The 1148070-nt window shown below is 45.7% G+C and overlaps 6 protein-coding genes, 4 long non-coding RNA genes and 1 other non-coding gene across 29 annotated transcripts; 7 read left to right on the forward strand and 4 right to left on the reverse strand.

The window, feature by feature from the left end:
* Positions 1-64784: 64784 nt before the first annotated feature.
* On the reverse strand, positions 64785-91600 carry LOC128336518 (uncharacterized). The gene is made up of 4 exons (XR_008311991.1): positions 91473-91600; positions 79309-80516; positions 77197-77289; positions 64785-65273 (listed from the first exon to the last, which is right to left on the reverse strand). It is a non-coding gene; the product is annotated as an uncharacterized LOC128336518 (long non-coding RNA).
* Positions 91601-91603: 3 nt separating this feature from the next.
* On the forward strand, positions 91604-825387 carry SDK1 (sidekick cell adhesion molecule 1). 9 transcript variants are annotated; one of them, XM_053276314.1, is made up of 46 exons: positions 91604-92142; positions 94503-95948; positions 247030-247189; positions 262232-262338; positions 271744-271891; positions 384707-384840; positions 500503-500614; positions 501912-502102; positions 517491-517574; positions 529609-529803; positions 532476-532592; positions 532724-532891; positions 540616-540718; positions 543229-543405; positions 561529-561665; positions 582401-582548; positions 584489-584629; positions 589157-589338; positions 607619-607734; positions 612248-612440; positions 618592-618690; positions 628760-628951; positions 630017-630138; positions 657311-657420; positions 661021-661171; positions 666360-666597; positions 684229-684344; positions 685688-685877; positions 690699-690797; positions 704078-704272; positions 714824-715025; positions 724303-724406; positions 728707-728777; positions 734209-734347; positions 735321-735380; positions 739047-739148; positions 772951-773066; positions 777016-777202; positions 778444-778581; positions 785679-785840; positions 787275-787400; positions 798270-798434; positions 802025-802162; positions 806528-806702; positions 810221-810350; positions 823988-825387. In XM_053276314.1, exons 2-46 carry the CDS (start codon positions 95465-95467, stop codon positions 824258-824260), a joined length of 6897 nt encoding a protein of 2298 aa, XP_053132289.1. In that variant the 5' UTR covers positions 91604-92142; positions 94503-95464; the 3' UTR covers positions 824261-825387. The 9 variants fall into 9 exon arrangements, with proteins under 9 accessions (XP_053132289.1, XP_053132290.1, XP_053132288.1 ...); XM_053276315.1 differs by lacking the exon at positions 91604-92142 and adding an exon at positions 92268-92319; XM_053276313.1 differs by lacking the exon at positions 91604-92142 and adding an exon at positions 92741-92969.
* On the forward strand, positions 607936-608006 carry TRNAA-GGC (transfer RNA alanine (anticodon GGC)). The gene has a single exon. It is a non-coding gene; the product is annotated as a tRNA-Ala (tRNA).
* LOC128336517 (uncharacterized) lies at positions 822353-857798 on the reverse strand. The gene is made up of 4 exons (XR_008311990.1): positions 857572-857798; positions 826397-826517; positions 823953-824262; positions 822353-822522 (listed from the first exon to the last, which is right to left on the reverse strand). It is a non-coding gene; the product is annotated as an uncharacterized LOC128336517 (long non-coding RNA).
* Positions 857547-880087, forward strand: LOC128336516 (cytochrome P450 3A24-like). Of its 2 annotated transcripts, XR_008311989.1 has the most exons (14): positions 857547-857971; positions 859735-859828; positions 861468-861520; positions 861696-861795; positions 862414-862527; positions 863342-863430; positions 865834-865982; positions 866108-866235; positions 867960-868038; positions 873209-873369; positions 875472-875698; positions 876898-877060; positions 878431-878885; positions 879688-880087. XR_008311989.1 is itself a non-coding variant. In XM_053276322.1 (13 exons), exons 1-13 carry the CDS (start codon positions 857898-857900, stop codon positions 878524-878526), a joined length of 1527 nt encoding a protein of 508 aa, XP_053132297.1. In that variant the 5' UTR covers positions 857547-857897; the 3' UTR covers positions 878527-880087. The 2 variants fall into 2 exon arrangements, 1 of the variants encoding a protein (XP_053132297.1); XM_053276322.1 differs by having other exon boundaries at positions 878431-880087.
* An 8737-nt stretch (positions 880088-888824) lies between these two features.
* On the forward strand, positions 888825-915844 carry LOC128336840 (cytochrome P450 3A29-like). Of its 4 annotated transcripts, XM_053277119.1 has the most exons (13): positions 888825-889011; positions 891919-892012; positions 894411-894463; positions 896529-896628; positions 897390-897503; positions 899892-899980; positions 904157-904305; positions 904576-904703; positions 905929-906007; positions 906222-906382; positions 908432-908658; positions 910579-910741; positions 913601-915844. In XM_053277119.1, exons 1-13 carry the CDS (start codon positions 888938-888940, stop codon positions 913694-913696), a joined length of 1527 nt encoding a protein of 508 aa, XP_053133094.1. In that variant the 5' UTR covers positions 888825-888937; the 3' UTR covers positions 913697-915844. The 4 variants fall into 4 exon arrangements, with proteins under 4 accessions (XP_053133094.1, XP_053133096.1, XP_053133097.1 ...); XM_053277121.1 differs by lacking the exon at positions 910579-910741; XM_053277122.1 differs by lacking the exons at positions 888825-889011; positions 891919-892012 and adding an exon at positions 893225-893476.
* Positions 915845-919973: 4129 nt separating this feature from the next.
* LOC128336761 (cytochrome P450 3A29-like) lies at positions 919974-947146 on the reverse strand. Its single transcript, XM_053276865.1, has 13 exons — positions 946877-947146; positions 942954-943047; positions 940338-940390; positions 939475-939574; positions 938427-938540; positions 936562-936650; positions 934512-934660; positions 932210-932337; positions 929275-929362; positions 927573-927733; positions 925596-925822; positions 924216-924378; positions 919974-921725 (listed from the first exon to the last, which is right to left on the reverse strand). Exons 1-13 carry the CDS (start codon positions 946945-946947, stop codon positions 921636-921638), a joined length of 1527 nt encoding a protein of 508 aa, XP_053132840.1. The 5' UTR covers positions 946948-947146; the 3' UTR covers positions 919974-921635.
* A 10202-nt stretch (positions 947147-957348) lies between these two features.
* LOC128336762 (uncharacterized) lies at positions 957349-962269 on the forward strand. The gene is made up of 3 exons (XR_008312072.1): positions 957349-958266; positions 961128-961261; positions 962173-962269. It is a non-coding gene; the product is annotated as an uncharacterized LOC128336762 (long non-coding RNA).
* Positions 962270-965203: 2934 nt separating this feature from the next.
* On the reverse strand, positions 965204-1051999 carry LOC128336421 (cytochrome P450 3A24-like). Of its 3 annotated transcripts, XM_053276023.1 has the most exons (14): positions 1051948-1051999; positions 1033662-1033726; positions 980165-980258; positions 979968-980020; positions 978497-978596; positions 978077-978190; positions 976953-977041; positions 976610-976758; positions 975348-975475; positions 973179-973266; positions 972146-972306; positions 968237-968463; positions 966600-966762; positions 965204-965665 (listed from the first exon to the last, which is right to left on the reverse strand). In XM_053276023.1, the coding sequence occupies exons 3-14, from the start codon at positions 980180-980182 to the stop codon at positions 965567-965569; spliced, it is 1389 nt and encodes a 462-aa protein (XP_053131998.1). In that variant the 5' UTR covers positions 980183-980258; positions 1033662-1033726; positions 1051948-1051999; the 3' UTR covers positions 965204-965566. The 3 variants fall into 3 exon arrangements, with proteins under 3 accessions (XP_053131998.1, XP_053131997.1, XP_053131996.1); XM_053276022.1 differs by lacking the exon at positions 1033662-1033726 and having other exon boundaries at positions 1051948-1051976; XM_053276021.1 differs by lacking the exons at positions 1033662-1033726; positions 1051948-1051999 and adding an exon at positions 988522-988744.
* LOC128336422 (uncharacterized) lies at positions 965579-1047988 on the forward strand. 4 transcript variants are annotated; one of them, XR_008311965.1, is made up of 12 exons: positions 965579-965708; positions 966616-966719; positions 968363-968452; positions 971046-971175; positions 971857-971925; positions 978086-978315; positions 983313-983466; positions 984870-984918; positions 1002551-1002674; positions 1008565-1008620; positions 1027963-1028077; positions 1047780-1047988. It is a non-coding gene; the product is annotated as an uncharacterized LOC128336422 (long non-coding RNA). The 4 variants fall into 4 exon arrangements; XR_008311963.1 differs by lacking the exon at positions 984870-984918 and having other exon boundaries at positions 1002477-1002674; XR_008311964.1 differs by lacking the exons at positions 978086-978315; positions 984870-984918 and having other exon boundaries at positions 1002477-1002674.
* A 2979-nt stretch (positions 1052000-1054978) lies between the features above and the next one.
* FOXK1 (forkhead box K1) lies at positions 1054979-1131155 on the forward strand. Of its 2 annotated transcripts, none has more exons than XM_053276018.1 (9): positions 1054979-1055761; positions 1101590-1101787; positions 1120088-1120244; positions 1121135-1121281; positions 1123445-1123638; positions 1126420-1126586; positions 1127350-1127631; positions 1128235-1128459; positions 1129410-1131155. In XM_053276018.1, the coding sequence occupies exons 1-9, from the start codon at positions 1055316-1055318 to the stop codon at positions 1129625-1129627; spliced, it is 2034 nt and encodes a 677-aa protein (XP_053131993.1). In that variant the 5' UTR covers positions 1054979-1055315; the 3' UTR covers positions 1129628-1131155. The 2 variants fall into 2 exon arrangements, with proteins under 2 accessions (XP_053131993.1, XP_053131994.1); XM_053276019.1 differs by having other exon boundaries at positions 1054980-1055761; positions 1127350-1127619.
* The last annotated feature ends 16915 nt before the right edge of the window (positions 1131156-1148070 follow it).

Consider the following 1148070-nt stretch of genomic DNA (forward strand, 5'->3'; position numbering starts at 1 on the left):
CACAGCAGTTGGCTTTTAAGCTCTAAAACTGTTCTTTGGTGGTGGGAGGGAGGGCATTGGGGAGGGATGTGAAGTTTCCCAAGGAGCAATATCTCTTGTCAAGAATGGCAGAGGAAAGAAGCTGTCATCTGTATACGCAAGCAACATTTTCCAGGTCCTATTGTTAGTGAATATGGGTAGATATACATTTCAAGGAGGTAGATTTTGACCTGCAGTAGGGATGTGCAAAATGTTTGAGGGGGGTTCGGTTCTACGTCGAACCAGTTCGGTTTCACGGTTCTGGGGTCTAACTGAACCCCCCAGTTCGGTCCAACCTCAGACCGAAACCCCCGCCCAACAGTTTGGGGGTCTGTGATTTCCCCCCCCCCCCAAAATTATTATTTAATTTTTAAAAATGGCCAGCGCACATGTGCAAATGGCCTCTGCAAGGCCCTGGGCATGCCAGGCCTCAAAGAGGCCACTTGCGCATGCGCGACGGCCGAGAAAATAGCTGCCATGCTAATTTGCCAAGGCCCGAACAGGCCAAAAAACGGGTTACAATGGGCCGTGGCAGTGATAAACGAGGCCAGTGGGGAGAGGGGGAACCTTCGTGGACCCCCCCAGCTTAGAGGAAGCCCCCCAAAGTGGCTAGAGATTTTTAAAAAATTAAATTAAAAACAACAACAAAAAACTTCATGAGCCCCACCCGGACCGGACGAAACTGGGTGTGTGTGTGTGTTGGGTTTCTAAGGATGCTGGACCAAACTGGCTTGGTCAGGTTCGAGTCCGGTCCAGACTCGAACTGAACTGAGCCAGCCGGTTGCTTGCACATCCCTAACCTGCAGTTTACAGCTATAGTGCCGTGACGCTGATCCATAAGCCAACGTTTTGCCAGGGATCTGTGGCTCTTTAATGGGCTATAATAAGACAAGGCCAGGTTCAGATACAGCACAGAACTGCAGGTCCAATGCATAGTGGTGGTTCACTTATATTTAGCAGGGGGAGAGCAACTGGCCCTATCCAACCCCAACACAACAGCATCCCTCTAGTGGCTGTTGCTGGTATCTCTGCCTTATGTTTATTTTTAGACTGTGAACCCTTTGAGGACAGGGAGCCATCTTATTTATAGGGGTGTGCATTTTGGAATTTTCTTGTTTTGATTTGTATCCGAATCGAAACATCCCCGCTTTGTTTTGTACCCAAATTTTCTGAATCCGAATCAGCCCTGTTTTGTTTTGTAGCCAAATTTTCCGAATCCGAATCCAAATCGATTTGGATTTTTTAAAAGGGTCCCAGGGCAAAAAGAGTGGGTGGTGGTGGTAGTGTCCAATGGGTGGAAGCTACCACCCAAATTTCAAAGGAATTAGGCAAAGGGCTGATTTTTTGGTGTGGATTTTTTTAGAAGTTTACACATCTTTAAGAATTTTCCCATAGGGAATAATGGGGATTCCAGCAAATGTATCGCTTCAAATCAAGGGGAAAGGGATGACCCAGAGCAGAGTGTGGTGGGTTGTAGTGCCCAGTGGGGGCAAGGAAACTTCCAGAATTATTTCAAAGGAATTGGGCAAAGGGCTGATCTTTTGTGATTTGTTGAAGTTTACGTGTCTTTAAGATTTCTCCCATGGGGAATAATGGAGGTTTCAGCAGCCCCATAATTCCACTTGGGGGGCACTGGGGTTGCCCAGAGCAAGGGGTTGTGTAGTGCACATAGGGTGCCAACCGCCCCCACACCCACAAGCCTGTGGGGTACTGGGTTTTGTTGTTTCTGTGGTGTTCATTGTAGATTCTCTGGTAGCATATGAGATTTTCAGTGAAAAACAAGAATCCACTCTCATATGCTACCAGTGAATCTACACTCAGAACACCACAGAAACAGCAGAACCCAGCACCCCATAGGTTAGCAACCCTTCCCCTGGCCAATGTGCGGTCAGTAAAGAGTGGGAAGAAGCAAAAGAGCCAATGGGGAACAAGGAGGGAATTGTCAGCATGTCAGCCCATGATTTAGGTCACTGATCAGAAGGCTGGAAGGGTGGGAAATTCAAAGAGATGTCAAACACAAAATGGAGACTGACTCAGACATCACCACAAAATGGAGGTCCGAAACAACAAAACGTTTTGTAGCTGAAACAGGGACGTTTTGTTTTGTATACAAAACTTTTGGATCTGGAAAATGGGTGTTTGGGGTACAAAACGTTTTGTATCCGAAACGTTTCGCACATCCCTACTTATTTATGTATTATTTATTTTTCTATGTTCTTTGAGAACTTTGGTTGAAAAGCGGTATATAAATATTTGTCGTAGTAGTAGTAGTAGTAGTAGTAATAGTAGTAGTTTCATGCCCCTCTGCCCCGCTCTCCTGTCTGCATCCAGTGTTGGGGAGAGAGGAGCCTCTCTGTAATACCAAGACTGCAGAGAGGCAGGGGAACTGCCTGTGCGGACTTCCTTCTTGACAGAAGGACAGCCCACACAGCCAATCAGTCAGGAGTGAGGGAGGAACATCCTCCCTCAACTCCCGTCCTGTTGGGCCTAAACTGCAGAAATGGAGTTTGCGGTCGCGAAACTCCACTCTGACCTCAGATGCTGAGTGGAGTTTGGCAAGGGAAACAGCGGGTTGCTTTCCCCCACAAACTCCATTTCCCCGAGTTCAGACATTTGGGTTAGGAAACTGGAGGTGAAGGTTTCCTGTTTCGTCCAAGTAATACTGTGTACACTTCTAGCAACCACATCTCAAAAGGGGTATTATAAGACTGGGGAAAGTGTGGGAAAGGCTTTGGAATATGCTCCCAACTGAAATAAGAGCATCTCCTTCTCTGTTTGTTTTCTGGAAGAACCTCAAGACATTCCTGTTTCCTCAGGCTTTTGGTTAGAATTAATTTTAATATTTTTTAAAAAATAGTTTTCATATCTATCTTATTCTCTTTTTATTGTCATGTATTTTAATTTGCAACTTTTAAACATTTTAAATTTTGTACAGCGCCTAGAGTTGTACATATCAGGCAGTATAGAAATATGATCAATCGATCGATCGATGGATAGACTGATAGATCAATAAAATGGCAACCCAAAGGACCAGGAGGCTGGATCACTTTCCCTATGAGGAAAGGCCCATTTGTTTGTTTGTTTGTTGTTTATTGTTTGATTTATATACTGCCTGACTCCAGAGGCTCCAGGCGGTTCACAAAAACAAAGACCAGCTATTAAAACAAGAATTTTAAAAAATCTAACACATTCAGAAATTACAATTAAAAAATCTAAACAGCAATTAAAAAATCTACCAATCTATCAATCTATCTATATCCCACTCTTCCTTCAAGAAGCCCAGAGCAGTGTACATGGTTATGTTTATCATCACAACAACCCTGTAAGGTAGATTAGGCTGAGAGAGACATGACTGGCCCAGAGACACCCCGTGAGTGACTCAAATCCCCTCAATGGGGATTTGAACTCTGGTCTCCCTGATCCTAATCCAGCACTCTAACTACAACTGCACACTGGTTCTCTAATGCAAGGGTTCTCAAAACTGGGCCCCCAGATGTCATTGGACTACAACTCCCATCAGTCCACAATGGCCATCATCACTCTAGGTTGGGAATCCCAGGAGTGGCTGCATTTTTCTCTGGGCCTGCTGCTTTAGTGTTATCAGGAACCTGGCCCACAGAAAGTTGAAACTAGGCAGGTAAAGTCAGGGTTTTTTTGGCATGGAAATAAGTGATGGGAAATGCCTGACTGCTTAGTGTTTAGGTCAGGGTACTGTTAAAAGCATAGGCACAGGGCCAGAAAAAAGAAGATGGCAACCCTAGCCACTGGGGTGGCCCAAGGTATGGCCCAAGGAGAGTTGCCAAATGCCACCTTGCCTCATGCCCCTGGTGGGGTCCATTCCTCTTTCAAATCTTTGAAAACAAGAGAGAGGGGCAGGGAAGGTTGCCTGCAGTCTCCTCTTCTCCCCTGGTGCTTCTTGCCGGCTTGCAAGGAGTTTGAGAAGAGGCACGCCTTACAAAGCTTGCCAGGGTCAGATCAGTCCTGAAGAGCTGCTCTGCTGCTGTGGGCATCTGGCTGTCTTCCTGGTGCCCCAATAACCGGCCTCTTGAGCTGACCTTGCCTCTTGGAAGGGCCGTCCCTGTTAGTCTGAGCAACGGAGAGGGACTTGAGTCGAAGAAAAGGGGGAGATGGCTGAGGCTGGAATAGATACACATGCACATGAGTTATTGTCACACGATGCATAATTAATCCATGGAATTCTTTGCCAGGGGATGTGGTGATGGCCACCAGCTTGGATGGCTTTCAAAGGGGCTTGGACAAATTCATGGAGCACAGGTCTATCAATGGCGACTAGTCTGGTGGCTTTGGGCCACCTCCAGCCTCAGAGGCACGATGCCTCTCAATAGCAATTGCAGGGGAGCAACAGCAGGAGAGAGGGCATGCACATACCTCCTGCTTGTGGGCTCCCCAGAGGCATCTGGTAGGCCAGTGTGCGAATCAGGATTCATTTATTTGATTTCTATACCTCCCTTCCAAAAATGGCTCAGGGCAGTTTACATTGAAATAAAACTAAAATCAATTAACTGTTGGTGCTGGACTAGATAGGCCTTGGGCATGATCCAGCAGGGTTCTTCTTATGTTCACATAATGGAGAGAGAGAGAGAGAGAGAGAGAGAGAGAGAGAGAGAGAGAGAGAGAGAGAGATCCTTCCCTCTTTTGTTAGAGCTCAGAATTCCCCCAGTGAAGACAATTATCGGCAACAGGTTTAGGACTCGCAGAGGACACAATGCATAATTAATGTATGGAATTCGTCACCACATGACATGGTGATGGCCATTAGCACAGATACCTTTAAAAAGGGTCAGACAAATTCCTGGAGGAGGACACATCTCTCAACAGCAATTAGTCAAGGGTGGCGCCAAAGTTCTGGAACTTTCTCCCAGGTGAGATACCAGCTGCTCCCTCGGCTGTTAATCTTCTGGCGGTGAGTTAATTTCAGAAGGCGTCTGAGGCCCTCTGATCTGCTGAATGAGGCTTGTTTTTCTGCTGCCGGCTTGTATTGATCTGAGTTGCTTTTATTTACAGTATGCTGCCATACTGTGATTTTAATATGTATTTGTTGGATTCTGTTGCAAGACTCCCTCAGATTAATGTGGATGAAGCGGCAGGGTACCCAGACAAATCAATAACACCCATGGTAGCAGCAGAGAACTTCCAGATTCAGAGGCAGTCTACCTCTGAATACCACTTGCTGGAGGGCCACAGCAGGACAGAGTTATTTCCTCCATGCCGTGCTTGTGAACTTCCCAAAGCCATCTGGTTGGCCAGTGTGAGAAACAAGATACAGGTATGAACTCTAGTGTGATTCATCAAGGGTATTCTTGTTCTCACCTTACTACAGGGAGTCTCAACTGTGGGTCCCCAGATGTTTCTGGACTACAACTCCCATCCTCCACTGCCACTGTGGCCAAAGCAGGGGGTAATGGGAGTTGTAGTCCAACATCTGGGGACTCAAGGCTGAGAACATCTGCCTTACCAGAGGGTTCAAGGTGAAGGCAACAACTTTTCATCCCTGTAAAGTGCCACAGAGAGTGACTCCAGCCACACGGGAGCATTACGCCGTCTCCTCCACGCACGCTGACCCTTCATCCCACAGAGCTTTCAGGCCAAGTGAGCACAACACTCAGGAAACAAAAGAACACATCCAAAGTGATCTGGAATTAGCTTCCTCGGCAATGTTGCCTTCTCGAGGCGGCCCTTAGAACACGAAGAATATTTAACCAAAATCAAGGGATTGCCCTCTGTCATTATCCTATAACAAACAGATCAGGTTAATAGCCGTTGCTGCCATTTCTCAAATGGCACTCTGTCATTAAAGCCGTTGTTAACGATGATAGTTCATTCCCCAATCACAGTGGATCTGTATCCTGGAAAGAAAAATAACAGCTGTTTCGTTCTGTGTGATGCTTTGATTTGGGGTGGAATTTCCTTTTCCCTTGTAGTCGTTTCAAGATTTAGAGTAATCATGGTTATTTAAGGTTTGGGGTATGGAAGAGGAGGGATAGGGAGGGGGAGAAGGATTCTCTAGTCTTCACATCTTTGTCTTCCTTCAGTTCTTCTTACAGCTTTTTCTAAACAGATGATGAAATGCCCCGGGGAAGCAGAGCAGCCAATGAGCAACTTACTCACAGTAGCAACAGGAACAGAAGTATGTAGCAAACAGAAAGACAGACACACCCTCAGCAGGAGATGTAAAAAGGGGAGGGGATTGGGGTTCACACAATCATTCAAATCTAGGTTTAATGTGGGTTACCAACATTAGCTTGATTGTGTGAACCCACACCAAGGCAAGAATCTCAGGTTCGTCTTGGAGCATAAACCACATTGGCATGGGTTCAGACAATCACACCAATGTTGGTAACCCACTTTAAACCTAGGTTTGAACGATTATGTGGATCAGGCCACTCTGTTGTGGTCTTGTTCCCTAAAGCCTTACCAGCCACCTTTTTTGCTTGTATGGACTTTGTGCTTTTCAAAGCATCGTGGCTGAAATTCAACAAGTGTTGCTTTTTTCAGCACAGAAATACAGTACAGTAGTAGAAAATGTGGCACTTGGTGCATTTCTGCTTATATATGTATTTAATTGTAAACTGTCCTGAGCCATTTAGGAAGATTCTAGTTTTGTCATATTCTGTTTTTTAAAGTGTCCAAGCTTCCATTCCGTAAAGCAAGACTACCACTAAACCAGTGCTCATTCCCAAGGTGTCTGATTCAGTTTAAGGCAACTTCACATGTTCATAATTCACGTTATGAATTATGCTCATAATTCACATATGAAAATATGAACAATCGAGCTACTCCCCTGTTCTCAGACTAATTTCCCCCAAAGCCCCTTCCCCTGTGTTGCATTCCTCAAGGCCCTACACTGTAGCTGCATTCTCAGAATCACGGCAATGGTGATGAAAGAGTTAACCAGGACTGCTCTGCTACATGGAGCTGGTTATGAGAATGCAGATTACCCGGGCAATCCCAGTCAAACGGCTGTGGTTAAACTGCATTGAACTAGGATAGGTAACCAGGACCAGATCTTGGTTAAATGCGGTTTAACGTCATTTCCTCTTCTTGTTTTTTTAAAAACCAGGTTATCTATTCTGGTTAAATGAAAAGCCAGGAAACTATCTATATTAGCAATTATATTATATTAGAAAAATATGATTGTTGGTATTGTTTAAGAGAACGTCATCTTCACTATGAGCCCCATCGCGGATCATATAGGTTCATCTGCAGTTGCCACCAGTTCGTCTGGTGGCTACTCAGGAACAAGCCTTCTCTGTTGCCTCCCCGAGACACTAAAACTCACACCCTTAAGAACCTCCCCATCTCTGGCAGCTTTTAAAGGCCCAGTTCAGGCGTATAAGTAACCTGGGGTTAAGCATGGCCGAGATTTCATTTCTTAACTCCAAATCACTCTGCAGATGTTCACCAAATGGTGGCCAGCCAAACTACAGTTGAAGGAGAGGGCAGTCCCTCCCTGCTGCCCAACCACCAAGGCACATCTCCGCCACCTCCAGGACTGGAGTTTGGAGTAGGCATGAAAGTGTGGTTGTAGCCTGAGTCAGGCAAAACCTCAGCTGGTGGAGAAACTTAGAGGTATCCAAAGATTCCAGTTAGAGTTTTGGCGAGGCAAACCTGAGTTAGCTTTTGGCCCGTAACCACGGTTTCACCTGTTCAGGTGTACTGCAGTTAGAACCTTGGCCAGCTATAACTGTGGTTATCCTGTAGGTCTGAACTCAGCCAAAAAGTCTTTAAAGATGCTAATGGGCCAAATGAGAGCAGATCTATTTTCTCCCTACAGGGAAGGGCTACACACAAAAAAGACTTTTTAGTTAAAGGCAGTGATGTAGCAGCAAATTCAGAAGTGTGGGTGCTCTCCATGACAGCCTAAATGGCCTTGCCTACCACAACAGCCTCACCCCATAGACACCCCTGCCACTTAGATGCAATAAGGGGGGTGGGGTTCTGTTACTAGGGTTGGGCACAAAACTGGGTTGCTCAGTTTAGTTTGAGTCCAGACCAGACTCGAACCGGACTGGGCATATTTGATTTTGTGCACCCCCAAACACCCCCCCGGTTCAGTTCGCTTTGGGTTTTGTTTTTTTTTAAATAAACTTTTTTTTAAAGTAATAAAACTCACTGCCTCCCGCTACAGGGGCTTCTCTGTTGCCACCGGGCAGGGGGATGTATCTCCAGAGGTTCCCCTCCCCGCCGCCAGGCTCCATTTAGTCACAAATAGCCTGCTTTGGGCAGTCTTCGGCCTTTTCTGGGCCTCACCTCCATGGCGGCGGCCATTTTGGAGGCTGCCACACATGTCTAATGGGCCTCTGCATGGCTTGGGTCATGCTCAATGGACCTCTGTGTGGCCTGGAGCAGGAGGCAGTGAATTTTATTACTTTTAAAAAAAAGTTTTAATTGAAAAAATATGAACCCCCAAACCTGAACCAGGGGTTGTTCAGTCTGAGATCGGGCTGAACAGGAGTCATATTGGTTCAGGGGTGTTTCAGTAGCGGCGGACTATCCAAATGGAGAGGTTCGAATTCAAACCCATTCACCCATCCCTATCTGTTGCAGGTAAATAAAGGATGATTTCCTAATCCTTCAGAGCCTGAACCTCATGTGGTTATTCACCCAGAAGAGCCGTCTAGGTTGTCAACCGCAAAGGGTGGAGGAGGCGCCCTTATTCACCCAAGCATTTTAGCTAGAATTGTGGTTTAAAATTGTTTTAATATTTTAATTTGTTTTACTTCATTAAACTGCCCTGGGGCATAGGTTTGGGGCAATGTAAAGATAAAGTGTGCCGTCAAGTTGGTGTCGACTCCTGGCGCCCACAGAGCCCTGTGGTTGTCTTTGGTAGAATACAGGAGGGGTTGACCATTGCCTCCTCCCGCGCAGTATGAGATGATGCCGCTCAGCATCTTCTTATATCGCTTCTGTAAAAATATAATAAATAAATATATGTCAATGGCCATTCTGTGGGTTCCTCCTCCACTCCAGCTAACAACTGCCCATGCATTTAAAAAGAAACAAGAAACCCAGCAGAGGAAAGAATCCCCAGCTCTGCCCAGCATGCAGTTTGAGCCTGCATCCTTCCGATTCCTGGCCGTCTCTCTCCACTTGGTTTCTCACACCCTACCGCTGCTCCTGGCTTCCCATGTCTCCCTGGCAGCGCATATTAATGAAATGTTTCAAACGTTTTTATCCACGGTTAAGCGAAGATAAAATTTTAATGATTTAATTAGCAAAGCTTTAGGAAAAAATAATCATCAGGAAGGGGAGGCGGGCGCAATTGTCCTGGGCTTTCCGGGTCTGCATCTCTTTCTTGTGTTGCATTTGAAATGTGGGGGAGAAGACGACGCCTTGACGGCTGCTAAGCCGTCTCCCACAGAGCTCCGTCAGCCAGACCCCAGCCTGAGCCTCTGGGGAGACAGCACTGCCGTGAGTTGTGCCAGGGCTAAGATCCATGTTCAAAGGAGAATTGCCTCTGACCAGGGGTGTGGTGCTGCAGGGACGGGCAGGGATGCAGGCCTGGTAGTTTTCCTCCTCCAGGGTCACATCAGGGACGCCCTTGGCTTTCTAAATAGAAACTAGCTGATTCGGCACAGAGCATCTGCACCCCTAGTTCGCCGCCATCACCACTGCTTTCTCCCCCCACCTCCCTGTCCGCCCCCACCGCATTCTCCCCCCTCTTCTTCCCCGTCTGCCCCCTGCCTGCCCTCTTCTTCCTTCCCCGGCCGCCCCCTGCCCACCATCTTCCTGTTTCCTCAGCCACCCCCTGCCCACTGTCTTCTTTCTTCCCTGCCCGCCCACCAGCCATCTGTCTCCCTGCCTGACCAGGGAACCTGCAACCTTCTGCATGCAAGCAGGCAAATGCTCTTCCCAGAGCAGCCCCATCCTCTAAGGGGAATATCTTACAGTGCTCTTGCATGTAGTCTCCCATTCAAATGCAAACCAGGGCAGACCCTGCTTAGCAGAGGGGACACTTCATGCTGGCTACCACAAGGCCAGATCTCCTCCTTCCAACAGATAGTTATATAGCCAAATATTATTGATTTTATTACCATACCTCCTGTCTTTTGTTACAAGGAGTCTCTTCCACCCATTGTGGTTCACCCATTGTGGTTGACCACCTCGACTGCTCTTCTGGGTGAATAACCGCATGAGGTTCCAGCTCTGTAGGATTAGGAAACCTAAATTTCTTGTAACAGAACCCCCCCCCACACACACTCACACCAATTATTGCATCTATGTAAGTGGGGGGCATGTCTCGGGGTGTGGCTGTCTGGGTGGTTGGGCCATGCAGGTTGTCATAGAGCTCACACTTCTGAATTTGCGACTACATCGCTGCCTTTTTTGTATGCGCCTTTTTTTTTTTTTTTTTTTTGGTCTGTTTACCCTTTCCTGTAGGGAGAAAACAGATCCGCTCTCATTTGGCCCATTAGCCCTGAAATCAAGCGGAAAAGCTCGATGCTGTTATGAAAACGGCTCATTTTAACACCTCCTCCCAGCTCTCCTTCGGTATGCCCTCCTGCACCTCTTCAGTCAGAGTTTATTAATGACAAATTCCCGTTTTTCTCTCTGCTACGTGTTCGGAAGTACGGGGAGGGACCTCCCCGCCACCCGCCAATTGCCCTGCCTGAATAATTTACTTATTATAATTCAGATTTGTTTTTCCACTTCTCCTTTCTCTGAACCCTGCCCCCTCTTCCCTGTGGATTAGTCTGTCTCCATCCATTCACTGCCCCATCACTCGATATTACTGACACAGAATGCAACTTCAAAATCCCCTTCAGAGCCTGCCTCTGGGATGTGCCTCCTCTCACTGCCCCCACCCGTTTCCAGAGGAGTCTGTCGGAACATTTCTCCCCATCACCCAGGCTGTGGTGGACTCTGCATACTGAATATGAAGGCTTTGAAGACAGGGGTGAGGGGGCAGAGGAGGTGGAGTGTTCACTAATTAAAAGAAGTGCCTTCCATTCCGGAGACGTTCGCCGAAGGCCACCTGCCCACCCGGCCTCCTCAGAAGGAGGAGGCACAGTGCCCTGCCATGGCAACCCAAGTTGAGGAGAAGGCCCGCATGCAGCAAGGCTATGGACGGAAATCGCATTCCGCTGCCATTAGACTCCTAGGCCCTTGTAAGATAATCGCTGGTTTTCGTCTGCAAAAATTTACACTTGGCAGGAATCTCGTTGTGTCAGACGCCAGCCAGCCTGTGCCAGAAAGACCATGGCTGTGCTTGGCGCCGCTCCTGAGCCGCCGCTTGCGACGGGGCACTAACTATATCAGGGTCTCATTATCACCACATGTGCCGTGTCAGTGGAAGATGCCGTAAAAAGACGGCAAAGAAAAGAGGAAGAGGGCGAGGCGATTGTCGGCGGGGCGGGGGGCAGGGGAGGATCAGAAAGTGAGCTTTGTGCTGGAAATCTTGGCTCGCAGCTGGGTTCTGGCCCAGCTTGGCTGGAATCACGAGAAGCATTCTTTAGACCCCGCTCCTCAGAGGGGAGTGGGGAGAGGTCTGAAAAAGAGATGTGAGAGGACCAGATTCCTGGATCTTCCTGGAGCCAGCGTGGTGTAGTGGTTAGAGTGCTGGACTAGGACCGGGGAGACCCGAGTTCAAATCCCCCTTCAGCCATGAGACTTGCTGGGTGACTCTGGGCCAGTCACTTCTCTCTCAGCCTAACCTACATCACAGGGCTGTTGTGAGGAGAAACTCAAGTATGTAGTACACCGCTCTGGGCTCCTTGGAGGAACAGCGGGATATAAAATGTAAGTAAGTAAGTAAATAAATAAATAAAAATAAATCTTGAACCCCCTGCTGACTGAACAAAGAGGCACCTTTTAAAAGTGGTGGTTCTCTTTATTGAGCAGGGAGAGAGAGCAACTGGCCCTGTCCATCCCCAGCACAGCATCTCTCCAGTGGCTGTTGCTGGGGTCTATCTTAGGTTTCTTTTTTTTTAGATTGTGAGCCTTTTGAGGACAGGGAGCCATTTTATTTATTTATTTATTTATATTTATTTGTACATTTTATGTCCTGCATTTTATTTATACATTTTATTTATTTATTTATTTATTTATTTATTTATTTATTTATTTATTTCTCTGTAAACTGCTTTGGGGACTTTGGCTGAAAAGTGGTATATAAATATTTGTTGTATTGGTAAGTGTGTAGAATCTGCAGCTTTTCCTATCACGACGATGCAGAAATGGGAGAGGTTTCACCTGCCGAAATCCCCCTTTCTGCACCACCATTAGAGACACAGGAGTCCTGTCCTCAATTGCATTTAGTCACCTTATTGCCCTTCTCCTACATCTGAGGTTCCCAAGCTTCCCCAGATGTTGTTCAACTACAACCCCCATCATCCCCCACCATAATGGCATGGGTGTTGGTGGTGTATCACCAGATTGGCAGCCCCCAAACCTAATTTCTTATTTTGCAAATATTTTTTAAATGTGTGCATGTGTGCATATGCATGTGTGCATGCATATGTGTGCATATGCAGCTGCTTTTTTTTTTTTTTTTTTTTTTTTTGCAGAGTCCAACCATTGTCCAATCTAGGTTAATATTGTCTACACTGACTGGCAGCAGCTCTGAAGCACAGAGAGGCTTTTCCTATTACTGGCTACTCATTTTTTTAAAGTATTGACCTTCTGCGTAACTCATCTTCTTGACCTTCTTCTAAACATATAAAGTTGCCTTATACCAAGTCAGATCCTTGATTTATATAAGAACTGCTGGATCAGGTCCAAGGCCTATCTTGTCCAGCATCCTGTTTCACACAGTGGCCCACCAGATGCCTCTGGGAAGCCCACAAGCAAGAGGTGAGGGAATGCCCTCTCTCCTGCTGTTGCTCCCCTGCAACTGGGATTCGGAGGCATCTTGCCTCTGAGGCTGGAGATGGCCTATAAGTAGACAAGTAGCTATTGATAGACTTGTCCACCATGAATGTCCTCCCTTCTTAAAGCCGTCCAGGTTGGAGGCTGTCACCACATCTTATGGCAGAGAATTCCATAGGCTGATTATGTCCTTCCTTTTGTCAGTCCTAAATTTCTCGGCAATCAATTTGGAATCAGTATGAAATTGGCTTTTTCACAGCTGCCGCGCACGGAGTTGACACTTCCAATGAGCTGTCCACCACGACCCCAAGATCTCTCTCCTGGTCAGTCACTGATAGCTCAGACCCCATCAGCATATATGTGAAGTTGGGACGGGGGTTTCCCCAATATGCATCACTTTACACTTGCTTATATTGAATCACATTTGCCATTTTATCACCCACGCACCCAATTAGGAGAGATCCTTTTGGAGCTCCTCACAATCTGTTTTGGAGTTTACTACCCTAAATAGTTTGGTGCCATCTGCAGATTTGGCCTACCCAAACTTCAAACTTCTAGATCATTTATAAATAAACTAGTGACTGTTAAGCCCGTTACATTAACGGGCGCTAGAAGAGTTGTGAACAGGGGAGCCGGCTGCGCACCTGCACCGGCTCAGTCCTCTCTCTGACTCGCTGGAGAGAGGACGTCCATAGCAGCTCCTAGGCCGGTCAGGAGCACGTGGCCAGGCCTAATAGGAGCAGCTGCGCTGGGGGCTGTAGCGGCGGCGGAGGGCTCTTAAGCCCCCCCGCCGAGAATCAAGGGCGGCCCCCTGCTTAGAGGCTGTGGGTGCGGCCTCCATCAGAGGCGCCGCGGACGCGGCATAATCGAGCGGCCACCCCCGGGGGCTGTAGTGGCGGCGGAGGGCTCTTAAGCCCTGCCGCCGGGGATCCAGGGTGGCAAGCGGCCTCCCCACCACCAGAGTGGCTGCTCCGGGCGGCGCCACAGACGCGGCCCAATCCGAGCGGCTGCTCTTGGGGGCTGTAGCGGCGGCAGAGGGCTCTTAAGCCCTGCCGCCGGGGATCCGAGCGGCCTCCTCACCAGCAGAGCGGCACGCGCGCCACGCATGTGCAGAACACCTGCAAGAAACATGGACACAGGTACCTTAGGGTTTTATTATATAGGATTAAAAAGCACTGGTCCAAATATAGATCCCTAGGGGACTCCTTACTTCCCTCCATTTAGAGAACTGTCCATTTATTCCTGCCCTCTGTTTCCTGTCCTTCTACCAGTTACCAATCCACACATTAGATCATGTGTGGACTTTCCAGTCCTCTGTCTGGTACAGAGCTTGATTTTAGGGATAAATTACATATTTTTGCAAAGAAGTCAGCAATTTCACATTTCTGTCACTAGAGTGGATGCCATTTGGCCCTGGTGGTTTTTTAATTGTTTATTTTTTCCAGACAGTTTAGAACTTCATCTTTCATCACCTCTATCTGACTCTGTTCTTTAGCCTCTGTCCCCGAGAAGCTCAGTTCAGGCACAGGTATGTGCTCAGTATTCTCTGCTATGAAGACAGATGCAAAGAACTCTTTAAGCTTCTCTGCAATCTCCATATCCTCATCATCTAATAGACCAACCACCTCCCTGGCAGTTTTCTTGCTCCTGATAAAGAAGTTTTTGTTATTCCCCTTGATGCTTTTAGCTAAATGTTCCTCAAACTCTCTTTTCGACTCCCTTATTCTCACCTTGCATTTCTTTTGCCAGAGTTTGTGTTCCTTCTGTTCTCTTCATTTGGGCGGGCCTTGCAATTTCTGAAAGAATTCTGACGGTAGAGGTGGAGACATTGGAGGTGGCAGCCAGGGGCGTAATGAGGGTGGGGCAGGCAGGGCACATGCCCTGGGCATCATTGCAGGGGGGCACAAAGTGCCTGCCATGCCCTGCCCCCAACTGTGGTCCGGAGGGGTGCCCCCCACCCGGGCTACTAGGAGCCCCTCCCAGCGAGCACTTGACATTTATTTCAGGCAGCGTCTATTCCCCTTTCTCTCCCTCCAGAGAAGGAGCAAATAGTCACCAGGCTATTTGCGTCACCACAACATTTGCGCTGTTGCGTCACCATGCAAACAGTCCCTGTGCATGTGTGGAGCTCATGAAAAATAGCTTCTCTCTGTGTGTGGAGGCCCAAGGCTGCAGTCAGCCCAGGCTGTCATTCAGGAGACTGGTGGGGGGCTTGGAGGTAGATTTGTGTGAACTGGCTTGACCTTGAGCCGGTCCAACATTGAACCGATCTGGTTCAAGGGCTTGCCCTTGAAGCCAAACTGCCTGAACCAGCTCAGGAAATGTTTTTAACTTACTGCCTCAGTGGCCCCAGGGAGTGCTATTGTGGCTGTGTGTGGGGTCTCCAGTGGCTTCCCTTCTCCCTGCCGGCCTCCTCCTGTCTCCGAAGGGCTGGTTCGGCCAGCTTTGGTCTGGTTTCGGCTCTCTCTGAGCTCACGGTGGTCATTTTGGAGGCTGTTACGCATATGCGATGGCCATTTTCATGACTGGATTGTGACTTGGCCATGCAAATGGCCAGCGTGCATGTGTGGCAGCCTCCAAAATGGCTGCTGAGCACACTCAAAAGGCCGAAACAGGCCTGAAATGGGCCAAACCAGCCCTTTGGAGAATGGGTGGATTCCAGAGATCCCCCCCCCCCACAGCCTTCCAAATCATTGCTGCAGATACTGAAAGGGCCAAAACACCCCAAAATGGGTCAAGCCAGCCCTTTGGAGAGCAGTGGGAGGCAAGCAGGAGAGGCCGGAAACAGGAGGGAAAGCTACCGGAAACCCCTTCATGGCCACAACAGCACCCCCTGGGACTGCTGAGAAAGTAAGTTAGAAAAAAAGTGTTTTGGACCTCGCCCTCCTCAAGCCGGGCCTAAACCAGTCCAGATTCGAGCCGGACTGAGGCTGACTCGCTGTGTACAACACTGGACTGGACATGGTTTGGCTCGAGTCCAGTTCGATTCTAGCCAAAATAGGTTTTCTGGTTTTGTGCACATCCCTGCTTGGAGGAACCCCTGCTGCCACCCCCTGCTGCCTCCAATGTCTCTGCCACAGACTCCATACAGAGTCCCCTTTCTCTCACCACCACCCCGGCACCTTTAGGATAGGGATTAGGGAGGGATGCCCCCTTTACTTGTAAAGGGGAATCCTCAACCTGGTTCAGCTGCACTCAAAGTCAAACTGGCCAGCTCACACAGCCCTACTCCTAGTCACTGTCAGCCTTTTGCTCAGGAGGGTGCTAGATCCTTGGTCTTTCTGTCTCAATATTATCTACACTGACTGGCAGCAGCTCTCTAAGGTTCCAGGAAAGAATCTCTCCCAGCCCTACCTGGAGATTTCAAGGCTGGGAGGAGAGCTGGTCTGGTGGTAGCAAGCATGACTTGTCCCCTTTGCTAAGCAGAATCCACCCTGGTTGCATATGAATGGGGAACTACACTGTAAAGCACTGTAAAATGTTCCCCTTAGGGGATGGAGCTGATCTGGGAAGAGCATCTGATGTTCCAAATTCCCTCCAAAAATAGGGCTGAGACATTCCTGCCTGTAACCTTGGAGATCTGCTGCCAGTCTGTGTAGACAATACTGAGCTAGATGGACCAACGGTCTGACTAAGTATACAGCAGCTTCTTATTTAACAATCAAACCAAGGACCTTCTCCATGTAAAACAGATTCTCTTCCACTGAGTGATGGTCCTTCCCCTAATAGAACTGTCCCAATACACATCTGTAGCCACCTAATGGCGCAGTGGGGAAATGACTGGACTAGCAAGCTGGAGATTGCCGGTTCGAATCCCTGCTGGCATGTTTCCCAGACTACGGGAAACACCTGTATCGGGCAGCAGCGATATAGGAAGGTGCTGAAAGGCATCATCTCATACTGCGAGGGAGATGGCAATGGTCAACTCCTCCTGTATCCTACCAAAGACAACCACAGGGCTCTGTGGGCACCAGGAGTCGACATCGACTCAACGGCACACTTTACCTTTACTTTAGGTGCACAGGACGGTTGTAGAAGATCCCGACTGGAATGGCTAACTCTAATTCATTATAGAGACATCCATTCATGTATAAATAAATAAAAATAAATAAATTCCTCTTAAAAATATCACTGGGTAAGGAAAACACCACACTCACCGGCATCATCAGCACAGGTTCTTATCCTCATAATTCTGTGGTAATAAAAACTCCATCCGCATTTCCATTATAAACCTTGTTTAATTCAACGGTAAAAATTTGCTCAAGGCTGAGATTTGTAATATAAATTCAAAGCTGGGGAGCAATTTCCTTTGGAGAAAAAAACTTTGCACGTTTTGAAAATAACTTTGGCAATGTTTCAATGTGCTGAGAGCAATGTTAGCCTACCAGACGTTTCTGGGTGACAGGCACTGGGCGAGGCGGTGTGTGTTTGCATGCCCTAATGAGATAATAAACCCATCTAACAACATGTACTGTATAGTGTAAAAATTTTGTACATTTCATTTGTTAGAAAACATGGTGCGTCCCCCCCACCTCCCCTTTCTCCGCAATTGTGTGCGTTTCCAGCCAGGAAATGCATTCTGCTGAATAAATATGTGAATGGGGCATTCTACTGTTGAGAAGTTTCCAAAACCTTATTATCACTGAGCCAGATAGAAGAGCTCATGTGGACGGCAGATCTAATGCCATATATGAGGAATGAATTCTCAGGTTACAAGGCACACGGTATAATTTCGCTCTGGCAGGGAGCAGGTTGGAGAATTAGAACAACAATAACCAGTCCAGCGAGCTGAAATTACATCTGACTGCAATGACCTGCATAACCCTAGAATCTTGCAAGATGTGCTCTTATTCAAAGATTCGGGTGCATAACATGAGGGGCCGTAATGATATGGGTCATAGGCATGCATCTGAAAGATGATAGAAATATCCCATCGTAGATTCAGCTCAGCAGCAGGGAGTGTTCCTAAAGCACAAGAGGACAGGCTAGCTGCAATGGCATAAGATCTCTTAGATTTAGATGGTTCTCTTAGGTTCAGCTCTGTAGCATCGGAGGTTTTCTAGATACAGGCCTCATAGAGCATCTGCTCAGCATGCAGAAGGTCTCAGGTTCAATCCCTGGCATCTCCAGTAAGGTTGGGAAAAGCTCCTGCCTGAAGCCCTGGAAAGCCACTGCCAGGCAGTGCACACTATACTGAGCCAGATAGATCAATGATCTGGCACAGTAGGCAGCATCTTCCGATGAGCAGGATGGGGCTGTCGCTTAGTGGTAAAGCACCATGCAAAAGTTCTCAGGTTCAGCCCCTAGCAGCATCTCCAAGTAGGGCTGGGAACAGGGGCAGAGCCACCATTGAGCGGATGGGTTCAAAGAACCCGGGCCGCCACCCTTCAGGGGCCGCGCTTCATGCCCCAGACATCCCCCATGTCTGACATCAGATGTGGGGTGTGTGATTTAGCTCCCAAACGGGGCCACGTGGCATTCACAGTGTGACCGGAGCCACTCCTGGCAAACACAGCGCTGGCCAATTTAACTCCAAAATGGGGCCTCGCGGCCCCGTTTGGGAGCTAAACCACACCCCTGTGTCTGATGTCATACACGGTGCATCTGACATCAGACACAGGGGGTGGGGCTACAGGGGCCACTGCAGTGGCAGAAACCGGGCCATCACTGGCCTCCCTCTGCTCCAGGCTGGGAAAGACTTTTGAAATATTGGAGAGATGCTGCCAGTTACTCTAGACCGGGGATTCCCAACCTGTGGTGCTCCGGATGTTGTTGAACTACAACTCCCATCATCCATAGCTATAATCTATTGTGTTTAGGGATGATGGGAGTTGTAGTTCAGCAACATCTGGAGGGCCACAGGTTGGGAACCCCTGGTGTAAACCATGCTGAGCTAGATGGACCAAAGGTCTGACTTGGGATAAAGCAGCTTCCTACTTTCCTATGTTTCTAATAAATAATCAACACCATGTGCTATCTTTGCCACGGGGGGTGGGGGTGAGGTATGTTTGTATTGGGGGTAGGGGCAGTCTGCCCCAAATTTCAATGCAAGTATGCCTCAAGATGAAAAAGATTGTGTGTGTTTGTGTGTACACACACACATTCACACAGTTATGTTTATCCTCACAACAACCCTGTGAGGTAGGTTAGGCTGAGAGAGGAGTGACTGGCCCAGAGTCACCCAGTCAGTTCCATGGCTGAAGGGGGATTTGAACTCAGGTCCAGGGTGGCCAGAACCTAAGGGGTATACTCGTGGGTCAAATGGGCCGTAAGCCAGAATTTGGCTTTTAAAAAAGCCAAATCTGGCCACCTAGCTCTGGTCTCCCTGGTCCAAGTCCAACACTCTAACCACTACACCACACTGCCTCGTTATATAATTGAGGCTATACAACTATATGATTAAATATACTCCTACGTAACTAAGGATATATAATTACTAGAGAGGAGGATACCTTTGAAATCACATCAAGTAACTTCAAAAGCTTTTTGGTGCTGGAAGGCATTTTGGAGCAAATGCGTGCACCAGGGTGAGAGACTCATGTTAGCAGCAACCCAGCCTCCTGAGGCAGCAAGCAGAGGCAGCCGCCTCGTTCTGTGGCTGTGCAGCACTGTGAGAGCGAGAAGTGGAGGCTTAAGCCAGCGTCCTTCTGGAATGGCTGCCATCTAAGAGCCGATGATCCAGCGATGCTCTAGTCCTAGGTATACACAGCACAGGCATACAGTTCCCGGCATGTCGCTCTTAGCAGGCCAAGATTCATGGGCCCACAAGGGAGAAGCGTCTCATCATAAATCCTGCCAACTTCTTCTGCCTGCCTGTTGTAGAATGCACATTAGTGTGTTTCTCGTTATCCAAGAGTTTCATCCTCTCTTGTGTTCTAACTGCGTAGGGCACCCGAGAGACAACAGGTGATGAAAACATTGCTACCAACAGTGTGGGGAGTTTCAGGGGGGCTTGCAGAGTCCCTTTTCCTGCAAGCAGACAACACTGGACACTCCTGGTGTTCTTGGAATATCTGTTTATTTTTGAATATACACACAGACTCCAATAACAGGCCTGCCCATTCGGTCTCAGTTCACCAGCAATGCCAAATCCATCTCACACGGGGCAACCCTTATTTGCAGCCAATTAAAAATCCATTTTCGATCGATGGTGAAGGAAATCGTTAGTTGATCCAATCAGTACAATTACTCTTTGCAGCCCTAAGAATGAAGGCAAAGGATTAGACATCGAACTCTGAAATGGCAATATTCTGGCTCATCTGCAGCATTTAAGCAAGGTCTCGGACAATCCTAGCCGCGAGGCACCCATCCCTTAGAGGTGTTCACATAACTAAAGCCTCCGTTTTTGATCATGTGTGAGCAAACAACTAGGTAGGAGTAGGGGAGAATGATCGTTTCTAAGAGTTGCTGGGTAGGATAGCTTTCCCTCCTACCTTGTTAAAATGCTTGGGTATGAGAACCCCGTAGGACAGCCCTGTTCTATCCAGCTCCTCTCTCACGATCACACAACAACAACAACAACAATTTATATGCCATTTTTCAACCAACGTTTCCAAACTGGGGGGGGGGGGGGACAGAGATGGATATGGATGGATAGAGGGGGGGGGGAAGGAGAGAGAGAGAGAGAGAGAGAGAGAGAGAGATTAGATGGATGGATAGATAGATGGATAGATAGATAGATAGATAGATAGATAGATAGATAGATAGATAGATAGATAGATAGATAAGGTGGATCTCTGGCCCCAAAGGGCTCACAAACTAAATAAGAAACCTAAGATAGACACCAGTAACTGGATAGGGCCAGTTACTCTCCCCCTGCTAAATAAGGAATCATCATGCTAAAAAGGTGCCTCTTTGCCCAGTTAGCAGGGAGCTCACTCCCTGCCCTCCCTCCTGGTTTGTGGTGATCTGCATGATCTTGTGTTTTGCTTTGAGTTCAAAACAAAATGCTGATGGCTGGGACGTTTTGAGTTTGTTCCATCAAAACAGCCGGAGTTGACGGAACACGCTTGAAATGTTTTGAGCGCTCTGGCCACAGGGAATAATTAGGAGCTCGAAACACCCCATTGTTCCCCATGGGTAGCTCCTAGGGACATTTCTCGCCCAACCAACTTTGGGTTGGGTGGTAGGGCATGATGGGTGCTACCTACCACCCAACCCACAAAAGAAATGGGCAAGCGGGTGGTTTTTGATAGGTTTATAACTTTACCCATAGCCCCCAAAGAATCCTGTGGGGGTTGGGGGGAAAGGTTAAAAACAATTGTTTTTAATCACCTGCTTGTCCATTTCCTTTATGAGTAGCTGGGTAGGACAGCTTTTCCTCCTACCTTGATCCCCCACAGTTACTTCTCCCTCCTCCTACCTAGTTGTTTGCTCCCACACAACCAAAAATTGGGAGCATGCACAGCTCCCAAACCTGGGTAGGACACTTGTCTTACCCAGTTTTCGGTTGTGTGAACGACCTCATTGTCTGTGCTGGAGGACCCCAACTTTGGTCTACAGAAGTTGTTGAACGGCAGCTCCCACCATCCCCATGTGGCTGGGGATGATGGGAGTTGTAGCCCAACAACTGAGGACTCAAGGTTGGAGAGCCTGATTGATGCTAACGGGTGGCAGCAGCTTCCCACTGTCTCTGGCTGGGATGTTTCATTGCTTGTTGCCTGATATTTTTAACTGGCGGCACCAGGGATCGAACTTGGGACATTCTGCCTGCAACTCACGTGCTCTACCATTTGGAGAAGGCCCTTCCGTACCATCAAACACTGGAAACCTTGCTACCGTTCTTACTAGGCTTGTAATTTTGCAAACTAGGAGCCGAAAGGACCTTTAAAAGGTCACTTTGTCCTTTAGGTGACCTACAGGATGTGCCATTTTCAAAGCAGCGAGATGCCATTGCCTTTTATGTTCAGTAATCTGAATGTCAGCCCAGCTGCCGTCCTCCATCCCTCCCTCTCTTGTCTTTCCTCTGCTCCATCACGGTTGCCTTTCATCTGAAAGCTAAGCAAGTCCAATCTGCCCTTCAAGGAGGAATATGGCCTCCCTCTCTCCTCGTAGCTCTTTGACCTTTAGGACATGATTCCAGTCCATGCTTAGGAGCGCACCGCTAGGCATCTGTGACTTTGTGGGGAAGGTGATTGACTGGGTCAGGATGAGACTCAGCCCCAGAAATGAGCCAGCCCGACAAGTCTGAGTCCGTCCCCAGGAAAAGGTTCAAGGCAAGTCCAAGAGTTCTCGTAGAATAAGCTCAAGAGTCCAAACAGGATGATCATTAGGGGGATGCGGGTATAGCTCAGTGGTAGAGCATCTGGTCTGCACGCAGAAGGTCCCAGGTTCAGTCCCTGGCAGCATCTCCAGGTAGGGCTGGGAAAGACTCCTGCCTGGACCCTTGGAGAGCTGCTGCCAGCCAGTGTAGGCAGAGGGACCCATGCTCTGACTCAGTAGGGGGAAGCTTCCTATGTTCCTATATCATTCCTTATTCCTTATTCCTCTGTGTAAACCACCCTGAGCCATATTTGGAACGGCGGTATAGAAATCGAATAGATAAATAAATAAATAAATCCCCAAGCAAGCAAGCCATCAGTCAAGATTCCAGGTCACAACCAAAGGAAGCCATCCGGGTCAATGAACAAAAAGCACAGGCAATGGCACAAGCACGGTTCTGTTTTTTAATTGGTTGGGTTTTAACTGTGTTTGTAGTTTCTGCACTTAATTTGGTGGGGTTTTTTTTAATTGGCTTGCTTCATTTAATTCCTTTTGATTATAATCCACCTAGAGACTGTTGATTAGGTAGTATATAAATGTAATAAATAAATAAATATATATATAATATCCAGCAGGCATGGGTGTGGGAGAAGCGGGCTGGTAGGGCAAGGCAGGACAGGGCAGGTTGATGTGGGGATATAACTCGGTGGCAGAGCATCTGCTTGGCGTGCAGAAGGTCCTGGGTTTAATCCCTGGCAGCACCTCCAGGTAGGGCTGGGAAAGATCCCATCAGGAACCTGGCAGAGCTTCTGCTAGTCTGTGTAGCCAGTACTGAGCTGGATGGACCAAGGTCTGACTCCTATGTTCCCATGACATCATCAGGCAGGAGTTGGGGTCAGACAGTGGTTAAAACAGGTCTAACTGGTGATGGGAGAACTTGCCTCCGTTCACCTTGGAAGCCAAACATTCTTCTTGTGACATCACGAGACATTGTTTTTGTGTTACTATTTTAACTCACCATTCTCTGTCTGAAGACAGAGACCTTCTGCACCTGGGACCTTCTATGCTCTACCCAAAGCAGCCCAATACCCTGAGGGGAATCTCTCACAGTGCTCACACATAGTCAAGTGTGGTCCTACCTGGAGATGCTGCCAAGGACTGAACCTGGGACCTTCAGTATGCAAAGCAGATGCTCCACCCCTGAGCTATCGCCCCATCCCTTAAACACTGGAACACAGGAAGCTGTCTTACACCAAGTCAGACTCTTGGTCCATCTAGTATTGGTCCAGCTCAGTATTGCCTCCTGCACTGACTGGCAGCGGCTCTCCAAGGTGTCAGGCAGGAGCCTTTTCCAGCCCTACTTGGAGACACTGCCAGGGAATGAACCTGGGACCTTCAGCATGCATAGCAGGTTCTCTGCCACTGAGCTACGGCGCCATTCCCATCTCAGGATCAAAACACCTTCAGCCAGCCCTGTATGAATGACCCTTGATCCGAGTAAGATCTCTAAGTAAGATCTCTCAGACAATAGGCTATTTCACACAATCCTCATCTGGGTAGGGGGAGCACCTATCTGGGGTAGGAGAGTCAGGAGTACCCGTCCAGGGTAGGGGAGCCAGGAGTCCCCATCCAGGGTAGGGGAGTCGGGAGTCCCCATCCAGGGTAGGGGAGTCGGTAGTACCCATCTGGGGTCCACCATCAGTAAAAGGCTGGGGAGAGAATCAGGGCAGGGAGCACCAGTGGTGTTCTTACCCTTGGACTTCGGGGCAGAAGTCTGGGGCCTCCACACACCCTGGGGCCCCCCAATTCCTCTTTAGTCTGTCCTGGGTGGTGTGGTCACCGCTGGCCCACACTGCACCAGGTGGCCGAGTGTGATTATGACCTGTGCTGGATGCTTTAGAAACAGGGGTGGGGGGAGAAATATGTTGGGAAAGAATAGAGGGATGATGTTTAACTTGCAGCAGAGGTGGGGCTCCAGTGAGGAGTGGGGGTGGGCTCCAAAGGCCTTTAGGTCCAGGCTCCAAAATTACCTAGGTGCCCCTTTGGGTACCACTCGCCCATTTGATCCAGATCCTGCCTCCCACACAATCACTTTCTCTACCTCCTACCTTGCTTTTTGAGTGCACATGATTGTGGATCAGATGCACACTCAGCTCTCCTACCCTGGCTGGGTGTTCCTTCTACCCAGGTGCAGAGAGTGCAAACTAGCTTGATACTCACCCAATACTAGCCTAATACTTACAAATACTTACCTGAATCCCAGACTAGGTTTTTTCTCCCTTCCCAATTTTTGATATTAGAAATTTGGAGTTTGTCTTAAATTCAGAGTCCTATACCTTTGGGGTAAATGCAGGTATAATCTGTATTTAACCTCTGCTTTTTAAGGGGGTTGTCTTAAATTCCGAATCATCTTCGATTCAGGTCAAACCGAATTTTCATATCAAATTACTTAAAAACAGAACATATTCTAAAAAGAGAGATTAGATCAACCGAACAAATAAATGTTGCATGTTGAAGGTATGCACCCACAAAAAACAAATTCCAATTAAAACAAAGCTCTCTTTCAGCAGAGCCATCTTTATTGTGCATATTTCTGGACTGGCTTGAGTGTTTTCGATACAAGCCTGCCTGCTTGCTGGACAACAATTTAAAAGCCATCATTAGCTCCACTAACAAAACAAAGCATTGTGCTTTAAGTGCTGTAAGGTGTCAGGAAGAGCATTGTGTCGTGAGACAAGGACTCATGTCCACACAATGTATAGATGGATAGATATAATATGGCTGGCTTGAAGGAGTCCAATTATTGGGTCTTGCATGTGCCTGTTTTCAGCGGCAAGTGAACAAAGGTGAACTTGAGCAAAACAAAGCTTTGGTGTAATGTTACTCTCCCACTTTCTTTCTAAACAGCTTGGAAATATACCCAGTGAAAGAAACAGGACAAGGAAGAAAAGAAAGCTGGACAGTAAACCCTTAACGACTTCTGTCGATTGGCATTCGAGCCTATTGAGAAGGCCTTGTTTACTTTTCCGGACAGAGAATGGCTGGGAAAGTTGTCTCTGAAACTTTGACTTTGCTCACAGATAATAATGCCATTGATTTTATATGCATAGAATCAGGGGTGTGGTGGCGGGGGGGGGATGGACCAATGTCCCTGTGCCTCTAAGGGAGGGGCGCCACGGGCTGAGGGACAGCCCGCTCTTTGCATTACCCCTCACACCACTACAAAGAGTCAGGGAGGGCTGAGTGCACCTTCATTTGGTTCCAGGGCCCACTCCAATCTCGCAACACCCTTGCATAGAATGCACCTTTTGGAATGTGGAGTGTGTGTATTTAGTTCCTTTTTTAAAAACAGGGACAATGACATACAAATTAGGGAAATGCAGTTCAGGCAAGGCGGCATCTCACGAAGAAGGAAGAGGAGAGCAGGAAAATACATCTAGTGACAATAATGGTGACATTTTCTGAGCCTGGAAACATCTTAACTCATTCGGTCCAAATGTTCTTCTCTCTCCAGGGCCAAAAGAAAGAAACCCAGTTCTACACATATCCAGCAGAATTGAAGAGAGATAAGGGTGTCTAGCAAACAGATAGGAACATAGGAAGCTGCCTTCCACCAAGTCAGATCATAGATCCATATAGACCAGGGATTCTCAACGCTGGGTCCCCAGATGTTATTGGACTTCAACTTCCATAATCCCCAACCAAAGGCTACTGGGGCAGGGGATTATGGGAGTTGAAGTCCAATAACATCTGGGGACCCAACATTGAGACTCTCTGATCTAGACAATACTGTCCTCAGTATTGTCTACACAGACTGCAGCAGCTTCTCCAACGTTGCTGGCAGGAGTCTCTCCCAGCCCTATCTTGGAGATGCTGCCAGGGAGGGAACTTGGGATCTTCTGCATGCAAGCATGCAAGTGCTCTTCCCAGAGTGGCCCCATCCCCTGCGGGGAATATCTTCCAGTGCTCAAACACAGAGTCTCCCATTCAAATGCAAATCAGGATGGACCCTGCTTAGCAAAGGGGACAGCCCATGTTCGCTACCACAAAAGCAGCTCTCCTCCCACCTGAAAATCATAGCACCTTCACCCATCAAGGGAGGCACTGCAGGGCAGCTCTTATTCAGAACTGTCTTCCAGGTGCTCCTGTTCCATCCACTCTGGGCAGATGGTATCAGTTCCCAGGATTCTCTGGGGAATCCCATAAAACCAACATAACCCTAGCGTAGAGACGTCCCAGGTGCTTGTGCTACAAAACAGACCCCAAAGGCCTTCTTATCTGAAGCGAAAAACTATTATTGTGTGGACATAGGAAGCTGCCTTCTACCAAGTCAGATCATTGGCCCATCTGGCTCACTCTTGTCTACACCAGGGCTGTCCTCATGATCTTTAGTAGGGTAGGAGATGCGTCCTACCCAAGTTTGGGAGCGGTGCATGCTCCTGTTTTGTGATTGCCTGCTTGTAAGAAACAAGGTGTGGGGAGGAAGTGATTGTGTGCAAGGCCCATGGTGGGTAGGAGAGCTTTTCCTCCTACCTCATTAAGGAGCTGTTGACATCCAACTGGGTACGATAGCGCTCTCCTACCCAGTGGGAGCCTCACACGCAATCACTTCCTCCCCTCCTGCCTTACGAGCACAGGATCATACAACAGAAGCATGCAGAGCTCCTGAACTTGGGTAGAACGCATCTCCTCCCCATCGAGGATTGTGAGGACAGCCTCTACTGAATGGCAGCTACTCTACCGGAGTTTTCTTGACCGGAGTTTTCCCCAGCCCTACCTCGCGATTCCGGGAACTGGATCTGGCTCCTTCTCCCTGCAAAGCACATGCTGTGCCACTGAGTTATGGCCCCCCTCCCCTTCATAGGATGTCACCTTTTTCAGGATATTGTCAGGATATTGGTCCATCTAGCTCAGTGTTATCTCCACCAGGGATTCTCAACGTTGGGTCCCCAGATGTTATTGGACTTTAATTCCCATAATCCCCAACCAAAGGCCAGTGGGGCTGGGGATTATGGGAGTTGAAGACCCACCGTTGAGAATCTCTGGTCTACACAGACTGGCAGCGGCTTCTCCAAGGTTTCGGGCAGGAGTCTTTCCCAGCTGGAGATGCTGCCAGGGAAGCAAATCTTCTATCACGGAACTACGGCCGCTCTCCAGAAGCACACCATGTGTACAGGCATTCCATGTTCAGATAAATGTCCCGGGAGTGCTTCTATTCTTGAGTTGAGCTGTTTGGACAAGAGGGGTGTTCAGTTGAAAAGGACATTAATTGCACCGACTCTGCCTGCTGCGACCTCTCCGAGCGCTATTTAGGTTAATTGCTCCTGGTTTTTCCTAAGGATCTGAGCTGTGTGGCTTCAGCTCTCTGCACCGGGCTGCCTTTATGCCTCCATTACTAGAAGGGGAACCTGCTGTTTTAAAATGAACGCGGTCAGGAGAGACACAGCAAAGCCAGTTCCTCCGGCTCCCATACCCTTGAATGAGGTTTTCTGCCACCCTTGAACACAATGTAGCTCCAAAACATTGGAGGAAGAAGCCGGTGTATGCTGGAAGTAAGAAGACTCCTGATTGGTGACGGAGACGTGGTCTCTCTCCATTAACCCTATCGACTTTAAAACAATCTGGTTCCTGATCAGTGATGGAGGCAGCGGGTTCAGATCAAGGGTCATTCCTACAGGGATGGCCGAAGGTGTTGGGATCCTGAGCCGCACCTCAGTGGAAGAGCACTCGGAGGCACTCTCACTCCTGGACTTCTGGGCCGAGGTCCAGGGCCTCCACACCCCCTGGGCCCCCCAGATCCTCTTTAGTCTGTCCCGGGTGGTCACCACGCCACCAACCAGGCACGACTGTGACCTGCACCAGGAGGACGAGCACGACTTTTGCTTTAGAGACAGCACGGGGAGTGGGGAAAGAAATCGGTGGGATGGGAATAGGTTACGTTTGTTTATTTATTATTTATTCATTTATCAAACTTCTATACTGCCCAAACTTTCATCTCTGGCCGTTTAACATAAAACAATTAAAACACATATTGCATGTTGAAATGTTTCTGCACACGTTGCATGTTGAAATGTTTCTGCGCATGCATATAGACATCCATATAACTGTTTTTTATTCTTACAATCTTGTGAGTTCAGTTGCTGTTTGTGCCCTCAAGAACCCCTGTGTTAAAAATACTACCTGTATCACGGTGTGTGTGTGTGTGTGTGTGTGTGTGTGTGTGTGTGTGTGTGTGTGTGTGCAGGGGAGTGATGCTTAATGTGAGGGCAGGTGGGGGGTGGGCTCCAAAGGCCTTAAGGTCCAGGCTCCAAAACTACCTAGGTGCACCTCTGACGACAGAGGCTGCAATCCCTGGCGGTGTGTCCAGGTGGGGCTGGAAAAGGCTGCTGCCTGAAACCTTGGAGTAGCTGCTGCCAGTCTGTGCAGACAATACTGAGCTAGATGGACCAAGGGTCTGACTCTGTATATGGTGGCATCCTATGTTCCTGTGTCGAAGGGATGGGGCCATAGCTCAGTGGCAAAGCGTTTGCTTTGCGTGCTGAAGGTCCCTGGTTCAGTCCCTGGCAACATCTCCAGGTAGGACTGCATTTCATCAACAACAACCATTTATATACCGCTTTTCAACAAAAGTTTCTAAAGTGGTTTACGCAGAGAAAGAATAAATAAATAAGCTGGATCCCTGTCCCCAAAGGGCTCATAATCTAAATGTGAGCACTGTACGATATTCCCCTTAGGGGATGGGGCCACTTTGGGAAGAGCATCTGTGTGTGTGTGTGTGTGTGTGTGTGTGTGTGTGTGTGTGTGTGTGTGTGAACCAGCCATGATTTGCTTGCATTGCAGGCCGGGACTAGCAAGCTTGGCTCCCAGCTGTGGCTGAACTACAATGCCCATCATCCCCAGCCACAATGAAGTGCAGCCGGGGATGATGGGAGTTGTAGTTCAACAGCAGCCAGAGAGGCAAGCTTGCCTACCCTTGATTTAAGCGGCATCCTTCCCCGTCTTGATGACTTACTTAGCTGCAGCTGTTGGGTGCCGCGGTGCACTTCATTATGTGTTAATTACTACCCGGATAAAGTTATCACCTTGTTAGGATGTCAGGCAGCGTGTTAATTTAATTTAGATGTTTTTTAATTTCGCTCTGGATAACTTTGCGTTAGCCACCTCTGTTCTTGACAAATTGTCAGCTCAGCTTTTCATTGGGAAAGAGGGAGCGGGCCCAAGCTGCAGGCGTGGTGAGTGGCAGGGAGTTGGAGGCGGGCCATGCGGCTTGGTCCTCTTCCGTCCGGCAGACCACTTCGCCAGGTATGCCTCTCCACTCATGCTGCAGGGGTGGTCATTTCAGTGTCGGTTGACAGAGAAGGAAACATTCTCAGCGAGGTTTGAAAGACCAGCTGTTGGCAATATTCAAGCTTCAATTCTTAAAAAAGGGAAAGCAAAAAGCATCCCACTGTATTTAAATGAAGTTGCTGTCATTTTTTTTTTAAAAAAAATACTTCCTAATAATGAAAATGCTAATATTACAGGTCCAAATACCATCCTTTAAAAAATAAGAAACAGCAAAGGGCATTGAGGACTAGTGTATCAGAACGCTCCAAATATGAGCTGGGAGACCCATCAAACAGCCACAGTTTGAGAGAGAGGATTTGTGCCTGGTGTACTGGATGAATACTAAAGGTAAAGTTACGCCGTCGAGTCGGTGTCGATTCGTGATGCCCACAGAGCCCTGCGGTTGTCTCTGGTAGAATACGGGCAGGGTTGACCATGGCCCTCTCCTGTGCAGTCTGAGATGATGATGCCTTTCAGCATCTTCCTATATCACTGCTGCCCGACAGAGGTGTTCATCATCGTCTGGGAAATATACCAGCAGGGATTTGAACCGGCAGCCTCTGGCTCCCTAGGCAAGTTACTTCCCCGCTGTGCCATTAGGCGGCTTGAATCAATACTAGAGCCAGGAAAATCCCAGTTCAAATCCAACCTCGGATGTCCCTAGCTGTATGCAAACCGCTACCCTGTCCATCTTCTATATAAGGGATGTAGCTCAGTGTTGGAGCATCTGCTTTGCATGCAGAAGGTCCCAGCTTCAATCCCTGGCAGCATCTCCAGGTAGGGCTGGGAAAGATTCTTGTCTGAAAACTTGGGAGAACTGCTGCCAGTCAGTGTAGGCCAGGGATTCTCAACGTTGGGTCCCCAGATGTTATTGGACTTCAACTCCCATAATCCCCAACCAAAGGCCACTGGGGCTGGGGATTATGGGAGTTGAAGTCCAAGAACATCTGGGGACCCAACGTTGAGAATCCCTGGTGTAGACAATACTGAGCTGGATGGACCAAGGATCTGTCATGGTATAAGGCAGTTTCCTTTGTTGCTATGTACCTGCTGCAGAGGCTCATTCAGGGACGGTCCTTCCATGAGGTGAGGTGAGGCAGTTGCCTCAGACAGCAGATTATTGGGGCATCAGTGAGGTGGCAAAAACACTGTCCTGCTTTTAGGAATACAAGAAGCCGCCTTATACTGAGTCAGACCCTTGGTCCATCTAGCTCAGTATTGTCTACACTGACTGGCAGCGACGTCTCCCAGGTTGCAGGCAGGAGTCTCTTCCAGCCCTATTGCCAGGTAGGGAACTTGGCACTTTCTGCATGCAAGCAGGCAGGTGCTCTTCCCAGAGCAGCCCTGTCCTCTAAGGGGAATATTTTACAGTACTCACATGTAGTCTCCCATCCAAATGCATACCAAGACAGACCCTGCTTAGCAAAGGGAAAGGAGGAGGAGGGGTAAGGGGGGGTGCAGTCCTTGAGCTTCCGCTGAATTGATTGTTTGAAATTATTATATATAGAACTGGTGAGCTCGGCAAACAGATAGATGAGCCTGAGGAAGAGTCACCTGTGGTTTGAAATGTAGAATGGGAAAGGGAACCTAGGAACATAGGAAGCTGCCATATACTGAGTCAGACCACTGGTCCATCTAGCTCAGTATTGTCTACACTGACTGGCAGCATCTTCGCCAAAGTTGCAGGCAGGAATCTCTCTCAGCCCTATTTTGGAGATACTAGGGAGGGAACTTGGAAACATCTGCATGTGAGCATTCAATTTCAGGGGCTCTTTCAATGAGCTACAGCCCCATTCCCTAAGAGGAATGTCTTCCAGTGCTAAAACAAGTGTCCAGGAGAGGAGAGCTGGTCTTGTGATAGCAAGCATGACTTATCCCCTTAGCTAAGCAGGGTCTGCCCTGGTTGCAAAATATGAATGGGAGACTCCATGTGTGAGCACTGCAAGATATTCCCCTCAGGAGGTGGAGCCACTCTCGGAAGAGCAGAAGGTTCCAAGTTCCCTCCCTGGCAGCAACTCCAAGATAGGGCTGAGGGAGATTCCTGCCTGCAACCTTGGAGAAGCTGCTGCCAGTCTGTGAAGACAATACTGAGCTAGATGGACCAATGCTCTGACTCAGTATATGGCAGCTTCCTATGTTCCTATGTGATCTCCCATTCAAATGTAAACCAGGGCAGACCCTGCTTAGCAAAGGGGACAGGTCCTACTTGCTACAACAAGACCAGCTCGCCTGGGGATTCTCCTGAGAGATGAGGAGTGTTCCCCACCTCCTCCTCCCAATTAGTGGCCATGGTTAGAGAACAAGTCCAAGGCAGGACGAGAGCAAATCGGACGGAGGTTTGGGATCAAGTGTGAGAATGTACAAAGAGTGAACCTGACAGCAAGGCAATTGTCTGCAGGCAAACCATGGAAGAAAACGGCAGCATTTGGAAAAGTCACAGTGCATCACTTGTGATCAAAGATTCAGGTGTTGGAGAGTCAAGGGGGAAAGTGAGCAGAAGCAGAAGCAGTGGGTACAAATACGACGAATCCGAATACGGCAAATATTGATGAATATTTGGATTCAACAATGGATATTTACATGACGAACATGACAGATATCTATACATCACTTTTCAACTAAAGTTCCCAAAGCGGTTTACGTAGATATGAGTAAATAAATAAAAGGGCTCCCTCTCCCCAAGGGCTCCCAAAAAGAAACAGAAGAGAGATACCAGCAACAGCCTCTGGAGGGATGCTGTGCTGGGGGTGGAGAGGGCCGGTTGCTCTCCCCCTGCTCAAGAAAGAGAATCGCTACTTTAAAAAGGTGCCTCTTTGCTCAGTTAGCAGGGGATAATGCAATCTCCGGGTCCAAGGTGAAAGCTAGATGAGAATGCCAGAAATCTGTCAGCCGCTCCTCTAAGAAGCTTAAGCTTTGATTGTTGTTCCAAACAAAGGTCAGGATGCAGAACCATCTCTCCAGAAGGCTTACAGAGATGCCAAAGAATTCTCTTCCCCATCCAAGTTCTCTGCTGGTATGTATGTATGTATGTATGTATGTATGTATGTATGTATGTATTGCATTTATATACCGCCTAATATAGAAATCTCTAGGCAGTGTACAGAATTAAAACATAATATAAAATACTAGACATTAAGCCCGTTACATTAACGGACGCTAGAAGAGTTGTGTAGAGAACAGTCTTTATTCAAGGGCAAGGGACGTGGACCTCCTTGTGCTTGTTGCCTCAGGTTTAACGGGTTGCTAGGCGGACGTACGATGCAGAGACAGTAACTACGCGCGCATGCAGTTGTGTGCGTAGTTTCCGTTGGTGCATCCGCGCGCGCCACGCATGCGCAGAACACCTGCAAGAGACACGGATGCAGGTACCTTAGGGTTTTATTATATAGGATAAAACATTTAAAATTCATAAAGGTAAAGTGTGCCATCGAGTTAGTGTCGACTCCTAGCAACCACAGAGCGCTGTGGTTGTCTTTGGTAGAATACAGGATGGGTTTACCATTGCCTCCTCCCGCACAGTATGAGTTGATGCCTTTCCACATCTTCCTATATCGCTGCTGCCTGATATAGGTGTTTCCCATAGTCTAGGAAACATAAACATAGTTTAGGAAACATACCAACGGGGATTTGAACCAGCAACCTCTTGCTCTCTAGGCAAGTCATTTCCCGCTGCGCCATAATAAAAAGATAAAAATCATAAAAGATAAAACCACAATATACTCCAAAAATATACTCCAGTAAAAGAATATACTCCAGAAAGAAATCACAAGCCAGTCTCCCCTCACTTCAAACTTGTCCCAGAGGGTACTTGGTTCCAATCTACACACAGCCATGCATGGCCTTGGGCAAGTCCCAACCTCTCAGTCTAGCCTACCTCTCAGGGATGTTGTTGTGATGACAAAAAGGAACAATCTCTCATGTGTCATCCTGAGTCCCCTCAGAAAAAAGGACGTGAATTAAATTTCAGACACAAGAAAATAAATGAACAGCAGGTTACTCTGGAACCCCTGCCGATTACCTGGACACATGCCACTGAGGGAATGCGGCATCTGGAAGAGAAGTAAGATTGCCAACTTCCTTTCCTGGCTGGGCTCCTGTGACTTTAAGATCTCTGTGGCAAGTGAAAGAAACTCAAACAGAAACTTGCCCTGGCTTGCTGGAACTGTGCTAGTAAATGTGTTTGGCTCTTGAGTTTCTCTTTGCCATGCAGACAGAGAGGTGCTTCGGAGAGCAGGACCTGAGCTTGGTAACTCCCGAGGGAGATTACAGAAGCCCTTGCATTCATTTACACTGAAACCAGTTTAATCCTGTGGGAGAGTGTGAGGGTCCAGGGTGTGGACCTTTGGAGTTTGCTCTACCACAGGGATGCACATCTTTGGCCTTCCTGCAGATGTTGGACTACAGTTCCCATCATCCCTGACTATGTCTGGCTGGGGGTGCTAGGGGTTGTAGCAGTTTACAAAAGTTAATACAACGAATCTCCATAAAATCACATTAAGATATTAAAATCAACATCTCACACAAAGGGTGTGTGGCCTTGAGGCTTTCAGGCAGCAAATGCTGCCTGAAATGAAAGGGCAGAGCTGGCTCAGGGCTCACCAGAGCCCGGGCGGTGAGCAGTAGGGTAGTTCGCTTTGGGCTCTTATGCTGCCTGAGTCACGCCCCCTTGCGGGCTTTGGCGGCCCTTCCCATTGGCGGCCCAGGTTTTTTGAACCCGTTCGCACAATGATAGCTCCACCCCTGCATCATAGGAAACATAGGAAACTGCCGTATACCAAGTCAGACCATTGGTCTATCTAGCTCAGTATTGTCTTCACAGACTGGCAGTGGCTTCTCCAAGGTTGCAGGCAGGAATCTCTCTCAGCCCTATCTTGGAGATGCTGCCAGGGAGGGAACTTGGAACCTTCTGCTCTTCCCAGAGCGGCTTCATCCCCTGAGGGGAAGATCTTGCAGTGCTTACACATCAAGTCTCCCTTTCATATGCAACCAGGGCAGACCCTGCTTAGCTAAGGGGACAAGTCATGCTTGCTACCACCAGACCAGCTCTCCTCTCCCTGCCACTAATGACCCAGCCTCATTAGTGGCAAGGCTATGTGGCTTGCAGACACTGTCCTGGTCCTTCAGAGGATCTATCAAAGGTGGAGTGGCCCACTCTTAGGATCTCCTACCATGGAGAAATCAGAATGTGATTGATTGATTGATTGATCGATTGAGTTATATCCCACCTTGCATAAAACTCATCCCAAGGTGATTTACAAAAGTTAAGACAATGGATCTTCATAAAACCACATTAAAATATTAAAATCAATTGAGACCATTAAAAAAAAAAACCCACCAAAAAGCAGCACCCATAAAAAGACAAAGACAGAGCATCTGGAAAGAGCATCTGGCGACCCCTAAGGGGTGAAAGCCTGAACGAATAAAAGAGGTTTTAATTGTGTTTTAAAAGCAGCCCCAGACACCAGAGAATGGACACCCAGTGGGAGAGCATTCCAAAGCCTGGGAGCAACAACAGAGAAGGCCCTGTCCCGCATGCACAACAATCAAGCTTCCCTAACTGTTGACACACAGAGCAAAGCCTAGCCCCCTCCGATGGCCTTGTTGAACAGGCAGGAACCTTGGGAGCAAACGATTCTTCAGATATTCAGGGCCCAAATTGTTATGATGGAGACGGCTCAGTCTGTGGAGCAGAACTGTCAAAGGGACATAAGGACATAGGAAGCTGCCATATACCAAGTCAGACCATTGGTCTATCTAGCCTACTATTGTCTACACGCAGACTAAAAAGAACCCTTGCCTCGTAAGGAAGGTGCTCCAGGCCCCTGATCATCTTGGTTACTCTCTTCTGCAGCTTTGCCAGTTCTACAATGTTCTACAAAACTGCGCCTTTTCCAGTTCTACTCCATCACCCACAGGCCTATACCAACACGAGTATAAGCTCTGGGGAAAACTGGCATCACATTCCTTTGCCTCTGCTCCGCTAACATCAGGTAGTAATCCAGGCCATGTCAAAATCCATCACGATACAGCATGCTGCCTTCTCATGCTACATAATACCAATGTCACAGTCCCCACAACAAATGTAAATGCATTTTGGATTGAGAATTTGCTATGAAGTCAAATGTGCAAGAACAAATCCTGCGGCTGTGAAGAATGAAAGTGCCAACCCAACATACAGGAAATGGACGGTGGTTGTAGGTTCCCCCCTTCTTATTATTATTACTTATAGCTGGGTTATTGTTCTGTGTCGGCAGCAGGGCTGCCTTTTGGTAGCTCCAGCAAAAAGAAAAACAAAAACGAAACCCAACTTGATTTATCCTTGTAAGTAATCTCAACACCACTTGTGAAATATATTAGAAATGCACAGTATTATAAGGAAGAGAGCACCCAAGAAGACATTGATCTACAAATCTCAGCTGGCTGAATCACACCATTTAATATTGTGAGCACTTACTACTCACAGAAGGGGCCTTCTTTCCTCCAGAGCTGTACAAACATTAACTAATTAATCTTCATGAATTATGTATTGCGGGGTGGGGGAGGAACAGTAGCTCTTGACACCTCATGACATATCAGTGGCTTGGATCTCATTATGCAGCTCTAGATGCTGAGATGCAGGTAAACACCAACCCACAGACGGTGCACTTATGTAATAGGGTGCTTAGCGAAGAACAGGGTCCGGGGGTCACCATTTCAGATTTCCTTGAAACCTTGCTGATGACTCTCAGCAAGGTTTCAAGAACGACTCTTGGATACATTCAAGCTCAAACTGCAAAAAACAAACATGTTTTCAGAGCATTTGTTGAGATTGCTTTTTTAAAAAAACCACATTGTACTTAGAGAAGTCCATAATGCTGGGGGAAGTTGAAGGAAAGAGAAGAAGAGGACAACCAGCAGCAAGGTGGATGGACTCGATTATGACAGCAATGAATGCACCACTGAGATACCTTCAAGGCCAAGCTGAAGACAGATCATTCTGGAGAGAATCTCTCTATGTGGTCACTAAGAGTCGACACCGACTTGACGGCACTTCATCAATCAATCAGTCACTTAGGACAATACTATATATCTATTTCCGAAAGAGATAGAAACGTTATAATCTTTATGGACACAGAACTGGAGCATCTGTAGGTGAGAGGGAGCTACTGGCAGATTCAAGGTAATGTTTTGGTTTCACAAAGATCTGAAGAAAGAACCCCTAAGGGGGCAATACCCCCCAACTGCCTCAGTGTAACTCAATGGAGCAGAATGTTTGCAGACTAAAAGGGCAGTTAACAGACAACCAGGTGGGTGGAGCTAATGGAACTCTGTGGTGTGGGGTGGTGGTGGTAAGGAAGGTTTGAATAAAAGGAGCAGAACATTTCTCAGCTGGAAGAATACTCCCTCAAGACCGTAACAACCCTTAGTGCTTCTGAGGGGGGAAGGTGCCTAAAACATTCACTATGCTCAGGTACAGGCTCAGGCAACAGATGAAACCTTGGAGAGCCACTGCCAGTCATGAAGACAATACAGAGCTAGATGGACCAATGGTCTGACTTGGAATAAGGCAGCTTCTTATGTTCCTGTGTTCCTAACCTGAAGGTGGCAGGCAGCAGCATCAGACTGGCACTTCAGCACCTTGGCTAGCTCCCAGCAGACACGTTGCTCTGACAACGTCTGGAGTGCCAATAAGCCTATGTGGAGGCTCTCCTGGATCTGAACATTCCTCACCAGCTCCACCCCTTTCCTGAGGAGTGTCGAGTCTTAAAGACAGAGCCTTTCCCTGGAGCACAGCATTCTTCCAACTCTCTATGAACTCCCACCTGATTGTCAGCCTTGGCAAGCAGACAAGAGAGTACGAGAGAGTACGGGGAGAGTACGAGAGCCCCAGTCGGGAGGGGCCCAGTTTCTCAGAAGAATCAAGGAGGCTGCTACTGGCTCAAGGGTCTCTAACCCTAAGGGCTTCTCAGGGACAGGCTCAGGTTCTGGACGGGGGACCAGTGCCTTTGCAGCTAGTGCTGCTGACTTTCCTGCCCAGACTAGCTCTTAGGTCCAAGGCATGATTGCCTCCTGACAGTCATGACAGGAGGTTAGGAAAGCAACGGCCATAGAAAGGGCCTTTTCTCTGGTGGTGCCCCCAAATTATGGAACTCCCTCCTAGGACCTATGTGCCATCATCTGAGGCTCAGTGGATGGTGATGCAGGGCATTGTTTTTAGGCTGCAATGCCCAGGCTGTAGAACTCCTAAACCCAAGAGGCCTACTCAGTCCTTTCATTACTAGCATTTCAGTACACTGTTAAGGGCCCTTCTCCAGTTACTCCATCATAGGAGGCTAGGTGAGTGTCTTCCAGACAGAGGGACTAACAGAAAAAGGACCATAGAGGCATCCAAAATGTGGAATTTGCTCTTCATTTGCCTGGAGCTTTCCTTGCTATCTTTTAAGCACCAGATGAAATCTATCCTGTTCTCTCATGCCTCAGATGTCTCTTAATGGTGTCCTGATCCTTTTCAATTGCTGTTTATCTGATGCTCTGTTTAAGCTCTTAACTGTGGGCTTTTATTGTTTTATGTGCTCCTTTTTATCTTGGTTATTGTACTTTAGTTTTTATTGTAAGCCAGTTGTTGTGGAGAGCAAGAAAGGAATGCCTTAAATAAATACATCCCTCCTCTACACATTCCATCGGCTTCCTTGCCTCTGGCAGCCCTCAGCCTGCACCTGTGTGAGGTTTTAATGCCAGCCAAACTGACAACTTGCCTTTCCCTCTTAGGAGCTGAACTGCAACCTTTTTAGTTCCCTGAGCCGCTGAACATTCCGTGTGACAACATCAGCTCAGCCAATTAGTGTCAGAGACTTCAGCACCACAAACACAACTTTCATTCCCGCCCCCCGCCCACTCACACAGACACACACAGACACACATGTTTTGATTTAGGCACTGTTTCACCTGCAATGTAAATTGCAAGTGATCGCCACTGGAGACTGGCTATATTTGACCATTGTGTATTTGTTGCCAATTAAGCAGAAAAACTGACGTTGTATTCAGATACACCCAGCTACAACTTAATCACAGGGATCTGCAGTCATTTACAAAGTGCTGGTGTTCTGATGACATCAGCAGAGCACCTTCCTTTCAAAGGCGGGCTGGCATTCAGCCCTAAACCTGGTATTATTCCAAATATACAAAAGGGTGCCAGGCTCTATCTACATGCATATTAACCCCAAAGGGGAAGAGGTTCTTTCCTAGTGAGAATTACCAGTGCCATTCATTGAGGATGAGATATGTTTTGAGGGAGGATACAAAAGGTAGATCTCCTTGTTACTTAGAAGCAAAATCATAACAGAAACCAGACAAAGAACACAGGAGATCAAAGGGCACCTTTCACTCACTGCTTTTGCAAGATGGAGTGCTTTGCAGGGTGTCTGGTTACCACTGCATTTTGCTCGCAATATGAGCCGACCTTTCCCGGGGGTGGGGGGCAGTGTTTGGGCGTGTGCATCTGCATGCTTTTGTGAGATATATTTTTCATTTCCCCAAGCAGCATAAAATTACAGTTGGCAAAACAAAAAGAAAGATGCTTGCAAGCTTAAGAACAGCTTAAAAGAGGGCCAATGGAAAGGAATTAGGTCAACGAGGGTTAAAATAATAATAATACAAAGAAATCCAGACAATGAAAATTAGAGGAGATGGATGACAATGAGGAGAAGACTGTGGATTAGGAAACACTGGTAAACCTCTAATCATTTTTAGCTCGGGAAAAACCAGGTGGCATGTTGCTACACATATACGATCTAGAAAGCTCCCTGATACACTGTGATATATTTTCAACACACATATGGAATGTACTTATTTTGGCCAGTAAACTCTTCCTTTAGAAGAGGCAAGGGCCATTGAGAAATCATTGAGAAACTATTTGCAGTGTCATCGGAAGTGAGCAATTCTGCTTCCCAGCAAACTCAGGCCAATTCTGCTTCCTGGCAAGCTCAGGATGAAGGCCAACATCTTGGAAATTCCCATCTTCCATTATTGTTATTATATGCCCTCGTATTTTGCATGTTAGAAACAGCGCTCTTGACACAGCTGCTACTTAGGGAGGCTTTTGGGGAAGATGGTTTTTAAAGAGGAACTTGAGAACAAGAGTGGAGGATCTTGAGTCGTTTTTTGCCACACACGGCTAGGACGCTGTTTGCAGTCATTAAACTTCCCTAGCTCTTCAGAAATAATATGATCTTTTAACAGTTCAAGGGAATAGCTCTCGATACACTCCAATAGTGGCTCTGTTTTTCCGCATTTGAGAGTCAAGACCCACATCTTATTTGTCTGCCAGTGGGTTTTTTGTTTATATATCTGATGGCCATAAAGCAGCGGGCAGAAATCAATATGGTAATAATCTCTCTAATCTAAGGACAGGTGTAAACAAGGGAAAGGCACGTGTTTAAACATGAACTAATAAGTAGTACTCCAGTGGAGAACATCCTTGGAAACAGGCACTTGTATTAAATGCATCATACTCATTAACTAAGGGAAACCTTGTCGTTCATTCAACTGTCAAGGTCGCTCAGGGGGAAGATAGCAGAGAACACTGTGAAATGCGCAGAAGGTGGTATTGAACCACAGAAATAGTCAGGATCCTAGTGGATTGGGGGTAGGGATGTGCCCGAATCACTTTGGTGCCTTTTGGAAGAGGCACCAGAACGATTCGGCTCCCTGAAGCCGAACCGTTTCGGTGCAGGGTGAGGGGTGCCTTTAAAACGAGGCCGGCAGTTCCTACCTGCAGCTCCTTCAAGCCTCCCCCACCCCGCGCCTCCCCATTGTGGCACTGTTCTTCCTAAAGCCCCTCCATGAAAGCTGGCTCCTTCAAAGTGTCCGACCACGGCGACGGGATGCTGTTCTCGGCAGCCCTTGTGTGGCGGCGTCAGCATGCAAATGGCATCGATGCGTGCATTGGCGCCATTTGCGGGGCCAGCTGGAACGTTTCCATTTGGGAATGTTTCCTAGTCCAGGGCTCGAGCAAGGATCCACATCGCTTTCAGGCAGTCAAGTGGAACCATGCCTTGAAAAAGACGCTTTTCGAAACGCAGTGGAATAAATATTTTTTGGAATACATTTTTTTCTTTTCATCAGCTGCTTTTGCATTGTTGTTGGAACCAGCTCAGCTGTTACTGAGCCTTTATTTCATTCTAGGAGTCCTTCCCAGCCCTACCTGGAGATGCTGCTGTGGGCATCTGGAGACAGGAGCAAGGGAAGCAGCCCCCCGCTGACTGAGGCCATCTGATTGAATTCAAAGGGACTTACTCCCACGTAAAGCAGGGGTCGGCAAACGTGGCTCTCCATCTGTTTTTGAACTACAACTCTGATGGGAGTTTCGCAACAGCTGCAGGGCCACATTTGCCCACCCTGGAGCTATAGGATTGCAGCCCCTCCACCACCTCCAGAAAATGCCCATGGAAATTGCCAGGGATTGAACTTGGGACCTTTGACCTGCAAGGTAGGGATGTGCACAGAACCGGTTCGGAGGCTCTTTGGGCCTCCGAAGCAGTTCAAATGACTGGCGGTTTGGCCTGTTTGAAGGCAGGGGGCATACTTTTAAGGGCAGGGGAAGGCACCCTTACCCCTCCCACTGTGTTTTCCCCACCGGCGCTCCATTTAAAAAGTGTCCATTGGGGCAGCAGCATACCTCCCTGCTGCCCCAGTCTCCTCCTTGGCTGGATGTACCCAGAAGTACATCCTCCTCCTCCGGCTGAGGAGGAGACTGGGGCAGCAGGGAGGTATGCTGCTGCCCCAATGGACACTTTTTAAATGGAGCTCCGGTGGGGGGAACACAGTGGGAGGGGTAAGGGTGCCTTCCCCTGCCCTTAAAGGTATGCCCCCTGCCTTCAAACTGGCCAAACCGCCAGTCATTTGAACTGGTTTGGAGGCCCAAAGAGCTTCCAAACTGGTTCTGTGTACTTCCCCCACCCTTAAAGGTATGCCCCCCGCCTTTGAACCTCCCTCTGCCAGTTCTGTGTACATCCCTAATGCAAGTCAGATGCTGTATCACTGAGCTATGGACACATCCCCACCTTGCTGTTGATGAAACAGGCAGTTTAGCATCACTACTTTAGGGTTTTCTTTTTAAAAAAAACAACCTCTAAATTACATTATAAACCTTACTTGTTTGGGGCCATGTCAAGGAGCTCAAAATGGCTGTGGTCACACACCATGCCTAGGTTTTCCAGCTCCGAAAGCAGACCACCTTGGCAGCCGTCAGGTTAAACTGGCTCAAAGAGAGAACAAGGTACTGATGATTCTGCCTGGTTTTTCCCCCTCTTCAGATTTGCCAAGTTCGTGTAGATACCAACTCTGAAATGGGGACCCAGTTCTGGGAGATACTGACACCTGAACTGATACCCAAATTCTCTGTTCAACATGCAAGGCCAGAATCAATACAGTAATCAGATGAGCCACGCTTAAGCAGAACAGACAAAATGCCCATACTACCATGGACACATGTGGGGGATCTCGGGAGCATCCCTGTTTCATAGAGAGCACAATCTCTTTCCTGGTCCTGGACCATCTCAGGAAGGCAATATTATCTGGGCTATCCCACGGTTTCAAAGAGGACACCTGCCTCTTTTCCTGGCAGCCGATAGATAGATAGATAGATAGATAGATAGATAGATAGATAGATAGATAGATAGATAGATAGATAGATAGATAGACGGACAGATAGATAGATAGACGGACAGATAGATAGATAGACAGACAGACACATATCCATATTTATGTATTTAGTGTAAGACTGAAACATGATTTTAGTGTTCAAAGGGAAAAGAAGCTTGTGTCTCAGGGATCAAGCATTTGGAGAATGGACTCCAGCAATCCTAGCCGTACACTTGAATGCCACAGCACTAGATAATTATGCATTCGAGGACACAGCCTGGGTCTTGTGACAGTAACATGAAAGTGAAGAATGATGTGCCACATATATATCACTTATATGTCAGAAGAAGAAGAGCCGCCGTTTCCCCGTCCTGTGATATATCCACGCCTAATTAGATAACCTGAGGCTTCCAACTCTGGGAAAGGTGCCAGACTATTGAAAGGCTCCTTCATTGAGTGAGGAGGAAACAGGACGAGGTCAATGGCATCGCTTGTCTCTCTCCGAGCATGGGTGTGCTTCTCAGAGATGAGGATCTCAAGGGTTATTTTATTGAGGTGCATCCAGGAGCTTGGAATTTCTGCTGGGATCATTGACTTTTTCCTCTGAAGAACATGGCCCCTTTTAGTATATCGCAAACTGTTTTTGGAAGTCCCCTCAGTTTCTGGAATGGTTGTCCAGGAAGCAACAGCAGCTCTTTCTTTGAGAAATGTGGACCCAAATCCTCCTTGGACACACGGAGCTGGTTAAGAACATAAGGACAGCCCTGCTGGATCAGGCCCAAGGCCCATCCAAGCTGATGGCCAGCGGCAGAGCAACCATTGGGCGAACAGGTTCAAAGAACCCGGGCCGCCACCAATCAGGGGCCGCGGCTTGAGCCCTAGTCACACTCACTGCATCAGAAGTTAGATGTGGTAGGTGTGATTTTGCTCCTAAACAGGGCTGTGTGCCCCGTTTGGGAGCAAAATCGGTCAGCGTTGTGTTTGCAGCATAGCTGGAGTGACTCTCCCTGCCGTTTAAAGGAAGGGAGAGCCACTCCTGGTCAATTTTGCTCCCAAACGGGCCCCATTGCCCCATTTGGGAGTTAGATCAGTCAGCACTGAGTTCACAATGCGGGCTGATTGAGTTTCCAAAAGGGGCTGCACGAACCCATTTGGGAGCAAAACCACACCCCCGTGTCTGATGTCAGACATGGCTAGCCACTCCCTGAGTCTGACATCAGACACAGGGAGCAGGGGTAGGGGTGTGTGGTGGAGGCAGCACCCGGGCCACTGCTTGGCTCCCTCCGTGGCTGCTGGTGGCCATCACCCGATCTCCTCCCTTGTTATGGGTCCACAGAATCACACGAATGTTGGTAACCCACGTTAAGCCTAGATTCCCTCACACATCCACGCCTAGCTCCTAAAACTGGGTGGCCCGCTTGTCTTACCCAGTTTCCAGCTGTGTGGATGAGCCCCATATAAAGCCTTGTTGTTTTATTTCTACCGAGCTATTTAAAGTCTCTAAACAATGAAACACCCCCTGCTGCGTGAAGTAAGCAGACAGGAAGGGGCACCCTACGGTCTAGTTCAGCAGAAGGTAAGAACTCAGAAAGCTTGACAGCAGCTCTAACCTTCGATAGCAATGCCGGGTTGACAGTCCAGCTCCTCAGCCTCTGCGTTTGCTGGCATACCAGGCAGCCGAGGGACGGAACGGTCTGGGCGCCTGAGTCTGTTTATGCTGGTGGTAATGAACATCGTCTTCCCAATGTCTCAAAGCAAATGGCAATGGTTAAAAACAGAACAAGAAACCCAACCCTGTGAAAAATAGCAGATACCCTCTTTTTTCAAGGAGCCATAATCCTTCATTTATTTATTACAGATTTTTCTGTAGCATGTATATGGAACTTGACAGCTTGATCGCAGCAGGCTCGTGCCCCAGGGCTGCCGTTTGGATGCTTTGTAGGAGAACACACATATACACACGTATGGGGGCGGGGGGTGGGGAGAAAATGGGAGTTGCCGAAATGAAAACAGACTGTTTATCATGCTGTCTGTGTTTACCACCTCGAGTGCACAATTCAACAGTTTTGCAAAATTGAATAGTATATGCTCCAATTCTCTCTTGGTATGTTGTGATTGGAATTGAAGCAGTGGGGGGGGGAGGGCATTCTACTTCTGAGGAGAAGGAGATGAATCTATGTTCAGCAGGGTGGAAAAAAAACCCCTTTGCCTTGAGCATTATGATTTTTCTACCTTCTAATATGTTTAAATGCAAGTACCCATTTATAACAGGCTCCGAGAGCAAACTCCCTCAATGTGATGGCAGATATGTCAGCTCAATACCTGCCCCCCTGTTTTTTTATTAAGATGGGCAGATCTCCACGATCCTCTCTGTTTTAGCACTGCAAACACGTTGCTTTTAACAAATGTAAAACCTGTTCTTTGTTTTGGAGGATGGATACTTTAAAGATGGTTCAAAGACCAGAGATGGAATGAAATATTCCGGGCTGAGAATCTTGTGAGATGCTTTCTGGATAGCCAGGGGAGATAGATGGCTGGTAAGAAAGAGGGCGTGGCATGGATTTGAGAACATGCATGCCTGATTTTATAGGCCGTGTGTGTGTGTGTGTGTGTGTGTGTGTGTGTGTGTGTGTGTGTGTGTTTAAAGCTGTAATCTACTCTGAGCCCTCAGGCCAGAATGGGTTTCTCAGAGCTAAGTTGGAGGCAACTTTCAAAATTGGAGGCGGAAACCAAGAACTAGGAAGCAGAAGCCACAACGAAGCAGAGCCATGATATACAAGAGGAGAGCTGGTCTGACGGTGGCAAGCATGAATGGTCCTCTTAGCTAAGTAGGGTCTGCCCTGGTTTGCATTTGAATGGGAGACTATATGTGAGCACTGAAAGATCTTGCCCTTAGGAGATGGGGCCGCTATGGGAATTGCAGAAGGTTCCAAGTTCCTTCCCTGGCTGCATCTCCGAGATCAGGCTGAGAGAGACTCCTGCCTGCAATCTTGGAGAAGCCACTGCCAGTCTGTGTAGACAATCCTGAGCTAGATGGACCAAGGGTTCACATGTCTATACCTACAAAGATTAGAATTGTTTAGACAATGGTTTTCTGGTTTTTCCCAGACAATGGTTTTTCTCTATGGAGGTGAAAGCTGGACTTTGAAGAAGCAAGAGAGAAAAAGCATTGACGCTTTTGAACTTCGGTGCTGGAGAAGACTTTTGAGGAGACCATGGACAGCCAGGAAAACAAACCAATGGATCATAGCACAAATCAATCCAGAATTTTTGCTCGAGGCACACATGACCAGGCTCAAACTATCATACTTGGGACACATGATGCGAAGGCCCAGCTCCCTTGAAAAGTCCATCATGCTGGGAAAGGTTGAAGGAAAGAGAAGAAGAGGACAACCAGCAGCAAGGTGGATGGACTCAGTGACGACAGCAATGAAGGCACCACTGAGAGACCAAGCTGAAGACAGACCATACTGGAGAATCTATCTATGTGGTCGCTAAGAGTCGACACTGACTTGACAGCTCTTCATCCATCCATCCATCCATCTGTCAGTCATCAATCAATCAATCAATCAATCAGAGGAGTTAAACAACCCAGCCCCATAGGAACATAGGAGCTGGACCTTTCAGCCCCAATTGTCAGATCAAGATGAAAACAAGCGGGCAGCCTGTGGAGTTCAGGTACTGATTCTCGGAGGCTCTTTTAAGTTAGGAACACAGGAAGCTGCCTTGTACTGAGTCAGACACTTGGTCCATCGAGCTCAGCATTGTCCACACTGACTGGCAGTAGCTCTCCAAGGCTGCAGGCAGAAGTCTTTTTCAGCCCAACCTAGAGATGCTGCTAGGCAGAGGTGCATCTAGGTAACCTTGGAGCCTGTACCTTTGGAGCCAGCCCCCACCCCCACTCCCGCTGCAAGTTAAGCATCATTTTTTAACTTGTAGATTCTTGAGGGCATAAACCACACCACCCAGGACAGACTAAATAGGATTTGGTGGTGGGCGGGGCCCAGGGGTGTGGAAGCCCCATACTTCAGCCCCAAAGTCCAGGGGGAAGAGCACCTCTGCTGCCCGACACTCTAGCACTGAACTACAGTCCTGCCTCAATTAAAGGCCATTTTAAGTTGTGCAAGATTTCCGCTGAGGATTTGAAGGCCAGCAGGATAGGTAGAAGTATAGTACAGCCATACAGCGGAGTCAGATCCAAGTATATTATGAGTATAGCCTTACAGCGAGTCCCTTGGTCCATCTAGTCCAGTATTGTCGACCCTGACTGGCAGCGGCTCTCCAAGGTTTCAGGTAGGCGTCTCTCCCAGCCCTACCTGGAGATGCTGCCGATCAGTGTCAATAATCCTGAGCTAAATGGCCTGACTCCACTTGATATATGGGTTATGACTATGCGTGTATTAACCAACACTTAGAAGTCAGAATCTGATGCAGAATTTGATACAGGGAGGGAAAGCTGTTCTTGTAGGAGCAAGCATGAATTGTCCCTTTGCTAAGCAGTGTTTGCCTTGGTTTGTATTTGGATGGGTGACTACACTCTCTGCTGTAAGATATTCCCTTTAGGGCAGGCCTGCTCAACTTTGCCCCACCCCCACCCAGCTGTTTTTGGACTACAGTTCCCAGCATCCCCAGTCACAGTGGCTAATAGCCAGGGATTATGGGAGTTGTAGGCCAACATCGGCAGGAGGGCCAAAGTTGAGCAGCCCTGGTGTAGACAATACTGAGCGAGATGGACCAAGGTTCTGACTCTGTATAAGGCAACTTCCTATTTTTATCTCTATGTGGGCTGTAGGGGTGGGTAGAGGATCTGCTTGCCGGCAGAAGGTCCCAGATTCAAGCTCTGACATCTCCAGCTAGAGCTAGGAAAGACTCCTCTCTAAAACCTTGGAGAGCTGCTGCCAGTCGGTGTAGACAATTCTGAGCGAGATGGACCAATAGTCTGACTCAGTGTAAGGCAGCTTCTACGTTACATAGGAACACAGGAAGCTGCCATATACTGAGTCAGACCATAGGTCCATCTTGCTCAGTATTGTCTACACAGACTGGCAGTGGCTTCTCCAAGGTTGCAGGCATGAGTCTCTCTCAGCCCTATTTTGGAGATGCTGCCAGGGAGGGGACTGGGAACCTTCTGCTCTTCCCAGAGCAGCTCCATCCCCTGAGGGGAAGATCTTGTAGTGCTCACACATCAAGTCTCCCATTCATATGCAACCAGGGTGGACCCTGCTTAGCTAAGGGGACAAGTCGTGCTTGCTACCACCAGACCAGCTCTCCTCGGGTCTGTTCTCCTCCTCTCCTCCTCTGGTCCAGCTCTCCTCCTCTCTGTTCTGAAGAAAGGCCCCCGAAGCATCAAAACCTCTCAGCACTGCCTTCTGCTCTTCGAATCTGAGTGTTGATGGCTGGGGAGAGAGAGTCAAGAAATGTCGCACTGCATGGTGGTCGTGGGGAAACGTTCCAGTGGAAATGTCAATGACCGTTTTATTGGTGACCTGAATGCCCACAGGAATGAAAGGGAGAAGAATGTGCTCTCTCTGCTCGTGAATCAGTCCACGGAATATGGTGTATTTGTGTTAATAATAACGTTTGATTAGAAAGCACTCCAGTTCTTTCTTCAGCACATCAGGCGAGCTGCTGTAATTAAAAAGCAGATGACTTCATAACCAGGATGTGAAGAGGGGGGTATGCCAAGGAGGCAAGCCAGAGACTGCAGAGCGCATCTTAAGTGCTGCCAGCCCGAGAAGTTCATCAAAGAGTCCAAGAGGGGGATCGGTGACAGTGCACCTGTCTCTTTTAGCTGACATGGGAATAATTAATTTCGCGAAAATGACTTCCATTGCAGGTTAATTTATTTTGGCTGACAGTCACATACATTAGCAGACATGCTAATGCTGCAGTCGAGGCGAGATTTATTTGGATACGTTTATTTATATCTTTGGGTGACTTCATTGCAAGGAGATGGATGGAGAGGTGCCAAAGCATCGAGGGTGAACGGCTGTGCCCGCTATTTATTTATTTATTCAGATTTTTTTTTTACTCCATTTGTGGTGGCAAAAACTTAAAGTGACTCACAATCAGTAACACGCCATGATGCAAGTTGGTGGGGGGTTTTGGAAGCTAATCTGGGATTCCTAAATAATAATAATAATAATAATAATTATTATTATTATTATTATTATTATTATTATTATTATTAATTTGATTTCTATACCGCCCTTCCAAAAATGGCTCAGGGCAGTTTACACAGACAAATAATAAATAAATAAGATGGATCCCTGTCCCCAAAGGGCTCACAATCTAAAGGTAACCATAAGATAGACACCAGCAACAGTCACTGGAGGGATGCTGTGCTGGGGGTGGATAGGGCCAGTTACTCTTCCCCTGCTAAATAAAGAGAATCACCACATTAAAAGATGCCTCTTTGCCAAGTTAGCAGGACTTAGGCAAATGCATGGAGGATAGGGCTATCAATGGCTAGTATGAGATGGTGCATTTCAGCATATTCCGATATCACTGTTGCCTGATATAGGTGTTTCCCATAGTCTGGGAAACATTACAGTGGGGATTCAAACCGGCAACCTCTGGCTTACTAGGCAAGTTACTTCCCTGCTGTGCCATTAGGTGGCCTCCAGATGGTATGGATGCCTCTAAAGACAGGTTGCAGGGGAGCAACAGCAGGAGAGAGGGCATGCTTTCATCTCTTGCCTGTGGACTTCCCAGAAGCATCTGGTGGGCCACTGTAGGAAACAGGAAGCTGGACTAGATAGGCCTTGGGCCTGATTTAGAAAGGCTGTTCTTATCTTTCTAGCACATCAGTATTAGTGATAAGATGAAAGGTTCCCTACTATTATTTTGCCCTACCCTTCCTCCAGAAGAGATCAGGCTGATGTAAGTTGCTCTCCCTCCCTAGTTTATCCTAATAACAGCCATGCTGAAGGCCTTTGGCATTGAGACCCAGGCGCTTTACTCCCTGCACCACCAGGAAAGCTCTCAGATGGAGTTATTGGTGTTGCTGCTCTACAGCACCACCCAGATGATGGCCAGAGAGGGTATTGCTGTTCTTCAGTCCAAAACGGCCAGATAATCTGGGGAACCAATAGGAACCTGGCTGATCTTAGGTTATAATAATAATACCTAGCATTTGTATACCGAAATAAAGATATCTATATAGCATTTTTATAGCACCTTTTTTTAGTGTGCTGAGTGCTTTCCATGTATTCTCTTGATGCTGCCCTTACAACAATCCTGTAAGGGGAGTTTTATTATTCCCATGTTTCAGTTGAGGGGCTTGCTTGAGGTCACTAAATGAGTTGGAACTTTCTGCTCTTCCCAGAGCAGCTCCATCCTCTGAGAGGAATCTCTTACAGTGCTCACACTTCTAGTCTCCCATTCAAATACAACCAGGATGGACCCTGCTTAGCTAAGGGGACAAGTCATGCTTGCTACCACAAGACCAGCTCTCCTCTCTCCTCATCGAACTGAGCAAGTGAAATGCAACATCTTGGAGTGGTTTTTCAGTATAATGGCAGGAAATCTGCACACATCAGACTGGTCTCTGATATGGCACAAAGAAGTACAGCAGTTATATGAGGTTCCACCCTACCGAGGGTGGTGGCTATATTCCTGCTGCTATTAAATTATACTTGGCCGAATCTGTGACACAACTCTTATACAGTGCTCAACTGGGCCCCTATACAAATTTTGTCCCTCTAGAGAGGATTCTGTCAGGCTTTCTGAGGGCTCTTTTTTCTGTCCCAGGTGCACTGCTAAAGCAGTGCTTCACCAGGAGGCCAGTTTACTAAAGGTCGAAGCTGGGCCTGGCTGTCAATTTTTTATTATTGGTTGAAACTTCATCTTGAAACTTCATCTTCATCCTTGCGGTAGGACTTATACTCAAATTCTTGTCGGTCAGTCCTCAGCCGCCTTGGTGTTTGGGGACAGTTAACAGACTTCTTGCTCTTGGATTAAAGGTAAAGTGTGCCGTCGAGTCAGTGTCAACTCCTGGCGACCACAGAGCCCTGTGGTTGTCTTTGGTAGAATACAGGAGGGGTTGACCATTGCCATCTCCCGCGCAGTATGAGATGATGCCTTTCAGCATCTTCCTATATCACTGCTGCCCGATATAGGTGTTTCCCATAGTCTGAGAAACATAGCGGCGTGGATTCGAACTGGCATAGCTCCAGATTTTTTGCTTGAAATGAGAGCATTTGAAGTGCTTTTTTTGCTTGAAGTGAGAGCAAAAAATATGCTTCATCAGTGACTGGTGGATATTGAGTTGTAGAAGGTGGCTCATTTGCCTGGGTCCTATAGGTCATTAAGGATCTGGGTGGGTTTTTCCTCTGCACCATCTTTGACACCTATTACTTTTTCTAAATTTCGTTGGGCCTTTTCTGGAGCTCGTTTTCAATGCTTTCCCATCAACTCTGCTCAGTGGGAGGTTTCAACATCTACCTATGGAGGCACGGCTTTCTCCTTGCAGCTCTTGTGAAATTGAAGCCATTGCTCACATTTCATTGCATTGCAGTTTTTATCAGGATGTTAGGCATTGTTTGATTTTCCCCTTGTTGATCAGGTTCCCCGGACATCCTGATGACTTTTCAGTGAAATTTTACTTGCTGATAATGATCCTACCATTTCCTATACTGTAGCGAAATTCTGCTATGTCACCATCAGGGTGCGTATTGCCTCGATTGATTCATAGGCGAGCTCGGACTGCTTGAGATTGTTGTGATGATGATGATATTTGGTCTTGTGCCAACTGATGTTGTTTGATATCCGTTTTTCTGTTTTTGCAATTTTTGGTTCTATCGTTGGTCAATGACCGTAAATAAATTTTCTTTCTTACAGACCCTGTTTTGGTGCCTTTTTTAACCAACCAGGGGGCCTGAATGGTTTTTAAAAGGTGCCAATCGGCTCTCAAATCAAATCTGTCTCGAATTCAAATTAAAAAGCAGGGAGAAAATGCCAAACCCAGCAAACATTTCCAAAACAAAAAGAAACAAATCTTAACAAAAGAAGAAGGGGGTGGGGGGAATGTGAAAACAACAAAACCTATTATACCAAACGAGAAAACAAAGAGGACTGTTCCACCAAAACCCTCCTTTTCACTTTCCTGTTGCCCAACAACGCCCCATTCTGTCTCTTTCTCACCAATATCACACATGAGAGTTCAAATCTGAAGCAACATTTTCATTGCGGGCTCCATTTTCACATCTGTTTCTTTGAGCAATATCCACGTTATCCCGTAGGCTCCGAGCAGCCAACAGCAGCCCCTCCCTTTCCCCCAATATATGGTAAGTTTTTAAATTATTTATTTGCTTGCTTACTTGCTCATTCATTTAATACACCGCCTGGCTCCAAAGGCTCTAGGCAGTTCCCAAAAGCAGGAGTAAGGGAAAGGCATATTAGGGTCGAGCAGAGTTTCTGTAGGTGCCTTTGAGTTGTATTTTGCGGACAGAGCATGACTGAGAGTTCCACCCCTAGCAATGGCCACCCTCCTGCTCTCTTCACTATTACGACATTTGTTTGAAGAGGGAAACTCTGTAAGTATGATCACGGTTGTTTCCATGCAGGCGGCGTGCTTAGGAAGCTGCTGGCAGTGTGGGTGCAACCCGCTGGCGATGGCCCCCAGGTGCCCTAGCCACGCCCCCTGCGTCTGATGTCAGATGCAGGGGGCGTGGCCATATATGGGGAAAGAGCCACTCAGTGGGGGCTCTGCCCCTGCTTCCGTGACCAGCAGGCACCTATGGGGACTTCCCCAAGGTGGCAAGCAAATACGGATCCAGACTGGAATTATGGCAAGGATGAAAGCCCCCTCCTCCTGCTGCGGTTCTGCTATGACCCCCTTGCCAGCTGCGATATTAAAACCAAGCTGCAAGCCTGGCTCACACAATGAGCGCATTGTCTTTTGGTCTTCAGGGGTGGTTATGTCTGGCTGGATCGTGCTCCAAGGTGTATGCATCCCACCAGGTAGGGGTGCGCATGAAACCAGTATGCCCAATTCGGTCTGAGTCTGAACTGGACTCAAATGGAACTGGGCATGTTCAGTTTGGGCACCCCGGACATAACCCCCGGGTTGGCTTGAATTCGAGCTGGTCTGGGGGTTCCAACACCCTCCCACACAGATTTTCTTCTTCAAATAACTCGCCCCCTCTGTGGGGTGCTGCCATGGCCATGGGGTGGGGGTGTCTCTCGCAGTGCCACCCCCCCTACCAGACTTCAATCAGCCCAGTTCAGGTCGTTTTTGTCTGTTTTCGGCCAATCCTGGGCCTCTTCAAGCTGGCGGTGGCCATTTTGGAGTCTGCTGCACATGCACACTGGCCATCTGTGTGGCTGAGTCATGACTAAAACAGACTAGAATGGCCCAAAGTGGGCCGATTGGAGACAGGGGGTGGCGGCAAGGGAGGGGGAAGCACCAGAGATGTCCCCTCAGCTGCAGCAGCACCCCCCAGAGGCGGTGAGGTTTTCTTTGTTAAGTGTGTGTGTGTGTGTGTGTGTGTGTGTGTGTGTGTGTGTGTGTGTGTGTGTGTTAGAACCCCCAGAGCGGCCAGGTCTGGTTTGGCTCAAGGGTGAGCTGGGGACAAGCCCTCGAGCTGGCCGAGTTCAGTGTTGGCTCGAACCTGAACTGGTTTGCACATCACTATAGCCAAGCAATGATGCTAAGCATTATGGAAGGAGAGCTGGTCTTGTGGTAGCAAGCATGAATTGTCCCCTTTGCTAAGCAGGGTCTGCCCTGTGCTGCATTTGAATGGGAGACTACATGTGTGAGCACTGTGAGATATTCCCCTTAGAGGATGGGGCCACGCTGGGAAGAGCACCTTTCTGCTTGCATGCAGGAGGTTCCCGGTTCCCTCCCTGGCAGCATCTCCGGATGGGGCTGGGAGAGACTCCTGCCTGCATCCTTGGAGAAGCTGCTGCCAGTCTGTGTAGATAATACTGAGCTAAATGGACCAAGGGTTTGACTCAGTATAAAGCAGCTGCCTAGGTTCCTATGCAGACTCTACTGATGTAGAAAATGCTGCGTTTTGGGTTGCTGGTGATGTAGCTCTGTTGCTGGGAAAACCGGTGACAGTAATTAGCGGTAAGTTTCATTGTGCAAGGAATCACCTTGGAGCATCTGTCTTCCCCCAGCAAACAAGGAAGACACAGCGTTCTCATCTAAGCATCTGTGTCCTGTTAGGCTTAGTGAGCAACGAAGGAAGAGAGTCCTTTGACAAAGCTCTCTGTCATTTGGATGTTGTTATGGGAACCACAAAATTAGAGCCAAATTGGAGATGGTGATTTTAGAAAGGCTATTCACCCCCCCCCCAGACCCATTTGGGCTGATCACCCTTATATCTACAACAATAAAAATCAACAGGTAGCCGAAATAATTCTCAGGAATTGGCATAGGGCTCTTTTAAAAATAATAATACAGAAGATGCTTCAAAGAAAAAGCTGGGTGACATCTTCTGTATTTTTGATCTAAGCAGTCTTAGAGATGGATTGCAATTCTCTGATTCAGCTGAGTTGAAATATTCTGCTTTCACTTCCACCCGTTAATCATGTAGCCTACATCCAAATTGTATAATTCACTGATTTAGGGAGAGAGCCCAAAATCTTGATTCACACGTGGCATTTTAATGCTTGGAACAATTCCAATTGCTCTCTGAGCAACTGCTCACTATTATTTAGTACTAGTAGTTAGTCATTATGATGGGCGGGACGTGGGTGAGGGGAATGCCTTTATTGCAGGGTCTGTGGGGTGTGCGGATGTAATGTGTCTCTAAGAGAGAGATGTTCTATCCCTTATGCAGTCTCTGTTGGAGAAGGCTAGGTTTCCCACTGTACAATGCATTCGCTTTCACATCACTAGCCCGATTTAAACGTGAAGTTGAACCTACATGCAGATGTCTGTATACATGCACATGTTTTTTGTGTGAACGACAGTAAAATAAAGTGTGCCGTCGAGTCAATTTCGACTCCTGGCACCCCCAGAGCCCTGTGGTTTTCTTTGGTAGAATACAGGAGGGGTTTACCATTGCCTCCTCCTGAACAGTATGAGACGATGCTTTTCAGCATCTTCCTATATCGCTGCTGCCTGATATAGTACCAGCGGGGATTGGAACCAGCAACCGTCTGCTTGTTAGTCAAGCATTTCCCTGCTGCACCCCTGTTTTCATATTTAATGTGGACCTGGGTACAGGCCCTGCAAAATGCAGAATAAGGTCACAGGAACATAGGAAGCTGCCTTATACTGAGTCAGACCATTGGCCCAGCTAGCTCAGTCTTGTCTACACTGACTGGCAGCAGTTCTCCTAGGTTTCCTCAGGAATCTCTCCCAGGAGCCTTGCACTAGTATGTCTTTGTGCAAGCACAGTGTAAGTCAAGATGGTGGCCCCCTAACTCTAATTTGCCATCAGTAGGGAAGTGCACGAAATTTGGTCAAATTTGATCCGAATCCACATCAAATTTGAATTGATTAGATTTGGAATCATTGAAAAGAGTGGAGATTCATTTGAATCCATTTGAATTCACCCTAATTAGAGTCAGGTTTGGGTGAATTTGAATAGATTCGAATGACTCTACACTCTTTTCAATGGCTTCAAACTGAATCAATTCAAATTTGATTCAAGTTTGAAGCGAATTTGGCCAAATTTCTTGTACATCCCTAGCCATCAGCCATGTTGGCGAGGGTGATGGGAATTGTAGTACACCAACATCCTCACAATTGTTAGGTGCTTTGCTGCCCAAGATAAATCTGAGATTCGCACCTCAGTGTCGGTTCACACAATCACCCTAAGGTCAACAGCCAACATCAAACCTAGATCTGAATGATTGTGTGATTGAGGCACTAGTGATCAAAGGCTGGGAACCTCTGATCTAATGTATTCACCCAGTCCTCTGCATAAAGCATCCCCCCACCTTCTTCTGAAGTTGTTCATTTTGACACTCATGATTTTAAATGACTTGAACGTAATGGGGTTAACATAGCTGAGTGCCAATGCATAATAACCTTTTAACTGAAACATGCATAATGAAAGAAAAATGCAATTGTATATATATAAAAACCTCTCCCATTTTGGAAGCAGTTAAGCAACTCTCACTGAATTGAATTTCTGTTCCAAATTACCCCCCAGGAAACGTGCAAATGGGGAAAAGTGGGGAGGAGGTAAATATGGAGAACAATGAATGGAAAACAGGGTTCCTTGGATAGATATTTTAGGGCTGCTTATGGATTTGCCTCTGGCTCCATTGTTTAATGTCTGTAAATATACAGAGAGTGCCTGCCAGCTGCCACCTTGGAGAAGCCATTGCCAGTTAGGCTAGACAATAGGGAGCTGAATGGACCAATGGTTTATCCTCTGTTCCTCCTTCCAAAGGGTCATAGGAATGCATGGAATCCCATTTGGAAATCAATGCATTCCATGTCCATTTGGAAGAAACCAGGGCCTTTCAGTGGGCATTCCCTGTCATTCATGTTAGTTCATTCCCTACCCCAGAGCACCTGCTCTGCATGCAGAAGGTTCCAAGTTCCCCTCTGGGATTTCCAAAATAGGGCTGGGAGAGACTCCTGCCTGCAACTTTGGAGAAGCTGCTGCCAGTCTGTGTAGACAATACTGAGCTGCATGGACCAAAGGTCTGACTTGGTATATGGCAGCTTCCTATGTCCCTATGACCGTCTGAGCCCTTCAATATGTACGCCTTCCATGCCATATTTTGGACACGTGATCACAGCAACCAGTTGAGGCATTGTAAGCTGAAGGCAGGCGGAGGCATATCATTGTCCTTCATTATACAGAATGCAATGCAACATTAGTCACTTCATAAATAGCACATGTTACAGGTGTCAGAACTGGAGGTCACCTTTTCTTTAGTCTGTTGTTGAGGTTATAGATAAAGAATGTTATTCAGTGGGCACTCATAGCTAGGAGATGCTTCTTCTTCTCCTTCTCTTTCTCCTTCTTTTCACTTTATTTTTATTAGTTTTCTACATATCAATGTGACTTCCCGTTCGTCTTTCTTTTTTCTTTTTAAAATTAATTTTTTATTAATTTTGACAATATTCTTATTAACATTCACAACAAATAAACAAATACGGACTTCCTGCTCACACCTTTTCGTGAATCATCAACTATAAAATTTACCTTTGCTATAATAATAATTCAAAATTTCGTCTTTCAACACAGTTATACTGCAACGTCCATATTTGCTCTCATGTAAATATTTTCTTCGTATGCTTATTATGTCCTAATCCTTGTTTTCATCACCATCGTAATCTATTATTTTCATTACTATAACAAATTCCCCAACTGTTATTTTTACATTTCAACCCCCGTTAATAAATCCAAATTCACATTGTTTTCCATATACCGCAAAAAGGGTTTCCAATCTTCTATGAAGTTTTCTATATGACTATCTCTTACTAATACAGTAAGTTTTGCCATTTCTGCATATTCATATGCCTTCATCAGCCATCCTTCTTTTGCTGGAATTTCCGCAGATCTCCATTTCTGAGCAAGAACCATTCTAGTCGCCGTTGTAAGATATAGGAATAAATTTCTATTTTCTTTTGAGATTTCTTCATTAATTATGCCCAACAGAAAGGATGCAGGTCTCTTATGAAATACACATTTAAAAATCTTTTTGAGTTCATCATAAATCATATCCCAAAACCTCTTTACCTCTCTTCAGGACCACCACATGTGATAGAAGGACCCCTCGCTATCTTTACATTTCCAGCACTTATTAGATACATTTTTATTCATTAAAGCTAGTTTCTTAGGTGTTAAATACCACCTGTACATCATTTTTATTAAATTTTCTTTTAAATTACAACACGCTGTAAATTTAAGATCACAACTCAACACATTCTCATCCTACATTTTTCTTTTCCTCTCCCAACTCTGTCTCTAAAGGACCTGGCAAATGTCTCACAATCACACTCGGCCGCCTGGCACAATGTGGGCCAGCGGTGACCACACCACCCAGGACAGACTAAAGAGGACTGGGAGGCCCCCAGGGGGTGTGGAGGTCCTGGACCTGGGCCCCAAAGTCCAGGGGTAAGAGTGCCACTGATGACCAGTATCTTGCTGGTGTGCCTCAAAAGAAAATCAATATCATCAGAAATCTTTGCAACAACCCTGTCTGGCAGGTCATCGTCAGCAGCTAACAGGGCTAGATCATCCACACCTGTCCATGGAAACTGCTTCTGTTGAAAAGCAGTCTATAAATAGTAGTCACCGAATTGATGGCACACTGTACCACACTTTACCAGTAGTAGTTGTTGTAGTAGTAGCTCCTGATCCGGCACTGACCCTGACTTCGGCTCCGGTCTTGACCCTCTTATTGGACTGTCATTCCAGCTTGACCCTCCTGCCCGCTCCTGGACCTCGTCTCCTGCTTTTGCCCTGGTCCTGCCTTCTGACCGACTCCCAGGCTTGACCTTCTTGCACATGCCTGACTCTAGATCACTGTTTCGCCCCACAGTCCCAGCCTATGGGCCTCTCCAGCACCCTGCTCCTGATGTCCTCAGTCCTGGCTCCTGGAATTATGTTCTCAGGTATCGCCACCTGGCCTCCCTGACAACTTGTCACCTTTCTGGTGCTCCAAAGACCCGCCCAATCTGCCTCACCTTGCCTCATGTGAGGGCCACACCTATTTACAAACCTATCTGCTTCTGTGTACCTGAAGAGTGCCCACCAATACTTTTGCAGTGCCCACCAATCCAATTTCACTTGCAAACTGATTGGCCTTAGGGATGTGCACGAACCTGTTTGCAGGCCCTTTTACAAGCCTCCGAACAGGTTCGAACACTCAGCGGTTCAGAAGGTTCGAAGGTGGGGGGATCACTTTAAGGGCAAGGGACGGTGCACTTCCCCCCTACCCCTGCCGCACTTCCCCCACCAGCGCTCACTTCAAAACTGCCCCATCCACTCCTCGGACTGGAAGTGACCGGAAGTAACCCGTGCATGCCAGGCATGTGTGCATGTATGTTGCGCTCGCTCACTCGCATGTTGGATGCATGCCTGATGTGCACATGTGGACGTGCACATGTGCACGGGTTACTTCCGGTCGCTTCCGGTCTGAGGAATTGGACGGGGTGGCAGGGAGGTACACTGCTGCCCTGCCGGACCAATTGTGAAGTGAGCACCGGTGGGGGAAATGCAGTGGGGGTAGGGTAAGTGCACCATGCACATGGCTAATTGGCATTTGACCTCCGGAGTTTGCAATACACAACTCCACGAACGGCATCCCTGTGGCACCAAAACTTGCTTGTCTTTCTTAGGCTAGCCAACATGTGTACAAGCGTTACACTTTGTCGGCTTGGTTTGATTAATGTAAACCTCCCATAAACGTGTTTTATAATTAAAGTTGTTTTGTCATTAGAGGCAAGTGTCTGTGAGACGCGGCAAATATGACCAATTTCATCTCTAAAGAATGACAGAGGATAAACAGCATATTAAGTAATTTGAAAACCATTTGGCAAAAATGCTCCCCAGAACATAATTACCACATTTGAAATTGCAAGAATAGCTCACGCTGGTGTTTCGGGTGAAGCAGGGAGCCCAACCCCATGGAAGGCATCACACATTCTCCGATAGGAATTATTGACCCGTTCTTGTAAAGTTAATCTAAAGTTAATCTAAGGAATGCAGTTTGTCTCCAGGCTTTTGATAAAAGAGCAGTCCTTTAAAACCATGCTGGTTCCCAATAAGTAATACTCAGTGAAGAATTTGATCCATTGATGGCTTCTCCCGTATATGTTCCCTGAGGTACAGTTTCCCTAAATCTATTAGACATTTACAGTCGCTCTGGATGTGCTGCCTGAGAAAGTCTATCATAGTATATTAACTTGACAAGGTAATGTGCATCTCTCTCTTATATTTTCATAGCAAAAACTCTGGTTTGACCTTGAAACTGCTCAAAACAGTTCATTATGATCCCTGGTCTTAATGAAGGGTAGTTGTGGAGATTTGCAGTGATGGGAACTGTTGGTTGTACTTCCGCACTATGTCATCAACGTTGGCTGTATTACATCATCCGCATCAGTGCCGATGGTGTCACAATGCCATTTCATCCCATGGACCTTTCGGGACATAGAAAGCTGCCTTATACCAAGTCAGACCATTGGTCCATGAAGCTCAGTAACTGTCTACACAGACTACAAGCAGCTTCCACAAGGTTGCAGGCAGGAATCTCTCTCAGCCCTATCTTGGAGATGCCAGGGAAGGAACCTGGAACCTTCTGCATGCAAACATGCAGATCCTCTTGCCAGAGTGGCCCTAATGGAAAATCTTACAGTGCTTACATTTGTTTGTTTGTTTGTTTGTTTGTTTGTTTGTTTAGTGCATTTATATACTGCCCTATACAAAAAGCCCCAGGGTGGTTCACAATATTAAAAATATTAAAACATTTAACATAATTAAAATAATTTAAAATACAATAAAAACTCTAAAAACTGAAACTTTAAAACTATAAACTAAAAGCCTAATTAAACAGGTATGTTTTTAGTTCCTTCTTAAATACATTCAGAGAAGGGGGAACTCAAATTTCATTAGGTAGCGAGTTCTAGAGTCCCGGGACAACTCTAGGAAAGGCCTGGTTTCAAGTTGCCACCAATCAAGCTGGTGGCAACCACAACTGGTCCTCCCCAGATGATCTTGAGAGGCAGTGGGGTTGACGAGGAAGGCATTCTCTTAAATACCTTGGACCCAAGCCATTAAGGGCTTTATACGTAATGACCAGCACTTTTTGTTTCTCCCAGAAATTTATTGGCAGCCAGTGTAGTTCTTTCAAAAAGGGTGTAATATGATCTCTTTGGGCAACCCCGGAGAACAACCTGGCTGCTGCATTTTGTACTAACTGCAGTTTCCAAACTGCATACAAAGGCAGCCCAAGGTAGAGTGCATTGCAGTAGTCAAGCCTGGATGTAATCAGCATATGCACCACTCTTTTAAGGTCGTTTATCTCCAGAAATGGACATAGCTGGCAAATCAGCCAAAACTGATAGAAAGCACTCCTGGCCACTGCCTCAACCTGAGAAATCAGGGAGAGGTTTGGGTCCAGAAGTACTCCCAGACTACGTACCTGCCCTTTCCAGGGGAGTGCGGCCCCATCCAGAACAGGCAGATCTAAACCACTTCCTAAGTCTCATGTAGTATCACATGTAGACTCCCATTCAAATGCAGACCAGAGTGGACCCTGCTTAACAAAGGGGGCAATCCATGCTTGCTACCACAAGACCAGTTCTTCTCCCATACCTTTGTAGACACACATTCACACACACACTGCTGGCTTGTGATGTCCCATTTCTTCTACTAGTGCCAGCACTGGATTGACACAAAGCTCCAAGAAGGACAACGAAGCTAATATGGTCATGTGCAGCAATGCTTTTAAGATGCAGTAACAATTTCCAAGTGGAGGCATGGCATCCTGTGTAGATCTCTAGATCTACTACAGCTTGACCCCTGCTCTATTAGCTTGAGGGATCCTTGCACGGAAGATTGAGTAGATCAGACTAACTTGGATAATGCAGCTTGATCCACTCTAATACCATTAAATCACAGCTGACTCGGGTGACAAATGAAAAGGGATGCTGAACACACATCTATCCTTTGGACAATCCTTTGGGCTAGAGCCAGCTCTGTTGTGGGACACAATCCCTTGGGGAGTTTTTCTACACAACCCACATTGAAATGAATGGGAGCTCCTTCCTCCTGGCGCGTCTGCTCTTGCTTGCATCTTTGACCTGTGTGGGCAGGGCTTGACCTCTGGCGTGTTCCTGACTTTTGGCTCCTGCCTTGCTAGTTCCTAGTTCAAGTTCTTTATTGCTTAAAACCGAAGTTGTCCCAATATAAAATGAAAAGTACGTTGACAAAATGAGAACAAAAGGTTCGCCAATATAAAACGAAGGTTGGCCATCTACCTAGTGTGAAACAAGAGAATCTTGAAACAAGAGAATCACAGTATAAAATGAGTTAAGAAGTTGAGAATCATAATATTAAAAAACAACAACAGCTAAAGCATTTAATACAGTTTTCTAATTGAAAAGTCTGGTTTGGGAATATCCAAATCCATGTCTGCAATTAACTTATGTACTAAATTCCTCCTCTCACATTTATATCTCCGCATAAGCTCCTTTATAGTAATTGAAAAAATGTCTGCTTGGCTTGCCCTCTGTCACGTTCCTGGCCTACAGCTACTGATTTTGATCCCTTACCCCTGATTGGTTGCCTGGCTTTCCTAGTTATGACTTCTAGCCTTGTGACAGCTAGAAACTCCTGCCTGCAGTCCAGTCCTCACACAGATTGCTCCTCTGTTGATCCGCTCAGCAATGAGAAAATACTTCCCAAAGTCTTGCCTGAACCTGTGTCCTATGCTGTTTTTAGTTAATCCATTCCATGATCTGGGCCAGCTTTTGAATGGGGCTTTAGTTATTTGCATTCCAGTCCTAGGTTAATCCATTCCATGATCCAGGCCAGCTTTTGAATGGGGCTTTAGTTACTTGCATTCCATTCCTGGGTTAATCCATTCCATGATCCAGGCCAGCTTTTGAATGGGGCTTTAGTTACTTGCATTCCAGTCCTTGGTTAATCCACTCCACGATCCAGGCCAGCTTTTGAATGGGCCTTCAGTTACTTGATCCCAGTCCTTGGTTAATCCATTCCATGATCCAGGCCAGCTTTTGAATGGGCCTTCAGTTACTTGATTCCAGTCCTTGGTTATTCCATTCCATGATCCAGGCCAGCTTTTGAATGGGGCTTTAATTACTTGTATTCCAGTCCCGGAGTAGAGGAAGGGCTAACAAACAGCCAGCAGCAAGAGCACTGAAAAAAGCAGTCTGCACTTGCCTTTCTGTACAAAATATCTATTTCATTACACTATTAATACTCTTGATTCCACTCCTCTGCCTTGCCCATGCATACCACAACACTTTCCCTTGGATTCTACACATCCTTTTCATTTCAGCTCGTTGATTCCCGTCCTGTACTCAGGAGTAACGGAGAGCAAGTGTGCTCCTTCTTCGGGGTGACAGCCCTTCAGATATTTGAAGCTGGCTCTCAGGCTCTTCTCCTGCATCAACATCCCCAGCATCTTCAATCTCTCCTCTCATAATTCCAGAACTTGGGGTTGCCCAGTGAGATTGCTTGGCAGTAGATTCAGGACATTAATGCCTGAGTTTTCTGCCACAAGGAGTGGTGAAGACCAGTAGGGGTGTGCATTTTGAAATTTTCTTGTTTCAATTTGTATCCAAATCAAAACACCCCCGTTTTGTTTTGTACCCAAATTTTCTGAATCCGAATCAGCCCTGTTTTGTTTTGTAGCCGAATTTTCCAAATCTGAATCGATTTGGATTTTTAAAAATGGTCCCAGGGCAAAAAGAGTGGTAGTGTCCAATGGGTGGAAGCTACCATCGAAATTTCAAAGGAATTAGGCAAAGGGCTGATTTTTTGTGAATTGTTTAAGTTTACACATCTTTAAGAATTTTCCCATAGGGAATAATGGGGATTCCAGCAAATGTATCGCTTCAAATCAAGGGGAAAGGGATGACCCAGAGCAGAGTGTAGTGGGTGGTAGTGCCCAATGGGGGCAAGGAAACTTCCAGAATTATCTCAAAAGAATTAGGAACATAGGAAACTGCCATATACTGAGTCAGACCATTAACATCACAGAAACCCTAACACCACAGAAACAGCAGAACCCAGCACCCCATGGGTTAGCAATCTTTCCCCTGGCCAATGTGGGGTCAGTAAAGAGTGGCAAGAAGCAAAAGAGCCAATGGGGAACAAGGAGGGAATTGTCACCAGGTCAGCCCATGATTTAGGTCACCGATCAGAAGGCTGGAAGGGTGGGAAGTTCAAAGAGATGTCAAACACAAAATGGAGACTGTCTCAGAGATCACTACAAAATGGAGGTCCGAAACAACCAAACATTTTGTAGCCAAAACAGGGACGTTTTGTTTTGTATACAAAGCGTTTGGATCTGGAAAATGGGTGTTTTGTTTTGTCTACAAAACACCCGAAACAGGCTGTTTGGGGTACAAAACGTTTTGTATCTGAAACGTTTCGCACATCCCTAATGACCAGTAGCTTAGATGGCTTTAAGAGGGAATTAGGCAAATTCTTGGAGAGAAGTCTATCAACGGCCACCAGCCACGGTGGCTGTAAATAACCTTTAGGGTTAGCAGCAGTAGGATACTGAGCATAATTTGCAAGATATAGTTATTGCTGTGGGTGTCCCAGGGACATCGGTTGACCTGTGTGGGAAACAGGATGATAGACTATTAGATAGACTTTTGGTCTGATCCGACAATACTCTTCTTTTGTTCCTGTGTCCTAAAGAGACATTGGCCTGGTTCACACAGTCGTTCAGATCTAGGTTTAATGTGAGTTACTGGCATTAGCATGATTGCATGAACCATGGCAAGGTGGTTTGGGGTCTGAGACGAAGCTGAGATTTCCACTTTGGTGTGGGTTCGAACAATTATGCTCATGTCAGTAACCCACATTAAACCTGGATTCAGACACTAAGGTTCGTTCTCATGACCATAACAGGGCTGGGGATGGTCAATCTCAGACGAAGCTGAGATTCCCACTTTGGTGTGGGTATGAACAATCATGCTTATGCCAGTAACCCACATTAAACCTGGATTCAGACACTAAGGTCCATTCTCATGACCATAACTGGGATGAGGATGGTGGGTGGAACAGAAGGCAGGGTCGAACCTACTTTCCCCCCAGATGAGCAAGGAGCCCCTCTTTGGCATGCTGGCCCGCGCGAACATGACCTGATCTGCTCCTGGCAGCGTGGATTGCTGGAGGCCAGGAAAACGAGTCCTGGCCTCCAGGAATCCCACAATGCACCACGTGATTAGTGCAGTGCATTGGCAGAGATTCCCCCATGAGTTGGGCACTTTAGGCACCTGACTCTGTGTGCATTCAGCCTGAGCACACACACACAATCCCGAACCTGGGGTTCGGGCTTGCAGGGGCCAAAGTTCTGTGATCAGGATCAACCCCAGCATGCCACATGAGCAGCCAACCCATCACACCCAGCCCAACCTACATGAGCAGCCCACTCTATGTCAGCAGCCCAACCCAGATTAGGCTGCTTTAGCCTGGGTTGGGCTGCTTGTGTGAATAGCCTCAATGTGTGAATGGAACCTTGGTTTTGCTACCTCAAACCAGACCACTACAAATCCCACTGTTTGTCTTTCTGCACCCACCTGGTTCAGAGAGAGGAGACTAAGATACGCCAGGGTTTCTTAACCTTGGGCCCCCAGATGTTGTTGGACTATAATTCCCAGAATCCCCAGACATGGGGAATCTGGGAGTGGCTGGGGATTCTGGGAGTTGTAGTCCAACAACATCTGGGGGCCCAAGGTTAAGAAACCCTGAGATAAGCCGATAAACAAAACATTCTGTTCTACCTAATCAGTTATACTGTGTTGTTATACTGGGCAAAACCCCTTTTTCTGTCTCTTGATGTGTGAGTTTTATACCACAGTGATATTGCAATCACAGCTTTGCCCTGATGCCTACGGTGATCAGTTTCTACACTGAATCGTAAGTGGCTCTAACATTTCTGTTGGCAGCCGAACAGCAAACATTACTGGTCATAAATTTTTCCTTCAGAATTCCACCCTTGTTTCTTTTGTGGTATCGTCTGGAAACACAGCTCCATATTATGCCAAGGGAATGTGTAAAGGTCTCAAAACTGTCAGGAAGAGCCGTAAACTCATCTTTGCATTACCTCGGGAGTTTATGTCTCATAGTAATCTTCAAGGAATAAAAGTTATTTGTATATTAGTCCTCCCTCTTATAAACCCTTCAGCACAAATACATTATTAACCGTACTTAACTTTGCAGAAAGGCAGCGAATCTGCATGCATGTAAAGGGAAGCTTTTTCATTCTCCTTTTGCACAAGCTCTACTGGTCCACAAACCTGGGCTATCTTTGACCATTGGAAATGATCCACCTTTTCTTGAACTCTTCCTTCTGCCACTGCCACTTCTAAGGGGGGAGATGTGAGCAGCAGCCATCAAGCACAGAAGGAGGCTGCTCCTCATACCACACCCACAGGGCTGGTTCTCATCATCCTCATCTGAGTAGGAGGAGTCACCCACCATGGTATGAGAGCGAGGTGCGATCCTATTGTGTAGCCGTGCAAACTCAGAAAGCAAGGTAGTGTTGTAAACCCGCCACAGGCAATGAGCCGTCCTTAATTTATGATGTAGTAGCAGGCAAAGAGATGTCTCCGGTTACACACTTCCTCCAGGCAGGCACGAGGTTTCATCCAGCGTCTATAAAGAAGCACAAGAGAACAAATCACTACTGAGTACCACGTCCAACCCGTATTCCCCACAACCAAGTCCGCTCACCAGATGCTCACTGGGGAGAGGAGAGCTGGTCTTGTAGTAGCAAGCATGACTTGTCTCCCTAGCTAAGCAGGGCCCATCCTGGTTGCATTTGAATGGGAGACTCCATGTGTGAGCACTGTAAGATATTCCCCTTAAGGGATGGAGCCGCTCTGGGAAGAACATCTAGGTTCCAAGTTCCCTCCCTGGCTTCTCCAAGATAGGGCTGAGAGAGATTCCTGCCTGCAACCTTAGAGAAGCTGCTGCCAGTCTGTGTAGATAATACTGAGCTAGATGGACCAATGGTCTGACTCAGTATATGGCAGCTTCCTATGCTCCTAACAGTATAGGGATTATGGGGCCATAGCTCAGTGGTGGAACATCTGCTTTGCATGCAGGGGATCCCAGAGTCAGTCCCTGGCAGCCACGGTAAGAGTTTTTAAAAATGGAGCTTTGACGTGGCTGACCGAGGCCCCCAGCCCCAGCTTTTTGGAGGCTCCCCCATACCTTGGAGGACCGGACCGGGTGGTTAGTGCACCTCTGAAATCAATTTATTTGTGCATGTGAAAACACACAAACACACTCCGATAGACCAATTCAGAACTGATATTGTGATATGAAGAGGTACCCATTGTTGTTCCATTACATCAGAGGCTCTCAGACTTGGGTTCCTGGATGCCGTTGGATGACAACCCCCATCATCCTCAGCAACAATGGCTGAAGATTATGGGAGTTGTAATCCAATGACACCTGGGGACCCATGATTTGGGACACACACACCCCACCTCATGTGAATCAAATACCATTGCAATGTCAAAATTCTTGAACCTGTTTGCTTGAGCAAAAGAAATAAAGGCACCACAAAAGTACAGGAGAACCAAAAAAAAAAAAAAAAAATCAATTTGCAAAAATTTAATTACGGGTGAATGGAACAAATCTCTGAGCATATGGTCTTGAATGTTGCCAACATTCAGGTGCAATTTATTTTTTATTGATATATACTTGTAAGATGTCCAAGGCATTCTGTAGACCCCATGCCTTTGGAGAAGTGAATTGCAGGGAGCCTTTGAAATTTAAAAATAAAATATGCAGGTCCGTGCCATTGATCTTAAGAGACGGCAGGAAAGAAATGATACAGCTGCTATTGCCAATTGCCTGAGCAGAAGAGACAACTCGACAATGCCTTTCTATCTTCTTATCTCTTTTTACAAAGTTGGTTTTGTCTGGAATTTTTCGCAGAAGGTCTATGTTTCAATTTCTCCTTTCACAGACGTTCTGGGGTTGCTTTGGACAAATATATCTGTATGCAGACACAGACACAGACACAGACAGACAGACACAGACACAGACACACTTTGAGCCCTTTCTCACAATCGGGAGAAAGGGTTCAAAAGCGGGGAGGGGAAGAAGCGCCCAAATGCTTATCTCCCCCGCAGATGGTCTCCCTGCTGTCAGATCGCCGACCCAGATCACTGGGGGCCAGGAGTTCCTCAGAACCCCCATAATGCACCACACAAGTGTGTAGTGCATTATGGGTGTCCTTGCAATGCTGGCCAGGAGGCTGCTGGTGTGTGGGTGCCACGTGGAATTGTGCGGCACCGACGCACAATCAGTTAGCTCAAGTTAAAGGTGGCCTTGCACTCTTAACCTGACGGTTGTGAACCTAAGCGGGTTCACCACCACACTGCCGCCGGGAGCCACACAGCTCCTGGCGATTTACAGGCGTGGCAAAGATTGGGCTTAGGCAGCCGAGCCCAGCCTTTGCTGCACATGTGCACAGCCTCTAAAAGTAGCCATAAATATGTCGAGCTCTGTTTTGCTACAGGCACTTGGAATTAATATGTCTTCATTTGTTTACTTCATAATTCTTTGGATTCAAGGAAAGCTGCTTTGCGCCAGGAATCTCCTCTTCTGGGTAACTCCAAGGACAAATCGCAGATATATATGGCACATTACAAAATCACAATTATAAGTAATTATTCCCAGAAGACCTGCAGAGAAAGCATAAACTCCATTTTCATCTGGAAAATCTGGAGGTGGGGGAGGGGAATCCACTCGCCCTGATGGATGCTTTTTTCGTATTTAAACTCACTGCCTATGGATTTTTCAGTGACCATATAGGAAATAATATGATATTTGTGTGCTTCCAAAAAAAATACATGCTCAAAGGTATTACAGTGCAAGCATGAGCCTCCCCACCTCTGACAGCTTTTAAAAGGTGTGAAGTTGCGTTTATTCACCCAGGCTTTTAATTGGATTTATAGAACCTGTTATTGTTTTACATTGTTTTAATATTTAATGTTTAAATGTTTAATTCTTGTTTAAATTTGTTATTTTGTTGTAAACTGCCCAGAGATGCGAGTTTGGGGTGGTATATAAATACGCTAAATAAATAAAGCTTGGGCCATAAACTGCCTTGGCATGGGTTCACACAATCATGCGAATGTCGGTAACCCACATTAAGCCTAGACTGGAAAGATGGCGTGAACTAGGCCAAAGGGTGTGAGGAAGGAGCTGGGTAGGGCGGCTTTTCCTCCTACTTTGGTAAAATGCCTGACTTGCACACAATCGACCCCACACCCCCGCCGCCCACTGCCACCTAGTTTGCTCACACATGATAGAAAATTGAGAGCATGCACAGCTCCCAAAAGTGTCTTACCCACCTTTGGGAGCTGTGTGTGCTCTTAATTTTCAGTCGTGTGAACTGCCTTATTTTATAGGGAAGACTGCTAATCCTTGGTTGCTGGTGTGCACAGCGTGCCTGCTGGTCCCCGCTCCCCCTCCTTTGCCGCTGGCACTATGAAGGCTAAATGGGATGTGCTCCAGTATCACCACTGGAGTGGAAAGCTAACTGGGCACCATCAGGGGGAGTGAACAGGGTAAACCACTGGGAGGCTCAGCACCAGGCTTTGTCTGAGGGCCGCTGGTCCCAGCCTGGTTGATACATGCCACCTGCAAATTCATGTGGCCATCAGTCAGCCATGGAGCAAGCAAGCAAGTTATGCAAAAGCCTGGTAACAGCATTCCCAAAATAGTACCTTGTGGGTTTTTTTTTTTTTAAAGGTGCTCCTCCAATGTACCTTAATGAGACTTTTATAGCCTGAATTGACTGGGGAGCGTGGCTTCCTCCAAGCAGTCGAAAAAGGATCCAGAACTGTAGGCATTATACATCTCTTAGATATTTCATAACTTTCAGGACCCCAGTGATCACAAGCACAGAGAGAAGTTGGTGAGGGCCCTTTTTAAGAGGTTTTTATTACAGGGAGAAAGAATATAATTGGTAAACCCAAGTCTTTACATATTAACCACAGAAACTGGAATGAAGCAGAATGTGCTATTAAGGGGCCTGACCTCGAATTCTAGCTTTTTTCCCTTTTGTCATAATAATAGTGAGTGTTGAGCTCAGTGAACCTTTGCTAATGGCAAAATAGTCCAGAGGCACTATTACTGGGCTGTAAAGTACAGAATATTCTTAATGGTTTCCCTGCAGCTTTAATGGGATCAGATGCAATGGGGTCCCTGTACCTTTAAAAGCTGTGTAGAAGAGGGAATTTCAGCAGGCGAAACTTTTCTCAGTCCTGCGTGACAAGCTGCATCTCCAGCAAGACTGTTTTCTGGGCAACTCTGAATGATACACAGGGTTATCTTCCCTTTCTTCTGGTCTTGTGGTAGCAAGCATGAATTGTCTCCTTTACAAAGCAGGGTCTGCCTTGGTTTGTATTTGAATGAGAGGCTTCATGTGAACACTGTGAGTTATTCCCCTTAGAGCAGGCTTCCCCAACCTGCGGCCCTCCAGATGTTGCTGAACTACAACTCCCAGCATCCCTAGCCACAATTGTGGCTGGGTATGCTGGGGGTTGTAGCTCAGCAACATCTGGAGGGCCAGAGGTTGGGGAAGCCTGCCTTAGGAAATGGAGCCATAGCTCAGTGGAACAGCATCTGCAGACTTGCATGCAGAAGGTCCCACGTTCAATTCCTCACATCTCCAAGTATGGCGTGGAAAGACCATTGCCTGAAACCTTGGAGAGCCACTGCCAGTAGGGATGTGCCAATCAATTCAAATTTGATTTGACTTGAATCTGGGTGATTTGAGTGATTCGAATTCAAATCAAACCACCCCTCAAAGCAATTGGATTCAGACTTGAATTGAATTTTCAAAATTAGATTCAGATTTGATTCAAGGGCCACTTGGCACCTTTTAAAATCAATTCAGATTCAAAATGAATTTTTGACATCGATTCAAATTCAAAACAAATTTTTGAAATTGATTCAAATTCAAAATGAAGTTTTGAAATCAATTCAAATTCAAAACATTTTTTGAAATTGATTCAAATTCAAAACATTTTTTGAAATTGATTCAAATTCAAAATGAATTTTTGAAATTGATTCAAATCCAAATCCAATCAAAATTCAATTTGTGCATATTCCTAGCTGCCAGTCAGTGGAGACAATATTGGGCTAGATGGACCAAGGATCTGACTTAGTATAAGGCATCTTCCTATATCCCTATGTCAGTGGCAGGTTTGAGGGGGATCTTAGCAACAGGGCAGTCCAAGGTAATACAGCACCCTAGGTGAGGTGCCAAGTACTGCTTTGTCCCACAGTCCAGGTGGGGGCCAGCCCCTTTTCAAACCTGACCTTTGCAAGCTATGGAAGTGGTGCAGGGAGTAGGAAGGGAGAGAGGTTGCCAGCAGCCTCCTCTTCTCTCCTTCTGCTTCTTGCCAGCTTTGTGCAGAGTGCGAGGAGAGACACTCCTTGCAAAGGTTGCAAGGGTCAGATTGGTCCCGAAAAGCTGCTCTGAAGGTGGCAGCAGTGGGTGGCAGTAATCTGCCACCTGAGGCTACCGCCCCACCTGCCTCATATAAGGGCCTCCCCTGCTCAGCCAGGTACCCCCTCTTCTATTGGGGTGCCCCCTATTGGGTCCATGGATTCCTTACACAAGCAAGCAATTCTGTGCAATCCTTAGCCCTACGATTCAACGCACAAGCTCCCTCCTACCTTCTCTGAGACACAACCATGAGTCCCCGTGGGGAATGAGGGCATATTTGAATCATGCACAGCGCTGACGCCCATTCATGAGGAACAATTGCTGTTGAGCTTAAGGAAGTCCGTGGTGGGGGTCTCAGCAAACGGAATTTCAGCAATGGCTCCAAAACAATGGCCAGTTTTCTGCAACACCCACTCCTGGTAACTCACTTCTGCATCTTCCTTTGTATAACATCTTGGAGCAATTCTCTTGAATAGCTTTTCCCTCCCCCCCTCCCCCACCCCTCATACATTTCAGACACAAATGAGGTGAAATAAAATGATTTGATGATTTCACACAGGGTTTTTTGTTTTTGGTTTTTTTGCCCTTTTACAATTATTATTACTGCGGAGCTGAACTGACTCCATGCTTATTTTGCAACCACATTGTCGGCTCATTCTCACAATCCGCCCAGCCAGGATAGAAACGCTGTATGCGTTCACCATCAGCAGTCATGGGTTTGAAATGATCAAGGTGAGAGGAGGGGAGAATGATTGTGTGGGAGCTGGGAGCTGGTAGGACAGGGCTGGCCAAACTACATTCTGTCCCCAGGGTGTTATCAAGAGTGGATGAAAAACCATCCCTTCAGGGGATGAGCCGCTCTGGGAAGAGCAGAAGGTTCCAAGTTCCCTCCCTGGCAGCATCTCCAAGATAGGGCTGAGAGAGATTCCTGCCTGCAACCTTGGAGAAGCCGCTGCCAGTCTGTGAAGACAAGACTGAGCTAGATAGACCAATGGTCTGACTCAGCAGATGGCAGCTTCCTATGTTCCTCAGCTCTGCCTTCCACATGATCACTCTCCCCTCCTCTTGCCTTGATCTTGACAAACATGACCACCGATCACGAGCATGCACAGCTTTCCTACCATGATTGGGCAATGCTCCCATCCTGATTTTGATCATGAGAATTAGCCTAGTGTTTTCAGAGTGAGGATAGTATTGGTCCCAGTCGCTTAGTGTTCAACATTTAATAAGAAACAGTTTCTGTTTCATATAATGATGTAACATAGCAGCAAATTGACTGCAGTCCTTGGGCCCCAATATGCGCAGGCAGGGAAGAAACATCAGAGCTGCTGAAGGTATTTGCAGAGATTTTTTTTCCCCACGAGCCAGCAGAAAAGGCAAGCCATTTCTCGGTTTAAAAGTGGGTTGCCTCTTCAGCCAGGATAGAAATACGACACTAAAAACGTTCCAAACACCTCTGGCTACACATGCAGTTCTCCTTAACCTGTGCATATAGGATTGTGGTCTTCACATTTACCCTGTTGCTTCCTTATCAACATGTGTGTCTCAAAACACACATTTAATTTCACTATGAGGCAGGCGTGCGGTGTGGAGATGAACTGAATAAGGCTCAGCACTGGAAAAGTCTCGCAAACATTGCAGTGAGTCATTCTAAAACAAATTACAGGACATGGCAAATGAATTCCAAGGATTGCATCAGTAGAATTCTCGCCAGTAGTTCAGATACTTGGCATTGTTTCTTAGCAGGCTTCCATCTCTTCTATCCATCTTTCCATCCACTCCCTCCTTTATCCAAGACTGTGACGTATCTCTTCTGTTATTTCGCCATTAATGTCATAATGGAACATAGGAAGCTGCCTTATACCAAGTCAGGCCACTGATCCAGTATTACCTACACTGACTGGCAGCAGCCCTCTAGAGATAGGGGTCTTTCCCAGCCCTACCTAGAGATGCTGCCAGGGATTGAACCTGGGACCTTCTGCATGCAAAGCAGATGCTCTGCTGCTGAGTTATGGCCCTTCCCCTTTGTCCTGCTGTTTAGATTAGGGGTTCTCAACATTGGGTCCCCAAATGTTATTGGACTTCAACTCCCATAATCCCCTGCCCCAGTGGCCTTTGGTTGGGAATTATGGGAGTTGAAATCCAATGACATCTGGGGACCCAACGATGAGAATCCCTGGTTTAGATTATCTTTTCTGCTTCACTTTTTCTGCGATCTCTTTCCTTGCCACTCTCTTTCTAACCTCTATGAAAGATAGTGATGCTGCCATCTTTTGGAGGAAGGGGGCTTGTTTGCTACTGTATATTGGCGGGGTGGTGGCAGGCATACCGCTGGTAGTCTGACTATCACTCGAAGAACATTTTGTTCAGCCACCATCAGCTTTTCAAATGATCAATCAATACAAATGCCCTTTTAAGACACTGAAAGAAACAGAAGGGAGCTTGTCATTCTGTTAACAAACTCACTCATTGATAGAAAGGCCACCTTTCATATTTTCTTGTCCATTCTCTTTCATAACACACCAAAATTAGCTTCAAAAATCAGAATGCATGTTCCCTTAACCATCAATTAATATCAACTTGTCACCACCAGTTCATCCACTGAAGACTTAGTTGAGTATTCTACCAAGGAAACAGATAATAGGTTGTTCGTTGATGAAAGAAATACTATACTAGTAGTGTGCAGTAGTAGTAGTAGTAGTAGTAGTAGTAGTGTTTGTATCTTGCCCTTCCTTCAAGGTGCTCAGAATGATGCACCCACCTGGAATTTTCTCTAAATTTATCTGTACAATTCTGCTGATTGTACAACCAGGTTGTGCCACTTGATACAGGTGTGCGTGGACCATTCGGCGTAGTTTGGTCTGAATTTGAACCAAATTTGGACCGAACTGCAGATTGGACCGAACTGCAGATTCATTCGAACTTATTGACTGGGCCATTCAGTTCGATGAACCAGCTCGAACTGGTTCAAAGCGGTTCGCAACCAAACCACTCTAACCGGCCCAGTTTGCAGTGGTCCTGTTCGCGATTTAACTGGTTCTGCACATCCCTGCCACTTGATTCTGCAGCCACTGCCTTTTTATAAAAGCTGCATCCAAGGATATAGCCCGGTTGCTTTCAAGCACAGAGCCGCTGGGAGAATCAGTCCTGAAAAGCAGCAAAGATACTGATTAGATGCCAGCTGAATTATGGAGTCAGTTCAGGCAAGGGGCACACTGATATACGTGAGGATGCAGCCAAGGAGAACAGTGGTGGCAAATAGATTATTTTGGCTGCTGGAGGATATGAACCTACGGGCGCATCCGTGCTGTGCCAAATTACTGGAGAATAAAAACAGACATAAATTTCTTTCCTTTTTAATACCAGGGCTCCAGAACTTGTAAAAGACAGGTGGTTGACAACATGGCACACCACTCCATTTCTCATCTCCCATCTTCTTTCCCTTGGTCATGTGACCTTGTCCAGCCTTTTTTGCGGGGGGGGGGAGTTCCGTTTGCCACCTGGAGTTATGAGATTTCAGTCCAATGCTTTAGCTGTCAGTAAATCTGAAGAATCCTTTGAAAGGCAAGTAGATGCGTGCACAAAAGATTAGCAATCCGGCAGACTATCATTAAAATATAAGCAGCGCTTGCGATGAGATAAAGCTGTCTGTCGAAATCAGCCTTACGGCAAATTCCAGTAGATTTGAATCTCTGTCTAAATCACTACTAATTAATACCTTTTCTTATCCTCCTGAATGAAAAATAATTTACAGTTAAGTCAAGCAGCCTAAGCTGTGACTGCTTTAACCACCTTCTATGTGTGTTTTGAAAGTTACGCTCTCATTTCATGATCTGTTTATTTTACTACACTTGGGCAAACGGTAGACAATTACTGTAATAATATGGCTAGGGTGCTTCATTTTTATCTTCTCTCCGTAAAATGTGATTGTTCGAGCCCTCGTAGTAATTGTTTTCATCCGTCTCTTCGTTATCTCTTTATCACCTTGCGGTAAACATGATTCTTTTTCTTTTTCTTTTTTCTTTTAAAAAAGGTTATTCTATTATAAACACGTCAAGCAATTCAGAGGAAGGGAGTCAGGTCGTAATGGAATCAATGCGTTCTTTTTTCCGGGGCATTTGTCAACTAAATTAATTATAGCAACTCAAATGGATTCAATATGCCTTGTCGAAATATGTTATCTTTGTATACATTTAATTATTTCCTTTAAAAATTGGGGGGATTGGGAAATGCAAACTCTTGATATAATAAAAGTCAACTTCACTTTTCCTTGTGTGAAAGAGAATCAGTTGCTGTCCTCGAAGACGGCCCCCTTACTATCCTTGTCATAGGAACATAGGGAGCTGCCTTATACTGAGCCAGACCCTTGGTCCGCCTAGCTCAATACTGTCTACACAGACTGGCAGTGGCTTCTCCAAGGTTGCAGGTAGGAGTCTTTCCCAGGGAAGGAACTTGGGAAGGAACTTGGTGCCTCTTGCATGCAAGCAGGCAGATGCTCTTCCCAGAGCAGCCCTATCCCCTATGGGGAATATCTGACAGTGCTCATACATGGAGTGTCCCATTCAAATGCAAACCAGAGTGGACCCTGCTTATCAAATGGGACAATTCATGCTTGCTACCACAAGACCAGTTCTCCTCTGTTGGACAAGAGGAGAAAAGGAGTTAAGGCATGAGAAGACCATGCTGGAGCAGTGAGAAAGGGTGGTCTGAGCTGAGCAATAGGCAGCTGTTGAGTGGAAGCCAGGAACGAGGTGTCCAGCTGGAGGATCATAAAGATTGCAAGGGCTAAGCCGTGAGAAGAAGGCAGCATGGAGCTAGCCGTCAGAGGACAACTCAGGAGCTCAAACCGAGAGAGACAAATGTTGCCCAAGCAATCATATTGCATCATGTTGCCCAAGCAATCTCTGCCAGAAAGGAACTCTTCAATAGCACTTCCTGTCTGGAAGGCACCAATAGCCAGCCTGGGTGGGCGGGGGCAGCCCAGAGTCTGAGAATTCTTTCCAGCCCAGGAAGATGTTACATCCTCCAGTCCTGGTACCTCGTCACATGCAGGGGCCACTCACAGAGCTGCAGGATCCTGGTTCTAGTCCCAATGAGTCCAGATGGAAATTAAGCCAGGAGTTAGAGCCAGAAAGTCAGAACTGGAGAAGAAACCAAGAGCCAGGATAGGAGACCATTGCCCGGGAAAAGTTCCAGGCTGAAGCTTTTACAGTCCTCTCTGTTGAGGAGAGTCAATAGGTAGGTAGGGGTAACTCTTGAATCTGGAACTCCTTGCTGCCTATGGAGGAGCTCCAAATTGTAGCCATGGTGGCACATCCCATAATATAGCTCTTGGCACTGGCCAGCTGGAGAATATTATCCACTATGTCTTTTATTATCCCTTCTATGATGTGATTAGGGGGGAAATGTCGAGACAGATCAGAGACAAGTTCAAGGTTTTGGATGTGGGATGTTTATCTTCTTGTGGATGCAGTTCCATATGTCGGTTTTCAAGTTGCCACTTTTGCCTTGCTTTCTTTTAAACTTAGAAAGAAATGTACATCTGTTGTGCCTTGTTCTACATTGTAGTGCTGGTTTACTACCACCACCACTACTATTATGGATTTTTATATACCGCTCTTCAATCAAAATTCTCAAAGTGGCTTACATATAAATATGAATAATACATAAATAAGATGGTCCCCTGTCCCCAAGGGGCTCACAGTACTAATACAGGAGGACCTCGATATTTGCAGGTGTTCTGTTACGGGCTGCAGCCATGGATATGGAAACCACAAATATAGAGTCATTGGAGGCAATGCGGTTAGGTTCCCGGTTGAGCGAAAATGATCAAAAATTGGCCATTTTTTTGCGGGCAGGGGGAGCTTCTTACCGTGCTCTGCTACTCCCCAAGTCAAGCTATGCCCCCAATCGTCCGAAAATCACCAAGTTTTCCCCCTTCTATTTTTTAACTAGGACGGGAGCCATTTTGTGGCTCTGTCGAAGAAAATGGCAGCCTCCACGGTCATTTCTGGCCACCTTCAATCCACAGATATGTTCCCCTCCACTTGTATGCCGAGGTCAGGTGTCTTTTTCCCAACCACGGATACACAAATTTGCAGATATCGAATCCGTGGATAACGAGGTCCACCTGTATTCTACTATTCTGCTAAAGTAATTTTACGGTTCACTGTGTTCTGTTTTAACATTTTTCTCTTATGTTACGTTATGTTACAACCAGTGGTTATAATAATAAATGCATTACTTACCACGAAACAGCTGTATCCTGAGCCATGCATCCTTGGTAGAGGCCCCAGCAACGATTGACAGGGGCTCAGGTCGAAGGCAGAAAGCAGATGCAAAATCAGTGCATCAGTGGACAAAACAGCAGGGCAGAACTCAAACCCAGAGCATCATGGCCTAAGGCCTGGTCATAGCCCAGGGAGCTGACTGGGGCTACATGCACTCAGGCCTCAGAGCCCAACTTCAGGTGCGGAAGACGGAATGGAGCGTACAGCTTTGGCTTCTGTGATGGCAAGAAATAAGAATCCTGGGGTGTTGCTATAATTGAGCGGATTGGTTCAAATGAAACCGGGGGGCCCAGCTCCTGAGGGGGCCCCAGCTCCACCTCTCCCTATTTCCTTCATTATCTCCTTCACTGAGGGGCGAACACAGGCCCCAACTCCCCTAGCTGCGCACCTGAAGAAACTTCTTGCTGGGTCTACGAGCCAGGTCTCCTGCCCCTGCCTGGTCAACATAGGAACAAAGGAAGCTGCTATATGCTGAGTCAGACCCTTGGTCCATCTAGTTCAGTACTATCTTCACAGACTGGCAGCGGCCTAGACAAGGTGGCAGGCAGGAGTCTCTCTCAGCCTATCTTGGAGATGCTGCCAGGGAGGGAACTTGGAACCTTCTGCTCTTCCCAGAGTGAGCCCTGAGGGGAATACCTTACAGTGCTTGCACATCAAATCTCCCATTCATATGCAACCAGGGTGGACCCTGTTTAGCTAAGGGGACAAGTCATGCTTGCTACCACAAGACCAGCTCTCCTCTACAGAATCATTCTGTTTCCTTGTTGTACTCTACTTTCTAGAACTTAGGTTAGGGTTGGAAAACACATACCACATTGACCTGAATAGAAGCTTACTGTTGTGTTCTGTTCAGTAATATTTTGCAGTTTGTTTGTTTGCTTGGACATTTGTCCCAAGGGCGATCCTGTAGAGAGTGTGGGGGAAGAGTCAAGAGAAAACGGGAGGAAAAGGAGAAGGAGAAAACTGAATTGTTGCTGAATAAACCTTTAGTTAAATCTACTTGATTTCCTTGTATGTATGAGGGAAGCGGTTATAAAACAATTACTCTGGATTTACAAAGATCCCCTTAAAAATAGATGTTAAATAGAGGTTATATACCTGTATAACCTCTGCTGAGCAAAGAGGCACCTTTTAAAGTGGTGACTCTTATATTTAGCAGGGGGAGAGCAACTGACCCTCTCCAACCCCAGCACGGCATCCCTCCAGTGGCTGCTGCTGGTGTCTACTTTATGTTTCTTTTTAGACTGTGAGCCCTTTGGGGACAGGGAGCCATCTTATGAATTTATTGTTGTTTTCTCTGTGTAAACTGCTTTGAGAACTTTTGTCAAAAAGTGGTATATAAATATTTGTTTGTTGTTTGTTGTATTTCTCTGAATTTCAAACCAACCCCTGATTTCCAACAGCAAAGAACTTGGGGGAAACCTAACCTTGGTTTTAGGTAACTACAGTACTTTGTCTGGATTTAGTTATGGCCTGCAATTTGCCTCGAAGATCCATGCCCCGAAAGAGGCTTGTAATCTAAGTCAAGGATATACATAGCTTGGAGAAACAAAGGATGGACAGTGAAAGATGTTTCCCCCTCCTTAGGACATTTAAAACACAAGAACCTTACTGATCACACCAAGGTCTATTGAACCCAACATTCTGTTTCCAACAGCAATGGGCCAGATATGAATCTGATGAATATTTATATACCGCAAAAGGTTCCAAAGTGGTTTACAGATAAATAAGTAAATGAAATTAAATAAAATGGTCCTTTGTTCCCAAAGGGCTCACAATCTAAAAGAGAAACATAAGACAGACCCCAGGAACAGCCACTGGAGAGATGCTGTGCTGGGGATGAAGAGGGCGAGTTTCTTTCCCCCTGCTCAATAAAGGGAATCACCACGTCTAAAAGATGTCTCTTTGCTCAGTTAGCAGATGCACCTGGAAGCTCATAGCTAGGACATGAAAATGGGGCCTATGCTCTATTGTTTGTTTACAGCATTTGGTATTGGGAAATGCACTGCCTGAGCAGAGAGGTTCCATATTGCTAATTGCTGTTGATCACATATCTCCCATGGATTTATCTAATCCTTTTGAAAAGTCATCTCAGTTTTTCAGTGGCCAGTGGATGGAATGGAACGTTAACTTGTCTCCTAGCCAATCAGTCATAATTGCTGGGGGGAAATTGACCTATCCTTTCTTATTGAAGGATTTTCTTGATACCTTTAGCCTCACACATTGGCAACCTAGCAATTTATCTACAATTTTGCTCCTCTCATCTGCTCTGATACCCACTTTCGTATGAGTAATCTAGTAGGTGTCCTTGCCATTCTTAAGAGCTTGCCATAGAACTGCTTCATTAATGGTGGAACATTAAGGCCTATTAGATCACCTGCAGCACCCCCCGCAGGTGGGAGGCTAAAGATCTAGGCATAAAGATATAGAGCGAGATGTTTCATGAGCTTGATTAGGGGCACAGCAGGAGTTGATGCAAATGTGAACTTCGTTGTTTATTAATTGGAAACCAGATTCAGCCCAAGTTCATCACTTTAAAGCCTCATTGATTTCAGAAGGTACATCATGCACATGTTTAAATCTCTCCTGTTGACAATTTTTATTTATTTATTTTGTATTTTACTTTCATTTTTAAATGGGTATTGGTACTGTTGTTGTTCACCCCCTAGAGTTTTTGGAGGAGGCGGTATACAAGAAATTTTCAATAAATAAATAAATAAATAAATAAATGTAGACTTTGAACTGACTGACTTGGCCCATATCATGCCCCAGAAGTACAGGCAATGTTGTTTTCTATGTGCCTTTTAAATCTCGGCCAGCAAACCGTTTCAGAGAGCGGTAAAACATAGATGCAAGAGGAAGAGCAAGCTAAAGGAAATGGGACTCACAATGGAAGAAACAGAATATGAATGTTTGAAATCACCTATAGATTTTGACCAAGTCTGTAGTCCACCTTCCCTGCGATTTATGGATGATACCAGCCATTCTTCAACATGCTCAGGTCACCTTTACCTGGGGCATCCTCTGAACCATGAAAAGCTAATAATTTCTGCCCGTTGTTGGATGTCAGGACTCATAGGTCTTTGAAGGCTGAAGATCTGTCTCTCTTACTCACTCACGCCTTTCTATCTAATTTTGTCAGGGGTTGAATCTTCTACCTGGAGGCTCTAAGGAGGTTTTCAAACGGCTAACATTTCAGAACGGCAGAACCTGTTGTCTTGATCCTTTATGTTACTTCCTCTTACTCTCTCCTCCATAAAACACAGCAGGGTAACGTTGGTCAGGTCATTGTAAATTTCCCCTTGACAGTGAAATGGGATGGGCCTGTTAACACTGGAATAATACACACACGATGGGATAACGGAGAGACTTCACTTCCCATATCCTAGGAAGTATACAGACTCTGTCCAGATCCAGTTGTCTGACTTTAGGACGAGAGAACACAACTTTGTCAAAAACTCTACAACCCTGGAGCCTTAAATCCCAAAAGGACATGGAGCAGAAAGTTCCATCTTCTCTTTTTGTGTTCAACTTATTCCACTGTGCCATAGTAATGCAACCACCTTCTATTTTCTATCCAGTCTTGTTATCACATTGAGCCGTAAGCAAGGCTTGTTCAAACCTGTAAATTAAAGAGTAATACTTTCTTTCTAATACTGGCGTTTATTTTCTCTCTTTAATTTGCTTCCTTTATGAAAGAGACGAGAACCCTAATCTGCCAATATTCTGGTTAATTGGTACCATATTGGAGTCTTTTAAACCCACTAGGACTTTAGTTTGGCGTCTCATATTTCTTCCTGTGGAAGTGTTCCAAACAGACGTACAGAAGAGCCTTCCAGAAGAATGGTGAGGTCATTGCTTTAATGCTTCTCCAGGGATTGCAAGCTATGTAATGGGATATTCCCCCCACCTCATTCTCTTCCAATCTCCATGACTGATGCAGAAACAGATTCACACCATAAAAGCAGAACAGCTGCTTTTGACCTCTGGGAATATCCCCTTGTTTAGGAAGCATCCAGCACCTTCTGAGCGCTTATAGTCCTCAGGTTGATTTAGAGGCCCAGAGTACAATCCTCTTTGAAGATCAACCAACTCTACTCACATTGCTGTTGTTTTCTAAATCCATGTCTCCTGGGAGAAAAGAAAGTGTGTGTTAAGGCAGTAATCAAGTCTCCTGGGACAACAATGTGATTAAGGTAATGCAGTTGTTTGCCCTGGATATGTATTTCAGCAGTTGTTTTATATTAAAGCAAAATTTAAGTTTAGGAATAAACTATAGGATTCAGCTCAAGAACTGAAGAAGCAATTCTAAGGCTACAGATATAGAAAAATGTGCTGTTGTTTTTTAACATCTGCTCATAATAGCAATAACAATAAGAATATAAGAATAGCCCTGCTGGATCCGGCCCAAGATCCACCTAGTCCAGCATCCGGTTTCACACAGTGGCCCACCAGATGCCTCTGGGGAGCCCACAGGCAAGAGGTGAGGGCATTCCCTCTCTCCTGCTGTTACTCCCCTGCAACTGGTACTCCAAGGCATCCTGCCTTTGAGGCTGGAGGTGGCCCACAGCCCTCCGACTAGTAGCCGTTGATAGACCTCTCCTCCATGAAGTTATCCAAACCCTTCTTAAAGCCATCCATGTTGTTGGCTGTCACCACATCTTGTGGCAGAGAATTCCACAAGTTGAGTATGTGTTGTGTGAAAAAGTACTTCTGTTTGCTGGTCCTAGATTTCCTGGCAATCAATTTCATGGGATGACCCCTGGTTCTAGTGTGATGGGAGAGGGAGAAGAATTTCTCTCTGTCCACTTTCTGCATACCATGCATGATTTTATAGATCTCTATCATGTCTCCCCGTAGTCGTCTTTTTTCTAAACTAAAAAGCCCCAGGTGTTTAAACTAAAAAGCCCCAGGTGTTGTAACTTTATCTGTTTTTTTGTTTGTTTAGAAGTAGTGCTTATTTGGTCATTGTCTGTAAATAAATGAAATTTAAATTTAATATTTATTTAGCAAGCATGCAGAAGGTGCCAGGTTCAATCACCCCTGGCATCTCAAACTTCTTTTGAAGGCTGTTCTCATTCTCAGGACCGGTCCGGCCATGAAACATGAGACGCTGCTGTTGTAGAAGCACAAGTCTCAAGCTACCTTGGGTGTATGGCATTGGTTGCGTGTGGGAAAAGAGGACTGGATCTCATTCAATGGAAAAAAAAACCCACCAGCAACATCTAATCATGAGCTGAACAACAGTAACGTAAACTCAAACAAACCAGCAATTAGGAAAACTTGCTGAAAAGGTGGGTCTTCATCCATCAGCTGAAAGGAATGAAAGAAGTCCTGGCAGTTTTCATTGTGCTGATGGTTTCACAAGGTAAGCCCTAACCAAGCAATGGGTTTCTATGGCATTAGGAAGCCGAAAATCTCTGCTGTTCAACAACTGACGCCAGAAAGTCTCTAACTGGCATTATAATAGAAAAGATTACATCCTCTTAGGAGAGAATAAACTGTAGTCCTATTCCAGGGCTGCACAACTTCAGCTCTCCTGCAGATGCTGGATTACAACTCCCATCAACCCTATTGACCACTGCGGCTAGGGTTGATGGGAGTTGTAGTTCAAGAACAGCAAAATGGCCAAAGTTGTGCAGCAGTCCTATTCAGACAGAAAGGCTGTTCTCACGTGGAGCCTAACCCAGGCTTGAGCAGACTGGCCTGAGTTAGGCTGCTTGTGTGCAGCATCGAGATCTGCGTGTATCTCAGCACTGCCCACCTGCCTAACTCAACTTTTTAAGCCCGGCCTTTAGCTGAGGTTAAGGGCCCGAGCGCGCCCTTAACCCTGGCACTCGGATCGTGTGTGTGCTCGGGATGCTTGTAGCCCGAATACACACAGAGACAGGTGCCTAGAGTGCCTGTCTCATGGGGGTATCACCCAATGAACCATGCTTGCAGCACAGTGCATTGTGGGACATCTGGAGGCTGGGACACGTCATGCCAGCCTCCAGAGATCTATGTTGCTTACAGCAGCATGGATTGTGTGGGTGCGTGGTTCACACACCGAAGTCAAGCACTGTCATCATCTGGGGGAGAAGGTAGGCTGAACCCTGCCTCCCCCCCCACACTTGCCCCCACCCAGTATTTGTCATGAGAACAACTTTATTATGTTGTATAAGTGTACAGATCAGTGTTCCCTGTAACAAGGATTCCCAGATGTTGTTGACTACAACTCCCATCATCCCCAGACAAAGGCCATTGCAGCTGGGGATGATGAGAGCTTGTTGTGGTGATTCTCTTTCATGAGCAGGGAGGAGAGCAACTGGCCCTATCCAGCCCTAGCACAGCATCCCTCCAGTGGCTGTGGCTGGTGTTTATCCTATGTTTCTTTTTAGACTGTGAGATCTTCGGGGACAGGGATCCATCTTTCTTTCTTTATTTTTATTTCTTGTACCGTCAGTATTATTGGGATATCTGACATAAGCTTATTTCTCCAGACAATCCAGGCCATACTGATACTTTTTATTCGAATTTTCTTTTAGCAGATCAGAACGAAGTTAGGTCTTATAACGTTGCTAAGTTTTGTCTTATTGCTAATGAAATCCGGTTAGAGCTTATCAATAGCTAATATCGTTGAGATCTATTTCTGCTTGGCTTTAAATATCAAATCTGGTTGCTTTGCTAATACAGTTTATATTATTCTATTTCCTCTTTCAGTTGTATTTTATACTCAGCTTTGTCTTTATAGCTTTAAATTTTAGTAGCTTTATCGATCTATCACATTATGGAAATTTGGTTTGTAATTGCTGATTGTTTGAGTTGTTTGTGTTGTTTGATTCTTGGTCAAAGACCGAAATAAAGACTGAACTGAACATCATTTACAACTCCACATTCTTTGGCTAATAAATGTTCAGAACTTTGCTTTTCTCTAAATGTTCTGAAACATAATCAAAAGAAGCAAATTAATGGGGGGGGGGAAATACCACCTGCTAGTATAAAATTAGACAGAAAGAGGCTGGACCGAAGACAAGTGACTCAGCTTCAATTATATGGCTAAAATAAGCAACCAAACTAAAGTGATTTCCTGGTTGGAAAAACTAGTTCTGGGTACAGTTTACAATCTCATAATTCATTATAGGGGGGTGGGGGGACATTGTCAAGAATAAGGAGGGATAGATTTGAGGAAAACAACTAACATTTCCAATCGGGCCACTTCACAATAACCTCTGCATAGGGAGCCGGAGCGGTTGAGTTCAGGGTGGTGGTGGTGGCATTATTCAAAACTGTGGTGACATTATTCAAAATAATTGCATGAGTCAGTACCAATTAGTCATTTTATGACAAACACATAATTCTATTTATTAAGAAAATAATAATAATAATAAGGCTATAATGAAGTCCAGCCAAGATGTGTGAGCGATTGAGATCACCAAGGCAAGGCAGGCTTTCGAACGGATGGAGGCCGAAAAGAATTAATGAGGCCTTCCAACTCTTTTTTCCTATCAGTTCACACCTCTTGGGATGAAATATATCCTCCCGGTGTAAGAGCCCTCGTTACTTTATCCCAAGAGCTAGGCTGGAAGGCGCATGTGTGAACTTGCACCCTCCACGGGACAGCGATCTTCCGGTGCTCACAATTCGGGGGGGGGCTCTAGATCTAGGGGTAACCCTAGACTTCGGGGCCAAGGTCCAGGGCCTCTAAACCCCCTGGGGCCCCCCAAATCAGCTTTAGTCTGTCCTGGGTGGTGTGGTTTGCGCCCTCAAGAACCTACGTGTTAAAAAATTATGCTTAACTTGCAGCGGGGGGCCTCCGAAGGCCTTTAGGTCCAAGTTCCTAAATTACCTAGGTGCACCCCTGTGGGGGGGGGAAGCCCCCTTGGCTCCTCCACCTTTTGAGGTGGCCCTCTCAGCTACTGGGTTTGGAAGGCTATGGGAGGACCCTGATGTGGCCAAAATTGTAGGTCGTCTAGATTGGCCCCCATAATTTGAGCATCACAGCAGATGCTGGTGGGTGGTAGCCAACAGCTGGCAAATGCTCATAACAGTGGAAACAGGTGGAAAACTGGTAGAAGGGACACAGAAAGAGAGATGAGCCAGCTTCATTACATAGGAACATAGGAGGCTGCCTTATAGAGTCAGACCATTGGTCCATTTAGCTCAGTGCTATCTATACTGACTGGCAGCAGCTTCTCCAAGGCTACAGGCAGGAGTCTCTCCCAGCCTTACCTGGTGATGTTGCCAGGGATTGAAGCTGGGGCCTTCTGCACATAAGCATGCAGATGTTCTATCATTGAAGGCATCTTATCTTACAGAACATGTATGCAGCCTCCCATCCAAATGAAAACCAAGGTGGACCCTGCTTAGCAAAGGGGACAATTCATGCTTGCTACCACAAGACTAGTTCTCCTCCTGCAAAGAAGAAAGCCAAGGTCATGTCAAGCCAACCCCTGATAACTTGGCAAAGAGGCGCCTTTTAACGTGGTGATTCTCTTTATTCAGCAGGGGGAGAGTAACTGGCCCTCTCCACCCCCAGCACAGCAACACTTCAGTGACTGTTGCTGGTGTCTATCGTGTTTCTTTTTAGATTGTGAGCCCTCTGGGGACAGGGATCCAGTTTGTTTGTTTGTTTGTTTGTTTGTTTGTTTGTTTGTTATTTCTCTGTGTAAACTGCCCTGAGCCATTTTTGGAAAGGTGGTATAGAAATCGAATTAATAATAATAATAATTTCCTGATCATCTTACATATGAAGTTGCCTTATACCAGAATGCACTCCTGAGGCCATCATCCAATCCTCAAACTCCATCACCGTTTTTAGAAAACAAGTTAAAACATGGCTCCTCTCCCGGGCTTTTATATGAGAGTGCAGCTTTCACTGATGGCTGCTTTGTGTTCTCTGTGTTCCTGTTTTATATAGGTTTTTAAATTTCGAAATAGAGATATATTATCTATATATTTAATTCTCTAAGACGTACTCATGGCTAATCCCATGCGTGGCAGCTCTCGCGAGAGTTCGCGAGCAGCTGCCAGATAGCCACGGGTATGGGCAAGAAAATGGCAGTGGAGGTGGCAGCTGGCCGGCCGGCAGGGAAACAGTGGTGGCGGCACCGCTGCCAGGCAGAGAAAGCAACTGGCGGGCAGGCGAGAAAACTATGAAGGCGGGTGGGCGGTGGAGAGGGTGGCACACTCCCTCCCCAGGCCACCTGCTGGCCCCAATGAAGGATGGCCTGGCCGCTGGGAAATGCGGTGGGGATGAGAAACAGCAGTCAGGGTGGCCAGCCGCCGGGAGAAGCGGCAGGCAGAAATGGGGTGGGGGGGAGAACAAAATGGCGCTGAAGGGGAGGAGGATGAAATGGGGCTGGGGGGGAGAGAGACGGAGAACTAGGGGCACAGATGCTCTGCGCCAGGTCAGCGAGTTTGTATTTAATATCTGTACTTCTTGTATTTTAAGGTGCATTGTTTTAATTATATTGTATATGTTGTTGTTGTTGTTTATTTACGATCTTAGATCAAACATATATTGTATATAATTATATTGTAAAGCCCTTTGGGATTATTTTAATGAAAAGCGGCATAGATCAGAAAAGGATAAATAAATAAATAAATAAATAAATAAATAAATAAATAAATAAAGCAAGCCCAGTCAGGCCATTGCTCTCTCTAGCTCAGAATTGTCGACACTGACTGGCAGCGGCTCTCCACTGGAGATAGGAGCATAGGAAGCTGCCATCTACTGAGTCAGACCATTGGTCTATCTAGCTCAGTACTGTCTACACAGACTGGCAGCAGCTTCTCCAAGGTTGCAAGCAGGAATCTCTCTCAGCCCTATCTTGAAGATACTGCCAGGGAGGGAACTTGGAGCCTAGATGCTCTTCCCAGAGCGGCTCCATCCCCTGAGGGGAATATCTTACAGAGCTCACACTTCTAGTCTCCCTTTCGTATGCAACCAGGGTGGACCCTGCTTAGCTTAAGGGGACAAGTCATGCCTGCTGCCACAAGACCAGCTCTGCCAGGGATTGAACCTGGGACCTTCTGCCTGCAAAGCAGATGCTTGACAACTAAGCTTCAGCTCTTCCCCATCCTCCCTCCCCTTATCCCGCTTCAAGAGTCTGAGCCAAAAGTTATCAGCTGAAACATCTGAGCTCAGTCTTTATCCGGAAAAAGGTTTGGTTGATCTCTGCAGAAAGGGCGTTCCACAATCTAGGGACAACTGCAGAGAATCCTCAAAACACTGTTAGGATTGGCTGTTAAATTTTCAGTTCAAAATACTAATGTCTAGTGCAGAATAGAGTTATGCTAAATAGAAGCAATTTAAAAATACATGTCCAGAAAAATAGTAATGTCTGACACCCACATTTCCCAGCTGGTATATTTCCCTTATCTTTGCAAACTGGTATAGTGAACAAATGAGCTGGTCACTAACTTTTTTATACATGTGGAACTTTGCATGCAAAGCAAGTGTTCTACCCCTGAGTGATGGCCACATCATCAAGGGCCATCCCGTATGGGCCACTTCTGCATGATCGCAGGAATGTAGGAATTCTGCTTATTCTGAGTCAAACCCTTGATCTATCTAGCTCAATATTGTCTACACCAGGGATTCTCAACGTTGGGTCCCCAGATGCTATTGGACTTCAACTCCCATAATCCCTAACCCCAGTGGCCTTTGGTTGGGGATTATGGGAGTTGAAGTCCAATAACATCTGGGGACCCAACGTTGAGAATCCCTGGTCTACACTGACTGGCAGCAGTTTCTCCAAGGTTCCAGGCAGGTGTCTTTCCCAGCCCTACCTGGAGATGCTGCCAAGGATTGAACCTGGGACCTTCTGCATGCAAAGCAGATGCTCTGTCACTGAGCTACCACCCCATCCTCACCGACCAGCGTGTTTCTTTTTCGATCCACCACACCCTTGTGAAACGCAGTGACCAACATGCAAAATGCCATGAACTATATGGTTCTCCCCTACAGAAGTATCGGTTCCCTACGGAAGTATCAGCTCACATAAAGAGTGCTTCCACATATCCATGGCCCCATTGCAAGGCTTATTTCCAAGGTATGTGTGTGGGAGCTGCGATCAAGTCTAAATCAACTTAAATGGGTTAACACTTGGATTTGTGCATATTTATTTTCTTCCGCGCAGCTTCTGGTTATGGCTTTGAACAACGTAACCACACCTTGAAATGCGGCTTGCTTCTCCTTACTGATGGAGGAGCTAAACGGGCGGGAGTTAGAGTCACTGCGCTTCGGACAGGCTTCCTAAACTCTCAGCTGACCTTGAAAACTTTAAACTAGTCAGCTAGGAGATTTCTCTCTCTCCTGCCATACTCTTTGTTAGTAGTAATTAAAAACCCAATTAAGGGTGCTTTGCATTTCCAGCTAAGGTGAATTAAATCTTGCATGCACCTCAAAAACCCTATGATAAAGGTAACTCTTCCCTGCTGCTGTGAATTAACTATTGGTAATTGTGCAGCTGAAGCTGTAAATAACGCTTCTCCCTGGGGACCGGTACTCTGCACCTCTCGGCTCAGGTTGCGTTGCAGCCAAAAGAGTGGGAAAAGCAGAAACCCTATACTTTGTAACAATTACATAGCTGGTATCGGAATTGGGAAGCGGCTTGCCTTTCGTCTGCCGTGACTATTTTTAGTGCTAAATGGGGATGAAATGTGTTGCTCGACCCCCGTAAGTGTTTTGCCAATGTTCTGTCCATTCCCAAGGGAATTGGTTTTCAAACTTTCTGCTTCATCTGTCGGCAAACTTTCTGCCACACTGACTGGGGCTGCCGTGGCACCTCTGCACGTTGCAAAGGATTCTGGGGGATATTCTAGGGCAGGGAGGTCCCAACCTGTGCGGTCCTCCAGATGTGGCTGAGCTACAGTTTCCATCATCCCCGGCCACAATGGGGCTGCCAACTGCACTGCCAGCACCCCCTGCTAAAGGGGGGTGGCCCCCAAGGATGGTGCTTGGCCATGGGCTCCTCAAACATGGAGCTGGTCCTGGTGCCCCAGGTGGATTGTGGGACCCCCCAGCCTGCCCCAGCATGATGCTTGATAGCTCTGTTGTAGAAGAAGGTACGGCAGATGGGAAATTAGAGGAGGGGGAAATGGCATCGACTGGCGTTTATTTTTCTGCAGAATTATGACAGGAAAGCTGCTTCCCTTGGCGTCTATCGAGTCCAAGGCAGTGTTTTTCAGACTGCATGCTGGGGCATGCTGGTGTGACTCATAAGTTCCTCCAGAAGACTAGTGATGACAGACAAGCTTCTCTGAAAGGCAGCTTGCCCAAGGCTACTTTTCTTCCCCAGTTCCAAGAAAGTGTTGGGCATGCTATAATGCAGGGGTTCCCAACTCTGGCCCCCAGATTTTGTTGGATTCCAACTCCCATCATCCCCACCCACAATGGCCGGAGGTGCTTGGGAATTGTAGTTCAGTGATATCTGGGGACCCAAGGTTGGGGATCCCTGCTCTGATTCATGCTTCTAGTCCACAGTGGGCACTGGCCAAGCAGACTGCCACCCTGTTGCTGTAGAACTGAGGTTCCCATTCTGAGGTCCTCCAGTGGTTGAACTACAACTTCCATCAACCCTGCTGCAGTGTGACCGTGGGTCCCCAGAGGGGCCCATGGCAAAGCACCATGCACCTATGCAGTAAGTAGTTAGGTCTTTTACCACCACTTTCAGTAGAAGCAGCAGGAAAAACAAGAGTGTTCTAGAAAGGGAGTATCCATTGGGATCTACCATTTGTAGGTAGAGGTAGGGGAGGTATGTAGGGGAGCATCCACTGGGATCTACCATTTTTTCTTTCACAATCTCCCTTGAGTGGCATAGGAGATGCACTCTTGGCCCAGAGGAGAGCATTTGCTTAACACGCAGAAGGTCCCAAGTTCAATTCCCACCACTTCCAGGAAGGGCTGGGAAAGATCCATCTGGAACCTTAGGGCAGGGGTAGGCAACCTTGGCCCTCCAGCTGTTGTTGAACTACAACTCCCATTATCCCCAGCCTGTGGCTGGGGATGATGGGAGTTGTAGTTCAACAACAGCTGGAGAGCCAAGGTTGCCTGCTCCCGCCTTAAAGTGCTGCTAATCTCTGTAGTGTAGACCAGGGATTCTCAACGTTGGGTCCCCAGAGGTTATTGGACTTCCACTCCCATAATTCCCAGCCCCAGTGATCTTTGGTTGGGGATTATGGGAGTTGAAGTCCAAAAACATCTGGGGACCCAACGTTGAGAATCCCTGGTGTAGACAATACTGAGCTAGATGGGCCCATTGTCCTGCTCAGTATAAGGCGAATTCATATTTGTATGGCAGGAGGAGTGTTGCTGTCTCCTAGTTTGCACCCAATTCATGATGAGAGGGGCAACTAGGGTCCTTTCCAGATGTCAATAAACTGGGATATGCAAGTTCCAAGCACAATAATACTCCCTATACTAGTGTTTCTTAACCTTGGGTCCACAAATGTTGTTGGACTACAACTCCCATCACCCCAGCAGTGTTCCCTCTAACAGGGATTCCTAGATGCTGTTGACTACAACTCCCATAACCCCCAGGCAAAGGCCATTGCAGCTAGGGATAAGAACATAAGAACCTGCTGGATCAGGCCCAAAGCCCTTCTAGTCCAGCATCCTGTTTCACACAGTGGCCCACCAGATGGAAGTTGCAGTGTAATGAAGCTGGAAGTTGTAGTGAACAACACCTGGGAATCCCTGTTAGAGGGAACGCTGATCCCCAGCCATCGCCTTTGTGACTGGGGATGATGGGAGTTGTAGTCCAACAACATCTGGGGACCCAAGGTTAAGAAACCCTGCACTATACACTCACTGCTGCAAGTTTCTGCATTATTTCCTAATGTGATTTTATCCTCTGTACAATAGCAAGCAGGGACCTTGCGTGATTTTCACAGCTCCACCTGCTGGTCAGCTCTTGGATTCCGAAAAATTCCACTCTTTTTCTTTACTGCTTTTGTGGTGACTGGAGAAAAGGGTGGATTTTTCTCAAAATGCAAGCGCTGGCCACCAGGTGGCGCTGTGAAAATTGCATGAGGTCCCTGCTCCTTGTGTGTACAGAGAGGAAGATTGCACTAAGATAGCAAATGTGGCATTGTGCCAAAAGTGTGGGTGTGTGGGTGGAGGGAGTTTTCTTGAAACCGAAGCACACAAGGCTGCACAGGGGTGATGTCTGCAGAGCCCTAGCGCTCGTCCTGCTTGGCATAGGGCGAGGGAGAAAGCGGGGCCAGAATAATGATTCGGAAAAGCAGGTGACATCCCCTGGGGTTTGGGTATCATTTATTCTATAAATTTCACAGAAAAGTGTGGAGAAAGGGCGCACACACTGCTTTGAATTAAATGCCTCTGAAACCACTGCCAAATCCTCTTAATGTCATCCATTAATAATACAAAAGGAGGGGGGGGGAGAATAACACGAGGTCTGATGTTTCAGCTCAGTTCTGCTCAGTGAGCCTGCCACAACAGATACCTTGCCGTTATTTATTTAAAATATTAACAACAACAACAACAACAACAATAATAAATCATGCAAAGACTGCGGCTTAAACCTCCGCCGGTATCTTCAGCCAAGCCAACCTAGAACTTCGCAGCGCTGCGGCGCCAGCTCCCTGCAGGCAAAGCTACAGAAGCTGCATAAAAGAGAGATTCATTTGCTTTTGACTTTCACCTCCAAGGCTCCCTGGCTTTTGTACAAACCCTCCCCCACCCCCGCCTCCTCCTTGTTGCAAAATCCACCAACTGCAGGGTGCAGCAACCAGACACAAAGGCAGGAAACGTGTAGCCCGGAGTCCCGCGCGCACAGCCTCCACCCAGGGCGATTTATTTTTTTCCTTTCGCAAAGGCGCGTCTCAGCCGGTTTTCCTTTCCGCTCTTGCGGCCGGCGCCTCCCTTCCGAGCCTATAGGGGGCGCAGTGCACGCGACGACTAAAAGCGGGGTGGGCCGCGCCGGGTTCAAACCGATCAATCCACCAGTTAGTCAGAGCGAGGGGGGGGGGGGGCGGAGTGCGCGCGCGCGCGCGCACCCGACCGTTAGCGAAATGAGAGAGCGCGCGCGCAGTACCCCTTTTCCTAGCACCCCCCTCCCCACCGTCGTTCCCTCTCCTCACGCGTTCGCTGGTCCAATGGCCGTGCTAGGAGGCGGGGCCGGAGCACTCGGCGGGGGGGGGGTGTGGAACGTTGCGGGTGACGAGCCGAGCGTTCCATGTGGCTGCGGGAAGCGGCGCTCGCGCTGGTTGGTCGCTGCCAGTCAGTGGCTGGCGCTGAGGCGCGGCTCGCTCCTTCTTTCGCCGCGCCCGTGGAGAATGGGCGGCAAAAGCGTGTGCGGACGGGAAATGTCAATCCCCCCTCCTCCGTGCCAGTCTTGTTGTGCAATGCACAAACATAACAAAAATAAAATAAAATACCCAATTATTTTCCTCTTTCCCCCAGTTTAGGACAGGTTTCCAGGCCCTTCTGTTTTACTGCTTCCCCCTTCATGAGACATATAATCACACCCAAATCTCTGTGGGGCTCAGAGTCGTGTAAAGCCCTGGCAAGTTCAAAAAAGACCACAAACAAGGGTCTTCGTGGGACCTTTCAAGACGAATGTGTTCTACCATCAGACCCTGAGCCCTCAAGACTGCAGCCCACTGCCGGTAAAAGGAATAAAACCCGCTTTTAGGGTGCTTCTTCTCACTGGAGTAGGGGACTGTGTGAAGGGAAAGAAGAAGAGAACTGCCTAATATACGATTGCTTTGCTATTTATTAGCCACTCAACAAAGGTGTGGACAAAAGCAGGTGTGATATATAATTTATTTTAATTATTTCTTCATTTAGTTTCCAAAATGGCTCAGGGTGGTTTACAATGATAACAAAACTATTAAAATCAATTAACAGTTCAAACAGAGGTGATCAAACACCATAAAACGGCCACAATTAAGCAGTCAGAAGAGTTTAAAAACCCGGAAAAGCCAGGTAACAACTTCCAAACCATTTACAATAATTTGAAAACCCTGGAAGGCCAGGCCAAACAGATAGGTTTGGAGGGCACTCCTGAAAGCCAACCAAGAATTCAAATTAAGGAATATGTGTACCTTTATACATTTTTTAAATATTCTTTTTGATATTGATTGCACCTCTGTATGTTCTTCCTATCGTTTTTCTTCCTTGTAATAATAAAATTGAATGATATATATTCCTTAATTTGAATACTATATATTATTTATTATATAGTTTATATATTATTATATTAGTTTATTATATACTAATAATAAAATTGATTGATATATATTCCTTAATTTGGATACTATATGTATGTGTGTGTGTGTGTGTGTGTGTGTGTGTATATATATATATATATATACACACATACATATATCTTCCTCCTCCAAGGAGTCAAAAACAGCCCACCTGAAGCTACTTAAATGGTGGCTTCAGTTCCCCCCCATTCATTGCACCTGTGAGGTAAATGAGAGGAGACTGAGGGAAAGGAGCCCTTCAGCGAACTTCATGGTTTTAAAACCATAATTGAGGAATGAGGGGAATAAGAAAGCTGAGCAAGTTATGAAAAGGAGCGTGAAACTTTTGGAAGACCTGGGAAGGTGCAAGAACCGAGCTGAGATCAAGTGAGCAGGGGGAGAAGTGAAGCGTGAGCTGAGGGGAGAAACTGGAATGGAGGTTTCAATCCCAAACTCGGACCCTTGGCTGCAAAACTCGTTGGATTCTATGGGAATCCCTTTTTAAAGCTAAAAATGTTTGTTTAGGAATGCCCAGGAAGACATTGTTTATGGTTTCCAGGACTGTTTGTTTATTAAGTGCTGTTTGTTTGGCCTCAATGCCTTTGTATTTCCAAGCTGACTTCTAAGTGGCTTTCTGGGCCTTGGTGAGGGCTGGAAGTGGCTTTTGGGGGGGAGGGGTAGAAATGGCTACCTAGAAAACTAGGTTTAAGAAAAATATCTGCATGTGAATGGAGAAGTGAAGGAGGAGAGGAGGGCTGCAATGTATTTCCTTGGCAGCCGGGCACATTGAGTGAACTGCAGCATGTTGCATTGAAATTAATGGGACTGACATTAATAGGAACATAGGAAGCTGCCCTATACTGAGTCAGACCCTTGGTCCATCTAGCTCAGTATAGTCTTCACAGACTGGCAGCAGCTTCTCCAAGGTTGCAGGCAGGAGTCTCTCCCAGCCCTGTCTTGGAGATGCTGCCAGGGAGGTGACTTGGAACCTTCTGCTCTTCCCAGAGCGGCTCCATCCCTTGAGGGGAATATCTTGCAGAATGTAAGAGATAGTTGGGTTGAGGGCCAGGGGTGCAGATCCTCCCCCACAAGCATTTGAGGAGCTGCCCCTCATTTTACACCAAATCTAATAGTCTCCCCCAAAAAGCCTTTCATGCTCCCCCCCACAAAAAAAGGATCAAGTGAAGAGTTGCTCCCCAAGTTTTTCCTCCAGAGGTATAGCTGTAATTGAGTGGATGGGTTCAAAGAAGCTGGGGCCCCCAACTCCACTTGGCCCTATTATCTCCCTCACTCTGAAGGGCTGCTGGGGACAAACATGGACCCCCCCTCTCCTAACTATGCCCATTTTCCTCTATCTGCACCCCTGGTTGGGATCAGATGGACACCCTGCGGTGGGGAGATGTGTGGGTTGAGTATACTATTCTGTGCATGTTTATTTACTCATGAGCAAGGGTGGCGGGGGGGGGCAAGCCCCCCAATTGGCTTGCCCCCACTAATATGTGGGATCCAGCTTGCCCACCAGTACTTTACCCCTTCTGTCCCCCCCCATTTTTTCTGGTGCTGCCACTGCTCACAAGTAAGCTCCCCTGGGTACAAGGGCGCTTACACGCAAGTAAGTGTGCAGGAGGGCCGTTTCTGAGTGTCCACGAGGTGAACGGAGAGGAAGGGGGCATTCAGGGAAATGTTTCTGCTGATACAAAATCCCAGTCCATTGCAACCGTTAAACAAACAAACATACATTCAATTCTGGAAAGGGGAGGGGGGACTGCCCAGTTTAAGACGGAGTAGGGCGCGAGTCCTTAAATGTGGCCAAATGTTCTGTTCCGCCTCGAAAGCACTTTTCGACACCGTGATTTTGCCTCTGCTGCTCTGGGCGATTCTCACTGCCTTTTCCCTCCTCTGCCTTCCTTCTGTTTGCAGCTCCTGCGTGAGAGAGAGAGAGACGCAGCAGGAACCAGGATCCCGGGGGGTTTACACGAGCAGGGACGCAGGAGTTCAGCTAAGCAGAGGATTCCACCTTCTTGCTGCTACTTCCGATGGGCAATCTCCAGCCCTGCTCCTGCTTGAAAATCTCCCTCCTTCTTTGGCTGCTTCCGTAGCTGAGCCCGGAGCAGGCGCCACTCTTTGGATGTTTCACTGGAGGTGTGCTTCAGCTTCTTCTTCCCTCCTCCCAGCCCCTTCCTCCTGGGAGGGAAATCTGATCAGGTTTCCCCCACCTTCGCCGAGGAGTGCGAGAGTTCAAGAGACAGCCTTCCCTCCCACTGGCGGGTCACACTGGTTGCAAATCTAGCGGGGAAAGCAGCCGCCAGAAGCGGGCTCAGTTTACCTGCTGGCTCTGGATCTCTCCAGCCTTCGCTGTGTTGATGTTGGGGACCAGCGGGAATCGGATTAAGAACCCTGGCGGCGCTCAAGAGGTGTATCTGGAGACCCAAACCTGCCCGGCGGCGTGGCCGATCTTAATTGCAAGGCTATGGGAGAAAGGGACTTCTTGAGACACAAGGTCGCTTCATCTCGCCTCCTGCTCTCTTGAGACTGAAGGACTTATTCAAGAATCCAGAACTTCAGGGGTAGGGGGTCTTTGCTGGGGGAGGGCGTGTGGGGAGAAGACGAAGCGAGCCGACACAGAAACCTAACCATGCTTAATCACCAGGGGGACCAGTTTCTGTCATCTGTGCGGTATGGAAGGTGCTCTCCGGGTTGTCTGCTGGTGGTTCGCTGAGATGGATCTGTCGCCTCCTCGTTCGGGTATTACGATTGTTGTGCTTTCTTCCGGCGATGTCGCGAAGCAGCCAGCTCTGCTGCTGAAATACTGACGCCAGGAAACTTACACACACGAACTCTCTCCCTCTCTCTGTGCGCTGGAGGTGACGGTCCAGAGGAACATGTGTTTCGCATTTCTGCCTGCTTGTTTTGGTGCAATCAGTTCCTCCACGCGATACATCGATTTGGGCGGCGATTGCAATACAGTCATGCACAGGGAATGCTGCCTCGGCTCTGTACGCAAAGTGAGCGCCAATCAGAGGGACCTCGGCCGCTCCAAAGCGGGGGCTTCTGTGCCCCGAAAACTTCAGGTTGGACGCAGTGGGCGACATCCCCAATCCGCCGCCCTAGAGAGCGGGCCGGCCTCTCTCGGTGGCGGGGCGAGCTTCCCGCAACACGCCGGCCAAACTGGCGGGCACTCTTCGAACGGCACCGGGGCCGGTGAGGAAATAGCGGTCCGGAAACGGCTGGATGGAGAAAGCACTGCACGGAGGAATAGCTGGCGAGATCGAGCGATGATAAAGTTAAACTTCTGTTTCTTCTTCTGCCGGGGATGGTGGGCGTTTCTCTTGCTTCAGCGCCACATGTTGCAAGCGCTAGCACAAGGTAAGGCTGCTTGGAGACCCTGTTTCCCCCCCCCCCCGCTTTATAGAGATGCTTTTGACTGCTGCCTCTTATGCATAAAAGACGTCAAACATTCTGCTACTCGGGGGGACAGATAGATCCAGTCCTGGCTTTCTATGCCACATCAGAGAGACAACACTCAGCAGGCGCAGCCTCTCTCTTTAACAATAGGGTTTGTATCCGAAGGGCTACTGCGTCTCCAAAAAAAAAGCAGTCCCAGAATGTATCTTGGTGCCCTCCCCACACTCTGCTTCTCCCCCTCTCCTTGCTTTGGTGTAACTATCAATAATCCTTTCTGAGCTTTGCTACTAATCTTCACCTTTAACTGCTTGGAGATGAATCTGCATTTCAAATCCTGCCAGGCAGCGGAAGAGTTAACTGCTGGCTGTGTATGTGATTATATATAAAATACATTGAGCTAAGCTGTCAAGAGAAACGGACTCATAAATCTGCCGGCTAAGGCTAAATCAGGCATGTAAAAAGGGAAAAGAGAGAGAGAAAATGAATACCATTGTATGTGTGAGCTGCGGCTCGAACAGTGTTCATTCAGGTTGCCAGCAACAAGGATTTAACACAGACAAACGGTGCGATTGATTCCTGTCTCTGCATTTCCACATCAAGGACCTTTATAGTCAAATGATGCTTCATAGCAGAGGAAAGGAACAATAGACTTCAGAGATCATGTGCCAGACACTTTAGGTCTATTTTCACTCTGTGTGTGATTTTCTTTCTTTTTTTTAAATGGCCAAATATATGTTCATTATTACTAATGCTGATGTGGAAAAAAATAAATAAAGCGTAGGCTTTTAATATTGCAGTTGGTTTCACAGAACAACCTGATAAACAAATACTGCTATCACTTCTATTTTTATGTAGTTAGTTCTTATGTGTCAGTGTATAGTCAAGCTGGGCTTGGAGCGAGTCTGTTGGGCACCCTGCTGGTCTCTAGTGGGGGTGAGTTAGTGAGTATGTGTAAAAGTTACTCATGCTGGAAAAAGAGGGCGTGCGTTCTGTCCTCCTGATAATAAATAAGCATTTTCCTGGTGATTGTTTGGAAGAGTGTGTGTGTGTGTATTCTGGGTTTGGAAGGCTGAGTTTATGCCTCTTTACAATCAGGAGAATGAATATGGAGTATATGTGTTTTGCTTGCTGTGTAGTGGTCTCTCCAGTACTAATGCTATCTCCCAAATCTTGACCACCTGAATCCAAGATAAATTTTCAGGATTCGCTCCCTTTATTTCCCCTGCACTCCCAAAGCTGTAGAATTTCACAGTCTGAGTGGTAAGGGGCTATGTAACTAAGGGGGCAATTCTAGGCAAACCTACCTGGAGTAAACTAGCATAGGATTGTGCTGCAAGTCTGCTCTGGCCTCCCTTGTCAGGGTTCACATTGAAGTTTTTCATTTCAGGTATAAAACAGTTCTAAAACACGCCTTGCTGATTGCCTCAAACCTTATAAATCTGCCTCACTCTCAGTGCCTCTCTTATAATGTGATTTGAGACTTAGTCCTTCAGACCTTCTGCTAAACATTTATCTTCATACCAACCCCCTTGAAAACTTACTGCAAGTTAAAATGCACATTTTTTTTATTTTGTACACTTTTTTTGGCTAAATATCATTGTGACCTTTTGCAAGACAAATATTTGAATAGCTTTTTAAATTGGATTTCTGAAGTCTGCAGAGAAGCCAGTTTTACATGCATATGCCTAAATCAATTAAAGTGACCTTTTAAAAATATATTTTATGTGGATGAGTGGTCAAAGTAATCTTGATCTTGCATTGGAAGGTACATATATTTGTGTGTCAGTTAATATTGAAATGGATGATTTTTATAGAAAAAGTAGGATTGCATACTTACCTGGGGGGTGGGGGGGAAGCTCTCTTTGAGCTCAGTGGGAATATGCCTAGGATGCAGTCGTGGTGTTCTTGTAGAAGATTATGCATCTTATAGAAGATTATGCATCTAGCTTTTTGAGGTGTTCTGTAGCTTTAAGAGAAGCAGAGGCACTAATATTCAAGCATTGGTGTTATGGTCTGGTGAAATAAATGACTTCATCTGAAGAAAGCGAAAACCACAGTTCTTAAACTTTATCTAAATCTTTATCTAAAGTTGGTAGAACTAAATTGGCATAGTAGATGTTCTAAGGACTAAAGATCTAAGCACTGCTTTAATAATGCTACATTGTGACTGGTGTTGAAGTTATTCGGTGAAGTATGAACATCTCTCTGCAGGAACTAAGAAGGAAATATGTGTGTCTTTGTTATAAAGCATTTCTTCTGGTCCCTTGAAAAGTATATGATTTACAGACGAATGAATATTGTAGTGCAATGAACTTAACTTGGGTTTTAAATTGTGACAGACTGTATTTCATTATCCTGATTTTGCATAACTTATTTTATCTTCTTGGAAATATGTCAGCATGAGAGAGGTTAGGCTATATCCCAGTATCTCACAAAATATAAACATTTGGTCACTCGTGATAATTGAAATTACAACAAAAAGAGTGGAGGCCCAAATCTTGCTTCTGGATATCTTTTCTTATTCTTCCTAAGAATTCCTATCATGTAATACTCACAACTACCCTTTGGAGGCAAGTTAGGCCTGGTAGAGAGGAGCTGACTTGCTCATCAACTAGTGAGCATCATGTCTAAGAATAGAACTTGATCTGATTGTTCTATAATCTATTTGTAATACTCTGATGATCTTTCATTACTTCTGGCAGAAAGTAGTACTAGTTTCTAGCCTTCTCTCTTGTTTACCTCTTATCCATAGAGTGAACGTGACATGCCCCATCTCCCAATTTCAGCACCCCACTTGTAGGGTGTGAAGCTGGGAGAATCATTCTGGTGGATTCTGAATGGAGGTGGTGGTACAAAAGGAAGCAAAACAGTTGCATTTCTCCTAGCAGTTGCTATTGTCAATTTTTTTAATCTTAAAGTGAGATTAGGGAGCACTGCACTCACTCTGGCTTCAGAATAACAGTATGTGACACATTCTGTATACAGTTCATTATTCTGGCATCCCCAGAGATTATTGGTATAAACCATATTAGAAAAGGGGGACAGTTGTTACTCTACTATTAAACCCACGATAAAGTTCTCTATATCAATCAGATTCTTCTATTTCAGACATCAAGACAGCAAGTGAGGTTAATTATTCTGGATCAGATTTCAGTGCTGTGGTTACTGAGTTCTACCTCTTTTGACTCTCCATGTTCTGTCCACACTACCAATCCAAAGGTTCCAGAACTTTTATCATAGTTGAGTTAAACGTTCCTCATTGCAAGGCACAGAAGCCAGTGGTAGTTCTCATCAACTCTAAGCTTGGCTTCCTGATTCATTAGGCCTGTGCAAAGCTTTGCTCAAATATTCCAGATACTCCACACAGGCCCCCCTGGTACTGCACCGAGGCAGCCATTCCCACTGCATAGTGTTGTGTCCAGTGGCACTCGTTTAAGAGAAACAGAACCTTGGCACCATCATGGAAGGCATGCATAAAGCACTGGGGAGTGTATCTTCCAAGATAGCATGAAGCCTCAACAAGGCTCTATTTCTCCTAAAGGGGCTCTCCTATCTCTAGGAAAACTGCAGCACTATGTGTAGGTCAGTGCAGTGTGAACTGGCTCTCTCATTGAAGGGTTTTTGCTGTTGTTTTTTGCTAGTGGCCCCCTCACCTGAAAAATAGTGAAGTTCACTGTTATCCGATGAATGTGAAGTAAATGGAGTAAAAAAAACCAGCTTACCAAACAATCATGCCAAAACTGATGACGAACTCTTTATTTAGAACCTTCCACATAATGTGGATATTTGTCTATACAAATCAGTAATAGCATCTTTTATAGCTTAAATGTTAGCCCCAGTGGTGACCTTATACTATGACTACTTGTGGTTATTGAAAGTTCAGGATCTTCTAGTAGCCATAGGAGAAGAAGCCTAGGTTTGCTTTTTGACAGGCTGGCTGTGTATTATTGCAGCATCAGGCCACTGAAGCAAAAACCAAAGAGCCTATAGGCAGGTTCAGGTCTGCCTTCCTTGGAAATCCTATCAGGCAAAGAAGCTCTTTGAATCAGAGAGATGCAAACAGGTTGAAGTCTGGCCCCTGCAGAGAACTTTAATCGAAATGCAAAAGTGGAGGGAAATTGAAAGGAGAATTTAATGTTTAGGGCTCAGTAGGGCCACTTTCAGGATATATGGATCTGAATAATATCTTTTAAATTTAATCCTATAGCAACAGTAGGGTGATGCCTTTATTAGGGTCAACTAAATGATCAGAAAGAAGTGAACAGTGTTTGTTATATCTCTTCATCAGGCTGGATAAGTGAAAAATAAAACAAACCCCAAAAAGGGATTGAGGGGAGAAAAGGATGTTTCAAGGCATGATGAAAAGGCCCTTGCCTGTAGTCTGTAATAGTCTTCACACAGAATGAGGTAAGTGTTATGTAGCAATAGCAATAGCACTTACATTTATATACCGCTCTATAGCAGGAGCTCTCTAAGCGGTTTACAATGATTTTAGCATATTGCCCCCAACATTCTGGGTACTCATTTTACCGACCTCGGAAGGATGGAAGGCTGAGTCAACCCCTATGTAGTCTTGGGTTAGGCCATGCTTGGTGGAAAAAAGATCGCCAGTTGGACCAAAGGCTACAGAGACAGAGAAGAATGGCTGCTCTTCCTTTGAAAATATAAAATGTATTTGGTCTCTTGCTCTAAATAGGAACACATTAGTGTTGCCTTGTGGGCAGACAGCACAACTCAAGCAAAATGTGGTAGTTCTTATATTTAAAAGGATGGAGATGAATTTACATGGTGTGCATTTTTCTGATGGAAAATGGAATGGTTAACCTTATTTCAAAGAGGTATTTGCTCAAGTATAAACTGAAGTCATGTTAGTTCAAAAGGTAGGAATTCACAACAGCCAGTTGTGAAAGCTAATTGGTCATAATCTACATGTGAGTTGTTTATATAATAAAGGAAGGGCTGAGTGTGGTACATAGTTTTGTTTTGTTTTTAAATATGGGGATGCACAACTTCAGAACTCTTGCAGATGCTGGACTGCAGCTCCTGTAATCTCTGACGAATGATCACGGTGTGGCTGGGGATAATGAGAGCCATCGTCCAAAACTAGCTGGAGGACCAAAGTTGTGCAGCCCTGCTCAAATAGAAATCTTAGAATCAAATGTCATAATATTAGTACAGCATCTGATTTTGAATATACCACAATAAGTACATGTGTGATATACCCACTTGAGTCAAACTAATGTGGTGGTAGTTAAACCGCTGCATTGCCAACTGTCACAGCATTCTCATGCTTCTGTGGTTGGCTTTATTCTGGACTTATAGGCCATTTACCTTACTCAGTATAATGGAACTACATCTATACTGTACTGCTGTGAACACAGTACTATTGCCTAAAGCCCAGATTCTATGGCAAGATTTACATGAGTGCTCTGGATCACTATGGGGGGAAAAATGTTGTGGAGTTTGCTGGAGAGTTGGGGTTAAGTTTAATAGTATCTTTTGTATGTAGATCTCCTGCTAAACTGCCCAATACGCTAATATGATGCAGTGCTTTTTGGACTGCATTCAGGGGCCGATTAAGCCTTTTGCCTCCCATAGGCAGCCAATGATTTGCCACCCCCGCTGCTGCAGCGAGGGTAGGGGTGGAGGGAGAAAGCCTACCCATTTTCTCCTTAAAACCACCGCTGTGCACTGTGGGATAAGATCAGTGAAGGCCTCACAGCAGAGGCTGCGGGGAAGGGGGGGAAGGGAAACTCCCCCCCTTTACCTTTAAAATGCCGTGCAGGCGATGGGGCTGCAGCGAAGAGGGTGGTAATGGGCCGAGGGGAAAATCCCCCCTTTTAGCAATGCCGCTGTGTGGGCAGTGAGGGAGAGCTCCTTCTGTCTCCCCTCCTTCCTCCCAAATGACTGCACGCCCCCATCTGCAGGCCATGATGGGCCTTTAAGCAGTCATTTGCTGCTCCTCAAATTTTGCTGCCATAGGCAAGTGCCTACTTTGCTTCTGCTTAAATCCACCATTGACTACATTGGGCTGGAAATGTTCAAGTTTGCACTTGCTTAAATACAGTGGAAACTCTTAGAGGCAAATAGGCATTAAATATTAAGAACTTTGTTTTAAAGTATTAAAATACAACCAAGAAATATTTATTTTCTTTGGCGCTCCTAGCACTAGCTGAAGCTGATTTTTTTTTTTTTTTTTTTTTAGGCAGATAAAAATCAGTGCATGACTTTGTGTTTTTTAATGAGAAACAGTACCTTTTAATATTTAAAGAAAAAGAACTTGTCTGATTTTCTTAGGTTAAAAGAAATGATAGTATAATCTATTTAATGACACTTGATCAAATCTGTAATTTAAAATTGTATAAGGAGCTGAATGATTATTTAAAGTAGCATTAATGCCTGTTGTACTTTGCTGGAACTAGGGGAAAAGATGGCAGAGGAACATACTCTTTTGGGACAAAGGACTTCTGCATTGGATTGTATCCAGAGAAAGTTGGTCATGACTAAGCACTACTGAAATCAATAAGACACATTACTTTAAGTCCTATTAATTTCAATGGGACTTGATCATGATTATCTTTATTTTAATACAACCTGTTGAATTGTTGACCTGGCAGCTAGCACACTTTGCAAATGTGTTAACTGAAACACTACTTTTAGAAAATTTACATCCAGCTTTTCTTTATAAAATAAACTCTCTAAGTAGTGCAGAAACAAAAACTTGCAAAACCACAGAAACTGCACACACATAATGATGAATTTGGAAATTCTGCTCAGTTTGCGGATAAACTCAAACTTGTTACCCATAAGAACAGTCCAGCTGGATCAGGCCCAAGGCCTGTCTAATCCAGCATCCTGTTTCCTGCGGTGGCCCACCAGATATCTCTGAGAAGCCCACTGGCAAGAGGTGAGGGCATGCCCTCTCTTTCTCCTCTGCAACTGGTATTTATCATCCTCTTAGGGGGGAACAAGCAAGTGCTTGAGATGTTGGTTACTGCAGAGCAGAAGATGCCATAAGCTTCATAATGCCAGAATTAATTTTAAATTTAAATACAGGCTTAAAATTTTAATATCTGAAACTATTGTTGGCATTTGTTGGCATTCCCAGCCTGTTATGTCTTTTGAATGGTAGCTTACAGCATTCTAACAAGCTGCCGTTGACTCTGGAAGTGATCTATTTGAGCCAACACTCAGGCCCAACTCTGGTGTGATTTTTGGTTTTTTGTTTCGTAGTACATAAGGGTTGTAAGCTTGCAGTATAGCCTATCTGGGAATGCTGGGGAAATGCTGGCTAATGCTGGGAAAAGTTGAAGGAAAGAGAAGATGACGACCAACAGCAAGGTGGATGGACTCGATTGAGACAGCAATGAAAGCATCATTGAGAGAACTTAAAGGCCAAGTTGAAGACAGATCATCCTGGAGAGAATCTATCTATGTGGTCGCTAAGAGTAGACACCAACCTGACGGCACTTAATCAATTAATAGCCTTTCTCCCTGCTGCCTTAGTCCTGGTGTGCAGCTGCTCTGTTTGGACACAATGCACCACAGCCAGATCATCATTTCCCTCCACCTTTCCATGCCTCACCTTTAGAGATACATGTGTTCCCAGCACCCTTCACAACTCGCTGCTTCTGTTTGTTCCAAGAGCAGACTTCATGAAGGTCCTGGGGTAGAATGGGGTTGCTGAATGCTTCAAGGTGAGACACAGGAAGGCATGGGAAGTCGGTGCTTTGGGAGTGATGTAGTGCACTCAGTAGAGCATGTGCACATCCAGAGCCAATGCTGATGGGTCAAATAGCTTGTTCAAGTTTCTAGTCATGTGATAGTGCAGAGTAGTAAAGTCAACTGGGTGTTGGCAACAATTTAGCAACTAGATCTATCAGTATTGGGCATCATCAAGTTAGTTATGACTGAGCACTACTGAAATCAAGCAGACAAATTCTGACTAACCTAATTTCAATGAGGCTTAATCATAACTGACTAGTCTGGATGTTGCCTACTATTTCTACAGTGAAGTTAGAACAGGTCAGTTCTACACACAGCAAATGTGTTTGCGTACATTAACATGATATGAGCCGCTTAGGAAGTTGGCTCTCATAATGTGCAGGATGGATGTACTTGATGTTTTACAGGGAAAGACAGATATCTGATATGGGGATGATATTAAATTTTGAGATTTTACTTTGTAAAACGTATGTGATTTGTGATAACGTTGTAGTATCTGAAACTTTGGCTTTTGTTACCAAGTAGCGATGTGCACAAACTGTGGTTCATGCAGCGGTTTGAATATGAACCGGTTCAGTGAACAGGTTGGTCCAAACCATAAACCAGTTAGGTGGTTTGAGTGTGGCGCAGGGTGGCATGATGGGTGGCACCTTTAAAATGAGTACAACACTTCTGTTCCATGCAGCTTCCTGCTGTGATGCTGTCCCCCCCTCCCCCCAGCAAGTTGTGCATGGCAGTGGTGTGGTGCCAACATGCAGCTGGCTTCTGCGCATGCATGGTGGCCATGTGCATGTGTGGGCTGCTGTGGGGAGCACCACTGCAGCAGGGAGCTGCAGGGAAGGACCAGCAGTACTCACTTTGAAAGCTGCCACTTGTCGCCCCCTGGCACCACACTTGAACTGCCAAACCAGTTTGCCGATCCACGAACCAGTTCGTATCTGAACTGCTGCATCAGCCTCTGTTTGTGCACACCCCTATTACCAAGAAACTATGCAGTGCCTATTATACCTCAGCACATGCAACCTTGGGTAGTCATGCTTTTATCTCTATTACTGTTTGCAGTCTGACCAATCACAAGAGCTCTTAGTTGTTGTTGGTTTCCCCCGCCCTTTTCCATGTAAATAGACCTCCTACTACTATCTCTTCAAGCTTCATCATGTCTGCACAATGGCACCCTGATCTTAATCTCATATACTCATAATAAAAGTGGACTCTGAAATGATATGAGAGCTAGTGGCATAGAGAAGGATCACCCCCGCCTGTAAAAATATATGATTTGCTACACGGGTATTTAGGCACCTCTTGAAGTTACCACATAATAGGAATAATGCAACCCTGTAGATTAAAATTCAGGTGACCTGATTTTTTTTTTTTTAAAGGACTCATGCAGTAGTAGAAATTGGTTTTGAAACAGTAAGGGATCTTTATCTTGACTCGTTAAGAAGTTGCTCTGTTTTTACAATGTTCTGTGTAGAAAGATACATGATGCGCTGTGTGTGTGTGTGTGTGTACATATAGTAAACCAGGGCTGAGGCAAGTGTACGTACATACCCTACAAGGCAAATACTATTTCTGGTGTGACCAGATTGAGAGATCTTTGGTACTGGAGCTCAAAGAAGCATAACGTAGAGCAGTATGGTCTTGTTCAGAAGGTGGTTGTTTCCCAGATAACATATTGTTTTTCATGATGCTAGTTCAGAATATTATGGTTTGACAACAAACCCTTTTCATACTTCATATGCTGCCAAATCCTTCTGCTGCTATAATTAGCACTTATCTTAGTGTGTTTGGCCAGCACAGTGTCTTATCTATCAAATCGTGTTGTGAATGCTTCTAATAAATTGACCCTAGAATTGAACACTCTAAATGTTGCTTGGGTTGCATGATTAAAGGTGTATGAAAGAAAGAGAAGATATGGGAACATATATCTTTATCTCCATCTGCTGGACAGCATCCAAACGAAGTCAGTCATGACAAAACACTACTTAAAAGAGTGAGACAAGCTAGTCATGACTAACTTAAGTCCCATTAATTTCAATAGGACTTAGCTAGGACTAACATAGACTAGATGCAGCTTAGTGGTTTTAATACCTTACATGTATACTGATGATTCTGAATACAGTGACTCCCTATTCTAGGTTGTGGGTGATCTTACTAACTTAAATGATCCATTTGTGATTCCAGTGTTTCACCCTCTCCAGCAGTGCTTGTCCATACATTGTAACTTCTTGGCAGGATTTTCCTGTCTATTTAGGTTCTGGCAATGCAGGTGGTCAGGCTGGAGATAGAATTAGCCCCATCTGTTCTCTTGGTTTCTCCTTTACTTTCTAGTACATCATGCAGTGAAACATCACGTTTAAGAATTGTTCTTGCTTTGCTACAGCCTTGCAAACGGGGGTGGTGGTGGGGACCCTAGCCTATGAAAAATGTTACTAGCCCATCTGCCCACTCTCTCTATTGAGTGCAACTATGTACTTAGGTGGTTCAGAGGTTTCAGTAGTTTGCTGTTGTATAGTGGTCTGGGAGCTGATCCTTGAACATTGTTCTGGCAGCTGAGTTTGGCTATCGATGCAAAGGTGGCACCTGCAGACTGCAGTGGTTATGTTAGCATCTAAAGAAGTCAGTGAGGAGGAGAGATGAGCAAAACCAGCATCCCACCAGTATAAGCCTGTTGCTCATCTGTAATATCTATCCATGCCCCCTGAAATTTTGTACACACCAGCTAGGTGATAAATGCTGCCACCACTGTTCCCTCTAACAGGGAATCCCAGATGTTGTTGACTACAGCTCCCAGAATTCCCAAGCAAAAGCTGTCGCAGCTGGGGATTCTGGGAGTTGTAGTCAGCAACATCTGGGGATCTCTGTTAGAGGGAGCACTGGCCACCACCCCTCCATATTTGGTGCAAATCTGTTGGAAAATGTCAAATACAGAGTCTTGAAAAGTGATGAAAGAAATAGTATGACGTCCTACTACAAAAGCACTTGCAATTTTCTGTGAAGTGCCCAATATGTTTCAAATGTGACAATTATTTGTCAGAAGCAAAAGTAGCTGCTCGTCTCTTGCACAAATTTGTTCTTTTGGGAAAGCACTTTCTCCAAAAAAGCCCTTAAGAATAGAAGTGTGGTCAGAGAAAGGGGCATCTAACCCTTCTTTGGCTCACCACTCCATCCACCCCAGGCTTTCTTCCCCCAGTTGCTTTTCCTTCTGTGAACAGACGGATGATTCACTCACTTCTCTGGAATTCTGTAGAGGAAAATAGGTTTAGGAGTTAACTTTCTGAAGGAAAAACAGCCAGTAGAGAGAGGATTCAGTAGGTCTCCTCCTCCTAAAGCTTTTTTATTGTAACTTATTCCCAAGGTACCTTGCAAGGGACCAAGAAAATTTACAGCTGTGGATTAATGTTTAGTTTGACTGCATGGCTATCTTGTTGTTTCTCCTGGGTTATACTCCCTCTTGAAGACTAGGTTAAACTCCCACAAGCTCAAGGAGAGGGAAAGAAATAGGAGATTATGCAAGTGAGGCCTGGTAGTCTGGATTTATGGAGAGTAGAGTATGGCACCCCTACTGTTTACTGCTCCTCTGGAGACAATTGTTGTTCAGCACAGACAAGTGCAAAATTACAAGGTTGCTTTACAACCTTATTTTCGTCACAATTGTTAACCTTTTAAGAATGATTGTGGCGACCTTGTATGCGTCAAACGCTAATAATTCAGAGTCCTTGATGTAAAAGTATGCCATTCAAAACTAGCACTGCTTTATATAAGAGAGTTGGATTTAAAGTTGTGACTCTGTTTTATGGTAAAGGTAAAGTGTGCCGTCGTCGAGTCAGTGTCAACTCCTGGTGAACACAGAGCCCTGTGATTGCCTTTGTTAGAATACAGGAGGGGTTTACCATGGCCATCTCCCTCACAGTATGAAATGATTCCTTTCAGCATTTTCCTATATCGCTGCTGTCCGATATAGGTTTATGGCCAATCCTTTATTTTGCATGCCAAAAATAAGACCTGCTGATTATTCTCTCTACTCAAAATATCATATCTGTGATAAACCTTACCTGGTACACATCTTGCTCAAAAAATGCACAAACAGATCATCGCTGAGATTGTTTTATGTTGAATTGCCTTGAATATCATTTTTCAGAAATATTAGAAGACACCAAGAGACAAAAGATCAAAAACCATTGGCAGTGTGCTGCTAACCACCTGCTTGTGCAGAATGGGGTGGGAAGGCATAACTTCCACAGATCTTCTGGCTTGCCCTCAAAGCCCTCTGAAAATTCCCCTTGGGGGAAAGGGGGGATCAGGGAAAATAATCCCTTTTCCCCCTTTGCCTGATCAGTATGTACTGCAGGTGGTTAGCTGGATGCTTCCCAGTAACTTTTGCTTTACACTTTTTTGAATAACTTCTAGTATTGCTAATAAATGCCCCCCTCCTCTGGAGGCAAGACTTTACTTACATTTTGGAGAGTTCTTAAAAGCAAATACTTGCAATTTTTGGAAAGTCAAGTCTTTTTGGAGATTTGTATTTTCAAGTGACTGACACCCCTACAATGGATATTTTGGTGAAACATCATTGGAAAACAGAGACTTATTCTAATTTAAGTGGCATACTCTATTTGGAATTTCAAACATCTCCAAGCCTTCAGTGAACTGAAGTTCACAGAAAATGAAAGCGCTCATGTATGGTGAAAATCTATTCAAATACATTAATATTCTCCAATTTGCAATTTTTATTCAGTCACTTCAATTAAAATTGTGGCACTGAGATATCTCTTGACCAATATACCTAACCTGTGCAACACTGGTGGGCAGATTTCAGTCTTGAGGGGTGGAATCTACTTTAATTTTCAGTGGAATCTCAAGGCCCACCAACTGGGGCCAGGTGCAAAATAATGGTGGAGGGAAGTCAGATATTTGGGGGCATATCAAATTGCCTACCGCATCCCTTACTTCTGCTTCCTATACTTTATGCTGGTCTATGACCGTAAATAAAGATTGATTGATACTACTGCTACTACTTATATACCGCTTTTCAACAAAAGTTCTCAAAGCAATTTACATAGAAAAACACACAATACATAAATAAGATGATTTCCTGTTCCAAACAGGCTCAAAGTCTAAAAAGAAACAGAATCTCCTGACCTATGCTCCAGGGTAAGCTACATGTAAAGTACAAATTTGCATCTGAGTCACCACAGATGAGGAATTTTAACACAAGATTCTAAAACTGGCTGACAGAGTTGCATAGAGACCTGGACCAAGGCAAACAATTAATATGGTACTCCTGTTTTATAGTTGAGAAACATCTAAATGGAGAGATACACAATTACTATTGTGAACCCCTGCTAACTGAGCAAAGAGACACCTTTTTAAAGTGCCCATTCTCTTATATTTAGCAACTGGAGAGCAACTGGCCCGATCCAGTCCTAGCACAGCATCCCTCCAGTGGCTGTTGCTGGTATCTGTCTTATGTTTCTTAGATTGTGAGCCCTTTGGGGAGAGGGGACCATTTTATTTATGTATTTTTCTTTGTAAACCACTTTGTGAAATTTGGTTGAAGAGTGTTATTATTTATTTATTTAGTGCATTTTTATACCGCCCTAACCCAAGGTTTCAGGGCGGTTCACAACAAATAAAAACATTAAAATCAATTAAATATTAAAAACAGCTTAAAACAAATCAATAAATAATCCAAAATTTAAAAAGTTACAAAGTTAAAAAGCTAAAAGGCCTGGGTAAAAAGATAAGTCTTTAGACACTTTTAAAAAGCTGCTAGAGATGGAGAGACTCTTATTCCCACGGGAAGTGTGTTCCAAAGTCTCGGGGCGACAACAGAGAAGGCCCATCTCTGGGTGGCCATCAGACGACATGAAGTTATATAAATATTCATAGTAGTATGATCCAGCCAGCTATGATGGCACTGTGTGTGTGTGTGTGTGTGAGTTTTATTTGCACTATTTTATTTGTTTTTGTTTTTACACATTTTATATCCTGCTCTTCCTCTAAGGAGTCCAGAGTGGTGTACTACATACTTAAGTTTCTCCTCACAACAACCCTGTGAAGTAGGTTATGCTGAGAGAGAAGTGAATGGCCCAGAGTCACTCAGCAAGTATCATGGCTGAATGAGGATTTGAATTTGGGTCTTCCTAGTCCTAGTCCAGTACTCTAACCACTACACCATGCTGGCTCATGGTGTACACCAGTGTTTCTCAACCAGCGGTCCATGGACTGGTGCAATGCTGCAAGGCATTGGGTACCAGTCCGTGAGGCATCACTAATAAAAATCACCCCCCAAAAAACCAATTTTGGGCTGCCGGGAGCTCATTCCCATGTAGCCCTTGCTGCTGGATAACGTTCATTTCTCTTCCTTGAAATGAACATTATCCAGAATGAGCTCCAGAGAGCTGCCTGAAATGGTTTTTTGGGGGGTGGTTGGGGGTGAGGGGGGTGACCCCCTTACTAAAGGCTGGTCCGTGAAATTGCGCACAAATAATGTACTGGTCCATGATTCCAAAAACGTTGAGAAACACTGGTGTACACCATGCAGAATTAGGAGTCACAAAGTCTTACAGATTTACTGCAAACCACCCAGAAATCTGCTAGTCAAACTTGGTCTATCTCTTGCCTGCTCTACATTAACTGCAATAGGTTTCATCTTTTGTGCTTGACTGAAAAATGGCTAGGAAGTTGGCAATTGTTCTGTCTTATAAGCGAGCAGCAGCTATTATATATGAGATACGTTATTAAAGGGAATGTATAGAAGTTAAGGTAGTGAATTTTGGTGGCATTTTGCATACATGTCAGTACTGTATAGCGGAAAATCTGGTGAAGAGCTGTTGTTTGCAAACACAGTACAATACTCTTCTTTGATCACTGGCAGTTATTTATTTATTTATTTATTTATTTATTTCTCCCTCAAGTGTACACGCCGTTCTAAAAGGAGTGCAGCTTGCTCTTCATAACAGTTGCATATCAGTTTCACACTGATAATGGGTCATTCTTGTCCACTGCCATATATTTTGCCTCTGAAGTTGTTACTGCAGCCTCAGTCTGCAGCCAGATGAGAGGTTCTTACCATGCTTCTGTTTGCCACTGGGGAGATTTTAAAGCATTGATGACATATTTCATTGTTACCTATTTGTGCTTTGAATATAGCTGTTTAAGTGTTTATCACCCTGGTGACTATTTTGAATTGCTGTGCAATATTGCATGTCCTTTCTCCCCCCACTTCTTTCTTTTATCTCCCCACCTTGTCCTTTTCTGCAGAAGATTCCCCTTAAAGCATGACAGTTGGTTATAGACAAATACTCTCCCCCCTGCCCACTTCTTGTAAAAAGCCAAGGGGCTTGAATTAAAAAAGGATTTCAACGTGTGCATGGAAAGTTTGTATTTTCACATGAAATGCATACAGAATGAAACTTCACTTCTGTCATTGTTTAGAGGGCCAAAGGTTACAGTGTAGACTTGAACAATCATTTTCCTGTTTCTAAAAAGCTTGTACAACTATGCTCCCTCTGAGTAGGATGATATAACTAAAACATACAGCTGATTCTTATAGAAGTTCATTGTTGTTGTTGGTAAGTTATTGTTTAAGGAAATATTTAAACAGCTGCTTCCTTTTGATTAGATGTTGTATATTTCATAAGTGAGTAGTGTAAATGTTTGTTCTTCCCTCCCCCTGCCCTTCAACCTGAAGGCACCATTTTGCATTTAGTCTGTTTGGCCACTCCCAGGCAGTTTTTAGTGCAACTAAATCAGTTATATTTTTGGGCAACCTTTTTGTTTGACATGACCCACTCCTTTTTGTTCCTAGAAGTTGTGCTTCTGTTGTAGGAATATCTCATTTTGTACCTGAGGAGAATGCAGTTATCCCCCTTTCCCAAGTTAGAGCACTTGCATTATTGAGACATATGTTGTATTTTTTAAAAGAGGTTGCAGAAGTATTCTACAACTTTTCACATTGTGTGTGTGTGTGTGTGTGTGTGTGTGGCTTTATTGGGTTGCAGCATGAGGCTTAGTGGTAGGGATGAGTAGTGAAAATCCCTTCCCGCTTGCACTTACATGTGTGCAAGCATGGATATACTTTGGCATCAACTCTGTAAGGTGAGTCTCATGATCAGTGAGACTTGGCAAGTGGGTTAGCGGTGAGAGTGGGCTTAGCCTGCTCTCCCCGCAGATGATCATTCAGGCAGCCCTGGGCGGCCAGATTGGCCGTGCACATGACTGCCGGCTTTGTCACAGAGGCGGCGGGGGTTGTGGGGATCGGGGGCCGTGTGGCCCCTGGAAGTTCCAGGATGCCCCGCACAAGTGCGTGGGGCATGCTGGAGAGACCCCTGAGTCCAGGAGGCTGCTTGCAGCGTCCTGGCCGGAGTCTCCTCATGTGTTGCCGCGGCGCGGACAATGGATAACACGCTGGATTAAGCGAGTGACCCGCTTTGGGGAAACCAGGCTCACCTGTGAGCCCAGTGGTTCCCACAATCCATGGAAAGGGGGCTAAGCTCCCTTAGCCCGCGTTCCACTGACCGTGAGAATACCCTGTATGTAAAATTACAGAACTAGAAACCAATGGACATATATCAAACCAGGAGGTCAAGACAGTGTAGCTGCCATTGGTTTTTTCCTGCCTATATGGAAAGAGAAAAACAGTGTGCAAATAAATAGTCCAGCTCTTTTTTAAAGTAGAAAATAATAAATTATCCTATTTGAGATTTTAAAAAGAGAATGTGTGCATACAGTGTATTTAATAGGGCTGTTTTGAGTGTACAAGCAACTAAAGCGATCACTTCAGGGGCAGCAATACTTTTAGGTCCTGCAAATCAAGATGTGATCCCAAACATCTCCCCACCCAGCCCTTATTTTCTGTGGCATTCCAGGGAATTCTGGGGAAATTTCTTAGATGATGTCTAGCTTTTTAGGGTGACAAGATATCTTGGTCCAGCTGTCTAGATTTTTGTTTTAAGTCATCCAAAACTGTGTGCCAAACCAACTGCATATTGTATGAAAACTAGTTGGTTATTTTTGTTTATCCTCATTATGGTGGAATAACTTCTAGTTGTCATTCGTTTTGAATTAATAGCATGCTTGTATTGTGTTTACTTCAGAATCTCACAGCATGAAACAAATAGGCATTACTGCTTTGGTAAATTATGACATACTCCAGCCTTTATTTCCCCATCTGTCAGTTTATACTGGTCCTGGGCACAGTTAGGCCATCCAGCTGTCAGTCACACTTGAATACTGAGCTGCTTGTTTACCTAGAGAGGATTCCTATAGTAGGATTTCCTTCTGTCACCTTTTAGTGTAACTTGTGACAAATTAGCTCCCTACATGCAAAGATACTAGGGGTTCTGTTTCAATTCCTTTTCATTATTATAAGGCCAAAACCAAAGTTACTTATATTATTTTGATACAAAAAACTATATTACAAAACAGATTACGGCACAGTTTATTTTGCCTTTTCTCAAAAGATATGAAATCCTGAAAATAAGATATGAAATCCATTTTTGCTAGCAATGGTCTGTTTTTGTCATTTTGGCATGGCTAGTTATATGCTTTCTGTCACTTGGGGTTATGTTAAGTAAACCTATTTCTCTTCTGGCACGTTTTTGTCATCTGACAAAAGGATGGCCTTCAGGGTGCAGTGTAGGTCGGGAAATGCTATTCCAAAGGCAACAACATAACATCACTACCACCACCACCAACATACTTCACTTGACATAACAATGGAGAAATAACAAGAAAGCTGAATGGACAGAAATAGCCTGGAGAAAGAAAGGCCAAAATACCCCCCCCCCCAAAAAAAAGGGGAAAAAGGAAAGATACCAACAATGGTATTTGCAGCATCCTGAAGAGCGCACTGCTGGTGCTGTTAACAGTTTGCTGGTTTCCCTAGTATTAACTTTTACAACCTGTTGTGCCCTCTGCATTTTTCATGGTTTGCTTCAAGAATTGTCACTGAGTCAAGATGCAGCAAATTATAGTTTTAAAACATGCAGCGTCTATCCTACTGGTAGGTTTTGTTTTGTTTTTGGTTTTTATTTTACTATTTTGAAGCCTATCTGGTGCAGAGCATTTGGGATGAAGGCTAGGTCCTAAGAGCCACTATGTTTGCAGAAATGGCTTGCAAAGATCCATATAAGCACTTTACAGCCAATTTAAACTGGCTGTGTGATCTTAACCTATACTTTTTCTTGAGCTCCTGTCTGGCCTAGCTCCCTACCCAATAGCCTTTGTATAATTCTGCTGTAACAAATGGGAGACAGCAACAAAACTCCTTTCTCATTCTTTCACTGCATCTCGAATGCCAAGGGTAGCCTACATGAGGCTCTCCAGCTGCTGTTACACTACAGCTCCCATCAACCTCAGCTGCAATTAACTGCAGCCTTGAGAGCCTCAGGTTGGCTACTCCTTTTGTATGCCACTGTGGCACATCGAAACTCAAGGCCAATTCAAACATTCATACAAAAGTGATAGTACAGGAGAATATAGGGCTTACCCAACAAGTAGGGTAGAACCAACTAGCTTTGCTCCACTTTACAGGCACTGGATCATGCATCAGTTGCAGTAGCCCTAATAATTACTTGTGCTGGAGCAGCCTCAATCAATCAATCAATCAATCAATCAGTCAATCAATCAATCAATCAAATGAGAAATCTGAGACATGGATAAGCAATAGAGAGCATATGCTTCAAATCTGTTTTGAAATTGATTTCTTTAAAATTCATCTGTGGTTGTTTGTCTTGCTTTGTTGAAAGTAAGAACTTCTTCCATGGCTTGGTGATGCCTTTAATGCCCTAGGCCAGTGTTCCCTGCAATGGGGATTCCCAGATGTTGACTACAACTCCCAGAATCCCCAGCTGCAATGGCTTTTGTTTGGAGATTATGGGTGTTGTAGTCAACGACATCTGGAAATCACTGTTACAGGGAACACTGGTCTTGACATTATGGTTGGTTTGAGCCAATGTTTACAGCAACAACAGATATTTATATACTGCTTTTTGAAAGAAGTTTCCAAAGCGGTTTACATAGAGAAATAAGATTTAACCATGATCTAACCTTACTAGCAGAAGCCTGAGGCTCATATGCTCCCCCTCCCCATCATATGCAAGGGGAAGAGATGTGCATCTTCCATTAGTAGTTTAAAACAAACTGTGACACATTATATTGGAATCTGATTTGTCTAACAGCAGGTCGTAAATTAGGATATTGGCCAGAATCTGATCCTGCTTGTGCAAATAGCAATAGCAATAGCACTTACATTTATATACCGCTCTATAGCCAGAGCTCTCTAAGCGGTTTACAATGATTTAGCATATTGCCCCCAACATTCTGGGTACTCATTTTACCGACCTCGGAAGGATGGAAGGCTGAGTCAACCTTGAGCCCCTGGTCAGGATCGAACTTGTAACCTTCTGGTTACAGGGCAGCAGTTTTACCACTGCGCCACCAGGGGCTCTTTCATTTCCTTCAAATCACTAATGTACTTGGAACCCATGCTTTAAGCACAGTTCTCAAATACTTGTATGAAGCTGCCTGAGCAGGCCTTTGATCTATCTAGGCCAATATTGTCTGTACTGAGCAGGAGTAGCCCTCCATAGTTTCAGACAGAGACTGAACTGTCCCATGTAAAGCATGTGACTGAGTTAAGGTCCTACAGTATTTCCCAGCAAGTGAGTTATGAGGCAAGAATCCTGCCATGGTTATCTGTGGATTAATTTTATTTATCTGTCATATTTATAGACCACCTGATATGGGTATCACTAGGCAGTATACACAATTTAAAACCACTGTAAAACAGACTGAAAACAGTTAAAACAAATTCACAGAATAAAGACCATTAAAACTGCTTAAAATTAATTTCATTTAAAAGCCTGAAAGAACAGGTGTGTCTTGAGAGTCTTCCTAAACAGAGATGGGGATGCTCTTATTTTGACAGTGGCATGTTTCAAAGTCCCAGGGCAGCCACAGAGAATGCCCGGTCCCAAGTCACTACCGAATGAGCCGGTGGCAACCGTAAACAGATCTCTCTAGATAATCTCAATATACCGGGGTTCATGGCAAAGAAGGCACTCTCTTAAGTACCCTGGACCCAAGCCATTCAGGGCTTTATAGGTAATAACCAGCACTTTGTACTTAATTTGGAAACACATTGGTAGTCCGTGCAATTTTTTAAAAATAGGTGTCATAAGGTCCCTTTGGGTTGTCCCAGGGACCAGTCTGGCTGCTGCATTGTAGTTTCTGGACTATGTACAAAGGCAAAGCCACATAGAGTTTAGAGTGTATTACAGCAGTCAAGCCTGGTGATTACCGGCTTATGCACCACTGTTTTAAGTTCATTTACCTCCAGAAATGGGCATAGCTGATAAAAAGCTCTCCTGGCCATTTCCTCAACCTGAGAAACCAGAAAGAGTTTGGGATCCAGGAGCACTCCCAAGCTACATACCTGATCTTGCAGGGGGGAGTGTAACCCCATAGAGAACAGATGGATCTAAACAATCTTTCATGTCCCAAACCACTCCCCCACCCCAGTCAGTACCTCCATCTTATTTTGATTCAAATTCAATTTATCCCTCATCCAGCCCATTATCGCCTTCAGGAAGACATTTAGGAAGTTATGCCATTTCCTGATGAGGTCAATATGGAGAATTATATAATAACAGCCCTGCTGGATCAGTCCCAAGGCCTATCTGGTCCTGCAAACTGTTTCACACCATGGCCCATCAGATGCCTCTGGTGAGTCTACAGGCAGGAAGTGAGGACATGCCCTCTCTCCTGCTGTTGTTCTCCTGCAAGTGGTATTGAGAGACATCAAGCCTTTGAGGCTGGAGGTGGCCCACAGGCACCACCAGACTAGTAGCCATTGACAGACCTGTCCTCCATGAATTTGTTTAAGCCCCTTTTAAAGCCACCCAAGCTGGGGCCCATCACCACATCCCATGGCAAAGAATTCCATTGATTAATTATATGCTGTGTGAAAAAGTACTTCCTCTTGTTGGCCCTGAATTCATGGGATGACCCCTGGTTCTACTGTTGTGAGAAAGGGGGAAAAATTCTCTCTGTCCACTCTCTCCACTCCTTGTATAATTGTATTCACCTCAATAAGGTCTCCCCTTAGTTGCCTCTTTTCCAAAGTTGTTTACCCCAACTGCTTAGTTCATTTGTGAACAAGTTAAAGCATTGGTCCCAGTACCGATCCCTGGGAGGGGGGAGGACCCCACTTCTTACTTCCCTCCATTGTGAAAACTGTCCATTTATTCCATTTATTATTTAAGACTTGCCCTTTCTCTTTTGTAAGAATTTGTTCCTTCATGTTCTCCTCATTTGGGCAGGACTTCCATTTTCTGAAGGAAGTTATCTTCCCTTTCCCTTCACTGACTCAACTTGTTAGCCACGGTGTCCTGGACATGGTGGTACCTTTCCTCCTTGGTATACATTCCAACTGAACTTCTAATATTGTGGTTTTAAATAAGTTCATACTCTCTTGAGTGATTTGACCCTCCTGACGTTCCATTTCAGCTTCCTTTTAACCAGTCCCCTCATCTTTAAGAAGTTTCCTCTTGGTGCTATCAGCATATTGATAACTCCCTGTACCAAACCTTGTGGTGATCTCTCCCAGCGGCTTCATGTAAATGTTAAAGAGCATTGGTGACAGTATGGAGCCTTGTGGAATGCCATATGTTAGTTCTTGCTTTGCAGAACAGCAATCTCCAAGCAATACCATCTGGAATTTGCCAGAGAGGCAGGAACGGAACCACTGTAAAACAGTGCCAGTCAATCCAACCTTCATCAGGTGACCCAGAAGAATACCATGGTCAATGGTATTGAAAGCCACCGAGAGATCCAAACAGATCAGCAGAGTCACACACCCTCTGTCGATAGCGAATTGCTTCTATATAGTGGAAAATGAATTCACAGGCAATACAGAACTTCTGTCTTATGAACTATTAAACCCTAGATGGTCAATATTGTACATTCAAATATTGTCTGCATTTCTTTCACTAACTGCCCCCCTGCTGTATACCCACAGAAATCTGAAGCCCTATTATCACATTTTCCAGAATTTGGATAAGAGCAACGTCTTTAGGCATGTGTGTTTCTTTCTTTTGGAAGTATAAAGAGATTTGGAGATATATGTTTCTAAGGAATTTGGGCTTTAACAATTTGTTTTAGTATGAGTGGTAATGAAGAATTCTTGTTGAAAAATAATCATTAGTGACATCTTGTAGCCTCAAGGATCAATAGCATTTCTAACAGAAAAATCCACTTCAGTTCAGCATGATAAAATTTGGTTGGGCAAAAGTAGTAAAAAATAAAATAGACAGCAACTTGAGTAATTCCAAGAAACAGACGTACTGAGTTGCATCTGCCACTTTCCCCAAGTGGTGAATACTTAAAACTGGGAAGAACAGTGTTATTTGGTAAGAATTTCATGTTTTCTACTTCACTTTTCAGCTTATCAGCAATTACTTCACTAATTACACAGTATGCATTAGTGGACCTCCCCCCGCCACCCCAGCATATTACTTTGTGGGAGGAACTCCTTAGGATGGGTCCATTTCACATACAATGTCATAAGAACAGCCCTGCTGGATGAGGCCCAAGGCCCATCTAGTCCAGCATCCTGTTTCCCACAGTGGCCCACCAGATGCCACTGGGAGCCTACAGGCAGGAGTTGAGGGCATGCCCTCTCTCCTGCTGTTACTCCCCTGCAACTGGTACTCAGAGGCATCCTGCCTTTGAGGCTGGAGGTGGCCTATAGCCCTCCGACTAGTAGCTGTTGATAGACCTCTCCTCCAAGAAGTTATCTAAACCCCTCTTAAAGCCATCCAGGTTGTTGGCTGTCACAACATCTTGTGGCAGAGAATTTCTGTGAAAAAGTAGTTCCATTTGTTGGTCCTACATTTCCTGGCAATCAGTTTTGTGGGATGACCCCTGGTTCTAGTGCGGGGTGTGTGTGAGAGAAATTTCTCTCTATCCAGTTTCTCCACACCATGCATGATTTCATAGATCTCTATCATGTCTCACCACAATCGTTTTTTTCTCAACGAAATAGCCCCAGGTGTTGTAGCCCTGTCTCATAAAGCCCTGTCTCTAGGCCTCTGATCATCTTGGTTGCCCTCTTCTGCTCCTTTTCCAGTTGTGGTGACCAGAATTGTACACAGTACTCCAGGTGTGGCCGCACCATAGTTTTGTATAAGGGCATTATAATATTAGCAGTTTTATTTTCAATCCCCTTCCTAATGATCCCTAGCATCGGGCTGTCCACCACAACCCCCAGATTCCTCTCCTGGTCAGTCACCGGCAGCTCAGATCTCATCAGCATATACTTGAAGTTGGAGTTTTTCATCCCAGTGTGCATCACTTTTCACTTGCCAGCATTGAACTACATTTGCTATTTTATCACCCACTCACCCAGTTTGGAGAGATCCTTTTGGAGTTCCTCAGAATCTGTTTTGGATTTCACTACCCGAAAGAGTTTGGTATCATCTGCACATTTGGCCACCTCGCTGCTTACCTCTACTCCTAGATCATTTATGAATAAATTAAAAAGCACTAGTCCCATTACAGATCCCTGGGGGACACCACTTCTTACTATCCTTCATTGTGAAAACTCTATACCTACTCTTTGTTTCCTGTCCTTCAACCAGTTAGCAATCCACATATGTACTTGTCCCCCTATCCCATGACTGCTAAGTTTCCCCCCCTCTTTCAATGAGGAACTTTGTCGAAAGCTTTTTGGAAGTCCAGGTATACTTTGTCAACTGAATCATATTTATCCACACATTTGTTGACACTCTCAAAGAACTCCAAAAGGTTCTTGAGGCAAGATTTACCTTTGCAGAAGCTATCCTGGTTCTCTACCAGCAGCGCCTGTTGTTCTATGTGCTTTACAATTTTTTCCTTGAAGATGCTTTCCATCAATTTGCCTGGAATGGACATTAAGCTAACTGGCCTGTAATTCCTGGATCGCACCTGGATCCTTTTTGAAAATTGGTGTTACATTTGCTACTCTCCAGTCCTCTGGTAGAGAGCCTGATTGTAGCGATAAGTTATATATTTTAGCAAGGAGGTCGACAATTTCACATTTGCGTTGAGGACTCTTGGCTGGATGCCATCCAGCCCTGGCGATTTGCTAGTTTTCAATCTCTCCAGACAGTTTAGAACATCAACTCTTGTCACTTCTATCTGACTCAGTTCTTTAGCCTCCATCCCCAAAAAGCCTGGTTCAGGAATAGATATATGGTCAGTATCCTCTGCCCTGAAGACAGATGCAAATAACTCATTTAGCTTCTCTGCAACCTCCTTATCCTCAATAATCCCTTTCACTCCCTCATTGTCTAACAGTTCAACTGCCTCCCTGGCAGGTTTCCTGTTTCAGATGTGTTTAAAGAAATTTTTTTTATTCCCCTCTTTTCGTCTCCCTTATTGTCACCTTGCATTTCTTTTGCCAGAGTTTGTGTTACTTTCTGTTCTCTTCATTTGGTCAGGCCTTCTAATTTTGGAAGGAAGTCATCTTCCCCTTTATGGCTTCCTTGACTTTACCTGTTAGCCATACTGGCATCCTTCTAGACTTAGTAGTACCTCTCCTCCTTTTTGCTAGAAATTCTAACTGGGCTTCTTGTATTGTGGTTTTGAGTAAACCCCATGCATTCTGAAATGAAGTGATTCTCCTGAATTTCCCTTTCAGTTTTCTTTTCGCCATACTCCTCATTTTGGAGACGTTTCCTCTTCTGAAATTAAAAGTGTGTTAGACTTCCTTGGTGATTCTTTCCCCGCATGTATGTTGAATTTGATCACACTGTGGTCACTGTTCCCCAAGGGGCTGATGACACTGACATCACACACCAGGTACTGGGTGCCACTCAGGATTAAGTCCAAGGTCGCCTTCTCTCTGGTTGGTTCCAAGACCAACTGTTGGGCACAGTCATTCATTGTATCTCTAAATGTGACCTTTTTGTCATTACCTGACACTGAATTTACCCAATCTGTGTGGGTAATTGAAGTCACCCATTACTGCCCTGCCTCTCCTTGATGCCTCCCTGATTCCCTCCTTCAACTCCCAGTCACTGTCAGTGTTTTGATCAGTTTTGATTTTTTGAGCAGTATATAAGAAAATTTTAAATCCTCCTCCTCCTCCTTCTTCTTCTTCTGTAAAAAGATTGCACAGACTGACTACAAACAAAGGCATGACAAGGTAGGAGGGATGGAACATCTGCAAAAAATACAAGCTACCTGTAGCCAAAAATTGGTGGGACCATAACATTGAAAAAGTTGTAGATAGTGAAGATGCAAAAATATTATGGGACTTTCGACTACAGACAGATAAACTTCTGCCACACAATACACCAGATATAACTGTAGTTGAGAAGAAAGCAAAACAAGTCAAAATAATCAACATAGCAATAGCAGGTGATAGCAGAATAGAAGAAAAAGAAATAGAAAAAAATAACAAAATACAAAGATCTACAAATTGAAATTGAAAGGCTGTGGCAGAAGACCAAAATAATCCCAGTAGTGATTGGCACCCTAGGTGCAATTCCAAAACAACTTGAAGAGCACCTCAGCACCATAGGGGCCACATAAATCACCATCAGCCAATTACAAACAGCAACTTTACTGGGAACAGCCTATATTTTGCGACCATATCTATAATATAATAACAACCATATTGATAATAAAATTCAGCCATCCCAAGTCTTTGGGAAGGACTCGATATCTGGATAAAACAAACCAGTCAATAACACCTGTCTGACTGTGTAAACAAGAAAGAATAACAATAACAAACAAACAAACCCTCGCACCTTAAGGGATAGCATTTGCTGAACCGGATACTGTCATCACAAAGCTACCTTTCCAAGGTTCAGCTTGTAAAGTGGAAGTAAAAGCAGCCTTTTCCATAATACTCATCTTATTTTGTCCCCTCCCCACTAGAAGACCTATGTGACAAGAGAAGAAGCAGTATGCCTCTTGGATATGATGCTGAGATTTTGCTTTTAGTCCTTACAGACAGTCATCTCCTTTTATTCTGGTTGATGTTTCAGTGGCCTTTGATATTATTTAACATATAAATACTGGTGATATGACTCTAGTGTTTGACAGATAGTCAGAGGAGTGCTCTCAGGCCATTTGTTTCTTGCTCGTTGGTTCTAGATTCTGATTATGAATGAGTGACAAGGATATTCCCATGCAAGACTTTTCAGAGGTGATTTTGATTTCCTCAATGTGTATATGAAACTATTGGAATGGGATACCATCAGCATATGCACAATCTGTATATATATTTTTGTTTTTGGTCTTGTCGTCATTTTCACTTAATTCAGGCAGAAAAATGCAGTATTAAAGTATCTCTTAATGCAATTAGATTGAACATACAAAGAGCTCCTCGCTTGTCCATGCTACAGGTGAAACTCGGAAAATTAGAATATCGTGCAAAAGTCCATTAATTTCAGTAATGCAAATTAAAAGGTGAAACTGATATATGAGACAGACGCATTACATGCAAAGCGAGAGAAGTCAAGCCTTAATTTGTTATAATTGTGATGATCATGGCGTACAGCTCATGAAAACCCCAAATCCACAATCCCAGAAAATTAGAATATTACATGAAACCAAGAAGACAAGGATTGAAGAATAGAACAATATCGGACCTCTGAAAAGTATAAGCATGCCTATGTATTCAGTACTTGGTTTGGGTCCCTTTTGCAGCAATTACTGCCTCAATGCGGCGTGGCATGGATGCTATCAGCCTGTGGCACTGATGAGGTATTATGGAAGACCAGGATGCTTCATTAGCGGCCTTCAGCAATTCTGCATTGTTTGGTCTCATGTCTCTCATCCTTCTCTTGGCAGTGCCCCAAAGATTCTCCATGGGGTTAGGTCAGGCGAGTTTGCTGGCCAATCAAGCACAGTACACTGTATACTTTTCAGAGGTCCGATATTGTTGTCTTCTTGGTTCCGTGTAATATTCTAATTTTCTGAGATTGTGGATTTGGGGTTTTCATGAGCTGTACGCCATGATCATCACAATTATAACAAATTAAGGCTTGACTTCTCTCGCTTTGCATGTAATGCGTCTGTCTCATATATCAGTTTCACCTTTTAATTTGCATTACTGAAATTAATAGACTTTTGCACGATATTCTAATTTTCCGAGTTTCACCTGTATTCTAGACCACCTCCTTCCAACTTCTGTGGTATAGAAGTTGCAAATCAAAATAAGCTTCCTTCCATCACTGTACAATCAACATTTGGAAAAAGTTTATCCCTGCTGTGGCAAATATTGCTCCCCTTATTAGCAGCGTACCTAGCAGTTGGCATTTAATTGTCCATTGGAGCCATTCATCATGTATAATTCTATGTAAAAGTGCTGATGTCTCAGCAGTGTCATAGCAACAGCTGAAAATGCTGTGTATTTGCACACCTGATGTTAATTGCACATAATTCATTGAAGTGCTAGTATGAATCTGAGCCTGGGACAGAGCTGTCTCATCTCTGGGATAAGTGTCTAGCTTGCCTCAGTGCTGATATATTTGAGCATCTGTTGATGGTAGTTTTGCACCACAGCTTGTTCCATGCCAGAGTGTGAAGTGCAGTTCTGTGGCACTGGTAGGTTTAGGACTGGGAAACAGATAAGGTGCCTTCCATGGCCCCCTGTGCATCATAGTTTGGAGTTCATTGGCACCTCAGAAGTGGGTGCAGTCTTTTGCTGGATGCACGTAGTTGTAAGTTAACTACAACAAATAGGGCAGTGGAAGGCATTCAGATTTGTGTTTTGCTGAATCAACACAAATCACTGTTTATATGGCTGCAGATAGGGCAGAACTACAGGTGAAACTCGGAAAATTAGAATATCGTGCAAAAGTCCATTAATTTCAGTAATGCAAATTAAAAGGTGAAACTGATATATGAGACAGACGCATTACATGCAAAGCGAGAGAAGGCAAGCCTTAATTTGTTATAATTGTGATGATCATGGTGTACAGCTCATGAAAACCCCAAATCCACAATCTCAGAAAATTAGAATATTACATGGAACCAAGAAGACAAGGATTGAAGAATAGAACAATATCGGACCTCTGAAAAGTATACAGTGTACTGTGCTTGATTGGCCAGCAAACTCGCCTGACCTGACCCCACAGAGAATCTATGGGGCATTGCCAAGAGAAGGATGAGAGACATGAGACGAAACAATGCAGAATTGCTGAAGGCCGCTAATGAAGCATCCTGGTCTTCCATAATACCTCATCAGTGCCACAGGCTGATAGCATCCATGCCTCGCCGCATTGAGGCAGTAATTGCTGCAAAAGGGGCCCAAACCAAGTACTGAATACATAGGCATGCTTATACTTTTCAGAGGTCCAATATTGTTCTATTCTACAGTCTTTGTCTTCTTGGTTCCATGTAATATTCTAATTTTCTGAGATTGTGGATTTGGGGTTTTCATGAGCTGTACGCCATGATCATCACAATTATAACAAATTAAGGCTTGACTTATCTCGCTTTGCATGTAATGCGTCTGTCTCATATATCAGTTTCACCTTTTAATTTGCATTACTGAAATTAATGGACTTTTGCACGATATTCTAATTTTCCGAGTTTCACCTGTATAGGACTGGGATGAGAACTGTTTTTTAATTTGTTATAATATCTTTAGTGCTTTTTGTCAGAATTTAAAGCAGTCTACAGAAGAAACAACCATATCCTGTGCATGTTTACTCAGATTTAAGTTTTGTTTAGTGACTGATATGATGGCCAAGTTCTTCATGTGTTAACTACTGGCCCAATTCAAACATCACAACAATCTGTGACTTGTTGTGATGAGCAGGATTGCAACTTGGGCTCTTATAGGCCAAATTCGGATGCAACATGAAACCGGAGTTGCATGGGGCAGAGGTTAGAACTTTGTAAGATCCGAATGTGTGCAATCACAGTTTGGCAGTGAAAGCAGCCTGTCGTTTGCCTCACCAAACACTAATTCGAACCTTCAGTTTGCAGTAAGGTCCACCGCCGAGACCTGAGGTTTGGCCACCGAAGCCTTATGTCTGAATGCAGATGTTGCCATAACTGCAGTTCCGTGCAGTTTTTGGACAGTGGCACAGACCCATCCAGGATCATGCCTGCAGCGTTTCTCTCTGGCCACCTCTCCCAGCACTAGCTGCACCCATCCTGTCTCTGGTGTAGCAATGGAGTTGCCTAGCAACAGAGATGCTACCATGTCCCATCCCATCCCAAACTTGTCAGCCTGTCAAGTGGCAAAGTCACACAGGGGCATTCCCACTCTGTCCCTTTGCTCCCCCGTCCTGCCAAGCAGGAGGGAAAGGGGATGGGATGGGCATTAAGTGCTTCGCTCCCTAAGAATGAAGTCACAGTGATGGATATCCACAAGCACAAACACGCCAGGTGGCAACAGAAGCAGGGCACCCCCTGCTTATGGATGGAAACATGTGGTGGGGGGTTACCCAGGTTTGGGTTTAAAAGGCAGCCCCAACCAGGGATTCTTGAAAAGCCGCTTCATTTTTTTAAACAAATAAGTTGGGGAAGGGGGGGCCAAGCCCCTTCCCGCTTGGGGGTACCTATGCAGTCACTAGGCTTACTGATGAGAATGGCTGGGGAGCAGGATCAGCATTGCTCCAGTGAAAGGAGCAATTAGACATGTGTGTGATGATGATGGATGCTGATCCCGAGTAGACCGCTCACTCATGAGTGTGTGAGGCCATGGGGACACTCCCTCACAACTCATGAGAAAAACATTCTGTGGAGAGAGGGGTGTCAGGCAGAATTGCTAATAATGCGTGACAACAAAACAACCTTTTCTCGCACAAACCACGCTCTTACAAGAGGGTCAGGCCACGAGGTCTCTCAGTTGAGCCAAGTTGCTCTATACAGGGCAGGTGTAGGGACGGGAACCCCGGCAACTGCTCTCCCTGTCTTGGTGATGGCCGCCAAGTAGCTGTCAAAGTGTGCCCCCTGCAAGCCCATCTGCCCATGTGTACCTGTGGCCCAAAACAGTGACTGTGCTTTCCTGGGGTTGCTGGAAATTGGGGCTCCCTTCTCCCATGCTTAGCCGCGGTGGCAGATCTGCATACGGCACAATGCCAGCCCAAACCAGGGAATTTTGAATGGGAGTAAAGATCCAACACCACCCGGTGTTTCCCCCTGTCAGCACACATGGCTAGGCTCTGACACATGGAGCATCGCAGTCTCCTTGGGATCCGTGCAGGGCTTCCCACGGGATCAGGGGATTGCAGTGCAAAAGTTTTGTCATTAACCAGAGAGAGGGAGTAGAGGCCCTAAGCAAGTGAGGCCCCCTTTGTTGGGTTACCTCAACTTATGAGCACACAGTCCAATGGAAGACTGAAGCTTTCAAAGCCTGAGGGCCTCCCCAGTTGAAAGTAGTAGTCCACCTCTCATGATAGTAGTAGTCCACTGGCAGCAAGCTGCCAGGGGAACATGAGCATGGTATGGATTGCTTTGCTGCAGTGAGCCCTCACAAGAGCATCCTAGGTCACAGTGGGACAGACCGCCCAGGATCCCTTTCCTTCCCACATATACATATTTCCTCCAAGGAAGTCGTCATGTTCCCTTCCCTGAGTAACTTGAAAACAGTGCCCCTCAAGACACCCCCCTCCATGAATAGTGCTTGTGTTGGACATTGTTGTTGTGGGGCTCTTAAAAGGCAGGTGGTACAATTGCTGTAAGGTGTGTTGATATGGCATGGCATTTTAAATGGATTTAAATGCCCTTTCCCTGCTGAGGGAGGGCAGACTGTTCCCAAAAGGCACGATTATGGGCCCCCTTTGAGAGCATGGATGATCGCAGCAGCTTTGGTGATGTGTTTTGCCCACAATCTGGCAATACCATCGCTATGGAGCTTGCTGGGATACACCTAGGCAGGCTAGGAAGAGGGAGGGGTTCCGCTCTCCTGAAACTGGAGGTTGCCAGAATGCGGTTGGATGGATGTCTGTGATGCAGTTTACAGGTCTGAAATTGAAACTGCGGATTCGTCAATCTCCAATAGCTCGTTACTTGCGAATGTGGCCATAATTTCTCTTCCTTGTTACAAACTACAAATGGGAACTTCAGTCTCCTCCCCAGGGCTGGAGTGGTGGGCTTGGCCAGCTTGGACACTGACCAGGACAATCAAAGGCCCCACAGCTGACACTGGTGGAAAAAAAAATATGGCAGTTGCCAGCACAGGCACCAAGAAATGCTTTCAGGTTGCTGCCACTACCTCCTAAGGTTAGTTTCCCCCCAAACTTTGGTGGTGGCAGCTTGGATGGTTCTTTTGTAGCTGCTGGTGGCCATCATCTTGCTATTGCTAATGATGCAATTTGCCTGACCCCACATTCAGTGGCACAGTGATGGGGCAGGGGCATTGTATTGTAGGTGGTAAAAGATGGCAACCACCAGTTCAGCTGCCCTTTCATCACCAAGAGGGCCCATAAAGACATTTGGCTTGTGAACCGGCACCAGCACATGCAAAGGAGAGGGAGAAGTGAAGGTCAGAGCTGCACAATGTTGGACTGGGGTGTTGCACTACAGTTCCTAGAATCTCTGACTTGGCCGCTATGGCTGGGGTTGTAGTCCAACAGCTTGAGGACTGAAGTTGTGCAGTGCTAGTGTAGGTGTACAGACCTGATGGATTCTTACCACAACAAGTTCTTGATCTGCTGCAATATCTAAACTGGGCCATTGTTTTTGGTGCATAGTATTCATACTGAGCACCACTGAAATTGGTGGTAACTGTGAATCCCATTAATTTCAAAGCAAAATAGTCCCATTATGTGTGAAGCATGTAAATAAATAGTCTTTGAACTCAATGAGGTTTGTTCACAAATAAGTGTGCATAGGATTGTAGCAACAGACAGTTTTGTGGTCCAAGAATAAGCAACTCATAGTTTGTAGCTCAGAGGCAGCACACCATCCATTGTTTGGCAACCTTGGGTATTTCCAGATTGTGCAGGTTGAGCTCAGGATTTCTATGGACCACACACAATTTCAGCAGTAACTCTATCCATGCCATATGAAATACATTTTTTAAAAAAATGTGTATTGACATTTTATGCATGAAAACATAAGAAACTATGCAGTACTGTATTCTATCCAACTGCTGAGTAAGGTATAAGCCTGCTCCTGACATCCGGTATTCTAATGAAAGAGCCCAAAGGCATTAATTGATGAGTAGTTGACACTTGTTTTAATTTTGTTATTATGTAGTATTTCAAAATACTGTTTCTTATTGACTTACAATATATCGTCATGAACCCCTCACCACAAAACATTTGGCTGTGAGCCTGACTTATAAAAACACTTACCAAGGTATTGTGGTTAATTTTGATGCAGGGAGCTAGCTGCCAGAAATTCAACCTAATATAATACATATATTTACACTAGCATGGGATTTCTTTTGCAAGGCACTTTAATATTGATGTAGAACCTGGATACAGCAGTGTGTTATTGCCTAAAGCAATATAATGAAGCATATGTGCAATTTTCAGTGAAGTTTTATTTTAATGTAATTGATAAATGCTCTTTGGGTTTGTATAGACATTTTCATGACAACATATTACAAATCGTTTTTTAGATGTGAGTTTTCCCAACCTGTACACTGCATTGTCTTCATTGCCTTGAATACTATTGACACTCATTTTGGTTTTGCAGTTTATTTTAAATATAAAGTTTTCACTTCAGAGATTGCACTCTTGATTGAAGAAGGGTGTAATTTTCACCTACATGCTTCCTGTAGGCTGGCTTTTCAGGGATTGTCTACACCTTTGGAAACCTGGGATTTTGATTTAAGCTTCATCCACACTTTCTTTATGAGAGGATGAGAGTAGACATTTGTAATAAAGGTTTGTGCATATTAAAAGTGCTGTGTCAGTCAGCACAAAGACCTTGGAAGCTGCATATTCTACATAGCTTAATGACCTTTTCTGTTTTTATGTCACACAGAGAATCGGATGATGGCCAAGTTAAGATCAAGTGTTAACAGGATACCTCTTGTCTCATAGGCTTTACTGGAGTCTCTACCCTGGAATAGCCCAATAGTAATTGTGGAACTAGAATCCTGCCTTGTGTGTAGTTGCATAGTAACAACTAGAATTGACAACCTTTTATTTTAAAAAATAGTGGTCCTCTTGAATTGGATCCAGGTGTCAGAGCCGGAAGCAGAATCTGCTGGGTCATTAGGCAGAGCTGCAGAAGAGTGTTACCACTAGTAACATGGTAATGACAATGCACAGTCACAATGTTCCTCCTCCCCCAATCATTGTAGAAGAGGCTTACTTTTTAATTGTCTGTCTGCTTCCCAAGAAAGCTTGCAGAAGAACTAACAAAGCAATGTGATTAAAACCAGTATGCCCAAGTAAAAAAGATGCACATATAATATAGTAGTCAACATTGCCCTACTGTACTTGTGCATAATGTTAAAGTATTGCAGCACTTCTAAGGAGCTCTGACTTTGATACAAGATGTTTACTTCATGTTCACTATGAGACAACACTGTTTAAAAACACTTGCTAGGAACATAGGAAGCTGTCTTATACAGAGTCATACCATTGGTCCATCTAGCTCAGTATTGTCTACCCCAGGGCCACACAACTTTAGCTCTCCAGCTGTTTTGGACTAAAACACCCATCATCTGCAGACACAGCGGCCAATTGTTAGGGATGATGGGAGTTGTAGTCCAACATCTGTTAGGCTGAAGTTGTGCAGCCCTGGTCTGCATTGACTGGCAGCAGCTCTTCAAGGTTTTAGGCAGGGGTCTTTCCCAGCCCTACCTGAAGATGTTAGGAATTGAACCTGGGACCTTCTGCATGCAAGCAGATGTTCTACTACTGAGCTGACAGTGCTAACGTAGTCATCCATCTAAATGCAAACCAGGGAAGATGCTGCTTAGCATAGGAAGCGATTCCTTCTAGCTATCACAAGGCCAGCTCTCTTCCCTACTGATACTATCTTGCAAGTCTTTCTAAGGGTTATTCGGTTTTGTTGTTTAGCAATAGCAATAGCACTTACATTTATATACCGCTCTATAGCTGGAAGCTCTCTAAGCGGTTTACAGTGATTTAGCATATTGCCCCCAACATTTCTGGGTACTCATTTTACCGACCTTGGAAGGATGGAAGGCTGAGTCAACCTTGAGCCCCTGGTCAGGATCGAACTTGTAACCTTCTGGTTACAGGGCGGCAGTTTTACCACTGCGCCACCAGGGGCTCTTTTATTTTTGAGGATATTTGTCATAGATAGATAGATAGATAGATAGATAGTTAAGTATTTCTAAAATATGCCAGGGTCCATTCACTTTTCCCTCTGAGGCATGTGCATGTGTGCGCGCTCACAAGCTTTTGGATGTCTGCTCAGTACATTTTAGATCCCGCTCAGATTGAATCAGGAAGGCCCCACTCTGAATGCTGATGCGCACACACTGCCTTGATACTGCTGCCCCGAACAAAACTCATTCCGTACAGAGATGAGAAAAAGTTAGAGGGACCACTGTGTCCATTTTAAGTCCTGTTGTGCAACCTGGTAAGATATTGCACTGAAAAGTTCAATCCTCCTTTTACTCAGAAGCAAGTCATACCAAAATTCACAGGTTTTATTTCCAAGCCAGTATTTTTAGGATTGCAATTCAAGGCTTGTAATTCAGACTACATTTAAGGGGGACATGACTTGTATCTAATCCAGTGAATCAGGATTTATTTTAAAGTAGCAGTACAATGTGAGATCAATGGAGATTGGCAGCTAGAGCCATCAAAATACTGTAAAATGTTCTATACTGTGGGCTGGCACCCTAAAATCTTTGATAATCAATATCCTACTTTGATAGGGAAGTAGTAACTCGTCTATAAAATACATGTTTCTGTCGACTGACTAATTGGGATATTGTTGTGTGATAATCTTGCATGAGAACTGATAGTGATGAGAGTGAAATTTGTAGGAGTGAGTGAGTGTGTGCCATGTAGTACACCTGTACTTTGTCCAGGATGTTCACTCTGTAGGATAATCACAAAAGTAGATAATCAAGGAATCAGGGGAGCAGGTGGTTTCTGTTACTAGTAAAGTTTTGGGAATAAAGGCAGTGCAAAGGAAGAAGTGGAGAGCAGACTTGACATTGCTTAGAAAAAGTAGCCATTGTTCCTGCTCAAAGTGGCGAGACCACACAGCTTTTCTTTTAAAGTGGCTTGAAAGGCCGGTTTGATCTATAAATTGCCTATACTGTAGTGAGCTGTAATAAAGCGTTTTCTAGACCATTTATAGGATACATCTTGTAGTTTCGTTAATGGCAAAGCACTCCATTAAATCTTAAAGCAGAGCACTGTATATCTTTAAAGAGCCAGAACTTGAACCATCCTGTGAATTCTCTTCTCGGTCTTGCTGGAAAGCAAGACTGGTCCATCCATTAGGCAGATGGAGGCAGTCTCCAAGGGCACCAATCCTTGGGGAGCACATAATGCCAGCACTGCCAATTGTTCTTGTATTGTACCTCTGAAGCACTGCACAGTGGTGTAAGAATGTAGTATGAAAGACTGCATTCTGCACCCCAAAAGACAGTCGTCTTTATTCATTGCACCTCAGCCCCCAATAAACAGCTAGTCTCATTAGCTGCACTCTCTCTCAAATATGAATTGTCTGCCTTTGCATTCATTTTCATAAAGAAATGGTCTCAGAATGGATTTCTAAATTAACAGAAGGAACTTCTCATCTCTGAAGTGCTAGAGTTTTGCCTCCATAATAGACTGGGAACCTGCTCCCACTATATCTTCAGACCAGCACAGGCTGGTCATTTGTTGGTCTTCTGCATGGACTGGTAATTCAACCTCATAAATTAGCAGCCTGCATGGCTCAAGTTGAAACTAGGGCTCTGCCCTTCTCAACTGTGGAGGGGGAGTGCCAAAATCAAACTCTGCTTAGGGTGCCAAAAACTCTGCTGGAAAGCCCTGCTTAAAGTTATTTAAATTTTACAGTTTAGAAGCTGAAGAAGTGACCTGGCAGTGGTCTTGCTGACTATGAACAAAATATAACTGTTGCCACATATAAAGAAGGGAGGGGGAACCTTCACTGATTTTTGGCGGCGTTACATGAGGGAAACATCACGTGTTCAGGAATTTCCTGGTCCCTGTAATGATGTTGGTGTCCCATTTGAGGGTTCAAACTAATCACTTAGAAGAATAAAAACAAAAAGTAGACAAAGTTGTGAATGTCTCTACAAGCAAGCCATACTTTTATATAAAGAAACCAGAAGCAGCTCCATGGATGTATTTGACTCAGGAATAGATCTGTGTTGTTACTGTTTGATTCTTGGGAATCATGTGCAGGAGCTGCACATGACTGTTCACTTGTTTAAAAGATTTATAAGTTGCAATTTTTCATAAATGAATTCATGGTGGTTTACAACAAAAGAGTAAAACCTGTCTCTAAAATCAAAGAAATGCAGAATAATGAAGTTGCAAAGAAATAAAGTTAGGAAAAGTTAAAGTTGTGCTGTCGAGTCAGTGTCGTCTCCTGGCGACCACAGAGCCATGTGGTTGTCTTTGGTAGAATACAGGAATGATTTACCATTGCCATCTCCCACGCAGTATGAGGTTATGCCTTTTGGCATCTTTCTGTGTCGCTGCTGCCCGATATAGGTGTTTCCCATAGTCTGGGAAATATGCCAGTTAGGAAAAGGCCTGCTGAAATTTAGAACAAAAAATGATTGCTCAGGTAGAGGGGTGTGTGTGCACATGTGCGCACACTCACACACTCACACTCTGTTCAGTAGCTGTTAAGGAAGCCTCTCATGTATGCTGCTTTTGGCCTCCAGATTTGGGCAAAATAGTATTTATGCATGTTGAAGAAATATATCCTGTAGCAATCCAGTAGAGGGAGTCTGAATTCAGTGAGGAAGCAGAAGAAAACCAGTTTAATCATAAACAAACTGCCTTCATTGGACAGAATGGTATCGGATTTTAGTGATTAATAAAGTTTAATGTTAATGCCTTCTGTTTCTGTTTAATGTAAAAAAAACACAACCCTATTCATTTCGAGGCATGCTAAGGAACTTGCAAAAAGCATTTAACGACACTTTAAACAGATCAACACAAACTTTGAGGGCCTTTAATATTCTAGAAGCATGCTGCTATGTCAGGAATAAGATTAGCGTGGTGCAGTATGCCTTCTTCAGTGTTTATAGCATGTCCACATATGATTTAAGTCTCCTTTTTGACACATTGATTAAGTGCTGTCAAGTCGGTGTCGACTCTTCGCAACTACATAGATTCTCTCCAGATGATCTGTCTTCAGTTTGGCCTTTAAGGTCTCTTGGTGGTGTATTCATTGCTGTCGTCATTGAGTCCATTCACCTTGCTGCTGGTTGTCCTCTTCTTCTCTTACGTTCAACTTTCCCCAGCATTATAGACTTCTCAAGGGAGCTGGGTCTTCATAAGAACAGCCCTGCTGGATCAGGCCCAAGGAGGCCCATCTAGTCCAGCATCCTGTTTCGCACAGTGGCCCACCAGATGCCGCTGGAAGCCACAGGCAGGAGTTGAGGGCATGCCCTCTCTCCTGCCATTACTCCCCTGCAACTGGTAATCAGAGGCATCCTGCCTTTGAGGCTGGAGGTGGCCCACAGCCCTCTGACAGGTAGCCATTGATAGACCTCTCCTCCATGATCTCTCCAAACCCCTCTTCGCGCAGTGTGTCTGAAGTATGAGAGTTTGAGCCTGGTCATTTGTGCCTCGAGTGAAAATTCTGGATTGATTTGTTCTAGGATCCATTTGTTTGTTTTTCTGGCTGTCCATGGTATCCTCAGAAGTCTTCTCCAGCACCAAAGTTCAAAAGCGTCAATGCTATCTTTCTATCTTTGATACATTAAAGCACCAATTTTGGTTAAAACTACAGGGTTGAGGCTGCTTCTGAATAATTCCAGGTGTGCACATATATTTAGTGTGTTGGTATATGTACCCAACTCCAAGAGATTAAGGGAGAATCTGTCTTGATAGACAAACTTCTGTTGCTACCAGGTACCATACTTCTCTAGAGCTGCTTCACTGCAGATGTCTTTTACTGGTACATTTTTGGGAGTTCCCTTAAGGACCAGTGTTCCCTTATTTTATCTCTAAGGAAAAACAATGCAACAATCCAACTGAGTGTCTTGATTTGACATGGTTGCTTGGCTGATTTACTTCATGTATAAGACGGTGTGGCATACTTGTACACAAATGACGTGGTGCAAATCATAGCCCGATGGTCAGAATGGGGATCAGAGTCACAGGACAAAAAAACCCCATCACCTCCTAGGCCATGGCTGTTGATCTTGTGGTGATCTCATAGTTTCATTCCGTTTGAGTGCCTTTTAATCCTATTTACGTACAGCTGATCAACTGAGAATCAGCATTTATCAATTTTAGCTGACAGTTGAAGTTGATGATGATTTTACTCTTGCAAAAAGCTTTGAAAATGTTGCAGAGTGATGCAGTGCATGCACAAGGCTTCTTGTAACCTGGTCCAAAATGCATTGTTGAAAGCAAGTCTCCATAAAGAATTTAAGAACGACAATGCTGGATCAGAGCAGAATCAGCATTCTGCATCCTTCAGTGGCCAGCCACATGCCCCTGGAAAGCTCACAAGCAGGGCACGGTAATAGTGGTTGCTTCCTGCTGTTAGTCTCCAACATCCAGTACTTAGAGGTATACTGCCTCTTAACATGGAGGTTCTTCAGTTTGGCATCCATAGCTGGGGTAGGCAACCCTGGCACTCCCACTGTAGGGATGATGGGAGCTGTAGTTCCACAACTGCTGGAGTGCCAAGGTTGCCTCCCTCTGACTCAGAGCTATCTTTGTTTTGACCTTTTCTGTTGTGCTCAAACTGTGGAGTAGCCTCCGAAGGGAGGTACCTTTTCGCCACTTCATATCCTGCTTTTATGTTTTTCTCTTTTGAAGACTGTCTTATTATTTCAGCTGACCTTTTTCAGTGAAGGCCCTCTGATGTTAATGCTGCTATTGTTTGGGGGTTCTGATTGTTGATTATTTGTCGCTGTAATTAGTTATACATTTTGATTTTCTAACTGTGTATGCTACCCAGAGGTGCACTCTGTAATTTTGGTGCCTGGACCTAAAGGCCTTTGGAGGCCCCCCACATAAACACACTGTGATACACGCAGCATTTTTAACACATGGGTTCTTGAGGGCACAAACAGCAACTGCTCACAAGAATGTAAAACAGGTGTATTTTATGCAAATATGCATTAGCAGAAACATTTCGACATGCAACTAAACATATTCCTATCTCACATATTTCTTTTCCCACTCCTCCCCCGCCACCCCAGTCTCTAAAGAGAGGTCACTCTCTGCCACTGGTGGGCCAGCCAGCACCACCCAGGACAGACTAAGAAGGATTTGGAGGCCCCTAGCGGGTGTGGAGGCCCTGGACTTCAGCCCAGAGGTCCAGGGGTAAGAGTGCCTCTGATTAGCTACTTTGAGTTTAGTTAGACAGGGTACAAATTTGATCAGTTCTTGAAAAAGCCACACATCTCAGTTGTGTTTATTTCCAAGTAAGTGTTTGGACCAGCATCAGTGTGTTCGAGTCGCCTACCTAGGCTAGAATCTCATTCAATTCTATATATAGCTTTAAAGTGCTTCAGAGACTGTGTCCAGATGGCAGCATTCCCCATGGCTCATTTAGCACTGTAGGACAAAACTGGAAGTGGGCAAATAGGTTCCCTTAAGGAAGAAGTCCCAACTAAAGCGGGGATTTTGCATTAGAGTAACAGCATTTATATGTATTATGTGGAGCAATTCTAAATAATAGAATATGGTAGAGGAAAGGAGGCAGTGGTGTGTAAACACTTACAATATTTATAAGAATATAAAAGTAAAGAGAGAGAATAATTGTCTACCCTGGCCTTCTGGTTGGAACGAAGTGTAATGAAAGAAAATTAGACATTAACATGTGAGAAATCAATACCGAAGTATTTTATACTATGAAATAGTTTTCCAAGGACAGTAGCAAAAGCCTAGAGTGATTAATTTAAACTGAGACTGCAGTAAAGTATTGTGGAGAGCAATCCTGCATTGGTTTGTGATTGACAAGGTGACCTACTGACTCTTCCATCTGTAATTGCGATTTCTTTAGTCTAAAATTAGATCTCTAATAATTTTTTTTTAAAAAAAAAAGATTCCAAGCTGCTGATTCTCCCAATGAATATACAGAATTACTTTAGACAACTTCTCCTTTTTCATGGCTAAAATATTGGGGTCGTGGGGAACAGGACTCAAATTCTAACATTCAAAGAGTGCCACTAGGTTTTCGAGAGTAAGTGACCTTTTCAGTCCACTTAGTGACCTTAGATAGATTTCACATGTAAATATTTAAATTGTTTTGATAAAAGTAATGAATGCTGAACAAAGTATTTAACATGTAGGAATGTTAATATTTTAATTTTATAGGTATCCATTGCTCCATCTACAGCAGGGGTTCTCAACGCTGCATCCCCAGATGTTCTTGGACTTCAGCTCCCATAATCCCCAGCCCCAGTGGCCTTTGTTTGGGGATTATGGGAGTTGAAGTCCAATAACATCTGGGAACCCCACGTTGAGAATCCCTGATCTACAGAATTAGACACACTTTATTTTTGTTTGTTGTTCCTGTCAGAAGGCACAAAGTGGCATAAAGGTTTTTACTTTTAATTGAGATTGCGGTATCTACAACCTCATTAAAAATAGTACAGTATTTCCCTGCTCCATATCCTTTTTGGACACTTAGCAAAGTGATCCAAAGGGCTGCAGTTCCTAGTTCAATAAGTTAGTTTATCTTCAGATAATAGTTTGCTCAAGCCAAGTCAGTTAGCCACCTAATAGCACAGCAGGGAAGTAACTTGTCTAGGGAGAAGAGGTTGACGGTTCAAATCCCTGCTGGTATGTTTCACACCTATATTGGGCGGCAGCAATATATGAAGGCATCATCTCCTACTGCGCAGGAGATGGCAAAGGGAAACCCCTCCTGTATTCTACCAAAGAAAACCACAGGGCTCTATGGTTGCCAGGAGTCGACACTGACTCAACGGCACAACTTTACCTTTACTAAGACATCTCATTTTGTTAGAGAACCTAAATGGAAAGTCCATATTTGCTCCTAAACAACAAGTAATCAATACTTAAACAATCATACTTGCCCCTAACCTGAAAAAAATATTTACCAGCAGCTATAATACATGCAATGGAGACGAACGCACAGGAAACAAGACCTATCAGCTGATGATCTGCCTGTTCTGGTAGCACAGTTACTAAATGTAATAACACTAGCTATAGTACTCTCAAGGACTCATTTACTGCTTTTCGACTAACCTTTTAAGTGCTATCAACTAGTTGGCAATGTTGATTTGCTGTTAAAACATTCTCTCTATAAGCAGGTTAATGGATGCAAATGGGAATGCATGGAAACTATTGGAAAGAAGTTTGGATTTGTGTTGTCTAGACAACATCCCTTGCACTGAACAGCAAACTACTCTAAATTGAGGAGAAATTCAACTGTAGGCTGCAATGTAATATGGGAGTCTTCCTTTGAGTGAAAAAGTATAAAAATGAAAAGAGCAGATGGCGTGCTTGAAGTAGTTACTTGGATCCTGGTCTCTCTCTTTGCTCCTAGGGAGTGGGGATCCCAGCAAAAACAAACACACAAGCTCTAGCAAGATTTGCAACTTTGGATGTTTTTCCATTGAAATTAAAAAAAACAAACAAATTAACTTGAGATACATAGCTACTAGAACAAACTGCTTTATTGGCTGAATTTCAAAATTGAGTTTGTACTTTTAAGTTATGGAGCAGTAATGTCAAGTTGGTCAAGTCTTCGCAATCTTGGCCAGTAGAAGACAGGGTCATACATCTCATAGGGTCACTTACAGTTGGGAAGAATAACTTCAAAGGGCAACTGTAAAAGGCGGCTGTAAAATTGCTGTTCATTAGTATGTTAATTGTGTCTCCCTGGGCCTTGAAATTATGTAATTACAGAATTCATAAAGCTTCGAAAAATTAATAGAAGATGTGTGCTACTCACTCTGAAACAAATCAGCTGCCCCACATTTGTTCATACGTTTGATGTTCCAATAATGTGTGTGTGTGTGTGTGTTTGTGTGTGCGTGCGCACACACTTATAATATTGAGTTTTGAATGATATTTATGTTCTGGAATACCTCAGTCCGTGTTAGCTTCATCTGTGTGATTAAGTTGTCTGTTGCTTACAACAAAACTAGTTAGGTTTTTAATGTGGTACAGAATATTATCCAGATACTCCAGGTCATAGAATTCCCAGGTAAGTGGAAGTTTTTGTCATTCTCTTTTTCTGTCGGAGATCTATGTGCATCCTCATTCAAGACATAGAAGATAACAGGAAAGGCTCTCCTCCTGTACAAGTTGTGATTGTGCATCATGGCTTCATTAAGTTTTCGACTCACAGCTTTTGTTTTTCTGTTAAAAACTTGTGTGATAAAATTTGACTAGAATCCTGGGGTTGAAAGACACTCAGATCCCAAGACAGGATCCTTCACCCATTAGTCACTTCTTGGCACTTTCCAGATTAGCTGTTCAACAGCAGAAAAATGCTTCTGTTCAGGTAAATCACATTTGACATGTAAACAGCAGGGGGAGTAGTCTCGCGGAAACGAACAACTCGGGAAAAAACAGCAACCTATATAACAGCAGCACTATACTGCAGCAATTAAATTCGAAACAAGGCATCGGAAATGTTAACAGCGCCCTGCTGTCAGTGTAGGGACTGCAGTGTCACAACGCAGGAAGTGTGGAAGTACACTTCCGAGATATGTCCTTACCCCGTTGCAGGGTGTAACCTGGAAAGCGCCCTTGACTAATGGTCTCCCATGCTAACATAGCTGGCTTGCAGCCTAGACGAAAGGAAGTATTTCTTCGCACAACATGTAATTCACCACCACAGGTGGTTGTGCTGGCTGCTAGCACAGGATCTATCTATTGTTTGTTTGAAATATTGTATTTTTAAAAGCTCGGGCCAATTAAGGGGAGATTCTCTGTCAATAGCTAAAACAAACGGCAGCTAAGGAAGTTGCTTCCATCTTCTAATTATTGGTGCTGGTGATTAACGAAATCCAGAGGTATGGTCACTAGTTGTGGCCAGAACTGAAATTCTGGCCATCCACTGTGAAAGACTACAGTATACCTTGCCACAAGGGTTGAAGGAGAAGGATTGCTACAAATGCACACCCTGCTTGGTGCTTCTGCCTTGTAGAACTACCTCACCAGGCAATGGGTGCAGAAGCAACGTGTTTGGTTTCCAACTATGGAGCAGGAAGTGAAAGAGCCTTGTCTCACTTGCTACTACAAATGATGGCTGGTGGCTACCAAGCCCAGCCAAAGTTTGTCTGCCCTGGCAACTGAGGGGACTGTCTCCATAATGGCTTCCATGATGATCTCTAAGAAGCTTGTGAGCTGTTGGGAGGGACTACTTCCTCAGTGGTCTATTATTCCTTTCCCCCCCTTTTCCTCTCCTTTTTCCTTTTCCTTTCCCCATCTCCATCCAAAGGCTCTTGGAGGTGGCTAAAGTATCATTACATTAAGTGGCTAAATTATAATTGCAGAAGGAAATGTCTTAATGTATATGGGATGTTGTATCGTCTCTTTCTAAAACAGGATTTTTTGAACAAATATGGTATTCCAGACTGCTGGGCAATTTGTGTTTTTTTTCTTTTCAGTATGGGTTGTGCCAACAAAAAGAGACAGCTAAACAAATGTTAAGCCTTCGGGGACAGGATGATTTCTGTCCACTCCATCTTCTCAAACAGTTGAAATGATTATTTTAAATACCTTTTGAATGTACAAATGCAGACTTTTCAGACTCTGTGCAAACTCTAAGATGAGGTACTTGACAATTTACTCCCTTTTGGAAAGCTGATGTGTTAACAACATGAGGTTGTATAGGTAATGAGGTGTGAAAAAGACAGGCTTTGCCTCAGGTCAAGTATGCAACAACTGCAACATCATTAAGATACTAGCACATACTTAATAGATGTAGTTCATAGCTTCATGGCAAAGTTTACTTAAGCAGCAGAAACTAATTTATGCTTGTTTAAATCTTTCAGCATTTTAAAAACCAGAAGTTTTTAGCTCATAAACACTTCACCAAAATGAAAACTCTGGCTGTTAACTGTTGGGATATATTGGGGGAAATTATGTCGAATTGTCAAAGTAATGACTGATTGGCTAGTTTGTCTTCTGACAAAAATAGTTAAAAGACAAAACTTCATAATATTTAATGAATGCATTATTCTTAAGTGCTATATTTGTACTGGACATGGAATTCTCTATATTACTTTCTGCTAGTTCAGAGAAATAAGTTCATTCTTGCAGCTGAGGGCTAAATATTGCAGTTTTTACATTATTTTGAATAATACTGTTCTGTTTATATTTAAAGAAAATATAATTTAGTTTATTGTAAACTACTTTGAGAATCATTGTGGGAAAGTGACCTATACATTTAAACTTTTAGCCCACATTCCCACACCAGGATCCTCAAAGTAATTTGTAATAAATCAGTAACATACTGTTAGAAAATGAAATTATCTGTGAATTGGTGGAATGTATAATAAAATAGAATGTGATGGGTAAAAGGAATAAGTTACTGTCCATTTTGGAGAAGTATTTCCTTCTTGCCCTGCTCCACTCTCCAGTAATCAAAAGTTCTGCCTGAAAGGATTGCATTTTGTGTGACAGAGTTGTTCTGAAATTGATCACTTTATTGTGTAAAGGTATTTATTTTTTTAATGTGCTGCTTGAATAAGTGTTACAGTGAGCATAAGAATTTAAATATAGTAAGATCATTTTTTCATCAGCTGATAGCATAGACTCTGATTTCTCCAAAACATATGCATGTTTGAGGAGGAGAGGGTGGCATGCAACAAGTGGTTTCTTTGACCTCACCACTGCCCACACAGTGGAAGCTATTGGCCTCTCTAGCAAGTTGAATGATTGTAGTGGAAATGGTTAAACAAATCTCCAGGTAAGCATGCAGTTCTCATAATCTTTGCACATATATCTTCATTAGAGTGTGGGCACAGTAAATATTTCACAAGATGTACATCCAAAGTGTAACAACATGTGAGAATGGGAGAAAGACAAGAATGAATAGTGTCTTGATTATTTAACATGGTGTGTGTATTCATTTATTCCAACTATTTCTGCTCTAGCTTTCTGTCCTTTCACCAGGCTGCTAGCTACAACACCCCCCCCCAAAAGTACAGTTAAAAAAATAAATTTTATATATATATATATATATATATATATATATATATATATATATATATATATTTTATATACATACACACATACATACATACATACATACATACATACATATACAAAAGCAAGAACAGCAGATACCACCATTTACAAAATCCAGGGGATGAGGGCAGAAGGATATAACACTAAAAAAAAACAACCCCAGACACCGAACAGCCTACTGGTCAAGCTGTAGGCATGCCAGAGCAAAACAGCATTTGCTTGGCATTTGATTGCCATCAGGGAGGAGACTAGCCTAATGTCTCTGGGCAGGGAGTTCCATAATCTGGAGGAGAATGCCAAGAGAAAGGAAAAAAGAGACAGTTCCTTTTAGGTGGAGGAGGGCAACAAACTAAAAAGCCCTTAGGAGTGGGTAGCTGTTAGAACATAAGAACAGCCCTGCTGGATCAGGCCCAAGGCCCATCTAGTCCAGCATCCTGTTTCTCACAGTGGCCCATCAGATGCCGCTGGAAGCCACACTGCTGAACTATTGGCTCAGTATTATTAAACTAGGACTACAGTTGTAGTTTCTGTATTTTAGTACTGGGTTAATAGTAATTGTTTTTGTTTTTGTTGAAGCTCTATAGTAATGTTAGTCCTTACTGTTAGTTGCTTTTGATGCCTAGTACCAGACAAAAAGATGGCACATAAATAGCTCAAATACATTAAAAAAACTAGGTGTATGTGGAAAGCAGAGAGCATTTAGGGACAGTTATATGACTTGGTTTAGGCCTGTGGTCAAGCTGTTATGAGTATGCATACGCTCATGCACTGGTCATCATGCATTGAGATGTCTGTCTAATCCACAGTGCAGCCATTTAATGACAACTTAAGAGTTGAGAAATTTCATAGAGCTAGAAGCGGGGTTTGCTTAGCGCACTCCTATTTTGTCAGCATGAACTCACAAAGTGCCTGCCATACAGTTCTATCATCCAAAGCTTTTTACTACGTCATGATCCTTCTGGTCCCATAATCAAGTCTTAAAGTTAGATAAAAGTGTTCTTTTAAAAAGAGTTCTGTGATGGCCCACTTATTGCCATCTTTCATTTGTTTTCCCCAGAATTCTTTTCAAATGGCACATCAGAATATATTAAACTATTGGACTTCCTAATACTATCCAGAACCTTCACTGCTTGCTTAAAAAGCATTCTTTGAAGGGTGATTATGTCTCTATTTGTTTTCTGAACTCCATCTTTCCCCTTGCTGTAGCTTTTTCTTGAAGCTGCTTCCATATCCAGTGGGATACTGTACGGGGGGCCATAAGTGGCCTTGAGCTTTTCAGTCCTGGAAAAAGGAGATGGGCGTTTATTTGGCTTGTGCTAGAAGTTTCTGCTTTCCTTTAAATTTTTTCTTCTGTACTGTGTGGCCATTGTGGGATCTAGTTCCACATGGCAGTGAGTGTGGAGTGTAGTTTAAGTAATACAGTATATTGCCTGTATTCTTTACATTTTATCTTACTATTTTTAACATCTCTTTTGAAATGTTGGACTTGATACAGAAAAGTTATATTTGGTGTTAACTAGTTAATTCTGCAAGTGGTGTATACATATTGTTGTTAACCAGAAGGGCTGTTCGTCTGTGATGTTAGTTTTACTGTCAGCCAGCTGCTCCTTCTGCTGCCTTTTTTGGAGGGAAAAGCCTGGGATCTGGAGAGCCAAGAACAGAAGACTGCCATGAACTCCTCCTGGTATCCCTAATATGGGTTACCTCCTGGTATCCCTAACCCCTGCTAACTTGGCAAAGAGGCACCTTTTAACATAGTGATTCTCTTTTATTTAGCAGGGGGAGAGTAACTGGCCCTATCCACCCCCAGCACAGTACATCCAGTGACTGCTGCTGGTGTCTATCTTAGGTTTTTTTTTTAAGATTGTGAGCCCTTCGGGGACAGGGAGCCATATTTTATTTATTTATTTATTTATTCATTCATTCATTCATTATTTCTCTGTGTAAACCGCCCCGAGCCATTTTTGGAAGGGCGGTATAGAAATTGAATAAATAAATGAATAATATTGCACCTCTTTATGGATGTTGATTGCAAACTGCTTTGGGAGCTACTCTTCACTGAGAGAGGGGATTAATAACTAAATAATATGTGGTGGAAACTTGTTTTGGAGACCAGGACTTGCTATGTGTCTCTTGCCCAAGCACCAAAAACCCATGTTGCCAGGCCTGGTACTAAGGATATTTTAGCAGTCTTCTTGTCATTGTTTCTATAGCATACTACTTACAAAGTAGGGAAAAGATAAATTGATTCCTAATACATCCATCATATTGTAGTTTTGATCTGGCTCTTCTTTGCAATTTGTTTTATATATTTCAGATAGCTGTTTCTAGATGATGGTTGGAGTTGAAATGGTTTTTTAAAGTTGAATCTTCAAGCTAATTGAATAATATTCATTAAAAAATTGTTATGGCATGTGTGGCACAATCTTGTACATATTTACTTTGTTCTGATGGTGCTTAGTGATGACTAACTGAGTCTGGATCATGCCCACTGTGTTCAGTGGTGCTTATTCCCAAGTATAGGATTGCAGCCTCAATTAATTTTTTTTCAGGCTGTTAATCCATCATTAGTAACCAAGTCAGAAGCTAGTTTTCTATGGATTTTCACACTGCTTGCATTACGAATCACATCATTTAGGAGAATAGCCTGCCCACAAATAGATGCCTTGTGAATGCCATTTATAATTAAAACATGTTAAAATACATTTTACAGTTTATTGATAGTGAAAATGAGCATCTTCTGTTAACCTATTCCAGTAGGGAATTAGGCAGCATTTTGGGCTGGATAAAGCTGTATGAAATGAAAAGAAATTGGCAAAGCTTCAAGCAGTTTGGAGGTTTTGTTTCTATTATTTTCTAAAGCCCCCGTTGGTAGGTGATTTGAAAGCTGTACAAATTTAAAGCAATTAAATAAAATGAGGCCCAATGGCCCAGAAAAGCAGATACACTATTAAACAACAAAATAAATATTCCAACTGTTACAGCTTCAGACCAGCTCTTAGGGAAGACAATGTAGATGCAAATAACCAAACCAAACCTGTTGGTGCCAAAAGCACAATTAACTGTATGAAGGACCACACTAGTGATCTTTGTATTCTGGCTATTTGCAATTTATTTTCTCTTTGGCCTCCTTATTCCCCTGCTTCTCATGTGCTTCAGAGAAAAGCATACTGCTATTTTCTCCTTGAGCTCCTTTGCTTCCTTTCTCTTTTAACATGCTTGAGCTTTCAAGCCCCTTCACAGTTGTAGAAGTGAATGCTACCACAAAGGCTATCTAGTAAAACCCTCTACGTCAAAGACAAAAGCATATCCTTTCAGACGATACTGAAATAACTAAATTTTTGCAAATAACATGTTCACGTGTGTGGTCTTGTGGTTTTTTTCCTGATCTTGCAGAAGGATTCACAGTATCACTAAAGTCCACTTCTCTGATGTTACATTGCTCATATGAATAGACCTTAAGTAGACTTAAATTCTGGTCATTTTTATAGCATGCTCTGATGCTTTTTTTGGCCAGCTCTTATCTCCTTTTGTAAAGTAAAGTGTGCCATCGAGTCAGTGTTGACTCCTGGAGACCACAGAGCCCTGTGGTTATCTTTGGTAGAATACAGGAGGGGTTTACCATGGCCATCTCCCACACAGTATGAGATGATGCATCTCAGCATCTCTCTATATCGCTGCTGGTATACCAGCGGGGATTTGAACCAGCAACCTCTGGTTTGCTAGTCAACTCATTTCCCTGCTACGCCAGTTTTCGTGATACATTATTGTGAGAGTCACTGTGGTCATTGGTGTTTGACAAGTGTTGTTTGTCCTAAGTATGTAAATATAATGGCAAGATACATGTTGCCTTGAGGACGTTATCGTTTATATAGTGATTTTCAGTGAAAAAGTTCTCAAAGTAGTGGAGGAGGAGGAAGAATGGAAAATAATAAATAATGATCAATAAAATGGTCCTGTGACCCCAAGGATTCAAAGCTAGGTTTGACTCTAATAATTCAAAACTCTCTTACACTCTGGGCCAGTGCAGATGTAGTGCTGGTTCCCTGTGACCCATGGTCCATGAATTGAGTGCTGTTATTGGGAACATGTACTCATTCCTTCTCTTCTGAGTAAATTCTTCCCTTTCTTGTCAGTTTGAACTATGGTTTGACATAGTTAACTTAACACTTGCACAGACACTGACATGGTTAATGATAAAGTACAGTCTGAAATGGGTAAAAAGTACACTTTAAACCATAGTTCCAATGCTGAATGTTTCAAAGTTGAGGCAATTGGTGTTAATCATGGTTGGTGTCAGGGCAAACAGAGGTGGACCTTGTTATCTATAGGGGTTCCGTTCTTGGCTGAAGCCATGGATAGCAAAACCACAGATGAGGAACTGGGAATCGAGTGTATGTGTATTAGGTTCTCTGAGGCTTGAAAAATGGCTAAAAACTGAATGAAAAATGACTAAAAACTGACATACCATACCATCGGCCTCCATAGAGATCAGCTCTGGCCTGTGAGGATTGTTGAGGCATCTCCTTCCCCAACCTTCCCAGAAGTACGGAAAGTGTGCCCTGAGAGGAAGGCAAGAAAGGACGCACCAGGGCCAGGGAGCTCTTGTCCTCAGCTCCTGAAAAGACCAATAGCCTCAGACGACGTTTTAATTAATCTGTTGTTTGCTTCTTTTAATATTGTAAACCGCTTTGAGTGCCTTTGTCAAGGCAGAAAGGCGGTAAAAACATGTAGTTAATAAATAATACTTTGCGGGTCTCCAGTTGTCCAGCAATGTCCCCCGAAAGCTGGAATTCCACCGTGTCCCCCCCCCCGCAAAACATTGTGGGATTTAAAAAAAAAGTCACAAAAGGGGCTCTGCACCACAAAATGTTGGCCAGAAAGGCCCCGGATAATGTGGTTTAAAACCCTTTAAAAACCGTATATATGAGTGTCAGTTGCCCAACTGTGGATGTCGGGACTGTGAGTAATGAGGTCACCTTTTATAATGCTAAACCGATGGTTGATCCTGACAAGGAAAAGGAAGAGGAATTGCAGAGGGTCACCTTTTCAGCTGCACTGGATTTCTGTGGTACATATTTATTTAAAATATTTCTATACCATCCAGAACTTGTGTCTCTGGGCGGTTTACAGTTAAAATCATTTAAAAGATTAAAAACCTTTAAAACCCAGTATTAAAATTATTTAAAACTATAAATCTAATTAAAAGCCTGGGTGAATAAATGTGTCTTCAGTGCCTTTTAAAAAGTTGCCAGAGATGGGGAGGCTCTTATTTCAACAGGGAGCATGTTCCAAAGTCCAGCGGAAGCAACAGAGAAGGCCTGTTCCCAAGTAGCCACCAGACGAGTTGGCAGCAGCCACAGGCGAACCTCTACAGATGATCTTAGCAGGTTGTGGGGCTCATGGCAAAGAAGACGTTATCTTAAATACCCAGGGCCTAAGCTGTTTAGGGCTTTATAGGTAATGACCAGCACCCTGTATTTTGCTCGGAAACGTATCGGCAGCCAGTGCAATTCCTTCAGCACAGTGCAATTCCTCCAGTGTAATATGGTCTCCCCCAGATGACTCAGAGACCAACCTGGCTGCCATTGCAGTTTCCGGACTGCATACAAAGGCAGCCCCACAGAAAGCGCATTGCAGTAATCCAGTCTGGACGTTACCAGCATATGTACCGCTGTTCTGACGTCATTTATCTCACGAAACGGACGCAGCTGGCATATCAGCCGAAGCTGATAAAAGGCACCTCTGGCTTTGTGGCATATCATCCAAAGCTGATAAAAGGCACCTTGAGCCCTGCCTCAACCTGGGATATCAGGGAGAGGTTCGGATCCAGAAGCACCCCCAGACTGCACACCTGTTCCTTCTGGGGAAGTGTGACCCCATCCAGAACAGGCAGATCAAACTCATCTCCCGAGTTTCGACCCTGCACAATAAGTATCTGGATCAGCCTCAGTTTGCTATCTGTCATCCAGCCCATCACTGCCTCCAGGCAGGCATTTAGGGAGGTTATGCCTTCTCCCGATGAGGTTGACATGGAGAAATAGATTTGGGTGTCATCAGCATACTAATAGAACCCTGCACCAAATCTCCTGATGATCTCTCCTAGCAGTTTCATGTAGATGTTAAACAACATCGGAGACAATATGGAGCCCTAAGGGACATCATACGAAAGTTCAGATTTTGAAGAACGGTCTCCAAGGGACACCATCTGGAACCTGCCTGAAAGGTAGGAGCGGAATCAGTGCAAAGCAGTGCCCCCCACTCCCAACCCCCTTAGATGCTCCCGAAGGATACTATGGTCAATAGTATCGAAAGCCACCGAGAGGTCCAAAAGAACCAACAGAGCCACACTCCCTATGTCAATTCCCAATTGGATAACATCCATTAGGCTGACCAAGGCAGTCTCCACCCCATAGCCCACATGAAAGCCAGTCTGAAATGGGTCTAAATAATCTGTTTTCTCCAAGACTTTCTGGAGCTGGGAAGCGACAACCCTCTCAATTACCTTGCCCAACCACGGAAGGTTGGAGACAGGCTTGTAGTTACCCAACTCTGAGGGATCCAAGGCAGGTTTTTTTAGAAGTGGTCTAATAATTGCCTCCTTAAGACTAGGAGGCAACCTTCCTTCCCTCAGAGAAGTATTTATGATCTCTACCAGGGCTTCTACAACAATTCTTCTGCTATAAGCCATGTCGGGCAAGGGTCAAGAGAACAGGTAGTAGGGGGCACCACTCCAAGCAGCTCATCCACGTCCTCAGGAGACACAAACTGAACTGATCCAACCTTACCACACAAGAGGAGTTGTTGGATACCTCCACATCAGACACTGAAATAATTGTGGGAAATGAGTCTAAGTTGGCCCAAATATGAGAGATTTCCTCCACAAAGAATTCATTAAATATGTCACAGCGGGTAAGTGATGGTTCCAGATTCTGATTCAAAGGAGGAGGGACATGTACTAGCCCTCTCATAACCCTGAACAACTCCGCCAGATGTGAACTTTCAATACGAGCAGAAAAGAATGTCTTCTTTGTCACACGTATTGCTCGAGCATAGATCTTCAAATGTACTCTATTTTGCAATCTGTCAGATTCAAGTCGTCTTTCTCCACTTGCGCTCCAGTCGTCTACCTTGCCAGTTCAGCCTTCGTAGTTCTTCTGTATACCAAAGGACCAATTTTGCAGCGTGCCGGAGAGGACGCTTAGGAGCAGTTGTGTCTACTGCCCCGGTGAGTTTGCTGTTCCAGTTCTCCACCAGAGCATCAACAGGATCACCGGCAGAGCCAACACTAAATCTCTCCAAGGCTTCTTGGAATCCACTTGGATCCAATAACCTTCTTGGGCAGACCATCCTAATAGGCCCTTCAGCCTTGTGAAGGTGGGAAGCGATTGTGACTCCAACCATAAGCAGATGGTGGTCCATCTATGACAATGGAGAAATCTCAGGAGTCCCCACTCATGGAATACCACCCTGATCAGAGTGAAAGACCAAATAAAGCGTGTGACCAGCAATGTGCATAGGTCTCGAGACCACTTGGGATAGGCCCATAGTCATCATGGCCACTATGAACGCCTGAGCTGCCCCGGACAAATTGGTCCCGAAATGAACATTGAAGTCCTCTAACACCAAGCCTGAAACCAAGTCTGTCAGCTCAGTTAGGGACTCAGTTGAGCAGCGGGGTGATCAGCAGACCAACAAAAGTCCCAATCTATCCCAGGTCCCCAAACACTTAGGTCCCCAAACACATTCGATATGGTCCGGCACCTCAACAGGGATCCTGGTAAGGGAGATGTTATTCTTATAGACTATAGCCACTCCACCTCCCTGCCCGCGGTCCCTTACCAGCTCCTCAACAGAGTACCCTGGACTGGGAGAAGCTGGGACCAAAATGGGCCACTGGCCTCCCCAACCAGGTCTCCATAATACAAACCAGGTCAGCTCCTGAATCAGTTTCTGCTTTTTGGACCAACTTGGCCTTACAAAGGAGCAAGGTGAGGTTCTGAGGGTGGTTGGCACTGCTCCCCGAGGTCAAAGAGCTCATAGGGCAGCCAGAAGGGGGAACCGCTATTAGATTTCTGATCCCCCTTCCCCTGTAATGACCCGCTGACTTGCCAATGTTACTTCTGTTCCCTACCACCACTGGAATTGCCCCCCCCCCATAATCAGTGGACATGGCCCCTATTTCAATATCTCCAGCCAAACCCAATATTCTTAAAAGCTTAAATATCCTGTTTCAGCTGGAGTAAGTTGATCTTTGTTTGTTGTAAAAATTTTCCAATACAGTTATTGTCTTTCTGGGAAGCTTTGAGTACATGGGCATTTTAGGAAAGAAAGGTGATCTCGCTTGTATTAATTATATATTGCTTGGTATGCAATCTTTATCAGTGTTCAGTGAGAACCATCACTGGAAGATTCCAGAGTATCATGTAAGCAAACAAAACCTTAATACACTTACTTACATATATTTATGTAACAGCTGCAGGAGAGGAATAAAATGAATGTGCAGTGGGACCATATAAATTGAAATGAAATTTATTAGTCAATTTATTGTATATGCACAGTAAATTTTTGTATTTCCCAGCATCTTTCATGGAATGTTGAATTTATAAATATTTTGTGGATTTTAAAAGTCCTTGGTATTGATCTAAACTGGTTCACATTAAGATCAGGAATGGAACTTGTGTCAGATCTGTAGTCAGGTTGCATTGGACATGCATGAAAATACAAGTAAGGGAGAATTGGGCAAGATTACCACAGTTTGGCATGGTGATTCATAGAAGATGAATTTGCACTCCAAGCAATAGAAGTTAAAGTACTATTACCACGGAATGGAATTCCTCATTTGTATTCCAACTTTCTATATATTCTTAAATGACTGCCATTATAAACGGGTCTATGTTTGTGCTATGGTTCTGATTCTTTGGTTAAAAAGAAATCAAAAGTATGTAATTAAGTCATATTACTTATTATTATATGAACAGATTAAAAGGAAGATGCTTCTTGACCTGCTGTATGTTTAGTAAAATACTTATTGTTCCAAGAAGCCTAAACAACATGATTTCCCTAAAATGTTAACAAGCTATGTACCCAAGAAAAATTATTTCCCTGGGGCTAATTATGCACATTATTGTGGTTCTAAAAGGTTAATGACTACAGAGCATTGTTGATGCATAGAACACATTAAAATCCAGTACCATCTGAATAATTTGCATAGCCAGAAGCTTTTATTGGACAAATGGGCATGACCCAAAGGACAAATAGCAAATGGGGCTGTTTTCATGTTTGTGATAAAGATGTTTCTTTTTCTTTGCCAACATTTGAACTAAGAAAATCTCCTCTGAATCACATTGCATCTTCTTAAGGTCAGATTACATGTGACATGGATATTAATCATTTCCCTCCCACCCCCACCCCCCATATAGTACCAGTGTGTATCAGACCTCCCACAGGTCATATTTGTCTGGGAAGGGAAGCTTCCATGGGGTTTCATTCATAGGGGGGTCATGATCAGTTGCTATTTATTAAGAAACAAGTAGTTCTGGTAAGAACTAATCTGCCTACTTTGCTTTTACTGTCCCTACAAGTGGACTAAATTTGGTCCAGACTGGTTAGGCAGTTACCCTTCAAACATTCATGTGTCCACCATCTTGAACTGGTGTGAATATCTTCACAAACTATGCCTTTGGGGTATCCCTATGTGTCCATACAGCTGTATCAAATTTAGTCCAAATTGGTTCCCACTTGCACCTCAAACATTCACACATCTGCCATTTCCCTTCACCGCTGCCCCCATCCCGTTGCTCAAATTTGCCACCCTAGGCAAGTGCTGCCTATGCATTAATCCACCCCGTAAAGAGAACATCATTTTAATTATGACTGGAGATCAATAACAAAGAGTCTGACTTATCAAAACTAGATGTTCTAGTCTATGTTTTCTTTAATGTTAAGGATTTGTCTCTTTTGGCATTACTTAACAATTAAAAACAGAACTTTACATATTTGTGTTTCATTCTAATAGGTTGTCAAATTGATAAATCCTTGGTGTTAAGTTTATGTAGTAATGAAGCATCTAATATAATGTGCCTGATTCTGTCATTCACAGTTCTATCCAGTGTTTAGCTTTTTATTCAGCTGTGCATGAATGGCACAACTAAACATTTGGTATACCCCAGCATTTAAGAAAATTGGTCTTTTAGGGACCTGTGGTTGAACAAATTTCTGTTCAAAATGCTTGGCTGGTGAGATGTTCTATTTGTCTTGTAAGCAGAATAAAGAAGGCTTAATGTTAATCCTCTCTTTCTTTTTTGATGGTAGATGCAATTAGCCCTCAAATACATAAATTAAAAAACACAGTATTATGGGAACAAAAGGGCATGCATATTAAATTCACCTGGTGTTGTGGAGGTTTATGTGGTCTATTTGTAGCACAGCTGGTGGGGTGGACTGGATACACCTATTCATTCACAAGAAGTGTCCATTCCTCCAGTCAGTGGAGGATATGCTTGCACAGACTGAACTAAACGTGTAGGGTGCTTTTCTGACCCTTTGATGTGACTCTGATCTATAGCTTGCTATGTGATCCTAGTTATTTACCTGCTCACATCCTGGCTCCAGTTTTGACTTGGACTCCAGTTGCTTTTCCTGTTTCTCAGTTCCAGATTGCCTGCCACATCCACCCAGTCCACTCACTTTAAGGGAAATGCTCACTGCTCAGCCCTGTCACAGAATTTGTGCATGTAAAAATACTTTGAATTCATTTAGGCCAGGCATCTACAAATGTACTTGCCCATGGCAAATCCACACCCCAGCTCTTAGATGAGCAAGACACCCAGGACCCCATAGGTCGCCTCCCCACAGGCCTCATTTGACTGCCATTTCTGAGAAGAGAAGATACAGCAGGAATGCTTGCAGAGCAGTAGGAGAGAGAGCTCTCACACTGTTACTTGCCATCGCCATCTCCAGTGCAAATGACAGAAGACTTTCTTCTCTCCTAAGCCCTCTGCCTGTGTGCCGGAAAAGGTGCTGAGGGAAGAGAGGGGATTTGTGGTGACCACAAATAATGGCTGGCTTAGTGAGCTAAGCCTACATTTGTGGATCCCTGATTTAGGCACCACAGTTTGTTTATTTTACAGATGTTTTAAATATATCCCACTCTCCTTCTCATGAGGTGGCTTGCAAGATTAGAAGTACTCGGAAGCTAACAAAAGTAAAAATCAATCTTAAAACAAGAGAATCAAACAATAAAACCCAGATAATCAATATTACAGCAAAAATTATACCAATGATGAACACCATAGAAGTTAAACACACACACGCACATCCACAAAGGGATTCTGTATTTATATACATTTCACCAACTGAGATGGAGAAAACTGCTCTTTTGCATAGATTATACGAAACACCATGACTGTAACTTTCCTGTCTTTATTATTAATGTTCCTTTAAGCATTTTCCTCCGGGCTTCTTCTGGTATGGCTTTTGCTAAGAATGTATTTCAAGCTCTGCAGCTCCTGTTAATTACTTATAACCTTGTGCTTCTCTGGCTTTCTTCCCTCCTTCAGTTTTAATTTCTCACCCCTGGTTATGTTTCACATGTGGAAAAAAAAAAACTTCATTGTAAACCAATTTACTTTCTTCAGTGCCCTGTGCTACAGTCCCTCCAGTTCTAAATGCAACATACTTTCAGTTGTACTGTTTGAGAGATAATGTCTATGTAATAAGGCGTCTAGTGCGAGAGCAGCTTTATAACCTCCTAGAATAGGGAGACTGAGCATTCCAAAAGTGTAGTGTTAACCTAATCTTGGGAGTGGGGGAAGTGACTTGCTCTTAAAAAGAAAAGAAAAAGGCCAAGCTGGCTCCAAAATGGGTAGATCAAACATTTCTTTCAGTAGTGTAGGGAGGATGCTGGCGTCCCCTGTTCAGCCTGCCACCAGTGGCCCCCTCCACCCCAGCCACGCTCCCTGCATCTGGGGTGTGTGGCCATGTTAGCAAACAGGGCCATGCACCCCATTTGTAATTAGAATCCAGCCAGCGCCGCATTTGCAGCGTAGCCGGGGTGGCTTCTCCCTGCTTGCAAAGGCAGGGCGAGGCATTCCTGGCCAGCCTGGGAGCCCAGCGCTGGCTGAAACCTCTCAAAAATGGAGCGGTGCAGCTTGGGTCTTGAAGTTTCAGCCAGCGCTAGGCTCCCAGGCTGGCCAGGAATGCCTCACCCTGCCTTTGCAAGCAGGGAGAAGCCACCCCAGCCATGCTGCAAATTGGGTGCATAATGGGGTGCATTACATACGGGGTGCATGGCCCCGTTTGCTAACATGGCCATGCCCCCGGCATCTGATATCAGGTGCATAGCTGTGGCTGGGGCGTGAGGCACAGCATCCCGGGTTCTTTGAACCGTTCCCCCATGCAATGGTGGCTCCACCCCTGATTTCTTGAGTTGCATGGCATCCCACTATTCACTCTTATCTGAACTGAGTTTATTCACAATCTTCCAGTGTGTTGTTGATTCTAAACGGGGACTCGGGCATCTAACTGCTACACCAAGATGCAAAGTAAAGGAGAAATAGAGCTCAGCTGAATACTATTCATATCTCTGATAGACAAATCCCTGGAGGTCAGATTTACCAAAGGCTACTAGTCCATAGGTTACCTCCGGGATGGCTATAGCTTACCTCCAGGTTCTGAGGCAGAATGCCTCTCAAGACCAGTTGCAAAGGAGCAACAGCAGGAGAGGTGGCATATCTTCATCGCCTGCTTGTGGACTTCCCTGAGGCATCTGATGGGCCACTGTAGGAAACAGGGTACTGAACTAGATAGGCCTTGGGCCCAATTCAGCAGGCCTTTTCTTTTGTTCATAAGCCAGACCATTGATTCATATAATGCAGTATTGTCTACACAGATTGGCCGTGGCTTCTCTAAGATTGCAGGCAGGAGTGTCTCTCAGCCCGATCTTGGAGATGCCAGGGAGGGAACTTAGAATCTTCTGCAGGCAAGCATGCAGACACTCTTCCCAGAGCAGCCCCATCTCCTGAGGGGGATATCTTACAGTGCTCACACATGCTGTCTCCCATTCAAATGCAAACCAGGGTGGACCCTGCTTAGCAAAGGGGATAACTCATGCTTGCTACCACAAGGCCATCCCTCCTGTATGATAGGAGTGGAACCATTGCAAAGCAATAATCCCAATCCTGCAGATTTGTTCAATGGTATTAAAAGCCACTGAGAATAGAAGGAAAGGCAACAGGTTTATCTCCTTCGTGTGTGTGTGTGTGTGTCCAGGAAGGTATACATTTTTAAAGATGCATAGAAAACTGTTTTATACACAGTCAGACCTTGCTTTATCTAGTTCAGGGCTGCACAACTTCAGTCCTCCTGCTGGTTTCGAACTACAACTCCCATCATCCCTAGCCACAGTGGCCAATAGTTAGGGATGATGGGAATTGTAGTCTAGTATCTGTAGGAAGACCGAAGTTGTACAGTCCAGATCTAGTTGAACATTGTAACCTACCTCACAAGGTTGTTGTGAGGAGAAACATAACCATGTACCCCGCTCTGGGCTCCTTGGAGGAGTAGTGGAATATGTATGTGTGTGTGAGTGTATAAATAAATAAATAGTCTACACTGACTGGCAGCGGCTCTCACAAAGGTTTCAGGTAGAAGTCTTGCCCAGCTCTACCTGTAGATGCTCCCAGGAATTGAGCCTGGGACTGTCTGCATCATGCAAAGCAGATATTCTACTGAGCTACAGCCCCCTCTCCAACTAAAGCACACACACACAGTTTTAATATAAGTGACATAGCAACAGAGTTCTAGGACTATATATTAATGAGCATATAACTGAAAATACTTACTTATACTTTATAACCGTCATAGACAGAATAATAAAGTAGTGATACAGTCACCAAAACATCAACATGGACAGAAGAATTGGTAATAGCAGTAAGTCAAATAATAAAATAATAAATGCATGCATAGGACTTCTGAATTTCCATGACTAATTCAGTCAAAATCCTGGAGGAGTTGCAAGAAAATATGTTCTACTTGTACAGCAATATGTAGAAGTACTACACAGTTAAAAAGACAAAAAAGCAAGATTTTTCTAGGACTAGACTAGCTGTAATGGCAAATGAATAACTGTCACAAAATACAGCAGCCCTGTGTCCAGTTTCCCCCCCACCCATAACACTTATTATTTTTTTATCATATTTTTATACCACTTGAGATGTATATCTCTAGGCAAAATTTAAAATATTTAAAAGTCACAAATTAAAATGCATGGCAATAGAAACAATAGAATAAACTTATTAAAACAAGTTTTTTTAAATTATCAAAATTAATTATAATTAAAATCCTGAGAGAACAGGAGGGTCCTGGGGTTCTTCCTGAAAACAAACAAAGAGGGAGATGCGCTTATTTCAGCAGGAAACCTATTCCAAAGCCTTGGTGCAACCACAGAAAAAGCTGGTCCTGGGTTGCCACCAAATGAATCTGTGGCAACCATAACTGGACCTCTCCAGAAGATCGTAACCGGTGGCAGGGATTATGACAAAGGAAGCGCTCTATCAAATAGCCTGGACCCCAGCCATTAAGGGCTTTATAGGTAATAACCAGCACTTTGTATTTCACTCGGAAACATATTGGCAGCCAGTGCAGTTCTTTTAGAACTGGTGTTCTGTGGTCCCTTTATGTAGAACTGTGTTATCTACTATATAACATCTAGTAGAACTGAACTTGTGCTATGCTAATGTTTGTGAGGTAGATGTAAATTGCAGTTAATCATTTTTTAATCATGTAAATGTTATTCAGTCATTTGTAGCCATTAAAGTAAATGTAGTTATTCTAAATCAGCTTTTTTGGATTTTCAAAATTTCAAACTATCTGCTGGGTCTTTTCACTCTCTGTTTGAAGTAGTAATTGCTTTTTTTGCCTTGAGCTCCTAGCTGGATGTGGGCAACACTGAATCAGCTTTAGTATGACAATGTACTGATGTTAGCAAGTCCTTTAAAGTGTGTTTTTAAGAGGAACTGTTAACATCATTTAATATAGCCCTGCTGAAAATATTGACTGAAAGCAATTTTTATGTTTATACTTTGTTTTTATTTAATAGTGTGTCCAGAGAATTCAACTGGAAAAGTTATTTCTTTTTATTGTTTTTGTGCAGGCTTTATCTCTTATCTCTTTTGTCATCTTTGTGTATTTGTTGTAACTGAAAGTATATAAAAGACCAATGGTCCCTTGCTCCTTATTTTGCTTTGTCCAAGTATCTTTCAACTAAAGGACTTTGAATTGCTCAGAAACATGATTTGGAAAATTAATGGACACTCATATTTATCCCATGCTACTGTTTGAGCTAAGGTTACTATGCATCTCACATGCTTATGCCCCACTGAAATATGGATGCATGGCTTTTGCCTCAGAGGTACAATGCCTTTAAATATCAGTTGCAGGGCAGCAACAGCAGCAGGAGAGAGGGCATGCCCTCACCTCTTGCCTGTGGGCTTCCCTGAGGCATCTGGGGGGCCGCTGTGGGAAACAGGATTCTCGACTAGATAGGTCTTAGGCCTGATCCAGCAGGGCTGTTCTTATGGTCTTATGGCTGATTGCAGCCATTACCATTCACAATGTAAGGCCATTATAAAGTAAAGTTTTCTGTGGTTTTTAATGTTTGTGTTGGTTCTGTATGGATTTTTATTGACTTTCACTTTTATTCTGTTAGCTGCCTTGAATCTGTTATGAGAGAAAAGCAGGACATAACCTTTTGTCTTAATGCGGTGGGGGGGTGGGGGGGCTCTGTTATTGAGTTTGTAATGGTATGGTAAAAGTCATGATCATGCTTTGATCAACTGATTATTCTAGAATATAATACCTGTGCTGTCTTCAATCTGTTCAATCTAAGTAACATGCCTTCTGATTATAACTGGGATCAAATCCAAGCAATGTGTCTTATGTGGTGGTCTCCTTGCTACTGCAGGAAAGGGAATTGAGTGGTTTGCTTTTAAGAGACAACTTGCATCTATAAAGCATAGACTGAAGCTCCCACTAGCTGAACCTGTGGAATCTAAATGAAAAATGCTGAAATCTCCCTTCTGGTTAGGGAGGAACTAGAATCTCAGCTAAGGAGTTAGAAGCTCAGCACACCCTGTTTACATCACTGTCACTGTTTACATCACTCAGGGTAGTGATAGAGTGAAAAGAGAACAGGGGATAGTCTACACAGACAGTCCATCAGACTGAACTAACTGTATCATTCTCTTAACCAAAAAAACGTAGGGCGGAGAAACAAGTACCCAACTAACACTTCTACCTCACTCAGTGTCCACTCTGCTGGTCCAGGGTGTGACCTCCCAGTTTGCTTCTGTTTTCTCCCCTTACAGTGTCCAAGTCAAGTATTGAGCATTGCAGGAAGTGGAGAGAGAGAGAGAGAGAGAGAGAGACTAGTACTTGGTCCAATACCCTGAACCAATCCTGTGATGTCCTTAGCTTAGTCTGGCAGAAGGGGAAGACCGAGGAGCTTTTTCTATGTTTCCCTCACTAATAGAACTAATCGCTTGGGTAGGAGGGAGGAGAGATAGACTGTTGGGGAAAGAGCACAGGAAGAAATGGTTAAACATCATCTCATAGAGCACCACTTCTCTCCAGTCTGCAAAAAAGCCTCATAGCTGTTTTGTAATCCTGATCATGGATCTCCCTCTTTGACCCTCTCTACTTTGACCCTATCATAGCTGAATAGGATTTGACTCTGAATAAGCATGCCACTCTACTCCGGTCTGTTTACGCATTCTTGACATGTAGAATAGTTTCTGATGTTATAAACAAGCTTCTTCTTGTGTTTGTTAATCCACCAGAGCATTCCAGAAACATTTTAAGATTTTTATTTTTTTTATTTTTTAAAACGAGGCTAGGTGGCTAAAATGAAGCTAGCAGGGATGTGGCATTTTATCTGCTTGGTTCCTTTAAACTGAATGTTCCCTATAGCATTTGTAAACCTGCCCTGAACCTTTGAGGATGGGAGAGGTTAGAAGCCAAAGTAAATATATTGATATTCTGCAGCAAGATTGTAGGGTTGATAGCACACTTTTTTCATTCTGTCATAATTGGGCTGAAATGCAATGCACACTTACTTGGGAGCAAGTTCAATTGAAGTCTGTCAATGGACTTCAATGGATCTTTGAGAAGTCGTGCATAGGGTAGGGCTGTTGCTCTCACAAAGTTTAGCAAGTTCCCCTCTGTTCTAAAATAATATAGAGAAGTGTAACAAATGGTATAAAGCTTATCAAAAGATAGAAAATGGAACACTTAGATGTCTCTCTCTAAGCAACGAGGACATACTATATTTGAAAATGTAGTCACTGTCAGTGTAGTTCTTTTTTAACAGATAAGCTGTGCATTTAAAAAGATAAATGTTATGCTAAAAAACTGGGGGAAAGATCACAATGTACTCTCCTGAATTCAAAATACAAAACACAAGTTAAATTCTTTGCACCAGATGGAACTGGATCCATAAAACTCTTAAAGTAATTGTGTAGGACGTGCAAACAGCTGACAAATGATAAGCCAAATATTCATGATTTATGGAATGAATATTCATTAATGTTTGTCTTTTAATGAGTTTAACCAATGTTTATTTTGAAGCCACACTTTTAATTTCTCCTGTGATATTCCAGTTTATCTCTATCTTTTGACTTTCCTGAAATAAATATTAATCATTAAAAAAATAAACCTCTTAAAACATATTGTATTAAGTGCTGCTTTGTGTTGCCTGGTCCCTGAATTATTAATAATTATGTGGGCTTGGTAGCAGGTTTTTTTTGCACACTCATAGGATGACATGTGATGTGTGTAAAGTACAATTTTTATTGGTAGTTTTATACTCCTTCAGATATATATTTGTTCTTATCAGGAAATGTTATTACCATAAAGAACAGTTATGAGAGTTGTGTTATAGGTAAAATGAATATTTTTGTATCTTCCATACAGTGGAAAAAATAGGATACAGAGGGTGGGGGGTGTACTTTATCAAATAACATAATACATATACAAATTAATTTATTTTAGAAATTTGTCACTTGCCATTCAGCATATATTTCTCAGAAGGATATATACTGGAACACTAAGTTGTGTCCTGAGGCAACAAACCTGTAATAAAATATACAACAAAGGAAGTGGGTATATAAACTCTTGTGGTGGTGGATCCAATTGTTGTGAGAATATAGGACATAGCCTTTATGGTGCAAAAGGTGAGTCATTTATATATGCCCTATTTTGTGTACTTTTGTGGGTATATGGATTATCAAAGTTGGCTCTTCGGATAAGAAACCTGGTAATACGAAACAAGATGACTTTTATTGGATAGAAGGATGAAAAATATCACAAGGAGGTGGAAGCTGCAACCATGACCATTAACTATTTAAAATATCAAATATTTCTGAGTTTAAAAAAACAGTAAATAGGAAGATGACAGCTTTGAGACTACATAGACATGACAAACCCATGGTGGGGAGTTGGTAAGATCTTAGGTCTTACCATCATAGTGGCTTTTATATATGGAAGGGGAGAGTATACATTTGTGATCATTTTAAAATTCATTTTGTCTTGCAGCACAGTTTGTATTAGGCTAAGTAGTCTACAGAGTAATGGTAGGGCTGATTTAATGTGATGGCCTCTCATTTGGAAGCCAATGAAAAGTCCCTATAAGTGTCAGCACACCATGTGATGGACATAACATATGAAACGATCTTACTAGTGCAAACCTGTATGTACTGTAGCATCTGCATGTCAGCATAGTCTCTGCCTGAAATACACAAGGTTGTTCTGCAGATGCTGTGTGTTTGCGGGCAAAGGTAAGCAGGGTTGTTTTCCCCCCATGTGAAATACTGCTCATGCTAGACCTGCAGAATCAGCCCTGCATTTGTAGAGTTGGGTTTAAAAGTGAGGAAAAACAGGAGCCATCCTTTGCTCCCCAGTGATAAAAACCTAAAAAAGGGACAGTTTTATCTCTAGGCATGAGTGACTGCTCACAGTGAAGGCATGAATATGTTATGATTTATTTATTTATCATATTTATCATATTTATTTATCATATTTCTCCAGCTGACATGTACATCCTTAGGTCTGTTGGGAGAGGTGGATCTGTCTCAAGAGAATATCGGGAACATTAAAAAGCTGCCTTATACAGAGTCAAGCCATCTAGCTCAGTGATGTCTATACTGACTGACAGCAGCTCTCCAAGATTTCAGGCAGGAGTTTCTCCCAGCCCTACCTGGAGATGCTGCCAGGGATTGAACCAGGCAACTTCTGCATGCAAAGCAGATACTTCATCACTGAACTATGGCCCTATCTCCTCAGGGGAATATCTTACAGCAGACAATACTCACATGTAGTTGGTAAGCATTTTAGTGCTAGATTGAGTTAACTGTAAAGGTAAACACATGTTCGGATTTCTACAAATGGAATAAACAAATTCTTTAAGAAAATATGTTATCTCGTAAAGTTGGAGAAACACTGTCAGTGAGAGGCAGGCCATTGATTCCAAGCATGGGAGTTCTTTAGAATGTTTAGAACAATGAATATGTTATGCATGTGGTTTATAGTTACTCAACAGTTGCCCTTTACATCTGACAACTAAAGCATGAGAAAAGACTGCCCAGTATGTACTAATTAGTTGAATAGATGTAACTTCATTCATTAAGTAAAAGCAAACATTATGAACTTATATTATTTGGAAGTGAAATTTTCTACCCATGTTTGTGTTGCTTTGGAGAGCACTCCTTCGTGAACATAAGTACAGCCCTGCTGGATCAGGCCCAAGGCCTATCTAGTTGAGCATCCTGTTTAACACAGTGGCCCACCAGATACTTCATGGGGAACCTTTCCCAGTTCTACAATAGCCTTCTTAAGATACGGTGACCAAAACTGTATGCAGTACTCCCAATGAGGCCACACCATAGATTTGTATAAGGGCATGATAATATTAGCATTTTTATTTTCAATTCCCTTCCTAATGAATCCCTAGCATGGAATTGACCTTTTTCACAGCTGCTGTGCTCTGATTTGACACTTTCAATGAACTGTCCAACATGACCCTAAGATCTCAATCCTGGTCAGTCACCAACAGCTCAGATCCTGTCAGCATATAAGTGAACTTAGGGATTTTTGCCCCAGTATTCATCACTTTACACTTGCATACACTGAACTGCATTTGCCATTTTGTCACCCACTCCTCCAGTTTGGCGATATCCTTTTGGAGCTCCTCACACTTTGTTTTGGATTTAACTACCCTAAATAGTTTAGTGTCATATGCAAATTTTGTCACTTCACTGCTTATCCGAACTTCTAGATCATTTAGGAACAAACTAAAGAGCATTGGTCCCAGTACTGATCCCTGGGGGACCCCACTTCCTACTTCCCTCCATTGTGAAAACTGTCCATTTATTCCTACCCTCTCTTTTCTGTCCTTCAGTCAGTTACTGATGCACACATGAACCTGTCTCCTTATCCCATGGCTGATAAGTTTACTCAAGATTCTTTGGTGGGGAACTTTGTCAAAAGCATTTTGGAAGTCCAAGTATACTATGTCAACTGGATCACCCTTATCCACATGCCTGTTGACGCTCTCAAAGGACTCAAAAAGGTCAGTGAGGCAAGACTGGCCCTTGCAGAAGCCATGCTGGTTCTCCGTCAGCAAGGCCTTTTCTTCTATATGTTTAACAATTTTGTCATTTAATATGCTTTCCATCAATTTACCCGGCACCGACGTTAAGCTAACTGGCCTGTAATTTCCCAGATCCGCCCTGGATCCCTTTTTGCAAATTGGAATTACATTGGCTACTTTCCAGTCCTCGGGTACGGAGCCTGATTGCAGGGACAAGGTACATATTTGTGCTAGGAGATCAGCAATTTCACATTTGACTTCCTTCAGAACTATTGGGTAGATGCCATCTGGCTCTGGTGATTTGTTAATTTTTAGTTTTTCAAGACTGTTTAGAGCATCTTCCCTTATCGCAGTTCTTCAGCCTCTTAACCTGAGAGGGTATATGATCAGTATCCTCCGCTTTGAAGGCAGATTTAAAGAACTCATTCAACTTCTCTGCAATCTCCTCATCCTCCTTAATAATCCCTTTCATGCCCTCAGCATCTAAGGGGCCAACCACTTCCTTGGGAGGTTTTTTATTTCTGATATATTTTGAAGAAGTTTTTGTTATTACCTTTGACACATCTAGTTATATGCTCCTCAAACCCTCTTTTTGCATCCCTTATTGTCTCCTTGCATTTCTTTTGACAGAATTTATGTGCCTTCCTGTTCTCTTCATTTGGGCAGGACTTCCATTTTCTGAAGGAAGTCTTCTTCCTTTTTATGGCTTCCCTGACTCTATTTGTTAGCCATGCTGGTGTCCTCCTGAACCTGGTGGTACCTTTTCTCCTTCTTGGTATACGTTTCAGCTGAGCTTCTACTATTAAATAAATCCCATGCTTTGGGGAGTGATTTGGCCCTCCTGACTTTCCTTTTCAACTTCCTTTTTACCAGTTCCCTCCATTTTTGAGAAGTTTCATCAGAAAAGTATAGAGCATAAGTCAGCAGCAACAATACTTTCAGAAATCTTGCAGGTTAGAATCAGGCTCGGTCATGAGCTGCCTGCTCATGAGGACTTGTGAGTTGCTATATAGCAGCAGATCCCTAGGCCACTGAAGCCCTGGACAGGTTCTGCCGTAGGGACTCATTCATTGACCTTTTCCTACAGCAGGAAGAATAAGAAGCTTCCTGGCTGAGGCAGGCCTTGCCTCGGTATCAAGGTTTCCCTGATCTGGTGGACTTGTCTCAGTAGTTCCCCTGTCTGATTGGTTTGACCCTTGGCTTGTTTTGGACTTTGGATTACCTGCCTGATTTTCTGGCTTCTGACAACTCACCTGGATTGACCCTCAGCTTGTTCCTGATTCCTGTCTCCAGTCTGACCTTCTGACTACTATTGACTTCTCGGATTGACCCTGTGCTTGTTCCTGACTTCTGTCAGACGCTCTGGCTACTGGTGCTTACTTGGCTTTGACCTTCAGCATGTTCCTGATCTCTGGCTCCTGATCATCTGCCCCATCCCTGGCTTTTCCAGTCCTGGCTTGTGGGCTTGTGCCTTTTATTGACTGCGGCCCATGGCTCCACTTTCTGACAGGTTGTCTAGAGAAGTCTGCTTTTTAAGAAGCTGGGGGCCACTTCTGAGCATGCTTCAATATGTGTAAAATGTGGTGCACAGTTGGAACGTTTAATAGGTATTTCAATTTATGATGGGGTCATCATGGGGAAAGGCTTTCCTAAGTTTATCCAACATGGCGACAAGGCTCTCTGGATTTAAAAATGGAGGAAAGCTTTGCTTCACAGTGACAGATTATTTTCCTTCCTGGTGCATTCTTTCCATCTATAGAAATTTCTCCAGTTGGATTAAGGCTATCAGGGAATCCAGAGACTCAATTCCGGTATTGGGCACACAGTTCCTGAGATGTATTCCTTTCAAAATGGCACATGAGAGAAGAAAGTGACAGCAACTTGACTACCCCTAAATCCACCGAGTTACAGGCTGAACAAGAAAGATACTTTTTTCCTCATTTGACATGGACACAAATTAATTCTGCCCAAGAAGTTAAATATAGATTTCTCAAGGGAAAAAGTACTTGAAAACTTGTGCGTCTCAGAAATGCATGTAAAATATCCGACTAACCTGGGTCACTTAAATCAATGCCTTCCATTGTAGTGACCCCCCTCTCTTCCAAATAGTCCCTTAGGCTATGAATTCAGATCCTTTAATGTCAAACTGCTCTTATCCTGTATCAACACTGAATATTGTGATGGTGGAATTTCATCATGTAGAATAGATTCTTCATCAAAACCAATTAAAGCGCTAGTTGCTCTGTGTGTGGATTTATATTTTCAAGGAGAAATTTAAGCAATCTTATGGCTCAGGCACTGATACAGCACCTATAGCATAACTACTGATTAAAAGAGAGATGTGAGAACTTACAAGTTGAAAAGGGGCATGATGTGTAGGTCTCTTCCCCCAACCGCCCAACATAAACAGCTAATATAATCCTTGTTAATTTCACTCTTTAGGGGAAGGGAGTGTTTTCCTTTGAGAATGAGATTGACTAGACTTAAAACTGTAAGAGTTCTGTGGGACATAGATGCTATGGAAGGTGGTATGGTTGTTTGTGTTCAACACTTCTAAAGCAGTTTTCCTGCTATATGGTGAAAATTACTTATCTTTGAAGCATGTGTTAAACAATTTTGCAAAGAAAACCTCATGCCAAATATTGTGAGTGGAGTGTGTTGTCTTTGTGGTTTCTGATGCCCTGGGCATTGTCAAGTATGTAATCATAACTTTATGCACTCTAAATCCTACTAGTAATGGAAATGCTGGGGGAACTAAATTTAACTGGCAAATGCAAATATCTCTCTGGGTGATAGAAAAACATGAATGGAAATATAACCTGAGGGAAGATGTCTCTCTCCCTTGCAACCAAAATGTTGTAGTGATGCCCCTATTACAGGGAAGTAAAATGATCTATCTGTACTTTTGCCTTTGATACCCTCACCTTTTCTTTCAGCTGACCTGTCTCTTTAGCACCAGCAGCCTATGGAGGGGTTTTCTGGCACTGACCTCCTTCACTCTGGTTTCAGTTTTCCCTACTCTGAATGCACTCAAGAATCCATTTCCATGCTTTTACCAGCCTTTCTGTCAAAGCCCATAGTAGCTGCCTTAAAGAGTAAAAGGATAATGCTAGTGACTGACACCAAAAAGCTCCTAATGGCAAGAATCTCAAAAGATGGGGCCCTTGTGAGCAGGAAAATGTGCTCCCCAGTTCCAGAGTGAGTAGTGGAGCAGAGTCTACAATCAGCTTCCATCTCTCCCTGAGCACAGCAGACAAAGTTCTGTATGAAGGAACGCTTCTGACACATAACTCGCCTTGGCTCCAAGCAGCTTCTGATGCGACTTCTAACATGCAGGCTATCAAGGACTCTAGCTCTGGCAGAGTTCTTAATCCTGCCTGTTCATCTTGCTGCTTTCTAATTATAATCAGTGGGAGCTCGGACAATGTTCTTCTCTAAGGAGAAAAACTAGAGATATTTTCTTTGAGAAGGCAGCCCACTTCTCTCCCAGTTCTAGCTACTGAGCTGGAAGAATTGAGGGGCCAACCTGCCTCTTTAAAGCCCGGATGTCAAAACATATACTTCCCATTTCTACAGCTCTCTCTTCTTCTGATTAATTGCTAGCAAAATTTCTGATCTTGGCTCTCACAGTAGCGGTTGAAGCAAGGAGGAGGGTAAATATAAAACAATGTAAAACTGCTAGCCTTATTGTAATAGTCACATTTTCCTGCATAACCTGCTTCAGCAATCCCTGCTCTTCTAATCTTGGGGGCGGGCGGGCGGGTGGGCAGGCAGGCAGAATTCTCAGTGATTTGGGTGGTGTCCAGACATGATGGTAAACTGAAATGGACATGAACAAAACCAGATGGGAGCTTTCTTTTGAATTATTATTATTATTATTTTATTTTTACATTTATATCTCGTTCTTCCTCCAAGGATCCCAGAGCGGTGTACTACATACTTGAGTTTCTTTTTCACAACAACCCTGTGAAGTAGGTTAGGCTGAGAGAGAAGTGACTGGCCCAGAGTCACCCAGCTAGTTTTATGACTGAATGGGGATTTGAACTCAGGTCTCCCCGGTCCTAGTCCAGCACTCTAACCACTACACCATGCTGGCTCCCTGGTTCTTGAAGTGGCTCACAGTCTACAAAGAACAAGGTAGACATCATAAACAGCCACTGGAGGGATGCTGTCCCAGGACTGAATAGCATGGGTGAGAGCTGCCATGGCAAATTGGGCCTCTTAGCCCAATTAGCAGAAGTTCTAATACGGCAGCCATTGTTTTTTCTCTGTTAAGGTCAATGTTGAAAGGTATACAGCATTTCAAGTGGTTTTCCACCTTGATGCCCTGTAGTAGATTCTCACCAGTTTTGCACCCAGTAAGCATGTTTATCTACTAAGAACTGGTCCCTGTAGATGTTATGCAAGGGGAGCGAGGGAGACCTACACGAGCAGCTGCAGGTGCTTCTGAAAGCATAAAAAAGAGGTAAAAATGCTGTGCCCGCAGGCTCTAGCTTGAGGCAATAATAGCAGAGTTGGTATGTTTTAATTGTGCTGATTCAGCAAGAACGGAACAACTTCTGCTTTATTGATGAAGTGAACCTCTTTTGGGAGACAAAGTTTAAGGGACATAAGTTTGTTTGTTTTTTAAATGGAATCTGTTTTCACTGGCACCTTAGAAGAGATGTTTATAACTCAAAGCACATAGCAGAACAACTGTGGTTTACATAAACAAAAAATATAAGAGATTTCTTAGAAACACCATCTGTGTAATATTTCTTTATGTAGATCAGAATTAATACTTCAGTCACACATTATACAGGATTTTTAATATATAGGTGACTAAATGCAAATGCCTAAGCGTAACCCAATAATAAATTATATATTTTTACTTTTCAATGCCGGACTTTGAAATGAGGATTCAGTGACTCTCAGAATGTTAAGTTATGAGAAAAAGATGCACTTATTTTAGCAGGAAACTTATTCCAAAGCCTCCTTATATGCAGTGTTTCGAGTTAAAATTTCCTCTAGTATACATTAGATACTTTTAAATGGTAGATAGTCTGATAGTAGGCAATCTTTTGAGCCTAAATGCTTAGCTTTTTTCATGTTAGTCTAGTATACTAGCTTTTATCACAGATGTGGTATGTGATACTCTTTTGTTAGCATTTTATATTGGCAGTAGCATAAAAAAGGAGTTATAACTTCTCCTTCCAAAAGGAATTCTGCCATCCATTGCAAATCATAATGGAAGAAGGTGGCATTTCGTTGTTTATACTCCTGTGGTCTGCAAATCACTGCTTATAAATATTCAGATCTACAGAACGCTAAATAAAACCTTGCGAGCTTAGTGATTTTAATATGTCAATTTATCTATTAAATCTCAATACCTAAATTGTAATGAGAAGCAGTACAAATTGAAGAGGCCTTAAATTGTCATTTTGCTTATCCTTCATTTCAAAGCCCATGTTTATTATCAAATAAAGCACTCTAATATTACTTTATATAACTATACAGGGGGAAACGGACTTTGTCTTAGAAATATTACTTTCTGTTGCAAAAGGTGTGCTCATTTTTCTGAGACAAAAGAACTCTGGCCATTATAAGTATTTGTTACAAGTGAAGATAGTTCCTGTGGTGACAGCAAGTGACAGACTTAATAACACTCCTGACTTTAAAGTTACCATTTTAACTTTGTATAGCTCAGGCTTTTGAAAAGTGACAAAGCTCCGGCTCTCTCCTTGATGTAATTTTCAAGAGAAACCTTGACTCCAACCTGTGGTTTCAAAGTTATACCTTTTTTTCTTTGTTAGGAACAGATCTATAGGCTGCAAATGCATGCAAAAAAAAAAAGATTTCCTGCCTTCTGCAAACTTATGAAATTACATTGCCCTATCAGAGGAGTAAACCAGTTTAGCAGGTGAAGAACCTACTATTAACGGGAATATTTAGATGCTCCTAATGCTGTGAAGAACTTAAAAAGCATAGTTGATTAAGAAAAATATGCCTCTTGAGCAGAATTCCAATGATGCTGACGTCTTTGTACTCTACCCTATTTACTAAGAATAAAAATACTCTTCTTTGCTATTGTACATTCCTTTGTGAATTATTATTATTAATGTTGTTGCAGAGATACTGGAGTTTTTTAAAGAATGGCAGCGATCCAAACAGCTTTGGGTGTGTCCTATCTGTACTGGGAATTTTGACCAGCCGCTTTGTGGCCAGCCATAATTTGTGACAAAATTGACCTTTACCCAAGTTTGCTGCATGTGCAGAGAACCTGGGAGGAGGGAGAAGCATCTCATGTTGCAATGGGCTTTAGAGCAGATAGAAGTAACACAGATTTATTGTGTTGAGCTTTTGGAGCAAGCAGAAGCACATGAGAAACTGTCCTGGGAAAGGGGAGGAAGCATCCCTTATGGCACCGGGCTGGGGCGCAGGAGTCTGATTATGCTCTGAGAATGATAATATTTGACTAATGGTCAGTTGTTCTCGTCTAGGACATTCTGCTGAACTAGCCATTGCTTCTGTAATAAAGACTTCCTCTGTTCTTTATATCTCTTCACATTGACTCAGCATCCTTTAAAAAAAATTACTGTGGTTGATATGTAACTATTTCATCCCCTTCAGGTCTGTGGGTTTTTGACTTGCCCACAATTCTGCTACATCTACCTATCATTCCGACAATTCCCAATATAATATCACCTATGAGACCCTAAAGCATTTTGAGTTTCAAAGTAACATAAGAACATAAGAACAGCCCTGCTGGATCAGGCCCAAGGCCCATCTAGTCCAGCATCCTGTTTCGCACAGTGGCCCACCAGATGCCGCTGGAAGCCACAGACAGGAGTTGAGGGCATGCCCTCTCTCCTGCCATTACTCCCCTGCAACTGGTACTCAGAGGCACCCTGCCTTTGAGGCTGGAGGTGGCCCACAGCCCTCCGACTAGTAGCATTGATAGACCTCTCCTCCATGAAGTCATCCAGACCCCTCTTAAAGCCATCCAGGTTGTTGGCTGTCACCACATCCTGTGGCAGAGAGTTCCACAAGTGGATCACGCGTTGTGTGAAAAAGTACTTCTGTTTGTTGGTCCTAGACCTCCTGGCAATCAATTTCATGGAGTGACCCCTGGTTCTAGTGTTGTGTGAGAGGGAAAAGAATCTCTCTCTCTCCACTTTCTCCACGCCATGCATGATTTTATAGACCTCTATCATGTCTCCCCGCAGTCGTCTTTTTTCTAAACTAAAAAGCCCCAGGTGTTGTAGTCTTGCCTCATAAGAAAGGTGCTCTAGGCCCCTGATCATCTTGGTTGCCCTCTTCTGTACCTTCTCCAGTTCAACAATGTCCTTTTAAAGATGTGGTGACCAGAATTGTACGCAGTACTCCAAGTGTAGTCGCACCATAGTTTTGTATAAGGGCATTATAATGTTAGCCGTTTGATTTTCAATCCCCTTTCTAATGATCCCTAGCATGGAATTTGCCTTTTTCACAGCTGCCGCACATTGAGTCAACACTTTCAACGAGCTGCCCACCACAACCCCAAGATCCCTCTCCTGGTCCGTCACCGACAGCTCGGATCCCATCCGCATATACTTGAAGTTGGGGTTTTTTGTCCCACTGTGCATCACTTTACACTTGGTAACATTGAACCACATTTGCCATTTTGTCGCCCACTCTCCCAGTTTGGAGAAACCCTTTTGGAGCTGCTCACAATCCGTTTTGGTACATGGCTCTTGATCTAAAGAAAATGTTCTTAAGGAAGAACCACAGTCTGAGGCATCAGAAATTGAAATTTCAGGTGATACCTGCCTTAATACTGGCAGAGGATACTGGCAGACTAACACTGTGCTGGTGCTATCGGAGAGGGGCAACTTTTACCAGTCTCTTCTTCTCTCTAAAGCCCACTGTGCCATCTCAGTTTTTTTCCTCTGAGGGCTGTGCGAGGGGAGGGGATATGGAGGGGAATTGCTCTTCCCCTGTATGTTTGGATATCATTTATATACTGCTTTTCAGCAAAACAGACCAAAAAACACACACACCCATCAACATTTTAGATAGAAAAAGGAATAGCCTTCCCAAGAGGGCTAGCACTCTAACAAGAAAGAACACCAAATAGACACCAGCGACAGCCATTAGAAAGATGTGGTGCTGGGGTTGGATAATGTCATTTGCCTCCTCCTTCTGAACAGAGTGCCACCACTTTAAAAAGTGCCATGTTGCCCAGTTAGTACACTTCTTAGAAACCTTGAAGAATACTGTGGCTTGCTGCCCTACAACACACAGATGCGCACAGACAATTGGTTGCATGAGTTTCTGGCAGATGCCAAACATATTTAGATTCTAGTTGTTCCAGTGTAACTTCTGTATGCAGTACAATGAAGGCCAGTTCTTGCTTGCCAGGAGCATTTGTATTGGTCTAAAATATTTACTATCTGTTTTTCTGTTTCTATAGTGCTGATAATTTATGCTTGCAATATAGATTCTTTTTGTATAAGTAATATTACCCATTTTTAAAATGAACTGCACTGAATTTTGTCTGGTGAGGTTTTGTGGGATGAAGAAGGCAGGGGTTGGGAAATAACCTCTGAAATGGAAATATAACTTTAGCAGGGCAGAGGGTGCGTTGAGCATGCATATGCACGCTGTGTGGCCACTCTGTTTTCCCTCCCTGCTGTATCTCAAGAATATAAACTTTTCCCTCCGCGCCTGATGATCTCAAGCTGTGGGGAGAGAGCAAGTACTTTGCATTCATAAGATCTCAGGTTCTGTCTCTGGCATCTTGAGTTAGGAAAAGACTTCTGCCTGAGTCCTTGGAGAGCCACTGCTGTCAGAGTAAAATATATAGATGGACCAATGGTCTGGCTTGATATAAAGCAGCGTCATATATTCACAGAGTGGGTGTGATGACAGCATGTCCCTATGTTGCCAATTACATGTGGCTAAGAAGTGAGCCTGGTGAATGTTATAGGGATGCCTGATGGTGTAGCATTGCCAGAAATAAGTAGTTCTGGATCTGACAGTCTGGATGGGAAGCTCCTGGAGTTGTCCTGTAAGAACAGAAATTATTATTATTTTGTTATTGACTATATTGCATTACTGAGGACTTCCAGGATTGTCCTTAGTTGGGGCAATTAGATCCTGAAGTCCTAGCAGGTCCTCAGTGGTAGTATTGGAACCCAGTGCTGTTCCACTTTAGTCAGTGGAACAAGGGATTATGAATCATGAGACAGAAATACACTTGTGTGAGTGTCTCCCCGCCCCACACACACACTTCAAGTGTAAAGCTAGCTTGGATAGTGAGTATATTGTTTTAAAAACTTTTGAATATTCTCAGTGTAGCAGTAATATTTTCAAATGAAACTAGAATTTTTAACTTTCCTGCAAGTGAATGAGTCTGTCTGATAGGAATTGAACAATGTGAACTTGTTCAAAACAATGAAAGTCAGTAGCTTCACTCTAGGTATAAAATTACCTGTGTTATATATTATCTTTCCTGATTTTCAGCAAAGCAGAAGATTACAGAAATAGCAGAAAGCTTACATAATACATATAGTTTCCCAAATGGTTCCAGAGACCCTGGTGTTAAAATGTTGGGCTATGTCTTTAAAATTACCATTTAAATAGGAAATTCTGATCTAGGGCACAGTATTTATTCAGGACTTCATTTAACAGGACAGCCTCATTGTTGGGAAAAAGGCTTTTATGAAAAAGGCTTGTTCATGCTATTTTACTTGGGTTACATTCTTCTAGGGAAACTTATGCAAGAGTCAGTCTGTCCCAATAACTGATTTATTAAAAAAGAAATTGATTCAAGAAAACAGAAGATGGTATAGATAGATATTAGTTCTTAAGACTCAGTGTCAGTATTCTAAGAACATGTATTTGAAATGAGAAATGGAATTGAAGATGACAATTTTGTCAGTCTCTTAGTATATCACATTTACTGCAAAAATGAGAATGCGTTGGTCAGACCTACAGCAGGGAACTACTCAGAGTACAGTCTGGTACAGTAATGCTATATGGACGATGGCACAATTTGGGATTCAACCACAGGCCACTCTATATAGCTACTGCTGGGGGTGGGAACCAGCAACCTAAATCTAGCATTACTGTTGTGCCATTGGTGATCTCTTTATTGGGTCTTTAGAGATGGACAACACTCACATCATTCACAAAAATATTTAATGTAAAAGCTGAACTTTGCTCTTGAAGCTATTGTACGCAGATTCAGAAGCAGTGTGGCGCAGTAGTTAAAATGTCGGAGTATGGAATTGGTGCCTGAAATAATATTCCTTACAAGTGGAGAAATGCACAATCTTCTCAATGGCCAAGGTATACCTGTGCTCAGTAGGGAAGGTAGCGCCTTGCTTAGAGAGCCTTGGTGGACAAGGGCCAGGTGGGCATTTTGTCCTTAGATAAGTTTTAATTAATACAGTACACTTAACAAGAAACTGCCATGGAGTTTAAGACTGGGCAAAGTTTGTCCCTCATATTGCGGCTTTAGCAGTATGGTTCACATCCATACTAGAGTGCAGTCATTGGTATTGCAACATTTTCTTTCCAAATGACTTTTATTTTGGAGCTGCTAGAGGAAGAGGTCATAGGAAATCCCACCTGTTTTCAGTTACTTCAAAAAATGAATCTGTTTTTGCACATTCTCCCCAAATTTATCAAAGCAACTCTAAAATTTATTTTTTTGAGTAGTGAAAGGAAATGTCCCTAAAGTGCCATTCTGTTTACCTGTTTATGTGGTAGATGGTGAGTGGAATACTTCTGGGCTAGAAAGAGATGGTGGAAGACTAAATGGTGCATTTTTTTGCTTTTATTGAACGGAGGAGTTTTGATGTGAGCTCTTCTATGTTAATTTTACAGATAAAATACTTGATTGTCCAATTGCTGCATTTGTGCAGTTCTGTCATTAGTTATATTTTATCCATTGAACAAATAAGTTGTAGAACAAATAGGTTTGCAGCAGGTAGCAAAAGAGAACAATTACGTGAAATGAGGACAGTTATTTGCAGGACTGATGTTTTACGGGTGATGTGACACGAATCAGGTAGACAGATTTTCCGTAAACATGGTTATGAACTTGTTGATTCAGGTTTCTGAAGTCTATGCTCCTTCTATGAAGCTATTTTAGTTATGAAATATTAGCAAATGCTTCTAAAGTACAGTGAAATCTGATTAACTTGCTTCTGGCTTTCTAGGGTGAATGGTCTTGTCTGTGGAAAAAGTGTTTATAATATACTTAGAGTTCAAGCTCTAAGTCATTCATTGTTTGAATTTTGTGGGAAATTGTGTTAAGTTTGTAGTGATGAGTTGGGATGATATATCTGGTCCCATTGATCCACAAATATAGTACATACCAGCAATAAGGAGAAAAAAATGTGCTCCCACTTGCCTGCTTCAAGTTTTACTTTTCAAATTTCACTGATATCCTGCTCTGACTTCAAGGCACTCAGGATGGCTTCCATATGGTTCTCCAGGCAGTTTGAATCAAATTTGTTTCACTTTAGGAACAGAACTGGCTCATGTGCCTTCAGGCCATTCCTAGGACCACCTTTCAAACTGTCCCCCCTGCCCCTATTGTCATCTGTCAGCAAAGTGGATTTGATTGAGCTAAAGATGTGTGGATATAGGCCAGTATCCAAAGAACCATGTAGGTAGGTCCATGTCCTTAAAGGGGGTTGAAGCTTCAGTTTCTTGAACAGCAGATGCCATACTCAATAGCAGACCATCTTGTGCTAGATAATGAGTTCAGACTCCACAAAGATAGTGAAGAGCCTGGAAACCAAGTCCTGAAAGGAACAATGGATGGAGCTGGTAATGTTTAGCCAGGAGAAGAGAAGACTTAAGGGGAAGTGATAGCTGTCCTCCAGTGTGTGATGGACTATTGCATAAGTGGAGCCAGAGGTATCCACCTAGGTAATATTGGAGCCTGGTGTTTGGAGGCCCCCCTCCCCTGCAAATTAAACAACATCATGCTCCACCAGCTGACCACACCACCCAAGACAGACTAAAGAGGATTTGGGGGCCCCCAGGGGCTGTGGAGGCCCTGGTCTTTGGCCCCAAAGTCCAGGGGTAAAAGTGCCTCTATATGGAGCAGACTAAAATGAATGCCATTCTTTTTAGAAGAATCTTGCATCTTCAGCCATCCCACAGGTCAGAGTTGGGCATAGTGACTGTCAATACAGCTATCTGGTGTCTTTGGGGGATGGGGTGTAATGTTAACATTCATTGCATTTTCTGTTTAGTTTCTGTTTAATTCAAATGTGACTGCAGCTTAGTGGTGATTTAAGGCACATTATGCATGTTCCACTTGTCAAAACTGTACTATAATGCAGAATGCTCATGGGTAATCTGTTCATTATAGACTACCAATGTTTTAGCCATATAAAATAGGAAATACAGTAGTCCCTCAACCTACGAACTACTCGACAACCAACGTTTTCGACTTACGAACGAAAAAAAAGACCAGAAATAGTTGGCGGTTTAGATTTGGCTTCCTCGACTTACGAATTTTTAGATGCGGTTTCCTCGACTTATGAGTGTTTCCAGACCTCCGTGGGTGCGCTTTTCGACCTATGAAAATTTCGACTTACGAACGTCCGTTTGGAACGGATTAACTACGTAAGTCGAGGGACCACTGTACAAAATAAGTAAGTTCTCAGACACAGTTGCTGTTTGACACAGAACTTATCACTTACACAGAATGCCAAGCAGCTATTTTTCTCTTGCCAAGGTAAATCCATGGCAAATGAGAGCAGCATGAAGGTGTAGCCCTCGGCTTCAAGGGCTCAGACTGGTATGACTTCAGACATAAAAATCCACACAATGGATTTGGGACCAAAGAGGAGAGCAATCAAGCTTGCTCTCCACCTTTGATTTTAAACCTTTTGTGGGGAATGAGCCTCAGGCCAGATCTCTAGTACTCTAGGGCAGTGTTCTCTCTAATTTTGTTCATCTGTGTGTGGAATGAGTTTTGTTCTGGGCGGCAGTATCAAGGCAGTGTGTGCATACAGTATGTGCATTCAGAATGGGGCCTTCCTGATTCAACCTGAGCAGGATATAAAATTAACTGAGTGGACATCAGAAAGTGTGTGAGCATGTGCACACCTTAGAGGGAACAGTGCTCTAGGGACACATCATTAGCCTTCCCAAAGTCCATCTGCCAACTTAGTGAAGAGTTTCAGTTTTGGGAGAGGGAGGAAAATCTCTCTGCCCAACCTCCTCTATTGCCCAAGTTTGCACTGGTCTCAGCTTGCCATATCAAATAGTTCTAGAACATTCTTTTTTTGTGGAGGTGGAATAGGTATTTACATATAACCACAGGTAAAATTAAAGAAATTAAATGCTCCAACTCATTCTGGTTACTCATACTTACAGGTCTGTGACTGATCAGTGCAATACTACCCATTTGGCTTCAGATGTGAACAAAAATTTTGTATGCTAAGATATAGTTACTTAGAACACAAAGTTTGGGTTGGGTTGAGTTCAGTGCTCCATTGTTTAGAATATTCCCTTCACAAAATGGAGCACGTATGGCTTCCTCATAATAGTATTTTTATATAGCGCCATCCATGTGCGCTATATAAGCAATCCATTTTATTAAGTGCTGTCAAGTCGGTGTCGACTCTTAGCGACCACATAGATAGATTCTCTCCAGGATGATCTGTCTTCAACTTGGCCTTAAGGTCTCTCAGTGATGCATTCATTGTTGTCATAATAGAGTCCATCCACCTTGCTGCTGGTCATCCTTCTCTTCTCTTTCCTTCAACTTTCCCCAGCATTACGGAGCTGGGTCTTTGCATAATGTGCCTCTGCATAATGTGTCTGCATGGCATTTACATAGAGTGAAAAGAGAGCTTTCTGTCCTGAAGGCTCACAGTCTAAAAGACAAAAGGGAGACATCTGAGGGAAATGGATGTGGGGCAGCACTAGGGAAGAATATGTGATTATTCTCCTAGAGAGGGGTTGGGTGCCTACAGGATGACCAGACAGCAGTGTCCTTCCAGTGCTATTTTGGTGCATTGCTTCAAATTCTGTTTATAGGACAGAATTAGTAATTAATGCTTTAGGGTAGGTGACACTCTGGTCAATGTAGTGATGGACTATAATGCTTTTGACTCAAAAGAAACATTATAGAGAATACTAGTGAGCAGATATGAAGTAGTTGTCTAGGAAAATCCTGCCATTGTTTAACTATATATAACGATATATCATTTATTCTTTTAAGTTAATTTTTTTGTGACTGTCCAATGGTTTTTGTTTTGTTCTTTCATCCAGAGTATAATCAATACACAAATGCTCACTGGAGATTGAACAAAAGATGGATGTCTTCCAGAAACAGATTTAATCAAGCAAGATATATATAAGCTAGTGGGGAAGGCAGTTTTATCATTCCTTAGCCTTTATGATTGACAGGATAGTGTGAGAAAATGACATTACAGCTGAATTTCTGTAAAAATTTGAGTATTGCTGGATTGAAGACTTTATCAGGACTTAAATTAACCCTTGCTAAATAAGTCTGCTGTCCTAACCCAGAGTCTCATTTTTAATTTGACATATCCCCTAAACCAGTGAACTTGCAGGACTGGGGATACTGTTTGCAGAAGAATAGATTAAAAAATGGTGTAATCTCAGATATAAAGATAATAAGCCATCTGATCACTATCTGATTTAAAGACTAGACAGAAGCTATAAAGTCATTCTCTGAATGTAATGTCCACTTGGCCATCTAACTTTTAATTATGTAAAGAAGGGAATTGGTGGTTTAAATCACTTTTTGATATTTCAAAGGAGCATATATGCATTCATACAATATGAATGTCCTTCAGTTAATCTCTCTTGGATTCACTGTATCAGGAAACCATGTACTACTATTGTTTTTATTTTTGACTTTGTTGGGATTCACTAATATTAAAAGTATATGCAGGAAAAATGAACATGGCTTGTTGAAATGTTGACAGTTTAACAGGTCATCTTTCTCATTCTATGCAAAATGGGAAGTTTTTCAGATTATAGTAGAACATGTTAATTCTAGAAGGGGAATTTTTGAAGAGATACTCACATAAAGCATTTAGCAGATATTAAATACCATCTTTCCCCTTGAGAAACTTTTTACTGATAACGTTTTACTGGTAACTTTTAATTTCAATTTTAAATCTTGTTTTAATTGCGGTTTTGGCTTGGCCTCTTAACTTTTTAATCTTATTAATTTTTTATCCTATATTGTATCCATTTTATTAACCTTGTCGGCTGCCCTGAGCAGTCGTGCACTGAAGGGGCAGGGTATAAATATTTCAAATAATATTATTAATAAATAACATTAAATAAATGAATACTTTCACTGATTTGTGGTTAAAATACACAAATGTCATTTCTCTCAAGTTAACTAGGAATGATTAATAGAAACAAGAAGTGTGCCCATATTTCTTGGTAGTGGTCCTATTGTCCTCCACACTATGGATGGATGTCTGTGCCCCCTGAAATCTCCTCCCATTTCTGAACCATCCCACCAGCACTGTACGAGCTGCAGGATGTCCTCTTCCTCCTGTTCCACAAGAAGCCTCTACAACTCTGTCAGTTCCCAGGGAGGGTCTGACCATCCCAGCTCCAGAGAGGGAGACACTTCCAGCCCCAAAGCCTTCAGTCTCAAGTTCAAAGGCAGCAAAGTGTTGGGTGCAAAGAAGCACCATAAGAAAACACACACAGAACCCCTGAAACCAGCTACCATCTCCATTGCTACCTCCCCTCTGCTAAGCAGGAAGGATTCAGAGGAGGAGCAGCACAATCCCTATGAGGATTTGGAGGGAGGTAACCCCGACTGGATCGTTGAACTGAAAGCTCAGGTACCGAGCCTGAGTACTCTGATTGGTACCATGAGTGGGGCAGCCATGCTGGGGAGGAGCGCTCTTACAAGCACAGAGGCAGGGAGAGACTTTATTGTTCCCCTGAATGCCATTACTATCGCTCCCCCAGTTACCCTGACTATTATTATCAGAGACCTTTATGGATCTTAAAAGCCAAGGAGATAATTAGGCAGTAGATTTGGGACATGGTAATTCAGGAAGACAGGGTCCGAGTCAGACATTTACCTTTCAGGTAATGCAACTCACCCTCATAGACAAGCTAAATATTTAAATGAGCTTGTTCTTGCCAAATCGAGAAGGGCATTTGCCTTGGCATGCTTGAATGCGCTGCCCTCAGCTCTCTTAGAGGGTTGCTATCTCAGTATTCCTTTTGCTCAAAGGTTATGCCTGTGTCAGTCAGGAGCGGTTGAGACAATTAATCATATGTTGCTTCACTGTTTATTTTATAGAGATATTCGGCTAGCACTTTTGTCACCTATTTTGTCTAGATTTCCAAGTAGGCCATCGCCCTTTTATGTGTCTCTCCTTTGTCTGACAGTGATATTAATGTTTCCAGCAAGGTGGCAATTTTTTGCCACATTGCAAGCTGTGTAAGGAAGCAATTGGTGTCGACTGTACTATATATTGTTATATTGTAAATGGTGGTTTGTAAGAAAGTAGTGGCAGATTCATGATTGCTGAAGGCTACTACTTATCTATTGTGTTGTATTCTTGTCTGGTCAATGACTGAAATAAAGATTCCATTCCATTCCATTCCAGAGACCACACTTAGAGTATGTTTTGATGGAACCTAGAGCACCTTTTGGCCATCAAAGGAAGTGTTTTTTTCAGTCCAAGGGAGAGAGAGCAGGGGACAGATATTGGTGATCCAGTTCACCCTAGGGATGTGCAAACTGGCTCAACGTCGAGCCAGTTCGACGTTGAGCCAGTTTGGTTTGACAGTCTGGGGTCAAACCGAGCCACCCCGTGTTCAGTCCTATCCCAGACCAAACACCCCCTGACTGTTCGGGGGTTCACAGTCTTTTTTTCTTTCCTTTTCCTTTCCAACCGGTTCCGTGCACATCCCTAGTTCACCCTATGAAGGGACTGGAGATTCTAATCCTAAAAAGCTAATAAAAGATTGCTGCAAATAGCCAGTCCCAGGAAAAAAAAGCAGCTCCTCAGCAGCCAGCTAAGCCTTCCCAAAGTACCAAACTGAGCGCTTTTACGGGCCCAATTTACATGACTCTGATTTGGATGCTGCCTCGTCCTCCAACACAGACCCTCATGTACCACCAGGTGTGCCTGGATCAGATGATCCTGTGGATGGGGAGAAGGGGTATTCCAATTCAGATGACTATAAACCTTATTCAGAGCAGGTCCAGCACATGACATCAGCCTTGGGTTTGGAGACTCAATAGCTAAGGCATGAAGCAGCTGACCCTGTTTTTGGCCTGATAAGTCTTCTGCCCTACCACTCATTCCTGTTGTCACTGAAGTGATTAAGGGTTCTTGGTCTAAACTGGCGTCCATCCACCCTACGAAATTGGAGAACTTGCACAGAGTCCACCAGGCTGATGCGCATTACCTATTTTAACACCCCATGCCTAATTCCATTGTAGTAAAGTCATCTCAGCATGGTGCTAACCAAAAACTATTATCTGCTCCTTCAGACCCTGATGGAAAGAAATTGGATTTCTTTGGAAACCACATTTATGCCACAGTGAGCCTCCAATACTGCATATCAAATTGTCAAGGGTTTATGGCCCACTATACCCACTTTGTTCTGGAAAAATGTGAGCCCTTTCTTCAACAACTTCCATCAGATTGAAATTAGGCCGCCATGACCTTTTTGTCTGAAGGCCTGCAAATTATGAAGCAATAGCTACATTTAGCATGCCATGAGGTGGACTGCAGTTCTCATGCCACGGATGCAGCTGTAGCTCTGCGTCGGCATACTTGGCTTAAGTCTACCTCCCTTGGTCTTGAGGCTAAGCTACAGATTGAGTTCCTCCCCTTTGATGGGGACAATCATTTTGGGAAAGAGACAGAAAACACACTGGAAAGAATTCACAAACTCAAAAGCACAGTGGAATCAATGGGGATCCAGTCTTTCCATTCCGATAAGCAATGCCCATGGGCTCAACAAGTGAACCAGAGGTCTACCTTCAAGCCCTTTCGTCACCAAGAACAGCAACAGAACAGGTACCAGCCCTACAGTTCCTTTTGTAAATTGTCCACTCCTTCCACCAAAAGTACTCCGAAGGCTAAGCCATCCTACAACAAAAGGCCCTAACAATTTATCTGCCTCCAGACTCCTCCCATTTGCAAACAACTGGCAGGATATTGCCATGGACCAGTGAGTATTGACCATCATGTGTATGGGATATGCAATCAAGTTTCATACTCTACTACCCTTTTCGGGAATGTGTTGTACACAGTCCAACCTGACCCTCCAACAAGAGTTAGTCATTGCTCAAGAAAGGCACCATCCAACACATATGGCTAATACCATAACAGGGTCATCGTACTTCACGATTCTGAAAAGAGGTGAAGGTTTGAGAACTATTAGGGATCTTTATGGCCTCAACCAGTTTATTCATTTGAGGTGATTCCACATGGCTACCCTTAACCAAATTCTGCAACTCCTATTGCACAACTAGTTCACAGTCATAAATTTGAGGGACATTTACTTTCATATTTTGATCCAGCCAAAATTGCAAAAAGTATCTTCATTTGTGCATTGGGAGGAAAGTTTACCAATACAAGGTGTTGCCCTTTTGATCTGTCCACAGCACCAAGAGTCTTTACCAAGTGCATGTGTGTAGTCATGGCACATCTCCACCATCAAGCCATTTGTATATTCCTGTGCTTTATTTATTTATTGGTTATTAATAACCTATTATTAATAACCGATAGCCTATTATTATTAACCAGTTATTATTAATAATAACCAATAACCATGTACCAGAGCTTATTTTTATCCTCACAACAACCCTGTGAGATAGATTAGGCTGAGAGATACATGATTAGCCCAGAGTCACCCAGCGAGTTTTATGGTTGAATGGGGATTTGAACCCGGGTCTTCTCGGTCCTAGTCCAGCACTCTGACTATGCCATGCTGGCTTTGACAACTGGCTCTTAGTAGCAAACTTATGTCACCATATTCATATGATGCTGAACCTCCTATACCGTCTGGGTCTATGAGTAAACTGGGAGAAGTCAAAATTGACACAAAGGATTATAGAACTTTGGGGCACTATTCTCGACTCCCATGCCGTGCTCGCCTTCCTGACTCCATGAAGAACAGAAGACATCAGAGCCATGGCCCACAAGATCCTGGACTCCCAACAGACACCCAGCAAAGTCCGTACAGAAAATGTTGGGTTTATGGCGTCCAACACCAGTATCCTATCTCTGGCATGTCTCTGAATGTGCCCCTTGCAGCAATGGTTCCTGTCGGTCTTTTATCCAAAGGAGGTCTGTCTAGACACCAGGCTGGTACTGCCAGACACCGTTTGCAGATCTATAGATTGGTGGTCCAGACTCCAGAACCTACTTGCGGGCAGTCTGTTGGTTCAACGACCAGCCACAACATCAAGAACAATGGATGGCTCCAATTTGGGATGGGGTGCACATTGCGCCGGCCGCAACATCACTGGACACTGGAGCAAGCCCGAGAGCAGTTTACATATCAGTTGACTAGAACTGTTAGCCATCTGGAAGACCATGAAGCTGTTCCTCCATGCTAATGATGACAGACAATATCACAGCGATGTCCTACTTAAATCAACAAGGTGGGACTTGATTGCCCAAATTGTGTTGTCTGGCCATGGATATTTGGACTGGGTGCCTCAAGCATCACATTTGGCCATCTACCATGCACAGAGTGGGGAAAGAGAATGTATGGGGAGATTGTCTCAGCCGTGCCTGACACTTACAGTCCCATGAGTAATCCTTGAACAGGACAATGGCCCAATCCCTATTTGAGCAATGGGAGTGCCCAATATAGACCTGTTCACCACAGAACAAAACAAGCAGAGCGAACAGTTCTTCAACAAAGCGCATCACAATAATGGTTCCTTAGGGGATGCATTCTTGCTGCCATGAGGCAGGGGCCTACTTTACCTGTTTCTTCTACTGCTACTCATACCAGCAGTACTGTGGAAAGTCAGAGCACAGTGTCCCAATCGCATTCGGATCGCCCCCACTTGCCCCGCCAGGCCTAGTTCCCCAGATTGCTGACCCTTTTCAATGGCCAGTACAAAGTGTTAACCAGCTGTCCGGATCTACTTACCTTGGAACAGGGCTCAGTTTTCCATCCGAATGTTCAAAGCTTTCAGCTCATGGCATGGAGGATCACCCACCGGTAATTAGGGACCAGGTGGTGCTAGAAAGCCTTCTACACAATTTTCTTATACAGCAAAATGGAAATGTTTTACTGTTTTTGCATCTATCCCAAGGATGCTTCCTTGGAGTTTATCCTTTCTTACCTGTTACATTTGAAGAGTTTGACTCTTTCTGTTGCTTCTTTAAAGGTTCATCTGGCTGCCATTGTAGTGAATACTTTGCTTGACCAAATTTTTTCTTTGGACCCTGTTAAGTTCTTTAAAGGTTTGCTTTACTTATATTCTCCAGCTCCATGGCTAGCATCGCCTTGGGATCTGAAGTTGGTCTTGACTTCACTTATGTGTAATCGCTTTGAACGTCTGGATCCTTGCTCCTTGAAATTCCTGACTATTAAAATGACCTTTCTATTGGCAATCACATCAGCCTGATGTGTGTCAGAACTGAGAGCACTACAGGTGGACCTTCCATTCTTCTCCTTCCAACAGGATAAGGTACTTCTCAGGCGCAACACCCAATACCTACTCAAAATTGTATCTCAGTACCATGTCTCTCAGGACATCTGATTTCTGATATTCTTCCCCTTGCCCTCCTTGGACAAAGAACACTCTTGGCATACATTAGATGTTAAACATGCTCTCTCCTATCTCCATCGCACATGTTCACTCTGCTGATTGAACTCCTTATTTGTCTGCCACACTATCTAACAAAAGGAAGCAAGTTTCCTCCCAAAGTTGACTGCCTGGATCACTTCTGCAATTAAACAGGCTTCCATCTTAGCAAAAAAGCCTCCACAGCCCTCCATTAGAGCGCACTCAGTGAGTGCTGTGACCACCTCTACAGCCTATTTTCACGGGATTCCTTTAGATGCCATCTGTAGAGTGGCTACCTGGAAGGGATTGTTGCCCTTCGTCCACCACTACACCATGGATACCAGGTCACGGGTGCATTTGCAGTTTGGGATAGCGATCCTGGAGATCGTCCTTCAATAGCTGCCTACTCCTCCCACCTTCCTTCCTGGTGAGTAGCTTGCTAATCTCCATAGTGTGGATGACAATAGGACCACTACCAAAAAGGTTAGGTTGTTTACCTGTAACAGTAGTTCTTGTAGTGGTCCATTGCCCTTCACATATCCGTCCCTCCTCCCCTCTGGAGCAGTCACTTACTTGTTTAGTTGATTGCAGTGGTCAGGGACTGAGGGAGGTGAGGCCTGAGGGAATGTGTGTCACTAAGGGGATGGGGCTACTGCCAAAAGGCTCTTACAGCTCTAGAAGGTTCCCTGGGGGCATGCCTATGCAGGCACAGTCATCCATCCATAGTGTGAAGGACAATGGACCACTACAAGAACTACTGCTATAAGTAAGCAACCTAACTGTTCTTATCCTTTTGGCTCTGAGCAGAACCCGTTGATTGTTACAATACTGCATGCCCTGAAAACTGGCCAACGGCTGCTTGTGCACTGTGTACTATACTCTACCATGCTGTGAGTTCTGAATATTCTTCTGATAAACTGGCATCAGAAGTATCAACAAGGAGGTTTTAGTGGAAACATCTATATATTTATTTCTCTTAGACGTACCTGTTGCTAATCCCATGCGTGGCAGCTCTCGCGAGAGGTCGGAGAGCTGCCAGATAGTGACAGAGACGATGGCGACGGATGGGCAGCTGGCCAGTGGTCCAGGAGTTAACAGTGGCGGCGGGTGGGCCAACGACAGCGCCGGATGGCAGGAGAGCGAGGAGGCAGCAGAGGCAGGCGGGGACTGGTAGGAAACTGCAGTGGAGGTGGGCAGGCGGAGAGGAAACTGCGACGGGCGGGTGAGGAGGAGGAAGGAAATGGCGAAGCGGACAGGCAGGAGGGGGGAGACAGGGCGGGCTGTGACAGGCAGTGGGGAGGAAGGAAACGGCTGGGCGGGGAGAACTAGAGGCACAGATGCTCTGTGCCCAGCCCAGCTAGTCCTTTAACTAAGTCCTTTAACAAAATATACTATGTAGCTGATAATAAAATAGGAATTACAATGCATGTGATTTGAGCCAAGAAAATGTGCAGAGGTAACACGCTGTAGAAGTTAAAGAAATTATCTAGCTCATGCCCTGAAATAATAAGAATTATAATAATTATAATTATTCGATTTCTATACCGACCTTCCAAAAATGGCTCACGGTGGTTTACACAAAGAAATAACAAATAAATAAGATGGATCCCTGTCCCCAAAGGGCTCACAATCTAAAAAGAAACACAAGACAGACACCAGCAACAGTCACTGGAGGTCCTGTGCTGGGGGTGGATAGGGCCAGTTACTCTCCCCCTGCTAAATAAAGAGAATCACCACGTTAAAAGGTGCCTCTTTGCCAAGTTAGCAGGGGTTAGCAGGGAAATAATCTCTGGGGGCTTTGGATTAAATTCTGATTAATAAATAATTCTCAAATTACTCCTCCTGTTGATACCACTGCTTCTGAGTCTTGGCATTGTATGCACCCACACTACACATACTAGTCTGGATCCTGCTGTGTTGAGCTGTCACTATTTCAGAAGCACAAAGATGTTGCTTAAGGATGTTTCACTGAGAAGGTAACCTCAGTTCCAGGCTAGTTCTGATGCCAGCAGAAGATATTGTACTACCTCTAGCACAACATGGGGCACTAGCTAGTTGTTCCACAATACTTTGCACAGTCTTTGTTAAGTCCTGGTAAAGGCTTTCTGCTAGGGTTTGTGCAACATTGCAGAGTACCACAAACCATTTGGAGTCATGGAGTTCCTTGTATTATGCAAGCAACAGCCTGGATCCTTAGGAACATAGGAAGCTGCCATATATAGAGTCAGACCATAGGTCCATCTAGCTCAGTATTGTCTTCACAGACTGGCAGTGGCTTCTCCAAGGATGCAGGCAGGAATCTCTCTCAGCCCTCTCTTGGAGATGCCAAGGGAGGGAACTTGAAACTTTCTGCTCTTCCCAAAGTGGCTCCATCTCCTGAGGGCAATATCTTACAGTGATCACATATCAAGTCTCCCATTCATATGCAACCAGGGTGGACCCTGCTTAGCTAAGGGGACAAGTCATGCTTGCTACCACAAGACCTGCTCTCCTTCCTTGTAGGAAGTAATTTATGACCAGGCCACATGAACACACAGAGGTACATTCAATTCCTAGGATTTCTGGTTTTCTTTCCCTCCACACTGTTCTTGAGGTTTTTGTTCTTTCCTTTTTTTAAAGCACTTGTGTGCTTAGAAGGAACTATTTCCAGTGATTTTTCACAGCTGCTGGTTATATCAAGCTAGTTTTCTGATACAAGTTTCTAGTTAATGATAAAGTTTTCTTATCCATTGACCTTCTTGTAGATTTGGTATTCTTTGTTCTGTTGTCTGATTACTTTTGGATTCACTGAGCAGTTTGCTTGAAGGCTATTTTTTTTCTCCTGGCATGAAAATATGTCTGACTGAGTAAGGTCTCTTTGATCCTCAGAAAACTTACTAAAAACGTTTAAAAAAGAAAGCTAGTGGGCAATTATTTTCTGGTGTCGGAAGTGCTTTCTAACTTGTTAAGTTAGGTGAGGCCATTTTTCCTTTCAAAAAATCAAGTTGTGGGGGGAAAGGGTTTTTTTAAAATATAGGTGTAAGAATAACTTGTGTTAAAGACCAGCATGCAAAACTATAATCATGGTGCGCAGTCTCTATTAATACTTAACAGTATTAAAAACAAAAAATCGTAGTCAGGGTCATCATAAACATGTTTATAGCTAACTAGTCAGAACAGCAATAAAGTATAGTCTGTATCAGCCAAGGCAAAAATACTTTCTTAAACAATTAGGGTTTAGCTTGGTGCTTGAAGGCAGCATGGATGAGGCCAAGCAAATCTCTGTGGTGATAGCATTTAGTATCACCAAAAAGACATTGCTCATAGTGGATGCCTTCCAAACTTTATTCAGCATAGGCCCCTGGAGCAGAACCTAAATGGAACACATGAGGAGGCACATGAAGGAGAAAGTGGCCCTTTTGGTACCAGATCCCAAGCCATGTAGGGCTTTAAAAATAAATAAGAAAGAATCAGCACTTTGAATTGAATCCAGAAACTATAAACAATCAGTGCAGATCCAGCAGAATGAGGGAAAATTCTCTTAATGAGCAACGCCATGTAATAGTCTGTCATTAGGCCATGGATAACTGTAGCCAGAGCCAACTTATCTAGGAATGGATGCAGCTGGCACACCAGTAGAAGTTGGTAGAAGATGCTTCTAATAATCATTGTTGTCTGTTCTTGATGCATGCTGCAGTCGATTTTATTGGGAGGTCACCCTTTTTAAGGGAACTGCTCCCCTGGGCCTGATCCAGCAGGGCCATTCTTATGTTCACCAGTGGTGGTGTCCTATGAATCCCCCACAATTCCTAATAGTCTCTAAGGTGCACAGGCTGCAGGTCAATATAAAATTCTTTTCATAACCTTATGTTTTACCCTTCAGTCATGCAACTAACAAAGGAATGAATCATTTGGATATGATGATCCTGTGGCAGCCCTCCCCCCAAACTAATTTCACTTCTTTAGAGTAATTGTTGTAGTATCTCACTTTTTAGCCTACTTTCCAGTAGGCTTATGAGATCACCCAGAATTCTATGTATGTGTGTCGGTGTGTTCTCCTCCCAACAGCTTCACAGCTCCTGGACCAATATGAACCAATTCAGGTACAGTTGTAGGGACACATAGGGACACATCAATGGTGTAATTTGTGATGATGTCATCCACCCTGATCCAATATGGCAGATGTGTAAACATTTGAGGTGCAAGTGGGCTAACTTGTGGACTGTCTAACCAATTTGAGCCAAATTTGCTACAGCTGTATGGACACATAGGGATGCCCCAATCTGTGATGAAGTCACCTACCCCGATCCAAGATGGCAGATGTGTGAACTTTTGAGTTGCAAGTGCACTAACTTTAGGACTGTCTAACTGATGTGAACCAAATTTGGTACAGTTGTAGTGAGTGACACACAGGGACACCTCAATGGTGTAGTTTGTAATGATGTCATCGACCTCAATCCAAGATGGTGGATGCATGAACATTTGAGGTGCAAGAAATCTAACTTGTGTACCTCGATTAGAACCAAATTTAGTCCAGTTGCAGAGACAGTGAAAGGAAAGGAGGCTGATTAGTTCTTATTAGAACAACTTTTTAATGTTGTTTTGGACTGCCAATGATTGTATGATGTTCATTGGCTCCAATACTCCAACATTAATTTTAAAGCAGCAGCTGTTATTAAAGTTTTGAACAGAATATTATTTATCTGTCCAGATCTACTTTTTATTTTCCCTACAATATTTGTCTACTCTAAACATGTGGCTGTTTCATTATAAAGGTTTATATTAATTTGGATGCATTATAGCATTTCTTGTCCTTGGTTCTAGTAATTAGATAACACAACTATTTGGGTTTTATGTACAAGTAGTTATCAATTATTCAATCATGAGAAAAATGTGTGAGGTCCAAATGTCATATTAATTCATTTCAGCCTAGAAAATTTCTTATAATTGGTTTGGCAAGAAGAATGAGTGAGATTAGTTGCTAATGAGAAGATAAGTATAGTAATTTCTGCATGATGTAAAACTGTGGTTGTCAGTAGGTAGTAATAGGAATTCAGATTATTTTTCATGGGACCTTGCTTCTTTGTGTGAGATCATTAACATCTTCTGATATTGTAAATTGAGTTATTTCACACCTGTATTTTTATCACTAGGCAGTAACCCTCCAGCCACAGATACTGATAAGTTTTGCTAATTAGGGAGTCATTAATGTAGTTAGGAATATGAGCTATCAATTATGATTTGGTCTAGTAATCCAAACAAAACCCTTAATTGCATAAATTTATCTTTGAATCTTTATCATGATAATATGAAGTAGCAGTACCATACAGGGGTTTTTTTTGGTGAGCGACAAACTTTATAATGCTAAATTGCAAATGAGATTACTCTTTCTGTGATGTGATAAATTCTATTTCTTGTTGAAATCCAATGGATTTAATAAACAGGATGCCCACTTTGATCTTGATTTGATGCCAGCAAAATTATTAATATATGATGACTAGATGTGATTGTACTAATGTTACCACTTTGCCAACATGCTCTTCTTTAAGAAAGTCCACCACAGGTTTGCACATCAAAGGCCTCTTCAAGAGAATATTCACCATTCTCGGAGATTGTGCTACTATGCTGACATCCTAGCCTGGACAGAGGATGAGAAGAAAATTAGTTACTAACAAAAATTTCTAGCACTTGCAGATTTCCAGTTCTCCTTGTTGTTCTCCTCAGCCCTTTCCATTCTCAAACCAGGCCCCTACTTCACCTGAAGGCAGTGCTGGTTTCAGGAGGTCCCCACAAAAAGTCCTCCATGGTGATGCCGCACGGAGGCTGTAGAGGACAGTGTCGCAGCCGCATGCAGCTTTTTGGAGAGCAGGCGCCTCTGGCAGAAGAGCGGTGGGGTAGGGTTGAGCAGGTAAGGAGCCCCTTACCTGCTTTTTAAGGGACACCCCCCCCCGCCCTGCCGAGCCAGTTAGAATGCCAGTGCCCAAGCAAGTTTGGCACTTCCCAGAGGAGGCGCTGAACTGGTTCGTGCACATCCCTAACATCAGAAGACATGCTTGTCTTGCTTAGAGGGTAAAAATAAATTGCCTAGCCTTTTCTAAGCATTTTAGATGACACATTCTCAAGTGAGACAACTTGGCTTATTACCCCTTAACAAAGTGGTTGTTGAACCTTCCTCTGTGTTTTTTCTGTACTATATAAGATGAGCCTTTTGTGGAATTTTACCCAGGTGCTAACGGCTTGCTCCAGAACACTGACACCAATTTTACAGTAATTCCCTTTAATCCAAAGAGTTCAGTTATCACTATGTGGAACTTCCCATCTGCTTCTGTTTTGATGTTAAAATACAAAACTACAAACAACTGGAGCTTTTCTGTGAAGATAATCCAAAATAGAACTATTAAATATGACAGAAATACAGGGTGTCACGAGCAACAAACTGCATGACCGAAATAGGGGGGAGTTGTGCTCATTTGGACAAATGTAGTCTCAGAGCAGAAGTATAAATCTGGTGAAGAATCCAAAGGCGGACTAAGCTTTTGTGTGTGCATGAATGTCCGTGTCCGTGCGCATGCGCGCGCGCGCGCGCACACACACACACACACACACACAACTTGTTGAAAGAAACTAAAGAATAAAGAACATTTAAAAAAATCCCAGGTATGTGTTAATGGTTAACTCTACTGCTCAAAAAGATGTATTGGGGATGGGAGAATGTGCAATTAAAAGCATTTAATCTTTTTCGGTCTGTAGAAAGTCCCAGAGATTGCCTGAAGTTTTACAAGCCATCTGGGATCGGTTTGGTTTACTCCATGTTGTGGATTGGATCAGATCTAAACAGATATGTTTTCTTACTATCATTTTAAAACACTTACACAAGAGTACAGATTTTACCTATATTTCTGTACAAAAGAATATGAAAGATTGTTTTTCTTGCTTGCTCTTCTTTTTAAACACCATTCTTTTACTTATAAAGCAAGAGAATGGTGGATAAAGCTGAGGGTGAAGCTGTGGCAGACCTTCTGTACCTGCCACTCCTAATTAAGCTGAAATGTGAATAATACTGCCCAGTTCTCAGTTACTGTAGACTAATAATCGCTCATCTGACAGTGTCTAGAATAACTTGGGTGGAATAGGGGAAGAAAAATTAAGACCCTGTTTCAGTAGGAAACCTGGTAAAAGTAACTGGAGGATGGGAAGTATACCCTTCACCAACTTTATGGCAAATGCTTTAAACATATAAAATGCTGCTTCTGAGAACAGATTTTTAAATAAGTGGTTTTACAAAGGTTTCAACCATGTTCGTACTTATGTGTCAAGTTCAGTGACAGCTTTCTGTGAACAATACTTCCTACTTGTCTGATTTAAAATGCTACATAGAAACTAAACTAGTTAGTGTTCTATGGGATGAGTATCTACGCATGTGATTTTGATACCAATACAAATGTGAGCTCCAGTCCAAAGAGTCCATTGTGTATGGGCCATGTTGTGTGTGTGTGTGTGGGGGGGGAGGATTCTCACACACATGTGCACACACATTCACACCACTGGTTCTGATTCTGACACTACTGTCTGTGGCTACCATTTTAAAAAAGAATACAAGGAAAACACAAGTACTATTTGTAATTTGGTCCTCATGGGTGGACTTCTAAGGGCTGTGAAGGGGGCTGCAGCAAGGGAAAGCTGCTTATTAGAAAAACTCAATATGCAATCCTTGGATCAAGCAGTAATCTTGATCCATATAAACTGAATCAATAGAACATACATGCTTTCAGCTTTGGTACTGCTGATACTGTAAATAATGTTTCACATTCTACAGATTTCTGAATATTGGAATGATAATTCAACATGCTTTGTAGTTTTGTTGGAAAGATTAGATCTAAGAGTAGAGAAACGTTTGCCACTTGTTTACAATGTGACAACATAGCACTCATCTCTGTAGGTAACATATCTTTAAAGTTGGTTGAAAGTATGTATTAGGAACTTCAATGGCATGTGACACCCTTATTTCTAATGTTTAATATGGCCTCGTGGGTTCTCATACTTTACTATATCTCAATTATTATTGCCGGAATTATAAAAATATTTCTCTCCCACATATCTCCCCTAAATTAGCAACCATGGAGCCAGTATGACATTAATAAAGTTGGTTCAGGGCAAATGACATCTGTAAAATCCCACTGGTTTAATTAGAAAGCACTGAGGTCATTGAATAGAATAATTCTGTTGATGGCTAAGAAGGAATGGAAACTGGCGCACAATTTCTGCAAATTTCGCCAACAAGACAAAAAGACAGTAAAACAATTTAACAAAATCACTCTTTATTTGGTAGGTATCCTGTCAAAGGTCCACATAGTCCAGAATTCTGTTTCCAGCAGTGGCCAGTAAGAGCCCTCCACAAAATTCACAAGAGGGGCACGAATGCAAAAGCCCACCTCTGTTGGTGGTTCTTCAGCAACTGGTGTTCAAAGGCGTACATTCAGCTGTCATGGTTAATTACTGCTCATAGATGTACCTTCCATGAACTAAAGCCATATAAGCACCAACCTACATGTTATGTTAAGCCTGCCATTAAGAGACTGGCTTTTAAACAGGAGGCAAGAAGTGGTGGGTGTGCAAATTGTAACTATGGCGCTCAGGCAGGGTAATCAACACCCTACCTACCCCTAATAAACGCCAAAGTTCACTCCCTCAAAATGGCTGTTTGGCTCAAGGGCAGCTATTTACACCAACGCGCAACCATTATCTCATCTGAACTCCATTAATTAATTAAGTTCGTACATAATGAAGTACTTCCTCCAATCCATCCTGAACCTGCTGCCAATCAGCCAGTCAATTTCATTCAGTGACTCCGAGTTTCTGTTTGATGAGAGGGGGAGAATATTTTCTTTTTATTCACTCTTCCCACACTGTTCATCGTTCTATAAATGTTTATCATTAAATCCACCCTGCTGCACCACCTGTGTTTTCTGTGAACTAAAAAGCCCAAAGTACTATAGTCTTTCCTTCAGAGAAGGTGTTTCAACCCATTGATTGTTTTGGTTGTCCTTTTCTGTATCTTTTGCACCTCTATGATATCTTTTTTTGAGATAGGGTGATGAGGACTGAATGCAGTGTTCCAAATCAAGTATAGTTTTGCATAAGGGCATAATGATACAGATAGCTTATTTTCAGTCCTAGCCCTAATCAGGGGTGTGTGGGGCTGGAGGCAAATCAGCATGTGTGGGGCCCCGCTTAACATTTCATATGATTACAGAATAATAGTGATTGATGTAAACAGTGTGAGTGAGTAAGGTTTTTGGACATGTCTAACCAGCTTTTACATATAGTGCATTTGTAAGGAAAAAAGTCACTCATGCCCCTTGCTTCACAGTTCTCACTCAGACATTTTGGATTGCAAACCAACTTGAGCATAGTGCATTTACAAATAAATACATAAAGTTTATTCCTCTGTTTATGGAGAGAGAGAACTCTTTCTGGCAGCTTTACTGCGGTAGGGAACAATAATTAAAAACCAACAATTTGTCCAATCCATTTCAAATTCAGTATTCAGAGCCCTCCCACCCTGCCCTACAGCTGTGCTCAATATCAAAGCCCTATGCCTAGTCATTCCTGGTGACCTAAAGGGTGGGGCAAAAGGTGGGGTGCTGTACCCTTTCTTATGAAGGCAAAGGGCAGATTCCTCCACATGCGGCTGGAATACATTTCAGATTCAGTATCCAGAGCCCTCCCACCCTGCCCTACATCTGTGTCAAATATCAACGCCCTATAGAAAACCATTCCATAAATATATGGATAGGTGGGGTAATGAAAAAAGGGAAACCCTGTACTTTCCATTGCAGGCTCTGCGGAGGAAAAGGAAGGCACAGGCTCTCAGGCTACAGGGCAGGGAGGGCAGAGGGTATGCACAGCACTCTGGTGGGCAGCTAGCACTGGCCACTCTGCCTTCAGTCCAGGCTGGAGAGCTTCAGGGAGGCCTGCACCAGCAGAGAGGCCTCCAGAAGCCCTGCCCACCCACTGAACAGCTGAGATTTGGCAGAGAGAGAGAGCTGAAGCAGTGTGCTGCAGGGAGCCTTTCCATAGCAGGCCAGCCTGTGTGCTGCTCCTGCAGCTACAGGTCATCACCCGGGTGGGGGGAAGTTAAATTTTGGAGGGAGAACTGCTCCAGACCAGGGCCTGTCCAGTGTGGGACTCGGGGCAATTTCCAGGTTGCCCTGCCTTAGGGTCGACCCTAATACATCCTGAGCATGGAATTTGCCTTTTTCACTGCTACTGCACACTGAGCTGATGTTTTCAGTGACCTTCTCCTGCAATCCACAGATCTGTTTTCTGGTTAGTCACACTGATTCTTCTCAACAAAGCTTATTCTTCTGTTTGTTTAAGAGTTTAACTTGTTTATCTGCTTTAAAGTTTATAGCCGCTTATGGATGAAGAAGTTAGACTAACAGACCTGTTGTTTTCTACATCAGTTGTTTAAAAAATGACAACTTAAAAATGGTGTTGCAATGGGTGCCTTCCAGCCCTCTGGTAAGGTAGTCAATTCTGGTGATCCATACAATTTTAGTGATGTTACTTATTTTTGTCAGAAGATAAACTGTTTCCCGTTTTGTTTTTAATTTTGTTTACAAGCAGGTGAAAACTGTAGAGTAGCAAGATATAAATAACTGAGCTAGGAACTGTGGATCATTGTTTGCTTCTGAAAGAGAGTTAGTATGAAAGGTATTTATACCTGTATAAAGCAAGGCCCAAGAGGGAGACTGAAAACCCTCATCTCTATCAAGTTGCCTTTAGAGCTTCAGGAATTCTTTCCTGTTAACTCATCTGGTAGCCATATGGGATCAGTTTCCTGCAGCACATACTTACTGTCCAGTAGGTGCTGTTAAGAATAGTTTTATTTGGCCTGATTATCTGTATCACTATATATAGATTATCTATATAAACAGTGAACAAAGCTTTCCACAGCTATTAATAGCTGGAGGGATCATTTTGCTCTACTCTTGCAGCTTTTATCTGTATGCTCTCCTCAGCAGTATTACATTATCTGTCTTGTTCAGATATAGTGAGGAGCCGATCTGTTAAAGCACTGAAGTAAAACTCAAACAAGGCCGTTAAACTTTTGATGGGATTATTTTGATTGATTAGGAATATGGCAGAAACTTCTTCCTATAAAGTGATGAAAAAACCCTTAAAAGGGTTCTGTCTCTACAAGATTATGAAATCAGGTAGTCCACAGTACAAAAATTACACAATCAAAATGGTAGACTATTTATTTAATCTTGGCTTCCAGACTGGATAACTGTATTAATCTGTTGCAGCTGGAACAACAAAGAATCTTTGTGTTCCATGAGGTTTGTTCTCCTAGTGAGCAGGATTTCAACCTTAGACTGTATAATGGCTTATTATTGCTAATGTAAAAATGAACACTGTGCTTATCTCATCCATTTAGCTTCACATAAGAATGTAACCTACTTGGATTCCATAGCCATGTGGTTGTATCATTCACCGGTCTGGATTAACCCATTTAAGCTCTATAAAAATTGTTCCCATCTCCCTACTAGTGCTAATTAGTTACCTACTCTTTTTTTTGGTCTTTAAGGTGTCAGGCTTGTATTTTATCTTTTACTCATTTTATTATTTGTGCATGTCCAGGGGGCTTTCAGATTTGTTTCTTGAGGCACATTAGGGTAAGAAACCATATTATGAAACTGAGAGGGGTTTCAAAGTTCCTTATATGGTGTATGGCATATGGAGTGTTTGATATGGCATAGGACAATTTGCATTAGAATGTCTGACTTTACATCATCTAACACATGTGGATAGTTGTGTGCTCTGAACGAGGTATTTTGAACCATTGGAAGGGGTTCATCTGTGCTCTGAGATGGGAGAGAGCAAGGCCAGGAAGGATGGTGGGGTAGTTACTTGCACTCAAAGACCCAAAGAAAGACAAGTGATGGATTAAACTAGGGCCACTCTATTAACTTCATCATAAATTCAACAAGGCAAATAAATCCTACACTAAGTGTGGGCAACTCATCCCCAAGAGATCACGCTTGCTAGTGACAGCTGTAATCCAACCAAAGGGTGAACCAGACAGGCTCAAAGGTTGCCAGCAGACCTCCAGCTGTGGCAACCTTACCTCACAAGTACTGTGTTGAGGGAGGATTGCCCAAGTCACCACTCATGCTGGCCACAAAGCTCTGAATGGGTGAAGTGAGCAAATCCCCAAAGGGGATCTATACCCAGCTGCCCTGATGCACAAAACCCTGAGGAGCTGTTCCATGGAGTTCCTCTTCACCACAAGGTGCCTCTGGCTGAAGGCATGTAGAAAACACAATCCATGCTGCCTGCACTCCCCTGCCACAAAAGAGGGTAAACCTCTGTTTAGCTCCCTTTCCCCAAACTAGAAATAACTTCGCTTAAGTCTTGTTGAAGGTTGGCTAGAAACAAGTCTGATAGAAGTGTGCCATCCTTCCAATAAAGTTGGTAATAGTAATGATGAATGTTTGGGTGTACCTGTGTTTGAGAGGGTCTGTACCCAGGTTCACTTTTAAAATGAACATATTTACAATCATTCATGCAAAAGCATGTATTGTGAGGAGCTCCAAAAGGATCTCCAAAGAGATGTATTGTGAGAAGCTCCAAAACAGATTGTGAGGAGCTCCAAAAGGATCTCTCCAAACTGGTTGAGTGGGTGACAAAATGGCAAATGCAGTTCAGTTTTGGCAAGTGTAAAGTGATGCACATTAGGATGAAAACCGCCAAATTCAAGTATACACTGATGGGATCTGAGCTGTCGATGACTGACTAGGAGAGGGAGCTTGGGATCTTGGTGGACAGTTCGTTGAAAGTGTCGACTCAATGTAAATGCATGCGCGCGCACACTATTCATGCATTTATCCAAGATCGCTTTTGGTATGTTTTATTTTCCCCCCATATACATTATTTGCATTTGCAGTTCAGTATTTGCAGTTCAGCATTTGCCGACTTGCTGTGATTGAGGTAAAATTATACAGAGAACTCTTTTTTGTTAGATTAAAATGTGGCCCATTACATTTGTGCTAATATGAATGAAACCTTTCTCTCTTGAATTAGCTAATGAGAGGCATGCCCTCTATATTGTATTTTGGTATACAAATGCCTGAAGACAATGAAAGCTCTCAAACTTCCTCCTTGTGCTTGTTGGAAGCTTTTGTAAAATACATCAGGGTACAAACAGATCTAATTTTTCGCTTCCGTGTAAAACACTTAACACTAATGGAAAAGTTAGTTTCACTGGGTAATCTATTTTATGTAAATTATATGAAGTGTTCCAGTCAAATGATGTTTGAATATTTGGTAAGTGTTTCTGCAATAAAATATTTATGGCCACTTAGGCTATTAAGCCTTGCAATACTACTAATTCTAAAATATTCTAAAATAAATTCTAATTCTAAAATAAAAGGAAAGTAGCATACCATTCTGTTTGTACTGACCTAGGGGAGCAGAGAAGTGAAAAATGTATAACTGGCCTTCAGGGGCAGTTTAAAAAATTTCAAGCATAACCAGTGATGATGATTAGAGATGTTGGAGGAAAACTAGATGCTAACAAAAATTTTCTTGAAACTACACTTGTTTGTTTTATTGTCATAAGTGACTTTAAAGGCACCTCAAACCTGCTAGCACTTTATTTCCCCTCAGAGTGATGTATGATCTATCAGTATCCTTGATAACTTTCATTTTATGGCTATAGAAATCATAGCTGGTTTATGATGAAAGAAATATCTAATGGTGGCTGCAGTTTTAAAGTGCGTTTCTGAAACAGCAGGAGAGCAATGATTTTTGCAAATTGCAATGCAATATTAGATACCTTGGAGTCTGAACCTATAATATCTGTCCCCTCCCAGAAATGACATTTAATTATAGAACTAGTTTTCCAGATAACTGGTACACAGTATGGTGTATTTTAAGATTATGCCATTTGTGGGGGAAAGTACATGAAAGCATTTTAAAGGCATAACAAATAAGCAGTTTAATGAAGAACTTTAGGATCACATACAGCCTGCGGCAATAGCCTTGTTTTGGTGTACTTTATTTTCTCATGAAAGTTCAAAACAAAAATCATTTGACAAATACTGTCAAACATGGTAACCCCATCTAATCCCTTCACTGCACATCTTAATCCCTGATGGAGTGTTCTCAAATAGATGGGCTGTGAGGTTAGGGAGTTTTCAGATGTGATGCCTCTGCAGTCGTCTCCCACTGACAGATGCAGTGACCTTATCATACAGATAGCTCTATACAGCGTGACAGCCCAGCCATCTGGTTTGTATTGATCATAATTGATTTAAGGAAACTGATCCTCCAAAGCTTGATGCTGTTAAACCCCACAGCTAAACTTGACATACTTTTTTTTTTTTTTAAGATTTGAACCTTCTGGGTTCTCCACTCCTCATCCTTTGTTTCAGAATAATTTGTAAATGACCATTTTGAATTGTATATTTGTAAAGGGAATAGTATTTGTTTGAGTTTCTTCTATAGTAGATATGAGTCTCTACATGGTAAAATTTCAGTCTCCCGAGGAGTGACAACAGAACTGAAATTTGGTACCATAGAGATTACAACAATTGTGGTGTGTGTGTGTGTGTGTGTGTGAGAGAGAGAGAGAGGGGGGGGGCCGGGGACAGAAGCTTTTTGTGTTTTCTGACAAATGAGGCTGAATGTTTTGTCCACTTCAGTCATTTCATGCTTCTATGCTAACCATCCAACAACAGTACAGTACTATATTATATTAAAGGGGCTATAGAATATAGTATGGGTTAATTAACAATGGGATGCACCCAAAGCAGTTTACAGTTTTAAAGAAGAAATTGCATAAGATTAAAAGCATTGTTGTCTCAGGCTGTTGGTCTTTTCAGGAGCAGAGGACAAAAACTCACTGGCCTGGGCGCCTCCTTCCTTTGAATTTAAGACTGAAATATTTCATTAAAATAGTTATTAAAATGTGTCCTTGCATTGTATAAAAAGATCACTGATGCCTTGGGAGAAAGATAGAGATGTTCTCCTTCATATCCCCTGTGGAACTGACAAAGCTGGTAGATTGCATTGGTCCATCCCTGTATTAGTGAGAATGGTGCTTTACAAAACTGGATTAGAATTATAGCTGTGTGTTCTGTCTTCATTGCATTTTGTTTTAACTGCTATAGCTTGTCTGTTTAAAGCTTGTATATTAAAGTGGAAGAAGGGTGTTTACTGTTTGAGACCCGATCTCCTTCTAGGTGCCAGTCAGGTTTTATATATATCTATATTGGCACAGAGGCAATTTAGGACCTGCTTAACCCTAACCCCCATATTCTAGTCAAGCTTCATTCTCACAATCATGACAATCCTTGTTAAAGAGTTAACCAAAATTTCTGAGCCTCACAGAGCTGGTTGTGAGAAAAGAGATTTTCCAGGCAATCCTGGCCAAACCACTGTGGTTAAACTGCATTTAACCAGGATATATAACCAGGGTGTTGGTTAATTGTAGCTTAACCAGGATTACCCTGCAAATCTGCATTTTCACAGCCGTTTCTGTGGGGCTCAACAATCCTGGCTAACTCTTCAACCAGGATTGCCATAATTGTGAGATGCAGCTTTAGCCGGGGGTGGGGGGGGCATGAATGACCAAGCTGCCCCTCAGGCGAGTTAAATTCAAAAAATTAATATGTGGGACACAGCTCACCTACCCATAAGTGCACTTTCCCTCCCCCCTACCTCATCTTTCCCCCCAGGTGCTGCCACTGAGCCTCACTGTGGCAAAGTTAGATAAATGCTTGCACACAATAGCATCCTGTCCTTCATCCTGCCTTCACCAGTGGAGCAAGCTTGTGCCCCGAGGCAATGCTCTGCCAGTATAGGTTTTTCTGTTTTGCTGCACCCCACAAGGTGCTTCTTTGTGATCTCATTTATCATCTATTTGTAAGTAGATATTTTAATGATAACCGGTTGTTCGGCAATCTTTATTCACTGCAGAATAGTTAGTCCAATTTAACTTCACACAATGTGCACAGGATTGTCCTCTGGCCCAGAAATGTGACTAGCAGATGAAGTGTCAGCAACATGCTGTTTTGGTGATGGAAATGAAGGCTCTAGCTCAGGCTGCTCACTTATGTATATGCTCTAGCAATCATAGAGGAAAAAGGGAATAATATATGTATAGCTTGGCTGGATAAATTTGAATGCTATTGTATGAGAGGAGACCTGGTCTTGTGGTAGCAAGCATGACTTGTCCCCTTAAGCTAAGCAGGATACGCCCTGGTTGCATATGAAAGGGAAGTGTGAGCACTGTAAGATATTCCCTTCAGGGGATTGAGCCACTCTGGGGAGAGCACCTGCCTGCTTGCATGCAGAAGGTTCTAAGTTCCCTCCCTGGCATCTCCAAGATAGGGCTGAGATTCCTTCCTGCAACCTTGGAGAAGCCACTGCCAGTCTGTGTAGACAGTACTGAGCTAGATGGACCAATGGTCTGACTCAGTATATGGCAGCTTCCGATGTTCCTATGATGGTTTAATGTTAAAATCAGTACACCAATAGTGGCCTATTGAAATAATGTTGCTTTCTCCAGCCATCATTTTTTGTGTCTCTTCATGTGAGGCAAAAAACTGGAATAGTATAATGGATAGTATGTAGGCTGTTCTGAGGGTAGCTTTTCCCATGTCCAATTAGTTAGTGATTCCTGCTTGGTTTTATTTTATCTGAAATAATATAATGACCTTTGAGCCATCTGAGGTGGTTACTTAATTATTATACGATGACTTTTGGCAGAGTTCAAGCTCCTTCTATACATCTTTGTTATATGGGCTACTTTTTAAGAATATTTGAAAATAGAGAGTTCTACCCAGGGAGAGTTTTAATTAGATGAACTTTAGTGCATTAGATCTTCTTCCAGTCTGTACAGTTGTATTCTATGCTGATTAAATGGTATACTTATTATGTTATTAAGTATGTGACTATTTCATTAACATTGCAAATTGTGAATAAACAACAAATATTTAAATTATAATTGGTAGGGTCCTGATTCAAGAATTTACTTAAATGTGTGTGGAAAGAAAAAGAGAAAAATTATTATTATATTAAGTCCAGTGTATTACAAGGAGTGGGACTACATTGTTTGTAGTTTCTGAGCAGTTTCAATCTGAGCGAACGGAAGTCTCTCCAAAGCTATGTGCATCTCGAACCTACAAAGAAAAGGACAGATTCCCATACCTAAGTAAAAGGCATGACTTCTCAAGAGTTTGGTAGTAGGAATGTGCAAAACATTTCAACATCAAAACTGGCTGTTTCAAGCTAGAAACAAAACACCCTTAAAGTAAAGGGCCTGTTTCGAGCTCAGAACTAAACCCCATTTCGATCAAAACGTTTTGAGTGCCATTTTGGAGGCCAATTTTTCCATAGCTGATTGATTTACTGGCAATGGCTTCCAGTTTGCTTGCAAGCGCCTTACTTCTTGGTTGGCTTGTTAACATACAAACCATCATGGGCAGCTGTGCCCACATTGACTGAGAGAAGGGAGGAGGGAGGGGGAACACTTTTGGAGGGAATTTCAAAATTTATTCAAAAGGACTGGGAGACAGAGAAAGCCCTCTAGTGTATAGTTATGTATCCTTTTCTATACATATGGAGAGGAGGAAGGAAGTTTTGATTTTGTGGTTTCCCTTTTTCAGCACTGAGTATAATATACTGTACTATTACTGCTATAACTATATGGTTTTGCTAGATCTCATATTGACAGAGGCAGAACTTGGGTGCCTTCCTTCCTTGAGTTGTGATTTGTTTTTGATTGTGGTTTGTGTTGTGGTGAGAAATGGTCATTAACAGCTGTGTGTGAGAGAGAGAGGGGGGTGGAGGGAGAGAGATTGAGATTTCTTGGTGATTGCTGTAATGAGCTCCATATCTCACCTTGAGACTAACTTGTGCTTCACTCACTGCTCTGGTCTGCTCTGCAGTCTGCATCGCAAGGTGTACTCTGTCAAAATGTGGCTGAAGTTGCTCTAGTTGAGCTTATGGGCTTATGGCTATGATTGTTGCTAAGTAAGGGTGCTTCTGTGGCATTACTAGGAAGTAAGGAGTCATAGCTGTGTGTGTGACAGCAACTTGTGCCAATGATACTTGGTAGTGCAGGCACTGTGGCTGGCAGTGGGTTCTGGGTCTGTAATTCTTATTTGGCCATTTTTGGACTGTGTTTGAAATGTGTGTTCTGTGTTGGGAGGGTCAGATTCCCTTTCACTATGTGCTTTGCAGTGTTTTTCAAGGCAGGGTTGCAAAATGCATTGCAAATTGCAATGCAAAACTTGTGTGCACTCTGTGAGTGCTGCTTATTCTGATCATAGGGAATATTGGGGAAACTTAAAACATCCCATTGTTCCCCATGAGTAGCTCCTAGGGACACCAAAGTGGGTTGTGTTAGGGCATGATGGATGCTACTACCAACCAGCCCACAAAAGAAATGGTTAAGTGAGTGATTTTTTAACACATGTTTAATCTTTTCCCCAACCCCCCTAGAATCTTATGGGAGTTGGGGGGGAAGGTTAAAGTTGTTTAAAATTACCTGCTTGCCCATTTTTTTTGTGTGTGGGTTGGGTGGTAGATAGCACTCAACATGCCCTACCACCCAACCCACTTTGGTGTTGCTAGGAGCTACTCATGGGGAACAATAGGGTCTCTAACCCATAGCCCACCTGAAAGCCAGTTTGAAATGGCTTTTCATAAATGGCTGTAATAAATAAATAAATTTTCCCATGGTATAGGGAGGTCATCCTCAATGTGATGGGTTGGGTTGTCATCCTCTGCATGCTCCGAGATAGGGCCAATGAAATTTTAGTCAGGCTAGTTCCTGTAACTCAGGAAGCTGTCAGTCCAGCCCCAGTTCCAGGACTGTATAGCGCAGTAAAGCTTAAAGATCAGAAAATTCACAGAATTACAAAGCAGTAACAGGAAACAGAAATAACCATAACCAAGAGACAGTCAGATAAACTGTAAACCTTGGGACTCAGCCCACCTCCCCAACTGGCAGTCCAGGTAGCAACAAACTGAAATTACGGGAGGTGGGACCCTTCCGCGGGCAGGCCGGATGAGCTCCCTATACCTTGAAAAAGAACCCTTCACAGTAAGCACCAAGGTTTCTTTTCCCATGGTATAGGGAAGTCATCCTCAACATGATGGGACATACCCAAGCTAAAAAAGGAATAGGGAGGGAAGTGGATGGTTATACCACCTGCTGCAAGACCGTCCGCCCCAAAGCCGCTTGAGCCACATGAAAGGACGGAATGTTGTAATGTTTAAAAATGGGGTCACTGAAGCCCACATGGCCACCTTACCAATTTCAGCTAATGGTGAACTGGCCAAGAAGGCAGCCACTGTACAAGCGCTCCTAGTGGTGATCCCCTGAGTAACAGGTTAAAAGACCCATAAGCAAGGGCAATAGATTCCCTAATCCAGCAGTCCAGAGAAACCTTAGAGACCTTTTGAACCCAAGGAAGGAAGCTGAAAGGACACAAAAAGAGAATCTGATTTGGGAGAGAAAATGTTTGCTTCGTTTGCTATAAATACAGATGGTCCTGCACACATCCATTGTGTGCCAGACCTTCTACTTTGGATGAGTAGGTGCTGGGCAAAAGGATGGCAAGACCACCTCCTGTTCTCCTTGGAAGGCTGAATTAACCTTTGGCATAAAGGTGGGATCCAATTTGAGAATCACTAAATCGTTTTGGAAAACACAAACTTCCTTGTGAACAGACAAAGCCACCAGTTCAGATATCCTTCTTGCAAATGTGATTGCCGTCAGAAACAGAACCTTGAAGGACATCAGCTTTATCAAAAATGAGAGTAGGACTCAAAGGGGGCCCAAGTGAGGGCATTGAGAACCTTGTTCAGGTCTCAAGTTGGAAATCTATGTACTGTTTGTGGAGCAATGTTAGATACTCCCCATAAAAAATGGCAAATATGCAGGTGAAGGGCTGAGGAGCTGGTATTGAAATCTCCAGAACAGAGGACGGGGCCAAAGTTTGGCACTTCAGTGTACTAGGATAGAGACCCATCTCAAGGCCAGACTGGAGGAAGGCCAAAACTTCTTGAACTCCCACAGAGAAGGGCTAGATCTGTTGACTTGGCCCCAGTGAGAGAACGCCGACCAGGTGGCTTGGTGGTTTCGAGTAGAAGAAACCCGCCCAGCTCATCTACGCTGTCTTCCCTAAGTTTGCAACAGCTAACTTCAGTCATTCTTCATAATTGTGAGATAGGATTATGATTCTTTCAAAGCAGATTTGTCTGTGGCATACGCTTCAGAAGACCAGCACAGATAACTTGTAAATAGATTCAGCTGATCTGATGTGATTTGAAGTGTGAAGAAGTAGCACAGAGCTGCAGGGTCATCTGGGAGGCAAAAGGACTGGACTGAACAACATAACTCCCTATTTCCTCTCACTGCTGCAACCAGTGTAAGAAGGAAGAGCAATGGGTCAGAAAGATCCATTTAGCCCAGTGAAGAGAGGCCCTGTCCTGAGAAGAGCAACATCAATTTATTATGCTGCTGATTTAATGTGATATTTGTTTTAATGAGGAAAGGTTGGGGTGTAAAAAAGAGAAAGAATGAATGGATTTATGACCATGCCTTGCATATAGCTCTTCTCTGAGGAAAGATTTCACTATGCCAGGCGTGTTGAGAGACATGCTTGGTGACTGTAGCCTAGTTCTCAAATTTTCTCATTCCATTCAAAAAATCTTACTAAAAACAGGTATGTTGTCACTGTAAGCATAAATTTATATTTCTCGATTAAAAACTTGACTGTTCAGTATTGATTCTCTGTGGTCATAAGCACAGAAGGCATAACTCTGGAAGTCAGGTTTTAATTACAGTTTGAGATGCAGCCAGGCCTTATAAACTGAATATGTTTTATGAGTATTGTACATATATTTGAATCAGGATAGTGTGAATCTAAATTAAGGTGATTTAAATCATCATTCAGATTGCCAAGGGGAAAAAAAATCAGGTTTCCCGTTCTGAAATGCATTGAACAAGCAATGGATGGCTATAACAATTAAAGCATACTGGTTTGCAACTAAATAGAGCCTTATACAACCTAGGAACATAATCTAAAACATTCAATCATGTAGCCCACATATCCTGCAGAATTATATCTGACTAGAGATAAATCAGATTTTTGCTTGTGTAATTCTGTATACATGAAAGGATACTAAGCAAGATCACTTATTTGAAGGTTAAGGCTGCAGCACACTCATTTTGAAACCAGTCCCATTGAGCAAATTTTCCATATGCAAGAAATGGCAATTAGTGGATGAAATAGTGTTTCCTGGGAGACAATAAATGCACATGCTGTTTGGCTGAGAGTCATAATATGGGGATTTCTTTCCCTAGAGGCCTCAGAAATGGAGGAGAGGGTTTTTAAATCACACACTTGGTTCCTTCTCCTCACAGTGAGGTAACCTCCTCTCGGCTGTCTCTGAACTCCTGATTTGTGCTGTCCTCTTAATATGTAAAGTTCTGCACAATCAATGTCTTATTAAAGCGACCAGCGTGACACTTGTTTCCATTTTATAAATGGGGAACTGAGGCTTGGTTAGAATGGTGGCTTGCTGAACAACACTCAGTACTAACATTTCCCTCCAGTGGTCATAGGCCGTCTAGTTCTCATGGGTTGTGCCCGAGCCGTACCAGAGTGCGGACAGGAAGTAAATTTGAACAGAGGCTAGCAACCCAGGAAAGTGTCGTCCCAGTGTGCGGCAGCTGTGAAAAAAAGCTAATTCCATGCTAGGAATCATTAGGAAGGGGACTGAAAATAAAAATGCTAGTATTATAATGCCCTTATACAAATATATGGCGTGGCCACATCTGGAGTACTGCGTACAGCTTTGGTCACTGTATCTTAAGAAGAATATTGTAGAACTGGAGAAGGTGCAGAAGAGGGCAACCAAGTTGATCATGGGCCTGGAGCACCTTTCTTATGAGGCTAGGCTATAGCATCTGGGGCTCTTTCCCTTGGAAAAGTGGCGAGTAAGGGGAGACATGATCAAAGTGTATAAAATTGGAGTGGAGAAGGTAGACAGAGAGAAGTTTTTCTGCCTCACTGACAACATTAGAACCAGGGATCACCCCATGAAACTGAAGGTTGGGATATTTAGGACCGACAAGAGGAAGTACTTTTTCATACAGTGCATAATTAATCTATGGAATTCCTTGCCATGGGATGTGGTGATGGCCACCAGCTTGGATGGCTTTAAAAGGGGCTTAGATAGATTCATGGAGGACAGGTCCATCAGTGGCTACTAGTCTGGTGGCTGTGGGCCACCAGCCTCAGAGGCAGGATGCCTCTCAATACCAGTTGCAGGGGACCAGCAGCAGGAGAGAAGGCATGCACATACCTCTTGCCTGTGGGCTCCCCAGAGGCATCTGGTGGGCCACTGTGTGAAACAGGATGCTGGACTAGATGGGCCTTGGGCCTTATCCAGCAGGGCTGTTCTTATGTTCTTATATCCGGTGCCAGGAGGTGTCAAACCCCAGTTCCATTCCTGTCTTGCTCGAGGACAGCAGTCTTTCATGAGATCAGCTCTTTTTGACTATCCAGGCTAGCTTTTCTTGGTCCTTTCCCTCTGATCATACTCCCCTTCCCTACCACCACCGCGACCACCCCAGGTTGTACAAGGATGGGAAGAGAGTCATTTATTTCTCTTTATTTTATAAAAATAGTTTTTGCTAAAGCTTAGCTGTCCCCCCACCACTGGTCCTTTTTGTACTTAACTCAGACATGGAACATGCTGCAGGGGTCCTTATCGGAAGGCCCACTGTCTGAGGGCAGGGGCATAAACCCCACAGAAATGCAGGCTCTGGGAACAAGTGGGCTCGACTTCGCTGTTGCGACCGCCGCCCGCAGGAACAACTCAAAGCACTAGAGGACAAAAAGTGTGACATCATACTTAGAAAGGTGCACAAAGCACCTGCTACTGTCATCGGTGCAGCCACTGCCAATTCCATATTTGCACGTGCATTCATCCTTTGGGCCAAGGAACTGGTTCAACTGGTCCCCCTGTTCCTCCTGAGAACGTCAAGCTCTGCCAGGGCATCAACAAAATAGCAAAAGTGGCTGCACTCATGGCAGACTCCAGTCTAGACTGTATCCAGCATGCTTCTAGGGCCGTGGTTTCCAGAGTAGCAGTCTGCCACTGCCTCTGGTTGAAAAACTGGGTAGTTGACTCTAAGTTGAAGCTCACACTTTTCTCCTCACCCTTCACAGGAAATAAACTATTGGGGGAGCCCCTTGACCCTATCTTAGTAGAAACATGGAACAAGAAAAAGGCTCTGCCTTACAGCAGAAGGGAGAAACACAGACTGTTTCACCAGCCTTCCTTTTCCTTTCATCAATAGAGATGTGCACGGAACTGTGGAGCTGCAGTCCAGCACTGGGGTGGGGGTTCCTTTAAGGGTGGGCGGAGGGTGTACTTACCCTCCTGCCACTTTCCCCCCACCGGCGTGCCTTTTTTGTTAGCAGTTGGGGCGGCAGGATACCTCCCTGCCACCTCTTCCCCCTCTCAGCTGCAAAAGGCTTCAGGAAGCCTTTTGCGCATGCACACGTCACGGAGACATGATGTGCGCATGACGTGCACATGTGCAAAAGACTTCCTGAAGCCTTTTGCAGCCGAGGTAGGGAAGGGGCGGAACCTCCCTGCCGCCCCAATTGCTAACAGAAAAAGTCACGATAGTGGGGGGAAAGCAGCGGGAGGGGTAAGTACACCCCCACCCCAGTCCGCTCGAACTGCGAACCGCCCCATACTCGGACCGGTCCGGAGGCCTGTAGAATGGCCTCCAGACCGGTCCGTGCACATCACTACTCGTCAATCAAGATCCTTTCATGGATCACCCAGGGAGCACTTCAGGGACTTCACAACTCCAAATTCAAGCCCCAGAGCAGGTCTCAATGGTGACAGTGAAGCAGAGGATCAACACGATCTCAAAACATCCATCCCTTCCAGGCCCCCTCTCAACCACCTAGAAAACAATGACTCTGCTCCAGTCAGGGGCAGACTTTTACTATTCTCCCCCACCATAGAGTGTGTGGGACCCACACCACAGAGGACTGCTGGATACTCTGCACTCTCTCAGAAAGGTACTCCATCAATTTCACCCACCCCCAGACCACTACATTGTTACCTCTACGTCCAAAAATATGCAGAAACATCTGAGGATGGGTCAGGCCATTTTACATCTTCTACAGATTCAAGCCATAGAAGTGCAATCGAACGAAATATGCTCAGACACTTATTCTATATTATTTCTAGTGCCAAAGAAGGATGGGTCCTGGACAGCATTTGAAGTCTTTCAAATGCCTCAACAGGTTTGTCAGAAAATGGAAATTCCAGATGGAATCTCTATGCACCATCAGGGCGGCAATTCAATGCAACAACTATCTAGCGTCTGTGGATCTCTCAGAGGCATGTCTAAGACATGTAACGAGATTTCCTGTTCGTTCTTTTTGATGTTCTCCATACCATTTACAACTTCGAGACTTTGCAGCACCTTGCAGTGGTGTTCAGCAGATGAGGGCCAATTGGAGTTCCTTGCCTGATAAGAAGGTCAAACTTAATAGTGTGAACAGTGAGTGGAGAGGGGAATAAATGTCATATACAAGCCTCTTTTAGAAATGGTAGTTTATATACTGCATACTTTCCTTCTGAGCTAAGATATGTATAATCCCTTTACATATTGTTTTGGTCTACACCACTTGAAGTGCTATTAATTGCACATTCACAAAGCAAGCCATAAATTTACTAGAAAAGCTTCTTGTATATTGTAAAGCTTCTTGTGTTAAAGAATCCATTCTTGGCCATGGATGGTTAAGTACTATGTGACTGATTTAAGTGTATTGAAACCATACAGGGCAAATGTGCAACATCTGAATAATGTGCTTCCCCACTGCCTCCAAACTCAGAACCCATGGTTCCCTGAATTATTGGAGTTTTGCATCCTCTAAAACTTAAAAGCTATGTTGTTGTTTTTCTCCTGGCTGTATGTAGGTATCTTAATTCTATTTGTCTGTCATTCTAATTATTTTTGTAGAGCCTGCCAGTGGTTTATAAAACATTAATGTAAAATATCAGCATTAATTTGATAGAAGGAAATGTGGGGGAAATGTTCACCAGACTGTAAACCTGAAAATTTTTGTACATTTAATTATTGTGGCAATTTCATCTAGTGCTATTGGGATATTTAAATTTAAATGTTTATATAGTTTCTGTAGTGGTATTACTTATAACATTCTGATGATTATTGTAGATTTTGTTTGCTTGTTGCAGAGTCAGAAACCATACAAATTTGATGAAGCAAATTTTAAGGAGTGTCATCCAGTGCTCCCTCTAACAGGTATTTCCAGACGTTGTTGACTACAACTCCCAGCATCCCCAGCTACAATAGCCTTTACTTTGGGTTTATGGGAGTTGTAGTCAACAACATCTGGGAATCCCTATTAGAGGGAACACTAGTCTCATCCTGGGAACTGGTTGTCAGACTTCAGCTTCTTTCTATCTCTGCCACCTAAGAAGATGGCCAGAGCATGGGTTTGCTGACTTGGTTTTCTTTTCTACTGCATTGGGTGAATTAATGTGGCTGGCCAAAAGGAGGTACTGCAGCATGCTAATTTAAACCTTAATCAGGTAAAACAGGACCAACCAGGCTCCAGTCTGGCCTGGCTCCTCAGACAAGCACCTCATCCTAGAGAGGAGACGAAGCTAGAGTGACATTATAGGTTCCAGCATGCCCATCTGCCTGCCCTGTTGTATCTCCCCCTCATTTTGTCTACTCAAGAGATGTCCAGTCCTTTGTGTTTCCAGACTGCCGACTCTGAACATCTGAAGCTGGCTGACACTGAGTCAGAGCACCGGCCCATCAAGCTCAGTATTGTCTACACTGACTGCAAGTGGCTCTCCAGGGTTTCAAACAGGTCTCGTCACCACAGCTCTGTCTGGAGCTGCCAGGGATAGAACCAGGGATCTTCTGCATGTGAGTCCATTTGGTGGGATTTATGATGGGTTATATGGGTGGGACTTATGGTCTTGCCAGAGGTTGCTTCTTTACCCTTGCTAGGGAAAAGGCAGCACTCACCAAGTATCGCGGACAGGTCAGTGATCCTTTTGTGCTGGTGCTGGGAGTCCTGATCTTAACTAATGCTTTGTGCAACAGAATATGCAATTGGGCTTAAATGTACTAAGTAATAAAACAATGATTTTCAAGTTCCTTAGTAGTGGGGTATACATGGTAATCAGAAGGAACCACAGGAAATATGTATGACAAGCAAGGTTACCCATTCAAATGTTTTGCATTTCTTGAAATATTACAAATTAGGCACAAGAAGAAAGGAAAGCCATATCTGGCTTTGCAGCTGACCCTTACTGCTCTAGAGGCAGTGTTTCAAAACTCATAATACCCTTTTATATCATGGATTGTGTTCTAATAGGATTTGTGCAAATCATGGTGTTGTAAATATGTCCTCGGGGACATCTATAAGCACATCAACAAGTGTCTGCTTCTCTATGGAGATCTGATTACCATGTTGAAATTACAAGCAGCATTTTAGACACGGTTACAATAACAGTTACAAGCACTGTTTGGATCTGAAATTTCATTTTGGAGCAAGAGGTCCCCACGGGCTGGTTACATTTATTTAATTACGCTGTACAAGACTTGGGTAATAGTTTTAGATCAAAGTATAAAAATCCACTTTGAGGCAAATTTGTAACATAATTCAAGGTGGTAGATTGCTTAGCTTTTCAACATTTGCTCATCTGGCAGAATAAAGATAGGTACGGAATCAAAATTATAAAGATTTTAACAATTATATTAGGGTAATAAACAGAAAATGCCACTGACTTAATTTTAACTAAAGCAGACCTTATTTCAGAAGGTGATACTGCAGTGTTAACTGAAATGTGACTTCAAAGCCCTTTTTGTTACTGTCATGTAATATTCATTTTTTTTCTTGTGCAAAATATTATTGCAGTTTGTAGTTTCAGGAGGACAAAATTTCCTTTATAGCAAAATTGACATATTTCTAAATAATTTCATTTTGTTAAAGATACCCCTGAGGGTAATGTCTTTTTTAAATATTCCTATGAAACTACATAAGTTCCTTTCCTAGTTTAAGGAGTATATACATTTAAGTAAAATGAGATTGTCAGCTAAACCACTGAACATCAGTATTACTTTCAGAAGTCCTTAAATATATGTTGCCTCTCTAAATTGAATCTGAATGCAAGCAAGATGGAGGTGCTCATTGTGGGGGCTCAGAATCTGAGGGGTGAGTTAGATCTTCCTGTGCTGGATGGGGTTACACTCCCCAGAGGCGCAGGTGCACGGCTTGGGAGTACTCCTGGACCCTGTCCTCACCCTAGTATCTCAGGTGGAGGCCATGGCCAGGAGTGCTTTCTGTCAGCTTCGGCTGATTCGACAGTTGCACCCCTTCAAAACAGTGGTTCATCAGCTGGTAACCTCCCAACTTGACGATTGCAATGTGCTCTACGTGGGGCTGCCTTTGTACATGGTTTGGAAACTTCCGTTAGTTCAAATGTGGCAGCCAGATTGGTCTCTGGGGCAACCCAGTAAAATTATGTTCCTATCCCACTCTTATGTTTATCTCCACAAGAAGGCTGAGAGAGAAGTGACCGGCCCAGAGTCATCCAGTGAGTTTCATGACTGAACAGGGATTTGAACTTGGATCTCCCTGGTCCTAGTCCAGCACTCTAACTATTGCAGCATAATGGCTGGTTTAGTCAGATACAGAACTTTACTGTGCAGGATTAGCTGATGGGAAAGGAATTAGATGGACACTGAGGAAGATCTCTTACCCCCCCCCCCACCTGCCATCCCTGTATAGTATACAACAAATCAAAGCTACAGACTGTTGCTGGAGAAAAACATGTCTCCTTTTCAGAATAGTTCCAGTTGTCAAACTAATAATCTCTTATTTGCTGCTATTATTTAAATACATTTACCACTTGGCAACAAAAAACAAAATCCCAAAGTGGCTTACATAGCAAAGTATGAGAAAATGGTTCCAAGAAAGCTCACAATCTAATACACGTGTGCACACACATGCACACTCCCAACAGAAGCTATTGGAGAGATGCTGGGATGATTAGGGAAAGTTGCTCTCTCCTTGTTATAAATAAGAGAGCCATGAGTTTTTAAAAGATGCCTTTAGACACATTTATGTATTTATGTCCCACCTTCCTCAGAGGAGCCCAGTACATTGCTTATGTTTATCCTCACAGCAACCCTGTGAGGTAGGTTAGACTGAGAGAGAAGTGACTGACCCTGAGTCATCTAGTGAATTTCATGGCTGAGTGGGGATTTGAAATTCATCCTAGATATATTTTAAATTCATCCTAGATATATTTTAATATGCCCATCAAAAATAAATGAGAGTCTGAGCAAATACTCAGGTACTGAATTTCTTGTGTAGAGTTTGAATAAACCCCCATCGAGGAAATGAATACATTTTGCCTAACAATTCTGGAGTTTTGCCAAATAACACTGATTCATGGCTTTTAAAGTTTTTAAAGCAGCAGATTCATTATGTTTAAAAAGGCTACAGCTAACTAAATATTATAATAAATCCATTAAGAAATCTGAGAATCTGATTATTACTATGTCTGAGTAATATTTAAACTAGGCCAAAATTAGTGGATTTACGTCTAAAAGTAAGTGCCCTGAATTTGACACATTTGAATACCATGAATAAAAATCCTATGTGCACTTACCTAGGAGTAGCTCCATAGACTTCTGAATAAACTTACATAGGGCTGCTTTCAGCCCAGTCCTATTCAGATTTACTCAGATGTACATGCTATCCAGTTTAATGGAACACATACCTGAGTAAGTAGGTATAGGATTGCAGCCTTAGATTATTTTGTGTATTTTTAGTAGAGAAAGTGCAGCTTTATCAAAGAAATAACTGTTCTGAGACATACATATGCCTCTGCAATACTTGTGGAAATAAAGATTGACAACATAAAGTTTTAAGAGAGCTAGCAGGTAAGGAAATATTGTCGTACCTACCTAAGTTGGTTGGGGTTATAACAGGATGGTCCTCATATGATGAAATTAAGCAAAAAAACTCACTTTGAGTGCTTACTGTATTCACAGAAGTTGACCTTCAGGGATTAGTCTGTCTCTCGCTCTCTCTCTCTCTCTCTCCCTCTCCCTCTCCTATACAGAAACACACACACACACCCCTGCCCTTTGCTGTGTGAACATTATCACTATGTTTTAATTGAAAGCTACTTGTGTTTATTGAAGGAAGTCTTTCCACATTTTTAATCTGCTGGCATTAAATCATTTTAGGGACATGTAGCTCTTAGCTTTTATTTATGTAATTATTTTTAACCTTTTAAAGTCATGGCTGCCAATGTTATATAGCTTTATTATTGAACTCTGTTTAGAGGCAGCATACTAAATAGAAGCAGTCTGTTTTACCTCTTTCTATTTCTCGTGTATTTATGAGTAGTTGATCAATGGTAATACTTTGCTGACATTAATTTTTATTCTATTCAGTGGAGCAGAATTAAAAATTGAGTGGAATGATGTTTTGGATGTTCAGTTTAGAATGCCTTAGCTCTCTAAGGTATCGTGCAGTCATATGCCTATAGTTAGTGTCTTACAGTAATCCATAGCAGTGCATCATTCAGACCACTCATATTCATTCGATTGCTTGTCTTGCAAACCTAGAAAGTAAGTCCCACTTAACACTTGTATATTGAATTATCACTGTGTGCTAATGATCTTTAAAAAAAAACAGTTAGTTCAGGCTGTGATGGGCAAAAAAAGTTTTTTAAAAAAACCCCTTCCCCCACATATTGGTCCCAGGTCACGCATACAAACAGCTGCTATTTAAAGAATAACAAGTTCTAATAAGAACTAAGCTGCCTACTTTCCTTTCACTATTCCTAGTGCGGTGGGGAAGTGCTTGACTAACAAGCAGAAGCTTGCTGGTTCGAATCTACGCTGGTACTATATCAGGCAGCAGCGATATAGGAAGATGCTGAAAGGCATTCTCTCATACTGTGTGGGAGAAGACAATGAAAGACCCATCCTGTATTCTACCAAAGAAAACTACAGGGCTTTGTTGGCGCCAGGATTCAAAATCGACTTGCTGGCACACTTTAACTTTACAACTGGTCTAAATTTCATCCAAATGGGTTAGCAAGTCACAAGTTAGTCCACTTGCACCTCAAACGTTCACATGTCCGCCATCTTGAATCAAGGTAGATGGACATCATTACATCTCTATGTGTCCCTGAACCTGTAGCAAATTTGGTTCAGATCGGTTAGGCAGTTCACGTTAGCCCAATTGTGCCTCAAATGCCCACAAATTGGGGTGGATGACATCATTGCAAACCACGCCATTGAGGTGTCCCAGTGTGTCACTCACTACAACCATGCCAAATTTGGTTTGAATCAGTTAGGTGGTCCACGGGTTAGCCCTCTTGCACCCCAAACATTCACATGTCCATCATCTTGAATCATGATAGATGACATGATCACAAACTATGCCATTGAGGCATCCCTATGTGTTCCTACAACTGTACCTGACTTGGTTCATATTGGTCCAGGCATCACAAAGTTGATTGGGAGGGACACACATGGAATGCTGGGTGATCTCATAAGCTTACTGGAAATTAGGCTTAAAATGGTGACCTCCATGTAGGTAAAGATAAAGTGTGCCGCCAAGTTGATGTCGACTCCTGGTGACCACAGAGCCCTGTGGTTGTCTTCGGTAGAATACAGGAGGGGTTGACCATGGCCATGTCCCGCGCAGTATGAGATGATGCCTTTCAGCATTTCCCTATATCGCTGTTGCCCGATATAGGCATTTCCCATAGTCTGGGAAACATACAAGTGGGGATTCGAATCAGCAACTTCTGGCTTAATAATCAAGTACCATCCAAATATTATTTAGATTGAAAAATATTATAAGTAACTTTTGATATGAGGATGTGTTACAAGTGAGGAAGTGTGCTCTAGGGATATAGCAAGGGCAACATGAAGCAGTCATCCCCATTCATCAAACTTCCTGGAGTGTTCTTGCACCTAGATAACAGGGGACCTGTTAGGTGATATTAAATAGTTGGCATTTTCATTACTTTCCCTTTCTGTTGCTTTCTGTTTGTGTTTATGGATGGATCCTTGCACTGTTTTGCACCTTTACATGATTGTGACTTCTCTGATTATGGCATGCTATGTCTGGACTGTGTGGTTTCAACCCAAAGAGCAGGGGAGCTGGTTCTGAGCTGCAAGGGTGGGGACAAAGACTAAATAGTCATTTGGACCCATACAGCTGCTATTCTATCTAGTGTGCAAAGATAAACTAGGTAGTCACAAGAAGTCTGCAATACATGGAATTCTTTTTGAATATTTTGGTACATTTCTTTTGGTACATTTGCCAAAGACTGAAAAGTTGTTCAAATAATTCCTTGGGAGCTTTGCTTGCAGCACAAGTACTCCCCATAAAGCCTCACCCACGGGACTTCATGGTGTAGATGGATATGCAGCCATTTTATCATTTGCCTAATCATAGAAGTCAGCTTCTTTACCACGTGTGTGCTGTGTTCTTCAGAATTAGGAAAGAGGTTGGGAAACCAGTTGGGATATAGGGCTGGAACTGAAATTTCACCAAAGTGGAATTGAAAGAATATTTCATGGTTCCTCCCAAGTAGAAATGAAATTTGAAGAGAACGTCAGGCTTCCTCTCAAGGAGAAATTTTGAAGAATTTTCCCAACTGGGGTGTCTACATCTCTGGGAGAGATTGGAGAATTATCTGGGACTAACATGTACTGAAAAGTATAATATTGACTTGTTTACGTTCTCCATTCACCATCCACAGTCACAAATACACATTGTTCCTTCCTCTCTCAAATGTCACCAGCCATGATATATGTGTTACAATACAAAAAGCAAATGGGCCGAACTTACTGTAGAATATTGTGTTGTCCAAAGAGACCAGTGATGTTGGCAGTGACCAAGGCTTAATGGAGTGGAGTTCCAGAATCAACACACACTATTAAGAACGCATGCATCTTTAGGCAAAGTGTCAGAAAGAATTTTTTTAATGGATCTTCCTAAAGGAGATTTGGAGAACAGGTTGTGCTAGGATGTCCTCTCTCAACAAAAATACCATATGGATCTGTTACTAATATGGTTGATCACTGGCCACAATTTCTGCAAGACAGTCTTATATCATGCTTAAATGTCCTCATTTCCATATATTGTGACAGCAGCATATATGGAAGGAATAATTAAGCTTCTATTAGGAACTTCTATCTATATTAGTCTTCTAATAGAATTTTAATTTACTCCCCTGACACGACCAATAGCATTAAGCTCTTATGATTCCAGGTCTTCTGCTTTTCCATCATTAAACTGTTTTTCTATCATTTCAGTTCTCCTTGATAAAAAGGTGTTCATATAAACATAGTTGACAGTAACTTTATAAGATCAATTTCATTTTTAAATCTCTCCTGAGAGGTACTTAACATTTTCTTGCATGGTTTCCAAAGAACGCATCAACTTAGAAATTCAAAAACCATATCTATCCATTTTTACTTCCAAATAGCTGTAGCTGCCAGAATACATTTAAGTTAATTTTCTTTTTGAATGGCATCTGCATTGCAAGGTTTAACAATAAATGCTAGACTGGATGTAGGAGTAATGGTTGCAGTTTTCCAAAAATTCAAAGAAGGTGGCACTGCACAACCTGTGGCCTCTTATAGATCAGCTTTCGCACAGTACTACTTCGACTTGTACTATGGTATCTGAAATGCAGTCCTGTTCAGGAATCCTAGGATTTTCCCAGGTGGAGAAATAATTTGAACGCTGAAGTTCTTATTGCTTGCCTACTGGGCATTCAGATGATGTCTTCAGCCATTGCACGGTTTGTTTGTTTGTTTATTGATTGATTGATTGGTTGATTGTTAAATTTATATACCGCCTTTCATTAAAGCAGTCCCAAGGCGGTTTACAGCATAAAATAAAATAAAATAAAATAAAATAAAATAAAATTGTGAAGCACCATCTGCTGATCCCTTGCTCCCTATCCATGTTGAGAATTGATTTTGTGAGATTGTTTTAGACTCAATTCTCATCATGGGTTAGTGGCAAATAGCCAGCAGATGGCACTGTGAAATTGTGTGATGGCCAAAGATGTCATCTGAATGCCCAGTCAATAAGAGTAAAAACTTTAATTTGCAAGTGGAGTATTTCTTTGTCTGAAAACACCCCAGTAAGGAAAGCAGAGCCGGATGGGAGTGTCTAAGGATCCCAAACTAGTTACTTCAGCATGCTGCCAAGGGCGAGTTCGGGGAATCCAAACTGTGTGTTTTTAAAAGGAAGCAAGACTTTCAGCACGATCCTATGCATGTTTACTCATAAGCAGGGTGGATTTGATTTAAATCAAACTGATTTAAATCACGATTTAAATCACTAGCAGGGTGGATAAAAATAAAAAAAATCCGATTTAAATAAAAAAAATCCGATTTAAATCAAAAAAATCCGATTTAAATGAAAAAATCTGATTTTTTTGATTTAAATCTGATTTTTTTTAATTTAAATTGGATTTTTTTGATTTTTATCCACCCTGCTAGTGATTTAAATCGTGATTTAAATCAGTTTGATTTAAATCAAATCCACCCTGCTCATAAGCAGGTCTCATTGTGGAAACTTAAGTGGCGCTTGCTCCCAGGTAGAGTGCATAGGAATATACTCCAAGAGGTGGTAAATAAACACCCACTGACTGAAGGGACTGCAAATAATGCAGAATTATGTACAAGGAAGTAGTATTGATTCTTGGAGTTTACAGGAACTGAAGGGCTTAAAGACATATCCTCTGTGTGTAATGTTGATGCTGAAACTTCATTCTGATAAACAGATTTGCTAGAGCCAAAATGAAATATAGCATAATTGTTTCTTCAAAGCTCTTCTGATCCATTTGTACTGGGTTACATGCTGGTTTTCAAAGCCAGCATTAAACAAAAAAGAAAACAAATCTTGTAGATTTAAAAACAAACCACATTGTGGAATGTGCTTTAATATGCCATCTCTAAATGCTGAATCTGAGGTATCATCTTTTCAATTGTAATGTAAAGATTATTCAGTAAAATAAATTATGCTAACTTATGCAAATTATTAGCAAAATATGTTTATTAAATCAGTAAGGAGATTATTACAGAGACACTAGAGGTTTGTGTACATGATTATGTTATCTGTAGATAACACAATTACTTTTATATTTCATTTTCTTCTGGATACAAAGACCTTAAGACAAAGTTGTATTTGGCACTTATTGTGCAAGATACATTACAACTATGTAAATGAACATATTGTGACCAGATGCTGTAAGCTATTGAGAAATGCATGTAGAAAACTATGTAATACATTTTAATTTAATGTGTATTGCTTTAATTGAAAATGTATCTGTTTAGTTGTTAGCCTTCTGAATTGGCTTTTGTCCAGTAAGTGTTTTCTGTAATCATGAAACATGTTAATTTAATCTATTTGCACCTGAAACTAATTTTAAAATTAGCACCTGTTATGCATTGCCTGCGGATGTTAAGCAAACAATACAAAATGCAACTAATTTTCTTTTTAATGAGCAAATAATAGTGTGCTATTATTTTAGTCCATCTTACTTCAGTCACAAAGGTTTGTGATTAACTACATACTTTTGGTTATATGTGTAACTACACACAGAGCAAGGTCTTAATTTTACAATCTCTTTTCATTATATGTAAATAGAAATCTAAACAAATGGTGCTTCATTGAATTCTTAAATACCAGGAAGAATCTTTGTGTAATGCTCAGCTCTAAAAGTAGGGCACTACTAGATGAAGATGGATAAAGGGAAATAGATGACACATGAATACATGGCTTTCACTGAAAAGGGTAGCAGTCTACCTAGGGTGCCCCCTTGTCCCACCACCATAACCTCTATTAGGAGGATGAGAAGGCAGAGGGAAAGCTGCTGAGAGAACAGGAATTCAGAAAGATGTACAGAAAGGAGAGGAGAATTCTAGATGTTTTCCATGAACAGATGGTCAAATTAGATGACTTGAAACACACAATCTCTCATGGGTTTTTTTCTCTTTAAAATAATGACAGAGGACAATCCTGTCGCTTCCCCCCGCCGCTTCCCCCCACCGGCACTCTCTTGTAAGTGGGGTGGCAGCATACCTCCCTGCTGCTCTGTCCCCTCATTGGACTGGAAGTAAGCCGAAGTACCCGGCGTCCATGCACTTTTCAGCTCTTGACGTGTGCGAGAGCGAGCACAACTTGTGTGCACACGTGCCCAACATGCACACGTGTGCTGGGTACTTCCAGTCTGACGAGGTGACGGGGCAGCAGGGAGGTACGCAGCTGCCCCGCCAGACCGGTTTACAATGGGAGGGGTAATTGTACCCTCTTCCACTCTTAAAGTCATCCCCCTGCCTTCCCCGCGCTGGTTCCATGCAGATCCCTAGCTGGATTTAACTCTTTTCTCCCATGCCATTTTTATGCCAAAAATTATCCCCAAAGAGGCAATTGGCCCCTGAAAGGGTCATTGTAGGAAATGGCACTTTTGTAGGAAAATATAAATCATAGTCCTGCTGTGGATGCAACTGCTATTTTAAAGCGAAAAAACTCCAGAGATTAAATATACTTTCACTCTGGGGTTTTGCTCTTTAAAATAGTAGCCTGATCCAGTGCCCCCTAATAAGCAGCCCATCTCCTGACCATGTTTCTGCCATGGACCCTTTGTTTCTAATTTGTCTCTGCCAGAACTGGATCCCTGGCTACCGCAGAGTTTGGCCAAGACCTGCAACAAAGCCGTCTTCCTAAAGTGGTAGTGCCTTCACTAGTAAGGTGAATGCATGCGCTCTTACCCACAAATAAAGGTAAAGTGTGTCGTCTAGTTGGTGTCAATTACCTGTGGTTGTCTTTGGTAGAATACAAGAGGGCTTTACCATCACCTCTTCGCGCACAGTATGAGATGATGCTTTTCAGCATCTTCCTATATCGCTGCTGCCCAATATAGGTGGTTCTCATAGTCTGGGAAACATACCAGCAGGGATTTGAACCGGCAACCTCTGGCTTGCTAGTCAAGTCATCTTCCTGCTGAGCCATGGCTACAAAATGGCTAGCTGATAGGAAAGAATTATGTGTTGCTTAAAAAAATAATAATCTTAGTGTGGGAAGGCACCATCCTTGTGCTTCTAGAAGAGTCTCTTTTGCGCTGGAATTGGATAGATCTGAAGTATCCATCCTGTTATTGTCACTGATTGAAGTGTTTCTGTTAGGTTAAAAGGTTGCCTGCAGGAAAAGAACATTTGAATTTCAAGTAAAATATTCTGGTTTATTAAAATCGTCAACTTGTTCTCACATCGAATCTTTAAACTCTAATCACATCCTTCCGAAATTAGATGCCTCTAAGGCTTGATTGTGACTGAAGAGTGAAGACCCAAAGAAAACAATGCCCTAATCATAAGCTTGCTCTTTCTTTTTGACAAAGCCATTTGAACAAATGTATTTTAAAGTAAGTAGGTAATGCATATTGGCAAAGCTATGGAACTAAATGAAGACAGAAAGTTTAACAAGGTATCTTTGCCAGTGGGATTGTGAAAATTAAGGCTCCCTGAAGTTTTGCATCAAAAAGAGTATAAAAGAAAGCAATGCTCTATCACAGCTTGAAAAAGGAAGATGGGAGGTGAAGAGATTTTTTCTACACAGGGTTGAAATGAGAAGTACCTATGTGAACACAGTGAGTGCAATTTGCCTTTCATTCTCATTAAACGGGGTCTAATGGAGTTCAAGGAATTACTTTTAATATTAAGTATCCTAATGACAATCTGAGCCATGTTCTTGTGCATGCTAAGTGGTTTTTACATTATCCTAAAGAGGGGGGAAAACACATAAAGATAACTAGCAGTCCAGTTAACATGTTAGGTTCTCCCAGTGGTAAAGGCAGGTGAATGAGAGAACCTGAGAATCATACTGAGGTGAGGGTAGAGGAGAACCTCATGGGTGTTGTATTCTTTGCCTACTACCATGAGTAATGGAACCGTGAGTAACAATGCATTAGGGCTATGGGGGAAAGGGGTTAGGTTCCAGCGTGGAGGGAAAAAGAAGAAAAAGCCCGCTCCCCCAAATGGCCTAGAACGTATTGTGGTGTGCTCCACAGGTCCCCATGTGCCCAGGAATGCCCCCCAAAGGATGAAATGGTCCCCAAAACTGTGAGAAATCGTGGGGCAATTCTCAAGGAATGAGCCAAAAATGACTCCCCCTGGCATCCTTGAGACAAATGGTGGCTGGAAGTGTCCTCCACAGTTACTTCCAGCCATCTAGGAACTGCAGATATGTGGGTTTTAACCCATTAATATCCAAGGATGCAGGAAAAGGGTGTCTGTTGGACACCTGCAAAAATGTGGAACCGCTAATAATGAGGTTAAGAACATAAACAGCCCTGCTAGATCAGGCCCAAGGCCCATCTAGTCCAGCATCCTGTTTCCCACAGTGGCCCAAAAGATGCCGCTGGAAGCCTACAGGCAGGAGCTTAGGGCATGTTCTCTCTCCTGCCATTACTCTTCTGCAACTGGTACTCAGAGGCATCCTGCCTTTGAGGCTGGAGGTGGCCTTTAGTCCTCCGACTAGTAGCCGTTGATAGACCTCTCCTCCATGAAGTTATCCAAACCCCTCTTAAAGCCATCCAGGTTGTTGGCTGTCACCACATCTTGTGGCAGAGAATTCCACAAGCTGATTATGTGTTGTGTGAAAAAGTACTTCCATTTGTTGGTCCTAAATTTCCTGGCCATCAATTTCATGGGATGACCCCTGGTTCTAGTGTTATGTGAGAGGGAGAAGAATTCCTCTCTGTCCACTATCTCCATACCATGCATGATGTTCTATATCGTCTCCCCACAGTCTTTTTTCTAAACTAAAAAGCCCCAGGTGTTGTAGCCTTGCTTCATAAGGAAGGTGCTCCAGGCCCCTGATCATCTTGGTTCCCGTCTTCTGCACCTTTTCTAGTTCTACAATGTCCTCCTTTAGATGTGGTGACCAGAACTGTACGCAGTACTCTGGGTGTGGCTGCACCATCGTTTTGTATAAGGGCATTATAATATTAGCAGTTTTATTTTCAATCCCGTTCCTAATGAACCCTAGCATGGAATTGGCCTTTTTCACAGCTGCCGCACACTGAGTTGACACTTTCAACGAGCTGTCCAGCACAACCCCCCAGATCCCTCTTCTGGTCAGTCACCGGCAGCTCAGATCTCACCAGCGTATACTTGAAGTTGGGGGTTTTCATCCCAATGTGCATCATTTTTCTCTTGCCAATACTGAACCACATATGCCATTTTGTTGGCCACTCACCGAGTTTGGGGAGATTCTTTTGGAGCTCCTCACAATCTGTTTTGGACTTCTCTACGCTAAATAGTTTGGTTTCACCTGCAAATTTGGCCACCTCGCTGCTTACCCCTACTCCTAAATCATTTATGAAGAAAATTAAAAAGCACTGGTCCCAGTACAGATCCCTAGGGGACCCCACTTCTTACTATCCTTCATTGTGAAAACTCTCCATTTATCCCTACCCTCTGTTTCCTGCCCTTCAACCAGTTAGCAATCCACACATGTTACTGTCCTCATATCCACTGCTAAGTTTGCTCAAGAGTCTTCGATGAACTTTGTTGAATGTTTTCTGGAAGTGCAGGTATGACATTCTCAAAGAACTCCAAAAGGTTCTTGAGGCAAGATTTACCTTTGCAGAAGCCATGCTGGTTCTCCACCAGCAGGGCCTGCTCTTCTTTGTGCTTTACAGTCTTATCCTTGGGGATGCTTTCGATCAACAGATGTTAAACTAACCAGCCTGTAATTTCCCAGATAGTCCCTGGATCCCTTTTTGAAAATTGGTGTTACATTTGCTACTTTCCAGTTCTCTTGTACAGAGCCTGATTGTAGGGATAAGTTATATATTTTGCAAGGAAGTTGGCAATTTCACATTTGAGTTCTTTGAGGACTCTTGGATGGATGCCATCTGGTCCTGGCGATTTGCTGGTTTTTAATCTTTCCAGACAGTTTTGAACATCATCTCTTGTCACTTCTATCTGACTCAGTTCTTTAGCCTCCATCCCCGAAAAGCCTGGTTCAGGAACAGGTATATACTCAGTATCCCCTGCCATGAAGGCGGACACAAAGAACTCATTTAGCTTCTCTGAAATCTCCATATCCTCTTTAATAATCTCTTTCACTCCTTCATTGTCTAATGGTCCAACCGCTTTCCTGGTAGTTTTCTTACATCAGCTGTATTTAAATAAGTTTTTGTTATTCCCTTTGATGCTTTTATCTGAATGTTCCTTAAACTCTCGTTTTGCCTCCCTTATTGTCACCTTCTTTTGCTACAGTTTGTGTTCTTTTTTCTTCATTTGGGCAGGCCTTACAATTTTGGAAGGAAGTCTTCTTCCCCTTTATGGCTTCCTTGACTTTACCTGTTAGCCATGCTGGCATCCTCCTGGATTTAGTGGTACCTTTCCATCTTCTGGGTGTACAGTCTAACTGGGCTTCTAGTATTGTGGTTTTGAGTAAACGATGCATTCTGGAGCGAAGTGACTCTCCTGATTTTCCCTTTTAGCTTTCTTTTCACCATACTCCTCATTTGGGAGAAGTTTCCTCTTCTGAAATTCAAAATGTCTCTGTTAGACTTCCTTGCTGATTCTCTCCCCACATGCATGCTGAATTTGATCACACTATGGTCACTGTTCCCTAAAGGATTGAAGACACTGACGACATGCACCGGATCCTGGGTGCAACTCAGGATTAAGTCCAAGGTCGCCTTCTCTCTGGTTGGTTCCAAGACCAACTGTTCTATGGCATAGTCATTCAGCGTATCTAGAAATTTGACCTCTTTGTCATTACCTGACTATGAATGTACCCAGGCTATGTGTGGGTAATTGAAGTCACCCATTGTTACTTCCCTGCCTCTCTTTGACACCTCCCTGATTTCCTTCTGCAACTCTCAGTCACTGTCAGCGTCCCCAGTTGCACATTTCTTTTCTGGCCTTGTATTGTCACCCACAGGGTTTCTCTGGAGGACTCTGGTCCTCCTAGGATTTCTTGCTTGTTAGATTCTATCCCTTGTTTCAAATGCAGTGCTACTTCACCTCCAAGGCACCCCTCCCTGTCCTTTCTATAGAGTTTTTATCCAGGGATAACAGTGTCCCACTGGTTCTCACTGTTGCACCATGTTTCTGCTATGCCCACTATATCTATTTCTGTGTTAGCAACCAAGCACTCCAGCTCACCCATCTTGGCTCAGAGGCTTCTGGCATTGGCATATAAGCAACTATTCCCTGAATCTCTTCCCTGATGTATGCTATCTTTCTTTTGACGCTTTGACCAGCTAGCACAGACCGCTGTCTGCTCTTTATGTGGTTCTGTTCTGTCCCCTTCTGTTTTATCTGAATCTTTTACACCCTCGCACTTTAAAGATGGTATTTTCCGAACCAATTAATACCCAGCTCCTCTCGGCTTTTCCCCAGGTGTCATTTTAAAAGCTGCTCTGCAATCTTTTTGATTTTAAGTGCCAGCAGTCTGATTCCATCTTGGTTCAAGTGCAGCCCGTCCCTTTTATACAGGCCTTGCTTGCCCCAAAATGTATCCCAGTGCCTAACAAATCTAAACCCCTCCTCCCAGCACCAACATCTCATCCACACATTGAAACTCCTCAGCTCTGCCTGTCTCACTGTATCTGCGCATGGAACAGGTAGCATTTCTGAGAATGCTACCTTGCAGGTCCTGGACTTCAATACACTACCTATCAGCCTAAATTTGGCTTCCAGGACCTCCTGACTACATTTCCCCACATCGTTGGTACCAATGTGCACCACGACAGCTGTCTCCTCCCCAGCACTGCCTAAAAGCCTATCTAGATGCTGCGTGTTGCCCACAACCTTTGCACCAGGCAGGCAAGTCACTGTGCAGTCAACACGTGGGTCACAAACCCATCTCTCTATTCCTCTAATGATCGAATCACCCACTACAAGGAGGCTCCCAGCCCCCGGAGGAGTATCCCCTATGTGAGAGGATATTGGCTCATCATCCACAGAAGGGGTCCCTTCTAAAGGAGCATTTCCCTCTTCTTCAAACTGAAGTCATCCAGACCTTCGTTCTCCCCAACAGCAGAGGAGCTATCAGCCTTGGAGTGGGATGCCTCTACCACATCCCTGAAGGTCTCATTTGCATGCCTCTCTGTCTCTCTGAGCTTCTCCAGATCCTTCACCTTGGTCTTGAGGGAACGAACTTGTTCCCTGAGAGCCACGAGCTCCTTACACCGAGCACACACCCATGATTTCTGCCCATGTGACTCTCTGTGCAGTACACTGGGATATACTCCCTCCCCTGCTGGCTTTCTATCTTCATAACTGGTTTTGTTGGCAGTTTACACTATTTAGAGATAGATAGTTTATTAGAAAGATAGGTCTCAGCTGTATTGGTTAGCTATTTAACTGTCCAAACTTCCTTTCTCAAGAATATGAAAGAGGGAGTAATACTTACCTTCTCTTCCCACTGTGCTCCTTGTAATCAAGGGGACTCTTTTCAGGCTTGATGTTGTTTTGTTTAGAAGAGCTTGGTTCTCCTATATTTCATATGTTGCATGGCAGTAAACCTAATTTGCTACAGAGTGTATATGCTTAAAAGAGAATTGCAACCAATTGTGGCTCTCTGGGCCACTTCATACAAAATGCATGAGAAAAGATGAGTTGCTACGTAATATAGACTTAAGCAGGAATGCCAAATCATTAAAATGAGATCCCCGAACGGTATGTCTTTCCTCAAATGTGTGTGGCGTGTTAAGTTTTTAGGTATGCACTCTATTCTATTTTAGCTATGCACTTAGGCTATAATCCTGAAAATGTAACTGGTGAAGCAGTCCTGTGAGTTGTCAATGGAATGGAATGCCTTAGCAGAGCTATGTTATTATTTTATTATTATCTACATTTTATATCCCATTCTTCCTCCAAGGAGCCCAGTACTACATACTTAAGTTTCTCCTTACAACAACCCTGTGAAGTAGGTTAGGCCCAGAGTCACCCAACAGCACACCCCCCCCCCCCGCCCGCCCCTATGCATAGAAGCCTAGGATCAATCCCTGGTATTTACAGTTAAAAGGATCTCAAGTGGCAGGACTGTGGGGAAAACAAAACACAAATCTATCTCCCCGGGATGTTGCAATGCTGCTGTTAGCATGTAGTGGCCAGAGGCACTCTTACCCCTGGACTTCTGGGCCGAAGTCCAGGGCCTCCACACCCCCTGGGTGCCCCCAAATCCTTTTTAGTCTGTCTCAGCTGGTGTGGTTGTGTTAAACATACTGTGTGTTTGGGTGAGGGGGGCCTCCAAAGGCCTTTAGGTCCAGGTTTCAAAATTACCTAGATATGCCTCTGATAGTGGCCTAGGCTAGATATATCACTAGTCTGGCGAAGTATAAGGCAGCTCCATATGTCATGTTTGGTTGGGATGACAGATAGATTAGGTTTTTTTATATGCGCCATTGCTGGATATCTTATAACCTTTTACCATATTTGAAGTTTTTTAGATTATCATGTCTTAGTCTTTTGACTGCCACATCTTCAAAATGTACAGAATGAAAATGCACTGATAAAAAAAGGTATTAAAGTTTAGTAATGCCTGCCAACTTTCTATATATGGTATTTTTTTCCTTTTGATGTTGATGGGTTCCCTGTCACCAGAAGGCCCGCAATCTAAATACATACTTCTCCAAGGTTGCAGGCAGGAATCTCTCTCAGCCCTATCTTGGAGAGGCTGCCAGGGAAGGAACTTGGAACCTAGATGCTCCTCCCAGAGTGGCTCCATCTCCTGAGGGGAAGATCTTGCAATGCTCACACATCAAGTATCCCATTCATTTGCAACCAGGGCAGACCCTGCTTAGCTAAGGGGACAAGTCATGCTTGCTACCGCAAGACCAGCTCTCTTCTTAGACCCTTTGCTAAGCAGGGTCTTCCTTGGTTGTATTTGAATGGGAGATGACTATTATTATTTATTTACACAGTCAGACAGGTGTTATTGACTGGTTTGTTTTATCCAGACATCGAGTCCTTCCCAAGGACCTGGGATGGCTGAATTTTATGGTCAATGTTGTTGCTGTTGTTATAGATATCGTCGCAGAATATAGGCTGTTCCCAGTAAAGCTGCTTTTTGTAATTGGCTGATGGTGATTTCTGTGGCCCCTATGGTGTTGAGGTGCTCTTCAAGGTCTTTTGGAACTACACCCAGGGTGCCAATTGCCACTGGGATAATTTGGGTCTTTTTCTGGTCTGACTTGGTAGAAGACAGCTTATGTTCCTGTGAAACAAATATTCAGGATAATTCAGACTATAGGAAGGCAAGTGTAATATGTGTACTATTTTGTTCTAGGCCCAGACAACCGCACAAGTAGAGTGGCTTCTCTGCATATCATAAGGGGTAATCATATGTTAATTTCAGATAAGCTAGCAACAAATAACTAGCAAGACTCCTGAATTCAGAGTCAACTGATACTTATAAGAATATATTATTGTTCATAGTTTCTCTTGTTGATTAGATTTAACCCAAGGGTTGAATATATTCTATTGATGGACTTTAACTGCTCTTAACAACAAAAGCTTTATTTTGTTTTGACTGGCAACCGTGCTCCTTCCATGAAGTAATGTGGAGAGAGAAAAAGATGTAGAGGTACAAGGTATTCTGGCAAAATAGATTACCTTATTGTTTCTTGCTTTGTGGCAACTTACTTGTTGAAAGAGAGCAAGAGAAATCTGTTGGGATAGATTTCAATTCTCTCTGTTTTTCTGAACTGTTGGGGTATGTTGGGAGCGACCTTAACCACAAAGAGCTGCATAGCAGTATTGCTGAAAGTGTAAGGCACACACACACTCCCACGTATATTTTGAAGTACACTATTTCGATTATTAATAGCTTTTGCCCTTAGGAAACATCTTTGTGGTTTTGGGTTACACATCCATCTGGTCCAATTTCTGAATTGTCATTTAATGATGTATCATGCAACAAGAACAGATGACTGGAGGCACTTATAAGATGCAGCGGAGAGTTTACAAAATGAGCAGTAGAAATGATAGTTTCCTGTAGAGCAATTTTGCTGAATTTGAGTTTAGTCTCAGAGCACAGGCTCAACGGGCCACAGACGTTCCTCTGGAGTCTGTGCAAAGAGTTTATTAAACGCTGGCTCAGTTTGGGCAAGCACTGCAGCTGCTATGAGGCACAGATGAAATATGAATGATGACAAATGGAGCAGTTGGATATTGTGCTGTGTGTAGCATGGACTGTGCTGGGCAAAGGTCTTGGTGCCTGTGAAAAGGACGGCTGTAATAGAAATGTTTAGTTGTATCATCTGTGAATGAACAAAACAGCAGAATACTAGGAATGTTTATGCCCTTGACTCAATAGAAATTACTTTTCAGCTTGCTTGTACCTGTGCGAATTGCTAGAAGAGGATGTTTCTAATCTCCTTCCCATGCTCATGAAGGGAGGAGCTAGTGTCATAGATTTTCATGATGGTTGAATTGAACCTTGGTGAGTGTTATAACAACTAGCTGGCCTGGTGCAGAACATCTGTGTGCTAGCTCTCCCTGTATCTCACTCCCGCCACACACACGCTGATACTGCTCCGTGCCCTGCCTTCCTCCTCCTTAAGCCACCCCCTGCCATCTGGGATGGCAGCGGAAACGGTGAAATCTCCTTCCTTGGGCCTTCTTGCAGCCCAAATGACAATTTGGGCCATTTCTGGCCCATTTTGGCGGGCTCTGCGCAGAGAGCCCCAAAATGTGCACTGAGAGCCCAAAATGGGCCGAAAATGGCCCGACCTGTCATTTGGGTGGCAGGTAGGCCCAAGGAATGAGGTTTTCCCATCTCCGCTGCCATCTCCAGTCTCCCCTCTCCCACTCCCCTCTGGCCATGTCTCTGCCCCCCACTGGCTGTTCCGGCTACCTGCCCCACCTCTCCCCCTGACTTAAGCTGGTGGGAGAAAAGTCCACGAGGGTGAGCCTGGCTGTCCGTGCAGACCGGACAGGAAGCACAGTCTCGGCTATCCTTCTTGTGAGGAGTCTTGGCAGGGCAATGCAACGGAGGCTGGAGGTTGGAGCTGGCTTAGTCCACCATCACGATGCTGCTGTTCTACTCGGAGTACTTCCTGGTGGCCTGGAGGAGTGAGGCGATCTAGTGGCGAGGTCACCAGAGGGAGAGGAGGAAGCAGTGACCACGGCCGCCACTCACACCGCCCCTCTGGCTGCCCCTCAGCCCTCCTCTGTGCCTGCTGTCAGAACTCTCACGAGATGTGCCACGTATGTCCTTAGCATTTTTTATAGAGAGTAGTGAATAGTACTGCTGGGGAAAAGTAGTGCCTTTCAAACATTTGAGGCATTTGTTTCATTAGTTCAGCCTTAATAAAGACTATTAATGAGCCAATCGTTTTTGAAAGACAACATTATAATCTTTATGTGAACAATCATTTTGATATGTTGAATAAAATGGAGAATCCCATGCACTATATTTATACAGTTTGTTTTAAATAAGTAGTTAATATGCTACTTCAGTTTAGCATATTGTCAATAGTTTATATGATCCTATTCCAACTTCCCACTCTCATCGCCAGTTTGATCCCATCCCGTTCGTTGTCTCCATCTCCCTCCTCATTTCTCTTTGGCACTTCTGGTTTCTTTCTCTGTGCGCAATTCATTCTCAAAAATTCCTCTCCATGGGCAGCAGATATTGAAAGGTTCTTCAGGTTTGACAGACTATTACTGTAAATGAAATGGAAATTGGGTTGGGAGTTAGTACTTAAGAATGGGGTCCTTTCATTGTCTAAATTTCGGGCCTTTTCTGTTGCTGCTCTGAGACTTAGAAATGCGCTCCGGCAAAGAGCTTTTGGAATTATTTCATCAGGAAAATGACATGAGGGGAGTGAATTCCCATCTTCTGGTGCCATGGTCCTGATCAGAATCTCACCTCTCATGGCTGCTAGTATGTGTTTAAAACAAGGAAAGATCCAATGCACAACAGATATTGTGATGTCATATCTAGCTTGGCCCAGACTCTCTCTCCAACCTGTGGATGTTCTTTTCATGAAGGCATCCACATATAAAATTAGGCTTCTTTGGTCCCTTGATAATACTTAGAAGTAGGAGCCGGATCCTTTCCAAGTTACTGCTTGGATTGTTGAAAAGAAGCATGTGTCCAGTTGGTATATCTTTCACACTTGAAGTGGTCAGTGTGTTTTGTATTCAGGATTCATACTGAGTATGAAACGTACAGCAAGAATCGGCTTTCAGTAAAATGAAGAATATTTAGTTTAATTTTTTTCATTCATTTCTAGTTTATAGATAAAGAAATGTACTTAATGGGAAATGAACAGCAGACCAAATAAAATGTTATGTGCAATACTGCTTTTGGCGTGAAATATGAAGGTGATGACCTTTTTTGGTTTAATGACTGATAAACCTGAAGAGAATTGAGTATATATCTTTTGCCTTTAATAATAACTAGAGATGGTTGATCTGTGTCTGAACCAGAAATGTCTTTTGATGTTGATACTTTAACCTAGAATTTAAAAACTGTTCTATTATGCTGTTTTACAATTTCATTCCTTCATTCTCATGTTATCTTTTCTGCACGGTATACAGTTTTCGGTCTATGAACTAGTCTGGTTGAATGAGCTAAATTTTATATTCCTCAGGAGGAGAACGTTCTGATTTTGAAAGCTGATTGGAATTACAATGGTTGATCTAAATGTTCAAAAATCCAAAATGACGTCTCACCACAGAGAACTGTTCTGCCTGCCTAGCTTGGCTGCACCCCCATAACAGGATTTGTGGTTATGATTGTGGTTATGATTCCATGGCCAGCTTTTTTGACTACTTTATTACATAACTTGACTGCAAGTACATTAGCCCCCAAATACAGGTATTTCCCCCAACATTTAAATTTTAATGTGTTTTTATCTATTTTACCTTTTTATGTATTTAAAATGTTTTATATTTTTAATTCTGTAAACCACCTAGAGATTTTGATATTAGGCGGTAGATACATTCAATCAATCAATAAAATAAACTGAAACTTCATCACCTAGGGTAGTAACAATCACACTTGCACGCAAATGTGGTAACAAGAGTCCTATATGTATACCCAAGAGGGTGAACAGCTACATCAGAAAATGTATAGCTATGTGGATGGCAATAAATATATCCTATCTTTCAGAAGGACAACGATTTTATCTATTTATTTATTTTATTTAGTGCATCTCTATATCACCCCATATATTAAAAAAATGTCCCTGGGTGGTTCACAATCTAAAAATAACTATTAAAACAAAACACTTAAAACAATTTAAAATACAAATAAAAACACTAAAATCTGAAGCTTTTAAAGTATACCTTAAAAGCCTGACCAAACAGATATCTTTTCAGGTCCTTTTTAAAAAAACATTCAGAGACGGGAAACTCTGATTTCATTAGGAAGCACGTTCCAGAGTCCTGGTGCAACTCTATGATGATCTTAATAAGGCGGCGGGGTTGATGTTAAGGTGTTCTCTTAAATACCTCGGACCCAAGCCATTCAAATACCCCGGACCCATGTTCCCTGCTGCTGCACTTCGCAATAAAGTGGGGGGTGGAATTGTGCACCTGACCCCATTGACAGGCACGGAGGCCACCATTTTGTTCCTCTGGCACATGATGGTGGCTGGCCAATCAGAGCAGGGGAGTGGCTTACTTTGCTCATTCTCAGTTGCCCTGGGGCAAGGCACCCACCCGTCCTGTTTCAGTGAGGGTTATCCAGTCGCCTTTTGGGGGCCAAGTAGGATTTTTTGGGGTCACATCCAATTGGCTTTGGGGGTGGCCTTTTGTCACCTACTTCTCACTGATTTTTCCTGTTGGGTTTCATTGTTTAGAATGTTTGGTCACTTTGCAGTTGAGTGTGGGTTGGGTTAGGTTGTCTCGTATTGGTGTTTGACTGGAGGACCGATTAAGGTGAGTAGGAACAGCCCTTATGAGTTTTGCGCCCCTTGGACTGGGATCTGCCCCTACTCGGAGGCTGGCAAGCCCCCACCACTCAGTGTTTTGTGATCTGGGTGGGGTGAGGCAGGCTGGTCTCCTCTCAGCAGGGATAAAAACTCATGGTTGTGCTGATGTTTGGACCTGGAGCCAAGCTGAATCAACACCTAGTCTGCCCAGCTGTGGGCAGTCCTCCTTATGAGGCTGACCCACATGGGTGGTACCTGTACTCTGTTTAGTACATTCCTCATTATAGGTTATTTGGAAACTGAATTAATAGATTGGCCCTAGTTCTTGGGGCCTGGGTGTGCAATGATCAGCACTTTGTATTTCACCCAGAAATTTATTGGCAGCCAGCATAGTTCCCTTAAAATGGGTGTAATGTGATCTCTTCGGGCAGCTCCAGAGACCAACCTGGCTGATGCATTCTGTACTAGCTGCAGTTTCAGAACTACGTACGAAGGTAGCCCACTGTAGAGCACATTGTAGTAATCAAGTCTGGATGTTACCAGCATATTCACCACTGTTTTACGGTCATTTATCTCCAGAAATGGACGTAGCTGGCATATCAGCCGAAGCTATTGATACTCTTTGCCACTCCTTCAACCTGAGAGATCAAGGAGAGGTTCGGGTCTAGAAGTACTCCCAGACTATGTAATTATTTAATAAAAATAAATATAATCTGTTTATTTTAACATAAGAATTGCTTTCTGGACAGGACAAAGGGTCTCATCTAGCCCACTTTCAACGGTAGCTAGTCAGATGCCTACAGGAGGCCCATAAATGGATCACAAAAGAAATACTCCTTCCTTCCTCTCTCTCTCTCTTTTTTGTCTCCAGCATCTGGTACTCCAAGGCATACTGTTTTTGTATCATGGATATTGTCCATGAACTTGTCCATTTTAAATCCATCTAACCTTGTAGTCATCACCACATCTGGCAGCAGAAAATTGTCTGCATTGTCAGGAGACATACTTTTCTTTTGTCCTGAATCTACTACCCAGGGGCAGAGCTTTAATAGGGCGCATGGGTCCCAAGAGCCCATGCCGCCCTCTCTCTGGGATACCTTGCCTGTTCCTGGGGCTGCATTGCTGGCCACTCTCTCCTTGTTGCTACATGCAATGGGGGTGGGCTCCCTGACCTAGATATCCTGCGAGGATGCTGTGCATGTGCGACAGCCAGCTGAGTGGTGGGGGCAAAACAGCTTCCTTGCAAGCTGCTGGGTCAAGGAGCGTGGGGTGGGGGTGGGGGCTGCCTTTGAGAACACGGGTGCCTATGCCCTGTATACACCACTGCTACTACTGATCAACTTCACTGAATGATCTCAAGTTCATCTGAAAGGGGAAACAGTCACTTTCTTTCCACACCGTTCTTAGTTTTATTTACCTTTTTCTCCCCGAGCCATTTCTTTTTTAAACTAAAAAGCTCACTTCAGATGCAAACACTGTCTTAGAGATTGCACCAATTAAGTCTTAAGTCTCCATAGGTAAAGACAGAAATGTTCAAACTTCCCCCATGTTGGAGGTCCACTTAAAAGCTTATTGCATCCCTATATGTGAAGTACATCCATGTAGGCATTAGCATGCAAGTAGATGACACGGTGCTGTTTCTAAGACAGTGTTTGGCAATGTCTGCATCTGTTTCCTACTTCCTAGCTAGTATGCACCCAAAACTATATTTGGAGCAGCCAGAAAGGAATCAATGTACTCAATATACAGAGAGGTGATAAAAGGTCTGTCACCTGCAGACAATGTCCTACTACCAGCCACATAGGACAAACAGGTCAGTCTCTGCAAAAAATAACAAACTGACACCAATCTGATATTAAAAAATGGCAACATCCAGAAACCAGTGGAAGAAAGAACACTTTATCCTCCCAGACCACTTTGCTTGTGACCTGAGAATCGTCATTTTTTAAAAATTATTTTTAAAGGGAACTTCAACAAGGTGAAATTTGAAGGGGAATCTTGTGTGAGACTCCAGTAAATTCATCAAGATGTTTGGTTTTATTCAGGCTTGATTTGAGACAGTAGACAGGATCAGATGTCATGAGAAGCCAAGGTTAAAATTTGGCTTTGTACAATGTCCTTGAGCCTTGGGAATGCATGCTTTCCCCTCCCCTCCCCTCGCACAAGTCAAAAGAATTCTGCATTCACCTATAGTTAGAGAAAAGCCAGGATCAGTCAGCTTCCTCCTGGGTCATGGTGTCTGCACATGTGTGGATGCTGGCACCATGCAGGGGTACTTGGACCAAGCACCACCACAGCAGAAAGCTGCATGGGGCGGTGGAGAGCAGGTAAGGCCCTGCTCTCCTCTTTCTTAAAGTTCCCCTGTGCCACTCCCAAAACATGCTTGAAATGCAGTTTGGGCACATCCCTAAAACTGCACATTGTCATAGAGTGTATCTCTTGCACCTCATGACCATGCAGCCCCATGGTTTTTCTTTTTCTCTGTCCTTGCCTGCATGCATTATATATGCAGGACACACACACACTTACCAGGCGAGGATCATATTTCATGCAGAAGAAGTGGTCTGTGGTCCAGGCTGCAATAAAGATGTTCGTTTTTAAAGTGCTCCAAGATTCTTTGTTGGTTTCTGTGCATTCCATAGCAATTCCTCAAGCTTTCTTAAAGATGGTAACAGATCACTTCCCAAGGAACTCTCAGACATCCCTTCCCCATATGGAAAGGGGTTTCTAAGTTCATCGTTCAGATTGCACCTTTTATTAGAAAATATTCCGTTATGGTGAAGGGGATTAGTGCAGGTCTGCTGATATAATTCTTCTGTGCCCCTTTGTAATTGAAAGACCTTTCTAATCTGATGTCTGCAGCTCGTACTGTGGCATCTAATCCCTCTGGAGAACTCACAATCATTTGCCAAACTCTGCTACTCTATTTGCTGAAGGGTCTTGGGAAAGTACTGTATGTTGAAGCTTATCAAAGGAAGATTTGACTGAATGTCCATTTCACCACCTTTCCCCAAATTGCTTTCCTTTCCTCTGCTTCAGGAGCAACACATGCAAGTTGAAGTGCTTTTGAAGGGTTTTTTTTTTGGTTGCTCTTAATTAATGGCATGATTGAAAGTGTTCTCTGGAATGGAGAGCCCATTACTTTGCAATTTTGTAATAATGTGCATTAGACTCTGGTACAAAGGGAGTAATTAAGTAGTGTATTGTTTTGTGCCTACGCTTCTGTTTATTGTGGAGGAAGGTTCTTGATTCAGATGAAACAAATTCCATAATTTTCCATACTGGAGGTTTGGCTGGCTTTAGGGGAATTTGCATTTAAATTTGTTTGCAGTTGGACAATTTATTTCTGGATCTCCTTACTTCAAAGCAGTAAATGTACTGAATAAGATTAAAAGCTCTATTCTGTCTTGCATTCATGTCCCTGAAGGCTATAGAGTTCAGGAGTGTCCTTAGAGCTTAGGAAAGCTAGAAGACAGACAAAGCCGGGGGTTAGGGAGTCTAGTGACTGAAATTTAAAAAATATATATGTAAAACAAATATCTAATTGTTTTTCACACTTGCCTGTTGTTACTCTTATGGACTATAGTTTTTCCTCCAGTGTTGTGGATATCAGTCCTCTCCTCTGTCTTGCAGCCTCTTAGTCTTTTGTTGAAGAATATTCTTGCACTAAAGTCAAGCAGCAAATTAAAGCTACAAACTCTAAAGCAGATTCACATATTTATAATTCTTGAATCTGCTTTGGAGTTTGTAGCTAACACCATCTGGCATTGCTCTCCCAACCTTGATCCCCAGGTTTTGTTGGAGTACAACTCCCATAATCCTTGGCAAAGTCCATTGTGACTGGAGACTTACGAATATTATTTTGTGAGGTGACTTCTGCATAGATGTGATGAAAATATTTATATTTATTTATTTTTATTTATTTTTCAAATTTGTAGTCTGCCCCAAACTTCTGTGTCTGCAGTTTAAAACCGATTAAAAATAAAAAGGTTAAAACAATTAAAAATCACAGTCCAGTTAAAAAGCTTGGATGGGGTTCCGTCCCAGACAAATCTCTCTGGATTATTTCAATGGGCAGTGGGGCTCATGGTGAAGACAACATTCTCTTAAATATCCAGGGCCTAAGCTTTTTACAGCTTTATAGGTTATAATCAGCACCTTGTATTTTGCATGGATATTTACTGGGAGCCAGTGTATAAGAGTAATATGGTCTCTCCGAGATGTCCTAGAGACCACCCTTGCTTCTGCGTTCTATACCAACTGAAGTTTTCAGACAAAGGCAGCCCCATACCGAACACATTGCAGTAGTCAAGTCTGGAGGTTGCCAGAAATATGTACCACTGTTCTGATGCCATTTATCTCAAGAAACAGATGCAGCTGGTGTACAACTGATACATAACAATCCAGGGTTGTTCACACCAGATCTGCTGCATCAAAATAGCTGTCCTGGTTCAGATGATGGGCCACTGCCTTTGTAAACAATTATTTGGCTAAAACATATTTATCTTTGTGTAACAACAACAACAACAACAATTATGTCAAATGTGATACTGTTGTCCACTGGGAAAAAGGAAATGTGTGCATACATAATGGCTCAGTTCATGTGTAGTGCCAAACCATCATTGGTTATTATCTGAGTGAACTTGTTTTCAGATCACAGTTTCCAGTTCTGGTTTGCAGGCAACATTTGGTTTGCACAAACCTTAATTTGTCCAGTTCAGATGCAGGGGCAAGCTATGATTTGGCAAGACCCTGGAAGTATATGAGCCTAAGGTTTGCTCATGTAAGACCAAATCAGGGCTGGGCATTACCTATGAATTTGGCCAAGGAATACTTTCTCATAACACTGTTTGTTCTTAAAAACTAGCATTTGTCTCCAGCCAAGTTAAACAATATGGTATGCTGAATAAACACCTAAAGCAGCTTGGCTCCTGGACTTGATGTGTCTTGAACAAAACAAAACAAAAACAAAAAAAGAATTGTAATGTCAATTGCAGTGACCCCAAAAGGGTTGGTTTTCTGTTGGATGCTCAGTCCCTATACAGAATAATTGTGAAGCCTCAGTCAACCGTCACTAACACCTAGGATTAAAAGAGAATATTCCTATGATGATCAAGCATTTTCTAGACTAAATTCAAGGTAAAGGTAAAATGTGCCATCAAGTTGATTTCGCCTGCTGGCACCCACAGAGCCTTGTGGTTTTCTTTGGTAGAACACAGGAGGGGTTTACCACTGCCTCCTCCCATGCAGTATGAGATACTGCCTTTCAGCATCTTCCTATATCACTGCTGCAAGATACTGGGAATTAAAAATCGTTACTAGTATGCCTGCTATTCCATGCGTCAGCATTTCATCTCCTGCAATTCTGAAGAAATGGTAGAAATGTTCCTTAACAAACATTTCTGTTGGGCCGTGTTGCTACTTTGTCTCCAGAGATAAAAGTGTGCATAGTGAGCATTTGGAGGAAGGATAAATACTCTATAAACTTCAATAAAATATTGTTACTAATGGTAAATAGTCACACAAATAGGACTTCAGAAGTGTCAAGACTTATTACAACCTTTTCAGACTGAAATCTTGTCCTGTATTTTCTTTTCATTTTGTTTCAGATGAATGTTAGTGTACACTGATTAGTTAATTTAATTTATAAACTGATGGTTTGTGCTTGTAAAAATCAAAGTCAAAGGAAATAAAAGATTTAATGAAAGGTTTAAATGAATCTTACCAAACATAAGGGTATTTTACAAACCATGCTATATTATTTTAAAATGTTCCAGTTGGTCTATTAAATTTTAGCTCCTAAGAAGATTGAATTTTGAAAATAATTTTCTTACAGTGCCACTTGAATTGTAGACGTTGACTCTGACAGCCTTCCAGGTAATTGCTAAGATCCTAAAAGCTTAGATCATTGGGATAAGAGCAGCTGAAGAGGTTCCAAGAAAAAAGCCAATCTGGCAACCTCTGATGTCAGGTACAGGCCAAGACCACCCACGGATGGCCACACCTGAATCCAGATTTGGAAGCCATATTGTCCAGGTGCCTGAGGCTAATGGCTTGGAATGGGACCAGGGATTTGAACTGGTTTTTGAAGCTGTCCAAGTCAGAAGGCTAGACACCTCGTATTTATAACAGATCTGGTCAGTCAAGAGGCACCATACTGCCGCCTTTATAGCAGTTGATGTGGCACACACCCTTATCTGAAGCCTGAGCACTTACAGGTCTTGGTCATTCACAAAGCATCAGACTCCGCAGTTCTTGGTTCAAGTTAAAGAGCAGGCCTGCTCAACTTTGGCCCCCCTGTTGCTTTTGGATTACAAAAGAGGCACCTTTTAAGGTGGTGATTCTCTTTATTTAGCAGGGAGAGAGTAACTGGCCCTATCCACCCTCAGCACAGTACCTCCAGTGACTGTTGCTGGCGTTTATTTTCTTTTTAGATTGTGAGCCCTTTGGGAACAGGGAGCCATCTTATTTATTTATTTGTTATTTCTCTATGTAAACCGCCTTGACCCATTTTTGGAAGGGCAGTATAGAAATAAAACAAACAAACAAGAACAACAACTTCCATAATCTCCAGCCATCGTGGCCAATAGCCAGGAATTAAAGGAGTTGTAGGCCAACATCTGCAGGAGGGCCAAAGTTGAGCAGGCCTGTATAGAGCCTAATTGTAGAGGATTGTTCTTTATTTCAGCATCATAACATATGATAGACTTATTTTTAGTCAACACTTTTTTAGTTTCTTTGTTACTTTTCAGCTTTTGAAAACTACGTGCCCAAAGCTCCTTGCAACAGCTTTTTTTTTTTTTAAGTACAAGAGTTATTGGGTGGAGAAGAGTAAGATAAAGATGGAGAAGCACTTGCCAGAACCAAGCATTAAAATATCCCAGAGACTGCATTATCTATCCGTTAACTTGGGTGTGATGTAAACTATTGAAAATGGGTACAAAGAGATAATTAGGATAACGATTTGGTTTGTACACATCGGCTTCATTGGCTGGCTGAATAGTTTCCTAAGGGGGGAGGGAGTGTACTTGCAGATTTATTTCACATCTAGCTTTTTTACATACTGGTAATTTCCATCGATTTGAGAAGACCCTGGGGCAAACTTAAGTTACTAGCTTATGGCCTACAGCATGCAAACAGTTCATAATTAAGTTGGATAAAACTTCTATCCTTTTCCTCCATAGTTGTAACACATACCGTGTTTGGAGTTTTAATACATCATTCTGGTAGTTTTAAAGAAATAGGTTTAAGCACATTTAAAGCAGACTACCAGTACACTATTTTATATCTATATGTAATAGTTTTGGGCAGTATAAAAATATGTTAAACAAAATAAAATAAAATAATAATAATACACTAAAGACGTACATGGCAAGCCCCACCCACACAGTGCTTTACCAATCGGAGGTAACAGAGCAGAAGCACCGTGGTGATTGGGCAGTAGGGATTCCATATGCAGATAGGGAAGAGGAGCAGGTTAGAGGGTGAGTGGGTGAGAAGTGGGGAGACGGTGAGCGGGTGGGGGCAAACGAGGCAGAGGCGAGCAGGTGGCAGGGAGAGGGTGGCTAAGAGTGGGTGGCTGACACAGAGCAATAAAGCAGGGGCTGTGGTGGGTGGGGAAGGAGAGCAACATAGTCCTAGCGCACAGATGCTCTGTGCCAGTTCAGCTTGTGTGTGTGTGTGTGTGTGTGTGTGTGTGTGTGTGTGTGTGTATGGCAAGCCCTGCTCATGCAGTACTTAATGAATCGGGGCATGTGTGGGCAGGGCTACTGAGGCCAGCGGGCTTCTCTGTAGACTTTGGAGAGGGGGAGAAGGCAAAGGCTAAGGTGGCAGCTGAGAGGGAAAGAGGAAGCGGAGGGCCCAGCGGATCATTGTCCTTCACCTCCGCTGAGGGGCCGGGAGAAACAGGCAGGGGATGACGTGCATGTGTCCTTCTTTCCGGCCCACATGGCACCCTCCTCTCTCCCTCCTCCCCCCTCTCTCTCCTTCCCTCTACATCTGCTCAGTCCCTCCCGGGCTAGAGCCTAGTGGGCCCACGATTGTAGACTGGACCCACAAGCACAGACCAGGCTTGCAAGCACAAACTGGGCCTGAGGCCTTGAAGGCAGCGGCAGGTAGGAGCAGCCTCCATTCTGGCCCGCACAGCTCCCCCTTTCCTCCGCTCATCCTCTCGCGGGCTGGAGCCCAGCAGGCAGGTGAGCGAGTGCAGGCTGGGCCCATGGCCTTGAAGGCAGCTGGTGGGAGGGGGGTGACCTGCATCCTCCAACGCTCCCAACGTGAAGAGAGCTGTAAGGTGCCTGCCTGCTGTGGCAGCAGGCCTGCTGGGGGGTGGCGGGGTGGCAGTAGGGCTTCAGCCCAGGGGGGACTCTGACATGGCTCAGAGGGAACGGTCAGGAAGGCAGCCCATCAGCCTCCTTCCATCCTTTCTGTCTTTCTCCCTCCTCCCGCCAGCCAGTCTCTTGCCACCTCCTTCCGCATTAAATCCCCACCGACCAGACCACCTCCTCCTCCTTCCAGCTCCTACTGAGCCTCACCCCGCCCCTGGGTCTTTGAACCTGGGTTTTCCCACTCATCATCCAACACACTAACCCCCATACTAGGATGGCTTTCCGCTTGCGAAGGTGACTTGTCGGGTGCCATTGGTAAGCACAGATTTCTTACGAGTGACCAGGTAGTGTAAACTCTGTAACGTGGAGGTGGAGTTGGTGCTTTTTTTTAAAATTGTAGTTCAAAACGCAATGAAAGTGAAGATGTAAAAAATTGTATCTATCAATGAGAAGTTATAACCAGTTCCAGACTGCATCCTCCCACTCATTTTATTTTGAACAATAGCTTATATTTGCGAGGTGCTGGAACTGTTTGTCATTTATATTAAGAGCAGCAAAATTCAATAACAGCTGGCATGGCAATGAAATAGAAAAGGGGTATTTAAGTTTGTGAAGTATCTCTCTCTATATTTCTTGAAGGCATACTCATTGCTAATCCCATGTGTGGCAGCTCTCACAAGAGTTTGCTAATGAGCTGCCAGCAGGGGGAGAGGAAAGTGGTGCCGCCGGCAGACAGGTGGGTCGAGGGTGGAAAATGGTGGTGGGGTGTGTGTGGGCAGAAAGTTGCGGTGGGCGGGCAAGGGAAGAAAGTGACAGCAGTGGGCAGGCAGGAGAAGAAATCAGCAGCAATGGGTGGGTGGGGAAAGAAATTGGCTGTGGTGGGTGGGCGGGCAGGGGGAACAAGAGGTGCTGATGTTCTGCGTCGGGCCCAGCTAGTTTAGAACTATTTTATCATTGGTTAAGTTTCACCTAACATAAACCACCCTGAGCCATTTTTGGAATGGCAGTATAGAAATCAAATAAATAAATAAATCTATTTAAATCTGTGTTTTCACATTTGGTATTGTTTATTAATTTACTATTATTCATCATGAGTATTAAGATAGAGTGAAACTTATTTTATTCACTTCTTTAAATTTAATAATTGGAACACTGTTTTATGGGTATCATGTTAATTATGGAAATACAAATTTACCAAACATAATTCTAACCTAATATGGGATACTGAGGCCCTTGATAATTTTTGCCAAAAATAGAAAATATGATAGAAGGAAATTTTACTGTGCATAGGGGCATATCTAGGGTGGGGCAGGCAGGGCACGTGCCCCGGGCGCCACTTGAAGGGGGGCGCCATTTTTTAAAATGAAAATTTTCTAAAAAGAATGGCCACTGAAAACAAAATGGCCACTACGCATGCTCAAATGGCCTCTGCAAGGCCCTAGTATCTGAGAAAAAGTTAAATTCTCCATTTATTTTTAAAACTTATGTAATAGTGATGCTACAATGCACAGTAGAGAGTTAGACAGGCACTTCTGTTTAGTTTTCCAAGTACACCTCCACATAGTATTTGGGTATTTCATGAGCCCCAGCATACTGAAATTTGTAGTTTTCCAGCATTTTTTGGTCTGGCTACATTCACTGCTAAATAGTTTTTGAAATATTAAAAGATTAACGAGCTTGACTTGTATATTTGAGCTGTTATTATGGTAAAGTTATCTGAAAGATGGGTGTCAGATGTTTGGACAGGGGGCGCAATTTCAGTGCTTGCCCTGAGCGCTATTTTCCCTAGATACGCCTCTGACTGTGTGACCCCAGGGACATATTTTTGGAAGGCACAGTGCGCTTCAAAGGGAAGTGGAGATAGGTTAAAATCCTATCTCTATAGGGCAGGGCAGCGTTACTCTGGATGTCAGCCAGTATTTCTTTTAGTTTATTGCCTTCTATAGCTAGGATACTGCCTTTTGGAGTGGACCAGAAGGAGAACTGGTAAAGCAGCAGGGAACACCTTGAGACCAGTAGGCCTGGAAAGAAAGCACTCTCAGTATTGGCCCCTCTCAGAGGTGGCAGCTGTGGAATGCCCTCCCTGGAGAGATCTGCCATGCCAAATCTTTGGCCTAATGCAAGAAAGTTGTAAAAATGTTGCTCTTTCAGGTTTTTAATTCCTGTTTTTAACCAGTTGTGTTGCATCATTAAAATGCTTTTATCATTTGTGTTTTGACATGTTTAATAGGAAATTTTAATGTAAGCAAGCATGTATTTACAGTGGGTATAGGAAAGAATCACCCCCTTTGATAGACCTTGAATTCCGGTTCCCTTACATCCTGAAATGAAAACACAAAGAAAATTCCCTTCACCAGCTGTACTTATCCAATGCAACCTATAACATCCAACTGAAAAACATCACAATTACAGTCCAGAAAAAGTGTCAGAAATAAAAAACAAGAATTACTGAGAATGAAAAAGGATCACCCCCCAAATGTCAATATTTTGTTGAACCACCTTTTGCTTTAATAACAGCCTTGAGTCTGTTGGGATACTTCTCTATCAACCTTGCACATCTAGATGGAGCAATATTTGCCCACTCCTCCATACAGAACTGTTCAAGTTCGGTCACATTGGATGGTAGGTGTTGGTGGACTGCTATCTTCAAATCTCCCCACAGATTTTCTATGGGATTTAGGTCTGGGCTCTGACTGGGCCACATGAGGACGTTCACTTGAGGACGTTCACCGGCACCCATGGGTGCTCCACAATAAGGAATAATGGTCTGGTTCGAATCCCATTATATCCTATGAGAGAAAAAAATAAAATAATTTTCAAAAATTCATAAAAAATCGTACGAGTGTCTGATTGCTTTGGGGTTTGGGTGACAGGCACCCCTGGGTGCCAGCTACCATCCTACCAATTTTCAGGGGTCCAAACCGGTCCAAACTGGTCTGAACCGGTTCAAAACAAACCACCCCCGGTTTGGTTCGGATCCGAACCGCCGAACCGGAACCAGTTTGGATCCAAACCAGTTTGGATCCCAACCGGTTCGCACATCCCTATTGAATAAATTGATTAAAATGAATGAGAGGTTCATGAACTGTGCTTTTTTGTAGCTCCTGCTCATTTCAGCAGGAACTTCCTGGTGTGCAACATGCTATGGCTGCATTTGCATGTAACAGGAAACTGCTGCTCCAGTGCAAGGGTGGTTTCCCTCTCCCCACCCCACACACTTTGCAGACGCTCATGGGCTTCAACATAACCAGGAGTTTGGGAATGGAAACCTCGGGTTGCTTTTCTGATGGCACCACTGATGGAACCACGGTTTCACACATTCAGATGTACAAGAAATTAAACCTCAGGCGCCTTCACCTCCAGTTTCCCGTTATGTGTGAATGTGGCCTGTGTCTTAGTCAGTGGGAATGAATCCTATTTGAATGTTGGGTCAGTCCTGCTAGGAGTTGCAGGAGTTGCAAACTTCCCTCTCCATACTGTACTCAGGTGAACTGAAACAGGAATTGTGTTACATCAAAAAGCTGTTATAAGTTGTATCTGCTTCTAGTATATATCCTTGAGACAATTGTAAAACACTGTTGAGTCACATTTGTGATTCACATTTTTTTGCATGTCTGCAAAAGTCTGGGCTTCAACATAATCAGGTGCATTGGGAGCCAATGGTTTAGGTTGCATTAGGCAGTTGCAAAATATACAGCTGATTTACTATGAACAAACCTGACTTGACATCTAAGCTCTCCTTTTGTGGATGAGTAGATAGACTGAATCCTTGCTGTCTGATCATCAGTATTATTACACGTATTTTTAGAACTGGAATATTAATTTTGATTCAGTTCCTTGTGCTTTGCAATTTTATTTTTATTATTTAAACTGGAAATTAAAATGCAAGTCATGCAAACAAATGGATCCTAGAACAAATCAATGCAGAATTTCACTTGAGGCACAAATGACCAGGCTCAAACTATCATACTTTGAACACATTATGCAAAGACCCAGTTCCCTTGAGAAGTCCATAATGCTGGGAAAGGTTGAAGGAAAGAGAAGAAGAGGACTACTAGCAGCAAGGTGGATGGATTTGATTATGACAGCAATGAATGCAATATTGAGACACCTTAAAGGCCAAGCTGAAGACATATCATCCTGGAGAGAATCAGTCTATGTGGTCATTAAAAGTTGACACCAACTTGATGGCACTTAATCAATCAATCAATCAATAATTAATTGTCTGTAAATATTGAGGCTCAAATTAAACAGGATATAATTGTCCTTTTAACTTTCTAGTTTATATTCTTATTCAGTACTTGTGTATGATTAAATGATTATATTAAGCAGTTACAAAGTGTTTTTAAATCATACATTATTTTTTTATGAAGTGCAAAGGCATGCTTTGTATTTTTAATTTAAAATGCGTTAATATAAATACAATTTTGTTAATGTTTGTTGGAGCAGCTTTATTATCTGCAGATGTGCTATACATATTCCTAAAATTATTAGTGGTACCAAAGAGAAAGCAACATTCTGAAGTGGGAACTGATCAAGATGACTGAGAAAAGATAAGATCTGTGATAATTTCCAGTGATTTGATGTTTTAACCATTGCCTAAACCAGTGCTAAACCAGTTCTGGGGAGGGAGGAGGGCTGTCCCTAAGAAAGCTCAAATGAGTCCCTGTCAATTGAACCTCGGAAGGTATGAGTCTGTCTACAGGTTCTTACAAGGCGGGCAGATTTAAGAGGGAGAAGTCCTTCAGGCAACTTGCCCCTAAGCTGTATATGGTCTTAAAGATTGAAACCAGCACCTGGAAACACACAGGTAACCCATGCAGCTGGTAGTGGCATAATTGGCGTTCTGTACAGTTAAAGTTTCTGATGGGTCTTCAAGGACAGTCTCAAGCGTGTTGCAGTAGTTAAGTTGAGAGGTAACACTGCCATACATAAAAAGTTAAAAACAGTCAAGTAATCCCGGCCATAAACTTCTACCTTGCCTGCGCCACTAGAGAGACACTTTTGCACATCCCTTACCTTCTCAGGTTTGATTGATGGGGACTACTTCTTCTTCTTCTTCTTCTTCTTCTTCTTCTTCTTCTTCTTCTTCTTCTTCTTCTTCTTCTTCTTCTTCTTCTTCTTCTTCCATTCAATTTCTATACTGCCCTTCCAAAAATGGCTCAGGGCGGTTTACACAGATAGTAAATAAATAAGATGGATGAGCAAAGGTTCCTACTACAGCCCTCCCCATTCCTGGAACTCCTTAAGAATAATTATAGGAAATGGGCTTCACCAGATAACTCAGTTTGCTACATCTTATCTCTTTTGATGTGTGAGGAACTGACTAGGTGTAGTGTGAAGAAAGAAGGCTGTTTTGATGTTTCTTCCTGGAGCTTTCCCAAACGGTGTCTGAACACAGCTCTGCTACCCTTAGGCTGGGGGGAGTGCATACAAGGGCAACATTTACAGTGACATCAGGACAGCAATACAAGGTATCATTCATGCAGCCAATGGCATTATTCAGCTTTGCTAATTAATGGTGCAGCAGGGAAATGACTTGACTAACAAGCCAGAGGTTGCCGGTTCGAATCCCCATTGGTATGTTTCCCAGATTATGGGGAACACCTCTATCAAGCAGCAGTGATATAGGAAGATGCTGCAAGGCATCCTCTTATACCACGCGGGAGGAGGCCATGGTCAACCCCTCCTGTATTCTCCCAAAGACAACCACAGGGCTCTGTGGGCGCCAGGAGTCGACACCGACTTGACTGCACACTGTACCTTTTTATATTTATTTTTTTTTATTTATTTTTGCATTTATATACCGCCTTTCGTTAAAAAGATAACCCCAAGGCGGTACCTCATGATTCACAGTTACAGTCATCCCTTGCCAAGAGTGGTTTCCCCAATCACATTTTTGAGTATCCATGACTGGGAAATTGTGACTGGTCTCGCCAACCACAACCCGAGCATCCACAGTTTGGTAAGATTGTTTAGTGATTGGGAGGGTTCTGCAATTGGGTGGTGGTGGTGGGGGTGTTCAGTGGTTCAACCCACTCATTCCTCTTGCTGACCCTGCCAACTCCTTGTGATTTTGAGTGTTTTTGGGGGGCTTTGAAAGTGACTTTGAGCGATTTGGGGGGGGTCATAATTTTCCAGAGGTCCAATTTGCTCACTCCTCTTGCTTATTCTTGGTGATTTTAATGGATTCCAGGTGATTTTTTTTGGGGGGTGTCTTTTTTCTTTGATTGGTCTTTTTATGAATGCAGTTCCCCTACCCCCTGATTCCCATTGATTTCAATTGCTCACCAACTGCAAATTGGCCAGCGGCAAGGTTTGCCAGAACGGAACCCTCAAGGGTGGTGACGGATGACTGCACTATATGCATTATACGTGTCCTTTGAAAGTAGCACTTGGGTGCAATGCTCAAAACGGCTTGACTTTAGGCACTTCCTGCTCTTGGAAAGCTCCTGTTTAAGCTGAGTTTTTGTTTTTGTTTACTGAACAACTCTGCAGTTCCTGCCTGTGCTTTCCGCTCATATAATCTTGTTAAGAGTTTTGGGCCACCGGTTTGGGATAGTTTCAAAATGATATCTGACCCTTGCATGCTATTAAAAATGCTCTCATTCAAAATCCAAAGCTGATTTTTCTTTTTTAAAAACATGTAATTTAAGACAGTCTGGTTAAAGACAATATTAAAAGGCACATTAATCTTGCTGTTCTGTGGGATGTTTTGTTCAAAGCCTCTATCAAGATACTTCATTTCTCCTGTGACATGTCCTGCTGTGATAATCATTTCATCCTGGCTTCTTTTTCTAACTTTCTAAAGAGAGTTTAATGAACTGGATTTAATTTTTCTAGATGCATGAAGACGACAAATATTATACCAGAGGGTATAAAATACAACTATATTTGAGGTCAAAACTTCAAATACGATAAAACATAAAGCATTTGTTGAGCAGACTTTGGGATGTGGAAAGCACACATTCTCATAAGCTGCATGCTTCTTTTATTAGAACTCACACAGAGCTCTAGGTAGTTGAGTTGCCTTACATCACAAGGTTTTGGGAAGAGTCAGCTTTCTAAATTGCACAGCATTGTAGTATTTTCCCCCACCCCACCACATCTTACTACTATCCTGCCCTTCCTTCAAGAAGCTTAAGGCAGTGTACGTGGTTCCCCTGAACACCGTGGTTTTTCCCCTTACAGTCAGCAACCCTCTGCAGTAGGGCAGTTCACATGATGTAGTCCTCTGCTAACTGCACCTTTTAAAAAGTAGTGATTCTTTTTATTTAGCAGGAGGAGAGCATCTGGCCCTATCCATCTCCAGCACAGCATTCCTCCAGTGGCTGTTGCTGTGTCTGTCGTATGTTTCTTTTTTAGGCTGTGAGCCCTTTGGGGGCAGGGAGCCATTTTGTGTGTGTGTATATGTATTTATTTGTAAACCGCTTTGGGAACTTTTGTTTAAAAGTGGTATATAAATATTTGTCTTACAATAGAGTAGGAGTCAGACACTACCTACCCTAGCTTAAGAGCTGTACACGCTCCCATTTGCCCATTGTCAGTAAAATACAAGGCTGGAGGTGCTGTCCATGAAGTGTGCCTTGTAGCTGTACCCAGGTTTCTAACAAGGCAGGAGGAGAATCCCTCTGACCCCGCTGCTGCTTAGCACGTGATCATGGATGATACCTCTCCGCTTGCTTTTAACTGACAGACGATCAGCAAACACAGGTGTGCACAGCTCCTGAACTAGGGTAGGAGGTATCTTCTCTGGAGAGCCAGCATGGTGTAGTGGTTAGAGTGCTGGACTAGGACTGGGGAGACCCGAGTTCAAATCCCCATTCAGCCATGATACTAGCTGGGTGGCTCTGGGCCAGTTACTTCTCTCTCAGCCTAACCTACTTCACAGGGTTGTTGTGAGGAGAAACTCAAGTATGTAGTACACCATTCTGGGCTCCTTGGAGGAAGAGTGGGATATAAATGTAAAATAATAATAATAATAATAATAATAATAATAATAATTCATCGTATAGTCCTAGTGACTGGATCAAGGGCACCCAGTGAACTTAATGTCTGTGCACTATGAATCTAGACCATTCTGAGTGGTGAATTCAAATTATACGTGATAATTCAAATTATACAGTGAATTCAAATTATACCTTCTTATAATTTGTGCTCTCTGGGAAAGGGGTATATCATGAATGGTAAAAAAAACCCTTCATCTCCCAGTTTCATCTGGCCATTTTTTCTCTCTCTCATGTTTCAGATGATGTTGCACCCTACTTCAAAACAGAACCAGGTTTGCCCCAGATTCATCTAGAAGGAAACCGTCTCGTGCTCACATGCTTGGCAGAAGGAAGCTGGCCTTTGGAATTCAAGTGGCTGCATAATGATATGGAAACCACTGCCTTCTCCACTGAATACAAGTAAATGGCTTTACAATCTAGATCTTAATTATGTTTTTCAGTATTGCATGAAGAGCAGATTCTCAGATGAACATAGGAGCCTTCTATTGAATCAGACTGTTGGTCTCTCCTATGACTGTAGACTCTAGGGTTTCAGAAAGGGATGTTTCCCAGCTCTATCTGCAGATGCTGGGAGCTGAACTTGGACTTTATGCATGCGACACATTTGTTCTGTCCCTGAGCTGTGGCTGTATCCCCCCCATTCTGTTTTTGTTGCATCACAAAGGAACACCACAGTAGCAAAGGTACTGTCTGTTTGTTTATTACATCCCTATACCATCCAAAACTTGTGTCTCCAGTTGGTTTACAATTAAAATAATTGAAAACATCAAATCACTTAACAATTAAAATAATTTAAAACATTAACAATTTTAAAACATTTAAAACCCAGTATTGAAAAAAATATTATTATTATTTAGAACCATAGATCTAATTAAAAGCCAGGATGAATAAATGCATCTTCAGTGCCTTTTTAAAAGTTGCCAGAGATGGGGAGGCTCTTATCTCAACAGGGAGCGCATTCCAAAGTCCAGGGGCTGCAGTGGAGAAGGCTCGTTCCCGAGTAGCTGCCAGACAAGTTGGCAAGCACCTGCAGACGAACCTCTCCAGATGATTTTAACAAACGGTGGGGCTAACGGCGAGGAAGACGTTCTGTTAAATTCCCAGGGCCTAAGCTGTTTAGGGCTTTATAGGTAATAACCAGCACCATGTATTTTGCCCAAAAACGTATTGGCAGCCAATGTAGTTCTTTCAACACAGGAGTGATATAGTGTCTCCTAGATGATCCAGAGACCAACCTGGCTGCCACATTCTGAACCAACTGAAGTTTCTGGACTATATACAAAGGCAGCCCCACATGAGTGCATTACAGTTACCAGCATATGTACTACTGTTTTGAAGTCGTTCATCTCAAGAAATGGAAGCAGCTAGTGTATCAGCCGAAGCCGATAAAAAGCACCTCTGGCCACTGCCTCAACCTGGGACAGCAGGGAGAGGCTCGGATCCAGAAGCACCCCCAGACTACGTACCTGTTCCTTCCAGCAGAGCGTGACCCCATCCAGAACTGTCAGATCAAAATAGTCTCTTGAGTTCCAACCCCGCACAATAAGTACCTCCATCTTATCTGGATTCAGCTTCAGTTTGTTATCCCTCTTCCAGACCACGACTGCCTCCAGGCAAGCATTTAGGGAGGTTATGCCTTCTTCCGATGATGTAGACATGGAGAAATAGATTTTCTGATGCTGATAACACCCTGCACCAAATCTCCTGATTATCTCTCCCAGCAATTTCATGTAGATGTTAAACAACATCGGAGACAATATGGAGCCCTGAGGGACACCATGGGAAAGTTCAGATTTTGAAGAACAACAGTCTCCAATCGACACCATCTGGAATCTGCCCATGAGCTAGGAGCGGAACCACTGCAAAGCAGTGCCTCCCACCCCCAATCCCCTTAGACGTTCCAGAAAGATACTATGGTCAATACTATCAAAAGCCACTGAGAGATCCAAAAGGACCAACAGAGTCACACTCGCTCTGTCAATTCCCAATTGAGGTTCAGCCACCAGGCTGACCAAAGCAATCTCCACCTCATAGCCTGCCTGAAAGCCAGTTTGAAATGGGTCTAGATTATCAGTTTCCTCCAAGACCGCCTGGAGCTTGGAGGCCAACACCTTCTCAATCACCTTGCCCAGCCATGGAAGATGGCTGGGCAATCACCTTGCCCAGCCATGGAATTACAGGCCTGTAATTCCTTAACTCTCAGGGATCCAAGGCAGGCTTCTTCAGAAATAGTCTAATGATTGTCTCCTTAAGACAAGGAGGCATCCTGCCCTCCCTTAAAGAAGCATTTATGATCTCTACTAGGCTCTCTACAACAGCTTCCTTGCCAGATTTTATAAGCCATGTAGAGCAAGGATCAAGAGGGCAGGTGGTAGACTGCACCATTCCAAGCAACCTGTCCACATCCTCAGGGGTCATGAACTGAAACTGATCCAGGGTCATCACATAAGGGGAGCTTCTGGACACCTCAGCACCAGACTCTCTAACAATTGTGGAGTCTGAATCTATGTCAGCCCGAATATGAGAGATTTTGTCCACAAAGAACTCATTTAAAAGGTCACAGTGAGTAACTGGTTCAAAGTACTGATTCAAGGGTGAAGGCACACACATTAGCCCCTTCACAACCCTGAACAACTCCACTGGATGTGAACTTGTGGATGCGATATGGGAGGAAAAGAATAGCTTCTTTGCAGCACATATCACCTGAGCATAGATCTTCAAATGCTCTCTATGTATTAATCTGTCAGATTTGAGTCAAGTCTTCCTCCACTTGCGATCTAGTTGTCTACCTTGCTGCTTCAGCCCCCGTAGTTCTTCCATATACCAAGGGGCCAATTTCAAAGCAGGTCGGAGAGGACACTTAGGAGAGATCGTATCCACTGCCCTGGTGAGTTGATTATTCCAATTCTCTACCAGAGTGTCGAGAGGGTGACCAGCAGAGCCAAGACTAAATCCCTCCAAGGCTTCCTGGAACCCTATAGGATCCAGTAACCTTCTCGGGCGGACCATCCTCATGGGCCCTCCGCCCCTGTGGAAGTAGGACATGGTCGTGAGTCCAAGCTTAACCAGATAGTTGTCCGTCCATGACAAAGGGGAAATCACCGGAGTCCCCACCCACAGAACACCACCCTGTTCAGAGTGAAAGACCAAATTACAAATTAATCTGTGATTGTGCTCCTTATTAAATACTGCAGTTGTTTGCTTCTAACATGTTGTTACTAATAAAAATATTTATATACCACTTTTCAACAAAAACAAGAACTCAGGGCAATTTACACATACATGCATCAGGCACATCAGGTATGCTGCCGCCCCGTGACAGCAATTTTGGCAGCAGTGCCGGCGGGGTAAACGCGCACGTGTGTGTGAGTGTGTGCGTGTGTAAGTACACCTTCCCAGCTCCTTAAAGGTAACCCCCCAACTGCCGAACCATCCAGATGATTCGTGCACATCCCTATTGAAAGGTGCCCTTTTGCTCAATTCCAGTATAGATACCCTTTTATCAGTGGGAATTTTTTGTCTGTTTGTTGTATTTGAATAGGAAATTGTTGTTGTATTTGAATAGGAAATTAACACAAAATATAAATGTTAAACATTATTTTAGTGTTAAAACTAAACTAAAGCTTAGAGCATTATATGCAAGCTGCTTTCGTATGGTTTCTCACATGAGCTATTATCCTCAAGATTGGATAAGGCTAAGGATATTTTTTTAAACAGGTCTGGGATATAGAGTTCCAGAACAATTTAAGTCAAACTTCAAGTATATAGCAACCTCTCAGAGAGTCCTTAAGATCTCTCCCAGCAGCTTACCTATCCACATTCTAAGTATCCGTGGGCCTTTTCTAGGGATCGTCTTAATGCTATCTCCTTGGCATTTTTAGAAGGCAGGTACTTTAAAATTCCAGTTTCCCAGTGATTATATTTTTGTGGCTCTGTGAGACTGAGACAACTGCTCATGTCCTTTTACGATGCATATCTTACTCTGACTTTCAGTTAAGGCTGATTCAGCCAAAACATTTCCAGGCTATCCAGATGAATTTTGTCACTAACATTTAGCTGATAAATATTCCAATGCTACATATCAAGTAGCAAAAATTTTGTTTCTTAGCCACAAGGGCTCACTGCACTCTGGTAGCTCCTCCATGGCTGACCATGTTGGTCGTGGAATCTTAGAAGTAGTATTCTAGTATTTAAGAATTTTAGAAGTAATTTTGGTATTTTTGTATTGTCATCTCTGTTACTGATTATCTTGCTTATTTTGTAGACCGTATCATTACTTGTATTCTGGTCTATGACCTTAATAAAGTATAAGTAAGACAGACTAAACTAAAGCTTGACGAAGAGTAGGCCCTTTAAGGGAATTCCTCAGAGGAAAGATGCACACAGCGTTTCTCATTAATTGCACTTTAAATGAACACAGCAGGGGGTTGGGGAGAGACAGCATGGTAGTGGCGGCACCTATTTATGTTTTCATCAAAATCAGAAGCAACCCTGTGTGTGTATACAGAGCCGTCTAATGTGATACCATGTCCTTCCCCATGCTTGTCCTATGCATGCATGGTTAGTAATGGGAAAGGAATATAAACATCTAGCATCAATCAAGATCCTTGAAAGAATAAGAGAACAACAACAACAAATCCATATACTTGAGAAATCAGATTTCTTACCTCTCCCCACCCCATATGCAAGTTTTTAGTTTTGATAAGCTTTTCCTGGTGTTTTTTCTCATTTTTATTTGTGCTTGGCTGTCATAATAAGGCCTTGCATGTTTTTTTATGGAGTATATAGCTTAGAACCCACACATTGCTAGGGTTTTACCCACTGTTTGGTAAACAGAAAGCATAGTCAGTATACACAGATTAATAAAGTTAAAGGAAAACCTCAAAGTTGCAAGAGGGTAGAGGGATATCTTTTATCTCTTTCAAACGCTATCCTTTTCAGACTCTTAACTGCAGGTCTTCAAAACTCCTGCATGACTTGACCTAAGACCTGAAACCATGATTTCTGAATAGGAAGTTTACCTTTTTGTCTCGGCAAACAGAAAAAGCACATATGGGTTGAGTGTTAATACTCTGCTTCTGTTTTACTCTATAACACTTAGAATTATGTTCTGAAATTACAAGGTGACTATGGGAGCCTGGGCCCCTTAGCTACTTATTTAGAAATCTATAGTGGGTTCATGATATGGCTAAACTGTGGTGAGTCAAGGTGGGATTTTTTGGAGTTCACTGAATACTCAGAAAGCATTTTTTGTTGCATTTATGCTATAGAGTGTAGTGTTCTTTGTATGCAATTGAGACTTTAAATACATTTTAGGGTGAAGACGTCTGCTAGCTTGATTTAATCATGAAAGAAAGCAAGTGTGTCGTTTCGAGTCAACGCAATTGTTGGCTCGATCAACTGGGGCATGCTTCACTGCAGTCAATCAGCAGCAAAGAAAGTGAAGGAAGCCAAGGATATTTTAAGAGAACTGAAATGTAATGGAAGCGGTTAGAAGGGCAGGTTCTAAGAGAAAAGAGTACAGGATTCAGATGTTTTCTTCTTGAATCATAGACCTTAAATGCAATTTATTATAAATCCAGCATCTTGCAAAACACACAATGCAGTATATTTATATCATGAAAACAAGTATTTGTGGTGTTGTGTACGTTTGCTTGTAAGCCGCCCTGAGTCCTACGGGAGTAGGGCAACATATAAATCTAACTAACTAACTAAATATATTGTTACATTGCTACTATAGGAATATGAAGAAAATATATATTTTAGTACTGTTTGTTCACTTTCATCTTGACAGCATATAATACATAAGTTCCTTGTCATGATGAAAGGCATATTTATTTTGTTTAGTGTTTGATTAATTTGATTTTAACCCTTGAAGCATTTATCTTTTAATACAGAATGTATGTGAAAAGCTAATCAGAATTTACAATAACATTCAATAAATGTTACTATGAATATTTCTGATCTATTATTTATTTTTAATTGCTTGCCAGAAGCCAAGATACACTTGGCGTGTTTTTGTATTTATATTCAGGGCATTACACTTCTTCATTAGGATTAAATTATTGCAGATAAAAGTGTATTTGTGTTTTGGCTGAAAAATAATTTTGGTCTTGCTAAATTTGGACTAATTTTCATCTTATCAACAAGCCATATTGTACTATCTGGATGTTTTCCCTATAAATATAAACTGCTGCAAACTAAATCTACAGTCCGGCTAAGTTAACCAATATTTTTCTATTGACCAGTGGTAGGTAGTTTGCACCCTAAATCAGCAACTAATAAGTGTGATGTTATAAGTTACAATTAATACACTGTTGCTGAATGTAAATTATGCATTGCTAAGAGAGATTAAGTAATTCGATGACCTGTATAGCACATGCAGTGAAAACGAAAATGGGGTCTTGCCTTAACCATAAATCAGGACTGTATGACTTGTAGCCCACCAAGCCAAACACAGTCCATGTATTATATATCAAAAACAGAAAGCTTGTAGACTACCAGGACAATGGACTACGATACCACCACAGAGCTTCACGTGAGGAGAAGGTGGCACATTGTCATCCATGTTTCTAATTTCAGACATGTTGCACTGCCTGCTAGGAGGAAGTGCATCCACCTCTGCTTATGTGTAGAGTGGAACTGATGGATCAAGGCAGCTGGCTTTTTTATTTTCTTACTGTATGTTGTTAAAATCAAATTGGAGAAGCCAGCTAAAAATATAACACGTTCAGGTGCCCCTCGTAATTCGTGGGGGTTCTATTCTCACCTATAGGCATGAATACAGAAACTGCAAATAATGAAACCTTATCTCTATTGGGAATCTGGGGTTAGGTTCCTACAAATACACGCACACAGACACGGGGGGGGGCATAAATAAGAGAAATAAAGTACTCTGCCTTACTCTCCAGTTCTCGAATTTTAGCAAAAAATACAGGTGAAACTCAGAAAATTAGAATATCGTGCAAAAGTCCATTAGTTTCAGTAATGCAAATTAAAAGGTGAAACTGATATATGAGACAGACGCATTACATGCAAAGCGAGATAAGACAAGCCTTAATTTGTTATAATTGTGATGATCATGGCGTACAGCTCATGAGAACCCCAAATCCACAATCCCAGAAAATTAGAATATTACATGGGAACCAAGAAGACAAGGATTGTAGAATAGAACAATATCGGACCTCTGAAAAGTATAAGCATGCATATGTATTCAGTACTTGGTTTGGGCCCCTTTTGCAGCAATTACTGCCTCAATGCGGCGTGGCATGGATGCTATCAGCCTGTGGCACTGATGAGGTATTATGGAAGACCAGGATGCTTCATTAGCGGCCTTCAGCAATTCTGCATTGTTTGGTCTCATGTCTCTCATCCTTCTCTTGGCAATGCCCCATAGACTCTCTATGGGGTCAGGTCAGGCGAGTTTGCTGGCCAGTCAAGCACAGTACACTGTATACTTTTCAGAGGTCCGATATTGTTCTATTCTTCAATCCTTGTCTTCTTGGTTCCATGTAATATTCTAATTTTCTGAGATTGTGGATTTGGGGTTTTCATGAGCTGTACGCCATGATCATCACAATTATAACAAATTAAGGCTTGCCTTCTCTCGCTTTGCATGTAATGCGTCTGTCTCATATATCAGTTTCACCTTTTAATTTGCATTACTGAAATTAATGGACTTTTGCACGATATTCTAATTTTCCGAGTTTCACCTGTAATGAGTGTTTTAAAAAACCAAAAACCAAACCACAGAATGGCTCCATGCTGCCTTGAGACTGGAAATGACTCCAGAAGGCATTTCTAAGAGCATAAGAACAGCCCTGCTGGATCAGGCTCAAGGCCCATCTAGTCCAGCATCCTGTTTTGCACAGTGGCCCACCAGATGCCGCCGGAAGCCACAGGCAGGAGTTGAGGGCTTGCCTTCTCTCCTGCTGTGAATCTCCTGCAACTGGTACTCAGAAGCTGCAGATATGGAAACCAGGTCTCTAGGACATCACCGTGGATACATGAAACCTCAGATGCTGGAACTGCGGATAGTGAGAGTCACCTGTATGTCAACCTGGAGATCTATAGTAGGCCAGGTTTTTATTTGGAGCACTTAAGACATGGCAGACCAAATGATCCCTTCTGTTCTTCAACAAAGAGACTTATTTCCATAGTTTTCACTGATATTTCATTTATTGATGTACTATCCATCTTCTGTCATAGACTTTCTTAAGCAGTCAATTTCTTCCGGGCTGCACCGCTCCAAACAAATTGTCCATTTTCCTAAATTACTTGCTCAGATCTGCAGAAACTTTAAGTGCCCTTCTGGCATCCAGACAATGAACATTCCTTTTTCTCTCTTGCATGCAAAATGATCCCTCTATCACTGGGAAAGAAGGGCTGTTAGCTTTTGGGGATAAACTAGTACTTAATCCTAACCCTTTTCTTGCAATTCTCAAAGAAATTGTGCTCCAACAGCAAGAGCCCTGTGGAATGTTAAAGCTACTTGGAGCACAGCTTGGCCAAAGTCCGAATGGGAGATGGTTTGCAATTTCTGTATGAAGTGTTTTGGTCTTTCTAAGAACAGAATATAAGTGAAATAATTAATATTTCAAATTTGCCTCAGCAATATGGTTGCTATGTAGTGCTAAGTAAGCCACTATCTTTTAGCTTTAGCTATTCTTATTTAATGCTACTTATATCGTGGTAAGGCATCGTCTCATACTGCGCAGGAGATGGCAATGGTAAATCCCTCCTGTATTCTACCAAAAGAAAACCACAGGGCTCTGTGGGTGCCAGGGGTCGACACCAACTCAACAGAACACTTTACCTTTACTTTACTTCTGGTGAGCTTGGCCCCAACTGCACTTTATACTGAGAGCATTATTAGGCTTAACTTCCCCTTACTAAGTAAATACCAGCTGGATCACCACAACTAGGGGTGGGGAAGGGGCTTTATTGGAGTTTATCTATGAATGCTGGCAGGATCCCCTGTTATCCCCCGCTAACTAGGCCAAGAGGTACCTTTCAAAGTGGCAATTCTCTTGTATTTAGCAGGGAGGAAGCAACTGGCCCTGTACATTCCCAGCAAAGAGCAGGGGAGGAGCCATCATTGCGTGAATGGGTTTAAAGAACCCAGGCTGTCACCAATCAAGGGCTGTGAGTGTGGCCCCAGACACGCCCCCGTGTCTGACGTCAGATGCAGTGGGGCATTATTTTGGTCCCAAACAGGGCCGCATGGCCAGTTCGGATGGAGACCACGCCCTTGTGTCTGTTGTCGGACACAGGGGTGGGGCCAGCGGGCCGCAGCTGTGGCCGCACATGGGCCGCCGCCAGCCTCCCTACTCTTCTGGCACAAAGTCTTTCCAGAGGCTGTAGCTGGTGATTCTCTTGTATTTCTTAGACCAGGGATCTTCACTATTTTTCAAGCGGGGACCACCTTGGCAAAAAACCCCAACAACTTCCATTCAAGAGCCATTTCCTACTGTGCTGACCTCGCTCAGTACTGTGCTTTTCACAGTGCTGGGAGAGCCCTTCAGGAGAGATGGAGCCTTCTCTTAAGAGCTCTGTGGGGAAAGCAATGAGAAAGGCTATGCTTTCCGGCATGCTCTGCATGCTTTTCCAAGCTGTTGCAGGGGCTCAAGAGGGTTCCATTCTCCTTAAAGGAGCCCCTCAGTGCTGAGAATGGCCATCCACATGGTGCCAAGGAGACTGTGTAGAACAGGTCTGCTCAATTTAGGGCCCCTGGCTGTAGGGTCTCTAGCCTGCTCAATTTAGGGCCCCAAGACTCATGATTTCCAGCCACAGTGGCCAATAGCCAGGGATTATGGGAATTGTAGGCCATTATGTGAAGGAGGGTTGAAGATGAGCAGCCCTGATGTAGAGTATCCAGCTTTGGCTGAAGCTTTACACAGGCCCAATAAACAACTCGTCTGGGGGCTTAGGGTTGACTGAGGGCTACCACTGGTCCAAAGGCATTACAGTGAAGAACACCATCTTAGACTGTGAGGCATTTGGGGACAGGGAATAATCTTCCTCTTCTTCTTCTCCTTATCATCATCGTCATCATCATTATCATCATCATCCTTCTTTTTCTGTGTAAACTGTTTTGAGAACCTTTTCATCCAAAGGTGATGTGTGTGTATTTATTATTATTATTGTTGTTGTTGTTATTTATTTACACAGTCAGACAGGTGTTATTGACTGGTTTGTTTTATCCAGACATCGAGTCCTTCCCATGGACCTGGGATGCCAGAATTTTATCATCAATACTGTTGGTTATTATAGATATCGTCACAAAATATAGGCTGTTCCCAATAAAGCTGCTTTTTGTAATTGGCTGAAGGTGATTTCTGTGACCCCTATGGTGTTGAGGTGCTCTTTAAGGTCTTTTGGAACTGCACCCAGGGCGCCAATTACCACTGGGATTATTTTGGTCTTTTTCTGCCACAGCCTTTCAATTTCAATTTATAGATCTTTGTATTTGGTGATTTTTTCTATTTCTTTTTCTTCTATTCTGCTATCCCCTGGTATTGCTATGTTGATTATTTTCACTTGTTTTTCTTTCTTCTCAACTACAGTTATATCTGGTGATGATGATGATGATGATGATGATGATGATGATGATGATTGATTACTATGAGGATACAGTTTTGTTCAGAGTTTTATTATTGACTGTGGAAGGTATAAATAGACTTCATTGTATTGCTAGCATGAGCTGGCACAAACTTCAGGCCTGCCCTCTGTGCATAATGGGAGAAAATTGAAAACTTCCAGTTATGGTTTATAATAATCTGTAGTTTCCTGGTTCAGATGAAATGGTAAACTACAGCTTATAACAAACAAGGAGTGGAAGTCTGAGTGGATCTTGTGCTAATTAAACAAAGCATGGTTTGTTGGTACATCTGAAGCTAGCCTTAATCTTGCTTAATAATTTCTTAGAGGAGTCTGATTTTCTTCTGCTGGAAGACTCTAGCTGGGTTAGCTGGGGAGGAACCTTGCCTGGCATTAGAGGCTTCTCTTGAACAATCTGTCTTGATCAAGGGGCAAGACTATCTAGTGGAACATAGAAAGCTCCTTTTATAATGAGTTGGACCATTGGTTCATCTAGGTCAGAACTGTCCACACTGACTGGCAGCAGCTCTCCAAGGTTTCAGGAAAGAGTCTCTTTCAGCCCTAGCTGGAGATGCCAGGGATTGAACCAGAGACTTCTGCATGCAAAGCAGATGCTCGGCAGACCCATCCTCTAAGGGAATATCTTACAGCACTCAAATGTAGTCTCCTATCCAAATGCAAACCAAGGTGCACCCTGGTTAGCAAAGGGGATCCACCTTGGATTTAATTTATCCAAGGTCCACCTAGGAACAATTAATCAGTTCTCCTCTGCCATGCCTGTATCCAAGATAGAAAAGGAGACTCCTGGAAAGGAGGTAGTTCATCATTCTCTCCATAGACTTTATTTTTTATATAAGGAGCTTTTTCTTCAAGTATAATAACAAATATTAAGATTCAGCATTATTCTAAGACTGAGCATGACTGCCTTTTCGTTAAGAAAATTGTAATTTGTTGATCCTGTTAGAAGATCTCCAGAAGATGAATGAGGAATATGCAATTTTATTTTTGTTTAATGTTGGATTACCAAGATTATTCAGATATTTTATTCACTTTAAAGTTACCCATCAGGTCATTTTCAGGTTGACTAATCAGATACAATATGATAACAAAGGTAGAGCAATTAGTAACTTGAGTGACATTTTAAAGAATGCTGAACATTCAGCAGTAGTTATTAAACTGTGTCTGAAGAGCATTCTATCACTCTTAACTGTTCACATGTGGCTTCTAAGTTGTTGAAGAAAGGAAAGAGAAATGAAAAAAAAAAGTCTGCAATGTGTATGTTAGGGAATACCTTGAGTTCTCTTGTGGATCATTACTTCTCCTTTAGCCTATGAAAATTAATTAGAAATTTAAAACCATTCTTAATACTGCTTTGAACATGGGAAGGATGTGCTTCTCATGTGGGCCCGAACAGCTGCACTGCAATGCTCTATTATGTATGTACTCGGTGCTCTTCTAGATTTTAGTTGTCAGGCTGGACAGAGGCACTCTAACCCCTGGACCTTGGGAACCCAGCCTGTGGGCTCCGAGGTCCAGGTGGGTGGGGGGCTCCAGTGGATGTGGTGGGGGGGCTCCTGCCATCACCCTGCACACGCCCTGCTGCTGCCCACCCACACCAAACCTATAAAACTTTACCTTACTTTAGTCGCCAGTGTTCGTGGCTGTGGGACGGGGGGGGGGGCTTTTTTAAAAAAATTCATAGACCACCCCAAACCTATGTCTCTGGACAGTTTACAGCATAAAACAAATTAAGACAAAAATGAAAATGTTAAAACAGTTTAAAACCACAATAAAGTTAAAAAGCTTAGATGAAAAAATAAGTCATTACAGATTTTTTAATAATTGTCAGAGATGGAGAGGCTCTTACTTCAGCAGGGAGTACATTCCAGAGTCTCGGGACAGCAACAGAGAAGGCCCATCCCATATGAGTCATTGGCAAGTGCAGACAAATCTCTCCAGAAGATCTCAATTGACGTTGGGGCAGTGAGAAGATGTTCTCTTAAATACCCAGGGCCTAAGCTGTTTACAGCTCTATCAGTTATAACCAGCACCTTGTATTTTCCCCAGAAACCTATTGGTAGCCAGGGTAGTTCTTTTAGTATAGGAGTAATATGGTATCTCCGAGATGACCCAGAGACCAAACTGGCTGCCGCATTCTATACCAACTGCAGTTTCTGGACTACGTAAAAAGGAAGCCCCACATAGAGCACATTGCAGTAGTCAAGTCTGGAGGTTACCAGCATATGTACTACTGAAGTAGTTTATCTCGAGAAACAGACGCAGCTGGCATATCAGCCGAAGCTGATAGAAAGCACCTGTGGCCACCGCCTTTAGCTAGGACACCATGGAGAGATTTGGATCCAGAAGCATCCCCACTCAGAGTGCGTACCTGTTCCTTCTAGGGAAATGTGACCCCATCCAGAAGCAGCAGATCATAACTGTCTCTGGAGTTCCAACCCCACATAATAAGTACTTCTGTCTTATTTGGATTCAGTCTCAGTTCGTTATCCTTCATCTAGCCCATCACTGCCTCCAGGCAGGCATTTAGGGAGGTTATGCCTTCACCTGATGATGTTGACAAAGAGAAATAGATTCGGGTATCATCAGCATACTGACAACAGCCTACACTAAATCTCCTGATGATCTCTCCCAGCGGTTTCACTTAGATGTTAAAAAGCACTGGAGACCGTATGGAGCCCTGAGGGACGCCATATAAAAGTTCACATTTTGAAGAGCAATACTCTCCAAGGGAATCTGGAATCTGCCTGAAAGGCTGGAGTGGAGCCTCCCACACCCAACCCCCTGAGATGCTCCAGAAGGATTCTATCATCAATAGTATCGAAAGCCACTGAAAGAGATCAAAAAGGACCAACAGAGTCTCACTCGCTGTCAATTCCTAATTGGAGATGACCCAGCAGGCTGACCAAGGCAGCCTTCACCCCGTGGTCCACCCGAAAACCAGTTTGAAAAGGGTCTAGATAATCAGTTTCTCCATAACTCTCTGGAGCTGGGAGGCCACCACCCTCTCAATTACCTTGTCCAGCCATGGAAGGTTGGAGACAGGACTATAGTTGCTTAACTTTGAGGGATCCAATGCAGGTGTTTTCAGAAGAGGTCTTATTGCCTTCTTAAGACAGGGTGGCATCCTGCCCTCCCTCAAAGAAGCATTTATAATATCTACCAGGCCTTCTGCAACACCTCCTGCTGCTAGATAGTATAAATCATGTAGGACAAGGGTCAATGGAACCCTTAGATATTTAGGTAGGCCTCAGTTCTAAGCAGCTTGTCCACATCCTGAGTCACAAACTGAAACTGATACTACTTAACAACATAAGAAGAGTTGCTGGACAGCTCCGCATTGGACACTACAGTAATTGTGGGATCTGAGTCTAAGTTGGCCCAAAGAACTCATTAAAAATATCACAATGGGTAATTGATAGTTCCAAATTCTGGTTCAAGGGACTAGGGGCATGAACTAGCCCTCTCACAACTCTGAACAATTCTGCTGGACGTGAACTTGTGGAAGGCAATAGGGCAGAAACGAATCACATTTTTGCTGCATGCATTGGCTGAACATAGATCTTCAAATGCACTCTATGTTGTAATCTGTCAGATTCAAGTTGAATCTTTCTCCACTTGCACTCCAGTCATAAGAACATAAGAACAGCCCTGCTGGATCAGGCACAAGGCCCATCTAGTCCAGCATCCTGTTTCGCACAGTGGCCCACCAGATGCTGCTGGAAGCCACAGGCAGGAGTTGAGGGCGTGCCCTCTCTCCTGCTCCAAGTCATCTGCCTTGCTGCTTCAGCCCCCGTAGTTCTTCCATATACCAAGGGGCCAATTTTGAAGCGGGCTGGAGAGGACGCTTCGGAGCAATCATGTCTACTGCCCTGGTGAGTTTGCTGTTCCAATTCTACACCAAGGCATCAACAGGATCACTGGCAGAGCCAACTCTAATCCTTCCAAGGCTTCTTGGAATCCTATTGGATCCAATAATGTTCTCGGATGGACCATCCTAATAGGCCCCTCACCATTGCAGAGGTGGAGTGTGATTATGAGTCCAACCTTAACAGGATTCCCCACCCATGGAACACCACCCTGATGAGAGTAAGACCAGATCAAGTGTGTGATCAGCAATATGGTCAGAAACTTCAACAGGGATCCTAGTAAGGGAGGAGATGAACTTGTAAACCACAGCCACTCCACCTCCTTGCCCACTTCCCCGCTATCCTCAGTATATCACTCCAGTGGCTGCTACTGGTATCTATCTTATGTTTCTTTTTTAGACTGTGAGCCCTTTGTGGGCAGGGAGCCACTTTATTTATTTTTTTCTATGTAAACCGCTTTGGGAACTTTTGTTATGAAGCGATACTGTATAGAAATATTCATCTTATTTGCATTCGTAAAAAGAGACTTGAGACATCATGTTGGTGAACATATTTCTCAATACCATCACTTAGATTTCTGTTTTGCTTTTTGATACTCAGAGCAATAAATTTGCTTTCTCTTTTTCTGCCTTGTAGAAGAAGGAATATTGAGTGGTAGAAAATACTCAGATAAGTGTGTGCAATTTTAGGGGAAATGTGTTAACAAATGGTTCTTAACTATGAAATGCTATGTGATCCATTTTAATTTTTCTTGTATCTAGCACTGTATATATAGAACTGTAGGAGAAATGAAGATAAAGCTATTTATCCACTGATCGTCATTACATTGGAAGCAGAGTGAAGATTCAAACAAAAAGCAGCATTGGCTGAGATGCTCTTCCTGAGACTTGAACTGCTTTTGAAAACAGATATTAAAATAAGGTATATTTATAACTCTGTGTCTTGTGTCTTGCAGGTATGTTATCCCCTCTTTGCAAAGATCTGATGCTGGCTTCTATCAGTGTGTTGTGAGGAACAGAATGGGGGCACTCTTGCAAAGAAAATCCGAAGTTCAAGTGGCATGTATGTGTGAACAGCATTTATACCAAAAATTTCAAACAAAATTCTACCTGATTTTTTGGAGGTTGCAGTGTTATCGGCATTTTCTTTCTTTCCTCCAAAGATATATAATGGGCAATGAAGCCTCTATAGTTACACTGTATTGTGTGGCAAGATTCCAGGACACACACTAATGACAAGTAGGCATCTTTTAGAATAAGGTTGGGGAGCTGCTAAGGATGTACATTCAAAGCACCTAAAGGAGAGGTTGTTTGGTTTCAGCATACTTGCACCTGAAAATTAATGGATTGGTTGACATTCCAACTTTTTAAGTCCAAGTGAACCAGCTCCTCCAGGGTTTGCACATCCAGACCAGATGGTAGTACTTGTCAAGCTTGCTCTGATTTAATACTTGACTTTCATTTAGATGTTTGTGTTGACTCTCTAAATAATGGATGGCGGATCTCATAATTGGCTTGGAGTTGAAAGAGAGAAAACATAACTGGTACTGTTTCCTTCCTTGGAAATTCCATCTGATCTTTGAAAGATATGAATAAATATAAAATGGGTGTATGCACCAGGTTGTGAATTCAGTTGTTTCTGCTAAATTCCCCATAAGGTTTCCTATCAAATTATATCATTATTTGAGAGTAAAGATTTTTAATAATAGCAAATTTATTTATATGTTAGAAATATTTCTATCTTGCCATACTGCCCATAAAGGACATTCAAGGAGACTCACAATTTTATTTATTACTTTTATATCCTGCATTTCTGCCATGATTGAAATCAAGATGACATGCTCAGGGATCTGAGGTGGCCAGACTGGTTAGGTTTCAGCAAATGTGTCCTCCGTTCATACCTTGGTAGCCTGTTACAAGTGGTGGACACTGCTTGTAACAGTGTCCAGGGCCTGCAGCTGTGTTGTAGTGCCTGCTAGGAGCCTTTCTCACTACTTCCATGTCCTAGTAAGTTAGGGATAAGTCCGTTACCTACTGCTCTGGGGAGAGCTTACATTGGGAAGCTGTGTCAGGGACTTAGTTTGCACTAGGCACTACTTGTGGCCCAGATTATTTGACTGATCACATAGAGGGCACGCGTAATGCAGGTGTGACCCGATTGCCAGAAGGGCTGCCCCAGTCCTCCCCGTCTCATTTCCAGGCAGCGCTTGCTGCCTGACAGTGTTTATTTCCCTTCTTCTTCCTCCAGAGAGGGAGAGGAAGGGAAATAAATGCTGTCAGCCAGCAAACGCTGCCTGAAATTAGAGGGGAAGAGCATGCTTGGGCTATCCCAAACCCAGGCCACACCCCCTTTGCAGGCCACACACCCTTTGCAAACCCAGGCCACACACCCTTTGTGGTGTCACACATGCAGGGGTGTGGCTCAGGCTCCGAAGAGCCCTGAGTGAGCTCTCTCCCTTTTATTTCAGGAAACATTTGCTGCCTGACAGTATATACTTTCCTTCCTGGAGAGGAAGGGGGATAAATGCTATCAGGCAGCAAACGCTGCCTGAAATGAGAAGGGGGAAAGCTGCTCAGGGCTCTCTGGAGCCCGAGCCACACTCCCGTGCACATGAGATCACATGCAGAGGGTGTTACTGGCAGGCCATCGGGTGGCCATTTGACTGGCTCCGCTACTGCAACTTCTTAAATTGTATGTAAAAGGAGTTAGGAGCATAGGAATCTGCCATATACTGAGTCAGACCATTGGTCTATCTAGCTCAGTATTGTCTTCACACACTGGCAGCGGCTTCTCCAAGGTTGCAGGCAGGAGTTTCTTTCAGGCCTCTCTTGGAGATGCTGCCAGGGAGGGAACTTGGAACCTTCTGCTCTCTTCCCAGAGCGACTCCATCCCCTGAGGGGAATATCTTACAGTGCTCACACTTCTAGTCTCTCATTCATATTCAATTAAATCATTCAATTTCTATACCACCCTTCCAAAAATGGCTCAGAGCGGTTTACACAGAGAAATAATAAATAAATAAGATGGATCCCTGTCCCCAAAGGGCTCACAATCTAAAAAGAAACACGAGATAGACACCAGCAACAATCACTGGAAGTACTGTGCTGGGGGTGGAGAGGGCCAGTTACTCTCCCCCTGCTAAATAAAGAGAATCACCATGTTAAAAGGTGCCTCTTTGCCAAGTTATATGCAACCAGGGTGGACCCTGCTTAGCTAAGGGCACAAGTCATGCTTGCTACCACAAAACCAGCTCCCCTCTATTATGGGGAAGACTCTATTTTGGATCTGATTAGTGGTGCTAGTGTGTGTGTCTCTTTCCCCTTGTTATGTTTTCCCCAAATCACATCCCCCTGCCCTGCCCCCATTCTGCACTCTAGCTGCTCTTATGGGAGAAAATACAGGAAATCCGCACAGGAAGAAAGATTTACATCTACTTACCCCCAGCAATGTTGCTCTGATCTAATTTGGAACTTCTGCCTGCCATGACTGCTTTTAAGTAAGAATCAAAATGTCACAAGACTCATTTACAGATCTCCTTCGTAATATGTGGGTTGCTTCCCAGCTTTTCTATTCTGATATTCTTATGCAGGGTGAAATTCCTCTCACTATGTTTTTGTAGCTGTTTCAAATGTTTTATGGTGAGGAACTTCTCAACTTTCAAAATAAGTTGTTTTGATAAGTCAATAGGTGAATATAGGGTGCTGCTTTATACCAACTCAGACCATTGGTCCTTCTAGTTCAGTATTGTCTAAGGTAAAGTGTGCTGTTGAGCCAATTTCGACTCCTGACCACAGAGCCCTGTGGTCTTTTTTCAGGAGTGGTTGACCATTGCCTCCTCCCGCGCAGTAGGAGATGATGCCTTTCAGCATCTTTCTATATCACTGCTTCCCAATATAGTACCAGTGGGAATTCAAACCGGCAGTCTTCTGCTTGTTAGTCAAGCATTTCCCCACTGTGCTACTTAAGGTGACCCAGTATTGTCTACAGAACACCAACTGACAGCAGCTCTCCAGGGTTTTAGAATGGGGACTTTCTCAGCCCTACAGGGAGATATCAGTGATTAAATCTGGTTGTCCTGCATGTGAAGCATGTGATCTTACAGCCCCATCCCCAGCAAGCAACCTAACAATCTCCACATAGCTTTGAAGTTATGTGTCAAACTAGTTTCCCTTCTGGATCAGAGTGGAAGAGCTATTTAGGTGCTTTAAATCCAATCTGTTGAAAGAAAGCTCTATGCACCTGTTCCATATTGTTATCTGCTTGTGGATACAACAAGTAGAAATCTCACAACTGAGATGAAGTTTCACTATTTGTTTATACCCCACACGTCTCTGTCTGAGATTCTGATTATTGTTCCTCAGGGCACTTAATTGGAAGGTCAGCAACAGTGGCTGTCACTTGATAAATGGCAGGAAGATGAAGTGGGTGAATAGAATTCTTTATTAGACATGACCATTTACAAGGAAGTGATTAAACAGAGGAAAGAGTTATCATGAGGGAAAATGTGCTAAACTTATTTTTCCTGCAGTTTAATATTAGCATCAAGATAATAGTGTATAATGTTGTACAAATTGGCCAGGCAGCCATTAACTCTTGCTGCTGCTTGCCCCATTTTGTAGTCATTGTGCATCACAGCCTGGTTAAATAAACAGTTGGCAGGGCTGTGAAATATCGAAAGTTTAAGTGATGTGCAGCATAATCTTATGTGTGTTTTCTCAGAAGTAGGTCACTGTGTCCAGTGGGGCTTGATTGATTGATTGATTAAGTGCCGTCAAGTCAGTGTCAACTCTTAGCGACCACATAGATGGATTCTTTCCAGGATGATCTGTCTTCAACTTGGCCTTTTAGGTCTCTCAGTGGTGCATTCATTGCTGTCATGACCGAGTCCATCTACCTTGCTGCTGGTCGTCGTCGTCTTCTCTTTCCTTCAACTTTTCCCAGCATTATGGACTTCTCAAGGGAGCTGGGTCTTCGCATAATGTGTCCCAAGTATGATAGTTTGAGCCTGGTCATTTGTGCCTCGAGTGAACATTCTGGATTGAATTGTTCTTAGATCCATTTGTTTGTTTTCCTGGCTGTCCATGGTATCCTCAAAAGTCTTCTCCAGCACCAAAGTTCAAAAGCGTCAATGTTTTTTCTATCTTGCTTCTTCAAAGTCCAGCTTTTGCATCCATAGAGTGTCATGGGAAAAACCATTGTCCTAACGATTCTAATCTTTGTAGGTATAGACACGTCACGGCATCTAAATATCCTTTCCAAGGCCTTCATTGATACCCTACAAAGTGCTAATCTGTGGCATATTTCTTGACTGCTGGATCCTTTACTGTTGATAGTCGATCCTAAGAGGCAGAAGCTATCCACCACTTCAGTGTCTTCATTGTCAATTCTGAGGCTGGTTGCTGTACCCATTGTCATTAGTTTAGTTTTCTTTACATTTAGTCATAGTCCCATTTTTTCATTGTGCTCCTTGACTTTCATTACTAGAGCTTGCAGATCATCCGCATTCTCAGCTATCAGAGTGGTGTCATCAGCATAGTGCAGGTTATTGATGTTTCTCCCTCCAACTTAAAAACCACGCTCTTAAAATATCCACCAACTTAAAATATCCAGCTTCTCCCAGTATATGTTCAGCATATAAATTGAATAAAGAAAGGAGAAAGTATGCAGCCTTGTCTTGCTCCTTTGCCGATCTGGAACCAGTCTGTTTCACCATGTTCTGTCTGGACTGTGGCTTCCTGTCCTGTGTATAGGTTTCTCATGAGAACAATGAGATGTTTTGGGATGCCCATTTTCCTAAGGATATTCCACAACTTGACATGGTTGACGCAATCAAAGGCTTTTCTGTAGTCAATAAAGCACATATTGAATTCATTCTGGTATTCTTTGGCTTTCTCAATTATCCAGCATGCATCAGCAATGATGTCTCTTGTTCCTCGGCCTTTTCTGAAACCAGCTTGAACATCCGGCATTCCCCTTTCCATGTAGGGTTCTAATCTACGTTGGATGATCCTGATCATTATTTTGCTAGCATGTGAAATTAAGGATATTTTGCGATGGTTTGCGCAATCTGTTAAGTCTCCTTTCTTTGGTATGGGTATGTAGACTGACGTCTTCCAGTCTGTTGGCCACTGTGTCATTCTCCAAATTTGCTGGCATAGTTTGGTTAGAGCTTTGACTGATTCTTCTTCTGTTGCCTGCCATATTTCTGTAGCTATGCCAACTATTCCTGTAGCCTTCCAACTTGGTAATGACCAAGTGGGGCTTACTTGCAAAAAAATGTACACTGGACTCCAGCCTTAACCACTCACTTGATAGGATTAGTGAATATGTAATGGGTGGAAATCTCTTAACCAAGTTTAAGAGATTGCATGCTGTTTCCCCCCAGTCTCCCTCCATTTTGGAGCATGAATTCCTTCTGTGCTTATCTTCAGTTAAGCATTAGACTGGTCTCAAAATTAGCCACAGTTAATGGGTTTCCTGTTCAACAGAATTTGAAACCAACCTCAAAGCCTCATCCTGATTTCTTAACCGTGATTAAGACATACTGCCCACCATAATGTCTGCATTGGAACTTAGTAGCAACCAGGCAATTATCCTGCTGTGGCACCTCTTCCTGCATTAGAAAAAAAAAAGTCTGCATTTCATGTATCAAAAACAGAGAGTGAGAGACTGCATTCTCTTTAACAATGAAATTTCATTTACAAGGTAGTACGTGATATCCATATCCATTTTAAGAGATACAGTTGAGTGATCAATAAACCAGATCAGTTCCATGTTGAGAAACAAAACCTTGCATAAATAGGATGAAATTTGATTATACACATGAGCATAAAAAACCCAAAACCCAAACCCTCCAAATAGCAGTTCCTTTGGTAATGCTTATGAAGATTCAAACTTCTAAAATAAAGTGTTTGTACTTTGAGCATTACAGCCAAATGTTTCATAATAAGCGTACATAAGGAACACACTGGCTTTGTTAGAAAACAGTTCTTGGAATCTGATTGTCATTTAAAAATTAACCATGTGAAGTATGATAATTAAAACTGGATGCAGTATAGGTGTTAGCTGCTGTGTTAAAAATCATGTGATAATGGAGCTACATATCTCTGCTTCTATAGCACAGAGCTTTTATTATTTATTTAAAATTTTGTCCCATTATGCCTTTGAAAAGGAGACAAAGCCATGAATATAAATTCAAGCTTTGCTGTTTTTGTTTTAAACAATAGAGCAAGCAACTAACAGGCATAGTCTCCTCAAAACCACATGCTGTTTTCGGATTGTATTTTTACATTGTTTCATGGGCCTTTGACTGAAAAAATGGCTGCTACATTTTTAAATAAATCGGAATGTATTCATAATTAAAGCACTACAGATCTTGACCTTCACTATTAGCAACCTCTCAAATTTTTAGTAACACATTTAACTTCGATACTGGCACTTGCATGGTAACAGCTTCTAACTTGCATGATTTATACCTAAAATATGCTTCTTTAAAAACAAAATATATTTGTAAACCATCTCTAATTCTTGTATGGTACATAATAATGTTATGCTCAAAAATAATTGGTTGAGTTGTAAATTAATGCGAACGGGTGCATAAGAATTGTTAAGTACTTTTTAATTAGAACATGTCTAAATTGTGAAAGCTAAACTGATCATGGAACAACAGGGTTAATTAGAACTACTTGCATGGTTCAGTGCTTCTTCTTAAGAAGGTAATCTGATTACAGTTGTAAACAAAAGATATGGACTTCTGCAAATCATACAGTGTTAATTATTTTGGAGCCTGGAAATATCACACAGATGATTAAAGCCCAATCAAAATACTTAGGGTATTCACACAACTTATGGGCGAGTGGGGCGCAGAAGGCAGCGTCCAACTTACCTCCTGCTCCAGATGATGGTGTGCCTGCTTCCTCTTCAGGAGCGCTACTGCACACCCACACAATCTGCGCTGCTTAGAGCAGCATAGAACTCTGGAGGCTGGGACGCTGCATCCTGGCCTCCGAGTATCCCACAGTGCACCGTGTGATACGCCCATGAGATGGGTGCTCTAGGCACCCGTCTCTGTGTGCTTTTTGGCAGCAAGCAGCCCAAGCTTGTACACAGTCCTGGCAGCCGGGTTAAGGGCGTGCTCGTGCCCTTCACCTCTGCTTAAGGCCAGGCTTATCAGCTGGGTTTGGTTGTGTGAGAACACCAGGATCTGCATGGATCCCGCCGCTTTACATTATTATTATTATTATTATTATTATTATTACACTTATATCCCGCTCTTCCTCCAAGGAGCCCAGAGCGGTGTACTACATACTTAAGTTTCTCCTCACAACAACCCTGTGAAGTAGGTTAGGCTGAGAGAGAAGTGACTGGCCCAGAGTCACCCAGCTAGTCTCATGGCTGAACGGGGATTTGAACTCAGGTCTCCCCGGTCCTAGTCCAGCACTCTAACCACTACACCAGGCTAGGCTGCCTGTGAGAACAGCCTTACCGTGTGACTTGATTTTCTGCTGTACTTGGCTGGTCAATTCTTTTCCAACTAGATCATGGGTTTCTGTCTTTTGCTAGACAGAATGTTGGTCATGAGGTAGGCTTCTTGATTTTCCTCAAGTTAATTTTCCTGGTGTCTCTTACACCAGGAATCCCAGTCGTAGGTCCCCAGATATTATTGTACTAAAGCTCCCATCATCCTTAGCCACAATGATAGTGGTAGAGTTGTACTTCAATAAACAGCTGGGCACCCAAGGTTGGGAACCCCACAGCAAACCCTTCATATCAGTATGCGCAATGAAAGTTTTTGGATAGCTTGTCTGAATAAAGATAGTCCAGGCTCCAAAGTTATCTCCATCCTTGGACAAAGGGTAATAAGCAGAGACTATCTCTGTTCTGCTCAGAGGTTGCTCAGTTCAGCCTCCCTTATACTCGTGTACTCCTGGCTCAATTTCTTAGCTCCTTTAGCCCAGTTTCCCAACTTCCAACCACATAGGGTTTATGGAGGGTTGATCTTTGCTGCTTTCTCTTGCAGTCAATAGTTCAAAGTGCCTTTTGCCAGCTTTGACTTGTTTGCCAGTCCTGCTGCCTTCTGCAAATATGTTATCTGGCCACCATTATCCATGCTTTGGCAACATCCCAGCTTGATTGCTGAAAATATGATTGGAAACCACCCTTGAAAAGTACTCTGGTGCTTCAGTTGGTTCAAAACACCATGGCAAGATTACCGTGTAATTGCCACAGTAATCTCATTGCACTAATACACTGTACAGATTTGCACTGGCTTCCAGTCTGTTTGTAGGCACAATTCAAGGTGCTTGAAATTACCCATAAAGCCTTAAATGGTCTGAAATTATGGTTCTTGATAGATCATTCCTCCCGTTTGAGAGGGAATCATCAGCAGTTGAGACCTTCTTCTGAACCCCTTCTATGGATGTCCCCATCTTCAGGGTGGGTTCAAAAACCCCTGAACTAGCTATTATGCCTTGCACTAGACAGCATGAATTGTCCTCTTTGCTAAGCAGGGGTTTCCTTGGCTTGCATTTGGATGGGTGACTATTTGTGACCACTGTAAGATATTCCTCTTGGGGAATGGGTCTATAGCTCAATGGTAAAGCATCTGCATGCTCCAGGTAAGGCAGGGAAGGACTCCTGCCGAAAACCTTCGAGTTTCAGGCAGTCAGTGTACACAGCACTGAGCTAGATGGACCAATGTCCTTACTCTGTATAAGGCATCTTCTGATGTTCCTAGGTAAGGTGGCTGTCTATTGGAGAAAGGGCTGTTTCTTTGAATCCCCTGCTGAGGGAGGTTCACTTGTCACATTCACTCTTATCATTTAAGCACCAGACTAAGTCCATCGTATTTATCTGAACTCAACAGCAATTGTTTTATTCAGTTTTGTTCTACCGTAGGCATCCTGTATACCTGGTTTTATTGCCATGGCTATGTCACCTTGTCAGATTAACTTTGATAAAAGCCACCTTGAGGTCTTTTATAGTGGAAAAGCAGGATAGAAGCTTGTTATACATAAATAAAAGGCTTGCTTATCTGACCAGTGGAAAATCCATCTTAGAGGAGCGATATACATATATCTTGTATACATGTTACATGTGCCTTTGGAGTTTTTTTATATGTTGTAAAATTAAATTTCAGAAGTTAATCTGCTGTTAAATATGTAATTTTTCAGTTGGAGGAAAAGTCAGTTGCCTACCCTAGGGAAGTGTCTCAGTCAGTATTGCTGACTGAGACACTTCTTGGGTGTTCTAGAGTCACTGGGCTTTACCTCATGGCTCGCTACACATCCCCAAACGTGCACTCATCAGCACTACCACAAGGTCTGTTATAATATCTTACTACTTAATTACAGCGATGCCAATGACTGCCATAAAACATAATTATTCTTCTCTGTGACCCCTAAAAATAATGGCATCATGTGTATAAGAAACAACTACTGGAATTCTGAATCTAACTTTTCCCTGCAGACATGGGAAACTTCCTAGATGCAGAGCAAAGAAAAACTGTGTCTCAAGGGCAAGCCGCTGTTCTAAACTTCCCGCACATCACAAGCTACCCCAGACTACAAGTGACTTGGTTTAGAGATGGGCACAAGATTATCCCAAGCAACAGAATGTAAGTTGAGATCAATTACTGTTTGAAATATGACTAATTGTGCTTGATAATACAGCTTACATTTTGAGTACCCTAATTAAGGTTTAATAAAGCTAATGCATCCCTTCTTTGAGATAGATGGCTGTTTTAAAGACGGGTTCTAAATTCTTTAAAGCAATTCAGCAGAGTAATTCATGATATGTTAGTGTTGTGGTCTTTTCTGAAGCATCAGTCTGAGCACTGCTCTCTGCATCCATTGTCCTAGTATGCTTTTTGAAAATGCATATCCTTGAATTAGTGGCCAGCTGAATACGTTGACTTGATTTCTGGTTACTGATAAACTTTTTTTGCATACTGAACTGTACTGAATAGTCCCTTCATTGACAGTGAAATGACAATTAGTGTTTATTTCTTCTATACCCTTTTATCCTGCACTGACAGTTTTATTTCCTTTGCTCTAATTAGCGGTTCACCCATTCAAAGTGAAATGGTTGCAATCCGATTACCTAAGCATTGTCTCCAGGTGCATTATTTTCTTATTCTACAACACGTTTAAAATGCAGTCTGAATTTACCTCAAGCTTTATCCTTTCTTTCAACTGGGATTAATTTTTTCCTCCAAGACATTTCTTTTTATAATTTAATGAGGAATTTGTAGATCATCAAGGAATTTTTGTGGGAATGTCAGATGGAGCAATGCATATGGGTTTCTCCGAGGAAATGTTAAAGAGTCTAAAATAAGCCCAATCATAACATGAGTTTAAAATGTTAGTATCGTGTTATGTATGTATGTATTTATTTATTGTTTGATTTCTATACTGCTTTTCATTAAAATAATCTCAAAGCGGTTTACAACATAATTGGAACAATGCACCATTAAAATACAAAAAATACTGCACTCCCTGAATGTTGATTTACACACTTCCTCTGTGAAAAGTATTGTACAAGCATTGGGAAACCATTAACAAAGCATGTGTAGGCATTGCTCAGCCTGTGTTTTTGCAAAGTCTGTTTCTGTCAGATCTATCTCAGATAGTCTAGGGTCCAGTCTTGGCTTTTACAGCACTTAGAGGAAGGGTTTGACTCTCAAGGGTTTGACTCAATATCTGTGCCTTTTTTGCTGCCTCCTCCACTTCCTGTTTTCCCTCCTGAACTGTCACCTCCTCCCAATACCTCTGACCTAGCCCTCCGCTATTTACTCCTGCTTGTCTTCCAGCAGAAAAGCATGTTGCAATGCGAGGCAGTTACCAGTTGAATCAGGGCCCTTGTGATACTGTCTATTTTGAGAGGCCACTGCTTCGGGTGGTCCTAGTCCAGCCCTATCAACGCAGGTGGTCCTAGTCCAGCCCTATCAATGGGCTGATCAGGAACTATGCAAAGGATGTAGCATTTAATCCAGATCTCTGCAGTGCAGTTTTACATAAAGAAAAGGCATTGTTGATGTTGCCAAATATGTTCCTGTGACAGAAATTGTTGATGATTAGTGAGTCTCATTTTGCATATCAGTATGTCAACTTGGTGCAGGAACTACTGAAACACTAGAATTCCAGATGGAATTAAGGGATGGGAGGAAAACTGAACCCTAACTTGCTATCTGACCACTATCTTCCTACATAATATTGCTTGTATTTGTTTGTAAATATGTTCAAGTGCCTTCCTGCTGGGGCCTGTACACAGAATATAAAGAAGAATGAACAATATTGTTTTAAAAAAATACATCCAAATAAGAATTATGAGAGAATGTGTCTAGAACTAAGAGATGACTTGTCTCTCAACTCAGTTTTGAAAATAAACTCAAATGAGAATGTTATAACTTTCTGAGCTTTTAGCTTCTATCTGTGTGCTTACTTGGGAATGGAATGCTTGTTTAATGACCATCTGAAATGCAATTGTGTTGTGATTCTGATGCATTTACAGGGCTTTCCTGTTTCATATCTTGCATCCGAGACACCATGCCTGACCGGTTAATGATAAATTAATTTTTTCACTGCCCTACACTTCCTTTCTAAGTTTGAGGAATACTTTCATCTTAACTGTGCATTAATGGATTTTGTGCTATTTAATATATAGAGTGATAGCTCTTTCTGATCAAAAGACTAAATTTCAAGGCAGCAGAAATCAGTAAGTGGTTGCCACAACTACAGAAACTGAAAGGTTAGAATGAAATGTATCAAAATTTATGAATACATAAAATTCTCCAATGGTCAGTAAGGAACTCACTTAATTTGCTCTTATTGGCAATTCACTAGGATTAACCTTGAAGTTTTAAAGCAGATCGAGCTCATTAAACATTTTAAATCAGTTTTTTCTGTTATCTTTTCTGAATATTTTTCAAGTAATGTGAATAGTTTTGACTCAGATAAGGTTGCCACCTCTGTCTCTGAAGAGGCTCCATGTCATTAACGGCTGTGAGACAAGCAGAAACTCAACAGGTGCTGCTTTTCATAGTCTTTCCAGGATAAGTTGTATCTGTTGAATATATAAGGTAGAATTTATAGGTTTAGACTGCTTAACATATCCATCCTAATCTATTTTGTAAAGGAACTGGGGGAAGAAAATACTCATCATAATAGTTCTTGACACATTCTCCCATCTTCCTGTTTGGGATATATTTTTGCAAATAACATTGTTCATTCTTCTTTATCCTCTCTAATGGCTACTATTGGCATTTTAAGATGGTTTCTAGTGCTACCAGAGAAAGACACCCTGAACTTGTGATAAGTGGAGATAATAGACCAATTTCTTATTCTTCTTCATGGGTCATTAAGTTAAGAACTGTCAGTTATTTAGACTGGGACAAAAAACCAATATGATTCAGTGGGGACTTGAATTTTCACCTTCCTTCAAAAGTCAAGAGGGGTATCCTGCTGCCTGTGCATATGAAACTGCAGTCACTGCTAGAAGAGAGTTTTCCTTTTGGGAAAAAACTGGCTATTTCTTTCAAATAGTGAGAATTGTAAATTGATTTAAATAGTAGTTAACTGTAAATAAAATAATAGTGGGAATTGTAAATTAATTTAAATAGTGTAGATAGTAGTATCACATTATACCAATCAACAAAGCCTTTGATCCTTTGTCAGCTGCTATTTCAGCTGTGTTCAGGGAGCATGGTTGGTCAATGAGCTAGAGTGTGCTGCATACTCAATGCAGTGAGTATTTTACTTGCTTTGACTCTACAAAAACAGCACAAGTCATTGATCTGGCTGGTTGTTCAAGCTGTAGTTCCAGGGAAAAACTCCAAGTCATGCAGAAGCTCTGTGACTAGACCTGCCCTATCTATTTCTCTCTTGGTAAAAGCAGGCCCATTGGGCTTCAGTTTGGATCAGAAGGACAGTGCTAAAGGAGGGTGTGGTCTAACCCATCCCCTTGTATCACAGACCCAATCCAGATTTCACCCCAGTCTGCTACAAATCATGGAGCAGAAAAGGCTGAGGTATTTGTTTGTATCTGTATGCTTTTCCTCTGTGGCTGTAGCAGCTTCAAGGGGAGCAATTTGGATCAGGGCTCAGCAGGGCGCTTTCCAGATTCGACCCTGCAAAGGGGTCACATCGTATCAATGGGTAACACTTCCTATGTTGTGACACCGCAGTCCCTACGTGGACAGTAGGGTGCCGTTCACATTTCCAATGCCTTGTTTTGAATTTAATCACTGTGATATAGAGCTGGGACGTTGTATATCTGGCGTAAAGAAGATACTGTTTTTTCGGGTGTTTCATTTCCGCGAGACTGCTCCCCCTGCTGTTTATGTTTCGAATGTGACTTGCCTGAACGGAGGCATTTTGCTGCTGTTGAGCAGCTAGTCTGGAAAGTGCCCAGGAGGGAAAGGGCTTAACCACCCCTCAAGCCAAGGCTGAAAGCTATGAGGCATCATGTGACTGCTTAAAAAGCGGCGGGCAGGCGGAGGGATATGGCAGGAGATGCAATCACAGCTCCCCAGCATTGTGTCGAGTCTGGCCCTACTTTGTGTGTGGCTACTTCAGTTGTTTGGTGTTTGGTGTGGCTGGGGTCATCTCTTTAAAATCCTGTATCCAAAGAGAGCTGAAGTGCAAGCATTCCTTTCTTTCTTCCACATACCTTCCAATGGGCATCAAGGGATAACACTATGCCCATCTAACCACAGCGCTCAGGTGGAGTTGATGCATGTATGCTCTTCATTCAGTGATCAAATGCTGATTAGCATGTGTGGAAGAGAAGAGCCACATAGATCAAACACCTCATACAGGGCTTTCATATCACCTGACATCACCTCAGATACGATCTGCAAAGCCATTTCAGCTGCATGTCACTGAGTGATCAAATCACTGTTGAACACGCATATGCATGAATAAAGTCTATGGAAGAAGTATTCAGCTATAGTCCATAGGAAGGGAGATCATGTGGTCATTAGCATAGATTGATTTTTCCTGCTGGCTACTCAGCATTAAAACCGACCAGCTGTTCTTGGATAATTTGAACCGAGACTGGGTTTTTCACCATTATGCTTCCTTATTAGGGGTCTGCCACTCAGTCCTGTTAACTTCTTGTTGTATTCTATCAAGTCAGGGGCGTAACTATAACAGGGCAAGGGGAGACAGTTGTCTGGGGGCCCACTGCCTTGGGGGGGGCAGAGGCAAGTCACATGACTGACTCCCCCAGCCGCGCACCCGCCCGGGCTTCCTTCAGTTGTATCCATCCTCCGAAATTGATGTGAGTGTTAAGACCTGGAGCTACCAGAACAGCTTGTCTTTCTCTAGTACCATTAAATGACTTGCATCGTCCACAATTTACAAAACCTTTTAAAAAAATAATTTAAGATGAGCTGAGCTTCAGTGGGGGAGGGCATTTTAAAATCTTGTCTATGGGGCCACTACAACCTTGCTACGCCCCTGTATCAAGTAATCGTTTCCATTTTTTTTGTTTGGAAATTTGTCCCGGGGGGATCCTGTAGAGTGTCGAGGAGGAGTCAGAAAGGAAAAGGGAAGGGAAGGAGAATGAGGCAATTGAGTTGTTACTGAATAAAGCTTTAGTTAAATCTACATAAGACCTTCTTGTGTGTATGAGGGAAGAAGCTATACTACATTTCTCCTGTTTGTTAATGCTGAACTCTGGGTGAATGCGAATTTGGTGAGTAAATATTAGTCTTTACAAAGCCAACCTCCTATTGTGCAGTTCTCCAGATATAAGAATATTATTTGACTCTTCTTTGTGTCCTCTAAATGCTTCTATCACTGCATCAAGACTATGCTCTGTAGAAGCAGAAGGAGAGGAAGGGTATCAAAGTGCAAATCAAGCATTTGAACTAATTGATTAGAGTTTGCATCAAACTGTATTGGAGCATTTGTCAGTAATTATGGCAGTGCAGTGACTTAGTGGTCATTTCTCTAGGAACTCCTCTCTCATTTGAGCTCTCTAATGGTTCTTTTAATACATGCTGTGCCTGATCATTAAAGACTGGGTATTTCTGGTGCAGCACTCTGAACTTGGAACACAGTTCTTCTCAAGACTTTATCCAGATGATATTTATATGTCTTTGGCTGTGGTAAAGAAGTTCAATGCATACTTTACTTGAGCCTTTTATTTATACACAGTAAATATTTTACACTGCTTTCATCCATTTGGTGCTTGCAGGCTTTGTTGAAGATTTCCTAATTGCATTTCTATTGTAGCCACCATGCTTGTTCGATTATGATCAGTCCAATACCAGGTCTGTGCCAGGAATGTAGGGATCCAATTTACTGTTAATTTTGATCTAATAGTTGCATGTGGTGTTATGCCAGGGCTGCACACTTCAGATCTCCAGCTGTTGTTGGACTACAACTCCCATCCTCCCTGATTATTGGTTATTGTGGGATGATGGGAGTGGTAGTACAGCCGCAGTTGAAAGGCCCAAGTTGTGCAGCCCTTTTAAAGCTATTTATTGAGTTGTGGCAGCGTATTTTCATTTTACTTAATATGTCTCAGTTTAAATGTTGTTATTTATTTGTTTGTTTGTGTATTCATTCATTCATTCATTCATTTTATTTATCATATTTACATATTGCCTGATATATACATCTCTAGGCAGTGTACACAATCCAAATTACAATATAAAAATAAACAAAACACTTTCACAGTATAAAATTTGGAATGCATCCTGCCTCCCCAAAAGCTTTACTAAATGAACGTGCCGGTGGGGGAAACGCGGGGTGGTGGTGTAAAGTACACGCTCCCCCGCCCTTAAAGAGCCCCACACACCAGTGCCAGACCACCGGACCGCCCTCATGTCCGGACCAGTTCGGAGGCCTTCAGAATGGCCTCCGGACCGGTCCAGGCTCATCCCTACAAAATGCATTGCAAATTGCAATGCAAAACTGTTTGGGCCTTAGGGAACAATGGGGAACTTGAAACACCCCATTATTCCCCACGGATAGCTCCCTCCTAAGGACACCAAAATGTATTGAGTGGTAGGGCATGATGGGTGCTACCTACCACCCAACCCACAAAATAAATGGCAAGTGGGCAATTAAAAATATTTGTTAACCTTCCCCCCAAAATGCCCTAGAATCCTATGAGTGTTTGGGGGGAAGGCTAAAAATGTTTTTTAATCACCTCCTTGCCCTTTTTGGCGGGCGGGTGGGTTGAGTGGTAGGTAGCACCCATCATGCTCTACCACCGAACTGACTTTGATGTACCTAGGAGCTACCTGTGAGGAAAAATGAGGTGTTGCCCATTGTTCCCTCTGGCCGAAACACTCAAAATGTTTCAGTCTGCTTTGTCGAAACAGTCAGCCACCTTGGTTGCTGTTTTGACAAAACGTTCCAAGCATTTTGCATTTTCATTTCGAACTCGAAAGAAAATACAAAATCCATTTTGTGTACATGCCTACAGAGAATAGTTGTGGAATAGTAGGCCAGTGTAGAGCCAGTTAGTCCCTGGCTAAAACCTCACCTTTTAATAGGAGGAAATTATCAAATTGCTGTGAGGATGCCTCAATTTTTCTTTCTCACTCCTCATGTGTAACATGGGGATAATATTGTTTACCTACGTTAGAGGGTGATTTGTAAGGAATATTGAGAAAATGTGAGTTAAGTGCTATCACCGTAAAAAAATATAACAATTATCTTGCCTCTTCTCATATTTCCATCCCATTGAAATCATTTTAAATATTTGTGAGTGGATGGCACTTAGACTTGTATCTTTATGCAGTTGCAAGGACAAAATGTTGTATATGTGAAGAATGTGCAGTGTGCACAGGGCTAGATATAGTTGGACTAATACTAAGCTCTTGGACTCAAGCATTATGGAGAGTCTTAACAAGGAAATTCTTATGCTCATATGTCTGTGTAATTGTTCTATTAAAGTCTTTGGAAATGCCTTTTCATGCATTTAATGTTGCTTGGAGTACTGCATTGTCCTTTTTTAGCTATGGCAGAATTGTAAAGATTATAAAAGCAGTGCTTATGACAACATAGCTATAGTCAATTACCTTTCTATGGATGGCAAAAGAGGCCAAAAAGAAATCTGAAAATTACCTGTTAGGGTTTGAATTGGGGTTGCAATTTTTGCTTTTGATAGCAGTAGCTCAGCTTTTAATGTTCCATGTACAGATTTTTCACTTGAAAACAAACACCACTTTATTGTACGTGTACTGAACCAACACTGGCACTGCACTTCTCTGCAAATATTAGTCTGCCTTACAGCTTATGCTAGTTGCACATAATTGCATTTCACATACACCAGATAATACTTTAATTAAAATTGTGATAATTAGCATGTATTTTTAATGAACAATAAATTCTGAGATTGCAAAGTCGGTGGTGCATTTACTGAATAATGCTGCTGCTTTTAAAAAAATAAAGCGGTGTGTGGGGGAGAGGCTTCTAAATCTGCAAGCATTAGAATGTCAGTGTTTATCCATACATGCAGACATAAAGCTCCCAAATCTGTATAGCTTGTTCTTTTGCATTATGTGGATAGATGTATCCACTTACAAAACAGAGCTCCCCTCCCATGTGATAGGGTTTGATTTGTTTACGGCCTTACTAGCACGTGCTTCTCTGTCTTCCTGCCACTTGTTGGGCCTGTCTGAGGATGCCTTGCAAAGCAGGGAGCTGCTGATGCTTAGCTGCATCCCTCATTTTCACCCTTAAGGCCTCAGGAAACTTTGTGTGGCCAACCATGGATGCTAATGTGCCTGAAGTCCTGATATAAATGTCCACCCACTCAATGGGAATTGTAGGAATATAGGGAGCTGCCTTATACCAAGTCTAATGATGATTAACTGCGTTTTTATACCACCTTTCTGCCTTGACAAAGGCACCCAAAGCGGTTTACAATGTTAAAAGAAGCAAATTACAGGACATTCAAAAAAGCTATCTCAGGCGGTTGGTCTTTTCAGGAGCCGAGCACAAGAGCTCCCTGGCCTGGGTGCCCCCTTTCTTGCCTTCCTCTCAGGGCACACTGGGGCTGCCCTAACAGTCCTCACAGGACAGAGCTGGTCTCTCTGGGGCCGATGTTCTGCTCTCCTCTGGCCTGGGTGCCTCCTTTCATGCCTTCCTCTCAGGGCTAGATTAGTGGTCCATCTAGCTCAGTATGGTCTACATTAATTGGCAGTGGCTTTTCAAGGCTTCAGGCAGGAGTCTTTCCCACCCTACCGGGAGTTGCCACCAGGGAGTGAACCTGGGACTTTCAGCAAGCAAGCATGCAGATGCTCTTCCACTGAGCTATGGCCCCAATCCCTGTTTTACAGCACCTACATGTAGTCACCCATCCAAATGCAAATCAAGGCAGACCTACTTTGGTGAGTCTCTGTATGTAGCTTGCATGGCTAGCAGTAATATTTATAACTAGCTGACCCCGCACAGAACGTCTGTGTGTCAATACACTCCCCCCCAACCTCCATCCCCAGTCTCTCCTCCCTTCCCTCCAACGTCCTGCCCCAGTCTCTCCTGCCCCAGTCTCTCCTGCCACTGCCGCACCTCCTGCCACCCCCCCCTGCGCCTCCTATTCAGCCCGCTGGCGGCCTCCGACTGCCTCCCTCCCTGCCATTTTCGGGTGGCTACCGCCGCCCCTCCTCAGCCTGCCGCCCGGCTCCCTCCCTCCTCGCCATTTTGGGGCAGCCGCTGCAGCTCCTTCTCAGCTCCCTCTCTCCCCACCATTTTCTGGCGGCCGCCACCGCCGCTCCTCAGCCCTTCGGCTTTAGGGCCAGCGGTTCCCCCTTCCCCCCCACCTTCTCGGCCACCCGCCCACCGCCTCCTCCTCCTCCTCCTCCTCACCACGGCCGGGCCCATTGCCACCGCCGCCTCCATTGCCCCGCAGCCAGGCCCGGCCTCCCCTCCGACATCCTCCCAACCAGTGCCGGAACTCTCGCAGCGTGTCGCGAGAGTTCCGCCGCCAAATTCTTAAGGACACGCATGCCGGCTGAGAGAAATAAGTATATAGATGCACTTAAATTGAAACCTGCTTTAATAGTTTTAAGATTAAAACTGGCATTTTTCAAGATCGGAAACAGGGCATGATTGTGGTTGAGTGTCTTGGGTCCTTCTCGTTTGTTTTCAGTATCCTCCTTGACTTTTCCTTTGACCTCTGTCTTTCCTGTCGTCTTGATGCACTGTCAGGGAAAATGCTGATGTGAAGCAATAGAGAACCTTCCATGACAAGTTAATGAATTGCGGTAGCTATGACCCTGCTGCAGGAGAGGACCTTTGTGACGCCAGAGCAGATAAGCTCACAGTGGCTGCCTTGGCGGGGGGCCTTATGTCACAAAGGGCCATGCCGGTAGCATTGTCCTGGCGCGTCTGATGACCTGACAGAGTGCCCATGGCTCTGTAGCAGCACTGTCACCTGACAACTGAATGGCAGTACTTATTGCTGTATATCCAGCATGGCCTAATGCTGTATCCACTCCACTGGGGAGTGATCCAAGTATGAAAAGAAAAAGGCTTCCTCAAGCAGCTACTCCCACCACCTATCAGTTTGGTCAAGGGTCTCTGGGGTATATTTATGCAGCCAACTTACCTCTGTTTTGTTCCAGTTTTTCTCATGACTTCACCTGTGTTGTTGATATGCCTTCATAGTGGGGAGGCAAAGCTAGGGAGGGCAGCAGAAGCAGAAAGTGCGGTAAGAGACTGATTCGGAAGCCAGAGGGACTGTGAAGTGAGACCATCCTGACTTCAAAGTTAGAGAGCCAATCACTCAGTGCCTCTAAGAGTAAGGCATCTGGTATGATATGGGAAGCTAGCCACAATGTGAAGAGTTCCGCTGTGCAAAGTCTGATCAGATTTTCTATTTCCCCCTAAAAACAAAAGTTTTGGCACTGAGAACCATTCTTCACACGTTGACATTGCTTGTATGTGGTTTTCCAAAATTATTTTTATAGGTGAACTAGTGAGTGGATTGTAAAATTGCTTGAGCAGTTATGTAACACAAATTGCTATCGATCCCCCCCCCCTTTTTTTTTGCTTTAAGATTTCAGAGGCCTGTTTTTAAAACATTCCTCTTTCATGTTTGAAAGCTTTATTCATGACTCAGTAAACAGAACAACAGAAAATCATGGCATGTTGGGATGTGGTATGGCTTTTGCAGCCTGTTTGTAGCAGGTCAGCTGTGCTGAACAAAATGCAGGTTGTATTTAAAGAATTTAGTCCATGGCAAGGAATGTGAAGCCGACTTTGCATTAATTAATGCTGGAGAGAAAGGAAGTTGCTGGCAGCCTGCCCATGGCTTATCTGTGATCCTTTGCTGTGAGTAGAATCTCTAGCAGTTTTGTGTCTGGCCTTTACCGAACATATTACAAATGCATTTAAATATATTGCAAATTACTTGGCTGAAATTTCATGGGCCTGTTTGATGTGTAGTAGAAGCATGGCTCCTGGTTGCAGGAGGACTTCTGGTAAGAGCAGTGCAATTAAAACATGAGTTTTTCTGTCCAAAAATATCTTCACAGGAAAGCATTTCTGGAGTATGTTAAAAATGTCATCTGTTTTGTGAATGTGTCCCTGCTTAGTTCAGCATGCATGATAGATACATTGTTTCTTAAACTACATAGACACTGCTAAAAATATTTACAGAGGCCAAACAAATCAGTCAGTGTATGCAAGAGAATAAATGGACACATAGCATATCTATACTATGTTACTTCAAAAGAAGGAACACTCAGAAACCAATGAGGGAGCATTTTAGTCTCCTAGGCCAGAACATCACCAGAGCTCTGCATAGTACTGTGACACACACGCTCTCGCTTGTAGTCCTTGAACTTTTGGCTTTGCTTCATTATTTTATTTTTAAAGGTGGTTTTTCCCCCTCATTGGATTGCTCAGGATAGATCTATCTAGCTGCTTAAAAAACCTAATGCATCAGATGTAGAGGGCTTTGGCTTACAAAGGTTTATTCCACAATAAATGTGTTAGAGCAGAATCCAGACCAGTTTTTGAGCTAGCAGATGTTGCACAACAGCTAGAGAAAGGATATGGGATTTGCTACTCCCCTGTGCAATCCTGTGTATCCCAGATAAGGTTGCTGCTGCTGCTCTTCTCCTTTTACTCTTCTTCCACTAGGAGCTGCACATTGCCCAGTAGTGAAAAATGCCTAGAAGTGTGTCCTTTCTTGCTTGATGCTAGCAGGATGCTAGCCTGGATCTTTCTCTTGGTCTTTCAAGTTCCACAAGACAGTATTGTAGGACAGTGATCTTCACTACTGTTCAAGTGGAGGCTACTTGGGCAAAAATCCTGCATGTGAGAACCATTTCCCACTGTGCTGATCTCTGCACCGCGCTGCACTTTTCTTGGTGCTGGAAGGGCCCTGTAAGAGAGACGGAGCCCTCTCTTAAGAGCTCTGTGGGGAAAGCACTGAGAAGGACTGCACTTCCCAGCACTCGGTGAGGATGCCTGCCAAGGTGGTGCAGGCAGGCGCTCAAGAGGGTTCAGTTTCCTTTGAAGGAGCCCTCACCCCGGTGCTAGTCACAGCACTGAGGGAAAGATGGCATAAGAACAGCCCTGCGGGATCTGCCCCAAGGCCCACCTAGTCCAGTGTCCTGTTTCACACAGTGGCCCACCAGGTGCCACTGGGAAGCCCACAGGCAAGAGCTGAGGGCATGCTCTCTCTCCTGCTGTGGCTCCCCTGCAACTGGTTTAAGGGCCTCCACGTGGGGCCAGGGTGACTGTGCCGAGCATCCAGCTTTGGCCAATGCTCCACAAGACCCAATACACAATTAGTCAGAATAACATGGCTGCTCCTCGAGAGTGAACAATACTGGTTGCAGTTTCAGGCCTCTCGGAGACAGGGTTAGTATTGTAGAAATGCAATGGAGGAGATTGCACCTGTTGAATTTCTGCCTCACACAGCTGTGAAAGGCCCAAAGCCTCTGTCAGAAGCCTAGCTGACACAAACCTTACTTGTCACTTTGATGTCCACAGAATGTTGAGCTCTGTAAAAATTTGGGCACGAAAGATTTCACTTTTGAGTTAATAACTTTTAATTAGAATAGCTGGATCCTCAAGCAGTGGGCAAATTGATTATTTTGTTTTCGTTTGTTTGTTACCTTTGTTAATTTCTCCGTTGGGGCCTTTTCTGTCACAGGCTGCCGAAAGAATAATACACATAGCAGGGCTGAGGAATGGTCTCTCCAAGGTTTGAGGCAGGAGTCTCTCTCAGCCTGATTTTGGAGATGTCAGGGATGGAACATGGAACCTTCCACTCTTCCCAGAGCGGCCCCATCCCAGAGGGGAATATCTTGCAATATGGCTAGTTCATTAAGAAATGGGGTGCAGAAATGTGGGGGAACCAGATGTGGGACCTAGCAGTGACCAAAATCTCTGACTTTTGAAATGAAAGGAGAAAAGCAACCCTTCCTAAATGCTGACTTCTGTTTGCACTCGCTAGTTACAATCAGAAGGGCTTACCAGTAGATCACTGTGTGGCACAGAGTGTTCTCCCATAAGGTATGAGACACAGTTGTCTGGGATTCTTGTAAGCGAATGTAAATCCATTCTACAGCAGACATCCTCTGCCTGGGGAATATCACATTTCAGATTATGCATAACTGAACATAATCTGTTTTTATTGTGAACTGTTTTCAAGAATAATCAGAGGAAGCCTGCCCAGTGATAAGCACCAATCAAAATGCCTAGTAGCAACTCATTTTAGTTTCCCCTCTATGTATTATTCTTACTCACACCTCCAGCTTTACCCCAAATATCAATGGAAGGCTGATGTTGCCTGCTACAGTAGGTCTCTCTGTTTTTAGAGAAAGCAGCTGTTCATCTTGTTTAGCACCCAGTTTCATTTGCCCAAGTACTAAGAAACTTTGCTGACTGTCAGCCACCATTTATTCTTGTCCTTCCCTCCTTGAGGAATACTGCCACACTAGAATCCGAGTCTGAGATGCTCTTCATAATGATCACCGGTTCAAAACACCGATTTTTTTTTCCAGCTTCAGGTCGTATTTTGGGGCAATCCATCACCTGTTTCTATGGAAACAAGAATGGGAGTGAGCATACAAAGCAGAGTTTATTGGGACGCTTGTAAAATTCAGTTTGGGCAGGTAGCCAGCTACAAATGCTTTTTTTAGTGTCGTCAGAAGAGACTGGAACCAACCCAGTTCTGAATCCCAGGCAGATTAACTTTAGAAAGATATTAATTAAAAATTGTGAAGCAGATAGGAACCTTTCTCTTACTTTCTCCCTGGACAAACACACTCGCTCACATACAACATTCATGCTATTCTCAGACGTGAGGATGACAGGATGATGAATACAAGTGCATATATTTAATAATTAATAGCTCCAGAGCCAGAACCTTTTGCTAGGTTAACTGCTGCCCACTTTAAAAATCAGTGCATAATAAATTATTTTAATGTGTGCTCCTATGCTGTGTGTATTGCTTCAGTTTTTATTGGAAAACTGAACATGGCTTTAACTGGGAAAATCAAGGGAGTAGCAGCATTTAGATTTTCACTTGTTTACCATTTTGCTATATTGTCTTTCCTTGGGAGAGAGAAAAAAGCAAAGCATTGTTCATTCTTCAGTACCATGTGCATTTGCTTAAGATACAGATCAAGGACAGGATCCAAACAAATGGGACTTAAGTTAGTTATGCCTCATTTATTTCAATCGTGCTTAATCATGACTAAATTACTCTGGATTCTGCCCCACATTATTGAAAATTTTATATCTGAAGGGTTTGGGTAGGGGGTTTGTTTGTTTCAAATATTTATATCCTGCCCCTCCAGTACAATACTGGAGGGGCAGCTCATAAAAATAAAATAATATAAAATGACTAAAACACAGTTAAAGCTAGACCCAATTAAAACCAGATTAGTTGAGAGAAGAGTGACACAGTTTCAGAACAATTGTATAACATTTTTAAAAATGTCAGATATACAATATCTTAAATGCACGCCCCCCACCCCAATTAATCTCCTATATTGGGTAACAGTTTTATTCTCCAAGTCCCGCCCAGCAGAAATCCTTTGCAGAATATTGTTATTGGAAGGCCCCATAGTATTGTGATATTTTGACATCTTACTGTGTTGCCCTAACTCTTCTGAAACAATTGCTCTCATCAAGAGTTGTGTACAGAATGCTGCCAAATAAATTTATGTATTGGAGGCAGGAATTAGTAACATTGTGGAGTGAGATTACTTGATCAGCGGAGGGAAGGAAGCATGAAGTGTCAACTGCTAGCACAGTTGTGCCAAGGGAGGCAACTTGATTTCCCAAGAGCCTCATGATACAACTAACACAGCAACTACAAAAGTATTCTATTTCACTTGTCTGTTGTCAGTATCCTGGATCTTTCTCTTTCCATCTTCAGACCAGGGTCTATACTTCTTGCTTTAATCACCGAGCATGAAAAAAGGGAAGCACATCCATACTTTTCAGGTTGCAGTGCAACCAGGCACTTGCCTTTTGCTCCCTCCACCCCTTGCTATCCAAGAGCAATGAGGCTGTAAAACTGAACCAAGAAGAAATTATTATGGATTCAGTTAGTTTCTAGTTGGGCTGCAGTGGTGTACAAGGTTAAACATGCATCAGTCCTGTTGATGTCAGAGGGACTGGCAGATGTATAATTGGGTGCAGGGCTGGGGTATAGGCTAAAGAGGGAAGTTGCATATATAAATAGTACCTATTAAAGCTGGTAGAACTTGCTGACAGTTTCCACGCAAGAGTATGGGGCTGTTAGTATCTGTGGTTAGACTGTACTCATTTTGAAGTGTTTGTTTGTTTAACACATTTTTTTTTACCACCCCATACACAAGTCCCTGGGCGGTTCACAATCTAAAAATGCAGCAATTAAAACATTAACACAATTTGAAATACAGATAAAAATGCTAAAACTGTGTTGGATTTGAACTGGCAGCACATGGGGACGCTGTTAGTGGCTACTGAGACTTGGTGAGAGGGCACCAGCTGGCTGACAGCTTGCTCTTTGATCGCTCCCACATGCCATTATGAAGAAGGAGGTGTGGGCGGAGCATCTACACTCTTTGTCCTAAGGCCCACTCCAACCCTGCTACACCTGTGCTTATGGGGGTGGTCCCTGTGTCCAGACAACACCTCTTGATAACAGGAAGTCTGACTCCTGGGAATGTAATTCCCAGTTCATACAAATAGCACTACCAAGTATGCTCTCCATACGTCTGAGGTACTCATGTGGGGACCTCTTGCAAATATGGGCCAGCCTTAAGCAGGTGGTACCACATAGCAGTGTTCTCTCTACAGAATTTTCATCTGTGTGCGGAATAGGTTTTGTTCTGGGCAGCAGTATCAAAGCAGAGTGTGCACACATGCATTTGGAGTGGGGACTTTGTTGATTCATCTTGAGCAGGATCTAACTTCTGTGAGTACACACACTTTAGAGGGAATGCCACTCCCCATCACTGTATGCGTCACCGTGGGGGGCAGGGTTGTGCTCCCAGCCCTGGAGACAGACATGGGGGCTGCCATCTTGGGTCCCATGCCACGTGTTGTGGCTAATCAATGAGGGCTCAGGAGTGGATCCATGAGCAGTGGGCTCCCACCGCTCGTTCTCAATTGCTTCTGGCTGATCACCCCTTCCTCCCGTCCCGCTTCAGTGAGCGTTGTCCAGTCGCCTTCTAGGGCCAAGAAGGAATTGTTTGGGTCATGCCTGATTGGCCTTGGTGTGGCCTTTTCCTGCCTACCTCTAACTGATAATCGGGTTGTCCTTTGTATATTTGGCCGCTTTGCCCGGAAAGTGCAGGTTGGTATAGGTTGTTTCGACTGGTGTCTGACTGGAGGACCATTTAAGGCCCTTCCAGGTTTTGCGGCCCTTGGGTTGGGATCCGCCCCTACTTGGAGGCTGGCTGGCACCCACCACTCAGAGTTCTGTGGCCTGGGTGGGTGGGGCTGGCTGGCCTCCCTTCAGCGGGGTTAACACTTCACAGTGGATATGACGTCTGGATTTAGTCCAGGCTGAATTAACACCTAGTCTTTCGCCTGTTCTGGGCAGTCCTCCGTATGAGGCTCCGCACTCTAATTGTTATGCCTCATTGCAAGTTATGTAATGTTATCTAATAAAAGTGGACCTAGTTCATCAGTCACACGTGTCTTGTCTTTATTGGGCCTGGTGTGCAACACTGCCACACATTATATAGTGCTAGAATATTAGCAGGACACATCATGCTATCATTTTGGATGTGTGTTAGGAATGGGAGAGTGGTCCCTGACCTGTGAATGTCTCTCAGTTATACAGTCAGAGACATTTTCTGCACTGTTCCTGGGCAGAATACATACTACTCTTTGTTTAAGATCCTGCTTTGATTAGTGGGTGGATATATGACCTTGTAAATAGTGTATTCCTGACATGGTGGTGATTCAGACTTCCGTTAACAGAGCTAAACTGATATATCATTGATAATGTAATGGGTTGGTAGTTTTCAAAAAAATAAATTTACGGAGGTAAAAAAAGAAATGAGGGCTTAATAGTGTAATGCCTGATAGCTTTTAATCTATAGCTGCCAGTGTTAATTCCTCTGATTTTTTTTTTCCTTTTGCAAAAGGTTCACTGCTCTGAGGCTTTGCTAATCAAGATTCATAAAGGTAAAATGCAGCTTGTCACCTCCTTGCAGTACATGATAAACCAATTTAACTCAGAAGATAAACCAATTTAATTCAGAAGAAACTCCATGGGTATTAAGAATAGAGGAGGAAAAACCAATATAATGGGCGCCTTTGGACATAACGTCCCAGATAATAACAATCTGCAGTCTGGGAGACTTGAAAGGGGGCGGAACTGGCTGCACAGGCTTCCTCCGATGCAGGAAGGAAAGCCGCAGAAGCCAGTTGTGTTGCAGAGAGGGAGGAACTTCCTGCCCTTAACTCCGGTTTGTGCAGCTTGTGCCTTTGGACCTTCTGTTTGCTAAGTGTACCTTACTTCAAACGGAGGGTTCATCCAAAGGTTTGAGGGAGGAATTGGAATCTCGGTTGGGTCCGGGAACCGTGGTTCCGATAATTTGGACGTCATGGAGGGCCAACCTGAGGAGGGTATGCCTCAGGTTCCCCATGACATCTGAAGGCGGTCATAGAATTAAGAACTCTTAATTCAAAGGATCATTTTTCTGATATTGCATAACAAAAGAATGAATGGTTATCTTGTTACTGATTAGTGTACTCTTTAGAGTCCTCCTTACTATTTACTGAAATATGGTAATGAATTATGAGTCTTTGAGGGTATGTTATAAGCCTTGTAGCTCTGACTTCCCAATAGTATATTCCCTTAATCTTTTCAAATGAGTTGCAGTATGCATTAGAAGGTGTTAGATTCTAATCATCACTAGAGCCAAATGTATGTGCTCATTTAGTATTCAAAATTATCCTTTTCCCTTGTTCTTTGGTAAATTTCTGCCAGATAATGACAGCCAGGTCTTGTGCTATACAGCAGTATAACTTTCTCCCCTGTGCCAGTCCCCCCCCCCCAATACAAATGCCTCTCAGCTGCTACTAGCAACAGAAGGGAAAAAAAATATATAAGGCATTTATATTTTGCCAGTATGTTTTCCCGTCTCTTCTTTGCTTTAGATCCCTCCGCAAAACCTACCTTCCTGGACTCTTTGGCACAGTCCCCCGATTCTCATACCCAACTAAGCCTGGTAACTTCAATAATTGCACATCTTCCCTCTGCTTCTCTCTGCTTCCATATCCCTCCCCTGCCTCTGCTTTCTAGATTGTCAGCACTGTGGGGCAGGGAGCTATCCTTTCAGTCTTTGTTCATTTTTCTAATGCTCCGTGTACATGGATGGCGCTACATAAAATGATGATGTGACTGTTAACAATTCTTTAAATCAGCTGTATTTTTAAAAAAGCACCAGGGGCAGCCTGCAGACTAAGTAGTCATGACTCAGAGCCACTGAAATCAATGAGGCAAGCTGGTCATGACCAACTGAAGTCCCATTAATTTATAGGGGGACTTCGTCATGACTAACGAGTCTGGATGCTGTCCTATATACAGAATCTATAGAATTCATAGAAATGAAATAAGTGCCTTACCTTCAGATGTGCTAGAGTGTGAACCATAAAGAGTGAGTCATAATGAGGAAAGTCTGACTTTCTGATCCGTGTGTGAGCAATCTTGAGCCTCAGACCAACGTGTACCTCCTTCTCTTGAGTGCTGACTGAGATTGCTCCACATGTTCCTGGTTCTTAGTGAACCATAGTTTGTCGTTGTCTTACTTGCTGGAGGTGGGGACCTTGTTTCTCTGGGCTTCATTGCCTATTGCCTTGGCTTCAGCCTTATTTTGAAAGCATGTTCAGATATCAGAATAGTACAGATCATTCTAAACTGGACAAGCCTGTTGAGAAATATAAAAGGCATAGTGGAAAGCATTAGTAGTAAAGCATCAAGTCATAGGAGTACAAGCAGAATTTAAAAGGTTTATAATGGCTATAAATACTTCTTACTCAGCCTGTGGAATTCACTGCCACAGGAGGTCTTTGAGTCAAAAGCTGAAACTGGATATAAAAACACAACTGGAATCTTGAACAGCCTTCAGTAATGCTTGTCTTGATGAAAGCTAAAATAAAATAAAGCTAATCAAGATTCACACTTCAGGGCATATGTTGAACCTCCCTCACAGGAGTGTTGTGAAGTTTAATCAATGTATGCACATGAATAGTGCTCTGTTAAATGCCAACTGTTGCTTCATGCCAGTCATTTGTGATGTTCTGAAAGGAATGTTCACTTTAATACAATGCTAAAGAAATGGAAAGACACAGGAAAGGTTCTTTCGGGAACTTCTTAGGGTGCCACCAGCAGTGATCACTTTTTGAAATTAATAGAGATGCTACTCTGACACAACCATGTGAATAGTTATGTCTAGCAGTCTTGTGTGTATTTAGGCATCAGAGCCTGGTGATCACTAGTCACCTATCATTCCTTGCTGGGAGATGACAGAACCAGTGCTGAAGCCTGGGCTGATTGTGAGGACATGGAAGTGAAAATGTGCTGGCCTCCTGTCTGGCCTCTTAGCTCAGTGGTAGCTTTCTGGAACAGGCAGAGCTAGGGAACCAACCAAAGGAATGGGAAAGTCTGCCTAGGATTTGAGTGGACAACTGAGCATAATAATTAGCTCATGGAATAAGGCAATCTGCAAGGTGTATTGCAAAATGCAAAAATGTCTTTGATAATGAACTCAATATATTTCCCCAGCAATCAGTAGCCAGAGAATCATAATCTTGTTAGGATTAGCTTCAAATGTTACTTGATCATCCTATGGCACAATTCCATGGTAATTGGAACTGTGCCTACTAGTCTGATGGCTGTGGGCCACCTTCAACGTCAGAGGCACAATGCCAGTTGCAGGGGAGCCACAGCAAGAGAGAGGGAATGCACATGCCTCTTGCCTGTGGGCTTCTTGGAGGCATCTGGTGGGCCACTGTGTGAAACAGGGTGCTGGACTAGATGGGCCTTCTTGGGCCTGATCCAGCAGGGCTGTTCTTATGAACCAAATTTGCACACAATGGAAAAAAGGCCCAAGAAATAGCACTGGCTACGTGGTCCTGCCTTTGGGGGAAACCTTAGATAGGCACATTTGATGGAGAAGAGATGCAGGCTAGCATCTTTAGAGAACAAATTACAGTCCCTGCTATAACTGCCTCCTTAACTCTTTTTTTTTAATGGCCCTTTGTTTTTAAATGAACTCTTTTTTGTTTTAATCAACTCCTTTTCAGTTACATTGGCGAGCTCTCAGGAGTTGATCATAGAGTTTCTTGGTAGTGGTCCTATTATACTCCGCACTGTGGATGTCTGCTCCTGCATAGACATGACCCGGGAAATCTTCTAGAGCTGTCGAAGCCTTTTGTCAGTAGTCCCGACTCCTAGTGCATTCCCTCAGACCAGTGACTGTTGCTGGTGTCCCAGTGACTGTTGCTGGTGTCTATCTTATGTTTCTTTTTAGACTGTGAGCCCTTTGGGGACAGGGATCCATCTTACATATTTATTATTTCTCTGTGTAAACCGCCCTGAGCCATTTTTGGAAGGGCGGTATAGAAATCAGATAGATACTGTAGATAGACAGGCATTACCTCCCTTAGTCTTCTTCCGGTGAAGAATTATGATGGTGTATGGCTTTTACAGGCAGAATCCTTTTCTTCGCTGGACAGCCTTGCTCTTGCTATGGCGGAAGGCCAAATTGCTCACTCTTTCTTTCAGCATCTGCAACTGGCAGGACCTGCCCAACGGGGCTGGAAACTGCAGAACAAGTCCCTCAGTATTGGCACTACCAGCCAGCACTTGCTTGCCAGAGCTGCCTGTTGGCCCAGTGCAGGGTGTGTGGGGTGGAGCTAGTGCAGAATTCCTTGCTTGGTACAACATGTCAGCCAGCAGTGGGTCTCTGATGGAGGGGGGTAGTAGTAGGGTCTGAATGGGGGCTGCAGAAATGTGTATAGGAGGCCTTATTGCAGGTCTTTTGCCCAGGGTCAATAAAACCTGGAACTGGCCCTCTTTGGGATTCTCAAGATTCTAATAATAGCTGCACAAATGTGCCTTAATGTCCCCCAACCTGGTTTAAAGGAACTACTTTTTCTTTTACTGCTTTTTCTTTCTGTGTATTTTTTCTTTCAGCTCTTCCTGCCTTGCTTTGAACTGCTAGATGTCTCCTCTTTTTAAAGTTTTGCTTAATTCAAAGGATTCCACCATTGTTTCCATAGACCATGGCCTCTCAGAGCTCTGAAGCATTTCTTATTTCTGAATCAACAGACTCTCTCACACTGATGGCTGTGTAGTGAAGCTTTTGTTGCTGCAGTGGTGGTGGTGGTGGTTTGGGTGGTGGTCTTAGAATATTCTAACACATTGTAGCATGTGTCACAATAGTGGCTTATCACTTCTTTGGTGCAGCCCACATATCATTATGAGAGAGGATAAGCTGTTGTCTTAACACCTGTGCAAAAAAGATCTCACTTATGCAAGTGAAAAGGAAATTACACTATATTCTTTGTTAATGGATTTGGATATCATGGTAAAGTCCATTGCCAGGTAAAAACTGTTGTTTTAACGTTCAAGCATTTGCAAGACATAGAGGGCAAAACGACAGATGAAAACAAAAGAGCCACTCAAGTATGTGTAGAGAGCAGTTGATAGCAAGCTCAGGAGAAGAAGTGGAGAAATGATCAAGAGGAGACAATGACTGAAGTAGCAATTTTAGCTGAATGAAAATGCTAAGCTGTGTTATCCGTTAGCTGCATAGACTTCATTCCTTTCAGTCATTTGAAAGGCAAGTTTTACTGTCTTGCCACTGACTGTTTACTTCTATATGAAATGCTGATAGAAGTTAAGACTGTGAGCAGTGCACATACTACAGCAGTGGCAAGACTATTGTGTGGGTTGATCAAATCCAGTATGAGAGAGAATGTGGCTGTTCCGTTCCTGTTTTTGCTGTCTGATAATTTCTTTAATTCTCTTTCTAATGTTAGCTATGTTTCCTCCCTCACGACAGTGAGCTAAGAGGTTTATCGTCCCCACAAAGCGTCTGTTCTTGCCTCTGCTTCCTGCTGGTTTGTATATTCTCTCACTGGTATATTCACTTAATTATATGGCAGCCAATAACTGCACTCTGAGGGAGCAAAAACAACTATTTGGTTTATTTTAAAATTATATTGTATTGCTCTGTTCTAAGTGTTCCCTTAAAATAAATGTTGAGAGTACAACTATTGATGTGGGGTTTTTTTTAAGCTTTACATTTCATTTAGTTCAGATCATTTTAAATGGTCCTTCAGCAAGAATAAATCAATTTTTGTGCCATATAACTTTCAATTACAGTCTTTGGAGTGAAATAACAGCATGTTTGAAGGAGCTTAAAAGGATCTCAGCAAGGAGATTTTCTTACATAGCTTGTCTGATGAAATCTGCCACAAGGTTTTTTTCCCCCTTTCAGGGAAATCCTATCTTGTTAGAGCTTTTGCAGCTGTATAAAGCACCAGGCATATTACCGAGAACTTTAAACACCAGTCAAAACACCTTATGTTCAGTGCACGCGAAAGTAAATATCTGTCATACCACTTGTTTCATGGCTATAATTTTTTTTTAAAAATCTTGTTAAGGGCATTTCCATAAGAATATCAACAATAAAAGTTCAAAACAAATATTTACACAAACATTTATGAAAGTATCCCAACCTTCAGCTCTTCCTGCAGGGAACATTTTTTAAAAAACAGACAGGGGGGAACAACCCTCTAAGCAACTTCATGTTTCCTTATGGCATCAGGTCAACCCAAGGCTGTAAGCAGCACAACCAGCTATGTTGGGCTGATTTTGTGGTATCAGTTTATAACACAACATAACAACACAACACAACAGTTGATGTGGTATCAACTTATGTTGACAGCACATTAACTGTTGTGTTATGTTGATATGTTGCCGATAAGTTTCCAGGCAAAATACAAGGAGGCTATTCTCACGGTCTGCCAAAATTGAGTTAAGGGAGCCTGGTCCGATTTTGGCAGACCGTGAGAACCACTGGTCTTGCAGCCGAGCCTGGTCTCACGGAAGTGTGTCACACGTGTAAGTAGCCCTCACCTAAGCCCAAGTTAGTGGAGCGATCACTCCACTAATCTGGGCTTTCTGATCGTGAGTTGCCGCAGCACAACTAAAAAACAGCCTCCTGGCTCGGGGGTCTCTCCAGCATGCCCTGCACACTCGCACAGGCCCCCCAAACTCCCCAGCCCCCGCCAGCTCCGTAATGGAACCAGCAGCCGTGTGGGTGGCTGGTTCGGCTGCCCGCAGCCAACTGACAGGTCATCTGTGGGGAGATGCTAACCCCATTTTGGCGGTCCCCACTAATTGTGGGAACTGCATCAAGGTCTTGGTTATAACCTACAAAGCCCTAAACAGCTTAGGCCCTGGGTATTTAAGAGAACGCCGTCTTCTCTTAAATACGGCCTGTTGAGATCATCAGGAGAGGTTCATCTGCAGTTGCCACCAGCTCGTCTGGTGGCTAGTCAGGGTCGGGCCTTCTCCATTGCTGCCCCAAGGCTTTGGAACACGCTCCCTGCTGCAATAAGAGCCTCCCCATCTCTTACAACTTTTTAAAAGGCAGTCAAGACACATTTGTTCACCCAGGCTTTTAATTAGATGCTGTTTTAATTGTGTTTTTAATAGTTTTAACGTTTTAAGTTGTAAATTTTTGTAATGTTTTAACCTTCTTCTTTGTTGTTTTTATTGTTTTGTTGTAAAGCACCCAGAGACTTGCGTTTTGTGTAGTATATAAATGTGTTAAACAAACAAACAAACAAACAAACAAATAATCCTTGCTAAGGGCTAAGGTTAACAAGGACACACTCCAGGTTTGCCAAGAATGGTACCTTATTCATGTGACAGACACGAATTGTGGCTTAGATACATTCTTTCTATGCATTAGTTTTTCATAAAAGGCAAAACAATAGAAAGAGACAAGGTTTAATATAACAAATTGAGGGCAAGCAGGAGAAGAGAGATTGAAAAAGTGAAAAGGGGCCGAAATGCGGTAAGGAAGTTTAGTGATAAAAGCTGTTTGTTGCCAGATCTCACTCTGCATGGCTCTCTCTTTGCAAAAAGTATTTGTTACCCCACCTAGCACATTATTCATTATTTATTTATTTCTCAAATTTATACCCTGCCCAAACTGACGTCTCTGGGCAGCCAACATCAATTAAAACACACATATAAAAGTTAAAAAATAGTTCAACATATAAGTCTGTGTTATTTGGCTTGACGGGAGAAATGTAATGAAATGAGCAGGGGAGGGCTTCAAACGCTAGCAGAAAGAATCCACACCCTCTCGCGCGTGCCTTTTTTATCCAATCAAAATTGTTTTAACGGATTATTCTAGACAGGAAGCCCATTAAACCTTGCCATGCTAATTTTATATTGACTTATACAATTGGACGGCGAGGGGCTGCTGCTTTCTGCTGCCCCTCATCACCGCTAAGCTGGGGGAGGAGGAGGAGGAGCGCTCTGCTGGGCTCCTCCTCGCCTTAGCTGCCGGGGAGGAGGCCGGCTGGGCCGCCCCCTCAGCCAGGAGGAGGAGCAGGAGGGTGGCCCTGGCGATGGCGGTGGCCAACAGGGTGGCGTCGTGCTTGCTTCGGCAGGAGCAGGAGCAGGAGCTCCGTGGCCTGGTGGCTGACATTTTGCGCCTGAAGGAGCCAAAGCTTGGCACCAGAGGAGGTCTCCTCCTTCTCCTGGCCCCGCTGGAGGCGGCCAGCCTGGAGCTGCAGTCACTGCGGGCTGAGAACAAGAAGCTCTGCTACTGTCTCCTGCACCTCCGCCGCAGCCTGGTGGCCGAGCTGGCCTGCGGGGGCCATTCTTCTTCGTTATATTCTGGGTCTCCCCCATCCCACCCCCTACTCAGCTGGCAACATATTGACCTCCTGTATTGGCAAATCCTTGGATTCCACAGTCTCTTAGTATCTCATCTTATTTTGTGGCGTGGGAGCCACTGCAACACACAGTTCTTCCTCTAGGAAAGAGGCCATAGTTTGGTGTTAGAGCATATGTCTTTGTATGCAAGCAGGGGTGGAGCCACTATTGAATGGACGGGTTTAACAAGTGCAGGAAGCCGCCCCTCAGGGGCCACTCCTCGCGCCCCAGACACGCCCCCCACGTCTGATGTAAGATGCTCCCAAACAGGGCTGTGTGGCCCCATTTTTTAGCTAAGTCGGCCAGCACTGCATTCGCAGTGCAGCCGGAGCAACTCTCCCTGCCTTTCAAATAAATCTTATTATTTATTAATTATAAATAAATAAAAATAAATAATATTTATTTAAATATAAATAATGCGATAAGGGCCCTTTATAGCACCAAGGGTCAAATAAAGTTTAAATGAAATAAAGTATTTTCAGTTAATTTAAGGATGCATCTTTTACATACCTGTTAATGTTTCAAGTTAGGCATAGATGGCAATAATTAAAAAGACATAGATAGCATTTTGATTATTGTACAGGTGAATAAAATAATATGTTCTTGAAGCAAAATGGAAGTGCTCATTGAGAGACCAAGGGAAAATAAGTTAAAAATAGTTGCTGCTTATGGTCCTTTCATTGATTTATTTGTGTGGTTCTTCACTTCCCCCCCCTTTCAGTAAGGGGAATGGTTGAGGGGAGAGCTTGACTGCATTGCACAAGGGTACATAATATCTTGTGACATCCAGTTTAAGGAGAACTCATAACTCCTGAATGTCATAGCTGTAAAACAGCTGAGTTAAGGGGCCATTTTTAACCTGGGCTAATAAATTGTGCACCAGGACTTCACTTACTGTATTAAAAGGGCACCTTATAGCACTAGACAATGAAGATGTGATGTTGCTGTGCATTCAGCTGTATGAATATAACTCAGGCTGCCTCTCCGGTGCCCCCCAAGTGAAATAAAGGAATCTTGATAGAAAGGAGTCTTATAAGAAATATTTTCTATAAAGAAAAGGAATCTTTTCTGTATAGAAAAAATCTTATAAGATTGATAAGAAAGAAATCATTTATAAGACTATTTTAGGAAATGAAAAAGAGAACACAAACATATACACTCGGAGTTTGATTGATCTAGTTTATAATTTGTGCAAGCATAGTATGAGTATTTTGCCTGTAAAAATGATGGTGGTCAACTTGTTAGATTCATTCTAAGCTCTCATTAGAAGCTTTGTGTATATTCTAGTGCTTTAGGGAGAGAGAGAGAGAAATAAAATTTGCAAAATTATAATTTAGAGGCATGTGTGGAGCTTCGAGGGTACATGTAAGATACCTTTTCTGACCTGACTGTTGTACTAAAACCTACCTGAATAAAAGTAAATAGGTGGCATGCATTGGAATAACACAGATGGAGAAGGAGTAGATTTTAATACCGTAGGTAAAATTTACTATAAAATTTACATCCAAACATAGTTGCTTGGATGTAAAATCAGGGGGATGGGCGGTGTTCAGTTAGATGTGACGTTAAATAATTTGTCATCTTTCAATCTCTTATTTATAAATAGCTGCGGGGAAGAAAGAGCCAGGCTGGAACTGCAGCAGAGGTGGACTGGGGTTTGATCCTTTCCCTGAGACACACAATGTACACATGGTTTCAGAGGGAAGGGGAGAGTGGCAAAAAGTCCCCTCCTCCCCTGTTCCACTAGCACAGAGGATGTCAGCCTCTGTCTGGAAGCACCCTGAGAAGTTATTCATATTTAATAGCAATGAGATGCATAGTTGTCTCTAACCACAGTCTCTATGTGGGTTCTAGAGATTTCGCCTTGCAAGGTGCTGAGCTTTTTAGACCAATCACGTGAAACACAGAAGCCTTAAATAGTTCTTTGCTTACAATTCAGGCCTTTGCATAACAATAACATCATCATTTATATTTATTTATTATTTATTTAAAATATTTATACCCCCGCCACTCTAGTGCACTACCGCTTTTCAACAAAAGTTTCCAAAGCGGTTTACATAGAGAAATAATAAATAAATAAGATGGCTCCCTGTCCCCAAAGGGCTCACAGTCTAAAAAGAAACATGAGATAGACACCAGCAACAGCCACTGGATGGATTCTGTGCTGGGGGTGGATAGGGCCAGTTACTCCCCCCACTAAATAAAGAGAATCACCAAATTAAAAAGGTGCCTCTTTGCCCAGTTAGCAGGGGTTATAAGAGTTTGCTGGATAAAATCTGAGTATTTAGACACTCTTCCTTGCTCAAACGAGGAACCAATTTCTTGAGTCAAGACACTTGCCTCAGTCTATCACTGCTGCAATTCTCTTTGAAAAGCCAAGAAAGGCTTGTTGCCATTTTCCCTTCCACTTCATATATGATTCACATATGTGATGGTGGTAATTCATTCTTTGTGTTGTAAAATGTAAACAGCAAGAAGCTTATCTTAACATCACCTGGTGATGACCTCAAGAAACGATCAGGTGAAACATCGGTTTACATATTCTATTAAAGATAGCATGATAAATTTACTTCATCGGGAAGTTTTCCATACCCGGCTTTTAGCCCACATCAGAATGGAGCAGGCACATTCACATATTCAGCAGATTTACCACAAAATCCCTGCAAGCAATCGGAGAGCATTTCACACACGATTTGGGTTTTTCACTGCTTGTTAGAGTGCAACCCGTTTTTTTACCCGGGTAAAAAAATCCACTTTTTGCATCTGGTTTTTTTGGATAGCATTGAGTTCACAGTAAAGCCTTGCAGAAGACTTGCAGTAAAGACTGCTGTGTGGAGAACTCCCAGATGAACTAAAGCAATGTGTGACTACAGGCTCCCCACACCCCTTTGCCTTGGGATGTGAGCAGACATAGCCTCAGTCTCTCAGAGGACCACACACACATTTTTACTATGCTTCCCACCCTCCCCCACTGTTATTTCACCATTTAGATATGCTCTGCTCTGCTTCCCCCCCAATCCTTCTCTTTTATTATAATTTCTAGAATGTTGGTCTAAATAAAACCAGGTAGACTGAGTTCAAATGCTCATACAACCATGAAACCTACTAGGTAACTGTGGGTCAGTTACTCTTCTACAGGGTATTGTTGAGGAGAAACACAACTATGTATACTGCTCTGGGCTCCTTGAAGGAAGATTGGAATATAAATGTAAAGAAGAAGAAGGTGGTGGTGGTGGTGGTGGTGGTGGTAGTGGTGGTGGTCCCTTCAGCATTATAGATCCACGTGCCTTCGGGCTTCAGCTGCATTGTATTCATGGGGTTGTGTGTGTCTTATTGTTGCATCCAACAGGTTTTGGTTTAGACATCTCACACTAAGACTTGTAAACCTTGAGTGGTTTTGACACAGTTAAAGGGTGGTTGTTATATTAAATTGCTGTGTTGGAGACTTGTGGCTTCCTTCTGAAAGTAAAACCTGTCTCTCTTTTTTCCATTATTTTCATTAGCCTGTGTTGTCCTATGAATGTTTTGCCTTTTTTGCCCAGAGGTATTTTACAAGGTTGTTTGGGGGTTGGTCTCAATAATTATGTTGCCACATAGATAATATATAGAATATTTTGCTAGGTAGAATTTGAAATCTAATATCAGGAGGTAAAGTTCTCATCTATGTAGTTTGCTTGAGATACATGAGAAGATAATTTCTATGAGATTTCTAGTGGTTGATTGATTGATAAGGTGCCGTCAAGTCTATGTCGACGCTTAGTGACCACATAGATAGATTCTCTCCAGGATGATCTGTCTTCCACATGGCCTTAAAGGTCTCTCAGTGGTGCATTCATTGCTGTCGGAATTGAGTCCATCCACCTTGCTGCTGCTCTTCTTCTTTTTCCTTCCACTTTCCCCAGCATTATGGACTTCTCAAGGGAGCTGGGTCTTTGCATAATGTGTCCGAAGTAGGATAGTTTGAGCCTGGTCATTTGTGCCTCAAGTGAAAATTCTGGATTGATTTGTTCTATGATCCATTTGCTTGTTTTCCTGGCTATCCATGGTATCCTCAAAAGTCTTCTCCAGCACCAAAGTTCAAAAGTGTCGATGCTCTAGACAACAAAAAGAGGTCCCCCCACCTGTATTAATTAAAGTATTCATTAGTAGTAAAAAAAATGCTGCTAATACTAATTATTCTTTCCTTCCAACTCCCATAGCTGATTTATTATTTCTTGTTTACACAGTCAGACAGGTGTTATTGACTGGTTTGTTTTATCCAGACATCGAGTCTTTCCCAAGGACCTGGGATGGCTAAATTTTATTATCAATGTTGTTGCTGTTACTATTATAGATATTGTTGCAGAATATAGGTTGTTCCAAGTAAAGTTGCTGTTTGTAAATGGCTGATGGTGATTTCTGTGGCTCCTATGGTGTTGAGGTGCTCTTCAAGTTGTTTTGGAATTGTACCTAGGGTGCCAATTACTATTGGGATTATTATGGTCTTCTTCTGCCACAGCCTTTCAATTTCAATTTGTAGATCTTTGTATTTTGTTGTTTTTTTCTATTTCTTTTTCTTCTATTCTGCTATCCCCTGGTACTGCTGTGTCGATTATTTTAACTTGTTTTTCTTTCTGCTCGACTACAGTTATATCTGGTGTATTGTATGGCAGACGTTTGTCTATTTGTAGTCGGAAGTCCCATAATATTTTTGCATCTTCATTTTCTACAACTTTTTCAATGTTATGGTCCCACCAATTTTTGGCTACAGGTAGCTTGTATTTTTTGCAGGTGTTCCAGTGTATCATCCCTGCTACCTTGTCATGCCTTTGTTTGTAGTCAGTCTGTGCGATCTTTTTGCAACAGCTGATTAGGCGGTCCACGTTTTCATCTGCTTCTTTACAAAGGCGGCACTTGCTGTTCATTGTTGATTTTTCTACTTTTGCTCTTATTGCATTTGTTCTTAGTGCTTGTTCTTGTACAGCCATTAATAATAATATAATAATAATAAACCTGAATATCCCTCAAAACCTAATATTTTTTTAAAAATCTGATAGATTCTGTTTGACAGTCTTCCCAAGAGGGCCAGAACTGGTAGTACAGTCCTTGAAAGCAATCTCTTTTGATAATGTAATCGGATTAAAATTGCTTACATTATGACAAGAAGTTGCTGTATCTTCATGCTTGACATTGTGATGTGTCTGACAGATGTCACATTGTTTATTATGACACAGCATTTGCATTGCAGCTATTTTTGCTGTGCGTACAATTTATGACAAGCTCCTGGTTTTTGAGCTGACTGTGGGATAAGTAGGTTAAATCTGAATTCAAAGGCTATGTAGAATTCCTGGTGGAACTCAAAATGTATGAAAAGTCCTAGTGGTGGTTATGTCAAAGTCCTGCTGCTTTTAAGAATCTGGATTATGACTTAAGTAGGAAAAAATAACACTTGCCAGTGTAACATAGGTTACACTGTTACAAAACTTGTGCTATTATCTCTTGATAACCTATTATCAAGTGATTATAGCACAAGTGCTGAACTTTCCATACAGCTACAGCCAAAACGTGAAAGTGTGACACATTTGTTCACAACTCTATGGCTCACACACACCAGCAGAACAGGAGAGTTAGCACAAGTGAGTTTGGGTGCTGATGTGGTCCCTGAGCCTTCTGAAAACATGTTGTCAACCCTCATCAATGACCCTCATCAACAATGCAGGCCACCAGACATACCGGTGGTAACTGGAGATGGACCTCTCCAGATGACCTCAACGAGTGATGGGAATCATACTGAAAAAGGTGCTATCTAAGGTAACCCAGACCCAAGCCATCCAGAGCTTTAAAGGTAATAACCAGCACTTCATATTTTGCCCAGAAACATATTGGCAGCCAGTGCAGCTGTTTTAAGACAGGCATAATATGGTCTCTCTGGGTTACCCCAGAGACCAATCTGGCTACTGCATTTTGAACTAACTGAAGTTTCTGAACTATGTACAAAGGCAGCCCCACATAGAGCGCATTACAGTCGAGCCTGGAGGTGACCAGCTGATGCACCACTGTTTTGAGATCGTTCTCTTCAAGGAATGGACGCAGCTGTCGAATCAGTATACATATATACAGTTTTGTGTATTGTTAAAATGTGTTGATATTGATTTAATACATATGTAAGCTGCTTTGGGAGTTTTTCAGGGCTGAAATGCAAGTTCTTAAATATTTGAGTAAAGAAATAAACTCACTCACTTTGTGTGGAGCTCCATACTCTACTCAGCAAATCCAATTGCTATGTTTATACTAGAGTTTCCCATAGCCATTTCTTTGAACAGCCACGTGTGCATGGGAATCCTCCTTCTGCCCAGGGTCATTGAGAAGTATATTTAAAGATGTATAAATAATGTCCAGTTTGTGTTCCTGCAGGAAACACCATTTGAAGGTGTAGCAATTCCCTCAATAAAATAAAATAAAATGTGAAATTGCCCTAGAGCTATTTGTATTTACCCACAAGGCTGATTGACTGGAAGAGTTCACATCAACATGCCTCATATAACAGGGATGGTGCTTCTTCCCTAGGATTGGAAATTTTTTTAAAAGTATAGCCTGTTCCGAAGAGTAGGGCTTAGTAACATGAAGTAATTATACAACCTTTTCCTTCTAGTGTCATGACATATTGGAAAATATTCTGTCTGGCCAAATCCAATGCAGAACAATTGTATTGATTTCCCCCCTCATTTTCACTGTGACCTTTTTCTTCTAGTGTAAGTATGAATGTGCTCAGTTAATATTCTTCCTAGTTTAGCTTGTACTTGTGAAGATTTAGAGAATAATTCAGTGTTGGACAGTCAAAAGAAGGCACACAAAATCAGCAACTCCTATTTAATAAAAATTGTGAATGATCATGTGCTGAGAATTGAACTGCAAAGACTGCAGATAGTTCTTACACTTCCCCAGTTCCATGTTGTTTGGTCTCTAATGGTATAAGCAACCCACTACAATTCATATGCCAGGTGCTACTTGGCAATATGCATTGGTTATACTCAGGCCACCAGGGCCTTTCCCAGACAGCAGGCTTTACTGCCAGCAGGATTTACAGCAGGATTAAGAGGGGTGAAATACTTGAGTTACAGGGCATATAGGATATTTTGAATTTGCCCCCAAACCCGATGCAAAAAGTGGAATATTTTATCCTGGACAGGCTAAGTTTCAGTGCACAATGAAAAACCCGAATCATGTATGGAGTGCTCCCCAATAGCTCACAGGGACTTTGATGTGAATTTGGATGATATGTGAATGCACACCTGCCCTTCCAAAGTAAAATCACTGTCTGGCAGGGCTCCAGGAGGTGGATTATAGTAGAACTGCTTGACTGGAACCACTAAAAAGGGTTGGAAGCTCACTCTGGAAGCCACAGCCCTTTCTGCACCCTCCCAGACATTTTGGAGTCAAAAGATTCATTGAGATCATGTCAGGAGCACTTTGACTCGGTGAACCCTCAATCTCGTTCCTCTAAGCTAGCACTTACCTAACCTTGCGACAGGGATGCAGCCCTGTATGGCACCACATGCAGCATACTGTGAGCTGTTCCTGCCATTGTTTCTTGAGTCCAGTCTGAGAGAATCGATGCAGTGCACCACTGTGATTCAACATTGGTGTTGTCACGTACACACCCTGGGGTCCTGTCAACTAGGAAAAGATTTCCTCCTCTTAAAAAGACAATTGGAGGGAGTTAAGAACAAATGATTGGCAGCAGCATTGTAAAAAATCTTGATTGATATCGGTCGGAATCCTTGATGTTCTAATTGCAGTAAACAGACTATTGAATTTGGAGTGGACATTTAATTGTAAATATCGGAAGACTTCCTTTTATTGATAACAATTGCAAATAAACTATCAATAAAAGAAACACTTCCAATATTTTAGTGTCGTCTATTAAAACGCTATTGGGATGTTGGAAAAATCTTCCATTTGTGGATACAGATATGGATATATACTGTGAGCTATGGTTTCCTATAATGCAACCATATCTGGGCTTGGTCATTAATAGTGGTGTCTGATGGGCAAATTATTCTGCCTTTTGCAGAAAGATATGCTGGAATAAGAGTCGCATCAATCTGTTTGGGGCAAGGGTTGAAAAAAACCAGTTTGGGTTTGGCATGGGAGAGAAATAGAACCCAGGAAGCTGCTTTGTACTGTGTCAGTTCATTGGTCCATCTATTAAGGGCTGCTGTGTGCAGTTTCCTCACAGTATAGTGCCTTTGTACTGAAGCAGTTATGAATCGTTTAGGAAAGTTTCTCTTTTTAGCTTTATAACATCTGCCTGCTTCAGTCATTTGGTGTATATGCTTGGATCCAAAGGGAAGGAGGTAGCAATAGTAATCCTGTTTAGTATGCAAGGAGCACAAGCCTGTGTCACTTGTCATAGTCAATGTTTTATGTGTTAACTTTTTGTTGGGGGAAAATGATATATATTAAATTGGTATGGTCAGTTCTGTTGTGATCTCCTTGCATGCAGTGTTCCATATGAACACTGATTGAAACAATTTTCAGGGAACACTGAATGCAGCATTGAAACAGTGTTCTTGGGAAATACAACAGATCCGTGTGTGTGTATTTAGTTTTTTTTAATGAGGGTTTTTAAAAAAACCCATTCTAATACATTTTATAGGCTGTCTGATTAAAAGGTCTCCCTCAAAGTACACTTTGTATCCAAAAAGCATTAACAATCAGTTGGTTTTTTCTGACTTCCATTATAGATCAGATTTAGATGTTCAAGAAGGATTTTCAATTTTATGTACTTGTTTACCTGTTGGCATGGCCTTTTATGTTTGGTCCACTGGCTCTCTTAAGCTGCCCTACTGTAGGCAAAGTATTTCTTGTAATACCTGCTTAGAATGAAAATAGTATAAATTGATTATTACAAAGACTTCACAAGTCTCCATGCTGCTCTCCTTCAGAGGAAACTGGTCATCCTGGATTATTTCCTCAGGAAAGGATGAGTGCAAACAGAATCTCTCAGTGTATTAACTGAAATAATTGGGCACAATCTATAGAACACTTCTGCAACTTCTATTAATTCCTGCGGGGCTTGCATGGGGACTGTACCTATCTCCCCCCCACGGCTTGCTTCACAAATTTTCTTTTTAAGGATGGAGATTGGAATGTGAAAGAGAAATAAATCTTCCTATTTTTGCTCTGTCTGTGTTCCCAGCAGTATAAGAACTGTTATTGTAATGACCCTAGATAAGTGAACTGAAAATTTTCTAAGACAATTCTTCCCTCCACATGAAAAATAACAATTATGAGTCAGTGGTTCTAAAATTGCTCACTTGCTAAAGATGAGACAAGTCAAGATATTGAGACCAGTATGATTGTAATTATTGGTGTCTTCCCAGAATACTACAATTTACTGTGCTTTGGAAGAATGTCAGTTACCAAATTGGTCCTTCTGCTTTGGGTTCTGTTAAAGTTGTTCAACATGAGAACCACCTTACTAGCTAAGATCTACTCCCATATCTATTCCTGTCTCTATGGCCATTATGATGTACATATCCACGCAGAGCGCTAGCGCTTCAGTCCCTGCCTACTACGTCGTGCTTCCGAAAGATCTAATATTTAGCCATAGTGCAGGGGAATCTCTCACAATATCAGATTTCCAAATGTGTCAGGGTGCATTGGAGAGGGGACTGTAGTAGAGCATCTTAGTTGTAGGCCATCTGCTTTGCACACAGATGGTCTCAGTTTCACTTCCTGGCATCTCCAGATAGAGCACGGAAAGATTTTTGCCTGAAACCTTGGAAAAGCTGCTTCCAGTCAATGTAGACAATACTGAGCTAGATGGACCAATGGTCTGACTCAGTAGACGCGATCTCCCTATGCATCTATGATTCTCTTAGCTTGACAATATGGGACTTTAGGTTATTGACAGAGCATCTGCTCTGCTCTGAACCATGCATGCAGAAGGGCCCGGGTTCAATCCCTGGCATCTCCAGGTAAAGACTCCTGCCTGAAGCTTTGGAGAAATCGCTATCAGTCAGTGTAGACAATACAGAGATAGGTGGACCAAGTGCCTGACACTTCCTATCTTCCATGTGGATTTGATGTTAAGACTTAAATGATGTGCAGATAAATGAGCAATGGGGAAAGCTTGCCCCATGCCATTCACAAAAGATAACTGAGAGCCAGCGTGGTGTAGTGGTTAGAGTGCTGGACTAGGACCGGGGAGAACGGAGTTCAAATCCCCATTCAGCCATGAAACTAGCTGGGTGACTCTGGGCCAGTCACTTCTCTCTCAGCCTAACCTACTTCACAGGGTTATTGTGAAAGAGAAACTCAAGTATGTAGTACACTGCTCTGGGCTCCTTGGAGGAAGAGCGGGATATAAATGTAATAACAACAAGAACAACAACAACACAACAACAACCTTCCATCTTAAGAGCACAGAACTGCCCCATAGCCAGTGTTCTCTCTATTTTTTTTCACATGTGTGTGGAATGAGTTTTGTTCTGGGTGGCGGTATCTAGGCAGTGTACGGGCACATGCATTCAGAGTGGGCCATGCTAGGCCTCACAGAGGCCATTTGAGCATGTGTGGTGGCAGGCAAAATGGCTGCCGTGCCAATTTACAGAGGCCTGAACAGGCCAAAAAGGAAGGTTTTATGGGCCACAGCAGTGATAAACGAGGCCTGCGGGGTAGGGGGAATCTTCATGGACCCCCCCCCCCGGGCCTTTAGGAAGCCCTCCAAAGGGGCTACAGGTACTAAAAAAACCTATTTATTTATTTTTTAAATCCATGAACAACCCCCCCAGACCGGACCGAACTGGGGGGACTTTGATGGCGGCAGGACCAAATTGGCCCAGTCAGGTTCAAGTGCAACTTGCACTCGAACTGAACTGGGCTAGCCGGTTCGGTGCAGACCCCTACAATGGTCCGACTCAGTATATGGCAGCTTCCTATGTTCCTATGAGATTAGGAAGCAAGTGGATTACCCGAGTGGCTAAGAGTGGTCTTTGTAAGACAGAAGTTAAGCAGCAAAGCTCCAGAGAGACAGGAGCTCCATAGAAGAACCAGCAGGACCGCACATACCGCAGTTCACATTTGTAATCAGTTTATAATTAATAGAAGGATAATTTGCAAAGAGAAAATTAACCCTGTCTGAAAACTGACGAGAAAAACTTGGAACTCTACACACTGTATGCAAATATGGAGCTGGACAAGCTCCAGAATTTTTAAGTTTTTGAATTTAAATCTCTAACTTTAAAGATCACACTCTTACATTTGGGATTACTTATTCTAAAGTAAATGTCATTCATTGGTCCCTTGCTTACAGATTAGAATCACTGTAATCTGTATTAATGAATGTGAGGAGAGAAATGGGGATTATTGGGTGTGGGGGGAAGAGATTTGGAAGTGATCTCAAGTTACACTGTAGTAAGCCTTAATAATACTTTTGTTTGCACAAAATGTGGTCAAAAGCAGATTGACGTTTTCCCACTCTCAGTGCATGTTTAGGGAAATGTCCTTAGAGAAATGTTCATACAGTCCTTTGTTAATCGCTGACTCTGTGTGGACGAAGAGAGAAAATGAATGTTCTCTAATCGCTAATGCAGATTATAGTTATTCTCATCTAAAGGTTCTGTCGTTGTGCCTTTAAAAGATGGTTGTTCTTTTAAAATTTTGCCTGTGTGAACAAGAAAGGAATTTAGTTGGCACTGAACGATCTGTTCAGCGTCCCCTTAGAGTGACAATGATGTGGACCCGGCAAGAGTTCCAGCAAGCCCTGCCCAAGTGCTGATGTGCTTGGATTTCTCACTCCATGCTGAACCTGCTTACACCATTTGTCTGCAGAGATAAATTCTGTGAGCATGAAGGTATTCTTTGCCTGACTGGTGGGCTGAGAAGGGCTGGCCCAATCAGGAAAAGAAACTCTTAATGTTTACAATGTTTGTGTTTGCAGACAAATGCTATAAGTGTGTGTTCAGCACACTGGTGAGGTTTCTGATCATCTCAGCAGTGGGGCAGGCCTTCCAGACTCTATCTCAGGATGCTGTATGCAGATACTGTGCCCCCCTTTTAAAACAGCTTCTGAAGGAGACTTCTGGCTTCCTCAAATGAAAGAAATTCCCTATGGCCCACTTTTCCTTTACCTGATGCAAAGAACATATATTTTTGCTTTCTGCTAGTGAAACAAAGTCTTGATACCTTTGCCGAAAGTGCACAAACAGATCAATGACAGCAGCAACAACAAAAATGCTTGACCAGTAGGAATTAAAAAACAGGCATGGTGAGCAGTTCCTGCTTTTTATGAGAACACTCTTCGCATTTCGAAGAAACCAACAGCATAAGACTGGATGTAATACTTTGAAGCTGGGCCCCATATAAATTCTGACACACTAAAACTAAATTGAGATAGAAAAGTTAAAATATATTGTCCTCTAAAACAACATTAATAGAACGTTGCAGGCAGTAAGCAAGGTGACACCATAAAATGTGGAAAAAGAGGAAGCTCACAGGATTTCAGCAACAGTTTCTGAAACTCCTGCGGGCTCTCTCCATCTCTTCAGCAAATAGGCAAAAGGCTTTTCTCAGATCCTGTATGAAACTGGATATAAGTGAACACACTTAAAGCATTAAACAACAAAATGAAAACTGGTTTGTTTTCTTGTGTAATGTTACTTGATGGTGTCCAATGTGCTGTATTAAAAATGGGTTGTGATGGTATGCTGTACAATTTCCCTCTCTAACTGGCAAGGTATGTTAAGTAGCCCCTTCCCTTTTTATTTTGTGTTTGCCTTCATATTCTCTAGTCACCTTAAATGGCGCAGCGGGGAAATACTTGACTAACAAGCAGCAGGTTGCAGGTTCAAATCCCCACTGGTACCTATATCGGGCAGCAGCGATATAGGAAGTGCTGAAAGGCATCATCTCCTACTCTGTGGGAGGAGGCCATGGTCAACCCTTCCTGTATTCTACCAAAAGAAAACCACAGGGCTCTGTGGTTGCCAGGAGTCGAAATTGACTTGACGGCACACTTTATCTTTATTCATATCCTGCTCTGCTCCAAGGTGCCCAGAGCAGTGTACATGGTTACAGTACAGTATATTTATCCTATCAGCCCTTTGAGGGAGGTTAGGCTGAGGGATAGTTAAGTAACGGGTCCAGAGTCACTAAGTGAGGTTCGTGGCTGAATGGGGGTTTGGACTTGAGTTCCCCCAATCCTAGTCCAGTGCTCTGTCCACTGCACTGTACTGGCTAAGTAAGTAATAAAGCTGCCAAATAAAAAGGTCAATGATGTGAAGGTCTGAACCTTCAGACTACTTGTGCTAGTTTAATTTGGGGTTGATACAAGAGTGCAATATTACAACCTTACAAACGTACAATGCACCATATTACAAACTTAGGAGCAATAGGGTTGGTAGGGAGCAGGCCTCCTAAGATGTATAGGTTCTGGATGTGGATTGCTGCCCTTCTCTGTTACTGCTTCTTCATTGTTAACAGCTGCTGACACGCAAACAGTAGAGCTGTTGAAAATTTTCCCATCACATATGTGTATGCCAGGACAAGCATCACCTGCTGAATTTCTGTTTGTTGGGCAAGTGTTCCAGGCAGAGAAGCAGGACTAGTCTAAAAAGTGGCAATCCCACTCTGCCCTGTATGCTTCTGCTCTCTTATATTTTTATTAGATAAGCTATGAAAAAAAAATCACTGAATTAACACACAATCTTCAGACTATCACTTCGATGCAAATCAGACACTGGAAGCTTTTTCTTCTAATCTTTCCTCTGTATGCAGAACTTCTAGGAGTATGAAAATCCTTAAAAGTTTTTTTCCCCTCCCCGGTATGACCTTCTGTGCTACAATATCAAAATCTTATTAAAACAAAATAAATGGAGAATGATGTTAGGAAACCCCAAGCCTCTCAATTAGCTCAAATTTCCAAGTGATGGCTTGAGGACTCATATTGAATGCTAAGGCAGTCACTCTTATAGCTCCCTGTGATCCAGAATAATTGCACATATCATTAGCATTCAATTAACATGAGTTAAATTTCTCTAAGTACAGCTAACTGTGAAGACCCCATTTATTGATGTACTGCAATCGCTTCTCCTAATTTGATGACTGCCAATGATAGGCATCTATACTGTTTAACTGGCCTCCAGAACTGAGACATACATTTCCTCATCTGCCAACTCTCCAGTGAAAGTAAGATGGGGCATATTTTACCTTATTCATGATGAAACAGCCCTCACAAAAATGTGTAAATGATCTCCTTGTTGCTAAACACACAGCCTTTTAGTCTTAATTTTCTTTGATCTCTCTGTTCCTTTGGTTACTGTTGACAACCGTCTTTAATTCATTGATGAAGCAGATTTCTCGGATGCAGTTCTCAATTTTTCATCTCCCTTTTTCAGAGTCTCCCTTGGTGGCTTTTCTGGCGTTGTCTCTTTGCTCACAGCATGATGCAGCACTTTGCTCTTCCTGAACTCAGGGCCACTTGACATGTTGTATTATTTATACGCACATGTAAAACACTTTATATAAATAAATAAAGAGCCATAAATATATGTGCTTGTAACACAAGCATGTGACAAAGCAAATAGAGGCAAATGCTGCAGGGTTGAACCTGCTTGTGCCACACTGGTTGGCCTGGCCTCTTGAGCCTAATGTGAATTTCTTCTGCTTGCCGTTGTTTCTCTCCCATCCCCCTCTAGGAGCCTTCCCAGATGGGGCTTTTAGCTCACATCTCCACCAAAATGGAGGATGTGCACATTCACATATCGGCCAGATTTACCCCAAAGTCCCTGCAACATATCAGAGGGCACTCCATACACGATTCGGGTTTTTCCTTGTGTTTTGGATCCTAGACCGATCTATGTTGGGGGTAAAAAAAATCCACTTTTTGCGTCGGGAGTATCTGATACCCTGAACTTGCAGTAAAGCCTCGCAGTAAACCTGATGCTGGTAAAGGCTGCGGTCTGGCAAAGCTCCAAGACCTGTCCACCTTCCAAGCTACAGTTAACAAATAGTATTTCGTGCGTTTCCATGGCACTACTACTTCATACTATTCTTCCTCCTTTCTTTCTTATGACAAATAAATTAGCCAGAAGAATGCTTCTAAGACTGACGGAAACAACTGACAACAGTGTTAGCCTGTGGGCAGGAACCATGTCTAGTTATGTATTCTGTGTTCAGCACCTAGCTGCTGCAGATGCTTGATAGTTGATTGTTATAGGGCTTGAGTAAAGTCTTGAACGCATGTGACACCATTCTGCTGCTAAAGCAGATCCTATAAACTGTCTAGACAAAAACTGCCTGGGAACAATATGTAAGCCACTCTGAGGTTCTCGCCCCCCACCCATAGAAATGCGTGATACAAGTGAAATAAATAATACTTGTTTGTTTACTGCTATCAATGATCAAAGATCAGCAAGTACAATTTTAAACTTTACAGAGAGGTATGGATAAAAAATACATGAAATAATAATAATAAATAATCAGAAGGAGAACAGATCACATTTGCATATAAGAATAGCTGTTATCCAACATCCAAACCAGAAATCTAAAAGGCAGAGCAGGAAATTAGTTGCTGTCAAGTCCTAATAGCAATAGAGCAAAACTTAGCCACCTTATATGTAATAGAGGGAGTTTTATCTGCAAGCAAAAAAGCAACATAAAATTCTTCTGAATGACCAGGTAAAGATAATACAATTGGAGTTAATAAAGTCTGTCATATGTCGTTATAGAATAAGCAACGCAACAGAACATTATTATCCTATTTCAGTTGCAGAAACGTTGCAGTCTTTTTCTGCAGCAAGCGAACTGGCTAACACATGCCACCCCTGCTCTAGAACTATTTAACTTGCAATAAAGCTTCTGAAGTTTCAGCTGTATGAAATCTACACAAACTTTTATTTTATCCTTTGCTGCTGCATAGCAATGAATTAAAGGTAAAAAGGTAAAGTGTGCCATTGAGTCGGTGTCGACTCCTGGCACCCACAGAGAGCCCTGTGGTTGTCTTTGGTAGAATACAGGAGGGCTTTATCATTGCTTCCTCCCGCGCAGTATGAGATGATGATGCCTTTCAGCATCTTCCTATATCGCTGCTGCCCGATAGAGGTGTTTCCCCTAGTCTGGGAAACATACCAGTGGGGATTCGAACTGGCAACCTCATGCTTGCTAGGCAAAGTCATTTCCTGCTGCTCCATTAGGTGGTCAGCAAAGAATTTTTATTTTGCTGACTGCTCTGCCCATTCTGCATTAGTATTTGCTGTCATTTTAAAATGCCTGTCCCACATTTCTCTCAGTATATGAAGCAATTCATTGAAACAAAGATGCCATACAACAATAAAAACCAATATAGCAACCTGGGAATCTGCCTTATACTCACTCAGACTCATCTCACTCAGGATTGCCTACACTGACTGGCAGCAGTTCTCCAAAGTTTCAAGTAGGAGTGTCTCCTGGCCCTACCTGGAGATGCTGCCAGGCACTGAACTGGGGACCTTTTGCATGCAAGCTTATGCTCTACCACTGAGCTAACCCCACCCCCTGGGGAATATTTTACAACCGAGAGTACTCAAATGTAGTCACTCATCCAATTGAAAGCCAGGGCAGACCCTGTTTGGCAAAGTGCACAATTTACACTTGCTAATGCGAGACCAGCTCTCATCTCCACTATTCTAGAATACTACAGTGGTAAAAGAAGACCAAGCTGTCACCTTAAGTGGCACAGTGGGGAAATGCTTGACTAACAAGCAGTAGGTTGCTGGTTCGAATCCCCGCTGCTACTATATCAGGCAGCAGTGATACAGGAAGATGCTGAAAAGCATCATCATCTTACTGCATTGGAGGGGCCAATGGTAAACCCCTCCTGTATTCTACCAAAAAAACCCCACAGGGCTCTGCGGGCGCCAGGAGTCAAAATTGACTTGACACACATTACCTTTTAAAAGAAGACCAAGAGCATCACAAGAACACATTCAAAAATAACTATCTACTGAGAAAGTGGCAGCTTTCAGCTGGCATCAAAACTCCAACGCAGAGTGTAAAAATCTCACCTCCGGTGGAAAAGAATTCAACAGGGTGTGTGCCACAGCAGTGGATGCCTTTTCATGTGCCTGCACCAAGGGAGCCTCAGAAGGCAAAGGCACATGCAGGAGGCTTGACAGACAGGGCTTCTATCCCAAATCTCCTTTGGGAGAGAGTATGTGCATTCACACACCAGCCAAACCCACCCTGAAGTCCTTTCAAGATCCTTGGAAGCACTCTGCACACACATTGGGCTTTGTCTTGCGAATTCTGGCTTATCTCGAGGTATTTCTGGGTTTTTAAAATGCTGGTTTTAAGGGACTTTTTCTGAACTGATGTAGAATCATTAGCACAATAAGAGGGATACTCTCCTTAAAAATGCAGATGTTGCTCTTTCGTAATCTCTCTCCCTGCCCCCCACATTGGCTAGAAGGAAAACACGGAGGCATGCCATGTGAACCTGCACCAAAACAAAACCCAAGAGCAGAGGGGAGGGTCTGCTTCCTGCAATGCCGCGAGTGTGATTCGAAGTGGCTTCACTCAACATTTACCCCACAGCATGAAGCCATGTGAGAATAACTCCCCGGAGAGTCTCGCAGGTGACCTCAGGAAATGGTCAGATGTGTACAGAAGGAGGAGTCCTTTATGTACCTTGGCCTTAAGCTGTTTAAAGGAAAGAACCAAACTGTGAATTGTGCTCAGAAGCTAACTGGCAGCCAAATGCTGCTGAAACAGCAATGGCACGGCATGATCCTGAATCCTAGCGGATATTAAGATCCTAGCCGCTGCGTTTTGCATCAGCTGACATTCCTAAGCCGTTTTCAAGGGCAGTCCTAGATAGCCCACCTTGCTGCCATCACATGTTTGTAGCTTTCCTGAAAGCTACATCAGGATGCTTTGGCAAACTTAGGTGAAGAAATGTGGGACAGCATATCAATGATGACAGGGCTTTCTTCCAAGTAATGTGTTCAGAAGCAGGTTATAAATCTGGCTTCTGCCCTAGCGCCCAGCCAAGCCTATAACAGGACTAGAAGCAGAAATTAATGGGGATAAAAACAAGGATAAGGGGAAAGGCGGTCCTGGAAACAGGCTGGCCAACATCTTGAGGTTAATGAAGGTGCTCTCAAATACCAGTAATTAAATAAAATCAGAAACAAATGCTAGAAATACAACTAAGAGTTTTTTGAGCTATGAGTGTTTTTTCGTTTGATGTGGAACAAATATAATATTTCCTCCCTCATCTTGAACATCAGAGAAGCCCTGCTGGATCAGGCCCAGGGCCCCGAGTCCAGCATCCTGCTGCACACAGTGGCCTGCCAGATTCCTCTGAGGAGCCCGCACAGGCATGCCCTCTCTCCTGCTGCTGCTCCCTTGCAGCTGGTATTCAGAGGCATCCTGCCTCTGAGCCTAGAGGTGGCCTGTCGTCACCAGACTAGTAGCCATTGATAGACCTGTTCTCCATGGATTTGTCTAAGCCCCTTTTAAGGGGTGATGACCCCCTTTTTAGTGGTGATCACCACAGAGAGAGGAGAGCTGGTCTTGTGGAAGCAAGCATGACTTGACCCCTTAGCTAAGCCATCTGGATGCCATCTGGCCCGGGAGATTTTTTTAATTTTTAGTTTTTCAAGGCAGTTTAGAACAGTGTTTCTCAACCACCGGTCCCTGGACCGCTGCCGGTCCCCGAAGGGTTGAGTGCCGGTCCCTGACTGGGAGTCAAACCCCCCCCCACAACTGAAATCAAGGCACTCACTTACTCAATTTTGCACATGGCACGGAAGAGGAAGAGTATCACGGAGGCGTGGGACCCTTCTTGTGCCTTGCCTCCACGTGCTGCTGAGATCTTCCTACAGCTATCTTATTCCCTATCTTTACAGCTTCAAACTGTATGCGATGCGGGGGCATGGAGGAAAAAGTATGGCAGTGGGCGCCACTTGAAGGGCTGCTGGTTCTTGCATGCTCATTGTTTGCAGCCAAAGGTTGGTTGATTGAAACCCAGCTGCCTGTTGTGGTCGAGGCGCCTTGAGAGGGAACGCTGTTTCCCTCTTGCATCAGTGGGGCTTGCTTGTATGTTGTTTTCATTGGCCCCATGTAGCTTTTGAATTTTTCTAATGGCCCAACATCCCCTCTCCATTGAGTAATCACAAGCACCTCCACTCCAGACATACTGGAGACAAATTTGTTCACCCAGGCTTTTAGATTCAGGGGTTCTCAACCTTGGGTACCCAGACATTGGTGGACTTCTACTCCCATAATCCCCAGCCATAATAGCCAAATGCCATTGTTGTTAGGGGTTATGGGAGTTTAACTGAGGGACCCAAGGTTAAGAACCCCTAATATTCCATGTTTGCAAAAGATTCCAAATTTAATTATTTTAATGCTTATATTATTTTCATTCTAAACTGCCCAGAGATGCAAGTTTTGGGCAGTATAGAAGTCTGATAGACAGACAGACAGACTTGAAACCCCTTTACTAACTGCTGGTCCGGGAAACTGCGCATGAAGAATGTAGCGGTCCTTGAAACTCTGCACGAAGAATTTAGCGGTCCTTGACTCCAAAAAGTTTGAGAAACACTGGTTTAGAACATTCTCTCTCATCACCTCAAATTGGCCCAGTTCTTCAGCCTCCAAGCCTGAGAAGCTCAGTTCCAGAGCCGGTATATGGTCAATATTCTTCATCGTGAAGACAGATCCAAAGAACTCATTCAGCTTCTCTGCAGTCTCCTTCTCCTCCTTAATAAACCCTTTCACACCCTCATCGTCTAAGGCTCCAGCTGCGTTCCTGGCAGTTTTTCTGCTGCTGCTACATTTAAAGAAGTTTGTAGTATCCCCCTTGACGCTTCTAGTTACATGCTCCTCAAACGCTCTCTTTGCATCCCTTGTTGTCTCCTTGCATTTCTTTGGCCAGAGTTTATGTTCCTTTTTGTTCTCTTCATTTGGGCTTGTACCATTTTCTGAAGGAAGTCTTCTTCCCTTTTATAGCTTCCCCAACTCTACTTGTTAGCCATGCTGGCATCCCCCCAAACATGTTGGTACCTTTCCTCCTTCTTGGTATACATTCCAACTGAGCTTCTGTTATTGTGTTTTTAAATATGTTCTATGCTTTCTGAAGTCATTTGACCCTCCTGACTTTGCCTTTCAGCTTCCTTTTTACCCATTACCTCATTTTTGAGAAGTTTCCGCTTCTGAAGTCCAACACATCTGAGTTGGACTTCCTTGGCAGTGCTCCGCTCACATATAGGCTGAATTGGATCACACTATGGTCACTGTTCCCCCATAGTTCTACATCTTTACATCTCACACCAATTCCTGGGCACCAGAATTAAATTCAAGGACACCTTCTCTCTGGTTGGTTCCGTGACCATGTGTTCTAAGGCACATTCATTTAGCATGTCCAAAAATGTGGCCCCTCTGTCAATACCCACATGCGAATTTTCCCAGTCTATGTGAGGGTAATTGAAGTCACCGATTATTACAGCTCTGTCTCTCTTTGATGCCTCTCTGATTTGCTTCTCCAACTCCAGGTCACTCTCAGCGTTTTGATCCAGAAGGCATGTCCCTAGGAACACATTTCTTCTCAGTCCTCGTATTGTCACCCATAATGATTCTGTGGTCTTCCTAGGTTTTCTAGCTTGTTGGATTCTGCCCCTTCCGTAATATACAGTGCTACTCCACCCCCATTCCTCCCCTCCCTGTCCTTTCTGTAGAGTTTGTATGTGGGAATAACAGTGTCCCACTGATTCTCACCATTCCACCAGGTTTCTTTTACGCCCGCTATATCTCTGTTTTCATTAGCAACCAAGCACTTGGTTGCCCATCTTGTTCTGGAAGCTTCTGGCATTGGTGTATAAACACCTGTAAGCTGAGTCTCTTGCCTGGCGTTAGTGTGTGCCTATCTCCCTTTCTGCCATTTGACCTTTTTGACCAGCTATCACGTGTTGAAGATGCTCTTGTGAATGAAATGTCACACAATGCATTTTTTGTCTCTTACTAGTGTAGACTAATATTTCTCCCCAGGTTTGAAATATTTACGTTATAACAATGTAGCCAAAACATTTACATATTTTACTCCTTACTTCGTTTCATAACCATTTAACTGTTGCATGAATTCAAATAGCTGCACACCATCAGTTACAAATGTGTTCATATTCAAGAAAATCCGTAGTAAAGGAATCCATGACTGCTGCCAGATGCATGTTTTATACATTGTTTTTAATGGGAAGTGCTTCCTCTTGGCCACTCTTTACAGACCTGCCCTATTCCATCCCTGTCCTTACTGGCTTTGATTTTGGAATCATCTATTTCTCTTGAAATGCAAATTTTGTTGTTTCTGAACAGTTTAGATTTCTTTCAGTATCCTCATGTCTATCATTCCATAGATTCTATTAAATTAAGAAGCTCAAATAAATTTTATAGCATTCAAAGGCTGGTACTGCTGAGTGGTTACATTTCAGTATTCCTTTATTTTTATTTTTAAAGGCCATATGCTTGAATTAAGGGGAACTTCTGTGTCTGTGGTATTAAATCTGTGAACAATTTCCACTAGTTGCTTAGCACAGAGACACCACCTTCTGTATAGAGTAAAAATTTGCAGTTATGGAAAATAACAGCAAAAGCAGAAAGGTTTCACAGGTAAGCAGATAATTAAGCTTTGATTTGTTGGGAATTCTCTCTGCTAGGAGAAACCCTTTTTCATTATAGCAGAGTGCACAGAGGCACAACACAGTGGAATTTGGTTAGGCATGCGTGTATGCTGAGAGTAAAGTAACTTGGAGCCAGTTCATAGTTTCAAATCAATATATATGGCATTTATTAAAGAACTCCATTCTAGATAGGAAAGTGAGGAGTTAGGGTCTCTAATCTAGCTAGCTAGCTGGATGCAGATGGATTCTGCATCTCTGCACACATGGTGCAGGGAGAGGAGCTTGCTTGCTGCAAGGTAGAAGGAACAGGAAGAGAAGGGAGAGAGGAAGTGCAAAGCAGGAAGGAAAGAAGTTAGTCCCTGAGAGTAGCAATCTACATTCCAAAGGGATAGTGTCAGAGCAGTAGAGAAGGGATGGCCAGTGTCTTGACCCTCTAGCCCTCTGACTCACTAGTCTGTCCTCCACTGTCACTGAGACAAGAGACAGCATATAGTCCTTCACTTCCAACATGATTAGCAAGCAATGACCACTCCTCCAGCCCTTACTGTATTCATGGCCATGATCCAATCACTTGCTCCAATTATTCTGAAACTAGTATTCATTTTAATGTAATGGAAGATTACTTAAGAGTAAATGGTTAGAGGATTGCAATCTTATGTAAAAGCAGGAGGAGGAATGTTTACATTTGCTAACCAAAACTTAATATCATCGTTTGCTAATCAAAGCTGGGGAAACCATGCTGAAGGAAATCTCTTATTTTGAAAGGTAAGACTCAGTGGTGCACCCAGGTCATTTGGGAGCCCGGACCTGAAGGGCTTCAGAGCCCACCCATCCCCTGTCATGATGCGGGGGGTGAGGGGAAAGTTTGCACACTGTTAAAAAAAAATGCCACTGCACGGCAACGCCACTAGTTGCAGGAAGGGGGGCGAGGAGGGGAGAGTTCCCTTTTAAGGAGATGTTTACCTAGAGGGATGGTGGGATGCGGTGTGGTGGTTGCAGTTGCAGGGAGGGTGGGGTGGCGAGGAGGGGAGAGTTCTCCATTATCTTCCAGGATGCGAGGTGGTGAGCTCCATCCAGCTCCGCTCCCTCCTCCCAAGTGACAGCCTCTTGCCTCTCTGCTGAGCAGCCTTTCTCCACGTGCAGGAAGAGGCGAGAGGCTCTCACTTGGGAGGAGGGAGTAGAGCTGGATGGAGCTCACTGCCTCGCATCCCGGAGGGTAACGGGGGAACTCTTTCCTCCTCGCCACCCCACCTTCCATGCAACCGCCATGCCCCATCCCGCTCTCCCCAAGGTAAACGTCTCCTTAGAGGGGAACTCTCCCCTCCTTGCCCCCACTCCCTGCAGCTAGTGGTGCCGCCACCGCAGAGTGGTGGTTTGTTTGTTTTGTAAAGGTGCGCTGGAGCTGCCTGGTGGGGCTTGCGTGAAGGGGCTGAAGGAGCCCCCAACCTTTGGAGGTCCCCCAAGACCTAGCAGGCGACAGGCCAGACCCCCAAGGTCCGGTGGTAAGAGCACCTCTGGCAAGAATAGGGCTTTTTTGTCAATAAAGAATGTTGAGAGTCTCTGATAAGAAGCAAAGATAAGTCATTTCCTGGTGAGCAACCGACACTTAATGCTTTCATTCCTTGAAGGCAACTGATTTTTCTTTAGCCTGTATCATAAATAGACAATTGGAAAAGACATATCACTTGGTGACTGTTTACATGGCAGAAAGAGAATCCAGTTACTTTTAGTTTAAAAGCTAGGCTTGTTACTACATTGATTTTATCTGACTTCTGTTTGTTTGTGTCTAGTGATCTAATGTCGAATTGGAAGTGCTAAAAGAGGAAAGACACTCAGTAAGTGCCTTATCGCTTAGCTTGAAATGACAGAGAAGCTGGGGTTTGTTTTGAAAAACCCCAAGTGCTTTATCATTTTTTCAGTTGCCCATTAAAAGTGCCATCACTTCCAGGGAAGACATGCAACCAGCACTTTCTAATAAATGTGGTTAGGGTGAGGTGGGTTATTTGCAAGATTTATCCCTGAAGTTGGTAAGACAGAATCATCTTATGATTACTGGACTGTCTTAGCCAGTTACTAGTTTGCAAGAGGGCCACTTTGAGGAAGGGGAGATAGACTAGAGGCCCCCTTTACTCCCCCAAGTGGATTGCCATAAGCTCTCTTGACACAGCCATTATTCTGTTCATGTCTTTGTCCGGGTTAGGGCATGAGAGCTGGTCTTATGGTGTGCTAGCAAGCATGAATTGTCTCCTTTGCTTAGCAGGGTCCACTTTGGTTTGCATTTGGTTGAGAGACTACATGTGAGTGAGTGCTGTAAGATATTCCCCTTAGGGGATGGGGCCAGAGCTCAGAGGTAGAGCATCTGCTTGCACAGAGAAGATCCTAGCTAGGGCGGGCAGAAACTCCTGCCTGTACCCTTGGAGAGCCGCTACCCAGTCAGTATAGATCAGGAGTGTCAAACTGCAGCCCTCCTGCAGATGTTTTCCCTACAACTCCCATCATCCCTGTGACTGGGGATGATGGGCACTATAGGCTACAACAGCTGGAGAGCCACAGTGTGACACCCTGGTATAGACAATACTGAGCTGGATAGGACAACTTTGTACAGGGCAACTTCCTATGTGTTTGAAATGTTACCTTATTTGTTAGATTTATATCATGTCTTTGCATTGACATGCTCAAGGCAACTAACAAAATAACCACTGTGAAAAACAGATATAGCCGTGCAAAATCATAGCAAGCATATGAATCATCATATGGAAAGTTATTTTTGATGTAAACTTGGAGAGCTGGATTTGACTTTCCCCTGGCTGTTATCAATTAAAGCTCTTTCGGTAGGGCTGCAGTGCTTGAAAAAACATCTTCCTCTCAGCTTTCTCTTGGTGGCTGGGGCTGCGGCTGTTTACGGTTCTAGGGTATTTGGAGGGTGGGATTTAGCTTTCAAGCCTTCAGTTGTGGCTCTTTATTACGCTGTGTACAAAACAAGTAAGTGAGTTGAGGATTACTATGTGATTTAATGGCACAGTTTTTAATCACCATCATCTCAGTCTCCCGTCAATGACACAGATTCAAAGTGGCTCAGTAAAATAAGCAATTTATCCGTGTTTTCCAGAGGGCCAACTTTGGTGACTTTTAGAAAGTTAAGGCTGCAATCACTGTAGAGCTGTCCGGGTGCAATCCCTGTACACTTCTCTACTTGTGCTGGCAGAGTCTAAATACTTGTGATGTTTAAGAAAATCATGCTGGGTAAACTGATATGAAAGTTGTTTCTTATATTATAGTAGTTGGTTTCAATACCCTGTAATCAACTATTGCATTTTGTAGCACTTGTTGGATCTTAGCATGCCCTGTGATGAACTCATGTTCTGTAAGTCTTGGCAACAGGAGACAGTGAGTTTCCGTGCTTAAAAGGCTCAAGCAACTGGATAATTTAATGTAGCCAACATCTCCCTCAGGTTTTTCCTGGAAAGATCACTGTCTTCACAGTCCACTCTAAAACCTGGTAAAACCAGGAGAGCTGGTCTTGTAAATAGCAAGCATGACTTCTCCCCTTAGCTAAGCAGCGTCCACCCTGGTTGCAGATGAAAGGGAGACTGGAAGTGTGAGCACTGGAAAACACTCCCCTTAGGGGGGATGGAGTCTCTCTGGTAAGAGCAGAAAGTTCCAAGTTCCCTCCCTGGCAGCATCTCTAAGAAGGGCTGAGAGAGATTCCTGCCTGCAACTTTGGAGAAGCTGCTGTCAGTCTATGTAGATAATACTGAGCTAGATGGACCAAGGGTCTGACTCAGTGTATGGCAGCTTCCTATATTCCTGTGACTAGTATGCGACTAATTAGTGTACCTTACAACACTGACTAGGATTATGGAATTGATCGATCATAAGCACTATAGGTTCATTATGCAATGTGGTATATTTTCTTTAGAATCCAGACTCTGGGACTGTAAGGACACAGCTGGTCCTTTCCAGCTGGCTGAATATCTCCATTTTTTTGAATGAAGGTCAAGTTTTATCCAGGTTTTAAAAAAATCACTAAGCATGTAGTTTGCTATGAAATCTGTCTGTATTATGTCCTGTTATATACTTTGATATTACATTTCATAGGGGGAGAAAAAACATCTAGGAACTAAAGACTTGGTTAATAGGATAATTAGCTCAGTAGGAGTCACCTAGCTAAGTAAGTGGGTCAGGTTTATGACCAGCTATTGTAGACTTAATACTACATTTCTCAACTATTAAGACCTACCTGAATTAATTATACAAGTATAAAAAGAATTCCGGAACTCTGATGTAGTTGGCAAAGAGATCTGGATTTGCTGTGGACCGGAATGTATTTTCAGTCTTGTGGCCTTTGGGGATGAAGGTGTTTGGATTTCCCCGCACAAAGAAACTAAAGAGAGAACGCATTGCCTTCCACGGAGCTATCATTTTTCTCTTCTGGTGCTCCATTAATTGGGGACTAGGATGAAAACATTACAGAGCAGGTTATGCGGCTTGAGGATGTTGTTTTAGTTAAACTGTGCTTATGGGGTTGTCAGTCATGGCTTGTTTTTGTTGTATTTTATGGTAGCTTTATTTAATGCCCACCCACTTCTCTCTGCATAGTGCTATAAGAGGAATGGCATAAAACATCCGTTGTACAGATTGGTGTTCTTTTGATGCCAGATCTAATTTTGTGGCTTTGGATAAGCAGGCATGTTCATAGTTCTGGTTTTGTGCTTGAGTACAGCGCTTATTTATTTATTTATTTATTTGTTTGTTTGTTTGTTTAATAAGAAAAGGAAATAACATGATGACATTATCATCTCTTGAACTTCCAAAAGTTACATATAACAATCCAGGATTCCGCTTCCATCCTTTGCCAGCCCTCCCCCTCACATCAGATATTGCAGAAAGATATAAGTAATGTATTAATCAACTCACAGTACTAAAAAAAACTCCACCCCAAATCTTTGCTGTGGATGTTGACCCTGTGCTAAATTGTAATTTATGAAAGGTTCCCAGGTTAATGCAAATATTTCATCTGAGGTATTCTGTAAATAAGCAGTGATCTTAGCCATCAAGGCATATTCCCATAGCTTTAGTAGCCATTCGTCCAGGATTGGGATTGCCTCTGATCTCCAGTTGGCAGCACAGAGAATCCTGGCAGCAGTAATCATATATAAAGACAACTCCATGTGTTTAGTAGGTGTATAAGGTTTAGTCATATTTAACAAAAAAAAGCTCACGTAAATAGGGCAAGTTTTTATTTAAAATCTGTTGCATTTTAGAGTGGATTTTCTTCCAAAATTGTTGTGCTTTGCCCCAAGTTCACCACATATGACAGACTATCCCTGCATGATTCTTACATTTCCAACAGTCTCCAGAATAATTACTGTCCATCTTTCTAATAATCATAGGAGTAATGTACCAATGAAAATACATTTTGTACCAATTTTCTCTTAAGGTACTATTTGCTCTAAATTTAATATTCACTTTCCATTGATGTTCCCATTGTTGGATATCAATAGCCCTGTTTAAATTTTGCATCCACTTAATCATGCATTCTTGTATCTGTTCTGTTTCTGAATCATATTTCAACAGCAACTTATATATCAATCCCAGTAAATGATCAGCATTTTTGTTTATTAGTACTTCACATTCCGTTAAATACAGTGCATGTTTTTAATTTGTTCTGTAATTGAGATTCACTTCACAACGGTAGCTAAAGAGATAAAACTTTCCATCTTTTTGTCAACCTATCAATTCAGTTAGAATAAGGTGATCGAAGCCCCGGATTATAAACACTATAATAAATTCATGTTTTCAAAGTAGGGTAAGGTGAGGATTCAAACAGACAAATAGAATCTTCATCATAATTTTTCTTTTGGGATCACAGAGCAGTCAGGAAGCGAGGGGAAAGGAAGAGAAGGCGAGATTAAGAGATTTTATGCAAGGTGACCAACTGCTCTGTGGCGTTTTTGTCAGGCCTTGGCCAGGCTCCATGGCAGAGCACAACTAGAGCAGTCTGATTGAGGAGTAGGAAGATGAGATTTAAAGAGACCTCAGATCAGGGATGTGGCATCCCTCCCAGCTGTGCTCACACATTGGCGAGCCATCTCCCGGCTGCCCCAGCGCAGTGCCAGCACACACATGGCCTCTGTGCATGTGCAGTGGCTATTTGCATGTGTGGAGGCCATGTGCATGCTGGTGCCGCAAGGGGGCAGACGGGAGACGCCCCGCTGATGCATGAGCGTAATTGGGGGGAGCTGTGATTACAAAAGTGGCAATGAGCAGAGGAGGAGCAGATGTGGACCTGCTCTCTTCCATGTTAAAGGGGATGTGAAATAGAGATGTGTACAAATCGAAAACTGGGATTTGATTCGAGTTAAATCAAAACACAAGAGTTTCGACTTGTCCTCGAATCCAGCCCCCCCAAACAGACCTGATTCGTTTCTGATTGATTCTGATTTGAGTCAATCTGAATTGATTCAACCGTATTTTAAACTCGGAGGGGGAGGGAGAGCAAGGAGAGTCTCCTAGTCCTTTCATCATTGTTTTTAAAAACAAAGTGGCACCGTGGCTCCCTGAAATTATCTTTTTTCCAGAGCCTACGGTGGGAGGGAGGAGGTGCCCTTCCCCACCATCCCCCTTGAGTCCCCCTTTGAATCACTGGCCGCTTATTCCAAAAGGAAGAAGCACGGAGGCGCCTTTGAGTTGCTCCTGGCGGGAGTTGTAGTACAGCTGTAGTCGAGCTGGCTGTGGCAGGGAGCTGGCTGTGGTGGTCTGACCTGCCATCCCTCCCTGAGGCCACCCTGGCCAGCCGCTTAGCTCACACGGACTATCCTTTAAATGACCTCCGCGCATGCACATGGAGGCCATTTAAAGGGACAGCCCAGTGTTTCTTTGCTTGCACAAAGGTGTTTTTGCGCAAAATCACCTTTTAGGGGTGATTTGATTCCAAGTCAAACCCTTGAAACAGCCAGATTTGAGGTGAATCAATTTGATTCCAAATCGATTCACACATCTCTGATGTGCAATTCTTCCATTTTAAAGGCATGTGCCACAATTTGGTTTCCCAATCATGTTTCATGCACATTCCTACTGCAAATGTGGTCAAGAATAGGCAGATGTGGCTAGGACTCATTCTCAGAGGAAGAAGAGCCAGCCAGATCCATATAACTGATATATGGATCAGTGTCGAGATCCAAAATACATGGGTCAGTACTGAGTTGCAACATGGAGATAGGTTGGATTCAGAAGGATTATATTAAGTTCAAGGCCCATTGAGCTTATTCAGAGGAATGCCTCATGAGACATTTAGTCTGAATGTCAATCACTAATTTCTGAATGTGTAATGGTGAGGTGAAGATGTATAATGCCTGTCACAATGTAGAAAGAGACAGTTTGTTGTTGTTGTTTTTTTAATCCACTTTGAAGGTCAACTACTTAAGATTTGGCTCCATGAAAAGCAATGTATGAATTAGGGTTACGTGCCCTTTTCTAAGTTACTGAATTATGAAGGTTCTATAACTTCCATGAGGACACTATGATGATGAAAGTACATTATATCAAGCATTAAATCACTTTAGTAAAAAACGAAAATGGCAGTGGATGAATCAATCCAGTTGATTCTGCTTAGCAATGGCGTTGTGTAAGGGACAGCTTTAAGAAGCCTCTCTTCCACCAGTACATGCAAGGCAGTACTTGGTTCGCAGTTTTTGTTTCTGTTAGATTAAGGCTAACTCTGATCATTGCAAAAGCTTCTTGCTGAGAAGTGTGGATCATTGGACATACTTCTTCCTGTGCAGCAGAGGCCAGCACATAATACCTTCAAAAGAAACAAGACAGCACTTGGTTTTGTATGTGCCCAAAGCTCTTTAGAGGGCCACCTGCAGCAGAGATTAGAGTACTGTACTTCCAGAGCTTCCTACATCTGCCTGCAGCTTTGAAGGTACATGCAGCTTGGCAGGTACAATCTAGTTCCAACTTGTATATGTACTCCAACACTTTCCCTTCTCAAGCCGATTTCCGTTGCTTAAATCATATCAACATCAACAGGGGAAATAGCTGTGGAGTCTTACTTTGTGAGCAAAAACTCAAAACAGACTGCTCAGCTCTCATTCAGTGCATGACAAAATCGTTCAAGCTTGAAGCCTTTTTAAGGAGGCAGAAAAGGCAAAAGAAATGTACTTCCTTGTGGAGGAAAATCCTTTGAATTGATGCTTTTAGATGCATCCGTCTTGTTTCAGTCAGATTTTCGCACGGGACCATCTAACAGTCACAAGTTTGTGGAAAGATTAGATGGCTCTAGGTGGAGTAAGATTATTTCATTAAATGCCTGTTGATAAACCAAAAGGTACTCTTGATTAATTGGGCAATAGACTTTTAAAAAGAAAAGTTGATTGATAACGGGTTCTTATAAAAACAGCAAATGGTAGGTGCTGCCTTCTAGGAAAGATTCTTCCTTTCCCCTCATGTTAGGATGGAATGCTTCTTTTAAAATATTGTCTGCTATTACACACACATGCATCAAATGAAGACCAAGTGTGGTTTTTCTTTATAAATAAATATGATTTTCTTCATATCTGATGACTGATTAAAACTGAGCAAGTTTGCATATCGCTAACTTGGCAAAGAGGCACCTTTTACCGTGGTGATTCTCTTTAGCAGGGGGAGAGTAACTGGCCCTCTCCACCCCCAGCACAGTACCTCCAGTGGCTGTTGCTGGTGTCTATCTTATGTTTCTTTTCGATTGTGAGCCCTTTGGGGTCAGGGATCCATCTTTTCTTTTTTATTTATTATTTCTCTGTGTGAACCACCCCGAGCCATTTTTGGAACATGATCGAATAAATAAATAAATAAATAAATAAATAATAACTGTAGTCGAGAAGAAAGAAAAACAAGTGAAAATAATCGACATAGCAATACCAGGGGATAGCAGAATAGAAGAAAAAGAAATAGAAAAAATCACCAAATACAAAGATCTACAAATTGAAATTGAAAGGCTGTGGCACAAAAAGACCCAAATAATCCCAGTGGTCATTGGCGCCCTGGGTGCAGTTCCAAAAGACCTTGAAGAGCACCTCAACACCAGAGGGGCCACAGAAATCACCACCAGCCAATTACAAAAAGCAACTTTACTGGGAACAGCCTATATTCTGCAACAATATCTGTAACAACTGACAATAAAATTCAGCCATCCCAGGTCCTTGGGAAGGACTCGATGTCTGGATAAAACAAACCAGTCAATAACACCTGTCTGACTGTGTAAACAAGATAATAATAAACAATATAGTCACACTACCAGGTGGAATAACATGTCGAGCGAAGTGTCTTTGATGGCTATAGTTTTCAAGAAAGATTACTTATGATGTGTGACCTTGTAGGCAGATATACTGTGGACCTTGGGTCAAATTCCAGTGGGTCAGCTAGCACTTATAGTGGCTGGGATTCTTGTAAAGAATATGGGATGAAGTGGGCCTTGGTCTGATCTTGCGAAGCAATGGTTATGGTTTTTCAACAAGAGTCCATTCATCACACCACTGAACACAGATGAGTTATTCTTTACTTGTAACCAGATTCTGAGCAGGAGCAAAGCTACCGGTGTTCAAACATGTCCCATGAACACTGCCCGCTGCACCCCCGGGAGCCACCAGGGCCCTGCCATCCTTCACTGTCCACTTGGCCTCCATGGACTCTCCTCCTTATGCTGCTTCCTTTCTCCTCCTACTGCCACCACCTCCTTCCTTCTCCCACCACTGCTGCCACCTCCTTCCACCTCTTGCCACCGCCACTTAGGAACAGAGGAAGCTTCCATATACTGAGTCAGACCATAGGTCCATCTAGCTCAGTATTGTCTTCACAGACTGGCAGCGGCTTCTCCAAGGTCGCAGGCAGGAATCTCTCTCAGCCCTATCTTGGAGATGCTGCCAGGGAGGGAACTTGGAACCTAGATGCTCTTCCCAGAGTGGCTCCATCCTCTAAGGGGAATATCTTCCAGTGCTCACACATGTAGTCTCCCATTCATATGGAATCAATGTGGACCCTGCTTAGCAAAGGGGACAATTCCTGCTTGCTTCCACAAGACCAGCTCTCCTTCCAATCTTTGGGTTCCCAGCTATTGTTTGGAACATAGGAAGCTGCCATATACTGAGTCAGACCATTGGTCCATCTAGCTCAGTATTGAGGAGAGCTGGTCTTGTGGTAGCAAGCGAGACTTGTCCCCATAGCTAAGCAGGGTCTGCCCTGGTTGCATCTGAATGGGAGACTTGATGTGTGAGCACTGCAAGATATTCCCCTCAGGGGATGAAGCCACTCTGGGAAGAGCAGAAGGTTTCAAGTTCCCTCCCTGGCTTCTCCAGGATAGGGCTGAGAGAGATTCCTGCCTGCGACCTTGGAGAAGCCGCTGCCAGTCTGTGAAGACAATACTGAGCTAGATAGACCAATGGTCTGACTCAGTATATGGCAGTTTCCTATGTTCCTATGTCTACACAGACTGGCAGTGGCTTCTCCAAGGTGGCAGGCAGGAATCTCTCTCAGCCCTGTCTTGGGGATGCCAGGAAGGAAACCTTGCACCTAGATGCTCTTCCCAGAGCGGCTCCATCCCCTAAGGGGAATATCTTACACCGCTCACACATCTAGTCTCCCATTCATATGCAACCAGGGTGGACCTTGCTTAGCTAAGCCAATGCCAGCTGATGCAGTAGTGGGGAATGCAGTGTTTTTGTTCTTTGCTCCAAGCAGCTTGTCCACATCCTCAGGAGTCACAAACTGAATCTGATCCAATCTAATCTTGCAAGAGAGATTGCTAGACACGTCCCTAACTGGCCCTGCAGAAATATAGGAGTCCAGATCAGCTCAAATGTGAGAGATTTTATCTGCAAAAGAACTCCTTGAATGTGTCACAGTGAGGCATTGTTTCCGGAAACACATTTGAAACAGAAGGGGCTTGAGTTAAACCCCTAACAATATGGAACAGCTCTGCTGGATGAGAACTTGTAGACACAATATTTGCGGAATAAAATAGCTTCCTTGCTGCACTTATTGCTACAGAATAGGCTTTCAAATGGGCTCTATTCTGTGTCTTGTCAAATTCAAGATGAGGAGTCCTCCATTTGCTCTCCAGTCACCTGCCTTGTTGCTTCAGCTTCTATACCTCTTCCTTATACCATGGCGGTAACTTTGAAGAGGGTTGGAGAAGACACTTAGGAGCGATTGTGTCTCCTGCCCTGGTAAGATCCCTGTTGCAGTGGATCCCTCTTGCAGGTATCCACCAGGGCATCGACAGAATCACCGTCAGGACCAGCTCCAAAACCCTCCAAGGCATTTTGAATCCTACTGGATCCAACAGTCTTCTTGGGCGGACCATTCTAATAGGCCTACTACCCTGCAGGGATCAATCATGATTGTGAGACCAGCCTTCACCAGGAAGTGGTCTGTCCATGACAATGAGGAAAATACAGGAGACCCCACTCACAGAACACCCTCACAATCCGAACAAAAGACCAGCATGTGACCAACAACCTGTGTAGGTCCTAGGACTAATTGGGATAGGCCCATAGTTGTCATGGCCGCTATGAACTCGTGAGCAGCACCAGACAAGCCAGTCCCAAAGTGGGTACTAAAATCATCCAGCACCAAAAGCCTGGGTGACTCCAAGACCAACTCAGCGAACAGCTCAGTGAGCGAGTCTGTTAGGCAGCAGGGTGGACAGTACACCAAGAGATTCCCCAGTCTATCCCGAATCCCCACCCTAAGGTACACACACTCAATATAAGTCAGTTCTCTCCCAGGGATCCTGGTAAGGGAGATGTCATTCTTATGGACCACAGCCACTCCACCCTCCCTTCCCCATACCTGCTCAGCAACAGAGCACCCTGGGGGAAGAGTTTGGGCCCACACAGGATCACTAGCCTCCCCCGTCCAGGTGTCAGTTATACAAACCAGGTAGGCTCCTTTATCCACGATCAAGTCATGGATGATTTTGATCTTACTTTGAACTGACCTGGCATTACAAAGGAGTGTAGTTAGGTTCAGTGGGGAGTCGAAACTGCTTCCAGAGACCTGAGAGCTGACAGGGCAAACAGTAATTACATTACTGGACTCCCTTCCCCTGTAATGGCCTGCTGGCCTGCTAACATTCAGTCCTCTGTTCCCCACCACTACTGAAATAGCCACACCAAGTCTCCTTGAATGCACCCCCTGCTCCATCCTTAACAAGAGAGCCCAGACACATCTGTGTGAGCAGCTTGGCACAACCCACTAAAACAAAACACTACCACTAAAACTGGAGGACCTTGAGCATAACACCCCCGCAGACCTCGGTCCCACACTGAAGGCCCGGCACCAAAGGCTGGGCCCCCCTTCAGCGGCTGACTTTGGTGGCCCTCTGCAGGCAGCCTGCCTACCAGTGCCTCATGACTCAGGCCTGGAAGATTCAGATGGTCAAAGAGTCTCAGAGCTAGCCCCCCCTCATCTTCCCCCCAGTCTTCCTGTTCACACGGCCCTCCTTTCCTCTCCCTTGCAGCAGTAGCTAACTTAAAAGCCTCAAGTGTATGTGTGGATCTCTTGTGCAGTTACACTTGAGGTTTCTGGATTGTAGCCAAAAGCAGAATGCTAGTTCAATATCCTTCATACTAGGGAACAAGTCATGAAAAAACTTAGGGTCATCTCTATTTGGCCTATTGAGATGTTAATTACAAGTATAATTACAAACTTGTTTATCTCAGCTGAAAGTGCAATAAACCTGCCTTCATTATCTAATTTAGTGTTATGGGCATTAACATTTAAGGTTGTATCTACCAGGGTCATATGGCCTCAGGTCTTGACGTTTCTATTGAATGAGCAGCCTCTTCAGTTTGTGTTCAGTTTACTGGCTTTGAGATTTAATGGCATATATCTTTTGGATCTCAGCAATATCATCCTTCTGTTTTCATAGAATATATATTTCTTCTTTTTAACAGGGTTATTAAGACTCTTAACATTCAGAAAAGCATGCTTAATTGCTTGAGTCATCATTATTCACATCCCCCTTTATGTCCTGTTAGGCCTCTTCAATTGCTGTTTAAGTGAGAGCAATATATCTAGAAGAAAGGTGTGTGTATGTAAAGGCAGTGGCCCACCCAGCTGTAATCTCCACTTTATTACACTTACTTTCCCTGCATAGTGTGCAAGTTAGATCCAGTTCAATGTCTATAACATCAGTTGTACAGGACTAGGAAGGCCCTAAACCTAAATATATCTAAGTGCGACTATTAGACCCAATGACACTGAATTCATTCTTTATGACCCAAAATGTGTATCCATTATTCCAGAGCTTTTACTGAGCAAAAGGTTTTACAATACTTTACTGCTCTTACAAAAGCTTAACAAAAACCTGAACTGACATAACTAGATGTGAAAGGATGTTGAGCTTGTCTCAGGAAGAAGCTCTCTCACACACAGAGACATCATCCATTTCTGATTCAGATCAATGAGATATAATACCCAACAAGGATGGGAGCTACACCTCTGTACTTGCAAAAATGGTGTTGGGAAGCAATGTGTTATGCCAGTGGCTTGTTCATATTTTGTGGCCACATGTTTTAATACACAGACACACACACGTTAATTAGCACTTAAGAACATAAGAACAGCCCTGGGGCTGGATCAGGCCCAAGGAGGCCCATCTAGTCCAGCATCCTGTTTCACACAGTGGCCCACCAGATGCCGCTGGAAGCCACAGGCAGGAGTTGAAGGCACGCCCTCGCTCCTGCTGTTCTTCCCCTGCAACTGGTACTCGGAGGCATCCTGCCTTTGAGGCTGGAGGTGGCCTATAGCCATTGATAGACCTCTGATTGACTAGTAGCCATTGATAGACCTCTCCTCCATGAAGTTATCCAAACCCCTCTTAAAGCCATCCAGGTTGTTGGCTGTCACTACATCCTGTGGCAGCGGGTTCCACAAGTGGATCACGTGTTGTCTGAAACAATACTTCCGTTTGTTGGTCCTAGAGCTCCTGGCAATCAATTTCATGGAGTGACCCCTGGTTCTAGTGTTGTGTGAGAGGGAAAATAATTGCTCTCTCTCCACTTTCTCCACACCATGCATGATTTTATAGACCTCTAGCATGTCTCCCTGCAGTTGTCTTTTTTCTAAACTAAAAAGCCCCAGGTGTTGTAGTCTTGCCTCATAAGAAAGGTGCTCTAGGCCCCTGATCATCTTGGTTGCCCTCTTCTGTACCTTTTCCAGTTCTACAACGTCCTTTTTAAGATGTGGTGACCAGAATTGTATGCAGTACTCCAAATGTGGTCGCACCATAGTTTTGTATAAGGGCATTATAATATTAGCCATTTTATTTTCAATCCCCTTCCTAATGATCCCTAGCAAAGGGGTGGGGGGAACCTACCAAATGTACATCAATTTTACTACAGAAAAACATGATGGAGTAGAATCCTCACTGGATATTCCAGTCAAAAACAGTCCAGGAATGCTATGAAAACTAAAGCAATAGCTAATTAAACAATAACACCTTGTTGGTTTTAGGTAATGAATTCAAATGGCTGCAGATAGTAATAGCTGATGACTCTTCACGCATCTGACTACCCCAGCCCCCAGCTTAACATCTCCCTCAGAGCAGGCAATTTATGTCATAAGGGTCCCTTCAGTTCCTCTAGAGGGACAGATGACAGCCATCTCACAGTGACAGTTTTTCAGAATGAAATGCCAGGAGTCATGCAAATTAATTTGCACCCAAATAAACTCTGTTTGGCCACTTCACTTCTAATCAAGCAATGCATCAAAAACACTGACAGTGAATAACTTCTTCTCTGTTTATGGCTGTTTATTCTCTCACCCTGTTATTTTTATCCAAGGATATGTCTGCGTGGTTTCTGTTTATACACATTCTGTAGATCAGAGTGTCTTTATATCTGCGAGTTGGGGGTGGCCGATAATGACCTTGGAGGTCATTTCTGACTGCCATTCTATGTTTTGGGGCCTCAAAATGGCTCGGTTTTTTAAAAATGAAAAAAGACCACACCCCAACCTGGTGATTTTTGGCTGATTTGGAGGCGATTTTCTAGGCACAGCACAACCCAGGGGACCAAGCATGGCAGGGAGCTTCCCCCTGCATTCCCCCCCCCCCCCCAAATATGACTGATTTTCTATCATTTTCCTAATGACTGGGAACCGAACTCCCACGATCCCTTAGCCTCAGTGACTCTATATTCATGGTTTCTGTATCCACGGTTGCAGCCGGGAACAGTACCTTCATGAATATCGAGGTCCTCCTGTATACACAGATATTTTGAGAATTGAAAAATCTGAGTGAAAAAGCAAGATTCCTCCCAGTTCTGAAATGTACAATCTCCAGGCCTGAGAGACTGCTGCGAACAAATCTCTCTTATAATATAGTGTTATGCCACTTTGTGCCATAAACTGTTGGGAAAGCAGGATATCATATTTTAAAAATGTAATAAAATACACTGTTTTGGTATTTCATTGATCAATTGAATAGAATAATCAATTAAATGATTAATTAATCAAATGATTAATAAAGTACTCCAATGAATTGGGTGCCATTTTAGAAGAGATGTGTTTCTTTTCTTTCTCTCTTTCGATATTGGTATCTACCAACCTCTCTCACTTGGACAGCAGATAATCAGAAAAGGATGTAGACATGGTCACAGAGCTTCCGAACTTCTGTATAGGCACATTGTTGGACCTTGCTTTGTCTCTTGGAGAGACAGATTGGCAAGGACAATTAATTCACCTTATCATCAAGCTAAGACATCATACCAAGTAAGATCCTGCACTCCAGACTGCAGTTCTCAGTTTTCCTTGGGAGTGTGTCCTGTTAAAATCAATGTGACTTACCTCAGAGCAGCCTCCTGATTCAGAAATCATGTTTTTCATGTGCACAGAAAAGTTATATGCATAGAATTATTTATTCTGTGCATATGAGGATTAATGCAAACTTGGCTGATCAACCAATTGAACAAAACTCATCATTGGTTATGTACTCTTTATTGGGGTGATGACCCTACTACATTTGCAATTTAATTTTGAACATAATCAAAATTATGTTGTATATGAACATACAGCTCTGAATCTTGCTGTATGTCCTCTTTTCCCCTGCCCCTTAAATCGGAAATGGCACCCCTTCCCTTTTTAAAAACAAACAAACAAACAAACAAACAAACAAACCTTGGCCACTATCTTTAGAAACCTTGTTTCTTCTTTAGCTTTCATATTAGATCCTATTGGAGGGAGGGAGAGGGAGAGAGAATGTTGCCAAAACCAAACTACAGTATCTTAAACTTGGAGTGAGTGGTAAGACTATGTATATTATTTCTAGCATTCACAAAAGACTGGTTTATTGCTTTTGCCACCAAATGCAGTGCTTGCAGTTTAAGTCTGGTTCTTTCACTGATGAAAAAACTTAATGGCATTAGTGACACCATGATCCTGTCACAGGATTTATTACCTTGGAAATGAGAGACAAAACAAAACTTAATGCAGAAGGAAACAAAATGGGTAATGAGAATATTTTATAGGCCATAGTTTCATTATTCCACACCTCGTAGCTTAATCAGATGGTTTAATGTAAAAACTGTGAAGGTCAGATGAGGAGGACATCCAACATTTGAAATAAGGACTGCAAAGAGGTCAGAAGATAAAAGGACCAGTTATGTTTTAGAAGCAAGCTCATACTTCTCCTCAAGGTAGAGGTATATTTCTTAAGAACATCTCTTTAGTGTGATTTTTCTTTTCTTTTTGTAAAACATAGTGCAAGGAATTCAGAAAGATGTGCCAGACATGGGTGAAAACACAGCAGAGGTACAGCAGAGGTGAAAGAGGTGTTAATTGCGTTCTGGAAGATGAAAGAGAGGAAAGTTTAAACTCTCAGTTTTTTTCAAATGGCTGCAGCTTGCTCATTTGTGATTTTATAAATGCTTTTCTGTGCTCATAGTTTGTGTTTAACCAAAGAACCTGAAATAGACCTTTTTTTCCCTTGCTGATACAAAGAAATGTCTTTTTATCCATGTCTGCAAAATAAGGTACAATTATTTTGATTGGTGTCATCTGTGTTACTGGAATCCATTGTTGGAGTGGAGTAGTGCCAGGTTGCTTCCACATTAGACCCCTTTAGTGTTGCCTGGGTGTTGCTTTTCTGCAACTAGTTAGAAACAGTAGGAAAACAGAGTTTAGCTCAGTGCTGTATTATCCAGCAATGCTGTTCCCCGTGGCCAAAATCCTCCTACAGTGCTTATTCACAAATAAGTCCCATTCAGCAAATATTTCCACTTGTGTTCATTTTCTCTTGCTTGCTTCCTTTTGGCAATGCTTGGGCATTGCAACTAGGAAGCAGCCTGAGAACCTCTCCACTATTGTGAAGACTTTTTTCAGTAATCATATTGCTTTAATTAACTTTATCCTTTGTCTAGCTTCCTCTTTCCTGTAGAGTGAACTTTTCACTGACTTGCTATGCTAAAGCTGCGAGGCTGTCACAAATGATATCACAGTTCTGTCACCTAAAGTACAGCAGGTTATTTATTATTAAGTGTGTCCACTCTAGCATAGTGTGAATCGAGCAGCCCTTCTGAAAGAAACCAGAGAAGCCAATCTACCTCCAAGCTTGGCCAGCCGTACCATTAGGCAAAGAGAGATGGCTTGCCTTTGGCACCAGATTTTGGGCAGAACTTGTAAAGAGCAGAAAATAGTCAACCATTGACTTGATATTCCCCACTTTCAGACCTTAGAGACCTTCATGGCAATTTATAAAAAGGAATTCAAGCAGGCTATAAAACAACAACAGTAAAATAAATCACATTTTAAAAAGTCAAAACAGCAGCATTGCAACAGAGCACAATCCAATAGCACCCAGCAGCAGACAGCCGCAGCATCCAAAAGTTCTTATTGCTTGTTGAAAGGAAGCAGTAACTGGGCTAGTGTGTGACATAGTGGTTGGACTAAGACTGTGGAGAGCAAGGCTCAGATCCCTATTCAGCCATAAAGCTCACCGGGGGAGACCTTGGGCTAGTCACTCTGTTTCTCAGTGTAACCTCCTCCTAAGGCTGCTGTGAGGATCACATGCAGGAGTCAGAAGAACACCCCCTTAGCTCACTGGATGGGATAAAAATGTTATAAAACAAGTTCTAGTAAGAACTAATCAGTTCTACTTTCCTTTTACTGACTCTACGTCTGGACTAAACTTGGTGAAAATTGAGGTCCACAAGTTAGATCTCTTGCACCTCAAATGTTCATGTGTCCGCCATCTTGGATCAGGGTGGATGCCGTCATTACAAACTGCACCATTGAGTAGTCATTCACTACAGCTGTTCCAAATTTGATTCAAATCTGTTAGATAGTCCTCAAGTTAGTGCACTTGTGCTTCAAAAGTTTATGCATCCACCATTTTGGATTGGGGTGGATGACATTGTCACCATCTTCACCGTTGAGGAGTCCCTATGTGTCCCTACAGCTGCAGCAAATTTGGTTCAAATCGGTTAGGCAGTTCACAAGTTAGCCCACTTGCGCCTCAAAAGTTTACACGTCTGCCATCTTGGATTGGGGTGGATGACATCATCACAAACTATGCCATTGAAGTGTCCCTGTGTGTCCAGGCATTGCGAAGTTGATAGCGAGGGACACGTGTGTGTGTGTGTGTGTGTGTGTGTGTGTGTGTGTGTGTGTGTGTGTAGAAAGAGAGAGTGAGCGTAACTTAAATAGCAGCTATCAGGCGGGCTATCCATGCTGTTTGGAGGTGTGTGTGTGTTGAACCCTTTCCTTTCATGCCATGGCCCCAACAAAAATCCATTCCCAACTTCCATTTGCTCTGAGGAGAGAAGCTTTGATTGGCACCATAGCAGCTCCCCCCACAAGGCAAATAAGAACAGGGAGAGATTTTCATAAGAACTATGCCATGAGAGGCAAACATTGTGGATACAAATAGGACAAATATTTATATACTGCTTTTAAACAAAAGTTCCCAAAGCAGTTTGGATAGATAGATAAAATGGTTCCCTGTTCCCAAAGGGCTCACAGTCTAAAAAGGAAATATAAGGTAGACACCAGCAACAGCTGCTGTAGGGATGCTGGAGAGATGCTGGATAGAGCCAGTTGCTCTCCCCCTGTCAAATAAAGAGCATCACCACTTTAAAAGGTGCCTTTTTGCTTAGTTAGCAGGAGAATAAACGCAATCCCAGTCCTGCTCCCCTGCCACCGCAAATAAAACCACACAAGACCAAACTGCATGTTTAACATAACATGTATTTTGCCACTTAGCATTGAGTGTAATCAGATTTGGGATTCCATGAGGATTTTATGAAATATATTGCCCCCCAATTTCTCAAAACAGTTTACATGGCAACAAAGAATAAGCAAATGATTATCTGTATAAAGACCAGCATGACAAATGAATGGACTCAGCATTTGCTCTTACACTTTAAGGGAAAAACCTAGATGTCTTTAGCAAAGGAAGCGATCAGGTTAATGCTTGGAGTCTTCATCATATATAGGATGTTTCTGTTTTCTTTGTCGTTATTGTTAGTTTATGAGGCATTTTACAAATACCTCATGGTTGAAGGGCTAAAATGGACTTGCCTCCCACATTTATTCCATGTTGTGTAGTGCTGTAAATTTTTACAGTCAATTTACTTACTTAATCTGGTTGATCAATTAACTTCTTGGGGAATGCATTCCATCAAAAAGCTTTAACATTCTTTTGTGGGGAGGAGCTCTTCTTTGGATATTTCTTTACAAGCCTTCCAGTTTCTTTTCTAGAAGTGCATCTTTTGTTCCTAATCATCATGGCTGATGGGGAAGGGAGGGTTGAGCCATCTCTCCCTTGCAATTCCAGTAGGCAAGATTCATATGCCTTGTTGTTAAGTACAGTATGTCTCTTGCTAACTAGGCAAACAGGCACCCTTTAAAGTGGAGATTCTCTTATATTTAGTAGGGGGAGAGCAACTGGCATAGCATAGTTCAACCCCAGCAAAGCAGCCCCCCAGTGGCTGCTGTCGCTTTCTACCTTTGTGTTTCTTCTTAGACTATGCATCCTTTGGGATAGGGAACAGTCCTTCTCATTATTGTTTGTCTAGGTAAACTGTTTTGAGAACTTCTTCATCAAAAAGCAGTATATATATAATAGTGCAGCAGCAGCAGTAAGCAATGCACATACTTGCACAGTGGCCTGGGGCAGCGTTATGACTGTTTGGAATCTGAAAGTGCTGGGATGATCACCCTAAGGCAGACAACAAGGGATTCCGGCAGGGAGCAATAAGTGAAGATGTGTCCACAAAGCACAATCTGTTGGGGCCTGAAACCGAACCCATTGGCATCAATGGGGCTAATCTGTGGGTCTGGCTACCTGAAGAGGCAGCCATTATGTCTTGGGGCTTGGTCATTATCAATCAATCAACCTTTATTTTGGTCTTAGACCAGCATAAAAGCAATTTTAAAAAGAGAGAGAAAAGGACATGAGATACAAGTCGGAGATACAATATGAAATATAAAACTACTGTTATGGAACTATCCAAGTGTAGGGTAGTAGTAAGGTGAAGGTAAAAGTAAGAATGCAGATATATAATGTATAAATTGCTAAGGAACTCTACAGCCTAGTAAGCAGTAGACCTGGAGGGCTCAATATATAAAAATACGGTACTTAAAAATAGTTAGGATGTTTAAAAGTACATAGAAGAAATTAAAAATAAGCAATTAAAAGGGAGTTATAATAATTCCAACCAAACACGGGCTAGAGCCCATTTTATGGACTATGCCGTGGCGGTGGGGGTGGCGAAGAAATGCTTTTTCTCCGCCTCCATTGCGTCTGCTCAGTGCAGACAAACAGAGCTGTTTCGTGTGGTAAAAACCTTGCTCCACACATCCCCCCAGACAATGGGGGAGGAGTCATCTACAGCTCTTTGTGATCGGTTTGCCTGTCGCTTTGCAGATAAAGTTGCTAGCATCTGTGCTGACCTGGACTCCAGAGTTTTGGCAGTTCCAGCAGACATGCCTCTGGTACCATCTGGTCCCGTTGTGTTGGATTCTTTTCAGTTGGTGCGGCCTGAGGATGTGGACAAGATCCTGGGCAGTGTGCGGGCGACTTCGTGCGCTCTTGACCCTTGCCCTTCATGGCTAATAAAAGCTGCCAGGGAGGGGACGGGCAGATGGTTGGAGGTGATCGTTAATGCTTCATTAAGGGAGGGCACGATGCCATCGTGCCTCAAGGAGGCGGTGGTAAGACCACTATTAAAAAAGCCCTCCCTTGATCCCTCCAACCTGGACAACTATAGACCTGTGTCTAACCTTCCCTTTCTGGGCAAGGTGATGGAGCGTGTGGTGGCGTCCCAGCTGCAGAGGGTCTTGGATGATACGGATTATCTGGACCCTTTTCAGTCTGGCTTCTGCCCTGGGTATGGGACTGAGACTGCCTTGGTCGCTCTAGTGGATGACCTACGCTGGGAACTAGACAGGGGGAGTGCATCCCTGTTGGTTCTGCTGGACCTCTCGGCGGCATTCGATACCATCGACCATGGTATCCTTCTGGGCCGCCTCTCGAGTATGGGAATCGGAGGCACTGCGTTGCGGTGGTTCCGGTCCTTTCTTGGGGGGAGGGTCGAGAAGGTGGTGCTGGGGGACTACTGCTTGGCCCCGTGGCCGTTGGCCTGTGGTGTCCTGCAGGGATCGGTCTTGTCCCCCATGCTGTTTAACATTTACATGAAGCCGCTGGGAGAGGTCATCCGGGGACTTGGACTGAGTTGTCAGCAAAATGCGGATGACACTTAGCTCTATCTCTCCTTGTCATCTGATCCTAGGGAGGCGGTGGATGTCCTGAATCGGGGGCTGGGGGCCGTGATGGGTTGGATGTGGGCTAACAAACTGAAATTGAATCCGGATAAGACGGAGGTACTGTTGGTCAGTAGGAGAGCCAATTGGGATGAGGCGATTCTACCGGTTCTGGATGGGGTTGCACTCCCCTTGAAGGAGCAAGTACGCAGCTTGGGGGTACTACTGGACCCAGCTCTGCTTTTGGAAGCTCAGGTGGAGGCGGTGGCCAGGGGTGCCTTTGCACGGCTTTGGCTGGTGCGCCAGCTGCGTCCCTTTCTCGAGAAGGCAGATCTGGCCACGGTTACCCACGCCTTAGTCACGTCGCGGCTGGATTACTGTAACACGCTCTACGTGGGGCTGCCCTTGAAGAATATCCGGAAACTGCAGCTAGTGCAAAATGCGGCAGCGAGGGTTTTATCCAGAGCTCCCCTTTGGGAACATATCACACCCATTTTGAAAGAGCTGCACTAGCTGCCGGTTCGTTTCCGGGTCCAATTCAAGGTGCTGGTTTTGACCTTTAAAGCCCTAAACGGTTTGGGCCCGGGGTATTTGAGGGACCACCTGCTCCCAAGGGTTGCTGCCCGCCTGACGAGGACATCTGAGGGGGCCCTGCTCCAGGTGCCGACAATGAGGGAGGCCAGGCTGTTGTGCACTTGGGACAGGGCCTTCTCTGTTGCTGCTCCTAGACTCTGGAATGCTCTCCCAGTGGCCATTCGTTCCTCGGACTCCATCACGGCTTTTAGAAAGCTTGTAAAGACTTGGCTTTTTACCCAGGCTTTTACATAATTTTACTGCGGCTTCTGTGTGTTTTTATCTGTTGTATTGATTTTACGGCTGTTTTTATATGTTTTTAGCTTGATGTTTTTTATTGCTTTTTTATTGTATGTTTTAACTTTTGTAAACCGCCTTGGGGTTGTGTTTTTAACGAAAGGCGGTATAGAAATGTAAAAATAAATAAAAATAAAATAAAATAAAAATTATGTGAGAACAGAGGCTGAGACTTGATTTATGTAGGTTCAGCCCACAGTCCCTCTAGGCAGAAGCTGTCAGGGCCAGTGTTCCCGCTAACAGGAATTCCCAGATGTTGTTGACTACAACTCCCAGCATTCCCAGCTGCAATAGCCTTTGCTTGGGGATTATAGGAGTTGTAGTCAACAACATCTGAGAATCCTTGTTAGAGGGAACACTGGTCAGGGCCCCACATATTTTGCACACTGCAGCACAGAACTTTGCAGTATTGTGTGTGATGGTGGAGTTTTCATCCGAGAGCAGCAACAAGGTATAAAATTTACTTGAGCAACCAGGAGGCCTGTAGAGTACTAGTGAGATGAAGTTGGTGCGGCTATCTCTATAGAAGGAGCCGAAGAGGAGAACATGTGTTGTTGTTTTGATCTGCCCTGTTTCGCAAGGACATAGTCTCTCTACAGGGGGAATCTTCCTGTACCTGCCTTCTAGAACAGCTGGCAGGAGGGCATGACAACTAACCAAAGTAGAGGTCCTCCTGTGGGTTGGAATTTCCAGTAGTGACAGGTATGTGGCGGGAGAGGAGAGGTATTGCAGACATTCCGGTGTGGGAAAGTTTGAGACCCTGCCCAGGTCTCTTGGCCATTCTATGTCTGTTATCCTTTGTTTAAGCACAGATTTGGCCTGGTTGTTTCCCATAGCTAGTAAAATGGGAAGGGAAAACCCCAGGCTAGACAGTTTGATCTGAATAGTTCTTTTCCAAGAGGATAGGAAGGAGTCCTAGATAGTCAGGGAGGCCAGTCTGAGAGGAAAGAGGGCTAGTTTTACCTTGTAGGTAAGGATGGCCAAACATACTCTAGCCTCCACCTTCATCATTCCTGTCTCTAGTCTGAGAGTAGCATTCAAAGCGCATCGTAGGTCTTGGAGGGCAGCTCTTAAAAATTTGGATTGTACCAGTTCCAAGGGGGCAAAGCTGTTGAAGGGACCCAATTGTGCGTCATAGAGGAGCTGTGCCAGCGACTTGGCTTTGAATAACTTGCATGCTGCAGGGATGTAGTGGCCACCTTTGGCCTGGAGAAATTTCAGGATGGCAGAGGAACTCCTCTGCAGTGCACGGTGAGGGCGGCATGTTTGCTGTGGGCTCTTCTGGAACTGGAGGCATGCAGGACAACCCCCAAGTACCTAAAGGAGATACTGCTCAATCTTATGGCCTTCTATACTCCAGGAACAAGTCTTGGGTCTCTTAGCAAAGGCCATGATTTTAGTTTTTTGTTCGTTAATTTCGAGCTGTTCATCCTTGCAGAAGGATCATCCTGAGCTAGGGCCACCAAGGCTCTCCTTAGCCCCATGGGAGTCCTTGAGAGGATTGCAGCAGCAGCAGCATAGAGCAGGGTGAATGAATGAACAGTTTATTACGGTCCATGACCAGATAATAAAACAGAATACAGCATAAACAATAACTTAGATAAAAGTGATTTTAAAAACTCACTTACAGCTGAGTTCTCATCTCAATTTGCTAGCCCCTGCACAAAATCTTGCTAACCTCTCTGTGACCTCCATGTGACTATCCATTAAAAATGGGAAACATAATAATAATTCGAGTGACCTGGCCTATTTTTTAATAATGGCTCTATCCAGATGGAGCAAATGGTCTTATAGAAAACACAGTATAGTAAAAAGTGGGCTACTGTCTAAGTATCATTCCCACCACATGGGCATAGCCGATTCCTTAGGGGAATTCCTTTAAATCTCCCGTCTAAGATGGCAGAAGGCAACACGTTGAATCGTGCTTGTGAAAATGCTCTCCTCTGACTTAATGCGGTTAGGCGAGTGAGGTATGCTGCAGGGTGAGGATAATTTGGAAAACTACCTAAGGTGTTTTTGGAAGTAACCAGGCTTAGGTCCCTTTGTTTCTCTAACACTCTCTGATTGATGATCTTTTTGGCAACATCAGGGCATAAAGAAAGTAAGTATTGCCCTGAGAGCCCACATTTACCTAGAGTAACCTGCAGGCTCTTACTCCAAGATGACTGAAATTTATCTTTCAAAACTAAGGGCACAAGGCCCAATGGGCGGGCGTGGAGTTTGAGCCAGAAATTAACTGTACAAAGCCATGCCTGTGCTTCGATTCTGATTACTCCAGATTCCAAACGCAGAGCAGCGTTCGGAAGCACCTAGGAAGATGAAAAATGGCCCGGAGAAATCCCGCCTGGACAACTTCTAATGAATGGAAATTACCTACGGGGTAGATCTGAATCCCATATAGCATTTGAGTGAAAATTTTGGCCTGGTACACCCTAAGCACCACCGGTATATAGTGACTCCCTTTGGTGTAAAAAAAATTTCATACCGCAGCTACACTCCTCTGTGTGTTTGCTGCCACATACTCACATTGAGGTTTCCATGATCCCCTAGCATGGAAGACAAGGCCTAAATATTTGTAAATTTTGACCGGTTGAACCCTGCAGCCATTGATTACCCATTTATGAATGTTTGGTCTCTTGCCAAATACCATAAGTTTGGACTCCTGGGTGTTAATAACAAGAGACTCCTCATCACAAAATTGTGTGAGTATTCTCAAAGCTCTCCGCATGCTGATGGGTGTTGTAGATAATATAGCTGCATCATCGGCATAGAGTTATGTAGAAATGGGTGTACCTGCTAGTTTTGGCTGGTGAATATCAGGGTTATCTAGAAGTGGGATTAAGAAATTGATATAAAAATTAAGTAAGAAAGGGGCTAAAATACAGCCCTTCTTAACCCCCTTCTGTGTAGAGATTGGGTCTGACAGATGACCAATATTATCGCACTTAACTCTCAAAAAGGTGTTTTCATACAGCATACGAATGAGAGAGAGTAAACATAGATCTATAGCAGTCTTGGCCAATTTGCTCCAAAGACAGGATCTATGCATTGAATCGAAGGCAGGTTTAAAATCAATAAATGCCATATATAAAGAAGAATTGTTACTGGAATACTTTCCCACAAGATGGCACAAAATCAAGGCCTGATCCAATGTAGACCTGCCGGCTTGAAATATCTCTAAGGATATTATTCTGTTCTGCCCAGTCGATAAGCTTATGGCACAGATGTCTTGCATACATTTTACTAATTATGCTCAGCAAGCTTATTGGGCAGTAGTTGGAGTGCAGGAGTGCTGACCACTCTTAAAAATGGGGACAATAACAGCCATATTCCAGTCTTCAGGGATATGGCCGACCTGATCAATATAAGTAAAAAGATTTGCTATGACTGGTGCCCACCAATCAGTCTCTGCCTTTAATAGCTCCCTGGGAATCATATCCAGCCCGGGCAGGGTAGAAATACATCTTTCAGCCAACTTGGGGTGGGTGGGATGGAAGTCTGGTCTGTTTAAGTGGCTCACCATATCACTGATGTAGAGACTGAAGAGGAGTGGGGCGAGTATGCATCCCTGTTAAACTCCCTTCCAGGTTGGAACTGAGTTCGAGAGGTGGCCTTGAGGATTGCACCTGACCTTAAGGGACGTACTTGTGTGCAGGATACGGATCAGGTAGAGCAGGTGTCAATCAATCGAGGAAGCTTCCAGCTTCTCCCAAAGCTAGCTTGACTCTCGAGATGGAGTCAAAGGCGGCCTTGAGGTCAACAAAGGCTGCATAGAGGGAGGTTGTACTCTTGGTGGAATAATTTTCAATGAGATGTTGTAGGACTAAACATTGACCAATTGTAGATCGGCCCTCTCTGAAGCCTGCTTGCTCTTCTGCGAGGAGATTTTCTTGAGCTACCCATTCCCTAAGTTTCCATTGCGGGTGTCTTGCATAAAGCTTGCTAACTGTGTTGAGCAAACTGATAGGCCTGTAGTTGGCAGGGTTCTCTTTTCTGCCTTTCTTGAATATGGGAACAATAATTTCTAGTCTCCATTCTCTAGGGATGCGTCTGTGCTAATCAATATAGGTAAAAAGCTCAGCCAAGACCGGTGCCCACCACTCTGGATTGCTTTTTATAAGCTCCAGGGGGATAAGGTCCCCCCCTCCGGGGCCTTCCTGGGTCTCAGAAGTGCGATAAGGCACTTAATTTTGGATATAGGCACAGGTGGCCACTTGGGCAAGTCTTCCTTAATTTCCATATCTGGAACGAGGAAGCTGCAGTCGTTGGTGGAATCTTCGTAGAGCCTCTGAAAATGATTTCCCCAGACCTCCAGTAGGATGTGACTGTCTGTCTGCGCCAGACCAGCATTGTAGGAGCTAGTTGTTATACTCCAGAATGTGGAGAACTAGTCGCAATACTCCAGAATCCTTAGCCTTAGCTGCCTGGATGAGTCACTTCCATGTGGCCTTCATAGCATCTCTTTTATTGTGTGCCACTAGCTGTTTGTAGAGGGTTTTTTTCTGCTCAAGGAGATCCCTCGCTGCAATTGGGCCTGTGCTGTTCCTGTAGGTGTGATAGCTGATTAGAAGCGCTTTTCTGGCCTTGACGCAGTAATCGTCAAACCGGAGTTTGGAAGGACGTGCAGGCTGCTTGGGGGGAACCACTACTTTGCGGGATAAGTGTGGCTGGAGCTCTTGTATTAAAGTTTCATAAATCAGCAGCGGGGCGCAGGGTGAATCCATTGTAGTTAGGGCCTGTTGGTAGCTCTGGAAAGGTTCCAAGACAAGTGTTTCAGCCAACTGCTTCTCTAGTTGGAGGGTCCATTTAGTTCAGCAGCCAGCTTTGCATGCAGGTAAAATGAGGGGATGAAAATGATCTTCAGTGCAGGGCTGCTGGATGAATGGCACAGGTTGCAGTGACACTGGAACGTGATTGCTATCGAGGTGCGGGGCGACCTTAAAACTCTCAGCGTATGAAAGGAGGTTCCCAGAGATAATTATATAGTCCAAAGCAGACATTTTGGAGCTGGATAAGTAAGTGAATTCCCCTGGGTGGTCGTCTTTAACTGAGCCATTTAGTATCAGGAGATTTAGTCTGTAGAATGTTTGTGCAAGGCAGAGGCCCGCATAGTTGGATCTCTGGATGTTGGAAAGGCGGATGAAGGGGAGATGGTCAGCTTCCAAGTTGGGAGGGTGTCGGTGACAGCGGGTGAATAAAGAGTGGTCATTTGGACCCTTCCTGTCATTGAGGTCCCTGCCCAGTACCACATATGCACCAGGACTGGAAAGGAGAAGTCCAGTTGTGTATTGTTCTAGCTCAGCCCTTTTGCTGAGAGCTCTCCACTTTGCCTGCCTCAGTCCAGCCTAGCCATCTTACCTAACAAGACAATTGGGCTAACTAACAGTTCAGGCATGACTCAATAATCTTGAGAAAAGTGTAGGAATTATTGTTTCTTCATAATAAAGGCGATTGGGTAATCTGTATGCTTTCATTAGATTATGTTAGACTGGTATGTCCCCTAAAAGGCAGAACAAGTGCATACTCAGAATTTCCATTTTCTTGATCATGATAAATAGTTTAGACACAGTCCTGAAGATAAGTCTGATAGGCCTAATGCCACCTTCTCCCTGAGGTGGACCGAGGCTGTTTTCTGCCTCCACCACAGCTTTTCCAAGTCAAGGCTTTAATACCAGAACCATCTTCCTCAGTAGTTTATAAACTCTTTCTATGGCTCATTGTTTCTGTCTGTAGCACAGACATGCATGATAGATTAAAGCTTTCATATACCTCCAGTTTTAAACATCCAGGACTTGGCTTACTTGTGGATCGAGCTCAGTATTTCAAGTACTACTTAAGGAGCTGCTTGCTACAATAAATCATTCAGAAGAACACTTCATCTGGTTGTTTCCTGAGAAGACCGCATTACAGATGTTACCAAGTGTCATCGTAAAGAGTGAGGAATTCTCTGGAGTGTTTGCCTTGATATGCATTGAGTGTTAGACTTTGTTATATGTGTAGCCCAGAGTGAATAAATAAGGAGCATTGTGTGGGAATTCAATCATTTTCCAGGGTGGAGATGACAGGTGGAACTTCAACAAACAGTGTCACCATCATAATCATTCTTTTTCTAATTGCAAATGTGATCTAATTTTATTTCTGCTCATAAACCACAATAATACAGCCACCAGTGCCACTATGAGGACAATAAAAAGACTTGGCTGTCCCAAAGGAGAATGCTTGATTTGAATGTTTATTTTAAACTAGAGGGCAAAGATCAATTTTAATGAATTAATATACATCCTTTTTAAATAGTGCATTCAAATATTTTTCTTCTAAACTTTTTTTTTTTATAAGATAGTACTTGGATGAAAGTTATAGTGGTGGTTTCGGAACATGAGTTTCTGAATAGCCATCAGTAATGCATTAGAAAATCTATGAAAGCCATGCTGGAAGAGATTTCTTTTTATTCAACTGAACTGAAGCATCCTTGAAGGAAAACGCTATTACTTTTAAGTAATTGTCTTGCTACCATACACTGGGGATTTGGGTATGGTTCACAATTGAATATTGAACTTCTTGTGTTGCTGGATATCAAATGCATTGTTTCCTGCAGCAAATTTTGTTCTGCTTGTCCTTCTGGATAACTTTCAAACTACTGCAATGCAATATAGCATGTCTTAGTATAGTTTTCCTCCTCTTATACATAAAGATGCATAGTCTACTAATTCACTCATGGAGTTATCAACATTGTTAGGGTACCAACAACTTAAATTTGATGCATACATAATCCGTTGCACCCTAAACACTAGAAGAGTCAGGAAGCAAACCATTCTTGTATCTTTCAAGTTCAAGCCTATACCCCAACAGAAAGCAAGTCAAGCAATACCTAAAAAGAATGTAGGAGTGTGGGTCTTGCCCCTTCACACATTAAAAAAAAATCCTAAGACTAGAGGAGGGGGTATTTCCTGTCCCAGATAGGAAGTCATTTGTTTAAGACATCTGTAACCACCTTCAAGTTACAAAGCCTGTGAAGCAGTTTTGCAAAACACTCAACATGCAAATATAATTTTTAAAAAAAAAATCATATTCAAAATATAAGAAAGTGTCACAGGAGGAAGAATAAATCTTTATTTCAGTCAATGACCAGCAAAACAGCAAACTACTGAAATAGCAATTAAAATGGAACACACCTTAAATTCCTGGGTTTAATCATAGGAGAGCAGAATAGACTTTTCCTGGTGCTTAAAAGAAAACTGTTTGTGCCACGTGGTCATGGTTTGGGAGAAAGTTCTGTCCTTTTTGGCACTACCGCAAAAAAGCTCCTCTACTAATCTGCCACCTCTGAAAATGATAGCAATTGACAGGCAGGTGAAAACGTTTTTGTATGATAAAGTGCAAGTTGCATTGCATGTACTGGAGAACTGACAGATTTCCTGTGAAGAGCTGAGGAATTAAAAACAAAATCCAAATTCATGTTAGCATCAGCGAGAGAGAGATAAACTTTAAAAGGGTGAGTGGTGGGACTTAAGGAAGGATTCCAAGGGAGTGAAGTCCTCAGAGCGGGGAGGCAGGCATCATGTTACAACTTCACACTCTTGCTTACAGTCATTGTAAGAAAGCATGTGAAATCCAGCCTGAAAAGAATTGAGCTACAGGGCAAGCCAGAGGTTTCTGATCCCACCCAGAGCTCCCTGCTCCCCATTAGGGAGGCTCACTCACCATACATGTAGAGCAACCTGACTTATAGGCTGAATTCCTTCAATCTAGATTCAGACCATCATTAATTGCTTGAAATCCTTCGCAGAGAAGCTGAGGAACATGTAACAATTCCCCTGCTTCATATGCCCCCTCAATAACCCTCCCCAAACACTGGGTTATTCAAGGAGCACTGCAGCTGTATCGGCATGACCTGGTTTCCAGGTAACCAAAAAGAAGAAGGGGGGGAGAGGACCTTGTCAGCTGTAACAATACCCAATGAATAACTCCAGGATGATAAAAGAAAGAGAAGCTTGTTAGACAAGATAGCACCTGTTTCCCTGTGAACAGCAAGTGTTGAAATAATGATGGGATGAGGCAGAGGAATACAACAGGTTCAAAAGGGTTTTTTTAAACTTTCAAAGTGAATTGCAGCTTGGGGAGTCCTCCCAAGTTTCCTCTTTAGAGATCGCTGGTTATGCCTGTTATTTATTTGGTGGCACAGTGTTATGATTTTGTTCCTGCTGCTAATCACTCTTGGCAGCAGTCTTGGTGACTGCTGGTTGCAAATATTGAGGGTCACTCTTCTGTGAAGCGAACAGATTTGCAAGGAGCTCTGTGCAGGGTTCAAGCAGGGGAGGCGGATTTTATTGGGGCCTGCCCCAAGCTACAAGCCCATTATCATTAACTGAGTTGCTGGCCCAACCCCGGACAGTGTCAGGGATAGGGTTAAAAGCCCCCACCCAACCTTTTAAAATAAAATAGTTAAGCCAACTGCTGCTGATACTAGTCTTAACATAATATGTAGTTTGGCCCTGAGTCAAGCCTCTGGTATCAGGAACGGATATTAGATCCCTGGGTCAAGGAGAAGTGGTTAAAGGGTGTTTCCCTGTGCACTTGTGTGGGAAACACACCAATGTATTAGTCATATTAATATTGCCATGTCTGTATTTGGCAATATACAATATCTGTATATTGCCAAATACAGATCAGACAGCCAGAAACATATGGAGTTCAAAGAAGCTAAAGGGCATCAGTGAATCCTCAAATTTTGCAAAACAGACAAGGGCTTTCATGTCAAATTTTCAACATTGACAAAGAATCATGAAGGGGATGTGTGTGCTACAATGAATGCTTGTACACTGGGTGTGTAGTAGTGGTATTGGTGAATGATGAGAAAATGATCATGTTGGTGAAAATAGTGTTTAGCAACTTTTCCCTATGTGTGTGAGAGCACCGAAACATACCACCACTTGCAGTTCTTACATCACAAGTAGGTTGAGTGATAATCCTCAGAGAATCCAAAGAAACATCTGGAGTTGTAGAGTCGAATATTAAAGAAAAAGTGGGTATATACACAACTCTTGGCAGCAGCTAGTTGGTGAACTATGAGAGATTATGAAAAAAGGCTGGACAATAGCCCAATTTAGTGGCTCTCCCAGGCCAAAGTTCCTATTCCCTTACCAGAGCAGTGGGCAGATGTATGACCTCCACCACATGTGGATGTCACAGCTGCCCATACGTGTTGAGTTCTGAATTGCATGATCTCCATCTGTCCCTTCCATGTGCTTTGGGATTCTGATCACTCACACATTGCATTCTAAGCACTGTGGAAGAGCACACACTGACTTCGACACACCAAGGGACCAGGATATTTGGCCCAGGTAAGCATCTGAACCAGGCGATCATCACGAAGCTTATCACATTAAAGCAGGAAAATCTGCACTTGATCTCCCTTTAGCAATGCAACAGTGAGTGTCACTTAACGGAATTCTTTTCATGTATGTCAGAACTAATTGGGATAAATGCTGACAGTTTGATGGTCTTGATAAAGCCCATGTGTTTCTGCTTCATAAGGAATTTGCATGTGATAGAAGTGTTTTCATATTACAACTCTGGAGTGTCAATAAGGATTAGGTTTTGTAAGACAGCACAGTTTATGGGTTATAAAGGGAGAGACTTTGATCAGTGACAAAAATCCTCATGATGACTTCTAACCTATTTTAAATAGGTTGTTGTGGTTGGTCTTGCATATCAAAGTATTTGATGGTAATTATTTTATGATTTTGACAAAACTTATTCATAAAATAGCCAATAGATAAAATACACAGTGGCCCATGTTGATAGCTTAGCTCATGTTGACTAGGTTGGAAAAAAGATGTATTTACTTCAGAAAGAAGAGCAGGGAAAAGAAAATAATTTCTGAGGAATTTGCTGAGATTGCTTTTTAATACTGAAGGATGTAAAAATAAGAACAATGCAGACAGAAAAAATAGTCTTTACACCTAGTACTGTTAAGATATATTAGTAAAACTCACCACTGACATTTGATAAGTTTGATTAATTATAAAGTTATGAAGAAAATTTAAAGTAATAGAAACTACACATTGAATTGAAAATAGAAAGTATGAGAGCATTAATTAATTCTACACTTACTGGCTAGAATCCAAGGATACCATTGTCATGCAAAATGGGGGAAAGATGAAAGGTAGGGTTTGGTGAAAACCCTACCCTGCTGAATGATGTTTGCATTATTCCACTTATTTTAGTATAATTCATTGTTAAACTAATAAAGTAAATGGTCAGTTTCATTGGTGTGTATATATTTTGAATGTGTACATGTGTGTGTGATATATGTACAGTTAGGTCATTTGTTACATTTTTGAGCTGCTTTATATTTTGTAAATACCATCACAGAAATGATAACATTCCCCCCTGAAACAATACATGTGATGATTTGGGTTATAAAGGCCCTTCCAGCTGTGTGTGTGTGTGTGTGTGTGTGTGTGTGTGGTCTGATCCCCCTTCTTCCGGCCTCATATTCTAGTTGGAATACTTTCATGGATTCATGCAAATGGCAGATTATCACTTTCCCCCCAATCTAATATTTTATATCTGAAGACTGGAATCTAATTTCTTACGGAATGCAGTACTTTTAACTTTCCATATCTGGGGAACCACTAGCACTATATAATATGAACAGATTTGCCTCCTTGGTGCTTCATGTAAAATATGCAAACTAATTTTCCATCCATCTCACTCTGAATGCTCTATGAATTAATGCCTCAGTAATCAGATCCATTTTAAACACATAGGCCAAATATCATTACCTGCAAACATGTGCTCCCACTTCTTGGTTCTGTTTGTAGTTGAAAGATTTATGAGGAGTGATTTTAGTTGTGACATCAGTGGATGGGTAGGGAGGGTTATCTGTGTTTCTTAAGCAGTTGATGGCAAAAAGGTTCTTTCTTCCCAGTTGTATCATGTGATCTGCAGAAAGAAAGCACTAAAGGTAGCAGAAGTAGCCATTTTAAAAAACACACCAAAAAACCGTATGTGCTGAGCCATAAAGTTTGCCAAGGTTTCTAGTCAGTAGCTCCTGCATCTCACAGTACACAGAAAACCATCCAGAAAATGTTAATTTAGGACCAATCATATCAGACCCAACTCCACTTGGCTGACAATATCACCTGCTCAGCCTCTTGTGCTGCATCACTCTCCAGAAGTTTCAAAATCCAATCACTTGGAGCCTGCGTGGTGTAGTGGTGAGAGTGCTGGACTAGGACCGGGGAGACCCGAGTTCAAATCCCCATCCAGCCATGAGACTTGCTGGGTGACTCTGGGCCAGTCACTTCTCTCTCGGCCTAGCCTACTTCACAGGGTTGTTGTGAACGAGAAACTCAAGTATGTAGTACACCGCTCTGGGCTCCTTGGAGGAAGAGCGGGATATAAATGTAAAATAATAATAATAATAATAATAATTTTGATGTACACTTTAGCATACCCTGCCAACATTCCACAATTAGACATGCTTATTACAACATCCAGCAAATGAATATTTTCATATTCCACTTTTCAATATATGTATGTATGTATGATTGTCCCCTGCCCCCAAAGGGTTCACAACAACAGCAACTGTCACTGGAGGAGGGATGCTGTGCTGGGACTGCTATGCTAAATTCAAGAGAATTCCCACTTTTAAAAGTGTCCCCTTCTGACTTGACTACTCATTGCTGTAGCCTCCACTCTACATCCTGAATGCTGGTATTTGTTTACTTTTCAACTGCCTGTCTTTCACTGATTAAAAAAGCAGAAAGCAAAAATGTGTGTGTTTCTTTTTAAAGATATACGGTGGGGGGGGGCAGTCCTAATGATAGCTTTCCAAAAGTTTAAAATATATTTTGCTGGCTGCAGTGTGCGAAATGGCAGGCTGTGCATTGCCTCATGTCAGTATTAATGTGAATACATTGATACTGGAACAATAGTCTCCTCAGTCCCCACTTTAAGATTACATTGACAGAGGCCTTGGGGAGAAACCCTGAAGACTGACAAGTCTAGGAAAACAGAATCAGCAAGACATCCCTAAAAGGCAACAACAGAGACAAAAGAAGGGCACTCGTTTTCCAGGGACAGGGATTGGAAAGTAGGGAACTCTTCCCGGTCAATAGGTGCCGTGTTGCATATACCTAATGGTAGAAATTTCTAGATCTGTTTTTTCCAGGAAGTCATACAATGCATTCTGCCACCTGTAAAATGATGGAGTAATGTCAAAGAATAGTATACCACACTATTCAGCAATTAGAAATTATGTATACGGTTGTAGTGTTCCAAATGATGGACTTTTAAAAAGCCCTTTATTACCTGTAAAACTTATTAAATACATCAGAGGCTTCTTTAGCTTTTATGCCTTGTTTTTGCCCTGTCTGTTTTTGTATACTCCCAAAAATACATTGTGGTGGCAGTCACTGTTTCTCTCGGTAATTCTATGTTGATCTTTTTTAGTGATCAATGAAAAATGTGTTTATTTTTATTGTATTTTATATCCTATTTTGCTTCCATGATGGAACTCAAGGTAGAATGCCCAGGGATGTGAGTTGCTATCAGAACTGGACCTGCTTTGCTTCAGCAAGGTGACTCATTTTAGATCTATCTGCTGTGTGGGGTTTTTTTTTATTGGATCCATATCCCTCCTGTAGCTAATTCTCAAGGTGGCTTACCAAACTCTTGAAAACTTTATGTTTAAAATAAAAAGAGTGTCCTTGGAAACAACATTCCATAAGTACCCCCCCCCATTTCCGTTGCCCCATGACAATGACTCAGACTATTTTCAGCACCTCTGTAAATGTTGATCTACTTCTGCCATTGTAGTGCGGAACTTTCAACCTTCTTGTCTTTTTGAAGCTGATAGTGTATTTACACAGAGTATAAATCTCTGTGCACACAGAATTATTATTCATAAGTAGGAAAATGCTCTCTGGATAATAAATGGAGCTGAGTGTCTGTGGGGATATGGTTTGCCATGCGGACACTCCTATTTTTGCAGGTTATTAGCAGAGAGATTACTGGAAGGATGTATATTTGGAAGGAAAAAAACCACCAATAAAAATAAGATATATATTAAACTATGTATCCCACAAATAGGGATGTGCCTGAATCATTTTGGCACCTCTTTGAGGTTCCTTTAAAAGGAGGCAGGCAAGTCATACCTGCTCCTCCTGGAAGCCTCCACTACTAATGGCGTCGACGCATGCGCTGACGCCATTTGCATGCCAACGCCGTGCAGGGGATGCTGCCGCTTTCATGGGGATGCTTTTCTGAGAACAGCGCTGTGATGGCGTGGCATGGGGAGGTGGAGCCTTCCAGGAGGGGCAGGTAGGACCTGCCTGCCTCCTCTGAAGGGAACCTCTCGCCACCCTTGGGATGGTGCCAAAGCAAATCAGTGCACATCCCTACTCACAAACCTTGCTGGGCATGTGTTTAACATTTTCTCCCTCAGGAATTAAATTATCAATATTATCACCTCTGGAGGAATATGGTATAAAAACCATTTGAAATCTTATAAGCAAACCAGTTTGTAGAATAAGCACATGAAGAAAAGTGACTTTGAGAAGGAAATGCCATTTATGCTTATATTTGAACTCGATAGTGGAGCATGGGTATTATTTGCAAGATCAGGACCAGTGATATTGGCAGAACCAGATCTGGCTCAGGTCAGTGAGTACTTTAGAAAGAAGGCAGGTAGGGCGCAGCATGATAGAGGTGTATAAAATCATGCATAGTGTGGAGTATAAAAATGTATAAAAAGGAGTATTTCCTCCTTCTCTCATTATATTAGAACCCGAGGTCATTCATTGATACTAAATGCTGGGAGAATCAGGACAGACAAAAGGAGGTACTTCTGTACACAACATGTAGTTAAACTATGGCATTCACTGCCACCGGATGTGGTGTTGGTCACCAATCTAGGTGGTTTTAAAAGGGGATTAGAGAGATTCATGAAGGATAGGGCAATCAATGGCTACTATCCTGGACAATTGTATATTTTCATTGGGATCAGAGGAGGCATACCCCTGAACACCAGGTGCTAGGGATCACTAGTGGGAGGGGACGGCAGCATATCTGGTGGCAGCAAATTCCATTGTTTAACTACACATTAAGCACTTTCTTTTGTCTGTACTGAATCTCCCAGCATTTAGCTTCAAAGGATGACTGCAGATTATAACATTTGAGAGAGGGAGAAAAGGTTCTCTGTGCACTTGATCCACACCATGTATAATTTTATACACCTCACATTATGGGTAACGGGTGGGGATACACTCCCCCCCCCGGGCCCCTTACCTATAATTTGGTGTCACCAGCAAACTTGGCCACTTCATTGCTCACCCCTAACTCCAGATAACTTATGGACAAATTAAAAAACAAACACCAAGACACCAGTCCAAATACAGGTGTTTGGGGAACCCTGCTTGTACATTCCTCTACTGAGAGAATTGTCCATTTATTCCTACTCTCTGCTTTCTGTTCTTCAACCACTGACATATCCAAAGGTGACCTGTCTTCTTATTCTATAGCTGTTAATTTTGCTCAGGAGCCTTTGGTGATGGACTGTTAAAAACTTTCTGAAAGTCCAGGTATGCAGTATCTACTGGATCATCAGTGAATGAATGAATGAATAGCTTTATTACAATCATAGATCAGACATAGACACAACAAATTATTCAGCATTCAGATAAGAGATCTATCATACAGTACATCAACAAAGTAAACATTTTATGGTGGGATCTGGAGAGTAGAAATTATTTGTTGGCAGATCTTAACAGCAGCCGCACAAAATTTAGCAATCTTGTGTGTGATAGAAGCTTTCTTATCTTCAAGGAGAAGTGACATAAAATTCATCAGTTTGGCTGGGGTAATGTAATAACAAGGGAGTATAAGACTATGTTGAGTGTCATTATAAAAGGAATAATATAGCAGCACATGGTGGACAGATTCAAGCTCGCCTGAACCACAAGGGAAGATCCGACTGGCCAGGGGGATTTTCAAAAATTTCTCATATAAAACTGCTGATGGTACGGCATCATGTCTTGCTCTGAAGAACACTCTCTGGTGGTTGGGTAGAGAAAGTGACAATAGATAACTGGTGGATTCCTTCCCAACTGAAATCACCAAGGCGCCCTCTTATGGTTTGTGGGATGGCACTTAGCTCATCTTGATGCTCAATATCCAAGATCCTCTGTTTGAGGATCTTCTTGGCTAGACAATATCCTAATAGGGACAGATATTCTAGAGAGAAAGCAAGTGATAAACATTTAACCAGCAGTGCTTATGTCCAGGAAGATTGAAACCTATCAGCCAACAAAAGGGGAATCAGTCCCAGAGGGCACTATACAGTATATATCTATATATCTATATCTATCTATACACACACACACACTTTTAAAAACTCTGGAAGGCCAGACCAAACAGACAGATTTTAAGGGATCTCCTGAAGGCCAATAATGAGCTCAGATTACGGATTTCTGCCAGGAGTGCATTCCACAGCCTAGGAGCAGTATAGAGAAGGCCTGCCTCTGTCGCCTCCAGATGAACTGGTGGTAACTGGAAATGGACCTCCTCAGATGACCTCAACGAGCAATGGGTATCATACTGAAGAAGGCACTCTCTATAGTAACTGGGACCTAAGCAGTTCAGAGCATTAAAGCTAATAACCAGCACTTTGTATTTTGTCCAGAAACATATTGGCAGCCAGTGTAACTGTTTCAAAACAGGCATAATATGGTATCTCCGGGTTGCCCTAGAGACCAATCTGGCTGCCGCATTCTGAACTAACTGAAGTTTCCGAACTATGTACAAAGGCAGCCCCACGTAGAGCACATGGCAACAGTCAAGCCTGGAGGTTACCAGCTTGTTGACACTTTAAAAAAAAAATCTAGATTTTTTCAGCTCTTGCAGAACCTGTGTTGGTTCTTCCTCTGCAAGCAGGCGTGGAGGCCAGTGGTGGCCTGTGCTCAGCCTGCTGCCATAGCCCCCCTAGCCCCACCCCCTGCTTTGTCATCTGTCGTCAGACGCAGGGAGTGGTGAGCCATGCCCCCACATCTGACATCAGACATGGGGGTGTGAAAGCCATTCTGGCTGCACTGCGAATGCAGTGCTGGCCAATTTAGCTTCTGAATGAAGGCACACGGCTCCGGTTGGGAGCTAAACCATGTCCCCGGGGTGCAAGGCGCAGCCCCTGAGGGGCAGCGGCCTGGGTTCTTTGAACCTGTTCGCTCAGTGGTGGCTCCGCCCCTGTCTGAATGTTCAATATGTTCGATAATTTTCTCCTTAATTATGCTTTCTATTAGGGATGTGTAAACAGGTTCGACATCGAATGTGTTTGACGTCAAACGTGTTCAGTTCAACGGTTCGGGGTCAAACCGAACCATCCCCTGTTTGGTCTGACTGTTCGGGGGGCTCATGGATTTTTCTTTTTAAATAAAAGAATTTTTTTTTAAGGGAGGCCAGTGGGGGGAGAGGAAAACTCCGTGGACCCCCCCTCCACATTTACTTACCCAAAAGTGGGTAAGTAAAAAAATTAAAAAAAAATGTTCACGAACCCCCCTGGACTGGACTGGACCGCGGAGGTTCGAGGGGGTGCCAGACCAAACTGGCCTGGTCTGGTTTGGGTCCAGTCTGCACTCGAACTGAACCAGGCCAGCCGGTTCCGTGCATACCCCTACTTTCTATCAGCTTACTCTGAACAGATTGGCCTGCAGTTACCTGGATCCCCTCTGGATCTTTCTTTAGTATTGATATTTATTACATCAGCTATTATTTACAGCTATAAAATATAGCAATTATTTTTTAAAGCACTGTACTTCCCTTATTTTAAACATTTTAATGTCACTCCCTCATGAACAAATGTGGACTTGAGACTCCCTTTCTGTAATGATGTCTAGTGTTCTCTCTAATTTTTTTTCATCTGTGTGTGGAATGAGTTTTGTTCTGTGCTGCAGTATCAAGGCAGTGGTATACACATGTGCATTCGGAGTGGGGCCTTCCTGATTTAGGATGGAATTTACAATTAACTGACTGGACAATTTAAAAAAAACCAACTTTTGAGTGTGCACATGCCCTAGAGGGAACACTGGTAATAGGAACATAGGACTTGGAACATAGGAAGGTGCCATATACTGAGCCTGACCCTTGACCCATCTAGCTCAATATTGTCTTCTCAGACTGGCAGCAGCTTCTGCAAGGTTGCAGGCAGGAATCTCTCTCAGCCCTGTCTTGGAGATGCTGCCAGGGAGGGAACTTGGAACCATCTGGTCTTCCGAGAACAGCTCCATCCCCTGAGGGGAATATCTTACAATGCTCACGCTTCCAGTCTCCCATTCATATGCAACCAGGGTGGACCCTGCTTAGCACAAGTCATGCTTGCTACCACAAGACCAGCTCTCCTCTCAAAATTAATGTCTAGATTAATTTTGTGATCCAAATAGCCCTCAATTAACTAATGATTGGGATTGAAATATTCAATACAGTTATCCCCACAAAACTGATTGAAATTAATGTATGTGCATTGCATTATCTGGGTGCAAGATTGCTGTGACCCTAAGCACACACGAACTGTTGAGGGTCACTATAGCACTGCAGCCCTTAAAAATAAGTTAATTCCAGATCCATAGCAAGTACGATGACATCCAAGAAGAGTATTCAGGTTAACAAATAGGTTGCTTTCATGAATGGCTTGTGAGCTTCACAGAGCCTATGGCTGGCTCATGTTGGAAATAAAAGTAAAGTGTGGAAATAAAGGTAAAGTCGGTTTCGACTCCTGGTGACCACAGAGCCCTGTGGGTTTACCATTGTTTACAGGGTTTACAGGAGGGGTTTACCATTGCCTCCTCCCATGCAGTATGAGATGATGATGCCTTTCAGCATCTTCCTATATTGCGGCTGATCGATATACAGTAGGTGTTTCCAACAGTCTGGGAATGGGAAACATACCAGTGGGGATTTGAACCAGCAACCTCTGGCTTGCTAGTCAGATAGGGTGGAATAAATACACCTGATCCAGCAAGGCAGCTTTAAGGCTTTCCTCTGTCAAAATGGTAAATGGAGCAAGTTTGTTCAGGATGCAGTTGAGAGGAACACATTTTGCAATCATGTTTCAGTCCAGAAACACACCTTAAACCAAACCAATGAATTCAGAATTATTTAACTGAAACTTCGTAAGGTTAAAGAGCCCTCTGGGGCCCATTACTTAAGTATGTTTCAGTGATTGTATTTGATAGCCAAAATATGGCCTGTAGAACATATTCAGTGGGGATATTTCCTGACAGCATTATAAAGTAGCTAAATGGTCTTAGTCTAAGGGATGTGTTAGTTTCGTAGGTTTAACATCCTTGACACTTAATAGGATTTGGAATTTCATTTTACCAGCTGCTTTTTTATGTGACACTTTAATTGAATGCCTGGGAGTAAAAATGAAATTAACAAAGACAGTACTAAATTATTGATGTTCCCTTTTTTCTCTTCTGACAAAGCGCTCTGTGGTTTCTCATTCCTTGCAGTTCATTTCCCCCCACCTTTATTGATTGATGTGAAAATAAACATACAATCTGTCTGAGTGTATACTATGTAGAAATTCCATAGAAGTTGTCAAAAAATTTGGAATACATTGCTTACAGAGCTGAAGTTTGCCAAGTTGTCTATCTAATATTGCGGAAGTCAATTCCATTAAAACTGCAGTGGTTTGAAAATGGCCTACAATAAATCGCTTTTCCAGAGTGGGGAATGCTACAATCAGATATCTTATTTGTTATATGATGCCTAGAGTTACACATTGTTGCAAATAGGGAGTGACAGAGAAAAGAATTACAGTTCTCTTTCTTGAATTAATAACCATTAGTGCACAGGAAATATTGACTACTAATAAAGCCATTTGGGGCATTCTCAGTCTGAGATTTACATATTTTACAAGAAGAAAACCATTCTGCACTTTGTTCCTTTGTGAAACTTGCATAGGGATGTTAGTTTCTCAAGTCAGTTGAGCAGTGCTTTTTGCTTATCCAATCAGCATCAGTATAATTCCCCCATTGTATACAGTACAGAAGCAAGTCACGTTTTAACAGGAGAGTCATGACTGTGCCTTCAAAAATGTCAGCGGAAGAAAAAAGATCTAACACTTTTGCGGTGTAAATGAGTAATTTAGTATTCAACATTGAATATTCAACTTATTTTTTGCACTTCTAACACTTTTGTATATTTTCTGAACTTTCCATATTAACATTATAATGGCTTTTTAAATTGCATTTTAAAAGAATGCCCCTGCAGTTTTGTGACACAACTCAATGGATGCCTTAGTTCAAATCCCTTGGATGGTCTTGGGCTGTTCATCAGTTCCCGCCTCAGTTTCCATAGCCACCTATTTTGTACTGAAGACCAGTAAAATAAAGTAGTGAAGCACTTTATGCATTCCATGTAAATAATAAAGGGTTGCCGCTTGTTCTGAGATTTTAGTTCAGTAGATGTTTGATATAGGGATCTGTGATATTATCTGCTTGTACATGTTTGCTTTATCCTCAAGGTCATCTCCCATATGAACAACTGCTTTTATTTACTTGATTTGAGACTTTTCCCCACTTAGACTCTACCCAAAGTAAGTTGGACATTTTCCCCCCTTGGTTTTCTTTGTTATGAAAAATAGGATCATTCTTCAAAGCCTCATAGGACCTGATCTTGTGCTGGCCACATCAGTTCTTCATGGGCTTGAAGCCCTGCAACAGCGATTCTCAAACTGTTTTGTGGACTTCTCCTTTAAGTAAAGGGAAAAGCTGTTTGACCTCCACCTCCACATAAAGAACACAGTGCACCTGATGGTTGATTGATTGATTACGTGCCATCAAGTGGGTGTCAACTCTTAGCGACCACATAGATGGATTATTTCCAGGATGATCTTGGCCTTGATCAACTTGGCTTTGACAATTTTGATCTCCCTTTTCTAGATGGGGTCACACTTCCCCAAAAGGAACAGGTTCACAGTCTGGGAGTACTTCTGGATCCACAGTTAGTTAGTTGTTTATTTACGATCTTAGATCAAACAGCAATAGGAACAAAATATACTCAGTAGAAAGAGAGAAAACAAAACCAAAAATGTTATCAGATACATAAAATCAAGAACCTTTGGCAGTAGCTGATTGCCGTGCTCTAGCCTCTCTTAATTTGGTCAATTTATAACAGAATTTGGCAACCGCCAAGGATATTGTTGGGTCCCTGTCTTCTAATAAACATGTAAGAATTGTCTCCTCCGAGTGGCTTTTGAGACCTTTAAGATACTGGGATAAAAATAAATCTCTTTCAATGATGTAAAGCGGGCAATGTAATAGTGAATGCTTCAATGTTTCAGGAGCAGATCCGCAAGGGCATAGTCTCTCAACATAGGGTTTTCTCTCAAATTTCCCTGATAACATCGCTGAGGGTAGGGCATTCAGGCAAGCTCTTGTAAACGCCCAGTGAAGTTTTGGTGAATAGATTGTGTAAAAATAAGAGGCTATGGCCCAATTCTGGATCCACACCTGTCCCTGGTATCTCAGGTTGAGGCGGTGGCCAGAGGGGCTTTCTATCAGCTTCGGCTGATACGCCAGCTGCATCCGTTTCTTGAGATGAACAACCTCAAAACAGTGATACATATGTTGGTAACCAGACTTGACTTCTGCAATGCCCTCTATGTGGGGTTGCCTTTGTATGTAGTCCGGAAGCTTCAGTTGGGTCATCTCGGGGAGACCACATCAGTCCTTTGCTGAACTCTATCAACTAGCTGCCAATAGGCTTCTGAGCCAAATACAAAGTGCTAGTTATAACATACAAAGCTCTAAATGGCTTAGGTCCTGGGTATCTAAGATAACATCTTCTTCATTATGAGCCCCCATTGAGGTCTTCCGGAGAGATCCGTCTCCAGTTGCCACCAGCTCGGCTGGTGGCCACACGGGGACAGGCTTTCTCAGTTGCTGCCCCAAGACTGTGGGATGTGATACGATCCTCCCCATCTCTGACAATTTCTAAAAATCATTTGAAAACCTATCTTTTCACCCAAGCTTTTTCAGTTCTTTAAAATTTTAAGGTTTTAATTTGTGGTGATATTTAAATTGTTAAATTGTTTTAAGTTTTTGTATAAGCTTTAACTTGTTTTATGCTATTGTTAACCGCCCAGAGACAAAAGCTTGGGGCGGTGTACAAATTTGAGAGATAAACAGATAGACAGATAGAGAAATAAGATCTCTCAGTGGTGCATTCATTGCTGTCGTAATTGAGTCAATTCACCTTGCTGCTGGTTGTCCTCTTCTTCTCTTTCCTTCAACTTTCCCCAGTATTATGGACTTCTCAATGGATCTGGGTCTTCGCATAATGTGTCCGAAGTATGAAACTTTGAGCCTAGTCATTTGTGCCTCGAGTGAACATTCTGGATTGATCTGTTCTATGATCCATTTGTTTGTTTGACCTGGCTGTCCATGGTATCTTCAGAAGTCTTTTCCAGCACCAAAGTTCAAAAGTGTGAATGCTTTTTCTATCTTGCTTCTTCAAAGTCCAGCTTTTGCATCCATAGGGTATCACAGGGAAAAACATGGTCCGAACGATTCTAATCTTTGTACGTGTAGACACGTCATGGCATCTAATTATCCTTTCCAAGGCCTTCATTGCAGCCCTACCAAGTGCTATTCTCTGGCATATTTTTTGACTGCTGGATCCTTTACTGTTGACAGTCGATCCTAAAGGGCAGAAGCTATTCACCAGAAGTGAATGCAGAAGTGAATAGCTTCTGCACCTGATGGTACTCAGGCCTCATTCTGATCTTAGCTTGAATGTGGGGATAATGTCTGAATATGGCTGTAGAGCCAGGTAAACCAACAGGATATTTAGATGGCACATCGGAGTTGCCCAGAAGAGGAAAAGGTGTTCTGTATATACTCAACATATATGACCTCTTTAGGTATGCCAGTGTTGAGCTCTGGTTTAGCCCTTTTTCATTTTAAGCCTGAAATGTGTTGTACTTCAAACATGTACACATGATGGGTTCTAATAAGAAACAGTGAGAGAGTTCACATGTGAGACTAAGTCATGCTTTTGCATTGTGTAAACTAGCCTCCTCCTCCTCCTCCTTCTTCATATTGTTATTATCAGTTGATATTATTAATAGTAACGTGACGTTATTCTGTTCTTTTTCCAAAAAGTTCTCAAAGTTCTTCACATGGCAAATGTCATGAGAAGATTGTGTCCTGTCTCCGAAGGGCTCACACTTTTGTTTGTGCAGTCCCTCCACCTCTTGTCTCTTCATGTGCTTTCTTTTAATCAGATGATTTCACTTTTATAGGAATCTCAGCTTGTCATTTACATCTGAGGCAGCAAACGGTGGTTTGCATAATTCCAGGAGAGAAGGGTTTGTATAGTTTGATAGTTTGGTTGTAAGGTTCAGCTGTGTGTTAAAGCAGTGTGTGAGATTGAATGCACGCATGAGCACAAGTCTGTCTGTGGCATTGAACCATGATTGATCTTGAATATGAATCATCTCAGTGCTGGCAACTATCTGTGTGCATAGAGGCTAAGAGCCTGAACTATGGACCAGTTAGTTCCTCATTCAAGCTAACTTAGTATCACTGAGAGAATGTATGTGAAATAGTTTGAGCACTTCAAAGCGTCATATAAGCACTGAGTTCTTGTAAGTACTTCTGCATGAAAACAGGAGCAGGAAGGGGAAATGGGAAATACTGAATGGGGTTTTCCTCCATACTCTTCGGTAGAAACGTGTTGATTTATTTGACTTGATTCAAGGTCACATTTTCAAAAACACAGCCGTTGCTACCATAGAAAGATATTTTCCTTCTCTGCAAAAAGCTCACTGCAGCAATCAAACTTCCCTTATTAGTTTAACACTTGCGCGAGCTTCTCCTTTAACATGTGATACTGCATAGCTTACTGTCAACTTCTTCCCTGTAGAAGATCCCCCATGACGGCCCCTCAGTGCTTTGGGGCCTATAATGTTCCAGGAGCTGTGCAGGAATCCTTTGCCATCCATTATTTTCTGGCTCTCTTACTGCAGTTGTTAGCTCTAATCAGAAGTAATAGTCGTTTGGGGGGAAGGTTTGCACAGGCATCATTTTTCCCCCTGCAAAAGAGTTTAGTCTACTGTAGCATCAGTGTGGTTCAGCTGTGTGAGCCAGGCAGTTGGAAACACACGAAGCAATTTGCTGTGTAATTTAATTATTAATAATTGCAGTTTTCCATTAAATTAATGGACATTGATTGTAATATTATAAAGAAAATTCTTATTTAGTGTCTTAAATAGCACCATTTTGTTATTCTAGGTATGCTAATCTGCTACAGCTTAATATTTGTTCTTTTGCTTAGTGTCAGTGCTAAATCTCGGGTTAGTACGGTAGTTGGTTCTCTGTCTGAAGTTTACCTTCATTAGGAAATTCTCACACTGAGGAACTAAATTGCTTTCTACAATTGCCATTTCACAAAACTGTTGCATCTTTCTTTTTAATTTAATTTTTTCCTTTTTCTTTAAAATATATCTATATCTATATATCTATATCTATATCTATATCTATATCTATATATATATATAGAGAGAGAGAGAGAGAGAGAGAGAGGCTTTCCAGGTTGCAACCCGGAGCACAAACATTGATCTAAAACTACAAGATAGTGGAAGATGAGTTAGTCTTTGGCTGTTCCCTTCATTTCCTTCCATCCTTCCTCCTGTTTTACCTATCCACCACCCTGCTTGCAATAGCAAGGAGGAAATCCAATGTTTGCCTACTGCAGACAGGTGGAGGAAATGGGCGGAGGGGAGAACTATTGCAGCTACCTTCTATTCTACTTTATCAGTCCATTTAAACGTGGCTGCTGCTCCTGGCAACCCTGTTTTTGTAAAATTAACCCTTCTCTTTGTCATTGGCTACTGAGTCCTTGTTTACTCGTATGAAACAGATAGCTACAGCAAAAATTAGAACAGAAAGAAAAAATAGCATGATCTTTTAAGAAAAGCTACAGCTGGTTACCTGACTTCAGTTGTACTCTACAAGTTGGTAAAAGCACACAGCCCAATAGTTGGTGTTTAACCTGAAACAGGAAACACACACAGTTGAAAGCAAGCAGCAGCTCACAGTTTGGAACTAATTGCAGCTAATGTTGTGTTTGCCCTTCTCAGTTTAGCATACATCTGCACAGACTGCACTGCTGATGAAATGCCCTTAATTGGGGAAAAAAAGAAGTATTCATAATTACTTTTCCTTTGGATATTGCTAATAGAAATTGGAAATAAAGACCAGTAATGAAAACAACACTGTCTCATTTGACAGGTGGCACTTAAAGACAGATGTAATATAAGGCTGCCACCAGTGTTCAGAGCTCTGCTAAAACTGTTTAATTTCCCTTGTGAAGCAAGTTGGAGTACAATCTTTTAGTAGCTCTTGTGAGAACACAGTAAACTTAATTTGGAAGGCTTCCTCGGGCGAATAATAGTTATAGGATGGTCATATTTCCGACAGTGCTCTACAGGATGTAAATATTCCATTTGACAACAGTTCAAATTCCTTTTGTTTCTCAGACTAAAAACTCTAGACACTTGTATGATGTCTAATCACCATGATAAACTGAGGGGCTATTCAAGAGCAGTGTTCTACATAAGATGAGTTCTCAATAATTGAACAATAAAACCAGCAACACAATAAAATTACATTGAACAGCAGATCAGGCAGTATTCCAGAGTTAAAACAGCCTTAAAAATTAATCTGAAAAGCCCGGGAAAATAAGAAGGCCTTCTCCTGATGCTGAACAGTAATTCAAATCAGTACCTGGAGGGAGTTCTAGAGCCCTCGGTTGTCTCACCTGAGAAGACACTTTCAGGAATAGTAAGCAGAGGCAGCCAGTGAGGTAGAGCAGAAAGCAGTATAAAGCCTAAGTAATGGCTGAGGTAGAGGCCTGCGTCATATAGTAGATATGCTGCTGGTGAATGGTAATAGCACCCGGTAGTGGCTAGGGATGTGCAAACTGATTTGAATCAATTTGACTGAAATCTGGGTGATTCAGGTGATTTGAATTTGAATCGAATCACCCCTTAAAAGGGAAATCCAATTCTGATTCAAATCAAATGTTTGAAATTTGATTCAAATTCTATTCTTGAGCCGTTTGGCACCTTTTAAAAACCATTCAGGCCCCCAGATGGGTTAAAAAGGCACCAAACAGGGTCAAATCAATTTGAATTTGATTTGAATTGAATTCTTGGACCAGATTCGAATCTGATTTGAATTCGAAACACATTTTGGAATTTGATTCAAATTCAAAATGAACTCAAAAATTCATTTCGTGCACATCTCTTTGTAGGAGTCAGTGATGTTAGTGGACACCCTTGAGCGCATCCAAAAATGGGATTTGACTGCATGATCAGTGGGTTGGAACCAGTCTTCCTTTTACTAGCCCAGATAGAAGCATTGGTCCCATCCTCAAAATTGCACGCAGCAGCCCTACCAACACCAGGATTCCTTTTGCTCTTACAAGTTCCAACATACAAGGTGTCCATCTTCCTCTGCAGCCACGGCTAAGTCCACTGTGCCCAAACCAAGGTCTTCCGCTTGTGTGAAGCGCTCTTCACTCGAATGGCTCCAGACTAAACCCATTCCTCCCAGTTTGGCAGTGCATCATCTCAGGCAAATAGTTTATCTCAGTCATTCATTCTGGCTATGCTATAGAGTTCTATCAACCCCCCCCCTTCTCCAGGATTCATACCACTATTTCATCTCCTCTCCTTTTTGAGGAGGTGCACACCCTTCTCCAAAAGCAAGCTATCAAACTGGTGACTGGAGATGTCACCAGCCGCTTTTATTCAAGGTACTTTTACCATCCCCCCCAAAGGACTGAGGCCCATACTAGATCTTGGAGGTCTCAACCTTTATATACAGTACCATCACTTACGTATGGTCACCATAGGAATGGTGCTCACCTTACTCTACAAAGGTGCTTGGTTTGCTCTAATGGGCCTAAAAGATTCCTATTTTCACCTTTCCATATGGCAGCATCACAGGAAATTCCTCAGGTTCAAGATTGGGCCTGAGACATATCAATACATTGCTCTACCTTTCAGTTTGGCCTCTGCCCCAAGGGTCTTCACCAAATGCATGTTAATTGTCACTGCCCATCTTCTTCAATGGGACAGTTCTGTATTTCCATACATTGACGGCTGACTTCACTTTTCTATCCCTAATTTGCAGTTGTATTGATTGATTGATTGATTGATTGATTGATCTGATTAAGTGCTGTCAAGTTGGTGTCAACTCTTAGCGACCACATAGGTAGATTCTCTCTAGGATGATCTGACTTCAACTTGGCCTTTAAGGTCTCTCAGTCAGTGGTGCATTCATTGCTGTCGCAACTGAGTCCATCCACCTTGCTGCTGGTCATCCTCTTCTTCTCTTTCCTTCAACATTTCCCAGCATGATGGACTTCTGAAGGGAGCTGGGTCTTCGCATAATGTGACCAAAGTATGATAGTTTGAGCCTGGTCATATATCCTTAGCTGAAATGCCTTTGTCTTTATTCTGCCACTCTCCCAGTTGACTAAAGATAGTTGAAATCCAGATGTTACCTAATTAAACAAATTCTTTTATTGGGTACATAGAACTTCTCTGTTATTCCCCTTTAGCCTAGTTCAGGGAGTGATCATGCAGATGGCGTTGGCCAGTTTTTGATGGTGCTATCGAGAGATACTCAAGAAGGAACTGAATATATTTCTCTCTTGCTTAAATAAAATATAATTATGTGTGTTTGAGCTAATGGCAGGAAAAATAGAATCAGTCTTTTGACACATAGGAAGTTTAGTTAAGAAGCAAAATATATTTATTTGGTTATTTTTAACCGGAAATCAATTCCATGTTTTAAGTTGGTATCCCTGCAGAAAAGCGATAAGGACATTTGTAATGTTTTTTAGCATCTGCCTGTACATTTTAGTGTGCGGCAGGATTAGTGGCTAGCTGATGCTGCTGTTACATAAATGTGAACAAGTAAAGCAGGGTCCTCATTACAGAGTGAAGTAGATAATATGAATTGGTAACAGAGGGTGATGGAACTGTATATATTGTCCATTAGCTCAGTAATAGTGCCTCTTCTTCTCCAGGCGAGGGGATTCACAGGCACCAACATTTTGCTGCAAGAACAAATCCCTCCAAGCCTCCTCTGCAGAAATGTCTGCAAGTTGAGAGATAAATAAGTGAGGACAGATGCAGTGAAGGCTATGCTAGAGGTACAGGCCTTCTGTTCCTGGATTGGTTATTATCAAAGTCCCAGCATCAGCATTCTGTGCACAGCTCCAAAATGGAAAGACCCCTTGGTACCTCATAGGCATAACTCACATAGGTGAGCTGCGTGTTGCGTTTAGCTTGTGTTTAACTGTGGTGTCCTTGTTTTTCTTTAAGAAAATGGCAGTTGGACTGGGCCCTGCAGAATGGGGCCATGGCAGGAGGGGGCTTTAATCCTTTACCCAACTGTGGTTCCAGTCCAGGCTGCTATTTGCCTCAGAAGAGAAGTTCACACTGGAGCCTACACAAGCTTCCCTTCCATTGATGTATTTGAATCCACAAAAGGTGAAGATTGTGTACGTGTTTAGGTACATGTGTTTAACTTAACAGAAACTCAGAGTCTTGTGATGATTAAGTGATGCCTTAGTTAGGAGACAGAAGTCTGTGATTCATGCTGATATGGCATAGCCTGTTTAATCATTGTTGTGTGGCCAGTGTTTGTGTAAACTGTGTAAACTGTATACTAAAAGGTATAAAAACTTACGGAAATTGTAACTCAGCGTCCCAGCTTGGTGAGAATCAGTTGGAACCCTCTGTCTGCAGCAGAGCAAAATAAAGCCTTGGAAATGTTTCTCTTGTGTCTGGTTACTCTTAAAACAAGAGCCCTGACAAGAACCCAGAAAGGTGCATTTAGGCACATCACCATGACAAATAGTCTCAGTATGTGTGTGTATTTGAGTGTGTGCAATTCCATATCAGCATTAAGTGTGAGCTTAACACAACATGCAGTCTGATTGTTAGTCTACCTTGAATGAGGTTTTAACCAAATATCTTATATTTCATCACAAACATTTTTACTAGGGGTCTGAACCACTGACAGGATTAGGATTCTGCACTGCAGTGATTAGGAGCACACTGCAGCCTCATGTCACCTCCTTTCCCACTCCCCTCTCTTTCATGGTTTGCTTGAGCAATGGCATAGTGTTACATCGGCACCAGTGCTGCTGGCCATAGCTGATGGATTGCTTCTGAACCCACTTGCACACTTCCACCAGGGCAGATACTGCTCTGTGTTCTCCTAGCTGAGATGTGGTGGGTAGGCGCGCAAGAAAAGCCTTCTTGCTAATACCTTCTTTGGAATGTTCTACTGGAGATTTAAGCCACTTAATGGTGCAGCGGGGAAGTAACTTGCCTAGGGAGCAAGAAGTTGCTGGTTCGAATCCCTACTGGTATATTTCCCAGTCTATGAGAAATACCTATGTTGGGCAGCAGCGATATAGGAAGATGCTGGAAAGCATTATCTCATACTGCACAGGAGATGGCAATGGTAAACCCTTCCTGTATTCTACCAAAGAAAACCACAGGGCTCTGTGTTCACCAGGAGTCGACACCAACCCAATGGCACAACTTTACCTTTACTGGAGATTTGACCAGCCAACATTTTGCTATTTCAGTGAGCATTTGCTTAAAGGATTGCTTTAACTTTCATCTGTGTGGTATTGTTTACTGTTTCTTCTATTGATTGACATCTAGACTAATATTTGTATGCACTGAAAAATGTTTAGTGCATGCAGCGATGGAAAGACTGTTTTTACCCATCTCTCCTCCACCATTGCATGTGAGAAACGTTAGTATGAATGTCATCCATTGTTGAGTCGTTGTATTGTATTGTATTGTTTTATTTATTTTAGTCCATTCATTCAGTTTATATACCACCCTACCTAAAGTGGCTCAGAGCAGTTTGCATTAAAATCAAAAACACATAATACACAAAAAACGGCTACACACACACACACACACACACACACACAAACAGTGGGGGGCAGGGTCTGACAGAAGAAGGAAATTTTCTTGTAAAATGTTCAAAGCAAACACAACATGTGAAAACCTTTCAGCCACTTCGCCTCAGAGGTGTCAGTTGAGGATGGCATGCTCTCAGCCCCCAAAGTTCCTGAGGGGAAGAATTTGACAAGATATTGGATAAAATGAGTAAGACCTTAAGACTAGAATTGCCAGAACTTGACAGAGTCCTAAGTTTTCCAGCATTTCTCTATTTAAAAATAGTACCTTGTGGTAGAACATTTTTAAGGAATTATTTTGCTGAGAGGCAACCTCACTAGTGGCAAGTCCAGAATGACACTGAATCCTTGAAGCAGCAGAAAACCAGTGTGATCTTGTGGATTGTGTGTTACACTTTCACCAGGGAGACCTGACTTCGGAGACCTGCTCAACCAGGGGCTCTGAGTGGCAGGGGAAATCTCTCATGGCCTAAGTAATATTTGGAGAGCAGCGAGAGTAATTTGGCCTTTTGGCTAAGATCTAGTGTAGCATAACCAGTGTGCTCCGTCCTGCGGGAGGTGGACAGGATACAAAAACAGAACACACAATTTTAACTCCCCAAATACTAGTTGCTCCTCAAAGTGCACATTGCAGAGGCTGCTCAGGCAAGACAAATGGCTGCCTTCCTGAGAGGGGTTCTGTTCCTCTTCCCCGGGGAGGAGACCTTTCTTACTCATCTCCTTTACCAGCACCACCACCCCTGTTTTTTGGTTTTTTGGTCAGGGTGATGCTGTCAGAAAAGAGGGGGGATTTTGCTACCTGAAAAGGTCCATTTTTTAAAATTCTGCCCTGTCTTGTGAACCATCCAAATATCTGAGAGGACAGAACGTTTCAAATCCCAGGTCTTCCCTTCTATCATGTTCTCCCAATTTCTCCTGAGTGTTTTATTCTAGAAATGTGTAATGTTAGGTAAGTTTAATAGGGTTGAGGTGCCTTTACTTGTTTGACTTAATCGGGATGCCAGGTAGCCTCTGTCCTTGGTGATCATGTCGACTTTGTAGTCAAGAATAGGCGTTCTCCTGGATGTGATGAATATCTCCCTCTGACACTTTGGAATTCAGAAAAAAGTCCCATTCTGGTCCTCTGTGCTGCTCTATTGTGTTTTCCATGGTCTAGCATATGTACTATGTGGCTGATGATCATTTTGTAAGGACTTGGTGTTTTATACTTTCACCCTGAGTACAGTTTTGTTGTTCAAAGTGGAAGTCAGTACGTTATAAATTGGTCTTGAAGCCTTATTTGTTTAGATATCCTTTCCCTTGTCTTTTCAAGGCTATAGCTTTGTGCTTAAAACAGCCCCATGTGCTTGCATTAAGGTTGTGTTCAAGATACATGGAACTGATTGACAGACTTGAAAGTCAGATGGAGAAAACATTTTAGAGAAGACATGGGGATTATTTGGAGACAAAGATAAACATGCCCATTACAGAAACCTGCATTTCATGCAAAATGAGTGAATTCAAGGGATATGGGGATTGTGACTTGCCACATATCCCAAGACAGAGTTGTTGGGAAACCAGTGTTTGAAGCAGAAATGCCCACCCACTGTGTGTAATTCAAGTGCTATTAAAGGAATTGAAAATTAGCAGACAAGTAGCAGTTGTCTTTTCCCTGCAGTCATAACAAAATGTCTGACAGGCGCACAAAAAGGCATTAGGAAAAGTAGGGGAAATTAAACTTCAGTAGTAATAATACTAATACTTGGCATTGAGATCATTTTTTGCAACTTCTTTCAGAAACTTTAACTGTTTAGTTACCAATACATATTCCTGAAATAAACTGCTTTATTCCTCGCAAGGTGTGGCTAGACATGACATGGGAGATCCATGATCTTGGATTTCCTGGTGTTTTTTGGTTTTTTTAAAAAGGTTAAGTCACAGTGGTGTAGTTGCAAATTCAGAAGTTCAGGCACTCTCCATGACAACCCCCACAGCCACACCTCTGGCAGTTGTGCCCCATAGCCACGCCAACCCCAACAGGCTACACACCTCCATAGCCACGCTGACTCCTATGGCCACACACCCCACTGAGATAAATGCAATAATGTGTATGGGGCAGGTTCTATTTCAAGAAACCAAGGATAGTTTCCTAAATCGACAGAGCTCGAATCTCTGGGTGATTCCCCCAGAAGCGCAGTCTGGATTGTCGACCACAAAGGGTAGAGAATACTCCTTGTAACCAAAGACTGGAAGAGTGGTAATAAAATCAAAGTAGTCTGATATTCAGTTATGTAACAAGCTGTTGGGAGAGCAAGAGCAGCACATTTTCCTTGAGAAAGCAAAGGGCTAACCATTACAGAGAGGGAAGGAGAGAGTTTCTGCTGCATCTGGATTGTTTCTGAGTCTGTGTTTGGTCCACCTCTTTACAGACACATGAGGCTAGTTCCTTCCAGAACATAAGAACTGCCTTGGTGGGTGAATCCAATTAGGGAACCTCTAATCCAACATATAAGGGGAGGTTAAGCTCTTCCTCCCTGGATGTTTTCCTGATTAAAACTGGCCACCAAAGCTGTTGTTTTCCCTTGTAGGGAAAGGATCTTAAGGCCTGCAATTGCACTGATAATTAAGCATGAGTAGGACAGAGAGGATATTGGGTCAACCCAAATGCAGATGTAAAGTGTGGTCCAGAGACCTGAGCTCATCATTCTGAAACAACTTTATATTTTGCATCCTGTGGAATGCTTCCACTTTCGGAGCCATTTGACCACAGGATCTTGAAAGCATCTGTCAGACCATGTTCAGCTTTAAGAGAATGAGTACAGTTATCTTGTGAGAAGGGAGAAGCAAAAGGAGCCACGGCATGGCCAAGTGCAGAGACGGAAACAGCAGTGGGGACAGCAAGGCTGGCAATGCTAAAGCTTTTCTCAATTTATGGACTGAACCAGTGGCTCTGTTATTAAAAATTCATCTCTGTCATTGTCACCTCATCCACCATCTGCTCAGTATGTTGCCCTATAGACAAGTAGTGGGGCACTTGATTGCTAATTTTCTGCTTGTTCAGAGCAGTGTGTTCAAGTAGGGCTGTCAGTATAACAGTTGGAAAAAAGCATCAATCACTACTTCCACAAAGGGCTGCATAAAGCTTGACTGCAACCATAGCATAGCATGCGTTTGTGTTGCTATGGTATATTGAAAAGCCAAGGCACAACTTTAATAATAAATACCTTATTTTCCCCTAATAATGGAGAAAGTCTCAGTGTGAGCTTAGAGAGCCAGTAGATGGCAAAACAATGACCATGTTTATTTGTACCTGGACACACATGTTTATTTGACACTAATGCTCAAAATACAAACAGATTTCCTGCTTTTCTTCATTATAGACTGTTCCCTTTGTAGGCCAATTACTTGGAAATACTTTCAGGAGTCAGATCCTGTTTAAATGACATTTTTATGTTTAAATAGCTTTACTTTTCTTCATGCAGTGATGTCCACTGAAATTGGTAGGTTGGAGACCTGAATGTATGATAAACCAAAGAAACAGTAGATATATATTCTGTTTAAATATAAGTTGCTTGGCTGCAGTAATGGTGTTTATAAAAGGGGAGTACTTGAAGAATTCATTTTCTTCTTCTAGTTTTGTACTCTGTCTTTAAAAGGCTGTTTTGTGGAGCTACTATGTTTGTAACAGAGCATCCTAGAGAACAGTATCTAGTGTGTTACAGGTAGACAATATGAAAGCATGGAATGCATGGCCATCATAGAAATACTTATCTGCTGGTATGCTCTTGTCTCTTTGGTAATTGACAGTAACCCATGAAATGAACTTGTATATTTTTCTGCATATATGCTGATTGGTTCTAGTATCCTTGGAAGAGTATCGTATGTAAGAAGCTTTCACAGTTTCATTAAAATTTGATCCCTAAGTAGATGGATTTTCTTTGCTAAGTAGAGCTACCATTCAAAAATCTATCTATTTTCAGTAGATGGAGAAATGTGTTTATTCCTCTCCTATAATATTAGAACCTGGGGTCATCTGTTGATGCTGAATGCCTGGAGATTCAGGATAGACTAAAGGAAGTATTTCTTGACACAACCTGTAATTAAACTATGGAATTTGCTGCTAATGGATATGGTCATGGCCACCAATCTAGTTGTTGTTTTAAAAGGGTATTAGACAAATTCATGGAGGATTGTGTTATCAATGGCTATGAGTGTTCATAGCTGTATACTTCCATAGGGATCATAGGTAACATGCTACTGAACAGCAGGTGCTGGGAAGCACCATTGGGAGGGGCAGTTACAACACAACACAACATTTATATACTGTTTTTCAATTAAAGTTTCCAAAACGGTTTGATTGATTGATTAAGTGCCATCAAGTCAGTGTCAACTCTTAGCGACCACATAGATAGATTCTCTCCAGGATGATCAACTTGGCCTTTAAGGTCTCTCAGTGGTGCATTCATTGCTGTCGTAATCAAGTCCATCCACCTTGCTGCTGGTCATCCTCTTCTTCTCTCGACTTCAACTTTTCCCAGCATGATGGACTTCTCAAGGGAGCTGGGTCTTTGCATAATGTGTCCGAAGTATGAGAATTTGAGCTTGGTCATTTGTGCCTCGAGTGAAAATTCTGGATTGATTTGTTCTAGGATCCATTTCTTTGTTTTCCTGGCTGTCCATGGTCTCCTCAAAAGTCTTCTCCAACACCAAAGTTCAAAAGCATCAATGCTTTTTCTATCTTGCTTCTTCAAAGTCCAGTTTTTGCATCTATAGAGCATCACGGGGAAAACCATTGTCCAAACGATTCTAATCTTTGTAGGTGTAGACACGTCACGGCATCTAAATATCCTTTCCAAGGCTTTCATTGCAACCCTACCAAGTGCTAGTCTGTGGCATATTTCTTGACTGCAGTGCTGGATCCTTGACGGTCGAACCTAAAAGGCAGAAGCTATCCATCACTTCAATGTCTTCATTGTCAGTTCTGAGTCTGGTTGCTGTACCTGTTGTCATTAGTTTAGTCTTCTTTACATTTAATTGTAGCCCCATTTTTTCACTGTGCTCCTTGATCTTCATTACTAGAGCTTTCAGATCATCCGCATTCTCAGCTATCAGAGTGGTGTCATCAATGTAGCGCAGGTTATTGATGTTTCTTCCTCCAACTTTAAAACTACAGTCACTTTCTTCCAATCCAGCTTCTCTCAGTATATGTTCAGCATATAAGCTGAATAAATAAGGATAAAGTAGACAGCTTTGTTTTACTCCTTTGCCGATCTGGAACCAGTCTGTTTCACCATGTTCTGTCTGGACTGTGGCTTCCGGTCCTGTGTATAGGTTTCTCATGTGAACAATGAGATGTTCTGGGACACTCATTTTCCTAAGGGTTTACATAGATACATATAAATAGAAAAAATGAAAGGCTCCCTGTCCCCAAAGGGCTCACAATCTTCTTTTTTTTTAAGTTGAGAGACCCCAGCAACAGCCACTTGAGGGATGTTGTGCCAGGGATGGATAAGGCCAATTGCACTGCCCCTGCTAAATAAAGAGAATCACCACTTTTAAAAGGTGCCTCTTTGCTCAGTTAGCAGGGGATGACAGCAGTTGTCCTCTCTTTTCTCAGCTTCCCAGATGCACCTGGGTGGCTACTGTGTGAAGGAGGATGCTGTACTAAATGGACCTTTGGCCTGATCCAGCAGGGCTTTTCTTACGTTCTTCATTGCCTTCCTCAGTCCTGGCTCCTGTTCCAACCTTGCCTTGCCTACTCTCAGTCCAGACGTTCTTTATTTTTGTCTTGTCCTCTCCTGTTCAGTTTTGCATGACTAAGGTTTAGTCCTGTTCTATCTGGTTACAGTCTATGCTGTTAAAGGTCAGGAACTCCTGGTCACTGTGCTTTCTTCCGAAGGTTGAATTCTAGATTTGAAAATTAGCCATGGTTCTGTTCTTGTCTTGCACTGATGGAGGAATGTCAAATGGCAGCATTGTTGCAAACAACTCTCCAGGTTGACAGTCCCTGTGGAAGATGGCTGTCATGAAAATTCGAGTTCATAATGGATGAGTGTGTATCTCAGGAAATTTAGAGCAGTCCCATAGTGGTTTCTGAAGGTGAAGACTGAAATCTGGAAGGGGATAATCGAGCCAGGGTTAAGCTTTTCTTTTCTTTCTTTTTTTAAGTCTTGGTTTCATTGGGAGAGTTGAGCACACGTTTCATCTCTCCCATTGAAATCGGAGATATAAAATGCTTAACGTTGGTTGGATTGTGTTTCATATTTTCAGGAAAGGGGCAGTAATTAAAGATATCTCATTTTAAGCTTTTAAACAGGAGGAATGCATTTCAATTAGAAATGCCAATGAAGTTTGCAATTGCCTGGTTCAGAATATAAATGTGTCCAGGTTATAATGCCTAATTGTATTATAGATCTCAGTAGAACATCATTTTGTTTGCTGAACACTTTGTCTCTATTTGGGTCAATTCTCTCTCCCTCCCCACCCCCCATCATTTTATGTGCTGGTCATCAATCACTCAGATCTTGGATCTTCTTTTTTTCTCTTGGAGTAATTGCTTTGGTTGTTTGATGGGAAGGCATGAAGTTCCAAGCAGCTTTCAGCTCAGTTCATGTTGAGAATGAAAATTCCAAGAAAGCAATAGAGTATGCTGTATATGCATAGCACTATCCATGAACACATTACTATCCAATGAACTCTCAGAACAGCCCCACCCCCAGTGTTCACTGAGAACGTTTAATTCTAGACCTGTTTCCAAATGGAGACAAGGTGAGCTCATTCATTACTGGTTTTAAACTTTGGGACTCTGTGCATGCAAAGCAGATGCTCTACGACTGCACAAATTATGTTGTGAGGAATTTGGATCCTAATCAGGAGTTCACATAAAGCTACCCTTAGACCAGGGCAGCACAGTTTTGGCCCTCCACCTGTTGTTGGGGCTACAACTCCCATCATCCCCAGGCAGAGTGGCCAGGGTTCAGGCATGATGGGAGTTGTAGTCCAAGGGAGGTGAAGCTGGAGGTAGGGCCCCTGGGCTTTGAGAGAGTCAAAGAAATCCTCAACCAGTGTATCATGGATATGGGATTTCTAAGCTCCCAGGGGATCTCAAAGCTCCGTCAAGTGGAACCATAGTTCTGATCTGGCCAATTATCTGATCACCTTGCATGTGCCTAAATATTGGAGGGCTTTTTCTTCAGCTTGCTTTAATATCCTTCCATTGGCACTTTCAGAGGACAGGTACAAAATATTCCTTTTATTCAGTGTACTTTCCTTGTGGCTCGGGAGCTGTTGAATGAGCTGATTCCAGATCATTCAGAGAAATTTTATGTTTTGTTTCTTTTAATGGATAAACAAGCAAACGGATATCACAATAAGCTAGCCAGATTTTGTGTCTTCGCTTGTACACAGGAAGCTGCCATATTCCGAATCAGACCATTGGGTCCATCTAACTCAGTATTGTCTACACAGACTGAGAGGGGCTTCTCCAAGGTTTCAGTCAGGAGTCTCTCTCAGCCCTGTCTTGGAGATTCCAGGGAGGGAACTTAGAGCCTTCTGCATGCAAGCAGGCAGGTGCTCTTCCCAGAGGGGTCCATCCCCTCTGGGAAGGTCTATCAATGGCTACTAGTCTGAGGGCTACAGGCCACCTCCAGCCTCAGAGGCAGGATGCCTTTGAATACCAGTTGCAGGGGAGTAACAGCAGGAGAGAGGGCATGCCCTCACCTTTTGCCTGGGGGCTTCTCAGGGGCATCGGGTGGGCCACTGTGTGAAACAGGAGGCTGGACTAGATGGGCCTTGGGCCTGATCCAGCAGGGCTGTTCTTATGTGTTAGGGATAGTGTGGCACACAGTCTAATGTATTGGACTAGTGGTTAAAAAATAAATTTGGGGGTGAAATATTAAAACTGAACTATACTTATAATAGAGAGTGACTAGCATATTTTGTATCAAGTCCATATCGGGTGGGGAGGATGTTTCCAGTGGATAGGAATCCTACTGGGAAGCACTGAATAATTACATTGTTGTTGCCCCATGATCGTCTCATTTCTTGGTGAAATCATTCTCGTTCTGAGTCACGTAAATCCTCATGTGGAAGGATCAGCTCCAGTTGTATGCGTTATAAACAGAAGTTGTTAAAGGCATTATTAATATTGCACAAAAAGCAGCTTCATGTTTGTATTATCTGTGTGGCAGCACTGGGAAAGAAGCTTTATCTAGGCCTTTTGCCTTTTTTTTTTTAAAGCACTTTGGCTCCTAAGCAGATAGCTCTGTTTTAACTAGAGGCTAAATCAGGTTATTCTATGATATTCATTTTATTCTGCTCTGATACAGTAATCCAGCATTATCTGTTTTATCATGCAGTCTAGTTACTACACAGCTGTGAAATTAACTCTCCAGGAGATGGTATTTTGAATTGAAAAAAATACAACAAAAACAGACATCATATTCAGAACTAAATGGAAGAAGCTTCCTCTAGTCTTTCTCCTTCTGCATAAGAACTCTGATAGTTGCAGGGAGGCGAGGTGGGGGGGAGAAAGCCAACCTCTGAAGACCTATTATTTGAGAGACCTTGTCTTGTTTTATATATAACTCCTATGAAAGTGTTAATCTTCCAGAGAAATCATGTCCAATTTTTATCTCTTTGAGCAAGAATCTTGTCTTTGGAGAAACTGATGAGGTCTTTGGCAGGTGAGTGTGTGTGTGTATGTGTGTGTGTGTGTGTGTGTGTGAGAGAGAGAGAGAGAGAGAGAGAGAGAGAGAGAGAGAGATTTTATGCCGTCGTTAAAAACTCAAAACATTTCAACTTGAAATGGGATCCTTTTGTTTCGAGCTTGAAACAGGCCTTTCATTTGAAGGGCATTTTGTTTTGAGCTCAAAACACTCAAAATGGCCCATTTCAAGTTCGAAACATTTTGCACAGCTAAAACCTTATCAATCTTCTCTCTATATATTTCTTTTAGGTGTACCCGTCGCTAATGCGTGGCACTCTCACGAGAGTTCACGAGCAGGTGCCGGATAGTGGCAGAGATGGGTGGATGGCAGCCAGGCCGGCCAGGGGGTGGGGAGGAAAAGAGGTGGCCAGGCCGGCTGGCGGGCAGGTGGTGAGAGAAAGCGGACTAGGACTAGGTGGGGGGAATGGACTGGGGCTGGAGGGAGAGTGGGGAGAATGGATTGGGGCTGAAGACGAAATGAAGATGGCGGGAAGAGACAGGGATAACTAGTGGCGCAGATGCTCTGCACTGGATCAGCTAGTACGTATTAATACTATTGCAGAATTTTGCCCCTTATCACTAAGATCTACAGGAGCACCCAGAATAGCGATATAGAAGAGGTCCTGGGAGGAGGGGGTGGAAAGGGGTGGTGTTGGCAGGAAGGAATTCTCACAAATTGTGCAGAACAGGATCTTGTTCTCTTGTGAGGCCTGGAAGGGATGGAGCAGAACATTTAAGGAGGCTGCCGATGACGATAGGACAGGGGGAAGTGATGAAGAACTGACAAACCCAAAGATGACTTGCCAGACCTGGCTGGAGGTGCCCAGAAGAGGCAGTAGGCAGAGCTGGGGCTACCAGGGAAAAACTCTTCCTACCCTCCCATGAGGCTCCTCACCCAAACTCTCAAAAAGTTTGCATAATAAGTTTGCATAATAAAAAAAGATTGCATAATGTACCTTTGCCATATGGACCCTTGAAGAGACATAGCCCAGAGTAGATTATGAAGTGGGGCCTTTAGTGAAGCTCCTTCAAAGGTGAGATGGGTTCAGTTATCCAAACTGACAAACAGTTAATACAGTTGGCTTTTCATACACATTCATATATCTGAGATTATCCAGAATCACTTTAAGGTTTTTTGTTTGTAGTCTGACCCTTTTAGGAAAGGTACAGCACCATGATATTTCAGAGAATAAAAACTTGAAACTTCTACTAAGAAAGATGATACGATTTTTAATTCTTATATGAGTCTGTAGTCTGCCTAATAATTATTCACTGTTTCCCACACAGATCATTTATCTGTATTCTGTTTATCACTGTCCCAGCCAGACAGAATCACATAATTTAGAAAGACTGGTGTGATATTTCTTATTTCCTTTTGTTTTTCCTGATTTCTGTAACATAGTTTTAGTGTTAAAGGTGCAGTGGAATTTATTATTATATTGGACTGATGCTTTGTCAGTATTTAAATAATGTATGCGAGGCCAGGTGTACCATCTGGCAGGAAGCAAAGATTATTCCCTGTATGATGGCTATTGTTTTCTTTTTCCGCTCAACCTTCCGTTTGCTTCCAGGGACTCTGTTTCAAATCCTCCTTGGAGGCTTATTTCACCTGCACCTTGGTTATCCTGAAGGGTCAAGGCGTTGACATGTTCATTTGCATGTTGCTTTTCAGTTAGACTCCTTTTTGTTTCAGATGTTCAGCCTCTATGTATTACCAGTATTCTAACTGAATGCCAAAGGTAAATAATTGGAAGATTAAAACAAATTTGTTGTAATTATCTACCCCAAACAGTGCAATAAGCTTAAACATCCTGGAACCAGGTTAGAAAACTAGAGGACTGGCATTAGTAAGAAGTCGTAGCCCCAAAATGTACACTGTCCACCCTGAAACAGTAAAAAGTCTCATTTAGGGACAAGGAACTCTTGGTCATGGGGAACTAATGGGTAGTCACCTATGCCTTCCGCACTCTGTTTCTCAAATACAAAAGCAGTATTATCTGTTCTCAAAATTACAAGTTAGTGTTCATAGATTTTTTAAAAAGACTTGCAGTTTCATATTCTGGTTTTGAGTGCAGTAATCACCTGAAGAAACTTCCTTCCATATCAATTCAGTAATTTTCATTGCATTTCCACAAGCTGTCATTTCTCCATATCATTATATAAGATAATCACCCCAGTTAGAAACAAAGGGCGAGTGCTCCTTTTGGTTTTCAATCTTAAAACCGAAATTTTAATTTACTTTTCTCTACAGCTTACCCTGATTTAGAGTTTTTATTTCTCCCATGAGGAAAAAGTAGCTACTGTATAGATTATTTGCACTTGCTAGTTCATTTAAATATATTTAAATTAAAAATTTAAACAAAGTAGGAAAAACTAGCCCTTCTACAGGGTTCTATGTCTTATTTCCATGTCATCTTCTCTATATATCATGCAAGTCTCTTAAAATTAAGTCTAATTAGAGCGGGTCTAATGTAACTGATACCTCTTATCCAATAAAATAGTTCCTGTCAAATATGTATCTTATCCATGTAATTGCCTGAAGAGTTCTTAATTTTTCATCCCATCCGCCACCCCCTTTCTCTGTCAGCGCTATTTCTTCTGCCTTGTTTTGCACGCATTAAATCACAGAAGTCCTCTTTGACTGTTCCCTTTACTTTAACACCACATCCAGGATGTTGTCAATATCTGTCAGTTCTGCCTCTTTGGTACCTCCAAGCTACATCCTTTTGACTTTGCCTCTACAGCTGAAATCCTTTTCTGTATGTGGTAAATTCTTGTCTAGACTACTACAGTCTCTTCACTGCTGGCTACCTTTCTTGCCATCTCTCTCCTTGTCAGGTACTCCAGAATCCCTCTCACTCTCCTTTAAGTATCTGCAGAGGCTCTCTTACTTTCAGCAGTGATTTCAAGGCCTTTCAGTTCTCTAAATATATGCCCTTTTCCCTATTTTTATCCCTTTTGCTCTCCCTCAGTTTTTCTGTGGCTCATCTATTGACTCTCTGGTAGATCTCTTTCCAAAATCTGTTATTTCTTTGGAAGGTAGTTTTTTTGAAATCTCCGGGAGAAGGCAATAGTAAACCGCTCCTGTATTCTACCAAGGAAAAACCACATGGCTGTAGGGTCACCAGGAGTCAACACAATCTTTCTTTTCTTCCCTTTTGTGGACTGCTAATAGCTTCAACTTTCTTTTAGTAACCGCTAATCTCTTGCCTCCCTGGAGTTTGGTCTTCAAAGGTAGATGCAGTGCAGTTTCCTCTGAAGGAGTGAGCTCAGGTGATGCACATTGATTAGCACTGGAGTGGTGTCTCCAGTGCTAATCAATGTGCATCACCTGAGCTCACTGCCAAAATGGGCAGTGGTAATAAGTGCTAGGAAGGTACTTTATTGATAGGAAATTTAGGACTGACAAAAGGAAGTACTTTTTCACAAAGTGCATCATTAATCTATGGAATTATCTGCCATGGGATATGGTGATGGCCACTAGCTTGGATGGCTTGAAAAGGGTCTTAGATAAATTCTTGGAGGACAGGTCTATCAACGGCTACTAGTTTTTATGCTGCTGAGTACCACTTGCAGGGCAGCAACAGCAGGACCCTTGCAACGGGGTCACGTCATATATAGGAAGTGTGCTTCCACACTTCCTGTGTTGTGACACCACAGTCCCTGCTCGGACAGCAGGGTGCCATTCATATTTCCAATGCCTTGTTTCGAATTTAATCGCTGAGTTATAGAGCTAGGATGTCATATATCCAGAGTGGAAAAGTTGCTGGTTTTTTGGATTGTTAGTTTCCGCGAGACTGCTCCCCCTGCTGTTTATGTTTTGAAAGTGGCTTGCCTGAATGGAGACATTTTGCTGCTGTTGAGCAGCTAGTCTGGAAAGCGCCCAGGAGAGAAGGCATGCTTTGATCTCTTGCCTGTGGGCTTCCCGAGGCATTTGGTGGGCCACTGTGGGAAACAGGATGCTGGACTAGATAAGTCTTGGGCCTGATCCAGCAGGGCTGTTCTTATATACTGAATATGGCTGGTGCTTTCACCATGTAATGACTGCTTTAGTTTCCATGTAGTTTTGACTCATATGGAGCTGATTTCTAGAATAAGCATGTGAACAGTTTTGTGGCAAGACAGATTGGCAACTATTTATCAAGGATCCTGTGGCAGATATGGTTCCTACAGGACAGAGCCTAGTTTGTTGAACAGGTGCATCTCAAAGAATGCAGGATTAATCCTCCAAGAAGAAACAACTGTTACCCAGCCCATTCCTTCTCAGCTCTGGATTCTATATATTTAACACTTGTGCTGGCAGTATCAAATTCTCTATCACAAGGTTTTAGTATATTCAGCAGTTGACATGGATTTCAACTTAAAACTGGGTACTGATATGCTGAGCAAATGTGAATGTTGTCTGGTGCTGAAGGTGAGTGTACAGAAATGTCTAGAGCAACTTTATAAAATTTATCTCTTACAAGAAAGGGTAAACTTATGTTAGACACTGGTGTTTATAGAGTCCTGTGAGACAATGCCACCACTGACTTACGAGGTAGTGCAATTATAACTGTCAATTAGAAACAGTTTTGCTTTTCCTTCTCTCCATGAATTCTCAGCCGAGCATATTAAATAGCTGTTTGTACTCGATCTTTGTATATGAAGCTGAGATAACTTCACAGGCCGTAAATATAGACAATTTGGCTTCTGGACGCAAAGCTCTCCCTGGTTTCTCTGGCTGAGGCAGTGGCCAGGAGCACTTTTTATCAGCTTCGGCTGATACGTCAGCTACGTCCATTTCTGGAGGTAAATAACCTTAAAACAGTGATACATATGCTGGTAACCTCCAGGCTTGACTACTGTAATGCACTCTACGTAGGGCTGCCTTTGTACATAATCCAGAAACTATCATTGGTACAGAATGCGGCAGCCAAAATGGTCTTCGAGACAACACGATGGGGCCACATAATACTGATTTTAAAAGAACTGCACTGGCTGCTGATATGTTTCTGGGCGAAATACAAAGTGTTGGTTATTACCTATAAAGCCCTTAATGGCTTGGGCTGAAGGTTTTAAGAGAGCGCCTTCTTTGTCATGATCCCTGCTGTCTGTTACAATCCTCTGGAGAGGTCCCCTTTCGGTTGCCACTGGCTCGTCTGGTGGTGACCTGGGACGGGGCTTTCTCTGTGGCTGCCTCAGGACTTTGGAATATGGTCCCTGCAGAAATAAGAGCATCTTCTCTATTTGTTTTCAGGAAGACCCTTAAGGCTCAGCTGTTCTCACAAGCTGTTAATTAGAATTCATTTGTTTTAATAACTGTTTTATACTATTGTTTTATTGTGTTTTGTGGATTTTAATCTGAGACTTCTTATATCGTGTTAAATTTTGTACACTGCCTAGAGATGTATATATCAGGTGGTATAAAAATATGATGAATAAATTTACTGACTAAGATTGTGTTGCCTTTGAGTTCTGCCCCTAAAATGGACATTATTGGTCAGCGTTATTGGGATTATTTAGTAAGGATAATTCTGCTTTTCTGGGGGGAAAGGTTTTGCTCAGCTTTACAATAGTATGTACAACTGGTCATAGCAATATTAATGAAATACTGTAAGTTGGTGGCATTCCTAAGAGCCAAACTGTGATTGGATCTCTCACCTTGTTAAAGTTAATGTCTAGCAGCTGTAAAAGCAACTGCTAAAACCCTGATAATGAGAGTGTCAAAAGCTGTTCCAAGCATGGGAGTGGTCTACTACTCAGATAATTTCCAGACTCTCACTGAACTTGTGCAGATTCTTGAGCACGCCTACAATAGTTCTTTAGATTCTAGTCTGGGGACTTTGTGGGGACTTTGGCACAATTTAAAGGAAGAGAAACAGAGCAACTGCAAAAATCCAAAGGATTTATCTCTTTCTCATGGATAGATTAGAAATGTAATTCCTTTTCTTGGCTTCTAATCATTTTTGTAGGGATAATCTCTGAATGCTATACATAAGCCTGCCAGATCGGATGGCCTGTGCTGGTTTTGTAACTTAATTCATCTTGTCATAATTTAACACAGGCTTTTGCTTGCTTCCTTTTAAAAAAATAGAGCCATCACACTAGAGAACCAGTTGGTGATCCTTGCAACATCAGCAGCTGATGCAGGATGCTACTATGTCCAGGCCGTCAATGAAAAAAACGGAGAGAACAAGACAAGCCCATTTATTTACCTGAGTGTGACACGTAAGTCGTTATATTTTTAAAAAATTATACAGTACCCCGAAACAGGCTTTGCACACTGTGCCACACAAAATTTCTCCCACAGGAACATACATCCAGTGTATTGCCTATGAACAACAGCATCCTATAAGGAACTCGGCTTCTAAATGGTGAATGAATTCTAAGTGTGCATTAATCAAACCAGGCTCAGTCCCAAAGCTTTTAACCTTCTGCTTTCCTCACACAGTGATTCATGGAAAAATACACTTAGGTACATTTATGGATGAAAATTCATGACTTCTTTAATCAATATTTTAAAAAGTTGGATTTTGTATTCTTTTCCTTTCTGCACTTTGAAAGGCTGCTGTTGGCATTTTGTTCAGAAGAGTTCTTAACAGCTAAGAAGGAGACAGTCTTACGGCAAAAGTAGATGTTAACATGGAAGGTCTGTGATTTGAAGTCTTATGAAATATGTATTATATAGTCTCTAGAATTCTATTATAAGTCCCTCAGACTTATATTGTAATAACGCCATTTAATAATTGTGCTTTAAGTACCATTTCCTTCTCTAGCATTCACCATAACTTTTTTGAACCATTGAAGTATGCCTTTTTAATATCACCCTTGCCCCACAGGAGCCCTTAGCATTTGCCGCTTGCCTCCCATCTCCTCCTCTGCTTGTAGCACATACATTATAATTGTGATTATTGAGGCTAGCACCTCATAGATGGAGGATGCAGCTGCAGTAGATAGTGTATTGGCCTAGCAAATCTTTATGTCCTTCCCACTTTTATAATTACTTCTTAAACTATAAAGATGTGAGACATACACTGGTGATATGTGCGAACTAGAGATGTGCACAGAACCGGTTCGGAGGCCCTTGGGCCTCTGAACTGGTTTGAACGGTGGCCGGTTCCGTCGGTTCGATGGCAGCGGGGTGCAGCTTTAGGGGTGGGGGAGGATGCATTCCCCCACCCACACACTGAGGCTCAGTTCCTTAAATATCCCCTGGGGCGGCAGCGTACCTCCCTGCCTCACCCTTCGCTAACTTTACTGGAAGTACCCAGAAATAGCGGCTGCACCTGTGCACATGCCCCCAATGTGCATGCTTGCGAGTGTGATGTGCGCATGCTCACGCATGTTGCACACAGGCACATCTGCTACTTCCGGATACTTCTGGTAAACATAGTGAAGGGGGCAGCAGGGAGGTACACTGCCACTCCAGGGGATGTTTAAGGAAGCGAATGCCGGCGGGGGAAACACGGCGGCAGGGGGTGTAAGTGCATCCTCCCCCACCCTTAAAGCTACACACACACCCCGCCATCGAGCTGGCCCCTGTCGGTTCCGTGCACATCCCTAGTGTAAACAGGAATCTATGCAAACTAAGACTCCAATAATAGGCTTCCTGCTGTACTGAACACAGTACTGTTTGAGTTAGAACATACAATTCTGCAAATAGTCGAAAAATGACTAGACAGGGAATCACCGCGGTTGTTTCCACAAATGGCAAAACATAACTCTTCTCAGTTCTTGTCAGAGTTATTGAGCTCAGGTTTTGTACAGAGAATAATGCAAAAGAAAACTAGTTTCCTGATTCATGAGTTAATGCAAGTTTTATAGGTGTGATGCAATTTTAATAACAATTGTCTTTCTTTTAATATATTCTGTGCTTCATTTCTGCAAGTGAAACTATGCTGCACAAAGACATTTAGAGGAAGGTCTGGATTTCATTAAGTATTTTTGAATTTCAAGGAGATAAGGAACAGTGCGTGCTTGTGGTTTTGTGCTGTTCTGGATTCTATCATAGAAGTCTGTTTGGATTTCCTGTGCTTGTTTGTGTTGGTATTTTGATGTGCTTGGATTCTTCCCCATTTCAGATAAAATGCTTTAATCTGTGAGTCCTTTATGCATTTTGTTGCATATAATATAGCATTGATTCTTTCAAAAATGTTTTATAAATATGAATAAAGGGATGAGATTCCTGTTCCCTTAAGTCCAAAATGACTACAATGATTCCTTCTTAAACAGTGGGTAATCCTACCTTTAATAATATGAAAGTTCCTCCCTGGCCTTTTTTTAAAAAAAAGGAATGATGCATTGTTCAACTTAAAAGTATAAAATGGGCCAACTGAGCTAGCTTTGCTGGATACTCACATAATAATGTCGGATTCCAATGGAAAAACCAATTGTGTAGAGGCAGGAAATAAGTACTGTGATCTAGTTCTAGGAGTTGGAAGAGGGGGCCAGGTCCTTTCTGTGAACATATTACTGTTGACTTGACTTCTTTGTATCTATTTCCTCTTGGTGTAATTTTAAAATGGCATCGGATTCTCAACTTACAGAAACACTGTAAAGGCAGAATTGAGCACAGCTGAATATAGTCTCTTACTAACTTTTGCTGTGGCTCATTTGATTTATTAAAAAAAATTAATTCCTGCACCTTCACAGAAGGATCCCATGCTTCGATTTGAAACGGGCTGTTTCAAGTGTCTTGAGCTCGAAACAAAATGCCCTTTAAATGATGTAAACCGCCCTGAACCAGTGTTGTAAGGGTGGTATATAAATCAAATAAATAAATATAAATAAATAAAAGATATGTTTTGAGGATGGAAAACAACAAAACAACTCTGTTTCAGTTTGAAATGTTTCAAGTGACATTTTGGAGGCCTGTTTTTCCTTGCTGATTGGTTTTCTGGCACTGGCTTCTGACTGACTTGCAATCCTGTTGGGGTTTGGGGAAATGGTTAAAAATTAATTTAAATTGCCTCTTTGCCCATTTCTTTAATGGGTTGGGTGGTAGGTAGCATCCATCATACCCTACTACCCAACCCACTTTGATGCCCCTAGGAGCTATGGGGTGTTTCAAGTTTCCTCATTTTTCTTTATGGCCGAAACACTTGAAACATTTCAAGTTTTTTCTATCAAAACAATCGGGTCGTCGGCTGTTTCGGCCATCTGCGTTTTGTTTTGAGCTTGAAACAGAATGCAAAATCCATTCCATGCACATCCCTGGCAGCTAATGCAGAATTTGCTAGCCTTCCTTTCCCTCTTCATTTCTCCTTACCTGCACTGAAAACTGCAAGGATGTCCCATGCTGCCTTATAAATTTGGGGAAAGAGTGATGTTCTGGCCATGATTATTTTTTTTACCCTGACTGACAGCATGAGTATCCACAGGATGTTTTTTTTCCCCAGGATGCAAAGCTATATACATACAAATAATGCATATGTATAAAATATGCATATGTATAGCTGTACTATATAAGCATTGAATAAAATGTGCATTGAAGTCGGAAGTTCAGTGCATAGTTACATACAGTTTGTTGCTCACAGGAGCTGCCCTATCCCATGTGCCAATGCATGTGTTATCAAGAAACTGTTAATATGAGAAGGCTGAAGGGAGATATCTTACGGTATGACATGAACATACTGTATTTACCCAAATAAAAGACCACTCTGTTTAAATTGATCCCCTTTAAAACTGTGGGCTAAATACAGGTTATACCTGTATTTACCGGAAAGGAAGAGGACTCCGAATTTAGGGCGACCCCCATTTTCTAACATCAAAAAACTTGGAAAAAACCTGGTCTTGGATAGTACCATTAGCTAGCTTATCAAAGCATCAGTTCAGCTGGAGAAGCCTTCAAAGGGTGTTTGAAAGAGAGGGCAGCCTAGAGGTCTACTGGTGGTTGGAACCTGAGTCCTGGAGGCATTTCCTCATGACCTTTCCTCATGAGACATGGAGACTCATGTCATGGAGATCTTCTCTGACTGGCCTTAGGCAGCTAGGTGCAGCTTTTACCCCACGGCTCCATCTTTCTGAGAGAGACAGTGGGATTATGCCCCATAAGATTCTCCTCCATAAGGAGGCTACTTTCCCACAGTAGCAGCGATTTGAATGGGCTCTGAGGGCAACTGGTATGGTAAATCATGTAACTATGAGGGCCACATTATCTAAGGAGTAGGCCACATCACCAAGCCTGGAATCTCTTGTAGCTTTTGCCACAGACTCCCTGTTTTGCCTTGTAAAATAGTCTTCATAATTATATTTTCCCTCTGCCTTGCTAAGTTGCTTGAAAAGTCTTGAATAAAAGGTGCCATGTAACCTTTCTATATATAATATACTTTTTTTCCCCTGGCAGCCCAGGAAAAACAGCTATACTTTGAATTTAATGACATTAATTTATAAAGCAGGCTTTAATGGTCTGTATTACATAACCACTAATGCACTCTGCAGCTCATTTTCTGATCTTAATTAACATTTGGGAATAGTCAGTCTGTGGCCATGTGAATAAAACATTTACAATACACTATAGGGTACAAGTGGCATGGACATACAGAGAAAATGGAGGGGAGAAATGAAGTTCATGCAGGTAGCCTTTGGACTGATGTGGGACAGAGAATGATTAAAAAAATAATGGGAAAGATTGAGATCTAAGAGAGATTCCTGCCAACCAATCTTGGTCATAATTGCTTTGATGTTGCTTTAGTGTCAGAAACAGCAGTTTTCAGAAAAGCTTAATGCTTATAAGGTGCTTTAAAGTAAACAAGGTGAAGGTGGGCTAGAACTGAGGGGGGAAAGGAAACAAATATGCTAAACTCAATAGACTTCAATGAAGCACAGTGGGCTTATCATCAGGCAGAAGCTTGATCCTAAAGGTATATGCAAAAGATGGTGGAGGGGACTTCAAAACAATGCTCTTGAAAGGAATGCTAATGAGCCCAGGTAAAGTGTTTGGAAGCCAGAATTACAAAGACTGCAAAAAACAGTTTAGATGAATTCTGGAAGAGGTAGCCATGTCAGTCTGTTAAATAAGCTGGTCTTGCACTAGCAAGCATCAACTGCCCTCTTGCTAAGCAGGGTCCACCCTGCTATGCATTTGGATGGGTGACTACATGTGAACACTGGCTGCTGATATTCCCCTCAGGGGTACAGAGCTGTGAAAGAGTATCTGCTTGCCTGAAGAAGGTCCCAGGTTCGAGAGACCTGTCAGTCAGTGTAGGCAATACAGAGCTCGGTGGACCAATGGTCTGACTTGATATAAGGCAGCTTCCTGTGTTGGATGGAACTGTAGCTGTATTGGGTTGTAGCTGTAATTGGAAGTTTCCTCTGTTCCTCTCAGAGATGTCCCTTAGGGTATTAAAAGCAAATTTATTGTGATATAGGCTTTTATGGGCTACGGACCCATGAAATGGCCTCTAAACTTTATTAACTTAGGTGAAGTAGAGAAGAAGCAAATAAGATATAGTAAAGCTAAAAGATAAGTAAAGCATAAGGAGTGAAATACTGTTATACAGTATTGCTTTTAAACAGTGTACTTTACCTTTAGAAATGTTAGTAATGCAATATTATATCCCTTTCCCAGTCTTTCTCCAAACATGTTCTGAAAAGACACAAAAAGTGTAGCCCGAGTCAGTGATTGAAAAGACGCATTTGCAAAAGGTGCATGATCGTCCGGCATATTGGATGTTACCTTTGCAACACTAACCGCCCGGATCCATTTTGGAAGGGCGGTATATAAATCAAATAAATAAATAATAAATAATCATCATCTGGAACTGCAATTCAGACCCATACAGCTGGACTTCCTTGTTCAAGTTTTGAAATATAGAGGTGCATGTCATTATAGTAGATATAATAATAAATTAGATATTCTCGAGCCCAATTCATAACGTTAAGAGATACAATGTGTTTTGCAGACTTGGACATTGTTGTCTCCCCTCCCCTCCCCCATGCAAGCTTTGAAAAATGCAAAATAAGATTGATGAAATTTTTAAAAACCTTGCCAGCCAGCGGTTCTGAAGAGTCAAAAGATAATAAAGCCAATTATTATGTAACGAAGATAAATCGTCCTCCCAAGCATTGCAAGTGTAAAGGAAAGGCCCCATTGATAAGATTAAAGTCTTGTGGGGACTAAAATTAAATTCTTGGTTTGGTTATATTGCAATTAATTTGAAATATAAGGATGTCATGTTGACTAGGCCAGTTTCCATTTGTAATAACAAGGCATTTTGTCTCAGGGCATCAGAGGTTCAAGGCTTATGCTAAATAGCCCCATGCTCAAATTTGTCTAGTAGTTCAATTAGATTTTAATCATGATGCCGATTCTCTGAGAGACACACAGAAGATTCTGTTGTTCTACATTTAAATTAAGATTTCCCACATAAGAACAGCCCTGCTGGATCAGGCCCAAGGAGGCCCATCTAGTCCAGCATCCTGTTTCGCACAGTGGCCCACCAGATGCTGCTGGAAGCCACAGGCAGGAGTTGAGGGCATGCCCTCTCTCCTGCTCTTACTCCCCCACAACTGGGGGAGCCACGATGGCTTCCCCCACATTGTTTACCCCTGGCCAACAGCACATTCATTTTTTCCTGGACTTCTGCTTACCCAAATATTTTGAATGCCCCCCACCATGTCATTAGGCTGAACTGTATGTGCAGTTAACAAGAAATAATGTACTTCTGCTTGAAGCATGTGTGAAGTTTAGAACTTTAGTTGTTAGTAAAATGTCTTCTCCTCTAAAATTCCATAATATAATCACATGAAGCTGCCTGTTGCAGTCACACCACTGGTCCAGCTGAGAAAATGTTGTCTACTTTGACTGGTAGCAGCTCAGGTGTACGTCTTTCCCATCTCTTCTACTTGAATAAACAAACAAACAAACAAACAGACAAACTGAAGATGTCAGGGATTTGAAGGTGTGATCTTCTGCAGGCAAGACATGTGGAATACCACTGAGCAAATGCTGTATGAAAACTATCTCTTTGAAAATTACTCCCAAACCGCCGCTCTGTTCTCTTTGCCTCCTCACGTACGTGTGTGTGTGTGTGTGTTCTTCTTTTCATCATCATTGTTATGAATGGGAAGTTATGAGTGGGTCAGAAATGGTGCTTTCCTCTCAGAAAGGAAGCTTTGCGAAGCAGTGATTTCTGTTTGCCATCAAGGCTTGCTGAAAACCAGGCCAGCGGGGTGGGGAGGCTTTGCTTTGAGGTTTGAGTGGTAAGGTAAGGCACAGTCAGCAGATGCCGTCTCAAACATATTGTTGCATGAATTTTTGATGGGGAGTTCCACTAGCTCAGGTGTCAGCAGCAAGGGGGAAAAGACAGGTCATATCCTCCAGAGAAGAGAGACTGCTCCGCCAGGGTCAAGCTTGTGCCAGGTCTATAAAACCAGTGAAACTGCTTTTATTCCGCATCATTCAGAAGTTTAAATTTGTTTAGCCTCCAGCTGAGCTAAAATGAAATTAATGCTTCAATGAGATCCCCCACCTCCCATGTAAAGAAAAGGGACATCGAATAAAAGTTGAGGGTGGGGGGATTGGATTTCTCTGCTTTGACGGTACTTTATATACCATTGGTTCTCTCAACAAGTCTGATGGGAATCCAATGCAGCCCCAGATCCAGTACTTTATGAGTTATGCTATGTTTAAATCTGTCTTGGAAATAATGACATTTCATTTTGCTCACTTTCTTGATAACCTTTAAAAATTTCTTCCTGTCAAGCAGAATTCCAGGAAAAATTCTGCTGTGATTGTTCTGTTTGTGACTCTCGTCAGACAGATGAATAGATGCTCTACGCTCCAGCAACCATTCAATATTCTTTTGTCATCTAGAAAGCTAATTTCAAGTAGCTGTACAAGTGTTTAGGAGCTAGATCTAGAAGGATAGCATCACCAGAAATGCAATCCATAATGCCCTGACATGTTGAAATTTCTCTTGCCGCTGAATTCTTTCATGCTGCTTTCCCACTCTGAAGGGGATTAATATACAAATCTTTTTCAAAAACCAATCTTTGTTCAATGTGTCTACAACTGAAGAAGTGATTTAATAAAACTGTGGTCTAAGTCACAGCAACATGTTAGCCTGCTTATCCATCCAGCCAAGCATATATTTGTTGGGTTTGGCTTCCTCCATGCAACACACCACATGCAACTTACCACCCATGAATCCTGTTTTTTATGTGTTGTTAACTGATGTGGAAGCCATTATTGTATTCCTGTTCCTGGGGAAAGCAGAACTCTTCTGAATCCTTCAGCAATGGAGGCAGAAGGCCAATGCTCCATACAATTTTTTCCTCATCACAGTTGGTGTGTTCAAACAGCAGTGGCCAGTTCTTGGTTTGCTCATGACTTAATTGCAGGGTTTGATGGCTTCCTGGAACAGAAGCACTCTGTTTTCATTGACTAGTACTGATGCACCAGCTGCCAGCCTATCCAGCCATCCAACGATCTGTCTGATGCTGTTAGACCACTCAAGAGCCTGCTAGAGAGTCAATACAGTGCCATCGACAGAATGTTGCCTTTGGATGTGGCAAATCCATATTCACATTATGTTTCTCCGTGAAGCAAACAGTCACATGCTGCCACAGTCCTGGTCATAAGGGTCCCAGCACTGGTGAGAGGGCACCACTAATACCCTTACATTGGTGCTCCTGCGGTGCATCCTTAGCAACAAAATTGGCAAAGAGCAGCACATTTGGTGCCTCAGCACTGGTGCTTGCCCCTTTATCCTATCTTTGGATGCTCTGGAAGGACATTATTTCAGCTCTGGTGGGGATGGAGATGGGGCCGAGCCAGCATTACCACCTATGAAGTACTTCCTGGGCCAGGATTTGCAGCCCACTTGTTACTATAGCCCCGTTCATGGATTTTTCTCATGGTGGCTGGTTGTCGGCAGTTTCTTTTAGAGAGGCTGCCAAAACTCTTTACCTGGGATGTGACTTTTATGGGTTCATGATGCTCACCCCAAAGAAGAGGCCAGTATTAGAAACCCTGAAATAATCTTTGACTTAGATTTTTAATCCACGCTGGAGGAGAAATCTCACATGTTCCCAACCTCATCCCACTTACCAGGTTACTACTGCTACAAATATTTATATACCACTATTCAACCAAAGTTCACAAAACAGTTTACAAAGAAAAATAAATAATACATAAATAAAATGGTGCCCTGTCCCCAAAGGGCTCACAATCTAAAAGAACATAAGGCAGATACCAGACACAGCCATTGGAGGGATGCTGTGCCGGGGCTGGATAGGGCCAGTTGCACTCCCCCTGCTAAACACAAGAGAATCACCACTTCAAAAGGTGTCTCTTGGCTCAGTTAGGAGGGATTAGAGTGACGGCTCTCTGGCGGCACACTGCCCCGTTAGGGAGAAGAAGAGAGATGTCTCCCAGGGGCTGCTATGGCCTGATACATCCTACCATGGCATCGTGAAGGGGAGAGATTCCCTTCCCTTCTCTTGGGCACTTACTGCCTGAGTGCTTCCATTCTAGCCCAATAAGTAGGCTGGAGGCAGGGGCAGAGCTACCATTGGGTGAACGGGTTCAAAGAACACAGGCCACGCCCAATCAAGGGCCACGCTTCATGGCCTTGACATGCCCCCCTGCATCTGATGTCAGACGCGGGGGTGGTAGTTTAGCTCCCGAGCGGGGGTCGTGCGGCCCCTTCGGGAGCTAAACTAAGGCTGGTGCTGCATTCGCAGCACCAGCCAGGAGCGGCTCTTCACTCCTAGGCTCCTTTGCTTAACTGTCGCAGGGGCCGCGTGGCCCTTTCGGTAGTTATACTGCAATTCCCGAACGGAGCCTCAAGGCTCCATTCAGGAGCCAGACCACGCCCCCCACGTCTGATGTCAGACGCGGGGGCGTGGCTAGCAGGGGCGGCCGCATACGGGCCGCCAGCGGTCCCACTCCGCCGCTGGCTGGAGGGAAGGTTAGAGAGATTTTGGTGGGTGGGATGGAGGGAGTTTGGAGACTGTTGGGGGGCGAATAATTGCAAAATACCTCAAAGGGAAATATTATTCAGCAATGCTGAGTTCAGCAATAATGTGCTCTGTGCATTCTGATTTGAGACAGTCCAAACCCTTAAGGCTTACTGTATGTGTGCCTTCCTTGTCTTTAAAGGAACCAGAGATGGGCAAGCCACCCACATCAGCTTTGGCATGGAGATGATCTGAAGCCCTTCCTCGCAAAAAGCTCTGGAAGGGAAGTTGCTTGGATATGGGAAGTGCAACTACAGTGACCCTTAAGGTTTGGACTACCTCGAATCAGGATGCATAATGCATATTGTGTTGGAGATGCAGCTCCTGATGGCATAGACTAAACTCTTAGCACCAGCAACCCCATTGACCGCTATTGACTGCCCCCTTCTCCCTTCCCCTCTTCCAGTATGTAGCTGGCAATGAGGCATGTAGGTATTAATCTATCTCCCTGATGGATTTCCTAAATACACTACTTTATTTGGAACGTTAACTTCATGTCTCCAGATAATATTAATTAGCGTCGTTCCTTTACCTGTGTACTTCCACTGTAGCTGAGCAGATAAAGAAACCTCCCCTCCTAAGTCCTCTAACATATTATTGCTGAATTCAGTATTGCTGAATCAAAATCTTCTCTGAGATATTTTGTGAAGTTGCCTTTTAAAATTTAACATTTTAAAATATGACTCATAAATAATGGGCAGTGCTTGTAGACAATTGGTGTACGGTATTTATAACAATATTTGTTTGCACTACACTTTTAGAATCCAGCAGGGCTTCCTGCGAACCCCTTCATTTATGTTTGGCACATGCAATTAATCTTTTGCTATCTCTAATCACTTTTGCTATTACATTCATTGGAGTGATTTGTTTCCTATCTCTCTTACTGCTCTGGAGTTGATATGTGGTGATAAGAGCTTCTTAGAGGACACAAACAAGGAAAATAGAAAATTGAATTTACCTTGCAATCATTATATAAAATGTGACTTACATCAATTATGCATGCCATCCAGGGAAATACATTCTTGAGTAAACTGTGCTGATTTGCTGGCATAATGGCAATGCCTAAACTTCTGTTTTGGACAAATGTTTTTGTGTGCCTGCAGTCCCTGGCCTCTTTTTCCTAATGTAACAAGGAAGAAAACCAAGTTGTAGGAAGCTGTTCCACTAATGATAGGTACACAGAGTATCTGAAAACATGTAACTTGTCAAAGCTGAAGAAAGCATAAGAGTTTCAACTTTTAGAGGATTCATTGGGACAGCAGCAGCAGGCATTTTGGGATACGAGAAGTCATCCTAACATGACCTTGTTGTAGATCTCTTTAGCTTCTGAGTCTGGAAATGGATTATTAAATTTTTATCCTGTCCTTTCTTGAGTGAGGTTAGGGAAGCATACAAGGTTCTTCCGCCACCCACCACCTTAATTTTATCCTCACAAAAATGCTGAGGTAGGGTAGGCTGAATGAGAGTGAGTGAGCTTCATGGCTGAGTAAGGACATGGGTCTCTACTGTCTGGTAAGGATGTGCACGGAACGGGGCGGGGGCGACCCGAGGCCATGGAGGGTGCCACTTTAAGGGAGAGGGAGGGTGCATTTACCTCTCCCCCCACTTTCCCCCTGCTGGCGCTTGTTACCTGTGAAAATTTTCGGGGCGGCAGTGTACCTCCCTGCCGCCTCTTCCCCCTCTTTGGCGGAAGTGGCCAGAAGTATTGGGTGCGCTCTCCCCCATCCTTGAACTTCAAATCCACCCCCCCACCCCGGTGTACGAACCTGCTTGAACCTGTTTGGAGGCCCATAAAAGGGCCCCTGAACAGGTTCGTGAAGATTCCTACTATCTGGATGCTGGGGGTGTGCAAACAGGTTCGGACATGTTTGACGTTGAACCAGTTCGGTTCAACCATTTGGGGTTGAACCAAACCACATCCTCGCTTTTCTCCTTTGAGCCTTGCTGTTCCTGAGTAGCATGGAAGGATATGCAGCAAGTGAGTATTGTGAAGAAAGTGTCTTTCATTATCACAAGAAAGCAGAAAGTGTAATTCCCTAGAAGTTGTATCCACATTGGTTGTTTTTCCTGGTCTACGAAATATATTTTTAGAAAACTGGGGACAGCCCTTGGCCAGTCTGGCCTGTGAGAGAAGTGAGTATTATCCCTGTGCTGCTTCTGGTCCCTCCAAGTGACCTGCTTTCCCCAGCCCAGGCTTCTTTCTGCTAACCAGATACATTTATTTCAGGGAAGACTGACGTTTGTGGATGTACACAGCAGGATTATGAAAATAACTTCCACTCCTGTGAGGCTCTCAATAAAATTACTGCAGTTGCAGAATAGTTACAGGGCTATAGTTAAAGGTTAAAAATTCCCTGATAATGCATGGTATTTATTTTATTATAGGACTAGACATTTCATTAAATCTGAATACTAATGTCCCGCATTGACCATTTTGTCGAGCTGTTAGATGACTAACCAGAAATAACCCATAATAGAGGACTGCCACTGTCTCCCAATGCTTCATGGCCACCCAAGAAGCAAATATACACTAGAATTATTTAAAGGTCCTGTTACGAGACAGTTTAATTAGACTTACATTAAAAAATCACTTGTCAAGTATGATTTCTCAATGAAAGGAATAAAAGAGAATCTTGAAGAAAAGATTGAGGGGTGGAAGGAGCAGATATAGAGACATTTTTCTCCCTCTCTCACAGTACTAGGACCAGGGGTCATCCCATGAAATTGATTGCCAGGAAATTTAGGACTGACAAAAGGAAGTACCTTTCCCACACAGCACATCGTTAATCTATGGATTTCTCTGCCATGGGATGTGGTGATGGCCAGCAGCTTGGATGACTTTAAAAGGGACTTAGATAAATTCATGGAAGACAGGTCTATCAATGGCTACCAGTCCTGATGGCTATAGGCTACCTCCAGGCTCAGAGACAGGATGCCTCTGAATCCCAGTTGCAGGGGAGCCACATCAGGAGAGAGGGCGTGCTCTCACCTCTTGCTTGTGGGCTTCTCAGAGGCATCTGGTGGGTCACTGTGGGAAACAGGATGCTGGACTAAATAGACCTTGGACCTGTTCTTGAAATACTGTCCTTATCAGTTTTCTCCCTTTTGCTATTTTCTGCTAATTCCAGCAGCCTCATAGCTGGGAACAGGTATAAAATGGTAGATTTATAATAGTGTAAATTACTCCAGAGCCATTTTGCCACACACACCCCGCCCATGCACATACACTCTCTTCTTAGACAGGCATCGATTTTGTGAAACCCTGTGTGTACACTCATGTGAGTAAGACACAGCACAGTGACCCAGGTCCCCCCCCCATATGTCAAAACAGACATACGTCACACGTAATCAGGTGCATATAGTTTCATGTGCATGATACCCATGAATGCAGGGAATTCCTCTACTGGAACAGTCTTCACATTTTAGTAAACTCCTGCTAATCTTTAAAAAAAAAATTCTATATCGTAAAACTGAATGGCCACTTGCCCCCCGAAAGGAATTCCTGTACTAGTGACATATTCTGTTACATAGGTTTTTTAAAAAAGCTCACTTGCAGCTGAGTATTTCTGCTTTATATAAAATAATCAGTGATCTTTTTATTGATTGACTTATTGGACACCACATGAATTTAGAATTACTTTTCTGGAGAACAGCTGGTCATAAAACATATTTTTTCCCCCCGTGGGATGTTCTCTGTGACTTTTTCAGTAAAGATTTTATGCCAGCACCGCAAGGATCTATAATGTGATTTCAGGTGGGAATAATTGCACTCCCAATAATCTCTGTGACAAAATATCACTATTGAGGGCACAATCCTCAGGGATGATAGAACATGGAAATGAATGGGAGCTGCACGAGAGGTCTTGTATGGCTTCTATTCCTTTCAGTGGGACATATGCAGGAGAACTTCCTGGAGCCTTGAGTCCTCCCGTAAGTCCTTGCACAAGATGACTTAAACTGATGTGCCCCAAATAGAAACATAGGTACACAGGAAGCTGCCATATACTGAGTCAGACCATTGGTCTATCTAGCTCATTATTGTCTTCACAGACTGGCAGCGGCTTCTCCGAGGTTGCAGGCAGGAATCTCTCTCAGCCCGATCTTGGAGATGCCACCAGGGAGGGAACTTGGAACCTTCTGCTCTTCCCAGAGCAGCTCCATCCCCTGAAGGGAATATCTTCCAGTGCTCACACTTCTAGTCTCCCATTCGCATGCAACCAGGGCAGACCCTGATTAGCTAGGAGGACAAGTCATGCTTGCTACCACAAGACCAGCTCTCCTGTTTGATCAGGATTCATTCCTCATCCAGGAATGTTTGACCAGGATCCATGTTTGACCAGGATTCATTCTATTTGTGTGTCCATGATTCGCTATTGTAAAGCAAGTACGTTGGGTTGGCAGAGTTTGCCATATCTTACAAACATGTCACTTGTTCTTTACATGCTCATTATTTCTTAACAAAGAACCATTTTGCAAAACTACAAGGAGGAAAATTTTTTGTGTAAGCTAAATTCTTCTGTTGAAAGAATATATGACAAGTAGCTGAGGCAGTCATTTTTCAGGCGTAAACACACGTATATAGTATTCCTTTTGGCAAGCATCTTGAAATTTCAGCATGTAGAAGCTGCAGGGTTGTAATGTTAATAAGTTGTTTTCCTGTGAAAAGCTTCCCCTACCCCCACCTTTTCCATTATTCCAGCCAAAACAAACAGAGCAATCTAGCTCTTATGGATTGATTTTAATGGAGCAAGATTGCAGATCAATTTAGTAAGCTTAAAGTTTAAGATTTCTATGCATAACACTCCATCATCCCATAAAACTCTTTGAAGGGCATGTCATTAAGTAATTGCGAATAGTACTGTATGTGCCTGAATCCAAGGTTTTTCCCAAGTCTTTTGAAATCGGAAATCAGGAGTTCGCCTTAAATTCAGCGTCCTGCTCCTTTTTGAGTAAATGCAGGTATAACCTGTGTTTACCTCTGCTTTTTAAGGGGGTTGTCTTAAATTCAGAGTCGTCTTTGATTGGGGTAAATAAGGAAGGTATAGTTACATTTCTGAGGCAGGATCCATTCATAAGAATGTGGGTACACACAGATGATCCTTTATTTGCTTGTAAAAATGGATGCCCTGCCCCACCTTTCAGACCACATACATCAATATGACTAAAGCTATCAATGTAAATAAAAGCAGCTTAAAACTAGAGATAATGTGTGATCTTCCCAACTGGCCAACGCACACCAAGAACTTGCTCTGTTATCAGAGCTCTTGGTTTTCCTGAATATTCCTCAGATATTTATTTTGAAGAGGAACCCCCCAAATCTGTATTTAATTTTGCTTCATGTGAAACTTCTGTGGCACTCACTCTCAAAATACACACTGTCTTCCAGGTGAGCTACTAATGATTTTAAATGCTTTAAAAAATAACAGGAATGAATGAAGTATAAGTATGAAATATGTAAGTGCTTTGATATAGGCAATGGCACCGATCTCCCCATGCAGAGCAGGTTTATCTCAGGTATCACGGTGAACGTCAGTCCCATAGCTATAGCAGGAGGTAATTAGTAGAGAGTGATTAAAATTGCAAATGGTCTTTTCAAGGTGATTGGAGATATTAAATCAAATCTTAAAGAGATAGGTGAGAGGATCTGTGGAACAGACTAGAGGAATACCCTATAGATCATTGCCGAAAAAGTAGAATGCAGAATTTTTGAGTAATGGAACATGCTGCTGTGCCTCCCAGTGACTTGAAATCCTTTAACTAGCAGAAATATATATTTTTAATTATGCATTTATTTAATTGATTTCTAGCTTGCCTTTCCACCATTTAGATCTTCAAGGCAGGATGCAAACATATTTAAATAAGTTTTAGTAGGGATGAGCTTCACCATATGAATCCTCCACTCTAGAACAAATGAACAGATTCCCCTACCCTGAACTTAGTGCCCACTCAGATTCTCACTGTCTACCTCAACAACAGGGTGGAAAGAAAGGTTCCCAACCAACCAAACCCATAAGTGGAGCAGATAATGATGTATATTATCATATATTCATTCTCTCTCTCTCTCACTCACTCACTCACTCACTAGGGGTGTACACAAAACTGGCTGGCCCGGTTTGGTCTGGCACCCCCTCGAAACCCACCCACCCTGGTTTGGTTTAGTTTGGGGGGTTCGTGGACAATTTTTTTTTTAAACTTTGTACTCCCCTCAGAGGAGTTACTGAAGGCAGCGGGAGGGGTCCATGGAGGTTCCCCCTCCCCCCCCACCGGCCTTCTAAATAACCCCCTTGCCCCATTCAGGCGCTCTTTGGCCACAGTTTGGCCTTCACCCGGTGGCCTGGCAACTATATTGGGGGCTGTGCACCTACGCACATGACCTCCGTGGACCCCCCTACCCCGCTGCCTCCAGGAACTCCCCAGAGGGGAGTACAAGGTTTAAAAAATGTAATTTTTTTTTGGTCTGTGAACCCCCAAACTTCGGGGGAGGTTTGGTTCGGGGGTCAAACCGTCGAACCCCCGAACCAGAACTGTGAACCCCCAAACTTGTTTGCACATCCCTACTCTCCACCCTGCCTTTATTCCAAGAAGTTCAGAAGAGCCTCTATGGTTCTCCCCTTCTCCATCTTATTGTTACAGCAACCCTTTGAAGTAACTTAGACTGAGAGATGATGACTGGCCTCAGGTCACCCAGTGAGCTTCTTGTGTCTCCTCAGTCCTAGTCAGATACTCTAACCACTACACCAAACTGTCTCTCTGGTCTGGGGGACAAGGCTGCTCCTGCCATATGGTTCATCCCACAGATGGTGTCCATGGTACAGAATCCATGAGTCAAAGCAGGGTCCGTAATGTCCGTGGGACATCGATCTGGCAGCAGCCGGAGGTGGACAATACTCATAAATACCTCTGAACTCGGGCTACCCTCACTGGGCCCTGTCACCCTGCCTGGGCAGCAAGCAGTCTAGAATTATTCCTCCACTCCAGCTGATCCTGCCTCAGATCCTGCCTCTTGTGCTAACATGCAGATATTAGGTTAGTGAAAATAAGGAGGAACTGGCTTTTCTGAGGGTTCAGGTTACAAGTGGGCTTTTGGGGGGCGGGGTTCAGGCTGTACCGGTAATGTCTTGAATGAGTCCATCCCTGGAGCTCTCTCTGGCTCTGGCTTGGTGTCATGGCCTGAGACGTGGTCCAGTGCTGGTCCCAGAGTCACTAGTCAGGGCTGGAGCCATGACAGATAGCTCTCTTTGTGGCAATTAGAACCCACCTGGGATGAGGCCTGATGGAATTGTCCTCCTCCCTCATCTGTGTCAGTGGCAAGTAGATCTTTATTGTCTTGTGATGGACCGACTTCATCTTGGTTTCCAACTTCCTGACTTCTAGGGTTAGGGAACAAGGTGCTTATTCTCCTATGACAGCTAAGATTTTGACTGTAACTGTCATGTCCTGTCACTTGAGGGATTGCAGTTAAAGATGGCTTTTTCAAACTTGTTAGTAATCAGTGAGGTCATTCACAAAATCGGAAACTGTGTTTTACCCGGATTTGGGAGATGTGTGTACTCCCAATTTTCGGTTGTGTGGAAGCAAGCAAGGTAAGAGGAAAACCTGGGTAGAAGTGATTGTGTGGAAGCAAAGTAGGAGGAAAAGCTACCCAGGTTTTCCTCCTACCTTGCTTCCACATAACCAAAAATTGGGAGCACACGCATCTCCCAAACCCGAGTAGGACACTGTTTTTGATTGTGTGAATGACCTCACTGTGTCTTCAGACAATGTATCAATCAGATTTCAATTTCCATCTGTTGTGAGAGTACTTTAATAGTATTAATGCCCCTGCCAGTGAATCAATGAGGTTTAAGTATCTTTATCTCTCTATATATTGATACTGATCTAGAGCTTCTCCTTGATTATATTACCGGCCAAATACAAATGAGGATTTTAGAGCCATTTAATATTTTGCTTAATGGTCTACATAATAAAATAATATTTTTGCTAGGTATTTATTTATTTATTTATTGCACATTTCAAAGTATACCAGTGAGTACAATAGACTTTCTTAAAAGAATGAGATGTTATTGTGATTGCCAGGTGTCAGAATTGATAATATTGTCAGTTGTATAAACAAGATTCTGATATTTAATTTCACTCTAAAGATTACAATTACTCTTGTGAATATGTCACTTTAACCTGATCACTTTTAATGGAATTTCAGTATATTTGTCACAGCAAATGTTAAGTCCGTGTTATACGTTGATAATATGCAGATGGATTTGTATGTAGCAATGGCTTGTCCCTTGAAAACCCCGTTTCAATGAGGAAGCTCATCAGATTGCCCTGGGCAACTCATGAATGACATTTCATTTTTGTGAGATCGCTGTGAAGCCTTGCAAATGGTCCACAAGCAACTGATACTGTAACCTTGTTGTAGCTAATTGGACCAAATGGTAAGTGCCTTGAATGGAAGAGACCACTCAAAATGCAATGTGAACCACTTAGATCTGTCCAGAAGGAAGAGTGAGATATAAATAAGAAATAACTTGACAGGCTTAAGCACAGTTCTTGCTTTCCCCATATAACATTGTTGATGTTGAAAGCCTGTATTTGTAAGTGGTCATGATTATTGCAGATTGCTTCTGTGCTCATAGAGACCACCAGCAGATGATATTTTGAAGTATATTTTCTTGCCTTGTTGAAGGTAACATAACTCCAGCTGATGCCACATGGGATGTCCAGTCCAAGGGAATGCAATATATATGCAGTTTGAGCTAAAAGGGGAGGTGTGTTCTCTGCGTGAAAATGCGGTGGGGTATCAGTTGCATAGTTTAGACTCAGGAACCAAATAAAGGGAGGTCAAAGAGAAGATGGTGGCGCAGTGGTAAAAAACTGCCGCCCTGTAACCAGAAGGTTGCAAGTTCGATCCTGACCAGGGGCTCAAGGTTGACTCAGCCTTCCATCCTTCCGAGGTCGGTAAAATGAGTACCCAGAATGTTGGGGGCAATATGCTAAATCATTGTAAACCGCTTAGAGAGCTCCGGCTATAGAGCGGTATATAAATGTAAGTGCTATTGCTATTGCTATGGGCGATGAATGATTTTGCTTAATGCATAAAAAACCCCTCTCCCATAGTCGTAAATAATGTGCATAGTTGTGATCCTTTTCAAAGAAGGATTTTTCTTGCCTTGAAAGGAAGCTATCTTGCAGAAATGTATCAGTGTGAAGACATATGGCATTACAATGCTCTCTTTTATACATATACGGTAGTTCAGTTGCCACAGTTTATCTATCTGGAATGGAGAGGACCAGAAAACCTCAAAATGGAAATTAGTGCCATTGGCTCTGATACTAGCAAAACAGACAAACAAAATTCCATTAGACTGAATGAGCAAGGGCAAGAAGAAAAAGAGACTGCCTTTGATTACACAGTAGATGAGAGATCAGATACTGTGGTCGTTGATGGAGAGGGCTATTTGCACTTCACAGGCTAATGCAGAGGAATATTATGGGATCTGACAGACCTTTTTGGACTTTATGGTGTCTGTGGAATTCCTCACTTGAATATAACCCAGAATTTATTTTGACAGAAGGGTCTCAGACAATTATACACTTCTGCTATTGACTGATATCCTGTCATCAAGCTGTATTATACAGTCAATCACATAAGGCTATTTGTTTCCATTGATGGCTTAAAAAAACCACTGTCTATCAATTTAACTTCCAGGAAGATAATGAAAGAAGCGGTGGATCCTTAATTATTGTGGCAGTGTTAAGCGTCGTTACAGAATGCATACGTGTATATAATCAGAAATGGAGAAATGTAATAGAAAAATAATTTCTGTCCAAAGTCTAGAATGTCTCCTGCTCTGTCCTCTGACATAAAAGGGTTTGTTGTTGCAGAAAGACCCCCACACATGTAGCTGTGTCCATGGAAGGTGTGTGTTTGGGAACATCCTCAAGTGCATGAAAAAGAGCCCTCCACACAGACAGTACCGTTAACATGCATAGGTTCCCTCCCACATGTTCATTGGACACTCATTGAAAACATCAGAAAGGGGCAATAGTCACTAGAAAGCACGTTCCAGTGCTTGTATCCTCACTATGATAAAGCTATGGTCCTTTAAAATATTAGATTTAATGGCATCAGAAGCCCAACCTGATAATTGAATTCTCCAAAAGTAAGATTTTTAAAGAGCCAGCCGTTCTGTTTTATAGTATGTTATATTTGGCTGGTAATTCATTTCACTTTCTTGTTAATAATCTTGTAAGTGGTTTTGCTGGTTTTCAATTTCTAGCTGCAACATTTGCACCTGCTTCATGATGCAATCTTTCAGTTGGGCTGGAAGCACAAAACTAATCTGTTATAGATATTAGATTTGTCATAAGCAGTTACCTTTAATGGGCCAATATTTTCAAAATATTAATCCCCAGTGAGCTGCAATTTAGATTAGTCATATTTGTGATGTGAACACTTGCCAGTCATATTTTTAATAACAGTCTTCCCAATGCAGCTGGATTAACCTGGGGTCCAAGTTATGTGTCTTTATAGGCTGCTTTACGACAGATTATTTGCAGCACACCAATAAACCTTTCTTCACAGGCAGCCCTCATGACTCCAGGTGGGTGTGAGGAAAACCCAGACTACGATGAATATTTCTACACCTTTGCTTTACCACTTTAGGCTCTAATCCAGGGGATATTTAATTTGATGTGCTTTCAAATTAAACATGAGCAGCTGAGACCTGAGTGGGCTCAGCATTGTTTCATGTACATTTAATACAGACAAGAAACTTGTTTGTTAGCCAGTGCATTCTTAGAGGACACTTTTGTGATCTGTTTGCCTGCACATGCCCCATCCTTCATAGCACAGAACAAGACACCAAGCTGCTGAGGAGCGGTCATGACTGTGCTTTTTCAAAGGGTGGTTTCTGTAGCCAATATCACACACAGTTCTCATGATGCATATGGACTGCGGCATCTGCCACAGGTTTTCAGGATTTTTGTGCTGTTATGTCATATTTCTGTTAAGAAGAGAGAGAGAGAGAAAAAAACATTCAGCTGTCAAAGGATACTTACATTCAGAACCACTCTTACCCTTGGACATTTGGGCCAAAGTCCAGGGCCTCCACAGCCCCTGCGTCCCCCCCCCACCAAATCCTCTTTAGACTGTCCCGGGTGGTGTGGTTGCCTGGCCGAGCATGATGATGCTTAATTTGCAGGGCTGGGTGGGTGGGCTCCAAAGGCCTTGAGGTCCAGGCCGCAAAATTACTTGGGTGCTCCTCTGCATACATTGCGCTGTATATAGTGCAGTTCTGATTGTCCTTTGCAGTTATAGCTAACAGTCCACATACCTGTTTATTAAGCAAGAACCACAGCCATTTTAAAAGTATTCTTAAAAATGGACTCTCGTTAAGGATTGTCTCTCTGTCTGGGCACATGTCAAACCAGTCAGTGGAGCAATTGGTACCATGGAGTGCCTGGGATGCAGAGCAGTTTGCTGGTGTGTACATTAGTACTATCTCATCCATGCAGCAACCTGAAGTCAGCTGCAAGGGAGGCATTTTTTTGGTGGGGGGGGTCCCTTTGCCCACTCACCAGGCCCAGTGCCGCAGCTGAGAGGAGAAGAGGAGGCACTCTAATCCAACCCTCTCCTCACTTTCTCTTCTGCTTCCTCTCTACCATCCTTTGGAATGCAGGGGGTTGGGCTATTTTCCTGCCTGCTGGCTAAAAATGTTTGGAATTAGAAAATGAAAGTTAAAAAGGGAGAACAAAAAACGCAGCAGCCAGTTTTCAAGAAGTTAGTGTGATCGGAGGCTTATTTGTTTGCAAAACTGTGTTCAGTGGTGCTTGCTCTCAGGTAAGCGTTAATCCTGAGTCGCTGAGTAATTGCCAGCAGCAGAGAAGGGCAATTCTGCTCAGAAAGCAGATGACTCCGTATACTGTATCATTGAGGAGCATGCATTAGATACATCCTTGTGTTTAGTGTTCCCCCCTCCCAATTTCAATTTTTGTGATGCTGATTTATTATCTGAAATAGAAAAAGATAACAATACTTTTAATGCTCTGTACATATATGTGTGAGGGGGAAAGCAACAGTGTGGATTGATCCTTTAGATGTGTCCATGCACAGAGGATATGCCTGAAGTACTGGTTCTGGATTCCTATAATGGTTGGATCCTGCCAATGCTGTGGCAAGTACAAGTGTGTCTGAGTCATCTCTTTCTGTCCCTGTCTCTTAAAAAAAAAAAAAATCTTATTAGGGCATTGGTTGGTTGGTTGGTTGGCTGTGACCTCGAGTCGGTGTTGACTCGTTTACCATCTCCTTCCTAGATCACTGCTGCCCGATATAGGTGTTTCCACCAGTGGGGATTTGAACCAACAGCCTGCTGGTCTCTAGGCAGGTTGCTTAAAGGCAACCCATTGTGTCAGCCGCCATTATCTAAAGTTGTTTTACCTTTATTTACTCCCGCCCCGCTCTTCCTCCAAGGAGCCCAGAGCAGTGTACTCCATACTTAGGTTTCTCCTCACAACAACCCTGTGAAGTAGGTTAGGCTGAGAGAGAAGTGACTGGCCCAGAGTCACCCAGCAAGCCTCATGGCTGAATGGGGATTTGAACTCAGGTCTCCCCGTCCTAGTCCAGCACTCGAATCACTACACCACGCTTTGTGACTGCATGTATGTGATGTAGTGAATATGTCTCAGCTCCCAGGCTGCACCCTCTTAATGGTGGAAACCGCTTCTCTTTATTTGGACAAATCCAGTCCATGGTATATTTCTCCCCACAGTTCATTCTGATAAATGAGATTATTCCAAAGAATGCCTCAAGCGGTCTGTGCCACACCAGCCTTTTGTGTGATTTTAGAAATGCTGCTCAGAAAGCAGATGTCACCAAGGGTCATGAATTTTGTGATACCTGGAAAGCACTCTCCCCCCTCACCCCCGCGCCCGAATATTAGGCGGAAGACAGACTTTTCTATTAGAGAGATGGTGCAACAGTTATGGATTAAGTGGTTTCAGCACTGACAAGTGTGTTATCATTTTCAGCCGGGAAGCTGAGGTGAGATGACACGAATCCTCATTGCCGAAGCAAGATATGGGCGGAGGGAGGGAGATCGCATGAAAGCCATTCCGTGCAGGCTCTGACCTCTGCAGACCCGCGAGTAGGAAAGGGCTGCCCTTGCCTGTAATTCCAGCGCCAGTCAGCTCGATGAGCCCTTAAGGTGAGCCACCGAAGGGCTTTTCTCCCTTTTAACTTTGAGCGCTGCAGGAGCTTTAAAATCTAGATTTTTCCTCCAAGGAGGCCCTGGCGAACAGTGCATGCAGACGTGCTCAGTTGATTAACACTCTGTGAGCCAGATTTGATAAGATCCCCCTGAAGAATATAGATCTTTCTTGCCTGAGAGTTGTTTCTTAAGTGCTTGCAAGAGAATTGACACTCAGTTCCTCTCTGGGTTGTCACAGTACCTCTCCAAAGAGAGAGAGAGAGAGAGAGAGAGAGAGAGAGAGAGAGAGAGAGTGTGTGTGTGTGTGAACCCCACCTACGCGCACACACCTCTCAGTTAGTTGCCACACCCTCCATTTTTTTGTGTCAGCGAGCATTTAATTTTATTTAGCTCATCTGCTATCCTGTGATCCAGTTTAAAGGTGTACGCTTTCGCTGTGGTTGTCTTTTTGCTATTGTTTAACTTTTGTTTGTGTTTTCTTTTGTTGTTTTCACTGAAAAATTTTGGTGGCGTTTGTTAGCCGCCTTAGAGGCCTCTTGTTCAAAATAAGGAGCGGAAGTAAACAAGCGTGTAAAATAAATAAATGCCTATAATGTGAGACCCAGGAGCATAGCTAGGTAGAACAAAGTGGGGCAAATGTCCCTGGGCCCCTGAGGTGGTGGGGGCCCCCTGCTGACAGGGTGACGGCTTGCTCTTTGCTCTCACTCCCTTGGGCCTCTGAAGTAGGAGGTCAGGGGACAGGAGTCCATCTCCACTTTTTGTCCCAGGGATCTCTCCAGCCTTAATGTGCCCCTAGAGAGACCCCGATATATTTTAGAGGGTGTCCAAAACTTCTAGTAGTGTCTAGGTGCGGTCAAGGTAATAGCATGGGTGGGCAGAAGGTGAATGAACTCCTAGGCAGCAGATTATAATTAAAAAGTAAACTTGGGTGTGTTGAAGGAAATCAGAGTTCATATGGCATTGAAAGTAAAAGGCAGGAAACGTGGCCGGCTGCAAAAGAGGCAGGGTGATGATCAGCCGCGTCAGGTCTCTTAGGCAAAAAGCTGGTTTATGCTCAGTAGCCCTGGCTGTGTTGTCAGGGGCCCGCACCCCTACTTCATGTTGTTTCAGCAAAATCCTTTTGTTCAAAGTATTTTCAAAGATTAAAACAACAGCCAACGAGGGGGAGGATAGGAAATGCACCAATCATAGGAGAAGATGAAAAACTTGATTTGCCTACTGACCTGCACATCCATGTTCAGAATCTCTGTTGTGAGATAGGTCTTGCAACAGGGAACAAAATCTCTCTCTCTCTCTCTCTCTCTCTCTCTCTCTCTCTCTCTCTCTCTCTCTCTCTCTCACACACACACACACACACACACACACACACACACACACACACACACACACACACCCCTAGCAGCAGGGAAGCAGAATCTGCAGTTTGCTAATGGATTCACAAATGGAATTATATGCAAATATATTTGTCAAATAAACAGGTTGCCAGAACAAGGGGTTTTACAGGTCTCAAAAACATGGATTTGGTCTGAATAAGGGGACACTCTAAAATTCTAGCCAGCTTCCTCCACATGGCGTAATTATATTCAATAAATGTTTATGGTCGGATTTGGAGTTCCTTCTTAATTTCTTCTAGTTAGCTCCTTTGCCTTGAGGACCACATTAAGGAGAGATTGGAAGGTGTTAGGCTGGGCCCCTGCTGCTACTTCTCGAACAGGGCTGCTAGCAACTCCCCTGCCATGGCCCCTTGTCACACTCCATGCAGGCATTCCTCTTGTTGCTGGGCCGACAGTCATGGGCAAGATTTGGCCCATGGCCTTGCCTGCCAGTTTCCGATAGTCGTTATAAGATGGTTTCCCTTTCTTGTGTAATTCTTAGTTTGACTCCTTCTGCTATTTCCCCCCTTTATTTGAAAAACAATAAGTAATCTGAAAAATAATCGCAAAGAAGAATGGCTTGATTTATTTCAGTGCCTTGCTGGAGACCTCATGGACATTTCATGGGTGGGATTTATGCTCACTTTTCTCTTGATCAACACGGTGGGGGCAAGAGGAGGGGAGGTTTGATTAAATGTTTCTTTACGTGTTGCTGTTGTGATCCCACAGTAATTCTCAAAGATTGATTTGTAAAACATTCAGAATCAATTAGGGCTTTAATCAGCAAGCTGCAAACTTCAGATGGCCTGTGGACTAATTTTACCATCTCTCATCGACATGAACTTAAACTCGAAAAAAGAGAAAACAATTGAAGGGGTGTAATTATCTGTCCTGATGACTAAATTAGACAAGTGTGTGTTTATTTCATTTATGTGTTAAAGGGGGACTCTCCTTTGGGGGGGAAAGACCATTTCAGGCAGTTGTTGAAGTACTGGTTCTGTCAGTGCTGAATGTAGACAGTCAATAATGTTCTTTTGAAACAGGAATACCTGCCTTAGTGAAGAAGCTCTAGAATTCCCTAGAATCATGGGACGAGCTATTGACCAATGTTTGAGATTGAATTTGCAAAGCAGCTGTGCAAGACCAACTGTGCAGGTCACAGCATGCCTGGATTTTAAAGGGAAATATCAATTATAATGATTTCCCCTCCACCCTCCTCAGAGCTGGTATGTCAAAATGAAGAAAAGGTTTAGTTTCACACAGAAAACATGATGGTCCTATTAAGATGCCCTGTAGAACAGCATGGAGCCATTTTTTGGAGTTTCCAGTCTTCCTGTCCCATGTAGAAAAGTTTCTGTTGCCACCAAGAATATGCAGTTTATCACCAAAAAGGAGTCAGGAGGAATAAGGAAATAAAACCTTAGAATGTGGAAAAACCAATTAATCCCAGACTTTAGCTGTACCCAGTAATAGTGGTAATCCACATATATTAGTGGGTTGTTGAAAATGAGTAATGAAAACATAGCATAAGAGAGTGGCTTTTGGATCACAGTGCTAGACTGATTATGCCTGAATATGGTAGGGATAGCCAGGCCAAGAGATTCTCTAGTATTTAGCCTCTGTGATCTACTATGATGATCTGAGCTCTCATTACCATTTGAGACCCAGCTAAGGTTTCATATGGCCTCACACATAGTCTTTGATGAACTTGGCATGCAACCAACATTTGGATCAATTTATACATCGGCTGAAAAATATCCCATTTCCGCATATTTCCGAACAACCCTCACTGCACTGCATATCGTAATGACAACTAGCAGGCATCGAGAATTTGTAAGTGCTATACAGAAACTAAAAACTACACAGAACCTGTCCATAGATTTGCAAGCTAGGAATAAAAAGAATATACATTTGGGAGGAACTAAAAATTGAGGGGGATTGGAATAAGCCAAGGTGAACAGATTTATTTTAAGGAAGGGGCTTGAATGTAAAAACGAATGAAGAGAATTGAGTGTTTAATGGAATTGTATTCTAGTGAGAGGAAGGAAATAGAAAGCAGTCTGATCTAGAAGATCGGTACCTGTAGAGCAGAGGATCTGAGGAAGATCATATAGAGGAACAAGACATAGAACGTATGAAGCTTGTCAGAACCTTGGTCGACCTAGCTCAGTATTGTCTACACTGACTGGCAGCGGTTCTCCAGGGTTCCAGGCAGGAGTCTCTCCCAGCCCTACCAGGAAATGCTGCCAGGGATTGAACCGGGGACCTTCTGCATGCAAAGCAGATGCTCTGCCATTGAGCTATGCCCCCATCCCCTTAAAGCATGGCACTCAAGTGGAAGAAGCTTAAAATCAAGAGAAGCCAGAGAACAGAATGGTACAGAGGAATAATATGTCCAAAACACTGAGCAAAAGATATCCAGTAGTAGCAGTAGCAGTTAGGACAGAGCAGAGAGAGACTTAAGCATGAATGCCAGTACATAGGACATTATAGCAACCCATGTGGGAAATAATTAGGGAATCAAGTAAAATATTGGGAGTGTAGTGTAGAAATGGAAGAGTGCATTCTGGCTATATTAACTGGAAAAGCTTGGTGTGAAAGAATAAGTAAACGAAATGTGAAAATAAGCAAGTGGTCATGTGGACATTCTCTCACTTCAGCATGTTGAATCAATTCTGCACTGTCCATTTAAAATAAACAATTTCACTTTTAAACAATGATGTAATTTGGACTAGTTTTGATATGCTCTATAATTATGTCTGATAGCATCAGTTTGGGTTACACATTTCTGCCTTGGCCTTCTCATTTCATTAGCAGGGCTGGGCATGTTTTCTTAACAGATAAATATCATCTCCTGATGGAGCAGTACTTATCCTTTATATCTTCTTGGAGCCAATCGGAATCCTCAGATTGCATAAACCGTCTCATTTTACAACTCTGGTGTAATTTTCTGTTTGATTGTTGAGCAGAATATTAAACCTGGCATATTTAGCTGCCACAATGAAGGATTGCTTCTCTGTCTTGCACAAAGTTCAGAAGAAATGCCCAGATCTCGGGTGAGTTATAGGTCAGCTGCAATAATTGGAAGGAAATGTAATCAAGTAACCTTGCTATTATTCAGCCCTAGTGATACCTTTTATTGTATGCTAATGAACAGTAAACAAACTTGTCACTAGTCATTGATTCTGGAGGAATGTGCGGTATAATTTATTCCAATAAACAGTATCATCTCTACCAAAGGGATGTGTCTCTTGATAACACTAGGGTTATTAAATACCGTTGAACAAAATCTTCAGTGTAATGAGATTGAAACTATCTACATAAGGAAACTAAACTTTATTGCAGCGGAGAGAGTGAAGGCTGTCTCATCAGTGTTGACTTTCCATCACCGGTGACACCCAATTAACGGTTCACTATCCAGTTTTCAGGACTAATTTGCATTGCTATTTAATACATTTCATACAGGAGAGCTTTGTAAATAGCAAGTCATGTACTGGCTTCTGAGCAGAACGTAGCCCAACGAAGTTCGGATCTTTTATGCAGAGGTTTTCTGTTATTAGTATTGCGACATGCAAGTGTTGCTTTGATAATGGTCTATGACTTTCTGTTGTTCAAATATTCATTATCTGCTGCCTTCCATTTCTCAGTTATGGGAATCCAGTCGGGTTGGATTAACCTTTTTGCTGCCCTTAAATTTAAAAAAAAAGCTCCGGGGTGGTGGTGGTGGTGAGTTTCTCCGTTTACTTTGATTTGGAGAAAAGCCTCCCCAGAAGCAGTAGCCCTTTTGCCCCTAAAGATTGTGGGTGGCGGGATGGGGCGTGGTGGTGGTGGTTGGATGCAGCTGCAGGGAGGGCAAGGAGGGGAGAGTCAAGTCCAGGTCCTTCCTTCCCCTCCCCTCCTGCTAGCTGACTGAATGGCCGGGCTTTGCTATCTGCAGCCTGCAGCCTGCTTCCGGCCCAAGATAGCAGAGCCCGGCCATTTAGTCAGCTAGCCGGAGGGGAGGAGGAAGGAGGTAGAGCTCGCCGATGCCGCCTACAAACATAGGAACATAGGAAGCTGCTGTATACTGAGTCAGACCATAGGTCCATCTAGCTCAGTATTGTCTTCACAGACTGGCAGCGGCTTCTCCAAGGCTGCAGGCAGGAATCTCTCTCAGCCCTATCTTGGAGAAGCCAGAGAGGGAACTTGAAACCTTCTGCTCTTCCCAGAGCGGCTCCATCCCCTAAAGGGGGGAATATCTCACAGTGCTCACACATCAAGTCTCCCATTCATATGCAACCAGGGCAGACCCTGCTTAGCTAAGAGGACAAGTCCTGCTTGCTACCACAAGACCGGTTCTCCTGCAAAGCGGGCTCAGAGGTTAAAAAAAAGGGGGGCGGGGCACTGTGACTCTTCACCCTCCCAGCAGCTGCAACCAACCCCCACCACTGCGCCCCTTCCCACCGCCAACAATCTTTAGGGGCAAAAGGGAGAACTTTCCCCTCGCCTGGTCCCCTCCCCCAGCTACTGCCGTGGCAGTGGCTGTTTTTCCAATCAAAGTAAGAGAGAGTACTACTTTCCCCTCACCCCCACTCACGGGAGTTGCTGCCGCTGCCACTCCACAAATGTTGCTGCCGTAGGCAGACGCTTCCTCTCCCTCTGCGTCGTTCCGTGCCTGAATCCAGTATACTGCTGTATTTGTGGGAGTGGTGTGTGTGTGTGTGGGGGGGGGGTCAGTTCTTCTTCTAAATAAGAAAGCAAATAACATTCTTCTAGAAGATCTCCAGACACACACAGAGATACAGACACACCCCAGTTAGGACACCTTAGGACCAAACTAGACATGACGTTAATCATGTCACTTGGCCTGAATGTTTCCTTTTATAAATGAAAATATCAACCATGGCGGGGTGGGGGGAGTGACTCGGCTTAGAATTAAGTCTCCTCTGTGTATAATCAGCAAATAAGTCTTTTTAATTCCTTTAAAAAAAAATCTTTTTACTGGATTAAACACTGTAGTGTGGTAAAGTCTACTGCAGTTGGTTCCAAGCCTTTGCAGATATAGATCCTGGGCTTTGTTGACTGTACTGTTATGTTGCAGAAGAGTTAACTGTATTGTTCTGGTTATTTAATCAGCCCCTCTGCACATCCCCCTCACATTAATCCTCATTATCCCCCTCATATTAATTGTTGCCCTCATGAATACAGAAGGAGCAGCAGCACAATCTTCAGAAGAGAAGCAGGGCTAAGAGTTAGGGGTGGGTGGAGTCATCTTCCCTCAAAATCCCTTTCTCCAGAGTAAGCCCATATAGATGCCTCAGTGTCTGAAAAATACTCTTTGCTTATCATTTCTGATGGACACTTGGGCTATTGATCCAATATTGTACAAGTGAAGTTGAGGCATTCTTATGGATAAGCACCTTTAGGGATTTTATTGTGTGGATTATATTCTGCTGACTGTTCTCTGTATCATATTGTTGTGAAGAAGTTAGATGGTACACATTGCATTTGTGGTAGAATTCTTAAAACTGACTTGCAACTCCAAATTGTTGAAATAAATAAATTCTTTTATCTGTTTTCATGCTCTTCTGTTGATAATACTACGATGACGATGACGACGACGAATATTTATATACCGCTCTTCAACCAAAGTTCTCAAAGCGGTTTACATAGAAAAATAAAGTAATACATGAATATTAAATAAAGTAATATGTTAATATTAAAGTAATACATAAATATATGTCTCCAAAAGGCTCACATTCTAAAAAGAAACATAAGGCAGATATCAGCAACAGCCACTGGAGGGATGCTGTGCTGGGGATGGATCAGGCCGGTTGCTCTCCCCCTGCTAAATATAAGATAATCGCCACTTTAAAAGGTGTGTCTCTTTGCTCAGTTAGCAGGGGTTAGTCAGGTGTATGCTCACCATTAAATGAATTTATGGTCTACAGTGAATTACTAAAAGATAAAATCATTTTAGGACTTCTTACCCAATAAAGTCTTAGAAAAGAATCTGGAACTCATAAGGCTGTCTATCTAATCTGGGACTGTTAGATTTCCAAAGGACAAAAGTTATTAGTAGACATTTCAAATGCCCTCATTTGTGGTGTGAAGATGAATGACTCCAAACTTGTTCTTGATGAAGACTGTCTTTTTCGTTGCATGGCAATTTAACTTTAGAATGTCACTGAATCTTGTCAAGGGGTCCATTTGACCTAAGGAACTTCACATTTCCCCCTTTTACTAAACATTTTTTTATGTGGTAATACAGACAGCTACATAACTGGAAAAGAAATCTGTTCACACACAACCAATAGGCAAATAAATTTACTGCTTCTGTGAGTCCAAAGGTGAAAACAAATCTTTTTCAAAAGTATTCATCAGCTGTCTGTATTCTCTGATATATGTTGGAATTATGTTAATGTAACAGTTTAACCAATCGGCCATATTTTCAATAGCCTTATGTCCATTTAGGTAATGTAGTTCCGCCCCCCTCTGTAATGAGTAAACCTGGGTCCACTCTGGTTTACATTGGGATGGGACAATACATATGTGAGCACTGCACGATATTCCCCTTAGGGGATGGGGCTGCTCTGAGAAGAGCACCTGCATGCTTACATGCAGACGGTCCCAAGTTCCCTCCCTGGAATCTCTAAGATAGGACTGAGAGAGACTACTGTCTACAACCTTGGAGAAACCTCTGCCAGTCTGGATAGATGGTAGGGATGTGCGAAACAATTCAGGTACAAAACAATTTGTTCTCGAATCTGGCTGATTTGGGTGATTTGTAGACAAAACAAATCACCCCTGTCCTAAATTGCCCAGATTCGGGTGCAAAACAAATTTCCCCAAATTTGAATCTGAAAAATTCGTAGATACAGACCTGCATTTCTTGGCCAAAGTGGGATGGGTGCAATGGGTGGAAACTACCACCCAAATTTCAAAGAAGTTGGGCAAAGGGGTGATTTTTAAAGAATTTTTGAAGTTGGTGCGTCTTTAAGCTTTTCCCCATAGGGAATAATAGGGATTTCAGCAGCCTGAAAGCTGCACGTGGGGAGCACCAGGGTGGCCCAGTAGGGATGTGCATAAAACCGGTTCTCCCGGTTCGGTTCGGGTCCGAACCGGGTCCGGACCGGACCGGGGTGGTTCGGTTTTGGTTTTGCCAGACCACCCCCCCGGTCCGGTTCGGTTTCGAACCGGTTCGGATCCGAACCGAACTGGTTCGGATCACAAAAAGTGGCTGGTTTTGAAGGGGACATTGTGTTCTACCTGCCACCCAAATTTCAAGTCGATTGGACCTTCCTCTGATTTTTTACAATTTTTTTTCAAAAAATAAATTTTTGCCCATAACTCACAATGTGGAGCCCTTAGGGGCAAAAAAGCTGGGGTGGGTGGTAGCCACCCATGGGTGTCCTCCACCCCAAAAATCCCAAGGCAATTGGTGGCTCCTAGTATTATTGGTGAATTTCTGAAGAAATTTTTTTTTTCCATTGGCTAGAATGGGGGTTCGGGGCTGCCCCAGACCCACCTCTGTGGGGTGGCAGCACCCCCAAAGTGGGTCCGGGGCCATGGCAAAAATGCCCTCAGTCCCTCCCAGCAATCCCCGTAGAGATAGGAGTGATGGTTCTGTTGTTTTTCTGAGGTATTCTGAGTGTTGATTCTATGATAGCTTATGAGATTTCCAATGAGACACCATGAATCCACTCTCATTTGCTATCACAGAATCCACACTCACTCAGAACACCTCAGAAAAACAACAGAACCATCACTCCTATCTCTACGGGGATTGCTGGGAGGGACTGAGGGCATTTTTGCCATGGCCCCGGACCCACTTTGGCGGTGCTGCCACCCAACAGAGGTGGGTCTGGGGCAGCCCCGAACCCCCATTCTAGCCAATGGAAAAAAAAATTTTCTTCAGAAATTCACCAATAATACTAGGAGCAACCCAACAATTGCCACCCCATCTTTTTGGCGCCTCTCTCTGGGCGCCCTAACACGTAACACCTAGTCAGTCCATCTTAATGCCTACCTACTACCACCACTCCTATCCAAGCAAGTAAGAGGAGGACACTCAGAGAGACAACACCCACTCTCTGATCTAACAAAAAGGCCACTGCTGTGCTGCCTGCCAGCACAGCAGCAGCAGCGGAGCAGCACACTAAGCACAAGAGCAGCACACACAGAGAAGAAGCAGGAGGCGGAGCAGCAGACCTGCCGCTCTGCATGATGGGTGACGTGATGCCCAAAGAAACCACCGCCTCACTCAGTGCCTGCCACTGACTAGGCCCGACAGACAGAAGCCAGCCAACCTGCTCTGCTCTGCTCTGATGCTCCCCATGGATGATGCACACACACCCTACATCTGCATCCCAATGACCAGACCAGACCAGACCAAGTGCTCAGAGTCAGCACAGGCCAGCAGCCACCAGCCCAGCAACAACAACAGCTACTACTGCTACCACCACAACCAGTGTTGCCGCTACAATAACATTCCCAGTCCAGTCACGCGCGCCACAGCCTGAGCCTAGCACACAGCCAACAGCTGCTGCCAGCCAGTGCCTGGCAAGCCCAGCCAACATGAGGAGGAGAGAGCTAAGTAGACGGCGCACGCACATCACCAACCCATCACGACGGCGCAACTGCAAGGGGAGAGGGCACAATTACAGGCAGGAGGAGGAGGAGGAGGCAAGGCAATCCTAGCACAGATTTGAAAGTTTAAAATCCACCAGGACATCTTCTAGAATCTAGACTTCTGTTTTTTCTACCACCAGCTGTAGTGTCTAGTTAGTCAGTGTGCTGTGCAGCTGAGCTGAGCTGAGCTGAGCTGCATGTGAGGAAGGGTGATTGTAGCTAGTTCTTTAGTTTCAGCAGACTGAGCATTGAGCATGGGCAGTGGCCTTGGGAAGCAACACAATTACACGACACTCACCTGCTGCTGCTGGTTCTAGAAGTTGCCTCTTCTCGTCTTCACCTCTTCGTGTGTGTGTGTGTGTGTGCAGTGAGTGCATGCCTTTTGCCTTGCTGGAAAGAAATGCTTCTCTGGTCCACCACCACATATCTGCTCAAGGACACAGAGGCCCAAGGCAGAGGTGGTGGCACCAGTGTGAGTGCATGTGTGCTGGTGGTGTTTGCCACCACAGGTGTTTTGTGTGTGTATGTGTGCGCTGCTAGCTAGGAGGGGGGAGGGAGGGAGGCAGGGAGGAGGAAAGGGGAGGGGGAGAGGGATGTAGAGGGGATTGAAGGGGGGAGGGTCCGGCTCAGAGTTGGTCAGCCACATATTTGTGCACACACGTGCTCACGTGTGTGCTTCGGTGGGAGAGACCAGACTCTCATCATCTGCCAGACCGGGGTTGGGGGCAGGTGAGGCGGTGGTGGGCTGGAAGGGAGGGAGGATGGAAGGTGGTGAAGAGGAAGGGGAGAGGATGAGAGGGGAAGGATGGAGGGAGGCATGGGGGGGAGGAAAAAAAACACGTAGACAGACACACACCACACTACACACAGAAAGCATCCACACACAGAGACAGTGCTAGGCATCCATTCACACAGACAGACAGACAGACAGACACACAACAGGAAGAGACAGACTGAGCCTGCACCACACACACACACACAGACCCAATTCCCCCCCTGCACAGTTATCAATCAATATGTTGTGTTGGCAGCCAGTTCATTGCTATTCTGATGGTTTTGGGTTTTTTGCCATCAGCCAACATCAACAGTGACCACAATCAAGATGAACATAAGATGATAATAATTCATTCGTTTCATTTCAAAAAATCACCCAGTCATTTTCTCCATGTAAACCAAGCCCCCCACACATGATTTCTGGTGACATTTTCAATAAAATCAATTCATTTGGCATTCATCATTTTGTTCTCCCTTTGTCACCTTTTTTTCTTTCTTTTGCATAATTTTGAGGCTTGATTTTGACATGGGGTTTTTAAAGAAAAAATTATTTACATGTTTATTTACATACAGTATTTACATATCTACACTGCATTTTTGAACGTATACCCGCCGCTGCCGCTAAGTCTAGTACTCCGTGGGCTGTGCTACTTTGGGGGGGTGTGCCGTGCCCACGCCAGGTCCCCAAATGCTGACAGGTGGATAGATAAAGGGCCTGTGCTGGTCAGCATTGGGTTTCTTTTTAGGTGGGCGTGGGCATTGTAAACATCTGGCCAGTCGCAGCACTACAACTACTACTACAACTGCATCTCTGTGTGGGCACACTACACGCTGCGACTGGCTGGCACAGCTCAGCATCTGTCACGTCAGCTCAGCTAGAGGTGGAAGGGGGGAGGGTAGGGATAAGCACAGAGTTCGAGCCAGGCAGGTGACCAACCATGGGGCAACCCACGGTAATCACTCGCCCATCTCAAACTGCAGCTTGGGGTAGCCCAACAGGGGGAGGTTCACCTTAAGGAAGACCAGCTGCTCCACCAGACCAGGGTCCAAGCGGGAGCGAGAGGGTGTCACCACGTCCCCGGCACGTGAAAACACCCGCTCGCTCTGGACACTGGTTGGGGGGCAGGAGAGGAGGCGCACAGCCACCACCGCCAGGTCCGGCCAGACTTGGCGGCGGCTCGCCCAGAACTGTGCGCAGTCCACGCCGTCTCCCTCCACAGGCTCCTCCAAGTACTGCGCAACGCATTGCTCAGCACTGGAGGGGGGCCTGGCAGGTCGAGCCTCCCGCATACCAGGCATGGCGCCATAGCAGAACCGCTGAAACCACTGGGCGGATCTCGAGTCGGTAGCAAATGGCTGCTGCGATGGCGCCGCCTGGGATGCCGCGCTGCTGGACTGGGAAGAGGGAGGGGAAGGGGAAGCTGACGCCGGCTGGCCGCCCATGCTGCTGCTGGGTGCGGGTTGGGCCGCGAGGGCTGCCCCCGCACCACTACCAACACCCTGGTCTCTGCGGGCCCTAGCGGCCTCCTCCTCCCTAACCTTCTCGACCAGGATGCCCTTCCACCTGGGCAAGTCGTCGGCACTCACGGCATTGCCCTTGAGGGCTGGGTGACAGAGACAAGCGAGGACATACTCCTCCCTGTCTCCCAGCACATCAACGAGCCGCTTGTCAACCCCAGACCTCAGCCTCCCAGCCAGAGCACGACCCTCTGGCGTGGTCAGAGAGATATGGAGTCCACCCATCAGCTTCTCGAGACCAACAGCTGTGGGCAGCGCCTGGCTCAAGGGAGTGGTGTCGCCACACAAGCCCTTCGTGGCAAGCTGGAAGGGCTCGAGTGCCGACACCGCCTCGGACATCTGCTTCCACTCTGCGTTCGAGAAGTCGCAGACATCCAAGGACTCGTCCCTCGCCAGGGCGACAAGGGCTCTCTCCTGCTCCAACAGGCGCTGGAACAGGAGGAAGGTGGAGTTCCACCGCGTCTCCACATCCGTAGGGATGAGATGGCGAGGAAGGCCAAGGTCATCCTGCTTCTGGCGAAGCAGTCTCCTGGACTTCTCGCTGCGGTGGAAGTGGGCGGCCAGCTTGCGGGACTTATCCACAAGCGTGGCCGTGGCAGCAACAGCACCTGCGATGGGGCGGGCCCCCTTCTCCTGGGACGCCCTCAGCTCCTTAAGGCCAAGGGCGTCCCTGACGGTCAGATGGAGCGTGTGTGCCATACACCGTATGTTCACACAGTCCATGACTGTCTCGACAGCGGCGGTAACGTTGGCTCCATTGTCGGTGACAATGAAGCCGCGGGAGAGGTGTGGACACCCGCCAATCCACTCCTCTATCTGGCGGTCGAGTACGGCCGCCACCTCCTCCGCGGTGTGCCTCGTGTCCATCGTCTCCACGTGCAGGACGGCCCACCTGTGCCGTAGTGCATCGGGAGCCGCGCCGGACCCGGAAGCATCGCCCGCGGAGGTCCCCTCACTCTCCGGTCCCCACCAGTGGGCAGTGAGGGCCAGGAAAGAAGCGTGCATCCCACTGACACTGGTCCAGAGGTCAGTCGTGAAATGCACGCTTGTCCCGGCCGGAGCTGCACGCAGCTCGGCCGACACGAGCTCCCTGCACCGGCGGTACAGGGAGGGGACCACGTTCTGGCTGAACGTCGTCCTTGAGGGGATGACGTATTCGGGAGCCAGGTATTGGAGAATACGGCGGAAGCCGTTGTTCTCGACCACCTGAAACGGCTGGTCATCGGTGGAAATCATCTCCCCTATGAGGCGGGTGAGGTGATGATGGTCCACGCGAACAATACGCTGGCTGCCCGAGGACTGCGTCCACCGCTGGACGGGCAGTGTAGCCTGCCTGCTGGCTGGCACACTGCCGCTGCCCGCCCTAGTGGCAGATGCACAAGGCGCACTAGCGCTGCCAGCCTGTCCCCTGAGACCTGGGTGGTGACGCTCTAGGTGTCTCCACATAGGCGTCGTACCCAGGTGCGCAGGGTCCCTTCCACGGCTGACAAGCATCCTGCAGTGGACACAGCGGGCGTGGAATGGGGCATCTTGAGGGACCTCAAAATGCACCCATGCACCACTGCCCTTGGCCTCCTGCGCCCTGGGCGCCGTCCTAGCCCGTTTCTCGCAGGGTGGCTGCAGTCCTGGGGGGGGGGGCGGCCGCCGCTGCCTGCCCACTGCTGCCACCCAACCCGCCCCTTCCGCCCTCCACAGCGGAGGAAGGGCCCGGCTCAACTGGCATCGGAGAGGCAGGCCTCTCCTCCACCACCTCGCCAGACCGCTCCCCACCAGAGTGTTGGGCTTCACGAGGGGGGGCCCCACTGAGCGGCGAAAGGATAGGGGGAAGGGGCCCCAGAGGGAGGGAGAACCTGGCTGCATCGCTGCCAGCCGCACGGTCCTCACCGCCCTCTACCTGCTCTTCCAACTCCACAGTCTCCTCCACCTCAACAACTGGCGGTAGCTCAGCAGCACCTGGTGCCACCGGCGAGGAGGGACCCGCCACAGCCCTAACAGTGCCTCTGCCTCTGCCGCGATTGGCGGCAGCAGGCGTGGGGAACTGAATCCTGCGCACCAAAGATGGGGCCGGAGCAAAGAATTCTCCAATGGGGAGAACTGGGGTGTCCTCAGGCTCCCCGCGTCCTCTCCCTCCCCGTGCCGCAGGCGCACCCCGCACCTGGCCTCTCCCACCTCTGCCTGCCAGCCTTGAGCGAGCCCTGCCCGCCACACGGCGCTCAGACATGCTGCTAGGTCAGAAGGAGGGAGACTTTAGGAGGAAGGCCAGACAGGGTCAAAAAAATAATTTGGAGGGGCTTAGGGGCCAAAAAAAAGGCAGCTGATTTGGAGGCGGCGGGGGGAAGTTTGTTTTCAAAAAAGGAAGCCAATTGGGGGGAAAGGAAGGACTTTTTGATATGGGGGGGGGAAGCCAATCGAAGGAGAGTCCTTTGGGGTCATAGGGGTTAGAACCCTCTGTGTGTGGCACGTGCAGTGGGTTGTGGTTTTGGTTGTGTGCAATTTTTTGGGGGGTCACTAAAATAGGCTGCATTGAGTTTGATGCTCCCCCCACAGGAGCATTACTTGAGAACCACCCCCCAGAACCCACACTTTGTGTTCCAGTTCACTAAATAAGGGTTTCCTCCTTTGATCTGCAGGTTCCCAAAGGCATTGACTCGCATCCCTCCCCACCCCAACCTGCAGATCAAAGGAGGAAACCCTTATTTAGTGAACTGGAACACAAAGTGTGGGTTCTGGGGGGTGGTTCTCAAGTAATGCTCCTGTGGGGGGAGCATCAAACTCAATGCAGCCTATTTAGTGACTCTAAATTGCACACAACCAAAACCAGAACCCAGTCACACCAACACAGAGGTTGAACCCACCCACTCTGTGACTCTGCCTGCCCAATGCCATGGCAAGCAAGCAGCAGCAAACACTTGATGGCAGCCTCATGGATTGAACATCATGATCATCATCATACGTGTGTATTGGCCCAGCATGTAGTGGCAGCATCAGAGCCCAGCCAGGACCCCACTCAGACTGCCCCAGAGGCAAGGAAGCACTCTGGCATGGCATGGGCCCAGCATGTAGTGGCAGCATCGCATCAGAACCCTGGACCCCACTCAGACTGCCCCAGAGGCAAGGAAGCACTCTGGAAGGCACCTGTTCAAAAACCACCTGCAAGACGCATGCAATGCAACGCAACACACAGCAGCAATTTCTTTACTGGGCATGGGCATGAAGACACAAGTTTTACAACAGTACATCTCCTCTCCAAGGTTCCCTCCCTCCTCCCCACACCCAAATGCATTTCAGAATAGGGGTGTCCCTATTTAAAACCGCCAGCTAGGGAGAGAAAGGGGCAACAAAAGGTGCACAATTGCACACGCACTAACCCCTCTTCTTCCGGTCCTTCTCCTGCCGCTCACTGCTGGTCACGGATTCGCCGCCGCCAGCCAGCCACCCTGGGCTGAGACACAGCAGGGCGGCCGCACGAGGCACACAGGCAACCGGGGTAGTTCAACAACGATGGAGGGGCAGAAGTGAGGAGACAACACTATTTGTGTCGCTCAACTCACCCCCAAGCAGAGACAAAATCAACCAAAAACTATAAAAAGAAAAAAAAAACCGATGGCAGCCGCCAGGTGGGTAGGCTACTGTGTGTGGCTGCAGCTGTGGGAGAGGAGGTGGAAAGTGAAGGGGAGCAGAGAGAGAAAAGACTAAGAGAGAGAGAAAAGAGAGGGGGGGCAGGGACAAAGAGAAAGAGAGGAGAGAGAGAGAAAAGAAAGAGAGAGAGAGGAGAAAGAGAGATGATAGAGAGAAAGAGGAGAGAGGAGAAGCGCAGCGCAGCAGGGAGGGGGGTTTCAGGTGTGGGGGGAGGACACAGCAGTAGCAGCGGTCCAAAGAGGTGGGGGGAGCAGAGAGGGTGTGTGTGGTTGGGGGCTAGTGTGTGGCAGGGGGCCTGGGGTAAGTGGAGAGAGTCGGGGGCAAGGAGGAAAAGAGGTGGGGTGGGGGGAGCAGAGAGGGTGTGTTTGGTTGGGGGCTAGTGTGTGGCAGGGGGCCTGGGGTAAGTGGAGAGAGTCGGGGGCAAGGAGTAAAAGAGGTGGGGTGGGGGGAGCAGAGAGGGTGTGTGTGGTTGGGGCTAGTGTGTGGCAGGGGGCCTGGGGTAAGTGGAGAGAGTCAGGGGCAAGGAGGAAAAGAGGTGGGGTGGGGGGAGCAGAGAGGGTGTGTGTGGTTGGGGGCTAGTGTGTGGCAGGGGGCCTGGGGTAAGTGGAGAGAGTCGGGGGCAAGGAGGAAAAGAGGTGGGGTGGGGGGAGCAGAGAGGGTGTGTTTGGTTGGGGGCTAGTGTGTGGCAGGGGGCCTGGGGTAAGTGGAGAGAGTCGGGGGCAAGGAGGAAAAGAGGTGGGGTGGGGGGAGCAGAGAGGGTGTGTTTGGTTGGGGGCTAGTGTGTGGCAGGGGGCCTGGGGTAAGTGGAGAGAGTCGGGGGCAAGGAGGAAAAGAGGTGGGGTGGGGGGAGCAGAGAGGGTGTGTTTGGTTGGGGGCTAGTGTGTGGCAGGGGGCCTGGGGTAAGTGGAGAGAGTCGGGGGCAAGGAGGAAAAGAGGTGGGGTGGGGGGAGCAGAGAGGGTGTGTGTGGTTGGGGGCTAGTGTGTGGCAGGGGGCCTGGGGTAAGTGGAGAGAGTCAGGGGCAAGGAGGAAAAGAGGTGGGGTGGGGGGAGCAGAGAGGGTGTGTGTGGTTGGGGGCTAGTGTGTGGCAGGGGGCCTGGGGTGAGTGGAGAGAGTCAGGGGCAAGGAGAAAAAGAGGTGGGGTGGGGGGAGCAGAGAGGGTGTGTGTGGTTGGGGGCTAGTGTGTGGCAGAGGGGTGTTGGGGGGAAGGGGAGGGGGCAACAACAAACAGCAAAGGAGAAACTGGAACAACTCGGGCAGCAGCAGCGATTAGGCTGGATGGGGTGGTTGGGGGAGGAGCTGGGCCTGGGCTAGGGTAGGGTCTGGGAGGAGGGAGGGTGGGGGGGCAGGCAGGGGGGGGGAGGAGGAGGAGGAGGGTAGCAAAATATATAAAGCAATATATATCAAGAGAACACAAGCCAGAAGTTTAAAAAAAAAATTTAAAGAAAGACTATAACCAGCAGAAAAAACTTGGGGGTGGGGGTGTGGGGAGGGGGAACCAAACACAGACTCTGAGGGGGGCCACTAAGTGAACAGAGACAATGAAACCACAATTGCTGCAAATTAATAATAGCAAATGAATAAGTGAAACCAAGCAAAGAAAACTGGACTCGGTTTGGCAGCAGCAAACTTGGGAGAAGGCTGGATGGGGTGGGGTTGGGGTGGGGTGTGGTTGGACTTGGAGGGGCAAGTTTGGAGCAGGGAACCAAAACTGATTATATGGGACAACAAGAAACAACAACAGAATCCTCTGGGGGTGGGGGGGAGGGATTCAGGGAACCAACTCGCAGGGCAGCAGCAGTCAGCAGAAACAAACAAAATGGTACAATTTAAGCAAAACCAGCAAGCAATATATAACTGAAACCAATGGAATGCAATGTGAAAATCAAAAAGTTGGACAACAACAAGGCAGGACAAAGAGCAATAATTAATGGAAGAAGATTTAAAGCAATGAGGATGCAGTGGGTGGGAGTGGGGGAGGGGGAGGGTAGGCCCAAAGGATGAGAAGGGGAGGGGGGGGAGAAAAGCAGACAGACAAGGAACAGGGAAAATTGGGGGAAATTAAGAAGAAAGTAAAGTGAAGTAACACACAGTATACAGACAAGAGACAGACAGAGAGAGGAGACACACAGAGAGTCACAAAGGGCAGGTGGACAAAGGATTAGACAGAGCACACACAGAGAGACACAGGACACAGTCAGGACTCACAGAGACACCAGAGCAGCCAGCAAAGGGCAAGCAGGTCTCAGAGATGATCCCACAACTGCAGCCAAGAGAAGTTTCCAGAGAAGAGGCTTGGGTTTATATAGGTTTGAAATTCCCTCCTTTGGGAGCCCCCACCTTTGCACTCCCCCCACGGCCAACAGGGTGCCAGCTCTCAACAGTGCAACAGCCAAGCAGCCTACCAGACCAAAGGACTCATTCTGGCCAATCAAGGATCAATAGCGCAGCCAATACAATGCCTGGAAATAGCATCACAAAATGGATGCAAGGAGGAGCAAAAGTTTCGGGAAGGAGACACAAAATGGAGGACAGACTTGGAACTTTAAAGAGACACTCCAGAGACTCAATTTCATTCCCGAACCGGTTCGGGAAACCCGAGCCGGTTCGGTACCGAACCGGCTCGAATTCGGTCCGGCTCGGTCCCGGAAGGGCCCGATTCGGTCCGGGATCGAGCCGCCGGATCCGGACCGGTTCGGACGAACCGGTCCGGATCCGAACCGAACCGCACATCCCTATGGCCCAGAGTGGGTTGTGCTGGGTGGTAGTGCATAATGGGTGCAAGGAAGCTACCACCCAGATTTCAAAGTAGTTGGGCAAAGGGGTGATTTTTAAAGAATGTTTGAAGTTGGCATGTCTTTAAGTTTCCCCCCATAGGGAATAATAGGGATTTCAGCAGCCTTAGTTTTAAGTCCCCGGGGGGTGGGGGGTGGGGTGGCACCAGAGTGGATTGTGGTGAGTGGTAGTGCCCAATGGGTGCAAGAAAGCTACCACCCAGATTTCAAAGGAACTGGGCAAAGGGATGATTTTTAAAGAATTCTTGAAGTTGGCATGTCTTTGTGGCAGAGTGGTGGCAGAAATGGGGTTTCAGGGACAGAAGAGTGGGTCAGGTGGTAGTGCCCCAATGGGTGTGTGCTACCACCCAGATTTCAAAGAAATTGGTGAACGGGGTGATTTTTAAAGAATTTTTGCAGTTTGTGTGTCTTTAAGCTTGGGGGGCATCAGGGTGACCCAGAGTGAGTGGTGGTGTAGTGTACATAGGGTGCCAACCACCCCAAACCCCGCAAGCTTATAGGGTACTGGGTTTTGTTGTTTCTGAGATGTTCTGAGAGTAGATTATCTGGTAGCAAATGAGAGTGGATTCATTGACAAACATTGAATTTGCACCTATTGGGCACTACCACCCACCACAACCCACTCTGGGCCACACTGGTGTCCCCCACGTGGAGCTATAAGGCTGCTGAAATCCCCATTATTCCCTATGGGAAAAAGCTTAAAGATGCACCAACTTCAACAATTCTTTAAAAACCACCCCTTTGCCCAGTTTCTTTGAAATCTGGGTGGTAGCTTCCACCCTTTGGCACTACCATCCAACCCACTCTTTTGCCCCTGAGGCACCCCTTTTTTCCCCCTGAATCGATTTGGATTCGTATTCTGAAAATTCAGGTGTAAATCGAATCTGGGGTGATTGGGGGGAGCGATTTGGACCCAAAACAAATCAGGGGTGATTTGATATGGGTGCAAATTAAAAAAAAAGATTTGTGCACATCCCTAGTAGACAGTACTGAGCTAGATTAACCGCTGGTCTGATTCAGTATCTGGCAGGTTCCTAATAAATATTTTGGTGGTAATAAGTCAAAAGGTTCACTTAAAAAAAAAAAGCTGCATAATTGTAGAATATTTGCTATTTGCATAGCAGAGGTAATACTTCTAGAACAAGAGTTCTCAAACTCAAGTCCGCAGATGTTGTTGAACTACAGCACCCATCATTTCCAGACGCGATGGCCTTGACCATTGTGACTGGGGATGATGAGAGCTGTAGTCCAACAGTATCTGGGGACCCACATTTGAGAACCTTTTCTCTAGAAGTACGTTTCAGTGCATAAAGTGTTCAGTGGAGCAGATCCTTAAATATCTCTGCTTAACTTAATGTGTAAAAGCTTCATTGTTTTATTTACCTGTTAATACATTCTTTAGTGGTTCCTAGATGGGGCAGTCTTTACTCCTGGGAAGTAGCTCCTCTTGGTTGGTGCAGACAGAGTTCATGATCACAAAGGACCAAAAGGAGGGCCTTTCCCTCATTTCCCAGACTTACCCCATCAGTTTTCAATGTTTTATTGTCTTTGTAGAAGAATGAAGTTTTCACATTCATACAAGGTTTGTTTCATAATGAATAAGTTTTGTTATAGTCCACATGAATACCTTAAATGGGTGATTCCTATATTTTAACCTTGTACGAAGAGGCTGTGTCTACTTAACCAAGGGTAACCAAGATGATCAGGGGCCTAGAGCACCTTCCTTATGAAGCAGGGCTACAACACTTGGGGCTTTTTAGTTTAGAAAAAAGACGACTGCGGGGAGACGTGATCGAGGTCTATAAAATCATGCATGGTGTAGAGAAAGTGGATAGAGAGAAATTTCTCTCTCACACACAAAACACTAGAACCAGGGGTCATCCCATGAAATTGATTGCCAAGAAATTTAGGTCCAGCAAACGCATAATCAGCTTGTGAAATTCTCTGCCACAAGATGTGGTGTTGGCTACTAGTTTGGATGGCTTTAAGAGGGGGGTGGATAACTTCATGGAGGAGAGGTCTGTCAACAGCTACTAGTCGGAGGGCTATAGGCCACCTCCAGCCTCAGAGGCAGGATGCCTCTGAATACCAGTTGCAGGGGAGTCACAGCAGGAGAGAGGACATGCCCTCAACTCCTGCCTGTAGGCTTCCAGCGCCATTTGGTGGGCCACTGTGTGAAACAGGTTGCTGGACTAGATGGGCTTCCTTGGGTCTGATCTAGCAGGGCTGTTCTTATTTTCTTATGTTAGCAATGTGTTAATATAACTTTCTTTGATTTCATTCAGTTAATTCTTGCTGTTCGCTTTTCATTATCAAAGATGTGAGGAGGCGTTTGAGAAATTAAACAAAGTCAAACAAAACCTGGAGGTGTTTTGTTGTTAAACCTCAGATATAGTCAGTTTTTCATCTCTTCCTCTTTTTGTTACTGGTGAAGAGGTTTCAAAGCTGCCATCTAGAAACAAATCGCTGTGATTCTACAAGTAGATAGTTTTTGTTTTGAACTGGCCTTCTAGATTGGAGAGCCAAAGTAGACTTCCTACTGCTTCGGGAATTCTGGTTCCTTATTTGACTAAGACAAATATTTTCTCTTGTGAAAGGTTGTCCTCATTAGGGTGGTTCTCAGTGGTGATCCAGTCAAGAGGAGCTTCAAAGCTTGCACTATCCCAACTGTCCTTACGTGTCCTGAAAGCTGAGCTGGTTTTTTTATACCTGGCCTAGCTTCATCAGGAAGAGACAACCAGATTTCTGACTGTGTTAGCGTCATCATCCTGACCTCTCCTGGAAAAAAGGTTGTTCAGCTGAGACAGCTGGAATTGAGTAGGGATTTTCTGAGGCTTTGGGTTGAAGTCTGGCTGTACCAATCTGGGAGCGGAGGCTGCAAGGGTTGTGAGTCACAGTGCAGAGTTGCCGACCTGTGAAATCTTGTCGTTGCTCTTAGCCATCACATAGGCATTGATAGCCCTGAAATGGCTTCAAAATTATTTTTGTTGCTTGTGGCTAATGTACCCTATAGCTTCTTTCCTCCCCGTCCCCCTGCTTTCATTCTTAAACAAACACTTCTATGTTTGAAGTGCTTCTCCTGCTTGTAGAAAAGTTATAGCCTGGAATGGAGCAGAATGGTGCTCTGATTAAAGTGATTAAAACTATATACAGCATGCATAATTAACCTTTGCGCTGGCTGTCATGGGGAGCTGATGCATTTAGCCGATACTGTATCTATCCATGGCAGCCGGCGTATGCTACATGACCAATGTTTTTTCTCCAAGAATTTTAATCACTTGAGATAAAGAGCCAGGAGAGAGAGAGAGAGATCAAGGCAGTATTAATCCTCTCAATGGCTTTATAATTTCCCCCACTATTCTGCTGCTGGTAATCAAGAAAAGGAATGCTGCTTTAATACTGGATGCCAAGGTCAATCATTCTTGAGTCTTTTTTTTTACATTAAGGATGTCATAATTATGAAAAGAGATTTAATGAACGCAATTTTATTTTTCATAATTTGTGGGGAGCAGGGGTGTATTTCAAACAGGTTGCAGCGATGTTGTGTGTACGGTGCAGGGCCGGAGTTGCCCCTTTTTGTTGCAGAGGCTAAGCTGGAGAAAATATTGTTGCAAGTCCTAACAGTTGGTCAAGCAGCAGGAAGGCCACATTAGTGAAGGTGCACGTGGAAAATGCAGCAGAAAAGCAAGGGCAGGTGGAACAAGGGCAGCGGGGCGGGGTGAGGGGAGAGAGGAAAGTCCCAGGTGATCCGCCTGCATGTAAAAAAAAGTCAAAAGGTCACAGCAGACAGGCAGCAGGAACATAACACCACTTAACTGTAGGTCCCTTTAGTGAAATCCTGCCAGAATGATGCACAAGCTGGCCAGCTCTCCCTTAAGTTGTGTACTCCATTATCGAAACATGCTGAGCGAAGTGGGTTGCTGAAGAGATGACCTTTCCAAAGGTGCACGTCTGCTGGAGAGGGCCATGCCGGATCCCTTGAACCTGGTGGCTCGACTCGATCCTCAGCTTTGGATCTTACAAGTACTGCACAGGTTCCTGCTGATTTCAAGTGACAATTTATGACTCGTTCTTTCTCTAGAATGCCTTTTTAAAATGTCGCTTAAAAGCAAAAAGACTGCAATCTTAACTGCAGTACAAATGGTTGCATTTAATGTGCTCTTTCGTTTAGTGCTACGTTATCTGCCCCCATCCCCTAAAAAAGAGGATTAAATGGAAATGGGAAGTAAGATGGATCTACCATCGACTCAGTCCTCAACTGAAACCGGTCAAAATATAAATCTGAGGAGGGTTCTGTAGTGCTTTCTTTTAGTGATGAAACCTACAGGCAGGAAGAGGGTGTATGAAAGGCACTGGGTATGACGATTGTAAAAAGCACAAGAGGAAGCCATCTAATTTAATGCATGGGCACTTATTAGCCTCGGAATTCACTTCTGGCCACACTTTTCTATATTAAAGTGTATGTTGGAGTCCTCTTTAGCTAGCCATGTGCATCCATGACTCGAGTCCCAGTTACTGTGACTAGTGAGACTACTCACTGCTTCCTCTTGGCATTCAACAGACTGTATGAACTGGTCCCTAATCAAAAGCTTGGACTGGTGCCAAAAACAATCCTTTAGTGCTATTAATATGCACTCAATCAATACAACTATTCTGCTTGAACTAACCAGGGACCCTTCATAAAAACGTCTGTTGAAAGCTTTAAAAAAGAAAAAGAAAAAAGATCGGTTGAGTCTATGGGGAAAGCGATGCCTTTAAACTAAAAGTCCCAGCTCATTTGCAGATGGGTTGCTGATGGGCCCTACCTTTTTATTCCCAGTTTGTCTATCCTGATGGGGGCCAGGTGCTTCTGCCTCTCCCCCATTGCATATATTTCGCTTGTCTTCTCACTGGGGATCATCGGAAAGCTGCCTTATCCTGAATCAGACCAGTGGTCCATCTAACTCAGTGCTGCCTACATTGCCTGGCAGTAACTCTCCAAGATTTGAGGCAGGAGTCCCAACCAGCCCTACTTGGCAATGCCAGGGAGTGAGCCTGAGACCTGCTGCATGCAAAGCAGATTCTCTGCCACTGACCAACAGCCCCATCCCCTAAGGGGAATATCTTACAGGGCCCACATGTAGCCACCCATCCAAATACAAACCAGAGTGGACCCTGCACAGCAAAGGGGACAATTCATGCTCACTACCACGAGACCAGCTCTCCTCCCATAAAGAATGGTGGGATGAGATCCCATCCTTCTAGCATATGTGTATAAAGTACGCAAAATGTGAACTATTGCTGTCCATATAGAACAGAGTCAGTGGCCGTGATGATATCATTTAATTAATTAATTAATTACAACATTTACTATCCTACATGTTTGGTCCTAAGGAAGTGGATGACACAAGGCTGATACAAGTGGATGACACAAGGTTAAAAAGAACATACAGTAACAATAGCAATCTAAAGTCCATTAGCATTAGTAACAGAAGAAAACAACAAATGATTTTGACTCTTATTCATCAACCGCCTGAAGGTTCTTTGAATAACCACACTGTTGCCGCTTGTCAAAAGAAGCAGCAGATACGGAGGCCTGGATTTCACTCTGTTTCCCATCCTTTCATCAATGCTGTATTAATGTAATAGGAAGAGGTGATGATCTCTGATGTCTGGCCTGTGGCAGCTGTTCAGCCCAGCCATGCTGTCACCAATAGAAGTTGCCGTACTCACAAGAGAAACTGAACTGTGCAAACTGCCCATTAACTCACTGGACCTTGCCAGTCAGGCATCCCTTACTGAGTTGGAGGTTCCAAAGCAGAGGCGTAGCTATAGCTGAGGGGATGAGTTCCAAGACCCCAGGCCCCCAAGCTCCAGAGGGCTGCACAGCTTTGCCCCTCCCTATTTTCTTCATGCTCTCCCTCACTCTGAGGGGTTCCCGGAGAGAGGGGTAAACACGGGTCCCCTCTCCCCTAGCTGCTTGCTGCCCTGCCCTCCCCTCAGCAGTGCTCGAAGGCCGTTGGAGAAGGACTCCATTTGCAGAGCGACTTTGCCCCTGTGGCTCAGGGCAGATCGGAACTACCGAGCATGTCGTCCTCCACTGTTTCTTTGACAGAGACATCCGCGCCTTCCTCATCCTTCCATTGCTATGCAAGTATCCGGGACGCTCGAGCCAATTCTGTGTCTCTTTCCTGCTTTCTGACTTCAAGCCTGCTTTCGCAAATAGCGTTGTCAGGTTCTGTGTGGCAGTGACCAGCATGTGTCGGCGGATGGTAGGCAGTGGGTCCTATCAGCCTTAATCTGACCACCAGTGGCTCAGAGTGGGCCGTACCCTTCGCTCAGTCAATACTGCACGCCCTAGACTCTTCTCTTACTGCCCCTTATAGCCTGGTCGTTATCTAATTTTTATTACTCACGCTTTTATGCATTTTTGCCTCTTTATGTCTTCTAACCTTTTAACATCCCTTTTTATGGCCTCCATCCTTTTACGTCCTTATACGCCTTTTGTGCTTTTATATGACTTGTATGCCGTTTTAGGCTTTTTATGCCCTCATGTTTCTTGTGTATTTTAATGTACTTTATATTATCCTTATGTATCTTTACTATATGTAAAGGTAAAGTGTGCCGTCAAGTCGATTTCGACTCCTGGCGCCCACAGAGCCCTGTGGTTCAATTTGGTAGAATACAGGAGGGGTTGACCATGGCCTTCTCCCGCACAGTAGGAGATGATGCCTTTCAGCATCTTCCTATATCACTGCTGCCCAATATAGTAGCAGCAGGGATTCAAACCAGCAACTTTCTGCTTGTTAGTCAAGCATTTCCCCCCTGCACCACTTAAAGTGACTTACCATATGTAATCACCCCTTATAATTTATGTTGGTCTATAACCGTAATAATAACGATTGATTGCCTGCTGGTCATACATGCTGGTCACTGATTGTACCTGTCTGCGAAGCCTGCAGTTGTACATAAACACTTTCCTTTCCCTAACCTGAATGGACTTCGAAGAAGATTTGATTCTAGCACGATGTTGGTTTCCCCCCCAGTTTTTTTCTTAGTTGACAACTATATTGCTAATTACACTGCTGATTTCCAGTTATCTAGCCTGTCCTGCACCTGGTTGTATCTGCCTAGCTATACATCTCTGGGTCAGTTTAACATCAGATGTGCAACCAACTGATTAGTTGTGCATCATCTGTGCATCTGGTATGCAGCTAACTTCTGGAGTCTGCACCGTCATCTTTTATAGTTTAAAGAGCAGTGCCAGTTCTGGGTCATCTCACACCACCGTATCTCTGATTTTGTGTAGTACCTTGACAACAGAAGCCTGGAAACCTGTGTTTATTGTGTCCAGATTATGACTCGGGAAAATACAAAGAGCATTGTGCACCTTCCATAGACATACTATCTAAGGCTAATGATTCATCAATATGTCTTGAATTTCATCTTTGAGATGTAAGGTTTCAAGAATCATTCCTTTGTTGACATTTAATCATTAGCATTACTTGCTACTTGCAGCATCCAGCTCCCTGCAATTTTCTGTCGTCCTACTGACACTTTCTCACCTTGGTGCAAGACACAGTCACTCTTTTATAACCAATAAAAGCAAGTTTTTTAACAGCATTAAAAACAACCATCTAGTTAGTTTTATTTATTTTTTGTCTAGGCTTACCTGCTGTCTCTGTAAAGTAAGTCATGTTTCAGTAAGTTCAGTAGTTCTTGGTTTTTATTTCCTTTGTTGAGATCTTTAGTTCAGTATCCAGGGTCCTCTTGTGTTAGGTCTTAAACCAGCCTCCTTGAAGTCCTCATTCAGTACCTTCATTTGTACCCTTTTCCTTCTCAGTATCAGTCAATGCTTAGGAAACAACCCCATTATCAAGATGAAATAGCTGTCTCTCCCTTGATTTAACTCTTTGGGTAAGTCGCCCGACAACTCCCATAATCCCCAAGCAAAAGCCATTGCAGCTGGGGATCCTGGGAGTTGTAGTCAACAACATCTGGGAATCCTTGTTAGAGGGAACATTGCTTAGGACCACTTTTATTTTAGACACCAAGGCAATCAGTGAGACTCTCCTTTAGGGGGTTTGCAGGGAGAGCGGGCTTAGCTCACTCTTCCTGCAGACAATCACCTGCGGAGCCCTGGGCAGCCGCATTGGCTGCCCACACAGAGGTGTATCTAGGGAAAACAGTGCCTAGGGCAAGCACTGAAATTGCGCCCCCGTCCAAACATCTGACACCCATCGTTCAGATAACTTTGCCATAATATCAGCTCAAAAATACAAGTCAAGCTCCTTAATCTTTTAATATTTCAAAAACTATTTAGCAGTGGACGTAGCCAGACCAAAAAATGCTGGAAAACTACAAATTTCAGTATGCTGGGGCTCATGAAATACCCAAACACTGTGTGCAGGTGTATGTGGAAAACTAAACAGAAGTGCCTGTCTAATTCTCTACTATGCATTGTAGCATCACTATTACATACGTTTTAAAAATAAATGGAGAATTTGACTTCTCCCAGATACTCTGAAAATAATTAAAGGATATGCAGAGTAAACCGGGTTACTGCTTGGAATATATTCTAGTATTTCAGAAAGACAGTTAAAATGAGAGAAAGAGACCAAGAAACTCCCAGTGGGCTGATTCTCTGTACCTAGTGCCAATCTGAATATGTGTACAGTGACTTATATTATATATATATTTTAAGAATTACCTGTAGTCCCTTCAGGGGGCTTCCTAAAGGCCATGGAGGGGTCTGCAAAGCTTCCCCCTCCCCCTGCTGGCCTCTAGGGCCTCGCAGAGACCATTGGAGCATGTGCGGTGGCCATTTTTAAAAATATTTTTATATTGGTAGTGTGCCATGCCAGTGCCCTGGCATGGCCTAGGGCCTCATAGAGGCCATTTGAGCATGCACGGTGGCCATTTTGTTTTCAGTGGCCATTTAGAAAAAAATTTAAAATTTAAAAAATGGTGCCCCCCTTCAAGTGGCGCCCGGGGCACATGCCCTGCCTGCTCCACCCTAGATACGCCCCTGCGCCCACATGACTGCGGGTTCCGTCACAGAGCTGGCAGGGGCTGTGGGAATCAGGGGACGTGTGGCCCCCGGAAGTTCCAGGATGCCACACACACGAGCATGGGGCATCCTGCAAAGTCCCCCAGGGCAGGGAGGCTGGTTTCAGCCTCCTGCTGGGGTCTCCTCATGTGCTGCTGCAGCGCATCAATACACGACCAGGAAGAAGAGGCTTACAGAGCGCTCGCTCCGTCAACCTTGGCTAAGGGGAGGGGGGGATTAGGCGGATTAGCTGCCGGGAGCTGTGTGGCTCCCATGGCAGCACACGGCCACCAGAAAGCAGGCTAGGCTCCCTTAGCCGCTTTTTGGCGATCGTGAGAATCGCCTCACCGTGTGCTTCTATCGCTCTTCCTCTTCCTTAAATATGCATGTAAGCTACTCATTGCCTCGGGATATTTATGCCTTTAGGTCCAGCGTTCACCATCTTCACACCATTCGTCAGGAGTTCAGCTCCTATAAGTTCCCCCAGTGTTAATCTCCTGATCACCAATAAAATCCTAACATCTCAGCAGCTATGAACAACAATGCTTGAGCTCCTTGCTTAGTTTTGACAGGATCATTCTGGTCAAAGCCAATTATGTGAGGAGGTTAGATCTCTGATTGGCAGCTTGTTTTGCTAGAGGCACACAGGAAATTGCGTGCCTCTGCCGGTCTGTAAAGCTCAATACTGAGCTAGATGGGCCAAGGGTCAGGCTCAGTATACGGCAAGGCAACTTCCTATGTTGCTATGAATGAATGAGAGGAAGGTCTTGAAATGACGGGGCTGTAATGACGGACCAGTGATCATAATTCTCTTATATCAGCAGTGACAAACTGACAATGTCAGAATAAATGTAGTACCTTAAAGCCTTAGTTCATGGTGGGATGGGTTTTCAGGAAGCACAGTCCAGTAAGTTGATATCTGTGATAGAGGATGCCTCAACTCAGGAAGGGTACAAACGAGCTTCCTTCGTAGAGATGAAAGTACCTGCAGGACACATACGCTTCAGACAGCCACCACCATGCTGAAAGATCAGGACTTAGAGAAGGAACAAGAGATCATGTGACAGGGAAGCAACGGTAAACTCCAAGTCAGGGGACATTAAAGTAATCCTCTTCTCTTCCTCTCCAAAAGCAAGCCAAAGAAGCTGAGTTGAAGCTGCATTGAAAGGGTCTTCCCTCACTCATGGTGCTTTGAGCTTCTCAATGCAAATGCAAGCATAAAGTTCCAGCATCTCCATACCATGCCCCACAGCCAGTCTGCTTTCCTGGCCTAAATAGCCATGGAATGACCTGCAGTCCAACTTTCTGGGACAGTGAAAATGAGCTGCCCAAACTCAGCAGTAGTAGCCATGAAAACTCCATCCATGGGGCACCTAAAGAGGACAGCTGCTTTTCCTAAAATGACTTTGTTACCTATGTTCATACTAACTTCATTAATTTGAAAATATTATTCCTTTATACCTTTATCTCCTTTCTCTGGACTCCCCTGGAGTTCATCCATACTGATCTGCTTACACAAAAAAGGTTGTATAAACACTGAGGAAACACTACCAGTGAGAGACCTGATGAATACTATTTGTTGGGACAATTTTCAGGTCACTTTCTAGAAGTCAGATCATACAACCATACATAATTTCGGATAGAATTGAATTACTTGGATGATGTTCAACTTGTCTCTGTTCATCCATCAGTCTCCTGAGTAGTCTCTTTCAGTTCACGACCATGTCTACAAATGGAAATGCTAATGATCTACTTCACGGGGCTATTGTGAGGATGCTTGAAGTAAGGGTTGTAATTGTATTAAATGTGTTGTAGAAATCATGAATAATAACAATATTGCACGGCTCATTCTCAGAAATCCACTTCGTTTCTTCCTCCACTAATAGCTATGCTTGAAGTTGTGGTTAAATCTTTTGATTTAACAGTAAGCTCTCATCGTACCTGCTTTATTTTTTAATTTTATTTCACCATCAAGCATATAATCTGTTTTATTATGAGAACTCAAGTAGATAAAACTGAAGAAAAGGCCAGTCATATTATCTGTTACCATCTAAAGGATTACATGGAAAATCTCCAAATGTGATGGAGTTAATGTTTTCTTAGGAAAATGCAGAATAGATATGGCTTTATTAAAAATGGTTTTGACTCAGGCTTATGGGGAGGCAAAGCAGCATTAGTAGAAATGGGCAAGGCTTTGGATATTTCCGAGGAGTTATGACCAACTGGAAGAAGATTTTGCCTCTGGCAGACTGCTTATGCCAGTTGCCCATTAATTCCCAAGAAATGCCTCAGGCGTGGTTGTTGCTGCTAATCTGATTCATTTTGTTTTGTTATTAAAACAAAACGAGAAAGAGAGAGAGAGAGAGAATGAATGTGTTCCCATTTCCACCCCGAGTCCTTATTCCTCTTGAGAACTGCAAGCATAATCAGTCTGAACATAGTGCTATAGAAATATGGGGATTTTAAAGATAATTACTTTACATGCCAGATAGCAGCCAGACACACTCTTTTCTCTCCTCAGATCCAAACTAAATTTCGGGGTTACGACAATTAAGGATTACAATCATTGGAAGAGAATGCTGTCACAACATAATGGGCTCCAGCCCTTAAATACATGGGAGGGCAAAGCAGAATTTTTTCTGAAGTTAAAAACACTTTTAAAAGAGCATTATTAAACTAAATGGTTGAAACAGCAAGCATTGCTTCATCAGAGGGACGCCCATGGAGAATTGTTAAGGTTATCCATTGCTTGTTGTCACCTTGCAGGGAAAGGCAACGTTTTGCAGCCCCAAACCAGATGGCAGGCTGAATAGCTGCCAAAAAATGGTAGGATGTGTGAAAGGAAACAGAATTTCCCATGTAGCTTTCTGAGTCCAAAATTGCATTCAGCTTGGAAATCTTCCAGTTTATGAGGAGAGCTGGTCTTGTGGTAGCAAACATGGCTTGTCCCCCGAGCTAAGCAGGGTCCGCCCTGGTTACATATGAAAGGGAGACTTGATGTGCGAGCACTGTAAGATGTTCCCAGAACTTCCCCTCAGGGGATGGAGCCGCTCTGGGAAGAGCAGAAGGTTCCAAGTTTCTTCCCTGGCAGTATCTCCAAGTTAGGGCTGAGAGAGATAGGGCTGCCTGCAACCTTGGAGAAGCTGCTGCCAGTCTGGGTAGACAACACTGAGCTAGATGGACCAATGGCTTGACTTGGTATATGGCAGCTTCCTATGTTCTTTGTAATGACTGATCTTGAAAAGCAACAGCAATTTCTTCTCTTGTGCAGCCATGGTGGCAGTGGATGATGGGAGTTGTAGTCTAATAACATCTGGGGTCACAAATACAAGAAACCCCTGCTTTAAAGGAAATAAACCTGCATCTGAACCTCCTGCAGCAAGTAGTATAAGCACGGGAGGAGAGCTGGTCTCAGTATAATGTTCCTATGAACCTGGCCTGAACTAGTTGATCTGAGAGAGCATCTTCACTATCCTTTGCACATCCCTCTGCTTTTTTATCTTCTTCACTCAACACATCTGCAGCTGAAGCTAGGAAGCATTTGTGCACTGTACCCCCTTAAAAAGGCTTGGTCTCTCTTAAAATCACCACTTGTCACTGACTCTCCAGTGCTTATTGTAATATGGTAGATGTTGGACAGATCCCTGACCAGAGCAGAGGCTTTACGATTAGTAGACATGATACAAAAGGAGTTGAAGAAGGGAAATGGTGAGGCTATACAGGTTTAACATTGAGAAAGAGAGGAGAGAGTCAAAGGTGAGATCATGTTGGGATGAAATAGGGGAAGGTGAGAGAGAATCTAAAAATAAGAAAAAGACAAGTGAGATTAAAGTACAGAGAGAGAGAGAGGATGGAGCAAAACAGGCAGAGAGGTCAAAGGAGAAAAGAAAGGGAGTAGAAGTAATAGATTTTTCTCTGTAAGAGTAACAGGAAATTAAAGAAGACAGTGGGGCTAGATCATGAAGAGACTGGAAATGAGGTGATGGAGGAGTTTAAACTCCAGATAAGCAAGGAGGGCAAATGAGACGACTGGTAAAGAAGAGTGATGTCTTCTGAAGCAGGTTAGCAGGGAAGACAAGATGGCCAACTGACGGAAGGATAGAGAGGAAGATGATAAACTAGACTTTATAGCCATCAGTGGGCCTCTGCATGGCCCCCAAAGTCCCATTCCGATAAGACGCAACCCAGCCCCACCCAAGAGTGAGCACTGTCAGGGGTGAGGGGAAGTCAGATCTTCTCCCCCAACTGTTATGCTGTATTGTGTCATTGCAGAACTCTTCCATCAGCCCTTTCCTCCCTTGCAGCCCGGTCCTCCTCCTTCACCTGTGCCCAGGTGGGGGTGGGGGCAGGGGGCAGGCTGCGTAGCTGCTGTTTCGTTCTGGAACAACTACTCAAGCACTTGCCTTGCCCTATGTGGTTTGGGTTTAAAAGGGACTTTCCCCCTGGATCCTTCTGTCTAGATTCCTGAGTGGGCCTGGATGATCTAGGAACATAGGAAGCTGCCATATACTGAGTCAGACCCTTGGTCTATCTAGCTCAGTATTGTCTACCCAAACTGCAGCGGCTTCTCCGAGGTTGCAGGCAGGAGTCTCTCTCAGCCCTTTCTTGGAGATGCTGCCAGGGAGGGAACTTGGAACCTTCTGTTCTTCCCAGAGTGGCTCCATCCCCTGAGGGGGAATCTCTTCCAGTGCTCACACTTCTAGTCTCCCATTCATATGCAACCAGGACAGACCCTGCTTAGCTAAGGGAGCAAGTTGCTACCACAAGACCAGCTCTCTGCTCATCTAATATGGCTGCAGTGTCAGGAAGCACTCAGGGGCCTAGAAGGAGACTTTAAAGAAGGAAAGGTCACTCTGGAGCAGGCCTGCTCAACTTCGGCCCTCCTGCAGATGTTGGCCTACAATTCCCATAATTCCTGGCTATTGGCTGCTGTGGCTGAGAATTATGGGAGTTGTAGTCCAAAAACAGCTGGGGGGCCTAAGTTGAGCAGGCCTGCTCTGGAGAGTAATAAGGTCTGAGTTTTAGTGTCTAGAATGATCTGTGGACCAAGCATAGGGCATCTTATTGAACTGAGCAGTAAAATTCCAATCACAGATAACTTCTTTATTCTTTATTCACTCAGCAAAACTGCACAGTGATGATACTTTGCCCAGCATATCATTTCAAAACAATAGTATCATTGCCACAATGGAAATGACTTAGATAAATTATACATGAAAGGGATTCTTTATTTAGAGTGTGGATCTAATTTGGGGAAATCTGTATGCATGGGAACAGACAGGTGCTATTTATGCAGTGTATTCCTACTCAAAATTCTAGTTGAAATGTGGTGTAACTCTCAGAGCTACATAGCCATAACTTAAAGAATTTCAGATCAAAGGTAAGAAATGCCAACCACTTCTATATGCTTAAAAAAAAAATGGGTTTAGCTTCGTGTATCTATGCTGAGATAAGCTGAGCTCAATTTACCTTCTCAGTACACACACAAAAGTAAATCTAAAGTATTCCAGCTAGCATGGATGTGATCAGGAAGCAGAAGTAATGCAAACAGAGAATATATGCTTTGAGCATTTATTTATTTTTAAATTTGTGGATCCAAAATTTAATGTACAGATACTGATTGCTTTACTGCCTCCAAGAAATAAGGGAAGTTGTCCATTGAAGCAAACTGGTGGCAGAAAGACAACCCTAAGTGATTTTTAGCTGCTGTTTTGATGTGTTGACCATTGTTGTAGCTACTGTGGACAATGTTTTAATTTGTATTGCATCTTGCTGGATTTGCTGTTATATTTTTGTTAAGCAGAAAAAACACTTGTAGCTCAGAATCTGCTGCTTTTTTACTGAAAGAATCTAAAGAGAGTTCATGAAACATAAAATTAAAGATACCAGTAATCTTTTGTTGCTCTGTCAGGAGAAAACATACTGATGAGTGTTCGGCAAACAGGAAGATTTACCTGTTCTAGACATCAGTCCTGTACACATTCAAGTCAGTGGGAAGTAAATAAGCATAAGATTGGCTTCAATCCTGGCACAGACAAGCAATGTTCAAACAGTCTGGGGGTAAGAACAGACTTGCTATAGCACACATTTAACACCACCTTGTTTTCAAACCAAATATACTTTTTAATGATGAGTTTTAAACCTATTCTGTTACTATCTGCATTGTTGACTAAAATCTCATGGTGCTGCCTAACCACGAAGAAGATTCTCCTCTCACTCTTGCAAGTTGCAGTGATGCTTGAAAATAGATTTTGCTGTGAGAGCAATAATAAATGAAATCAGCTTTGCGAAAAGACCCATAACACCAAGTTGAAGGACAGTATGGCATTTGACTACCTAAATTGCCATTCTCGCATTGCATTTTAATGTATGTATATACACACACCCACACATACACGTTTTGTGAGACCATTCCTTAATGGGAGATTGGAAGTAGCTGATTTCACCACAACCTAAATTTGGTGGGATAGAACATCAAGACTACCTGAAGGATAGAGGCTGTTCCTGTAGGCTCTAGGTTGGCTGGTGTTAGGAAAAACAGAAAGAGATTCACACAAGGGAAAAAAATCCACGCAGCACCCAGTTAAGCCACTGGAGTTGCTGGTACAATTTTAAAATAACTCAGTGGGGTGGGGTGGAATCAGCACAGCACCTCAGTTACTAAAGCCACTGGGAGCTGGCTACAAGCAAGAATAATCACTCCAAATAAAATAAAATTCCAAGCAGCACCCAGTTAAAGCCACTGGCGCTGCTGGTGCAATTAATAAAATAAAATAAAATAAATCAGGTGTTGGTGCTGCAAATTTAAATGAAAGTGGGGTGGAAGATGGATAAGCCCAGCAGGAACTTTCTGTCTCTCTCTCCACTCACTAGGGGGTCAAGCAGGCAGGCCCAGACCACCACCACTCTGCTCTCAGTGCTGCTGCAGTCTATCTCTGATCCTTCTCTTCCAAGGCACAAAAGCAATGGCTTCCTCTGCCTCCAAGCACCCCCTTAAATTCATTTTGAAACACCTTCCTTTGGCCTTCCTGCTTCCTCCCCTCCCCCAGTCAAGGGGGGCGCAGTTGCCCATGCCAACACTTGATTTGAATGACAACAAGATAACCAAGAAGCAAGGAGATCTCAAGCCAATCGAAAGCCAGTGCCAGAAAACCAACCGGCAAGGGCAAATCATGGAGACAAAATGGCACCCATGACGTGAATCGAGCAAATCAATTTGCAATTAATCAGGGCTGGTTTGATTCATCTTCAGATCAGCCCCTTAACTTAAGGGAAGATTTGATTCTTGGTCGAAATAGTTAATTGTCCCTAGTTCGGTGTGAATCAAGGAGCACATCACAAATCAAGGAGAACAAAGTCTTGTTTCTAGCTCTGTCCTAACAAATGATCGTCATAACAAATGACCATTGATTCAAGTGAATATGGATGTTGTAGGACAGTGTACAAAAACTCTGAATGTGAAATGTAGATGACTATTTGGTAGTATGAGTGGAGAGGACTTTGATGGTTTGCTCCTGGGAGAGGTCACGTTTAAGGGAGAAAATGCTTGAGGATATTATGAGCTATTGAAGAGGAGGGGTCATAGCAGGAGCCTCTAGGAGCTAGCTGCTTCAACTCTAGGATGGAACTTGGAGTTCAAAATGGAACCTAAAAAGCTTGAGCCAGTATACCCAGTCATTCACACACTAACAAGTCCCAACGGTTCTGAAATTCAGAGAGTCTTCAGTTTTCCCTGGGTTACTGTGGCTCCCTGAACATTTTCCCTATCCTTCTGCATCCAGAAGAGTCTCAACTCTCTAATGGCCATCCAGTTAACTCTCTGCACAGTAATCCTCCATTCCCATAAGTACCATAAGTAAAGAATTCTTCCCAAAGCCTCACTGATTATTTCTGGGCAGAAGCAACAATAGCAATGAGGGGAAAGGAGGCAGGGAAGCAAGCAAGAAGGGAGTATTCAGTTGAAAGGTCAGCTCATTTCTCTGAGGTTCTTCTCTACCTACCTAACAAATGAAGTAGAAACAAATATTACTAAGATCCCTGTGGCATTCAATTTATCAGCACTTGTAGACAGTTGGTGATGAGGAAGGCCCTTTTTTAAAAGAGGAAATGAAGCAATAAGTTGGCTGTATGGAAAAGAAACCTCCAACCACAGAAATGAAATGTAAGGAATAAGTTAATGGGAAAAGAAAGAAGCCAGTGCCTGGGAGATTTACGGATGCAATTCCCACTAACCTTAATAGAAATTGGTCACCTATATCACTCCTCTCCCCACCCCAAGTATATAAATGAGAGAAAGAGCTAAAAGAAATGGAAGTCCTCAATAAGCTAATAGGACAAGTACAGAACTCCTCAAAGAAGTTGTGTCAGGCTGAATTAGGAGGATTTCTTGTAACTGCTTCCTTACTTACCTTGGGTTGTTCACAGTATCGCTCTATGCTTGGAAGTAAATCTCTCTGTGTCCAGTAGGGATGAGTGCTTATAGGGCTTTTTAAAGCAGTCATGGGATTTGATATAGCAGTCGTGGGACAGGGGGGCAGGTTCATGTATGGATTGGTAACTGGTTAAAGGATAGGAAACAGGGTGCACTTATCCTCCTGCTACATTTCCCCCACCGGTGCTCGCTGCAAAACTGGTCTGGTGGGGCGGAAGCGTACCTCCCTGCCACCCCATCTGCTTCTCGGACCAGAAGTGACAGGAAGTAGCATGTGCGTGTGTAAAAGGGCCTCCGAACAGGTTCGTGCACATCCCTAGAAGGAATAAATGTACATTTTTCATAATGGAGGGAAGTAAGAAATGGGGTCCCCCAGGTATCTCTACTGGGGCCAGTGCTCTTTAACTTGTTCATAAATGTTCTAGAAGTTGGGGCAAGTAGTGGAGTGAAGTGGCCATATTTGCCACTGACACTAAACTATTTAGGGTAGTTAAATCCAAAGCAGATTGTGAGGAGCTCCAAAGGATCTCTCCAAACTGGGTGAGTGGGCGACAAAATGGCAAATGTGGTTCAGTGTAAGAAAGTGCAAAGTGATGCATATTGGGGGGGAAACCCCAATTTCACTGATGGGGTCTGAATCAGTGACTGACCAGGAGAGAGATCTGGGATCATGGTGGACAGCTCATTGAAAGTGTTGACTCAAGTGTGCAGCAGCTGTGAAAAAGGCAAATTCCATGCTAGGGATCATCAGGAAGGGGATTGAAAATAAAGATGCTAATATTATAATGCCATTATACAAACCTATGATGCATCCGTATTTGGAGTACAATGTGCAGTTCTAGTCATCGTATCTTAAGAAGGACATTGTAGAACTGTAAAAGATGCAGAAGAGGGCAATCAAGATGATCAGGGGTCTGGAGGACATTCCTTGTACTGTAAGGCAAGGCTACAGCATCTGTTGCTCTTTAGTTTGGAAAAGAGGCAACTAAGGGGAGACATGACTGAGATGTATAAAATTATGCATGGAGTAGAGAGAGTGGACAGAGAGAAATTGTTCTCCCTCTCTCACAACACTAGAATTAGGGGTCATCCCATGAAACTGAAACCCTGGAAATTTAGGACCAACAAAACTTTTTCACATAGCACATAACTAATCTGTGGAATTCTCTGCCACAGGATGTGTTGATGGCCACTAGCTTGGATGGCTTTAAAAGAGAATTGATGGAGGACAGGTCTATCAATGGCTACTAGTTCCGTGGCTGTAAACCACTTGCGGCCTCAGAGGCAAGATGTGATGGGGTAGAACATGCAGTGGCTGCAGAGGCTGTATCGAGGGTGTCAGGCAGAGACTCTTGAGTCTGCTGTGACTAGTTCTACTGGGGCCAGAGAGGAGTTGTTGGAAAGGTATTAAACAGACTAGCCATGAAAGACCATGAATGGAGTGCGGGCTAGGTGATAACCTTATGCTACCTCAAATTACCTTGTGCAAGCTGGTGCTGCTTGCTGCCTTTGCTGCTATGATGATTTATTGTTTTAATAAATATGCTCTCTTTCATTTTGCCCTACAATTGAGGACTTGTGACTTTTCATTATGCGGCCACATTGGCTGCTCAGAGCTGCCGGCCAGCAGCAGGGCAGTCTCATTTGGTCTGCTGGGGTTTCACAGGCCAGGGTTTTGTTTATAAAAAATGGACATGTGTACATGGCGAAAATGAGAGGCTAATCGCCATAACCCAGAATGTTTGTGGTCAGTCTTCTGTTTGCACTTCCTCTCCTTGCCAGCTGCTACACAAACAGCAGAATGCCCTTTTCTAAAATGGAGACTTTTTCAGCATTCCAGATTATTGAGAGAGCTAGTCTGGTGTCAAGTTGGGACGCTGGGGAGACCGGAGTTCAAATCCCCATTCAGCCATGCAGCCCTCTAGGTGGCCTTGGTCAGGCTTTCTCTTAGCCTAATCTACTCCTCAGGTGGTTGTGAGGATCAAACGGGTGAGGAAGACTCTGAAGCAGTGATTCTCAAACTTGGGTCCTCAGGTGTTATTGGACTTCAACTCCCATAATCCCCAACCAAAGGCCACTGGGGCTGGGGATTATGGGAGCTGAAGTCCAATAACACCTGAGGACCCAAGTTTGAGAATCCCTGCTCTGAAGGGTAGATGAAAATGCCATTGCATGGAGAAGCATCTGCTCTGTTCACATATGAGGCGGGGGGCAGAAGGATCACTTTTTGTGTGAAAAGGCGTGTACAGGTGATGAGAGCTAAATATAGTTCTCTCACTGTGCTCTGTTGCTTGGAGCGCTATTCTCACCAGCCTGGCTGGTTTCAGGGCTGGGTTTCAGAAAGGTCCTTCAAGCAGCAGGGCACAGTGAGGGAAATCAGAGGAGGGGGACAGATGGAGCAATTTAGCACCTCTTATCTGAACATTTTTGCTTGTGTAAAACTGGAGGTTCTTCATTTTCTGCTTTACATATGAGTGGGGCAGATGTGCGCGTAAATGTTCATGGCTCTCCCTATGACTGGTACTTTGGCCCTGTAGTTCTAAATACTTCCTCTCATGATTGTGAGCATGCAAATATATGTAACCTGCCCTGAGCTATGGGGATAGAGTGGGCTGCAAATGATGGCAGTTCACCTGACAGTATTTGTCTGTGCCCCTGTGCTTGGGGTCAGCAGATCAATGAGAAGTAGGGGGGTGCAATTTGATTTGCCATCAGTTTGGGCTGAATTGGGTGATTCGCAAATTTGACTGCAAATTGAATTGCCCTCTAAATAGAGGGCCTGCTTTGGGGAAAATCACTTCTGATTGACCCAAATCAATTTGAATGATTCAAAGGTCATTTTGGGGCCCATTTTGCTGGAGAACTGGGCCTTAAAATGGCCTTCGAATCACCCAAATCGATTTGTGTTGAATCAGGGGTAGTTCTCCTTGATCCCGAATAAGGCCCTCTATTTTGAGGGTGATTCAATTCAGGGTTGAATTTTAAAATCACCCAGGGAGACCTGTCCCCCAAGTTGGGCCAACATCCTAAGTCTGGAGCAGAGGGCTGGTCTGCCCACCAATCCCAAATGGCAGACCAACCCTCCCTGGAAAAACAGGAGAGCTGGTCTACCAATTGGGGACAGCTGGTAGACCAGCCAAACAGGCCTCAAAATGGCATGTGAATCATCGAAATTTCCTGTGTGCCAAAAGTTATAGTTCTCTGGTATTGTTCATGCTTTTCATGCAGTATCTAATCAGTCTCTGGTAGCTCCACCGAAAGGTTTCCAGGTTGCAGAAGTAGGAGTATTTCTGCTTGTGAACTTGAAGAGTTGCTTCCTGTTTGAGCAGGCTAGACAACATGCACCGAATGGGCAGGGAAGTAAGATATATTCTTTCTTCTGACAAGTCTTAGAATTGTGGTTCCAGGTGAGCATTTTGTCTGTTCTATCCCCTGGTGTTTGTGTTTTTCTGAAGGGAACTAGTGAATTCAGTAATATCTTTTTGCCAAGGTGTCTGATTACAGTGTCTCAGAGAGAGCGGTGCCTTAGGTTCTGCCACTTCGTCGGGCTTTTTTGTCCTACATCATCCTTAGGATGAAATGCACAGTACTTCTTAGGTTCTGGCACAACTGGTAAGTTGAGTGCAGCAGCTGCCCGGGATAAGAAAAAGTGGTGAAGCTAGATAACATTGACATACTGATGGCTAGAGTCTGTAATGCGTGACATTTTGCAATCTCCACTGCTGATCACACATGGTATATAAATGCTGAATAAGAGATCTTACTGTAACAAAAACGGAGCATCAATTAAAATTATAACTGGAAAACAGAAGTCCCAGTTGGTTGACGGAAAAGTCATTAGATATGCTTTTATAGGTTCACTTTGTTCAGCTAAACGGAGGCACATGTGGCAAAGAAATGTGGGTGGGAAGGGGTCAGTGATATAGTTATGATTTGGAGATAGTGACCATGCATGAAAAGGATAGTGACCATGCATGAAAAATAGCCCCTGATGAGCATCATCAGTGATTTTAATAATTATGCAACATTTTGTTACAAGCAATGCAGAATGGAAAGACGGTAACACAATGCAGAGGTACCAAACATTTATTTATGCATGCATGTGTGTCACAGCCTTCCTCCAAGCAGCTCAAGATGGTGTGTTAGTCTCCCCACAGCCTTGTGGGGTAGGTAAGCAAGGCCAGCCTCACCATGCGCCATTTGCCTCCGATGGCAGGTGATCAGGCACCTGCAAGGGGTGCTTCTGCTCCCTGTTGTGGCTCCCTCCTCTTCAAGCACAGAGCTGCCCTTTGCATGCTGATCCTGAGCCAGGGAGCAGCTAAGACGGGCAGGCAGTGCGGGGAGCAGAGGGCGGCATTTGGCACCCCTCCTCAGATGCTAAAGGTCTTAGGTTGCCCCTGTAGGTAAAACTGAAAGTTCACTTGCTCAGGACCTCCCGTTGAGCTTCATAGCTGAGTAGCAGCTTGAACTAGTATGCCCACTCAGGGTGCAGTCAAGTAGCCAGAGCAGATGACGGGCAGGCGGTGGAGCAGTCTGAAGGCACTGAAGGGTCCCCTGTTGGTTTTCCTCAGTGATTAGTTGCTTGGACTGAGGGAGGGCAGCGGAGCTTTAGAGCAGGCAGGGGCATGAGACGAGCTCTCTGAGATCCTCAAAGTCGCAGAACCAGGAAGATCCTGAACTGTGATGCTAATCTCCAGCCAGTGGTCTTAGAAATGAAGCAAGAGGGGATTGGTGCTTGACACTCGGGGCTCTTCATTCGAGGCTTTGGCACCCAATATCAAATTGCTGCTTTGTTCTAGGTATAGAACAAATAGGAAGGAAGGAAGAATTCAACTGTGTGGCACAGCCCCATGAAATGTTTTATTGCTCCTTATATGGAATGCTAAGGAAATACTAAATTAGAGAAGCTTATGAGTTAGTATTATGGAAGTAGGTCAGGATATTTATGGATATTGTGCCAACTATATATTATGAATCTGATAGATGTTGCAAGGTGGTTTTGAGAATCCTCAGATTTAAAAAAAAAAAAAGAGTAGCATAGGCCTGTGAGTTATTGGTTTTTAAAGTCCTAAAAGTGAGACAAACCCCAGCTTTGATGGAAGTTCAGCACCATCACCAGTGAAGCACCTGATTACAAATTTCGATACAGAATCCTGGCTGTGAACACTCATAGATTAAACAAGACAGCTCTGTTTCTCGCTTTACTTCATCTTTGCTGTTTTGGCTCCAGGGATCATCAGAAGTATATTCCCCAAGATTTAGTGGAGAAGTGAAAAATTACAGCACAAGGAACATTCCTCAAGATGCCGGCTAAGGGAAAAGGAAGAGAGGGCACTATGTGAACTCAGGGCCAATTGCAAATAAATACAACAGCCTTTATAACTGGGGGCTTCAAAAACTATTGTTTGTTTTTGAGTATGTTTGAAAGAGACAGGAATTTTGACAATTTAAGCCCTCTCTGATACAGCCTTTCTCTGGATAATAGCTAAGCAAAAAAAACCCCCCAAAAACCTGTTTCACCATTATTGTGCTATTAACATCAGAGTTGAAACCACAGTGCCATTACAAAGTGATGGTGCTTTGTGTTACATTATAGACCAGAGCTGAACAAATGTAATACAGCTGTGAGTTGAGTCATTGTCCTCCAAAATATCTTCCTATACAGTTTCTACATCTCTAAAGGCTTTACCAGGAACATATAAGACCTTCCTTATCATAAAGAAAGATAATTTTCATCTTGGAAGGTAAGCAACTTGAGAAGCATCCCGTGTTCCCAGACTAGACCAAACATTTACAGGAATTCTAGGATAGCTTTGGTTAAAACACACAAAGATATACCTTTCTGTTAAAAAAAGAAGTTTGCAAAACAGTTCACATAGCAAAAGGAAGAAGCAGATGTTTCCACCCTGGGAGGGATGCTATCCTAGGCTGAATAGGGACTGTTGCTAGTCCCTGCTAAAATGAGAGCCACCACTTTAAGGTGCCTTTTTGCCCAGTGAGCAAGGTTGATTTTTTTCCTACTTGATTTCCCCACCCTACCTCACCCCTCTGCCAACATTAGTTGTGGCCCTACACAGCTCCAGCAAACAGATTTCATTGGAAGGCAAAGGTCCAAGGAGGGCTCAGCTCCTGTCCAAGGAAGGTCAAGGCGGGAACCTAGAGAGCAGCAAACAGAAAGCGCTGCTGTGTTGATCTGGTAAGGTCAAAATAGGACCAGATCAAGTATAAATGCCTGGCTTGTTCAGTCTTGAGGACTCTTGTTACCTGCCCACAAGAGGGACGGAATGTAGACATTCCTGTGGCATGCTGGCACTAACAGAGCATGGTTCATTTCAGCAACATCCTCAGGGAGCCTTCAGCCCTGGGTCCCAATGCCACCTTGCGCATAGAGAACAAGGACTTTCCTCACAGAACTCTAAGTGACAAAGCCAAGCAGACCGTTTTGCTGCACTGTTGCTTCATACTTCTACTATCCCTGTATATCTGGAGGTGCTATTTATTAAGCAGATGTTCTGTGTTTGCTGGTGAATTTCGTTATAATATAATCAGGTCTGTATTAGAAAAGCCAGCAAGATTATTAAATTGCAGAACTATTAGAACCAATACATCTACTTCCTTAGCCTTGACTTCACCCACATGTGCCTGTGCTACGGATTGAGGAGATGCTTTGGTGAACGAAGGTCTACTACTTCCTTGTTCCTTAATGGCTTTCCCCCCTCCTCTGTCCTATTAAAAAAATGGTTTTCATCATTTACTTCCCAGTGTGCACTCCCTTGGTCTGTTGTGATGTGGAAGATGCTAAGGAAAATTATAAAATGTAGCATGTGTTAAACAATCTAATCAAGCTAAGCAGCCATTCCTACAACCCTACATGGTTGCAGCAGTATTGGGTCTGGTTCAAATCAGCGTTCTTAGCCAATGAATACTAACTGATTGCTTAATATGTAATAATATACGTACTGTGTTGGAAGGAGGGAGGGGTGTATCTGTCTAAGGCCACCCCCAGCTGGTGTGCTTGTTAGCCATCCCCACTTCCTGGCAAACAAGGACCAGCACGTTTCACACTGAGCCGAGGAGTGTCTTATTTATTTTAATTTATTTTTACACTTATATCCCGCTCTTTCTCTGAGGAGCTCAGAGTAGTGTACATGGCTATTTTCATCCTCACAACAACCCTGTGAGGTAGGTTAGGCTGAGAGGTACATGACTGGCCCAGAGTCACCCAGTGAGCTTCATGGTTGAATGGGGATTCGAACTCAGGTCTTCCCAGCCCTAGTCCAGCACTCTAACCACTACGCTATGCTGGCTCTCTTATGTAGAAGTATGTAGAAGAGCTCCCCTGCAAATTAAGCATCATTATATTCGGCCGGGCGACCACACCACCTGGGACAGACTAAAGAGATTTGGGGGGCCCCAGGGGTTGTGGAGGCCCTGGACTTTGGCCCGGAAGTCCAGGGGTAGGAGCGCCTCTAAATGTATGTGTTCTTGGGGCTTTCCTTCTGCTGCATGTCAGCTTGGAGCCTGGCTTTCCTATATTCAAGCAACTGGCCAAAATACCCAGGAATGCAGACAGCTCAAGTGCAGAGCCAGGGGTGGGCAAGTATCCCCCCAGGCAAATGGTTTGCCCCACCACTGCCCCATATTTCTTTTTCAGAAATCTAACACGAGGGACCCAGCTTGGCCACCCATAAATGTACTTTGCCCCTTCTGTGACTCCTCTCAATTTCCCCGCCTTGTGCTGTCATGGAATGCAGAGAAGAGCTTTCAGTTATATAATAGCTTTTATAGGTAATTTTTAAACTTGCTACAGGATGACTTGTAAATCTCGTCAAAATTTAATCCCCATTTGCCCGAACAGTTGTAAATTATTGTGTTAAACTTGTTCTATACAACATAACCTCTTTGACCTAAGATCAACCATGAGGCTATATCTCAAATGTGGTTTCTCGACACATTCTAGTATTTTTAGTCAAATGTTTTTTTTAAAAAAATTATTGCTTGTGTGACTGCCTGAAGATTACAGGATTCTTTGAAGTGTAATAAACTCACTCTAGTTACATTTCTTCTAAGAGATACCCAAATGGCTCATAGATCTATTAAACTGTTATTCTTGTGAAAGATGATGGAGAGTCTGAGAGAAAATAAATAGTAACAATTTTTGTTGCTTTTACTGTTTGCATATTTTATTCTGCTTATTCTCAAGGTGCATTTAAAACTTTCACCATATATAAAAGATCAGAAATTCATTTGGTATATGGAATACACAGTATCAGATTCCTAAGTGTTATGCTAAATTTTGTTGTACTGCAATTGCTGTGTAATATTCAAATATCAGTATATCTTTTGTTATAAAAATACTTTATTATCTTTGTCTATAAAACAGCGATTGCATAGGCTAGTATCAATGGAATAGAATGTACAAAGGTATTGCATGCATATCCAGATTGTCTTTAATGGCCCATAAATCGACAGGACCCAGGGAAAATTTTAAATGAGAGGTTTCTGTGAAGCTTTGCATTACCATGGTGATATTACAGTCTGTGTGGATTTGGAAGTGCTATTTTCCAGACCCTGTAATACAAGGTAAATTTACCTAATTTGGTGCTACAGAAAAAGTGTGTGTAGGTGATGGAATGAGGCGAGGAGCTAGGCGAGATGCATGCTGTCAGGTCGTTTAATCTAGTAATTCATTTTTCCTGTTATTTTTTCTGTTTAATAAAGTTGATCTGCTAAAAGGAGAGAGTCAGACAGAGATGTTAAGTTCCACAGCTGTGCTTTCCAAAAGGCAAAATTGCACTGTGCATACCTTCCCCAAAACTGACCATTAACAAAATTGAGTTTTGGAAATTAGTGGGGGGTGGAGGAAGGAAGCTGTTTGAACAGTCTTACTGGAGACTTCCTGGAATATTCCAAATAAGGTTGTCAGGTCCAAACCTCCTTCTGCAGTGCTTGAGTTACAAAGTGGTGGCCATGGAGGCCAGCCCCATTCCTTTTGTTGCATGTTCCCTACACAGTTTCAGTAAAGCTATGGAGGGCATTATTTGCTTAAAATTGTGAGAGCCAGGGGGAAAGTACTGTAGATTTTGTTCAGGGTTCCTGCCATAATTTGGGCACAGGTTTCCATCTTTCCCCCCAATTTGGGATTTGGACTTGAGCAAATCATGTCACTCGATTCAAGGCGCTGGAATATGTGAAAGATTTGTTGCCCTTTTTATTCTGCGCCTCAATTCAATAGGGCCATGAATCTGAATCTCTACAGTTTGGTTCTGTGTTCCTCTGCCTACCTTTTGTTCTCAGGGCATCATGTTGGATGTTGGAAGGCCTGTGGTTGCATGCCAGTGAAGTGTATCCAGGAAGAATCAGTGATTGGGCTTTTCTTATCCGCAGCTGTAAGAAATTGTCTGCAGCCTAGCTCCTCTGTTGAACCTGTTTTGTTTTTGTCTGTTGGTTACAAGTGTTTTGCTTTGCCCTACATCATGTGGTTTGAATAGTTAAAATATTGCTCAGTGGGTACTGTACCTTACTGTGGTGTGTTTTCAGGGTGCCACAATTAGAAACATTCTAGATTGCATTGGTTGATTGATGAACAGCGCCAATGAGAAATCTGATGGAACTCCAATGAAGAAAGACAGGTTGAAAGACAGGAAACAGAGGGTAGGTTGAAAGACAGACCTGGTTGAAAGACAGGAAACAGAGGGTAGGTATAAATGGAGAATTTTCACAATGGAGGGAAGTAAGAAGTGGGGTCCCCCAGGGATCTGTACTGGGACCAGTGCTTTTTAATTTATTCATAAATGATCTAGAAGTAAGCAGCGAGGTGGCCAAATTTGCAGATGATACCAAACTCTTTTGGCTATTGAAATCCAAAATGGATTGTGAGGAACTCCAAAAGGATCTCTCCAAACTAGGTGAGTGGGCGACAAAGTGGCAAATGCGGTTCAGTGTTGGCAAGTGTAAAGTGATGCACATTGGGACAAAGAACCCCAACTTCAAGTATATGCTGATGGGATCTGAGCTGTCGGTGACTAACCAGGAGAGAGATCTTGGGGTTGTGGTGGAAAGCTCATTGAAAGTGTCGACTCAATGTGTGGCAGCTGTGAAAAAGGCCAATTCCATGCTAGGGAGCATTAGGAATGGGATTGAAAATAAAATGGCTAATATTATAATGCCCTTATACAAAACTATGGTGTGGCCACACCTGGAGTACTGTGTACAATTCTGGTCACCACATCTAAAAAAGGACATTGTAGAACTGGAAAAGGTGCAGAAGAAGGCAACCAAGATGATCAGGGGCCTTATGAGGCAAGGCTATACCACCTGGGGCTTTTTAGTTTAGAAAAAAAGATGACTGCGGGGAGACATGATAGAGGTCTGTGAAATCATGCATGGTGTGGAGAAAGTGGATAGAGAGAAATTCTTCTCACTCTCCCATCACACTAGAACCAGGGGTCATCCCATGAAATTGATTGCCAGGAAATCTAGGACCAACAAACGGAAGTACTTTTTCAAACAACACATAATCAACTTGTGGAATTCTCTGCCACGAGATGTGGTGACAGCCAACAACCTGGATGGCTTTAAAAGAGATTTGGAGAACTTCATGGAGGAGAGGTCCATCATTGGCTACTAGTCGGGGGGCAACAGGCCACCTCCAGCCTCAAAGGCAGGATGCTGTTCTTATGTCCTTATGTTATGTTCTTAAGAAAGCTCTCCCTTGAGTGTTAGTCTATTCTGAAAACAAGTTGAGAGAGAGACAGAGAGAGAGAGAGGAAGAAGAATCTTCATAGGGATGGAGTTCTGCAATATTAGAATGAATCTATATACTTTGACCACTTTACCTGAAAAGGACAGAATGAAGTGCACAGAGGACATCCAATTAACTCGTTGGGGATACATTCACACTAGGGCAGTGGCAGCGCTTAGAATGGTTTATGGCTCTTACCACATCGCTAAGCACTTATTTTTAAAAGCTGTTTGAAGCACTTGTGTGTGTTTTTTCTAGAGCATCTCCCAAGGTGGTCTTGAGTGAAGTGAGTTTTCCCCCTTTAAATATAAAGCTTTGTATATTCAGTGTGTCCCTTGGTGCACTTGAAACAGACATCCTGGAGGACCAACAGTCCCAGCAGGCGTGTGGTCCAGACAGTCAACAGTTCTATGGCAATAAAGAACTGCCTGGATAATGCTGGCTTATCCAGAGGTGCCCTCTGTGGCTCCTGGGGGATGTTTCCTACACCCCCTTGTGAAAAGTATTTTTAGAACATGTGGAAGCGATGCGTACAGTAGCCTAATGCAAATATACCCAGGAAGCTCTCTCCATTTGCCTCTTTACTGTGTTTCCATGGTTCAGTCACACCGCCAAAAGTGGATGCCAAATGGAGCGGGATGGGATCAGAGTGCTCATCTTTTCTCTAAACCTCTCACAGTGTAGTCCTGTGCTAGTTTACTCAGAAGTAAGTCTCACTGTGTTCAATGTGCCTGCCTTACAGGAAAATGTGCATGGGATTGCAGCCCCAATCTCCTTGTATCCCATCCCTAAACCTTACTCATTATTTTTAGGCTCTGATTTCAATTAAGCCTCATCTGGCGTTCCCTTCTCACATTCTTGTCTCCTTTCCATCTCTTCTTAATGTAATTAGTGTCCAAGACAGCTCATCTGCTGTAGTTAATGCTTTGAATTAATCTCTCTTTCTTCTTCTTCCTTCTACCTCCTTATGTTGTTTTGGCTTGTGGTCCATTCCCCCAATTCTCTACAGGCTTCTCAAATTTGTTCTGAAATATTTTTGATGTTTCTTTGACTGGCTTTATATGAAGGAGAGCTGTTGAAAAGGCAGCATATATGAGCATAGATAAGATCCAAGAGTCTAGCAAAGAGAGAGTGAGAGCTTGTCAGGGCAAAGGATTGGCTCTGCTTATGCAATTCAATTTATCTTTAAAGAAAAGTTTTTCATCTCCTTCCTAACTGCAATCTAATTGCTCTATCATTAATTTTTATACCGCCTTTCTCAAGGAAACAATCTAAAGGAAACAAAACAATCTCAAGGCAGTTTACAAAACATTTAAAATAGTTACACAATAAAAAAACATTAAATTGGAATATAAAAATACAAATCTAATTAAAAGATTTTAAAACATACACAGTAGGACCATAAAATACAGAGCAGCAGCAACAAAAAACAACACTCATATTAAAGCCTGAGTAAAAAGCCAAGATTTCGCTTAATTTCTAAAAACTGTGAAGGAGACTGAAGAGCAGATGCCCAACAGGAGAGCATTACAAAATCTGGGGCAATAACGGAGAAGGCTTTGTCCTGCATACATGACAGCTGAGTCTCCCTCCTTGTTGGCACACACAGCAGAGCCCCCTTTGATGACCTCGTCAAGAGAGCAGAAACCTTTGGGAACAGGTGGTGTCTCAGGTATCCAGAGCCCAGACCGCTAAGGGCTTTAAAGGTCCAAACCAGCACCTTGAATTGGAAACAAATTGGCAGCCAATGTAGCTCCTTCAAAATGGGTGCAGTATGATCCCAGGGGGCAGCTCCAGATAGAATCCTAGCTGCCGCATTTTGCACTAGCTACAGTGTCCAAATATACTTTAAGGGCAGCCCTATGTAGAGCATGTACATGTAGACAGTAATCCAGCCATGACGTGACTAAGGCATGGGTAACTGTGACCAGATCTGCCTTCTTGAGAAAGGGATGCAGCTGGTGCACTGGCCGAAGCTGTGCAAAGGCACCCATGATCACCATCTCCACTTGAGCTTCCAAAAGCAGAATCGGGTCCAGCAATACCCCCAAGCTGCGCTGGGGAGTGCAACCCCATTCAGAACTGGTTGAATCCCCTCATCCTGATTGGCTCTCCTCCTGACCAACAGGACCTCCGTCTTGTCAGTATTCAGTCTCGGTTTAGTAGCCTACATCAAACCCATCACTGCCTCCAGCCCCTGAATCAGGACATCCACCGCCTCCCTAGGCTCAGGTGATAAGGAGAGAAGAGAGAGAGAGAGAGAGAGAGAGAGAGAGAGAGAGAGAGAGAGAGAGAGAGAGAGAGAGAGAGAGAGAGATGAGTGTCACCTTCATATTGCTGACAACTCAGTCCAAGTCCCCAGATGACCTCTCCCAGTGGTTTCATGTAGATGTTGAACAACATGGAGGACAACACCAAACTTTGCAGGACCCCAAGGGCCAAGGAACCAGGCAGTAGTCCTCCAGCACCACCTTCTGGACCCTCCCTCGAGAAAGGACCAAACCCACGCCAAAGAAAGCCGTGCTAACTAAGGGGAAGGGGTCTGTTGGGCAGGAACCTGACTGGCCTCAATTGCCTCGGCTGTTGCCCTCTGTAACGGCCTGCCCAACTCCCACTGCCATATCTCCCTCGGTCTGCTACCCATGAAAATGCCACCCGTAGCTCCTCTGTTTCCATATCACCAGGCCCACAAGGTCCTCACTCATGCAGAAGAGCTCTGTGTTGTACTTGCTAACTCCTTGCTGAAAGCCAGGGGTGTTCTCCCCACACCCCGCTTCCAAGGCCCCAGTCTTCTCATCAAGGGTGAGAGCCAAAAGGATGAGAGCCCTTGTGGTCTCGCCGTTCAGCTCACGCCAGTGCCAAGGGCCTGGTCTTATATAGCAGTCAACTGGAGGAGGGGGCAAACAGTCAGGGCCCCGCCCCACAGACTCTCTTCCCTTCCCCTTAGTTATTTATAAAAGCAATTTAAAAATAAATAAATTCTAAGGCAGAGAATTTGCAAAACCTGTTCAGCACATGCCTAGCAACCTCTTCCAAGAATAATTTCATAATGGTTTTTAGCTATGCATTTGTGGCAGGCAAATTGACACGATAAAATGTTACCGCTCCAAAGGAGCTATTACTGTCTATTGGGTAATTAAAAGCTAAATAGAATGTTAAGAATCAATTCATGCAATTTCTGGGCTTGTTTGTTTGGTTTTTAACTTCACAGCTTTGAGCCACTTAGAATGGCTCTCTTCCCCCAATTCATTTCAGGTGAGGTCACCATGAAACAGAATTCAAAACGATTACTATGTCAAATAAGGTGTTAGGTCGTGCTTGTATTTTCATGTTTCTACATGCTGTTACTGAGATTTCCTATGCTAATGTCACACATTTCTTCCCCACTGACCTCAAAATGATTAAATATATGACCCATACTTTAAGAAGCTAGGTATGGGTCATATACTGCACAAGAGCTAAGAAAATCAAGCTAAGACTGGCTGTTCACCAGAACGGGAATCTTTGTGTGATCAGGTCTTTCGCTGCAATCCTGTATACGCTTCCTTGTGAGTAAGGCTCACAGAAAAGAATGGGACTTATTTCTGAGTAGAGTTGGGCTGCATATGACATTAAAAGTGATAAACTTAGCCCTTGGATTTTGATTTGGTCATGGACTTAATGTATTGACCTTCATCTGGCCATGGCGGAATCAGAAAATCCTTTGTAGTTTTTAGTCAAAAGCTGAAAAAAGGCTCAGGAATTCAGGTGCCAAAGTTATCTTTACCTCTGTGTAGTACACCTGAATACAGAAGATGGGGGTGGTGAAGATGGGGCTGGACAGAAGACCTGTAGATTAGAGGAGGCCAGTAGGTGCAGAGGGGCAGATGAAGGAAGGCAGGAGAATTCTGCAGGAATCTGCTCAGTCCACCTCTGGTTTCATTTATTTTGATATACCTATCCACCCCCAGCACAGTGCTTCGAGTGACTGCTGGTGGTGTCTATCTTATGTTTCTTTTTAGATTGTGAGCCCTCTGGGGACAGGGATCCATCTTATTTATTTATTATTTCTATGTGTAAACCGCCCTGAGCCATTTTTGGAAGGGTGGTATAGAAATCAATCAATCAATCAATCAATCAATCAAATAAATAAATTCCATATATGGAGAAATCCTTGTCTCAGTAAAAAAAGCCATGTCTTAATAATAATTCCATCTTTCTTTCTTTAAAATGAAATCCAAGACAACTAACAAAGTTTGTGACTCTTACGATCCTGAAATGTAATTTAGACACAGAGAGAGAGAGAGAGCGCACACACTACGGTGCACAGCCTAATTCGGCTCTTGTATCATGGCAGCAAACATGCACAGAATATAAACTGCCCCCATGGTTTGCTCTCCAATGCTACCTTCACCTCTCTCTTGTGTTCAGCAGGTATGGCTACTGATAGTAAGCAGAAGGCCTCTTGACTGAGTGTCCGCAAGGTTGCCCTAGAAATGCATCCGCAGCCTCCTTTCCAGCTGCAGGAGTTGGAGTGCTGGAGAACTGTTTAGTTTTGCAGCATATGTACTGCAGCATATGTCCATGTGCATTCTGCAATTGTAGCGTCTTAAGTCTGTCTTAATCTTCTGTATAAATAACTTAGCTGTAGGTGTGCAGCAACAGTGTTACAAACAACTCTTAATTGAGCAATAAAAGATGAGAAGAATCAAAAGTGCTGGCATCCGGAGAGGGTTCAAAGAAATGGGGCTTTTTGAAGGAAGAAAGAAAAAGCTTTTAAAACATTAAATTCCTTGCCTACCACCCTGTCTCTTCCCCCTGCTTCCTTCCTTGCCAATATTCCACCGGCTCTTTGCTGCTTCCTCTTTCACAGAGTTGTTTACCTTTCCAAAATATGCACTGCACACTTCCGATGAGGAGACAGAAGAGAGATAGATCTGCTTAGAAAATAAGAGAGAAATTTAGGATGCTTTCAGGGCTTCATCTTAAACCCACACACAGTTCAGGTGAAAATACCTACTGTGCATTTTGGTATTTTCATGCTAGGAGCTTTTCACCGGCTTAGTCCACACCCAGCCTCTGTGACCGAACCACGGAGGTTTCTATGGCCCCATACACACGTAAGAGCAAATTACGGGTAGATGAAACTGAGGCCAACTTTTGTAACTGTGAATCGCATTGCAGGTTTTCATCCAACCATTGCAGGTTTTCATCCAACCATTGCAGGTTTTCATCCAACCATTTCATCCAAACCATTGCAGGTTTTCATCCAACCATTGCAGGTTTTCATCCAACCATTGCAGGTTTTCATCCAACCATTGCAGGTTTTCATCCAACCATTTCATCCAACCATTGCAGGTTTTCATCCAACCATTGCAGGTTTTCATCCAACCATTTCATCCAAACCATTGCAGGTTTTCATCCAACCATTGCAGGTTTTCATCCAACCATTGCAGGTTTTCATCCAACCATTTCATCCAACCATTGCAGGTTTTCATCCAACCATTGCAGGTTTTCATCCAACCATTTCATCCAACCATTGCAGGTTTTCATCCAACCATTGCAGGTTTTCATCCAACCATAGCCTGGCCACCTCTGGTTTCAGTATATGGTATTGGTTTCACCTTGTATTGGTTTCAGCCACTCCCTCTTCCTGGTCTTCTGAGGCCGCATCCCAGCAAGCTCCATAGGGCTCATGTCTCCAGACTGTGGTCAAGCTATCAGAATGGCTGAGGAGAAATGCCGAGCACGACCGTGCCTTTTTGGAATAGACTGCCTGCCTTTGGCAGGGAAATGGCATTTAAATCCCTTTAAATTCCATTTAAAGTGCTGGTTCTCACCTACAAAACCCTTATGGGATTAGCACATGTATATTTCCAGGATCGCCTCTCTTGGCCGGTTGTATCCCATTCCGTGAGGTCTTCTCAGTTGGCCTTCCTTAACGCCCTGGCCCCTGGTGTAGTGTGTGGTGCCTGGGTCTGTAGGAGGGCCTTCTCTATGGCTCCCCCTTTTCACCAGACTTTTGCCCTTTAATTTCTTTTTTTTTAAATTATTTTTTAAATTATTGCTATTGTTATTGTTATTGTTCACCACCTAGAAACTTTGGAGGAGGTGGTGGTATGCAAGAAATTTTTAATAAATAAATAAATGGCATTTAAGCCCTTCTCCTGACAGCAACTGCACCACCCGCCCTTGTAAGGACCCCGGACCAAAAGAGTCTTGCACAAGCACAATTACTGGCAGTGGTGGAATGCAGAGGGGCACTATTTTTCTGTTACTGCGGGAAGGGATTGTGATGACTTCCTAGGAGGGAATATATATATGAGGGAGGGCAAAGGATCCTGGGGTCTTGTCCATTCTGACCAAGGATGCTCTCGTGAAGGCAGACCTCAGCAAAGCAGTCTAGGGAGGCCCAAGGACACTCCTGCCCCCATGTTGGCTTGCTGGCCAGGGATTGGCCCTCAGTCCGGTGGGGAGGACCAAAGGTTCAGTAAGCTTCTGTCCTCCATCAGACTGCACTCTCATGAGGTAGGCTGTCCAAATCAAGGGGGTCCCACTTGTGTGGGACCCCCGTTCTCTCCAGTAATGCCAGAGACTGCCTGCTTTTACCCAAGGGGAAGGGCTGGGCCTCCCTTCCCCAATTTTCTTGTACAAAAAAATAGAACAGAGGCATTCAGGAATTCCTGGGTGGTGCTGCCTTTTAATGTCGACACCAGGTGTTTTTGCCCTGCCATAGGTTATCTTTGCAGCGATCTAATCGGGTTGCCCCGTTTATGGTGCCAACGCAACTGCATGTGTTTGTGAACATACTTCTTTATTGATTTATCTTTGGTGACCAAAACATATAGTGCCCATCCTGCCATCCTGTCCCCTTTCTCTTCTGGTTGCCAGAGGGGAGAACAAGAGAGATAGTGGGAAGTGGGCATCCCCCAATGTGATTTTCCCTTTGCCAGGCTTAGATGCTTGGGATGGGACAAGGCAGCACCCCGGCTGCAGGGAAACAGCTTGAGGGTAAGTGCTTAGAGAGGCGGCCAGCAAGAAGTAGGGCATGCACAGAGTGGGCACCTTTCAGGGCAGGTCTGGGCTGCCCTCTCTATGAATTTCATTCCAGAAACAGCACAAAAGTGCAGTTATGGCGGCATCTGTACCCAGACATCATGCTCGAACCTTCAAACCTCAGAATGGAGCAGCGAAACCCACTACAAACTGGAAGTTCAAGCTGGAGTTTTGCGAGGGAAACTGTAGGATGCTTCTGCCACAAACCACAGTTTCACTCATTAGGATGTACATGGATTCCAACCTCTGCCCTATTCAACTCCAGTTGGGTGTTACGTATGAATGGGGTATACGGGTAATTTAAAAAGCCAAGCTGAAAGCTGGTCAAATCCTGATCAGATTCTCAGGCTCCTGCTACTGCCTTGAAAAGCAAGATGTACCCAAAACAGGATTCTTCCCCCCACTCCCCCAAGCCAGTGATGGCAGTACCTTTAGGATCTATAACTGACATTCATAACTCTGGCCTGGCCCATTGACTCCGTGATTTGAGGTTTTCTTTCTGTGAGTCTGAGGTTTTCTGTTTTCTTTTCCATCTGTTTATTTGCAGTTTTATTGATTTTAAAAAATGGTATTCTGCCTTTCTCTCAGATAACCCAAGGCAACTTACAAAGCAAAATGAAAGTGAGCTTCATCATTCTTAAAAAGATTGATGAAGCTCACCCCCGCCCCCCGAAAAAGCTCCCTGGGCCCCACAGCTACTATCTGTGTAGTTAGGTGCAATCCTGGGTCCAGGGGTGCTCTCAGGCTTCATTCCTGATCTCTCAAGGGGCACACGCAAATCTGTCTAGAACAGGCTGGCATACTGCCCCAGGAGCAGTAGATCTGACCAGGAAAACCTCTGTCTTCTCCGGATTTAATTTCAGCTTGTTTATTCTCATCCAGTCTGTCACTCATATGATTTAGAACACTCATAGCCTCTCCAGTAGAAATCACAATGGTATATTTAGCTGGGTGTCATCTGCATATTGGTGACATCCAACTCCCAACCTCAGATAACCTCACCCAGCAGTTTCACATAGATGTTAAACAGCAGGGAATGCAAAAGAGAACCCTTTGAGACAGCAAAGGTCAAAGGCCACAGCACTGAACAGAAGTCCCCAGTACCACTTTCTAGAACCTGCCCATCAGGAAGGACTGGAGTCACTGCCAAGTTAGCTCAGTCCTGGCCAGGTTATCCAGGAAGATACGATGGTCAATGCTATAAGAAGCTGCTAAGGTCTAGCTGAACCATTGGAAAGTCCTCCCCCTGTCTAGTTTTTGGCATAGATCATCCTCTAGAGTGACCATTGGTTATTTCAGTCACACAACCAGATCAGAAACCAGACTGAATGAGATCAAGATCATTAGTGTCATCCAGGTAATTCTGGAACTGGGTTGCCACTAGGGATGTGTGAGCTGGCTCGGTTCAGGCTGAGTTCAGTGTTAGCTGGCTTGGCTCAACGGGTTCAGAGTCGAACCAGACTACCTTCAGCTGGTCCAAGCTCAAACCAAACCGGGCCCAGTTCAAACCGAGCTGGTTCGGAGTTATACTGGCAAAGGGGAATCCGGTGAGGATTCCCCTTTACCAGTACAGTGGCAGCGGGGCTGTTCTAAGTACAGAGGGGGTGAATTTAATACAAGTACAAGCCAATACTTAGGACAGCTTCCCTTCCCCTGCACTGCTAAAAGGGAATCCTCACCAGGTTCACCCTTACCAGTATAGCTCCAAACTGGTTGAACCAGCTCAGTTTGAACTCTTACTGGGTCTGGTTCGACCGTCCCAAAATTGGACTGGACTGGGTCGGCTTGAATCTGGTTTGGATTCAAGCTGAACTGGTGAAGTCAGTTTTGTGCACATCCCTCGTCACCACTACACACAGGAGTACCTTGCCCTCCAAAAAGAATGTGTGGGCCTAGATGCAGTAAGTTTCCAAACGAGAAGAGCATTTTCCTCTGTTTTGGCAATTGACATACTTTCAGTTCTCTGTCACAACCAGGCGCAAAACTAAAAAAAAAAAAAATGTTTCCCATTCTGTCACTTGATGTTCCAGTACCAAGTAAGGAAAACGTCATGAGAATGAAGCCCTTCAGTATACTTAGAATTTTGAGAGTATCACTACGAATAACATGGTAAATCAGTCAAGTTATGAGGGATAATATAGTCATAAATCCCTGGCTGCATGAACTTGCTGATGGAGAAAAGGGGTCTATTAAAACTGTTTCTGTATAGAAACTGCAGCCCATGATGCATAAACAACATATTCTATAGCGACCTGTTCATTGCTCAAGTTGTTATTGATGGGAAGTTTGGCTTTTCTACAGTCATTAAGAGAAACAATAACTATTAATATCCAGTCTCCAAGGTAAACGGATGTATTTCTAAAGCAGGTTGCCTAATAATGGCAACAGACTGAACTTCATCAGTTGCATGCATTATGTGTCTTGTTGAGGGAGCTTCTCTCACAGAGCACTAATGAGGTAGCGAAGATTGCAGTGCAACTTTTGAGTCTCACAAGTTGAGAAAAGTGTGTTTTCCAAACTCTTGATTGCACTCAACAAGTTAGGGGACCTTGAGAGAAATACTGAGATGTTATAAAACCAAACAAAGTGTATACTGCGACGTCCCTTATTGAGTGCATAGACAATATTTAGTATGTTCGTCCCTCTCCATCTGTCAACTGGAATGAGAATTAAGGAGATTCTGCTCCTGCCTAAATGTAAACATTGTGCAACTTCCCTCAGCAACCATCTTGCTGAGGCATTCTGAGGCGTTCACCAGAGAACAAAAGCAGGTTGTAGCCAGTGTGATTACATCTCTAGCTTTAAATATGTAGTCACATCTTGAGCCATCCAGAGATTTACTTGACATCAGTCCTCATTTTCCCTGACACACAGCTCCATGCAGCTCCCAGTTGGGTTAAAAGGTACTTCAGTGGTGGGACACAGTCTTCAAGAGGTGCTAAATATTATGTGAAGGACAGATTCCTGTCTGGGAATTGGGAATCCGCTGTAGGTCTTGCTCCAAGGAAGAACTGCTAGGATTCCGTGACAGTAATTCACCCCATATGCCCATGCTTCTCAGCAGTTTGCCCCTGGTCTAATGGCAAGTGGCTATACACTTGTTGTGCCTTCATTCTGCGTTGACGATTATGGGGTGTGCAGCAACAGGAAATAAGGGGCTAGCCAGGGACAGATTGGGGGGATTCTTGGGGGATAAATCTGATGATGGCATGAAACACTAGGGGTTTGGTGACACCAGCTGCCAGTGGCTAAGCAATCAAGGACAGCAGCAGCTGCCCCATAGCAATTTTAATCCATGTACCCATTGTTACTCAGATCACTTGGCCTGCAACTGTTACTTATTGTGAAGCTTTAAAATGTGAGCCACTTCAAGGGCATCTTGAAACCAGGCAGGGGAAAACCTAAATATGGCAGGGGGGATGAATAGCCACCTCTGAGGATCTTTATTCATTTCATCTACACTCTATATAGATATAAAATCACAGGCTTTGTGCAGTGTTTCACCCTTATCAGGGAGAAGCTGGACGTTGCTGTCAGCTGACATTAGCAACAGCTTTATTGTCGACAATGTTTTTTTAATTGCATGAAAAGCTCATAGAACTTCTTCCTGCAGGGTTTTGATAGCTAGTCTGAGACTCCCTGAACGATTAATGAAGAGTCTGATCTAAGTATAACTTGCAAAGTTGTGATTTGGGTTCATTTTTTGGTCACGTTTCATGCACTCGATCTTTCTGTCTCTTTTACATGATGGCCAAGTCCGCTGTGTACAGCAGACACTTAAGGGCCGCATTAGACACAGCCCTGGGGACACAGTTTTCTGAGAATCACCCTGCTGAGGTTGCAGTTTGCCCCATTAGGGAACACACACAGGTACACTTGAATTTTCTGTAAGAGAAAAAATGGAACTGAGAAGGGGCAGTGTTCATCAGGACAGTGAAGGAGGGAGGGAGAGTTAACACCATCCAACCCCTGTGCCAGTTCCTAACCTCAGAACTGCTTCCAATGCTTCTCAATTCCAAGAAAATATGGAGATATTTGAGAGAGAGATAAGAAGAAGGCTGGGCTAAACCTGTCTCCCTCTGTTTTTATCCCGATGTGATGAATTGGTGCATAGATATTGTCGGATCATATGCTTCCCCTATAATTCCACTTGGTGGCAATTTATGGGTGCCAGATGGAGTCAAACATGTTTTTTTAGGTCAATGAAGCAGATAGATGTTTTTCTCTCTCTCCCTCTCTCTTTTAAACAAGTCTGCTGTGGAGTGATCATATTGTAAATATGTGGCCAGTAGTTCTGTATCCAGGGAGAAAACCTATTTGGCTTTCAAGGATTAGTTAATGTTTCATTAGGTACTGAATTATCCTTTTGCTGAGAATGCTGCAGCACAATTTGCTGATATTGCTGTTATACCTTTTGTAGTTGATTATGTTGCGGGTGTCTCAGTTTTTATGAATTAGATACTTAGTCCATCTGCTCATGTCTCTGAGAAACAACCAGTGCACAAGGTTATGTTTAACAGTTTCCTCAGTACCTCTAGGATAATTGTGCGGCTGTGTTTCAACATTTTGTCTATTTATCTCAGCAGCAGCATGGCTGGCTTTCAGTTCCCGTAGATATTTCATTTCCCATTGTTATCGAGTTGCCTAAAGGAGCTTGATCATTTTTAGTGATGTGTTACTTGTCTGATATTTGTCATAGGAACATAGGAAGCTGCATTACACCGAGTCAGACCATTGGTTCATCGAGCTCAGTATTGTCTACATTGACTGTCAGTGGTTCTCCAGGGTTACAGGCAGGAGTCTTTCCCAGCCCTACCTGGAGATGTCAGTAAGTGAACCTAGGACCTTCTGCATGTAAGCAGGCAGGTGCTCTTCTGCCGAGATACTGCCCCATCCCCTGAATATCTTAAAACACTCACAGGTAGTCTTCCATCCAAATGTAAACCAAAGGAGACAATTCATGCTTGCTACCACGAGACCAGCTCACTTCTCCTATGTTATTGTCTAATAACATCAATGCGTTTTTGCAATACTTTTAAAGTGGGTGTTCTTGGTGTGGGTTTATGACGTTATATTCCCATTTCTTTTTAATATGTGGTCTCTATTTAATAACCTGAATTCAGGTCTCAATAAATGTTTGGTTCTATTTCTGCTTCCATCTGTGTTTTGTTTTTGTTTTTTACATACTCTGGTTTTTCATAATGCCAAATCTGTTGTTTTTAAAAGCAACACCTATCCAAATGATCACTGGACACAACACTGAGGACTTTGGCCTTATTTTTTCATCAATGCATATCTTGACAAACTGTTGCCCCCACCCCAATGGATGTCAATGTATGCTTATTGTCACTTAAGTATGGGTTCTGGCATGTGTGTGGAACAAATCTGAGGAGATCCAGTCAACCACATGCAGGGTCTTTTTTGAAATTGTTCCCAAGCTGTGGAATACCCTCCTCCTGAAGATACATGTGACTCCCTCAATGGTCACCATTCACCACCAAGTGAATAAATGTCTATTCTTCCTATACTTCATGGAATGAAGACTTTCCCAAACTACATGTTATATTAAGTGTGTGATTGGGTGGACATGCTTGGTTTGTATAAAGTAAAGTGTGCCATCGAGTTGATGTCGACTCCTGGCGACAACAGAGTCCCATGGTTATCTTTGGTAGAGTACAGGAAGGGGTTGACCATTGCCATCTCCCTTGCAGTATGAGATGATGATGTCTTTCAGCATCTTCCTATATTGCTGCTGCCCAATAGAGGTGTTTCTCATAGTCCGGGAAAGATATCAGCGGGGATTCAAACCAGCAAGCTCTGGCTTGCTAATCCAGTCAGTTACCCGCTGCTGCGCCATTAGGTGGCTTTTTACAGTAACTTAAATAGCCATGGGGAAGGCCCCATCTAGATGATGATGATGATGATGATTTACAGTTTATATCCCGCTCTTCTTCCAAGGAGCCCAGAGCGGTGTACTACATACTTAAGTTTCTCCTCACAACAACCCTGTGAAGTAGGTTAGGCCCAGCAAGTATCATGGCTGAATGGGGATTTGAACTTGGGTCTCCCCAGTCCTAGTCCAGCACTCTAACCACTACACCACGCATGGCATGAGGAGAGGACTTAACCCACTGTCCCCATTACTGTTTCAGTTTGGATCACCTTCCTTTCCCCAGTAATAATAATAATAATAATAATAATAATTTGATTTCTATACCGCCCTTCCAAAAATGGCTCAGGGCGGTTTACAAAGAGAAATAAACAAATAAGATGGAACCCTGTCCCCAAAGGGCTCACATTCTAAAAAGAAACATAAGACAGGCCCCAGCTACAGTCACTGGAAGTACTTAGCCATTACAGTAGCCATTGTTTGACTGGGGGTGGGGGGGGAGTTCCTATTGGATTTAGACCATGGTGTCACCATGGGGGATTTAGACCCCCTCACCACTCTGATTCTGATCAGGGGCCTCTATTTAAGTTGTAATAAGAAAGCATGTCAGCTTCAGTAATAGGCTTAATTTATCATTACTTTGGCCCAAAGGAATCTCTGCTGCTCTGGACATTCTGCCCTGAACAGCACAAAGTTGATTCTGAACCAAGACAGAATGCTACTGTACACTTGTACCCTGAGGTGTGCATTTGTTTTGTAATCAGTGAAAGAATGAAGCCATGAGACCCATTGCTTTTGAAGTACAAAATGAATGTTATAGATCTACAACTCATTCATTTCATTTAGAGCTGTTTGGAACTTCACACCAAGTTATGACAGTGCAGAGTAAGAAGTCGCAGTGGCAGGCACAGGCTCGAATTCTCTGCCACCAAACTGGACTTCTATCAAGTCTGCTTTATGAAGTGGTAAGTTCTGGCCAGTTCTGAGCCAGGAGCTCCATTTGCTGGCTACCTCATAGGCGAACACATTTAACTTTCAAACTGTGTGCCAAAGAGAAGTCCGTTCAGCTCTAAACACTGGGCCCTGTTGCTGTGTGGAAATAATAATTTGGGAAGCCATGAAAGAACTTTGCAGATGTTTCATTGTTCATATAGGGGTGTGTGTGTGTGTGTGTGTGTGTGTGTGTGTGTGTGTGTGTGTGTGTCCTTTCGGATTTTTTTAAATTTGTAGCTCGTTCTTAGGGCCTGAGTTAGGACAAAATATAAAATAGAGAAGAATATTATTATTATTAATTTACACAGTCAGACAGGTGTTATTGACTGGTTTGTTTTATCCAGACATCGAATCCTTCCCAAGGACCTGGGATGGCTGAATTTCATTGTCAATGTTGTTGCTGTTGTTACAGATATCGTCTCAGACTATAGGCTGTTCCCAGTAAAGTTGCTTTTTGTAGTTGGCTGATGGTGATTTCTGTGGCCCCTATGGTGTTGAGGTGCTCTTCAAGGTCTTTTGGAACTGCACCCAGGGCGCCAATGACCACTGGGATTATTTGGGTCTTTTTCTGCCACAGCCTTTCAATTTCAATTTGTAGATCTTTGTATTTGGTGATTTTTCCCCTATTCCTTTTTCTTCTACTCTGCTATCACCTGGTATTGCTATGTCGATTATTTTGACTTGTTTTTCTTTCTTCTCGACTACAGTTATATCTGGTGTATTGTGTGGCAGATGTTTGTCTGTTTGTAGTCGGAAGTCCCATAATATTTTTACATCTTCATTTTCTTCAACTTTTTCAATGTTATGGTCCCACCAATTTTTGGCTACCGGTAGCTTGTATTTGTTGCAGATGTTCCAGTGTATCATCCCTGCTACTTTGTCATGCCTTTGTTTGTAGTCAGTCTGTGCGATCTTTTTACAACAGCTGATTAGGTGGTCCACGGTTTCATCTGCTTCTTTACAAAGGCGGCACTTGCTGTTTGTGGTTGATTTTTTTACTTTGCTCTTATTGCATTTGTTCTTAGTGCCTGTTCTTGTGCAGCCAGTATTAAACCCTCTATTTCTTTCTTCAAGTTGCCATTCTTAAGCCATTGCCAGGTCTTGGTGATGTCTGATTTTCCACTTATATTGTGCAAATATTGACCATGCAGTGGCTTCTTTTTCCATTTTTCTGCTCGGTTCTTGACTTGTTCTTTCTTGTAGGCCTGCTTTGTTTCATTGGTGTTGAATAGTTTCGCATTATTGACCATTTGAAGTGCATCTTCTTCACTGTCCTTGATATATTCTTCAAGGCCTCTTTTCTCCTCCTCTACTGTTTGATGCACTTGCAGCATTCCTCTTCCACCTGAGCTGCGAGGGAGGTATAGCCTATCGACATCACTGCGGGGGTGCAGAGCATGATTGATGGTCATGATTTTCCTGGTCTTACGATCTAGCGTCTCTAGCTCTGCCTGGGTCCAGTCTATTATTCCTGCAGTGTATCTGATAACAGGTATAGCCCAGGTGTTTATGGCTTGTATGGTGTTCCCGCCATTGAATTTGGATTTGAGGATTTTTCTAACTCTCCTGATTTATTCACTTCCAATTTTTCTTTTAACTTCAGTGTGTGCAATGTTATCAACCTGGAGAATGCCCAAGTATTTGTAATGTTCTTTCTCTTCCCGGTTCTTGATCTTGCTTCCATTGGGCAGTTCTATTCCTTCTGTTTTTGTTATTTTCCCTCTGTTCATTATTAATGCAGCACACTTGTCTAGTCCAAACTCCATTGCTATATCGCTACTGAATATATGGACAGTGTTTAGCAGTGATTCGATTTCTGACTGGGACTTTCCATACAACTTCAGATCGTCCATGTACAGCAGATGGTTGATTTTACTTGATGTTTTAGATGTTTGGTATCCAAGGCCTGTTTTGTTTAGTATTTGTGAAAGTGGGGTCATGGTGATTACAAACAACAGAGGGGATAGTGAGTCCCCTTGGAAAATGCCTCTTCTAATGCTAACCTGTCCAAGTGTCTCGCCATTGATTGTTAACTGTGTACTCCACCTGCTCATTGCTTTTTAAATAAATATCTGAATGTTTTTGCTGACACCAGTTGTTTCTAAACATTTTAGTATCCATGTGTGAGGCAATGAATCGAAGGCTTTCTTGTAGTCAATCCATGCAACACTTAGATGGTTTTTCTTCTCTTGCAATTTTCTAAAATCATTTTGTCAATCAGCAGCTGGTCTTTTGTGCCTCTGATGTTTGGGCAATTTCTTTTTTGTTCAACTGGAAGCTGTTTGTTAGTTAATAAGTGTTGCATCACTTAGTTTTATTATTATTATTATTATTTCGATTTCTATACCGCCCTTCCAAAAATAGCTCAGGGCGGTTTTCACAGAGAAATAAGAAATAAATAACATGGCTCCCTGTCCCCAAAGGCCTCACATTCTAAAACGAAACACAAGATAGACACCAGCAACAGTCACTGGAAGTCCTGTGCTGGGGATGGATAGGGCCAGTTACTCTCCACCTGCTAAATAAAGAGAATCACCACGATAAAAAGTGCCTCTTTGCCCAGTTAGCAGTTAGCAATATATCTCAGTATGATTAGAGTAATAAAGAATCCACTGGTATGGAATTCATGGTTTTCATAGAGTTTATATTTGTGGAATGAGGCCAATTTTCAATAGGTACGATGCTCACTTGGTGCTGGCCAAAAGCTCACGTGACCTCTCAAATTCACCTGGTAATTATGCTCTTATGTTGTTAAGAGGAGTAAGGGCTTCATGCATAATTAGATTAGCTGCTTAAATTGTTTACTATTTCTACTTGGCTCTGTTTTACATGTTTTGCATGCCTGCAGATAGACCTTATTATGAAAGGCCAAAGGAATGTGAGGGTTTTTTAAAATAAACTCTTTTTCATTTTTTAAAATTGCTTTTCTTGATTATGCTGGCAATAGTTATTATCACGTTTCACACTCTGAAAGGGGGACAAAATGCTTGTAATTCTCTCTCTATAACATACATTGTAGTAGATGCATATCCTAGCTTGACGGGAGGTGAAACCACCCTCTAGGTTTACAGAGGCAGCTGTTAAGATCCAGCTGCTTATGAGTTTGGCTCCTGCCGCTTTATTATGAGGCTTAATTAATTAATTAATTAATTAATTACGTTTGAGATTCCCACCACATGACCCTAAAGGTTTATTGGGAAACTATTTCTGGATCTTAGATGAGACATCATGAGTGGCCAAACTGTAACCCTCTAAGCAAGTTGGTGCCTTCAGAGAATGCGAATTCACCGCTAATAAATAATTTAAAAACGGTCATTAAAATATTCATGGAATGATGACAGCTTATTCTAATTTTAAAAGCATTTAATTTCAACAATACATAAGCTCTAAAGCGATCGTATAGGTCAGTTAAAAACCACCACATTGTTTTCTTTTTCCATTACAGAATTATTAAAGGACAATATTTTGGCATGAATCTTTTCAACTCATTGCCTTTGTCAGTTGTCTTCTTCAGCCCTGTTCATTTCGTGCAGAAATGAACAACTGAACTCCACTCCTTTATCCTCTGTTATGCTGCTGCTGTGATGTGACTGCCTCCCTTCCATCTATATTCATTGTATGTGGAATTAATTACTGGCTGAGACATAGGTCTCGTCTCTCACATTCAGGCCCTTTAAAAAAAAATTTTTTTTTTTTTTTACATTTTATATCCCACTCTTCCTCCAAGGAGCCCAGAGCGGTAATGGGCCAAAGGTTCTGCGAGTGTGACATCTGAATGTTGGGCAGTACACTTTGGCACATTGATGACACCAAGGGTTCAGATTTGGAACTCCAATCTGAACCCTCGGTTTGTAGTTTCATCACTGCAACCCGAGGTTGGACGCAGCCTGTGTGTCGTCCAAATTCGGAAATGCAGGCTGCACCCCTTGGAACCGGGGTTGAGGGAGGAAGCTCCTCCCTCAACTGGCCATGATTGGCTGTGCATGTTGTCCTTAGGAACTTAGGAAGCTGCCATATACTGAGTCAGACCATTGGTCTATTTAGCTCAGTATTGTCTTTACAGACTGGCAGTGGCTTCTCCAAGGTTGCAAGCAGGAATCTCTCTCAGCCCTATTTTGGAGAAGCCAGGGAGGGAACTTGGAACCTTCTGCTCTTCCTAGAGCAGCTCCATCCCCTGAGGGGAATATCTTACAGTGCTCACACTTCTAGTCTCCCATTCATATGCAACCCAGGGCAGACCCTGCTTAGCTAAGGGGACAAGTCATGCTTGCTACCACAAGACCAGCTCCCCTCTTTGTGATGTGTGGTTCTAATTAATGTGGAGTGGTGTAGGATAGACACAAGTTTGAGTAAAAACAGAGTTGTTTTTATTTTATATATATATATATATATATATATATATATATATATATATATATGAGAGAGAGAGACTGTTAGTTAGTTAGTTAGTTAGTTAGTTAGTTAGTTAGTTTGTTTGTTTGTTTGTTTGTTTGTTTGTTTCAGCCCCCTTGATCGTTCATGGTTAAAACTTCCTCTACAAACCATTTCTTCATGGAAGAAGGAAGCCCACCCAGCCAGTTTCCCCTTCTCTCTGCACAGTCTGATTGCAGAGAGGACGCTCTCTCTGTCGACTGAATGTGGACAGGAGAGCAGGGAGGGGTGAGTGGGGGAGGGCAGCCGCGGTTCCATTGGACCTGCGGTTCTGTGTGATGTGCGAATGTGGCCAAAGTGTGAGTTGGAGCTGAAGCCAAGCATCAAAGCTGAGCAGACGAACAAGAACCAGGAGTGAAATAGCAGCCAAGGCAGGAATCAGGCCAAGTAGGAAGCAGTGAAGTTAGTACAAGATTGACATACCCTGTTCATTATCTGTACAAGGCTGTGTATTTCTCCCTTTTAAAACCTTTTCAGAATATTGGGCCAAATTTTGCTTTCCATGCCCTGTCTGTGCTCTGCTCTTCACCTGAGCTTCCCCTCAAAGTGGGCAGTTAGGGCTGCTTAGTTCAGAGATCTAAGAGCAATATTTCTTTTAAAAGATAGCTGAAGCTGAAATAGCTGAATAAATCAAATCTTAGGGGTACAGACTGACTGACGTCTTTCAGTGAACTCTGTTTCCAATCATCAATGAAATCCCTGCTAACTGGGCAAAGAGGCACCTTTTACCATGGTGATTCTCTTTATTTAGCAGGGGGAGAGTAACTGGCCCTATCCACCCCCAGCACAGTACTTCCAGTGACTGTTGCTGGTGTGTGTCCTAAGTTTCTTTTTAGAATGTGAGCCCTTTGGGGACAGGGAGCCATCTTATTTGCTTTATTTCTCTTTGTAAATCGCCCTGAGCCATTTTTGGAAGGGCGGTATAGAAATCGAATTAATAATAATAATAATATAGAAATTATTAGGCGGTATAGAAATCGAATTAATAATAATAATAATAATAATAATAATAATAATAATAATAATCTGGTTAACTTTCCACTACTCATTATGATTCCCTTTAAAATTCCAAATTGCCTGACATAATTTTAATCCATATCTAAACGACATGTTTATAGGTAGTAATGTGGTTCACTTTCCTTCCAGGATCAATTGGGTTATATCCAGGTATGTAAGTGAATCATATTTACAGTGGGGGGTTGTTTTGTTTTTGGGTGAATGCTTTTTACTTATTTATCTACTAGTGTTTTTAAGCCCGTTAAATAGCGGGCGCTAGTGGATTCCATTCCCCCTCCCGTCGTCTCCAGGCTGCGGCCGGTCGCCCCGGCCGGGCAAGGGCCCCAAAGTTTCCCCCGCCCCGGTGCTGATCCTGGCCCCCCAATTTCCCCCCCGCCTGGCTCCGGCGGTGCCGCCAGGCCTCGGCGGCAGCTCTGCCAGGCCTCGGCGGCGGCTCCGCCGCCACCTCAGCTGGCTTCCCCTGTCGCAGTTCCCCCCGCCACCGCTTACCCGGCTTCGGCCCCAAAGTCTCCCTCCTGCTTGGCTTCAGCGGCGCCGCCAGGCCTCGGCGGCGGCTCCGCCTCCACCTCGGCCGGCTTCCCCCGCCGCCTCTTCCCCGCCGCTTTCCCCGCCGCCTCTTCCCTGGCTTCCCAACATGGCCGCCTGGTGCTGGCGGTCGTGCCTCCCTTGCTGTGTTCTGGGCATGCGCTCCGCGCATGCCCAGAACAGGCCAGGGAGGCACGGACGGACATCAAGGCTTTTATTAGAGAGGATCTTTCTAAATTCTCTGCTTTCACAGTAACTTTGCTTTCTTTCCCCCTTAAATGGTAAAAACAGTGTTGCTAATTCTACATCAAACCAAGATTAGGCTATTTTGACAACCATAAATCTCAAATCTTAGCACTGCAGCTGAAGTTGCCTTCTAACATGTTACTTGGGGTCATATCAAAATCTGTCCATATTCGCTGAGCATTATGTTTTTGTACCCTAGGAGAGAGAATGTTATTTCTTTTTATGACAGCTGGGATAAGCAGGAAAGTACATTACATTCTTGTTTGTACTTTTTCTGATTAGTCTTATCCACTGATGGCTAGTTCACACAATGAAAATCTGACTCGAAAGTTAACCTCAGAAGCATATGTACCTAGCAAGAGTAAACAGTCAAATATTCACTCAGTTGCCTCATCATTCTTCCAAAATATGTTGAAAATATTTAGCGTGGAGGGTGTTTTGTCTCCCCTTTGCAACATCCTGGAAGGTGAACTCAAAGTGATCCAGAGTGATCCATACTATAAAGACTGCATTCCTACTCCCTAAGAACATAAGAACAGCCCTGCTGGTCAGGCACAAGGCCCATCTAGTCCAGCATCCTGTTTCACACAGTGGCCCACCAGATGCTTCTGGGGGGCCTAAAGTCAAGAGGTATGCTCCTTAAAACTCCCGTTCTCTCTGCTCCCTTAAAGTTCCAGTTGCCTGAAGGTGCCACCCTGTTTACACCCAGAAGTAATTTCCATCCATATCAACTCAACAAAGCATCTGCTACTCACAAATGAATGCTGCTATATATTCTGAGCCATATCTCTGCAACGGACTGCTTTGGACAGATCTCCATGTTTGGCACAGTCACATGCGACTTTGGACACTGGAACTTAGGAAGCTGCCATATACTAAGTCAGACCATTGGTCCATCTCGCTCAGTATTGTCTACACAGACTGGCAGTGGCTTCTTCAAGGTTGCAGGAAGGAATCTCTCTCAGCCCTATCTTGGAGATGCTGCCAGGGAGGGAACTTGGAACCTAGATGCTCTTCCCAGAACAGCTCCATCCCCTGAGGGGAAGATCTTACAGTGCTGCTCACACTTCTAGTCTCCCATTCATATGCAACCAGGGCGGACCGTGCTTAGCTAAGGGGACAAGTCATGCTTGCTACCACAAGACCAGCTCTCTTCCCTACATGGGGGAATAGCTTTCAGAATTTACCTTTCAAAAATACCATTACATGGTAGATACCTTTCTAGATAATATCATTTCTGACTGGATGCTTCTCATTAAAAAAACCCAAAACCAAACATAGAGAAGATTAGCGCATTGAAGAGATGTGAAAGCAACCACCTTTCCTCCTGATGTTCTAGCAGTCTACATTTGGGGAACATTCTAAGTGGGGTAGCATTTAAAAAATAGACCTGTGTGAGTCAGTAAAGCTCCATGGCAGAAGCTCTGAGCATAACGACGGCCCCCAGCCACCATGCCCAGCATCACTCCCCACCTGTCTCTGGATGCTCCTGAGACTCTGTTCAGCTGCCCGGTTGCCTCCATGCCGGGGCCCGCAGTACCACTGCAGTACCAGAGGCAATTGTCCCACATTCTGCTGCCTCCTCGTGGTGGTGTCAGGATTTCTGACATCCTATCCTGTCTTTACTTATTTGCACAGACCTTTAAAAAAACAAAAAACAATCTTTTGTTGACTTATTTGCACAGCCTAACCTGCTTAACAGGACTATTGTGAGGAGAAATAAGGAGATGGCTTGACTAGCAAGCCAGAGGTTGCCGGTTCGAATCCCCCCTGTTATCTTTCCCAGACTATGGGGGACACCTATATTGGGCAGCAGCAATATAGGAAGGTGCTGAAAGGCATCATCTCATACTGTACAGGAGATGGCAATGGTCAACCCCTCCTGGATTCTACCAAAGACAACCACAGGGCTCTGTGGTCGCCAGGAGTCGACACCGACTCGATGGCACATTTTACCTTTACAAAGCTGTGGGTTCCTTGGATAAAGAGTGGGATATAAATGTGAAAATAACCTTAATAAGGAATATTAAGAAATGTGATTCCCCCACCTGCAATCTGAAATGGTACAATCCATGAAGGTATCAACTAGGCTAGTGCACAGCCCCAGATATCGGGTTCTCATCCAACCCAAACTGTCCTGACAGTGAAGCTGTCAGAGGGGCCATGTCGGCCCCTCTTAAATGTCATGTTGTGTGAGTTGAGTCAGGGCCAGCATGTCTAGCCATGACTGCAGCCTCAGTAAAGACTATGAATCCCTCAGTAAAAATTATGAATCTGTGCCACTCGGGGACCTAGAAGGGAATTTAGAAGACCAAAAGTGCCTTTTAAACGGACACAGTGCTTGAATACAAGGTGACCGGTTGAGTTCTCCCTATGCACCAAAGAGGATGTGCAGCCTGCCTCCTGCTTCCACCCAGGTCCCATTTTCCCTGTACCAGAGATGCCCAGATGTTGTTGACTGCAACTCCCATAATCCCCAGCCAGCAGCCATTGCAGCTGGGGATGGTGGGAGTTGTAGTCAGCAAAATTTGGTAATCCATGTTGCAGGGAACACTGCCCAGGTCCCAGGGTAAAGGGGTGGGGAGAGGAGAGGGCAGCAAGAGCAGGTCCAGTCTGACAGATGTGTTGGAGAACCACAGAGTTCTGGCAAAGCAGCAGGAGGGCTTCTGACCTGTCGAAGGCTCCCTCCTGTTGTGATGGAACTCCCTCAGACAGCAAGTCAGTCCAACATGGCTGCGGCCCAACATGGCTGCATAGTCCTAGGACCTACCAGGAGATTTTGCTGAACATGTAGCTCAGTTCTACGTATGGTGATTACTAGTATCCCCTTAATGGGCCATTGTTTACTTGCAGTTGTTGCGGACCGTGCTGTTCCTTTGTCAGGCCAGATTCTTCTCTAGCGTCTTCTCTCTCTTTTTTTACTGGAGATCGCTTGCTGCCCTAAAAAAAAAAAAGAATTCCGTAGGAAGGAATCATTTGTGGAAGAACCATATGATTAATACGTGCCCAAGAATGAACAGCAATGAAACAAGTATATATTTAGGGCTATAAGTAGCTTGGATTATACAGACGGTCAGTTTATTTGCTTCTTTTTAACTTTGCTCCTGAAAGTATTCTGTTTGTCTCTTGTGAATTGTCGGGGTCAGAAGTATAAAATGCATCTTGTCAGAAGTTCCCTGTAGCCACAAACTCCTATTTTGCTGCTAGACAGGTGGTCCCCTGCTTTGTTCGAGGAGAGCTATTTCCCTTCCAGACTGCCAAAAAAAATGACCTCTATTTTTAATAGAAAGCAAAGAGTCAATGCAAGATCCAAGAGAGACTGTGCTCCTGAACTGTGCTTTATCTGCGAACACTAGATAACGGATCTTACATCAATGCAAACAGTAGTACTGGCCAAGAAAGGGGCATCTAACAATTTATTCTTAACAATGCTGATGCTGCCTGCACTACAAAAATCACTCACAACAAAAAGACCCTGAGTAATAACTTCCCCATAGCTTTCCTTTTAAAGGATTGGTGGTGTACTTGGTGCATGACGATACAAGCTCTACGTAGATAGATATTAAAAAAAAAATAAAAAATCCCAGTCTCTAAAAGAGAAATGCTGTTTTATTGTAAATTTAGAAAATTAAATGCTGCTCCATCTGTAGCATTTTTTTTTTTGAATGAATAAGTTTGTATACTTTGTTTAGGTACTCCATTATCTGCTGTTGGGATACATTCTCTGCATTCACTGTTATTTTTTTCGTTCTGCGGCTCTCTGCTTTTCTCTTCTCCCTGCTGAGTTCTGAGGCACTCTTTTATAATATAAAATATCCATAAGATTGATAATCACAAAGGATGGAAAAAAGAAAGGCATCACTTTTGTTCAGAAGAACATCTACTCTTGAAGAGGATTGGTTTTGTTTTGTCTCTCTTTCTATTTCTTTTCCTCTGGGTAAAGATTTTTGAGGGCTGGTTGTGACTCAGTCCTGCTCTGAGCTGTTGCACTGAACTACATCTTCAAGCATTTTCTTTGTTTCTAGACCTTTGTGACCTGAACAATTTCATTATGTAGAATCCAAGGGAATGAGTTGTGGTCTGCAAGGACAAGGCAGTGGAGTGGAATCATCAGGAATATTAATAGTTTAATGAAAAAGATATTATGTCCAGAGAGGCAAGTGCAGCCTGCCTTTCCCGTGCTCTTGCTGGAGGCCGTTAGTTAGCCCCGCCTCTACTCCGGGACGGGGATACGAGTTAACTACAGCCCCATTCAAAAGCTGGCCTGGATCAAGGAATGGGTTGACCCAAAACACCACACGTTACTGTTGTATATTTTCTTAAGTAGCAGATGGGTGAAGAATATCAAACCGTTTGGGTAGACATGGAGGCCCAACAGCCTCTTTCTCGACATAATATTCTGACAAGCCTTTCCGTATGTTGTCTGTTTGTCATTGGAAAGAGACTGCAGGGTAGTTCCTTGCTTTTCAGTTGGGCTCCTGTTATGGAAAAATAAAAGCACAGAGAGCAACAGGCCTTTGGGTGCCAAGGTAGCAATCTGCCTCTTGAAACTTGTTTTCCATAGAACTGTGCAAACAGAAGCCAGCAATGGTTGACCTTGACCTCAAAATACTGCAGTTTCTGCTTCTTGGAATGAGCAGTGATTTCAGGAGTCAACAATTTAAAAAACCAACAACAAACCCTACATTCAGTTCTCTTTTTTAGCATTTACTCTGTAGTCGTTTCCTTCTTATCCTTTGAAAAATAAAATAAGCGGGTGGGGGGGATCTCTGGGATTGCACACTGAATATTTTTATGTCTAGCTGTGAAAAGCTATTTGGTGCACATTATCTATCTGTCTGTCTATCTATCATCTCTGGGCAGTTTACAAATTAAAACACAGCTACAATTAGAACCTTAACACATTTAAAACAAATTAAAATAATCTTCAATAACGTTAGCTTTCGCAATGTCTGAGTAGGCTTTCTATGGATAGCTTGGATTGGCAAACTGTTTAGTTCATTGAGCACTTTCACCTTTTGATTCATTTGTACCCCTTCAGATTCCCTATCCCTTTTGTACGATCTTTCTAGGTTGTAACACAAGCAAAATTTCACACACCCCTCCCCTTAATATAAAAGCAACTATAGGCTTTCGTAGACTACAGTCTGCTCATAAGGTTCATGAAGGGTAAATTCTCAGTAGATATACTGTATACCTAAATACACACACAAAGAAAAGCAGCGTCAAATGGCAGGAACTGTAGTCTGCAAGGGGCTTAGCCTTTAAGTTATATGCTGTGCTGAATTCTTCTGCAGTAGCCTGTCCTCCACCCAAGCCAAGATGGTGCTTGATCTTTTAAAATAGATATATTTGAAAAGTATAATTCATATGCTATCATAATCCAAAAGAGAGGAATCAGCCAATGGTGGGTTGAGCACTGTATGATGCCTTAATATGAATTCATGCACAATTATATGTATGTGTGCTAGAAACAGGATGCATCCACCCTGCTCTCAGATTTGCTTCAGCTCAGGGCAGTTGATCTTGTGATAGTGAGCATAAATTGTCCCCTTTGTGAACCAGGGTCTGTCCTGGTTTGCATTTGGATGGGTGGCCAGATGTGAGTACTGTCTGTAAGATATTCCCCTTTAGGGGATGGGCCCATAGCTCAGTGATAGAGCAGAAGGTCCCAGGTTCCGTTCCTGGGTTCAGTTCCTGGCATCTCCAAGTAGGGCTGGGAAAGACTCCTGCCTGAAACCTTGGAGAGCTGCTGCCAGTCAGTGTAGACAATACTGAGCTAGGTGGACCGACTCAGCATGCAGCTGCTCCCTATGTGCCTTCTAGAGCCTCTGGAGATGAAGCTGAAGCATGACAGCTCTAGCAACACTCACTAGCATAATTTTTGCAAGGCAGTGATTTACTAGGGGTCAAAAATCAGGGGCTGTCCCTCATAAGCAGTTGCAGTGGGTGTGGATGTTGCATTAAGGAAAGATCCGAACCTTCTTATGGTTAAGTGGAAATCTGATTCTATGGTGTATGTTGACAGCATTCTTTCAGAATCGATAGCTGTGCCTAGCCACCCCAAATACAATGTGTAGGATCCAGACTAAGTTAGTCATGACTAAGCCCCTTTGGAATTAATAGGATGTAAGTTAAGCATGATGTAGCTTAACATCATGGCACAGTGGAGAAATGCTTGACTAACAAGCAGAGGGTTGCCAGTTCAAATCTTGGGTGGCAAGATTAAATCGGGCAGCAGCAATATAGGAGGGTGCTGAAAGGCATCATCTCATACTGCACGGGAGGAGGCAATGGTAAACCCCTCCTGTATTCTACCAAAGAAAACCACAGGATGTGATCGCTGGGAGTTGAAATCAACTTGACGGCACACTTTACCTTTAAGTTAAGCATGACCAGCTTGTCAGCGTGGTGTAGTGGTTAGAGTGCTGGACTAGGACCGGGGAGACCCGAGTTCAAATCCCCATCCAGCCATGATACTATCTGGGTGACTCTGGGCCAGTCACTTCTCTCTCAGCCCTAACCTACTTCCCAGGGTTGTTGTGAGGAGAAACCGAAGTATGTAGTACACCGCTCTGGGCTCCTTGGAGGAAGAGCGGGATATAAAATGTAAAATAAATAATTTATTTTGATGGTGTTTACTCATGACTAATGTAGTCTGGATCCTGCTCCACTCTTTCATTTTCACCGAAGCCTTTTTGGCCAAGGTGTGCTAAATTTTAGCCAGCATCATCAGGTATGTGTAATATTATGAAAATGTAGCCAAAGAAGATGGTGGCAGATTCATGGGATATTTAGGCAAAGCTACTAGGGCGGTGTTAATGAATGGAGGAGTCTCTTGTTTTGATGACCTAAGCATGTTTTTAACCCTGCTGTTGTACTGGGATTCCAATTTCGTGCCAAAAAAAAAATTGATGAGCTGTTTGCCCAACTCATACAATGCCAGATTAAAGCAGCGGCTTTCTTCAAAAGCAATTGCTGGACATAAATACTAACCTCATCAAAACATATATGAGTATGTGAAGTTGCATTTCCCCCCTGTCCATACCAGAATCAGTAAGCTTTCTTGGGTGTTAAGGAAGAGGCGAAGTTGATCACAGAATCATTAGGCCGCAATTCTAGTTCAGAAAATCAAAATATGCATTGTGTTAATCACCCACGGTTAAAAAAAAAGTGCATAAAAGTAATTGGCATCAAAGTTACTCAGATACCACAGCAGGAAGCAAACATATTTACAAAACTGCATGAGCACACAGATCAGTCAATAGCTCGGTGTCTGAGAACTTGCCAGTTTGCTATAGCACTGAAATGAGATCAAGTGTGTTGCTTTCCTTTGTGAACTGAGGTTTTCTCTCCCTTCATAGTCCAGATGCTGATATATGTAAGAAGGTATAAAAATACCTGAGACTTTGAGAGCAATCCGTCTTTAGATTCTGCCCCAATTCCCTGCAGATTTTTGTTGCTTTTGCTAATAAATATCCTTTGATTACCACCAGCTGACATTTGCTAGGCTTGGGCTCTTCTCCCAGATTTCCATATGAAATCTGCCATGATTCTTTACTGCTAGCTTCTGCAGCTGAAAGAGGTCTGCATTAATGCAACTTAATTCAGGGGCGGGGGACACTATGAAAGAGGAAGAATTGTAATTTCTTGTGATGAAACCGGGGTTTCTCTATGCTTTCCTGGGATCTACCCTCAGTAGAGAGATTGCTCTGATACCAAATCTAGGAGCAATGCCGCTCCTTTGAGGTAGGCTGCCACCAGTTGAAGGCTGATCTAAAGCCACTGACCAGGCGTAGGCATGGCTTCAACAGCCTAAAACTGTCTGGCTTGGGACTTACAGGCACTGTGCAGCCGGAGTCCACACAACCCATCTCTAGACAACAATATATTATTCTGAAAACAACTCAACAGTAGTGCATGACCTTACGAGGCACACGAGGGAAGAGTTTTGCAAGTAACCCGCCAGAACCCCTTTTTTAAACCAGACTGAAGCCACTTCTAAGTTTATGAGATTTATTATAAAACAAGGGCCACGCACAGAATAAGCAATTGGGGGAAATAGGAAGTAAAGTAAACTGGGAAGTAAAGAAAGGCACTCTGGAATCCAAAAGAAAAGACAAAAACACTAACTATCTAAAGCTAGCTCTGAGTTTTACCTTAGTCTAGCGGTAGGCAGGTCCTTGGCTGAGTGACATGCTGGTGAGCTGGTGCCAAGTTGCTGGCAAATCATGACTGTACCAGTGACAAAATGGTGGAGTTCTTGGACCCTATTTGATAGTGATTAAAGAGGGGGGAAACCTCCCCACTCTTCTGGAGATCTCACAGTTGTGGGATCGAGTGAAAAGAATCAGCGGCTCTCTGATGTAACGCTGGTCTTAGACCAATCCAGGGTTGAGGTTTTCCCTCCAAACTGGAGGTTCCTCCTCCTTAATGGGTCTGAACTTACATGTCTAAAGGTAGGTCTGGTTTGAGCCAGCTACATATTGTGAAAAAGGGCCTAGCCCTGTAGCTTGATGGCCCTGCCCCCTCAATAACAAAAGGAAGAAACTGTCCCCATTTAGTGACACAAGGGAGGAATGTCCCTCATTCAGAGCACTCAGCGTGGAGTGTATGTGTAACACACATTATTGAGCTAAGCTTATTGAGCTAAGAGATCTGCATTTTTTCACATTTTTTCACTGAAGTCTCTCTTTCTCACCCCCACCTCAAACCAGGTGGTTCTTCTGTGGTTGCCAACTGACTTTAATGGAATGTGTTGAATTCAAGGGACACATCTCTCCCGCGTGTGCTCTTGCGCCGAGGACTGTGTGTGCGCATGGCTGGACGCACCAAGTGGCAGCAGGGCAGAGAACCTTCCCAGAGCTGGTGCCTGAAACCCTTCTAACTGGAAGTGTCGTAGACGGGACCGGGGACTTCCTGAGCTATGCCTCTCCCCGTTCAAATTAACAGTCCTGCTAAGCTTTCCTGCACCTAACCCCACAGTGGTACTCTCATGCAGCTCCCATTTATTTCAGTGGGGTTACTGCAGGAGAATCGTCTAGTGAGACTGAATCCAGATAAGACGGAGGTACTCATTGTGCAGGGTCGAAACTCAAGAGATGATTTTGATGTGCCTGTTCTGGATGGGGTCACACTTCCCCAGAAGGAACAGGTACGCAGTCTAGGGGTGCTTCTGGAGCCAAACCTCTCCCTTGGTGTCCCAGGTTGAGGCAGTGGCTAGAGGTGCTTTTTATTGGCTTTGGCTGATACGCCAGCTGCGCCCGTTACTTGAGATAGACCAGGGATTCTCAGCGTTGGGTCCCCAGATGTTATTGGACTTCAAATCCCATAATCCCCAGCCCCAGTAGCCTTTGGTTGGGGATTATGGAAGTTGAAGTCCAATAACATCTGGGGACCCAACGTTGAGAATCCCTGAGATAGACGACCTCAAAACAGTGGTACATTTGCTGGTAACCTCCAGACTGGATTACTGCAATGCGCTCTATGTGGGGCTGCCCTTGTACGAAGTCTGGAAACTACCGTTGGTCCAGAATGCAGCAGCCAGGCTGGTCTCTGGGTTATCCAGGAGAGACCATATTACTCCTGTATTGAAGGAGTTACACTGGCTGCCGATATGTTTCCGGGCAAAATGCAAGGGCTGGTCATAACCTATAAAACCCTAAACACCTTGGGCCCTGGGTATTTAAGAGAATGTCTTCTTCGTTATGAACCCCACCGTCCATTGAGATCATCAGGAGAGGTCCGTCTGCTTTTGCCACTGGCTCGTCTGGCGGCTACTCAGGGACGGGCCTTCTCCATTGCTGCACCGAGGCTTTGGAACACCCTCCCTGCTGAAATAAGAGCCTCCCCAGCTCTGACAATTTTTTAAAAGTCTTTAAAGACACATCTGTTCAACCAGGCTTTTAATTGATATTGTTTTAATAGTTTTAATATTGTTTTTAGAATATCATTTTTTAAAATTGTTTTTAAATTGTGTTTTAAATTTTGTTTTGTTTTTAACTAACGTTTTATCTTTGTTTTTATCTGGTTGTAAACCGCCCAGAGACCTAAGTTTTGGGTGGTATAAAACTATGCTAAATAAATAAAGTAAATAAATAAAATAGTGGTGTGTGCCAGTAATACAGTGCCAGTTGTGTGCTGGGCAAGAGGTGTGTTGCTGGTCATGTAGGTGTGACTTTGAGAATAAAAAGTGTGGCCCATCATCTCTTGTGGATGAAGACCATGGTATCCTCTGCATCCCAGCAATCTGTGGTGTTTATAAGACCAGATCTTCTGTCAAAAAGTTGTTTATCAGTTGTGCCGCTTGCCCTAATGGCTAGTTGCACTGATGGCGGGGATATTTCACTGTGACAGCTGGGTAGAGGTGTTTGACATGGCTATATAAAAATAGTTGCTCCGGTTTGTTAAATTAACTTCCACTACCCCTTAGAAGAACTCCTGACATTTTAGACGGCAAGCTTGGGCTTCGATAATAGTTCACGGGGCTTGTACAATTCACATCTGCTGACATCAGGCAAGGGTTGGCTCCAGCCCATTTAGTTTCAGGAGCGCTTGCTGAGATCAGGTGGCCTCATCAAGAGGGAGTGGAAGAGGCTTGGGTTTGTTGCAGCTCCTCGCATGTCAAAAGCAGATGACCGAGGGATCTGGCTGGTTTTTGTGAGGAAGCCGTGCCATGATTACAGCTTCCATTACTGCCACTAACCCCAGTTCTCCCTGCCCATGCTGCATCATGTTGAAGAATTGACAGGTGCACACCGTAATGGAATCCTGAGCCCTTCTTCAAAACAGTGAAGCCAAAATCAGCATTCTGGAGGAAGGGGTGAGCATTTTCTGGCATCCCGACATGCGGGCCTAAAGAATCTGGCTGTGGCTTTCCATTCATGCTGAGAGTAAGGCTGCTGAGTCAGTGGGCCATCGTGCTATGAAATATTACTCCAGCATCACAGGCAGATATGCCAGTGAAGATATTTTAGAGGCAGGTGTTCTATGATAAGGATGCTGACACATGGTTCGGAAAAAAGGAAATGTTATTCCGACGAGATCAAATGGCAGCTGTTGCTTCTGCTCTCCCCCCTGTAGTTAAACTGTTCTTGAAGCTGATGTAATTTCTTATGCAATCCCAAAGTGTCTCCTCACCCTTAAAAGGGCTCTTTCAGACTTCATTTCTCCAGCATTTGCTTTCCTTTGTCACTTTTCATTTTCCAAATACCCAATAACAGGCAAATGAGAATGTGTTTCTTGTTGTTTCCCATTCATTTCAAAATTGAGAGTTGAAATTAAGGGGCAGGGGGAAGAAATGCTCAGTTGCTAGTCAGTTGTTTGGAGAATACGGTAGATGCTTCTTTTGAGGTTTCTGTACAGTCTGATGTGTGGAATCTGCACCTGCACAGCTGTCCAAACCTTCCAGAACTCTATACCAGTACCTGGAACTCAATCTCTCTCCTTGACTGACTACAGTTTGCCTTCTCCTTGTGCATGCTTCACGGGATGGGGTGGATATCATCTTGCTCAGTTCCCTCCTGCCTGCCACAAGAAGAGAATCTCCCAAGAGTTTCTTCTGAGGGTTCACTTATACTGAGCCTAGTTGTAGGGAAATATTTTTTCAAACCTTATTTCTGTTCCTTCCCCTTGCTAATTTCATATTTGGAGCAGTGTGCCTATTTGTTTTTTTCATAAACCTTTTGTTTCCCCATGGCTGGGGCACATCAGCCAAAGTGCCATGTGTGAAGGCAAGGTCCCAACAACTGATGGCTAGCATCAGTGCCTGGATGCTCATATTGTGTTATGTCAAAAGAGCAATCCAGATGCAGTTATACCTCAGAAGATTGTTTTGTTTTGATCATTATATAGATCTTTTTTTAAAAGAAGACTGTTTTGAAATGTGGTCATCTCATCTCTTAGACTCCACATCTCATTGCATGTTTCTTTGCAGCATTTTCAAAGCCCATCCTTTCCTTTTTCTTTTCTTTTACCAGTTTCTAGCAGATATTTTAAAGGCAGGTGCCTTGGCCATCTTATAGTCTATTTCACATCCTCTCTGTTTTCCTTTCCTCCTGCCATCTCTTCACTCTAAAGTCAGTTTTGAATGTCTCTGCTAAGGTCACCTTTCTGTCATAAGAACATAAGAACAGCCCTGCTGGATCAGGCCCAAGGCCCATCTAGTCCAGCATCCTGTTTCACACAGTGGCCCACCAGATGCCGCTGGAAGCCACAGGCAGGAGTTGAGGGCAGGCCCTCTCTCCTGCCATTACTCCCCTGCAACTGGTACTCAGAGGCATCCTGCCTTTGAGGCTGGAGGTGGCCTGTAGCCCTCTGACTAGTAGCCACTGATAGACCTCTCCTTCATGGAGTTATCCAAACCCCTCTTCAAGCCATCCAGCTTGTTGGCTGTCACCACATCTCGTGGCAGAGAATTCCACAAGTGGATTATGCGTTGTGTGAAAAAGTATATCCGTTTGCTGGTCCTAAATTTCCTGGCCATCAATTTCATGGGATGACTCCTGGTTCTAGAGTTATGTGAGAGGGAGAAGAATTTCTCTCTGTCCACTTTCTCCACACCATGCGTGATTTTATAGACCTCGATCATGTCTCCCCGCAGTCATCTTTTTTCTAAATAGCCCCAGGTGTTGTAGCCTTCCCTCATAAGGAAGGTGCTCTAGGCCCCTGATCATCTCAGTTGCCCTCTTCTGCCCCTTTTCCACTTCTGCAATGTCCTTCTTTAAATGTGGTGACCAGAATTGTATGCAGTACTCCAGGTGTTGCCGCACCATAGTTTTGTATAAGCGCATTATAACATTAACAGTTTTATTTTCAATCCCCTTCCTAATGATCCCTAGCATGGAATTGGCCTTTTTCACAGCTGCCGCACATTGAGTCGACACTTTCAATGCCTCGCTGCTTTGAATTATTTGTGTCACTCCTTTTTCTACAGCAGCTTTCTGTCATGGTTTGTGCATGGCCCTAGTCCATGTCTAGTTGTTCAAGGCTACACAGTCATAACAGAGATGCCTGTGAGAAGCAAACAATGCTCCAGTTGTAATGTACAGAATGGCATACTGCATGGATCTTTGCCATCACTCTGAGAATCTCCACCCTAGTTCCTGCTAGTGCCTGCTAGGAATATGGAGACTCAGAACATGACAGAGATCCGCATGGTAAGTAGTGTTATAATATAGGGTCAGTGTGGCAGTTGCTAGCCATAGGAAGCTGTTTCAAGGCATATTTTTCATGACTGTATTGTTTGTTTATTTACCACATTTGTAGACCACCTAACATGTACAGTCCAAAGAGTGTACAGTCCGAAGCAGCTTGTCCACATCCTCAGGAGTCACAAACTGAAAGTGATCCAGTCTAAACCCATAAGAGGAGTTACTGGACACCTCCATAATAGACTCTGCAAAAGGCGTGGAATCCAGTTCAGCCCAAATACGAGATATCTTATCTGCAAAAATGTTATTAAAATGTCACAGTGGATAACCGATGATTTCAAATTTGGGAGGGCATGTTCTAGCTTTCTTACAACCCACTGGACATGAATTTGCAGATACAATGCAGGCAGAAGAGAACCACTTCTTTGCCACACATATTGCCAGAGTTTAGATATTTAGAAGTGCTCTATATTATATGCTATCAGGTTTGAGTTGAGTCTTTCTCCACTTGCATTCTAGTCGTCTGTCTTGCCACTTCAGCTCCCATAATTCTTCCAAATACCACAGGGCAAATTTTGAAGCAGGTCAGAGCAGATGCTTAGGAGTGACCCTAATAATAATAATAATAATTATTATTATTATTATTAATAAACTGTATTTGTTAGGCATTCCATAACAAATTGTTCTCGTGGCAGCTTACAACACAACATTAAAACATAAGATAAAAACACACAACACAAGAAAATACAAAATATAATACAAAACAACTTGAAAAACATTTTTTTTACAAAATCAAATTTTGAGCAGTCTATTGCTCTAGTGGGTTCATTATTGCAAATTTGCACCAGAGGACTGAGAGAATGGTCAGCAGAGCCAACTTTTGGCCCTTTCAAGCCTTCTTGGAATCCTATTGATCCAATAACCTTCTTGGGTGGACCAACCTAATGAACCCTTCACCTCTGCAGAGGTAGTTGTGGTTGCAAATTTTACCTTAACCAGATGGTGATCTGTCCATGCCAGAGGGGAAATTACCAGACACCCCAACCAAGCACCACCCTGATCAGAGTGAAAGACCAAATTGATTGTGTGATCAGCATCATGAGTCAGTCTAGAGACCACCTGGGAAAGGCCCAAAGTTGTCATGGCCACTATGAATGCCTGAGCTGCTTCTGACAACCTGGTCCCAAAGTGAACATTGAAGTCCACTGCAACCAACAGTCTGAGGGGCAGTCGGGTGATCAGTACACGAACAGAAGTCCCATTCTGCCTTTGGTCCCTAGGCTTAGGTACACACACTTGATATAGGCCAAATCCCTGACATGGACCCTGATAAGGGAGATAGGATTCTTCTAGGCCACAGCCACATCATCTCCCCACCCACATTCTTTCACCTGCTTCACCACAAAGTATCTCATTGGGAAATTTGGAACCAGTCTCTCCCAACCAGATCTCTGTAATGCATACCAGGTTGGCTCCGTCATTCACAATCAAGTCATGAATGATTTGATTTATTTTGGACTGACCTGGCATTACAGAGCAGCAAGGTGAGGCTCTGTGGGTGGTTGGCACTGCTCTTCAAGGTCAAAGAGCTTGATAGGCTAGTCGGAAGGGGAAATAGCTATTAGGATTCTAGTTTCTCTCCTCCTGTAATGGCCTGCTGATCTACTAACACCGTATCTTTGCTGATTCCCCATCACCACTGGAATAACTGTGCCAGAGTCTCCCCTGCCCCCCGCCATCTCCAGACAACTCAAGATATATACAAGGCCCAACCAATAGGGATGTACAGAATATTCTGTGCTTGGAACATTCTGCACTCAGAATGGGCTGTTTTGAGCGTCCTGAGTTTGGAACGGAGCATCCTTCAAATGAAGAATGCCCTTCATGGCCTGTTCCGAACCTGGAATGGCCCATTTCAGTTTGGAACATTCCAGCATTCCGGACGCCATTTTGGAATCAAAAATGGTGCTCTTCTGGCCTCTGCACACATGTGGCAGCCATTTGCTTGGCCAGCACCACCACGCAAATGGCTGCTACGCATGTGCAGAGGCCAGAGCATATGGCCTCTGTGCACATGCCATTTCCCCTCACCATTTGCAGTATGGACATCATTTTGACTGATCTTACAGAGTTGTTGTCAAGATGATTCAGATTAGAGCTGGGATCCAAAGACCATCCGCTTGCATAGCCGGTGAGATTTCTGTCCTTCAAATTGGAGACCCCTGTTCATATCACCAACTGCTTTGACAAATTGCTTCTGTTCCAAAGACTGTTGGCCATGTGGTGGGGGTGGGTGGGGGTGGGGGGAGACGGCTGATCAAGAAACATAAAAAATCCTCTTTGGGCCTGCAAAACCCGTTGTGTGGTTCCTTGGCCAACACATGTGAATACTCTCATGCTATATAAATGTAGACCATTATTACAGAAATGGCAAATTCTACTTCTCAGAATGCATCAGATGTGCAGTGGCAGTTAAGTATATCTCAGGTGTGTGAGAGGTTCAACCACGAGGAGCAAGGAAGTGTCTGTTTCATCAGAAAGTGGAGTCTTGATCTTTGCTGCCGGCCTTTCATGTATAGCAGGGCACCTTTTTAATAACTTTTCTATGTGATCCCACAAAACCTGCCCGTTCCTTCCTCCTGAGAGAACACTAACTTTGTGCACATTGACAAGGATGTTTCTCTTACTTTAGTATATCATAAAAATATATAGCCCTCCTCAGCATCAGTTCCACTGATCAGCTCTTTTAAATTCCTTCCTAAAGCTAGGCTGTCATATTGCAGATTTCATCCTTAAAGAGAACAAAAACGGTTTTTGCTTTGCTGGCTGGGTAAACGATTTAAACTAACTGGCTCCCCCTGGTGGTTATCTGGGACAGGATGTGGCGCCTGTTGCTCTTTGAATGACTTTGAAGGGCTAATTGATGATGTTGCCCAACTGTAGTGCTGGCTCCCTTTAACTAACGTTGAATAAGATTACACATTCCTGCCAGCCAGATATTTGATATTAAAGTTGTTTGGGGGGAAACTAAAAAGCGACCTGAGCATTCTTTAGATAAAACGACCCGCAGCTATATATTTTTTCATGTTAAAAGCTCTGATGATGTGTTGGATGCTCAGTGTTTTTTTGCCCAAAGCAGCCCCTTGCTGTGCATTGAGGGGAAGGTCAGGTCAGTGACAAAGTTTGAACTTCCAAATTGCTCTTTGAGCACAAAGAGTTGTCAGAAGGCAAGTTCAGAGTAGAGAATAGAAACCTCGCCTGCTTTTGAGCTTGCTGAGCTATATCTGGGATTTGTTCTGCAATGTTCCTAAATATGAAGATTGGATCCAGTGTGGACACCCAAAACATGGCCATGGGTAGAGACCATCACCTTGCTTAAATATGGAGCTAAAACCCACATGTGTAAAACTGGATGTGGATTTATTTAAAAATATGCAGATTTAAACCTGTTCATTGTTTACTGTCAAGACTGCAGAAAAGCAAAATTGAGTGCATATTCTCCAGTATTTCACAAATGTTAAAAGGAACACATTTGTTAATGTCACAGATCTTGTACCAAAGGTCAGTGCCCAAGACCTCCCTTCAGCGTCTCCAGTTTATCAGGGGGTGGACCGCTGCCTGTTTTAGGTCTGATGGGGCCACACACCTCACCATTTACTACCAGCCCAACCCACTTGGCCAGTTCCCTCCAGCTGCTTTTACCAGCCAGGCTGGTCACGGGTCAACCAAGCACATGGTTGCTCTCACTCTGCAAAGAAGTCTCCCATGGCTGATACATACTTCCATTCAAGATTTAACTTCTAGAGACTGAAAATGGGGGCTGAACCCTGAGGAACAACAACTCTAGCAACCTGCATTAACAAAAGTGAAGAAGGCATCCTCCAAAGGCAAAAGTGGGGACAGAATCGGGGCAGTGACTTAGCAGGGACAGGAACCAGGGTGGGGAAAGGAGTAGATTGTAGGGTAGTGGTTCCCAACCTGGGTTCTTCCAGAATGTTGCTGAACTACAACTCCCAGCATCCCCAGCTACAACTTATTGTGCCTGGGGCTGCTGGGAGTTGTAGTTCAGCAAAATCTGGAGAAACCCAAGTAGGGAACCACTGCTGTAGGGAATACATGTGAGAGGCAACGTTTTGCCACACATGTGCACCTGTGTGCAAACATGTGCACGCATACCCACACACCCAACCTTGGGCCATTCCTAGGATTGCCTTCTGTAGCTGCACTCTTGTCTCCTTTGAGAACTGTGACATTCAGCAGGCAAAGTTTTGCCTGGCATTCAGGTGAAGTGATGGGAAAACCTAGTACCTACAAGAGCATCAAGAGATTGTTCTGGCAAGGTTAATAGTCTTCTTCCTGGTCCTTTTCTGGTGCACTTATCAGCAGCTTGACATGCCATTGAAGTTTTTCCAGGCATAGAGATGATACAATGTTAGGAAAAGCTTCCCCTTCTTGTTTTCTGCATATCATGTTAAAGGCACAGGGACAGGTTATGGAGGTGTTTTTTTTAAAGCTGGTAATGCTACTTGGCAACTTTCCCTTCAGAGGAAATAGGCCATAATGTCACTGGGTCATAGACACAATCTTGGTATTTCAAGATCTAATGGCTGGCAATCTACACAAATGCTGCGTGTGTGTGATGGTGCAATATTATTCACTCTTTTCATCCCTCTGAAGCCCACTGAGTCTCCCCAAAACACATCCCTGAGGGTCACATGAATGCACATGATTCCCGCCCCCCCCCCCCACAGAACATATTTTGGGGAGGCACAGTGGGCTTTAGAAAGAAGGGGACATGGGAGAAAACCATCCCTCCTCTGTAGCATGCATGCAGCATTAATCTGGAATCCAGTCAAGGAATCTTTTTAAAAAATCAAACAGAGTTGGGTTTAATCCTGCCAGTTTGCAATAATAGCATTGAACATCTAGCTAACAGTTCCTTGCAAACGTATCGTTAAATCAGGTGTTAAATTGTTCTGATCAAGCAATGATTGAAAAGGTGTGGTTGTTAGTCTTCTATGCAGATCCAGATAGACTTCTTCACTGAGCTTCACTTCAAGATGGGGGCCAGAAGGGATAAAAGGTTGGCCGCTTGGCTGTTCAAATTACCTTTTCAAGCCCAAAATGGAAGTGGTAGTGGACTGCTTAATTATAGAACCCTTTCCAAAATGTGAAATGTTATATGCATGTCACACTGAAATGCAATAATTATTTCTCCGATGCCCTACAGGCCAGTCGTGGAGATTTTTGATGGGTTTGTTAGTAATATGCAACATATTATATGCTATTTAGTAGCCCAAGCACATTAGCTCTCCATTAGATAAAAAGCTGGTGTTGTTCTACTGTTATGTCAGGATTCAAAAGAAATATATTAGGTCTTGATCAGCATCATCTTAACCCCACATGTTCAGAAACCATTATCAGATTGCTAATTTCGCTAATAGGCTTCTTCTGGGACGCTGGATGAATGAGAATGAAATGAGCACAAATGCTATTCACCACCATTGTTCTCGCTGCAATTAGCAATAAGTAGCAAATGAAGCCCTGCCTATAGCTGCCTCATTGCCGGCACAATCGCGTGCGCTCCGGCTCCTGTGCTTACCTCGTTGCTGCACAAAGAGGTTCTTTGCCAGAACGAACTGGGAGAGGTCACCGCCATGCCCTCGGTTCCTTGGCCCCTTTTGAAATGGCTGGAGGAGTGAGAAATGGCGTGTCTGGCATTGCAGGTGGGGGCAAACACGATTGGCCAGATTTGTCTATTGACCTCCCAGCATGTAGTGCTTTGTTCGAATTATTTCCCTTGTTTGAAGCTCAAGGAGCCTGTCTTTTCTGTTGGGTCCCATGCATCAGAGATAATGAGTTGGGGGAAGTGACTGTCTTTAAAAAGCAAAACAAAACAGACTGACAAGAAGTAATGGCACCTTTCCCAGAGATTGGTGACCCAGGGACCTAGGAACACCCCCTCTCCTTCAACCGGGGTGGGGGTGGGGGGATGGAAGCAAAGCAAACAGAGTAGCTCGGGAAATGTTTTCTTTTACAGCATCGAACTCGAGCCACCTAATGGCACAGCGGGGAAGTAACTTGATAATCAAGCCAGAGGTTGCCGGTTCAAATCCCCACTGCTGTGTTTCCCAGACTATGGGAAACACCTCTATCGGGCAGCAGCAATCTAGGAAGATGCTGAAAGGCATCACCTCACACTGCGTGAGAGATGGCAATGGTAAACCCCTCCTGTATTCTACCAAAGACAACCACAGGGCTCTGTGGGCACCAGGAGTTGACACCGACTCGATGGCACACTTGACCTTTCCTCGAGAAAACAAATACTGTACAGCCTCAACATATGCAGGTTTACACTGAAATAAATTTAATCTCAAGTAAATGTGTGTAGAATTGCTGCCATATGTGGCATGTAATTTGTCACAGTTTTCCTCCAGTCCTTGAAAAATGTTTGCTGATGTTCATAGGTAGCCCTTTAAAGATGTATATACTATGTATCAGAACCAATGGCTGACATCCAGACTACCAAAGCACTTGTGCAGCGAACAAAGTTGTGCTAGTGCAAGAAGACCACACGCTACGCAAAGTCACGGGGCTTTTCAGAACTGCCATATTATGCAAAATTTCCCAATCAATTGCTCTTTTCAGTGGGGTAGGGGAGGTAGTGCTTTGGGGGGAGAATACATTTCCCCCCTTATTTGCACCATATATCGCGCTCCTTCTCATGGTTGATAGCTGAGGAGGAGGAGCCTCCAGCCAGGCACTGGGGTGGGTGGGTGGCCTGTGGGTCATCAACAATCGAGGTGGGAGGAGGCAGAAGTGATTGTGTGCAAGCTGGGTAGGATGATGCGGGACGTGCTTTTCCAGATAGTGATGTGCCCAGACCGGTCCGGAGGCCATTCTACAGGCCTCTGGACCGGTCCGGACATGGGGTGGTTCGGTTCGGAAGGATTGGGGTGGGGGGTTCCATTAAGGGCAGGGGAGGGTTTACTTACCCCTCCCACGCTTTCTCAACTCCGGCGCCATATTTGCTTTAGAAATCGGGCGGCAGGGAGGTATCCTGCTGCCCGATTTCTAAAAGGAGCCAAGCGGAGAAGGGGGCGGCAGGGAGGTATCCTGCGTCCCGATTTCAGAAAGGATCCAAGTGGGGAAGGGGGCTGCCAGGGAGGTATCCTGCCGCCCGATTTCTAAAGTAAATAAGGCGCCGGAGTTAGGAAAGCCCAGGAGGGGTAAGTAAACCCTCCCCCACCATTAATGGAACCACCCACCCCAGTGCCGGACCACAGCTCCGCGGTTCCATGCACACCCCTATGTCCAGAACCCTTGATACAGTGCTGGGTGCACAAGGTGGGTTGGCTGCTGCCATCCTTCGCAGATCGTGGCTAACAAGCCATTACTTTCCCCTCCTCAGTTTTTGGCGACACCCAATGTTCTCTTGGGAGCCTGCACAGAACTTTCAGCCTGGCTGGACACTCCGACCCGGCTGTCAGTTGTGAGATCAGCCTCATATAAAATACTTCCAGCTTTCCAAACAGCACAGCCATTCTTTTTCTCTCTCAACTGCCACATCACCACCCCCGCCGCTTTCTTTCTTCTTCCTTGAACGATCCCAGCCAAGGATCACACAGTGTGCGTGGTGATATCACAATGCTATGTTTAGCTAATCAGATCTGACAGCATGACAGTGTAATTGAGGGTAAACAGTGCCATAGTGGGGCCGTGCTTACTGGATGAATCCCATGAGTGATTCCAGCCAGTTGGTTAACTGATTGGTCTCAGAATGGTCTCCAGTGGTGAATGCTCCTCCACCTTGAGAATATGGTTTTAACAATTGTCAGGTGGAAGGAGGCAATTTGGCTTCTACCAACAATATTTGTGGAAAGTGCCCACCCACCCCCCTTAGGGGTGTGCAGAACCAGTTCGAATCAAACCGGGTTCAATTCGAACTGGCCCAGTTAGAACTCGAATAGGACTGGCCTCAAAAAAAGGTGGCCGGTCCGAGTTCAAACTGGACCAAGGTCTGATACAGAACAGTTTGAACCAGTTTGACCCGGTTCAAGGGCTATGCTTGTAAAGGGGAATCCGGTGAGGTCACGCAAATGGCCTCCATTCATCTGCGTAGGTTGAAACTGGGCCGCCGACAACCTGTGCTGTTTCGGGAGAGCACCAGCAGGGTTAGGGTAACAGCCGCCGAAGTCAGCAATGTGCCCTCCTGCTCCCCCCGCCCACCGCCGCTTGCCTTTAGGATGTTTTTAAACGACTCACCTACCCCTTTGCTTGTAAAGGGGAACCTCACTGAATTCCCCTTAACAAGCATAGCCCTCGAACCTGGTTGAACCAAGCCGACCTAATTTGACTGAACGCACTGAACTGCTGGTTCAAATTCAGTTCAGATTCGAACCAAACTGCCAAACCTGGTTCTGTGCACACCTCTACCTTTTTAAAGATCAGCTCTAGTAATTTTTACCCACTTTAAGCCCATAAGGCAGCGTTTCTCCAACTTGGGTCCCTCAGATGTTTAAAAAGGGGGGATTATGGGAGTTGGAATGCAACGATATCTGGGAGACCCTCGCTTGGCCCCATGCATCAGAACCTCTGCTAGAAAGGAAATGTATATAAATATTAAATCCCTATCTGCTTTGGAAATGTATTTTTTCTACATATGCGCAATCATTTGAGGTATCTTACACCTTACTTCTGAGGCCAAATGATACAGCCAGGTTTCTCTGAGGTATTCTATCCAGAACCTTATTACAGTATCTGCCCCAGATTAGTTCTTTTGATTGTGGTCTTTGTGTTGTAATCTTCTTCCTCAAATATGACACCAGTTTCAGACCATGGTAAAAATCCCTGTTCTAGGTTAAACCACTAACTACTGGGTTTTTCATCATGCTCTTAAACTGGTGTCAGATCTGAGGAAGATGCATAGAGATTCCGCAGAATGAATTTTGAAAATAGGATGTTATGGGCAAGAACAACAGAATAAATACTCACTCTGATTGTGTGTATTCATATTCTGTTTTCCTTGCCCATAAAGTCATGTTTTCACATTTTATTCTTCTGAACTTCCAAGGGGAATAATTTAACAGAATATGCCAAGAATGTTATTTCCACCCTCTACTGTCTGCTGATGGATTTTTGTGTTGGTGATTGAAGGATTTGGAACCTTCCAGTTGCCAGTTCTAAATTGCATTGATTCATAATGGTGGATTTTATAATGCTAAGCTGCCTTAATGTATAGTGTTTGATGAGACAGTTTGGATTTTCATTGGTTTAGATGTGATTTAATTTTCTTTTCCTCTAACTCTTTTATTTCAAGCCTTATTTTTAGCAATCTTTTATTATATTCTTTTTCATGTACGGGGAAACAATGCTGTGTGTTTTTCCTCCCTAATGAATAGCTTGAAGCAAAGCAATAACATATTGGTATTTTAATGCACTTATTAAATACATGCGTTGAATGTTTAAAAAAGAAAGAAGACTAAATCTCTCTCTCTCTCAATCTCTCTCTCTCTCTCTTTGCCATTTTTCTACTGTGTGCCGAGAGTGTTGCATAAGCTAAATTATTTACAGTTTGTAGACTCACAAAAGAGAAGCAGATTTGGGTTATTTACTTTTCTGATAAGGGAAGAGGATTGAAGTTGCTGTGATATGCTGCTTTGTTAATTTCATATTTGTTCCCTAGTGTAATAAAAATATTTATTTTCTTTTTCTCTTTCTTTTAAGAACTTACTCAAGTACTGGCAGGCTCTTTTTGAAACTGCATGGAAGTAGTGCGATTAAACAAAACATGAAAAGATCTTAAAAATATAAGTCAGCAAATGTTTGATAAAAATAAAAGTGCTTGGTAGTAGAAAAGCCTCTTTGAGCTTAATTTATTTGTTCTCTGGAAATGGGCCTCCTGCATTTTGCTTATATTAGGAACAGCCCTTGTGATCTCTTTGCTTCCAGTGATATGAAGCTTCAAGTGCTGAAATGAAAGAGCATCGCATTGCATAATAAAAGTAACCAAAAAAGGGTGGTGGGAGGGGGAGATGGAATTGTTGAACTCTTCCCTAATATGAAGGTCAAGCAGTGCTGGGAACTTAGGAGTGGCATTCTGAGTGTGATTGTTTGATGAAAATTTTCACTTTGAATGTTTCGCGACTGCACACCCACCAACAGGATTCAAATGGAAAATGTGGCTGTTCTTGTTTATGTGCAACACTGTACAATAATGCTGGCAACTTTATTTATTGGGGAATATAGATACAATGTAATTGTTGAAAAATGCAGGCAGAAATGAAGAGTAGTGCCAAAGGAACCAGAAGCCAACAAAAAAGGAAGGAAAACTTCAAAAGGATGTTGAGTAGAAAGATGTGTTGGGAAATATAAGATGCCCAATAGATACTGGCATATTGCACCTTTTTCAGGGGCACACAGATTCCTCCCCCCCGCCCCGCCACATTTATTTTAGTTGTTCATTGCAGGGGAAAAAATAGCATGTTTGAACAAATTACTAAAGTAAATGAAAACGTGCTTCAGCTGTCTGTAATTAGCAGGGACCGTTCCTGTTTTCTGGAATCTGTCCCTATTTTTTCTCTTGGGAATATCTCCCCACCCCCACCCCCACGTGAGTTGCTAGAATTGTCATTCCTTAAGATTCTACTCCTACCCCAAAGTCTCTAGAAATTAAAACTCCAGGTTGGGTGGGTAGGTAGATTGTTTATCTTGTGTATCTGCATGGAAATGGGTGTGTAACCGGAAGGGTATCAGGCAGTGCCAATCATATAGTGGGTGGAGTCCAGTTTTCGGCAGGGTGTAATGGTGGGAGGGGGTGGGGCTTGGTATGGAAATTGATTGTTACAAGTTTCTCTCTGTGTTCCTCTGCAAAATGTTGGAGGGTCTGGGCTTGCTCATTCTGCTTTGGTAATCTGGATGGAATGATGTGCTCTGTATGCCCAGGTGGCTTGACTGTGCCCCCTATACATCCACAGGCATGTCTCTGTTTACATTGGTGAAATGCTGGAGGGTGTGTAAGTGGGACAAAAATCCATTTGCCCCTAGACAAGGTGGAATGTGTTGGGCATTTCACCCAGTACATCTCTCTATTTCAAGCATCCTTCTGAGGTTCTGCCTCCTTTTTTGTCCGTTGGCTTCCAGTCCCCTCAATGTTTCTGCTTCTACTCGTAGCGCCCCTCTTTTCATCCCAAGGATCCCTGCCTGAGCTTCCCCATCCCATGGACTACTGGGCATTGAACAAGGCCCTTCTTCATTCCTGTGAATTGTATTTGTAGCTCAGCAAAAGCACTGGCTTCTGAAGTGCACACACATTAGTAAACTGACCAGAACACTTTTTATTACTTTTTAAACTTCCGCAAGTGTAGCAGGGTATCTTCTCTTATTTTCATGCATCTGGTTGTATTAATTATGGGATGCCAGAAACTCAGGCAATGAAAAGCAGTGCACTACTGTTTGTGTTTGGGCAACCAGGAACCTCTTTACCTACAGCCTGTTTCCAGTCACCTAGCCAAGAAGCAAAGAACGGAGTATCGTTATTTTGTTTAAGATAGAACTTGGGAAAGGTCCACTCGGTCTGTCTGCACTACAGCTTAGGGATGTGTGAACGGTCCGATGGTCCTACAGTTCAGTTCGGGAGTTCGAGATTGAACTGAACTCCCCCGGTCCGTCTGGACCAGAACCGAACCTCTGGGACCAGTCCCCGAATTTTTTTTTTAAATTAAAAAATAAATGTCTAGAAATACCTTTAGCCCCTTCGGGAGGCTTGCTGTAGGCCACGGCGGGGGGGGGGAGGGTCCGCAAGGGTTCCCCCTCCCCCTCTCTGGCCTTCCTCACCACCACCACGGCCGGGTAAGTGTATCCTTTTTGGCCCTTTCGGGCCTCTATAATGACGAGTGGCGGCCATTTTGGCCACCGCTGCACATGCACAAATGCCGTCTGCGAGGCCAAGAGTCTCACAGATAGCATTTGTACATGCGTGGCGGCTGCCAAAATGGCCGCCACTCATCATTATAGAGGCCCGAAAGGGCCAAAAAGGATACACTTACCCGGCCATGACAGTGATGAGGAAGGCCGGCGGGGAGAGGGGGAACCCTCACGGACCCCCTGCGGCCTACAGCAAGCCCCCCAAAGGGGCTAAAGGTATTTTTAGACATTTATTTTAATTTCTTTTTTTAAAAAAATCACGGACCGGTCTGGGACCGAACCGGACCGGGGTGGGGGGTTCGATGGGGGCAGGACTGAACCGGGCCAGACGGTTCTGTGCACACCCCTACTAAAGCTTTAACTGCTAAAGTATGTGGAACTGGGACTGAAATCAATTATAATTCTTCTGTGTGTTTTCACATGAAGACTACTTTTTAAAGAGCAACTCCTAGAATTTCCCAAAAGGCTGAATTAAGGAGGGACAGACAGTCGTTGAGCAGGGTCAGTGGTAGGCAGTGGCTGTTGAGACATATGCTAGTAGTGACCTGGCCCAGAGTTACACAAGGTTTCTGAGGGTTTTTATTTCCTTCTTTTTCTAGGTGCTGAGGACACCTCCACCACTGTGGCTCCTGTCATCGTGATTCCTCCGCGCAATACCAGTGTGGTAGCCGGGAGCAATGAAGTAGTCTTAGAATGTGTGGCCAATGGCAGGTAATGTGAAAACGAGCCCCAGCGAAATGAGGACTCATTTGAAGGCACGTACTAACTCAACGAGGAGGCCCATGTCTCCTGAAACAGGAGCCATTACAATGGGCCAGTTCCAAGGGGCAGTTTGCAGAATGGAGTACACCATCGGCTGGTCTCAGAATTTTATTACCCGTTGCCTCTTCCCGGTGAAAGGAGACACATCTCTGATAACTGGTGCTATTTCTAAAATGGAGTTATAATTAAAATACCTCTCATGCAGCTGAGTCCCAGAGTAGTATTTATTGAATTCTTTTATTATATGGGCTGTTTCCTCTGTGTGTGTGTGTGTGTGTGTGTGTGTGTGTGTGTGTGTGTGTGTGTGTGTAGGACACCTTTCTTTCTTTCTTTCTTTCTTTCTTTCTTTCTTTCTTTCTTTCTTTCTTTCTTTCTTTCTTTCTCTCTCTCTTTCTTTCTTTCCTTTGTAAACCACTTTGAGAGCTTCTGTTGAAAAGCAGTATTGAAGTATTCTTAGTAGTAGTACTTTTGATCAGTTGCCCTTCTCGTTATCTAAGTTGGAGGAGAAGTTTTGCTTGGCCCCTTGACCCTTTGCAAGACTTTCGGCAGGGAAACGTGAGCAGTGATTACTCTCCAGCCTTTTAGATACCGCAGTAATGTGAAGTGAATCCTGGCAACTAAATGGGGAGATTGCCATTAATATAGCAGGAGAAATGAGGCACCCTGGGGGAGGGAGGGAGGGAGGGAGAGAGAGTTAAAAATCTCAGAGAATAGTACAAGAGCCAGTTTATTGTTTGGTCTTTGTGAAAACAGAAACATGCTTCCTAATAATGCTGTCTCCAAAACTGAGTTATAATGAAAATATTCTCATTATAGCTGAGTCCTAGAGCAGTGATTCCCAACCTGGGGGGCCTTCAGATGTTGCTGAGCTACAACTCCCATCATCCCAAGCTGTAGCTGGGGATGATGGGAGTTGTAGTTCAGCAACATCTGAAGGCCCCCCAGGTTGGGAACCACTGTCCTCGAGTATTTGCCTTTAACGTCCTCTGCTTAGGTAAGCCAGATCATTCACCATTGTAAGTTCCATTGCTATAACAATTAGCCATGCTTGCTTGATGGCATTCTAGCAGTTCTCTTGCTACCGTTGCATGGCTGTTTCAGACCTTACAAGTTACATCTGGATTTATTTCCAAGCGCCCAATGCGCCTGCAGTCCTGGAACAGTTAGGCGAGTCGTACGTTCGGTGTGTTATTACTGCAGATAACATAATTCACAATAATAATTGGCATGACTTTTACCCTCACAGGCCCTCTGAGAAATTAAGCATAGCCTGGAAGAGGAATGGAATCCAAATAACCAGTGGAGTTAGCAGTTTTGGGAGACGTCTTGCGATTGCCAACCCAACCTCTGCTGACATTGGAGTATACGTCTGTGAGGCACACTTGAGAGACAACCCTGTGGAGCTGCAGAGAGCAAAAGCTTTCCTGTCTATCCTGGGTAATGCTGCATTTTTGTCACACCAGCCTTGAACCAAAGTACAATAGGAAATCAAAATGGATATTTTAATATTTCACTGACCTTACCACTGAACCTCTCCTCAGCGAATGGAACAAAAGAGGTGAAGTAGGGTTATCTTCAAAATTAATTCAGCTGTTCTTCTTTGTGAATACAAATTCATCAGTACAATTCTCTCTTAACACTGATGTTATATGGAATACTTTGTAAATTTTAGACTGTGATCAAGACCCTGGAAGAAACATGGTAGGTAAAATTCTTATCAAGTGGCTTACAGAGCTTTTAGGAAAGTGTGTATTACTTTCTACTCGTGAATACTACCAGGGAAATTTGGTTCTCCAGAAGAATGTTATGATTCTCTCTACCCATCCCCAAGACAGTTCTCGTGGTAAATCCCTGTTTCGTTGTGTTTTTTTGTTAGTTACATGTCTATCCTGCCATTCCTCCAGAGAGCTTAGGGCAGTGTGCAAGGTTATCTCCATCCCTGCAATGTTATCCTCTGTGAAGGAGGATAAACAACTCTGTGAAGTACGCTAAGCCATCTTGTGGCGTGGCTACAAAACCCCCAAATTAACTGGCCATCTCTTAGTCCTCTGGGCTACTGTAGTGCTTTCCCTTCTAAGGCACAGGATTATTCTTGCTTCATGCTTACGTCTGCATTCTGACTCTTACAACAAGAAGCTTCAGGCACTATTGTGAAGACAGCAAAAATGCCTTGCCTCCATAACCAAGCAAGGCAGAGATGAAATTATTTCCTATTCCACTCAGCTGTGCCGAACCATATGACAGAGTGGCCCCAACAGGTTGTGGGGTAGAATTGAAGCAATATGACAGAGTGATATGTCATCACACCAGGACATGTGGTAGACATTTTTTTCATTATGGGGAAAGTTTATAGAGATGGATATGGGGGGGTGTCGTGTGACCCCATCACCTGCAACCAGAAGTGGTATAGTCCAAGAACAGGTTTTGCCATGAGATCAACGATTCCTGCTGTCTAGGGTTCCTTGACTCTAATCCTCCACTGGCTCAGGCAACTGAATGTGTTGTCTGTAGGGCGGAATTTGGGCCTGATGTTGATCTGATTTCTGTTTCTACCAGAAGTCCCAACATAAAGCCTGCTTACTTGGGTAGCCTTTGTCAGTCTGATCCAAAAGGGAATGTTGGTGTTGGGGAATTTGCCTGGACTGGAAGGGGACTGCATTGGTGGAGGAGCCCACCCTAACCTGCATCCCTGGGCCCAATAACCACTCCAGAACCTTCAGAGCTGCAGCAGCCAAAGCACATTGGCCCTCCCCACAAGAGCCCTGCAACACGTGGGACCCAGAAGCACCCCGTCCCTTCCTTGGAGACTCCTCCATCACCCCCGAGCCCCTGGGAGAGGAGGTGGCAGTGCACCAGAGTGGCACTCCTTGGCTGCTTGGGATCCTCCCTCCTGATGGGCCTCCTTGGGAGGAATGGCAGACCGGCTTGGATACCCTCTGGAGTCGAGATCCAGGAAAGGGCAGGGCTCTTACCAGCTGCAGAAGCCCGCAGGGAGTACCAGCCTTTTGCTGGTTCAACAGCTTCCATCCAGAGTGCTTGCTTTCAACCTTATTGTCCAGCCAGCTTGCCTGACAAAGGTTCAGATGCTTACCTGTTACAGGTTGGACTAGAATCCCAACCTCTCGCAGAACAGGCCCCCTTGACACCTTATGTGCACCCTCCTTATGGCTTCTACATTCCTAACTGAAATTTCATCAGATGCTGAACATTTATTGTTGTGAACAGATTCAGGACTGCAGCCCACCCATAATTGTTACCAGTTTTATGGCTGTGCACACCTTCTCCACCAATTAATCTGTTATTGGGTTTGCTCGGAAGCGTGGTGGTTACCAGCCTTCATGACTATGCTTTGGCTTAGTCATTTAACTCCGTTTCGTGCAAACCTGCATGCAGCAAAATTATACACTGAGGTACCAGGAATGCTGACCATGGTGGATAGGATACACCTGTGTTAGGGCACTCATAAGGGCACCATCAAGTACAGACAGGTTTGTTGAATGCAAGATTAGATTTTATTGAAGAGCAAAGATTTACAGTGAAGGCAATGGTTAGTGCTTCAGTGAGGTTGCTGGTAATTATCTTCCCTTAGGGGACTAATGTGAGAATGTGAGTTGTCATAGATATTGTAGAACTGGGAAAGGTGCAGAAGAGGGCAACCCAGATGATCAGGGGCCTGGAGTACCTTCCTTATGAGGCCAGGCGACAGCGTCTGGGCTTTTTAGTTTGGAAAAGAAGCGACTACAGGTAGACATGATAGAGGTGTATAAAATTATGCATAGAGTAGAATGAGTGGGCAGAGGGAAATGTTTCTCCCTCTCTCACAACACTCAAACCAGGAGTCATCCCATGAAACTGGATGTTGGGAAATTTAAGGCCCACAAAAGGAAGTACTTTTTCACACAGCGCATCATTAATCTATGGAATATTTTGCCGTAGGATGCCAAGACATTTGTCCAAACATCCACACCCCAGACAATGGATCTCAGTGGGCTATACACACTGATCTCAGAACTGTTACATCTTTCCCCATGCAAATCAGAAGAGATAGTCAGCATCTAGAAAGGAAGCCATTTTGAGGGACATGGGTAAGAAAGGAGACCTAGAGGGGGGTACATTTCACAAAAGGTTGCAATACAGCTTGCCACTGGCTTGGATGGCTTTAAAAGGGGCTTAGACAAATTCATGGAGAACAGGTCTATCCGTGGCTATTAGTCTGATGGATATAGGCCACCACCTCCAGCCGCAAAGGCAAGATGCCTCGGGATACCAGTTGCATAGAAGCAACAGGAGCGAGGGCATGCCCTCACCTCTTGCCTGTGGGCTTCCCAGAGGCATCTGGTGTGCCACTGTGTGAAACAGGATGCTGGACCTGATAGGTCTTAGGCCTGATTCAGCAGCGCTTTTCTTATGCCCTAATACACATTTACAGGTTAGCAGAGGGGATAGAGTTGCGGAGCAAACGAGAGGGAGAGGAAAGGGTGAGAAAGAACCGTTCTATAGCTACTGATATTGCAGCTTTGCTTTGTGCTGCAACGATGAGAAGGGAGATTCACTTGGCGGATCCGGACAGCTAGGTTTGTGGCTTGCAAGGAATTGCGGAGCCCCAGAACAGTGATTTCAGCTCAGAGATGCTCAGGCTTGAGAATCTCTAGGACTCATCCACAGCATGTTCAATCTCTCTGGGCTTTCAGCGGGCTGGATGATTGGGTTAGTGAGAGGTGGGCAACCTCAATCCCCGGGAAGAGTTTGATATGGAACTGTTCTGGGCTATGCTGTACAAATAATGAACTCTAAGGAGGGTTGTTGTTTTTTTAATATTCTAAAGATGGAGCTCTGCAGGGTGTTTGGTCTCTGTTGTGGAATTTCTTTCGTAGTGATTACCTTTAATTTCCTGGAGAGGCTTCAGTTAATTTCCTGTGGGTGTTCTCTTAGAAATTCCTCTTAAAACAAAAGGCTGGGTAGATGATCTCCCAAGGGAGACAACTGCACAGGTAAGGACGGCCCTGATCTTCAGTACGGGTTACTTGATTGACTCTCAAAGTCTTAACCGTGGGAGGGAATCTGTCCTTGCTTCCTTGACTTATCTGGCTCTTTGCTCATTAAGAGAGAGAAAATGCATTCCAGTCTCAGTGTTTTGACGCTCAGTCTATTCTGGTACCTTCAGGGCATGCTCAGGGCATTTCCTAGTCCCCTATGATTGCATTAATGACCTGAGGGCACTTACGAAAAGCTGAGGCTTTCTCCTTGCTAGAAACAGATTCAGTCTTGGGGGTGCACTGGGGAACAGGCAGGCATGCCAGCGTTGTAGCATATGGCCTGTATCAATCAATCAATCAATCTTTATTATGGTCTATGACTAGCACAGGCTATATAACAGTAATACAATAAAATAGATTATGAAAAAGAATGTTACATGTGTTACTGAGATTGAGATTATGGCCTATATTATATTCAAGTACTTTGAAACATTTTATGTCAGCTAAGAAGCAGGGTTTTTCTTTTCTTTTGCAAAGTCGTGTTCCCGTTTTATTCCATGTCCTCTTTCAGAATGTGCTATGTGAACTCTGGTTTTTGCTTCTTTGCTTTTTAAATTTTATTTTGGCTTTATTTTATTCCTTCAAATTATTATCTCCCAGCTTCTTTTCCTTTAAAGAACAGGAGTCTATTTCAATTATTTATTATTTTGATTTAAGCCCATCTTTATTCCCACAACTTTATTGTGTCTAATTTAATTTTGCTGCTGCACTGTCAGATCCTGCCCACCGCAGTATTTCAAGCACTGTTTCTGCCAGGAGGGTACTAAAGTCAGAGCTCAGATAAAACAGAAAAAAACAAACTTGGGCAACATTCTTAAAAGTTGCAATAGTAACTTTGATAATTGGCCCATCTACTCATATTTGAGTTGTTTTACAGTATTCGTTTCTTATATCAGTTTTATAGGGCCACAAGTGAATGAAGTTATGAAAAGAGCTCAAAGTATGAACAAGCAGATGGGAAAAAAAAGGATAACAAATTGGTTACCAATTACTTTTATTACACCCTGTATGAAACAAACCACTCTGATTGCAATGTTTACCCCCAGTGTCAGCCTGGCCTGCTACACTTTTCTTATTTATGAAAATTATTTATGGATTTGTGTGGAACAACAGGACGGGTCTCTAACAGGAAGCTAAGATAGCAGATCAGTAAATAATTCATGACAAGACTGGAACGCAAAAATGGAGCAGAGACGTTTCTTAATTAGTGAGGAAGCAGATCTGAGAGGCAGGTGCAGACAAGGATAAAAGATGATAGAAGACCCTCTATAAACGGGCCGTTCTCTCTGATCTTCCTTGAAGGTGTTTCCTCTATAACTTACATTATTAACATTGCTTTAGTAGCACTTAAGGATTCAGTTATGTTTGTCCATTTGTGTGAATGGAATATTTGTAGCGTATACAAGTTGATAACACCACACAAAAGTACACAAAATCTGTACTTGTTTGGCAAAAGATAGGAGCTTGCCTAAACTTGCTTAGAACAATATGTTGTCTCGGATGACCACAGTTGGTTGACAGATAGTTTTTATGGAATAAGAATGCTTTCCACTAGGTTTCACAATCCTGGTGAGACAATGTTGCATAGGACATTTCTTTTCAGGAGATTAAATATTGGAACAATAATCAGAAACTGAAATGTAGGCCTTTAATGGGTTATGATTTAAGTCATTTTGACAGAAATTATTCCAACAATAATAAGGGATCTTTATTCCCTTATTACTGATCTGAGAGACTTCATCCAGGAATCTATAGACCAGCTCTAGGAGAGCTTGTATTGAAGGCAAGTTGGTGAAAACTATAACTTAAGACAGTATGAGAAGTAATATGGGTGAATGATGTTATAGGAATGAGACGACGTGGATTTTGTCAGGGAAATCTTCTTCTTGGAAGATGTATTGGAAATACTAAGTTAGTAAGTATTCGGTTGAACAAATAGAACAGGTTGAATGTAAGTTTTATTGATTACATATTTGGGTGTTGCCAGAAGAAGTTGCAAAGTGTTCATTGCTACAAATTTCACAAATAAGGAAAGGAGTTAAATAGGAAAAGAGGTGATTTAGCCATAACTGCTTCCTTCTCTAATGCACAGAACAGGCCAGATGACGTTATAGTAACGTTGATGAGGAGGCCCTGTGATTAATAGATTAAGCAGCAAACTTAGAGGCAATGTATCATTTAACCCCTAACAGGTTTAAATGGACCCAGCCTATTTGCTGAACCAGCCCTAGGATGTACTGATTATACCAGGGCATTTTCATCAAACAGGCAGAGAAGCCAAAGTTCACCATCATGATAATGATCAGTACAGGAGGACCTTGTTACACACGGATTTGTTATCTTGTGTAACTGACACCCAACCTCTGTACACGCAGGGTGGGGGAGGGCTAACCTCGCGTATCTGTGGGTCGAGGGTGAGCGGGAATGACCGTGGAAGTAATTTCCAGTCGCCATTTTGAGTGCAGGAGCCATTTTATGGCTCATTATCATTTTTAAAAATAACATGTCCCCCAGCAATTTTTCATGGACGAATTGTGACTTTGGGCCATGGGATGGCATTGCTGGACTGCTGAAGGCCCTGGAGTATGGTAGGGTCCTTCATTTCCCTTTATTTTGCTGTTTGTGGGGCTTTTTTGGCATTTTCGGTGGGGTTTTTTCAGGCATCGGGAACCTAATCCCCATGATGTCATAGACGTAAGGCTTCAGTATTCACAGTTTTGGTATCCGTGGTACTCGCCAAGAATGGAACCCCCACAAAGACCAAGGTCCTCCTGTATTCACTTCTGTGGTGCTGCATTTTTCTCACCATGCTGTGCTGTGCTCCTGTAGTGACTGCCCTTGACCATCATGGTGTTGTTTTTCACCCTGATCATTCAGTTGAAACCAAAGGACTGGCACATGCACACACGTAAGAATACATTTCAGTTCAGTAAGGGCACATTAATTTTTAATTTATTTATCATTAATGTTTAATTTATTCATAAATGATTTAGAAGTTGGGGTAAGCAGCGAAGTGGCCAGATTTGCAGTTGACGCCAAACTATTTAGGGTCGTTAAATCCAAAACAGATTGCAAGGAGCTCCAAAAGGATCTCTCCAAACTGGGGTGGGTGGGGTGGGCAAAAAATGGCAGATGCAGTTCAGTGTTAACAGGTGTAAAGTGATGCATATTGGAGCAAAAAAAAAACAGCTTCACATATACACTGATGGGGTCTGAGCTGTCAGTGACTGACCAGGAGGGGTCATGGTGGACAGCTCATTGAAAGTGTCAACTCAGTGCATGGCAGCCATGAAAAAGGCCAATTCCATGCTTGGAATCATTAGGAAGAGGATTGAGAATAAAATTGCTAATATCATAATGCCCTTGTACAAACGATGGTGCAGCCACATTTGGATTACTGTGTACATCCAGATGTCATCATTCCTCAAAAAGGACATTGTAGAACTGGGAAAGGTGCAGAAGAGGGCAACCAGGATGATCAGGGGCCTAGAGCACCAACCTTACGAGGTAAGGCTACACCACCTGGGACTTTTTAGCTTAGAACAAAGACAGAAGGGAGACATGATAGAGGTCTATAAAATTATGAATGGTGTGGAGAGAGAGTTTTCTTCCTCTTGAATAACACTAGAACGAGGGGTCATCCCATGAATCTGATTGCCAAGAAATTTAGGAACAACAAAAGGAAATACTTTTTCACACAATGCATACTTAATCTATGGAATTCTCTGCCACAAGATGTGGTGACAGGCACCAGGCAGGATGGCTTTAAGAAGGGCTTAGATAAATTCATGGCAGTCAAGTCTATCAATGGCTACTAGTCTGAGGGCTATAGGCCTTCTCCACTCTAAGAGGCAAGATGTCTCTAAATGCCAGTTGCAGGGGATCAGCAGCAGGAGAGAGGGTGTGCCCTCATCGATCACCTGTGGTCTTTCCAAAGGCATCTAGTGGGCCACTGTGTGAAACAGGATGCTGGACTAGATAGGCCTGGGGCCTGATCCAGCAGGGCTGTTCTTATATAATCAGAAGCTCCCATAAAGTGTTCCCATTGTGAATATTGAGTGAGCTGTACCAGTGATGCACCAAGAAATTAAATGATCCCTGTCATGTTAGTAGGCTATTGCTGCATTGTAATTCCTGAGTGTGGCAAAGTTTTCGTTGATGTCTTCATATTGTTCCAGCAAAGATAAACGGAGGTGGTTCCAAACTCTGGTTTTATTAGCTGCAGTTGTCATAAATTTTTTTTTTAAAGGGCAGTGTGTTCCTAAGCTGGCACAGCCGTGGTTCTTTGGGGAAGATTTGCTACAGATTAGATAAAAGCATATTTCTTCTACTACCAGCCATAGAAAGATTAAGTTCTGTCATCATACTCATTTGAAAACAGAGCTAATTTTAAAAGGGGGGGGGGAAACAACCCAGTGTTCTTATGTTGTTGGAAGTCTTTTTAATATAACAGCTCTAAATAGTCATTTTTATACTGCTGTTTCAGTGGGAGTTTATGAAAGCCTGCCACTACATAAAATGAACAGTTGTGCTTTAAAACAGAGGCTGTGGCTGAAAATAAGACTTGGGGAAAGTTGTGGGGTTTTTTAAACCCAGTACAAAGACATCAGGATGGCCTGGTGAGACAAAGTCGCGATGCAAAGTCACAACTCTTCATTGCCAATGGCCATTTGGGAAGGATAGTGGCAAGATGGAACAGAGGCTAACACCACACTGGAGAACTCCCCTTTCTCATCTCTACAAAAAAACCACAACTATTTCGTTTGTATTCAAGGACTACCCGTCCTTACCTTATATGTCATAGTTTGTCATCTCCCCCACCCACTTTCTAACACAGCAGCTTAAGTTCAGAATCTCTACCCGAAGCAAAGGGCTATAATTATGATACTATATTGCAAAGGAAAGTGAATAAATAAAAGGAGACGGGACAACAGAGAGGAGAAATGCTTTCACAATACCTTAGAGAGCGCCTTCTTCTGCATGATCCCCACTGCATGTTAAGGTCATCTGAAGAGGTCCATCTCCAGTTACCACCGGTACGTCTGGTGGCGACTCAGAGGCGGGCCTACTCTGTAGCCACTCCTGGGCTGTGGAATGCATTCCCGGCAGAAATCCGTAATTTGAATTCTTTATTGGCTTTCAGGAGAGCCCTCAAAACCTATCTATTTGGCCTGGCCTTCCAGGGTTTTTAAATTGTTGTAAATGGTTTTAATGTTGTAACTGTTTTTTCAGAGTTTTAAACTGTTTTGATTGTTTACTTGTTGCTTTTATGGTGTTTTATAATCTCTCTTTTAACTGTTAATAGATTTTAATGGTTTTGTTTTAATTGTAAACTGCCCTGAGACCTTTCATTCTTTTTTTTGGCCCCACTCTAACTGTTAACTTACTCCAGCCTGTAAGAAAGTGGTTATCTGTGATGCTGAATCAAGGCATTCGTAGTATTGTTTCTTCTGTCCACCTTCACTAAGCTAGCTATTTGTGTTAGGAAAGGCCATTGGGATGTTCCTTGGATGCTTAGTTTTTGTTCTGTTTGTCTTGTCATAAGAAAACGTTGCTATTTCGTGGGTTTCTGAACACTTGCTAGAAATTTCAGAATGACCACTATGGAAGTAAATATGACCTCCTTTAGTTGGTGAATATTCCATACACAGGAAATATTCCAGTTAAGAATTAATTTTAGAAGCTTCTGTCCTCTGAGCAGAACCATAATTTGTGTTCCATATTGTGCAGTCTCATCTACTGTACTTTCTTCTCGAAATTAAGCAGTGCTTTCAACTTTTGAAATGGAAAGTTACTTTTTGAAACTGAAGTTGCTTTTCAACTTTTGAGTATGTCTTTTATAATGGATAGATTTACTCCAATTGCAATTAATGGCATCCACTAGATTTCTCCCCAGACATAAGTTGTAATGAAGACATGTACATAAGGCATTTATTACCTTTCTTCATAAAACGTGTTCCATGAGCAGAATCTAAATCATTATCTGAAATCTCAGTGAACTGGAATTGGAACAGAACAGCTAAATAACTCAGGATTCCAGTTCACAGTTCAACTGGGTGGGGGGAGTCTTAATATCAGTAGTTCTGTAGATTGCTCGGGTGTACTGGTTCCCGGAAGAAATTGCTTCATAGTGTTGAGCATTACTTTTTTTGTGGCTGGAAGTATTTTCTTATCTTCCTTTGGAAATGAAATGTGTCATATGGTTGGAAATGCATAAGTGTTGTGTGTCTTTTTGGCCTGACCCTCTGGTGTCAGCTGTGTTGTATCTACGCAGGATGAGAATGGATGGCATTTTTGAAATGGGAGGCTTTTAAGGGCACACAAGAGAACTCGTTTATAGGGATAGTAGAGTAGCCTGCCCTTGCTGGAAGCAGAGATTAATTGTAACTTATCAAGGAGGATCATAAACTATGTCTGCAATTCTGGAGTTAGCAAAAAAGTTGCTTTTATATTATCAGTTTTTGATGGTGGGCAGAGTGTTCTGTTGGATTTCCTTTACAAGATGTTCACGGATAGATGAGCATGTGGAAAACATGTCTCTGAGAGTCGTTTTTCTCATTAGCTGTGTTTTGAATGATAAAGGAAAATCATGTTGCCACAGAATCCACAAGTCTTTGTTTCCTGCCCATGTGCTGTAAGAACTGAGCCTATTGAGTGGGAGCCAGGAGTTAGGAATCAGATCCATGAGCGGATGGGGTCATATAAAGTATCCAAGCTGGGCGTTGGGATAAACCAAGAGCCAGAGTCATGGAAGTCTATTGTTGCTTAAGTGGTACCCCAGTCTGAACAGGAAGCCATCACACTTCTTCCTGTTGGGGCCAGCAGGGTGACTGGACTGACTCCAGGACCTGGGAAACTGCCCTGCCTAGGGTATTCTCCAGCCTGTAGTGTTGGTGGCTCACCACACAGGGCAGGTACACACAGGTCTGTGGGTTCCTGCATGTAGCCTTGGAGCTCCTGGCATGCAGATCTTATGTTTTGAATGTTCCTTGCAAGTCCAGTGATGGAAGGTAAACTTTCTCTTAGCACATTTAAAATTATTTGCTTCCTGGGTAAACCTATGTGGAATATAAACTATATATTTATTTCTGCTTGGCGTATCCGTCACTAATCCCATGCGTGGCAGCTCTCGCGAGAGTTCACGAGCAGCTGCCGGACTAGCGATGGGGACGAAAATAGGGATGAGGAGGTGATGGCAGTGGGCTGGCCAGGCCACCGAGAGCAGGAGGAGGCGGCAGGCCGGGTCGGCCACTGGGAATGGGCAGGCGGGAGGAGGTGGTGGGCTGGCTTTCTAGCCAGCCCACCAGCCAGAAAGTGCTGGGCAAAGGAGCAGAAAAAAGTGGGCTGTTCCTACTAACCAGAAACCGCGGGTAGGGGGGAGAAGTGGACCAGCGGAGGCGCAGGTGGTTTATGTTCCGCCCAGCTAGTATAACTTATTGTGGGGAGGGAGTTTCACAAGAATTTCAAAGGAGACCTCCACAAATATTAGCACTACTGATTTGTAAATAATAATCATTTCTCTGCTCTTGGCTTCTCCTCTTGGCCCTTTAGCTTGGATCAGTTCAGTATCCATGCAGAAAATATACTTTATCTCACGAGACGACACTTTATGTAACCAGAAGAATCAACCAGATGCTTCTGTACAGAGAGCCCCTGAAGCAAGATTATTTGGCCCAGAGAGGCCCTGCCAAACTTAAATCTCATGAATATTTTCTGCTCCTAACCTCAGCGATTACAGTAATTAAATGTAAATCATTTGGCCTGATCCCATAAAACCCTGCTACCATCCTGATAGTTTCTAGGCCGTTTCACTGTCAACATGTACGGTTCTGCAGGGCATTGTAATTTCACCACATGGCTGAAGTGTTGCCATTATACTGTTCTCCACTGAGCCGAATACTCACATTCACCTATTGTGCAATTTCAGACCGCCGTTATTCCCTGCCCTTCAAATATGTAGTACGTTTAGAGAGAATGGAAATGGCCTTTTGGAACAGCATTTATGGTCCAGTTAAAACATCATCCGGGATCATTTCAGTGTGAAATAAATGCCTCTAGGGGAAGGTAATGGGTTATGGTGGCACCTTTCTCCATCTTAGGTCGCCCATTTGGATTTGGGCCTCAGTGATTAATAACAGACAATCACCACCAACTAACAGCTGTTCTGCTAGCTATGGCAGATGACACAGTGATCCCAGTCCCTGTAGATAATGTGAATATATTCAGAAAAATACAGATCACTCCAGCTGGTGACTGGCAGAAAAGCTTTGCTTAGCTTCGACAAGGAGGTTGAAGCTGCAGCACAGCATTATTGTTATGTTCCTTACTACTAGCTCTGATATGGTTCTGGAGTAGTCCTGTCAACTTCTGGTGGCAATGCACCTTAAACTGCAGTAGCACTTCAGCTGGCATAGTTACGATTAAGCCCATGTAGCTAATGTCTGTTTTGTGCATTCTGTCTCTCTCTCCTCCAGAGAGAGAGCTGGAGGAATAGGAACATAAGAAGCAGCCTTCTACAGAATCAGACCATTGGTCCATCTAGCTCATTATTGTTTAAACTGACTGGCACTGGCTCTCCAAGGTTTCAGGCAAGAGTCTTTCCCCGCCCTACCTGGAGATGATGCAAGGGATTGAACCTGGGACATTCTGCATGCAAAGCAGATGCTCTATCACTAAGTTATGGCCCCATCCCCTAAGGGGAGTATCTTACAATAGGCAGTGCTCACCTGTCGTCGTCCATCCAAATGCAAATCATGGCAGGCCCTGCTTAGCAAAGGACACAATTCATGCTTACTACCCCAAGATTGGCTCTCCGCCCCTTCTTCTACAGCTTCATGCATACTTGAAACAGATGTTTGTCTTTTTTTTTCATTCATCCTCCAGCTGATGAGGAATATTGGGTCCAGTTGATTGGTGTCTTTCTCCCCGCCCTGATTCAGAGTTAGACTCTTGTGCCAACAATTAAGTCAGTGGGGAGGGACTTTGCATCAGGGCTGTGGTTGCTGTGAAGGATCTCCAAAGTGATTTCAAGAGACTAGATTTAGCCAGCAACATTTTAGGCGAGTTAGGTTCCCATCAATGGAAGGCAAGCTTCTGACATTACCGTGTGAATTGCTCTTGTTTGACTCGGATCAGACTTGCCTTGTTGAAAATCCTCCTCACAGTGCTGTACTAAGTTGGCTGCTTTGTCAATGGAACTTGGAGCTGTTGGATGTTTAAGTGCCACAGGCCCCTTCTTCATGCATGGTGGAGACGCAACCTGTGGATTATGCCCTACACATGCTCTTTTCCTTGCCCTTCCATCTGTAATTTGCTGCATGAAATAGTCCAGAAGCCATGAAAAAGCTCTTGGCTATTGCAGAGTTTTTTGCACTTTGAGATTTCTCTGACTTTGTGTCTACTTTTTATTAGTGCCAACTAGTTGCATACCCCTCCAATCACCATGCATTGTGCCCTGAGTCTTGTGCTCTTCAAGCACAACCTAATCAACTGAACTATTTAAAGCCACCACTGTACTGTTTTGAGTTACTGTGGATATGGCCTTGGTAGTTTGCTGGACCGGAGACCAAAGCAGAGGAACTAGGATGAAGTCTTCTCCGTCCTCCCTATTTTCCCAATAATGTCTTGCTTTCCGGTTTGTTTTTCAATGAATATATCATTTCATGCATACATATATTATTTGTGTTAATAGCCATCATTGACTTAGGTGCTGAATATCAATAATTCCAGTACATGTATATATTAAAAAGCTATCAATCATGCAGACAGCTTAGTTTATTGGCTTTGCTCTGGAGGTTAATTTTCCAGGGAATTTGGCTTCTTGATGCAAAGGAGATTGAAACTGAAAACAGATGCTGAGAATGTTTGTATTAATATTAGCCAGGTAAATGTGGAATTCTGCGGGCAATCATGAGGATTTGTTTGGACTTGGACGGACAACTTCAAGTTGTCCATCCAAGCGTGTACCAACATGTGCCCATCAGGCCTTTGTGTTAATATCCCTCTCTTTTCCTTACCATTGTGAATGTTTGTGAACGAGACGGTGACAGCAAAATTAGCCACTGTTTCTTCCAGACAGTGTTTATGATAGCATGTCAATGGCATCGGACATCTCCCCCCACCCCCCATAAAGGCAAATGAAGGGAAAGATCCTAGGCATCCCAGTTGACTTAAGCTGACAAGGAGGAAATGGATCTGCTGCCTTGACGAATCCCCGTACCATCTCTTCAACTAGAGGCTATATGGCGATATAGTTTGTACTAGCTGCCACAGCTCCATACAGGCCATAAAATGTGGAGGGCACAGCTCTGCCATGCAAGGCCAGCGGGAAAGCACAGACAAAGGAATTAATGGGTTTTAGTACCAACATGCCATCTTATGCTGCTGTCTTTTGCGATACGGAAGTGAGTAGTGTTGAGCCACGGGACATGTCTATAGGTTGTGCCATCTGTGAAGACAGAAGAAATAGTTATTCAGAAATAAATATAGGCATTGAGAGTCTGACGTCTATATGTTTGATTTTTAACAGTTGGGTTAATTCTTCAATGAAAGTATGGGATTTCATACACAACCACTTTTTAGAGACTCAGTACAGGGTTTTGCCATGACTGATTACTAATTGTGCATGTTTGGGCATCAGGATTAGATGTAGCCAAATTTATCCAAACATTAAAATGTACTTAAGAAACAGGTTGTAATAGTACAAACAGCAGTGAAGAAACTTTGCACTCTACAACTCCTGCTGTGGGTGATGATTACAAATGTAATAATAAGTGCTGGCCATTATTAGAAATTCCATTGATTGTAGCTCCTGCTGTGTTGGTCCCAAAGAATAAGGATTCAAAAACAGGTGAAATTATCTCTGTTATTGGACTGACCTGGGTTGTTAGAGGAGTGAGCAACCATTTCGTTTCAAGATTCAGAGGCTGAACGAGTTCTTTGCAAGCTTGCAATACTGTTATCTCAGCCCAGTAACTGATATTGTATTTCTTACTTTGAATCTCCTACATTCAGGGAGAGCATTATGAAATCTATTTACAGTTAGCAAAGGAAGCCCTTGTTAAGATTCTTATTAATAAAGTGCTGTGTTCCATCCTCTGATATAGATTTATTCTCATGCTGTGGTGCTTTATGTCCCAGATTTCATGGGATGGTACATAGACACCAAGGTAAACCCTTCCATAAAACACACTGTTGTAAATAAAAACTTTTATGGACCTCCTGGGATGGCCCTTCTAAGCTGAGGATTAAAATATTCTGTGATTCACGCCCATAAAATGAAAAGCGGCCTCTGCTCTGATGTTAATTTGCTCTGTAAAACCTTAAATATAAATTGGCAGTTGCTCAGTGCTCTTTGGAATTCATATTCATCATCACATATAATTGTTGAGGTTGTTTTATGAGGCTATCACTTAAGAGAAACCATAAACCAAAACAGAAGTCAAACGAGACCATTTGTAACAGACTGTATTTGTATTTAATGCAGTCTGTTACAAATGGTCTTCTGTAGTTTGTTGTGATCTAATATTTGCTTGGGTCTGGGAGCCCAACATGAGTCTATATAGTTCCTTTGCCTGCAGGAGCTTCTCCATTCATTTCTATGAAAGGACTTGAACACACATGGAAGGACCGTGGGATTTTGGTCTCTCCCTCAACATTAGCGGGTATCCCAGGGCTTACCTGAACTCTGTGTGTGTGAATCTGAGCTCTCAAGAAACTCTGGCTCTACTGGCCTACTGTTTGGGATAGAGATTTCCTTATGCTCTTCTGCTTTCTTTTCTTTTCTTAAGAGCCGCCCTATTTTACTGCTGAACCAGAAAGCCAGATTTTGGCTGAAGTGGAGAAGACTGTTTGTATCCTGTGCCAGGCAATGGGTAAGTGGAGAGTGGTCATGTTTTTACTTATATACTCTGGGCCATTTTATGAGCACCACTTTCCCATCGCGATAATGAGTTGCTCAAAGCGGGTAATTAAAATTAAAAATAAGAACATTACGTACCATGCCATCAAAAGCTAGATGCAACAATACAGGGTCTGCAGCAAAAAGAAAAGCCAAGGGTGGAGTCACAGACTTAGGTCTCCAACACACTGAAAGCCTGCCCAAAAACCAAATGTCTTCAACAGCATCCAGTTACAGAACACCTGGCTGGATGGGCTTGCTTGACCGCAAAAGGCCGAGAGTTCTGCAACATGATTTTGTCTCCGTCATTGTTGCCAAATGGCTTCAACTGTTGCAAGTTTATTTTGAATGTGTCATTTTGCATGATGGGAAGTAGCTACTTACAGGGAGCATGATCTAAAAAGATGAATTTGGTTTGTCAGCTGAGCAAATTGCCTCTCCTTCCTTTTGCTCGTGCTCCTTGCCTAAAAAGATAGCATTCAACAAACGCTAAAAAGGATTAGTGTCTTGAGCCAAGTGAATTAATGGAAATAAAACAGTGGCTCTGGGACCCATAACTTGGGTTGCAGAGAAACAATCAATAATTGCAATAGTTAAAGCTCCTTGTTTCCGAAAATTATGGAGCTTTTATAGTGGGAGGAAAATGTCAGCTGCAGGAACATTCAAGTGTAGTTACACTTTTGCAGCAATATTCAGATTGCAATTGGGAGATGTTTGATCACCACTAAAACCTTCAAAATATTTATAATTCCACTTAAAATGGCATGCCTTTTTTCAGGAGTGATTCTGCAGAAGCAGGTTCTTACTTCTTTTCAGCTTGCTAATTAAAACAACACGTAATTCAGTTATTAGAACAGGGAGCTGCAACTTTACACCTACCATCTTTACAGTCAGGTTCAGACATTCCAACAAACTTGAGTTGCCTAAATGGAGAAACTGTGACCTTGTGGAAGTGGGAATATTGAGATGGTTGGCCATGTGCTTCTGTATTGTTCTTTCTGTCGTGTTCCAAATGTATTGCTCTTCTCATTCTTAGATACCCTGACAATTCAGATGAATTTTATATAAACTTATTTCTTTCTGTCTTGCACTTAGTAGCCAAATGTTGTATGTTTGTGATTAAAATTTGCTCATGGTGTGTCAGAAACGGTCAATTTTAATCGTCCCTCCTTTTTCTTTTTAAGTTTGTTTTATCCTATATATTTTTATCTCAATCTTCTATGCAACAGATTCTAAATATGTATATGCATGTATGTGTTTATACTGATATCTACCTTCAGGGTAGATTTATTTGATCTGGATTGTGTATTTCATCAAAACAATTTATTGTGTAGTAAACTCACTGGGTTCATTGGTACTACTCAGGAGCAAGTATTTGACCTCTGCAAATCTAAGTTGCTAGAACGGTTAAGTGTCACTTTAAAGAAAGAAACAAAAGCCTATGCCAACTTTTTGGCCCAGATCAAATGTCATCTTGGCATACTGTTTGTCTGAACTGGCTGTTGTGAACCCCAATTGCTGGCATGCCCAGGGTGTACTATGTGAGGGGATCCGCACACATCATCACAGGCACAGTGGTTGCTGCTTCTTGTTGTGTTGTATTCACACAGTTGAATTATCACAGGAATGTGCAGGAAGAAAGAAAAGTCTGCAATCAGACCACATGTGCAGTTCTGTGAAATGACCATAAACTATCAGTGTAAATGGTTTCTTCCAGAGTAGAATCATTGACATCTGAGGGACTAGTCTCGAGTACGTGTGTTTAGGTATATTGCATTTGGTGTCAGGTTCCCAATTCACATTTCAAGACAGTACTGTACCTTCACATCCTCAAATGAAAAGACAAATCAGAGCTGTTCTTTGCATGAAGTATTATCTTCGTATGTTCACATTTACTTTGTAAAGTAGATGTAAACCACTTTGTAAAGTGCTATGTAAACCACTTTGTGAAGTTTGTTTGCTCAGAAGTGATATATAGGCTTTCTAGTAGTAATATTTAGGAGCAAATCCCTAATCCTCTGCAGGTTCCAGCAGTCTTTTTTCAAGCCTCCTCTGCTGATAGCACCCAAAATATTTTCATAGTGTGTTCACGGTTTCTTTTTCTGCTGACTCCTCTCATCCTACATAAAAGCATAAGACGCTCTTGCAAATGTAGCAGGAACATCTCTGACCCAAATGAAGTCATCATCCAAGTAGCTAAAATTTTTATTTTTTAAAAAATCCACATCATTCCTGACATGGTCAAGAAGTTCTAATTCCCTGAGAAATGAATACACATGTTGCTGAAGAAATGGGTCACTATCTCTTGCAAAAATGGAAACAAGCCAAGAGATTCCCAGACTTTTTCATATTGTCTTAAAGAAAAAGAAATAGTCATTAGAACTGATTGATAAGCTACAGAGTGCTTTCTGTTTATCACCTCAAAATCTGCTCAATTATCATCACACCAATGTGTATTCCTAAGCATTTTTAGTCATGTGGCATCCAACCAGGTCCATTTAAAGTTTCAGATTTTAATATCCACAGTGCTGTAAACTCGTTGCTCAAATAGGGATAGTAAGATGGTTATTAATCAAAGTTGCAAGTACCGTGATTCTAGACTTGTGCCTGCATGATCACAGTTGGCTTCATAGAGAGGGAGCCAAGCTATGCATGATGCTGCATATGCTGAGACTACCCAGTTGCCCATCTGGTCCAATATACGAATGCGACAAATATTTATATACCGTTTTTTAACAAAAGTTCCCAAAATGGGTTTACACAGATATAAATAAATACAAAGGTTCGCTGTCCATTTTTATAAAAAAGGTTTTCTGTGTGTGGAATGATTTTTGCTCTGGGCGACTTTATCAAGGCATTGTGCATGCACGTGCATTCAGAGTGAGGCCTCCCTGATTCAACGTGAGTGGGATCTAAAATTGACTGAGAGGACATTAAAAAAAAGAAAGTGAGCACATTCACACATCGCTGTCCCCAAAGGGCTCAAATCTAAAAAAGGACACATGATAGACACCGGCAACAGCCCCTGAAGGGATGCTGTCCTGGGGATGGATAAGGTCAGTTGCTCTCCCCCTGCTAAACAGAAGAGAACCGCCACTTTAAGAGGTGTCTCTTTGCTCAGTTAGCAGGGAATGTCTGCCCTGACAGTCGCTCCGTAGGGTCTGATGAGAGGCCTTCCCAGATCTGCCTCCATTTCACTAGACCTCCATTTAACTAATTAACTTGTCAGATCTGGTGACAAGAAATTCCCTTGGGGAGGAGTAGACTATTAAGGGGCTGCACTTGATCCTTAAAATGTGCCCCAACATGGGTAATCAGAAAGAGCAGGTGATCACCAGCCCGGGGTGATAAGCAGAAGTCAGAGAGTATCCAGACCATCAATGTGTTGTTGGGACCTGCCAGGCTCTTCCATCTAGCACAGAGCTGCTCAGCAAATAAAGAGAGTCGTTCGTGCACCTGACATCTGTTCTCTGTCCTATCCAGATAGTGCTCTAGGTACAGGTTTCTTGGTGCTAAAGTTAACAGCTTTACCATAGGCCCCAACTTTGCTGCCATTTGTTATGAACAGTGCTTGGTGGAGCCCAAATGGCTCTGAGTGGCCATAAAATGAAATGAGAGGGTACCTGCCCAGATCCTGAATCATGGCCATGAGATCCTAGTTGCACTGTCACCAGACCATAAACAGGCAGGTCGTCTCAGTTTTGCAGAACTCCTAGGGGGGGTGCTTTTGCAGAGAACCCACGTATTCATCCTTGTGCACTGTGGGTATGAGACACGCAGATTAAATTTACTTGCTGCAACTAGATTAACTATAAATACAATGGCCGTTTGAAAAGGGCAGCTCAATTGTTCTAAATTGGGTTTCCTTGATAGCAAAGTTCAGTTTTGTATTCCTCAACAGCAACTGAGTTGCAAATATAAATGCAACCTATTTTCCTTTAGGACTCTGATTTTTAAAAAATTATTTGGATTATACATTGTCAGTTAGGGTGTCAAAGGTGCGGTTATTGATTGAACTGAGATTCTACCTTATGTGGGGGGGGGGAATCATTTCGGACTATCGCAAGAACTCATCAAGAAAATAGAGTGAAACAAACAAACCCAACCATGAAAACTTGTAGTATGTTCTAGAAATGTATTTACATACATTTTATGTTTGAGAGTCTCTTTGACAGTAATTGCATTGTATTAGTCACCAGCTGGAGGTATGTTAATTACAGCTAGGATCCTCTTAGCAAAATATAGGAAGCTGGGGGGGGACCCAAAGTTTAGTAATGGTTAACATGTTTGAATGGATGTATTTTGCATTTTTGTGTGAATAACAACTTGAGAGATCAGTTTCAAAATTGAAATCAGGGTTTTAAGAAGTGTGGGATGATTAAGCATGTCCTTTTTACAGTATCAACTGCATTTGTTGTTGCTTCTCCAGTACAGTTGTTTTAAAACAAAACCTCAATATACACAAAATAAATGGTTGAAGTGGATGACCTCACTTCAGTGTGAATGATCTTGTAACACTTGACACACAGATGCTATTTTGCTTACTAGTAGGGAAACGGTGTCACCAGAGGGCCATTCAGTCCTCCTAGATAATGAGCAAAAAGTCCAAGCCCTGGCTTGCAGTGTGCTTCCACTCTATACTTCTATAGGTGCTCACCGGGATTTTAAAATTTAAGTAAAATAGTATTTTATTATTTCAATTTCTGTACATGGCTGAATGTTTTCACAAGCATATAGAAATCCACGGAGCATCATCAAGTAATAAAGTAGAGGAGAGCTGGTCTTGTGGTAGGTAGCAAGCACGACTTGTCCCCTTAGCTAAGCAGAGTCCACCCTGGTTGCATATGAATGGGAGACTACATGTGTGAGCACTGGAAGATCTTCCCCTCATGGGATGAAGCCGCTCTGGGAAGAGCAGAAGGTTCCAAGTCCCCTCCCTGGCAGCATCTCCCAGATAGGGCTGAGAGAGATTCCTGCCTGCAACCATGGAGAAGCCACTGCCAGTCTGTGTAGACAACACTGAGCAAGATGGACCAATGGTCTGACTCAGTATATGGCAGCTTCCTATGTTCCTATGTAATTCTCTGCAGGGATCCCACTGAAATGTCATAGCAAAGGTCTGCACCATTAGGAACATCGGAAGCTGTCAGACCACTCGTTCATCTAGTTCAGTGTTTGCACTGGCTGGCTCTTCATGATTTCAGGCGGGAGTCTTCTTTCCCAGCCCTATCTGGAGATACTGCCGGGGAATGAACCTGGGCATTCCTGCATGCATCAGATGCTCTACCATTGAACAATGGCCCCATCTCCTAAGAAGAATCTCTTATTGCTCACGTGCAGTCAGCCATCCAAATACAAAACAGGGCAGACCCTACTCAGCAAAGGGGACAATTCATGCTTATTACCACAAGACCAGCTCTCCTTATTCATGTGTGAGTAGATTTAAAAGCACATGGATCTTTGCCTATTCTTCATTTTTAAAATTGACTATTTATCTTGTGTTTCCTTCTGTCCTGGTTAACCATGATGCATGGAGCATATTTTCATTTTTAAAAACAAGTGTTTTTTAAATAGTAACCATGGTTTAATTTTTAAAAAAAAATCAAAGGCATTTTGAAAACCCCAACTCAGTATGACTCTTGACGACTGCAGCAGCTGTCTCTAGTGGATCCATTTGTGAGTTCCCTGCAGCGCTCTCTGAGTGCCCTCGAAATTTCAGCCGCTACTCATACGTTGCGCACCTGATCTAATAGACTTCTTCCCTAGTGTCTTTCCAAAAGATCTTTGAAGACACCTTCCCTGTTCTTCTGATGATGCGACGTATCCAGCAAAATCGGCAGAATCTTTTAAAGCTTCTTGAACTATCAGAGGGGAAATGTTTCTTATAGATTTTCCATGAACTTGGATGTTCAACTAAGCATGCTGGATCTTGTTCCACAGCAGCGTTTGTGGGCTTTTCTATGGCTTTCTTTGAGAAGATAATGAAAGCATCAGTGAGTGCCTGAATGATCCTCTCGAGTTTCACAGTGTTTAAAACATGGTGCCACTCTTCAAATGTATCCCGTTGGGTTGGCTGAACTGTAGGAAAAATTAAAGCAATAATATTCAGTTTTGTCAGTTAAGTTACAGTTGGAAAGAGAACTCTCCCACAGATAATATGATTAAAAATTTTGCTAACATTGTTAAATGATCAGAGGGGATTTGGAGGATAACACCGAATGCCAGATTTTGCTGCATTGTGTTTTCTATCAAATATAATAGAATTGCCATTGTTTAAGCTTCAAACCATTTCCAGCCTCCTCTGTCTGGAGGACTATTGCATTTTTGCATCATCTGTTTCCTCATCACTCAGTGGTAATTTGTTGTTGCCCAAGGGGATTTCAAGAGATGGATAACGTTCGCACTAAAAATTCTGACAATCAAACTGTACACAAGTTCTGTAGATGAGATACTGGTATGAAATTTAAATTGTGTTTATTTCAGAGTGGTACACTGCATCTATTCTGTGTCAAACCACGCATCTTGCACACAATAGATGATTTTTGTAGGCTATACATAGCTTTATTATTCAAGCAAAATGAAAGTTTCAAATGCGATTTCAGGAACTGATTACAAGCTTGTACAAAAATATAATTTCATGACCACGCAAATATTTTCCTTTTCCTCATTTAAAAACCATTCTCTCATTTGTCAGTAAATTCTTGAAGAGAGTAATGTATTTTTCATTCTCTAGAGGAAGATGAGCAAATTGAAAGAAGGCTGTTGTGGATTGTTTTTTTTCTTTTTCATCTTGGCGTTGTTGATTGTACATTGAATTTTTAATTAGATATAACATGACAAGTTATGTCTAAACTAGTATAGTAAAAACATGTAATGGAGCAGAGCTCCAAATGTTCAACCCTCCATCTGTTTTTGGACTACAGCTCCCATAAAGATTATCGGAGTTGTAGTCCAACATCTGCAGAAGGGCGCAGGTTGTGCAACCCTATAACAAAATGACATTGACTCTCCAAACGATATTTATTTATTCATCAAATTTGTAGACCGCCCCAAACTTCAGTCTCTGAACAACATAAAACAAATTAAGACAAAAATGAAAACCTTAAAACAATTGAAAACCACAATCAAGTTAAAAAGCTTGGGTGAAAAAAAAAAGTCTTCAAGGACTTTTAAAACCAAACCTCCACAAAGACTATGTGGAACAGAATGTGCAAAAAAGTTCCTTAGCCATTTTGGCTTTTTATAGATCTAAAGGTGGACAATTTTTCCCCTCTGTGGTTAGACTATATGAAGCTAAGGCTCTTGCTCAGCTGCTCATTGGAATTCAGATTTCTCCCCATCAGGACCTGGCATCTTCTGAAGTAATCCAATCCAAATTTTGGAGGAATTTGTTCCTGGTCCCTTGGTGCATGCGTATCAAATGCTGCTATATGTTTGGAGTCAGGTATGCACAGGGTGGAAGTCAAGGCCTGGATGCTAATCTGTGATTTTTGGTTAAAACTTTTCTCTTCCCTAAAAGCCTAATCCCCCTGTTGTTATCAGATAGTTTCCATTCTGGTTGGAGATCCTCTCCTGAGGCCAAATTACATCGTTTTGGTTTCCCCGCTGCCCTGTTATTGGACTGGGGCTACGAGTGAGCTACGCTTGTTCTCAAGCAGAGGATACTGGATGTGGCTCATCCAGAAGAACACACCCTTTTGTCTGATAGATCTGTTTACAGTCTGTCCTTACTTGAGGTCTGTCCTTATTTGAGGTATCACCTGCCAGATATTTAAATTCACGTGTGGTTCCCAAATATAGGAGAATATTCTCTTTAGCTCACTTGAGTGGATTTCCATCTGCCGTATTAGAGGGCAGGAAAGACCAAAAAAAAAAAGAAGTCCCTTACATGCTGATATTACTTTGTGTGGTAATAAAATGGTTGAGTCAATTACTCATATTTTATTATATTGTAAATTTGATAATGACTTTTGGGTTGCTCTTATTGATCCATACATAAGAAACTGTTATGGCCGTTCAGTTCAATCTTGTACTAGCTATTTACTTTCGGATCAAGACGCTGAGGTTACATATAATGTGGCCAAATTTCTTCTCAGTGCTAACAGGATTAGACAAGTGCTGACATCTTCTACAGCCCTTTAACTTCTCTGTATTATAGCTGTTGGATATGGTTGTTACGCTCTGTTGTTTTGATGCTTTCCCCCCCTTTCCTTTCCCTTTTTCTGGTCAGTGATTGAATAAAGAGTTATCGTATCATATCGACTTTAAAAAAGTTGTCAGAGATGGGGAAACTCTTATTTTAGCAGGGAGTGCATTCTAGAGTCCAGGGGCAGCAATGGAGAAGGCTCATCCCTCTGTAACCACCAGATGAGCCAACAGGACCTGCAGACGAACCTCTCCAGATGATCTCAATGGGCGATGGGGCTCATAGCAAAGAAGCCGTTCTCTTAAACACCCAGGGGACCTAAGCTGTTTAGGGCTGTATAGGTTATAACCATCACCTTTTTTTTTTTTTTTGCCCGAAAACCTCTTGGTAGCCAGTGTAGTTCTTTTAGTATAGGAGTAATATGATCTCTCCAAGATGATCCAGAGACCAACCTGGCTGTCACATTCTGTACCCACTGTAGTTTCTGGACTACGTACAAAGGCAGCCCCACACAGAGCGCATTACAGTAGTCAAGTCTGGAGGTTACCAGCATATGTACCACTGTTCTGAGGTAGTTTATCTCAAGAAACAGATGCAGCTGGCATATCAGCCGAAGCAGCACCTCAGCCTCAACCTGGGACACCTTGCTGTTTACAGGGAGAGGATTGGATCCAAAAGCACCGCCAGACTGCATGCTTGTTCCTACTGGGAAGGTGACCCCATCCAGAACTGGCAGATCAAAATAGTCTTCTGAGTTCTGACTCCACCCAATAAGTACCTCCATCTTATTTGGATTCAGTTTGTTATCCCACATCCAGCCCATCACTGCCTCCAGGCAAGCATTTAGGGAGATTATGCCTTCACCTGATGATGTTGACATGGAGAAATAGATTTGGGTGTCAATAGCATACTGATAACAGACAGTGCAAAATATCCTGATGATCTCTCCAAGCAGTTCATGTAGATGTTAAACAACCTTGGAGACGGTCTGAAGCCCTGAGGGATGCCATATAAAAGTTTACATTTTGAAGAATAACAGTCTCCAAGGGGCACCATCTGGAATCTGCTTGAGAGGTACGAACGGAACCATTGCAGAGCAGTGCCTCCCACTCCCAGCCCCCTGAAATGCTCCAGAAGGACATTAGCCGATAGTATTGAAAGCCACCGAGAAATCCAAAAAGACCAACAGAGTCACACTCTCTCTGTCAATTCCTAATTGGAGATCATCCATCAGGCTGACCAAGGCCAGTTTCAAATGGATCTAGAGAATTAGTTTCCTCCAAGACTGCCTGGAGCTGGGAGGCCACCGCCCTCTCTATCACCTTGCCCGGCCTAATACGAAAGCTTGCTGCTGAAAGTATTTTGAAGGCGACCCACAAAGAGTTATTTGTCTTGATCCAGAGATTTGCATGAATACAGATTGTGTGTGCAACGAGCACCATCCATTTCAATGGAGGGAGCCACTCCCTACAGGAAGCAGAAAGTGGACACGAATTGGCTTTTTAGAGTAAGATGAATGAGGACGCCAGTCTGGGTAGGCAAACTTTCTGTCAACACCAGCAGCCTCATAGCTAGGGGAGAGTGGGCGCATGCTTGCCTCACGCCCCAGCGGCCTCTTGTGTGTGCCAGCCACGCCCCCTGCATGTGATGTCACATGCAGGGGGCGTGGTCAGCACCCAGAAGTGCTGTGTGGCCCTCTGGAGCTCATTTTCCAGCCGGCTTCATTGTGAGCTGGGTGTTTTCATTCTCTCCCTCACTCAGAGAAAACACCCAGCCCACAATGAAGCTGGCTGGGAATGAGGCTTGCTGGAATGAGGGGTAGGCGGCTCCCAGGAGCAGGACAGCCCCCTGCCCCCAATTATAACCCCACCCCTGGACATCAGTATTCTGTGCCTGGATTGTTGGATTGTCGTCAAAGTCTTCCTTGGTCTACATTTATTGTCCAACTTGTCTGGTGCCCATGAAAAGCTTACTTGCTCAGAAACATTGGAAGCTGCCATATACTGAGTCAGACCATTGGTGCATCTAGCTCCATAATGTCTATACTGACTGGCAGTGGCTTCTCCAAGGTTACAGGCAGGAGTCTCTCCAAGCCCTACCTGGAGATGCTGCTAGAGATTGAACCTAGGACTTTCTGCATGCAGTTATGGCCCCATCCCCAAAGGGGAAATACCTTAAAGCGCTCGCATGTAGTTACCCATCCAAAGTAAACCTGGGTAGGCCCTGCTTAGCAAAGGGGACAATTCATGCTTGCTACTGCAAGACCAGCGCCCCTGCTTCAGAATGTATAAATTAGACTCCTTGCCCAATCACAAAGGATGGCATTGTATCTTGCCTTGTCCTTTCTTTCTTGATAATCACATGTGGCCAGGAAAATGAGAAAGAGCTTCCCAGTCTTGCAGTTTCACTTTGCTTACCTGACTCTGCCTCACAGTTGTACAGGAGTACATTGGTGATAGAAGCTCCCAGAGAAGTCTTCTTCCCTCCTCAAATCCTCAGTTCTTGTTCCATGTATGTGTAGTTCAGGTTGTTTGACCTTTGCTGGGGTGGACTTGGGACCTTCTGGTTGCGACATAAACTGCCAGAAGAGGGATGTTGCCAGAGCCTCTTGAAGATAACCTAGCGAGTACCATGGACAGAAGAATTAAAAAATATACCATTCAAGCTCTATTTTATCGTCTTCTAAGCGTTCTACCATTGCTTTGTCGTATGGCCCTTGGCATTCATTTTTGGAGCCAGTCTAGCATACTGACCAAGCGTAAAGGCCATCAGCCTGATTCAAATTTCATCTCAGCCACAAGCCCCTTTGTCTCAGCCTCCCATCTGCAGTATGGGAATTTACTGAGATGGGAGGCTAGTTCACACAATCGTTGTTTGGGGTAGCACAAGAGTCCTACCCAAGTTCAGGAACTGTGCATGCTTCTGTTTTGTGATTGTGTGCTCATAATGTAGGCTCCCCGTGGCATCTGGTGGGCCACTGTGCGAAACAGGATGCTGGACTAGATGGGCGATTGTCTGTGAGGCTGATGTTGGGTGGGAGGGCTTTTCTTTCTACCTCATTTAAGAGCTGAGTACAGCTCTCTGGGTAGGGTGGAGCCCTCCTACCCAGCTGCAGCTTAGTAGACTATCCCCGCCTGTGCCTCCTACCTTGCTGTTTACTCACGCATAATCACAAAGCGGGAATGCACACTGTTCCCAAACTTGAGGAGGGCACCTGTCCTACCCTGTTGCTGTCCACGGGAACTAGCCTAATAATGTTACATATTTTGTGTGTTCTGAACTCTGCCGTTAGCAGCCGAGTTCTAATCAAGCTCACTTGGAAATGGCTTCCGCTAACTTATCCCCTAGGACTTATCCTCCAGGAAGTGTGCAGAGGATCACGGCCTGAATCCAACTAATCATTTGACCTTTTCAAGTCCTGACATGATTAACCTAATTCTCTAATTGTGACATGAAGTGTTTTTAATTGGCAACTGTTATTATTGTGACCTTCAGTCTGAGTACTGCAAAGGAAAGCCTCTATTCTTGCTGTAAAAAATGCTTTATAGTATGTTTCCCAGACTATGGGAAACAGCTATATCAGGCAGCAGCGATACAGGAAGATGCTGAAAGGCATCATCTCCTACTGCACGGGAGACGGCAATGATAAACCTCTCCTGTATTCTACCAAAGACAACCACAGGGCTCTGTGGTTGCCAGGAGTCGACACCAACTCAACGGCACAACTTTACTTTAGTAATTATTTAATGAAATGCATTATTGGGGGGGAAACCCATATGATGAGAAATCGGATGCAGCAATGTGCTGGCATGTGCATATACACTAAGGGTGTTTCCCCCCATTGCCTGTCTCCTTTGTGCAGGTGTCCCACTCCCTACTCTGGTGTGGTACAAGGATGCAGTCCCTCTCCACAAGCTGCCGAATCCCCGTTACAAAGTTCTGCTCAATGGGAGTCTTCAGATCGAGAGGCTTCAGCCGGATGATTCGGGAATCTTCCAGTGTTTTGCAAAGAATGAAGCTGGGGAGGTGCAGAGCCATACCTTTCTGGATGTCACCAGTAAGTTGTATTGACATAGCCTGTGCAAGGTCAGGGAAGATGGGAGACAGTCTCAGAGGTGCAGCTAGGTAATTTTGGAGCCTGGACCTGATGGCGTTTACCCCCCTGCCTTCAGGTCTGCCACTGCCTTCAGATGTCCATGGAGGTTCCACCTCCCCGCCACCAGCCTTCTCAATCACCTCCTCGCCCAGTTTTCAGCCTTTACCCAGCCACCCAGCCTGCTCACATGGCCTTAAAAAAAAAAATTAAGGATCACAAACCCACCGAACCGGGAGTGGGGGAGGGTTTGAGGGGGTGCCGGACCGAACTGGCCTGTTTGGGTTTGAGGCCAGTTCAGCCTCGAACCGAACCAGGCCAGCCAGTTCCATGCACATCCCTAATGGTCGGGGGTGTTCAGTCCAGTGTTTTGTTTTGTTTTTAAAAAGGAATACCACCCCCAGACCTAACTGGAGGGGGGGTCCAAGGGGGTGCTGGGCCGAACTGGCCCGGTCCGGACTCGAACCGAACTGGACCAGCCGGTTCCATGCACACCCCTACTGCCGATGTATGGCTACTGTATTGGGGAAAGCAACATATTATTATTTAGAATATGTATATGCCACTTTTGACCAAAACAAAGTTGTCCAACTACACAGCAAAAGGAATGGGAAGAAGTGTCCCTCCCTAAAAAGAAACAGAAGGGAGACCCCCTGCTGCTGGAGGGAGGCTTGTGCTGGATTTAAGAGGGGCACAGGCTAAGTATTAGAGTGACCTCACTTTGCATGGTGCCTCGTAGGAACATGACCAAATGGCCACTAATGCATTCATTGTGGACTTGTTGCATCTTAACCAAGCACGTTTGGCATGGGGAGGGAGGTGACTGTGATCCATATTAACGCACCAGTCTTGCTGCTGCAGCTGCACTGCTTTAGCTTCCAGAATATTATTCTGAATCAAGCCATTAAGGAATGTTGTAGCCTGTGATTGCCAGCTGCATCCCGGAGGAGGCTTGCCTACAACCCTTCACCTGCCGTGGGATGATTTTATAATCGTCTCGTGTTGGGGGTGTTGCTAGAACGGTGCTACCCCTGAGGATGCCGCGAACTGCGCTCCTTCCTAAATGGCGTTGGAACATATGCCAGCACTGCAACCCACACGCTGTGTCCTGGAACGGTGCCAGACGGAGCTCATTCATTCCTGCCTTCTCGCCTTTCATTCATTCACGTACTCGGGCCCAGGCCAAAGCATGGTGGCTTACAGGATGTTAATATTCACACACACACACACACCCCTTTTCACTTCTTCTAAGACCTGCCTTTCCCCTTTCTCTTTTAAAACAAACAAAAACGGATGTTATGGCATCCTGGCTGGATATCTGGTTGGTCAGAGTTGTTACTTGTGGGGCAGAAGGTGACCAGTTCTTTACCTATTGCGTGGAGAGAGCTGGGTGTGGTATGAGACCATGGTGGGCAGCGATGGCCCAGTTTCAGAGTGAAGGCCTCTGCTCCAATCCCTGACATCTCCAGTTAAAAAAGGATGGCAGCATGATTCGAACCTGAGACCCTTGTAGCCTGAGACTCTGCAGAGCTGCTGCCAGCCAGAGTAGGCACCACTGGGTTCAGTGGGCCGATGGTATGACTCCGTACAAGGCAGTTTCCAAATTCCTAGTGAAGAGTCCAGCCTCTCACTTCCTCCCCCCAGCCCACACACACAAATGAACAACCCCCCACACCTCATCCCTAAGCAAGTCAAGCAGCCTTCCACACGCCTTTGCTTTCCAGATGATACTATATCCAAACCCCTTAAGTTAAATTGTGATAACAAGGAGACGCGAATCGGGATATCGGCCCCACAACCATGCGGAGACATGGCAGCAACGAGATTAATGATCTCTTGCTGCAAAAGAAGCGTGAACTCGGTCACAGGCACAGCAAATGCAGGCCTTGGTTTTTTGGGGGGTGGGGGGGAACGGGACGGCAGTTTACACATTTTTAATATCCCGCTCTTCCTCCAAGGAGCCCAGAGCGGTCTTGCTTTAGCCTTGCTTTAGCCTCCCTCCCTGCTCATGGCCTCAACTTCAACCATGACATTTATTACCCGAGGGCGGGTTTTTCAGCTGGATCTGGCTGGATCCATGCTTGATGGATGGGTGCCTAGTTATTCCTTCTGATGACTGGTACCAGCCTCTGTTGTTAGATCTTTGCTAGGCTTACCTGTCTGATATACTTTCTGGGCTAGAGCTAATAGGACTGCCTTGTTTGATCTTTGCACTGGAGTCTAAAATAATGTAGTGTGATATGGGGGGAAATGTTAAAATACCTTGGATGGGAATCAAATGGAAACTTCTTTTGGCTGACATTCAGCTTTGCAAACTTATATTGGGCTGAGTTGCTTTTCATCTTAAAGAAGCATGTTGTGAGAATAGACGCAAATAGTTTTATTTCCATTCATCTCCTTTTAAGCCCTTTCTATTTGCCTGGTACATGCATGAGCGTTCCCCACTTTTGCTTTTTTATTTAGCCAATTGTCCAAGTTGGAAAATTCCTGGGAGACCAATAATGAAAGGTTACTGTCTCTCCCGAAAGGTTTTTGTAGTGTTCTTATCACGATTCTGCCAAACTCCATAAGGAGCTTAGAGATCTTTGCAAAAGCTGATGCAGCGACCCTTTCTTACAACGCATTTTGGGTTCCAGATATTGCACCAACGTTCTCCCAGCCGCCAGCAGACACCACGGTTACCGAAGGGATGACGGCAGTTTTGAGATGCAGTGTTTCGGGGGCACCAAAGCCTGCCATTGCATGGAAAAAGGGTAAAGCCATATTATTCTGCTGGGAAATCACTCTAATTATTGCTGTCTGCCAGGAGGCATTAACATAGCACGCGCTCCTTCATGCACTGCAAATCAGAGAATTGTAGCTGTTTCCTCCTGCTCTGTTCCAGGCAGCCAGGTTCTGGCCAGCGGCTCCATTCAGATCCCCAGGTTCATCCTCCTCGAGTCTGGTGGGCTCCAGATAACACCCGTCTCCCTCCAAGACGCTGGCAACTATACCTGCTGTGCAGTCAACTCCGAAGGAGCTCTTAATGCTTCTGCCGCTCTCACCGTGTGGAGTAAGGACCATGTTTGTTTTAAGCTCCAATATTAATCAAGGCCTAATCAGCTCTCATTGTGCCCTCAGGAAGCCAATTACAAACTTTCCATTTCATGAGGGGGGAAATGAATAATTTAATACGAATAATATCTGTGTGTTTTATAGCGGATCTAACGAGATCTCACACACACACACAGAGGATGCTGTGTTTTGACAGAGGTGATCAGAGTGTGCTTTCTTCTTCTGGAGAACTGAGATAGGAATACTTTGACTTGAATATGCCTCCTAAGCATGCACGAATGTCAGTGATCCCCTATGAGGAAAGTGTCAAGTGTTGGGGCTGTTTTAGTTTAGGGGGGAAAGGAGGGGACATGATCGAGGTTTCTAAGATTCTGCATGGTGTGGAGCAGTGTCCGGGAACCAGGGGCGGGTCCCATCAACCCTGAGGCTGCCTCACTAATTGTTCATTAGGCCTGTGCAAAGCTTCAGCCAAAGTCAAATGCACTGCACAGCGCCCCCAGCAACACACAACACTGCACTTTGCCCAACCCATGGGCTCCTTTAAGGGAAAGAGCCCCAATGCAGCCATATCCCCCACAGAGCTCTATGGGGGAAGCGCTGAGAAAGACTACACTTCCCAGTGTTCCAAGAGCACCTTCCAAGATGACATTGGGGCTCAACAGGGCTCCATATCTCTTAAAGGCCTCCACCCACCTGCGCTGGGGAAAGCCCAGCACAGCAGGGAGGTAAACAGGGCTGTGCATGGAACCGGCAGAGGTGGTTCAGTTCAGATTCGAACCAGGGGCGTAGCAAGGTTGGAGGGGGCCCAGAGACAAGATTTTAAAATGGGACCCTCGCTGATATCCACACACAAACACACTTCACAATATATCGTGGACTCACACTCACATCCCCATTATGAATACGGTGAATATCTAGTTCACATTGAATCTACTGTAGTTTTTTTACTCTCTGCTCCTGCCAATCTCCAAGAGACTCAACCTAATTTATAGGGGGTGCAACATGGGCAGGTGGGGAGTCATGTGATGTGCCTTTGGGGGGCCCCTCGAGGCAGTGGGGCCCCAAGATGACTGCCTCCCCTTGCCTAATGGTAGTTACACCCATGGTTCGAACGGAAACACCTGGTCTGTGAGCCGGTTCATTAGAACCGATGGCAGTTCGGTTCATGCTCTCGAACCGGGTCAAACCGGTTCAGCCTGATTTGGCCTGGTTTGAGTGCTCTGCTTGTAAAGGAGAATCTGTTAAGCTTGAACTGTTTGAACCGGACCACCAGATTGAATCAAATCAGGTTGAATTTGAACAGGGTGTGCACACCCCTAGAGGTCAACGTAGTAGGAAGTAGTTCTCACATTGAAGGTTGTTCACCAGGTGGCCCTACGCAGACAATAATGAAGATCACTAGTGTGGAGGGAGGAGGTAGAGGAGTTCTAGTTCTCTATTGCGCACAATATTAGTGTTCCGGGGGGAAATCAGGCCAGATGGCAGCGGACAGGCTTCTCAGGCGGTGCTTCTGCCTCCGCCTCACACAGAAGGGCAGGGAGCGTGGAGGAGGAGGAGAAGGTGAGAGGCAACCCTGACCACTTGGTGTCAGGCTGAGGTGAGGCAGCAGGCCGCAAGGTACGCCAGAAAAGCGGGCCTGGGATGTCTGCCTGCTTGCCCGCTGGGTCAGCAGGCCTGCTGAGGGTAGCTGGGGTGGCGGCAGAGGGGCTTCGGCCCAGGATGTGGCTCAGAGGGGCTCTGATGTGGCTCAGAGGGGCCAGGCGGGCAGCCTCTTTCTTTCTGTCTTTCTCCCCACCCCACTCCTGGCCGGTCTCTTGCCACCTCCCCCAGCATTAAATCTCCACCCACCGGCCCATCTCCTCCTCCTTTCAGCTCCGACTGAGCCCTCACTCCGGCCGGTCTCTTGCCAGTTGTGTTATTGCCCTCCGCGGTTGCATTGTTAACTTGCCACTCGGGCCCTGCGAGGGTGAGGAGGGGGGAGGAGCAGAAGGGGGACTCTCTGGGGTGAGGGGGCTGTGACGGGGGGCAAGGGGGCTTTAGCTTGGTCTCTCATGGATAAGGTCAAGGGCTGTGGCAGGCGGTAAGGAGCGCAATGAAGTCGTAGCGGGCAGATGCTCTGCCTGGGCGAAGCTAGAACTAATTCTTCTAATACGTTCCACTTCACAGAACGTGCCTTTCTGAAACCTGCTGCTGCCACAAGGTGTCATGATGGTCACGAGCCCTGGTGGTTTCTTAAAGTGGATGAAACCGATCTCTAGTCCGGCAGTGGCCTTTTGGCTATGGTGACTCAATGGCCACCCCCTGTTCAGAGGCAGGAGGGTGGCACTGAAGAGCAGCGCAGGGCCGCATTTGTGGGGGAGGCTGCTTGCCTCCATGCTTTGCTTGTGGGCTGGCCTGAGGCTTCTGACTGTGGGAAATAACACGCTGGGCTAGCTAGAGATTTTGTCTGAGCAGGGCTGGCCTTTGTGTCAAAAGGAATTTCATCCCATTGTAAGAAGACCTTCGAGCCAATCTTGGGTATCTGAGCCACCTGCTTGCCAAGGAAAGGGTTAACGTCAGCCTAACATTAAAGGCAGAGTTATGTTTATTACCTCTATTGAAAATAACGGTCTGGGGTTTAAGAAGCATATTGCTTTTCTTCTGTTCCTGAACACGAAGTACAGCCTGAGGACTGATTTTCTTTGAGCTGGATGCACATTTGACATCTCTGCATTTCAAAATGCATGTTAACTTATACCAAAACCCACCTAATGTGACGCCTGAGATACTTGCAGCATATTTCATTGATTCATAGACCATGAGCCCTGGCTGCCATGTGGAGGTTCTGTAGAAATAATCCTGATGGGATGCAACTGGTGCACAGATCAGGATGCAGACTGCTTGTTCTCCAGGCTCATGCTAGTGGAACGTGGGTATAGGTATGACCCATCAGCTCCACTGGATGTTCCTTTTTGGTTGGTTCTTTCATTCGTTCATTGAATTTATATACTACCCTTCCTAAAGTGGCTCAGGGAGGTTTACATTACAATCAAAAACACATCATAAAACAATGAAAATAATTTTTAACCAGATTAAAATTAAATTTCAAACTAGATAATGTGGTCTCTCCAGGATACCCCAGAGACCAATCGGGCTGCTGCATTTTGGAATAACTGAAGTTTCCAGACTACGTACAAAGGCAGCCCTACATAGAGTGCATTGCAGTAGACCAGCCTGGAGCTTACTGGCTGGTGCACCACTGTTTTCAGGTCATTCTTCTCACTGTTTTCAGGTCATTCTTCTCAAAAAATTACCTTCTTTCTTTCCTTCCTTCCTTCCTTCCTTCCTTCCTTCCTTCCTTCCTTCCTTCCTTCCTTCCTTCCTTGTATGCACAGGTTGCCAGTTCATTCTAATTGTCCTGCTGCATCTTTTAAAATTGGATTTAATTTAATCACGACCTGCATGTGCAACAGCGAGAATGGCACGGACACTGTTTTATCACCTGAGGGCTAGAGCAGAAATATCTAGCACTCTCAGACACGGTGCTTAATAGTGTCTGATGTTCACATTTAGCTCTTGACTCTTCGACAGAAATCTCTTCAGGCATGAGGGCATATTATTTCTTCTGAGAAATGGAGCTTTGTTCCCTTTCCCCATTTATCTCCCTCTCTCGCACCTGGATTTAGCCGCTGTGGTCTGAAGCCATCCCTTCTCTGTGCAGCAGGCATTATAGAGATCTTTGGTATCTTATCCACATGCTGCAGTGGTCTCTCTTTCCTGGGCCTTCTTGAATAGCCGGGCTTTAGCAACACTGGGGTGAATGTCACCTCTTTTGTGCATGGAGTAGTTTGCCTCTGTGGTTTCTCTAACCCTTCCTGTCACTCTCAGAATGGCTGCTGCCGTGTTAGTCCTGTCTGCCATTCATTTCTCCTGAGTACTCCTAACATGGTCTTTTGCCCCTGTCTCATTGGCATGTATGAGCTCCACTGGTGTGTACTTGATTTTACAGCCCCAGACAACTGGACTCTGGCTTGACAGTTTAACATTTTATGCCTATATGGCCTCTACTAAAACCACCGGGAATGTTTGACTTAGAACATCACATCCTCCATGCCATGTGGTTTCAAAACAGCTTTTTGCGACTCCCCTCCATTTAAGGGTGCCTTGCCATCCAGCATGAGGTGAGGGAATGCTGTTGAAGAAATAATACACCGAAGGCCTTGTGGGTACAGAACAAGACCTGTGACTCTTTGGACACTCCCAAACCTATGTTTACATCAAATTAACAAGGTTTAATTCCAGCGCCTGAATGGACTGGTGGGCCAAATTTCCCCTTCTTATCCTTCCTTCCTTAGCACACTGGCACTATTGTTGTTTTAGCCTCAAAATGTAGTCCTGCCAACCTGAGCTTCTGATGCAAACCTGTATTGTTGGACCACCTCATTTCCAGTAGTCCTCTGACTCAAAATAGGAGCATAGGGAGCTGCCATATACTGAGTCAGGCCATTGGTCTATCTAGCTCAGTATTGTCTACACAGACTGGCAGCGGCTTCTCCAAGGTTGCAGGCAGGAATCTCTCTCTGCCCTGTCTTGGAGATGCTGCCAGGGAGGGAACTTGGCACCTAGATGCTCTTCCCAGAGCGGCAGCTCCATCCCCTGAGGGGAATATCTTGCAGTGCTCACACTTCTAGTCTCCCATTCATATGCAACCAGGGTGGACCCTTCTTAGCTAATGGGACAAGCCATGCTTGCTACCACAAGACCAGCTCTCCTCTCCTAATAAGGCAGCTTCCTCTGTCCCCATGTTCCAGACCTTCACAGTGAAGGTAAAGGCAGCTGAGGTGCAAATAGGTTTCTTGCTAAACATGATAAGCAGGGGAAGCGTTAGGTACTCCCTTCACTCCAAGACCTTCTCCAATGCATATCATTCCCCTCTGAAGGTGCTTTGCTGTGAAGTGGTGGCCATTTGGGCTTCATTATACATGCCTGTGATAGTTTGCCTCTTCTCTCAGCAAGATAAGGAATGTATCACTTTGCACATCAAAAGTACTTTCTGTACTGAAAATAACTGGTCATGCCAGAGAGATTCAGAGGATTGTATGAGGAGCTGGCAAAAACCTTTGATCATTTCTGAAATCTCGGGGAGCTGCCAGCTGGCTTATGGGAGCTGGGCAGCTTCGTGGCAATGGACTAATGCAAATGGCAGAGGAACTTTGAAGTCCTCCTCCGTAACACTAACAGGTCGTAACTTTCTAGGACATCACATGACTAAATTGCCAGTATAGAGATCCCACTGACCCGGGGCTTTTTAGTTTAGAAAAAAGACGACTGCGGGGAGACATGATAGAGGTCTATAAAATCATGCATGGTGTGGAGAAAGTGGAGAGAGAGAAATCCTTCTCCCTCTCCCATAATACTAGAACCAGGGGTCATCCCATGAAATTGATTGTCGGGAAATCTAGGACCAACAAACGGAAATACTTTTTCACACAACGCATAATCCACTTGTGGAATTCTCTGCCACAAGATGTGGTGACAGCCAACAACCTGGATGGCTTTAAGAAGGGTTTGGATAACTTCATGGAGGAGAGGTCTATCAACAGCTACTAGTCTGAGGGCTATAGGCCACCTCCAGCCTCAGACTGAGGCAAAAGGCAGGGGAGCAACAGCAGGAGAGAGGGCATGCCCTCAGCTCCTGCCTGTGGGCTTCTCAGGGGCATCTGGTGGGCCACTGTGTGAAACAGGATGCTGGACTAGATGGGCTTCCTTGGGCCTGATCCAGCAGGGCTGTTCTTATGTTCTTATGTTAAGAAATCAAGAGCCCGCTTTTGAAAACAGTGCTCTCTTGTCCAATCTTTTGTCCTCTTTGGCACAAATTCTCCCCTCTCCCCTTAAACACAAAGGGAAAACAGCTGTATGGACTTTAAGTGCAGTTGCTTCATGCTAATTTTCACAACCGAAAATGGACCCACGGTTTCCCTCCTCAAACTCTGATTTGTACCTTCGGTTTGTAGTGAGATTCGCTGCCAGGACCTCTGGTTTAGCTGTGCCATCTTTGTGTCCAAACATGGCACCATATTCTGCCTGTTCTACAACCGGAGTTGAGGGAGGAAGCTCCTCCCTCACTCTGGCTGCTATTGGCTGCTGGAGCCTTCCTTCAGTCAAGAAGGAAGCCCAGGCAGCCAGTTCCACATTTGCCCATAGGATCCAGCCAGGGCCTGCCGCTCATCGTCTCAGGTCCTGCTCATGTCCCCGCCACTAACAGAGATCCGGTTGGCGGGGACTAGAGTCAGGGCCTTTTTGGTTGTGGCCCCTCAGCTTTGGAACACCCTCCCTGAAGAGCTTCGCCATGCTCCCTCCCTCAGTATTTAAAAAAAAACACAACTTAAAACACACCTTTTTAAGGAGGCTTTTTTAATGCTCCCTTTTTTTTTTGTTATATCTGGTAGGTTCTTTAGCTTTTTATAATTTTCAGTTTTTCGTTTTTAAAATAACTTTTAATTTGAACCTAATAATGAGTGTGGTTTTAACCTGACTTTTAACTTGTTTGTTCAATTTGCTTAACTTTATTAGGTTTTCTGTGCCTTGTATCTATTTTATTGTTGTCAGCCACCCCGAGCAGTACTGCACTGGAGGGGCGGGGTATGAATATTTTAAATAAATAAATAATAACCAATTCCTCCTCCTCTCTGCAGTTTTGCTGACTGTAGAGAGGCCGCTCTCCGTGACATCTGAATTTGGATGGGGGAGCAGGGAGCGGAACCACAGGTCCCTTGGACCCCTGGTTCCACATTATGTGCGAATGTGGCCACTGTTTTAGGTCCTGCTTAAACTGGGACCCTGGTTAGCATTAACTGAAGTTAAGGTTGCTGCTGCCATGACCCTGTCTTCCAGCAGTGACAGAGACTTGGAGGGTGAGGAGCTACTGCTGCTCACTGAGGAGCCCCTTGAAGGCTCTGCGTTGATCAGCAAGGGGGCGGAACCTGAGAAGTGACAGTCAGACCACGGCAGTATAAAAGGGCTCTCTGTTGAAGTTAAAGACTCCATGTCAGGACAAGTCAATGCCGGTCTGTAGCAAGGGTTGCCAAGAATGAGTCAAGCTGGGATTTTCTCTTTTGAGCCCCAGAAAAAAAGGGGGGCAAGGCCACCCCCACGACACAGCTGTCTCTGAGATGTAGTAGCAGTGAAGTCACTCACTCTCTGGGATCTGTCCAGGGTCCTGAAGGATCAGTCTCTGACCTGGCACTGAAGTCTGTCTCTGTCTGCTCCAGATTGCTTGCTGGGCCTGCATCCTGCTGGCCTGTCTGTGGCCTCAGCCTTGCCAGGACTGGCCAGCAGCCACCACTTCCCTTTCCTAAGAGCAGACATTGACAGGGCTGGCTCCCAATTTCCTTGTGGCAGTTAAGAGAGAGTCACTGGTCCTTGGCCATGGCAAAATCTGCACTGAAATTTGGTTCCGATTATGCTTATATATCCGTGCCCCTACAATTGGGATCATGTGGGAAATTAAGAAAAGTTTGGAAGAGAACGTGCTTTCCCTTTTGAACTTTTCCCGTAATCGCTTTCCTTTGGAGGGCTTTGCACTTTTCTTGCTTGCTGGATGGCGGGAGCTGGGAGGGGAATAACAAAATGGTTCTTGTCTGGAATGACAAATGACCCTGCTCACTCTCTTCTGAGGGCAAGCGCCCAAGTCAAGATGGAAGTTGGCAATTTCACCTGAACTGTGGGTTGTGTTCTTTTCAGATCGCACTTCTATCGTCCGCCCTCCTGAGGACAGCACTGTTATTAAGGGAACCACAGCTATGTTGCTGTGTGCGGCTGCTCATGACCCAAGAATTTCAATCAGGTCAGTGGTGTCTGCCGTTGTTTGTGCCATTTATTTGAACTTAATTTTACAACCCGTTGGAGTTGCGTTAGGTGAGCTCTTTCCAGACACCAGCTTTTGCCCTCATATTCCCAATGACGGCATCAGGAGGTTGTAGGTTGTGCTATTAATCATGTCAAGTTCCTTTTTTCCCTTCACTTCAACCTTATATATTATTTACAATGAGCTACGTTCCACTTCATGACTTCAATACAACTTCCCATGATTGACTGTCAAGGTTAATATGATATCAATAAAACTGGCTTGTCAAAAGCTGATACTTAATGAGAATAAAACCCAAAGAGATTTAAGGGGATTGTAGGAGCATTTACACAGAAGGTCCTGAAAATTCCTGAAAGTGTCACCTATATTTCTGCTGAATTCTGCCCTCTAGAATGCAAAGTACAAATGTGTCTTTACTTCCTGCTTGTAGAATTTGCTAGTTAGAGGGATTTCCTCTCTGTGTCTTTGACAGGATGAACACGTACTTGTAAATGAAAAGTAATGCAGATGAAAAGCCAACTCAGGGATGCCACCGAATTTTAAACAATGCCATTTATGTAAAATAAAAGAGGTCTAGACTTGTGTGAAGAGAAGCATGGATTTTTAGAAGCTCTTTTTTCTTGTAACTGCTGGTAGGATTATGACTGAGTCTCATTATAGAAAGTGTAACACATTTCCATTTTAAGTCAAAATAATGAAATGGAAAAGAAAGAATAGGTGGAACTAAAATGAAAAACTGGGACTAGTTACTAGGATTGTATATTTAGCTTTTGTACAATGCATGTCAATTATTGAAAGCTCTTCACATGTCTCAGTAAACCTTCCAAGAACCCAGTAAGGTAGGCCAGTACAGATTTCACAGCGAAGTTCGATCCCATTGATTTTGCCTGTCAGGAGTGCAGAGAGAAAGGCAGTCTGTTCCCTGCATTTCCCCACATATTTCAGGTCACACACGATTATTGCTCAGGAGCAACTTGCGTTTCTGGTTATCATAGAAAGCTACTAAAGTGCTTTCCTGCCCCCCTGCATTTTAAACTCAAATACAGTAAAAGCCTTGAGAATTTTGTCCGCTGCCACCACCACCCTGAAACCTGAAATGACACCCATCTTGTTAGGCACAATTTTCTGTGGCTTGGGCTGAACAGATGCTGTGGTGAGGGGGAGAGGGGTCCATCTGAAGCGGCCAGGAGGTGGCTTCTATTTTGATGTGGGGCTGATGACAGCTGTGGAAAGGAAGGTCTGATTGTGGGGTGAGGCTATTGCCGTTCTGTGTATGTGTTCGCGTTTGTGTATTGAGCATATTTGTAAGCCTATATTTGACGGACATTATAAGAACATATATAAGAAGATTATATTATGTTCTTATTAACTTCATGGAGGGGAGGTCTATCAATGGCTACTAGTCGGAGGGCTTATAGGCCACCTCCAGCCTCAAAGGCAAGATGCCTCTGAGTACCAGTTGTAGGGGAAGAACAGCAGGAGCGAGGGCATGCCTTCAGCTCCTGCTGTAGGCTTCCAGCAGCATCTGGTGGGCCACTGTGTGAAACAGGAGGCTGGGCTAGATGGGCCTTCTTGGGCCTGATCCAGCAGGGCTGTTCTTATGACGGTGAAATACATCTTTAAAAAATATGTGTATAAACTTGGGCTGCAAATTGGTTTACCAGAATGCTGGTAGAGCCTAGGAGTGGAGCCCAGAGCAGGGCCAAAAGTGGACCCTGGTGTTTCCCGGTGAGTCTGGGGTGGTGGCCAGCCATTTATTGTTTGTTTGTTTATTTATTCGATTTCTATACCACCCTTCCAAAAATGGCTCAGGGTGGTTTACACAGAGAAATAATAGATAAATAAGATAAGGTGGATCCCTGTCCCCAAAGGGCTCACAATCTAAAAAGAAACACAAGAGAGACACCAGCAACAGTCACTGGAAGTACTGTGCTGGGGGGTGGATAGGGCCAGTTACTCTCCCGCTGCTAAATAAAGAGAATCACCACGTTAAAAGGTGCCTCTTTGCCAAGTTAGCAGGGATAGCATTTCTGATGGACCGGATGCAGAGACAAGGACACATACTCTTTCTTCATCTTCGGTGTACAGCTAACAACTACTACTGCTACTACAACTAAGATACAGCTGTGTGTTGGGGGTAGCCTTGCCCCTTTTGCGGGGTGGGGTGGGCTCAAAGAGAAAATTCCATCTTGACTCGGTCTTGGCAACCCTTGTTGCAGACTGGCATTGTTAAAAATAAATTCAAAATCTGCCAGTGATTTCATAGGATTGTTCCCTTCATCTTGAAAAGCAGTCCATTCTATCGGCCATGCAGGCCTGTCAGGTATTTCCTGCGTCCAAATGAGCCCTTGGAAGATTGCTAGTTAATATCACTGCTCCACATAATTATTGAGCTCTGTTTTCACCATATAATTTCAGCACTTGATATGTCATCCTTTTTAAAGAAATAGTCAGCTGACTTTAACAGTCTGAAATACTGTGACAATCAGGTATGTTTGGAAGAAGGACAACGTTGTCATAAATCCATCTAGCAGCTCCCGAATCACCATTGAGAAAGACGGGGCCCTCATCATTAGCCAGACGTGGTCCGGGGACATTGGAGACTACACCTGTGATGTCACTTCCTTCGGAGGAAACGATTCCAGGGTGGCTCGACTGGAAGTCATGTGAGTATTCCATTGGGGGGCAGCTTTTGATGCTCCTGTTAAGTGTTGATATCTTGCTGTGACTATTCCCCACCACCACCATTTTAAGAAACAAAGCAAGTGATGTCTGCCTTCTGCAATGGTCTCCAAACATATTTAGCTTGGATTCGATTCACTACACATAAGAGACCAGTGAAGCGGGTTAGCTCAAATATTTTATGGCTACTAGAAAGTTTCATAGCAAACATTAATTTGCATAGTATTAATCGCAATCATAAATTTTGCTTTATTAATTTTTAAAATGTTGACATTGCTTTTATTATTTTAAAAAATCCAAAGTCATGTAAAAAGAGAAGCTTGAAACATGCAAGACTAGAAGATATATTCCACTACAACCCCCCATTCACCTACCCCCCCCACAACAGCAGCATGATTAGCCAATCTCAAAGGCTCTTTCAAAAAGACAGTGTGTGTGGTGGGGGGGGGGGGCGGAGAATGCAAACCTGTCTGTGAAAGCAGTGGGCCATGGCAGGAAAAGCCTCTCCTCTTGTCCCTGCCAGTTTTGCCTCCATTTGAGATGGAATTTAACGATGGGCCTCAGTTGCCCACTCTTAACTTATGGGCAAATGCATATGGGAGGAGACACTCCCTGATGTGATCAGAACCCCAGGCCTTTTCGAGCTGCGTGTGTCAAAATCAGCACTTCAAATTGGGCCTGGACATGAATTGGCAGCCTGCGCAGATGCTTCAAAATGGGCACTGTTCAATAGGCAAGCAGCAGCATTTTGTGCTACCTGCAGTTTGTACTACCTGCAGCCACCAAGCCGCAGTCACCACCTGGGTATTCAGGAGAGAGCCCAGATCCAGGAGCACCCCCAAGTGATGAGACAGATTCTCCCCCTCCAGCCTTAGAGGCAAGATGCCTCCAAATACCAGTTGCAGGGGACCAGCAGCAGGAGAGAGGGCATGTCTCCATCAGTGTTCCCTCTTAACAGGGATCCCCTGATGTTGTTGACTACATCTCCCAGAATCCCCAGCTGCAGTGGCCTTTGGCTGGGGATTCTGGGAGTTGTAGTCAGCGGCATCTCAGAATCCCTGCAAGAGGGAACAGCGGTCCCCACCTCTTGCCTGTGGGGCCTCTCAGAGGCATCTGGTGGGCTGCTATTGGAAACAGAATGCAGAACTACAGTAAGCAAGCATTGGGTTCGATCCAGCGGGGCTCTTCTTATGTTTGTAGAGGGTGCAGTCACCAGAACTGGCATTTCCCCAGCATATTGGTCCTCTGAGTCCCCCACTGAGGGGTGGCCCAGTTCTGTCTTGTCTGGCTGAACTTCATCCACATCATCATCACCATTTTCTAAAAGTGTACATCTCCTCCTACTCCTACTCCTCCTCCTCCTCCTCCACTCCCGGTGCACATTGCACATCTCCATAGCTTTCCTTTCTACGTGATCACAGATATCAGAGACTCAACTGGCTCCTGACTGGGAGTTCAGAAGTGGGCATGCTCTGCCCTGCACCTACAGTAATGTTGTGAGGTGGACAATTCCACACAAGAGGTCTGAACAAGCGGTACTTAAGTTCCCACCCAGTTTTTTGAAGGGAGGAGGGTCATGAATCAGGCCACCACGCATATGGGTCTGAAAGTGCCACTGAAGTTGGTGGAGCAGGTGGCGGGGGGCACACAGGCTTGCTCCTTCCTCACATGACTTGGCGTACATAGGAACATAGGAAGCTGCCATATACTGAGTCAGACCCTTGGTCCATATAGCTCAGTATTGTCTACCCAGATTGGCAGCAGCTTCTCCCAAGTACGCAGGCAGGAATCTCTCTCAACCCTATCTTGGAGATGCCAGAGAGGGAACCTAGAACCTAGATGCTCTTCCCAGAGCAGCTCTATCCCCTAAGGGGGAATCTCTTCCAGTGCTCACATTTGTAGTCTCCCATTCAAATGCAAACCAGGGCAGACCCTGCTTAACAAAGGGCACTGTTCACGCTTGCTACCACAAGACCAGCTCTCCTCTTGAGACCAGTACCAGCCTAGTACTCTCTGAACAGGCTCTTGATCTCAGATAAAATGCACTTTAGTCTCTTCCAGACATCTGAAACTTTTCTGAAGAAGATGTGTTTGGCCAACTTTTCTGGCCTGTGTATTCACAGCTGGGTTAAAGTTTGTGTGTTTGTTGCAGGGAAAAGTCTGTGAGATTTCTCAGTCTCTCAGTTGCTTCAGATCACTTATGTTGATTAGACGGAAGGACTTATGTGCCCTCCAGCAGATCCTGCCTTCCTGCTGTCAGCTTTAGCAGATGAAATTCCCTACTTAATCCCATGGAAGGCCTCCATAAGACACATCCTGCTTTCGGATGCCAAGTAGACAGGATAAAGTCAGGGACATTTCTGGTCGCTTTTTCCTCCTTGCCCAGAGAAGCAACTCTGGATGGCCACTCTGAGCTGGATGCGCAGACGCAGCCGAATCTCTCTACACTGGCCCACCTGTTGAGCTGAAGCTTGGCAGCAGGAAGGTGTGCACCTCACCCTGTTTTTCCTCGCCTCGCTGCTCACATCTTGAAGGGTCCAGTCTTGAAAAAACGTGGAGCTCGGCAGCCCAGCATGCAGAAGGCACTGCCCTCTGGATCAGCCCAAAGCAGAAGGCCGGCTCCTAGTAGATGAACCCAGGGTGAGCAGAAATGCTCCTTCCAGTTTGCCATTCCATTGGGGAGTGATTTGGATGGGGGGAGCACAAAAGGGCATGAAGCTAGCAGCACGTCCAGGATTCCTGGTGGCAGATGGACACAGTTCTCTCTCTCTCTCTCTCTCTCAGACACACTATCTGTTGTCCCTGACTGCAGGATTTCATCGTGTAGCATCATCCTGAACCGAATCAGGGGGAGGGCAAGGTTTTCTGTCCTTACTCTAGGGATTCCTGGTTAAAAAAAAATATTGTAGGGCTGTTCTCACGATTCTAATCAGGATAGGAGATGCATCCTACCCCAGTTAGGATGAGTGCACTACTCTTTTCTGATCGTCTGTGAGTAAGAAGAAAGGTAGGAGGGGGAGGAAGTGATGGGCTCCTTGGAGGAAGAGCGGGATATAAATGTAATAATAATAATAATAATAATAATAATAATGGTCTGCTAGGCAGCAGCTGAGTGGGAGGGCTTTTCATCCTACCTTGTTAAATATATGGGTACAGCTGCTGGATGGGATGGACCCCTCGGTGGGATGATTCTCCCCCCCACCCCCCCCGCACACACACCTTGCTTTTATTGCCAGTTGCCACGACTCCTGGGTGCCGAAAAGAACTGAGCAGGCAGTTTGAGGACGGCTTTCACCCTCCCCAAGAGCCTCCCAGTTTTGAGCAGAAACCTCTTCTGAGATAGCTCTTCGCCTGGCCAGTGCAGCAGAGTCGTACTGTTTGTCAGTCGCAGAGACCAATATTGCAGGTGTTCATAGGAACATAGGAAACTGCCATATACTGAGTCAGACCATTGGTCTATCTAGCTCAGTGTTGTCTTCACAGACTGGCAGCAGCTTCTTCAAGGTTGCAGGCAGGAGTCTCTCTCACCCTCTCTTGGAGATGCTGCCAGGGAGGGAACTTGGAACCTTCTGCTCTTCTCAGAGCGGCTTCATCCCCTGAGGGGAATATCTTCCAGTGCTCACACTTCTAGTCTCTCATTCATATGCAACCAGGGCAGACCCTGCTTAGCTATGAAAACACGTCATGCTTGCTGCCACCAGACCAGCTCTCCTCTCCTTCCTGTGCTCCAGAAGGCTCTGAAGCTCGAGCAGCACACACAGCCCTAAGCAGCTCAGTGTGTCATCCTGGCCACAGCTCATAAGGTTCCCAGTTCAGAGCCTGGAATTCCTGTCACAGGACAGCTTCCCCTCCTCGCTAATATCTGTATTTGACCAGGGTTACCCTTACTCATGGCTTGGATGATGCATGCAAAAGTGAAAGGGACCTGGACGGTTCTTCTTTCACTGCATGGATTCTTAAGTTTGTGGAAATGGAAGGCGAGAAGGGAGGCAGTTCTGTTAAGCAAGAGGAGGTGATATTGTTATGCAGCTCTCTTTTAGAGTAAACCTCCGTGCTAATGCTTTTTGGAATTGCATCAGTTTGTGCTGGCGGGCCACACCTAATCTTCCCTTGGAGAAGGCGCCTGAGGCTTCCACTCTGCCATCTCACGTGTTCATTCTTGAGGCTTTGTTACATCCATCTCCATTTTATTACAGCATCAGCGTTTCAGGGCCAAGCCTAGATTGAATGCTGTTCACAAACCTTCCCTTTTTACAGGCTCTCCTTCAGTTCTCCTACTCAAGTGTATCCGTGCCGCTGGTTGAAAAGCAAGGCTGCAAAGACGATTCCAAGCAGATTGCCGCCTCCTGTTCTTGATTTGTAGTCTCAAGATCATAGTCTGGGTGCAACATTGAACCCTGGCTTTGCAACCAAACAGCATTCCTGTGTTGAGAGAGCTTCAGCGTGAGGCCCTCACACCCTATCATCTTCTTTCATTTTCCCCACCTGTTAGAGAGGTCCACTAGCGTTTCAAGCAGAGGTCTTTCCCAGGAAGATTAACTGAGGCTCTTTTAACTAGAGGTGATGAGGACTGAAGCTGGTAAAAACATTGTTCCTCCCCACTGACCCCTGGGGATGGGGCCATAGCTTAGTGGTAGAGCATCTGCTTTGTCCCAGGTTCAATGCCAGCAGTATCTCCAAGATAGGGCTGAGAGAGACTCCTGCCTGCAACCTTGGAGAAGCCCCTGCCAGTCAGTGTAGACAATACTGAGCTAGATGGACCGATGGTCTGGCTCAGTATACTGCCGCTTCCTATGTTCCTTGACTCCAATACTCAAGGCCCACTGCCCAGCATGGCATATAGCTGTTGTGCCATCGAGTCAGTGTTGACTTCTGGTTGGTTTTGGTAGAATCCAGGAGGGGGTTTACCATTGCAATCTCCCGTGCAGTCTGAGATGATGCCTTTCGGCACCTCCCTATATTGCTGCTGACCGATACGGGTGTTTCCCATGAAACATACCAGCAGGGATTCGAACCGGCAACCTCTTGCTCACTAGGCATGTTTTTTCCCCACTGTGCCATTAGGTGGCTCACGTGGCATATAGTAGCCTACCATTATCTCCCTTTATCTCCCTTAGCCCACTTCTTCAATTGTTTATGTTCTTCCTTAACCTCCAAAATGTAAAACATGTCAGCAGACAGAAACCAATCTGTGCCCGTACCTCCCTGAGGATATTGCCTCAAAACAATCAACATGTGCAAACTGTGGAGGCATCAAAAAGCAGAGGAGACCAGATTCCAGGGTAGTGAAAGCAGTGCAAAGCCAAGCAAATTTCAGATCTCTCCATTATTAAGTGAGAGTTAATAATAGTGATTCTCACAGAAGCATAGTAACAAAACTCCAAATGACACCCTGTTAAAAAACCATCTTGTTGTGGATTCCATCTCCATATATTCCTCAAATTGCATTGACTGCCTCTTACAATTTGTACTCTTTTTATTTTACATGCTTCATCTAAGTGAGAACAATCAGGAAGAAGTCAGGCAGAAAGCAGATTATCTTTTCCACACAATGGCGAAGGTTTTTCGTAATTTCCAGCCTCTCTGGTGGGCTATTATCCAGGAAAGAAAAATTACTGCTGCATCCAGATTTACCTGCAATGGGGTTGGGGGGGTGGGGGGGGAGCACAAGCAAGCAAAAAAGGGTGGGTGTGGGTGTGGAGGAGGCTCTTCTCATCCAATGCCAAATGCATGTGCTTATTTGGAGTCTACATTTAAAAGGTCAGGTCTTCAGTTTTAACTCAGGCAAGTCCAGTGTCATGAAACTGAAACCTGAAACATCTTTCCTAGAATCTTGTCAAATCCCTCTTAAATCAGTGCTGATGTAAAGCTGCAAGAAGACCTGATCACAAAGGATCCCATCCAGTGAGAGACTAGATTGTCAGTGTTAATAGAGTGCAAATCCGCTGAACAAAGGATATGTTGCGGAGAAAGGCTTGCCTTTTTCAGTGACCTTGAGCATTCTGATTTCTGTATATGAACATATACAAAGTATGGTCCATTATAGCCTTGGTCCATCTCGCAGCAGTTTCTCAGGGTTCTAGGCAGAGGTCCTTCCCAGTCCTGCCTGGAAGTGCTGCAATCTTCTGCCCTGCAACCCAGTTTGTATAATGACTACTCAGAAGCAAGTCCCACTATGCTGCTTGTTATTAACGGTTAATGCCTCCTCAAGCAGCAGAGTGCTGGAGAAATGGGACAGGAATATTCTAAATAAATAAGGTCAGTGGGGCTGATTTCTTTCTTTAAGGTCAGTCTTTGGCTGACATCCTAATGATGACGATGACTACTGCTTCTGCTTATATACCGCTTTCCAACAAAGTTTCCAAAGCAGTTTACAACAAAAAATAGAGTAAAATAAGTAAAATGGTTCCCTGTCTCCAAAGGGCTCACAGTCTAAAAAAGAAACGTGAGGTAAACACCAACAGCTGCCAATAGAGGAGGAATGCCTGTGGTGGGGTTGGATAGGGCCACTTGCTCTCCCCCTGCTAAAGATAAGAGAGTCACCACTTTGAAAGAACACTAATGGAGCAAGGTCACAGTGGGAGGCTGTGTCCTTGCAGCTGGAATACGAATATGATGACTATCTAAATATCGCTTTTCAGCAAAAGTTCCCAAAGTGGTTTACATCAATATGAATGAATGAATGAATGAATGAATGAACGAATGAATGAAACTTAAGTAAATAAGTAAGGTGGCGCCCTTCCCCAAAGGGCTCACAATATGAAAAAGAAACGCAAGATAACCAGCAACAGCTATTGGAGGAGGAATGCTCTGCTGGGGATGGATAGGGCCAGTTGCTCTCCTCCTGCTCAATAAACAGAATCACCACTTTAAAAAGATGCCCTTCTGATCAGTGAGCAGGGGACCTTCCTCCCACTACCGCAGTGTGCAGGGGAAGGGGGGGGCAATTTTTGCTGATCTTTCCAGCCTTTGGAAGTGCCTTCGAAGAACATGTCCTTGAGGCCTGCACAATCCTCTGGGACACATTTGCAGAAGGCACAGAGCACTTCCGAAGGCATGGAAGACGGAAATCACCTTCTGCGTGTGCATGTTGTGGACAGGAAGTCGCCGGCTGCATTGAGTAGCCTTCCACCATGTCCTCACTTGCTTAGTTTGAATGTCAGCCCTTGTGTTCAGGATTGCAACCTAAGGGCTGAAATAGACATTTGGTGGCAAACAGGGATGTGCACGTGGTTCGAGTACATTTTGGGAGTGGGGCCTGGGAGCTTGAAGAAAGAGGAGAGTAGGTCCTTACCTGCTCTCCACTGCCCCATGCGGCTTCCTGCTGGGGAGGTGCAGGTCCCAAGAAAACCCACACGGCGTCCGCATGCACATGGTGTCCACGCATATGTGGGCGCCATTTGCGTGGTCAGCAATACCGTGCTCCCGGTCCCTACTCCCGAAATGTCTTTGAACTGTGGTTCATTCACATCCCTAGTGGCAAATACACATCCTATTACCCAGACAAAGCGATTCGCCACTAAGTATCTGCAGAGCACCAGAGAGGGCAGTTTGCAGCAGAGAAGTGGTGGGTTCTTCCCGTCTGATGCTGTGATGCAGCAAACGCATATCCCAATTACTGTTGCTCAGAAGAGGACTTGCAAAGGACTCCTCTCACTTTTCAGCTGTTGGGTGGCAACCAGGTTGCTTCAGTCCGGAGCTGCCACCCCGTATCTAGCTTTATTCCTTTAGTACTTTTGTATGCCTTGCATTCTTTTCTCCGGCTGAGTCGCTTGCCACCAGTCAAACTTCATGGCAGACTAGACTTCGTCTTTTGTGACTGAAGAGAAAGGAGGTTTTTTGGTGGGTTTCTTTGGTTTTTAAAATTGACAGGGAAGCTTGCTTAATCTCTCTCGCCTTCTTGGTAATCCCTCTTCAGTCACAGTCTCTCTAATTACCTGCTGTTGGGCTCCCTTTTTTCCTGGAGAAATCTTTCCAAAAACATGTCTGGTTTATTTCCCTTAGCAAATAGCTTGCTTTTAGCTAATTTTGTAAGATACTCTGTGGGTGTTTGCTGAGTAAATTTTTCAGCGGCCCTCTGGCAGTTAAGAACTGTTTCTTAAACATTCGGGTATTTGTGTCTACCATGTATCATCCTTGAGTATCTCACATTATTTGCCAGCCCTGCATTGGGGCTAAACAGTTCCTTCTTGTTTGCATAGCAAGGGAAATTGAGGGCTCCCCGGATCTCCAGAGGTACCACCTGTAGGCTGTGTCCTTCAGAACGGACCCTTGGCATGTGAGGTTCTTTTAAGAAAGTTTAAATTAGTGCTAAAGTCAAATGGTGAGGTGTATTTCACTATGACTATGACAGATATTTATATACTGCTTTTAAACAAAAAAGTTTCCAAAGCAATTTACATAGAAAAATAAAAAATATGGATCCCTGTCCCCAAAGGGCTCACAATGAAATCTAAAAAGAATCCGAAGCTTATTTTATGATTGGACCAGCAACAGCCACTGAAGAGATGCTGTGCTGGGGACGGAGAGGGCCAGTTGCTCTCCCCATGCTCAATAAAGAGAATCGCCACTTTTTAAAGACACCTCTTTGCTCAGTTAGGAGGGGATTTTCAAGATGATCCCCCCTCCCGCCTTGCAAAAGGGTGTCAAACTGTTTACAAAGGCTGAGGGTTTCAGGAAGGGAGCGCACATCCAGTGGCAGCCTTTTCATGAGTTGAAGTTAGATGGTAGTTTATTGGCACACCAGCAGGGCAGTCAAATGCTGCCACCATTGGAGCAGCTCTTTGGGATGGATGTGACCCTTGCAAGGAGCACCTCTCCTCACATACCTTGCAAAGCTCCTGAGGAGAGGGGAGGAGGCTGTTGACAACCTTCAACCTCCCCGCCCTCCATACCACTTTGTCAAAGCTTGCAAGGATAGGTTTGGACAGGAGGCTGGACACCACCAGGGGCATGGGGCAATATTTGGCGCCTTGCCTCAGGCTCTGTAATTCCTTCATTCGCCCCTGGGCATATCGCCATGGCCGAGGACACAACTCTCTCACCTCAACCCAGTCGCACTCAGTTCACCCATCGGGGCAGAAAGTGGCTCAAGATCACATCTGGATTCACATTCTGTTGGAAAGTGGGCCAACTTGCCCAGTTTGGGACTCCTCCAGAGGTCGATGGCAGCTCTCTGCACTGCATTTCCTTCAGGAGGAGGTGGGCGTGGAGGTCTCTGATGGGAGCAACGCTCTGCCTCAACTAGTTGAGATTACTCCATCTGACTGCACCTCAGCAGGGTGAAAGTCTTCTGGCCCTGGAAAACGGCCAGTTCAGTGTGGCAAGACAGGGAGTGAATACCCTGATGCTTGGCGCACACAAACAGCACTAGATCAGAGGAACCATGCTGCAAACAGGTGCCAAAAAGTAGAAGGAAGGGGTTTCCCCCACAAACATTCCATCCCTCCCCCCCCCCCACCGCCCAATCCTTATAACTTCTGCAGCAGAAATGAACTCTCATGAAAATTCATTGCAGCAAGGATGTAAACATACTAATAGCAGCCAGCTGGCTGTAGGGATCTGCACAAATCAGGTTCGAACACCCAGCGGTTCGGTCGGTTCGAAGGCGGGGGGATAACTTTAAGGGCGGGGAAGTGTGCACTCCCCCCCCCCAGCATTTCCTCCGCTGGCACTCTCTGTAAAACCGGACCGGCAGGGCAGCAGCGTACCTCCCTGCCGCCCCGCCCTCTCCTCGGACTGGAATTGACTGGAAGTAGTGCATGGGTGAGTGTGACGTCCGTATGAGTGTGGGCTGCGTTCGGTCCAAGGAGAGGACGGGGCTGCAGGGAGGTACGCTGCTGCCCTACTAGATCGGTTTTACAAGAGTACTGGTGGGAGAAATGCAGGTGTGTGTGGGTGTGTGCACCCTCCCCCGCCCTTAAAGCTACCCCCTGTTGTAAATACGTTGGCACAGCTGACCGGACAGGATTTATGGTCCCTCAAGCTCCACTTCTGTGAGTCAAGATCGAAATTCAGTAGATAAGAAAGTAGCAGCTTAACTTCACGGACGAAAGCAAAGGATCACTCTCAAAGATAAAGTAGTAGAAACAAAATAAAGTCCCCTTGAAACTAAACTAGGTACCCCCCTCTACGATATCTGAGCAATAACTGAAATAAAGGAGCAAGGAAGGAACAGAACAAAGACAGGCTGAAACAAGAGAGGAGAGCTGGTCTTGTAGTAGCAGGCATGACTTGTCCCCTTAGCTAAGCAGGGTCCACCCTGGTTGCATACGAAAGGGAGACTAGAAGTGTGAGCACTGTGAGATATTCTCCCCAGGGGATTAAGATATTCCCCTCAGGGCATGGAGCCACTCTGGGAAGAGCAGAAGGTTCCAAGTTCCCTCCCTGGCTTCCCCAAGATAGAGCTGAGAGGGATTCCTGCCTGCAACCTTGGAGAAGCCGCTGCCAGTCTGTGAAGACAATACTGAGCTAGATAGACCAGTGGTCTGACTCAGTATATGGCAGTTTCCTATGTTCCTATATTCCTATGGATTCAAACTATTGTATGAACAAGCCTATTGTCTATCTGCAGTTAGGTTCTCAGACATAAAAGCAGAATGGCTGGAAAGCATATGCTTTTTCACATAATTTCCCCCCCAAAAAATATTTATTATTAAAACATGTGCAACATACATTATAACACTGAGAAGTAAGCATATGGTTGTGGAGTGTCCTCATTATTATTCCAAAGTATTACAAACAGAGAACACTTTTCAGTAACATGTCAGCTTGTTTTCTTGAAAAATATGTAAATTGTGTTAAGTCAATGTCCCAAATATTTCGGATTCATCCTGAGATAGCAGGTACGGTAGTCTTCTTCCAGTTCACAGCCATGCAGATCTTAGCTGCTGATCTAATACTTGATATCAGATTAGATCTATTAATTCAGCCTGTTAATTCTTCTTTTAATTAAACTAGGCTTCTTTTTTTAAGCCAGTAAGGAATAGCATAGATGGTCAATGCATGAGTGATCTCAAGTACTTCTATCCAAAGCTTAGAAATAATGGGATTAGACTGAAAAAAATTATCATCTGTGTGAGATGCTTTGCAGCTCCAACATATATCATGAACATGAGGGTATATTTTGTGAATCTATTGGGGATTAAATGCCATTGATAAACACCTCCTTAAGAAGCTTTCCTTGAAACTGACCAAGATTAATCTAGCAGTGACATTAGTAAACACTCATGACTGTTTGTCTTCAAGTCCTATTTCCTTTCAGTGGAAGAAATCATTTCGTACATACACAGGGTCAACATATAAATATTGCTTATCAGCTCTCTGCTGCTATTGCTAATAATCAAACATGTTAAAAGGGAATTATAGAGCAGCGGTTCCCATACTGGGAGCCTCCAGATGTGCTGGACTACAGCTCCCATCATCCCCAGCCACAATAAATTTAGCTGGGGCTGATGGGAGTTGTAGTTCAGCAACATCTGGAGGCTCCCAGTTTTGGAACCACTGTTTTAGAGAGTTATACTTTGCTAGACAGGTGGAAAATGAATATGAATACAACCAATATTTATATACCACTTTTCAACAGAAGTTGAAAAACAGAAGCGGTTTGATTGATTGATTAAGTGCTGTCAAGTCAATGTCCACTCTTAACGACCACCTAGATAGCTTCTCTCCAGGATGATCCATCTTCAGTTTGGCCTTTAAGGTCTCTCAGTATTTGCTGTCGTAATCGAGTCCATCCACCTTGCTGCCGGTCATCCTCTTCTTCTCTTTCCTTCCACTTCTCCCAGCATGATGGACTTCTCAAGGGAGTTAGGTCTTTGCTTAATGTGTCCAAAGTATGATAGTCTGAGCCTGGTCGTTTGTGCCTCAAGTGAAAATTCTGGATTGATTGGTTCTAGGATCCATTTGTTTATTTTCCTGGCTGTTCATGGTCACCTCAAAAGTCTTCTCCAGCACCAAAGTTCAAAAGTGTCAATGCTTTTTCTATCCTGCTTCTTCAATGTCCAATGTCCATAGATTATCATGGGAAAAACCACTGTCAGAACTATTCTAATCTTTGTAGGTGTGGACATGTCACGGCATCTAAATATCCTTTCCAAGGCCTTCATTACAACCCTACCAAGTGCTAGTGTCTGGCATATGTAAAGCACTTTACATAGGTAGGTAGGTAGGTAGGTAGGTAGGTAGGTAGGTAGGTAGATTTAAATTAAATTAAATTAAATTGCTGCCTGTCCCCAAAGGGCTCACAATCTAAAAAAGAAACATAAAACACCAGCACACTGAAACAGTTGGGGTCTTGTGCCATCCATTTTTTAGGTTGTCTTCACAACTGCTTGACCCCTGCTAACTGAACAAAGAGGTACCTTTTATGAGAGGAGATCATGTTCGCGAGCATGACTTGTTCCCCTAGCTAAGCAGGGTCTGCCCTGGTTGCATTCGAATGGGATACTTGAAGTGTGAGCACTGTAAATTATTCCCCTCAGGGGATGGAGCCACTCTGGGAAGAGCAGAAGGTTTCAAGTTCCCTCCCTGGCTGCATCTCCATGATAGGGCTGAGAGAGATTCCTGCCTGCCACCTTGGAGAAGTCGCTGCCAGGCTGTGTAGACAATACTGAGTTAGATGGACCAGGGGTCTGACTCAGTATATGGCAGCTTCGTATGTTCCTAAGTGGTGGTTCTTATATTTAGCAGGGGGGAAAGCAACTTTTCCTATCCACCTCTAGCACAGCATCCCACTGGTGGTTTCTGCTGGTGTCTAACTTGTGTTTCTTTTTATATTGTAAGATATTTTGGAGCAGGGAACTAGCTTTATTTATTATTATTTTTATGTAAACTGCTTTGAGAACTTCTGTTGAAACTTCTGTTGCAGGCAGGAATCTCTCTCAGCCCTATCTTGGAGATGCTGCCAGGGAGGGAACTTGGAACCTTCTGCTCTTCCCAGAGCGGCTCCATCCCCTGAGGGGAATCTCTTCCAGTGCTCGCACTTCTATTCTCCCATTCATATGCAACCAGGGTGGACCCTGCTTAGCTAAGGGGACAAGTCATGCTTGCTACCACAAGACCAGCTCTCCTCTCCTTGCAAATCTCAGAAGTTCCTATAGCTTTAGACGTTCAAATCTCAGAAGTTCCTATAGCTTTAGACTTGGGGGGTTGTGGCCCTTTCCCTCTCCTTCTCATTTGCTGCAAACTCAGTATAGAAGTTACCCTCATCTAAAGCCCAGTTGACAATCAAATCATTTCACAAGACCAAGACTTAATTTCTTACAGAAGAAAGCTACAGGATCCACCCTGGGCATAGATATTCACAACGGTGGTGGCAACTTAATTTATCACCCTCTTTGTTCATTACCTTCTATTCTCCTTTATGCAAACAGAAGCATTTCTTAAAGAGATTAATATTTCTTAATCTCTCCTTTCGCATACAATCAAAAGAGCAATACGTTTCCTCACTCAAGTGCTCCTCTTCAGTTCTGAATGCTTGTTTCTAGTGAGCTGTTTCTCTTGCATGCTCATTGTGTCTGCCACTTGGGAATTCTGTATATAAGCATCATCTGTTGCTGGCGGTTACAGATAACAGAAGGCAACAGTTCATTGTACTTGCGTTTTGTGGTCTTACAAGTTAGTACAGAAAGCTGCTTAACCAAAAAGACATGTTAACCAGTTTCCATTGATGGTGTTGATATATCCCAGACCAAATACATTTGGTAAACAGACCTGGTATAACAAATCAAATAAAATTGTAGGGCTGTGACAATTATAATGAGCATAGTACATACTAGTGGAGGTAAAGTGTACTACAGACTTCTTTAGATGGAGAATGTCAAACTGATTCACTGTTCCATAATATTTACTACTGAGATTTGTAGTAAGTAACATAATCAACTCAAACTAAATTCTGAATAGGATTTTCTATTTAAACTCAAGGTAACCTGAAAGGAACATTAATCTGTGCAGTATTTCCCCAGCTGCAGTGCAACTCATGTCTGCTTTCCGAATTAGTGTAGACAAGATTGGCATTCGGTGTTTCAGATGTCCAAGGGTCTCTACGTTTCCACCAAGGACCAGGGCGCTTTCCAGACTAGACCCTACAACGGGGTCAGGATGGATCTTGGAAGTGTGCTTCCACACTTCCTGTGTCGTGACACCGCAGTCCCCACGTGGACAGCAGGGTGACGGTCACATTTCCAGTGCCTTGTTTCGAATTTAATCGCTGCGATATAGAGCAAGGACGTTGTATATCCGGTGTGGGAAAGTTGCTGTTTTTTCAGGTGGTTAGTTCCCGCGAGACTGCTCCCCCTGCTGTTTACATTCCGAATGCAACTTGCACGAACGGAGGCATTTTGCTGCTGCTGAGCAGCTAGTCTGGAAAGCGCCCTGAATTTGAAATAGACAGAAACTATTCTCCCTTATATCAACTTTTTACTTAAATGAGAAAATAGAAGACCATGCCCTGCTTAGGGCAGTTTCTGTAAAGTGACTTGTAATGTATGTCTCCAAACCTATGAGAGAAACCGCCTTCACCAGTACTGTAAAGAGGTGAACCAGCACATCTGTAGTACAGTTAAAGGCACGTTTACTCAGTGCATCTGGAACCTCTGCCATAGCCAAAAAGATTCTGCAAATCTGCAGTTGCTCATTTTGCAGCAAATTCAGTGGTGGCTTAACAGAGAGGCAGAGTAGGCATTTGCCTATGGCGGCAAAACTTGAGGAATGTCAAAATTTTGCCATCCCTCTCTCTGTGGCGGCAGCAAGGGTGGAGTGGGTGAGGAGAAAGTCCCCTCTTTACCTTACCCCCAAAAAAGCAAACCTTTTTAATGTAAGGTAAAAGGGTGGCAAGAGCCTTTTTGCCTATGGGCGACAAAAAGCTTAATCCGCGCCCTGAGCAAATTGCAAAGACTTTGGTTTGGGGTGGTATAAAAATCCATTAAACAAACAAATTAAATAAAATGACTAATTTTGCAATTTTAGTTAAAGTGCATTGCTTGTTTGGTTAAGCAGTTCTTAACTATAGTTAAGCACAGTATAGTTAACTTGCACAGCTAAGCCGTTCTTGCTTCAGATTTTTGTACAAGCTTGACAGCACCTACAGAATTACAAGCAATAACTGGAAAAGGGCAGGTCTTGGTAACTTGGTGCGTTTTCTGGGTAGCCCCAGAACCACTCTGTTATAGGCTGGAAAGCTCCCCATTCCAGAGAATGGACTCGGCATCTATTGGAACTGCTCTTACCGGGAAAACTTCAGTCCACTTTTTCTCTTCTTGCTTTTATTTGTCATGTATGAGGTTTGTAGAGGTTTTTGCTTCTCCAATGACGAGAAGTCCAGTTTTAAGGCAGGAGCTCAGGAATATTGCTGCTAACTAGTCACCATCTCTGCCCCTCCCCCTACTATGTATTCTGTACCTGGACACGGAGAGTATAAATTCTTGCATTTTCAATATTTAATCTTTGCACCCAACTCTCTAATTTGCAAGGTTGTCTCGTTTACTTATCGCCCTTTGTACTGTTGTTGAATTCCTTTCCAGCATTTGTTGCTTCTGCAGAAGGTGGCCCTTTTGATTTGGAGTTTAAAAACCAGTGTTTTTAAGCTCAGGTTATGCAGCCTGGTATAGTACATGCAATAATAAAATGCAGCCCATAGCTCAAAGTAAATGCAAATGCAAAATTAAATTCATTTCTCCTCTCTTCTCTTCAACTGAACAGAAAGAATCTGGGATTCAGAGCATGCCTTTTACAGCTCTGATTTAAAACCACATGCCTGGACTGGAATTGCACTTGTTTACGAATTGTGGTTTCCGGTAGCACTAAGTGGGCAGTGCCTTAATAAATTATGAAAAGGAATAAGTACATTTTTTAATTAAAGAGTGTCAAGTACAATTACTGCTTTTTGGTCTGAGCGGCAAGGGTCAGCAATAATTGATATTGAGAGAGAACTTCCCGTGAGCAGCCGTGATGAATTGCTGGATTGCTTGCTTTGCCCCATTTCTGAGTGAGAGATTTGGGCTACGCTTGGAAAAGAGATGCCAAGAAGCAAAAGTAGATGGGCTGGCTATAAATAAATGAAGCTGCTTATCCTGAGAAAGCGCCCTGGTCCATCTAAACTGGTGCTGTCTACTCTGATCAGCAGTGGCTGCTACGTTTTAGGTCTTTCCCATCACCTGCTAGAACCTGCACCTGGGCACTTCTGTGCAAAGCCAGGGCATAGCAAGGTTGGGGTGGGTGCTTGGACAAAAAGTCCAAGATATTTTTCTCTGCTCCACCCCACCTTCTACGTCAGAGAGGCATGATTGGGAGAGCAAAGAACAAATGGCCAACCAGGGCGCCTTCCAGACTAGCTGCTCATCAGCAGCAAAATGCCTCCGTCCCGGCAAGTTGCATTTGGGATGTAAACAGCAAGGCCTGCAGTCTCGCAGTAACTAACAACCCGAAAAAAATGCAACTTTTTAACACCGGATATGTGACGTCCTTGCTCTAAATCGCAGCGATTAAATTTGCAACAAGGCATTGGCAATGTGAACGGCACCCTGCTCTCCATGTAGGGACTGCGGTGTCATGACACAGGAAGTGTGGAAGCACACTTCCAAGATTCGTCCTGACCCCATTGTAGTGTCTAGTCCGGAAAGCACCCAGCCAAAGGCACCCCACCGCCATAGGTGGCCATGGGCATTGATTGCCTTGTACTGCTGGTTCAATTGTATCTGCATCCCTGATACAAAGCATGTGGCCTCCCACTGAGTTAAGGCTAATCCAAGACATTTTCATGGCTGAGGCAGAGAATCCAGATTCCTCCCCTATCACCATGATGATGATGATGATGATGAATTATATTGCTCACTTGTCATTCTATCACGGCACCATATGGCCTCACTTCACTTCCAATGATGCTCCAAAGGCCGCCTACTCTTAGGCAGGATCGGGAGGCCCATCTCCAGTGGCAACTATCGGACTACCATTAAAAGCCAGCAAGTTATCGTTCCCCTGTGCCTCCCAGAAACATGTCTCTGAGAGCTGGGGGACCCTCTGAAGCTTGTTTGGGAGGCACAGGAAGCGACAGAGACAGAAGTTTAGGGTGGGTTACAGATTTGAAAATAAATAAATAAGGAGAGACAGACAGGAGGAAAGGAGATTGGTGAATATCACCCTACACACACACACACACACACACACACACACACACACACACACACACACAACTCTTGACTGAAGCTATTCCTGGATATCCCCATCTCACCCCCACAACATCCCCCCCTCCATTCTCAATCCATTGAAACCTCCAGGATAGTTTTCAAGAGCCACCTAGACGCCAGTTCCAGGAGAGAGCAGGCCCATCCTGGAGGATTGGTCACTCTTGTCGTTAGTCTGAACACTAGCTAATATGTACTTTACACCATAAGCTTTGCAGGAGCACTTATTTCATAGCCCCTGTGTATTTTTCAAAATCCTATGTTTCATTTGAGCCTGGCTTTTTTTCTTTTCTTTTAAAGCATTTCATTTAATGTTGTTATGTGGTCTCTTCAGGCATTTTCACTTGTTCTGCCTCGGTGATTCCCCACCAAATCTTCATTATATGAGGGCAGGCGTTCTACCAATCCGAACCCAAGCTGCAGAGGCAATTTAACATGGGAGCAGCCTAGGAGTACGTACAGTAATTTTGATTGGGAGCTCCATATGGATGGCAGCAATGTCTTCTGCTCACCCGAGTATGAAAAATTCCACTTTAAATCATCTCTCCTCCCACTTCAGTCTCCTGTTCATATGTTTTACGGCCATTCCATTACGAAGAACTCGCTGTAAAAAGAATTTATGGACCAAGTTGTCTCAATTAAAAAAACAAATTTGAAAATTGGCGCTTTTCCCACGTTAAGTAACAGTGCCATTAGCTATTTAAGTGTCAACCTTGGGTATTTCCACGTAAATCACCATTTAGAAACCAGACAAAACTCAGCCCCACTCTGAAGGTTTTATCTTTATTTCACTTTTTGTTTAAGTGGACCCATTTGTTTCCATCATGGCGTCCATCGGATGTCCTAAATGCTTGTAAGCTCTGTTCATGATGGTGTGGGGCTCTGAGTTTCCATCTTTCCTGTGGTCTCTTTTTCTTTCCCTAGAGAGCTGCCACACCCACCCCAGAACCTTTTGGCCACCCTCAATTCCTCCGTCAGCCGCAGCGTGATCCTTTCCTGGGTGCGTCCTTTTGACGGCAACAGTCCTGTCCTTTACTACATCGTGGAGCTGTCTGAGAACAGTAAGTGCAGCAGAACTGATTTCCACTCATTTGTGTTCCTTGCCTATTAAGTCTCTTCTTTCAAGCGGAGGGTCTTTCTCCCCCTTCCAAGTATCTGCTGGCAGAAGAGGCAGAGCTTGTGATGCCGGTGTCCTGTCTGCCTGCTCCTTCAACTGCAAATGCAGATGTAGATTTTTGTGTGTGTGTTTTAATTCCCTAGTGAGTAGTACCTTGTTCTGCTACGCTGGGGATTCTAATTGTGAGCTGCCCTCCGCCACATCTGTGCCTCAGTCTGCTGCACATGGCTTTATGTTTGGCTTAATATGTCAGGGCTGACTGCCTTGATGTTCGCTGCTCAAGAGTGCAATTACATCGCCCCACTGCAGTTTTGAAGTTTGGCGTATGACTATTGTCATGGAGGTAGCTGCTAAAAATATCACTGAATAGCTATTTTACTCTTAGAGCTCCCGAAGCACCAGAGCCTGGTTAAAAATCCTAAGCACCGAAAACATCTGCCCTCCTTACCTGCTATCACACCCTCCGTTGAAGAGCTCTTTTTCTCACTCCTTCCCCTAACCCTAAACCCACAGATTCATGTAATGCTCCTCCTAGGCTTGTTCCTAGGAGAATGGGATCCTCATCTTGTTTTTAATCTGCTGCTTTGCACTGGGGAGGAGAGCTGGTCTTGTGGTCCTGAACATGAATTGTCCTCTTGGCTAAGCAGGGTGTGCCTTGGTTTGTATTTGAGTGGGTGACTGCATGTGAATGCTGTAATCTCTTCCCCTTAGGGGATGGGGCTGTAGCTAAGTGGCAGAGCTTCTGCTTGGCATGCAGAAGGCCCTAGGTTCACTCCCTGGCAGCAGCATCCCCGGGTAGGGCTGAGAGAGGCTCCTGCCTGAAACCTCGGAGAACTGCTGCCAGTCCGGGTAGGCAATCCTGAGCTAAGGCGCTTTCCAGATTAGACCCTGCAACGGGGTCACGACAAATCTCGGAGGTGTGCTTCCACACTTCCTGTGTTGTGACACCGCAGTCCCTACACTGACAGCAGGGTGCCATTCACATTTCCAAGGAGGAAAGTGACAGCCAAGATATCTTCTGATCTTTCCCCACTTTTGTCTGCCCTCCTTTTCCTGGAGCCTTGTTCCCCAAAGCAGACGGGATAAGGCAGACAAATGGACCAGCGGAGGGGGAATGGGCTGTGAGAGTTGTGCCGGCCTTCTCTCCTAATTCAGCAGCTGGATTTAAAGATGAAAGGTGAATCCTTGGTCCAAGTTGTGGCCTTGGTTTATTCTCTCAAGCCTCCCTCGTCTCTTCCCAACTGATCCCAACTGATCCACACATCACCATACTCTCTGCCGCCCCACTCTTGTTTCTGAGGCCATCTTTGCCTCTGCTCCTTTCTACCATGCCGAAGCAGCTGAGAGGGGGAAATGAAGGATGCCGAGGCAGCCAAGGTAAGGCGGGCAGCACACTGGGGCTTCCTAACTCGCATCCCTCGGGCCTCAAGGTGTATTGAGGGGCTTGAAATGCATATGCTTGAGTGCTGAATAGTGGGAAGAACTAGGTCTATTATTATATGTGTTTGTAACGGATGGGGAGGGACTTTGCAAATGGCAGATTTAAGCCCAGCCTTTGTCTCAAAGCAAGCCCATGTGGGGGAAAATAAAATGCGGAGGTGCTTCACATGACACGTGTGAAGCACCTGACAGGGTTCTCCCTGCAGACGAGCAGCCACTCGTAACTGGGTGGCCGAATTGGCCACCCACACAACTGCCGGCTCCATCATGGAGCCAGCAGGGGCTGCAGGGATCGGGGGGCGTGTGGCTGCCGGAAGTTCCAGGATGCCCTGTGCAAGTGGACGGGGCATCCTGGAGAGACCTCCCGGCCGGGGGTCTACTTGTGTGTCACCGCGGGCCACAGCAACACATGAATAAAAAAACAAGGTTAATGTAGTGATCGCTCCGTTAACCTCCTTTAAAGGGAGGGGGATTTAATGAGGCTAGCTGCCGGGAGCCGGACAGCTCCTGATGCAGCACATGATCGGCCAAAAGCTGGCTGGGCTCCCTTAGCCTGCTTTTGGGCGATCATGGGAATAGCCTCGCTGATTCATTCCCTCAGCGTTTGCTCAACAAAGGGTTTAAAACATAACCTTTAAAATGTAACTGTTTCTTGGTCATCGCTGCCAGCACACCCTAATTACAGAGTTTAACTCCTCCCTGGATTTGGGCGAGTGTCCAGTGAGACTCCCTTCCTCTTTACCAAATGGAAAAATACAAGACAAAAAACCCTCGTGTAGCCTACATGTGAGGAGAAAAACTTGGTAGGTTGCTGAACAATTAACCTTGAGGCATGTCTGCACCAGAGTAAAACCCCTTTTTTCCTGAGTTAAAAATCCACTCAGAGGCAGGTGAAATTACAAAGCATAAAAAGAGCAAACTTTTTTCAAAGGACTACAGGCTGCTTCGGACTGAGGCTCTAGCAGCTTCAGTTACAGATTAAAAAAACAAGGCACACTCAGTACTTTCCAGAATAATTCACAAGGAGCACTCCAGTTGATAGTTGGAGTGGTACACTTTAAAATCTTGGTTACCCAGTTGCAAAGATAATTCAGAAAGGACCCCAAGTTGTAAGGTACCTTTAGAAGCACCTTTAAAGGTTGCACAGACTTTTGAAGTGCCCTGGATGGATAAAAAGGGCACAGGGACAACATTCTTACGTTACAGATAAAACACAATAGACCAGTTGTAAGGATCTGCAAAGCACTAAAATAAAGAAATCTGATGCCAGTTACCTAACACATGGTTCCCTGGCTAAACCCTTCTCCGAAGCCAAGCCCTGGCTTCTTCCCTGAACTCACCAAAACCATGGTAGAGACTTCAGGCCCCTGCAGAGTTCCTGGTTGCTGCCATGGCCTGGCCAGCCAGCCTGTTGTTTCCCCTGCCTGGCTCAAACGGAGCAAACAAAAGACACCTTCACTTCCTGCCGCCAGTCTAGGCCCTCTAAGTCCCGGTGCTGAGTGGATGATCCCTAGAGGTCGCTGCCTGACAGACAGGACGAGGTTCCCTTCCGGTTCACTCTTTAGAGGGAAAGGAAAAGCTCTTCCTGACTGATCACAACAGTGTTAAATGTGGACTGCTGCCCTGTTCTCCCTCTCCTCGCCCCTGCCCCAAGCAAAGCACCCTGGCCATGTAGTTCATTCACTCGTGTTGATCTGGCCATTAAGGATATAAGTGTAATGGGCTGTATTCGGTGGCAGTAAAGGTGGGCTCCTAAATGCAGTTTTGAGTGGCCTTCAGATGTAATCCAGAATGTCAGGCTTTGCAGGAGTCTGTCCGGGAAACACTGATGACACTGTCAGCTGGAAAATACAGTAATTCACCTCTAAAAATCTGTAAGCCGCTCAGTAGAGATCTGATAACATCCTACAGAAATTGCTTCGATAATCCTGGTGAGTGTGGAGGGATTTTCAGAACTCTCACACGCTGTCAGAGAAATCCAATGGTTTTAGCTGATGGCATTGTAATCTACCACTGGCAGGGTCTTGGCGCATATCGGATACATACACTTCACTAAGCTTTGTGTCTTTAAGCACACCAACAAAAAGGAAAGGCATGCCAGGGAAAAGAGAGTTGGAGTAAGTGTGCCTTTCTTTCCATCAAATTCGTCTAATTGTTTTGGGGCCATTCTAGGTGCTGGCTTCTAAGCATGGGTTGCATTTTGGCAACCTTGGGCACATTGTTTTATCTCAGTTTATGTGCCCCATACCCTGGAGAATTGGGAGCATGAAAAGAACTAGTGCACTCCTATATCCTCCTTGCTATGGCATCTGGATCAGAAAAGTGATGGCTAGTAAGTGCTAGTGCTCACCTTGAATCCGAATCATGTTTGAAACCATGATTTCAAGTAATACTGCAAGCCATGGTTTGGAGGCAGTCCTAATTCACGCTAACCTGGTTATCACAAACCAGGAAGGGGACAAAAACACGGATGAATCCATTGCATCTTCCCAGTCCTCCTGTTCATGGTTTGGAAGATCAGCAGAACATCTGAACTGAGCCACAGAGAGATGTTCTTGATAACTTGGAGCATATATTATGGCATTTTCATTTAGACAACTATTTCCCTTCCCACCCTGAATTTGAGGAATCTAGTGATGACTTGATTAGCAAGCCAGAGATTGCCGGTTCGAATCCCCGCTGGTATGTTTCCCAGAAACACGTATATCAGGCAGCAGCGATATAGGAAGATGCTGAAAGGCATCATCTCCTACTGCCGGGAGGAGGCAATGGTCAACCCCTCCCGTATTCTACCAAAGACAACCACGGGGCTCTGTGGTCGCCAGAAGTCGACACCGACTTGACGGCACACTTTACCTTTAATGAAGGAAATGTTTTTATATGGTATCATTGATTTTAAGCACTGACTCGATGGCACACTTTACCTTTAGTGGGTAGAGATTAACATGAACATATTTTTATTCCTTATGTTTTGAGATATGTGTGTGTGTGTGTGTGTGTGTGTGTGTGTATAAATATGCTTCTGTATTTTTTGTTTCAAGATCAATTACTTGCACAAAACAGTGAGGAATGTTGAATGGCTTGTATAACAAAATGACTGCTTACCAAGAGACAATTCTACACATTCTCCAAAACGAAGGGGTAGGATTCTGGTCAATGTCACCTCACACGGCAGCTGGGGTGTGTCATATAACTTGCATCTAGTTAACTAGCACCGCAGGGATAGGGATATGTTAGCACTTGCTCCCTGGTGAAGTTTCCAAGTCCCCAAATGGTGTGGAGCGTTGTGGGATGTGTCATTTTTTTTCTGGAATGCAGCCATGGTAGGGAAAAGGCAGGTTCTGTCCGGTCCGGCAGAGTTCCAACCCGACAGCAGGCATCTCAGTTCTTGGGCTGTCAGGACTCCCTGCTGTTGTGGCGAAACTCTGCCCGACAGAGGACGTATCAGAGGCCGTGCACTCGTATCTGTGGGTCCAACCCAATGGCACAGCCTTAGAAGTACCCATGGCACAGTAAGAACATATAGGGGCACTTGAAAATGGTGGTGTTTGTAAAAGAGGAAAAGCTTTTGGAGAGAGAGAGGCGGTCAGTTATTTCATCTCCAGTTTGCTAATAGAGACCTCTGGCCCCTCCCCTGCACGGCAGGGTGGGTGTCGCGTCCGGTTTTTCTCACCGGGTTTTTCTCACTCTTGCGTGGAACTCTGCACCCAACATTTTTGTGCACTGCTGGCGTCGCTTTTGTCTTCTGTGCACAAGGTTTCCCTGCCCTTTGCTCAGAAAATTGCTTTCAGTGTCTCCTCTTGTTCTTTTTGGTGGCACAGGTGCCTTCCCCCCCCCCCCTCTGTCAACTGTCACCCCTTTCTACACCTGCACTCCACAAGCTCATTTGCTTGCATTTGTCGCTTTCTAACTGTCAGCAACGGTACAATTTGCATTATGCATCTTAATTCCTGCTTTCCGTTATGAAGATAAAAGTCTGATGGGAACCGAGGCGTGATGTTTTATTTTATTTTATTTTTTTGCAGTTGCCAAGGGTGTGTTGCAGATGTGGTGCTGTGGAGTGTGTGGTTTTCCATCAAGAACCCTCTAGGGAGTTTTATTTCATAATCTTTGTGTTGCTAAACCGGGTCCTGACATTGTTCCTTGTTTTCCTCTTTTGATTGTCGAGGATTGAATGCTTTCCTAATAGCCTTAGCAGCCATTGCACTTTTAAAAATGCGTGCAGTGTGTGAGTTCATAATAAATGTATCCGTCCGGAAAGCACTTGAAGAAGATAACGGTTTAAGAAGTCTCAACTTCCGGGGACTAATTGTTTGCTGTGTGGAAGACAAACCGATCAGTCCACTTGATATAGATTAAAGTGCCTTGCCTCCACTCTGGGTCCACAGAGCATTATAGTGGTGTTTGAGGAGCGATTGCTACAGGAAAGAGAGGTTTATTTTATGTCCGGGGGCAACTTTGCCTGCTGCCCTACGGGTTCCCTGGGCATTGGGAAGTGTAGTTCCTCGTGCTTCGACCTGTCTCCAGCCTCCTCTGCCAACTCTGCCACCACACCTAAGCAAACGTCCTCTTGCCAGGGGAGGGGAAAAGGGCTGGTTGGCGTCGGTTTTAATGAGCGGAGGCCACACCGTCCATCAGGTTCAAGGCTTCTTATCATGGCATGCCGGGTGCCTGCACACCCAGCCGAGTTGGCAAGAGTACTTTTTATACAGTTACAGATCTCAATGCAAACATCGGCCCACCAATTAGGGGCCTACACAGGAACATAGGAAGCTGCCATATACCGAGTCAGACCATTGGTCTATCTAGCTCAGTATTGTCTTCACAGACTGGCAGTGGCTTCTCCAAGGTTGCAGGCAGGAATCTCTCTCAGCCCTATCTTGGAGATGCAGCCAGGGAGGGAACTTGCAACCTTCTGCTCTTCACAGAGTGGCTCCATCCCCTGAGGGGAATATCTTGCGGTGCTCACACATCAAGTCTCCCATTCATATGCAACCGGGGCAGACCTTGCTTAGCTATGGGGACAAGTCATGCTTGCTACCACAAGACCAGCTCTCCTCTCCAACAGCACACTGTCTTCTGAACCAATCATAATAGGACAAAGTTTATATGCATTATGCAAAGTGAGGATTGTAAAGTTCCCCCCAATCAGGAGCATATAACATAACCAGTTGCCCAGTTACAGTAAAGGTCAAACATCAGACTATATAGCTAGTAACACTGAGAGTATGCACCAATCACATCACTAACACTCCAGTCAATATGTGGTCCCAATTCCTTCAATTCCCTCCAAATAGCATATTGATAGAGTATGTTACCATAGCAACCCTTGCAGCAAAACTGAAGTTCATAACTCACAAACCTAGTTTAGATATTCAACTAGGCCCGAACCAGACCCAAATAAAGTTTTTCTTCATCACAAGCATTATTAGTCCCTTTTGCTAAGCAGGGTCTGCCCTGGTTGCTTATGAATGGGAGACTCCATGTGTGAGCACTGTGAGATATTCCCCTTAGGGTACGGGGCCGCTCTGGGAAGAGCATCTGTATGCTTACATGTAGGAGGTTCCAAGTTCCCTCCCTGGCAGCATCTCCAAGAATGGTCTGAGAGAAATTCCTGCCTGCAACCTTGCAGATGCCGCTGCCTGTCTATGTAGACAATGCTGAGCTAGATGGACCGAGGGTCTGACTCAGTATATGGCAGCTTCCTATGACTGGCAAAACTCCTCCCGGATGACTTTGGACTCTGGATAAGACCCATAGCGTTAGCATTTGGCAGACACAAACTGCCCAGTGGCTGCCATGTTAGACGGAGCCCTCAGTAGCCTTTGGCCTAAGCCCTCCAAGATTATCAGGTCTCCTGAGATGCAAAGGGTATTAGATGGGAGCTAGAGAATGATGCCCAGCCGATTAGGGGTCAAGCCAGGTGGGGTGGAGTAGAGCCAACAGACACACTGGACATATCATTTTTAATGGATGGAAACCATTTAGTCCTCCCCCCCACCCCCCGCCCTATAAATACTTCCTTTCCAATTAGCAGTTAGGTCACAAAGATTGTACCTTTGGGGATGGAGTGTGAGTGTGTGTGTGTGTGTGTGTGTGTGTGTGTGTGTGCGCGGTGGGGTATCTGGGCCTTTCCAGGTGATTTACAGTTAACATCTAGGACATTCTGCCAAGTTATAAAGGCCAAATCTTTTAGTTACTCCAAGTATATTTATTATGACAGTTTTGGGGGGAAAGGCCGGTTTCTGCCACAGTAAGCACCAGGAATATTAGAGAAAGCCTATTGCTGGAAAAAGAGTTCAGTGAAGCCTGAAAACTTTCAGGAAGACATCAAGAAGGAGGGGGGGCAGTGGGGGACTGGCTTGACATATCTTGTCTTATCTGCACTAGCTATGGCTCAGTGATATGTGTGCCACAAACCCATGCACGCAACTTGATTTATTGGGCCACATTTATTCCAGTAAACCATATGGCCGCTCTCAAAAGCTGCGTTGGAATAACCCAGTAAACACTGATACATGAGTCCATGTGGATCGTGGCCTTCGCCTTGTCACTGTGTCTGAACAAACAAATTGGAGCCAGTGGAGTCTTGCGCATATAGTGTTCAAGCGTCCCTCCATGTGCAGGATGTTCTGCACATGAAACCCCGTGCTATGAAGCTCTTAAAAAAAACAAAATTGCATTTATTGACTGACGTGCTTCAATACAGCCCAAGGAGGCATAAACAAGCTTTCCATCCAGACTGTCATCAGACCTGCTTAGCTTCAGCAGGATTGGGCATCCTATAGCTTCGGACCATGTCCTAGGGAATGCTATGTAGTTTTACCCTTCTCTCTTTGACTTTGCAAAATCCCATCTGTTTAGTGACCATTCCCTGATTTCTGTGGGGCGAAACGGGACCTTCTCCTGTCCTGGTGTTCTAACCGAGGTGGCATCTCCCACCCGGCCACCAGGTAGGCTCTCTGCCAATTCTTCCCCAGACCTGTGGGCAGTGGGCAAATATCTCCTTGCCCGCCTTGCAGTTGCTGCAAGGCTGCTGGGTGGCAATTGTAGCCCTCAAGCTGCTGGGAAGGGAATGTTCAGAGAGGCTCTTGCAAGAGGCTGAGCTTGTGTGAGATGGCGACAGGGGAGGGGAGGCATTTCGGAGCTCAGGTGGAGGCTTGGCACACAGGGCTTCTGCCCCGAATCTCCTTCAAAAGAGAGTGTGTGCGTTCACACACCAGCCAAACTTACCCCAAAGTCCCTTCGAGATCCTTGGACCCACTCCACACACAAACTGGGCTTTGTGATGCAAATTCTAGCTTATCTCGATGTATTGATTGATTGATTTGATTTGATTTGATTTGATTTGATTTGATTTGATTTTTATTCCGCCCTTCCGAAATGGCTCAGGGCGGTTTACAATTAAAAACAGAAACCTTTAAAACCAATAACAATTAAAACAGAAATATAAATATGAACACCAATTAACAAACATCTTAAAAAACAATTAAACTATCAGAACAATTAAAACCATGAAAACCAGGTTAGCATTAAAACAATTAAAACTAGTTAAAAACCCTGAAAGGCCAGGCCAAACAGATGGGTTTTAAGGGCTCTCTTGAAGGGCAGTAAGGAATTAAGATTGTGAATTTCTGAAGCAGCTGCAGAGAAGGCCCACCTCTGAGTCACCACCAAACGAACTGGTGGTAACTGGTGGTATGTCTGTGTTTTTAAAATGCTGGTTTCAAGTGACTTTTTCTGCAAACACTAGAGCAAATGGGAGAGACACTACTGTACAATCATTAGCATGATAAGAGGGATAATATCTTCAGAAATGCAGATCTATCTCTGCAGGGAGCTCTCCCCCCCCCCCCCTGCTATTGGCTAGAAGGAAACATGAAGCATGCCAGGTGGACTTGTTTCAAAAGAGAACCAAAAGCAGAGGGGAGGGGCTGCTTCCCTCAATGCCGCAAGTGTACTTCGGAGTGGCTTCGCTCAACGTTTACCCCAAAGCCTGAAGCCAAGTGTCAATAACTCTGAGGAGACTGGGAGCGAAGGAGAGAGGTGGGCAGATGAAGGTAGTGAACCCAGAAGAGGAGATGGCCCGGGGGAGCAGCCCTGAAAGGAGAGGAGGGACTGAATGGTATGCAGAGACCGTCTTCCCTCCCTTCACTGAGCTCTCTAAGGGGAATTAGTTCATCCACCTCTGATCACCACTGTGTCAGATGCTGGGGTCTCATTCACACATGCACCTACATCCTTTGATTTACACTATTTATTTATTTAGCGCATTTTTATACCGCCCCAACCCAAGGTCTCAGGGCGGTTCACAACAAACAAAATCAAAAAATCAATTAAATACTAAAAACAGTTTAAAACAATCAATAAATAATCCAAAATTTAAAAAGTTACAAAGTTAAAAAGCTAAAAGGCCTGGGTAAAAAGATAAGTCTTTAGACACTATTTAAAAGCTGCTAGAGATGGGGAGACTCTTATTCCCATGGGAAGCACGTTCCAAAGTCTCGGGGTGACAACAGAGAAGGCCCATCCCTGGGTGGTCACCAGGCGACATGAAGATAGCCACAGATGAGCCTCCCCTGATGTACGCAGTGGACGATGGGGATCATGCAGAAGAAGACGCTCTCTTAAGTACTGTGGGCCTAAGCTGTTTAGGGCTCTATAGGTTATAACCAGCACTTTGTATTTTGCCTGGAAACTTCTTGGCAGCCAGTGCAACTGTCCTGTAATATAGGAGTAATGTGGTCTCTTCGAGATGACCCAGAGACCAACCTGGCTGCCGCATTTTGTACTAATTGTAGTTTCCGGACTACGCAAGTACTTGATAGCTAGCAGCTGCATGTGTGAACAGACTTGGTTGAAATGCATCATCTAAGGTTAAATACTTGTTGAGTTAAACCTGGAATGGCTTAGTCACACGTGCCCACCATCACTTGACACAGCAGTCATCAAACTATTAATATTTCATTTATACATGTTGGGGGGGGGAACAAGACCACCCACTTTTCTATTTCGAAGAAATGCCAAAGGCTTGAGAAACACATTTTAAAATAATGTTTAACAACAAAACAATAATACAGGCAGCTGCACAACATATTTTAAAAGAAACAGCAGCAAGCAGAACATCAGAAGCAAAGGGCCATAATAACAAATCACACACCTGGCATGCCAAAGATCTGTCAGAGCAGATTGGTTTTCAAACCTCAATGAAATGTTAGCAGGGAAGGGACAAATCAAATAATTCTTGGCATAGAATTCTAGGGCCTGAAAGCAGCCACAGAGAATGTTCTTTTGCATGTCCCCACAAAACAATACTCAGCTGGTGGTGGATGCATACTGGAAGAGGGCCCACACCATGGATCTCAGTAGGCAGTCCTTTCGGATATGCATATGTGGATCGATCCATAGATGACAGCCATGAGAACATAGGAACATTGGCAGCTGCCATATACTGAGTCAGACCATTGGTCTATCTAGCTCAGTATTGTCTTCACAGACTGGCAGTGGCTTCTCCAAGGTTGCAGGCAGGAATCTCTCTAGAGCTCATATGTTTGGGAAATCATACACCAACTTTGGTTACTGAAATAATGTATGTGAAGCACAAGTTTGAACCCTCTAAAGGGCGAGGAGTTATTAGGATTGTTAAAATATGGCTAAATCTCTGGCAGGTTTTAAGAGAGTGCCCGAGACACATTTATTTCACCAAGCCTTTGACTAGCCGTAAGTAAATTTTTATTGTTCTGCTGTTTTAAATTGTTCTACATTTTTAATAGCTTTTAATTTGGTTTTAATTCTGGTTTTATTGTTCTGTAAAGTGCTGTGAAGCGTTGGTATGTGGCCGGATAAAAATGAAATAAATACCATAAATACATCGCAATCCAATTTTTGGTTAAAGCAATGGAGGGGGTAACCTTCGAGTAACAGTGTTGAGCACGAAACTGCAAGAGATCTGTTGACCAACGACAAGATCTAGCCGAGACCCAATGATGTGCAACACGTCTAATAGGTTTCTGTTCCCCATCCCACACTCTAAAGCACACTTGCAAGACCTTCTGCGAGGTGTTTACAGATGTTCTCTTATGAATCATGGGAAGTAATGAGTAAGAAGTAGGGCCTGAACAAACAAGCAGCCTGAAGGAGCTTAATCAAGAAAATGGAAGCACGCGGACACTAATGAGAATAGTGAATGCCCGCAAATGAGTTAATTGTCACCACTCTCTTTCCTGGAGCGGTTCTGTCTGGTTTGTTTACTGCAAGTGTAAACACCACTGGAGAGTGCTTAACCCAAGCCCTTCGATCTAGTGAACAGTTTGATTCAACAACGGAGCCGATTAATCTCCCCACCAGCTTAGGGTTGTGCTCTGTTTATACACTGCGTCCGTAGAATACTTTATTTATTCTTTTTCCCTTTTCCTAGTGGAAGATAAAAGATCTGGCAGGAAGAGAGATTAAACTGAAAACTAATATAAACGAATCCTATTCATCTCCTGGGCACTCCGCTTTGTACAGTAAAGTGGTTTGGGGGGAAAATTTGCTTTCTGGCAGTGCTGAGGCTTCAGCAAGTTCGCGGAGTACCTTTAAAATTTAAATAGCAAGCCTTCTCCTGACAGTCAAACAAAACCTTTTCAAAGGCTGCTCCTCCCTTAAGCATATAACAAAAAAGGCGAACGGCAAAGTGGCTTCTTGCACAGCATAGAAAGGACAAGAGCATACCATGTGCCCGATCACTCTTGCTGCCCTTTTCTCCCCTGCTTCCAGAAGAGGAAGCATTCCATAAAAATGTCAACACCCACTTTCCTTTCCCCTTGGGGATTACTGTCACTTGCCTGACCCAGAAAGCAGCTGGGAGAACCTCTGCAGCAGTGACAGCGTACACACCAGGTCAAGCTATTAAATAAGCCTCCATTATACTGAACAGACAGTGCTAATCTTTCATTTTGCGTAAGCTAGCTCAGCTGCGCTCTCCGACTCTGCTAGTGCTCCCTTTGGCGGCAACTGGCGTGGCCTGAAATAACTTCCGTTTTTGGTTGTCAGTCTTCAAAATTATAGTGCCCCATTTGGGATGGATTATTTGATAGGGAGTTCAAGTTCCTAGGAAGAATGATTCTGCTACTCGCATGCTGGGATGCATAAGTGGATGACATTGGGGTGTGAAGTGATGCCATACAAAGGTCCACTTGATCCGTGTCTAGCCAGCAAAGTTCTTCTAATGCTTCCCTGCCAACTCACCTATTACCTGCTTCTTCCTCTTGCTGCCCTGGACCAGTTAGCAACTAAGGATGCTTCCAGCTGAAGGGTGTCAGAGCAGATCAGTCAAACAATTGAAAGCAGAAAGGAGGTAAACGTGCCCGCAGAGCGAAATTCCAGGAGGAGGAGATTCTGCTGTGTGGTGCTGAAAATAGGAGCAAGCCCTCGGAGTATATGGTTTAAGGCAGACATGGCTTGGGCTTTGATGGAGTAATTTTCAAGCACCATTGCTAATGGAATGGATCTCTCCAAGATTTGAGATGCAAAGCACAAGTTTTGCAGAGGGCCTGACGGAAGTAAGGCAGGCGATGTTACACACCTGTAACGACCCCAGCTCTGAGTAGTGATCAGGACACGGGTTCTGAAGGAGGGGTGTTGAAAGTCCTGGGGTGCCCTGGGGCCTGCTGGCACAGATTGTGAAAGTGCCAAGTGCAAACATGGGCACTAGCCCAGGCATACTTTTATAGGGTTTTTGGGGAATATACAGGTGAAACTCAAAAAATTAGAATATCGTGCAAAAGTTCATTAATTTCAGTAATGCAAATTAAAAGGTGAAACTGATATATGAGACAGACGCATTACATGCAAAGCGAGATAAGTCAAGCCTTAATTTGTTATAATTGTGATGATCATGGCATACAGCTCATGAGAACCCCAAATCCACAATCCCAGAAAATTAGAATATTACATGAAACCAATAAAACAAGGATTGTAAATAGAACAATATCGGACCTCTGAAAAGTATAAGCATGCATATGTATTCAGTACTTGGTTTGGGCCCCTTTTGCAGCAATTACTGCCTCAATGCGGCGTGTCATGGATGCTATCAGCCTGTGGCACTGCTGAGGTGTTATGGAAGACCAGGATGCTTCAATAGCGGCCTTCAGCTCTTCTGCATTGTTTGGTCTCATGTCTCTCATCCTTCTCTTGGCAATGCCCCATAGATTCTCTATGGGGTTCAGGTCAGGCGAGTTTGCTGGCCAATCAAGCACAGTAATCCCATGGTCATTGAACCAGGTTTTGGTACTTTTGGCAGTGTGGGCAGGTGCCAAGTCCTGCTGGAAAATGAAGTCAGCATCCCCATACAGCTCGTCTGCGGAAGGAAGCATGAAGTGCTCCAAAATCTCCTGATAGACGGCTGCGTTGACCCTGGACTTCATGAAGCACAGTGGACCAACACCAGCAGATGACATGGCTCCCCAAATCAACACAGGCTGTGGAAACTTCACACTGGACTTCAAGCATCTTGCATTGTGTGCCTCTCCATTCTTCCTCCAGACTCTGGGTCCTTGGTTTCCAAATGAGATGCAAAAGTTGCTCTCATCAGAAAAGAGGACTTTGGACCACTGAGCAACAGACCAGTTCTTTTTTTCTTGAGCCCAGGTAAGACGCTTCTGACGTTGTTTGTTGTTCAGGAGCGGCTTGACAAGAGGAATACGACATTTGAAGCCCATGTCCAGGATCCGTCTGTGTGTGGTGGCTCTTGATGCACTAACTCCAGCCTCAGTCCACTCCTTGTGAAAGTCCCCAACACTTTTGAATGGCCTTTTCCTGACAACCCTCTCCAGGCTGCAGTCATCCCTGCTGCTTGTGCACCTTTTTCTTCCACACTTTTCCCTTCCACATAACTTTCTATTAATGTGCTTTGATACAGCACTTTGGGAACATCCAACTTCTTTTGCAATTACCTTTTGAGGCTTTCCCTCCTTATGGAGGGTGTCAATGGTGGTTTTCTGCACAACTGTCAAGTCAGCAGTCTTTCCCATGATTGTGATTCCTAATGAACCAGACTGAGAGACCATTTAAAGGCTCAGGAACCCTTTGCAGGTGTTATGGATTGATTAGCTGATTGGAGTGGGACACCTGGAGCCTAGACTGTTGAACCTTTTCACAATATTCTAATTTTCTGGGATTGTGGATTTGGGGTTCTCATGAGCTGTACGCCATGATCATCACAATTATAACAAATTAAGGCTTGACTTATCTCGCTTTGCATGTAATGCGTCTATCTCATATATCAGTTTCACCTTTTAATTTGCATTACTGAAATTAATGAACTTTTGCACAATATTCTAATTTTTCGAGTTTCACCTGTATAAGGCATGTTTTTGGTGCATCTTGTGCCATTTTGGTGAGACATCTCTTATATAGGAACATAAGAAGCTGCCTTATACTGAGTCAGACTCTTGGTCCATCTAGCTCAGTATTGTCTACACAGACTGGCAGTGGCTTCTCCAAGGTTGCAGGCAGGAATCTCTCTCAGCCCTATCTTGGAGATGCTGCCAGGGAGGGAACTTGGGACCTTCTGCTCTTCCCAGAGTGGCCCCATCCCTTAAGGGGAATATCTTACAGTGCTCACACTTCTATTCTCCCATTCATATACAACCAGGTTGGACCCTGCTTAGCTAAGGGCACAAGTTATGCTTGCTACCACAAGACCAGCTCTCCTCTATTACAGATGCAAGAATAGTATTTTATTCTTGCCTTTTAGATATCTACACTGTATATGAGTTCTTCCCCACAGCCCATGCTTCCAGGTTGTGGTTTTTTGCCCTTGATTTGTAGAGTTATACTGAAGAACAGAACCCTCCTTGAAATAGCTGCTCCTAATATTCCTGGTGCTTACTGGGGTAGAAATGGGTCTTTCTCTGAAAAGCCCTGTTAGAGTAACTCTAAGACATGGACTCCACAACTCGGGAGCCAGGTGTCCCAGATGTCAACATGCTGATGTGTGAGCCAGTAAAGTGCACTCAGTAATTTATGCATCATTCTGAACATTTCCCCAGTATGGAATTCTGTCCTGTGTCTTTTCATTATTACACAGCCAGTGGATCTATCTGTCTGTCTGTCTGTCTGTCTGTCTATCTTTTGTATACCATTCATTCATTCATTCATTTATCACATTTGTATACCTCCCAAAATGCAAGTCTCTGGGTGGTTTACAACAAAACAATAAAAACAACAAATAAAAAGGTAAAAACATTACAACAATTTAAAATTCAAAACATTCAAACTATTAAAAGCACAATTAAAACAATATCTAATTAAAAGCCTGGGTGAACAAATGCGTTTTGACTGCCGTTTAAAAAGTTCTCAGAGATGGGGAGGCTCTTATTTCACTAGGGAGTGCATTCCAAAGCCTTGGGGCAGCAATGGAGAAGGCCTGTCCCTGAGTAGCCACCAGACGAGCCTGTGGCAACTGCAGACGGACCTCTCCAGATTATCTCAATGTGCGGTGTGTTTCATAGCAAAGAAGGCACTCTCATAAACATCATTAAACATCATAGTAATCATAACGGGGCAGCAATGCAGGACTGATTTAGATGTGTGGATGTTGTCTTTAGACTCGGTCTCTGATTGGGTTGATGATCTGAGACTAGGACATGAAACTGATATCGTTTTTTAAATGCCATTACGTGTTTCAAACCAGCTTGGTACTGGAGCTCCAGCAAATATTGCTGCTTCTCTCTCAAGGATCAAGTCAGAAGTTTCTAATTATAACCAGAGCAGTGCATGGTAGTTCATTGACTTGGGGATGAAAATAATGCCTTTTGAGCCCTGGAATAGTTCCGAAGTGCTTCTACTGCTGAAAATGTTGCCTTTTGCTCACCCCTGTGCCTAATCGCCCGCCCCCATCTGCCTCTGACTTGGTGCTGCTTCCCCCTGGTACTTAAGCTTATTTCTTATTTCTAGCTGATCAGGGATCCTATCATGATATCATGACACTACCTAGCCAATCAGAGTTAACTATGTGATGACATCATGCAGGGAAACAAAGTTAAGAATAGAATAAGAACATGATTGTTTCCTGGAATGTCCTCCATCTTTGCCAATCAGGAAGGCAATGCTTCCTGACCAGGCGAACAATTCTATCCTTTTTGTGGCAAGCGCTGACAGATCTTTGAAAGTGCAAGGTGTCTTTTGACATAATAAGCTGTGTTTGCGAAAAGCCCCCCAGCCCTGACTCTGCCCTTAACCTCATCACCCTACATCAGAGGAAGTAACATGTTCAGTTTCTCTCATTTCATTCTTCTTCACTTCTCGGCACACTTGCTAATGTGATGCAGCCAGTGTGGAAATTCGGCTTGTGAAACACACAGACTGACAGTGGGGTGGGGGTGAGGGTAGCTTACATCTCCCACCCCCAACACTGTCTAACTTTGGACAATCCCCTCCAGGAGTGCTTCAGCCAAATAATATGCTCGGCTTAAGACTGATGAAAGAACTCGCAGGCGCCCAGAACCCCCAGCAGGATCTTTCCCCAGGCTGGCGTTTGGGCTCAGCAAGTCACCGTTCCAAACCTGCGTGAAAGCCGAGGAAGGCAGATATTCCAGGCTAGCGGTGAATCCCATTACAGTCTTTCAGCCAGAGCCACTCATGGGTGTGGTGCTGTAATGGGCTGCCAAACAGATGGGTTGAGAAATACACAGCCCATCTGTCTTTATCATGCTCATTTCCTCCTTTATTAAAATGTTAATGAATATAGTTTTTATTTATTATGCAGTGACATGTGCAGCCTCCCTTCTCGGTAGAGGACTGTTCGATCTGCTTAGCCGTGCGGGCTGCTGGGGCCGGTTTTGTCTCTTTCCGATCAGGAACTTCGCTCAGAAGTTCTTCTCGGAGAAGTTGAAAGGAACGACCGCCAAGTTGAAAGGGCTTGCACACCTGGTAGGGAATTCAAAAGCAAGACTGGGTAGGAAAAAATACAGAAGGTATTATAATAACCTTCACTCGGGATCCGCTAGTAGGTGCCTGGCTGATCTGCAGTTGATTAGCAAAGATTTCTGGCCCTAATCATTTAACAGCAGCAAGTAAAAGCGAAATTCTCTTCAGCTAGCCTCATGCTAATCCTTTATAGGAACATAGGCAGCTGCCATATACCAGGTCGGACCATTGGTCCATCTAGCTCAGTATTGTCTACAACAGGGCTGCTCAACTTTGGCCCTCCTGCAGATGTTCGCCTGCAACTCCCACAAGCCCTGACAATTGGCCACTGTGGCTGGGGATTATGGGAGTTGTCGTCCAAAAACAGCTGGGGGGCCAAAGTTGAGCAGACCTAGTCTACACAGACTGGCAGCGGCTTCTCCAAGGTTACAGGCAGGAGAGTCTCTCAGCCCTATCTTGGAGATGCTGCCAGGGAGGGAACTTGGAACCTTCTGCATGCAAGCAGGCAGGTGCTCTTCCCAGAGCAGCCCCCTCTGAGGGGAATACCTTGCAGTGCTCACACATGTCTCCCATTCAAATGCAAACCACGGTGGACCCTGCTTATCAAGGGGGGGCAATTCATGCTTTCTGCCACAAGACCCATCTCTCACCCTCGGTGTTCTTCCCTGTAAAATGCAAGTATAGTTGCTTTTGCCCTAAACTGACCAGGCCAGTTTTAAAGTCTTCTGCTTGAATCCCTAATCTGTTGCTGTTGCTTTTGTTGTTGATTAATATACAATTTCCCAACCAAAATTCTCAAAGCAGTTTACATAGAAAAGGAATAAGAACTTTGAAAAGAATAAGTTCTTTTGAAAGAACTTCACTGGTTGCTGATATGTTTCCGGGTGAAATACAAAGTGCTGGTTATTACCTCTATAGCCCTTAATGGCTGGGGTCCAGGCTATTTAAGAGAGCACCTCCTCCGTCATGCACCCACCCACCTTTTGTGATCTTCTGGAGAGGTCCAGTTGCGGTTGCCACCAGCTCGTCTGGTGGCGACTCAGGACGGGGCTTTCTCTGTGGCTGCCCCGGGGCTTTGGAATGCTGAACTAAGAGCATCTCCTTCTCTCTTTGTTTTCAGGAAGATGCTCAAGACTTTCCTCTTCTTGCAAGCTTTTAATTAGAATTTTAATAATTGTAGTAATTTGTTTTATATTGTTTTTATCATGTTTTATGTATTTTAACCTGGGATTTTAATGTTGGGATTTGTACACAGCCTAGAGATTTACATATCAGGTGGTATAAAAAGATAGATAGATAGATAGATAGATAGATAGATAGATAGATAGATAGATAGATAGATAGATATGGAGATCTATATGGGTGTAAATTTATACTTGTATAGAGAGGTCACTTGTTTCTTTAAATATAGATCCTACCTTTTGCCAGCAGGCCCCAAGGTGGCGAATGAGAGTCTGATATTTATTGTAAGGTTTTGATTGTTTTTCTGACAATCAAAACCTTACAATAAAAATCAAGCAACAAAACGGAGACAATAAAACCCCCTAAGGTGGTAGAAACAGTTCACCCCCAAGGCCATTCCCACCAATCATGCGTCAAAGGCATGCAGGGGAAGATGGGTCTTTAAGACTCACCTGAAGGCTTGGAGGGCGGGCACACTGCAGCCCCCTTGTCGCAGGCCTCCTTCCAAACAGTTGAAATCCTTCCTGAGAGAAGCATCTACTTCTTCCTCCATCCACCTTTGCCACTCCAATCTGCTGGCTTTTACTAGCTGTAATGGGCAAGGGTCAACTGTGGAAGTGGATGACCACACACTCTTGAATGCTTCATCCACATCCTCCGATTTGACTCCCCCACCCCAAGTCTCTATTTCACACCTGGCTCCTCCCACTGCTGCTCCTTTGCATCTGACTCCAGTTGGTATAGACCTTGGGGTTTTCGATGTTTTAAAAAAATTCCTAGCAGGTCTGAGAAGCTTGACGTCTGTCCACCTCTGCACAACTGAACTGTTACTCATCAGCGGACATTATGCTTTACCAAATAACGTAAGCAAAGAGGCCTCCGCTTTGAGGGGGGCAATCTATTGTAAGCTCCTTCGGACAGGGGCCTGTTCTTGTGTTTGTGGGAGGGAAAGTGACCAAGAGTAAACAAAAACAAAGCAAAAATGTTGTGGAAGCAAGTGCAAATAATGACAGCTGCAGTTGGAGGTGAGCGCTCAGGAGTTGAAATGTATGCATGGATTCTTCTGGCTCTCACATTACGTTTTCAAATATGTGTAGACATGGGTAAGACTTGGGGAAGGACACTCATATTGTTGAGAGGTCATGCCAGAAAACAATGTTAAGAAGATTAAGGTACTTCAACTTAGAAAAGAAGAGAGCTAAGCGGGGGGCTTGACAGAGGTATATAAAATAATTACAAGGTGGATTAAAAGGTGACTTTTAATTGGACTTTAATCAGAGCTGTTTCTTTATGAAAAGGTGTTCATCACGGATGAGGGTATTGTTGTAAACATTGCTGACCAAGCAAAGAAGGGAAATTGATGCGTTGTTGGCTTTCTTAAATGTCCTCCAAGTATCTCCTTTACTAAGCTACTGCAATATCTATTTTAACCAGCTAATAGATTAATTGGTTGAAAGCAAGACTATTAATTGACTAACAGCCCAATCCTAAGAACGTTTACTTAGAAGCAAGGACCATTGATTTGAACTGAACTTGCTGCTTCCCAATAAATGTGTTTAGCATTGGGGTGTAACAGCTCTGTCTTCATAATAATTAAATGACAGCCAGTGAGACTAAATCTGTTTAAAGCCAAGTGCTTAATGGGTGTATGGATTGAGCTGTAAGAAACCTTTGAACCATTGATGGTCCTAATTTGGAAATCACAAACAGGGAAACCCGTTTTCACTTTCAATGTTGTTGTGCCATGAGCTTTCCTCCGTGGGAATCGGAGCTCTGCAGCAGAGTGATGGGGCTGCAATATCGGTCTAGAGCAGGGCTGCTCAACTTCGGCCCTCCTGCAGATGTTGGCCTACAATTCCCATAATCCCAGGCTATTGGCCACTGTGGCTAGGGATTATGGGAGTTGTAGTTCAAAAACAGCTGGTGGGCCTAAGTTGAGCAGGCCTGGTCTAGAGGCATCAATGGAAGGTGGAAATAGCAATGGAAATTGGTAAGGAATGGGCAATGGGGAATCGAAAGCTCTGCCAGTAACCATGTCTTTGTTGACTTCCTGTGAACTGTCCAAAATCGGACCACTTTCACAGAAAGGGTGTCAAACTGGCCACACGCTGAGACTTTTCTTGCAATTCTGTCTCTCTCCACCAGATTCTCCCTGGAAAGTGCACCTATCTGACATTGATCCAAAGATGACCACTATCACTGTGAGTGGGTTAACACCAGCCCGCACCTACCAATTTAGAGTGTGTGCAGTTAACCAAGTGGGCAAGGGCCAATACAGCATAGAAACCAGCAGGTACAGTGTCAAACTAAATCCCTATGTGAATGTGAGGCTGATGACACTTCTCCGGTACCCACTTAGAGCTGTTAAAACAAAAGTCACTGCAGTATTTATTATCAGCACATTTCTGTCTACGTAGTCTCAAAGACCACTTTTTGTCATGTTTGCTTGCAATTAGATGTTATCTAAAGCAGGGATTCTCAGCATTGGGTCTCCAGGTGTTATTGGACTTCAACTCCCATAATCCCCAGCTCCAGTGGCCTGGGGATTATGGGAATTGAAGTCCAATAACATCTGGGGACCCAACGTTGAGAATCCCTGATCTAAAGGACCCCCCAAGTAATCCACCTGGGGTGGGGGTGGGGAATGGCCTGGTTCATGCAATTGTTCAAATCTGGGTTTATCTGGTTACTGACATTGGTGTGGTTATGTGAACCCACGTCAAGGTAGGAATCTCAGATTCATCTTGGGCCATAAACTTCTTTGGCATGGCTTTCATAACCATGTTGATGTCAGTAACTCACATTAAACCTAGATTCGAATGATTGTGTGAACCAGGCCATTGTGGCTAGTTGGAGGTAGTAATTAGGGATGTGCACGAATTGCAATTTGAACAGTGATTCACAGTACACCCCCTGCACCTTTAAAAGGGAGGAGAGCTGGTCCATACCTGCTCCTATGCCGCTCACCACTGCTTTCTGTGTTGGTGGCTCTGTCCCCAGTTATCATCACATGCTGGCGGTGCTTCCCCCAGCTGCCTTCGCATGATGCCAGCACACACATAGCCTCTGCACATGGCCTCTCCTCCCTTTTAAAGGTGCAGGGGATGTGCTGCGAATCATGGCTCGAATTGCGATTCATACACATTCCTGGTAGTAATCTCCTCTTCCCAAACCACCTAAAACTCTGACCATAAGTCCCATATTCTGTTATCAGAATAATTTAAACACAATCAATTATTCAATTATATCAATTGTAACCGCCTTGGGATTGTTTTAATGAAATGTGGTATATAAATTTAATGATAAATAAAAATAAAATAAATAAATTCTATTACACATTTTCATGTTTTACTCACTATCGTTGTTTAAAGGGATGGTGAGTGGGTTGCTGTAGATTAAATCTGGACTGGGTGACTTGGAAAAGGGTGCCCAGTTCCATTCTGTGGCCACTGGAAGCTTCACCCCAGCATCTGCCTAAAGTTCCTAAAATATTATAGCAGGTTTTGTATTCTCACAAGTTACCTTGTGAGAACATGAAATCTGTTCCTCTCTCAATAGGATTCCTAAAGTCCTATTGGTGGTAGGTGGTAGTGTCTCAGGAAAGTAGAACCAAATCATTTATGGTGTTATCGATCAAAATGAGGATGTGGGTACCTTAAAGATTGCCCTCCTTTTTTGTTTACTGTGCAACAGTCAGGGCATTTCCCCCACATTGGTGTGTCACATTGCTATTACTTCTGGAATCTGTCTGGATAGGACATCAAAAGATGGCCTTTGCTTTCCAATGCACTGAAGCTTCCTCTGTGAGCCAGAGCTTCCTGGGAACTTTAAGCAGAAGAAATTTTGAGATTTAAGTAGTTTGCAGGAAAATGTAGCCATCCTGTATGAAAGCAATAAAAACAGAGCTGAAGGAAACAATTTGAAAAGAATCACAGATTCGGAGCTGGAGCGTGAACTCACTCAGGCTTGTAGCCTTTTTAACAGATTGTGGCAAACTGGATGATTCATACAGAATAAGGTTGCCCCGGCTGTCTTCCTTGTTGCTTGCTTACCTGATTCCCTGTTATGTTGATTTGTCGCAACTCTTCCAAGCATGTCTGCTGCAACTGAGCTCTGTGCCTTTCTCGTTAGACCGCTGGAAACACAGCTGGGTTGTCTTGAAGTGCAGACAAAGACAAATGTCTATTTATGTCTCTCCAAAGTCCCTTCTCCATCACGTTTGCTTGCACATAGGTTGATGTTGCCTGAAGAACCGCCGAGTGCTCCACCTAAAAACATTGTGGCGAGTGGGCGGACCAACCAGTCGATTATGGTGCAGTGGCAGCCTCCTCCTGAAAGTGAACATAACGGGGTTCTCCATGGGTACATTCTTCGGTAAGTCATCTTCACCTAGTTACGGAGGCACGAAGATGGGACTGCCCCACCTTGTGGCAAATACAAGTTTAAAGAAAGCAAGTGGATGTATATCTGGGGTGTTCAGGAAACTGGGTGCATGAATGACATGTGGCAAGTTCTTTGTCCCATCCTAGCCAATAGGACCAAAATCTCTGCCCAGTTGTGTGGGTGTAATCCACTCTAGTATGCATGCCATGATTTGCAGCGGATGAGCCCGCTGCGCTCACTAGTTGGTACCATCTGGGGGAACAAATGCTCTCTGTGATTTTTGACAAGGTCTGTGCTGCTAGAGTTGGGAAAGAGGCGAGCTCATTGCAAGACTTGCAGATTCCAGGGCGTCCTCCTGCTTTTATTGTCCTGACCATAAGAGCTTTTACAAGTTTTAAAAACACAAAAACCCCTATAAAAATACATTGCTGTTGTCAAGAGGAATGGAAATGAAAACGGGCAGGAATGTCCTCCAAAGATTACTCCATGGAGAGAGGATAACAATTTGTTCCGTGTTACCCTAACCACTGTTCCCTCTAACAGGGATTTCCAGGTGTTGTTCACTACAACTCCCAGCATCCCCAGCTGCCATGGCCTTTGGCTGGGGATTATGGGAGTTGTAGTCAACAACATCTGGGAATCGCTGTTAGAGGAAACCCTGACCCTAACTCTTTCTTCTGTGCAAAAGTGCCTGCAAACCGAGATTTGTTGGAGAGAGCAGGGACCCAGAAGTTTGCTTTTGTGTTGATTTGCTTTCATTTCAGCTCCAGTACCAGCAGCAAGCTGCTTGTTGGTTTCTGGCAGCATCAGCTGCCAGCCGCAGTTCTCTGCACTCCTCTATAATCTTCACGGAAGCAGGGAGTGGGAAGTTGACACACCAGAGCTGCATATGCAGAGCCAGAGACTGGCAAGGTGTTCTGCCTGCCAGAGCTAGAAGTCGACCCCCTTTCCGTTGTCCAGTGGACACGACACCTGAAAGTGTACTGAGCCATCACTTGTCATATTTGTCAAAGCTGCTGGGGAGAACGAAACAAAACGTGGTGACATTTCCAGGCGGGCCGTCACCGGCCTCCTTGCCCTGCAGCAGCACAGAGCACCCCCCACAGGAGCTCTCCCCACTTGGCCTGCTGTTGATAAGTCAACCCAAGAGAGCAGAGAGCTCCAGGCAGCCGCCTAATCAGCCAGGAAATTGAAAGGGAGACGCTTTCTGCCTGGCTGGGGGGGAGCCGAGGAGAGGCTCCAAGTCTGCATCTAGGCTTTTGAAGCGTGGATTCCCAGTGACGACATTGTTTTTAAACTTGGGAATGCGGAGCCACCTTGAGCCTTTTGAGGCAAGGTAGGATAGAAATGTTTTAATAAAGGCAGTAAATCAATGGCAAAGGATTGCCACGGAGGCACTCTGCCTTCTCATTCTGTACTGAGGGCAGAAGGACACGAGGCTTCCACCCAAAAGGGCAGCCCCTGGGTCTCATTTTCTCCTCCCAGTTTATCTGGCATCGCTACAATGTGGAACTTTGGAAGCTCTCCATCCGTCTTGTCTACACTGACTGGCAGTGGACCCAGGATCTTCTGCATGCCAAGCCGATGCTCCCCCACTGAGCTACCAGCCCATCTCCCGAGGGGAATATCTGGCAGCAGGCAGTGCTCCCACGTAATCCCCCATTCGAATGCAAACCTGGGCAGATCCTGCTTAACAAAGGGGGCCATTCATGCTCACTACCACAAGACCAGCTGCTCTTCCCAATGTTCCTTGTCCCATGTCTGCTCCATATAATTGGCTTCCACGGATGGTGACAGGGAAACATGGGACGGTTATGATGCTGGGACTCAGCGTCAATTGAATGAGGCATGTTTGAGGGAGACAGGGAAACGGTTTTCCACAGCGCCCCTGCGTTCTGCTGCAACCCTGTGGTAGTCAGAAAGATGACTCTAGCAAGGCCTGCCCTGGTGTCCAAGGCCACAACTGGGAATCATTCGTGTAGGGATCAGTAGAAATGCAGGCAATCTTCCTGTGTTTGCTTTCTCCCCAAGTCATCATGCTTCATTTGCAAGTCAGACTGCTATTTAGTCTACTTATTTCTGATATGTGGGATTAGCATATTCCGAACAGTGATCTGTACAGCTTGTTTCCTGAAGGGGAAAGAGCATCAGTCCTCCTCCAGGTTCACAGCCTTCCAAGGGTTGTTTGTTTTATGATAATGGTTATTTCATTGCAATGGGGTGTGTGTGTGTGTGTGTGTGTGTGTGTGTGTGTGTGTGTGTGTGTGTGTTTGTTTTCCTTTCCGCAGAGTGCAAAAACAGGGCTTACCAGATGGCCTCAGCTCTCTAGGTCATAACTCCTGCACGGAGACATTGATTTGATTTCTTTTCTGCTGTATTGAGCATCTTTTTCCCCAAGAGAAACCATCACCCTTCATATGCCTGTGTTGATAAATGCTTGTGTTCATGTATTTGTGACATCATATAATCAGGGCCTGTGATTCTGTAGCCACAGAGCCTTTCACACACTCTGAATGGTGACGGCATTCCTTCGGACAACTTGTGTGACCTTAAGTGCCAAGTTGTAGAGCACAGCCCTGGAAACTCCCAGCAAAGTACATAGGAAGCTGCCATCTTTGGTCCATCTAGCTCAGTGTTGTCTGCTATGGCTGGCAGTAGCTCTCCAAGGTTCCAGGCAACCCTCTCCCAGCCCTACCTGGAGATGCTGCCAGGGATTGAACTTGAGCCCTTCTGTAAGCAAAGCAGATGATCTACCACTGGGCTAATGGTCCTTCCCCTAACCCTTGGTCCATCTAGCTCAGTATTGTCATAAGAACACCCCTGCTGGATCAAGGGCCAAGGCCTATCTATATCAGCATCTTGCTTTACATAGTGGCCCACCAGATGCCTCTGAGAAGCCCACAGGCAGGAGGTGAGGGCATGCCCTCTCTCCTGCTGTTGCTCCCCTGCAACTGGTATTGAGAGGCATCTTGCCCATAGACACCAGACTAGGAGCCATTGATAGACTTGTCCTCCATGGATTTGTCTAATCCTCTTTTCAAAACATCCAAGCTAGTGGCCATCACCACATCCCGTGGCAGAGGATTCCATTGATTAATTATGTCCTGTGTGAAAAAGTACTTACTTTTGTTGCTCCTAAATTTCCCGGCCTTCAGGTTCTAGTGTTGTGAGAGAGGGAGGAAAAATTCTCTGTCCACTCTCTCTATTCCATGCATAATTTCATACACCTTGATCATGTCTCCCCGTAGTGTTGTGAGAGAGGGAGGAAAAATTCTCTGTCCACTCTCTCTATTCCATGCATAATTTCATACACCTTGATCATGTCTCCCCGTAGTCACCTCTTTTCCAAACTAAAGAGGCCTAGATGTTGTAGCCTTGCCTCATAAGGAAGGTGCTCCAAGTCCCTGATCATGTTGCTTGCCCTCTTCTGGACCTTCTCCAGTTCTACAATGTCCATTTTGTGGACATTGACCAGAACTCTACGCAGTGAGTGGAGCAAGTGGCCGCTCCATAGATTTGTATAAGGGCATTATAATATTAATATTTTATTTTTATTTTCAATCCCAATGATCCCTAGCATGGAAATTATCCCTAACATGTTTACACTGACTGGCAGCAGCTCTCCAATGTTTCAGACAGAAGTCTTTCACAGTCCCACCATATCATCATCATCATCACCATCATCATCATCATCATCATCTCCTCAAATATTGACCAGCATACTGTCATTGCATTCAGTGGAGAAATAGCAGGAGGATGACCCAGCCACTGTATAAAGAGTATTGATCACAATGGCTGACATGTTCCGTAGCAAAAGGCAGGCAGTTCTTGGTACAGTGGCTACAGCATAAATAGCAATGTAAGTAGCACTCTCAAAGTGCATGTGCAAAGTCACCAGCACTTCCTTAGGAGCTATGGAGGTGACTCAGAAACACCTGTGTTACACTGTGGAACATGTTGGCCAATGATGAATAATACGGATGTTACTAGACTTTATTTCCCCCCTTACAAGGAGTCTCACATATGATGCTCATGACTGTGTGGTGAATGTGACTCTCGCTTAAATGACTTTTCTCTCTTGAACTCTCCATTGTGGGGGGTGAGAGGCCAAGGGTCTCAAGCTGATTTAGAGCCTCATGTTGTTAAAAATAATAAATAACCTCAGAGTGTCATTGAGGGGGAAAGGACATGCAAAGGGAACACTAAATCACTGTTCTTATTACCAAGCTGTAATTTTTCTAGAGCCATAAAAGAGAATAAAACACAACTTTTGTTTAGCCCTGGACATGTACTTTTGGTGAGACCAGAATATAAATATTGTAGCAGCCAGGCAAGATTCAGTTCTGTTGCTGCTAACTTGAGAGAATGTGTTTGTATTTTAGTCTTCGTATTAATATTATTTTGTCACTCAGGTTTGGATATGGTGTCTTTAGAAAATAAACGGCTTTGGTAGTTGGTGCATTTGTCTTCATCAGAGATATTTGAGTGGCTGCAACCAATGGTCCTTTCTCTGTACAGGTACCGACTGGCAGGTCTCCCCGGAGAGTACCAGTACAAGAATATCACGAGTGCGGAGATTAACTACTGCGTGGTAAAAGACCTGATCATCTGGACCCAGTATGAAATCCAGGTGGCATCCTACAATGGAGCTGGCGTGGGAGCCTTCAGCAGAGCGGTCGCTGAATACACTTTGCAAGGAGGTGAGCTTTGTTCTGAATGGCAGTGACTTTGCAATGGCATCGACAACTGGCTTGTCTGTATACTGCCTGTGGACGGCCTGTCTGTGTAGGTGTGATGTGTGCTGGATGCACACCCATGGAATATGCTATTTCTGAGATGGAAGCAGGAAGGAAGGTGAGAGTGGTCATTTTCTGCGTACAAGAAAGTACCTGCTCAATTGTAACTTACTTTCCCCATTTTGGATGGCGTCAACAACTTTGTTTTGTTTTGTTCAGACATGTTTACACAGCCTAACATCTATTAAAAGTTTCCTATCTTATCCTGTGATACAAAGTAGGTAATCTTCTATCGTGAAAGTATACAAGCTTTCAGAATGGAAGAATAAGACTGAAGAGCCTGGTCCGATGAAGAATATTGTGAAACTCCAATTGTTGCATCCTCCTAGACCAGGGCTGCACAACGTTGGCTCTTCAGCGGTGGTTGGACTACAACTCCCATCATCCCCTGGCACAGTGGCCAGTAGTCAGAAGTGATGGGAGCTGTAGTCCCACAATAGCTGGAGGGCCAAATGTGTGATTTGCCTATCCTAGGTAAATCTTAATTGGTCGATAAAAATGGTGTTTTACTACTGTATATCTTCTATCCTTGGGATCAACATAGCAGCTACTGAAGTTTTTTATTTGTTCTAACAGCCTGCTTGAGAAGAATTACATAGTCATTCCAGTTTTCACCCAAAACATCTTAAATATAGGATATTACATTACCTGATCAGTCCTCTCCCCCCGCCCCACCAGCTTTCATTGTGTGTTCTGAAGCAATCTGGCAGCTTGTCAGAGGGGATAGAAGTGAGCTGAAATGAATTTTGAATCTTGAAAGTCCAGAAATGTGAGGTTGTAGCTGATGAGTCTGTAGATGACTAGACAAGTGTCAAGGGCTGCACCCCCCACCCCCTTGGCATGATCCCCTCCTTGCAGATAAAAAGGTTGGCAAAGATACTTTGCCCTGCCTCCTTTCTCCAAGATACCTTCTGAATTCCCAATCACTGTCAAAACTTAGAACCTCTTGACTGAAATGAAACCATTGCTGTTTGCATTTATGCTCCCAAATTGCAGGCCGGTGCTGAATGTTAAGGAGTCGACCGGTCATGGCCCTTGCTTTAGTGGGTCGTAAAAAGCAGAGAGCTATTGAAACCTCCTGTTTGAGAGCTACGATATCAGTTACTTCATCATCAGCAAAGTGCATGTTGCGGTTTTGCTGACACGGACTAGGTGTGCAATATTTATTATTACATGGTTAAATAAAGTTTACCTGTGAGAAGATGGTCGTTTCTGTAGAACTGCTCGAGGAAGTATCCCAAGCATTTCCAGTGCAAAATTAGCCAGAGGCAGTGACAATATGGGAAGAGAGATGGTCTTGTGGTAGCAAGCATGACTTGTCCCCTTAGCTAAGCAGGCTCCACTCTGGTTGCATATGAATGGGAGACTCCATATGTGGGCACTGTAAGATATTCCCCTTAAGGGATGGAGCCGCTCTGGGAAGAGCATCTAGGGTCCGAGTTCCATGCCTGGCATCTCCAAGACAGGGCTGAGAGAGATTCCTGCCTGCAACCTTGGAGAAGTATTGTCTGTGAAGACAATACTGAGCTAGATGGACCAATCGTCTGACTCCGTATATGGCAGCTTCCTATGACTTCTATGAGACATGCAATGGGCACGTGTGCAAAGCAATGTTACTGTCAGGTGGTGGCTGGAGTTAATGCGGCTGTTATTTAATTGCATGTTCTAATATGGTGTATCACCCAGGAGATGAAGAGCGCATTGAAAAGACTTCAGTTGTGCGAGCTCCTTCAGTTGCTGTGCCTGCTGGTTGGCGTACAAGAGGCATCTGGCTAGTAGGGATGTGCATGAATCAATTTTTTTATTTTGATTTGTAAGCCTGAATCGAATCAACCCCGATTTGTTTTGTGTCCAAATCTGTGCGCCCCCCCGGCAAATCACCCCAGATTTGATTTGTACCTGAATTTTCTGAATCCAAATCCAAATCGATTTGGGGCAAAAAAGGGGTCCCGGGGGTAAAAGAGTGGGGTGGGTGGTAGTGCCCAATGGGTGAAAGCTACCATCCAAATTTCAAAGAAATTGGGTAGTTTTTAAATGATTTTTGAAGTTTATGCATCTTTAAGCTTTTCCCCATAGGGAATAATGGGGATTTCAGCAGCCTTAGTTATAACTCCCCCGTGGGGGAGGGCCTCAGGGTGGTAGTGGTAGTGCCCAATGAGTGCAAGGAAGCTACCACCCAGATTTCAAAGAAATTGGGCAAAGGGGTGATTGGCATGTTTTGGGGGCAGATTCAGGGCAGCTCCCCCCCCCCGCCCATAGGGAATAATAGGGATTTCAACAGCCTCATAACTCCACTTGTGGGGCACCAGGGTGGCCCAAAGCGAGATGTGGTATAGTGCACATAGGGTGCCTGCCACCCCACAACCCACAAGCCTCTGGTAGGAAATGCGATTCTCTGGTAGGAAATGCCAATGGATTCAATGACAAACATTGAATCCACTCTCATTTCCTACCTGTGAATCTACTCTCAGAAGAACACCTCAGAAACAACAAAACCCAGTGCCCCATCAGCAAGTGGAGTTATGGGGCTGCTGAAGTCCCCATTATTCCCTATGGTGGGGGGAAGCTTAAAGACGTGCAAACTTCAGAAATTGTTTAAAAATCACCCCTTAACAAATGTCTTTGAAATCTGGGTGGTAAGAACATAAGAACAGCCCTGCTGGATCAGGCCCAAGGCCCATCTAGTCCAGCATCCTGTTTCGCACAGTGGCCCACCAGATGCCGCTGGAAGCCACAGACAGGAGTTGAGGGCGTGCCCTCTCTCCTGCCATTACTCCCCTGCAACTGATTCTCAGAGGCACCCTGCCTTTGAGGCTGGAGGTGGCCCACAGCCCTCCAACTAGTAGCATTGATAGACCTCTCCTCCATGAAGTCATCCAAACCCCTCTTAAAGCCATCCAGGTTGTTGGCTGTCACCACATCCTGTGGCAGAGAGTTCCACAAGTGAATCACGCATTGTGTGAAAAAGTACTTCCATTTGTTGGTCCTAGACCTCCTGGCAATCAATTTCATGGAGTGACCCCTGGTTCTAGTGTTGTGTGAGAAGGAAAAGAATTTCTCTCTTTCCACTTTCTCTACACCATGCATGATTTTATAGACCTCTATCATGTCTCCCCGCAGTCATCTTTTTTCTAAACTAAAAAGCCCCAGGTGTTGTAGTCTTGCCTCATAAGAAAGGTGCTCTAGGCCCCTGATCATCTTGGTTGCCCTCTTCTGTACCTTCTCCAGTTCAACAATGTCCTTTTTGAGATGTGGTGACCAGAATTGTACGCAGTACTCCAAGTGTGGTCGCACCACAGTTTTGTATAAGGGCATTATAATGTTAGCCGTTTTATTTCCAATCCCGTTCCTAATGATCCCTAGCATTGAATTTGCCTTTTTTACAGCTGCCGCACATTGAGTCAACACTTTCAATGAGCTGTCCACCACAATCCCAAGATCCCTCTCCTGGTCTGTCACCGACAGCTCGGATCCCATTAGCATATACTTGAAGTTGGGGTTTTTTGTCCCAATGTAGCAGGAACCCATTAGAGCACTACCACCTGACCCACTCCTCTGCCCCCGAAACCCCTTTTCTGCCCCACTTTGGCCAGAAAATGGAGGTCCGAATCTCTGCATTTTTTTTAGTCCAAATCTGGGGTGATTTGTTTTGTATCCGAATCTGGGCAATTGAGGACAAGGTGATTTGTGTTGTCTACATATCACCCGAATTGGCCAGATTCGGGTACAAATCATTTTGTACCCAAGTCATTTCGGATCCCTACTGGCTAGCCACTGGGGGAAACAGAAAGCTGGTCCACAGGGTTCCGTTTTCTGGTCCAGTGGGATGTTCTTATGGATCCTTGCACCAACATAATGCCACAGGCACTGGCTCGGCACCAGGGTTAAAATTTTACCCTGGTGCTTTGCGCAACTTTACAAGTGCTGCAGAACTTAAAGGGGTGGGCCTTGAGACATTTTATCCAGATCTAGGAGCCAACCCCAAAATTCAGAAGCCAGACAATGGACAAAATTACTGGATGTAGTGATGGACATTGTGGAGGGGAGGGTCAATGGGTTTCTCTTTATACTCTTTACAAGTAACGAACAAATATTTACATACTGCTTTTCAACACAAGTCTCCAAAGTAGTTTACATAGAGAAATCATAAATAAATAAATCAGATGGCTCCCTGTCCCCAAAGGGCTCACAGTCATAAGATAGACACCAGCAACAGTCACTGGAAGTACTGTCCTGGGGCGGGATAGGGCCAGTTATTCTAGGAACATAGGAAGCTGCCATATACTGAGTCAGACCATTGGTCTATCTAGCTCAGTATTGTCTTCACAGACTGGCAGCGGCTTCTCCAAGGTTGCAGGCAGGAAGCTCTCTCAGCCCTATCTTGGAGATGCTGCCAGGGAGGGAACTTGGAACCTTCTGCTCTTCCCAGAGCAGCGGCTCCATCCCCTAAGGGGAATATCTTGCAGTGCTCACACAGCAAGTCTCCCATTCATATGCAGATCCTGCTTAGCTGTGGGGACAAGTCATGCTTGCTACCAGAAGACCAGCTCTCCTCTCCAAGGTAAATTCTGCCCTTGGTAAATAAAGAGAATCGCCATGTTCAAAAGGTGCCTCTTTGCCCAGTTAGCAGCAAGTAGTAACATACTACTTAGAACAGAAGCAGGGCTATCTGGGACAAATACAGATTGTATCCGTGGTTTAAATACATTATCTGCCTTTAAGAGCGCCCTGGGATTTGTCAAGCCCTGTTCTAGGACCAGGCCCTAAATTGGATTTAATACTCAGCTTCCATTCTTTTAAATGGGAAGCATTCAGACTAGTTAGGCATGACTAAATCCCATTGAAATCAATGAAACATGTTTGTCATGATTAAATGAAGTCCCATTAATTTCACTAGTACTTACTCATGGCTAATTTCTTCTGGATGCCACCCAGTGTATTTTCAGTGTGATTCTAGTAACAAACAAAGGGGTGAGCTATTCCCTTAGCTTCCTGTGTAAGCCGAAGGTCCCCAGGCACTGGCCCAGTCCCCAAAAGCTGTCCATAGGAAAGGCTAAATGCAGCAGACAAAGCCAATTAGGGGTCACAAGAACAAGATAGTTTCCAACGGACATGGAGTATATCCATCCAGCAAAATTGCTCAAGACTAGGACAGCATGGTGCAATGTCTTCCAGAGCTCCATTTGTAGAGGAGCTGTTTCTATTTAACTTCTGATCGATTTCTCCCGCTGAAGGTATCTGAAATGCTTTGATATTAATTCATTAAATTATTACTGCACCTAACTGGCTTGGTCTCTTGCCGTTTCTTTGCTGTGGCTACGACCCCCTTTCTTTTGCTTGGATAGGAGAGACTAACCTACTCAAATAACTTTTATTACATTCCTCCTAAGTTTAACAAACTAGATCTCTCCTGAGAACTAGTTTGCACCCACTTGGGGGTTCCCTTCTTACCCACTCTTTCTGTTACCTTTAAGGTTTGGCATTTTCTTTCTGTTGACATTTTGGGCCGTCCCAACACCATAATAATCTCCTGTCAGCATCGACTTGCTTTTCAGGTCTCCAGTTCTTTCCCTCAACCCCAACAATTAGCTGTAATGCCGCTTACTTGATATGATGTCATGTTGTTATCAGCCTTTATTGACCAGCTGTCCATAGTCATTTATAAATGTATAAATCCTGCCCTGCAAGTTGAAAGGGCTCCATTCTGCATTAGGTTGCTTGCCGAATACGGTGTTCTCAAATGCAGGAGAGCATAAAAAGCTCTTTTCATTCTTGAGCAACGATCTTTAACTGCTTGATAGATAGTGATTGGTTGTGGATTAAAAGCTGGACACTTGTAGTCTCTTTTTATGTTAGTGCTCCATAATGTGGACAGATTACTCTGACATGGGCATTGCCATGTGCTAATGTAGGCTTTATTGAATTGTGTGTGTGTTTCCCTTTTGAAGGCAGCCAGAAGAGGAGTCGGCTTCTCGGTCCCTGTATAGACTGAGCATTATTAATGTCAGAGCCTCCCTGTAAAATTATGGGCTTGCCTTTATTGCTCTGCACTTGGAGAACATCCAGACATTTGCTGCTGGTGGTCGTTTTTCACTCCTGAATAAAATAAACACATCTTAAATCCAGGGCAAAGTATAAGGAACACAATTGGGTAAGAGGGAAGAGGAGTGGAAGGATATAGGATATTCATCATATCCTATAAATATGTGGCAAAATTGATGCTTTGGCCTTCCCCCTTTTCTGGCTCTCTTCTCTTTGCATCCTATAATCTGAGTTAGCAGCCAGCGGAGATGGTCAGTTGGGTACAGTGACTGGAAGCCAATACAAGCTAATGGCTTCCTCCCTGATTGATCTTCAGTATAGGCAGATCAGGTAGTACCTCTTGCATACTACTGTAGGTCTATTGCCTAGGCCATTTTGTTTTGGGTTAGTGACAGGCAGCTGGGAGCCATGGGCGTAGCAACCATTGGATGAGGGGGTGTAAATGTCCCTGGGCCCGGAGGGTCAAGGGGCCCACAAGAGCCCTGCCATCCCACCCCCATGCTGCCGCCCTGCCCGCTGCCATTTCCCCCTTGTTGGTGGCGGTGGCAGGCGGGCTTCTCCAACCTCCCTGGCTGATGTGCAGGCCTCCCCATTGCCTGGCCAGCACCCCGGCTTCTCTCACTGGCTTCTGATGTGCGGGACTCCCCATTGAGTAGGGAGAGCATCGCTTGCCATGATGTGATGGCACACGGCGCTCTCCCTGCTCAGTGGGGAGGCCCACACACAGGTGTGAGAGGAGCCGGTTCACCTGGCCAAGGAATGGGGAGGCCTGTGCCGGTGAGAAGCTGGTGGGCCGAGAACCCTGCCCACCACAGCCACAGGTGAATAGAGGGGGAAGCGCGGGGGCAGGGTTGGGAAGTAGGGGGCGTGGCTATGATTCTGGGGCTTGTGAGGAGCCCCCAAAACAACATTGTCCGCAGGCCTCGGGGAATGTCCCTACACCCCTGCTGGGAGCATTACACTGGCATGCATTTGTGAAGTTCCTTCAAGAAACGACAGGTGTGGTTCTAGAAGCACATTCTCCCCCCACTCCCATTATCCTCGTCTTTCAGATTGGAAGGCTGTAAGGCTGCCCAACAGGAAGAACTCAAGGAAGCTTCCCATGAGATCTCATGGAACACACATTCTTGCTAGTAGATTCATGGCATCCACATTATGTCTTGGAAGCAGAGCCCAGGGAGATCCTGATGGAGTGCAATTAAGAACCTGGAAAGAGGAATGCTGAGCAGGACCGTCATGTCCTTCTCTTCCATGAGCTCCCCCATCCATCAGAATAGATCCTTGTAGGTTCTTGAGATGATTAACAGTGGCACCTAGAAGCCCGTGGCCAGCAAGTGTTCATCTGCTTTTTCAAAGGGTAGCCAAACCATGGAGAGTTAATCAAACAGGATGCTGCCACCAAAATGACAACTCCTGCTGCTATTACGTAAAGGTTATTTAGCACCAACTACTATAATGTCAGTTGAATTCTTCCGAGGGGCTTTTTGGCACTGCACTAATGCAGCCTGGTGCCGAGTTCAGAGGAGCTGACTCTTTCGGAACCTTAAGAGCCTTTTCAGAATGGTATTTGGCACAGCTCTTTGACCTACATATGTTTGCCATCATTCACTAAGGCCTTTACAACTGTTCCTTCTTCCTTTGATGTTCTCTCTGACTGGTGTTTGGCAAATAGAAGGATGTGACCATAGCATTTTTAATCAGAATATGCTTGTGCAAAGTTAGGGTTTCAGATCAGACCTGCATGCCCTATGATTCAAAGCAATATTTGATCCAGAAAAGCATAGTTTTCCCTTTTTTCAACTCTGATGCTTAGATGACTTTTTATACTGATTCAGAACTGTCTTCTAGTGGCAAAGCACATTTGGATCTCTGCCGAGATAGATAGAGATAGATAGCTTTATTTCAGTCATTGACCAGCAATGGATCTCTGCCTATAATCCGAATGAATTGTGTGCCTATCCTTGCTCCAAGAAAGTCTTGTTGAAGCTGAAAAGGAGTTAGATCAGGCCATTCAAGGTGGTCTTGAAGTCTTATCTCCTGAGGATTTGCCTGCTTATACTGACATATTAACATACATTGGAGTGCAGCGTGTTAAAAATTGGCATGCAAATCGTCCCTTTAAGAGGTGTTCAGGACAAGAAATGACCATAAATTGAAGGAGTGCCAGAGCTACCTGTGTTAGGACTGGGAATCTGACAACCTGGGTGACACTGCCCCGTGTGGCAGCAGGCAGAACTACACTAGCCTTGACCATGCCCAGCCAGACTGTTCAGTGATTCCTTCCAGGACAAGAATGATATAAAGGCTACCTGCCTGGGTTCAGCCTGCTTTACCTCCGTTTCAAGGGTTCCTTGGTGTGTTTTCTGATTCAGGTTCCTGCTTAGCTTGACCCCTCATTTTGGCTCTGGCTTCGGCTCATCTTCTGCTACTGGTTCCTCTTGTCCACTTGGCTTTGATGCTTGGCTTTGCCTTTGACTCCCAGATTGCTTCCTGACCCCAGTTCCTGGGAGTTATCCAGACACGGCTTCATGCTGCGGGGTATCCAATGAGCAAATGTGCTTCGCAGCAGGTTCGCAGCTGTTTAATTGGGGGGATTAGATGGGTCATTCACATAGGGTCAGTTCCTCTCCGCATTCATTTTCCTGTGTGCGTTCCCACAGCTTGCTCTGGGTTTTTTCCTTCAACCAATCACATCTCAGGAGGAGGCGAGAGATGCCTCCCTTCATTATTAACCCCCTGCTAACTGGGCAAAGAGGCACCTTTTAATATGGTGATTCTCTTTATTTAGCGGGGGAGAGTAACTGGCCCTATCAATCCCCAGCACAGTACTTCCAGTGACTGTTGCTGGTGTCTATTTTATGTTTCTTTTAGATTGTGAGCCCTTTGGGGACAGGGATCCATCTTATTTATTTATTATTTCTCTATGTAAACTGCCCTGAGCCATTTTTGGAAGGGCGGTATAGAAATCGAATTATTATTATTATTATTTCTTGTTTACACAGTCAGACAGGTGTTATTGACTGGTTTGTTTTATCCAGACATCGGGTCCTTCCCAAGGACCTGGGATGCCAGAATTTTATTGTCAATTGTTATAGATATCATCGCAGAATATAAGCTGTTGTTGTTGTTGTTGTTGTTGTTGTTGTTGTTATTTTAGTTTGACAGTTGGTGTTCAGCAAGATTGACTAGTCAAAACAACAGAACACTTAGCCCAAACCTGCCGAATCTGACCCAGATCTTTGCTGGGTTTTATAATGAGTTTGCCTTTGTGACTGCCTTCATCACCTAATGTCCCCCGCCCCCGCCCCCACCCCAGACCATTTAAGAGGCCATGGAAATTTAAAGTATAAATCATTGCTTTCTTTCTGTGATGAAGAAAAATGCAGCCTCATGGAATCAGCTCAGACACAAAGGGCTCAGGTTATAGCGAACCTGTAGTCTCCATTGTTAAGCTTCCGAGCATCCTCCAACAACATCTGCATATGTAAAGCCTGATAAAGGGGAGTGAATGTTTCCAAAGGGTAATAAGTATTTCTTACGTCAAGAAACAGGCGTGCAGAGCAGGGTTGGCTTTCCCTTGCATCTGTGTCCATAGAATTCTCCACTGAGATGAGTGACAGAGAGGAGAGAATCCAGAGGCAGATTTAACCACAGACCTCAGGGACCAGGTCCATGGCCTCTTGCCTCCTGGGGGTCCCTCAAATGATTGGGGGGCCTCCCAGAGCCCCACTGCCCCATGCCGATATTTGCCATCTTCACTGCTGGGGTTCACACAGAATCGTATGTCCCTGATAGCCTGCTCCCTGATAGCCTGCTGCGACTTCGGGGTAAATCCAGCTGTGGACTCACACTCTCCACTCCTGAGGTGATGCGAACTAAAAGTCCCTGGTTAAGTTTCCTCTTGTCCACCTGGCTTTGACTTTTGGCTTTGCCTTTGACTTCCAGCTTGCTTCCTGACCCCAGTTCCTGGGCAAGTTCAACCCTTTTGCTCCTGACCATCTGCTAGTCCCCCCCAGTCCCAATCTCAGGCTCCAATCTTTTTTTCCTCCCCAGGGAACAAGATGTGCTGTGCTTTTTCTACAATTCCAAAAAGAACTGAAAAGCTGCACATGCCCACTTCTTCTCGATTGTAAACGGCCTATAGCATTACCTTCTACGACTCGAGAGTGCTGATCTAATGAAGTGACCCTAAGTTGTGTTGGTTCTAATGTCTGTATCTTCCTGTTTCTCCCAGATTTGGTCTCCAATAGAGTGAAAGATTTTTTGGAGTACCAGGGAGGGAGTGTGTGGATCTACAGTCAGCTGGTTCTTGTGCTATTTGGATTATAGGTACCGCACTGAATACTCTCCTCTCTTTTTATATCCCAGTATATCACACACACATGCATTCCAAAGCCCCACCCACTTGGATATTACTCCGGTTTTCCCCCACAAACTTCTGGGAACTGTAGTTTTTTCAAGGGCATTGAAACCTTTGTGATAGAGTTACCAACCTTCCTTAAAAAACCACACTTCCCAGACTGCATAGGAGGGGAGAGCCCTGTAAAATAATGTGGTTTGAGTTTTGGGAAAATGTAGAAATGTCCAGAGACTGTCCTTAATGGCAGGTGCTTTCACTGATGTATGAAAATGCAAAGCATAGCAGAGGGAATTAGCTTAGGTGGCACTTGTGGGATAGACTGTTGCTCCCCTATAGAAATATATTGGGAAGCACACTTCTGTAATGCTGAACTGTATACATTTATAAGCTTCCAGCCCTAATAAGGATGTGTATTTGAGAGGAATTTCTATGGAAATCCATGGAAGACATGAAATAAATGTACTTGGAATTGAGATATAGGTTCTGGTTCCATAATACTGCATCTGAAGCCAGTGCCTTAAAAGAAAAATTGAATCCTCAACAAACTTGTGGCCCTTAGGTTCTACCATATTTAGAAGTGGAAACAGCTGTCATAAAATATCAAGAGTCTTCTCTGAAAGTCTTTCAAGTCCTTGCTAAACATTTATCTTTGAAATTGCTCTTCTGACTCTGCATATGCACAAGGAGCGAGTCACAGCAGTAACATGTTTAGCCTGAATTTCTTCTCATTTTTTCCATTACCTTCCTGCCTAAATCCATTTAATGGCTCTTATTCACACTGCTTTCCTGACCTTTTCTCCTAAAAGCAGTTTGAGAAAACTACATATTCAAGCATTCCGTTCAAGCAGCTGACTTCTAATGTGTTTCCAGTGATGTGAACTTTACCGGGAGGAGGCAGAAAAGGTTGGGTCTATGCATCAGCTTTGCCATGGAGTCCAGGGAATTCCTCAAGCCTGTCTGTCACAAGACACTAGAAGTGGGCATGCCCAAGAAAAGCATTCTGGTTGGGTGATGATTAGGGGTGTGCACAGAACCGACTGGTCTGGTCCGGTTCGAGTCCAAACTGGACCCGAACCGGACTGGACCAGTTCAGTCTGACACCCTCTTGGAACCGCGCTCCCCCCGCCGGTTCGTTCTAGGGTGTGTGTGTATGCGAGCTGCATTCATTCATTCATCATTCATTCACACTTACCACCTCCAAGGGTGTTGTCCAAGGCAGGGGGGTCCACTGAGGTTCCCCTTCCCCCCTCTGGCCCCCTTACTTTTTGGCCTCCTCACCCCAGCGCGGCAGCCATTTTGGAGGCTGCTGTGCCTGCACAATGGGCCTCTGCCTGGCCTGGGTCATGCCAGGGGGGTGTTGGTATGTGGTTGGACCAAACGAGGTAGTTCAGTTCGACCCCGAACAGTCGACATCAAACCCGTTTGCACATCCCTAGTGATAATGACATCTCTAGGGGCCACTCATAAAGTTCCCTGGGAGTTCCGACAGGAATTCCCCATACTTGTTCTCTCTCCAATAGCAGTGAGAGCATGATGGGGCTGATTTAGATTGGAGATGTGTCATGGGGTGGAGCGGGGTCTTCACCCAATCTTTTTTAACTGGACTGTGGTTTTAAATGGTTTTAAGGTTTTTCGTTTTAATCTGTTTTGTTGTAAAATGCCCAGACACGAAAGTTTGGGGCGGTATGCAGATTTGAGAAATAACCATCTGCCCCCGTGCCATGGTCCCAGTCCAGTTTGCTTCCCTGAAACAAACTATTAGTGATGGCAGGGGGAGGCTTATGGGTGGGATAATATTCATTTTATGTATGAGATTCATTCTGAAGGCTGACTGTTTTGATGTCACAACCAGAGGGAGTTCTGCAGACAAGAGAATTGATTATCTGTTCAATATTTTGCATAATTGTTTTAAGAATCAAAAATATTATATTGTGCTAAGATTATTTATAACAGTTTGAACATGTTCATACCTTGGAAGTTCTAATTTATGATCATACATACATACGTACATAATTTATAAGTTGTTTTTACAGTTTGCCTCTGAAGAAGAGCACTTTTAAAAGCTCAAAACCTGTCAGGCAATGAACGAATGAAAAACAGAGGCATATTTATTCGGCATCTTTGGAAACTGTTTCCCCCTATTTATCTTGAAAACGTATGGGCACAATTTTTGTGCCCGTAAGGTTTCCCATCCGTCGCTAAGGCCAACAACATGGCTTGTTAAACAAATAGTTCAACCTATGTGGGTTGCTTTTAGTGTCTGTCTGTCTGTCTGTCTGTCTGTCTGTTTGTTTGTTTAACAAATTTCTAGACTGCCCAAAACTTACGTCTCTGGGCGGTTCACAGTAAAAAAACAATCAAAACAAAATTTGAACATTAAGAAGAATTTAAAACTTAAAACAAGTTACAAGTATTAAAACTGTAAATCTAATTAAAAGCCTGGGTGAACAAATGTGTCTTAATTGACTTTTTAAATGTTGTCAGAGATGGGGAAGCTTTTATTTCAACAGGGAACGCATTCCAAAGCCTTGGGGTAGCAACAGAGAAGGCCTGTTCCTGAGTAGGCACCAGCTGAGACGGTGGCAACTGTAGACGAACCTCTCCAGATGATCTTAATGGGCGGTGGGAATTCATTCATTCATTCATTCAATTTCTATACCGCCCTTCCAAAAATGGCTCAGGGCAGTTTACACGGAGGAATAACAAGCAAATAAGATGGAACAACAAACAAGATGGATTATTCACTATGGGAATCATAGTGAAGAAGACATTCTCTTAACTATCCAGAGCCTAAGCTCTTTAGGGATTTATAGGTTACAACCAGCACCTTGTATTTTGCCCGGAAACCTATCGGCAGCCAGTGTAGCTCTTTCAATATAGGAGTAATATGGTCTCTCCAAGATGACCCAGAGACCAACCTGGCTTCTGCATTCTGTACCAATTGCAGTTTCTGGACTACATACCAAGGACTACAAGTTAAATAGTAGCTGGAGTGACCAGGCTTGGGACCACAGCATGGAGGGAGGAGACTCTTCCCTTTCCAACAAAATTCACAGGCCCAAGTCTGTTCTTGGCCCTGGGAGAGAAGCTTCCATTCGTACCAGTGGAGGCCTGCCTCGTAGGGCCAATAAACTCTTCAGGAGCATGATCTTTGTTGGGACAACAGCATGACTGGAAAGGGTTAAATATTTCTTCCCTTCACACAATGTAGGGAGTTCTAGTTATGAAACTCCCATGAACATCTAGTTGGCCCTGAAACTACGCTCTGATGGGGAAGACGGTAGTGGTAAACCGTGCCAGGCAGGCCATTGACCTTTGCTTAGAACTCTGTGGAGATGGACTGTGGTCGGCATCTTAAGTCCAAAATGCATCACTGCAGCTTTCTATGGATTTCACATGGCACTTTTACAGATAAACCCATTAATATGGATGTTGATACTCTTGCATTTAAAAAAAGCTTGCAGACATTAGCCAGTATTGTTTTTATACACACATTCAATGTATTCATTAAGATTCAGATGTTGATTTTCTGTAAAGAATTCCAAAGATCAATTACGCCATAAATTGTGATTCCGCCCCCCCCAGAAGCGCACTTTCCCCCAGCTGTTATTTTATCTCTCCCTCCCCCTTTCTTGCAACAGGTACCTTTTTATGCTGTAATGATTTTTTCTGGGATTCAAAACATTACCCTTTCACTGAAGCAGAATATTTTCTTTCATTTTCAAACAAAGAGAAGCAGCCTTGGCTTTGCCGTGTCGCTGGAAATGTTGTCAATAAATACTTCAGCGTGGTTGCCTGGGCTCTCTAAGAGCTTCCTGAAAGGACGGGCTGTGAACAGAAGCTCTCCCTTTGCCTGTGACGTGCTTTTAAGATACTCTGCGGGCTCTCAGAAATGTCAGTCCCCAAAGGCCAGATCTCCCTTTACCTCAAATACCTTCCGAATGCTCAAAGCAAAAGGTGATGTTCAGAGGTGCGCAGTGTGTGGGCAGCAGAGAAAGGCTGAAGAAAGACTTCTGTCGGCAAGCTCTGTGTGAAATGCCTTCAGAACTCTCACTCTGGCAGTTTCCAGGTAGCCACCGCTCTCTTCAAAGCCTGAGGCAGGCCTCCCCAAGGAGGCAGAAGCACCTCAAAGTCCCCTCCCAAGTAGATTTCCCTCCCTGGCAGTGGCGTATCGATCCTGTCATCTCAGCCCTGGCCAGCTCAGCACGCTTGACGCAGCAACAGCCGCCAGAGGTAGCCCAACCAAGAGACAAGGCGAAAAAGGGCCCTCCCAGGCAGCAGAGCGGGCTTGCGAAAGAGACCTTCCAGGTGGGTTGTGGGCCATGTTAACTGGGTGGGGGATTTCTGCTTTCCATCTCAAGCACCCAGGGTCAAATTACATGTCAGGGCTGTTCTCATGGCCTACCCTGCCTGCAACCTTGGAGAGCGGCTGCCAGTCAGTGTAGACAGTACTGACCGAGGTGGCCAACGGTCTGACTCAGCATGGCGCTTTCCAGATTGGACACTAGAACAGTGTCACTGCAGGTCTGTTAAGTGTGCTTCTGAACTGTCAACAATTTTGACATTGCAGTCCCTGCGCTGTCGGCAAGGTGACCGCATTTCCGATGCATCACATTTCACATGTTCACATTTCCGATGCCTTCTTTTGGATTTTATTGCTGCATTACAGCCCTATAACATCACATGTGCGGTGCCAAAAAATAGCTGGATTTCCCCATTGTGGCGTTTTCACCAGACTGCTCCCCCTACTGGTGGCTTTGCGCAACAGTCTTTATTTATGGTTTCAGTGCGCTCTGCCCAACGCCGAAGCATTTTATTGCTGTTGAGCAGGTAACCTGCAAAGGGCCCATAAGGCAGCTTCCTGTGTTGGAAAGAAGGTAGGAGAAGCCTCCTACCCTGTTCCGGGAGCCGTGGACGCTCCTGATTGGCCATCATGAGAATTCTACAAGCAAGGTAAGAGAAGTGGGGGGGAGCTCAGCTGCGAGCCGGTTATGGATGTGGGAGGCAGGGAGGGGGAGATTGCTCTCCCTCCACCCTCACTCAGCTGGGTACAAGTTCTGGGCTTGTCACTGCACCTGTTTTTGCATCTGGCTTGCAGACGGTCAATTCCCCATCTTCCTACCTTGCTTTAAGAATTCTCATGGTGGCCAATCAGGAGCGTGCATGACTCCAAAGTTTGAGGCGAGAACCCTTCCCAACCTTACCTGGAGATGCCGCCAGGGATTGAACCTGGGCTCTTGTGCATGTGAAGCAGACATTCTAGCATTTAAGCTATGGCCCCACCTGAAATACTTATGTGGAGACAATTGGGAGGAGGGCCACAGTGGGGATGGGAGAGCTTTGCCCCTACCAGAGTCTCAAGAGACTACCTCGTTGGGCACAGAAAATGTGCCTTTGGTCTCCTCCTCCTCTGGACAGAGATGCAAGCTTAGTAGAATGAAATTATAATGTGATTTTATTGGGTGGTTGTTGTCAGGGTTGTTCCCTTCCATAAGCCATGGGATAAACCAACACATGGTTCTCCTCTCCAGATACAATCTTCTTTGATCAGTTGCCATTAATTTGTATGGGACTATTACTTGAATGCTTCACCCACAGTCCAATGAGTGCACCTACTCTTACCTATATAGCTCTCTAAGAGCTTGGGTCCAGGCTATTTTAAGAGAGCTCCTCCTTTGTCATGAACCTTCCCGCCTTTTACGATCTTCTGGAGAGGTCCGGTTATGGTTGCCACCAGCTCGTCTTGTGGCGACTCAGGACGGGGCTTTCTCTGTGGCTGCCCCAGGGCTTTGGAATATGCTCCCTGCTGAAATAAGAGCATCTCCTTCTTTGTTTGTTTTCAGGGAGACCCTCAAGACTCTCCTGTTCTCACAAGCTTTTAATTAGAATTTTAATCATTTTAATCATTGTTTTTATATTGGTTTTATCGGGTTTTATGGATTTTAACCGATGATTTTAAATATTAAAATGTATACACCGCCTAGAGATTTACATATCAGGTGGTATAAAAATATGATAATAAATAACAGAAGACTGTTAGTTTTGAGCAGGGGCATAGCAGTGTTGTAGTGGGCCCTGGGACCAACAGTGAAGACGCACCCCTGCGTTGCCCCCCCCACCCCAGAACAGTCCCCTTGTCAAAAATACACCCCCGGCCCGGATCTTTGCTGCAGAAGAGTTGCGGGGTCATATTCTCAGCACACCCTTTCACTCCTGTGCAAATAGGGAGGAGAGTAGTGCTGGTCTTGTGGTTGGAAGCATGACTTGTCCCCTTAGCTAAGCAGGGTCTGCCCTGGTTGCATATGAATGGGAGACTAGAAGGGTGAGCACTGCAAGATCTTCCTCTCAGGGGATGGAGTTCCCTCCCTGGCAGCATCTCCAAGATAGGGCTGAGAGAGATTCCTGCCTGCAACCTTGGAGAACCTGCTGCCAGTCTGTGCAGATAATACTGAGCTAGATTGTCCAGTGATCTGACTCAGTATATGGCAGCTTCCTATGTTCCTAAATAGTATTGCACACTCCCCATCCACACATACTTGCGTGCACACATTTCCTAGTCTTGGAAATGTTTTTTTAAACATAAATCTTGTTGGGATTTAACACACACCCTCCAATCACGTGCCAGCAACATGCCAGTGAGTCAGAAAGGTGGGAGGGAAAATACAAAGAGTGTGCTATGTGCTGCCCAGCTGGTAGCCCCCCTCCCTCAGGGGCCCAGAGACATTTGTGTTAACACACACACACACACACACGCCGGCGTGGTTCAATTACAGCTACGTCCCTAGTTTGAAGGTGGTTATTTTTAATGAATTTACTTTTTTAGTTTGAAATTGGAATATTGCATGTAATATGATTGTAACTGCCTTGTCCACTACATATATTTAGTATGCCAATGGTGTAATATTAACTGAACAAAGGGACACTTTTAAAAGTGGTGATTCTCTTCTATTTAGCAGAGGGGGAGCAACCGGCCCTATCCAGCCCCAGCACAGCACCCCTCCAGTGGCTGTTTCTGGTGTCAACCTTATGTTTCTTTTTAGATTGTGAGCCATTTGGTGACAGGGGGCCATCTTATTGATGTATTGTTTATTTTTCTATGTAAACCACTTAGCGAAGTTTGGTTGAAGAGTGGTATATAAATATTTGTTGTCTTTGTCAGAATGTGAGGTCCCTAATAAACAAGAACAAAACCCTGTTCTGACGTATGATCTCTGTGCTACGGGATACTGTCTGACTAAAATAATAATAATAATAATAATAATAATAATAATAATAATAATAATAATAATAAGGTTTTTCGTCTTATCAAAGGGAAGTGCTATAATTCGAGTGTGTGGGCGTCTAAAGCATTTGCTTGTCTGCTGAGAGAGGTTTTGGGGCTGCTGTGAGCATCTTCAGGAGTGTCTTCTCAGAACTGCAGATTCCTATTACAGTCATGGATAATTGAGAGAGATGTATTCACCCATCACCATCCATGCTTCTGTCTTGGGTCTGTGGGAGAAGCACATCTCTGGAATAATACGCCACCAGAACCATTTCATCTCCTTCCCTGCCCATTGAAGGAATTTCCAAGAGAAAATGAGAAATAACCCAATTAACTTTCTTTTTAAGTCACTGCTGAGTATCAGGAACATAAATCACAGGTCTCTTTTCACACCACGGTTATTTCCTTTGAATCCTGAGTGGCGGCTAAAAGTTTCTTCTTTTCATTTCTCCTTTCTTCCATTTCTTCCCTGTGCCTGCAATCAATTTTACCTTGTCTTTCTGGCGGGCGTCGAGCAGTGCCTACCGCACCACCGCAGAATGTGCAAGCGGAAGCCGTGAACTCGACCACCATCCAGTTCTCTTGGAACCCTCCTCCCCAGCAATTCATCAACGGGATCAATCAGGGATACAAGGTGCAGATTAATACTCCCTACACTTCTTTGGTGCATCAGTGATCACTGACTGGTGTGCCGTCCTACTGATCTCAGGAAACGAATTGTTTTCTTTGCGTATGACTGAATGACCAAAGAGCCTGCTGCACATTTGGTTTTGCATTTAAATGAGTGACTACATGTGAGATTTGTCTGCTGTAAAATATTCCCCTTAGGAGATCGGGTTGTAGCTCAGTTTGTAGAGCATCTGCTTGGCATGCAGAAGGTCCCAGGTTCAACCCCTGGCAGCATCTCCAGGTAGGGCTGGGAGCGACTCCTGCCTGGAACCTGGGATAGCTGTGGCCAGCGGGTGTAGACTAGGCTTGAGCCCGAAACGGCTCAGCCACGTTCCGGTGGCGGCAGGGATGACTCCTTAAGGGCTAGGGAGGGCGCACTTACCCCTCCCACTGCTTTCCCCCCACTGGAGCTCCATTTTTACGGAAAAAACAGCAACTTCTTTACGCCGGATATGCAACATCCTTGCTCTGTATCGCAGCGATTAAATTCGCAGCAAGGCATTGGCAATGTGAACGGCACCCTGCTCTCCGCGTAGGGACTGCGGTGTCACGACACAGGAAGTGTGGAAGCACACTTCCGAGATTCGTCCTGACCCCGTTGTAGGGTCTAGCCTAGAAAGCGCCCTGGAGAATATGAATGTCAATTGTTTGCCTTTGACCAAGTCAAAGCTTTGTGCAGCTTATTAGCATGGGAGTCAGCATGATAATTTATGCTCTCCAGTAATTAGGATGTCGATTTGGACGATTTGGATAGAGTTTTCTATAAATTGTTCTGCTGTTTGCATGCATGGATTGTTTGGTCTAGGACCGTAAATAAAACTTGACTTGACTTGACTTTGGACTTTGATATGCACGCAGGACATCTCAGGATATGGTTCCTGGGGTGCAATAGGCCACCGGCTCTCCTCCCAAGCCACTGTTTTGTATTTGGTTACACCCCAAGACTGATCTTGGCCTCAAAGTGATTACACCTGAGTCCGAGCATGGGGATTGTGACCACTGCCATTTCAGTTATGGGGACTGAATGGAAAGAGGCCCCTTTAAAAACAAGAGTCAAATCCAACTTTTCGTTGGGGCGGTTTTCTGACACTTCATTCTATAACAATTTGTTTAAACTGCATTTTCCTTAGGAAATGTCAAGAGTAACTAACAGATTGATTTATACTTGTCAATAGGGAGTTGATATTTTTGCTTTTAACTGCCACCTTTTTCTTTGCTGTGCTTTTCTTTCATTTGTTCCTTTCGACTAAAGCTGCTTGGCATGTTTCTCTTATAGCCCCCCCGGCCGGATCGGGATTGTTCTATAATGTGGACCGTATGGGGAGAACATTTCCATCACGTCTCCTTGCACCACATAATTTGTGTTATGATTTTTAAATTGCCACTAGTCAACACTTTGTCTCTCAGCTTGCCAGCTGGGCTCCACCCACTGCATAGTTTCTGTGGCAAAAGCACTCAGCTCCATTTTATGGGAATCTGCAGTGCTTGGGTCTTGGAAGGCAAGCAGGCATCAAAGTGCAGCCGTTGACATTTGGACACTTCCATTGTGTTTCCTAGATACAATTTTGAAAAGAGAAGCAAGCCCTTCTTTCTGTTTGCTAATGAAATTGTTTCTCTGCTTTGAAACTTGCTTGAATTCCAGCAAGTCTTTCGAGCACGAACTGACAGTTGTATGAGCAAGTGGGGGAAATTGCTTTCTCTTGTGGTGCTGAGAAGTCGGTTCTTTCTCCTTTGAGCTGAGACAATTGAAGTGTGAGTGCAGTAAGCTTGCTCTTAAGGCTTAAGTCATGCTGGTTGTGTGATCCAAGACACTGTGGCTGGTATCATGAAAGATTGCATCTGTGCTTTTCCACATGGAGATGCACTTAACCCCTATCCAAACATTCTGTTCAACATGTGCAATCTGTGTACAGAGTACACAACTACAGATCTGTGCACAGGTATAGTTGTGCATATGTTATGTTGAACACAAGTAGAGCAAGAAACGTCCTATCTGTATCCTGCATTTCAAGGGACCGTTATCTAGGTTCATTTTTCAAAATGAACACAGATACAGTAGTCCCCACAAAACCATGTTTAGACATCTGAATGCAGGTATACTATAATGTCCAAATAGGGCTCTAGTGTGTACCAAACCCATGTGCCAGTGATCCTGTCCTGTGAGTTTTTAATTCTCTCCATCCCCATCACCTTGTAGAATTATTATTATTATTATTATTATTATTATTATTATTATTATTAATAATATAACAACAGCAACAACATTGACAATAAAATTCTGGCATCCCAGGTCCTTGGGAAGGACTCGATGTCTGGATAAAACAAACCAGTCAATAACACCTGTTTGACTGTGTAAAATAATAATTAATAATAATAATAATTCAATCTCTATACTGCCCTCCAAAAATGGCTCAGGGTGGTTTACACAGAGAAATAATAAATAAATAAGATGGCTCACAGTCGAAAAAGAAGCATAAGATAGACACCAGCAACAGTCACTGGAGGTGTAGGATAGTTAACTGGCATATGGTAAGTTGAGTCTGAACACCAACCACCTTTCTCATATTGACCAAGATGGTATGGAAGAGTAGTGAGGAACATGAGCCAAGAAGCTTTAGGTCAGATGTCAGATCAGCCATGACCTTACTAGGCAAGTCCTTATTTCCATCAGAAGGGGTGGGGGCTAGAATTGGGAGCCCCCAATTCTGTCCACAGCTGCCCCAAGTGGTGAGCCACCAGAACATCTCCCTAGACAAGAAAGGGTTTACAGTTGCTGGAGTGACTCTTCCAGTCTGGCTGGCCATGGGTTTCCCTCCACAGAAAGGCCGGCCGCTCAACCTGGGCCTCTCTGGCTCTGCTTCTCAACTCTTGCCCATCCTGTGGCTCAGCCGCAACAGCCTAGGCCCCTCACCTGCAATACAGAGAGGATCATCTCTTCCAAGGTGGTTCTGAGAATTGCGGTGACAACAAATGTGACGTGAGCCCTTGAAAGCACAACAAATATAACTAGCTGACCCACCCCGCACAGAGCATCTGTGCGGCGCTTTGGGGCCGGCTGTTTCCCCCTCCCTCTTCCTCCTGCCCCGATCTCTCCATTCTTCCCCTTCCCTCTGGCCCCGTGCTCTCCAGCCCTCCTCCCCTCCCGTTCCTCCCCACACACAGAGCCACACAGAGCCACGGTGGGTGGCCAAGAAGGGCCCCATGGGCAGCCAAGAAGGGCCCCACCGCTGCCATTTTTTCTCCCTTCCGTCCGCCTGCTGCCACCACGGCTTTTCTCTCCGCCCTCCCACGGCTGTCTTTCTCTCCCCCCGCCCGCTGCCTGCCGCCGCCTTTCTCTCCCCTCTCCTCTGCCAGCCGGCCACCGCCAGCACTTTCTTCCCCCCTCCTTCTCAGTCCTCACTTCGGAACTCTCACAGCGTGTCGCCAGGGTTCCGCCGCCAATTCCTGGCCACGCATGTCCCAAGAGAATTAAATATATAGATGATGATTGTTCCTTCCCAGCCAGATCTTTGGCTGAAGGCCTGCGATCGCTTTCTGTGGCTCAGCAGAAGACACACTTTGGAGCCATTTTTCTGAATGCAATGAACCCCAGACGTCCCATTCCCTTTGCTTTTCTGCAAAAAAAATCTGACACTGGTCTAGCTATGTGCAAAACTCCCCAGAGTGGTGGGGGTGGGTGGGATATGCTTCTATGTGCCAGTAGGCACCAAAACCTGTGCACACGTGTGTCAAGCAGTCCAGGATTTGGGGCTCCGTCTCCTTGCTGCTAGTTTCAGTGAGCAACAATTAGCAGCATTGTGCAGGGCTGTTCTGCAGCACGTTGGCTCCATGCTGCAAATGGTAATCCAGAGTAGGAGGTTCTGGTGGGCCTCTCAGCAGCCTAAGTGGCTCTTCTTGCTTCTCCTGTGAATTTCTGGCCTCTGCCTGTGTTTAGAGAGCTGCTGCCAGCGAGAACAGACAGCCCTGGGCTAGGCTGACACCAAGTGTAGGGCAGCTTCATGGATCTTCTCTTGCACCCAGGATACTTTAGGCAATGTTCTGCCCCATGTCCCCAGCCCCTCCAGTCTCCAGAACCGAATTTTTTCCTCTTCTCGGGCCTGATTTTCCCGAGCTTGCTCCTGTGATTATTCACTCCTCTCTAAGCAGGAGGGGTGCTTTGTCACAGTTATGTAAACCCTTAAATCTAGCTTAAAGCGCTCCGTGTTTGCCACTGATTTAAAAAACACATTTTCCAAGACACGCTTTAAACGTCCTCTGTCTGCAGCCAGATGTAATATGCAAGCCCTTTCCGCGAGCGCACGCAGTAACAAGGTTAAGCCAGTCTATACAGCACTCGTGGCAACAATTGTGTTAACAGCAATGTTTGTTCTTTTGCAATGGAGCTAATAAGGTCCTGGCAGTCAAGTGTATTGGATTGCGAATGGGAGCCATATCTAATGCGATTTTTGTCTCCTTTGAATTGACTTCCTTCCTTCTAGCTCTTGGCGTGGCCGCTCGACACTCCAGAAGCTGTGACGACGGTCACGATTACGCCAGATTTCCATGGCGTTCACAGCGGCTACATCACCAACTTGGAGAAATTCACTACGTACTACACGTCCGTTCTCTGCTTCACCACTCCAGGGGATGGGCCACAGAGTCCACCACAGTTGCTCCAGACTCACGAAGATAGTAAGTACAGAGCGGCCCGTGTCTCTGTGATCAGCTCCCCTGTGGGACACCTGGCCTCCTGCTACACATTTTCAAGCGTGGTGTGCCCTCAATTAAGCTTGCTAATTAGGCCAGAACTGCTCATTGAGTCGATTAACTACTACAAATAATCATTAAGTGCAGGTTGAAGGTTTGGTTTTTTTCCAAGGAAGCTGACCTAGATCCAAAGAGTATTCAAGGCTACCGTTATACATAATTTCTATGCCACTCTTGGCGGGGGGGAATGTTTTTCTTTGTATAACTTAGCCATAATAAGTGGTTTTACTATTGCCATTGTTTAGAATCAATTACACGGATGCTAACGAATCAACTGTTCAATCAACCAGCAACAGTCACTGGAGGTACAGTGCTGGAGGTGGATAGGGCCAGTTAGAGGGCCAGTAATAGATCAGTCAAAGCCCCTTCAAATGTTACAGGAAAGGGGAGTTGGTTTTTTTCTCACCAGCACCACAGTGAGCCACCATGAGGGGAGATTCATGTCTGAATACTTGTGATAAACATGCCCTGGGGCGCCATGATTCAGGGAGGCTCCGGTCTGTCAATGGCTACTAGTCTTGATGGCTGTAGGCTACCTCCAGACACAGAGGCAGGATGCCTCTGAGCACCAGTTGCAGAGGAGAGGGGGCTTGCCTGTGGGCTCTCTCATCCCCTGCCTGTGGGCTCCCCAGAGGCATCTGGTGGGCCTCTGTAGGACACAGGATGCCTGGCTAGATCAGCCTCGAGCCTGATCCAGCAGAACTGTTCTTCTGTTTCTAGGATTGCCCTGTGCTTCTGAGCATGTGTTTATACCCCTTGCTTTCAGGCCTGTATCAGTGCTTCTCCTGTTTCCATGCACAATGCGCTGCCCCTCTCCAGCTGCCACTGATCCTCCATAGCAGCCCTTTTGGCTGTGATCTTCACTATGTTTCAAGCAGAGGCCACTTGGACAACAAACCTTCCATGGGGGAGCCATTTCTCATGGCATTGGCCTCTGTGCTGTCCCATCACTAGGTGGGGCCTTTACGAGAAACAGGGGATCTGGAGGATGCCCCAAGCGTTCCCCCAGAGCTCTGTGGGGAAAGTGCTAAAAAGGTCCTTCCTGCCCCCAACATTCCAAGATGACGTTGGGGGGTTGAGAGGACCCCGTTTCCCTGTAAGGAGCTCCACTGGCTCTGGGCCAAGCACAGCACCCCACTATGGGGATGGTCACCTCCATGCAGTGCCTGGGCTCTGGTGGTTTTGGCCAAAGCTTCACACAGGCCTAAGGAACCCTGAGTCCTGGGTCTCGCAATGAAGAACGCCAGCGTAGAGAACTGAACCCACCAGATGTATCGCCTGCACGTTTCAAACGCCTTTCCATGTTTTGCTACGTCTGTGACACAGCCACTCCATTGCCTTGTTGTCTGCCAACAGAAAAGTCCTGGGTGGGGAACATTCAGCCAACTGTTCAAGGTTTATATCTTCTTTTATTTGTTTGGGGGTTGTTGTTTTTTTAAAGCTAGGGGATCCGAAATTTTGGCAGGTCGAAATATGATGCATGGAATATGCTGCCATGAAATCTGGGAGGAAGAAATATCAACACAGAAAAGATTGGTTCAGGGGCTTGGAGTACTGTGTGCAGCACAAACTCGTTCTCAAAAAATGGGAGGGCAGGCCTCCTGTGCCCCCTGGAAATGTACGTAATAAAAGTGATAGTTTGGAGACCCAACTAATGTGCATGCATTTGCGGGTGGATTTCTGTTGAAGACAACTTGGACTGAAATCCTTGGCACCAGACTCAAAATTAAATCAGATTGGCAAAACTATGCAAATTTACTGCACCATTCTATTCTAAATTAACATCTAATTCAGGGCTGAGTTCTGAGTTTCCATTTCTCAGCAGTTCTATATTCTTCTTTAAAAACAAACAAGAAAAAAGTGCGTAGTATGTTCAATTTGTAAAACAATACGTTAGGGGTGGTGGGTTTTTTTTGTCATTTTCCCTGGCCTAATTTATCAACGCCTGCAGGGAGAAGCAACATTTTCTTTGGTGTGCACCACAAGCGCTCTACACTTCAGTCCCCCACACCCCATTTGGAATCTCACCCCTGCTGCTGGAGAGAGAAACCCACACAATGCAGGAGATAGGGGCAGCCTCTTGATGTGGTTATTTCCTGTCTCCATGCTTCCAGAATAACCATCTGTTAGTCAATTGTGTTGCAAAGAAGAATCTTAAAAGTCGGCTTCAGTGTCTGATTCCAAATCTTGACAAATTGGCCATGGGAGAGACTTGTTGGAGAAGAAAACTGGCGGGACCTCCGTGTTCAAAGAGCAGATTCTCTACCCTCAGAATCTCTGGGTGTTAGTACATTTCCAGTCCTGACCGCTGGATTTCTGCAAAGCTGCTTAACTTTAAATGTGTTTACTTACAGCTAGAATGGCAAAGCAGAAGTCTTGCTTAGGTTATTTGCTTCACATATAATCTGATTTTTAAGGCTTCGGGAATTCCATTGATACACATTAAACCCGCACAATTGATCTCGTCTTTGCTAAGTGCAGGTCTCTCATGTGGCTCCAGGCCAGTTGTTCTCTGCTGTTCTTAATGCCAGCTGTGCAAGAGATTGGTGTGTGTAGATCCTTTCACAGTCAGCTTTGCCACAGAGAAAAAGGCCATAGCTCGGAGATAAAGCGCCTGCTTTGCGTGTAGAAGGTCCCAGGTTCAATCCCCAGCATTTCCTGTTGTTATCTCTCTCCCTCATATCTTCTAACTTAAGAGCTGCTGGTTGGGCAAGAATGTTTTTGCTCTGTACTCCTCTAGGAGTATGTGCCTTACCCAGAGCCAGACCCTTAGCCCATCTAGCTCAGTACTGTCTACACTGACTGGCAGCAGCTTCTCCAAAGTTTCAGGCAAACGTCTCTCCCAGCCCTACCTGGAGGCTTTACAGACGGGGCTTCTACCCCGAATCTCCTCCGGAAGAGCGTGTGTGCATTCACACACCAGCCAAACTCACCCCGAAGTCCCTTCGAGATCCTTGGACCCAGTCCAGACACAAATCGGGCTTGGTCTTGCAAATTCATGCTTATCTCAAGGTATGTCCAGGTTTTTTAAATGCTGGTTTTAAGCAACTTTTTCTGAAAAGGCCTGAGCAAATAGGGAGAGGCTCTGAGGTAGAATCATTAGCGTGATAAGAGGGATGCTCTCTTCAGAAATGCAGATGTAGCTCTTTAGAAATCTCTCTCCGCCCCCCTTGGCTAGAAGGAAAACATGGAGGCATGCCATGTGAACTTGCACCAAAATAAAACCCGAGAGCAGAGGGGAGGGGCTGCTTCCCTCAGTGCTGCGAGTGTGATTTGAAGTGGTTTCGCTCCAAATTTACTCCGCAGCATGAAGCCATGTGCGGATAACTCCCTGGAGATGCTGCCAGGGAGTAAACCTGGGACCTTCTGCATGCATAGCAGATGCTCTGCCACTTGAACAGTGGCCCCAACCCAGTCTCTTGTGGTGGGAGGGGAGGCGTGTAGTCCAAAAATATCTGGGGACTCAAAAGTCGAGAACTTCTGCCTTTTTCTAAAACCCAAAACTCTCCGCGCACATTTGTGAGTAGTGTGTTGTTAGCCCCTCCTGCTACCCGCTTCACTTCTTTCTGCCCCAAACAAGAGCTGTAGCTTTGGGTGGAAAGGGTCTTGGGGCTGATAGTCCACACCACAGGGAAAGGGATGTGTTGCTTATCTCTGCTGAGTAATCAGGGCTCAGTTTGCTGCTGGAGAGAAGAGCGGATTCCACCCAGCAGGGACAGGGTGCCCAGCCACCAACTCACTCTCCATTGGGCACCTTTGTTGTTTTGCCTGAGAGTTCTCTGGGCAAAACACAAATAGTGAAGCTCAGATTTTTGTAATCTTGCCAGAAGCATCTGTGTCTGTCTGTCTTGTTTTCGAGTGATAGCAGGTAATCCTGCAACAGAAACACAAACAAACAAAAAACTGCCCTCATTTGTCAGTGACAGATCAACATGATATGAAGCATAATGAATGAGAAGAGAACACCTCTGGTGTTTTATAGGCATTCACACAACCTTTCTGGAATTTGAGAGACAATAATTACCCTTCCATTCGCTGGCACCCTTATCCAATAATAATTTTTGAGTCAGCCCTGGCTCCTGTTGAATTTAGGATTTGGCAAGGTAATGACAGAGAGGGAACGAGGCAAGTCTAGTCCTTAGTAACTGCAGCCAACAAAGCCCTGGCTAGGACAGAGTCTTCTAGAAAGCATGACCTGTAAGCTTTTGTAAAGGTCAGTGAATAGCACCGGAACCTCCCTGGCCTGTAGGGTAGAGAAGTTGTGTGTGTGGTTGTTCTCTCTGCATTTCCCACCTTTTGCCAGAGCTAGTGAGGAAATGCTTGACTAAGAAGCAGAAGGTTGCCGGTTCGAATCCCCGCTGGTACTATATCAGGCAGCAGTGAGATAGGAAGATGCTGAAAGGCATCATCTCCTACTGCACAGGAGGAGGCAATGGTAAACTCCTCCTGGATTCTACCAAAGACAACCACAGAGCTCTGTGGGTGCCAGGAGTCAAAATTGACTTGATGGCACACTTTACACACTTTACTTTTACCCACTATCGGCTTCTGTCCTGATATTCTATGGGAATATCATGCTGGGGTATTTCAGTCACCAGCTGAGATCATCAAACGGCATGCCCAAAGGAACATAGGAAACTGCCATATACTGAGTCAGACCATTGGTCTATCTAGCTCAGTATTGTCTTCACAGACTGGCAGCGGCTTCTCCAAGGTTGCAGGCAGGAGTCTCTCTCAGCCCTATCTTGGAGATGCTGCCAGGGAGGGAACTTGGAACCTTCTGCTCTTCCCAGAGCGGATTCATCCCCTGGGGGGAATATCTTGCAGTGCTCACACATCAGGTCTCCCATTCAGATGCAACCAGGGCAGACCCTGCTTAGCTATGGGGACAAGTCATGCTTGCTACCACAAGACCAGCTCTCCTCTCCAGCCTTACCCCAGTTGGCTTAGGTTGGGACTGTTGAGGAGTACAACATTTGAGCACTCCGGCCCTCTTGTTGGAGAATCCTGGGGTCTCCCAGACAGTCAGGGGTCTGCCTGGGAGCGCTCTTTGTATAATGGTTGGATTCCTGGATGTAGGAGGATACAGCTTCAACCATTTCTAAGCCTGCATTCAGCGGCAGCATTGCAAATTGGCTAGTGCCTAGCCTATTGGCAGTCTTTCCTCTTCATAGCTGGCGGGGAATCAGAGACTGGACAGGAGTGAAGAGGAAACCGAATATGAATTGCCAACTGGAGTCAGCAGAGCAGGAGGGCAACCCAGTCCGGCAGGGCTCCCGGTAACAGCAGCGTAGTGAATATCAAGTGAGCAAAAAGCTCCCTCTTCTCAATTTATCTGTTGGCGAGAGGCGAGTGAGCCGTCTCACAAATCAGTCTGGATGCCTCCCTTACAGATCAGGATGGAACGGAGACGGCACATTTTTGACAATCATTCTATTTTACACTCTCTCATGACCCACCAGGGAATGTGGTTTTAAAGAGCTGTTGAGCGTAAACTATGAAAAGAGGAGAAAAATCCGTCAGAAGCTCCACCCACTTGTGAGCATTTGCTGGAGAGCGTTACCTTGCCATGAGATTGAAAGAGCTGGTTGGGTTTGTTCAAGGGCGGGGTGGAAAACCCTGACCTTGACTTACCCTTGCAAAATGCCTGCCCAGATGAATGCACTGCCACTGCAGACACACCGGGCCTGATGGTTCAGCATCTGCAAAGATGTAGAGAAAAAGCTACTCTTTTTTAAAAAAAAATTCCTGTTAAAGGACAATCGCAAAGTCAGGCTTCAGCCTGCCAGCCTGTGTGTTCTAATTAGATTAGATCAGGAGAGGAGACACCGTACAAGTGTAAGTAAATCTCTACCTGCCACCGTCTTCCGTTCTGCGAATAGCCGGGATGAGGCTGGGGTAAAATAATTCATATGGGTGAGAACTGAAAACCCTCCTTGATGCCTTGATGGTTCTTGCAGCTCTCTGCTAGCCCTGGCTGGATGTTTTATTTCTTCAGTCCGCCCGCTGCCACCTGAATCCGATCCAAAGCAAATGGGGCCTCTCCTGCTAACAGATTTCCCTTTCTGATTGCCAGAGCCAGGAGCTGTGGGACACCTGAGTTTCATGGAGATTCTGGACACATCGCTCAAGGTCAGCTGGCAAGAACCTGTCGAGAAAAATGGCATCATTACAGGCGAGTATGAGCAAAAAGCTGTTGCAAAATTGTGGAGGGCGGGGGATGATACCAGGAAAGGGGGCTTGTGAGCAGGACACATGGCCCTGCAGGGGTCAGTATGCGCAGCTTTTATTGAGAGGTTCTCAATGAGAGCACGCCTGTGCAGCTTTTTGGAAGCCGACAAATTAATAAGGGCACCGTAGAGGTCCAATTTGGACCTCTAAGATGCCCTTATTAATTTTTCATTATGCCCAGCGCACAATCATGGCCGCTAGAACACTGTCTGCAGGAGAAATCCGCTTCCTGCTAGGTCTTTGAGCTTATCAGATTGCATGGTTCCCCTCACTTTGTTTTTGGGTCTGGGGCTTTCTGCGACTCTCAGAGGCTGAAAGCGGAGGCTGGATTTATGGCAAAGGCATTGTGGTCAGCAAGTATGTTTACTTGATTGTAATCTTGACCATCCAAACCCAGATGGGAAAGAGCTAGCCGCAATTAGTCTTCCTGCTGACCGACCATAACCTGAGTTAGTTTTCATGTATTGTATATGATGGGGCAAACTGATTTTCTTTAGCTGTCGGTGGCAGAGCCTCCCTCATTTCTTTCTTCCCTGCTCTTTTATCCACCCAGCATTTGTGACTTCTGGGTTGTAAATCACACATTCAGTAAATAAGTATTCCTGCCAGTTCTTCAGGCAAAGGCATGTGTGATATTGGACAGAGAACACTGCAAAGTTTTCTTACATCTTCTGGATGTCTCTCATGCACATCACATAATTGAATCTCTGTGCATAAGTGACAGCAGATGTAATAGACAGCCAAATGTGTCCAGCTGACTCATGTCAAACTGGCATGGCATCTTAGGACAAGAGGAACCTAGAAGATTCTTTGGAGCCCCTTCTTGGGTCCCATGGACTCCATCCACAGAGCACAGGCCACAGAGTGCCACCATAGCAGGAGCAAAATGCACCACCCTGCAGTTTTACAGGACAGAAAGCTCTAGATGGCATAAACCACTCATCCAAGCTCTAGGGTAGAGCTGGTGAATCTGGTAGGCAGTCTCCAGATTCACCAGCCAATCTTGCCTGGGAATCGCTTCCACCCCAAATATGATGATCCATGAAGGGCACGTACTAACTACTATAAGGCTGTTTGCACAACCATAAACTGGGTAGGAGGTGAGTCCTACCCAGTTTCAGGAACTGTGGCTGCTTCCAGTTGAGATCCTGTGTTAGAGAAAAACAAAGTAGGAGTGGGAAGCTTGATCATCTGTTAAGCCCCAGCTGGGTAGGACAACCGTGTCCTACCCAGATTCCGCCCCCAGCCTTCTGAACAAGGTAAGTGGAAAAATCATCCTACCCAGCTGAGGCTCGACCGATGATCAAGTTCACCACCTCCTACCTTGATTATACTTAACACCGGATTGCAGAATGGAAGCGCCCGCAATTCCCCAAACTGGAAAGGACTTGCCTTCTGTCCAGTTTGTGGTTGTATGAACTTCCATTATGTGTCTAGTTGTATGTGACTTTCATCTGCCTCACGTAGAGGCATGAATCTGAAGTGAAATCGCTTAAAGTCTCCTGTGTCTGAGTGATCACTGCACCGCATTTACTGAAACCATGGTGCATCATCACCAGTTGGTATATTCTAAGAGGTGTCCCTAATCTATGTCCTAGGATGGGGACATAAACCTGCCCAGCCCATGAGGTCAACTTCAGAGGCTCTGCTCTCTGATCTGCTCCTAACAAGAATTATTTTAGTGGACACCAGAGACTTCTACCTGTGGAACTTCCTGCCCAGGGGGTAGGCAGGCTCCCTCATTTGCTCTGTGTAGAAAGTTTTCTAAGACCACCACTGTTTCCCCCGAGGGCCTTTCCAATGGAAACCTGAACTTGCACCGATTGCTTCCTGTACAACTGCTGTTTTTTATTTTATTTTATTTTGTTTGTTTGTCTATCATATTTTTATACCACCTGATACACGCATCTCTATGCGGTGTACAGAGTTAAAACACAACAAATATAAAACAGCGTTTTAAAAAGTTAAAATTCACAAGATGAATAAAAACAATTTCTTAAGATAAAAACAAATTAAATTGTTTAAATTTAATTTCAGTTAAAAGCCCGAGAAAACAGGCGTGTCTTGAGGGTCTTCCTAAAAGCAAACAGAGAAAGAGATGCTCTTGTTTCAAGAGGGAGTGTATTCCAAGTCCCCAGGGCAGCCACAGAGAAGGTCCAGTCCCAACTGCCAATGTGATTGTCACTGGCAATCACAACCGGACCTCCCCAGATGATCTTACTAGACGATAGGGTTCATGACAAAGAAGGCGCTCTAGTATATTTTACTATATTACTTACTAGATCATTGCAGTAGTTATATTAATATTAGTTTGCCTTTTAGACTACTTTATTGTCTTATGACTGAGTATAAGCCACTTGGTTATGCTACATGGAAAGCATTGTATCTAGGTACGTTTAATCAATAAGACAGCTTGGAAGTAATTATTATTATTATTATTACATTTATATCCCACTCTTCCCCCAAGGGGCCCAGAGCGGTGTACTACATACTTGAGTTTCTCTTTCACAGCAACCCTGTGAAGTAGGCTAGGCTGAGAGAGAAGTGACTGGCCCAGAGTCACCCAGCTAGTCTCATGACTGAATGGGGATTTGAACTTGGGTCTCCCCGGTCCTAGTCCAGCACTCTAACCACTACACCACGCTGGCTCTACAAGTTGGCTTGGGAAGGTGAGAGGTTGTTCTGTACTTGAGTCAAGCCATTTTGGAGAGTGGGGGAGCAAAAGATCCCTTTTATTTATGACGAAATACAGGTGTAAAGACGTGTCAAGCAAGGTCCATACGGAAGAAAAAGTCCCCCTGTTGTGGTGAACATTGCATTTAAGACTGAGAGATGGGAGGTGGGACAATCCTTCATTCCCCTTGAATGGCTCAGTGGCTTCTGCAATGCTGCTTAGGAATCTAAGAGTGCTTGGGAGGCCCCCACTTCATCACTTCTGGCACGGATGTCATTTGCTGTGACTTGGTTTTTAATTCTGGTGCACGGAATGAGAGGAAAGCACAGAGGGCATTAGGAGGGAGCAAGTCGGCTTTGGTAAATTGCCCATTGCTCTCATTGTAAATTTCAGTATCTTCTTCTCTCCCTCGGTAAACTCTGATTTATGAGGGCCTGGATGCAGACGGACAGTTTGTGATTGGATGTACTGCTCTCTCATACAGAATTTACTCCAGATCCACAGAAAATTATATCTGAAACTCTTCTGGTCATTAGTTTCAGTTAGGCTGCAGCTTCTGGAGAAGGTGCTAATAGCAGAGCACCCGGTGGCTTCTGCTGGCTGAAACCCAAATCGGATCAAACCTGCTTGTCTCCGATTCGACTGGGCAGTCGCTTGGCCCAGTTTGTGCCGTTTAAAGTAAGACAGTCTTTGCCACCTGTCCTATATCCCGAAGTTCCTCCCACCTGGCTCCACACTTCGGGCTCTGGGGCTTCTTCTGCTTGTTCTGGTTTGATGGGGCTGCTTTTGACAGCCGAGTCTGGCTTTGACTGCTCAGGGCCAGCTCACACGACATTTCCGCACGCTGGCGATGGGACTTCAGCATTGCAACTGCTTCGGTCTATTTGGGGACTGCAGTTCACTATCTTCTGAGAGAGCTTAAAAACGCAAGTGAAGCCACGGTCTTGCGCTCTTGACGCATGCTGGCACATTCCCAAGACCTGCTAACCGCAGACATCAATAAAAGGATTGTGTTGGATACCTTTTATTTCTGTTTTTCGTACCTTACATTTCCCTACAAATAAGTGCTCAGCCCATTGAGCAGAGGCATTTGCTATTATGGGATCGTTTGCTTTGTCCAAAGATGGATTCACACAACCGTTCTTTTTACTTGCTGTTTGCAGTCATAGCCTGATAGTCTGCTCATTTCCATCTTGTGTTGATTCTCCCATGATCTCCCATGAGATTCTCCCACTGAGAGGCAATCTCCTCCAGAATACCAAGTGAATAAGCTTTAACATAGGAAGCTGCCATACACTGAGTCAGACCCTTAGTCCATCTAGCTCTTGTCTTCACAGACTGGCAGCGGCTTCTCCAAGGTTGCAGGCAGGAATCTCTCTCAGCCCTAACTTGGAGATGCCAGAGAGGGAACTTGGAACCTAGATGCTCTTCCCAGAGCGGCTCCATCTCCTGAGGGGAATATCTGACAGTGCTCACACTTCTAGTCTCCCATTCATATGCAACCAGGGTGGATCCTGCTTAGCTAAGGGGACAAGTCAGGCTTGCTACCACAAGACCAGCTCTCCTCTCCTCAAGCTTTCAGTTGAACATCTGGATTTGACCAAACTGGCTAACTCTGGAAAGGTTGTGTGCTAGTCATATTTTCCTCAGAGCCAGTGATGGGAGAGATGCCCAGATCAAGACTGGCCAATGAATTTCATGTTTGACCCAGGAATTCGAGTATTATTCCAAGGAATCCTATCATATAGGATCTGAAGCAAGGAGCAAGACCATATTAATGGCTGATGTTGTTTGTCACTGGGTCACCTGAAAAGCATTTTAGTAGAAGATTGAAGCCCTCTTCCTATGCTTGAGTTAAAATGTCAGAAGATTTATCTGGTGAGTACTTGCCACGTTTCAGTGCAGCTGTGTACCTCTTAGATTTCACTGCCCCTAAGTGCCCTTGAGATCCAAGAATTTGTCTGACTGACAGTGCTCAAGTCACTTGGAAGCAGCTTTGGGGAAGATGGATGCCCTGAACCAGGTGCTCTTTTGTAATGTGACTTTTTGGAGTTCCAGCAGCAGTCAAGAACCACGGAAAAACTTGGTACACCTGAACAAAACTGATAAACTATATGATATAAAACAGACAAGTCATCCTTTATTTTGTATACTGGTGCTTGTACATGTTTACAGACCTTTGTCCATGAGAGAGAGCATTCCAGGATCTGTGGCATAACATCTACTTCCCCATTGGTCATAATTCTAGAAGTCTTATCAACACTATATTTGGAACTGAACTAATAATAATAATAATAACTAACTGGGCCAGGTGCAGTGCATCTGTGCCTCTATTTCTCCCCCCCTCCCCGGTGTTTTCTTCCCTTGCCCACCACCGTTTTCTCCCACCACAGCCCTGTTTTCTCCTTCCCACTGCCATTTTGTTTCCCGCCTTGCCCACAAACCTGTCCGCTGGTGCCGCCACTTTCCTCTCCCGCTACCAGCAACTCGCTCATGATATATATATATATATATGAGAATGATTATCAGGGCTGCAGAAATCCTGACAGTGACAATGCCTGACAAGGAAAAGTCCTGATAAGCAATGTACCAACATAGCTTGATGAGTAAAATATTTTCTCTGGCTGATAATCTAAGCCAACATTTCTGATGATGGTGGTTCTTTGGGGACAGCACGATTAACATTTAGGGAAAATGGTATACTGTATGCCATTCTGAACCAGTAGGATATAAATCAAATAAAGATATACTGTAAAGAAGCATGGCTTGTCTTTTGCCTTGGTCCATTTGGGTCCCAGCTCCTGCTCTTCTCTCTCATATTAGTCCCATCTCTAGGACCAACATGAGATAACATACAAGCAGGTGGTTGTACTATCCATAAAACTTGTTTTCATTTCCCCCACCCCTTCCAAATTTAGCTTTGAAAGAGTCTGGAATGGGCCAGAGTTTGCTCAGTGTTCACAGTCAGGTCATGTCCAGACCAGTCACTGCTGGTATTTCCTTTCCTGCACTAGGTTTGAATCGCGTCTGATTCACATCACTTCAAGAGCGACCTGCACTTTCTAGCCCTGATCCTAATCACCAGGGAAGTTGCAATCAAGCCAACTTTTCCAACGAGCTCTCTAGAGCTGTCAAAAGAAAGGTTCAAATGTCCTCCAGAGAGAATAAAGTTGCCACCAGGGGTTCAGAGGAGGGAGAGAGGAGAACAAACAAAATCAGAAGCAAAATTGAGGAAAATCAGGTTATAGAAGCGCCAGGAAGTTCATAGAAGTCAGGCAGAAATAAAAGAGCAACAGAACGGAGGACTGAACAGGCAGCGTACAATAGAGGAGGGAGGTGGCGGGTCAGGCGCTGTATGGATTAGGACAATAGACTTGCTGCACAAGGTTTGAAAAGACAAGATAATGATTCACCCCGCTTAAAAGTCTGTGCAAGGGCAGCTGGAAGGAACAGAGACTCTCCTCCTCTATTCTTTTAACATTCTCAGCATGTTCCTCTGGGGTGATTAGCATCTCATTCGTAAGTTTTTCAGTTCTCATTGGTGACAGTTCCTTTTGCATAGTATAAGCACACAGAGATTTTTTCTCCTTGCCTGGAAAAAAGGTGAGGGGGGCAGTGGGTGTGGCTGAGCCATGGGAGCTGCACTGCTGCTGGACGCGAGCAAAACACGTCACTTGCCATGTGCCATGGAATACATAGCCGCAGGCATGGAAGCAGCTGCTCAGAGGGCGAGCAGGAACTGGAGAGCAGGTGCTGGAGAGGGCAAGGAGCAGGAGCTGGAGGGCAAGCACGTACAGGAGAGGACAAGAGGGACTGGCCGAGGGGCCTTGGGGCCCCCCAGACCTGTGGGCCTAGGGACAATTGTCCTCCCTTGCTCCATTCTCACTGTGCCCCTAGGCTTTATGCCCTAAAGTCATACATCTCATTTGAGGATGAATTACTCCCTATTTCCTTGGCCAGGGTGCTTTCCAGACTAGCTGCTCAACAGCAGTGAAATGCTTCCGTTCAGGCAAATCGCATTCAAAATGCAAACAGCAGGGGGAGCAGTCTTTCGGAAACGAACAACCCGAAAAACCAGCAATTTCTTTACACTGGCTATACAACATCATAGCTCTATATCACAGCAATTAAATTTTAAACAAAGCGTCGGAAATGTGAACAGCACCCTGCTGTCCGTGTAGGAACTGCAATGTAAGAACACAAGAAGTGTGGGAGCACACTTCCGAGACAGATGTGACTCCGTTGCTGGGTCTAATCTGGAAAGGACCCAGTAGTCAAAGCTGTTGGTAAGCTGAAGTAAACTGCTGGGATCCCTCTTCTCTTTCTAGCCCCATCCAGTATTTATGACTGTGTTCTACCATGGACATCTGAGTTTCTAGCTATGTTTCGGAAATGTGCATATTCTCATCTGGGGAAGGTTAAGCAGCCATTTTGTCTGTGTTTGAGCTTCTTCAGGAGTGAGTCAGTCGGCAGAGTCAACGTTGCTGGGTTTTCAGCACTTCCTCAGTGCAAAACAAGGCAAACTATGTGAAACCTGCATTGTCAATGACAGTGAACATAAGAACAATCTATCCAGTCCAGCATCCTGCCTCACACAGCAGCCAACCAGGCCTGCAACCAGGCCTCCTGGCGGTCAGGAGCATGCCTCCTCTAATCCTTGTGGGAGTGAATAGCTACCATGCCCAGTAGTCACTGAAAGCCCTCTCCTGCAGGAATCCATCCCTGCCCATTCCCCCTTAAAGCCATCTAGATGGGTAGCCATCACCACATCCAGTGGCAGCAGATTCTATAGTTTAATCACATGTGTAAAGAAGTACTTCCTTCTGTCTAACCTGAATCCCCCAACTTTTACTTCAACGGATGACCTCAGTTCTAATATTGTGAGATAAGAGAAGAACTCTCTGTCCATTTTATCCATGCCGTGGATAATTTTATACACCTCTGTCATGCCCCCCGCCTTACCTGCCTTCTCTCTAAACTTAACTGCTCCTGTAAGTTGGATAGGAAGGGAAACTATTGAAGGCATGTTGGAGAGGATGGTAAAGGGACACAGAAACTGGTGCAAAATGTGAAGAGGAGGCAATCAAGTATGTCAAGGCACATTTTAACAAATGAGAGACGAATCCAAAATATAGTTAAAAGGAAATGGGAGGGAGGGAGGGCGAACCAAGCAGAAGACCTAAACATAATTATACACAGCTGGGGCTCCCAACTTGTGCTCATAGATGATGATAGATTACTGGTCCCATCACCCCAGCCACCAAGGCCTTTGGCTATTGTTTGGTGTAAACAAGAAGGAAGGGGAGGTGTGGTGATGTTTGTAGGTGTGATGAAATGCAGATCTTGTGGTAGCTGGTCTTGTGGTAGCAATTGTCCCCTTTGAGATTAAGCAGGCTACGGTCCCCTTTGAGGCTAAGCAGAGGTTACTCTCTATGGAGGTTGGTTTGCACTTGAATGGGAGCCTGGTTTGCACTTGAATGGGAGACTCCATGTGTAAGCACTGGAAGATATTCCCCTTAAGGAATGGGGCTCCTCTACAAAAAGCACCTGCCTGCTTGCATGCAGAAGGTTCCAAGTTCCCTCCCTGGCAGCATCTTCAAGCCAGGGCTTGGACTCCTGCCTGCAACCTTTGAGAAGCTGCTGCCAGTCTGTGTAGAGACTACTGAGCTAGATGGGCCAAGGGTCTGACTCGGTAGAAGGCAGCTTCCTGTGTCCCTATCTTAGCTTAGGAATGCCTGATGCTTCACCCCACCCTGAGTGCTCTGAACGGGGGACATTCTTCTCTCTTGTTACTGAATGAAGACAATCCTTGTCTTTTGTCACTGAAGGGACAGAGCCATCAAGCTATAGTCTTAAACCCTTTTTCACAATAGGTGACCAGCTCAAAGCAGACCTGCCGTTAGACATGTAAGTTCAGACCCATTAAGGAGGAGCAACCTCCAGTGTGGAGGGAAAACCTCAACCCTGGATTGGGTAAGACCAGCGTTACATTAGAGATGCACTGAAAATATCTATTGGACCTCAAAGCTGTCTATCCCTGAAAGAGTGGGAAAGGCCTCCCACTCTTTAATCACCTCAAAATATGGGCCAAGAACTCCACCACTTTATCACCAGTAGTCATGAGTTGCCAGCAACTGGGCACCAAGTCACCAGCTGTTACTGCTGCCCAGAGAGAGAGAAGCTGTGAAGATTAATGCTCTCTCAGCCAAGGACCTGCCTACTGCTAGACTTAGGTAAAACATGATGTTCATTTTAGTTAGATAATGCTTTTGTATTTTCTTTTGGATTCCTGTGTGCCTTTCTTTACTTCCAGTTTCCCCTATTTTCCCCAGTTCCTTATTCTGTGTGCAACCCTTGTTTTATAACAAATTTCATATACTTAGAAATGTCTTCGGTCTGGTTTAAAAGGTTCTGGAGGCTTACTTGCAAAACTCTTCCCTGTGTGTCTTGTAAGGTCATGCACTACTGCAGAGTTGTTTTTTAGATTGTCTAGAGCTGCGTTTGTTTATTTATTTGATTTATATACCGCCCTTCCAAAAATGGCTTAGGGCAGTTTACATTGTGTGGGCTGTGGGCATTGTGTGGGTTGTGTGGACTCTGGCTGTACAGTGCCTGTAGGTCCCAAGCCAGACAGTTCTAGGTTGTTGAAGCCATGCCTACGCCTGGTCAGTGGCCTTAGATCAGACCGCCTACCTTGAAGGAGCAGTGTGCTCCTAAAGAGGGATCAAAGCAATCTCCCTACTGAGAGTAGGTCCCAGGAAAGCATAGAGAGTAACCTCCATTTTGTCACAGTAGGCCAGCTTAAAAGAGGAAAGAGTGAGAGCTCTTCAAATCTGTGGCATCACCCCTGACTGATGTGGTGCCGCAGACATCAACATTGACCAGTGGTGAATGAAGTGACAGAGCTCAGACCTGGAAAGGGAGGGTGTATGCATTGCTTGTGGGAAATGCGGCTAGCAACTGGCAGGGGAAGCAGAAGGTAAAGAGGAAGTCAGCTCTCCTTGCACCTGAGGTGACCCTTGAGAAGCCTCCACTGAACAGCCTCAGGCTTTGAAAGACGACTGAGAGTGCAGGAGCCTCTGGCCTTGTCTGAAGTCCTAGGAAAGCAGCATAGTGTGGAGGTGCCCAGCAGACAAGATGCGATGGTTTTGCTTGTGACTCTTGACATCAGATATTGCTGCTAAAGAGAGACGCCCAGGAGCGCTGGAGGTCCCTTGCCCAAGTCCCAGAACAGTGCTTTGAACATATTTTTGAGCCTGCCCAGGGAGCATCCTTCGAAGACACCACTGATAACAGTGGCTTGATTTCTGTGTCCTTTTTCTTTTCTCTCTCTCTCCAGGCTACCAAATCTCCTGGGAGGTGTACAGCAGGAATGAATCTCGCCTTGCTCGCACTCTTGCGAACACAACCCTTGAGTACAAAATTACAGGCTTGTCATCTCTCACCACCTACACGATAGAGGTAGCAGCGATGACGGCCAAGGGGGCCGGCTGGGTTACTTCATCGACCATTTCCTCAGGCGTTCCCCCCGGTTAGTAAAATGACAGAGTTTACCAAGGCTGAAGAGATGTTGGCGTAATGTTTTTAATGAATGCTTTTTCCAAAAGCCAGGGCACTGTTTAGAATCGCACTGACCTAGTAGCGGTTCCTGTTTACAATGGACTGATGTAGACACACAACATTGATTCAAGGGAGATCTATGGGGCATCTATCTCCTGCCGTCTAATAATCGACCCCTTTCAAGGTTGATGGTAAATGGGTACAGATTCCCCATTTACATTACATTGCAGAGCAACAGAATTAATCCTAGTATCTGTGCCTACTTCTAAAGGTAAAGTGTGCAGTCAAGTCAATTTCGACTCCTGGCGCCCACAGAGCCCTGTGGTTGTCTTTGGGAGGAGGGGTTGACCATGGCCTCCTCCCGCCCAGTATGAGACGATGCCTTTCAGCATCTTCCTATATTGCTTCTGCCCGATATAGATCTACAGCAGGGCTTCGAACCGGCAACCTTCTGCTTGTTAGTCAAGCATTTCCCCACTGCGCCACACCTACTTCTACATCTGTATTAATGCCTCAAGAGAAGCAGTGAAGCCTCGGCATCTGGACTCTAGAAAGTGGGATGGGGATGAGCGTGTAGGCTAGGCTGGCTCCTCTCTCGTTGCCTCTCCTGCCAGTCAGCAATGGTGACCTGTGGGTGGCAGAGGGTGACCCTCACTGTCAGCTCCTATTTGCTGAGTAGCGTGTGAGGTCAGGAGGCAGAGAGAAGGGAAGTGCAAGGTGGCCCAGCTTGCTCCTTCCTCTTAGTCCCCCGCACAGAGCATCCGTGCCCTGTAGACAGAGGGCAGGACTATTGCACCACTATGCATTGAAAATTCTGATTTTTATAGTTGAAGAGCACTCTACATTCTACCCAAGCATTGCTTGGTAGATGGAGGGATTAGCTGGATTTGAAACATCTGTAGACCCTCCTAAGATTCTGAAGCTGTTTCAACACCGCTGCACAAGATGTAGAATGCTGAGTTGTGTATAAACTCCCTAACTCTGTTTTTGAATCTTTCTGTTTTCTTTTTTGTTTCTGGTGGGTTGCCTGACACAGAGCTTCCTGGTGCTCCATCCAATTTGGTCATCTCAAACATCAGCCCTCGCACAGCTACTCTTCAGTTCCGGCCGGGATATGATGGGAAAACATCAGTCTCCAAATGGATAGTAGAGGGTCAGGTATGCAAAAGGTTCTTCATGATGACATCAGTTACATAAATTGTACTCAGATGTGATTCCAGGGTGCTGGAATGTGACTTAGGCTTGTCTTAGGGTAAGTTCACAAGAGGTTTGTGATTTTTGACAAGATTTAGAGATTAAAAGCAGGTAGTAGTGATTGCAGGTCGGGGCAGGTAGGTCTGAAGATGAGAAGCAAGTAGTAGTGATTGCACTATTTTCTGCATGTCGTTATGCTGATTATCCTGGCCGGACATCAGGTCTGCAGAGGCCAGTGGTGACTTAAAGGCTTTTATATTTTTAAACTATAAAATTTTATCGACGTTGACGGAGGAATTGAAACAAAAAAGTGTCAGGAATGTTCTTCAGAGATTAATCCATAGAGAGAAGACAGATGTTTGTTCATTGTTACCTCTGTGCAAAACTGTGTGCAATTTTACCCTAATTATTGGGGGGAGAGATAAAGAAGGGGCGAAAACAAAGAAAACGGTAAGAGAAACCATCCCATCATGTATTCCTCATCTAGGGAGGTGTGTGTAGACATTGCCAAAAATCACTATGAGCATTCGTCCCCTGCAGTGGTACTGATGGCCCAAATGGGTGGGCCTGGCTCACAGATGGCCATGATCCTAATGAAAATCACCTTCCCAAAACTTTTGTTTGTTTGTTTATCATATTTTTATTCCGCCTGATATGTAAATTTGTAGGCAGTGTACAAATCCCAACATTATATTTGCAGGTTAAAATACATAAAACACAATAAAAACAATATAAAACAAATTATTAACATTATTAAAATTCTAAATGAAAGCTTGCGAGAAAAGGGAAGTCTGGAGGGTCTTCCTGAAAACAAATAGAGAAGGAGATGCTCTTATTTCAGTGGGGAGTATATTCCAAAGCCCAGGGGCAGCCACAGAGAAAATCCGGTCCTGACTCATCACCAGACGAGCGAGTGGCAACCATAACCTGACCTCTCCAGAAGATCGTAACAGACAGCAGGGTTCATGACAAAGGAGGCACTGTCTTAAATAGCCTGGTCCCAAGCTATTAAGGGCTTTATAGTAAAGAACCAGCACTTTGTATTTCACCAGGAAACATATTGGCAGCCAGTGCAGTTTTATCAAAACCGGCGTTATATTGTCCCTTCAGGTTGTCCCAGAGACTAATCTGGCTGCTGCATTCTGTACCAATTGTAGCTTCCGGACTACGTACAAGGGCAGCCCCACGTAAAGCTCATTACAGTAGTCAAGCCTGGAGGTTACCAGCATATGTACCACTGCTATTGACCCCAGGAGGGACACCTCCTGAACTCATGGATGCTTCCTTCCTGGGGCTATAAGCAGCTCTGGGGGTGTGAATTTTGTTTTGATGACAGTATGAGAGGATGGGCTACCTAGGTCTTTGTTTCACGTGTTGGTGTCTAGGTCAGTGTCTCGGCAGAATGATTTTTTGCTGCAGAAGAGGAACTGTCTCGAGCTGGGGCTTTCTGTGCACAAGAGCAGAACTTCTTCCAGAAATTTGCTTGTGTGGTTTGTTGTTTTCTAGAATGGTTTTTCATGTGGTCTCTCTTCCCAAAGATCTTCACTGTAGTCGATCTTCCTTGGGTCCCTGTGTGGAATTGCCTGTCTCACTGAGTACTGAGACCATTTCATCTTGTTAGTAGCCACCCGGGGGCGATTTGGTCCTGAAGAGGGATATGAATATTTTAAATAAATAGCCCAATCAGTTGCAAGGCTTCCGATGGGTCTCCTTATCTGAGAGGTTAGGAGAAATGCCGCTAATGAGCATAGTTAGCAAATGAACTAATAGAAAGGTGAGGCTGGCTGGAGGCTTGGAAAAGGTCGGCTTTTCTGCTACAGGGAAGTGGTAAAAGGATGTCTATTTAAAGAGAGGATAGATGTTTCCCCATTAATGCATAATAGAAATTGTACACAAACAAAGCGCAAGGCTGGTCTTCCGTTCTGTTCAGAGAACAAGGGCAAAGGCGAGAACATTTACAGCTGCCTTTAAATCCACCAAGTTGATAATTAGAGCGCATACGCTATTAGCTTTGAAAGGGTTAGAGAGGAATGCTAAGAGATGCCTCGGAGCAGACGTTTTCAATAGCATTCCAAGGGGCGGGGAGTATCTAGACATGTGGGCAACTGGTGGCTCTTCCAGTTTGGCAGTATCAAAATAGTTATGACTAGAACACAAAGAGCCGGGTCTCACGATCAGTGAGACCCGGTTTGTGCAGCAAGCCCGCTCTCCCCACACATGAGCAGGGCGGGAGCCCTGGGCGGCCGGATTGGCCAACCACATGATTGCCGGCTCCGTGATGGAGCCGGCGGGGCCTGGGGAGAGCAGCGGCTCCAGCATGCCCTGTGTGAGTGCGCAGGGCGTGCTGGTGAGACCCCCGGAGCCGGGAGGTGGCTTTTCGCCTTCCCTCTGGGGGTCTCCTCATGAGTAGCCGTGACACAGAGCCGCGCCGTGGCTACTCACAATTTTTAAAAACCGGGTTTGTGGAGTGCTCGCTCTGCAAACCCAGTTTTAGGGGAGTGGTACTTAGGCGGGTTAACCGCCTGCGAGCCTGTTGGCTCCCACAATCAGGCAAAATCGGGCTAGGCTCCCCTAGCCCAATTTTGCCTGATCGTGGGAATAGCCCCTATGTTAAAATGTGCTGTTGAGCCCATTATCAGCAGGGGTGCAGAAATCTACAGGTCTACTAGTCTGTGACAAGTGAGAAATGATGCCTGATCAGTGAAAAAAAGTCCTGATGAGCAATGTACCAACTTAGCTTGACAAGTAAAATATTTTGTCTGGCTGATAAACTCAGCCAACATTTCTTCACCCCTGCTTATCGGTCCTCTCCCATTTAAGTGAACTAGATTGATGATGAAACACGTCCCTCAATGTTAATTGGCCTTCGACATATTTGGTTATGTTTTCCCCTTAAAGATTAGACAACTTCATGGATGAATGGTCCATTGATGGATATTAGCCATGACAAACCAAATGAAGCTTCCATGGTTAGAATAGAATTAGTGTATGTTCCTCTGATTGCTGGATGTATGGTAAACAATAGTGCCATGGCTATTACACAGGAACGTATGAAGCTGCTTTATATCAAGTCCACCTAACTCAGTATTGTCTACACTGACTGGCAGGAGCTCTCCAACTGGGGCGGTTTTCCCAGTTCTATTTGGAGTTGCTTCCAGGGATTGAACCTGGGACCTTCTGCATGCAAAGCAAATGCTTTAACACTGTGCTATGGACCCATGCCTCAGAAGGTTGGAAGCTGAACCCTAAACAAACTACAACAAGAGAGATAAAATTCAAACAAGGCATTCCCCAAATACAAAAACAGGGACCGATAGGGAGGAGAGCTGGTCTTTTGGTAGCAAGTATGAATTGACCAGGCACAATTGTTTCACTCGAGGCACGAATGACCAGGCTCAAACTATCGTACTTTGGACACATTATGCGAAGACCCAGCTCCCTTGAGAAGCCCATAATGCTGGGGAAAGTTGACGGATAGAGAAGAAGAGGGCAACCAGCAGCAAGGTGGATAGACTCAATCACGACAGCAATGAATGCAGCACTGAGAGGCCTTAAAGGGCAAGTTGAAGACAGATGATCCTGGAGAGAATCTATCAATGTGGTTGCTAAGAGTGGACCACCAAGGGGTTAGAGAGGACTTGACGGCATTTAATCAATAAAAAAATAAATTGTCTCCTTTGTTAAGTAGGGTCCACCCTGCTTTGCATTTGAATGGGAGATGTGTGAGCACAGTGAGATATTCCTCTGAGGGGATGGGGCCCCTCTGGGAAAAGCACTTGCATGTTTGCATGCAGAAAATTCCAAGTTCACTCCAGGTAGGGCTGGGAGAGACTCCTGCCTGCAGCCTTGGATTAGTTACTGCTTCTCAGTGTAGTAGACAACCCTGAGCTAGATGGACCAATGGTCTGACTCAGTATAAGACAATTTCCTCGTGTCCTGGTCAATAAGGATACAAGTGCATGTGCAATCACTAGGCATTCACTGCCTTTAACCTAGCTCCGTGCAGAGTTGAAGGATTTCTCCTCTGGACGAATTCAGAAAAACAGTCCATGAAGACTATCAAACAGTCATCAAAAATGAGAGATGGCTTCTATGCTCCTCCCAGTTGCTGGTTTCTTCTGCTTCTGGTTTTGTTGTTTTGCAAGCAGTAAAGGAAATGGAGCAATGGACTCCTGAAATATTACATAATATATACATGGAGGTCTCCTCCCCTAAATAATTCACACAGATCCTTGTGTGCATTCAGCAGAAGGAGCTATGCAACATAAATTACACAGATACCACATCTGAAGTCCAACTCACTCAGGGATTTATCTCATTCTCGGTGAAAGAATCTGATTGTAGATTTTATCACACGAGTTTCTATGCTAAGCAGAACATCTTGGGGGGATTGCATTATAGGCCACAAGGGGGTACAGGATGAATTGCCTTTTACAATATATTTCCAATCATTCATGTGCCTGAATAGGTTGTTATGCTGTAAAGAAATGCTCTGGAGTTTTCCCACCTTAAATCTCTAAGTGTGCCTGAGAGAAATACTCTTCTCCATTTCTTTGAACAGTGTCTCTCTTTGTTTCTGTCATTCTGTCCTAAAGAAAATCGCCGTTCCTCATTTATTCTCCTATCAGATGAATTGCACTCCTTCCTTCCCACCTGCAGATCTTTATGAATAATATCATCGGGTGCTTTTAAGATTAAATGTTAAATTCCTTAAACTCGCTTCAACCGCTTCCGTGCCTCGATGCTGATAATGAGCACCTGGTAATGAGACTGCTTCAAACTGTTTAGACCATGTTGAGTGATGCATACGGACTTCAAACTTAACCTCTTTCCTGGTGTGCAATTTCTGAACAGTATCCGTGTCCTAGGGCTTCCTGTTGATATTGTCAGGACTGAATAACTCAGTAACTCCTCGAGTCCTGAAATGCTGGTGAGCATGGCGGAAACAAAATTACCTGCACTCCTCAGAACAATTGTGACACTTACAATCAGCAAAATTATATCTACAGTCTGTCTGTGCAAAAACCCTCTTCCTAAAGAGGGGACATGATAAAGCTTTATAAAACTGTGAATGCTGTGGAGAGAGGCCCTGTGGAGAAGTAACACTGTCTGATCTAGCCATGGTTAGGAGATCATGAGCACCCCACAGACCCCACTTTCACCCCTCCTCCTTAGCATGATACTTGTGCTGGATTTTTTTTTTTGCTTAAAATGTTAAGCTCAAAACACAGCTTGCAAACTAACCCAGTTCACACCAGAGTTGCAAATTACAGTCCAGAGCTGAGAACAGGTCATTCAGAAGATGAAAAGGTGGGGATGCATGAGACGAGGGGGAGGGAAGGAATGCACAAGCCCATCCCATGGGCTCAGAACTTAATTGATGGGCTGAGAAATTAAATGGGCTGTTTTCACTACCATTAACTTAATCTGTCGAACTGGTAACTTAATTGGGCTGTTTTCACTACCATTAAGTGGGAAGGACAAGCGTCCTACCCAAATTCGGGAGCTGTGCACACTCCCGTTTTGTGATTGGGTGTGAGTTAAAAGCTACGTTGGAGGAGGTGGAAGTGATCATGTGGGAGGCGGACGCAGGCGCGAGAGTCATCTGCTGGGTAGGATGGTGCCTACGTCAGCGCCTGTGCCTGCCTTCCACACAATCACTTCCCCCCCTCCTCCAACCTAGCTTTTAACTCGCACACAACCAACTATCGGGAGTGCGCACAGCTCGTCCTACCCACTTAATGGTTGAGTAAACAAGCCCTATGTCTGCACCAGTCCAGAGTAAACAGAGGGGAATGTTTTCTCCCTTGCTTTCCTTGTAGCGTATGCAAATCTTGACAGGGAATAAAGTCAATCTCCCACTCCCTCCTTCCCTCCCCCCTCCCCCCCTCACACACACACACACACACATCTCACTCACACCACTCTCTCCCTGTCATGAGATTTCCAAGCAGGTGATGTACCTGCAAAACACATCAGGTTGTGAGTCAATTCCATGGCAAGCTCGTTTTAAATAATTGTCCCTAGCTGGTGAAGTGGCTCAGTGCTAAATCCTTCAGTCGCAATCAACTGCCTCTCAGTTGATCAAGTTCCCTCGCTATTTCATATCAGCAGCAGGTTTTGCTTTCTTCTGTAGCCATTGAAAACGTTGTCACTGACCACAGAGCCTTGAATACACCAATGCTTAAGATGGCGTCTTGCCATTGGCTCAACTGGTTGGGAATTGACTTAGCATTCCTTTATTTTGTGGGGTCAAGAAGTCAACAGGACTAGGACTAGTCGTATTTATCATTATTTGTACTTCTGTCCCTTCCCTTTAATATTCTCAACTGCATCCTCCTCATTGTATTTGAATTGTGCTTAGCTTTTAAAAAAATAGATAGGATGTTTTTGTGCTGTGATGCATTATTCTTAAATTATAGAAGGGAAAAATTATGTTGTTGTTGACAATCTCATAAAAACCAACCCCAGAACTCAGCAACAGCAGTCTAAAATATAATGGCTGCTGATCGGAGCCAACCTTTCTTTCCCGGCTGCCTCTGGCTTCTCGCAGTGCCAAGACAGTTCCCCCTTGCTTTGTGTTTGGCTACATTTTACTTTCTAAAGGCTCCACTTCAGAGATGGGTTCTTCCTTTGTCATCCCAAATCGTACATCTGCAATGTACTTGGAAGCAGCCTGTGGTTTGCAAATTGTTACAGCTGTTACTGCGCTCCATTAGACAGAATCAGAATTGACTTCTCCCCCCGCCCTTCCCCACTTTTTGTAACAATAGTACAAAATTCTTCTGAGTGCTCACTGTCATAACAGTTGTATGAAGTGCAGTGTGTTTCACCAACAAAAACAGAATTTTCCCAAAGTGTGAGATGAAGACGTGCTTAATGCCTTCTACAAATTTAAGAATGCTTCTTCCCAAATCTAGAGGTGCCGAGTATGATTCTCTCGGCACTTATTCTTACTTATGTTTTGTAGCTGGATATGGAAACCTAGGTGCAAAATATTTAAGTCTCTTTATCATGAAGAGCATACACAGATAAAATCTGGCACACACCCACTTGAAAAAAAAATCCTTAGAAGCCACGCTTGGATTGGACCTCAAATTATTTGTTTGTTTGTTTATCCTATTTCTATACTGCCTGATATGTACATCTCTGGGCAGTATACAAAATTTAAATATTTAAAAGTTACAGATTCAAATACATGACACAATAAAAACAATAAAATGGTTATTAAAACAAGTTTTTAAAATTATTAAAATTAATTCTAATTAAAACTTTGCGAGAAAAGGAGAGTCTTGGGGTTCTTCCTGAAAACAGAGAAGGAGATGCTCTTATTTCAGTAGGGAGCATATTCCAAAGCCCTGGGGCAGCCACAGAGAAAGCCCCGTCCTGAGTCGCCACAAGACAAGCCGGTGGCAACCGTAACCGGACCTCTCCAGAATGTTGTAACAGGTGGCAGGGTTTATGACAAAGGAGGAAGTGCTCTCATAAATTGCCATGACCCAAGCCGTTAAGGGCTTAATAGGTAAGAACCAGCACTTTGTATTTTCCCTAGAAACATATTGGCAGCCAGTGCAGTTCTTTGAAAACTGGTGTTATATGGTCCCTTCATGTTGTCCCAGAGACCAATCTGGCTGCCGCATTCTGTACCAATTGTAGTTTCCGGACTACGTGCAAGGGCAGCCCCATGTAGAGTGCATTACAGTAGTCAAGCCTGGAGGTTACTAGCATATGTACCTCTGATTTAAGGTCATTCACCTCTAGAAATGGATGTAGCTGACATATCAGCCGAAGCTGATATAAAGCGCTTTTGGCTACTGCCTCAACCTGAGAAACCAGGGAGAGCTTGGGGTCCAGGAGCACTCCCAACCTACATACCAGATCTTTCAGGGGAAGTGTAAACCCATCCAGAACAGGGAGATCTAAACCATCTCTCAGGTCCTGTCCCTCCGCAGCCAGTACCTTCATCTTATTTGGATTCAACTTCAGTTTGTTATCCCTCATCCAACCCATTACTGCCTCCAGGTAGGCATTTAGGGAAGATATGCCATTTCCTGATGAGGTTGACATGGAAAAGAAGATCTGGGTGTCTAAAATTATAAATATTTTAGAGAGATCTGCACAGAATTTTAATATGGAGGGGTGGGGCATAAATATTTTAAATAAATACATACATAATCATCTTGAAAGCATCCTCATCCAAGCATTCTACATGCTTGGTTTGCCCAGCTTTCTTCTGTTCATTTGTATCTTCTTACCTCCTTTATACCTTGCACGTTGATGAAACACTGCTAAATGGGGTGTCATGATGCAACATGTATGGCTAAATCAAGTTTTGTATGAAGTATTGCTGGTGCACAGCTTCAGTAAAAAAGACCACACTGAGAATCTTGATGCAATCCCACATAAGATCACATCAAGATGGCTTTTTGCAGTGTTTTATGTACACTGATAAAATAAAAAGGGGGGGAATAGACTGAAGAATTGCCATTGTGTTACTGGATGCTCATTGGTCAGGGAGCTTAGTTTCCTACCTCCACAAAGGGGAGTGGTGATGATCCTGACCAGTCTGCTTCCCAGAATTGCTTTGATGAGTGTTCAGATACTATCAGGACCTGATCTTTAGATACAGTGGTTGGCATACGGCACACCTTTACAATGTTGTAAATCTTGTAATATTACATTTGCGCAGTTCAGCAAAAGTGCAGTTTGCACGAGTGCAATAACTGTGGGACCGCAGTTGCGCAATGATGTGACCATTATTTCCAATGACTGTATCGTTGCGCAATTCCAGGTGTGCAAATGGCACTCTTGCGCAACTGCACAAATGTAGTATTACCAGGAGAACGTAAGGTTGCCCAGTACATCAGCTACTTGCAGCAGTATTGTACATCTGTCCTGGATCTGAATGCTTACACCAAGGCTGCCCAACTTTGGCCCTCCAGTTGTGGTTGGACTACAGCTCCCATCATCCCTGACCACTGTTCACTGTCTCTGGGGTTGATGGGAGTTGAAGTCCAAGAGCAGCTGGAGGCACAAGGTTGTGTAGCCCTGGCTTATACACACACACACACACACCCCGAAACAGGAAGGTTCAAACATAACGATGGCTCCCCCATTTTCCAGCACTGTTAAGCCATCTTTTATCAGTGGAGTAAATGGACTCCATTGCTTCTGATTTGACAGATGGCACTTCGAGAGTGTCATTTGGATAAGAAGCCAGAATCAAGATCCCCGAAGTGACATAAAAGGCTTTTATGCAAAATCAAAGCTGAAGGCTCCGTAGGTCTGTTTCAGTGGAACCCCTGCTACTGCATGGTGGGTGAAGCCACCCTTAGGCTGCTGGAGGCTGTTAAAGAGCCCTTTCCTGAGCATCAAGCCGAAATGTGAATCTAGAAACGGGTGTCGCAGTAAATGGCTTTCTTGTGCAGTGTCATTATCAGTCAGTGTTAAGAGTGCCTGCAGATGCTGCTGGCAGTCCCTTGGATTTGAATCTGAACCAGAATTGTTCTGAGTACAACTTGAGAATGACTATCTAAAAGCAAATTATACATAGTAATTACTTGGCAGATTTAACCCCCCCGCCCCCCCCCCCACACACACAGAGAACACACTTTCCCTAATATAACACAAAAGATAAAATTTTGCTCAGATCCCCTGACCAAAACTGGACTCTTTCTATCAAGACTGCAGGCAAAAATCAATTGCGCTTTGCAATAAGAGTGGCCTTTCATTAAGAAAATCTGTGTTATAAATGTAACAAAGCTAGAATAACCTTTTAAAAGCAGCTCACTTTATTACTATTGTCAGTCAATCAATCAGCTTTTTATACCGCCTGATATATGCATCTCTAGGCGGTGTGCAGATTTTAATATTAAAAATCACAGATTGAAATACATAAAACACAATAAAAACAATATCAAGCAAGTTAGAAAAAGTATTAAAATTTAATTCTGATTAAAAGTTTGCGAGAACAGGAGAGTCTTGAGGGTCTTCCTGGAAACAAACAGAGAAGGAGATGCTCTTAGGGTGATGCTCTTATGCAGGGAGCATTTTCCAGAGCCCTGGGGCAGCCACAGAGAAGGCCCAGTCCTGAGTCGCCACCGAATGAGCTGGTGGCAACCGTAACCGGACCTCTCCAGAAGATCGCAAAAGGTGACAGGTTTCATAACAAAGGAGGCGCTCTCTTAAATAACCTGGACCCAAGCTGTTAGGGGCTTTATAGGTAAGAACAAGCACTTCGTATTTCACCTGGAAACAATGGGTTTCCTATCACCCTGGATTTTTAACATGGCGCCCATGGCCACTTTGCTAATGTGTTTCAGAAGCCCACACCCTTCCGGAAGTAGGTTGCTATAAAAAAATGTTAAAGTTGATAATAGTAACCAAGTCTGTCAGTCCCTGGCTGAGCATTGCGGGTTAAACATCTCTATGGGACAGGCAACTTGTGATCCCAGCTCACAATGAACTGAGCAAGGGGCACCTTTTAAAGTGAGGATGCTCTTATATTTAGCAGGAAGTGAGCCACTGGATCTTAGGAAGCTGTCTTAGACCAGTCAAACTGTGGGTCCATCTAGCTCAGTACTGTATTGTCTACACCAAGGCTACACAACTTCAACCCGCCTGCCGATTTGGACTACACTCCTATATTCCCTGACTATTAGCCACTGTGTCTGGGTGTTATGGGAATTGTAGTCCAAAAGCAGCTGGAGGATGGAAGTTGTACAGTCCTGCTCTACACTGATTGGCAGCAGCTCTCCCAAGTTCAAGGCAGGAGTCTTTCCCAGCCCTACCTGGAGATGCTGCCAGGGAGTGAACCTAGGACCTTCTACATGCAAGCCTACAGATGCTCTTCCACTGAGCTACAACCCCAACAGAGCATCGTTCCCATGGCTGGTGGTTGTGTCTACCTTGTGTTTCTTTTAAAATTGTGGACCCTTATGGGACAGGGAGCCAGCTTTATTTATGTATTTTTTCTAATTATTTTCCTGTGTGATCCACTTGAGAACTTCAGTACAAAAGTGGTGTCTAAGTATACGCAGTAGTGGTAGCTTTGGGCCAAGCCTCACGCTGATCTGGCATGTGACCCTCTTTACCTCTTAGGAGAGACAGCTTGTTGGGAACTTCTCCTGCAGAAGTGCATTGAAATGACAGGAGCATTTGCAAGAACATGGTAAAGATAAAGCGTGCCGTTGAGTCGGTGTCGACTCCTGGCGACCACAGAGCCCCGTGGTTGTCCTTGGTAGAATACAGGAGGGGTTGACCATTGCCATCTTCCATGCAGTATGAGACAATGCCTTTCAGCATCTTCCTAGATTGCTGAACATGGGGGTAAAGGTCTATTCCCGATGGAACTTACAGAGAAGAACCTTCTGGTAGGCTGTGCCCATAGTCTTTGTCCTGAGGCAGCTGATACTTTTCCAAAAGTCATATTACTCCCCACCAAAAACCCATTAGCCTATCATGTTATCCCCTGCCCGCCCGCCCCCGCTGCCAAATCTACATTATCCATGAGCACTGGATTCCCAAATTTCTTCACTCCTATTTTTCTGTAAATAGGGCTTATTCTCTTTCCACTCCACCTTGGGTGAAATGAGAATCCATTCTTCGTTCCTTATCTCATGCAGGTCAAGATGTTCTTGACCTTGTAATCCCATCATCTTGATTTACGGAAGAGCCATATGACACACTTCTTAAAAGGTTATTAAAATTTATTAGTACTAATTTTTCATCTCCTTCAGGCTGTACATTTGAACCTGGCATAATAAAGCAAAGCTGCATTTAAAAGGAGAAGCATTGCTTAAAATCAGAAAATGATACCATTTAAAAACATTTCCTTCATTAACGGTAAAGTGTGCTGTCGAGTCAGTGTCGACTCCTGGCGACCACAAAACCCTGTGGTTGTCTTTGGTAGAATACAGGAGGGGTTGACCATGGCCTCCTCCTGTGCAGTATGAGATGATGCTTTTCAGCATCTTCCTATCTCGCTGCTGCCCGATAGAAGTGTTTCCCATTATCTGGGAAACATCCTTCATTAGGTTTTGTAAAACATGCAACTTCTGCAAAACTTGGGGCGGGTCACACGCTGTTGAAGTGAGGCGCGGAAGTCTTTATTGAAGCCTGTTCCAGGTGACAGGCAGTAACTCATGTTTTGGTTTTCCACTGAGTCATCCCAAACTGGGGTCAATAAATTCTTTTAACAGAGTCGCAACATTTTCTCTGATGTTTTTAAATGTCAAATACAAAACCTGCCTGCACAATTTGTAACCTAACAAATCAAATGGGGAGAGCTGAACTTGTGGTAAAGGGAAAAGGTAAAGTGTGCCGTTGAGTCAGCGTTGACCACAGAGTCCTTTGGTAGAATACAGGAGAGGTTTACCATTGCCTCCTCCTGTGCTGATACCCTTCAGCACCTTCCTAGATCACTGCTGCCTGATATAGGTGTTTCCCATAGTCTGGGGAAGTTACCAGTGGGGATTCGAACTGACAGCCTCTTGCTCCCTTGGCAAGTCATTTCCCCACTGTGCCACTAGGTGGCTTAGGATCTTGTGGGAGGGAGCATGAATTGTCCCCTGTGCTAAGCAGGGTCTGCCTTGGCTTGCATTTGGATGGGAGGCTACACGTGAACGCTGTAAGATATTCCCCTTAGGGGAAGGGGGTTGTAGCTCAGAGAGGAAGAGCAGAAGATCCCAGGTTCAGACCTTGGCATCTCCGGGAGGGCTGAGAGAGACTACTGCCTGAAACACTGGAAAGCCGCTCCCAGCCAGTATAGACAATGCTGAGCTAGATAGACCACTGGTCTGACTCAGTATAAGGTAGCTTCCTATGTTCCTAAGCCAAATGCAGCCCACCAGCAATTGCTTATGGTTTGCCACATGCCCAACAACCTGCCTCATTTTTGCAGTTTCAGGCAGGCATCAAAAGCAGAAGATCTCCGGGTAGATCATCAGAAGTGGTTAGTTGGTAGGCTGCATTTGGCGTGGGCCCAAGTCACCAGGTGGGCTGGTTCCTATCGTGGAGCACCAGAAGATGTCACTGAATGGCCCTACGTGGTCATCATCAAAGGCTCCTTAAGGCAATACCATCACTTCGCATTTCTTTTATACATTACACACGTCAAAACCATTCCTCCCTGCCCCTGTCACCAGTTTTGTGGGTTCGGTTGTTTTGAGTTCGGCATTCTCTTTTTCTTCCTCTAATTCTTTTTGTGTCTTTCTTGTCTGTGAAAGATGAAGATGATGGTTTAGCATTATCTGTGTGCATGATGTTGTCCAAAAACTGAGAATACAGATCCCCATCCTGAAGGCTTTGCAATCTAAAAATTGGCACAAGGGATGCAACCAAGGAAGGGGGAGGGAAGTGGAAGCAGGGATAAGTTGGGCAAGAATATGTGGTTATTCCTTGGGCACGTATTTGGACCAGAAGGTTGGGCCAAAGCTTCACAGAAGAGTTGCATTTTAATTGGGAAATGAGAAAAGTGGTGGCATGGTGGCATTTAGGGAGGTGGTTCCAGGTATAAGGGGAAGCAAGGGGGGAAAGGTGGAATTTGAGGGAATCTGAACAGGACACCTTTGGAAGGCTGAGGGTAGTGGAGAGGGGCCTGTTCTATTGAGTATTCCGAACAGCACCTAATTTTTCTTAGGTGTTCTACAAGTACCGTTATGTTTGAAAATACATAGCAAGTTTAAAACAGAACAGGCAACTTTCTCGGTGAGTTTCTACTGCTCCATGGCTTAAGTCCGATTTTCAATGTCAATGGAGCTATTAGGATTCATCCATTGTATAAGGCACTCCTCTTGATGTCATTTTCACTTTAGAGCTTGGTAAATAAAGTGCCGGAGACTCTGACAATTTTATGCTTTTGCCGATCTTTAAATCAAAAACAGCTGAATCGATTTAAGTACTCTTTTGTACGAGGGAAAAATTGCATCCAGGCTGACAGCCTGTGTACCAAATTTCATCCCAAAGCGATTTCAAATGACTGAGTTATAAACCTCTATAATGAAAACACTGACATCGCCTGAACTATAGCAGCACACAGGTTGCCAGTGTAACAATGGCGAAACATTGTCCACCCGCTGAAAGCGATAACCATTCTCTGGTCTGGAAACATTCCCAAGCTTTCTTGAGAAAGAAGAGGGACTCCAACATTGAAGTACCTTTGCCTGGAATTATTTTTAACAATTTGGTTTTACAAACCTTGGGAGCTTTTGTATCTCTCGTACCAGGAGTTCTCCAACTTGGGTCCTCAAGTGCTGGTCTACAACTCTCATCAGGCCTTCTACCTATGGGATGGAGGACAAGGAGAACTGTAGTCCAACAGCTTCTGGGGACCCAAATCTGCGAACTCCGGCTTTATACTTAACCCAAATCTCTCATAATCTCTGATTATCTCTGATAATCCTCTTGCAGGATTATCCTCCATGTCCAGATTCACAGGGTTCCAAGAGTTAAATACTACTACTGCTGCTGTTTATATACCACTTTTCAACAAAAACTTGCAAAGCTGGAAAAGAATAACAAGAGGAAGATGGTTCCCTGTCCCCAAAGCAGGGGCAGAGCCACAATGGTGCCCACATGCTCAAAGAACACGCACCCTGAGAGCTGGGGCCAGGTTTGGGGCGGGCAAGTAATGGGGCTGGGGTTGGGGCCAGCCAGGTCCTGGTGTGTTCTTGGACCTTGCCTCCCAGAGGAGCAGGCACCCAGCCCTCTGCACTGCCCAACAGCTGGTCACAGCCCGTTTATGTCCGCTGTGCTGCTGTCAAGCTATTGGTTGGGGCAAGAAGGCTGGGCGAGCACCTGTTCCTCTTGATGGCATGGGGTGAGGGGTGGGTGAGGCAGCACCTGCCACTTTGGCAGGGCTATGGGGCATGGCCAGAGGGGATGCTTGCCTCTAAGTGGCGGGAAGAGGGGCAGGCAGTCGAGAAGCACTTTTTCTACAATGTGAAGTTCTGAGCTCACTTCCGGGTAATTAAGATCTCGGCCTTCCATTGCATCCGCTTCTGTTTCAGAACAACCCGACGCATTACTCAGAAGCCGGTCCCGCTCTGTTCAGTGGGACTTGTTCTCAGGCAAGTGTGCCCAGGATTGCAGCTCCATCTTGTGCGAGTTGACTCAGCCCTACGTGAATGGAGTTTAATATGGCTTTCTCTCACATAAGCATGAACAAGCCTTGGTAGGAGATGAACAGCCTGATCCTTGCACCCATTGTTTACTCAGAAGTAGTCCCACTGTGTAGCACTTGGGACTTCCTCCAAAAGTAAGTGTGCACAGAACCGGCTGCAAGAGGGGCTCCAGGAGGGGATTGGAACTAGGTTGGGTGGCAGCCTGCCTTACAAAACAAAACAAAACAAAACTGCCGGGCAGGAGAACAGTTGTGGCTTTGCCCTTCATGAATGAATTCAAGAGGTGCGTCACTTCCCCAGCAAGTGCAAAAATGCAGTTTACTCAGAAGTAAGCCCATTTTGTTCAGTGGTGCTTATTCCCCAAGAAACGTGCCTAGGATTGCAACCTGAATAAAGTTCCAAGCATTGTTAATCAGTTGCTGTAAAAAGAGTTGAATCTAGGAGCCTTTATCTCCCTCGCTGCCCTTTAGCTGTGTAGAACTTGGGGGAGCGCCTTGTGCAGAGAGGGAGATGGAAGAGAGGAAGCGCCTTGTGCAGAGGGAGATGGAAGGGAGCAGGGGCATAGCTATAATTGAGTGAAAGCGTTCAAAGAACATGGGCCCCCAGCTCCTGAGGGCCCTCCAGCTCCTCCCCTCCCTCTTTTCTGCATTATCTCTTTCACTCGGGTGGGGGGCAGATAGATGCTGCACACGGGCCCCCTCTTCCCTAGCTATGCCCCTGGAAGGGAGGAAGGGAGGTGTCAGAGTCGGAACTGGCGCAAAGGTTGAGGAAGAAAGGTGAAAACAAGCATTTGCATTGTGCTGGGCACACCGGGGACAGGCGAGACCTCTGGGAAGGCTTCTCTCATGAGTGCCGTATGAAACCAGGCAGGTTCGGACTCAAAAGCCCTGTTTTATGGCTTCCCCTCTATATAGAATAGCAACAGCTGCTTATGCTGTCACCACAGAGGTCCACCAGTTGCTGTTTTGGGCAGTTTGCGATGAGGGCTAGGTGCGTCGGTATTGGTTGCAAAGAGACTTTCTCACACTTGATGTTGAAATAATTAGTAAAGTTTGTATTTGCGAGTGTGACTCCAGGTTTCAGGGTATTCTTGCTCAACTTGGTTACAGAGGGAACTCTGAAACTGGCGTTTGACAACTGGTACACTTAGCAGTTACAGTCCTTAAAGATTTCTTATGGTCAGTTGATGTTACAAAAGATGACTTTAACGGGAGGATTGATTTTTCTCAGGATATCCCAGAGGGCAGCAATGACATTGCTGCCGACTGCCCCTAAAGAGTCCTCCTATAATTTTTTTTTTAAAGTTGGCAGTGCCTGTGGTGCCACAAAATATAGATATGATTAAAAAATAAAAAGATGAGGGGGCCCATCTTCCATTCTTGGTCACAGGGCCCCTTCAGAGCTTGCTACACCCCTGCCCTAGAGGGCTCACAGTCTGTGGGGGAACAAGAGTTAGACACCCACAAGGACCACTGGAGGGAGGCTGCAGTTGCACAGGGCCAGCTGATCTCCCCCTGCTAAATACAAACCAGATCACCACTCAAAAGGGGCCTCTTTGCCCAGTTACCAGGGATTAAGTTGCACCGTAGAGTCTTGGGGTTCATTCATACCAAGTTTGCTCATTAGCAATAAACTCTCATGTGCTACTATTTGGCTTTGCTACACACTCCCTTAAATTGGTCTACACAGGAAAAACTACAGCTTGAGCATTAATTTCCACAGAGACAATATATTCGTATTTCAACTGAGTCCAGAATCTCTCTTCAAGCGGTCGGTTTCTTGCGCCCCATAGAGACCTTTTTAGACTTCAGTGTCAAAATTGATTTTTGTATCTTGACATCAGAGGGAGTTTCTAAAGACAACTTCATCTCTGTATCTCATCCTAGTTCAGGCCTGAGAAAACTGGGGAGACCCAGCATAAAAATCACGGGATTGGGTACCTTTAAGCAGCGGGCTAAAACGTTTTGTTTTGGCATGCATTTTAAGGAAAGGCTTGTGAACGGTGACTGCCCAGGTTGGTTGAGCTGTCTGCTGGTTTGGCTTCTTGCTGTTGCTGCTGGTGATTGATTGTTTATTAAGTTATTGTAATTGTTTCAATGGTTTTGTTGTTTTATACCTCACGTGTGCCCTGCCCTGAGATGGTCCATTGATTTTTGGCAGCATCCAAGATGGAAAATAGGCAATTGCATTGTTGCACTTGGGCGTTCTCTGTGTTATTGCCCCCACTTTATCCCCACCCACAGATAATTAGGACAAAATTGCAGTCATTTTTGCACAGAGCAATGGGTTAGGGTAGGACTGCAGTAACAATGAACTAATTGGAGAACATTCCTACCGGTTTTCACTTCCATTCCTCTGACAACATTGATAAAGTTTTCTAGTCGTTTTTGTTTTTTAAAAAACTTTAAAAAGCTTTTAAAACACCATAGTAGATGTGACCACTGCAGGCCCGATGGTCAGGACAATAAAAGTATGATAGTAGTACATTGAAAGCTGAAAGGCTTATAATGCGATCACCTTTTTGCTATCTCTAGGGCTGTAAGGTAAAGTGTGCCACTGAGTCGATTCTGACTCCTGGCACCCACAGAGCCCTGTGGTTTTCTTTGGTGGAATACAGGAGGCATTCACCATTGCCATCTCCCGTGCAGTATGAGATGATGCCTTTCAGCATCCTCCTATATCGCTGCTGCCTGATATAATTGTTTCCCATAGTCTGGGAAACCTACCAGCGGGGATTCAAACTGGCAACCTTCTGCTTGTTAGTCAAGCATTTTCCCGCTGCGCCACTTAAGATGATCCCTAGGACTGTAGACCTTGTCCAAAATCACCATGAGCGTGCCCCCGCCCCCCATATAGTACTGACTATCCCAGCTGGCCCATGAACTAAAAGTCCCATAGAGATGGAAGGTGGAGGGTAAAATACTTCATAAATTATGTAACTCTGATTGTGACAACAAAAACTACATGTGTCTTTTGGGAACTCTTGCCTAAATCCAGTGACTGTGAACTTGCATAGAGTTATCTTTAAAAGTTCTTATTCTGCTTACAAAGAAAGTTTTGTGTAGCTCAAAAACTTCTGCACTCACCCCAAGACCCAATAAAAAGGAGATATTGGCTTTTCCCTGCTCTCGTTTCCATTCTCGTTGGCCATCGTGGAAATAACCTTTCCTACCAAACTTGTAAGACTTTTAAACTTTATTTCTTTACCATCCCATCCTTGTCAAAGAATTGACGATCAAGACAGATTGGAAATACCAAGCAGACGCGAAAGAATATATAAGGGTGTTCTCTTGGACATTTATTGCGCCCTTGCAGAACTGTCATGAAAATTTACCCCTCTGGCGCAAGTGGGCAACTTGGATTTCTCAAGGTCGATTTACCGTGCTGTGAGCACCAATTACTTGAGTCTTCGGATTCAAGCATGGTTTCACACATCTGGTGTAAAAGAAATGTCTTTATAAGTTTGTGGGGTGGGGGAAGAAAATGCTTTCGGCTTACATGAAACTTCTCATTGATTTTTATAAAGATCTGTCTCTACAGCTGCATTTATTGCAGCCAGGAAAGAGATGCTCATGTTTTATATTTTGTCCTCTTCTGTTTGAAAAATGTCTTGGCTATTGTGGGCCTTGCTGGGAGCAAAACATTTCTTTTCCAAAACGTCCATTTGGCAAGGGTTTTGAGATGAATATGGAGTATGAATGCTTTTACAAGAGAATGAATGCTTCTGAAACTCATGGGTGAAGGGAACCGCCTTGCATCCTACACATTTCTGGGTGTTTCTCTGCTCATTCTTAACTGGGATTCATTTTACCAGATTGAACAGAGAGGTTATTGGAAATGAAGTTATTTTTACAGAGCTGATGCACTGGATCATTTATGATGGTAGTTGGGTCTACTAATGTCCTCCTTCTGCATTCATTAACGATGGCTGAGACCAGGGGTATAGATAGGGGAGAGGGGGCCCGTGTTTGCCCTCTCTGCCGCGGCGGGGGTGGAGCTGAGGGGCCCTCAGGAGCTGGGGGGCCCGGGTTCTTTGAACCCAATTATATAGCTACACTGGCTGAGACAAATTTATTTATTTATTTATTTATCTATCATATTTTTATACCGCCTGGTATGCATATCGCTATGCGGTGTACAAAATTTAAAATATTTCAAAGTCACCAATCAAAATACATGACAATAAAAACAATATAATACCATTATTAAAACAAGTGTTTAAAATTATTAAGATGCATGGAGGAAAAGTCTCCCAGTGCCGCTAAATACCAGTTGCAGGGGAGCGGCAGCAGGAGATGGGGCATGCCTTCTAGGGGTGTGCACACAATGCATTTTGTGTTCCCTTCCAAGTTTGGAACAGAACACAAAATGTGTGGACTGTTCTGTCAGAGCAACCCGTCAAGCTGGTTGTTCCAGCTGAATGGCCCCGTTCCGTTGGCCTGTTCTGAGCACCATTTGGGAATCCAAAATGGTGCCGTTATGGCCTCTGCGCATATGCAGCGGCCATTTACATGGTGGTACTAACCATGCAAATGGCTGCAATGCATGCACAGAGGTCAGAAGAGGGTTGGGACATTCCGCCTCAGAACGAGTCATTCTGTTCCATGCTTGGAGCCCTCAAAACGGCCCATTTCAAGGTGGAACGTTCCGACCCCAAAATGTTCTGCACACCCCTCATGCCTTCATCTCCTGCCGGTGGACGTCCCAGAGGAAGCTGGTGAGCCACTGTGGGAAGCAAGGTACTGGACTAGGTAGGCCTTGGGCCAGATCCAGCATGGCTCTTCTTATGTTCTTGTAGATCCTAGAAACCATAGTGATGCTACCAATGAATAATGGAATCTAGCTAAGTTTAATTTGCATAGTTATTAAAATGAGCTCTGTTTTGCTTGTGGGAGGAAAGTAAACAACAACAACAACTGTTTATATATCGCTTTGCAGCAAACGTTTTCCAAAGCGGTTTGCATAGAGAAATAACAAATAAATAAATAAGATGGCTCCCTGTCCCCAAAGGGCTCACAATCTAAAAAGAAACATAAGACAAACACCAGCAACAGTCACTGGAAGTACTGTGCTGGGGGTGGACAGGGCCAGTTACTCTCCCCCTGCTGAATAAAGAGAATCACCATGTTAAAAAGGTGCCTCTTTGCCCAGTTAGCATTGCTGTTCTCTGTACAGGGAACAGCAACTAGTTTTCAGCAAGGGCTGTATACTGAATCAAGCAGGGACTGAACAAAATGGCCTCTATCCAATGACTCACTTCCATGTGCCAGCTTCAAGATGAGCAAAGGATTCCTTGGCCAATGTCAACAAGCACAGAGGCATTTCCAGAGCCATAGGAAGCTGCCTTATACAGAGTCAGCGCATTGGTCCATCCAGCTCAGTGTTGTCTACACTGACTGGCAGCGGCTCTCCAAGGTTACTGGCAGGAGTCTCACCCGGGCCTACCTGGAGATGCTGCCAAAGGTTGAACCTGAGACCTAGATGCTCTTTCACTGGGCTCTGGACTCATCCCCTAAGGGGAATTATCTTGCAAAGTTCACATATAGTCTCCCATCCAAATGCAAACCAAAGCAGACTTTGCTTAGCGAAGGGGACCAGTCATGCTTGCTACCACAAGGCCAGCTCCCCTCCCCTCATGATGTAGCTCAGCTTCTTACGTCAAGCAGGCAAACACTTACGGAGCAGGACTGTCCAAGTCCTTGTTGCCTTACATGTTGGACAGAGCCAGTGTGGCACAATGGACAGAATGTTGGACTTCTAGGACCGGGGAGACCCGAGTTCAAATCCCCATTCAGCCAGGAAACTCGCTGGGTGACTCTGGGCCAGTCACTTCTCTCTCCACCTAATCTACCTCACAGGGTTGTTGTGAGGAGAAACATAAGCATGTACTCTGCTCTGGGCTTCTTGGAGGAAGAGCAGGATATACATCTAAAAATAAATAAGATGAAAATAAGGAGCCCTTTTCGTGTTTAAGAGGAGAGCAGTCCTTTGCTTCTGGAAAAAAATTTTTTTCCTGAGCTAGAGAGAAAGTAGCTGAGAGGCAGAATAACGGGAGTTTCGGGGCAAGGGGTTATCTGGGGACCAGCAAAGAAAACCTCCAGGGGCCCAATTGAGCCCCAGGCCGTCAGCTGCCTCAGTTCGCCTGCACTAACTCCCACGTGCGTCTGCATCAGGCAGAAAACGGAATGTTGCTTCAACCAGCTGAAAAACAATTTAACTGTGTCTGGAACGCTTGTTTAGCATTTCTACTGAGAGAGGGCCCTGCATGTGCTTTCCTCTTGTCACTTTTAGGGAACACCTTTCAGCAGTTTCCAGGTATGTGAGAGATAATGATGGCCAGGCTGTCTCTGGCCTCCCAGCCCCCAAAGCAGGCAGCATAGCACCTGGCGCCCAGCTGGCTTTTCAAGGAGGAATCTCCCCACATTGCAGACATGCCTGGAATCCGCTTTCTCCGCTGAGACCGCACCAGTCATCTTTCCTCATAATCAAGGCTTGTGCTCTGGGTTGACTGCAGGCATCTCTTCTTGGGTTTTGCCATCACCTGCCCGTTTGCTGCACCGTACATTTTGTAAAAAACATAAAATTCAATAATGTTATCAACTTCCCTCCCTTTTGGAGCCTCCCCACTGTCAAGATTTAGAATATGAATTCCTCATGACAGGAAGGAACGGTTTACCCCTGCTAAGTGAGCAAAGGTACACCTTGTAAAGTGGCGATTCTCTTATATTTAGCAGGGAGAGAGCAACTGGCCCTATCCATCCCCAGCACAGCATCCCTCCAGTGACTGTTGCTGGTCTCTGCCTTTATGTTTTCTTTTTAGATTGTGATTCTTTTGAGGACAGGGGACCATCTTGTTTATGTATTATTTATTTTTCTATTTAAACCTCTTTGTGAACTTTGGTTGAAGAGCAGTATATAAATATTCATAGTAGCAGTAGCAGGAACCATTTTTGTTTGTTTATGTACCTTGTACAGCACTGTGTAAGTTGGCAGTGCTGTATAATTAACAAATTATTTATATCCCGCCCTCCTCCAAGGAGCCCAGAGCGGTGAACTACATACTTGAGTTTCTCTTTCACAACAGCCCTGTGAAGTAGGTTAGGCTGAGAGAGAAGTGACTGGCCCAGAGTCACCCAGCAAGTCTCATGGCTGAATGGGGATTTGAACTCGGGTCTCCCCGGTCCTAGACCAGCACTCTAACCACTACACCACGCTGGCACTACAAATAACAACTTGGGAATGTCCTCCATTGCACCGGGAAGGAAACTGGTCACCTTTCCTGTATGATGCAACATTAATGGTTTGCCAAGTTGTCTGGAACTCTTGGAGGTTAAACATACGGTCTCTACTGAATATTAATAGCAGGCCTGCTTCTGCATAGAGATGGAGTCCTATGATTTTTTGTTGTTGTTGTTGGTTTATGAGGAACTGGAGGGATCACTTGATAGAGAAGTAGGGCTGTGCCGAAAGTTCTCTGAAGAGAGCTTTACTTGAAATTTTGGGAAGCCGGAGGCGAACGAGCACAGGGACCCCCCCCCCGTTTTTCATTGCAGTCTGTTTTGCAGAGGCAATGGTGGTGCTTATGATGATGTGGCAGTGCTCTGAGCAGGGATTTCGGGGTGGGGGGGCTGCAGCTGGAGGGACTGCTGTCATAGGAACATAAGGGAAGCGGCTGTATACTGAGTCAGACCCTTGGTCCATCTAGCTCAGTATTGTCTACACAGACTGGCAGCGGCTTCCACAAGGCTGCAGGCAGGAGTCTCTCTCAGCCCTATCTTGGAGATGCTGCCAGGGAGGGAACCTGGGGCCTACATGCTCTTCCCAGAGTGGCCCCATCCCCATTCGGTTTTCTTTTCACCAAACTCCTCGTTTTAGAGAAGTGACCTCTTCTGAAGTTCAAAGTGTCTGGATTAGACTTCCTTGGGCGATTCTCTCCCCACCTGTATGCCGAGTCTGATCGCATTACGGCCACTGTTCCCTGAAGGCTCCACGACACGGACATCTCGCACCAGGTCCTGGGCACCACCCAGGACACCTCAAGACCAGTTCTCCTCACACACACACACCCTGGCATTCTTTGGCCTCTTCTGCTTTAAGAGCTGCCAGCTCTCTCCCTTATGGTGGCGTGTAGGAAGAAACGCTTCAAACTGCTCTTAACGTCTGACCCTGCTGGCACAGGCCTTGCAGATGTGCTTTGCTGAGCTGGCTGCTGGCCACTTACAGTGGCTAATTAATACAAAGCACTCCATCGTCTCCTTGCTGCTTAGCCAGCAGGGATCTCTAAAGCTCCTTTGTTTTGTAACTTGCGTTCCATTTCAGATTTTTGCACTGAAGCATGATTCTCTAAAACCCCCTGAACTCTGGAAATCAATGCAATAAAAAAGCCTGGAGTGCTTTTTATCAGCTTCGGTTGATACATCAGCTACATCCATTTCTAGAGGTGAATGACCTTAAAACAGTGGTACATATTCTGGTAACCTCCAGGCTTGACTACTGTAATGTGCTCTACATGGGGCTGCCTTTGTACATAGTCCGGAAACTACCATTGGTACAGAATGCGGCAGCCAGATTGGTCTCTGGGACAACACGAAGGGACCACTCAACACCAATTTTAAAAGAACTGCATTGGCTGCCAGTATGTTTTTGGATGAAATACAAAGTGCTGGTTATTACCTATAAACTCCTTAATGGCTTGGGTCCAGGCTATTTAAGAGAGCGCCTCTTTTGTCATAATCCTTGCCGCTTGTTACGATCTTCTGGAGAGGTCCGGTTACGGTTGCCACCGGCTCATTTGGTGGCGACCCAGGACCAGGCTTTCTCTGTGGCTGCCCCAGAGCTTTGGAATATGCTCCCTACTGAAATAAGAGCATCTCCTTCTCTATTTGTTTTCAGGAAGACCTCAACTCACCTCTTCTCACAAGCTTTTAGTTAGAATTAATTCGAAAAACTTGTTTTAATAACTATTTTTTAATTGTGTCATGTATTTTAATCTGTGACTTTTGTACACCGCCTAGAGATGTACATATGAGGTGGTATAAAAAGATAGATAGATAGAGATGTTTGATCACCCAACAAAGTGCAGAATATAGTATCCAGCGCAGAGTCCAGGCACTGGAGCAAAATCCTGAGATTGTGAGCTTTTTTTCTTCTTTTTCAAGCAAGTTTCTAGTTCCAAAGACTTGAAGCATAGGGCCATTTTCTGCCAAAAGCAAGAATGGCCCCCTTCCCGTGCCTGCTTCTCCTTCTCGTGCACTTTTCTGCAAATGCTAATCCATATTGCCAGAAAATAAGTTCATCAATATCTCCCCAAACTGAATTTTCCATTGAGTCCTCCTCTTCCTTTCACCAGTTCCCCATAAATAATTTGAAGGCAACATTTCAAATTCTGCAGAAACAGGGTGTGGCTAAGTAACGTGTGTTGCAACAGATGTAAACTGTTTGCATAGTTTATTCCGAGGTCTGAATATAGGTTTTGTCTTTTCAGCGTTGGAATTGTATGCAGCTGTTCTCCACCATAGCCCACCTTAGGCGAGCCTTATTATCCAGATTATAGTGGGCTCACCGTAGGTGCATGTCAGCAAGAATACCACCTTGAGATGTTTTGTGAAAGGCAGTATATAAATGTAGCAATAAATAGGTAGATAAAATGGTTTAATGAAATGATATAGAGTAGTGGGGAAAGGCAGCCAAGCAATGGAGGGGAATCAAAACATAACCTCTCACAATCACCCCAACCCACCCCACAACCTATACTGACCTGGATGAAATTGCTCTCCTCCCCACTGGGTAATTTTGATATTAATATTACAGATTCAGTTTATTGCAGTCAATGTACCAGAAGTAGAAATGAGCACAGTCCTTTGTACATCACAATATATAGGGGAGGAGAGCTGGTCTTGTGGTAGCAAGCATGACTTGTCCCCTTAGCTAAGCAGGGTCTGCCCTGGTTGCTTATGAATGGGAGACTTGATGTATGAGCACTGTAAGATCTTCCTCTCAGGGGATGGAGCCACTCTGGGAAGAGAATCTAGGTTCTAAGTTCCCTCCCTGGCAGCATCTCCAAGACAGGGCTGAGAGAGACTCCTGCCTGCAACCTTGGAGAAGCCGCTGCCAGTCTGTGAAGACAATCCTGAGCTAGATAGACCAATGGTCTGACTCAGTATATGGCAGCTTCCTATGTTTTTAGATATTGAAATTACAGCAGTGAAATTAATACTGTTATGTGCAGATAGTCCCCAAAACGTACGAGCTCCTCAGGCTTTTCTGTGGTGTTCTGCATCTACACAGTCGCTCGTCAAAGCAAACAAGTCCTGTGCTGGGAAGTATGGATGTCACGAGCTTTTCATTATTGCCCAGTGCTTTAGTCAATGCTTCATCCCTCAATTCCTGAGTCATTAGGAACAGTTGTGGATTATGGTCATTCTCTACATCTCTCTGGCTCTGTTCACGTAGACAGTTTCCCACCGCCTACTTCTCAAACAGGACATGCTTCCACCATTCTTGGACCCTGCACTAGTGATGGGGTGTGGGGCGTAGCAAGGTTGGAGGTGGCCATGGGGCAAGTTATGAGGATGGGGCCCCGTGCCTGCCTTCGTCATGCAGTGCCTTCCATGATCGAGCCAGAAAGCAAGTTTTTCCTCACAACAACCCTGTGAAGTAGGCTAGGCTGAGAGAGAAGTGGCTGGCCCAGAGTCACCCAGCAAGTCTCATGGCTGAATGGGGATTTGAACTCGGGTCTCCCCGGTCCTAGTCCAGCAATCGAACCGTTGACACAGATGTGCCAACTCAGTGATTAGGGGGGGCTGCCTCAATACCACAAGAACAGGCAGCCCAAGGGCCCACCTGTTATCACAGGGATGGGGCAGCTTGGCCATGTCAGAGTGGTTGGGGGTGGGGGCGGCCCCCCAGACACTGATGCGGGAAAAATCCCACCTGTGATCATTTCAGTGAGTGGAGGCCTTTACACCATTTGCTGGAAATTCAGAGAAGAACTTTATTTGTTTAACGACGTCGAGGACTCCCTAAAATGGAGACAACTGGAAAAGGAAGGTCGCTGATATAGGAACCCTGACGTCATTATTAAGCCAAACCACCATCAGGAGAGGTCGTTATTCCAATCACAGAGCACAGAGTCAGTGGCCATTCAGAGAACCTGCTCACAGTTTCATTGAATACAGCAATGTATTAACCGTGTGCAAAAGGAATAACCCAAACTTGGTCATTTCATTCATTACAGCATTTCTCTTAATCCAGCTAGTATGCACAGGCCAGGACCCACCCAAACCTGTTTTTACTTCATCCGCCCCCCTCAGCCCCCCGTCTCCATGGTGGCTACACCCATGAGTGATGGCTCCATTGCCCGACATCCTTGCTATTACGTTTCCTTGCTCTTCCTTTATGGGTGTTACTGCCTACTTATTAAATGGATTTGTCTGATTTTTATGGCAATCTTTAAAGCCTTGCAAGTTGCCTTGGAAATGCCTCATTGAAGAGAGGAATCGAAACGTTTCCAACTAAATGGAGATGAGTACATCTTTTCCACCTCAGCCTCGGGGGCAGACAGGTAGGGACAGCAGCCGTTACTCCTCCTCAAAGTGGCAGGGGAAATGGTGAAGCAGGCAGGTACTTTAATACGGAAGGTACTCTACGGTAAACTCCGCTACTGCAAAAGACGAGACCCCCGAGACACCCTGCCTGGAACATAGGAAACTGTCACATACTGAGTCAGACCATTGGTCTATCTAGCTCAGTATTGTCTTCCCAGACTGGCAGCAGCTTCTCCAAGGTGGCAGGCAGGAATCTCTCTCAGCCCTATCTTGGAGATACTGCCAGGGAGGGAACTCAGAACCTAAGGGGGGATATCTTATAGTGCTCACGCATCAAGTTTCCCATTCAAATGCAACCAGGGCAGACCCTGCTTAGCTAAGGGAACAAGTCATGCTGGCTACCACAAGACCAGCTCTCCTCCCTGTGTTGCTGCTTTCTCAGTGAAGATGTTCTTTTCCTCCCCATAGGTTGGTGTGATAGGAGAAGAGGAGGAGTGGGTGACGCTGTGCGAGGTGGAGAAAGAGTCGGACGCTCAGATGCTGGAGATCCCAAACCTCACACCATATACTTACTACAGGTGAGAACAGCTGGTGATTAATTGGCGCATCAGCAGGCTAGTCCCGGCAGCGAGGGGCAACTTCCAGGCTCTCAGGCAGCTGGCAGGGAGGCCGGAGAGGGAGAATTGACACCGCAGAAGAGTTTGCACTTGAATGACCCCGCTTGATATATTTTAATTGCTGCCGCTGCGCATAGTAAAATAATAGATCAATCTGGAAAGTGGTGGTAAAGCGCTAAATAGTGCCGCGGAGTAACTTAACACATCCTGATGTCGAGAGTTTGTCTAGACTCAGAGTTGCACTGCTTTAATTAAAATTGATCTTGCTTCATGTGTGGAGAAAGTGCACTGAAATTGGCGGAATGCTCCTTATATCACTTGGGCTTCGCCCTGGAACTTAAATCAGTTTACAGCGCTTCTCTTCCCCCTTCTACCAGGGCAAGCTCAGCACAACATGCAACCCATTTGTGTTTTTAAAATAGCAGCCGCAGAGGCCCTAACCCAGGCAGGGACTGCAGTGTGTGGAGAAGGGTGTACATCCCAACTTGTCTGCCCCCTCATGCTGTTTTCCTGATACAAATTACTAGCTGCAACTGATGAAAATTGGCAAAGCTGCTAGTTGTCCTGGAGGAAGCCACCATTCGCACCAGTTTGCCAGTGGCAGCTTTGGAAGGGGGGCAGTTTTCCCCACACTTGGGGGGAAGGAGTAGGCCCTCCCTCCCACCATTTAACAGGCCCAATCCAGATGGGGTGTTCCCATACCTGCATTTCTCTTTTTTTAAGGCAGTGGCTTTTGTCCACTGATATCCAGACTAAATTACCCAGAAACAGTAGGGATGTACACAAAATGGATTTTGTGTTTTGTGTCATGCTCAAAACAAAACACAAATGGCTGAAATGGTTTGTTGGATTAGATAATCGACTCGGTTGTTTCGACGAAACAGAACTTGAAATGTTTCGAGTGTTCCGGCCATAGGGAGCAGTGGGGAAACCCAAAACACCCCATTGTACCCCATGGGTAGCTCCTACGGGCACCAAAGTGGGTTGGGTGGTAGGGCATGATGGGTGCTACCCACTACCCAGCCCACAAAAGATGTGGTCAAGCAGGCGGTTTCTAACACATCTTCTAACACAAAGTCATTTGGGGAGAATTGCTAGACTGTTGGGGATCTGCAGAGCATGGTAAGGCACTTTATTTGGGGTCCCCCCCAATTTTCCATGCCCTTCAGAACCTAATCCCCGCGATCCCATTCACTTAATACCCCTGTATTTGTGGTTTTGGTATCCATGGCAATAACTCAGAACAGAGCCCCTGCGAATACCGAGGCCTTCCTGTGCAGCTTGCATTCTGCTCAGCACTATGACATAAGAGGAGCCTTGCTGGATCAGGCCCCAGACTGACCTGGCCCAGCATGCTGTGACCCAGAGTGGCCCACAGGATGCCTCTGGGAAGCCACGGCTGGACACCCTTGTTGGTGAGAAGGGCATCAGGTGATTTCAGCCGGCCCAGCTTAAGAAGGCTCGGCTTGCATCCCTCTGTGCGTTCCTCTCCATGCTGCATATTGTGCTACTTTGAAGCCATTGTGTGTCTGTCCATGTGCTGATGAAAAGAGAGGCACCTCCCAGCTGCCACTTGGTCTTACCTGCTCCATCATCTTGCTGAGACTTGGCACGACATCCTTATGTGATGAAAGGAAGGGCAAGTAGAAAGCACTAATTATTGGACTTCGCTTGCATCTTTGTCGAGTGTGTTTCTTTCTTTTCCTTTTTCTTTTCTTTCCCTGTGCCTTGTCAGTGTTTGGGAAATTAATGGGGTTGGTTTTGCTTAATGCATTTTCCTTTAAAGCACTTCCTTCACGAGATCTGAGCAGATAGGCTAATGGCATTACATAAGCTCACTCATCCTTTCCTGGGACTTTCCTTGGTCCCAGATCCTGAATGCCTAAAATACAGTGTTTGGTAGAGACAAGCTGGCACAAGAAATCCTGAATGGGAAAGGCTCTCCTTGATTTATTTATGCTGGCTGTGCGGGCCTCTAAAGCAGAGGTAAACAGCGCTGGATCCTTGGCTGTTGTTGAACGACAACTCCCACCGTCGCCAGCCACAGTAAGGATTGTTGTGGTTCCAGGGGCGTAGCTATAATTGAGCAAAAGGGTTCAAAGAACACGGGCCTTCAGCTCCTGAGGGCCCTCCAGCTCCCTCCCTCCCTATTATCTTCATTATCTCCCTCACTCTGGGGGGCCTCCAGAGAGAGGGACGAACACAGGCCCCCTCTCTCCTAGCTACGCCCCTGTGTGGTTCAACAACCCTTGGAGCACCAAGGAGGCCTACCCCTGCTCTAAAGCCTACATCAAGTCTTGTCTTTCCGTGGAAGGTGCTTTTCACAGCCATCGTGGGGATTTCTCCTGCAAAGAGGATGAACTGGAACAAATGGCGTTGATTTTAAGCCAGGTGCCCATCTTTAAAAAGCTACTATCCTTGCACTGAAAGTGAAGCAGTTTGCTCCAAATCAGCAACCTTTGACCTGATCATTAGGAGGAAGTTTGTTAATAGGTACGACCCCAGAGAAAGTTAGACATGCCTGATGGGACCAAAGTATACAGTTAATTTTGTTTGGATTGAACCCAATATATTAGCAGCATTTGCAAAGAGCAGGGCTACAGCCTCTAAATGGATAATCAGCAGTTTAACCAACTAAAGGTTTTGCTGTTGGCTTCTTGCTCAGTGTCTCAAAATGTACCTATTTTGCAGTTTAGGTCACCTGCAGATTTTTTTTTACACATAATGATGGTGGAATCGGTGAAACAACAAACTAAACATGACTTAGTTAGGCAACAGCCCTAGCAAATATGTTGTTACTTAATGTTATTCTTCTAAGCAATTTCAGAGGTGAGGCGTGTGAGTGCAAGAAATAGCAGGGCTTTTTCAGTCATGGCACCACGACTTTGGAATGCCCTTTCATGCAGGCCTGCCTAGCACAATCTCTGTCTGCCTTTTGATAAGTGGTTGAAGACATGGCTTCTTAGCTTTGGCCTCAAGGGATTGCTGGTGGTGGTTAGAGTTGTGGATTGTTTCCTGGGTTTAATTCATTTTTAGACTATTTTTGCTTCATGCAGTTTTCAACCTAATAAGGTGCCCTGGAGATCTTGTGGGCTTAAAAGAGAAATGAGAAAATGTGGGGCGGAGGGAATGGGGAATTCTATACATGCTGACCTTTATGAGGAAAGGGCGAGGTAGAAATATAATAGTAATAGGAGAGGGACTGTGCTGTTTTAACTGCCATAGCTTCCCAGCATATATGCACACAAAAGAAGATAGTTGTGTGATGGGAAAATTACAGTTGCCTTGAGTTTCTTGGTGGAAGTGATGACCGTTACTCCAGTTTTAGGTTGTAGATCTAAGTTAGTCCACCTGCATCTTGAAAATCAACCCATGAGTAGAGTGGGAAAGAAGCCCTCTCAACTGGGGCTGGAATGTATTGCATGTTGTAGTTCATGTTTTTTAAAATTATTGTTGTTGTTGTTTTTATACCGCCCAAAATGCAAGTTGACTGACAAGGTCTTTTCCCTGCCCAGTTCTGCTACTCAGCCTTCTCTTTACTGTCTGTTTTGTGCTCTGCAGGTTCCGAATGAGGCAGGCGAATGTGGTGGGGCAGAGCCCCCTCAGCCAACCTTCCCGTGTCATCCAGACACTCCAGGCACCCCCAGATGTCACACCGGGGAGTGTGACTGTGCGCACGGCCAGCGAGACGAGCTTGTGGGTCCGTTGGGTGGTAAGTAGATGGCAACCGGAGGGTGCAGGACGGGGAAGACCATTTAGGAACATAGGAAGCTGCCTTCTACCGAGTCAGACCTTTGGTTCATCCAGCTTAGTCTTGTCTACAACTCTGAACAGACCGGCAGCAGCTCCTTCAAGGTTGCAGGCAGGAGTCTCTCCTACCCCTACCTGGAGATGCTGCCAGGGATTGAACCTGGGACCTTCTGCATGCAAAGCGGATGCTCTAGGGAATGTCCTAAAATGAACGACAGGGAATGCCCACTGAAAAGCCCTGGTCCCTTCCAAAGGGCCATCGGCATGCATGGAATTCCCAAATGGGCACTCAGAAATTCAATACATTCTAGAGCCATTTGGAAGGAACAACATAGAAAGCTGCCATATACTGAGTCAGACCACTGGTCCATCTATCTCAGTATTGTCTACCCAGACTGGCAGTGGCTTCTCCAAGGTTGCAAGCAGGAGTCTCTCCCAGCCATATCTGGAGATGTCAGGGGAGGAACTTGAAACCTTCTGCTCTTCCCAGAGTGGGCCCCATCCCCGAAGGGGAAGATCTTACAGGGCTCACATGTGTAGTCTCCCATTCAAATGCAAACCAGGACGGACCTTTTTTTTTCTCTTTTTCTTTTTTTAAGCTAAGGGGACAGTTCATGTTTGATAGTCATTCAAGTCTTTCCCCTCTAGGCCAGCAGTCCAAAATTCACAACTGGCTCTTCAGTGCATTTGCAGCAAAAACTCCCTTTCCGAAACCCAAAGCTGCATGCCTGACCTGCCTGCTGTTTGCTGTCTGCACTCTCCAGCAGCCGTGAGCCCAAGCTCTGCTTTTCTGGAGACATCCCTGGATGCGACATGCTCGCTAATGAACCAAACAATCAAAACACAACGAGAAATTATAAATGTGATATCATTAGGACATACCAGATGCTGCCGCTTGTTTGTTGAGAGTGATATTGTCCTAAAGAAATTCAATTCATTGAAGCGCTTTTCATTGTAAGTTAGGAAAATGGCAGAGAGGATTTTTCTCCATAGAGGAAAGCAGTGCCAACGTGGAGGTTATAGCCATGTGATAGATTACAGAGCTAAGTGATTAACTCTGGGACTGGGTGACAAATTGCAGGACCATTGATAAATGAATTTTTCATTTGCTGTGGACTGCTGTATCCACCCCTGACCCTATCTGGCTGGAAGGGATTCAAATAGTCCAGTTTCCTGTGCGTCTCCACTTTCAACCGTCTTCTCAAGAAGGTCTCTTCCCAAGTTTCTCCACATGCTCTCAAAGGGCCACTGTGGTGTGGTGGTTAGAGTGTTGGACTGGGGCGAGGGAGACCCAGGTTCAAATCCCCGTTCAGCCATGAAACCCGTTGGTGACTCTGGGCTAGGGTTGCCATGTTCGAGCTTGCCAAATCCGGGTGCCTAGTTTGCATATTAGGTAAATTGGCTGGAAAATAATTTCTGAGCAGAAGAGTGACGGCACGTTTTGCTCCATAACCCCGCTTATACAAGGGCTAGAGCTTAGCTTTAAAAAAAAAAAAAAAAGGAAGCTGAAATCTGGGTGCTTTCCAGACTCGACCCTGCAATGGGGTCAGGCCATATCTCGGAAGTGTGCTTCCACACTTCTTCCTGCGTCCTGACACCGCAGTCCCTACACGGACAGCAGGGTGCCGTTCACATTGCCAATGCCTTGTTTAGAATTCAGTTGCTGTGATATAGAGCGAGGACCTTGTATATCCGGTGTAAAAAAATGCTGTTTTTACGGGTGGTTCATTTCCGCAAGACTGCTCCCCCTGCTGTTTACGTTCCGAATGCGACTTGCCCAAACGGAGGCATTTTGCTGCTGTTCCAGCAGCTAGTCTGGAAAGCACCCTGGACGAATCTGGGTGGGCTAAGCCAACTGGGTGAGATGCTTAAAACCCGGGCGAAACCTGGAATTTCGGGGGATATAGCAACTCTGCTCTGGGCCAGTCACTTTTCTTTCAGGCTCACCTTCCTCACAGGGTGGTCGTGAGGATAAACATAACCCATGTGTCTGGGTTCCTTGGTGGAAAAGTGGGATATAAAGACAAGTAAATAAATACAGACAGACATTTAACAATAACAACAACATTTATATACCACTTTTCAACAAAGGTTTCCAAAGTGGTTTATATAGAGAAATAATAAATAAGGAGGCTCCCTGTCCCCAAAGGGTTCACAATCTAAAAAAGAAACATAAGATAGACACCAGTCCAGCAACAGTCACTGGAGGTACTGTGCGGTGGGGGGGTGGATAGGGGGTGCCTCTTTACCCAGTTAGCAGGGGCTCACAACTTCGGCCCTCCTACAACTGTTGGACTACCACTCCCATAGTCCCTGATTATTGGCCACTATCACTGGAGATGATGGGACTTGTAGTCCAAAAGCAGCCAGAGGACTAAAGTTGTGTAGCTCTGATTGAGATGGTAATAGCTCTTTCTGCATGATGGGAACACTGTATGCCTGTGTTCCTCTGATGTCAGGAAATTAATGTCTCTTCTTGACTGGCGTATGCTTGGGGAGTCTGCCGCTCAAAGCAAAACAAGGCGCAAATCCCCACAAGTGCGCCTGGCCCCCTAGCAGGCCGAAAGTAGCTCTTTGGATCCCAGTCAAAGGGGTGGGGTGTTATTCTAAGCATGCAAGATGGATTTGTGGGCAGGGAGCCAGAGAGGCAGGAAAAGATTAAAGGCATGGATCATGTGACATTGCAATTAACTGCATTAATATCATTGCAACTCAAGAGGGGTGCCTTAAGTAATAATCCACAAAGAATGATCAGCTCTGGAAGTTTTTGTACCCATGAATTAAGGCCTCGTGTGTTGATACAGGAGACCTAGAGTGCGATTGTAGGATCTTCTGTATCGGCAGTGTGGTGGGGCAAAAGCAGCCCTGATGAATTTACAACATATTTTCCAATTCTGCTGCTACTATTACCCAGTTGAAGAGATGTTGAGCAGTCTCCCATGCATGGTGGGCTTCAGCTACAAGGCTTTTGAGACCACACTTTAATAAACATAGGAACATAGGAAGCTGCCATATAGAGTCAGACCATTCTAAATCTAGCTCAGTATTGTCTTCACAGACTGGCAGTGGCTTCTCCAAGGTTGCAGGCAGGAATCCCTCTCAGCCCGATCTTGGAGATGCTGCCAGGGAGGGAACTTGGAGCCTAGATGCTCTTCCCAGATTGGCTCCATCCCCTAAGGGGGAATCTCTTCCAGTGCTCACACTTCTAGTCTCCCTTACATATGCAACCAGGGTAGAGCCTGCTTAGCTAAGGGGACAAGTCATGCTTGCTACCACAAGACCAGCTCTCCTCTCATAAACTCCCTCCACTGGAGTAGAACCGGCTATGGGCATTTCAGATTCACTCCTTGATGGGTAGAGTTGCCACCAGCTCATTTGTTGGATACTTAGGGATCAGCTTTCTCTATTGCAGCCCCGAGGCTCTGGAATGTGCTCTCCGCAGAAATAAGAGACTCTCCATCTCTGACGACTTATAGAAAGTCTCTAATGACACATTTATCCACCCAAGCTTTTAACTAGACTTGTGGTTTTACATGGTTTTAAGGTTTTAATTCTTGTTTTAATTTGTTTTTGTTTTATGTTCCCAGAAACGGAGGCTTGGGACAGTATATAAATATAATAAATAATAATAAAAATAAATTAACATCAAAGCCACTGAGCAACCTGTGGAAGAGAGCCATTCCTGGGGTAGCAAGCATGAATGGTCCCCTTTGCTAAGCAGGGTTCATCTTGATTTGCATTTGGATGGGTGACTTCCTGTAAGGACTATCTGCTCTAAAATAATCCCCTTGGGGCCCATTGCTCAGTGGTTGAGTATCTGCCTGGCATGCAGAAGGTCATGTTTAGAAGGTCCAATCTCTGGCAGCCTCTCCAGGACCCTTTCCAGACTAAATGCTACAACAGCGTCACTACGGAGCTGCTAAGTGCGCTTCCACACTTCCTGTGTTGTAACACCGCCATCCCTGCACTGACAGCAAGGTGTCGTTCAGCTCAGGGATTCTCAACGCTGGGTCCCCAGATGTTATTGGACTTCACCTCCCATAATCCCCAGCCCCAGTGGCTTTTGATTGAGGATTATGGGAGCTGAAGTCCAATAACATCTGGGGACCCAACGTTGAGAATCCCTGGTTCAGCTTTCCGATGCCTTCTTTTGGATTTGATCTTTGCGGCATAGCGCTACAACGTTGCATGTGTGTCTCAAAGAAGTAGCTGCATTTTCCCACTGAAGGAGTTTGAGATTCTGGGGGTCATTTTCAATACGATCCTGCCAAACCGAAGCATTTTACTCCTGTTGTAGGGGCTTAATCTGGAAAGTGCTCCAGGTAGGGCAGGGAAGGACCCCTACCCAGAAGCCTTGGAGAGCCACTGCCAGTCCGTGTAGATCAGGGGTTCTCAACGCTGAGTCTCCAGATGTTATTGGACTCCAACTCCCATAATCCCCAGGCCCAGTGGCCTTTGGCTGGGAATTATGGGAGCTGAAGTCCAATAACATCTGGGGACCCAACGCTGAGAATCCCTGGTGTGGACAATACTGAACCTCACGGACCAATGGTCTGACTCAGTCAGGGTATTCACACACGCAGCCTAACCCAGGGTAGGGCAGCCCAGCCTGCGTGTCTGAAGCACCGGGAGCGAGGTTTTTAGCCGAGGTTAAGCAAGCCTGTGGTTTGTTCAACCTCTGCCGATGATCATCTGACCAATCACCGCCGAGTTAAACAGTTTTTCCCCGGCCTGCCGCCATTTCTGGCTGCAAGCTGGGGGCGAGGGGAGCGGCCACCACACTCAGGGGCCACGCTCAGCCCTCCCGCTCCCGGAGTCTCCCTCCGCTGCACCACTGCTCGTGTCGGTGCATGATGCGGCGGAGAGGAGGACAGCAGCTGCTCATCTGCTGGGGAAGACAGTCTCTCCACCCCTCCCTCCCTCCCTCCCTCCCTCCCTCCCCAGTGAGATCGTGTGCAAGACCTCACCGTAAGGCAGACAGCTTCCCATGTCCCTGTTTAGCATTACAGTGTCTCTTCTTTGCTTCGTGCCAATGGACAGTCCAGGTCATATATTAATAGTGTAAAAGGCCACGATACATATTTTAAACATCACAGACAACTTCATGTTCTCCATGTCACTAATGTGCCTTTCTTCTTCTCTGCTCCCAGCCTCTGCCTGATACTCAGTATAATGGGAATCCTGAGTCCGTAGGCTATAGGATCAAATACGGGTGTGCTGACGGGCAGTTCCCCGCGCTGACAAAGGTCATCAGTGATCGCCTGGAGCGAGAGCACATCCTTGAGGATCTGGAGGAGTGGACGGAATATGAGCTGCAGATCCAAGCCTTCAATGCCATTGGGGCAGGCCCCTGGAGTGAGGTGGTGCGAGGGCGTACACGGGAGTCAGGTGAGACATTGGAGGCTTGCAATGATTACGATTGTATGTTACCATATTTATCCGAATAGAAGACAATGCTGAATTTAAGATAACCCCTTTTTAAAAATACAGGTTACATCGGTATTTCCTAGTTACCCAAAAGGAAGATGGCTCTGAATTTAAGATGACACCCCCATCCCCAGTTCCTAAAGTTAAGGAAAAAACCTACTCTAGGATTAAAATGACAAATTTTGAAATTAGAAGTTGTCGATCAAAGCTAAACACTAAAAAGCCTACCAGATATAAGCAGTGGATAAAATATGAAAAAGTCTCTCTAAAAAGGTGCGTTTTCAGTCGTTTCTTAAAAACACCGGGAGAGGGAGCATGGCCAAGCTCCTCTGGGAGGGCATTCCAAAGTTGAGGGGCCACAACTGAAAAGGCTCCGTCTCTAGTCCCTGCCCACCTGATCTCTGCTGTTATGGATCTGGTACTCAGAGGAGCAAACAACCCATTGCATATAAATGCAGCTAACAAAGCCCTGGCATGAAAAGTAGCCTCAGGAGTTTGCAGTGTGAGTGGAGGACCTACTGGGGTAGCAGCACTTGGTCCCTTTCTAGTCCTCCCTTTTTTTCCTGCTCCAAGTCGCACTTCTTTCCTCCTATCCAGATGTTCAGATGCTTGTTTGCCTTTGCTCACCATTTTTCCTTGCAAGCAACTGAAGGATGCCAAGGTTACTGTGAGGGATGTAACAGGGGACCTCTTAGGAGGGCTGGTGATTCTGGTGCTGCACTGAGTTGGGTGTAATTGGATCCTTCATAGAAACATAGGAAGCTGCCATATACTGAGTCAGACCATCTAGCTCAGTATTGTCTTCACAGACTGGCAACGGCTTCTCCAAGTTTGCAGGCAGGAATCTCTCTCAGCCGTTTCTTGGAGATGCTGCCAGGGAGGGAACTTGGAACCTCGATGCTCTTCCCAGAGCGGCTGCATCCCCTGAAGGGAATATCTTTCAGTGCTCACACATCAAGTCTCCCATTCATATGCAACCAGGACCCTGCTTAGCAAAGGGGAGAAAGTCATGCTTGCTACCTCAAGACCAGCTCTCCTCTCTTCATCTCCTTCATCTGCTCCCATTGCAGGATCACAGCAGAATTCTGTGTCCTTGAGATGGTAGAAAGGAGGTTTTAGAGACTCACTCAAGATTATGAAACTCATGGGTACTTCCACAGTTTTCACAAGTGATGGAGAGTTCATGCCTAAGCACTGCTGCTTCTGGCTCCTAGTTGACAGGACCTTTGGGGCTGTGTTTCAAAGCAAGCTCCAAGAGGTAGCTACCCTTTCACTCTTGGCTCTCTGTGCTGGCAGGTAACCCGTCTTAGCACAGGTAACTTGTAAGTTCACTTAGCCAGGTGGTCCAGCTGTAGCAAGGACAGAGAGATCTCAGGGAGACACCGTCTGCTGGAGGAAAGCACAGCCTTCACGCCAGCCAGGCAAGAATAAGCAATTGTAGCTGATTAGCATTTGCAGGAGGTAGTTATTAAGCTGTTATCTAGATAACTTCAAACGAAGCTTCTCTCTGGGCTCCAGCCTCCCTGCATCCAACATAATTTACCTTTCGACTGCGGGTGAATAATTGAGCTGAGTGACCTTTCCTGAATTAAGCATTCAATAGTGAAAGTAAATCACTGTCGTGGCCAACCTGCACAACGAGCGGGGGTTGTACTTGCAATTTGTCTCCATAATCATAGTGGGGCCGGCCACTGCTCCACGGTTAAGGCTGCGTTTCATTTATCACTTGCAACAGGACGCTGGCCCTTTTGTTCTGAGCGCCACGGCATCCTCCACTTCTGCATATTTTCATTACTGCTGGAGGAAGGGATCAATTAAAGCCAAAGATGCCCTGGCAGATGCTTACTTGTGAGCGGAGGGAGGGAGGGAGTCGGTGATGGAGGTGACGGCGGCGATAAGTATGACGGGCTGATCAGGGGCGTAAGTATTATAGGGCAAGGGGAGACAGTTGTCTGAGGGCCCACTGCCTTGGGGGCCCCCCAGAGGCAAGTCACATGACTGACTCCCCCAGCCGCACACCCACCCGGGCTTCCTTCAATTGTATTCATCCTCCGAAATTGATGTGACTGTTAAGACCTGTTGCTGCCAGGACAGCAGGTCTTTCTCTAGTACCAGTAAATGATTTGCATTGTCCACAATTTACAAAACCTGTCTCTGGGCCCACTCCAACCTTGCTACGCCCCTGGCATGATGGCCTCTTTTGAAGCATTAATGCCCTGGGCGGGCCCGTTCATGTGTGCCGGCGTCCCTGTATGGAATGGAATCTTTATTTCGGTCATTGACCAGACAGAAATACAACTCGATATTTTATTTATTTATTCGATTTCTATACCGCCCTTCCAAAAATGGCTCAGGGCAGTTTCCACAGAGTAATAATAAATAAATAAGATGGATCCCTGTCCCCAAAGGGCTCACAATCTAAAAAGCAACATCAGACAGACACCAACAACAGTCACTGGAGGTACTGTGCTGGGGGGTGGATAGGGCCAGTTACTCTCCCCCTGCTAAATAAAGAGAATCACCACATTAAAAGGTGCCTCTTTGCCAAGTTAGCAGGGGTTAATGATAGATAAGGAGTAACCTCCATCAATTATGATTCTGCCAGTACCTTCTTACAAACACCATTGACAACATCATAATATATAGTACAGTCGACACTCATGATTGTACCACTTCCGGCCGAAGTCGGACTTGGGAAATACTGACTGCCGGTGGGGGGAAAGCGGAGGGAGGGGTAAGTCCACCCTCCCCGACCCTTAAAGTGTGACTCCCCACCCCCACCTTCGAACTTCGAACCGCCCGGTTCGTGCTCATCCCTGCTCCTGACCAGCGTCCCTGTAGGTAGGGCAGAACTACAACACGTGCCACTTGGTTGACAGGTAGCCTGGTCCACCCACCTTGAAATGGGAGCCCATGACTTTAATCTGATTCAGTGGTGCTATACGAATGGGGGCCCCCAGTCAGGTCTCTGACCAAGGTTGTCATACCAACACAGGGGCTGCAGAACTCTGGCCTGCTAGCTGTTGCTGGACTAGGATTCTCATCATCCCCAGCCACAATGGCCAAAAGCCAGGGGTGATGGGGTTTGTTGTCCAACAAGAGCTGGAGGGCCAAAGTTGTGCAACCCAGGACTAATGGCATGCAAGTATGTTGCATATGTTCAAGGGGGGGAGGAGTGGTTTCTGCCGATACCCCCTTCCCTCTGCTGCCCCTAATACTCATCAAAGTTATGTCCCTGAAGGCCCCCTAAGTCTCAGGGACATATTTTCTGGGGGCATTGGTGGCAGCAGAGGGAAGAGGGTGTCAGTGGCAAGCTCCTCTCCACCCTTGCATACATGAATCCTCTGTATGCTCACATGACTTTAGTCAGTATTTAGCCTGTGTTTTTTGATAGTGGCACAGAAAGCTGCCTTATACTGAGTCAGACCCTTGGTCCCTCTAGCTCAATATTGTCTACCCTGACTGGCAGCAGCTCTCCAAGGTTTTGGAGTCTTTCCCAGCCCTACTTGGAGAAGCTGCCAGGGAGTAAATCTGGAAGGAATATCTGCAGTATTCAAAAGTAAGCTCATGTATTTCATTGAGATTATTTATTTATTTAGTTAGTTAGTTAGTTAGTTTTACATTTATATCCCGCTCTTCCTCCAAGGAGCTCAGAGCGCTGTACTCCATACCTGAGTTTCTCCTCACAACAACCCTGTGAGGTAGGTTAGGTGGAGAGAGAAGTGACTGGCCCAGACTCACCCAGCAAGTCTCATGGCTGAGTGGGGATTTGAACTCAGGTCTCCCCGGTCCTAGTCCAGCACTCTAACCACTGCGCCACACCTGTTGGATTGTGATGCACAAAGGAGTGTAGCAGCATGAAGCCCCAGGCCATGGTAGGCAGGCAGCTGCATCAGTCACAGAGGTAGCAGTCAAATGACCATCTTTCCACATGCCAAACTCAATCTACATTCTCAGCACACCAGTCTCTCCTGTTGTGTGAGCTGCCCTCCTCTTGTGAGGTCCCACCCTTGGAGAGGTGAAGAACTTGCTTTCCACAGTGGCTCAGCTCCCCGTTGATGTCAGATCCAAGGTGGCTGCCCAGGACCTCCAGCAACCACGGCAAAACTGGCCCCACAGCAAACAGGTGCTGAGGCAGGATTTGAGTCTGCCCCGTGTTGTTGGTGCAGCCTCAGTAGAGGCAGCCCAGGTGATATCTGGCCCATCCAAGGATGGATCTGGCCCATCTGAGATACTAGTTTCTTCAGCACCGAGGACTTTGGCTCAGTGGTGGAGTATGTGTTTGAGGAGGAGAGCTGGTCTTGCGGTATCAAGCATGACTTGTCCCCTTGGCTAAGCAGGGTTTGCCCTGGTTTGTATTTAAATGGGTGGCTCCCTGTGAGCACTTTCTGCTGCAAGATATTCCCCTTAGGGGATGGGTGTGTAGCTCAGTGGTAGAGCATCTGCTTGCTTGTTTTTTGTTTGTTTGTTTGTTTGTTACATTTCTATCCCGCTCTTCCTCCGAGGAGCTCAGAGTACATGCTTATTTTCATCCTCACAACAACCCTGTGAGGTGGGCTAGGCTGAGAGATACATTACTGGCCCAGAGTCACCTAGTAGGTTTCATGGTTGAATAGGGATTTGAACCCGGGTCTTCCTGGTCCTAGTCCAACACTCTAAGAAGCAGTGTTCCCTCTAACAGGGATTCCCAGATGTGGTGGGCTACAACTCCCATCATCCCCAGCCAAAGGCCATTGCAGCTGGGAATGCTGGGAGTTGTAGTCCACAACTTCTGGGAATCCCTGTTATTTATTTATTATTTCATTCATTTATTTTTTCGATTTATATACCACCCTTCCAAAGTGGCTCAGGGCAGTTTACAACAAGGTAAAAACAATTAAAACCAGTTAACAGTTAAAATCAAAGCTATAAAAACAGAATAAAACTGTTAGAGGGAACACTGCTAAGCAGGTCCCAGGTTCACTCTGTGGTAGCATCTCCAGGTAGGACTGGGAAGGACTCCTGTCTGAAATCTCGGAGAGGCGCTGCCAGTCAGTGTAGACAATCCTGATCTAGATGGACTCAGTAAAAGGCAGCTTCCTGTGTGTTTTGCATCCTGGTGGCTCCAGGTCCAATCCCTGATTTCACCTATGGCAAAAAAAGAAAGGAAAAAACAGAAGAAAAGGAGGTTGAAACACTGAAGAAGCCCCTTCCTGAAAATCTCAAGAGTTTATTCGAGACCCACCAGCAATTCCCTTCAAGACCATGGAGCTCAATGAGGCCATTGGTTTGTTTACTAAAAGACAGTTCTTCGTTTGAGAGGCAGCTTTCAAGTACTTAAAAATCTTAGCAAGGAAGAAGATGGGAATTAATATATGCACCTAACCTACTAAGGGCATGGCAGGGATTAAACTCCAGGGAGATCGATTTAGGTTAATCAATGTGGGGCAGTTGCGGGGGGCGGGGCGGATATCCTGCGTGGGAAAGCCATTCATCACTAGGCCATGTTCCTGGAGAAGATGTGGCAAGGTGAAAGGGAAGCATCTGTCATTACGGGTTTAGAAGGATTCCCCCCCACTTCAGGGGCACAGGGCTGTCCTGGAGACCCCACTGTATCCTTCCCAATGCTCCCATTCTTTGCAAGCAAAACAACCCCTGATCTTTATTCGAAAGGAAGCCGTCCATCTGGGTCAGCTGGCTTTTTGAAGGGTGGGCTTCAAAAAGTGCACGTTCAAAGGGTTGTCGAGTCAAAAGGTGGCCCGCGGTTCCTATCTGGAGGTTGGGGGGTGGGGGGTATTGCATTCTAAAGGAGGCTTGGCATGATTCAGCCGGAGCTGTGTGCTGCTATGGCTGGCCAAGGTGTGCCCGTCAAAGAAAAAGAAAGGGCAGAGAAAGAAACGGGGCAGGAAGGCGTAAATGTCCGTTCTTCTACTGTGGATAGAATGGACTAGTTTTCGGCTCCAAAACAGAATCCAGTTCATTTCAGTCAGGCCTGATGCACAGAAGGCATGAAAAGTGTTTCTTTGCAGCCCATCCCTCCAGCTGGCTATAGCAGCCGCTTGAGCCTCAAATGGGCTGTCCACTGCGTTGTATGTCCCTTCGTGTTCTCCCAGTGGGACCCCTTGCTGGACCTCCCTCCTCCCAGGATCCGGACCCAGCTTTGCTAACTACTCATGGGTACACTGGAGGCTGCCTTATACCAGATCAGACCAATGATCCATCTAGCTCAGGATTGCCTACACTGACTGGCAGCGGCTTCTCCAGGGTTGCAGGCAGGAGCCGCACCCAGCCCAACCTGGAAATGCTGCCAAGGATTGAACCCCAGGACCTTCCGCATGCCAAGCTGATGCCCTACCACGGAGCCTCTGGCCCTATCCCTTAAAAAGAATTTGATGGGAGGCTCCAGTGTTCCCTCTAAGGCCTGTGCACGTGCACACATTCACAAGATTTTTTTATGACCACTCAGTTCATTTTAGATCCCGCTTAGGTTGAATCAGGAAGGCCCCACTCTGAATGCACGTACGCACATCCTGCCTTGATCCTGCCGCCCAGAACAAAACTCATTCTGCACAGAGATGAAAACAATTAGAGAGAACACTGGTAGGCTCGTTGGCGCTTTTCATCTCTCTGGACTCTTCTACATAGATACATAAGTCGCTGCCTTCTACCAAGCCAGACCACTGGTTCTTCGAGCGCAGTATTGTCTACACCAGGGATTCTCAACATTGGGTCCCCAGATGTTTTTGGACTTCAACTCCCATAATTCCCAACCAAAGGCCACTGGGGCTGGGGATTATGGGAGCTGAAGTCCAATAACATCTGGGGACCCACTATTGAGAATCCCTGGTCTACACTGACTGGCAGCAGCTCTCCAAGGTTTCAGGCAGGCGTCTTTCCCAGCTCTGCCTGGAGATGCTGCCAGGAATTGAACCATCTGCATTCAAAGAGGATGCTCTATCATGGAGCTACAGCCCCATCAATAGCAGAACACCTATATTCAGATAATATTATACAAATATGAATAACATTTTGATAATATTATACGGAACAATGTGTAGCCGTACACATTGCTTTCAATTATTGAATGAGCACTCCAGCTAAGTATTTGTTTGTGTGTGTGTGTGTGTGTGTGTGTGTGTGTGTGTATTGAAATGTTGTATGGTTCACTTGTTCTAAATTAGAAAAAGAGAATTTCCCCCGTATATCTTAGGAAAGGGCTTGAAAACTGCATCTTGCAAACCAAGGCAGAGCTAAGAAGTGTAAACACTGCATTAGCACCACCTTGGCGCAGCCGGTGCCTCTTTGAAATACAAGTGTATTTTGCAGGATGATTCACTTCAGAGATGCCATGCTGCCACCCTGATGTATTCTGCAGGCTGGCATTGGTCTCCAGCCTGCGAGTGTCTGTAGCCACTTAGTTGAGAAAATCAGCAATTACATAATCATGGCCATGTCTGGCGGCAAAGGTCAAGCTTTTCAGAGTTTCAAAGGCTGACATTTGGGAAGGGGCTTAGGAAATGTGCGAAGGCATTGCTGAGGCCAGGTGTAATGGGCAGGCGTCCACTGTTTTTCAAGAAGCCTTCCTTAAAGCTTGTAATCCTTCCTTGTGCCAGGATATGTGTATATGTCCCATTGATACATATCGGGAGACGATACCTATCGATGATTATACATATCACTATCGGATGATACATATCGGTATATGTATCAGATCGGTATCAGGTGATACATATCAGTATACGTATCGGATGATACATATATGTGATGATACATATCGGGAGATGGTACATATCACATGTCTCTTAGCATTGTTATGGGGGAAAGTGGGTTCTGTGGTGTTGTTTTGTGGCAGTACCTCTAAAGATTGTTTGGACCAGCACAGGAAAAATGCATGGTGGAAGGAATTCTTTATATCTTCTCAAAATCCTACTGGAGTTCTCTCTGCTCATTTCATTGCCCCGGCATCTGTGTGGATTGGCACAGATGTACTGGCAGCCCCTTCCAGCCTTCTCACTTCCTTGTGCATCTTCTGAACTGCTTCCTCTCTTACGGCCGGAGCTGCCCATTCCCAGCAACCCCCTGAGATGCTTCCTCTCCAATTCATTTGACTCAGTAGCCCTATTCGGGCATTATATTGAACCCTCTATTGAACCCTCATACAACAAGCCAGCGTGGTGTAGTGGTTAGAGTGTTGGACTAGGACCAGGGAGACCCGAGTTCAAATCCCCATTCAGCCAGGAAACTAGCTGGGTGACTCAGGGCCAGACACTTCTTTCTCAGCCTAACCTACTTCACAGGGTTGTTGTGAAAGAGAAACTCAAGTATGTAGTACACCGCTCTGGGCTCCTTGGAGGAAGAGCGGGATATAAATGTAATAATAATAACAACAACAACAAGAAGAAGAAGTGTACAGATGGGTACACAGGTACAGGAGGGCCTCACTATTCGCAGAGGTTCCATTCCCAGCTGTAACCACAGATATGGAAACTGCAAATGCCGTGTCATTGGAAGCGATGGAATCACAGGGGTTAGATTCCCAGTTGTCAGGAGAAATGATCGAAAATGGCCCCAAATCAGCCAAAGTGGGGGGGGGGCAAATGTGGGGGGGAAGCTCCCTACCATGATATGCTGCTCCCCCTGAGTCACACTGTGCCCCGGAATGCCCCCAAATCGACCAAAAATCGCCATTTTTTTCTTTTTTAACGGAGCCGTTTTGAGGCTCCGGAACACAAAATGGTGGTCAAAAATTACCTCCATGGTTATTTCTGGCCATCCCCAAGCTGCAGATACATGAGGTCAACATGTTCCCCCACCCCACCCCCCAGCGTATGCTGAGGTCAGGTGTCTTTTACCCAACTGCGGATACGTGAATCCGTGGATATCAAGGACCTCCTATACAGTTATTCACAGGTTATGCTGAAAACAGGTACACTTCCCATGTGTGCCTTGCATCCTTTACCCAGGCCACCTCTAAAATGAACACAGGCTTCTCACATAACGACAATCCCCAGGTTTCCCTGCAGAGAGGGAATGACTATTAAACCAGTTTAAGCCGCTCTGGGGCAGATGTGCCTACTGGAGCAAAACTAGAACTTTTGTTGATCCTGCCATTAGCTTTGACAAACTTAACATAATGTGACTCTAGAATGGCTCCATCATATTCCAGTTTCCAGCAACAGGGAATTTGGGTTTCCTACATGTAATCGCTTTTATAAGCAAGGGGAGGCTTAAAACCTCTTACCACCAATAGACTTTGGGCTTTTGACATTTAACTAAAATGAGTGTTTGGAAAGAAGCGTTTTGTACTTGTTTGGATTCTCTAAGCCTTGCATTGCAACTCTGGCCCAGGTCACTTAAAGGTGCTCATTTGCAGAACTGAGTTCCCATCTCCTGCTGACCTTTCAAAGCAACTGGGAGATGAGGAAGATCAGATAGCAGGACGCTGTCCCTGAAACTATTATTTGGGACTGGCGTTGAATTAGGCAGCATTACAATAGTGTTTTCATCAGGGAAAACAGGAAAGCACCTGAAAAAGGTGCAAAGAAACACCTTTTAAAAGTGGTGATTCTCTTTATTTAGCAGGGGCAGAGCTACTGGGCCTATATCCATCCCCTGCACAGCACCCCTCCAGTGGCTGCTGGGCTGTGGCTGGATAGGGCCAGTTGCTCTCCCCCTGCCAAATAAAGAGAAACATTCCTCCAGTGGCTATCGCTGGTGTCTGTCTTATGTTTCTTTTTTAGATTGTGAGCCCTTTGGGGACAGGGAGCCATCTTATTTGTCTGTTTCTTTCTATGTAAACCGCTTGGGGAACGTTGGTATATAAGTGGTATATAAATATTTGTTGTCGTGGCCGACCAGAAATGTCTGTTTTGCTCCCAGTGAGGTGACTGGCAGCGAAAGTGTGGAGCCTTCTCAGAAGTAAGCAGTCAGTCTTGTAGTGAAATCCTTGGCGGATGCAGAGAGTATAGCAGCCAGCTCTTTCCGGCAAACTCTGGGTAATACTAGGCTCCCAAGTTGGCCAGGGGCGTATTAAGCTTTTTGCCGCCCTTTTACCTTAAACAAAAAGGGTTTGCTCCCTTTTTTTGTAATAAGGTTAAAGGGGGGGACTTTCTCCTTGCCCACTCCACCCTTGCTACAGCTGCCGCTGCCCACAAAGAGGGGCGGCAAAATTTGAGGGGCAAAATTTGCTGCTCCTCAAATTTGGGGGCCATAGGCAAATGCCTACTCTGCCCCTCAGTTAATCCACCACTGAAGTTGGCCTTGGTCAGTCTCTGGTGTGAAAGCCTCCTTCTCGTTGTTGCTAGGCTTTGCCGCCCCCCCAGCAGGAACCCTCCACTGTACACCTCTTTTTAAAAAAAACATATTAAGGCAGCTACTATCTTGTCCTCCTTTGAACTATCTGGAGTGGGAGAAGATTGTCTGATAGCTGAGCCAAATAAGGGGAGGGAAACACCTGATCATAAAAAATAAAAGACATTTTAGGGTTTGGAAGGTAGACTCAAACAAGCCCATGCAGTGTATTAATAAGCCTGGCTGGGAAAGGGCTCTCCCCCCCCCACCCCATAAGTCGAAATCGGGCACTCCCCTTTCTGCACACTGTCTCTCTAAGAGAAGTGATTCATGTGGGAGGCGCTCTTTGTGAAGATCCACGGATAAAGGCCTGGCAGCCATCCAAAGACATTCATGGCTCCCGGCAATCTATATTCCTTTAACATAATTATATCCTTGTGGGGGATAAATCTAGGAGAAGATGGAAGAAAAAGTCCAGCAGAGGGAGGCGTGGAGGAGGGACCAGCAGGAGCATCGGCCCTCTGTTTCTCGTTCCCGAGCTAAATGGGAACAGAGAAATTGCTGTCAAGTTGAGCTTATTAGATGACTTGAAGCTCACAGAGATGCAGGCGCAGGGGTTCTTTCTTTCTGTGAGGGTGCATGTGTGAATGTGCAGAAACAGTTGTAGGTTCAGTGCTGGGTTAAAGGATATGGAGGACCTGGGCTGTGTTCTGCAGTCCCACAACTTCCGGGCCATGTAGCCACAACCTTTGCCTCTCTTCGGTCTCCTCTCAAGGTTCCTCTGCAATGGATCCTGCTGGTGCTTTTGTTGCTCTTGCCAGTAAAACTGAGAGCCGGGTCTCACGATCTGCTTTTAAGCCTCCCAGCCAGTGGTCTACTCATGAGCAGGCACAGCGCGAAGCCGCACCGCAGCTAGTCACGATTCTAAAAACCAGGTTTGTGGAGCACTCGCTGCACAAACCTGGTTTTTTACCAGGGGTTCCCGAGCAGGTTACCCGCTCTGGAACCACTGGGCTCGTAGCTGAGCCCAGTGGTTCTCACGTATAGCAAAAATCGGGGTAGGCTCTCCTAGTCCGACTTTTGATAATCGTGTGAATGGCCCCTGGATGTATCAACATAGTGCTGGGGATTCCATGGCCTGGTTCACACAATCATTCGCATCTAGGTTTAATGTGGGTTACTAACATTAAAGTGATTGTGTGAACGCATGCCAAGATGGGTCTGAGATTCCTGCCTTGGTGTGGGTTCACACAATTGTGCTAATTTTGGTAACCCACATTAAACCTAGATTGGAATGATTGTGTGAACTAGACCCATGTTTTCCCGACAACAATATATTAGAGCTGAGCAAGATGTACTTTTTTAATGCTCAAAAATGCCCTTTCTCACTTTTTAAAATGCCACCCATTTCTTGGTCCTGGTGATAGTAGCAACTGCACTCTCAACTCCTGCTGGGTGCCATTTTCTGTTACCCACAGAACTCCAGAGTTAGGTCAGAAAGCACTGCCCTCACTCTGATTAGGCTTTAGGCATTATCATCTGGTGTCATCATAAAGCCTAATCAGAATGAGGGCAATGCTTACTGGGCTCAGTCTTGCACCTTGTGGGTAAAAACATGGGGCAGCCACATTTGCTTCATACTTCAGCTTGATTTGCAGCTCCCTGACTTTTCAGCCTGCAAACAGACACATTTTGACTCAACTCTACCAAATGTTGTTTCTGCAGGGGAAAATTAATTCACTGCAACAAAACCACTAGCCAGGGGAGGGGCATTCATATCTCCTGCAGCAACTGCACATTTATTTATTTATTTATTTATTTATTTATTATATTTATACCCCGCCCCTTCAGTGCACTACTGCACGGGATGGCTCACAACAATAAGATAGATACAAGATACAATAAAAGTAATAGAATTAACTAAATTAAACAAAAAGGTTGTCAGATTAAAAACCACAATCATTATTAGGTTCAAATTAAAGGTTATTTTAAGAGCTAAAAACTGAAAATTATAAAAAGCTAAAGAACCTACCAAATATAACAAAAAATGGAGCATTAAAAAGCCTCCTTTAAAAGGTGCATTTTAAGATTTAAAAAAAAAAAACACTGAGGGAGGAAGCATGGTGAAGCTCTTCAGGGAAGGTGTTACAAAACCAAGGGGCCACAACTGAGAAGGCCCTGTCTCTAGTCCCCACTGTTAGTGGCAGGGCCATGAGCAGGGCCTGAGACGATGAGCGGAGGGCCCTGGCAGATTCATATGGGCGAATGCGGTCCGACAGGTACCCCGGGCCCAAGCCATGTAGAGCTTTAAAGGTCAATATCAGCACCTTGAATCTAGCCCGGAAGCGGACCAGTAACCAATGAAACTGGCACAGGATGGGTGTAATACTCATGAAGCGACTTGCACCCTCGAGCATCCTTGCAGCAGCATTTTGAACCAGCTGAAGCTTCCGAACAGACTTCAAGGGCACCCCCACATAGACCGCATTGCAGTAATCCAATCTGGATGTTACCAGTGCATGAGTGACTGAGGTCAGGTGTGACTTCTCCAAGTAGGGTCGCCGCTGCCGTAACAGCCGTAGTTGGTAAAAGGCGCTTCTGCACACCGCTGCCACCTGTGCCTCCAAGGGCAGCACTGGGTCCAGAAGCACCCCCAAGCTGAGGACTTTGTCTTTCAGAGCGAGCGTGACCCCGTCCAAGATCAGATTTACCTCATGACTTGGATGGTCAGTTCTACCAACCCAGAGCATTTCCATCTTATCTGGATTACGATTCAGCTTGTTTAATAGATCCTTGTGGCACCGCATAGGCCAAGGGGTGGAGCAGGCACCCCCCAGCACCATCTTCTGAGTACGACCCTCCAGATAGGAGCGGAGCCACCATATAACTGTGCCCCCAAGTCCCAAGTACCCCCAAGTACTGACCCTCCAGATAGGAGCGGAGCCACCATATAACCGTGCCCCCAAGTCCCAACCCAGAGATACGTCCCAGAAGGATACCATGGTCTATGGTATCGAGAGCAGCCAAGGGGTCCAGGAGGATCAACAGAGTCACACTCCTTCTGTCTGTCTCCTGCCGTAGGTCATCCACCAGGGTGACCAATGCAGTTTCAGTCCCATATCCAGGTCGGACGCCAGACTGGAAAGGATCTGAGTAATCAGATTCATCCAGGGCTGCCCGGAGCTGAGACGCCACCACGCTCTCCAACACCTTGCCCAAGAAGGGGAGTTTTGAAACTGGTCAAAAGTTATTTAAGTCATCTGGGTCCAATGAGGGCTTTTTAAGGAGGTGACTAATGACTGCCTCCTTCAGGCAAGGGCGGAACCACCCCCTGCTCTAGAGCAGGGGTTCTCAACCTTGGGTCTCCAGATGCTGTTGGACTTCAACTCCCATAATCCCCAACCAGCAGCCACTAGGGCTGGGGATTATGGGAGTTGAAGTCCTGAAAGTCAGTGTCTTGGACCTCCAGCCCTGACTTCATTCTCAAAGCACTGCACCAAATAATATAGTTGCTAACCAGGGTGCTAGAACGGCTGCATCAAGAAATCTGCTCTTTGCACAATGGTTCTAGGGAGTGACCATAAGCCACTTTAAGTGACACAACAGGGAAATGCTGGAAGCAGATGGTTGCTGGTTCAAATCCCCACTGGTACTATATTGGGCAGCAGAGATATAGGAAAAGAGGAGAGCCGAGCTTGTGGTAGCAAGCATGACTTGTCCCCCTATCTAAGAAGGGTTTGCCCTGGTTGCATTTGAACGGGAGCACCATAAGATATTCCCCTCAGGGGATGGAGCCGCTCTGGGAAGAGCAGAAGGTTCCAAGTTCCTTCTCTGGCAGCATCTCCAAGATAGGGCTGAGAGAGATTCCTGCCTGCAACCTTGGAGAAGCCGCTGCCAGTCTGTATAGACAATCCTGAGCTAGATGGTCTCACTCAGTATATGGCAGCTTCCTATGTTCCTGTGAAGATACTGAAAGGCATCATCTCATACTGTGGGAGGAAGCAATGGTAAACCCTTCCTGTATTCTACCAAAGACAACCACAGGGCTCTGTGGGCACCAAGAGTCGAAACAGACTTGACGTCACGGCACACTTTACCTCTCCTTTATCTAGGGACCATGCTCTTCCTTTGCTGCATCCCTCCTGCTGATAGCTGACCCACTGCAGTGAACCGGGCCCCCTTCCTCCTGCTTCCACACACACAGCACAGGAACCACCACCCTGCCCCAGCAGTGTGGCTTTTGCACCCACTCCACAGCCCTGGCCAGATTGTGGTTGTGCAACGAAGCATGGAGAATCACATCCCATTTCCCCCATCCTCTGAAAAGGCCCTTAGAAGATTCCCCTTTTTCTTGGGTGGCTTCCAAAGCTTGAAAGTTGCATGTTTGCAGGGCACATCCTGTGAAATTGTGCCCCTCAGACATCAGCAGCGTGTGTGTGGATTATGATGGGAGAGGGGATAAGCAACAAAACAACATTCTCTGCCAGGACCTTTCAAGCAGCCTCTAAACCTGATTGTGTTAACGGAGTGGAGTTAAACTAGCCTAAAGGGGCTTAAAGGCATGTAGCTGGAGAGGTAATGCAGTAAGAATATGTTGGATTTCTGCCTGTCAAGGAAAGGTTAGCGACAGTAATTCTGTTATGACCTTTAAATCACAGCCTTTTTTCTCAAAAGGGGTTGAATGGGTTTCATCCTCTCCCTCACTCGCTCTCCTTGAAGCTTTCTTCCAAAACAATGTGCTTTCTCAGGCCATGTCCGCCTACCAAACTTTGAGGCCTGGGCTTAAATGCCCCCTGCTAACTGGGCAAAGAGGCACCTTTTACCGTGGTGATTCTCATTGTTGAGCGGGGGGAGAGTAACTGGCCCTCTCCACCCCCAGCACAGCAGCCCTCCAGTGACTGTTGCTGGTGTCTATCTTATGCTTCTTTTAGATTGTGAGCCCTCTGGGGACAGGGATCCATCTTATTTATTTATTATTTCTCTGTGTAAACCGCCCTGAGCCATTTTTGGAAGGGCGGTATAGAAATCGAATTAATAATAATAATAATATTGACAGTAAAATTCAGCCATCCCAGGTCCTTGGGAAGGACTCGATGTCTGGATAAAACAAACCAGTCAATAACACCTGTCTGACTGTGTAAACAAGATGATAATAATATTTGTTTGGGTGGCTTAAAAAAAGAATTTGGTCATGCTGCAGGTAGGGAGGCTCCTGGCCTGTGGTACTCCAGGCATGATTGAACTACACGTCCCATCAACCCCAGCTACCATTTATTGTGGCCGGGAGTGGTGGGAGCTGTAGTTCAGCAACATCTGGAGAGCCCCAGGTTAGGAGTTCCTGGGCTAGAGTCTTGCTCCAGCGCTGGACAGGAATGGATCTCTGCTGCAGAGACGTGCATGGCCGTGGCCTCCCCTCCTTCAGCCATATCAGCTTCTGGTTTGGAGAGAGGCCACCGCTCGGGGGCGGAGGAGGGCATCCATGGCGAGCAGTTTCAGTCGCTGGCATCTCCTCCAGAAGGAGACAAGGTTGGGAAGGAGTGTGCAGCACCACTGTTAGTCAGAAGAGGTGGTAATCCTGAGCTGGGTGGACCACTGTGAAGTCCGTGACCAAGAAATTCCCTACCTTTTTAGTTTTGTTTAGAGAGGTACCATACACATGCTGGAAACTAGGAGTGTGCGAACAATCTCGAAACCAAACGGGTTCGATGTTGAACCGGTTTGGTCCGAAGATTCGGGGTCAAGCCAAACCCCTCCCCAGGTTTCGCTCGACCCCGAACTGAAAACTCCCCCCATTTTGCGGGTTCGGCAAGCCGTTTTTAAAAATTGTTCTTTAAAACTTACCTCCTCTGGGGGGCTCCTCCAAGGTGGTGGTGGTGGGGTCCGCGGAGATTACTCCTCCGCTCACCTTCCTTCCTTTAAAATTCTCCTGGTTCGGGTGTCTCTGGCCCTTTCCGGGCCTATTCCCTGGCATGGGGGCCATTTTGGAGGCCACCACACTTGTGCAGTGGGACCCCGAGTGGCTGGGTAATGACTCATCTTCTTAAAAGGCTCATCAACCACCCTTGGACCAAAACGGACTGGGGGGTGGGTTCAAACGGGGCCAAAACCAAACTGGCCCAGTGCGTTCAAACCGAACTGGGCCAGGTGGTTTTGTGCACATCTCTACTGGAAACCACTGTATTATGTTGTTATATTGGAGTGCATTGTTTCTATTAACTTCTGCTGGTCAACGACCAAAATAAAGATTTGGACGCTGCCTTATCCTGAGTCAGACCATTAGTCCATCTAGCTCAGTATTGTCTACCCAGACTGGCAGCAGCTTCTCCAAGGTTGCAGGCAGGAGTCTCTCTCAGCCCTATCCTGGAGATGTCACGGAGTGGACTTGGAACATGCAGATGCTCTTCCCAGAGCAGCCCCATCCCCAGCAGGGAATATCCTCCAGTGCTCACGTATGTCGTCTCCCATTCAAATGCAAACCAGGGTGGATCCTGCTTAGCAAAGGGGACTGTTCAAGCTTGCTACCACAAGTGTGATTTGATTCGATTCAATTTGCACACTCCAGTGAAGCTGTTAAGTTGCCTAGCAAACTCGCTGCCACCTCTGGAATGTGAGGTTTAAGGAGCTGAAGTAGTTTTGTTTCTGGGGGAGGAATGTTTGGATCCATGGACATCAAGGGGGATGCATCTTGAGGGTGAGTTTCGAAAGGAACACAGTCACTGGGGATTCTCTTTCTCCCTCACAGTTGTGAAGATCTCAGCAGCAGCGGGTCCCCCAGCAGGATGCTCTGGAAAGTGCCTCCAGGGCCCTTGGGGTGTGTCCCACTCAGGGCTGTGTCATTCCACGGGATGCCCACACCAGAGGGCTCACCGAGTCATGCCTTGGGGCTAGCTTGCCCCACCCCAGTGCCCAGCTATGGAAGGGAGGCTGTTATACCTTCTCCTCTAGTGCTCTGCTCGGGCCCTCTGCCTAGGAGTAAAGGGCCGTCACCTCGAGCCAGACCTCCCTCAAATCGGTAATGATTGGGTATCTGGCTGAGATCCCCCCTCCATCTTTGCATTTCAAAGGAATTAAAGGCAGCTCTTGTTAATCCCATTCTGTAGAGAGTCCTGGTAAGGTTGGATTATTGTCTTAGGGATATTGCTGTAACGTTTTGCAGAGAGAGTGTGTGTATGTATGTGCTCACAGACACAGATCTCCTCTTTTGCATGTGCTTTTATGATGTGCAGGTGCCCCTGGGACCTTGGAGATGGGCAGGATCTAGGGATACAAATGAATGCATGGCTTTCTGCCCTTCTAATTTCTCTCCGTTTGGACATTTTGCAGTCCCTTCAGCACCACCTGAGAATGTGTTGGCCGAAGCAGTGAGTTCCACACAGATCCTCTTGACGTGGGCCGCTGTGCCCGAAACTGAGCAGAATGGACTCATTCTTGGCTACAAGGTATTTCTTTATTCAGCGTATTTGTATACTGCTCCAAACCTACGTCTCTGGGCAGTTTAACTAAAAGGTAGACGCAACTTTCCAAATCCTCTTGAGTCTTTCGTGTCTCTGTATAAGAATGTTCTTTTTACTTGAATATTCTTGTCTGTGTATTTTGTTGGATATGAAAATCCTGGCAGTTGAATTAAATATCAATAACATATGTTCGAGCCAATTTAGGGGACACTGTTAACTACATCTGAAGCATACTATCAGAAGAATCATGTGGTATAGTCCTTGCTGGACTGTACCACTTGGAACTGCAGCAGCAGATCTTGCACGCTGAAGACTAGCAGACAGAAAAGGCCCCATCTGAGTGCAGCTCAGAAGATCATAGTTTGAAAATGTAATGTTCTCTTCTAAACTTAGAAGGGAGTCAAAATACAGTAAGAGCATCGGATGAACGGAGCACATTTTATCTGATCCTCTGAACTGTAAGAAAACATCAAAGATGCCACCCCCCCCCCACACACACACCTCTATTAGCACTGAGAAATAATATAGTAACCTTTTATGGCTGGTGGTTAGCAGCTACTGGGGATGACCTATCATGGGGGCGGTATATATGTGTGTGTGTGTGAGAGAGAGAGAGAGACAGACAGACAGACAGACATGGTGGATTTGCTGCCGATATGCTGATACATTTCTGGGCAAAATATAAAGTGCTGATTATTACCTTTAAAGCCCTGAACAGCTTAGGTCTGAGTTATCTTAAAGAGTGCCTTCTTCTGCATGATCCCCACCGCACATTAAAGGTCATCTGAGAGGTCCGTCTCCAGTTACCACCGGTACGTCTGGTGGCGACTCAGAGGTGGGCCTTCTCTGTAGCCACTCCTGGGCCGTGGAATGCACTCCCAGCAGAAATCCGTAATCTGAGTTCATTACTGGCCTTCAGGATTGCCCTGGCTTGGCCTTCCAGGGATTTTAAATTGTTGTAAATGTTCGACCTGGTTTTCCAGGGTTTTAAAAATGGTTTTAATTGTTTTAATAATGGCTTTGTGTTGTTTCTACAGTTTTCGATTTTAACAGTTAATTGATTTTAGTTTTATTTGAATGTAGAGCACCCTGGTCCATTTTTGGAAGGGCGGTATAGAACTCAAATACATAAATAATAAATAACTTTGGAATTGAAATGTAAGCTGGTTGAGTGCTCCAGGGACATGCTGCTTGCTTTGTGGGGATCTGATGCTGCTTTACATGCTGGCACAGTCAGCTACCCCATGCAATGTTGTCTTTGGTGCAGAATGACCTGTTTCTCTTCCAAGATATTCTTATTGTACTCCCCCCCCTCCACTCCACTGCAGATTTTGTTCAGAGCCAAGGATGTGGAGAACAAGCTGAGCAGTCAGCTGGTGAGAGGGAACCACACCCTCTCTGTCCTCCTGGCTAGCCTGCGGAAATACATGCTGTACGAGATTCAGGTGCTGGCCTTCACACGCATAGGGGATGGGGTCCCCAGCTCCCCTCCAGTCATCGAGAGGACCAAGGATGATGGTGAGCATGCGGGTCGCTGGGTTCTTCTGCTTGTACAAGTTGTTGTGTATGTTTGCTTGTAAGCCGCCCTGAGTCCTAAAGGAGTAGGGCGGCATATAAACCTAACTAACTAAATAAATAAATAAATAAATATCCACTTGTGGAATTCTCTGCCACAAGATGTGGTGACAGCCAACAACCTGGATGGCTTTAAGAAGGGTTTGGATAACTTCATGGAGATGAGGTCTATGAATGGCTACTAGTTGGAGGGCTATAGGCCACCTCCAGCCTCCAAGGCAGGATGCCTCTGAGTCCCAGTTGCAGAGGAGTCACAGCAGGAGAGAGGGCATGCCTTCAACTCCTGCCTGTGGCTTCCAGCAGCATCTGGTGGGCCACTGTGTGAAACAGGATGCTGGACTAGATAGGCCTTGGGCCTGATCCAGCAGGGATATTCTTATGGGGAGCACTTACATTATCCAGACTGTAAGGAGAACAGATTCACAGCCTCTCAGCTGGAGAACCTCTTTAATCTTTAAAGAGCCTGATCCTCCCCTAATGTACACAGGCACAGTCCCATTAACTTCTTGCTGAGAATCTGCTCCCAAAATCAGTGCCTCCCGCACTTCCCTCCAGTAATTGACAAAAAGACCGTTTTGCTCGAAAACCTTATATTTTATAGCCAGTTCCAGCCTGGAGCAAATTTTTACAGCCCAATTATGAACTCCTACAGAAATCCAATCATAGCGATACCAAAAAAAAAAAAAAGTCAGCTGGATAATGGGCTGTGATAAACAAACCTTGCTGCGATGGAACGTGAGGAAGACGTGGCGTTTCCTCTCCCAGGGGTGTGCCTGTGCCAGCCATGAAGACTCAAATGACCTTTTGAGAAATGAGCACACAGACATTATTTTATACTTCTCTCCGACACTTTCCATAAGCCTGAGAATTCCTGTTTAGACTTTGACGGCAGAAAAAGATGGGTCCCCTCCTGGGGCCAGCTGAAGGCGAGTGTGTTCATTAACCATGCAGATGTTGAGATGATCCGTGGCCCTAAATCAGCACTGCACAACTTCGGCCCTCGGGGGTCTTGTTGGGCTGCAACTCGCATCATCCTTGCTTCTTGCCTTGGCCACTGTGTCTAGGGATGATGGGAGTTGTAGTCCAGCAGTGGCTGGGAGCTCTAAGGTTGTGCAGCCCTGCTCAAAGCAGGGCCAAGTTTAGGGTCAGGCAGCCTAGTGCTGAGGATTTCAGTTGCTTTTAAAATTAAAAGGCTTCTATTAAGGCTAGTGGGAACAACAACAAACTTCTTTTTATTTGCTGATTTATGCCATGAATAAATATTGATTTATGGATCCAAGTGGGCAATTGTAAACGCCTTCTATGGCAGGGACAAATCATGCATGCGGATTGTGCATCGGAGCCATGAAAAGTGCTACAAATGTCATTTTAAAAAAAATGGCATTCAGAAGCTGAACAGAGAAAAGCAGTGAAGCACAGCCTTCCGCTCGACCTCATCTAGGGCCAGGTCTTTGCACACCAGAGGGCAAGCGTCTCTCCCAGGGATGAAGGCATAAGCAATAGGTATGAGGTAAAGAGCAGAGATGAGTGCTGGGAAAGAGGACAAGTAGAATGTGCATAGTTCTTTAGACCTGGGTTCAAAGCCCTCATCAGCCATGCTGCTGCCGAGTGGCTGTGGGTCGTCTCTCAGACCTGGGCCAGAGAGCCTAGGGGCTGTGGATCACACACAACAAGTAAGTTGGACTGTCTGTTTCCGGAGCACATGGGAAAGCCTGACTTCCAGTGTCAAGAACCTAGGATGCTGCCTTATACCGAGTCAGACCCTTGGGGTCCGTCTAGTTCAGGACACCAGACCTGCTCAACTTAGGTGCCCCCAGCTCTTTTTGGACTACAACTCCCATAATCCCCAGCCACAATGGCCAGTAGCTAAGGATTATGGGAGTTGTTGGCCAACATCTGCAGGAGGGATGAAGTTGAGCAGCCCTGCTCTACCCAGACTGGCAGCAGCTACTGCAAGGTTACAGGCAGGAGTCTCTCTCAGCCCAGTCTTGGAAATGCCGCCAGGGAGGGAACTTGGAACCTTCTGCTCTTCCCAGAGCGGCCCCATCCCCCGAGTCGAATATCTTACACGTGTAGTTTCCCATTCAAATACAAACCAGGGTACGCCCTGCTTAGCAGAGGGGACCATTCATGCTTGCGACAACAAGACCAGCTCTCCTCTCATGAGCTGTGCTGGCATTGGACATGTTATCTGAACCTGCAGTACCCAATATCTGTAACCTTGATTTGAAGTGTGGGACAGAAGTCAGGCTCAGAACTACAGGTAGGGTAGAATGTGCCCCCACTGCTGACTTCGGACGACACTCCCAGTCTCAACAGAGCTTTCCCAGCAATGGAAGTCGGGCTCCCGCGTGTGATCTGGGAACCAGCAGTTGTCGTGTTACGTGTGAATCCAACCTATAAGTCACTAGCCAGAAGTCAGGCACACATACTGTAGGGTTGCCATATTCTGGCTTTCCAAATCCGGGTGCCTAATTTGCATATTATGTAAATTGGCTTGAAAATCATTTTTTAGCAGAATAGTGACTGCACGTTTTGCTCCGTAACTCCGCTTCTGCAAGGGCAAGAGCTTAGCTTTTTACTTTTAAAAATATTATTATTATTAATGAAAGCTGAAATCCGGGCGAATCTGGGTGGGCGAAGCAATCTGAGTGAGATGCTTAAAACCCGGGTGAAACCCGGAATTTCGGGGGCGTGGCAACTCTAGGCACAGAGGACACTCTGACATGTGGCCCTGACGACTCATGGGAGAGGGAAACACAGATCTTTGGGTTCCTTAGCTCCTGAAACCAGCTGGACTCCTCCCTGATCAGTGATTGCAAGCTTCGTAGGTGAGCTTAGGGGTGGTATTTCATCCTACGGGGGAACATCTGTGCCTCTGGATCTGCACATGATCATTCCCTCCCCCAGTGACCTTAATATAGGGAATTTGGCTGACTCCTGCCATCTGTGGTGAGGTGCACCTGAGCATCCTTTGGTGCTCAGCGCCAGACAGAGGTGCTCAGAATGCATATGTAAAATTAGGAAGCAATTCCAATTGGGAACTATTGCTGTGGTTGGAGAATATTATTTGGCTTCAGCAGCATGGAAGGACTCTGAAACCAACCCCTTCTTCGCAAGGTAATTTAAAACCGCCCTAGTACATGATATAAGACTTGGACATAAGAACCAGAGTCCTGACATTTCTTTTAAAAATCTGGTACTCCACGATCCCCAGATGTGCTCCTTTATGATCCCGTGGAAGTCAGTCCTTGTTTGTCAAAACACCATTGTAAATCTATTTATCAGTGCAGTAAAATCTCTCAAATCTGTAGCCACAATATTGCAAGAAAGACTGCAAGCTTTTATGTCACACAGAATTCTCTAGGCTCTTCTAGAGCCTTCAAAAACCTCCCATCCTGCCTTACCCCACCAGCATTGTTGGACCAAAGTACTATTTTATTATTTCAAGTTCAATTTATTTATTTATTTATTCATTCATTCATTCATTTATTTTATTGTTCGCTTTTTATACCGCCTTTCATAATGCATCTCAAAGTAGTTTAAAGGTTAAGGTAAAGTGTGCTGTCAAGTCGAATTCTTCTCCTGGCGCCCACAGAGCCCTGTGGTTGTCTTTGGTAGAATACAGGAGGGGTTGACCATTGCCTCCTCCCATGCAGTAGGAGGTGATGCCTTTCCGCATTTTCCAATTTGACTGCTGGGGATTCGAACCGGCAACCTTCTGCTTGTTAGTCAAGCATTTCCCCTCTGCGCCACTTAAGGTGGTCAGTTTACAAAAGGCAGTTTACAAAAGTTAAAATACAATAAAATTCCATAAAAGTTACCTTTAAAACGTTAAAATCAATCAAACATTAAAACCATAAAACACCAAGGAACAATGCAATAGAAACAAACCCACGAAAGCTGAGAAACCTGGAGCCCCTAGGAAGCAAAAGCCTGAGTAAATTTAAAAAGATCTTTAGTTCTTTTTTTAAAAAGCAGTCACAGTGGTCACAGAGTGAATATTTACTGGGAGAGCAGTAAATATATTTTGCCTTCAACGCACATTACCAAGAGCCTTACAAGAAACATAGAACTTTTCAAAGCTGGCATTCTTCTTCGTGGTCTCTGGGCATCACACTTGGGTTTTTTGCCTGTGCAGAGCCAAGCTTCGGACCTTTTTAGAGCTTGACCAAATAAGGAAAAAAGAGCAGGGAAAAGGTTCCCACAAGCTGACACAGGCTACCTCTTTCCCTCAGTCTGAGTGACGGCCACATCCTGAAGTCATGGGTGTAGCTAACGTTGAGCTCATGGGGATCCCAGGCTCCTGAGGGCCCTCCAGCTCCACACCTCCCTTATCTTCTTCATTATCTCTCTCACACCGAGGGGCTGCTGGAGAGAGGGGTGAACACGGGTCCCCCCTCACCTAGCTGTGCCCCTGACCGAAGTGCAAGGTATCAGCACCCCAGGTTGCAGCGGGGAGGTAGGGTGGGTTATGCGGATGCACAGAGGGCCACTCGGAGAACTACAGTTACGGGCAAGAAACTCTGCCTGTCTTGCTAGCCACAGTTCCATGTTTCATGTTCTCCAGCCAGGTCAATGTTTAGTAATAGGTTCTTTGTAGGAAATGCAGTGCCTTGAACTACAAAATCGTATTCATGGTATTGGTTTTTTAAGTCGCGGGTAGATTGCTATATAAAGAGAAACTAGGAGTACGATTTTGGGTTTTATTTTTAACAATTCAGCCTCTGATAGCCATTCTGCTTTCTCTCTTGGTCTCTTTAGCTCCAGGCCCTCCTGTGAGGCTGGTGTTTCCCGAGGTGAGGCTGGCCTCTGTGCGTATCGTGTGGCAGCCCCCAGAAGAGCCCAACGGCATTATTCTTGGTAAGCCAAAAATGAGTCCTAGGCAGGACGGAGGGCACTGGCCCCAGAAGTCTCCTGCTGGCTTCTCATTTAGGAGAGGAGAGCTGGTCTTGTTAGCTAAGCAGGGTCTACCCTAGTTGCATATGAATGGGAGACATGATGTGTCAGCACTGTAAGATCTTCCCCTTCTTAGGGGCGGAGCCGCTCTGGGAAGAACATCTAGGTTCCATGTTCCCTCCCTGGCAGCATCTCCAAGAGAGGGCTGAGAGAGATTCCTGACTGCCATCTTGGAGAAGCTGCTGCCAGTCTGGGTAGACAGTACTGAGCTAGATGGACCAAGGGTCTGACTCAGTATATGGCAGCTTCCGATGTTCCTATACATTCCTATATTCTCGACGGATAGAATCTGAGCAGCTGCTCCAGAATCTCTTGCATATATGACAAAAGCAAGATTGTGTCTCAAACTTGGTCCTGTTGGCTTCCATAGGCGGAATGCTCCTGTGCGTCTCTGGACCTGGCGTTCCTTGTTTTCTTGATCAGGAATGCTGAGCCCTGGGTACTGATTCCCAAATGAACCTCGGTATCTGAAACGTGGGGGTCATGTTTAAGGGGAAATTCCATCTGCTTGGAGCAATCTGTCTGGAAAGTAGCCACATGCTTCTCTGGAGCCAGCGTTGCTGTGCAGGTCTGGATGGGGTTTCAGCCGAGTGGCAGATTTTCCCTCCAAGGAGGAGCAGTACAGTGAGAGAGTCCACTGCTGTGAGCCCTGAACCTGTTTTTCACAGCGTTGCAGTGTTCGCAGTAAGAATTCCTTCTGCCCAGTGGAGCATGAGATGCAGAAATCTATGGCTAGAGTCTCCAGCGAAGTGGGGACGGAGGAACAAGCACACCTGTGGGGGGTTTTAGTCTTGAGGCTTCTGCTGCTGTTAAATGAAACCTTGTCAGCGGGGGGCAGGGAAACAGCTTTGCAGAATATGAGCCATCGAGCAGGTAAGGAAAGAGTGTTCCTCAGAGGGTTTCTCTCCTCTCCTCTCACACACTCAGGCCATGGGTAAGAGGAAAATGGAGCTACACTCCCAGTATCCACACATTTGGCAGTGAACAACACCTGGGCTCTTGCTCGATATCCCATTCTGCATTTCAGCTCACACCTCCTTGCTCTGCTCCTTAAAATAAATAAATAAATAAATAAATAGCATTTTAAATTTTTATTGGCTTTTACAATAGCTTTACATTCAAATTACATTCATTTATTTAATTAAGTAAATATTGGACTTCCCGCTTACCTATCTGCGTGGTTCATGTTAACTATATGTATAAACCATTGCTATAATAATTCAAAACATAGATATTCCACGTTACTACTCGATTTTACCCAACCCAACCTGCTGTTATTACTATATTTCAAACCCTGCTGAAAAGTCTGTATTAGAAAAATAGTTCTTTAAGTAAAGTAAAAATGGGTCCCAATCTTCCTTGAAAGATTCCAAATTTCCATCCCTTATAAGTGCTGTAAGCTTTGCCATCTCAGCATATTCCAAAGCTCTGCTCCTTAAAAATTTTAAATCAAATGGTCCCCTTTACCACTTGTTCCTCACCTCTGTAACAGAGAGCTTTTTTGAACCATCTCACTCCATAGCTCAATGTTCCTCTTTTTTCCTCTCTTTTCCCCCTCTCTCTTTTCTCCTTCCTTCCTTCCTTCCTTCCTTCCTTCCTTCCTTCCTTCCTTCCTTCCTTTCTTTCTTTCTTTTCTTTCTTTGGTGTGTGTCTAGCATGGGAGGGGAGCTGGTCTTGTGGAAGCAAGCATGAATCGTCCCCTTTGCTAAGCAGAGTCCACCCTGGTTGCATCTGAATGGGAGACTGGGGATGTGCACAGAACTGTTCGGCGCTCCATTCTAGGAGCAGCAAACTGGTTCCGTCAACCAGTGTTCAAGCCGGTTGTGCAGGGCATTCTTTAACGGGCAGGGGAGACACTGCCTCTTTTCATTTGTGTCATGACGCTGACCGGGGCTGCAAGGAGGCACGCTGCAGCCCCATGCACCCACTTTTTGCGAGAGCGCCAGTGGGGGGAAAGTGGCAGGGTGGGGCCTGGCAAGTAGGCAGAGCCTCCCCTGCCCTTTAAGGAGCCCCGCTGCCCTCCCATGAGTGCACGGATCTGGTTTTGTGCACATCTCTATGGGCGACTACATGGGTGAGCTCTGTGAGATATTCCCCTTAGGGGATGGAGTTGCTCTGGGAACACTGTCCCCTTCAAGGCATGCGCACTTGCACACGCTCACAAGTTATCTGATGTCTTCTCAGTTACTTTTAGATCCTGCTCAGACTGAATCAGGGAGCCCCACTCTGAATGCATGTGCACACACAGTGCCTTGATACTGCTGCCCAGAACAAAACCCATTCTGCTCAGAGATTAACAAAATTAGAGAACCCACTGTCTGGGAAGAGTTCTCTCCCTGGCATCTCCAGATAGGGCTGAGAGTGACTCCTGCCAGTAACCTTGGAGAAGCTGCTGCCAGTCTGTGTAGACAATACTGAGCTGGGTGGCGAATGGTCTGACTCAGTATAAGGCAGCTCCCGATGTTCCTAGCATCACAACGTATTGCATTAACGATGTCTCAGAACCTGCATCAAGAATTAGGTTTGGAGTTGGATGCCGCCCAAGTCAGCAAATTGGTGCTTTGATCTTGTGTTGCCTTCACGCACACCGTAAGCCTTTGAAATGCTAAGTGGCGAAAATCAACAAACGGCACTGGAGTCACTTTAATCGCTCAATATTTATGATTCAGGCTTCCCCCACACCCACAAGGTTCTGCAACAAATTAATAGGGGTGTGTGTGTGTGTGTGCGTGCGTGCAGATGTACTGGTGGAACTCGAAAAATTAGAATATCGTGCAAAAGTTCATTAATTTCAGTAATGCAAATTAAAAGGTGAAACTGATATATGAGATAGACGCATTACGTGCAAAGCGAGATAAGTCAAGCCTTAATTTGTTATAATTGTGATGATCATGGCGTACAGCTCATGAAAACCCCAAATCCACAATCCCAGAAAATTAGAATATTACATGAAACCAATAAAACAAGGATTGTAAATAGAACAATACTGGACCTCTGAAAAGTATAAGCATGCATATGTATTCAGTACTTGGTTTGGGCCCCCTTTGCAGCAATTACAGCCTCAGTGCGGCATGGCATGGATGCTATCAGCCTGTGGCACTGCTGAGGTGTTATGGAAGACCAGGATGCTTCAATAGCGGCCTTCAGCTCTTCTGCATTGTTTGGTCTCATGTCTCTCATCCTTCTCTTGGCAATGCCCCATAGATTCTCTATGGGGTTCAGGTCAGGCGAGTTTGCTGGCCAATCAAGCACAGTAATCCCATGGTCATTGAACCAGGTTTTGGTACTTTTGGCAGTGTGGGCAGGTGCCAAGTCCTGCTGGAAAATGAAGTCAGCATCCCCATACAGCTCGTCTGCGGAAGGAAGCATGAAGTGCTCCAAAATCTCCTGATAGACAGCTGCGTTGACCCTGGACTTAATGAAGCACAGTGGACCAACACCAGCAGATGACATGGCTCCCCAAATCAACACAGGCTGTGGAAACTTCACACTGGACTTCAAGCATCTTGCATTGTGTGCCTCTCCATTCTTCCTCCAGACTCTGGGTCCTTGGTTTCCAAATGAGATGCAAAAGTTGCTCTCATCAGAAAAGAGGACTTTGGACCACTGAGCAACAGACCAGTTCTTTTTTTCTTGAGCCCAGGTAAGACGCTTCTGACATCGTTTGTTGTTCAGGAGCGGCTTGACAAGAGGAATACGACATTTGAAGCCCATGTCCAGGATCCGTCTGTGTGTGGTGGGTCTTGATGCACTAACTCCAGCCTCAGTCCACTCCTTGTGAAAGTCCCCAACACTTTTGAATGGCCTTTTCCTGACAACCCCCTCCAGGCTGCGGTCATCCCTGCTGCTTGTGCACCTTTTTCTTCCACACTTATCCCTTCCACATAACTTTCTATTAATGTGCTTTGATACAGCACTTTGGGAACATCCAACTTCTTTTGCAATTACCTTTTGAGGCTTTCCCTCCTTATGGAGGGTGTCAATGATGGTTTTCTGCACAACTGTCAAGTCAGCAGTCTTTCCCATGATTGTGATTCCTAATGAACCAGACTGAGAGACCATTTAAAGGCTCAGGAACCCTTTGCAGGTGTTATGGATTGATTAGCTGATTGGAGTGGGACACCTGGAGCCTAGACTGTTGAACCTTTTCACAATATTCTAATTTTCTGGGATTGTGGATTTGGGGTTCTCATGAGCTGTATGCCATGATCATCACAATTATAACAAATTAAGGCTTGACTTATCTCGCTTTGCATGTAATGCGTCTATCTCATATATCAGTTTCACCTTTTAATTTGCATTACTGAAATTAATGAACTTTTGCACGATATTCTAATTTTTCAAGTTTCACCTGTACTGCAGCTTGTGGCCGATGCTGTCAATTGTGAGGAGCTCCATATTATGACAGTGAGCATGAAAACCGCATTAGCATTCACCAAACGAAGCCAGTTTGCTTTGGGGAACAAGTGGTTGCCATAGAGTGACCCAACATTTAACGGACCCATTAAAACGGTTGCCTTTTATTTGGCTGTAAAGCAGGGCCAGCTCCCTGGCTTTTGACCAACATCATTTGAAGCCACCTTTGCTGCATTTGTGAAGCACAGCTTCTAAGGCAAAAAGCAGCCCTCAGTAATCTGAAAGGGGTTAGAACCTGAGTTGTAGGGGAACCAACAGTGGGCATGAACGAGGCCTTTTCATCGGCCTGATCATGGGTGAAGGGCATGACAGAAGTGTTTGCATTTCTGGACATTCTGGTCAGAGTGGATTGAGACACTCTACACACACACACACACACACACACACACACACACACACACACACACACTGACCCCACCCTTATTTATTTATTTGTTTCTTTTATCACATTTCTATACCGCCTGATATAGATATCTCTAGGCAGTATAAAACATAGCAAACGTTAAAATTCACAAGAAGTTAAAACAACCTCAGTAGATGAAACATCCTAAAAATTTTAAATTTCTGTTAAAAGCCTGGGGAAACGGGTACGTCTTGAGAGCCTTCCTAAAACCAAGCCGAGAAGGATATGTTCTTATTTCAACAGGGAGCGAATTCCAGAGCCTCGGGGCAGCCACAGAGAAGGCCTGGTCATATTAGAGCATATGAGAAGGCCCTTATCATATTAGAACTGTGGGATCTGCCAGGGAAAACTGAGTGGCAGTAAGTGTAGGACAGATGTACAGACGTGTGTGTTCTTGTAATCTGTAATAAATGTGTTGCACATGTGCCTGCAAGATGTGGTGATGGCCTCTTGCTTGGATGTCTTTTTAAAGGTTTTGATAAATTCAGGGATGATGGCTCCATTCATAGCTATTCACCATGATAAATTTAATGGACATCCATGTACAGAGGCAGGATACCCTTGGCATTGGATGTTGAGGACAAGCTACAGAAGAACTGGTTGCCTTTGTGGACTTCTGACTGGCCATAGTTGGAATTAGGATGTTGTGTTAGATGGAATTTTATTATACTCCGGCAGGCAATTCTTATGTGCGCTTGCTCTCTCTCTCTCTCTCTCTCTCTCTCTCTCTCTCCTTTTAATGATTCCAATCTTGTAGCCCATCTTTGGATGCTCCCTATTCCTCTTGAATCAAATTGTCCCCATGGTATGTCCTCTCATTGCTCGGAGTTTTATGGTATATTATTACATCACCTGATCAGTGTCCTCAGCCAATCAGAAAGGGTGTTCATTCATTGCAACTGTCAAGTTAGACCACCATTGCGGAGTGGGGTGGTGGTGAGTGTTGGACCTAGGACCTGGAAGATCCGAGTTCAAATCCTTATTCAACCATGAAGTTCACTGGGTGACTCTGGGCCAGTCATGTATTTTTCAGCCGAACCTACCTCACAGGGTCGTTGTGATGATAAACATAACCATGTATATCACTCTGGACTCCTTGGAGGAAGAGCAGGATACATATATATATGTATTTTTTTAAAAAGCTTTGCTTATGAATATCACACCATCAGAAGAGCTTCATCTCTGGCTGAGTGCCATACAGTTCAGGAGGAATGGACAGTATCTACGTTCTTGTGTATTTCTTGGTCCTCCAAACTAATACTTTTTCTGTTTGGAGACAGCACAGGATTTAATCTTTAGGCTTGTTCACATGACTAGGGTAGGAGAAGCGCCCGCCCTGGGGAGGAGAGCCGGGTGTGCTCCCAATTTCCAGCCGTGTGCTTACTAACGTTAAGGGGGAATCCTCTGAAACTGCATCAGTGCCCAATCTTTCATCTCTGACATACTCCAGATATCCCTGGGCATTTTCTAGGGCTCGCTTCAATACCCTTCCTTTGGCGTGACTGGAAGGTCGATTTATGCGTATCCCTGGTTCATGGCGGCAATGCCCTTGTGGCACTGGTGAGACTGAAAGCATAGCTCATGTTCTTTTGCACTGCTGTTCCTACCAGGATTTGAGATTTGATTTGATTTTACCATTATTACTGCAATTCCCAGGACACCTGGATGATTTTTAGGTTAAGTTTCTTTTAGAGATTCCTATGTCACCTACAAAAGAGAGCCACCTAATGGCACAGCAGGGAAATGACTTGCCTAGCAAACAAGAGGTTGCTGGTTCGAATCCCCGCAGGTGTGTTTCCCAGACTATGGGAAACCCCTATATCAGGCAGCAGCGATGTAGGAAGATGCTGAAAGGCATCGTCTCAAACTGCGTGGGAGGAGGCAATGGTCAACCCCTCCTGTATTCTACGAAAGAGAACCACAGGGCTCTGTGGGCGCCAGGAGTCGACACCGACTCGACGGTGCAACTTTACCTTTTACTTTATGTAAAGTAAAGTCACTAAAAAAATTTTTTTAAGCATCTAGGGTACGCTGTATGCTTGCCTAGTCAGTGATGTATGTATGTTTTGTTGTTGGTCACTGACCGTAATAAAGACTGACTGGCCAACTAAGATAGTAGTTAGTTAGTCAATTTCTATACTGCCCTTCCAAAAATGGCTCAGGGCCGTTAGTAGGCGGGGGGAGTGATCATGTGTGGCTGCAGCTGGGCAAGATGGCTTTTCCTCCTACCTCGGTAAACAGCTGGGCACAGAAGCTGAGCAGGGCAAGTTCATCTTATGCAGCTGCCGCTTCACACACAATCACTCTCCCCGCCTCCTACCTTAATGTTTGCAAGCACATGGCCAGGAATCGTCCGGCTTTCCTCCAAAGGTGGGTGCTTCTCCTGTCCTGCTGCCGATCGTGTGAACCAGCCTATAATCTTCTTCCAAATTAGCGTTTTCTTATTCCTTGAAAGAGCCTTCCTGGCACAGCCTCATGCCCAGTCTCCATCCCTGCTCTGAGATTCTCCCACGGTCGCCCCCCCCCCCCGCCCCGGCCGCTTTGTGGTTTTCTTTACTATGTTCAGCAGTCTTTTGAGTTATGCTTTATACCGAGTTTCTACTGCTCATATCTTAATGGCCTTTAAAATGCCTACTGCATTTATTGCTACGTTGCTTCTGTAGCCCCAGGTTATACATTAATTTCTCTTTGAACACTTTCCATTTACCTCTATTGATTTCTTGTGTTTTATTTCACCCAGCACTTTCCCTGGTCTTTTCTCCTTTTTGTTACTAGCGTTCCAATCCCACATATTCTGTGATGACATGATCTTTTGCCATCATTATGAGTATTTTATTAGAATTTATATACCACTTTTCAATTTAAAAAAAAGTTCTCTAAGCCATTTACGTAAAAGATTGACTGACCAATCTTTTTCTGTCCCAAAGGGTCTTGCAATCTAAAAGGAAAGATGAGGGACCAATAGGAACATAACATAAGGATCTAAGAACAGCTCTGCTGGATGGGTCTCCACCCAGGGTCTCCATCCTGTTTCCCACAGTGGCCCACCAGATGCCTCTGGGAAGCCACATAACCAGGCAACTGTCGAAACTTGTCTCCTCCTGTACTCTCAGAGCTGTATAAATGGGGCACAGAGATCTCACACTCAGTTATTTCATGTAGTTACTTATAAGCAACTAACAGGACAAGTGTTTCAATGCGCTAATAGCTGAATATGTGATTTTTATTGATCCCTTACATGCTTGACTTGACATTATAGTTGAAGGGGAACAGAGCAAGGAATTAAGTGCATCAAAACTGCTTTGCTCTTGATAGCATGTGTACTTACTTTTTAAGGACTCTACAAATGGAGGTGGGTTTCCTCTTCATGTTTTCCCTCCAGCTCCGTTCTTGCGTTTTGACTGAGTACTTATTTTAATTTCAACTCCAACTGTTATACTTACCTTGGCTTCTTGCTTGCTGCTCTGCGGTCTCCCTCCCTCATTCTGCTCCCCCCTCCACTCCTTATGTCCTGGCTATTCTTGCTGTTCTTTTGGTTCTGTTTTCTGCACATGTACAGAAACTGGAAAAGGTCAAAAGACATCCCTTCAGCCTCTCCCCTGATGTGCTTTCTTTTCCTAGTCTTTAAAAATAGTTAAATGAAATGCTTCTGCATTTGTTAAATCAGACCTAGATTTCACAGTATAGGATGTAAGATACATACCTGGGCAGGCTACATAAAATTTACAAAGGGTAACGCTAAATATATTCAAAATTGGGTCTGTCTATTTCTCTCTCTCTTTCTCTGGCTGTCGTAGAAGCTGTGGGTAGTTAATGATCTCTGAAGATTGGGCTGTTTTTTAATGTGAATGCCTAACAGCTCCCAGCTGGTACCATGTTTTTCTAATGTTTCTGCTAACGTATTGCAAATTCCAACAGAATGGGATAGATCCTTGCAGTCTCTTTCTGAGTCATCCCCGAATGCCTTACCAAGACAAGGAGCTTGTATTCTTAATTACAAATAATGGATGCAAGCTGGAAAGTGTCTGACAAGTAAAAATTGTTCTATCATCTGGATTTCTCCCCAAATTTTGAAATTGCAGATTACTTAGGCTTGTTTTGTTAGTTAAATAGAGCAGGGCACGGCAAAGCAGTAACAGAGATGTTCATGTCCTTATATACTTGTGATATATTTGAATCTGTTTAAAATTTTAAACAGAGCCATCCTAAAGGCTCAGGGCAAGGAGCAATAATTTAAACCAAAATTATGTATAAATCAGTACTTTAAAAACAGATGAAAAGCGTGCTTAGAAGTGTGGCATTTGAGACCTTTCCCATGTTATGATTCTATGAAAGTGACTTCTGATCTTTTGATCATTTGGTCGCTCTTTTCCCCCGCCAACCTTTTTTCCTATATGCCTGTCTACAGATGGGCAGCACAATCCCTGTTTCAATTCCAAAACCAGCCGCTCAGTTTGCAGTTTGATCTTCCGGCAATCCTTGGCTTCTCTTTGTGGTTCAGGTGCTCTGGCAATGCTCTGCACTCAGTTGCTTGGTTTTATGGAGCCAAGTGTGGATACATCTATATGGCCTCCGAATCTCTCGGCAGCTGGATGTGTCCTAGTTCCAAGATGGCCTCAACCTCTGGCCCTGAGCTCAAATCTTGTCTGCTGTAATTTGAGTATTGGCGAAACACGGTCCTCTCTGCTGGCACCCCAGAAGCAGCCAAGCATATGAGAGGGGCTTGTAATGACCAGGGGCAGGCAGAGAAGTGAAGCATCCACTTTCCCATTTCAGCTGCCGCAAATTATCCCGTTTCCTCCAGAGTGGCTGGATAGACAATGACATATAGGGAGAGGACAGGTTATCAGTAAAAGCATCACTAACCCCACGATGCACAGTTAGCACCATCTGTGTCCCAATTAAATTCAAAAGTTTGCATGAGAATTTGCAGCACTCTCAAAATGGGCTCGGCAAAGAGCATACCAAATCCACATTGATTGCCTCCTCCCTGGTTTAAATCTGTGGCAGTCAGTGCCACCCCTAGCAGGGGATGGATGGCCGTCCGGACGCGCATCCTCCTCGGTGTCCCCGTGATCCTTCTGCTGTTTTTCACCCCCTGATCTTATTCTCCCTTCCTTTCAACGTGTTGCAATTGAAATGGGACGTGTATGCAAGCTCTGCAGCAGGGGGTCTAAAGTCCAGAAAAATGGTCTCCTCTCTCTGCAGAGCTCTTTGGAGTTCAAAGGATGGTCACAGGGCTGGCAGATGTCTGTCACCACCGCGTTCAGCTGCTTCTGTTTGGGGCTGAATTGGCCGCTGCCCTCACAGCTCCCCACCATGTAACTTGATGGAGCATTTAACGGCCCTCGCTGCAGCAAAGCCGTCCCTGCCATCTCTGATAGAAATTGATTTTGGAGCTTAGCAGCTGGACCGAGTTTCAAATAAGCTCCAGGAGAAAGCAAGGCGGATGGATTGGCGAGCATGAGCCAGAGCAGTTGGTGCTTCCTCCTCGGGGACAATAGCCCATTATGTCGTGCTGGATGCATTGCCTTGCTAGTTGGTAGCGAGCCCAGAGAGAACCATTGGGAAGGGTGGGAAGGGGGTCAGCCTTCTCATAAGAACAGCCCTGCTGGATCAGGCCCAAGGAGGCCCATCTAGTCCATCATCCTGTTTCACACAGTGGTCCACCAGATGCCTCTGAGAAGCCCCCCCAGGCAAGAGGTGAGGGCATGCCCTCTCTTCTGCTGTTGCTCCCCTGCAACTGGTATTGAGAGGCATCGTGCTTCTGAGGCTGGAGATGGCCCTCAGCCACCAGACTAGTAGCCATTGATAGACCTGTCCTCCTTGAAGCTGTCTAAGCCCCATTTGAAGCCATCCAAGCTGGTGGCCATCACCACATCCCATGGCAAGGAATTCCATAAATTATGCACTGTGTGAAAAAAATACTTCCTCTTGTCGGTCTTAAATTTCCCAACCTTCAGTTTCATGGAGTGACCTCTGGTTCTAGTGTTGTGAGAAAGGGAGAAAAATTTCTCTGTCTACCCTCTCCTCCGTGCATAATTTTATACACTTTGATCATGGCTCCCCTTAGTCGCTTCTTTTCCAAGGGAAAGAGCCCCAGATGCTATAACCTAGCCTCATAAGGAAGGTGCTCCAGGCCCCTGATCATCTTGGTTGCCCTCTTCTGCACCTTTTCCAGTTCTACAATATCCTTCTTAAGATACAGTGACCAAAGTTGTACGCAGTGCTCCAGATGTGGCTGCACCATAGATCTGTATAAGGGCATGATAATATTAGCAGTTTTATTTTCAGTCCCCTTCCTAATGATCCCTAGCATGGAATTAGATGTTCACAGCTGCTGCGCACAGAGATGACACTTTCAATGAGCTGTCCACCATGACCCCAAGATCTCTCTCCTGGTCAGTCACCGACATCTCAGATCCCATCAGCGTATATATGAAGTTGAGGTTTTTTACCTCAGTGTGCATCACTTTACACTTGCTTACATTGAACTTCATTTGCCATTTTCTCTCCGACTCCCCCAGTTTGGGGAGATCTCCCCACACCTCACCTGCTATTCTTCACCCCATAACCTGCCTACCTTTATCCTCTCTCAGACTGGAGATTGGTGAGAGGGCCTGTCTTCATCTCTTTCCTGTGGACTTCCCGGATGCATCTTGTGGGGCACTATGGGAAACAAGATGCCAGACTAGATGGGTTTGAGCCTGATCCAGCAGGGCTGTTCTTTTGTTCTGATGACTATGGGACTGAAAGCATGGGTGCTGAGGACCTCCTGCACCAGCCATCACCGAAAGCCTTACCAAAAGTCCTCTGTGACGGAGACATGACCAGAAGCTGCCTGTAAATGTCCACATTTCATTTGCAACAGCATGCAGGTTTCTAGGTTTCCTGGGTTCTAGGTTTCCTGAAGGACCTAGAACCTTTATTTATTCAGAATATGTGTGTAGCTCTTAAGAAAGCAGAGGCTCCTGGTATCAACGATAGGTGGTTTGGTACTCCCTGTGACCTCATGTATCCTTTGTAGATTTCTTCATCCCCTGGGTGTTAGAATCTTGAATCGAGGTGAGGGACACACACACACACACACACACACACACACACACACACATCTTTTGTTAGGCCATCCTCTAGAAATGAATTCTGCCCCATTTTGTTTCCTCACATGAGCAACTCGGATTCTCTTTCACTTTCATGTTCAGAGACACAATGAATACCAGATGCTGGGGCAATCACGAGGCAGGATTGTCGCTTCCATGTCCTGCTTGCAAGCTTCCCAGAAGCATCTGGCTGGTCCTCGATAGAGGATAATTCACCAGATGGATCTTTTGGTCTGAGTCGCCAGAGCTGTTCTTACATGTGCTGCTAGAAGTGGCTCCAATAGATAGTTCCACACCAGGAATGTGTTGTTCCCTAAGGTCAGGGTGACATCATTATCTTTATATAAAATCGTTTAAGGATGGTGCATGGTGTACTTTAAAATAGAGGGTTTTTTTCTGGTGTGGCAGGGGCTAGGAGTCAGTTCAGAAGAGGGCAGGCAGCAGTGGGCAAGGAACTTCCCTAAAAATTTGGGTGCACACTGAAATTTCAAAAGTGACATTTGAACCCAGTTCAAGAGCTCTATGGAGATACATTTGAGAATGTTCAAGGGAAGCTCAATCAGTTTCTAGGGAAAAAGTGAAGTTTCACAGGAGAAGATTTCTGCTTGTCCCTAATAAAAAAAAAAAAAAAAAACCACGAGGAAGTGATGGGGTGTCAGAAGAAGGCCCTTTAATGGAACGGGGTGGCATGTCTTAGCTGTGGGGTCTTCTCTAGGTCCTAAGTTTGTTTGTTTTAAAAATGGGATCTGTTGCCAGAAGGAATTCTCAGGCCCTGCTCTGCCCTAGAGCCCCCCACCCCTTCCCTCTTGCTTGTGAGAGGTGAGGGGGGCTGGAGTCTTCCCTTGCCCAGCCTCGCCTTGTCCAAATCAGCGGTGTGAACGTTTGTTTGGTATCTGTAGCATTTTCACAGCACATCAATATGCTCCAGAAAGATGAAACTGTTCTCGTATCTCATTCTTTAAAGAATGAAATGTGAAACACATTTCATGGTGGATTATCGCTCAGAAGGCCTTTCCCATTCATCACCAAGTCAGTAATTTCCCAGATAATGTACTGCATCGGACTTGGGGGGATGGGAAGATGTTATAGAGCTCAGCTGGTGAACACGAAAAGAAGCAAATTACATTGTTTTGCCTTGAAATAAATAAGTAATTAGGATGCAGTAATAGTCTTGGCACTTTTCCCCCACTAAAAGAGTGCGAAAACAAACCCAACCCCTGTGTTCTTCTGTTTGTTTTGGGTTTTTGTTGTTGTCATGCATTCAGGCTATCAAATTGCGTACCGCTTGGCAACCAGCAGTCCCAACAAGTTCACCACAGTGGAAGTTGGCTCTACAGTCCGACAGTTTGTGGCTACAGATCTCCTCCCGGAGTCAGCGTACATCTTCCGAGCCTCCGCCAAGACCCGGCAAGGTTGGGGAGAACCTCTGGAAGCCACTGTCATCACCACGGAGAAGAGAGGTAAGGGCTGTGGCTGGGAGCAGATGGTCACCGTTGCAACAACCCAGGAATGTTCTCACGCCAGGCTTGGCCAGTTCTTCTTCACCTGCTCTTTGTTACTACGGTGAATAATTATATACCACTTTTCAACCAAAAGTTCTCAAAGCAATCCCCCCCCCCGAAACAGAGGAAAATAATATAAAATGGTTCTCTGTCCACAAAGGGCTCACAATCTAAATAGAAACAGAAGGTAGACACCAGCAGCAGCCACTGGAGGGATGCGGTGCTGGGGTCGGATAGGGCCAGTTGCTCTCCCCCTGCTAAATAGAAAAGAATCTCCACTTTAAAAGGTGTCTCTTTGCTCAGTTAGCAGGGGTAACTCATCTGCAAGTTCCTTTAAAAAAAAAAATACCATTCTTAACCCCATCCCACCCACCGGGGGAAAAACAAAAACAAAACACCCTTGCCATCACCAGAAAGGAAATGATGGATTAAGTGCACTAACTCAGTGGTCACTGTTTTTTCAAGCAGGGCTGGGGTCGGGGGGGGGGGCCCTTTGGCAAAACAAAGAAGGAAACAAAAAACCCTTCAATGTGAGACCCATTTCCCCACAATGCTGACCTCCGCACAGTTCTGCGAGGGCCCTTTAAGAAAAAACGGAGCCCTCCCTTGAGAGTTCTGGGATGAGAGGACTGGGAAAAGCTCTACTCCCCACTGCTGCACACATGCTTCTCAAGCTGGTGTAAGGGCTCAAGAGGGATCCGTTTCCCTTAAATGAGCCCCCACCCCACCGGGTGCTGGGCAAAGAACAGCGAGAAAGGTTGCCTTCACTTGGCGCAGCGGATTTAGCTCCAGCCACACTGAGAGTCGATGGGGCTGCCACTGGCTGCCTGCACTAGCCGCAGAAGGCAAACTGAGCAGCCCCTTCCCTTCCTCTGCTTCCTTTTGGGCTTGGGGTTCTTTGCTGCTCCCTACCCAAATGGCAGCTGTTAGGAGATTATGGGGCTGGGCAGAGATTATGGGGCTGGGCTTTGCAATATTTGAATATTGCAAAGGTTCTTGGGACACGGTTCAACCTGATGCGAGATCTCAGTCAGTGTCCGCTGGGAGAGCAGGTTTTCTGCAATAGAGTCCATGAGTACATTCCCCCCGCCGCCAATAGAGAATGGCAACTACTCGTGTGTATGGGAGAAATTAGGGGAGCCCTCAAAGTAGGGCTGCCATGTCCCCCGGAATGTAGGGTCACCCCCAGATTCTGGCTCCTCCACCCAGCCGCTAAATTCCACCCGGATTTACACGGATTTCAGATGCGCTGCCCGGGTTGCCTGGATTTTACTCTGGATCCGATCACATGGGAGGGCAGAGAAGGTGGGGAAAGTATACAAATCTGTCAAATAAATAAAATGCAAATTAGTTGCCAAACAATTTGCATAACATGCAGATTAGGCCGCCCGGATTTGGGAAGCTTGGAAATGGCAACCCTACCTCAAAGGCTTCCTGAACTGGTAACCCTTAGTGACCCTACCTACCAGTTGAGGATCAAGATTGCCTGATGCAAGGGGTTCGCAGCCTTGAGTCCCCAAATGTTGTGGGTCTTCAGCTCCCATAACTTCCCAGCCACACAGCTGAGAACCCCTGCATTGTGCCCATGTTATGACCCATGCAGTCTGTCCATGTTGTCACCCTAGTCTCGGTTTCTTGGCCATGTTAGAGTGTAACTGAATAATGGGAGAGTCTGACTGAATGCTAGGAACTGGCCTTATACATTATACATACGTAGAGTTTATTTTTTAATAGATATGTCATTGGCTGGCTGATTTCTAAGATTTATAGCCTGCTTTCCCATTGACGTGCTGAACAAAAAATCATCATTGCCCAAGACACTTACAACAGTTCTGTACAAAATGAAAACAAATGTATGAATCATGGTATGAAACATGGTTCTTGATGGGAACTTGAGGAGCTGGGATTGGCTGCTGGCAGTTGATGGGCCACCTTAAGCTGCGCAGCGGGGAAATGCTTGACTAACAAGCAGAAGGTGGCTGGTTCAAATCCCTGCTGGTACTATATTGGGCAGCAGCAATATAGGAAGATGCTGAAGGCATCATCTCATACTGCGAGGGAGGAGGCAATGGCCAACCCCTCCTGTATTCTACCAAAGACAACCACAGGGCTCTGTGGGCGCCAGGAGTCGGAATCGACGGCACACTTTACCTTCAGTTGATGGGCCTCGGTAGCAGCAGCAGAATTGTCCCCATTCTCTATGGGGATGAGGAAGAGAAGGAATTATCTTCCTCATCTCACCTCCGATCCTTATCTCCCCAACTCATCTTCGGCCCATCTGTAATCCACATAATTATTAACTGGTGATTTGCAGCCAGTTTTCAACTCCTGGGAGGCATTTCTGGACTGCTGGGGGCCTGTGCAGCACACTAGCCCCCCCCCCGCATTTCTAGGGCCTTTTAGCCCCATTCTTAAAAAAGCAAAATAATGGCAATTTTTGACCAATTTTCAACTCCTGGGGGGCATTTCTGGGCTGCTGGGGGCCTGTGGGGCACACTAGGCCATCTCCCCCACACACATTTCTAGGGCCCTTTAGCCCCATTTTTAAAAGAAAAACGGCTAAAAATATATATATGGCGATTTCCAGCCAATTTTCCTCTCCTCAAACCTAACCCCTGCAGTCCCATTTCACCAATAACCCAGTATTCACGGTTTCTGTATCCACGGTAGTAGCGGAGAATGGAACCCCAGTAAATACTAAGGTTCTCCTGTATTCTGAATCCAGAACTGCAAAACCAGAATCCAGAACTACAGTTCCCGCCCTAGGTAAAGGATTCGTTGAGGACAGGAGCTGAATTTGATGATCACTGGCCAGGTATAGGGAAGGCTTCATTTGCACTTCTGGCTTACTCCCAAGCTCATCTGAAGTGTGCTCTAGGACAACTGATGCTCAATAATTTCCCCCAGTGAATTCTAAGGAGAGCTATGGACAGTTGGCTGCTGCTATTAATTAACTTATACTGAGTTAGGCGGCAATTGGTCCATCTAGCTTGGTTGTTACCTGGCAGTAGCTGTCCAAGGTACCAATCTGGAGTCTCTCCCAGCCCTACCTGGAGGTTTTACAGATAGGGCTCCACCCCCCGCCGGGAGGCTGTGAATTCTGGCTTAGCCCGAGTTATATGGGGTAAAAAAATCCTCTATTTCCAGTAGCTTTTGGGGGGAAAACTCCCAGACTTCTGCTTTCTCCGATGGTGTTGATGGAGGTGCTGATGGCTATGCGAATGGTCCATTGAATCCCTCAAATTAAAATGCCTTGAATCTGCTGCTCAGATACCTCGAGGCATAGAGCCATGTATGAAAATCCTGGAGATGCTGCCAGGGATTGAACCAGGGACCTTCTGCATGTAAGCAAATGCTCTCCCACTGAACCACATCCCCATCCTGTAAGGGGAACATCTTACAGCAAGCAGTGCTCACATGTAGTCACCCATTGATTTGCAAACCAGGGTGGACCCTGCTTAGCAGAAGGGGACAACTCATACTCTCTGCCACAAGACTAGCTCTCCATTGCTCCATGCTGTCCACTTGCCTGAGCAGTAGGGCGTCCCAGGGTCAGTAGACTTGTGAGCAGAGAGTGCTAGAAATGTACGGAGCCCCTTGTAATAAGTGGGTCTTTTACAAGTACTGACAGAGCAGATGGGAACCAAGCACAAGATGACTTTACCATCTTGAAAACACACTTCTCTTGTCAGGCTTTTGGTTTATGAGGTTTTAAAGTTTCAATGTTTTATTTATGGTAATTTTAATCTGTTGATATGATATTTTGGTTTTGGTTTGATTCGATTGTAAACCTCCCTGAAATTTCATATAGGGCGGGATATAAATGCGACAAGTAAACAGATTTGGCTGGAACAGGTATGCGTCCCCTGTTGAAATAAGAGCCTCCCCATCTCTGGGAACTTTTTAAAAGGCCCTGAAGACACCTTTATTCACCCAGGCTTTTAATTAGACTATGGTTTTAAAATCTTAATGTGGGTTTAAAAATGATTTTAATGTTAATAATTTGAATGTTTAAATGATTTTGTTTAATTGATTTAGTTTTTATTTTAATTGTTAATTGATTTTAGATTGTTTTTTATTTTGGTGGAAGCTGCCCTGAGCCATTTTTGGAACGGCGGTATATAAATCAAATAAATAAACAAACAAACAAACTAGGAACTTGGCTCGTCCGTATGACCATGAGTGGGATAGGACAAGGGTCCTACTCAGTTTTGGGAACTAGCCGGGCTCCTGATTTTTGGTCATGTGCAAGTGAAAAGCAAGGTAGAAACCAGGGAGCGGGAGGGTCTGCTAAGTCCCAGCAGGAATAGGGCAAGGACACCCAATCCTGAGCCCCTTCCCAGCTTCTGGAGAGGTAGGAGGAAAAACCATCCTACCCAGCTGGGGCTTAGCAGACCATCACCCTCCCCACCTCCGACGTTGTTTTTCACTCTCACACGACTGAAGGGGGGAGGGGTGCACAGCTCCCAAAACTTGGTAGAACATGTGCCCAACCTATGTCATGGCTGCATGAACAAGCCTCTGGTCATGGGACTCGGCATCCTTGCATCCAGCTCCCCCTTCATCCTTGCATCGTTATGGTACCCCGCTGACCATAATGGTTCGTAAGGGGAGGCCTGATACCACCACACAGGGTTATGCTGTACCCTCAGTGCGACATTATGGCCTGCCAGAGGAGGTGGGGGGACAAACGGCATAGGAAGCTGCCATATACTGAGTCAGAGCATTGGTCCATCTAGCTCAGTATTGTCTTCACAGACTGGCAGCGGCTTCTCAGAGGTTGCAGGCAGGGATCTCTCTCAGCCCCATCTTGGAGATGCTGCCAGGGAGGGAACTTGCAACCTTCTGCTCTTCCCAGAGCAGCCCCATCCCCCAAGGGGAATATCTATGTGTTTAAACATATATGTTTTTATGTTATTTTATTGATTTGATTGATATACCGCCCTTCCAAAAATGGCTCAGGCAGTTTATAGGGCATAGTCTCCCATGCAAAAGCAAACCAGGGTGGGCCCTGTTTAAGAAAGGGGGCAGTTCACGCTTGCTTCCACAATATCAGCTCCCCTTCCGTGGACCATCGGGCAAGCTGAAATTGTCCCTTTCCCCATTCTCAAACGCTACACACAGAGAGTAGGAAACTAGAAATGGAGCTTCCTGTTTCTGTTGAAACCCCCACGATTAGCCTCAAGTCTCTGCTTCCACCCAAAGTCCCAGATTTTCTAAAGAGCATCTGAGAGTTAGCCACTCAAACGTAAATTCCATTCCCACTGAATGGAAGTTGGGCACCTCAGTAAATCCTTTAAGCTCCTTTTGAAACCTGAGTGTCAAACAAGTTTGTATAAAGCATGTCCTGAGCTCCTGATTGCCAGGTATACTTGTTAGACCAAAGCAGCACAGAGTTGCCATCATCCTGTGGGTTACCGTGTTAGAGCAATGCCCGTTCGGCTTTTGCAACACATTGGAAAGGGTGGAGCTGAGCTGAGATGTGAGATTCTGGGTACTGATTCCAGTTACCGAAGAAAATTGCGATTCCACCTTCCTCCCTAGCTAGGGTTGCCAGATTCTGGTTTTCCAAATGCCTGATTTGCATATTATGCAAATTGGCTTGAAAATAATTTCTGAGCAGAATAGTGACGGCACGTTTTGGTCCATAACTCTGCTTCTGCAAGGGCTAGAGCTTAGCTATTTTTTAAAAATGAAAGCAGAAATCTGGGCGAATCTGGGTGGGCTAAGCCATCTGAGTGAGATGCTTGAAATCCAGGTGAAACCCAGAATTCGGGGGGCATGGCAACTTTATCCCTATCCCATGCCATGGAGGGCAGGAAGCAGTAGGGATCTATGCCTTTTTTTAAAGGGAGGGGGAGTAGCTTAGCACATGATTTGGAGAAGGTCCTCTGTTCAGTCCTCGGTATCTCTGGTTTAAAAAAAACGGAGGTTATAGGGCTAGGAAAGACCTCTGCCTAAGACCTTGGAAAGGGGATGGAGCCATAGCTCAGAGGTAAAGCATCTGCTATAAGAACATAGGAAGCTGCCATATACTGATTCAGACCATAGGTTCATCTAGCTCGGTGTTGTCTACACAGACTGGCAGCAGCTTCTCCAAGGTTGCAGGCAGGAATCTCTCTCAGCCCTATCTTGGAGATGCTGCCAGGGAGGGAACTGGGAACCTTCTGCTCTTCTCAGAGCGGCTTCATCCCTTGAGGGGAATATCTTACAGTGCTCACACTTCTAGTCTCCATTTCATATGCAACCAGGTCAGACCCTGCTTAGCTAAGGGGACAAGGCATGCTTGGAGTCGCTACCACAAGACCAGCTCTCCTCAGCTTTGCCTGCAGAAGGTCCCAGCTTCAGTCCCTGAACTGCTGCCTGTCAGAGTAGACACTACTGAGCTAAGTGGGCCAGAGATCTGACTCCGTATAAGGCAGCTTCCCGTGTCCCCATGCGAACCTGGCCTGTGCGCACACGTCCCACTGAGTCAAGGAGTCCAATTTGCCTTTCCCGCCGCAATAAATGCTCTTGAAACGGTCTGAACTCCAGAGGGCTGGCAGAAATGGCTGGCTCCATGCAGGTGAGGCGTTTCTGTGGCAGAGAGGGAGACCTTTGCAATCATTAGGAAGAAACGGAGTAAAACTTGGTCGCAGGGGAGCAGGTGAATCTGAGAGACAATCAGCCGCCTGTTCCAGGTACACACAGCAGACAGGAGCCTGCCGTCTCCCCCGGCTATCAACAAACCCTCCCTCCCTCGGATCGGATCGCCTGAAGCACTTTAGCGCTGACCTTTGCTTCGTCTCGTAAGGCTCGCGCCGCCGGTGTCGAGGACTCTCCGAAGCGAATGGCTTCCGATTCTTTTGGCACCGCCGAGCAACTGAGGGCTTGCTGGGAGATGCTGAGACAGAAAGCGAATGTTTTCAGAGCGCCGAGAGGCCAAGAAGGGAGGGAGAAAACCCCAGCATGCAAGACATGCTTTGTGGAAAGCGGCCGGAGAAGGCGGCGACCCGAGGGGTGTGTTGATGGAAGCGGGTGCTGATGGAGTCGAATCGAATGGGCTCCTCAAAGGCAAGCCTCCATGGGGTCGCCAATCAATGCTGGCTTTATTACATGCCACACATCTTAATCACAATCGATAATCTCCATGATAAACAATTAAACAATTATTCCTCACGCTATTGAGTTTTTCTGTCGCAATCAATGGGCGCTGAGAGACAGTGCACCCACGTGAGGGGTAAGGCAAGACCCACATTCCCATTTGTGTTTCAGGCAAGAGGGTTAACTGTTCGCTCTCCCTGGAGGCTTCTCTGCCTGCTGCGCGCCTGGCTGGTTTGACCCTGCTGCCTTCAGGATGACTGGCTGTGAAAAGGGGATGGAGGAAGGCCCTCCGGCTGCAGATGCTGGACTACCACTCCCAGGATCCCTGACTATTGGCTACTGTGGCTGGGGATGATGGGAGTTGTAGTCCAAAACCGGCTGGAGGGCCCAAGTGGTGCAGCCCTGCCCTACGGGGATGTGTGCTAGTGTGTTGTGTTGTGTGAACTCTGGTCCCTCAGGAGCTTCCCATGTGGTAGAAGGTTGTTTGGGAATATCTCATGATCTCTGGGTAATGTGCAGTAGATCAGCAAAGGGGTTCTGATGCTAGGTGGTTTAACAGAAAGCCCCCCCACACACACACCCCGAACTGGGCTGAAATGAAAAAAAAACCTTGAGAGGAACCAGGAATGGATTTTTGTGTGGGACCCCTTCTGATGCTGAAAGCAAACCCCCAGTCTGAGCACCTATTAGCCCTACTAGTACCGCTGGTGTTTTTATTCCGCTTTTCAGCAAAAGTCCTCAAAGCGGTTTACATAGAAAGCGGATAATAAGGCAAAGATGGCTCCCTATGCCCAAAGGGCTCACAAGAAACATGAGGCAGGTACCAGCAATAGCTACTGGAGGAATGCTGTGCTGGGGATGGAGAGGGCCAGTTGCTCTCCCCCTGCGAAAGATAAGAGAATCGCCACTTTAAAAGGTGCCTCTTTTGCTCAGTTAGCAATCACCCACTACTCAGTTACCCACGACCCAAATGCTAAGGGGAAACATACCCTTAGAGTTAGGGAATGAGTAATTGAACTGCTGTTTTGCAATTTGGCCAGAGCCCAAGGAAAGGACTGAGGGAGGGGCAAAGCTAATGATCACACACACACACACACCCCTTGCTTTTCCTAATTTCCTGTCCTCCATAGGAACATAGGAAACTGCCATATATTGAGTCAGACCATTGGTCCATCTCACTCAGTATTATCTTCACAGACTGGCAGCAGCTTCTCCAAGGTGGCAGGCAGGAATCTCTCTCAGCCCTCTCTTGGAGATGCTGCCAGGGAAGGAACTTGGAGCCTAGATGCTCTTCCCAGAGCCGCTCCATCCCCTGAGGGGAATATCTTATGGTGCTCCCATTCAAATGCAACCAGGGCCGACCGTGCTTAGATTAAGGGGGCAAGTCATGCTTGCTACCACCAGACCAGCTCTCTTCCCTATGTTTCCTTCTTTGCCTTCCATCTCACTAAACCTCACACATTTCTCCCATCCCCCCTTTTCATCCGTCCCTCTCTTCCTGCCTGGTTACCCCAGCAACTCCTTGCCATACCCACCATTTCATGAAAGGCAGCATGGTGTCCCATAGTGCTGCATGTAGACAACGAGATCCAGGTTCGAATTCTGGATCATCCCCAAACCTTACTGGGTGACCCTAGGGCCACTCACCATCTTCTAACCCAGCCTATTCAGCAGGGTTGTTGTGAAGACAGAGGAGGAAGACACACCATGCACTCTGATCTCTTTGGAGAAATTGTGGGATAAAATGTCATCAAGCAACAATGGATGTTAGGAACATAGGAAGCTGCCATCCCCTGCTAACTGAGCAAAGTGGCACCTTTTTAAAGTGGGGGTTCTTTTTATTGAGCAGGGGGAGAGCAACTGACCCTATCCAGCCCCAGCACAGCATCCCTCCAGTGGCTGTTGCTGGGGTCTCTCTTCTGTTTCTCTTTTAAATTGTGAGCCCTTTGGGGACAGGGAGCCATTTTATTTATTCATTTATATCTATGTAAACTGCTTTGGAAACTTTCATTGAAAAGCGGTATAGAAATATTCATTGTATTGTATTGTCTACCTGAGTCAGACCCTTGGTCCATCTGGCTCAGGATTGTCTACCCAGACTGGCAGCAGCTTCTCCAAGGTTACAGGCAGGCATCTCTCCAGTCCCTCATGTCTCTTTTGCCATCAGAGTTTTGCTGAGTTTTCCCCTTCCACTATTATAATGGTAAGGTAACGTGTGCCGTCAAGTCAATTTTGACTCCTGGCGCCCACAGAACCCTGTGGTTGTCTTTTGATAGAATACAGGAGGGGTTTACCATTGCCTCCTCCTGCACAGTATGAGATGATGCCTTTCAGCATCTTCCTAGATCGCTGCTGCCTGATATAGGTGTTTCCCATAGTCTGGGAAACATACCCGCGGGGATTCGAACTGGAAACCTTCTGCTTGTTAGTCAAGCATTTCCCTGCTGCGCCACTTAAGGTGACTCTACTATTATAGTCCATGCAAAATAAAACAAAACCCCTCTCCTAGGTGCGGAGGGACAGCATATGTGTGCAAATCTGGCATTAAGTTTAAAGAATGTCCAGTGAACATGGTCTGCAGGGTTTTTTTAGAATAGAGAGATTCCAAAACCTGAGCTTTCTGTTCATAGAATTCAGCCTTTTAAAAGTCTGGCATTTCTGCGTCCTGCTTCTGCCCCTCTTCCTCAAGCGGAACAGAGTTTTCCTTTCTCCAGCCCAGAGATCACGGGCATATTGCAATTCGCCTTGGTGAGGCTTACACAGCGGCAGTGTTCCCTCCTAACAGGGATTCCCCGATGTTGTTGACTACAACTCCCAGAATCCCCAGCCGCAATGGCTTTTGCTTGGGGACTATGGGAATTGTAGTCAACAACGTCTGGGAATCCCTCTTAAAAGGGAACGCTGCACAGCACCCACTGAGCTTCTTAGGATCTGGCTGCAAGTGCAAAGCGTCAACAGCAGGGGATGAAGTGGGGCTGGGGAAAAGGGCCTGTACTGAACCCAACCACTTAGGCTGATGAATTAGGGCAGATGAGAACAGGAGAGTGGCCCTCTGCGTGCCAGGGTCAAAGGCAGAGCTCTGATTGTCCCCAGGCAGAGCTCTCTGCATCGCTTCGATCGCCAGCCTTAACCTTGCATTGATTCTGCTTTCCCGGGAAACCGCAGGTGTTCTCCAACCTCGGCGACATTTAAAAGGCCACAATTGCAGCATCTGCTCCTTGCTTTTCAGCCGCTGAAGAGCATGGCCATCCATGCCCAGGAAAGCATGGCTTGTTCCAGATGGAGCAAACTGCAATGTCCGGGCAGCAGTGTGCATGACTAGTGAGGCTGGGCAATATCTGGGGGACATTCGTGCCACCTGTGCGAGTCCTGCTCGCTGGAATCTCCTGTGAGTGTAATCAAAAGAAATGTGATGCTTCATTTCAGAACGGCCGGCACCACCCCGGGAACTGAGAGTCCCCCAGTCTGAAGTGACGTCCCGGAGTTTGCAGCTGCGCTGGGTTCCCGGAAGCGACGGGTCTTCTCCCATACGCTACTTCACAGTGCAAATGAAGGAGCTGCCGGATGGCGACTGGCAAACCTATTCTTCTTCCATCAGCCATGAAGCGACCTCTTGTATCATCGACAGGTACCTCACAGGGACTGATGGCAAGGAATTGCAGAAAGCACACTGTGAGACAGCAGCGTATTTGAATAACAGAGAGAGGCAGGGGCGGAGCCACCATTGTGCAAACGGGTTCAAAGAACCCGGGCCACCAATGAAAAAGGCCGCTGAAGCCCACGGGGGATGGGGGGGCATGGCTTGGGCTCCAGAAGAGCCTCGAGCGAACTCTCTCCCACCCATGTCCGGGCTCCAGAAAGCCCCAAGCAAGCTCTCCCCTGTCCATTTCAGGCAGCGCTTACTGCCTGACAGCCTTTATTTCTCTTTCTCTCCCTTGCTGGAGGGAGAGAAAGGGAAATAAAGGCTGTCAGGCAGCAAATGCTGCCTGAAATGGACGGGGGGAGAGCTCTCTTGGGGTTTTCCAGAGCCCGGGCCACTGGGGCGGGGCTGGACACAGGCTGCCATCCGGCTGGCTCCGCACCTGACTGTGCATGTGGAGCACCGGGATCGAGCCCAATCGCTGTGCTGCCCCTGCACTGAACCCAAGTCTTTAACTCGGCTTTTAGCTGCGGCGATCACCTGGGTAATTGCTACAGGGTTAAACATTCCCGCCACCCCGGCCCGCTGCCATATTCAGCAGCAAGCCAGGAGTAGGAAGGAACTTCCATGCATGTAGCATGGCACACCCTGGGATGCGGGAGGGGGAAAGCCCTCCCGGCTCCTGTGGTCACCATGCCATTGCTTACGTGGACGTGCGGCGTTGCGGAGGGGAGGGTGACCGCTACTTGTCTGCCAGGTTCCTGCATTCCCCCCACAACATGCTCAGTAGCGGCCACGAGATTGTGCGAAAGACCTCAGCAACTCTTCAACAATTATAGGGAAGAGAACAAATGCATTGCTACAAGTTTTCTTAGGGATCTACACACGTAAACATCAATTCTGAGGGAGAATGCGTAGACTGAAATTCTCTCTCAATTTACTCAAGAACCGCTCTGATAAATCTAATGGGATGATACAAGAATCAGTAAGTTGTGAATTGTTGCCCAAGGAACTTGAATCTCTTTCAAAGTTATCTAATAATGTAAAAGGATGTTGACTGAAATGTAAAACAATTACATAAGGTTCTAATCCTGATGGAAATTTTGTAGTGCTGGGCCCCCATCCCAACTCCACTTTCAATTCCTCTACTATACCACTACAAATTCCTGTCCACCCTCAGACAGCAGATGATTGAGAGTCCACGGATATCCTGTTGAGGTTGTTGGGCATGATTTTATGCCATCTTGGACATGGGTGCCTCCTTCTTGGATTTGCTTACGTGTATCCTATGGCTGTGTTACATGTATGACAAATCAAGATTTGCATTTGGTGGTGTGCCTGAATAGAAAGTGGGGACCAGAGCAGGCAGCTCTGGGTTCAGTCTTGGCTCAACCACCAGATTTTACTTGGGTGGCTTTGGATAAATCACTCTCAGCCTAATGTGCCTTACAGAGTTGTTGTGAAGATCGATTGGGCTGACCTGCACGTAAACTGCCCTATGATGCTCTTTGTAGGTAGAGAAGGATGCACCTAGCACTGAGAAGTAAGATGGCAGGGCCCTTCCTACTTGTTTCAGTAGGGCCATTTTGGAGATCATCCGCAGTAAGTGGTGTGTTTGTGTGTATGTGTGTGGTGTTGCTGAGGCTAGAACCAAGAACCCACCGCTCTATGAGAGCCAGCATGGTGTAGTGGTTAGAGTGCTGGACTAGGACCGGGGAGTCCTGAGTTCAAATCCCCATTCAGCCATGAAACTAGCTGGGTGACTCTGGGCCAGTCACTTCTCTCTCAGCCTAACCTACTTCACAGGGTTGTTGTGAAAGAGAAACTCAAGTATGTCGTACACCGCTCTGGGCTCCTTGAAGGAAGAGCGGGATATAAATGTAATAATAATAATAAGAAGAAGAAGAAGAAGAAGAAGAAGAAGAAGAACCGAGCAGAAAAATGGAAAAAGAAGCCTCTGCATAGTCAATATTTGCACAGTATAAGTGGAAAATCAGACATCACCAAGAACTGGCAATGGCTTAAGAATGGCAACTTGAAGAAAGAAACAGAGGGTTTAATACTGGCTGCACAAGAACAGGCACTAAGAACAAATGCAATAAGAGCCAAAGTCGAAAAATCAACCACAAACAGCAAGTGCCACCTTTGTAAAGATGCAGATGAAACCGTGGACCACCTAATCAGCTGTTGTAAAAAGATTGCACAGACTGACTACAAACAAAGGCACGACAAAGTAGCAGGGATGATACACTTGAACATCTGCAAAAAATGCAAGCTACCTGTAGCCAAAGATTGGTAGGACCATAAAACTGAAAAAGTTGAAGAAAATGAAGATGTAAAAATATTATGGGACTTCCAACTACAAACAGACAAACATCTGCCACACAATACACCAGATATAACTGTAGTCGAGAAGAAAGAAAAACAAGTCAAAATAATTGACATAGCAATACCAGGGGATAGTAGAATAGAAGAAAAAGAAATAGAAAAAATCACCAAATACAAAGATCTACAAATTGAAATTGAAAGGCTGTGGCAGAAAAAGACCCAAATAATCCCAGTGGTAATTGGCGCCCTGGGTGCAGTTCCAAAAGACCTTGAAGAGCACCTCAACACCATAGGGGCCACAGAAATCACCATCAGCCAATTACAAAAAGCAGCTTTACTGGGAACAGCCTATATTCTGCAACGATATCTATAACAACAGCAACAACATTGACAATAAAATTCTGGCATCCCAGGTCCTTGGGAAGGACTCGATGTCTGGATAAAACAAACCAGTCAATAACACCTGTCTGACTGTGTAAAATAATAATAATAATAATAATAATAATAATAATAATGATGATGATGATGATGATGATGATGATGATGATGATGTGCACAGTTGCCCCATGTGATAAGCCATCATGGTACCACTTGGAGCATTTATCTGGGCAGTAGGAACATAGGAAGCTGCCTTATACTGAGTCAACCATTGGTCCATCTAGCTCACTACTGTCTACACAGACTGCCAGCGGCTTCTCCAAGGTTGCAGGCAGGAGTCTCTCTCAGGCCTCTCTTGGAGATGCTGCCAGGGAAGGAATTTGGAACCTTCTGCTCTTCCCAGAGTGGCTCCATCCCATATGTAGTCTCCCATTCATATGCAACCAGGGCAAACCCTGCTTAGCTTAGGGCACAAGTCATGCTTGCTACCACAAGGCCAGGCACTGAAGTGTCTCTGCTCACCTAGGCTGTCCATTGACCCACTTCACAAGGACGGGCTATAAGGGCTTCCTGTTGATGCTGCAACTTTCCATTGGCAATTGTGGTCTTTACAGGGTCTGCCTCCTAGTTTGTTCTCTCCATGCACTAAACCTTCGGCTTGGCCTCCTCTCTCTTCCCCCTTGACTTGACTCTTGGCTCTTGCTGGACAGTTGCCTATGCTGTCTTGGCCTACGTGTGTGGGTTTTGCACATATTGATCAAGCCCAAAATATCCATGATAATCTCTGGCTTGATCTCCCAGTTCGCCCGATTGCTCTCAGCCTCTGCCCCCAACTTGCCTACACTTATGGCCGAGAACGTGGCCTGCTGCCATCCAGAAACCACCCTAGAAGGATGCCGTAGGGAGTGGAGGCGGGAGCTAAGCGGTGAAGCTCATGGTCCCACCTACCTTGGGTCCAAAGATCATGTCATGCTGCTGAGTGGTGGAGGAGCCTGGTACCCAATATGGCACCCAGTGATTGAAGGGAACACTCCACTCAGTGGCTCTGTGTCCCACCAAAGGTGTCGGGGATTGACACCCTGGACGTCTGGCAGAACTCTGCTGACACTGGAATAAGGCAATATTCTGATGAATCAGTAGAAGAATTCCTTGCCAAGTCCATCCTATTCCTCGGTGAGGGTGTCTCCGTTGTGGCCTTCCTCCATGAAGCTGTCCCTGACTCCTCTGGGTAGTGGAGAGAGGAGAGCTGGCCTTGTGGGAGTGAGCAGACATTTGCTAAGCAGGGTCTGCCTTGGTTGGCAGATGAATGGGAGACTGCATGTGAGCACTGTAAGATATTCCCCTTTGGGGACAAAGCCATAGCTCAGCAGAAGAGCATCTGATTGCATGCATGTGGAAGGACCCAGGTTGACTCCTTGACATCACCAGGTGGGGATGGGAAAGACCCCCTGAACTTCAAACCCTGGAGATCCCCTGCCAGTCAGTGTAGACAATCCTAAATTAGATGGACCAATGGTCTGAGTCAGCATAAGGCAGCTTCTTATGCTGAAGGGGAGTCAAAGGTGCTTGCCCTTTATCTCAGTAGGTCTTGTGGGAAACCCCTTTGTCAGGAGGAGGGGTAAGGTTGGATCCTCAATGTTTTGACATAGACAACTGGCCAGTTTCTGTTTCTTTTCCTTTCTTTTCCTGGCTTAGTCTTCTAGCTCTGCAGTGCTCAGGAAAATTCAAGCCTCTGCAAAGTCCCTGGCTGGAATCCCTTCCCCTCCATGCACTGAGATTCTGTCTCTGTGAGTTCCTTATCGTGTTTTCAGATGAAATGAGGGCAATTTTATCTGTATTGCCATGCTGAGGAATGAAGCGATAACATCGCACGATTTAAACTGTGTTATCCAGCCTTCATTAGATTGTGCTGGAATTAAAATTCTCACGGCAGCTGTCGCTGAAGCCACCCTGTACCTATGAGGAGGCTTCCTGGCTGCTGTTCATTTGCCCCCCCCCCCCGACCTACCAAAGGAAACGAGGCTGCTTTTTGGAGGCTGCCGGCAGACGAGGAAAGGAGATGGAGAGTGGGATGTCGATTTGGGGCACTCGCTGAAAAACCTGCTGCAATTTTGGAAATTGGCAAAAGGGGGGAATTGCTCCTCCTGGTGGTGCTGACCACTAGTATCATGGGCAACAGGGTGTGAGGAGGAAGTTCGGATCTTATGTGGCCCAGAAGAAAGCCTCTGCTAAATACACCCACCCCTCCTCAAAAATTACCATAGAGAGGTGCCTTCTGACAGATGCCCAGGATGCTCTGTAGTCTAACTAGCAGCGGCGGCAGCATTTGGAAGATCAACTTTAAATCCAAACCCATAGTAAATATTTACCAGAGAAACATGAGCCTCTTGAGCCATTTGTCCAGTGACTTCTCTTTTACTCTTGAAGTAACTGAGAATAGGCTGCCCAATGGAGCATTCTTGAAAGATTCCACTTGACTTCGGTTAAAGAAGCTTGTTCATTTCTAGCCTACCAGTTTCTACAATGTGACCTCATGGCAGCTTAGAATAATATATTAAAGCCACAATACAAATACAATAAAATGACGCCAATGCAGGAATGAAATCAATCACAGGAGGCACAGCCATAGAAACCAGTTAAGCAAGATGGCGCCATGCCCTCCCCAACAGATGTATTGATTACCTTCCTTACCAGGGACCAGTCTTCTCCAGGCAGCTTTTATTAGCCAAGGCAGGGCCAGTATTTGAGCATATATCTGGATGAACCCAGTGACTCAAGAATCCTCTCCACACCGACATAGGAAACTTCCATATACTGTGTCATACCTTTGGTCCATCTAACTCAGTATTGTCTACACCAGGGATTCTCAACATTGGGTCCCCAGATGTTATTGGACTTCAACTCCCATAATCCCCCACCCCAGTGGCCTTTGGTTGGGGATTATGGGAGTTGAAGTCCAATCACATCTGGGGACCCAACATTGAGAATCCCTGGTCTACACAGACTGGCAGCAGGTTCTCCAAGGTTGCAGACAGGAGTCTCTCCCGGCCCTATCTTGGAGATGCCATGGGGGGAACTTGGAACCTAGATGCTCTTCCCAGAGTGGCTCTGTCCCTTACGGGAATACAGTGCTCACACTTCTAGTCTCCCATTCATAGGCAACCAGGGTGGATCCTGATTAGCAAAGGGGACAATTCATGTTTGCTACCACCAGACCAGCTCTCCTCCCTTGGATTGAGTGGCAAAAAAGAATCCATAACAACAGGAGAAGCAGATCCCAGTCCACCTCATTTGTTGCTGCTAATGTCGATCTCAAGTTTGACCAGATGTGAGTGATCAAAGTTGATCAAATAACATCCTGTTGCCGAATGCTTAGGATTGGTTCACCCACACAAGTAAAGTAAAGGTAAAGTTGTGCCATCACATCAGCGTTGACTCCTGGTGACCACAGAGCCATGTGGTTTTTCTTTGGTAGAATACAGGAGGGGTTGACCATTGCCATCTCCCGTGCAATATGAGATGATGCCTTTCAGCACCTTCCTGTATCGCTGTTGCCCTATATAGATGTCTGGGAAACATACTAGTGAGGATTCGAACCAGCAACCTCTTGCTCCCTAGACAAGTTACTTCTCTACTGCTCCATTAGGTGGCTGCTCCATTTTCTCTGCCCAGTCCCTCCCAAACATTCCTGAGCGCATGGACCATGTGGGGAAGTGTGACTCCAAAGCACATCATGTGGGAACCAGATAGCCCTGAATCTCTGGAATCAGCACATCATAACTCCCTAATATCTAATACCAAGAACTGCGAATTCTCCCTTTCCTAAGGAGCGTTTTTCCTGTGGGGATCGCTCACAGCAATTTAACACACTGCCCATCAGGCCGGGCTTTATCCCAAGGTGCTTAATCATCTGTCCCCAGCAGTTTTATCTGTATTGCTAGTTAGCCCGACAGGACCAAGGCCTGCGCTGGCTTTAACCGATTAATTAGCTAAGCCTATTATGCGGGAATCTGAACTCCTGCAGACCTTGTTAGCGACTCAAAAGGGAGCTATCCACTGGTGATGCTGGAAGCTCCGCTGAAGTCACCTCAGCTGGAAGTCGGTCTTTGCATATCTTAAAGTCATTGAGTACACAGAAAACCTGCAGGGAATTTCCTGTCACTGTCTGTGTTAAATAAGCAGAGTAACAGTATTAGTTGGAAATGCAACAGGGATGAAAAATAGTTCTCCTGCAGCGCTGTCTAGTAGATTAGCCAAGAGACGTGTGGCCGGAAAGCCGGTGCCAGCTGTCCCACAGGCACTCTGGTTGCCCTTGGATAAATCTGCTGATGTCTCCCAGGTATCTGGCAGCGGTGGCGGATAATATTTGATCTCCACAAAGAGCGTTGCACAGATTCACCAAGAAATGTATGGCTAGACTTTGATAAGACTGGAACGCTATGTTTGGTTTTAATGTCCACCTCTTTGTACCTAGCCAGAAATTGCATACGATCTTTCCAGGAGGTTATTGGTAAATCCGGAATGTTTCTACCTTGCAAACCTCTCCACCTTACCACCTCAAAGACTCACTTGAAGAGTTTTCGAGAAACATTGAAGGAATGCTTTCAAAATTCTTCTTTGTGCCCTCTATGCGCTTCGCACTGGTTTTGTGCGTGTCGCGTGCCATGAATCGGAACCTTCCAGTGCTTGACCTCATAGATTCTGGCACAATCTCTGCCCCACTGATGTCCCTAGTTGTGCATAGCCCACCCAGTCTCCACAGACTGTCTTCAACTGCCTTGGGATTTTTCAATGAAAGGTGTTATAAAAATTTAACAATAAAGAAAGAAATAAAATGCCGTCTCGTGTGCCTTGGAGGGGCCTTCTCTTCGCTTCTTTCTCCTGGGTCACTCCTCTGCTTTACCTCGAAAGGGAAGAGAAGAGAAGAGAAGAGATCCATATTGCTTTCTCCCCAGGGTTTTGATGTTCTGAATTTTTAAAAATGGAATTTTGTACGTAACGTACAATTTTCCACCGCTTTTTCATTCCATTTGTTTGTTTTCCCCACCCTCCAGGAAAAAAAGCCCTTTGATAAAATCCAATCCCCCCTTGCATTGATAAAATTCCTCCCGCCTCCAAAAAAGAAAAGAAAAGAAAAAAGCCATCTTAATGTGAAACTCTTTGTACTTCAGGTCTGTTGACCTGAACCAAATAAAAGAAAGAAAGATGCTGTTTGTGTGGTGGTTGACCACGAGTGCCTGTGTGTACCAGGCATGCACAAAGCAATGCACAAAAAGAAACTAGATGTAATTATGCAGACAGCTTTTTTTCCAAGTGTTTTGGGAATGAGCATAAGTTTCTTTTTAAAAGAATTTTAAAGTTTCTTTTTAAAAGAAATAAGTTTCTTTTTAAAAGAATTTGGGAATGAGCATAAGTTTCTTTTTAAAAACAAAAACCATAAGCCAAGTAGGTTCATTCAGTTCACTTTTCATGTCTTGGAAACATTCTGTTCTCCAGTTCTGTTCATGTCTTGGAAAACTGATGCCAGAGAGCTCCAAATGAACCCATATCCATCTGCTTCTTGGTTCGCCCAGAACACCCTGTTTCAGTAGAGAGAGTAGAGAGACTCTGGTGAGGTCACCTGTAGCATGTTCAAGTGGTGGGCTTTTTTATAACTGTATTTAAAGTTTAAAAGAGTTCCTTTTGTTGGCCACCTACTGGCCAGCCGCATTTCTCTCTCACACACACAATGCCCTAGATGTTTATGGCATCCCTGCACATTCTGGGGAAGAGGCCCCCCCTGTTTTGAGGTGGCTCTGTTTCACTCCAGAATATCCCATAACCTTGCAAGGCAGGGGGGCAGGCAGCTGCTGGGAAGTGGCCCCCAAAGGATCACATACAGAGTCAGGCTCGTCGTTTCTGCTTCCCGAATCCTCAGGGCTCTGACTTTGGTTCATGAGCTGAACTTGGCATAATGATATCCATACTTTGGTTAATCAGGTTTGGGCTCTTTCCAGGGGCAGCCAAGTGGGGCACTTTTAGAATGGAAGTTTTTGGGACCCAAAGAGTACAATCCTGCTACCTGAGATCCATAACTGGAGATCCCGAGGACTCGACCTGGGACCTTCTATGTGAAAAGCATCTGACCCACCACTATGCTTAAAGCATGCTCTCTGTTTTCTTACTCATGGACACATTTGGGTGACAGACACAGAGATGTCAGAAAAAGTCTGGGTGACCAGACACTTTGTTTTTTATTCACTCGTAGTGCTGTAGATGACCTCACAAACCCTAGGTATGATTTTCCTGATTGATAATTCAGGCATGTATCTGAGTACTGAATGAAGCATTTTTGAGACGGAGAATGAGAGAGAGAGCATGTGCTTTGGAGGATATCCTAAATCTTTGCACTCTTGCTGGGTTAAACATGGCTTCAGCCAAAAGGAAGAGATCTCTAGTACTATGAGCTGGGCTTCGCATTTCCTGTTGGGCTGGTGGTTTGCAGCAAGATCAGCATGAGGCAGCTTGTGAGAAGACAGAGAGTTTTTACCCTTCTTCTCTTCGCTCTTCCATTTAACAGGCTGAATCCGTTTACCTCCTACAAGCTGCGCCTGAAAGCAACCAATGATATTGGAGACAGCGACTTTGGTGCTGAGACAGAAGCGGTCACGACACTGCAGGACGGTGAGGACAGAACCACTAGCCAAGACAGGATGGAAGCCAACAGTAGTGGCCAGTGTGGGTGCCGCAAGGCATCTCTAAGCAGGGGGGTAGCCACTATTGGGCAACAAGGTTCAAAGAACCCGGCCACCGCCCCTCAGGGGCCACGCCTCATGGCCCCGACACAACCCCCGTGTCTGATCTCAGATGGGGGTGTGTGGTTTAGCTTCCATTGGGGGCTCAACCCCCAATTGAGGGCTCAACCCCCTAAACCCCCATTGGGGGCTCCCAAATGGGGCTGCGTGGCCCCATTCCAGAGTTAAATGGCCAGTGCTGTGTTTGCAGCGCGGCCAGGAGCGGCCAGGCAGCGAGAGCCACTTCTGGCCGCACTAGGAACGCAGCGCTGGCCTCAATCTCACTCCCAAATGGGCCCGCGCGGCCTTGTTCGGGAGCTAGACCACACCCCCATGTCTGACACCAGGTGTGGAGGAGTGGCCTCCTGTCCGCATCAGATGTGGGGGCGTGGCGCGGGGAGCCACCACCCCCTTGCCAGACACGGGCCGCCGCTGGCCTCCCTCCACTAGTACCTCTAAGCATAAATGAGTAGGTGCTCAACTCTGCTCCGGCCACACCTGCAAGCTGACCTGAGCAGCAGCGCACCACCCAGCACTCCCTGCGGGGGGGGATCGGCTCCGCGGAAGCTTGGTGGGTGGCAGAGCGAATCCCCTGCCCCAGGGAGTGCTGGGTGGCCTGCTGCTGCTGCTGCTGCTTGGAGCAGGTTGCAGGTGCGGAGGTCAGAGCGGAGGTCAGCCCCTACTCATTTATGCTCAGAGGTGCCTCTCGCTGCCCCTCCAGCGGCACCCGCACTGGCTTCTACTGCAAACCCACCGTTGCTGTGTCTATTTCTCCGCATTTCTGGGAACACATTTCTCAGTCTCATCCTCCCCAGTGTTGCATCTTGGGACCAGAGGACCACGAAAATGCACCCACTACCCCCCACTGTGTGTGGAGTGTTGATCTAATTGCTTACACCATTTAGCCTCCCTAATAGTCAACTATCCCGCCGTCTCTTCACATAATGAATCTTGCTGTCGAGAGCCTCCAAACAGAATTAAGCCCGGTTTGATTGTCTTCCAGGTTCTCTGCTGACTAACCATTATCTTTCCTGAAATTGAATAATTTACCAAGGAACATTAAAAATGAATGCAGAATTGAGCGTATGTTTGGAGAACCTCTTTCAATTGTTTTCACTCCAAATCTACTTCTAGGCTGCAGTAGTGCTAAATGGTTGAACTTTACGAGAGAGAGAGAGAGAGAGAGAGAGAGAGAGAGAGAGAGAGAGAGAGAGAGAGAGAGAGAGAGAGGAGGGGGTGCATGTCCAGCAAGTATAAACATTTTACCCTGCTAGCTAGTATGGAAAAAAAGCAATTTGCATTTGCAAAGTCGATTTTGTGTCACAGATGAGAGCCTGGTGCTTTTGCTCCAGGCAGGAGGAGGCAATCCCGTTCACTGTAACTGCTCTCGTGTGCTCACTCAACTCTTGTGCACGCATGGATGTCCTTAATCGGTGTACGGTGGGGGTGTGAGAACTGCCATGTCCAAGTATGGAAGGAAGAAGGCTAGACATCACAGAATTAGCAAGCTAGAAGAGGCACGATAGGCTGCAAGCTGGCAGTCTGGTACATTGGTCAAAAGATGACCTGGGCGCTTTCCAGATTAAACCCTACAACGGGGCCATGACGTATCTGCTAAGTGTGCTTCCGTACTTGCTGTGTTCTGACACTGCAGTCCCTACACTGTCAGCAGGGCACTGTTCGCATTTCGGATGCCTTGTTTCGGATTCAATCGCTGCGATATAGTGCTATAACATTGCATGTGCGGCACCAAAAAAATAGCTTTATTTTCTGAGTGTGGAGTGTTTGCAAAGACTGCTCCCCCTGCTGGTAGCTTTGCGCAACAACCTTTATTTATGTTTTGAATGCAGTCTGCCCAGACTGAAGCATTTTACTGCTGTTGAGCGGGTAAGCTGGAAAGTGCCCTGGTAGTTCAGAGAGCATAGAAGCAGGCACCCTAGGCGCTTGCTGAGAACTGGGCATGCTGTGAAAAGACAGGCCAGAGTGAGATTATTTACAAGGTTAGATGAAACCCCATTGTTTCCATTATGTCATCTGACAATTGCTGGTCTTGTGGTAGCAAGCATAAATGGTCTCCTTTGCTAAGCAGGGTCCTCCCTGGTTTGCAATTGAATGGGCAACTTCATGTGTGAGCAAGGTGCTCCCCTCAGGGGATGGGGCTGCTCTGGGAAGAGCACTTGCCTGCAGGAGGTTCCCAGTTCCCTCCCTGGCAGCATCTCTAAGATGGGGCTGAGAGAGACTCCTGCCTCTAACCTTGGAGAAGCCGCTGCCAGTCTGTGTAGACTGAGCTAGATGGACCAGTGGTCTGACCCGGTAGAAGGCAACTTCCCTAAATTCTTCTTTGAGACTATTCACACATGCGTGCAAATCCGGGCTAAGGGGGCCCAGCCCGGTTTCGCACCTGATCCCAGCGACACCTCGGCGGCAAACCCATCTATGAAGCCTCCCTAGAAAATGAGGTTAGGAGAGCAAGCGCTCTCCTAACCCCATTTCCTTGATCGTGAGTCAGCCACGGCTGGCAGACTCGGGGAAAAGAGGGGAGATTCCCATAATGCACTGGTTGGCGCTCCAGAGGGTGTGGCGACACGTCGCAGCGCTTCCTGGCACCACGACCCGGACCCTCGGAGCCACGGGCAGGAGCTGGTGCTCGTCTGAACGGGCGATCCGCCCACCCAAGCAAGGAGGACTGCTTCCTGGATGCATTTTGCGGCTTCCTCTCCTCGCCCCTTTCAAGTCCACACTTTCAAATCGAGCGAGTGGGCTCTTTGTTTGCTTGGGGGAGGCAGAGAGGATTCCAGGGGAAAGGCAGGTGCTGTGCTTCACCCTTTTCGCCCTTTTCAGGATGTTCAGTAGTCCCACATAGGTGGGGGGTGGATGGGTTTGCCCTTCCCTAAGTAGCACAAGCTCGGTGTGTTGCTCCTCCATGTGTGTGCAGAGCCTCTGGATTGGGTCTAAAACGTGCAGAATGTTGTTGCTCACAGAGAGCAGCTCTGCCCTTGCTTTTGTGCAGCAAAGCAATTTGTGCAGCATCTTGGGGTTCTCATCTGTGAGGCCGACTTGAGGTCAGCTCTGCTTTAAAATCTACATGGGCTGCAGTGTGCATTCAGTGCCTTTTCTGAATCCTTTCCCTCATTAACAGCATTCACAAACGAGGGAAAGTGTGTGAGTGCTTCAAAAGCCCTTTTCCGTGGCATGCATGGGGACTCTTTTATCCAGACGCAAACCGGCCAAACTTCCACTGAGAAATTCAGCAGATGTTGATTCCGACATGAAAAAATTGGTTTTATGCAAATCCGTCCTCGCTAAGTTTGTTGTAAAGAACCCGAGACTCTCTCTCTCTCTTTCCCCAAGATAAGGAGCCTCATTGTTACTCGGGTGTTAACACAGCCAACTCAGCAAAGTAAAACTAGTTCCTTGCACCCAAGGAGGCTCTGGACCCCAGTTCCAATCCTTGCCCCATGCTGCTTGGCAAACTGTATCAGAGTGGACTTTCAAGAGAAGTTTGTTGGATGGCTGTGGAGCGAAGGCCTGCCACTGAAGGCGGGGGGGGGGGAATTATCCTGGCCAAAAAAATCCTGGCCCTTGGGTGTGCTGAAAGTTGCTCTTTGAATCCCAGTCTTATCTTTAAGGTGCCACAAATCCTCTCGTTTGTTTATTTATTTATTTATTTGCTGCGGCAAAGCAAACACAGCTGATGTTCTGGAACACATTCCCATGCATTTTAATCTGTTTAAAACACACACACACACACACACACACTTTGAGCCGAGGAGAACCCAGAACACCCCCCCCGCCCCCTGGCCTCCATACAACAGAAGTGATTAACTGTAAAAGCTTCTCACCTCCTCAGCAAACTCCGAGGATTTATTTTGCGGAGCAAACCCAGAGCTGCCAGTGGAGCATTTTAGTGTGGAGAGCTGGGAGCTCCTGATAAGCGGCTACGGCTTTGTCCCGGCTCCATTCTGTGCATTTGCTGCACAGGTAGGATCTAGCACTGGAAGCAGGCTTAGGTGGCTGGGCCTCTCAGCAGGCTGGGGTGGCGGGGGGGGGGGCGGCATCCGCGGGCTGCTTTCCATTGGACGGTGCAGCCATGCCTTAGCGGTGCCACCTGGGAGCCAGGGGCTTTCAAGGACGGGAGGAATTTTTTCTTCTTGTTTCTCATCTCGTTGTTTTGTGTGTGTTCTTTTTAGTGCCAGGAGAACCGCCCAGTTCCGTCTTGGTGACCCCACACACGACATCCTCTGTCCTTGTGCAGTGGCAGGTCAGTAGAATCCAAAAGCCACCCGAGAGGCCTCGTGGCCTGGGAGAGGTCAGAAGACTAGACCTCTCTGTCTCCAGCCCCCCACCCCCACCCAGTCCGTCTCTTCGTTTTATTTCATTTTGTCCGCTTTGAGAGCTTTTTGTTGAAAAACAGCATATGGATATTTGTAGGAATCATCTAGAGATGGCATCCTACTTGCCGGCCATTGGGGATAAAGTTGCCGGTCGCTATTCTCTTGTGCACCCAAAGGAAGCTTTGAGACCTAGATGGACACAGGCCATGGCTGGGAGAGGGGATAAGGATTGGCAGTAAGGATTGGCTGGTTCTACCTGCCATCCATGAACACATTCTCTAGGTTAAGACCTGTTGTCACATTGTCAGAATCAGGACTGGAAAGGAGTGGTTAATATTATTAAGAACATCTATGTATTGCTTTTCAAAAGAAAAGGCTCTCAGAGCAGTTTATATTGCAGTTTTAGGAAAATGCTTCCCCGTCCCAAAGGGCTCAGGGTCATTTTTTAAAAAAGCCACAAGGTTGACACCTGTAATAGCCACTGGAGGGATGCTGTGCTGGGGTTTGGGTAGGGCCAGTTGCTCTCCCCCTGCTAAAATACAACAGAATCGCCACTTTAAAAGGTGCCTCTTTGCCCAGTTAGCAGTAGAGTTGCCATGCCCCCTGGAATTTCTGGTTTCACCCAAATTTTAAGCATCTCACCCAATTGCTTAGCCCACTCAGATTCACCTGGATTTTACCCTTCTTCTTCTTCTTCTTCTTCTTCTTCTTCTTCTTCTTCTTCTTCTTCTTCTTCTCACCCAATTGCTTAGCCCACTCAGATTCACCTGGATTTCACTCTTCTTCTTCTTCTTCTTCTTCTTCTTCTTCTTCTTCTTCTTCTTCATTATTTAAAGCTAAGCTCTAGCCCTTGTAGAAGCGGAGTTATGGAGCAAAACGTGCAGTCACAATTCTCCTCAGAAATTATTTTCAAGCCAATTTACAGAATAGGCAAATCAGGCACCCGGATTTGGAGAGCCAGAATCTGGCAACCCTCGTGAGCAGGGAATAATTCTCGGTCCAAGCAGGACAGAAGATGCTGCCTATGCAAAGCCAGGCAGAGGTCACCATCTGAGGCAGCACTTAGGGAGAGGAAGCAGTGGCTTCAGCCTTACCCAAAAGATCAGTTGTGACGAGGAAGGAATAAGTTCTGGGCTGGGGCTTTATGAGGCCGGTTGACAGGGTTTGGCCCTTGGGGTCAGCCTGCAAAATGTTCACCAAGGCTGGTCCTGCAGCCTAGCTCAGGAACGGGCAAACCTGACCCTCCGGATGACGTTGAACTACAACTCCCAACATCCGCAGCCACAATCAACTGAGTTGTAGTTTGCCCAGCTCTGACCTAAATGGTGCACTCAGAAGCAACAGAGCTCAGTCTGCAAAGACTGGAAATGGGAACTGGGGGAGAAGGTAAGGCATCCACGCCACCCTTCTGGAAGCCCTGGCTCAAGCTCTTTTGCCCCCGTCCCCTCCTTGGTGCCCGGCCCACCTGTCCTGAGATGTCACCGTGCAGTCGGGTCTCTTTGCGGGATCAAGCCGTTTACCTTGATGTAAGCTAGGCGCTGCTGTAACATACATATTGAATCTCTTTCTTACTGTGGAAGAAGACCTTGTTCACACAGCAGTCATGATCTCAGTTACAACATGCCGAACGAGTGTGAGATGTGTTGACTGTTCCCCCGCACCTACCCGCTCGCCCACCCCCGAGGAGCCATGCCTGGGTTTCAATCAGCGACCCACCTCCCAGTCAATCATGCCACCGAACAAACGGAAATGTGAACGGAGGACAAATAAGTGGTGCGTGTAGGAGGAAAGGTTGATCCCGTTGATAGATTGGGGGGAATAATGAATGTGAAATAAGTGCTAGTTTAGATAATTGGGTGCTTTTTATTTCCCGCAAATGTAATGGGATAGTTGCACCCGAGCCACGTTGAGGGAATTGAAGGCAATTACATGTCATTATGCGCTTATGTTATTTGGGTGCTCTGCAATTTAGCCCCACTGTAGTTTTCAAATAAAAAATGTAAAATAATCTCAGGCTCGAGCTAAATGCAGTGAGAATGCACGCAAAGCAAAAGATGCTACAGGTTGCCCTGTGCCAGGCAACGCTTTCTGCTTTGCCGGGGATCTCGCGAAGCGAAATTTGGTGCTGATGCTTTAAGCTTCTCAGCTCATTGTTTTAAAGCTGCCATGGAATGAACTGAGACTTTTGTATTGAAATCAGCAGTGCCGTAGTTCAAGGCTGATTTCCCAGTTCCTTCTGGTATTAAAGCTAATTTTGAGACTCCGTTCTGTTGTATCTCCTCCCCCGATCTGAGCTTTTCTCCAAATTTCAGAGTGTAAACAAATTGTTGTTATTGCTTCTCAAGACCTTGCTGGCCTGCCACTCTTCATCATCTGTACCTGCCTCGGAAGATCCTCTGGGCCCCTCTTAGAGACAGACAGAAAATCCTAAGTAATCCGTTACATCAAAAGCTGAGTTTTGTCTATGGAGGACAGATAAGAACAGTAGGCCCTGACCTTTCTGCAGAGTCCCTTTTCCAAGGAAGAAGCATGATTATAAAGTCAGAGAGGAAAGGCCATCCTGGGCCATTTATCTCTTAAGTCTCTTTGTGCCAGGTATCTTAATAGCTTCTGATTCCAATATAAGATCTGGGCTCCAGAGAGAATCCCACTTGCTGTCTCTTGAACAGGGAGATGATGGAAATCAGGAGGCTTTTGTGAAGTAGAGGGAGAAGGATTGGGAGGGCGGGGTGTTTTGTGCTGTGGAACCCTCTTTATCAGTACTGTGTTTATCTAACACCACTAGTTAATTGCATTTGCTGTATGCCCCCCACCCATGTAGCTTCTGATCAAGACAGCCCTCTGTAAACAACCTTCATTCTTCTTCATATTTCTAATTAACCAAATGTTTTGGATGTTCCCCCAGGCTGTATAGAAACTTGGGCTCAGGCAGATGAGCTTGCACCATACCAGATAGGTTGCTTGCAAGATAGCCTTAAGATTGTCCCCAGTGTAGAATTAGGGAAACCAAGATGATGTTTTGAAAAGAAAAGCCCCTGTGGACCATTTCTCCCCAGGGAGTTATGAAGAGTTGCGAGGATCCCACATGAGGTTGCATTCTTTTATTCCAGAAATAAATAAATAAAGGATGGGAGCTCATGCTGAACACGGCTAACAAATGTATTAAATGAATAAGTTATGTCTGCTTTTGACAATCTCCTCTGTTCCTCACTGAAGTGTGAATGCCCCTGTTGATGCAGGAAATGGGCATGTAATTAATACGAGTCCTTTGGGCCATGTCAATTTCTATTCTGGAGTCAAGTTTAAAATGTCAGTAGCATAGAAGAGATTGTCCCAGTTCTGCCCTGGCCTAGATGATGACGATCTGGCTTAAAAAGGCAGGGGGGCCTATTGACCCAGTCGCTTCCGGCTGAGTAAACAGTGCAGGAAGCATGCGGGGTTCTTGGACAGGGAGATGGAGTTGCTGTAGTCTATAAGGATGATTTCTCTCTGACCAGGTGCTCCTGGTCCCAGGCACCGTCCGTTCTGAGGGTGTGTGCCTGGTGCTGCTGCTGACCAGGACAGATAAGGGATCCACTCAGTAGGGATGTGCACATTCTGGTTTGGCGGTATGCACATTGGGCACTTCCAATTCAGTGCAGACTGGGGCAGCAAGGAGCCCTGAGCCACCGGTTTGGGTGCCAGTGCCAGCAGGAGAGGTTAGGGATGTGCACGGAGCCAGGCGGGGGTGGATCAGTGGCGGGGGGTGGTCTCACTTTTAAGTACGGAGGAGGGTGCACTTACCCCTCCCTCCACTTTCCCCCCACCAGCGCCCGGTATTTAAAAGTCCTACCGGGCGGCAGCGTATTTCCCTGCGGCCCCGTTTGCTCTTCAGACAGAAGTGGCCGGAAGTAACTGGTGCCTGTACGCCTGCCAGGTGTGAGCCATGCGCATGGCGCACTCGGGCTTGCGCACGTCAGGCAGGCGCACGCACACCAGCTACTTCCGGCCACTTCTGGCCAAAGAGCAAACGGGGTGGCCCTGTAGAACATTTACAATACCAGGTGCCATGGCGGGGGGGGGGGAGTGGAGGGAGGGGTAAGTGCGCCCTCCCCCATCCTTAAAGTGAGACACACACATCCCCGCCTTCGAACTTCGAACCCCTGAGTGTTCGAACCTGTTTGGAGGCCCGTAAAAGGGCCTCCGAACAGGTTCATGAACATCCCTAGGGGAGGGAAGAGCACCCTTCCTGCTCCTTAAAGGTAACCTCCCTCCATGCACATCCCTAGCTCTCAGTGTACCAAACACACAGCTTCCTAAAGGTCTTCCTGATAGAGCAGATAGAGACGGTCTCAGTTGTGGTGTTGAGGACATCAGGACTTTAGTGCTGGGGAGCTTCAGTTATGCTGATGTCCCCATGTTAGGTGCTGCTCAGGATTTCATGGCTGCCATAACAACCATGAGTCTATCTTTATGTGTGCTATGCCCAAAACATGTGCCCGTTCACATACTGGATCTGGTTTTCTCTTCTGGAAAGGATGAGGTGGTCCATGGGTGGTGGGTGCTTTCGTAATTCTTTTATCATGGATTAATCTCTATCTGGTGGTGACCTATATGGACAGATGGGCCTATTCCTGTTGATTCTTCAGGATCTTCATGTCAAATCAAATCAAACTTTATTTCAGGCTTTGACCAGCATAAGGCAACCAGAACATAGAAAACTGTAAGGACTATAAATCAGCTGCTGCACGTAAAACTGTAAAACTAAAAAAGGTTTGATAGTTAAAGGATACTAAAAGCTATAGGTTACTAAAAGGGTTTCTCATTAAAAGAGATTAAAACTATAAAAATTACTAAAAGCTATCGAGTCAAAGCAGGCCTGGGATGATCTCTTCCACATCGCTGGCATTTTGACTTGACTTTGCAAAGCAGGGCAGCAGGATCGTGGGCTAGAAATGGGGTCTCCGCTTCCAGCATTATTTACTTCTTATTATTATTTCTTGTTTACATAGTCAGACAGGTGTTATTGACTGGTTTGTTTTATCCAGACATCGAGTCCTTCCCAAGGACCTGGGGTGGCTGAATTTTATTATCAATGTTGTTGTTGTTATAGATATCGTCACAGAATATAGGCTGTTCCCAGTGTAGTAGTATTAGTAGTAGTTGTTGTAGTAGTTGTTGTTGTTGTTATGCTATTTATACACAGTCTACCAGATGTTATTGACTGGATTTGGTACTTTAATTATCGGGCCCTTTCCAAGGGTCTATCAGCAGCAGCAGCAGCAGCATTTCCAGCATTCCACAAGCATTGATGCTCTATAGTGATTTCAGCTGACATTTTGTCTAACCTGGCCTCTTCTTAATGGGAACTTCTTTCAGCCTCCCAAAGTTGAGAGCATGAATGGTCTCCTCTTGGGCTATCGCATTTATTATCGGGAGTTGGAATACGAAAGTGCCGGACCAGGACCCGAGTCCAAGACTGTGAAAACCCCTTCTGCCTTACGAGCTGAGCTGACACGTGAGTAGCCCGGGCACAGGGGGAGTGTTAATGCAATGTTGTGATTCCCCACCCGCTCCTAATTCGGGGATGAGGCTTTAGAAAGGAGGCTGCCTTATCTGACCTTTGTGTAAGAAGAACCGTTAATGAAGAAGAGAGGAAAACCTGTATGTTGATTCGGCGAAGTAGCAGCAAGATTTATGAGAGATCTCAAATGGAGTCACTCGATGGGCCTTTTTCCTTCCTCTCTGATCCATCCCATCCTCAATTTTCTGCTTTCTGCTGTTTTCATCTCGTGGGCTACCTTGGCAGTAAATCAGCTTCCCCAAACTAGCTTGCCTAGTCAGTCAGATTACAGATGTTATTGACTGGGAAGGGAGAGTAGAGGCTGAGAGGAAGGAGGAAAAGCTCAACGGCATCCCTGAGACACTGCATCACCGGCCCTACCATTGGAGGGACGGCTTTCCAATAACATCACAGGCTGCTGTGTAAAACAAATGGCTTCATCAAATGTAATTTCAGGTGTCCTCCCAGTGTGTGTGTGTGTGGGTGTGTGTGTGTGTGGGTGTGGGTGTGGGTGTGTGTGTGTGTGTCTGTTTTGGCCCCCAAGTGTGCTGTTTCTGTAGCAAATTCCTCCCCTTGCTGGCAGTGCTGAAAATGCTGCAGAATCCTGGGGAATGCTCTCCCCAGAGCAGGCTTTCTTGATGTTTGTTTGCTCCACAACTCTAAGGGAGGCTGCCCCTCCTTTCTGTGGCCTGTGTGTGTGATTCTCTGCATGGCAAGGAGACCGCACAAGCCTCCCCTCGTGACTGATGATCTTTCGGTGTGTTATCTAGAAAGTGATGTGGCTTTTATTGCCTGTCAAGGTATAGTCCTGGAGCGTAAAGCCGTCTAGGGGCCCAGCGCACCATTTCTTGCTGCTTGTGCTGTACATCATTTGCAGTAACTGTTTCCCTGCACTCTAACAGCTTTCTGCTTTGCTTACCCTGAATAGCCCAAAGCAGCTTCAAGACAGTGAACAGCAGCTCTGTATTAACGACGTATGAATTAACACGTAAGTGCACACACACATAAACGCACACACACACAATGCCGTTGGAGGCTGCTTTTTGTCGTGCTCAAGGAATCCACTGGCTCTTAGGGCCCTCTCTCCCTGAATGGAAAAGAAACAAACTTCAATTAATGATTCCACTTCCCAGATTTCCTATTTGTTTAAATTGCTTTTCAATACATCAACGTGATGGGAGATCATAACTAAAAGAAAAGGAGCCCATAACGGATGGAGCCACATTTACTCCTACAAATTGGTATGCCTGCCGGCAAATCAGGGACGAATTGCTTGGTTCATATTTCCGAGGCCGTTGGAGGGTTTTCTGTAGCTGAATCATATCCTTATTTCCTTGATTTGAATGCCGAAGGTGTTTGGGTTATCCCTGCAAGTACTGCGTAAAGGTAGAAGGGGGCCTGGCAGAGGATGGTGCACGGTTCCAAAATGTCTCCCACTGGAAACGATGGTTTCAGCCGCTGTTCTCCAATGAGGATGCTTGTGCTTAGCATGTTTTGTTCTGGGGCCTGGAGTCAAGCTGGAAGAGTCTGGGTCACACCTGTCACTGTCAGAAGGATTTGCCACACATAGATGCAACTGAAAGGACACAAGGACCACCCTTCTGGGTCAGGCCCAAGGCCGTTCCCATTCCTGTTCCCATGCACACAGAACTCAAATCCTCCTCCTTCCTGGGCAGGTCAGGGAGATGCCCCACCAGGCAAGGAGCAGGGCCATAGCCAGGGTGTTGAGAATGAGAAAGGACCCATCCAGACCAAGAGTCAGAATTGGAGCTGAGCAGAAGGGAGTGTGGCCCTAGCGACAGCCAAGCTGCAAGTGCCAGGTTTGTCAGCTTCTGCTTTCCTTCCCTCCTTGGGCCCTGATCCAGAGTATACTAGGCACATGGTTCCCTCCCAGGTAGAGCTCAGAACATCCCGATGCTGCTTTGCCTTTAGGTCTGGGCTTGGTGCCTCTTCATCACTGCCTCTAGGACCTGGAGAGTTGGTCTGGTGGTAGCAAGCATGTCTTGTCCCCTTAGCTAAGCAGGGTCCACCCTGGTTGCATATGAATGGGAGACTAGAAGTGTGAAGCACTGTAAGGTATTCCCCTTAGGGGATGGAGCTGCTCTGGGAAGAGCATCTAGGTCCCAAGTTCCCTCCCTGGCTTCTCCAAGGTAGGGCTGAGGGAGACTCCTGCCTGCCACCTTGGAGAAGCTGCTACCAGTCTGTGTAGACAATACTGAGCTAGATGGACCAAGGGTCTGACTCAGTATACGGCTGCTTTTCCTATGTTCCTATGATCCCAGTGTTGATTCTGGAACTCAGTGTGTGAAAGCAGTCCAGGTACATCAGACCTCCCAACTCTGCATATTCTCCAGCTGGGCCATCTTCTGGCTTGGCCCCCTTGGACTGTGGGTCAAAGTACAGTGACTCTCTTATTCCTGTACATGCCGGTGGGGTCGTCTCTTGCGGAGGTCATCAGTTTCTGCGCACAGGCTGGCTCTGGCACAGTGTGGCCCCCCTCATTGATACAGCTCACCTTTCAACAAAGACGTCCTCAAGGCAGCTTACAATACAACCACTGAAACCAGCAAAACCCAGTCACGACTGACTTGAGAGGCTAAAATCATCGTCGTTCCTCCCAGCCTGTGGCCCAGTTTAGCACTGTGATACCCCAACTTGTCTTCAGGGCAAGTGGGGGTAGGCTGTCTGCCAGAGAACAAATCACTGTGTGGTGTGATTTGGCTGCGGGGGGGGGGGGAGGATTGGATGTATCGGACAATCGATTCCATGGCATGCCCTGATGCCACTTCCTCCCATGTTGGCTCGGAAATATATCATCTCCCTTGTAAGAGCAAAAACAAATGTTCTTGTGTATGAAGCAGCAGGGGTTTCAAATTCCCATAAAAGTGTCCGTTTCCTACAATGTATCAGATTTGTTTTATTTATTATGCTGGCAAAATGTAAGTAGTAAATCAAATGCCATCGGCTGCCTGTCTCCTTAGCAGGCAACACTCTGGTCTCTGACTTGAGATATGTGGGCTGAATACTTGCAAAGACTTGGGGGGATTTGGAATTAGAAGGACTGTTTTTACTGGGGAGCCTTTACTGAGTTGGCGGTTTGGTGTGAACCAGCACGGTGTGCTAATTGAAGTGGAACTCTCAGTTAGCAAGACACAGTGATTTGCAAGGAAAGAACACCCACAATGTCTGGAGATCAGCAGCCTGCCTTACCAGAGTGTGTGTTGTTAGTGGGCTCTTTAGAGGATCCATATTCTCTGCGAGATAGGTGGCCAGATATGCAGATCCTAGAGGCTCAAGCATCCTCAGGCCTCTGTGATGGAAGATGCATGGATTTGTGCCTCTGACCTGTCATGCTTCTTGTTATTAATTACACTGATGACAGTTGTTTCACTCACTCACACACACACACACACACACACACACACACACACACACACACACCTTGCATTCTCCCGTGTTTGTTCCTGCTGTCAGTATTAGTTTCTGTGCTCCAGTTTAGAAGTGGTTGCCCAGTAGCCAAACACAGTAGCCGACAATTCTCAAAAGCTTTCTCCGTTTTGGATGTTCAGTGCTCAAGTTATGATTGCTGTAGAGGAAATGAATCTTCCCCCTAGTAGGTCTCTCCACTCTTTCTTGACAACTTGAAATTTGTCTGGTCCCCAAGTCGCTTTGCCCACCTTTGCTGTGGGTGCATTCTTGTAAGTGTGATTAAGATTGGGATTAGGATGAGTAAATGTGACTGGGATTGGGACCTAACTGAATGTTAAGGCAAGGGTTCCCAACTTGGGTATCGAGACGTTGTTGGACTACAACTCCTTTCATCCGCAGCCATAATCCCTTCATCTTTTGTGACTGGGGATGATGGGAATTGTAGTCCAACAACATCTGGAGACCCAAGACCCCTGTCTTAAGACATACATAGTGCACATCTGCTTCACTGACAAACTGGTTTAATAGCCTTTCCGTTTCATAAAGAACCCTATTGGATCAGCCCAAAGGTCACTCCAGCCCAGCGTCGTCCTTTCTACATTGGCCAATCAGATATCCCTGGGAAGCCCACAAAGGGCTTGGTGGCAGTAGCCCTCTCGCTTGTAACCAATCATCAGTGGCATGCTGCCGTGGAATATGGAAGCCCCACTGACCTATCATGGCTAACCACCATTGCGAGTCTGGTTTTCCTAGTGTATTCTGGGAAGGAAAATGGCGCCAGAGCTGGGAGGCAAGCAGCACTACGGAGGCTGTAGTTTTTTCAGAGTTCTTTTAGCATGAAAAACGCTACCCCACCTCCATCTTCAGTAAGCCCTGCTCCAATGTCAGAATTTCAAGACACTTTCATGGGTCTCCCCATACAAGTATCAAATCTCCCGTCCCCTGGAAACTAAAGTGCAAATGGGAGCGGGGACTTGATCCAGTCCTGCTCTCAAGATTGCTGCCAAGCTACAGTTCCCAGAATTCTTTCAGGGGAAGCCAAGAGAGCGAAATGGGAGGAACCGAGCATACTTTCCCCTGTTGTCCATCCAGCTGCATCTAGAATGTCACAGTAAATTCTAAATGATGTTTTTTAAGTTACTTATTTCTAACAGCCTATCAGAAACTTTGATTATGCGGTGTTGAAGACAATGCTCGCTTGTAACCCAATTATTTCGATTTTTAGAGCTGAAAAAGTACAAGAGATATGAAGTGGCTGTGACGGCATATAACATCGTCGGGGAGAGCCCGGCCAGTGCTCCTGTAGAAGTCTTTGTCGGCGAAGCTGGTAAGTAAATTGGCTGCTAAAATCCTATAAAGCAGGAGGTGATAAATATCTCATCAGCTAGAACTGTAGATCTTGTAGGCTTTTATGAGAGTGTAATGCAACAGACTGGTGGTTTCGCCATCGAGCCTAATGCAGCTATTTGCTCAAACTGGTAGTATCTCTCCCAAGGCTTGGAAGGCAGAAGGTTTTTCCAAGCCTGCTGCCGGAAATCCTTTTGGCTGGAGTTGCTTGGGATGGAACGCCACCTTCCATGTGCAAAACAGGTCCTCTTCCACCAAGCGATGGCCTCTCCCTTCAGGTAAGAACCTGACGGGCATCTACTACTGCCAAGAATATTTATATACCACTTCTCAACAAAAGTTCTCAAAGCAGTTTACATCGAAAAATAAAAAAATTAAATTGGCTGGTTCTCTGTCCCCAAAGTGCTCACAATCTCATACACACACACACACACACACACACGCAACCAGAAGAGGGACAATTGCTCTCCCTCTGCTTAATACAAGAGAATCACCACTTTAAATATAAGAAAAATCCCACCACCACCCTGCTAAATATAAGAGAATCACCCCCTATCCATTGGGGCCAGGTAGGGACTGTTGCTCTCCTCCTGTTAAATAGAAGAGAATCGCCACTGGCTGGAACTGGATGATAACTGGGCAGGATAAGAACATTAGAACAGCCCTGCCGGATCCGGCCCAAGGAGGCCCATCTAGTCCAGCATCCCGTTTCACACAGCGGCCCACCAGATGCCTCTGGGGAGCCCACAGGCAAGATTCAGCTATACCAAAACATGCCGACAGAGTTCTCTGCAGCCAGGGCCCCAAACCAGGAATTCCCCATTGCGGGGACTTAGCCTATACAGGGCTGTGCATAGGTCGCAGTGTTTCAGGGGCACCAAAAGGGTTTCAGCAGATCTCCCACCGTGGCTTCTCTCACTACAGGCTGCGCAGATCTTTACCGGTGCTCCGTTCAGCCCCACATTTCGCTCGCCGGCTCACCACACGCCGAGGAGCTTGTTTTGACCTCTGCTCCTGACTAATACGACTCAATCTGCTTCCACCTCTGTCCCCCTGCTGTTTCATATTTAACATGCAAAGGTTTCATTTCAAATTCTAGAATTATTTTCATTACAGTTTCATTCAATTCAAGATGTCTGGGGCCTTGGACAGGCTATTAGCTCTCCCTGACCTTTTCATTTCAAACGTCTCTGTAATGCGCAGTTATCTTTCCCTGGAACCCCACCAATTAATCAGGGCAGCTGTGCGTTCCTAGGGCAGTTGTGCTTTGGGGCAGTTCTTCCGATTGAGCTGTCACTCGTCCCTGTTCTGCTGCTGGCCTCTTAGCCGCCGCCTGCCGAAAGCACAGGGAGGCGTGCCCTGCAAAAGCCGAGCAGAAATCTGCGCACTGCGTGTGAGCTTCAGAGCGCTAACTGTGCCTGCATTCATGAAGTACACCTGCAACGTTACCGGAAGACAACCCTCAGGTTATAAAGGCCCTCACTTCCTACCTTGGCTGGCCATCCTTGTAATCTCCCTTCAGCAGAGGAAGGACTCATGAGAGCTTGCGATGGTATCGTGTGAACCCCAGCTGTGGTCCCACTCGCCCGTTTTACCCTCTTTCCCAGTTCTTGTCCTTGAACCTCGCTGCCCCTCCTTGGTCCCCTGCTTTGGCCTTTAGGGAGTCTTGTCTGGGAATCCGGGTTTGGGGCCTCACCAGTGTTCAGGGTTCAGTGTCCTTCCCAAGGCCTCTAGACGTTGAGCCCCAGAGGAGGAAATGGCTGCATTGCCTCTCAGTTCCGTGGATGCGCGTGAATATGGAGGCGTGAGGCAGCGTCCAGCCGGAAGTGCATTTGGAACCGTTGATGATGTGCTGTGGCCATTCTAGGCCCCTTGTTTTAAGAAGGCTGTTGATCAACTGGAATGGGTTCAAAGGGGGGGAAACCACAATGATGAGGGGTCTGGAAACAAGGCCCATGAGGAAGGCATTGGGTATGTGTAGCCTGCTGAAAATGAAGAGCAGGTATGATGGCCATTGTGGCAGGGGATAATGGGAGCTGTAGTCCAACAGCATCTGGGGTCCCAAGTTTGAGAACCCCTGCTTTACAGGTGAAACTCGGAAAATTAGAATATCGTGCAAAAGTCCATTAATTTCAGTAATGCAAATTAAAAGGTGAAACTGATATATGAGACAGACGCATTACATGCAAAGCGAGATAAGTCAAGCCTTAGTTTGTTATAATTGTGATGATCATGGCGTACAGCTCATGAAAACCCCAAATCCACAATCCCAGAAAATTAGAATATTACATGGGAACCAAGAAGACAAGGATTGTAGAATAGAACAATATCGGACCTCTGAAAAGTATAAGCATGCATATGTATTCAGTACTTGGTTTGGGCCCCTTTTGCAGCAATTACTGCCTCAATGCGGCGTGACATGGATGCTATCAGCCTGTGGCACTGATGAGGTATTATGGAAGACCAGGATGCTTCATTAGCGGCCTTCAGCTCTTCTGCATTGTTTGGTTTCATGTCTCTCATCCTTCTCTTGGCAATGCCCCATAGATTCTCTATGGGGTCAGGTCAGGCGGGTTTGCTGGCCAATCAAGCACAGTACACTGTATACTTTTCAGAGGTCCGATATTGTTCTATTCTACAATCCTTGTCTTCTTGGTTCCATGTAATATTCTAATTTTCTGGGATTGTGGATTTGGGGTTTTCATGAGCTGTACGCCATGATCATCACAATTATAACAAATTAAGGCTTGACTTATCTCGCTTTGCATGTAATGCGTCTGTCTCATATATCAGTTTCACCTTTTAATTTGCATTACTGAAATTAATGGACTTTTGCATGATATTCTAATTTTCCGAGTTTCACCTGTATGTGGACCCTACCGTATGGACTCTCCTCGAGGGAGGAGATCTGGTCTTGTGGTAGCAAGGATGTCTCCTTTGCTAAGCACAGTCCATCCTGCTTTGAATGGGAGACATGTGTGAGCACTGTAAGATATTCCCCTTAGGGGGTGATGGGGCCACCCTGGGAAGAGCGCTTGCATGCAGAAGATTCAAGGTTCCCTCCCTGGCTTCTCCAAGATTGGGCAACTTGGGAGAAGCTACTGCCTGTCTGTGTAGAGAATACTGAGCTAGATGGACCAAGGGTCTGGCTTGGTATATGGCAGCTTTCTGTGTTCCTGTGACTTCCGCTTGAATAGCAACTGCACCTGGGCGCATGGGACTTCAGACTCAGAGAGGTCACAAGTGAGGGGGGAACACCTGCTCCCCCCACCACCAGCAACTGTTCAAGAGAGGTTCACCTCATGCTTGGGGAAATGGGTAAAGTAAATTGTGCCGTCGAGTCAGTGTCAACTCTTGGCGACCACAGAGCCATCTGGTGGTCTTTGGTAGAATGCAGGAGGGGTTGACCATTGCCTCCTCCCGCGCGGAAGGAGATGATGATGCTTTTCAGCTTCTTCCTAGATCGCTGCTGCCCGATATAGGTCTTTCCCATAGTCTGGGAAACCTACCAGTGGGGATTCGAACCAGCCACCTCTGGCTTGCTAGTCAAGTCATTTCCCCGCTGAGCCATTATGCGGCTTCTGGGAAACTGGGAATCAGGGAGATTTCTCATGTTCAGGCTGGGCTGCAGCTCTGCCCTCCCTTGTCCCCTGGGTTGCATTATAAAATCTCTAGGTCCATCTGATGGAGCCACCACCCCTCTGGAGAAAGCCCCCAGAAGGGATTAGAAAGCTGGTGAGCACTCGGGCACCCGTATCAATCCGGACCCTCCCTCCGAAGAGGTGGCCTTCTTCCTGGACAAACTAGAGTGGCTGCCCTGCCCAATGCATCAGCTTGCTGCTCCCCTGGTGCTGATGGTGAGGAGGGTGACGGTCCTTGCATGACAATTCCGCCGAAATCACAGAGCTGGGACTCTCTCTCTCTCTCTTCTCCTCATTTAGGACCGCGAATCAAACAGGAGATGGTGACACGCAGGCCTTCACTAACTAGCTCCCACGCTCCGTTGGCTCTCTCTCACTCCGCAGAGCGGCTTTGGTGGAAATATAATGGAATAAATAATGTGTGGAGGAGGGGTGTTTGTGTAGGTGGAGGAGGGCAGTGAGAGAACTTCTTTGTCAACAAAAGTGATAAATCCTCCAGTTTGAACGAGGCAGCAAGAGTGACACACATCATTCTAACTGACGGCGACACTGGAAACCTTCATGCTTCACAGAAGCTGATGCAGCTGGGGATTCTCTCCCCGCAAACCATTTTAACTTTTAAAAGAAAGCATAATGAGCTTTGATGGCAACTCCAGTAATGCGAAGGAACGTGGAGGAAACAGCCTCCTTGTCTGAGTCCTTCTCACTCTGGGCTCTTTTTTCATGGGGGAAACAGATCTCTGGTCTATATGCCGTTATCATCTGGCAAAGGGGGAAAGCTCAAACCTTTCATGGGAGGAGGAGGCAGACAAGCAGAGGTGGGCAAGGGCTGTATCCTCGACTCCCTTCCTTGCAGTCTTGCGTTTGCTTCTTGAATCAGGTTCTCGGGCAGCCAGAAGCAAATCTCTTTCCCCACTGTTCACTGTAATTATTTGCCAGCGCTTCTCTGCCTGCGCTCACCACATAGATATCTTGGAATGGCTGAGCTGATTTATTCTCCATCCACTATTTTTCCACTGGTGTGCGAAGCCATCTTTGCACCTCCCCCCGGGCCTCTGATGTCCTGTAACGGCCTTGGATTTCTGGGAGGGTCGAAGTGTTCACAGGCAGGCCAAGAATGGAAGGAAGCATCTCTCTAGATGGAGAGTGAGTTGTGCTTCTACACTTGAAAGAGAAAGCCAAAGGGTGGCAGTTGGTTTGTCGTAGAGGTCTCTGATCAAGAAGAAAAGTGAAGACTATGTTTAGACACCTGTGCAATTTGGTCCTGGAAGGCTTTCCTGTCTTGATCCTGGGTGCCGTAATATGCCAGATGCTGCAGCTTCTTTAATCCTTGCTTTCAAAAAGCCTAATGGTGCAGCAGGGAAATGGCTTGACTAGCAAGCCAGAAGTTGTCAGTTCGAATCCCCGCTGGTATGTTTCCCAGACTATGGGAAACACCTCTATCGGGCAGCAGCGATATAGGAAGATGCTGAAAGGCATCATCTCATAGTGCACAGGAGGTGATAATGGTCAACCCCTCCAACCAAAGACAACCATAGTGCTCTGTGGTCGCCAGGAGTCAACACCAACTCGATGGCACACTTTACCTTTACTTATCCATATGGACACGCAGCATAGAGATCCAGCACAAAGCGTGTTTTCTGAGAATATCGGGTTCTGTCTTTTTAAAAACTTTTGTGGAGGAAGTCTAAAAGGGGGGGAAAGAGCTCTAGAAATCAATGTAGGCCCTCAGCAGAGATTCCACTGGCCACCTTTGCCCCCTGGCTTCCAGCTTGCTTACACTTGATGCCCACTTCAGCTGCCCAGAAGCTTCCCTTGGCTGCAACCTTGCAAACAGTTAGGCTGGTTAAATCACATTGAAGTCATTGGGTTTGGCCTGGGAGCCACAAAACCTGTTCCTTCAGCTTCTTCTGTGCCACTTCTTGTCAGAAATATTCTGCATTCTGTGGGGAGGAAACCCAAGCACTGCAGTTGAGGAAAAAAAAATGCCGAAGAAATGAATTTATCCACATTAGAATGGACAGTTTGTGTGGATTGTACATACAAAGCCAAAGGGAACAGCAGCAGTCCACCCAAACATGGAACATAAATCCCAAGCTAATGTCCTTTAAAATATAAATATATAAATATATATTAAATAAATAATATAATAATAATATAAATAAAATATAAATATATATTGTTTATTACAGTATTTGTTTCCCACTCTTCGTCCGAAAACCTTAGGGACTGGTATATTTGATTATCTTTCCTGTTGGTTTTGGTTTGTATTATTTGTTTGTTTATCATATTTAGATACCGCCTGATATATACATCTCTAGGCAGTATACACAATCCAATTAAAAAATAATAATAACCAGCAATTGAAACACTTTCACGGAATAAAAACAATTAAAAGCAATTCGCAGAGTGAAACAATTAAAATAATTTCACAGGATAAAAACAACTAAACAGTTTTAAATTAATTTTAATTAAAAGCCTGGGTAACGGGTGTGTCGTAAGGGACATTTTAAAAACAATGAGAGATGTAGAAGCTCTCATTTTGACAGGGAGAGTCAAAATAAAAGCCCTGGGGCAGCCACAGAGAAGGCCCGGCCCAAGTTGCCCCCCCCCCGACGGTAACTGGACCTCCTCAGATGATGGCAGGGTCAATGACAAAGAAGGTGATCCCTTAAATACTTTATTAAGGCAGTCTCTTAAATTGGTACATTCACCATTGCCGTTTTGATTAATAGCAACCCCCCTTCCGCCCTTGAATGCTGTAATAGAGGGTTGGATGAAAACATGTCAAGCATCAACTAGAAACCCCTGTCTTGCTTTTGTCTCTACATTCTCCTTTCTTTGCTTTGGTCTGACATAATTTTGTACTTTGTTGCCTGTTTGGGAGAGAAAAGGTTTCAGGCTTTGATTCCATTATGCGTTTATTATTTATAAATCTCATTTCTGTCCCAAGGCGGCTAACAAACAAGATCGTAAGAGGCAAAACAAATGGCAAGGAATCAAAACGAAAAGGGTAGCATTGGCAGCAGAAATCAAACCATGTAAAGGAACCATCGAGGGCCAGATTATAAACACATAACCGGCCATTATGCCGGTGAGTGGCGGTGATGGTGGTTTTCATTCTGAAAGGAGACCTTAACCCTCCACATTGCCATGGTCCCAGTCTAGACCCTGTGGCAGCTGCTATTCAGTAAACAAACGTTAGGCATGCCCAATGACATGATCAGCAGAACTGTAGTTTGGCCCAAAGACAAAAAGGACAAGATTTCAGTTGTCCACCGTGCCAAAGATGTTGAAGACATCTTTGTCTTTAGCATCTTTGGGTGAGGAATGCTGGTCTTATGGTAGCAAGCATGACTTGTCCCCTTAGCTAAGCAGGGTCCACCCTGGTTGCACATGAATGGGAGACTAGAAGTGCGAGCACTGTAAGAGATTCCCCTTAGGGGATGGAGCCATCTGGGAAGAGCATCTAGGTTCCAAGTTCCCTCTCTGGCAGCATCTCCAAGACAGGGCTGAGAGAGACTCCTACCTGCAACTTTGGAGAAGCCACTGCCAGTTTGTGAAGACAATACTGAGCTATAGACCAGTGGTCTGACTTGGTGTAAGGCAGCTTTGTATGTTCTATGTAAGACATATTCACCAGCCATTTAAGGCTCAAATGAGCTTCCTGTGGCAATGGGTTCCATAGTCTGGGCCCCCTAACCCAGAAAGCTCCATCTTAGAATATCCATCAGCAGTGGTAAGGCATGGAGCAGAGCCTCGGCCACAGGGGGCTAGATGGATTGGATGGGAGAAGATGACCTGTGGGGTAGCCTGACATAAGAACATAAAAACAGACCTGCTGGATCAGTCCCAAGGAAGGCTATCTAGTCCAGCATCCTGTTTCTCACAGTGGCCCACCAGATGCCGCCAGAAGCCACAGACAGGAGTTGAGGGCATGCCCTCCTTCCTGCTGTGACTCCCCTGCAACTGGTACCAAACCCCTCTTAAAGCCATCCAGGTTGTTGGCTGTCACCACATCTTGTGACAGAGAATTCCACAAGTTGATTTATGCATTGTGTGAAAAAGTACCTCTGTTTGTTGGTCCTAAGTTCCCTGGCCATCAGTTTCTCTTCCAAGAGAAATTCATCTTCCAGGGCAATTTTGAGTTTCCATGTAGAGAAGGAGATCCTAAGACAATATGCGGAGAAATAAAGTCCAAATTGAGACGTATGTCAGATAAGTTTATCTGCCGCCTTTAATTCTCCGCTGCTAAAGACAGAAAAAAGCAGGCAGCTAATTTGCTCTAGTTTCATACAGCAAGCTGAAGCAACTGACTGAGCGCCTCATTAGCAGCTCATTAAGCTCTTAATATTACTCATAAGCAGTTCTCTCCCTGTGATTCAACATGGTGAGCAGCACAACGTGGCAGCTCCTTGTTTAACTCTTCGCCAAGGGGGCCACGTGTTGTCCTGTGGGGAGACAAGAGGGGAACCCCCCCCCACTGCCCCATGGTCCTCTTTAGCTAATTTGACAATGCTCTGAGCCTCTTCCGGACTGAGAAGTTGCCTCCAGAAAGAACCCCCAGAGAGGGGCAGCTGTTTCTTCTGTTGCCAGAGGTCCCCTGCTCTCTCTCTCCCAGCCCATGAAATCAGGAGGTACTTCAGGCTCCCGGAGTCACAGATTCCTCTCTCCTTGCCATTCCCCACTAGCTGCGAAACTACCTGGACGTGCGAAACTACCTGTGTTTCTCTATAGTGTGACCAAGAAACATGGGCAGATCTATGGCAATAGTGTCTGTAGACAAGTATGTGCTGATGCACTCAGTTCTTGGTGACTTCCGTTGAGTAGAGAACAAGAAGAGGCCTGCTGGGATAGGTCCATGAATTTCAGCATCCTCTTTCCCACAGTGGCCAACCAATGGCCCCCAGAAAGCCCACAAGCTGGACATTAAGGCTATCTCCCACCCACACTTCTCTCCCCAGCAGCTGGTATTAAGGGGCTGAGTGCATCTGGACCTGGAGGTAGCATAGAGCCCTTGTGACTAGTAGCCATTGATAAATCCATCATCTCTGGTGAATTTACTGATTGATTGATTGATTGATTGATTGATTGTTAAATTTATATACCGCCTTTCATTAAAAACGATCTCAAGGCTGTTTACAAACGTTAAAACACATATAATAAAAATGACAGTTAAAAGTATTAAGCTAAAAATATAAAAACAAATCTGATTTAAAATATATAATATACAAACACAAAAAAACTATACATGGATAAAAACACACAGAAGCAGCAATAAAACAATCATGTAAAGGCCTGGATAAAAAGCCAAGATGTAACCAGCTTTCTAAAAACTGTGATGGAGTCCGAGGAGCGAATGGCTGCTGGGAGAGCATTCCAAAGCCTGGGGGCAGCAACAGAGAAGGCCCTGTCCCATGTGCACAACAACTGAGCCTCCCTCATTGTCGGCACACGGAGCAGGGCCCCCTCAGATGACCTCGTCAAGCGAGCAGCAACCCTTGGGAGCAGGCGGTCCCTCAGGTATCCCGGGCCCAAACCGTGAAGGGCTTTAAAGGTCAAAACCAGCACCTTGAATTGGAACCGGAAACACACTGGTAAACAGTGCAGCTCTTTCTTGAATGTGTCTACTCCTGCTAAAACAATTTAGATACAGCTTTTCAACAAAACTTCTCAAAGCGGCTTACATAGAAAAATAATCAATGAGATGGTCCCCTGTCCCAAGGAGGTTCACAGTCTGAAAAAGAAACTTAAGGCAGACAGCAGCAACAAAACTGGAAGGATGCTGTGCTGGGGATGGCCAGTTGCTCCCCTCGCCCTTCTGATTATAAGAGAATCGCCACTTTCAAAAGGTGCCTCTTGGCTGAGTTAGCAGGGCCTTTTGAAGCCACCTAAACTGGTGGGGCAAGGTCAACAGGCTTGCAGCTGGGGTCACAGCTGGGGAGGAACCTTCTGCCTCCTCTACCCAATATCTGGGTTCCCTCTCCAGCCCTCGCTGACATCCCATGGAACCTCTTACTGGCCAGCTGTTTTCCTCTTTGCCTGCGTTTGCTGTGGCTCCCTGTAGACTTGGCTTCTTCCATGAGATGGTCGGAAACAATGAGGTGATGGAAGGAGGCTTTCATTAGAAAGGGCAAAGGGGGGAAGAGCAGAAAACTAGCAATTTGAAATGCATGTACTGCTGGCGCTTAATGGAACAATTGTATGCTAATTTCCCCATTGATTTCATGGGAAGAAGCACCGGGATGTCAAGATCGCAGCAATTTGAGCTCCCCCTCGTGGCACTCGGAGGCGAACTCTGCCTCGTGTCGAAGGGAATTAGCCGTGATTGAAAGCGGCATGATTTCTTTCCTTTAAAAACACAATTAGGGCCGAAATCGACAGTAATTTAATGAGGAGGTATAATATTATTAGGAGTGGGGCTGCATCCTGACCTGCTTTCCGAGTCCTCAGACTCATTCCCCTGAGAAGGCAGCCATTGCTCAGAGCTTAAGAACCACTCGGGGAGAGTGGAAAACAACTGGCAACAGTGCCTGTGCCCGGAGAGGGGCACATATTGACGGGCTGCATGAAGCCAGTTATTCCGGGAGAAGCTGAGAATTGGGCATGCTTCGGCGGGAGGAGCAGGGCAGCCGTGGAGGGCTCAGTCTGCTGGAGAAGAACATCCCTTACTCCTTTTGCTCTGTAAACCACTTTTTTGTTGGAAAATGGACGATAATAATTATTTGTAACTGGGGATGGGGCTGCAGCTCAGAGGAAGAAGGCCCCAGTTTCAGTCCCTGGCAGCATCTCCCGGTAGGGCTGGGAGAGACTCCTGCCTGCAACCTGGGACAGCTGCTGGCAGCCCAATACTGACTGACCAAGGGCCTGACTCTGGATAAGGCAGCTTCCTGTATTCTTGTGTCCAAATTCTGAGTTCTGGCATTTACGGACAACTGTGCTTAAGGCTCTGCTCTTGCTCATCTTGGCTTCAAACTCTTGCTGATTACCCTCTCCTAGATCAGAAGAGATCAGGCTTTTAAGATCAGCTGTGTTTTTCCACGAGTCTTCATATCCATCATGAGCCACCGCTGTATCCAAACTAAGAACATAAGAACAACAGCCCTGCTGGATCAGGCCAAGGAAACCCATCTAGTCCAGCATCCTGTTTCACACAATGGCCCACCAGATGCCGCAGGAAGCCTACAGGCAGGAGCTGAGGGCAGGCCCTCTCTCCTGCTGCTGTTACTCCCCTGCAACTGGTACTCAGAGGCATCTTGCCTCTGGGGCTGGAGGTGGCCTGTAGTCGTCTGACTAGTAGCCATTGATAGACCTCTCCTCCATGAAGTTATCCAGTAGTGCTAAGGAGCACATTCAAATGCAAAACGGCATCTCAGGGGTTGGAGCCATTTACCCTCTGAATCATACCTTGGGATAACCTGCATAAACAGGTACAAACAGACATCTAAGTGGCTAAAAATCAGAGATCCTAGCACACACCTCTAAACATGAAGACATAGCCAAAGACAACCAATTAATGCTTGTATTTTACTGGCGAGGAGCCCTGAGGTTAGAAGAGAAAGAATTGGCCCAAAGTCCGTCATGGCAGAGAATGTATTTTACTTGACCTTCTTAAATTTGAGGGAGTCAGAACTCAGCTGCTCAATGGGCATGAAACATCCTTCTCAACACTGAGCCATGCCAAAATGTTGGATCCTCGCAGGCTGTTTGGATCAATGATGTTGCATCTTGCCTAGTATGACTTGATTGGTTCTTCATAGCCAGATAACTGTTGCAGAAGAATGTCTATGCAGTGCTTCTTTGGAGCGGCATTTTTAAGGCCATGCACAGCTCCAGCAACTTGCATGAGAGGAAAGCAAAGCAATATATTTCCATATGTTTTACTAAGTGAAGTACAGAAATGGAGGCTAGCCAGTTTTCAGGTCAGGATGTTACAGTGCAAGGCAGGAACTACTGCAGAGATGAGTGTTACCATGACTATTTTCTTTCCTATTTAGACATCCATATCTTACACACACACACACACACTCACACTCACGACGATTCATTCTCCTGCTATTACCAAGCAAATTAGTCGAGTGCAGAGATTTGTATTAAGATATGGCTGCACCAGATGAGGATCCGTATGCCAAGTATCTGCCTGGGATAATGGTAATAATGAGCATAATGCAGTGCAGGTTCCACTTTTTTCAGCTTCGTTTATTTTAACAGGAGAGTTAAGCACATGCTTAACTCTAGGGTTGCCAGCCAGCCATTCATAATTCCCTGGACTGTTCCTGTTTCAGGAGCATAATCAGAAGTAAACGCCTCGTAGGCAAGAGTTTGTCCATATTTTCCACGAAGTTGTACATGTGCATCTGAGCTAACCGCAGTTAAGAATCGCCTTCTGTCCTCCAAATGTGTGTCCCTATATTTATTCCATGTGATAAATTTGTGTGCATCTTGTCCGTGTTTTTAGGGCAGCTCATAAAATGTGCATTGGCGGGAGGGGAATCTGCAGGTAGCAAAGTGCTGAGGGGACCAGGCTGACGTGACTCGTAGAGAGAACACCAGGTGCTGTTTTGTCATCCCCTCTGAAAACTGAAACTGTATTAGATGCAGGGCGACAAGGATCTCTAGGCCCCAGTTTCCCAGTTTCCTATTTAATAATTGCAATGGAAATGCTGTTTCTAGATACTTGGCCACTCTAGGCCTTTTGATGTTCCACTTGCTTTGCCCGACTGATATGGCGAGATTGCTGGCCTGGTAGTAGTGAGCATGAATGTCCCCTTTGCTAAGCAGGGTCCACCTTGGTTTGCATCTGGATGGATGACTACGTGTGAGCACTTTAAGAAATTCCCCTGAGGGGATGGATGGGGCTGTAGCTCAGTGGCAGAGCATGTGTGTGGCATGCAGAAGGTCCCGGCTTCAAGCTCTGCCAGAATCTCCAGAAAGGGCTGGGAAAGACTCCTGCCTGCAACTTTGGAGAAGCCACTGCCAGTAAGTGTGGACAAAACTGAGCTAGATGGACCAAGAGTCTGACTCGGTAGAAGGCAGCTTCCTATTGTTGGAGCAAGGACCCTGGCAGCATCAGCTCTTAGCTGTAGTGGCTCGTAGTGACCACTGGGGAGAGGGTTAGGGTCATGGATACAAGTGCTGGACTCCTCCCCCTTTCTTCTTCCGGTGTTAGTCTCCATTTTGTCTCTCCAGAAATGGCTGTTTGTTTTGGTCTCTCTCTTCAGCTGTGAGCTGCAGCTGAAATTAAGCTGCTGGCGTTTTCACATGTGTTTGTAACCTTTTCTTTAAACAAATCCTTGCAGTTCTTCAATACTAAAGAACTGTCTCAAGACCTCTTGCTTTGCTGCTTTCTTACCAAATTGGTTTTGTTCTGCTAATGGGAGTTGAACTGCCATTCTTCTCCTATACCTATGACTGTTCATAACTGGTCTAATTGATAGCTAGGATTAATGCTTGGCTCCCTCCCACTAAAATCAAACAAGATGACGACGACAACTACTACCACTAATAATAATAATAATAATATAACTAGCAGACCTGTCGCAGAGCATCTGCGCCCCTAGTCCTCCCTGTCTCTCCTCCCTCCCTTCAGGCCCAGTCCATACTCCCCCTCCCAGTCTGCTTTCCCTTCCCTTCCCTCCCCACCCACTGGCCTGGCTGGTGTCCGGGACTTTTTCCCCCACCCACAGTCCTGGCCAGTGCTTTCCCTCACCACTGGCTGGCCGGCAGCAGCGTACCCATTGCTGTCTGGCAGCTGCCCACTAACTCTTGCGAGAGCTGCCACACATGGGATTAGCCACAGGTATGCGTTAGAGAATTAAATAGATAGATAGATAGATAGATAGATAGATAGATAGATAGATAGATAATGATGATGATGATGATGATGATGATGATGATGATAAAGCAAGCATTTCCCCTACATGCTCAGAGTGCTGTGTCACATGCATTCTTTGGCACACTGTTTTCCTTTCTACTTAATCTGCACTTTTCTGTTGCAAAATCCCATAATTCAGAGGTCCCTGTTTCCAGCTGCTCTGGCTCCCTCGGTTAGTGACGCTGCGTTCTCCTAGGAGTCAGTGGCGAGTCGCCCCGGGATCTCCTTGTTGCAGGCAGATCACGGTGGCATGGTTGGACTCTGCCCTCCTTAATCACTGCCTGATTAATAGCCTTTGATTCCGGAATCTGCTCCCTGAAGAGGAGGGCAGCAGTGTTAAACTGCTCAGGTGAAAGGCGTGAGTGGTGCACTAATTGCATTGATTCTCACTGTGCAAGGTTGGGGTGTGTGCTGCTGCCAAAGTCTGTGCACTTAAGAGGGCAATTTCCGCAGGCTGCTCTTGTGGTTGTTCTTGAAGTACATGAGAATATGCCAGATCAGACCAAGGCTCATTAGTCCAGCATCTCAGGCCTGGCCCATCCATGATGCAAACGGAGATAGTCACCCCCGGCGGTTGATTAGCAGGAGGCGTGGGGCCCTGGAGCCTCTCCAAGGTGGCGCTGTGGCCCACCACCACTGCTGTCCCCTCCTCCGTGCTTCCTCCCCATTCCCCTCTTCCTTTTTCAAAGCATGGGCGGAGGAGCAGAATCCCCCAGTGCCCAAGCCAGAGCTTCTGGGAAAGATGACAGGCAACCACATGGAGGAGGCAGCTTGCCCGGTTTCTCCCCACTATTCAGAACGGCACTGTTTCCATGCAGCTAGCAGTCACCTTAAGTGGCGCAACCGGGAAATGCTTGACTCACAAGCAGAAGGTTGCCGGTTCGAATCCCCGCTGGAGTGTTCCCCAGACTATGGGAAATACCTATATCGGGCAGCAGCGATATAGGAAGATGCTGAAAGGCATCATCATCTCATACTGCACGGGAGGAGGCAATGGTCAACCCCTCCTGTATTCTGCCAGACAACCACAGGGCTCTCTGTGGGTGCCAGGAGTTGACACCAACTCGATGGCACATTTTACTTTACTATTTTGGCCAATCGACATTGTTAGATGAAGCCTCCATCAATGTGGCTAACCACACACACACACACACCCCGGCTTTTAAGTCAGTGGCCATCACTTCTGAGCTCTAGTAGCCCCTCCCGCCACACATCTTGGTGGCAGGCAACTCCATACATATTTCCCTCGGAACAGGGGCACACCTAGGTAATTTTGGTGCCTGGACCTGAATGGTTTCAGAGGCCCCCCTGCGCCCACCCCGTGAGTATAAACAAAAAAGTTAAAGGGTTTTTTAACGTGTTTTTTTTTTAAAACGGAACCTGCATTTTTTGAAGGCCTCCCATGGAGGGCCTCCCCAGAAGCATGCTGCCGCTGCCCCACCGCACCGAACCGTGGAGCTGAAAACTTCAATAATTCTAGCTGCCATATGCATGGCTAGGGTGTGGGTTGTGGTTGGGGGGGGTGAGCCCCCCATGGCAGAGGTGGGCAGAGCGAGAGTGGCCACTGACCTTTCAGCCCAGCAACCCTTGAGGTCTGTGAGGCACTCCAGAGCACCTGGAGAATAAAGTGTCGCAAGCCCCAATCTCATGTCCTTGCGACACCCTATTCCAACTGTGCAGGTGCGCTAGAGCGCCTCACAGTTCTCAAGGGCCACTGGGCCGAACAGTCAGGCCCAGCGGCTGCTCCCGCTCCACCCGCCGTTGCCACCACGGGGGTGGGGGCATTCCACTTGGCTCACCCCCCACCCCAGCCACGCACATGGCGGCTGAAATTATTGGAGTTTTCAGTGCCACAGTTTGGCACTGTGGGGCAGCAGTGGGGCAGGCGCAGGAGGCTCCCCCCCAAAACCTTGGAGGCCATGGACCGGGGCCCCCAAGGTCGAGGGGTAAGAGCGCCTCTGCCTGGGAAGCAGAGCTTTCCTAGACAGTAGGCTTAACTGCGGGTTCGAATTTGTCCCACAAAAACCCGACTCAAAAAGTAGATTTTTTTAACCCCGGACATAAATTGATCAATGAAAAACCCGAATCGTGTATGAAATGCACCCCATTACTTCTCACAGACTTTGGTGTTGAATCCGGCCAATGTGCGAACACACGCCCTCCGCTCCGAGCTAAAGGCCCCATCTGGAAATGCTCCAGGCAAGCAGGCTATGCAGACAGCCCTTTCCAGTGACTTTTTACTAGCATCTCTAATCATGCCTTTGAGCATGGATGCCTCTCCGCTAGCTTGTCAAATCCTGTTTTTAAAGCAACTAAAAAGAACAGCCGCCACGCCTTCTTGCTGCAACACATCCATCCAGAGTGAGCAAAGTGTCTTTTCTAAACATTTCAAACTGTGTAGTTTGAAAGAGTCTGCTGTCCTGGAATGAAAATCACTTCCTTTTGCTTCACCATCAGCCCCTTGTACAAAAAGGAACCTTTAAGTAGTCCTTTCTGTCCCTAGATGAAAAGCCAGCTTGAGGATTTTCGCACTTTGAGAAACTGGAACAAACTGAACAGAACAGAATACAAAAGAGGTGGTGCTTGCAGAACAGAGAGGCCCAATGCTGAGGCAATTGTAGGATCGATGAGATGCATATTGAAAATCAGCCACCAATTCATCTCGCTTTCCTTGAATCATTCACTCCTTGACTAGCTCTCAGCTATCACTCCAGAGATGGTAAGCAGTACAGGAAGAGACCCCGTCTCTTCCTTTTGTGGAAATGGCTAATCACTGGAGGTGCTTCCTATAAACAGGGAGATGCTTTATGGATTAGCAGGTGTTTGAAAAAGCGAGATATAAAAATCATGTCATTTCTCATAATTGACCGAGGAACACCAGGGTTCCTCAGTTGTCTGTTCCATGTCATGCTTTAGGACACCAAAGTTAACAGCTTGGAAAGGGAAACCACGCTACATCACAGAAGGCTGTGCCAATGAAAGCAAAGGATCATAGACACTCCTTGCTGTTGCTCCTTGGGTGAAGGATGGGATTAAAATGTGTAATAAATAAAATTATCAGGCTACCATAAATCCCAGGAGGATCTCGTAAATCTGAGAGAAAACAATGTGTGAGCAGGGTTTGGAGATCCTAGGATTACAGGAGGGGTGCAGGGACCCACAAAACCCAGTGAAACACCCACCAACCCTCTCTGTCCCTCAACAACTGTCACCCCCGGACTTACTCAAGGCAATTGAGATTTCTCTGAGAAAAGAAACCCCAAATCCTTCAGTGTTGTCTGTAACACAAATGAGTTCAGAGCTTGATTCTGTGAAACCTTGTGGGTGGTGTAAGCAGGGTTAGAATGTCAAAATTAATCACCCAGCATAATATTAGAGTATTAAAAGACAAAATTAGGTTTATTAATTACATCGGAATTTACCAGTGCTTGAAAGGTAAAAAGGAGGAAAGATAAAAGATTCAGAAGGAAAGCATAATTCATGAATTGATTCAGAATTCAAGCCTAACTTGAATCTGGAAAAGTGGGTTCCAGATTCTTGGTTGTCGCAAAATGCAAGTCCACAATCTCCCTGTTCCCAGCTTCAGCTCTCCAGTGGTTGTCAGGAGAAGAGCTGGTCTTGTGGTAAAAGGTAAAGTGTGCCATCAAGTCTATTTCGACTCCTGGTGCCCACAGAGCCCTGTGTTTATCTGTGGTAGAATACAGGAGGGGTTGACCATGGCCATCTCCCGCGCAGTCTGAGATGATGCCTTTCCACATCTTCCTATATCGCTGCTGCCCAATATCTGGGGAACATACCAGCAGGGCTTCGAACCGGCAACCTTCTGCTTATTAGTCAAGCATTTCCCCACTGCACCACTTAAGGTGACTGATCCAAAAAAGAATGTAGATGCCCCCCAAAAAGAGACCAGGACAAGAAACTAATGTAATAATAGGCTGCCAAAAATTCAGAATGTACCTGAAATTGGGTATCTTAATAATATAATTTAAAAGTTCTACATAGAACTACACACATTTAAAATCACACCATAAAAACATTCCTGTGCAAGCAACAATATAATACAAAATCTTATAAAGGAATCTATAAACATGTCCCTGAATAGTCAAAGCAGGCTCACAGTGAGCCAAATCCTTATGAAGACCGGATGCCTTTCCACCAAACAATAAGAAGTCTTTTCAAAGTCTTTTTCAGTGGGTCATTTAGGAACATTAGGAACATAGGAAACTGTCATATACTGAGTCAGACCATTGGTCTATCTAGCTCAGTATTGTCTTCCCAGACTGGCAGCGGCTTCTCCAAGGTTTCAGGCAGGAGTCTCTCTCAGCCCTGTTTTGGAGATGCTGCCAGGGAGGGAACTGGGAACCTTCTGCGCTTCCCAGAGCGGCTCCATCCCCTAAGAAGGGGAATACCTTACAGTGCTCACACTTCTGGTCTCCCATTCATATGCAACCAGGGCGGACCCTGCTTAGCTAAGGGGACAAGTCCAGCTTGCTATCACAAGACCAGCTCTCCAATGAGTCAGACGCGTTTCAGCGTACAGTATGTCTTCCTCATTGACCCATTCCTTCATGAAAACATCACTTTTGCAGACTTCTGTAGACAAAACAACCAAATTATATTATTAATATACCCATTTTCAGGTACATTCTGAGGTCTTGAATTACAGCCACACCCAGGTAGTGTGTGTGTGTGTGTGTGTGTGTGTGTGTGTGTGTGTGTGTGCGCGCGCCTCATACTACATACACACAGATTTGCCTCCATAAAGCTCATTCCAAGGGCCGGAGCCACCACTGAGCGAACGGGTTCAAAGACACATCAGACACGGGGGTGTTATTTTGGTCCCAAATGGGGCGGCACAGTCCCAGTTGGAGCCGAAATCGGCCGGGCCGGAGTGACTCTCCCTGCCTTAAAGGCAGGGAGACCCACTCCTGATCTCGCTGCCAAGTAATTGCCTTTCTAGCATATCTAGCTAGGTCTGTCCCTGTACGGTGTTACTATTTGACAGCCTGTTTTTGTCCCCCCGCCCCCACTTTTGGCACCTCTAGAAAGCCATGGTTATCGCTCTTTAAAACATTAATTAATTGTACCACCTGCTCAACGCTTTTGCTATTTACTCTTTTATTTTCTGAATGGTCTTTCAAAGGGGTTGTGGGTACAGGCTGGAAGTCACGCAAATCCTCCTTAAAATAATAGCCCCCAACAAAAAGCGGCACCAGATCCCTCCGTGAAACAAGAGGGCGTACTTTTACATGACAAATCAAAATATTGTTTGGGGGTGCCAGAGAACCCTTTTACTTGCCAAGAACTGGCTTCAGATACTCAGGGTTTGGGGTTGTTTTTTGTTTTGCTGCACCTGTTACTCTTGATAATGTCACCGGCACCTAAAGGCATGGAAAAGATGCCGTTCCAGTGCTTGTTTATGTATGAGTGACAGCGAAGGGATTATAGAGAACACACAGCCAAAAATATTGGAAGTTGAAGGGCTTTTAATTCCCCCTCTGGTAGAGATATGCCTGGATTCTTAAGTTGCCTCCTTCCCCCCAAGCCATGCTTTCAGCTAACGCTTTGCTGTTCCAAACCATTTCTTATGAAATGGCTTTGATTTTTATAAAATGCTTTCAGGTTGACATAAGTTACTGGAACATAGGAAGCTGCCATATACTGAGTCAGACCCTTGGTCTATCTAGCCCAGTATTGTCTTCACAGACTGGCAGCGGCTTCTCCAAGGTTGCAGGCAGGAATCTCTCTCAGCCCTCTCTTGGAGATGCTGCCAGGGAGGGAACTTGGAACCTAGATGCTCTTCCCAGAGCGGCTCCATCCCCTGAGGGGAATCTCTTCCGGTGCTCACACTTCTAGTCTCCCATTCAAATGCAACCAGGGTGGACCCTGCTTAGCTAAGGCGACAAGTCGTGCTTGTTACCACAAGACCAGCTCTCCTCTCTGGTTCAATGGGGGGGGAGGGTGTGACTTTTTATGTAGGCCCACGAGCACAAGAGTTCTCATACTCTTATTGTATTGTATTGTTGAACTCCAGCCCCCAGCCACAGTGGCCTTCCACTATTTCTCTGTGTTGTAACCCCCCAAATGGGTGGAGGCCTGATCGAAGTTTGATACCTTTGGTGGAGTTATGTATGGGACCCCTCTGAATCCCAAATGTTGGCGAGCCAACAGGAGAGGGTTGTGGCCTCCGTGTTTTGCTTGTGAGCTTTCCAGGGGCATCTGACTGACCCCAGTGATAAAGAAGATGCCAGCTAAATGGATCTTTGACCTGATCTATACGAACACCTGAAGCTGCCTTCTGCAGAATCGGAGCACTGGTCGGCCTATCCCAGTACGTCTACTTTAGATGGAGGCCGTGCAAAAAATTTTCCCAGCTCTGCTACCTGAGATCCTTTAACGGGAGATGCCATTGACTGAATGTGGAGAGAGTGGATAGAGAGTAGAGATGAGTGTTCTGAGTGTTCTCTCTCAGAACACTAGAACCTGGGGTCATCCCGTGAAATTTTGATTGATTGATTGATTGATTGATTGATTGATTGATTGATTGATTAAGTGCCGTCAAGTCGGTGCTGACTCTTAGCAACCACATAGATAGATTCTCTCCAGGATGATCTGTCTTCAACTTGGCCTTTATGGTCTCTCAGTGGTGCATTCATTGCTGTCGTAATCGAGTCCATCCACATTGCTGCTGGTTGTCCTCTTCTTCTTTTTCCTTCCACTTTTCCCAGCATTATGGACTTTTCAAGGGAGCTGGGTCTTCACATAATGTGTCCGAAGTATGATAGTTTGAGCCTGGTCATTTGTGCCTCGAGCGAAAATTCTGGATTGATTTGTGCTATGATCCATTGGTTTGTTTTCCTGGCTGTCCATGGTCTCCTCAAAAGTCTTCTCCAGCACCCAAGTTCAAAAGCGTCAATACTTTTTCTCTCTTGCTTCTTCAAAGTCCAGCTTTTGCATCCATAGAGTGTCACAGGAAGAGCCATTGTCCAAACGATTCTAATCTTTGTAGGTATAGACACATCATGGCATCTAAATATCCTTTCCAAGGCCTTCACTGCAACCCTACCAAGTGCTAGTCTGCAGTGTATTCCTTGACTGCTGGATCCTTGACAGTTGACGGTCGATCCTAAAAGGCAGAAGCTACCCACCATTGTCAATTCTGAGGCTGGTTGCTGTACCTATGAAATTTAGGACCGACAAAAGGAAGTACTTTTTCACATCATGCATAATTAACCTCTGGAATTCTCTGCCACCGGTTGAGGTGATGGGCACCTGTTTGGATGACTTTAAAAGGGGCTTAGACAAATTCACAGAGGACAGGTCTCCAAGGCTACTATTCTTGATGGCTACAGGATGCCACCAAATGCCAGTTGAAGGGGAGCAATGCCAGGAAAAGGGGCATGCCTTCATCTTGTGTGGCTTACCAGAGGCATTTGGAGGGCCACTGTGGGAGACAGGTTGCAGGACTAGATGGGCCTGATCCGGCAGGGCGTTCTTGTCTTATTAACCTGGGAGCTTCTGTATGCATAGCTCCCTGCAGGTGGTTCTTATGGCTGCCACACTTCTAAAAAAAATTAAAAATGGTTGGTTTGTTTTTTTGTCACTGATTGTCAGGAAAAAGAAGGAGGTGCAAAAGTGGGCGGGGGGGGGGGAAGACCTGCAGTGGTCACACATAGTGGGGATGAGGATATGCAGCTGCTTCCATGAAAAGTGCTCGCTTGGCTGCATGAGGCTGTGAATAGCAGAAAGTCGGGGAGAGGAAGGAAAGCAACATATTATTTTCAAAATTAAGACTGGGTTTCTTGCTGAAGGCTGGGATTAAAGGTGGGTCACAGCAGGTCTGGAAAAAATTGAAGGTTGCTGCACTGGAAGTTCCTGTGCTGTGGAATTTCTCAGCCATGCGAAATAATCAGAATTTTCCCCAATGGTGCCATGAAAATTAAGCAGGCTTTTTGAATAGATTTGGCGGCGGCTTCTTTTTTTAACCTGTGTTTATTCGTAAGTGAATCTCAGTGTGAGTCTGTCTTCCAAGGAGCCTGATCTGCATAAGGCTGACTATAGAGCAGACTGTTCTGTGCCAGGGAAATTGGGATGCCTTTTGCCAAGAACTGGGGTGCAGCAGACCATGTGGGGAGGGATAAGTGGCTTACAAGCGGCTGCGGCTGCTCCCCACCTTTCCGAGACTGGAGACGCTGCAGTGGAGAGGCTGTGTCAGTTTCTGGGGGTTCCCAAGAGAGCGCTGGCATTCTGAAATACCATGCCTCTGTTGTTCTGTGCACTTCTGAGAAAGTTGCCTTCTACGGAGTCAGAGCAGTGGTCCATCTTGCTCCGTTTTGTCCACACTGACTGGCAGCAGCCTCTTCCCAGCTCTACTTGGAAATGTTAGGAGTCAAACCTGGGACCACCGGCATGCCACACATATAGGAACATAGGAAGCTGCCATATACTGAGTCAGACCATTGGTCTATCTAGCTCAGTATTGTCTACCCAGACTGGCAGCGGCTTCTCTAAGGTTGCAGGCAGGAATCTCTCTCAGCCAGCCCTCTCTTGAAGATGCTGCCAGGGAGGAAACTTGGAACCTAGATGCTCTTCCCAGAGCGGCTCCATCCCCTGCAGGGAATATCTGACAGTGCTCACACTTCTAGTCTCCCATTCAAATGCAGCCAGGGCAGACCTTGCTTAGCTAAGGGGACAAATCATGCTTGCTAACACAAGACCAGCTCTCCTCCTTAATACCAGCTCTCCTCTACCACTAAGCATTGGCCCCTCCCCTAAATTTCCAATGGCCCCCATGGTCAAGCAGACCAATAAAATGAGCTTTCAGTAGTCCAAGTCAAACACTCTAGCTACTACACCACATTGCTTTATGATAACAGGGCTTACCTTAACAACTACTACTACTATTACTACAACAAATGTTCATATACCACTTTCCAACAAAAGTTCTCAAAGCAGTTGACACAGAAAACTCAATAAAGATGGTCCCCTGCCCCCTTTTTACAATTTAAAAAGAAGCATGTTAGACACCAGCAACAGCCGTTGAAGGGATGCTGCGCCGGGTATGGATAGGGCCAGTTGCTCTCCCCCTGCTAAATAAAGAGAATTGACACTAAAAAGTTGCCTCTTTGCCTATTTAGCAGGGGTTCCCTGAAGATATGTTGGTGCTTGATAATGAAACTCCAAATGGTGTCCCACCCACCCCAAAATTAACCTAGGTCTCAATCCACCACAAAGTTCTCCTGCACAGCCTTCGTTGGGATCAGGCTTGTGGCGAACATCTTGATGGGTTTGTGGTCCAGGTGTCTGGTTTGTGGGAGTGGGACATCCTGGAGTGGGACATTTCGCACTGGGAACCCTGCCAGCCAGTGTTGCCGTTCTGCGTTTCATCAAGAAATCTGTGCATAAAGACAGAGCAAGCTATCAGCGTTTGCAAGCCCAACAGAGGGTGAGGAAAATTGGTTGGCACCAGAGGCAGCTTAATTTGAACGAAAACCAGGAGGTCGGAAATAGTATTCCTCCAAGCCTCAGCCCTTACCTTCACAGTAATCGCCCCCCCCCCCCCCCGCCGATTTCTCCCAACGGGACTGTGCCAGTGCAGCTCCATCTGTGGGCGTGCTTACTGTCAACAGGCCTGCGGAGTTTTAATCATTGTGTTGTCTAGATCGGCTCTGAACAAAGCTGGTTGGCGCCGCCGAGAAAATGCTGGCTATATTAGTCACTGATGATGAGAGGGACTCATCATCTGCCTGTAGCTTGGCAAAGGGAAGTTGGAGGATAAAAATGTGTGAGCAAAGACATGCTGAGCTGTCCTGAAGTTCGTATGTAGCTCATGTGCAAATCCACATGCCTCCCCCCCCCGGGGGGGCTATAGAGGCACCCCAGTTTGCAGGCGTGGAGTAGGGAGCAGTAGCAGTATCTCAAGGCCTAGGCCAGGGTGCTTTCCAGATTACACCCTGCAATGGGGTCACGACGTAGCTCTGAAGTCTGCTTCCACACTTCCTGTGTTCTGACACCGCAGTCCCTACGCGGACAGCAGTGTGCCATTCGGCTTTCCAATGCTTTGTTTCGAATTTAATCGCTGTGATATTGTGCGATGACGTTGTATATCTGGCGTTAAAAGGTTGTTGTTTTTTTTGAGTGGTTAGTTTCCGCGAGACTGCTCCCCCTGCTGTTTACGTTTTGAAAGCGATTTGCCTGAACAGAAGCATTTTGCTGCTGTTGAGAGGGTAACCTGGAAAGCGCCCAGGTTTACAGTGTCCGCAGGATGCGGTCATATGAATCCTGAGATGAGTGGCTAGGCTGCAGGCTTTGAATGGCCTCCACATCGACAGTGCCTGCGGGTAAAACACGAGCTCGTCAGGGAGAAATGTCCTCATGAAGACCACTCCCTGCTGTCCTAGGTTTCTACTTTCAAGGGAGGGGTCTTTTTTCACACATAAGAGCTTTCAATAATGCCATCTCCTACCTGACTTCTCCCACCCACCCCCCTAGAAGTCTTCTGGTACATGGGTACATAGCAAGCAGCCATATACTGAGTCAGACCATGGGTCTACTAGCTCAGTGTTGTCTTCACAGACTGGCAGCAACTTCTCCAAGGTTGCAGGCAGGAATCTCTCTCAGCCCTATCTTGGAGATGCTGCCAGGGAGGGAACTTGAAACCTTCTGCTCTTCCCAGAGCAGCTCCATCCCCTGAAAGGAACATCTTACAGTGCTCACACTTCTCCCATTTATATGCAACTAGGGCGGACCCTGCTTAGGTAAGAGGACAAGTCATGCTTGCTACCTCAGTTTACCTTCTGTAAAATGGGAAGACAAATGGCCCACTTCACAGGATTTTCTAAGGTGAATGAGGGAATGATTATTCCTGTACACTGATCATTCTATAAAAATGGGTAGTAATCGTACATCACAGTGTCAAACACAGAGAAAGAGAGAGAAAGTGTGTTTGTGTGCCTCCTTCCTACTTTTGCTATGTGCATAGTCCAGGAGTTAAGCAGGCCTGAACCACTCCGTGACCTAGAGCAGGGCTTCCCAACCTGTGGTCCTCCAGATGTTACTGGACTACAACTCCCATCATCCCCAGCCACCATAAATGTTAGCGGGGCGTGATGGGAGTGGTAGTTCAGCAAAACCTGGAGCACCACAGGTTGGGAACCACTGCCCTAGCGTGAATGTTGATGTCATCAACTCCACAAAGCCCCTTAAGGGTCTTGGGGTTGCTGAATTACTGTGAGGGTTTCCCCAAGTCCTAGTCTCAGGTCTCCTGCAAAGATCTCACCACTTAATCGCCTTTCTGAATCACAGCTTGCTCTGCTGCTGGTCTTGTGGTAGCAAGCATGACTTGTCCCCTTAGCTAAGCAGGGTCCGCCCTGGTTGCATATGAACATAGGAACAAACATAGGAAGCTGCCATATACTGAGTTAGACCATTGGCCCATCTAGCTCAGTATTGTCTTCACAGACTGGCAGCGGCTTCTCTAAGGTTGCAGGCAGGAGTCTCTCTCAGCCCTATCTTGGAGATGCTGCCAGGGAGGGGACTTGGAACCTAGATGCAATTCCCAGAGCGGCTCCATCCCCTGAGGGGAAGATCTTCCAGTGCTCACACTTCTAGTCTCCCATTCATATGCAACCAGGGCAGACCCTGCTTAGCTAAGGGGACAAGTCATGCTTGCTACCACAAGACCAGCTCTCCTCAGAATTTGGCTACTGAGGGTGAGACATAAATGTGTTTATCAGGAAGAAATATGTTTATATAAAATTCATCCGAATTGTCAGGGTATCTAAGAATGGCTAGTGGCCAGTCACACAGGCTCACCCTAAGCGACCTCACAAGGTGGCTGTGAGGATAAAAAGGAAGAGTAAGCCAGGTATGCCTCTCTGGTCTCCTTGGAGAGAAATGAAATGCATAACTAACTACATGAATGTGGTGCACTATTGCAGGTTGAGGGGGTACAGAAGCAAATACACTGGAACCTGGAACACACCTGGAACTTTCTGATGCTCTTCCCAGAGTGGCTCCATCCCCTGAGGGGAATACCTTGCAGTGCTCACTTCTAGTCTCCCATTCATATGTAACCAGGGTGGACCCTGCTTAGCTAAGGGGACTCTTGCCTGCTAACACAAGACCAGCTCTTCCCTCAGGGATGGAGCCACTCTGGGAAGAGCATCTAGGTCCCAAGTTCCCTCCCTGGCAGCATCTCCACGATAGGGCTGAGAGACATTTCTGCCTGCAACCTTGGAGACGCCGCTGCCATTCTGGGTAGACAACACTGAGCTAGATAGACCACAGGTCTCAGTATATGGCAGCTTCCTATGTTCCTATTATACCACGATAATCTGAACTAAAAAAAATCCCAGGTCTCAGAAAAGGCTGTGTGCTTCTCCATTTCCTTGCACTGTTAGTTGGTAGCCCAAGCAGATCTTGTGGTTGCAGGTGCTGGATTTATGTTTCCAAGTGTTCGTGGGAGTACCAGTCTTTCTCCTTCATTTCTGGATCCAGGAGTCAGGTTATTGTGCTCTTTTCTCCTTCCTTTTCGTCTATCTCTTTCCTCAAATTTGGGACAGCAGTAAGCACTGCAAGCCAAGTTGTCTGCCATTCAAAGACATGCTTCATGGTTATTTTTTCAAGTTACAAGGCATGAGGACCAGAGTTACGAACCCTATATTTCATTGATGACACATACATTTTTAATACAGGTAGACTCCGTTATCCACAAGGGTTCTTTTCTTCACTACAACCACAGACAATGGGGCATTGTGGAATGGGAAATGGAGTGGTTTAGGTTCCTGGAGGCTGGAAAATGGGCAGAAAATGTGGGCAGGGGGAACTTTGGGTGAAAATCAAATAAAGTACCCTACCATGCTCCTCCTCATGTCTCCAGCTGTCCAGGAATGCCCCTCCTCCAGTCCCAAATTCCCAATTTTCCCACCAAAGATGGCAGGAAAATGCTTTTTTAAAACCAAATGAGCCACAAAATGGCTCCTCTTCACAAAATGGCGGCCAGAAATGACCTTTGAGGTCATTTCTGCCCATTGCAAAACCACAGATATGTGGTTTTTAACCCTTTTGGATCCGCAGGTAATGAGGTTGGGTGACAATTAGGCGACCGTGGATACGCGGAACTACAAATAACAGTATCATGTATAGCGAGGTCCACCTGTATTAAATGCGTTTTTGCTGGTGATCTGATTTGCACAAATATTTGTTTCAATTAACTCTGTTTCCCTTCCTCTGTAATATCCAGCATATGGTATCAGTTAGTGTAGATCTCCATCTCTTAAATCGATCACCTAAACCTGTTGTGAGGCTTCACATGTGGTGTTCCATTCATTTGCCTATAAGCGTGTGGGTCTTGGCGCTGTTGATCCTCAGTTCCTAATTAATCTGTGCCCTACCAAGGGGAATCCTTAACATACCTGTCTTCATTCATTCAGTCATCTCTGTCTCAGCTGAAAAATATATTGACTCCTATTAGAACACAACATTACTTTAGGTATTGAGGGTTTCTGATAAACCTCTTTAAGCGTGTTGTTATTCCATTCGTTATTATTTCTTAAAATCAAGAAGCTTGGGTTTCTTTTTTCCTATTGTGTTATAAGCCTTTTAAAAAATAATTTGAATGTTGCTAACAATACAGAAGAAAAGTAACCACAAGCCAGCTCTACTATGCACTCTGATAACCTCATGAGAGTTATTTAAGAGAATAAATCCCTAAAGATAAAGTCTGATAGTTGAGCCTTTTGGCTCTGAGCAGTTTTCTTCGGATATTTCTTCACCTTTGCTAGACTCGACCACTAGGAGGATTAACGTAGATAGGTTCATTTTAGACTTTCCAAGGGAGTTAGCAGAAGACTGTTCCTAGTACTATCAGTTATGCTCCTGACTCCTATATTGCCTTCGTAGTCCAACACCTTGGCATGGGCCAGCAAGAAATGAGCTTCTCCTGCCTCCTGTTGGGTCTGAGTCCAGGTCCAGCAAAGACCAGTAGTAACATAAGAAGCTGCCATATAGTGAGTCAGACCATTGGTCTATCTAGCTCAGTATTGTCTACACAGACTGGCAGCGGCTTCTCCAAGGTTGCAGGCAGGAATCTCTCTCAGCCCTGTCTTGGAGATGCTGCCAGGGAGGGAACTTGGGACCTAGATGCTCTTCCCAGAGCGGCTCCATCCCCTGAGGGGAATATCTTACAGTGCTCACATGTAGTCTCCCATTCAAATGTACCCTGCTTAGCTAAGGGGACAAGTCATGCTTGCTACCACAAGACCAGCTCTCCTCTCCAGTATCTTGGAGATGCCAGGGAGGGAACCTGGAACCTTCTGCATGCAAGCATGTAGGTGCTCTTCCCAGAGCAGCTCCATCCCCTGAGGGGAATATCTTACAGTGCTCACAAGTAGTCTCCCATTCAGATGCAACCCAGGATGTCCCCTGCTTAGCAAAGGTTGACCATTCATGGTTGCTACCACAAGACCAGCTCTCCTCCTTTGGCTACTGTTGAAAAACCGGTTGTTTTCCATGTATCCATGTTGGCTTATCCAAAAAGCAGCATTGTTTGCAGTGCCGTAGTCAAGTTGGGGGGGATGGGAGTTCACACTTGCTCAGAACTAGGTAGCTAGACCTCCAGTCCTCCATTATGAATTCCTGTCAGGATCAGGTGGCATCAATACTGGGAGATTCCCAGTCTCTTGACTGGCCCTCCTTGTAAGGAGCCATTCAAGACTGCTGAGTGGGGAGGGAAGAGACAGAATGCCCTTCTAAGGTCCCAGCATCACTCCATCCACCGGCAGCCCCTGTGTGGACTCCAAAGATATGCATGTTGTTTGTGCATGCTGGGAGGCCATGGCTAACTCCTACTTCCCAGGCATGTACAGGAGGCATGTACAAAATCCATGGACAAGCACCTGTGAAAACGCCATGTGAACTTTTGATGCCAGTTCTGATTTTGTAAGGTTTGAAGCAGCCCTAAGAGTTTCTGTTTCTAGGTGGTGTGCTAATGAAGAGACTGCTATCCAGGTTATGCGTCCAGTGGGAAAGGTGTACAGCTTGCTGGATTTTCTTTATTAAACCATATCCATTCGTGCTCTATAGGGCACCTGGTCGGATCTCCCATGCTTTATCTCTTGGGCTTGAAGAAAAGTGTTGTTATCATCATCATCTTTATCATCATCATCATCATTAATATGCCTTTTTAAACACTAGCATAATGGCTCCACTCAATTTTGCCCTTGACTGTTTAATTGTACAATGACGGTTTCATGACGGATTTGCCAATGGCAAACATGCAAAAAACATTAACTTTATTTATGTTTTGGATTATTAATGTAGCTCTTAAAATTATTCCAGTTAGGTTTGATTGAATTGTTTCTTCTCCTTCTCCTTCTCCTTTTTTTTTCTTTTGGGTGTGTGATACTGTCGTTTAATGGAGCGGTAAATAAGAATTTCTGATAATGAGCCCAAGCATCTGTCACAACAACCTGGCGCCGGTTATTAACATTTCCATTAACGGCAGGGTGGGCAGCGATAATATGGAAACAGCACAGTTAGAACAAAATAAATAGTTGGTGTCAGGCTGAGTGGGTGTTAATTACTATTTTATTTTATAACCCCAGAGAGGAAGGGAGCAAATATATATATATATATATATATATATATATATATATATATATAGTAGTAATGTGGCTTATGAAGGTCATTGTCTGCCAAGAGAAAGCTCTCAGGAGGAACAGATAACCAGGGCTATCTTCCCTGGGTGGCGATGTTTTATGGCTTCCATTTGCAGTCTGTTAAATGGGCACAGAGCAACGAGGCAGCGCTGGGCAGAGGTGATTGCATTCCCATCTGCAAGAAAGAAAGGAAGCATGTTGCTGCTTGAGATTCTGTTTCGATGTGAGCAAGTTAGCCACCCCCAGTTAAGCGGCCAAAAGGAGACAGAAGCTGGGGTCGGAATGCTATGGACTCTTGCCCCCTGACAACCCGGAGAAGACTAGCCTTGCCATGTCCCCTGGAATTTAGGGTAGCCCCCCCCCCAAGTCCTGCTATGCTGCTTCATCGTGGCGGGGGGGTGGGTGTTCCTGGGAGGGATGAGTGAATTATGCTGGGAGGTATACTCCCAGTAGGGGCACCCAAAGCACGAAGGTCATCCCAGCTGCCCAGCTAAAGCAAGCAGGCACCTATATTGGGCAGCAGCGATATAGGAAGGTGCTGGAGGCGGACGATCACTTCAGTAACGACAAAGGCATCATTACATACTGCGTGGGAGGAGGCAATGGTGAACCATTCCTGTATTTTACCAAGAAAACCACATGGATAGACAAAATGGAATGATTGTCGATGTAGTGCCAGATGATGGGCCCCTCAGGTCGGATGGCACTCAACATGCTACTAAGGAAGAGCTGAGGATCTCTCAGAGTACCTATGGTGTTTATGACACGGTTAGACTAAAGCCTTAGGTTAGACATCTAGCAGCTGATGTTGCCATGCGGGAAAAGAAAATCCGAAGCTGCAAAGACAGAATTACAATGGGAACGGGGAATGTAAGAAGCATGAATATGGGAAAGCTTGACACAGTGAAAGATGAAATGAATCGACTACAGATTGACATCTTGGGCATCAGTGAATTAAAATGGACTGGAATGGGACACTTTCAGTCAGACAATCATACCGTTTACTACTCAGGACACGGAAACCAAAGAAGGAATGGTGTTGCTTCCATAGTCAGGAAGGATATAGCAATGACAGTACTTGGATACAATGTGGTCAATGACCGGCTAATATCAATTAGATTTCGTGGACAACCCTTTAACATGACAGTTCTTCAAGTCTATGCCACAACGACTGATGCAGAAGAAGAGGAAGTTGATGAATTTTATGCTCAAGTTCAGTCTGAAATTGACAGAACATGCAAGCAAGGTGTGATGCTGGTGGTTGGAGACTAGAATACCAAAGTTGGAAAAGGTAAGGAGGAAAACACAGTCGGCCTATATGGCCTAGGAAACAGAAATTAAGCAGGAGAACAACTTATTAGTTTCTGCCAAGCCAATGATCTCTTCATTGCTAACACATTCTTCAAACAACCAAATGGTGAAACAGACTGGTTCCAGATCGGCAAAGGAGTAAGACAAGGCTGTATACTTTCTCCTTCTTGATTCAATTTATATGCTGAACATATACTGAAAGAAGCTGGATTGGAAGAAGATGTGCGTTGTTTTAAACTTGGAGGAATAAACATCAATAACCTGCGCTTCGCTGATGACACCACTCTGATAGCTAAGAATGCAGATGATCTGCAAGCTCTAGTAATGAAAGTCAAGGAACACAGTGAAAAAATGGGACTACAATTAAATGTAAAGAAGATTAATGACAACGGGTACAGCAACCAGCCTTAGAACTGACCATGAAGAAACTGAAGTGGTAGATAGCTTCTGCCTTTTAGGATCGACAGTAAAGGATCCAGCAGTCAAGAAATACGCTGCAGACTAGCACTTGGTAGGGTTGCAATGAAGGCCTTGGAAAGAATATTTAGATGCTGTGATGTGTCTATACCTACAAAGATTAGAATTTTTTGGACAATGGTTTTCCCTGTGACACTCTATGGATGAGAAAGCTGGGCTTGAAAGAAGCAAGACAGAAAAGCTTTTGAACTTGGGTGCTGGAGAAGACTTGGAGACCATGGACAGCCAGGAAAACAAACCAATGGATCCTAGAACAAATCAATCCAGAACTTTCACTTGAGGCACAAATGACCAGGCTCAAACTATCCTACTTCGGACACATTATGCGATAATCTGGCTCCCTTGAGAAGTCCATAATGCTGGGAAAAGTTGAAAGAAAGAGAAGAGGACGACCAGCAGCAAGGTGGATGGACTCAATTACAACAGCAATGAATGCACCACTGAGAGACCTTAAAGGCCAAGTTGAAGACAGTTCATCCTGGAGAGAATCTATCTATGTGGTTGCTAAGAGCTGGCACTGACTTGACGGCACTTAATCAATCATCAATCAATCCCGGCTTTTGGCTCCTCCCCCCAACTGCTAAATTCCACCCAGATTTACATGGATTTCAAATGCATTGCCCGGATTTTTCTCCTGATCCGATCACATGAGAGGGCAGAGAAGGAGGGGGAAGAATACAAATCTGCCAGATAAATAAATAAATAAAATGCAAATTAGCTGTTGTGTAATTTGCATAATGTGCAAATTAGGCCACCTGGATTTGGGAAGCTTGACTTTGGCAACCCCAGAGGGGATGCCCTGGGCACCTTTTCTTTCCAAATGCAAAGCAATCCATTAAGCACTCCATGCTGGTGTTCTTAGAGGTGTTGCACGTATAGGGAATTCTCTCTGGTAAGAGATACCCTTCTATTACAGCAGAGTGCACAGAGGCAAAACACAGCGGAGCCTGCCCAGGCATGCGTGTCTGCTAAGAGCCGAAAGAAACTTGGAGCCAGTTCATAGTTTCAAGTCAATATGAGGAGTCTTTATTGGAGACTCCATTCTAGATAGTAAAGTGGAGAGATAGTATCTCTAATCTAGCTAGCTAGCTGGATGCAGACAGATGCTGTCTGCATCTCTGTTTGCACACATGGTGCAGAGAGAGGCAAGCATGAGAGAGGCAAGCAGAAGAATGGAGGAAAGGAGGCAGGAAGGAAGGATGTCCCTGAGAGTAGCAATCTACATATCAAAGGGATAGTGTCAGAGCAGTAGAGAGGAGGGATGACCAATGTCTTGACCCCTCTAGCCCTCTGACTCACTAATCTGCCCCCCTCTGTCACTGAGGCATGACACAGTGCAGAGTCCTTCACTTCCAACAGTATGCATGTCCAGAAGCAAGATGGCATTGAACTAGGGTCTGGGATGGGTTTCTAATATGCAACCATATTTTATTTAACTGTGTCAGGCAACTACAGGGGTACAGCTTTGCTTCTAAGGAGCGAGTGCAGCCACAGGAAGGGGAGGGGTGGGGTTTCTCCCTGCCACATGGTATTTTACTGTTTTGTGCATGCTCGTGGTCCAGAACACACACACACAAGCGGAGAGGTCAAATTTTGTAAAGCAAAGTTTGTAAGAAAAGGAGAATACATGGAACCAGGAAGAATAGAGATCACGATAACTATTTGCACTGGGACATCTCACAGAATCAACCGTCCAGACCTAACTGCAGAAAATATGAATCTCTTGGTTTCAATTTCTGATGCGCCTTTTCCCGAGGGCTCAAAGTGGTCAGCAACAAAAATGCACCTGATGAAAATAAAATAGCCAGTCCAATTAAGGTTACCCGCACGCCTGACCATTGAATGCCATCCCAGAGAGGAATGTTTCCCAGGCTCTTGGGGGAAATATTTGCAGCTCAGACTTTGATATAGGGTTGCCAACATTTCATTGCGTTGTCGACATTTCATTGGGACACAAGTTTGTGGGGGCTGGCAGGTGTGTGCCGTGGTGATCAAGAGCCTGAGTATCATTGACATATAAGTAATTGAATTAAATGCCATTGAATAAATGAGGGACAAATGCTGTCCCTATACGGACCTGAAATGAGGGTAAAAGGTAAAGTGTGCCATCAAGTCTGTTTCGACTCCTGGCGCCCATAGAGCCCTGTGGTTTTCTTTGGTAGAATACAGGAGAGGTTGACCATTGCCCTCTTCCGTGCAGTATGAGATGATGCCTTTCAGCACCTTCCTATATCAGTGCTGCCCGATATAGTACCCGCAGGGATTTGAACCAGCAGCCTTCAGCTTGTTCGTCAAGCATTTCCCCGCTGCGCCACTTAAGGTGGCAGACATCCTGAATAATGAGGGACAGTTGGCAACCAAACGTTGACCTACCTTTTAAGCAAAAAAAAAGAATTCCGCCATTGTGGGGGCATCCCCGTTGAGAATACCTCTCTATGTCCCCTTGCATTGATTAATCCTGAATGGATTGCTCCCTAGTTTGAAAAGCATTCGGTTCTATTTAGCTTTCAGACTGCACGTTTCGAGAAGCAGGGAGAGCCAAGGTGTGAGTTGTTTCCCCCCGACCCCGTTATGTCCAGAAGAGAAAGGCCCTCTGACCTCAAGCCAGACAAAAAAAAACAGTAATTATGGGAAGGAGAATAGAGACGATGGATTCATTTGGTGGAGGGAGCGAAGAGGTTTCAAAGGACTCTGAGAAAGGCAGCGGCAGCCAATCTGGGAAATGCCACTTCGGCCCTCAGACCCATCCCTGTTCCCGGCTTATGATGTGAGCTCTTGCTCTCACTTCTCATCCTCCCCCCTCCCCTTTCTTCTCTTAAGCTCCAGCAATGCCTCCGCAGAAGATCCAGGTCAACGCCCTCTCTGCAAGCCAGCTGGAAGTCGCTTGGGAACCGCCTCCCGTTGACAGCCAGAATGGGAACATCCAAGGCTACAAGGCAAGTGTGCCGCGCTCCTCCACAGCGGTGGGTTTCCCTAGAGCAGGTCGGACTTTCCCTGCTGGGGCTTGTCATTTTTCTCCCCCAGTTAATTAGCAGAGCACTAAAGAAGCGACCCCACTCCAGTTGCAGAGCAGAAGTTGCCTATGAATGGGAGACTAGAAGTGTGAGCACTACAAGATATTCCCCTCAGGGGATGGAGCCGCTCTGGGAAGAGCAGAAGGTTTCAAGTTCCCTCCCTGGCAGCATCCACAAGAGAGGGCTGAGAGAGACTCCTGCCTGCAACCTTGGAGAAGCCGCTGCCAGTCTGTGAAGACAATACTGAGCTAGATGGACCAATGGACTGACTCGGTATATGGCAGCTTCCTATGTTCCTAATGCAGAGTTGAGTTGTTGCAGCGATCGAGAGAAGATCCGTGGAGATTCTTGCAGAACTAGTCTCTGTAGCCAATGTAGCCAGGGAGCCATGTAGGGGTGTGGAGAGTATACGGGTGTCTGTTTTGCTGCAGGCACGCACGTTGGGAGGCTGCAATTGCCAACACAGCCGTGCCTGATGCAGCATTTGTCCACGTTTTCATCAGGATGGCTAACATGAACATAGGAACCTAGGAAGCTGCCATAGACTGAGTCAGACCCTTGGTCTATCTAGCTCAGTATTGTCTTCACAGACTGGCAGCAGCTTCTCCAAGGCTGCAGGCAGGAATCTCTCTCAACCCTCTCTTGGGGATGCTGCCAGGGAGGGAACTTGAAACCTTCTGCTCTTCCCAGAGCGGCTCCATCCCCTGAGGGGAATCTCTTACAGTGCTCACCCTTCTAGTCTCCCATTCATATGCAACCAGGGTGGACCCTGCTTAGCTAAGGGGACAAGTCATGCTTGCTACCACAAGACCAGCTCTCCTCTCTCTCCCTCTCCCCCTCCCGCACCACTGCCCTCCCCCCCCCACCCACCACACACACACACCCTGAAGGGAAAAGACGTGTCAGCCAATGGCCTCAAGCGACAAGGGTGTCAACATTTGCAGGAGTGGCTCGTCCCAACCTCCCAGCTGGGGGCACCAAGGGAGGCACAGCTGCCTCTCCTTCTTGCTCTCCTCTCGCCCACCCCGCCCTGCCCCAGCGTCAATGAGAGCCACACTGCCTGCAGGCCGGCCATTCATCAGGTAGAGTGGTGTGAATAACTGCACAGCTCTACCTGCTGAATGGCCGGCCTGCAGGCAGCACAGGGAGGGAGGGAGAGGAGCAAATGGAGCTCTGGGAAGAAGAGCCTCCTTTGTCATGCCCCCACCCCCCACCCCCGGCTCCTTAGGACAAGCCACTTGGTGGTGGGCATGGCTGGATCCGCTGAATATCAGCATCGCATTTTGCAAGCAACTGGCTGCCATCTCCAACTCCTCCGCAAAGGCACTGTCAGCACAATCAAGTGAAAACAGATTGCTTGGTTTGCCTTGTGGGTATTTGGCGTCTTGCCAGAGACCAGAACCTTGAATTTGGGCTCAGCAACCAACTTGTCAAAAAAACCCAACCCAAAATTGGAGTCCATGAGAACGGAAGAGCAGCCCTGTTGGATCAGTCCAGAAATCCATCTCATCCCACCTCCTCTTTGGCACCATGGCCAGCCAGAGTTAGGCAGCTGTCGCTCTCCCGCGATTGCTTCCCAGCAACTGGTATTCAGAGACAAACTTACCCCTAGTGCAAGGTTTCTCAGCCTTGGGCCTCCAGAAGTTGCTGGACTACAACTCCCATCATCCTCCCCTTCAGCCACTGGGACTCAGGATGGTGGGTGTTGCATTTCCGGCAGCATCTGGGAACCTAAGGTTGAGAGCCCTTGCCGTAGTCTCCTTCTCCGCCACGAATGTGTCCAGTCCACTTTTAAACCCATCTGAGCCAGTGGCCGTCACAACAGCTTGTGGCAGAGAGTTCCATAAGAACTCTGTGTTGTGTGAAGGACTCCTTTTTGTCTTCCATAAAAACATGAGTACAGCCCTACTGGATCAGGCCCAAGGAGGCCCACCAAGCCCACCATCCTGTTTCCCACAGTGGCCCACCAGATGCTCTGGGGAGCCCACACAGGCAAGAGGTGTGTGCATGCCCTCTCTCTTGCTGTTCCTCCCCTGCAACTGGCATTCAGAGACATCCTGCCTCTGAGGCTGGAAGTGGCCTATAGAGGATGCTCCAGAGATTCCTGGCCCTCCTGCCAGTAATAGGCTCACCAGAGTGTGGACCAAACAGGCCACCCTGGTTAACAGCCCTGCCAGCCGCGTTCCCGATGAGCTGTAGCTTCCAGTCACTCTTCAGAAGCAGCCTCGTGCTGAGTAGGTGACCGTCCTCTCATCGGGATGCTGCCAGGGCGTGGATAACTAGAGCTTCTTGCCTAGGGAAAAGCAGCGCTGGTGAAAAGCACCATGGCCACTGCGGCCACCTGGGTCTTTAGTCGCAACACTGGACCCAGGCCCAAGATGGGCCTCGGCTGAGGGCCTATTACAGCTCTATAAGCAAAGCTTTGAGGTGGTCCAAGCACATGTGTCTCGCAAGCCCTGGAGCTTGGCTGGCGTTCCTGGCCTGGCTTGTCCTCTGCCTGTGCATCAGAGCCGCAAATGGAGAAAAGCGGAGCCAGTGAAGATCATCTGGCATTACTGCTTGGCAGAAGCCAGCTGCCTGCTATAACAGTTTGTATATATTCCCCCCACCCCGCCCTTTGTTTGTGCACAGCCTGTTCTAAAAGCTTGGCTTGTCACACCAAGGCAGGCTCTCTTGGCTGGGCATGGAGGTCAAGTTCCTGGCTTGCCCAGGAAATGATGATGCACCATGACGTTCATTAGCAGCAGGGCCGTGGCCAAGCTGGGGCAGGGGGAGGTCCTGCTAGGGGGCAGTTGGGGTGAAGAGGTCTGTGTATTGTTGCCCCTGCTACTGATACTAAAGTAGAGCCAACGGAGTGCTGGGCGCTGAGCATGGAAGAAGAGCCTGTTGGGTCAGACAGAGGTCTGTCTAGCCTAACAGAAGATCAGCCCTGCTGGATCAGGCCCAAGGAGGCCCACCTAGTCCAGCGTCCTGTTTCACACAGTGGCCCACCAGGCGCACCTGGGAAGCTCACCGGCGAGGACATGTCCTCTCTTCTGGTTGCAAGCACGACTTGTCCCCTTAGCTAAGCAGGGTCTGCCCTGGTTGCATTTGAATGGGACACCATAATCAAGCACTGTAAGAGATCCCCCTCAGGGGATGGAGCCGCTCTGGGAAGAGCAGAATGTTCCAGGTTCCTCCTTGGCAGCATCTCCAAGATAGGGCTGAGAGAGATTCCCGACTGCATGCAACCTTGGAGAAGCTGCTGCCAGTCTGTATAGACAATACTGAGCTAGATGGACCAATGATCTGACTCAGTCTATGGCAGCTTCCTATGTGCCTATGTTCTGCTGTTGCTTCCCTACAACTGGTATTGAGGGGCATCTTGCCTCTGAGACTGGAGGTGGCCTATAGCTACCAGACCTAGTAGCCATTGATAGACCTGTCCTCCCCTTTCAAAGTCATTCAAACTTGTTTTCTGTCCTGATTCTCCTACCAGGCAGCATCACTGGATGATCTCACTTCCTCTCAACCAGGCATGGTTTTATTAGGTCCCTGCCCAGGATCTGATCTACACTGGATGGTGGCTGGATGGTGGTGGTAGTAGTAGTATTAGAGGGGTATTAGAGTTATTTAGTTTATAAAGTGCAGTGAGAAAGAGTGATGGCAGGGGTTCTCAAACTTGGGTCCCCAGAGGCTGTTGGACTACAACTCCCATCATCCCCAGCCATATTGGCCTTTGGCCATTGGGGCTGGGGGATGATAGGAGTTGTAGCCCAGCAGCCTCTGAGTGATGGGTAAAACAGGTGAACAAGAGAGGAGTAAGTAAATTTAGTTGGGTAGTGAGTGGGCTTAAGCATCCCAATAAACAAACCCTTTCCCATCCGTCCAGGTTTACTACTGGGAGGTGGACAGTCGGAATGACACAGAAAAGCTGAAAGTCCTTTTCCTCCCAGAGACAAGCGTCCGGCTGAAGAACCTGACCAGCTACACCAAATACCTGGTCTGCATCTCCGCTTTCAACGCAGCCGGGGACGGGCCAAAGAGCAGCCCAGAGCAGCGCAGAACACACCAGGCAGGTAAGCGCCTGCTTTCCACCTTCGCAGCACGGCCTCTCTCTCGTGCACATCTAACGTTGCACTTCCCTTCTTGTGTTTGGAAAGAAAACTGCCAGAGACACACGGTTTGGGAAGGATCAGGCACAGGGAAGTGGTGTGCATTTCACCCAGAATCCAGGACCTTTGCCCAAACATAGGCATCGCCGACTCAAATCTGAACATTCTGGCATGGAACAAAGTATCCCAGCCCAATGCAGATGTGAGTCCAGCTGTGAAGCCTACAGTTACTCAGAGATCAAGATCACACTAACTGGCCTTTTGGGACATCCATTCCTTGGACATCTTGTGCCAGGAGGGGCCTGCCCTCCTAGGGCTTTACTAGTGCTCCCCTACAACATATGGATCTTCCTTCTGTGGAGTCAGGCGTTTGGTCCACCAGGAGGCTTGGCAGACAGGACTGTCACCCCAAAACTCCTCCGGAAGAGAGTGCATGCATTCACACACCAGCCAAACTTACCCCGAAGTCCATTCGAGATCCTTGGAAGCACTCCACACACAAACCGGGCTTTGTCTTCTCAATTCTAGCTTATCTTGATGTATTTTTGGGTTTTTAAAATGCTGGTTTTAAGCGGCTTTTTCTGAAAACTCCGGAGCAAAGAGGGAGAGGCAGTCACTGATGTAGAATCTTTAACATGATAAGAGGGAAACCCTCTTTAGGAATGCAGTTACAGGCTTTAGAAATCTCCCCCGCCCACCACTGGCTAGAAGGAAAACACAGAGGCCATGTGATGTGAATCTGCACAAAAGAAAACCCGAGAGCAGAGAGGAGGGGCCGCTTCCCCCAGTGCTGCGAGTGTAATTCAAAGTGGTTTCGCTCCACATGTGTTTGAAGCCATGTGTGAATAACTCCCAGTATTCTTTCTGCTGCTTGGCCGCGGCTTTCCAGGGTTTTAGACATGGGCCTTTCCCAGCCCCTCCCGTAAGGTGACAGAGATCCACATCTGCCTAGTGCTTTCTGTTTACGGTAAGAAGTCCAAATACAGAATTGAGCGAGGGTTTGGGTTTTGAGACCTGCGTTCGAACTGGCCCGCTGGGAGGGATCTGCAAATCAAAACTGATGCCGGAAAGGGCAACGGAACAGAAAAGAAACAGAAAGAGAATTTCGGTAGCCAGGGAGCAGTTTTACTGACCGAGAAAAGATTTGTGCTATTCGTTACGCGATGCGTTTCTTGCGCTGCTCAGTCTGTCGGTATCTCTTTCAGCCCCCAGCGTCCCCAGCTCCTTGACCTTCTCCGAAATCACTTGCTCTACCCTCAATGCTTCCTGGGGGGAGCCCGCTGCAGCCAATGGCATTCTGCAGGGTTATCGGGTGATCTACGAACCTTTGGCCCCGGTCCAAGGTAAGAAAGCCAAGCAAGGGTCTCTCTGCCCCTCCTGGGGTGGGGGCAGGACGCCTGTCACTCTAGTGACTCCAAGGGAGCTTGGCTCATCTGTCTTTCCCCCTGCCCCCTTCTCCGTCCACTTCGTGCAGCCGAGGCGGGAGGCTGGTGCCTGTGAACACTCATGTCACATTTCTGTACCTTGGAAATTGTAGGTCTGTATAGGGAGTTGCAATCGCTATTTAAAAAAAAAAATCTCCAGCATTCTCACAGCCTATAATTCCCACCATTCATTGGTGGGGGGGAGACACAATGATATCAACCACCAGATGCCTCTCTCTGAATGAGAGCTCTGTAGATTTGCTTGTTTTATTACTTTCCCCCAATATATATCTATCCATCTAGCCTAGATGGGCCCTCATAAGAAGATCCTGGCCGGCTCAGACTACAGGCCCATCTAGTGCAGCATCCTGTTTCCTGCAGTGGCCATTGGCCAACCAGACACTTCCACAAAACCCACACGCAGGACGTGGAGACAACTGTCTCACCCACTGTTGCTTCCCAGCAGCATCTGGCCCACCGCCTCTGAGCCTGGAGGTAGCCTACAGCCATCATGGCTAGTAGACATCCTCCGCGAATTGGCCTACCCGCCATCGAAGCTCGTGGCCGTCTCCACATCCGGAGGCAGCAAAGTCTATAAAGTTAAGGGCGCTTTTTTGTGATAAAGGGCTTCCGTTGGTCTGTCTGGCCGATCATTTTCATTGATGACTCTGGGTCCTAGTGCTATGGAAGAAGGGGGGAATGTCTCTCGGACCACTTTCTCTGCACCATGTACAGTTTTGTAAACCTCTATCATACCGCCCCCCACTTAGTTTGTTTTCTAAACTAAAAGGCAAACTTCAAGACAACTTCCAAGTATTTAACAGAACCATTTACAGCAACCACTATAGAACAATAGAGCCAAAGGACACAAAAGTGTCAAACACCGATACCGCAACATGAATAGCAGCAATAATAATAATAACAACAACAACAGAAATCACCATCAGCCAATTACAAAAAGCAACTTTACTGGGAACAGCCTATATTCTGCGACGATATCTATAATAATAACAGAAACAACTCTGATAATAAAATTCTGGCATCCCAGGTCCTTGGGAAGGACTCGATGTCTGGATAAAACAAACCAGTCAATAACACCTGTCTGATTGTGTAAACAAAAATAAATAATAATAAATGAATATTTATATACCTCTTCCCAACAAAAAAGTTCTGAAAGCAGTTTGCACATCAAAGTTATAAGGAAATAGTCAACTGTCCCCAAAGGGCTCACAGTCTAAAGGGCAGACCCTAGCAACAGCAGCCACTGGAGGAATGTTGTGCTGGGGCTGGATAGGGACAGTTGCTCCCCCACTGGTAAATACAAGAGAACCACAGCTTTAAAGAGTGACCACTTAGTAAGGAATCCCTTCTACCATTGCAGCTCATTCCTCCAAGGGCTTTTTGCATGTAAGGTCTTTCTCAGCCCCTTAGTGGTTGTAGGAGTGAGTGCCTGTGGAACTGAAGCCTGCCCGGAAGGTGCTACCACAGAGAAGTTCCTGACTGTGATAGGTCCTCGTGCAACTTCAGAAGGCAAAAAGGCACCAGGTAGCTTGTATTGGGACGGGGCTATGGCTCAGTGGTAGAGCATGTTTTGCACCTACAAAGTCCCAGGTTTTCAGTCACTGGGACATCTCTGCCTTGGAGGATTCTAAGAAGCAGGTCCTGGGAAAGACTTTGCTTGAGAACTTGCTACTGCCAACAGAAGGCAGTGCTCAGCAAAACAGACCCACTCCAGATAAGGCACCTTAATTAAGTAAAGTGTGTCGTCAAGTCGGTGTCGACTCCTGGCGCACACAGAGCCCTGTGGTTTGTCTTTGATAGAATCCAGGAGGGATTGACCATGGCCTCCTCCCACGCAGTGTGAGATGATGCCTTTCAGCATCTTCCTATATCACTGCTGCCTAATATAGGTGTACCAGCGGGGATTCGAACCAGTAACCTCTGCTAGTCAAGTCATTTCCTGCTGTGCCATTGTTAGCCACCTTGAATTTAACTAAGAAAAGGTGGGATATCATTTTTTAAACAAATAAATGTGTTTGTGACCTGAGCATCCAAGCAACTTGATAAGGAAGCACGTCACACCTCGATGCAGCGGTTCTCAAACTTGGGTCCCCAGATGTTGCTGGACTTGAACTCACATAATCCCCATCCGCCGGAGTCCAACAACAGCTGGGGACCCAAATTTGTGAACTCCTGCCTTGATGTATAGACAGCAGCCTCCAAATTAATTATTCTGGAGCAATACCAGAATTGCCCCTCCTTTTTGACATTTGCCTCCCGGGCTCCTTATTTCCCTTTGGGCCAAATGTTTTCGAGAAATGCTGGCCTACTTTTGCCTACACTTATTCACACTGTGCTGTATCGTAATCCTGACATCAGCGATTTGAATCACATTCTTCTCTAGTAAGCAACTTGATTATCATAACCTTTATTTCAGCTGCATTCATACTTTCTTTACTCTCCGATGGCATTTTTAATCCACCCCTAGATTTAATCTTGCCCCATTGACTGGAAGCCTAAATGGTGTGATTAATTTAACAAAATATCAGCCCAGAAAGAATTGATAATCTGTCTCAAATGAACATAAAATCATTCCAAAGGTAAATTTGAAAAAGATTAAAAGGTTTTGCCCGCATGGGTTATTTAATGTTTATTTTATATTTCTGATGGGCTGCCAGTAGTCCAATCACGAATTCAACTTTGACTCCATGACTTCTAGTAACTACCGCCTGCTGATTCTAATGTATGAGGGGATCAATCACTAGTATTGTTTGGGCTTTTTTTTTTTCTCCCAAAAAAAGAAAGGGGGAGGGGAAAGGAAGTTGCCTTTAGGTCTTGAATATCCATGCCTTGTGTACTGAACAAATTGTACTTCCAAATGAAAGGAAGGGAATAAAAAGCAGGCCGCCTATCCTATTCACTGTTAGGAAGAGGTTCGGCATGAAGCACTACTGGAGACAGAGTGTATCATTTTAATCAGGAAACGCGAGGAGGAACTGTAAGAGACTGAGGTATTTAGGGAATTTTCCTGCTGTGTGATCTGTCCAACAGAACCTACAAGGTATTAATAGAGGGTCATGTTCCCTCACCTGTGCATGGAATAAGTATTTAAGGAGTCTGGTTCTGCTGTCATCGATCAGCTCTTGCGCCTCAGGATACATACTTTATTAAGTCGTTTAGAAGGACCGGGAAAGGATTCTTCCCCTTCTTCAGTGCCAGGGTTTTGTGCAGCTGACCAGCTGCACAGCATGAATTGCTGAGCATTGTTTGCCCCGTAGCATCAGGCTGTGGCCATGAAAGGAAGAAAGCAGACAGGTCTGCCCTGTTTCTGGAAACGAGATGCTGCAGTAAGCGGTGGCGGCATCGATGGCCCTTGGCCTAGAGCGCAAACCCTTGGGCCTCCCCATCCGTGAAAGACATTCTGTAAAGATCCCCAGACATCCCTTGTCTTGGGGCTACAAGAATGCCCAGGATTTTAATCTCCTTGTGAGCAGATGCTTCATTGTGTGGTGAAACTTGCAGTCTGAGCAGAGGTTGGCAGGTTCAAGGCTTGCTGCAGGAGGAGAGTGTGGCACTCGGTCTCTTTAGAGACCTCACGCAGCAGAACAGCTGCGGGCCAAGCTGGACGCGGCTTTAATCATGCCTGTGGCCCTGGCCCGTGTGGTCCTGATGGAGAGAATACAGCCTTGCGTAAAACCACCTGGCGAGCAACTTGGCGGAGATCTGAAACGGGAACCTTCTGGTTCACCGCTCAGTCAGGGCCAGACCTGACTGGATTGTGATCACAGCACTGGTTCCCATGTGCTTGTTTTCCCCCCTTGCAAATAGCAGGCACCCAGGTGGGAGCAGAATCTGCATTCAGGCCACGGCAGGGAGGGTAGGAACAGAAGCACCTGCCGAAACCCAAGAGAGCCAGTGTGGTGATGTGGCTGGGACAGGAAGACCTGGGTTCAGCTCTCTGCTCCGCCTTGGTGACACTGAACCATTCCCTCTCTAGCCTTTTTCACGGGGCTGTTGTGATGATGAAATTAGGGAGGGGCGAAACCATTGTGCCATCCTGAGCTGCTTAGATGGGGAGACAACAATTTGGATCCAGAGAGCTGCTCTTTATTTTATTTTCTATCTTCTTCTTTTAAAAAGATATTATTATTATTATTATAGCATTTTGCTTCTTGTAGGAAATTGTTCCTCATTTTCTGTGTTCTTCAGATAAGAAGATCTAACATGTCTGCTTCTCTATACCTTCTTTCTCCTCGGGTAACTTGTACTTGAAGTCCCAATTAACGATTGCTCCATTTTTATGGTCTCTCCCTCCTAGCAGGAGATGGCAAGCAATCCCTGGAGCTGTTTTTCACAGTTCACTTTTAAAAGCAAAACAATTCTTGAAAATTTCAGTTGTTTGGGGTTTTTTCTTTATCTCCAGAATTGTCTTGGATAAGTTCAACGTGTCCCCTAGAGACAACGGCGGCCGTCCAGCGTAATTTCCCAGAGCTGGAGGGTCTTTTCAGCAACGAACAAGTCTCTGAACTAAAAGAATAATTGGAAGGAAAATGTGAACTTTAACAGCTTTGAAAACTTCTTTTTTAGACTTAACCAATAAAAGCTGAGATAAATATCTTTAATATGCCTAAGTAATAAACTAAAGAGATGAATGATAAATATGGCAGACGTAATGCACTCTGAAAAATTTGATCCTACTAGCTACAGTTGGGTTTTTAATGAATTGTTATATCATCCAGGGAAGAGACTATTTGAGGCTCATACTTTTCTGCATCTTAACATAAAACAGCAGCAGTCATAAAGGCATACGTAATATTAGATATTACTTTTATAGGGATATAATATTGACAAACTACTACTCTCCGACTCCTTAAAACTCCAGGTATTTCTGTAGATCATGTTCTATGCAAGGTTAGAAGGAAAACCAGAAAAGAGATGACTGAATGATTAAGTGCCGTAAAGTCAGTGTTGACTCTTGGCAACCACATAGATAGATTATCTCCAGGATGGTCTGTCTTCAACTTGGCCTTTAAGGTCTCTCAGTGGTGTATTCATTGCTGTCGTTATTGAGTCCATCCACCTTGCTGCTGGTCATCCTCTTCTTCTCTTTCCTTCAACTTTCCCCAGCATTATAGACTTCTCAAGGGAGCTGGGTCTTCGCATAATGTGTCCCAAGTATGATAGTTTTTGAGCCTGGTCATATGTGCCTCGAGTGAAAATTCTGGATTGATTTGTTCTGTGATCCATTGGTTTGCTTTCCTGGCTGTCCATGGTCTCCTCAAAAGTCTTCTCCAGCACCAAAGTTCAAAAACGTCAATACTTTGCTAAGAAAGGGGAAATAGAAGCTATGAGAGAACCGCTTCCAAACACAGAGGCTGTGTTCACACAATCACAGCAATCAGATTCTGCTTATCTGTCCTGGTTGGCCAGGACTGCCAGGAAATCATGAGTTCTCACAATTCGCTCTACCAGGCTCAGCAATCCTGATTAACCAGGATTGCCGTAATTGTGTGAATGCAGAGTACAAGTTTTTAATCCTTGAGTTTGCAACCTAAATGACTTGCCCAGCTCGGGAAAGGGAGCAGAAGGCTAGAACAGAGATTGTTTCCCCCTTATTATAATACGCACTCCAACTTTTTTCCCATTCCTGGAGGGATGCTTTTAAAAATACATAAACTTACAATCTGTTGATACATTGTAAGGCAATAATGTTAAGAATCAACTTGCTGAATCTTGGACCAAGTTGTCCCTGGAGGCATCACGATTCTCCGCTGAAGCACAATTGCTTTAATTTGTACATATTTACTTTAAAGTTCTTGGTGTATTAAAAAAATTAATTGCCATAATGGTGGTTGGGTTTGTCAACTTTGTCCAGCCTTGATAGTGACACTAAATCACTAGAGATCTTGGGTTAGGGCAGTATAAAAATGTGCTAAATAAATAAATAAATGGAACCTCTATGGTTAAACGTGAGATACCAGATGTGGTGGACTAATAGGCGAAGGCTATAGCCTTCATGTCCTGCTTGTGAGCTTTCCAGATGCTTGACGGACTACTGCTGGAAACAGAACGCTTGATCAACACAATTCTTGGGCTTGTGCACACAATTGTTTGAATGTAGGTTTAATGTGGTTACCAGCATTTAAGTGATTCTGTGAACTGTGCCAAGGTGGTCTATGGCCCAAGAGTCCCACCTTGGCATGGGTTCACACACTCAGTTCAATTTTGGTAACCTCAGTAAACCTAGATTACAATGATTGTGTGAACCAGGCCCCTACATTCTTGTGTTTTTATGTCATCCTTTTACATCTCTTCCTTGACGCTGAAAATGCTTAAAAATGCGTGTAAGGAGTCTATGATGTGGAATTTTTGCAAATTCAGCCAAGGAAAGTTTTCTTTGGGAATTCTTATCTCAATAAATCCTCTGTACCTCTACAGGGTCAATTTTCCCTCCTCCCCTAGTGGTTGTTTCACGATTGCAAAGTGAATTTTAAACAATCCAATCTGAAATGTTAAAGCGCTTTACTCCAGTTGCTTTGCTGTACATGGATGAATTATTGGGCAAGAGAGACTCAGTCTATTGTATGTTTTTTCTGGAGCGATTTGACAGGGTGATTAGCACAGAAGCACCATGTAGAAGAGGCTTGTGCTAAAGAAGAGAGTTAGAGTTTACAATCCCCTCTGCCCACCTCATTCCCCCATCCCAGTATAATTAGTAAGGTAGTCTTCAGCCTCTGGGTAATTTCCCAATTGCGCTGTAAGGTTTTTTTCCTTGTCAGTACTCACTTATCAAGCTTAAAGTCTAATTACACTTATCTGTGCCGAAAATTGGCCATTATCGCTACTTAAATTCCCACTAATTGTAAGAAATTCTTCCTTAGCAAACGGCTAGATAGTTTTAGTGGAAATCTAGACTGGATAAGCTCTGCTGCTCAACTGCTTGGTGGTGGTGGCGGAGAGGCGGCATTGAGTATTAATGCCTTATCTTATTTTTCATCTGGATGGGCCTGTTCCAGGGGTGAGCAGAGTGGTGACTGTGGACATCAAGGGGAACTGGCAGCGCTGGCTAAAGGTCAGGGACCTCACCAAGGGGATGACCTACTTGTTCCGAGTGCAAGCCAGGACCATCGCCTATGGACCCGAGCTGCAAGCCAACGTCACAGCTGGGCCAGCAGAGGGTAAGTGAGATGAGAGGGCCGTGCCAAAAGGAAGACAGAAAGCTAAGCATTGTTGATTGCATTAACAGAGCACCCAGCGGCAGAGAAGGTATTCCAAATGCCTCTTCAAGCCAAGGAAGAATCAAGCTGCATGACATGATTTAGTGTGTCTCTCAACAGGCAATGACAAGTGCCAAGTGTCTTCCCAAGGGACCTCAGCCTCATACAGATGGGGTCCAGCCCTAACGTTGCAATTATGCGGCAAATGTTCCGCCTCCCCTAGCCCATGCCCAGCGTATTTCTACAAGTCTCAGGCACAACAGAGATGAAGCTGACAGGAGTTTCAGCCTAGCATTGAGTGCTCCCCAGACTGTTCACTACAAATAAATAAAATTCTGGCCCCGGAAAACTGAATTCCACTCCTTTTGTGTATTAAGCAAATTTGCATCATTTCTCTTATTTTGCCTCATTCTGCCATTTTTTTATGGCCTTGCCTGATTTATTCTGGCCACTAGTCATAAGGTGAGGCAGACCTATGCAGGGCTTTGAAATCTGCTGCTGGTCTTATTCACTGACCTCGCTGGCTTTGGAGTCTTCACTGCACAGTATGCTTGAAGTCTTCACTTCAAGCATACCTTTGCAGTTCTTAGAAGTCTAGAAAGGTCCTATTATTTTTAAGCAAACCTGAAGTCTCACTCAAACTTACATTCTGCACTTCCCTCAAACTGCAATATCAATGAAGCTCCTGCTCATAGGCAAACAGTTCTGCCTCAGACAGTTGGGAACTGATCCTAATGTTGGCCATCCTGTAGCAAATATTTTGAAAGCAACCAAGGATATGTACCAAATGACGTAGGGTGTGTGTGTGTGTGTGTGTGTGTGTGTGTGTGTGTGTGTGTGTGTTAGGGAGGGGGAGAGAGAGAGAGAGCAGTTGTGGAGAAGGATAGCAGTTGTGGGAAGGGCAGTCAGGATTGGGACAGCAAACAATGAGGGGCTAACCCTTGCTGTTGAGTTGCGGTTCCGGTTAAAACTGTTCATGTGTGCACACTCACACTCACACTCAATCTCTATCTCACTGACTCACTTCCAGAGCTGCCATTTGCTCTGATGCCATTCACAGCTCCCAAACAAGAGGATATCTCTTATAATCTTGGTGGGGCATACCTGACTCAGATGTACCTCTGGAGTGGTACATTTTCTGAGCTCCAGGTCTCCTCTTGTGACATGAAGACTTTGGGGAGATGTGGCTTCATTATCGGTAGACTCTGTGAGAATGAGTGGGTATGGGCACACAGGATATCAGCATACAGTACTTCCCTTTTCAAAGGAGACACCTCTTTGCCTGGGACTTTCTGGGTTTTAATCACTCATCTCTAACATGACTAGAGAGCATGGTATGACTGATCATCACGCTGACCCCCCTCACCTTCTAATATGTTGGTGTCACTTCCACAGGATCTCCTGGTTCCCCTCAGCACGTTCTGGTTTCAAAAACAGCTTCTGGAATGACTTTGTACTGGACCGAGGGAGTTTCAGGAGACAAACCCACCACCGGCTACGTCATAGAAACCAGACCTTCAGGTAGGCAACGCCTTGCAGGAGAGCAGTACACAAAAATCAGCTTGGCCAGAAAATACAGTAATGGAATCAAAAGGGGAGAGAAGGAGAGGAGGGCGAGGGGAGGGAGAGAGGGAGAATTCTTTAGATGAGTGGAAGAGAAAATCAATTTTGTTTTGGTTTCTCATGTATTTATTTGTTCTCATTTTTTATTATTAGTTTTCGTTTCCTTGCTCATATTTGTGTGTGCCTTTAAACAAAACAAAGTATCGTCTTACTTGTAACAAGGGTTTCCAGCAGGAGTTGCTCTGCACACAACGCTCCTTTGCTTTGTGGCGGCCATTTTGTACACATTTGCCACATGGCACAGCATCATTTCAGGGCCCTGAGGGTAAAAGTGGGCCGGGGGGGATGTACCATTTATTCTCAGCTGCATTCGTTTTGAAATATGGCCTGTTTGTACAGGCTTCCCTTTGTTCCAAAACTGGGTGCACTCTTCTTGTCTTGATCCCTCTCCAAAATATTATCTGGTTGGGTTTCCTCCATGCAACACAGCTCCTTGACCCCTCAGCCGTGACCTTGTAGAGCAGGTCCTGTCGTGGTTTGGGGACAGGATTCCCTCCTGCTCAAGGATAAGTCTTCAGGGAAGCACACAGCGCATAATTAATCTGTGGAATTTCTCTGCCACGGGATGTGGTGATGGCTACTAGCTTGGATGGCTTTAAAAGGGGCTTAGACAAGTTCATGGAGGGCAGGTCTATCAATGGTTACTTGTCCTGATGGCTGTAGGCTACCTCCAGGCTCAGAGGATGCCTCTGAATCCCAATTGCAGGGGAGTATCAGTAGGAGAGAGGGCATGCCCTCACCTCTTGCCTGTGGGCTTCTCAGAGGCGGGCCACTGTGGGAAACAGGATGCTGGACCTTCTTGCGTTTGATCCAGCAGGGCTGTTCTTCCGTTCTTACGAAGCTGGTTGCTAGATTAAGGAGTGGGGCTGAGTCCAGGGGAGTATCCCTGATTGTGGGTGTTTATGGGAAAGGAGAGAGCAGCAAGCTCATATGCCCAGGACCAGCTCCCCTAAGGCATATGTGGAGTTGAATACATTCATCTTCCTGCAGCTGCTGCATCCAGTGAGTCTTAGTTTTGTGTCGCTTATCAGAAGGGTGGAATTGCATGTGCAGGATTGTCCACTCCTCCTCCAGGAGGTGCACAGATGAGTCATGGCCAGCGCTGCCATATCTTGGGCCTGTCTTCCTGGACCGACCCATCTTCCCTCACACCCCTTCCACCAATGGTGCTACCTCCCCAAGCAGCCCTAGACACTCCTCAGCCCAACATGTTAGCAGAGAACAGCCAGGGGAGGAGCCAGAGTGGGCTTTCTGTGGGCTCTCTAGCCCTTGGGTCCAATCCAGTGAACTTCTGTAGACTTAAATGGTCTCAGCAAGGAATTGCGTTCTCCACAGAAGCACCGTTGCTCTGCATTCAGATCAGCTCCTCACGTGAACGCAAATGCTTGATTTTCCAAAGCAGAGTTTTCTGAAGGCCCCACTGAGCTTTAACGGTACCTCATTTATCTGAAACACCTGTCAATTCATTGGGTGTCCCCCAGCTCACTATAACTCCCCATTAAGTGCCATTTATTGGAACCTCTGGAGTGTGTGTGTATGTTTCTCCCAAGTCATCCAGACAGATGAGTTCCTAAGGCTACAAATCTTGATTCTTGCTGAGGACAGACGTTTTTCCGTGCTGGTGCCCATCTCCTTTTTTACTCCATTACCTTCCCCTAATTTCCACACAATGCAGCCTTGATAACCATTTTCACAACAAAGTTAATGAAATGCGCTAATAGTTCAAGGATCACGGTTCCCAGGCAAAACAGGTCATTGATGCTTGTAGCCACACTTTTCATCCATTTAGATAAATTAATGATTTGAATAAAACAAGAATATCTAAGCATGAGACATCAATTATACAAATGGAGGGGATCAAGTCTTTTACAGATGCTGCATGTAACCCAATGCGACTGTTCGTGTCTTGAGGGAGAGAGACTCAAGTCTCCTCGCCTGTAGGGATGTGCGAACCCTACAGCCAGTTCACCCTTGAGCCGGCCTGGTGCGAGGGCTCGCCCTCGAGCTAAACTCCACAGACCAGTGTCAGTTCGGGGTTGTTGTTGGTGGTGTGTGTGTGTGTGTGTTTTTAAGGCAGACTTACCACCTCCAAGGCCTTGGGGGATGTTGCTGGTGGCCGCAGGGGGGACGGGGTCTCCAGTGATTTCCCCCCTCCTGCCTGTCTCCCCCAGGCTGTTTTCGGGCTGTTCCAACCCTCTCTGAACTCACGGTGGCCATTTTGGCCACCCGTGCACACACATGGCAGATTTAAAAATGGCCACCATGAGCTCAGAGAGGGCTAGAATGGCCCAGAAATGGCCTGGGGGAGACAGAGGGAAGGCTGGTGGGGGGAGGGGGAACCGCCGGAGACACACCCACAACCATGGTCACCAGCAGCATCTCCCGAGGCCTCAAAGGTGGTCACTATTTTTTAAAAAGCAGCAACAAAATGTCCCTGGCACCCCTGAACTGGACCTGAACTGGCCTGAATTTGAGCCGAGCCAGGCCCCTCATTCAGGGTGCCCAAATCGAACATGCCCGGCTTGGTTCGAGCCCACTTTGGACTCAAACCGAACTGAGGAAACTGGTTTTGTGCACGTCCCTACTCACCTGCCCGGTTTTGTGGAACCAACCCTAGATCTTCCCTATGATTCACAGTAGGGTGGTGCACATGGTACTTGGGTAGGAGATGTGTCCCACCCAAGTCTGGGAGCTGTGCACACTCTGTGTGAGCATAAAACAAGACTGGGCGCGGGAAGCTTTACTGTTTGCTAAGTCCCTGCTGGGTAGGATGAGCACGCCATGCCCAGATTCTGTCCTCAGCTTTGGAACAAGGTAGGAAAACCCTCCTACCCATATGAGGCTTGACCGACAATCAAGCTCCCTACCTCCGACCTGGTTTTACACTCCCAGCTGATCACAAAAGGCAAGTGCCCAAGTACTCCCAATTCCCAACCCAAGTACCAATCATGCGAACTGCCCTAGTAATAACTGTGGCCCTATTCAGAAGTGCCCTTACCTGGAGGTTGCCAAAGACAGTAGGTTTTGGCTGCCAGTCAAGGGTGGGGGATGGATCTGACCCATGGGGCAAACCCAAGGAAAGTTCCCCTAGAAAAGCACCGTTGAAATGGCACGTGTTCTTGCACAGTTCCCATCCATTTCCATGAGTCTTGTGCAGAAGAACTTCCTGTCGGAGCGTGGTATCAGAGGTAGTAATTTTCTGTTCCGGAAACCAAATGTCTTGGGCCGTGCCTGGCTGTTCATTGTGATCAAGGTGCTGAGTCATAGTAAAAGGGAAAGGCTGTTCAGCTCATGTTGCCAGAGAACAAAGTATACGGAATCGCCCCTCCGAATGTAAGTCAAAGAAGGTGTATCATCTGGGAAGCTCCTTGGCTGTATCCACCGCTGAGCGCAGGGGCTGTTCTCTGTGCCGTGCCCAGCAGTCGGCAGAGCAGGGGCTTATTGGGAGACAGTCAAGACCGTCCCTCCAAGGAGGCGTTCTGCTGCATTAGCACAGCTTTGTGAGGCTTGGACCCACTCCACTGCCTCTGCAAACACATGAGGGGAAAGCAAGAGCCCCTTGCTGCTTCTGCTCGCCGGGCCTAACAACGGAGTCGTTTAAATCCTCCACAGATTATTTTAATCCTATTCATGCCTCTGTAATAAATGAACGGGGCCATTTGTGCACTGGGATGCCTATTCTTCGTTTGGGCGGAATCTGCAGAGAGCGTGAAATACGATCCAGGCAACGGGGAGGAGGGTAATTGGAGCGCCGGCTTATTTCACGCCTGCTTCGGCTTCATTAAAACACCCCGTATCTTGCTCACTCTTTCTCTTGTTCCCTGTGCTTTGGAGGCTTTTGCTCTCTGAGTTTTGAGCTCAGCCAGTGAGGTTAATTCTCTCCTCCCGAGTCCTTGTTTCCATCTAACGCGGGATGCAATGCAGGCCACATTTTGCTGTTGGGCGAGGATGTGTTGTGCCAATGACCGGATGGCTGACTCTGAACAGCCGAGCTGACTTCTTGCACAAAGCCACGGAGCGGGGAGGATTTCCCTGCCATGCCCAAGGCATCTGAAAAGGCACATGGAAAGAGCGAGCACTTTGGCAATATTTAAGCCCCTTGCCATTACCTGAGGGTTTAGCATCTCAGCTGTCATCTATTATAGGCCTCATTACCCTAGACATTAAATGCGGTATTCTCTCTCTCTTATTGCTCCCCACCCCTCTTGTCGCTCTTAGCCTGAGAATTAAAAATGCATCGTGAAATCAATATTGGCTACTGCTTGCATTGCCTCCACCTGACAGGGTCATTGAGTGTATTTCTCAGGTCCTTCTGCTCTTGGGTACTTACTTTTTTTTTTTTTTAACAAAAACCTCAAACTTCTACCTACTGGTTTATTTATTTAGAGTTTTAGCTTGCCCAATCCCCAAGGCTGAGTTTGGGCAACCATGTAGTTTAAAGGGCATACGATAGAACAGGCCTGCTCAATTTGGCCCCCCCCCACCTGTTTTTGTACTACAGCTCCCATAATCCCCAGACACACTGGCCAATAGCCAGGGATTATGGGAGTTGCAGGCTAACATCTGCAGGTGGGCTGAAGTTGAGCAGGCCTGCAATAGAATAATGGGTTCTCAACCTGAGCCCTCAGATGTTGTTGGACTTCAACTCTCATAATCCACAGCCACAATGACTGAAGGCCATTGTGGGGTGGGGATTATGGGAGTTGGAAGGCCAACATCTGGGGACCCAAGGTGGAGAACCCCCAGGATAATAGGTTTAAAAAATACTAAGTGCCCCCACCAGCATTAACTCCCAGTCCCCAGTGCCTGCGGCCCAAACAATCAAATCTTACAATTGGAGTCAGCAGCTGGAAGCCCCAGAGCCAAGTCCAGCCCCTGAAGAGGACCGACTGCCCCAGTCTAGGTGCCGAGATGGTTCAGAGAGCTGAGATATAGAGTATTAGAATAACAAGCAACTATTTATTACCAACATCCAGTTGTGAAAACTGCCAACCCAGACATCTGGAGGATGCGTTGAAGGACTGTTGGCTGCAACCTCCAGGCTTGGTATGGGGCTGGCCTCCTTCCATTCTCTCCTCAGGGGCCCAAATCAAAAGGCTGGCTATGACTTTGTAAGCCTTCAAGAATGTCCCAACTTTGGTGAGACTCTGGGTTAGGGAACAGCAACCTATGGCACGCACGCCCAAAGGGGCAGGCGGAATGATTTTGTGGGGCACTCGCGGCTCACGTGGGCTCCTGAGAGGAGGCTGCACCACTGAGTTTAGCAGAATCCAGTTCTTCTGTGCTAGATCATCTTTTCCCCCATGTCCAGAAAGGGACGCTGGACGTGGAATTCTTCCATATCTATATCCGGGGAAGGACATGATTAGTGGGCGTTTCTTAGAAATTCTTCTTGTCCAGGGATGATCTGCATTTTAATTTATGTTAAGTTAAACTAATTAAACATTTTTAAAACATCAAGCCCTTTCTCACAAGCCATGAGCAAGGGCTTAAGGGACAGCAGGGAGGACGGCTGCTAGAACTTACCTCCCTGCAGACAAGCCCTCTGTCGTGGCTGGGCAGGCGGGTCACCAAATCAGATTATTGCCAGCTTCAAATCAGATTATTGCCAGCTGGAAAGCATCAACCTGACCCCCCCCCCCCCCAACTCCCATAATGCCCCACACGAATGCATGCTGCATTGTGGGGATTCCCCCAACACCACCCAGGAGCCCTGCAGTCTGATTGGTTCAGACGTAACTCCAGTTCCATTATATATGCTAACCATAGTTCAGACTCCAAACCATGATTTATAGGCAAGCCATGGTTTATGTGGCTTTCCCCTCCCTTACCTGGGTCTCCCTGGATACTATCCCAGACAGCAGTCTTTGAAGGCTGAGCTTATGACTTGGTTTGTTGGTTCAGATGTAATGCCAATGACAGTTTGCCCAACTATGGCTTCCATGACAGCTTCAAACCAGGGTTCCAGATTCCGGTTTAGCAGCCATTTGCAAGCTATTGTTTATTAAATGGTAGCTGAATTTGGACATAGTACAAGACCGGAGGTCCCTTCACCTCTGGTTTTGGTAGCCGTACGTCTGAATGTGGGCAACTGGAGATAAGTGGGGAAATTGACCTGTGGTTTCCCTCCCCAAACTCCAATCTGAACCTTTGGTTCAGAGTGGAGTTTTGCCAGCTTTAACTCCACTTGCGCAGTGCTAGCGTTTCATCCGAACGCTGGCACCTCAGTTCCCCACTCATGCAACCGAAGTTGAAGGAGGAAGCTCCTCCCTTTCTCTGGCTGCCATTGGCTGCCGGGGCTGAACTTCATTAAAGAAAGAAGCCCTGGCAGCCAGTTCCCCTTCCTCTCTGCAGTCAGCAAGACTGCAGAGAGGCAGCTCTCGGATTCGTCCAAATGCAGACTGGAGAGCGGGATGGGGTGGGGGCGGAACTGCGGGTCCCTTGGACCCGTTACATCTAAAGATGGCTTGTGTCCGTTTGGACCTCACAGCAAGCCGTAGTTTGGTATTAACCTCTGAGCCATCCTAGTGCCTCATCCAGGGTCAAAAACGAAGAGCCCATCAAACACCCAGAGCAACTTCCAGCTTCCAACAGACATCAGTGTTGTACTCCGAAGATCTGGATGTAACAGGCAAAAAATGTGCTCCCACTGCCTTTGTGCGAAATTAGATTCCTTCCAGAATATTGGCATTTTCTGTGGGGCCTTGTATTATTCTGTTTCTTGGGGACCATCTTTCCCATTCTCCCAAGGAGCAATGTCTCATTAGTTCCCCTTTCTGCACTCTTGAGTTGCATTTTTTATAGCATCTATTTATTCCGTTGAGCACACGGACACAAACCAGCGAAAGTCAGTAAATTCAAAGTGAAGTCTGTGTCTGCCTGGCCAGTGCCTGCCACAGGGGCTTTTTCCTTTGTTCCGTCCTTCGGGCAGGCAACGCACAGGTTGACAGTTTGTCAGCCTTCGTGTTGCATCCTTATCCTTTTGTTAGTTTCTGCCATGCCCTCAACCTTTTCTCCTTAAAAATAAATTAACATTTTAATTTGGTCCCCACTCGGGGGGAACCTTTGGATGCTTGGCCGCCCGTGCTGACTGGCGTGTGATTAGGGCAGAGTTTAGAGCACGGCCCTCCCGCCACACAGGGTAGAGAATAGCTTGTGGTGGCGAAGAGAGTTGGGTAAGTGGCAGGTCTCCATCCAGACCCAGCTCTAACGTGGCAGGCAGTTGTTCATGGCCTGTATCGTCAGGGCTAGAAGCTTCTATCCATGGACTGACGGTTTGATTCAGCCCAGAGCACCTGATTAATTGCCCGTGAAATCGCACTCTCGTGTCGCACTCTCGTGTCGGTGCGGCGTCTGTTCTAACACCTGCAGCTTGCATTGCCATTTGCCACTTCGGAAGGATAAAACACAAGCAGGCTTTGGAAGCAGGAGGGGAAATGATGCCAGGTAGAAGCCACTCTTGCCGTCTGTGGCTATTCTTGCAGAATCTCCAGAATCCAATGGAGAACTCAAAGTGGTTAGGAAAAGATGTGTTCCTCCCCCCGCCGCTCCCCACGTTTACAGGAACTTAGCCCAGACTAGCAGGCAGTGAGGCGTTCATAACAACAGGAGGCTCCCACGGCTGGCTTTGGGGTATGTTTCCCACTCATGGAAATAATTTTCCCTTTTTAGGGTTGATCTTTCCCCCTCATATTTCCAAGTACACATGCCCTTTCAAGGCAATAGGAATGAACGGGAAGGGACAGATGTTTCTGAAGCAAAAAGCAATTGAGAGGAATCCTCTGGTAACCCCGTTGCCAGCTGGGCTGCATCTCACAGTACATTAAGCAAGAATTGACAGGGAGGAACTGTGCCTCTTGGCTGTTTGGGGGTGTGTGATTTAGCATTGCAAACTTTGCTTCTCTCTGCACTAATGACCCATGTGTTTATTAGTTTTTGCCTGCGAGGGCTGCTTCCCCATCAAGGGCAGGGGGAAATATTGGTCACCGCCTGTTGAGGGGTTGCCAAGGAATTCAAAAGTCACCCTCTCCCATTCCTTGGACCCTCTTCATGCCTTGCTCTTTCAGATACATTTTCTGACATTTTTGAACAAGCCTTTGGGAGGAAGGGAAATCATTGTAGCAGGATTCAGTAGTTCGTTGTAGAACTGAATTCGGAATGAACTGAATTGCAGCAGAATTCTGTTGCAGAAAGGAACAGTGAGCTGTCGTCAGAATCTTCCCTGTCCATGTTGGAGTCAGGAAAAATGGGGAAACCAGCAGAAATTAAGGGCCGTTGAACACTGCACAAGTGGATAGGTTATCCATCCAGCGAAGGATGGGAGAAGTGATGGTCTTGGACAGCCCGAGCCAGAAGATCCAGATGGAGCATCCTCTTTCCCACCCAGTGGTGCATTTATTTTTAAAACTGATTGATAGCTCATTGCCCCCTATGGTAATCCCAGCTGTGCCCCTAGAGGCTGAGTGCCTCGCCCAGTCTAGTGGTAGGGCCTGAGAGGGAGCAGAGCTTAGGCTAACCCACTCTCTCTGCTGGAGGCCTTGGAGAACCACTGTCACTTGGAGTAGACCATACTGGACTACATGGACCGATGGTTTGACAACAGAAGGCAGCTTCGTGTGATCTATTGAGGTCAGATCTTGAATAATCAAGGTCGGCAACTATTTTCTAAATACTCATCCAAAAACCACAGGGTTTTTGTTTTGGTCAATTCTGAGAAAGCAATCTGAAGGGGGGCATAGAAGCTTCAAGTCAAGAATCACGCCCGTCACAAATACAAGCAGAAGTTTCCTCCAAACACATTTTCTAGGGATGATCTGAAGTGGTCTTCCCCACCGCCCAGTGTCACCTTCCCCTTTGCAGGCTGAGAAAGTAGGAGGATCGTGTCAGGAACTGACGAGGGACGGGAATTTGGGGTTATGAGGATGAAACGCATTTCGGCAGCAGGAACATCTTCCAGCAGTGGCTTGATTCCCCCACCCTGTCGATGCTATGCCTGGATGTCACATCATGCTTGTGGGGCTGGAAAAAAATTATGCTCCCCAGTGGCAGCCACTGTTTTTGCCCAGGAGCTCTCATAAGAAGAGGGGCATCCTGCAGCATTGCCCCAGAGGGTCTGGGGGGTGGGAGCTGGCAACCACCAGGGTGAGCTCTGGCTGCAGTGGTGAGTCCACCCCACAGAAATACATTGCACCCGCATCTGGTAGCGGGCTTTATGCACACTCCCATGTGCCCTCAAACATGAGCCACTCTCCATTGGCCCAAGACCTAATGGTCTCCACTACGGGTTTCTGTGTTCTGTGCTACTGGGACCCACTAATGGGATTTTCTTTTTATAGGAGGCTCCGATGGGAGGCTGCCACACAGACAGGCCCTAAATTAAAATTCCCCTCAGTATTTACCAACTCAGACAGTCCCATCTATTACAAGGCTGCTGTGCAGAATAAAATGAAGCTTTTGTTTGTTTTTACATACTCCCAGTTACTTTCTCCCATATATATCCACTCTCTGTCTCTTGCAAGCTAATAAAACTCTCTGCTCTCCTGATTGCATTGTAAAATTATTATTTTTTTAAGATGACAGTGTTTTATTTGCTGCTTTATACTCTCTCTTTAAATATACCCTGATGTGTAAATGGTGGTATTCAGTTATATTCCGATCCATGCTGACAACTAAGGTACCGATCTGGATTTTCAGGCATAACCGGCAAATTGCTCACTTTGCTGTTCTTCCGTCTGCCTGCAATGTGGTGACTGCAGTCATGTTTTCAGCCAATGTCCTCAGTCCACTGAGGGCCTGCCAATCACCTTGATCAGCAAATAGGCAGCGTGGGACTTGTCAGTCACTGTGCGGACTCAAGGGGCATGGCACCTGATAAATTGCTCTGCTGAAATTTACTGACAGCAAAACTGAAAGATCATAGATCAAGAGGCCTAGAAGGGCCTGGAAATTATTTAGTGGCACCTACTCTACGGAGAGGAGGTTGCCTTCTCAAGCCCCCACCCCCCTAAACAAATAGTCTCCTTTTGCAGATTATAACCTGCCAGAAGGAAGGGAAAGAGAAGGGAACGTGCTGCTCTGTGCCAGATGTTTGAGCCAAGCAAAAGGAACCTAAGAATTGGTTTCAAGGAAATGTGTTCTCATGTAAGCTGCTAGCCTGCCATCATATCGAGAAGGCTGAGCCCTCTCTCTGTTCCTACAAAATCGCCACTCCCCAAAGGCTCAACTGCAGGAGGTTGACGGTCTGGGGACAGGAGGACCTAAACACTAGTATTTCCCAGCCCAGAACTGGATATTCTCAGCGGGCATCTTGTTATATAAGAACATAGGAAGCTGCCATATACTAAGTCAGACCATTAGTCTCTCTAGCTCAATATCGTCTTCACAGACTGGCAGCGGCTTCTCCAAGGTTGCAGGCAGGAGTCTCTCTCAGCCCTATCTTGGAGATGCTGCCAGGGAGGGAACTTGGAACCTTCTGGTCTTCCCGGAGTGGCTCCATCCCCTGGGGGGAAGATCATCCAGTGCTCACACTTCTATCTCCCATTCATATGCAACCAGGGTGGATCCTGCTTAGCTAAGGGGACAAGTCCTGCTTGCTATCACAAGAACAGCTCTCCTGTTGTGAAACAGCACGCGTAGATTTCCTACAGTTGCATTGTAGGGGTTCCACTCTGAGATGGTTACTGGGCAGTCGGTAAGCGGAGCACTTCGGTGGCTTCCGTGAAAATACTTGCAGTGGCCCACCCAGTTCTTTCCTTGTTGCTCTCCTAGATGAAGGCCTCTGGGACCTCTTTGTGAAGGACATCCCTCGCGGTGCCACTTCCTACACAGTCGGCCTGGACAAGCTGAAGCAGGGCGTGAGCTACGAGTTCCGCGTGATGGCAGTGAATGACTTTGGCTACGGAGAACCCAGCACTCCCTCCCTGGCAGTATCAGGTGGGTGCCCCTCCCCAACGACTTGGGCAAAAGGGTCTGTTGGTGAAAGGTTGACCTCTAGATATTCCTGGCGCAGTCAGGACTGATTTAGATTGTCTTCAAGGGCTACTTTGCTATGCAGATGGCATTATAGCCCTTCTTAAAGCCAGTGGTGACAGCAACCAGCCTGCATGGATTTTTAGAAGGGCGTTGATAAATTCATGGAGGACAGGTCTACCAATGGCTACTAGTCTGGTGGCTACAGGCCACCTCCAGCCTCAGAGGCGCGATGCCTCTGAATACCAGTTGCAGGGGAGCAGCAGCAGGAGAGAGAGGATGCCCTCACCTCTTGCCTGTGGGCTTCCCAGAGACTTCTGGTGGGCCACTGTGTGAAACAGGATGCTGGACTAGATAGGTCTGGGGCTTGATCCAGCAGGGCTGTTCTTATGGGAAACCCTTTTTCAAACCATTTGGGGAAAGGACACATGCAGTGGGCTATGTCAGGACATAGGATGTATATAGAGATGTATACATTCTGTGTCTGGCTCTCTTTCACACACATACACTATTGAATGCAGAGTCGTGTCATGTATCCATGGTGTGGTGCTTTTGTTCCCCCACCTCCTTCTCAGCTGGAACTATTCTTGTGACAAATAGGGTTGTCGAGATGATTTGTGGGCCTAGAACACATCGGGGCAGTGGGAGGAGGGAGTGCCTTTTCCCTTCCACTACACCCTTGCTCCAAAGCCCACCCCACCCCACCCTTGGGGTTCCACACACATCGTCGGGAGGAAGTTCTGGCCAGCTGCCCAGAACGTAAGGATTTGGTTCAGGGTCAAGGCATTGCCAAGAGTAGGAAAAGGCCAAGTGGCTTGACAGGCTACAAGTGGACTGCAGCCTTCCCAGAACCTGAGCAGATCCGCCTCTGGTTGATGGGACCCCTGGAGAGGGAGCCTGGGTCCAGACCAAATTACCAGGGGCAGAGGGAAACAGAGGGGCCTCATCTGGCCTCCAAGCTGGAGGCTCCCCACTGAGACCCTAGGAGAGCATCCTTTATTTGGTCAGGTCAGGTCTGGGTTTTGCCACGGGACAAGCAGCTTCTCCTTCCCAGGAGATTTGTTTGTTTGTTTGTTTGTTTACTACATTTTTATACCACCTTTCTTATTATTCTTATTCTTATTTATTCGATTTCTAGACCGCCCTTCCAAAAATGGCTCAGGGTGGTTTACACAGAGAAATAACAAATAAATAAGATGGAACCCTGTCCCCCAAAAGCTCACATTCTAAAAAGAAACACAAGATAGACACCAGCAACAGTCACTGGAGGGATGCTGTGCTGTGGGTGGAGAGGGCCAGTTACTCTCCCCCTGCTCAGTAAAGGTTAAAAGGTGCCTCTTTGCCAAGTTAGCTGCCTTGACAAAGGTACTCAAAGCGGTTTACAATATTAAAAGAAGCAAATAACAGATTCATAAAACGTTGTCCCAGGCTGTTGGTCCCTTGTGGCCTCTCACTGATGCGAAGAAGAAGCCTTGCCCAATGTAGCCCTCAGACCTCCCCTGACACAGGCTGAGAGTCTCGCTCCTGCTTGCTTCAGGGCGGCTTTTCTCAGCTCCCTTTTGCTGTTTCAGCAGAAGGAAGAAGTGATGGGGGGAGGGGGGTGGAAGCATTTTGCAAAATCCTTATGGCTGAAAAATTTGGTACCCGAGGGGGAATTCAAACTCTTTTGGAGGCCTGGCCGTGTTCTGCTATTTCTACTTTTAAAAGAACTCCACTCTCTCTCCCCGCACTTGTCCTCTCTGCTCCTTGTGCAAGGCACCTGCACACAACTTAGGAGGAGTGTAGTAATCAAAAGTGGAATTAAGACGCCATAGTCATCACGGTGTGTCTTCATTCCCTGCTCCGAACTGCATTGCTAGCCCCTAAGAATGGAAGGGAGGTACCATTGTAGGCTCTTCCTTTCCATCTCTGGCCCGAGGAAAAGAGTACATGTGTGGGGATGGAAAACATGCCTGGGGGCGGGAGACCTCTTACCCCCACCTTTCTGGGTTCAGCCCCTTCCCACCCGTTTGCAAAAGCACCCTTGGCAGCAGGGGCTGCAGCAGCCTTCTCCTTCCTTTGAGCTGGCTGCGGTGGCCGCATAGGTATGAAGGGGTGGGTGCCGCTCCTCATAAATAAATTGCTTGCTTGTATGTTCCCTGCTTGAGCACAGCTATTTAATCCACTTCCTTGTGATGCTCTAAGGCTTCCCTCAGATCGGCCACATGGGGGGAAAGGCATTTCCTGTGTGGAGCCCCAGGAACAAGGGATGCGAAACCCTCCAGGCGCCTAAAGAGGATGGCCCACGTCTGTCTTTCTGTCGGCACTTAATTAAGCCCACTGTCAGCGTTGCCCATGGTCTCCATAGCCACAGCCAAGCTTAGTCACTGCTGTTCGGGGGATCCTTCTGTCCTGGTCAGATTCTCAGCAGATAGTAAAGAATCTCTTTCAGCAGCTTCGGACATTACGTCTTGCCGGAGAAACAGGGAGCACTCGTGGCTTGCGCTTGGCCCTTTCCAGGCTTGTTTCTAACCTCCAGAGTAGAAGCCGAGGATCATCTGTCCCTTCCCGGCAACCCTCAGCAGCGCAGGAGGTTCCTGGTGGAAGCACAGAGAGAGCCAGGGAGCTCTCCAGGGAGGGATGCCGAGCTGGGCAAGGAGCTCTTCAACCAGCACTGGCCAGCAGTGACTGGCGGTTTTGTAGTAGCCCTGGTGGTTGTGCCTCTTCCTGGTTCTTCTGACACCTGTGGGGCTTGCATGAAGGGGCAGGCCTCTGGCTGCCAAATGGGCCTTGTTTGAGCTTTGGCACAGGCTTATGGATGACCCAGAGAGGATGCAGAGTCTGAAGCCAGGGTGGAGGGCCCAGTGGGAGCATCGGATCCCCCACTCTTGGAGTCTTGTAGGGTGCCCTGTTATCTGGGAGAATGGCCTCTAGCTGCCCTCCTGGGGCTACTGGGCCCCCATCTCTGCTGAGGGCCACCCACAGAATCCTCCTTTTCCTCCTCCTCCTTTGGAGGAGGTCCCATAAGGTCTGAGGTCCAAGCACTGGTGGCTCTTACTAGCCTCCCCTTTGGGGGAGGTGTGCGAATTGCCTCTTCAGCCAAGCATCTTGCTGCAGAAGGGCCAGTGTGAATTCTTACTCAGAGGAAAGAAGCAATTAGTTATTTATGATTTCTCTGTGTAAACCACCCTGAGCCATTTTTGGAAGGGCGGGATAGACATTGAATAAACAACAACAACAACAGGAAATTTCCAGGGAACAGGAAGAGCAGACCTCTTGCACTCGCCTGCCCCTTCCTTACAAGACATGATCTCTGAGCCTGTCCTTTGGCCTCCTGTTGCTAAGGCAGTTGGGAACACTGTACATAGCCCAGGCCATTAATCCCAAGCATCATTTTGGAAGAGATCTTTTGACTGACTCCAGTCACATCTCTCTGCCCCTGTATTTCTCACCCTCCAGAACAAATCCTGCTTTCAAAGGAAAGAAGGGATAACTAATGTGGGTGAAATGGGCAAAGATGTTTGTTCCAAGGTTGGTGCCTAAACCTGTAATTGGTCCTCCTTCCTTCCATGCAGCTCACACAGACTCTCCTTTCTATGAAGAGTGGTGGTTTCTGCTGGTGATGGCTCTCTGTAGCCTCATCCTCATCCTCCTCGTGGTGTTTGCATTGATCTTGCATGGCCAGACCAAGAAATACAGGAACTGCAGCACGGGTGAGATTGCTTCTCTCTTGCACAGGCGTACGGCACCCTTCTGCCTGAGCTACCTGGAGCTGTGGCAGACCTGGGTGGGGGATTCTACACTCAAGACATGGACTAGTCCGGGGATTCCGATTCTTGGGTCCCCAGATGTCGTTGGGCTACATCTCCCGTCGTCCCTAGCCCCAATGGCCGTGTGGCTGAGAGTGATGGGAATTCTAGTCCAGCAGTGGGGGACACTCAACGATAGGAACCCCTGGATTAGGACATAACAACAGATCCTGTCCCTTATCCTTGTGTATTCTGGAGATGTGACTTCACCACAAGTAAGGCTGGGGATAGGCCTGTGAAGTGCAAAATGGCCAGGGACTGAAGTGTCTCAGAAGTCACCTCCTCCCAAGGTGGACAGCGTGGTCTAAACAGGCAGATAACGTAGTCCAGGGCAGGCTGGTGAACAGGTATGGAATGGGTGAACAACGATTCAAGGGCCAGAAGCACGTGGTTGAAGATGGGTTGAGGGCTCCAGAGCAGGCAGGCAATGTGGGGGGGGGAGGACGAGTCTGTTTGGTACCTTCTCTTGAGTCGCAGCCTGGGCAGCCATGCCTAGGAGAGGTGCTGAGAAGCCAGGCCTCTCCCCCAGTTCCCTGGCTTGACCTGCTTGACAGAGCAAGGCCCCTGACGGGGTGTCACGCCCTCGATCTCAGATAGCGAGGAGGAAGGGGAAGCTGACAGCCTTTCAGCCGATGCAGGAGTGCCTGAGGGGCAGAGCCCAGCTGTTCCCAGCTGAGGGGCAGAGCCCAGCTGTTCCCAAGAGACAGCTGAGGAGGGTCCGGCTGATGTTTCAGAGCAGGCACAGCAGTCTGAGGCAGCAGAGACAGCAACGGACAGACTAGAGGATGAGCTATGCGGGCAACCCCCACTGACTCCACAGCAATGGCGTGTCACAAGGCGAAGAGCACAGCTGGAAACTGTCAGGAGGAGTAAACGCCTCTTGCAGAGGGCTGATAAGCCTTGAATCCCTGCCAGCTGAGAGTTATCAGCTTGGACTATAAAGCACATCAGCAGCTTTCTGTTAGCTGCTGGAAGACATCATTTGTCAACCCTCGTGTCAACAGCTTTCAGAGCCTGATATAGAGAACTATTCCGAGCCGTGTTTCGTTTCTGCAGCCCAGTTTGTATTGTGGACTATCTTCCTGGACTTCCCTTCTGGGTGGCCAGATTGCTGACACGGGGAGGTCCTCACTAAGAGGAGGAGAAGCAACAAGGTAGGCAGGTCATTGACCATGCCTCGGTGTCTGAAGTGACCTGGGATAGGGCCATCGCTCAGAGGTGGCACATCTGCTTGGCATGCCAAAGGACCCAGGTTCTGTCACGGGCAGCATCTCCAAGCAGGGCTAAGGAAGATCTCCCTCTTGAGTCCTTGGGAGACCCTGCCGGTCACTGTGGGTAATAGAGAGCTAGATGGACCAACAGTCAGAAGAAGGCAATTGTTCCATCTGGATTCCCATGATCTAGACCAGGGATTCTCAACATATGGGTCCCCAGAAGTAATTGGCTTTCAATTCCCATAATTCCCAACCAAAGGCCACTGGGGCTGGGGATTATGGGAGTTGAAGTCCAATAACATCTGGGGACCCACACGTTGAGAAACCCTGATCTAGACCACCTTGGCTCTCTGGCTGTGGTTGAACTACAGCTCCCATCATCCCCGCCATAACACGTTGCAGCTGGGGCTGATGGGCGTTGTAGTTCCGCAACAGCTTGCCTCCCTCTGATCTAGCCAACCAGGACTGCTCTCGCTGAGATGCACATGCACTTTATCACCTACTTCACTTGGCCTGTGATGAGACGCTTCTGTGTCTGCCTCACCATATGCCTGCATACCATTTTTGCCTTATGTCTATGAGACGAGGTTCTGAGCTATGAAATGAAGGGAAATTTCCAGCGTTGTCTGGTCGGTGAGGCGTTCAGCTGCCCAGCAGCTGCATGCATGTGTCTCTCTTTATAACTTGTCTCTCCTCGTGCTGCATCTTTAGCCCCTGGACTTTTCAGACGCCCTTCATAATGCCTGCAAAAGTCACTTCCTCCTCCAAAACCTGGACTCTCCGTCTGTTGCGAGGGGTGTTTAAATATTCATCGCTCAGACCCTGAACTCTGCTTCGGGAGCTTTTCCGATCGATTTTCTGCCCTTCCCTCCTGAGATATCAGAGTCCTTTCAAGTGCTGCCGTGGTATACACCACTCTGCTACCCTGCGTGCCTCTGTGACAGGTGCATTAACTCTTTGATGCCGAGAGCTGGAGTTTTCCCCAAACTACTAGTCAGCAGATGCGGTCCTGGCCTCTGATACTGCACTGTTAATACAAGATGCTACAGGGAGGGGGCACTGGGGGAAGCCACCACCTTTTTTCTTCTCTCTTCTTTTCTTTCTTTCTTTCTTTTTTCTTTTTTTGAAGACTCAGCAATTCAGCGCTCAAAGAAGGGATTTATTTTTTTCGGTATGAATTCACTTCTAACAAGTGTTAGTAAATCAGGTTTTATTCTGGTGGGATTTGAAATGTATGAATGCCATGGCATTTTACCAAGCTAATGCTATTACAGATGCCTGTGCGCGGCACATAGACAAATCTCTCCTCTCCCTCCTCGCACTCTTCTGTCTGGAGAGCAGACATGAAAAGGCGGGTCTGACCTGCACCTCCACAGGCGCCGTGTTCACACCAAGCCTTAATGCAGCATTGCCGCCGCTGAAACGGGGGATAAAATACCGGCCCAAAGCCGAGGAGATTTGTGGCAGGCGTGGAGGCTGCGGGTTTTTCTCTCAAGACACCACATCTGAAAGACTTAGGGCTAAGAAGCACCAGGCCTTTGCGGGGTTACTCTGTAAAAGACGGAAAAGCCCCTGCTGTCTTTCAGTCCCCTTGAGTCCAATCACCCATCCTCAGTCGGAATTCCCTCGTCCAGGCCTGCACAGCTTGTGTGACCCACTAAATCAAAAGCAGGCCACCAGCCCCATCAGATGGTTTTTAACCACCAGAGGCTTAATAAACCTCCGGTTCTTCCTTGCACTGCAGAAACGGAGGGCGAGGGTCGTCAAACAACCAGCATGCCTACACACATAGCTGGTGGGTTGCGTTCATCTCAGTGGGCTTAGATCCCCAGGGCCAACTCGAAAGGCACATGATGCTGAAGCTAAGCAGGTATAGGTCTGGCCAGTTCCTGGATAGGTTACGCCTGGGAACCCAATCAATTCAACACCCCTATTGAATTCTGTGATAGATAAGAGAGGTAGGGTTATTATATCAATTAGGGCAGAGGCTTGCCTTCACAGAGATATCACTGGTTTGGAAATTAACCTTTGTGTACAAATGGATACAGATTCTGTTCTGTTCTAATTACTTCCCTGAGGGATTATGCAGCTGGGCATAAGACCTGTTGTATGAGTTCAGCACAGTGTTTTCTTACCTCTCTACCTCCAGATGGACGAGATGTTTTAACCTTAAAGCGGGGTAGGCAGTTTCTCAAGCTTAAATGATTGCACATCTTATTGAATGTTCTCCCATGTAAACAGGAAAAGGGGAAATCTAGCACATTGGGAGTTCTACTCCTGCTATGCTGGTTTTCTGCTTGTGGGAAGGTTAATATGTGTGTGTGTGTGTGTGTATGTGTGTGTGTGTGTGTGTGTGTGGCATGCATATATATATATATATATATATATATATATATATATGCATGCCACATTTAAAAACATAATCTCCCACCTGCAGTCTAAAGGGGCACATTTCATTCTACAAGATCAGGACGTTACAATTTCCTGCCACCCTCTTTCTGCATGTCCCACCCAATTCAGTGGGACTTGCCTCTCTGTCAATATGCACAGACTGCATCCAGTTTCAAAGCAAGTATCCTAAACATGCTTTCTTGGGAATAGATCTCACTGATTGATAGCTTTCTTTTCAGGGTAACATGAGTAAGATTGGGACTGATTGAAACAGGGGGGCACATGCAGGCGAGGAACCACTGAGCCTCCGAGCATGAGAACCCTGAATCCGGTTTGCTTTCCATTTGGCCCCAGGCACACCGATGCCTGATGAAGAAACCTTTATGCTTTGGGAACGGTGGTTTCTGCCTCCCACTGCATACACACATGCACCCCAAAAAAAACCCCATAGGAAATTTTTTTAAAAATGTCAGCCATGGAAGCTGCCTAATAAAAGATCTCATGTGTGGATACTCGTCGTGGAATGCGGGTCCCATTGCCTCTTTGGTAGCTCTACAATAACCAGTGTACTGCACCCAATCCAAATTGTATTATGGGATAAAAGGGGCTTGCAAAGGAAGGATGACGATCTGAAAATGGCGGTCCTCTCTCTGTCTCCACGCAGGAGAGCCAGGGCAGGGCCTTTGCCTGCGCTCACTCTGTCGCCGTTTGTCCTCAGGAAAGAGCATCTCCAATGTGGAGGAGTCTGTCACACTGGATAATGGGGGCTTTACGGCCCTGGAGCTCAACAGCCGACACCTCAATGTCAAAAACACCTTCTCCAAGAAGAACGGGACACGGTAAGACACCACCAGCCCTGCTGTCAATGGCTACGGGTCTTGGTGGCTTCGGGCGGCTACCTCCAGGCTCCAGGGCAACATGTCTCTGAATACCAGTTGTAGAGGGACAGCAGCAGGGCAGGAGATGGGCCTTCCTCTCCTGCCTGTGGGCTTCAGAGGCATCTGAGGGGCCACTGTGGGAAACAGGATGCCGAGTTAGGTGGGCCTTGGGCCTGATCCAGCAGGGCTCTTCTTATGTAGAAGTGGCCCTTGAATGTTCAATAACTAGCCTCACACAATCAAAAACTGTGTTCCACCCCGGTCTGGGAGCTGTGTGTGCTCCCAATTTTCAGTTGTGTGGAAGCAAGGTAAGAGGCAAACCCGGGTAGCAGTGATTGTGTGGAAGCAAGGCAGGAGGAACACCTGGGTAGCTTTCCCTCCTATCTTGCGTCCACACAATCACAGCTACCCAGCTTTTACCTCTTACCTTGCTTCCCCACAACCAAAAATTGGGATCACACATATCTCCCAGACCCAGGTAGAACACAGTTTTTGACTGTGTGAATGACCTCATTGTGTACACTTTGAAAATCTAGAAGTGATCTTCTGGCAATTCCCCTGCTAACTGGCAGAGAGGCACCTTTTAAAGTGGTGGTTCTCTCATACTGAGCAGGCAGGAGAGCAACCGGCCCAATCCAACCCCAGCACAGCATCCCTCCAGAGGTTCCTGCTGGTGTCTACCTTGCGTTTATTTTTAGATTGTGAGCCCTATTGAGACAGGGGGCCTTTTTATTTATTTATTTGTTGGCTTCTTTTTCTGTGTAAACCACTTTGGTAACTTTTGTTGAAAAGCATTCATAGTCGTAGTAGACGGGGGCTGTAGGTGGGTACCCTTAACACCAAGCTCTACACACATCATCTGTCTTTCAATTTCAGATCCATCCCAGTGTGATGGTGGGCTGCAATACAACACACGTATAAATATCCTTATGCAGCAAAAAGGCAGCAGGCAATAAACTAGCGCCTGCTAAATTCTCCCCCGATTACCCAGCTCAATAATCTAGCTTTGATCTCCCAAACCAGACCTAGATAAACAGAACTGAACTCTTCCACAGGAAGCAGAGTTTATGCTGCCAGGTTTAGTGAATGGCAGGGTAGCTACTAAGACGGTAAATCGGCGTGGGGTAGCCCCCCCCCCCCCCCCGCCGCCCCCATGAACTGCTATGGGCTATCTTTTTGCCAGTGGTGAGACATTCAGTGCAACCTTTACACAGCAAGTTTTGGCTTTGAAGAAAAGAGCATTAGAGAGACTTGCTATAACTTTGTGTAGTGTGTCCAGTGGTCAGAGTGATAGTCTAGTAATGGAGAGACCCTGGTTCAGATCCCCACTCAGCAATTCAGCTAACTGGGTGACCTTTGTTCAGTTCAGTTCAGTTTATTGCGATCTTTGATCAAATACACAATCCAGGTCAAATAAATCTACCCTGAGGGTAGATATCAGTATAAACACATACATGTATATACACATATAGAATCTGTTACATAGAAGATTGAGATTTTTTTAAAGTATAGGATAAAACAAAATTAAAAAGCAAAAGGAGGGATGATTAAAATTGTCCGTTTCTGACACACCACGAGTGAACTTTAATCGCAGCTGTACATAGGAACATACATAGGAACAGAGGAAGCTGCCATATACCAAGTCAGACCATTGGTCTATCTAGCTCAGTATTGTCTTCACAGACTGGCAGCGGCTTCTCCAAGGTGGCAGGCAGGAATCTCTCTCAGCCTTCTCTTGGAGATGCTGCCAGGGAGGGAACTTGGAACATTCTGCTCTTCCCAGAGCAGCTCCATCCCCTGAGGGGAAGATCTTGCAGTGCTCACACTTCTAGTCTCCCTTTCATATGCAACCAGGGCAGACCCTGCTTAGCTAAGGGGACAAGTCATGCTTGCTGCTACAAGACCAGCTCTCCTCAGAATTTGGCTACTGAGGGTGAGACATAAATGTGTTTATCAGGAAGAAATAAGTTTATATAAAATTCAACCGAATTGTCAGGGTATCTAAGAATGGCTAATGGCCAGTCACACAGGCTCACCCTAAGCGACCTCACAAGGTGGCTGTGAGGATAAAAAGGAAGAGTAAGCCAGGTATGCCTCTCTGGTCTCCTTGGAGAGAAATGAAATGCCTAACTAACTACATGAATGTGGTGCACTATTGCAGGTTGAGGGGGTACAGAAGCAAACACACTGGCAGGAAATGCTGGCCCCAACCCAACAACTGCCCAATGCCCTGAAATACGATGGCAGCTGCCCAGCCACATCCAAAATTGCTCTCTTTGCACGCGCACATGCGCAGACACATCAGTCCTTCACCACTGTCAGCCTGGGCAGGCCAGCCCCATCATGCCAGGTGCTCAGAAGATCCAAATACCTGTTAAGGTGCTCAGGCCCCTCTGTGGAGAGCAGACCCTGCCAAGCCTGAAGGGGAAGAGACATTGCTTCACAGCACGACTCGCAGCAGTGTTTTGGGCGCCAGCCACTGTAGGCTTGGATTTCCCACCAGCCAACTCCACAAGTGTGTGGGTGAAACGCCCTAGCTGGTCTGCTACCCTGATGGTAACAGCAGAGTCCTCGGCTCTGCACTTTCACCTTGGTGTACTGAAAGAAAGCAGTGAGCTTGCAAAACAGCGACCATTTGGGCCACCGTCCACTTTGCATTTGGTCCTTTAAAGTAAAAGTAAAATTGTGCCGTCGAGTTGGTATCGACTCCTAGCACCCACAGAGCCCTGTGGTTGTCTTTGGTAGAATACAGGAGGGGTTGACCATTGCCATCTCCTGCGCAGTATGAGATAATGCCTTTCAGCACCTTCCTATATCACTGCTACCCGATATAGGAGTTTCCCATAGACTGGGTAGCATGCCAGTGGAGATTTGAACTGGCAACCTCTAGCTTGCTAGTCAAGTCAGTTCCCACTGTGCCATTAGGTGGCTACCTGGGGAGAGTAGGGGGTCCTTTTAGTTTAGCAACCAGGTGAATAAGGGAATACATGAATATAAGGTAAAGTTGTGCCATCAAGTCGGTGTCAACTCCTGGCGCCCACAGAGCCCTGTGGTTCTCTTTGGTAGAATACAGAAGTGGGTTACCATGGCCATCTCCCACGTAGTAGGAGATTATACCTTTCAGCATCTTCCTATATCGCTGCTGCCTGATCTAGGTGTTGTCTAGGTAGTCTGGGAAACATACCAGCAGAGATTCGAACCAGCAACCTCTTGCTTCCTGGGCAAGTTACTTCCCTGCTGCACCATTAGGTGGCTTGTGTGGCTTCTGAGTGGCTTCTAGCACTCTTTTTCTCTCTTTTCAAAATCTATGTGCAGCTGGGATTTGTGATTTTATTTTAAAAAAACCTAGGAGCCACCTGAAATGCCCCCAAGGCTTTTGCAATACGCACACATAAAAAGAGATTAGAGTACATGTGTTCTGTCTGATCAAGGGAGAGAGCTGTAACACACCTCACTTTTATTTCTTTTGATGTCTCCAGGTCTCCTCCTCGGCCGAGTCCCGGAGGGCTGCACTACTCTGATGAGGACATCTGCAACAAGTACAATGGAGCCGTGCTGACAGAAAGTGTCGCCCTCAACGAGAAGCCATTGGACGTTTCCGAATCGGAGGTGAGTCTTTACCCCTGTGGTAGGAGGAGTCACCGGGAGATGCATTGGGGCTGCTCGTCTGGGGGTCTGGGGGCAAGTCGCATCTGTTGGCTGAGAAGTAAGGTTTCTTGAGCTGTGTGATAGCTTGCCTAGGGCCAGGCATGCACAAGAGAAGCCGCAGGAGATGGACTGAGAGTTGGCAGGGAGCCCAGCTGCAGGTGGATGGGATATTCATAAACAGGGTGAGTCGCTGGGCCTGAAGTAGTCCATGATGGTGTGAAATCGTGGTGCAAGAAATTATCAGGTGATCTCTTGGAGAGCTTGGCGGGGGCTTCTGCTGGGGATCGGCTCTGTCTTGACAGGTCGCCATGTTGGGGGATTCTGGTCCTTGTGGTCATTTCTTGCTTCCTCCTTGAGTGTGTAGTATGGCCCTCTCTTTCTCAAGCCAACTGGGTGACTTTTATTGGGGCTGTATTGTGATGCATGCTTACCTGCGAGTATGTCCTGTTGATTGCTGCGAAGGAAGGATGGATCGGCTTGGCCATTAATGGTGTTACTTGTTCTCTGGGACACTTTGGTTCCCTCCTGTCCTCTAAGAATATAAGAAAAGCCCTGCTGGATCAGACACAAGGCCTATCTGATCCAGCATCCTGTTTTCCACAGTGGCCCACCCAGTTCCCCCTGAGAAGCCCACAGGCAAGAGGTGTCCTGCTGTTGCTCCCCTGCAACTGGTATTGAGAGGCATCCCGCCTCTGAGTCTGGAGGTGGCCTATAGCCACCAGACTAGTAGCCATTGATAGGCCTGTCCTCCATGAATTTGTCTAAGCCCCTTTTAAAGCCATCCAAGCTCTGCTTAGGGGCCAGAGCAATACCCATGAGAACGCAAGAAACGAGCTCCATCTTGCCCAGCATTCTGTTTCCAACTGTGGGCTTGTCTCTTTGAATACTTGGCTATTTGGAATATATACAATGGTTGCTCCTGGCTTCTCTCAGCAGTGCCTTCTGCAGCAAGGCACAAGGTCTTATCACCCAGCTCAGAAGCTCCACCCAAGTCTCCTCCTCACTCTTGACTTCAATCCATTTTTCGGTGTAACACAATATTAGCTTGAAAGCCTCGAGTTGTCAAGTCTTCTGACCTCCTCCCCCTCCAGAAGCAATGCATATATTTATCTGCAGATCTGAAATGCCATTGTGTGGAAGGCAAATGCAATCAATCACAGCGAATGTCAGAGACGTGTTGATTGGGGGCCTCTCCTGCCGCTCTCCTGCACTGTCATTCTGGACCCCACGCTCTAGGAAAGGAAGCGTTGACAGGTCAGGCCGCCGCTAGCTCCCAGTGACCCCTGCAGGAGTGGAGACTTAATTAGGACGGAACTTGGTGCTGCAGGGCTGGCCAAAGAAAGAGATGGGGCTGGGGGTTTCCCGGACGCCTCTGGTGCTGTGGCTCCCCCCGATAATATTCAGCAGAGCTGCCCTTTCTACTAATAATCATTCTCAACTCCAGGCTCCCCCTCAACCCACAATTGGTTCAGTATTCCCAAGTATCAGACAGAGAAACAGAAGCGCCTGCTATGCTTTGCTTCCCACATGCAAAGGAGCCAGATCTGCCTCTTGAGAACCATGCAGGCTCTCCTGCAGGCAGTAGAAGTGGGAGAAGCTTCTTTTTCCTTTCTCCTCAAGGAAGAGAGAGCCCCCTAGCCAAGTATTGTTCAGCTTAGGCCCAATATAAAGGTGCAGGGGTATAGCGAGACCCCCGGGGGACAAAAAAAGGTAAACAATATAAAGTTGCAGGGACAAAATCTTTGTAGGGGCCTCCCCATCACATGCATGAAGCACAAGCACATGCCCCAAGCCACGCCCCCTGTGTCTGACGCCAGGCGCAAGGAGCGGGGCAACAAACATCTCCCCCGGCTGCCGCTCCTGCCCTGCTGCCACTTCTTATCTTTGCCCCCGTGATGGTGGTGGGCGCTGTGGCTGGGCCGGGCCTCTCTGGCTGGCCGGCGTGCCCCTCTCTCTCTTGCTGGCCGGCTGAACTGCACGCATGCGCAGTTCAACTGTGAACGTTGCATGACCATGATGTCACAACGCCCGCTGCCACCGCACAGAGGCAGAGGTAAGCGGCGGTAGGGCAGAGGCAACACAGTGGCCTGCTTGGGGGGCCCTTGGAGGCCCCCTGGCCCTCTGGGCCTAAGGACATTTGTCCCTGCTTGTCCAATAGACACTACACCCTTGTACAGGTGCAATGTATGCTGTCATGCAAAGCTTCTCCCTCTCCCAGCTCAGCATGGTCTCATCACTGATGGGCAGCCTGAGCACATTAATAGGTTTGGGGCTGTTCTGCACACCTCAAACAAGGGGACAGAAACTGACCTGCCCTGGCTGAAGGTGGAAAATATGTGCATGCATCTGTGAGGAGAGCAGTTCTGGATGAGGCCAGGGGACGGCCTTAAGATGTCCTGGTGTTGGACAGATGTTGAGCTGGGACCAGCTCTTCCTGCCCATGCTCTTGCCTAGCTAGTTGTCCCCAGCAGTTAGGAAGGGGAGGAGCAGGAAGACCAGCTTCCACTGAGCCCTTCAAGGCTCCCTTTGCCTCCAGGGAACCTTCCGGCAGGAATAGCCAAGCTCCTTCACAAATGGCACATGCTCACACACAGCCTGGCTCTGGCCCTCAGAAGCAGAAGTAACTTTTCTTAAGCTGTGAAGTATACCCAGGAGGGCTTTTTCATGGTGCTAAGGTTTCAGACAACAGAAATGCCTACATTCCGAGTGCGGCAAACCCAGCAATCCTGAGCAATCCAGGATGAGCTGAGCGCATTTATGTGGGAAAGAGAAGGCAGGGCTGGGGTCCAGCCCCGTCCTGGAAAGGAGGCGGGCAGGGCAGATGGAGGGATGCTGGACCAAGGAGTCCGCGTAGACCCTGTTCCAAAGCAGAGGCCGTTGCCAGATTTAAGAGGGATGTCCTCACATCTGCTTCCTCCTGATTCCTAGGGAACATGCCAGAGAATGTGCAAGACAAAAATAGTTGAGAAGGCCTTCTTGTACACTGGGAAATCTGGGACAGATGTTGTGAAAATCTTTAGGGAGGGTATGAATTGCCATAAGCATTTTCCTTATGTGACAGGAATGTTTGTCTTGGGAGTCACTCCCAGCTTTCTTTTCAGCTACCCAGATGTTTCTCAACATCTGTCCTCCTTAATTCACCAGAGGTTTAAATGGAAGAAACCAGAGTTAAAACACTTGAGAAATGCCGCTTAGGAAGAAGCCTGCAACCTAATACCTGGGTTTTGCTGCTTTGGGGGAGTTTTACTCAGGATTTCTGCGTACAGAAAATAGCACCCCGGCTGTCCTTAATTCTGTCTTTGGCGGGCTTTTTCTGCTTATGTCCTGTGTCTGTAGTTAGGCCCGTGAAACAGGCGAGCTTAAGAAAGGGGCATTTAGGGAACTGTGCCGGAAGGGGGTGTCTGCTTTAAAACAGTCATCCCCTCTGCTGAAATCCTGACACAATCTCGCTTGCTTAATGGCAAACAAAGCAGCAAACCTTTAGATACGATAAGTTGACTCTCTCAGCAGGAAGAATCCAGGAAAGAGCCGGGATTGGCAAACGGGGGGAGGGAGAGAGAGAGAGAACGAACGAACAATATTATCTGCAGCTTCTCGGCAGTCTCTGTCTCTGTCTCTCTCTTACCTGCCTCTCTCCTCTTATTAATTACCTCGGGCAGCTTGCCGATTTTCATTGCCCTCTGACCAACCTGCTGGGGAGGCAGGATTCCTTGTTGCACCATCTCCAGCCATGCTTTGTGAAGCGCACACATTATCTTGAGATTACGCTCACAGCAGCTCTGCCCCTCTCCCCGTGACAACCTGGAATTAAACCTGCCATTAGCAGAGCGTGCCAGGCATAAGTATAAATTTCGCTGCGCCGCTGTTTGTTATTCATGTCAGGAGATGCCACCTGCCGGTTCTTGATCGTCTATAATGGCCATCTCCTGCCTGAGGCGACTTGTGTGTGCCAACGCAAGGCAGACAGAGGTCACCGGGCTTGATCCGTTCTTGTTACGCCGTTTCCGTGCCCTTGTTGTCAAGGTACACGAGGCCCAGAGTTTCCTGTGCAAGGAAGCAACAACCCTGGCCAGGCCGGAAGCCAAATAAGGCTTCCATTTCTTTCCTTAGCTTTGATATCCAAATGGCACTTTGGTGCTTGCTTGTTTCTGGTGGATGGTACTTGAAGGAAATATTAATGGACACCCAGCAGCGGGAGTGGGGAAAGCTGCAGGCTCTTTTGATCCTCCTGGGAAATTGGCTTCCGTGCATCATGATTTTAGGCTTTACAGTATTGGGTGCATCTGTCTTATCTGGGTCTATTTGCAGCCATGTATTTTGTTTTGTTTGTTCTGGTCCTGTTATTATAAGGCTTGGGGATGAGCTTGGCTTTCCCAAGTTTTTCAGGCCCTCCATCTTTAAGAGGAGCAAGTTCTTGTGTTTGGTGCAATAAACCCGCCGTCTCATTTCCAGGAAGGCTTGGCAGATGCTCCTTCTTGGGCAGGAGAGCCTCTTTATGCCTGTCAGAGGGCTATTTTGCTGGACAGAATTTTCCGTGTACAGAACGCCGCCATCAAGTGCAGGACGGCACCAAGGCCAAAATAATCTCAATCTGTTTCTCCTTTAAACCTTTATCCTCGTGCTCTAAGATGTTGCCACTACAGCCGTGATGGAAAGCTTGTACGTGTCCCGCTGCTCCAGGCTGTGGCTGCAGCCTGGTTGTAAGCACGGGAGTGGTTGCCTGCAGACTCCTCCCTTGGATGGTTGTTGCTGGCTTGTCACAGGCGGGGGTGAAGGGAGGAGGTTGACTGCACAGCAGCTCGCACAGGGGTATTGCCTTCCTCACACCTGGGCCTACCTTGTGCAAATCCCAGCGACTGGAGTGATAAGTAGGGATGTGCAGATCGTTTCAAAGTTGAATCAATTCAAATAACTGCCCAGAGACGAAAGTTTGGGGCAGTGTACAAATTTGATAAATAAATAGAAATAAATAAAAATAATCTAACCACGAAATAAATCTGCCGAGTCACCCCAGGCCAACTTCAAGCTCGAATCGAATCTCCTTATTCTTTTTATTCGAATCTATTCGAGCTTCGAGTTTTCCTTAATCATTCCCTTGGATTCCCAGCTTTCATTTAATAATAATAATAATAATAAAGCTAATCTCTAGCCCTTGTAGAAGTGGAGTTATGGAGCAAAATGTGCGGTCACTATTCTGCTCAACTGCTGGATTTCAGTTAAAGCAGTTAAAGCACAGGAGAGTGAAAGTGCTGGCGGGGAGAGATTCACAAGAAGCAGTCCCCTGAGGAATGTTACCTTTGCTTTTTATCAGCAGAGGAACTCTATTAAGGCAGTTGAGAGGATAGCTTGACTCTGATGTAAATCACTGCCTACCAGGCTGTGTATTGTAATGTGTAAGGTCTTTGGCTTTATAGTGCAATCCCTTTTATGCATGCCTACTTAGAAGTAGGTACCTTTGATTTCAATCAGATCATCTCTCAAGTAAGTGTGTACAGAACTGTAGCCCTAACTGAAAAAGCTGTGCATGTTTTTTGTTCTATTGCAGCTGTTAATATGTCAAACTTACATCTTTATACGTCTTTATTTATTTTCTATAGATATTGTTTTGTTTTTGTGTGTTTTAAAATTTGGCTTTAAGCTACCATGAATTCTCCCTGCCCCCTGCTCTTTTTAAAGCCTATAGCCATCTTGGTGTTACATTTTATGTATTTATCTCAGGATGTAAATGCTGACCGTGACAAGGCTTAAGCATGACAGCCTTAATCCCTAGTTCCAGCTTTTAGGGCCAATTGTAGAATTTAGTGGCAACTGAAATGCACTCAGAGTCAGCACTGCTCATTTATCTCCACCATAGGGAAGAGTGGGGATATGAAGCAGCCCCATTACTAGGGATGTGCAAAAAATTTCGGGCACAGAACGATCTGTGCCCGAAACGAAAAATTTCGGGTGATTCGGGGCCGAACCGAATCACCCCCGATGCCCCCCGAATTTTTTCGGGCACGAGCCGAATCACCCGAATTTCGGGCACAAAAAATTCGGGTGATTCGGTTCATGGTTGATTTTTGGCGATTTTTTAAAGTTTTAGTGACTTTGGGGCAGTTCGGGGGCATAGCATGGGATTTGGGCAAAAGGAGTGGGGTGGGGTGGTAGTGCCTAATGGGTGCAGGCTACCACCCCAATTTCAGGGGGATTGGGCAAAGGGCTGATTTTTGGTAAATTTCTGAAAATTTCATGTCTTTGGGGCAGATTGGGGCATATTGGGGCAGAAAGTGGGGGCTGGGGCAGAATAGTGGGGTGGGGTGGTAGTGCCTCATGGGTGCAGGCTACCACCCCAATTTCAGGGGGTTTGGACAAAGGGGTGATTTTTTGAGAATTTTTGAAGTTTTGGTGACTTTGGGGCAGTTTGGGGGCAGAAAGTGGATCTGCCCCAAAATAGTGGGGTGGGGTGGTAGGGCCTCATGGGTGGAGGCTACCACACCAATTTCAGGGGGATTGGGCAGAGGGCTGATTTTTTGAGAATTTTTGAAGTTTGGGTGTCTTTGGGGCAGATTGGGGGCAGAAAGTGGATCTGCCCCAAAGGAGTGGGGTGGGCTGGTAGATAGTGCCTGATGGCTGGAGGCTACCACCCATCCCCAATTTAAGAGTGATTGGGCAGAGGGGTGAATTATGGTGAATTTATTTGTATGAGGTTTGTCTTCATAAGGTGAAGTGTGCTAAATTGATTACTTCCTCATATTATTCATAGTAAAGGAAAGTGTGAAAAAGTGAAAGTGGGGTCATGAGAGTTGTTTAATTGAAAAAAATCTCATTTGCTATGATAGAATGAGAATTCACACCTCAGAAGTTTTTTCCTTATGGCAGAAATATTCAAAATCACTAAAAACTAAAAGATTCATTAAAAATCAGCCGCGCACCCCACCACCTTGAAAGGTGGGTGGTAGGTGGCACCCCTGGGGTCCTACCCACCATCCCACTTTGGTGCCCATGGACCTTTAAAAGTGGGTCAAATCCACTCAAATCCGAATCGAATCTGATCAGATGTGAATCTGCAGAATCGAATTGAATCTGGCTGATTCAATTTGAATTGAACAGCAAAAATCAATTTATGCACATCTCTAATGATAATAGTCTGGGGACAGAATCTTCTGAGGCTGCTCTTATGTTTTGGTGCCAGACCGAGGGCCATTTCCAGTGGGTTTTGTACTGCTCCGGTACAGATACCTGTATACAAAATGCAAGCACGGTTTGTGTATGTTGAGTGCCAGGTTCGTCTGGTTTTTTTCCATCTTCTGCTTTAAAATATGTGCCAGCAGCAACCAGGCCTGGATGGGATCACTCTTATGTAGCTTTTAAAAGGGAATGTTTTATGCATGTGGCCTTCATTCATATTCAAGTTAAAAACAAAACAAAACACCACACAGCAACAGCCCTGAGTCACCAGGCAAATAGATGAGTATAAATGTTCTTTGGAGTGAGTGCTGTGCTGGTGGGGACACAGGGAGAGTGGGTTTGGCATGGCCCAGCTGGGGGTTATTTAGAGGGGAAAAGCCATAAGTGGCACTGGGAAGTGGGCACCTGAATGCACAGGGTCTGCAGGTGGGTCAGAACTGGAGGCCGTATCAGCTGCAAGTCACGGTCTTCAGAGGGACCCTGGAATCTGCCTGGTAGGACTGCTGCAAGAATTGAAGGTCGGCCAGGGCGGGGGGGGGAGAGCTGAAAGACGGAGTACAGAGGAGGCAGGCAGGGAGACAATCCATGGAGGAGACACCTAAGCCCAGAGCCTAGCTCTGGTGCTGGCCCAAAGAAAGACACCCAGGTCATTGCAAACCCATGAGCTGCCTCAGGAGATGAAGCCCGTTTGGGACCCGAGAGGGCAATACTGTCCTTCCTCCCTCCACACTGTAGTTCTGAGCTTACGTGGCTGAGTCCAAGAGGGGCCAGGACACAAGGCGGACGCCCCTTGGGTCAAATCCCGATTGGAGACACAAGAAAGCCCCATGGGCCACTCTCCTGGTCATAAAAGGTAGTTCCAAGTGGTCCTTCTGGAAGCTTTGCTCCCAGCGTTAAGAGGCCGCGGTTCTTCTGCAGCACAGCAACTAAAGCCAAGCGATAGAACGGGGCTCTTGCGTCAGCACAGGCAAGTCACTCCGTCTGCTTTACTTGCTGGTTGCTCTGCTGTTCCTTGCTCCGGACACACCACGGCCCCCTGTGTTAGGCTCTCAAGGTCGCAGGGTTCACAGTGGAACTGTGATTATTCCCAGTCTTCCTTCTTGAACACCCTGCTTTATTGGAAGGCAGAAATACACATTCTATCATCAATGTTGGAGTTCCTAGGCTTGCCTCATAAGGTGTATGTGGATGAGTCATTCACAGAGAAGAATGACTGAAGGGGGGGGCGCTTAACCTTTTCCCCTTCCACCATCAGTTCTCCCCCACCCCCCACCCCATGAATGACTTGCCAGGCCTATTTAAACCTGACCGTAAGAGAAAATAGTCAGGGGCATTTCCAGGAGCAAGAAGAGTTAATTACCCCCCTGCCTGCTCTGCCCTGACAGTTGTCCCCTTCGAATGCATCCTTCTTGCCTGGCATTACCTCAGCAAATGCAGATTGGCCAAGGCAATATGTAGTCTTGCCCTGGACTCCGTGTTGCTCCCATGACCCTATATAATCAGCAGCGCCATTAAGCCAAACACTGGGTGGTGGGAATGTTGGTTGTCTTCCAACGTAAACAGAGATTTTTAAAGAGGTTAAGCCATGCACATAAATTACGTTTCTTCCTATTGGCTAGAAAAAGCACAAAGAACATAAAGTGGGGATAAAGAGGGGTTGGAAGAGATCTACTCGGTCTGCCTGCCAAAAGCTGTTCACCGTTTGATCACTCCGTCGCCATGTGTTTGCCATGTTGTAAATACACAACAGCGCTATAAAAGTGGCCTCCAAGACAGCCGTACGGCAAACGGATCAGGAGCTTAGAACATGATCTTGGGAGGCCAAAGAAATGGAAAAGCAACCGTCTCGTGGCACCTTAAAGACTAACAGTTTTATAAATGCCACAAAACTTGTCCTTGCCTCTGCTGTAACAAAAGCCCTAATTGCATGTTGTGTGCAACACATGTACGGTCTGTGTGTGCACATACACATCTGTACGCAGTCTCACATGTTCTGCTGAATGCACAGGCAGCAGGACACTTTCTGTCTCTATCCCGCATCTCAGGGGGGCCTGCCTCCAGCTTGATGTTTAAATTCACACAAGTGCACGTACATGTGCACAGGTACATGGATGTATGGACAACGTAATGACTGAATAGGGCACAACTAACCTGGCAAACCCTCTGGAACCTGTCACTGCCCAAATGGAGTAACTCTAGAGGAAGGAGGACCTCATGGGAGAGCCAAGGAGACTGGAAAATGGAGGTGAGGAAGGTGGAGGAAAGCGCTGCCCATTTCCACCCTGGTTGAGGGACCGACAGAGATTGTGTGCATTGCCACTGCAGTCATTTGGAAGAGCTTGAATGTACATGGCGTCTTGCTCCATTACTAGTCATAAATAAATGCACACAATTTTCCTCCAACCACTTTCAAAGGAAAGTTGACAGCCACAACTCTTTTTAAATTCACTGTAATGCCAGCCTTAGACTAAACTAGCCCACTAGTCCCTAATTGCGTTTGTTTCTTTCATCTCCCCAATAAAAAATACTTTAAATTGTCCAGCGTTTTCTCGATTTTGTTGCTTTGCAGGCATTTGTGCACCTTTTGCTTGTCAATTTATAATCTAGCCCGGCGTCCAATCAAATGCCAGGCTGCTGCGGTTGCCTCGGCAACCGACCGGCACTTGCGGGAAAGGGGCCCGCCGCACGGCCGAGAAGAAAACGGCCCTGCAGCATTTCCATTTAGTCAATAGTTTTGAATCATTAAAAATAATATGGCCACTCTAAAACATAATCCTGTTGCAGGAGCAATTTGTGTAATAATGGGGGGCAGTGAGAGGAATGAACTCCAAGAGTCCCTGGTTTTTCAGCTCCCAGCACTTGCTGAGTTCCAGATGGCACCGTGGGTGATTGCAAGCCCATCCGGCACAGCCTTGAAACGTCCACGTGCGCTGGGGAGCGTCTCTGATGTTTTGCATGTGACTCTTCGGCACAGGCCGGGGTAGGGAACCTTGGCGCACCAGCTGCTGTTGAGCTACCATTTTTGTGGCTGGAAGTGATGGGAATTGTACATAGGAAGCTGCTTTAGACAGAGTCAGACCATCGGTCCATCTGGCTCAGTACTGTCTGCACAGACTGGCAGCGGCTTCTCCAAGGTTGCAGGCTGTAGGGATGTGCACAAACCGGTTCGGCGGTCCTTTTCCGGGTTCGCCAAACTGGTTCGGAGGCGAAGGGGGTTACCTTTAAGGAGCAGGGAGGGTGCCCTTACCCCACTCCACTGCATTTCCCCCACTGGTGCTGGTGCCCAAATCTCTGGTGCAACGGCCACTTCTGCTACGACACTGACCAGGGCAGCAAGGAAGTATGCTGCTGCCCCATGCCAGCGATTTTGGAGACAGCAGTGGGTGGGGGGGGAGAGCACCCTCCCTGCTCCTTAAAGGTAAACACACACACCACCACTGAACTGGCCAGATGCTGGTTCATGCACATCTCTAGCAGGCAGGAGTCTCTCTCAGCCCTATCATGGTGATGCTAGGATGGGAACCTGGAACCTTCTACTCTTCCCAGAGCAGCCCCATCCCCTGAGGGGGAATGTCTCCCATTCAAATGCAAACCAGGGTGGACCCTGCTTAGCAAAGGGGACCCTTCATGCTTGCCACCACAAGCCCAGCTCTCCTCCCAGATGTTGCCTCTCCCTGGCCTAGGATCTAGCACCCTTGCCCTCTTTGCCTGCCCTATAACAGGGGTTCCCAGATGTTGCTGACTACAACTCCCATCACCCCCAGCCACAGGCCACTGCACTCCATCCATGTCATTATATTTTATAAGAATGGCTCGAAATCTAAGAGACACAGCAGAAAAGGAAAAGGGATCAAGGAGGAGAGGCAAAAATAAGCAAACTCAATGACAGCTGCTTTCATTTTCCACTCCCTTGCTTGATCACATTTCTGACTTGAGTATAGCTGCCCACGAAAGTTTCCTTTGCTGAGTAGCCATCGTGCCACAGGTGGGAGATCCTCACCGCGCCTGTGCTTATTACAAGGTCAACAGAAGGAGAGAAAAACGAGCTTTTACAAGAGAAGAAAAGGCAGGGCCGTCAATGCATTGCTGTTAGCATGGATTTGTATCCTAGTCTATGAAATTGTAAGAGAGCAATCCAGAGGCACTAGTACATTCTTGATGATATGCATTGCAAGACCCCCATTTTTGGATTTTGAAGGTCCCAAAATACTAGAGGTTGTATTGATTCAGCCTGACTTCAAGGGTTTTGATGCCCATATGATGGGGCTGTTCACAGGACTTGGTGGTTCAGTAATGCCAGGGTGCTTCTTTTCGGAAGCCGGGATCCCTTTTCTAAAGGGATCTGTGTATCCCCAAGATGGGAATCAAAACAATGTAAGATCCTTTAAAAATACAGTAGCCACCATCTGGTGTATGTGATGCACCTGCTGTTGTACTTTGCCTCACACATTAAAACCCTGCTATACAAAATCACTGTCAGTTTTTAATTATGTCTCCCCTGTTTTTAAGTATGGATTGTAAGCCCTTTGGCACAGAGACCTTCCTTGTATACTTTGTAAAGCACTATGCACTGTGATCTTGCAATAATAATTATTTTATTATTATTTTAAGGATAGTCTACCCCAGTATTTGTTATCAGAGGGTTATGACTAAAGCTTATGCTACAATGAGTTTTAAACTAATATTCTGTTGACAGTATCCATGATTTTATGGTTTCATTTATTTTATAGGTCATGTTTTATAAGCAGTTCCATTAAGAGACTGTAGACTTACTTTTCAATAAGTATCTGTTTCTTTAATAGTTGGACCCTTTGCTCTCAGCTTTTTTCGGGTAGCCGTCATTCTTTTCCTAATTTGCAATTTGGGCTCTTTTCCTTTTCTTTCTCCTCCTTTTGTTCCATGCCAGTTTTCCCCATGATGCACATGGGTAGTTTGCCGTTCGCACCTGATCCACTGCTGAAAACTGGACATAGAATTTGTTATTAGAGAGGCAGCTGCAAAGTGCGAATCAATTTTATGCATTTCAAACTATATGCTACAGGTTCAAGCATTTTAAGATGTGTTTTTAGAATGCGATAACCTACAGTCACATTCTGATCTCATGAATGAAAATGAAGCCCCATGGCTGCATAGCCCTGGTCCTCGAAGGACAGCCACACAGCAAGATCTCTAGACTAGACCTACCAACCAGAAGACAAGGTTAACGTTCCAGCTGTGAAACTGGGGAACCATTTGAGGAGGACAGAGGGGAGGCACAGAGCTAACTCATAAGGCACAATCCACTGGGAAGTTCTATGCATATCAAGGAAAGGGGCTCAACCTAATTTTGTTTGGGAGAGTATTCCAACATATAATCCCCAATACTTTTCCTGGATTCTACTATTTCTGGCAGCAGGTGGGTCATCCTCTACCATAAAAGCCTTGGACGTGCGGCCGTGCCGCCCGTGTCTTTTTCGCCCGTTCTGGGCATGCGCGGAGCGCACGTCCAGATCGGGCGAAAAAGATACGGCTGCCCGGAGACGGGCAGCCATGTTGGACCTGGCTGCCGGTGGAGTCCTCGGCTAGAGGTGGCGGTGGCCGCGGCAGGGCGACTGGCCCTGATGGCGGTGGCTGCCACCACGGGATGCAGGGAGAAGCAGAAGCGGCGGGCAGAGAGTGTGGCCGAGGCGGCGGCGGAGCCGCGGCCTCGGCCAAAGGAGTGCGGGCCAAGGAGGCGGTGGCCGCGGCGGGGCGACTGGCCCCGATGGCGGCGGCCGCCGCCACGAGAAACAGCGGGCGGAGAGTGTGCCCGAGGCGGGTGAGGCGGCAGCAGGAAAACACCCCCCCCACACACTAGAGCCCGTTATTACAATGGGCTTACACATACTAGTACACACATAAAGACCTGCAGCCAGAAAGAGTAGAATCCAGGAAAGGTGGTGTCACGACTCTGAAAAATGTACAAACTGGTCCTAAGTTTTCATGCCATGGTAAAGTTAGGAGAGCTCTCTTAGCTGGTCATAGTTTGGTGCCCAAGAGTCTCATTGGTAAACATTGCCTCTAGCAATGTCAGAATCCCGCTCAGAAATACTACTGATCTTGTAGAAATGCATTGGGCTTCCATTCAAAATACTTAGATTTTCCTTTTTGGAGAAAAACTGGAATTTGTGTCCAAGTGTACTGTTTCAAAATGGCTATTTGCATGGCCAGGCAAATCGGGGGGCCCCAAGTCCACTTTCCTTTTGGCAGCTTGGCAGGTAGCAAAACTGTCTAATGATTCACACCAATACTTTTGTCTTGGTGTTCATGTGGTTTCTTTTAGTACCAAGCTTGGGTCCTAAGTTTTCATGCCATGGTCAAGTTAGATAGATGGACCCCATCGTGGGAAAAGAGCTCACTGTCATAGGTACTTACCGGCCGGCTGTTTTTGTTCCTCTCTCAAACCACAGGCCACGGATTCAGACTACGAAGACGAGTTGCCCAAGCACTCTTTTGTGAACCATTATATGAGTGACCCCACGTACTACAATTCATGGAAACGGCAGCAAAAGGGCACGAAGCATCCGGCGCCGTACAGGTATGAGGAATGCGTAGCAAGCGAGGCGGACCCTTACTTCCAGACTGTCATCACAACGCAGAGCTCAGGAGGGGTGTACACTCCGACAGGACAGTCTGCTCCAGGCTCACGGACTCCAGTGACAGGCTTCTCCTCCTTCGTCTGACGCTGGGGAAAATAAACCACAACTCAAGTCGCCTGCCAAGTTCAGAACACCAACCCAACCAGATGACTGTGTGCGCGATAGGTGCAGTGCACTGTGGGTAACCTTCTCTTATCAGGGTAGAATGGATGTAAACGTGAATGTCTATTTTCGCCCCCCAAGACAATCAACACTTAACGATATGGAGCTGAACTTGTTGAACTTGCTTTGATGTCTTTTTCCCCCCTAAAAGAAACCCACAATTGATCCAAAACTGACAATTTTAACCACTTTGGGATATGATTTAAGGAGCTTTTTTAAACAATTGTTTTTGTAATGCTGCTTTGGGAAGCGGTCTACCATGGTTCCCCCAGCCACCCTTCTCAAGCAAGGCGTGCTGGCATGGTTGTGATGTAATTGAATATGAAAACCCACCATTTCCCAAACATTCTCCCCTTTTCATATCATGCAGGTCAATTAGGAAAACACAAGAAAAGAGGGGAAAGCTTTGGGAATAGCTCTTTCCTCACGGTGTTCTCTCTCCTTGCTGCTCCTGCCTTCGGAGCACCAGCTCAATCACTTTGTCTCACTGTCATGTCTCTCCCCATGCCTGCAAGGTTCACTCCTGGTGGTTTTTGATCAACTATCTCTTCCCTTCATTTCTATCCAGTTCCAACTGAGCTTGTTGTGTTCCTAAAAATATTCCCCTCTCCAGGGTTTCTGCAAAACAAGCCAGCTTAAAAACGCCGCGGATGGTGCTGGGTGAAACAGCTGGGGAGAGAGAGAGGCTGGTGAGCAGTCAGTTTTGCTCTCGGTTGTGGGTCCGACTCCTCCTTTTATAGACTGCATGTACCAATGTCCACTGTAAATCTAAAAGAAAAAGAAACACAACCCAGGAAGAAGGGGATCCTTTGAATGAATGTTCATGAACTGATGGGGAGAACAGCACTTATTTGGTTTTCAAAGGTGTCCTTCCACGTAAAGGAAACCAATCACTATCCCCTTTGTCTGCTATGCTGATGGGACGCTGTTCTGCAGCTCTGTTTTAAAAAAAAAGTTCATGTTGTTAGCACCAGATATGTTTGATTTTTTTTTAAAAGAAAAATGTATATTTTTAATGATTTTTTTTTTAAATACAAAGACACATCATACTCTAGTGGGTGAGTGTTCTTGGTGTCCACAGGTGCGTCATGGTGATTGTTCAGCAGCATACGTGAGAGAAGCAGCTGCATGTCTCTGAATGAAGCTCGTGCCGTTTTTGAATCCGCAGGGTAACAAACTGCCTTGTGTATGTTTTCCAAGCTTTGTCTGTGTGCTGCAGCTCAGAGCCCCTTTCCACGCACAAGGCTGTTTTGTTCTTCTCTCTGCTGTGCACTGCCCTGTCTTTGACCCACAAGGATGCAGCCAGCTCCTTTCTGCCAAGGCCCATTATGTTTATTGCTGGGCTGTGCATTGGAAGAGGAGCCGTTGATCCAGCTCCAGAATTGGGAGTCATGTGACACAACCATCTCGGAGCAAAAAAGGCCGTTGTCAACAAATTGGCTCTTTGGAGTTGCCGCTGCCCCTGCTCCCTTCTGAACAAGTGTTCAGCCATAAAAACTGACCCGGCAGCTGTCTGGTCACATCCTCCCACAGCCTTAGGACCAGCCTTGCTCCGTTTGCCCAGCAGAGGGGGGGACGGGTAGCTGCTTTCAGTCCTCTTTCTGCGAGATTGACAGAAGCTGTGGTTTCTCCCTGTCTGGGTCCATTTAGGGCAGATAAGGAAGACATTAAACCACCTAAAGGCGCAGCGGGAAAATGACTTGATTAGCAAGCCAGAGGTTGCCGGTTCGAATCCCCACTGGCATGTTTCCCAGACTATGGGAAACGCCTCTATCGGGCAGCAGTGATATAGGAAGATGCTGAAAGACATCATCTCCTACTGCGCGGGAGATGTCCATGGTAAACCCATCCTGGATTCTACCAAAGACAACCACAGGGCTCTGTGGGCGCCAGGAGTCGACCCCAACTCGACAACGCACCTTTAAGGAAGGCATTGGCAGGTCCATGCCAACAGTAGTTCTGCATACCGAGGTTGCTCAATGGTTGCTCCCCCGCCCCCGCCCCCGCCCCCCAACCACCAACATTGTTAATTCTGTGTCAAGCAAATCTTGTACTTACTTGCATTTGAATAGCAGGTCGTGTCCCTTTCATCACAGACTGGAAAGCTGTTATATTTAACTGCCACATCAATAATGTCTGAAGTGACTCCTCCACAGAGACCTCCTTGGGGCTGTATCTTCTGCAGAAGCAAACACACACACACAAAATTGCACACATTGGAAATTTCAAGAGTTCCTCAACAGCTGAAATTGTTGAACATAAGTGAATGGTCTTGAATTTCATAGCACTCCTGAATCCATATTTCAGAACTAGAGTTTCACCTCATGAGACCTATCCATGAAAGCTGCCCATGAAACCTACAATTCAAATGTGCAGAAAGGCAATTGTAAAATAAACCGCAACTTGGATTTGTAGAGTAAACTTCAAAAATTTCTTTTTTTAAGTGTTACACATTTACATCTGAGATTGCAAGGTTGTCTGTACCAAGTTTCAAATTAGGTTTTCATTGGAGGTATGCCCTCCAGTACATAGGCCTTGCCCATGGTTCCAGAGGGCACTTGCATGTCATTGGACAGAAAGTGTTACTGAGGGGCATCAATCCCTGTGGGGTCTAGGAGAGGCTGGTCCCTTCCTCACAGATGCTGTTAGAATTTTTCTGAAGACAAATGCAGACACAATGAACACGGAGAGAAGTTATGATCCTTTCCCATGCTTCGACCAGTCTCCAAAGCCATGCAGACATTGCTTTAATGGTCCCCTTCCATTGCTCTCTGTTCTCCTTTTGTATCTTAGGGGAAGTAACACAATCTGGACATAACTGACTTTGTTTCAGTCATGTTCTGCTGCATTTGTAAATGGAATTGTACACCCTTGTTTGCACAGTGTACCTCGCCATGCAATCCAACCGCTGTTGCAGAGCTTAACACGTAATTGTAATGGTTTGGTCATGCTGATTGGCCGAGAGAACATTCCAAGGTCTCTCCCATTGAATGAGGTGAGTGTGTGGAGTGTTCATGTAATCGTAACCCATAAAAGTCGCCTCCACTGGATCAGGCCAATGCCTATGCCGCCCATCATTCCATCTCTTACCAGCAACCAGCCATGTGCCACTGGAATCTCTCAAGCATGTGGAGATGAAGAGAGCGGCCATTCTGGCTGTGGTTCAGCCCCAGAGTCTCATACTCAGAGCTGTGCTTCTTTGGGATATGGAGGCCCCATGTAGCCATCCAGGTTCAACTACTGACTGCCTTATCTTCTTAGACATGGAGAGCCGACCCAATGCCCGTTCCGAATGGGAGAGGCAGCAGAGCAGATGTAAAGGCCTCTGGAAACCTTTGTCCCACTTTTCTTTAGATAAATAGCTTGGAAGGCATAGATGCACAAAGGAAAATGGACTTTTAACAGCCACCATTTCCCCTAAATGAGAGCTGATAATGGGAAGAGACTGCCCCTCTTTCCTAAGAGAGAGTTTTCCAACAGTACGAGGAATTGGCTTGATAAAACGTCCCCTTTTGCCTTCAAATGGAAGACATCAAGGGTGATTCTTTTAAGACTCGTTGACACTAACAGAGTAATTTCTGTTCTCCCAATACACATCCATCTCCATAATCGTGTTTTTATTGGCTGTGTTTATTCAGTTACAACCGAGTCCAGAGAGGGTGGGCAATTCAAGAGCACAGAATTGAATATCCTCAGGACACAGAATTGAATTATACCTCCCTGCCCTCATTATCATGTATTAGACACTTGACAAGGCTGGGCCTCAGACCCATCGCCGTTCTCATGCAGTAGCTATAACAAAGGGATTAATCATGGGTTTTATTATTATTATTATTTACCATGGACATAGAATAAATTGTTCCATCTGGCAAGAAAGCTTTCCTCTATAGCTATAAGCTTTGGGAATCGTAATATTGTTGGAAACTAGTGAGACGCCTGCTTTCACGGCCTCTTATCCAAAGGAGCCAGCATGTAAAAAAAAAGCTGACTATGCTTTGCAGTGCATCAACACTGGCTTTTCATTCCCTCCTTGTTTGAAACACTCAAGGCATATCTCTGTACACACACAGACCCCCATCTACTTCCAGTCCATACCTTCCCCGTTAACATATACAGTGGTCCCTCTACTTACGAAATTAATCCGTTCAGAATGCACATTTGTAAGTCGAAAAATTCGTAAGTCGAAAAGCGGTTTCCCATAGGAATGCATTGGGAACGGATTAATGCGTTCCGGAGCCTAGAAAAAAGACCCAGACCCCCAGTAAGGCTTGCAAACTGCACAGGAACATTTCTTTTCAAGAATAAACAGGCAGTAAACAGGCAGGCAAATCAAGGAAACCGCATGTAAAATGTGTAAGTCGTGGAAACCCCATCTAAAAATTTGTAAGTCGAGGAAACCCCATCTAAAAATTTGTAAGTCGAAAAAACCGCATCTAAAACCGGATCTAAAACTGCCGTTTGTAACTCGAAAAATACTTATGTCGAGTAGTTTGTAAGTCGAGGGTCCACTGTATAAGAATCATAAATGGGTACCGTATTTACCCAAATAGAAGACGACTCTGAATTTAAGATGACCCCCTTAAAAATGCAGGTTAAGTGTACAGGTTTATTTTACAGGTTATACTGGTTTACAGGTTATACTGTATTGACCTGAAAGGAAGAGAGGACTCTGAATTTAAGACAACCCCCCCTGATTTCTAACATCAAAGAACTTGGGGAAAAGATAGTCTTGGATTCAGGTAAATACAGTATTAAACTTAGAGATGGGCACAACTCCATTGGGTTCCTTTCTGAAAGGTTCTGGTGAAGTCCATAATAAGCAAATTCTGCTCTTCTCAAACAGTAGAGTGGATTTCAAAATTCTGTCTAGGTTCTGCAATTTGGTCCAGGTCCACAGACCCCCTCTGCACATACACAGTGAGGCCCAGCATGGCCTGAGCTTCCACATGCAAGTACAAAGATCGCCAGGTTTGGGTCATGGACATCACCATGCGCCATTTTGGAAACCTCTGCTCTTCTGGAACAAGAGGCTTTCTGGAAATTATCTAGAGTAGGAGTTCTTGTTTCAGAGGAGGCAAAACAAATTTTTTTTATTATTATTATTGATTGATTGATTGCCAGGATGTGACAATATCCCTAATGAAATCCATACAAAATAGCAAATTTGGGCATTTTTTTCTTTGACAGAAATGAATGCTTAAAGATAGTTTTTTTGGATATACTATTTATTTATTCTATTTTTTAAATCTCACTTAAAAAAAAATCTTATCTCCCAAAGCAGCTCAAACCATTTCAAACACGGGTGCTACTGTCAGACTTAAGAACACAAGAACAGCCCTGCTGGATCAGGCCCAAGAAGGCCTATCTAGTCCAGCCTCCTGTTCCACACAGTGGCCCACCAGATGCCCCTGGGAAGCCCACAGGCAAGAGGTGAGGGCATGCCCCCTCTCCTGCTGTTACTCCCCTGCAACTGGGATTTAGAGGCATAAGAACATAAGAACATAAGAACAGCCCTGCTGGATCAGGCTCAAGGCCCATCTAGTCCAGCATCCTGTTCCACACAGTGGCCCACCAGATGCCACTGGGAGCCTACAGGTAGGAGTTGAAAGGGGCATGCCCTCTCTCCTGCTGTTGCTCCCCTGCAACTGGGATTTAGAGGCATAAGAACATAAGAACAGCCCTGCTGGATCAGGCCCATGGAGGCCCATCTAGTCCAGCATCCTGTTCCACACAGTGGCCCACCAGATGCCGCTGGAAGCCACAGGCAGGAGTTGGGGGCAGGCCCCCTCTCCTGCTGTTACTCCCCTGCAACTGGTATACAGAGGCATCCTGCCTTGGAGGCTGGAGGTGGCCTGTAGCCCTCTGGCTAGTAGCCATTGATAGACCTCTCCTCCATGCAGTTATCCAAACCCCTCTTACTAACTTATGAACTAAAAGAAACACAGACAGAAACACAGATGTGCACAAGCGAAGGAGATTGGAGGAAGAAGGTAGAAGAGGGAGTCGATGATGCCAGGATGCAATGGTGAACTGCAAGCAGCCATTGATGGCCCAGTGGGGCCAGACTGATCTTCCCTGGCTGGTATTCTTGCTTGGTTAAACCTGGCAGAATCCTCCAGGCAGGGAGGGAAGGAGGAACCAAGTTCCCTGCAGCTGCTAAATTCCCAAGAAGATAACTCGCAATATCTCAGGGGAAACCTCCCACCCTAGAATGGTTTCCATCTTATAATATATCCATCAGCATAAGCAACAGAGGGAAAGATTAAGCACTAACACAGCCTGGGCTTCGTCAGTGGGGATCATGTGGAGGGGCACCCCACAACGGTCCTCACTATTGCCAATGTCATTTTCCAGGTCTGAGCCAGCGACGGTCAGTCTGTCTTCTGAAATATCACAGCGTACTGGAAGGTATCCACGGGATCCACTAGTCCCTAGCATGTTCCCTCTAAAAGGGATTCCCAGATATTGTTGACTAAAGGTAAAGTGTGCCGCCGAGTCTGTGTCGACTCCTGGGTGCTAGCGGCTGGAGCAGCAACAAGTCTCCATTTGGGCAAGTCACATTCAGAATGGAAACAGCAGGGGGAGCAGTCTTGCAGCAACTAACAACCGGAAAAAAACAGCAACTTTTTCACGCTGGCTGTATGACGCCCTTGCTCTAGGTTGCCGCGATTAAATTCGCAACAAGGCATTGGAAATGTGAACGGCACCCTGCTGTCCGTGTGGGGACTGCGGTGTCACAACACAAGAAGTGTGGAAGCACACTTCTGAGATGCATCCTTCCTGACCCCGTTGTAGGGTCTAATCTGGAAAGCGCCCAGGTGACCATAGATCCCTGTGGTTTTATTTTTGGTAGAATGCAGGAGGGGTTGACCATTGCCTCCTCCCGTGCAGTATGAGATGATGCCTTTCAGCATCATGCTATATCGCTGCTGCCTGATACAGGTGTGGGGCTTCGAACCAGCAACCTCTGGCTTGCTAGTCAAGTCATTTCCCCGCTACGCCACTGCTGACTACAACTCCCATCATCCCCAGCCCAAGGCCATTGCAGCTGGCAATGCTGGGAGTTGTAGTCAAAAACATCTGGGAATCCCTGTTAGAGGGAACACTGGTCCCTAGCAGAATATCCTATATATTTTAGCCAGGCAGAACATCCTCTCAGCCTAACACTTCCACACCCATGAGCGTCTTCTTTCAGAAGAATGCAGCTCCCCCATTCCAGGAGACTGGAACTTAATGGCAAAGTGTCAGTCGTCGTATATTAATTATTTTCAAAGGCTTCGGTTGTGCAAGGATATCTCATCCACTCACTCGTCTACCCCAAAACAAGCTGCGAAAGTCAAAGCAGCCGGGTAGGTAGGAGACATTAATACCCTTAATTTCATTAATTATCTTGCCTCTATAAGGATTTAGGGTATAGCAAAATCCTGGCTTCCCTAATAATGTCCTTTGTTCCCCCAAACTAATTGTTGCCCCTAGAAGAATGACACAGCTCTCAAAACGGGGAATGGGCAACCCCTTAGTGTCCCTTAAATCCTAAAATTCCAGTTTAGCTAAAGCAAGGACTCCCAACACTTTTGATCTGCCAGCTGTTACTGAACTACAACTCCCATCATCCCAAACCACAATAAATTGTAGCTGGGGATGACAGGTGTTGTAGTTTAGCAACAACTGGAGTAAAAAAAGGTTGAGAACCTTAGGTCAAGAAAAAGCATGGGACAAAAATCCCAACAAACCTCAAACATATACCCAGACCACAGTTTGCTGTCCTATTACCAGTGTAAATTTTGTCCTCCCTTGAAACCAGTGCTTCCTAACGTATCGCCTGTTTCCAGCCGGCTCCTCTCATTTTCCCTCTTCACAGGCACTGGCGCATTTTCACCAGAGGAGATCTCTCTTAATTTGACACCTCTGCTGCTGTGCAGCCAAGCGGCAAAAGCCAAGCTCAGATACATCACCGAGGAAAGACAGCAGAGGGCACTGCAGTCATTAGACCAGCCTAGGGCAGCTTACTACTAGGAATAAAACCTCACCGCCCACTGGAAACACTTTGCAGAAAGGAGGACAGTGGATGAGCTCAATGGGATGGAGCCAGCTCAGTGGGTGGTATAAACCAGGGCTATATGGTTGTATAAACCAGGGCATAAACCTTGGTTCTCCTGGGAGTTGTAGTTCAACAACAGCTAGAGAGCCAACGTGACCATCTCTGGTATAAACAGAATCGCAATTATCCAAGAGGCAGACCCAACATGGGAAGAAAATGTGAGAGGGTCTCCAGATGATGTTGGACTACAACTCCCATCCTTTCCATCTGGCCATTGTGGCTGGAGGTGATGGGAATTGTAGTCCAGCAGCATCTGGATCACCCACATAGGAACATAGGAAGCTGCCTTGGTCCAACTAGCTCAGTATTGTTGACCCAGACTGGCAGCAACTTATCCAAGGCTGCAGGTGGGAATCTCTCTCAGCCCTGTCTTGGAGATGCTTCCAGGGAGGGAACTTGGAACCTTCTGCTCTTCCCAGAACAGCTCCATCCCCTGAGGGGAATATCTTGCAGTGCTCACATGTAGTCCCCCATTCAAATGCAAACCAGGGTGGACTCTGCTTAGCAAGGGGGACAATTCATGCTTGCTACCACAAGACCAGCTGACTTTCATCTGTGCAGATGGCCACTAGGACTCTGCACAGATGAAATTATTGGATCCAACCCAATACTAATAGGATGTAAGTGATTATCTCACGCAGATGCTCTGAGCTACAGCCCTGTCTCCTAAGGGGAATATCTTAGAGTGCACACATGAAGTCACCCATCCAAATGCAAACCATGGCAGATCCTGCTTAGCAAATGGGAAAATTCATGCTCATTACCACAATATTTCTCCCCCTCACTAAAATGGCACAGGCCAAGAAAAACCTTTCCACTTCAGTCTGTATATGCGACGTTTCTCTCTACAGTGAGTGGATATCACCCCCAACACCCAGGGATAAAACTGTTAATTTACCCCAAAGAAAAAAAGTGATTAGCCTTCAGTTAATGCTGTGGGTGGCGATTCTTACACTGAGCTCTAACTACGCTTCTTTCCTAGCCTTACCTGGCAAGAGTTAATTGGTTGCATTTCTCTTTGCTCCCCTCAGGATACTTTGTTGGGCTAATTTTGTGAGGCTTGGCGGTCCTCCCATTAGTTACTTCCTGGCTATTCGGAAACTGCTCCAGGCTGATTTCAGGAAAATGGGATAAATCCTGTAAATTGGACAGCTTTGCATAAATTTGCATGTTCTATGCAATTTCCATAGTCAAATGAATTGGGTTTTTTGCAAGGTAGAGCTATTATCTGTGTTCAGGGCCAATGGGGTTTTGAGATGGACCAGAAATATGTGTGACCCGTGGAAAAATATAGGCAGATGGGAACAGTCTTGCAAATATGCTCAACAGCAGCACTGGCTGTTTACTAAGGGCTTGTGTGACCCCACCAAAGCAAGCCCCAAGATCAGGACAATCCTAAATCTATGACCGATCTCCGGGGCTTAGGAAACCAGTAAAGAGGATGCATAAGAACCGGCAGCTCCTAGACAGGGTTTCAGAAAGGAACTGCATCCATCCACCCTGACCTGGGACCTGGTTCTGGGACCTGGTAGATGCAATGCAGCACTCTACCATGGAGCAATAGCCTCTCCCCTAAGAACAGCAAACAAGGCATTTTGGGAAGTGAATTGTCGGAGTTGTGTCCCTGGGGCTTGAGCGGATCTAGCAATGGGGCTGGGTAGCAAAAGCCCTCTGGCCCCACATGTGTGTCCTTGTGGCCTGCCACTCTCATGAGAGAGTGCTCCTTGGGAGAAGGGACTCTGTCACACATTATTAGCAATCCAGCCCAGTTCACCCCAAGATGGGAACACACACATACACACAGTGACAAACACAGTAGTTTTAACACTTGGGTGGGCTCAAGCAGCAACTGAATTCACGAGAATGTAAGGATATAAAGCAGGTGCATTGATGCAAATGTGCATTAGAAGAAACATGTCAACACGCAACTTAATATATTCTCATCCCACCTATTTCTTTCCCTACTCCCTCCTCTGTCTCTAAAAGCACCCAGCACAAGTCACAATCACACAGCTGCCCAGCATACATCAGAACATAAGAACAGCCCTGCTGGATCAGGCCCAAGGAGGGCCCATCTAGTCCAGCATCCTGTTTCACACAGAGGCCCACCAGAGCGTAATTCAGGCTGGTGGTGACCACACCACCCGGGACAGACTAAAGAGGATTTGGGGGGCCCCAGGGGGTGTGGAGGCCCTGGACTTTGGCCCCAAAGTCCAGGGGTAAGGGCGCCTCTCTGCTTTTCGCCACCTGTGCTACTGCCTATGGATAAGTCTGAATTCTCAGGTAGAAAAAGAAAGTTGCAAGAAAAGTGTATTGTACGACTGTGATAGACCATATTATTCAATATGTCTGCTAGCAGTAGATAAAATCAAAGTACTACAGTGTGTGGATTTTAAGAACGAATATCTCGTTTAACACGACCGCAGCAAAGGATTCTTGCTTTTAGCTAAAGGATGTGTTCCACCACCTATTAAGTTCTGCTTCCACTTTCACTGTCACCTAATAAAAAATAAAACTTTTTCCCTGGAATTTGCACATGTCCTTGGAATGGTTGTTTCATCTTTTAGAAGAAAAAGAAACCTCTCAGAGTCTTGTGAGGCACACTCTTGATTGAACAACTCGGAGCAGTGAAAACGTAACACAGGCTGAAATCCCAGCCTGTTATTTCTGGACTATAAAACCTTATCACCTCTTATTGCTTTTCTGCTCAAGCGACCCTTTTGTTTTGTTTTCAGAAGCAAAATACTTCCACACGCTCTTAAACTGTCCTTTCTTTTTTCTTGTTATCTTAAAAGAGGGTAGTATGACCTTTGCTGCATTGTGGGCTGAATATTAAGAATCCTTTGCATTTACATAGTTTTGCGGGCCTTTCAGAGCTCCTCACAGATGTCACCCCCAGTATCACTTACAACAGCCCTTTAAGGAAGGATGGAAAATCAATCGGATGGCCGCTGAGCAAGAGCTGAGGCAGAGTGTCAGGTACGTAAATGGCATGGAATAACGCAGTCTACAAGTCTGAGGGTAACACGGGGAAAGGGGGGAAAGAAAATCAATGCTTTGGGGGCACAGAAAGAAAATCCCAGACAAGAACCTTCTTCCAAATCCTGAAAGGCATGTGGCAATATATACACGTGGAGGAGAGGATGGATGAAAGCGCTCTCGCTTGCGGGGGCTTTGAGAGCAGCCTGTCTATGCTGTGTTCAGGCGGCCGATGGAAACGCTGCTTCCCTTTTCCTGCATTAGTCAGTGGCTGGCTGCCATCCATTCCTCGGGGATGAGGATCAAGCTGTGCATACATGGAGCAAACAGGAGGAGGAGGAGGAGGAGGAGAGCCAGGGAAATGTTGGTGGGGAGGAGGGCAAGAGAGCTGGGAGGAGGATACCCCCAGGGAAAGGGGGTCAGAGAGCTGGAGTGGAAGTGGGGGGTGGAGGGATAGCAAAATACAAGTTGCAGGCGGGGGAGCAACAACAGAGGGGTTAGTTATAAGTTTATTCGGTCATTGACCAGCAAAGCAACAGAGGGGCGCTATTCCTAAAGAGGAACTGTGTGGCCTCTATGGCTTTTATGCCTTGCAAAACCGTTGGCAGGTTTTCTCATCACGGCATCCCCCTACCTGGAAACCTAAGCTTAATTTTAGTGGACAGGATTGTCATATGGGTTTTTAAGTCGTTAGCCACCTCAAATCTTTCTGATCAAGGGGATTCCAATTAATGACCGCAATGGAAGTCCTCACAGCAGGGGTTCTCAGCCTTGGGTTCCCCAGATGATGCTGGAATACAAATCCCATCATACACAGCCACAATACCTGTGGGCTTCTCGGAGGCATCTGGTGGGCCACTGTGGGAAACAGGAAGCTGGACTAGATGGGCCTTCTTGGGTCTGATCCAGTAGGGCTGCTGTTCTGTTCTTATGACCCAAGGCTGGGAACTCCTGCCTTATAAAGGGAAAGGGAAAATGTGCGGTCAAGTGAAAGGGGAAAGGGGAAATTATAAGGGGAAAGGGGAAATGTGCGGACTCCTGGCGCCCACAGAGCCCTGTGGTTGTCTTTGGCAGAACCCAGGAGGGGTTGACCATGGCCATCTCCCACGCAGTGAGAAGAGACCTTCACGCATTTGTCAATACATCCATTTCAGAAGAGCATAACTGCTTTCCTAGCTCAGAAAAGGCCACCATCGGCCCATTAGTCTGTTGTTCTACCATATACCTCATGGAGGCTCACAATAGGGGCATGAAATTCTGAGCCACCCTGTTTGTCCCCAGCATCTGATACTCAGAAGTATTCTGCCTCTAAACATGGAAGTAAAGTAAACTAAAGTTGTGCCGTCAAGTTGGTGTCGACTCCGGACGACCACAGAGCCCCGTGGTTGTCTTTGGTAGAAGACAGGAGGGGTTGACCATGGCCTCCTTCCATGCAATATGAGATGATGCCTTTCAGCATCTTTCCTATATCACTGCTGCCCGATAGAGGAGCTTCCCATAGTCTGGGAAACAGACCAGCAGGGATTCAAACCAGCGACCTCTTGCTCCCTAGGCAAGTTATTTCCCCGCTCCGCCATTAGATCCCTCTCTAAACACGGAAGCTCCTTTTTTTTAAAAAAATGAAAACTACCATACAAATCCACCGGCCAATGGTGAGTGGCCCCAGCCCTCTGGCAAGCAGGACACCTAGCAGCACCACACAGATCTCCTCACCAGAGGTCTCCTTTCCAGTGCCATTACTGAGAAGGAATCCTTGCTGCTGTGCGCCAACAGCAGGAACAGAAGGTGAGGAACAGCAGGACGCCCCCCTCTTTCTTGCCATCTCCACAGCCCCATGCAAATGAGAGAAGACCCACTTCTCTCCTCAGCCCTCACCTGTGTGCCAGAAAAGGATCTAAAAGCCTTTGTTTGGAAATCCATGACCATGGCTAATAACTGCGGACAAATTCCTGGAGCGTTGTGTGTCTACCCATTGCAGAAACTCTTTTAAATAGGCCAGGGCAGGCATTTTAAGGCTCAGGGCAGGCAGGGATTACTGCTAGGAACATAGGAGTCTGCCGTCTATCGAGTCAGGCCATCAGTCCATCTAACTCAATATTGAGTCTGCACAGACTGGCAGCGGCTTCTCCAAGGCTGCATGCAGGCAGGAGTCTCTCTCAGCCCTGACTTGCAGATGCAGGGAGGGAACTTGGAGCCTTCCGCATGCAAGCAAGCAGATGCTCTTCTGAGAGTGGCCCCATCCCGAGGGGAATATCTTACACTGTTCACATGTCCAAATGCAAGCCAGGGCAGACCCTGCTTAGCAAAGGGGACAATTCATGCTTGCTACCTCAAGAAGAGGATGACCAGCAGCAAGGTGGATTGACTCAATTACGACAGCAATGAATGCAATATTGAGAGACCTTAAAGGCCAAGTTGAAACAGATCAGCCTGGAGAGAATCTATCTATGTGGTCGCTAAGAGTGGACACCAACCTGACGGCACTTAATCAATCAGTCACCACAAGACCAGCTCTCCACCCTGGAATATGCTGTTCCCGGGCATATGAGAGCCAGTGTGGTGTGGCTAGAGTGGTTGACTAGGACCAGGGAGACCTGAACCCTGGAAGGGAGAGCTGGTTTTGTAGTAGCATCTCCAAGATAGGGCTGAGAGAAATTCTTGCCTGGAGCCGCTGCCAGTCTGGGTAGACAATACTGAGCTAGATGGACCAAGGGTCTGAATCAGTATATGGCAGCTTCCAATGTTCCTAGGACCGGAGTTCAAATCTCCACTCAGCCAAGAAACTCACTGGGGGACTCTGGGCCAGTCACACATCTCTCAGCCTAACCTACCTCATAGGGTTGTTGTGAGGATAAACATAACCATATACACCGCTCCGGGCTCCATGGAAGAAGAGCGGGATATAAATGTAATAAGTAAATAAATAAATAAATGTCATGAGTCAGTGACACGAGGGTTCTAGCAAAGGAAGCTAGAGGACGCCCGTGCAAAGGGATTTCCCCACTTTACTGGTTAACGTGGGATAATCTGCCGTTTCCTGTCAACATCACTTGGCCTTGCGATGAGGAAGTATTTGCAGGCTGTGTGACGACCCATCCAGAGAGATGAAGACAGCTTATTCACGGTTCAATATGACTTGCTTGGCAGGTTATTTGATGGGACTGTGTACAATGCTAGGTAAAGCATGCTCTGTTTAGAAAACCAGTCTCACAACTGCCTCACATAACTGGAGCAAAAGTACTCTGGGGGCCAGCAGGACCTCGCGCAAGTGCTAAATTTGCTTCTCATGACTACTCCAGGCATCCTTTTAAGAAACTCAAAAAGAAGGCCAGTATTTATTAGTAGTCATTTGGATGACAAGATTATCCATGTGGATTGCATTGCAGCCCTGGAGAGGGACACAGAAGCTGCCTTGTATCAAGTCAGAGCATTGATCCATCAAGCTCAGCATGGTCTACACTGACTGGCAGCGGCTTCTCCAAAGTCTCAGGCAGGGGTCTCTCTCCCAGCCCTGCCTGAGATGCTGCCAAGATTTGAACCTGGGACCTTCTTCAGGAAAAGTCAATGCTCTTCTCTAAGGAGAATTACTTACAGCAGTCATAAGAACAGCCCTGCTGGATCAGGTCCAAGGCCGATCTAGTCCAGCATTCTTTTTCATGCAGTGGCCCATCAGATGTCTCTGGGAAGTCCACAGGCAAGAGCTGAGGGCATGCCCTCTCTCATGCTGTTGTTCGCTTGCAACTGGTATTCAGAGGCATCTTGCCTCTGAGGCTGGAGGTGGCCTCAGTAGCCACTGAAAGACCCGTCCTCCATGAATCTGTCTAAGCCTCTTGTAAAGCCATCCAAGCAAGTGGCCATCACTACATCCCGTGACAGAGAGTTCCACAGATTAATTATGCACTATGTGAAAAAGTACTTCACTTTTCTCAGTCCTAAATTTCCCGGCCTTCAGTTTCATGGGATGACCTCACATGCTCACATATAGTCTCGCGTCCAAATGCAAACGAAGCAGCAAAGGGGACAATTGGAGCTTGCTACCAAGCATGCAAGCCTCTGAGAGAGAACCATCTGTTTTTATAGCCACACAATGCTTCTATTACTTGCTCTGAGGTCACCGGGCAAAGTCAGCTACAAAGCAGGGTGCTTTCCAGATTACACCCTGCAACAGAGTCACAATGATTCTCTGAGATGTGCTTCCACACTTCCTGTGTTGTGCGCAGTCCCTACGCTGACAGCAGGGTGCCGTTCACATTTCCGATGCCTTGTTTTGAATTTAATCGCTGCGATTTATTGATAAAATGTATGTCCGGTGTGAAAAGGTTGCTGTTTCTTCGGGTTGTTAGTTTTCACGAGACTGGTCCCCCTGCTGGTTTACTATTTACAGTTACTATTACTATTGGTTTACTATTTGCTATTTACGTCCTGAATGCAATTTGCCTGAATGGAAGCATTTTGCTGCTGTTGAGCTGCTAACCTGGAAAGCGCCCGGGTGAAATAAATCAATCCAGTTTTTGTAGCTCTTGTTTCCTTAGGCACAGGAGCTTCAGCGATGGCCAGTTCCAAATTGCATCACCAAGCTGAACAAATTGGGGGGGGAGAGGGGTCTGCTCACCCAGTTGGCGCCTCCTCCATCTCTTCCAATTAATCCTGCTTCCAAGCAGGTGGCATAAAGGGGCACTGAAGGGATTCAACCTGGGAGGTCTGGGATGTGGCTATTCACATGAGCAGCCCTGTCTGGGCTAGGGCACCCCAGCTGAGTTGGACTACTCGTGTGGAGTGCCAGGATCACTCCCAAATCCAGCGCTTCCACCTCCTCTAGCCCAACTTTTAATCCTGACGTCTAGCCAAGCTTAAACGAAACTGTGGTTTCGCCGTCAGCGTTGGGACTGCAGTGTGACAATGCAGGAAACGTGCAAGCACCCTTCAGAGATTCGCTGTGACCTCGTTGCAGGGTGTAATCTGGAAAGCGCCCAGGCAATTGTGAGAACCATCGCTGCTGGGTTAAAAGGCTCCCTGCCCCACCAACATTTCTGGGAGTGAGCCGGGAGGGAAGGAGCAGGAAGGGAGGACACTCTGGGATACGGGAGGGGGAAGTCCCCCCACTCCCAACTCTGGCCTTCGCCACACGCCGCCACTCATGTGAGCACAGCGGAGGAGGAGCAGGCGGCCGCTGTTTGTCTGGGGGAGAAGGCAGGCGAGCTCCCGCCTTCCAAGCAGCCGGAGGTTGTGTGAATGGCCTCTCTGTGTGTGCAACTCCAACTATCTAGCTCAGTATTGTCTTCACAGACTGGCAGCAGCTTCTCCGAGGTTGCAGTCAGGAATCTCTCTTGGCCCACTCTTGGAGATGCTGCCAGGGAGGGAACTTGGAACCTTCTGCTCTTCCCAGAGCGGCTCCATCCCCTAAGAGGGGAATCTCCTCCAGTGCTCACACTTCTAGTCTCCCATTCATATGCAACCAGGGCAGACCCTGCTTAGCTAAGGGGACAAGTCATGCTTGCTACCACAAGACCAGCTCTCCTCTCTGTCTGCCTCAAGCACATAGAGGTACACCTTGGTAATTTTGGAGCCTGGACCTAAAGGTCTTTGGAGCCCACCCCGCTCCCCGCTACAATTTAAGCATCATAACACACACACCCCCCACACACACACCCCATGACAAAGGCAGTATTTTTAACACATGGCTTCTTAAGGGCACAAGCAGCAACTAAACTCACAAGCATGTAAGAATACAAAACAGGTATTTTGATGCAATTGCAAATATGCATTCGCAGAAACATTTCGACACACTATGTTACATATTCCCACATCTTTCTTGCCCCACACCTCCCTCTGTCTCTAAAGCAGAGGTCACGCCTGGCACAGGTCACCGTCACGCATGGCCGCCTGGCGCAATTCAGTCCGGCTGCATAGCAAGATGGCCACATCACCAGGGACAAACTAAAGAGAATGGGGGGGGGCAGGGAGTGTGGAGGCCTTGGACTTCGGCCCAGAAGTCCAGGGGGAAGAGCACCTCCTAACCAGGGCTGCCATATTCAAAATCTGGGTGGCCTAATTTGCATATTATGCAAATGGTGTAGCAATTTGTATTTCATTCATTCATTCATTCATTCATTCAACAGGTATGTCTACTCCCCCCCCCTTCTCTGCCCTCCCCTGTGATCAGATCCAGAGTAAAATCCGGGCAATCCGGGCAGTGCATTGAAATCCGTGTGAATCCGGGTGGAATTTAGCAGCCAGGTGGAGGAGCCAAAATCCAGGGGCTAACCGAAATTCTGGGGGAGATGGCAACCCTACTCTGCACAGAGGTCTTTCCTGGAAACCACACACCGTTCTGCTGCACAGCTGATCCATGCCATGGGATGACCAACCACTCAGTCAGCTCCATCCACTGCTATCAGAACCATTTCCCAGCTGAAGCCGCCCCACAGAAGCCAAGCCGCTGTGACGGATTGTTCCTCTGTGACCGTGTTTGATGGCGTGGAGTGCAGATGAGCCCGCAACGGAACCATTCTTTGTTGCCAAAGATACATGGGCTTTGAGTTGCAGTTCTGGCTACAGACTGTCTCTAATTCTCTCACTCCTCACTAAGAAATTACAGAGCATGGAGGGGAGGAAATGTGGGGGGGGGGTTAGATGCCAATGGAGCTGAGCTGGCAGCCTTTCAATAGAAAGTGACTTAACTAGCTCGGGTACAATAACAGCACGTCGAGAACAAGTCCTCCTGGGGGACTTTAAGGCAAAACTGTGGGCTGGGCACTGGAGAAGGACTGAACAGAGCTGAGACGTGCTTGCTCCTGGATCCGTGGATTTTAGATCCAAATGCTGATTGCACACTCCTAAGTTTTGTGTCCTGGCTGCAGTTTTAGCAACGGTCCCTGAATGGATGCATTAAGACTCTGGGCTGAAGCACAGGAGTGCACTGCCGTGGCGCAGAGCTGGTCTTGTGGCAGCAAGCATGAATGATCCCCTTTGCTAAGCAGGATCTGCCCTGGTTTGCACTGGAATGGGAGACTACATGTGTGAGCACTGGAAGATACTCCTCTTAGGGATGGGGCCACTCTGAGAAGAGCGCCTGGGCGTTTTCCAGTTCTGAATCCTGTTGAGTAGCTGTTCTGAACTGAAGAAGCCGCCTGTCAGATGTTTCCGTGAATATGTGTACTGCATCAACATAAGCTTGTACCTCCTCCTCTAGGTCATTGGAGATTTCCTGCTGTATGGGACTATGTGATAAGGCGTCTGCAAGTACCAGCTTTCCCCCTGGAACATATTCAGCTGTTGGGTTGAACATCGTCATTCTTATCAAAAGACAGTGGTGCTTGATCCAAATCTTTCCCCTTGATTAGGGTCGCCAAGGGTTTGTGGTCAGTGAGCAGTCTGAAGGATGGTATTTGTTTATTTTTATTTATTCATCACATTTAAATACCACCCAAACTTTCGTCTCTGGGCAGTTAATGGTGGATGGTGGATGGTAGACTACACGAATATCTGTAGAAGGTTTCACATGCCAAAACACTGGCTAGGCATTCTTTCTCTATCTGTGCATAACATCGTTCTGTTTCTATAAGAGTCCTAGAGCAGAATGCAACCAGCATCCACTCTGACCAGTGTAACTGGAGTAGAACACCACCCAGTCTGTAACTGCTTGCATCATTGTAGGCTTGTTAGGATCATGGAGGTGCAAAACTGGGGCATTTGAGATCATGTCCTTTATTTTCATAAAGGAGGCCTTTTGATCTGGACCCCAGCTCCAAGATGTATCGGATCCCAGTAGCAGGTTTTTAGTGGCTGTGTCTCTGTGGAGAGGTCCTGCAGGTATCGACTGAGATAACTCACCATTCCTAGAAAGCATCTCAATTCAGTGGCGTTTGTAGGTGCTTTTAAGTTTCTAATGGCTTTTACTTTCTCGGGGCATGGCTTCATACCCTGTTCTGTAATCACTTGTCTTAAAAACTCTATCATGTTTTATCATGCTCTTCTAGTGATGTGCCATGCACTGAAGTGTCATCCATGAAAACGATGACCCCTTTTATGCCCCTAAGGAGTTCTGTCATCTTCCTCTGGAAGATCTCAGGAGCGCTGGTGATCCCGAAGGGCAAGCGCTGGAAACAGAATCTCCCAAAGGGTGTTATAAAAGTTGCTAGTTTGGCACTCTGATCTGTCAGAGGTATTTGCCAGAAGCCACTCGAAGCATCCAGTTGGAAAATACTTTGGCTCCAGTCACTTTTGGAAGTAGATCTTCCAGCGTTGGGAGTACATATTTTTCTCTAACAACTGCTTCATCGAGCCTTTTCAGATCTACACATATGCGGATTTCCCCATTTTTCTTTGTGACTGGGGCCATTGGCGCACACCATGCTATGTAGGCTCTGTGATTTCTTTAATTATACCATGTTAATTCATCCTTTCCAGCTCTATTTCCACTTTGTGGAGTAAGGGGATGGGAATCCTGCGGGGAGCATGGATGCTACATGGCTTAGCATCCTGTCTTAAGACAATGTCCACAGGGTCTCCCTTGAGTAGGCCAATGTCCCCAAACACTCCTTCTATTTCTCCCACTTTTTTCATCAATTCCATTCTGGCAGCTACTCCACAACTGAGGAGATTGTCGAGAACATGGGCTCTAACCACATACACAGAAAACTCGTATCGGTTGCAGCTGCGGACTACAACTCCCAGAATTCCCAAGCAAAAGCCATTGCAGCTGGGGATTCTGGGAGTTGTGGTCAACAACCTCTGAGAATCCCTGTTAGAGGGAACACTGGTTGGTTGCCCTTATGACTGGTTAGTGTTATAAAGAATCCAATACAGTCTAAGGCAGGGCTTCTCAACGTTGGGTCTCCAGATGTTTTTGGACTTCAGCTCCCATAATCCCCAACTAAAGGCCACTGGGGCTGGGGATTATGGGAGTTGAAGTCCAATAACATCTGGGGACCCAACATTGAGAATCCCTGGTCCAAGGGACCTCCTCCTGGGCTGCGTAGAATAGTCTCTGCTTTGTGTAGTTGGGGACAATTCTGGCTATAGGGTCCGTCCCGCAGGGCTGTCCTTAGAGAGCCTTAGGTCACTTTCCAGATTAGACCCTGCAACGGGGTCAGTTCGTATCTTGGAAGTGTGCTTCCACACTTCCTGCGCTGTGACACCACAGTCCCTACGCGGACAGCAGGGTGCCGTTCACATTTCCAGTGCCTTGTTGCGAACTTAATCACTGCGATATAGAGCTAGGACATCGTATATCCGGTGTAAAGAAGTTGCTGTTTTTTCGAGTGGTTAGTTTCTGCAAGACGGCTCCCCCTGCTGGTTACGCTTCGAATGTGACTTGTCTGAACCGAAGCATTTTGCTGCTGTTGAGCAGCTAGTCTGGAAAGCACAATGGCAGCATGCAGGGCTTGGGGCAGATCAGTCACTGCTGGGGGCCCACCCCCTTCCACTTTTGTCCTGCCCAGAGGACAACCCTGCTTCCAGGTTCAGAGGCAGGACACTTCTGAATACCAGGGTGCTTTCCAGACTGCGTGGGAGGGAGAGGGGTAAAATCCAACATCTAGACCTGATGTTTTGAAGCCGGCTAGAGTTAGCTGCTTCGGATTTTGCACCACTTCCTCCGTCGCTGAGGCTTTGAGGGGGGAGAGAGAGAGAGAAAGGAAGAGGACAAGAAGCACCCACCCAGCCTGGATCTGCACACAGGGCACTTCCCTGAGGGAGAAGAGGAGGAGGGGCTGAGTGACTATTTGCACAAGGGCAGTGGACTCATGCAACAACAAAAAAAAGGGTGATTGACACACACACGCCTCTAAAAGCAAGCCACACTTTATGCAGCTGCAATCCTATGCACTTTTACCTAGGAGGAAGCCCATTGAACTAAATCACTTACTTCTGAGTAATTCCAGCAAGCCTGCAAACTGTCCTCAAAACTCAGAAAGCCAGCTACTATTTCACGGCACACATACAAGGTGGGAAGTCAAGAAAAGATACAGAACAGGCTGTGGAAGTGCGGACGGCATCCTACTGTTTCTTGTATGCAAAATGGTGTCAAAAGCCAGACTGTATGAACGGACAGCAAGCCTAGACGTGGTGAAGCCATCTCAAGGGGCCCTCTGGAAAGTCCTCAGCTGCAGGGGAGCAACAGCAGGAGAGGAGACATGCCTTCATCTCCTGGCTTGTGGGCTTCCCAGTGGCATCTGCTGGGCCACTGTGGGAAACAGGATGCTGGACTAGATGGGCCTTTGGCCTGACACAGCAAGGCTGTTCTTCTGTAGCAACTGGGATTGTGGTCATCGGTTTTTGCATTCCAGCTTCCAGACTGACTCTCTCTCCAATGCACATGTACTTTAGCTGTCTCTCACATAGCCTGTGTAGCTTCTACTGCATTTTTCGTATTTTATGTACTTTTTAAAACATTGGCTCTCATGCATCCTCAGCATCTGGGGGTTGCTGTCCAATAACATCCGGGGACCCACATTCGAGAATCCATAAACGAAGGGCATAAACTATTCACTGTGGCAACCTGCACAGGGTGCATTTCTGAAAACAACTCTATACATCCCCTAGTTAAAGCAGAATTCAGAAAGAGCAGACCAAAAAGTCCAGGAGCAGAAGGGAAAGTCTCTCTTCGCTAGCAGAAAGTATGTGTTTTAAACTAACGTCATAAAAATGGCAATATCAACTTTCGAACATAGTGATGAACCCTGCCTTCCTGAAATAAGGCCTTTTCAAATACCAAGGACAAAACTGGGGTTCTGGGGCTGGAATTAGATTGCTCATACCACCGAAAAATAGCTGGTAATGTACCAGCACCGAGGTCATATTGACTTAATCAGCACATGATTACTGCAGGAATTGTATTTTGTTTTTAAGATGCACATAACAGCTATCCCCCTAAGACAACCACCCTAGTGTTCTAACACTATTGATTGTACCCCCTCCTCTTTTTAAAATAAGTGGATCGCACACTTGCTTTTTCTTCTATTATCTAGCATGTCCCCAAGCTATTATCCTTAAATGACAAAATAATTGCTAGTGGCTTAGTAATTTTTAAAAATCAATTTTCCTTTAAATCCCTAGGAAACACCAGCCTCAGAGACCTGGAGAAGGCTCCCCTGAGACTTTTACACACAGCAGACCTTACCGTGAGTTTACTGGGCAGCTTCACAGCAAACTCAAAGTTGTCCCCCAAAAACAACACAAATAGCGGATTTTTTTTTTTACCCCAAATATAAATCGAGCTACACTCTTAACGTGCAGTGAAAAACCCAAATTGTGCGTGAACTGCTCCCTGATAACTCGCAGGGACTTTGGGGTAAATCTGGCCATTCCAATGTGAGTTAAAGTGCTTCAAATCTTCTTGAAACCACATTCAGAATTTCAGCATTGAGCGAAATGAGTGAACCCTCTATGACATCAGTCCCTACAAATCTAACATATATCCATCCTCTTTGATGCTTGAAGAAACTTGTTTTTCAAGGGACCAGACTTAACTTTATTCAAAGGTTCTCAGACTTGGGTCTCCAGATATCTAGTCCAACAACATCTGGGGACCTAAGTCTATGAAATGCTAAATGCACTTTAGCGGCATTTGCTGTTTGCATTTCTAATGGAAATGCAAATTCCTAATGGAAATGGGGTGGGGACTGGGGCTTCAGCGGGGGGCGGGGGGGGAGGGCTTTAACCATTTGCTTCTGCTACAACCATGATTTGGGTCCTCCAAAGCTGTTATTTCTCCAGGCAGGAATTTCCTTTTGCTATTTATTTATTTATTTTACATTTATATCCCGCTCTTTCTCCAAGGAGCCCAGAGCATTGTACTACATACTTAAGTTTCTCCCCACAACAACCCTGTGAAGTAGGTTAGACTGAGAGGGAAGTGACTGGCCCAGAGTCACCCAACAAGTCTCATGGCTGAATGGGGATTTGAATTCGGGTCTCCCCGGTCCTAATCCAGCACTCTAACCACTACACCATGCTGGCTCTTATTGGGAGCTTTCTTCCTGGGGAAAATTCTAGTTATGAGCAGTAAGGGCAAAAGGGGCAGGATGAAAGCCCCTTCCCCTGTGCTGTGGTCCCAACCTGGAGTGGGTGCTATTTAGAGTTGCCATGCCCCCCCCACAGAGTTTTGGGTTTCACCTGGATTTTAAGCATCTCACCTAGATTGCTAAGCACACCCAGATCCAGAGAGATTTCAGCTTTCATTTTTTTTGAAAGAAAAAAAAGGGGCGGGGAGCTAAGCTCTAGCCCTTGGAGAAGCGGAGTTATAGAGCAAAACATGCAGTCACTATTCTGCTCAAAAATTATTTTCAAGCCAATTTTCATAACATGCAAATTAGGCACCCGGATTTGGAAAGCCAGAATAAGGCAACCCTAATGCTATTTGTATTTTAATAATGTTGATGATGATGATGATGATGATGATGTAGATAGGCTGTACCTCGCTCGCAGCTCAGGTGGAAGAGGAATGCTGCAAGTCCATCAAACAGTAGAGGAGGAGAAAAGAGGCCTTGAAGAATATATCAAGGACAGTGAAGAAGATGCACTTAAAATGGTCAAGAACGAGAAACTATTCAACACCAATGAAACAAAGCAGGCCTACAAGAAAGAACAAGTCAAGAACCGAGCAGAAAAATGGAGAAATAAGCCCCTGCATGGTCAATATTTGCACAATATAAGTGGAAAATCAGACATCACCAAGACCTGGCAATGGCTTAAGAATGGCAACTTGAAGAAAGAAACAGAGGGTTCAATACTGGCTGCACAAGAACAGGCACTAAGAACAAATGCAATAAGAGCCAAAGTCGAAAAATCCACCACAAACAGCAAGTGCAGCCTTTGTAAAGAAACAGATGAAACCGTGGACCACCTGATCAGCTGTTGTAAAAAGATTGCACAGACTGACTACAAACAAAGGCATGACAAGGTAGCTGGGATGGTACACTGGAACATCTGCAAAAAATACAAGCTACCTGTAGCCAAGAATTGGTGGGACCATAAAATTGAAAAAGTGGAAGAAAATGAAGATGTAAAAATATTATGGGACTTCCGACTACAAACAGACAAACATCTGCCACACAATACACCAGATATAACTGTAGTTGAGGAGAAAGAAAAACAAGTCAAAATAATCGACATAGCAATACCAGGGGATAGCAGAATAGAAGAAAAAGAAATAGAAAAAAATCACCAAATACAAAGATCTACAAATTGAAATTGAAAGGCTGTGGCAGAAAAAGACCCAAATAATCCCAGTGGTCATTGGCGCCCTGGGTGCAGTCCCAAAAGACCTTGAAGAGCACCTCAACACCATAGGGGCCACAGAAATCACCACCAGCCAGTTACAAAAAGCAGCTTTACTGGGAACAGCCTATATTCTGCGATGATATCTATAATAACCAACAGTATTGATGATAAAATTCTGGCATCCCAGGTCCTTGGGAAGGACTCCATGTCTGGATAAAACAAACCAGTCAATAACACCTGTCTGACTGTGTAAACAAGAAATAATAATAATTATTAATAAAAACCATGCAAAGGCCAAGCTATGCATTTAACCCAATCAGCAGTATGGCCTCCACAAAAATGTATCCTATAACACAGGTGTATTAACAAATCCAGCATTACTCATATCAAAAAGGAGATACAAAATAACCATATTTTAACCACGCTGGGCTCATGTAAGTGAAAATATGAACGCAACCCTGGAGAAGTTCAGTTCATGCCATGTATTAATATAGTGAAACATTTGGGGGAGGAACTGAACGGGGGGAAATATCTGGGACTATATCTGGGGGAAATGCTGGGGAATATCTGGGACCATCTCAGGGATGTATTCACGGGTGTAGCTATAATTGAGCGGACAAGTTCCAGGTACCTGCCCCCCCCCAGCTCCACCCCTCCCTTTCTTCATTATCTCCCTCATGTTGCGGGGCCACTGAGGAAAGGGGCGAACAAAAGCCCCTTCTCCCCTAGCTATGCCCCTGGATGTCTTTGTTGTTTTAGAGCAAACTGAATTTACAGTGCTTATTCACTAACCCAGAAGTTCTTAGCCTTGGGTTCCCAACCCCAGGTGCCATTGGACTACAAGTCCCATTACCCCGCCACCATAGCCAGGCTGGGGATGATGGGACTTGTAGTCCAACAATGTCTCTGGGGACCCATGGTTAAGGGGCGGGGGGAGGAAAGATTGTGCTGTTGAGTCGGTGTAGACTCCTGGCGACCACAGAGCCCTGTGGTTGTCTTCGGTAGAATACAGGAGGGGTTGACCATGGCCTCCTCCCGCACAGTATAAGATGATGCCTTTCAGCAGGAGAGCTGGTCTTCTCTAGCAAGCATGGCTTGTCCCGTTAGCTAAGCAGGGTCCAACCTGGTTGCATATGAATGGGAGACTTGATGTGTGAGCACTGGAAGAGATTCCCTTCAGGGGACTGAGCCGCTCTGCAAAGAGCAGACAGTTTTCAAGTTCCCTCCCTGGCAGCATCTCCAAGATAGGGCTGAGAGAGACTCCTGCCTGCAACCTTGGAGAAGCCGCTGCCAGTCTGTGCAGACAATACTGAGGTAGATAGACCAATGGTCCGACTCAGTATATGGCAGCATCCTATGTTCCTATGTTCCAGCATCTTCCTATCTCGCTGCTGCCCAATATAGGAATTTCCCATATTCTGGGAAACATACCAGTGGGGATTTGAACCAACAGCCTCGCAAACCTTTCTATCATAAGAAAAAGTAGGGAAGACGACCTCCCCATGAAAATGGCACAGCCGAGGGCAGTAACCTCTTAAGGTGCCACAGAAAGGAGATTTATTTTGCCCCAGAGACATTCTGAAAATCTTCATCACGGAGGAGGCACCACATTATACAACTATAAAACCAATATAAAAAGCAACGGACAAAACATTAAGCTGTACATAAAACGTGCCGTGCTTCAAGCCTAATGCAACACAGAACTCCAAATCAACCCTAAAGGACAACATAACCCGAACACTTTTGTACAACACCTGAAACCTAGCGGGTGAAAAAGACCGGCTAAGAAGTGCATAAACAAACATGGCCCCCTCGGGGTGGGGGCGCAGAGCAGAGAGGAAACAAAGCCACCTGGCACAAAAAATACCGCGAAAGAGTCCAAATATTGCCCCTCAGAAATGCCAGCCCCTTGCCCACAAAGACTTTTCAGACCCTGGGAAGAGTGGCCCCCTGTTTAAACTGGCCTGTAAACAAGAGGACCGGACTCAGATGCAAGAACAGGGAGCCGGCGGGGGGGGGGGGCTTTTTCCTGAAGGCAGACAGCACAGGTGCACTTAGTGAGCCCTTCCTCAAGACCAGGTGACCAGATTAACCCTGTGCTTGGCTAGGGGCGTGCAGGAAATTGCTGGAAGGGACAGGGGCATAGCAAGGTTGGAGGGGGCCCAGAGACCAGATTTTAAAATGCCCCCTGCCGCCACTGAAGCTCAGCTCATGAAGTAAAGAAGTCTGAAATGAGGCTGAATAGGGGTAACAAAAAGCAGAGTGATACACACACACATATATAAAACACCTATATGCCACAATAGAACATCATCCTGCATTACTTTTTTAAAGGGTTTTGTACATTGTAGATGATGCGTGTGGTGTAGTGGTTAGAGTGCTGGACTAGGAACGGGGAGACCGGAGTTCAAATCCCCCTTCAGCCATGAGACTTGCTGGGTGACTCTGGGCCAGTCACTTCTCTCTCCGCCTAGCCTACTTCACAGGGTTGTTGTGAAAGAGAAACTCAAGTATGTAGTACACCGCTCTGGGCTCCTTGGAGGAAGAGCGGGCTATAAATGTAATTATTATTTCTTGTTTACACAGTCAGACAGGTGTTATTGACTGGTTTGTTTTTATCCAAACAGTGAGTCCTTCCCAAGGACCTGGGATGGCTGAATTTTATCATCAGTACTGTTGGTTATTATAGATATCGTCGCAAAATATAGGCTGTTCCCAGTAAAGCTGCTTTTTGTAATTGGCTGATGGTGATTTCTGTGGCCCCTCTGGTGTTGAGGTGCTCTTCAAGGTCTTTTGGGACTGCACCCAGGGCGCCAATGACCACTGGGATTATTTTGGTCTTTTTCTGCCACAGCCTTTCAATTTCAATTTGTAGATCTTTGTATTTGGTGATTTTTTCTATTTCTTTTTCTTCCATTCTGCTATCCCCTGGTATTGCTATGTCGATTATTTTCACTTGTTTTTCTTTCTTCTCAACTACAGTTATATCTGGTGTATTGTGTGGCCCAGATATAACTGTATTATTATTATTATTATTATTATTATTATTATTATTATTATTAATTTAATGGTACTAGAGAAAGACAAGCTGTTTTGGTAGCTCCAGGTCTTAACACTCACATCAGTTTCGGAGGATGAATCCAACCGAAGGAAGCCCGGGTGGGTGCGCGGCTGGGGGAGTCAGTCGTGTGACTTGCCTCTGAGGGGCCCCCCAAGGCAGTGGGCCCCCAGACAACTGCCTCTCCTTGCCCTATCATAGTTACGCCCCTGTGAAGGGACCTGGGAGAAATGAAACAAATGGAAGGAATGCATCATGGAGACGCAACTCCTGCTTGCTGTGCAAAGAGGCTCTTTTGAAAGTGGTGGCCTTTATATTTAGCAGGGAGGGAGAAATGGGTCCTGTGCCAGCCAGCAAAATATACTGCCCTGAACTATTTTTGGAAGGGCGGTATATAACTCAAATAAATAAGTTGAATCAAGTGGCTCTGCAGTGGCTGTTGCTGGTGTCTACTTTATGTTGTCCTGATTTTAATTTGATTGATTGATTTGTCATATCAATATACTGCCTGAAATGTGTCTCTCTAATGTACAGAGTCTGACCAATATAAAACAGAACAAAAACAATTTCACAGAATAAGAAGAATTAAAACCAATGACACAGACTAAAAACAAAACCATTTTGCAGAATAAAAACAATTTTGAGTCCTCTGGGGACAAGGAACCATCTGATTCCTTTTTTGGCACAAATCACTTTGAGGACTTTCTTGTTGCTGGATATAAGCAGTATATAAATATTGATGAGGATGCATAGCTGCCAACATATCCCTATTTTCCCATTCAGGTGATTGGGAAAACTAGGGACATGTTGGCAGGTATGGATGATCATGCTGGTAATAATTTTGTGGTCATCTTTGTGTGATTTTTAAGTTTGAAACTTTCCTTTCTGGGACTGTTTGTGTCAATTTGTGGTAATGGCCATCGGCTACGCAAATTAAATTACAGTAATAATAATAAACAGAATGGCACAGTGAGGAAGTAACTTGCCTAGGGAGCAAGAGGTTGCTGGTTTGAATCCCCATTGGTATGTTATATTGGGCAGCAGTGATACAGGAAGATGCTGAAAGGCTCTGGGCCAATCACTTCCCTCTTAGCCTAACCTACTTCACTGGGTTGTTGTGAAAGAGAAACTCAAGTATGTAGTACACCGCTCTGGGCTCCTTGGAGGAAGAGTGGGATATAAATGTAAAATAAATAAATAAATAGCAAAAGGAAATTCCTGCCTTGCACAGCAGCAATTTTAAGATTTTTTAGAACTCAGGGTGCAGGCTTCATTCCAGCTGCTTTAAAGCTCTATACTGCAAAGGTCATTCTGCAATTATTGTATGGTATTCAATTAGGTCCATACTCAAGGTTTGACATTCTGGAAATAAGCCAATCAGGGTTCTTGAGGAACTTATTTGGCACTCCAAAATGTACAGCGAATGTGATTTTAAGGACAGAGGCTGGCTTTATAAAAATTGAATCTTGGGCCTGGCTTCTAATTATCTATTTTTGGTTGAAAATACATCTGCAACCAGTTGGTTTAATTCCTGAGTTTCTTTCAGCGAGTCCCCAGTCACTATGGTGTGCTACAGTAAGTAACAAACTCACCTTTCTAGGCTTAGATCCTGCTCAATTGCTGGAACTGGGTCTAGCGAATACAAAAAGAGTAGTGAGACAATGCCTTGTTGATATTGAGATCCAAGAAAACTGGGCTGTACTTCCAGAGTTTTATAGAGTAATAAGAACTAAGATGGACCTTTCCCCCGCAAAATATCTGTCGACAATCACTTTCTCTAAGTTTCGATGGATATTTACGAGAGTAAGGGTTAACTCCTTTCCATCTGCACTTCTAGCTGGGAGGTTTCAGGGTGTGCCTTTAGAAGAACGACACTGTAGTTGTGGGTCAGGAGATACGGAAACTGTTGCACACATTCTTCTCCATTATAAATTCCATTTATATCCTAGGGAACGCCTTATTGCTCCTTTAATATGTAAACTGGTAGATCAATCCGATGATAATCTTGTAAAACATCTGCTCTCAGATAAAGATGCTTCAATCTCTATTTCTGTAGCTAAGTTTAGTTATATTGCTTTTAAGAGCTATAATGGGATATCATCCTAATTCTACACTCTGTGTGTGTGTTTGTGTGTGTGTGTGTGTGTGTACACACACACACACACACACACACACACATTTTAATGTCTATTAGTTTTTACTCTCTGTTTGGTCAATGACTGTAAATAAAATTACAATTACAATTACAATGTTAAAATAAATAATAATAATCATCATCATCATCTCATATTGTGTGGGAGGAGGCAATGGTAAACCCCTCCTGTATTCTACCAAAGACAACCACAGGGCTCTCTGGTCACCAGGAGTTGACAACGACTCAATGGCACAACTCTACCTTTTACTTTACTAGGAAGAAAAAGGAGTGGGGGGGAGAGAAGGTTTATGCCGCTTTTCAACAAAAGTTCTCCCAAAGTGGTTTACACAGATATAAATAAATAAAATGGCTCCTGTCCCCCAGAGGGCTCACAATCTAAAAAAGAGGCATAAGAGAAACACCAGTAACAGCCAATCGAGGCATGCTGGGGATGGATAGTGCCAGTTGCTCTCCCCCTGCTAAATAAAGAGGTAAAGTAAAGTGTGCCATCGAGTCAGTGTCGACTCCTGGCGACCACAGAGCCCTGCAGTTGTCTTTGGTAGAATACAGGAGGGGTTGACCATTGCCTCCTCCCGTGCAGTATGAGAGGATGCCTTTCAGCATCTTCCTATATTGCTGCTGCCTGACAGAGGTGTTTCCCATTACCAGTGGGGATTTGAACCGGGAACCTCTGGCTTGCTAGTCAAGTCATTTCCCCACAGCACCTTTATTTAGGTGGCTTAAATAAAGAGAATCACCACTTTTAAAAGGTGTCTCTTTGCCCAGTTAGCAGGGGAATCCCAAAGGCATCCTGCGACTGCAAAAGGGTGTGTGAGGAGCCAGACTGCAAAAGGGTTCATTTTTATAGCATGTAGAGCTGCTTAGTTTTGTTATGCTATATGAAAAGCAGGCATGATGAGCTTTTGGAAGCTCACAAGCAACTGTGCATGACGCCTATGACCTGGCCCTCTTGTTTGTCCCCAGTATGGGGCACAGCAGGTAATGGTGACTTGGTTCTGTTTCTGAGCTGCCATTTTGTAACCCATTCCATTCCATGGCGGCCATTTTGCCACCCATTCCATTCCATGGTGGCCATTTTGTAACCCATTCCATTCCATGGTGGCCATTTTGTAACCAATTCCATTTCATAGGGGCCATTCTGTGACGGGCTGTTCCATAAGTTGGACAGGAAGCAGGTACTGGTGGAAAAAATATCACCACCACCACCACCATCATCAAGGATTCTCAGCCTTGGTCACCAAGATTCTCAGTTCTTGGACTACATCTTCCATCTCCCACAGCAGCCACAAGCCACTGGGGATGATGTGAGTTATAGTCTAACAACAACATCTAGCAACCCAAGGTTGAGAATCCCTGCAATGCATCAAGGAAACATGTATCACAAGCCTGCGGAGGCCTGCCTGTTGTTGTTCTTGAAATAAAAAGACAGTAAATATTGTACTTTGAGTGCCTTTGTGATATGGAAACTGCTTTCTCCTCAGCTGTAGAAGGGTCACCACTTCAGGGGAGGCAGGCAACTTTCAAAGGCTGGGTTACTTGGATACAGTCAAGATTAGACAGCAGGAAAGTCATATGCTTTTTAAAGAACAAGCGTTCTTTAAAAAGTCCTAAATAACTATAGCAACGTTATCAGCACAAGTCAAACGGTCACCTGCAAAAGCAAACAACCGCTGTGCTTTCTAGCAATACACAGTATGCATGTGGGCCCATTGAACGGTATGGAACAAACAGTCATAGGTTGTGGAGAAAAGAGAGTGGGCCGGAAAATGTGTGGTCTTCACTGCCCCCCCCCACCCCGCCCGCCCTGCCCCACTCCCCGATATGACCCAACTGAGGAATATGTGTCCATTGACTTAAAAGGCCTAGAGCACCTTCCTTATGAGGCAAGACTACAACACCTGGGGCTATTTGGTTCAGAAAAAAGACGACTGTGGGGAGACATGATAGAAGTCTACGAAATCATGCATGGAGTGGAGAAAGTGGAGAGAGAGAAATTCTTCTCCCTCTCACATCACACTAGAACCAGGGGTCATCCCATGAAATTGATTGCCGGGAAATCTAGGACCAACCAACGGAAGTATTTTTTCATACAACCCATAATCCACTTGTGGAATTCTCTGCCCCAAGATGTGGTGACAGCCAACAACCTGGATGGCTTGAAGAGGGGTTTGGAGAACTTCATGGAGGAGAGGTCTATCAACGGCTACTAGTCAGAGGGCTGTGGGCCACCTCCAGCCTCAAAGGCAGGATGCCTCTGAATACCAGTTGCAGGGGAGCAACAGCAGGAGAGAGGGCATGCACATATCTCTTGCCTGTGGGCTTCCCAGTGGCATCTGGTGGGCCACTGTGTAAAACAGGATGCTGGACTAGATGGGCCTCCTTGAGCCTGATCCAGCAGGGCTGTTCTTATGTTCTAGGGTTGCCGGATTCTGGCTTTCTAAATCCGGGTGCCTGATTTGCATGTTATGTAAATTGGCTTGAAAATGATTTTTGAGCAGTGACTGCACGTTTTGCTCCACAACTCTGCTTCTACAAGGGCTAGAGCTTAGCTAGAAAGAAAGAAAGAAAGAAAGAAAGAAAGAAAGAAAGAAAGAAAGAAAGAAAGCTGGAATATGGGTGAATATGGGTGGGCTAAGCAATCTGGGTGAGATGCTTATTCCAGGGGGCATGCCAATTCTAGTTGACAACGTCAGCCTCAGGAGCACACAGCATTTATAAATTTGTTTCGGCAACTGCTCCTCCCGTCCAGGGACACCCTTTCCAGTATTTTCCCTTCAACAGACTTAAGATTATTGCTGTAGGTTTTCTTTCTCTCAGTCTGAGAGGCATGATGTCCATGGCGGAGACAGCTCATACGAATGACATAACTGCCAAGTTTTGTTCCAGTGCCGTAAAAATGGAGTGGCTGTTACCTGGGAGAGCCCAGTTATCACAAACCAGACAGACAAGGATGATTGAAGGAAGCAATAGTCACCATTTATTGAACCAAAACCAGCGCTGGTGGCTCTTTCCTGTGCCTCGCGGCCTACCAGGAAAGACGCCCCGAATCCCCCGGTTTTTGGGGTTTTAAACCTTGGCATTGTTACACATCTGGGCGTTAACATTTGGCCCAAGAACCAATTAGTTCATTTCATTAACACATGTGTTTGCCTCAGGGCTGGACTTTGCTCTGAATTCCGGTTTTACAGAAAAGAGATAAGCAAATTAAGAGAAGATTCTTTCACATTCTAAGAAGCAGGGCAGTTTGGAATAAGCCGATCATTCGATGCCTATGCTAATGAAGTTTGCAACACCCGTACCCTCTTCCCCCACCCTGTCTGTCCTTGGCAGATAAGTAACTCAGCAAGGAATTTTCCATTCCACACTTGCAAACTCTATTAACCATTTCTTGACCAGTGCAAACCTGAGTTCTGTCTCACTCTTTTTGCAAAGACACTTTCCCATTCCATGAGAACAAAGTAATTACAAAGCAGCTTTCAGAAAAGGCATTTCCCCCTCATTCCACATGGCCACCTTTCTCTCCCAGTACAGCCTCTGTGCCTCTAACAGCTTTGTGGCAGCCAGAAACTCACCAGGTGCTGCAGGCTCCTACCAGCATGTGAATGCAATGTTGGGCAAAGCGGCACCGGCTGGATTTCTGCATGCTGCTGTGAGACACAAGCTCCCAGCCACTAAGAAATAGAGCTTCAGTGCCTTTGTGGCAGCCAGAAACTCACCAGGTGCTGCGCGGGAGGAAGGCAATGGTAAACCACTCCTGCATTCTCCCTAGAAAACCACATGACGGCCCAAGCTTTCCTTTCACTTCCGCATTGACGGCCTTTCGCCTCCTCGTGCTTCTGTTCTGGGCGTCCTTTGCTGGATGTGATGATGCAAAAGGAAAGTATAGAAACTTGACCCGAGAGACTGAGTAGTAGCGGCGGCGGCGGAGCAAAGGCGGAGTAGGGCTTTGGGGCTCCAAAGTGCAACTCACCTGGTGCTGAACGAAAAACAAACTTTTTCCGCAGGCTTGGGAGAGTTCCTTCCTTTCAATTTGCAGCCCAAGATGGGATCCCTCCTCCCCAGCTTTTCTCTAGAAACCTGGATATTTATCATTGCCTTTCTGTCCCTCTTTATGCTGTAAGTACGCATCTGGGAGGAGGGGTTGCTGAGATCAGGGGGGCAGCAGCCCCCGCAGGGGGGAGATGGATTTAGAGCAGAGGTTGGCTCCCCAGATGAAGTTGAACTACAACTCCCATCATCCCCGGCCAGTCTATGGGTGAATGGAGTTGTAGTCCATCCTACAGCATCTGGGGATCCAAGGTTGGACTTAGATTCTGTGCCTGGAGTATTGTTTGTTTGTTTTAACAGGGGAGGGTTTTGAGGAATGTGATAGGTATTTGTATAGTATATAAAGTTGAAGAATATAGTGTATATAGTATATGAAGTTATGCTGGAAGCTGAACACTTAATCAGTAATTGTTTCTTTCTCTTAACTTGTGTTTGTTCAAATTGCACTTCCTTTCTGAAAAACCATTTTTAAAAAAAAATTATTAAGCACGGAAGGAAATTGCCTGTAGTTTAGGCAGATCAAAACACCTCTCTTTGGGCAGCCAGAACTCGGGAGGGGGTGCAGAATGATGCAAAGAAAGAGGAGGGTACTGTACCTTTTAATCATTGCTTAAGAGAGAGAAGTTCATAATTTAGTTTAACAGTTGCAGAAAGACTTTTCTGCGCCAGGTGGCCACCTGCACAGCTATTAAAGGCACAGAATCTATTCCTCCCAATCCTTATTTGCATCTAGCTAGATCCCTACCTACAGAGCTGGACTTAGGAACATAGGAAGCTGCCTTATTCCAAGTCTGACCCTTGGTCCATCTCGTTCAGTATTGTCCACACAGACTGGCAGCGGCTTCTCCAAGGTTGCAGGCAGGAATCCCTCTCAGCCCTATCTTGGCAACGTACTGTATGCTTTGGTAGTTTGTTGGTTCAATAAAAAAATCTTGTCCTATTTTTTTTAAAAAAAAAAAATCTTGTCCTATCTTGGAGATGCTGCCAGGGAGGGAATTTGGAACCTTCTGGCTCCATCCCCTGAGGGGAAGATCTTGCAGTGCTCACACTTCTAGTCTCCCATTCAAATGCAACCAGGGCAGTCCCTGCTTAGCTAAGGGGACAAGTCCTGCTTGCTACCACCAGACCAGCTCTCTTCCCAAATGATTGCCTCCAGTCCATCCATCTGCAGATGTGTACCTGATCTGCTGAAGATGTTGTTGGTCTTCAACTCCCACCATCTCCAGCCACAATGGCCATGGTTCCTGAGGATGATGGGAGTTGTAGTCCTTCGACATCTGGGGGCGCGGGCTTTTCCTTCCATGGCCCTCATTTCCAGATGGAGGTCACAGAACTAGAGTAGACACAATCCAAGAGCATGAAGTGGGGGAAAGAGTGAGATACACCTTGTGCAAAAGCATCGTCTGGAATTCCTTGTGGAGGAGAGCTGGTCTTGTGGTAGCAAGCATGACTTGACCCCTTAGCTAAGCAGGGTCCACCTTGGTTGCATATGAAAGGGAGACTAGAAGTGTGAGCACTGTCAGATATTCCCCTCAGAGGATGGAGCCGCTGCTCTGGAGGAGCAGAAGGTTCCAAGTTCCCTCCCTGGCAGCATCTCCAAGATAGGGCTGAGAGAGATTTATGCCTTCAATCTTGGAGGAGCCGCTGCCAGTCTGTAAAGACAATACTGAGCAAGATGGGCCAATGGTCTGACTCAGTATATGGCAGCTTCCTATGTTCCTATGTAATACCCTGGTTTTAGACCACTTCTCACCTAGGAAAGGTGGATCTTTTTAGGGGATGCCTATTAAATTCACTGCCTCACTGACTTCTCTCGCTGATTTTCTTTCCAGCTACGGGATCTGGCCGTACAGTTTCTTTAAGAAGCTGGGTATTCCTGGGCCAATGCCTTTGCCTTTCATTGGGACCTTTCACGAATACCGAAATGTGAGTCTCGGGCACTTTAACCATTTCCCTCCCCACACGCCCAATCTGTATTGCCCGCTACGGCAGCGAAGACATGGCAGTTTCCATTGGCGCCAATTGTTGCTCCCCTTCCAGGAACGCCCACCACCCCACATACACACACAAAGATCTAGATCAAGATTGCCTTGCGGGGTGGGCTAAAGGCCCCTTCCCCCTGCATCACAGCCCCAACCCAGATTGCTCCACTCCCAAGCCTTTTTAAAACCTCTTTGTTTATTGTTTAAACGTATTTGTTTTTTAACAAAAACATCCACTGCAAACGGATGTGATTAACGTCACCTCTGGCTTTGGTCTCCTTTGGTTCTCCTTTGGTCTCTTTTCCACCAGACAAAACCACTCTTAAGGCACTGAGGCCTCACATGCACAGCCATGTACAGCACAACACTACCACCTCCTTTTCTGAATTTAGCTTAGGGACATAGGACGCTGCCTTCTACTGAGTCAGACCATTGGTCCATCTCGCTCAGTATTGTCTACCCAGACTGGCAGCGGCTTTTCCAAGGTTGCAGGCAGGAGTCTCTCCCAGCCTTATCTGGAGATGCCAGAGAGGGAACTTGGCACCTTCTGCATGCAAGCAGGCAGGTGTTCTTCCCAGCGCAGCCCTGTCCTCTAAGGGGAATATCTTACAGTGCTCGTACATGTAGTCTCCCATGCAAATGCATACCAAGGCAGACCCTGCATAGCAGAGGGCAGTTCATGCTCGCTACCACAAGACCAGCCGCTGAAGATATTTCAGCACTGGCCGATACTGTGACTTTACTGCTACTGCTGAGAGAATATTAACTGCTGGTGATTTATCTTCATTTAAAATGTTATATTAACATTATTTTATATATTAATAACAATTTAATTTTTTTAAACATTCTTTAATTAAGATGTGCCATTGGACATTTGATTATATATGTTATCCACTTTGAGCTTTTTATTGAAAACTAGAAGAAGGACTATATAAGTTCATAATGTAATAAAGAAATACAATCATCTATCTATCTATCTATCTGTCTATCTATCTATTTCTCTAAGACATCCCTGTGGCTAATCCCATGCGTGGCAGCTTTCGTGGGAGTTCGCGATGGAGCTGCCGATTAGTGGCGGGGATGGCGTGGGGGGAGAGAAGCTGCAGCCCAGCGAAGACACAGAGAACTAGGGGCACAGATGCTCTGCGCCAGGTCAGCTTGTAAATAATACGTACCTCCCTGCTGCCCTACTCCGACATTATCCCGAAGTACCCAGAAGTAGCAGCTGCGACTGCTTGCTTGCTTATGCACATTGGGTGCGTGCACATGACATATGTGGCAGGCGTGCGCAGTTGCATTTGCTACTTCCGGGTTCTTCCGGATAATGTTGGAACGGGGGTGCGGGGAGGTACGTTGCCGGGCTTCTCACAAGACATGCGCCCGGGCGGGGGGGAGTGAATCCTCCCCCACCCGTTGTCGAACCGGCCCCTGCACATCCCTAGCAAAAAGTATAAGCTGTACTGTCATTTAAGGCCCCTGAAGCATGAAAGCATAGCCGAGTAGTTTAGAGGTGGGACATGGTTTCGCTTGCAGAATATTCCATTTCCTGCTACTGTTTTCTCTGACATCTCTAATCTTTACAGGGGGTTGTGGCGTTTGACCAGAAATGTTATCTGAAGTATGGCAAAATCTGGGGGTGAGTATTTGAGAATAAGACCCCTAGGTGGGTGGAAATTAGAACAGGGGTATGTGTTGCTGACTGAAGACTCTTAAAAAAAAAAATCTATGCCTCTGCCTCTAGAGCAGGGATTCTCAATTGGGACTGAGGAATTGGAAATAGTGATCCTCCTCTCTGTCTTTCTGACAACTAGAATTTTTGATGGCCGACAGCCAGTGATGGCCATTATGGACCCAACCATGATCAAAACCATCCTGGTAAAAGAGTTCTACACCAGTTTCACCAACCACCAGGTAGGTGTCTGCCAGGAAGCTGATGAAATGTACTGTAATACTGAGAGTTAGTGGTTTGGGTAAGGAAGCACTTGGGGTGTTTTCCAGACAGCAGCAGAAAGCACTGGAATAGTATTCCTGCACGCACACTCCAGCATGTTGTTGTCCGATTCTGTTGATTCTGTTGTCCGATGCTTTGTCCTCACTTCTGCTGTCCGAGCCTGTGCAGATTGATGCTTTGTCCAGATGGACAGCAGGGACTTTGTGCGTTTTCCTTATCGCCACCTGCTGGCTAGCTCTTGCATTCCATGAATGCACTATTTTATTTGCCCTAAAAGTAGTAATCCATTCTGCATGGAATGCAAGAGTTGGCCAGCAGGTGGCACTGAGGAAATCACATGAGGTCCCTGTTGACTATCTGGACAAAGCATCAATCTGCACAGGCTTGGACAGTAGAAGCCTGCTGGTGTGCATGTGGAGAGCAGGTAAAATCGTGTTGCAAATGTGCTATTCCGGTACTTTTTGCTGCTCTCTGGAAACACTCTTAGGGCTTCATTATCAGGCCCGCATAAAAAAGGCTGGATTAAGAATTACAGCTCCAATGCTCCTCTGGTTTTATTTCTGCTCTCGACTCCTCAGGACTTTGGTTTGAATGGAGAGTTGGATACAGCCCTAATGGTAGTCATGGATGAACAATGGAAGAGGATTCGCAATGTCCTTTCTCCCACCTTCACTAGTGGGAGGCTAAAGGAGGTAAGCCATCTCCCAGATTGGAAACCGTGCTGCCTAGTGCTGGGTTTCCCAACTGTGGGTCCCTGGACGTTGTTGGACTACAATTCCCATCATCCCCCTCAGTCATTGTGTCAGGGGATGTTGGGAGTTGTCCAGCAACATCTGTGGGCAAGAGTGGAAGACTGGAAGACTTGGGGTAATAGGCAGATACATCAGTTTCACAAAAATCCGAAGGAAGAAACCTGTCCCAATGTAACTCAATGGAGTGGAATGTTCGCAGACTCTGGGCAGTTAACAGACAACCCAGTGGGTGGAGCTAATGGAACTCGGGGAAAGAGCAACTTCAACAAAGAGAGCAGGAAATTTCTCAGTGTGAAGAATGCTTCCTCAAGACAGTCAGAACCCTTCTCTTTAAGAGGGGCAGGGTGTCTAAAACCTTCACCATGCTCAGGTAACACATGCACACCAGGGGTATACTGCAACATTAGTTGTGGGTCCATACTTATGTCTTCCCATTTGCTCCTTTAAATAATATTTGCATAAGTCAGCAAATATACTCCTTTGCCCACCTTGAGCTTCTCTTATTATGTATACCAAAGTTATGAGCTATGTTAACTGATATCCAGTCCAGCTTAAGTTCGCTTGAGAATGCTCCCATAGAATAAAGTAACTCCACTCCCTTGCCAGTCATGTCTGAAGTGATGTGATGGGTTTCTCATGCATCTAGATGACTTAAGATATTGGGCACATCGCAGAAGGTCACTCCAAAGTGTTTTGCCATCCATGTCTCCATTTGATGGATGGCCAACATCTCAAGTTTTGCTTTGCATTTCAGATGTTGCCTATTATCAACCATTATGGGGATGTCTTGGTAAGGAATGTCCAGAAGAAAGTGGACAGTGGAGACCCCATAGGCATGAAAGAGTGAGTAATTTCAGCAGGGGTGGGGCGGTCCTTTCGTGAGGTAAGGCAAGATAGTTTCCTCGGGTGGCAGATTATTCATAGCTTCTAGCAGGGCAATAAGATTCCTTATTGAGAGGAGTGGATGGTCTTGTGGTAGCCAGCATGACTTGTCCCCTTAGCTAAGCAGGGTCCTCCCTGGTTGCCTATGAAAGGGAGACTAGAAGTGTGAACACTGTAAGGTATGGAATTGCTCTGGGAAGAGCAGAAGGTTCCAAGTTCCCTCCCTGGCAGCATCTCCAAGATAGGGCTGAGAGAGACTCCTACCTGCAACCTTGGAGAAGCCACTGCCAGTCTGTGAAGACAATACTACTCCTACCTGCAACCCTTGGAGAAACCGCTGCCAGTCTGTGAAGACAATACTGAGCTAGATAGACCAATGGTCTGACTCAGTATAGCTTCCTGTGTTCCCTGGCACTATAACCTCTTTGGGCCCCATCTGATCCTTGCAAGAGATCCTATCTTTTCAGCTCCATATTTAGCAAAATTGTACGATAAAAATCTTTGTGCAGGGCGTCACTTCAGGTAAGGATCATGCTGGACTGGGTGGACCAAAGAGCTGACTCCGTATAAGACATCTTACCTTATGTTCCAGTAGGCAAGTACACACACAGAGAACAAAGCAGGGAAACATACAAACATCGGGCTCAAATTACCACAAAGTGCAGACAGGTATAGTCTGACAATTCTGTGTAAAACTTAAATGTAAACAAGATAATAAGGCAGTGACAAGCCACAGTAACTGGTGATAATACCGTCTTCCTAGCCTGGTTAGGTGAATTACAAGTCCACGTTGAGGGTTTGGTATTTTGAGATGTGTGATTTTTAAATGAGCAGTTTAAAGAAAAAGACCAAATGTGTGTTTGATGCGCAGTTTTCAGTCCCTCGGAAGGGAGATATTCTCTGCAAAAGACATGAGTAGGTGGATGTTCCAATATGTGTGGAATTTTTATTTTATTTTATTTGTAGTTATGATTATGATTATTAGTCACATTTCTGTCCATCCTAGGAGGAAAAAATATGTGTTTTGAAATATAAAGTCTACTATTATTATTTACTTATTGAGCCATTTTTGGAAGGGCGGTATAGAAATCTAATAAATAATATTCCTAGGTGTGTTTTATATAAATCACACTTTTATTGTTAAGTAAAATAAGTGGGGAAATGCTTGACTAACAAACAGAAGGTTGCCAGTTCGAATCCCCGCTGGTATGTTATATCGGGCAGCAGCGATATAGGAAGGTGCTGAAAGGCATCGTCTCATACTGCGTGGGAGGAGGCCATGGTCACCCCCTCCTGTATTCTACCAAAAAAACCACAGGGCTCTCTGGGCGCCAGGAGTTGGAATTGACTCAACGGCACATTTTTATATATATATATATATATATATATATATATATATATTTTTTTTTTATTTTTTTTTATTTTTTTTTTATATAAATATACTTTTAATATAAATATATTGCGTTAGGAACATAATTATATATCATACACATACACTACTTCTCCTACCAAATGTATTTATATACTGCTCTTCAACCTAAGTTTTCAAAGCAGTTTACCAAGAAAAATAAATAATACATAAATAAGATGGTTGACTGTTCCCAAAGGGCTCACAATCTAAAAAGAAACATAAAGCATATACCAGCAACAGCCACTGGAGGGATGCTGTGCTAGGGTTGGAGAGGGCCAGTTGCTCTCCCCCTGCTAAATAGAAGAGAACCACCACTTTAAAAAGGATCTCTGTGTTCAGTTAGCAGGGCAACATACAGAACAGAAACTGTGTTATTAAGAAAGTTAATGATGCAAGTTTTTACCAGTTGATATATAGGGAGCATTTTTCATGTATTTTAAAATGACTTTTTTGAAGACCTATACAGGTTAAAGCCTCTTTGATAACTGCAGAGTAGGAATTGCCACACTTGGATCCCTGGACGTTGGACTACAAGTCCCATCATCCCCAGTCACAGTGGTGGCCATTGTGGCTAGGGACAGTGGGACTTGTAGTCCACCAACACCTGGGGACCAAAGTTTGGGAATTCCTGCTGCAGTGTGTCTATGAAAGGGTTTGGGTTTGTTTGTTTTTTAATTACTTGTGGTCCAAATCCTTTTGGTTTTCTACAGTCCAAGGAAGCCTTTACCACATGCTTTACTGAACATGTAGCTTGGTTCAAAGTGTTTGAAGCTTTGAGACATACTCAAACACACACTTGAGGCACACTTGGGTTTTTTTTGTTTTGTTTTTTGAGACATGCTTGTTCTTGTTGAGAGGCTTCTCTGGGAAGACATGTGCTATGCAACCCATGACATTGGATGTAGTGATGTTTTCATCGTCTCCCTTATACCCCACCCCACTCCTCCCCACAGCATCTTTGGAGCCTACAGCATGGATGTCATAACCAGCACGTCATTCAGCGTTGACATAGACTCTTTGAACAACCCCAACGACCCGTTCGTCACACACGTCAAGAAGTTCCTCAAGCTCACCTTATTTAATCCACTGTTAGTCTTGGTTGGTATGTGCCCCCCCCATGCATTTGCAGCCCCCCTTCCCACCGTGCTTTACTTTTAAAGCAAATTGTGGGGTGCTGCAGCTTCATTGCATTCTTCCGAAATACTACTTTGCTTTCCTCTTTTGCAGTTCTCTTTCCATTCCTCGCAAAACCTATGAACAAGCTAGGAGTCACTCTGATACCTCTGTCCTTCATAAGCTTCTTCACCAACGCTCTCAGAAAAATCAAGGAGGACCGGCAAAAGAACAATCACACGGTCAGTCTGAACCAGTTGAAGGCCCATAACACGGGGAAACGTAGGAAGCTACCTACCGATTCAGACGCTTGCTCCAGTAGGGCCTACCCTGACTGGCAGCAACTCTCCAAGGTTTCAGGCAGTTTTCCCAGCCCTACCTGGAGATGCTGCCAGGGACTGAAGCTGGGACCTTCTGCATACCTAGCAGATGCTCTTCCACTGAGCTGCAGCTCTGTCCTGTATGCCAGGGGTTCTCAACGTTGGGTCTCCAGATATTATTGGACCAACTCCCATAATCCCCAGCCCCAGTGGCCTTTGGTTGGGAATTATGGGAGTTGAAGTCCAATAACATCTGAGGACCCAACGTTGAGAATCCCTGCTGTATGCAACAAAACAGAAGAGCACATTATGTCTGTTTCTTATATTTCTTCTTCACTGTGAGCCCCACCGCCCATTGAGGTCGTCTGGAGAGGTCCGTCTCCAGTGGCCGCCGGCTTGGCTGGTGGCCGAACGGGGACGGGCCTTCTCGGTTGCTGCCCTGAGATTGTGGAATGCGCTCCCTACTGAAATACGATTCTCCCCCTCTCTGACCATTTTTTAAAAGCATTTGAAATCTCACCTCTTCACCCAAGCTTTTTCAGCTTTTTACATTTTTAGGTTTTAGTCTGTGTGTTTGATTTTTAAATTGTCTAAATCGTTTTCCGTTTTTGTGTATGTTTTAACTTGTTTGATGTTCTTGTTAACTGCCCAGAGACAGAAGTTTGGGGCAGGATACAAATTTGATAGATAAATATTTATGTACCGCCTGATATATACATTTCTAGCAGTGTACACGATTCAAGTTACAATATAGAAATAAAAGCAAATAAACAATTCACGCTCATGAATTAAACAATTATTCACTTTCGTGGAATAACACAATGAAAAACCGTTCACAAACAAAACAATTTCACAGAATGAAACAATTAAACAGTTGAAAATTGATTTTAATGAAAAGCCTGAGAAAACAGGTGTTGCATACAGGAGACACCAAGTTCAGTCCCTGACATCTCCCGTTAGAGGATTCAGACAAGGAGGCTGGGAAAAACCTTTGCCCAAGACCCTAGGGCAGCAATTTCCAAATTTTGTGTCCCCAGGCGAGATAGGACTACAATTTCCAAACTTCCTAGCCATAATGGTCAAAGGGATAATGAGAGTTGTAGTCCAGTAACATCTGGGGACCTTCGATTAGGAGCCGCTGGTCAGAGCAGACAGTAGTGGGCAGGATGGATCAGTGGTCTGATTCAGTATAAAGCAGTTCCATACCTTAACATATGTGGTGGTCTTTCCCCCCTGGCTTTTGTGTATCTGTGGTCTCCCCCACCCCCAAAAAATGGCGGCAGACACCCAGGAGGCCAAAGAAAACGGTGGCGGTAGCCGGCCAGACGGCAGGCAGAGAAAATGGCAGCAAATGTTGGTGGGTGGCTGGCCGGACAGTCAAAGAAAACAGTGACAGGTGGCCAGGCGGGGGAGAAGATGGCAGGCAGCCAGGGGAAGAAGCCACAAAAAAGCAGCAGGGGGGAAAAGCAGCAGCGGCGAACTAGGGGCGCAGATGTTCTGCGCCCTGCCCAGCTAGTTGTTGTTGTTATTTTAAAGTTCTAAATTTACCAGAGCTACCTCTTCATCAGTTGCAAGGGGAATCGGGTATGCATGCAGTTAATTAATCCTTCTCTCCTGCTAATCTTCTCTGTCTCTATTCCCTACAGAACCGGGTTGACTTCTTGCAGCTAATGGTAGACTCCCAAATTTCAGGTGACGTCTCTGATGAGGCAAATGCATATAAAGGTACATCCAAAGATGCCTTCTTTGAACATAAGCTGCTAAGGTGGTTGTTTGGGATAGGTAGGCTTAAGGTAAACATTGGTGGATTGTGCAGGAATGGAGACTGTACATCTGTTGAACTGTGTTTTGTGCCTGGGGTGCCATTTCAGATATTTTGCAAGTGGGAAACAAGATTCTCAGCTATATGTAAGTGCCTGTGAAGTGGATTTAACCCAGCCTTTGTCCTAAGGCAAGCCCACGTGAGGGGAAGAAAAAATGCTGAATCATCCCCTCTCTATGCGTTGACCCATAAAGGCTTTTGTGTTTCTCCAGTAGCTGATTTGCTGCCTCCACCCCGCAATTATTACAGTGTTTAACCCCCACCCCACTGGATTTAGGTGGAATTCCAGGGAGACTCTCTTTCTCTTTCTATTGGAGAAGTACAAAAACCTTCCACGTGCAAGCTTACATGTGGTGAGAAACTTTGAAAGCTGAATGATCATATTGAGGCGTGTTTGCACCAGAGTAAACCCCTTTCCAGCCCCGTTTTCCCGAGTTAAAAATCCACTCAAAGAGGCTGGTTAAAATTTGCAAAGAACAAACAGAAAAAGTAATCTTTATTCAAAGTACTACAGACAGTTTCCGTCTGAGACTTTCTCAGCTTTTAGTTAAAGATAAAAACACTCATTGGTTACAAGGTTCCTTCCAAAAAGCACTCCAGCTGATATCGGAGTGGCACACTTTAAAAAATCGTGGTTACCCAGTTGCAAAGAATATGGATGTAAGAAAATACAAAAGCACCTTTAAACTTTACATAGACTCTTTCAGCACTCTAGCTGGATGGATGGGTGCAGGCTATTGCTTTCTTAGCTTAGTTACGTTCTAGGTAAAACAACAATAGACCAGTTACAGGGATATGCAAGACACATGAAAGGAAAATAAAAGTCTGATGCAAACTGACTAACAAACTGTTCCCTAGGCTAAACTTCCCCGAAGCCAAAGCCCTGGCTTCCTTCTTGAACTCACCAAAACCATGGTAGAGGATTCAAGCCCCTGCAGTCCTTATCTTCCAAGAGTTGCAGTCCTGCCTGTTGCAGCCATTTGACCAGCCACACATCCGGCTGCCAGCCCAGCCTAGCTTCAACTGCACAAAGAAACGCTCCTCTTCCTGCCTCATGGCCCTCTAGGTCCTACTCACCATGTGCTGAGTGGCTGATCCCCTAGAGGTCACCCACCACCCTGTTACGTAGTTTGTAAAATTAGCAAAAACCTCACCATCTGATTATTGTTTGCAGTTGTTGTCTGTTTGTTATTGCTGGTCAATGACCGAAATAAAGATATCTATCTATCTATCTATCTATCTAGAGGTCACCACCTGTCAGTCAGGACAGGGTACACTTCCAGTTCACTCTGTAGGGGAAGGAGGGGCGGTTCAGTGAGTGATCACGACAGCCTGCTCTTAGATAGGGGTGTGTGTGGAATTAGTTTGGCTGGTTTGGTTCGAATCCACACTGGATTCGACACGGCCTAACCCAGTTCCAGCCTAACTGTTTCGTGGGCCAGTTCGGGGATACACTTGTAAAGGAGAATCTTTTAGAACCAGGGCCGGTGCAGTTCGATCTCTGACCAGCTGAACCGGGCCGGTTCGATTCGAACCACGGTTTGAATTGAGATGACTTGCACATCTCTACTCTTAGATCACTGCAAAAACAAGAGTGCATTTTAAAGAACACTTGTTGTGGTTATAATAAAACAATAACTACCGGAGCCAGCCTGTCCACTAGGCAGACCTCAGCAGTCACTTAGGGCACCAATTCTTGGGGAGCGTATAAAGAGTGCCAGAATATAATACTGCCAATTATTCATTCTCTCCCTCTTGTATTACACTCTGAAGCGCTGCACAGTGATGTAAGGATGTAAGACGTCATACTGCAGCCTGCTCCCCAAAAGGCCTGCACGTTCTGCACCCCAAAACACACAGTTGTCTTTGTTCATTGTACCGCAGCCCCCAAGAAACAGCTAGCCTCCTAAGCTGCACTCCCGCTCTTACTGTGAATTGCTGGCCTCAGCATTCATTTCCAAAAAGAAATGGTCTCAGGCTAGATTTCCAAATTAACAGCATCATCGTTTCATCTCTGAAGTGCTAGAGTTTTGCTTCCATAATAGATTGTATCCTCTCCCATTGTATCCTCAAACCAGCGCAAGCTGGTCATTTGCATGGACTGGTCATTCAAACTGGTAAATGAGCTGCCTGTGTGGCTCAAGTGTATTATTATTTATTTAACACGTTTGTATACTGCCCCCAAAAATGCATGTCTCTGGGCAGTTTACAACAAAAACAATCAACACAACAAATAAAAAGTTTAAAACACTACAATTTAAAATGTCAAAACTATTTAAAACATAATTAAAACAATATCTAATTAAAAGCCTGGGTTAACAAATGTGTATTTTAAAAGTTGTAAGAGAGAGGGAAGCTCTTATAGGGAGCACATTTATTATTTATTTATTTAACACACTTCTATGCCGCCCCAAATGCAAGTTCTCTGGGCGGTTTACAAGAGAAGAAAAACAACCAATAAAAGATTAAAACATTTCAACCATTAGATTTTGAAAAGGTAAAACTATTAAAACACAATTAAAACAGTATCCAATTAAAAGCCTGGGTGAACAGATGCATCTTTAAAGACTTTTTAAAAGTTGTCAGAGCTGGGGAGGCTCTTATTTCAGCAGGGAGCCTGTTCCAAAGCCTCGGGGCAGCAGCAGAGAAGGCCCGTCCCTGAGCAGCCACCGACGAGCTGGTAGCAACTGCAGACGAACCTCTCCAGATGATCTCAATGGGTGGTGTGGTTTGTAGCAAAGAAGGCATTTTCTTAAATACCCAGGGCCCAAGCTGTTTAGGGCTTTATAGGTTATAACCAAAACCTTGTATTTTGCTCCGAAACCTTTCGGCAACCAGTGTAGATCTTTTAAAATAGGAGTGATGTGGTCTCTCCGAGATGACCCAGAGACCAACCTGGCTGCCGCATTCTGTGCCAACTGCAGCTTCCGGACAAAGGCAGTTCCACATAGAGCGCATTGCAGTAATCAAGTCTGGAGGTGACCAGCAGATGTGCCACTGTTCTGAGGTCATTTATCTCAAGAAACAGATGCCGCTGTCGTTGAAGCCTGGGCTCTACACTTCTTCGTTTCAGGGGGGAGGGTGCCAAAATCAAACTTTGCCTAGGGTGCCAGAAACCCTACGGCTATTCCTGATAATTACTACAATACAACCCACACAGACTGAACAGTTGCTCCCTTCTAGGCACACGTGTACGTGTGTGTGTGTGTGTGTGTGTGTGTGTGTGTGTGTGTGTGTGTGTGTGTGTGTGCTCGCACACACTTGTGCTTGCTCGCACACACTTGTGCTGTAAAGCTAATTTGTGCCTTTGGCATTCATATCTAACACATCAGCCCATAGAAATGTGCTATAGCAATTGTCACAGTATGTTGAGCTACTGTGTAGCTCAAATACCTAGGAGCTAAGACAGAGTCAAAATGGCCACCCCACTTCTGCCTCATTTGCAGGCTGAGAAATGTAGGAATTGTTTTGCCAGTCTTCAGGTAGTGCAAAATGGGTTGAAAGGTTCAGGAGGGCCTACCAGTGGCAGTGGTGGTGGTCTTCCCAGTGACTTCCATTTCCCCCACCAGAGTGCCCCCTAGGAACAACGCTATTAGGGATGTGCATGGAATTCACACAAATCTATTTGAATTCAAATTGAATTGTCATCCATTCAGTTCGGAACCATTGAATAGAGTGGAGATTTGCTCCAGTTGAATCCGAGTGAATCCCAATATCGATTTGAGCAAATCTCTACTCTATTCAGTTGTTCCAAATCAAATCGATTCGAGTTTGATTCAGATTCAGATCAGTTCATATGAATTTTGTGCACATCCCTAAACACTAGGTCATCCATGTAACATCATTCCTAGAGGCATTGGTGGGCAGGGATGGCACGTTGCTGCTACTGCAGAACTGGCAATGGCAGTGAAAGAAGGGAAGCCAGGGAAGCAGTTTGGGCAGTCCTTCAGGCCCCAAACCCCCCACATATTTAAGTCCAGTACTCTGCCTTAGAAACTGTTGGCTATATGTTAATAGGACACAGAATGATTGTGAGCCACCCCAAGAGTTCTTCTGTTAACTTGTTTTGACTTTTTATGTGTGTGTTAATTGTTTTATGTTAAGAGTTTATGTTTATGCCCAGAGACGAAAGTTTGGGCGGTATAGAAGTTTAATAAATAAGTAAATAAGGACATAGAAAGTGAAACAATAATAATTCTAGGAGTTCCTGATTTTATGGCTTCCCTGCTTGTCTGCAGTCTCGAGAACTCACCCTGACACAGCCACGCTTCCACAAAATAATGTGCGTATTTTATTGGGCTAGTTGTTGGCATATTAGACCTCCTTTCAACTGGAATGCCGCTGCTGCTCTTTGTCCTATGATGAGAGGGAAGCTACGGAGTGCTGAGACTGAAAGGAGTAGAAAGGCATTCTCCTTGCGGAGAGTTCCCAGATAATTATACCGCACCAGGGGCTCCAAATCAGTTTTGTGCTATCGTAGGCACAGAGCCCTTTGTATGTGTCCACCCAGGCTGAAGTGGATGTGCAGGGCGGAGAAGAGACATCAAAGAAGCAGGATTCTTCTCCTGACCTATCTGTATTCATTAAAATGCCTGTGGAGAGCTCTCTACCTGGCTCCCTACACCACAGGTTCTCAGGTCCCCAGATGCTCTTGGACATCCACCTTGGCAGGGGGTGATGGGAGTTCTAGTCCAACATCATCTGGAGACCCAAGTTAGAGAGGAGAGCTGGTCTGGTGGTAGCAAGCATGAATTGTCCCTTTAGCTAAGCAGGGTCCATCCTGGTTGCATATGAATGGGAGACTAGAAGTATGAGCACTGCAAGATAGAGCAGAGGTTCCAAGTTCCCTCCCTGGCAGCATCACCAAGAAAGGGCTGAGAGAGATTCCTGCCTGCAACCTTGGAGAAGCCGCTGCCGGTCTGTGCAGGCAATCCTGAGCTAGATGGACTGATGGTCTGACTCAGTATATGGCAGCTTCCTATGTTCCTAACCCACTTTCCATCCAGTGCACACAGGTCGGGATTACAGTTGAGTTTTTCCTGTACTCATTCCCGGCCCCACTTGCTTTTCCAGCTCTAACTGACAAGGAGATTTTTACCCAGGCCATCTTCTTTATCTTTGCTGGTTATGAGACCTCCAGCACCTCTCTCAGCTTCATGTCTTACTGCCTGGCCACTCACCCAGATGTTCAGCAAAGGCTTCAGGATGAGATTGATGAAGTTCTTCCTAACCAGGTCAGAGTCTCATTTATGGTGTTTGTGTCTCATATTTCACTGAGGATCGAGCAGTAGGGATGTGCAACGAACTGGCTCCTTTCGAACCGATGGTGGTGTGGGAGTAGCTTTAAGGGTCTTAAAGAGCACTCCTAGCGAACGCCTTCTTTTACATGAGCCCCACTGCACGTTAAGGTCATCTGAGGAGGTCTGTCTCCAGTTACCACCGGTTCGTTTGGTGGCGACTCAGAGGCGGGCCTTCTCTGTAGCCGCTCCCGGGCTGTGGAATGCACTCCCAGCAGAAATCCGTAATCTTAATTCCTTACTGACCTTCAAGAGAGCCCTTAAAACCCATTTGTTTGGCCTGGCCTTTCAGGGTTTTTAATTAGTTTTAATTGTTTTGATGTTAACCTGGTTTTCAGGGTCTTAATTGTTCTGATAGTTTAATTGTTTCTTAAGATACTTTTAAATTGGTGTTTATATTTGTGTTTCTGTTTTAATTGTTTTTTTATGATTTTTGTTTTTAATTGTAAACCGCCCTGAGCCATTTCAGAAGGGCGGTATAAAAATTGAATGAATGAATGAATGAATAAATAAATAAAGATGGGGGGGGGTGCACTCCCCCCCCCACCTCTGCGCTGGTTCGAAAGCGGGGGTTCTGAACCTTACAATAGAATGCCAAACAGGTTCGTGCACACCCCTATCGACCAAATGGTCTGTACCAGGGGGGAAGACATCTGCAGGAGGAAAAAGCCATGTGCATTTTCAGGGTCTGCTTTCTGAAGGTCACAGAAAACTGCTCCGAACGATGGTATAATATAGTGATGAACTGTGAGACAACTGTACTCAGATTTTGAAAATATAACTAAAAATGTTCAGGATACGTAGTACACAAAGGTGGTAACAATTGCGATTGGGAGGGCAACATAGAGCATGCAAATGTGAAATCAGTCCATGATAACATGGAATTTAGTTGGAACACTTTTGATTCAAAAAGTGTACGCAGCTAGTACTATTGGCTGGTGAGATCATCTTGAAAGGATGGTTGGACGGCATCTGGTATAAATAAAACGCCAGAAGATGAATCTAAAAATAGGGTTGGGTTGAATCCATTTGGTGAATTTTACCATGAGTTTTCATCCAAGTAAGATAATCTAAATTCTCGGCATTTCCACAGAATTCTAGTTGTGTTACTAGGCAAGACTGGAGAGATTGGTGCTGCATCTTGAATAGCATTGGGCATGGATGGTGGCCATTCTGAGAATGTGTGAATCACTCTAAGATGGTGGCACTGAAATTCATGTTGCTAGATTAGAACTGGATTTTGTTGGCAGAGACAAGGAACCTATGGGGAGTGAAGAAACCCTTTCCTCTGCTACGTTCCTGGGCCTTTAGCATGCCCTGCCATCATGTTTAAGTTTTTCTCCGCAACCACGAGGATTTGAAGAGTGCTCTTTCGAACAGGGCGGATCTCAGGAGTATGACGCATCCACCATGTTTGTCTCATAGTTTATGGTCCAGTGGAACAGCACTCAGTGATTTATAGTCTAGTTGTGAAAGTTGATGTCTTTCTAGATGCTCTCCATTCAGGGGTAACTCAAGGCATTGCAGTGCCTGAGGTGAGGCACCAGATGCTACTTTGCCCCAGCTCCCTTTCAAAGTTGACCTTCGCAATCTTTGAAAGTGGCTTGAAGCAGGGAAGATTGCCAGCAGCCTCCTCACGCTGCTGGGATGGGTAGCATTTAGTACAGAAATGTGAAATCAGTCCATGGTAACATGGTATTTAGTTGAAACACTGAGTTAAGTTTTGCAAGGAGCTTTCTTTCTTTCTTTCTTTCTTTCTTTCTTTCTTTCTTTCTTTCTTTCTTTCTTTCTTTCTTTCTTTCACATATTTTTATACTGCCCAAAACTCACATCTCTGGGCAGGAATGGGAAGCACTCCCTACAAAAGCTTGCAAGGATGAGATCGGTCCTGAAGAGCTGCTCCGATGGCAGTAGTAGGGACCATCTCACTGCCCTGTTGGCGCCCCCGTAATCTGGCGCCTAAGGCGACGGCTTCACCTTGCCTCATGAAAGGGCCACCCTTGTCGCCATTCTCAAAGAATTTTTTTCTTTCTTCACAGGCCACTCCCACCTATGATGCAATCTTTCAGATGGAGTATCTTGACATGGTAGTGAATGAAACCCTCCGGATGTACCCGCCAGTAGGGCGGCTTGACAGGGCTTGTAAAAAAACTGTGGAGATTAACGGGGTGACTATCCCAAAAGGAACGGTGGCCATGATCCCAGTTTATGTCCTTCACCATGACCCACAATACTGGCCAGAACCAGAAGAGTTCAGACCTGAGAGGTAGGTTGCAAGGAGAAAGGCCCAATAAATAAAAACCAGAGCAAGTGTAGGGGGATACGGAGCGGGTGTGATTATTATAGCGCCTAAATAATGCATTTATCATTGTTTGACATCCCGTCTCTGCAATGCCATGCATGCCCTTTTTATGATCTACATCCATAAACTGTGCATGGAATTTAATTAACTGTATTGAAGAAAATGACACCTTAGCTGGCTTTAACAGCTGTAACGTTGGCCTGGTTTTATGTCCAGCTATTAACAGAGGAGCCATAGGGCAGCTGGCACTGAGCCATGCAAATTCACAGCGGAAGGGTAAAGATGTGTGTAGGGAATGAAAGTTAATCTTCCAGTTTTCCAGCTAGAAAAGATCCCCTGTTCAGAAGCTGCTTGTCGGGTCAGAACCCGAGAAAGCAAGGTAGAACTGGTGGTACAGCCCAATCAGAGACGCCTGATTTATTTATTTATTTATTTTATTCAGTTTCTAGACCGCTCTTCCAAAAATGGCTCAGAGAAGGTTTACACAGAGAAAAAATAAATAAAGATCCACATTTGGGATCTTTGAAAAGATCAAGGAAAGATAGGGAGGAGAGCTGGTCTTATGGCAGTAAGCATGAATGGCCCCCTTTGCTAAGCAGGGTCTGCCCTGGTTTCCATTTGAATGGGAGACTGCGTGTGTGAGCATTGTCAGGTATTCCCCCTCAGGGGATGGGGCCGCTCTGGGAAGAGCATCTGCATCCGAGCATGTAGAAGGTTCCAAGTTCCCTCCCTGGCAGCATCTCCAAGATAGGGCTGAGAGGGACTCCTGCCATCCACCTTGGAGTAGCTGCTGCCAGTCTGGGTAAACAGTACTGAGCTAGATGGACCTATGGTCTGACTCAGTATATGGCAGCTCCCGATGTTCCAGTGAAGATTAAGCACTTCAGGCGTTAGGCCAGCTTTGAGCTACAATCCCTCAATTTTGAGCTACAATTTCCCCCAATTAGTCATGTCCTTGCAAGTCGTTCCATGAAGCATCTGCCCTTAGATCAGTAATTAGGCCCACATGGGTTCCTTCCACAAGGCATGATTTTCAAGTACTAGCTTTGATCACTTTTGATCCCAGCGGTGAAAGAACAAAGCTGATTATTGTGTCCTGCATCCCTGAACAATCTTTTGGGGACAGAAGCTTCAGCTCACGCATTTCTCTTCTTTGGGAACAGATTCAGTAAAGAGAACCGGGAAACCTTCAACCCCTACACCTTCCTGCCCTTCGGGGCGGGGCCCCGGAACTGCATTGGGATGCGTTTTGCCCTTCTGGTCTTGAAAATAGCCATGGTGGTCCTGCTGCAAAAATTCTCCTTCCGAACCTGCAAAGAGACACCGGTAGGTTGTGGGATCCTTCATGCCCGGCAATATGTTCTGCTGGTTCAGCACTCACTAAAAGCAGATGACGCCCAGTTTGGTGTGAGAGCGTGACGTATCGTGAGCTCTTTCATCCTTTGCCATTTTAATGCTGAAAATGCCCTCCAGCTCTTCGCAGAAAAAGCCATTTGAGGAAGAAGTGGTGCTCCCGCGCACGTGAGCCATGCTCCCACATTAAACTGGACTCCCCACAACGGTGTGTGGGTTCTAACAGACCATTCTCCGACCACTTCCTGCTTTAAGCCTTTTGGTGACAGACACAGTTGCAGTAAAATGTAATCTGACCTTCAGCAATCTCCACCCAAAATAGTTGCGCTCACAGCTTCCAATGTAGAAACTTGCTGGTTCAGTGGTGAGGCTAGCAGAAGTGCAAACTCCTAGATACTTTTTGCGCCCTTGTTAAATACAGCAGTGGTTGTGAGACACATGTTCCAAATTAATGAAATATACCCCACATATATATGCAGTCATGTATTAGAACATTCAGAAGTGCAGGCGCTCCCCATGACACTCTTCATAGCCACGCCCACTCTGATGGCCACATCCCATAGCCACACCCACATCCCATAGCCACGCCCATGCCGACAGCCACGCCCACCACATAGATGCAATAATTCAGGGGGTTCTGTGGCAAGAAGTCAAGGATATATCATCTTATACCCGTTTACCTGGGAGTAAAATGACTTGACTAGCAAGCTAGAGAGGTTGCCCGTTCGAATCCTTGCTAGTTTGTTTCCTAGACTATGGGAAACGCCTATATCTGGCAGCAGCAATATAGGAAGATGCTGAAAGGCATCATCTCACACTGCACGGGAGATGGCCATGGTCAACTCTTGTATTCTCCCAAAGACAGCCACAGGGCTCTGTGGGTGCCAGGAGTCGACGCCGACTCAACGGCACACTTTAAGCCCCACTGAATTCAATAAGCCGTACATCTGAGCAGGCACACGTAGGGTTGCACTGTAATTTTAAGTACTGTTATTTCAGTGGGCTGACTCTGAACATCCAGATCAGTGAGTGGAAGATTAAATGGCTGCTGTTTTGTTTTAATTATTGGGTTAAACAAGTTACAGATGTAGCCTGAAATACAACAACTCAAAAGCTAGCTGACATGAGCCTAGGGAAAGGCTCAGGTCGGCCAGCATTCCTGCTGAGGTCATGGAGGGGGGAAAGTACGGGGAGTCTGTGATTCTGCCTCTACCTGTCGTACTATCCTATTGCATCATTAGGGGTGCTTTCCAGTTGTTTCCAATGGTGTTGCTGTCTGCTGTATCTTCACCCTCTTCACTAATGCTTTCCGCCTTCTTTCTTTTTTCTTGTTAATGGCCCAGATCCCTCTGGAACTGGATAGCATGGGCTTCATCCAGCCGAAAAAGCCTATCATGCTGAAGATGGTCCCCAGAGCCAGAACAGAATCTGAGGAATAAGGACTACGGCACCACTAAAAGCCTGCAACTCTAACTCTAACTCTCTCTCTCTCAATGCCTTTTCGTCTTTCCATCACATGGGAGTTGTGACTTCACAGAACACATTGGAGGCAGATGTCGCTTTTAGCTCAAGAACTGACACTGATAGGCTTTTAATTTTGTTTTTCAGCCTAGGGGAGCTGGGCGATCTCTTCTAGCAGCCCGTAAGGAACTTTGCTGACACGGAGGCTTTTAATATACTGGCATTTATTTAAGAGGGAAGCAGAGGTAAAGGAATAAAGAACTACGGACAAGTTGCTATCTTTTTAATTAAATGGTGCCCATCTGAGAGGATGAACATAGTGAACATTCTTGCATTGGTGAGCAGTGAGGTTTACAGTATTTGAGGGAAGTTGACACCGACTCGACAGCACACTTTACCTTTAGCTGTGTGGGATTCACACGCCTCTCAGCCCTGCTGGATCAGGCCCAAGAAGGCCCATCTAGTCCAGCATCCTGTTTCACACAGTGGCCCATCAGATGCCGCTGGAAGCCTACAGGCAGGAGCTGAGGGCATGCCCTCTCTCCTGCTGTTACTCCCTGGCAATTCGTACTCAGAGGCATCCTGCCTCTGAGGCTGAAGGTGGCCTATAGCCCTGTGACTAGTAGCCGCTGATAGACCTCTCCTCCATGAAGTTCTCCAAACCCCTCTTCAAGCCATCCATGTTGTTGGCTGTCACCACGTCTTGTGGCAGAGAATTCCACAAGTTGATTATGCGTTATGTGAAAAAGTAGCACCGTTAGTTGGTCCTAAATTTCCTCGTAATCAATTTCATGGGATGACCCCTGGTTCTAGTGTGATGTGAGAGGGAGAAGAATTTCTCTCTCTCCACTTTCTCCACCCCATGCATGATTTCGTAGACCTCTATCATGTCTCCCCGCAGTCATCAACTAAATAGCCCCAGGCGTTGTAGCCTTGCCTCATAAGGAAGGTGCTCCTGGCCCCTGATCATCCTGGTTGCCATCTTCTGCACCTTTCCCAGTTCTACAATGTCCTTCTTTAGATGTGGTGACCAGAATTCTTCGCAGTACTCCAGGCGTGTGACAGTACAATGTCCTGTTCATTGAATGTCCTACACCCTTAAGTGTTATAAAAAGCAGGGATGCTATACTTGCTTGCAGCGTTTTCGATCGTATCAGTGGACGCAAACGGTGAAGTTAAAGCCACCGGCTCATCTGGTGGCTACTTGGAGACGGGCCTTCTCTGCTGCTGCCCCGAGGTTTTGGAACGCGCTCCCTGCTGAAATAAGAGCCTCCCCATCTCTGACAACTTTTTAAGAGTCTAAAGACGCACCTATTCACACAGGCTTTTAATTAAATATTGTTTTAATAGTTTTAATACTGTTTTAAAATATTGTTTTAAATTTTTGTAACATTTTAACTTTGTTGTTGTTCCTTTGTTTTAACTAATGTTTTACTTTCTTTTCTTTTTACTTTGTTGTAAACCGCCCAGAGACGCACGTTTTGGGCGGTATAAAAATATATGTTAAATAAATAAATAAATACATGGCTTTTTCTCATAGGCATATAGCAGTGTCTAATTAATTTTGTATACCTTTGCTACTTCTGGTTTGGCCATTCACATCAAGTGTGGGTTTTTGTGGTGTGATGCAATTAGTTTATTCGTATTTTGTTTGCCGCTTGGAGACCTGAAGTTCGAAAAGCAGAGTGGTAACTATTTTGGTTTGTGGCTGTTCGACTGAATGTGGACCTAGTCAATAGTTTATGGATGCATCATGGCCCCTACTTGAAAAATAGCGAAGATCACTGCCATACAGAGTAGAGCATGAATTCTCTTTGGCTACATGGCGTATGTGCACAAGACACTTGGAGATGCAAAATGTGCAATCAGTACATCCAGTCCCCATAAGTTGCCCCTAATTATCATGTTCGGCTTGAGCTGTAACCCAACTGGTCTACACTGCAGAATGGGAGAAAGAAGTTGCAGGCTCAATACAGCCCTATTCAGACACCATCCAGTATGTACATACAGGTGTCTGTACACATCTGTGTGTTCCGATGCGAATGCATTCATTTTAAAACTGAACTTGAGTACAGGCCTTTTTGAACTTAGTGTACAAGTGGGAAGTGTACTACTGTATGTGTGTTGAATATAAACTGTAAAATAACTGTACATGTGTACACCCTGCAGAGATTGTACATGCATTGAACATAATGGGTCAATATGGATTTGGGGTGGTCACACATGGGAAATCGTTACGTTGGTGCAGAAAAATCTAGTCTGCATCACAGGATGAATCTTCATTATCTTATACGCATTTCAGTTAGCACAACCCCTGCTAACTTGGCAAAGAGGCACCTTTTTAACGTGGTGATTCTCTTTATTGAGCAGGGGGAGAGTAACTGGCCATATCCACCCCCAGCACAGGACCTCCAGTGACTGTTGCTAGTGTCTATCATGTTTCTTTTAGACTGCAACCCCTTTGGGGACAGGGATCCATCTTATTTATGTATTATTTCTCTGTGTAAACTGCCCTGAGCCATTTTTGGAAGGGCGGTATAGAAATCTAATAAATAATAATAATAAAATAATTGCAGGGAAACAGCTGTTGAGCTGTCATCTCCCCCCACCCACCCACCCCAAAGAATCCTGGAGGTTGTAATTTGGTATAGGTGCTGTGGATTTTCTGTGCAGTCTCTAGTTTTCTAGTTCCCTGGCAAAACAGGATGGCAACTAAACCACTTTAACTGTGTGCTGTAGATAACTCTCACCAGGGAGTCAAGCCATTAAAAATGTGGCTTCGGTTCCAGTTTAGGTTTGAGCAGTGTTTTTTAAAGCTCCAGTTCCATTCTAGTTGAGACTGACTTTAAAAAGTGATTTTGTAACAGCTCCTTATGTTTTGAACTGGTTTGAAAGCATTTTTAATGTGGAATGTCAGATTCTTCTGGTTGCAATGGGAGACTGTAAAATGAATAGAATTACTTTTTTCTTGAGAAAAATAGGTTTACACTGTTTTTATTATTATTATTATTATTACATTTATATCCCACTCTTCCTCCATGGAGCCCAGAGCGGTGTACTACATACTTGAGTTTTTCTTTCACAACAACCCTGTGAAGTAGGTTAGGCTGAGAGAGAAGTGACTGGCCCAGAGTCACCCAGCTAGTTTCATGGCTGAATGGGGATTTGAACTCAGGTCTCCCGGGTCCTAGTCCAGCACTCTAACCACTATACCACGCTGGCTCTCTTTAAAGGTGTTTACAAACAAAATACACGCAGCAGAATACCAAAGGGGAATAAAATTATCATCCAACCGAAAGCTGAGTGCATGATCCTTGTACCACTTATTTTGATTGTTACTTCTTTTGGTGTTAAAAGTTCGGTTCAGATTTAGGGGAAACATTATTTTAGGTTTGGGTTCAATTCTGGTTAATTGGGGAGCTTTCCAGATTATACCCTGCAACGGGCTCACGGTGGATCTCGGAAGTGTGCTCCCACTCTGTTGGCTCTAGAAATGCCCATTTTAACGCCATCAGGCAGTCTGCTCAATTGGTTGTAAATAAGATCAAATCTTACCATTTTACACATGGTGCTGCTTTTATACCTGCGACAATGAGACTTTATACAGTCAAAGTGCTGCCTTTGCTCTCATATGGAGCCCAACTGGGACCTGCCAGTAATTTTGCCCTACTGGAGCGTATCCAGACTAAGTTTATTAGATGCATTTTGCAGGTACCGTGTTGTGTTCCGAATGCTGTCATCAGAAGAGAAGTTGGGCTTATTCGGCTGGAATCCTTATACTGGTGCTGTATTTTTCGGTTTTGGTTAAAATTGAGTTTTGGACAGGCGGGTTTAGCCTCTTTGGCTATGAATGATGGTTTTAATTCGAGCTGGAAACGAGCCTGTTGTAGGAATCTGAATGTAGAAACGATATTGTAGGAACTGAGCAAGCCAGGAAGTTACCGCAGTTAAGCAAAGTATCCTGGATATAGAAGTTCAACAAGAAGGTGCGTGAATTAAGCAGGGTTTACACTTAGGGAGTCAAGCTATTAATCTTATACAAGCTAAATACTTTGATGTGGTGCTTGTCCCTAAATTTAGACGAGCCCTCACTTTAGCACGCTTAAAGGTTCTTCCTACAGCGGTATTGGATGGCAGGTTTAAGGGAGTTCCGCTGTTTTTACAACATTGCCCATGTGGCAAAGGAGTTATAGAATCCACCTCGCATGTTATTCTTTACTGTGATTTGTATAGTGAACCCTGTTTAAGAGTTATATTTCCTATGTTAGATCATTTGCCTGGCCGGTCTGATGAATTTTATTTAAATTATCTTTTAACTAATGTGGACACTGATATTATCTCTGTTGTGGCCAGGTTTTGTTATATTATTTGTAAAATACGTACTGGTTTATTGTAAATGTTTGCTGGTCAACGACAGAATAAACTTATATCTATCTATCTTCCTGTGTCGTGACACTGCAGTCCCTATGCTGACCGCAAGGTGCCATTCACATTTCTTTGTTTCGAATTTAATCGCTGCAATATTGTACTATGACATTGTGTATCTGGTGCAAAAAAATTGCTGCTTTGGGGGGTTGTTAGTTTCTGCGAGATTGTTCCCCCTGCTGTTTACGTTGTGAATGTGATTTGCCTGAACGGAAGCATTTTGCTGCTGTTGAGTGGCTAATCTGGAAAGCGCCTGGGAGGGCGGGGGGAACCATCATTAAACCAGTTTGGGGTTCAGATTCTGTTACACTCCCTCTCTTTTGAGAGTTTCTCTGCTACACTTGCCCTATCAAAATGTGGAGCCAGGATTGTAGAACATCTACCCTTCCGGGATCAGCCTCTGCCCAGAACCACAGTAGATGTGACCTCAAGGGTCAGCCTCAATCACCAGCCCTGGCACATACCGGCATCCAGGGGGGTTAGTGATACTCAGAATTAAACCTCAGCAAGTGGGGACCTGTTAAGACAATTTCGGTTTGTTGTACCAATACTAATAATAATATAATATATTCATTAATTACTGCTGCTGATACAAATATTTATATACCACTTTTCAACAAAAGTTCTCAAAGCAGTTTATGTAGCAAAATAAATAATGAGGTGAGTCTTATGATCAGTGATACTCGCCTGAATGGGATTAGCAGGGAGAGCAGGCTTAGCCCCTCTCTCCCTGCAGACGAGCATGCCAGCAGCCCTGGGCGGCCATATCGGCTGCCCACACGACTGCCGGCTCCATCACGGAGCCAGCGGGGCTGTGGGGATTGGGGGCTGTGTAGCCCCTGGAAATTCCAGGTTTCCCCTCGCGAGTGCGCGGGGCATCCTGGAGGGCTGGGAGGCTTGTTTCAGCCTCCCGATGAGGGGGGTCTCCTCATGAGTTGCCGCAGCGCGGCAATACACGATCAGAAAGACGAGGTTAGCGGAGCGAGCGCTACGGGGAGGGGTACTTTGGGAGGTTTGCTGCCGGGAGCCGGGCAGCTCCCATTGCAGCAGACGCTCGGCAAAAAGCGGGCTAGGCTCCCTCAGCCCGCTTTTTGCTGATCGCGAGAATCTCCTCAATAAATAGATAAGGTGTCTGCCAGTCCCAAAACGGCTCACAATCTAAAAATCTATGCGAGGGAGGGTTTCACTGTTAGAGCCTCTCCTCCTCGCCTCATGTGCTCCCACACTTGAAAACTATAAATTAAGTTGAACTTGAACACTCTGCTCAAGGGAGAGTGACCTTTCTGCCATGACAGTGTGTTGTACTGACCAGTACTTTTCCGTCACACCTGAAACATTTAATTTAGCAACCTGTACGGCCGACGAAGGGCTCTTGGGGGTTCTATATGTAAAGGTCAGGAACATTCTTAATGAATGTGTCACACGGCTGTTTTCTACATTTTTGTTTCTTATTTCTTCTCAGCAAACACACATCTCTGCAGCTTCTCGTTTCCATAATCTGGTTTCTTTTACAACACTTCTGCTCAGTTTGTTAATGGGTGCATACCTCAGACATCCCCTCTTGTGGCAATTCCAAGGCTTTTTTGGAGTTCTCCTTGCTGGACCCAAGTAGTAACCCAAACTGCTTCAGTCTCTTGTAGAATGTGGCTGACATGATGAAAATTACTCAAAAGCAGTCCCAATAAATTTCTTTTAACTTCAGTGGGACTACTTTTGAGTAATTCTCCTCATGTCAGCCACGTTCTATACATTTATCTACCTTTACTGTTTGTATGACACAGTTCTAATTCTTCAGTTTGTTTTAGAAAAAATGCTTCAGAAAAAAACATTTCAGTTTTTAAGGAGAGAGAGAGAGAAATGTTTCCTGTTTCTATTTATCTCTATCTAAATGGCTCTTTCTTTGTCCTAGGATCCCAGGGCAGTGAGGCAGATTTCTCTCAGTTTTAAGTTGTTCAATCTTCTTGAGGCCATTTTGCCTTTTAAAAAAAATGCCTAGTGACTTAATTTGAAGTCGTGTTTCCTTATCAATGCTTCTACTTTCTGTTTCCACTTTTTTTTTTTTTTGCACTTATGAAAACAATTTTGCTAATGCTTGCAGGATAAAAGCATTTACTCTGCTGCTTTTTTGTTTTTTGGGTTTTTTCCCCCAGTACACAATGCTTGCTTCTGCTTTTAGTGGTGTGCGCATAGAACTGGCAACTGCTGGTTTGAAGCTGGGGGGGGGGGTAGCTTTAAGGACCCTGGAGGGTGCTTCCCCCCCCCCCCCGCATTTCCCCCACCTTCCCCCACGTTACCCCCACCGGTGCTGTGTCTAAAAAATATGGTCCTTAAAGCTATCCCCCCATCCCACCTCAACTTCGAACCGGAGGAACTGCAGGACTTCCGGACTGGTTCAGAGGTCTGTAAAAGGGCCTCCGAACAAGTTTGTGCACATCCCTATCTGCTTTCTTCCACCAAACTGTGGCCGGGCTCAGGTATTATGCTAAACCAGGATGATGATGATGATGATGATGATGATGATGATGATGATGATTTATTTACACAGTCAGACAGGTGTTACTGACTGGTTTGTTTTACCCAGACATCGAGTCCTTCCTGAGGACCTGGGATGGCTGAATTTTATTGTCAATGCTGTTATAGATATCGTCGCAGAATATAGGCTGTTCCCAGTAAAGTTGCCTTTTGTAATTGGCTGATGGTGATTTCTGTGGCCCCTATGGTGTTGAGGTACTCTTCAAGGTCTTTTGGGACTGCACCCAGGGCGCCAATTACCACTGGGATTATTTGGGTCTTTTTCTGCCACAGCCTTTCAATTTCAGTTTGTAGATCTTTGTATTTGGTGATTTTTTTCTATTTCTTTTTCTTCTATTCTGCTATCCCCTGGTATTACTATGTCGATTATTTTGACTTGTTTTTCTTTCTTCTCGACTACAGTTATATCTGGTGTATTGTGTGGCAGATGTTTGTCTGTTTGTAGTCAGAAGTCCCATAATATTTTTACATCTTCATTTTCTTCCACTTTTTCAATTTGATGGTCCCACCAATGTTTGGCTACAGGTAGCTTGTATTTGTTGCAGATGTTCCAGTGTATCATCCCTGCTACCTTGTCATGCCTTTGTTTGTAGTCAGTCTGTGTGATCTTTTACAACAGCTGATGAGGTGGTCCACGGTTTCATCTGCTTCTTTACATAGGCGGCACTTGCTGTTTGTTGTTGACTTTTTAACTTTTGCTCTAATAATTGCATTTGTTCTTAGTGCCTGTTCTTGTGCAGCCAGTATTAAACCCTCTGTTTCTTTCTTCAAGTTGCCATTCTTAAGCCATTGCCAGGTCTTGGTGATGTCTGATTTTCCACTTATATTTTGCAAGCATTGACCATGCAGTGGCTTATTTTTCAATTTTTCTGCTCGGTTCTTGACTTGTTCTTTCTTGTAGGCCTGCTTTGTTTCATTGGTGTTGAATTGTTGTTGTTGTTGTTGTTACATTTATATCCCGCTCTTCCTCCAAGGAGCCCAGAGCGGTGTACTACATACTTGAGTTTTTCACAACAACCCTGTGAAGTTCTGGAGGGAAAGAAATTTGCAACTTCTGCACTCGTTGCTAAAAGCAAGAATATCCCACCATCTTTCCTCCCTTCGAATCCCTTGTGCAGTACTTTCTCTAAGCAGAACCATTCAGTATCATTGACCCCTGCTAACGGGGCCAAAAGGCACCTTTTACAGCAGCAACCCTTACGTTTAGCCAGGGGAGATCAGCTGTCTCTATCCAACCCCAGCACAGTGGCTGAACTCTAGACTAAATTACTGCTATTAATCTGTTGTATTCTATTTAGATATCTTTTGTGTTTTGTTCTTTGGAGGTTTGTCCCAGTGGGAATCCTGTAGAAAGATGGACCATCTCACTCGGTATAAGGCACTGTGGCTCACTGGTGCAGAGCAGGTGCGGAGCCAGCCGAGAAGCGGCCCCCTCCAATACACCTGTGTGCGTGATGTCAAATGCACAGGGACGTGGCTCAGGCTCCAGAGGAGCCCAGAGCGAACTCCCCACTCCCACACCTGGGCTGCCGAGAGCCCGGGCGAACTGTCCACTAGTTATTTCAGGCAGCGCAGACTGCCCGATAGAACGTTTTTCCCTTCCTCTTCCTCTCTGGAGGGAGAGAAAGGGGAAAACGTCCTATCAGGCAGCCGACACTGCCTGAAATGACGAGCTGAGAGCTTGTTCAGGCTCACCGCAGCCCAGGCCACGCCCCCTTGTCACGTGCAAGGGGGCGTGGCCTGTGCTGCTGAGAGCCCGAACGAGCTCTCAGCTCATCATTTCAGGCAGCAGCGGCTGCCTGATAGATAGGACACTTCCCCCTTTCTCTTCCTCCAAAGGTTATCCCAAAAACCCGATGCAAAATGCCTTATAAATCGGGCTGCACTCTAATGCACAGTGAAAAACCCCAATTGTGTGTGAAGTGTCCCTCGATAGCTTGCAGGGACTTTGGGGCAAATCTGCCCGAGATGTGAACGTGCACTCTCCATCCCGGAAGAGATGCAAGCCAAAGGGCTTTAAAAGTCCTGTGTGAAAAACTTCCAGGCTTCACCACGGATTTTCTGTGCGCCTTTACTGCGAGTTTGAAGTTGCCCAAAAAACTGGACACAAAAAGTGGATTTTTTAACCCACTTGAATGCCCAGTTTATTAAAAAAAACCCGAATTGTTTGTGAAGTGTTCCCTGATAGCTCACAGGGACTTTGGAGTGAATTTGGCTGATATGTGAAAGTACAGTTCCACTCCGGAGGAGATGCGAACAAACCGCCGGGTGTGAAATACTTCCTGGAGCTTTTACACACAGCAGGTTTGACGGCGAGTTTATGGGGAGGCTTTACTGCGAACTGAGTTGTCCAAAAAAACCCAGCACAAATAGTGGATTTTTTTTTACCCCAGATATAGATCGGGTTACACTCTAATGCGCAGTGAAAAACCTGAATTGTGTGTGAGTTGCTATGCTCCCCAATAACTCGCAGGGACTTTGGGGTAAATCTGGCTGATATGTGAACGCACCTGCTCCATTCTGGAGGAGATGCGAGTTAAAGGGCTTCAAAAGCCCCGTGTGAAAAACTCCCTGGGAAATGCTGAAAAGGACTGAGCTTTTGCATGCAAAATAAGCTTCACCACGCGTTTACTGCGAGTTTGAAGTTGCCCCCCCAAAACCCGACACAAAAAGTAGATTTTTTAAACCATATATATAAATTGGGTTACACCCTAACCCACAATGAAAAACCCAAATTGTGTGTGAAGATCGCAGGGACTTCGGGGTAAATTTGGCCAGTATATGAACACGCACCTCCATTCTGGAGGAGATGTAAGCTAAAAGCTGGGTGTGAAAAGTTCAGGTATGGCTGGGAGAGACCCCTGCCTGCAACCTTGGAGAAGCCGCTGCCAGTCAGTGTAGACAGTACTGAGCTAGATGGACCAAGAGTCTGACTCAGTATATGGCAGCTTCCTATGTTCCTAAAATCATATGGGGCACACCAGAGGGGGAAAATGTTAAGGACACGGGCATTCATATCACGATGATAGTGAAAGCTATCCTTTCTGAAATCGAAACACATGGAAATGCACTTCTTTGCCCCTTTTATTCAATTCCTCTTTCTTTCTTTCTTTCTTTCTTGCGCTGCCACCACTGAGCAGCACTGCCTTTCTCCTGCATCCACAGCATCCTCCGGCCATCCTCCCTCAAAGCAGCCTCACTAAATCTGAAAAAAGAAATAAAGCTTCGCCAGGGTTTTTCCACCAAGGGCGATGCCTGTAGCCACCGGAGAGCCAATCACACCCGTAGGCTGATTCATGTGATCTCCAGCGGCAGCGAAGCGAAAGTGCAACTTGTCGAACCTTTGGAGAAGAAAACAGCAACATCTCCCCGTAGCGCGGAGGGAGGGCGAGAGAGAGGCTGGCTCAGGTGCTTCTCACTGGGGCGCCCAAGATGGCCTGCTTCTTCCCCAGCGTCTCCCTAGAAACCTGGATGCTGATCGTGGTCTTTCTGTCCCTCTTTATGCTGTAAGTGCAACCCTGGGAGGGAAGTGGGGTGGTTCTGAGGTTTGCACGGGGGGATTTGGAGGGAGGACGTTGGCAGGGAAATTATCCGAGTAAACCAGGAGGATGCCAGGAGGAGGAGGGCCAGATGCTAAAGAGGCGAGCAATTCCCGCTGAAGACCATCATCCTGGAGAGAATCTATCCCTGTGGTTGCTAAGAGTCGACACTGACTTGACGGCACTTCATCAAGCAATCAACAAGTAAGGAAAAGGAAGGTTGTGCCATTGAGTCTGTGTCGACTCCTGGCTCTGTGGTTGTCTTTGGGAGAATACAGGAGGGGTTGACCATTGCCTCCTCCTGCGCAGTATGATGCCTTTCAGCAACTTCCGATATCGCTGCTGCCCGATAGAGGAGTTTCCCATAGTCTGGGAAACATTCCAGCGGGCATTCGAACCAACAGCCTCCCACTCTCTCGGCAGGTTAATTCCCCGCTGTGCCATTAAATGGGTATATGGTAAGAGTGCCCATCGCGGGATTCAGCAGGTTCTGTTTTTAGCCTAAGGACAGTTGGCAAGTTTATGAGAACACCCAACATTTTGTGTGCGTGCAGCCCAAGGTGCACCTAGGTGATTTTGGAGCCACTCCACCCCACACCCTGTGCTGCAAGTTAAGTGCTGGCTCAAGGGGTTGTGGGGCACCCTTGGCCAATTTTGCTCTTCCACCCCCCATCCCCCCACTCCGGTCTTTATACAGTGGTCCCTCGACTTACAAACTACTCGACATAAGTATTTTTCGAGTTACAAACGGCAGTTTTAGATCTGGTTTTAGATGCGGTTTTTTCGACTTACAAATTTTTAGATGGGGTTTCCTCGACTTACGAATTTTACATGCGGTTTCCTTGACTTGCCTGCCTGTTTACTGCCTGTTTATTCTTGAAAAGAAATGTTCCTGTGCAGTTTGCAAGCCTTACTGGGGGTCTGGGTCTTTTTTCTAGGCTCCGGAACGCATTAATCCGTTCCCAATGCATTCCTATGGGAAACCGCTTTTCGACTTACGAACTTTTCGACTTACAAATGTGCATTCGGAACGGATTAATTTCGTAAGTAGAGGGACCACTGTATAGTTAAAAACCATAAGTTTTAATGTGGTGGTGTTTGCTTCGGTCAGTACATTTTAATAAAATGTTGAAATGTATTGTAGTAACTTCCAGGCATCAGGGTGTGTATAGCACTTGCACACAAACACGTGCAGAATTTCTCCCCGCAGTATCCCTGAGCTCACTCATAAGAACAGCCCTGCTGGATCAGGCCGAAGGAGGGCATGCCCTCTCTCTCCTGCTGTTGCTCCCCTGCAACTGGTATCCAGAGGCATCGTGCCTCTGAGGCTGGAGGTGGCCTATAGCCTCCAGAGTCCAGTGTTCCCTCTAACAGGGATTCCCAGATGTTGTTGACTACAACTCCCAGAATCCCCAGCCAAAGGCCATTGCAGCTGAGGATGCTGGGAGTTGTAGTGGACAACATCTGGAAATCTCCGTTAGAGAGAACACTGCTCATGACTAGTAGCCCTTGATAAGTAGCCATCTATTCTGTATAGATACAGCCTTTGTTCTTTATGATAAGTAGCTATACTATTCTAGTAGCCATCTTCTAGTTTGTATGATGGAAGACTAGATGTAGTGTATGTATGATGGCATCACCCAAGGACCTACTACGGATTGCATATAAAGCGTAGCTTTTGGTAGTGCCAATAGCGACCGGGGGTTCTCCTAGTGATGACATTCTTATGCCAAAGAAGCTGCCATAATTCGCCTTCTGTCCAGTGGTTAGGACAAAACACTGCTCAGGTCTCAAAGTTGTCTAAAAGCTATACTGGCTGGCTAGGCAGTTCTTAGGCCACCTAATGGCACAGCGGGGAAATGACTTGCCTAGCAAGAAAGAGGTTGCTGGTTTGAATCCCCGCTGGTATGGGAAACACCTCTATCGGGCAGCAGCGATCTAGGAAGGTGCTGAAAGGCCTCATCTCAGACTGCGCGGATGAGGCCATGGTCAACCTCTCCTGTATTCTACCAAAGAAAACCACAGGGCTCTGTGTGGGCGCCAGGAGTCGACACCGACTTGACGGCACAACTCTGCCTTTAGGGAGTTCTTCCTTTGAGAACAATGACACTTAATTTAAGGTAATTAAGAATAGTTAAATGCTTGAGGTGCTGATTATGTGTGTTGGGATGGAGTGTCCACCAGATCTGAATTTTATAAGCCCTTCAGTGTCCTGGTAGGTATGGGGAAGTAGGATTTTTGGAGCATGGGAGACCAAGCCACAGACTCACTTATTTATTTATTTACTTATTTGATTTCTATACAGCCCTTCCAAAAAATGGCTCATGGTGGTTTACACAGAGAAATAATAAATAAATAAGATGGCTCCCTGTCCCCAAAGGGCTCACAATCTAAAAAGAAACATAATTATCAATTAAGATTATAGTGAAAGGAAACTAGGCAGATAGTTGTTACCAGAACAACTTGTTCTGCACCTTCCAACCTTCCTCCTCCTTCACATCTCTTAAAGGGTTAGGAACCTTCTTCTCCTTGGCAATTAGGAACATAGGAAGCTGCCTTATACCGAGTCAGACCATTGGTCCTTCTAGTTCGGTATTGTCTACACTGACTGGCAGCAGCTCTCCAAGGATTCAAGCAGGCGTCTTTCCCAGCCCTACCTAGAGATGCTGCCAAGTAGTGAACCTGGGACGTTCTGCATGCAAAGCAGATGCTCTGCCACTGAGTTACACCCCATCCGCTATTTGGCCAGTCACCTTGGCATCTCTGCTAGTTACGGCGACCCTATTGGAGTGCCTTTTCATTTCCTCCTGCAAATGTTCCTTTTTGCAATGCAGTTCATTGTCTCATTGCTTTTTCTCCCTGATCTCTTTCCAGCTATGGGATCTGGCCGTACAATTTATTTAAAAAAATCGGGGTTCCTGGGCCGATGCCTTTGCCTTTCATTGGGACCCTTCACGGATACCGGCATGTGAGTATTGGGAGACCGTAGACCCAGCAGCGGCTCTTAGGAGTAGCCAAAGGGATCTGGGGAGAAGTAGAGCTATACTTCCTCCTATAACATGTATGTCTCTCAATTTTGGCCCTTGTACCAGCAATGCTCTAATGGCACAGTGGGGAAATGTCTTGATTATCAAGCCAGAGTTTGCCGGTTCAAATCCCCGCTGGTATGTTTCCCGGACTATGGGAAACACCCGTATCGGGCAGCAGCGATACAGGAAGATGCTGAAAGGCATCATCTCATACTGTGCGGGAGGAAGGCAATTGCAAACCCCTCCTGTATCCTACCAAAGACAACCTTAGGGCTCTGTGGTCGACACCGAATCGAGACCGACTCGACAGCACACTTTACCTTTGCCAGCGATGCTACAGCGATGTTGAGTACAACTGGGAGGCAATGCCAGTGTAGATCCCTGTCACCAGCATCACTTCAGAATCCACCAGTACAAGTGGACTTTGAGGTATCCTATTCTTGACTAGCTAGTGCCAGTTGAGGATAGTGGTCTGTTTGATTATAAATCACTGAATTCCCCGGGCATTTTTCACTCAGGGCTTTCAGCTCACACCTTCTCTGGAATGGAGGGGACGTGTTCACAGATTGGCCAGATTTACCCCAAAGTCCCCGCGGGCTATCGGGGCGGGGGGGCACTTCACACACTTTTTTGGTTTTTTCATTGTGTGCTAGAGCATAGGCCAATTTATATCCAGGGTTAAAAAATACCCACTTTTTTGGGCAACTTCGAATTTGCATTAAAGCCTCACCGAAAACCTGCGGTAAACCCTGCTTTCTGAAAACCCTCCTGCTAACTGATCAAAGAAGCAACTTTTTAAATTGGCAATTCTTTTTATTTAGCAGGGGGAGATAAACTGGCCCTATCCATCCCCAGCCCATCAGTGGATTTGTGAGCTCTCTGGGGACAGGGAGCCATTTTATTTTTATTTTTATTTATTTTACTTTATTTTTACATTTATATCCCGCTTTTCCCTCCAAGGAGCTCAGAGTGGTGTACATGGTCCTGTTTATCCTCACAATAACCCTGTGAGGTAGGTTAGGCTGAGAGATACATGGCTGGCCCAGAGTCACCCCGTGAGTTTCATGGCTGAAGGGAGATTCGAACTTGGGTCTTCCTGGTCCTAGGTCCAACACTCTAACCACCACGCTATGCTGAATTATTTATTTAATTGGTTGAAAAGTGGTATGTAAGTGCTGGGAGGGCCCTTTAAGAGAGACGGATCCCCTTCTTCTGAGCTCTAGAAGGAAAGCGCGGGGAAGGGCCACACTTCCCAGCATGCCTTGCATGCCTTCCAAGATGGCGCAGGGGTTCAAGAAGGTTCCATTTCCCTCAAAGGCTCCCAAGGTGCTGGGCATAGTGAGCAGGGTCACTTCCAAGCAGGACTGTGCAGAGTATCCAGCTTTGTCCAAAGCTTCTCATAGGTCCTATATTTACTATTTTATTTATTTATTTATTTACATTTTATATCCCGCTCTTCCTCCAAGGAGCCCAGAGCACTGCACTACATACTTAAGTTTCTCCTCACAACCACCCTGTGAAGTAGGTTAGGCTGAGAGAGAAGTGACTGGCCCAGAGTCACCCCGCAAGTCTCATGGCTGAACGTGGATTTGAACTCGGGTCTCCCTGGTCCTAGTCCAGCACTCTAACCACTACACCACGCTGACAAGGAGTCAGGGCTGTGGTGCACCTAGGTAATTTTGGAGCCTGGACCTGAAGGGCTTTGGAGCCCCACCCCCCCACCCCCACCGCAAGACACCACTCCCCTTAAAAATTTTAAAAGGGAAAAAAGAAAGAAACCTGCATTTGGGGGGCCGCTTCCGTTGCCATATGCACAGGTGGGAGGTGAGCTGAGCCGTGGCAGGGTGGTGACGGCAGGGGTCGATGGAGCTGTCCCCCTCCAGCTGGGCCTTGAGCGACGCTTGTTCCTCGCGCCATGCAGGCACGCTGGAGGCTCTCGCCAGTGTTCAAGGTCCAGATGGACAGGCCCGCCAGCTGCTGTGGCCCTTGCCGCCACCACGGCCCGCTCGGCTCCTCTCCCCCCAACTGCCACGCACATGGCAGCAAAAATGGCAAATATCGGCAGCGGGGGACGGGCGCGGGGGACGGCGGGCTGCTTGGGGAGGCCCCCCGGGCCATTTGGAGGCCCCCTTTCCACTGTGAGGCCACGGACCAGAGCCCCAAGGTCCAGGGGTAAGAGCGCCTCTTAGTCAGGGAGCCGCACATGGGAGAGGTTGATTTATTATTATTATTATTATTATTATTATTATTATTATTATTATTATTATTAATTTATTAACAACGAAGAACACTTCTCTGTTCTGCTGTTTGTTTCCCTGACATCTTGTACCTTGGCAGGGCATTCTGGAGTTCGACCAGAGGTGTTCTCGGAAGTATGGTAAAATCTGGGGGTGAGTATCCCATGGAAGGAAACCCTGGGGAGAAAGCGGTGCTGGAGGGAACAGGCATTTGTGTGTGTGTGTGTGCGTGTGCTGTTTGCAGACTGTTGAGACGTACTTGCCTCTAACCGCTGCTTTCCGAAACAGACGTGCAAAGGCATGTCAGCCTTACCTGTAAGTTACACCCTCCGCATTTGAAGTAAGGAGGAGAGCTGGTCTTGCGATAGCAAGGATGAATAGTCCCCTTTGCTAAGCAGGGCCTGCCCTTGTTTGCATTTGAATGGGAGACTGCATATGTAAACACGGTGAGATTATTTATTTATTTATTTATTTATTTATTTATCTATCATATTTTTATACTGCCTGATATTCTCCGTAGGGGATGGGGCTGCTCTGAGAAGAGCACCTGCTGGCTTGCATGCTGAAGGCTCCGTGTTCCCTCCCTGGCCACATCTCCAAAATAGGGCTGAGAGAGACTCCTGCCTGCAACCTTGGAGAAGTTGCTGCCAGTCTGGGTAGACAATACTGAGCTAGATGGACCAATGGTCTGACTCGGTATATGGCAGCTTCCTGTGCTCCTATGTTCCTGGGGGGGTGGTTGCCTCTGCTAGATAAGCAATGCTCACACCCATGAAGTTGGGTGTGTCCAGGTCAGACTGGCAGCAGCTTCTCCAAGGTTTCAGGCAGGAGTCTCTCTCAGCCCTGTCTTGGAGATGCTGCCAGGGAGGGAACTTGGAACCAAGATGCTTTTCCCAGAGCGTCTCAGTCCCTTAAGGGGAATATCTTGCAGGGCTCACACATGGAGTCTCCCATTCATATGCAACCAGGGCGGACCCTGCTTAGCAATGGGGATAGCTCATGCTTGCTACCACAAGACCAGCTCTCTTCCCTACATGAGTGGGCACTTTAAGATATTCCCCTTAGGGGATGGGGCTGCTCTAGGAAGAGCATCTAGGTCCCAGGTTCCCTCCCTGGCAGCGTCTCCAAGAGAAGATTGGGAGAGATTCTTGCCTGCAATCTCGGAGAAGCCGCTGCCAGTCAGGGTAGACAATACTGAGCTAGATGGACCAATGGTCTGACTCAGCATATGGCAGCTTCCTATGTACCTACACCTGCAGCCACAATATATGGATGTGCCTTGTGGGTAACCTGGAAATGCATAACCATCACAAAGGGAGGTGAGTCCGTGAGGTCCCCTCTCTTGGCCTGGCATGGTTTGGGACCGAGTTCCACTCAACCTCCTCCTCCAATCAGTATCTCTTCCACAAAATCATAGTATAATTTTCCTCAACCTGAATTTCCTAATTGTCTAGTTCCTTCCCTTGTTTATCTTCAGTGTTCTTCCGTTAGGTTGTATGGCACTCTGGCTGGGACCTTTCCGTTTAATTCTTTTATACTGTGCTTGGTAGAGTTTTTTGAAGGGCGGTATAGAAATCAATCAATAATCAATCAATCAATCAATCAATCAATCAATCGAGTTTTTGGAAGGGCGGTATAGAAATCAATCAATCAATCAATCAATCAATCGAGTTTTTGGAAGGGCGGTATAGAAATCAATCAATCAATCAATCAATCGAGTTTTTGGAAGGGCAGTATAGAAATCAATCAATCAATCAATCAAATAAATAAATAAAACCGTCTCCATCCTACCAGCTCCATTCTCTTCTCGCTGTGAATTCCTAGGCCCAGGGCGAGATGTACTCCATGCTGGGTGGGGTGGGGGAAGATCATATAATGCATAGCTATGCTAGGGCAACTCAACTAGTGTGCCAAGGAAACGGAATTCTTCCACTTGCATACATTACATAAACTTGAGCAGATTTGCATTACTTCTCTTTGTATGATTTATTCCGGAATACATGCTGTTTAGCATAATTCTGGTTTAGGCAGTCATGGGAGGGGCGGGGAGATGGCAGCCACGCCCCTAACCAGCAGAAATGTGACCCGGCCACCTCTCTGGCTTCTTGAGGGCCAATCTGCACTTGATTGGCCCTTGTGCACTGAGGGTTCCCCCCTGCCCTCAAATACTAGCCAAGGGGGATTGCGAGGGATTAATTGTCTTCTTTTTGTCAACTAGAATTTTTGATGGCCGGCAGCCAGTGATGGCTATTCTGGATCTTACCATGATCAAAACCATCCTGGTGAAAGAGTTCTACACCTGTTTCACCAACCGCCGGGTAAGTGTCCACTGGGAAACTTTCTCTGGTCAGCTGTCCTGTAACATTGAGACCAAAGCCCTATTCATCGGTTCGACACTGGTACAATGAGTATTCAGTGTACGTGGGTACAGATATTCACATGTTACGTTGAACGCAGGCACAGCTGTATACTTCCTATCTGTACCCTGCATTTGAAGGGCGGATACCCAGATTTTAAAATGAATGTAGGTACAGTCATTCTCATGTACAAGTGCGCACACATCTGTACACTCATACAACATCATGAGGTCATTCACATGATTGGGTGGGCAAGCCGGGGGGGAAAGGCTTCGTTTCACTCACCTCCCCCACCCCAGATGATTTGCAAAACATTGCTGGGAGCGCCGTCTGTGCTCCCACACGATCCATTCTTGGAGAGCCAGGATGACTCGTCCCAGCCTCTGGGTATCCCACAATGCACCACGAGTGTGGTGCATTGAGGGATTCCCCCAGGGGACGGGCGCTCTAGGCACACATCTCTGTGTCTCCTTGAGCTGAACACAGCTTGAGGAGACACCCAAGCAGGAAGCTCAGGTTAAGTGAGTTCTCGCTCCCTTAACGGCTAAAAGCTGGGCTAGGCCGCGGTGCCCCGCAAACGTCGTGTCTGAATAGGGCTTTAGCAGTTTGGCAAGGAAGGCCTAGGAGCAAAGGCCTAGGCCCATCCGCTGGGCCTGCATTAGTAAGACTGGATTTAGAATTACAGCTGCAATGCACGTGCATTTATATTTTGGGCGACTTAGAACTTTGGTTTGAATGGAGAACTGGACACAGCCCTCACCGTCATCGCCGATGAACATTGGAAAAGGATCCGGACAGTCTTGTCTCCCACCTTTACCAGTGGAAGGCTGAAGCAGGTAAGACGTGTAATCTCCAAGTCTGAGATATAATCTGTCTGATACAATGGAGATTTGGGCCACCACTTTTCATCTGTTTTCGCCATTCCTAAATCAGATGGGATTAGTCACTTGGCTTCTGAGGGTGCATCCTCACCCCTTCCGCCCATCCCTGTTTAGCTCGGAACATGGCAGCTTTCACTTTTTGGCTCCAGGAAATGTTCTCAGCTGTTGTTGGCCCACAACTTGCATCGTCCCCGGTTGCAGTAGCCAGGCATGATGGGAGCTGTAGGCCAACAACAGCTGGAAGGCTGCAGTTTGACACCCCTGCTGTATATGTTTCTGTTGCAGATATGGAAACTCCTGTTCTTTGTGGGCTGGGCTGGCCCATCTGTGAAGCAGGGAGCTACACGTTTGGGAGAATGACAGCCAACATAAATAGGACAACCTCAGTATTTGGTGGGGGTCCATTCTCTGCTGCTACTGTGGATACTGAAACCACGAATACTGAGTCATTGGGGCTATGGAAATTCAGGGGTTAGGTTTCCAGAGGCCAGGAAAATGTCTGGAAAATGGGGTAAAAGGCCATAGAAATGCAGGGGGAAGTGGCTTAACCGTGATCCGTGGGTCCCCAGCAGTCCAGCAATGCCCCCCAAGAGTTAAAAAATCAGCCAAAACCCATGATTTCCCCCAGTGTTCTCTCTAACAGGGATTCCTAGATGATGTTGACTACAACTCCTAGAATCCCCAGTTGTAATGACTTTGGCTTGGGGATTATGGGAGTTGTAGTCAACAGCATCTGGGAATCCCTGTTAGAGGGAACACTGGTAAAGCCCCCCAACACACACACACACACACACACACACACACACACTGCCATATTAACTCCCAGGTAATTTCCAGTCACCCCCAATCCAGGGATGTGCAGATTTAACCCTTTTAAAATCTACCACACAGACACACGGTGCATAGTCCGAGGTTGGGTGTCCATTACGCAACTAAAGATACGTGAAACTGCAGGTAGCGAGTCCACGATTAACAAGGTTCTCCTGTAGTCACATGTATTTAAATCCCCTCTTCATCACACAATCACCTTTTCATCACTATGCAAGTTTATGAGTACATAATAATCCTGGTTTGATCCAGACTTTTTAATTCCAGACCATGTGGGCCATTTTCTCAATACTGCCGACAGTTTCCCCTTTTAAATTATCTTTGGACAAGTTGGAAAATATGCTGCTTTATCTTGAGCTGCTCTGATCATCTGCGCAAAAGTGGTGCCTGGGCTGTGTGTCAGCTGAGAACGGATACAAGTTACGTGAGCTTTAGTGTGCTCCCGTAGACTAAAAGCAACTGCAGTTCCTGCCTGAAGGGCTGTGACAAGATTCTTGATCATTTAATAGCGCTAGACAAACTCACATGGGCAATCTAGATTGCTTGTCAATCAGCTGTTGGCTTGACTCCAGTTCACGGGGCTGTTCTCATGATCATTAGTTGGGTAGGAGGAGCCTCCTACCCTGGTTCAAGAGCTGTGCATGCTCCCGTCTTCTGCTCATGTGTGAATAAAAAGCAAGGTAAGAGGGGAAGGAAGTGATGGTCTGCTAAGCAAACTGGGTCTGAGGGCTTTTCATTCTACTTCAGAAGAGAGCTGGGTACAGATGCTGGGAAAAACGGAGCCCTCCAACCCATAGGAACATAGGCAGCTGCCATATACTGAGTCAGAGCATTGGTCCATCTCGCTCAGTATTGTCTACACAGACTGGCAGCGGCTTCTCTGAGGTTGCAGGCAGGAGTCTCTCTCAGCCCTATCTGGAGATGCCAAGGAAGGAACCTGGGACCTTCAGCATGGAAGCAGGCAGATGCTCTCCCCAGAGTGTCCCCATCCTCTCAGGGGAATATTTTACCGTACTCACACATGTAGTCTCCCCTTCAAATGCAAACCAGGGTGGACCCTGCTTAGCAAAGGGAACAGGCAATCATTTCCTTCCCACACACCTTGCTTTTTAGTCCTCTGCTAACGGAGCGAAGAGGCACCTTTTTAAAGTGGTGGTTCTCTTTATTTAGCAGGGGGAGAGCAACTGGCCATATCCATCCCCAGCACAGCAGCCCTCCATTGGCTGTTGCTGGTGTCTATCTTATGTTTCTTTTTAGATTGCAAGTCCTTTGGGGATAGGAAGCCCTCTTTATTTATTTTTATTTCTTAATGTAAACCGCTTTGGGAACTTTTGTTGAAAAGCGGTATATAAATATTTGTCACATGCATGTTTTTTTACTCGCAGACCATTGAAAAACAGGAGTGCGCCCAGCTCCTGAACCTGAGGAGGATGCTTCTCCTACCCTAATAATAAGCATGTGAACCAGCCTGACATATGGCTAAAGTATCTGTAATATCCCTGGTGTGTTTTTCAGATGTTGCCCATCATCAACCATTATGGGCAGATGTTGGTGAAGAACATCCAGAAGAAAATGGACAATGATGAGCTCATCAGCACAAAAGAGTAAGTCGCGGAGTTGATAGGTGGTCGCCCGTTTTGCCAGGGGCGGTCCAGCATGTGTTGCTTCCTAAGGTGTTTGTTATCAGCAGAGGATCTCTAGCGAGCAGTTGAGAGGATAGCTTGCTTTTGATGTGCATCACTACCTCCCTACCAGGCTGTGTATTGTAATGTTTAAGGGCTTTCTTGGCTTTACGTTCAATGCATGCCTACTTAGAAGCAAGCACCGTTGGTTTCAATCAGACCTTCTCTCAAATAAGTGTGTACAGAATTGCAGCCTTAATTCAAAAGCTGTGCTTTTGTTGTTGATGATGTTCTATTGCTGCTGTTAATATGTCAAGGAAAATGGTCAGGCAAAGATATCTTCCCCAACTATTGTTGGTAGATATCCAGAGCAAATACAAGTCAACTGGAAAATGCAGCTGCTCATTTGCATATGCAAAATCATTTCCAAGCCAGTTTACATAATATGCAAATTAGGCACCTGGATTTGGAAAGCCAGAATATGGCAACCCTAGCTCAGAGGGGCAAGGAGTGGGAAATGAACAGCATGCCCCACTGGGGCAAGGAATGGAGAAAGCTGTTCTTGTAGTAGTGAGCATGAATTGTCCCTTCTGCTAACCAGGATCTGCCCTGGTTTGCATTTGGATGGGTGACTACATGTGAGAGCTGTCAGATATTCCCCATATAGGGATGGGGCCACATCTCAGTGGTAGAGCATCTGCTTATATGCAGAAGGTCCCAGAGTCAATCTCCTGCCTGAAACCTTTGAGAGATGTTGTCAGTTAGTGTAGACAATAATCGGCTAGACCAGGACAGCTCAACTTCGGCCCTCCTGCAGATGTTGGCTTACAATTCCCATAGCACTTACAATAGCAATAGCACTTACATTTATATACCGCTGTATAGCCAGAGCTCTCTAAGCGGTTTACAATGATTTAGCATATTGCCCCCCAACATTCTGGGTACTCATTTTACCGACCTCGGAAGGATGGAAGGCTGAGTCAACCTTGAGCCCCTGGTCAGGATCGAACTTGTAGCCTTCTGGTTACAGGGCGGCAGTTTTACCACTGCGCCACCAAGGGCTATTGGCCACTGTGGCAATCCCTGGCTATTGGCCACTGTGGCTGGGGATTATGGGAGTTGCAATTCTGCCTTTTAGGATCGACTGTCAACAGTAAAGGATCCAGCAGTCAAGAGAAGGCCTTGGAAAGGATATTTAGATGCCGTGACATATCTATACCTACAAAGATTAGAATCGTTTGGACAATGGTTTTTCCCGTGACACTCTATGAATGTGAAAGCTGGACTTTGAAGAAGCAAGACAGAAAAAGCATTGACGCTTTCGAACTTTGGTACTGGAGAAGACTTTTGAGGAGACCATGGACAGCCAGGAAAACAAACCAATGGATCATAGAACAAATCAATCCAGAATTTTCACTTGAGGCACACATGACCAGGCTCAAATTATCATACTTCGGACACATGATGCGAAGACCCAGCTCCCTTGAGAAGTCCATCATGCTGGGAAAAGTTGAAGGAAAGAGAAGAAGAGGACGACCAGCAGCAAGGTGGATGGACTTGATTAGGACAGCAATGAATGCACCACTGAGAGACCTTCAAGGCCAAGCTGAAGACAGATCATCCTGGAGAGAATCTATCTATGTGGTCACTAAGAGTCGACATTGACTTGACGGCACTTCATCAATCAATCAATCAGTTCAAAAACAACTGGGGGGTGGGGCTAAGTTGAGCAGGCCTGAGCTAGATGGACCAATGATCTGTCTTAGTATACGGTAGTTTCCTTAGGAGACGTGGCAATAGCTCAGTGGCAGAGCATCTGCTTTGCCTGCGGAAAATCCCAGGTTCAGTCCCCAACAGCATCTCCAGGATAGGGCTGAGAGAGAGTCCTGGGTGCAGCCTTGGAGAGCTGCTGCCAGTCTGGGTAGACAATACTGAGCTAGAGGGACCAAGGGTCTGACTCGGTATAAGGCAGTTTTCTGTCTTCCCAAAGGAAAGGCAGTGGCAATAGACCGCGAGGTGGTTCTGTGGTGGCGAGGGCCCAGTTCTTGCCATTCCCCATGCTCCTCTCTGCACCTACGCCTGAGATGATGATGATGATGATGATGATGATGATGATGATGACGACGATTTATATCCAGATGACTGCTTACCCTGCCTCATAGTAGGGCTGCCCTGGGATTTTACAGTAGAAATTGCAGAAGAGCTTATGAAATTGATTGCCGGGCAATTTAGGACCAGCAAACAGAAGTATTTTTTTCACACGCAGCATCATCAGCTTGTGGAACTCTCTGCCACAGGATGTGGTGACAGCCAACAACCTGGATGGCTTGAAGAGGGATTTGGATAACTTCATGGAGGAGAGGTCTATCAGCGGCTACTAGCAGGATACTTCTGAGTACCAGTTGCAGGGGAGCAACAGCAGGAGAGAGGGCATGCCCTCAACTCCTGCCTGTGTGCTTCCCAGAGGCATCAGGTGTGGGCTGCTATGTGAAACAGGATGCTGGACTAGATGGGCCTCCTTGGGCCCGATCCAGCAGGGCTGTTCTTATGTTATGTTTTTATGAGGGTCCTGCCCCTGCTCACAGCAAGACGGTCTGTCGTTCTGTAGCTCTCTGCTTTATATATGCACTGGAGATCTTTTGAGCTACAAATTAATCAAAATCGCATAGCAGAATCCTTCCCAGGGTGTGCCACTTCTGCAGGAGGACACATGATTGAATGCTCTGCAAAGTTTAACAACAACAACGACAAGAAGAAGAAAAAACCTGTATGTAGAAAACTGGCGCATTAGAGAAACAAGAGAATACAGGTGACAATTAAAGGCTTTTGATACTGCGTGTTGCTGAGACATTTGACTTTTAAATGAGTAGTTCAAACTTCAAAGAGAAGAAACTTCTGTGGGGGACGTGCTAATTTCAGATCCAGGGAGCGATGCCTTCTCTGCACAGCAATGAGTGGGAGGACGTTACAGTACACAAGGACTACTGTTGTTTACTTTATTTGCTTCGTAATTATCTCTTTGGCAATATATTGTTCCTAGGCATGTTTTAAGGCACAGGGTGCTTCTGTTTATTTCAGTCGTGAAGACGATTAATACATGTGTCGTGCAGAAATGGTGGGATGAAGAGTATTAATGTTGGGTGGTTCTTATTGGTTGGTGTGGTTTTTACATGGGGTTTTCTTGCAAATTCATTGTCCACGGCTTAAGAGGTGTACAGGCTTGAATGGGTCACATTCAGGGTGTCCCACAGCACTGCACATGTAACTCAGTTTGAAGCATCTGAGGGAATATTGATGTGTTTATTCATAAGAACATTAGAACAGCCCTGCTGGATCAGGCCCAAGGAGGCCCATCTGGTCCAGCATCCTGTTTCCCACAGTGGCCCACCAGATGCCGCAGGAAGCCACAGGCAAGAGTAGAGGGCATGCCCCCTCTCCTGCTGTTGCTCCCCTGCAACTGAGATTGAGATGCCTCCTGCCTCTGAGCCTGGAGGTAGTGGCTCTGGATGATGGCTATAGAGCCTATAGATGGCACTATAGCCATCAAGACTTGTAGCCGTTGATAGACCTGTCCTCCATGAATTGTCTTAAGCCTTTTTAAGGTCATCCAGACTGGTAGTCGTCCCATGGCGGAGACAGAGGGGCTTCTCTAAGAGGACCCCATATTCTATGGGGTCTGGTACTTTCCAGACTTCAGTTCCCAACTGCAGTATATTGCAGGTGGGGATGTTGGAAGTTGTAGTCGTGCAAGAGCTGGAGAGCTTCAGGATTTTCCCTCTCCTGCCATATTCCATACACCCCATCATTTGATGTCAGAGGAGGGGTGGTCCTGTGGTAGCAAGCATGACTTGTCCCCTTAGCTAAGCAGGGTCTGCCCTGGTTGCATATGAATGGGAGACTAGAAGTGTGAGCACTGCAAGATATTCCCCTCAGGGGATGGAGCCGCTCTGGGAAGAGCAGAAGGTTCCAAGTTCCCTCCCTGGCAGCATCTCCAAGAGAGGGCTGAAAGAGATTCCTGCCTGCAACCTTGGAGAAGCCACTGCCAGCCTAGGTAGACAACACTGAGCTAGATGGATCAATGGCCTGACTCAGCACATGGCAGCTTCCTATGTTCCTGTGATGCAGCCATTTTTCTCCCTTTCTTTTTGTTTCCCCTAGGATCTTTGGCGCCTACAGCATGGATGTGGTCGCCAGCACTTCATTCAGCGTTGACATTGATTCCCTGAACAAGCCCAATGACCCCTTTGTTCTGAACGTCAAGAAGTTTCTCAAGTTTAACCTATTAAATCCATTCCTTCTCCTGAGTGGTATGAGGCCTTTACATGATCTACAATACGTGTTCTGTATCGTAAGACCCAGGAGCCAGGGGCAGCCTTACAACTGAGAAGAGCTTACAGTTCTGCAGATTTATGGGTAGCCATTGTCATGACGCCCACAGTGGCTGGGGATGATGGGAGTTGTAGTCCAACCCAAGGTTGGGAACTCCTGATTTAGGACTTCCTGACTTAGGTTTTCTGACTGTGTGGCAACTTTGTCAGATCCTCCCCAAAGAGTACTTTGTTGTCTCTCTCTTCCAGTTATCTTCCCATTCTTCATACCCATGCTGGAAAAGCTAAGAATCGGCCTAGTTCCCAATTCCGTAATAAACTACTTCATTGGCGTAGTCAAAAAAATCAAGGAGGACCGGCAAAGGAATGATCATGTGGTGAGTCTGGTCCATATGAATGCAAATACCGCCATTTTCTGAGTCTCTGGCCAAAGCTGTGTACACTTGTTGAGACTATTATCACATTCTCACTATTCTAGACTATTCTCACTATTCTCACATGCACCCTAACCCAGTCTAGGGAAGCCCAGCCTGGGTTAGGTTGCATGTGAGAATCGCCAGGATTGGGCCTGATCCTGTTGGGGCAGTGCTGCCTAGCCCCGCTTTAAAACCCAGTTCTTAGCCAGGGTTAAGGGTTCAATCAAGCCCTTCCGAGGTTGTGTGTGCACTGGGGAACACAGATTGTGTCCGAGATTGTGTTTAGCCCCAGCAGACTCTGAGATTGTGACTCTGGTGGACTCCAAGATTGTGTTTAGCCCTAGCAGACACAGATGCGGATGCCTAGAATGCCCATCTGCTGGGAGACTCCCCCAAAGAATCATGCATGTCACACAGTGCATTGTGGGATATCTGGAGGCCGGGATGCATCATCCTGGGCTCAGGAGCTCCACACTGTGGCATGCAGTGCGGATTGTCTGGGTGCATGGTCCATGCTCCCAGTAACAGAACAGCACTTGTCTGGGTGGGAAAGTGAGTTTAACTAGCAGTGTTCCCTCTAACAGGGATTCCCAGATGTTGTTGACTACAACTCCCAGCATCCCCAAGCCAAAGTCATTACAACTGGGGATGCTGGGAGTTGTAGTCAACAACATCTGGGAATCCCTGTTAGAGGGAACACTGTTAACCAGCCTCCATCACCCCCTGCCTGCCGTCCCACCAGCCCGGTCATGTGAACGACCTTTATGGTTTTTTAAAAAAGAAAGTTGCACATCAAGTGAAGGTAAAGTTGTGCTTCCGAGTTGGTGTTGACTCCTGGCTCCCACAGAGCCCTGTGTTTGCCTTTGGTAGAATACAGGAGGGGTTGACCATGGCCATCTCCCGCGCAGTATAAGATGATGCCTTTCAGCATCAGTAGAGGTGTTTCCCACAGTCTGGGAAACATACCAGGAGGGATTCGAACCGGCAACCTCTGGCTTGCTAGTCGAAGTCATTTCCCCGCTGCGCCATTGGGTGGCTGCACATCCAGTGACCCGCCCTCAACCCAACACCCACCTTGACTCTCTCTTGATTCTTGAAACCTCCGCAGGGTGCAAGGGAGACTGGGCTGGCCATTTCCCCCTTCTCTCTTCCTAACCACATCTGCTCTCTGCCTGTTTCCCTGCAGAACCGAGTTGACTTCATGCAGCTGATGATAGACGCCCAAATTTCAGGCAACACCTCTGATGGAGAGAATTCATATAAAGGTAGATATTCAGGAGCCCAGGGCTTTTCTTTAAGGAAAGTCCAGAACTGCACAACAGTAGTAGTGGGAGGAGAGATGATCTTTGTTTGGGTTTGTCTGTTTGTCGAATTTATATACGGCCTAGTATAGGAATCTTGTGGCAGTTGGCTCCTTCTTTGCAGTGTTGCCTGGCAGTTGTGCTTCCTTACCCTTTTCTGTTTTGTGTGCTCCCCCAGCTCTGACCGACAAGGAGATTTTAACCCAGGCCATACTGTTCATTTTGGCTGGTTACGAGACCACCGGTTCCTCCCTCAGTTTCTTGTCTTACTGCCTGGCTACCCACCCAGATGTTCAGCACAGGCTGCAGGAGGAGATTGATGAAGTTCTTCCCAACCAGGTAAGAGGGTTTCGATCTCTCCTGCTCTTTGAGCCTGCATCAGATGGCCTTGCAACTGATGGCCAGCTCACACCGTGGGCCCCTGCTCATCCTCGACACAGCCCAAGATGGAGCTGGTGGCTCAACTGTGCTGGAATATGATGTTGCCTGGGAACGCTGCTCAGTGGCAGGAAGGACTGGACCCCAAAGAAGAGAGGAGAGCTGGTCTGGTGGTAGCAAGCATGACTTGTCCCCTTAGCTCAGCAGGGTCCACCCTGGTTGCATATGAATGGGAGACTAGAAGTGTGAGCCCTGGAAGATATTCCCCTCAGGGGATGGAGCCACTCTGGGAAGGAGTAGAAGGTTCCAAGTTCCCTCCCTGGCAGCATCTCCAAGATAAGGCTGAGAGAGATTCCTGCCTGCAACCTTGGAGAAGCCACTGCTGCCAGTCTGTGTAGACAATACTGAGCTAGATAGACCAAGGGTCTGACTCAGTATATGGCAGCTTCCTGGGTTCCTATGTTCCTAAGAGTCATGAGCCGGAGCACAGCAAGGGGCAGAGGTGGAAGCGTGGCTTCTCTCTTTGTGGGCGATACAAGGCCCTGGAGAGGAAGGAGACCAGAGGGTGTAGCCTCACAGAAAGGGCTGTAAAAACGATGCCCAGCACTACACAGTGTTTCTGCAAATCTGTGGTGCCTCGACATTGGGACGGCTCTGTGCGGCTGTGGTCACCTCATCAGAAGAACGGCAATGAACGTAGAGCAGGAAAGAGTGGCGGAAGAGGCAACCAGTGTGATCTAGGACAAGCTCTGGAGCACCTTTCCAATGAAGAAAGGCTACACTATTTGGGGCTTTTTAGTGGGCAAAGAAGATGACTCGGGGACATGTTAAAGGCTAGAGAGAACTTTCCCTTCCCATTATTCTAAAACTCAGGGAGGCTGAGTCTTGGCTGCTTGTAAGAACTGTTGGCTGCCAGCAGTGCCTCGGTGGCAGACGTGCCTGGGCGTGTGGGATCGTGCGCCTTGACCCTCCCGGGTCCGGCAGCCGGATCATCTGTGGGCAAGGTGAGCGTCTGCTGCCTTCCCCGTTGCCAAGCCCTTCTCACTGATCGGGAGAAAGGGCTCAGAGTCCCCTAACGGCATTGACTGGGAGCAGATCCAAGAAAGCCCTCCTCCACGCTACACAGGATTACTTTAAGGCAGTGATTCTCGACCTTGAGCCCCCAGATTTTGTTGGGCTGCAGCTCCCATCTTCCCCAGCCGTAGTGGGTTATAGTCAAGCAAAATCTGGGGGACCCAAATTTGAGAACCCTTGTGGAGCGGAGGAGAGCTGGTCTTGTGATAGCAAGCACAACTTGTCCCCTTAACTAAGAGGATCCACTCTGGGTCCACTCTGGTTGCATATGAATTGGAGACTAGAAGTGTGAATACTGTTAAGATATTCCCCTCAGGGGATGGAGCTGCTCTGGGAAGAGCAGAAGGCTTCAGGTTCCTTCCCTGGCAGCATCTCCAAGATAGGGCTGAGAGAGATTCCTGCCTGCAACCTTGGAGAAGCCGCTGCCAGTCTGTGAAGACAATACTGAGCTAGATAGACCAAGGGTCTGACTCAATATATGGCAGCTTCCTATGTTCCTAACTCACTGCCCCTAGATGTGATGGTCACCACTAGTTTAGATGGCTTTTAGACAAATCCATGGGGACAGGCTTCTCAGCAGCTATAGATCATGATAGCTAAATGAAACCTTGAAACCTGAGCAGCCACTGAATACCAATTCCTGTGGGACAACAGCTGTCTCATTATCTCACTTGTCAGAATTCCAGAGGTATCCCATTGGCCTCAGTCGGAAACAGAACTACGTAGACCCTCGTAGCCTTTTTCATTTGGGCTGTTCTTATTTTACATTTTATGGTAAAAAATAAATTTAGGAATCTCTGAGGACTGAGAAATGGACCGCAGCGTATGATCCCTTGTCCAGCTCAACTGTGTTCCATTAATTATGGTCCAGTTCCGAAAGCCAGTGCATTTCTTGATCACCTCCCCTTCACCAGGAGATATTTTGTTGTTTTGCAGGCCACGCCCACGTATGATGCTGTCCTGCAGATGGAATATCTCGACATGGTGGTGAACGAAACTCTTAGACTGTACCCCCCGGGCGGGCGGCTTGAACGGGCTTGCAAAAAAACCGTGGAGATTAATGGAGTGACTATCCCAAAAGGAACTGTGGCCGTAATCCCAGTTTACGTCCTGCACCGTGATCCAGGATACTGGCCAGAACCAGAAGAGTTCAGACCTGAGAGGTTTGTTGCAAGGAGAAAGATCCAATAAATAAAAATCAGAGCAACAGGAAAGGGAAACAGAGAGCGATTATTATAGTGCCTAAATAATGCATTTATCATTGTTTGACATCCCGTCTCTGCAACGCCATGCAGGCCCTTTTTATGATCTACATCCATAAACCGTGCATGGAATTTAATTAACTATACCGAAGGAGACAACACCTAAACTGGTTGTAGCAGCTGTAACGTTGGCCTGGTTTTATGTCCAGCTATTAAAGAAAGAGCTATAGGGCAACTACCACCAAGACATGCTTATCCACAGCAGGAGGGGAAAGATATGTGTAGAAAATTAAATTTAATCTACCAGTGGTGATTCTCTCCTATTTTTAAGGGGGAGAGCAATTGTCCCTATCCATCCCCAGCACAGCATCCCTCCGGTGGCTGTTGCTGGTGTTAATTTTATATTTCTTTTTAGATTACGAGCCCTTTGAGGACAGGAGGCCATCCTATCTCTTTCTATATATATCTGAGCCTCTTTGAGAACTTTGTTAAAAAGCAGTATATGAATATTTGTGGTGGTAGTTTTTAGCCTAGGAAAGATACTTTGCTTGAAAGCCACTTGTGGGTCAGACCCTGAGAAAAAAGTGGGGAACTGGTGATGCAAGTGGAAAATCCTAATCCGTACTGGATCCCAGTAGCGTCAAGAATCGCTGGACATGATCCCGCAGGAAATTCTCCTGCACAAAGTGTCTCTAAATGAATGGGACCTGTAGAAGGTCATTGCTAGGGCACTTCAGATAACTCTAAGTGCAAGAAAAGGGCCTCCCTTTCTACAGCCGTGGAGGATAGGCATATCAATAGCTGTTAGTCATGAAAGGTAAATGAAACCTTCTATGAAGAGCTGGTCTGGTGGTAGCAAGCATAAGTTGTCCCCTTAGCTAAGCAGGGTCCGCCCTGGTTGCACATGAATGGGAGATTAGATGAGTGAGCACTGGAAGATCTTCTCCTTAGCTGCTCTGGGAATTGCATCTCGGTTCCAAGTTCCCTCCCTGGCAGCATCTCCAAGATAAGGCTGAGAGAGATTCCTGCCTGCAACCTTGGAGAAGCTGCTGCCAATCTGGGCAGACAATCCTGAGCTAGATGGACCAATGGTCTGACTCAGTATATGGCAGCTTCCTATGTTTTTTAGGAGAGGAGAGCTGGTCCGGTGGTAGCAAGCATGACTTGTCCCCTTTGCTAAGCAGGGTCTGACCTGGTTGCATATGAATGGGAGACTAGAAGTGTGAACACTGTGAGCTATACCCCTCAGGGGATGGAGCCACTCTGGGAAGAGCAGAAGTTCCCAAGTTCCCTCCCTGGCTTCTCCAAGATACGGCTGAGAGAAATGCCTGCCTGCTACCACGGAGAAGCCTCTGCCAGTCTGGGTAGATAATACTGAATTAGATGGACCAAGGGTCTGACTCAGTATAAGGCAGGTTCCTGTGTTCCTAACCCCTGGTTGCTGTGCTAGGATTTGATAGGGACGTTTCTTCTCCATCTGCCAGGAACCAGAAAGTTGCCACTTTAATAGGTGCCTCTTTGCCCAGTTAGCAGGGGCATTTTTGAATGGTCTCAGAGGGGCTGCTGGAGTCAAAGCAGCTGGCCATCTGATCCCTGTGTGTGTTCCAATGATGTTTGGGGATGCCGGGTGATAAAATCAGCACAAGCTGCAAGTGTCGTTTCCTCCTTGCAGCCTCCTCGCTGCAGTTCCTTCTGCGAAAAACATGCCCTTTCGGATCTGTCCTGGGTCCAGTCATTACACCCCAGGGATTGCCTCTCCCTTGAGCATCACTTGTCTGCTCCTGGCAGCAAAGGGGCCAAGGTGCTCTCGTGCCACATCTCCTGCATCCCCCTCCCTGCCTTGTGCGCCTCACACTTCTCTCCCTTCTGGCTTGAGAACAGGTTCAGCAAAGAGAACCGGGAAGTCCTGGACCCCTACACCTTCCTGCCCTTCGGAGCGGGCCCCAGGAACTGCATTGCAATGCGTTTCGCGCTCTTGGTCTTGAAAGTGGGTGTGGTGGTCCTGCTGCAACGGTTTTCCTTCCGCGTCTGCAAAGAGACACCGGTAAGTGGTGGGGTTTTCAGTGCCGGGCCGACTCTTCAGCTAGCTCTGTGTTCACTCAAAGCAGATGGCCATCCTTGATTTCTTCTAGATGGCCATTTCTAGAGTTCTTCTAGATGGCCAGTGCTGTCCTTTTAGATTTCTTCTGGATGGCCATTTCTAGATTCCTTCTAGATGGCCAGTGCTGTCCTTTTAGATTTCTTCTAGATGGCCATTTCTAGATTCCTTCTAGATGGCCAGTGCCATTCTTCTAGATGCCTTTCCCCCCTAGATTCTTCTAGATGCCGCCCCCCTTGTCGTGTTTCCAAGAGTAGCTTGTCCTAATGAGCCAGGGGCGTACCAAAGGAGGCAGGTCGGGTGGTTCCTCTGTCTTCCACCCTGCCCGAGAGCCAGGCTGCCTGCAGGCTGGCCATTGGACAGGCAGAACTGCGTGGTTAACTGTGCAGCTCTACCTGATGAATGGCCAGCCTGCAGGCAGCCCAGCTCTCAGGTGGGAGAAAAAGAAGCCACCTGAGCTGCCCCCTTTGCCCCCCCTCCCCCACTCAGTACGAGCCACTTCGGTTTGTTTCTCTACCCACCATCTGCCCTTCCTTCTCTCCTGAATTGCTCTAGAACAAAAATCGCATCCTGCTGGTCCCAGAAGTCCAAAAAGGATGACAGGTGATGCCCCAAGTAGAGGATCGGGGGAGGCGCGATGCTTCTGACTATGTAAAGGGATAGGCACCATCTCTGGATGAGATCTGGCAACCCTAACCAAACCATCCTGTCTTTTGTGAAATTCAGGGGGCCTTCATATGACCACCGCCTAGTACTCTCAGAACTTTCCCATTCATGGAGTGTGTAGGCTCCTGGTGGGTCTGACATCTGAGCCTACCCAAATCCAGTTCCCACACCGGATTACCGAGATTCACCCTCCATTCTCCCAGGATTCTCCACCCACCTTACAAGCGGGCAGAGAATTTTGGGAGAAACTGAATGAATTTCAATTTCAGAAATCTACTGAATATCAGAAATCTGGTGCAGGAACCAGACTTGGGTGGGTTCAGAGCGCACTCGCCCGGAACAGAAGGCTTCCAGCTCAGTTACTTTGGCAGCAATCATGTGAAGCCACCTTCATAGGAACATAGGAAGCTGCCGTGCACTGAGTCAGACCCTTGGTTCATCTAGCTCAGTATTGTCTACCCAGACTGGCAGCAGCTTCTCCAAGGTTGCAGACAGGAATCCCTCTCAGCCCTATCTTGTACTATCTTCAGTTTGACCAATAACAGATCTTGGGCACGTGCATTGAATTATCTTTGAGAACTCTGATCATTGGGGGGCCTTCTGGTTGGTTCATTCTGAAGTCCTTTTGGGACTTCAGAATGAAGATCTGAAGCTATCCAAGCTATCCATTTCAGGGTCTGTGTATGAGGTTCTGATTCATTCCCCCTATGTTTGTGCTCAATATTTTTTTAGAATTAAAGAAATGAACTGTAACTACAGCTTTGCCACTAGGAGTGTGCATGGTGCTCTGTGTCATTCAATTTGAATTGCTGCTGCTATGAATGTTTATATACTGCTCTTCAACCAAAGTTCTCAAAGCGGTTTACATAGAAAAAACCAAACAATACATAAATAAATGAGATGGTCCCCTGTCCCAAAAGGGCTCACAGAAGAAACAAATTGCATGGCATGTAAAGTGACCTCCCCGCTGCTCACCCTTTTCAACCCCATGGGGTTCCCCCTTTGCTCGTAACTCACCAGATTCCCCTTTGCAAGCATGCCAAAGTGGGCTGAACCGGTTCGATCCGAACCGGGCCCAGTTTGGCTCAAACTTGGACTGGCCCCCTCCTTTTAGGGGAGTCCAGTCTGGTTCGAGCTAAAACCCGGCTGGTTCAAATTGAACCCAGTTTGATTCGATCCAGTTCTGCACATCCCTATTGGCCACGACCTCTCCCAGAGGCAGCAGGAGCTCCAAAGAGCAGCCTCCTCTTGGTGGGTGCCATGTTTTTTATTCATTGCATTGAGATACAGCATTTTACCAGCGTGGTATGGATTAAAAAAAAAAAGATGGTACCCATCAGAAGGTGGCTGTACTTTGGAGTTTCTGCTGTTGCAGAGAAAAGCAGCAGTTAGAGTAAATGGATTTTTAAAATACATCTCTCTCTTTTTAAAGTGATATTGTAGTTAATTGTGTACTAGATGTGGGCATAAATTGGATGTATCATTTGAGTGAATAGTTATATTAGGAGAGTGAGGATAAATCAATGCATTATTATTACTAATTATAGTAAGAGTAATTATTATTATTAGTGTTTTCTTGTGCGTCACATTATTTGGAACGCTGAATTATGAAAATGAAAATGTATATTCAGTACATTGTTAGTAGAAAAAAAATCCTTCAGAAAACACAGGCAAGTATAGAAGTCCTTGATTACATGCCCCAGTTTGTACCTGGCTGTCCCATCTATGCACCCGCCTGACCTATGCTTAGAAAGAATAGGATGAAAGGACTCATTCTGTCTTGAATTCCATTTGTTCCACGAATGAGTGCATGGCCCTAGCAGATAGGCACCTTGTTAAATGACCTCAAGGTACCAGAGGTTAAGCTGTCATCACCCTAAATTGGCTATGCTCGTATCTCAAGTTCATTGGGAAGGCACAGGAGGAAACAATCTCTTCGGTGTCTCCTTTAAGGCTCTTCTAAATCTCCATCAATGTGTGTTTGCAATGAGTAACCAGTGCATGAAAGAAATAGCGTTATGGTGCATACTTGGGGGCTTTCAAGTTGACTCGAATACCATCAGTCTGCCGAATCTTTTCTGCCTCATCCTTCTCACTAACTGTTTTTTCCTCTCCCCCCCCACCCCCCTTAATACAAAGATCCCACTGGAACTGGACACCAAGCTCTTCATGCAGCCCAAGAAACCGATCAAGCTGAAGGTTGCCCCCAGAGCTGTTCATGAAGTCAAGGAATAAAGGAACCAATTAAGAGGCTGCCGCCACTCTCTTCCCACACCTTTTCGGCACACAGGACTAGTAACTTGAGTGAACGGAACTGAAGACTGCAAGTGGAAGATGACATTAAAGGTCATGGAAAAATTTCCTGAAAGTAAATAGCCAGCACAGTGGGCAAAGGCTTGATCTCTAGACCAAGGCTCTCCAGCTGGTTTTGGACTACAACTCCCATACTCCCCAGCCACAGTGGCCCATTGCCAGGGATTATGGGAGTTGTAGGCCAACATCTGCAGGAGGGCCAGTTGATCTGATCTAGAACCTTTCACCCCATTAGCTCTCTATTTACAAGGAAAGCGATGGGCTGTTTTAATGTGAAGGAGCATTCAAAGCAGTACTGGCCATTTCAGCATTCTGCTTCATGTGTTAAAATACAGTCTTGATTAAGCTAACTCTTATTGTTGTAGCTCTTATGGGATCTGAGCACCTCCATCTTAAAGCATTTCTTCCCTCACCGCTTCTGAGAGACAGGAGTGAGTGGAAGGCAAATGGAGATTGGCTTGACCGAAATCCAAATTGGAAATAAGACAGCCAATGTCGCCTTTCTTTTCTAAGGGTCTCAACAGGCAATGTTTGATGCATGTGCCAAGTCGTTGCAAGGATCCAGATGTTTTCCCTACAGGGACCTTTTCACACAGGGCTTTTAGTTCGCATCTCCTCCGGAATAGAAGTGTGTGTTGGCCAAATTTGAGCCAGCGTGGTGTAGTGGTTAGAGTGCTGGACTAGGGCCAGGGAGACCCGACTTCAAATCCCCCTTCAGCCATGAGACTTGCTGGGTGACTCTGGGCCAGTCACTTCTCTCTCAGCCAGTTGTTGTTGTGACAAGAAACTTAAGTATGGAATACACTGCTCTGGGCTTCTTGGAGGAAGAGCGGGATATAAAATGTTTTATATATATCCCTGCAAGCCATCAGAAAGCACTTCACGCACGAATCGGGTTTTTCATAGCGTGTTAAGAGTGTAGCCTGGTTTATAACCTGGGTTTTTAAAAAATCCACTTTTTTCATTGGTTTTGGGAGGCAACTTTGAACTCACAGTAAAGCCTGCTGTCTGAAAACACTCTTGAGCGCTTTCTAGACTAGCTGCTCATCAGCAGCAAAATGCCTCCATTCGGGCAAGTCGCATTCGGAACGTAAACAGCAGGGGGAGCCGTCTCGCGGGAACTAACAACCCCAAAAAACAGCAACTTTTTTTCACGCCGGATATATGATGTCATTGCTCTATATTGCAGCTGCAATTAAATTCGAAACATTGGCAATGTGAACGGCACCCTGCTCTCCGTGTAGGGACTGCGGTGTCACGATGCGGGAAGTGTGGAAGCACACTTCCGAGATACGTTGTGACCCCGTTGCAGGGTCTAATCTGGAAAGCGCCTTGGTCACACCCTGATGCTGTTTTCCTAGAAGCCAGACTGCATTTGGCAGTTTCTGGTTACATCTGACAGTTGCTGTACTGTGGCCCCTGTTAAAGGTACTGCAGAGTAGTGTTAAGTGCAAAGTTCCCCCCTGGAGATGCACATGCTGTCCTCACATTGGGAATTTACAGTTTCCCTGGAGGGATGCTACAAAGGGATTGCTCCTGCTATGATAAAGATGCGTAGGTGGGTTTCCTGTTCTGTTTGCACTAAGCCACTCTCAAAGGCTAGCCGCAGGATCCAGGCAAAGTTTAAAAAGTCTTAAGGATACATCTAGACAAAAAGTGTCTCCTGCGTCACCCATGTGGAGGGTGTGTGATTCAACATAGGGGTGCAGTGCTGAGAGAGGGTTAACCCTTCCCCCCTGTGCCATTTTTTTCTGATGCAAATTGCTTCTCAGCACAGTGACGTTTAAAACCATAACATCTTTCCTCAAAATCTGACCCAAGTCTACTTTGACCCTCAGTCCCTTTGATTTCAAGGGCAGCATTAAGGATATTCATAATTAAATGAGGCTTGGAATTAAGCTATATGTTGCACTAACCATGTAATTTGTACCTGTTGTGACTGTCTTGAGGGAATATCCCTAAATCTTAAAGTTTTAAATGAGATTTTTTAATGGAATTTTGTTGTGTTTTAACTTTTGTAAACGACCTTGGGATGCTTTATCAAAGGTGGTATAAAAACTGAACAACAAACTTCCTGCTTTTTTTGTTCAAGCCCTCCTTCCCCCACTCCTCACCAATGATTTCCATTAGCTCCACCCACCAGGTTGTCTGTTAAGTGCCCTTTGAATTCACAAACATTCCATTCCATTGAGTTACATTGGGGCATTTTGGAGTGCTGCCCCCCCCTTAGGGTGTGTTTTCCTTCCAGATTTTTGTGAAGTCCATTGTCTTCCACAATGCATAATGGGAAGATTCTTGCGCAGTGATCAGCATGTAAGGGTGATACAAAAAAGGCACTAGGCAAACTTCTTTGGGGAGGAGACAATATGGATCCAACTGGGCTTTGTACAGCTGAGCATCAGCAACCAGGTGTTTTCAGAGCTAAAATAAAGGTGCAATGAAGGTGAGAATTCTGGAAATTGTTTGGCATATACAGAAAGTATCTTCGTTGCTCGCTGCCAAGCTATTGTGGATATCATTTCCAAATTAGATGTTATGCTGCCAAACCATTATTGATCTAATTTTCTCTGCAGAATACTTATTAATGTTATCTTGTTACCCCTTGATGCATATGGCCTTGTGCAGCGGGAATGGCAGCCTGTAATTGTCCCCTGGCAGGGAATTATTCATATTTTCCTATCTTGAAAAGAATGAGCAGCATATGCAGTTACACTAATGACTTTGTTTCTGAAGACTTCATGTACTGCATATGCGGCGTTCTTAACGTATTACGGCTAGATTAACAATCATTCATTTTAAATATCCCATTTAGAAGCGCATGTTTTGCTTACTAAATGCCAAGATATTCTCTCTCTCTCTCATCCATTGCGGCTGCTAAGAAATCCATATATGCTTTTTGCTTTTTGCTTTTGCAGCTGCAAATGTTTTGCAGTTGCAACATGCTTTTTTCCTCATTTTTCTTCCACTCCTTTGTGAGGTGGGTTCACTGGAACCAGACTACTCGGGCACAGGAAGGGCTGCTAAGATGGCCTAATCGGGAGCAACCCAAGGTTTTGCACCAGCTGAGGCAGGGCTCCAAATGCTGCCTTGCCCTCAGCCCTGGGGGGCGGGGGGGGCGGGGAAGAGAGGAGAGCAGGTTGCCAGCAGCTGCTTCTTCTCTCCTTGTGCTTCTTGCAAGCTTTCCAAGGAATATGAAGAGAGGTGCACCCCGCATAGCTGGCTAGGCTCAGCTGGGCCCTAAAGAGCTGCTCCGAAGGCAGCGCTGGTGGGCATTTTGCCACCCCACTCCAATAACCTGCCACCTGAGGCAAATGCCTCACGTTGCCTGGAAAAAGGGCCGCCCCTGCACCCGACACAAGAGGAACGGCAGCCAGATGCCACATGTTTAGTTGGAGAAGAAGCTTTCATAAGCCTCACCTGGGATGAGGAAATCTATCTGAGAAAATTATCCCCATGCTTCTCTTTGAGAGGAGTCTCTTCAAATTTCACTTTGGAGAAACTTTGGTTCCCTGCAAGAGAGGTGGCAGCTCATGGGGTGGAAGGCTGGAGGGGAGGTTCAACAGGGTCGGGTCAAGGAATCAAAGGGCAGGGAGTTGGAACTGCTGCCATATACTGAGTCAGACCATTAGTCCATCTAGCTCAGTATTGTCTACCCAGACTGGAAGCGGCTTCTCCAAGCTTATAGGCAGGATTCTTTCTCAGCCCTCTCTTAGAGGGAACTCGGAACCTTCTGCATGCAAGCCTGCAGGTGCTCTTCCCAGAGCGGCCCCATCCCCTAAGGGGAATATCTTACAGTGCTCACACATGTAGCCTCCCCTTCAACTGCAAACCAGGGCAGACCCTGCTTGTTTGTTATTGATTTATTCGATTTCTATACTGCCCTTCCAAAAAGGGCTCCGGGCAGTTTACACAGAGAAATAATAAATAAATAAGCTGGATCCCTGTCCCCAAAGGGCTCACAATCCAAAAATAAGCATAAGACAGACACCAGCAACAGCCACTGGAGGGATGCTGTGCTGGGGGTGGATAGGGCCCTCCCCCTGCTAAATAAAAGAGAATCACCACATTAAAGGTGCCTCTTTGCCAAGTTAGCAGGGGTTATTTTGTCACCTTTGTTTAGCAAAGGGGACAATTCATGCTTGCTACAAGACCAGCTCTCTTCCGGAGGTTCAAGCTTGGGCCACCCAGGAAGAGATGGCTTCTGTTTGCTGGCAATGGGACGCTGTTACCACCTTAGAAGCCCATGCAGACTGGTGTCAGCTTAGGCCTGGTGATTGGTGGAAGAAGATTGGAAAGAGGGGAGCCCTAGAGCCAAATCGACTCCCCTCCTTCAATCACTGTTGCCGTGGGGGTGAGCCTGTTTGTTTATCACAGGGAGGCACATCTTTGGCTAGGAGGCTACATCATGAATAGGTAGGGAGAGAGATGTCTCCACCTTCTCTCTAGGAGGAAAGGAAGAGGACTAACTCACTACAGGAAGTGATGTAGCGGCTACTCACGATGAAAAAAAACAGGTTTTAGGGGAGGGATACTTGAGTGGGTTACCTACCCACTCTAAAACCACCGGGTTCGCTAGCCCGATTTTCTGCAATTGTGTGAATAGCCTCCTAGTCTCCCTTTCATATGCAACCAGGGTGGACCCTGCTTAGCTAAGGGGACCAGTCATGCTTGCCATCACAAGACCAGCTCTCCTTGGCACAATCCAAGGCATTTTACCACATGTAAGCTGCTTGTGGCAACCAGCATTAAAGGTTTTGGAGGAAATGCAACCTTTATTTCCAAATAAGCAAGGCCTTGTTGGAGTATCGGTTGTCCCACCGTTGAGGTTTATACCAGGCTGGTGTGTGCTTTGTAAGCTGCAACTCACAGTAGGTTGGTATAGAGTTGTACTTCCCATTTGATCTAATTCCCAGTGGGGGTTAAATGGCTGTTTGACCTGCAGAGCTCACTTTGTGTTACTACATCCAATTACGCTACTGAGTTTGCACACACCAAAGGAAAGAAAGAAAGCAGCATCTCCAGGCTAAAAGAACCATGCACCTATCTTTTTTCTTTCCTAAATGGTTTTTAGTGGCCTTTGGGGACGTTGAGTATCTCTTGGCTTTCTCTTACTTGTTCTTCTCTAATGAGCTCTTTTGTGAGGGATACCAACATTTCAGCCCTATCAAAAACAAACAAAAACACAGTGGCCTGATTCACACAGTCATTCAGATCTAGGGTTAATGTGAGTTACCAACATTAGTGTGATTGTGTAGACCCATACCAAGGCAGAAATCTCAGTTGAATCTGGGGCCATAAACCACCTTGGCATGGGGTCACACAATCACGCTAATGCTGGTAACCCACATTAGACCTAGATTTGAACTATGGTGTGAATATTTGATATTGGAAAGGGCCTGGTTCACACTTTACATGTTCGTCACTTGACAACTGCCACATCAAGTGAGAACCTGCCTGTGTGAGTGGTTCACCACACATATCACCATACTCAGGGCTTTCCTTCTCAGACTTGAGTCCACGGGTGTTGTTGGATCAGCCACCATAGCCAAAGACCCTTGGGAGTTGTAGTCCAACAACATGAGGGGATCCAAGTTTGTGTACTTCTGTGTTAGCCAGTTCTAGGGCAACATTCTGGTTTCTCAGTCTCCATAAAGATATATTCACATCAGTGGTATGTGATCCACAACTCCTCCTCCTGGAAACCTCCTCCAGAAGTTTCCGAGTGGCCAAGATGAGGGCGGCCTTGTACAGCTTGAGGAGAAGAGAGCTGGTCTTGTGTTGGCAAGCATGACTTGTCCCCATAGCTAAGCAGGGTCTGCCCTGGTTGCATCTGAATGGGAGACTTGATGTGTGAGCACTGCAAGAGATTCCCCTCAGGGGATGAAGCCGCTCTGGGAAGAGCAGAAGGTTCCAAGTTCCCTCCCTGGCAGCAATATCTCCAAGATAGGGCTGAGAGAGATTCCTGCCTGCAACCTTGGAGAAGCTGCTGCCAGTCTGTGAAGACAATACTGAGCTAGATAGACCAATGGTCTGACTCAGTATATGGCAGTTTCCTATGTTTCCTATGAATAACTGGCCCATGCTAGGCCACCGCTGCTCCAGGGCATTTGACGGGGAAGGGGAACAATCTTTCAGTATTCTGGCCACTGAGTGCAAAGACACTGGGATAACTGACAAGCACTATGCACACACATTTAAATGGTATAAAATGGCATTTTATTAATGTTTAATACATTTACATTACTTTGAACATATTAAGCTACCTGTATTTGCTACTACTATTATTTATATACAGCTTTCCACCAACAGCAACAAAAAGTTCTCAAAGCAGTTTACGCAGAAAAGGAAAAGGAAGCTAGTTCCCTGCCCTCAAAGGGCTCACAGTCTAAAAAGAAACACAAAGCAGACACTAGCAACCGCTAAGAGATGCTCTGCTGAAATCAATTCATTCCACTCTTATCCCACTCTTCCTCCAATAAGTTCAGGACAGCATGCAGTTGCCTCTGCATTGCATCCTTACAGCAACCCTGTGAGGTAGGTTAGTTTGAAAACTGTGACTGCCCCTAGATCACCTAGTGAGTTTCATGAGTGAGCAGGGATTTGAACCTGGGTCTCCTTCGGATTGCCACATGTCCAGTATTAGCCTGGACAGTCTAGGAATCAGACATCCTATCCAGGATGTAGGAAAATGTCACCCCAGATATGAAATGTCCAGGAATTTGAACAGGAAGATTGCTTTAATGAGCCCCTGGTGGCGCAGTGGTAAAACTGCCGCCCTGTAACCAGAAGGTTACAAGTTCAATCCTGACCAGGGGCTCAAGGTTGACTCAGCCTTCCATCCTTCCGAGGTCGGTAAAATGAGTACCCAGAATGTTGGGGGCAATATGCTACATCATTGTAAACCGCTTAGAGAGCTCTGGCTATAGAGCGGTATATAAATGTAAGTGCTATTGCTATTGCTATTGCTATTAATGAATTTCACCCATTTTTCCAGCTGCTTTTCTCCAAGCATTGCAGCTCTGTGTTGTCAATTATTAAAAGCCTCATATTCTTGCCCTTTCTTGGGTACCAATGCTGCTGACTGGCTAGGTTTATTTAATTTATTTAATTTATTTTTATTTAACACATTATTATTTTTTCAAGACTTGCGTCTCTGGGCAATTTACAACAAAGCAAAATAAATGACAACAGAAAAGGTCAAAACAACCTGGCTGCCGCATTCTGGACCAACTGTAGTTTCCGGACTACATACAAGGGCAGCCCCACATAGAGTACATTGCAGTAATCCAGTCTGGAGGTTACCAGCATATGTACCCAATGTTCTGAGGTTGTCTATCTCAAGAAACGGATGCAGCTGGCGAATCAGCCAAAGCTGATAGAAGGCACTTCTGGCCACTGCCTCAACCTGGGACACAGGGGAGAGGCTCGAATCCAGAAGCCCTCCCAGACTGCATACCTGTTCCTTCCAGGGAAGTGTGGCCCCATCCAGAACAGGCAGATCAGACTCATCGCCCAAGTTCCGACCCCGCACAATGAGTTCATAACTATGAAATATCAATTGTTCCTCAGAAGAGGGGGAGAAACGCCAGCTGCTTATCTGTGCACACTAGATATATTCACAGTAGAAAAGGTATATTATTGCACCCACCTTTTTTATCAAAAAAAAGAAAGAAAGAAACCTAAGATGCTCATGTATTCACATGGCAAGAGCAAGGGGCTTTCTGTGTATTAACGCCCAACAATTATATTATTACTCCCAAGCAAGCAAAAACGGGCAATTTGCTAGCAGCCGGTTTCCTGACATTATTATTAAGACAATGTTCCCTAAAGAGCTGTTAGGAACTCCACTCGAAAACCTCTGTTACTGTGGAGGGCTGGCTCTGGGGATTAATTTCAGGATGATGGGTTTTTCGGGTCTAGTCAATCCTGTTGTCACCAGCACCATAGGGATCTGCAATACGAAGAAGGAAAAGGACTGTTAGAGGCTGGAAAATAAAATACAAAGGAGGGGTGCCCAACCTTTCAAGATGGGCCTCTGGAGTCTCCAGGAGATTTTAGTCCTGGAGATTTTAACATCTTGATATATGAAAATATTGGAAATAATATATTTGGGGAAACATTGCAAAATCATCTCCAGGAATAGTTTCAATCAGAGTTGGCAACCCTACTACCCTATGTTTAAAAAGTGAAGCGATTTAGACCTTTGTTTAGGGAAGATTCCGTTAACCCCACCAATTCAAGAGGAATGTGGGAAAACGCCTGTCTTTGGCCTAACAATGAATGCTGCATTAAGTAGGTCCAAGTAATTTGGAGCACAAATCAAAGTTATTCTTCCGGGATCAAAAGAAAGCTGCACAACGTTGGCCCTCCGTCTGTTTTCAGAATACAGTTCTCCTCGTGCTTGGCGATTGGCTGCTGTGGATTATGGGAGTTGTAGTCTGACAACAGCTGGAAGTTTTTCACACCCGGAATTTGTTCACATCTCCTCTGGAATGGAAGTGTGCATTCACATATCAGCCAAATTTACCCCAAAGCCCCTACGAGCTATCAGGGAGCACCTTAAACACAATTCGGGCTTTTCATTGTGCATTAAGAGTGTAGCTCGATTTATATCCAGGGTAAAAAAAAATCCACTTTTTCATGGGTTTTTTTGGGCAACTTCGAACTCACTTCGAACTCACTTTCCCCCTGGTGTCTGGGAAAGTTGCTGGAGACTCAAGGTTGTGTATCCCAACGTTATTATTACAGTGCTTTCTAGAGAATCACAAAGATAGAGAAAAGCAGATTCCCTGCTCAAAGGAGCTTGCAGTCTAGATTCAGACAGTGGGGAAGAAAGCGGCCCCCTTCATCCAACTCAAATAGAGGTCAAATAGCTGCACATATCAGCGGGTAAACAAGAGACTATCTTATGTACCTTCTCCATAGTATAATAGAGTTCACATCAGAACTGACTTTTTCAAACTTAGTAGATTAATTACACTCCAGCAATATTTTGATAATTGGACAAGTTCATCATGTGATTGTTTTAGATTGAAATCTACGTTTGTACCTCATTCACAAAATCCGCAGATTAGTACCTCTGAGAAAGTGGTTTTAAGAGAGATAGGTAAATCAGAAAAGAGGAATGCTAGAAATTACGCTCTTACATTTGGTGGGTTTCTATGAAACGGATTGATTGGTTTTTCCATTGGGATATGTTAAGTTTATTCTCTACAAGGGTGGATTTTCAATGTGTGCTGGTTTATTGTGCTGTCCCATGCTGAATGTATTCCCAGCTTTTTGTACTTGATTTGGGAATTCAGAATGTTTGTACAATGTGTATTTTGATATTATTTCTTTGATGTTAGTAGTGTCTGTTATAGTCTTTATCCAATTGTCTTTCAATACAATAGTGGGGATTTGGTTTATATCAAATATAGATGTGCATCAGTATTCCCTGTAACAGGGGTTCCCAGATGTTGTTGACTACAGCTCCCATTATCCATAGCTGCAATGGCCTTTGGCTGGGGATTATGGGAGTCGTAGTCAACAAAATCTGGCAATCCCTGTTGCAGGGAACACTGATTTGCCTCCCCATGCAATATGTGAACATGGAAAGACACCTCCAGTCAGATCACTGGGGGCCTGGATGACCCAATGGAGATGGGGATGCATATTTAGATGAACATCTGCATCAGCTGTGTTTGTGGAAGGCCAGTTCTGTACATGTCATTAGGTCAGGCCAAACAAAGGGGAGGGAGGAAGGGAGGGAGGGAATAATAGTTGCTCAGGAACTCTGTGTGCCTGAGGCAGGGGGCCAAATACCACACCCCACACATGCACCTTCTTCCTCCCTCCCCTTCACTTTTTAGCTGCCCCAATATCTGCTTCCGGGGTGACCACCTCAGCTTGCTTCACGGAAAGGCTATCCCTGGGAGTGAGAAGCAAGGATAAGAGGGGATGAACGTAGAGTTGCCATGCCCCCCAGAATTTCGGGTTTCACCCGGATTTCAAGCATCTCACCCAGATTGCTTAGCCCTCCCGGATTTCAGCTTTCATTTAAAAAAAAAGCTATGTTCTAGCCCTTGTAGAAGCGGAGTTATGGAGCAAAACATGCAGTCACTACACAGTGCAAAAATGATTTTCAAGCCAATTTACATCATATGCAAATTAGGCAACCAGATTTGGAAAGCCAGAATATGGCAAGCCAAGATGAATGGAAGTAAATGTCATCACACATCCTTTATTTTCACGGCAGTTTGGGGTGCCTAGACACGGCTTGGATCTCTCTGAACACTTGCTGCATGTTGCATACAAGGTTGAGCATTTACACCCCATAAGCCTTTCTCTGCTTGACGCTTACACTACGCACACTGGGTCTCTGCTAGGCTAGAAAAGCTTGATTTCCTTTGAATGGGCTGTTTTCTCTCTATGTAAGCACAGACCATTCCAGGATTCTCACCTGTGTTTCCTTGCAGGGCTTGAAGCTGAAGTTCTGGAGCAGGCTGGCAACAGCAACCTTCAAGGTCAGGAGAGCAAACCGCATCCCCAGGCAGTTCCTGGGGCCAGCTCCAAAGGGCATGTAAACGTAGGGGTTGATTTTATGCTTGTTCTCTTTACTGAATCTGTTTCCAGGCAGAAGGGGGAACGTGTTATTTGCATCCTTTGAAAATTCCTTAGAATAAGGTACTAGACTAGGAAGCTGCAAGTGAGACATTGGGTCACTTTGTTGTCAGTGTGGCTAGTTCACGTTGAGAACTGGGTGGAGAGACCATATCTCGGAGAGATTATCTCGGAGAGACCATATAACTCCTGTATGGAAGGAGCTACACTGGCTGCCGATCTGTTTCCAGGCAGAATACAAGGTGTTGGTTATAACCTATAAAGCCCTAAACAGCGTAGGCCCTGGGTATTTAAGAGAACATCTTCTTCGTTATGAACCCCACCGCCCACTGAGATCAGCTGGAGAGGTTCGTCTGCAGTTGCCACCGGCTCGTCTGGTGGCTACTCAGGGACGAGCCTTCTCCATTGCTGCCCCAAGGCTTTGGAATGTACTCCCTAGTGAAATAAGAGCCTCCCCATCTCTGACAGCTTTTAAAAAGTCTTTAAAGATGCAACTGTTCACCCAGGCTTTTAATTAATATTGTTTTAAAATATTGTTTAAAAATTTTTAAATTGTTGTAATGTTCTAAACTCATTGTTTTTGTTTTAGCTAATGTTTTACTTCCTGTTTTTATTTTGTTGAAAACCACCCAGAGACGTAAGTTTTGGGCGGTATAAAATATGTTAAGCAAACAAACAAACAAACAAATCTGCAGGCAGTTCAAGGCTAGACACCATCAGCTCAGCGCAGAATCCTCCTGGCTCTGAGAATCATGTGTCCAATCATGGGCTCTGCCTGCTACAAATCTCATATGCCTGCTGTGGCTCTCCTTCGGTCTGGGCAACTTGTCTTTGGGGTAGGCCACTGGACTATCTGATCACTTGCCTGTTTGCTGCCTGCCTGTCTCCCTGGGAACTTGCAGGAGTGGGTAGAGCATATGTGACAGCATTCAGATGCTGGGGGACCAGCCCATTCATATGAAGCATTACATTGTTGTAGGGGCTAGGAAGGCGAGGGTTTCTCCTCTCTTGGACTTGGGTAGGTTAAAACTAGCCACTCAGGTCTCAGAAAGAGGCTGTTGCTGCAAAAGGACCAGTTTCCAAAATATGGGGCTAACCCAGTACTGTCCACACCCAGAACCCCTAGGGTCTCTGGGTCAGGCAGATGGCCTAGTGCCGCCATCCTGAGCAACTTTGGTTTCCTAGAAGTAATAGAAAGAAAACAGTCCTGATTCAGTACCTCTCAGGTCTAAATTCTTTGGGTTCTGGCCAATATTGTGGGTCGAAATGCAGGACGTAAGGTGGAATCATCACCACAGTGCCCTTCGGAATGGTGATACCACTGATCACCACATCTGCCTTACAGACCCTTTCGATGCGTCCACCAACTGTATACATCCGGAGGAGTTCGTTCATTGCCATGTCAAGGTATTCCATTTGCATGACGTTGTTGTAGGTGAGTGGAGTCTGTGGGAGAGAGCATTATGAAATGGTTTGTTGCAGTAGCTCAGTGGTGAGGAAGAGGCACATGGTATCCATCAAATGTCTTCATTGTACACCAGCCCCATAGCTTAATTTCGAGAAGGTGGGTCAGGGATTGGAAAGGATGGTGTTTAACAGAGGCAAAAGGCCTATTCAGACATTATGTTCTACCTGCGTTCAGATGTTTGTATACCCATGCATGTTTTTGTGTGTGAGTGACTGCACCTTTGTTCATTTTAAAAGTGGATATTAGTATGTGACTCAGCTGGGCTGGAGTGGTTGGTAGTGTCTGGGGGAATGAATGCTCATTGTAATTATGGACACGGTCTACACCCCTAGACATGGAAAACAGGTGGCAGCATTACAATCAGGGGCAGACAGAGGCCAGTGGCGGCCCGGGTTCTGCCGCCGCCTTGGCCCCCCAGCCCCGCCCCCTGCATCTGACATCAGATGCAGGGAGCATTATTTAGCCACGCCCCCACCTGACGTCAGACACAGGGCGTGGTATAGTTCCCAAACAGGACCGCGTGGCCCCATTTGGGAGCTAAACCACACACCCTGCGTTGACATCAGACGTGGGGTATGCATCTAGGGTGCCAGGCGTGGCCCCTGTGGGGCAGTGGCTCAGGTTCTTTGAACCCGCCCGCTCAATGGTGGCTCCGCCCCTGATTACAATACTTTCAGCTTTCAGTACATCAGCATGCTTTTATGGCCCCAACCATCAGGCCCACAGTGGTCACACTGGCCATGGTGTTCAAAAGGGGTTAAGAGTTTTAAAAACACAAAGAGGTGAGTCACAGGATTAGTGTGAAGCGCCAAAAGGAGGTTTGCGGGGGGAGAGGGCTTAGTCCACTCTCCCCACAGACGATCAAGCGGCAGCCCTGGGTGGCCATATCGGCTGCCCACACGACTGCCGGCTCCGTCACAGAGCCAGCGGGGGCTGTGGGGATCGGGGGCCATGATATGTCCCCCGGAAGTTCCAGGATGCTCCTCGCGAGTGCATGGGGCATCCCGGAGAGACCCCTGAGCCCAGGAGGTTCCCAGCGGGGGGTCTCCTCATGTGTTGCCGTGGCGCAGAGCCACGCCATGGCAGCACAGAATCGGGAAACCCGGGTTAGCGGAGTACTCTCTGCTAACCTGGGCTAAGGGGAGGGGTATTTATGGCGGCTAGCTGCCAGGAGCCGCACGGCCCCCATGGCAGTACATGATCACCCAAAAGTGGGCTAGGCCACCCTGGGCTGTCTGGGGATCGTCTGTGGGGAGAGGTGGTCCTCTCTCCCCGCAAACCCCATCTCGGCGAGTCTCACCGATTGTGAGACTTGCCTCAAAATCATATTTAACTAATGTATTCCCAGTACTTATACTTAAACACAGATTATGAAGGGTGGTTGTTTTTTTTAAAGAAACCTCGTCTTGTGCCTACTTTAGTTACTCTAACTTTTCTAAGTACAACGATGCTATCATCTATTGTTCATCTCTAGGGATGTAGATATTACCAAAGATCACTATGAGCATTTGCCCCCTGAGATGGTCAAAATTTGTGGGCCTGGCTCATGGATTATATAGGCTCCCTGAAATGCAGGGTACAGAGAGGAAGTGTACTGCTGTGCTCAACACAACATGTGAATAACTGTACCTGCAAACAGATCTGTGTCTGTGTACACGGCACATAATTGTTATGATGTGTGATTTCCATGCATGATTAGGGCTCTATCACTGCTTAGCTCTACTGCACCTTATTGGCCAGTACGGAGTCAATCTCGTCCTGCAGCTTTTGCTGAACGTCAGGGTGAATGGCAAGCTCATAAGCCAGGTAACAAAGGATATTGCTGATGGCCTCGTATCCCGCAAAGATGAATATAATAGCTTGTGCTACAATCTCATCTTCAGTCAAAGCTATAAGAAGAGAGGAAGGAAAAGGTAAAGGCTCGGTTCTAAATGCAAACAAAGCACATGGCAGTGTACAGAAGAGGCAGAGTACAAGGACGGGCTTGTCTTCTTTCATGTCTTATGGGCAAGGCCAGCAGGTGGGATTTCAACTTGAATTCCTGGCATTGGTAGTTAATGTTCACAGCAAACATCAAAGAAAATATGGATTCCTGACAAGGTTGCTATAATCTATCTCTCTCTCTCTCTCTCTCTCTCTCTCTCTCACACACACACACACACACACACACACACACACACGCACACGCACGCACACTGACACCCTGTTTGGGCATCTTTTGATGATAATGCCTTCCATTAGGATGCTTTCAGAATTATTCCAATGGAATGTATTCGTTTTCATCCAGTCATCTGTGCAGCAACAAAATTGTTGGCAGGAATCAGCATGCTGCCCTGCACTCACTGACCTGTCCTGCAGGTGGGAAAAACCACACAGATGACCAGTTCTGACTTGACACACTTTCATGTCCCTCTGTGCAAAAATAATTCCTAAGCATCCCCAAAGGGACTGAAGAGACATCATGGTCTAGCTAGCATAAATGAAACAGAATTCCTTTTTTGTTGTTGTTGCATTATGGCTACAGCGGTGAAACAATTTTTACTCATTTTATTTCATGGTATATTGTTTTATTATGTTTGTTATCTCGTGTTGGTTGTTGTACTAACTCTGCAAGCTGCCCTGAGCACTAGTGCCTTGGAGGCATGGGCATAGCGTCCATTGGGCAAGGGGGAACAAATGTCCCCGGGCCCAGAGGGTCAGGGGGTGCAAATGAGGCCCACAAGCAGAGGCCTCCTGCCTCCTGGGGGGCTGCCCCAGAGATGCTGCTGTACCACCACTGCTGCCGCCGCACACTGCCCTACCAATATTTCTCATCTTCACCACCAGGGGTGGGAGGTCAGCCAAGCAGAGCAGACCACAGTTGGAGTATGGATGTTGCATGCCCATGATGGAGCAACGGAGGGGTGAGGTTTCTTATCTTTTAAAAAAAATGAAGAAGGGGAAACATGGATGTGGGGGTTAGGTAGATTGTCCCGTCCCCTTGTGTCTGATCAGATGCAGGGCGTGTGGCTTGGGGCACTGGGGCACGTGTGATAGGGGCCCCCTTCCTGCCCTTTGTCCCCCGGCCCCAGGGAAGCTTGCTATGCCCCTGCTTGGAGGAGTGGGATGTAAATATTTTAAATAAAATAAAATAAAATAAATGTTCTGGCAGTTGATTCCTGCACGACTTCACGACTGTGTAAAAGTGTAGTGCATGCACCCTGCTGTAAAGCTTCTCCTTGCCATCCCGACATGGTCCTGATTTGGGCAGGGTCTCTCATTTGGGGTCTCTCACTTGGGCGGTCCTTGGATGCTGGACGTAGGTCTAGTGTCAGGGTCTCAGTCCAGTGTGTCTGCCATGTGTGAATCTGACCCAGCTGGCTGCTTTCCCACTGATTTGGGGTTCAGCTCACTACTGGCAGCGTGTGTCATGGCAGTCTCAAAGTATTACCTTTATAGGAGTGATTCACCCCATTGCTCTCATGTTTGGTGTCCAATTTTTGGGAGTCGATCATCAGTTGCAAGAAATCCACTCTGCCCTAGAAACAAAAATAACCAGTTAGAGAGCCCAGGGCTTCCCACCATTTAGGGGAGAGAGAACTCAAAATAATATTTTCATTAGAAGCTCCATTAATTCGGAGAGGAGAGCTGGTCTTGTGGTAGCAAGCATGACTTGTCCCCATAGCTAAGCAGGGTCTGCCCTGGTTGTATCTGAATGGGAGACTTGATGTGTGAGCACTGCAAGATATTCCCCTTAGGGAATGAAGCCGCTCTGGGAAGAGCAGAAGGTTTCAAGTTCCCTTCCTGGCAGCATCTCCAAGATAGGGCTGAGAGAGATTCCTGCCTGCAACCTTGGAGAAGCCGCTGCCAATCTGTGAAGACAATACGGAACTAGATAAACCAATGGTCTGACTCAGTATATGGCAGTTTCCTATGTTCCTATGTTTCCTGTGTTCCTAACATCTTTCCAGGGTCGAGTGGGCCTGGGGAGCCTTTTATAGTCATGGTTCTCATTTGGCCCAGGAAAAGCCTCGTATTCATCATAGCATGGTTTCCCTATCAGGGGCTGTTGAACAAGTGTTGGAGATACAACTCCAGAGGGCATCGACCTTTTGCACCAGTAACCCTAATGATCAGTAGGGGCATTGGGAGTAGAAATCGATAGTTATGGTCTCCTTCTCTTTCCGGTTTATCTCTGCCTCTATGACCCCTCTGAGCCACCTAATGGTGCAGCGGGGAAGCAACTTGCCTATGTAGCAAGACGTTGCTGGTTCGAATCCCCGCTGGTATGTTTCCCAGACTATGGGAAACACCTCTATCGGGCAGCAGTGATATAGGAAGATGCTGAAAGGCATCATCTCAGACAGCGTGGGAGATGGCAATGGTCAACCCCTCCTGTATTCTACCAAACACAACCACATGGCTCTGTGGTCTCCAGGAGTCAACACTGACTCAACGGTACAATCTTTCCTTTCCTTTATGACCTCTTTATATGGATATAATATACTCCAGAACTTCCTAAGTATGATTTCCTTCTTCTTACAATGCTTCTAGCTCCCTCTCCAAGCGCCATGCTTCTTTAGGTCTCCCTCTGCCCAACATATACCCAGCTGTTAGATATAGAACTTTTCTATCATCATGGACTTCTGAATAAAGTAGATTAGTTCAGCCTTACATGAATCTCCATGCTTATCATATACAAGCTGTTGCCCCTGAGACCCTGTTAACTTCTGCTGTCATGGGAGTGACTTAGCTCCTGAAATACTCTGCCATATAAGTAATTTGCTCCAACACATAGGGAGCTGGCTTATACCAAGCCAGACCTGTACACTCAGTATTGTAGGAATATAGGACGTTGCCATATACTGAGTCAGACCCTTGGTCCATCTAGCTCAGTATTGTCTTCACAGACTGGCAGCGGCTTCTCCAAGGTTGCAGGCAGGAGTCTCTCTTGGAGATGCTGCCAGGGAGGGAACTTGGGACCTAGATGCTCTTCCCAGAGCAGCTCCATCCCCTAAGGAGAATATCTTACAGTGCTCACACTTCTAGTCTCCCATCCAAATGCAACCAGGGCAGACCCTGCTTAGCTAAGGAGACAAGTCATGCTTGCAACCACCAGACCAGCTCTCCTCTCCTGACTGCACAGTCTACACTGAGTGGCAGCACCTGTGTAAGGTTGCAGGCACTCCTACCCGGAGAGTCTACCAGGGACTGAATCTGGGGTCTTCAGCATGCAAAGCGGATACTCTGCCACTGAATTACAACACTGGGTTCGTTTTTGACTGCTTCCTTGTCCCAAAAGGGGTGACATTTTCTCAATCTTTTTGCTACATCAACCAATTCAAGGTTTTGTTGTTGCTGAGAAGTGGTCTATAGGTATTTTTAATAATAGCTAACCATCACCTTAGCTGTCAACTCTGATGTGCCTCTAGACTGGGCCTGCTCAACTTAGGCCCCCCAGCTGTTTTTGGACTACAACTCCCATAATCCCCAGCAACAGTGGCCAATAGCCAGGGTTTATGGGAGTTGTAGGCCAACATCTGCAGGGGGGCTGAAGCTGAGCAGCCCTCCTCTAGCCTCCCTTTCATACTTTAAGTTCAGATGTCTTTTTCTTTGTGTTTGTTTGTAAGATGGGGGGCAGGATTCCCTGTCTGTAGGGTATCGCCAACCAGCATTTTCCAAAACTGCCCCCCTCCACGCTGTGCCACCCTCAATTTGTACAGTCTCTGGTTCTTGTTAAATATTGAGGCTGTGCACACGAGTAGCCAAACCCGAGCGTGGACAGCCCAACTTGGGCTTGGCTGTTTGTGTGCACCACCAGGATCGAGCCTGATCCCAGCGCTGCCTCAGCCCCAAGCCCGGGGTTTTTTTAACCTGGCCTTTGACAGGGGGTTAGAGGGTGCAAGGGCACGAACCTGGACCTGGGTTCATGTATATGCTTGGGCTGGTTGCAGCCCAAGCACACACAGTTGGGCGCCTAGAGCAGGGATTCTCAACGTTGGGTCCGCAGATGTTATTGGACTTCAACTCCCATAATCCTCAGCCCCAGTGACCTTTGGTTGGGGATTATGGGAGTTGAAGTCCAATTACATCTGGGGACCCAACGTTGAGAATCTCTGGCTTAGAGCTCTAGACTCACAGGGGATTCCCTCTACGCACCCCGCTCATTGCACAGTGCATTGTGAGATTTCCAGAGGCCGGGAGTCATTTTTTCGACCTCCGGAGATCACAAGCCACACAGTACTGATGGTTTGCAGGGAAGGTAGTTTCATCTCTGTCTTCCCCCTTGCCACCTTCCCCACCCCAGGGGCAGTCATGTGAATAGGCTTATAATTTTTCGTTTGGGTTACGTCCACAGAACAAAAATGGTTCTTGGCGTTCCTTACCTTTCCACTCCCCTGTTTACGTTCCTTCTTTATTTTGGCTACTGCCCTTGCAAAGAACTCTACTGCGCCGTAGGGGAAAAGAGTAATATGCATCTTGTCCAGAACAGGAGAAAGGAATGGAAAGAGATCTAGGAGAGGGGGGAAATCCATCATGAGAATGAAGCAATAGCACAGTAACAAGGTCCAGTCCTGTTAGGGGCCAAAGAAATCATAATTACAGATCAGAGTGTTAATGAATTGAGTCGAAGTTTGGAGACTTCCTAATGCTAGAGAATGACATACTTTTTATTAAAGAGAGGGTGGGATCTGAGGGCTTGAATATTTGAACTTGACCTGGATTATCTTTGCTCAGTCCTGAACTCTGTGTTGTCAGGACTGGGTCAACACTATGGACGGCTGTATTAGAAACAAGGACTGGGAAGTGTGTTCTCCAACAGAGGGTCCCCAAGGGGTTCAGCAAGTGAGGCTCTACCCTAAGACCATGAGGCTCTTCTCTTCAAACCCAGATCTCCAACACAGGGTGTCCTCATACACCCCAAAGCCCAGATATCTCTCACCTTTGATTCCTCATGTCTAAAATGAGAGCAATAGTAGCCTGCAGATCTAAACTACTAACTTATATTGTATTAGTTTTATACCAGTTAGGAGCCCTATTCAGGGATTATGTTGGACCATGCATTCAAAGGTCTGTGCACATGTACATGGTTATCTCTGCATGAGATAACTTCAAAAGTGAATCTGTGTACAGACTCTTTCAAACACAGGTACAGATAGGAAGCAGATAGGCTCCATTCTACCCAGCACCTATACCCAGGTCCAAGAGGAAAAGCAGAAGGAAAAGCCCTCCAAACTAGCTGCTGCTTTCCACACAACCCAGCTGCTGCTTGGCGCCCATGTAGGGGTGTGCACAGAGCCTCTCCAGGAGGTTCAGTTCGAGTTCAAACCAAACATGAACTGCACCACCTGGTCTGATGATGATGATGATGATGATGATGATTAACATTTTATATCCCGCTCTTCCTCCAAGGAGCCCAGAGCGATGTACTCCATACTTAAGTTTCTCCTCACAACAACCCTGTGAAGTAGGTTAGGCTGAGAGAGAAGTGACTGGCCCAGAGTCGCCCAGCAGGTATCATGGCTGAATGGGGATTTGAACTCGGGTCTCCCCAGTCCTAGTCCAGCACTCTAACCACTACACCACGCTGGCTCTATATTCCGCTCTTCTTCCAAGGAACCCAGAGCTGTGTACTAAATTAAATTTATCCTTACAACAACCCTGTGAAGTAGGTTAGGCTGAGAGAGAAGTGACTGGCCCAGAGTCAGCCAGCAAGTATGACTGAATGGGGATTTGAACTCGGGTGTCCCCGGTCCTAGTCCAGCACTCTAACCACTATACTACGCTGGCTCATACTGGTTCTGCTGAACTGTCTGGTGGTTCAGTTCATGCCTAGAACTGGGTTGAACCAGTTTGCAAAGGGGAATCTGGTAAATTTGTGTCACCATGCAAATGAGAGTGTGCACAGCTCCTAAACGAGGGTAGGACCCATCTGCTACCCTAATTAGAATTGTGTGAACCAGCCTAATGTGCGAATAGGGCTTAACTCTCATTACTTCCCCCAAAGAATATTGACAGTTGTAATTTGACAAGAAAGCTGAGAATTATTTTTTAGAGATATCCATAGGCTCTCCACCCCGAACCAGAGTTCCCAGGGTTCCTTGGGGAGAGTAGAGGAAATGATTATATTTAACAAAGATTAAGCCTGTAGGACAAATCAGGTCCCCATCAGTGGTATGAAGACAAAAATGGATTGCACAATGCTTGGATCTATAGTTATGATGAATAATGATTGCTTTCTTTCAGAAGCCAGAAGGAGACTGCATGGTGCTTTCAGTGTTTGGGAACTGGCACTGTTCAGCAACCACATGGGGACATAACAAAAAATCATGGATTGTTATGGAAGCATGCCATGGTGACCTGTGAGCTCACATGTGTGCCCCTTTCTCCTCATGCACTAGGGAAAATAGCTTACATTCACTGTTTGTAACAAACTACAGTTTCTCGTTTCATCCCAACATGGGAAACTGTGTTTTTTGTAAACCATAATCAGTGAACAAACCAGAATATCCAGGGTAGTCCTTTTTTAAAATTTTGGAAATGTGAGTTCACTGGTTACAGGTCATAGGATTTTTTTTTTTTAAGAACAATATTCCAAGTCTCCATGTGATATGGAGAGACCAAAAACTCAGTGGTTGAGGAATGTGAGTACAGATTTCTGGTACAGATGCAGCAGGATGAACTTACATAACAGAACGAAGAGTGGAGAAAACAAATCAAATTTCACGAGTTTCTTCGCCTCCTCGACAAAGGGATCGTGAGGGTTGTTCATAGAATCGGTGTTAATGCCAAAGGAGGTACTGGTGATGACATCCATGCTGAAGGCTCCAAATACTCTGAATACAGGGGGAAATGGAAGAGAAATAAGGGGGAAAGTCTAGTTTTTCTAAAGACATTAAGGTCAGAGTTTGGGTGGGGGGGGCGTATACAGGCAGCATACTGTGATTGAATAGACAAGAAGAGGGGAGTATTCAGGCCTCAACCTCGCCCATGTATGACCTCCAAATACTTTGCTACTTTCCCCTCAGCCTGGTTCTGTTGCTGGGAGTAAGCCAAGCAGAGAGAGAAGCATTGAGGAGAGGAGATTTATTTGTTTGTTTATTGAAACTTCTTATATACTGCCTCCTCCCAAGACTCTAAGTGGTGAACAACAGAAATACCAGAAATACCAATCAATTTTTTTAATATATATTCACCACTTCACCAGGGCCTGGGACACTAAGGAGGGCCAGCTGAGAAGACCTCACAGGATGGGATACAACTGGCTGAGAGAGGCGATCGCAGAGATATACAGGTGCGAAGCCCATAAGGGTTTTGTAGGTGAGAACCACCACCTTGAATTGGACCTAGAAGCGAACAAGCAACCAGTGCAGCGACCATAAAAGAGGTGTGACACTATCAAATCTATGGCCACCCATGAGGAGACGGGCCGCTGCATTCTGGGCTAGTTGAAGCTTCCGAATCGTGATAGAGATGGAGGGACATAAGTGGCCAATGTGGCGAGGGCACAATTCCCCTCTCCTGTGCCAAACCACTTGCTCATTAAATTCAACTCCCTGGCTTTCTACATGATTGGGGCAGATCTGGGTTTCAACACACAGGTCTGCTGCTGTCATATGCCATTGTGTGACTTGTTATTGTGACTCCAGCCCAGCTAAAGTTCTTATGCCCACCAGTTCTGGCTTCTTGCCCTGGAGTTTCATTAAGGACCAAACTATTGGGGCCTGCATGTTTGTTTTTCTAAAATGTAAATAATAGCCATGTGGGTCCTGATCCAAATGAGGAACGTGACCTTGACAGGGAGAGGAGGTTTTAATCCTCTGCCCTCACCACGGTCCTGATCTGGATTGCTCTCCCTTCCGCCACTGCTGTTTGGCCTAGAAGGGAAACTCCAATTACTGGAGATTTCCACATGCTCATATATGAGATTGACTGGCCAAAGTCAGGTGTTCCAAACATTATGTTCATTATAATGCCAATGTGTGCAATGCCATGGCAATTTCTCTCCCTCTCTCTCTTTCAGTTGCCCATATGTTGAAAACCCCAGATATAGTGGCTAAGATTTTCTGTCAGTCTCGTGTCTGGCTGTGTTGATGACTTTTTCAGATAGCCATAACAGGACAGGTCTTCCATATCCCTTTTAGGAAAGGAAGGCTTTAATCTGCTGGCTCAGCTTTCTTATAGTTGTTTCTATTCTGTTCAGCACAAGCTCTTTCAGCTATGTCAAAAGCTTCAGTCACTGCCATCCTAAATTCTCCACTTCTTACCCAGGTGAACAATATCACCTCAAATAAAAAGCTTTCCCCAAAAGCAACCTCCATGTTTCCTATAGGGTTTGACTAGTGGTACGTTTCCCAGATTATGGGAAACACCTATATCAGGCAGTAGTGATATAGGAAGATCCTGAAAGGCATCATCTCTTACTGCACGGGAGACGGCCATGGTCAACCCCTCCTGGATTCTACCAAAGACAACCACAGGGCTCTGTGGGTACCAGGAGTCGACACCGACTCGATGGCTCACTTTACCTTTAGTCAGACCTTCGGTCCCTCTAGTTCACTACTATCTACTCTGACTGGCAACGGCTCTCCAAGGCTGCAGGCAGGAGTCTCTCCCAGCCCTACCTGGATACACTGGCAGAGACTGAACCTGGGACCTTCTGAATGATAAGCAGGGTCTCTCCCATTGAGCTTCCTCAGGTTGCCTGAGTTGCTGCTTCTTTTGGGCAGTTACTCACTCTTTAATGTCCACTGGCTCTTCCCTTTCGGCTTTCCCCTGAACATTTTTCAGTAGGCCTTTCACGTGGTGCTCAATGATGGGGAACATCTGAGGTGAGGGACAATGACAAAGACAGAATGCAAAATAAAGCAAGGAAATTCATTTGACTCCTGCCTTGTCCCATAGCTGAGGTGCCTTACAAAACTATAACACAGAAATATACAGATCCACGCCCATATATATAAAAAGGATTTGGACTCCCTCCCCAAACATGTACATGTGCCACCCCATTCCCTTCTTTCAAATCCTTCCTCAAAACCCACTTTTTCGGCTTGGCCTTCCACTGATCCCCTTAATCACGATTCCCAGTTCTAACCACCTCTAAGCCTGCATTTGCTTGCACTCTTCCCTTATTACCTTTGTCTCTCTGGCCCAGGGGCAGAGCTCCCATTGGGTGAATGGGTTCCAAGAACCCAGGCTGATGCCGCCCCTCGTGGCCCCAGACACACACCCCGCATCTGGCGTCAGATGCGGGGGCGTTATTTCGCTCCCAAATGAGGCCGCTTGGCCCCTTTTGGGACCGGAATCGGCCCGCGCTGTGTTGGCAGTGCAGCCGGAGTGTCTCTCCCTGCCTTTTAAAGGGAGAGCTGCTCCTGGCCTTGCTGCCAACACAGTGGGGCCAATCTCCCTCCCAAACGGGGCCACGCGGGGCCACCCCATTTGGGAGGGAGACCATGCCCCTGCGTCTGGCATCAGATGTGGTAGTGTGGCTAGTCAGCCCCCTGCATCTGACATCAGACACGGGGGGGGGGCAGGGGGCCACTGCTCTGGCCTCATTCACACGTAACATGAAACATGGGGTGTGGTTTCAATTTGTATACTTCTCAATGCGGGCAACTGCAAAGCCAGTTAAAAATGGATGTGCAGTTTCCTTCCCCAAACACCAATTTGTACCTTCGGTTTGTATGAGCTTCACCGCCTGGACCTCCAGTTTAGCAGTACCAGCATTACGTCCAAACGCGGCACTGCAGTCTGGCTGTTCCGCAACTCCCTCCCTCTGGCTGCTATTGGCTGCCGGGGCTGACCTTCCGTCAAAAAGGGAGCCCAGTCAGCCAGTTCCTCCTCCTCTCTGCAGTCTTGCTGATTGCAGAGAGGGAGCTCTCCACGCTGTCCAAATTTGGATGGGTCAGGGTTAGGGTTAATTCGTTCCCCCATTGCCTGTCTTAGACTTGGGGAAGGAACTTGTCTGGTTTTGCCTCCATAACACCATAAGGAACCATATAGACAGATAGTGCTGTATAAAATAATAATAACCCATTTTTAAAAGAACTAACATAGCCATTGAGCTGAAAGAATAAAAACAGCAACATATTATATACCCCTACACTCTTAAAAGAGATATGCTTTGTGCTGCTATTGGAAGACAAGAAGAAAAGCGCTTAGGTCTTGCGTCTCCATGGAATGTCCCCAAGGCTCCATTTCAAAGCCTTGGGGACATCACAGAAAAGCTGCATCTGTGCCCATGACTACCATCTTACGTTACGGAAATCCAGAGCTGAGTGCCACTTCTATATAGTGTTTACCGGGAAGTATCTAAATAATTTGCAGCATCTCAGGGGAGAGTTAATTCAATAGTGTCCTTAATGGTTAATCCAGGGATTCCAAACCTTGAGTTCCCAGATGCTGATGGACTACAATCTCATCATCCCTAGCATGGCCAATGGGGATGATGGGAGTTGTAGTCCCTCAACATCTGGAAACCCAAGGTTGGGGACACCTGGGGTTAACCAGTCCTGAACTTTGGTTTGGGACTCGATGTCATAGGAAGTATGATAAAGTGCCTAATGGGCTTCATTGCATTACAAGTAATCACTTAGTTTTTACCTCCTTTAGCTTTCCACTGGTGAAGGTTGGTGAGAGCACAGTCCGAATCCTCTTCCACTGTTCATCTTCAGCTATGGAAATAGCAACTGACAGTCTACCAGTTGGACCAAAGACCTAAGTGGGAGATTTAAATATCAGACATTTTTATGATGGTATAGACATCAACCTAGGAACATAGGAAGCTGACATATACAGAGTCAGACAATTGGTCCATCGAGCTCAGTATTGTCTACCCAGACTGGCAGTGGCTTCTCCAAGGTTGCAGGCAGGAATCCCTCTCAGCCCTATCTTGAGGATGCTGCCAGGAAGGGAACTTGGAACCTAGATTCTCTTCCCAGAGCGGCTCTATCCCCTGAGGGAAAGATCTTGTAGTGCTCACACATCTAGTCTCCCATTCATATGCAACTACATCACATCATGGTAATGTCATCACATTGTGGTAATGAGTTTCTCTAGAAAGGACAGGAATACAATACAGGCTCAGCCTATATGTTTATATGTGGGACAGGGGGCGGGTCCAGCCTCAGTCCCTGAAAAGACCCTGATCTGAAACTCTGGAGAAGCACTGCCAGTCCGTGTAGGCAGGGCTTAGCCTAAATGAACCAAACGTAATAATCAACAGCAGTCACTAAAGCCCCTTGATCTTACTGTTTATAGTGAGTGTTGGAAAGTCCAGCATTATTTGAAAATTACAATAAACAAACAAACAAAAACCCTATTTACAAATATTACAAATAATTTAATGTTTAACTAAACTGCCAGACTATGGGAAACACCTCTATCGGGCAGCAGCGATCTAGGAAGATGCTGAAAGGCATCATCTCCTACTGCGTGGGAGGAGGCCATGGTCAACCCCTCCTGGATTCTACCAAAGGCAACCACAGGGCTCTGTGGTCACCAGGAGTCGACACCGACCCGATGGCACACTTTACTTTAACGGCCTTCATTTGATAATGGCCTAATGGCTTTGTTTCCCGTCACAAGGCTTTGTTTTGCTACCTAATGATTTTGTCATCCTTTAAGAACATTGCTAAAAATGGAAACTTACCCGGCGATTGGTGAAAATAGAGTAGCACTCTTTCACCAATACAGCTTTAATTATGTTAACGTCAGTAACACCCAACACCGGAGTCCGACCATCATAAATCCTAGGGCAAACATTCAGATTATTAAAGTGTGCATTACACCCTTGAGGGCAAAATAAAAAGGGGGGGGGGGTTAAATTGATTTTTAAAAAACAAAGAATAATCAGATAAACAGTAAATGAAATATAACAATGTCATGCAAGTAATAGCTGAAATCATATTAAATTAATAACAATATCTCCTGTTGAGCATTTTTGCTTGATATAACTTGATTCCCTACTCTGCAAGAATGGAGTCTAGTTTTGGACAAAACCATCAGTAGATTGTAATTTGTCTTCCCACACATTCATATAGCACATGTTTTAACCTGGATAATATGTCATATTCATATATGACTTAACCAGACTTCTGTTGACAGTACATGGTTCTTTCTCCAGGCCAATAAATTTGATCTACAGTCAGCAAGTTAAAGACTCTAACTTTCTGTTTCCTCCTTACGTAGCCTTTTAAATAAACCAGGAGCATAATTCAAGAATGATGGGAAACATCAGCACTAGTAACTGTCTAGATACAAAATGAAATTCTCTTTCAGTAACGTTTTGTCAGAAACAATCCCACCAAACTGGTTGGAAATTCCTCATTTCCTAATACAGTAATAAACCAGAAGCAAAGCAAACTTAATTGATAAACAAGTGTAGGCTTAATTTTCAGCCACACTAATTAAAATGTGCCCCTCTCTTTTAATCAATTACAGGTTTAGTTGATTAATCTAGAAATCAAACCAATGAAAGATTAAAATCTAAGGAAGGGAAAAAGAGATACATACCCCCAGATGTTTCCATATTTTTCAAAACATTCTTGATCAAACTTTGTTATTCCCTGCAACAGATTTTTTTTTTCATAATGAGTTGAAAATATATCATTGTGTCTGGAATGACTGTGTTCTTTTATAAGCATCGGTTGACACAAAATTAATCAAATAATAGATTTTTGAAAATAGCCAGCAAGGAAAAATTATATCTAGAGGACCTCAGGGATGTTTTTGTACATTGGTTGCTTCTCCCCTGCCCCTGCTTTGAGTCTGTTGCTGTTCTAAGCCTGATAAAAACAAGTACATATGGGGAGGGATGCTAGAAGTAATGTGTGTCGGCTAATATGGACATTTGCAAGCTGGAATAAAATGATGATGACTGATGATAATATAATATAGGGCCACTGTGCACTTAACCACTTATTCAATTATCCATTCCTCCCCCAGGTAAGTAATTTGGTAGCTTGAGGGGTGATGGGGTCATGCCACCCTGTGACATGTAGCTACCTGCATGCCACTGAGCTGGTTTTTATTTCTTGTGAGATCAATCTTTTGTACTTTTTCTGCAGGGTTAGACTACATAGTTGGACTTTTGAGAGGGCTTTAGGGCTGAGGTGCTTCGGGGGCATTCTGCATTCTATGAGGCTATTCTCACAGTCATACAAATTCGGGCTAAGGGAGCCTAGCCTGATTTTGTATGTCCGTGAGAACCACCAGGCTCGCAGCCGAGCCCGGTCTCACCAAAGCAGATGACACAGAGCCAGCGTGGTGTAGTGGTTAGAGTGCTGGACTAGGACCGGGGAGACCCGAGTTCAAATCCCCATTCAGCCATAAAACTAGCTGGGTGACTCTGGGCCAGTCACTTCTCTCTCAGCCTAACCTACTTCACAGGGTTGTTGTGAAAGAGAAACTCAAGTATGTAGTACACCGCTCTGGGCTCCTTGGAGGAAGAGCGGGATATAAATGTAATAATAATAATAATAATAATAATGACCCACGGGAATGCCCTTCCCCTTAGCCGAGGTTAGTGGAGCGAGCGCTCCGCTAACCCAGGCTTTTCAATCGTGTGTTGCCGCACCGCAGATCCGCCCCACAGCAACTCACAAGTAGACCCCCGACCGGGAGGCCTAAAAGCAGCCTCCTGGCTCGGAGGTCTTTCCAGCATGCCTTGTGTGCTTGTGCAGGGCATGCTGGAGCTTCTGGGGGGCCGCATGGCCCCTGATCCCCCCCAGCCACCACCGGCTCCGTAACGGAGCTGGCAGTTGTGTGGGTGGCTGATCCAGCCACCCAGGGCTGCCTCCCAGCTCGTCTGCTTACCCTCTCAAGGTGGGTTTCACTGATCGTGAGACCTGCCTCTATGCCTTCTCCAGAGATTCCTTAGAGTTCATCTTTACATTGAGGGCTTTATGACATGGGGACATCCCACCAGTTCCTTGTGTTAGAAAGATTGATTTGCAATGCTACTTCCTTCAAGAAAGATGATGGTGCCGCTGCCTCCCGCTAGTGTTCACTAGCACCTGGTGTTCAGGGGCATGCCCCCTCTGATCCTGATGGAAGTATACAGCTACCAAGGCCAGCAGCCACTGATAGCCCTATCCTCCATAAATTTGTCCAATCCCCTTTAAAACTGTCTAGATTCATTGGGGGCCATCACCACATCCAGTGGCAGTGAGCTACAGAGTTTAACTACATGTTGTGTCGTACTTCCTTTTGTCTGTCTCAAATCTCCCAGCATTTCACTTCGATGAATGACCCCAGGTGCTAGAGCAGGCTTGCTCAACCTAGGCCTCCCCCCCCCCAAGCTGTTTTTGAACTAAAACTCCCATAATCTGCAGCCACAGTGGCCAATAGCCAGGGATTATGGGAACTGTAGGCCAACATCTGCAGGAGGGCCAACGCAGAGCAGCCCTGTGAAGAGCTGGTCTTGTGGTACTAAGCATGACTTGTCCCCTTAGCTAAGCAGGATCTGCCCTGGTTGCATATGAAAGAGAAACTTGATGTGAGAGCACTGTAAGAGATTCCCCTTAAGGGATGGAGCCGCTCTGCGAAGAGCAGAAAGTTCCAAGTTCCCTCCCTGGCAGCATCTCCAAGATAGGGCTGAGAAAGATTCATGCCTGCAACCTTGGAGAAGCCGCTGCCAGTCTGTGAAGACAATACTGAGATAGACCAATGGTCTGACTCAGTATATGGCAGCTTCCTATGTTCCTAAGCTAATATTTTGAATCCAAGAGAAAAACTTCTCTTGATCCATGCCATGTATAATTTTATACACCGCTAATGTGTCCCCCCTTACCTGCCTTCTTTCCAAACTAAAAATGCCCGAGCATCTTTCCTCATAGGGGATCCCCTGATCATCTTGGCCTCTTTGTTTTTTATCGCTCAACAATATCCTTTTCAAGGTATGGTGACCAGAACTGAACACAGTATCCCAAGTGTGGCCACACCTTAGATTTCTATAAGGGCATTACTACATTGGCAGTCTTATTTTCAGTCCCTTTTGTAATGGTCCCTAGCATAGAATTAGCTCTAATTCAACCCCTGGTTCTGGAGAGCTGGCAATTCTAGAAGCTTAGGGGACCATATTCCTAAATGCCCCATGGCTAATAAAAACACATGACTTTCCAAGCTTACCTTGCGATAGTTGTGAGCAGTGCCAAAGAAAGGGACAGGTGTTGGTCCTGGAATGCCCAGTTTCTTGAAGACGCCATAAGGCCAGATCCCATATCTGTAAACCATTGGAAAACAAATTATTTGCATGAGATCTTGTGAAGATCTGAAGGATCGTTGGCAGTTGAAGTAACAGGTTGAAGTAATGGGTGCATAAGGAGGCACAGTGCAACCTGTAGCCCAGGTTTACTCTGAAGTGAGTCCTGTTGAGCTAGTTCACACATGCAAATGCATCACTTTGTGACAGTTGCGCCAAGTAACAACTAACTCGCAATCTTAGATTTGAACTTGGCTTGACCATCTCAGAGTCATGTTGATGGGGGGGGGGTTTACCCATCTGAGATTTGTTTATCTTATTTTATTTATCATATTTTTTATACCACCTGATATGTAAATCTCTAGGCAGTGAGATGGCCAAATTTTTCCAGGTTCTCTGGATCACTAAATGGGAGTGTGGGTGGTCTGGGAAGCCCTGAATTCCCACAAAACAGACATTGCATTGATGCTTTGATGCAAAATAGACATTGCATTGAAGACGCATTTGTTCACCCAGGCTTTTAATTAGATACTGTTTTAATTGTGTTTTAATAGTTTCAACTTTTTAATTTTAATGGTTGAAATGTTTTAATCTTTTTATTGTTTTTATTGTTTGTAAACTGTTTTTATTGTTTGTAAACCGCCCAGAAAACTTGCGTTTTGAGCAGTATAGAAATTTATTAATTAATTGATTGATTGATTGATTGATTAAATAGTGAAAAACAGCTCTTAAAGTGAATGCATATCCAGTCATTCACAGAAAAACATGTCTATGCGAGCAGATACCTGAACTCATGTACAAATAAGCTCATTCTCATTATCCAATCTTGGCTAGGAGAAGCTTCATACTCAAATATGGGAGCTGTGTGTGCCCCATTTTTTGATCAGGTGTGAGTTAAACCACAAGGTAGGCGGGGGGTGGGTTTGATCGTGTGCTAAGCCTCAGTTGGGTAGAACATCCCCCCCACAATCATTCTGGAGCTGAGGAAGGAATCTGGGTCGGGTGTGCTTGTCCTACCCAGCTGGTGCTAGGGCTTGACAGATCACATAGGAACATAGGAAGCTGCCATATACTGAGTCAGACCCTTGGTCCATCTCGCTCAGTATTGTCTACCCAGACTGACAGCGGCTTCTCCAAGGTTGCAGGCAGGAATCTCTCTCAGCCCTATCTTGGAGAAGCCAGGGAGGGAACTTGGAACCTAGATGCTCTTCCCAGAGTGGCTCCATCCCCTAAAGGGAATCTCTTCCAGTGTTCACACTTCTAGTCTCCCATTCATATGCAACCAGGGCTTAGCTAAGGGGACCAGTCATGCTTGCTACCACAAGAGCAAGCTCCATGCCTCCTACTTTGTTTTTAACTCATGCACGATCAGAAAACGGGAGCGTGTGCAGCTCCTGACCTAGGGGAGGAGGCTTCTCCTGCCCTTTCCTTGATCATGTGAATTGCCCTAATGTCTGGAGTCTTCTGGCTGTGATTAAGGGTGGTGGACAGGACAGGAATGGATAGCACGGCACTTGTCCTCCATTTTGACTTTTTAAGCAGGTCATTGTAGGTGGAAGACAAAGCCAGACTTCTGGCTGGCTGCTGATAAAAAACAGAAAGTGATGTTCTGTTTAAATGAAATTAGCTTAGCTGTTAAAAATGCTGGCACTCCATCCCTTAATAAATAGAACACAATGTTGGGATGAGAGAGCTTCAAAACCTTTCCCAGAGGCGGTAGAGTTGTTAATGTTAACTCAGGAATTAAGCATTTACCGTCGGGGGCGGGGGAGAGAAGTGGGGGGGGAGTGCAACACTATGCTCAGTCCTCTTTTCCCCTCCCCCCACAATAACTACTTTGTAAGACTATTTAATAAGCACCGCCGTTGATAAAGCAGGCTTGACTGCTGCTTCTGCAGAAATCTTCAGAGAGAGATAACCCTGAGGTAAAAGCAATCATTTCATAAAGGAATAGGTGCCCCAGTGGAAACTGGGCCTTAAAGGCTTTAGCAAAATAATTTTTTTAAAAAACCCAAGGAAAAAAAGGAGAGAAGCTCCTTCTAGGCTCTCTGCCAGCTCTAGGCGAAGAGATGGGGTGGGGGGGGGGAGAGAGAGAGAGAGAGGAAGAAGAGAAAAAATAAAAATGCTGCTTGCACATATTTATTGCTGAGGAATCAAAGCAGCACTAGAAGTTATGTCCTGGACTGGCTTTCCATCATCACGGACTTCTTTGATTGCGGTTCAGGATCCCCCCGCCCCCATTCAATGCTAAGTTGCTGGTGTGCCAAAACTGCTTTTTTAAAATTTTAGTTTGAGAAAACCTCTCTGAATGTTGCCAACGAGGTTACAGGGTTTTGCCTACTGCAGACATCCTTGTTGTTTTTGTTCTAAGGTTAAGTTGAGCAAAGGTTAGGAACATAGGATAGGAACGTAGGAAGCTGCCATATACTGAGTCAGACCACTGGTCTATGTAGCTCAGCATTCTTCACCGACTGGCATTCTTCACCGACTGGCAGCAGCTTCTCCAAGGTTGCAGGCAGGAATCTCTCTCATTCCTATCTTGGAGTTGCCAGAGAGGGAACTTGGAACTTATATGTTCTTCCCAGGGCAGCTCCATCCCCTGAGGGGAATCTCTTACAGTGCTCACACTTCTTTTCTCCCTTTCATATGCAACCAGGGCAGACCCTGCTCAGCTAAGGGGGCAAGTCATGCTTGCTAGCACAAGACCAGCTCTCCTCCTCAATTCTCCGCTACATTGGAAAGCTCACCCACCCCTAAGACCAGCCCTGCACAACCCTGGGTATCCCCTCACAAACATGGGCAGCCCAAGGCATTGTACCACCTGTGCCAAGGTGCAAAATGCTGCCTTGCCCCATGCCCCCTGGAGGCGGATAGTGTTAGGGTTAGGGGCCAGCCCCCTTTCAAAACTAAGCTGTGAAAGTGCATGCGGGGCAGGGAGAAGGGAGGGAAGGTTGCCGACTGCCTCCTCCTCTCCTTGTGCTCCCTGCAAGCTTTTCAAGGAGCGTGGGAGGTACTCCTTGCAACGTTTGTAAGGGTGAGATCAGTCCCAAAGAGATACTCTGATGGTGACGGTGGGGACATTGTGCCACCCTGCTGGCACCCCAGTAATCTGCCACCCAAGGTCGCAGGCTCTTCTTGCCTCATGGAAGGGCTGCTCCTGCCCACAATTCGACAAAAGCGGCAGCCTGTGGGAGAAATGCTGAGCACGATGAAATCCCTTCGGGGGTGTGGCTAGGGGAGAGAGGGCCCATTTTCACCCCTCTCTCCGGCGCAGGGTTATAGTGGACCCAGAGACAAGATTTTAAAATGCCCCTCCTCATTGAAGTAAAGTGAAGTAAAGAAATCTAGAGAAAGACATGCTGTTCTGGTAGATCCAGGTCTTAACACTCACATCAGTTTCAAAGGATGAAAACAACTGAAGGAAGCCCGGGTGGGTGCGAGGCTCGGGGAGTCAGTCATGTGACTTGCCTCTGGGGGGCCTCCCAAGGCAGCGGGCCCCCAGACAACTGTCTCCCCTTGCCCTACGATACTTAAGCCTCTGCTCCGGCGGCCCCTTGGAGTGAGAGAGATAATGAAGAAAACGGGGGGGGGGAGCTGGGGGCCCTCGGGAGTTTGGGGGCCCAGGTTCTTTGAATCCCTCCGCTCAGTTATAGCTACACCCCTGCATCCCATTCATGCCTCCTCTTTTGCTAGGTGACACCAGGGAGGAGACTTGGGTTGGTGCTAGCCACGCATCCCCTGTAACATCTGATTTGGGTCTTAGAGGTGAGGAGGATAAAGGGGCCCAAACTTCCCAGTTGTTGATGGAAGAGTGCCAAAGAAGGGGGACAATATGTCAGCTTTTACTTACAGCATCAGGAGACCAAAGAACAGAATCAGAAGAGCCCAGGTTCCAACGGAGAAATATGGCAGGAGTTCCATCTTAGTTCTGTATCTCTGGCTTCCCGCAGTCTGCGTCTCTCCTTTCTCCCTTTGGAAAGGTAGGGAGCCCTTTCCCAGGTGGGAATAGGTTTACACGAGGCTGTCGAGGGGGAAAGGAGAGAAAGTTTTGCAGTAAATTGCTGCTGTTGTTGTTCCTCTTATCTGCTTAAGCTCAGAGAGCTTAATGGTTCAGTGAGACCTGGATGAGCCATATATTGCCTGTGAAAGGGGTGGGGCAGTAGTTCAGTGAGATGGAAATAAGCCAATTTGGAAAGGATTGTGGCACCCAAATCTAATCTCTTGAGTTCAAAAGGTCCCAAAAGTGCAATCCATGTGCAAATAAAGACCCAACAGTTCTGATGTTATGCAAACCCATTATTGTAGACAATAATGCTACCAAATAGTGTAGCATACCATGCAGAGTAGGCTAGTTCACACGATCTTAAATTCCGTAGGACAAATGTCCAGCTCAAGTTGGGAGCTGTGTGTGTTCCCTGGTTTGTGACTGTGTGCTTTGGAAATACGGGGAGTGGGGGAGTGATTGTCTGTGAAGCTCCCGCTGGGTAGAAGAGCTTTCCCTCCCACCTCATTAAAGAACTGGGTGCTGCTGCTGGGTAGGACAGAGCTCTCCTACCCAGTGGGAACCTTACGGACCATCACTCCCACCCACCCACCCCAGGGGCGTAGCTAGTGGAGAGGAGGCCCGTGTTTGTCCCTCTCCCTGGAGGCCCTTGGAGTGAAGAAGATAATGAAGGAAATAGGGAGGGGTATTGCTGGGCGGGGGCCTCAGGAGCTGGGCGGCCCAGGTCCTTTGAACCCATCTGCTCAATTATGTAGACCAGGGATTCTCAATGTTGGGCCCCTAGATGTTATTGGACTTCAGCTCCTATAATCCTCAACCAAAGGTCAGTGGGACTAAGGATTATGGGAGTCCAATAACATCTGGGGACCCAACGTTGAGAATCCCTGATGTAGACAATACTCAGCTAGATGGGCCAATGGTCTGACTTGGAATAAGGCAGCTTCCTATGTTCCTATTCATTATCATTACATTCCATGTGTTAAATAAACCACTGTCTGGTAGCTAAATGTCCCTGCTTTTTCCAATTAGACCCTATGAAAGCATTAGCTTTGGGGAGTCTTGTGCTTTTTTAGGTCTATGAAGTCTGACATCCTGTTTCCCAAAGTGGCCAGCCAGATGCCTCTGTGAAGCACACGGTGGGACACACACAGGCAAATAGTCCTCCTGCTCCCCAGCAACACTATTCAGAGGCCTCTAAACTGGAGATCACATGTATGGCCACCATGACTAGCAGCCACTAATACTTGACCTGTGCTTGTGGTCACTCATCATTACATATCTCCAAGAGCTAAAGCAGCTGTGAGTCAACAATGGCAAAGAGTTTCTTCACACCGTCAGAACTTGCCATGGTCCTAGTGACTTTGCTTAAATTATTACCTGAGTTCAAGCCTGCACAGCTTCAATCCTCCTGCATATATTGGACCAGGGATTCTCAATGTATGGGTCCCCAGATGTAATTGGACTTCAACTCCCATAATTCCCAACCAAAGGCCACTGGGGCTGGGGAATAAGGGAGTTGAAGTCCAGTAACATCTGAGGACCCAACATTGAGAAACCCTATATTGGACTACAACTCGCATAAAACCAGACTATTGGCCACTGTGGCTGGGGGTGATGGGAGTCGTAGTGTAAAAACAGCCCTGCCTTAGTGGTTCGCAACAGGATTGAAACAGACTATAGCTCAATATCTTTGTAGTTTATCCTAACACTTATTCCCAAAGTGAGTTATGACTTATACATTTCCATTCTCATATACTTTTGTATATTATTATTAGAAAACACTATTTTAATTAAAAGAGGCCAGAAGGCTCTTCCCCATTGCTTCCACTAATGTGGGGAGCTACCTGTAATAGGAATGAAAGAAGTTCACCCTGTGTACTCTTTTGTTCATTGGCCTCTCTGCTGAGAACACAATCAGTGGGTTAGAACACTGTTCATGTGCTTTGCAGGGTAAACATAAACGTGACAGGCAAATGAACTGACTTCATCTATGAACTCACTTCATCTGGCAACTGACTCGCAAATGCTTGTTTTATTGACCGTGCCAGAGATCACCTGCATCTAAACCCTTATTGAGCAACTTAGTAGAAACTCGGCTGGTGAGCTTATCTTTCCTTGTGCCCCTCCTCACTGTACCCACCCACCACTTTAGGGTACAGTACACTGTGCTGTGTTTTGCTTCTGCCAGTTTGGCTAGATTGCTCGAGTTCGGAAAATGCCAATGGGCATTTTCAGAGAAAGGTCAAGCAAGGTCAATAGGAAGGAAAGATTGTGCCGTCGAGTCAGTGTCGACTCGAGGAGAGCTGGCCTTGTGGTAGCAAGCATGCTTTGTCCCCTTTGCTAAGCAGGGTCCATCCTGGTTGCATTTGAATGGGAGACCACATGTGAGCACTGTAAGATCTTACCCTGAGGGTGGGGATGGGACCACTCTGGAATAAGCACCTACCTGCTTGCATGCAGAAGTCTCCAAGTTCCCTCCCTGGCAGCATCTCCAAGAAAGGGCTGAGAGAGGTCTCTGCTTGCAACCTTGGAAAAGCCACTGCCAATCTGTGTAGACAATACTGAGCTCGATGGGCCAATGGTCTGACTTGGAATAAGGCAGCTTCCTATGTTCCTATCCATTATCAGTATATTCCATGTTTTAATAAACCATTGTCTGGTAGATGAATGTCCCTGCTTTTTCCAATTAGACCCTACGGAAGCATTAGCTTTGGGGCATGGTCCTGGTGACCTTGCTTAAATTATTACCTGAGTTCAGGGCTGCACAGTGTCAACCCTCCTGCATATATTGGACTACAACTCGCATAAACTTTGACTATTGGCCACTGTGGCTGGGGATGATGGGAGATTCATGGTGGACAGGTCTATCAGTGGCTACTAGTCTGGTGGCTGTGGGCCATCTCCAGCCTCAGAGGCATGATGCCTCTCAATACCAATTGCAGGGGAGCAACAGCAGGAGAGAGGGCATGCACATACCTCTTGCCTGTGGGCTCCCCAGAGGCATCTGGTGGGCCACTGTGTGAAACAGGATCCTGGACTAGATGGGCCTTGGGCCTGATCCAGCAGGGCTGTTCTTCTGTTCTTCTGCTCTTATTAGTTGTAGTCCAAAAACAGCCCTGCCTTAGTGGTTCACAACAGGATTGAAACAGACTATAGCTCAATATCTTTGAGGTTTATCCTAACACTTATTCCCAAAGTGAGTTATGACCTATACATTTCCATTCTCGTATATTTTTGTATATTATTAAAAGTGCCTGCATAACTACAAGCCAGTCTGAACAGCAGTGCAGGAATGCCAAGCAACTCAGAGGAGAAAATTACCATTCGGTGTCCTTCAAGATGTGTATTTTAATATAAATCAGTAGGATCTTTTTCCCGGCCCTTATACTGCCTTCACTTGCAAAACACATAAGTGTGTCATTCTAAGGTACAGTCATTCAGTACCTTGAGCATCACATCAACATGTTTGTGTAACTTTGGAGGTCAGCCAAGTTCAGTTCCATAGAGTGACCTTCTGATCCGTGTTCATCGGGTAAACAGCGGGAGGTGATGCAAGGACATAAAAGTAACTTTTAACTTCTCCACTACCAGATGAATGCATAGACAGAGCCACGGCCACCAAGTAAATTCTGGGGTCCAGGCCCCCTCAGAAAGATTTTTTAAAAACCCAACTCTGAATTTTCAACTTCCTTTAAAAAAAAAAGTATGTCTCTAGTCTAGGGGTAGGTGAAGTGTGACTCTCCAGTTGTTGCTAAACTACAACTTCCATCATCCCCAGCCACAATTAATTACAGCTGGAGATGATGGGAGTCGTAGTTCAGCAATATCTGGAGAGCGAAACATTGCCTACTTCTGCTCTAGTCCATTCATTTGTGTAGCTGAAAAGAAAAAGTGTCAAACTGGATGGAATGTTAAAATTGTTTTTAGAGCTTTGGGATAGAGATGTGTTCGAAGTGCAGTTTGAGCATGTTTTGGGAGTGGCACGGAGGAGCTTTAAGAAAGAGGAGAGCAGGTGCTCACAACACCGTTGTGGTGTTGTAATATTGTCACTGGCCACAACTGCAGCCAAGGGCATCGACCTTCTGGTTGACATTTGGGACAAGAGAGAGCTGGTTATTCTGCCATCTTTTCAGCAAATTCCTGGATGCCCTCTGTCATTTTTCAACTCTGCTTAGATTAGATCTTTATTTATTTAACTATGCAATTATGTATCGACATCATCATTATTTTTGTTTGTCTAGTTAAAGAGGAAAACCTCTGCTTAGATGAACTGGGTTTGATATATCCCATGAGGAGTGGGAGGAGGGTATTTTATTTTATTTTTTAATTCTATTTATTTAAAAATATTTTTATTTATTTGTTTGTTTGTTTATTCGTTCATTTAGAATATCTTTATACCACCCAAAACATGGGCGGTTTACCATTAAAATAATTTAAAACATCAAATCAATTAGCAATTAAAATCATTTAAAATATTTAAAACATTGAATGCCCAATATTAAAAATATTAAAACTATAAATCTAATTAAAAGCCTGGGTGAATAAATGTGTCTTCAGTGCCGTTTAAAAGGTTGCCAGAGATGGGGAGGCTCTTATTTCAGCAGGGGGTGCATTCCAAAGTCCAGGGGCAGCAACAGAGAAGGCCTGTTCCTGAGTAGCCGCCAGACAAGTTGGCGGCAACCACAGACAAACCTCTCCAGATGATCATAGCAGGTGGTGGGACTCATGGCGAAGAAGACATTCTCTTAAAAACCCAGGGCCTAAGCTGTTTAGGGCCTTTTAGCTTCCTCCCTTTGGGTTAGGAGAGGCTTATCCCTTGACTGAATTCTTACTCTCTATAAGATAAAGGGGTGTGGGAAAGTTATTCAGGTGAGAGGCAAGAGCAGGTGAAACAAGGAGGGATTTAAAGGGTTGTTGTTATTGCTTTATTCCCACCCTGCAACCTACTATATATAACATATGATGCAATCCGGGTGCTTATGGGCAGCAGAAAATATGGCCATGTTTCACCTTTTTTGCAGTTGCTGCATTGGTTGCCACTTTGCTTCTGGGTCCAATTCAAAGTGCTGTTTATCACCTATAAAATCCTTCAGGGTTTGGCGCCTGTGTACCTTCAGGACCATCTCTCCTGTCCAGCTTCGACTCACACTGTGAGGTTGTCTCAGGTGGGCCTTCTCAGAATTCCCGGCCCAGAGGAGGGACGTGGGAGGTACGTGGGGCTTGTTGGAGGGTCTTCTCTGTTGCAGCCCCCGCCTTATGGAACAGCTTGCCTCCTGAGATTCGTGATGCCCCTTCCCTTCTGTCCTTTAAGAAGCTTCTGAAAACATATTTATTTTGCCAAGCTTTTAGTTTGGTGTGTGTGCGTGTGTGTTTTCCTTTTTTCCTTTTGTCTCTTGTTTTCATTGTTGCTGTTTTAATTTATGTAAACTGCCTTGAGTCTAGGAAGTCAGGCAGTCAATAAATTTGCTAAATAAAATACAATAAATAAACATGTTGCTCTTTTAGGGATGTATTTGCTGGATTCATGATCAGGTACTTGGAGTTCTAGCATTTATCATGTTTAAATAAAGCCAAAATGTTGAATGTAGTATTTACCAGAAAGCACAAAATTAATTTACTTCCAAATCATTTAGAGAAGGAATCCCTTTCCTTTTAAAAAACAACAATAATGTTGGAGTTTGCCCTACCTATAGGCAGGAAGGAGACACATGACTCCTTTATATCCTCGTTCTGAAGATAATTAATTACTAAGATACTTTGAGGGCCTTCAGGCATTAGCTGATATGCTGTGGTCTAAATAGGAGTTTTTATAACTCTCGAAGTGTTAGAGTTGAACACAGAAACTCCATGGGAAAGCATCTTTTAGGAGCCACACCACTTGAGTTCCCTAGGCAGCTGGTCTGACCAGGTGTTTGTACAACTAGGCCAGAAGTGACAAGGGTGTCCCTTCCATGAAGCGAGGTGAAACAGTTGCCTCCTACGGCAGATTACTGGGGCACCAGCAAGGTAGCAGGACGACCTCCTTCCCCCACTTTGTGTTTCTGTATTTTGTGCTTATCTCTCTGCTTATTTTTACACTCATATTCCATGTTCAGGTTCTAGGATATTATTATTATTTTTGCATTTTTACCATTATGATGCTATGTTTTAAATATTGTTGGAAGCCACCTTGAATCTTCGAGAAAGGCGGGATATAAACATTTTGGATGGATGGATGGATGGATGGATGGATGGACAGAAAGAGGAGAGAGGGAGGAAAACTGAGAGATTGCCTAAAAGATGGTTGCACCAGAAGACATTGGGCTTTCTAAGAAGCTCCAAGATGGCCCCAGATACAGCATCAAATGGGCTATCCCAGAACAGCCAGTTATTGTTGATGGGGTTCAGGTGCCTTGCCAATGCTGTGGCTGTGCCATCTGAGGCAAAGGTGGGGTGAGAGCTTGCCTACAAGGGGCACTCAGAGGTACACCTAGGTAATTTTGGAGCCTGGCCCTAAAGGTGTTTGGAGGCTAACCTCCCCTGGAAATTAAGCATCATCATGCTTAACTGGACGACCACACCACCTGCAACCAGGGGCGTAGCAAGGTTGTAGAGGGCCCAGAGACAAGATTTTAAAATGCACCCCCTCCACTGAAGCTCAGCTCATGAAGTAAAGAAATCTTAAATGAGGCTGAATAGTGGTAACAAAAGCATACACACACACACACACACACACACACACAGAGTGAGAAACACACACACACCCCTATGTGCCACAATAGAACATCATTCTAAATTATTTTTAAAGGTTTTGTAAATTGTGGACGAGGGAAGTCATTTAATGATACTATTATTAACTACTGAACTATTGAACCTTTGAACTTTTGAACTATTGAACCTTCGAACCTTCAAACCTTTGAACTATTGAACCTTCAAACTATTTAACTTTGGAACTATTGAACCTTCGAACTATTGGACTTTGGAACTATTGAACCTTCGAACTATTGGACTTTCAAACTATTGAACATTCAAACTTTTGAATCTTTGCACCGTCGAACTTTTGCACCTTTGAACTTTTGAACCATTGAAATTTCAAAATTTTGAACTATTGAACTTTTGAATTATTGAACCTTTGAACCTTTGAACTTTTGAACCTTCAAATTATTGAACCTTCGAACTTTCGAACCATTGTACATTTGAACTTTCGAACCTTTGAACTTTCAAGCCTTTGAACCTTCGAACTATTGAACCTTCGAACCTTCAAACTATTACACCTTCAAACTACTGAACTTTTGAACTGTTGAACTTTCAAACTGTTGAACTTTCAAACTGTTGAACTTTCGAACTAGTGAACCTTTGAACAACCCTTTGAACCTTTGAACCATTGAACTTTCAAACTATCGAACCGAACCTTCAAACTATTGATCTTTCGAACTATTGAAACTTTGACCTTTCAAACTATTGAACCTTCGAACTATTGAACTTTCAAACTATTGAACATTCGAACTATTGACGCATGAATGCATGCACATGCATACATTTATACAGACACACAAACGCACATGCATGCACACATTTATACACAGGCGCACACGCACGTGCACGCACATATTTATACCCATGCACAAAGGCATGCGGACACAGACATTTATACACATGCACAAATGCACGCACATGCACACATTTATATACAGGCACACGCGCATGTGCATGCACACATTTATACACACGTACGCAGACGTGCACAAGCAATAGTTTGACGGTTTGAAGTTTCACTAGTTTGAAATTTCAAAGGTTCAAAGATTCAATAGTTCTATGGTTCAATAGTTCAAAAATTCAAAGATCAAGCTGCAAAGGTCAAAAGCTCAAAGGTGCAAACGTGCAAAAGCTTGAAAGTGCAAAGGTGTGAAAGCTCGAAGGTGCAAAGGTTCGAAAGTTTGATAGTTCGAAAGTTCGATAGATCAATAGTTTGAAAGTTCTTAGGTGCAATGGTTCAGACATTCAATAGTTTGAAGGTTCAATAGTTTGAAGGTTCAATAGTTCAAAAGTTCGAAGGTTTGAAAGTTCAATAGTTCAAAGGTCCAATAGCTCGAAGTTTCAAAGGTTCAATAGTTTGAAAGTTTGAAGGGTCAAAGGTTCAATGGTCAATAGTTAATGATACTAGAGAAAGACATGCTGTTCTGGTAGCTCCCGGTCTTAATACTCACATCAATTTCAGAGGACAGATACAACTGAAAGAAGCCCGGGCGGGTACGTGGCTGGGGGAGTCAGTCATGTGACTTGCCTCTGCCCCCCCCCCAAAGCAGTGGTCCCCCAGACAACTGTCTCCCCTTGCCCTATTATACTTATGCCCCTGCCTGCAACAGACTAAAGAGGATTTGGGGGCCCATAGGGGCTGTGGAGGCCCTGGACTTTGGCCCAGACATCAAGGGGTAAGAGCACCTCAGAGGGCACTTACACCATCTTTGAAACTATTGGGCTTCAATGCTTACTAGTCAGCTGGTTAAGAAATGACATTATAACAAGATATGTGCACAGAAGCTGAGATTCCCTCCAGTGCATAAAGCTGCAATTATATATCAGGTGAGTCTGCAATGAACGTTTTTACCTTAAAAAAAAAAATCCCTCATGTAAAAGCTGTTCCTCATGGAACAGTTTATCACCAGCTGGGGAAAACAGTATGAATCTCTAATGACTCATTATGATATGCTTCCAGATATGCTGCAGATATCTGATACTGCTGCTGTCATGAAACTGATGAAAAGCACGGTATATGCAAACGGTGTTCAACCAAATACAAAGTTCATATGTAACACCCAGTTTTCATGATGGAATTGATTTATACAGCATGCTCATGCTCCCCAAATGTATGTAGTAGAACTGACATTCAACCTTTCTGAGAACAGCTTTTGTGGCATTTCACTTTCAAATTTGGCTTATCTTGATGGTAGAGAGATTAAAAAGCCTGTAAATTTAATTTTACATCTGTGTATCTGCAGCCAGGGGGCATTAGAAGATGTATGTTCCCCTGAGCACCTTGGAGGTATAATGTAAATGTAAATAATAATCACAGTATCTTCCATTTGAGTATTGTACTACCCATTGTATGCCACCCTGAGGAAAAGATTTATTTGGGGGGTTTATAGTAGGCATATTGTCATGGTGAAAAGATTTCTATTGGACTAATCTAAATATGTTATTTTCAAGTAATGTAGCCAATGCCCAGAAGTTAAGGAAGAGTACATATATTCAAAGAAGCCACAGTGGGGAAATGACTTTACTAGCAAGCCAGAGGTTGCCGGTTCGAATCCCCACTGGTATGTTTCCCAGACTATGGATACAGAAACACCCATATCAGGCAGCAGCGATATAGCAAGATGCTGAAAGGCATAATCTCATACTGTGTGGGAGATGGCAATGGTCAACCCCTCCTGTATTCTCCCAAAGACAACCACAGGGCTCTGTGGTCCCCAGGAGTCGACACCGATTCGACGGCACACTGTATCTTTTACAGATCATAAAGTAAGGCAAAACAGAGTTGAGAACTAGAAGTATATACTGGAGTATATTCTTTTACGGGAGTATATTCTTGGAGTATATTGTGGTTTTATCTTTTATTATTTTTATCTTTTTATGTTGCAGCGGGAAATGACTTGCCTAGGGAGCAAGAGGTTGCCAGTTTGAATCTGCACTGGTATGTTTCCCAGACTATGGGAAACACCTATATCGGGCAGCAGTGATATAGGAAAGATGCTGAAAGGCAATATCTCATACTGCGCTGGAGGAGGCAATGGTCAACCCTTTCTGTATTCTACTAAAGACAACCACAGTGCTCTGTGGGTGTCAGGAATCAACACCAACTCCACTTTACCTTACACATATTCAAACAATTGTCTCATTTGTCCAAGGCAAGTGGCTGTATAGAAGCAATCTTGAAACTATGAGATAATTCGGACTGCTTTCCCTATTCCCACTGTTAGAATATGATACCCATACATGGGGTCCAGTCCAGTAAAAGCAATATGTGACTAAGCCCTGCTGAAAGCAATGGAAGAATATTTTGTCATACTTAATGTCATTTCCATGGGGCTCGATTCGCAGACTGGGCCTTCTTTTTAGCCCCATTCACATGTTATTTTCTACTCATACAATGAGTGTACTTTGCATACTGGTACAAATCTGTATGCTGTTAGTCATTCATGTTATATCCAACATAGGCACAGCAATAAATGTTCTATCTGTACCATACATTTGAGGGCCCTGTGTATCCAAGTTTGCTTTTAAAATGAACGCAGGTGCAGTCATTCACACAAAAACATGTGCGAGTGTACAGACATCTGAACACAGGTACAACATAATGTCTGAATGAGGCAGAACTACACAACCAGAAACGGGGCCAACTCATATTATGTGGTCGAAAAAGAGAAAGAGCTTTGTGCCCTGAGGGGGAAGAAAAAGAAGAAAGGTCCAGTGGCCATAGCATCCATTCATAGCATCAATTCCTGAAGGGAGGACTGTGAAAGGCCTGAGCGAAATGTTGGGGCAGCCTTTTCTCCATCTTTCTTTCTTTTTTCTTTCTTTTTCACATTTTAAATTTTTATTGGCTTTTACAATAGCTTTACATTCAAATTACATTCATTTATTTAATCAAGTTCCTTTTTCCATCTTTCCAGGGCCTACTTAAAATCTTGGCACTCTGAGGGGCAGGAAGAAGTCCGGGCCAGGCCGATCTTTGTTTCGTTTCTCTCAGGTCTTTGGCGGCTGGTTTCTTTGCTGTCACTGGGTGTTAAATGGTTTTTAAATGTTTATTGTACACCACCTGGGGAAAGTGGAAGCAGTTGGGAAACGGTTAACCAACAGTGGGAAAGTGTTTTTACAATCGAATAAATCAAATAACTTAACACATTCGCTCCAGAACAGGCAAGCGAAAGCCTGAGAGAATCTTAGGACAGCTGTCCCCGCACCCCTGCCGCCACTGTATATGGGCAATTTAAGATTTGTGTGTTTTGAGGGAGGCAAAAGGAAGCCAGCCCTTGAGATCATAATGTTTGTTTGTTTGTTTGTTGTTTGTTTGATGAAAGGTCCAGTGGCCTGCAGCATTCATATAGCATCTATTCCTGAAGGGACAGTGAAAGGCCTGAGGGAACGGTTATGGCCACCCTTTCGCCATCTTCCCAGGGTCTGCTTAAAGTGGTTGCACCCCTGAGGGGCAGGAAGAAGAAGAAGAGGAGGAGGAGGAGGAGGAGAGACCAGGCCGGGTGGGTGCATCTTTTAAAATTTGTCTCAGGCCTGCAGCTGCTGGTTTATTTGTTGTTGTTCTATTGCTTAAAAATTGTTTTTAAACGTTTATTGCACACTGCCTGGCTTTACAATAACAGCGGGGAAGCAGTTAATAAACAGTGGGAAAGTGTTTTGGAAACCTAATAAATTAAATAACATTCAATCCTGAACGGACAAGCAGCAGCCTGAGAGAATCTTTGGGCAGCCCCTCCCCCCACCCCTTCTCACAGGCCATTGATTGAAGATTTGTGTGCCTTGAGGGTAGCCGAAAGAAATCAGATCTTGTGAGCATAACATCATCATTGTCATCGTCACCATACTTTATTGTATTGTATTTTATTTTAGAATAGGGGTTCCAAACTTGCAGTCCAACAACATTTGGGGACCCAGGGCTGGGGACACCTGATTTAGAAGAGCTATATCCTGGTTCTCAGCAGCAACAGCAAAAGTTCTCATAGGAAGCTGCCATATACTGAGTCAGACGATTGGTCCATCTAGCTCAGCGTTGTCTACCCAGGCTGGCAGCAGCTGCTCCAAGGTTGCAGGCAGGAGTCTCTCTAAGCCCTATCTTGGAGATGCTGCCAGAGAGGGAGCTAGGAACCTAGATGCTCTTCCCAGAGCGGCTCCATCCCCTGAGGGGAAGATCTTCCAGTGCTCAGACTTCTAGTCTCCCATTCATATGCAACCAGGGCGAACCCTAATAAGCTAAGGGGACTAGTCATGCTTGCTACCACAAGACCAGCTCTCCTCTCTTTACACAGTTCAAGAATAAGAAAGAGAAGATGGTTTCCCGTCCCAAAAGGGCTCACAGCCTTCCAAGAAACATAAGGGAGATGCCAGCAACAGCAGAGAGACACTTTGCTTGGGCTGAACGGAGGCAATTGGTCTCCCGCTGCTAAACAGAAGACAGCGGCCATTTCCAAAACGCGCCCCTTGACCCAGTCAACAGGGGTCACTTCATGAAGCTGACCTTTGCCTGAGGAGGGCATCCACTTTTGATTTACGTAGCAGCTGTCCACTCTGCTTTTTGGTTTTAAAAAAGTTCCCAACACAGCTCACATATCAAAAGCAACGCGAAGACGGTTGTCTGCCTGCAAGAGGGCCACACGACCTAAACAGAAATCAAAGGGAGACGCCTGCAGGAGGGGCAGTGACTCTTTCCTGCTAAATATAAGAGAGGCACCTGATTAAAAATGTTTCTCAGCCTAATTTCTAGGGTAGCCTAGTGTCTGTCTTAAAACATAAAACTACCTATAAAAGTATCCTGTCAAAGGCATTGGAAAAGGAAATAGTTTTTGCCTAGAGCCTAATTGATGTGATTGGTGAAGCTCTCTGGAGAGTATTTTACAAATGGGATTCCATGGCTGAAAAATTTCTGGGCAGCATACAGACAGTTAGTCATGGTGGAGTCCCATTGAAATTATGGTACTTAAGTGGGTCGTGAGTAACTTAGGAAGCTGCTTAATACCAAATCAGACAAGTGGTCCATCTAGCTCAGTACACTGACTGGTAGTGGCTCTCCACGGTTTCAGGCAGGAATATCTCCCAGTCCTACCTGCCAGGAAGTGAACCTGGGGCCTTCTACCTGCAAAGCAGGTGCTCTTCCACTGAGCTATGGAAGCTCCTGATGAATATCGGGTGTTGCCTTGTGCTGAGTCAGTCTATAGCTCATGGTTGTCTACCCTCTCCAGGGTTTGAGAGAGAATTCTTCTTTTCCACTCCTACCAGGAAGTGCCAGGAACTGAAACGGAGATCTTCTGCTCTACCACTGAGCTACAGACCCCCACCCCAAGTTATCTCATTGATCTCCATGCTGCTTAAGAATGACTAACTAATCTAGATGCTGCCTGTTGTCTTCAGTACAAACCCACCTAACTGCCAAAAGGAGGCCCACAGATAGAACAGCCCTTCAGAGCAGGGCCGGATTAAGCTAGTGTGGGGCCTGTAGCATATGTTATGAAGGGGCCCCAAATTTTTAAAAATGCACATAAATATTAAAACATAAATTATTTACTTGCATAGTAAAGTAATTCAATTTTTCCATTTGCCTAGTCCCCCCCCCCCCCAACCACCCCATACCTCCACTCAGCTGAGCCGGCCAGTCAACAAACTTTGCAAAACACACACACACACACACTTTTGTGACTCCTGACCATGGGTTCTCCTTTGGAGTTATTTTCACAAAGAGAAAGGGGGTGGGGAACAAAACTCTGAATGTTTAAATTAAAAGGTTCTCAGGAATTCTGTACTTTAAGAAATCTGAACCTATTAGCAATTTTGGCACACAACAGTGGATGTTTGATTCCAATGTGTGAAGAACATATTGGATCCCAGCAGCCATCACATTAAACAGGCCATTTGACAATATTAAGAATATATGTTTAACCTCTTGTGCAAGCCTGACAGGAAAGCAGATGTATATTTAAAATAGTTGATGCATTGCAAATGAATGTGATTATGATGAGGTGCATTAGCAACTTCCATGAAAACAAGTATCCAAAAGACAATCTTTTGGCAGGAGGCACAGCCTCTTTCAATCTAAATTACACTAACATGCTTAATATTAAAAGGAGGAAATGCACAAATCATTCAGTGCAACCCTAAGCATGTTCACTCAGAAGTAAGTCCCACTGAACTCAATGAGCCTTACTCTCTAGTAAGTGTGTTTAGGTTTGCAGCCTCCGTTTATCTTTGGACAATTTCAACGGGCATCCCAATGTAAAGCTAATGAAGTTGGCAACGCAGCAGTAGTTATTTCAGTTCTAGAGGAGAGGAAAGGAGCTCACCTTAAATTTGGCAGTTCCTTGAAAAGCAATGATCACAAATTCCCTCCCAACAGCACTAGATACTAGAGGATATGTGACCTTACCCAACAAGACCGTGATATAAGCTCCCCTCAATTGATCCACTAAACTTTGAGACTCCTCTTGCCGTGCATCTGAGTTACTTCCGGCTTTCTTTTTCCTCTTAAAGGTACACATTCTCATTGTTTATCTTTACCCTCTCCCAGTCAGTCGGAAAAACGCTGGCAACATTCAACTAGCATCTTCTTTAGCTTCCTTTCTTGCCGTTTAATTAATGCCGGCATTAATAGTTAGTTGTTTTTTAATCTGAACTGCTTTTATTTCTTTTACTCTGTGTGTATGTTTTTAAAAACTTTTACAGTTTAAACAAATAAAGACCAACTCCCTGGCGATTAAGTTATCTTTGAGACCCCTTTGCAAGCTATCTGTTCCTATTGTTGTTCTTACTGCTCCCTCCCCGTGCTGCTTAACATAATAGATAACCCAATCAACACCATGGTGCCCGGAAGACCTTGCTTAAACGCCCTCCAGCGAGGCGAGAGAATGGGCAGCAGCAGGCAATGAGGAGAGTCAGCAGAGAGCACCTAATAGAGAGCAAAAGAAGGGGCAGACGTTCAAGCCAGGCATGCGGGGCCCTAGAAAATGCGGGGCCCGTAGCAAATGCTACATTTGCTACTATGTTAATTCGGCCCTGCTTCAGAGACCTACCTTAGCGAACAAGCTGGCTCATATGGGAGAAAGTAATACCTTGCTTAGATCTGCATCCATTAAAACCATCACCTTCAACTTAAGGAAGATGTTAGAACCCTAGAGGCACTTTTGATCTTAATTATCCAAGTGTAGAAGTTTTTGCAGTCAATAACATATTAAGCAAACAAGGCAACATTTTTTTGGATACGTTTAGTGATTTGCTTGATTTCTATTTGCTGTAAAAGGGCAAATAAAATGTACAGCTTTTTAAAAAGCCATGCCCATTTCACCATCCTATCAGTACCCTGTTAGCCCACTGTAATAATTCAACTATTACTGCGGTTTGCAAAATGGCACCTGTGTTTAATCAGATTTCTTCTTCTTCCTCAGAATCCACTAAATCGTGCAGCTCTTATTATTCTCCAAGGAAATCAGTGTATAATTTTAATTGTGTTGGCAGTGATGGGCTGTACCTGCCTCTGCGTGGGTAATTATTTATTTTTCCCCCCTTGCTTTGAAAGCACTAGTCAGAGAGGCATTTACGCTAATGCCGTCTTTTCTGAAATTTCAACTCCCTACGCATGCACAATTTTGAACACATTATCACTGCTTGAGTAACAATTGCTCATTCCAAGGACAAGCACATCTTCTATGTTGGGGGCATTGAAAGTCCTCTGATAGCTTTTCTTCTCTTCTGAAGCTATTAATTAACCTGCTAGTGATTTCTCCTGGACGTGTATTACTGTGTTTAATTAAGATTGTGTCCAATCTGATTCCGTTACAGATGGAGTGAACAGGAACTGGGCGGGGGGATGTTCTTTGTTTTAATGTTTCCTTTCTCCCTCTTTGGTGGTCCAGTGTTATGCTTAAAGCAATTATGTCTTGCTTGTTAAATGTAGATTAATATAAGATTGATTTGTGCTGCAATGGTAGCATATGGGGTGGGGTGAGGAACTAAAACAAATCTATTATCTCAAAGATTAGCAAAACCTAAAAATGAGAGAGCCATCAGTTGGGGAAGGGGACAAGTCCCAGCTCCTCCAGCTATAGGGAAAGGGGTGTGTGTTAGTATCAAGAAAACAGCATTTGGGGGGAACAGGAGGCAACATTAGTGGAGAGAGCTTAGAGTTAGCTAAAGACTCTTTCAAGGGTGTACAAGAACCTCTCTTTCTGGAGCTCTGAATGCTGCTGTCCATGAGCCAGCCAGGCCCACACATTTTGACCATCGGTCCCATCTCAGGGGATGAATGCTCACAGTGGTTTTTGGCAGTGCCTAGTCTAACCCCCTCCCCAGAAAATAGGTAATAGCATTGTTGCACATACAGCTTTCTCTGTGTCGGGGTGGAGCAGCTGCTCAGGGGCGTAACTATAATAGGGCAAGGGGGAGACAGTTGTCTGGGGGCCCACTGCCTTGGGGGCCCCCCAGAGGCAAGTCACATGACTGACTCCCCCAGCCGTGCACCCGCCCGGGCTTCCTTCAATTGTATTCATCCTCCAAAATTGATGTAAGTGGTGCATTTTAAAATCTTGTCTCTGGGCCCACTCCAACTTTGCTATGCCCCTGCAGCCACCGGTGTTGCAGGGAGTCCCCAAAACACGGCTCCCCCTCCCCTTGGTACCCTTCCGCCCCTCCCCCTAGCTTGCCGCCAGCCGCTTGGCCGGTCACTGCTGCCCCCGTTCCGGCTCCTTCCTGCCCATGTTTGCACCCTCTTGCCGCCACTCGCTGGCCTGCCTCCTCTTCTGCCACTTCCACTCATGCCCGCCCACCTCCTGCCTCACTCTTGCTTGGCAGACTGCCTCCTCCTTGTCCTCTGCCCACACTTCCTGCTTTTGGCACTCAGGCTGAAAGGAGGAAGGATTTGCAAGCAGCGGAGGCAGCCAGCACAGGAGCGGCAACAGGGTGCTTTGTGGGTAAGCAGGGGGTGGCCAGACTGGGGCCCTGCGGGTCCGTAGCTCCCATTGGAGTGGGGGTGATGATTCCACCTGGGCCCACAGGGTTTGAGAGGCCCCCAAGCATGGGCATAGGGTCCATCGGACAAAGGTGCCCTGCAGCTGGGGTGCAGACACGCTTTCCGAGCGTGGTGGGAAGAAAAGACGCACTCTGGGGCTGAGCTTCCTTTCTCCTACCTCCCCCCATGCTTGCTCCTCACAGGCAGCAGACTGCCCCTCACCGCCCTCGACACTCCTGGCCACCGCAAGCATGCTTCCTGGCCCCAATACGCTGCCGCCACCCACCCACCCTGGTAGCACCGTGCCTGGCCCAGCTCCACGTCGTCAAGCTGGCGCTGCTGCTGGCTACTCTCCCGTTCTGCACAGAAGCTGAGCCAGTGGAGGGGAAGGCTTGCGGGGGGAAGGGTTAGGTTGCCCCATGCCTTGCGGATGCAGGGGGCGTGGATGCAGGGGGCGTGGCTTGGGCACTGGGGCACATATGCCCTTTGCATGCACGACAGAGGTCCCCTAGCTCCAATTTGTCCCCTGGCTGTCGGGAACCTTGCTACGCCCCTGCCCTGCACCAGGGGGGAGAGAACACAGAACACCTGCATGCTTGCGATACCACTGCTCTGTGTCATCACCCTTTCTTTATCCCTACTTCCAAACCATTAGGATAAAATTGCAGTCATTTTTGCGCAGAGGAAAGGGTTAGGTCCGGGTTAGGGTAGCAATGAGCAAGTTGTTGTACTCTCTCCATGGAGGGATTTTTGGAGGACATGCCTGCTGGTTGTCATTTCCACTCCTCTGACAACATCGGCGACATTTTAGAATAGCCTTTGTGTTTTTAAAACCTTCAAATGCTTTTAAAACACCCTTGCAAATGTGTCTGCTCCGGGCCTGAAGGTCAGGGCAGTCAAAACATGAGAAGACTTTGAAAGCTGCGAGTTTGGCAATGCTATGCCCTCTTTTCCATCTCTAGGAAGGTAGGCCTTGTCAAAAATCACACTGAGCTATCATCTCCCTAGATGGTACCAAGCAGACCACCCAGCTGACTTGTGTACTAGTAACAGACCAGTTGCTTGGCAGAGGTGCAAATACACATACTGTTGCCTCTACTTGCATTCTTATTTGTAAATGAAGCAAATATTACTAAAACACACACACTTCCAGCGTTGTCTCCTTCAAAGGAAACCAAAACTTGAGTAACAAATTCGCTTAGAAATTCGCTCAGAATTTCTCAACACTTAAAGGAGTCAGGACTGTGAAATACTGTTCAGGAAATCCACTGTGTTGTCATGCTTTTATTGTCCTGACCATTATTCTGGTTTAATAACCATTCCCTCTTCCCAAGACTCTCCCATCTGTAAAACCATGAAGGGGGCTAAGAATCTCTACCAAAGCATTCTCAGCACCCTTGCCAAACTAAAACTCCCACAATTCTATGGGAGAGCCATGACATCAAACTGAAATAAATGTGGAAACTCTTGGATAAGCTTTTAATTAATTTATTGAAAATAAATTAATCTTTATTATTTATTTAAAAGATATTAATACAAGATTATTTATTTAAAAGATATTAATACAAGATATATAGATATATTTAATCCCACATTATAATTCAAAATTTTCAAAGCAGTTTGCATTCCTTAAAAATATAAAACAATTTATGAAGCAGCTAAACTAATTAGAGGAATCTAATTAGCTATTTATAGCCATTCGTCTGTCTCTCTGCAGATATCTAGCACCTATCTTCAGAATTAATTGAAGTCTCTCTTTGGGGAACGTTTCATGGGAACAGTGCAACCCCTGAAGCGTTTGTATCTCCTGCAGAGGTGTCTCACACAACCAGATTTCATTCCTCACTTTTCTGGGGACTGTCACGGGGTACTAACTTCAGAAGAATTGGTGTCTTTGGTACCAAGAATGCTTGATTGTCCATCTCCAAGGGAATCTACAGCAGAATGCGAAGGGAAAGACAAACAAGAAAATACTCTGTAAGTAACAAAATTTGCAAGAACAGGAGGGTATTGGATGTTTCAGATTCAACCTAGCTGAACACCAACACTTCTTACTGACAAGGCGATGCTTCAATCCTCGAGTTTTCCTGCTCTGAACAAAAACTAAACGTTCACAAGGAATGCTAACAGAAATAAGCCCCTGTATTTATGTTTTATTAAAAGCTTGTCTGGCGGGAATTCAAAATGCAGGCAGCGACCTATGGTAGCCCTTTATGGGGTGGTGCATTCATTGCAACAGGAATTCGTAACTTGGGTTCTGTGGACCTCCTGGGGGCTCATGGGACATCTTTGCTGCACTGTATTTAATTTGCTTCCTGGTAAGTCAGAATATAGTTATTGAAAATAACTATCCTGAGTGCTTATTTTTCTCTAATCTTCACTGAAGTCTTATGAAAATATATCAGGGCAGTTCAACAAAGTCGAAAACTGGGTAGCTATACAGCTTCAGGAGCTATGCATGCTCCCAATTTTTGATCGGGTGTAAGCAAAGAACTAGGTAGAAGGAGAGAGAGTGATCATGTGAAAGAAGAACTGGGTAGGTTCCTCCTACCTTGGTAAAAGGGTGGGTACAAGAGGATAGGATAGGATGGTGCCATCCTACCAGCTCGTCTCTCACAGACATTGGCAATCACTCCTACCTTATTGTTTGCTCACACACTATCAAAAATCAGCATGCATAGCTCCCGAAGGATACTTTAGCCATGTAATATAACATGCAAGGATACATACCCATGTATCCTCACCCTTTCTACATTATTATGTAAAATGTATGTATTATGATGGCTACCCCCTCCTCAAAAGGGTCCCGGGAACTGGGGGACCTATACCCCACCCCACACACACTCCTAACCCCATACTCCTTCTTACCGGAGTTTCTTTGCAGACTCTAAATGAGAAGTGCTGCATTAGGACTGCAATGGCAACTTTCATCGTGAGGACAGCAAATCTCATCCCAATGCAGTTCCGGGGACCAGCACCAAAGGGCAGGTACGCATAAGGATTGATGCTTTCCTTGTTCTCTTTGCTGAACCTGGTTGCAAGGCAAAAGACAAGAAATGGAAGCTAGGGGAGAGGCAGACACAATGGGGAGAAGTGGTAGTCAATGGCTCAATGAGTGTGCAATTTGTCGGGAGAAATCTGCAGCTCAGGATGTTTGTAAGTGCACCCATCATGGACCCTATTTTCTCTGTTGCTGAGGAGAATGCGGTAGTACTAATGCTCACATGAAGCACAATGGTCACACATGCCAAGAAGATGCATTTGTCCCACTGCAGCTAAAGCAGTTTACACCACTGTGTATCTGGTTAAAGCTGCATGTCATGGAATCTTTTGGCCCCTTCACCCGTTCAGGATTGTGCCTCATTGGCTGTGGCATGAAGTGGTGACTTCCGCATGTGACTGAAGGCTGAACTATGATACTACTTTTTCCTTTTTTTTTAAGACTTAAAAAAACAACTGCAGGGTTGATTTAGAGCAGAAGCACACCACTGGTGTGTGGAGGGGAACATAAGAACAGCCCTGTTGGATCAGACCAAGCCCATCTAGTTCAGCATCCTGTTTCACACAGTGGCCCACCAGATGCCTCTGGGAAGCCCACTGGCAAGAGATGAAGGCATGCCCTCTCTCTTGCTTTTGCTCCCCTGCAACTGGTATTTAGAGACATCTTGGGGCTGGAGGTGGCCTATAGCCCTCTTAAAGCCATCCAGGCTGGTGGCCATCACCACATCCTGTGGCAGAGAACTCCATAGATTAATTATGCGCTGCATGAAAAAGCCTTCCCCCTCCTGCCATTTCAGTGACTTAAATAACTCCTCCCAGAGTACAGACACAGGAGAACAACTCAACTCAAGCTGTTCCACAGCTTGAGGAACAACTTCTCTTCTAAATTCTTGGGAGGGAGAGAGGAAATATTTTTGTCAGGGGGAGAAAATTATGTTCTGGGGGATTAAAGATATGGGTTATTAGGTTTGGGCAGGGGGTTAACAACATGAGAGGGACACTCTTCAAATGCTTAGGGGTGATCTGCACCCCTGCCTCTCTCCCCCTTAAAGCTGCCATTAGCTGAAGAGACGGAAAGGGCAGGTAACCATGTGGTACCCATCTTTTCCCTTTAGTTGCTAATAGCAGCTTCGGGGGGTGGGGGTGGGCACATTCCATTGGAGACATGGCACATGGGAATTAGTTTTTGGTTTTTTTTAAACCACCTTCCTTCAGCACTACAGCACCAATTCAGATGGGGCCCGTCCATAGCTGCTTTTAAGTCCAAAATGACATTGAGAGAAACAGTCATAGATCTCTTTCAGATAACTGCAACACCTAATATGGCCTTGAGCCCTCACTGAGGAATACAACGTGTATCTCTTCTTATGTCAGTCCAACAATCTCAATGCTTTCCAACAGAGACGGTTCACTTCTTGGGCTGAGAGTCTTCAACTGCTGTGTGCTCAAGCCATGAGGGACCAAGCAGTCACTACCCCAACATGAGCATTTGGGGACATTTTTACCTCTCAGGTCTGAACTCCTCTGGTTCTGGCCAGTATTCTGGGTCACGATGCAGGAGATAGGGTGGGATCATCACCACTGTGTCTTTTGGAATGGTCACTCCATTTATTTCGACGTCTTTCTTGCAGACTCTTTCAATCCGCCCGCCAAGAGGATACAGCCTTTGTGTTTCGTTCAGTACCATGTCAAGATACTCCAGTTGCATGATGGCATCATAGGTCAGAGGAGCCTTTGGGGTAGTTAAAAATGTAGAATATTATCATACCTGGCAGTGCCTGAATCAGATTTCCCTTCTTTTCAGAATTTAAACAAATTTTGGAAATGCAAATACACCTTAAAAAACTAAGCCGTGTAGCAGGGGCATAGCAAGGTTGGAGTGGGCCCTGGGACAAAAAGTGGGAGATGGGTCCCTGCCCCTTTTCTTCAGAGAGCTGTGAGGGGGACTGCAAAGAGCAAGCTGTCACCCAGGGACTTCCTCTGGGGCCCAGGGACATTTGTCCCCACCCACCCCCTTATTCAGTTGTAGCTATGCCACTGCCATCTCGGTAGGCATATATTTAGTCTCAAGCAAGAGAAGTTGGGACCTGTTTCCCCAACATATCCCACAAGGCACCCCGTGACAAGTGCAGTACCGTGAGGACAGAGGTGTATCTAGGGAAAACAGTGCCTAGGGCAAGTACTGAAATTGCGCCCCCTGTCCAAACATCTGACACCCATCGTTCAGATAACTTTACCATAATATCCGCTCAAAAATACAAGTCAAGCTCGTTAATCTTTTAATATTTCAAAAACTATTTAGCAGTGGACGTAGCCAGACCAAAAAATGCTGGAAAACTACAAATTTCAGTATGCTGGGGCTCATGAAATACCCAAACACTATGTGCAGGTGTATGTGGAAAACTAAACAGAAGTGCCTGTCTAATTCTCTACTATGCATTGTAGCATCACTATTACATACGTTTTAAAAATAAATGGAGAATTTGACTTCTCCCAGATACTCTGAAAATAATGAAAGGATATGCAGAGTAAACTGGGTCACTGCTTGGAATATATTCTAGTATTTCAGAAAGACAGTTAAAATGAGAGAAAGAGACCAAGAAACTCCCAGTGGGCCTTAATACTTAGGATTTCACACTGATTCAAAGACAAACTCACCATTAATAGCCATATTATTAAGATGTCACATTTAACTCACTTATCACAAGAAGCAAAGTAAGAGCAAATGAATATAATCCTAGCTCATAAGCTTCAGCCCAGTATTCACAAGCGCTGATTCTCTGTACCTAGTGCCAATCTGAATATGTGTACAGTGACTTATATTATTTTTTTTAAGAATTACCTGTAGCCCCTTCAGGGGGCTTCCTAAAGGCCATGGAGGGGTCTGCAAAGCTTCCCCCTCCCCCTGCTGGCCTCTAGGGCCTCGCAGAGACCATTGGAGCATGTGCGGTGGCCATTTATAAAAATATATTTTTTTAATGGCCACTGAAAACAAAATGGCCACCATGCATGCTCAAATGGCCTCTGTGAGTCCTGGCATGGCCTAGGGCCTCATAGAGGCCATTTGAGCATGCACAGTGGCCATTTTGTTTTCAGTGGCCATTTTTTAAAAAAATTAAAATTTTAAAAAATGGTGCCCCCCCCTTCAAGTGGTGCCTGGGGCACGTGTCCTGCCTGCCCCACCCTAGATACGCCCCTGCGTGAGGAATTCCTCCATCAAACGGGTGTGTTAGGCACCCATCTCTGTGTCTCCTCATCTCCACGGAGCTGAGGAGACACACAAGCCTGGCAGCTGGGTTAAGAGCCAGGCTGGGCGGGAGCGCCAAGATCTGCTAGCCTGCGCTAGGCTGCTCATGAGGAGAGCCTCATAAAGCGCATGCAAGGTTCAAAGTCAACCGGTTCTTCTTTTTTACTTGCCTGTGCAAGCCATGGATTTCTTTCATAACAATGTAGGGATGGGTAAGTCACCTTAAGTGGCTCAGCAGGGAAATGCTTGACTAACAAGCAGAAGGTTGCCAGTTCGAATCCCCACAAGTACTATATCAGGCAGCAGCAATACAGGAAGCTGCTGAAAGGCGTCATCTCATACTACACGGGAGGAGGCAATGGTCAACCCCTCCTGTATTCTACCAAAGAAAACCACAGGGCTCTGTGTGGGCGCCAGGAGTCGACACCGATTCAACGGCACACTTTACTTAGAGCACCTACTTCACATACAGAAGGTCCCAGTTTCAGTCCCTGGTATCTCCAGGAAGTTTTTCACACGGGGCTTTTAAAGCCCTTAAACTCGCATCTCCTGCGGAATGGAGGGGCTGCGTTCACATATCGGCCAGATTTACCCTGAAGTCCCTGCGAGTTATCGGGGAGCAATTAACACACAGTTCAGGTTTTTCATGGCGCGTTAGAGTGTAGCCCGATTTCTATCCGGGGTTTTAAAAAAAATCCACTATTTGCAACACTTTTGCGGGACAACTTCAGGTTTGCAGTAAAGCCTCCCAGTAAACTAACAGTAAAGTCTGCTGTGTGTAAAAGTCCCAGGAAGGGCTGGGGAAAGATACTGTTTGAAACCCTGGGAGTTATTCTCACATGGCTTCATGCTGCAGGGTAAATGTTGAGCGAAGCCACTTCAAATTACACTCGCGGCATTAAGGGAAGCAGCCCTTTCTCTCTGCTATCAGCATGCTTCTGTGTTTTCCTTCTAGCCAATGGAGGGGGGGGGGAGAGATTACTAAGGAGCTAAATCTACAGTTCAAAGACAGTACCTCTCTTATCATGCTAATGATTCTACTCAGTGCTTCTCCCTATTTGCTCCAGCTCTTTCAGAAACAGTAACTTAAAACCAGCATTTTAAAAACCCAGACATAACTCAAGATCATCTAGAATTCGCAAGACAAAGCCCTATTTGTGTCTGGAGTGGGTCCAAGGATCTCAACGGGACTTCGGGGTAGGTTTGGCTGGTGCGTGAATGCACACACTCTCTTCCGGAGGAGATCCGGGGTAGAAGCCCTGTCTGTACTGGTCTTGTGGCAGCAAGCATGACTTGTCCCCTTAGCTAAGCAGGGTCCACCCAGGTTGCATGTGAAAGGGAGACTAGAAGTGTGAGCACTGTAAGAGATTCCCCTCAGGGGGTGGAACCACTCTGGGAATTGCATCTACATTCCAAGATAGGGCTGAGAGAGACTCCTGCCTGCCACCTTGGAGAATCTGCTGCCAGTTTGTGAAGACAACACTGAGCTAGATAGACCAAGGGTCTGACTCAGTCTACGGCAGCTTCCTATGTTTCTAAAGCCTGCAGGAAAGCTGCTGCCAGGCCAAGTAGACAATACTGAGCTGAATGGAGCAAGGATCTGAGCCTGGAATAGACAGTTTCCTATGTTCATAAAATTCAGATTTATTTAATACATTGTCAATGTGCCCTCAGATTTATTTCTGCAACCATGAGGGGAGGAAGCATGCTGTAAAAGAGAAAAGAAAAGAAAGCCGAGGTCTTTGGCCTACATCTGCCCAAAAGAAAGTCTTGGGGGCTGCTTGAGAGAGGAAGGGGTTACGGCCCGCAACTGAAATGGTAGAAACTCTGCCTTGTGTTAACTGAAAGCCAGTAAAATCTATCTTGTGATCTTCACAGCTGTTGAAGCACTGAAGGGCTCTTTGTGGACTGTCATGGATATATTTGTGTCAGAACCATCCCAAAAAGGTGAGTGTTTTTGGCTACATCAGTAACTGTCATTAGTCCTCGAGCAGGGCTGCACAGCTTTGGCCCTCCAGCTGCTTTTGGACTACAGCTCCCATCATTCCCAGCCACAGTGGCCAAAGGTCGGGGCTAATGGGAGCTGTAGTCCAACATCTGGAGGAGGGCCAACGTTGGGCAACCCTGCCCTAGAGAGAGCCACCATCTGTGGAACTAACTTTCTTACCTTGTTGGGCAGAATAGAATCGATCTCATCGTGAAGCTTCTGTTGGACATCTGGGTGAGTGGCTAAAACATAAGCTAGGTAACCAAGTGAATTGCTGCTGGGTTCATAGCCAGCAAAAATAAAGATGAAGGCTTGAGCGAGGATTTCAGTGTCAGTCAACCCTGTAAACAAAGGTGTAACATGTGAGATGTGTGGACAAAGGCACAGAAGGTGAGACGCAAACAGAACAGCATGTACACTTGGGAACATTACCTGAATTTGTACCACATATTGTATGCAAGGATTTTACATACAATAGATCAGGCAGCAGCTAATATTCTGGGTGCCTCTCCCATGTTGGTTGTTTAATGCAGTCAGAAATACTGCCAAGAAACTGCCAAGTTAACCCAGTGTTGCCTTTCAGCTAGTACAACAGCAACAGCTGATCCTATCGTGGTTTTAAAGACTTTTAAAAAAAAAAAAATTCCTACCTTAGTGTCTAGAAACAAACTTCCTGGTAATAGAGGAATAGACTTGAGTTTCTAGGCGTTGTTGATGAATGTTTGCAGAACACACCAAAGAAAACCTTGGGTCATTTCCAAGCTGGCTTTGATTGCTTAGTGGACTGTGTGAACACAGATCAGAGGTTCTTAAATATTATCACTAATTCAAGAAAAAGAATATTTTGGCTCTTCCAGGCATGTGAACTCCTAATTTGCCAGTGGGGTGTCAGGAATTTCTGGGATTAAAGCTGGAAACCTCAAGCTCTGTGCACGGGTTGCCCCATGTGCTCAGCCACAAGACTACATGGCTGGAATATCTCTCTAGGCCAGTGGTTCCCAATCTTGGGCCCCCAGATGTTCTTGGACTACAACTCCCATCATCCCCAGCCACAATGAAGCCCATTGTGGCTTGGAATGATGGGAGCTGTAGTTCAATATATGAATGCACACACTCTCTTCTGAAGGAGATTTGGGGCAGAAGCCCTGTATGTAAAGCCTCCAGGGACAACTGCAAAATCGCCCAGTGTTAAGTGTGACTTGTGTAGTGTTACCTTGATTCAAGTGATTCAGCCCATTACTCTGGTCTTTGCTGTTGGAAACTTGGGAGTCAATCATCAGTTGCAAGAAATCCACTCGGCCCTGGGAATTGAATTCACGGATCAGTGAAGAGAGAAATAGGGAGGGAAGGAGGGAGGGAAGCTTGTGGGGGTGACAGCCTTGGAGGCTTGTGTGGATGTGGGGTGGAGATGGATCAGACCCTATAGTGTCCCCAGTCAAGGAAACAGTGAGGTCCAAATGGATTTGGATTGGTTTTGAAGTAAGACAAGCTATTCCCTGAATTTGGGGAGAAGTAGTTTGGCTGAATCTTTCTGATTTGAGTGTGGATGAATTTGCCCATTGCTAGTAGAGAGGGAACGTTTTCTCACTCTCTAGAATTTAGGATGGGGCCCTTGGCAAAGCATATTGGTGATTGGATCAGTACAAACAACAGAAGTTGCACAACATATGAGATCAAATTCACTATCACAAAGTGTGATAGCCACAAGCTTAGATGGCTTTATTGAGCAGGAGGAGAGCAACTGGCCCTCTCCACCCCCAGCCAGAGCCAGATTAACCTAGTAGCAAAAGTAGCATTTGCTATGGGCCCCACATTTTCGAGGGCCCGCACTAAACGTTTGCAAGCTTTTCTCCTATTCCTATAACCTCCTCTTGTGTCTTGAGATTTCTCCTCCTCTCTGCTTCTGCAATCCACCCTAGGCGGGAAAAGAGCCATTGTGGTCTTAGTGCTCACCAATCACCCAGCATTCGCAGCTTCACTCATTCCTGTTGAAGGGAAAGTTCGCTTTGCTGCCCAAGCCGTGCTCCAAATGGCAAAGAGCTCCAAATGGCAAAGAGCTGGGGCTTGCAGCAGCCCAAAAGAAATAGCCAGTCCATTGGCTCTTGGAAATTTCTTGTCACGTTTGCTTTCCTTATGATGCTGGATGAGATGGTGATGCCCATGTCCCACCACCCTGCCTCCAGCACTAATAGGTGCTAATAGCCTTATCCACTGTTTGCACATTAAAATAGTAGCTTTTCCGAGGAAAACCATCTGCTGTTAATATCAGAGCAAGGTTTACTCTGGGGATGAATTTGAATAAGAATATTTGTTTTCATTTGTTTCATTCATTCATTCATGACTCAGTGAATTACTTTACTATGCAAGTAAATAATTTATGTTTTAATATTTATGTGCATTTTTAAAATTTAGGGCCCCTTTATAACATATACCACAGGCCCCACACTAGCTTAATCCGGCCCTGCCTCCAGCACAGTGCCGCCAGTAACTGTTGCCGGTGTCTATCTGATGTTGCTTTTTAGATTGTGAGCCCGTTGGGGAAAAGGAACCATCTTATTTATTCATTCATTATTTCTTTCTGTAAACCGCTTTGGAAACTTTTGCTGAAAAGCGGTATATAAATATTTGTTGTTGTTGTCTGGTAATGGGTGTCTATCTTTTTTCCCTCCAGTATGGCTTGTTCATTTGCTTGTTGTTAGATTTTTATACCGCCTTTTGTTAAAACAATCTCAAGGCATTTAAAAAAATATAAAACTATTAAAAAGTTACACAATAAAAATATTAAATGGGAATATAAACATACAAATTTAATTTCTAGATTTTTATAAACATACACAATAAGACTAGAAAACACAGAGCAGCATCAACAAAAACAACACTCAAAAAGAACACTTGGATCCTGGCAGTTCTCACAGGCAGCCAAGCCTAGGTTTGGCTGAGTAAGCCTGGGTGTGGTTGCTTGTGATAATGGTCTCTCTGTAATGTGCATAAAGCCCATAATCTCCATTCAAAGAGAGATTGACACAACCAAATTCTACTATAAGTTCTTGTTTTTCTGTTTCATGTTCCAAACGTCTGCTTGATCTCCTTAAGTACAGCCACCCTGCAGTCTGTGACCTTATGTCCAGGGAAGTTAAAATATTCACCAATAGGCTCCTGTTTGTCTACACAATTATGTCACTATTCTTAGATGGGAAAAAGACCTATCTAGGGGAAACATGGTGCTTAAGCACCAGCTGATTACAGCAGCAAATAGCACATGACAGCCATGAGAAATGTAAGTTGGGAGCATCTTCAAGTGCACATTTCGGCTCCCCACCCCAAGCCCCACATTGTGCAAAAATTAATCCTCCCGAAAGGTCAGTGCAGCCTGAATCCTTACCCCTTGGCCTTCTTTTTGCCTCCTTTCCTTGATTTTTTTAATTGACCTTGTGAAGAAGTTGACAGCGTCTCTGGGAAAGATTGTCACCTTCATTAGTTCAAGGAGAGGAATGAGGAATGGGCACACAACTGCAAGGGAGAAAAATTCACTGTGAAATGGAAACATCACTCCTGGATGAACTTTGTGCATTTGTGGGAATCCAGGAATCCCCTCTTCTTTGGAACACTCTTCTCCCCACCCACCCCCCGACTCATTCAGCCCCCTCCCTGGCTGCTTTTAAGGCCCTTCTTAAGACCCACCTGTTTCACCAGGCATTTGCCCTTTATTATTATTTTTAATTAATTGTTATAAGTATTGTTGTTGTTCACTGCCTAGAGTCCTTGGAGGAGGCGGGTATATAAGAACATTTTAATACATACATACACACACACACACACACACACACTTTTATCAAGGTTTACCCTGCGAATCAGGCTTTGTAAGCATTAATGTTAATTTTGCTAAGTTTGGCTCACTGTACCTTGGGGACCAACTAGAGAAGACAGTGAGGTCATTCACACAATCAAAAACTGTGTCCTATCTGGGTTAAACTGTGCTCCCAATTTTTTGTTGTGTGGAAGCAAGGTAAGAGGAAAACCTGGGTAGAAGGGATTGTGTGGAAGAAAGGTAGGAGCAAAAGCAACCCAGGTTTGCCCCCTACCTTGCTTCCACACTACCAAAAACTGGGAGCACACACAGCTCCCAAACCCGAGTAGAACACAGTTTTTGATTGTGTGAGTGACTTCCATGTGTCAGAATCACACAATTTACCTTTTTGTCAAAGTCACGTGTGTGTGTGTGTGTGTGTAGGCTAGGGAGCAGGGGCCGCAGGGCAGATGTGGAGAAACCATCTGAGAACATTCTCTGAAGTCCCTTCTTGGGGGAACCTTGAAATATTCTTCAAATTTCTTCAAAGATAATTTCCAGTTCTAGCCCTGAGATTGGGAAGAGACCATTGCTCAGTGGTATAGCACCTGCTTTGCTTGCAAAAGGTCCAGATTCAATCTGTGGCCTCTCCAGGCAGGACTGGAGAGGACTCTTGTCTGAAATCCTGGAGAGCCAGTCATATTGAGCTAGAATGGACCAAGGATATGACTTGGTATACGACAGATCCATATGTTCACAAGAAGTAAATCTCACTTTTTACATACTAATTCAGATTCTTTCCATAATAATTGGGCTAAGACTGTCACTGCATTTTCAGAGATCAAAAGTGAACTTACATATCAGTGTGATGACTGGATCAAAAGCACGAAACTTGGTTAGCTTCTTGATCTCCTTGACAAAAGGGTCTTTAGGGTTGTTCATGGAGTCAATGTTCACACCAAATGCGGTACTAGTGACAACATCCATGCTGTAAGCACCGAAGACACTAAGGAAAAAACAAGAAATCCAATCTTAAATATGTTCAATTTAGCTCAAAGGTTACAAAGGCCTGCTGTGCTTCTTGGCTTTCTGGCCACTACTTCATTAATCCTGCCAGAAGCTTGGGTTCTGCACTGCCCATAACCGATGGATGGAATACTCCTCCCATCATTTCCTGCCCTCCTTGGCCCAACAACTTACTCCTTCACTGCCACAGGCTCATTCTTTTCAACGCTCTTCTGAACATTTTCCACCAAAATGTCTCCATAATGTTTTATGATAGGGAACATCTGAAATACAAAGCAATGGGCATTCCTTAGACACAGTTTTCCATCTTAGTTCTGTGGGTATCTCATAAATAAAGAGAAATAATTGTGTAGTATTTGTAAATAATTACAAGCACAAACTTGGGGATTTTATTTATTTATTCATGGCTCTTTGTTTTTTTATTTTATGGAGAGAGGGCATTTTCTGCTAAATGGTTTTTCCATGAAGATGTTTGGGTTTTTTGGTGGAAAGGGCATTTTCTGCTAAATTATTTTCCCATTAAAAGGTTTGGGAGTATGATTGGCTGTTCCTAAACTGGAGCATATTTATAATACTTTATTATATTTATTTAGTGTTTTGCATAGGGCAGTCACCAATTAAAAAACTCTTAATCATATGAATGTTGGCCGATAAATAATTAAATTTGCGTCCATGTGCATAGATTTGCATGCAAGTTGATAGTTCCAATGCAAAAGACATATTTTGTTTTCAGATGATGCATGCCTGTCCTGTGTGTGAAAATGCTGCTTCTATGATGGGGCTTCCTATCTGTCATTTGTATAGTGACTTGTATCAACAGTAGTAATTTTGTCTTAAAAATCTGCTGCCCAATTAACTGGAGGTACCTTTTTCAGTTGATTAGAAAGCTGCTTTTTTAGAATAAGCCACTTGAACTGATTGATTGTTGCAGCCCAAGATTTGTTTTAATGTTCAAAGCATTTTTATAACATAGTCTCTGTAAATCTGTAAAAATTCTGTATGGTAGGCCAGTATAATCCCATGCTGCAGATAAAAAGGTGAATTGAGAGACTGCAGCTTTCCTAAGGCCACCGAAAGAGTTCATGGCTAAGGTGATATTTCAAACATGGGAGTTCCCAACTCATGCTCTTGGGTACTATTCTCCATCAGCCCTCACTAAGAATACAAATGGATCGCCTTTCCACTTCTACAAAGAGCAGCTTTTGCAAACTGTGTGGGAGCTGGGTTCCTCATATTTATCAGCATCAGGACTAGGTAAGCAGAGGTTTCAATTTTCCAACCCTTTAATGTCTTTTTACCTCCTTTAGCTTCCCACTGGTAAAGGTTGGAGAGAGTATGGTGCGAATTCTCTTCCACTGTTCATCCTGTGCCAATGAAATTGCAGTCTCCAGCACGCCACTTAGAGGAAAGACCTAGAGATGGCAAGGAAACGAGAATAATATGGCAGTCATACAACTTCTCTAGTAGCGTCAGGACTGGCTGCAACACGCCCCAGCCACGGCACCTCAGTGCCATCCTGTAGAGGCTTGCGAAATCAGTAAGCAGTGGGTAATAGGAACATTGGGTGGCTCAGTTCACTCATTTGAGGATGAATGTAGGCATCTGCCCACCACCAGACCACCATCTTGCCCCAATCCAGCACCAACGTCATGAGATGCAAACTCTTGGTTTCCCTCTTCCTGTCATGCCATGTCACAGGTTAAAAAGTGGATACCTACCCGGCGGTTGGTAAAGGTGCTGTAGCACTCTTTCACTAATATGGCTTTAATGATGGTAGGATCCAGTACGGCTATTAATGGTTGCCGCCCATCATAAATCCTGCATTAAGAATAAGAAAGAAAGGGCATCCTCTGCTTATGAAAATCTATATTTTAATATGGATACGACAAATATTTATATACCGCTTTTCAACAAAAGTTCCCAAAGCGGTTTACATAGCTATAAATAAACAAGCAAAATGGCTCCCTGTCCCTAAAAGGGCTCACAATCGAAAAGAGAAACGTAAGGCAGACACCAGCAGCCGCTACTGGAGGGATGCTGTGCTGGGGATGGATAGGGCCAGTTGCTCTCCCCCTGCTAAATCAAGAGAATCAGCACGTTAAATAGGTGCCTCTTTGCTCACTTAGCAGGGGACTCTAACTACAGTAAGGGAGTTTGTAGTGGTGGCCCATGAGGCTTCTGACTGTGGCCCTCACCCCACAGAAGGGTGAAACAGGCAGAAGGATCTCTGGATGCCAACTGACTGAGTGCTCTAATAGCCAAAAGGCTGAGAAGCGATGAATGCTAATAGTTGAGGGGACAAAAATAGGCAGAAGGGGCTTAGACAAGAAAGGTAAGAAGAAGCAGGGATTCTAGGAAAGAAAGAGGCAGGGTATCCTATTCCAAGGATGATACAGTGTCTGTCGTATCATAGGGTCAAAGTCCAGCAGAGGGCATATGGTCCCCAGCCAGGCAGGGGCAGGACCCTGGACAGCGTCCAGGGCAAGAATCAGGACCGGGACAGATCACTGCAGGGCTAGTACAGGACATCCACCACCAGCAGAGTAGATGTTGCTTCAGCCTGAAGTAGGCCTGCCTCCTCTGATTGCTGGCTTTGGCTCTGCTGCTTCCCGTTCTGGCAGAATCGGGGCAGGCTTAAAGGGCCAGTGCTGAGGAGCCTCTGCTGCAGGGTAGGAGAAGTGCCCACCCTCGTTAGAAGAGCCAGAAGCGAAGGTTTGGGCCATGTGCTTACAAACGTCAAGGTAGGAAGTGAGGAGAATGATCATGTGCAAGGTGGCAGCTGGGTAGGACAAGCACACCCTGCCCAGATTCTGACCCCAGCATTTTACTGAGGAGGGAGGAAAACCCGTCCTCCCCGGCTGCTGCCTTGCACATGATCATTCTTTTCACCTCCTACCCTAATGTTTGTAAGCAGGCAGCCAAAAATCAGGAGCGTGTCCAGCTTTCCTACCCAGGCTGGCTGCTGCTTCTACTCCGCTGGCAGTTATGTGAACAAGCCTAGTGACTGACTGGGACAAATAGGGACAAAGCTGACTGAGTTCGCTTATGGGGAGATACTTCTGAGACCTGCCCTATAAGAACTAATTGTTGTTGTTTTTTAAGAACACGTTCTCCTTGCGATAGTTTAATGTTCACAATAGGATTTGAGCTGCACAGAGAGACACAAGCTAGTAAGAAAAGGTTACTCACCCCCAGGTTTTCCCATATTTCTGGAAGCACTTGCTATCAAACTTCAAGAAACCCTGTTGAAAACATTTAAGAACAAAACAGTTGCCTCAATGGAACAGACCAAAGTTAATCCAAACCAGCCTTTGGTTTTCAAAATTGGTTAGATAATTGCACCCTGAAAGCTCTGGTATGGGGCATAAGGGTTGACAAATACTCACATGGCGGTATTCCAACATAGTTCCAAAGAAAGGCAGAGGTGTGGGACCTGGAATGCCAAGTTTCTTGAACAATCTAAATGGCCAAACTCCATACCTATTTAAAACACACACACACAAAGCTGATACAGTATATAATTGTGCTGGATAAAAGAGGAATATGAAAATGTATCACATGATGAAACTTGGGAGTTGGAGGTTATTGCATCTGTAGGAGGTTAATGCATCTTCCTGCTCAAAAGGACAATCGTCCCAATCGAGCCCCCAGGTCCAAACTGGGATCCCCGCAGCAGTAGTGTGAACCCCCAGATCCCTCTGTCACCATAGATGCTTCCGGAGAATGGGATGGGAGGTTCTCCAGGCTGAGATTCTCTTATCATGTCCCAGATTCCTTCTAGTCCTGGGAAGCAGGTGACACCTGATAACCAATCATAGTGCATGGCTCCTAGTTGTGCTGCTTTTCCCTAAAGGTAAAGTGTGCCGTCGAGTCAATTTTGACTCCTGGCGCCCACAGAGCCCTGTAGTTGCCCCAGAGTTGTGGGACACACTTCCTGCTGAGATTAGAGCTGTTCCAACCCTGGTGGCTTTTAGAAAACAACTGAAGACTCATATCTTCAGCCAAGCTTTTTGGTTGAAGTTTCATCTGATATATTTAGTTGAATTTTATTTGATTGTTCTAGCTTTAAATTTAATATATGTTTTAAATGTGTTAAACTTTTTGGTTTGGTTTGTTCTTGTAAACCCGCCTAAAGACTTTGGTAGTGGGTGGAATATAAATGTGTTAAATAAAATAAATAAATACAGTTAAATGGCTCAAAATTGTGAAAAATACTCTAAAAACTTCAGCCAGAGTTGGGAACCCTACAAAGTACCTTATTTACCTAAACCCAAGACTAGGTTCCCCTCCACACACACGCAAGTTATTTGATATTAGAAATCGGGGGATCATCTTAAATTCTTCTTAAATCTTCATCCTTTCAGGTAAATACAGATATAACCTCTATTCTATAGATATAACTTCTATTCCATCTGTATTTTTAAGGGGGGTCATCTTCAATTCAGAACCGCCTTTTGTTCGGATAAATACAGTATAGAGAGATGATGGTATCACCAGTAGATGACATCTGAGTTTCTTAGCCTAAGACTCCGCCATTGTGGTGACTTGCTGCACTGCAGCAGCTTTCTAGTCCTCCCAAGTCTTATGGGGACTCCCTTATCCTGGGAGACCCGTTATTGGCTTCCCTGCAAACAGGAAGAATAGAAGAGTCTTCTCATCCAAAATGGAGCAGGCCTCAGATTCCAAGTCTCCTTGCTACTGCCATGTTTATTATTGCTTCCTACCTTGCTCTGTCTATTTGGCTTGATCTCTGGTCTGTTCCTGACCTTTGGCTACTGGTTGGTCTGCTCGGCTTGACCTCTGGTTGCTCCCCTGACTGTCTGCTCAGTTTGATCTCTGATGTGTTCTTGACCTTCAGCTAAGTTGGCCTTCGCTGGTCTTGTGGTAGCAAGCATGACTTGTCCCCTTAGCTAAGCAGGGTCTGCCCTGGTTGCATATGAATGGGAGACTAGAAGTGTGAGCACTGGAAGAGATTCCCTTCAGGGGATGGAGCTGCTCTGGGAAAAGCAGAAGGTTCCAAGTTCCCTCTCTGGCACCTCCAAGATAGGGCTGAGAGAGATTCCTGCCTGCAACCTTGGAGAAGCCGCTGCCAGTCTGTGAAGACAATACTGAGCTAGATAGACCAATGGTCTGACTCAGTATATGGCAGCTTCCTATGTTCCCAGTTCCTGGGGTCATGAATGGCAATAGGTGCCATTCAATGACAGGTGTAGCCCACACACCCCAGAGTGTCAAATGCTTTTCTTTGACAACTTTGTTGTGTGGCTATAACTTATCAATCATCCTTGGCCTTGAGTGATCAGACCTTCATTGACAATTGAGATGAGGTGCAAAAAGATTCATTGAATCTCCTAGGTTCCTCACATACAAACATTCTCCCTGCTCACACATCCCATCGATCATGGGGGGTGAAATTGTGCCAAGATGAAAATTTCACCCCCTCTTCTGGTTATAACTCTAAGATTGTTGCCTCCTAAAGTTCTAAGCCCCCCAAACTTAAGATTCCATTCCATTTTCACAAGATCCTCTGCCCGGCTATTTTCAATTCGAGCAGGCAAGCACATTTACCCCTGTGCTAAGTGATTCCTTTCACCCTTTGCTTGGCCAGCCTTCGTTCCATCCCACAGATAATTCCCAGATTGTGATCTGAATTGAATGCCAAATTCCCACTGGGTAAGTAATGTTTGCTTTAATAGTGGCAGCTGCAAGCGGCGATAGCCAGGACCATGCTGCAAGCTACATATTACAAGTTGCTAGAAGTAGGTAAACACCAGTCAAGTGATTTATGATACGATTGCATTAGTCACGAGGGTGTGTGTATGTATGTTTGTTCCATAATGAAGTTGTTGAAAGTAGCTTGGGGAAATATGGTTTTTAAAACAACTTACTTCCACAAACCTGACATACCAGAATGAGACCATATTTAGCTGAATAGAAGGTTTAGAGGAGAGCTGGTCTTATGGTAGCAAGCATAACCTGTCCCCTTAGCTAAGCAGGGTCCACCCTGGTTGCATATGAATGTGGGCATCCCCCCGGCCATGGGCGGGCACCCCTCAGTGTTTCAGTGCTGGCTGAAAGCAGCCAGTTGAGTGAATTATATAGCAAGGGCTCCTAACCGTGGGTCCCCAATGAAGGCCATTGTGGCTGTAGTTGATTGGAGTTCAACCACAGCACCTGGAAACCCGTGTTTGAGGAGAACTGCCATAAAGCTTATGTTGCGTAGTGCTGAGCTCAAAACATTCAAAGGTCATCATCATAATTCCCTGATAACTGGGCCAAGAGGCAATTTTTCCAGTGCTGCTGATATCTATAACCTTGTATTTTGAAGGGGAGTGCAATATCAGTGCTACGCAGCCCTATCAGTGCTACGTGGCCACCACTGGTGTCTCCCTTGTATTTCTTGTTCGACTGTGGGCCTTTTTTGGACAGAGAACCATCTTCCCATTCCTTTTGCTATGTAAACTGCATTGTGAACTTTTCTGTTGCGAACCAGCATATAACTATTCTCATCCATTCATTCATTCTTCATTTCAGTCTTCAGGTTGGGCTCCAGGATCTGGTCTGAGAACATGATGCAGCCACCCTGCTGAAGCCCAGTGTGTTTAGTTCTGGTCATTGCCTGGATGGGAGACCACCTGAGAACCCCACGAAAGCTTCCTTGGATTCCATGAGGGAAGGAAGGTGGGAGGTAAGTGCAGAGGTGTATCTAGGGAAAATAGCGCCTAGGGCAAACTGAAATTGCGCCCCCTGTCCAAACATCTGACACCCATCTTTCAGATATCTTTACTATAATATCAGTTGAAAAATATAAGTCAAGCTCGTCAATCTTTTAAAATTTCAAAAACTATTTAGCAGTAGACGTAGCCAGACCAAAAAATGCTGGAAAACTACAAATTTCAGTATGCTGGGGCTCATGAAATACCCAAATACTATTTGGAGGTGTACCTGGAAAACTAAACAGAAGTGCCTGTCTAATTCCCTACGAAAGAAGAAAAATAGAAGAAAAATAAGAAATAAGAAATAAGAAAAATAAATGGAGAATTTGGCTTTTCCCAGATACTCTGAAAATTATTAAAGGATATGCAGAGCAAACTGTGTCGCTGCTTGGAATATATTCTAGTATTTCAGAAAGACAGTTAAAATGAGAGAAAGAGAGCAAGAAACTCCCAGTGGCCTTAATACTAAGTATTTCACACTGATTCAAAGACAAACTCACCATTAATAGCCATATTATTAAGACACCACATTTAACTCACTTATCATAAGAAGCAAAGTAAGAGCAAATGAATACAATCCTAGCTCATAAGCTTCAGCTCAGTATTCACAAGCCCTGATTCTCTGTACATAGTGCCAAACTGAATATGTGTACAGTGACTTATATTATATTAATTTTTTTTAACCTAGCCCCTTTGGGGCGCTTCCTATAGGCCGTGGGAGGGGGGGCATCTGCAAAGGTTACCCCTCCCACCGCTGGCCTCTAGGCCCATTTGAGCATGTGCTGTGGCCATTTTAAAAAATAATTGGTTTTGTTTTTTAAAAAATGGCTGCTGAAAACAAAATGGCCACCCCGCATGCTCAAATGGCCTCTGTGAGGCCTGGCATGGCCTAGGGCCTCACAGAGGCCATTTGAGCATGTGCAGTGGCCATTTTGTTTTGGGGGGCCATTTAAAATTTTTTTTTAAGAATTTGCGCCCCCCTTCAGGTGGCGCCCAGGGCACGTGCCCTGCCTGCCCTACACTAGATACGCCCCTGGGTAAGTGTAATACAGGGATTCACAAGCTTGGGCCCCAGACATTGGACTACAATTCCTATCATCCTAATGGGCTTCATTCATTGTGGGAGTTGTAGTCCTACAGCATCTGGGGACATCAGGTGTGATGAGACAGACCTGTAGATAGAATAGGGTCCAGAACTCTACCACCAGATTAGCCAACCTCATGGATAGCACAGTCCTCCAAAGGTTCAAAATCCACCCACTGAATTATTTTTTTCCAAATACTGTTCTATCGTGCCTTGTAACTCTTCTGCTTATCTATAATAAACATGTTTGTTCTCTTCTTAATCTGCTCATTTCATGCTATTACATTACAGTAACCTTTCACCAGGAGAGAAACTTTGTGCAAACTCAATGCTGTCCCGGGTAAGAAAGCTGTTCTACTGTTCCTGGTCCTTCCCTTCTCAGCTCCAGTGGGTGCATCAATTGATGTGGCCCGCTAACATCTGTAACCCCTCCTATGCCCTTTTGAGTCATAATTAACCCCCAAGGAATATCTTAAGAAACATGTAGATTCCACCCCCCACCCACCCCAGACGAATGTTTGCCAAGCCAACTCCATTTATCTCCTACAAAACAGGGTCCGTGTTCTCATGATGAGAATGATGTTGATTAAAACACTAACTGTGATTGTCCAGTTCCATCAGTTGATCCTGGTTATTGATCCCATTAGATTCTTACTAACCAAAGCAATTTAACTGGGATTGCCTAGAAATTCTGGGTTCTCACCGGGGCGTACCAAGGTTGGAGTGGGCCCAGAGACAAGATTTTAAAATGGGCCCCTTGCTGCCTTCCTCTCCTTCTCCTGGCCCCATGTCTCTGCTAACTATCCCAACTATAGTTACTAGGTGTAAACAGCAGCAGACCCAGTTAATATAACAGTATCAATGAAGAACTTTAGTAATTGCACATATCCCAACTCAAGTCCTTGAGCTCCGTAACTTGCAAGTTCCAGCTATCTGAAGGCACCAACTGTATTATAGTTATACTATAAGGACGGTTGGGGGGGCAGTTATTGTTTGCATGGCAAACATGCCCCTAAAGCATTGGCTGGTAATTAAGCAATAAATGAATAAGGCCACCCCACAGTTCTCACTTCTTCCCACTATATATGCACCTGTCTGAGATTATACTTCATGTACCCAATGATGTGGATGGTACTCCATGAAAACTTGCGCTATCTATCTATCTATCTATCTATATTAAGGTGTGTCACAAGACTCTTCATTGTTTCTGGAGAATACAGAGGTCCTGGCAAAAATAGCAAACAGATAAACCTGGAATAAAGCTAATGTGGTCAGGAAATTCTCATCCAGTCAAGCCTCATTGAATCATGCGGGGAAATTAATTAATTGTCAGCCTTTGTTTACTATCTGTAAAGGGGTGCAACACCAACCATAGACTGTAGACACATTGCAGCTCTAACTACATGAAGTTTGAAGATTTATCCCTACTATTACTACCCTTAACAAACTCCCTAGCCCTGGTACCTTTCCTCCACCCCTCTGTTCTCCAGGCTCAACCCTGCCTGCTATTTTTCTCTTCTTGTCACTTAGTCAAGCAACTTCCTCAAACCACCCTCCTTTCTCACCAATCCTTGGCACCCTTTGTACCAAATTCCTCCCTCCTTCTGCAATAGTCCACTTCTCTCTTCCTACTCTTAAAATAACCAAGACCTCAGTAATGCTGCAACATATCCTTTCCTTTTCTGGCCCATACCTTTCCAGTTAAAATACTAGTAAGTATGTAATAGGGCTGGGAGAGGCCTCTGCCTAAATTTAACATCAGCATTGAAAGCTATATAAACCTCCTTGTATAGAGGCAGTATACCTTGGAAAGCCAGACGCTAGGGACAAACACCAGGGAGGGTGATTACTTTTGTGCCCAGATTTTAAGTTCCACAGAAGTAACCAGCTAGCACTGTAGGAAACTGAGTGTTGGGTCACAAGGACTGTTCATCTCTGCCAACAGTTTTCTTGTTATGATTAATTTTTTTTAAAGGTCTGGAGCTAGAGATTTGCCTGCATCACACCCCTCCTCAGTGATTGTGCTCCCCCTTAATTCCAGACGGGGGGGGTGGAGGCGTGGTGAGGGAAGGAAAGCACTTCGCACATCTACGGATCAGATGAAATCTTTTCTTTACATATCACGTTCACGAGAACAAGTCCATGGGATTGTTGTTCTCCAGGGCTTAACATGTCCACCCTCCCCTCCCACCCTGCCCCAGTCTCCGATGCAGGAAAACAAAATCAACACTTGCAGAAGAGGAAGTGACTACGGTACTCTTAGCTCAATCAAGATGACTCTTGGCTCAAATTACAGTGATAGCAATTAAAATAATTTGACTCCTGTGACGCCCCCCCTTCTCCCTCGTCGCCACTGCCCCATATTTACTTCCTCCAAGAGTCCTGTTGGCTGCTGCCAATCCTAGTTGGGGTAAGGATTTCTGGAGAGTTTTCTCTTGCAGCTTCGGAGTTTGCAAATAGCTACTAACGATACGAGCAGCTCAAGCGGTAGAGTTTGGGGACTAGGACGTCATGGCCCACCGTCACAGCAGTCCCTACCCTGCTTGCTATGGATCTTCTCCTCCCTGTCTCCTCCATGACCTTCATTCAAGGTTTTTTGTTTTGGGGGGAGGCGGGGGAGTTGGCAATGCCACCATCCAGTTCAGCCAACCTCTTCACTGCCTAGCTCACAGCGCACACGAGGCAGGCAGCCACTGCCCCGCCCCTGTCCGGAACAGAAGAGAGAGGGTGCACAGGCACAGCTGCTCAGGTCTTGCCTTGAAGGCATGGGAAAGACCCCTCCAGTCCCATCACCACCCTCACCACATTGAGGCCACTGTGCAGCCCACCTGGGTGGTTGGCTGCAGTCCCCTTGCCTAATGGATGGTACGCCCCTGGTGCTCACAGCATGCTCTGCAGCCTATTGTGGCAGGGAATTGTAGTGTAACAGCTGGAGTGCCAAAGCTTGCCTGCCCCGATGTATTTTATTTACACTTGACAATCCCACATAAAGGGCAATGGGGTTTTCTCAGGCAAGAGATACATGTTTTAAATAAATACAACTATTACATCCACAACAATACTACTGCTACTACCACCACCACCACCACCACCACCACCACACTATTTTATGTTGATGCAGATAAGAGAAAATGTTCCAGAGGTGGGTAAACATGGCCTTCCAGCTGTTGCTGAACTACAACTCCCCTCATCCCCCAACCAGAAATTGTGGGTTATTGCAACATGCTCTGCAATTTGTGGTGGGGGGTGATGGGAATTGTAGTTCAGCAACATCTGGAGGGCCAAGATTGCCCACCCCTGTAAATCATAACTCCTAAACTATTGAGTGCTCTATGAAACTAAATAGGAATTATTCTTATTTCTTATGGTGCTTACTGTATAGCAGGAACTCAAACTTGGGTCCTCAGCTGTGGTTGAACCACAACTCCCATCATCCCCAGCCACAATGGCCAAAGCCCCATGGGAAGAGTTGTCCATCAACAGTTGGGGACCCAAGTTTGAGGATCTTTGCAGTATAGATACCATCCTGGTGTACGTCTACTCGTGTACCATAAACAATCCTCCTCAATTGTATCCATTAAATTCTAGCTAGTACTTAAAGACTGGGAACAAACCCTGCTTAATGTTACATTCCGTGTGAGTAGAGAGAATTAATTTGTTTGCTCAGCAGAGCCTTGTTTCGTTCTTATATAATCTTGCGCTTATTATAATCCCTCTGTCATCTGATCACACCCAGGTACTTTGTCTGGAACCTTTTCTGGATGAAGGTAAGAAAAAACTCCCTGGAACTGGAGATCGTTTTGCTCCAGATACATCTTGCAGTTCAGAAGCTAAAGTACTTATATAACTCTTTCAAATAACAGAGAGAAGCACAGTGCTCTCCTTTTCCCTCCACAAGCTTGATGACAGCACAAATGAGAGAACATAGCAGAATAATACATACAGCATCACCAGGCCCAGGAGAACAATGAGAAGTAGCCATGTCTCCATGGAAAAGTTGGGCAGGAAAGCCATCTCGGCACCTGTCTTGGCCAGCTGGAAGCTCTCTCCTTGACCGCAGTTGTGAGGCCGCTTTGCTTTGTTCTATTTCTGCCCTTGATAGATTCTTTTGCAATCTGTTCAGCCTCTGCTGCTCCTGTCTCTGTCTCGGGAAGACTAACACAGAGGGAACTGCCACTACTTTTCTTCCTTTTATTGAAAAGGGGCAGAGCTTAGCATAGCAAAAGAGGATTGCCTTATATGTGGAGGCGGTGTTGCCCAGCCCTATGCTTGCCGGTTAACAGGGACAAGCAGAGAAGGGCCTTTTTCACTGTTACTTCTTGTTGGCCAGAATGGAGTGGAGGAAAAGGTGACCTGCTAACTTTAATTAAACCAAGCAGTTTTAATTTAGTACATGCCTCTCTCTACAAGGTATATAAATATACCACTTTTCAACAAAAGTTCTCAAAGCAGTTTATATGGGGAAATAAATAAGATGGTTCCTTGTCCCCAAAGGGCTCACAGTCTGAAAAGCAACCTAAGACCGACCCCAGCAACAACCGCCAGAGCATTTCCAGACTGCCAGTTTGACTGCAGGGGGTGGGGTGTGGTGGGGTGGAAGTGGCTTAATTTAGCATGAATCAGGATGAGAATTTATAAACTGCCTTTATGTGCATATAAGCCTAAATAAGCAAAAACTGAAGTAACTCTGGGCTGTTCACACTGCTGCCATTGCCACACCCACTGCCTTCTCCTTCCCCACCTGTTCCTCCACCTCCAAAGGATACTCTGTCATTTCTAATAGGCTTTCCAAGGGTTCCAAAGGTTTCCCACCTTTCCAAAGGTTTCCCACTCCTTTCAAGTAAAAATTAAAAAGTTCTGCTCTGGTGGTACAGCACTATGCCACTCCACCACCAGGGGAGCAAATACTTTTTTAAAAGATAAAGGCGCAGAGAAGCCCTTGGAGAGCCTATTAGAAATGACAGAGTATCCCACCAAAGTGTTGTAAAAAGTGCTACTTATTTATTTGACATATTTATATATCCCGCCTCTGGATATAAACCCTCGTCTCTGGGTGGCTCACAGTAAAACACAAACCAGAGCAAAATAAAAAGGCCAAAACCACAATGTAAAATTTAAAACAATGTTTTTTAAAAAACTATCAAAGCAGTATCTAATTAAAAGGCTGAGTGAACAAATGTGTCTTGACAAACTTCTTAAAAGTTGTCAGACATGGGGAGCAGGGGTGTAGCCATAACTGAGTGAAAGATTTGAGTGAGTTTCAAAGAACCCGGGCCCCCTAGCTCCTGAGGGCCCCCTAGCTCCTGAGGGCCCCCCAGCTCCACCTTTCCCTCTTTCCTTCATTATCTCCTCACTCTGAGTGGCCGCCAGAGAGGGGTGAACACAGGCCACCTCTCCCCTAGCTACGCCCCTGATGGGGAGGCTCTTATTTCAACAGGGAGCACATTCCAGAGCCTTGTGGCATCAATGGAGAAGGCCCGTCCTCAAGTAGCCACCAGACGGGTCAGTTGCAATCATAGAAGCTCTCCAGATGATCTCAATAGGCGATGGGCTCATGGCGAAGAAGACATTCTCTTAAATACCCAGGGCCTAAGCTGTTTAGGGCTTTATAGATAATAACCAGCACCTTGTATTCTGCCCGGAAACCAGTGTAATTTTTTCAACACAGAAGTGATATGGTCTCTCCGAGATGACCCAGAGACCAACTTGGCTGCCACATTGTGGACCAACTGCAGTTTCCGGACCACATACCAAGGCAGCCCCACATAGAGTGCATTGCAGTAGTCAGGTCCAGTGTTCCCTCTACCAGGGATTCCCAGATGTTGTTGACTACAACTCCCATAATCCCCAAGCAACAGCCATTGCAGCTGAGGATTTGGGGAGTTGTAGTCAACACCATCTGGGAATCCCTGGTAGAGGGAACACTGGTCAAGTCTGGAGTTTACCAGCAGATGTACCACCGTTCTGAGGTCGTTTGTCTTAAGAAATGGATGCAGCTGGTGTACCAGCCGAAGCTGATAGAAAGAACCGCTGGCCATCACCTCAGCCTGGGATACCAGAGAGAGGTGTGGCTCCAGAGGCACTCCCAGACTTTGTACTAGTTCATTCTGGGGAAGTGTGACCCCATCAGAACAGGCAGATCAAAATCATCTCCTGAGTTCCGACCCCGCTCACAGGGTTGTCCCTAGGGCAGGGCGACCGGAGCGATCGACCCACGCAGGCACAGGCCCCACTCTGGGCACACTGCAGCCTGCCCTGCTCTCTCTCCCATTCCCAAAAAAATAATCTCTCCGCCCCGCAGCCCAGCCAAGAGCTGATCTGTTCGTCTGCCCTCTGCCCTGCCCAGCCTGTTCCTGCTGACAGTTGGACTTCTCAGACCTAGGAATGGAGGTATAATGTGATTAGTTTTGTGTGGTTATTCTCCCCCCTCCCCTTGAATATTTATGGAATGGCTTGCCATAGGGCTTTCATATCACACACATTGGGCAGATTGAGAAGGACAGATTGGGAAGACTCTGAATATTCAATTTGAAATGGATTGGGCAATCTGTTGATTAATAAAAAATAATAATTTGAAAAATATCCCCCCAAAAAGTCCTATGGGGCTTGTTTCATGGCAGAAAATTACAAAAACCTCTGAAACAAACACACAGTATATTTATTTATTTTATTTATAAATGCACTATGCTCAAGTTGGTTTGCAATCCAGAAGGAATGAGTGAGAACTGTGAAGCAAGGGGTGTCGGTTGTGCTTTTATTTTATTTTATTTCCCTTACAAATGCACTATATGTCCAAGCTGGTTGGACATGTCCAAAAAGATCATTCAGTTACATTATTTACACTGTCTGTCATCAATCTGTATAATTCTATAATCATATGAAATATTAAGGAGGCCCCCCGCCCACACATGCTGATTCGCCCCCAGCCCTGCATCCCCCCCCTAGGGACGGCCCTGCCCGCACAATAAGTACTAGGGATGTGCACAAACCGGTCTGGAGGCCATGTTGGAGGCCTCCGAACTGGTTCGGAACCGGGCCAGTCCGGCGGTCCGGCACTGAGGGGGGTCGAACTTTAAGGGCGGGGGGGGGTAGGACTTACCCCTCCCCCCACTCTTCCTCCTCCGGCGGTGTATTTAGTAGTGAAGTTTTGGGGGCGGCAGCGTTCCTCCCTGGAACAGGCGTGCGTGCACTGTGACGAACACATGCGTGCTGCTAGTTACACTACTTCCTGGCAATAACAGGGGCAGGGGCGGCAGGGAGGAACGCTGCCGCCCCCCAAACTTCACTACTAAATACAGCGCCAGAGGGGAAAGAGCGGCGGGAGGGGTAATTACTACCCCCCACTCTTAAAGTTCGACCCCCCTCAGTGCCGGACCGCGCCTCCGTGGTTCCATGCACACCACTAATAAGTACCTCTGTCTTATTTGGATTCAGTTTTTGTTGTCTCTCATCCCGCCCATCACTGCTTCCAGGTAGGTTATACCTTCTCCTTTTGTGGTTGAAATGTTCAATCAGTCAATTTTATTACAGCCATAGGCCATACAAAAGACATTTAAAAGCATTAAAACAAAATATTATATATAGTAAACAGAATAAAACAGAATAAAACTAGCTCCTATGAATTAGACCTTAAACAAGATCTTAATCTGATAGCTACATAAAAGAATTTCGCCACCACTTTAGTGACCTCATTATTTTGGTCCTCAAGACAGAAGTTCAAATAGAAGGGGAATTCTATTCCTCTTCCTGGAAATTGCTCTAACAAAGGGAATATAAGTTCTTTCCTGGTATCACAGTAAAGAGAGCAATAAAACAATACATGCAAAACTGTTTCAGAGAGGCCTGCCCTGCACCACAAGGGCATAAGCCAGAGTCTGGCAATCCCTTATCAAATCTTTTCTCCAAAAGGGCTGAGGGCAACACATTCATACGGGCCCTAGTAAATGCTATCCTAAACTTTTAAAAGTGTAAGGAAGCTGGATAACTAGCACCGCTATTCCCCGAAGGGGGCATGATCCCAAAGAATAAAGGAGAACAGGTCGTTTCCCCAAGAAACAAGATTCTGATGCTCAGTGTCATGGAGACGTTGTAAAAGTATATCCTTTGCCTTTTCAGTTCCCATAAGTAGAATTTCAGAAGGAGATAGACCCATCTGCAGTATTTTATTGTTGACGTATGACAGCCAAGGGAGGTTGAAATGTGTGTGGAGTACTCCCCAAGAGCTCGTAGGGACTTTGGGGTAAATCTGCCTGATATGTGAATGCACACCCTCCATTCCGGAGGAGATGTGAGCTAAAGGGCTTTAAAAGCCCTGTGTGGGAAACGCCCTGGTACCCAGCTTGGAATTTCAAGTCTTTTAAGACAGTAGTGCAATTCACATGATCAACATTAGTGTAAGAGGAGCCTCCCGCCCTAACTCAGGACCTGTGCCTGTTCCCGCTTGCTGATCGTGTGTCAGTTGAAATCAAGGCTGGAGGGTGTGAGCTTGATCGTGAGCTCAGACACATAACTGCGACATCACTGCCATCCGCTCAGTATTTTGAAGCAGGTCTGTGTCTAGGTTCAACAAAAGAACCCTGATAGAACCCCCCAAAAGAATCCCCTGTCACAGGGACATAGGAAGCTCACTTGTACAAAGTCAGACCATTGGTCCAGCTAGCTCAGCATTATCTACTGAATGGCAGCAGCCCTCCCACGTTTTCAGGCAGGAATCTTTCCCAGCCCTCTCTGTAGATGTCAGAGGCTGAACCGGGAGCCTCCTACATACAAAGCAAGTGCTCTGCCACTGAGCTATGGCTTCACCACCTGAAGCTGCCTTATGCTGAGTCAGGCCATCGGTCCACCTAGCTCAGTACTGTCTACACTGACTGGCAGCGGCTCTCCAAGGCTTCAGGCAGGAGTGTCTCCCAGCCCTACCTGGAGATGCTGCCAGGGAGTGAACCTGGGGTGCAAAGCTGATATTCTTCCACTGAGCGAAGGTCCCATCCCCTAAGGGAAAAATCTTACAGCAGACAGCACTCACATGTAGCCACCCATCCAAATGCAAACCAGGACAGGCCCTGCTTAGCAAAGGGGACATTCCATGCTTGCCACTTCAAAACCAGGAGGGTTTTCAGATAGCAGGCTTCAACGTGGGTTTACCATGAGGTTTTACTGCGTGTTTGGGGCATAATGGAGACTCTGATGCAAAAAGATGATTTTATTTTTTTTACCCCGGACCTAAATTGGTCTAGGTTCCAATACAGAGGGGGAAACCTGAATCGTGTGTGAAGTGGTCTCTGGAATATTGCACAGACTTCAGGGTAAATCTGGTCGATATGTGAACACACACACACCCTCCCAAAGTAATGTCGCAGTAATGTGCAGTCCTCTTCAAGAGGAAAATCCCAAACTCTGATGAACATATTTGCCAAGGTGGGGACTCGGGGGCTGCGTATGAATAAACCCAATGCACAGAAAAAAATTTAAAAAGTAAAATTGATTTTTTGTAAGGAAACGGGAGCTTAAATTCCTCAAAAGTAAAAATGAAGGAGAAAATAAATTACAAGAACAGATTTGATGCGGGTACATCCATTAATGTTCCGTTCCCTAAGACAACCAGTCCTCATTTAAGCAACATCAGAAAATCTGGGAAACTCAATAACTGACATTGGTAGGGCTGGGAATAGGGAGGCCCCGTTGATGGATTGCATACCAGCTGCTGGTGAGCATCATGATTTATGACATGTGACCTTATCCCAGCAGGATCTGCTGTACTCCTCACCTTCTCTTGGCCTTTGCTGTGACCTTCAGGTACAAATCAATCAGGAGATTAGTATGGAATAACAACGATCTCTTAAGCGCTGCTGTCAGGGAAGTTGACGGCAAAGGTAGGTGGCTTCTGGACACCAGCTCCTCTGGTGACGGAAGCCGAAAACTCAGAGGGGAAACAGGGAGTGCCTCGTAGGAAAGGGATAGCTTACTATGTCTGAAGCTGTCATATGGAGACCACCACAGGTCTGCCTGGTCCATGACTGCCTCCTCCATCACACCAAGGGCAGAGACAGTGGTCTCCATGGAATACATGAGAATGGTGGCGCATTGTAGACCTCTTCTCATAGCTCAGCTATTTCTGGCTAACCACTCTTCTCTGGAAAAACACAGTGCATAAAACAGGCAGGAACTAAAGAACAAGCCCATCTTATCTGCAGATGTGTTTCCAGTTTCTAGTGTACTATAGCCCAAAACTGGACATGCCCTTGCGGGAATCACACAGGCCTAGCCACTCACAGGGGCTTCTTTTGCAAAACAGAAACTGTTCCTTGAGTTCTCTCTCATGGCCTTCTCATTCTGAGGCCTTCTGGCACTGCCTCTTGAAAGGGTAGAATACAATAGAATACAATCTGGCAATCTAAAATCTGCTTTTAACTGCTGGGGGTTGAACTTTCTACATGCAAAACAAACACATTCTCCCTCATGCCCTCAGGCAGGACTTTTTAAAATGTGAAACCAGACAGAAAACATACAGGCTTTTTTTAAGTGCAGTTCTTTAAATTAAAAAAAGTGGCTGGTTTCCAAAGAACATTTGTACAGTTCAAAAATTATTTGCTGTAACCTTCAGCAAACCTCTCCTTGGTTTCTCAGGTTGAGGGTTAGGGTTGCTTTCTATCAGTTTCAGCTGATACTCCAGCTGTGCCCTTTTCTTGAGATCAATGACCTCAAAACCATGGTACATTTGTTGGTAACCTCCAGACTTGACTTCTGTAATGCGCTCTACGTGGGGCTGCCTTTGTACGTAGTCCGGAAACTTCAGTTGGTTCAGAATGTGGCAGCCAGGTTGGTCTCTGGGTCATCTCGGAGAGACCACATTACTCCTTTGCTGATGGAGCTTCACTGACTGCCAATTGGCTTCCGGGCAAAATACAAAGTGCTAGTTATAAAGCCTAAACAGCTTAGGCCCTGAGTATTTAAGAGAGCATCTTCTTCACTATGAGCCCCACTGCCCATTGAGGTCATCTGAGGAGGTCCATCTCCAGTTACCGCCAACTCGTCTGGTGGCTGCACAGAGACGGGCTTTCTCGGTTGCTGCCCCGAAACTGTGGAATACGCTCCCTGCTGAGATATTATCCTCCCCATCTCTGGCAATTTTAAAAAAAGATCTTAAAACCCAACTTTTCACCCAAGCATTCCCAGCTTTTTAAAAATTGTCTGTTTTAATTTTATGGTTGATTTTAAATTGTTGAATTGTTTTAACTTTTTATATGTGTTTTAATTGTTTTATGTTAACCGCCCAGAGACGAAAGTTTGGGTGGTATAGAAGTTTGATAGATAGATAGATAGATAGATAGATAGATAGATAGATAGATAGATAGGAGTTGTGTTATGGAAGTGAGTACACCAGGCTCTTCTACAACCCAGAACATGGTCCAGGGCCAGGGGCTGCACAACCTTGGCCCTGCAGCTGTTGATGGAGTGTGACTCCCATCATCCCTGACTATTGGCAACTGTGCCAGGGGACAATGGGACTTGTAGTTGATGATGGGAGCAGAGCTGGTCTAGGAAGGAGAGCCAATCTTGTAGTCGCAAGCATGAATGGTCCCGTTTGCTAAGCAGGGTCTGCCCCAGTTTGCATTTGAATGGGAGACTACATGTGTGAGCACTGCAAGATATTCCCCATAGGGTATGGGGACACTCTGGGGAGAGCATCTGTGTGCTTCCATGCTGAAGGTCCCAGGTTCCTTCCTTGGCATCTCCAAAAAGGGCTGAGAGAGACTTCTGCCTGCAACCTTGGAGAAGCCACTGCCAGTCAGTGTAGACAATACTGAGCTAGATGGACCAATGGTCCATCCAGTGTTCCTATGTTCCTCCTTCCAAAGGGCCATAGGAATGCATGAAATCCAGTGCATTCCATGACCATATGGAAGGAATTTTGAGAAGAGAGCTGGTCTTGTGGTAGCAAGCATGACTTGTCCCCATAGCTAAGCAGGGTCCACCCTGGTTGCATATGAATGGGAGACTTGATGTGTGAGCACTGTCAGATATTCCCCTCAGGGGATGAAGCTGCTCTGGGAAGAGCAGAAGGTTCCAAGTTCCCTCCCTGGCAGCAATATCTCCAAGAGAGGGCTGAGAGAGATTCCTGCCTTCAATCTTGGGAGAAGCCGCTGCCAGTCTATGAAGATAATACTGAGCGAGATGGACCAATGGTCAGACTCAATATATGGTAGTTTCCTAACAGAGTCTTCAGTGAGCATTCATTTGACTACATTCTCTATAGCACCTGCTTTGTATGCAGAAAGTTCCAAGTTCCCTCCCTGGCAGCATCTCCAAGAGAGAGTTGAGAGAGACTCCTGCCTGCAGCCTTGGAGAAGCTGCTGCCAGTCTGTGTAGACAATCCTGAGCTAGATTGACCAAGGGTCTGACTCAGTTTATGGCCGCCTCCTATGTCCCTATGTAATCCAACAGCAGCTGGAGGGCCAGACATGTGCACCCCAGATCAAGTGTACCCATTTATCCTCCCCCTGCCAAAGACGTTTTCCACAGACTCCATGGCTGCTCCCCCCAGAATCTTCCCCAATGCATATCACCCTCTTCTGCGATAGTGCTGTCAATTTCCCAGTATGTGGGCTTCTAAATATCACAGAATGCCGCTCTAGGCAACCAAGTCGGCGTGCACCGATGAGGGAAATGCATGGGTGCCTGTTGTAGCAGCACATCCAACACGTTTCACCCACATACCATGGCGCAGGCCTAAATTTCCCTTTTAAGAAGCCCTGCACACAGGGGTTTTGAAACTGCTCCAGCTGATTTCCTATTCACCTGGCCCTACAGCGATCAGTATGGAATGGGCATCGCGGGGTCCAGCTGGCACGCCAGCATGATGGTTGCTTGCCAAAGTGCCCGGCTATTCATGCGTTACAACTGACAGCTTGTGTCATTGTTTCCCAGCTCCTGCCTATGATCTGTCCGTGTAATTAGCAGAACGCACGAGGCGGGATCTCCCAGCCTATCCCCCAACACCAGCCTCTGCGAACAACACCCCTTCCCAAACCCCTCTCCTTACCCATCCAAGTTATTTGGTTTACTTCTCACCATCTGTGTATATGGCTACTTAAAGCGCTGATATTCTCTTATTCTTGTTTTATTACTGTTTTATTACAATTATTTACATACTGCTGTTCAACGACAATTTTTTTTAATTACTATTATTTACATACGGCATTTCAACAACACATGGTCAAAGCAATTTCCATAGGAAAATGAGCATCAGAAGTTACCTTGTACCGAGTCAGATCATTGGTCCATCTAGCTCAGTACTGTCTATGCTGACTGTTGGGGGTTGTGATTTTGATCCCCCAGATTAATTAGCAGAGCACTAAAGAAGCTACCCACTCCGGTTATGGGATAGTTTGCAGAGTTTCATTGTTGCAGCTATTTAGAGAAGACACATAGAGATTCTTGCAGAACTAAAAACTAAGTATTCAGACTGTGGGGAACAACTATATCAGGCAGCTGCGTTATAGGGAGGTAGATGCTGAAAGGCATCATCTCATACTGCACGGGAGGAGGCAATGATACACCCCTCCTGTATTCTAGCAAGGAAACCACAGGGCTCTGTGGAGTCGACACCAGGAATCGACACCGACTCGGCAGCACACTTTACCAGGAGAGCTGGTCTTGTGGTAGCAAGCATGACTTGTCCCCTTAGCTAAACAGGGTCTGACTTGGTTGCATATGAAAGGGAGACTAGAAGTGTGAACACTGCATGATATTCCCCTCAGGGGATGAAGCCACTCTGGGATGAGCATCTAGATTCCAAGTTCCCTCCCTGGCAGCATCTCCAAGATTGGGCTGAGAGAGACCCCTGCCTGCAAACTTGGAGAAGCCGCTGCCAGTCTGTGAAGACAATACTGAGCTAGATAGACCAATAGTCTGATTCAGTATATAGCAGTTTCCTACGTTCCTATGTTCTTAAAGACCTAATCCTTATCTACAGAACTACTTTATGAATAGGTCGGGAGAGAGACAGAGATGTTTCCATCTGCTCTCTAAGAGGAAAGGAAGGGATTCTGAAGCCATATCAGGGGTCAGAGAGTAGAGACAGGTAGAACAGTTAGGAGACCCTTACTCACTATCTCTACTCCCAATGCCCCTAGTGGTCATTAGGATAGTTGGTGCAAAAGGTCAATGCACTGGAAGTCCATCTCCAACACTGACTGCCAGTGGCTTCGCCAAGGTTCCAGTCCTATCTGGAGATGCCAGGGAGTGAAGCTGGGACCTTCTGCATGGAAGTAGATGCTCTGTCCCATCCCCTAAGGGGAATATACAGTCCTAAACCCTAAAGGGGATACAGTCCTATCCCCTAAGGGAAATATCTTTAAAGCACTCACATGTAACCCCCATCCAAATGCAAACCAAAGTGGACCCTGCTTAGCAAAGGGGACAATCTATGCTCATGGCCACAAGACCAGCTTTCCTCCTGGCCCATAAGGAGATGTTTCTCTGCCTGCAATGGTTTGCCATTTAAAAAGAAACACAAGGGAGACACCAGCCCCAGTACTGGGAGAGACACTATGGTTGTTCTCCCCCTGCTCAGTATAAAAGAGGCGCCAGTTTAAAAAGTGCCTCTATGCTCAGTTGACAGGGGCTAATGAAAATGACAGATCCCTGCCTGCAGGAGCTTACAGTCCAGTGGAGAAGTGAGATAGAACGTGGAAAGCAAGGGTTAAGGATTAATCAGCCCATGCAGTCATCTGCTAGGTTTCTGCTTGAGCCAAAGATTACAGGAGAGCTCCGTGGTGCAGAAAGTCACAGGTTCAATCCTGTGAAAGTCACAACTTCATCTCCAGGAAGTTTTTCACACAGGGCTTTTAAAGCCCTTTAGCTCACATCTCCTCCGCAATGGAGGGGGTGCATCCCCATATCAGGCAGATTTACCCCGAAGTCCCTGCAAGCTATTGGGGAGCACTCCACACACAATTCGGGGTTTTCACTGTGTGTTAGAGTGCAGCCCAACTTATATCTGGGGTTTAAAATTCCACTTTTTGCATCGGATTTTGGGGATAACTTTGATTTCACAGTAAAGCCTCCCAGGAAACTCGCGGTAAAGCATGCTGTGTAAAGAACTCCCAGGTAGGGCTGGAAAAGGCTCTTGCCTGATACTTTGGAGAAGCTGCTGCCAGTCAGTGTAGACAATACTGAGCTAGATGGACCAAGGATCTGACTCAGTATATGGCAGCTTCCTATGCTCCTAAGAGGTAATTTAGGAAGATGGCTTTGAAGGTAGGAGGAGGTATTTTCTACTTCCTCCTTCAGTATTCTGCTGATGCTTTCTTCTGGGAGTTCCTCACCTTGCACATACACTTACACCCACATTACATCATTAAGGGATTATGTAGTAGCTACAAATCCTGTAACCTTATCTAGGATCATCTTTCTTTTCTTTTTGAAGAAGTTTGAGATCTCACAGTCATAAGAACAGATACACTTCCTGTGTCTCACATAGTGCCAAGACGTAATCTGCTCTTGCAGAAACAAGTTGCAATATGGGTTGCAAAAACCACACATTTCCAAGCAAGACAAAACAAGTATTTGTCCTGGGATGGGGTTGGGGAGGAGAGGGCAACATCCACACCCAGTGGATGTCCCTGGCTGCTGGATTCAGCTGGGACTGTTTTCTTTGGGCTTTGCCCTGGTCTTGGGCTCCCCGCAGGAGAGCCTTTTGGATCGAATGGAACTGCCTAGCCCAGCCTAACAAGCATGCACACTCATGCTTATCTATAGGGAAGGGAAGGGAAAACTGAGGAGGGCAGAGGAAGCCAGAGGATTATGGGAACTGTAAGCCAACATCTTCAGGAGGACCGAAGTTGAGCAGCCCTGCTTTAAGGCTTGGGCACATCCAAGAAAGGAACTGAGTGGTCTCAACAGCTGGGTACGTGCTAGAAAATGAGACAGGCCATGGCAACCTAGTTTAGAAGTCTCAGGAATACCTAAGAATTGTCATGCGGGAGATCTATTTTGGGGTGTTGCTGTTGGGGACACCCTGACCCCAACATTAAACCCAGAACACCAACCCAGAATTGTGTAGAATTCAGGCCTGTGGCTGATTCCATTTTATTAAGGAATCAGTTAAATGCCTGAACTCAAGGTGAACTGACACCCATGTCTCATGACTGCCTCTGCTAACTGCTCTGTGAAGGATGAGGCAATCCAGCATTGTATTGTGAAATGGGTACTCAAAGAAACACAAAGGCCAGGCCTGAGCGATCCAAATGCTAAAATCTAACCCACTCTAAGATAATGTCTGGAAGAAGTGAGAAGCTGAGCTCTCACTTCCTCCTGCAAGAAGTCTATGTTAATCCTTGTCAATGATTGCTCTGCTATGCCCAAAGAGGATACTCGAAATCTATAGAAATTCCCCTCTAGGTAGATGCACACAAATAAAACACCTACAGATTTTAATTCTTATTTTATTAACACCTTTTAACACCTTCTGGGACCAGGCGCCAGAAACCTGGGGACAAGAGAAGATGCCCATTTGCCCCTCAGAGATGCAGATTTGCTTTGGGCAAAATAGAATGTCCCCTCTCCTAAATAGCAGCTAACAGAAGATGGGATTCAGATCTCCCTGGACTGAGCTAATATCCTGATTAATTAAAAGACAATATCGAGAAGCTAACAGCAAATTGTCACCTTTTGAGGGACCAAGGAGAGATGAGGACATTTCGAATAGACTCTATGGAGATCAAAGGGAGAAGCAACTACAAAAATGAAGCAAGCCAAACAGAGAGCTAGCAATCTTGCCTAACAAGGATACTTGCTCAAGAGCCATCCCAGAGTTTGCTGCTAAGCCACGGGGCAACAAGCAGGAACTCTGTCCATGGACAGAAACTGTCTGTGACTTCTGCTGCGCAGTGAGAATTCAAGACTTCCCCAGCCATGGTGCTCTCACACACTGCCTTGCTCTGAGCAAACTGCCTGCTTGACAATCGCTCCCAAGCTCCTGTCTCCAGCTACAGCCTCTCTCCTTCAGCTGAAAGCCCCACCACTCTCAAGCCTCTGACCCTGGTAATATGCTACTTCCACAAGCCTTGGATCCCTCCATCCTTTCCCCTTCTTCTCCTTTCCCCTCTTCCCTCTACTAATTCCTGATCTCCCCAAACCATGCCAGTCCTCAACCTTCCTTACCCCCACTTTTCCGTCTACATTATATCTGAATTATATTAGGCTCTAGGAGGATTTAACACACAAACACTTATGATAGTTAGGAACACTGAGTGAATGTTGTTGCTGGCTATGGTTGAAATATTGTTAGTAATACTGATAGATTGATCTGCTTTCTGCTCAGTTAGATTGATGTTGTTATTCTTTTATACTCAATGAAGCCCATTGAATCATTTAGGATTCTTTTGATCTCCTTTCTACCTTGTGCCCAGACTATACATGGTCACCGTATAAAAGAACTGGTCACTTTGTGACACTGGTGAAGCCAGTGTAATTTCATATGCTAGCTCCTGAGCATATCTAGTATACAAATTAGGCTTGGTTCACTACATTGCGGAGCCCTGTATGGGCTCCCATGAGGATAGGATGCAGTGGCTGTGCTTCCTTCCTTAGCTCCAATGATGAACTTACTGGACTCTCTCTCTCTCTCTCTCTCTCTCTCTCTCTCTCTCTCTCTCTCTCTCTCTCTCTCTCAAACACAGCTCAAGCCAGGCCAGGCAGCTCTTTAGGGGTGCCCAGGGAGTGTGCAGACAGTCCAATTCTGGGCCCTGTAACACTTTTCTTGCAATAGTGTCTCTAAATAGTTCAGTGCCCTATAGTAGCACATTTTGCTGACTCATCCCACACAAGTCATTTGGTTTCACTTGAAAGGTTTTAAGAGCCAAGGAAAGAAACCAATCCCTGTTCTCCTTTTCCCAGCAGTCCTTGCCTGTCAGTACTGTCTGGCATCATCCGGTGAAAGGGGTCATCTAATATTGCCTCTCCATCTTCAGTCTCTGCTGCAGTGGGGCCAGGAGCCACCTCAAAGAGGAAGTGTCTGAGTCAAACATACTCCCGGAAGGATGCCCACGAGAAGAGTGAGAATGCACTTGGAAGGGTGGCTGATGCAAAACCAAGGTAAGCACAGACTAATGCTTGCAGGCCTATTGCATGACCATTCTGCTGACTTAAACAGGTTTAACAGGTCTTCCCAGGGAACCCTGGGAAACACCTATAGCTTCTCCTGGGAGGTTATAGATATCTCTAACAGAGAATTTGCAGCACCTATGGGAAACACCTATATAGGAAGATGCTGAAAGGCATCATCTCATACTGCACGGGAGGAGGCAGTGGTCAATCCCTCCTGTATTCTACCAAAGACAACTACAGGGCTCTGTGGTCGCCAGGAGTCAACACCGACTCATAGGAACATAGGAAGCTGCCATATACTGAGTCAGACCATTGGTCTATCTAGCTCAGTATTGTCTTCATAGACTGGCAGCGGCTTCTCCAAGGTTGCAGGCAGGAATCTCTCTCAGCCCTATCTTGGAGAAGCCAGGGAGGGAACTTGAAACCTTCTGCTCTTCCCAGAGTGGCTTCATCCCCTGAGGGGAATATCATGCAGTGCTCACACATCAAGTCTCCCATTCATATGCAACCAGGGTGGACCCTGCTTAGCTATGGGGACAAGTCATGCTTGCTACCACAAGACCAGCTCTCCTCCTTGAGTCAGACTCAACGGCACACTTTACCTTTTCCATACAATTGGGGAGGAGAGCTGGTTGTGCGGTAGCAAGCATGAATTGTCCCCTTGGCTAAGCAGGTTACACCATGGTTTGCATTTGGATGGGTGACTACATGTGAGCTCAATAAGATATTCCCCATAGGGGATGGGGCCACAGCTCAGTGGTAGAGCATCTGCATGCTTGCATGCAGAAGGTCCCAGGTTCCCTCCCTGGCAGCATCTCCAAGTAGGGCTGGGAGAGACTTCTGCCTGGGACATCGGAGAGCTGCTGCCTGTCAGTGTAGACGATACTGAGCTCGATGGACCAAGAGTCTGACTCCGTGTAAGGAAGCTTCCTGTGTTCTTTAGGGCAGGGATGGTCCTTTCATGAGGCAAGGTGAGGTGGTTGCTTCAGGAGGTGGGTTATTAGAGAGCCCACTGGGCAGAAAGATGCTCCCCGCTAATACAGCAGAGCAGCTCTTCAGGACTGATCCAACCATTGCAAGCTTTGAAAGGATTGGGTCCCCTCACGCTCCTTGCCGAGCTTGTGTGAGGCACTAGGAAAGAAAAGGAGGCTACTGGCAAGCTGCTCACTCCCAAATGGTCAGCCTTGGAGTACTGGCCCCACTGGGGCATGGAGCATGGCAGCACATGGCACCTCGCCCGGCAGGATCCTCCCTGGGGCATGCCCTCAGCATGCTTCAGACAGAGAGGCCTTTAAGAGGATTTGGAGGAGAGAACCTCAGGCAGAAGCATCCCAGATGCTGGGAGCCATTCGCCTCCCAGCTTCTCCTCACACCTCAACATAGGAACATAGGAAGCTGCCATATACTGAGTCAGGCCCTTGGTCCATCCAGCTCAGTATTGTCTACACAGACTGACAGCAGCTTCTCCGAGGTTGCAGGCAGGAAGCTCACTCAGCCCTATCTTGGAGACGCTGCCAGGGAGGGAACCGGTACCTTCTGCAAGCAAGCAGGCAAGTGCTCTTCCCAGAGCAGCCCCATCCCCTAAGCCGAATCTCTTCCAGGGCTCACACATGTCATCTCCCATTCAAATGCAAACCAGGGCAGACTCTGCTTAGCAAAGGGGATAATGCATGCTTGCTACCACAAGGCCAGCTCTCCTCCCTCCAGGTCCTTTGAAGGACCCCTGGGAAGATCCAGCCCAGAGGACAATCTGGATGGCAGACAGGCAGACAATCCCCCGCCCCCCAAAAAGCGACAATGCCACCAAGTCCAGGTCAACCTGCAACAACCACAAAGAAGCACTTGATGGACTGGCAGTTCTTTAAGTTGCCTCTTCCACCTTCCCAGCATCCAACTGCCTAGTTTTCTAGAGTCCCAGCAGCTGACCCTCTCTCCAGGGAGTTATCCATGCAGGGCTTCATGCTGCGGGGTAAACGTTAAGCGAAGCCACTTTGAATTACACTGTTGGGTTTCGTTTTGGTGCAAGTTCACACCCAAACACTCCATGTTTCCCTTCTAGCCAAGGGTGTGGGGGCGGGAGAGAGATTTCTAAAGAGCTACATCTGCTTTTCTAAAGAGAGCATCCCTCTTATCATGCTAATGATTTTACCGTTAGTGTGCTTCTCCCTATTTGCTCTGGCTTTTTCGGAAAAAGTCACTTAAAACCAGCACTTTAAAAACCCGGAAATACATCAAGATAAGCTAGAGTTCAGAAGACAAAGCTCGATTTGTGTGTGGATTGCTTTCCAGGATCTCAAAGGGACTTCAGAGTAAGTTTGGCTGGTATGTGAACACACACACTCTCTTCCAAAGAGATGTCTGTCAAGCCTCCTTTGCCTGTGTACCTGCTTGCTCCCCCCCCACCCCCCATTAGGAAACCTCTCGCTCTAGGCTGCACCCTTGCACTGGCAACCCTCAGCACGGGCCTTACCTGCTACTTAGACCCAAACCTCCGCAGAGGCGTATCTAGGGGAAATAGCGCCTAGGGCAAGCACTGAAATTGCGCCTCCTGTCCAAACATCTGACACCCATCTTTCAGATAACTTTACCATAATATCAGCTGTAAAGTACAAGTCCAGCTCGTTAATTTTTTAATACTTCAAAAACTATTTAGCAGTGGACGTAGCCAGACCAAAAAATGCTGGAAAATGACACAGAGGCCATTTGAGCAAGCGCAGTGACCATTTTGTTTTTGGCAGCCATTTTTATTTTTTTAATTTTTAAAAAATGGCGCCCCCCATTCAAATGGCGCTCGGGGCACGTGCCCTGCCTGCCCCACCCTAGATACACCCCTGAACCTCCGACTTCCAGCAACGGCATCTAGACCCTCAGCCGTGCCAGGACTTCAACTGGACCAGCTGCCCTGCCTAAGCCGGCTGCAAGCAACTGACTGGGGGAAGCCATGAATTGTGGGGGGGACATTGTTGGATTTGAACAGTATCATGGCAGCAGCAACCACACTCAACACCTTTCTAACACAGACCCACCTCTGAAGGAACTCCCAATGTCTAAAGAAGCAGAGCGATAGCCACAGATGCCGTATCTCTGCTTCCAGTTGAAGCAGCTGCGTGCATCTTCCTCTTTTTTGTAGTGCCACAGCAGTGGATGAATATTGCCCTCTTTGCAGATGGAAAGGGACCTGCTGGAGTTAATTATTGTGCCGCTACTTAGCCGAAGCCAGAAAGGACAAACGATAAACATACGTCATGGCAATAGCGAGTGTCTCTTGCACTGGCGTGTTCTGGAGCTGATAGCTGCAGATGTATTTCTTCTTCCGCTCTGCTGTGTAATTTGCCCAGGAGCAATGGATGCGTTACATGGAATTTCTCAATTATTGGCATGATTTAAAAAATTCATACGCTGCGGAGAAGATACACAATTACTATGTAAATCAAGATTTTAAAAACCCAGCCTTCCTGCTGTAGGAAATGCAGCATGTTCCAGAGTACAGGGAGCAGTTGTGTCCAAAGGCACTCAACTTCACAACTTTGGCCCAGAAGTCCAGAGCCCCCATACCCCCTGGGGCCCCCCAAATCCTCTTTAGTCTGTCCTGGGTGGTGTGGCCTGCAATGCACCCGGTGGCCAGGCGTGATTGTGACCCATGCCGGGCGTGCTTTAGAGACATAGCAGGGAGTGGGGAAAGAAATATGTGGGATGGGGATATGTGAAATTGCATGTTGTGGTAACTTGGAAGGGGAAGACATCCACATAAAGAAAGGTTCGGCAAAAGCCACAGAGGGTGGGTCAGTAAGATAAGTGTCCCCAAAGGCATACAGTGGGTATTGGAAAGAATCACCCCCTTTGATAGACCTTAAATTCTGGTCCCCTTACATCCTGAAATGAAAACACAAAGAAAATTCCCTTCACCAGCTGTACTTATCCAATGCAACCTATAACATCCAACTGAAAAACATCACAATTACAGTCCAGAAAAAGTGTCAGAAATAAAAAACAAGAATTACTGAGATTGAAAAAGGATCACCCCCCCAATGTCAATATTTTGTTGAACCACCTTTTGCTTTAATAACAGCCTTGAGTCTGTTGGGATACTTCTCTATCAACCTTGCACATCTAGATGGAGCAATATTTGCCCACTCCTCCATACAGAACTGTTCAAGTTCGGTCACATTGGATGGTAGGCGTTGGTGGACTGCTATCTTCAAATCTCCCCACAGATTTTCTATGGGATTTAGGTCTGGGCTCTGACTGGGCCACATGAGGACGTTCACTTTTTTCTCCTTCAGCCACTGTGTGGTCAATTTTGCTGTGTGCTTCGGATCGTTGTCATGTTGAAAGGTGAATCTTCTGCCCATCCTCAACTGTCTGGCAGAGGGTAGCAGGTTTTCTTCCAGAATCTGACGGTATTCTGCCCCATCCATTTTTCCTTCTACCCTAACGAGAGCCCCAGTCCCTGAGGCAGAGAAACATCCCCACAACAGGATGCTGCCACCTCCATGCTTCACTGTAGGTATGGTGTGTTGTGGATGGTGAGCTGCGTTGGATTTACGCCAGGTGTACTGTCAGTTGAGGCCAAATAGTTCAATCTTGGTCTCATCTGACCATAAGACCTTTTTCCATTTGGCATCAGAATCTTCAAGGTGCCTTCTGGCAAAGCTCAAACGAGCTTTAATGTGGCCTTTCTTGAGAACTGGCTTTCTTCTTGCGACCCTCCCGAACAAGCCACATTTTTTCCACAACACACCATACCTACAGTGAAGCATGGAGGTGGCAGCATCCTGTTGTGGGGGTGTTTCTCTGCCTCAGGGACTGGGGCTCTCGTTAGGGTAGAAAGAAAAATGGATGGGGCAAAATACCGTCAGATTCTGGAAGAAAACCTGCTACCCTCTGCCAGACAGTTGAGGATGGGCAGAAGATTCACCTTTCAACATGACAACGATCCGAAGCACACAGCAAAATTGACCACACAGTGGCTGAAGGAGAAAAAAGTGAACGTCCTCATGTGGCCCAGTCAGAGCCCAGACCTAAATCCCATAGAAAATCTGTGGGGAGATTTGAAGATAGCAGTCCACCAACGCCTACCATCCAATGTGACCGAACTTGAACAGTTCTGTATGGAGGAGTGGGCAAATATTGCTCCATCTAGATGTGCAAGGTTGATAGAGAAGTATCCCAACAGACTCAAGGCTGTTATTAAAGCAAAAGGTGGTTCAACAAAATATTGACATTGGGGGGGTGATCCTTTTTCAATCTCAGTAATTCTTGTTTTTTATTTCTGACACTTTTTCTGGACTGTAATTGTGATGTTTTTCAGTTGGATGTTATAGGTTGCATTGGATAAGTACAGCTGGTGAAGGGAATTTTCTTTGTGTTTTCATTTCAGGATGTAAGGGAACCGGAATTTAAAGTCTATCAAAGGGGGTGATTCTTTCCAATACCCACTGTATGGGCCAAACCCAGCCATGCCCTGGCTGCCACTGCTTCAACAGACAGAGAGGCTGTGTCAGGTGCACATACTGCTATAGCCCAAAGGGATTCCCCATGCAGCTGACTGCAAGGAATTGGGACCGCCATAACTGATCCGACTGGTCTACCAAATTACCAGTGAGGTAGTTGGAACGTGGGGAGGGGGCTGTACATGTGAGTGCTGTAAGATATTCCCCTTTGGGGATGGGGCCGTAGCTTAGTGGAAGAGCATCTGCATGCTGGTGTGCAGAAGGTCACAGGTTCAATGCCCAGCATCTCCAGGTTGGTCTGTTTCTGCCTTGAAACCTTAGAGAATTTCAATTGGATTGACCTCTAGTACATAGTTTCAAGATATCAGCCACTGCTGGAGAGACAATGACCTCAGGAAATTTCTTCTTCTTTTTTGTTACCGCAGAACTATCACCACCACCTCTTCACATCTGGTGCTTCTCCGCTCATAACAACTCTGCAGTAAGTGGTATTTATTGTAAGGTTGATTTCTCCAACCCAGAGATGATGTGTCCCTCCCATGGTGATCTTAATTGTGATGCGACTTCTTCCCGGCGGCAGCCCAGGAGAAACACCTCTGGTCCATGCAACTGTTCCAAGGGAACAAGATTAATGCAGGCTTCTGGGGAAACCATCCGTTTTCCAGCAGGAAATCAGGAATTCCTATCAAAAACTGCCACCGCTCCTCTGAGCCATGCTGGCATTATCTAGCCTTGTTTGGCAAAGGAAGGGATGAGCACGTTCGGCTCAGCATTCGGAAATTGACCTGAGCTGGAGTTTATCAGCAAGTTAAGAACTCGCTGTCAGATCCACCAACTGCTTCTTCGCAGGGAATGTATGTTGTGTTGTTGGCTATAGAAGTAGGCTGTGACTTCTGAGGACCTGTCCCTCTAAAATCCAAGCGCAGTGCTCCAGAACTCTTAGCAATGTGGCAGACGATGATGAGATACAATGCATTAACTTTTATGATTTGAAAGTCCATCCTACAAAAATTGCCTAATTTTGTGGAGGTTCTGAATCTGGTTAATTTCTAACAGTCCTTAATTTCCAACGGTGATTCTCACAGCAGCATACGTCATAAACTCTTCTTTTGTGCAGAAAAGGAGAGCTCAGAGTTTGCTTTTGATGGGGTTTTGTTGGGGTTTGGATACCCAAGGACTGGCCCTGTGTTTTGTAAAATGCCATTCCACATTTTAATGTGGGAATATCTTTCCCATCCTGCTCTTAAAGGTACGTGCGCACACTAGGGCCTCTGCAATCACACACAGGTTAATTTGTAGTATCCTTATAATGAGAATCTGCTGCTATTGGTTTTTGTTTTTGAAAGGGTTGCCATTTCAAAAACACAGCCAAAAAGAAAAGAAAAGGATGTATATGTAGGTAGCTACATGCAGCTGGTTGGCCCTAAGCTGTGCAGGCCTGGCCCAGACTGAGAAACATGCAGCCAGACACTGCATGTTTACTCAAAACAGCGATGGTCCTTCCGTGGCTCACGAACCAAGGTAAGCCAGTCACCTCATCTGCAGGTGTGGCAAGCAAGTACCAGTCAGATAAGGCTGCACGAATGTGCATTCCCTCCTTATCAAAAGAAGGCTAGAGTGGGCAATAGGAACTGAAATGTACCCATTCAAACGCTGATTAGTTTACTTGGTGTTTCTGACCGAAAAGAGTTCCCTTATTACTCCATTTACCTATTCACACTAGGGATGTAAGAGCAGGTTCGGAACCAAACCAGTTCAAAGGCTCACAGTTGGGCTGAACCACTCCCGGTTCGGCTCGACCCCGGACCCAAAACCCCACCCCCACCCGTTCAGGGGGTTCACTGACCTTTTTTTTTTTTTAAAAAAAAACTTTTTTAAAAAGTTACCCCCTCCAGGGGGCTTCTCTGAGGCAGTTGGGGGGACACCTGTGAAGGATTCCCCTCCCCCCGCTGGCCTTCCTTCCTTCAAAAATGACCCCGTCTGGCCTCTCCCCCTGTGCGGTGGCCATTTTGGAGGTGCAGCGGCCTCAAAAATGGCTGTCACACCAAGGGAAGGGCCTGAACGGGCTGAAGAATGGCCGAACAGGGTCATTTTTGAAGGAAAGGAGGCCAGCAGGGGGAGGCGTAAGCTCTGTGGAACCACCACCCCCGCCTCTTTAGAGAGGCCCCCCCAGAGGGGGTAAGGTTTTTCGGTAAATCGTCTGTGAATGCCCCCCCCCAAACCAAACCAGGGGAGTTCGAGGGGGTGCTGGACTGAACTGGCCTGGTCCAGTTCGGGTCTGGTTCAGACTCGAACCAGACTGGACCAGCCAGTTCTGTGCACACCCCTAATTCACAGATTGTGTTGTAGTGCAGCACAACAGACAGAACAATGGAATCTTTTGAGATTCCCTGGAACTGCCCTAGCCAAGGAAGAATGTCGATTGGAATGTCCCTTCAGGACACATTTTGGGCTTTATCTACCCCTGGATTCTGGAGCCAGTGTGCTCCGCTTGGTCTCCAGTGCTACCCACTTGGCTACCGCCTTGTGGAGCTGCAGTGGACACTTGCTATACCACTTAGGTGTGTTTTGCTCTTTGGGCCACCCCCACTTCCAGGCTCCAGATCGGTTCCCTTGCTGGATTCAGTCTGTGCTGCCCTCCTCGCTACCACCTGGAGCTGGCTTCATGAGAACATATGCCTTTGGGATCCATCCCTGCTATCTAACTCCCTTGATTCTTCACTGTTATTTGCTATTCCCCGGTCCATCCCCAAGAAAAGAGGTCCTTTGGTCACTCCCGAGCCAAGGCTGTACGATAACAACTGCACCCCAATCTAGGCCCCCTCTCTCCCTGTCTCTTCCCTCCTAAATCCAAGAGCCTGTTTCTTTGAGCCTCCTTTCTCTGGCCAGCCTAGATGCTACTTCAATTTGGACATTAAGCTAAATTTCCTCTTAGCAGTTGTATGGTTAATCTTGTAATGTATTTTTAGTAATAACATTGCTTTTAGTGATTCTCTTATTCCACTGTATCCCTTACCCTCAAATAAAACCTTCCCTGTTTTTTAACATCTCTCCCCCCTCCCCAGTCATTTTCCTGAAACCAACACTTTGCATTAAATTTATTCTGATATGGAACTACTCCACTCTGAACTAATTTCCCCACACAAAGCCCAAATGCAATTTTGGGGGTGTTCAGCAATCACCCCAGGGCAGTTCCATTAACGGGGTAGCAACACTAGGGCAGGGCTGGTGAATGGAACCTCCCATCGCTCCCTCCCACCCCGTTGTGATGTGCACGCACCCTTGCTGCTGCACGCAGGTGCATCGGCGACTTCCAGTCATATCCGGATGGTGAGGACAACAGGGCAGCAGGGAGGCACGCTGCCACCCTGATGGGCTTTTTAAAACACTGACACCAGTGGAGGGAAAGCAGCAGGAGTGGTAAGTGCACCCTCCCCCACTCTTAAAGGGAGACCCCCGCCACCTTCAAACCAGTTTAGGGGCCCATAAAGGGCCTCTGAACTGGTTCCATGCACATCCCTAGTGCTGGGTAGGGGGTTAATTGTCACCCTATTCCTCCACCAGCTGTCAGGGAAAGGTGTCAGACTGCTCCTCACCAGGAATCTCTAGGTCCAAATCACCCCCGTCTCTCCAGACCTCCTCACCCCTGGCCATCCAAGCCTTCAATAAAGCCCTGCAATCAGGGCAACCCCAACCACCCTCTCCTGACTCCGCCTTCTCCAATCTAGCTGCCTGCATCTTCCCTCCTCCAGCTGTTGCCTGTCTTGCCAGCTGTTGAGGCCCTGCCTTCTCCTCTTCGCCACCAGGGGGCAACCTGTTGGGCCATGCTGTCCCATCCACGGTCTGTGGGTTCCTGCTGGGTGTCCTGGCTCTCCCTGGCAAGTGTGTAGGGTCCCAGCTGACTTTACCCCGGAGCTGTACTGCCTCCATCTTCTTGGCCCCCCGAGAGGGTGAGTACTTGGGCCCGCCCGTGGCCTGCGGGAAGGTCCAACACATGCTAAACAAATGCTTATTATTATTTTATTATCCATTACACTTGCTCAGTAACATTAAGTGTGCAGACTGACATGCAAAAAAAAATGACCTCATGCCAAAAAAAGATGCAAAAAAATAACCTCATGCAAAAAAAATAAATGACCTCATGCAAAAAACGATTGACCAGACTCATGTTTATAGTGCCGAAACCTGATTCCCTGACACATCCTAAGGACCTGCCATTTTGATAGCACCCATCTCGTGTTTGCTTGTTTATTTAGCATATTTACATATACGACAAAACTGTAAGGTAGGCCAGATGGATTACAGATGGGAAACCGAGGCTGAAGGAAAGTAATTTCCCTCCAAGCCATCTGTTGAATTCAAGGCTGAGCAGCAGAAACACTACCCAGTAATACCACTCAGGTTTCTTTGCTTGCAACATGACTTCAATGCAAGTAAAAGTGGGAGAAAACAGTTACAGAAAGAAAGAAAGAGAAAGAAAGAAAGAAAGAAAGAAAGAAAGAAAGAAAGAAAGAAAGAAAGAAAGAAAGAAAGAAAGAAAGAAAGAAAAGTTATCCTTAAAGAACTGAAAAAAATGACACCAGGCTTTGCAGCGTGGGAAAGTTGACTCAGAGCTATGCCGCATCGTTTCTAGACTTGCAGCTTATAACAATGCCATCATTTTGGAGATGCATGACTCCTGAATTCTCATAATGCTCCTATGAGAAACTAATCTGCAATATTTCCATCTCTTCTAGCATTTTCATTCAACCAAAAAAAAAAAAAAAGCTATTTCACCCCCCTTTCTCCCCACCCCTTCTTTCTATTATTTCGAAATGACGTTCCCTGCTCCAATAAGTAACCAGTTAAAGATGATATGAAGAAATCAGCCACTGGAGTCAATCTGACAGCAAAGAATGTACTTATCAAAAGGAAAGCCAGGCAGATTGCCGCATTTGTTTTCCAACACAGTGCAGGGAGACCACAGACCTTCGTGACAGGAGCAATCAAGTTCAGTCGCCTTCTGAACTTGCCTGGTGGGATGAACTTGTCTGACCAGATACCAACTCCTTTGAACTTGCAAACTCATTCATTTAAAAAGGCGGGAGAGAAGAAAGGCATCGAAATCCTATCCTTCGGGCCATAGGAAGAGCCCTATCCCCTGATGCAACTCCATCAAGACTCAGTTCCTCACATGCTTGCAATTAGGGTTGCTCACTCTACGAAAGAAACCATTCTGGTGACTGGGTCAAACCTGGCTGTCACATGGTGTCAGGTGGGAGCACTGCATTGCATTGTGGGTAGAAAAAATGGTAACCACTAAGAAAAGCTCTGTTGCAGGGGCCCCGTCTTCCCTATGGTGCTAGAGAGGCATAGAAACATCAGAAGCTGCCATATACTGTACTGAGTCAGACCATTGGTCCATCTAGCTCAGTATTGTCTACACAGACTGGCAGCAGTTTCTCCAAGGTTCAGGCAGGATTGTCTCTCAGCCTGATCTTAGGGATGCCAAAGAGAGAACTTGAAACCTTCTGCATGCAAGCTTGCAGGTGCTTTTCCCAGTGTGGCCCCATCCCCTCAGGGGAATATCTTACCATGCTCACACATGTAGTCTCCCATTCGAATACAAACCAGGGTGGACCCTGTTTAGCAAAGGGGACAATTCATGCTTGCTACCACAAGACCAAGCCACCTAATGGCGCAGCAGGGAAATGACTTGAATAGCAAGCCAGGGGGTGCCAGTTCAAATCCCCACTGGTATGTTTCCCAAACTATGGGAAACACCTCTATCGGGCAGCAGCGATATAGGAAGATGCTGAAAGGCATCATTTTATACTGCGTGGGACATGGCAATGGTCAACCCCTCCTGTATTCTACCAAAGAAAGCCACATGGCTCTGTGGTCGCCAGGAGTCGACACTGACTCAACTTGAACCTTCACCACAAGACCAGTTCTCTTCCCTTCTACTGAACCACACCCTTAGTTTATCTATCTCAGTGTTGTCAATCAATCATCTTTATTACCATCCAAGACCAGCATTAGACAGAACCGTAAGGCATGATTCATAATAATAAAAGCAAGTTATGGAACCATAAAAACGATACTATTTTAAAATTGCTATTATAGTACTATGGAACTGCTACAGCTTAGAAAAGGGGGCAGCTATAGTTAAAATATATAAAATGCAAAAAGCAGTGGCTAAAATGGAGTATGTAAAATAAATGAGCTAAATGGGGACACCAGGAGGAAAAGATGAAATAGTCAGTAATTTAAAGCTATGGAGAGCTGATGCAAGATTATGGACTGACAAATCCCAGTGGATCCTACATGCTGCCACGTAGTGTGTTATACTGCAATTCTGGCTCCATGGGAACGAAACTGTGGTGCCAGCATTCGGATGTAACGCTGGCACCTCAGAACTCTGTGGAGTTGGGGGTGGGAAAACACAGGTCCCATCTCGCCTTCAACTCTGGTTTCCCAGATTCGGATGTGTGTCCAAGGAAACCAGACGTGAAGGGACCTCCAGTTTCCTGTTGCATCTGAGTTTAGCGAGAGTGTTGGGAATGTTTCTCTTTCTACACGGGGGAAACGGGGAGACCATTAAGAGATAGAAACAGGATGCTGAACTAGATGGGCCTTGGGCCTGATCCAGCAGGGCCATTCTTGTGTTCTTATATTCATGTATAGTAAGCATTTGTTGGATATGCCCTACAACGGGAGCCGTACTGGACGCTGCACTGCCAGACCACACTGTGCCAGACGGCCGAGTGCTATTGTGACCTGTGCCGGGTGCTTTAGAGATTGGGTGGGGAAAGAAATTTGCGGGATGGGAATATGTTGAGTTATGTGTTGAAATGTTTCTGCTACTGAATATTTTCAGTATATATACCCCACGTGTTAAAAATACTGTGTTTGTCATGGTGTGTGTGTGTGTATGTATGTGTGTAGGGGGATGTTTCTTAGACTTGCATCAATATACCTGTTTTATATTCTTACATTCTTGTGAGTTCAGTTGCTATTTGTGCCCTCAGGAAGCCGTGTGTTAAAGATACTGCATGTCACGGTGTGTGTGTGTGTGTGTGTGTGTGTGTGTGTGTGTGTGTGTGTGTGTGTAGGGGGATGATGCTTAACTTAAAGTATCAATAATAAAGCTTAACTTTAACTTACAGCATTAATGTAAGGAAGAGAGCTGGTCTTGTTGTATCAAGCATGACTTGTCCCCTTAGCTAAGCAGGGACCACCCTGGTTGCATATTAAAGGGAGACTAGATGTGTGAGCAGAGGCATATCTAGGGAAAATAGCGCCTAGGGCAAGCACTGACATTGCACCCCCTGTCCAAGCATCTGACACCCATCTTTCAGATAACTTTACCATAATATCAGCTCAAAAATACAAGTCAAGCTCATTAATCTTTTAATATTTCAAAAACTATTTAGCTGTGGACGTAGCCAAACCAAAAAATGCTGGAAAACTACAAATTTCAGTATGCTGGGGCTCATGAAATACCCAAATACTATGTGGAGGTGTACTTGGAAAACTAAACAGAAGTGCCTGTCTAATTCTCTACTATGCACTGTAGCATCACTATTACATAAGTTTTAAAAATAAATCGAGAATTTGACTTTTCCCAGATACTCTGAAAATAATGAAAGGATATGCAGAGTAAACTGGCTCACTGCTTGGAATATATTCTAGTATTTCAGAAAGACAGTTAAAATGAGAGAAAGAGAGCAAAAAAATCCCAGTGAGCCTTAATACTAAGGATTTCACACTGATTCAAAGACAAACTCACCATTAATAGCCATATTATTAAGACATCACATTTAAGTCACTTATCACAAGAAGCAAAATAAGAGCAAATGAATACAATCCTAGCTCATAAGCTTCAGCTCAGTATTCACAAGCCCTGATTCTCTGTACATAGTGCCAATCTGAATATGTCTACAGTGACTTATATTATATACTAGTGTTTTCAGGCCCGTTGAAATAACGGGCGCTAGCAACTCCCCCCCCAACTTGCCTCCGCGTCCGGCCCCGCAACCACCAACTGTCGCCGCTGCTGGCAGCCTCCATGCCGCGGCCGGTCTCCCCGGCCAGGCAAGGGCCCCACATTTTTTCCCCCCGCCCGGCTCCGGCGGCGGCACCAGGCCTCGGCAGCGGCTCCGCCGCCACCTCGGCTGGCTTCCCCCGCCGCCTCTTCCCCCCACCTGGCTTCAGCGGCGCAGCCAGGCCTCAGCCATGGCTCCGCCGCCGCCTCGGCCGCACCGTGTCCTCTGGCCGAGGCGGCGGCTTTGCCGCTGCCTCGGCCAGTTTCCCCCGCCGCCGCTTACCCGGCTTCTTTGGGGCGGCTGCTTCTGGCCGCCCAACATGGCCGCCGGGTGCTGGCGGTCGTGTCTCCCTCAGTCAGTTCTGGGCATGCAAGCCAAGGGAGGCACGGACACATGCCTTGGTGTCCACAGACAGACACCAAGGCTTTTATTAGAGAGGATATATATATATATATATTGCCCCTTTGGGGGGCTTCCTAAAGGCTGTGGGGGGGGGGTCTGCAAAGGTTCCCTCCCACTGGTCTCTGGGGCCTCACAGGGACCATTTGATCATGTGCGGTGGCCATTTTTTTAAAATATATATATATATTTTTTTTTTAAAAAAGGCTGCTGAAAACAAAATGGCCACCGCGCATGCTCAAATGGCCTCTGCGAGGCCTGGCATGGCCTAGGGCCTCACAGAGGCCATTTGAGCATGCACGGTGGCCATTTTGTTTTTGGCGGCCACTTTTTAATTTTTTTTTTTATTAAGAAATGGCGCCCCCTTCAAGTGGCGCCCGGGGCACGTGCCCTGCCTGCCCTACCCTAGATATGCCCCTGTGTGTGAGCTGAGCACCATAAGGTATTCCCCTTAGGGGATGGAGCCGCTCTGGGAAGAGCAGAAGGTTCCAAGTTCCTTCTCTGGCAGCATCTCCAAGATAAGGCTGAGAGAGATTCCTGCCTGCAACCTTGGAGAAGCCGCTGCCAGTCTGCGTAGACAATACTGAGCTAGATAGACCAATGGTCTTACTCGGTATATGGCAGCTTCCTATGTTCCAGCTACATATTGGGAAGGAGCGATATAGGAAGATGCTGAAAGGCATCATCTCAGACTGCACAGGAGGAGGCAATGGTCAACCCCTCCTGTATTCTACCAAAGACAACCGCAGGGCTCTGTGGGTGCCAGGAGTCAACACCGATTTGATGGCAAAACAACTTTGCCCAGACCACTTGCTGGTTCCTTCCAAACGGTTCCTTCCAGCTTGTACAGCTTGCTTCATCCTGCTTCTGGGTGAGTCACTGTTCTACTGGTGTCTGCGTGGGAATGATGCAACCACAGAGGTTGGGCTGGGTCGGGCTCTTTATTTAGCCCTTTCGTAACCAACTTTGCTGCTCTTTCTCCCAGTAGAAAGTATGGGGGTGGGAAAGGCCCACATGACTGGCACTGCCCTAAGACCAGCAGGGTGAAATTGCCTCAGGAGAATAATAATAATAATAACTAGCTTAGCCTGCGCAGAACATCTGCATGCTAGTACTTGATTGCTCCCCTCAACTGCTGCCTACCTCACCTTCTCACCTCAGAGATCTCTCCACCCTCACCTGAGCCATACTCCTGCTCCTCCATCCCTTTACTCCCTTCCTCTCTTGGTCGTGGTTGCAGTGTTGCTGGTGCCTGTTGGCCAAGCTGAGCCCCCTATCCCTTGAGACCTCCCCACCCGCACCCGAGCCCAGCTCCTGCCCAGCTCCTGCTCTTCCCCACAGGGGCAGCAGCAGCAGTATTTCACCGGGCCCTTCCCCACTGCCACCATCGCCATGGCTGTTCATTCCCCTCAGGCTGCTGGCAGGCTTGGGCCCATCCCTCGCCCTTCCTTCTTTCTCTCTTCTCCTCCCTCCATTTTCTCTCTTTCTCCCTCCTCCACTCGCTCTTCCCCTCTTCCTCCTTTCCACCAGTGCACTGAAGCTGCCATTTTAATACTCCCATAATGGCCAGAGGGCCGCGACATCAGGGCATTGTGTGGGAATTAAAATGGCGGCTACACTAGACCCAAGAGACGCACTCCTGCTGTTGCCTGCCAGAACTACCGGTTCTTCTGAGTAAGCCCACTATTTATTTATTTATTTTTACTTTTTTGTTAAATTTGTATACCGCCTTTCATTGAAACAATCCCAAGGCAGTTCTCACCCAAATTAAAAAAACAAGACTATAAAAATGACATCATTGAAACATCAAGCTAAAATATACAACACATCTGATTATAATGATTTAAAATACAAGCATAAGAACTGTACAAAATACAAAGAAGCAGCAGTAGAGACAATCATATAAAAGCCTGGGTGAAAAGCCAAGATTTAATACGCTTTCTAAAAACTGTGAGGGAGACCGATGTAGTGGCACATTGCAGAAGATATTGGCGAGGAAGCAAGTGGTGTGATCCCTTTCTACCCTCCTCTCATACTAACTATTATGCACTGCTTATAGCCATGCATATAAAGGATTCCTTCTAGGCCTTTCGGGAGGTGAACTGTAATAACCCTGTTTCCTTAGCTTGTTTCTGTGTTGAAACGGCACATCCACCTGCACCCCTGTAAGTTTATATTATGCCAGTTCATGCAGCTAGGCATGGATGGGACTTACTTAAAACATATAGAGAATCTCTGAAACATATATTCCAATCTCTGCCTACGATTGGAATATGCTTGGCTTCTGGCTGAGCGCAGTAGGCTCACACACACTACTGATAAGGGGGGCCCCACAGCCCTTTCTTTGGTGCTGTGTATGAGAAAATGTGAAGGTATAAGAAAGACACACAGAAACCCTAGTAACTTTCAGCGTAGGCCAAGGTCCGGACCGGTGCTGCGCATAGGCTGGCGTTCTAGGGGTCACGTTCTGTTCCTCGTCCAGACAGACTCTCCGATGAACACGATCTTGCCAGATCAGGGATGTATATGTTATCTTTTGTTCTGTAATTCTCTTTAAACCATTTATTCAGCTTTGTCTAATAAAAACGTCTTTGGCCAGGGGCAGAGATACCATTGGGCCAATGGGTTCAAAGAACCCGGGCCATGCCCAATCAGGGGCCACACCTCACGGCCCCGACACCCACCCCCCTGCATATGACATCACACGTGGGGGTGCAGGTTTACCTCATGACTGGGGTCCGCACGGCCCCTTTGGGAGTTAAACTCCAACTCCCTCCAACTCTCCTCAAGGCTCCGTTCAGGAGCCAGACCATGCTCCCGTGTCTGACATCAGATACGGGGGCATGGCTAGCCCCCACGTCTGACGTCAGATGCAGGGGGTGGGGTCAGCAGGGCCACCGCCACGGCTGCACGCAGGCTGCTGGTGGTCAGGCTCCGCCATTGTCTTTGACATTCACACTAGTTTGAGTTTATTGTCTCCGAATCCAAAAGAAAGATGTTGCACACCGGCTGGCCACTGGTGGCAATAGAACCGAGGAGTGAATAGCCACCAGGAGAGCATTCCAGAGTCTGGGGGCAGCCACAGAGAAGGCCCTGTCCCATGTGCACGACAACCAATCCTCCCTCATTGTCGGCACCCGGAGCAGAGCTCCCTCAGATGACCTCGCCAAGCAGTCTGCAACCCTTTGGAGCAGGCGGTCCCTCAGGTATCGTGGCCCAAACCATCAAGGGCTTTAAAGGTCAAAAACAGCACCTTGAATTAGACCCGGAAACAAACTGGTAGCTAGTGCAGCTCTTTCAAAATGGGTGTGATGTGCTCCTACTGGGCAGCTCCAGATAACCCTAGCTGCCGCATTTTGCACTAGCTGCAGTTTCCGGATATTCTTCAAGGGCAGCCGCACATACAGTGTGTTACAGTAATTCTGCTGTGATGTGACTAAGGCATGAGTAACCGTGGCCAGATCTGCCTTTTCGAGAAAGGGACGCAGCTGGCACACTAGCCGAAGCCGTACAAAGGCACCCCTGGCCACCGCCTCCACCTGAGCTTCCAAAAGCAGAGCCAGGTCCAGTAATACTCCCAAGCTGCGTACTTGCTCCTTCAAGGGAAGTGCAACCCCACCAAGAACTGGTAAAATATCTTCACTAGGGCCCACCCACACTGCATGGGTCCCCTGGAGGGTGACCTTTCAATCTGAAATCTGGCCCTATATATAATTGTAGGATGCAGACCTTATGGGTTGGCTGTGGGGCCTTGCACACAGACAGAGCAACCAGATCGTAGTGGTAACAGGAATCCGGTTGAAGCCAGTTGAGACTGTGTGTTGTGCCCCCTGGAATCTACATTTTCCTCTGTGTGGGGGCATCACACACAGCGTGGCGTAGTGGTTAGAGTGCTGGACTAGGACTGGGGGGACTCGAGTTCAAATCCCCATTCAGCCATGAGACTTGCTGGATGACTCTGGACCAGTCACTTCTCTCTCAGCCTAACCTACTTCCCATGGTTGTTGTGAGGAGAAACTTAAGTATGTAGTACACCACTCTGGACTACTTGGAGGAAGAGCGGGATATTAAAAATGTTAAAATCAAATCAAAAGCAAAATATGAAAGAGAGCAAGATAATGGGGTAATAAACATACAGCAGCATAGGTCCATTATCATGGAAGTTAGATTCGGAGGTTACAACCAATTTCATATTATCCATAATATATATTCTTCACACGATGAGCCGTGCTCCCTGGAATTGTGGAATGGCAAAACAGTCACGGCAAGGAAAGGGAGGGACAAGTGTCTGCAGCAGCCTGATGCATACGGCATGCAAACCCACAGATGTGCCCAGGCGTGATCCACTGCAACACTCCAGATCTTAAGTCAGCAGGGCTGCCCTTGTGATTGGAATGTGTGCAGGGGAAGCCTCCTGTCCTCGTTGGGGAGGGAGCCAGCAAAGGTCAGGGCTGAGGTGAGAGTCTTTACAGCCTGGAGAAGTCATGCCCTTCCCTGCTGGGAGAGATGCCTGCCAGAACCCTTTGGAAATCTGCTACCAGTCTGAGATAGATGGACTGAAATAGATGGACCAATGATCTCACTTGATATAAAGCAGCTTCCTATGTTCCTATGTAACGGTGGAATTGAGGACCTGATAGCTGGAGTGGCTTCATCTGGTGGTGCTGCATTTCCCTCCACCTCAGAGCTTCTGGCCTCCAGACCAGGATCAGGGTCAGTCCTGACACAGCACAGACCCTGAACCAGGATGGTAGGCTTCTCCTACTCTAGTTCCCGATTGTTAGGACAACCCTACCGCACAATGTCCTTTGCCATTGCATGCCAGCCTGGGAGTTGTGACTGGGTGCAGAATTCAATGCTGGGAAAGTGGGTGGCCCTGCTGAAAAACCCAGAACAGCCAAAGGTGTGTCTATACGACAAATAATTTATACACTGCTTTTCAACAAAAGTTTCCAAAACAGTTTACATAGGTATAATAAATAAATAACATGACTCCCTGCGCCTAAAGGCTCACCATCTGTAACTCACAGAGGGGGGTCCTCCAAAGGCCTTTAGGTCCAGGATCCAAAATCACCTAGGTGTACCTCTGGACCCAATCTAGAATGAAAACATCTGAGATAGCAAAGGCACTCCTTTGGGCATTAGCTGTTACCTGCTCAATCTGGGGTTTCCAGGAACCAGTGGCCTGGAAGACAGACAACCCCCTTTTGGCAAACACCAATATCTTGGCCTTGTGGAAATTTATGTTCAAGAGTTCTTCTTTGCAACAGTGGGCCAAGGCCCGTAGGGCTCTCCTCATCCCAACGGGCATACATGAGAGCATAACCGCATCATCAGCATACAACAAAATTGATTTGGGCTTGTTAGCTAGTTTAAGGGGATGGAGATCAGGATTATCAAGGCAATTTACCAGGGAATTTATATAGAAACTAGTATTTTTAAGCCCGTTAAAATAATGGGCGCTAGTTCCTTTGTTCTTGTTGTTGTCCTTTATTCCTTCTCCCTTTCTCTTGCCCTCCTTTTTTCCCCCTCTCCCTCTTCCTCTCTTTCCTTTCCTTCCTTTTCTCTCTCTCCCTCTCCCTCTCTCTCTTTTCCTTCCTTTCTTCCACCTTTTCTCACTTCTTTCTTTCTTTTTTCTTTCTCTTGCCTTTTGTTGTGTGGAGTGGGGTAATTTTTCTGTTTGTTTTCCTCTACTCGCTCTTCCTGTCTCTTGACCCACATTTATGTATCTGTTTTTCTTTCTCCCTCTCCACCCTTTTTTATTCTATCCTTCCCTCTCCCGGGCGGAGAGTTCCACCGCCGCTGTTGCAGTGGGCAGCCGGGCGGAGAGTTCTGCTGCCGCCGCCGCCCAGAGTTCTCCCCGGTTCCTGTTTTGCCGCTTCCCGCCATTGCCGTCTCTGCTCTCCCGGCCCCATCGCGGGCCCGTCTTTTAACTCTTTACTTTTCTCCCTGCCGGTTTTTTGTTTTTGTTTTTGGTTCCCTGCTGCTCTCCCGGTTCCCCCGCTGCTGCCACAGCCCTCCCGGTTCCCCTGCTGCCGCCTCAGCCCTCCCGGTTCCCCCGCTGCTGCCTCTGTCCTCCCGGTCCCCCTGCTGTTGCTCAACATGGCCGTCCATGTCTGGACGGCCATATCTTTCTCGGCCGTTCTGGGCATGCACTCTGCCATGCCCAGAACGGCCGAGAAAGACACGGGCCGGAAAAGGACATGGGATCACGCTCAAGGCTTTTATTATAGAGGATTAAACCAAAGGGGAGTAAGAATGGAAGTAAGTAATAACACCCCCTCTGTGTTATTACAGCATCAGACAATTGGCCTTGTGCTGATGCACATCTCACCCTTAATGTGGTGTCCTTGTGAAGCATATGAATAAGTTAGTAGTCAGTGCTGATCAATGGAGAAAGCCTCAAGCTGCCTCCTCTCCCTCCTAGAATTGCCTACTCGGACTTGCAATGCACCTCCAAGGTTTGGGTCAGCAGTCTTTCCCAGCCCGACCTGTGGGCCTGAGATTGAAAATTGGCACTGATGTGTGCAAAGCAGACGCTCTACCACTGGACTACAGCACAATCCTGGGTTGCTGACTTCTCTTCACATTCAGGTATAGGTGTGGAAATCTGGCTCTGCTTTGAACTCACCAAGACAAAAGCAGTTTTTGTGGGATGTTAATTTCCATGTCAAAATTGCCCTGTATCATTTCCCTGGATGACACCACACAGGCCCCAAGCTGTAATTAATCTTCCTGTTGCCTGTGTCCTTTCCATGTTCAACAAGTAGACAATCTGATGCCAAGATCTTGCGAGCTGGATGCACGGGTACATAATTAATCTAATTATCTAGTAACTGAATCTGTACCACTACATTAATAACCTTCTTGATCCTTTTTATTTTTGGCTCCAGGTAAAGATTGCTTCCCTGCTAACTGAACAAAGAGACATCTTTTAAAGAGGAGATTCTCTTATATTTAGCAGGGGGAAAGCAACTGCCCCTATCCAACCCCAGCACAGCATCCCTCCAGTGGCTGTTGCTGGTATCTGCCTTCTGTTTCTTTTTAGATTGTAAGCGATTGGGGGACAGGAGGCCATCTTTTTTGTGTATTTCTGTTTAAACTGCTTTGAGAACTTTGGTTGAAGTAAAGTGAAGTGTGCTGTCAAGTCGGTGTCGACTGCTGGCGACCACAGAGCCCTGTGGTTGTCTTTGGTAGAATACAGGAGGGGTTGACCATTGCCTCCTCCCGCGCAGTATGAGACAATGCCTTTCAGCATCTTCCTATATCGCTGCTGCCTGATATAGATGTTTCCCATAATCTGGGAAACATACCAGCAGGGATTCAAACCAGCAACCTCTGGCTTGCTAGTCAAGTCATTTCCACGCTGCACCATTAGGTGGCAGTATATAAATATGCGTTGTAGTAGTAGTGGTAGTGGTAGTGGTAGTGGTAGTAGTAGATGGTGTGTCAGGGAGCAGTGTTGTGGCAGGGATCAGAGACCTGGGTAGACACACTTCAGGATCCTGTAAGAATAGCTTAGTCCCGCCTCCAGGACTAAGATTGCCACCCATTTCTCAGCAGAATATCATGTCTTCCAACTGCTCCCATTTACTGGGGGCAAACCTTTTTTTCTTGTTTGTGACCCTGGTGAATCTCTGATGTTGGGCTGGTTCTCACAGTCAACAGCTGGGTAGGAGGCTTCTGAGAATCAGTCATATGTCAGCAAAAATTGAGGTGGGAACAGGGGCAAGGGTGGATGGTTTCAAAGAATACGAGCCTCCCAGCTTCTAGCACCCGCCACCCGCCGAGCTCTGACCAGCCTCATTCCCAGCCGGCTTTATTCCCAGCAGTGTATTTTCTTTGTTCTCTCCTTCACATGGGGAAAAAACATGCAGCTGGCGCTTCATTGCCGGCTGGGAAATTAGCTCCTTCCGGATTCTGGCCATGCCCCCTGCATATCGTCACCTGCAGGGAGACATGGCTGGTGTGTGCAAGAGAGGGGCAAATACAAGCCCACACTCCTCTAGTTAGATGCTGAGGAGGGGGGAGGGATTGTGAGTTAGCTGCGATCTGAGTAGGATAGTGGTGGACAACCCATGGGGTGTGCCCAGCACAGTATCAAGGGTGGAGGAAAAGCACGTTCTAATCCGATCCAGTTACCCAGCTTGCAGCGATTACAGCATCACGTTCCCTTCCTCCTACCTCAATTTTTGCCAACACATGACCATTTCTCAAGAGTATGTGCAGGAGACTTGGACCCTGGCTGGACTAGGAGTGTGCACGGAACCAGTTTGGCCAATTCAGTTCGAAACCAAACCAGATTCTAACCGAACTGGATTCTAACCGAACCGGAGTGCTTCTGTAGGAGGGGTCGACCTGCTTAGACACGCCCCCCTCTGGGACTCCCATAAGTGCTGGGAAGTCTGGCTGGGGTATGTTCTTCACCTCCCCCAAAGAAGGTTCATCAGGGTCTGAGTCTGTGTGGTCCCTGACATGCAACCTGCCATTTTACCCTTCACAGCTACTGAGGTATATTTTGAATTATTAATAACCTATTCCAAGGGTTCCCAACCTTCGGTCACCAGAAGTCATTGGACTACAACTTCCATCATCCCCACCCACAATAACTTTTGGATAATGGGAGTTGAAGTCCGACTAGAATTTTTTCCTCCCTCTCTTGCAACACTAGAACCAGGGGTCACCCCATGAAACTGAAGGTCGGGAAATTTAGGACTGACAAGAGGAAGTACTTTTTCACACAGCACATAATTAATCTATGGAATTCCTTGCCTTGGGATGTGGTGATGGCCACCAGCTTGGACAACTTCAGAGGTGGCTACAGCAGCAGCAATATAGGAAGGTGCTAGAAAAAGGCATCATTTCATACTGCGCGGAAGAAGGCAATGGCCAACCCCTCCTGTATTCTACCAAGAAAACCACATGGCTCTGTGGTCACCAGGCGTCGACACCCACTCGGCACAACCTTTCCTTTCCAATTAGTCTGATGGCGGTGGACCACCTCCAGCCTCAGAGGCATGATGCCTCCCAATACCTGTTACAGGGGAGCAACAGCAGGAGAGAGGGCATGCCCTCACCTCTTTTTGCCTGTGGGCTCCCCAGAAGCATCTGGTGGGCCACCGTGTGAAACAGGATGCCATGGGCCGGATCCAGCAGGGCTGTTCTTACGTTCATATTAGGAGACACAAATTTGGGAACCCCTGAGCTATTTGATGTAATTTAAAGGGACTGGCTCTCAGCTTGAGGGGGCCAAAGCAAGATGCTGTCTGGTAGACCCCTTCTACTTTGGTGGATTCCTCTGGCTATTCCATTAATTTGGCAGCAGGTAATGTAGTGGATGGGTCACCTTAAGTGGCGCAGCAGGGAAATGCTTGACTAACAAGCAGAAGGTTGCCAGTTTAAATCCCCGCGGGTACTATATCAGGCAGCAGCAATATAGGAAGATGCTGAAAGGCATCATCTCCTACTGCGAGGGAGGAGGCAATGGTCAACCCCTCCTGTATTCTACCAGAGACAACCACAGGGCTCTGTGGATCAAGCCAGAGGTTGCAGGTTCAAATCCCCACTGGTATGTTCCCCAGACTATGGGAAACACCTCTATCGGGCAGCAGCGATCTAGGAAGATGCTGAAAGGCATCCTCTCATACTGAAAGGCATCCTCTTATCCTCTCATACCACCCTCTCCCGTGGGAGGAGGCCATGGTCAACCCCTCCTGTATTCTACCAGAGATAACCACAGGGCTTTGTGGGTGGCAGGAGTCGACACCGACTCGACGACACAACTTTACCTTTAATGCAGTGGACATTTACTGGTTTTGCTGTCACATCCTGCAGAGAAGCAGTAGCAGCAACAGTTGCAAATTTTGCCTGGGAACCTGCAAATTATTGAACAGCACTAACTTTCCCCAGGAGGCAAAAGGAGTTTTTGAAGGCTAGACACCCCTTCTGCCACTAGCAGACCCCACTGGTCCGTGTGGGTCAGAGGAGAGTGAAACGATACCGCAGGTTTTGTTGTATTGACCCCTCATAGAAGGACTCTCGCATGACATCTATCAACCCCCTATTGCTAAAATATCTGGGTAGATTGGATGGGTTTTATATCACGTTCCTTCTTTCTGATACAAACCAATTTATATCTTGTACGGTAGCTACAGTTTGTGCGGCAGCGGTGAAAGCCCAACAAATGACTCTGTCATGATCCAGTTGGTTCTGCATGTTTTTGTTCTTCTTCTTGTTGTTGTTAAACTTAGTAGCTGATTTTTGATCGCAAATAAAAATTGTTGTAGCAGCAACAGCAGCAGCACTCTGGACAGCAGCCACTGAGGCTGTTCTGACGAGCAGAGCAGACAGGGCTAAGGCAGCCCAAATTGGACTTGGCTGCCCGTGAAAACCGCCGAGAGCCACGGGGGTGGCTCGGTGGCAGACTCTGCTATGAAGCCCGGCTGTTAAATAAGGTTAAGGGAGCAAGCGCTCGCTTAACCCTCTTTAACTGACCGTGTGTCAGCAGCAGCGGCTTTCAGCCATTCCTGAGACACGGAGGGGTGCCTGCCCATTGCTGGGGGATACCCACAATGCACCATGCACTCACACAGTGCATTGTGGGATTTCTAGGGGGTAGGATGAGACGTCCCGGCCCCCTGCAACTCCACACTGCTTTCAGCTGAGACACTGAGGGGCACCCACCTGTCACCGGGAGAATACCCACAATGCACTGCACACTTGCATGGTGCATTGTGGGATTTCTGGGGGGTGAGAAGAGACGTCCCGGCCCCCTGCAACTCCACGCTGCTTTCAGCTGGTGCTGAGACACTGAGGGGCACCCACCTGTCACCGGGAGAATACCCACAATGCACTGCACACATGCACAGTGCATTGTGGGATTTCCAGGGGCCAGGACGATGCGTCCCGCCTTGACAAGTCCATGCTGCCTGGGACAGCAGCTGATCTGGGTGCACAATCCACGCACTCCGACCCGGTCATCTGTGGGGGAGGTAAGCTTCTGTGGCCTTCCTCCCCGCAATCCCTCCCGCCCAGGTCCCTGATGGTGAGAAAGGGCCCACTGGCTTCCAGCCGCCATCTTTTCTCTGTGACATCGTGCAGCATGGCAATCCAATGCTACCTGGGGCATTATGGGAGGAAAACATGGCGGCCGTTGCTGCTGGGGGAACAGCCAGAGTATCTGGTCCCACCGGTCAGACCAGTAAGATCTACCAGTTGCTCAGCAGCCTGAGAGGAGATGGCGTGCTGTATAGATTGATATGGCCGAACTATCGAGTGTTTAACCATCAGCTGTCATCCAGTAACAACACAGAGTTCTTCCCTAAAGCAGAGAGATGTTGATTTAAGCTTATTTAAATCTCATATAAACTCTCTCCTAATATCCCTTTATGCCTGCAGACGCTACGGCTGTTTTGGCTGACAGAACATGCCAAATTCACCTTGGTGTTGGCTTTATGCAAAGGGTTTGCAACTCTCTTTAAGGAAATCTGAAGGGAGGCAAGGTTTCTCAAAGGTATGTATTGCCCCCTGCTGGACAGGCAGGGCTTTGTATGCCCAGAAACATGCAGCAAAAAGAAAACCACCAACCGCCCGTGTCTTGGGGAAGGTGGAAGAATCTGCCAGCCAAAAGTCAGGCAGACCCCAATGGGGAAAGGGCCCACGGACTCAGCAGCGCTGCCATTCTTGTTCTGCAAAGGGCACTGAGAAATTTCCAGATCTGCACAGTCTCTCTTTTACTGCTAAGGGTTAGGGTGCCTTGTCAAGGTACCCCAAAATCTGGCCATCCCCCTTGGAATTCTGCAGCCGGCATCATAGTCTTCCCATCTCCATCCACAGGTAGCTAGCAAGTGGATATAAACAACGTTGAACTATGGTGTGGGGCATGTTATCCCAGGTGTGGGTAGATGACAGACTCAGTTGTTTCTGACAAAAGCCCACCAATCAAAATGATGGCTCAGGGCAGAACCAAGAATAAAATGGTGGGTCAGGGGCGAGACCAATTGTTGGAGTCCCAGCGTTGCACCAACCTTTTGCACCAACTATCCTAGTGACCACTAGGGGCACTGGGAGTAGAGCTAGGGAGTAAGGGTCACCCCAGCTGTTCTACCTGTCTCTACTCGATGACCCCTGATATGACTCTTCACATATTTCCTGTGCTGAGTCTGAATCCCTTCCTTTTCCCTTAGAGAGCAAATGGAAACATCTCTCCCTCTCCCTACCTATTCATAGGAACATAGGAAGCTGCCATATACTGAGTCAGACCCTTGGTCCATCTAGCTCAGTATTGTCTTCACAGACAGGCAGCAGCAGCTTCTCCAAAGTTGCAGGCAGGAATCTCTCTCAGCCCTATCTTGGAGATGCTGCCAGGGAGGGAACTTGGAACCTTCTGCTCTTCCCAGATGGCACCTTGTTCTCCTGAAGGGAATATCTTGCAGTGCTCACACTTCTGTTCTCCCATAAATATGTAACCAGGGCAAACCCTGTTTAGCTAAGGGGCCAAGTCATGCTTGCTACTACAAGACCAGCTCTCCTATTCATGATGTAGTTCTATAGATTAGGGTTAGGTCTTTCCTATCCAAAGTGTACTTCACCAATAAATACTTAGTCTTTAGTTCCACAAGAATCTCCACATGTCTTCTCTAGGTAGCTGCAACAACCCAACTCTGCATTCTGCTCTGTAACTGGAGTGGGTAGCTTCTTTAGTGCTCTGCTAATTAATCTGGGGGTGAAAATTACAACCCCCAACACCAATAACCTCCTGGCTGACCCCCGGGAGCCCTAAAATGGGATGACCTGCATGTATAAGATGGGAGATGAGAGAAAGGATGAAATAAGATGCAATATATGCAGTATAGTGGTTAGAGTGTTGGACTAGGACCAGGGAAAGCTGCGTTCAAATCCCTGTTCAGCCATGACACTCCCTGGTGACTTTGGACCAAAGGGCAGCTGGTCTTGGGATAGTGAGCATGAATTGTCTCCCTTGCTAATCAGGGTCTGCCTTGGTTTATATTTGAATGAGAGACTACATGTGAGTGCTGCAAGGTCTCCTTCCCCTTATGGGAGGCCTGCTCAACTTAGGCCCCCAGCAGTTTTTGGACTACAACTCCCATAATCCCCAGCCACAGTGGCCAATAGCCAGGGATTATGGGAGTTGTAGGCCAACATCTGCAGCAGGGCTGAAGTTGAGCAGGCCTGGTAGACCATACTGAGCTGGATGGACCAGTGGACTGACTCAGTCTAAGACAGCTCCCTATTTTCCGCTTATCTCTCAGCCTAATTTACCTTGCAGGGTTGTTGTGAGAGTAAACATAGCCATGTAGACCAGAGTTTCTCAATGTGTGGGTCCCCAGATGTTATTGGACTTCAGCTCCCATAATCCCCAGCACCAGTGGCCTTTGGTTGGGAATTATGGGAGTTGAAGTCCAATTACATCTGGGGACCCACATGTTGAGAATCCCTGATGTAGACTGCCCTGGGTTCCTTGGAGGAAGAGCGGGATATAAATGTTAAATAGACATAATTCCCAGTGTAAATCTGGAAGAGGACATGAGAAACATAAGAGAGCATGGTACAAAAAGCTCTAGTTGCTTCTGCCTAATTAGACCTTGAGTGCCGTGCTGGTTTTATCCGTCTCTCTTTGGAATCACCGTGATTTTTGCTTCCTCCTCAGCAGCTGGTGGTGGCCCAGAGCCTCACTTCCTCTGATTTGATATGCTCTGGGATACCGCTGGCTGTTCGGGAGTTCTGGCACAGATATTAACACCAGTGGTGGTGTCTAGAGCTTTGGCACTGCTGTTGAAGGCAGGTCAGCGGTTTGGCTGTTTGAGGAGGAGGTGGCGGGGAAGGCACACAGCATCAGGCTCGAAGCCTTCATGGGGGACCCATCTGCAGTGACAGCAGGCGCAGGATGACAGCGGCACCTCATTATCCTAAAAAGATGGCCCCTTGTTCCAAAACATCAGAACTCCATCAAAAATAATTGAGTGTCTCTGCCAAGGTACAGTTCTGATTTAGGCACCGCCAAATTTGTCTGCAGGGGGTGGTGTCTATTTTTAAATGTTGGGCGGGCAGGCGTACATAGTAGGCACGGCTTCTGCTCATATGAACAGCCCTGCTGTATCAGGCCCAGGCAGCACTCCCTCTAACAGGGATTCCCAGATCTTGTGGACTACAACTCCAAGCATCCTCGGCTGCAATAGCCTTTGATTGGGGGTTATGGGAGTTGTAGTCAACAACATCGGGGAATCCCTATAAGAGGCAACACTGGGCCCACAGCCTATCTAGTCCAGAATTCTGTTTCCCACAGAGTCCCACCAGGTGCCCCTGGGAGGCCCACAAGCAGGAGATTAAGGCATATCCTGCTGTTGCTCCCCTGCAGCTGGTATTTAGAGGCACCTTGCCTCTGAGGCTGGAGGTGGCCTATAGCCACCAGACCAGTAGCATTGGTAGACCTGTCCTCCATGAATTTGTCCAAGCTCTTTTTAAAGCTATCCAAGCTAGTGGCCATCACCACATCCAGTGGCAGAGAATTCCATAGCTTAATGATGTGCTGTGTGAAAAAGTACTTCCTTTTGTCAGTCCTTAATTTCCCAGGCTTCAGTTTCATGGAATGACCCCTGGTTCTAGTGTTGTGAGAGAGGGAGAAAAATTTCTCACTCCGTCTACACTTTCTACTCCATGCATAATTTTATACGCCGCTATCATGTCTCCCCCATAGTCGCCTCATTGCCAAACTAAAAAGCTCCAGTGCTCCAGGCCCCTGATAACTTGGTTGCCCTCTTCTACACCGTTTCCTGTTCTACAATGTCCTTCTTAAGTTACGGTGAGCAGAACTGTACTCAGTACTCCAAATGTGGCCACACCATAGATTTGTATAAGGGCATGATCATATTAGCATTTTTATTTTCAGTCCCCTCCCTAATAATCCCTAGCATGGAATTAACCTTTTTCACAGCTGCTGCGCACTCCCATGGCATGTGACAGGAACATCGGAAGCTGCCTATTGAGTCAGACCCTTGGTCCATCTAGCTCAGTATCATCTACATTGACTGGCAGAGGCTCATCATAGTTTCAGACAGGTGTCTTTCCCCGCCCTGCCCGGAGATGCTGCCAGGGACAGAGTCTGGGATCTCCCAAATGCAAGCAGATGCTCTACCACTGAGCTGTGGTCCAGAGAGGAGGGCTGGTCTACCCACTGACCCCAATGGGTAGACCAGCTCTCCCCAGGGGGCAAAAATGCCATTTTGAGGATGGTTTTTCTAGCAAAACAAGCCTCAAAATGGTGTGCAAATCACCCAAATTGATTTAGGTCGAATAGCGGGTAATTCTCTTCAACCCCCAATTGGGCCCTCTGTTTTTTGAGGCCGATTCGATTCGGGGTTGAATCGGGTAATCACCCCCCGATTCAACCCAAATTGATCCGATGGTGAATCGAATTGCAAATCCCTACTGTTCGCTATTCTGCTGCCATGAGCAATATGGCCGCCAAGCCCAAGAGACAGGACCTTTCAATATTGGTACCCAAATCCTGGGGCTATCCATTTGGCTTTCTCCGTTTCCCCATACAGACAGGCATTAGAAGCAGACTTGTAATTGTCAGGGATGGCTGCTATTAGTCTGGAATAGATATTAAGGTAGACATGAACACGAGACGAGTGGAGATGGTGGGAAGGGACAAAGGCAGGGATGAACTTACTTTCCCCCTAAACCAGGCCTGCTCAACTTCAGCCCTCCTGCAGATGTTGGCCTACAACTCCCATAATCCCTGGCTATTGACTACAGTGGCTGGGAATTATGGGAGTTGTAGTCCAAAAACAGCTGGGGGGCCTAAGTTGAGCAGGCCTGCCCTAGACTCTCTCCAAACACCGCTTCAGTGTGCCATTGTACACCCACACGACCCACAGTGCTCCGTATGGCGCAGATCTCTGGAGGGTGGGGATTGTTTTCCCGGCATGTCATGTTCATATTAAAGATATAGCTATCATTTCCATTGTAATTAACTTGTGACTAAGTGGAAGTGTAGAGACCCAGTGTGGCATGGTGGTGGTTAGAGTTTTGGGCTAGGACCACAGACACCCGAGTTCATGTTGGGGTTTGTCATCATTTTGCAAAGCACCAAGGAAGCTGCCACTCCAGTTACAGAGTGCAGAGTTGAGTTGTTGCAGCTCTTTAAGGAACACACATGGAGATCACTGCAGAGTCTAAACTAAATTGAATCATTGGTAAAGTGCAGTTGAAATAGGAAAGATGTATCCTGTCTACCTACTACATAATGAATAGGTAGGGAGAGGGAGAGAGATGTTTCCATAGGAACATAGGAAGCTGCCATATATGGAGTCAGACCAGAAGTCCATCTAGCACTTACATTTACATTTATATACCGCTCTATAGCTGGAAGCTCTCTAAGCGGTTTACAATGATTTAGCATATTGCCCCCCAACATTCTGGGTACTCATTTTACCGACCTCGGAAGGATGGAAGGCTGAGTCAACCTTGAGCCCCTGGTCAGGATCGAACTTGCAACCTTCTGGTTACAGGGCGGCAGTTTTACCACTGCGCCACCAGGGGCTAGCTAAGGGCTAGCTAAGTATTGTCTTCACAGACCGGCAGCAGCTTCTCCAAGGTTGCAGGCAGGAATCTCTCTCAGCCCTCTCTTGAAGATGCTGCCAGGGAGGGAACTTAGAACCTAGATTCTCTTCCCAGAGTGGCTCCATCCCCTGAGGGGAAGATCTTCCAGTGCTCACACTTCTGGTCTCCCATTCATATGCAACCAGGGTGAACCCTAATAAGCTAAGGGGACTAGTCATGGTTGCTACCACAAGACCAGCTCTCCATCTTCTTTCTAGTGGAAGAGGACTGACACCCTACAGGAAGTACCTGAGGAGTCAAGGCAGGGGTCATAGAGCAGAGGCAAGCAGGGACAGGTAAGAAGACCCTCACTAGCTACCTCGGCTTCCAATGCCCCTAGTGGTCATTAGGATAGTTGGTGCAAAAGGTCAATACACTGAGACTCTTATCTCCAACCGTTCAAATCCCTGTGAAGTCATGAAACTCACTGAGTGACTCTGGGCCAGTCAGTATCTCGCAGCCTAACTTACCTTACAGGGTTGTTGTGAGGATAAACTAAACCATGTGCACCGCTCGGGCCTCCTTGGAGGAAAAGCTGGATAGAAATGTATAAATAAGTAAGTAAGTAAGTAAAAATGTTTGTTGACATTCTAGGCCTCTGACATGCTGTGGGTTGGTGTGTGAGTCACTTTGGATAGGGTCTTCATAGAACAGTGAAGTCTAACCATATTAAATAAAACAAAACAAATAATGTGCAACATTTTATCAGTGTCATGCTTATGGGAAACTATTATTAAAATGCAGTTCAGATGCTATCTGACTTGTGTGCATTTAAAATATATATTCAAAATGATTTATGCAGGGGATGTCAAACACCAGCACAGCAGGCATTTTTGGCCTGTATTAGACTTGTCCTATCATTATACATTTTTGAGAAAGGAATGCTTGGCAAGATGAAAGTCATGATGAGCGATATTATCACCCTTAACTGGTTCTTGGTTCTGAATGGTGACCAGGGACCAATTATCTGTCTTTTAATGGGCAACCAGATTAGATATCAAAACTCATTGGACTTGCTTGGACCACCTCTTAGACTAGAGTGGCTTGACTGAATGTGGACCATAGGAAGCTGTTCTGTACTGACCATAGGTCCATCTAGCTCAGCATTGTCTACACCAGGGCTGCTCAACTTTGGCCCTCCTGCAGATGTTGGCCTACAACTCCCATAATTCCTGGCTATTGGTCACTGTGACTGGGGATTATGGGAGTTGTAGTCCAAAAACAGCTGGGAGGGGGCCTAAATTGAGCAGGTCTGTTCTACATGGACTGGCAGCAACTTCCCCAAGGTTTCAGGCAGGGGTCTCTTCCAGTCCTACCTGTAGACACTGCCAAGGGTTGAACCGGGGACCTTCTGCATGCTAAACAGATGCTCTACCACTGGGCTGTGGCTCCATCCCATAAACAGGCAGTGAAGAAAAAATGCCAGTGAGAGGAAAAAACATACAGAGTTCATTCACACCATCAAAAACTGGGTTATATCTCTTAGGAACCTAGCAACCTGCCTTATACTGAGTCAGGCCCTTGATCCATCTAGCTCAGTATTGTCTACACTGATTGGCAGCAGCTCTCCAAGGTTTCAGGCAGGAGTCTCTCCCAGTCCTACTCGGAGTAGGGATGGGTGCACGGAATTGGTCGGGTTGGTTTAGTTTGAATCCAAACTGGATTCGAACTGGCTCGGTCTGCTTCTGGTTTGACTGCTGGACCGATTTGCACCTGTTTGGGGGCCGATTCAGGGGCCGACTCGTAAAGGGGAATCTGGTGAAGATTCCCCTTTATGAGTAAAAGGCCAGAGGGGCTTCCCTACTGCTAAAGGGGGTGAGAGGGGAGTCAGGGGTACTTACCTTAAGCACTAGCGGCAGTGGGGTGGTGGCGGCTTCCCACCACAACCGCTGGCCTCCTCCAGAGTAGCCCGGGCCGGCTATGTGGAGGCCTGAACTGGGCCGGAGAAGGCTCAAACTGGGCCGCAGCTGGCTCGGGTTACTTAGGAGGAGGCCAGTTGGGGGTGGGAAGCATCCCTGCCCTCACCCCCGCCTCTGCTTAAGGTAAGTAGCCCTGACTCCGCCCTCACCCCCTTTAACTGTAGGGAAAAGCCCCTCTGGCCCGTTACTCATAAAGGGGAATCCTCACTGGATTCCCCTTTATGAGTAGACCCCCAGACCAGTTCAAACTGGGGCTGGGCCAGTTCGATTTCAGACCGGCACCCCGCTTTGGGGGGCCAGGCCGGTTCAAACCCGGACCGGCACCCTGCTTTGGGGGACTGGGCCGGTCTGAACCTGGACCACTCAAACCACCCCGGTTTGAGTCAAACCAGGGTTCAAACTGCACCCATCCACACAACTGTAACCTGGAGATGCCCAGGTCAGGGCGTGCCCATGGGACCTTCTGCACACAAAGCAAATGTTCTGCCACAGCCCCCTCCCCACGCACACCCCCACCCTAGCTCTTATGACTGGTAGCTCTTGTGATTAAGTGCTCCTACCACAGAAGGAACAGCAACAGGCAAATTTATTAAAAATTGGATTTTATGTGGCAAATACTGGAATATCAATATAAATTGATATCCATATCAATTCTCCTCCCTCATATAAGTGTGTGGCTATATCTGCAATAATGATTTCTGTTTCTTCCTAATTAAAACAATGGAAAGGAAGGAAGGAAGGAAGGAAGGAAGGAAGGAGAGAGAGAGAGAGAAAGAAAAAGAAAGAAAGAAAGAAAGAAAGAAAGAAAGAAAGAAAGAAAGAAAGAAAGAAAGAAAGAAAGAAAGAAAGAAAGAAAGATGTTGGGAACATAGCTGCCATATACTGAGTCAGACCCTTGGTCTATCTAGCTCAGTATGGTCTTCACAGACTGGCAGCGGCTTCTCCCAGGTTGCAGATAGATGTTCAGCCATCTGTTTTGCTCCCTGCTGTAGCTGCCCACAGTGACCTGAAGGTCTACTGTGGCCGACCCCATTTCAAACCCCTGAAGCATTTCTGATTATAAATATATAGGCAAATATAAAGCTGCATCAGCCTGCAGGGTGAATATTGCCACCTATTCAAATGTTTTCTGATGGTTCCGATGGCGACACACAGATTGGGAGATGTACTACAGAGTTCTTCATCCTGGACTACACAGGATGAGTTTAACCTTTTTTTTAAAAAAAAATCATATCCTCCCCCCCCCCCCCGCCCCGTCCCCTTCCTAGAGAACTCTGTGGAAGAAAAACACACTCATCTTCCAGATCTGGGAGTTCTCTTGACAGCGGGACAGCGTGATGGATGTGCTGGCCCATCAATTCATCAGAACTTCGAGGCACACGGTTGGCCCCTGCCATTCATTCTCCTCGTTCGAATCCTCTTGATGGGTAAGATTGCATTAGAAACCTGTAGCTTCTGGAGCTCCGTGTCTCTCCTTGTCAGAGACAACTCCGCTGGTCCATCCATCCGGCTCAGGAGTACAGGAGGTGGAGACAGAGCTGTTAATCGGGCTGTTTGTTCAAGGTGAAGCCAAAGAAGCGGGGAGGGAGGGAGGGAGGGAGGGGGGGCGCGCATGCCCCTGATTGTAGTGATGCAAAACTGTGTGCATAGCCAAGGCAGTGCATGGGGGGGGGGTGAGGGAACTGCCTTACATGGATATCTGGAAATCAGTGGCATCCGTCGTCAACATGCAATGTTGATGCTTAGTGCTGCATTTTCTTGTTGTCGTGCTCTTGTGCTGGTAGAGCTGGCAGGACGCAATGGAATGTCCACAAACATCCCAACTGCTCAGCTTCCAGCGACATGTTCACAGTCCAGTTTCTCTATCGGGAAGGAAAGTTCTTGATTTGACTGAGATTAAAAGCATGCAGGGGGGGTGAGACTTAGAGAACAGTGTATATAAGGCCCCATGTTTCGGTCTGTCTGTCGCATTTGTATCTCACCCTTCCTCCATGGAGCTCAGGTGGTGCAAACACGCTGAGAGCCAGCATGGTGTAGTGGTCCGGGTGTTGAATTAGGACTGGGAAGACCCGAGTTCAAATCCCCACTCAGCCATGAAGCTCACTGGGTGATCTCAGACCACTCTCCAGTTCTCGGCCCAATCTGCTTCACAGGACTATTGCGAGGATTAAAAAGGGGGACGAACCATGGAGGTCACCCAGAGCTCCTTGGAGGGGTATAAATGTAATGCGGTAAATAATGAGATAAACATAGCGTTCCTTCCTCTCAACAGCCCTCTGAGGGTGGTCAGGATGAGAGCGTGTCATGGCCCTGGATCTGGACATCCCTCAGGTGGGTGAGGATGCGGATATTTTGCGGGATGAGTCAGTATGGGAAGTTCTAGCCAGTGCATAGCCGGTGCAGGGGGGACACCCGTGCCTTCATCTTTACACACGGAGAGCCGCTCTGAGGAGCGGTCTGCCTGGGAGGAGGCTCCCCAGCCTCCTGTGAAATAGAGTGTTGCCCCTTTAAGGTCCTCATTTGGATGGGAGACTAGATGCATGAGTGCTGTAACTTGATGCATCTAATTTGGCATATACCCATCCTTGCCTGGAGAAGGGAAGGCGGCGATTTCATTGATTCATGGCAGGACAGACTTTGACATTCTGTAAGACATTTTCTGTCGGGGATGGGGCTGCTCTGAAAAGAGCACCTGCCTGCTTGTGCACAGAAGGTTCCCAGTTCCCTCCCTGGCAGCATCTCCAAGATAGGGTTGAGAGAGACTTGGAGAAGCCAATACTGAACTTTATGGACCAAAAGTCTGACTCGGTATAACTTCCTATCTTCCTATGAGGCAGAACTAGGGTCCAGTGCTGGAGAGCAGAGCTATCCGAAGACTCAGCTGGGACCAAATGTCTGGTGAAGCCAGGGGCGGAGCCACCATTGGGTGAACGGGTTCAAAGAACCCGGGCCGCCACCAATCAGAGGCCGTGCCTTGTGGACCCAACACCCCCCCCCCCATGTGGACCCCATTCGGGAGTTAAATGCCGCTCCTGGTGGCACTGCAAATGCAGCGCCAGCCCCAACCTAGCTCCTGAATGGGGCCGCGCAGCCCCGTTCAGGAGTTGGATGAGCGAGGCCACCGCCGCTGTGGCCGGAAACAGTCCACTGGTGATCTGGCTCCCTGCCTGGGTGAAGCAACATCCTCCTATCTGCTGGTGGATGCAGAGGTGATCTTACCCCTGGACTTCGGGGCCAAAGTCCAGGGTGTCCACAGCCCCTGGGGGCACCCAGATCCTTTTTATTCTGTCCTGAGTGATGTGGTTGCCGGATGAGCATGATGATGCTTAATTTGCAGGGGCGGGAGGCCTCCAAAGGCTTTTAGGTCCCGGCTGCAGAATTACCTAGGTACCCCTCTGGGTGGATGCCCTGCATGGAGCCCTCTCAGAACTCTTCAAGCTCTGCCTCTGCCTTGGGAGCTGGCCTCAGTCTTGTTCCTCCATCGATTGCCTGTCCAGATCTGTTCCCTGTGGACCTCAGAAGCCAGTGACCGCCTGCATGGAACAGGAGAGAGAGAGAATAGGCTGGTTCTCACAACCAGCAATAGGGTAGGGTGATAGGAAGCAGCCTTCTACCTAGTCAGACCCTTGGTCCACCTAGCTCAGTATTGTCTTTACAGACTGGCAGCAGCTTCTCCAAGGTTGCAGGCAGGAGTCTCTCTCTCAGCCCTGTCTTGGAGATGCTGCCAGGGAGGGGACTTGGAACCTAGATGCAATTCCTAGACTGGCTCCATCCCCTGAGGGGAATATCTTCCAGTGCTCACACATCAAGTCTCCCATTCATATGCACCAGGGTGGACCCTGCTTAGCAAAAGGGGGCCATTCATGCTTGCTTCCACAAGACCAGCTCTTCTCCTAGACCAGCTCTTGAGTAGGACAAGCAGCATCCTACTCAAGTTCAGGAGCTGTGCACAACTTCCGCTTTGTGATCATCTTTGCGGGGGGGAAGCATAGTAGGAGGTAGTGATTGTGTGTGGAAGGCTTGCACCTGGGTAGGAGAGCTTTTCCTCCCGCCTTATTAAAGAGCTGGGTCCGGCAGAGCCTTCGCACATGGTCCCTTCCACCGCCTTCTACCGTCTTACTCTCAGACGGCCGCAAAACAGAACTCACACAGCTTCCAGACTTGGATAGGACGCTTGCCTTATCCAAATAACAGATGTGTGAACTAGCCTAGTGACTAGTAAGTCCTTGGCTATGGAGCCATTAAAACCCAGGTCTCCCCTCAGTCAAGAGAGGTTGAGATTTGAATCCAGAACTCCCTGTTCCACAACTCACTCCTTCAGCTCCTTATACCAGCGATTCCTCTGCCCCCTCCTCTGCCTCAGCTCCTTGAGGTTCCATGTTTCCAGCAGTAACAGAATATACCAGAATGTGCGTGGGCACCACTGTAAGCATCTCTAATTTGGTTACTTCACAATCAAAGTTTGTCCCCCATGAATCAATGAAATCGCCGCCTTCCCTTCTCCAGGCAAGGATGTGTACATGCCAAATTAGATGCATTAAATCACATCCATTTTTCCCCTGAATCTGATGAGCAAAGGATGAAAAAAGTCTTTTCTTTCCCCTCATAACCAGATGTTATTTTCATGCTCCAATAATTTAGAAACAGCTGAATGGATTTTCTTCAAACTTCCCATGCATTATTATTACTATTTTTTTTAAAAATCGCCTTTGGGCTGTGAACAAGCATGAGAGATTGTGGCACAAAGAAAATAAGGTTGTGAAGGGTTTGGGGGTGCTGGTATATATGAGTGCTGGAGGAAAAGTTATAAGGATCCGATAGAAGCTGAGAATTGAATTTGGCTGCTGGAGTGTTAACTTGAGGCAGGCATTGTGGTTTGCGTGATGATGATTTCTCAAAGGCCTCGACAGTCAGGCTCTCTCCTGAGCCCACCTTCACTGAAACATGGTTGCGTGTGGATTAGACACATTGATAGGCAGTAGGTCTGTCCACGGCTTCTGGCCAGGATGGATAAATGGAATCTTTATGCGGGGTATTTTTAAAGGATAATTCTGAACTTCGCAATGGCATGTGAGTGTACCATGATTACTTGAACCCAAGACTAGGTTTGCTCCAGGTTCTTTGATGTCAGAAACTGGGAGGTCATCTTCAATGCAGAATCCTCCTCCTTTTGGGTCAATGAAGGTCTAACCTGTATTTAATTTGTTTTTGTTTTTTTAAGGGGGTGGTCTTAAATTCGGAACGATTTGGGTAAACATGGTGATTCATGCACGTGGTTTGCACCACTACAACACACATACAACTGTGCATTTTCCTAGTCTGTGCATTCATACTAAGGCTCTTCATATGACCCTAAACAGGATCAGAGGAGTGCCCAGCCCGGGTAGTAAGAAAGCCATGAATGCACCTGAGCGAAGCCACTTCAAACTACACTCGTGGCATTGAGGGAAGCAACCCCTCCCCTCTGCTCTCGGGTTTTGTTTTGATGCAAGTTCACATGGTATGCCTCCGTGTTTTCCTTGTAGCCAATGGAGGGGGGGATGACTAAAGAGCAACATCTGCATTTCTAAAGAGAGTATATCCCTCTTATCATGCTAATGATTCTACCTCAGTGCCTCTCCCTATTCGCTCTGGCGTTTTCAGAAAAAGTCGCTTAAAACCAGCATTTTAAAAACCGGGAAATAACTTGAGATAAGCTAGAATTCGCAAGACAAAGCCCAACTTGTGTGTGGTGTGCATCCAAGGATCTCGAAGAGACTTCGGGGTAAGTTTGGCTGGTCTGTGAACGCACACACTCTCTTCTGGAGGAAATTCGGGGTAACAGCCCTGTCCATCAAGCCTCCAGGTTCAGACCTGTTTGAACAGTTGTTGCCCGGAACTGGCCGAGGAAAGGAAGTGAACAAAATACTGTTAGGAAAGGGCCAGAGATGTAGGGAGGCCAGTGGCGGACCCAGGCCAGCCCACCGACAGCGGTCCTCCCCCAGCCATGCCCCCTGCATCAGATGTCTGATGCATGGGGGCATGGTTTTACTTACAAATGGGGCCCCATGCCCCGTTGCAAGCAAATTCTAGCCAGCGCCACAATCACAGAGTGGCCGGGAGCTGCTCTCCCTGCTTTAAAGGGCACAGAGATGCGTTCCTGGCGAGGTTCGGAAGCCATGTGGCTCCGTTTTTGAGAAGTTTAGCCAGCACCGGCTTCCCAACCTGGCCGGGATTGCATCTCCGTGCCTTTTAAAGGGGGAGCCGCTTCTGGCCACACTGTGAATGTGGCACTGGCTGGAAGTTGCTTGCAAATGGGGCATGTGGCCCCATTTCTGAGTGAAACCACACACCCTGCATCTGACATTAGAACACAGGGGGTGTGGCTGGGCCATGAGGCATGGCCTCTGAGCACGGCGGCCCGGGTTCTTTGAACCCGTTCACGCAATGGTGGCTCTGCCCCTGGAAAGGGCCACGCACTGTTCCTGGAGACTAAGAGCAAACAGTCCTTACTCATGAGGAATCCAGCAACTCTCCAGGGATCGTCTGGGGGGAAGGTGAGTTTCTGCTGCCTTCCCCGCCGCCCTCCCTCCCTCCAGCCCTCTCACTTTATCACAAGAATGGGCTCTCTCCCTATATCTCTCTATATAAAAGGCTTAGGTGGTCTGTGGCAAATGGTGCGTGGCAAGGCCCGCCCACACAGTGCTTTACTGATTGGAGGTAACAGAGCAGGAGCACCATTGTGATTGGGCAGTGAGGACTCCATATGCATATAGGGAAGAGGAGCCTGTGATGGTTAAGGTCAGTTGAAAGGCAGCTGAAGAATCTATATATATAAGTGGGCAGGGGTCTGCGAAAAGAGGGGTTGTGAGGGAGGAAAGAGCCCCTTCAGGAGGAGGCTGGCACTGTATGAATTAGATGACGAAACGAGATGAATAAGGTCTGTTAACTCGGGAAGAGAGAGAGAGAGAGAAAGGAGGGAGGGGAAGAGCGAAAAGAGGAGAGAGAGAAAAGGAGGGGGAGAGGGAAAGAAGGAAGGGTGAAGGATGGGCCTGAGCCTGTCAGCATCCTGAGGGGAACGAGCAGCCATGATGGTGGCGGCAGTGAGGAAGGGCTCTGGGGTTAGGGGGCTGCAGCTTGTCCAATCCGCTTCCTTTCTGGAAGAGGTCATGGAGGAGGGAGGGGGCTGATGAGATTTGGGGCCCTGAGCAACACACTGGGGGTGTGTGCCCCATGGGGCACCCCCTAATGAGGCCCCTGCTTCCCAGGTGCATAGCAATCTCTAGGATAGCAGAGAAGACGCTATTCCAAGGGGACACATTTCCCCAGCCCATAATTTTGCATGAAGCAGTGGAGGAAGGGAAAGCCTTCGGGCAATGCAACATGGGTTTGCTGCAGTCCTTGGGATAGCAAAAAACAAAATATGAAATAATTATGACGGACATTTCCCAACAAAGCCTCCAGACTAGATTTCCAGCAGCTAACAGAAAGGCCTCTCCAGTCCCGGTTTCCTTTACTAGAAAACAAACCAAAAAAGCTGCCCCACCAAATATTTGCAAATGTTGGGAGGCTCAGAAAATAAATTTCAAATGAAAGCAGACAGACTTGATTGAAACGACCCAGTGAAGACTTGATATTCAGTAGCTGGCCTTTCTCCTGAGAGTTTGGGATGCAGTGGATTTAAAGGATCCCTTGCTAAGAAGAGATCATAATAACTCAGGAAGGACTTAATAATTCAGGGTTGAGGGTGAGGGGCATTTGCTTGGAGGGGGGCGGTATGTGTGTCAAAATTTACCCATCAGCCTCATATTTGTTTGCAGTGCTGCTGGAAAACATGTTTGAGGAAGTTTGCCTCTTCTAGGAAATGAGACAGAGCAGCCCAAGTTTGGGCTGGTGGTTATTATTTCAAATCAATATGTAAACTTTGGTCTTTGCATCGACAGTCCTTGGCTGTTTGTACTTCCCCATTCCCAGCCCAGCTGCCTGAGATTCTGTAAGTGCGAATCGCGGAGGCTGTTCTCACAAGCAGCCAAGACCAGGCTAGGGCTAGGGATGTGGACGGAACCGGTTCGGAGGCCCTTTATGGGCCTCCGAACCGAACCCTTTATGGGCCTCCGAACCGGTTCAAAAGACCAGCGGTTCTGGTGGTTCAAAGGTGGTGGGGGGACTTTAAGAACTGGGGAAGGTTCTCTTCCCCCGCCTCGCCCCCCACACATCCAAATTTTCCCCACTAGTGGAAATTTCCCCCACCTTCTTGCTGCCCCGGCACATCGCGGACCGGATGTGGTCGGAAGCGGCTGCTGCATATGCGCATGACATCTCACCACGTGTAAACCTGCACGTGGAAATGTTTGTATACTTTTCCAGTAGGAACAAGGAGAATTTCCCTGGGATTTCTACCCAAGCTGGGTGGGGTGTGTGTGTGTGTGTGTGTGTGTGTGTGTGTGTGTGTGTGTGTTTAGACTCTGTCGATAATTGGGTGGTGGTGGCAGCCAACACCCTACCAAGATTATTGGAAGGTTTTGGGAGAAGCCTTTGTTTGGAGAGAATAGAGGGGATGATTCAGAATTTTTCTTCCTCTCACATGGGCTTGCTCTGAGGCAAAGGCTTGTAATCTGTTACACGGGGGTTCTCAACCTTGGATCCCCAGATATTGTTGGATTACAATTCCCATCATCCCCTGCTGCCACAATGCCTGACCGAAGGACATTGAGATGATGGGTGCTGTAGTCCAACAATGTCTGGGGACCCACGTTTGAGAACTCCTTCATTATGGCCTGCTACAGGCCCATGAAAATCATGCACCACCACTGGACCCCAAGCACCATAAACAGAATGAACTCTCCCCTAAGAGAGGAGGTAGCAAGCGTGACTTGTCCCCTTAGCTAAGCAGAGTCCACCCTGGTTGCTTATGAATGGGAGACTAGAAGTGTGAGCACTGTCAGAGATTCCCCTTCTTAGGGGATGGAGCCGCTCTGGGAAGAGCAGACAGTTTTCAAGTTCCCTCCCTGGAAGCATCTCCAAGATAGGGCTGAGAGAGATTCCTGCCTGCAACCTTGGAGAAGCCGCTGCCAGTCTGTGAAGACAATACTGAGATAGAGAGACCTATGGTCTGACTCAGTATATGGGCAGCTTCCTATGTTCCTAACTCACCCAACAGTCTTTCCATACTGATGTGAAGGTGGTGTCACCTTGTTTGAAGAAGCAGGCTACCCTTTTCTAGAAGACACTAATCTGGTTCACACGATCATTCAAATCTACGTTTGATATGGGTTACTGGCATTTGCTTGGTGGTGGGGACTCACGCCAAAGTGGGAATCTCAGATTCATCTTGGGCCATAAACCACCTTGGCAAGGGTTCACACTATCATGCTAATGACGGTAACCCACGTTAAACCTAGATTCAAATGATTGTGTGAACCAGCTACTGAAGAACTGGTTGATGATAACATCATAAAGCAGAAAGTTGTTATAAAGATATAATATTGGAAAGACCCAATTTGGGGCGTTTTGCCAAAGGAGACTTTTTAACACACCAAAGGATATCACCACTATGTTCTTGAAGAACCATTTCCCTCTGTTTGGAGAATCAGAAAAGAATGTCAGTTCCAAACAGAAGCAACAACCTGCTCCTATAAGGAGTGACCTGAATCTGTTCTCAAGATGTTCATCGCTTGCCAATCGAGATCTGCAAAGACCTCTAAAAGCGTGAAAATTGTCTGTTTCGGCCCTTGGAAATCTGTAACCAAGTCTGCCCATAACGAACAGCTAACACTTGTCCTAAAGTGGATGCGTCAGTTATTGGCAGTTCTGCCGTGGTGAATATGCTCAGGACTGGTAGTGCTCAGATGCTTTAGGAGCACGCCGAGAGCGGCATTTCTCACCACATGTGCCATACCAAACTCTAGCAGTCAAATGTCTGATGTCCTGTGGGATGCATATCACAAGAACAGGGTATGTGGGTGTGGTGCTGGGTGGGGGCAGGGAGAGGAAACAACTATCAGCCACTGGGAAGAACTCTGTTCTGGGCGGCTGTGTTTCACACACACACACACACACACACACACACACACACACACACACACACCACATTCCTGCCTGCCCCCCATTCTGATCCCTCCGTTTTTGTGGCTTGCAAATGGTGCCATGAAAAGTGGGGTGGGTCATCCTAGAATATTCTTCATTAGCACTTATAGCTATCTGTTACCAATTCACTAGCTGGTCGGAGAGCTGGTCTCATGGTAGCAAGCATGACTTGTCCCTTTAGCTAAGCAGGGTCCACCCTGGTTGCATTTGAATGGGAGACTAGAAGTGTGAGCACTGTAGGATATTCCCCTTAGGGCAGGGATCCTCAATGTTGGGCCCCCAGATGTTAGTGGACTTCAGCTCCCATAATCCCAAGCCCCAGTGGCCTTTGGTTGGGGATTATGGGAGTTGAAGTCCAATAACATCTGGGGGCCCAACGTTGAGGATCCCTGCCTTAGGGGATGGAGCCGCTCTGGGAAGAGCAGAAGGTTCCAAGTTCCCTCCCTGGCCGTATCTCCAAGACAGGGCTGAGAGAGACTCCTGTCTGCAACCTTGGAGAAGCCACTGCCAATCTGGGTAGACAATACTGAGCTAGATGGACCAATGGTCTGACTCAATATATGGCAGCTTGCTTTGTTCCTATGAGATAGCGCTCTCTCTCACTCCTTCTGGGATGAGAGGTGGTCTTGTGGTAGCGAGCATGAATTGTCCCCTTTGCTAGGGTCTGCCTTGGTTTGCATATGGATGGGAGACAACATGTTTGAGCACTGTAAGATATTCCCCTTAGGGGATTGGCCATTGCTCAGTGGTAGAACACTGAAGACAACGAATATTTATGTACTGCTTTTCATCCAAAGTTCTCAAGGTGTTTTGCATAAACAAACAAATAATAGCTCCAGAGAATGAAAATTTGCCTCCAGAAAATTGAAATTTGGGTATATACAAATTTGAGCACCATACAATAATTGAGATGTTACCTTACCCCGGATGGCTTTCACTGCCGCAGGTATATACTTACCTCCCCTGGGCGCTTTCCAGGCTAGCTGCTCATCAGCAGCAAAATGTCTCTGTTCAGGCAAGTTGCATTCGGGCCATAACCAGCAGGGGGAGCAGTCTCGCGGGAACTAACATCCCGAAAAACCAGCAACTTCTTTACGCTGGATATGCAACGTCCTTGCTCTATATCGCAGCGATTAAATTCGCAACAAGGCATTGGCAATGTGAACGGCACCCTGCTGTCCACATAGGGACTGCGGTGTCACGACGCAGGAAGAAGTGTGGAAGCACACTTCCGAGATATGGCCTGACCCCATTGTAGGGTCTAGCCTGGAAAGCATCCTGGTGAATACGAATACGATGAATATGACAGATATTTATATACCACTTCCAACAAAAGTTCCCAAAGCAGTTTATATTATTATATTTATATCCTGCTTTTCAACCAAAGTTCCCCAAGCGGTTTACATAGCTATAAACAAAGAAATAAAATGGCTCCCCATCTCCAAAAGGCTCACCATCTAAAAAAGAAACAGAAGAGAGACACTAGCAACAGCCACAGGATGCTGTACTGGGGATGGAGAGGGCCAGTTGCTCTCCCCCTGCTCAATAAAGAGAATTGCCACTTTAAAAAAACCAAACATTTTATTTCCCATTCTTCCTCCAAAAAGCCCAGAGCAGTGTACTACATACTTAGGTTCCTCCTCAAAACAACCCTGTGAAGTAGGTCAGGCTGAGAGAGAAGTGACTGGCCCAGAGTCACCCAGCTAGTCTCATGGCTGAAGGGGGATTTGAACTCAGGTCTCCCCAGTGCTAGTCCAGCACTCTAAACACTACATCACTCTGGGTCTGTTTTAAAAGGTGCTCAGGGACTGGGAAAAGCTGGGGAGAAAAGCAGGTAGGGCCGAGAAAGACTCCTGCCTGAAGCGTTGGAGAGCTGCTGCCAGTCTGTGTAGACAATATTAAGCTAGATGGACTAAGGGTCTGACTCAGCATAGGGCAGCTTCTGATATAGTTTCATATATACCCCGTACCTGGCTTTTAAACTTTGCAGTGAATCTTCCCTGCCCCCGCCCCCAAGTCCGCCTGACTCTCTATCAAAATTAGAAATGGCGATAGTGCTGGGGATTCCTGGGTTTGAACCTGGGACCTTGGAGTCATCAGTTGCCACTGTGTGATCCTCTGGACTGTTCAGGACAGAGCTTCTCCCTTCCCTCTCTCCTCCCTGGGACACAGCAGTGAGATCGGGACACACCTTTGCTGCTCAAACAAGCTGCAAAGAAGGAGGGATAGGCAGGCTGAGTTTAGCAATAACACCCTTTTGCTTACAGTCATCTAAACAGGATTTTTTTTAAAAAAGTCATTTAGGTAAATAAATCTGTTGACAACATACGATTTAACCAGCTGGTACAGTGCCGTTAATACAGCAGACCGTCATTACAGTGCTAATACGGCTTCCCAGCTGTTGTGCAAAATAACACTGGTTTTTTTTTTTTTCATTCTCAAAAGGAGCGTTCACAAGATCTTTTAATGCAGATAAGGTTCTCTTTAACATGCTTCAAGGTACTTCTCCCAATTAGAGTGGATAAGGGACGGTCAAAGGGCTGGTTTCCTGCCCCCCCCCCTTTCTTCTGTTCTATTGTAATGATTTTTTTCACCCTTATGAAGCCAATACTCTTGCATTAAGAAGACAAACAAGGAACTGTGAACATTTTTTGGCGAGAGAACAACAGTCTGCACAGCATTCCAAGTTCTGAGCACGCTGGCTGCTTTCCAGCTTTTGAAAAAGAGAACTTACTGTGATAATATATTCTGGATGTGTGTACAAAAAATAAAAATAAAAATCACAACGATCCGAGCAGGGAAACCAAAACAAACGATGATTGGAATATTTTCAAGATACCAGATTTTGCCATTTCAACACACACAGCAAAAACTATTTGAAACCTGCGTCAAAGAATTCAGAGTGAAGTATCTATAAAGCAGGACTTGTTTAAACGCTTTCGGGCCTAGTAATGGCCACCATTTGTCATTCTCTTTCCTAAACATGTAATTGAAATCCCACGGCTGGCGTGGAGGAGAGCAGAAGGTCATATCTTCCAACCACTAAGCAGGGACCTCTACAGAAATGTTTACACATAACTACAGTGGTGCTCTTACCTCTGGACTTTGGGGTCAAAGTCCAGGGCCCCCCTTCCCCTTTGGGAAGACATTCCCCTTTGGGTATGGGGCCACTCTGGGAAGAGCATCTGAAGGTTCAAAGTTCCTTCCCTGGCAGCATCTCCAAGATAGGGCTGAGAGAGGCTCCTGCCTGCAACCTTGGAGAAGCTGCTGCCAGTCTGTGCAGACAATACTGAGCTAGATGGAACAATGGTCTGACTCAGTATAAAGCAGCTTACTACATTCCTATGTTCCTATCCCAAGCCACAATTTTCTGACTGGGGATCCAAGGTTGCCTATATCTGGTCGAGGGCAAGCAAGAGTCCTGATCATTTAAAAAAAAGAAAGACTTGGGTGCTTTCTGCAATCTCCAGCCTCCGCCAGTGCAGTGCAGTTTGCCCTTTGAAGATGCTCCATTGTGACTAATCAGGAGAAGGGATCCTCTTTCGCCGAGGAGAGGACCGGTGGTTAATGAAGACCGAGGAGGCAGCATCTCATTAAAGGGATGGCTTTGCTGCTCCCCACTAACCCGCCTCCTCCACTGATTCAGAGCTGCCCTCATTAGGATGGCTTTCATGGCTAGCCCTTAATGCATTGTCTCACTAGCAGGGAGATGCATCTCTTGCTACTGAACCTGCACCTAGTATGCCGTCCACATCTCTCCCCGCCAAGGCCGCTTTTCAATTACAGAAATGGAGGAGGCGATGTCTCCCCGATGCAGCAGAAACCAGACCTTGTCTTCATTGGCCGCACTCGATCGGCATGAGGGGCGGGGGGGACATTTCCAGAACAAACCTTAGATGTAACTCATGTTGGGCTATTTATCTTGCGCCAACGAGAACCGTGTTTGCTTGACTAAAGCACGTGCCCTATCAAAAGCTAGAAGGGAGAGAGAGAGATCTTTTTATCGCCCCTTTCCACAAAAGGCCTTTCTGTTTGCACAAACACTGCGCGATACGCAGGCACGGGATATGAATAGATAGTCCCCTACTAACTGAGCAAAGAGGAGAGCTGGTCTTGTGGTCGCAAGCGTGGCTTGTCCCCTTTGCTAAGCAGGGTCTGCCCTGGCTTGCATTTGAATGGGAGACGTGTGTGAGCACCGTAAGATATTCCCCTTAAGGGATGGAGCCGCTCTGGGAAGAGCATCTGACGGTTGCTCCAAGTTCCTTCCCTGGCAGCATCTCCAAGATAGGGCTGAGAGAGATTCCTGCCTCAGCCTTGGAGAAGCTGCTGCCAGTCTGTGTAGAGCAGACAATACTGAGCTAGATAGACCAATGGTCTGACTCAGTATAAGGCCTATGTTCCACCTTTTTTAAAGTGGTGATTCTCTTTATTTAGCAGGGGGAGAGCAACTGGCCCTATCCATCCCCAGCACAGCATCCCTCCAGTGGCGGCTGCTGGGGTCTATCTTATGTTTCCTTTTTAGACTGTGAGTCCTTTGTGGACAAGGAACCCTTTTATTTCTTATTTATATACATCTATGTAAACCTCTTTGGGAACCTTTGTTGAAAAACAGTATATAAATACCTGTCATAGTTGTATTAAGTCAACACAGCAATGTGGTACCCATAGTCCCTCACAATGGACAGCCCACACCACACGCAACACACCAGCCAAGCTTCTGGAAGCAGCATTTCCTCAATGAAAGCCCCATTTGGACCAACCAAGAGGTTTATCATTAATAACAAAATAATGAACAAATAAGTAAAATAATGTGAGTCCCAGTGGGCAAAATGCAGCTTCCGGTGGTATTATTTCTATTTTGTAGAACTGAATGGTTGGTTTTAAATGTTGGTTTTGGAAGCTGCTTTGAGCACTGAAATAGCCAGGGTAGAAATACTTCAAATAAATAAAATATTATTCTAGAAGAATCCAGGCAGGGGTGTTGCTAGGTACTTAAAAGGCCCACAGCCCCTTTTGATGATTAACACAATCATCCCGCCCACCCCCCAAGAATAATTACATATGTTTTGAAATATGTTTTAAGTATTTTAAAGTATGTTTAAAATGAAGCTGGAAAGGGCAGAGAGCAGAAGCTCTCTCTCCTGCTCTGCACAGCCCCATGCTCTCTGAAAAAGGCCATGGAGGAGGGAGGTGGCTGGTAAGATTTGGGGCCATCACCACATCCTGTGGCAGAGAGTTCCATCAACGAATTATGCCATTGCACAAGCATGCCTGGGCTTTTTCGTGTCTTTTCGCAGGAGTGCACGCTACATGCACAGGCATTGTGTTCCATGGCTGTTGATGCTGCATGCACTACATCTTTGGCACTGGACCACAACTGAGAAGTGTGGTCTCACAAAGAGAAGGAGAAGCAAAGGCAACGGATGCTTTCCTTCCATGTTAGCTGGTTGCACAAGCTTTCCTTCCTAGCAAAGGGCCTGGAAGTGACTTTGTTCTGTGCAGGGGTGTCAGGAGGGGTGGGAATCATGTCCCAGGACACTGATATAGGACAAAAGCTGGACTTCTGGCAGCAAGCATGAATTGTCCCCTTTGCAAAGCAGGGTCTGCCCTGGTTTGTATTTGAATGGAGACATGTATGATGAGCCCTATAAGATATTCCCCTCAGGGGATGGGGCCACTTTGGGAAGAACATCTGTGGCACCAGGTTCCCTCCCTGGCATCTTCAAGGGCTGGGAAAGACTCCTGCCTGTAACCTTGGAAAAGCTGCTACCAGTCTGTGAATAAAATATTGAACTAGGTGTACTAATGGTCTGACTTGGTATAAAGTAAAATAAAGTGTGCCGTCGAGTCGGCGTCGACTCCTGGCGACCACAGAGCCCCATGATTGTCTTTGGTAGAATCCAGGAGGGGTTGACCATGGCCATCTCCCGTGCAGTATGAGATGATGCCTTTCATCATCTTCCTATCTCGCTGCTGCCCGATCTAGGTTTTTCCCATGGTCTGGGAAGCATACCAGCGGGGATTCGAACCAATAACCTCTTGCTCCCTAGGCAAGTTACTTCCCCGCTGTGCCATTATGTTCCTATGACCTTGTATGCAATATCAGGGCAGCTGGCCTTGTATTCCCCACCCCAGGGCGGGATTATGACATGCTGAAGCCCTAAGCTACGGCAAGCTAAAAAGGCCCCGTTGCATTAAAACAATATATTATTCTAGCAAAGAGAGCAGCGAAAATAGGAACAAGAAAGCTTTATTTGCACTTGGCAAAGATCACATAATGAAAAACTAATTAACAAAAACTGTGATCTTGCAGTGCACCTACTGGCAGGAGAGATGCCTTTAAATGGGTGTGCTTTATGCCCACCCACCCCCCACCCCCGGTTTTTTGTCCTATGATTTAACATGTTGTGTGTTTTTATCTTATTTTTTAATGTTGTGTTGTAAGCTGCTCAGAGAACAATTCGTTCTGAGGCAGCTAACAATAAAGTTTATTCATCATCAATCATCATCATCATCATCATCATCATCATCATCATCATCATGTCAAACATGAGAATGGGTCCCTTTTTGTATCCAGGGGCCCCATAATGGGAGGCCCTAAGCGGTAGCTTCCTGAGCTTGGACCTAAACCCGGCACTGCACCTGCAATTACCCCAGATCAAAGAGGAGGAGAGGCCCTTTTACGGGCCTCTGAACCGGTTCGACAGTCTGGCGGTTCGGCCAGTTCGAAGGTGGGGCGGATATCTTTAAGGATAGGGGAGGGTGCTCTTACCCCTCCGGCCGCATTTCCCAGACTGGCGTTGTCTTTTCAAACAGTCCAGCGGGGCGGCAGCGTATCTCCTTGCCGCCTCGGACCAGAAGTGCCCAATACATGTGCGCACGCACGCAGATGCTTGTGGCCACTTCCGGTCCGAGGAGGCACCAGGTTGGGGGGGGGCAAGGAAGTGTGCTGCCGCCCCGTTTGGCCAGTGCTGGCGGGGGCCCACCTTCGAACCGGCAGGCACCGGTTCCTTGCACACCACTAGTAGCTAGAGGAGGGGGCCGTGTCCGCCCCTCTCCCCAGGAGGGAGATAATGAAGAAAATAGGGAGGGGTGGAGCTGGGGGCCCCGCGTTCTTTGAACCCATCTGCTCCATTATAGCTACAGCCTGGCCTCCAATCGGCCTTTAGAGAAACTCCCGAGCAGGGCTCTTGAGCAACTCTGGCTGGAAGTGGGCCAGTGTTTTTGTTTACGTCCGGCTTCCGCTCTCACTCCGCCACATAGTAACTGCCGGAGCCTTTTCCTTCCTTCCTGGAGCAGGGCTGCTTGACTCTCACGCATGCGCACACACCCCTCCACTGTGTCCTGCCAAAAGGAGGGCCGGCCGGCCAGGCGGGGGGTGGCTGGGGGGGCTTTGCCCTCTTCCCTCCGGCTTCTCTAGTCCAGCCGGGCTTTCAGATGACAGTTTCAACGTTTTAGAGCTTTTATCTGTATTTTAAACTGTTTTGGTTGTATGGCTGTTTTAAGGGTTGTGTTTTTAGAAATGTGCCCAGTAAATAAAGAGTTCTCAGGTTGCCTGCCAGCCGCCCTGCAGGCTGCAGCATCTTTCTCCGGGTGCCTCTTAAAGTAGCCCTGGAGATGTTAGTGGCCTGATAGTGTGGAGCCTCCCTTTCCACGCCATGCACCAGCCTTTTCCTTCCCAGGGCTGGCGTTGCCTTCCTGCAAAAAAGGCCAGGGTGCCGCCTAGTTTGTTTGGCTGCTTGTTTGTTTTCTGTGCCATGTGGTGCTTACCTAGCACCCTTGCCATCGCCTGGGGCAGGAGGTGTGGGTCACACGCCCACAGAGGGCTGCCAAATTCTGGCTGAAGCTGTTCCAAGGTTTTTCTCCTCCCCTCCCCAAATTTTTCCTCCGAATCAAGCCATGAAAATCTCTAGGGCTGCTTTTGATAATCCCCCCGCCTGAGGAGACAGATGCTCTGATTTTGGGCCGACCTTCAAGTGTCTGAAGCCAATCTCAGAGATTTCTTTTCCTCCGCTAATATTTCTTTGCAATATTTTTCACACGATCAAGCCATTAAGACCTCCAGGAATGATTTCAGTAGCTACCTGGAGAGTGAAGCTCCTTCCCAGGAGGATTGGTACCCTAACTGACTAAAGCTATTTTTGGAATTCCACACACACCCCTCCGAATATTCCCCCCCCCAATATCAAGCTGTTAAAATCTCAGGCTTGCTTTCACGCATTCTCCAGAGATGGATGCTACTTCAGGGTTACCAGCTCTGACTGAAGCTACTCCTAGAGGTCCCACTACCAATATTTTCAAACTATCAAGCCACTTGTATTCCAGGAGTATTTCCAAGAGTCCTCCTGGAAGGGATGTTTCCCGCTTTCCCACCCACCAGACTGGAACTGTACAGCAAAGTGTCAGAGAATATTACAGTCTTGAAGCTTGATTTATGGGCAGATGACCAGTTTAGGGATTTGCCTGTGATGGGTACTGGGGGGGAAGGTTGTCAAAATCTCTTGATCAGAAGAAAGTCGTAGACTTTCTTGTAGTTCTCTTTGCAGTTGCTTTTTGTTGTAACAGGTAGTCTGTTTCCTGTCTTCACTTTTAATCGGCTTGATGTTGTTGTTGTAAACTGCCCCGAGACGGAAGTTGGGGGGGGTCTACAAATCTGAAAAATGAATGAATAAATAAATACAGTAAATACACTAAGATTAATTTTTATTTTATTTAAAAAATACAAATATTTGTATACCACTTTCCAACAAAAGTTTCGAAAGCAGTTCACACAGAGAAATAATAAATAAATAAATATGGCTCCCTGTCCCCAAAGGACTCACAATCTTAAATTTGTTGTTAATTGTTTTTAATTGCTGTAAATGTTCAGCCTGGTTCTGCAGGGTTCTTAACTGTTTAAATGTTTTAATAGTTAATTAGTTTTATGCTGTTTTTATAGTTTTGTTTTTAATTAATTGATTTTAATTGGTGTTTTTTTTAAAAAATGTAAACTGCCCTGAGCCATTTTTGGAAGGGCAGTATATAAATTGAATAAATAATAATAAATAATAATGATCTAAAAATATTAGAAATATTAGACACCAGCAACAGCCACTGGAGGGATGCTGTGCTGAGGGTGGAGAGGGCCAGTTGCTCTTTTGACTACAACTCCCAGAATCCCCAAGCAAAAGCCACCACAGCTGGGGATTCTGGGAGTTGTAGTCAACAACTTCTGGCAATCCCTCCGAGAGGGAGCACTGCACAGGGATTCCCAGAGGTTGTCGACTACGAGCCCCATCATCCCTTCATGCAACGGCCTTTGACTGGGGATGATGGGAGTTGTAATCAACAACCTCTGGGGATCCCTCTTACGGGGAACACTGGCTTCAACCTCCTTAATTTTTCATCCTATAGCAGAGAGCAGAGGCGTAGCTAGGGGAGAGCAGTGGAGCTGGGGGGCCCTGGGTTCTTTGAACCCATCTGCTTAATTAGAGCTACACCCCCTGCTATATATTATTCCCTATTGCATCTCTCTAGTCTAGTGTATTCTCTACTGCCTCTTTTGCATTACCTATTGCATCTCTTTTGCAACCCATACTGCATCTCTCTCTACTAGAGAGAGATGCAATATGGGTTGCAAAAGAGATGCAATAGGGTTAGGGTCTAGTGAGAGAGATTGCATCTTTTGCATCTCATATTGCATTTCGTGTATTCCCTATTGCATCTTCTGCATTCTCGATTGCATCTCTCTATAGTGCATTTCCTAGTTGCATCTCTTTTGGCCAGTGTTGCAAGCCGCCCGGGGCAGAGTGCGCTCGAACCAGAGTCGGCGGTCCAACAATAGTAGCGCGAACCATCTCCCAGCGCCCTTCTCCTGTTCTCACGGGGACGGGCCGCCGGTCCCTGGGGCGGGGGGAGAGGCATTCCTGCAGCACCCCCACCCCGCTCCAAGCCCCAAGGCAGGAAGGGAGGGAGGAGCCCCCCCTCAAAAAAAACACAGGGGCGCCCCGCGCTCTCCTCCCGGGGCCCAGGGGAAGAGGAAGGGGCGGCCCAGCAGCCGCCGCCGCCAGGCGAGGCGTCTAGGCTGCCGCGGGGCCGCTCCCTGCCGCGGCCCCGCCCCGGAGGCCGGCGGTGTCGGCTGCTGCACGCTGGCTGGGAAACATGGCTGAAGTCGGGGAGGACAGCCACGGCGCCCGGGCCTTGCTGGCGCTGCGCTCGGCTCCCTGCAGCCCGGCCTCGGCGGCGGCGGCGGCGGCTGCAACGGCCCTCGGCGGCCCCTCCGCCCCGGCGGGCTCGCAGCCGCCGCTGCTGCTGCCGGTCTCGGCCTCCGCCGCCGCCGCCGCCGCCTCCTCCTCGCCGCCGCTGGCCCGGCTGCAGGGCCGCGACGTGGAGTTCCTGATGCGGCAGGCGGCGGTGACCATCGGGCGCAACTCCTCGCAGGGCTCGGTGGACGTGCACATGGGCCACTCCAGCTTCATCTCGCGCCGCCACCTCGAGCTGGCCTTCCGCGCGCCCCACTTCTACCTGCGCTGCCTGGGCAAGAACGGCGTCTTCGTCGACGGCGCCTTCCAGCGGCGCGGCGGCCCGGCCCTCCAGCTGCCCCCGCAGTGAGTCCCCTCCGGGGCGGAGGGGGGGGAGAGAAAGGGGTCCGGCCCCCCGCTTGAGGGGAAGCTCATGCATGGGATTGGGGTGGGGGGGGACGTGAAAGGGGTCCCGCTCGGAGAGGAAGCGCGTGCATGCATGGGTGGGTGTGGGGCTGGAGGGAGAAAGCCCCCCCCCCTTGAGGGGAGGCCTATGGGTGGGGTGAGGGAAGTGAAAAGGGTCCCACTCGGAGAGGAAGTGCATGCATGCATGCATGGGTCGGTGTGGGGTGGGTGGGGAGAAAGGGCCCCCCTCGTTTGAGGGGAGGCCTATGGACATGGTGGGGTGAGGGCAGTGAAAGGGGTCTCGCTCTGCATAGCTGAATTTGGGGTTTGAAGGGAAGGTGGGCTTCAGCCCAATGCATGGGTTGCTGTGGGGCTGTCAGGGGAGAGAAAGGGGCATCCCCTCTGCGAGGAAGCCCATGCATTGGTTGGTATGGGGCCAGGTGGGAGAAAAAGCCCCCCCCCCGTGGGGAATCCCATGTGTGGGCTGATCTGGGACTTAGGGGGAGAGAAAGGGGTCCCACTTTGAGGGGAAGCCCATCCTGCGGCGGTTGATATGTCGCTGAAGGAGAAGAAGGGGACGCCCACCCTAAGAGGAAGGCCAAGTGTGGATTAATCTGGTGTTTGGAGGGAGAAAAGGGAGTCCCACTCTGGGGAACCTCACACATCGAAATCGATGTGGAGCTGTGGTGGGGAGGGGTGTGCGGGTTCCACAACAAAGGGGAACCCACCGGTGGGTTGATGGTGGGTGGGAGGGCTGACACACGTTTTTAAGTGGCTTTGGGGGGAGAAAGTGTGCCTACGAAAGGCAAACTGCAAATATGTGGGGGGTGGTTGGAGTGGGGGGGATCTCTCTTCCTGGGAATGGGGGTCGCCATTTGGGGGCATTACCTGGCTTGTGCTCCAGAAGACTCTATGGTGGTGGTTAGTCAATAGGTGCCGGGGCCTAAGCCTGCCCATGAGCTCCATTCTCCAGTCTTAAACGGGCGCAGAGTATCTATGGGCAGCGTAAATAGGTGCCGGGGTGCAAGCCGGCCTGCTGAAAACCCCACGGACGACATACCATCTCGAGTGGTGGGGCTGGTCTGTTTCTACACCGCATAAATGGGTACTGAGGTTCAGAACGGCCTGGAAGCCCTATTCCTCTCTTCCTTCCTGCTGCCCCCCCCCCCACCATCAGGTGTGGTGTTGGTTTGTCAGAATCGCAGATCGGTTCAGGGGCACAAGCGTTTCCTTCCTGCCCATCTGGAAGCCCTGCCAGATGTAGTCGTCATCGGGTGGTGATGGCAAAGGCTCTGCCCTATTGCCTGGCATGCTGGAAAACAGCCAGGGAAACAGGGAAATGCGAAGTGCAGGGGGAAACCGTAAGAGCTTCAGCGAAAAACCAACACAACACAACAAACTCTTTGTCCACATTGATTGCTGAATAGTGCTGTGCCCTGCCAGCACAAGTTATCAACTTTTCAGCATCGGCTCCCACCCTTGGGGATTAAGCCAAATAATAAATAAATATTTGTTTGTTTGTTTGTTGCATTTATATCCCGCTCTTCCTGAAAGGAGCCCAGAGCGGTGTACAGGTTATGTTTATCCTCACAACAACCCTGTGAGGTAGGTTAGGCTGAGAGAGATGTGATTGGCCCAGAATCACCCAGTGAACTTCATGGCCGAATGGGGGTTTGAATTCGAGTCTTCCCGGTCCTAGTCCAACACTCTAAGCACTACGCCATGAGGTTGTGCCTCCTTGGTCTTGGATGTGGTGCCTGCTTGTGGGAGATCCAGCGTGGTGTAGTGGTTAGAGTGCCGGACTAGGACCAGGGAGACCCGAGTTCAAATCCCCATTCAGCCATGAGATTTGCTAGGTGACTTCTCTCTCAGCCTAACCTACTTCACAGGGTTGTTGTGAGGAGAAACCTAAGTATGGAGTACATCGCTCTGGACTTCTTGGAGGAAGAGCAGGATATAAAATGTAAAATAAATTAAATAAATTAAATTAAATGTTCTGCACCACACTACTACTATTATTTATGTACTGCTTTTCAACAACAACAAAGTCCTCAAAGTGGTCTACATAGGGTGAAAAGAAAGACAAATCCTCAAGAATGCTTTTGGATATTGCTTCACTGGTTCGAGGGTGCAAATTGTCTGTGGCAGAGCAGAGATGGCAGAGCAGGGAATTCTCCCCCCATGTGTAGGGAGGAGCTTGGGGCCGCTCAGAATATGAAGGGGATTTCGTTCATGCTCAGAGTTAGTCTCTGCTTTGTTATGACCTCAGCTATTCTTGGGTTGAGCCCAGGATTTAATCCACAACCAATTTGCAGGAGGGAAGGGGCTCCAATTAAGCCCCTGTGGGCAGGCAGGATTTTTGCTATGCAGCTGGGAGACCTTTTGCTCTGAGGAAGCAGGTGGAGGTTAACCTTTTAGAGATGTTTTGGATCCCTAGATGCATCTGATTCTTCTACTGTTTAGGCATACAGTATTTTTAATTTGTAAAAGCTTGACAATCCACATTTCATCCCCGGCGCAGCCCTCTAAAGCAGGGGTTCTCAACCGTGCGTCCGTGGCTGCTGTCAGACTACAACTCCCATCATCCCCAGCCGCAATGAACTTTGGGTGATGGGAGTTGTAGTCCAGCAACATCTGGGGACCCAAGTTTGAGACCCCTGGAACAGAATGAGTGCGAGGAGGCTGCAAAGTGAATCTGTGTGTATATCTACTGCGGGTTCCTAAAGCTCCATCACATGCTCTGTCGTGAACACAAAATGTCTTCCCGTACAGGGCTAGGCTGACGGCTTGGTTTTTTCCTGTCCCTGGACTCCACTGATTCTGCTACATTTGTTCATGTGCACCCAAACGGGTTTCAAACCTATTGGGGAGGTGAACCTTGAGAGGAAGAAAGAAGTATTGAAATGGAGGTAGAAATTGACAGGAGGGGATCCGATCCAGAGGGTGGTAGGGATGTGCACGGAACCAGGCGGGGGAAATTCGAAGGCAGGGGGGTGACTTTAAGGCTGGGGGAAGGTGCACTTACCCCCCCCCCCCGCCAAAGCTCCACTGTAAACCAGTCCAGTGCCCCACCCCGTTCGCTGCTCAGATCAGAAGTAAGCGGAAGTACCTGGCGCGTGTGCGCACAATAGCTTATTGGATGCTAAATTGTGGATGGGGGTGATAAGAATACAGAGATTATTTATCTCCAACTTTTCAACAGAATTGCCACCTAATGGCACAGCGGGGAAATGACTTGACTAGCAAGCCAGAGGTTGCCACTTCGAATCCCTACTGGTCTGTTTCCCAGACTATGGGAAACGCCTCTATAGGGCAGCAGCGATATAGGAAGATGCTGAAAGGCATCATCATTTCATACTGTGCTGGAGGAGGCCATGGTCAACCCCTCCTGTATTCTGCCAAAGACAACCACAGGGCTCTGTGGGCGCCAGGAGTCGACACTGACTCGACGGCACACTTTACCTTAACCCGTGGAGAACAGAATACCCCTGGGGCAAACTTGCAAAAAGCAAACTCGTTTTCAGACTGGGGGGTGGGGAATTCAAGTAGTAGTAGTAGTAGTAATCTGTCTTAGGCAACGGGAATGGAGGATCCCTGTGGAAAACGTGGGGGAAGCAGATTCCTCAGCCCTAAAGAGCACAAGTGGTGCTAATAAAAACTTTATTTGACTGACTGACTGACTGATTGATTGATTATAATCCTTCAGGCATGTCTGCAAGTACTGGATATTTCCACTCCATGGGGAATCTGTGTGGGAAGAGAGGCATGAATCCCTGAAGGATGAGCTGGGTTCACTGGGACGAGGAAAGGATTCCACTGACGGGAGAGGAGCAACAGCTGTCTGGGTGGGTGGGTGTCCCGTATGCTTTGTGTAGGGTAAAGAGGGAAAAGGAAAACGCCTTGATTTGTAAATGACCAAACTATCGGAAGGGTCACCTGCCGTTTGCTCAGATCCTGTGGCAATCAAAAAGAGAGCGGGTTTCATTTGTAAAGGATTGCAGTCCCTGGTTTCTCCAGTCGGCTCAGGTAGCCGGCTTGCGACCCGGAGATCGGCTTGCTTCGGCGCAGCCATGCCTTCCCCTATCTCGCTTGTCTCACCTCTGTCTCGCATCCTGCCTTCTCGTGAGCACAGCACTTACTAAAGCTGGTTGGAAGGGAGGGTGGGCCAAGGGGCCGTGGCCGGCTGGGGTAGGACCAACGGCGGCTGCATTCTCTCTCGTTGCTGTGGCGCTTACCGGGTTGGGACCTGGCAGCCCTGTTGGCAGGAGTAGCTCAGCTAGGTGCTGGGATGCAAGCTGGCTTTCTGTCCACTAGGGATGTGCATGGAACCGGCGGGGGCCGGTTCGAAGGGCCTTTTACGGTTCGAAGGGTTCGAAGGAGGAGGTGGGATCACTTTAAGGGCGCGGGAGGGGCAATTACCCCTCCTTCCGCTTTCCCCCAAGGCTGGCAAGGAGGTATGCTGCCGCGACGCCAGACCGATTTTCAAGTGAGCGCCAGCGGGTGGGGGGGAAGCGGAGGGAGGGGTAAGTGCACCCCCGCCCTTAAAGTTATCCCACCTTCGAACCCTCCGGACCATCAAAGGGGCTCCGAACAGGTTTGTGCGCATCCCTGATGTCCCCTTGTTGCTGTGGAGTGTAAGAACGATTTATTACCTCCCCCGCCCCTCCCGGATAGCTGAACAAGAACCTGAGCCCTGCAGTTCTGTAGCCCTGAAAAGCGATCAGGGAGGTCACGGGTAGATTGGCCATCAGTAATTCCACTGCCCGCACTCTGGTAGCGTTCAGAATTGCCGGGCGCCTTTCATCCCCAAAGTGTGTTCCATCTTGTGTTCCAGTCTGAAAAACTGGAACGGGCCGGGGACCCCTTGAGAGGATGGAGCCGTCGCTCGGCGGAAGAGCCCAAGTTCATTCGCTGACCGTATCTCCAGGTAGGGCAGGGAAAGAAGAGTCTCTCGAACCCTGCAGAGCTGCTGCCGGTCAGAGTAGGGAGGACTGGGTTAGACTGGGAGTGAACTTCCTCAGCTGGAAGTTGACGGAAGGACCCGGCGCTCGTGTGCCCGCCATGCTCGCCCGCCCGGTGTGTGCACGTGCGATGTGTGTGCGCATGCACCCAGCGTGCATATTCCAGAACCTGCTGTTCCTATCCAGGGGTGCCGCAGCAGACAGGCCAGAAGTCGTTGACTGACACGTGGTTTTGGAAATGGCTGAACGGCTTCTCAAACTTCTGATGGAGTAGGGATGTGCACAGAACTGGCGGAGGGTAGGGCGGTTTGAAGGTGGGGCGGGGCATACCTTTAAGGGCAGCGGAGAGTGCCCCTGCCCTTGATGGCTGAAGGCCGTTGAGACTGTGGATGATGGGAGTTGTAGTCCAACCCAGCTGGGAACCCGCTTTGAGAACCCCAGATTCCTGAAATTCTCAGTGGGGTCTTGGTATAATGCACTACGTTGGCCCTCCAGTTGTGGTTGGACTTCAACTCCCATCATCCCTGACTGTTGGCCACCGTGGCTGGGGATGATGGGAGTTGTAGTCCATTGGCATTTCTAAAAAAACTTTTAAATTAAAACTTTATTAGAATTTCCCCCCCTTCAAAATACAATGGCAGGTAAGTACCATATTATGGAATAAAAACAAGACATAGTTATATCATTTTGATGTAAACCGCCCTGAGCCATTTATCAAATAAATAACTAAACAAAAAATAAATAAAACCAATCTCCCTGCGTTGTATATAACCAGCTTTGAACATACAGACTAGAATCAGCTGATTTCTACAAACGAACATTCACTCTCACCAAGAGTAGATGGAGTTTACTTAAGTTTTGCTCGGTATCATTTTTCAGCAGTAAAGAAATTTTATCCATAACCATTGTAGACCACATTCTGTTGAACCATGCTCTCACTGAAATGTGCCCTTTTCTCTTCCGTCGTGAGGCGATGACAAATTTTGCTGATATAGTTAGGAGGCAAAAGAGTTCTTTGCTTGAAGTGGTGAGTTAAAAGACTGTAGCGGCAAGTCCAATAAATAATTCATTGGGCTTAACTCTAGGCCTGTGTTTAATATTGCTTTAATATGTTTGTGTACTTGTAGCCAAGATTTGTATCTAAATGAACGAGACCACCACTGGTGATCTAAAAAAGAACCTTTTTTCCTGCTGCCTTTCCAACACAAGTGGGACATATCTGGGTTTGTTGCAGTAGTGCAGTGGCATTTGAGAACCCCGGGATTACTGGAGGTCTCAGTGGGATATTTATATAACTCTAGCTGTTGTTGAACTACAATGCCCATCATCCCCATTGGCTGCTGTGGCGGTGGATGATGGGCTTTGTAGTCCAGCAGCATCTGGGGGCCAAGACTGAGAACCCCTGGTTTCCTGAAAGTCTGACAGTCAGTGGGATATGGGTATCACGTGTCGTCTCTCAACATACCCCTTTTAAAGGGGTGTCCATGTCGGCCATATAATGAGTGTCTTAAGATGTGACATTTGGGAGCAGAAGGCATAGTGTGGTTCATCTCCAGCCCCTGAGACCTCGGGGTGTAACTCTCTGCTCACCAGCTTCCTTATTATTTAAGACATTTTTTTAAAAAAATAAGTTGCTTTCTCTCCAGGCTGTTTTCTTGGGCTTCGTAATTTAGTTATAAATCCCCAGCCGCTTGCTTTCTCCGAGGCAATGGTCCTTTGAAATGTTTCTTTTTAGAAGGCTTTTACCCTTGGACTGTGGCGGTGTAATTAATTTCTCCTTGTAAAACAAGCCGCCTTTTCCCTCCCTACCCAGAGCCAGGGGCATGCTTCTCCTTCTCCCATAAGCTCTCGGCTTACTCGGTTTACCCGTGTGCATTTCTTTTCTTTTGTGCCCGGCTGCTTCCTTTCTGAACAGTAAATGTGGTGCCAGAGGAGACCCAAAAGCAAAAGCGAGCCCGTTCTCACTCCCCAGGGGAGTTGTGGGGTGGGAGAGACCCTTTCTCCTTCTAGGCACTTCTAGGGGAGGGGTTTATGTACTGATTTCGGTGAACCACAAATTGCAGCCTCGGCCTCTGTGTTTATGATCGGAGCAAATAAACTCCACGCCCCTCCCTTTCTGAATGGTAAAACAGATGATGCAATCCTAACCCCCTTTTCCTCTCCTCCCCCCCCCATGGAATTTGCACTCTAGTTTCTTGCAGGTAAACAGTCTCTGTGTTCTGTAGGGCAGACCAGGTTTCAGGCCTGGAACATAGAAATGCTTCTTGCTGGCTGTTGGTGCACTCATGGATAAGGTGGTTTACTTGCATCTTGTGCAGGGGAAGATGTGTGTTGGGTATTGTTGCTTGTGCCTGTATCGTGACCTATACATATATACAACCTCTAACATTAGAAACAAAAAGCAGAAAGCAAATTGAGCTTTTATACCTGGGCCACGCAGCGTTGCCCCTTCTGCAGAGATTGGACTACAACTCCCATCATCCTTAACTATTTCCCGGTGTAGCAGGGGTTGATGGGAGCTGTAGTCCAGCAATGACTGGAGGGCTAAAGTTGTGCAGTCCTGGTAGAGAGGATAATCACACACACACACACACACACACCCCGTTTCTATACTTTGGATTCATTCCATTTGGATTGAGCCTTATGTGAAAAAATGTTCTGGGCTTTCTGATGATTATCATGTTGCTTTCTTTCTAGCGGATCACCAAGAGGAGACTACTTACAGAATTGCATGTTTTTGTGCCGCGGCGTGCAAAACAAGATGCTTGCAAACTGGGGTTTAAATATTTATTTTATTTGGTTTTAGATTTGTAATTGTGTACTTCCTGTTCAGGTGCTGTTTTGTTTGGTCATTGACCGTAAATAAACTAGCTAACTAACTAACTACTATGGATTCATCATATCCTTGGTACTCAACCTTGGGTCCCCAGAAGTTGTTGGACTACAACTCCCATCATCCCCAGCCATAATGCTCTTTGGATGTGGACGATGGAAGTTGCAGTCCAACAATATCTGGAGGCCCAAGGTTGAGGACCCCTGTCCGATCCCTTTCCATGTATGATTTTGTTTAAACGCCATTTGTGGTAAGCTCTTCTCATTCTGGCAGGAGAGGACGATTGTTTTCATACCTTGCTGGTGAGGTTCCCTGTGGCGTCTGGCTGGCTTGGAGACCGCATGTTGGAGTTAAATGGACCCACAGTCTGATTTAGCAGCATTTTCCTTACATTTGAACCATTTCACTTAACTGCTGCATCAGCAATACAGCCCCATGATTGAAAACAAGATTCACATTTAGCATGCAAAGTGTCTTATATGTTTCACATTGCTTGTCCACCTTTATGATGCTCGTCCCCATGGTGGGGAGTTAGGACTCAGAGGTGGCAGCTATAGATATAGCATAGGAACATTGGAAGCTGCCTTCTACTGAGTCAGTCCCTGGGTCCATCTAGCTCAGGATTGTCTACCCAGACTGGCAGCGGCAAGGTTGCAGGCAGGAATCTCTCTCAGCCCTATCTTGGAGATGCTGCCAGGGAGGGAACTTGGAACCTTTTGCATGCAAGCATGAAAATCTCTTCCCAGAGGCTCTGTCCCCTGAGGGGAATATCCCGCAGTGCACACACATGTAGCCTCCCATTCAAATGCAAACCAGGGCAGACCATGCTTAGCAAAGTGAACAATACATGTTTGCTACCACAAGACCACAGCCACCTAATGGCACAGCGGGGAAATGACTTGACTAGAAGGCCAGAGGTTGCCAGTTCGAATCCCCACTGGTATGTTTCCCAGACTATGGATACGGAAACACCCATATTGGGCAGCAGAGATATAGGAAGATGCTAAAAGGCATCATCACCTCATACTGTGTGGGATGAGGCGGCAATGGTCAACCCCTCCTGTATTCTACCAAAGACAACCACAGGGCTCTGTGGGCGCCAGGAGTCAACACCGACCCGATGGCACATTTCACCTTTACCACAAGACCAGCTGAGTAGAGTTGTACACCATCATGGTCTAAAATTGAACTGCCTTCCCACGCTGATCTCCAGTATAAAGCATAGAGGGGATTCACTGTAGAGCGGTCAAGGGGATTGCAGAGGATCGTGCCCCATGGCGCTTTTCAGTGTTCAGACTGTGTGTTGTTCTAGGCTTCCCCCCCCCCCCCCATCTCTGTGATTGATGGTTGAGAAGGGATGTGAATGCAAGGCCATCAAACCATCAATCTGATTTTGTGTCCACGTTAACTGACTGTTCCAAGGAACGTTTGTCGGATGTTATGCTTCTGACACAATCTTATTCCGTGAGCTGGGACTGGTGAAAAGTAAGTTGCACGACTTGAAAATAAACAAACCTTGTTACTGCAAGGAAGTTGTGAGCTGCCTGTTCGCTTGCAGGAGCAAGATGTGATGTGTGTCTGGCAGTCTTCATTTAAGATGATTCATAAGATGGGAAAACATTTGAGAACCCCGGTGTGAGTTTAATTATTTGCAGAAGAAATGAAAATGACTGGATTTCAGGAAATTCACATCAAAATAGGCTTGTGCCTGGTCATGTTCAACATTTACATTGGCTCCATTAAGAAAATGATATTATTTTGGAGACAGGAGTGTGTTTCCTGTGTTCCATCATCCTTTCCTATTGGAAACAGCGGGTGCCTTTTGGATGCAGCTCCATTTTTACAGCCTCCAGGAACATCAGCCGGGCCTATTGTGTTGCCGGGAGAGTTTTATGCTCTGCTTCAGGCTGAATGTCACTGCTGATCAGCCGGGTCATCTTTCACAGCTGTGTTGTCACTGGATGTGTACATTTAATAAAGGAGACAACCTAGCTGTGAAAAATAATTAAGGCCCAATTACTAAAAAGGGAGGCAGCGGTTTCCTAGAGGTCAGTGATTCTTAAGAAGCAAGCTAAGTTGGAAGGCGGGTCTTGAAGTCAAAGCTGAAGGTCTGGAACGCTGGTGATTACCCGGAAATTCCCAATCTGTGGGACACAGAAACAGATCTGTTTATATTGCACACAGTGAGGGTGAAATTTTTGTGCTGGATTTCTTCCTGAGGATCTCAACTTTGTTTTAAAGTCTGTGTGTGCATGTGCGTGTGTGTGCATGCGCGCAGATTCTAGCCCTCTGGCTGCAAAGCTAAAATAAGCTGAGCGTTCTGAAACCAGAGAGAGTCAAAGTGGTCAGGGGCTTACGTGTGTGGTCCCTGTCTAGATTGAGAGCCAGTTACTGGTCTTTCTTTCTCTACGCTTTCACCGCTCTGGTGTTGGCCAGAGCATTGCAAATGTTTAATTTGTATACATTGGGATAAAGGTAGGAAAGTTTGTGCCATCGAGTCAATGTCCACTCCTGGCGACTACAGAGCCCTGTGGTTTTCTTGGTAGAATACAGGAGGGGTTGACCATTTCCGCCTCCCACACAGTGTGAGATGAGGCCTTTCAGCACCTTCCTATATTGCTGCTGCCCGATAGAGGAGTTCCCCATATTCTGGGAAACACAGCAGCAGAGATTTGAACCGACAGCCTCCTGCTCTCTAGCCAGTTTCCTTCCCCACTGCGGCATTAGGTGGCACAACTAAATTCGAGGACGTAGGACTACTGGGTCAGACCATTGGTCCATCTAGCTCAATATTGTCTATATACAGGCTGGCAGCGGTTGTCCAAGGTTTCAGACAGAGGGTCTTTCCCAGCTTTACCTGGAGATTCCAGGGGTTGAATTTGGGGCCTTCTGCGTGCAGTTCAGATGCTTTACCACTGAGTAATGGCCCCATCACCAGGTTCACTAAAATTTGAATTGAGATCTTTCAGTTCATATGTCGAAATGCAGAGCTTGTTTGGGATTTTGTTGGTGCCAAATCTGAACTGGTATGTCGGAAGGGGCGCATAGAATACCCCTGCATTTGGACTTTTAGATTGCAATGTTGATACCTATGTAAAGGAGGCAAGCAACACTCTACTGACGTTGCAGCCCGTGTTTTGCTATTCAGCGTGAAATATTGGGGGATCTTTTTAAAAAAATGAATAAATTAAGGGGTTCTAAACGATCCAGACAGTGAGGAAGGCACATTAAGAGCAGTTTTGTAAGCTGGAACGGAAGAGGTATTGATTCACCATGTTCCGTTCTGTTATGGCCTGACTTCAAAAAGCACGTGTTTGAGCAAACCCAAAATGACTTCTCTAATCTCTTAACTAGTAGGTTATAACACTGGTTGCCAAGGGAACTGCATATTATTACAGTTGCTGAAGTCTCTCTCTCTCGTATTTGGGTGACCTCACGAGCCATTTGGGCGCTCCATTCTTGTGGTCGAAGTGATGTTGTCAGGATGCATATGTGTGCGCGTGGCCCGTTGAAGAGAGAACAGCAAGCTCTGTTCTTGGAGGAACTGCTTCGACCACATAACCACTAGTGCAAAACCAGAGCTGTTTCTGAAATGTTCTTTGCATACCTGTTTTCTAATCACATTTTCCTCTGCGCTTCTGTTTCCCATGCACTGTGCAACATAAACTCGACAAGAAAACCTTTCAAGGTCTTGCCCCCTTTTAAAATCCTGCATTTAGGAATCTGCGTCTGAGCAGATAAATCGTTTTTTAAAAGAAAAGATAAGTGCACAATCCCGCTGCGTTTCACCGATTTCAACGGGGCAGTTGAGTATCTACTTAAATCTCTATAAATTGGTTAGAGCTATGTTCTTCAAGATGCAGTCTCTTTTGAACCCCACCCCCTGTCTTGTGCATTTTGATCCTGATGCAGTGGTGCTTTGCAAAGCAAAATAAGCAAAAGATGTTGGTTTTCCTGTCCCAAGTTGCTTGTAAGCGGAGTTTCAGCATTGAGACATGATGTGGCAGAGAGAGGAAAGGCAAGTTTAGCTTGCCTGGATGTTTAACATCTCTCCCCCCCCCCCCCCCCCGATCTTCCATCTTTGGAGATGGGGTGATACTTCTGTTGATGAAGGACTCATTAACCCACTCATTTTGGCAAAAGAGAGTTGCAGAGGAGGAGAATTGGTCCGATGGTGGCATGCATGAATTGTCCCCTTTGTAAGCAGGGTCCACCCTGGTTTGCATTTGAATGTGAGACATGTGTGAGCACTGTTAGATATTCCCCTCAGGGGATGGGGCCGCTCTGGGAAGAACATCTAGGTTCCAAGTTCTCCCTCCCTGGCATCTCCAAGCTAGGGCTGGGAGAGACTCCTGCCTGCAACCTTGGAGAAACTGCTGCCAGTCTGTGTAGACAATACTGAACTAGATAGACCAAAGGTCTGACTCAGTATATGGCAGCTTCCTATGTTTCTGATTCTTTTAGGTGGGATGGAACATCCTGGCATGGCAACATTTATTTCATGTATATCCTATCTGGTGATCAGTTAAAGAGGATAAAGTGGGATGGTTATGGGTGTGCCCACTCCAGCTGAGCTCCAAAACCCCCAAGGGGTTCAATGGCCCACGATAGTCATTCCATATGGGCATGAGATCATATGGGCATGAGCCAAATATTGTACCAGTCTACCAAATCTTCATAACCATGAAAACACAATTCTTTGCTCCAGTGTACTACCTCTGTAGGCTGGTGGCAACCAGCTAGGGGATTAGTGTAACAGCAGTGTTGAAGGAGAATTTGGTAGAATGTGCCTCTGAGCATATGGTGAGTGCTTTTCATCAGCAGGCAACTACACAGTTCTTTTTACAAAGTTAAAAGAGGAAGAAGGGCAGGGCTGGGAATCTCTTCTAGCCTCCTAAAAACAAAAACGTGACGCTGACACTTGGGCATCTAAGAATTTCCTGAACTCTGTCTCGAGTCTGGCTCATTGGAATCTGAAGTATTTTCCTTGCCCCCCTCCTGAGGTGGGGCTTGAGTAGAAGATCATGGCCCTCCGGTCGTATAGCTGTGTTTTTAAAAGACACCAAGCCTCCTTCCGTGTGAGTGGGGGAAAGAAGCGGAACTGGTTTCTTCAACCCGTGCAATTAGCAAAGGGGGCCCTAGGATGATAAAAATGTGTGTGCAGATATTACTCTGCTGCACAACTTATGCAGCTGCAGGTTTTAAATAGAAACCTGTGGGGGGGTGGGTAGGTCAGCCAGTAGATAGCGAGCGATTTTTAGGGTCTTCGTTCACAAGTGTTTCTCATGAACCAGAGCCTCCCATAAATTCTCGGGGGACAAGTCCTTCAGCTGCTGTTCAACATATCGGATAAAACAGAACCTTCACCACTGGACGCAGTATACCCCTGTGATTGGGCACAATATGCCTCCGAATGCCAGATGCTAGGAGCAGAGAGTAGGGGAATGGCTATTGCTTTCAGGTCCTGTTTCAAGGGTGGCCTTACCTGAGACCATCCAGCTGCCAGACTACAACTCCCATCATCCCCTGCCACAATATTGCGGTGGCAGGGGGTGGTGGGAGTTGTAGTCCAACAGCAGCTGGTTGGACTACAACTTGCTCTGTGTCGAGGGTTCCCGGGAGCATCTGGCTGGGCCCCCTTCTGGGAACTGGAAGGTGGGACCTTAAAGATAGACCAAAATCAACAAGTGCCCCCGGTTTTGTTCTTGTTGGAAACTCCCACGAACTGGCGAGCCAAGCTTGAAATGTACTTTTGAAAGGAGGGGGGAGGGAAGGGCACGAGCCCTTGGGTGGCGCCTCAGTCGTCGTTTTGGGAACTGGGTCGCTCTCTCGCAGCTGGCCTGGTTTGTTCTGGGATTGAGCTCTGCACGTGCTCAGGGACACACACCCCCCCCCCCAGCAGCCCACCTGAGATGCCTGGATCGGCTTTTGGAGCTGCCTCCGGCTCTGGGCAGCTGAGCCAGCCGGCTCTGTGTGTGCTGTGTTGGTGGCGCCAAAGGGTACCGCTGTCTCTCCTGAAACCCATCACCGAGGCCCCGTTTGGCTCCAAGCGGCCCAGATGGAGAGGGAGGCCAGTTTCCTGTCTCCAGTTCCGAGTGGAAATGTGGCATCTGTGGTTGGGAACACGTCTTGTGTGCTTTGGAGAGTTTGGGGCTGTTTTTCTCCTCCCTTGCCTGGCATATCGGAGACGAGAGGAATCCGCACGCTTGTTGGGTGGGTGGGTTGGAATGGGTGGGTGTTCACAGCACGAGCTGTCTTTATTATTCTTTATTTATTTATTTATTTATTCGATTTCTATACCGCCCTTCCAAAAATGGCTCAGGGCGGTTTACACAGAGAAATACTAAATAAGTAAGATGGATCCCTGTCCCCAAAGGGCTCACAATCTAGAAAGAAACACAAGGTAGACACCAGCAACAGTCACTGGAGGGATGCCGTGCTGGGGGTGGAGAGGGCCAGTTGCTCTCCCCCTGCTCAATAAAGTGAATCACCGTGTTGAAAGGTGCCTCTTTTGAGGTTTTATATATATATATATCTATGCGCAAATTGCTTCCTCCAGGTTGCTATGGAACTTGCATAGAGGTTCCATACATTGATCACTTGCATCGGAACCTAGGAACCTACCTTACTGAGCCCGACCACTGGTCCATCTCACTCAGTATTGTTGGCACTGACTGGCAGCAGCTCGCCACGGTTTCGGGCAGCTCTGCCTGGAGAGTCTGTGGAGTGAACCTGGGACCTTCCAATGCTCTTCCACTGAGCTATGGCAGGGTTGCAAAATTTTGGCCCCTCTGCAGATGTTAGACTACAACATCCATAATCCCTGGCTATTGGCCACTGGGGATTATGGGAGCTGTAGTCCAACAACCACTGGAGGGCCAAAGTTTTGCACCCCTACCCCGTGCAGCTGACAGCACCTGTATGTAGCCACCCATCCAAATGCAAACCAAGATGAATCCTGCTTAGCAAAGGGGACAATTCACGCTTGCTGCCACAAGACCAGCAATGTTCCTTCCCCACACTTCACCTCTGCCATCTTTGCACACATGTTGCTCTGGCCAGGGTCAGGAGTATAGTAGGGTGCATCTTCAATATGGCTGAATGCAGAACAGTTGCCGGTTAGGATTAGAGCTGGTCTTGTGATAGCAAGCACATTGCTAAGCAGGATCTGCCCTGGTTTGCATTTGAATGGGAGACTACATGTGAGCACTGTAAGATATTCCCTTCAGGGGATGTAGCCGCTCTGGAAAGAACATTCCCCCTTCCTGACAGCATCTCCAAGAGAGGGCTGGGAGAGACTCCTGCCTGCAGCCTTGGAGAAGCTGCTGCCAGTCTGTGTAGACAACACTGAGATAGATGAACCAAGGGTCTGACTCCTCCCGTGCAGTAGGAGATGATGCCTTTCAGCATCATCCTATATCTCTGCTGCCTGATGTAGTACCAGCGGGGATTCGAACCGGCAACCTTCTGCTTGTTAGTCAAGCATTTCCCAGCTGTGCCACTTAAGGTGATAGACACATTGTGAGGAGGGGTGGGTGAATGAGCTTATCTTTATTCCCTTTATAAGTAATGTACTTAGAACAGGAACAGGGTTGCCTGGGGGAAATAAAGATTTTATGCAGCAACTCTGTCTCTGAATATCCTCATCTAAGCACCACCGTTAAATTTCTAGGCGCCATGGCTCCCTGGCATCTGTCAAGCCCCAACTTGGTTTGGGGCCGGGGCTAGAACAGGGCAGATTTTTCAAGGAGTTTATTTTGGGTAGGGCTTCCCCACCCTTACTTTGGGCATGTGATAAAAAGCTATACTAACGCAGGACCATGTTTCTTGCAAAATGCGAAAACGTGCCTTTGAGCACCCGTGGTATTTGTGCCATGTGTGAATGCTTGTCTGGTTTTATTTTTTACTCATTGCCACACCACTGCTGAGCCCTTCCTTGTTAAGAGCTCAGGAACGCCCCGGTCCTTCACCATGTCGATTTATCTTTTCACCTGCGTCCAGCCCTGTACTGTGGGTTAGGCTGAAAGATGGCACCTGGCGGGCCCAGCGTCACTCCGAGAGTTTCTTGGCCGAATGGGGACACCATGGCAGAGAGACACAAATTCTCCTCCGATGGCAGGAAGTTTGAAAACTATCGGGCTCGGGCTCCCAGGTCTCAGTGCAATGGACTATAAACTTGCGTAGTGGAAAGGTTTCTAGCATTTAGTATTTCCTAGTATTTCTCTAGTATTTCCTGTCTGATTTGAATATTCCGGTGCCCATCGATGGCTTGCCAGGTGGTATTAGCTTAGACACGTGTGTTAGGGCACAAGCTGAGCTTTTATGGCTATTCCTTTTCTATTATCTGTGAACATTGCCGCACATACACCTCCTTTTAAAAGGGCCGCCTCTGAAATGTACAGTTCACCGAGGTGTGCTTGTACGTTCCTTATGGTGGTTAGTTTAAAAAAAAAAAAGAAACCCGTGCTTTTTATTAGACATTAAGGACATTTCAAGATCTTAACATAATTAATATCTTGGGTAGCTGCTCTGATGTTGTTTTCGGGTGATTTCTCTTCTATAATCCTGCTAAGCCTGTCTTTGGTGTCATTTGCTTTTATTCCAGGGCAGAACTTGGTGAAGAGTATGTTCCCAAATCCAGTGCAAAATTTGCAGGGCTTTCCTGGTAGACGATGTTGGAAAAATTCCCAGAGAGGAGAGAGCTTGAAAATAACCGTACTGTGAGAAGAAGGCATAACTGTCTGGTCTCCCAGAAAGACTAGTCAATTCAAACTCGGATATCTTGCTTGCCTCTTTCCCCTTCCTGGGCTGTAACTGGGGATGGATACGAATGCGACGGTGGCAAATATTTATATACCGCTTGTCAACAAAAGTTTCCAAAGCGGTTTACATAGATATCAGTTAATTAAATGAAATGTCTCCCTGTCCCCAAAGGGTTCACAATCTAAAAAGGAAACGTAAGATAGTAGACCCCAGCAACAGCCGCTGGAGGGATGCTGTTCTGGGGTTGGAACTTGGATAGGTCAGTGTGAGCCCTCGTCTGGACACAGTCATGGAGAACATTTGAGAAGGGTGGGTCTAGTTTGTTGCCTGGCTCCCACCATTCCCCCAAAAGTTCAAAAAGTCTATTTTTTACTTCCCACGTGCCCGAAGCCATCTTCCTGCAGATGTGTGTCTTCAGATTTTGTCCTGCTCCTTTCAAAAAGATGTAGGGCAGGGATTCACTATTTTGGGTCCTCAGCTGTTGGACTACAACTCCCATCAATACCTGCCTGTTGTGGCAGGGGGTGATAGGAGTTGTAGTCCAACATCATGTGGGAACCCATGTTTGAGAACATCTGGTGTTGGGTTTAACATGTGCGGATGGAACATACAATCTAGAAACGTCTTCGTTTAAGAGAGAAGGCGATCTGATACCCTTGGGATACGGAGTTCTGCACCCAGTTCTGAAATTGGTCCTTTGTCTTGGACAGAACTCAATAGGCTGATTTATGCAAATCATAAATCTGCTCTATTTGCATAATTTACTTGGGGTGAAGAGTTTGGAATCCCTTGATGCAGAATTCTGCCCCCTTTAAAAAAAAAAAACAACCCAAAAAAGTGCCTATAGCTCTCCAGGTAGTTTTGATTTACTGACTTTTGAATGAAGCTATTAGGAACCTTCACTGCATGTAATGGCTAGTTAACTTCCTTCCATGCATAGGAAGAATGGAATGAGTTTGTGAATTTGAGATTTTTCTCTTTCGGAGTTGACTCCAGGGCAATTCCGCTGTTTTTGGAAACGTAAGATGTTTTGGGAGACCTCTGGGGGAGAACAGCTGGCTTCTTCAAAGAAAACCTTGCAGTGATGAATGGCCCATTAAGAGAAAGTTGATGGCATAGCAAGTGTAATTTACATAACAATTAAACCAGTCTGGTGTATCCAACAAAGATGCTAACACAATGCCTCTCCCTTGGAGATGTTAAGTTACTAAGCTGCTTTATGAACTGGACTCATTAGATGGTTGGGTTTTGCTCCTCCGGGGTATCGACATGCCTAAGGACTGGGGAAGGCTGTCTAGTAATGGAAGGTGCCCCAACCCCGCCCTGCGAGAGCATTAAAGCAATGCACCCAGGAATGTCGCATAGCTTCTTTGTCCTGCCTTCCGTTGTGGGGTTGATCTGTATCTCCCAATCGTTATTGGTTCCGGAGCAATATGTGGCCAGTGTCATTGGTGGGGAGAGCTGGTCTTGTGGTAGCGAGCATGAATTGTCCCCTTTGCTAAGCAGGGTCTGCCTTGGCTTGCATTTGGATGGGAGACCACATGTATGAGCGCTGTAAGATATTCCCCGTAAGGGATGGGGTCATTGCTCGGTGGCAGAGTATCTACTTTGTATACAGAAGGTCCCCGGTTCAATCCGTGGCAGCATCTCCAGGTAGGGCTGGGAGACACTCCTGCCTGGAACCTGGGAGAAGCCGCTGCCAGTCAGTGTAGACAATACTGAGCTGGGTGGACCAAGGGTCTGACTCAGTAGAAGGCTGCTTCCTACGTTCCTCTCCCCACCTCCAGCATATCATGGTTTCCCATGATATGGGAAGTATTATGCTTATTCTAGCAAATAAGCATAATACTTGTGTGAGGCCACATCACCTTTTGTTTATTTTATTTATTTTTATTTGTTTATTTTATTTATTTTATTTTATTTATTTTACATGTTTGTAAAGTGCCCAAAACTTGTGTCTCTGGGCGGTTTACAGTAAAACAATAAAAATTACAATAGCAATAGCACTTACATTTATATACCGCTCTATAGCCAGAGCTCTCTAAGCGGTTTACAATGATTTAGCATATTGCCCCAACATTTTGGGTACTCATTTTACCGACCTCGGAAGGATGGAAGGCTGAGACAATAAAAAGGTTAAAACCTGACAGCAGTTTAAAATGAGAAGAACACAGTATTTAAGAGCCTGGGTGAACAGATGTGTCTTTAAGGACTTTTTTTAAAGTTGTCAGAGATCTGGAGGCTCTTATTTCAGCAGGAAGTGTGTTCTCAAGCCTCAGGGCAGCAACGGAGGAGGCCCATCCCATCCCTGAGTAGCCACCAGACTGGTGGCAGCTGCAGACAAACCTCTCCAGATGATCTCAGTGGGTGGTGGTGCTCGTGGTAAAGAAGACACTCTCTCAGATACCCAGAGCCTAAACTGTTTAGGGCTTTCTAGGTGGTACAGTGTCTACTTTGCATGCAGGCGGTCCCAGGCTCAATCCCTGGCAGCATCTCCAGGTAGGGCTGGGAAAGGTCACAAACTGTGTTGGCAGACATGGTGGCTGGGGATGATGGGAGTGGTAGTCCCAACAACAGCTGGGGACCCACATTTGAGAACCCTGCTATATGGACTTCAGGGTTGCTGGTCTCTCATTTCAGCATTAGCCTTTGGTGAAAGCCGTTCCTAGCTTTTTATTCTCGGCTTTGTTCGGATCTGTTTATTATTAAACATTGTTCAAACAACCACATGGAGAGGTATTGACACAGGGAAGTTGGGAAGGCCGGGTACAAAAAGCGATCATCTCCGTTTCCAGATGATCAGATCCTCGTTTGATGTCTTGAGGGGCCGGTAGAGTGTAATGGTTAACAGCAGAAGCCGGAACCCCCCCCCCCCGCCCCATTTCAGATTTAAATCCAGATTTAAATCCAGTCGCGAGCTTTCTGGGTGGCCTTAATGAAGTTGCTCATGCAGTCTCCCCATTCTCAAAATGTGGGGTTTTGTGATTGCAACAAAATGGTTGCTTATATGGATAACTGAGACTGTTTATACAAAGTTTGCAGGTAACCATTTTGGACTGTTAGAAAGCATCTCCAAATCCACTTGTTGGCTCGCCAGTGACGAGTGTCCCCAGCCTTCTGGCGAGCAGGTCAGGACACCCAGCACCAGGCAGATCTTCTCTCCAGCGGTCTCATTTTGACTCATTTCGAACCACATGGCTCTGTGGTCGCCAGGAGCCAACACTGACTCGACAGCACAACCAACCACAAGACCTTAAGTGGCGCAGTGGGGAAATGCTTGTCTGACAAGCAGAAGGTTGCCGGTTCAAATCCCTGCTGGTACTCTATCGGGCAGCAGCGATCTAGGAAGATGCTGAAAGGCACCATCTCCTACTGCACGGGAGGAGGCAATGGTCAACCCCTCCTGTATTCTACTAAAAAAACCCACACGGCTCTGTGGGCACCAGGAGTCAAAATCGACTTGACGGCACACTTTACCTTATCACAAGACCAGCTTTAGTTTGGCTCCCTGGACTTTCTTGGTGGGAGGTTATGGGAGTTGTAGTCCAAATGCATCCAGAGACCCAAGTTTGAGGACTCCTGGAACTAGCAATTAATTGATCAGACATTGTATTCCTAATATGCATAGTTATATTTTATACACAACACACACACACACACACACAACTGATAGAGGTTGAAAAGCAGCTGTGAGGGCGTGGCTACGAAGGACGGTTCGGTTTCGGATCTCCTCTTTCCTGAGATCTGAAATTGCCGTAGTTTATCATCCTCCAGGGTACTCTTCAAGGCTCATTTGCTGCCCTGAACTGGGAGGAGCCAGACAGGAGATGCTGAGAATATTTAGCATGAATTAAGACCCTGGCTTATGGGAGATGCCCAGGAAGGACTCTGTGTTTATGTGGACGTGTGAGAATGAGCTCTTGTCTGTTACCTTTCAAGCAGCGCTCATGCCAAGGATGGGGGCATCGTCTCTTCATATGGAATGGAAGTGGGTGTAATCTAATTATAAATCTAATTAAAAGCAGATGGGTGAAATATTATGGAAATTGTGCATAGTAGCCAGTGTGCTGCACTCAGCAGTGTCTCTGGAATGTGGCAGAATTTGGCTTCTACCATTTCCATTTTGTCACATTCTCTTCCTCCTGTCTCTCTCACTGTCTTGTATTTTATTTTATTTTATTTTTGCACTTATATCCCCCTCTTCCTCCAAGGAGGCCAGAGCGGCACACGTGCTTATGTTTATCCTCACAACAACCCTGTAAAGTAGGTTAGGCTGAGAGAGAAATGACTGGCCCAGAGTTGCCCAGTGAGTTTCATGGCTGCACAGGGATTTGAACTCGGGTTTTCCCCATTCCTAGTCCAACAACCACTGCGCCACGCTGGCTATAGTACAGGGGTGGGCAACGCTGACTCACCAGTTGATGTTGAACCACAACGTCCCCTGCTAAATAAGCAAAGAGGCACTTTTTAAAGTGGTGATTCGTTTTATTGAGCCCGGGGAGAGCAACTGGCCCTGTCCATCCCCAGCACAGCATCCCTCCAGTGGCTGCTGGTGGTGGCTATCTTAGGAACATAGGAAGCTGCCATATACTGATTCAGACCATTGGTCCATCTAGCTCAGTATTGTCTTCACGGACTGGCAGTGGCTTCTTCAAGGTTGCAGGCAGGAGTCTCTTTCAGCCCAATCTTGGAGATGCTGCCAGGGAGGGAACTGGGAACCTTCTTCTGCTCTTCCCAGAGCGGCTTCATCCCCTGAGGGGAATCTTTTGCAGAGCTCGCACATCTAGTCTCCCATTCATATGCAACCAGGGCAGACCCTGCTTAGCTATGCTAGGGATGTGCACGAACCGGTTCGGAGGCCATGTTGGAGGCCTCCGAACCGGTTCGGAAACGGACCGGTCCGGCGGTCCGGCACCGAGGGGGGGTCTACCTTTAAGGGCGGTGGGGGTAGAACTTCCCCCTCCCGCCGCTCTTCCTCCTCCGGCGTTGCGTTTAAAATTGAAGTTTTTGGGGCGGCAGCGTTCCTCCCTGCCGCCCCCGCCGTTGCCCGGAAGAAGCTGTAATGGAAGCACGCATGCGCACGTCACGGCGCACACGGTGGCGACAGGTGCGCGCGCGACACACGCATGCATGCTTCCATTACAGCTTCTTCCGGGCAACGGCGGGGACGGCAGGGAGGAACGCTGCCGCCCCAAAAACTTCAATTTTAAACGCAGAGCCGGAGGGGGAAGAGCGGCGGGAGGGGGAAGTTCTACCCGCCCCCTGCCCTTAAAGGTAGACCACCCCCCCCATGCCGGTCCGGACCCATGCACAACCCTAATGGTGACAAGACATGCGTGCTACCACAAGACCAGCCCTTTGAGGACAGAGAGTCATTTTTATTTATTTATATCTGTGTAAACCGCTTTGGCAAACTCTGTTGGGAAGTAAAGTAAAGTGTGCCGTCGAGTTGGTGTTGACTCCTGGCAACCACAGAGCCCTGTGGTTTTTCTTTGGTAGAATTCAGGAGGGGTTGAACATGGCCTCCTCCCCCTAAGTGTGAGATGATGCCTTTTAGCATCTTCCTATATCACTGATGCCCAATATGGGTGTTTCCGTATCCATAGTCTGGGAAACATACCAGTGGGGATTCGAACCGGCAACCTCTGGCTTGCTAGTCAAGTCATTTCCCCGCTGCGCCATTAGGTGGCAATTCTGTTGAAAAGTTGAAACAGGTAAAGTGTGCCGTCAAGTCCATTTCGACTCCTGGCGCCCACAGAGCCCTGTGGTTTTTCTTTGGCAGAATACAGGAGGGGTTGGCCATGGCCTCCTCTCATGCAGTTTGAGATGATACCTTTCAGCATCTTTCCTATATCGCTGCTGCCCGATCTAGTTCCACTGGCGATTCAAACCAGCAACCTTGTGCTTGTTAGTCAAGCATTTCCCCGCTGCGTCACTTAAGGTGGCTGAAAAGTTGAAAAGCAGGATATAAATATTCACTGTGTTCTTATCACTCCCACCCACAATTTCGCATCCAATTAGCTCTTGCTGAAAGCATAACCCTGGCTTGCATACTGTGGATCCTGCTGAGATCCAGTGTGGGGATTCTGAGATTCCTATGTGCACATCTAAGTCACAGCAGCTCTGACTAATTTGCTACAGTGGGAGTAGGCAACCTTGGCTCTCTGGCTGTGGCTGGACTACAACTCCCATCATCCCCAGCCGCAGTTGTGGTTGTGGTCCCACACGATGTGAGCACTGTGAGATATTCCCTTTAGGGGACGGGGCCATAGATCCGTGGAAGAACATCTGCCTGCAGAAGGTCCCAGATTCACTTCCTGGCATCTTCAGCTTCACTCCTGCCTCCAACCTTGGAGGAGCTGCTGCCAGTCTGGGTTGACAATACTGAGCTAGATGGACCAAGGGTCTGACTCAGTATATGGCAGCTGCCTGTGAAAGGTAAGGGAATGTGCCTGCTCCTCCGGTCCTTGGCCTCTCATTTTCGTCACTGGACGTTTCCCCACTGAACTCCAGTGCCTGTTCAGCCTCCCGTGTCCAGCCCGCGGTGAGTTCTGAATGAATGAAAGATTTTGAAACGGATGCTGGCCCTTTTGAAATCGGACTCAGGCGCGTGATGCAATGAGGGCACTTCCCCTTTGGTTTCCGGGTGCCGCCACTGATGGACAGGCCCCAAAGACCTGCCAGGCGGAGAAGACGACGTGTGTCTTTCACTGGGTGGTTCCGGTAATGGGCCCGCACTGTGACTCATCAGCCCCTGAGCAAGCCTTCCATCTGGAGAGCCCCAAAGCTGCTGCTGCTGCTGCTGCTGCATCCTGGCCCCAGAGCCTCTGGAGTCTTTCCTGGGGAATGACTGACCTCGAGGATTCTCTCCCAGGGTTCCTCCTCTCTAACTGCTCCTTTTTTAAAGAAAGAAAGAAGCTGACTTTTCTCTAGCGACATCTTTGATCTTCAGATTCGGCAATCCGGGCGTCCAAGGAGGATACGCTTAGGCTGACCTTTCAGTTTGGAATATCGGCTCTTTTACTGCATTGGCAGAATACACTTGGCATGATTTCAAGTGGGGGCCCCGTTAGCGGCCTGCAGGCAACGGATTTCAGCCAGATCATGCAAAGGGCCTCTGGCACTGAGAGGGGATTCCCGGATCGGCTAGTACTTCTTTTGAATTTGGGTAGTTCCTGTTAAAGGGGGAGAAGAGCCGGTCTGGTGGTAGGTTTGCTCAGCAGGGCCCATCCTGGTTTGCATTTGGATGGGTGACTGCATGTGGGTGCTGTCTGCTTTCAAGTTTTTTCCTTAAGGAATGGGGCCGTAGCTCAGTGGCACGCAGAGCATCAGCTTTGCGTGCAGAAGGTCCCAGCCTCAGTCCCTGGCAGCATCTCCAGGTAGGGCTGGGAGAGACTCCTTCCCGAAACCCCGACGAGCCGCTGCCAGTCCGTGTAGACCAGGGATTCTCAATGCTGGGTCTCCAGATGTTATTGGACTTCAGCTCCCATAATCCCCTGCCCCAATGGCCTTTGGCTGGGGATTATGGGGGTTGAAGTCCAATAACATCTGGGGACCCAACGTTGAGGATCCCTGGTGTAGACAATACTGAGCTAGCAGGACTCCTCCCTTCAGCCCTGGAGAGCGACTGCAAGTCTGTGCAGATGATATGGAGCAAGATGGACCAATTAGCAACATTCGTTTAGGGCTCATGAAGAACGAAATATTCTAAAGCCTAATATGTATGTTGCCTCCGCTCGCTGGAGATGTTGCTGCCATACGCAGTACAGAATACAGTATGGTGTGAGATTTAACACCGCTCTGTATTAATTACATAGTTTTGCTGAGTTGCTACCTTTGTACTCAGTGTCGCTCTGTTATTAGTGTGAACTTTTAGATATCGTTCATAGCTTTAACTTTGAGCTGCTTCTGCTTATTATACTCATTAATGTTATGGAGACCTTTTATTATTTTGTAGGAGTAGATTGAACCAGTTTTGTCTGTTTTGCTGGTCAAAAGACCGAAATAAAGACTAGACTAGGCTAAACGGACCAGTGGTCTGACTATAGCATAGCTTCTTGGGTCACTAGTAGCAGCATAAATTGGAGACATTTATTTTGGAGGGAAGCACCATAGCTCCGTGGTAGAGCATCTGCCCATCATCGCCCGTCACAATGTCTTGTGGTTGCAAGCATGACTTGTCCCCTTTGCTAAGCTGGGTCTGCCTTGGTTCGCATTTGGATGGGTGACTACATGGGAGTGCTGTAAAATAGAGGCCGTCGCTCAGTGAGCGAGCATCTGCATCTGCTTTGCCTGCAGAAGGTCCCTGGCAGCATCTCCGGGTAGGCTGGGAGAGACTCGTGTTGGAAACCTTGGAGAGCCGCTGCCAGTCAGTGTAGGCAATACTGAGCTAGCTGGACCAATGGTCTGACTCTGTATGAGGCAGCTTCCTACATTCAACAAGTGACAGCAAGGATTAAGGCTTACATACAGGATCAGGTCAGACAGAATCATGCATGTTTTCTTGGAAGCAGGCCTCGCTGTATTCAACAGGGCAAAATGTTGTTTTCGCTGCATCCATCAGTCAATCAACCACGCAATTCTGGGCATCTTCATTTGGAAATAATTTGCTCTGTGTCCAGTGGGGCGTCCTCCCTGCTTGGACTGCAGTCATTTGCACCCCTCCGCTTTTAATTAGCGTATTGATTAAGTCCCTTGAAGCCCCCAGCCCCGCGGTTGTGCTTGGGTCCCCCTTGCTTCCTCCGTTCTCCTGTGGCTAATGTGCGAGGAAATTGGAGCCCGCTCATCTGGAGCAGGGTGATTGGAGACTGGCTGCGGTTTGGAAGGGAGGCCTCTGGGGTTGGGCGTGCAGACGCCGGGATAGCCGTACCTGGGATGGGGCTAAGAAACCGAGCGCGAAAGGCCGCCAAGCAGAACAGAATGTCATCACAGTCATTAAAATTTCCCCCATCTCTTTTGGACTTCCGTCCTGAGCTTCAGAAGGCACTTGGAGTTTGAATCTGCAGTGGCAGGTGGTCACGAAATGGGGAGTGGGTGTCGGGGGGGGGCGCAGCCTTGCCATTGTGACTGGGAATGATGGGAGTTGTAGTCCAGCAACATCTGGGGATACCAGTTTAAGAATGCTTGCTCTCAGTGATATCGTTAAGAGAGCGATTTAAGCTTCTGCTTGGCATGCAGGAGGCCCCAGGTTCAATCCTCAGCTGCCAGTGCAGACAGTAGTGAGCTAGATGAGCGAATGGTCTGACTCGGTAGATAGCAAATAAGGGGCCTGTGACATGGCGGCAGAGCATCTGCTGGGCATGCGGAAGGTCCCAGATTCAATTCCTGGCAGCATCTCCCGGTAGGGGTGCCACTGCTAGTCAGAGGAGACCAGGGCCGCTCAACTTCCGCCCTCCAGCGGTCGTAGGGAGGAGAGCTGGTCTTGTGGTAGCCAGCATGCCTTGTCCCCTTTGCTAAGCAGGGTCTGCCCTGGTTTGCATTGGAATGGGAGATGACGCGTGTGAGCCCTGGAAGAGATTCCCCTTAGCGGATAGGGCTGCTCTGGGAAGAGCACCTGCCCACTTGCACGCAGGGGCTTCCAGATTCCCTCCCTGGCAGCATCTCTAAGATAGGGCTGGGACTCCTGCCTGCAGCCTTGGAGAAGCCGCTGCCAGTCTGTGCAGATAATACTGAGCTAGATGGACCAAGGGTCTGACTCGGTATAAGGCAGGTTCCTGTGCATGAATGAGCACCCTCAGTTGATCTTGGAGAACATAATGGACGTTTGGGAGCAGATAGTGTCTGAGGTTTTGGGGTTTTTTAAAGCTACGTCACAGGTTGTCAAAATGTTTTACACAAAGACGGATTCATTTAAATATTTCACCCATTGCTGGGTTTGCCCCAGAACCAGAAATGGAGCCTTGCTCAGTATTCCCTCTAAGGCATGTCCTTCTGCGCGCGCTCACACGTTTTTTGATGTCTGCGCAGTCAATTTTAGATCCCGCTCGGGTTGAATCAGGAAGGCCCCACTCTGAATGCAGGGGCGTGCACACTGCCTTGATGCTGCCGCCCAGAACACAACTCATTCTGCACAGAGATGAGAAAAATTAGAACACTTGGCCGTGCTGATTGTCCAGTTCCCACAACTGGCAGTTTGACCGGCCTGGAAGCTTCTCATGAGCCACCTATTCATGGCGTCTGCATTAGAGCAAAGTGGTCGGTGTGTTGAAGTGCCATCCCTTTGTGGGCTCATGGAAAGTGTTTGAGTGGCAAAATGCTGCAGTGTCACGCAGAACCTTTTCCAGGAAACCTGAGTGGGAAGTGTTATTGCTCCTAACGTTTTAAAAGCGAAATTGCAGCGCATAATGAGAGCTTACCGAGACAGTAATTTTTAAAAGCATCCACTTTTTGCATCGCTTTGTTGAAGGCACCCCAGGAGTACACACCGACATGCTGTGTAAAAAGTCAGATTTCTTTTGCGGGGTGAGGGGGGGAAATCTGAGGGGCTTATGCTGTGTGTGTGTGTGTCATGAGAGGTGTCGGCACAGCGGAAATAATTCATGGTACAGATTTATCCTTCAGAAACAGATCGGTTCTCAGTTTTGTATTCTCTCCCCAAATTTGTCGATGAGCAAATGTTGGGAATGGAAAGCATTTGTGGTGTAGCCCGAACACAGGAAGCTGCTTTATACTGAGTCAGATCATTGTTCCTTCTATCTCAGTATTGTCTACCCTGACTGGCAGCGGCTTCTCCAAGGTTGCAGGCAGGAGAGTCTCTCGAAACTCTGCGTGGAGATGCTGGCGGGGGTTGAACCTGGTAGCTTCTGCACATGCAAGCAGATGCTCTGCCACTGAACTATGGCGACATTGCCTGAGGTGAAATCTCACAGCACTCACATGTAGTCATCCCTCCAAATGTGAACCAGGGTGTGGACCTTGCTTAGCAAAGGGGACAATTCATGTAATATAAGAACAGCCCTGCTGGATCAGGCCCAAGAATGCCCATCTAGTCCAGCATCCTGTTTCGCACATTGGCCCACCAGATGCCACTGGAAGCCACAGGCAGGAGTTGAGGGCGTGCCCTCCCTCCTGCTATTACTCCCCTGCAACTGGTACTCCAAGGCATCTCTTCCATGAAGTCATCCAAACCCCTCTTCAAGCCATCCAGGCTGTTGGCTGTCACCACATCCTGTGGCAGAGAGTTCCACAAGTGGATTATGCGTTGTGTGAAAAAGTACTTCCGTTTGTTGGTCCTCGACCTCCTGGCCATCAATTTCATGGAGCGCCCCCTGTTTCTAGTGTGGTGTGAGAGGGGAAAGAATTCCTCTCTCTCCACTTTCTCCACACCATGCATGTGGTAGCTTTCTACCGCAAGACCAGCTCTCCTCCCCTGAGATCATTGCTTTCCATTTGGAGCTGTGCACAACACGAGCATTCCTTGTGAACACACGTTGGTGGGTTGCTATGGCAGGATTACCAAGGGGAACGAGGCCACCGGAAAACTCTTGTTGGAATGCAGAAAATACTTCCGTGCTCATTGCTGATTTCAGGGGGCTGGTAGGGATAAAGGGGACGGTGCAGGCTGTTGGAATGGTGGTCCCATTGCAGTTCAGGCCCATCAGCATCTTCTGACTGTCCAGCTCTGTTCCATTTTCGACACTATACGAAGTGCTTCAGGAAACCGCGCAGACAAATTTCATGTAGAAGAACATCATGTTATTTCGTTTGCAGTGTGACCCCATAATATGAATACAATTAAGGCTATTTGGCTTAATAAATATTTGTATCTGGTTTTGTTTTGTTTTTAAAATAAGACTTTTAAAAACAAACTAACCCTCTCCAACAGGAAAATGAAACATTAACGATACAATTGCAAGCAGAGTGCCTGGTTATTTAATCATTTACTTTGAACAAGTTACGCTGTTTTGTGTTCAGGGGGTTGTTGGGTTCAAGGCAAGCAAGATATTTTTACATGCAGGTTTGGTTCTGGTCCACTGAAAGCCCCCTCTCTGGACCGCTTTTTGGGGTGCCAGTTCAGGTTTCGTTCGACCCCCTGTATAGAACACAATGCAGATTCAGGTTGAAAGTAATGCTAGTTCAGTTTGGGTGAAGGGACCTCCGGTTTCCTATGAACCTGGCCAAGGTTTGAATTGCTCTGGTTAGAATAAGCTAGGACGTATCACCAGCTCCGTTGGATCAGACCCAAAGCCTATCTAGTCCAGCATCCTGTTTCCCACAGTGGCCCACCAGATGCCTCTGGGAAGCCCACCGGCAAGAGGTATGAGCATGCCCTCTCTCTTGCTGTTGCTCCCCTGCAACTGGTATTGAGAGGCGTCCTGCCTCTGAGGCTGGAGGTGGCCTGTAGCCATCAGACTAGTAGCCATTGACTAGTAGCTCAACCAAACCCTGGTTCATTTGTAACCACAGTAAAATACTTCCAAGACTTGGAGGGGTCGGTGCGTGTTGTGTTAAGAGATGGCAACGCAAAGCTAAGATTTGCAGAAGATTTAACCCTGGCACTGCGTGACGTGTGAACTGCCCCATTGTGTCTGAAAGCAGTCCGTATCTCGAGAGATGATTAGGGAGAGCTGAAGAAAAAAAGAGGCTGTCGTCTCACAGCTTTGTGTATAAGGCATGCCTGGCGTGGAAAGCTTAGTATCAATGTTTGCGTTATTGTACAGTAGCATCAGGAAGAAGTACGCGCTTAGACAGTTGAGACCTATCCAAGACGAAGGTGATTATTCACAGCTGAAATTTCTTCTGTGTGACCCAGATAAATATGTTACTGTCAGGGTTGCTAAATTTTGCCGTAGTAGCAGCACAAATGCAATGTTGAGAAAGTTATGCAGACAAATGTTGTGCAGGATCTTATTGTCATGGATCTTGCTACCTTATCTCCCTGCTAGGAAGCACCGGTCTTATTTTGACAACTCCTACGGTGCTTTTAATGTTGATGCTAAGATCGTGTTTGTGTGGCATTTAAAAACAAAACAAAACTGCACATCATTGTCATGACCTGGTTAAACAGTAATCTGGAACTAGAATGGATGTGTGCTGTGTTGCAGGGACGCTGATAAATACCTCTCCATCACCCTTTCTAGCATTTGTAATAACTGGGGGAAGTTGATGATCTGCTCCCAGGATCTACTCGCAGGGTGAAGTATGAAATTGAAATTCTTCTATTTCTTTCACCTCGCCTTTCATGGGTGCCCCCCCTTTAACTGAAGGGGTTCCCAGCACCGGAGCCCCAGGTGTTATTGGACTACAATGCCCATCATCCCTTGTGACTTGGGTTGATGGGAGTTGTAGTCAACAGTTTCTGGGGAACCAAGGTCAGGAACCCCTGTAGAACAGCATCTCTTCCCCAACAGCAAACTAGATGCCCTCTGGGAAGTTCATAGGCAGGACATGGGCACTGGCCATCGACCTGCTTGTCTCGGAACTTGGCACTGACAGGTGGAGTGCTTCTGAATGTGGAGGCTTCATTTAGCTCCATCTAGCCATCCTTACAGGGGTTCTCAAACTTGGGTTCCCAGACGTTCTTGAACAGCAGTTGCCGTTGTCCCCAGCCACAGTGGCTAGAGGGATTATGGGAGTTGTAGTCCAGCAACATCTGGGGACCCTAGTTTGAGAACCCCTGTTTTATCTAACGAGGCTGCCTCCACGGGGAAGGCAGTTTAAGTAATATTCCGGGGACTTGAGTAAGGGGTCAGAAAGCCCAGCATCTGTTCCGTCAACCCAATGTTCCTTAAATGTTTTTGGGGGGGCGAACATTCCGCAATTATTAAAGGAGTTAGGAAATATAGTTTAAGCCACCCCTGAGTGGTGGAGTCATTTTATTGGTTTGTTCAGATGTATAACCTGCCATTTCTCCCTCAAGGGACTCTGCAAAACCACTAAAATACAATGAATGCATAAAGCGTAGAGGGATCTCTCCCTTTGCGTTGAGAGGAAATTGGATATGAAATGTAAGCTCATGCCCTCATAATCCAGGTTCACAGCCAGCGTCCCCACTGAGCAATCCGGAATAGCGCCCACTCTCTGCTTCTGTGCCGGCTGCACTACTGCTGGGATGGTGCTGTGGTTAGAGGGCTGGACGTGGTTCAGGACCAGGGTTCAAATCCCCACTGAGCACATGACGCCCGGTTGCGTTTGCTCCTGAGAGTTTCTCGCTTTTCGCCTGATTTATCTTGCAGGTTTCTTGCAAGGAGAGCTGGTCTTGCAGTCGCTAACCTTTGCTAAGCAGAGTCTGCCCTGGTTTGTCTTTGGATGGTTGGCTACTTGAGAGCCCTGTAAAACATTCCCCATAGGTGATGGGGCTGAGACTCAGGGGCACAGCATCTGCTTTGCATGCAGAAGGTCCCCGGTTCAATCCCTGGCAGCATCTCCACGTAGGACTGGGAAAGACTCCCGCCTGGAACCTTGGAGAAGCCGCTGCCGGTCTGGGTAGGCAATACGGAGCTAGAGGGACCAAGGGTCTGACTTGGTATGAGGCCGCTTCTTATGTTCTTCTTATGATAATCCCATGCATGTTGTCTTTAGCCCCTTGAAGCTCCCCCACCCTGTAGTTAGGGTGCCCGCATGTGGCTTTGGGTAAGGAAATAACAGTGGGAAACTGGCGACTTTTGGAAGGAGATTGTGGAAGTAGACAATCCTTGTCTTGATCCAGGCAGGAGTTTAGAAATGCTTAGTCATAGGAACATAGGAAGCTGCCGTATACTGAGTCAGACCATAGGTCTATCTAGCTCAGTATTGTCTTCACAGACTGGCAGCGGCTTCTCCAAGGTTGCAGGCAGGAGTCTCTCTCGGACCTATCTTGGAGATGCCGCCAGGGAGGGAACTTGGAACCTAGATGCTCTTCCCAGAGTGGCTGCAACCCCTGAGGGGAAGATCTCATAGTGCTCACCCTTCTAGTCTCCCATTCAAATGCAACCAGGGCGGACCCAGCTTAGCTAAAGGGACAAGTCATGCTTGCTACCACAAGACCAGCTCTCCTCCACAGTCTTGAGAGTGCGTGCATGGAAATAACAGAACCGCCCTATCCTTTGGGGTTTCTCACCTGCCTTTACCCCTCCACCACATCCTTCAGTAACATATGTGGACCGGGATGGGGGAGCTGTAACAACCTCTCCGTCTTCCTCTCACGTTAATGGCTTTGTAGGATTTTGCATTTCAGCCGTATTTCTGTATTGCTCGATACCACATCAGGCCCGAGAGGCACCGCAGTAACCTTTCCTCCCTGCTAAAAGCAAGAAGAATCAAAACCCAGTATTTCAGCCCATCCTGCCGAACAATATGAGTATCTTTTCTCATTCCAACATGCTGCGGGCTTCCCTTTAGCCCTCGCAACCCCTTTCAGGTTTGAAGCCTGGAATGATCCATTAGGAGACTCGCTGCTTTTCAGACACGTTTCCTCCAATTCCCTGGGCTGATGTTGGCAGACGTGAGTAGTTTTAGCAGCTGTTTCATGTGTTGGCGAAACCACCCTCTGGAGCTTGCTTCTAACTCCCCACGCTCGCTGAAGCCGTGCAGCTGGTGAATATCTGCAAATTTTTAACAATTACAGGAACAAGACCTTTGAAGCAATCTTAGCCTGCCCTGTGTTAGCAGTGTGGTGTGGCTGTGCGCAGACCTGTCACCCCAGATTGTACATTTGGGGGACCAGGGTTCTTTTGCTCCTGGAGAAAAATATTATTTTTATATATATATACATTTATATCCCACTCTTCCTCTAAGGAGCCCAAAGCAGCGTATGTATGTGGTTATTGTGTTTGTCCTCACAACAACCCTGTGAGGTAGGTTAGGCTGAGAGATAAGGGACTGACCCAGTGAGTTTCAAGACTGAGTGGGGATTTGAACGTGGGTCTCCCCAGTCTTAGTCCAGTATTCTGACCACTGCATGACACTGATTGCATCTCTTCCCTACATCACCTCTCAGCTTCCGGTCCATATCAAGATCCAGGGCTGGTGCTGCCTCCTCAACATCTGGGTCATCCCAAGGGTAACGGAATCAGGCACATTACCACCTTCCCCATGACTGTAGCTATCAGCAGAGTTTCAGTTTAATATTATATACATCCACTGGCAAGAGAACATCTCCTTCTATAAGGCTGTATTTTTTTATTTTTTTTAAACAACCCTCTAATTATCATAGTGTCCAAAACAGGCAGAATATATTGGTAACGGAATCAAAGCAACGTCCAAAAATTGTGATTCTGTTACTGATGTATTATGCATATTTCAGACACCATAATATTTGTTTTAAAATACAGCCTTCTAGAAGGAGGTGTTCCCTTGCCAGTGGATATCAGCTTGAAAGTTAGCTGATGCCTGCACTCGTGGAAGAAGTGGTGACATGCCTGATTCCGTTACCCTTGGCATGGACCGTCTGACTCAGAGCCTGTGGTGTTGGCAGGGGCTGTGACAGTCGGGGCTGTGACGCCAGGGAGAGCGCATACGCATTATCCTCGTGCTGCCAGGGAAGATTTCTGTGGGCGCCCATGTGCTTGTTCAGCCTGAAGTTCAAGAAGCTGAAGGGAAGCAAGCAGCATGCTGGGACATGAGCAGAATTTCTTATTGTTCAGCAGGATGGGCTGAAATACTGGATTCTGACTTTTCTCGCTTTTAGGAGGACAGCAATGTTAGCACATTGCCTCTCGATTGGGATGCGGAGTTGAGAAGATTGATTGTGCCTGTTTTCTCTTGTCCTTGGTCTTGCGATCTCATCATGAATCCGGTGGTTGATTTTGAACACATTGCTGTCCTCCTAAAAGCGAGAAAAGTCAGAATCCAGTATTCTCAGCTCTTTGGTCTTTTGAAAAAGCAGCCGATTTGGGGGATTGGGAAGCATCTGTTGGTTGGGAAGGAACTGCCATAAATGGACATGGTGCTTCCAAAGCAAAAAGCCTGCGTCCCTGGAAGGACAGCTGGTCTTGTGGAAGCAAGCGTGAATTGTCCCCTTGCTAAGCAAGGCCCGCCTTTCTTTTCATTTGGATGGGAGACTACATGTGAGTGCTGTCTTCTGTAAGAATGGGGCCGCTGCTCAGTGGCAGAGTGGCTGCTTTGCATGCAGAAGGTCCCAGGTTCTTTCTCTGGCTTCTCCAAGTAGGGCTGAGAGGGACTCCTGCCTGAAACCTTGGAGAGCTGCTGCCAGTCAGTGTAGACAGTTCTGAGCTAGATGGACCAATGGCCTGATTCAGTATAAGGCCGCTTCCGATGTACCTCTAAAAGGGTTTGTAGTCTAAATTTGGACAATCCAGGGAAGGAAAAACCAGAATAACTTGTGACAAATATGCACAAATACAGTTCCATGTTTGTGGGCTTCTTATGAGCTGGTGAAAAGGGAACCAAGAAATGGAGCAAAGCTTTCAGAGTTTAAGGCAGGATTTGAAGGATCAGCAAGTAGAGGGGTGTGAGTCGATTCGAGGTTGAATTGATTTGCCTTGAATCCGGTTGATTCGAGTGGTTCAACTTCAAAACGAATCTGCCCAGTCACTCCTGGCCAAACTTGAGCTTGAATCTAATCTCGTCAGATTCAAATCAATTCAAGATTTGGGTTTCACCTATTAATTCCCTCCGATTCCTAGCTTTCTTTTCTCCCCCCCCCCCACCCAAAGCTAAGCTCTAGCCCATGTAGAAGTGGAGTTATGGAGCAAAATGTCACTATTTTTGAAGTGTTTAGATATAGATATAAGTTTATTTGGTCATTGACCAGCAAATGAAGTGTTTAGATTTTTTGGTATCTAATAACTTTCCCTCATAATGAATCCCTATGAGGATTCATTACACACCTTCATGTCTTCTGTTCATTTTGAATGAAATTGGACAGTTCCAACTGGTCTTGTGGTAGCAAGAGATTCCCCTCAGGGGATGGAGCCGCTCTGGGAAGAGCATCTCTGTTCCAAGTTCCCTCCCTGGCATCTCCAGGTAGGGCTGAGAGAGACTCCTGCCTGCAACCTTGGAGAAGCCGCTGCCAGTCTTTGTAGACAATACTGAGCTAGATGGACCAAGGGTCTGACTCAGTATATGGCAGCTTTCTATGTTCATGTGCCAGCTATCCCCTCACAAGACAGTGGGGTACTCAGTTTATTTTTTAAGGATTTTTTCCCCAGGTGTTAAGACTCTTTGGTGTCTAATAACTTTTCCTCAAATGAACCACCTTCATTGCCTCTATTCATTTTGACCCCAGTGCTTTTCAGTGGGCGGTGGGGAATTAGTGGCATCCTGTGTTCCAACTACCCCTCAACCCACAAGGCAGTGGGGTACTCAGTTTATGTTTTAGGATTTTTTTGAGGTGTTTAGACTCTTTGGTGTGTAATGAATCCTCATAGGGATTCATTATGAGAAAAGGCTATTAGATACCATAGAGTCTAATAAAAAATTAGGTTTTTTAAATTGAAAAAAATTCCTAAAACATAAACTGAGTACCGGCCTTGAGGGTTGGGGTGGGGTGGGGATCATGAATCCTCATAGGGATTTGTTATGATTAAAAGTTATTAGACACCAAAGAATCTAAGCGCTTCAAAAATAGTGATATTTTGCTCAATAACTCAATTTCTACAAGGGCTAGAGCTTATCTCTTCTTAAAAATTAAAGCTGGGGATCCATGTTAGGGGTAGGGCTGCTTCGAATCCCCGTTATTCCCTGTGGCAGAAATATACAAAATCAGTAAAAACTAAAAATCAACCAAGTGCCCCCACCACCTTGAAATTTGGTTGGTAGGTAGCACCCATGGTGGTACCAATTTGGTGCCCCCTGGACCTTTAAAGTGAGTTAAATCGATTTGGATCTGCATCGAATCTAATTCAAATCAAGTCTGATCAGATTTGAGTTTGCAGATTCGAGATTGAATCTGGCTGATTTGATCCAACCTCGAATCGAATTGAAAAAATCTATTTGTGGACTTCCCTATCAGCGAGTAATGGCATAGTGTATGGCCCTCAAGCTTGGGTCCCTGGATGTTGCTGGGTTATAACTCCCATCATCCATTGTGGCCGGGGATGATGTGGGTTGTAGTTGAACAACATCTGAGCTTGAGAACCCTGGGGTAGTGTGTTAAAAAGCCATTGAAATATATCCCATCCTGGCTAACAAAGTGCAGCACTGTATAGGCGGTTGCGTGGCTTATATTCTTTATGGTCTGTGAATACCATTGTCATGTCCAGCTGCTAAAGCTCTCTTTAAGGCTGAGAAGGGACTTTGCTCCTTCAAGCCATCTTGGGGTTTGACCGAGATAATCCTTTTTAGCCAGGGGGGTTTCTGTGCTTAGTTTCAGGCCAAGAGCAAATGTATTTTTGCCAGATTGGACAAAATATTGTAACTGAACGCTTGGTGCTTTGCTATGTCTCTTTTCAGGGCCGGAGACAAAACTAGTGTTGTGCTCTTGAATGTGCCTGGATGTCTTCTAGACACATTGAGGCCACATAAATTTTTACGTAGCCCTAGAGGGCAAAATAAACTGGGCTGGATTTGCCCAGTCTGCTGCCAGTTGAGTGTGTGCAACCCACTCCCAGATGCTTCAAACAGTAGGGTTTAAAATTTGACCTGATTCCAAGCAGAAATGGATTGACTGGCGGGTGGCATTCGTCTGTGGACTTCAAAGTGACCACAGGGCTGTTATCTTTGTGAGCTGGTATAAAGAGACTGCTTTGATGTTCAAGTTTGCAGTAAGCGCCATGCTCCTGGTGGTTTGCACTTATCCTTTCTGTCGGATAACTTGACTTGGCTCTGATTTGCATGCAGCCACCCGGAGTCTAAAGAGAAGACTTAGCCAAACCAGAACCAGAGTTGCAGGGGTGGCCACATCTCAACATTAACAGGAAATGCCACCCCCAGATTGCAAGCCACCTGATGGCGCAGCGGGGAAGTGACTTGCCTAGGGAGCAAGAGGTTGCCGGTTCGAATCCCCGCTGGTATGTTTCCCAGACTATGGGAAACACCTCTATCGGGCAGCAGCGATCTATGAAGATGCTGAAAGGCATCATCTTATACTGCGTGGGAGGAGGCAATGGTCAACCCCCCTCCTGTATTCTACCAAAGAAAACCACAGGGCTCTGTGGGTGCCAGGAGTTGAAATCGACTCGATGACACACTTTACCTTTTACCTTACCACCCCCAGATTACTTATTTACTTCCTGCGATTGTGGGACCTAAATCCCTGCCCTTTCAAGAGCAAACACTGGGATCCTTGATAGAGGACACAGGAAGCTGCCATATATTGAGTCAGACCATTGGTCCATCTAGCTCAGTATTGTCTTCACAGACTGGCAGCGGCTTCTCCAAGGTTGCAGGCAGGAGTCTCTCTCAGCCCTCTCTTGGAGATGCTGCCAGGGAGGGAACTTGGAACAGAGATGCTCTTCCCAGAGCAGCGGCTCTATCCCCTGAGGGGAATCTCTTACAGTGCTCATACTTCTAGTCTCCCTTTTGTATGCAACCAGGGTGGACCCTGCTTAGCTAAGGGGACAAGTCATGCTTGCTAGCACAAGACCAGCTCTGTAACCAAATCATACAGACCTTGACACACTCCCTTTGGATCTAGGTGGCAGCCAAAAAAAATTGGGCACTGTCAGCAGTGGGCACTTGGCAAATTTAGCAGACTTTGTGGTGGGCCTTGTCTAGAGGGAGGGTAAGTGGAAATCAGAGTTTATTATATAACTTCACCTTTGTATATCCTAGTCTCGGCACCACAACTCCCTGGCGCCTGGGATTCTTCAAGCCCTGCCATACCCACTATCTTCTAAAATGTATTTTCCATAAGAACATAAGCCGCTGCCTTCTACTGAGTCAGACTGTTGGCCCATCGAGCTCCATACTGTCTACTCTGACTGGCAGCAGCTCTCCAACATTTCAGGCAGGAGTCTTTCCCGGCCCCACCTGGAGATGCTGCCAGGGAGTGAACCTGGGACCTTCTGCATGCTGGCAGATGCTCTTCCACTGAGCTGCGGCCTCATCCCCTGAGGGGAATATCTGACAGTGCTCACGTGTAGTCTCCCATCCAAATGCAAACCAAGGCAGACCCTGCTTAGTAAAGGGCACAATTCATGCTTGCTACCACAAGAATGATGCATGCATACATCAGTCTGAGACCAGTTTCCTTTCCCGGGGTAAAGAAAACTGGCCTTTTCTCTAGAACAATGCAAAAGATATGCAGCTTTCATAAGCTGACTTTTTTTTTTGCTAACCAAGAAGTGTCAAAATAATGTTTTATAAGTCAGCAACTTGTGCTTTGACATTACCGAAACCTCATGCTGTTTCATTCTTTGGTTGAGTCATATGTGAACTGCCAGCGTAACTGCTGTAATGAAAATCAGTTGGTCCATTCATAATCTTTATGACATGCACCCTGCCTTCTTACTATCTTCTATTGTTTTGTAGCATGTTCCATATTCTGAAGTGTACTGCGGCCAGGATGAAAATAAAACTCAATAGAATGGAGTAAAGTGACCACTTGTAAATGCTCTGTGATTTGAACCAGGGTTAAAAAAGGATTAACTGTTACCAGGAAAGGAGCCATTTTCACTTCTGATGCTATCTCCCTTGCTAACTGAGCAGAGTCACCTTATTATTATTATTATTATTATTATTATTATTATTATTAATAATAATAATAATAATTTATTTACACAGTCAGACAGGTGTTATTGACTGGTTTGTTTTATCCAGACATCAAGTCCTTCCCAAGGACCTGGGATGCCAGAATTTTATTGTCAATGGTTATAGATATCATCGCAGAATATAGGCTGTTCCCAGTAAAGCTGCTTTTTGCAATTGGCTGATGGTGATTTCTGTGGCCCCTATGGTGTTGAGGTGCTCTTCAAGGTCTTTTGGGACTGCACCCAGGGCGCCAATGACCACTGGGATTATTTGGGTCTTTTTCTGCCACAGCCTTTCAATTTCAATTTGTAGATCTTTGTATTTGGTGATTTTTTCTATTTCTTTTTCTTCTATTCTGCTGTCCCCTGGTATTGCTATGTCGATTGTTTTAACTTGTTTTTCTTTCTTCTCGACTACAGTTATATCTGGTGTATTGTGTGGCAGATTTAATAATAATAATAATAATAAATAATAATAATAATAATAATAATAATTCTATTTCTATACCGCCCTTCCAAAAATGGCTCAGGGTGGTTTACACAGAGAAATAACAAACAAATAACAAACAAACAAATAAAATTTTAAACGGGGCGATTCTCTTGTATTAAGCAGGGGGAGAGCAACTGGCCCTCTCCAGCCCCAGCACAGCCTCCCTCCAGTGGCTGTTGCTGGTGCCTATCTTTATTTATTTATTTATATTGTTACGTATTTATTGTTAAATTTATATACCGCCTTTCATTAAAAACAATCCCAAGTTTCCTTTTTAGATGGTGAGCCCTTTGGGGACAGGGAGCTGGTTTTTATTGATTGATTTATATCTGTGTAAACCGTTTTGGGAACTTTGGATGAAAAGCACTATAAAGATATTTAAATATTTTATCGAGGAGAGGATAGCTGGTCTTGTGGCAGCAAGCATGACGTGTCACCTTAGCTAAGCAGGGTCCACCCTGGTTTGCATTTGAATGGGAGACTAGAAGTGTGAGCACTGCAAGAGTTTCCCCTCAGGGCTGTTCTGGGAAGAGCATCTCAGTTCCAAGTTCCCTCCCTGGCAGCATCTCCAAGATAGGGCTGAGAGAGACTCCTGCCTGCAACCTTGGAGAAGCCGCTGCCAGTCTGTGAAGACAATACTGAGCTAGATAGACCAGTGGTCTGACTCCGTATATGGCAGCTTCCTATGTTCCTATGTCATATTTGTGTCTTTGTCTGCTAGTATCGTTTCCAGTCCATCCTTCCTTCCTCTTTACTTTTTTCCATATGATCTGCTTTGCAGCCAGATCAAGCTTGTAAATTGCCACTTGCCCGGCCAGCTGTGGTGAGCAAAATTAGGAACATAGGAAGCTGCCATATGCTGACCCTTGGTCTATCTAGCTCAGTATTGTCTTCACAGACTGGCAGCAGCATCTCCAAGGTTGCAGGCAGGAGTCTCTCTCAGCCCTATCTTGGAGATGCTGCCAGGCAGGGAGAACTTGGAACCTAGATGCTCTTCCCAGAGCGGCTTCATCCCCTAAAGTGAATCTCTTACAGGGCTCACACTTCTAGTCTCCCATTCATATGCAACTAGGACAGACCCTGCTTAGCTAAGGGGACAGGTCATGCTTGCTACCACCAGACCAGCTCTCCTTGGTCCATCTGGCTTAGTACTGCCATGCTGACTGGCAGCAGCACTTCAAGGTTACATGCAGGAGTCTCTCCTGTCCTGGCGGGAGATGCTGCCAGGGAGGGAACCTGGAACCTTTTGCATGCAAGCAGGCAGATGCTCTTCCACTGAGCTATAGCCCCATCCCCTAAAGGGGATATCGGGCAGTGTTCAGATGTAGTCTCCCATCCAAATTCCAACCAAGGCAGACCCTGCTTAGCAAGTGGGACAAATTGTGCTTGCTACCCCAAGACCAGCTTTCCACCCCTGAACTGCATTCAGGCATCCCCGGGGTGCAACTTCAAAATCTTTTCTGTACAAACCACAGACCATTGGACCACTTCCAGCATGCAACCCTTCCCTTTCCCCCATTATTTTCCTTACCATATCAACTGACGAAGACTTCTGTGAGACTCAGAAGCTTGCTGTCTGACGCAGCCGACTCAAAAGCTTACGTTTTTACTTTCCCTTGATCCTAATGAAAGCACTGTCTACTTTGGATTGTGGGTTTTAAAAAAATACTGTAAAATGTTTGGAGCCCCTTGAACAGTTGAAATGACTGGCCTAGGCCTGTATGGGTGGGCAGATTTGTACACGGAATGTGTAGGCCAGCAACGTTTCCTTGTGGGATTATTTGCGAGACCAAATATTGAATGTTTTGAATGTCAGGTTCAGTCAGTTGTGTCTCCGTGCTCCACCGGTCCTCTCTAGGCCATACATTTCTTTTTCTTTAAAGTGTGCATGAGGAGTCAGCTTTCTCAGCACCAGATTGGGCTCTCGTGTGTCTTGTGGCCCCTTTGCTCAAAAAAGAAGACATCATGAGCATCACATGAGCTCCCAGCATCTGGTGTTATATGCAGAAGGTCCCCGGTTCCCTCCATCTCCAAGTTGGGCTGTCTCCCGGTTCAGAGGCAAGATGCATCCAGATAACAGTTAGGGGAGGGGGCTTCCCTACATCTCCTGGTTATGGGGCTTCCCAGAGGCATCTGGTGGACCACTGGGAAACAGGGCGTACACAACACCCATTGTGGCTGGGGATGATGGGAGTTGTAGTCCAACCACATCTGGCTGGGAAGGTCTGGCTGAATTAAACTGGAATGATTCACTTAGAATTAAGAGACTCTCGGTACCCCAGAACTTACTATCTCATGTGGTCAGCAAGGATTATTATTTTGCAGTAACATCACCTCTGAAAACGCCCCTAGAATCCTTGAGTGTGTAAACAAGCATTTGCAGTGCAAATATTTTCAGGCACTGAGTCATGTAAAATGTCGAATTTACAGTTCTATAGTGATTTATAAAAGCCTTCCTATTTATATAGTCTTGTTTACAGTGACGAGTGCCCAGTGAACTGTTATAAGGTGCGCCTTAGAAACAATACAAGGAGTTCAGGGAGTCTTCTGTGCTTTCTTCTTTCTGCTTTTTCCTATAATGGTTGACTTTAGAAGATTACTTTGTTCCATCCTTTCTGATCTTTGGCTTTTCCTTGTCTGTGTGACGTGCTCCTTGCAACTTTGTTGAATTTTGAATGTTGCGGAGAAGAGCTTCACAAAGAAACCAGCTTTGCTATTCTCTTTTACTCCCGGTGTCCGGGATGCAGCGCTTTTCAGTGTGGCGGCAGAAGCTGAACGAGATCTGAGGTGCAAATGCATTCCTTTCCAAACCTGGCTTTTTAGAAGTCGCGTTTAAAAAATCCACCGAGCAAAGACTTGGTGGTGATGCTGTTCCGGGATGAAAGCGTACAGGCTTCGTGCATTGTGGGTTGGGATTGCAGGTCAAGTGATAGTGGTTTTCCAAGCACTGGTCTACCCCGTACGGGAGTCGTGTTCATTGCTTGAACATAGAGCTGTACAAGTGTCTTTCTGCTTATAGATGCCTCTGCTAAATAGGAAATGGAAGCACAGACCGATCCACAGGGGAACTCTAACCAGCAGACCCATCCAAGGCTGGTGTCATGGCAACCGAGGCTGTACCTTTGCCCTGTGATGTGCTTTGGAAAAGAGGCGACTACAGGGAGACGTGATCGAGGTGTATGAAATTATGCATGGAGTAGAGAGAGTGGACCCGGAGGAATTTTCCTCCCTCTCTCACAACACTAGAACCAGGGGCCATCCCGTGAAACTGAAGGCCAGGAAATTCTAGGGCCGACAAAAGGAAGCCCCGTGCATAATTATTATTTATTATTATTAATAATAATAATAATTCAATTTCTATACTGCCCTTCCAAAATGGCTCAGGGTGGTTTATACAGAGAGATAATAAATAAATAAGATGGGTCCCTGTCCCCAAAGGGCTCACAGTCTAAAAGGTTGTGAATTGATCTATGGAATTCTCTGCCACAGGATGTGGTGATGGCCACCAGCTTGGGCGGCTTGAAAAGGGGCTTGGAGAAATTCATGGAGGACCTAAGCAGTTTGCTGTCCACTTTTTGTAAGGGAATGGGAAGTTGTCCGCTTGGCTGGGATTAAAACACAGTAGGGAGAGGCTGAGGAATGAAGAGGGCCTTTCGGAAGGATTGGGCATTGAGATGCAAGGAGGCGGAAGGGACATGCATGGAGGAGGAAGCATGGAGGAGGAGCTTGTGGTGCTTCTACAAACGGGGTCGCTTCTGCACTACAGACTGATACGAAATAAACACCTCAACAACTGGAATCGGATTCATAACGCTCAACAGAAAAGGTGGCTTCTGCTCTTGACATCTAGGGATGTGCACAAACCTATTCGGCGGTCTAGACACAGACCACCAAACAGGTCCAGAACCCCCGCGTTCGAACCTGTTCGAAGACGGGGGTGGGGGTCTCTTTAAGGCACAGGGAGGGTCTTCTTACCTCCCCCAGCGCTGCGTTAAAAATTGCTGGTGTCGGGCGGCTGTATTCCCTCCTGCTGCGTGGAAGTGGCGTGTACTCATCACACGCGTGCCCAGATGCATAGGGCGTGCACACGCATGTATGTGCGCACACCACTTCTGGTATTATGCTGACCGGGGTGGCAAGAGAGAATACAGTCACCCCTTGCCAGCAATTTTTAACACAGCGGCAGGGGAGGTAAGAAGACCCTCCCCACGCCTTAAAGAGACCCCCTCCCAGCTCCCGGGTGTGCACGGAACCGGTTCTGCGCACACCCCTATTGACGTGTTTATTTGCAAGCCGCTTCTCCCCCCCGCCCCCAAAATCTCTCAAAACCAGGGTTCCAGTCGCTCATCTCATTGAGAGCCAGCGTGGAGTAGTGGTTAGAGTGCTGGACTAGGACCAGGGAGACCCGAGTTCAAATCCCCATTCAGCCATGAGACTTGCTGGGTGACTCTGGGCCAGCCACTTCTCTCTCAGCCTAGCCTACATCACAGGGTTGTTGTGAGGAGAAACTTAAGTATGTAGTACACCGCTCTGGGCTCCTTGGAGGAAGAGCGGGAGATAAAATGTAATCATCATCATCATCTCTTCAGCGACAATCACCTTGGAAAGACATTCCTCCAGTCCCCGCAAGAAAAATGCACCGCCAGAAAATTGACTTGTATGCGATAATGTCCGTCTTAACCGTCCAGGCTTATAGCACATTTGATGGCCGTGTGGCTGATTAAGACCCAACATAACTGCCGGTGGAGAAAATATCAAGCTACGTGGAGCAGGCCTGGGTGTTTCCTGGAACAAAACAGAGTTTTGGGGTTGGCAGCCAATGTGTATTTTGCAAGGTTTCACAGGGGCAGTGATGTATTGCTCCGGAGGTGCTGAGTGGAGGCCGAAAACTTGCTTACCTAGGCCTGACTTGGCTTCTGGGAAATGCCTGGAAATGCTAAACAAAGCAAGCTGAAGCCAACGTGGCTTTCTTCAACTTCTCAAAGACACAAGCAGAAATAGGCCTCTGCTGGGGATTTTTTTCTTTTTCTTTTTTCTTCCCCCCCCCCCCCAACCGATTCCACGCTTGCTTGTAAAATTGTGTCCAACGGAGGGGAGGCTTAATATCAGACAAGCGCTGTGTTTGCCGGTTTAGAACCTTTAGTCTGCGGCGTTCAATACAGATTATAAAGCTTTTGCTTTCTGGGAAGGGGAGCGTATAAAAGCTTAAAACCTCCAGTATCGATTCCACAAAAGCTTGCAGGTCAGCCTTTTCCGCCGCTGGTGAGTTTGCGAGGGGTGACCCCCAGCTTCTTCCTGCTCCAACCTCCCCCCCACCGGCCGCAGTGAGGGGCACTTAGAATATTGTGCCCCGAGTTCGAAAGCACTCAGCAAACCGGCAGGAGGAGCAGGTTAGAGAGATGCGGAGAGGCCCTCTTTCCTGTCTAATGGGCTGCCTGCCGAGGGTGATGGGCCGCCCGGAGGGCCTTGGATGCAATGAACACTCTGGCCACACTTGGCTTCCGGGCTGCTGAGCAAGCGTCCTGGAGACGAGATGGCAGGCAGGGTCGTTTTCCAGGCTGGTGACTCTTCCTTGGGGTCAGGGGAGAATGGTCTTTCTGCTAATTGCGGCCACGGGGAATGCCGATCCCTTGCTGAAAAACGGTGGCTGGGAGGTTTTGAGCAGTGATGCCGTTGCAAATTCAGAAGTGCTGAAGGCGCTTTCCGTGACTTCCCCCAGGGCCAGGCCCACCTCAACAGCCAGAGAAGCTGAGGCGTACCGGCACTCTGTCCCTGCGCGTCCCCCTCCCACTACACCCCTGGTTTTGAGGCTTGTATTTATGATGTGGCCAGAAGGTGAGCAGAACCAAGTTGCCGCTCCTGTCAAGGTGGCCCTTAAATCTGAGCTGGACACCTGCCATCCCCCCCTACGGTGCAGAGAGGTGCCTTTTTAAAGTGGTGATGCTCTTACCTTGAGCAGGGGTGGAGCACCTGGCCTTATCCAACCCCAGCACAGCAACCCTCCAGTGGCTGTTGCTGGTGTTTCCCATTCCTTCATTCATATTTATATACCGCCAGATATGTGCGTCTCTAGGCCGTGTACACAATTAACACACAACAAATATATATGCAAATATATATGCTTAAGAACAATTAAAAGCATATCACAGAATAAAAAGCTAAAACAATTTCATGGGATAGAAACAGTTAAACTAAGGGCGATGCAAATAAAAGAAGCACGCAATGAAAAAGTGACGAAATCAGAAGTCTCAGTATTGGTTGTTGAAGGGAATTTAATAAAAATGTCCGATCAAGGAAGCAATGCTCATAGAACAATTGAAACTTAATATTAAAGTTAAGGATGAGATGAAAGAAGCCAGGATGAGGCACATGGGTCACTGAAGGAGTTAATACCTTCTTGGCAAAAGAGGTGTGCTCGCTCCTGCGTTATCTATTGTCTGTCTGCACAATCCATTTTCAGCTTCTGAATTTGGGTGCCTTCAGCTGGCCTGCTAAATGGAGCACTGAGGATGGTGGAAGGAGAGCTGGTCTTGTGGCTGCATGCGTGAAATGTCCCTTTTGCTAAGCACGGTCTGCCCTGGTTTGCATTTGAATGGGAGACTACATGTGTGAGCAAGGCAAGATATTCCCCTTGGGCTGTGCTGGGAAGAGTACCTGCCTGCTTGAACACAGAAAATTCCCTGTTCCCTCCCTGGCAGCATCTCCAGAGAGGGCTGAGAGAGACTCCTGCCTGTAACCTTGGAGAAGCTGCTGCCAGCCTGGGTAGACAATACTGGGCTAGATGGACCACGGGTCTGACTCAGTATTTGGCAGCTTTCTATGTATCAATGCTTCCTTGGTTTTGTTTTACCTTGAATGCTTTGTTTAAAAATCTGTAAGTTATTTGAATATCTTTTACGCATTAAAGAGGTCATTTTGAAGTTTGTCTTTTTGGAACAGTTAGATGGTTCTTAATTAATTTAAGAGCACCTGCGTGCTTGCATGCAGAAGGTTCCCAGTTCCCTCCCTGGCAGCATCTCCAAGGTAGGGCTGGGAGAGACTCCTGCCTGTAACCTTGGAGAAGCCGCTGCCAGTCTGGGTAGACAATGCTGCGCTAGACGGACCGAGGGTCTGACTCAGTAGATGGCAGCTTCCTCTGTTTCCTAACCCTCCTCTCCTTCTCCGTTTCCCCAGATGTACGTTCCGATTCCCCAGCACTGTCATCAAGATCCAGTTCACGTCGCTCTACCACAAGGAGGAGGTGAAGGAGGACGCCTCGTCACCTCCTCTTCGACCACTCTACCCGCAGATCTCGCCTCTCAAGATCCACATCCCGGAGCCGGACCTCCGGAGCTTGGTCAGCCCTCTGCCCTCCCCCACTGGCACGATCAGGTTTGTTGTTGTTTGTTCAGTTTCTATACCGCCCTTCCCAAAATGGCTCAGGGCGGTTTACACAGAGAAATAAGAAATAAATAAGATGGATGCCTGTCCCCAGAGGGCTCACAATCGAAAAAGAAACATAAGAGAGACACCAGCAGCGGTCACTGGAGGTCCTGTGCCGGGGGTGGAGAGGGCCAGTTGCTCTCCCCCTGCTCAATAAAGAGAATCCCCCCCTTAAAAGGTGCCTCTTTGCCCAGTTGGAGGGTTGCAGCGTTCTGCTCCTCTTGGTCAATTTGGTTCATCAGTTAAAAGCCTGGCCGTTGATTAAAGGGGCATCCTAGTTTTGCCGGGGATGCATTTTTAAATACAAACGGCAGCTGACGGGCACCTGGCGCTGGCTGAGGCCATGCTGAGGCCCTAAGCCGATCTTCTTGATTGTCAGCTCAAGGAGCCAGTGGTGGCCTCTGTACCACCCCCAAGTGCCGCTTCCGGATTCATTGTGGATTGGGCCTGTGTGACGCTTTGGCCAGAGCTGACTCCTCCGCACAGTCCCCCGGGGAACCGTGCGGAGGTGACCGTTCCCGCCACGCAGTGCCGTGCTTTGGCCAGCTCCGGAAGGGGGCTCCGTTTAAGGCAACCAGGACCCCGGCACCATCTTGGAAGGCGTGCAGAGCATGCTGGGAAGCCCAGCCCTTCTCAGTGCTTTTCCTGCCACAGAGCTCTTAAGAGAGGACTCCGTCTCTCTTAAAGGGCTCTCCCAGCATTGTGAAAAATACCATTGTGTGCAGAGGTCAGCACCGTGAGAAATGGCTCTTGCATGCAGTGTTCCCTCTAGCAGAAAAATCCCAGACGTCCTTGACTACCACGCCCAGCATCCTCAGCCAAAGCCCACTGCAGCGAGGGATTCTGGGAGCTGTAGTCAACAACATCTGGGATTCCCTCTTACCGGGAACACTGCTCATGTGGAAGGCTTTTTTGGTTTTTTTGGTGTTGTTTGTTTTTTAACCAGAGTGGTCCCTGCTTGAAAAATAGTGAAGATCATAGAGCCAGACTGCTGAACCTGGGTGGATGAAGCCATATGTATTTCAGCTCTCAATCGGCCTTCTTTAGATCGATAGTGTGTTTGTGTGTTAGCCCTATTTTGGGTTTTACAATTGCATGCATTTGCATACTTGGTGACTAGCAAATCGTTTGGGGTTTTCCTGTCATTGCCACTGAAGGAGGCTGATTGACAGCCGAAACGCATATGGCTTGTGGGACTCCTCTCTGGACAGGACCTCCTTCACCCAGAGCTCCGTGCGAAGCTTTTATCGGCACCCTTCTCCAACATCGCAGTTAATTGACTGGGCTTTGAGAACCCTTCCCTTTCCCCCATTATTTTCCTTACCATATCAACTGACGAAGACTTCTGTGAGACTCAGAAGCTTGCTGTCTGACGCAGCCGACTCAAAAGCTTACGTTTTTACTTTCCCTTGATCCTAATGAAAGCACTGTCTACTTTGGATTGTGGGTTTTAAAAAAATACTGTAAAATGTTTGGAGCCCCTTGAACAGTTGAAATGACTGGCCTAGGCCTGTATGGGTGGGCAGATTTGTACACGGAATGTGTAGGCCAGCAACGTTTCCTTGTGGGATTATTTGCGAGACCAAATATTGAATGTTTTGAATGTCAGGTTCAGTCAGTTGTGTCTCCGTGCTCCACTGGTCCTCTCTAGGCCATACGTTTCTTTTTCTTTAAAGTGTGCATGAGGAGTCAGCTTTCTCAGCACCAGATTGGGCTCTCGTGTGTCTTGTGGCCCCTTTGCTCAAAAAAGAAGACATCATGAGCATCACATGAGCTCCCAGCATCTGGTGTTATATGCAGAAGGTCCCCGGTTCCCTCCATCTCCAAGTTGGGCTGTCTCCCGGTTCAGAGGCAAGATGCATCCAGATAACAGTTAGGGGAGGGGGCTTCCCTACATCTCCTGGTTATGGGGCTTCCCAGAGGCATCTGGTGGACCACTGGGAAACAGGGCGTACACAACACCCATTGTGGCTGGGGATGATGGGAGTTGTAGTCCAACCACATTTGGCTGGGAAGGTCTGGCTGAATTAAACTGGAATAATTCACTTAGAATTAAGAGACTCTCGGTACCCCAGAACTTACTATCTCATGTGGTCAGCAAGGATTATTATTTTGCAGTAACATCACCTCTGAAAACGCCCCTAGAATCTCCTTCACCCAGAGCTCCCTGCGAAGCTTTTATCGGCACCCTTCTCCAACATCGCAGTTAATTGACTGGGCTTTGAGAAATATGAACTCTATTGTATCGGGGTGTGTGTGTGTGTGTGTGAGAGAGAGAGAGAGAGAGAGAGAGAGAGAGAGAGAGAGAGAGATCTTTCCTGTGGATCACTTGTGAAGGTTTTTACTACCGTATGAGAGAACTGACTCACAAATGTGGCTGTTCTATCATATACGTTGTATGCCAGATTGAATCTTGAACTTGAGGATATCGACTCTGTTTGGGGTTCTTCCCATTTCATTGCCGTCTTTCTGGAACCCATATAAGGCTTTGGTTAACAGACACCTCAGTAGCAGATCGCATGCCTAGGCTTCTGAGGGTCCTGGGAATATCTGCGCTCCTGTGAGAGGTAGGCAGAGAAGAACAGTGCTTCTCTGCCTCCAAGGCTGTGTCACGTGTAACTGTGACACGTCGTCATTCCCGGGAAATATGATGGGACGTCACTGTGGCACAATCCCCTCTTGGTGACATTACCACATCCTAAAAGTACTAGGAGGGCAACAGTGGCCAAGCTGAAGGAACAGGCCTCCGAGGAGTGTGTGTTAATGTCCAAACATGGAGTGGCACATTCGGAGAATCCCCTTGATTTCATGCCAACAGCTGCCAGCCTGAGCTTGCTACTTGCTAAGAATCCTAGCCGGGTGCGGGGGGGATTCTTGCCAGCCTGTGGTGGTCTGTGCCTCCCCAAGTGGAGGGTTCATCAGAGCACCTCTCTGCTTGTGTGGCGTGATGAGGTGAGGAAAGGGAGCAGGCTCTAGTTCCGGTCTCTTTGAGAGGCAGCGTTTGTGGCTTTGACCTTCCAGCGTTTTCTTGGCGATGGAAGTGGCTGGCCCTGGGACGAAGGGGAGTCTGTTTTCTTGGCCAACCGTGCCGGCATTTGGGACCAGACCCGTCCAGCTTCTGCCCTGTACCTGCCTCTGCTCTTAGCAGGGCTGAGGAAGGGTTCCTGTTGAGCTCTGCTTCTTGGCACAAAGCGAAAGTGGAAGCAAAGAGTCCTGACATCTGGCGGGCCTGCGGAAGAACCTTTTACGAGAAATCCACCCCTTTCAACATCCGCTGGGGCTGAGCAGAAGCACACCGTATCGGAGCTTCTTGGAAAACCTCAGTGAGACTTCTGAGGTTTTCTGCGTTTGCCCGGCCTTTTTCTTCTAAGTTCCTTGTGGCAGGGGAAGGTATTTGTAAACATCCCTTCTCTGCTCGGCTCTTCACTTCACAGAGTGGTTTCTGCCTGCCCTGATTTCCTTTTCTCAGGAAGCGGGTGCATTCAGTGAGTGGATTCTGCATTGTTTGCTTAGCACTTCCTTAGACGTGCAGAGGGACATAGGGAGCTGCCTTATACGGAGTCGGACCATTGATCCACTCAGCTCAGTATTGTTGACCCTGACTGGCAGCAGCTTCTCCAGGCCAGGGCCTCTCCCAGCACTACCTGGAGATGCTGCCAAGGATGGCGCCTGGAACCTTCTGCATGCAAACATGCGGATGCTCTTCCCAGAGCGGCCCCATCATCCCCTTAGGCCTGGGAGAGACTCCTGCCTGGGACGTTGGAAAAGCTGCTGCCAGTCTGGGTAGACAATGAATGTCTGTAAGATATTCTGTAAGATATTCATTGCCTGTCTCCTCCAAACTCCTGTTTCCCACGCTGGCCAACCAGAAGCACAGCACGAAAGCAACAGCACTTTTCTTAGAATCCGTTGTTTACGAACAAGTTTAAGTTCATCTGCTTTTTTTAAATGTTAGTGACACACACACTCTTACGTTCAGCATTTTTTTTTCTGGGTTGTGGTAGTGGTTCTGCTGTCTTACGGGCTTCTGTTTTTTGTTTTGCCTGAGAACAAAATTACCAAGCTTCTTAGGTTGATGGTAGTTTGGAATTGTTTTCCTTTTTAATTGGGTTGTGTTGTTGTAAACCACCCAGAGGTGGAAGTTTGGAGCGGTCTGCAAATTTGAAAAATAAACAAATAAATAAACAATAGGAATATCATGACCTATCCATATTTTAAATCATGGGTATAGTCCAAGGAGACTCATCTGAAAGCTGGAACTAGCCATGACTTGCAGCTGGGTGTACAATTTACTTATTTATTCATTGTTCCATTTTTATACCATCTTTCATAAGGCATCCCAAAGCAGTTTACAAAAGTTAAAATACAATAAAACTCCATAAAACCCACATCTTAAAACCTTAAAATCAGTTTAACCGTAAAAACCATAAAACATCAAAACAAAACCCAGCCACCATTAAAAAAAGACAGAGGAGAAATGAGAGACCTGGCAACTTGTATTAAACTGGTCAAGTTAATGCTTTTCCTTCAAAGAACTTGGAAAATGACATTTGCTAGTTTTCATCTTGATCCAGATCAAGGTCAACTTAGGAACATAGGAAGCTGCCATCTACTGGGTCAGACCTATCTAGCTCAGTATTGTCTTCACAGACCAGCAAAGGCTTCTCCAAGGTTGCAGGCAGGAGTCTCTCTCAGCCCTCTCTTGGAGATGCTGCCAGGGAAGGAACTTGGAACAGAGATGCTCTTCACAGAGGAGCGGCTCTATCCCCTGAGGGGAATATCTTCCAGTGCTCACACTTCTAGTCTCGCATTCATATGCAACCAGGGCAGACCCTGCTTAGCTAAGGGGACAAGGCATGCCTGCTACCACAAGACCAGCTCTCCTCTCCTACTTCTTTGGATAGTTTAAGATAAAAGAAAGCAAAGCAAGCCAGCAGAAATTGTAGACTGTATCATGTGTGAAACTGCCCATATTTTGGTAAGTTTTATTACTACTTTACCCATCTTCCAAGAGCTCAGGGAAGCATAACAGGCCAAAGCTGACCCAGTAAATGAGGAATTCTTAAACTTGGGCCTGAAGTTGATGTTGGACTACAACTTCCATCATCCCCCATAGCAGGGGATGATGGGAGCTGTAGCCCAACAACTGGGAGGAGAGCTGGCCTTGTGGCAGTAAGCATGCATTGTCCTCGTTGCTAAGCGGGTCTGCCCTGGTTTTCCATTTGAATGGGAAACTAGATGTGTGATCACTAAGAGCATCTGCCTGCTTGCGTGCAGAAGGTTCCAAGTTCCCTCCCTGGCAGCATCTCCAAGATAGAGCTGAGAGAGATTCCTGCCTGCAACCTTGGAGAAGCTGCTGCCAGTCTGTGTAGGCAATCCTGAGCTAGACAGACCAAGGGTCTGACTCGGGATAAGGCAGCTTCCTGTGTTCCTATCTGCCGGTCCAAGTTTGAAGCCTGCAGAAGTGAGGCCACCAACGGTGATAGCTCAGGAAGAGAAAGATTCACAGCGGTGTTGGGCCGTTGTGCAGCGCTAGCTAAATAGAGCCTCCTTGGCCAGAGGCAGTGTATCGGGGAGAAACGGGACGGGGTGGGTGGGAGAAGGGCTGCCGATGGCATGCCCAGCTGCTGAGCTTCTTCCCAGAGGCCTCCGATCGCTGCATCAGATGGCCCTTTGCCCCCTGGCCTGGATCAGCCCACTTCTCCTCCCCAGCAAAGCAAACGTCCCAAAGCCGTGGGGCGGGCTCTCGGGTTGCCTCTTCCAAGGCGGCCTTGGCCTTGTCGCAACATGTCGGCTCCGAGGAATGTCAACAATCCTCCCAAGGAGGCGGAGGGAAGGGGCGAGCTCCCTCCTCGGCTGTGTGGGGAGTGTGTGTTCCCATTAGCTCAGCTCTTTCCTCCCCCCCCCGCCCCCCGCTCTGTGTGTTTTCACTTGCCTAATTTGGTGTGTGTTTGCCTCCCTGCCCCTTGATTGGCTGCTGGGGAGCTGGCTGGAGCCTCTGGAAATCCCAGCAAGTTTCCTTTGGGGAGACGGGGGCCGGCTTCCCAACTTCCCGCAGAAGGGGCCGGTTGGCCTCTGCAAACGGGAACAGGAACGCCATCGCAACAGGGGCCCCCCTGGCTGCTCCAAACAAGCTGGCCCGGCCCTGTTGACCCTCCTCCGTGCCTCTTGCAGGCGGCCGCTTTCTGTTTGCTCTCTGGCTTGTTTTCCTCTCTGGTGGTTCCCTGCTGTGGACGCCTTTTAGTTTCTTTTCTTATATCACACACACACAGGCAAATGGGATTTGGGTGCCCTGGGCCAGTGAGCTGTGCGACGCCGGCCGGGAGCCGTTCAGCCTCATCTCACTGCTTTTCTCAGCGCCAGGAGGGCCTTTGAGGAGAGACAGAGCCCTCTGGAGTCCCTGCACCCCCTTGCACCGGGTGCCGGGGCGCGTTGCCCTCCCCAGAGCTCTTTAAGAGAGGGCTCCGTAAAGGGCCCTCCCCACACTGAGAAAAGTAATGGCTCTCACAGGGAAGGTTTTATGCCACAGTGGCTTCCTCTCAAAACATAGTGAGAGTCACTGGCCTAGTGGCCGGGCCGGCTCCATTGGAGCGAATCGCCGGATCCGTTGGATCACCCTTTCCGGCAGGCCAGCTTAACAAGTACACACACATCTCTCTCTCTCTCCACACACACACACCCCTTCTGTTTTCTCTTGGAAAAGTTCCGGGAGGATTGAGCATTACCCAAACCAGATCCGAATCTGCCCACTGCAACAATTCCACGGTGCAAAAGTGAAATGGTTGTTCTAGGAATTCTTCGTCTCCTCCTTCCTTCTCCCAGTCCTTACCCCTTTCCTTCTCTTTTTTGCTCAGTCAGTTGCTTTGCCTCTCAAGAGACACTGTTTATAAAATTCTGTGTTGCTAGTGTGGGGTGTGTGTGTGTCTGTGTGTTTTAAGGGTTTAAAGCAGGGAGGGAATACCAGCTCACGCTAGACTGGGTGAGCAGTTGAGATGTAAACACGGAGCCCCCCTCTCTCCCCCCCCCCCCCCCCCCGGTGACCTGTGCTGTGAATCTGGATGTTGTTTTAAAACATGATTTATTCTGCTTTGCTGTATTACACAACAGGGGGAAAGATGGGCCCTGGCCATGCTTAGAAAGCCAGGAGAAACATCCTGCCTCTGAGCTCATACTTGGTAGGAGCAGCCAGCCTAGCAGCAGGTTTCAAGCAAAGATTTTGTAGGAGCTGTCAGGCAGGCATGTCAGAGGTAAGGCTTGGGGAAATCAGGCCCTTGGGGGTCCCAGTGCAGCCCACTGGCATCTCCGTCAAGGACATGGGAATATAGGAAGCTGCCATACACTGAGTCAGACCATTGGTCTATCTAGTTCAGGACTGTATTCAGAGACTGGCAGCGGCTTCTCCAAGGCGGCAGGCAGGAGTCTCTCTCAGCCCTATCTTGGAGATGCAGCCAGGGAGGGAACTTAGACCCTTCTGCGTGGAAGCAGGCAGATGCTCTTCCCAGAGCGGCCCCATCCCCCAAGGGGAATATCTTCCAGTGCTCACACATCTCCCATTCAAATGCAAACCAGGGCAGACCCTGCTTAGCAAAGGGGACGATTCATCCAGTAGACGCCACCTAATGGCGCAGCGGGGAAATGACTTGCCTAGCAAGCCAGAGGTTGCCGGTTCGAATCCCCACTGGTATGTTTCCCAGACTATGGGAAACACCTATATCAGGCAGCAGCGATATAGGGAGGCATCATCTCCTACTGCGCAGGAGATGGCCATGGTCAGCCCCTCCTGTCTTCTACCAAAGACAACCACAGGGCTCTGTGGGCGCCAGGAGTCGACACCAACTCGATGGTGCAACTTTACTTTACCACCAGTAGAGCTTCAGCTTTGGATGCAGAAGGTCCCAGGTTCAATTCCTGGCATCTCCAGGTAGGGCTGTGGAAGAAGATCCCTCCCTCAAACCCTGGAGAGCCGCTGCCAGTCAGTGTAGACAGTACTGAGCTGGATGGGCCAGTGCTTGGAGCCAGCATAGCGCAGCTGCCTGTATTCATCAGGAGCATCTATAGCTCAGGGGAAGAGCCCCTCCCTTGGATGCAGAAGATCCCAGGTTCCCTCCCTGGCAGCATCTCCAAGAGAGGACTGGGAAAGACTCCTGCCTGCAACCTTGGAGAGGCCGCTGCCAGTCAGTGTAGAGAGTACTAAGCTAGACGGACCAAGGGTCCGACTCAGTATATGGCAGCTTCCAATGTTCCTAAGAGATTCCTCACCCAGGGCACTGTTTGTCCTCGGGCCTGCAGAGCCCATTTAAATAAAGAAATATGCACGCAGATCTTTAGAATATATCAGTTTTGTGTGGAAATGCTTGCGTTTAAGCCAGTTTACATCTTCGTGCTAAAGACAATCCCTTAGAGGTGCATCTAAGGCCCCAGGTTCAGATCCTGGCAGCATCTCCACGTAGGGCTGGGAGAGACTCCTGCCTGACACCCTGGAGAAGCTGCTGCCAGTCGGTGTAGACAACACTGAGCTAGAGGGACCAAGGGTCTGACTCAGTGGACAGCAGCTTCCTATGCACCACACTGTAGCTATTTGAGCCGTCTTTAGGGCTAACACTGCCCTAGAGAGGAAACTCCCAAGTGGCAGCATTTTCTATGGCACCTTCAGCTGCCAATGATTGAGTGACGTCCATATACCGTTGAACATAAATCGGTGCCCTTACTGGCACTGGTCTATGTGGGGAGAGCTGGTCTTGTGGTAAAGGTAAAGTGTGCTATCGAATCGGTGTCGACTCGTGGCAACCACAGAGCCCTGTGGTTGTCTTTGGGAGAATACAGGAGGAGTTGACCATTGCCATCTCCCGCACAGTATGAGATGAGGCCTTCCAGCATCTTCCTATATCACTGCTGCCCAACATAGTACCAGCAGGGTAGCAAGTGTGATTTGCCCCCTTTGCTAAGCAGGGCCTGCCCAGGTTTGCATTTGGATGGGAGACTCCATGTGTGAGCACCGCAAGAGATTCCCCTCAGGGGATGGAGCCGCTCTGGGAAGACCAGAAGGTTTCAAGTTCCCTCCCTGGCAGCATCTCCAAGACAGGGACGTCCGCCTGCAACCTTGGAGAGAAGCCGCTGCCAGTCTGTGTAGACAATATTGAGTATAAGTTCAGTTTAAGTATGACTTTATACTGAGCCATTCAGTATGACTCGGTATCAGCTCTTATGTACCTGAACATTGCAAGGTTTCTTACTCTTTCTCCATCTCTCTTGGGCTGAACAAGCCTGCATAGATCGTCACGGCCCAACTCCCGTGTTACCCTTGGCAGAGAGCGAGTTTGCCTCTCACTTCAATACAGAGTCCCAGGAGGGTCCACCTGGCCATGTCGTGGTCAGCCAGGGCTGCAGGGCAAGGAACACATGTTTGTGTGTGATCTTCTGTGTGGAGAGAGAGGGAGGGGGGTCCACAGAGGAAGGCAAAAAATATCCCCTTCGTCACCTACCATTTAGGCCAGAGTGGGAGCAGAAATTCTCTTCCTCTTCCAAATATCTCCATGTCTTGCTTCAGGGCACTAACTGGGCCTCCTGCGTAGTTGCAATTGCAGGGTTCTTCGCTGCGAAATCCACCTTGGCGTTCCAGCAACTGCCAGGAAAGAAGTGGCCATCTTTGATGTAGGCACCCAATTCCTGCATTTTAATTGGAAACGCAACCTTTTGAAGAAGACGTGCCTTCAGCATCATCTTTAAATTCCTTCCCTTCTGCACAGTTGGTCTCCTCCCTGCCCCGCACTGACTTTCCGCTCTGTTGTATCCAAACAGAAATACCAGCACAGAGACGGGGCCCTAATCATATCATAATATCCTATCGGTGGGGGGATGTTGACATTTAAACTTGTTTAACCACCACCGTCACCTGACCTTAATTTTTACTGTTATTAACATTGTGTGTGCTTATTTCTGTGTTCATGCTTGATCTGTTCCTTTTGATAAATTGAGGATTATAGGGAAAGTTTTGTAGAACTAGTGAAAGTTGGTCTGTATTTCTCTTTCTTCTGAGAATGATGATAGCCCATTTGCTTTGGAACATAAGAATATAGGAAGCTGCCGTATACCGAGTCAGGCCCTTGGTCCACCCAGCTCAGTATTGTCTACACAGACTGACGGCAACTTTCCAAGGTTACAGGCAGGAGTTTCTCCCAGCCCTTACCTAGAGATGCTGCCAGGTATTGAATCTGGGACCATCTGCATGCAAAGATACAGCCACTTTCCTCAACGTTGTGCTGTGAAAAGAATGCAAGTTTTTAAAAAAAACAAAAAACTAACCCCAGATTAAAACCTAGTTCAATCCACGGGATTGTTTTTGAGTGGGTTATATGGGTCCTCCTTCCCACGAAACGTTTTGGCCTGTTTACATCCGCAGGAGTCGTCCCGCATACCAACTTCCTGACCCCAAATATCACATCAATTCTGCCCTCACTTGAAGGGCTGCTGAGTAGGGATGTGCACAAATCCGATTTGCCCAGTTCGGTTCCAGTTTGGTTCGAGATCGAGCCGGTTCGAGATCGAGTCGGTTCGCACGTACCTACTGCTGGTGTGTGTGTGTGTGTGTGTGTGTGTGTTAGTGTGTTAATTAAACGAGCTCAATTATGCCCATTCAAGCTGTCTGTAAGTGTGTGTCCTCGCTTACTGTGTAACTTTTACCTGCATCATTCTGCAAACTCCAGAGCAGTGGTAGCAGCAGGGATTACAGGAATCCACAGAGGTGCTTTGCCAGTGCGGTAACAGCAGCTGTGCGGAACATCTGGACGTTTCCTTTGTGGTCCACAGTGGAAGGCTGCATTACTGGCGCACAAGAAGCACAAAACCCTGCAGAGGCTCGCTATAAATGGAAATGAATGACATAGAGACTGAGCTCATGGAAGATGGTGGGAGGGTTTCAATCCGGCTGGCTTCAGTCTCAGGTCTGGCTAACAAAGTAAATGACGAGGTCTCTGCCCCAGGTGCCTCTCGTCGAAGAATGTGGTTTCCATAGCCCTGCGTTGCTCTGCCAACTGAGATGCGCAGACTAATTCAGATGGGTTATGCAACCGTTACTGGCGATCTTGGGGGGGTATGCATTCTGTTTTTCATACAGGCAGTCTAAATTGAATGCTGGCCGAATTGCAAAGAGCAGGTTTTGAGGGGAGCACGAGGCTGGAATTGCCTAAAGATGATCTTCACTGCCTTCTTGTTTGGGTGGCGTTGGGAAAGCTCCCTAGAAACTCTGCAGTCCTACGGCCGGTGTGCAGCGCTTCAGTCCGATGGACCCAGGCTGGCATCTTTGCTCAGACTGGCTGGAGGCCTTGGATGAGTTTTCGGACGCAGTCCAGTTGAAGAGTCACACGCCCTTCAACCTGTCACTCTCTATAGCGCCTGAAGTCTGAGCCTGATTGTGGCCGTTGTGTCCCTGCCTCAGTTTTGTGTCTCTAAAATGGGAATAAGCACAGCTCCACACATTTTGCATTTGCGTACTAGCTAATGATGACATTATTTGTGGCCGCCACCAATCCCCTCTCTTCCCTCCAATCCTCTTCTGGAGAGAAGATCCAGTGTGGTGTAGTGGTTAGTGTGTTAGACTAGGACTAAGGGAGACCAGAGTCCAGATCCCCATTCAGCCATGAGACTCATTGGCCAGTGACTCCAGGGCTGGTCACTTATCTCTCATTAAAGGTCAAGTGTGCCGTTGAGTCGGTGTTGACTCCTGGCGCCCGCAGAGCCCTGTGGTTGTCTTTGGTAGAATCCAGGAGGGGTTGACCATGGCCTCCTCCCGCACAGTATGAGATGATGATGCCTTTCAGCATCTTCCTGTATCGCTGCTGCCCGATAGAGGTGTTTCCGATAGTCGGGGAAACTTACAAGCGGGGATTCGAACTGACAGCCTCTTGCTTCCTAGGCAGGTTACTTCCTTGCTGCTCCATGAGCTTAGCTTCTTACCTATCTTATGATTCTTTTCTAGACTGTGAACCCAGTTTGGGGATAAGGAGCCATTTATTTTGATGTAACCTGCTTTGGAAACTCTTGTTGAAAAGTGGTATATAAATATTTGTTGTATTGTATAAATGTAACAAAAAAACAAACCTTGGATTCCCAGATGCAGTTGAACTATAACTTCCATCATCATAGGAACATAGGAAGTTGCCATATACTGAGTCAGACCATTGGTCTGTCTAGCTCAGCATTGTCTACACAGACTGGCAGCAGCGGCTTCTCCCAGGCTGCAGGCAGGAATCTCTCTCAGCCTTATCTTGGAGATGCTGCCAGGGAGGGAACTTGGAACCTTCTGCTCTTCCCAGAGTGGCTCCAGCCCCTAAAAAGGGGAATATCTTCCAGTGCTCAGACTTCTAGTCTCCCATTCATATGCAACCAGGGCAGACCCTGCTTAGCTAGGGGGACAAGTCATGCTTGCTTCCACAAGACCAGCTCTCCCCAGCCTCAATGGCTGAAGTCCAACAATATCTGGGGACTCAGGGCTGGAAACCCCTGTCTGCAGTGAAGAAGTTTTGTCATATTAACCCACGATCGTTTTTTAAAAACAAAACTGCATGTGATGTCACCTTCCGCATCATGTTTTGTTCAACCCTCCGATCCTGGAATGAAAGGTGGTGTGCATGTTCAGGACACCATTCTTCATTCCAAGTTCAAACTCCATCTCAGAAGACCAACTGAGCTTACAGAGCTCCTTATGTCCATATAGCCCAGCACCGCCTATATGCAAACAGGTCCGGCATCGAACGTGTTTGGTTCGACTGTTTGGATCGAACCAAACCACCCTGTTTGTTCCGACCCCGGACCGAAACCCCCTGGGGGTTTGTGAGGGTTTTTAAAAAAAAAAAAATACATTTTTAAAAATATACTTACCCCCTCTGGGGGAGTTGTCCAAGGCAGTGTGGAGGTCTGGGGAGGTTTCCCCTCCACCTGCCAGCGTCCCTTATTTAAGAAATTGGCCGCTCTTTGGCCTTTCCCCCTCGGCACGGCGGCCATTTTGGTGGCCGCCACACCTGCGCAGTGGGCTTCTGTGCGGTCTGGGCGTGACCCGCCCCGTGCCCCCGCCCGAATGACATGACAGCAGAGGGAGTGGCATTGAGGGGGTGCTGAACCGAACTGACCCAGTCCAGTTCAGGTCCAGTTTGGACTTGAACCCACCAGCTGGTTCCATGCACACCCCATGGGAGATTTAGCACTGGAGACTGGGGGGAGGGCAGGGTGAGCCACTGTATCTAGGAATCTACGGTTTGGGTCCTCTCCCTGCTGCCTGTGGCATGCAGTTCAGCTTCTGGGCTAGCAAGGGGGTGGTGGGCAAAGAAATGAAGCCACACCAGGTCTGAAGACTCCATTCCCAGGTCTGTTGACCTGGAGCTGTTAAGGCTACGGGTGCTGCATCCAGGGTGGAGCCAGGGATCCTAGTTTTCTCTGCCTGGGTGCAGGTAGCTTGGGACACTTGGCATTTTGTGGGATCTGGGCAAGATGTTTCCAGACCTAATGAAAGGTACGGAGATCCAAGGCCTTGTTTGTCTGCGTGGCCAGAGACGCTCACACTGAATTAAAGGGGCTCTACCTTTGCTTCCCTGGCCAGATTTCCATTAAAGCAGGGGTTCTGCATCTTGGGTCCCCAGATATTGTTGGACTACATCTCCCATCATCCCCCTGCAACATGGAGGTGATGGGAGTTGTAGTCCAACATTGTCTGGGGACCCACGGTGGAGAACCCCTGCATTAACAGAAGTTACAGTGGTCTGCTCTGGTTTCCAGAGACCAAGCTTTAGCACATTTTAAAATGTTTTAAAAACTTTTAAGCACTACCATTTTTAAAATGCAGCAGTAAGATGTATTATTATTATTATTATTAATGTGCCCATCTTTCTTGTGCGCTCTCCTCCCTCTCCCCCTCCATTGTTAATTTTCTAATACAGGACTAATCTGGCTTAATTTGTATGCCAAGCCTATTACCTGTAGGATATATCCCGTAAATCTCGGCAGGATTATAAAAAATGCCAGTTCTCATTTTCCATATTATCTCAAAGCACGTAGCTGCCGGTTTTGTTCAGGGTTTTTTGTTGTTGTTGTTTCTTTGTTTTATGAAATTTAGCAAAGGCAGAAACAAAACTCTGTGTGTGCATCGAGGACGATCAGACTTGCTTTTGCTTCTGCAAGGACCTGCGTGTGTATCTTTAGGCAATCTGTCAAGGTCCTCTTGAGACCACACAGTTGGATGAGTGCAGACGGGAGCCGAACCACAGAAGAAGCATGCAGACTACTGTGCCCTCTAAGGCATGCACGCATGCACACGTGCGCGCGCTCATACGTTTTCTGCTGTCTGCTTATTTAATTTTAGATCCCGCTCAGGTTGAATCAGGAAGGCCCCACTCTGAATGCAGCTACGCACACACTGCCTTGATACTGGCACCCAGAACAAAACTCATTCCGCACACAGAGATGGAAAAAATTAGAGGGTCCACAGATTCAGACTGCTAACAAGCGATGCTAAGATGGTGGACCAGTTGTTTCCTCCCTCCCTCACACACCTTACTTACACGGTAGTTGCTGCCACAAGATCTGGTGACAGCCAGCAGCCTGGATGGCTTAGACAAAATTCATAGAGGACGGGTCTATCAATAGCTACAAGTCTTGATGGCTCTAGGCTACCTCCAGGCTCAGAGGTAGGATGCCTCTGAATCCCAGTTGCAGGGGAGCAACAGCAGGAGAGAGGGCATGCACATACCTCCTGCCTGTGGGCTTCTCAGAAGCATCTGGTGGGCCACTGTGGGAAACAGGGTGCTGGTCTAGCTGGACCACCTTTGCCTGATCCCGCTCTTATGTAGCTAGAACAGGGCTGCTCAACTTCAATACAGGAGGGGTTGACCGTGGCCTCCTCCCGCGCAGTAGGAGATGATGCCTTTCAGCATCTTCCTTGATTGCTGCTGCCCCATAGTCTGGGAAACACACCAGCGGGGATTCGAACCGGCAACCTCTGGCTTGCAAAGCAAGTCATTTCCCCGCTGTGCCATTAAGTGGCTAGCCTGCCATTATCTGTGGTTGCCACCCATCCCCTCTCCTCCCTTGGATCCTTTTGTGGCACACACGCAGAGGACCAGCGGTTCTTCTGCCATTTGAACCGGGAGATGGAGAGATGGGTAGAAAACTGCGGGAGCCCTCTCCTCCTGCTCAGAAAGGACCGCTGCTCTTTCTGACCTTCTCAAAAAACAGCAGTGGAACATGAGACCTCTGGGGAAGAGGTCTGTGCTGGGTGTCTCTTTATCATTGTCAGCTGCCTTGAGTGCTGCTGCAGAAAGGCGGGGTATAAATCATCAAACATAGTGATGATGTTGCTGAATATTGCATTAGGTTCAAAGGGGGGCAGTCTCCTTCCCTTGAGCTTCATGCACATCTGCATAATCTTCATCACGTTCTAGTGGGAGGTATCTGAGCATTGCTTCTGCTGCTCTTCTTGCTTCTCTTGGGGGGCTCCCTGCAGGGGATGGGGCAACAGAGCTAACCCTCCCCTTGGCTGGCTGTCCATGTCGATCCAGCCCCCTCAAAGCATTCTTATGCGCCCCAAATCAAAGGCATCTAGTTGCCAGTCTTGACTTGCTTATTAATTCTCCCACGGCATAGCTCCTTCCGTATTTTTGCTGGGGTGATGCAGCCGTTTAATACACAGACATTCATTATTTTCAGTTCTGTTCCTCGGCATGTGTTTTTCCTCGGGATTTATCGCTTGTGCCACCAGCGCCATCTTGTGGCCGTTCCTCTTACTGTGATTTTTTGCCTGCCTCTCCTTGCCTGAAGCTACAGAAACATTTATTTATTTTTAATTTATTTTCATTGCCATATTCACCCGAATCAAAGACGACGGCGACTACTACCACAGGTTGAGTATCCCTTATTTGCACTGCTTGGGACCAGAAGTGTTCCGGATTTCAGACTTTTCCAGATTTTGGAATTTTTGCAGACTGTAATGAGATATCTTGGGCGTGGGATCCAAGTCTAAACACAAAAAGTTACTGTACACTGTGTTTTTTTAAAGGTTTTATTTAAAGTATAAAAGCAAATAAGCATTGAATTTACGATAACTACAAATGTAAATGTAATGAAAACTAATTGCGAGGAAATTTTCAATGCAATAATGTTGCTGGTCATGTTAGACTCAAATATGGCATTTTAGGTGGAGATGAAATTCAGATTTCATATGAAAATAATGTTTGGTTGGTGCTGCAGGAGCATGCCATGGTAGTTTCTGGATTTTGGATGTAGGGATACTCAACCTGTACTACTACGGATGTATATATACCGCCCTTCAACCAAAGTTCTCCAAGTGGTTTACATAGAAAAAACAACAACGCATAAATAAGCTGGTCTCCTGTCCTCATCTAAAGAGAAAACATAAAGGCAGATACCAGCAACAGCCACTGGAGGGATGCTGTGCTGGGGATGGATAGGGCCAGTTGCTCTCCCCTGCTAAATATAAGAAAACCACTGCTTTTACAGGTGTCTCTTTGCTCTGTTAGCAGGGGTCAAAGACAACTCTGAATTTAAGATGACCCCCTTAAAAAAAAAAAAGTGGTACCTGTATGTACCAGAATATCTAGCCATCAAAGAACTTGGAAAAAACCTAATCTTGGATTTAGGTAACAACAATATTTTTATCCTGTTTTCCTTCATGAAAGTGAACTCAAAGCAGCTGACCATTGAAACAGAACTCAGTGGAAAATGTGAACACACAAACAATACACCACCATAAGACTAAAGCGGGGTTCCCAACCTGTGGAACTCCAGATGTTGCTGAACTACAGTCCCCATCAATAAATTGTAGCTGGGGGTGATGGGAGTTGTAGTTCAGCAACATCTGGAGTACCACAGGTTGGGAACCCCTGCTCTAGTCATGTGAATAGGAACTAGTGGCTGGACTGAACTGACCATCTAAGCTTGTTGAAACTGACACATTTTAGTCAGATGCCTGAAGGGAGGCCGTGTCGGAGCCCGACACACTGACGTGGGGCCAGCCTCGAAAAGGCCCTGCTCTTCGTAGTTACCTGCCGAGCTTTGCATGTCACTGGCATCTGGAGCAAGGCCTCTGCTGTGGCCTGTCTCTTGGGGTACCTACAGAAGAAGGCGGTCCTTAAGCTACCCAGGGCCTGAGTAACTGAGGGCCTTAAAAAGGATTGGCAGTGATAGGGAGGCTTATACTGGAGGACACGGTGATCAGGGATAGTATAGGGACGTAGGGAGTTGCCTGACACCAAGTCAAACGGTTGGTCCACCTAACTCAGTATTGTCCATTCTGACTGACAGTGGCGCCGAGGTTTTAATCAGATTTTTTTTCTGGAGATGCTGCCTGGGAATGAACCATAGGAAGCTGCCATATACTGAGTCAGACCATTTTATTTATTTATTTATTTATTTACATTTGCATTTTATCTCCCGCTCTTTCTCCAAGGAGCGGTGTACTCCATACTTTTCTCCTCACAACAACCCTGTGAAGTAGGTTAGGCTGAGAGAGAAGTGACTGGCCCAGAGTCAGCCAGCAAGTCTCATGGCTTGATCTATCCATCCATTGATCTGTCTAGCTCAGTCTTGTCTTCACAGACTGGCAGCAGCGGCTTCTCCAAGGTTGCCGGCAGGACTCTCTCTCGGCCCTCTCTTGGAGATATTGCTGCCAGGGAGGGAACTTGGAACCGAGATGCTCTTCCCAGAGCGGCTCCTTCCCCTGAGGGGGATATCTTGCAGTGCTCACACATCAAGTCTCCCATTCAAATGCAACCAGGGTGGACCCTGTTTAGCAAAGGGGACAAGTCATGCTTGCTCCCCCAAGACCAGCTCTCCAACCTTGGACCTTCTGCCTACAGAGCAGGACTCTACAACTGAGCTGTGGCCCCATCCCCAAAATGGAGGTCTGCTTTACACAGGTTACATAGGAAGGTGCCTGATACTGAGCCAGACCATTGGTCCATCTAGCTCAGTACTGTGCACTCTGACCGGCAGCATCTCTCCAAGGTTCCAGGCAGGGGCCTTTCCCAGCCTTAAATGGAGCTGCTGCCAGGGGTTGAACCTGGGACCTTCTGCATGCCCAGCAGATGCGTGTCCACTGAGCAAAGGCCCCATGCCCATAGCGATGGCCGTCCTCCACGCTCTCCACTTCCTGTATGAAAGTGTATGTAGCCACTGCTCATGCACCAACAAACGATCTCTCTCTCTCTCTCTCTCTCTCTCTCTCTCTCTCTCCTCCTCCTGCAGCGTTCCCAACTCGTGCCCGGCCAGTCCTCGTGGCGCTGGTTCCTCAGGATATCGCTTTGCTCAGAATATTACCTCGGACCTGCAGCTGGCGGCTGAATATGCAGCGAAGGCCACCTCGGAGCAGCAGGCAGACGCGTCCGGAGGAGACAGCCCCAAGGTTCCCGGCACACTTCTTATTCCTCGGGGCCCTGGCAAAGGCCACTGCCGTGCATCAGGGCTGCTAGCTGTGCGTCAACCAGGCTGGCGGGGCCTTGTCCATTCTAGGGGTCCCGGGGGTGGGCTGCTGGGTGCCATTCTCATAGGGGTGTGCACGGACCGAAAAACGTGGCTCGGCTGGAATCCGAGGCGAACCGTGTGCTGCCGAACCGACCAGCCGATCCGATCCATTCCGTCGAACTGGCTCGGCGGTTTGGGTAGCCGATACTTGTAAAGGGGGAATCCGGTGAGTCTCTGCGTGCAGTGATGGAAACCATGCATAAAACTAGGAAACAGCATTCAAGCAAAATCCAGACAGAATTCCGCTCTGTTAATGTGGAAAAGGGCACAGGAAATATCCGTGCCACCTTCAGCTTAGATGGATCACTCATCTGCCTGGCTCTGCCTGTCTGTCTGTTGACTCCTGTCCTCCTTTATTTGCGGGAGCTTGAGCCCAGTGTGGGAGGCTGGATTGCCAACCTGTGCAAATCTTTGCAGTGACGTTTGTGTCACTCGAAGCTTTTCTTCCCAGGTCCCGTTTGTGCTGTTGTTTGTTCGAGAAAGAGACTCTGCCACTGGCTGTTTGGTCACACATTTGGGGCTCGGGGGGGGACCGGTTAGCAGGATGTGACCTTAGAAGCCAAGTTGATGTCGGCGGGGGGGGAGGCGGGGGCATTCCCACGGAATCTGCTCTTTCTCCCCACGTTGTCGTGTTGTGCCTTGAGAGGCCTTCGCCTGGCTGGCTCCTGCCTTGTTAGACACAAGCTCCAGCCTCCATTATTAATGAATTGTGAAGCGGCTAAAAACTCCCTGGTGTGTGTGTCTCTCTCTGTTTGTGTCGCCTGCCTGCAGGACGAGTCCAAGCCGCCGTATTCGTACGCCCAGCTCATTGTTCAAGCCATCTCGTCGGCCCAGGACAGGCAGTTAACACTAAGCGGGATCTATGCCCACATCACCAAGCATTATCCGTACTACAGGACAGCCGATAAAGGCTGGCAGGTGGGTTTGGTGGAGAGCGGAGCGCAGGGACCCTGCCTTCTGCTGAGTCAGACCCTTGGGCCGTCTGGCTTGGGGTGGTTGACACTGGCCGGCAGCCGCTCTCCGAGGTTTCAGGCAGGAGCATCACAGGCCAGTCTGGAGATGCTGCCAGGGAGTGAACCGGGGTCTTTCTGCGTGCAGAGCAGATGTTCCACCGCTCAGCGACGGCCCCATCCCCTCAGGGGAATATCTCTGCCCGTGTGTAGTCACCCATCCAAATGCAAACCAAGGCATACCTTGCTTAGCAATGGGGGCCATTCATGCTTGCTACCATAGGACCAGTTCTTCTCCCCAAGAATATTGGGGGACATCGAAAGCTGCCTTATACCAAGCTGGACCATTGGCCCCATTAGCTTAGTATTGCCTGCACTGGCTAGCAGCAGCATTTCTCAGCCCTACCAGGAGATGCTGCCAGGGATTGAACCCAAGACCTCCTGCATGCAAGACGGATGCTCCTCCACTGAGCTGCAGCCCCATCCCCAGTCTGAAGCAGGCCTAAAGCCATTGGTCTCCCTAGCTGAGTATTGCCTGCTCTGACTGGCAGCTGCTCATCAAAGTCCCAGGCTGGAAGTCTCTCCCAGCCCTACCCGGAAGTGTCGGGGTTCAGACTGGAACCGTCTACATGCAAAGCAGATGGCCTAGCAGGGAGCAAGGGCCCGTCCCTGATCGCAGCTCTCCGGGGTCTCAAGTCGGGGGCTTCCCTTGCCTGCTGCTGCCTGGGATTTTTCGCTGGAGATGCCTCCTAGCCAGACCCTTGGTCCATCCAGCTCTGTATGGTCCACACAGACTAGCAGCAGCTTCCCTGAGGTTCCAGGCAGGAGTTTCTCCCACAGCCCTCCTGGAAAGTGCCAGCGACTGAACTTGAGGCCCTCTGCAATCACATAGGAGCATAGGAAGCTGCCGTATACTGAGTCAGACCCTTGGTCCATCTAGCTCAGTATTGTCTACACAGACTGGTAGCGGCTTCTCCAAGGTTGCAGGCCGGAGTCTCTCTCAGCCCTATCTTGGAGATGCTGCCAGGGAGGGAACTTGGGACCTAGATGCTCTTCCCAGAGCGGCTCCATCCCACTAAGGGGAATATCTTGCAGTGCTCACCCTTCTAGTCTCCCATTCAAATGCAACCAGGGTGGACCCTGCTTAGCTCAGGGGACAAGTCATGCTTGCGACCACCAGACCAGCTCTCCGCCTCCTAAGCATCGCAACAGACGCTTTGCCACTGAGCTCCGTCTCCCAGCAAGAAGCTGGAAACTCTAGTATCCGTCCGTCTCCTAGATACCGAAGATCTCACTTCTTTTCTCAGGGAAAGTCTGGGCTTTGGGCTAGCCAGGGTGGCAACCCAAGGCATTTTGCTGCCTGTGTTGAAGGACCCGATGAGGTCCCTCCACCTCCGGCCGGGTGCTCAGCAGAGCGCCCTGTAACAGGAATGGCCCGGTGCTGACTACAGCTCCCATCATCCCCTGCTGCAGTGGCCTCTGGCAGGGGGTGATGGGAGTTGTAGTCGGAAGCAGCCGGGAACCCTCGTTACAGGGAACACTGGGTGGGGCTCAGTGTCCTCAGGCCCTGCTGCCACGGCAGCGGCTACACATGGGCAGTCTCAGATGATGCTACTAAGCCAGGCAGTGGTGGTAGGGGTGTGGCTAGCATGCCCCCGTGGGGCAAGGAGAGTAAAAGATATGCCTCAGTGGGGCGAGGATGGCATGGAGGTTCATGGGGCGGCACCTATGGTGGTGGGAGGCTGAAGCTTGCCACCCCCAGGCTCCCTCCATATAGGCAGCTGCCATATACGGAGCCTGACCCTTGGTCCATCTAGCTCAGTATTGTCTGCACAGACTGGCAGCGGCTTCTCGAAGGCTGCAGGCAGGAGTCTCTCTCAGCCCTGCCTTGGAGATGCTGCCAGGGAGGGAACTGGGAACCTTTTCTGCTCTACATATCCCCTAAGGGCATATGTTGTCTCCCATTCAAATGCAAACCAGGGTGGACCCTGCTTAGCAAAGGGGCCAGTGCGTGCCTGCTGCCACCAGACCCCGGCTCTCGTGCCCACACCCCTGAGGCGTATACCTCCCCCTGCCTCACGGAAGGGCCGCCCCGGGAGTAACCCTCCTCCTGCCCCTCTGCTCTCCACAGAATTCGATTCGGCACAACCTCTCCTTGAACCGCTACTTCATCAAAGTCCCGCGTTCCCAAGAGGAGCCTGGAAAGGGCTCCTTCTGGCGGATCGATCCGAATTCAGAAGCCAAGCTCGTGGAGCAGGCCTTCCGGAAACGGAGGCAGAGGGGGGTGTCCTGCTTCCGAACCCCCTTCGGGCCTCTCTCTTCCCGGTAAGTTGGGCTCCGCGGTCAAACAGGGACGAGGCGTCTTTTCTGTAGTGCCTAGCCATGAAGGGGAATCAGGGTTCCTCTTCCCATTTGCGATCTGCAGGCTTGATGCAGCTAAGAACCGGATTTTGTAACGTAGAGTCAGTGATTGTGGAAGGGGAAGCAGCTCATAGTGTGCTTTACCTATTTTTACATTTCTGTCCCGCTCTACCTGCAAGGAGCCCCGAGTGGTGTACGTGGTTGTGTTTATCCGCACAACCATCCTGCGAGGTAGGAACATAGGAAGCTGCCATATACTGAGTCAGACCATTGATCTATCTAGCTCAGTATTGTCTTCCCAGGCTGGCAGCGGCTTCTCCAAGGTGGCAGGTAAGAGTCTCTCTCAGCCCTCTCTTGGAGAAACCAGGGAGGCTCAGAGATGAGTGACCGGTCCCTCCAGTGTCACCCAGTGAGTTGCATGGCTGAACGGGGATTTGAACTCGGGTCTCCTGAGTCCTAGTCCAGTGCTAACCACTGTGCTATTCTGGCTCCCCATCTTGGCCGAAAGAGCAGAGAAAGAAGTTCATGTCGACCCAAGTCGGAAGTCTGTACTGCAGATTGCAAATTTAGGATCCTACTTTGGGAATGCACCCTCCATGCCCAATGCCGATCCCAGCAGGGCTGTTCTTATGTTCAGTTCCCTGTCTTTGTCTGATTTATTTCATTTTATTTATTTATTTGTCTCTCAAATTTGTAGACTGCCCCAAACTTCCATCTCTGGGCGGTTTACAACAACAACAAACAGATTAAAAATGAAAAGCTTAAAACAGTTTCAAACCACAGTCTAGTTAAACAAGCTTGGGTGGAAAAACCATTCTTTGGAGACTTTTAAAAAGTTGTCAGAAATGGGGAGGGAGTGCATTCCAAAGCCTCGGGGCAGCAACAGAGAAGGCCCGTCCCCGAGTAGCCACCAGACGAGCCGGTGGCAACTGCAGACGGACCTCTCCTGACGATCTCAGTGGGTGGTGTGGTTTGTAGCAAAGAAGCCGTTCCCTCAAATACCCAGGGCCCAAGCTGTTTAGGGCTTCATAGGTTACTAGTATTTTCAAGCCCGTTAAAATAACGGGTGCTAGTAGGGCGGCCTCTGTTGCCGTCTTTCCTCTCCCCTCGCCCGGCTTCCTCCGAGGCGCTCCTCCCCAGCCAGTTTAAAAGCGGCATAACAGCAAGCATCACCCAGAGGAAAGCTGAATTCCGGCCTGCCAGGCAGCTCCTGCTAGAGGCACAGGAGCCCTGCAGCAAGGGAAGAGTTGGCAACCCCTGCGGGCCCACCTTAAAGCGGATTTGGTCCCAGAAGCCTCGCCGAGGGCAATCGGAGCTGCTCACGAATGAGCGGCGTAGGAGCGCGCAGGTGCCTGTGGGTGCGCGCGTGTTGTACTCTCAAGCAGGATTCCCGGAGCCCAGCAGCAGCAGCAGGCCACTGACTCGCGGGTCTGTGGGGTTTCCCAGCCGGGGGCTCAGCCTCCACGTGCCTACTCGGCAGGAAGCCCCATGGCTCCCAGCTGCCCAACTCTGCCACCAGCGTGCCCGGGGTCGTGCGCCCTGCCCAGCCTGGCGCGCTCCGCCAACTCACCCAGGTAGCGCACCCATGTGTCCCGATAAAGGTCCACCGGCGGCGGGGGCTGGTTGGCGGGCGACCCCATGGCTGGCCGGGCTCAGCCACGCCGATGTGAGCCGCTGGCCGAGGGCAGGCGGCGGCGTCCCAGGCCGGCAGGAGCGGCGAGGCACCAGCACCGGCTTCCCTTGCCGCCTCCTCCCCCCTCCATGTCCCCGCTTCTCGTTCATGGGCTCCGCGCATGCCCAGAACGGCCGAGAAAGACACGGGCGCACACCTAACCATTTTATTATAGAGGATAACCAGCACCTTTTATTTTGCCTGGAAACCTATCGGCAGCCAGTGTAGTTCTTAGTATAGGAGTGATATGGTCTCTTTGAGATGACCCAGAGACCATCCTGGCTGCCGTATTCTGTACCAACAGGAGTTTCCGGACTACATACAAAGGCAGCCCCACATAGAGTGCATTGCAGTAGTCCAGCCTAGAGGTTACCAGCATATGCACCACCGTTTTGAGGTCGTTCAATTCAAGAAACGGGCACAGCCGGCGTATCAGCCAAAGCTGACAGAGAGCCCCTCTGGCCACCACCTCAACCTGGGACACCCGGGAGAGCTTGGGATCCAGAAGCACCCTCAGACTTTGTCCCTCTTCCTTCGGGGGAAGCGTGACCCCATCCAGAACCGTGATTTAGCATGATTCAGCAGTCCGTCTGCGTCCCCACCAACTGCCGTTGACCTTAACTAGGCGTGTCCTTTTGGCCAGCTTTTGAAGGAGGTCTTGCTCAAGAAGAAACCTAGCAAGCATTCATCATGCCTGGCAGCACTGCAGATGTAATGCTAGCAGTCGTGTCTACGTTCTGGGGGAAACGCTTAAATTCCAGCCCTCCAGCTTCCTCTTTGCACAGCGGGAGGCTGTACCGACTTAGGATCCAAGCACTCTGTATGCCTTTGGCAGAGTTTGACAAAGACAAGAGGCTTCCAGCATCGCAAGACAGAGAGGCTTTGGTTATACTGCTGAGGACTAGCAGCTTGGTTTTATCAATTAAAAACAGAGATTCTCCCAGTCAGTTGCTCACTGAAATCCTGAAGACATAGTTCCCAACACAGCCCCACCTGTGTGCATTCTTGACTCCTCGTTCCTGTGCCTTTGTCTGCCTAACGTGAACCTTTCTGCCCCGGCTCTTCTCTTCCAGGAGTGCGCCTGCCTCCCCCACTCACCCTGGCCTGCTATCCCCTCACACGAGTGGCCTACAGACCCCAGAGTGCCTGTCGAGGGAAGGTTCGCCCATTCCACACGACCACGACTTTGGCTCAAAATTAGCCTCTGTCCCAGAGTATCGATATTCGCAGAGCGCTCCTGGTAAGTAACTGTCGGAGTCCCTTTCTGGGAGAGAGAAGCTGCAGGGACCAAGTCGTTGCATTCTGGCTTTTGCCCAGAATGCAGGTTTGGGGGGGGGGGCTTTTCCCCAGAATGCATTCTGGCCCTGGTCCCACATTGCTAGCCCTGTGCACCCTCAGACTCGCTAGCAGTCTTTGGAAAACACCCAACAGTAAAAGCAGAAACACGAGAGTGTTCAGCAGGGAAACCGTAAAACAGAGGGGGGAATCGCGAACGGCCTGTGCTGAAGGCAGCCCCTGCAAAGCTGTCTCTGCGGCCGGTCCTCCAAGGTTTTGACCGGAGCTTTTTGCTAAATCCCGACTGAGGGGAGTTGCAAACCGCGGGGAATAGAGTGTTCCACTCTGACTTCATTTTGGGACCAAGAGCTAAGAGGAAAAAATGGGTTGGGGAATGACGTAGCGCCAGTAAACCAGGAGACAAGGAAAGCCCCAAAGTGATTCCTGCTGGTGCAGGATATGATCTCCATGAAACGAGTAAGAGCGCAGTTGCCTCTGAACAAGAGCAAACGCCTGAAACATGCCAGGCTGTACAGAATACAGCTACTGTCTACGTATCCAGCGCCTTTGGGTTTCCCTTCCCTCCTGGTTGCCGAGAGGTGAGCCCAGAATTTTGCCTCAGTGGCCCACACGTTTTCAGGCTTAGCCCATGAGGACTAGCGCCCTGTTGCCTGTATGAATGCTGCCATCCGAAGCCTGCTTCCTGACCAGTCTGTTCCTCCTCCCAGGCTCGCCCGTCAGCGCCCAGCCGGTCATCATGGCCGTCCCCCCTCGGCCCTCCGCCCTCATGGCCAAGCCGGTGGCCTACATGCCGGCCTCCATCGTGACTACCCAGCAGCCTTCGGGCCACGCCATCCACGTCGTCCAGCAGGCCCCCACTGTCACCATGGTCAGGGTGGTGACCACCTCTGCCAGCTCGGCCAACGGCTACATCCTGACCAACCCGGGGGCCGCGGGCGGCGGCCACGAAGCAGCCGGCACCGTTCTGGACTTGGCCGGTGAGCCTCGAGGTAGCGTCCCTGCCCCAGGAAAGCTTGGGGTCCCCCGCCTTCTCCGCCGCTGGGTGTGCATCACGTGCCCCCTTTGTCCCCCGGGGCTTTCACGGACCGGCCAGGCCTCGGAGCTTCAGTGGAGAGGGGGCTTTGGCCTGTCGGGGGCTTGTTCCATTCACAAGGTCCCCTGCATGGACGGTCCCGCTCCGGGCGCCCCTCTGCTCGTCCGAGCCCTCCTCAGGGCCTGGCCCCCATCGTGGGTTGCCCAACCCTGAGAAAGCCCCCGGCGCACGGGGCACTTCTCGTGAGATCCCTCACCCAGCCGAGATCTGGCCCCAAACTCTCGCTGTGAGACCGTCGCAAGCCCTTGGCAAGAGGCTCCCGGCGTTTTGCAAGATCTCACCACCGGCTGGGATTATCCCCCAGGCTCCCAGCAACGGCCAGTCCAGGAGGCCGCGGCGGGTGGGTTGTCAGCAGGCGGGGCCTTGGGCTGCCCTGGGCGGCCGCCCGCTCCTCCGCCTCCTTCCCCGCGGTTCCTGCCCCCCCCGTAAGTGTTTGCACACCTGCCCTGCGCAAGGGTCCCCCCACGTGTGTGCGTGACGGCGGCTTCTCTCTCGGCAGGGATGGACGAGAAGCCGACCATTGCCTTCGCCGCGATCCCCGCCGCCAGCCGGGTCATCCAGACCGTGGCCAGTCAGATGGCTCAGGGCGTCCCGGGACAGACAGTCACCATCCTCCAGCAGGCAACCCCTATGACCATTGGGCAGCACCAGCTCCCTGTCCGGGCAGTGACGCAGAACGGGAAGCACGCCGTCCCCACCAACAGCATATCCGGCAGCGCTTACGGTACGGGCAGTCGTCCTCCTGACTCTGCTGTGGGGATTAGGGGAGCTGGAGTTTGGGGAGGGCCGGAGTTCATAGGAACAGAGGAAGCTGCTGTATACTGAGTCAGACCCTTGGTCCATCTAGCTTAGTATTGTCTTCACAGACTGGCAGCGGCTTCTCCAAGGCTGCAGGCAGGAATCTCTCTCAGCCCTCTCTTGGAGATGCTGCCAGGGAGGGAACTCGGAACCTTCTGGCTCTATCCCCTGAGGGGAATCTCTTCCAGTGTTCACACTTCTGGTCTCCCATTCATATGCAACCAGGGAGGACCCTGCTTAGCAAAGGGGACAAGTCATGCTGGCTACCCCAGCTGTCCTCCAATCATCCACACTTCAGGATGTCAGCCAGTCTTTCCAGCCTCCCTGTGCTGATTCAGTTAGTCTCGTTCATCCTGAACGTTTGTTAGTTCCGGCATTTTAAGACCTTAAAATGCGACCAGACATATTCCTAGGAGAACTGGTCTTGTGGTAGCCAGCAGGACTTGCCCCCTTAGCTAAGCAGGGTCCACCCTGGTTGCATATGAAAGGGAGACTAGAAGTGTGAGCACTGTAAGATATTCTCCTCAGGGGATGGAGCCACTCTGGGGAGAGCATCTAGGTTCCAGGTTCCCTCCCTGGCAGCATCTCCAAGATAGGGCTGAGAGAGACTCCTGCCTGCAACCTTGGAGAAGCCGCTGCCAGTCTGGGTAGACAATACTGAGCTAGATAGACCAATGGTCTGACTCAGTATGTGGCAGCTTCCTATGTTCCTGCTGGTTTTGAGCTTTGATTGTTCGTATTAACGTTGAATATACATGGCATCACATCCTGCCTTGAAATTCTATGAGATTTTGTTTCTGGCCCTAAAAAGAAAAAAGAAAAAAAGGCGAGAAATTGAAAGGGCGACACCGCTCATCCTGCCCTCTCTCTCCTCAGCCCTCACCAACCCGCTGCAGCTCCTGGCGTCCCAGGCCAGCTCCTCCGCTCCTGTGGTTGTCAGCCCAGTGGGCGAGGCCGGGGCGAGAGATGCCAAAGAGTCTTCAAGCGAGCCGGACGTCAAGCGGCCCCGACTCGAGGATTCCAGGGGGGCAGTCCTGTTGCAGACCGGCGTGATCACCTCCACAGGCCCCCAAGGACAGGCTGCCAGTGAATGACGGGCCGGAATGTTCCGGAAGGCAGCCCGGGGGGAATAAAAAATTTTTTTAACGAAAAACTACACTTGTAACACCGCGACCCTTCAGAGCGAGCGAGCGAGCGAGAGTGATTTTGTTGTTGTCTAAACCTCCTTTCGAAATAAGATTTTAAAGGACAGGCCGACCGTCCTGGAGTCCTTGAGGTGCCGCACAGATGGGGGAAGCCCCCACCGACCTGTACCTGGGCTGCCTTTTATTTCGGAGATCTCCCCCCCACCCTCCCTTTTTTAAATGATTCAAAACAAAACAGACAATGTGATTGTATGACTGCTGGGATGATTAATAGTGCTTTCTTTCTCCATCCATTAATTCTCTTTCTTCCCCTCTTCCGTTCCCGCAACGCACAGGAGGGGTGTATGTGGGCGTATTGAAAAATGACGGACCGAGGCGTGTCCTCCTGGGGGAGCAGGGGAGGGGGGTGGCTTCTGAACCCCAGAGTCGTCTTTCCCGGCCCCTTTTCTCTCTCGCATATTCACACACACACACCCTTCCTCCGGTTCACAGAGCTTCATAACCGAACCGGAAGAAGCCGGCCCATTCAAGTCCTTGCCAAAAGTTAAGCTAGCTCTGGGCACTACCGTAGCCTCATCCAGACATTATCAAAATCGCCCCGCTGTCGCGGTCTGCAGCAGGGCCAGGGAGAGGAAGTCCCGCCCCCCCTCCCACCACCACGTCAATCAGCAACACGCCCCGCCGCAACTTTAGCCTCGCTGTAAGCGCAAGCGGTGGGGCGTGCCGCTGATTGGCGCAGGGGGGGGGGCGGGACTTCCTCTGCCTGCGCCCTCCTCTGCACGGCTACAGCGGGGCGATTTTGTGATGATCTGGAATGAGGCCCGTATACCTGCAGCACTATCTCGTCTAGCTCACCTGTACGCGAGCCGCTCTACTAGGGGAAGGGCTGCCTTTTGAGCCCCTGCCCGCGTTCTTCGTTGAAAGGCGCCCCGAGTGTTCAGTGGTTCATCACAAAGCGGCAAGGCAGCGTTTCCGTGCACAGCGCTCTTATTAGCGGGGCAGGTGGGGGGGGGTGTTGTGAAGGGGGAACCGCCTGCTGGAATCTCCAGGGTCATTCTTGTCTGAGAAAGGGAGAGAGAAATGGGAATAAAAAGTGCTTAATCCGTAAGGCTGATGCAGACATACTGTTTTTGTTAGAGCGGAAATACCCAACCATGGCCCACCAGATCATGCTGGGCTGTGGCTTCTGTCACCCCCAGCCACAAGGGTGGCCGTTGTGGGCTAGGGATGATGGGAGTTGTAGTCCCAACGCCTGGGGGCCCACGGATGGGCACCTCTGTGTTCGATAGGGTCCTGGGTTCAACTCCCCATTCTGTCATGGAACTTCGTGGGTGGCCCTGGCCCAGCTGTCCTTTCTTAGCCTGACCTACCTCACAGGGTTGTTGTGAGGGTTAAATGGGAAAACCGTGAACTGAGCTCTTTGGAGGAAGGGCAGAATAAAAATGTAACAAATAAATAATAATTGACTGTAGTTAAAGTATCGGGCTACGTGGTCCCTCTCTCTCCGCACCTGTGGTTGGAGTTTCATCTGCCACTTCATGCTACTAACTGGGGTTCCTTTAATAACGGAGGCTTGGTTTCAAAACCCCTGGTCAATAGCAAATGTTGGTTAGTGTTGTGATTCAAGTGGTGTCAGGTGGGTGGGTGGGAGGTTACTTGTGCCAGTGGGATAGGGGCGAGGGACAACATCCCATCCCATGGCCCGCTTCTAATTCCTGATCTAGTTAAGGACCTTTGCATGGACCCTTGGGAAGAAAGACAAACCTAAAATTTCAACCTCTGGGATCACAGGAGTGACCTAGCACACGCCAGAGAGTACCCCTTTCGAAACTTGATGTGTGAGGGCAGGTCATTCATATCTTCCCCCGCTCCCTTGTTTGTGAGGCCAGGGGTGACAATGCAGGAGGAGTCGGCAGAGTCCTGCTGTTGTCAAATGGTCTCTTTCATTCCAGACTGCTGATCGGAGGTACTAGACTTGTCCACACGACCCTGCCAGGGTGGGAGAAGCACCCAGCCTGCGAAGGAGGACTGGCACGCTCCCAATTTCCGGCCACATGTTTGCAAAAGGTAGGAGGCAGGGAGAGTGATCGTGTGTGAGGCAGCAGGTTGAGCCTAACGGCTTTTACACAGCAAGCTGCCATATACCGAGTCAGACCCTTGGTCCATCTCACTCAGGATTGCCTGCACGGACTGGCAGCAGCTTCTCCAAGGTTGCAGGCAGGAATCTTTCTCAGCCCAATCTTGGAGATGCTGCCAGGGAGGGAACTTAGAACTGAGATGCTCTTCCCAGAGCAGCCCCATCCCCTAAGGGGAATATCTTAAAAGTGCTCACACATGGAGCTTCCCATTCAAATGCAAACCAGGGCAGACCCTGCTTAGCAAAGCTCTCCTACCTCAGCAAAAAGCTGGTGATGGATTCTGGGTAGGGCATGCTTGCCCCTCCCAGCTGCAGCCTTACACGTCGTCATGCTCTCCCCACTTCCTACCTTAATGTTTGGAGTTCACACAACCACCGATCGGGAGCATGCCCAGCGATCCTACCCTGCCAGTGGTCATGTGAACAAACCTGGGGTGTGTGTGAATGTTCCCCTACCAAAAAAACCCCCACCACTCTGTTGTCAGAAAACCAACACCACAGGGAGTGGGCTTAAACAGAACCCTTCACCTTGGTGCATTAGGTTGTTTTTTACCTGTAGGATGCGTTTGTTTTTATTTTTACATGGGGCAGTATTCAAAAATGTGATTCTGCACTTACAGTGGCACAGCTGTCTTCTAACTCAGGATTCTACCACCTCCTTTGGCTGCATATGTGAACCAAGCCTACATGTTTTGTTCATGATGGTGGTCCTAGTCGACCTCACAGCCTTTGGGATCTTTTCAGTCAGTGATGGGATGTTGATTTTATTTGGGGAAAGAATCAGGACCGGAATCCCATGATAAACTCAGTGGGCGAGGGACAATAGGCATAAGAGAGTCCTGGGGTCTGATGGCAAAGAAATGTCGTCTCCCCCGCCTCCTCTTATGAAAAAGATTGCTCACCATGTTTAAAAACGGATTTCCCCAACAAAAGTTGCTAAGGCAAGGCTTCTCGGGCTTGGTTCCCCAGTGGTTGTTGGACTGCAACTCCCATCACCCACTGCCACATGGGGATGATGGGCAGTCCAACATCCGGGAAACCAAGCTTGAGAAGTCCTGCTTTATAGGTTGCGTTTTGGTGCCGAGATCTGCATCAAAAACCAATACCACTGGAGAAGAGGGATCTAGAATGGTACTTTGGTTAAACGGGTTTCTTTCTGAGCTTCTTCCTTTGTGTGATCCGTGGGCCTCTTGTGGGCTGTGTGTTTTTCCTTTCCCCCATGCAAGCAATAATAACGTTCCTTTTTAGAAAACGAGTGGGTCCCTCCTTCCTAGTGTGTTCCTGGAGGCCCGGAAGAGTCCTGGCCGGGACTTGTGCGGGGAAATGGTTAGCATCTGAAGAGGACTCCCAAGCATCTGCTCCTTGCTTGTTTTGGAGCACTGCTTGAGTGAGGAAACAGGATGGACCTTTGTTGCCTTCCAGAGCAAACCTGCCAGCCTGCATGCCTTTCCTGCAAACACGGCACCCGGCTGACCCGTTGACTGCAGTGATTACAGTGTCTGTCTGATGACGGTGAAGATGAACTGACTGTGGGGACAACTGGTAGCTCATTTCACAGAGGACTTTTGCTCGGGGTACGCCAGATTAAATGCCCGGTGTCGCTTTCTTGCTGGTGATATCCAGTCTGGCGCAGGGACAGATCTGCAGAGATGGAGTGTGTTTTGTCCTGCTAAGTGGAATGAGCTTGGAAGCGTCAACTTGGGGAGACTCCCCCTCCCAAGGACAAATGGGTGGGTCTGCTTTGATGATGCTTTGTACAGTCGAACGCAGCACTGCTTCCTTCCTGGCCATCATCCAGGAGAGGAAAAGCAGCCCTCGTACGATGAGCACGCCACAGACGTGGATTCTCTTCCAGTTCTGCCGCTCTCTCTTGTCCTGCCCTCTGAGTTTAAGTGCCCAGGTAAAATATTTTGAGAGCTCCTTTTTAGGTACTTCTGACACTTCAGTTGATTAGTGGAGCTGCTGTTGAAAATGAAACCCAGAGCTTTTAACAGCCTTAATCCAGGAAAGGCGATATTGGTTTCCTGGGCAAGCCATAAAAATGCTCGCTCTGTAGGGAAGAAGTGTGTGCCCAAGGAGCGGTTAGAACATTTCGTTCCCTTAAGGTGGACGCCGCGAGAACACAACTGCTGCTGCTGCGGAAGCAGGACGAACTTCAGACTGAGGGTGTGTTCCCAATGCAGGGCTGACTTACACAAGGCGAAAGGAGCTAATCTCCTTTTCTGTAGGGTTCTGTGAGGAGAACAACAAATCCCATATTGCCTGTGGCGATGGTTTTCAAGCTTTCTACCAGCAAGCGTCCTTACTCCATTGATGGTTCCACCAGGAGATGGAAATGGCACTGTAAAGCAGAGGATTCTGGGACGCTGTCCGGAGTGCATATCCAGCCTCCCCATTGGCTTGAGGGGATGAGGCTGGTGCCTTGGGCAGTGCACTGGAGAGTCGTTAAGCGCCATAGAGTGTGGGAGACAGATCTGACCCATGGGATGAAATTCATTAGGAGGGGGTCTTTGCTCAACTTTTGCTCTCCGGATGTTGGTGCACGACAACTCCCATCTTTGTTAAGCAGGGTCTGCCCTGCTTTGCATTTGAATGGGAAACTGTGTGTGAGCACTGGAAGATATTCCCCTCAAGGGATGGGGCCGCTCTAGGAAGAGCATCTGCCTGCTTGCATGCAGAAGGTTTCAGGTTCCCTCCCTGGCAGCATCTCCAAGATAGGGCTGAGAGAGACTCCTGCCTGCAACCTTGGAGAAGCTGCTGCCAGTCTGGGTAGACAGTACTAAGCTGGATGGAGCAATGGTCTGACTCGGTATAAGGCAGCTTCCTATGTTCCGATGACAACCCTTGCATTCGGAAGTTCTGCACATGCCTTGTTTAGTGCCCTTGCATAAAGTAAAAGTCAAGTTGTGTCGACTCCTGGTGACTTGTCTTTGGTCAAATACAGGAGGGGTTGACCATGGCCTCTGGTGTGAGATGATGCCTTTCAGCATCTTCCTATATCACTGCTGCCCGATAGAGGTGTTTCCCATATTTGAACCAGCAACCTCTTGCTCCCTAGGCAAGATACTTCCCCACTGCGCCATTAGGTGGCTCTTGCATAGCCCCTCTTAATTTAAATGAGGATTCCCTTCCTAATGATTTGCACCCCAAGCTAATTAAGAGCACTGTTTGAATATTGCAACTCGAGCACCAAAGTGCTGGACAGTCCTTGAACTAGGACAACACCCTAGAAACACAACCAATGCTCTCCCATTGCAAGGGAGGATGGGTAGCATTGGACAACTCTGCCTTTGAGAAAAGCTTGTCTGCCATTGCTGATCTTTTCATCAGGGAACCCCTTTCGGCTGCTTTCCAGTGGGTCAGTGATTGAAGAACAGCCGTACCGTGAGATTCTTGACTTGCTGCAATGTCCGAAAAGTGGAACTTGCAGGTGTGACAGTGGCCCAAAGAGCAGGAAATCTTCATCCGGATCTTGGATCAGAAAAAGTGCTGAGGGTGATTTCCAGGGGTCAAGAGGGCTGGGCATTGGTGTGTGTTCCTTGCCTCCCCGTGGCCGACAAGCTGTATAAACAGCACAAACAGTAGAATGCAAAACGGGGGGCGGGGGGGGAGCGGAATCACACAGAATCTGCCTGACTTGAATCACTTGCAGGGAAATCAGCTTTTCTTATTGCAAAAACGTAGGTTACTTGGCAAGGTTCGGGCTTTGGGGTTTTTCGAAAGCAACCAAGTTCACACAACTCCTAGCACAAGGCGGCTTTTTCTTTAGCTTCTCTCAGGAGGTGAGGTGCACCAAGAATGATAGATTGTGTTTAGAACAGGGTGAGGGGGAAAGAGCTCTGGAAAAGTCCTGGATCCCTTGTTCCCAAACCTGTGTGTTGCTGCTTTAAGGTGAAGTCTTGCAAATCGTCCAGTGAAATCCTAAAAATCGGCATATGCTCTCATGTTATGTTGGATTTGTTAACTATTAGGGGGCTGATGATGGATCTGTGCACATGTTGGAGTTGACGTGGCTGGCTAGGGCATCACTTTTGACTTGGTTGCAGGGAAGGAGGCCGTTCTCTGGCAGTTCTCCGGCAGTGTCCTTGAAAACGCAATCCAGAGAGTGTTTCAAGAATTTAAAAAAAAAACCAGCATTCCTCCTTTCTCCTCTTTCATATCCATTTTCTGCTGTGGTGCATCAAATCCATCTTCCAGATCAGGTTGTCATTGTCAAATACATCAATGTATGTTGGTAGCTGGTTTGAAATTAAGGTGATTTCTGTCCATTGCTTTCTCCCAGTGGGGAGGACGAGGGGGGCGAATACCGTAATAAAAACGACAATGTTTGAGAGCCTCTTAACGTGTCCCAGTTGCTGTATGAGCGTGGCGGGGGGTGGGGGGTGGGATGCGTTTAAATTTGAATTTCTAAACCGAAATTAAATGAGCTTTCTTCTGAACCTCCCAGCATCTCTTTGTATTTCAATACTTTTTCCAGCTTCGCTTTCTCTGCTGTGTCTTTTGCATGACTGAAAATATTGCTGAAGCCTGGGGATCAGAACCTCCCTGGGTTTCCCACTGGGACGCCTGGTTCTAGTCAGGCCTGTAGCCAGCCTAAAAGTTGCAGGGGGTGGAGGTGGCACCAGGAAAGTGAAGGCGCCAGACACGTTGCAGACTGGAGCACGTACTCGGGGAGCGGGGGAATAGGAGAGACCAGAGAAATGTGGTGGTTTTTTCGGGGGGCGTTCCCCCTCTGGCTAGTCCATTTAGCTGTAAAGAACAGTCATCCCTCATAAGAACATGAGAACAGCCCTGCTGGATCAGGCCCAAGGAGGCCCATCTAGTCCAGCATCCTGTTTCGCACAGTGGCCCACCAGATGGCCAACTGGGAGGGCTCCATTACAGGAAAACCTGCAGATGGTGAATTTTCTGTTGACGAGCCATTGAAATCAATGGCAAATGGGGTTAGGGGAATCAAAAGGACCGCAAAATACAGTTAAAAATGGGGGGGAGATCCCTCCAAATCGCCACGAGTGAGTAAAAGGAATGAAGGGGAACTGCTGAATATCACCCCCTGACCCTTGGGAATCATGGGGGGAAACCCCAAATTGCAAAAAAAAAAAAAAAAAACCCTAAGAATTCTGGCCAAACCACAGAAACTCGGGTTGCAGTTGGGCAAGACCTGCCATAATTTCCTGGTCGTGGATACTCAAAACTGTGATTGGGAAACCGGCGGTTGGCGAGCGATGATGGTAATCCAGGCCATTAAGTTGGGGGAAGTTTAAACACACACACACAAATACACACAAATGACCTTCCCTTCCATTGTGTATCAGAAGCAAGGAAACGGAGGCATTTTGACCCAGACCTCTGAGGAGTTTGGCAGCTGAAAGTCAAGTGGCATCCTTTCTGCTGGAGCCAAGACCCTTGGGCCTTGATCACGTAAGCAAAACAGGTAATCGTTGGCTGGTTTCCTGGTTCAAGGATCATGGGACCAAGAACTGGACCTAAAAGAGGGGGAATGAGAGGGCCTTGTTTCTCCCATCCCAAAGCTCCTTGGTACGTCCCACACCCCAGCGGTTCTCATTTCCTTCTGTACACGATGGTTACAGACTTCTGCAGAGTGAGAGCCTGCCACCTCCCCGTCCAGGTGACTCCAGGTGTTTCTTCTCTGCTAAAGACGCACAGAATGAACCATGAAGGTTGGTATCCTTCCAGGGTTTCGGCCAGCATGGTTGCGGTTGCTCTGCGAGCAGTTTGTGTGCTGGATGTGGTAACGCTGGTGGGTTGCATTTTAACAGTTGGCAGTTGCAGCATCGGAAACCTCCACTCTTCGGGGGGAGCCCAGAAGGGACTGGAGTGTGGAGAGTTGTGCACTGCAGACACGGCGTCCATGCAAACGTTGCTGGAGTCAGCAGAGAAGCCAGGACTGCAGAAGCTCTCAGACTTTGGAATAACAACGGGACATAGGAAGCTGCCTTCTGCTGAGTCAGACCCTTGGTCCATCTAGCTCAGTATGGTCTACACAGACTGGCAGCAGCTTCTCCCAGGTTTCAGGCAGCCCTATCAGGAGCTTCCCCAGACAGCAGGATTTACCAGTGTTCCCCAATAGCTCGCAGGGATTTCAGTACATTTGGCCGATATGTGAATGCACACCTTCATTCTGGAAGAGATGCGAGCTAAAAACCGGGTGTGAATAACTTCCTGGAAATATCAGGGAGTGAACCTGAGTCCTTCTGCATGTAAAACAGATGCTAAACAACTGAGCTATGGCCACATCCCCTAAGGGGAATATCTTACAGCAGGAACATAGGAAGTTGCCATATACTGAGTCAGACCCTTGGTCCACCTAGCTCAGTATTGTCTTCACAGACTGGCAGCAGCTTCTCCAAGGTTGCAGGCAGGAGTCTCTCTCCCAGCCCTATCTCGTTGGAGATGCTGCCAGGGAGGGAACTGGGAACCTTCAGCTCTTCCCAGAGCGGCTCCATCCCCTGAGGGGAAATCTCTTCCAGTACTCACACTTCTAGTCTCCCATTCGCATGCAACCAGGGTGGACCCTGCTTAGCAAAGGGGATCATTCATGCTCACTACCACGAGACCAGCTCTTCTCCCAACCATTGCGACTGGGAATGATGGGAGTCGTCGTGCAAACACCCTGAGGACCCAGATTTGAGAACCCTGCCTGAAAATTAGCAGCCTTCGTGGCTGTGTCCTTACCAAAACATGGCTTGGGAGGTGTACAATGTTTAGAAAACCACCGCCAAGCCCAGTTTAGACCAGTTTCAATTTTCTTTCTCTTACACAAACATTTATTATTGTTTTTGTTTGCTCAGTCAGTCAGGTGTTATTGACTGGTTTGTTTTATCCAGACATCGGGTCCTTCCCAAGGACCTGGGATGGCTGAACTTTATTATCAATGTTGTTGCTGTTATAGATATCATCGCAGAATATAGGCTGTTCCCAGTAAAGGGGCTTTTTGTAATTGGCTGATGGTGATTTCTGTGGCCCCTATGGTGTTGAGGTGCTCTTCAAGGTCTTTTGGAACCGCACCCAGGGTGCCAATTACCACTGGGATTATTTGGGTCTTTTTCTGCCACAGCCTTTCAATTTCAATTTGTAGATCTTTGTATTTGGTGATTTTTTCTATTTCTTTTTCTTCTATTCTGCTATCCCCTGGTATTACTATGTCGATTATTTTCACTTGTTTTTCTTTCTTCTCAACTACAGTTATATCTGGTGTATTGTGTGGCAGATGTTTGTCTGTCTGTAGTCGAAAGTCCCATAATATTTTTACATCTTCATTTTCTACAACTTTTTCTAGTATTATTATTTATTTACACAGTCAGACAGGTGTTATTGACTGGTTTGTTTTATCCAGACATCAAGTCCTTCCCAAGGACCTGGGATGGCTGAATTTTATTGTCATTGTTGTTGCTGACTTATTAATAATAATAATAATAATAATAATAATAATAATAATTCAATTTCTATACCGCCCTTCCAAAAATGGCTCGGGGTGGTTCACACAGAGAAATAATAAATAAAAAAGAAAAGATGGATCCCTGTCCCCAAAGGGCTCAAAATCTAAAAGAAACATAAGAGAGATACCAGCACCAGTCACTGGAGGTACTGTGCTGGGGGTGGATAGGGCCAGTTACTCTCCCCCTGCTAAATAAAGAGAATTGCCACATTAAAAAGGTCCCTCTTTGCCAAGTTAGCAGGGGTCTTTCGCACTCACACACCAGGTCAAGCGACACTCAATTTGGAAACCATTTTAAGATTGGTGCATTAGAGGTGGATATTTGTATTATTATTATTATTATTATTATTACATTTATAACCAGCTCTTCCTCCAAGGAGCCCAGAGCGGTGTACTACATACTTAAGTTTCTCTTTCACAACAACCCTGTGAAGTAGGCTAGGCTGAGAAAGAAGTGACTGGCCCAGAGTCAACCAGCTAGTATCGTGGCTGAATGGGGATTTGAACTCGGGTCTCCCCGGTCCTAGTCCAGCACTCTAACCACTACACCACGCTGGCTCTCATATATGAGATGAAGTATATGAGGGAAGTAGCTTCTCTGCTTCTGCCTGAGAATCTTCATGGTTTTTTGAATGCAGCTTTCTTGGCATCCTGTTACAAAAGAACAGCACTCCCCCCCCCCCCCAAGATGAGGAGACGTGTAGCTTTCTGGGTTTTTAATACCCCTTACCTTAATTTTAATTACAGTCTTTAAACAACTTGAGTTTCCAGTTAATTGAACCATGTGAAACGTTCTTGTCTTAATGACTCCGCCAGTTTGAACCCCGATGTAAATGTCGGTGTGCTTTAAGATATGATGGACAGCTGCATTCTGAGAGCAACATGTTCATATAATGGAACATTTATCCCAGTTAAATTTCTATCATCTAAGTGCAACAGTAGATTGACCTCGAGGCCCACGGCAGTTTAGAACCTGCTTGTACCAGCATTTTCCCCTCCTCACGATTTCCATATCAAAAATATAACATTTTAATAACATCAAGACATAAATCTAACAGGCGAGAACTTGCTGGCCTCAATTTACATGAAGTCGGTGCAGCAAGCTATGAGTTTACTACAGGTCAGCACTGTGTTGAATTAAATTTAGCTAGCTGGGACCCTGCTGACAATAAATAGGGGTTTCTATAGGTGCTACTCCGGGAATACGGCATGTTTAATTAAAATTTGGTCAATGCTAATGTAAAACGTGAAAAAGGTACCTACGAGATGCTGAGAATGTGTCTGGAAATGGCCTTTAGGTTGTAGCTAGAACTGCAAATTGACCCAGGAAAGGAAATAATTTGGCTCTTTATTATTTATTACTTTATTTTATTTGTTTGGGAGCCATTGCAAGGAAAGCAAAAAGCAGGACCAGGGATTTTTCTTAGCTGTCCAGCTCGGTGAATAGGCAGCTTTCATGGGGAGGAGAGCTCGTCTCCTAGTAAGCATGAATTGTCCCTTTGCTAAGCAGGACCAGCCTTGGTTTGCATTTGGATGGGAGACTAGATGTAAGTGCTGTAAGATAAGTAAATGGTAGCTGGGGATGATGGGAGTTGTAGTTCAGCAACATCTGAGTACCATGGGTTGGGAGCTGCCTTTGGAGGCCCTAGGCACTCTTATAATCACACTTTTTTCAAGTGGTGATTCTCTTATATTTAGCAGAGGGAGAGCAACTGGCCCTATCCATCCCCAGCACAGCATCCCTCCAGTGGCTGTTGCTGGTATCTGCCTTCTGTTTCTTTTTAGTTTGTGAGCCCTTTGGGGACAGGGGGCCATCTTATTTATGTATTTTCTTTTTCCTATGTAAGCTGCTGTGTGAACTTTGGTTGAAGAGCAGTATATAAATATCCATAGTAGTAGTAGTAGTAGTAGTAGGCTTACAAGACAAATCTATAAATAAATATTTGCATCTTCTACAATGTTTAGGTCCCCTAATATGTCCCAGAATAAGTCTGTGTCAGAACGGGCATCTGCAGGGCTGAATTATCTATTTATTTCCTCACCGGGTGGAGTGCGGAGTTTCTCTTACAAGTTTGTACTCTTCCTCTTATGCTTGCTGGCACCTTGTTGTAAAGGTAAAGTGTGCCGTCAAGTCGATGTCAACTCCTGGCGCCCACAGAGCCCTGTGGTTTTCCTGGTGGAATACAGGAGGGGTTGACCATTGCCGCCTCCTGAGCAGTATGAGAGGATGCCTTTTAGCACCTTCCTATATCGCTGCTGCCCGATACAGGTGTTTCCCATAGTCTGGGAAACACAGCAGTGGAGATTTGAACCAGCAACCTCTGGCTTGCTAGTCAAATCATTTCCCCGCTGTGCCACACCTTGTACTGCTTGGAAAATCATTTTTAAGAAGTTGAAACGTTTCTGGCAGGAGTCTCTCCCAGCCCTGCCTAGAGATGCCAGGCAGTTAACCTTTGTCTGGTCTCTTCTGCCTGCAAAGCAGGTGCCCTAACACTGAGCTATGGCCCCACTCTGCTGGCACCCCAATAATCGAATGCCTGCAGCAACTGCCCCACCTGGCCTCATGGAAAAGCCGCCCCTGAATGTACAAGCTGCTTTTCCTGGGTGCAAACCCAAGTTCCCTCTCTGTCCATATAATGCCACGCAAGTTTTTGTGCGATGTCTGAACCACCTCGGAGAAACCCTAGAGAGATATTGATGCCATTCTATCTTGCAATCTACAGGAAATTAATTCAAGGGGACCTTATAGTTATCAGTCATTTTCTGAAATACTTTTTTTAAAAAAATAAACAACCTCTGCAGGGTAGGTTTTAGACACTCTTCTTGCTAGTCCCCAGTTGATGAGCTATAGCAATATGGGAAGGCCTGCCTGCCTGAGAAAGAGTACCTGCTGTAAATTCCATACAATGTCAAGAAACTAAAATAAAACCCCAGCTCTGCCAAACATGCTTTGCATTTATATTATCTTTAAGTTCCTGGAGGAGAGGATGGCTGAAGATACAGCCAGACTCCCCAAAGCTGCAATTGCCTATTAGTCTCTTCTGCCTTTGCTTAGTCTGTCATTTTTGTCCACAAGAGGACAACTGAATGGCGTCAAAACGTCTATAAAGTATCTCTCTCCTAGTTCCAGAATTCCACTCTCCATTAATAACTCTGTGTGTGTGTGTGTGTGTGTGTGTGTGTGTGTGTGTGTGTGTGTGTGTGTTCCCTCCCCTCTGTGACAAAATTCATACACCATAAAGTCTTTTGCTGAGCTACACCCCAAAGAGTTCTCACAGCGGATGCTTGGATGGCTTTAAAAGGGGCTGAGACCAATTCATGGAGGACAGGTCTTTATCAATAGCTACTAGTCACCTCCAGCCTCAGAGGCAAGATGCCCCTCAGTACCAGTTGCAGGTAATACCACTATCACTGTGGATGCTTCCTAATTTGTTTTTTTATTTGCACACCATCAGAAAATGGGGGCGCACACACAGCTCCCAGACCTGGGTACCACACTTGTCCTGGACAATTCCTGTCCATGAGGACGAGCCTCATATTTATATCCTGTATATCTATGGGATCGCCTCTCTCTGCCGGTTGTACCCCGTCCTGTGAGGTCTTCTCAGCTGGTCCTCCTTAGTGTCCTGGGCCCTGGTGTAGTGCGTGGTGTCTGGACCCATAGAAGGGCCTTCTCTGTGGCTGCCCCTCTTCTTTGGAACTCCCCCCCCCCGATTTGTTTAGCCTCCTCCCTGGCTGCTTTTAAAGGCCCTTTCTTAAGACCCACCTGTTTCACCAGGTGTTTGCCCTTTATTATTTATTAATTAATATTATTAATATTATTTATTTATTTACACAGGTGTTATTGACTGGTCTGTTTTATCCAGACATCGAGTCTTTCCCAAGGACCTGGGATGGCTGAATTTAATTATCAATATCGTTGTTGTTATAGATATCGTTGCAGAAGATGTTTGTCTGTTTGTAGTTGGAAGTCCCATAATATTTTTGCATCTTCATTTTCTTCAACTTTTTCAATTTTATGGTCCCACCAATTTTTTGCTACAGGTAGCTTGTATTTTTTGCAGAAGTTCCAGCGTATCATCCCTGCTACCTTGTCATGCCTTTGTTTGTAGTCAGTCTGTGCGATCTTTTTACAACAGCTGATTAGGTGGTCCACGGTTTCATCTGCTTCTTTACAAAGGCAGCACTTGCTGTTTGTTGTGGATTTTTCGACTTTTGCTCTTATTGCATTTGTTCTTAGTGCCTGTTCTTGTGCAGCCAGTATCAAACCCTCTGTTTCTTTCTTCAAGTTGCCATTCTTAAGCCATTGCCAGGTCTTGGCAGTGTTTGATTTTCCAGTTATATTGTTCAAATATTGGCCATGCAGTGGCTTATTTTTCCATTTATTATTATTATTATTATTATTATTATTATTATTATTATTATTATTATTATTAAATTTATTTTATTTTAAATTAATTGTTATTGGCATTGTTGTTCAATGCTTCGAGTCTTTGGAGGAGGCAGTATATCAGAAAATTTTAATAATTAATAAATTTGTGCAGTTCAAAAATTCAAGCCATATGAAAAAATCATTTTATGTTAACTGATGCAAAAAATGATGACAAAGTGAAAATTTAAGCGATTCATCCAGGCCTGGCCAAGCGGACCCATTTCTCTGCCTCCCCAAAGAGGCTTCCTGCAGACACCACAGCTACTCCCCACGGAATCTTCCCGGATGGATGTAAGACTCTTCTGCAATCGCTCTGTCACAAGTGCGGACTATTTTCTCCCACTCGGTGTGGGCTTCTCAAAATCATGGACGGTGACTCCAGGCAACCAAGTATGTGTGTGCACAGAGAAGGGAGATATGCTGGTGCACATTGTGGCGCCACAAACTAAGTGAGTAAATTACATTCATGGACTATTGTTTAATTCTGAATTTCCCTTTTTAAAAGCCCGGTGAACTGAGCAAAGAGACACCTTTTTAAAGTGGTGATTTGCTTATATTTAGCAGGGAGAGAGTAAGGTAAAGTAAAGTTGTGCCGTTGAGTCAGTGTCGACTCCTGGTGACCACAGAGCCCTGTGGTTGCCTTTGGTAGGAGGGGGTTGACCATTGCCATCTCCCGCGCGGTATGAGATGATGCCTTTCAACACCTTCCTATATTGCTGCTGCCCGATATAGGTATTTCCATAGTCTGGGAAACATACCAGTGGGGATTCAGCAACCTCTGGCTTGCTATTCAAGTCATTTTCCTGCTGCGCCATTAGATAGTGAGTAACTGGGCCTGACCCCAGTACAGCATCCCTCCTGTGGCTTTTGCTGGTATCTGCCTTATGTTTCTTTTTAGACTGTGAGCTCTTTGGGGTCAGGAGACCATCTTGTTGATGCATTATTTATTTTTCTATGTACACTGCTTTGAGAACTCTGGTTGAACAGCAGTATATAAATATCCGTAGTAGTAGTACATAAGAAAAGTCCTGCTGGATCAGGCCCAAGGCCTCTAGTCTAGCATCCTGCTTCACACAGTGGCCCACCAGATATCTCTGGGAAGCCCACAGGCAAGAGCTGAGGGCATGGCCTCTCTCCCTACTGCTCCTCCCCTGGTATTTAGAGGCATCTTGTCTCTGAGGCTGGAGGTAGCCCACAGCCCTCAGACTAGTAGCCGATGACAACCTCTCCTCCATGAATTTATCTACTCCCTTCTTAAAGCCATCCAGGCTGTTGGCTGTCACCACATCTTGTGTCAGAGAATTCCAGAGACTGATTATACATTGTGTGAAAAAGTACTTGCTTTTGTCAGTCCCAAATTTCTTGGCAATCAGTTTCATGGGACGACCCCTGGTTCTAGTGTTATGTGAGAGGGAGAAGAATTTCTCTCTCTATCTCCTGCTTTGCCAGCAGAAGGCCCCGGTTTCAAATCCTGGCACCTCCAGTTACAGAGAACCAGCTGGAGTGAGCTCAACTCTGCCAACAGACTCTCACTTCCTACGGTGCCTCCGTATCTCTGACCACTCGTATCTCAGTGCACCGTGGGTACATACATTTTCACTCAAGAATGATGGAGTGAGATGGAGAGACATTATTGAAAAAGGAAAGCCAATCTCAGAAGCTAAACTTGAACCTATGCTGATTGGCAAACAAGCTACTTGGATGCAGAAAATTCAAATCTGGTTCTTTGCACCCAAGTTGCTACAGAAAGCAGAGGCTACTAAATCTTTGGCTATCTATGAAAACTTGTGTTTCTCACCGACTAACGAAACAAGGGAGATAGCCTCACTTATATACAATACCCTCATTTCTGAATCTGATGGTTCCTCGGGAGGGCTAAAAGCAACATGGGGAACTGATTTAGGAACCTCTCTTAAAGATAAAGAATGGGGGCAATTTGGCTGATACAACCACTTAGAACCACATCTGCCCAGATAAAGGAGGGAGCGTTAAAGGCTGCACATAGATGGCATCTTACGCCAATCAAGAAGCACTATAATGTCACCAAAACGTCTTCCCCATTTTGTGGGCAGGGTTGTAAAAACAGAGGTACTCTCCTTCATTTATGGTGGGGTTGCCCGTAAGTAAAAGGCTATTGGCAGCAAATTTTTCATATAATCTCTGAAATAATCCAGCTCGATCTTCAGCCTGATCCAGTGTTAGCACTTTTATCAAATTTACCAAAGTGCTCACAAAGATATGCCTCATAAAAATCTAATAACTCTGCTGCTAGCAGTAGCCAAGAGAGAGGCAGCTAAGCGCTAGAAATCCTCAAAAGGTCTATGCATTGAAAAATGGTTCAATAGGGTCTGGAAGGACGCATTATCCGGAAAGCTAACCCATCAAATCAGGTTAGTTAGAGGAGTAACAAAATAAGACAAGTTTTGAGAAGTATGGTTTCCATTTATTGAATATGTCAATAAGGGGTGGTCAGTTAGTAACCCTCTATCCACTCAAATCAGATTTTGGAGCGATGTTTTTTCTTGATCTTTGTTTTCAGTTGTCTCCTATTAAGAGACTCTTCTGTCAAGGAGAGCTGGTCTTGTGGTAGCAAGCATGACTTGTCCCCTTAGCTAAGCAGGTTCTGCCCTGGTTGCACATGAATGGGAAACTAGAAGTGTGAGCACTGTAAGATATTCCACTTAGGGGATGGAGCCGCAAGTTCCCTCCCTGGCAGCATCACCAAGATAGGGCTGAGAGAGATTCCTGCCTGCAACCTTGGAGAAGCCGCTGCCAGTCTGGGAAGACAATACTAAGCTAGATAGACCAATGGTCTGACTCAGTATATGGCAGCTTCCTATGTTCCTCAGTTGTACCTGCATGCTCAGCAACCGATAATCTCTTCTTAACACTGCCGTGTAACCTCAAATGGCTCTTAATTTCTGGCTGATATTCGGGTTTTTCTTTCTTGCTTCTTTTCCATTGCCGCACTGTTTTTACATATGTGTTGTATTGGCTGAAAATAAAATAAATCTTAAAAAAAAAAAGAATGGTAGAGTGAGTATTTCCCTTCTAGTTTTACTTTGGTTAATTCTCCACTACTTCCAAAAGGACAAGGGCAAGAGGGCTGCATGAGTGGAGATGCGCTTAGCTAGAAAAACTAATCAGCGATGTAAAATGAAGCAATACTTTGAGATTAGACATCCTTGTGGCTCCTAACAGAGTACCCTTCACCTGTAGGCAAGAGCTGCATAGTAGAAACAACACCAGCCAGAGAAAGGAGAGAGAGAGAGAGAGAGAGAGCCATGCACTCGGTGCCTGATGTTTTCAGCGGGTTAATTAAACCCACTGCTTTGAGAAGATCGTGAAATCTCATTAAGTGTGTAGGAGTCGACCAAATCCACTGACAATCTTTTAAAAAGTAATTTGCTGTAAGAAGCTTTAAGGGACAAGGCAGCGAGGACTGCTCATAATTTCAAGGAACAGAAAAGGTTAAGCCTGCAAGCGGCTCCGTTTGATTTTGGAGGAGAAAGCTGAGGAGCGGGTGGAGGAAAGGAACAAGGAAGCCCATGTAAAAGAGCTTCCAAAGAGGAGCACTCCAGACGTTTCGGCTCAATGGAGCTGGCCATACTTAATGTCTAGATTGCACTTCTGTTGAGTTCGCTTCGCAGTGCTCTCGTAATACCACCACAACAAATATTTATATACCGCTTTTCAACAAAAGCTTCCAAAGTGGTTTACATAAAGAAATAATAAATAAATAAGATGGATCCCTGTCCCCAAAGGGCTCACAATCTAAAAAAAACCAAACAGGATAGACACCAGCAACAGTCACCGGAGGTACTGTGCTAGGGGTGGATAGGGCCAGTTACTCTCCCCTTGCTAAAGAAAGGAGAATCACCACATTAAAAGGTGCCTCTTTGCCCAGTTATGTGAGATGCATTTGACGACTCTCTGGTCATTGTTATCTCTTACTACACAGAATAGGGACTGACCCTAAAAGGAATAGCTGGACCCTTTCTCATAAGGCCTTTTCACATGCTATATTCAACACTTGTACAACGGGTATACACAGGTACAGATCTGTACCATGTATTTGACATGCCTGTGTTCAAGTTTACCTTTAAAAGGAACACAGGTACAGTCATTCACACAAACACATGTACGAGTGTACAGAAATCTGAATTGGGTCATAGTGTCATGAAAACGTAGTGACCAGTGTGTTCTCTTTTTTCATGTGTGTGCAGAATGTGCTTTATTCTGTGCTGTAGTATCAAGGCGCTGTGTGCGCGCATGCATTCAGAGTGAGACCTTCCCGATTCAACCTGAGTAGGATCTAAAATTGACTGAGCATCAAAAAATATTTGCACGTGCACACATGTGTG

Source organism: Hemicordylus capensis, chromosome 13 (assembly GCF_027244095.1).
Source record: "Hemicordylus capensis ecotype Gifberg chromosome 13, rHemCap1.1.pri, whole genome shotgun sequence".
NCBI lineage: Eukaryota > Metazoa > Chordata > Lepidosauria > Squamata > Cordylidae > Hemicordylus > Hemicordylus capensis.

Excerpts from the sequence above, each read along its gene's own strand:
- SDK1 (XM_053276314.1), top strand. The coding sequence starts at position 95,465 with ATGTGTTTCGCATTTCTGCCTGCTTGTTTTGGTGCAATCAGTTCCTCC. Across the intron at positions 262,339-271,743 it reads ATCCGAAGTTCAAGTGGCAT|ACATGGGAAACTTCCTAGAT; the intron begins GTATGTGTGAAC and ends TTTTCCCTGCAG. Across the intron at positions 589,339-607,618 it reads TGAATACACTTTGCAAGGAG|TGCCTACCGCACCACCGCAG; the intron begins GTGAGCTTTGTT and ends GGCGTCGAGCAG.
- LOC128336516 (XM_053276322.1), top strand. The coding sequence starts at position 857,898 with ATGGGATCCCTCCTCCCCAGCTTTTCTCTAGAAACCTGGATATTTATC. Across the intron at positions 859,829-861,467 it reads CCTTTCACGAATACCGAAAT|GGGGTTGTGGCGTTTGACCA; the intron begins GTGAGTCTCGGG and ends TAATCTTTACAG. Across the intron at positions 866,236-867,959 it reads GGCAAAAGAACAATCACACG|AACCGGGTTGACTTCTTGCA; the intron begins GTCAGTCTGAAC and ends TATTCCCTACAG.
- LOC128336840 (XM_053277119.1), top strand. The coding sequence starts at position 888,938 with ATGGCCTGCTTCTTCCCCAGCGTCTCCCTAGAAACCTGGATGCTGATC. Across the intron at positions 894,464-896,528 it reads AAGTATGGTAAAATCTGGGG|AATTTTTGATGGCCGGCAGC; the intron begins GTGAGTATCCCA and ends TTTGTCAACTAG. Across the intron at positions 896,629-897,389 it reads CCTGTTTCACCAACCGCCGG|AACTTTGGTTTGAATGGAGA; the intron begins GTAAGTGTCCAC and ends TGGGCGACTTAG.
- LOC128336761 (XM_053276865.1), bottom strand. The coding sequence starts at position 946,947 with ATGGAACTCCTGCCATATTTCTCCGTTGGAACCTGGGCTCTTCTGATT. Across the intron at positions 924,379-925,595 it reads AAAGAATTTAGACCTGAGAG|ATTCAGTAAAGAGAACAAGC; the intron begins GTACTGAATCAG and ends GCCTGGAAACAG. Across the intron at positions 921,726-924,215 it reads AGCCCTGCAAGGAAACACAG|ATCCCTATGGTGCTGGTGAC; the intron begins GTGAGAATCCTG and ends TTCGTATTGCAG.
- LOC128336421 (XM_053276021.1), bottom strand. The coding sequence starts at position 988,592 with ATGGCTTTCCTGCCCAACTTTTCCATGGAGACATGGCTACTTCTCATT. Across the intron at positions 968,464-972,145 it reads ATTCTATTCTGCCCAACAAG|GCTCCTCTGACCTATGATGC; the intron begins GTAAGAAAGTTA and ends ACTACCCCAAAG. Across the intron at positions 965,666-966,599 it reads GAGTCTGCAAAGAAACTCCG|ATTCCCTTGGAGATGGACAA; the intron begins GTAAGAAGGAGT and ends ATTCTGCTGTAG.
- FOXK1 (XM_053276018.1), top strand. The coding sequence starts at position 1,055,316 with ATGGCTGAAGTCGGGGAGGACAGCCACGGCGCCCGGGCCTTGCTGGCG. Across the intron at positions 1,123,639-1,126,419 it reads TTCGGGCCTCTCTCTTCCCG|GAGTGCGCCTGCCTCCCCCA; the intron begins GTAAGTTGGGCT and ends CTTCTCTTCCAG. Across the intron at positions 1,127,632-1,128,234 it reads CTTGGCCGGTGAGCCTCGAG|GGATGGACGAGAAGCCGACC; the intron begins GTAGCGTCCCTG and ends CTCTCTCGGCAG.